Raw genomic sequence first — 1153433 nt, 5'->3', positions numbered from 1 at the left:
GAACTGATTTTTGGGCTCCCGCCAAATTCTTCGTCCATGATTGAACCTGCCAACAGGGGCATGGGAAAATTCTGCCCTTAGTCCCAACTTCTCAGGTTTCTACTCACAAAGGGACCATACACAGATCCATATAAGGAGAGGCATCTTTATAGAATCCATAGAATCCTATTGTGCAAAAGGCGACCATTTGGCCCGTCGAGTCTGCATCGACCACAATTCCACCCAGGCCCTATCCCCATAACCCCATCCATTTACCCTAGCTAGACCCCCTGACACTAAGGGGCAACTTAGCATGGCCAATCCACCTAACCCACATCCCTTTGAACTGTGGGAGGGAACCGGAGCACCCGGAGGAAATCCATGCAGACATGGGGAGGACATGCAGACTCCACACAGACAGTGACTTCAGCCAGGAATTGAACACGGGTCCTTGGCACTGTGGGACAGCAACACTAACCACTGTGCCACCATGCCGCCCCCTGATCACTGGGCAGTGGACTTGATGATAGTCCGTTATCATCGATAAGAAATATTTTGTTGATCCAAACCTTGATGGTTAATTAGCAATAACCATTTCCTTTCCTATCATTCAGTCAAACTGTTGATTACATTTTTTGAGTACAAATTTAAGGGTAATCCTTACGGTATTTCGCCTGCATAATGAGTGCCTGATTTTAAAGTTTAAGTTTTAAAGTTTAGTTTTTAGTGTTACAAGTAGGCTTACATTAACACTATGATGAAACTACTGTAAAAATCCCCTAGTCACCACACTCTGGAGACTGTTCGGGTATACTGAAGGAGAATTTAACATGGCCAATCCACCTAACTGACACATCTTTCAGACTGTGGGAGGAAACTGAAGCATCCAGAGGAAACCCACAGACACAGGGAGAAAGTACAGACTCCACACAGGCAGTGACCAAATGTGAAAATCCTGACAATGTAACAACAGCAACAATTCAAATTAACAGCTCAATGATTTCTCATTGAAGGGCCAGAAAAGTAGTATCAGGAGATATACTTTGGGCTGGATTTTCAAAACACCATGGAGTTGGAACTCGGTATAGGTAGAATTTATTAATCACAGACCCAGAGGTTGACTTGGGACAACAACTAATCCTCCAGGGTAGATTTGAAATTTCAAACCACCATTGTGGAAAGGAGAGCAGACAACCCACATGCTGTCAATTAATTAGAACTCCCTAATGGGGTTTAGAGGCCTGTGTGTTCCAAATTAGAATTTGTCCATATTTAATTTTCTGAATGCAAAACCTCTGGTTCATGTTAGTGGGCAGCTGTTGGGTTTGTTGTGAGGCCATCTGAAACTTCTCGCCATTTATTGACTTTTGCTGAACTTCTTCCAATGCTTTACCATCATAGCCTACATGGTCCCTTCCTCACCATGGATTCTGCTGGTCTCTAAGCAGCTGCCTCTCTCTTCAGCAATGCAGTAGCAGCCACCAACATGGCTGCCACCTTCCTTTGCCATTGCTGTCAACTGAAGGTTCCCACTTCCTGGTGGCGATCAGTGCCACTAATTGAGCGTCAAGCTTGCCCTTTGGCCACTTGAATTTAAACATAATGTTATGTGAGCTACAGAACTTGGATGTGGGGTTAGGAACCAGAATTCACCAACTCCGCATTGAAAATCCAGCCCTTGTTTCCTTACCTCCTAGTGAACTAAAGAGCAATGCAAACAGAGGCCACTTCTTGTGTTAGCCGAGTATCAGTATGTATAGCATGGAGTAGATAAATGGCAGGAAAAAATACTGAAAAAAAAACAGTTCATTCAGTAACTTTCCAAACCTCCATGTTAGTTATCATAAAAGCCATGAATATTTTATTAGTTGTGTTTGTCCAAACTCTACCCAGAAACCAATACCACTTTGGATTGAAGTTCCATGTGACTTCCATTTCCACAGCATTAACTCTGTGTTAAGAAAAGTGAGAAGAGGATTTTCAGCGTTGAGCGTGCTGTGTGCTCTTTATCTTCCTCTCTTGCTGTCTACAATTTCAGTAAGAGTTCAATATGATCCTGTCTTATTTCTGTTATGATAGCCTCCCCACCCCTTGCTGTTATTCAGGTTAAATTTCCAGTGTATTATATATAAATGACCCTGAAAAATAGTAGAAGCTGTTGTTATTCAGTCGTCATTGGTGGCTGTGGCTGGTTATACTTGATTGTCTGGTTCATATTGTAACCTGATATTCTGTTATAACCCCATTTTTACAATCTGCATTAACAATGTGCTTCTAATAACAATTTCCATTGGCCCTTTGAACTCTTTCATTTACTTGAAGATATTGGTTTCAAGGTCATCATCACATCTTCCCTGCTACTTTTTGTTTAAAATTGCATTGGTGCACTATGGAGTACCTCCCCCAGCATATTGTTCTTCAATTACATTTTGCTCACGAAGATTTCAGGTCAGAATCTACATTTCCTTGACTTTGCATCATCTTTAGTCAGAGGAATCATTAGTGCAATATTTCAGAGTGACTCTGGGCTCTGTCATATCCTTTTTTCTAAAATTCCAGCCTGCATCCACCCACTGTGGTTGAAATGATCACAGTTTGATATAAATATCAAGTTTGTGATGTATTACCAATGTAATCCATCACTCACCATTCGCAATATTACTGAAACAGCATTAACAAACTGTCGTGAGACAATGCCACTCAGAGTCTGGAGATCTTTAAAGAGAAAAGTTTTATTACAGATATGCAGGGGAAGGATTCAAGCTCCAGAATCTCTCAAAAAGCAATTACAATCGCCTACAGTTATGCAAAAAACATAAGAACATAAGAACATAAGAAATAGGAGCAGGAGTAGGCCATCTAGCCCTTCGAGCCTGCCCCGCCATTCAATAAGATCATGGCTGATCTGTCGTGGCTCAGTTCCACTTTCCCACTTTCTCCCCATAACCCTTAATCCCCTCTCTTATCAAAAACCCATCAACCCGCGTCTTAAAAATATTTAGCGAGGCAGCCTCCACCACTTCAACGGGCAGAGAATTCCAGAGATTCACCACCCTTTGAGTGAAGAAGTTCCTCCTCAACTCCATTCTAAACCGCCCCCCCTTTATCTTGAGGCTGTGCCCCCTAGTCCTACTGTCTTTTTTGAGCGAGAAGAGTCTCTCCACCTCTATCCTATCCATCCCATTCATCATCTTATACGTCTCAATGAGATCTCCCCTCATTCTTCTAAACTCCAACGAGTACAAGCCTAGTTTATTCAGCCTCTCCTCATAGCTCAACCCCCTCAACTCCGGTATCAGCCTAGTAAACCTCCTCTGCACTCCCTCCAAGGCCAAAATATCTTTGCGCAGGTGCGGCGCCCAAAACTGCACACAGTACTCCAGCTGCGGCCTCACCAATGCCCTATACAGCCGCAGCAAGACCTCCCTACTTTTATATTCAATCCCCCTCGCTATGAAGGCCAGCATCCCATTCGCCTTCCTGACCACCTGCTGCACCTGCAAGCTGGGTTTTTGCGACTCATGCACAAGGACCCCGAGGTCCCTCTGCACCGTCGCCTGCTGCAGTTTTTCGCCACGTAAGTAATAGTCCTTCCTACCATTATTCCTACCAAAGTGGACCACCTCACACTTGCCAACATTAAATTCCATTTGCCATTTCCTGGCCCATTCGCCCAGCCTATCTAGATCCTTCTGCAGACTCTCCACACCCTCATCACAATTTGCCGTTCCCCCAATCTTGGTGTCATCAGCAAATTTCGACACCCTACACTCGGTTCCCTCCTCCAGATCATCTATATAAATGGTAAAAAGCTGAGGCCCCAGCACCGACCCCTGGGGCACTCCACTAGTCACCATCCGCCAATCCGAATAGCACCCGTTGACCCCCACTCTCTGCCTCCTATTTGACAACCAATCCTCTATCCACGCTAACACCCTACCCCCAACTCCATGTCCCTCGACCTTCTCCAATAACCTCTTGTGAGGTACTTTGTCAAACGCCTTCTGAAAATCCAGAAAGACCACATCCACCGGCTCTCCTCTATCCACCGCCCTAGACACATCCTCATAGAACTCCAGTAAATTTGTCAGACACGACTTCCCTTTAATGAAACCATGCTGCGTCTGCTCTATCAAGCAATTCCCTTCAAGATGCCTCGCAATTTCCTCCTTAATGACGGATTCTAACATTTTACCTACCACAGACGTTAAACTAACCGGCCTATAATTCCCCGCCTTTTGCCTGGCACCCTTCTTAAACAACGGCGTAACATTAGCCGTTTTCCAATCTTCCGGCACTTCCCCAGAATCCAGCGACGTCTGGAAAATAACCACCAAGGCATCCACTATCACCTCCGCCATTTCTTTCAGAACCCTCGGATACATTCCATCCGGTCCTGGGGACTTGTCCACAATCAGCCCCTCCAGTCTGTTGAGCACCGCCTCTCTAGTAACAGTAATGTCATTAAGACCCTCCAGTCCTACCACCTTTCCATCGCTAGCACCCGGCAAATTATTCATGTCCTCCTCCGTGAAGACAGAAACAAAAATGTTATTCAATACCTTAGCCATATCCCCATCCCCTACCACTAGGTCCCCTTTCTCATCCTCTAAAGGACCAATGTTCACCCTAGCCAGCCTCTTCCTTTTTATATATTTATAAAAACTCTTGCTATCCTTTTTTATATTAAGCGCTAGCCCAGCTTCATAGTTTCTCTACCCTTCTTTATCAACTTCTTTGTCAATCTTTGTTGACATTTAAACCGCTCCCAATCCTCTTCTCGCCCACTACTCTTAGCTACTCTAAATTCCTCCGCTTTTAATTTAACACTTTCCTTCACCTCCTTCGTTATCCACGGCTTATTACCTCTCCTCCTACTGTCCTTTTTGACCATCGGAATAAATTTCCGCTGAGCACCAAGAAAGATCTCCTTAAAGATCCTCCACTGCTCCTCAGCAGACCCTCCCTCCAACGCGCTCCCCCAGTCAACATTCGCCAATTCTTCTCTCATCCTACCGTACTCCCCTTTATTCAAACAAAGTACGCGTGTCCGGGAACCCACTTTCTCCTCCTCCATCTGCACCAGAAACTCCACCATACAATGATCACTCTCCCCAAGAGAATCCTTCACCGCAAGGTCCCTAATTCTACCCGCCTCATTAATGTCAGCTGACTATATACCGCAGCTTATTTTGACTGGCCATGGCCTTCAGTGTGCTCCTGCCAAGCATATCTTGTATTATCACAAAGCAAACTACTAAGAAAGTAAGAAATGTAAAACATTAGCTGCTGTAACTTTATCCTTCATGGAATGTGGGTGTTACTGATTGGGCCAGGCCTTGAACTGAGCCACTTAAGAGCCAACCACATTGCTGTGGATCTGGACCCACAAGACTAGATAGGCAGGAATCTGATTTCCTTTCCAGATGGGTTTTACAACAGTTACATGATCATCATTAGACATTTTAAATTCCAGATTTGTTTATTGAATTGAAATTTCACCATTTGCCATGGTGGGATTGTGAACTCAAGTCCCCAGAGGATTAACCTGGGTATTGAGGTTACTAGCCCAGCAGCACTACCACTAGGCCACCACTTCCCTCTGGCAATGCAAGTCAAGGAAAGAAAGCTAACGGTTGCTGAAAAATACAGCAAAATAAACAATATTCTTAAATATAAATCATTTTACAATACAGCTTAATCATGTTAACTCAATTCCCATATCACAAACCTTTGAAAATCAGATCCAATTATATTAAATTTTCCCATATACCCAATAGAATGATTCTTTGCTGATGTAGCAGCCTTAATTCAAAACAACTGATGACACTTGTACAGGAAGAGATATGGCCATCAAAAAATTTAAAATAAAGGTCCTAATTGTGAAGTCAGTTAGATATTGTATACATAAACATTTAACCAGTAGAATTCAGTGTTGATTCCCCAGTGCCATTGTAGCATAGTCCAAATTACATCCTTCATAGATCTTCGAATTTCTGTCAGAAAAATGAATTTTTTTTTATGTTCCAGCATTTGCAATCCAATTTAGGCTTCTAGAAAAGGTGTCTTATTTATGTAAGTTTCAACCAATGTGTCACACCTCAGCATTGAGCTGCTTTAAAAAAAAGTTTTAATTTCTGCCACCACCTTCCTCTTCAGATCAGCGTTTCCCATCACTAATGATATCAGTTGTGCTACGTCAGTCCAGTCCAAATGTTGAACGAAATCATGCGCAGCATTAGACAATATCTGTTGTTGATTCGGTGGCAGTTCCATAATAATCTGAGGCAATGGTTTAAACTGTCCTCTAGCCATCCAGGCACCTAGGCACCCACCGGCTGCACTACTTAGGGAGAATAAAAACCAAAAGAATACATTTGAAAAATGTTTATTTTCTGCTGTTTAAAATGCATTTCTCTTCTTTTCCTGAAGACGTTGATTCATATTTGGCTGCATTCCTCTGAGCTCCAGCAGTCCTCAGCTTCTTTGAGCAACGAGCTTTTATTTAGACAGGAGCCGGAGTACTGATCTTGTCAGCCATTCATGCTACACTTCTGCCGCAGCAAAATCAGAGAATTTGGTGCCCAGCCAAGTCTCCGTTCACTGCAGCGGGATCCCGCTACAGTGAACGGAGACTTGGTTTGGTGCAGGTGATTAAATCATGAAGGATCTCCCATCCAGGCCCGATCATATCCTCATCAAACAGCCACACAGCAGAAGGTTGCAACATAGTTTGAAGAATAATAGAGCACAGAAGGATGCCATTCAGCCCATTTTGCCCGCACCAATTTATTGAAAGAGCTTTTTCCAATCAGTCCCCTCCTTGCTCTTTATCAATAACTCTTCAAGAGTATGCTTTCTCTCTCCCTAGCTTGTGCTGCAGAAGGCAATTGAAATGTTCAAAGACAACACACTTAAAATCAGTCAGCTGAGCACGAACTAGCGATCAAATTCTTCCTGGTCCATGCAGTTCAATCTCTTTTCAAATGGTGGATTTATTACTGAACCACGGCAGGGGATTTATCCAATTTCAACTTCAAGTTTGTTTCACAATGATCAGAAGCCACAAGCATTTAAATGCTGCAGGATATTTAGATAAAGAGAATATCTGCAAAACGTGGGACTCTTTTCAGCTACATCCCTTTCTAACTCACATTAAACACTCCTGTCACTCAATTCTGACATGTTCATCATCTTTTTGCACTGTGTGAGAGAAGCTCACGTTATCTCCCTCTGGTACCATCTAAGGTTCTGGCGGAGGTCCACATTGTCTCTGTCAAACCACAGGTAGCGATTGTGGGTGTACTGTGCCCCAGCAAACCAGGATACAGAATACACACATAAACTTGTTAAATTAGCAGTAGGGGTTTGAATCAGGAACAAAACTGGGAACAACAGTTGTGGTTTTGCAGAAGGACTTGAGTCCTTCATGCAGTTGGATAGAAAAGTGACAAATGAAATGCAAGGCTGCCAAATGTGAAGGATTGCCTCTTAGAAAAAGATTAAATCACAATTAGCACAGGGAGATTTGGGAAGGAACCTGGGAGTGATATTCAATGCAACACTTAAAATGTTAGGATATGAAGAGGGATTTGTCTGCATTAGAAAAATGCAGGGATAGGCAACAAGAATGATACAAAGTATAGAGAGATTAGTTATAAGAAAAAGTTAGAGAAAAGTTAAGATAATTTTGTACATATATAAATATGCACTTAACAATGTTAGAATGCACACACTGCATGCTTCCAATAGTTTCCTTCTAAAATGAATAGTATAGGAACCTATAGAATCTCTACAATGCAGGAGGAGACCATTTGGCCAATCGAGCCTTCACTGACAACAATCCCACCCAGGCCCTATCCCCATAATCCCATGTATTTACCCTGCTAGTCCTCCTGACACTAAGGAACAATTGAGCATGGTCAATCAACCTAACCTGCGCATCTTTGGACTGTGGGAAGAAACCAGAGCACCCAGAAGAAACCCCACACAGACACGAGGAGAACATACAAAGTCCACACAGACCGTGATCCAAGAAAGGAATCAAACCTAGGTCCATGGCGCTATGAGGCAGCAGTGCTAACCACTGTGCCACCCTGCACAGTGATTATTAAAAAGGAACATACTCCCTAAAACACTTCATCTAGTAGCAATAAAACCCGATTTGAATGTGGCAGCTGGAATTTCTACAAACCCACTTTGAGGATAATAGAACTCAGCTGATATCAATTTAAATTTTAATAATTGTTTTTTGATTGCTGGCAAGGCCAAATTTAATGCTGATCCCTAATTGCTGTGAGTAAAAAGGATGAGCCTGGTGCTACATTGTAGGCCAGGCTGGCAGGGCTGGAGCATTTATTTCTCCAAAGAAGTTTAGTGTACCAGTTCTGTTCTTGAAACACTCTAGCAGTTTTCTTGGTTATTTTACCTGGTTAACAGATTTATTGAACTAGATTAACCAATTTGCCATTGTGGCTTACTAGTGAAATACCATAATCATTAAGACTATTCTAACAAGTTAAAAAGTCTAATATCTCTCCAGTTTTCCCAAACAACTTGGTGTAATTTGCTACATCTTTTCGCAATATGCTTGTCCAGGTTTCAGCCATTAACAATGTTATGGATACCAGAGTCTCCCCATTAATCCTTAAAATATGTGTTTCACAGGCACCTTTCTTCATTTCTTTATAAGCCTTTTTTGATGAAGATATATTCAGCAAGTTATTGTCAGTGACACATTGTCAGTAGCACACAAATGGTCAATGTGCTGACACCAAATTCCTGTCCACAGTATTTAAGGCAAGCATTTCCCCATTCATTCCATGGGGATTACTGTTTCTGTCAGGATAATTTAAACCAAGCACACTCAGTATCTATTTCATTCATTAGTCATTCTCAAACTCCTTTCTCTAAAGTCAATAACAAACACTTACCAGCTGCTGTTCCAACAGGACCACCAATCAAGCTTGCTGCAAGTGTTACTCTACCAACCACAAATGCCCCCTTGCCAGAGCATTTCGCTGCAAGTTACAACTTCTCCACCTCTGCAATATGGCACACTAGGAGCATCAGCTCATCAGTGTGCACAGGCATCTTATGAATTAATAGATTCAGAAATCACACATTACTGGATATCAACTATAACAAAATGTTTTTTCAACAGATGTCATTGGAAACATATATTTATAGTCCCCAATTTGATTGCTACTGATGTTTGTAAACACAGTATGGGGAAAGTGGTCATCTACACTCTTTTCAAAATTAGACCTTTTAGCTTCTAAGCTTTTATTGTCAGAGGATATTTTGTCCATTTGGTTATCTGATGGAATCATAGCATGGAAACCATGGGTTGTTGTATACTTTGGAACATACAGGTATCACTAGAAGGCTGCTTGTCTTGGGGAAACATTGAAATCCATTGCCACCCTTGCACAAGAAACAATCTCAAGTTGCTAAAATGTAATTGACTAAATGTATATATAGCAGATGTAAAGTATAGAATTCTACAACATTTTTGCAGTAAGATTAGACACAGTCCAATATTACCACAAGCTTATTTTGGACTGATAACCTTGAATCTTGTAGCAATCAGTTTGAGCTGTTAGCATAACCTTTACATTTTTAATTATTTCCTGTATCAGTATATTTTATGATTGTTAGAAATATTTATACTTCACATAATCATAACCACTTACCTCCATCTCCCCCTTTAACTAAAAGAATGAACCCACAAGATTGACTGTTGACAACAAAAGAATTTTACAACACAAAAATCAAAGAGCATGACTGCAATAACTATACTCTATCTTAACTTGTCAGTTATATTAAAGACATGTAAGGAGGAGGTAATTCAGTGCGTAGATGAAGGTAGAGCAATTGATGTCATATACATGGATTTTAGTTAATCATTTGATAAGGTTCCCCATGGTGGTCTCATGAAGAAAGTAAGGAGGTGTGGGATAGGAGGAAATTTGGCTGATTAGATGAGTAACTGGCTGTCTCATAGAAGACAGAGGGTGGTGGTGGTGGAGAGAAAATTTTCAGGCTGGACACCAGTTACCAGTGGTGTACCAGTGCTGGGTGCTCTGCTATTTGTGATTTTTATCAATGACTTGGAAGAGGGGGCTGAAGGGTGGGTTACTAAATTTACTGATGACACCAAGGTTGATGGAGTAGTAGATGAGGTGGAGGGCTCTTATAGGCTTCAAAGAGACATTGATAGGATGCAGAGCTGGGCAAAGAAGTGACAGATGGAGTTTAACCCTGGTAAATGCGAGGTGATTCATTTTGGTAGGACAAATTTGAATGTGGATTACAGGGTCAACGGCAGGGTTCTGAAGAATGTGGAGGAACAGAGAGATCTTGGGGTTCATGTCCACAGATCTCTGAAGGTTGCCACTCAAGTGGATAGAGCTGTGAAGAAGGCTTATAGTGTGTTAGCGTTTATTAACAGGGGGTTTGAGTTTAAGAGCCATCGGGTTATGCTACAAATTTCCAGGACCTTGGTGAGACCACATTTGGAATATTGTGTGCAGTTCTGGTCACCTTGCTATAAGAAGAATGTGGAAGCATTGGAGAGAATGCAGAGGAGATTTACTAGGATGCTGCCTGGTTTGGAGGGTAGGTCTTATGAGGGAGCTGGGGCTTTTCTCTTTAGAGCGGAGGAGGATGCGAGGCAACTTAATAGAGGTTTATAAGATGATGAGGAGGATAAATAGAGTGGATGTGCAGAGACTATTGCCTCAGGTGGATATAGCTGTTACCAGGGATGTAGGAGGGATGTCCAAGGTAGATTCTTTACTCAGAGAGTGGTTGGGTTGTGGAATGTACTGTCTGCTGAGATAGTGGAGTCGGACACTTTAGGAACTTTCGAATGGTTATTGGATAGGCACATGGAGCATACCAGAATGATAGGGAGTGGGATAGCTTGACCTTGAATTCGGACATAGCTCGGGACAACATCGAGGGCTGTACTGTGCTGTACTATTCTATGTTCTATATTAAACTTAAGAACATAAGAACATAAGAAATAGGAGCAGGAGTAGGCCATCTAGCCCCTCGAGCCTGCCCTGCCATTCAATAAGATCATGGCTGATCTGTCGTGGCTCAGTTCCACATTCCCGCCCTCTCCCCATAACCCTTAATCCCCTTGCCTATCAAAAACCTATCAACCCGCGTCTTAAATATATTTAGCGAGGCAGCCTCCACCACTTCAACGGGCAGAGAATTCCAGAGATTCACCACCCTTTGAGTGAAGAAGTTCCTCCTCAGCTCCGTTCTAAACCGCCCCCCCCCCTTTATCTTGAGACTGTGCCCCCTAGTCCTACTGTCCTTACTGAGCGGGAAGAGCCTCTCCACCTCTATCCTATCCATCCCATTCATCATCTTATACGTCTCAATGAGATCTCCCCTCATTCTTCTAAACTCTAACGAGTACAAGCCTAGTTTATTCAGCCTCTCCTCATAGTTCAACCCCCTCAACTCTGGTATCAGCCTAGTAAACCTCCTCTGCACTCCCTCCAAGGCCAAAATATCCTTGCGTAAGTGCGGCGACCAAAACTGCACACAGTACTCCAACTGTGGCCTCACGAGTGCCCTGTACAGTTGCAGCAAGACCTCCCTACTTTTATATTCAATCCCCCTCGCTATGAAGGCCAGCATCCCATTTGCCTTCCTGACCACCTGCTGCACCTGCAGGCTGGGTTTTTGCGACTCATGCACAAGGACCCCGAGGTCCCTCTGCACCGTCACCTGCTGCAGTTTTTCGCCATGTAAGTAATAGTCCTTCCTACCATTATTCCTACCAAAGTGGACAACTTCACACTTGGCAACATTAAATTCCATTTGCCAGTTCCTGGCCCATTCGCCCAGCCTATCTAGATCTTACAATGAAAACTTACAATGAAAACAGTTACTTATACTCTAAACCCAACTTCTTAACTCACATTTCCTTCTAAACCCATTTGACTTACACATGACAAAAACCCAAGTCTGATGCTCATCAGAAATTGGAACATTAACCACTTAGAGTGTACATTCTGCACTCCCTCCTTTCCTTGTCTATGTATGGTACACCTTGTCTGTGTAGTGCACAAGAAACAATACCTTTCACTAATGCATGTGACAATAATAACTCAAATCAAATCATTTTTCAAAGATTCATATAGTATTTGAGATTTCTTGGGTCACTTTCAAATTGGTTCCAAACGTCCCACGAATGTAAATCACCTGTTCAACAGAGATGCCACTGGTGTCTTAAATGCCACCACCTCCAATCAAAACATTCCTGGTTCAAATGCTCTTTAGCTCTGGAGGCTTTTCATCTAGAAAGCCCCTCTTTTCTTAGCTTGGTTATCCATCAAATTCAACTCACTGCTGAGAGAATTCTGCAGTTCTCAAGGTTTTTAAAACTCTTTTGGTCAGCAGACTGAATTCCAATGAATCCTGTTTAAAAGAAATGCTCCCTGCATCCCACTTGTTGTAAAACCAAAACTCACACTACTAGAACATGGTAACAGAATCGGGAACCTAATCACCCTTATAATTAACTCCTGACTGACTGACTGTTTCGTATTGTAAACAGCTTGGTCACATGATCAGTTACTGGAAACAAACCTTTTTTTACACGGAATCTTTATTCCGAGAAACTTGGTTTTATAGGGACCATTACCCCACATCAAATATCATTGTTCTGTCCCCAGAGCACACGAACCATCACCATTGCTAATTCCAATTTCCCTTCCAGGTATATTTTCCTAAATCAAGGTTAGAGCTGCTATTGATCAGAGTTATCCAGTTTAAACCATGTAACTTTGTGAGCCTAAAAGTCAGTGACATTCTAATCGTTCCAGTGGAAGTTGGCAAGAATTTGGAATGTAAGTAATTTATCCCAAGGTTACACCCATTCTGAAACACGCAATACACCAAGAAGACACTGACACATTACAGTGTGGGTGTGAGGTACAAGAGCTGTGTTAAGTGTATCATAATAAATATGAATATTAAATAAGATTGCTCAACCACCAACAATAAGATTATTGTTGAATTATGTAGGTGTGATGCACAGAGCAGTGTGAGAGGCCAATGGTTGGATCTGGTACTTAAGATGAATTCACTAAGCTTCAGTACTTGTGTGGATTCATGGAACCTTTTCTGGTTCTACATCCAGGGCTTGGTTCCTGGCATTGACAGCCTCAGGGATCTGGTTGTTTTATCCTCTGAGAGTTTGTCAGGAGGGTCTCCAGCCTCATTGTGCCACCTCTAATAAGTGTCCTGTGTGACGTCCGAGGACCTTGGAGCACACTCTGTCCAATTTCCTTTCATTTATTCAGTCTTTTCCTATTTTACATAGTCTGGTTTCCACTGCAATGAGCTGCCATAGGCAGCGATGTACACTACAATTGTGGTGATGAGCAGATAACATAAAGTTGACAAGTTGCCAGCATCACATTGAACAGGTGCATTGCAAGCCCCATACTTGTTGTGGGAGCTGATCAGTTCAGCCCCCAGAGATTTACCCAGCATTGTTTTCACTACAGGCAATGCAATCAAACAGAAAGCATGGAAACATTATTCCCTTCAGTCCATGACTACCAACAGTAGATGGAAATGATGGGTTTAATGGCCAGTTGGTGGGGGGTTGGGGGGGTGGTTGGTCAGTGAAGCAGGAACTGGAAAATCTATTGCCCACCTTTATTCCCACCAGTGGCCAAGGTGAAGCCTACTTGCATCCCATTGATGGAATGCAAGTGAAGTTGAGTGTTAAGATGTGCCCCTGCTAATGGAAGTGTGAATAACCATTTAAGTACATGATAACATGCTGAGAGTTTGATAGTGGAGGGAAATGAGAGGACTTATCCTGGAGGACCAGATAAAATCATTCTTCCACTTCCTGAACTTTCTGACTTGGTTACCAGTTTAGCTGACCTCTGAGGCAAAAGCGTCCCAGGCTGGAAAGATGATATTCAGGGGGACATCCCATGGGTACAGGACAGGATTCTGTGATAAGACTCTCTTATCTTACCACCTCAATACTCTGATCTTCCCACAGGCCCTACAGCCTCACTCAGAAGTAGGAGGCCATGAGAGCCCCAGTCTTTGACATTCTGGTTTGACACCAGCACCATTCTGAACTCTATCCCTGCGCAGACCACCCCTCCCCCCACCTCAATTGTGGCCCAGCTGAAAGTAACCCCAACACACTCTCAGGAGTGACTGGGAAGTCAGCGGAATGGCATAGAAAAGATAGGAGTCAGATACCTTCTGGTGATGAGGAGCACCACAGCTTTCCTCACAGCAAATCGTCATCACCCTCCGGCCTTGTGAGCAGTCCCTCTGACACTGCCCATCACCCTGGTGCGACATTATAGTGACCCTTGGATGGGAGAGGGGGAGCACACTTCTTGGAGCAAGGGAAAAAGGTTGAAAGGAAGGTGTGCCAAGGGACTGAGGAAAAGTGGGAAACAAGGGAATAAGGAAAAAGAGTCTGTGGATAAGGAGCTATTGGGGATTGAGTTGACAATGATCACTTCAGAAGTTAAATCTGGAGCCTATGGGGGCCAACCTGGTCCTCTGTACGATTTCAGGTGGAATTCTTCCTCCACCCAGACCTAGTCATCCTCCTCCTGTGATGAGACTGCCTGTTCCTCCTCCATTGCCCAATTACTGTGCCAAGTCGTGCAAGACACAGCATGCGATCATGTTCTGAGCAACCTCCTGGAAGCTATATCGGTGAGCCCTGCTAGAGCAATCAAGGCAGCAGAGCTGCACCTTTAGGAGGCCTATGTGCTGCTTAATGATGTTCTTGGTGGCAGAGTGGGCCTTACTGTAGTGTTTGGGGCCTCCACATCATTTACCTCAGGGGGTAGTCCTTGTCCTCCTCTAGCCAGCCCCTCAGCCAAGGGTCACTCTCGAAGGTGATGGGTACCTCACAGTGTGCCAGGATGAATACATCATGCACACTCCCAGGATAGTCTGCCCAGACTTACATGATGTTCAGCTGATGGGCACTCACCAGCTGGATGTTCAAGGGGTATCCCTTTTGAGATGGTGCTCTGGCAGTGGCATCCTGCAGCCTGGGCACCCTGGTGAACCTGGTCCAGTTTGAATGAGATGTATTCCGTTACCCTGGTATACCCCCTTGCTTAAGCCCTGGAGTAATCCAATAGCAAAAAGATTGTGCCAACCATGGCATTCACTGCCATCGGAAGCAGGAGTCCTCCTTCTCCTCTTGATGCCAGGCAGGTGACAACCTGGCACATGTCATCTGACAGCTCATGAAAAGACCAGCACCTCCTGTAGACACGTGGCCTACAGTAGCATTGTCTTCTCACCCCTCCTCAGTCTGATGGATGGCAGCCCCCCGATGATCTGGGACTAGCTCCTGTGAAGGTGCTGGTCCTGGTGCTCTTGCTACTGCCAATCTGTCTTGGCAGCAGGCACCAGAATTAACATGAGCTGAAATGCCTCGAGTCCGAAAACATCCTGAATCTGTCTGGAGGTGACTTGATTTGATTTATTATTGACAATTGTATTAACATACAGTGAAAAGTATTGTTTCTTGCACACTATATTGACAAAGCACACCATTCATAGAAAAGGAAAGGAGAGAGTGCAGAATGTAGTGTTGCAGTTATAAATAGGGAGTAGAGACAGATCAACTTAATATAAGGTAGGTCCATTCAAATGCCTGATGGCAGCTGGGAAGAAGCTGTTCTTGAGTCAGTTAGTACATGACCTCAGACTTTTGTATCTTTTTCCCAACGGAAAAGGTGGAAGAGAGTAAACCCAAGGTTGTTGGCATCCTTGAGTGTGCTGGCTGTTTTTCCAAAGCAGTGGGAAATGTATACAGAATCAATGGTTAAGAGGCTGGTTTGTGTGATGGACTGGTTTTGTTCACGACCCTTTATAGTTTCTTGCGGTCTTGGGCAGAGCAGGAGCCATACCAAGCTGTGACACATCCAGAAAGAGTGCTTTCTATGGTGCATCTGTAAAAGTTTGTGAGAGTCATACCGGGCATGCCGAATTTCCTTAGCCTCCTAAGAAAGTAGAGGTCTTGATGGGCTTTCTTAACTATAACGTTGGCATGGAGGGACCAGGACAAGCTGTTGGTGATCTGGACATCTAGAAACCTGAAGCTCTCAACCATTTCTACTTCATCCCCATTGATGTAGACAGGGGCAGGTCCTTCACTACGCTTCCTGAAGTTGATGACTATCTCCTTCGCTTTGTTGACATTGAGGGAGAGATTATTTTTGCTGCACCAATTCACTAGGTTCCCTTTCCCTTTCCTGTACTCCGTCTCATTGTTTGAGATCCGACCAACTACAGTGGTGTCTTCAGCAAACTTGAAAATCGAATTGGAGGGGAATTTGGCCACACAGTCATTTGCGTATAAACAGTATCGTAAGGGGCTGAGGACAAAGCCTTGCAGGGCTCTAGATTTGAGGACAATCATGGAGGAAGTGTTGTTGCCTATCCTTACTGATTGCGGTTTGTTGGTTAGGAAATCTAGAATCCAGTTGCAGAGGGAGGAGGCCACGGAGTTTTGGAGAAATAATGGTGTTGAAGGCTAAGTAGTCAATAAATAGGAATCTGACATAGGTGTCTTTCTTATCCAGGTCTTCCGGGGTTGAGTGTAGGGCCAGGGAGATGGACATGTTGCGGCGATAGGTGAAGTGTAGTGGATCCAGACAGTCTGGGAGGCTGGAATTGATCCATGCCATTAATAACCTTTCAAAGTACTTCATAATGATGAGAAAGAGGAGAGAGAGTCAGCAATATTATCCATCTTTTAGCTGCTGGAGGGCCTCAATGAGGGTCTGGCCTTCCTGTCTGAGCTGTGGCAGCTGTTTGTGTGGTGTAGATGTTAATTATGGGTAGGCGAGCGACTCTTTCTGAAGAATGTGCTGCGGTGTCACAGAGTGAAGTATGTTGTCACTGAGAGAAGTGTGCCTTTGCTGGAACCTTTGCAATGCTGTGGTAGAGCCAATGTAGACCCTGGGGTCACCCACTGCCCTTCAGCACGAACCCAACACCTTCCCCCAGTCAAAGTGCACAACTGCCCTATATGTAAGTAAAGGGCACTTACCTCCTTGTGGCCCCTCAGAATCCATGGTGTCAGGGCCCCATGTTTCAAAGCAGCACCAATTCATGCCCGCATGGCTTCCGGCTGGGGAGACGAATGTATTGTGGGAAGACGCTGAATCAGGCTTCCAGCCCATTAATGAGCATTTTTGCATAATCAATGGGTTCCTACCCAGTCTGGGTGCATGTGGGGCCTGTCAGATGAATGGTGGTGGGTTTGGCGCCCATTGGGAATCCTGGTTTAGCCCTGGTGCCTGAGTCAGTGGGATGTCACGATTCCTGCCAGTGGCGAATGGGGTGGGTGAATCCCACCCCTGCCCCATAAATAGTGTGATTATATATGTGATTATTACCTATCCAATGTCCAGTTTCTGCTTGATCTGCTTATTATTTTATTGATCCCATTTGTAGGTTTGAGTCCATCAGCACATGTTCTCAAATTTTTCATAGTCCCCATTATCATAGATTCGTGGAACCCCAACAGTGCAGAAAGAAGGCATTCGGGCCACCTAGTCTGCACCAGTTCTTGGACAGAGCATCTTACCCAGGCCCACCCCCAATGCCCCACCCATTTATCATGGCTAATCCTCCTAATCTCCACATCTTGGGACACTGAAGAAAAATTTAGTGTGGCCAATCCACCTAACCTGTACATGTGGGAGGAAACACACACACACACGGAAAAAGTGCACAGTCTACACAGACAGTGACCCAAGGCTGGAATCGAACCAGGATCCCTGACACTGTGAAACAGCAGTGCTAACCACTATGCCACTGTGCCACCCATTGTGTTATAACTTCATTCTTACAATTTGCATTTACAATGTGCTCTCCTAATACATTGGGCACTTTTCATTGGCCCTATGAACTCTTTAGTTTATTTATTCTCCTTGTAACCTTTTATTTACAATTACTTTGGTGCAGCACGGAGTACCTTACATTTTACTCACTAAGATTTCGGGTCAGATTCTATATTCTTGTCTTTGCGTCATATTTAGTCGGATGAATCATTTGTTCAATATTTTGGAGTGATTCTGGGCTCAATTATATCCTTTCTTCTAGAATTCCAGCCTGAATTCATCCACTGTGGTTGAAATGATCACAGTTTGATATAAAAACCAAGTTTGTGATGTATTACCAACTTAATTCATTCCTCTCCATTTGTAGTATAACTGAAACAGCATTAACAAACTGTCGTGAGACAAATGCCACTCGGTGTCTGGAGGTGGTTAAAGAGAAAAGTTTTATTACAAGTATGCTGGGAAAAGATTCAAGCTCCAGAATCTCTCAAAGAACAATTACAATAGTGTACGTTTTTGCAAAAAACTTCAGCTGACCACACGCGCGTTTATTTTGATTGTTCATAGAAGCCCTTGGCTTTCATAGGACACACTATCCTATTTTCACATTCGAGCAATTTACCAGGACCGTATAAATTGTAACAAAATCCAAAGCAGTTCACATTTATCGGCTACCGAAACATCTCTAATGAAACACGTGTAGAATAACAGGCTAGGGATGTAATCCAGGCGTAATGGATAAATACAGCAAAATAAATAATTTTTATAAATATAACTCATTTTATAACTCATAATAATCATTTTACTCCTTTATTTCCCATGTCACAAGCCCTTGAATATTCAATTCAATTATATTTAATTTTCCTATAAACCCTAACAGAATTATTCTCATGCAATCTGGAGTTTTGCGTGCAGTTCTGATCACCACACTACCAAAAGGAAGTGGAAGCTTTGGAGGGAGGACAAAGAAGGTTCCCAGTACCAAGTGTTGATTATGAGGACAGGTTGAATAAAGTAAGATTGTTTTCACAGGAAAAACAGTGACTGAGGGGAAACTTGATAGAGGTCTACAAAATAATGAGGCATTGACAGGGTGGATAGTCAAAGGCTTTTTCCCAGGGTAGAATTGTCAATTACAAGGAGGTACAGGTTCAAGGTGAGAGGAGGAACGTTTAAAGGAGATCTGTGGGGGAAGTTTTTCACGCAGAGAGTGGTGGGTACCTAGAACGTTCTTCCAGACAAGGTGGTGGAAGCAGGCACATTATCAACATTTAAGAGACATATGAATGAGTACGTGAATAGGGAGGGAATAGAGGGCTACAGACCCAGTAATGGCAGAAGATTTTATTTTTAGTTTCGTTAGGGTGTCATGATCAGCACAGGCTTGGAGGGGCAAAGGGCCTGTTCCTGTGCTAAAATTTTCTTTGTTCTTTGCTCTTTGTTCTAATTTAGACTTCTAGCAAAGGTGACTTATTTATAGAAGTTTCACTGTGTTGCACCTTAATGTTGAGCTGCTTTAAAAAAAATGCACTTATCGCTTCCATCACCTTCTTCTGTAGACCAGCTTTTCTCATCACTAATGCTTTCAGATGTGCTGCATCAGTCCAGTCCAAATGTTGGACAATATTGTGCACATCATCAGACAATATTTGTTTTTGATTCGGTGGCAGTTCCATAATCATCTGACATAATGGTTTAAACTGTTCACGAGTCATGTAGGCACAAATTAAGCAACTGACTACACCACCTAAGAAGAATAAAAACCAAAAATAAACATTGAAAAATTGTTTATATTCCACTGTTCAAAATACATTTTCTCCTTCTCTTGAAAATGTTGATTCATATTTGACTGCATTCCTCTGTATCCCACCGTCTTTCGATGCTTTGACCAATGAGCTACTTTTTAGAAAGGAACTTGAATAGTGAGTATCAGCAGATGATTTAGCCCTGGAGGGTATTGCAGCCAGACCTGATCATATCCTCACTGAGAATCCACACATCACAATGTTTCAACAGGTTTTAAAGAGTCATTCAGCCCATCGTCCCTGTACCAGTTTGTTGAAATAACTTTGTCCAATTAGTCCCCTGCCCTGCTCTTTTTCCTTAACATTGCAACATTATTACTTTCCTCCCCCGAGTTTAGAATGTAGAAAGGGACTGAAATGCTCAAACCCACCCAGCAAAAAAACTGTCAACTCAACACTAACTAGTGATCAAATTCTTCCTAATTGGTGGATTTGTCTACTGAACCAGGAGGGGAGTTTATTCATTATAGAGTTTAGAATTGTTTTATAATAATCAGAAGCCACATGCATTTAAATACTACAGAAATTTTTTAATAGGGGATTTCTTCAAATAACTCGTCTGAGTTATAACACTTTTTAACCACATTAAACAATCTTCCGTACCAGTTCGGGCATGGTCATCCAGTTTTTGAACTGTGTGATGTGTGACGATACTGGGCCTTTAAGAAATGTATTTTAGTGATTTGTTTGTGCAGGATCTGTTTTAAAAGTCTGTTCTAATCAGTGCTGCTGGGCTTTATATATTTAGCAGCCCTGTATTGTTACTGTAGCAGCATAATTGCTCCCAATTGCTAGAATGTTTGTTTTAATCTAAAATAAAGCTATTCTGCTGATTTTAATGACTTTCCTTATAATTTTGCAGTGTAGGACTTGATTGGGTTGATTGACAGTAATATCAGGTGATTGGGCAGAGCTAGGCTTACATAGATGATTCACACTTAGTTACTTTTTGAGGTGCTGTAGAAAGAAAAAGTAACTCAGAGACTCTGAAGACAGTGACTGGAATCTGCCAGGAAATATGTCTCTTTCTCTGAGATTCTGCTTTTCGGGAGTAGAATCTTTCTCTGAAAGTCTGCTGTATAAGCGTTAGACAATAGGTGTCTTTATCAACCTCTGTCCAAAGGTGTTAAAAGGCTGAATGCCCAGCATTCATGCTTTTGTTGAAAACTGGTTCTGAAGAAGGGATTTATGTTTTGGAAATACTGCTAAATTGGCACAATAAAGATGGATAACTATTAAGAATTATATTTTGTCATGTTTAAATACTTTAATTGGTAAAAATTATGCTAATTCTTTTTGTTATATTCTACTTGTGTTCTTAAAATAAAGTTTGTTTTGACTAAAGTTTCCCACTGGGTCAATTGAATTATACATAGAGTGAAACACCTTAATGCCAAAATCAAAACTAAAAGTTGGGGTCTAGGCTAACTTCATAATGTACTTGGAGTTTCTGATCTGGTCGCTAACAAATGGGAGCTCATAATGTCTCTCAGTAATAGCAGATATAGTCTCTGGGGGAAGCCCATGTTATCTCTGCCATAGCACATATAGTGATTGTGAATGTACTGTGCTCGAGCACAGTGGGATAAAGAATCACAGTGTAAGCTTGTTAAATGCCCACAGGATACTAAAGTAAGGTTTTTGATAAGGAACAAAACCAGGAATAATGGTTGAAGTTTTGCATGAGGACTTATGTCTATTATGCAGGTGGATAGACAAACTGCAAATGAAATGCAAGACTGCCAAATGTGAACTATTGCCAATTGAAACAAAGATCAATCTACAAAAACACATTTATACAAAGGGGACTGAACTAACATAGGAGATTTTGAAAGGAACTTGGGGGTGTTCTTATAGAGGTTTATAAATAATGAGGGGCATAGATCAGCTGGATAGTCAATATCTTTTCCCAAAGGAAGTCTAAAATTGGAGGGAATAGGTTTAAGGTGATAGGGGAAAGATACAAAAGGGTCCAGAGTGGCAATTTTTTCACACAGAGGGTGGTGAGAGTCTGGAACAAGCTGCCAGAAGTAGTAATAGAGGCAGATATAATTTTGTTTTTTAAAAAGCGTTTAGATTGTTACATGGGTAAGATGGGCATTGAGGGATATGGCCAAATATGGGCAATTGGGTCTAGTTTAGGGATTAAAAAGGGGTAGCATGGACAAATTGGGCTGAAGGGCCTGTTTCCATGCCATAAACCTCTATGACTCTATTCGATTCAGCATTTGCAGTGTTACAAAATATTGGGACATTGAGCCAGAGTGAGAGCGTATACATTGACAGAAATTATAAGGAGATATAATAATCCACTGGTAAGAACATATTTGGAATAATGTGTGCATTTCTCATTATGATACTTTAAGACCAATGGCCAGAATTTTAACGTCCTGCCCGCCACGGGAATCAGAGTGAGCGAGGGGCAGATCATAGAAAGATCCTTTGACCTTGAATGGGATTTCATGGTTTTGGGGGAGTGAGGCTGTAAAATCCCACTCTCATGTCCGCATTAGAAAAAATCTAGACGTGGGCAACAAGAGTGATCTTCATTGTAAACTGATTAGTTGTAAGAAAACATGAGAGAGAATTTTTGGAATTATGTATATATAGGCAACTAACAATGATCAGGATACACAGTGCAACAGTATGCTTCTAAAGTGAGGTATATAGGACCTCTATTATCATATTAAACAGGGCATATAACCTGAAACCCTTCAAGTTTTTAGGTGTCCCGATCACAAACAACCTGTCCTGGTCCCTCCATGCAGACACTATAGTTAAGAAAGCCCATCAATGCCTTTACTTTCTCAGAAGACTCGGGAAATTTGGCATGTCAGCTACAACTCTCACCAATTTTTACAGAAAGCATTCTTTCTGATTGTGTCACAGCTTGGTATGGTTCTTGCTCGGCCCAAGACCGCAAGAAACTACAAAAGGTTGTGAATGTAGCCAAATCCATCACACAAACTAATCCCCCATCTATTGACTCTGTCTACACTTCCCGCTGCCTTGGAAAACAGCCAGCATAAATAAGGACACCATGCACCCCGGATATACCCTCTTCCATCTTCTTCCATTGGGAAAAAGATACAAAAGCCTGAGGACATGAACCAACTGACTCAAGAACAGCTTCTTCTTTGCTGCCAACAGACTTTTGAATGGACTTATTTCAAACTAAGCCAATCTTTCTCTGCAATCTAGTTACGGCTGTAACACTACATTCTGCACTCTCTCCTTTCTTTCTCTATGAATGGTATGCTTTGTCTGTATAACCTGCAAGAAACAATACCTTTCAGTGTACACTAATACATGTGACAATAATAAATCAAATCAAATCAAAGCTATTGAAATTAAACTCTGCAAAGAATTGGGCAGCTGAATATCTACCAAGCCCACTTCGAGGCCATTTAATTTTTATAATTGTTATTGAGATGGTGGCAAGACCAGATTTATTATTTATTCCTCCTTGCTGTGAAAGTGTTCAAAATCAACAATGCAGGCTGAAGCAGATTGTAGGCTAGGCTAGCAGGGCTGGAGGGTTTATTTCCCAAAGGGAGATTAGGGCACCAGTTTTGTTTTTGCAACACTCCAGCAGCTTTCTTCGTTATTTTACCTGGTTAACAGATTTATTGAATTACCTAACTTGCCATTGTGGATTACTATCATAAACACTAAGACTATTTTAATTAGTTAAAACAAGGTCTAAGACATCTGCAGTTTTCCTCAAACAACTTGCTGTCATTTGCTTCAATTTTTCGCAATGTGTTTACCCAGGTTTCAGTCATTAACAAATGTTACGGATACCAAAGTCTCTCCATTAATCCTTAAAATATGTTTCTTCATTTCTTTATAAACATTTTTTGATGAAGATATGGTCAGCAAGTTACTGTCAGTGACATTATCACACAAATGGTCCATGTGCTCACACCAAATTCCTTTCCACAGTATATAAAGGCATTTCCCCATTCATTCCATGCGTTACTGTTTCTGTCAGGATAATTGAAGCTACGACATCTTCTCCGGAGTCTTCAACATATCATTGATGAAGACGAACATCTCGCCAGGGCCATCCCCACACCCCCACTTCTTGCTTTCAGACAACCACACAACCTCAAACAGACCATTGTTCGCAGCAAACTACCCAGCCTTCAGGAGAACAGTGACCACAATACCACACAACCCTGTCACAGCAACCTCTGCAAGACATGCCGGATCATCGACATGGATACCATCATCACATGCGAGAATACCATCCACCAGGTACATGGTAAATACTCTTGCAACTCGGCCAACATTGTCTACCTGATACGTTGCAAGAAAGGATGTCCCGAAGCATGGTACATTGGGGAGACCATGCAGACGCTACGACAACGGATGAATGAACATCGCTCGACAGTCACCAGGCAAGACTGTTCCCTTCCTGTTGGCGAACACTTCAGTGGTCACGGGCATTCAGCCTCTGACCTTCGGGTAAGCATTCTCCAAGGCGGCCTTCACAACACACGACAGCGCAGAGTCGCTGAGCAGAGACTGATAGCCAAGTTCCGCACACATGAGGACGGTCTCAACAGGGATCTTGGGTTCATGTCGCACTATCTGTAACCCCCGTGACTTGCCTGGGTTTGCAAAACCTCACTTACTGTACTGTCTGGAGACAATGCACATCTCTTTAAACTGTGATCAGTGCTCCTACCACTCACATTGTCAGCCACTTCAGGTCTTGAACAGCAGGTTAGGTGTAAGGATTCGCATTTTAATCAGTAATCTCTAAACTGTCTGTGCTTTATATGCTCTGTCTGAGGCCAGAACTCTCCATTCACCTGACGAAGAGGCTGTCCCCTCGAAAGCTTGTGAGAATATTATCAAATAAATAGGTTGGACTAAAACCTGGTGTTGTCAGACTTTTTACTAGGATAATTTAAACCATGGTCGTATCTATTTCATTCATTAGTCATTCTCAAACTTCTTTCTTAAAGCCAAAGCAAACACTTACCAACTACTGCTGCTTGATAACTACAGCAGCAGCCTCCTATGAATCCCAATGCACAAGCCGCAAGTTTCCACTTGCCAGACCATTTCACTTTGCCTTGCAAGTTCTCCACCTCTGAAATATGGTGCATTAGGTGTATAAGGTCATCAACGTGCACAGACATCTTGTGAACTGAAAGATTCAGAAATCACATGTCAATGTAGCATAACCATAATGAAATGTATTTATAATCAGATGTCATTGGAAAAACATTAATTTAAAAATACATATTTTTATAATCCTCAGTATGATTGATACTGCAGTTATTAACCACAGAATGAGAAAAGTAGTCCTCTATAGCCTTGCCAGAATTAGAGCTTTCTGTTTCAGCTTCATAGCTGTGATTGCCTATAGTCATCTACTGCCAATGTCAGAGGACATTTTGTCCACTGCTGTTATCTGATGGAATCATAGCATGGAAACCAGGGCTGCTGTATATTTTGGAGGCATCACTAGAAAACTGCTTGGCTTGGGAAAACATTGAAATCTATTGCCGTATGTCTCAAGAAACATACTTCGAGTTGCTACAGTATAATTGACTGAACACACATGGCAGGCATAAAGTATAGAATTCAAAAACACTCTTGGAGTAAGACTAGAGTGCTCTTGGATTACTACAAGCCCATTCCAGGATGATCACCATGAATCCTTATTGATATCGACATGTTAATTTCCTATGCTCTTAGTGCTTTACTCTGTTTCATATATTAGTACGTTACCTGATTGTTAAAAAGGAACGGGTGGAGTTCTCCTAAAAATGGCTAAGTGTAAGTGTAATTTCTGACAAGGAAACATGCCAGCACAAGCCTGAATATGATCTTCCTGTGCAGGAGGGGGAGGGTGAGTTTGGTATCGGTTTGGAGAGAAGTTTCTGGGTGAGATTCGATTCACACCAACGGGAAGGGACCAGGACAATTGTAAATGGATTTGTACTCAGTGCACATACCCATTTTGTACTTGCACAACTCAGTGGGATTTGCACTGGTTACAACGTAGCCTGAACATTGCCACTCTCCCCTCCCCCATTATACTATGTATAATAATCCTCCTTAATTATTCAGCGGCTAAAAATATTCCTTACTTTTATTGTGTTACAATCTTGGTGTTTTAATTTTTTTGGAACTCTGAAAACCAAGGTTTTATTTTATTATTTTTTGGGATATGGCCAACATTGGCAAGACCAGCATTTGATGCGGTGGGGGTAGTTTTGCTCTCCCATTTCATTGGACAGAATCAGTGATGGGAGCAGAAAATCCCACAAGATGTCCAAATCACATTTCACACCAACGTGAAGGCATATGTTTGGACCCTGCCAATGATGTAATGGGCTTACCAACATTCAAAGTAGGGGACCACAATGTAATAAATCTAACAAATCTAATTGTATCTATGCCTGATTAACCCTCCCCTCCCCCATCAGATTATCCATCCACAATGGCGTGAGGGTGCATTGACATGAATTATGCCTGGTCTCCCAAGGAATGCATGCAGATCTGCTGGAGAAACTCAGGACAGTGAGGGTCATGCCTAGGCAGTACATGAACACTGCCTCAACACTGTCCCCTGGGAATTGCCTGGACAAAATGATGCCTCGGTCTTTAAGGGACTAAGTTGCTGGTGGAGCAGGCTCAATCAGAGTGATGTCCTGGGATCTTCCCCTTCAATCGTTTCTAACAACGTCCTGAGCAATATGGCTGGGGGAGCTCCTGGTGGGGCCAGTGACCCTAATGCTGCTTTTCACACCCACTCTACACTCTGCATCAAAAAGGGAAAATACTGCCTATGGTCACCATTGCTGAGAGTAGCTCTTCATTCCAGATAGAACATAGAACATAGAACACTGCAGCACAAACAGGCCCTTCAGCCCACGAGTTGCGCCGATCACATCAACACCTACCAACCTACAGACCTATCTATAACCCTCAATCTCATTAAACCCCATATACTCATCCAGAAGTCTTTTAAAAGACCCCAGCGAGTTCGCCTCCACCACCACTGACGGCAGCCGATTCCATTCACTCACCACCCTCTGAGTGAAAAACTTACCCCTAACATCACTTCTGAACTTCCCTCCCCGCACCTTAAATCTGTGTCCTCTCGTAGCAACCATTTCAACCCGGGGAAATAGCCTCTGAGAGTCCACCCTATCTATTCCTCTCAACATATTGTAAACTTCTATCAGGTCGCCTCTCAACCTTCGTTTCTCCAGGGAAAAGAGTCCCAGCTCCCTCAACCTAACTTCATAAGGCATGCCTCCCAGTCCAGGCAACATCCTTGTAAATCTCCTCTGTACCCTCTCAATAGCTTCTACGTCTTTCCTATAGTGAGGCGACCAGAACTGCGCACAATACTCTAAATGAGGCCTGACAAGGGTCTTATAAAGTTGCAGCATTGCCTCCCGACTCCTAAACTCAATCCCTCGATTAATGAAGGCCAGTACACCATACGCCTTCTTGACCACCTCCTCCACCTGCGAGGCCGATTTAAGAGTCCTGTGGACCCGGACCCCAAGATCCTTCTGCTCTTCAACACTACTCAGACTTCTGCCCTTGATAGTGTACTCGTTCATCCCGTTGGTTCTGCCAAAATGGACGACTACACATTTATCCGCGTTGAAGTCCATCTGCCACTTCTCTGCCCAGTCCTGCATCCTATCTATGTCCTGCTGCAACTTTTGCCATCCTTCCAGACCATCCACAACATCACCGACCTTCGCGTCATCAGCGAACTTACTTACCCATCCCTCCACTTCCTCATCCAGGTCATTTATGAAAATGACAAACAACAAGGGTCCCAGAACAGATCCTTGAGGCACTCCGCTGGTGACTGACCTCCATTCAGAAAAAGCCCCATCCACAACCACTCTCTGCCTTCTGCAGGCAAGCCAGTTCTGGATCCACAAGGCCAAAGCCCCTTGGATCCCATGCCCTCTCACCTTCTCAAGAAGTCTTGCATGGGGGACCTTATCAAACGCCTTGCTGAAGTCCATGTACACTACGTCCACGGCACTTCCTTCGTCAATGTGTTCAGTCACATTATCGAAGAACTCAACTAGGCTTGTAAGGCACGACCTGCCCTTGACAAATCCATGCTGACTATTCCTGATCATGTCTAACCTCTCCAAATGTTCGTAAATCTTGTCCCTCAGAAGCCTCTCCATCAGCTTACCAACCACTGAGGTCAGACTCACCGGTCGGTAATTTCCCGGGCTATCTCTGTTCCCTTTCTTGAAAATAGGAACTACATCCGCAATCCTCCACTCCTCCGGAACCTCTCCCGTCTCCACTGACGACGCAAAGATCATCGCCAGGGGCTCTGCAATCTCTTCCCTCGCCTCCCACAGTATCCTGGGGTACATCCCATCTGGTCCCGGCGACTTATCTACCTTGATAGAATTCAAAAGTTCCAACACATCCTCCTCCTTAATATTCACGTACTCAATCTTTTCCATCTGCTGCAAATCCATAACAAAATCTCCCAGATCAGCTTCCACTGTGAATACTGAGGCGAAGTACTCGTTAAGCACCTCCGCCATTTCTTCTGGTTCCACACAAACCTTTCCCCCCTCACCTTTTATAGGTCCTATCCCTTCTCTTCTTATCCTTTTACCTTTCACATATTTATAGAAGGCCTTGGGATTCTCCTTAATCTTACCCGCCAAGGTCTTCTCATGACCCCTTCTGGCTCTCCTAATTTCCCTTTTAAGTTCCTTCCTACAGTCCTTATACTCCTCAAGATCTTTAACCTCTCCTAATTCCCTGAACCTCTTGTACACCTTCCTTTTCCTCCTGACTAGGTTCAACACAGCCTTTGTGCACCACGGTTCCCGCGACCTACCAAAACCCCCTTGTCTCATCAGAACGTTGTCATTCAGAGCTCCAGACACACATTCCTTGAATATCTGCCACCTTCCTTCGGTACTTTTCCCTAAGAACGCCTCCTTCCAGTTTATTTGTCCAAGTAACTTCCTGACTTCTTCGTATCTCCCCTTACCCCAGACAAACACCTTCCTAGCCTGCCTGATCCTATCTCGTTCCAACGCAATTGTGAAGGAGATAGAATTATGGTCACCATTTCCAAGATGCTCTCCTACCGAAAGATCCATCACCTGCCCTGGTTCATTCGCCAGTACCAGGTCAAGTACAGCCTCTCCCCTCGTAGGCTTATCCACATACTGTGTCAGGAAACCTTCCTGAACACACCTAATAAACTCCTCCCCATCCAAACCCCTTACCCTAGGGATATTCCAGTCGATGTTTGGGAAATTGAAGTCTCCCATCACGACAACTCTGTTATTAAAACATCTCCCCAGAATCTGTTTCCCTATTTGCACTTCAACTTCCCTGTCACTATTGGGCGGCCTATAGAATACACCCAGCAAAGTTTTCGACCCTTTGCTGTTTGTAACTTCCACCCACAGAGATTCTGTAGACAGTCCCTCCACAACATCCTCTTTCTCTGCAGCCATGACACTGTCCCTGATCAACAGTGCCACTCCACCACCCCTTCTGCCACCCTCCCTGTCCTTCCTGAAGCACCTGAAGCCTGGCACCTGAAGTACCCAGTCCTGTCCCTGAGACATCCAAGTCTCCGTAATGGCCACCACATCACAATCCCAAACAGCAATCCACGCCCTAAGCTCATCTACCTTATTTACTACACTCCTTGCATTAAAATATATACACTTCAGCCCCTCAGTCTGGGCATTTCCCATCTCCACCGCCTGTCAAACCTTCCTCCCATACTGCCTGCGGTCCTCCCCTACCTGGGAGCGAACCTCCTCCGTCCCAGTTTCCCCATCACAGTTCCCTCCCCCCATCCTTTCTAGTTTAAAGTCCCCCCGGTAGCCTTAGCCAGCCTTCCCGCCAAGATATTAGTCCCCCTGGTATTTAAGTGCCACCCGTCCTTACTATACAGGTCCCACCTACCCCTAAAGAGGTCCCAGTGGTCTAGGAACCGAAATCCCTGCCCTCTACACCAGTCCCTCAGCCATGCATTCACCCTCCACCTCATTTCATTTCTTCCCTCATTCTCCCGTGGCACAGGCAGCAATCCTGAGATTACTACCTTCGCTTTTCTCTTCCTCAGCTGCCTACCCAGTTCCCTATAGTCCCTTTTCACGACTGCCTCCCACTTCTTACCTACGTCAGTAGTACCTATATGCACTACAACCTCTGGTTCCTCACCCTCCCCTTTCAGGATGTCTGGGACCCGCCCAGAGACATCCCGGATCCCAGCCCCAGGGAGACAAACCACCATCCGCGACTCCCTTCTACGTCCACAAAAACGCCTGTCCGCTCCCCTCACTGTGGAGTCCCCTATTAACACTACCTTTCTGCTTCCCTTTTTGATTTTTTGGCTCACTGGCTCAGCTCCAGAGACCTGGCCACTGCTTCCTCCCTCAGATGAGCTGTCCCCCCCAGTAGTACTCAGGCCGGAGTACTTATTTTGAAGGGGGACATCCACCGGAGTGCTCTCCATCACCCGTGTTTTCCCCTTCCTAATAGTTACCCAAGTGCCCTCATCCCGTTGCCCTGGTGTGACTACTTGCTTATAGCTCCTATCTATAACCTCCTCACTCTCCCGAACGAGCCGAAGGTCCTCGAGCTGCATTTGCAGCTCCTTAACCTGGTTTCGTAGGGCCTGCAGCTCCACACACCGAGCACAGGTGTGGATGTCTGGTAGACCAGGAGCCTCCAAGACCTCCCACATGTTGCATTGGCAGCAACATACAGGTCTCACACTCATACTTACCCCTTATAGCAACCCAGAGGAAAAAGTAAAAAAAAACTTATAACTTACCTTATCTCTTGGCCCTGTGAGCCAAAGCCCTTACAGCACACACAAAAACAAAAGCAGTCTTACCAGCTCTCTGACAGAGCCTCTCTCTCTCTCTCTCTTTTTTTTTAGGTTAGGGGAGGGGGTAGGGCTGGGATACTCTACCTGTGTAGAGTATCGGGAAACTCCTCCGGTCTAATTTATAGTAGGGTGAAAAAAAGACGTGACCCGAGTGTCCTCGCAATAACTTCCGGGGTCAAACCGAGGTCAAACTTAAAACAATCAAAAAAAAACCCCCACTAAACTCACTAAACAGGGTTAGTTTTTAAAAGAAAGAAAAAGTCGCTGAACTCACCCACAAGCTCTCCACTCGCAAATCGCAGCCTCTCTTCAATGCTCCCACGGAACAATGATGATTTTATGAATTGAATTTAAATTCCAACAGATGCCATGATGGGACATTCCTGCAGCATTAGCGGGATTCCTGGATTAGGGGTTCAGTGATATTACCACTTAGCCTCCGTCTCCCCCTCTAGCTAAAAGAATGAACCCACAAGGTTGACTGCTTACAACAAAAGAATTTTACTACACAATAATCAAAGAGCATGAATAGCTACATTCTATCTTGTCTAGATAGTTAAGCTAAACGTGTTAAAATTACAATGAATCGTCGCCTGCTGCAGTTTTTCGCCACGTAAGTAATAGTCCTTCCTACCATTCTTCCTACCAAAGTGGACCACCTCACACTTGCCAACATTAAATTCCATTTGCTGTTGGCAAGTGTGAGGTGGTCCACTTTGGTAGGAAGAATGGTAGGAAGGACTATTACTTACGTGGCGAAAAACTGCAGCAGGCGACGGTGCAGAGGGACCTCGGGGTCCTTGTGCATGAGTCGCAAAAACCCAGCCTGCAGGTGCAGCAGGTGGTCAGGAAGGCGAATGGGATGCTGGCCTTCATAGCGAGGGGGATTGAATATAAAAGTAGGGAGGTCTTGCTGCAGCTGTATAGGGCATTGGTGAGGCCGCAGCTGGAGTACTGTGTGCAGTTTTGGGCGCCGCACCTGCGCAAGGATATTTTGGCCTTGGAGGGAGTGCAGAGGAGGTTTACTAGGCTGATACCGGAGTTGAGGGGGTTGAGCTATGAGGAGAGGCTGAATAAACTAGGCTTGTACTCGTTAGAGTTTAGAAGAATGAGGGGAGATCTCATTGAGACGTATAAGATGATGAATGGGATGGATAGGATAGAGGTGGAAAGACTCTTCCCGCTCAAAAAAGACAGTAGGACTAGGGGGCACAGCCTCAAGATAAAGGGGGGGCAGTTCAGAACGGAGTTGAGGAGGAACTTCTTCACTCAAAGGGTGGTGAATCTCTGGAATTCTCTGCCCGTTGAAGTGGTGGAGGCTGCCTCGCTAAATATTTTTAAGAAGCGGGTTGATGGGTTTTTGATAAGAGAGGGGATTAAGGGTTATGGGGAGAGGGCAGGAAAGTGGAACTGAGCCACGACAGATCAGCCATGATCTTATTGAATGGCGGGGCAGGCTCGAAGGGCCAGATGGCCTACTCCTGCTCCTATTTCTTATGTTCTTATGTTCTTATGTTCTTAATGTAGTTACTTATATTCAAACCCAACTTCCTAACTCAGATTTCTTTCTACACCCATTTGCTTAAACAAAAACACAAGTCAGATACTCACCCTAACAGGGAAGTTTAATTATTTGGTCTGCGCACTACTTCAAAACTTCATATAAAGCTTAAGATTTTTTGTACCACCTGCAACTCTTGGTAAGGTAGTCCCTTCAAATCCCTTTCAACTATCTCTCGATTGTAAACTCCCAGTTCAACAGAGACACCACTAGTGTCAGAAACATAGCCACTTCCGATCAGATCTATCCTGATTTTTAACTCTGGAGCCTTGCATCTAGAAACATTCTGTCTTTCTCTTCTCAGCCTGGCTATCTCTGAAGTCCAACTCACGGTTTGAAGCGTTCCTCAGTTATCAATCCTCCTGGCCAGCATACTGATTTTCAAATGAATCCTTTTAAAACAGATGCTCCTTGTATGCAGCTTGCTGTAAAACCACAAACCAAACTGTAAGAACCTACACACCCTGGAATTAATTCCTGTTTGATTATAATCACTGATTAGTTACAGGAAACAAACTGCATTTTCTGGAAATCTTCCCCCTGAGGAACCTAGTTCTTAAAGTGACCATCACCCTATCAACAAATATCTTTTCCATTCCCAACCCCAAAACATATGGAATATCACAATAATCAATTTCAATTTCTCTTACAAATATATTTTCTTAAACATAGTAAGTAGTTTCATAACACTAGGTTAAATTCCAATAGGTTTCTCTGGAATCACAAGTTTTCGGAGTGCTGCTCAGGTGAGTGCGTGCAAATGCATTTAAATGGCTGTCACACCCGTTTCAGGCACGGTCCCAATCATGGTCATTTTTGGGCCTTGGTAAAGCGGGAACTGGCACGGAGATGGGCATATAAAGGCACACAGTTTACAGAAAACAGTTTACTGTAAACTGTGTGTGCCTTTATATGCCCTGTTTGTGAGCAGAACTCTCCACTCACCTGACGAAGGAACAGCATTCCAAAAGCAAGTGGCGTTTACTACCAAATAAACCTGTTGGACTTTAACCTGGTGTTGTGAGACTTCTTACTGTACCTTCCCGGTGGCCAGGGAGGAATTAAAAATTTGGGTCAGTGCATCTGCAACCTCCTCCCTTGCCTCCCACAATAGCCTGGGGAAAAATTCATCCAGACCTGGAGATTTGTCCACTTATAAGCCTGCCAATACCTCCAATATGATAATTTTCTCTAGAGCCTCTCTTCCCAAGTTCCATAACTACCACCTCATTCTCACGGGTGAAGACAAATGTGAAATATTCGTTTAACACCCTACCAATGTCCTCTGCCTCCACCCACAGATTTCCCCCTAGGTCCCTAAGGCCCTACTTTTTCCCTTGTTATCCTCATCCCATTGATATACTTATATATCTTAGTATTTCCCCTACTTTTACCAGCAAAGTTTCTCATGTCCCCTCTTTGCTCTCCTAATTGATTTCTTAAGCTCTATCCTGCACTTTCTGTACTCCACTAATGCCTCCACAGACATACTCCCCTTATACTTGTTAAAAACCTCTTTTCCTTCTCATTGAACCCTGAATGTCTCTGGTCATCCATGGCTCTCTGGGTTTGTTACACCTTCTCATTACCCTAGAGGGAACATGTTGGGCCCGTGTACCCTCCCCATTTTATCTTTGAACAGTCCCCTCTGCTCTTCCGTAGATTTCCTCACAAGTAACTCATTCCAATCTACCTTGGCCAGATCCTGCCTAATTTAGTTAAAATCTACCCTCCCCCAATCCAAAATCTTTTTCTGCAACTTGTCAATTTCTTTGTCCATAACAAATCTGAATTGGACCATGTTGTGATCGCTATCACGAAAATGCTCCCTCACCAACACATCAACCACCTGTCCGGCTTCATTCCCTAGAATTAGGTCCAGCACAGCTCTTTCCCTTGTTGGAAGCAGACAGTACAAATTTGACAAGCTGTCACGCCACAATGAATAGGCACATTGCAAGCCCCATGCCTGTTGTGGGCGCTGTTCAATTTAACCCCCAGAGATTTACCCACCATTGTTTTCACTACAGGCAAAAGTAATCAAACCAAAAGCGTGGAAAGAATATTCATTCCAGTCCACGATTACTGACGATGGGTGGAATTTTTCCAATCCCAAGAGCATTGGGTTTATTGATGGAAGCAGGTTGGAGGTGCAGTTGTGGGGAACAGTGCAGCCAGAGCTGGAAAATCCATTTCCTTTTGGCACGAAATGGCTGTAACATTGAGCACACGCATCATGGTAGGTCACTATTCAGCCAGATGCAGGCATGAAGCATGTACATGAAAGCCTGGGTGAAATTGTCCCATGCGTCCAACCATCTGAATCACCAGCATATCACACTGGTCAGGAAGATATCTGGGCCAACGTGGTAAAGACATGGCGAGAGTCACCTGGAAGAAGGTCTGGGGTAGCTGCGGAGAATATGGAGGCCTCCAACAACTGAGAACCCTGAAACACCAGGGGTGTAGCAGTGGGTGGGTCAGACATCAACAACATAGATCTTCAAGTTACAGAAGTTTTAAGGTGGTGGATCTTCTCACTGCGTGTGGACGCTGAATGAGATACTGTGGGCAGCAATGGTCTATGAAGGGGGCAGTGGATGAATTAGACAAGGAGCAGAAGAATGAAAGGGTGGGGCTAGTGTGCATGCTGAGGGGTGTCAGAGAAAGTTGTGGTTGGCTGGTGTCAATCTGTCTTGGCAGCAGGCACGAGGATTAATACGAGCTGACATGGCTCAAGTCTGAAAAGCATCCTGAATCTGTGTGGAGGTGATTTGATTTTATTATTGTCACATGTATTAATGTACATGAAAAGCTTTGTTTCTTGTGCACTATACAGATAAAGCGTACCATTCATAGAGGAGAGAGTGCCAAATGTAGTTTCAGTCATATCTAGGGTGTAGAAAAAGATCAACTTAATATAAGGTAGGTCCATTCAAATATCTGATGGCAGCAAGGAAGAAACTGTTCTTGAGTCAGTTAGTACATGACCTCAGGCTTTTGTATCTTTTTCCCAATGAAAAAGGTGGATGAGAATAAGCCTGGGGTTCTTGGCATTCTTAATTATGCTGGCTGCTTTTCCAAAGCAACGGGAAATGTAGACAGTATCAATGGTTGAGAAGCTGGTTTGCGTGTTGGACTGGGTTTTCTTCATGACCTTTTATAGTTTCTTGCGGTCTGGACAGAGCTAGAGCCACACCAAGCTGTGATACAGGCAGAAAGAATGCTTTCTATGGTGCATCTGTAAAGGTTGGTGACAGTTGGAATGGTCATGCCAAATATCCTCTGGATTACTAGCCCAGTGACACAATACCATTACACAACCATCTTCCCATTAAGGTGATGGTGGATCATTCAACCATAACTTGGAGCCATTATCATCTGGTTCTACTATGGTAATTTCTTTTTATAAACAAAACATTGGTTTACACAAATCCGTGGGACAGAGGAAAGAATCCAGCATTTCCTTGTAGTTTACACCATTAAATATAGCTGCTTTTCCAAAAAAGATTTATAAAATAAGAAACCAGGTGAATCAAAAGATTGACACAAGCAAGGCTTCAAATGTAATTTTTATTAATTAGGTTTCTTTTTATACAACTCACTGCAAGGATTTTCTACCAATGGTTCTACTAAATAACTACTGGACAGCACATAACTTACGGCACATAAGAAAAACACAATAATTTATAAACTGGTCAATTGTCACAAATATCAGCTTTCAAAGCTGAACAAGACTTCATATGTATCTTCATATTTTATTCAATGATTCTTCCTGATGTTAGTGTAGCTACAACAAATGTGAAGACCGGAATTCTCCAGCTGTTCACAGCAGCACACCCCTGCCCGCAGGTTTCCCGCCAGTGTGGGATGACATCAATGGAAATTCCCATTGATAGCGGTGGGACTGGAGAATCCTGCCCCTAGCAAAGTGCACGCCACCTCCCACCGGCAGGAAACAGGCAGCCGGAAGGCTGGAGAATCTCACCTGAAATGTTTAAATGCATGAACATGTTTTACAGGTGAAACTGCACCCACAGAATTCACTCTCTTTCACAGCTGATCCCCAGCCAACAAAATCCAGACTATCTCAATGGAAAATTTTGATCACAACTGAACATTTCCATCAAAGTCATTTTCTTTTAAAATGGGACCAGACAGGCGGAGGAAAGATTCAAGGTGACATCCAATAACAAGTGACCATTTAATTTTCTCACATATGGTGGGACTGGGGGGCGCGGTTGATTCTCCCATGGCGTCCCGCAACTTTTCTGGTGGGTCGGGCTGTGAGATGCGCATCGTCTGCCTTTTTCCAGGGTTTGCACATGCACTGGGAATGCATGCGCGTCTCCCAGAGTCGGAGAACAGTCGCGATCGAGACCATGCTGGAAGCCAGCGGGAACACAGGTGAATCTGTTTTCAATGGTAGTTTAATTACCGGTCCCAATAGAACCTCTCCCATTAGGAGTACTTCACTCTGGCGAGGTTTAGAGTCACTTCCCATGTTCAGGGAACTAGCAGGAGACCCGCCAGAACGAAGGGAGGGGGCAATCGAGGCCCTCCGGGGGTCGGGCGGCCCTGGCCATGGGCACCCTGGCAATGCCAGCTTGTCCCCCCGGCACTGCCCAAGCGGCAAAGTGCCCATGCCCAGGGGGCACTTTGGCACTGCCCACTGGGCATCAAGCAGGGCCAAGGGGGCGGGGATCCCGCTGCCACTCTGCAGGCAGGGTCTCTCAGGAATGGAGGGAGAGCAGCAATTGGGGTCAGCTGGGGGAGGTGGGGGTGGTTCAAGATGGCCCAGGAATTGTTGTGGGGGCTGCAATTGGGACAATGACGGGGTGGGGGGGGGGGGCTGCAGGTGCAGCACCGTGGGGGTTCCGGGCTTGCTAGTGAACAGGGAGTCTGACCGATCGGACCACTGCGCTTGTGCAGAGTTCCAGAACTGTCAGACTCTGGCATGAACAGGCTCCGCACCCCTGGGTTTTTAATGAATTCACAATTGTGACCTCTGCATTGCAGAGTGTAGGAGATTCAAATGTGAAGTTGAACTGAGAAAATAGTTACGATCTAGAACAGATTTCCCACCAATTCAGCACTTTTGGAAGAATCGCCCCCACGGTCTCCAAATTAAAGGAATGTTGCCGTACGTGTCAGTCGGAAGTCATTATTAAAATAATTTCAATAAATTTTCAAGTGCACCACTCTTGTGATATGTATTAATTCGAAAAAGAGTTAATCAAAAGTCTCACCTTCCAACATTAGTTTCATTTTCTGTAAACAAGAGCAACAGGTTGTGTTGTCAACACACGCCCACTTCTACATTGCCACTACAAGTTCTATTTTAATTTTTATTTATTCATCAGGAAAGCAAACAATGCCTCACGAAACGCCAGATTCATCAAATGCTGAGCGAGATCTTAACAGATTCAAAAGCCACCCATTTACACAGTTAAAAATGGACCTATAGGGGCTGTAAATTGGATTTGCATATCATCCTTAAACACCAGAGATTTTGGTTCGAGTTTTACGAACAGGATTCATAGGAAGAAGGGCACAATTTTTATGTGCTTTCAGCAGTGGTCAAAAATGCTGATCCTTTCAGCATTATAATACCAAGTGATAAATATTAGAGAAAAAGCAGATCACTTTGAAACATAACAACAATTGCATGGTGGTCTAATTATCATGACATTATCATGCTGAAATGAAAATGCAATGTGCAATCAGGTATGTGAGCTAATGTGGTGCATTGCTAAGCCCTAAGCAACTTTGCCTGAATTAATCAAGGTCGTTCAGTGAATCACAGCTTATTGTTTTAAGTATTTTCTTAAATTTATTTAAAATTTTCAGCTTCGTTCAAAATTGTAGATAACATGGACCATATATTCAGCACAATTGCTTGTTGACTGTATCCAATGATTTGGAATTTCTCATTGTATGTTCAAGTATTGAAAATAAAGCAAATTTTTGGCCAAAGACCTACTTAAACATAAAGTGCTGTTTACTTCATGTACCATGCACGTATCACTGTGATGTAACTTATTTAACAAATTCATCAATAATCTTGAATTACATTACCTTGTATTATATATGGAAAGCTTTCATAATGAAATGTTTACCACTCTGACTACAAAATTGTGATAGTTATGATTTTGGCCCATTACTGTACAGGACTAACACCATAATTTCTAGGTCCATGACTTGAAACCTTAATTCTGTTTCTCTCTCTACAGGGGCGGAGCTGTGGTTAGCACTGCTGCCTCACAGCGCCAGGGACCCACGTTCAATTCCAGCCTTGGGTGACTGTGTGGAGTTCGCACATTCTCCGGTTTCCTCCCACAGTCCAAAGATGTTGGATTGGCCATGCTAAATTGCCCTTTAGTGCCTTAAGATGTGTAGATTAGGGAGATTAGTTGGGTAAGTACATGGCATTACTGAAAAGGGCCTGGGCGGGATTCTCTACCAGACAGTTGGTATAGACTTGATGGGCCAAATGGCCTCCTTTTGCAAAGATTCTATGATTATGTGCTGTCAGATGTGCTAAGCATTTCAAACATTTTGATTTTAATTCCAGATTTTCTAGTTTCCAGCAATCTGCTCCAGCATTTCCCAAAACCCAAAGCACAACAGTTGTCCAAAATATATTTAACTGGGGAAAGACATTTTGCCTAGATTCTTAAAAGTAAAATTAACTACCCCATCTCCAGCTGATCACGCCAAGTTAGGGCCAATTTCATTTCCATTGTGGGCAATTTACCAATAACTTGTACCTGCTAAAAATTAAACTGCCCAAGCGTACCTAAAATAAAGCCCTTCGTACTGTAGTGATTTCCATCCTATCAGTCTGCACTGCATTCAAGCCTTCATAACATAATCAATCAAATGTGGTGCCTGCCAATATTCTGAGCTCTGTATTTTGAATCTGACCACAAGTTAACCACAATTTCTGTCCATAATGGTTGGAGGATTATGTGCAGTCCATGACCAATTTGCTGATGTGTGTTTCTGAGGAATAAAGCTCTGTACCTAAAGAGTTAAAGATAATAATCTACTGCATATTAAGAAAACAATGTAAATATTATGTAGACAAATACTGAAGCACACACATTTTGACTCAGCTCACTAATTATAGCAGTTAAGTTGTTTTTAGGAGACTTGTACCTAAATGCAAAGGGCAATAAACATTGGGATTTCATTAATTTCTCACATTGTGACAGGACTGCTGCTCCAAAAATGATGGAAAGTATTAATTTACAATGCATAAATAAAGTGTTTTCGAATGAAAGCTATAGGTTGGCATCAGAAAACACTAAGTACATGGAAATGCCTGACAGAGGAGCATTCATTAATTAATTTATTTAACTCATTTTAATTTCACTATATGTACCTTAGTCCTTTTTTTAACACGGGCGTCTTCCAGTTCTATTTTGATGGTGAGCAATTCTCCCCAATAATTAATGCCATATTCGGATTTACTTTGAAAAGTACAAATTGGAAGAGGGGATATCATTCAAGTACTTTAAAGGCTGATGTAAAATTTGAATTGAAATTCCAAAGGCAGCAATGACATGAGAAATCCAGGACCTCAAAATGATTGTTTGTGTCAGCAAAGACCACAATATTTCAAGTAAAATAAGATTGCTGTTTACCCTTGGGCATGGAATTCATGGGCATGGAATTCATCTGGGCTGGGACACAAAGGGCAGAATTTTGCCATCCCGCCCGCCATGGGAGTCACAGCGGGCAGGGGTGGACCATGCAATGGTCTGTCGACCTGAGGCAGGAACTTCCAGTGAGTGCAGCCGGAAAATCCTGCCCAGAGTGTCAATAATCATTCGGCACTGGTAAGAAAACCAACCAACGGGCAAATGGGCTGCTGATTTGTTGCCACACAGGTTGCCTTGCCACCCAAGGTGTATTTGCACCCCTTGGATTGCGCCATAATTAGTGCGCCACAACTCATTTCATTAATGTTAAACCACACATTAAAAACCGATAATGCTGGAAATAATTAGCTGGTCAAGCAGCATCTGTGGGGTAAGAAACAGAAGTCTGAAAGAGGTCACTGACATTAACTCTCCACAGATGCTGCCAGAACTGCTGAGGGCTTCCAGCATTTTCTGTATTTATTGCCTATTTCCAGCATCCACAGTGTTTTGCATTTGTATTAGTGTTAAACCACACAATGGTTCTTCTTTTTACATCAACAGTATTGATTGTTAAATAAGGCATACGTTTTTTAACAAAACAGTGGACCTCATTTTCAAAGGTGTCATCATCTTGCACAAACATTGACCAAATTCAAGGCAGGATAGCAATTGTTAAACAGACTATTCCTTCAGTCAGTACACCGCTGCTGGCTAGAATTCAGTACCCTCCCTTAAGGGAAGTTTGGAGGTGGTGGGAGATGGAATTTAAATGGGGTAAATGGTGTGAAGTAAGGGCTTTACCATCTTCCTACCTCTGCCCTGGTTATGAGCAGGTTCATGGACAGCCTTCCCACCCATTGCCAATTGAAGAGCAATGAATGCTTGCAGTGTTGAACCAGCAGTGGGCAGGTCAGTCACCAGGCAGGATACTCAAAAAGCAAACCCAGGTTCCAGAGAAGACCCTCATTGACAGGCGTTCTGTGCCTGATCCCAGAATCCAGCACTGGGAAGAGAGGAGCCCACACAAATCCCTTCTACAAAAGCCCCAGCCAACAATCAGGGACTCTCAATGGCTGAGTTTGCCATTGTGTGGATTAAGTTCTGCCTGCTGTCTGACATGCCATCCCCTAATCCAATCCATTCTCCATTTTCTCACTCCATTTTCAGATACTATTCTCCTCAAGTGGGGTCACCTGCCACAGCTTTTACAACTTTCCTTCTCTTTTGCTGTTGAGGGTCTAATGCTTTACACCACTGTGTAAACAGTTGGAAGCATCTTTTTGTTCACTGATAGCACTACCAAAACACATAATGCTGCTGTTGTGATTATTAACCATTCTATGTCCAGTTTCTGCTTCATCTAATTATTAATTTAGTGATCCCATTTGTATGTTCTAGTCCCTAAGCACAAGTTCTAAAATTTCCATTGCGCCATTAATCTCACCCTCTGGACTCTCTCTTCAAGAATGGGACATCACGCCAGTTCAGAATGATTTTTAGCACTCTCGGAGGGACAAAATCTCTCCATGTTTGTTACGGGTTAAAAGTTACTGGTCAGTGAGATCCTGGTATTGGTACAGCTGGTTGTGTGGCAGCTTGTGGTAAATAGAGTGGTTCCAGTTGCATTATGGATTTTGCACAACAGAGTGTGATTCTTGAAGCTCCTGATGGGATTTGTATCTAATGGTTGACCCAGAAAAGCATTAGAAGCTGTTGTTATTCAGCAGATGCAGCCAGTCATTGCTCTGGTGAGTTATACTTGATTGTCTAATCTATATTGTAATCTGGTATTCGGTTATAACTGCATTTTTAACAATTTGCATTAACAATGTGCTTCCCTTAACATTTTCCATTGGCCCTTTAAATCCTTTAGTTTATTTGAGGTTATTGGTGTCAAGTTCAGCAGCACATCACCCCTGTTCCTTTTTGTTTAAAATTACATTGGTGCAGCACAGAGTACCATATTCACCTCACCCAGTATATTGTTCTTAAATTACATTTTGCTCACTAAGGTTCCAGACCCGAACCTACATTTCCTTGTCTTTGCATCACCTTTAGTCAGAGGAATCATTTTTTCAATATTTCAGAGTGACTCTGGACTCTGTTATATCCTTTCTTCTAGAATTCCATCCACTGTGTTTGAAATGATCACAGTTTGACATAAATACCAAACTTGTGGTACATATGTTATTGTGACTCAACATTTGCAATATAATTAAAACAGCATTAACAAACCTTTGAAAATTAGGTCCAGTTAAATTTTCCACATACCTAAGCAGGATTATTCTTTTCTCCCAAACCAGGTTTCATTCCAAATGACTGCTGATAGCTCATTTAGCAAGAGATGTGGCCATCAAAAACTAAAACAGATTCAGAAAAATCCTGATTGCGAAGTCAGTTAGTTATTGTACTCATGAACATTCAGCCAGTAGAATTCATCACATTGATTCCCCAGTGCCATTGTAGCCTACTCCAAATTATTTCCTTCATAGATCTTGGAATTTCTATCAGAAAAATTAATGAATTTTTAAATTCCAGCATATGCAATCTAGATTTCTGGAAAGGGTGTCTTATTTATATAAGCTTCAGTCAATGTGTCGCACCTCAGCATTGAGCTGCTTTAGAAAAAATGCACTTATCGCTGCCACCACCTCCTTCTGTAGACCAGCATTTCCCATCACCAATGCTATCAGTTGTGCTGCATCAGTCCAGTCCAAATGTTGGACAATGTTGCGCACATCAGCAGACAATATCTGTTGTTGATTCGGAGGCAGTTCCATAATAATCTGAGGCAACGGTTTAAACTGTCCACTCGTCATCCAGGCACCTAGGCAGCCACCGACTGCAGCACCTAGGGAGAATAAAAACCAAAAGAATACATTTAAAAATGTTTTGTTTTCTATCTTTTAAAATGCACTTTCCCTCTTTTCCTGAAGACGCTGATTCATATTTACTCGGCTGCGTGCCTTTGGGTTCCAGCTACCCTCAGGTCCCTTGATCGAACAGCTTTTTTTTTAAAAGACAGGAGCCAGTACAGTGGGTGCCAGCAGATGATTTAATTATGAGGGATATGATAACTAGACCAAATTACATAACAAATATAACTACATTATTGAAAGAGGGAAGGAAGCAGAAAGCAGGAAACTACAAGGCAGTTAGCCTAACATCTGTCATAGGGAAAATGTTAGAAGCCATTATTAGAGATGCCATGGCAGAGCACTTAGAAAGATTTAAGGCAGTCAGGCAGAGTCAACATAGTTTTGTGAAAGTGAAATCAAGTTTAACCCATTTATTGGTTGTGTTTGAAGGAGTCACGTGCTGTGAATAAAGGAAAACTGGTGGATGGTGGATGGGCTGCATCTGGACATTTGATAAATTACTACACCAAAGGTTATTGGAGAAAGTTAAAGCTCAGGCTGTAGGGGGTAACATATTGGCCTGGATAGGAGTTTGACTAGCTAACAGGAGCCAGAGAATAGGCATAATGTATCTTTCTCTGACTGACAAGATGTAATGAGTGGCATGCCACAGGAATCAGTGATGGGGCATCAACGTTTTACAATCGCTATCAATGACTTGGATGAAGGGACAGAAGATGTGGTTGCTAAATTTGCTGATGACACAAAGATAGATAGGAAAGTAAGTTGTGAAGAGGAAATAAGGCAGCTACAAAGGGACATAAATAGGTGAAGTGATTGGGCAAAAACTGGAAAACAGAATACAATGTGCGAAAATTTAAAATGATCCATTTTAGCAGGAAAAACAAAAGAGAAGCATATTATCCAAATGGTGAGAGATTGCAAAAGCAATCTAGGTGTCCTACTGCATGATTCTCTAAAGGTTAGTATGCAGGTGCAGCAAGTAATTCAGAAGGCTAGTAAAATGTTATTTATTGAGAGGGAAATTGAATGAAAAAGTAGGGTGTTATGCTGTAGTTGTACAGGATATTGGTGACAGCACATCTGGAGTAGTGTGTACAGAATAGGTCTCTTTATTTAAGGAAGGACATGAATACATTGGAAGCAGTTCAGAGAAAGTTTACCAGACTAACACCTGAAATGGGTGGGTTGTCCTGTGAGAAAAGGTTAGACAGGCTTGGCTTGCATGCACTGGATTTTAAAACCGTGCCACGGTCAAGATGTGAAAGAAAAAAATCAGCTGCAGCTGAGCTATTTTATAAAGTCATTTGTTTTCTGTGGTGTTAAAAATGGTGAATTGCTGAGCTAACAAGTTGCTCAGCCAGTCCCCCGATGCCTTGCAGCAATTTTACAGTAACAATGACCATAGAGACAAGGATATTGGTCCAGTTAACTCCAAACATAGGAAAACCACCGCAAGTTGTAATCTCTCATAATGATGCTAATGGCCAAAGCATAAGGAGTCCTAATTCAACAGTTTTGATAAAGCGAGCAACTTGTAAGTTAACCCAACGCTGGATGTCTCCAAAGAAAAAGACTCCCAACTCCAATTAAACACCTCAATTCCAGCCTTGAGAACATACATCTTGTGCCCAACATTGAGGAAGTGTGTCACACGACCTCTACCAAGTTGCACTGTGATAACATTTGTTGGAACTGAGCTCCTGCAATTCCTGTTTGACTTCCAAAGTGACTAGAACTCCGGTCAACGGCATGTACTGTCTACCATCAGGCCATATGGCAGCAGAGAGACCTTGGACCTTCATCAAACCTGCCAAATTCTGGAACCTTGGAACACATGACTCCTGCCTGACTCATTCTATGCGGGTTCTCCTGTTGTGCCAGCCTCACTCTGGGAAAACCTATTAACCTCCCTGCATTTGGTACATTACTTGCTGCATTTCAGTTGATTCGTGACTCTGGACACATGTAAAACCAAAACGTGTGTTTTATAGTGGTTGTGTTCTGAAACCTCATCCTTTTTCCTTATGCCCTGCTTAATAGGGTTGTGAAAACCCCCCTCTCACATGTCTGTGTAAAAATAAATCAACCCTTTTATTTCCATCTTACCTCGAATTTGCTGTGCAAGATTTTAACAGAAAATTGGAACATTTCCAAATTTAAGGGTTGAGGAAAGTACGTCACAATTTATAAAGGGGGTAATAAAAAAAACATCTTTCTGTTTACAAACAGGTAGAGAGTGGGGAAATCATACCTGTATAAACTGACCCCCTCTCCTGTGCGTGACAAGGGTTAGAGGCTATTTGGTTGAAACCTGCTAGATCCTGAGGGGTCTTGACAGTGTGAATGTGGAAAGGATGTTTCCTCTTGCAGGAGAACTTATAACCAGGGGGTTCACTGATTAATAATAAGCAGGTGCCCAATTAAGACCAAAATGAAGAGAATTTCTTCTCCTACAGAATACTGAGTCTTTGGACCTCTTCCTCAAAAGACGATCTTTGAATATTTTAAGGCAAAAGGTAGGTACATTTTTGATAAACAAGAAATAAAAGGTTACCGGAGGGTACGTGGGAGGCTCCAATCAAATCAGCCATGGCCTTTCTGTATGGTGGAGCAGACTCATAAGGCCAAGCAGGGTATTCCTGCTTCTAATTCGTATGATCACTCATATGTACAGTGGCACAATGGTTAGCACTGCTGCCTCACAGCACCAGAGACCCAGGTTCAATTTCGGCCTCAGGAGATTGTTGGTATGCAGTTTGTACATTCCCCATGCCTGTGTGGGTTTCCTCCAGGTGCTCCAATTTCCTCCCACTGTCCCAAGATGTGCACGTTAGGTGGATTGGCCATGCTAAATTGCCCCTTAGTGTCCGAAGACGTTCAGGTTAGATGGGTTAACCATGGTAAATGTGCAGGGATACGGGATAGGGTGAGTGGTGGGCATGGTAAGATGGTCTTTTGGAGAGTAGGTGCAGACTCGATGGGCTGAATGGTTTCCTTCTACACTATAGAGATTCTATTCACAGTTCTCACCTTGAACCTGCATGACAGCACTTTCCAACATAGTTTAAAGAATCACACAGCCCATTCTGTCTGTACCAGCTTATAAAAAGAGTTTTACTCAATTATTCTTCTCACCTACCCTGTTCTAATAACCCGGCCAGAGTATTATTTCCTGTTCCCAGCTTGCAATGCAGTAAGAAATTGAAATGCTCTAATACCCCAACAATAATCAGTCAACTCTGCACAACTCGTGATCAAACTTCCTGCTCCATACTGTCAAATACTTCTTAAATGGGGAAAATATTGCTGAACCATGGGAGCAGCTTATTCACTATGGACTTCAAATTTGTTTCACTACGATCAGAAGCCACGTGCATTTAAACACTCTGGAAATTTATAAAAGGCAAATGCCGTAAATATCTGTAAATCTCTTTTCGGCTACTAGCATTTAACACTTGAAATTCTGCAATGTTCATCATATTTTGGTGCTGTACAGTGGAGGACAATGTGACATTTGGTTATAGCACATACAGCCTCTGGTGAAAGTCCACATTGTCTGTGTCAAACCACATATAGCGATTGTGAGCATGTTGTATCCTGGCACACCAAGATACAGAACAAACATCAGCTTGTTCAATTAGCAGTGGGGATTTGAATCGGGACAAAACCGGGGACAACAGTTGAGGTTTTGCAGAAGGACTTGGGTCCATTATGCAATTGGATAGAAAAATGACAAATGAAATGCAAGGCTACCAAATGTGAAATATTGCCTATTGGAACAAAGATTAAACCACAAAGACATATTGAAGATAACGGAATTAGCGCAGGAGGATTTTGAAAGGAAGCTCGGCGGGGATATTGGATCCAACATTTTCGAAGGTGAGGAAATTTTGAAACATTTATCTGGAATTGGGAGAACATACATTGATCAAGATTATAATAATCCAATGATCAGAACACATTTAGAATACTGTATGTATTTCTTCTCATCTTAAAGGGGGATGTGTTTGCATTAGAAAAATTGCAGAGGTATGCAACAAGAATGATCCAAACTATAAAGGAATTAGTTATAAGAAAAAATGAGAGAGAAGTTAAGATAATTGGTGTAGTGCACTTAACAATAATTAGGGCGCATGTGCATGCTTCCAATAGTTTCCTTCTAAAATGAGCAGTATAGGACCCCAGTTTGATTATTAAAAAGGAAGACAGCCCCTAAAACACTTCATCTGCCAGCAATAAAACCCTGTAAAGGTGGGGCAGCTGGAATGTCTACCAACCAACTTTAAGGCTATTAGAACTCAGCTGGAATCAGATTAATTTTTAATAACTGTTTTTGGGATATTGGCAAGGCCAGATTTATTGGTCGTCCCTAAGTTACTGTGAATAATAGGCAGCAATAGCTTAAGACTGATGCCACATTGTAGGCTAGGCTCGCAGGGCTGGAGGATTTATTTCTCCAAAGGAGATTAGTGTAACCAGTCTGTTTTTTCAACACTCCAGCAGCTTTCTTGGTTTTTTATCTGACTAAACAGATTTATTGAAATAAATTAACCAATCTGCCACTGTGGATTACTAATGGAATACCATAATCACGAAGGCTATTCTAACTAGTAAAAACCAATTCTAATATCTCTCCAGTTTTCTCAAACAATTTGGTGTCATTTGTTACATCTTTTCGCAATAGGTTTGTCCAGGTTTCAGTCATTAACAAATGTTATGGATACCAAAGTCTTCCCACTAATCCTCAAAAGATGTGTGTCACAAGGACCTTTTGTTATAAACCTTTTTTGATGAAGATACAGTCAGCAAGTTACTGTCAGTGACGTTATCACACAGATAGTCAATGTGCTCACACCAAATTCCTCTCCACTGTACATAAAGGCATTTCCCCATTCATTCCATGGGTTACTGTTTCTGTCAGGATAATTTAAACAAGCACACTCAGTATCTATTTCATTCATGAGTCATTCTCAAACTTCAATACTAAACACTTACCAGCTGCTATTCCTAGAGGACCACCAAGCAAGCCTCCTGCAAAGGCCATTGCACCAGCCACAACTGCCCCCTTGCCAGAACCTTTCACTGCAACTTGCAACTTCTCCACCTCTGAAACATGGCACACGAGGCGCATCAGGTCATCAATGTGCACAGGCATCTTGTGAACTAAAGAATTTAGAAATCACATGTCACTCGAGGTTAAATATAAGAAAGTTTATTTTCAACAGATGTCATTCATAAAGAATTTCTATCATCCCCAATTTGATAAACACAGTATGAGAAAAATGGTCTTCTATACTCTTCTCAGAATTAGACATTTTGATTTAAAGCAATCATCTGCTGCATATGTCAGAGGATATTTTGTCCACTGCAAGTATCTGATAGATTTATTGTGTGGAAATCATGGCTTCTTGCCTATTTTAGAATTTGCAAGGAGTCACTAGAAAGCTGCTTGACTTGGAGAAACACATGAAGCAGCCTCAACTTGTTATAATGTTAATAGTTTAATGTATATATAGCAGATATGAAACATAGAATTTTACAGCAGTCTCAGAAAAAAGATTTGCATGCTTCTGTGCTACCACAGATCCTTTCAAGACTGATCACCTTGAATCTCGTAGATATCCGCATACTGAATATCTTACCGTTGCATTTTAACCATTTCCTGTATCAATGCTTTTTATGATTGTTATAAACAAGTAAACCTTGAATAATAATTCCTCTCCATTGTTGTTCGTCCACCGTCATCGATGAGGACCTCGACGCCATTAGTCATTTTGAGGCTGGTTGTGGTGTGTCCAAAGATGACTGATCAAGCCAATTCAGGCACGGAATGTCTGGCACATATTGGGCAGACTTGTGTAGACACTGTAGTTGTTGCGCTGGTGGGTCTGGACTTGCACAGCTTGCGCTTAAGTTGTGCTTCAGCAATACACCTTGCTTCGTAAGCTTGACAGCCATTGTGAATGAGGCAGCGCCAGGTAGGGCGGTTTTGTGCCAGAGTTTCCCAGATGGTCGTGTCTACGTCAAGCGACTTCAGAGAGGCCTTGAGTGTATCTCTGAAACGTTTCTTCTGCCCTCCATGCGAGCGTCTTCCAGCAGAGGGTTCCCCAAAAAGGAGCTGCTTGTGTATGCGCTCGTCTGACATACGGATGACATGACCTGCCCAGCAGGTCTGTGCTCTCATCAGTAGTGTGTGGACTGATGGTAGACTTGCTCTAGACAGAACTTCAGCGTCTGGTACTTTGTCTTGCCATCTGATGCATAATATTCTGTGAAGACAAGTCATGTGGAAATGATTGAGCTGTCTTGCATGCCTTCAATACACAGTCCACATTTCACAGGCAAACAGGAGGGTAGTGAGTACTGTGGCGCTGTAGAACTTCAGTTTTGTTGCTGGGCTGATTCCTCGATGTTCCCACACAGTGGAGCGCAGGCTACCGAAAGCAGAACTTGCCTTTGCTATTCTGAACTTAACTTCTGTGTCAATAGTCACTGCTTGGGAGAGGGTGCTGCCAAGATAAGTGAACTGGTCCACTGCCTGTGGTTTCTGCCCTTTGATTGTGATTATGGGTTCTGTGTACGGTGCATGAGGAGCAGGCTGGAGCATGACTTCAGTCTTTTTAATGTTGATGGTGAGTCCAAAGTTGTCACAAGCCGTGGAAAATTTGTCCATACTGACTTGCATTTCTGGCTCTGAGCCAACATACACGGCACAGTCATCAGCAAAGAGGAAATCTCTCAGAACAGTCTCCTTCACTTTGGTAATAGCTTGAAGTCTCCTCAGGTTGAAGAGTTTCCCATCCACTCCATACCTGAGGCTAATTCCAGCAACACTGTCCTGGAAGGCATCATTCAGCATGGCAGTAAACATCATGCTGAACAGTTCGGGTGCGAGCACATAGTCCTGTTTGACGCCACTGGTGACTAGGAATGCCTCAGAGGATTCTCCACCATCCATTACTCTGGCCATCATGCCATCATGGAACTGGCATACCATCTGAATGAATTTGGGGGGCAGCCAAACTTTGACATGATCCTCCACAGGCCTTGTCAGCTTAGTGTCGAAGGCTTTTGCGAGGTAAACATAGGTTGTGTACAGCTCGCAATCCTGCTCCTGGCACTTCTCCTGAAGTTGGTGCGCAGCAAAAATCATGTCAATAGTCCCACGACCTTTGCGGAACCACACTGTGACTCTGGAAGCAGGTCCAGCTCCAGCTCCAGATGAGTGACCAGATGATTTAGCAAGACTCTTGCGAGGGTTTTTCCTGTGATGGAGAACAGTTCAACCCTTGAAATCGTGTGGCGATGGGCGAATGACGAAGCAGCACATGTGGATACACTGGGAGCTAAATATTATAAACATTTAAACCTTGCATAATAATTCCTCTCCATTACTCACACACTGAAAATAGCCCTTAGCTTTTATTGTGTTATGATCTAGGTAGACACCAATAATGTTTTATTTTTAGAATTCCAAGATTTTTTCTGGAATATGGGCACCATTGGCAAGGTCAGCATCTGATGGCCATTCCTAATTGCCCATGAACTGAGTGACATACGAGGTTAATTCTGAGAGTAATTAAGTTTCCACCACATTACTGTGGGTCTGGAGTTACATAGAGGTCGAGATCAGGCCATGATAGTGGAATTCCTTCCCTAATGGACATTGGTGGACTCGATTGGTTTTTGATGATGGTTTCATGGCCACCATTAGACTAGCTATTAATTCCAGGCATTTTTATGAATTGAATTTAAATTCCACTGGCTGCCATAATGGGACGCCCCCGCAGCAATAGCGGGGTTTCTGGATTAGAAGTTCAGTGATATTATTACTTAGCCACCATCTCCCCCTTTAACTAAAAGGATAAACATACAAGGTTGACTGTATGACAACAGAACGAATGTAGAACATTAATGTATAAACAAAAGAACTTTACTACACAATAATCAAAGAGCATGAATACAATAACTATGTTTTATCTTAACTAGACAGTTACATTAAAAATATTAAACATGCAATGAAAACAGTTATTTACTTTAAACCCAACTTGTTAATTCACATTTCTTGCTAACACCCATCTGACTTCCACCTGCCAAAAGCCCAAGTCTGATACTTTCAGAAATTGAAAGATTAACCATTTGGTTTTAGGCCTCTTTCAAAGTGTGAGACTTCTTGGGCCTCTTGCTAAGAAAGTAACTTCAGATTTCCTCCAACTATCCCACAAATTTAAACTCCCAGTTCAACACAGGCATCACTAGCGTCTTAAGTATAGCCACCGAAGATCAGAGCCCTTCATCTAGAAAGACTCTCTTTTCTCAGGATATCCCTTAAGTTCAGTTCACTGATGTGAGAGTTCTCCAGTTACCGAGATTTTTAAACAGCTTTGGCCATTACACAGATTTTCAAGTGAACCCTGTTTAAAAGCAAAGCTTCCTGCATTTCAGATTGCTGTACAACTTAAAACCACAGTGCTAGAACAGACTCGGGAACCTACTCACTCCTATAATTAACTTCTGGCTGACTCATATTGCTTATCTCCCAGACAACTTGGTCACATGATCAGTGAGTGGAAACAAGCAGCTTTTTTCCAAGAAATCTTCTTTCTGACAAAGGTATCTGTTAAAGGGACCATCATCCCAACATAAAATATCATCCTTCCCCCATGCACGCCGCCATCAGAAATGCTAATTTCAATTTCTCTTACACATATATGTTCCTAAGTGTGGTCACCAAGACATCTATGAGCTGATCAGTACAGGAATGGAGTACACCTGGCTTCCTCCAGGTTAGCCACAACCTGAAGGAAGCCACTGACATTAATGGGTGTGAGACGCACTGCACTGTTAAATGTCGGGTAAAAAGGTTCAGTTATGAATATTAGGCAAGACTACTCATCGACAGACATTGTTGGTAAGTGAGTTATGTGTGCGTGGTGCACTGAGCAATGTGAAGCTAATGGTGCTCAAGATAAATTCACTGACCTTCAGCACTTTTGCGAAATCATTAACAATTTCGCGATTCTACATCCAGATTATTAGTGCTTGACTCCTGGCACTGACAGCCACAGGTATTTTGGTTGTTTTACCTAAAGAGTTTGTCTGTAGGGTCTCCAGACCAGCTGTAGACACAACACATTCTGCACTATCTCCAATGTCTAATGCAACTTCTGAGCACCCTGGAGAACACTATCCTATGTTCTTCAGTCTTTTTACTATTTTACAATTTCTGGTCTCCACTGCAGTGTGCAGCCATAGCCAAGGATACACAGTACAATTATGATGAGCAAAGGGGTCAACATCCATGGCAAGCTCCATGTCTGTTGTGCGGCGGCTGCTCGATTTAGCCCGCAGAGATTTACCCAGCGCTGTTTTGTTTTTAAGTACAAGCAACAGCCCTTTAATCAGAAAGCGGGGACGTAGTATTCATTCCAACCCATGTTCACTGACACGTTTCCCAGTTCAGATCCCCTACTGTATCTCCTGAACGCTACAAAACTCATTGCATCTGCTCAGGCTCGCCATCTTCTATTCCTGTTCCCTGTTTAAGGTGTAAACTCCCAGGGCCTGAATCCCGCTTTCCTGATTAGGGGACACACGATCCCGGAACCAGTCCACGCTGTAAATGCACAAATAGAGCAAGACAAACACGCACAGTTCAGCGAGTGATCCCTGTGCACAGGGGTACCTACTTCAGGGTCGCTCACTGTGGCTGCCTCTCCGAGTCGGGACACGGTAATCTCCACGCCGGCTCCAGCTTCCCAATGTTAACACATGGGAGCGGCCGGCAGCAGATTGACTATCGCGTGATCTCTTGTGGAGTCTGCCCGGTGAATATGAAAGTGACAAAGATCATTTGAAACACCCAGGCTGAAACACACAATGTGCTGAAACATACAAGGAGTGCAGTGTGCTGAAACATACAAGGCAGTGCAGTGTGCTGAAACATACAAGGCAGTGCAGTGTGCTGAAACATATAAGGAGTGCAGTGTGCTGAAACATATAAGGAGTGCAGTGTGCTGAAACATACAAGGCAGTGCAGTGTACTGAAACATACAAGGCAGTGCAGTGTACTGAAACATACAAGGAGTGCAATGTGCTGAAACATACAAGGAGTGCAGTGTACTGAAACATACAAGGCAGTGCAGTGTACTGAAACATACAAGGAGTGCAATGTGCTGAAACATACAAGGCAGTGCAGTGTACTGAAACATACAAGGCAGTGCAGTGTGCTGAAACATACAAGGAGTGCAGTGTACTGAAACATACAAGGAGTGCAGTGTGCTGAAACATACAAGGCAGTGCAGTGTACTGAAACATACAAGGCAGTGCAGTGTACTGAAACATACAAGGAGTGCAATGTGCTGAAACATACAAGGAGTGCAGTGTACTGAAACATACAAGGCAGTGCAGTGTGCTGAAACATACAAGGCAGTGCAGTGTGCTGAAACATATAAGGAGTGCAGTGTGCTGAAACATACAAGGCAGTGCAGTGTGCGGAAACATACAAGGCAGTGCAGTGTACTGAAACATACAAGGCAGTGCAGTGTGCTGAAACATACAAGGCAGTGCAGTGTGCTGAAACATACAAGGCAGTGCAGTGTGCTGAAACATATAAGGAGTGCAGTGTGCTGAAACATACAAGGCAGTGCAGTGTGCTGAAACATACAAGGCAGTGCAGTGTGCTGAAACATACAAGGCAGTGCAGTGTACTGAAACATACAAGGCAGTGCAGTGTGCTGCAAACCTTACAGTTAACAACAGCACCTTATATTCATTTCGATGTAAGGTTCTAAAAAAAAGACACCCAGCTACAAATTAAGACAGATGAGCAAAATCTTTATCAGAGAGCAAAGCTTTAACAACAGATAATTAAAAAATCAAGTATAGGATTAGTGAAATACAACTCTAGCTGCCCCACACAGACACACACACCCCACCATGATGATGCTTTCCCAGTACCCCAATAATACCTATTTTGATGCAGCCTTTTCAAATGTCAGTCCACCCAGGTGTACCAAAAGCCTTTCACATGCAAACATAAAAATTAGGAGCAGAACTGAGCCATTCAGCACCTCAAACCTGATCCGCCATTTGATAAGGTCATGTACAAACTTATTGTGGCCCCCAGCTTTACTTTCTTGGCTACCCCGCTCTGCTTTGCCTCCCTTGTTAGTCAATAATCTGCCTTAAGGGTCAAAGGAAGGTAGAGTTGAGGCCATAATGAGATCAGCCATGAACTCATTTAACAGAGGAGCAGGCTTGAGGGGCTGAGTGGCCTACTCCTGCTCCTAATTTGTATGCTTCATAGAACCATAGAAAGGTTACAGTGCCGAAAGAGGCCATTCAGCCCAACATGTCTGTGTCAGCCAAAAAAAAGGTAAAAAACTAGCCACTCATTTTAACCCCATTTTTCATAAGAACATAAGAAATAGGAGCAGGAGTAGGCCATCTAGCCCTTCGAGCCTGCCCCGCCACTCAATAAGATCATAGCTGATCTGTCGTGGCTCAGTTCCACTTTCCCGCCTTCTCCCCATAACCCTTAATCCCCTTGCCAATCAAAAACCTATCTACCCGCGTCTTAAATATATTTAGCGAGGTAGCCTCCACCACATCAACGGGCAGAGAATTCCAGAGATTCACCACCCTTTGAGTGAAGACGTTCCTCCTCAACTCCGTTCTAAACCGCGCCTCCCCCCCCCTTATTCTGAGGCTGTGCCCCCTAGTCCTACTGTCCTTTCTGAGCGGGAAGAGCCTCTCCACCTCTATCCTATCCATCCCATTCATCATCTTGTACGTCTCAATGAGATCTCCCCTCATCCTTCTAAACTCCAACGAGTACAAGCCTAGTTTATTCAGCCTTTCCTCATAGCTCAACCCCCTCAACTCCGGTATCAGCCTAGTGAACCTCCTCTGCACTCCCTCCAAGGCCAAAATATCCTTGCGTAAGTGCGGCGACCAAAACTGCACACAGTACTCCAGCTGCGGCCTCACCGGTGCCCTGTACAGTTGCAGCAAGACCTCCCTACTTTTATATTCAATCCCCCTCGCTATGAAGGCCAGCATCCCATTCGCCTTCCTGACCACCTGCTGCACCTGCCAGGCTGAGTTTTTGCGACTCATGGACAAGGACCCTGAGGTCCCTCTGCACCGTAGCATGCTGCAGCCTTTCGCCATGTAAGTAGTAGTCCTTCCTACCATTATTCCTACCAAAGTGGACAACCTCACACTTGCCAACATTAAATTCCATTTGCCAGTTTCTCGCCCATTCGCCCAGCCTATCTAGATCCCTCTTCAGACTTTCCACACCCTCCGCACAATTTGCCTTTCCACCAATCTTTGTGTCATCAGCAAATTTGGACACCTTACACTTGGTTCCCTCCTCCAGATCATCTATGTAAATGGCAAATAGCTGAGGCCCCAGCACCGATCCCTGGGGCACTCCACTAGTCACCAACCGCCAATCCGAATAGCACCCATTAACCCCCACTCTCTGCCTCCTATTTGCCAACCAATCCTCTATCCATGCTAACACCCTACCCCCAACTCCATGCCCCCTAACCTTCTGTTCAAACAAAGGACACAGGTCCTGGAATCCACTTTCTCCTCCTCCATCTGCATCAGAAACACCACCATACAATGATCACTCTTCCCAAGAGGATCCTTCACCGCAAGGTCCCTAATTCTACCTGCCTCATTACATAGCACCAGATCCAAGATAGCTCGCTCGCCCGTCGGCTCCAACACACGCTGTTCAAGGAAACTGTCCCGGCAGCATTCCAAGAACTCCTCCTCGAGCCCACCGCGTCCAACATGGGTCGACCAATCAATATGCAGATTGAAATCCCCCATAATTATCGCCGTTCCATTCCTGCACGCCGCATTTATTTGCGCGTTAACAGCCCACCCCACCTCCAGATCATTATTTGGGGGCCTATAGACGACACCCACCAGCGTCTTCCTCCCTTTGCTGTTCCTAATCTCCACCCACAACGATTCCACATTCTGCTCTTTGGTTCCTATATCTTCCCTTACTACCACCCTGATGCTATCCTTAATCAGCAGAGCTACGCTCCCCCCCACCTTTTTCCTCCTGCCTATCCTTCCTAAACACTTGATACCCCTGGACATTCAGCTCCCAGTCCCTGTCACCTTGCAGCCACGTCTCTGTAATGGCCACCAGATCGTATCCATTTGTGCTGATCTGCGCCACCAACTCATCCACTTTATTCCGAATGCTTCGTGCATTCAGATAAAGTGCCTTCATCCCAGCCTTCGCCTGTACCCTATTTGCAGGAACGCTACCAACCATACTCACGCCCCCTACTCCCTTTATTATTGGGACATCCTTGGCCTCTTCCCATACTTGTACCCTCTCCTTTACTTTAGACCCTGTAATGTCACCTACCCTCGCACCCTCCCCCCCCCACTAATTAGTTTAAAGCCCTATCTACAGTCCTATTTACACGATTCACCAGGACTCTGGTCCCAGCACGGTTCAGACCCACACCATCCCACCTGAACAGGCCCCACCTACCCCAATACTGGTGCCAATGCCCCATAAATTCAAACCCATTCCTCCCACACCAATCCTTGAGCCACCCATTCACCTCTTTAATCCTATCTACCCTATGCCCGTCTGCACACAGTTCAGGCAGTAATCCAGAGATAACCACCTTGTCGGTTCTGCTTTTTAATTCCATTCCCAGCTTTTCATACTCCCTCCCCAGATCCTCAGTTCGCATTTTGCCTATGTCGTTGGCACCCACATGTACCACAATGACCGGATTCTCACCCTCCCACTCCAGGTTCCTCTGCAGCCCAGATGCAACATCCTGGACCCGAGCACCAGGCAGACAACACACCCTTCTGTGCTCTTTGTCATTGTGACAAAGGACAGTGTCAATACCCTTAACCACACTATCCCCAATTACCACTACATTCCTTTTTACCTTCTCTTTGCCTATGTCCTGTGTCTGCATCACTGTACTGTGTGCAGTTTGCTCACCTACCTCACAGCCCTCGTTCTCGTCCACACTGGAAGCAAGAACCTCAAACCTGTTATGCAGATTGAGAAGCTGAGGCATTTGGTCCCTGCCCTCCTTCCTCCTCTCCCCACCCTCCTTCCTCCTCTCAGCAGCCCCCTCCTGTTCCTGACCTTTAGAGTGAGCCAGTCCAGGGGGGGTGGATGTCTCTTGCACCCCATTATCAATGGCACCCTCCCTCCCCCGATGAGCCTCAGTGTCTGAAGCTCAGAGGCCAGCTCATCTACCTTGAGCTGGAGCTCCTCCAGCAACCAGCACTTACTGCAGACATGGTCCCATGGAAGGACCCTGGGGTCCACCAGCTCCCACATCATACAGAAACAGCACATCACATGCCCCTCCATTATTCCCCTTTAGTATTTGTGAGCACAGTTTTCAAGTCAAACTTACCTGGCCCTTTTCTCCCAAGCCCTTTGATCCTAAGCCCTAACAGCTCACTCTGCTTCCCTCTCACTCCGCTGCCCGCTGTCTACAGCAGGCCTCCTTTTAAACCTAGCGCCGTTTGAAAACCTCCTTACCCACAAATCCCCGCGATCCACTCCCTTTGTACTCTTAAAGCGGTAAACGCAAAAAAGCCCGCGAAAATGATTTTAAATGATTTTAAAGGTTTTAAAAGGTAATTGCTTACCTTACTCATTGCTCAGTGCTCCTCCACTCCGCCCGCTCCAGCGAACAATGAACCTTCAGCACCTTATCTGTGGAGTTACAGCACTTCAGATGCAGATCTAGGAATTTTTTTAAAAAAAGTTGAATGTTTCAGCCTTAACTGTCAACTTACGCAAGGGAATTCCAGACACCCATCATCCCCTGGATAATAACAGGTGCAGCTGAACAGCATGGTGACACAGTGGCTAGCAGTACTGCCTCACAACACCACGGATCCGGGTTCGATTCCCAACTTGGGTCACTGTCAGTGTGGGTCTGCATGTTCTCCCCTACATAGGTTTCCTCTGGATGTTCCAATTTCCTCCCACAGTCTGAAAAACACACTGGTTAGGTGCATTGGCCGTGCTAAATTCTCCCTTGTTGTACCCAAATAGTTGCCAGTGTGTGGCAACTAGGGGATTTGCACAGTAATTTAATTGCAGTGTTAATGTAAGCCTACTTGTGACACTAATAAATAATAAACATTTTCCCTCTTGTCCATTCTAATTATTCCACCAATCACTTTATTCTGCCCCCTGATAATTGATCCCTCAGCCAAGGGAAATAATTATTTATCTACCTGATCTAGGCCCTTCATAATTCCTTCCTGAAATCCACATGTTTCTTTATTTGTTGATGTCCAAAGGGCACCTGGATGTCCTTGTTTCTTAAGTCACTGAAAGGTAACATGCAGGTGCAGCAATCGATTAAGAAGTCAAATGATGGCCTTTAATCCAAATGGATTTGAATACAAAAAATAAAGATAGAATTGTATAAAATGTTGGTGAGACCTGCACTTGCATCTAGATTTGGTCTCCTTACCTAACGAAGGATATATTTGCCATGGAGCGAATGCAATGAAGATTCACCAGATTGACCCCTGGAATGGCAGGATTATATAATGATGCCAGTTCTGTTTTTCCCTTCTGGCACAACATCCCCTTGACATAATTGCAGATATTGAGTTGCATATAATAGTAAATTTGACCACATTATCAGTATCCAAATGGAAGCATTAAACAGACAACCTTGAACTAATTTGAATTGTCTTCATATACAATGAAACAACTATCCTTCTTCACTACCGGGCAGACGTTTTTCAAAAGAGAATCCTTTCAAACTGTAGTCAAACTAGTTACATTTAAAATTTATTGGCCTAGATATATATCATAATACATAATGTAGAAATATTTTAGGGTACAAAGTGGGACCAATCATCAAATCCATTACATAATGCATCACACCACCAGAATTTCTCTGGAATGAGATTTGGCAAGTGTTAGAAATGGCTGTTGTCAGCCTATGGTTTGAAGAGAGGATTCAATAGTCATAAATATCTTCACAGTTATTAGTTGTAATAAATACATTCCAAACAATCGTCAAACTTAACATTTCTTCTCTTTAAAAAGACCATGGGCAACATGGTGACACATTGGTTAGCACTGCTATTTCACAGTGCCAGGGTCCGAGTTCGATTCCTGGCTAGGGTCACTGTGTGGAATCTGCAGGTTTTCCTCATGACTGCATGGGTTTCCTCTATTGTTTTGGCTTCCTCCCACAGTCCAAAGACATGCCGGTTAGGTGCATTGGCCATGCTAAATTCTTCCTCAATGTTCCCAAACGGATGCCCAAGTGTGGTGACTAAGGGATTTTCACTATATCTTCATTGCAGTGTTAATGTGAGTCTACTTGTGACACTAATAAATAAACTTAACATAATTTAGGCTTTATTGATTTTTCTGGAATTAGTGTTCTACAGAAGCAATTGCTTGCACAATATTCACATTTTTAAAAAAACTTTGGCATTGTCATTATCAGCAAATTTTAGTAAACCACAGGATTAGCTTTGTAAAAAACAGTTTCTGAACCAGTTTCTCTTCTGAATTGGGTATCAGAGGTGAAAACATGATTACATTGATCAACCAATGCCACCCAGCCTTTCCAAAAGTTCAACATCCTTCCATACAATTAAAGGGTCATCCAGACTCGAAACATCAGTTCTTTTCTCTCCTTACAGACACTGCCAGACCTGTTGAAATTTTCCAGCATTTTCTCTTTTGGTTAAAGTATTCTCAGTTGTTAAGATTTGAATCTAATTTAGTTTGAATTCCTACAGTGGACTTGGATTTGCCTAACCCACAAGTATTTAATTTCTTTCTTCTTCCCTTTTTTGATTTTTTTTTCCTGAACTATTTGTATGTCTGTTCTCACCATTACCTCTGAGACAGCATCTGTAACTCTTGCTGATGCTCACATTGTCCTGTAACAAGGAAATCTCTAACCCATCCTTTTGCTATGCACAGTTCCTGATACTCTATAAGCACATTTCACAAAATATCATTAAATGCACAAAGACTGCATTTTCTGGGTGATGAGAGTGATTTCTAGCCAAAAACAGTGTTGTGATATACGCAGTGATCATTATGGGATTTATTAATAACTTTAACAAACAGATGATCTTCCCTTGGGGTCTCAAAATACATAACAATCGCCTTGTGTAGCTCAACAGAGTCGCCCAGCAAATTAAACTTTTGGGTTGCTACCGATCCATATATTAAGAACTGAGTCAATAAACTGCCTCTCATATGTTCATTAAATCAATGTTAGTTTCCTTCTGACTGGATTGATAACATTGAGACCAACAGATAGCACACAATTTGATTCAAGAAACTCACAATACTCCTGGCTTAGCATACAACATTTTTTAGTTCCAAATTCTACCTGCATTTAACTAAGCAACACTTTCATAGATTGATCTTAATGCAATTCTATTATAGGCTATGAGTGTTATGTACACCATTTTATAATCACAACCTGAAAAACCTTGGGTGAGAGTTTAACTCATTCAAAACCCATCCACTTGCACCGAGTTAAAGTTTGATCAGCCAGATCCTATCCTCTCAAAGTGCCAACTAATGCCCGTAGTGATCATTTTTGTTTTTCCCTTTTTCAGCAGACTTCCTTCCAGTTGAGTGTAGTACTATCACTGCTGCGAAGATTCTTAACTAACCCTTAATGATTAAAGATAAAATTAATTCCTTTCTTTGTCCAGTGTTCCCTATCACCCCTCTTCTTCTATTAACCTTATCTTGCATTGAGACTAAAAGTCTTTGGGATTATATTGGTATTATGTTGGGGAAAGTCTGTTAGACTATAAAAGTGACCACATGTACAAATGCAGATGAACTTTCTTTTGCCACGCTGCCTGTGTTAGACATTTTATCATTGTTTAATGCTAAAGTTTATAGAGAAAGACATTGATTTTCTAATATATACGATATCTATTTTATAATGATAAGGACACTATGAACGAAGTGATGCGAATGGTGTGAGTGTCACAGAAAATGTATGCTAAATGCAAAACTCCTAACATGTTGCTGGTCAATATTATGGTTAGTCAGAGGAAATGGTATGTACTAATTGCGCGGACAGAGAGAGGATACGTCGTCTTTCCACTTGCTCTGCCATTTTTCATTCAGCTCACATGTTTGGTGTATAGGGGAAAATGGCAGAGGGGTCAAGTTGCTTCAGGCAATTGCACTGCCTGTGGTGGAAGTACTGCATAACATATCTTGCAGTGTGAGCTATTTTAAGTAATAGAAGTGAGTGTTAACCTTTACAGTTTAGCTTTCACCTTTAGACATTAATAATGCTGCAAAAATATCACTAAATGATGGCAACATGAAATAGGTACAAGAATGAGAATTCTAAAACAAAACTGCAGTTATATAGGTTATCGCTGTAGTAAACATATTGCACATGATAAACACATTTGGAAAGGCCACCATCTCACCAAGACTGCTCACACTGATACTTCACGACATAATGTATTATAATATCATGCTGATAGAACAGAAAGTTAGTGAAGCTGTAATTTCAAGATAAATATTTGACAGTGTGTGTCTTTGCAGTAATGACACAGTCAGTCCAAGAGGCACTCAGACTGGTTCCAGGTGAATGGTGATGTTTCTGAAACTTGCACCACAACTTAACATATTTAGCAGTGACATGCTGGGCAGAACTTGTTCAGCATTTTGTTTTGTGTGATGCCAAGGATGGCCTAGGCCATGAAGATTAGGGTGGCACGGTGGCTAGCACCGCTGCCTCACAGCACCAGGGACCTGGATTCAATTCCCAGCTTGGTTCCTGTGTGAAGTCAGCACATTCTCCCCGTGTCTACATAGGCTTCCTCCGGGTGTTCCAGTTTCTTCCACAGTCCAAAGGACATGCTGGTTAGGGGCATTAGCCAGTCTAAATTCTCCCTCAGTGTATCCGAACAGGTGCTGGAGTGTGGCGACTAGGAGATTTTCACAGTGACTTCATTGCAGTGTTAATCTAAACCAACTTGTGACACTGAAAAATAAACTTTAAAGATTACCTCTAATTCAGTATTGACAGCAGGTTATTCAATCCTCAGTTGTTGCAGGTTCATTGCCTTAATTATCTTAGAAGACATTATATATGAGCTGCTATTCACCAAAGACTGTGCACACTCATGACAATATTCAGGTCATTCTGCATCAGTTTGCATTCACTGTGGCATGCATTAGCCTCAAAATCAACGTAGAGAAAAACAAAAGTCCTTTTTCAACCATTACTTAGCAAAGACCATTTTGAGTCCAAATTACTCAATCAGCATTATAAGATTCAAAGCACCAACTCTTACTCAATGCTCCCTGTAACACTACAGTCAATGTGTGAATCACCGATTGCATCAGGGGTTGATTCAGTATTGGTCTGTATGCTCACACATTAAGATGAGTGTTTTGATCAGTGGGGGTCTCAATGAATAATCAAACTAAAAAGTCTTGCTTCTGCACTTGAATCTCTATTAATACAACAATAAACTGCATTTGTGACTAGTGACATATTAAAATGCTGGAAATGTGCAGGAACATTTTTTCCATTGTGAACATTGGATGGAGTTGCTTTTCCAATATTGAAGTAGCCTACTTTTAATAGTGAAGATAATATAGGCATTTCAGGATGTTTCCAAAAAATGATGTTTGTTTTTGTAAAGCCTTATGATGCCTCAGAAATGCCCCTTATAGTGATTTATTCTAAATATTTTAAGACTTAGTATTCCAGCAAACATAACCCCAAATGTACAGTTTTCACATGCAGCAACAATATGATTGGTATTTATCTGCTTTTCTTTGGTGAGGAATGAATATGGTCAGGATACTGAGAACTCACTACTCTTCTGTAAATATTGTTAAGGAATCATTTATGTCTCCTTAAATATCTCACCAGAAGGATGGTGCCTCTAACAAATAAGCATTCCCTCAGGAAAACAATATATTAGCAGCATTAGAATGGGATCTGAATTCACAGTCCTTGGATTCATAATTTACTATTCCTTTTTTGATCATGTTCTTTTTCTTTTAAGCTTAAAGTAGATTTCTAGATCTGATAAGTATTTAATGATCCCATTAACCTATAACACATCATTTTTTTGGATTTTTGCACTATCAGGTAAACTAATAATGGGGTTAGTCTATTTGGTCTATCCAACATGCTCAACAATGCAGAAAGGTCACGCATCAACTCCACTTATCCACCATATCATCATTTCCCTTTATTTCCTTTGATGCCCAAAATCATATTAATATTCTTTTGGAATGTATTTATCAACTGCGTATCTTCAGCTCTCTGGTGCAGACAATTTCAAAGATTCTAAATAAATGCTCCTTATTTCAGTTGTAAATGGTAAACATCCTGAGACTATGATCCCTTCTTCTAAATTCTCTACCAAAGAAACAGCTTCTCAACATTTACTCTGTCAAGCCCCCAGTGAATTTTAAAAGTATCAGTGAGATCACTTCCCATTTTCCCAAACTCCATATAGTATAGATCCATTCTACTCAATCTCTCCTCTTAAGATAGTTTTCTCATCCCACCAATCAATCTAGTGAGGTTTCATTGCATTTCCTTGAAGCGAGTATATCCCTCCTTGGGTAAGGAGTCCAAAACTGTGCACAATATGGTACACAAGGTGTGAGCAGGAATTCTCCGGCCATTCACGTAGGTGGGATTCTCTAGTCCCCTATGGGCTTCCTGCCAGTGTGGGGTGATGTCAATGGGAATTTCCATTGACAGCGATGGGACCAGAGAATCCCGCCGCTAACAAACAATGTGCCACCTATTGCTGCTGGAAACACATGGCTGGGAGGCCAGAGAATCTTGCCCGTGGTCTTATCAAAACTCCAACTTCTTGTGTGGTGCCTTATCAAATATCTTCTAAAATACAAATATATTGTATCCACTTCTTTCCCATTTTCTAGCCTACTAATTACATCTTCAAACTTTTCTAATGAACCTGTGGATTTTGTGAATGGATTCCATAAAATTCCGTGCTAACTTTGCCCTAATCATTTGCCTAATAATAATTTCTAAGTGCCCAATTACCACATCCTCAATAATATATTCTAATATCTTCTGACTACTGATGTTAGGTCAACTGGCATGTAGTTTCCTGTTTGATCTCTCTCCCTCCTTCCTTGAATAGCAGGGCTATGTTGCTATCTTCCAATTTGGGGAAACAGTCTATAATCTAGGGAATTTGGGAAAAACAAAACAAAGTTATTTACTCTACAACCATTACTTTTAAAACCCTAGGCCCTCAGGTCTTGGAGATTTATCAGCTCTTATCCCCATTAATTACACGAGTACTTCCCCACTGCCTGTAACACTGACCTCAGGGTTTTGGCAGACCACTTAGCAGAGAAAGGACTTGGGTTGAATATGTGATAGTCAACAAATTGTGAAAATATCTCTACTCCACAACTTAGTTGGGTTGAGGCAACTTTGTGTGTCTTGCATGCTCCAGGAATAGAAAGGAAAGATTTTGAATTAATACAACACCATACACATCCTCAAAATTTCTTAAAGTACTTTACAATCAATTACTTTAGAAGTACAGTCATAACTATAAATAGAGTAAACATCAGGCTTCTGCCCTCCCAGCAATCACGAGATTGTGGTAATTCACTGTATGATTTTCTATCCATTCAAATGGATGACAAATCAGACTAGTTGTGTGCAATGTTATATGTGCTCCAGCAGTGTTGCAGCAGTGTAACAGGGCTCCAATTTGCTCCAAGTTCAGCACTACTCTTCCTGTGAGAGTGAAAATCAAAATCGCCTTAAGCTTTTACACTGCAGTATCCTTTCATAAGGTCACATGCCAGTTCAGCTTGTAAAAAATGCATTTCTAACAAGAGCAAGTGAATGAAGCATTGTGTGCCACAGTCAACCAGTTCATAACTTTCCCACAGGATGAAAGAGTTCAAAACTGACTTTGCCTCACACCACTGCCCACAATAGCTGTGGGAATCCTGGGGCAACATAAAGAAACTGAATGTTTAATCCTTTTTTTAAAGAATGTTTTTATTAGACGCTTTCATTTTACATTTGCCACAAAATGTAACAATTCTCCAAAATCTGGTACAGTGCAGAGTGACCATTATTCCACAGTAACGTACAGAAAAGACCAGTGATATTCATAGAATATTCAGTGATATTCATTCTAATTATCAATCATTACAATTGTAGCCAGCGCCTCCTCTCATACGGATAAAGAAAGGATACAAAGGAGAGTGGGGGATCTCAGAAAAAAGGATAACACCATGAGCACATGACCCCATGGTGCATACCCCGCTCCACAGGATAACAGATACAGAACTACACAATATACAGGAACCCTTGTGGGATTATATACAACCAAACAGGGCCTAACTCAGCATCCCAGGACCTCCAAACAATGGAAGGATAATCCAGAAAAAGGGAACCTCAGGATACTGCTATGTAGAGGATGTGGCGAGTCAGTGTACACTTTCATATACCAGAACCAGTAAGCCTAGAATTTGTTCACTTCACTTAGCCTCACAACACTACAAACCTCCCTCCTCTCCAGCCATACCAGAGTTACCAACCAAACTCCCCATCACTGGAAAATTTAAACCATTTTTCACCAAGGAAACCCCAGTAACAAGGAGAAGAAGAGTCAGGGTATCTGGGGAAAAGATACAACCCTTTTCCTCCTGATAAAACAAGGAAACCCTCTAGGATTAACTGTAACAAATCAGAGCCTATATCAACACCCCAGCTACCTGATTAAAAAAAGGAAGCCCCAGAGGGAGAGGAACATCAGGATTATTCAATAGATGCCAAATGTATTTTTTCCAGGTACACTTTTGTAGGAAAGATAGGAGGAAATAACAGCATAGCCTCACAAGAACAGGACACCTCCCCTCTCCAAATCCAAACCTAGAAAACAGACAGATTGCAAGTTTCTATATTAGACCACTTGGAGGAGGCAACCTACTCCTCCAACCAGCCTAATCTCCAACCAAAGAAAGACTCCAACAACGCTGAACCAAAGCCCCCAGACTCACAAAGAGGCCCTGCAACCAACAGGACAGTCGTTCCCCAGGGGAACCAAGTCTCAGGAGAGAGGGCAATCCAGAAGGTTCCAAAAGTGGATGTTGTGGCCTTCATAGTGAGAGATTTGAGTGTAGGAATAGGGTTGTTTTACTGCAATTGTGTAGTGCCTTGCTGAGGCCACACCTCAAGTAGTATGTGCAGTTTTGGTGTCCTTATCTGAGGAAGGATGTCCTTGCTATAGAAGGAACACAGCGAAGATTTACCAGGCTGATTCCTGGGATGTCAGGTCTGTCATATGAGGAGAGACTAAGTCGGTTAGGATTATATTCACTGGAGTTTAGAAGAGTGAAAGGGGATCTCGTAGAAACTTATAAAATTCATAAAGGGTTAGACACAGTGAATTCAGAAAGAACATTCCCAATGGCAGGGTAGTCCAAAACTAGGGGTCATAGTTTGAGGATAAAAGTAAACTTTTAGAACTGAAGTGAGGAGAAATTTCTTTACCCAGAGGGTGATGTGTGGAATTCACCACCACAGTAAGTAGCTGAGGCCAAAACATTGTGTGATTTCAAGAAGAAATTAGATATAGCTCTTGGGGCTAAAGGGATCAAGGGATACGGGGAGAAGGGGAGATCAGGATATTGGATTTGATGATCAGCCATGATCAAAATGAGTGGTGGAGGAGGCTCAAGGAGCCTAATGGCCTGCTCCTGTCTTCTAGTTTCTATGCTTATGCTTGGGGGAGGACAACCTACTCCCCCATCCAACATACCTCCACTTGACCCAGATACATCCAGCCACTACTGCCCTAACCTGTTCAATCAGGGCCAACAAGCCAAGAAAACTCATATCACTCCTATACATTGAACAAAGCAAACCCCCTTCTCTAGGTACCCCAAATGCGCCATTTAGGCCTCATTATCAACAAGATTCTACCCATTTTCCCTCATCAAAGAAACCATAACAACCAGGTAATATGTCTGTCATCCATTCCATAAGCCAAGTTATCAAATAACCATTGCCATTACCCATGCAGCCAAACCAAAATAGAAGATCAACTTAACGAAGCCAGCATCCCAACATAAATCAGCTACAGCTGGGCATGCACCAGAATATGATTCCCCCATTCCAACAACACCAGAGACACCTGAGACAAAAAAAGGCTGTCTTTTCCAGGACATATGATCTTCTGTACTTTCCCAGGAGACAAGCAAGGATTCCCGAATCCCAAAATAACAAAAGTGCAAAAAAAGAAGCACAACCCCAATAGTTCTAATGGGAGAATTTAAGAAGCAATACTTTTCACTGTATCCCAATACATATGACAATAGTAAATCAAATCAAATAATATTCCTCATCCACAATGAAGTCTTATAAAGCCATACCAACCATCTCTACGGCAAACCACCCACCTACCCCTCTGCTGTGGCACTACTCATCTTATCTAAGTAATAAAGTGAAGGGTATTCAAAGTTGTCCTCCCTTGATGTAAATGCAAGGATCACAGCACAAAAAAGAAACAAACATACCAGGTAAATACCACAAAACCCTCATGGCATACAACTATCTCAAAATACTCCCCAGTGGAAAGAAGGAGTCCCAGAAGTAACTAAACTTGGGCCTTCCTTGTTCCACCCCTGGAGCACACTGGTGAAAGAAAACCATCAAAAGCACCAAAATAGTCAATCCTGATTTTTGCAATATAACAGGATAGCAGGCAACAAATTCTTCAGTGCTCATATATCATATATTCTAGTCAGGCTAAAAGATTGAATCACAAAATCAAGATTATGATCTCGAAGGAACAAAGTTCAGGATTAATGATGAACCGTAGGGTATTATAGCCATCTATGGAGCTTTGTGATAGATCATCCAGGAACTATGCAGAGTTTTGCTGAAGCCTCTGCACCTCTGCCATGCCATCATCCTGAAGCCTCAGTAAAGATTAACCTAGGCCCCAGCAGGTGGCGAGTACCTAATACTTCTGGTTGCCCCCAACCTATGGGAGGAAGGATTATTACTTACGTGGAGAAAAACTGCAGCAGGCGACGGTGCAGAGAGACCTCGGGGTCCTTGTGCATGAGTCGCAAAAACCCAGCTTGCAGGTGCAGCAGGTGGTCAGGAAGGCGAATGGGATGCTGGCCTTCATAGCGAGGGGGATTGAATATAAAAGTAGGGAGGTCTTGCTGCGGCTGTATAGGGCATTGGTGAGGCCGCAGCTGGAGTACTGTGTGCAGTTTTGGGCGCTGTACTGACGCAAGGATGTTTTGGCCTTGGAGGGAGTGCAGAGGAGGTTTACTAGGCTGATGCCGGAGTTAAGGGGGTTGAGCTATGAGGAGAGGCTGAATAAATTAGGCTTGTACTCGTTAGAGTTTAGAAGAATGAGGGGAGATCTCATTGAGACGTATAAGATGATGAATGGGATGGATAGGATAGAGGTGGAGAGACTCTTCCCGCTCAGAAAGGATAGTAGGACTAGGGGGCACAGCCTCAAGATAAAGGGGGGGCGGTTTAGAACGGAGTTGAGGAGGAACTTCTTCACTCAAAGGGTGGTGAATCTCTGGAATTCTCTGCCCGTTGAAGTGGTGGAGGCTACCTCGCTAAATATATTTAAGACGCGGGTTGATGGGTTTTTGATAAGAGAGGGGATTAAGGGTTATGGGGAGAGGGCGGGAATGTGGAACTGAGCAGCGACAGATCAGCCATGATCTTATTGAATGGCGGGGCAGGCTCGAAGGGCTAGTTGGCCTACTCCTGCTCCTATTTCTTATGTTCTTATGACAAACACCAAGGGTAAGACAACTTAAAACCAGTGGTCAGAGCCTTCAACTGACTGCAGGCCTCGAAGACCAGCAACAATGTGCTTCATCACACTTGAGACACCCAGCCCTCAAATTGAGATTGTGAAAGTATGGGCAACCTATTCTGAAATTCATCGGGGAGTTCAGCCCCAGCTCCTCTTGGCAGACAGGGTGCGTGCATACTCCTTCTCTGGCCTCACCTCCCTAAGTCAGCCAGGGTGTATGACACACCATGCAGCAGGACTTCCAAGAACTGAAGGTGAGCCTCACTGAGGAAGCTTCCCTCTTCATTGACAGGGTTTTCTTCTTCCCTTCATCATTCTCTACAGGATATCTCACAGGTCATCGATATGAACACCAACAATCTGTTCCGGCGAACCAAGACCATCATCCACAACTTCACTCACAATGGCAGCCATCATCTCAATGCCATCAGATCATCGACACATAGGCCCGATCACCAGCGAAACCACCACTCCAAACCGAGCAGACCTGTCCATCTCCGACCACTTCGATCAAACAAAGATTTTCTTGACTTAACTCAGATCCCCTTTGCCAAAATTCAACCAGGATCTTCCAGGATCATAGCACAGATTACACACACCGGGATTGGATAATTATGGGTTGTGCATCAGCATTAAAGACCAATTAAAAGATGAGTAGTGCCAGAACCAGTGAAATGCAGGCATTCCCACATCTACCTCACATGACCCACTCCCCTCCAAAAAGAGTAGGATTTTATAGCCCAGCTCATCCTGAAACCATAAAATCCCACTCCAGGTCAATAGACCTTTCCATGGTCCGCACCTCGCCCATTCCAATTCCTGTAGCTGGCAGGATGGCAAAACTCCAGCCTCAACGTGAAATGTCTTCAATTCCTTTTTCCAGACCTCTACATTTGGGGTAAAAAACAACTCCTATTCATTTTATATACAATTTCTACAGCATTCTGGGGATGATTTTCAAAACTGAAACTGAAAAATGTTCACAAACAAACCATGCAAAATATTTACTGAAAACTGATTAGTAATAAGCTAGCTATTCAAAACAAATTGCTGCTTTGACATGCAGAATAAAATATGAATTGAGAGCACTTCCATGGAACAAATAGTAAAGCATTGTTAACAAACTTATTCAAAGAGCGATGGTTTCTTTGATGTATTCTATATTTAATGCAGCAATATGGGTATGGCATTAATATATGAAAATGTGTCCTTTGTTCTCAAGTTTTGGAATTCTGTATTCCTAAAATTCAATCTGTTATGATTAACAACCATGCACTTGTAGATGGTCATGAAATGCAGATTCCTAAACATGCTTTAAAAGAACAGCAAACAAGGCATATACCAAGCAAATGGCTTATTTCATTTATTTATCTAATTTATGATATGTATGCAAAATAAATCTGATTAAATTCAAGCACCTTTATCTTTTTCCTATAGAGATAGCCATGACTGATGTTTTATTCCCAGCCTGTCATCCCTACATCATCCAATTCTTATTCAGTTCCATTTACCTTTGTCAATTGCATTTTATTGCCACCTTCACAATAGTAACAGTCATCTTTCTTCTTATGGCTTCCTTTTGCTTCTCTTTATTTGTCTTGGAATGAATATTTTTATTGTGCAAAACCCTTTTTGTTGTTAGTTTTCAATTGGTGATATCACAGTTGTATGTTATACCTCTAATCATTTTTAATCTGCATGTGAATCATTTATGCAGCATTGCAGAATCCTATAAGAGAAGCAACGACAAGTGTTTCATTCTAGGTAACCATTCAATAAATGAAACATTGATACATAGACTAATCAGTAAGCTCTCAGCCTTTCATTTTTGCAGCCAATGATTCCACACAGATTACACCATGAAGCTTAACTGAATAGTTTATCGTGGAACTTTACTGTTTCATGACAATGCAAGCTTAAGGCTGTCATGAACACAAAATAAGTTGTTTATTTATTAAATGTCACTGTCAAATATATCTAAATGTATGTATTTCCAAACAATCTGTCAATGTTTCTGCTGCTGTTTAGTGTGAAGTATACTTCAGGTTTTGAGATATCCAGATCGCCAACAACCTGTCCTGGTCCCCCCAAGCTGACACTATAGTTAAGAAACACCTCTACTTTCTCAGAAGACTAAGGAAATTCGGCATGTCAGCTATGACTCTCACAACTTTTACAGATGCAGCATAGAAAGCATTCTTTCTGGTTGTATCACAGCTTGTATGGCTCCTGCTCTGCCCAAGACCACAAGGAACTGCAAAAGGTTGTGAATGTAGCCCAATCCATCATGCAAATCAGCCTCCCATCCATTGACTCTGTCTACACTTCCCACTGCCTTGGCAAAGCAGCCAGCATAATTAAGGACCCCATGCACCCCGGACATTTTCTTTTCCACCTTCTTCCTTCAGGAAAAAGACACAAACGTCTGAGGTCATGTACCAACCGACTCAATAACAGCTTCTTCCCAGCTGCTGTCAGGCTTTTGAATGGACTTACCTTGCATTAAGTTGATCTTTCTCTACACTCTAGCTATGACTGTAACACTACATTCTGCACTATCTCATTTCCTTCTCTATGAATGATAATAGCATGCAAGAAACAATACTTGTCGCTGTATGTTAATACATGTGACAATAATAAATCAAATCAAAATATGTTGTTAAATCTCAGTGCAAACTTCAGAATTACAAAAAAAAATACAGGACCATCCTGTCAATGGCAGGCTAGGTTATGGATTAGAGCAAGTGCATGCGAATATGCAGCAACATAGAAGCATGAGTTAAGGGCATGGAGCACACTTTTTTATGTAAACAGCACAAAATAAGTGAACTATATTTACTGACGATGCCACTCCTACCTGCCATAGCTTTGACCATTTTAATTAATGGATGTAAAATTGGGTGAGCTTCCTGTCTGATCTTTCTTCTAGTGAGGCACAAAAGAGGAAAATCAATTTAAAATGCAATCCTAATAACATGATAATACCCTGCTTCCTGCACCAATATCTTACAGTAAGAGTTTGCAAACCAGGGAAATGCATATAGATGTCCAGCAGGGGGAGGGAGAGAACATTCACAACATTGGCCTGTACTAATTTCATGGAAGTACAAAGGTGGGAAGTAAGGTAACTAATTGAACAAATTAAACACAAATTTACATTCCTCAGATGCATAAAACCCCAGCAGGAAAGGTGATCCGATCATGACTAGCAAGAAAAGTTAAAGGTTGTATTAGATCAAAGGAAGAAGCTCATAAAGATGCCAGAAAAGTAGTAAGCCTAAGATTTGGAAGCATGATAGAATTCAGCACAGGGAAACTAAGAAACTGAGAAAGAAAGAGAAAATAGAATAAGAAAGTTGCAAAACACATAAAAACAGACTGTAAAAGCTTCTAAGGGTATGTCAATAAAAAATAACAAATGTTGGCCCACTACAGGCAGAGACAGGAGAACTTAAAATGGGGAATTAAGGAAATGGCAAAGAATACTTTGTGTCTATCTTTACAGATGAGGATATGAAAAAATTCACAGGAATACTAGAAAACCAGGGACGAATGAGAATGTAAAACTGAAAGGAATTAGCCTTAGTAAAAATGTGGTATTAGAGAAATTAAAGGCACTGAAACTTGTTAATTCCCTTGGACTTGATGAGCTCCATCCCTGAGTGTTGAAAGAGATAGTTGCAGAGGTAGTAGGTGCATTAGCGATTGTCTTCCAAAATTCTATAGATAATAGAATGGTGCCTGTACATTGGAAGGTAGCAAATCTGACCCTATTATTTTAGAAAAGGAAGGAAAGAGGAAGTGGAGAATCTGTTAGTCTGGCATCAGCAGAATGAAACTTGCAAAAATTTATTATAAAGAAGATGGTAATTGGACACTTAAAAATAATGGTAGGATTGGGCAGAATCAATATAGATTCATGAAAGGGAAATCATATCTGAGAATATAGCAGAGTAGATAAAGGGGAACCAGTAGATGCAGTGCATTTGCACTTTCAAAAAGCTTTCTACAAAGTCCAACACAAGAGGTTATTAAGCAAAATTTGGACACATGGTTATTGGGGATAATATACTAGCATGGACTGAGAATTTGTTAATGAATAGAAAACAGAAAGTAGGAATAAATGAGTCACTTTTAGTTTGGCAGGCTGTAACTGGTGGGATTGGTGCTTGGGCCCCAGCTATTCACAATATACATCAATGATTTGGATATGGGGACCAAATGTGATTTTTCAAAATTTGCTGAAGACACAAAACTTCATGGGTATGTAAGGAGGAAGCAAAGAGGCTTCAAGGGGACTATGAAGTTTAAGTGAATGGATAAGAATATGACAGATGGCATATAATGTGTGAATTCATCCACTTTGGTAGGGAAAAAGAAATGCAGAGTATTTTATTAAATAGTGAGAGATTGGGATGTTTTGAAGTCCAAAGAGATCTAGGTTTCGTTATTCATAAATCATTGAAAGTCAACAGCAAGGTGCAGCAAGTAATTAAAAAGGCGGACTGAATGTTGGCTTTTATTGCAAGAGGATGTGAGTAAGTCTTGCTGCATTTGTATAGTGCCTTAGTGAAATTACATCTGGAGTTCTGGCCTTCTTACCCAAGAAAAGATAGACATGCCGTAGAGGCAGTGGAACAAAGATTAACCAGACTTATTGCTGGGGTGGTGGGTTTGTCCTCTGGGGAGAGATTGAGGATTCTGGGCCTATATTCCCCGTAGAAGAATGAGAGGGAAATTTGCTGAAGCAGACAAAATTCTTACAGGGCTTGACAGGATAGTTGCAGGAAGGATGTTTCCCCTGGCTGGAACTGGGGAGAAAGGGGTGTCAGAGGTACAGTCTCAGAATGAGTTGTAGAATATTTAGGACTGGGATGAAAAGGAACTTCTTCACTTGGTGGGCGATGAATCTTTGGAATTCTGTACCCCATGGGGCTGTGGAGGCTCAGTCGTTGAATATGATCAAAACAGAAGTTGATAGATTTCTACATAAAATATCAAGAGATATGGGGATAATGCAAGAAAGGGATGTTGAAATAGAAGATCAGATGTGTTCTACTTGAATAGTGGAACAGGCTCAAGGGGCCAAATGGTCTCTCCTGTTCCTATTTCCAATGTTTAATAGTTAGAGAATTAGGCAGGTATTTCTTCAACCGATAGTATGATTCTTACATGGTGTGTTGCCTCCTGGGTAAAAGCATCAGTAAATTGGGTGAAGAACATTTTGTGGGGGGAAAGGAAACAGCCAGTTGTGGTCCACATTGGAACCAATCATATAGGTAGGAAAAGAGTTAAGATCCTTTATGTAAAGTTTCAGGAACTAGGAAGAAAACTAAAAAATAGGTCCTCAAAGGTAGTAATCTCTGGATTATTCCCAGTGTCATGTGCTTGTGACTATAGTAACAATAAGATGAGACAGGTTAATGTGTAGCTGGAAAAAGGGTGCAAGAGAGACGATCTCAGATTTCAGGGGCATTAGGATGAATTCTGAGGCAGGAGGGATTTATACTAGCTAGATGTGTTGCACCTCAATTAGGATGGGCCCAGTGTCCTTGGAGGAAGGTTAATTAGTAATGTGGAGGAGAGTTTAAGCTAATTTGACAGCTATTGTGACACCTGGATTAAGTAGTACAGAAGAGATACAGAGAATCGGGAGAAACAATCACATTAGAGTGAAAATAGAGGGGATCAGATGTGGGGAAATGCAAGGCAGTTTAATATGGGATTAGAGTCATTGAGAATAAGTACATGCAGTTTGGTAAATAAGATTGGTGAGCAACAAGCACAAGTAGCCACATGGGACTGTGATATAATGACAAAAACAGAAACCTGTCTCAAATAAGTAGAGGACTAGGCAGTTAATATTCCTAATTATAACGTATTCAGGAAATTTATAAACAGTGAGGAGGATAGTAACGGACCAGGGGGATATAGATAGATTGTTGTGACAGACAGACACTATGCAGGTAAAACAAAATGCAGAGAAGTATGTAGGATTGTTAGTAGGAAGAATGAGGAGGGGCACATAAACAAATAGTGCAATTTTAAAGGGCATGACATGGATGTACATACACAATTCTTTGGATGTGGCCAGAGAAGTTGTGAAAGAAGATAAAAAGCCTAATGATTCTTGTTTTTTTAAGGGGATATACAGTACGAAACAAGGAAGTTATGCCAAACTTTTACAGAGTATTGGTTAGGCTGGAATATATCCAGTTCTGGACACCATGACTTACGTAGAATGTCCTTGATTTAGAGAGGAAACAGAGGAGATTTACTGGAATAGTACAAGGGTGATAGACTTCAGTTTGTTTTTTTTTAAACAGTACTATTTTAAAGGTAAATTTTAGTTGTGAGAAGCTTAAAGTTGATACAATCCCAGCTGCTATTACAGCTGAACAGTTAAGTTCCAGAATGGAATCTGGCTTGACAGATCCTAACTGTAGTAAGGTGTCACCAACATTAAGATTACTTCAGACATCTGAATTCTCACTAGCTGACCTCTCTGGGTCTGCAATTTGAAGCTCCACCATTAACTGGGAGGCTCTGTCTGTCCCTTTCTTTAATTTCAGCAAACAATGCCTTGCTCAGAATCTGTTCCTTTGTCTCTTTGATGTCAGCCCTCCTGAGACTCCTGTGATCATTTCCTAGTTTCTGGAACTTTCCATTATGTAGCATCTGGTACTTGCTTTCTGCATTTCTGTACTGGCAGTTTCTGTGGAAAGTTTCTTGCTTCTCCCTTATCTAGGTTCCAACTGAATTCAAATGCTTCTGTTTTTCAGTGTGGGCTTTGGTTGCTAAGCAACAACTTTTCTTTTAAAGCCTGCAATTGCTTTTATGTCATAAAACCTAAATTAAAATGCAGGCAAAATTTTGAGTGAAATTAAAACCTTTAGACATGCAGGCACCTTTGCTGAATATGAAGCTAAAATTTTAATCCTTTCTTAACACACAAGTACAGAAACATAAAATAAGCTGTATCTACAAACACATATATCTCAATTTCTTAACAATGTTTAACTGTAGAGAATGGGATGAAAGCAAATAAAGCAGCTTGAAGAATATTTCCCTTAAATGGTTGCAGCCATGTTAACAGTTAGAAAGGTACGATTACAAATCAGCAGGTGGACCTCCTTAGCTGGAGAACTGGACATGTAGCCCAGAGATTTGTTCTGATTTGAGAGTAAAAGTGACACTTAATTTAAAAGCATTCAGATAGTTTTATTCTATTTAACCAGTAACTAATTATGTAAGCAGCAGAGTGTTGGCATAGTTTGAACCTAGGTGGGGAAAATCACAAGGGTTTCAAATCCTTTAAAAGCATTCAGTGAGTCCTGTAATGCTATGGCATCATGGAGATGGGTGGAGATTAAGGAAGTTCAAAGGTTTCAATTTATCTGTGTGTCTACTGGGGAGTGATTGTTCTATAGCAGGGAGAAGGCCATACTGAAATGGATGCTGCTGTTAGCAGGCGCCAGACAGTAAAGATGTTACTGTTGGGCAGCCTCCAGGTAGTTGGGTCTCAAGAAATGTACTAACAGTGTTTAATAGCTCTGTGTGGATAGGACTCAAGAGAAGTCCTGGGGAGCTGTGAAGGTGGCAGAAGATCACTGACTTGATGCTGGAAGGGTTTAAGGTTTAGAAGAAACCCCAGGACTCACTTATACCTTGGGAATATTGGGACTTAGTGAAATGAAAGGCAGTGCCAGCCTAGCGAAGCTAGTCACCTGTAGAAACTGGAGTGCAGACCTGGAACTCCATGGGAACAGAGCCTCAGGAGACAAGATTAAAGCCACAGGAGGGTGTTATTTTATTTGTTCATGGGATTTGGGCATTGCCGGCAGGATGAGCATTTATTGTCCATCCCTGAGGGCATTTAAGAGTCAATGACATTTATGTGGATCTGGAGTCACATGTAGGCCAGACCAGGTAGGGATAACAGATTTCCTTCCCTAAAAGACATTAGTGAACCGAATCGGTTGTTAAAACAATCAACAATGGTTTCATGGTCATCAGTTGACTTTTAATTCCAGATATTTTTATTGAATTCAAATGTCACCATGGTGGGATTTAAATCTGGGTCTCACAGCACTACCCTATGTCTTTGGATGGACTAATCCAAGTGACAATACCACTAGCCACCATCTCTGCAGCTGCCTAGATGTTTGCAGTCCAATAACAAACAGGCTGCTCATTACTATCCAGGATAAAACAATTAATCCATTTGGTTAGCATCCCATCCACTGGTTTTAACATTCATTCCCTCCACCATCGCTGCACTCTGGCTGGAGTGTTTACTATCTGTAGCTTGCACTGCAGCAGCTCCCAAACCCACAACCTCCACCAACTGGAAGGACTCATGTGAAAACCATCACTTCCAAGTTCCACAGCATTCTGAGTCAGACAATACACACCATTCCTTCATTGTCATTGGGCCAAAACCTTGGAATTCCCTGTCTAACAGCATTATTGGAGCATTTTCACCACACAGATCATAGCTGATCAAGAAGATGAGCTATCATGAGCAATTAGGAGGATAACTGCTGGTCAGTCCCTCATCATCCAAACTTCATCCAAAAAACAGAAAGGTAAGATCTCTCTTTTCCAATATGTACAATTATTTTATGAAACATCCATACTTTGGCATCATTTTTTTTTACTTTGGATGCCAATCTTTCCATATTTGCAACTGTCTCAAGAAGATCTTCCATGGAATTGGTACTAACCTTCCAACATTTACCACCATGTAGCACAGAATTACTTCATGTCAAGTCATGTAATTCAAATATGGGAGCTTATGCATATCTGCCTGTTCCAAATAATTTAACTAATTTTACCAAAGGCATCAAAAATAATATTTTGGGGAGGAAAGAAAGAAAAATGATTAGGTTGACAAATGCACTGCCACACTCCAATTGTTCTACTTTTGTTTGAGATTATTCAACAACTCAGTTGAATCTTCAACAACTATTCAACATTATCACTATCAATGTCTTAATCTGTATTTGGACACTTCAAAATGAGAGATTTTCAGCAAACCAGTCATGCAACCTGATTTTGATCTTCCCTTTATAGAGTGGCAGCTCAGTGCACAGTGATAGGTATTGTTGCTTCATAGCACCAGGGACCCAGGTTTAATTCTGGCCTGAGGTCTGTGTGGAGTTTGCACATTCTCCCGGTATTTGCATGGGTTTCCTCCGGGTACTCCAGTTTCCTCCCGCTGTCCAAAGATGTGTGGGTTAGGTTGGTTGGCCAGGCTAAATTGCCCTTTAGTGTCAGGGGGATTAGCAGGGTAAATATGTGGGGTTACGTGAATAGGGCCTGGGTGGGATTGTGGTCAGTGCAGACTCGATGGGATGAATGCCCTCCTTCTGCACTCTAGGGATTTTATGATAATATCTATGAGAGGGTTGTATTGTGAGCAACAAATGAAATGTTAGAGCAACAGTGGGTACATCGAGGACATCATTGATCAGTGATGACAACCTGACATTCTCCCCGCATATAAAGGCGAAAGAGACTAGCCAAAATCTTGCAGCACAAAATACAAAGCAAGAACATTCCACATGGTAGGAGTTCCAGGACCCAAGCAGTTGTACAGCAAGAGATGAACGGTCAAGCATTACTGCATAGGGGCAAGTAGCTGGGCGATAAAAGAAAACATCATGGGCAAATTGTCCACAATTTCTTTAAGGAGCTATTTTACATCCATGTGACTTTTTTGATAACCTCTCATACTTTCATACATCCCACAACAAACACTTCACCTCTCGCTGTATTTCCCTCCCACCTCTTGTTACATTGAATAGTTTATTTTACCCTAATTTCGCCAATTCCTCAAGGCTTAAAGCTCGCAAGGTCGATCCGAATTTTTCCGTTGGGATACTGATGAATTGACTGTGTCCAATTATTTCCTGATGGATTCTTTGGAACTGTCTAAGGTTTGAGAGGTTGGAGCTGCTGGATTTAAAATAAAAATCTATTTTTTTCCAATTCAGAATTAAACTGAGTATCACCCTTATTCGTCCAATTTAAATAGGGATTATTTTTAATACTTTGAATGGACAAGTCCAACCTCTCTCACAGGGAAGACGCGGTTAGTAACCATTTTACATCTGATTTTTTTTTCACGGAAAGTTTTCAAAGGGCTTTTACGCAACGCTATCCGTGCTAAATCCAAAAATGCAAAGCGTGCGTTCTCGTATGGAGCAGCTGCGCTGGTCAAAGTGAACACGGTGTACTGGGGAAGGGTAATGGGAGAAGCCGGTTTACTGGACTGCAGAAAGGGACGGAGTTTGACAGGAGGAGTCAGTGAGGCTATTTGAAAAGCGTCGGTTACGCAAACAGCTGATCAAAATAAATCTGGAGACAGTTCGCTCGTTCGGAAGGTCGAGTTTGGATTAGAGTCATTTTTGGGGCAGGAATCTTCCGTTTCGTCAACCGGACAGTGTAAAAGGGTAACCTTTCTTTTAACATCTTTTTTAGACAGCTTGTTCTTTATAGCAAGTACTACTTTAAACTGCAATTATGGTGTAGACGGATGTTTTATATGTACGCGTGGTATGTAATTACATTGTAAAGCGTCCAATTGATTCTTTAATCCTGAAATTAATGTTTTACTAATTAGTGTTTATTTGTAGCCATTACTTGCTCAGAATATAGTTTTACATTGATGTTTACTTTGGGGCGCCTTGTTGATGACTGACTGAACATGTTGAGACATATCTGAAAAAGGTATGGTGACAGTTTGGAAATAGTCACCGAGAACGTCACACAGCCATTTGGGAGATTAGATAGATTTTTCAGGTTGTGCTTTGCAAAGATAAAGGTCATGGAATACGGAAAGTCTTGATCAGCCGATGGTGTCTGTTTTTGTCCTTTTATGAAATCGGATCCAGTGTGAACCTTGACAAAAGTCAGGCAAACATGTTTCGTTGTTGATCTGTGCTATTTAAATATACTCAGTGAGCCGTTGGATCCCATCAATCCAAGAACGCTACAATGATCTTAATCATTGCTAAGACTAGGTCAGTACTTTGCCCCCGAACACTGTTCTAACGTTTTGTTAACATTTATCAAAAGAAGTTTCAGGTTATTTGGTTAAAGCAAAAAATGTTTCGCCGATCTGCCGGTGTTGTCATGAGGGATCTCTCAAACACGCTCCAGAATAATACCCAATCAGATCTCGGGCTGTTGTTTCTGCAACCAATTAAATGTTGGAATAATCTCTATTGTCGTTTTAATTGGTTGTTTTTGTGTCGCAGCCAATCGACAAAAGAATCTGCATCCTTAGGCCATCTCTGACGGTTCTATACCTACAATTTGGGATGTGTTTATAAAACCTGTAATATGAAATAAATCATTAGCTTGCCCATAAGCTTTCCTCCAAAGGCTTAATCCCCTCGCAATAGAAATTAGGCTGTCACATTGTTCTTGTAAGAACGTAAAATAAACATAGCAGCATCTAATTCTTCTGCTGTTTATGTGCAATCCTTTTTTTTCACTGGACGCATATGCAACTCCAAACTGGGTTACAATTCACAACAAACTCATTACTTTGCAATCTATATAAACCCCCCACAGCGTGTTGTCCCATTTATAATTATGGAGCCACCTCTTTAAGCTGGCAGTTGAAGTATCTTGTTTTGTGCAGAGGTCAGTAATTTTCCACCTTTTATATTCTATATCACTGCCTAAAGTACAAGTCATTTTTAGGGTACAGTCAGTACTTTAGGCAGTATTTTGATGCAAAGTGATAAAATTTAAAACAAAAAAACTGACATGCAGTAAGAAATCTTACTTGCTTCAGTTGGAAGATGAGCAACCTAAATTAGGTTAGGGAAATTAGTTTACGCGACTTCACAAATAGTTGGCTTGATTCCTAGAATGCAGGCTTATTTACATGTTACCAGTAATTGCAAATGGTCCCCTAGCTCCATAGGATCGCTATTTTCTTTGGACTCGCTTGGCCTTTGGCTGGTCACTTATCAAAGTTCAATCACTGGGGCAGTGACCGAAATTATACAATAACAATCTGTTGTTCTCATGAGAGCTATAAATACTGCAAAGACTAGATTTATAAAGTGCCGAATGCAATGTTTTTATGTTTAAGTACTTGTCCTTTATTTCTATGTTGTCTTTTTAATTAAAACTTTTCTTTATATATTACAAAGTTAGCATGCTATTTGTTGATCTGCCTGGGATGTGTTCAAATCCATTGTAAACTTACTGGCGGATGTGTCTGTAGAAAAGACAAAGTCAAAAGATCTCCTCCAATGATGGTTCGGTCGGTAAACACTCTGTCCAATCTAATCTCATATCATAATTGGTTCCGTTTGTGAAAAGGAAAATTCAACCAAGATTTCCATTTCTGAACACTATCCTGTGCTCATTATTGGAACAGTTAAACATGATCGTTGGGTTGGGCTTAACTGTGATGTTGATGCTCACTCGAAGATGAATGGGTTCCTTGCACATGTTGCTCTTGTTATCCTTCTAGGTGATAGAAGTTGAGTTACAGAGATGCTGCTGAAGAAGCCTTGGCAAGGGGCTGCAATGCATTTTTATAGATGAAACATGCTGTAGCCATGGTACACCCATGATAGAAGAGGTTGGCATTTAGCCTAGTGGACAAGGAGCTGACCAAGTATGTGAGCTTGTGGTTTTGCAGTGGACCTATTCAGGCAAGTGGACACTATTCCATCACACTCCTGACTCATGCTGTGTAATGATGGAGGGAGACTCTGTACAATCAGGAGGTGAGCCACTCCCTGCAAAATACCCAACTTTTAACTTGCTCTATAGCCACAGCATTTACGTGGCTGCTGACATTTTTCTGCCCAATACTATCTGTCAGGATGTCCTCTTTTAAGGTTTTTTGGTGATGGCAATGACATTCAATGTGAATGGGATCTTGTTAGGCTGTTTTTTTTTGTTGTTACCATTTGTGGCACATGCAGAATAAGGAGAAATGTTAGTGGAAGCGGGGATGTTTTTAAGAAAAACCTTACAATGAACTGACCATTTTATCTATCCGTCCTTATTCTGTAAGTGCTTATTTATAGATATTCAATTCCTTGCACTTCTTTGATGACAGAAGGAAGTCAGCCAGCTGCAACAATAGTTAAAGACTGCCTAAATTGAGAAACCATGTGGATTTAATGTTGGATTTAGTGTTTTGGGCACGAGTCCAAGCCACTGTCAGTTTTCCACCTGTGAGTATGCAGAGTGCATCCATTCCTTTAGCCTGCTCTACTGGGCTCTATTACATCCATCCCTTGAAGTGAACATTCCATTTCTACTGCATTCTCATGGTCAGTCCTCATTTTAAAATGAAGTGAAGGAAAGAGAATTTGGTACTTCCAAGCAGATATACTTTCAGACTCAATTACAAGCAATTGACATATACCAATCAGATCTACATTTTTATTGAAGCTATCTATATCCACTTACAACTATTGATTGGGTTTACATAAGAGTATGGTTGTCCAATTACAACTTATGCATGTCAGAAAGTTCATCCACCCTGACTGCTCCTCTACCACGGCTATATTCATGGTCAGGTGGCCCTGGAGAAGGAACATGTGGTATCCGGGGCACAGTTGACGCATTCCATGCCCGCTGGGCACCACAGGGGCTGGGACTATTATGGAAAGTTTCATTTCTACTTTGTTTTTTTTTGATTCGGCTATTCCCATTCCTGTTGGGGAGCTGCCCTTTTTAAGTTGTCCCTCAGTTGATTTGATTTTGTTTAATTGGTTGGTACCCAAAAAGAAGTACCTAATAATATCATCAAGCAATTTTTTTTCCTTGTTATCGACCACACTCAGGACACAAGTATGATAGCTATATGTATGTTATATCAACCTCCCATGACCATTGTTCCTTATTATAGCAGATACTGACACAGTGCTGTTACAAAGCTTCCACTGAATCGTGTGTGTGTATATACTGTGTAACTGAAGCTTCCTGTGTAATTGAGAATTTTATGGGCCTTGGCACTTATCTGGGTCTGCTTTAATCAAGACTTGTGATTTTTTTCATAGCTCTCCCTATGTGACTGAGTCTAGGAGCTTTATGTCATTGCTAGTTTTCCCAGCAGTACCATGAAAAACTCTGTATACCCGACACCATGCCATCCAAATCTTTACTGCCCATGTCCTAAATCGCACCAAGTCCCAATCCCCTGATGCCTTGATGGTACTGGTGGACACCTCATACTCCCTCCCCAGGGATGCCCAACTGCTCCTTTGCCACTGAAAAAAATCCAAGCCATCATTTCTACACCCTTTTCTGATTTGCATGTGGGAACAGCATAAGTTAACTGTAAATTATCATTGCGCAACCATTTAAAAAGAAGGTAGTGAAATTGCAACCACAGTCAATATACCAGTCTCTTCACCACCAACCCCCCCGCCACACACACACACACACACACACACACACACACACACACACACACACACACACACACACACACACACACACACACACACCACTTTCTTCCACATAACATTATCCACGTACACCATGAAAAGTTTTAATTCCTGTTGGTGAACAATAATCTATATGCTGGCAGTGGCAACGTTCTCTATCTATTTTTATGATATAGGTGAATCTTGAAAGGCCACATTTATTGCCCATTCCTAGTCATCTAGACAAGGTGCTGGTGGGTCACTTTCTTGGACAATTGTGGCCCTTGTGGCAATGGTACCTCCAGCCTGGTGTTGAATAGGGCAGTATTGCACATTCCAATTAGCGCCACTTGCTTGATTTTTTTTTCATAGCTCTACCATTAACAACCACACCTCACCTTCAATGCCTCGGCACTAAATGTGCAATTCCCTCCTAACTGCTTCACCTTTTGATCTCTCTCTCTATCACATTGTGATGTATTTGAATGTTCCAATGCACACAGCTAATTTATGAATTCCAATATGATTTTCCTAAAGCACAGATTTTTTTTTTAAACATAGGAATAAAGTGAACAACACTCCATACTGTTGGAAATACATAGCTCAGTACAAGCTTTGCACACATCAACATGCTTGGAAGACTCACTCGTTTTTTCCTGGGTGAGGTGGATGAAGGAGATGACCAAGAAAGCAGTGGCATGAACAACATTGTGTATGAGAATGAGGAAGACGACTGGGTTATTGTCAATATCCAAGGTGAGACCGAAATCTTCAGATCCTACCTCCACATCTAAGTTCATATGAAGGGCTTATGAATTTGACCTTGTGAATTGGTTTTGATTAACTATGATATATTTAAAAGTAAAAATCAACAAAGTAAATGAATAATTAAATCTCTTCCCATACACCCTCCATTTACTAATGTTTATCATTGGTTTAAAATTCCTGAGTGCAGACGCTTTGACATAAATTCATATTGATGTGGAGAAGCTGACATTGGGCTGGGGTGGGCACAGTAAGAAGTCTCTCAACACCAGGTTAAAGTCCAACAGATCTATTTGGTAGCGCAAGCTCCTTCATCAGGTGAGTGGGAATTGGGTTCACAAACGCAGCAATATATAGACAGAGAACACAGTTGCAAGATGATTGAAATGTGAGTCTTTACAGTTGCAGACAATGTGAGTGGAGTGATGGTTAAGTACAGGTTAAAGAGGTGTGAATTGTCTCAAGCCAGAACAGTTAGTGAGATTTTGCAAGCCCTGGCAAGTCATGGAGGTTACAGATAGTGTGACAAGATCCCAGTTGAAGCTGTCATCATGTGTGCAGAACTTGCCTATCAATTTCTGCTTGGCGATTCTGTGTTGTCATATGTCTTGAAGACTGCCTTGGAGAATTCTTACCCAAAGATCAAAGGCTGAATGCCCATTACTGCTGAAGTGTTCCCAACAGGAAGGGAACACCCCTGCCTGGTGATTGTCGAGCAATGTCCAGTCATCTGTTGATGTAGTGTCTTGTCAATGTACCATGCCTCCTGCAAAGTGTCAGGTAGACAACATTGGCTGAGTCGCAAGAGTGTGTACCATGTATCTGGTGGATGGTGTTATCATGTGAGATGATGGCATCTATGTTGATGACCCGACATGTCTTGCACAGGTTGCTATGTCCCCACCCCCGCACCCCTCCTACTTGCCTTCAAACAACTGTGCAACCTCAAACAAACCATTGTATGCAGCAAACTACCCAGCCTACAGGACAATAGTGACCATGACACCACACAACCCTGCCACAGAAGTCCTTTTTTTTTGACTTGTGTAAGTTTTCTTTTGTATGAAGGTGACTTCTGATTAATATGATAACCAGTAAACTGTTGCATGAACTTGGGATTTATTGGGATGTTGGAACCTGTGGATCTAAAAACATGACTAATAAGACTTTGGAGGTAGAAGCCCCTTCACCAAAATCCCTTTATTTACAATTCCAACAGCAGTACAGGGTGTTATCAGTCAGCAGCCTACCTTCAGGAGTGCCAGAGGAACTGACACTCCTGGTTAAATACAAGGAAAAGACTCCCTGGTTTGGCCCATTAATTGACTCCTTAATCAGGGACATCTTTTAGTGTAGGGACACCTTTTAGTGACTCCTTGGTCTTGGACAGCTTTTTGCGTGCAACCAAATAAACAAAATTAACTTAACCTCTTAATCAGAGAGATCATATACCAATAGGCCAACCTCAATGGTCTGGTTGAAGTCACTACAATAATGAGCAGAAATGGGATAAATTGTAACAACACAATTCTATCTTTCTTCCAGGATTTGGATTCTTTGTTAAAATGATGTCTTGTTTTATTATAGTCCGAAATCCAGTGGCAAGGTTGGAACTTGATCCTCTGGAAAATCTATTGATTGAGCACCCGAGTATGTCTGTATATACTCAAAGGAATAAGAACAATGAAAGTGAAGAAGATGCTGATTTGGCAGAGAAACTGGAAAGTCACAGGTTAGGAAGTACTTCTACTCCTAAACCCATATGACTGGTTCTTAAAAAAAATTACATCTGGTTTGCAACAGAGCCTTCAGGCTAGTTATTGAAGGTGTAAAATTATTTTTAATGCTCTCCTTTATAAGGGGACACATCTACAGCTTGCCTAACAATACATGTTGGGAAGAATGGTGAAAAGACTCCTCCTGGTTAGCCTCCTTGAATAATCTTTATTCCCTCCAGGCTCAAAAATGAGACAAATGGGTGAGGTAGGCATTTTGGCCCAGCTTATTTAACAGTTCAGAAAGACGCTCCTGTTTCTCCACTCACCATTAGCTATTCCAAAATTCTTGCTCCCTACACATTGCCCAGAAGACCACTTCAACTACATTACTAATCATTCTTTTGCTTAAAAAGAACTGGTCTTAAGTTTGCTTTTACTAACTCGCTTGTTCCTCTATAGCGTTAAAGTAGTGAGATGATTGAGGCATTTGCCCATGAGCATTTGGCTTGAGTAGTAGTGACTGAAACCTGACCCTCCTTGTTCAGTTCCAATGTGCAACTTGCAGAATACTGTACATACTTGGCCCACTAACCTAAATTGAAGCCATGGTAGAAACAGAAAGATAGCCTGTAGATTTTTCTTAAAACAAACTCTGGTTTGCGTTTTGCAAAACTTCAAGGTCAGCTTTACCTAATCATTGAATCACTACAGTGCAGAAGCAGACCATTTAGCCCACTGAGTCTGCAGCGATTCTCTGACAAGCATCCCATCCAAGCCCTCCACCCTATCCCCTCCCCTCACCCTATCCCCATATTCTCACATGTTTACCATGCTGAATCTGCCGAAGGCATAATTTAGCATGAACTTCAGTGTTGTGTAAAATAGAGCGTCTTTGAACAGAATCTTTAGCTTCATGAATTTTTCTGTAAATGTGCATTTGCTGACATGTTTCATACGATGTATAGTAATGTGAGTATCTTTTGGGCTTTGTTACTTATTGCCATCGGTATTTATATTCTGTTGTTACAAAGATATGAATAAAAGTGACTAGCAGCATGATCTTGCTGCAGGCAATTCACCAGAACCAAAAGTTAATGAAAAAATAACTCAATTGCTGATAATAGCCTGAAATACTTTGCTCCGAGTGACAAAGTGACATCTGTTATGGAGTATTATAATATCTATGACCTTTTCAGCTTCAAGCCTTATGAACACAAATGATTGAAACCATGTTGTTTCCTATTATCTCTGTATAATTGGAAAGATAATTTCCCCTCCCCCACCCCACCTATTACATGTGAATGCTTGACTAAAATACCAATATAAAATCTGTTTTTCTCTAATATGGGGATTAATTGGGGGTACCTAGAATTTGTTTGTGAAATTTGATTCTCAATGCTTCTACTCTACATCATGGGTAGCTTAAGCTGTAATATGAGCATAAGAATGTGCCTTGATGTGCCTAACTCTTGTGAACAACATATTACTTAAAGTTTTTATATTGTTTGACTTTTTAACCAAACTACAAACTGAAGTCCTCACCCTTTAACGTTGCATGCCTAGTTTTGGTTTCAGGGGTAAGCAATGAGCCATATAGTTTGTGGCGTACTGATTAGCGCTGCTGCCTCTCAGCACCAGAGACCTGGGTTTGATTCTGGCCTTGGGTGATTTGTAGACTCTGCATTGGTTTCGTCCCATAGTCCAAAGCTGTGCAGTTTAGGTGGATTGGTCATGGTAAATGTGCAAGGTTATTGGGATAGGCGGAGAACTAGGGATGGGCAATAAATGCTGGCCACCCAGTGACATCCATGTCCGACGAATGAATAAAAGTGATGGGCAAATGAATGGCAGTATAATTTGGATAAATATGAGGTTATCCACTTTGGTAGCAAAAACTGGAAGACCAAATACTATCTGGCCATAAATCAGGAGAGGGGAATGTGCAATGAGGTCTGAGTGTTCTCGTACACCAGTCATTGAAGGTAAGCAAGCAGCTACAGTAAACAATAAAAATAGCAATTGGTACGTTGACCTTGTCAGAAGAGGACATGAGTACAGGACTAAGGATGTCTTAATGCAACTATACAGAGCCTTGGTGAAGCACACCTAAAATATCGTGCGCAGTTTGGTCTCCTTATCTGAGAAAGGATGTTCTTGCTTTAGCAGGGCTGAATGACTTCAGCTTATAGATTCCCTACAGCGCAGAAGGAGGCCATTCAGCCTATCTAGTTTGCACCAACTCTCTCTGATAGAGTGTCTTAGCCAAGCCCTTTCCTCCTCCCTATCCCCGTTGACCCCACACATTTACTATGGCTAATCCCTTAATCTGCACATCTTGGGGACACTAAGGGGCAATTTAGCATGGCCATTCCACTTAACCTGCACATCTTTGGAACGTGGCAGGAAACCGGAGCACCAGCAGGTAACCCAAGCAGACTTGCTTCTGTCCCTAACACCAAGAAAAACAATGGAACACATTCAACAAAAATTGATGCAGGGCATGCACCAACATTTTGGGAACTTGTAAAAAATAGTGTTGCTGGAGATGGATGCATTGAATATGAATTTCTCAAAATTAGTGTGAAATGCATTCAATTTCCTGATGAGAAATCTGTAAGCTTGCCCTTCCCACTCCCTCCCCCCTGTGGTTTTGGAGACGGTGGAGACAATTCCTTGAAAGAGAATATGAATGCAATATTAAGCTTATTAAAATGTTCTCTTGTATTAATGAGCATCTAAAAGACATGAGTGAAATGTTTCCTTTATATAAAAACACAGCTGTTTACATTTCACCATTAACTTTCGATTTGCATAAAGTTTATGGAATTTATGTAATTGTACTATGTCAAACTATATTTTGGGAGTCAAGTCAACTTTGGGTTGGGTATATTGGAGTGAAAAACATATCAACACTATGTTTTTTAGAAGTGTTTAATATAACATTACTATATCTTATCCTATAGTAGCCAAAATTTACATTCTGAAACTTGTTGAGTTAAATTGTTTCCATTCTGTTTAGGGCTGTTCCAGTTGTTCATTATATCCCTCTCAGAATGTCCACCTTGATTGGTGTGGTAGATACCAATCACATGCGTTTCATGCAGCGTGCCAAATTACATGTTGAGCGAAGAAAACTAAGTCGGAATCAACTTTTGAGGCAAAATAGAGTATGGAAACGACATTCTACTAAAGAAAGAAACTCCAGACACTTCAAACAACCCCATCAACGTATTTCTAGATATTCAAGGCAATAAGGAGACCTCTACACCTGGATGGTAAACATCAAGGGTTAAAATTTTGAGTAACCTGGAGAATCCCAACACAAATTTGACCCCTGAGTGTTTGCGTGTTGTGTGCCTTGAGGGCTTATTTTCCTGTGCACCACCTCCTCCCCTGGGAACTTTGCATTTCCTGGAGATAGACTGATCTAATATTTTGCTGGCTCTCTGCCCATTTAAAACTGATCAGGGTCTTCTGAAGTTTTCTTTGGGGCCATAGAAGTGGACTATTTAAATAAATTAGGAAAGGCTTTCACCTCACAGTTTTCTGGGTGTTTGAACTCAAGGCACCAAGAAAAGCTATAAGCTGCTCTAAAAATCCCTAGTTATCAGACGGACTGGGGCAGTCTAACAGATGGCAAATAAGCCTTCAGAACTGATGCTTGCACACCATCTCATGTCATGTTCCACCGTGGCCGGTTGGCTGCTGATCTCCCATCAACATCCAGAAAGTCCTGAATATCCATTGCAGCCACATCTGACTAACATGAGCCTCTTTTTGTTAATAGACCTGTTTTGCATTGTCTTTGAGCCACGTAAGTAGGTAATGTAAAAATCACAGGATGGACCAGAGCAGGGCATTTGACATGCAGTGCTCTTGTCTAGCGCTGGGGCAATGTGGGTGGTGCATCAAAGAAAATAAGCCCTCAATAGTTTTATATAGGATAGTGGAAACAATCACTCCTTATTTAGTTGCTTAACACAAGTCCACTGTAAGGCGTATTTGTATTGTACTGTATTATTGAATGTTTACTTATAACTGGCATTATTACTGTTATGATTTGGCATTAAAGCTTTGAAAATTGAGACCTCAGAAGAAAACCTGATTGGCATTGGCATTTCCATTCCTAGTCTAGTTCAGATGTTAATTGTAGCAAATGAAAGTACTTGCATCTATATAGCAGCTTTCAGGACACGAAGTGGTCTCAAAATTACTTCACAGCCGTATGAAGTAATTTTGAATTTGTTTGATTTAATGCAGGATATTTGGCAGTTAATTTGCACACGTATCAAGGTCCCACAAACGGCAGTGAACAAGAATATTAGGCACACCACAAGGGAAACTCTTGCCTTGTTTAAATAATGTCATAGAAACCTTTATAACAGGGAAGGCAAATGAAGTCACAGCTTCTTCTTCAAAAGGTGACGCCAGTCCCATACCATCCCCATTCTAAATTGTATGTTCATGTCTTTGGAGTGGGTTGAATCCATGATCTTCTGACAGCATTATCTTTGAGATAAAGATGATATTCTCTGAAGATCCTTCTCCCATTAAACACTACTAAGCCAGATGCAACTCCAGTTGGATACAAAATGAAACTCCCTCTACATTGTCATGTGTATATTATAAGACTAGCTTCCCTTTTAGGAACTTGAAAGTGTAACTAACACATTTTATGCTGTTGTGCTCACTGGTTCCCTGGTTTTACACCAACCAAACTAATGACATAGAATACTGTATTAGTATCTAGAAATCCTGGTGGATGCCAGATTTATCCTGACCACAGACTTTAATGATTTTCCTTATCTTCAGTGACAAGTTGCAGTGCAGTGATCATGTTGCCATCCTTTACCTAAATACAGCATCACAGTTCAGGTCACATGAGAGGTCATACTATAGCTATTTTAGTGACTTGTGACATACGTCTCAACAATTTTCCTTCATAGTTCAGAACTCCTGGACATGTAGTGAATGGACTTTCACTTTGTCATGTTCGAGATCCAAAACTGTGTTTTTAAGAGCTGAATTTATGTCAAAAAAGAAAGTGTCTATGGACATAGGTTTCTGGCCCACATTGACCTGCTAAATCTTTAGAGTCAACCTCAAGGTGGACATACAAATTTGCCAAACTTTTCACATAAGCTTCTGGAAATGTAATGCAATCTGTCTTGAGGGCCTTCTACTACTGATAATGAAATATCCTGGATAGCTGTCAGAAAGAGGTCGCATCTAGAAAGACATGATTTATGTTTTCTGGGCTCAACCATGACTTGGAAAGAGAGGCAAGCACCTGTAGTTGACATATAACTGAGTGAAGCACATTGATTGAGATGTAATGTATGCCCATGCTTTGTCAAGAAGACTGTGGCAATGCACTCACATTTTATTTCAGGTTGTGCTACTCACTTCACCATGAACAAAATGTGTCTGTTTCCTATCTCCCACCTACCAAAAACTCAAATCTGTGCTTGAGTCATTTAATGACCAATACGTACTGGTTGAACCAGGCAATTGCTGTTGATCATTGGCCGGGTAACCTGGCTTACTGTTTGCATGTGAAAGGACAGATCTGTCACCAGAGATTGGATTTTACTCAGAAATTAGATATAGCTCTTGGGGCTAAAGGAATCAAGGTATGTGGGAGGAAGGGGGCAACAGAATATTGAACTCAATGGTCAAGATGAATGGTGGAGCAGGCTCGAAGGTCCAAATGGCCTACTCCTGATTTTTGTTTCTATGTAAATACCTGGAATCCAACACGAAATGAACAGGGGAGTACTAGATGAATAAGCAGCAGCACTCTTTATTGGTAGGCTGAATCATTTTATTTTGTTAGACTTGAGCCATGCTTCTTCAAACTGAGATATTACCAAAAGTTGGTAGTGAATCTGTACAATTTTTTACCACAGAGAGGTGTGGAGGCTGGGTCATTAAATATGTTCAAGGCTGAGGTAGACATTTTAATCAGTAAAGGAATTGAGGGTTATGGCAATAAGACGGGAAAGCAGAATTGAGGATTATATCAGATCAGCCATAATCTCATTGAATAGCAGAGCAGACTCAAGGGGCCAAATGGCCTACTTCCTCCTGTTTCTTATGGTCTTGACTTGAGCAAATGTATTGGTTTCTATGGAGAGAAGGTGTGCAGAATTTCCAGATATCTAAGTAAATGGGTTTGGAATCACTTTGTTATAGCAAGGAATTTCTGCATGTGTTAAACCTGTCTCATTTATATTCCCAGGACTATTATTATAATGAAAAACAAAAGTGATGAGCAGGTAGTTGAACCTGATGTTGGTGGTAATTTCACATTTATTTCCTAATGGTGGGAAATGTCTCCTGGTGCTAGCTCATCGTGCAACACGTCCATTACGTTTTTGTTGATGTTCTGACAGTGAATGAGCTTCCCCAATGCCAAACATGTTATTGTAAAATATCTGCCAAAGAGTTCATTTTTTTTTGTTGTTTAGTTCAAAAGCAGAAATGCTCCATTCTATTTGCAAATGGCACTGACTCCAAGGAATGATTGTCAGCAGTGATTCACATCAGCAATTCTGCTAAGAGCTTGATAAGATTCCACTTGCATCGTGCTCCTCTCAGCAGATAAAAGTGTTACATTAAATCAGCTTTAACATTGTGCATGATCATTCTTCACATTGTTGTGCCCACTCACCCGAGATGCTGTACCACATGATTTTCTGGCCAAGCAGTTTCTCTATTAGATGATTCAAAATCTTTGCATGTGTAATTGATATTGTGATAGCACTTTTTAACCCTTACCCGATGAAAACTAGGACAAAACTTGAGGGAGTTGTTGAGTGTACATTGAAATCGTTTTAGTTTTCATTCATTCACCGAACCCTCAACCTATATTGTCAAATTGATTTTGTACAAGGAAGCATGTTATTGTATTGTCCCTGGAGGGAGTGCAGAGGAGGTTTACTAGGCTGATACCGGAGTTGAGGGGGTTGAGCTATGAGGAGAGGCTGAATAAACTAGGCTTGTACTCGTTAGAGTTTAGAAGAATGAGGGGAGATCTCATTGAGACGTATAAGATGATGAATGGGATGGATAGGATAGAGGTGGAAAGACTCTTCCCGCTCAAAAAAGACAGTAGGACTAGGGGGCACAGCCTCAAGATAAAGGGGGGGCGGTTCAGAACGGAGTTGAGGAGGAACTTCTTCACTCAAAGGGTGGTGAATCTCTGGAATTCTCTGCCCGTTGAAGTGGTGGAGGCTGCCTCGCTAAATATTTTTAAGAAGCGGGTTGATGGGTTTTTGATAAGAGAGGGGATTAAGGGTTATGGGGAGAGGGCGGGAAAGTGGAACTGAGCCACGACAGATCAGCCATGATCTTATTGAATGGCGGGGCAGGCTCGAAGGGCCAGATGGCCTACTCCTGCTCCTATTTCTTATGTTCTTATGTTCTTATGTTTTAGTGCAGAAGATGTTGTACTGTTTTTCAAGTTTATTTTGGTGAACATTTTCAGTGATCTGAATAATGTAAAATGATTGATAAATTGTTACCTGTGACTAGGTATTCGGTATTAATACCTGGTGTTTCTAATGAAGGCATCCAACGAAATGTTAACTCTTTCTCCCTCCATGCTGTATATCTAGCATATCTTTATTTCATATTTTAAAGCTAATTAATGAAAATAATATTGGGATAAGGTTTCTTCTGATTTCTATGTATAAGTAACTTTGCAATAATTGGAATGCAGTCTGTGATTTCCTGCAAAATTCTAAAAACATTATTTTAGAATGAAAACATTATTTTAGAATTTAATCAGTAATAAGTCAAAATAAATCTTTCATATAAACAAAATATATGTCATGTTCTTAAGCATTCTCACTTTTACATAGCATGTTTCAACAATATAACTCCTAATTTTAATCTTCACTGACTGTGACATTTTGCATGTGTAACTAGACATGTGAGGCAGGACCACTGGTCAAGGATTCCTTGTTGGTTCTCCGACCATTCCATAAGGTAGACTCTATGATATTAAGTGCCCTTAACCACTTTAGGGGCCAACGTTGGGCATTTTCTGGGATTCAGGACCCCACTAGCCAAGTGGAGCTGACCAAGTGGAGGCCAGCAGCTCCTTAGTGCGGACAGGAGTATTATGGGCTGCTGCTGACAATGCACCCTCCAGAGTGCCAGGATCAGCGAGTGACTCCTGGGCCATGGCAAGTGAGTTGCAAGACTGGTCTCCGCACCTCATCTGAATGCCGGAATATCCCCGTGAGGCTATTTGGGTTGTTAGGACGTGCAGGAAGCTTATTTGCATCCCTGAACGACCAATACATTTCGGGGGCCTTGGGGATAATGGATGTCAGTTGGCTCATTTAAGCAGCCTAGCTGACATCCAGGCGGCCAGGAATCGGACATCAGTCCCTTCTGCCTTTTGACTTAATCGGGGAGGGTTGCTATCACCGGGAGACTAACATAGGGCTTCTCCCGCGAGTAAGTGGGCCAGGCTGTACTGTTTCACGCTGCAATGGGTTGGATTAAATTCCACACATTGTGAAAAGTTTATATATATTTATACACAAATATTAAAGTTTAAAGATGCTTCAAGGTGTTCAACGTAAAGATTAAAAACACAAAAAGCCTTAGTGGTGCACAAAATATGATCTAAGTGGTGGATGTGATTTTTTTTTTAGAACAGGTGACTGAAGTAATTGATTCTTATTACTTTAAGAAATACTATATTGAGATATTAATAAAAGGGTTAAAAACAGATTATTGTTCACATGCAAGAAATATCAGGTGATTAATCATCTCAAGTATTTCCTATATGAATTGAAGGTGGCTGTACAAGTTTATTCCAAACATTTAGCAATGTTGAAACATCTGAATCGGTGCCAATTGTCACAATGATGCTTGAAGTACAAGCCGCAGCATTTGTCCCATCGCATGAAACTCCGTTTTATTCAGGGTTATACAATAAAGTTCGTAAAATAACCTCAAATTTACATGTTTTATTCAGTTGTATCTGGAACAGATCGTTGGTCTTGACATTCTTTCTTGCTATGCATAAGTAACATTCGTCACTTTCAATTCACTGTTCCCTGTGAAATGCTGTGTAGAATGTCTTTGGGATTACATGGTTAGCACTGCTGCCTCAGTGCTTAGGGACGTGGGTTCAATTCCTGGCGTAGGTTCCTGTCAAGTGCACGTTCTCCCCGTGTCTGTGTGGGTTTCCTCTGGGTGCGCTGGTTTCCTTTCACAGTCCAAAAGACGTGCTGGTTGGGTGCATTGGCTATGCTAAATTCTCCCTCTGTGTACCTGAATAGGTGCCGGTGTGTGGCAATAGGGGATTTTCACAGTAACTTCATTGCACTGTTAATATAAGCATACTTGTGACACTAATAAATAAACTAAAAAACTTTTTACAGAACTGGAGCAAATCTATACATACAAATAAGGTATACATACAAACTGCAATTTCTGTGATTATTGTGCTGCACAATTCTCTGGAGTATCCAGGGCAAGGTGGTGATACTTCATGTGGACTTATCTACATTTGGTGGTCTCAAGTATGTTTTTCTTCCCCACATTCTGCTCTGATTTTGAGTCTGATGCCATCTATAGGGGATGTGGCATTCAACAACCCTGAAGTCAGCAAACAGTCTGAGCAGCTGTGCACACTGAAAAATTCTCTAAATAGAAAATCAAATCTAAAAATCATGGATTGTTATTCACTTAATTATTGTATAGACAGCAAAATTGATTGTGACCATAAGATTGCAACATAGGATTAAGGTAGAGACCGAAATATCAAACTTTAACAAGAAGTTTATTTAAAATAAATCTACCACCTTGTCTGCCCTGGAAGCAGCTCAGGCGAGGTTCCCTGCATGGAAATCTCTGTTGGATTTGGGCGAGATTTTACGATCTCGCCTGAGTGAGGCTGTAAAATCCCATCTGTCATTTTTAATCATGAAGAAAATGACATTTCACACTGGAAAACATTTTCAGGGCCAGTCTTGTTTAACATATAATTTATATTGAATTTGTGAAGAGTGCAACAGCACACGCTCTCCAAAGGAACAGGGTATTATTGACGTCAACTTTCATATTTCTGTCCTTAAAATGTGCATGTGCAGATGATAAAGTTGCTGTCAGGTTTGCATCATGATAATGTTGAGTACCAACAGTTTGGCAGTCATCACCTCAAATTCCAGGACAGTGCATTTCTTGCATAGGCCATCATACTGCTCAGTGAGCAACCATTTTGTCAATATTGAATGTAATTGCCCATGTGAAAGATAGATACTGAACTGGAAATTTGTTTTCCTAAGGTGATCAGAAATTTTGACATCATAATCTCTGGTGCACCCCGCCCTTCTATTTTAAATATACTTTTTTTTGCATGTAACTTTCAATTCCACCAAATTTTTGATCCCTATTCCGATCCAAACTTGCATTTGGAACTGTGAATAAGTTGTGCGGTGAAGTTGACCCAGCAATTTCAACTGCTACCAACATTTTATTATTCCGGCAGGATTAGCACTAATTCTAAACCATACAGAACTGATTTTCACCCATTGGCAATATTCAGCTAATTTTCTAGAGCTTCAATATTGAAGATGATTCTAGGGCATAAATTTAAATAACTGCAAACCAACTTTAGACATTAGGAACAACCTTACTTAAAAGGGTAACAAATGTATGGAATAAACTTCTAGGTTACAGTAGTAAAGTGACATTAGAGGAATTTGAAAGTGCAAGTTGCATGTTAGGCAATAATGTGGTACAAGATGGGTAAGGGTTTAATCACTTTATCCATGTACAAATATTTTATCTCGCGTTTAATATTTGGTGTCCAGTTTTTCAAAATTGCATTGGAGCACATTTTGAATGTATTAATGTTGTTCCAACAAAAAAAAATCCCAGTGTATATTTCTAAATTTGCATTATTACAAGGATCTTCACAAATTAATCAGTTGGTACACATACATGGGCTAAATTGTGATTTATGTACCTCCCATGTGTTGATGTAGTTACTTGAGGTTTGTGGCTGGTCAGTGTAGCTGGCTGTCTGAACATGCATCCAAATTTAAGGGCTCAACATTCATTATCTTCAGTAACAAATTGGTATCAAGCTTCAATTTGTTTGGAATGCCTTTATAGGATCTGGTAGCATAGTTGTTGTATTACTGGACTAATTCAGAGACCTGCACTCGTGACCTGGAAATGTAAGTTGAAATCCTGCCATGACGTGAGGAATTTGAATTTGGTTAATAAAATTAAAATCTGAAAAAATATTTGGAAAGGTATACATTAAATTAATGGATTGTCATTATAAACTCATCTGGCTCATTAGGTTCTTTTTAGGGAAAGAAATTTACCATTTTTACCCAGTCCTATATGTGACTCCAGATGGATTGATTTGTAATTGCTTTCGCAAGGCCTGGCACTTCACTGTATTTTGGGAAGTTGGCTCATCTCCTTCTCAAAAGCAGTTGGGAATGAGCAGTAAATGCTGTCCTTGCCAGCGATACCCTTTTCCTATGATGAATTATAACAAACTTGTTTTATGGCCATCTAGTACTTGTAACAGTTCTGTAGTGGAAAAGCATCAGCAAATATTTTAACTATATACTTTAGTTACCTTGTGCTTCAATAGCTCTATCATATGACTGTTAAGCCCTTTAAATGCTTATTTTAGTTGATTGACCATGTCTTCTGCTTTGCTCCTGAACTGGTCTTTTAATTACATAAGCAATTTTAGCTGCTAGTGCAGCAGATAGTACTCTCGTTCTCACTTTCACAATGTTATGTGCTATATGTTGGGAATGCCCGCAAGTGGCAATGTACTGACCTGGCATTTGGAATGAAATAAACTTTTTCAGTTAACATCTCACAGTTCTGATTTTGCAATGGACTACACAATTAAGCAGCACACTGGCCTTACTCCATGGGTTTGCACTAAAGTCAATTACTTTAATTCAGCCACCACAGTGGCTCCCCAAGAAAGGACAGGTCAGGGATAGTACGGGAGAGCATCTATAGACCACACCAGAATAATGGTTTGATAGTACTAAACTGACTGATGTCACAACATAAATCTATTATGCCAATTAAGTGGTTTACTTTGCATGAAATTCATCTATTCCCTGTTTTATTCTCTAATTGTGTAATAGATCTTTCTCAGCATGATGTACACAAGAACCTCTAAAGAAGAAAACATTTGAAAGCAGATAGCTGTTTACTTGTTTGAAGTAGAAGACTGGAATTGAGATTAGGTAATATGACTGCATATTAAGTAGCAACATCTAGACTTCTTTGTCCCAGCTGTGTTGCTCATCAATTATCCCCTGCTGGAACAACCCACATGGGTTCACATTGGTTGGCGTGATCTTAATCATTCAGATTACCAGTTTTGAGAAGCAACTGAAGGCAACATTGAATTTTACTAGAGAAATTATGCATAATGAGATCATACATACCAGGAACTCCATAACAACAATTTCACAAAAACAGGAATTGTTTTAGCATTTAAATGGTGAGCATTTGCCGCTCAAGTCACCTTATTAACTGCATGTGTTACCCTTCTAATGTTTGTAGCTTCAGATCATATTTATAGTTATGAAACCAAAGTGACTGCTTTTCAGACTTCGATTTTTGTAACTGGATTCCACCTAAATTACCATAAGTGCATCTTTTATTTGCAGGTTTTTGAGTGACATGGTGTAATCCAACATTTTCTACTTTACTTCAGCTACTCGTTTATGTACATCATAATTATACTGGTGATTCAAACTAAGCCATATGCTACAAATATCCATCTCAGGATAAATTATTTTAAAAAAAAAGAATATTTTGATATTAAAAATACTCATTAACATTGATGCTGCCACAATCATTTTTTTAAATATGTTAAAATAAACTAGTTAAAAGAACAGGTAAAATGATCAGATTTGTTTCATTGCATAACTGTAGATATACTCAGAAAGAATCTTGTTAAATTCTTATTTCCTAAGTTGATTGATTTTAGTCATAAATTTCTTAATCCGTTCAAAATCAACTTCATTGGCCCAGTATCCTTCTTTCTTGAAATGTGAACCAATAATCATAGCGTCTGCAGCCATGTACTCTTCCAAGTTTTCAACAGTCACTCCTGAGCCAACAAGGACTGGAATTCTCACAGCCTTTTTAACCTCTGTAAGAAACACCAGGGAACCAATTAAAATACAAAAAAACTTCCATCTCTTGATATTTACAATCCATTCATTGTAACTAGTAGTGTTACTAGATGTTAACATCTTGGAATGTTAATGCTGTTTCTGTCCACAGATGCTGACAGAACTACTAAGTTTTTCCAGCAAAAACTTAGTAGGTTTTTCCAGCATTTTCTGTTTTTATTTCAGATTTCTAGCAGTATTTTGCTTTTATTATCCTGAAGTACTTTACTGGAGGAATGGGGGACACTGAGCAGGAAGTGGAGGGAAGCTAACAAAAGCTTCAGATCACCCTGTTAGACAAAAGCTGTTGGATCATCACAATGATAATGAAAAAGATGATTGTAAATAATTGCAAAAGTACTAGGGAAATCTATTTCAGATTGGTCAGGTCTTTTTTTTAACCAAGAATAGGGTATGAAGGACACAGAGTATGACAGAAATATTGAATGAGTACTTCCATTTGCTGTCATTGTTGAAAATGGCAAAACAAAGTGTTGGGTCAGCGCTCCAACATGTTCCCGTCTCTTCATAATTTGAACAGAGGTAAAGAGCAATAGTGCCCTGAGTGACAACAGGGCGGAGGGGGAACAGTCAATCAGTAGGCAAGTTTCGAAAGGCTATGGAATTTTGTTGTGGCACCCAAGACGCCTGATATCTTTGCAGTTCCTCCCTTTGTAGGTGAAAGCACAGCAGGAAAGCAGAGTGCCCTCAGATTCATATCCCTTTTCTTTTTAAACAATTGTATAATATTAGCAGTCCTCTGACACCATATCTGTAGCCAGACAGGATTAAAAAATGTTGGTCAAAACCTCCATCATTTCCTTCCTTGCATCTTTTAATAGCCTAGCACACAGTTCATCCAGACCTAGTAACCTATTTTTCAAAACTGTGAAATCCATTAATACAGTGGCACGGCTGCCAGGGACTCCATTTCAATTCCGGCCTTGGATTACTGTCTGTGGCGTTTGCATTCTTCTCATGTCTGCCTAGGTTTTTTCCGGGTGTCCTGGTTTTCCCCCCACAGTCTGAAGATGCGCAGGTTAGCTATGGTAAATATAAGAAGTTATGGGGATAAGCCTGGGTAAGATGCTCTTTGGAGGCTTGGTGCAGATTTGATGGGCTGAATGGCCTCCTCTGCACTGTTGGAATTCTATGGCTCCTTTCTCACTTTGCTTATCTCATTCAATATTTCACATTTCTTTGGACTATAATGTATGAATCAACCTCCTCTTTAATTGTTTATCGGTATTCACAACCGTAACAGGATCATAGAGCTTTGGTCTGACCTGTTGGTTGTGGAATTATTTAGCTCTGTCTATAATAAACTGCTTCCATTTTTAGTATACACCTAAGTCCTCTTTTATAGCTTCACAAAGTTGGCATCTCATCTTTAAGTGCACCTAATGCTGCTTCTGACATGCTTGCATACACTTGATTTGAATCGTGGTTGGTCCCCTGGCTTGATATGAATGGCAATGTGGGGGATATACTGGGCCATGAGGTTACAGATTATGGTGGAAGAGAATTCTGCGTTTGCTGATGACCCACAGTACACTATGGATGTGTAGTTTTAAGCTGCTTAATCTATTTTGTATCTGTCCCATGTAAGATGACAGTAGTGCTACACAATATGATGGAGGGTGACCTCGGTGTGAAGTTATAACTCTGTCTCCAGATAGACTGTGTCGTGGTTACTCCTGCCATTAACATCATAAATGTATGCATTTGCAACAAGTAGATTAGTGAGGATGAGATCAAGTAGATTTGTCCCTTTTTGATAGTTCTCTAACCACTTGCTACCGGTCCAATCTTGTGACTATGTCCTTCGGTTCTGAGCTAGATGGGTCACTAGTGCTGCTACTAAGTCATTCTGAAGATAGACATTGAAGAGCCAACCCAGAGAATATTCTTTTGTCTTTAATCAGTGTTTCTTCCAAGTGGTGTTCAACATGGTGGAGTAATGATTCACCAGCTATGGGGAGGGCAGTAGGTGGTCATCAGCAGAAGGATTTCTTGCCCGCGTTTTGACCTTTTATCAGCAAGATTTTGTCCGGACTGGACAACTTTAGCTATGAAGGAAGATTAATTGAGGCATATAAAATTGAGGGGCTGAGAGACTGGATAGGAAGGCCTATTCCCCTTTGCAAAGACATGGATAATCTGGTGAAATAGATTTAAAGTAAATGAGAGAAGGTTTAGAAGGAGAAACTTTGTCACCAAGAGGGTAGTGCGGGTCTGAAAAATGCAACTTTAAACAACACAGATTTTACCATTAAAACCAATGCAAAAGATGCAGTTGGGATCTGGATGACTTTTCTCATCAGAAAAATTATACTCTTGAGTTAAAATACTTTGGTAAATTTCTACATTGATAAATTCCTATATTGGTAAATTAAATAATTCTAACTTTCTACTTACTCCCACACACTGCCTCTTCTGTTTATCAAATCTCTCTCTCACCACACCACCTGCTCCTTGACCTTCCCGGTCTCAACATGTGCTTCCCCAGGTGCTTCTGCTCTCTAACATGACCTCTCATTGCTGACCTCTCTATAATATCTACAAGCTCAAAGAAAGCAGAATCCACAAGAGTGAAAAAAAGGCCAAGGCTGAAAGGCATCCAGGCCTGTTTATAGAATCCCTAGAGTACAGCAGTATACACTGATTCTTTAAAAGAGCATCTTACCCAGGCTCTATCTCCATAACTCCATGCATTTGCCTCACTAAATCCCCCTAGTCTACACATCTTGGGACGTTAATGGGCAATTTAGTGTGATCAATACACCTGAAGTCTTTCAAACTGTGGGAGGACACTAGAGCACTCAGAGGAAACCCATGTAGACATAGAGAATGTGCAAACCACACAAACAGATAGTCACCTAGGCTATAACTAATCCCAGGTTCCTGGTGCTCTGAGGCAGCAGTGCTAACCACTGTATCACTGTGCTGCCCACTGTTGAGTGCATGATCCACCTCGGCCTCTGCCTGAGGTCCCCGCTATCACAAGAACTGGTCAATTTGAATACATGGCAATGATTATCTCCATGGACAGTTTAACCACCTGCCCCTCACATTCAACAGTATCATCGTGAGGAGGTGGGGTTGGCATGTTACTACTGACTAGGAATGTATCTGGACCAAGGACCAATCACCAATCACTTAAATACCTAAGGTACAAGAGCAGGTTAGAGACTGGGAATCCCGCAGTAAGTGACCCGTCTCCTGACACTCAAAGATTTCCACTGTCTGTGACCTGAGTGTAGCTCCAACAACACTCAAGAGAGCAACAGCATTCAGGACAAAGCAGCCCAACTGACTGACATCCCATTACCTTCAAAAACATTCACTCTTTTAACCACTGGTACATCACAATTTCAGTGTGTACCATCTACAAGCTGCACCGCAGCAGTTTGGAAAGGTTTCTTTGGTGGCACCTCCCAAACCTTTACCTTCTACTGCCTAGAAGAATAAGGACAAGGAGCACATAGGAAGACCACAACTTTCAAGTCCTCCTACAAGTCACACTCCATTCTGATTTGGAGCTATATTGCCATTATTTTATCAAGGCAGATCAATATCCTAAAACTCCTCACTTAACAGCACCTTGGGACTATCTTCAGCACATAGACTGCAATGGTTCAAAAAGGTGGCTAACCACTACTTTCTAAAGAGCAATTAGGAATGAGCAATAACTGCTGAGAGCAATGCCCAAATCCCATGAATAAGTATAAAGTAAGTATATATTACCCACTTTAAGATATCCAAAAGCTTTTTACAAAGTACTGCACATCTTTTTTCAAAAGACTGAAGTTTCTGGTATTAATGATAATATTTTAAATTGGTTTGAGAATTGGATAGAAGGCGGTGAGCAAAGAGTACTTCTAGATGGATTTGTATGTTTTCGGAGACTGGTCACCAGCAGCATCACACAAAGCTTAGGCTCTCAATCATTTATTGGGTGTTGAGGGCATGATCTGTAAATTTGCAGGTAATGCTAAGATTTATACGAACATATACACTGTGAATAACAAAGCTCACCTGGCTTCTGGCAGATCTTGATATGTTGGAAAATTTGGCTTGTGATTGACAAGTGATGTTTAACTTAGAAAAATGTTTATACATGTGGGCAGGGTGAAAGTTGAAGGTGTGTACACCCTTCAAAGAAAAGCAATAAAGTGATGGCAAAATATAAAGTGTATGGATCACTTAAATAAATGCGCAAAACTTAAAATTTGGCAGAAGTTCATGAAGCAATGGCCAGAATTAATTAATGCTGAGGAGCATTTATCATTGATGACAAAAAAAGCATATATTTTATCATTGTACATGGTCAGGTCTCAATTAGAATACAGTGTTCAGTGTTAGTCTCCAAATAAGTGGATGCTACTGAGGCTTTAGAAAGATTGCAGGGAGAGTCATTACACTAATTTCCAGTAAAATGTCTTTCAGTTATCAACTTAGGCTTGAAGAGCTAACATTCTGCATTCAGGAAGCATAGACTGCAGACAAATGATCTAATCAAGGCATATAACATGAATGGAATGGACAATGTTTGAGTTGACCACTTTTTCCATGTAAATAGGTTGGGGAGGCCAGGGGGTCATCATTTTAAATTGTCTAAGGCCAGTCTAGGTTAGATTTCAGGAAGGTGCTCTTTTCCCAGAAAATTATAGTCCTCTGGTTTGTGCCGAGAACTCAGAAACTTGCTGACTTCTTCAAAGCAAAAACGGGACCTGTTTCTGACTGAGGCTTAGACCACTCCTTACAAACAGAAAGAACTGCATGATTCACTACACTGGAACAGCACTGTGACACAATGGCTAGCACTATTGTTTCACATTGTCAATCTGGCCCTGGGTGACTACCTGTGTGGAGTTTGCACATTCTTCCCGTGCCTACATGGGCTCCCTCAGGGTACTCCAGTTTCTGACTACAGTCCAAAGATATGCAAGTTAGGTGGATTGATCACGCTAAAATTGCCCCTTAGTGGCCCAACACGAGTAGGTTAGATGGATTAGACAGATTAGCCATGATAAATGTGTGGGATTACAGGGATAGGGCAGAGAAGACAGACTGCGAAGATACTGTGTCAGAAGCCTCTTCAGCATTGTAGGGATTCTATGATTCTACAAAAGTAATCCCCTAAACTAGTTTGGATAATCAAGTGATGGTTGGAGTGTAATTTTCCCTCAAAGTGGACTGGATTTTTAACTGGCTTTTCTCCTCTCAGGAAATCACAAGTTTTTGGGTTGGGTGAGAATGAATAGAATATGGAGGTATTGCAATTGTGTGGCATAGGTTGGCTGCACCAGAGAGTATTTTCCTATCCATGATTGCTTGCATATTTGAGAAGGCTTTTAAAGGTGGAGAAAGATAATAATTTTTTAGTTTTATAATTTTCTCAAATAGGAGCCAACAGAAGTAGTTCCATACCTGTCAGCTCCTCAGGACTTGTCTGCATCCCAGTGGCAATTCCAGTCAGTATGACTCCATCGGACAGGAAGAATTCAGCAGCCTTGGCTGTTTCTGCTACACTGACATCTGATGTCACAGCATGTGAGCTGAAAAGAAACAAAAATCTGTTCGTGCATCACACCAAAAACTCAGTTAATTATTACAATGGATTACTGCAGAAATTTTAATAATAACATCTAAAGCTCAATGGGAGGAAAATAAAATGGAGTCTGGAATGCTGGAAAGGAAAGTATTACACAAATCTATGTATTCCATCTGGGTGATACCAAAAACCGACATTTCAATCACTCACTACTTATCCAATTCTTTCTTCATTTTTTGATGATCTGCCTCTGCTGTCTCCCTCAACAGTCCATTCTAACACATTCACAACTCCCTGAATAAAGTAGTAAAATATACTTCTTCCCTTTACTCAGATTATGCCCATACCTCCCACTTGCAGAGTTTGTGCCATTTTCATAGAGTCATAGAATCCCAATAGTGCAAAAGAAGGCCATTCAGCCCATTGAGTCTGCACCAACCACAATCCCACCCAGGCCCTATCCTCGTTGCTTCATGTATTTACCCTGCTAATCCCATTGACACTAAGGGACAATTTAGAATGGCTAAACAACCTAACCTGCACATCTTCGGACTGTGGGAGGAAACTGGAGCACCAGGAGGGAACCCACACAGACACGGGGAAAATGTGCAATTTTCTCATATTATTTGGCTCCAGTTTGTTTATTCCTTTAAAAATGGTAAATATGGAAATAATATCTGTCCTAAGCTAAAAAATTCCATAGCTTTTCAACTACTCCTTACAGTTCAGCTCTTGTGAGACATTTTCTCTTTTTAATGTTGGTTCCAACATCTTTTACAGTATAAAGTACTTAAGACACAGTTGTACTGATGCCTTCAGTAATCTCACCATCATGTTCTGGAAGTTGAGCTCTATCCTGTGTCTCCTGCACTGTGGTCTGTAGCCAAATGTAAAATTTCTATTTATATTGTGCATTTCAATTCCTGAGGATGTTCTGAAACACTTCAAAGCTAACGAAAGATATTTTGGCACGTAGCCTCTGTTGTAATATAGGGAAACATAGCAACCAATTTGCTGTCAGCAAGAACCTACAAACTGCAATGAGGGAGTCAACCAGTTGAACTACTTTAGTACATTGATTGAAATATAAATGTTATCCAGGACACTATCAGAATTCTCATGTCTTTCTTGTCAGAACTATGGGATCTTTCACTTCCAACTGAATGTTCCATCTGAATGTTGGTTTAATGTTCCATGTGAAAGATGGCACTTCTAACAGTGCAAATCTACTTCTCTATTCAGATCAAATCTCATTATTTGTTCAACAGCCTTGTTAAGAACAACATACAATCCTAAATTTAATTTATATTTGTGCATTGAGAAAGGTTGAACTTGGTTTCAGTTTCATTTAGATTTTTTTGTGAGCTTGGTCCCATGAAGTCTGGAGGGCATCCTAGTAAAAAGGTCAATTTTTCAGGATTTGTTTGTATACATGCATTTTATAAGATTTGAAGAGAATAAATGGGTTACGAAAGGGTTAGTGGTTTAGTGATTTTGGGAAAAAACAAAGTAGAACAAAAACTGCACTGTTGCCTAATAACAGAGGTCCACAGAAAAGAAATTCAGTGTGTATGTCAGAAGAGGAAGACTGGAGTTCTAAGGTCTTTAATACAAAATACTGGAAGGTTGGTGGGGATGGAGTTTCAGGAACTCATAAGTTTGCTTGTAGTTGAATACTAGTGAATTTAGAATGCAGTTTTAGACGTCATGGGGGAGATACCAACTAGGAAAAAACATATAGTAAATGCTCAGAAATCAGTTGGAAGAAAATCATTTGCAATTGAACCAGACCAAGCAAGATTCCTTAGTGTTAATATAGTGGTAAATTTTCACTGGGGTTTTAGTGTCTGTAAGGAGCAATGCAAGCTTGAATAATTTTCTGTTTTGCATTAAAATCTTTCCAAATTGTTTTGTCTCGTGTAATAAAGGGCACGATTCTCCAGCTCCCCACAGCGTGTTTTCCAGGAGAGGTGGTTCGCCATTGATTGTCGGTCCTGCAGATGTCTACAGCATTTTGTGTTGCTCACCCTTTTTACTGCCAGGGAGGGGCTTAAGATCCCAGTGGCAGGAAAGGCCAGAAAATTGTGCCCATCATTCATTTTTCCATGTTTAATGAATGTGCTATTATTTATCTCAAAAGTTTATTGGCAGACTCCTGTGAATTTGTTCAGTAACTTTCCTCACGGGTTTTAAAATAAACAAAAGTTAAGATGTATCAAGCCAGGTTTCACCCTGGGATTGAACTAGTCTGGTATTATCAGCTGGGATTGTAGCAGCATTAAAAATTGAATCCTCAAACACTCTAGGCAGGAATGCTACCAAAATGTCATATGACATTCTATATCTACTTAGTTGATTTTTCATTATCTAATATTTAAAAAACAGCTTGGTTCAGAAGCAGCTCAAAGTAGAAGGTTATGAACTTAAGCCACACTCAAACAGGTAAAATGAGGGGACTTTTCTGTTCTCAGCCAAGGAATTTTGAAATATAATCACAATTAATCTGGATAGTCATAGCAGCTAATTTTCGAACTGCAAATAAATTGAATAGCTGATTTTTGTTTTATTGTGTTGGATGAGCACTGTATATTGGCCAGGGCACTAGAGAACATCCACTGGTTTTCTATGAATAGGAGCATGGAACCTTAATCATGCATGTGAACAGCAAGTGGTATAGTGGTTTAAAGTTTCACCTGAAAGTTGACAACAGGACGGCTGCATTGTCAGAGGTGTTATCTTACAGATGGGACTTTAAACCATCTGCCTGTTCACATGAATGATTAATGTTCCACGCTATTATTCATAGAAAAACAGAGCAAATTTCCTGGTGCCCTGCTCAATTTATAGTGCTCAATCGAAAAAAAAAGTGGTCATTCAATTTATTTGTGGTTTGTAAATTAGTTGCTGTGACTGTCCACATTAATAATGATTACAATTTCAAAATCCTGAACTGAGAACAAAAATATGTTGTTTTAAGTGTCATTTGTCAATCATATTGGTCCAATTCAATCCTGAGATGTGCTTCCAACCCTATATCCTCTCTATTATAAAGGATTTTCTGTCTGGACTTGTAATTTTTCACTGTCCCTGCCTCAGCTCATGTTTCCAGCTCTCTGGAAGGGTCCCACGCTTAAGGGTTATGAGTAATGACCAAGGATGGATCTGGTGGATTATTTGCAGCCTTCTAAGATGAAAGCATGACCTCTAAGGGCAAGGTTAGCTAGTGTCAACCAGAAGATCTTCAGGGAAAAGAATGTATTCTCTGCAAACATGTGAGTAGCATAAATAGTGTTGGCACCACTCATGTCAACACCTTGCTCAGTAGATATCCATGAACTGCAGGTGGACTTGGACTGTCATCTTGCTACTAACTAGACCATCCATTGTTGCTGCAATCATAAAGTTTTTCTTATTATTTCACAGGATGTGGGTGCCACTGGCTGGGCCAGCATTTACTGCCCATCCCCAATTGCCCTGGAGGGAGTTCTTGAACCACTGCAGTCCATGTAGTGCAGATACAGCCACAGTGCTGTTGGGGCAGGGGTTTCTGGATATTGATCCAGTGAAGGAACAGTAATATAGTTCCAAGTCAGGATTGCATGTGGCTGGAAGGGCAACCTGCAGGTAGTGCTATTCCCATGTATGTACTGTCCTTGTTCTTTTAGGTAGTAGCTATTGTGGGTTTGGAAGGTGCTGTTGAAGGAGCTTGTGTTACTGCTGTCATTATATCAGTGGTGAAGGGAGCGAATGTTTAAGGTGGTAGATGGGGTGTTAATCAAGCAGACTGCTTTGATGGAAGGCTTGCCACTTGCTTGATTGTTATCCAGGTCTTGCTGCATATGCACAATGACTGCTTCAGTCTGGAAGAGCATGGTCGACTATGCCATTTAATATGAAAGTTAGATGGCAAAAATGACAAAATGATGGAAGGTAGTACTGCCAATGGTGGGATGGAGATTGATTGTGCAAAAGATGTACTGGGTATTGCAGGGCTAGAGGAAGTTACAGATGAAGAAGAATGAGACAATGAAACAATTCAAACATGAGCATGAGTATTTTAAATTGGAGGAAGTGATAGACAAAGTAGATCAGCAAGGTTGAGTGTGATGAATAGATTAGGATTTAGTTTGGTCTTAGATCAGCTGAAGTTTATGATGGTGGAGGATGGGAGATCACAAGGGCATTATGTTTCAGCTACAAAAGGACAAGGCATAGGATGGAGGTGAAAGACCGTCTAGTGACAGGAGTCATACAGCCACTAAGGAAGATGGCTGTTGGAAGAAAATCACCACCACAGGATTGTTGCAGAAGTCCCTCAGGACACACTCCTAAGACAAACAATCTTCAGCTGCTTCTTCAATAACTTTCCTTCCAAGTGAGGTGTTTGCTGGAGATTCCAGTCTCCAGACAGTCTTTAGAATGAAGCAGTTCATCACCATATGCAGCAAGATCCAGACAGCACTAGGCATAACCCAATAAGTAGATGTAACCTTTGCACCACACAAGTGTCAAGTATTAGGCATTTCTAACAAGATAGAGATTAATCATTTAAAGACATGGCTACCATTGAATCTTCTCATGTCAGTAGTCTGGGGGTCACTCAGATCAGAAAGTGGGCAAGACTTCTTCGACACCACCACTCAAACTTGAAACATCACTCTCCCCGCCCAAGTTATACATCATTTTGATTTGGTTATTTATTATAATTTCTTCATTGACACTGGGCCACATTTCTGGAGCTCTTTAGTTAAAAGCATTGTAAAAATACATCCATGACATGGACTTAGTGGTTCAAGTACTACCACCCTCTCAGGGTAATTAGCAATGGCAGCAACACCCACATCAAGAATTATATATAAAACAATAGTAACGGTTGTCAAGATGGAGGTGAATGATCTTGGTGACAGGTAAGCTGTTAGGTCAAACAGAAAACTAGAAGTGTGAATAACTAGTTTAATTTGTATGAGTAGCCTGAAAGTGGAGATGGAATTGGTAGCAAGAAAGTGGAGTTTGTAGTGGGCATCCAGAGTTTTCATCTTGAGTTGGAGGGAGTTCTGATTCAGTCAGGATTTGAATGTTGGATCAATAATCTGACAATTTGGAGGCAGCTAAGGGGACCAGGGAGCTGGTACAGAGGTAGCATTGGGTACCAACAGTGTACAAATAGAAGTTGACACTACGCTCACAGATGATTTCCTTGAGAGGCATCAGAATGACATGGTGAATGAAAACTCCTTAGGAATTCATGAAGGTGACAGTATGAGGGAGGGATGAAGAACCATGGTTGGAAGTAAACTGGCTGTATTCTTGCAGGTAAGAATGGAACCATATAAGAACACTGAAGGAGAAGGATGTTGTGGTCAACAGATTAAAATGTTGAGGAAAAGTAAACAAAAACCAAGAGGGAAAATTGACAATGATACATCAAGCATGTCTTTTACATTTTTTGTTTGGACCATTTTGTTGCAGTGAGAAAAACAGGAGTTGAAATAGAGATACTGAAGGAGTATTGGGAGAAATAGAAATTGAACCAGGAGATAAAGAAAGTCCTTTACTGAGCTACATGAACTAGTGGACTCAAGAATGGGCACAGTTCCGTCCATTACAAGTGCTATATCATCCAATTTAAGGATTGAAGTTCATTCAATGATATTTGGGTTGCGTAACATAATGATAAGATTGGAATATGTAGAATGCCATAAACCAATAACTAACATTTCAGTGCTGATATTTAAATCAGTTTTCAATCTATGTTTGTCCTATGTAAGAGCATGACTGCAAATTCATGTGACTGTGGCTGTAACACATATAAAGACAACATTAATGTTACTCTTTATTCAATGTTAATTAATCTCAAAGAAACTGCATGTTCGCTGGAAGTTAAGTAGGACATCCAGCCTGGTTCCAATCAGGTAAATATCTAACTTCACAAGATAGATTTCAGATCAGCACTATATTAAAATCACATAAATTTCAGAGTATTGAAATATATGACGTCCTAATCAGTGAAGACAGATAGATCAAGTTGCAAACTGACCACAATCTAGAAGATTCACAATTGTCCGTTTTTAACAATGCAGTGTCATTTGTTCAATTTGGTTAAAACACAACTATAGTACCACATGTTTCTTCCACTGTTGAGTAATTGACAGTACATTTAATTTTTGAGTATATTTTAAGGACCTAGGACTGAGCAAAGCTTGAAACATCAAGGCACCTGCACTGGTGGTACTGTGGAATTTATAATGGTAAAGTTGATAGAAAGTCTCTAATACATTAATACCATTTTCAATGCTTTTTATCACTTTCTTCGAAATTTATTTACTTTAACACTTAACTCAAACTACTGCACTAAAGCATGAATACATAAAATTGGAATCATAGAATGATTTTAGCCAAGTGCAACTCAGTTGATCCCACACTTCTGCCTTTGTAGTCTTTGCAAATATTTTTCCTATAGGTGCTAATCGAATTCCTTATTGAAGGCAATGCTTGAATCTGCCTCCATCATTGTCAGCCAGTGCAAACCACTCACTGCGTAAAATAGATCTTCCTTATGTAGCGGTTGGTTTTCTTATCAATCAGCTTAAAATCACTGAGCATTGGTTCCCGATTATTCCACCAGCAAGGAGGTTATTTTCATCTGCATCTCTACCACTCAATTTATTTAAAGTTTATCTATTAATGTAATTAGTAGACTTACATTAACACCGCAATAAAGCGACTATGAAAATGCCCTTTGAACATTTTTATCAAATCTCCTCTCGTCAGGAGGACAAACTCAGTTTCTACCCACGTAACTGAAGTTCCTCATCCCTTCACGTACTGGTGTGTGCAGAATTGGACACTGCTCCATTTGAGACTGAACCAGAGTTTTATAAAAGTTCATTATATATAAATGATTTGGAGGAGAATGTAGGTGGTCTGGTTAGTGAGTCTGCAGATGACACAAAGACTGGCGAGCTGTGGATAGTAAGGAGGATTGCCAATGGATACTGCAGGATATAGACAGGCTAGACACTTGGACCAAAAAATGGCAGATGGAATTTAATCCAGACAAGTTGAATTTTGTCTGCCATATGTCAACCCATTCCATCAATCTGTCTATGTTCTCTTGACGTCTATCACTATCAATTCACAAAGCTTCTAAGTTTTGTGCCATCTGTGAATTTTGACTTTGTTTCTCTGTACACCAAAGTCTAAAGAAAAACATTGGTCCCCGTAATGCCCCAGGGGATCCCACTTTGCACATCCTTCCAATCTGAGAACTAACTGTTCACCACTGTTGTTTCCTGTCAGAGCCAGTTTTGTATCCATGCTGCCAATGTCCCTTTTATTTCACAGGCTTCAACTTTGCTGACAACCCTCTTATAAAGTACTTTATGAAACACCTTTTGGAGGTCCTTCTAAACCATATCAACTGCAAACCCTCATTACCCTGCTTGATGACCTCATCAATAATTAAACATGATTTGCCTTTAGCAAATTTCTGCTGGCTTTCTCTAATTAATTCACGTGTCTAAACGACTGTTAATTTTGTCCCAGATTATTGTCCCTAAATGTTTTCCCTCCACCTAGCTTAAACTGATAGGCTGTGGTTGTAGGGTTTAACCTTTCCCTTTTGGAACAAGGGTGAATTCTCCAGTCTTGCAGTATAGATCCATAAGAAGGATTGGAAGACTATAACCAGTGCCTGTGTAATTTTCTCCTTTGCTCCTCTCAGCATCCTCAGATGCATTTTGTATGGTCCTGGTGACTTAACTGTAAGCTCAGCAGCCTTTGTAATACCTTCTCTTCATGGCTAGCGAAGCTCAAATTTTAACAAATCAAAATTGGATTTTGAGAATGTAGTTGCAATTATTTGAGACGTAAAGAAAATATTACTAATATTAGGAGATTTAATCCATTTTACATGAGATGCAAATGCAAATGGACCCATCAAATAGAATATAAACATAGAAACTAGAAGCAGGAGTAGGTCAATTGGTCCTTCGAGCCCACTCCACCATTCATTTTGATCACGGCTGATTGTCAAATTCAATATCCTGATCCTCCCTTCTTCCCATATCCTTTGATCCCTTTAGCTCCAAGAGCTATATCGAATTTATTGAAATTATATATAAAGCAGACTGTGCCAGCTGAAAATCAGCTAACTAGCCTAATTCCAATTTCAAGCTCTTGGTTTGGCACTTCAAGTGTGCATCCAAGTATTTTTTTTTGAAGTGATGAGAATTTCTGCTTTTTCTACCCTTCAAACCTCCATCAGTCTCTCGATGAAACAATTCTCCTCTACTCGATCAATTACAATAATCCAGGTGTGGCCTAATTAGTATTTTACATGATTCTAGCATAACCTCCCTGCTCTTGCCTCGGTTCAAAGAGGAAAGTATCCCATGTGCCTTATAGCATGCTGTATGTTTGATGTCAATAGGTTAACCATGGGCTTTAACAGTTACTGTTTTCTGCAATACCTGTGTTTTTTCTTAATGTCAGTAAAGATTTGAATGTGTTCAGCTCCTATTTGCTTGCGGTATCTCAGAAGGTCACCCGCACATGCATCTAGAAAACCTTCATCTGAAATCTGTGAGAACACGAAACCTTCAGCTCGAATAAAATCAGCATCTGAGGAAAAACAATATGGCATTGAAATCACAAAGGTTACTGTGAGTATTGACATATTCCATATCATCAATAAAATATTAGAAAAGGAAACTGGGATATAGCAATCATCTTCATTCACATGTTTACTGATATCATGTTTTTGCTCATTTAATGATGCACGGAGCTAGATGGGCTGGCTGGTGTTCTCAATTTGATCTTATGTTCTTTTAAAGCCAGATTACTCATATGTCAGAGAAATCTGTGGTGGCTGGAGAACAAAGGAGTAGCTTTATGGCTAAATTACAGAATGCAACTGTGTTTACAAGATACTGATGCATTTTACAGCATGATGGCACATTGATTAGCACTGCCGCCTCACAGCGCCAAGGACCTGGGTTCAATTCCGGCCTTGGGCGACTGTCTATGTGGAGATTGCATGTTCTCTCCCATCTGAGTTTCCTCCAGGTGCTCTGGTTTCCTCCCATAGTCTAAAGATGTGCTGGTTAGATTGCCTAAATTGCCCCTTAGTGTCCCAAGATATGTAGACTAGGGGGATTAGTGGGATAAATACGTGGGGTCATAGCGATGGGGCCTGGGTGAAATGCTTTGTTGGAGAGTAGGTGCAGACTTGATGGTCCAAATGGCCTCCTATGTCCAAATGGATTCTATGATTACACCAGTAATAGCTTCAAAGTTTAGGTCTCAATATCTGATCTTGATATGTGCAACAACTTTTCACACTTCATTTTAATTACATTTTCTTCTGACATATTTAGGTTAGATGTGGCTTGTATAGGTTGTGGAAGTGATTGTTTATAGCTTCTTTCCTAATAGAATGGGACATAATCATTTATTTGTTGGCTAGGAACAGACTGCAAATTTCCCCCAATCATCAAGTAATTTTGTTTATGTTATTTTGAGGCTGGTTCTCATCAACTTTTTCCTAACATTTATCTGGAATCCCAAGAGAAGGATTTCATGATGTTTATATCCAAAAAAAATAGTTCTAATCTAGATTGCTTTATCAGATTTGTGAAACACAGTAACTAGCTTGGATCCCAGCCAGAGATGAACACAACTATAAAAAATGTTAAACTTGAGAAAAATAGAACTACTCATCCCCATACTTATTTCTCAACGTCTAACTTGAAGATTAGTTAAATCTTGACCACAGGGTATAAAACACCTAGGAGTATTAATCACTTGAAATGTTGTTTATTATAAACAGAATTTCAGGATTCACAAGTATATCAAAGTACCATAGTTAATTATTGTGAAAGTAGAATAAGAAAAATTGAAGATTATCACTGTTCCACAGAAGTCATATTGGATTCAGTATTAACTCTGTTTCTCTCTCCACAGACTCGCCGAGCTTTTCCAGCACATTTTGTTTTCATTTCAGACCTACAGCATTTGTGGTATTTTGCTTTTATTGAAGATTTTTACTGTCTCTTCTGATTATGCATCAAGTTCTGAATGCAAGCATTCTGTTCTGATATTCAAATTATGAATGCATGGCAATATTTTGCTGATATACAGACCTGCAGCAAGTGCAACAGCCAATGCTTGTTGATTGGCTGCAGAAAGAATCTGAACACCCAGAGGAATGTCGGGGTAGGAATATCTCACAGCAGCGCAAATAGTCGCCATAGTAGCAGTCACTTCTGGACCAACAGTCATGCTGTAAGGAATATCATGCATATTTTCCACAATCAGTCCATCCTTTGGAGAGTCAAATAAATCCAGAAGGATTAGGTGAATTAATACACTTCATCTTACTGTGATCTTTACTTCACATCAACTAATGTCATAATTTGTACTCATTCAGTGAAGGTTCTTTCAAAGTCAAAGTACTTTTAAAAATGAAATTATCAATTTTTTGAAATATTAATTAATCTGAGCCAGTTTGATTTAAACCAGTGGGAATACTCCTGAAGAATTTCATTATAGTTATTGCTCAAATAATTTCTCATGTTTTTATCTGTTCACTTTTACAATGTCTTTGTCCTATTGTCTAGTCTGAAAAGTTACTTTTGTCCCATAAATTGAATATAAAGATTTGCATTTATGAGACTGTCTATTCCATTTCAGTCTTCAACTCAGTCATCAGATCGTTGAGTAGCAGATTTTGAAATTGCAAGCCAATTGCAATTTTCAGAAGTCAAATAAATATTCTAATCTCTGAAAAGATAATGCATGTCCCAGAATGCCTTAAAATCCACTTCAATTACCTGTTTTTAGTCATCCACTTAATATCTCCTTTGGCTTGAAGTTTGCTTGGGTCTGATTATGCCTTTGTGAGGCACCTCGTAATGTTTCTCTAGGTTAAAGTGCTAAGATAAATGAAACTGTTGCGTTTGCCCCCAATCTCATCTAGAAATACATGTACCACTCAGCACAGGGAAAGCAGAACAAGCAGCTTTCAGGAGGAATGTTTACAGTGCAAAATTTGCTGTCCAGAATCTGGTGAAACCCTAAACACTTTGTAAAAGGGGTTTAACATCGTACCCAATTGATATATCAGTTCTGCTGTTTAAGGTACAAACTGGGGTCACTGTGAAGTGATTTACACCTGTGTTAAGTATGCAATAGAGCTGCACCTATTTATAATATGAGCCCAAAAAATATTGTGACAGGAGTTAGCCATTCAGTCCCTCTGGCCAGCTTTATTGTTTAGTGAGATCCTGGCTAACCTCTGTCTTAACTTCATCCACTTACTTAACACTTGGCGAAAAACACTGCAGATTTATGAGCTAACACCTACTGCTTTTTGTGGAAAAATTACACACTTCTTCCACGTTTTGCAATAAGGCATGCCTGGCAGCAGAAGCAGCAACTGTTCAAATATTCATTGAGATCTGTGTGACTGGAAAATCTTACTGGTAGGAGGAGCTGGAAAATTCTGGCCATGTTTCCTAACTTCTCTCCTGAATGGGTAGGCTGTCATTTTAACATAATGATTACTCGATTTAGTATTGGAAGAAGTTTTTATCTACATATCAGCTCCATTCAAAATCCTAAAAAACACATTCAAATTACTTATCAATAATCCAGGGAATACAAACCTAATTTATGTAATCTCCACTCAATTTTACCCTTGAATCCCTGCTAAAATTCTGATGGAACTGCACCGCACTCCTTCCAAAATATACTGTCAAAGCTGTTTAAAGTTTATTTATTGGTGTCACAATGGCTTACATTAACATTGCAATGAAGTTTCCTGTGAAAATCCCTAAGTCACCACACCCTGACACCTGTTTGGGTACACTGAGAGAGAATTTGGCATGGCCAATGCACCTAATTAATCTTTCGGGAGGAAACCAGAGCATGCAGAGGAAACGCATGCAGACACGGGGAGAATGTGAGACTCCGCACAGAGAATGACCCAAGCCAGAAATTGAACCCAGATCCCTGGTGCTGTGAGGTAGCAGTGCTAACCATTGTGCCACTATGCCGCCCAACATTATGACCTGGAGTTTTTAGAAATTGGCCACCTTTCTAAAAGAAAATCCCAACTACACTTCCTAATGTCACTTTACTGTTAGTCTTATCATAGTTTTAAGTATTTTCTTGTTCCTTAATTCTAACTATAAAGCCTATTAAAGAGTGAACAATAATCAAAGAGGATGGGAAACAAAAACGTGAAGTATTTGCAACATGGCGAAATAGTTTTATTAGCAATCTATTGTTTAATAATTTAACATCTATTTTGGGAAGGATTCGTTCCTCCTCCAATGTGCTTTCATGTGTTGATATAATGCAATGAAAAATGTAAAATCGATAACAAATTTGACTGATTCCAGGGATGAGTTATCTTTTGAGGAAAGGTTTGATAAATTGGAACTGTATCCATTGGAATTTACAAGAATTGAGGGGTGATGTCAGCGAAACACTTATGATACTGAGAGGATTTAGGGTTAATCCTGAAAGGACGTTTCCTCTTGTGCAGGAATCAAGAACTAACAGGCGCATTTTAAAAATAAGAGTCTTCCATTTAAGAAAGAACTGAAAATAAATTATAGAGCGTGGCATAGTGGTTAGTGTTGCTGCCTCATAGCACAGGGACTCAGATTCAGTTCCAGCCTTGGGTGACTGTGCTGAGTTTGCACATCCCCCTGTGTCTCTGTGGGTTTCCTCCCACACTACAAATTATGCAGGTCACATTAAATTTCCCGTTAGTCTCACAAGATATGTAGGTTAGGGGGATTGGCTATTGTAAGTGTGTGGGGTTACAGGGACATGACGGGGAAAGGGTCTGGGTAAGATTCAGACAGCCAGCACAGATTCAATGGACCAAGTCGGTTCTTCTGCACTGTAGGGATTCTATGACTTTTTTTGGAGGGTAGTGAGTCTATGCAATTCTGTTGCCTGGAGAACAGCAGAGGCAGGGTCACTGTTTAAGGCTGAGAGAGATGCATAGTGTAACACGGGAGTCGGAAACGACGTTGAGGATGGGGTGGGGCAACAAAGTGGAGGTAAGGCCATAGTCAGGTCAGCCATGACCAAATTCAGTGGCCACAATGGGGAGATACCGACTGGGGTGGGCATAGTAAGAAGTCTCACAACACCAGGTTAAAGTCCAACAGGTTTATTTGGTAGCATAACCTTTCGGAGCACTGCCCCTTCATCAGGTCAGTGCAGTGCTCCAAAAAGTCCTGCTACCAAATAAACCTGCTGGACTTTAACCTGGTGTTTGAGACTTCTTACTGTGCCCAAATTCAAGGCGGAATGGTCTCGAGGGACCGCCTCCTATTTGATATGTTCAAACACTGGATCAGCCCCCGGTGAAGGTGTGGAGATACATACGACCCCGGCATTGATGTACACCTCCGCTTCCTCACAAGCCTTCTTGCTTATCTGAGACACCGACAAGCAGTGCAGAGGAGCCCCTGAATGAGAGAAGACACAGAGTGAGAGTGGCATTGAAGAGGGCCAGCCAAGCCAGCCGGCCCGCCGCCTGGGCGCTTGCTCCGGATCGGGGTCGGTCTCACCTGGCAGCGATCTCAGGTGCACGACCCCCAGCACAACACAGCGTAGCCGGCCCCACAGCTGCTGCAGTCTCATGGCGGCCGGATGCAGGTCGAGCGAACAATCCGCTCAGGTAGCAGTGGGGCCTACGACTTGTTTACATTCGGCCGCACGCTCGGTGACCGACTCCGCCCACAGCACGCTAGGGAGGTGGAGCCTGCGAGAGGGGCGGAGCGTGGTCGGAGAGGGCGGGGTCTGACGGGAAGGAGCTTGGCAGAGTGGGCGGGGCCTGGTGGCGGGAGGTGGGGCCTGGACCTGGTGAGTGCGGACCAAGTTCAGAACGGGGGCGCAGCCAGTGGAAAGGGGGCGTGGACTGGCGGAAGGGGCGGGGGCCTGAAGGGACGGGGCAGGGCTTGTAGTGGGGTAAAGCCTGGCGAGGCTCAGAGCGGAGCGTGGCCTGGCGAGAGGGGGCGGGGCCCAGAGAGAGAGGCAGGGTCAGTCGGAAGGGGGCGGGGGTCAGTCGGAAGGGGGCGGGGGTCAGGCGGAGGGGCGGGGTCAGTGATCACTTCCCCCAGCCCAGAACGCGCGCTCGACTCCCGCCAGCGATTTAAAGGGAACAGCGCAAGCGCACTGAGGTGCGGCTGCCTGGCTCTGTGTCGGAGTCGGCACCGGCTGAGAGCGGGAGCCGGCTCCGGGAGAAGGAGTGGCGGCTGAGCGGGTACTAACAGAGAGGGACAGGCAGACACCATAGAAACGGGAGGGAGAAAGAGAGAGCGAGATACCGGGTGCTCAGCATCCAGCTGAGTGTGTCCCGTTCCCGGGTTGGCCGTGCCTACTCTCCCGGTTGAAGAGCCGGAGGACGCTGACGGTGGCAGCGCGGCTCCTGGCTTCGGCCATCTTCGGCTGTGCGCCGACAGAAGGAAAAGGAGAAGAGCAGTCGGCCTGGGACCCAGTGCTGTCCCCTCCAGCAGTGCTGTGAGTGGGCCAGAGCAGCCTGCCCCATCCCGCGCCCAAAGTTGAGGGTAGCTCCTGTGACCAGTAGCCCTAGGAAAGCACAGTAACTAACTGCACCCTGACCCGTCTGAATCACAGGAACTTTTCAACCCACTCCAAAGATGCCCAAGAAAAGGTAGGTTTTAACTTTTTTTAATTGAAGTATTGAAGCTAGTTATCCCGGAGGCTATTTCTCTTCTCTCTTTCCGCCATCCCTCCCTTCCCCCGTTCCCCCCCCCCCCCCCCCCCAAACCTTTCGAGGCCTAATCCGAAAAAGGTATTTCGCCATTATGAACCCATGTGTATCTCTTTAAGCTTTTTAGTTTTCTTTTAGTGAATTAATAAATCCGTCGACCAAGACCGAAGAAACGAAGGAAACTGTGCTGCGTCCCAGAAAGCGAAAGGCTAATGTTGCCATTGTAAGTGTATCCCGCACATCAAATGGGCCATTTGCATGAGCAAATTTCCCAATCTTCTAAATGTGGTAATATGTCTCTTCTGATCGTAGTGTTTGCCAGACTTGGATGAAGTTACAGAAATACAGACTTCGAAACCATACGAAAACGAGGTAATTACACGATCTGTGATTTAACCCATGTTTTTCACACTATATAGAACAGTTTGCTATCAAACCAACGTCTTTGAACTGGCTATGATTTGCCATGTTGCTGCCATGAACTGGATTTCAGTTCTGAACGCAAATTACTTATTTCCGTATACGTCTGGGACTTGATCCTAGAGAATGTAGTATTAGTCTGTGTGGATCACTTAACTGCTCACTATGGATCCAAATGTCTATTATGGAGCCCTTGGATTCATTATACTTGTATTAAAAATCACCACTGCTGTTAAAATTAAGTTCATGGAAAACGTTTTACTGACCCCCTGTTTTCCATCAACTCCAAAGATCCCAGATGAATTTGGGGGGTTAACTTTAGGTAACGATAGTGTCTTTTTCACAGAAACCTAGCAGTCTGAAATAGCCTGGCAAATGGAACTTTCACCCAAGACTTTACACTTGTGGCAACATGGCAAAGTGTATACTGGCTTAATTGATCATGTGTAACTATATTGTTCACACTAAACACAGGCAAACAAGGCATTAATTATTTTAATTTTATTTTCCCTCATGTTCTTTGCATTTTGTATCTGGCAAATTTTTTAACTTGTCCTTCAACTCATGCTGTCATCCAATGAACTGTCACTGGTATCATGCTAAACTGACCAGAATTGCTAACCATTTGACTGAGTTGCTGCTGTTCTCTACTAGTACCCATCTTCAAGTAGCCTTTTATCTAGTTGAGGAGAGTAACTTTGCAGATGTCTTGCTGTTTCTTTTTAACCATTGCTTTCACTTTAACCTGATCTCCATCCCCAATTTTATCTTCTAACTAAAGGGATGGTTCCAATATTGCCTGCCATCCTTAGTGATTCTTATTATGAACCTGAGTAAAAGGCATCAATGATATAGTGTCATGGAATGTTAATCTTAAAACACTGTCTGCAATACTATGAAAAATAGCTCACCCAAATGCCAGAGTTGAGAACTGTTATTTGATTGCAGGGTCATTACACCCAAATCTGATCCAGTCAACATATTCTGAATGTGAAGTCACAGTTGGAAACTTGGCATCAGTTTTGGGATTTTTCTAGTCCCTAAGGCTTTAAAAGCAATTGAATGTCACAGATCCAAGCTGTTTATTACTTGGACTATATCAATGGCTGGCAGTGAAACTACTAGTTTCACTAAGTTTTGTTACTGCAGTTAATCCACAGTCCCTATACATGCCAGTAATCCTGTGTACATCTAATTAATGGCATGAGACTGACTGTGATACTGAAAGTATTCTAAAATTCTGCCTCTTTTGAGGTGTTGTTCTGATTATAAATACAAAGGTCCTGTTGAGGAAATGTGTATATGATTTAAATGTTCAAAGTCCTGTTTTGATTTGGTTAGGGTTAAAGCATCAGTAACCACCTTCCTTGCTGCCTGAAAGGGTAATAAAGATAAAAACTCTCTAGTTTAAAAGGCATTTGGATCCGCATCTCCACTGGGGGGGCTATAGACCAGATGCTGAAAAGTGGGATTAGGTTGACTGGCTTGCTTTTTTTGGCTAGTGGGGGGGACAATGGGCCAAATGGCTGCTTTTTCTATGATTGGCCAATTCAACTGGGACAGATCTGATTATGCCAATGTTTAAGTGGAATTCAAATCTAGTCCTAGAATTGAAAATGTTGTGGTTTTTTTTCTAATTTGTGCACCATTGACTAATTGCAGGCTTGCTGGAATACTGTAAGTCCATACAGACACAATACAATATTGCACAAAAATCCAGATGATATAGGTACTACATATTCTAGTTATGTGCAGCACATGTTCAAAATTGTCTTGGTCACTCCAACTAGAGCTTCACCATTGCCAGTACTCTGGTAAGTGCATTTACTCACAGTATACTTCGTCTTGGGTGTTTAACAAATATGTAGTGTGTGCAGCTATTAAGTAAAATGGAAGTTCTGTATTGGTCAATCACCATAGTGATTTCTTCCTTAAATACTAACAGCTGGGGAAATTGCGATGATGTATGGAATATCCTTCTGAAGAAGGAACAATTGTATTTAAAGGACAAAGATGTTTTGCAAAAACATCCACTCTTGCATCCCAAGATGAGGACTATTCTTTTAGACTGGTTAATGGAGGTAAGGACTCATTCATTAATTCAATCTTTACTGTGGCTTTTAGTAAATCAATATTTGAAATATATTTTCCCTGAAGGGTACTCAATGTGATTTATTGGGATACGAACAATTCATTTATTCTCTAGTTGCCCTGAAATTAGCTGGATCACCAGCCTGAATGGCTTGTGATGATGGCATTAGTTAACATTTTGATCCAGTGAAAGAATGTTTCAGGATGGTGGTGCAAGCAAATAATCCAAGAATAGCTGCTGGACAATAGGAATGTTAATAGGCTAATTACTTTGCTACCATTAAACAAAGGGAGGAGAAATTTTCCTGAGTAAAGTTGTGGGTTCAAGTCCACTTCAGATATGAGCATGTAATCTGATGACTCTTCAGTGCAGTATATTGGATGGGAATGATGCCTTGGAACTGTTCACAGGAATGGTTTTGTGATCCATCTTTGCATCAACCAGATATAAAGCAGATTATATGGTCACCACATTCCCTACCTTACAACATTGGCTGACAGCACCAAGTACTTGTAGGACATCCCAAAACAGCCAGATAGTGATCTTGTTCTTATCCCCTTTCATATTACTTTTGCCTCTTTCTAGTGTAGATATGTAACTAATGAAAACCTTTTATCTAGTGCTGTAATCCTCATTACAGTGCACTACCTTGGGTGTTTGAATCAAGAGAGCCTCAGTATCTTTCTTGCAGTTCTACTGAATCCTGCTTAAGAACAATAGATTTTGTGGTGGAGGACTTTGTTAAGACTATACCTGTCAAGCATTGTATTACTGTGGCTTTAGAAATATCAATTCTGGTTTAGTTCTGTCAGATTGCTTCTATAAATTAAAAAGGTTAAAGGACACTTTTTTAGACAAACTGTTCTGTCACCTATTGAAATTGACTATTTTCCTATTGAAGGTTTGTGAAGTCTACAAGCTACACAGAGAAACATTTTATTTAGCCCAGGACTACTTTGATAGGTTTATGGCAACACAGCAAAATGTTGTGAAGACACGATTGCAGCTTATTGGTATTTCAGCTTTATTTATTGCTGCAAAGCTAGAGGTAGGTGGACAATTATATTCTAAGTGCCTGAATTCTCTTCCATGCAGTTGTAGCACAATTAATAATGGCTTTTTTGCAGGAAATCTACCCACCAAAGCTGCACCAGTTTGCTTATGTGACTGATGGAGCTTGCACAGAAGAAGAAATCCTGAACATGGAACTTGTTGTCCTGAAGGTATTTCATAATGGGCCATGTTGTAAGTTCTGACTGCTTTAGCTTTGAATTCTTTATAGATTGAATTAAAATGAACCAGAATGAGGCTTCCATTCAAAGGTCTTGAGTACAAAGCAGATCAAGTGACCTCATCTTATTTGTATTAAAATATTTTGCAGATTAATTGGGGTCACTTGTCAAGATGGTTGATCTGTTGTGTTCAAATTGTTCTAGGCTCTGAAATGGAGTTTGTGCCCAATAACCGTTGTGTCTTGGCTTAACATCTACATGCAAGTTGCATATTTGCAGGAAAACTATGAAATATTGATACCACAGTATCCTCAAGAAATGTTTGTTCAAGTAATGGAGGTAAATTTCAGGTATTATATTGATTTGGCTACTTGACAATGTACATTTCTCAATTTGGTTTTGGTTCCTGATGGTATTTACCAAGACCATAGAATTTTACACTTTATTTCCTTAAACTTGTGATGTAGCAGGTAATGACATTTTGGGTTTTTGCTGTGCTGTCAAACTTGATTTATTACTGTCACATGTATTGGCATACAGTAAAAGATAATGTTACACTATACCAACAAAGTATACCACTCAGGAGAAAAATGGAGGGTGCAGAATGTAGAACAAGAGTAGAAGATGAGGGTATGCTGGGGACTGCACAAGTCACCCCAGTATCATAGGGTTTTTAGGATAGGAGTATGTCATTTAGAACCCTTCAGCTTTGCCTCCTTGTGGCTGTTTTGGCAAAGTCCTTGCCCCCTTTGGGAATAAACAACTGGTTCCATATCACAATTTATTTGACCACTGCCCAGTGATCTTGCCTTTTTACCTGTAACAGATTATTTGTAAATATTGTCTTGTCACTGACAAGGCAATCCCTAGTGGGATACCACAGGGATCTCATGATTAATGATTTGGAAGAGGGAACTAAATGTATTGTCTCAATTTGCAGATGGTACAGGGGTGGGAGGGTTAAGAGGATACAGATGCTTGTGTGATTTGGACAGGTTGAGTGGGCACATGCATAGCAGAGGCAGAATGTGGATATGATGTTATCCACTTTAGCGTAATAGATTATTACTCTTTGAATGTAAACAGGTGGATACTCAGACCTTGGTATCCTTATTCATTGGTTAAGTAAATGTGCAGGTACAAACACTGAAGGTGGCAAATAGTACATTTCCCCTTCATAGAAGAGATGAGTATAAGCATAGAGATGTTTTACTGCAAGTAGGGTGTTGGTGAGGCCATAGCTGGAGTATTGTTTGCTGTTTTGGTGTCCTTATCTAAGGAAGGATGTCCTTGTCAGAGTGCAGTGAAGGTTTATCAAGCTGATTCCTGTGATGGCAGGTCTGTCATGAGGGGAGATGAAGTCAGTTTGTCTCTCTCCAAAGAGAATCCTATCTAAGCTTAATTTTAACAGGATTGATTCAGAATATTCCTGATGGTGAGGGACTCCAGAACTAGGATCATAGTTTGACAGTAATGGATTAAACTGAGGACTGGGATAAGAAATTTCTTCACCTAGGGGATGATAAATCTGTGGAATTCACTACCATATATAGTTTTTGGGGCTAAAGGAATTGGTGGAGCATCCAGATATTGAATGACTAGCCATGATCAAAATGAATGGCAGAGCAGGCTTGAAGGGCCTAATCTTATTTCTAGATCTACATGAGTCTTTAAATTGTTATACCAGCCTTCAGTATGTTTACAATTTGTTTAAAACAATTTCAACATTAATCACCTCATACTTCACCTGCATCATTTTGCTTATTTCCCTGTCTACTTGTGTCATGCCCTCCAAGCCAAACTTGAAACAGCAATTCAATTTGTTCTTGTACTCAGTTGGAGTACACACCACAACCTTTTGGTTACATTCTTCTCATAATTTTTTTAGATTTTCCTTCAATAATGCCTAAAAACAAAACCTCTAAAGAGAATATACCTCTCTTCCACCTGAGTCTCCTACCACCATTTACTAATTTAGTCTTCATAACATCCCTGTTCTTTCCACTATAATCCTTGTCTCAGCCCATCCCACAATGGCTACCAGTGTTCCATGGAATACAAACTACTATCATCTCCCTAATTTGCTTATGCCTATACCAATTCAAATTGGCAATCCAGAGATTATAACCCTCTAGGTTCTATTAACTACATTCCAAACAAGACCTCTTATCTCTTCCCACTGTGACACAAGCTGGTTTGAGGTGCCAGGGAAATGGATACCAAGTAGGTGATACACATGGAACTCTAGATCCTGCTTGTAAAAGATACTATTGGTCCCCTAATTATTGAATACTCTACAACTCCAGATTTATGCTGCTTCCAATCTCTTCACCAGACAAGTGTCAAGGTCTGCATTCTGGCTGTGTCTCTGGTTTTTAGCCTTGCAGGCATCAAGCACATTATCAGTCTGAAGATGTGCTTTCTCCCTCTCCCACTGCTGTACCATTTGTTAGAAATCTACATCCTTCTGAAATATGATCCAAACATCTGATTGTTCTAAACTAGTCCCCCTTCCTGTCAGAACATCTCCAATTTGCATGTCAGCTCAGTGGCTAAGCCAGAAATTCAAAACTGATCTACTGATGAGCAAAAGCTGGAAAAATTCAGGTCTGACATTTTGGTGGCCTTTTGCATCAGATCAACTGATGTCTTTTGATCAAGGCTGTCTGTATCCATTAACTCCCCCTTACTGTACTGTAGGACAAAAACAAGCTTTTCCCTGTCCCCTACTCTTGGAGTTTTGTATATTCCATATACTAATTTGTAACAAAAAAAGATGGAATTTTGGTGAACTTGCTGCTTCAAGCTTGCATGAACACGGGACTAAATGCAAAAATTGACAACTTCACAATTGCATGACATTCCCAATTCTCTTGCTGTACTGTTCAAACCAGAGTCAAATGAGGCATTTTTTTTTCCAAGTGGAGTCTTAGTGTATTGTTGAAACTAGGAAAGACAATTTCTTGACTTATGTGCACCAGCATTGGAGAAAGGAAAAATACTTTATCTAGTCATATTTTAAAAACATTTGGCTGTGATTAAAGTAACCCCCACTCCACACTACTGCAGGCTAAGCCTTGGCTCTGTAGGAAATGCTGAACTCAATGCCAATAAGTCCATGCCTAATTTCTTTCACAACAACAAAACACGCTGGAAAGTCTCAGCAGGTCTAGCATCTGGAGAGAATGGAGCTAACATTAAGTCTGGATGCCACTTCATTAAAGTGCAATTTCTCTTTCTCTTTAGCTTCTACATTGTCCAACCCAATCAGCAAACCTGAGCACAGCAGTTTATACTGTTCTGTAAACTGTATATCACTTTACAACAAGCAACCTATTCTGCTTTAAGTTGAATTTTATAAGCTAACATTAATGGTGTTAAATTATTCCTATCTACAGCTATTGGATCTCTGTATCTTGGACCTCAAGTGTTTGGAGTTCACATATGGAGTTACAGCAGCTTCAGCTTTATATCACTTTTCTTCTTGTGAATTAGTTCACAAAGTCTCAGGTAGAGTAATAAAATAAAATGCTCATTTAATAAAACTATCATTACTGAAATTAACAACCTTGTTTAATGCATAGGATTTGAATGGAGTGAATTAGAAGGATGTGTGAAATGGATGGTTCCATTTGCTATGACTTTGAAAGAAGTGCGAAGTATAAAACTCAAGCATTTGAAAGGTGTCTGTCCAGAGGACTTGCACAATATACAGATGCACTCTAACAGCTTATCATTACTGGTAAGATCCATTTTCTATGGATACTGATCGTTAAACTAGCTACTGTCACCTATTTTCTGTGATAGATATTGTTGCTATTGAATTCCTCTTGTGTATTAAGCTGAGGATAGTATTGCTTCTCACTGTCAATCTTCATAAGCTGGTCATGGCAGATTAAGCATTTCAATTTGATTAACAACCAAAAAGTTGTAACTGGGCCATCAAGACCCTTAGTCTTAACCTTGACTCTGAGGGCATTCTCAAGTCTGAGTCAGAAGACTTTCTAGTTTTACTGACCCTAGTTGCAGTACTGGGTGCTGCACTCAAGTGACGAAAATGGGATCAATGGCTTAGGATCACCCGTGAGCAGAAGGGGATCCTTGTATCCTGGCTAGATTGATACTATTAACTGATTTTTGTCTGGTTGTTTGAGACTGAGCAAATTGTCTCTAGGACCAAACCATATAGTCACCATTGTAGGGATAAGTGTTTTGTGCTGTTATGAAAGTTAATTGCTTAAATCATAAGTGCGATGAAAGCTGTTCTCCTTGTTAACATTTCAACATGGAGAGCAGATCCACAAAGGAAGGATGTCTTCCTCATCAATAGGAAATACTCCAGGCTTGAATTCATTTTGTTTACTTGCTTTGATTACATGAATGAACTAGTTTTTCATTTTAACCCATTACAGGATAAAGCTCACATGAAGCAAGCACTACTGGAACAAAATAGATGTTCACCTGTACCTTCTGGAATTTTAACCCCACCACAAAGCAGTAAGAAACACAACTCTGGTGTGGGTCCTTATGAACAGCATCTGCAAGCCTGAAACTTGGATGAGATTATGGGTGAATTTTTCACCTACAAGTCTGAATTTGACTCAAATGAACAGAAGTTGAATTTGATTCACATGACCTACCCTCAAATACAGACTATTGTAAATGCATTCCAGTAGTGCCAGTGTCACTTAATTCTGGATGTCAGAACTTTCTCCTGTATAACCTTGTTTTTAATATTGACCTTTTTTAAAACTGGTGGACTTTTGCCAAGAACTCCAACCAAATAAGGGGTGCTTTCCAAGTAATCCTAAATGCTGCTAAGGAGGATGGCTCTTGGAAAAGTGAACAGTAAGGTCAAAATACTGATTTATGGAATTGTTTATTTAACTGTTTATTTTAAATAAAAACATTGATAAATTACTGTCCTGTACATAGAATTTGTAACTGAACTGGATGATCAGTTGAACTGGACTTTAAGGGTTTCATCTCAACTACTAATACTTCTCCCTTTCCCTGCAATTCTCAAACAGCTAGAGCCAGATTCCATTTTTCCTTTAACTTTTTCAAAAGTTGACTAATGTGTTTTCACATTTCTCCTTCCATAACATTTAGTCTTGGATGTGATTACTTGCATGCTGACAGACTAGTTATTAATCAACTATCACTTGATTTTTATGACTATACTATGCTTAAACCTTATTTAGCCTTTATAATCCCCTGAAAAGGCAGGGCAAAGAAATCTAGCTGTTGCTAATGGTGTTTGTGGTAAATGCAACCAAGCCTGGTAGTGGGTAGGTGCAGAGTGGAAGTGAAAATGCATTTGAGAAGCAAAGTATGAAAAGTCACAAGCTAATATAAATGGGAAAATGGGACAATTATGGTTAAAAACAACTGTACAGAGCTATTAGGAACAAGATGCTATACAAGTCATAATGGAAGGGATAATTCAAGACAATTGAAGGGTTTAAAGTTGTAGTATTATACAGCTGTCTGTATACTTCAAGATAAGGCACCATGACTGGTTGGAATGCACTGAAGGATATGAAAGCAAATGAGTGGAAATTCTAATGACACTGGCTGTAATTTTCCAGTCTTTGTTACACTTGGAGGTAGTAGTAGAGGACTGAGAATATTAAACCTTTTTTCAATGAGTATAAAGATGCAACTATAGGCCAAATAGTTTAACTTCAGTGATGGGGGAAGCTTCTGGAAATGATCTGGGGCAATATTGTAACTGAAAGTGGATTAAAGAAAGCCAGCACAAATGTTATAGACGTGTTAAACTAACTACAGAGTGCCTGAGTAAACAGTTCTTTTTGCAGCACTTTATCAAACCTATGAATAAAGTTGTAGCTCATAGAATAAAAGGGCTGTACCAAAATTGACATGAAACTGGCTGAAAAACAAAGGTTAGTGGCTATTTTTCAGACTAGATGTTTGTAGTGGAGTTACTCATTTTTAACAACTTGGACAAACCAGGTTGAATAGTTGTAGGCAAAATGAAACTTTGAAGCATTATGAACTGAGGTTAATGTACAACTTCTAATGGGCATAGCCACATTGTTAGAATAGGCAGATGAAATTCAATGCAGAGAAATGTGAAGTAATTTATTTTGGTAGGAAGCATGTGGAAACATAAAACAGGTGTTAGAGAACAGCAGTAAAGGTTTGTAAGATTCCAGGGATAAGGAACTTGTGCAAATAGTGGAAGAGTTGAGATTCTTTTTGATTTTTGAGTAAATCCTTCCATTGGAAGGATTAATAAAGTGTAGATTTGGGGTAATTGGCAAAGGAAGTCATGGTGATGCAAGGATACTTTGTCTCTGCCTCCACCATCTACTCAAGCACTGCATGCCAGATCTTAACTGCTCCATCAGAAAATCAAGACATTCAAGGAGTTAAATTCTAAAAGGAAGAATGTGTAAAATGAGGTAACAAGCAAGTAAACTCTAAACTAGAATACAAAGCCAATGTAAACAATAGGCCAAATAGCCACCTTGTAGTATTTATAGGTTTGAAGATGAATAGAATGATAAAATACATAGGTGTTATGGCTGGGAGGAGTATAGATCAATTGGAGTTAGATGTGAACAAAATGAATGATACATTAAGTTATGTGGGCTATTTCATCAAATAAGCAGTAACTGATCTGTCAAGTGACATTGGTTTGGTTTCTAATTCAACTTGTGAGCTAAAGATAATTTGCATTACAGGAATTCAGATCTCCAATCAACATGGTCTTGCACTCCAAGAACATGGCAATTAGTTGATTTAACCAATCTAATATAGGTAATGGAGGGAATCAGAGTGGAGTATGCAGCCAAGACTAGCCTAATTCTATAAAGTACAAAGCTCTTATGGAAAACAGGCAAGAGGTAGAACAACCCCAATATCAGGTGGTTTCTTTAAAAAACAAAGGCAAGAAATTTGATTTTTTTTTTTCCTCCCTGTTCAAAGTTCAACTAAAGAATTAGTCCCAATTTCACTAAGTAGGGGTGGCATAGTGGTAGTGTTTAGTGCTGCTGCCTCAGCACCTGGGACCTGGGTTTGATTCCTGGCTTAAGTCAGTCTGCATGTTGTTCCCATGCCTGTATCGGTTTCCTCAAGTGCTCTTGTTTCTTCCCAGTCTGAAAGACATGCTGGTTAGGTGAATTTTGTGTACCCAAACATGCCAGTGTGGGGTGACTAGGGGATTTTCAGAGTAACTTCATTAGTGTTAATGTAAGTCTACTTAAACTTAATTTTAGGTAGAAAGCTACCAGTGAAACAACATTTTTAAATCTAAAATATATTAACCTACAGGTTGCTTCAAATGTTAAACAGCATATTTGCATTTACAAACATTTGTACAAGTCAATTATTAAGCTGCAGTTTATTGTACATGGGCAATTTTTAGCCACTTTAAAAAAAAATTCTTCTGCAGCACTGAAAAAGTCAAGAGCTTGCATGGCTTAGATGCTGTGACAGTCCTGAAATAGATACATGTCCCTCCCTGCAGATGCAAATTAATCCAATACTGATTTTAGGCAGCTGCCAAAGTGGCACAAATGCAGTGAGCACTAAAATGTAACAGCTGTTTAGATAAATGCTTGTGCTTTAAAATTATACATTGCGCACATCTCTTTCAAACAAGTAAAATGCACTTCAACTGCAGTTTAATTAAATTTTGCTCAGTGCCAGGATGTCAAATCAGGCCCACCACTAATCTCACTTCCTATCTCATTTCAATGCAGTTTCTCATAATTGAACTGAAATAGATTTTGACTAAGGCCATTGCACTGATTTAAATGAACTAGTTAGTGCAACACAAGTTTTGAAAGGCATTATGTGCCAGAAGTGAAACCATGATCAGTTAGGGAACAAGGCTAGTCCATTACACTTGGTATGCTGCCACCTGATTATTTGCCCAGGCCATGGTACAGGAAAGAATGGTTTTAAAAAAAGTGACAACACCAGGTTTAAGTCCAACCAATTTATTTGATAGTACACTTTATCTGATTGATAGTATCAAATCAATCAGTTGGACTTAAACCTGGTGTTGTCAGACTTTTTACTGTGTTTACCCCAGTCCAATGCCAGCATATCCACATCATGACAGGAAAGAATCAAGGCAGCCAATCAAGTTAAACCAGGGCTTTACTTGATGCAACTTTTCAAAGCCATCTTGGCATAAGGTTGAGATGAAGGGTGCACTGCTTCATCCTGTCAGCTTGGATCTTGTTTAAGCTGAAGTTGGGATGTAATATCTTGTCAGCTGGATCTGGTTTGACCCTTATGGGGACCAAAACTGGACTTGAATTGGCTTTTGATTAAAGTACAGGGGGGGGGGGGGGGGGTGGAAATAATGGTCACTTGAATGAAGTTCACTTAAGACCCAGGATCAAATACAATTTGCAGATAACTAATGAAAGCTCTTTTTTCAAGCACAGCTGCATTTTTTCAATTTAATCTTTAACTTTAGTATTTTAAAATGCATTGTATTTGGATGATGGAAATAGTTGTAGCAGGACAGAGGTGACATGCCAGTGTCATTAAAAAGCCATGTCCTTCATCTAAGTGTGCTGGTGAGTAAGATATTAATTTGCATGGAGTTAGTCTACCCAAAATAAGATGCACAGTGACACTACTGCACATTAAGATTCTAATAACCTAAAAAATTTGAAGGAAGCACTAGGGTCTAAATCCTGCAGTCGCTAATAGGTCATTTCCTGGACACTTTATGAAGACATTCACACACAAGTCAAAAGTACAATAAGCTATTACAAATTTATAAAAATCTTATACTGGAAATTAGCTTTGAGTTTAGTCCAAAATGATCAACCAAGATTACAACCATTATGGTACTCAAAATATTTGATTGTTGCTTCTGTTGTCTATTTTTGATAATTAGGTTGTATTTTCACTTTAGTTGCTACATCTAGTAGTTGTGATATGAAGATATTTCAGGCAATCAGGGGGCATTGAGATAAAATCTAAACATCACTAGTCTCAGAATCAGACTGTTCACCCCTTTGAGACAACACTAACTAGTGGTGATTTAACCAGAGGGTCACCATAACTCAGGCAAGGGGCTAGACTGAGATGGCTGGTCTTCATGAGTACCAGTAACTGAACCCATGCTGTTAGAACTGCTCTGTATCATGACTCAGGACCGGATGGAATGCATCCGAGGGTGCTGAAAGAAATGGCGGAGGTGATAGTGGATGCCTTGGTGGTTATTTTCCAGACGTCACTGGATTCCAGGGAAGTGCCGGAAGATTGGAAAACGGCTAATGTTACGCCGTTGTTTAAGAAGGGTGCCAGGCAAAAGGCAGGGAATTATAGGCCGGTTAGTTTAACGTCTGTGGTAGGTAAAATGTTAGAATCCGTCATTAAGGAGGAAATTGCAAGGCATCTTGAAGGGAATTGCTTGATAGAGCAGACGCAGCACGGTTTCATTAAAGGGAAGTCATGTCTGACAAATTTACTGGAGTTCTATGAGGATGTGTCTAGGGCAGTGGATAGAGGAGAGCTGGTGGATGTGGTCTTTCTGGATTTTCAGAAGGCGTTTGACAAAGTACCTCAAGAGGTTATTGCAGAAGGTCAGGGGACATGGAGTTGGGGGTAGGGTGTGTTAGCGTGGATAGAGGATTGGTTGTCAAATAGGAGGCAGAGAGTGGGGGTCAACGGGTGCTATTCAGATTGGCGGATGGTGACTAGTGGAGTGCCCCAGGGGTCAGTGCTGGGGCCTCAGCTTTTTAACCATTTATATAGATGATCTGGAGGAGGGAACTGAGTGTAGGGTGTCGAAATTTGCTGATGACACCAAGATTGGGGGAACGGCAAATTGTGCAGAGGGTGTGGAGAGTCTGCAGAATGATCTAGATAGGCTGGGCGAATGGGCCAGGAACTGGCAAATGGAATTTAATGTTGGCAAGTGTGAGGTGGTCCACTTTGGGAGGAATAATGGTAGGAAGGACTATTACTTACGTGGTGAAAAACTGCAGCAGGCGACAGTGCAGAGGGACCTCGGGGTCCTTGTGCATGAGTCGCAAAAACCCAGCTTGCAGGTGGTCAGGAAAGCGAATGGGATGCTGGCCTTCATAGCGAGGGGGATTGAATATAAAAGTAGGGAGGTCTTGCTGCAGCTGTGTAGGGCATTGGTGAGGCCGCAGCTGGAGTACTGTGTGCAGTTTTGGGTGCCGCACCTGCGCAAAGATATTTTGGCCTTAGAGGGAGTGCAGAGGAGGTTTACTAGGCTGATACCAGAGTTGAGCGGGTTGAGCTATGAGGAGAGGCTGAATAAACTAGGCTTGTACTCGTTAGAGTTTAGAAGAATGAGGGGAGATCTCATTGAGATGTATAAGATGATGAATGGGAATGGGTAGGATAGAGGTGGAGAGACTCTTCCCACTCAAAAAAGACAGTAGGACTAGGGGGGCACAGCCTCAAGATAAAGGGGGGCAGTTTAGAACGGAGTTGAGGAGGAACTTCTTCACTCAAAGGGTGGTGAATCTCTGGAATTCTCTGCCCGTTGAAGTGGTGGAGGCTGCCTCACTAAATATTTTTAAGAAGCGGGTTGATGGGTTTTTGATAAGAGAGGGGATTAAGGGTTATGGGGAGAGGGCAGGAAAGTGGAACTGAGCCACAACAGATCAGCCACGATCTTATTGAATGGCGGGGCAGGCTCAAAGGGCTAGACGGCCTACTCCTGCTCTATTTCTTATGTTCTTATGTTCTCAGCCAACTGATCCTCATTTGAGTTGCAATAGTTGGAGGTTGAAAAACAAACACTGAACACATGACTTGTGGATACACAAACATAACTAATTGTGAACAACAGTAGGTTTAAAAGGCAAAGGGGAATTAAGACTCTTCAATTATAATTTGCTTTTATACTCTTATTTTCACCCATTATTTTCCCCCCTCAAAAATGTAGACAGGAAGAAAAGTGAAGCTTTTCATGAGCTGAAACACATGTAATCTCAGCTGGTTTGTGCAGGAGGTACAGTATTCAGCACTTGCAAGTAAACTGAACATATCTACCAGCAATCTATATTTTATAGATCCAAACCTGATGATTATCCAATCCCACTGCAACAGATTGTCAATCTTTGCAATATGTTTAAATATGAAATTAGAAATAACTCATTACCATACCACCTAGAATTTGAAATGCTTACAAAAGTGCAGTATCCAATAACTTATTATTCCCCTTTACAAGCCAAGAAAACTTGTATTATAAGTGGCAGGAAAAGTTAGATGTTCTCTGCAATTATCAGTAGAGCGAAGCAGCTCAGAATATATGGTCAACATCTATAAATGTGAAATAGTACATACTTTGAATCAAAGCTACAAGCAATTGTCAAAAAAATTCAATTTTATTAAATTGAAAGATCCAACTTATTAATAGAATAATACCCTGCCGTCACTGCCATCAGATGCTGCTGCATATGGCATGGAAACAGTTCAGAGTGTAACAAGTGATGAAGCTACTGACTTTGTACTTGAAATTCTAAATGAAACTCAGTTGAAGATTTTTGGTAATATAAACAATGGCAATACCAGCTTCTCTATTTGGCTTTACAAAAGAGATGTCACTTGATTCATTCTAATTCTTGAAGAAACCTTTGCACTCATTCAAGCCTTAAAATTTAGAAATGGTATGGTCGCTGTTGTCTTTGTGTGCTTTGTTATTTTTTTTTTAAAAACATGGATGCTGTTCACCATATCTTGGATCAGCATTCTACAGCCTTCTGGGCTCAATAATTTTAGATCAACTTCTGCCTCCATCTTGTTTATCCCTTCATATTGCATTGACTTTATGTAGCCATTCATGCCCCATATGTATACTTTTGTTTTTAAACAAAGTCCATTATCAGTGACTGTTGCATAATGAAATTTTTTAATTTCTGGCCTTCATTTCACTTATTATTCTTGCACCCCTCCCCCAAAATAAAAATTCACAAGTCTGTATCATGAGTTCTGATTAAATATCAATGTAAAGCTTTAACTGTTCTCTCCACAGATGCCACCTGACCTACTTAGCTTTTCCAGCATTTCAGATTTTTGGCATCTGTAATATTTTTGTCTTGCTAGTTTTGCTCCCTGCCTATGGAGACAAAGTGCCAATAGCAAGAAAGATGAATGGTCTCTAAATAGCAGGACTGCTCTTTAGGTGCCAAAGCCTTCCACTCAATGCCAGGTATTTCAGTCTCACATTGAGTTCCCTTGGTATGAAAAGGCCTGCAGGCAAAGATTGAATTGACAAATATTCAAGCATGCCTGGTTTATACTGGGTGGCTGCTCATGCAACGAGTCTAATCCACAGCTTAAATGCAGTAAAGTTGGTAACCAATACCACTTCCCATTTTGAGAGGGGAGGGATAGAAGATGTTAAAAAAGGTTGAATATGACAAATGGCCTTTTTCAGCTTTGAATTATGAGTTTTGCTTGTTGATTGAAAAAAAATGTGTACATTGGGTTTTCAATCTTTAGGAATTAAAAGAATGAGCTGAAGAAAACAAAAGTAGAACATAATGACATTTTTTTTACTTATTTGCACTTGTCTATTGATCTTTAAACTGTGGGTACTTAATGAATTTGTTTTAGGATAACCTAACTGCAAAAATACATTGAAAGACAATGTAGATGCTGCCAGGAGTCAGGAAAAAAAGGTTTGACCAGTGATTTTCCCCAATTTCCTGGCTAGCGAGCAAGTATTCCTCAACCAATACCCAGAACAGAATGTCATCATTTATTTCATTGCTTTTATTTTAAGGATTTTGCAATGCACAATTTGGTTGTTGTTTTTCCTACATTACTACAGTAATTAGGTTTCAAACATTAGTAAAACATTTTGGGACATGGAAGATCAGAAATAAGATTATATAAACATTCTATCTTTACATTATTCTTTCTTCCCCTAAATGGAAGATCCAACTTTATTAAAATATAAGAGGAACAAGAGGTAATTTCAACTTCTGGTCAGATCTTTAATGCAATATGACTACCTGCTGATTGACATCTGAATTGACATGGTACAATAATTTAAAAATAAATACCGATTTAAGTAATCTTCAGAATTAGCAAGTTTATCAGTTAAGCTTTGTTAAATTACTAAAGCATTTATTATTTTGAAGGGCAGAGGAAACAGAACCATTCTTAAACTTAGAAGACATATACACTCAATGATTAGACATGAACATTAGAAATTGTTTTAAATTTCAGTTCTCCAATTCATTTCAGTTTTCCCAGGAGAATAAATATCCTATTCAAGATGCTAAAATTTCCTTTAGTTTGTAAAATAATAATACTCTTTCCATCTGTGGCAACAGTTTTGTCCAGTACAATCCTGAGCACCAAAATAGAATGGGAATTCAGTCTGAGTGGGAAGACACACTAACATGCATCCCAGACCACAGTGCAATGATATTCCAGCTCACAAAATCATCAATTTGGGTAACCAAACAAAATGGCAATGATGAGATAAGTATAAACATTACTTTTCATTGTTTAAATTGAATGATTCAAAAAAACACACGATAAAAAGTTGAATTAATTTTGTTCAAATTCAGTCATTTAAAGAAATGATTGCTGTAGATAAATTTAATTGTTCATTTAAATGAAATTTGTGGGGAAGTAAATATGCAGGACATCCATATTGGAATCAACTAGAGCAGCCATTTTGAAACCATATTTTTTTCTTCTCTCTCTACCCTGCCCCAAGACTCATTGAAATTGATTTATGCTCAAGCTGTTCTGTAGCTCATCCCATAATTACCAAGATGGACAGTATCAGCAGGATATTTTCCTTCTCCCAAAAACAACCAAGACAAAATGCAACAATCTTACTGTGGCCTCAGCTGCATTCAGCTCATCAGCAATCACAGATGAAGCAGAGGCTTAATTTCAATAGGACCTTCCAAACCCTCAAGTTTCCATCACCTAGAAGGGCAAAGGCAACATTCATGAGAACACCATCATATTCCCTTCCAAGTCACATACCATTCAGATATGCATACACATTAGAATCAAAATGCTTCAATTCCCTATCCATTATCATGGTAGGAGTACCTTCATCATATGGATTCTAACAATTCAAGAGCAACTTGACATTGAGGACAGTTACTTCCACTTCGTGACATCTGTCTAGCATCCATGCCTGAATCAAGATTGCAGTGAGCTGCTGAGCCAAAAGGCTTTGGCAGAACTTACAAAGAGGGCTAAAGAGCATGTTATTGCTTTGTGTGGGCTATTTGATGACATATTGCTTACTCATCATTTTTGATCATTGGTAAGATGATAATAGGATAGAAATTAGATTTGTGCTGTCTTCGTGTGGACATTCCATGTCTTGGTAATCTTCATGTGGATATGCCAGCATTGGACTGGGGTAAACAGTAAAAAGTCTGACAATACCAGGTTTAAGTCCAACCGATTTATTTGATAGTACACTCAGTGGTGTTGCCAGACATTTTACTTGGTAATCTTCCCCAGTGTTGGGAGATTGTACATGTATATTAGTACAAAAAGTGCCTTATATACTGAAATTGCTTAGCTGAGATGGAAGAATGTCAGCACTACTACTAAGATGATATCAAGGATCAAATCCTTTTGTGTTCAATGCATTCAGCCATTTCTTAGTGCTTTACAGTGAACCAAATCTGATGAACACTGGTATTGATAATGTTGGAGGCTCATCTTATTTTTGACTTAACGCTTCAGCTTAATCTCGATTACATTTGAGGATGCAGGTATTTAAGGAACCTGCCCCTCCAATTATTTTCCTGATTGTCCAGTACCTTGACGCAAAGCAGTAGCCTCATTTGTTGGTTTTGGTTCAGAATCTTGGTTTTATTATTTAACATGCTGACACCAGAATAGCTTCATTAACTTTTTATATTATTAACCTAGCATTGCACCTGGAGCACCCTTCTGCATTGAATAAGGTCAAATTGCTGATCATTTAAAAGTTTCTACCATTAAAAAATATTTTGCATTTCTGTTCTTCCCAAAGTAATAACTTCATATTTTCCCCACATCCTGACACCTCACCATCCACCCACTGATCCTGTTCATATCCTTTTCAAACTGTTCCCTCTTCACACTCTACTGCACCCCCACCAGCTTCATATCAGCAGCAAATTTGATTACTTTTGGTTCCTCTGTCTGAACCCAATAGCCATGGGCTCTATGCTGATCCTTGCGGCACCCACCACTTACAGCTCAGACTTGAAATGCCCCTCCAATCTTTTTTATTTTCTGTTCATTAACCAAGCCTCTCTATTTCCTAATACACTGATTTCTCTCTGCATTACCCTCAATCCCATAAAGTTCGTAAAACTGTGCTCCATTATAAAAGACAAGGGACTTGAAAAATTTAGGCATTTTAATCACACAATATCAGTAGCTTTACAATGTTGCTAGTAACTCACCAGTAATTTCATGCTTTCCAGTTGTCCACTGTATAATACATGTTAATGAATGTGCAGAGCTGCAAAAAAATTGTGCATTAAATAGCTGTAGACTCAAAAACATGAATAGCAGCAACAATAGCATAAATAAGGTCAATAAACATACTCAAACTCATACTGAACAGTATTTCTTTTAAGAATAATCTTTGTTTAAAATTTATTTATTAGTGTCACAAGTAGGCTTACATTAACACTGCAATGAAGTTATTGTGAAAATCCCCTAGTCCCCACACTCCAGTGCTTGTTCGGGTACACTGAAGGAGAATTTTGCATGGCCAATACATCTAACCAGCATGTCTTTCAGATTGTGGGAGGAAACCATGCAGACCTGAAAGGGAACGTACAAACTCTGTACAGACAGTGACCAAGCTGGAGATTGGACCAGGGTCCTTAGCACTGCTGTCTCAGTGCCAACCACTGTGCTGCCCTTGTTGACCAGTTGATAATATAACCCATCTTTGTGACAACTCATTTAAAATTACTATTTTCCAATAATTACTGAAGGTCTTATGGCTATTCAGGTTCTGTAAAAAATACAAGTATGGAATACTTCAAGTTAAGTTAGGAACAAGTATTGTAACATGGATGTGGAGAGGAAATAAAGTGGCTTTAAATAATCTATATTTGTGGGAATTATAAAAGAGTATAACTAAGTTTTTTTTCCATTTTTGTATGGAAGGGTTAAAAACCTAGTTAGCCTAATGTTAAACAAGGGTGCCTGCATGTCTGTATGTTCTGGTTTCACTTTAAACTATGTCTGCATTCTAAAAAGTCTTAAAGGAAAAAATAGGCTATTACTTAGCAACCAGGGGCCAACCTTGCATAAAAAACTTTAATGAATTTTAAGCTGGACCAGACCAAGCAGCTGCAGAAAGCGGACATTCCAAAAGGAAGAAAAGTCATCCAAGAAAACAGGGAGTTAGGACTACAATACTCATCAGGAAGTCAGTTCAGAATGACGCCAACAGCATGTGTTCAATTCCCATATTGGCTGATGTTATTCATAAAAGCCTGCCTTCTCTACTTTGCCCCTTGCCTGAGGTGTGGCAATCCTGAGTTAAATCACTGCCAGTTAGTGTCCCCCCCCCCCCCAAATAGGGAGAGCAACCTATGACCAACTGGGTCTATGGTAACCTTACTTTACTTTTATTTACTAAGAACATGAGGATAAAATCTATTTTGTAATTTGTGTTATGGGGTGGGATAGTGTGTTGTAGGTAAAATCTGTAAAGAAATATTTTATTAGAAGTTAATCAGCAATCTTGTGACTCCATTCACTTACATCTTTAAAACAAAAGTTGCTATCTATCAAGTCAGAGATCCAACCTAGGACCTGAGTTTCCAGTAACATTACCTGGGGTAAGAACTGCTTCCTCTGAAATCTAGTCAAGTGCAAATGGAGGACTATTATTACCAAGCCATATAGGAATGGCAAGTCAGCACTAAGAATTTCTCTGTCTAGCTCCTTTGGAGCACAGAGGAATATTTGACAACATTTTCCATAACACAAGCATTTGAGTTAAAACATCATTTTATGCTGAGCTAATTTTTTTTTAAATCCAATTCAATCTAATCAAGTCCAATTCAGAGTCTCAACAAGAGAGACATTCCCAACCTAGGCTGACAAGACAGGGCTCGAACCTCTGTCTCAGGCTTGATCTACATGATCCAAGCTGATTGGAGTAAGATATTGCACCTCCTCCAAGGTTTGATCTCATTTGCATCTTGGCCAAAAGACAGATGCCACTTTTAAAAGTTGCTTCAAATGAAGCTAAAATGTAACCTAATGACTTCAACCAAGTCATTGTCAATACGACATTTGATCTTAGTCAAAAGGCCGAGAAACTACAATGGGAGACATTGGGTACCAGTGACAATGTAATCAATAGCTTCATTCAGGTTGGGGGTTTCACCAGCCTCAATTCTGTAGTAACAACAACACAGAAGGCGTCAATATTCAGACATTATTTCTCTGAAGTTCACCTGCACAGTTCCAAGCTTTGCTGTTGGAAATTCGATATTGCTTTAGAAGTGTGCCTTAGAATGCAATTAGAAGTCTTTAATTAATGAAAACATTGTCTCCTGGTTAAAAGCCTTGAAAAACAAGGTGAATGAGGTAAAACTGGGTTTTTTAAAAATATGGTGTAGCACATTTATAATTACTGTTAAACAGAATCACAATCCCTAGCACGATTTCACTTTTGCTGAATGTCAAATTTCCCCCTTCTGAAAAGGCAACTTACAGCCTAAAGGTTTTTTTCCCCAAGTTTACAATATTTCAATGGCCAGCTAAATCTCAAGGCTGCATTTTAATATCATTGTACCTATAAAATTTAAATGCTAAAAGTGAAGCAATTCAGTCATTTCTTGCATCTGTGGAAAAAGAACAAAGCCAATGTTGAGAGTCTGGATGACCCTTCATCAGCTCCAAATACTGTCAGACCTGCTAAGTTTCTTCAGCATTTTCTGCTTTTGTTTCAGATACCAACATCCACAGCGTTTTGCCTTTACCTATGTTTGCTGCCTGGGAGATTACTTAGTGGAATTGATTGCTTGGGGCATGTCAGGTTCTACGGTTCTATCCCCAAACTGGCATCAGGAAATGGAAAGCCCATGCCACAGAACTCTAAATTTTGTAGACAGCTTTAAGGTTAGCAAGTGATTATTGTCACCTTGCTGATTACAACATCCTACCTGATCCTACGTGACAACAAAATGTTGCCTTGTGTACAGATACAAATGTTGAAACTCATTCTCTCCCTTTTATACACACCTCACCTGGTATAATTAATGTTGTAAAAGGTCTTTGCAGACTTTGGATTCTTAAACTTGGTTCTCGACAGCAGAGTTGCTAGCAAAGCTGTCTCACAGCACTAAGGACCCAGGTTCAATTCTGGTCTTGGGTGATTGTCTGTGTGGAGTTTGCACATTCTCCCAGTGCTCGCTTGGGTTTCCTCCAGAATTTAAAGTTAGGTTGATTGGTATGTGAACTTCCCTGTCAGTGTTAGGAGGATTATCAGGGTAAATATATGGGATTACAAGGAAAAGGTGCTAGTGGGATTGTGGTTGGTGCAGACTCAATGAGCTGAATAGCCTCCCACACTGTAGGGATTCTATGATTTTATTTTATAATTCCGAGAGGATTGTTCGAATTCTGACTCTAAACTGGCAGGGAATGCCATACAAAGCTTTAAAAAGTTTTCTTATGTCACAATTGGGCTTACGTTAACCCTACAAGTAAGTTGCTGTGAAAATCCCCTCGTCACCACACTCCAGCTAGTGCCTGTTCAGTTTACAGCATGGAAACAGGCCCTTCAACACAACTTGTCCATGTTGCCACTTTTTTTTTAAAAAAACCATTAAGCTAGTTCCAACTGCCCATGTTTGGCCCATATGCTCTATAGCCATCTTTTCCATGTAACTGTTTAAATGTTTGTAAAGGCAAAATTAACTGTACTCATCTCTCCTACTACCTCTAGCAGTTGTTCCAGACACTCACTATCCTCTGTCAAAAATCATCTCTTTGGACCCTTTTTTATCTCTCCCCTTAAACCTATGCCTTCTAGTTTTAGAGTCTCCTACCTTTGGAAAAAGATATTCAGTATCTAGCTGATCTTTGGCCCTCATTATTTTATAGATCTCTATAAGATCACCCCTCAGCCTCCGACACTCCAGAGGAGAAAGTCCCAGTCTATCTAGCCTCTCCTCAACTCATATCATCAAGTCCCAGCAGCATTTCTTCACTCTTTCTGATTTAACAATATCGTATAACAGTACTCCCAGTTTGGCCTTGTTGAAGTTTTACAAAAGTGACAAGACATCTCAACTCCTGTAGTCAGTGTTCTGACCAATAAAGCCAAGCATACTGAATGCCTTCTTCACCACTCTGTCCACTTGTGACTCCATTTTCAAAGAGCTATGAACCTGTTCTCTTTGTCCTGTAACACTCCCAGACATTCTACCACTAACTGATTAAGTGCAGCCCTTATTTGATCTATCAAAATGCAAAACTAAATTCTGACTGGTCCAATTGATCAAGAACATAAGAAATAGGAGCAGGAGTAGGCCATCTAGCCCTTCGAGCCTGAATGGCGGGGCAGGCTCGAAGGGCTAGATGGCCTACTCCTGCTCCTATTTCTTATGTTCTTGATCAATTGGACCAGTCAGAATTTAGTTTTGCATTTTGATAGATCAAATAAGGGCTGCACTTAATCAGTTAGTGGTAGAATGTCTGGGAGTGTTACAGGACAAAGAGAACAGGTTCATAGCTCTTTGAAAATGGAGTCACAAGTGGACAGAGTGGTGAAGAAGGCATTCAGTATGCTTGGCTTCATTGGTCAGAACCCACTATTATCCTTGAAAACCTTCTTCACTGTCCTATGGGATAGCACAGTAACACAGCAGTTAGCATTGTTGCTTCACAGAACAGGGACCCAGATTCAATTCCCAGCTTGGGTCACTATCTGTGTGGAATTTGCACATTCTCCCCATGTCTGCACAGGTTTCCCCCAGGTGCTCCCACATTCTGAAAAGGTGTGTAGGTTACATTGACCCAGACTGTGACAATAAGGTAAATTTCACAATAACTTCATTAGTGTTAACGTAAGCCTTATTTGTGATTAATTTAAAAAAAGCCACCAATCTTGGTGTCATTTGTAAACTTCCTAACCATGCCTCAAATTCTCATCCAAATCATTATCATTCAGGTACACTGAGGGAAAATTTAGCACAGAACATCCAAACGAAACCCACTGACTCCGCACAGTGTCGATAGTAGTCATAATGTGGGTATGCCGGCGTTGGACTGGCGTAAACACAGTAAAAAGTCTGACAACACCAGGTTTTAGTCCAACCTATTTATTTGATAATATACTCACTAGCTTTCGGGGTTACCCCCTTCGTCACCTGGGTGGACTAAAACCTGCTGTTGTCAGACTTTTTACTGTGTCCGCACAGTGAGCCAAGCCAGGAATTGAACCCAGGTTCCGAGCGCTGAGAGGCAGTAGTGCCACCTCGAAGACACAAACTGATGTTTTTCCTTGATCATTTCCCATTTCCACTCGCTCTCTTTCTCAAGAACGCAAGTGTCCAGTTGTTCTTGGTGTGGCCGATCCGCCGGGAAGGTTTTACATTGGCCTGGGTGGGGAAAATACTGAGGGAGGACCCAATACATTTAAATCACCGCCTCAAAGGAGAAACCCTGGACTCAGGGGGAGGCCGAGAAAAGCCCGATTCCAGCCGAGGCCGCGACTCCGTCTCCTCATTCTTCAAACTCTCCGCCTGATTTTAAACACAACGGCCGCCGCCGCCCGCCCGCTTATTCACAGCCTTTACCTTTCCGTGCTGCTCCCGGAGCCGTGACAGCGGCTGCGAGCGGGCCGCTTTGCCAGCGGTGCAGGGCCGACGCTGCGGATCTGCCATTTCCTTCAGAGCGGAGGCCGAGCGTCAGTTCGACAAACACTCAGGAACTGGGAGTCCTAAAGAAATGTTTATGTGGGTGATGACTGCAGCCGCCACAGCTCCTCACTCCTCGCCCGCATAGAGGGAGCAGGCCTTATCATCCACAGTGTCGGCGCGGCAAACATTTCACACTCGCATTATCGGCCCAAACCGCGCTTCGATGCCAGCTTCTCCTTCCACCCACCAAGCCACTCCACTTCCTCAGCGCCAGCCCAAACCGCAGCACGTATTAAATGGGGCGGGGGCACGGAGCACGTGAGTTGGGGGCGGGTTCGGCGGGAGCACGTGACATGCCATGGGCGGGACCGTGGTTCAGGATGGGGGCGGGTCGGCGGGGGAGCACGTGACACACTGGGGGCGGGGCCCCTGGAACACGTGTCTCCGTGCCTGGCGTATTGGGTGGAGCACGTGATAGGGTGGGACGCGTGCGCCAGTACGTGACCTTCGGAGCGGAAAGAAGGTGGTGGCAGGTGCCGCGGGGCACTGTGGTTGGTCCAGGTCACACTGCGGAGCGAGGAGGGCAACTTGCAGACATGATGTGGATGTGCCGGCGTTTGACTGGGGTAAACATAGTAAAAAGTCTGACAACACCAGGTTTTAGTCCAACCGATTTATTTGATAGTAAATTTATTTGATTTACTATCAAATAAATCGGTTGGACTAAAACCTGGTGTTGTTAGACTTTTTACTAACTTGCAGACACCCAGAGCCGCGCAGAATGTTACAGCACAGAAGGAAGCCCTTTGGCTCATCGTGTGTCCACTGGTTTTCCGAATGCGCGATTCACCCAGCGTTATTCCCCCCCCACATAATGCCGCACGTTCTTCCTCTTTCGGATAACAGAATAATTCCCTTCTGAATGTCTCAATTGAACCTGCCTCTACCACAGTCTGAGGAGGTATGTTTCACACCTAAACCACTGACTGCATATTCTATCGTCCTTGATTTTTTGGCAATTACGTGAAGTCTGTGCTTTCTCAGTACATTTATTTATTAGTGTCATAAGTAGGGTTACATTAACACTGCAATGAAGTTAGTGTGAAAATCCCCTGATTGCCACACTCCAGCACCTGTTCAAGTTAACTGAGGGAGAATTTAGCCTGACTGATGCACCTAACTAGCACGCCTTTTGGACTGTGGGCAGAAACTGGAGCACCTGAAGGAAACCCCTGCAGACACGGGGAGAACATGCAGACTCCACACTGACAATGACCCAAGGCAGGAGTTGAACCGGATCCCTGGTACTGTGAGACAGCAATGCCAACTATTGTGTCACTGAGCTGCCCCATTTGGATAATGTTGGATTACGTTTTGGATAATGTTTCTGCCAGGTTTGAACTGGAGACCTTATGTGTGTTAGATGAATGTGATAACTAGAAACAGAGCACCCACCCCCTCACCACCTCATGTTCTCAATCCTATTATGAGTGGGAGCAGTTTCTTCTTCGGTACTTTGTCTGGATTCCTCATGATTTTGAATAGCTCTATCGCATCTTCTCTCGGCCTTTTCTCCAAGGAAAACGGTCCTAACTTCACCAATCTATCTTCAAAATGAGAGATTGAACACCCAGCTGGAGAAAGAGAGCACGCACACCAGCTGAGTGTGCACAATCCCACACACCAAAAGGAGCGTCCATACCACCAGAATGTGAGGGCAAACACACCCAGTCAGAAAAATAATGTGCACCCACAGAAAGTCAGAGGCAGCGTGCAGGCACCAGCATCTGCTTCTGGGGAAATGTGTCTCACTTCTGAAAGCACCACCACCAGCAAATGGAGAATGGTGGTGCAATGTAAACATTTGCTTCTCATGCACTGATTTACAACTATTATAGGTGTCAATGTTTCAAATTGCACATCATTGTCCTTGTGATGACTGCACATATTCACCTGTAAATATATGCTAAGTTTGATGTATAACCAGAGATAGACTGCATAAATGCAAGTTAAATAATTTTAATTCACTTAAGTGAAATGGTTTTAAGCTGTGTGCTACAGATGATGTGAAGAAAATGGATGCAATCAGGAATATGTAAAACTTGGCAGAGTTTTTCCTTCTACTGATCCTTATATCCATACAATAGAATTGCAAGTACACAAAATTAGAATGATCAAGGAAATTAAAATATGACAAAAGGAGGAATGGAGGAAGTAGGACACTTGAGTATAGGACACGAAAGCATGTATGTGTCAAGGTGTTTATTAAGGATGTGGATATCGTTAAAAATGCCAAATGAGAATTTTGGTGTAATAATTGCAATAAAAAAAGCAAACTCTCCAGGACACACATTACAGGGTATAGTAACATTTTGGACAGTTAAAGGATGCTACAACAGGTAGAGAGGCCAAGAAAGCTCTTGAGATTTTCTGTGTTTTTAGCAGAGCACAATTACAAAATTGGGCCATGGCATACAAAGCAGTTTTTAAAATTTGCTTTCCTCACCCCAAGTGATGGATAAATTCATATTCCCTCTGAAAACTATAAATGTCAACATTATGTATTTTTAATTTTATTCTCAGATTTTCTGTGTTTCGTGCACAATGAAAGTGGGAATATGGTTTGCTTTAATGAATGTTAAAATGACAGCAGAGATTAATTTTGCAATGCGCGTTTCTTGGTACATGTTCAATATTTGTTGAATATGTAGGGAATAAATTTACATCAATTGCAGGTGCATACACTTTGGTGGCATCAGACTGACATGCAGAAATGACAATGTGGGCAACAAAAAGGGGCAGATATAAACAGGATTACAAAAATTACACGGTATGAAATACGTACTTGCATTAGGTAATAGATAGGATATCTAAGTTTGGTTAAAATGTTTTTACTTTCTTTCTGCAAAGGAAAATGTATTACTCAGTTAATTTCTGTACAGATCACATAAAGAAGACAAGTGACTGAGCAAGAGATTGACCACGTGTTAAGTTATGAAATGGTAATAGCTTGGATTTAATGATTATTTAACACATTTAAAACAAAAGATCCATGCAAAATGCAAGAAATTAATTGGAACCATAGCATCTGTGGAAGATCCCTACTCTTTAGAAAAAGGCTGTCCAGCTCCATTGAGTCTGCATCAACTCTTCAAAATAGCATCCCACTAAGGCCCTCCCCTCTGCCCTATCCCCTTGACCCCACACATTTACCATGCCCAATCCATCTAACCTGCACAACTTTGGATGGTGGGTGGAAACTGGAGCATCCAGAGGAAACCCACACAGAGAACGTGCAAACTCCATACCGAAAGTCATTCAAGCTCACAATTGAACCTGGGTCCTTGGCACAGTGAGGCAGCAGTGCTAACCACTGTGCTTCCCAAATTAATTAAACTTATTCTTTGTTGTGGAATATCAGATCGTCAGCTTTCCACTAGAATATTTTATTGTAGTAAAGTGGTAGTTTAAAAATAGATTTGAGTACCAGAAGCTTTGAGTTTCTGTTTTGGTTTGAAAGGTTTTTTTTACTCTGCTGACTCATGTCAGCTATTACCCCTGTGTTTATTTTTTGCTTCTTTTGACTTTCCACAAACTCTACCTCTATTCACAATCAAATCAATAAACATACTATCCTATTTTTCCAAGTTTTGGAACTATCCCTCCAGAAGTACAGATTAATACATTAAAATAGGGAAATGAAAACTTTGTTCAGCCCATCAGTACTTTTGAATATTTTAATTGTTATTTCTTTCGAGTGAACGAATGTACTATGCAAACATAATTTTGACAACATTCTCCAGTCAGTATATTTCAATTTAATAGACTTTTCTTCACCCTCCCAAATGTATCATGTGATATAGCATGGGCAAACAATCTCAAGTCAATCTTCAGAAAATGACCCAGTAAATTTACAAAAGGGGATTGATAGTACTTCGGACTGCATAGGCTGATATCTTTACAGCATATCCTCTTAATCACAATAATCCAATACAAGTAAGGCCCTATGGAGAACCTTTTGCCTGAGTAAATACTGTTCCTAGCAATTGAATGCATAGATTGCATATCCAGCAATAAATGCTTAATGCTGATATTTAATGTTCCCATGACTTACTTCAAGAGTGTTTCTTTTTTAAAAGCAGTGTGATTAGCAGCTTGACATAATAAAAGTTGGATCAGATTCACATTTGGATTGTAATAGTGATGAGGACACAGTAGGTCTGTCCAGTACTCAGAGAAATTGTAGTAAAGAAATTATGTTGTACTTACAACTTGGGATTTTTATGCAATTTATTCTTCCACTATAGAGCCAATAGAATGTCTAAACTGGAATTGATTGCAAAATGTGTTCTTTAAGTGCTAGGACACACAGATTTGCGGCAATGCTAAGAAACATGGATTTCAGGTGCATTATTCCTCAGAAGGTAGAGCTGTACACAAATGCTGCTGAAGTTCCCTGACTGAAGCTATTTTAGAAATGGAGAATCATAAGATCGCCAGCATTGTAGATTGATGTTAAACCTTTGTTTTAGTTATGGGTAAATAAAGCACAGTTCCACAGAATGAAATGATGTCAGCACCACCAAAAGAAATGCTGAACAGAGGTCAGTGAAAATTCATATGGAGTGACTCAGCTGCACCTCCTATCAGCTGCCAAAAAGTAGCACTTAATGATGACCTGGCCTAGAACCATGCTGCAACTCAACTGCAGAAATTCTTCATCTGAATGAGATCTGTGAGGGGACAAAGTTTGAAACAGTGTATGGCTTTTTCTGGCCCCGGCTACTGTTTCCATCACTGGCGACTATCTGAATCTGTGCAAAACTGTTCATAAAATAGTGTTGTTTTAAACCCCAAGATGAGTTTTGATCACACCATTATCATGATGATCTACTTGCACCTAGAACCATAGAACACTACAGCACAGAAACAGGCTTTTTGGCCCTTCTTGGCTTTGCCGAACCATTTTTCTGCCTTGTCCCACTGACCTGCACTTGGACTATATCCCTCCACCCCTCTCATCCATGTATCTGTCTAAGTTTTTCTTAAATGTTAAAAGTGAGCCCACATTTACCACTTCATCCGGCAGCTCATTCCACACTCACACCACTCTCTGTGTGAAGAACCACCCCCCCCCCGCCAATATTCCCTTTAAACTTTTGCCCCTTCACTCTTAACCCGTTCTTCTAGTTTTTTTCTCGCCTAGCCTCAGTGGAAAAAGTCTGCTTGCATTCACTGTATCGATACCCATCATAATTTTATACACCACTATCAAATGTCCCCTCATTCTTCTACTGGTGGCGTTGAATAGTCCTAACCTATTCAACCTTTCTCTGTAACTCAGTTTCTCAAGTCCTGGCAGCATCCTTGTAAACCTTCTCTGCACTCTTTCAATCTTATTAATATCCTTCCTGTAATTAGGTGACCAAAACTGCGCACAATATTCTAAATTCGGCCTCACCAATGTCTTATACAACCTCACCCTAACATTCCAACTCTTATACTCAATACTTTGATTTATAAAGGCTGCCTCTGTAACATCACCTGATTCTAACCCTGCCACAGTTCATCTGATGCTGAAACCCTTGTCGATGACATTGTTGCCGCTCAATGCGACTATTTCAGTGCTCTTCAGTAATATTCCATTTTTAGAATCATTAAATTCCTGTAGTGCAGAAGGAGGTCATTCTGCCCATTGAGCCTGCACCAACAACAATTCACCCAGGTCATATTCCCTTAACCCCACGTATTTACCCTTTAAATCCTCCTGACACTAAGGAGCAATTTACCATGCCAATCCACCTAACCTGCACATCTTTGGATTGTGGCAGAAAACTGGAGCACCTAAATGAAACCCATGCAGATGGTCATCCCAGGCCAGAATTGAACTCAGCTCCCTGGCACTGTGAGGCCGCAATGCTAACCACTGTGCCGCCCTCTTTTCTATTTTCCATAAACTTCTCATTCCAAAACTCTTGCTGTCTGTATCATAATTGAGACCAAGTCTTGTTCAATTAACATTCCTGTACAGGCTCCAGGTCTGACAAAACCTCAATTTTAAAATCCCCATTCTTATTTAAAATCCCTCCAGCTCTTCAAGTCTTCAAGATAGTTATACTTATCCAACTCTAGCCTCTTGAGCATTGGCAATTTCATTTACTGTACCATTGATGGCTGTGTTTTGAGCTGTCTAAGCTCTGGAATTCCGTCTCTAAATTTTTCTGTCTCTCGATCTCTCTCTCCTCCTTCAATTTGTTCCTTAAAACCTAAATCTTTTGTAATGTTCTAATGTCTCTTCTGGTAGCTGTGTCAAACATCTTGATATCATGCTGGTTAAGTGCCCTCAGATATTTAGCGACATTAAAGGCACTATAAAATGCGACTTGTTGATGTAAAGTTTTTTATAAGTTTGTGATTAACTTAATGTGCATCCTCCTGATTTGGTCAGGCAGGCAGCATGCTGACACCTAGCATGTTGAAATGTTGTGTTACATCATTACAGCACAGTGGTACAGTGGTTAGCAGTGCTGCCTCACAGCACCAGGGACCTAGGTTTGATTCCCAGCTTGGGTCACTGTCTGTGTGGAGTTTGCACATTCTTCCTGTGTCTGCCTGTGTCTCCTCCAGGTGCTCTGGTGTCCTCCCACACTCCAAAGATGTGTGGGTTATGTTGATTGGCCATGATCATTTGCCCCTTAAGGTTGGGGGGGGGTGCGGTAGTAGGGTAAATAGGTGAGGTTGTTGGGATAGGGTCTGGGTGGGATTGTGATTGGTGCAGACGCGATTGGCCAAATGACATTTTTCTGCATCGTGAGGATTCTGTGATCAGGATATATCATTGCTACTATTTGAAGCACCTCATTGAATTTAGTAGATTTGAATTTTTTTCATCAAAGCTTCAAAACAATACTTTCAAGAACACCCAACAAAACAATTCTATATTCCCAACCTATTATTCAAGATCAGTACTAACTGGCAGCAGCATGGTTTCTTGGATGGGTGTAGAACAAATTGATTGCTATTATAAAAGCAAGATATTGCAGGTGTTGGAAATCTGAAATAAAAAAAGGAAAAGCTTGAAAAAAAAGCAGATCAGGTAGTACTTGTGGAGAGAAACAGTTAACTTTCAGGTTGATGATGATCCCTCATCCTCCCTAACATTTTTAACTCTGTTTCTCTCCACATATGCTGCCCAACCTGCTGAGTAGGAGAACATGCAGACTCTGCATAGACAGTGACCCAAGCCAGGAATCAAACACGGGTTCCTGGCACTGTGAGGCAGCTGTGCTAACCAATGTGCCACCATGCCGTGCTAACTGAATATATAAGTTCTGAACAAAGGAACTAGCTGAGTCCACATACAGCAAAAACCAGTTCAGGCCTATTTCTTAATTAACTATTTCAACTGCTGCCAGTGCTCCTTCAGCCCCAGGGTGGAATTTAGAATTTAAGCAGTACTTGCAATTAAGTGTTCAATACACATAATATTAGAGATTTAGGAAACTATTTAAGTTTCCCCCAGCTCAACACACTCCATTGAAGTCACACTCCAGTGTAGCAGACAGTTCTCTTGCAATACTTAATCATTCAACTTGCGTCTATGCAATGCTTCTCTGGTACTATGCCAATCTTAGGCAACAGATGTCAAGTTATAACAAGGACAGTAATGTGCAATGTGAAACAGTGGCACTTTAAAATAGTTTTAACCTAATATATCGGAGAGAGAAGTATTTATATTAATAAGGACAGAGATTACAAGCGCAAGGAGGTTATGTTGAATTGTTTGAGACACTAGTTCAGCCTCAGCTGGAATATTGGATCCAGTTCTGGATACCACACCTTCAAAAAGATGTGAAGGCATTGGAGAGAGTGCAGAAGAGATTGACAAGAATGGTTCCAGAGATGAGGAAGTTCAGTTATGAAGTTGGATTGGAGAAGTTGGGACTGTTTTCCTTGGAGGAGATGGTTTATATAGAGGAATTCAAAGTCACTGGGGGCTGGGGTCTACACAGAGCAGACAAGGAAAAGCTTTTCCCACTTGTGAAATTATCAAGAATGAGAGGTTACAGATTCAAAGTAATTGACAAAGAAGTATACCATGAGCAAAAATGTTGCCATGCAGTAAGTGGTTAAGGTGTGTAATGCACAGCCTGAGAGAGTGTTGGAAGCAGACTCTAATGAGGCATTCAAAAGGGAATTACTTCCTTCCACCTTCTTCTGTCAGGAAAAAGATACAAAAGCCTGAGATTATGTACTAACCGACTCATGAACAATTTCTTCCCTGCTGCCATCAGACTTTTGAATGGATGTATCATATATTAAGTTGATCTTTTTCTACACCCTAGCTATGACTTTAACACTATATTCTGCACCCACTTCTTTCCTTCCCCCCAGGTACTCTATGAAGGGTATATTTTGACTGCATAGTGCACAAGAAAAATACATTTCACTGCATCCCAATGCATGTGACAATAATAAATTAAAAGAAGTGAGAACATGCAAGGTATGTGGGGAGATGGCGGGGGTGTGACAATTGGTGAACAGTTTGATTTGATTTATTATTGTCACATATTAGAATTCATTGAAAGGTATTGTTTCTTGCAGGCTGTACAGGCAAAGCATGCTGTTCATAGAGAAAGAAATAAGAGTGCAAAATGTAGCATTACAGTCATAACTAGGGTGTAGAGAAAGATCAACTTAATGCAAGGTAGGTCTAGTCAGAAGTCTGACAACAGCAGGGAAGAAGGTGTTCTTGAGTCAGTTGCTACATGATCTAAGACTTTTGTATCTTTTTCCCAATGGAAGAAGGTGGAGGAGAAAATGTCTGGGGTGTGTGGAGTCCTTAATTATGCTAGCTGCTTTGCTGACGCAGCAGCAAGTATAGACAGAGTTAATGGATGAATGGATGGGAGGCTGCTTTGTGTGATGGATTGGGCTATATTCACAACCTTTTGTAGTTCCTTGCAGTCTTGGGTGGAGGAAGAGCCATACCAAGCTGTGATACAACCAGAAAGAATGCTTTCTACGGTTTACGCCAATGCAGGCGTTTGAGTGTTAATTGCCTTCCCCACTCCTGCTCCCCTCGCCACCCCCCCCACCAAGTCCTGTTAATAACTTTACAGAACCAGGCTACTTCAGGGCACGTGCTCCACACACTAGCCACGCCCCAGGTTAACGCTCAGCGGGGCACACCCATTGCCTCTTCCTCCTTACATGGGAGGGCCCCTTTTTCATGCGATCTCAATGCATCACGTGCTTCTGACACGCAATGGACCTAGTATCACGTGCCCCCTCGGCGGCAGCAGCCCTATTGTGTCACGTGCTCCCTCCGCGGGCCCGCCCCACTGTATCACGTGCTCCTTCCGTGATCCTGCCCAGCGTATCACGTGCTCCTTCCGTGGCCCCGCCCAGTGTATCACGTGCTCCACCCGTGGCCCCGCCCCATTTGTCACGTGCTGCGCTCCGGGCCGGAGCTGAGGAAGATGGCGCGGGGCAGCGGGCGTTGCTGAGAGCGGAGCGGCTTGGTGGGTGGAAGGAGCAGCCGGCCTTGAAGCGCAGTTTGGGCCGATAATGCGAGTGTGAAATGTTTGCCGCGCCGACGCTGTGGATGACAAGGCCTGCTCCCTCTATGCGGACGAGGAGTGAGGAGCTGTGCGGCTGCAGTTATCACCCACATAAACATTTCTTTAGGACTCCCAGTTCCTGAGTGTTTGTCAAACTGACGCTCGGCCTCCGCTCTGAAGGAAATGGCAGATTCGCAGCATGGGCCCTGCACCGCTGGCAAAGCGGCCCGCTCGCAGCCGCTGTCACGGCTCCGGGAAGAGCACGGAAAGGTAAAGGCCGTGAATAAGCGGGCGGGCGGCGGCGGCCGTTGTGTTTAAAATCAGGCGGAGAGTTTGAAGAATGAGGAGACGGAGCCGCGGCCTCGGCTGGAATCGGGCTTTTCTCGGCCTCCCCCTGAGTCCAGGGTTTCTCTTTAAGGCGGTGATTTAAATGTATTGGGTCCTCCCTCAACATTGCCCCCCCTCCCCACCCAGTCCAATATAAAACCTGCTTCCCGGCGGATCAGCCAGCAGCAGACTACCCCCAGATTCAGCGGGGAGTTTGCTGCTGGACTTTGACCCTTGGTTCTGCCTCTAGATGGAGGGACATTGGTGTGTCGGTTAGAAATCTCCTGCAGCGTGGCGAGCACACTTTCCAAGCGAGTAAAACCAACCAGGGCACTTTAAAGGCAACGTGCGTAAAAGTGAAGGTGCAACCTAGCGTTTTGAATTGAATGTAATCGAAACAGAAAATAAACACTTGTATTCGGTTGCACCTTTACATCTAACGTCACGCTGCTTAAATCCTTCTAGGGCTTTCTCGAATTCAACCTTTCCATCAAGTGAGATGAACAACATATTACTTAATTTTCCAAAAATAATCTAAACACTTTCCTGGCTAATCAAAACAGTTCTATTTTACAGTAATCGAATCGCTCTGTATCCAAAAAGTTGTATTGTACAATTTACTTCGAGAAGTTTAAATATTAGATCTAAGTTTATGTATCATTAAAGCTTAAGATTTTGTGGGTATTTGTTAGTGTTGAAAAGGCTACAACTAGGCAGCACGGTCTCAGGTTAATGAATCCATCGTTTCAAATTGTTTTGAGGAGCTTCCTCTCTGTGAATTACAAATGTTTGGAATTCTGTATCCTCGGCGCCAGGGCATGCACAGTTGACGAGCATGGTGTAGGGAAATCGGGCGATATGGAAATCGGGTGGGAAGGTGGAGTTGAAGTCAAAAACGAGCCACAACTTTTTGAATGGAGGAAAAGGTTCAAGGGGCCCCATGTTATTTATGTTTTTCTATTAAATGTTAAACTTAAGGCGCTGTTGACTGTCGTGTTTTTTTTTCCTGTGGAAGGTCCATATTTCGCTCTAATTCCTTTGCTGGTTTTAACTTTCCAGATTTGTTGTGCTGGATTTTACTGTGAATTTCATTTGTTCAACTTTTACTTGCTGTGGGGCTTCATACAGCAAAATGCCAGACCTGTGTAGGAATCTGGAACGCATATAAACAAGACAAATGACTATTTGTTTAACCTATCAATTGCAGAAGTGCAGGTTTGGAAGCAGAATGCATTAGGTTATTTAATTCTATGTTAAATTAGGTACAGAAAGTAAATTAAAGAGAGGACAGAAAGAAGAAAAGGTATTTAATCTCCACCAAAAAGAATTGGAGCAACAAGACACAAGTTAATTTTCAATTCCGGAGATTGTTTGACAGTAATTAAGCCTGACCATGTGATTAAATTTATACTTGGGCTGGAATAGGCAATCCCAAACTTTTTTGATGCTTTGTCCTTGGCTATGAGGTAAATACTGGATTGTGGCTCTGTTCAATACATTTAAACATTGAACCAAATGGTGGAAAGCCATTTTTAGAAAGCTTATTGAGGAATGTCTCCTCTTGGACAGCAGCTTCCATGTTTCCACAGTTAACTCCATCTGTGGTCATCTGAAGCGCCAATATGGATTCATAACAAAATCTGACTCCTATAGTATTGTGCCCCAGGTTGCAGTTGTCCTTTGTAAAATATCTACAAGCCTGACTGTTCACACGTTGTTCAGTTGGAGGAACCACCACTGTTTTTCTCCTGATGCGCTTATGTTCAGGAGAGGAAAGTGTTAAATTAAAAGCGGATGCGTTTAGAGTAGCTAAGAGTAGTGGGCGAGAAGAGGATTGGGAGAGGTTTAAATGTCAACAAAGAATGATGAAGAAGGGTAGGATAAACTATGAAGCTGGGCTAGCGCTTAATACAGAAAAGGACAGTAAGAGTTTTAATAAATAAATAAAAAGGAAGAGGCTGACTGGGGTGAACGTTGGACCCTTAGAGGATGAGAGGGGGGACTTGGTGGTAGGGGATGGGGAAATGGCTGAGGCCTTGAATAAGTTTTTTGTTTTGGTCTTCTCGGAGGAGGATGTGAATAATTTGCCGGGTGTTAGCGATAGAAAGATGGTGGGAGTGAATCACATTATTGTTACTAGAGAGGCAGTGCTCGACAGACTGGAGGGACTGATTGTGGACAAGTCCCCAGGACCGGCTAGAATGCATCCAAGGGTTCTGAAAGAAATGGCGGAGGTGATAGTGGATACCTTGGTGATTATTTTCCAAACCTCGCTGTTTCCGGGGAAGTGCCGGAAGATTGGAAAACGGCTAATGTTACGCCGTTGTTTAAGAAGGGTGGCAGGCAAAAGGCAGGGAATTATAGACCGGTTAGTTTAACGTCTGTTGTAGGTAAAATGTTAGAATCCGTGATCAAGGAGAAAATAGCGAGGCATCTTGAGGAGAATTGTTTGATAGAGCAGATGCAGCACGGTTTCGTTAAGGGGAAGTCGTGTCTGACGAATTTATTGGAGTTCTATGAGGATGTTTCTAGGGCGGTGGATAGAGGAGAGCTGGTGGATGTGGTGTTTCTGGATGTTCAGAAGGCGTTGGATAAGGTGCCGCACAAGAGGTTATTACAGAAGGTGGGCATGGAGTTGGGGGTAGGGTGTTAGCGTGGATAGGGGATTGGCTGTCAAATAGGCAGAGAGTAGGGGTCAATGGGTGCTATTCGGATTGGCGGTTGGTGACTAGTGGAGTGCCCCAGGGGTCGGTGCTGGGGCCTCAGCTATTTACCATTTATATAGATGATCTGGAGGAGGGAACCGAGTGTATGGTGTTGAAATTTGCTGATGACACCAAGATTGGTGGAACGGCAAATTGTGCGGAGGGTGTGGAGAGTCTGCAGAAGGATCTAGATAGGCTGGGCGAATGGGCCAGGAACTGGCAAATGGAATTTAATGTTGGCAAATGTGAAGTTGTCCACTTTGGTAGGAATAATGGTAGGAAGGACTATTACTTACGTGGTGAAAAACTGCAGCATGCAACGGTGCAGAGGGACCTCGGGGTCCTTGTGCATGAGTTGCAAAAACCCAGCCTGCAGGTGCAGCAGGTGGTCAGGAAGGCGAATGGGATGCTGGCCTTCATAGCGAGGGGGATTGAATATAGAAGTAGGGAGGTCTTGCTGCAGCTGTATAGGGCACTGGTGAGGCCGCAGCTGGAGTACTGTGTGCAGTTTTGGTCGCCGCACTTACGCAAGGATATTTTAGCCTTGGAGGGAGTGCAGAGGAGGTTTACTAGGCTGATACCAGAGTTGAGGGGGTTGAACTATGAGGAGAGGCTGAATAAACTAGGCTTGTACTCGTTAGAATTTAGAAGAATGAGGGGAGATCTCATTGAGACATATAAGATGATGAATGGGATGGATAGGATAGAGGTGGAGAGGCTCTTCCTGCTCAGAAGGGACAGTAGGACTTGAGGGCATAGCCTCAAGATAAAGGGGGGGTGGTTTAGAACGGAGTTGAGGAGGGACTTCTTCACTCAAAGGGTGGTGAATCTCTGGAATTCTCTGCCCGTTGATGTGGTAGAGGCTGCCTCGCTAAATATATTTAAGACGCGGGTTGATAGGTTTTTGATAGGCAAGGGGATTAAGGGTTATGGGGAGAGGGCAGGAATGTGGAACTGAGACACGACAGATCAGCCATGATCTTATTGAATGGCGAGGCAGGCTCAAGGGGCTAGATGGCCTACTGCTCCTATTTCTTGTGTTCTTAGAGAATGCTGGCTAGCAACCAGGAGCTGTGCATCATTAGATTTTATACTTCATAGCTGCCGCTGTCCCATTGAGCTTAGTTAACTGTGTACCCAAACCTGAGTACATCCTAATTTGAATGATTAAATTAATGGCTGGATAAACTCTCAAACACGGGGGAGACTTTAACTATTCAACTAACGTGTCTAGTAATTCTTATTTAACTGATTTGCTCTGTCAAAATTATATAGTAGGAGTTCACTAAGGCAGTAGATTCAAAATGTGGAAATGAATGACCAGTTGATATTTTGTAAGATCGTGCTTTACTGCAAACACTTCCCAGTATCTGGCCTTTCAAAAAAAAATTCTGCATTTTTATTTTACTTATTGTAGTTAATTTTACGTTTTGGCACATTCTATTCCATCTGCCACATTCTTACCTACTTCAATTAGTCAATATCCCTCTGTAGTTTCTTTGTTTGTTACAGCTTATTTTGCCAACTAACTTTGCATCCTCAGCAGACATGGATACATTCCAATCATTCACTGACCTAGTTATAGTCAGGTACTGATTTATGTTGAGGATCAGGTACTTCTTTATTGTACCCCACTAGTTATATTCTACTAACTCAAAAATGTCTGGTCTGTTCCTATCTTCATCAGTCCAATTATCAATCCCCAATCCATGCCACATGTTATGCCAGTCCCACAAGTTCTAATTTTGTATAATAAGCTTTTGGCGTGTTATCAAATGTGTTTTGAAAATTCGAATGCACTGTACCCTCTGGTTACCCCTTAGACATGATTTTCAAAGTACTTTGTTACATTGTCCCTAATAATCAATTCTATTATTTTGCTGACTATCAATAGACTAACTAGCCTCCAGTTCGTGTTTTCTCTCCATTTCTTTCATTAAGTATTGAGGTTCTGTTTGCTACCTTCCAGTCCTTGGGAACTGTTCTGGAATCTAAGGAATTCTGGAAGATCACAATCAATTACTGTACCAGCTCTGCAGCTACTTCTTTTCAAACTCTAGAATGCAAGTCAAGTTCAGAGCATTTGTTGCCAATTAGTCCTTGTTAATTTCTGCTGTAATATTTCTTTGCTTATGTTGATTTTTCTAAGTTCTTGTTGGACCCTTTGTTCCCCATTATTCATGGAATTTTCTGTATCTTCAACCATGAAAGCTGATGCATGTATTTATTTATTTCTCTGCCATTTTCTTATTTCCTGTTATAGTTTCTGTCTCCAACGTGCTCATGTCTACTTTGACTAATCTCTTCCTATTTATATACAGAGTCAAACCTTTATTATCCAGCATGCGTGAAGAATAGTTGGTACCAGTTAATCAAAAATGCTGGTTGCTTGGGTTCCACGTTTTCAGCCAACCCTGGGTGCTTTTGTGGTGCTATGCATGTTGAAGCCTCGTGAAAGGCATGGGAGTGCACATATTTAATCAGTAATGCTGAGGAGACATAGTCTGCAGAGCAGTGGGAGGTTGAAAGCTGAGTGAGGGCAGGCTGCAGGTAACAGCTACCCATGAGTTTGACAATTGTTAGCAGTTGTGGGAATGAGGTTTAAACAAAATACAGGAGCAGGCCCTTCGGCTCACCAAATCTGCACTTACCCCTTTCTAAACTATGGACATTTTGCCTCTATGCTATCTCTCTGTTCCCTGCTATTCATATATCTGTCAAGATACCTCTTAAGGTTGCTATAGATACCGTTTTTATCTCTTCCTCTAGTAGCGCATTTCAGGCACTTACCACCCACCTGCTGTGTTTTTTAAAAAAAACACTTCCTTCTCATATCTCATTTAACCTCCCTCCTTTTTACCTTAAACCTATTGTAACGGTCGTGCTCGGCCCTGAAAGTGCACGCGGTCTCGGTGGCGCATGTGTGCGGTGGGATCCCGTCTGAGCGGTTCCCCTGTTCGGACGGAATTCCACGTTGGCCCCGAGCCTCAACCCCCACCTTGGGTCAGGTGCCCCACAGCATGAGCTGTCTCACAGAAATGTCCTCTGTGTCTTTTTCCAGCGTGCGGAGGCATTTCCTGTGCAGGCTGCTGCTGCTGCACACCTTCCACTACCGCATCCTGACCTGTTGCCCGGATACACCTTGGTGGGCCTTGTTGCCGCCGGATGGCGGAGGTCCCTTTATGGAGGGATTTCCCCCAATTACATCGGGGATCTGGGGTGGTGGGTGATGCATGCAGCCGTTCCGCACAATTGTAGGGTTCATTGGTTCACGGGCTCCGAAGCGTGCCCTTTCTGTGGCCTTGTGGAGTCTGTGGACCATGTCTATGTTTCACATCTTAGTTAGCACTCCCTTTTTGTTTTTCTGAAGAACCTTTTATTGATGTTTTGTTTGCACTTCAGTCCCACGCTCCTGATCTACGGACACCTAGTGCAGAGAGGGGAAAGTCAAGATGGTGACCTCCTCGTGAACCTGCGCCTGACGAAAAGCGCCATTTACAGGTCCAGGCAGCGGGCGATCGAGAGGGCTGTCCATCCTGACTGTCTGCCCCTCTACCGCGGCTACGTTCGTGGCCAGGTGTCCCTGGAGAGGGAGCATGTGGTGTCTGTGGGCGCAGTAGATGCCTTTCGTGCTCATTGGGCACTGCAGGGGAAGGGGTGTATTATTGACCTGAATAATCACATTTTAATTTGATGTGTCTTAAGTTTCCTTTGTACTTCTGTTTTTGTTCGGGCTGTTTCCCCTTCCTTTTGGGGAGCTGCCTCTTTTACTTTGTCCTAATTTAATTTGAGTTTGTTTATTTGGTTTGACCTTAAAAGAGGACCTTAAACCAATTGTAAGTAATTGATGGGAAAAACCCTGGGAAAAAGACTCTTGACTATCCACTGTATCCATGCTTCATAATTTTGTAAACTTCTATCAGGTGGCCCTCACCTCTGACATTCAAGTATAATTCAAGTCCAATTTTTCCTTGTAGCTAATACCCTTCAAAGCAGGTAGCATACTGGTAAATCTTTTGTCCCTGCTTGAAAACCTCCACATCCTTGTGGTGACCAGAACTGTATGTAATGTTCCAAATGTGCCCTAATTAAAGTTCAATACAACATGACTTGTCAGTATTTATACTTGATACCCTGACCGATGAAAGCAAGTGTGCCATACGCCACCTTGACCACTTATGTTGCCATTTTCAGGGAACTGTGGACATGTATGCCTAGATCCCACTATGTTAATTCTTCTGAGGATTCTGCCATTTGTTGCATGTTTCCCTCCTGCGTTAGACTTTCCAAAAGGCATCACCTTGCATTTGTCTGGATTAAATTCCATTTGCCATTTCTCTGCCTGATTCTCCAGCCTATCTATACTCTGCTATATCCTCTGGCGATCTTTTCACCATCCACTGGGAGGCCTATCGTACTATACCATCAAAGTGATTGCGTCCTCCCTGTTCCTGAGCTCTAGCCATATGGCCTCACTGCGCCCTCCAAGGTGTCCTCCCTTTGTACAGCTGTGATATTTTCCCCCAATCAGTGATGCAACTCCCTCATCTGTTACATCCTTCTCTATCATGCCTGAAACGTTTAAATCCTGGAACCTTAAGCTGCCAGTCTTGTCCCTATTGAATCTCTATAATAGCTGCAACATAGCTACGTGTGCTAATCCATGCTTAAGTTCATCTGCCTTATCTGACACACCTCTCATTAAAACAAATACATTTCAGTCCTGCTGCCTCTGCCTGTTCTTCCACTTAACCTTACTGGCCTTAGTCTCTCAATTCAATTTCACTTGTTGATCTCCTGCTTTGGTTCTTACCCCAGGAACAAATAATTAGTAGTTTATTTAAAAAATAATACATCTGAATGCTGGTAATTTCTGGCTTTTAAAAAAAAAGCCTGTCAGAAATGCTAGTTAGTTGAAAATTCTGGTTAGTACAGTGCTGGATAACAAGGTTGACTGTATATTGAAATCCCTTTTTGTTTTTTGCCAGTCTACTCATTTTCCCCTTTCTCACATTTTTAGTTCTTTGAATTCTAAAATCCTTATACTTGTTCTGTGATGTCCTTCATAAAGAATCACAAACTACATTGTTTCTGGCTGAAGTGAGTCTGAGAGGGGTACTCTCCGAAACCCTGTGGTCGGTAAGATGTCTATACTCACTGCCGTGCTCCCCTTCTGCGCAGAGCACCCTGTGTCTGCAACCTTTGCTCCACTTGTCTGTCCTGCTGCAGATCCAGAGATGTTACAGCCCCGTATCTGTTGTAGCGTTTGTGTAAACAGGTCATCAGATCCTCTGTCTTACCTGTGAAAAATGCAGTAACACTCCTGACTAAATCTATCAACTCATTGCAACATCTCCAAAAACACTTCAGTATTTCCACAAGCTTTGCAGTAGCAAAGCCAAACCCAAAGAATCATATCTGCAACATAGATGATTGCTCCTTGAAATAGCAGTACTGGCTGGGAGATGTTAATGGGCTTCCATGGTGCAAGTTTCAAAAATATGTCAAATGAACCAGAATGAGAGACTGTTCATTGGAATATATTTATGTGACCAACAGCATCCTCAGGAATTTAACTTTTAAATTCATGGTCAAAAGTGGCGCTGTGTATAATGTAAATGCAACTTTATTTACTTGTGTTAATGCAGAAAGGTTTTCACTATGATACTGTAGACTTTATATTGTCTTTATATAAAGTTACAACTGAATTGGAATTTGCAAATAACAAGAAAACATTGTGAAATAATATGTCAAAACTTTGTCCACTGGTGCACCTCAGGAAAGTGTTAGAACTTTTAAAAAGTGGCGTAGAAAATAGTAAATTGAAACTACAGATAATACAACAGTGCAGTAAGATGCCTATATATGCCACAGGTAGCAGGAATCAAGTTTGTGAAAGTTACGATAAACCATCCCTGTTTATTGTAAGTTTGGATAAACTTTTCCCATTCCCTATCACCCTCTATTATGGCAACCTGTGTTAATACTGCTTTTCCGATTCAGTTACAGTAGGGGATGTGATGGCCTAGTGGTATTATCGCTAGATTGTTAATCCAGAAGCTCAGCAAATGTTCTAAGGACCTGGGTTCTAATCCCGCCATGGTAGATGGTGGAATTTGAATTTGATAAACAATATCTGGAATTTAGAATCTACCGATGACCGTAAAACCATTGTCGATTGTTGGAAAAATCCATCTGGTTTACTAATGTCGTTTAGGGAATGAAATCGGCTGTCCTTGCCTGATTTAGCCTACACATGATTGCAGAGCCACAGCAATGTGGTTGACTCTCAATGCTCTCGGGCAACTAGGGTTGGGCAATAAATGCTGGCCAACCAGTGACACCCATGTCCCACGAATGAATTTAAAAAAAAATGCATTGGTATAGTAACTTTCACAACCTCCAAACTGTATCAAAAAATTTCACAATCCAAGAAGTACGTTTTGAAGTGAAATGACATGACTAAATTTTGATACTTGTTTTACTGGATTGTTGTATTTTTCACATTTGATTTGGGGTAGAGATCATTGCATGGCTAATTGAGAAAGTGAGGGATTCTGCATTCCACTGTGGTAGCCGACATACTCCAAGTGAACGCAGATTAAGTCTTCCTTTGCGGCCACTGGTCTACTCTTGAAGAGAGAATAGCAAAGTGGACTGAGGGGTGGGGTTGGGGAGGTGCATGATGTATATTTCTTTAAAACAGCTTTTAAGAGTGGGAAATGGAGAATTTTTACTTGGAGGATGTTTATCTTTGTGAAATCCCGAGTATAATCAGTATTGAAATTACTGGCATTTTTAGGGCGGCATGGTGGCAGTGGTTAGCAGTGCTGTGTGTCAATGCCAGGAACCTGGGTTCAGTTCCAACTTTGGGTGACTGTGGGGTTTGCACATTCTCCCCGTGTCTGCATGAGTTCCCTCCCACAATCCAAAGATGTGTAAGTTAGATGGATTGGCCACGTTAAATTACCCTTGGTATCAGGTGGGTTAGCAGTGTAAGAACGTGGGGTTATGGGAACAGGGCCTCGTTGGGATTGTTGTCAGTGCAGACTCAATAGGCTGAATCACCACCTGCATTGTAAAGTAGGCTTACATTAACACTGCAATGAAGTTATCCCCTAGTAGTCTACTCCTGCTCCTATTTCTTATGTTCTTATGTTCTTAGTCGCATTCCAGTACTTGTTCGGGTACGCTGAGGGAGAATTTAGCATGGCTATTGCATCTAACCAGGATGTCTTTCGGACTGTGGGAGACAACCTGAGCATTTGGAGGAAACCCATGCAGACTCTGCACAGTCATTCCAAGCTGCGCATCAAACCAGGGTCCCTGGCACTGAGGCAGCAATGCTATCCACCGTGCTACCATAAAAGATTCTATGATTCTATTTTCTTACTATCGCCAAGAAATTGCTTGTTGGAAATGTTTACCAGGCCCTTGCCCAAGTAGCCAATCTTCATACACAAATGTATTCACTGGTGTGCTATTCAGCCATAGAAATTGTTGATCTTGATCCTGAACTTGATATCTATAAATGCGTAATGCTTGTAGGTTTTATTGGATAGTAATTACAACTCAACAGACCAATGACTGACTAAGACAGTATGTCATTCTTTTTTTAAAAAGGCACGTATATGATGTATGTTTTCACATTATTTATGAAGCAGCATGTTTCTTCTGTGTTCTACTTTTTCAGATTTGCTGCAACCTATAAAAAATTCATTGACTTTTTCATTCAAAGACCCTAAAGTTTGTGTCAGATATAGCTCCTGGATTACATCAGTGTGCTTCGGCAGTCATCTTTTCAATGATTTTGTTCCTCTTGGGGTTGTTTATAAAGTACATAAAATGGAAATATTTTTTATTGGGGAGAGGGAAATTGCATTACAAATTTTTGTATGTGTTAATGTGATTTGTTTACTCTAACTAATGACCTAAATTGTTTGCTTTAAATTGTACTTAGTGGTGTTAATAGCTTTCACATCTAATGAAGAGAAAGGAGAAATCAGTTTGGAATTCAAGTAATTTTCAATGCCTGAGGAAAATGGGCAGACATTTAATTTAACTTGAAAATGTAAGAGGTTTTAAACCAATGAATGCGGAGAGCGGGCAGATTAACAAAAGTGAAGGTCTGTAATTGGGTGGAGGTGGGAGATTAAATAACAAGATTTCAAGGTGCCAAAGATTGGTAATGGGTTTAGTAAAGATTCATATTTCAAACTTTCTTCAGCTTTGATCAAAGGTCATCTTGGCCTGAAACATCACTTTTGTTTCTCTCCTTATATGCTGGTTGAGCTACTGAGTATTTTTTCATATTTTTTCAGATTCCTAGCATACAGCTTTTTTGGCTTTTGATTTGGTCATGCATGCTAAATATATGCAATTAAGGGTTGATTTACATATTCAAACTGAGGCAAAAAATTTTAAGTAATTCAGAAGATATACTAGAGTTCATGGTGAATGTAAAAACAGCGAGAAAAATAATTCATTTGTATTACCTTGAGACCTAATAGTGTTTGTCATCAAACAACAAAGTCTCGTAGCAAAGTGGATTTATTTCGGGTACCTTTTTTTTGGTCAATTAAGTTGCAGTTGTTTGCTGTATTTTTGTTTACAGTAGGAACAGTCTTGGAATTCTTGACATTGCTTTTCATGAGCAGTTGTCTATTTTAATAACAGGTGGTCGCAAGCTGCAAAGAAAAAATCCAGCACTGGTAAGTCCAAACATTTTCTGTGAGATGTGCTTATTCTATTAAGATCTCTAACTTTGCTTGGGTGTTGTTAAAAATTATATCTTGTCAATAGAAATTGGAAAATGTGGTGAAACAATGCATATATTTTAATGATACATTTTGTACTACTTTTGCACTAAAGTAATTTGTTTGCTGTAGTTTGTGGTGAACAAGTAATGTCAATATAGAATATATAACTTCTTTAATTACTACCACAACTTGGTCTAATGCCCTATGCTTTGTCAATTTTAAAGACTTCATACAAATGAGGAGTTTTGCACTTTAGACTCCAGCAATAAATACAGTCTCGGGTTAAATTCAAAAATAATTATTTGTAGACCAAGGAAAATTAATCTTGACCTGAAGAATAAATGTTGCGCTTTTTAGGTTTGTTATGTCCAACTTTGCATTGCGTTGGTGGTCTGGCCTAACCAGCACCATAGAGCCTTACTTGGTTATCATACTGGTGACTATTCCCTGTCTATCTATGTATACAAGGCTTATCTGTTTATACAAGCTCTTATACTCCTAAGTGTTAGAACATTAAGTTACTTGCAGATACTTGTACAGGCACGAGTTAGCTTTAAGAAAACTATTAACTTCACCCTGATGAGATTTACTAGGAAAAATGATCCCTGTATCTAGAAAAGATGCGTAACCATACTGCAAAAAAGTGGCCAGCTTAACAGTGTCATGTATTCATCATACCAGTGAGGTTAGCGTTACTCTGTGTAATAAATTGAATAGCTTCTGTGGGGAAGATGAGTTACTCTGGTGATAATGCCGTAAGTATACTTGGCCTTGTCAAAGTATTTTGTCCCCCAAAATTTATGAACAGGCTAGTTTTCTCCCGATGAAGGAAAAACTTGAGATAGTGTTGAATTTATCACAACGCGCCTCCCAGATTCCAGATGGCTCTGGCAGAATTCTCACCTTTACTTTCACAAGTCATGCATTCAAGTTCCAATGCAGACTTGAACAAATTATTTAAGCTGAAATTTGACTGCTACTAGAGGAGTGCTGCACTTTGAGTCATTTTTCAGATCAGACATTAAATCACAGTGCGTTCCCCTAATAGAAACTGAAAGAAATTAGTCAGTGATAACGATGTAAAATGGGCTGATAGCAAATCAGCAGCTTGTTTTCATTGTGCGCAACAGGTTGCAGTGCACTAATGCTCCATTTTGTATTACTGGCATTGATCAATTTCAACTCCATTGTCACATTTGAAGAGCAGAATCATTCCCTGGTCAACGCATGCTTCAACCAACGTCATGAAAACAGTTTGCCTGACCATTTATTCCGGTGCTGATTGTTGTTTCTTGCAGTTTGCAAATTGACTGACACATTTTCCTACATTTCAACAATTATAGTGCTATAAAAGTAATCCATTGCCTGTGAAGCACTTTAGGGCATTTGTGGATATGAATAGCACCGTTCAGTTGCAAATTCCTCCTTTTAAATGCAGAGTAATGCATCATTGGCCAGAAATATTCCAAGTACTTGGTTAACTGCTCCCACCCAAAGCTATAATTAGCTTTCATACTTTTAGGATTGGGATGGGAAGTGTTCAAGTTTCTGCAGTTGATTTCTCTGCACTTGCCCTGATTTATTACTTGATTGTTCTCCAGCTCTTGGGTAAAGCAAGAGAACTGAGCTTATTTATGCCTTCACCAACCCAATTGCGATTGGCCACCTTGACACAACAGCAATTAAAACCTGATTTTTCACCTGATGTGCAATTTGCTTATCTACTGATCCATTGGAAACTAGGGGTTACATTGTCTCCTTTTGCACACCAGATAATTATATTTTGTGTTGTCCCAAGTTGCTAACTGATCCAAGTTATATGAGGTGTGTATGATCGTGTTTTGACAGATTGGAAATTTGTTGCTATATAATTTTATATAATTGGGATAGTCCTTTTTGTGCGCATTGTTAACCAATTTTATGTAGGAACTTGATAATTGTGTAAATACTGTTCTTAGCCGTTTCAAATAATTATTGCCATTGAAGTATGGTTACAGTTTACTCAATATACTTCATGAAGACACATTGCACAAGCTCTGTTAGGGATCTCTAAATTGGTGTAATATTGAAAGTCAAGAATGGCACACACCTTGAAAGCAAGTAGCATTTTATGGGATACAGTTTATATTTGTACATGCATAAATCATTTAAGTAATTTGAAAATTTAATTGTTAACTTTTAGGGTTAAAGTGCAAAATGACTATGAAGCACTTCAAAGCAGGCTTAAAACTTTGCCTGACAAACTTTCTTACGATGTTATGGTGAGTGTGAAATCTTCCTGAAAAAGTTTTATTTTAATTTGCAAAATTATGTAAGTGTGCCATTTTATTTCCTTATCAACAATTGAAACATCTGTTTTTTTTGAGAGCTCCTTTTTGACACGCTTATCTTTTTAAGTTAGAGCTAACAGTAAACAATTGTTGATTTCTCCGGTGATTAAAGTTACGTTATTGTTATGGGGGGAGGAGGGTATGGTGGTGGGCAGCAGCAGGGTGGAGGATCTCTTTGGGTACAGAGGGTGAACATTACCGCTGGAACATTTGGAGACTTGCAGCCACAGATGAAGCAATTTTTTTGGTTGCTGTAAAATATTTAACATCACATTGCAGAATTGACTTTCTATCCTTCTGATTTTCTTTCTCTCCACCTCCCCCCCCCACCCCTCCTACTTTTAAGCTGGCTTGAGCTATAGCTTTATGTTGACATCATTTGTGGCATTTTGGCACAGTAAAATTTTGGGTACCAGCTGCCTGATATTTCCTTCCACTTCAATGGCAAATTTTATTTTAGATGGAAGCTCCTTGTTGGGTTATGATGTGCTTCACCTAGGTGAAAATTATTAATGCATGAGCATGGATGGTGAGTTACCTCAAGCGATTCAACTATAGAATATGTCAGAGTTCAGCGCAATGCTATGTCCTTTGCAAATATATATGGTCTCTGGATTGTTAGTGTTAGTTTTGGTTGCTTAGTTTCAGTAACAAATCTGACAGGGGGAAAAGGTCATTACAAGCATTAGAAATGTCCTGAACTTTCAGCTCCAAGTTAGAAAAAAACCCATCTTTTGTAATACTTCTGACACTTTGAGTTTTAATGGATACACTCAAGCCTTACAAAGAGTGTATATGTTATTATAAAATCTGCACTAAGCAAAATCCTTTTGAATGACAGTAAGTGTGATCATGAGCAGGTGATGACTCCAGAAGCGCAGGTTTGCGTGCATTGTTGTTGTTGCCACGAGGAACCTCTTCATTGTTGCCACCAGGCTATGTGCATGCTGTACCGTTTCATCTTGTATTTCTTCAAGTAAAGGATTCAAATGCATGCATCCTCCCAATTAAGTTGCCACATCCTTTTGATAACTAGGTAATATTCAAGCTTCAGCTTGACGACACACAATTTTGCTACTCAACTAACTGGAACAGTGAGTAGCTAGAGTGCTTGGCGGTTACCAGCGAAGGGTCAAAGGCTCCGACTGACAGAGTATGCCGGCAGCATACAAACCAGCGGGCTCGGGACTATCATTGAGGTTGTGGAGGAGAGCAGGAGCTGCTCTGAATGTATGGAAAGGTTGAAACACTTTTTCTTGGCGAATGGAATTGAAGATGAAGCTAAAAAGTGCTCAGTTTTCCTGCGTGTGCAGCTAATGAGGAATTTAGCAACACCATAGAAAAAGAGGGACGTTTTGTTTGTGAATTTAGTTGCACTCGTTCAGAGTCATTACAAGCCTAAGCCCTGAGAGATTGTCCAGTGGTTTACATTCCTTAGTTTTGTAAGGTGGGGCATGCTTTAGCTAACTTTGAACATAAGAACATAAGAAATAGGAGCAGGAGTAGGCCATCCAGCCCTTTGAGCCTGCCCCGCTATTCAATAAGATCATGGCTGATCTGTCGCTGCTCAGTTCCACTTTCCCGCCCTCTCCCCATAACCCTTAATCCCCTCTCCTATCAAAAACCCATCAACCCGCGTCTTAAAAATATTTAGCGAGGCAGCCTCCACCACTTCAATGGGCAGAGAATTCCAGAGATTCACCACCCTTTGAGTGAAGAAGTTCCTCCTCAACTCCGTTCTAAACCGCCCCCCTTTTATCTTGAGGCTGTGCCCCCTAGTCCTATTGTCTTTTTTGAGCGGGAAGAGTCTTTCCACCTCTATCCTATCCATCCCATTCATCATCTTATACGTCTCAATGAGATCTCCTCTCATTCTTCTAAACTCTAACGAGTACAAGCCCAGTTTATTCAGCCTCTCCTCATAGCTCAACCCCCTCAATTCCGGTATCAGCCTAGTAAACCTCTTCTGCACGCCCTCCAAGGCCAAAATATCTTTGCGCAGGTGCGGCGCCCAAAAATGCACACAGTACTCCAGTTGCTGACTTATGTCAACTCTGAATATTGAGTGTTTGGAGCAGGTTATTCTGTGGAATTAATGAGGACAGCATACAGTGCCACCTGCTGGGAGAAGCCACACTGACTTTCAATAAAGCACTAGAAATTTCTCAAGGAATGGAAATGGCAACAACAATGAAAAGTACTTTCAAAAGCATTGTGGCATGCAGATGAGTGTGGTGTGTCAAGTGAGAAGAGAAGCAGTCAGCAAAAAGGCAAAAGTAGTGGGATATTTTAGATGTGGGGAGATGCACTCTGCAAATAATTACAAATTTATGGACACTGCCACAATTGCAACAGGAAGGGGCAACTGTCTAAAAGGTGCAGGCGTCCTAAGAGCAAATCGAAGGCTGGGCAAGGAAATTCAAGTTCAAAGAAGCTTGAGTCAGCTGAGCAGCACCTGGAAAGCACAGAATAGGAGTGTAACTGAAGTGTATAAAATTGAGGGGTATGGATAGGCTGGATAGGAAATAGCTGTCCCCCTTGGTTTGGGGATCAACCAGAAGACGCAGTTGAGAAAAATAATTTTCACGTGGTGACGACAGTCTGGAATGCACAGCCTGTGGAGATAGTGGAAGTTGTACACACAGTTTGGATGAGTACTTGAAATATCATAACATTCACGGATTTGGGACAAGTGCTGGAACATGGGATTAGTGCAATTTTAGTGGTAGTTAATGCCGGTGCGCACTCAAGTGGGCCAAAGGGCCTTTTCTGTTGCTGTACGACTCTGAATGAAGTCCATGAGACACTTTTGGGTGTCACCTGAATGAAATGTTTGACAGTGTCATGCATCTGGATCAGGACTTGGAGAAAGGTGAAACCTTTTTTGGAGTGTTAGGTCAACCAAAAGATGGCATTACCATGGGAGTGGTCTGCTTGTCTCTGGTCTATGCTATTTATGGGTCATTTTCTAGTCAATGCAAAAATGCGCTCTAACTGGCGTGTTTTTTTAACATAGTTCCCATTATGATAGAAAAGCTGTGCCAAGTTTTTGCCACTCGTGTCTCACTGGATTTTCTTATCTCCGATCAACTTTTTATTTACTGGTGTTTTCCAGACGTTCATACTGAGAAATGGAATACACCACGTACTGCTCTTTTTCATCCTGCCTTAAACGGTTTAGCAGCCTGAGCTGTACAAGCACAAATGAATGACATGGAACCCCTGAGAACTAAGCTTTCACAGTTCTTGTTTCAGTACCACATCATGCCACAAGCAATGATTGGACGCTCAGTGGCTGAAATGCTGATGGACAAGAAGCCAAAATGTCACCTGGATCTGCTGATGTCAGAGTGAGAGTGGGAAGAAGACAGGCAAACAGGAGGAGAGACATGACCACCATACGAGGGAGAAGCATTTCAAATGGTTGTGGCTGAGAAATTTTGGCGGTAACCAGTACTGGCTTCCATTATCTTTAGTGGTGAAACTAACTAATGGAAGAGTCATGCGCAGACACAAGGATCACTTTTCTCTGTGCCAAGACTCTGAAACGATAATACCTCCAGACCACATGGCAGAAGGAAATGTTACGGTGAAAACTCAACAAGAAATTGTTCCTGATATACAGGGGCATCCAATGGTTTCTGCTCCAGGAGAGCATGAGGGACATGTATTCACAATCACCCACTCCATTCTTGCATCTACAAGCCCAGTTCAACTGGGGTCAGCCTCGTCAGTGTCTTCTGAGACATGAAGCGTATTGTTTAGGTCACAGGGTAGTCGCCAAACTCCTGAAAGACTGAAGTACAGTTAAGATATGAATGTCGTTGTGTTAATGTTTGAATGACAGCCTAAAAGGGGTTAAAAAATGTTTCCACAGGCTTTCAGTACCATGCATGTTATTACTTAACCATTACTTTCTTTAAAGAGGATTCAAATTATGGGAGGAGAAATATTATAAAATGTGCACCAAGCAATTTCCTATTGAATATAAATACTGACACCATCAGTGTATGTGCAGGTGATGTCGTCGGTAGTATGGGCTTGCACAGATTCTTGCTCAGAGGGACCTGTTCATCACTGCTGCTAGGCTATGTGCATGGTGTACTGTTTTGTTTTTGTATTTCTGCGAGTAAAGGCAATTAAGTATTCAAATAGTTGCGTCCTTGTCAAGTTAACAATTATTTTTGTAAAATTAGATTTTTTCAGAAAGTTTTGGTAGGTCAAGGTTTTTTAAGTGGTCATTACAATTAAGTATTTAAATTGCAATTTTGTTTTACTTTTTTAGCAAGTTGGAATAGCGTTCAACTCAATATGGACTTGATTTTTTTTCATTTCATAATTAACAGGTGCCATTTGGCTCACTTGCATTTATGCCAGGACAGCTAATCCACACAAATGAAGTCACCGTTTTACTAGGTGACAATTGGTTTGCAAAGTGCTCTGCAAAGCAAGCTATTGGCCTGGTGGAACACAGGAAGACACGTGAGTTACTTCAAAATTTAAAGCTTGACTATATTCTGTAGACAAGAAATTGAAATTTAATACTAGGCTTTCCTCCAACTCCAACTCTGTTAATTCCCTTCACTGCCGCGAAAGTGTCAGACATTTTTCTAAATTAGCAGATATGTTCTCCAACGAAATACTGGGAAGACAGAAGCTATCATCTTTGGACCCCATCACAAACTGTTATTGCCAGTGACTCCATTTGTTTCGCTGGCAGTTGTCTGAGGCTGACCACAAGATTTTTGGCCCTGTTATTTGACCCTGAAATGAGCATCCTATCACATAGTGATGCCATCACAAAGACTGCCTATTACCACCTCAGTGATATCACTGGACCTTGCCCTTGCTGCTGAAACCATGCCTTTGATCTAATTATTCCTACAGTTCCTGGACAGCCACCACATGTTTACCCACCGCAAACTAGAGGCAATTCAAAACTCCACTGTTATGACCTAACTTGCACTGTCTTGCTTACCATCTTTCTAATGCTAATTGATGTATATTAACTCCATCCAAGGACTGATGTTCCCTATCTCTAATCTCCAGCCTAACAAACCCTTCCCTACCTACATTCCCTTGGATCACATTGCTTCACCAATTCTGTCTTCTGGAACATTTCCAATTTTAATTGCTCTAGCATTGGTGCCTGTGGAGTCAGTTATCCATGTATTTAAACTCTGAAATTTTCCCTGTAAATCTCTTCCCCCTCCTCCAAGATACTCCTTTTAAAGAAAAACCTCTGACCAAACTTTGACCTTATCCAATGTTTTCAGATTTTTATTGATAACACCCCTGTAAAGTGTCTAAATACAAGTTGTGAAAAAAATATAATTCAGACCATGTTTTTCATACTGTGATTCATAGTCATAGAATCTCTGCAGTGCAGAAGGAGGCCATTTGGCCCATCAAGTCTGCACCAGTTGGTGAGCTTTGATTTAAAACAACGGAATCTCAGCTATAACTAGTACCTCATCCCAGGTAAACAATCCATGTACTTCTGTGGATAGGCAGAGAGTGCATTTTTTCAAATTGGACAATTCCACCATTCCTTGGGACCTGGCTGAGGTTTTGCTCAAATAGTTCCTCTCATGGAAGAAAAACGATCTGCCAACATGTTTGGATGTTCTGGCAGAGTATATTGTTTTGAAGTAACAGATGTGAAGCAAAAATCATTTTGTGCAAGACACTGAAGCACTGCACCTGAATCTTTATCCCCGTGCATCCGTAATGCTCTTGGTTCACTCGGTAGTACATTGCACAATTCGCTCACATCATTTGCAGGGGACTTTGACTAAGGAGGACTAAGTCATAGTTTAGTTATAGGACAATTAAATGGTCATGCTAGTGAAGGATTTACAAACCATGGACATATTCATCTCTTGAACCAATATGAAAAAATAAGTTGAGCTAATTCAAAGGGAAATCAAATTTAACTGATTATGCATTATTTTCTAATTACATTATTTTAGTTTGAATTAAATTTAAAATTAAAAATACAATCCATTATTCAAGAAAACGGGAGGCACAGCAGTTAGCTTTGCTGCCACACAGCAACAGGGACCTGGGTTCAATTCTGGCCATGGGTGACTATCAGTGTGGAGTTTGCACATTCTCTGTGTCTGTGGATTTCCTCCATGTACTCTGGTTTTCTCCCACAGTCCACAGCTGTGCAGGTTAGGTAGATTGGCCATGTTGAAAGATCCTTGGTGCCTAAGGATTGTAGGTTAGGTGGATTAGCTATGGTAAGTATGTGGGTTTGCAGGGATGGGTTGCAGAATTACTGGAAACTTTCATTAGGGACAGAGTAACTAAATCCTTGGGCAAGTATGAGCTGGTAGAGTTAGCATAAATGTGTGGAAAATAGGTCATATCTGACTAATCTAGTTGACTTTTTTGAGGTGGTTAATAGCATGATATTTGTGGATGTTTTATGGACTTCTGGAAACATTTGATAAGGTTGCACATAAAATTATTAGTAAAAGTGCTTTTATTTAAGTAGTTGCATGATTGCTTTAAAAACTAATCACATGATTTGATGGTGATATTATTCGGTTCCTATGAGTTTCAGTACTTGCAGGCAAGAAGTCCTAAAATAAATCTATTGTTGGTTTGAATCTTTGTAAAGCACTTTTTTTTATTTGTTTAAAATCCACAACCCCTGACACTGGATACTACAAAAAGAAAATTGGTGGAATTGGGATTTTGTTTCATTGAGAACATAGAGGAAGATCAAAAGTAGAAGAAAAACATTAAGTTCTCGTTTTGAATATTTTGAAGGCAAAGCAACGTCAGGGCAGGGAGGATTTCGAGCAGTATCTAGCATATTTAAAAATAAAGGGATATTTTGCTGTGCGGCTGGGGCTATTTGGAAAAAGATACATCAAGTTAAATGTCTCCCGGCTAAGGGGAGTACTGGGAAGCCAGTAAAAAAAAAATAAAAATTATACTGAGCAGTCTTGGATTTGCTAGTGCCTGCAAGAGGAACGGTGGGTCAACTGGCATCCATGGGTCCTTTTAATGAAGAAAATGAATCATGGAGTTTCTAAGCAGAGCTTTTTCAGTACTTTGTGCATTGAGTAAATTTGCAAATGTGTTGCTCATTCAGCTTTCTCACCACAACCAATTTGCTCCAAAAAGTAGTTTATCCAGCAAAGCAAGGAACCAAAACTTATGATGACTTGACAAAGATCCTTGATGAGCATCACCTTGCAAAGCCATTGGTTCCACTGAAGAACTCAAGTGGATGGCGAAAGTATTGTTCTGTTTGTGGCAACTTTAAAAAGACTGGCGCAACGTTGAGAGTTTTGTGCATCCTCAGAAGATACTCTTCGAGATTGTCTAGTTTGTGGTCTTCACAAACTGAGGCTATCCAAAGAAGATTGCTCACTAAGCATGCTTTGATTTTGAAGACAGCAGTAGAACTGGCCACTGAAGAGGCTTCACAATTTAGTGCAGCAATGAAGATCTACAAGTTGGCAACTGCCCACAAGAAGTCAAAAGGACATTCCACAGATGTGCCAAAATGGGCTATTCAACAAGTGAATGCTGGAGCAGGGATAGTCAATGCAAGAATTATGGCAAAATGGGTCAGATTACGAATGTTTGTTGGGCTGGACCAGCTTCCTTGAGAAGAATATTCAGAAGAATTTGGGTACCTTAAAGAAGAAGCCTAAGTTGTATTTTTCAAAAATAATTTGGAACGTGAAAGAAAAGAATTATGACTGTGGAGAGGGTCCAGAGATATAATGGTAAACTCTAACTGAATGTCGTCTTTTGACAAGGTAAATCGTGTAACTTCAGAATCACCCAGAATCTGTGAAGATGACCTACTCAGATGGGGGAGAGGGGTTGACTGGTGCTGTTGTATTTTTAATTCCTGAAACTACATACCAACAAAAGCTGAAATATTTTCCTTTGAAACCAGCTGATGTGATTTTAAAAAAGTTTGTGGAAGAGATTGTGCTATTGAGAAGTTACACCATGGTCAGCACAGAGTTGAATGGACAAACAAGTGTTGCCTCAGCATGTGGTCCATGGTAATTTTCCAGCTCAGAGATCATGGTTGGAGAATATAAAGCTTAACTGGAATGCTGTCAACAGTAAATTAGTATATTTGAAGAGACACTTGGCTGAATGAAGGCAGTTCCAGTGAAACTCGAAATAAAGCTGAAGTGTGAACCAGAAGTCTCAAAGCAGGAGTGGTGCCATACACAATTCATTCCAAGGTTGAAGGAAAATTAGTAGAATTTGTTAATGCAGGTTACAGTGAGTGAGCTTACCCCTTTTTTTAATGTGTTATGGAACCAGATGGTTCAGTTTGTATTTGTTGTTTATAAAACAACCATAAATCCAGTGTTGTGCTGATATCTACTTCCTTTAATTGAATCTTTGTTTATTGGGGTATAAATGAGCAGAAATTCAGCAAGATTGATCTATAACAACCATATTTACAGATTAATGTAGCTGCTGAATTGCAACCATTGTTACTCAAAGACCTTTTATGATAAAAGATTGCCTTTTGGAATAACATCCATATCAATTCTACACCAAAGATCAATGGATTAGATTTTAAGTGGTCTCTCTGGTGTACAATGTTACCTGGTTGATGTTTACATAGTCTAGTGAACAAGAGAATAGTTCAGAAGTAACATTAGAACATCTTCAAGCACACGATCTACATATTAAGAAAGAAAAGTGACTCTTCCAGAGGCAAGTCAAGTATTTAGGTCGTATTATTGACTGTAAAGGACAACTTAAAACATCTAAAAAGGTGGACCCTACTTAGAAGTACATTGAATGTAAAGTAGCCCTTTCTAGGATTAATCATTTATGACAGGTGTGTTCTGCTACACTATTGAAGCCATTGTATAATTTACTGGGTGTGTAACAGTCATGAGACTGGACAAAATGAGAGCGTACAAAGATGTCACAAGATACTTTGCAGAAGTCTAAAGAATTATTTAAGTTTAATCCAAAGCTACCATTATTGCTTGCTTGTGATGCTTCACCTTATGGAATAGGGCAATAGTTTCACATATTACGTCTTTGGGAGAACAACCAATAGCTTGGAATATTGCTGAATTTAACAGTGCTCAACTCGAAAAGGAAGCATTGAGTATCATTTCTGGCATACAAAGGTTTCATCATGATTTATATAGCTGTCATTTCCATCATTGATCATCACCCCTTATTTTTGGGCTGCATCAAGACACATCATTAGCTGATTGCAAAAATGGCCACTGATCCTACTTGCACTTTCCTATAATATATCATCATTAGGAGTGCATTCTAATGCTGAAGCACTGTCTCAATTACCTTTACCTGTGGAGCAGATGCCATCAGCTGGCTTTGCTAATATTCTTTTTTTTTTTGCTAGTAGATCATTTACCTGTGACAGTTTCTAACATTTGGAGACACGTGTAAGTTTGTTTACGGATGTCACAAGTCGATTTCCGTTAACTCTGCAATGAAATTACTGTGAAAATTCCCTAGTTGCCAACATACCAGAAATAATCCTGTAATGGGAAGGGTAATGAATGTTGAGTTGAAAAGAGCAGTAGCTAGGAAGCATCAAATGCATCCTGATCTGAAACCATGTATGTCAAGAACCTTTAGAACCATAGAATTCCTAAGAGTGCAGAAAGAGGCCATTTGGTCTATGGAGCCTGCACCTGTTCTCCAAAACTGTGTCCCACTTAGGCCCTTCCCTCTGCCCAATCCCCAGCTCCATGCATTTCACCTAATCCACCCAGTCTGCATATCTTTGGACTTGAGTTGACTGTCCAAAGTGGGTGTCAGTTGTGGGGAATCTGAGAGATCATTCCTCCTTGTCTGCATGGAAGAGTTCTTGAGCAACTACGTGAAGAAATTGGCACATAGTTATTTTGGTGGCTGGATCTTGATACTCAGGTTGAAAAAACATAGGACAGTGTCAATCTTGTTAGTGAATAAAAAATACACCACCATTGTCTCCTTTACACTCTTGCAAGTGGCTTAAAATGTCATGGCAACGATTGCATGTAGATTTTGCTGGTTTGTTTGAGGATGACATTTTGGCCATAATTGATGCACACTGACAGAAATTGAGATCTAGTACATCTGAACAAACCATTGGAAAAAATTGTCAAGATTTGGTGAACTAGAACCAATTGTTCATGATAATGGTTCACAGTTTACTTCACGAGTTTTGAGGATTATCTGGAAATAAATGATATTCAGTACATGAATCCACACTTTACCATTCATCAACCAATGGGATTAGCTGAAAGTTCACGCAATCTTAGAAATATTCGTTAAAAGCTTCAAAAGAGCAAGGTCGTTATCCTGTCGTGTGAATATTTTTGGTACGTACATGTGCAACTTTAAAATTCATCTGCATTACTATTCTTGAAGAGAAAGTTGAGAACTACATTTGATTTGTTACTTCTGGAAACTTCAAAGATAGTGGATTGTCAACAACTTCAAGTCGCTAGACGAGAAGGGAGTGCAAAGCCATGCTATTTTCACTGGCAATCGATTGTAGCCCATAATTACGCCATGAGCGAGGAATGGGTGTTGAGTGAGAAATTGGCCATGTTAACCAATTATTGTGATCTCAAAACGATTCCTCAATCTCCAGAAGTACCAACTTCTTTAATCCCTAATGTTGTGAATACTAGTACAGAAGACTTAATTGCCAGATGTGTCTATGTTACTATATCGATTTAGAATGATACAAAATTAGTTCCAGGAAGTGTGAGCTGCATTTTCAAATCATACTTCAGGGCCCTAGGACAGCCAAATTCCAGAAAATCATATATTGCCAAAGAAGAGTAAACGTCTTTCTGGTCAACATTTCTTACTGTCTGCATAAATTACTAATGGTGCATAGTACTATCTAGAGTATTATTGACCGCACGTATAACATTGTACTAATTTGTTGGCATGACCACAAGCAAAGTGGGAAGGATCTTATAGTTAAGTAGTTGCATGATTGCTCGAAGAGCTGATCACGTGATTTGATGGTGATGCCATTGAGGCGTTTTAGAGACTCCCACTTTTAGTTTCCATTTGTACTCTGTTCTGGCAAGAAGTCTGAGAATCTAAGTTAGTTTGAATCCACATGTGCAAATCACACCTCTTTCGTTTTCAAAATGCACAACCCCTAACGTGAGTCGGACATTACAGTTGTGACATGGGTTGGCAATTGGGTGAGAGGCAGGAAACAGAGTACAAATAGAATGTTCTGGTGGGATATGATTCCTGTGAATCTAAACCAGGGCCTCAAATTGCACTTATTAATAACTTTGGATTGAGCATTTGTTCATTTATAAAAGTTTGCAGAGGGCACAAATTAGGTAGTAAGTTGTGCAAAAGGAAGCAAAAAGTTGGGAAAGAGTATAAACTAAATGAATGGCAAATTTGTGACTACTTATGGTGAGGGAGGTTTGAGGTTATACATTTGGGTTCTGAGAGACAAATCAGAATATTCTCAATGGTAATGGATTTAGATGCTCACATGCAAATTGCTAAAAACTCATGCACAAGTGAAAAGATTATTCAAAAATAATAGCTTGCATCTTGAATAATTGTAATTTGAGCATGGAAGTGCGCAGAAAAGAAAGCTTCAGTTGTACAGAGCCTTGATCAGACCATATCTGGATTACTGTATTCATTTTTGGGAACTGAACCATTGAAATTAAAGCAAAAAATTGAATTAAAATTAGAATCATCTTTTCATCCTCTTTTATTCCCGAAATAGTCTTCGCTGTCCCCTTCCCCTGAAGGTGCAGCCAGTTTCACAAGAAACTTCAGCTTAAAAGGTTAAATTATGAGGACAGGTGGCATAAGCTTGGCTTGTATTTATTTGAGTTTAGAAGGTTGAGATATGGATCAAATCAAGATTCTAAAAAAGATAGATGTTAATAGGGTAGGTAAAAACTTTGGGAAAATCTAGAGAAAGGGGCATACTTTCAATGTGAAACTGAAACAGTTCGGAGTGAAATCAGGAAGCATCTTTTCACAAATACAGTAATGGAATCAGGAAGTTCATGCCCAAAAAGCCAGTGGATTCTTGGCGAATTGAAATACTCTGAGATCAGTAGATTTGGGTAAGTATGCGTATCGAGAAAATGTGGTTAAACTGAGTTGGAATAAAGATTAACCATCAATTTGAATCAGAAATTTTGCACCTGGATCACTTATGGCTGTCCTGTGTCACTTATGGCTGTTCCTGTGTGATCTGTTGTGTACAAGGGCATACTATTTATTTATGGTCTTCCATATATATTGCAACGTTCAGAAATGTAGAGCTTTCTTAAATAACTGTCTCCAATTTCTGAAAAATGAAGTGCTTTTAGAAATAACTTGAGTGGTGTAATAAGTAATTAGTTGTAAACCATAAGTACCATAGGCATGTTTTGCCAGAAGACAATTGTTAGTGCATCTAAAATTTAAGCATTTTCTAGTTTATATTTTAATCAAGTATCCAGTCAATTTTATTTTTGTTCATGTTCAGATTTGCCTTAAAAGAACACTATTGTCAGTGATTTGGGTGCCTGACCAACAGTTTAACATTTATTAATGGCATAGTATTTTCCAATAACTTCAACCTCCCATCTAAAACTTTCCTTTAGATCCAGACGTAGTAATTCGTATCACCTTTTGAGTTAAGCAAAAATATTCCAGACCCTTAACCTTTTCTCTCACCTCTGGCGTTTAACAATCGCAGACATGGTTTTATATTATTATTTGACCATGCTTGGTTGAAATCTGTCAAACAGCTCTTGAGTTATTAGACTGTCTATGTCTGACCTTTCCAAAATCTAAGATATATGGCTTCAAGGCTCAGGCTTGGTAACCATACCAATTTGCTGCTGTGTAAAAAGGCCTAATGGTTGCAGAAATCTAATGATCTAGAGCAAACTTCAAGGCTTTATGATTTTATGAAATGTTTGCCCTATCTTTCCTTGTGAATGCAGTCATAAAATGCTGCATTTTCAATTTCATGATTTGAAATGAATTTTTGTTTTCTTGAGTTGCTTTAATTGCTAGAAATAGGATCTTTGAACAAGGCCATGACTATTTTAGACAGAAGTGTTAGCTATTTAGCAGTTCCATTTTTATGTCTCTGTGTAATATATGTTCAAGTTCCAGAGCTGATATTAGAACTTGCAGGTTGAATTTTGGATCACATGTACCGATGAGAAGTTATTAACCAGGACAAAACTGAGCAATCCAATCAATCATTTTATTTGTAATGTTGCAAGGAGCATCCGAGGCCCCAAATACTACTTCCAGGTTAAGCTGTTTTCACTTGCACCTCCTTCAAATTTGGTTTATTGTACTCGCTACTCCCACCTACGAGGTGACTGCTTTGTGGAGCATTTTCGCTCAGTCTGCAAGCATGACGCAGCCTTCCTGTTGCTTGCCGTTGTAACTCTGCACCCTGCTCTGATGCCCACATGTACATCCTTGGCCTGTTGCAATCCTCCAGTAGAGTCCAGCACAAGCTGGAGGAGCAGCATCTCATTTTCCAGTTAAGCACATTACAGCTTTCTGGAACACAACATTTGAGTTCAGCAACTTTAGACTGACAATTCTACTCTATCTTAACCCTTTTGTTTTATATGCCATACATGTGTCTCCATGCAAAAACACTTGTTCCTGGCCCCCATTACCTGATCATAAAATCATAGAGTCCTTACAGTGCAGAAGGAGGCCATTCAGCCATTGACCCTATATCAACAACAAACCCACCCGGACCCTATCCCCATGTATTTACTCTGACGTAAAGGAACAATTTAGCGTGACCAATCAATCTAACCAGCATATCTTTGACTGTGGGAGGAAACTGGAGGGAACCCACACAGACTCAGAGAACTTGCAAATTCCAGTGATCCAAGGCCAGAATTGAACCTAGGTCCCTGGCTCTGAGAGGCAGTAGTGCTAACCGCTGTGCCATCATGCCACCCTTATGGTTCTTATTACACTTCTGTTGCAGTCTTTTCCAGCCACAGTAAAGTGTCTAGCAAATTTTCCCCCCTCTTAATCCTGATGAGCCAGATTGACTTAAAACATTAACTGTTCTATCTCCCTACAATGCTGCCAGACTTGTTGAGATTTTCCAGCACACTTTTTGTATGAGATTTCAATATCTATAGTACTTACTGAATCATGTCAAGTTGTCATAGAGATGGCCTGTTGGAAGGTTATTGAAGGTATGAGTATGTTTTCTGACAAAAATAACTAGCTCAATTTGAGAGCAGAGACAATTGGTCTTGCGTAGGCTGTAACTCAGTGGGAAGAGCCAAAGGAATGGGCCTTGTCACACCGGGTGGCGGAAGTCCTCAGTGGAGGTCCCTCTGTGAAGGGATCTCCCTCAATTATTTTGGGGACTTGGGGTGGAGGGTATTGCACACAGCAGTTCTGCACAACCGTAAGCTATATAGGCTCACGGGCTCCCAAGCTTGCCCCTTCTGTGGCCTTATGGACTCTGTGGACCGTGTCTACGTTTTGTCGTAGGTTGCACTCCCTTTCTGTTTTCCTGAAAAACCTTTCGTTGAAGTCTTGTTTGCAATTCAGTCCCACACTCCTGATCTATGGACAACTGGTGCAGTGAGGGGGTGGGTCAAGATTGTGACCTCCTCGTGAATCTATTCCTAGGTCTGGCAAGATGTGCCACTAACAGGTCCAGGCAGCAGGCGATTGGGGGTCATCCATCCTGACTGTCTGCCCCTCTACTACAGTACGTTTGCAGCCAGGTGTTCCTGGACAGGGATCATGTGGTATCCGTGGGTGCAGTTGACATCTGTGCCATTGGGCAGTGCAGGGGCTGTGGTGCATTATAGACCCTGATAACCACATTAATTTAATGTTTTAAGTTTCCATTGTACTTTGGCTCTGTTTGGGCTGTCCACCCTCCTTTTGGGGAGCTGCCCCTTCTCCTTGGTCCTTGAGTTCATTTGAATTTGTTTGTTTTGCTCTAAAAGGGGGAGAGCCAAAGGAAATGAAGTTTAGTCAGACCTGCAATTACACAGAGAAAGTACTAGCCTTATAGTTCGTTACATGGAATGTTTGGAGGGCGCGTGGGGAGTTTGGAGCTCAGTTTAGAAATTGGGGGAGGCATCCATAGTTATGAGATATTAAACAGAAGTTGAACTTGCTTATCCAAAAAGCTAATGGAAGGATCTCCATAAAATATTACCATACAATATGCCACAGCCCTCCCAAATTCATTTCAATTCTCACTGAAGAGAATTCAAGTGAATTTGGGAGGGCTGTGGCATTTCTTTCAGTTAATACCAAAAGAAGTGAATGAACTTTCAGGGTTGTTATCAGAGGGAATTCTTGGGAGGGAAGTAAAAATGAATTCATAATACAAGTAATTCAATACAATAAGTTCCTTTTTGTTTAAAGATGTGAACTCATATGGCGTAGTTCTGTTGCTTGATTACTGGGTTTGGGATATCTTTCTAAATGTTAACTGGACCATAACACCTGACTCATCCATGCTCCTTGCTGGGGAGAGCCTTTGTGCTTTCTTTGTATGGTTTTGAGACAAACTGTTACAGTCGTGGTATGCATGCAAATTTAAAGAGCAAGTCAGTTATTCAATGCACAGAAAACTCAGCAAAAATAAATGCTTACTAATTTTGGGGTTTACATATTAGGTTTTCCAAGGTACTACAGTTCACATCTGCTTTAAAAGCAGTCGAAAATTGTGTACTTTTGCATCAAAATAATGTATTTTATTGCGTAGAATTCAAGTTCATCTCAGTTCTAAATGGCCTGCCTTTTTATTCTGTGTCCCTGGTCATGACTCCTGGGTCAGGGGAAATGTTTTTGCATCTGCCCTGTTGAGCCCTAAGAATTTTGTATGCTTCAGTGAGATCAGCTTTCATTCTCTTAAAAGCTAGAGAATACAGGTGCTGTCTTTCATAGAACAATCCCAGGGATCAGTTTGTTGAACCTTCACACTCCCTCCATGGAAAGTATGCCATTTGTTAGGTAAGGAGACCAAAAGTATACACACCACTCCAGGTGCACTCTCACCAAACTCTAAACAATTGTAGCGAGACTTCTTTACTCCTAGACTTAAGCTTAAAATGCCACTTCCCTTCCTAATTGGTTGCTGCACCTGTGTGCTAGCATTCAGTGACTTAAGAATAAAGAAATCTAGATCTGTTTTGGGTATCAATAGTTCCCAGTCTTTCACCATTTAAAAAATACTCTGCATTTCTGCTTTTCCTACAAAAGTGGACAACTTCATGGGTGGCATGGTGGCACTATGGTTAGCACTACTGCCTCTCAGCACCATGGACTAGCCATGGTAAATGCATATGGATATATGCTTAGAGCCTAGGAAATGGGCCTTGGTTGGATGCTCTTTTGGAGGGTCATTGCAGACCTGATAGGCTGAATGGGTTCTGATTCACGTTTTCCTTCATTATATTTCATCCCCCATGTTCTTGCACGCTAACTAAACTGGTCCAAGTCCCCTTGAAGCTGACCATTATCTGTAAAACACAGTCCCACCTAGCTTTGTGTCACCATCAGACTTGGGGAAAATTGCATTTGGTCCCCATATCCAACTCATTGATACAGATTGTGAATAGTTTAAAGTTTTAAAAATGTATTTATTAGTCACAAGTAAGACTTACATTAACGCTGCAATGAAGTTACTGTAAAATTGCCCAAGTAGCAATTCTTGCGGTATCCCAGTGCAGAATTTTAATCCAGTGACCATGAAAGGATGGCCGTATAGTTCCAAATCAGGGTGGTGTGTGGCTTGACGGGGAACTTTGCTGGTGTTGGTGTTCACTAGCATCTGCTGTGCTTGCCTTTGAGGTGTTAGAAGTCACAGAATTGGAAGATGCTGCCAAAAGAACCTTGGTGAGCTGCCAGAGTGCTGGTTTTGCTTGAACATTGCTGTCTCTGTGCATCAGTGGAGGGACTGAATGTTTAAGTTAGTGGATAGGGTGTCAGTCAAGCAGGCTGCTGTATCCTGAATGGTGTCAAACTGCTTGAGTATTAGTGGAGCTGCACACATCCAGACAAATGGAGAGTATTCCGTCACATCTGACTTTTGTCTTGCAGATGATGGGCAGGACTTTGGAGAGTCAGGAGTTGAGTTACTTGCCACAGAATTTCCAGCCTTTACAGAATCACAGAATACTACAGTGCAGAAGAGGCTCTTTGGCCCATGGCTTCTGCACTGACACGTGAAAGGCTCTGACTTGTCCATTTAATCCCATTTGCCAGCACTTGGTCCATAGCTTTGAATGTTATGGTGTGCCAAATAGTCATTCAGATGCTTTTTTAAAGGATGTGAGGCGTTCCACTTTGTCCACCTTCCCAGGCAGTGCATTCCAATCCATCACCATGCTCTGGGTAAAAAAGTTTTTTTCCTCAACTCCCTCTAAACCTCCCACCCTTCACTTTTTTAACTTGTCCCTGCCCGTAACTGACCCTTCTGTCCATCCTGTTCAAGCTCCTCATGACCTTGAACATCTCGATCAGGTTGCCCCCTCTGCTTCTCTGCTCCAGAGAAAACAACCCAAGCCTATCCAACCCCTCTTCATAACTTAAATGTTGCATCCCAGCAACATCCTGATGAATCTCCTCTGCACCCTTTCCAGTGTATTTACATCCTTCCTGTAATGTGGCAACCAAAACTGTACACAGTACCCCAGCTGTGGCCTCACCAAAGTTATGTACAACTCCATCATGGCTTCTCTCCTCTTGTAATCTGTATTCTGATAAAGATGAGAGTGCCATATGCTTTTTTCACCACCCTATTAACCTGCTTTTTTGCCTTCAGAAACCTATGGACAAACACGCCAAGTTCCCTTTGTTCTTTGGAACTTCCAAGTGTCAGACCTTTCATCATGCACTTTGAAAGGAGTAATTGACAAAGTAGTATATCACCTCACATTTTTCAGGGTTAAATTCCGTCTGCCACTTAGCTGCCCCTTTATCTGCCCATTTGATCATTCCATCTCTATTTTTCTGTAACCCAAGACACTCAACCTCATTGTTAACCACCCAGCCAATCATTGTGTCATTGGCAAACTTACTGATCCTATCTCCACTTCGTCATCTAGGTCATTTATATAAATGACGAACAATAGAGGGCCCAGCGCAGATCCCTGTGCTATGCCATAGGTCACTAAAGCAGCTCTCTGTCATCACCCTCTGTTTACTACCACTTAAGTAAGAAATCTCTCCACACCAGGTTGAAGTCCAGCAGGTTTATTTGGTAGCAAACACCGTGAGCTTTCAGAGCTCTGCTCCTTCATCAGCTGAATGGGAGATCTGTTCACAAGCTGGGCCTATAAAGACACAAACTCAATTTACAGAATAATGATTGGAATGTGAGCCTTAACAGCTGATCAAATCTTAAAGGTACAGACAATGTGAATGGAGAGAGCATTAAGCACAGGTTAAAGAGGCGTGTATTGTCTCCAGACAGCACAGTTAGTGAGATTTTGCAAGTCCTGGCAAGTCATGGGGGTTACAGATAGTGTGACATGAACCGAAGCTCCTGGTTGAGGCTGTCCTCGTCTGCGGAACTTGGCTATCAGTCTAAAGACTCTGTGTTATCATGTGTTGTGAAGGCCACCTTGGAGAACACTCACCCGAAGCACATTACCACATTGCCTGTACCTTTAAGACTTGATTAGCTGTAAAGACGCGCATTTCCATCATTATTCTGCAAATTGAGTTTGTGTCTTTATAGGCCCTGTTTGTGAACAGATTTCCCACTCACCTGATGAAGGAGCAGCATTCTGAAAGCTAATGGTGTTTGCTACCAAATATACCTGTGGACTTTAATCTGGTGTTCTGTGACTTCTTACTGTGTTTACCCCAGTCCAATGCCAGTGTCTCCACATCAGTTTTAACACTAAGTCAATTATGAACCCATCTTATCAGATCACCCTGTATCCCACATGCATTTGCCTTTTTAAGTCTCCCATGTTGTTCTTACTCTTGCGGCCACAGTATTCACGTGGCTAGTCCAATTCAACTCTTGGTCAATGGTAACCTACAGAATGTTGTTTAGTGGGAGATTTGGCATGTTAATGCCAATGAATGGAGAGATGGTTTGATTCTCTCTGGGGATGGCCTTTGCCTGGCACTTGTGTGGCATATTATTATGTTCGTGCCATGCACTCGCTCAAAACTGAATGCTGTCCCAGTCTTGCGCATATTGATATGGACTGTTTCAGTATCTGAGGAGATGTGAATGCACTGAATAGTATGCAATCATCAGCAAGCCTGATCGTATGATTGAAGAAGGTCAGCCGCAGGAGCTCCTGCAGCAGTGTCCTGGAACTGAGATGCTTGTCCTCCTCCATCAATTACAACCATCTTCCTCTTGCGCTCGGCATGACTCAAACCAATGGAACGTTTTCCACCCATTCCCTTTAACTTCTGCTTTGCTGCTTCATGCCACACTCATTAAACGCTGCCTTGATGTAAAGGGCAGTTGCTCTCACCTCATTTCTGGAATTCAGCTCTTTTGCCCAGGTTTGAACAAAGGCTAATGAGAAGTTGAGGTTTCAAAGCAAAGTTAAACTTTGTTTATTAGTCACAAGTAAGGCTTACATTAACACTGCAATGAAGTTACTGTGAAATTCCCCTGGTCGCCACATTCGCCTGTTTGAGTCCCTACTGACATTCAGTATTGGGTTCTGACAGAGCCCACCCAGCTTGACTTCAATATGTATATTATACAGTTACAACTCTTGACTCTTAATTTCCTGTTTAACCCAGGCATACAATTTCTAATATCAACCTGTAGAAAGTGAAGCTTAAGTAGTTTGACTTTCTATCTGATATGGGATTGTCTCTATTGGTGTTTTACTCTCATGAGACATTATTGAATAAATAATGGAGATATGTGTACTTCTGAAGGTGACCCTCATGACAGAGTAGTGGACACAGCTTAAACTTAGACTTCTAATATAATTTGACTGGCTGTGGATTGTGGAAAGCAGTTGATAACTTTAGGTATTCATGTGCTGAATTCAGTTCAGTCTAGGATTGGGCCATCAGAGTCTTGATCATACCCCACACGTCAGATAGACATTTCATACCGAGAGAATTTAAGCACCCCCACGTGACATTCAGTGTCATTATTATTGTTGAATCTCTCAAAGCTCAATTGGACTAACCACATAAGTGCCATGACTCAAGACCTGATCAGAAGATGGGTATTCTGAAGCAAGTGGTCATGACCTGACTCCACAAACTCATCCTCACCATATACAAGGCACAAGTCAGAAGTGCTGTAGGATGTTCTCCGTGTAGCTGAATTAGTACAACTGCAACAACATTGAAGAATCTTGACCCCATTGATATCCATCCACTACCTTAAATACCTACTCTATGTACACTGGATTGCAACATTTATTATCTACAAGATGCACTACAGTAGCTCAATATAGCCTCTTGTCTCATGCACAATTCTTGACTTGGGCACATTATTGCTATTTCTTTATTGCTTTGGCTGATCCTCCACCACGTGGACCACAGTGCTTAATTAAGAAAGATCATTACAACCTCTCCAAGGCAATTAAGAATGAGCAGTGCTGGCTTGATGTTGACCTGGAAATGATTTTTAATGGAAGCAAGTGCACATCATCAAAAAGTAATCAAATGACTAGTTGGATGTAGTTGCCTTCTCATGCAGGTGGAGGGGGATTTGGAATTGGAATTCAAAGTTGAGCAGTACTGATTGTACCTTGAGACGAGAAAAAACAGGGAAGAGATATTGGACGTAACAAGAGTCTCTCAGATTCACCAGAATGAGGAACTTAAATGGTTAAATTGAGGATGGATCTCATAAACTTGACTTGTGTTCTTTTGTGCTTAGAAGGTTCTGTAATCTAATTGAAGTATTTAAAATCAAGGAATTTGATTGGATACCGATAAACTCTTATCTATTGGAATTCTGAACAAAAGGCTCTGAATTAAATGTTAGAGTTGGCTATGTACGAATTAAATCAGGAAGCATTTTTTCACAAAGGTAACAGAACTCTAGAACTTGCTCCCAAAGGCAGCAGATATTGGTCACTTGAAACTTATATCGATAGATTTTTGTTAGTCAAGAGTTTCAAGGGACATGGAAGAAAGATGGGTAAATTGATTTGAGAAACATCAGCCAAGATCTAATTGCCTATTAGAAGAGACTTGAGAGACTGGCCCACTCGATCTTGTTACCATGCCCTATTAAAATGATAGTAATAACATAGATTTATTCCTCATAAAAGATGAGGGCAATTGAAGATTTTCCTGTTGCTGAAAATACTATACTCTAATTTAGAATTTGGTAAGCAATGAAATGAGGCAATTTTAAAACAATCTTTAGAGGGATAAAATGGATAAGTAGTGAAGTTGTGTTGAACTTGAATAGAATCTTGTTTAGATTGCACGGAGTGTTGTGATCAATTCTCCATTTTATTAAAGAAAACATGCAAAAAATCCACAAAGCTAATATAACTGAGGTAAAGGTGAAAATTGATCTTTTTGAAACATAAACATAAAATTACTTTGAGCTTTTCAATAACCTATATTGCTCAGAAAATGTTCCTGAAATGATCAGTATAAATAATTGATCTATGGAAGCAACAGGCAGAAATATGAGAGGTTATACTCACCATGAAAGATGGAACAGGTTGGGACTCGGGTGATCTGATGGCGATTTTTAAAATTATAAAAAGGGGTTTGCTAGGGCATGGTGGATTATATGTTTCCATTTGTGAGGGAGACCAAACAAGGAGGAATAACTATTAACAGTCATTTAAATCCAGTAAAGAAATCAGGATAAATCTTTTTTTTCAGTCAATAATTAGAATGTGGTTCCTGCAAATACAACCTGGAGGTAAGCCATTTAAATTGAAGCTAGATGAATAAAAGAGGGAAACAAATAAAAGATCAAGATTAAGCTGAGGAGGGAGGAGGTTCATGTGAAGCTTGAAGACTGGAGTGAACCAGTTGGGCCAAGTGACCTGTTTCCTGTGTACATTCTGTGCAATTTTTGTAATTGGCAAGTGGTGTACTGACAACCCTTGGAGCTACTGACTTTGTAACATGCTGACCTTGAAGCCTCAGCAGCATTTCTTCAATCTTTTTCATGAACTACTCTGTAAATTTCAATAGGTTGTTTTCATCACTAAATAAAACATATTCATATCTTTATTTTCAGATGTACAGAAAGCACTGGATGATCTTCACAAAGTTATGAACAGTTTTGAATCCCGGGTTGAGTTTATTGAAATGGAGAAACAGGTATGCAATGTTTTTGCCTTTTTTGTTGGCCCAGTTAACCACAAATATATTGTTGATCCTGTCTACAACATATACTGCATTGTAAGATGTTATAAAAAGTGTTGTGGCCAGCTCTGAAAAATGAAAGTAAATTATAGCTAGTGTTTTAGAGCAAGGTTACTAAGTGTGTTCATGTATTAATCTCCGATGGCCTGGCCTGAGAAAACCTGTGCATGTACACCCAAACTGGTAAAATATATCCAGTACATTATTAATCATCATCTAATGCAGCAATAATGATGTGTAATGATTAGCTCTCAAATCCAAAAAGGAAACTAATTTGAAGTTTCATGATGAATGTGAATATTTAAAAAAAATTAATAGATCCTGAATCAAAAAAGGCATATGGGGTTGAGATTTAAGGTTGAGGCCTGAAATTTTTTGTCTAAATTGAGGTTAACAAGATGGGTGTACTGACCTAGTTGTGGCTCAATTTTTAAAAATATTCTACCAAGTTCTTTGTGAGAAAACATTCAGGAATAAGCAAGGGATTATAATTTTGGATAAATTCACTTGGAAGACTGTGGACGCATGTTGTCCACTCTATTAGAAATATTACATTTCTACTGATACATAATGTAGTTGAGTGTCGATTTTTAATGTTGCAACCATACACCATATTTAAATAGCATTTCCCCTCCTGTATTTTACACCAGGAACTGTACAAAGTATGTGCTCTGAAACTTATACACATGTTTGGAGAAAGCTTTTTTTTTTGCCTTGTGTGGCTTTGGTTCAGAATGCAGCATCTAAATGTGTGTTTTTCACAAATACGTCATCCAAGATTTTCACTTAGCTCAGGCTTTGAAAAATATAACAATTTCCAGAAATAGCTCAACCACTAAGGTGATTTATGTAACCACTTGTAACTAACTGTCGCAATCCTAAGTATGCCTATTCCAGAGCAAGTGTTGCTGAATGCTAAAATGTCCTATGGATACAAATGAGAAAAACACAATTTTTTTTTGCTTTTTGTCAACCTCTGATGATTAATAGTAGAAAATATTGTTCTTGATAGAACTGTGGAGTGATGTCCACAACATTAAGCTTTTCTTGTAGAAAAGCGTACAACTTGCTTGCACCTGTACTGTCAATGTTTTTTATGTATCGTATAACTGCTGTACTTCATTTTAGATTTGAGTCACATTTGCCTTGTAAAATGAGTTTATCAACTGCTTATCCTGCTATTGATGCTAATTCTCATTTTGATGGATATAGTTGGTCAGTAGCAGTGAGAACCAAATGTGTAAGTTTCTCCCTGTCAGCACACAAGCTGCTCCATTGGCAAATCCAATTATGAGTGGTGCAATGGTTAGCATTGCTGCCTTGCAGTGCCAGGGACCCCAATTCAATTCCAGTCTTGGGTGACTGTGGAGTTTATACGTTCGCACCATGTTTGAATAGATTTCCTTTTGGTGCTTTGGTTTCCTCCCACGGTTCTGGGTGGGATGCTGTTTTAGAAAGTCGGTACAGACTTGATAGGCTGAATAACCTCTGCAGTGTAGGGATTCCTCAGCTGAGCCTCCTTGTGGAGATAAATGGAAAGCGGGTCCTTCATAGATCTGTGTTAAAGCTTCTGAGGAACTGAGGATTTTTGGTCCCTGATGAGTTGAAGTCTAAGGGAGTATATATTGACCAATCTGGAGTGCATCTCAAACACAGGCTGGTGTTTAAATATGTTGTCATCTGGCAACTCTTACAACTAAACCGGTTGCATCCCTTTGGCCTCACCCAGGGAGGCTGGAAGGGAGATCCTGGGAGGACACTCCAGCTTCACACTTGCTGAGTTTTAATGCAACATGCAAGACAAGCCCAACTCGGCTCACATAGAGAGCATGTGCTACAGGCTGTCACCAACAGTAGGAGGGCCCACCTTGAGTCGAGCAGCCTCTGTCTAGTAAGGTGCTGATCCACCACAGTTCACCTGGTTTGGTAAGTGCTTGGAGTTTAGAATCTCCACTCAAGTGGGCAGAATCCATCACATCAGATAAAAAATGGAGGTGGCAGTTCTTCAGTGGGCAAGGTGGAATGCCAGGATCATAAACATGCAGTTGGCAGCTGATCGATAATGTGCACAAGGCAGCTATAATCAACATAGAACTTGGTCAGCTGAACATCAACGTAGCTTTCCTGCAAGACACCAGCCTTGTTGAGAGCAAATTACAAAGAAAATGTTGCGTGTTTGTCTGAAAGGAGAAGAATTGAGGAAATGCATAAGCAAGTTATTGGCTGTACTATAAGGAACTGTCTACTCCAAAACCTGCAAATAGTTCAGAATGTCTTCCATCTATCAGCTTCAGCCAAACAGGGACACTTAATTTTGTATCTAAGCTCCAACGGTGTATCTCCACTAGACAGAAATATCAGTTCAGTAAGGAGCATGACACTATCAGCAGATTTGCTTAGCTGGAACATCTTTATCTGGGAGATTCCCATGCAAGTGGGGGCACTAACCATAAGGCATGGCCCTCTTGCTTCTGACATCATGGCTTGAAAGGTGTGTGTGACCAACATCTTGGTATCTTGAAGACATCCAAGATCAGCTAGATCTGATCATTACTAGAAATGACTCTGAACACAATCCTGCAATTTAATTGAACAGACACTTTACTGCATTCCCACACAGGAACGAGAAGCAAAATGGAACATACTTTGACACTTGCGCAAGGATATTTTGGCCTTGGAAGGAGTGCTGAGGAGGTTCACTAGGCTGACACCGGAGATGAGGGGGTTGGACTATGAAGAGAGGCTGATGACACGAAGATAAGTGGAAAAGCAAACTCTGCAGAGGGTGTGGAAAGTCTGCAGAGGGATCTGGATAGGCTAAGCGAGTGGGTGAGGACCTGGCAGATGGAGTACAATGTTAGCAAGTGTGAGGTTATCCACTTTGGCAGGAATAATAGTAGGAGGGATTACTATTTAAAGGGCAAAAAGCTGCAGCATGCTACGGTGCAGAGGGACCTGGGGGTCCTTGTGCATGAGTCACAAAAACCCAGTTTGCAGGTGCAGCAGGTGATCAGGAAGGCGAATGGGATGCTGGCCTTTATAGCGAGGGGGATAGAATATGAAAGCAGGGAGGTCTTGCTGCAACTGTACAGGGCATTGGTGAGGCTGCAGCTGGAGTACTGTGTGCAGTTTTGGTCGCCGCACTTGCGCAAGGATATTTTAGCCTTGGAAGGAGTGCAGAGGAGGTTCACTAGGCTGATACCGGAGATGAGGGGGTTGGACTATGACGAGAGGCTGAATAGACTGGGTTTGTACTCGTTGGAGTTTAGAAGGATGAGGGGGGATCTTACAGATACGTATAAGATAATGAAGGGGATGGATAGGGTAGAGGTAGAGAGATTCTTCCCGCTCAGAAAGGACAGCAGGACTAGAGGGCACAGCCTCAAGATGGGGGGGGCGGGGGGTGCAGTTTTAGAACAGAGTTGAGGAGGAACTTCTTCACTCAAAGGGTGGTGAATCTCTGGAATTCTCTGCCCATTGAAGTGGTGGAGGCTACTTCGCTAAATATATTTAAGACACGGGTAGATAGGTTTTTGGTAAGCAAGGTTATGGGGAGAAAGCGGGAAAGTGGAACTGAGCCACTTCAGATCAGCCATGATCTTATTGAATGGTGGGGCAGGCGCGAAGGGCTAGATGGCCTACTCCTGCTCCTATTTCTTATGTTTCTTACACACCATCTACAATATCGCACTCAAAATGTGGGAAGCAAGAATGAAAATATGCATGGCTAACATCACTGAACCTGCGGCCTGCTCTTGTTAATTACAAGAGAAATCCGAATGAGTAATCTCAAATGTACTAAGAGGTGCTTGAAGTAATTCCCAGCAGCCTGGTATGTGGTGCATGAATGACAATTGGTTACAACTAGGCCAGAATATCCAGATGTCCTTTGACACAAGGGATGTTTGCAGCATTTATGAAGGAATCAAAAAGCAAAAGTTCAGTTAGCAAAGAAAATGGTTTAACTGAAAACCAAATTGTAGACGTCATCAATCATTGCAATAAACAGTTGCAGAGCTGGGTCGAACATTATCTTGAGTTGTACTGTAGGAAGAGCACAGTCACTGAGGAAACTCTAGATACCATAGACAGCCTGCCTGTAATGGCAAAGCTGGATATCAAGCCTGAAGTAGAGGAGCTTGGCAAAGTTCCTGACTCTCTTGCCCCATACCTTTTCTCTGGTGGAAGAGGGCCACAAGAAATGCATAATGCAAAGATCCTGACCATGTGCAAGAGCAACAGCAATCACAGTGATTGCAGCAACTACTGAGGCATCTCTCTGCTGAACGTTATTTGCCTGTGTTGCCCTTGTCAGACTGCAAATTTTGGCTTGATGCATCTATCCCAAATTTCAGTGTGGTTTCAGAACTGAAAGACCTATAATTGATGCAATCTCATTGTAACGTGTCGTGAACAAAGGCACATATATATTGCCTTCATAGATCACAAGCATTTAACCATGTGAACAGAGGCTGCTCATGAAAATTGTGTCCTCCAAAGCTGCTCAATTTGACCTTGTCATGGCATGACATTGCTGAGTTCAGTCATGGAGGGGCAACATTAGAACCCTTTGAGTCCTGCAGTGGGGTCAAATGATTGCATGTTGGTGTACTTTTTTAGTCTCTTTGCTGCTCTCATGTACCTTTATTTCATCGAGAAAGGAGTGTCTGCTTGAACACCAGAACTGATTTTAAAAAAACTGTTCTGCCTTTCTTCAAAATTAAAGTCCACTAGATCCTCCTGTTCTCCATGCAAATGGGAGACTTCCTTGTGCCTGTAAAAGTTTGATGTGTTCATTCGCATTGGGAAGGTAAAGGACTAATTTAATTATCAGCATTGACACTGATCCTCAGCTTCACCAATCTAGGCTCCATCATCAGCAATCTGTCACTTGATATTGAAATAAACAAGCGCATCATAAAAGCTGCAGCTGTTACGTCTAAGCGAGGAAGAGTGTGTGGAACAACAATTTTGACTCCATTACATTGGAGACATGCTGGACGGGAAAAGGCTGAATAGTTTCCAATTTCACTGTCTCAAACATATCCTCGGCATCTTTTGGCAAAGTTATGCATTCTTGACATCTTGAAGCATGCTAGTTCAAACTACATACACATTAAACCAACAAAGTTAATGCTGGCTCAGCCATGTTCATTGAAAGGAACCCATGACTGCCTGTATGTTGAATTAGTCATTGCATCATGACCACCTGAATATCTATACCTCCACCGCAAGGAAGCCTGTAAAATGAGAATGAAGATGGTGGATCTTGACACTTGGAGCCAGCCACTGATGGCCGTGGCATTAGAAGGCTGGCTGAGAGGCAGTTTGAGTAGAAAAAGTAGTTTAGCTGGCCAAGAGGAGAGTCCAGAATAAACAGGTCAGCAAATTGTGCACCTTCTCAGCCTACTTCCTTTTGAAGGGACTGCTGTGCCCCATCAAGCAAGATGTGTCAAATGATTGTCTCATGAGGTGGAAGGTTGCCACAAAATTGCTGCTATATGTGGAGAAATGTAGTCGAGACTGTGTTGCTGATAGCATGTCGTGGCTAGAATCGCTGAAGGGGAATGTATAAATGGGCCACAATTAATCTTTTGTATAATTTATTTTAAAATATTTGGAGTTAAAATGAACGCACAAATCAAATTAAACTTTACTACATACTGCATTCTTTTCTAATTAGGGAAAGGAAGGTATTGTAGAAATACACGAGGAAATTCAGAATGAAGACCTAGAAATTAAAGATTTAAAGTCTGAAGGTACTTAACTATTTCTGCCTTTTTTTCATTGCTAAACTAAAGCTCATAAATAATTAGGACTCAATGTTCTTGAAGTGAGGGAGAAGCCTTTTATCCTCATTTTTGTACTTTGTACTAGGCGGTGGTCACAATCATACGCTTGGACAACATGAACTGTTAATGGTTTTTTAATTGGTGCAGTGCCAAATTTGATTTTCCTAATCTTAATCAGCCCTACCCCGAAAACGCAAATGTTATCAAAAAATGTATTGGAGCAACAGCTCTTATGGTGTGACTACCAATTAGATGAAATGCATCTGAAGCACCAGTTGACAAATTCACAAAGTTAAATTAGTTTTTTAAACCATCTCTGCAGCATCTTTTCTTGAGATCTTAGCTTTTTAATCCTTTTTTTTCCAAAGTTTATATACTTAAGTTTTTGTGATACAAGAACGTTCAATAATGGCTTTTAACTTTATAAATTCCCTATTTGAAAACAATGAAAATATCAGATTTCTGAATTGAGGGAAGAGCAACTTCCAATTAGGATATCTGATTAAAATTAAATTACAGCTGCCATCCTTTAATTTTTAATGTGTATAGTGCTGTATAAAAAATTTTGCACAGAATTATCATGGGAATAGCTTCCTTTGTATTTGCATAGCTCAACAATCTATTTTTGTCTGTTGATGCATTGATTATAACCATTTCTTTAAATTATTTTAAATGGAACTGACTTTAAAAATGGCTGACCTTTCATTCCTGTATGTTTGTTGTTACTTTGCGATTTCAAAGTCTACGTGCAAGTCTTAAAACACTGAAGTCTTTACGATGCTTAAAATGCATCGGTGTGCTTTTGCAGTGAAGAAGCATTTAGTGTTTTTAGTCAATGATTGACTCTAATTTTGGTAAATTTATTCTAAAACTTAAAATTACAGGGAAACACAGGCAAGCTCATAAGCCAAAAGAAAATCCAAAACCCAAAGAGGTTTTTGTGGCAGAATTGGAGGATGATGACGGTGCTGGTGACCACAGGTCAAGTATCCTAACTGAAGAGGAATTGTGGGCCAGGTTGGATGAACTGGAACAACAAGAGGAGATGCAGGATGAAATTGATAGGTAATTTGTTCAGAGCTTGGTGACTTACATTTTAAAGCTTTTTGAAGCACTCTGGATTTTCTTAAAACTAGGGCATTAACGTAATGGTCATTTCTTTGTCACATATGATTAGCACAGTTTTTATTATTGAATATTTCATACTGTCCCCTCAATGCTGCTGATCTCCTGGAATGGCAGGTTAAATCGTTCTGTTGTGATCTGTAGCTCAACTTCAAAGTGTCTGTTATATAGGGACAAAGACTACGGATGCCACCTTTTTATTTCATGAAATAGTGAATCAGTGTTTGTTAACTCCCAAACTTTAACCTTTTTATTAGTGAATTGCCTGTGCCATTGCCTCATTGTCAGACATGTTTATTGCATGAAATGTCCAATATGTTCTGGATTACTGATGTGTAATTTTATTGCATAGTATTATGTGAGTTTTCCTAATATTTTCAGGTCAAGTAACATTTTGCATTTATTTATGTAGCTGTTGTTAACGATTATACTTTAATATGAACATTTTTTTTGTCCAACATTTTGTTTTTGTTCTTTGTATTTATAAAGCCTAAGATACAAAGGAAAATGTTGAAAATATGCTTGAAGATGCACCACTGTTGGACTAGTGAATTCCAGATGCCCGCTATCCTCTGGATAAACAAATTTTTCCTCGTACCCAATTTTACCAATCCTTCTACCAATTTTCACAAATCTGTGTTCCTGGTAATTGAACTCTCAGCTAGAGGAAACAGGCCTTTCCTATCAGTCCCATCTAGGCCACTCATAATTTTGGACAGCTCGATTGGATCACTAAGGATCCTAAGGAAAACAACCCTAGTCTATCCAATCTATCTTTATTGTTGCAATTTTCAAGCCATGGCAACAATCCTCCTTTGGATAAGGGGTGATGCCATAGATATGCAAATGTCACACCCACAAGATGTGAAACCATAGAAACCTTACAATGCAGAAGGGGGCCATTCGGCCCCTCGAGTCTGCACTAACAACTATTTCACGCAGGCCCCATCCCCGTCAACCCCGCACGTTTACCCTGCTAATCCCTCTAACCTACACATGAGATGCTAAGGCACATTTTTAGCACAGTCAATCCACCTAACCTTGCTTATCTTTGGACTGTGGGAGGAAACCCACGCAGACATGGGGAGAATATTCAAACTCCATGCAGGCAGTGATCCAAGCCAGGAATTGAACCTAGGTCCCTGGACCTGTGAGTCAGCAGTGCTAACCACTGTACCACTGTGTCTTTGGAGGAGCTGGAGCAGCGACTTGAGATAGGCAGATTCTTTGACTGGAGGAGCAACTCCTTACAGATTTTCTCTTCCTGCGCTTGATTGTTGTTTTTTTTCAATCAGACTGCATATTGTTTACCTGTTCTCTGCAACTGCATCTTCCATTCTTCATACTCAGACTGGCGGAGTCATAATGTATGAAATGGGAGTGATCTTGAGCTTTCTATCCCAACCTTCTTTGTAGTTAAGGTGATTTTGAACTTTTGCTTGTGCTTTAAATACTTTATTGCATGCCTATGAAATCTTCTCTTGGCTTTTTCTTCTCTAATGGAGAATAGCCCTAGCATCTCCATTGCTTTGTTTCTATTTGTAACACTGGGATCCCATGTGCCTTTTGACTGCTTTATCAACTTGCCCTTCACCTGCAGTGATTTGTGCACCTATGTCTCCAGCCTTTATTCCTTCTCATTTCATTCAGTTTATATTGTGTCTCCTGATTCTTCTTTCTAAAACATAACACTGCACTTCTGTACTAAATTTTGTCCACATGTGTCTGCCCGCTGTGGCAGTCTGTCTATATACCTTTTGAAGTCTATCACTAATCTCTAACAATTCACAATACTTCCAAGTTTGTGTTGTTTATGAACTTGTGCTCCGCATAGTTGAGAATAGCAGTGGTCCTAATATCGTGCTTTGGGGAGCCCTACTTATTGTATACTTTGCTCTAGTCTAAAAAACAACCATTCATCGTGGGACGAGAGGGGATCTGAATCAGGTAGATAAAATTCTAAAATGGATTGATCAGTAAACACAGACTAAATGTTTCCACTTATGGGGTAACCTAGAACAAGAGGTCACATGTTGAGAGATGGTAGATTTAAAACTGAGATGAGGATCAACTTCACGCATAGGGAGGTGAATTTGAGACTGGGGAGAGATCAGCCATGATCTGACTGGTAGAGCAGGCTCAAAGGGCTGAATTTGCCTACTTCTAATTCCTGTTTCTTACACTACTGTCTGGTTCCTCATGCTTAACCAGTTTCATATTTGTACTGCCAGTCACCCTTTATTTTGCCTTTCAACATTGCTGACAATATAGTATTTCATCAAATGTCCATATACAGCACTTCAACCACATTACTCTCGTCAAGCCTGTTACTTCAGAGAAGTTCAGTCAAGTTAATTAAACACAATTAACAAATCCATGCTGGCTTTCTTTAATCCACAAATGTCCAACTTTGTCTTGAATTATAATTTTGAAACTTTTAGCGTGGATAGGGGATTGGCTGTCAAATAGGAGGCAGAGAGTGGGGGTCAGTGGGTGCTATTCGGATTGGCGGTTGGTGACTAGTGGAGTGCCCCAGGGGTCGGTGCTGGGGCCTCAGCTATTTACCATTTATATAGATGATCAGGAGGAGGGAACCGAGTGCATGGTGTCGAAATTTGCTGATGACACCAAGATTGGTGGAACGGCAAATTGTGCGGAGGGTGTGGAGAGTCTGCAGAAGGATCTAGATAGGCTGGGCGAATGGGCCAGGAACTGGCAAATGGAATTTAATGTTGGCGAGTGTGAAGTTGTCCACTTTGGTAGGAATAATGGTAGGAAGGACTATTACTTGGCGAAAAACTGCAGCATGCAACGGTGCAGAGGGACCTCGGGGTCCTTGTGCATGAGTCGCAAAAACCCAGCCTGCAGGTGCAGCAGGTGGTCAGGAAGGCGAATGGGATGCTGGCCTTCATAGCGAGGGGGATTGAATATAGAAGTAGGGAGGTCTTGCTGCAGCTGTATAGGGCACTGGTGAGGCCACAGCTGGAGTACTGTGTGCAGTTTTGGTCGCCGCACTTACGCAAGGATATTTTAGCCTTGGAGGGAGTGCAGAGGAGGTTTACTAGGCTGATACCAGAGTTGAGGGGGTTGAACTATGAGGAGAGGCTGAATAAACTAGGCTTGTACTCGTTAGAATTTAGAAGAATGAGGGGAGATCTCGTTGAGACATATAAGATGATGAATGGGATGGATAGGATAAAGGTGGAGAGGCTCTTCCCGCTCAGGACAGTAGGACTAGAGGGCACAGCCTCAAGATAAAGGGGGGGCGGTTTAGAATGGAGTTGAGGAGGGACTTCACTCAAAGGGTGGTGAATCTCTGGAATTCTCTGCCCGTTGAAGTGGTGGAGGCTGCCTCGCTAAATATATTTAAGACGCGGGTTGATAGGTGTTTAATAGGCAAGGGGATTAAGGGTTATGGGGAGAGGACGGGAAGGTGGAACTGAGCCACGACAGATCAGCCATGATCTTATTGAATGGCGGGGCAGGCTCAAGGGCCTAGATGGCCTACTCCTCCTATTTCTTATGTTCTTAAATGTTTTCACCCCACTGAGGTGAAACTGGCTGGCTTAGAATTGTCTTTTTGAAAATGGATGTGGCATTTTTCACTCAGCCATGGAACCACCCTTGTATGTAAGGAGGATTAAGGCCAGTACCTCTGTATTTTCCACCTGTTCCTCCACATCTACAGATTCATCACATTCAGCCTCAATTTATCAACTTTAATGCAGGCAACTTTTTAATACCTCTATCAATTTCTTGTCCATCTCGAGTATTCTTTGACATACGACAACCTGACATCTGTCTGCACAGTTTTTTATGCTTCATCTCACTTTTTCTTATCCAGGGAGCTCTGGCTTTGGCTAACCCTCCCTTTTTTTATGAGAATATTTCAATTGTACCAAAGCTGCCATTTCTTTTCAGAGGAGCTCACTGTTCTTGGCAGTTTTGCCTACCAATCTTTGGCATCCTATCCAGGACAGATCCACACTGTTTTGAAATTGGCCCCCCTCCAATTAAATTGTCCTACGCTAGATTGTTTCATGTTCTTTGCCAGAGCTATTCTCTACGTTTTATTACAATGATTATTGTTCCTGAAATATTCCCATGTTGATATTTGATCTAGTTGATCCACCTCAATCCCCAGAACTAGACCTAGCAATGCCTTCCTCATTGGGCTGAAAACATAATGTCAGGAAAATTTAGAATACGCTTAAGAAATTCTTCAACCCCTCTGCCTTTAACACTATCATTATCCCAGTCTATGTTTGTATAATTCAAGTCCCACTTTATTCTGCAGTTCTTGCCCCTGCTTGGTCTCCCTGCACATTTGCTCCTCTACATCTTTCTTACAATTTGTTCGTCTAATCACCTGTCTCTGCCACTTCCCTACTTTTCAGTAGTCTTTTGGGTCAAAGGTCCTCAGAGGCTCCATTCTGCCGTAGCCCTGAATTTGCATCTTGCTCTTACCAACTCGTCTTGTCTACGAGACCTTTCCCCTCCTTTGACCTGATTACCAGAGAAGTGCTGACCATTTGACTCATCTTCGCCATGTTAGCTGTGACTTTAATATGTTCTTGCTCTTTCCGGGCACTGTGCTTTTCACCATCATGGGTGGCACAGTGATTAGCACTTTGCCTCACAGCGCCAGGGACCGGGTTCAATTCCCAGCTTGGATCACTGGAGTTTGTCCCCATGTTTGTGTGTGTTTCCTCCAAGTGCTCCGTTTTCCTCCCACAGTCTGAAAGAGATGCTGGTTAAGTGCATTGACCCGAACAGGCGCGAGAGCGGGTGAATAGGGGATTTCACAGTAACTTCATTGCACAGCTAATATAAGCCTTCCTTGTGGCTAATGAATAAACTTTAACTTTTAACTTGAACATTAAATCTTCATTATACCTTCACAAAAAACAACCCTTGACCCCAGGTTCTTCGCAAACTCCATCAGCCTGCCTTTCTGATGGTCCTGTCATGTCTCAAATATGTACCCATCTTTCTGGGAACATCAAGTTTCTACCCCTGCAAGTACCAAATAGTTTTTGTTAAAGTCATAAATTAAATCCTATATGATGCCCAAAGTAATCTATCCTTCCTGATCCTTTTCAATACTGTTGTTCACAGCGTTCTCCTCCATGCCTCTCCATTGTTGAACTTGCATGATTCCATTCTTTCTTCAATGTAACCAGTGTATCATATGCAATGGCTTTACTACTTGCTCCTGCACTTTTTCCTCTGATGTGCCCCCAAAGATCTATCTGTGGTCTCCTTCCTATTTCTCATCTCCACACACACCCCGCAACTCAGCTGAAACCTCATTTATTTTCAAATGTAAACTGAAGTGTACGACACCCAGCTCTAGCTCACCACCACCTTGTTCGACTTCAACTCTGTCTCTAGATTAGATGTCTGGCCCAACATTCAATACTGAACAAACATAAATTTACACCAATCAAATACGAGGAAGATTGACAGCATTATTTTTGATCCCCACTCCAAACTCCTTCAACCAAAGTTGAACCAGACCAGGAGCAGCCTTGGTGTCATAGTTGATCATGAAATGAGCTTCTGACTATATACCTATCCTATCACTAAGACTGATTACTTTCACCACTACCATTATTAAAACTGTCTATTTCCACATTCTCCTCCCCCCTGTCCACTGCCCCCAGTCATGTGCTGCAACCGCCCGTGCCTCTTCCAGTGAACTTTTGGATGGCTTACTATATTCTACCCTCTGTTAACTTGAGCCATTCAAAACTCTGCTGCCTGTGCTGTCATTCTTAAGTCCCATTCACCCCTCTGCTCGTTGACCTTCATTGGCTCCCAGTCAGTGACTGGAGTTTAAAAATTCTCATTGTTTACAAATCCCACCATAGCCTCCCTCCTCCCTATACCTGTAATCTCCAACCTCACAGCTTTGAAATATTAGCACTCAATTCTGACTTGAGCAACCCCCGATTTTAGTTGGTTGTGTCTTCAACTGGCTGGAATCTAAGCTAAACTTCTCCATCTCTCTGCCTTCCTCTCTTTTTTAAGCTGCTCCTTAAAACCCATCTAGGGCCAGAAGCAGTTCATTTACAAGGCTGTTGTCAAGTGCCTTGATATTTTATATTGCATTAAAAATGCAATATAATATAAGTTGTTACTGTGGCATTGCAGGAACTCTGATGCGAACAAATTAATTGCCTACAAAGGTTGGTTTTCCCAAGCGCACTCGTGGATTTGAGGCATGGATTTGTCACTGCTTCATATCAAGAAACTTAAAATCATAGAATAAAAGTAAATTACTGCAAGTGCTGGAATCTGAAACCCAAAGAGAAAATGCTGGAAAATCTCAGCAGGACTGTTAGCATCTCTATGGCGAGAAAAAAAAAAATAGAATCACTGAATCCCTACCATGCAGATGAGGCCAGTCAGCCCATTGAATCTGCACCGATTCTGACAGACTATCTTATCCAGGCATTTTCCCCTATCCTGTATAACCTCTCACGTTTACCATGGCTAATCCATCTAACCTACACGTTGCGATACTAGGGGGCAATTTAGCATGACCAATCTACGTTAACTACGTATCTTTGGGCTGTGGGAAGAAACTCAATGCAGATGTGGGGAGAATGTGCAAACTTCACAGTCACCCAAGATCAGAATTGATCCCTGGAGCTGTGAGACAGCAGTGCTAGCCGCCCTTGATTATTTTCACTTGTGCCGTTTCACTGTAATTGAGACCACATTCCAAAAGGTCCAGTTGTGATACGTTTGCATGTCTGCATATAGAACTCTCAAATTCATTTTCGACACCTCTTGCAATAAGAGGCACAAAAATTAGCTTGAAATCTTGCTACATGTAATATATTCAGTTGCAGTATTTCTTCATATTTTGTAGCATGGAATTCTTAGAGTCAAATGCTCTGAAATAAGGAATAGTTGACAAAATGTTTACAGCAGTTAAATAATAAAATGTGTAAAATCCTTACGTAATTCAACTTGTGTCTTTCCGTTCATTCCAAAGTAATTAAGGCCTAGTATACTATCAATTGACTAATCTTTAGCCAGTGAGATAAAATACACAATATTACTAATTGAAATTACTGTCAGCAAAATTTCATCTATTACTGCTTCACCCAGAAATGTCTTTACCTGAAGTGTATCTGCAGCCAGGCTAGCACTTTGAAACCAGTCATGTGAAGGTACATGAGAAAAGCCTAGAATTAAATTCTCTTTCCTGTAGCCAGTATTTCCTTGATCTTGCTGAATAATGGCTGTGTGAATGGAGGGTCTCAATTACCAACCTACATCCTGCCACTGTGATGTCTAACACCCCATTACTCACATGAATACTGCAAGTGAATATCCTTATAGATTAAAAATAAAATTGATGTTAAAAGTGGTGCGTTATGATATTATACATACTAACACTTATATGGATGGAAAAAATTGTAATCCTCTACCAATTTTATGTATCCCAGCTGGCTCGCTTAGAGCAGTGTAGAAATTTGTTTCAAAATAAAACTTGGTTGCACATTACATAAGAGAAAATAGAGAAATTCACTGCTTTAATAAAATTGGTCAAGTTTCATTTTACAGGCCCTTTGATTTTTGATGTTTGCGAAACTTATTTTTGGTTTATGAAGCTGTTGAAACGTGTAGATGAAATGATAGCTTTCAATTGTTAATTCTAAAATTGGCATGGCCATAAATTTAAATTACTGGACAGGAATTAGTCAGTTATGAGACAAACCAGCTTTTCATTTTTATACAAGGAGCATATATTCCACCTGTTTACTGTACCCAGATTTCGTCTGGTTTGTAAAATTAGTTTTACTTGGAGAATAGAACTAATGTTTCAAGTCTGGATGATTCTGAAGTCAATAGAAAATAGGTTGATATTTATATTGTTGGGGGGGGGGGTTGTTGGTTTGACAAAGCTGTCACAGACAAAAAGACAAAGGAAGCATAAATTGTGGTGATCATGTCTAAGAAGGCCAATTAGGAGATCAGTATTGTAAATGGCAGAGCAAAGATGTGTAACAGATGGTCCTAATTTTGGGGGCAGCAGGGGGCGGGGTGAGGGCAGGGGGGCGGGGTGACGATGGATGGATGGAAAGTGAGCATTTAAGGTGGAAAAATGAAGCAACGGAAAAAAATTAATATTTTAATCGATAATTAAGATGAATTGAAATAGGGTGAAGTTTGAGGAGAGAGTTCATGCTCTAAAGTTGTTGCACTCGATGTTCAGTCTGGAAAGCTGTAAAGTGCTTAATTGGAAAATGAGGTGCTGTTCCTCCAGTTTGTGTTGGGCTTCACTGGAATGTTGCAACAGGCCAAGGATGGGTATGTGGAGATGAGAGCAGGATGGTGTGTTGAAATGGCAAGCAATTGGAAGGCTTAAGGTGTTCTGCAAAGTGGTCACATAAGAACATAAGAAATAGGAGCAGGAGCAGGCCATCCAGCCCTTCGAGCCTGCCCCGCCATTCAGTAAGATCGTGGCTGATCTGAAGTGGCTCAGTTCCACTTTCCTGCTTTCTCCCCATAAGCCTTAATTCCCTTGTCTGTCAAAAACCTATCTACCCGTGTCTTAAATATATTTAGCGAGGTAGCCTCCACCACTTCAACGGGCAGAGAATTCCAGAGATTCACCACCCTTTGAGTGAAGAAGTTCCTCCTCAACTCCGTTCTGAACTGCTTCCCCCCCCCCACCCCCTTATCTTGAGGCTGTGCCCTCTAGTTCTGCTGTCCTTTGAGTGGGAAGAATCTCTCTACCTCTACCCTATCCATCCCTTTCATTATTTTATATGTCTCTATAAGATCCCCCCTCATCCTTCTAAACTCCGAGTACAGGCCCAGTCTATTTAGTCTCTCTTCATAGTCCAACCCCCTCATCTCCGGCATCAGCCTAGTGAACCTCCTCTGCACTCCCTCCAAGGCCAAAATATCTTTGCGCAAGTGCGGTGACCAAAACTGCACACACTACTCCAGCTGTGGCCTCACCAGTGCCCTGTACAGTTGCAGCAAGACCTCCCTGCTTTTACATTCTATCCCCCCTCGCTATAAAGGCCAGCATTCCATTCGCCTTCTTGATCACCTGCTGCACCTGCAGACTGGGTTTTTGCGACTCATGCACAAGGACCCCCAGGTCCCTCTGCACCGTGGCATGCTGCAGCTTTTCGCCCTTTAAATAGTAATCTCTCCTACTATTATTTCTGCCAAAGTGGATAACCTCACACTTGCTAACATTGTACTCCATCTGCCAGGTCCTCGCCCACTCGCTCAGCCTATCCAGATACCTCTGCAGACTTTCCACACCCTCCGCACAATTTGCTTTTCCACTCATCTTCGTGTCATCAGCAAATTTTGTCACCCTACACTTAGCCCCCTCCTCCAGATCATCTATATAAATGGTAAATAGCTGAGGCCCCAGCACCGATCCCTGCGGCACTCCACTAGTCACCAACCGCCAATCAGAATAGCACCCATTGATACCAACTCTCTGCCTGCTATTAGACAACCAATTCTCTATCCACGCTAACACCTTACCCCCAACTCCATGTCCCCTAACCTTCTGAGGCAACCTTTTGTGCGGCACCTTATCAAACGCCTTTTGAAAATCGAGAAACACCACATCCACGGGTTCCCCTCTGTCTACCGCACTAGTCACATCCTCAGAAATCCAATAAATTCGTCAAACACGACTTCCCCTTAATGAATCAGTGCTGCGTCTGCTGTATCAAACCATTCCTTTCCAGGTGCCTTGCTATTTCTTCTTTGATGACAGATTCAAGCATTTTTCCAACAACAGACATTAAACTAACCGGCCTATAATTCCCTGCCTTTTGCCTGCTACCTTTTTTAAACAGCGGCGTAATATTAGCTGTTTTCCAATCTTCCAGCACTTCCCCGGAATCCAGCGAAGTTTGGTAAATAATCACTAAGGCATCTACTATCACCTCTGCCATTTCCTTCAGAACCCGGTCCTGGGGACTTGTCCACCATCAGTCCCGCTAGTCGATCAAGCACTACCTGTCTAGTGACAGTAATCGCATTCAGGCCCTCAACTCCTACCATCCTTCTATCTTTAATATCCGGCAAACTATTCGCGTCCTCCTCTGTGTAGACCGAGGCAAAAAACTTATTTAAGGCCTCAGCCATTTCCTCATCGCCCACCACTAAATCCCCCCTCTCATCCTCTAAGGGTCCAACATTCACTCTACGACCCTTTCCTGGTTCTGGGAGGGGAGAGCAGTGAGAACAATGGCATGGGAGATGGTTCAGGCACAATTCAGCCCTGTTGACCACAGTGGTGGGAAACCATGGTTAAGAATTACGATTTTTTTGTTCAATTGGTCAGATGCAAGTATTAGTACCTTTTGAGCAAAAGTGAAAAATGCTGCAATATTAAGTAGTCATTACATAATTTTGTTAATTTTATTTTGGTTTTGAAACAATGTGCATTTTGTAAAAGTTGAATGCAATTGTGAAAAGTTGTATTGTAGACATAGCTAAGGTTATCATACAATTCTCAAGTTCTGGACCAAAATTAACCAAGATACTACATTGTATTGGATAAAATAAATCCAAATCTCACAATTATTTCATGGGAACTGCTAAATGTCTTGAAATGCAAAAACATAAGATGTAGGATGAGGAATAAGTTATGCAGCTGCTCAAATCTGCTGCGCTTCATAAGATCATCGTTCATGTGATACCTTGATTCCACTCTGCTACCTCATCCTCATATCTCCGACTCTTTATCCAGAGAAATGCCATTAGTTGAACACGAGAGATGAAGTCCTATTGTAATGAAAAATTATTGTCCAGTGAAGCGTGTGAAAAACCATTGAGACTTGCAGGGTACAAAGTTGCAACGTTAACACAATTTTATGAATATGTAGATCAGCAAATTTTCCAAAGTTGATGTAAAAGTTGAAGAATGGATCGTTAGATTCTAGGGAGCCTTAGCTTATGCAAAGATGAGTGATTATTTCCTGACCACTCCCTGCTTTAAAATGACTCATTGATTTAATCACAGTTATAAAGTGCAAATATTTAATGTAACTCTTTCCAATTTCTTAGGGATTGAAGACTAATGCATCAATATTGAATTTATAGTATTTTTGACAGTTTTGGTGTAATTGCAAATGCTTGCAGTGACTCATCTCCTGACTCGCCACTTACAAGGCACAAGTCGTGAGTGTGATGGAATATTCCCTAATTTCCTGGATGGCTGCAGCTCCGACAACATTGAAGAAGCTTGACATCATTCAGGACAAAGCGGCCTGTTTGATTGGCACCACTTCCACTCCCTCCACCACTGACGCTCAGTAGCAGCGGTGTGTACTACCTACAAGATGCATTGCAGCAATTCACCAAAGTTCCTTAGACAGCACCTTCCCTATCCATGACCATTTCCATCTAGAAGGATAAGGGCAGCAGATACATGGGAACACCATCACCTGCAATTTCCTCACCAAGCCATTCAGCATCCTGACTTGGAAATATATCGTTGCTCCTTCACAGTTGCTAGGTCAAAATCCTGGAATTCCCTCCCTAACAGCATTGTGGGCCAACCCATGCTGTGGGTTGCAGTGATTCAAGAAGGTAGCTCACCAGCACTGTTTCAAGGGCAACTTGGGATAGGCAATAAAAGCTGGCCAGCCAGCAACACCCATGCCCTGTTAACGAATTAAAAAAAAAATACTTGTTGTCTTTGTATTGTCACTCCAGGCACATGTTCCTCTAGTTGATTTGAGATTGTTTTTGTACAGAGGTAACTGGAGTATTGTCAACTATACTGTTTGTTAAAAATACTGTGGCAAAAGTTTTGAATAAATTAATTCTATAGAAGAACCCTCTCTTGAAATCTGTGATTATTTATTTCAGATTGTCTTACACAGCTGATGGAAATAGTGAAGAAAGTAGCTCCTCTGAAGAAGACAAAGAAAAAAACGTAAAGCCCAACATAGATGAGGTGCCTGATTGGGAGAATCTTCTTGCTGAACATGTGAACCATGAAGAAGCTGAGCATGCGAACCATGTCCGTGACACAGCTGAGCATGCGAACCATGTCCGTGACACAGCTGAGCATGCGAACCATGTCCGTGACACAGCTGAGCATGCGAACCATGTCCGTGACACAGCTGAGCATGCGAACCATGTCCGTGACACAGCTGAGCATGCGAACCATGTCCGTGACACAGCTGAGCATGCGAACCATGTCCGTGACACAGCTGAGCATGCGAACCATGTCCGTGACACAGCTGAGCATAAGACCGATGACCATAAAGAGGCATCAGAGTTGATTGCATCGAGCACCCATGTTAATGGCTTGGAACATAAGCATAGTCATGACGATGATGAAGAGGAAGTTACTGGAGATGATGACAATGTTCCAACCATACACTTCTTACACACAGTGGAACCAAAAAGGGTTAGTATTCATAATTTTTAAGCCTTTCAAATAAGGGACAGAGTCCTGAGTTGATAGGTCTTCACCACTTTTGATGCTTCCCCAGGATATCTGGGAATTTTCTAAGCTATGGAGCTGCAGTTACTGATTTTCACATAGTTCATGGGCAGGTCAACTTGAGCCAGCAGTTTTCAATGGCCTAAAAAACTTAAATGTGCCTCCTCTGTTTAATTCTTTCTTGAATATGTTTCTTTTAGTTTTGATTTTGAGAGTTCCTTCTCCAAAGATGCAAAAATGCTGGTCTTTTGATTAAAAATTGAACTTCAGACCCAGATCCTGTGTTGTTTCCTTGCTGTTTTTCTTATAAAAGTATGTACACAATCTTAAGTTCAAATTGTGCTAATTTAGCCAATGCTAGTGTTAATCCACCTTCCATATTTGTAGACTTTTACTTCCTTTCTGTTCAGTGATCTATTGCTGTGATTTTAACCCTTAGACCAGAGAAGGTGAAACACAAACCTTGAAAATAATATACTGTCCACATGTGTTTATTGTCTTTACTGTAGAGTCTTTACTCTTGAGGTTAAGCTAGTAAGAACTCTGTTGTTCTGGCCTGAGAGGAAAGAGCAGTTCTTTAAATTTAATGTTTGAGGATTGTTGTAACTTTAATTGGATTTTTAAAACAGAACTATTATATACAGCTTATCTTTACAAATATCACCATAGTATTTGCAGATACGATCGGTATTTGGGAAGTTAAATGAAAATACAGAAACGTTAATCATGTGAAGATGTTGGGGGCAATTCTCCCAAAAAAAAATTGTAAGTGTCAAATTCGTGTAAAAATTGGAGTAAATCCCTGCTTTTTTTTCCAGCAGGATTTTCTAAATGAATCTCCCACACACTTTACTGCAGAGTGCACTAGTGTAAATCTTGCGAAAAATCAGTGGGTGGGCCCTATCCCCACTGGAGAGGCTGGCAGCTTACCAGGTGGGCAGTGCCAAGGTGCCCCTAGGGAATTGCAAGTGGGGAGCTATAATAAACCCACTGGAGTGAACCACTCCTGGTGTTGGGTGGAGAGGCTAGCAGGCTTGTAAATTTAGTCCCGGGCCTGCTAATGATATTTGAAATAGATTCAAATTAATATTTAAATAATGCGGCTCTTCATCGGTTTCTGGCACTGAGCTGATGATGCTGGAAATCTGGCTGCAGGAGACTCGTGGAGGCCATGGTGCCCAGCAAGGAACCCATGAAACGGCCTCCACTTGAGTCTCCCAGCTCGCCACACTACAGAAGCAGCACAGTGGGTTGGAAGAATCTTCCCCTGGTATTTTGTTTTGTCGTGAGATCTTTTACTGTGATTTTTAAGTTTTTGAGTTTGTATATCTTTAGGTAAGAATAAACACAGGCAAGAACACAACCTTAAAATTCAGCGAAAAGAAAGAAGAGGCCAAACGCAAAAGGAGAAACAGCACTGGCAATGGAAACACCACTCCAGAGCTGCCAAATATCAAAACTCCTGCAGATATTTACAGGTACTCGTAATTTGCCAAATTTCTCAATGCCAAGTTCTCAAAGCTTAATTTTTCTCAATTTGTAATGCCATTTTTAAATTGTAGCTCAGTTGCTTTATTTTTGTTGTAGACTTTTTGTTGATGTTGTAAATGGAGAATACGTTCCTCGTAAATCCATTCTGAAGTCAAGGAGTCGAGAGAACAGTGTATGCAGTGATACAAGTGAGAGTAGCACAACAGAATTTGAAGACAGGTGGTGCACCTTACGATCTCTGAGTCATGAAGAAGCTGTACACAGTGATGCTAGTGAATGCAGCATTTTGGAAGAAGAGGAAAACAGTTGTAGTAAACCTTTCCCTTTGCCTAGCTCCTTTGAGGTAAGAGGTCATACTGGTTTTTTGTATTTTGTTTTCGTGATTTCAATTTTCTTGAAGGACTTGTGTTCTGCTTTGGCCCTTGCCTACAACTTAATTAGTACAATAAATTTCACATCTGCAAAGGTGTATACCCTAGGTACTGGATCATTTCAGAAGGTGCTTTGGATAAGTAAAGATCGGGTCATGTTATGGTCTTCCTCACAAATAATATTACTTGTCTAATAACTGTCACCAGTGTGTGTTTAAAAAGTCATTGGGGGGGGGGGGGGGTTATTGGTTATGAAAAAATGGACAAATTGAGTACCTGAGCAAGGCAGTTATGCTAAACATTTATAAAGCACTGAGTAGCTCCCAGCTTGATCTCAAATTTAGAGGGAAATTTATTGGAGATGTTAAAAATCATGAAGGGTTTTGAGTAAGTGAGGGAAAGTTATTAGTTGACAGGGTCAGAAACTAGGGGACACAGATTTATGGACATGGTGAAAGAGTCAAAGTTGACACGGGGGCAGGAGGGAGCAGGCAGTGGGGGAAGTGACTCTACTGGTTGGAGTCATACCTAACATTAAGGAAGATAGTTGTGGTTGTTGGAGGCCAATCATCTTAGTTCCAGGACATCACTGCAGGAATTCATCAGGGTAGTGTCCTAAGCCAACTATCTTCAGCTGCATCATCAGTAACTGGTTTTGCCATCATAATATCACAAGTGGATACATTCGCTGAATCCCCAACTGTCAACATCGTGGGGGTTACCATTGACAAGAAACTAAACTGGACTAGCCATGTTAATATTGTGGCTACAAGAAATGGTGAGGAGGATAGGAATTCTGTGGCGAGTTACTCACCACCTCACTTTCCAAAGCCTGTTCACCATCTACAAGATGCAAGTCAGGAGGGTGATGGAATACTGTCTACTTGGTTGGACGTGTGTACCTCCAACAACACTCAAGCTTGACACCATCCAGGACAAAGCCCACCTGATTGGCACCCCATACACAAACATCCACTCACCCACCACTGATGCACAGTGGCAGCAATTTGTACCATCTACAAGATGCATTGTAGGAAATTGCCAAGGCCCCTTAAACAGTGTCTTCCAAACCTACCATCCAGAAGGACAAGGGCAGCAGACACGTGGGAATACCATCATGTGCAAGTTCCCTCTGTTGTAACTTGGCTACAGAAGGATAGTTGAATATCATAATACATTCAATCTTATAAAAATATTGAAATTCATACAGCATGGACTCAGAACTGGAGGTAGTTAATACACAGTTCCCTTGTGGTAAGACTAAACCCGTGCTGCCAATGATGTAACTTGCAGATGTCCATACCCTCAAATCAGTGTATACATTCAAATAGTAAGAATCTTCCTATCACACTCTAACACTACTCTCCCTTCACCACCCCTTCCTCCCTCATTTCAATTATTTGTAAGGAAAGAAACATTGTGAAACTCATGTCTTAATTATACATCAGCCTTTCAGGAGCTTTGCCACGACACTGACCTGTGCAATACACACTGACTCAGTAGACACTGGTGAGGCTTGTTTCAGTGGATCTGAACTTGGGCGCAAGAGTTGGTTGAATATTTGTAAATGAATGTCTCTGGAGTTGAGTCCACTGGAAATCCTGGTTAAACAGAACCATTTCCTGTTGAATGTCCACTGCAGCATTTACTTTTCCCATGTTATCGGTAACTTTTATTGTCTCCGAATTATGGAGTAGACAAAAGTGATCTGGTATCTGCAAAGACTGTTCCATTGGTCAGTTTCACTACCAAAGATACTGGACCATTTCAATTGAGAATAACTCCAAAGTTAACTATTCTCAGTTGAGAATAGCTCCAAGGTTACCTCTCAAATTCCTTGCATAGCCACTATCATTCGGGTTGAAATGTCTACCCTTGGCATGGGAGTCATGTCTCTCCTGCTTGTCCTGTTTCCTTCTCATTCGCTTTGACATCTGGAAATCCAGGTGAGATTTTGGCATCCTTGTAATTCAGTTGGTGAGAGTCCTTTGTTTGTGGTGTAATACTGTACTGGAACAACAGTCATGAGAGTATCACCTGCCATACTCCTCAGGTCATTCCTTCAGTGTCTAAACAGCTTGCTGTGCTAAACCATTTGAAGCTCAATGAAAAAATACGGTATGCACATTGCATATTCCATTCTTTTGCATAAACTCTCGGAACAAATCACTTGTAAATGTTGTGCCATTATCAGAAATAAGAAAATATGGTAAAGTTGCAAAAACTTGGCATTGCTTCTCTTTTGTAATGAGAGTTGTGATGTTGCTCATAATGTGCACTTCTACCTACTTGAATGCGCATTGATGACTGGAAACATATGACCCATAAACGGCCCTGCAAAGTCCACATGAAACCTAGACTTCCATGGATGTAGTGGTGCGGGTTGCACCTACTTCTGTTTGAGTTGAGATGCAAAACAGGATTTCACCTTGTTCTCCAAATCCTGATCTGTGTTGGGTCACCAAATGTATGGCTAAACTTTTCATTAGGGAAGCACTTGGGTGAATTGCATGAACTTCATCCAAGAGTTATGGATGACCAGGGGACTGGACAACTGCTCTGGACCCCCAAAGCATACAAGTGTCCTGCACGCTCTGCTCATCTTTGCATATGGTCTCAGTTCATCATCCCCTAAAACAAGGGGTAGGTCATCCCTCCATAAGGAGTTTCTTCATCTGGGATAGCACAGGGTACTGGACCATTTACTGAATCTGTTTAGCATCCTTTGAAGAATGTAAAGAACATAAGAACATAAGAAATAGGAGCAGGAGTAGGCCATCTGGCCCTTCGAGCCTGCCCCGCCATTCAATAAGATCATGGCTGATCTGTCGTGGCTCAGTTCCACTTTCCCGCCCTCTCCCCATAACCCTTAATCCCCTCTCTTATCAAAAACCCATCAACCCGCTTCTTAAAAATATTTAGCGAGGCAGCCTCCACCACTTCAACGGGCAGAGAATTCCAGAGATTCACCACCCTTTGAGTGAAGAAGTTCCTCCTCAACTCCGTTCTGAACCGCCCCCCCTTTATCTTGAGGCTGTGCCCCCTAGTCCTACTGTCTTTTTTGAGCGGGAAGAGTCTTTCCACCTCTATCCTATCCATCCCATTCATCATCTTATACGTCTCAATGAGATCTCCCCTCATTCTTCTAAACTCTAACGAGTACAAGCCTAGTTTATTCAGCCTCTCCTCATAGCTCAACCCCCTCAACTCCGGTATCAGCCTAGTAAACCTCCTCTGCACTCCCTCCAGGGCCAAAATATCCTTGCGCAGGTGCGGCGCCCAAAACTGCACACAGTACTCCAGCTGCGGCCTCACCAATGCCCTATACAGCTGCAGCAAGACCTCCCTACTTTTATATTCAATCCCCCTCGCTATGAAGGCCAGCATCCCATTCGCCTTCCTGACCACCTGCTGCACTTGCAGGCTGGGTTTTTGCGACTCATGCACAAGGACCCCGAGGTCCCTCTGCACCGTCGCCTGCTGCAGTTTTTCGCCACGTAAGTAATAGTCCTTCCTACCATTCTTCCTACCAAAGTGGACCACCTCACACTTGCCAACATTAAATTCCATTTGCCATTTCCTGGCCCATTCGCCCAGCCTATCTAGATCCTTCTGCAGACTCTCCACACCCTCCGCACAATTTGCCTTTCCCCCAATCTTAGTGTCATCAGCAAATTTCGACACCCTACACTCGGTTCCCTCCTCCAGATCATCTATATAAATGGTAAATAGCTGAGGCCCCAGCACCGACCCCTGGGGCACCCCACTAGTCACCAACCGCCAATCCGAATAGCACCCATTGACCCCCACTCTCTGCCTCCTATTTGACAACCAATCCTCTATCCACGCTAACACCCTACCCCCAACTCCATGTCCTCTGACCTTCTGCAGTAACCTCTTGTGAGGTACCTTATCAAACGCCTTCTGAAAATCCAGAAAGACCACATCCACCGGCTCTCCTCTATCCACCGCCCTAGACACATCCTCATAGAACTCCAGTAAATTTGTCAGACACGACTTCCCTTTAATGAAACCGTGTTGCGTCTGCCCTATCAAGCAATTCCCTTCAAGATGCCTCGCAATTTCCTCCTTAATGACGGATTCTAACATTTTACCTACCACAGACGTTAAACTAACCGGCCTGTAATTCCCCGCCTTTTGCCTGGCACCCTTCTTAAACAACGGCGTAACATTAGCCGTTTTCCAATCCTCCGGCACTTCCCCGGAATCCAGCGACGTCTGGAAAATAACCACCAAGGCATCCACTATCACCTCCGCCATTTCTTTCAGAACCCTCGGATGCATTCCATCTGGTCCTGGGGACTTGTCCACAATCAGCCCCTCCAGTCTGTCGCGCACCACCTCTCTAGTAACAGTAATGTCATTAAGACCCTCCAGTCCTACCACCTTTCCATCGCTAACACCCGGCAAATTATTCACGTCCTCCTCCGTGAAGACAGAAACAAAAAAGTTATTCAAGACCTTAGCCATATCCCCATCCCCTACCACTAGGTCCCCTTTCTCATCCTCTAAAGGACCAACGTTCACCCTAGCCAGCCTCTTCCTTTTTATATATTTATAAAAACTCTTGCTATCCTTTTTTATATTAAGCGCTAGCCCAGCTTCATAGCTTCTTCTACCCTCCTTTATCAACTTTTTTGTCAATCTTTGTTGACATTTAAACCTTTCCCAATCCTCTTCTCGCCCACTGCTCTTAGCTACTCTAAATTCCTCCGCTTTTAATTTAACACTTTCCTTCAAAGGTCTCTTGAGCAAGAAAAATGTCTTTGGAGTAAATGTCTTAGTGGTTATGTCTGATAAAGGAAGATGATTCAACATGTCTGTGTTTGTATTGTCCTTCCCTGGCCTACATATAATGTTATACAGGCAAGCCGAATGCATTTATATTCCCTGAAAGGATTCATCAATGGCTTGTAGATGCGGGACATATGGTGAATGAATGGCCATAAAGATACTGATGAAACTGTTACAAAGCAAAGATAATGACTAGACATTCCTTGTTTAACTGTGACTATCCTTTCCCAGACGTTTCAGCATCCTTGATGCAATATCAATGGGTTTTTCTGACCCATCCTCCATCAGATGAGAGAGTACTGCCCTAACACAAGGCAAAAGCATCGCATGACAGAATGAGTTATTTGTCTTGATCAAAGTGAACCAGCAGATGAACTGATTGTAACAGCCCTTTCGCATCTTTAAAAGCTTTCTTTTGTGCTGGTTCTCACTTCCTGTTAGTTTCAATAGAGTGGTGCCAACACTGATAAAAGGCCTGGCAGAAACTTGTATAGTAATTTGTCATGCCCAAAAATGACCAGAGTTCAGACATTTCTGGAATTTGGAGCTTCTTTGATAGCTGTGACTTTGGCTTCCAGATGGGACAAACCTTGCACTGTGATTTTGTGATCCAAATATTCTGCACTGTCTGCCTGGATGATTCACTTCCTGCACTTCAGGTGCAACCCAGCCTCCGAAAATCTGTTTAACAATTGATCCAGGTTGCTGAGGTGTTCCTCCTTAGGTTTCCCTGTGATTAGAATGTCTTTCAAGTAAACTGCTACATGAGGAATCCCATGCAACAGATTGTCCATTGTCTGCCGAAAAATCACAGGACAAGAGGACACCCTGAAAACCAGACAGTTGTATTTGAACAAACCCTTGAATGTTCATTCTAGCATACTGTTTGGGTTGTCCTCTAAGAAAAGCTGCTGGTAGGCATGGCTCATGTCAATTTTTGCGAGTGCCTTGCCTCCTGCAAGGATTGGAAACAGATCATCCATTTGCCTCAGTGGATAAGCGTCCAACTTGGAGACCTGATTAATGGTAAGTTTGTAATCCATGCATATGTGAACAGTACTATGACTTTTAAGAATGGGAACAATTGGAGCTACCTAATGTGAGAACTGAATGGGCTCAATGATTCAAGCCTCTGCAACCACTTCAACTTCTCCACTTGCCTTTATTGGCATAGGATACTTTCTGGGCTTGAAAAAGTGAGTAGCCTGAGTATCTGTGAACTTAACTGTAGTGTCCTGCATTAAAACCTCAAGATGTTTCTGAATGATATCCTTTTGTCACCTTTGTGTGCTTAATCTCACCCCAATTCAACTGAATTTTACTGAGCTAGTCATGCCCTTGTAAAATATGCCCTTACTTGTACACCAGGAGCCATGTTCTTGCTCCTTGGCTTTTGAATGCAATGTTCACTTCTAATGCTCCATGCAATGGTATAGTCTCTCAGATGTATGTCCCAAGTTGGATCCCTGCCTGAGTAAAGGCTGGTGTCTGCTTAGAGCCCCAAGTTTTAAGTCTCCTCATTAGTTAGTAATGCAGAGGCTCCTGTGTCCACCTCCATCTTGATCTGTTTTCCAATGAGTTTCAGTGAAGCAAAGGTAGGCTCTATGTGCCGTTCACTCATGTTAAATATACTGAATGCTCCTCTGCCTGCTGAGCTTTCCAGGTGACCATGATGTGGAGATGCTGGCGTTGGGCTGGGGTAAGCGCAGTAAGAAATCTCAACACCAGGTTAAAGTCCAACAGGTTTATTTGGCAGCATAGGCTTTCAGAGTCTCGCTCCTTCATCAGGAGAGCGAAGACTTGTGTTCACAAACAGGGTATATATAGACACAAACTCAATTTACAGAGTAATGGTTGGAATGCGAGTCTTTACAGGTAATCAAGTCTTAAAAGTACAGACAGTGTGGGTGGAGAGAAGGCCAAGCACAAGTTAAAGAGGTATGCATTATCTCCAGCCAGGACTGTTAGTGAAATTTTGCAAGCCCAGACAGCTTTGGAGGTTACAGATTATAGATCCCGGTTAAGGCCATCCTCGTGTGTGGAACTTGGTGATCAGTTTCTGCTCAGCAATTCCGCTTTGTGTGTCGTGAAAGCTGCATTGGAGAATTACCCGAAGATCAAAGGCTGAATGTCCGTCACTGCTGAAGTGTTCCCTGACTGGAAGGGAACGCATCGTGCTTGGGATACGCTGCAGGAAAGGATATCCCGAGGCATGGTACATCAGGGAGACCATGCAGATGCTACGACAATGGATAGTGAACCATAATTAACTCAACGATCACCAGGCAGGAATGTTTACCTGTAAAGATTTGTGTTCCAACCATTATCTTGTAAATTGAGTTTGTGTCTGTATATGCTCTGTGAACAAAGTCCTCACTCACCTGATGAAGGATTGAGACTCCAAAAGCTTGTGCTGCCAAATAAACCTGTTGGACTTTAACCTGGTGTTGGAGACTTCTTACTGTGCTTTCCAGGTGATGCATAGCTGACTGAGACCTTTTTGAATCTGAATTTCCCTGCTCAACCTTTGACTTGCCCATGGCACCCACATTTTTTTAGTTAAATTATCCTTTTTGTTGCAGTAGCGATATGCAGCACCCATAAATTTGCAATGATACACATAGTGTGTCCCTCCATACCTGAAACATCCCACTACTTTATTGCAGCCCTGTGCAGTGCCGTTGGCCTTTTGAATATCTTTTACATTTCTGGCAGCCACTTTCATGACCTGAGAAATTTTTAGAGCCATCTTGAAAGTCAGTGTGGTTTCTTCTGACACTGAATGCTGTCCTCGTTAATGCCACAGACTTGTATGTCTAGGAGCACACCCTCCAATACTACTCCAAACTCTCAATGATCAGGTGTTTTAATTTTACCTACAGACTGTGCCGCCTTACAAAAATGATGGCTGAGGGATTAGGGTTGTTGTGGTTCCACAAACCAAATGTCTCCTGGTTTCTGTGGTGTTGCTAAATTCCTCACTAGCTTGTAAATCTGTCCCCCATACATGTACAGGAGAATTGAGCACCTTTAGCCTCATCTACATTACCATTTGCCAACTAAGTGTTCCAACCTTTCCACATAGTTCAGTCCTCCTTGTCTTCCACAAACTCATTGATAGTCCTGAACGTGGTCATCATGCTGCAGACCTACTGTCAAACTTGCTAATCGGAGTTGTTAACTGCTCTTGTAAACTAGCTACTCACTACAAATCTTGGTGTCACCAAGCTAAAACTCAACTTTTTTATTTTGCTGTTTCCTCCTCATCGCCAAAAAGATGTGGTAACTTGGCCACAAACAGTTAAATGCATTCAATCTTATGAAAATATCAAAATACAGTACAGCATAGACTCAACTGGAGGCAGCTAGTTACATAGGTCCTTTGTGGTAAGACTACATCCGTGAAAGCCCATGTTAGTGATGACTTCACTCGCACATGCTCGCACACTCTAAAGACATCAGTATATACATTCAAATAGGAAGATGCTTAGCAAAACACACTAACACCCTCTAAGCCATTCCTCATCCAGACTTGGAAATATATCACTGACAGTCGGTCAAAATCTTGGAACCCCCTCCCTACCAGCACACTTGATGAATCTATACCACAAGGACTGCAGCAGTTCAAGAAGACAGCCACCATCACTGTCTTGAGGACAATTGGGGATGGGCAAATACTGCTGGCCTAGCCAGTGACACCCATATTCCATAAATTAATTTTAAAAAATAGATTAGGCACAGAATTCACCTGCCTACTTTTGTGTCGCTGCTCACTACAAGTGAAGATTTGTGACCAGAAAATGAAAGCAATTAATAACTGGAGTATTTTGCTCTTGAGTTGTTGTGAGTTGTAATTTCAAATCTTAAATCAAAACATCTTATTAATTGTAAAGATTAATTTAGTATTTATTACTTTTGATAGGCATTTTCAGGCACAGTAGTGGAAAAGGAACCTATCTCGCCTACGTTAATGCCACACTGTACTATTGCTCATCCTGTCCTACCTACAATTCCGGAGAAGAAAGTGTCTGAAGAGGAAGGTTTTGTTGAAACTTCACAAGAACCTCCAAAGAGAGTTTCGAAATTTAAAGCTGCCAGGATGCAGCAGAGAAAATGAACTTTTTTCCGATACTGTCTGTTTCATGTTTTGTGACTGAACTAGAACTTGATGAACAGGATCTTTGCACAATTCAGGTTTACACAAAGTCCTGTTTAAGTTCCTGTTGAAGCATCTTCTCAAACTGTGATTTTTTTTTTCATATGTAAGTTGAATGTTTGTTTTCAAAAATGTGGAATTGATTTTCTAAAACATCCACAGTGCAACATTTTCCAGCGTTTTTTAGGTTTTGTTAGTTGGCCCATAAAGTCAAGTTACATCCATGTTTCTTTATAAATTTAATCTGCTACACTTAGTTGTGTTTATTTTGATGTACTGAATAGATTAAAAAAAACTGCTGCAGCTCTGTTCTCAAGCAAAATGTCTTATTTTGTGTATGTACAGTTCTTAAAGGTCTTTGTAAAATGTTCACTGGAAATGACAAGCTTACATCTTTAAAAGCATTTGTAAAATTCTGTGTGCATTAGTCTCATTTTAATAAATTTTGCATGGCAAAGTATACCTTTGTACATTAAAAAATGGATTTTAATTTATTGACATGAAACAGACCACATTGAATAGTTGGACATGATTTGTTACACTATATATGTTAAAAAAAAATTGTACCTCTTCCCAATTTTATCTGGGTTTTTTGTAGCAGTAGTGAATATCAGTGAGTTGCCAACTTTCTAGACATGAGTGCATTTGGATGTTCACATTATGACTGTAGTGATAGACTCTAAATGCAGCAAAAATGCTACCCCTATCCATTTCCCCAAGACCCAATTTATGCTGCTGTTTCATGCCTTTCACAACCACATAGCTATGGAATGTCATAGTCAACTCCATCATCTTAATCAAATCTTAAGTCCAGTTTTGTTTTACCATGTGGTGAAGTGTCTGCCACCTAATGAGTAGTTGGATGTCCCATTTCAAATCAGGTACTTATCTATGCGGCATCTTGGTAATACATTGAATTCCTCAAAACACCCTAAAGCAACACGCTGATTGGAATTATGGCCTGAAACAAAATGTTAATGAATAATGCAGCACTAATTGATTGTGATATCATTGACTACAAATTGTCTTAGTAAACCTATAGTAACCCCAAGGAAATTGTGTTGCTATGTATTATGCATATATAGCAACTTTGCTTTGATATTCATTTTTGCGTAGCCCCTCTTGTTTTGGAATTAGAATGAAGATAAGTGTTTTACTATTTCATGGTACTCAAAAATGCCTGCTTTAGATTAGGTGCATCTTTAGTAATTATATTGTTTAATATTCACTGGCATGTTGCTGTCAGATTTATTCCATCATTTGGGAATGCAGTGATTTGTTTCCCAATCAGCCAGGATATGCTGCTATGGGCAAACAAGGCATTGGGAAACAGTGCTACAACTGAAGGCCACTTTAGAACATGGAACACTACAGCACAAACAGGCCCTTTGGCCCACAAGTTGCGCCGATCACATCAATACCTACCAATCCACAGACTTATTAAATCCCATATACTCATCCAGAAGTCTTTTAAAAGACCCCAGCGAGTTTGCCTCCACCACCACTGACGGCAGCCGATTCCATTCACTCACCACCCTCTGAGTGAAAAACTTACCCCTAACATCACCTCTGTACTTGCTTCCCTGCACCTTAAATCTGTGACCTCTCGTAGCGACCATTTCAACCTGGGGAAAATAGCCTCTGAGAATCCACCCTATCTATTCCTCTCAACATTTTATAAACCTCAATCAGGTCGCCTCTCCAGGGAGAAGAGTCCCAGCTCCCTCAACCTATCTTCATAAGGCATACCTCCCAATCCAGGCAACATCCTTGTAAATCTCCTCTGCACCCTTTCAATAGCTTCCACGTCCTTCCTATAGTGAGGTGACCAGAACTGTGCACAGTACTCCAAGTGGGGCCTGACAAGGGACTTATAAAGTTGCAGCATTTACCTCCCGACTCCTAAACTCAATCCCTCGATTAATGAAGGCCAGTACACCATACGCCTTCTTGACCACATCCTCCACCTGCGAGGCCGATTTAAGAGTCCTGTGGACCCGGACCCCAAGATCCTTCTGCTCTTCAACACTGCTAAGACTCCTGCCCTTGATAGTGTACTCGTTCATCCCATTGGTCCTGCCAAAATGGACCACTACACATTTATCCGCGTTGAAGTCCATCTGCCACTTCTCCGCCCAGTCTTGCATCCTATTTATGTCCTGCTGCAACTTCTGACATCCTTCCAGACCATCCACAACACCACTGACCTTCGTGTCATCGGCGAACTTACTAACCCATCCCTCCACTTCCTCATCTAGGTCATTTATGAAAATGACAAACAGCATGGGTCCTAGAACAGATCCCTGGGGCACTCCACTGGTGGCCGACCTCCACGCAGAAAAAGACCCATCCACAACCACTCTCTGCCTTCTGCAGGCAAGCCAGTTCTGGATCCACAAGGCTAAAGCCCCTTGGATCCCATGCCCTCTCACCTTCTCAAGTCTTGCATGGGGGACCTTATCAAACGCCTTGCTGAAGTCCACGTCCACTGCTCTTCCTTCGTCAATGTGTTCAGTCACATTTTCGAAGAACTCAACTAGGCTCGTAAGGCACGACCTGCCCTTGACAAAACCATGCTGACTATTTCTGATCATGCTAAACCTCTCCAAATGCTCATAAATCTTGTCCCTCAGAAGCCTCTCCATCAGCTTACCAGCCACTGAGGTCAGACTCACCGGTCGGTAATTTCCCGGGCTATCCTTGTTCCCTTTCTTGAAAATAGGAACTACATCCGCAATCCCCCAGAACCTCTCCCGTCTCCATCGTCGACGCAAAGATCATCGCCAGGGGCTCTGCAATCACCTCCCTCACCTCCCACAGTAACCTGGGGTACATCCCATCTGGTCTCGGTGACTTGTCTATCTTGATAGAATTTAAAAGTTCTAACACATCCTCTTCCTTAATATCCACATACTCAATCTTTTCCATCTGCTGCAAACCTGTAGCAAAATCTCCCAGATCAGTTTCCACCGTGAATACTGAGGCAAAGTACTCATTAAGCACCTCTGCCATTTCTTCTGGTTCCACACAGACCTTTCCCCCTTCACCTTTTATAGGTCCTATCCCTTCTCATCCTTTTACTTTTCACATATTTGTAGAAAGCCTTGGGATTCTCCTTAATCTTACCCGCCAAGGCCTTCTCATGACCCCTTCTGGCTCTCCTAATTTCCCTTTTAAGCTCCTTTCTACAATCCTTATACTCCTCTAGATCCTTAACATCTCCTAGCTCCCTGAACCTTTTGTACACCTTCCTTTTCTTCCTGACTAGGTTCACCACAGCCTTCGTGCACCACGGTTCCCGCGACCTACCAAAACCTCCTTGTCTCATTGGAACGTTGTCGTGCAGAGCTCCAGACAAACATTCCTTGAATATCCGCCACCTTCCTTCTGTACTTTTCCCCAAGAATGCCTCCTTCCGGTTTATTTGCCCAATTAACTGCCTGACGTCTTCGTATTTCCCCTTACTCCAAACACCTTCCTAGCCTGCCTGATCCTATCTTGTTCCAATGCAATTGTGAAGGAGATAGAATTATGATCACCATTCCCAAGATGCTCTCCTACCGAGAGATCCGTCACCTGTCCTGGTTCATTCGCCAGTACCAGGTCAAGTACAGCCTCTCCTCTCGTAGGCTTATCCACGTACTGTGTCAGGAAACCTTCCTGAACACACCTAACAAACTCTTCCCCATCCAAACCCCTTACCCTTGGGATATTCCAATCGATGTTTGGGAAATTGAAGTCTCCCATCACCACAACTCTGTTATTTCTACATCTCTCTAGGATCTGTTTCCCTATCTGCACCTCAACTTCCCTGTCACTATTGGGCGGCCTATAGAATACACCCAGCAAAGTTATTGACCCTTTGCTGTTCCTAACTTCCACCCACAGAGACTCCGTAGACAGTCCCTCCACGGCATCCTCCTTCTCTGCAGCCATGACACTGTCCCTGATCAACAGTGCCACTCCACCACCTCTTTTGCCTCCCTCCCTGTCCTTCCTGAAGCATCTGAGTCACTTTGGTTGTGGGAACCAGAATTGTTAAGTATGAAGGAAATCTTTGTAATGGAAACAGTGGAATAGTCTTTTTGCAAGAATTCTCCATTCACCCACTCAAACTTTGAGTAACAGAGGAAATATGAAAGCAGCTACTGCCGTTTCTGGGGTTCTGTGGTTGTCAGTGGAAATTCTACATGGTATATTTAGAAATAGAAATTCATTCCAGGAATACTGTACCAGTAATGGTTCCACTGGTAAGCACATTTTGGTACAAAAGTCTCAACAGTTCCTCTATGCTGTGATGTTCATATGGCTGGAACATTCCCATTCAGGACAAAAATGGCCACTGAAATGGTAGGCCCCCCCCGCCCCCCCCCCCCCCCCCCACCCCCTCACCCGTAATAGAGAAAATGTTGCAATTTTACATGCATTCTCAATTTATACATATCCTTTCTGCACAGATTGAATTTTATTTTTCATGGTGCTTTTTTTTTGTATCGATCAAAGTTGAAGTTCACATTTGTGGAACACTATTTTCATCCCATATCCAGATTGATTTCACATACAAATGTTACCATCATTCTCTGGCAACTTGTGCTTTCACATTTGCTGATGTCAACATGATTTAATAAGATGTCTGCTTTTGATTTTCAAATTGTGCCAGATATTTCTTGTTAAAGATCAATGCAGTAAGCAATTCCACCTGTGTACCAGCGTGGCCTGTCTTGGTAAAGAAGCAGAGAATTAACAAAACAACAAAGAACAAAACAGCCCAGGAAACAGGCCCTTCGGCCCTATGAGCCCGTGCCGCCATTTTAACATTGAGTCCCCTCTCCACCCATGACCCTTGTCTATGCTTATGGCATTATGGAATATGAAATTGTAATAGATTGTGGAAGGGGTGAATTGATTTGGCCCCATCCCGATTGGAAAAAAGGAAAAAGTGGGAGCCTGTGCAAATCATTTGGGAATCGTCCATGCCACATCTGTGACAGGACGTGATTGGTGATGAGAGGAAAATGGATTTGGCACCATGTGCACCTCTGTCCCAGGGATATAGACAAAAACTAAACTGGATACCGGGCTAATTAAAGTTGACCCCATAATTGAGAACATTTGGCCCAAGCAAGCCCAACACCTTTTCCGGCACTCCACTACAGCTGTGTTGTGAGATATGACTTCTGACATTTAATCCTGGATGAGCTTCAATTTCATTCAGTTCGATTATTGACCTGGCTGAACAACTTGTCTTTCCTTAATCCCCACCAAGATCCCTGTGTATGTCTTCAGCTATCTAAGCATCACAATCTTCATTGCATCTCTCCTTTTAAGTCTTAAAGCTCACTATTCCTGATGTTGAAGATGTAGACCATCTATGTTTTCCCTATATCTGCATCTTTTTCAAAACTCCACATCAGGTTGACACAACTCCACTGGCTGGTTGTAATTTTCCGTCCTCGGTTGGTAGCTTTCATTGCTAGATAAAGTTGACTTTTCAACAAATACCTTGTGCAAGAGAAAAACAGGTCCCTAGTGAGGGAAACCAAGGCCATGTTGGTGGGTCTATCTCTTACTTCTGTAGCTCTGTGCAAAAACATAGCGCAACAGTGATGTGGCTAGCTTTCACTGCCCAAATGGCAACTATCTGGGCAACAAGTGAAAACTGCTGTGGTGGTTTCAGCAGTGCCTTCATAGGGTGCCACTGTGATGTTCCTAGAACTGATCTGCTCCATGTTGATGGGAATAGATGCATGATGTAAATTGAAACTGAATACACCACTTTGTTGAATCATTACATGCAAACTCACCTGCAAGTGCGCATCAGCCTTTATAGCGTAGCAAAGCTGAAGTAATTGGGGGAAATTCTGCTGGTTGGACCCATAACTAGAAGAGATCAGTCATCATTGCAGAACTTCTTCACTGCAGTGTCCTAGGCTCAACCATCATCAGCTACTTCATCAATGATCTTCCATTGGTAAGGTCAGCAGTGGGGATGTTTGCCAATGTTCAGCACCAATTGCGGTAACTTGTACTGAAGCAGTCCATTTCCAAATGCAACAAGACCTGGACAATATTCAGGCTTAGACAAATGGCAAGTAACATTTGTGCCAGGCAATGACCATCTCCAAGAGAATGTAATCATCACCCCTTGATGTTCAATCGCATTATCATTGAATTCCTCACTATCAACATTCTGGAGATTACCAATACAGCTGCACTAGCTGTATTAATATTGTCAGAGGCAAGAGATCCTGTAGCAAGTAATTTGCCACCTGATAGAAATAAGTAAGAGGATAAGGATGTAAAGAAACCCAGAGCAGAATTCTTGGACTGTTACATTTTAAAATCCACTTACACATTTTAAATGTTTTGTTTACATATTAAGCCTCACACCGCCATGACGTATCTATTCATTGATGACCAGCATGTACTCTTTTAGAACATAGATCATAGAACACTACAGCACAAACAGGTCCTTTGGCCCACAAGTTGCACCGATCATATCCATACTTACCAGGCCATAGAACTATCTGTAACTCCCAATCCCATTAAATCCCATGTACTCATCCAGAAGTCTTTTAAAAGACCCCAGTGAGTTCGCCTCTGCCACCACTGACAGTAGCTGATTCCACTCACTCACCACCCTCTGAGTGAAAAACTTACTCCTAACATCTCTTCTGTATTTGCTCCCTAGCACCTTAAACCTGTGTCCTCTTGTAGCAACCATTTCAGCCCTGGGAAATAGCCTCCTAGAATCCACCCTCTCAATATTTTATAAACCTCTATCAGGTCACCTCTCAACCCTTGTCCCTCCAGAAGAGACCTAGCTCCCTCAACCTATCTTCAAAAGGCATGCCTCCCAATCCAGGCAACATCCTTGTAAATCTCCTGTGCACCCTTTCAATAGCTTTCACATCCTTCCTGTAGTGAGGCGACCAGAACTTCGCACAGTACTCCCAAGTGGAGTCTGACAAGGAAATAGTGGTAAGGATTGGTAGTTGGCTTGGCCTCCTTTAGTGGCCTCTTGTTAAGTGATCATCAGCTACAAGAAAGAAGGGAATGTGTTAGTGACAATCTAGCAAGGTGTTCAGAGAATCGTGTAGTGAAGTAGCTGGTATGCAGCGTTTAAGATGCAGGTTGTCGGGAAGTGAGAGTTGGAATAATGAGTTTAAGGAAATAGAGGTAGAGTGATGTGCCCTATCGTGATTACAGGACAGTGAAAGAAAGTGTGGGGGGGGTGGGGTTGGGGATTATTAAGAGTGAGGTTGAAGTGGGTTTGAATGCAATATTCTGACCTTGACACCTCTGAATGGTCATTGATGTTCTGCCGGCATTCCTACCTGAAAAGATGGTTCCACACGTGCAGGAGACCAAAGCTAAAATCATAAATATAAGATGGTCACTGATAAATCCAATCAGAAATTCAAGGAAACTACCCAGTGAGTGAGTCCAAATCTTGACACACCCTCCCTTAACAGCACTGTGCACCTACATGACATGGATTGCAATAGTTCAAGAAGATGGCTCATTATCACCACCTTGAGGGGAATTAGGGATTGGCAATTTTTAAAATGTGTAACTCACTACAACAAAGAGCAGTTGTGGCAAATGGGATAGATGCCTTTAAGGGGAATCTGATGGAGTTAGATGAAGGGTTGGAGGAGGCTTTTTTTAAATGATCAAGATGAAACATTATCTGGGATACGTTTTTGGATGATGTCTAATTGGATGCAGTATTAATGATGACCAAGATATAAGCATCAAAACAGAATTGTACAGGATAGTTTATTAGGCAAAGGTGCTAGATAGGCCATGCACATTCTGTTTAACTCTGGTATATACTTAAGGTAATAGAGAAATGAAAAGATGTGAGTTTAGGAAAGATTGGGTATTCAAATCTTTAATGTCTGCAACATCAGTGTAATGTTTGTGGTGTGTAATGTAGTTAAGGAACAAGGTAAAACATTTGGCCGTATAGCTAAGAGTATGATTTATAGAGTAGATCATGTATTCTTGAATTTCTAATTCACATTCACAGGTGGTTAGAAACCTTATTACAGCTCAGAACTCCGAAAATATTCCCTTCTTAGCTAAGTAAGTGATGCTGAAATAGCTTTGATAGATCTGCTTTTGGAGGACCATTCACTTTGGTCTCCTTAATATAGAAAAGGTGAAGAATTATTAGAGGAAGTGTGTAGGAGGCCTGCTGGAGGTGACGAGTTGTGAAGTTGGGTTACCTACATTGGAATTTACTCTCTGGAGGAGAGAATACTTGAAAGAGTTTCAAAATTTTTGCATGTATGGACAATTTGAATCCAAGACTTAGCTGCGTCGTGCACTGGTTACAGGAATAGAAGAGATGGTTTAAAGCAAAGGATGTCAAGAGAAAATAGGAAATTTAGGCAATTTATTTTTAAACAAGAAAATGACAATTGCACAATAATTCAGTGATGGAAATGAAAGTTTCGTTATAGTAAAACAATAAGTTTCTATTGGGTAAGAGGGAAATGCATTGCAAGACTTTTTGCAAATAGGCCAGGTGGTTCAATGTTCACTATGTATAAAACTGTTTTGAAGTAACTAGGAGAGGTCTTGCACTAATTGATGCCTCAATATATTGGAATTTCTTCAAGAAATAACTGTTTATTGATGAGAACGCTCCAATAGATGAGTAATAATCATCTTGGGTATTAATTCGCTCATGAAGATGTTTTGAGATGTACAGCTTATAAAAATATTCTAAACACATGGAATAAATTTAATTTGTTCTCAGGAAATGGACATTGTTGGCAAGGCCAATGTTTATTTTCCTTGAGAAAATGATGGAGAGTCACTTCCTTCAACCACTGTTGTTCCTATCCTGTAAATACACCACTTTGTTGTCAGTTATGCAGTTCTAGAATTTTGACCCAGCGATAGTGAATGAATGGCAATGTAGTTCCAAGTCATAATGGTGAGTGACTTGGAGTGGACCTTGCAAGTGGAGGTGTTCCCATGGCTTTGTGGTAGAAGTTGTAGGTTTACAAGGATTATTGATGACTTGCTGCAATTTAGTATTGATGGAGGTTGCTATGCAATGGAGGTGACATGGGGAGATAGTTAGGTTCTCTTGTTGGATATGGTTGTTGTCAGGCCCTTGTGTGGCATGAATGTTGCTTGCCAGTTATCAGCCCAAGCTTGAATGTTGTCCAGGTCTTGCTGTAGGAGGGAACCGCCTACTTTACTATCTCAGGAGATGCAAATGGTAGTGACTATTATTTAGTCATCAGCAAACATGCCCACTTCTAATCTTATCTGGGTGAGTGGTGGGGTTGAGGGGAGGAAGGGAAGTCATTAATGAAATAGTTGAAGATTTGGGCCTAGGAGCTTTCCACCTTATTTCTATAAACTTCAATGTTGCGTGGGCTCTTTAATGCCACACTTAGTCAAGTGTTGCAAGGACAGTTGCTTCACCTCTTCTGTTTGCGTTTGGACTAAGGATGTAATGAAGTCAGCAGATGAGTATCCCTGGCAAAACTGAAACTGTGTATTGGGGAATGAGTTATTGCTGTGTAAGCACCATTTGATAGCACTCAGCAATACCCTTCATTACTTGATTGAGAGTAGATCAATGGGAAGGTAATTGGCTGGGTTGGATTTGTCCTGCTTTTTCTGGAAAGGGCATACCCAAGTAATTTTCAGCATTGTTGTGTAAATGCCAGTGTTGTGGTTGTAGTGGTACAGTTTAGTTAAGAGGAAAGGTAGCTCTGGACCATAAGTCTTCAGTACAGACATTGTTGTAATCCACTGCTTTCAGCCATTTCAGCACAAAGTGAATTAATTTGTCTAATGACAGATATTATGTTGGAGACCTCAGGAGTAGGCTGAGCTGGATCATTCACTTGACACTTCTGAAGGTGACTGCAAGTGCTTCATCTTTGTCTTTTGTGCTGACATGTTAGACTCCATCATTGGGGATGGGATGTTGGCGGAATCACCTCCTCCAGTTAATTGTTAAATTGTCCACAACCATTATTGACTGGATGTGGCAGGACAGCAAAGCATTGATCTGATCAATGATCAAATGATTGATCTGATCAGTTGGTTGTGGGATTGCGTAGCTCTGTCTAACATTCTGCTTCCACTGTTTAGCATGCACGTAATCCAACACCAAGGATTACGGTGTTGTAATCCTTGAGTAATCACTGTAGCAGGAACCCATTTAACTCCAGTAACATAATTACGAGCTGGAACTTCTTGTCTCAAACAGAAAATTCTTGGCTTTGATTTTTGTGCTTTTCTTTCCACTCGGTCTTACTGCTGACCTAGAACAACTTGTTGTGTTTTCATTGGTTTCAGCAGATCAAAGTAACTGTGTATTAGTCGGAATGCTGGAGATGCTTTAGTTGTTGTATGTGGTGTGTTTTGATATGTTAGCAGAAATGTGTTCACACATTTTCCAATAGAGAAATGTCCTTGCAATGACCTTAATGCATGTTTCATAGTTTGGACAAATCTCTTTGCTACTCCATTGGTGATGGGCGATACAGTGCTAAGGTAATGTGATGAATTCTGTTCCATCTCGAGAAAACTCTCAAATTCCTGCAAGGCAAATTTCAAGTCCATAGTCTGACACAAATTGTTCCGGTAACCCGTAATGAATGTACATTTCTCTTAAACTTTGAATTGTACTCTCAGCAGTAATAGAGGACATCACTGAAACTTTTGGCCGTTTAGAATGTGCACCGACAACCACCATAAACATTGTTCTTGCAAGTGGACAGCAAAATTGATGAGGCTATGCTATCAAGTGTTTGTCAGATTATCCCATGGATGGAAGGGTTCCAATTGGAATGTGTTTCTCACACACTGACATGAAGAATGATATCTTGCCTTGAATTAAACACCTTAATCCACACCAAGCTATTTAAAAGGAGCTCCTGGCATCTTTTTCATGCAAACTATTCCACATTGTCTTGAATTCAGTTGATCCACACTGGTTTCCTCAGTTGTGGTGGAATAATAACTCTCATGCCCCAAAGCAAGCATCCTGAAATGACTGATAACTCCATCCTCCTGGAAACCTAAGCATGAAGATCAGGTAAGGCTTGGAAGTCTGGGGATGAGTTGCCATGCATCACATCTATAACTTTGGACAATATTGGGCCCACTTGAATGGCCTTCTTGATTTGGGTAGGTGCATTCACCATGTGTGCAAAATCAAAGGTATCTTTTTGAATAGCGTCCCTATGATTGACTGGTAAAGCAGCCTCAAGACCATTTGCATTGCCATGCACTGTATCCTTTCAATATTGCATGTCATATGCAATGCTCAACACTGCATCCTGCTTGCAACTAAAGAAGGGATACCTGTGTGTAGACCGAATATTGAGGTGAGTGGTTGATCAGTTAGAGTGTGAATTTCCAGATCAAAAAGGCACTGTGAATTTCTGGATGATCTCCAGTGCTTCATGTTTGATTTGAGCATACTGACTCACTGTATTGAAAGTCCGTGAAACTTGTTAATATTCTGAGCAGCTGGAACATCCACAATAGCCTTGACCTTGAATGGTGCTTTGCAAAGCCGGGTAGAAATGTAGAAACTGGAAGCAGGAGCAGGCCATTTGGCCCTTTGTGCCTGCTCTGCCATTCATTATGATCATGGCTGATCATCTAATTCAATATCCTGATCCTCTCTTCCCCCCCATATCCCTTGATCCCTTTAGCCCCAAGAACTATATCTAGTTTCTTCCTGAAATCAGACAATGTTTTGGCCCCAATTACCTTCTGTGGTCGTCAATTCCACACATTCACCACTCTCGGGGTAAAGAAACTTCTCATGTCACTTCTAAAAGGTTTAGCCCTTATCCTCAAACTATGACCCCTAGTTCTGGATTTCCCCATCATCGGGAACGTTCTTTCTGAATCTACCCTGTCTAACCCAGTTAGACTTTTATAACTTTCTATGAATAACCCTCTTACTCTTCTAAACTCCAATGAATAAAATCCTAACCAACTTAGTCTCATCTCATATGAAGTCTGAGACAACTCACATTTGTCTTTGTGACCCTGAATGCCATTCCACTCTAGCCTTTATGGGGTGTGTTGCAATGTTGGTGTTTGTAAAATTGTCTTTTAAGAAGACAGTGCTTTTTCGGTACTTAGAGTTTTTAAAAAAAGAGGTGTAAGTCCATATGCTGTATACAGACTGAAGCACTGTATCAAAGGCCAAACAGTATTATTGCAAAGACAACAGGCTGTTTTTAATCTTAGCCAATTGATTTAAATTAGGCACTTGGATAACAGCAACCTAATAGATTTAAATTTGATGTTTTTATAACCTGAGAATCGATCCTTTTGTGGGGGACATTGGTATGTCATCAGGGATATAAGAGACAGCTCTCAGCTCCAGAGAGAGGCAGCAACTGCCCTCTGCTGCAGCTAATAGTTTTTAGCTTACTTATGTCTTAAAAGAAAGCCTCATCTAGTTCGTGAAGATAGCAAAAAAAGACAGAGATTCCAGACAGAAGAAAGAAGACTAACGATTCTGGAAGATGAACAAATGCGATTGAAATTTGAGAGTGACAAAATATTCTTTTTTTTTTGGTTAGTAAACAGGAATTGTATTTATCTAAACTAGATTCCATTAGAGTAGTGTTTTATTTGGTTTGTTAATAATTTAGTTAAGCTATTAACTGTTAGATAAATAGTATTCCTTATTGATTTTACAAAGAGAGTTTCAGGCAGTTATTTTGATTTGACCACTAAAAGTTGCCGAGGAGCAGATCGTACTACTTCTCACACACTTTTAACAGATTATAAAATGAGGTACTCCTCTTTGAGTGGTTCCTTGTTAGCTCTCAGAGAGAAGATCAACCTCCCCTTTATAACAGATGGCATGTAAGTTCTTGAGATGATCTTCATTGTCTCGCCCGTTACCATCTCAAGGTGAGCTTCCTCATCTTCCCTGTTCTCAGCTACACTAGTTGCAAGATCCTCAAACCTCTTGGAGAAGTGCAAGAGCTGAGGTTCTTCTATTTTTACCTTCTTGATGCTCATACCTGCCTCACTTGTACTGACAACCAGCTGTGTCTGCCCACAAACTAAATCAGAAGTACTCAGCCTGAGGGGTAAATGTCTCCTGGAACAAAGTGTCCTGGTAACTTTCATCCTTCCAGATGCATCACACTATCAGAAGCTTAACCTTCTGTTCATCAACCTGGAGATGAAGTTTCTCAAGTTGCAGATATGGTTGTTGTAGATCACACTAGTGTCCACCTGTTCCCACATGCTACAGCTAGAACACATTACCTACTTTATCACCTCTATAGTGTTCAATTTAACGAACTAAATTTCGAGTTTAGAAAATATCACTCAACGTTTGGCTGTAATTACACATGTCTTTCAACTGGATAAACTATAAAGTTATTGCAATGTTCCATCTCCCTAGTGCCAGTTTAAAATACTGCCTAGAATCCAGAGAATAAAATCTTTAATCACTAAACAATTACCTACCTGCTCACCTTCTTAAAGCCTCTGCAGGCTGATTAAAAAAGAAATATAAATTGCATCATGTGCACCAAGTTCCTGAGTTAGCACTCATATCTCATCACGCTCTGTGTGATAGCAAAGCTTATCTACAGTTACAGTGAGCTGATGCCTCACTCAATCTGCTTCCTGCTACACCGATTCACACCTATTCACTTTCATTTGATTGACAGTTAACTGTCACCGACAGGCAATTTCTGTTTACTCGGCTCCTTAACTAAATTTCGAAGTCAGAGTCTGACTGCTGATCTAAACTATAGCTTGAGAAAAATCTTGAGAATGATTCCCATACGCACAACGTACCTTGTCACAGTCAGGCTTTATCCCACTCTCTTCTCCCACACTTAGCATGCAGGGCGAACAAGCGATTAAGAAGGCAAATAGTCTTTTTGGCCTTCATTGTTAGAGTGTTGGAACATAAGCTTAAGGAAACCTTGCTGTAATTGTAATTGTATTTGCTGAGACCACACCTAGACTACTGTGCACAATTCTGCCTTCCAGGTTGAAGGAAGAATAAATTTGCATTAGACAGGGAGCAAAGATGTTTTAGACAGGGAGCAAAGATACTCCAGCAAGGTGTTTGATAAAGTCCCCCATGCAAGACTTCTTGAGAAGGTGAGAGGGCATGGGATCCAAGGGGCTTTGGCCTTGTGGATCCAGAACTGGCTTGCCTGCAGAAGGCAGAGAGTGGTTGTGGATGGGTCTTTTTCTGCATGGAGGTCGGTCACCAGTGGAGTGCCCCAGGGACCTGTTCTAGGACCCTTGCTGTTTGTCATTTTCATAAATGACCTGGATGAAGAAGTGGAGGGATGGGTTAGTAAGATCGCCGATGATACGAAGGTTGGTGGTGTTGTGGATATTCTGGAGGGATGCCAGAAGTTGCAGCGTGACATAGATAGGATGCAAGACTGGGCGGAGAAGTGGCAGATGGACTTCAACATGGATAAATGTAGTGGTCCATTTTGGCAGGACCAACGGGATGCGGGAGTACAATGTCAAGGGTAAGAGTCTTAGCTGGGTTGAAGAGCAGAAGGATCTTGGGGTCCGGGTTCATAGGACTCTTAAATTGGCCTCGCAGGTGGAGGATGTGGTCAAGAAGGCGTATGGTGTACTGACCTTCATTAATCGAGGGATTGAGCTTAGGAGTCGGGAGGTAATGCTGCAACTTTATGGGACCCTTGTCAGACCCCACTTGGAGTACTGTGTGCAGTTCTGGTTGCCTCACTACAGGAAGGATGTGGAAGCTATTGAGAGGGTGCAGAGGAGATTTACAAGGATGTTGCCTTATGGAGATAGGTTGAGGGAGCTAGGTCTCTTCTCCCTGGAGAGACAAAGGTTGAGAGGCGACCTGATAGAGGTTTATAAAATGTTGAGAGGAACAGATAGGGTGGATTCTCGGAGGCTATTTCCCAGGGCTGAAATGGTTGCTATGAGAGGTCACAGGTTTAAGGTGCTGGGAAGCAAGTACAGAGGAGATGTTAGGGGAAAGTTTTTCGCTCAGAGGGTGGTGAGTGAGTGGAATCGGCTGCCGTCGGTGGTGGTAGAGGCGAACTCGCTGGGGTCTTTTAAAAGACTTCTGGATGAATATATGGGATCTAATGGCATTGGAAGTTACAGGTAGTTCTATTGCTTGGTAGGTATAGATGTGATTGGCGCAACTTGTGGGCCGAAGAGCCTGTTTGTGCTACGTTCTATGTTCATTTGATTGATGGGGTGGGGAGAGGGGGGTGCGCAACATGGTGGCACTGTTTAGCACTGCTGCCGCACAATGCCAGGGGCCCAGGTTCAATTCCAGCCTCAGGTGACTGTCTGTGTGGAGTTTGCATATTCTCCCCGTGTCTGTATGGGTTTCCTTTGGGTGCTTCGGTTTCCTCCCACACTCCAAAGATGTGCAGGTTAGATTGATTGGCAATGTTAAATCGACTCTTAGTATTAGGGGAACAAGGTAGGGTAAATACATAGGGTTATGGGGATAGGGCCTGGGTGTGATTGTAGTCGGCACAGGCTCGATAGGCTAAATGGCCGGCTTCTGCACTGTGGGGAATCTATGATTGAATTCTAAGTTGAAGAAGTTGATGAGAAGGGATGAATGCTGGACATCCTTTGTCTTGAAGGCAGATTGGTGACCTGGTTCAGAGGTCTTTAAAATTATGGAAGCTTTTGAGAGAGTAGATTCAGAGAGTGTTTGAAGTTGAAGGAGAGAGCAATATAAAATGACCACCAGGAAATCAAATAGAGAACTCAGGAGAACTTTCAACTAGGGAGTGATGAAAATGTGAACTGTAGAGTGATTAAGGGTAAGTAGAATGGGACAGCACTGTTTTACTGTTCTCAAACAGGGGAAGGTGGATAAGCATAAAAGGGAGAGGAAAGTGAGAGTTATGTTTTAGAGTTAAGTGGGAGAAAGTTCAAGTGAAACATAAATACCAGCATGGACTGGGTTAGCTAAGTGGCTTGTTTCTATATGTATGCTATGTGATTCTGTGTAAGGATGGTCCTTTAGTCTGTGAAGTTTGGAATAATTTCATTGAAGCATAAAATTATTAGGGGCTAGGTACTGTAGACGGTAAGATGTTGTTTCCCCCTATCGGAGCATCTGGAACTAGAATCATGGGCTCCCTATACTGCAGAGAGTCTATCGAATCTGCACTAACCACAAACCCACCCAGGCCCTATTCCCATAACCCCACATATTCACCCTACTAATCCCCCTGAAACTAGGGTCAATTTATCATGGCCCATCAACCTAACCTGCACATTATTGGACTGTGGGAAGAAACCAGAGCACCCAGAGAAAACACACGCAGACATAGGGAGGACGTGCAGACTCCTCACAGATAGTGACCCAAGCCAGGAGCTGAACCCGGATCCCTGGCGCAATGCTCACCACTGTGCCACGGTGCCGGAGACACTGGGCCCGATTTTACCATTGTGTCGCACCCGAAAACGGGCGTGAAAACGTGGTCAAGGCAGTGTGTGAGGTCATTAACGTGATGTGCGCTCGTGTCCGCGCAGATGGCCACTTTATTGAGACCCGGGAATGGCAGCGATCTGATTCACGCCCGAAATGGGCACAATGGCGACTTAAATGTACTTGCATGCATCTAATGAATTAATGAACTGCGCACCCAACTTTATCAGTATTTCCCCCTTTACCACTGTGTTCACCAATTCGGAATTGCGCCGAAATGGACATGCTGAATAGAAGTCTGAATCGGGCACTCCGGTCGCTGAAGAGGTGAGTTCAGAGTTTCCCACAGCTCTCTGACTCAGATCGTGATGGGGGGGGGTGGGGGGAGGGGGAACTGGGTCAGATCATTCTCTGGGGGGGGGGGGGTGGGGGGCAGGGAGAGGTATGAGGGAGGTCCAATCGTTGTTTGGTGGGGGGGGGAGGGAGGCGGATCATTGTTTGGTGGGGGCGGTGTGGGAGGGAGACGGACCAGATGCACCTCAGTGGGGTGAGGGGGAAGTGAGGCCAGATCATTCTCTGGGGGTGGGGGGAGAGTGAGGCCAGATCATTCTGTTGCGGGGGGGTGGAGGGGTGTGAGGGCAGATCATTTTCTGGGGTCAAAGTGGGGGGCGTTAACCCAGGTCATTCTCCTGTGGGGGGACAGGCGGGCAGTGAAGCCAGATCATTTTCTGTGGTGGGGGTGAGGGCAGTGGGGAGAGGGGGAAGGGAGGTGGATCAGATATATCACTGGTGGGGGCGGGGAGGCCTGATCATTCTTTTGTTGGGGGAATGGGGAGTCGGTGGGGGGGGGCTCTGCTACCTCTCTGCGGGTGATCAGTAGTGGGGGGGAAGAGGGCAGAGGGTCACGATTGGTCGGGGTAGTGGGGAGGTGAGTGGATAAGGGGGACAGTGATGTCTGTGGGGGCCGTCGCTCCCGCTTTTCGCTCCCGGGAACGATCTGACAGTGGCGCGCTTTTTCAAATCTTTTTCTCACTGTGTACGCGCAGTTCAGAGCTGCGATCGTTTCAGGCGCGCTAAACCCCACCCACAGTGCGATTCAGACTCGTGATTTTTTTTCAGGCTGAATGCTAATGGAGAGCACCTGAAAGCAGATCTCCAAGTTAGATCTGAATTACGTCCAGATTCAGCACTTCAGATGAAAATGGTTAAATCAGGCCCGTTGTCTCAGAATCATGTATTGGCTATTTTGGACTGAGATGAAGGGAAACTTCTTTTGTGAATATTTGGAATTTTCTCCCCCAGAGAACTGTGGGTGCTCAGTTAGTGCATCTATTCAGAGAGGAGAACCTATCAAACAAGGAATTTACAGATAGGGCAGGAAAATAGAACTGAGGTAGAAGATCCACTATAGTTTTGTGAGATGCGGGGGCAAGCTTGAGAGACCACATGGTCTGCCTATTGCTGTATGTTCTTTGCCTTTAATTTCATTGATCTGGTACCTTATTATATTTAAGTATCTCAGGGTGTTTTACACAAAAATAAACTTTTTTTATGCGCAAATACCTTTGAAGTGCAATGACTTCTATTTAGATATTTCTCCATGTTAAATTTTAGTTGCTATTTGTCTGCCTGATTATGTAGCTAATTTCAGTAGAACTGTGCCTTTATGGTGGGATTTGAACCCTGGGTCTCTGGATGACTAGTCCAGCGACAATATCACTAGCCACCACCTCTGCAGTTGCCTAGATGGTTGCAGTTCCAATAACAAACATTACTATCCAGGATAAAGCAATTGATTAGCACCCCATCCGCTGATTTTAACATTCATTCTCTCTACCATCGCTGCACTCTGGCTGCAGTGTTTACTATCTGTAGTTTGCACTGCAGCAGCTCCCAATCCTACATAAGGACTCATGTGAAAACCATCACTTCTAAGTTCCACAGCACTCTGAGTCAGACAATCCACACCATTCCTTCATTGTCATTGGACCAAAACCTTGGAACTCATTGTCTAACAACATTATGGGAACATCTTCACCACACAGATCACAGCGGATCGAGAAGATGAGCCATCAAGAGCAATTAGCAGGATAACTGCTGGTGAGTCCTTTATCATGCAAACTTTATCTGAAAAACAGAAATGAAGGATCTCTCTTTTTCAATATGTATAATTCTCTTATAAAATGTCCATAATTTGCCATTGTGCATTTTTCACTTTGGATGCCAATCTTTACACGTTTAAGCTAAAGTTTATTTATTAGTGTCACAAGTAGGCTTATATTAACACTGTAATGATGTTACTGTAAAAAATCCTCTAGCCGCCACACTCCGGCACCTGTTTGGGTACACTGAAGGAAACTTTAGCTTGGCCAATGCACCTAACCAGCACATCTTTCAGACTGTGGGAAGAAACTGGAGCACCTGGTGGAAACCCACGCAGACACAGGGAGTATGTGCAGATTCTGCACAGATAGTGACCTTACCCAAGTCCCTGGTGCTGTGAGGCAACCGTGCTAACCACTGTGCCACTGTGCCGTCCAAGAAAGTCTTCCATGGAACTGCTACTAGTCTTCCAAGATCTGCACCGTGTGGCACAGTATTACTTTACATCTAGTCACGTAATTCAATTAAGGGGGTTTTTCTATGCCTGTCAGCCATGATATTTACCACAGAAAAAGATGGAAAGTAGTCAAATAAATCCTCAGATACATATAGTAAGAAATGTCACACTGTGCAATGTGTTCCACAGCAACATCACATCTCAGAGATGTAACAAGGGTGCATATTTCACTTAGGTAGTTTGTGGCATTTTTGCATTCTGTAAATGAAACACATTGCAAAACTGTGGGTGATCCTTATTTCCCATTTTAAAATCTACCAGTACATTAAAATCAGTTCGGCGCCTTTTTACACATATTTCTGTTGAAGATTATTAATCTGCTATTTTTTAAAAAATGCTGCAGGGTATGCATTTTGCTGCTAGGTGGCAGCAGTGGGTAACTGCATCGTCGACAGATACCAGTCAGTGAGACAATTCAATGTCCATTTCTAGTCTAGGCATGATATGTGAATGTAATACTGTAATAATTGTCTAGTCTGATTTGTTTCCTAGGCAACCTTTCTTGCCTCATTCATGCTCGTCTTGATTGTACTCCCGTAAAACGTAACCATTGTATTCTGAGGTTTTGTTGCCTTGCTGCTGCTGCTGCTGCTGCAAGTTTGAGGTTTGTGACAACATTATAACATGCACTCCAGCATAAAAGGCTAAGGTTGGCACAAGAGTGCATTTTGGCACCACCCAATCACTGTTTTACTTCACACCTCCAATCTGAAACGAAAGGCCAGGGAATGTGCATTTCTGCAATATTTTCACATTATTGACAGAGGGTGAAATTAGGTACACAGCATGACAGAGCGTATTCTAATAGTCAGTTGAAGGCAACAGAATCCTGAAGAAAGCAGCCATGATTTTGCTTGCTCATTATCTACTCAATTTCCTAATTTTTAATTTTGTGTTTTCAAAGCATTGTATGATTCCTTGACATGGTTCTGGTCTGAAAAATTGCACGGTAACGTTCTAGAAAATTTTCAAAATCAACAACTAAATTAAACCTTTTGCAAGAATATTGCCTTGACTGTTAATGGTTGAGATTATTGCTGCAGTCTAAATATTTGTGCACACTTGCCTTTGTGTTCAAACGCTTAGGAAGTCAGTAAACACATTTGTGCAGGCTGTTAAGCTTCATTAACATTGGCCCCTTAAACCGGACTTATTCTTAGTGCAACCAACTCAATGCTGTTTTGTCTCTTTTCAAATATGCTAATTATTGATAATATATTGATACAAATTCATTTGATTATTACATATAATTGTGCACTATGATGGACATTGATAACTGTGTATCTGCATAAACCACATTGTCAAATTCATTTAGCTATGTAGGCCATGTACACATAAGACCATAAGACATAGAAGCAGAATTAAGCCATTCAGCCCATCAAGTCTGCTCCACCATTCAATCATGGCTGATACCCTTTTCATCCCCATTCTCCTGCCTTCTCCCCACAACCCAGGATCTCCTTATTAATCAAGAACCTATCTATTTCTGTCTTAAAGAAACTCAATGGCCTGGCCTCCACAGTTAACATTCTGCGGCAAAGAGTTCCATAGACTCACCACGCTCTGGCTGAAGAAATTCCTCCTCATTTCTGTTTTACAGGATCATTCCTTTAGCCTGAGCTTGTGCCCTCTCGTTCTAGTTTTTCCTAGTAATGGAAACATCCTCTCCATGCCCACTCTATCCAAGCCTCACTGTATCCTGTAAGTTTCAATAAGATCCCCCCCTCATCCTTCTAAACTCCAACGAATACAGACCCAGAGTCCTCAACCCTTCTTCATACGACAAGCTCTTCATATCAAGGATCATTCTTGTGAACTTCCTCTGGATCCTTTCCAAGGCCAGCACATCCTTCCTTAGATATGGGGCCCAAAACTGTTCACAATACTCCAGATGGGGTCTGATCAAAGCCTTTAGATAGATTTCTGATTGGGTAGGTAGATTTCTGATAGATAAGGGAATTATGGGTTACGGGGAGCAGGCGGGAAAGCGGAACTGATCCACTTCAGATCAGCCATGATCTTATTGAATGGCGGGGCAGACTCAAAGGGCTAGATGGCCTACTCCTGCTCCTATTTCTTATGTTCTTATTTTACAGCCTCAGAGGTACATCCCTGCTCTTGTATTTTAATCCTCTTGCCATGAATGTTAACATTGCATTTGCTTTCCTATCTGCTGACTGAACCTGCACATTAATCTTAAGAGAATCTTGAACAATGACTCCCAAGTCTCTTTGTGCTTCTGATTTCCTAAGCATTTCCTCATTTAGAAAATAGTCTATGCCTCCATTCCTCATTCCAAAGTGCATAACCTCACACTTTCCTCAATACTACCGGTCCATCTACCTGCCTTTTATTTACCGTTTGTAAGTAAGCCAATTTGCACCTCTGCAGATGAGCGTTTCGCCAGCAGCTGTTTTTTTTAACAGTTTATTAATTAGTGTCACAAATAAGCTTACATTAACACTGCAGTGAACTTACTCTGAAAGTGCCCTTGTTTCCACACTCCGGCGCCTGTTCGGGTACACTGAGGGAGAATTTAGCATGGCCGATGCAACTGACCAGCATGTCTTTTGGACTGTGGGAGGAAACTAGAGCATGCAGACATGGGGAGAACATGCAGACTCTGCATAGAGAGTGATGCAAACTGGGAATCGAACCCAGGTCCCTGGCCCTGTGTAGCAGCAGTGCTTAGCACTGTGCCACTATGCCATCCTTTATCCAATTGCAATTTTCCAATTGACCTTTTCAGAGAGAGACTTGCAGGTCAAGTAAGTGGATTTCTAGAATATTATTTTAAAAAGTGATTTGATCTTTTCTTGGTATACTATATCAGTGCGTTCCAACTATATTGTAGTTTATAAAGTAACATATGGAATCAACTGGTGGTGTACAACCTTTGGAGCTGAGGGAGTGCTGCACTGTCAAAAGTGCCAATTTTAAGTGAAAAGTTAAACTGCCCTTGGTAGTGGACAGGTATAAAAGATCCCATGGCACAATTTTAAACACGAGAAGGGGAGATGTCCCCAGTATCCTGGCTAGCACTTTTCCTCAGTACTTCATTGGATACAAAGTGCTTTGGGACATCGGATGGTCGGTGAAAGGTACTATAGAAATAGAAGCCTTTCTTTGTCTTACAGATGAATTCTAATAAAGGGATCCTTCATTTAATTGTAGAAATAGTCTACGTAAATAGAAAAATGCTGAGCCATTTAAAATGCAGCACTCCTCAGTTCGAAAAGCAAGCAGTCAGGATTTGCCTGCTCCATAACTGGTTGCTACATACAAGAATTAGCCATAATTTGCCACAAACTGATTTTCTCTGTGTGCAAAGCTTGTCCTCCTCACTGTACCTCTGAGAATGTAAGCTTGCTCTTTAGAGATTAAATGACTGCAAACCCATACATCTCCACTGTGTGGCACAATGCATTGAACTGTGCCACTGCATATGCCATGAATCAGGTTTGTAATATGTGCCTGAACTCATTTAATCAATCATGCTTTAACCGAATCTCAAAGACAACACCATTGTGCAAAATAATCTCTTCTCAAAATAGTTATTAACGTGCAAAAAAAGGTAAGATGCATGAGTGACCCTTATTTGTTGTGCCGATCATCAACACATGAATAATTAGGAAATATTTCATATCTGGATAAAGAAATCTGAATGACTTTGAAAATCAGCATTCAGTTTTTGTATTGGATATGCTTTACTTGTGTAGTTTTTCATAATTACGATGTACTGTGCCAATGGTGCTAATTTCTTTTTTTACAAATCAAGGGGGCTGTTTTCTGCTGCAGAAGATTATGTGGCAGAGCTTATGCAAAAATGAATGCATTAACCTTTTCCTTCAAAGTGAATACATTTTTATGACTCTCTGCAAATAGAATGAGGGATGGTCCAACCTATAGATTTCTCTAAACATTACCTGCATCTTATCGATTTAACTCATATATAACCTTTGAAATGTGCAAAGGTCCCTCTTAACAATTTTCTTTCCCTCCTGCAGATGACCAGATGAGACTGAGGGCGAGATTTTCCCAGCCTGCTGCGCTGCTCGAGCGCTGTAACGGGATTCACAACTGGCGTCCATGACTTTCTCGGGCCATTTTTTGATGGCATAATCAGCCTTGCACTGGAAAACAGCGCGAGGCTGACTATCACAATGAAATTGACATTTCGATATCATTAGCAAGCCCAGGATGGCATCGTCCATGCTTGCTAACGTTTGCCTGCCAGGAGAGCTTCCCACCAACAGGGATTGAAGCTGGTCCCCATGAAAATCTCCCGTTTTCCCACCCATTGGGCACTTAGTTTCTTTTTGGGAAAAAACATCCCCTGACCATCTCACCTTCAAGCGAATGTTTAGTAGGGTGTTTCATTGGGATTCTTTGATTTGGATTCCACCACGTTGATACTCTCTTTTCACACAAATTAGGGTGTTTGAATCTTTAAAATTTCAGTCTATGCTGTTGAATGCAGTTTATTTGGTCAGATATTAGCATGATTTACATTCTGAAATCTAAGGGAAATGTCATTCATTTGTGAGACTGGGACACCCTGAAGTCACTTCTTTTTGTTTCTGTTTTACATGAGGTTCCAAAAGAATCACAGATAAGTTTTTAGTTTATTTCAGATTTCTACTCTTCAGCCAGAAAGTTTACTATTTGTAAGGATGGTAAACAGCAAAAATCTTCAAATATAACATGCCTATAGAGAATAACAGACCAGTGTTGAAAAAACTGTGACACTTCGATGTCACAAATTACAGCAAAACATAAATTTGTTAGGAATACTGTGCAAATGCCTTCAGTTTGCTTTAGAACACGTTCCAAACTATTTCCATAGTCTCATTTATAATCTTCTGAGGGACGGGATGGTAGCTCCATCCTTTTCCATGCTTTCCAATTGGTGAATTTTAACATTTCAAATTGTATGTTCTGGGAATACCACCCATCCCTTCCTGATTTTCCTGTGTAAGACAAAGAAAGTTATTCTTTCTTTTTGCAACGTCATGACACTGGACCAGTCAGTTTACTGCAAATTCCACAGACTGCTAGTGCATCAAATGTGCTATATATTACTGGTTTCTAATGCAACGTAATGCAACTGCCTGAGCATAAATGGATGGCACCAGAGAATAGTGGAACACATGTCAATTTCCCAGTTAGCTCATTTCCCTCTCTGTAGGTGATATTGGGCAGAGTTGGGTTACCCACAAGGAAGTGATGAGGCTAATGAACTGTCTTTCAGGCATTATTGCCTGAGGTCTCGAGATGAGGTCCCCAAATTTGTTACCCTCTGCCCCCTCTGCGGGAAGGGTCTCAGCATGAGCCCCAATTTGTTAAATTCTGGATGGGATACTGGGCTACACCCACCCTTTCCCTGCCCTATTGAATTATTATGTCATTGAATGAGGAAGGATGACTTAGTCCCTTTCTTTATTCAAACTCCATGATTGCCCACGACAAGGTTACCTCAACAAGGGTACATTCCTTTGTGGATACCATTTCCCAGTCCCAGTACATTTATATTTTAAAAGAAACCAATGTAACCAGGCTTTCTTGAGCTAAGGGCTGAGTTTATTAGCTATTAAACATGAGGAATATCATAAAACACATATACATACATTCACACAGATTAGAAATGAGGAGTGAGTCCAAAAATAAGTTTAGAAAGGATATCCAAATCAGTCTTTGATTTGTCTATGAGGAATAGATGGTGAAATGTTACAGCCATTTGAGATTCATGATTCTGATAGTACTGACCCCACCAGTTGAATAGTTGGTTTTGAGATTCCCCGGTCCTGCAGTTTAGCCAAGAAGTTGTGCTGCTTCCTTTTTAGTTATGGCTTTTCTGCCTAGGCTTGCTTCAACAATCACAGAGAGAGAGAGAGAGAGAGAGAGACTTGTATTTTTACCTCACAAAAGGAGAGGATCTTCTATTTTTTGCTTGTGTGTCACACACTTTGACACACCCAGGACTAATCCACACTAACCAGGTTTACAATAGACTTTTCTCCCAGTCACTTGTATACTCCTGGAAGGCAAAGATCTACAAATCAGTCTAGGAAATAACCTACACGATATAGTTCCTGCTGAGATGATAATCAGCTTCCATTATCTCCAGAGGAGGTGGCAATACATTTTTTTTTCATGGCTTCCTCCTTTTAAATGTTTGTCTGAGACAAAGGGTGTGATATTTCATTACCTCTCTCTCATTAACATCCACACCAGAGCAATTCAGACAGTGACTGAATTTACATTCTCAGAACGTACCTCCTCAGCCATCATCAACTTGCATGTCCACTTTAATAAACACATGTCTTATTTCAAAGGTCAGTATATCAGTATGCACTTTTAGGGTTTTGTCCAGTGTCATGGCAGTATTGAGTCAGATTATTTTTATAGCCTAGTACAAAAAAATCAGTTAAATTGAAGCTACAGGATAAAATCCCATCATCTAAATTTTTAAATGTTATAGCCTGTCTAATGTACCTAGTGCTTTCTCTCCGATTAAAATAACCATTAAGCACAGGCCTAAAGTTTGAAACTGCATAGTGTTTTCTTCAGAAATCAAGATTTGTTTCAAAAAGGTAGCTGCAACAAACAAAAAAGTAATCAAATTTAGCTTTTGAAATAAGGAAGTGGAAGCTGGCTAAATTAAATTTGAAAGCAATCACATATTAGTTTCTGCACTGCTCACATTCTAGCTTGATATTATTCCACTCTAGATCATGTGATCACAAGCTTTTTTTTGTTTTTATTTTAAATCAAAAACCAGCCACGTTAAAGATATGGCTGTGGCGTGATCAGGGTGCAGGGAAAGTATTAGCTCTGGAGAAAACATGTAAAACGTTAATCCAGGCGATCAACTTTTCTTGAAGGTATGTTGTCCTCCAATTATTATTTGAGTTTTGCCCACTTCTAATGGTCCTCCCAGGCCTCTACCCATCCTGCTGTCTGGATCGAAACACATTGAGAAACACATAGAGAACATCTACTGATATTTATCTCACCTTTTATCTGTTGGACCTTGTGCTAAAATCGGCGCAGTTGATGGGCAGTTGCAAGGGTTGAAATAAATGTATTTCAAATGTAATGAAAAGTATTCATTCAACGCCTCACCTATCTCTTCTGACTCCATGTACAAGTTCCCACTACTATCCTTGACTGGCCCTAAAAATTACAATAGGATGGTTCCTATGATTGGTAGTGGTCCACAATGCCAGTTTTATGCCTGGGTGAAAGGTTGAAGATCCACCCCAATGTTTTTACAATTTTACTAGCTGGAGCAAATGAAGCAGCTCTTTCTCATCTGGTGAGCTAGAGGGGGGATGACTTTTGCTTGTATCTGATTCCTTTTACACTTGTGTTGGGTGGGCACCATGATGGATGACAACAGTGGGAAATACTTCATTGTCCAGGAAGCTTCAACAGCACAAACACAATCTCCAAACCAAAACATCACATGATAATCAGCAAAATAGTTTTGACAGTTAGTAACTTAGTTATTCATTATCATGGAAATGAAGTTGTGTGCTTCCCATTTCATTGCTTTTAATGGTCGATGCCATGCCTGCTCATTTCATTTTAGTTCTTTCCGCCTGCAATTTTAAATACATTACAAATTTATAAAATATAGTTACAACATATATTATTAGTTCTTTTTTTCTAGTTAAACTTTGTCCTAGTATTTAATCCTGACTTATAAACATGAGAATATTATTGGGTAACTGGGAATCATTGCAAGTGCAATGAAGCTGTTAAGATGTCTTTGATGTGTCAAGTTGGATTCTTCAGCTTGATAGCAGAAATAAAATCAATGGAATAGAAACTAGAAGCTAAAAACGCCAAAATTAAAACTGCAGTATACATAAGTTGACTGGCAAAGTCATACTTTTATATTTCTCATTTCACAGGCTTGATTTTAAGCATTCATATTTTTAATTAAGTTGATCTATTAAAAGTATCCACTCACACTAAATACAAAAGCAGTCAGAAATAGAAATGTTTCTGGATTGAGTTGCCGAAATAGCAAACCCCTTCAGAAAAAGGAAAAAAAAATGAATGTTTCTTATATTTGTAAATCTAGACTTGTGAAAGGATGTGGCTACTTCTATCAAATGCTGTCACCAGAGTAAATGTCTGGTACCAGATCAAGAATCCCAGGAGTATGATTAGGAAGTTCAAAGATGCAATCCTATAATCGTCAGCAATAATATCAAAGCATTAATTATTACTTATTTTGGAATTCCCTATTTGGGAAACATTTATATCAGCCCCACCAGGACATTGTTGGGATCCTTGCTTTTTTAGTGTTGCCAGAGAAATAATGTAAGGGTTCAGCAGCGATGTCGCTTTCCGTGATTAGAATTTAAAGATATTCTATGCCTTAAATGAAAGAAAGACAACTATTCTTTTGACTTTCTTTTACTATGATATTTCTTTCCAAGTAAAGAATTATAAAAATCCTTTTTGACTGTCGTTTCTCAGTAGGCCTTTAAAACTTTTGAAATAGCTTGATATCACATTTACTTATCTTTACTGAGTAGAGAAAACTACTTAAAATATCAAAGGTGTAAAGTGAATAGAATGAATAAAATACAGAGAGATGGGTTAGTCATGCATAACGTACTTCAGCCTATCAGGGCACACAATGCTGCTATTATATGGCTGCTATATCTTCTGAGTGACTAAGTTTAATATGGATTTTAGTCTATTTTTTACATTACAGTTTCAAAAAGATAAGATAATTCCCGATTTTAATGTATATTTAATATCCCCTGTGTTACATTAAAAAGGTTTTTCTTTAACAGAGCTTTGATTTCATTCAAGCAAAGTATTTTACATCTTTCATTCACTATCAGTTGCAGGAGGCAGAATGAGATTACTCATCTTTATAATAGGTCATGTATTATAATATATTCTGAATTTGTGATGATCAAACCATATCTGAGAATCGTAGCTCGCAAAAGTGAGCTTAATATCTGGTTTTGAGTAAGGAAAATTTCAGTTTTTGCAGCCTGAATAGAATGCCTGGGATAATATGTCAGAATAAATACTATTTTTGACCTCGGCTTTCAAAGACCAAGCTAGTTTGAAAAAAAGCAGCAAGCTTTATTCTACCTGAAAATGACATATAGTAAATGTTATGACTACAGAGTCCTTGAATAATTGATTCACCCACACAAGCATTTACACCCGTGAGTTAAACATTTTATATAAAATTCTATAACCCCTTTGAAATTCTGTCACCACTAAATTGCTGGCTGGTCCTCAGTTCACTAGAATGATTGAATCCTCTTCAATGCAGAACTGTTAAAAGAGGGCAGATCCTTGCAGGTTCCCATAAGAGTAAAAGCGTGGGGTTAAATGGCTGCCTTGATGGCATAACTCATTGTTGCTATGCCAAACAATCACATCCCAATTGACCTTCATTCGATACATAAAGACAATAGTGTGGTGTTAATCTTAGAACCTGTATACATTTCTTAATACTTTAGTGTTTAGAGTGTTTGGGGATGTTTTAAAAATAAATAGCACATACTGTACATTGCAGAAAGATTAGATAGTTATTGATTTTAATGTATATTTAATATCTCCTGTGTTACATTCAAAAGGTTTCTCTTTAACAGAGTTCTGATTTCATGCAAGCAAAGTATTTTACATCTTTCATTCACTATCAGTTGCAGGAGGCAGAATGAGATTACTCATCTTTATAATAGGTCATGTACTATAATATATTCTGAATTTGTGATGATCAAACCATATCTGGGAATCGTAGCTCGCAAAAGTGAGCTTAATCTATTTGGTTTTGAATAAGGAAGAATTCATCTTTTGCAGCATGAATTGAATGCGTGGGACATTATGTTAGAATAAATACTATTTTTGACCTCAGTCTTAAAAGACCAAGCTAGCTTGAAATAAGCAGCAGGCTTTTTATAGCTGAATACAGGAGCAAGGAGAAGAACATTATGTTTCACTTGTACAAAGCACTGTTCAGCTTCAACTGAAGCATTGCATCTAGTTTTGGGCACCATACTTTAGAAAAGGCATTACAGAGGGTCCAGAAAAGATTCATGGGAGTGGCTCCTGGGGTGAGAAACTTCAGTTACGAAAATAGATTGAAGGGGCTGCAATTGCTTTCATTGGAGAAGAGAAGGCTGAGAGGGGATTTGGTGGATATATCCAAAATCATTAGGGGTCTAGATAGGGTAGAGAAAATTTGGTTCCACTTGTGAAAAGATTGAGAATGAGGGCATACAGGTTTGAGGTAATTGCCAGAAGAAGCAACGGCGACATGAGGAAAAACATTTTCACGCAGCAAGTGTTTATGATCTAGAATGTACTGCCAAGGAGTGTGGTGGAGGCAGGTTTAATCGAGGCAGTCAAAAGGAAATTGGATCGTTGTCTGGAAAGGAGAAATGTACAGGACTATTGGGAGAAGATGGGGGAATGGTATTAGTTGAATTGTTCATTTAGAGAGCTAATACTCACATGATGGGCTGAATGGCCCTCTTCAATGCTGTAATTTTGTGAAATATTTATTGGGTTATTATAAAATATAAAGCTGAATTCAAATTCTCCGTGCGCTGACGTGACTGTAAGTATTTTGGTGCCATTTCTCTTTTTTTTTGATTCTTGGAATGTGAAAGTAGCTGGCAAGATGCCCATCCCTAATTGCCCTTGAGAAAATGATGCTGAGCTGCCTTCTTAAAACACTGTGGTTCATACAGTGCAGATCCACCCAGAGTGCTGCGAGAGTGGGAGCTCCAGGATTTTGACCCAATGACTGTGAATGTATAGTGATACAGTTATGTTTCCGATCAATGTTAATCCCCAGGTTGTTGGTGATGGAGAACTCAACAGTGGCAATGGCATTGATTTTCAGCGGGAGATGGTTGCGTTCTCTTTTATTATGAATGGTCTTTGCCTGGCACTTATGTGACATTGATGTCACGAGCCACTTGTCAGTCCAAGCCTGAATGTTGCCCAGGTCCGGTATACTGCAGGCACAGACTAATTCAATATCTGAAGGGTTGTGACTGGTACTGAACATTGTGCAATCATCTGTGAAAATCCCTGTTTCTGACTTTATTATGGAGGGAAGGCCATAGTTGGGGCAAGGTCCCTACCCTGAGGAAGATGTATGGTGATGTCCAGGGGCTGAGGTGATTAACTCCAACAATCATAATCATTTGCTTTCATGCTAAATGTGACTCCAACCAGTGGAGAGTTTTCCCCCGATCTCCATTCACCTCAATTTTGCTCAGGCACCTTGATGCTGCACTTTGGTCAAATTCTGCCTTGAAGTCACGGGCTGTCACTCTCATCTCACCTTGGAATTCAGCACTTTTGTTGATGTTTGGACTAAGGCTGTAATGAGGTCTGGATCTGACTGACTCTACAAGAACCAAAACTTGATGAGTAAGTGCCAATTCAACACACAGTCAATGACACCTTCCCATACTTCGGTGATGATCAGGAATAGAATGATGGTGGGGGTTTGGGGGTGGGGGGAGGAATTTACCTCCATTTTGAGGACACACCAATCCGGACAATTTTCCATACTGTAAGGTATATTGTCAGAACCCTGTATGTTTGCTTGGCTCAGGGTGTGGCTAGTTCTGAAGCACAAATCTTCAGAACTACAACTGAGATGCTATTTTGTCTATTAATACAAAGCAGGAACAAATATTGCTGAACTTATTAAAATCCATACTGCCATCATTTTGTATTGGCTTGATGGAAATCTGGACCTGTGTTGGACACAAAAAAATAGCATTTTTGGGCCCTACAAATGATTTCATTATTTCTTCATGCAAACATGAAAAGGAAGTTCTTTTCAAATGTTTCGGCATCTCTTACGGTAGTGTAAAGCATATGCATGTTTTTAATTCAAAGGTTATGTGGCACTTTTAAAGGTTTAAGGCTAATATTCTACAGTTGTATGCAACTGTTTTTCTGATTGTTCATGCTTAGCTTGCTGGTAAAATTCCATTGGTATTGTTGGGATGCTGCATTTACACACTGTAGATTATATCTTCCCAAAACTATAAAGAAGACACATGGGTAAGAACAAGGAAACATAGTCCTGTTTAGTACATTGAATTTAGACAAAGCAAAGTTGTTGGAATACTAAACTTGCAATGGCTGTAACCATGACAAACATTGGTTCTCATTATAAACAGCTTCACTTTAGTCCTAGGGAACAAACTGCAAAACACTAATTAGAACATAAAATTGAGATTATTTCTCAATAAATCCTGTAAAATTAAATTATTTATTCCTCTCAAAACAGCCAGAGGATGTCATTTCAAAATTCTTCCAGTCTAACACTCTCACTGTCATGAAGATGTGAACAATAATTTATTTCTCTACAGCAGCCAGTATTCTCTTGTGATTGATCAATGATGCATTTTTAGAAGTCCTGACCTGCATATCAACCTTGAAAGTACGCAAGTCTATCATAAACATCAAAATTAATTTTGCTTCCATTTTCTGCATTTGCTTTACAAAGGACGGCCATGTGGTGTCACTAGTGTGACTGGAATACCTCTGGTTAATTACTTTATTTGGTAAATCAAGCAATTCAGAATCTCAGTTTGAATTAAAGTTTTTGGAACAGAGTAGAAAAATAGAAACAAAGTTTCACACCCTTCACATTTCTACAGTTATTTAACTTTCTCCATAAACACATCTACGATTTATTTGCAACATGCAAGTTTGTCCAATAGGTCAATGTGATGTGTCTAGTTGTGTGGATACAGAGAATTAGCATACTTCCCTCTGTTCATTTGCTTCTCATTTTCAGCCTACACTGCTGGCAAGCAGCAATGTGGAAAGGAGAGCCAAATGTGTAAGTCTTTCCCTGTCAGTATGTAGCCTCTCCATCAGCAAGTCCTCACCTCTAACTCCTCAGGCTAAAATGTCTGGGGAACTCAGAGGATGCTTGGCTCCCACTTGTACTGGCATGTGAACATGTCCTGGCATTGATCTTTCAAACTCCCAGCTATGGCCAAGTAGCTCCACTGTCCTTGTGGAGATCTCTTGGGGTGGGGGGGAGATTGAAGGCTAAGGGAATAAACTCCGACAAAAGTCCAGAGTGCAGCCCAAAGATAGACTGATGTCTAAATATTTAATCTAGCTGGCTCTGCATTCCTTTGGCATCAACCAGGAAAGTCAAGAGGGGGATCCTGATGTTTGGGCAGGCTGGGACATCCATACATTTTGCCCAGGCTTTTCGCTTGGAGAGGACGCTCCAGCTTCACTCTCGATGAAGAATATTAACAACATGGGAGACAATACTTGAAGTGTTAAGCCCAAGTCAATTTGCATAGAGAACAGGTGCTACGGGCTGTCTCCTGGGATGGGAGGGATCATCATGTCTCACTGGTTATCCGTGGCCCACCTGAGTTCGGGCTGCCCCTGTCTAGTAAGGTGTTGACCTGCCACAGTCCACCTGTTTCAATAAATGCTTGCAGGTTAGAATGTCTATTCAACAAGTGGCAGAATTCGTTGCACCAGATAAATAGCTGAAATAAGATGCCAGCCCTTCGATTGGCAAAAGTCATGGGCACATGACTGGCAGATGACTTGAAGCTGATCGATAACTCATGCAAGGCAGCATGGAAGCTGATAGGCTGAACCATGACATAGCCTCCTGACAGGAGACCAGACTTACTGAGGGCAGGTTACTGTAAGAAAAGCTTCAAATGTTCATCCGATGGGAAGAGTTCAGTGGAAATGGGTGAGCACGCTGTGGGCTTTGCTGTAAGAATCTCACTGTTCTTAATGATAGAACATTCATTGCCCCCCCCCGCCCCCACCTCAGATAGTTCAACATAGTTCCCCCCATATACATTTCAACTCAAACAGGGCCAGTTAACCTCATGAATATCCATGCCTCAATGTTCTGCTGCACTGCAGGTTGAAAGACAAGTTCTATGAGACGTTTGACATTATTATCAGCAGAATCCATTAGTCGGAACAGTTTATCTACTGAGGGATTTCAACACAATAATGGGAACAACCCATGAGCAGATGATTCATCTCAGCCTTCTCCTGCCAGCCAATCTTTCATCAACGTGATGTCAGGATGCAAAGGTTATGTGCCCTCACAACATCCTGGCAGTAGTACTGAAGACTTGTGCTCCAGAGCTAGCCACACCCTTAACCAAGTTATTCCAGTACAACTACAAAACTGGCATTTACCTGACAATGTGAAAAATTGCCTATCCATAAAAAGTAGGACAAATTCAGTATGGTCAACTACTGTCCTGTCAATTCACATGTGACCATCAGCAATGTGATGGAAGATGCCATTGACAGCGCTACTTAGTGCCACCTAAATATTAACCTGCTCACCAGTGCTTGGGTTCCCTCAGGACCACTTGGCTTCTAACCTCATTACAGCCTTGTTCCAAACATGTAAAAAGAGGTGCACTCCAAATGTGAGATCTGAGTAATTGCCTTTGACATCAAGGCAACCAATGATCAATTGTAGCGTCAAGAAGCCCATGCAAAATTGAAGTAAATGGAAATCAACATTTGATTTTTAAAAAGCAGAAGTTACTGTCTTTTGAGCCAGGTTTCCAATCTGGGATCTTTCTGTCCAATTATAATATCAACTGAGACCATAACAAAAGATTGGAGTCATATTTATCAGAATGGAAAATGGTTGTGTTTTGGGAACCCAAACATCTCTGTCCCAGGACAGTGCTGCAAGAGTTCCTCGAGTTAGTGTCAAAGAATAAATTACATGCAGTTGTTTCATCAATGGCCTTCCTTGCTTCATAAAGTCAGAAGTGGGGATGTTTGGGGATGATTGCACAATGTTCAGCATCATTTGTGACTCTTCAGCCGTGGATCCAGTCAGTACTCATATGCAACAAGACCTGATAACATTCAGTCTTGGCCTGATTTGTGGCAGGTAACATGTGTGTCACTTAAGTGTCAGGCAAAAATCCACCTTTGACAAGAGAGAATATAATCATCTCCCCTCGACATTCAATGGCATTACCATCACTGAATTACCCAGAGTCAACATCCTAGAGCTTACTATTGAACCAAAACTGAACTTGACCAGCCATATAAATACCGCAATAACAAATCAGAGATTGGAAATTCCACAGTGAGTAACTCATTTGTGACTCTCCAAAGCCTGTCCACGTGGCACAAGTCAGGAGTATAATCAAATATTCTGCAATTTCCTGGATAAATGCGGCTCCAACAACATTCAAGAAGTTCGACACAGCGCAAGACATATCAGCCCATTTGATTGGCACCCAGTTACCAATGTAAACATTCACTTCCTCTATCATTGACGTACAGAGGCAGCGATATGTACATATTGAAGATGCACTGCAGTGACTCACTAAGGCGCCTTCAACAGCATCTTCCAAATCCAGGACCTCTACCACCTCAGAGGACAAAAGTGACACCATCACCTGCAAGTCCCCCCTCTAAACCACTCACCATCCTGACTTGGAAACTATCTTGCTATTCCATCAGTATCGCTTAGTCAAAATCATGGAAATACCTTCCTAACAATACTGTTGATGCACCTAGACCAGAATGGACTGCATTGATTCAAAAAACCAGGTCATCACCACCTTCTCAAAGGCAATTAAAGATGAACATTAAATATTGGGATATGAGCATCACTGGCAAAGCCATGAAAGAATAAAATAAAAATGAGGCACGGCCCTAAATCCTCAGACATCATGGCCTGGGAAAGGTAAATAAGAATGGGCAGAGATTACTTGAGCTTTGCTGCTACCACACATTTTGTACTACTAACATCCTTCTTCAGATCAAACTCTACCACAAGGTGTCCTGGCGACACAGGCTGAACCTGATCATCACTGATGTGATTCTCTCAGCAGCATTCTCAACATCAACAGCTACTGACTGCGAAACAGAACACTCACTGGGGTACACCAGGATTAGGATGCAACCCTTAAAGCTTTTTAATTCAAAGCAGAAATGTTGTCCTTGTATCCATGTCAACCATACTGCCTGCCCGGATAAGAACTAGCCGTTGCTTGACTCAATTGAACAGGCGTTCGCCTACATTCCCACAAAATGTGGAAATGAAATGTGACATATTGGGAGATACCATTTGCAATAATGTGTTCTCAACATATCGGAAACTCGAGTGAAAAAGGATGACTGGTTCTAGATTAGCATCACCATAATAGAACCTGATGATGAAGTCAAGCAATCCACTCATTAATGATGGGACACAAGTGAGGAGACTCCAAATACACTACGATCTGCTTGAGGTGAAGTCCAACAAATGCTAGGTGCTGCACTGATGACTATTGGTTACAAATTTTCCCAAATATTGAGATACCCTCTAACATGGGGGACCCACTGGGGCATGTAAAATGAGATCAAAAAGCAACAGGCCCATCAAAGTAATCATGTTTGTCCTTTGAGGCAAAGATGACAATGTTGATCAGCTGGGATGTTTGTTATGATTCTGGTTAGGAATGTAGGTGACTGCTAAGGCCAATCTGCTTCTGGAAGGGTCCACTGCAAATAGGACAGGATTCCAGACGATGGAGGTTTGGACAAGCTTTTGGCTCAGGGTTTCCTCTCCTTCTGTTTTCTTTCATCTCCAACATGCACTTTTTTTTGAAGGAGGCTGCCTCCCTCTTTTTACTTAGTTGCATCACACTCACCAATCCTGGGTGAACCACCCAAAGAACTTGGGGTTGATATCAAACCTAATTTCAAAGTGAAACCTTCAGAATATTCTTGTAGCATTTCCTTTGACCACCGTGAATGCACATCCCAGACTCAAGCTCTTTATGGATGATTCATTTTGATGAGTGAGGGTCAGACTTTCTGACCATTTGACCAATCCAACTCTGTTGTGATAGTCTTGATATGGTGTGGGAGTGTGTTAGGGTGAGTTCTGCAGTGTTTGGCATCTTGTCCTGATCTTCAGAAGCTTCTGAAGTTTGTTCAAGTGAAAATGGTTGAGCTTTTTGACATGACACCAGCACACAGTGGTCTTGCATGTGGGGAATAGAATGGGCAGCAGTACAGATCCACAACTTCTCAGTTTGGTAGGCCTACTTACTCTTCTTCATTCCCAGACTGATGTTCAAAGTCTGCTGAAGGCTATGCTTGCTTTGGCAATTCTTGCATGTGTCTCCTCATCAATATTACTCAAAGCTCCCAGCTTCCAATGAGTTCCTGTATCCCTCTTTCACCGAGTAGTAACTTTGAGTGGCTTTCTCTAGGCACTGTCCTTGGTTTTTGGAGTTTTTAAAATCCGCCACCAGCAATAAACACTGTTGTGCTGATTGTTTGTCCCTCTGGCCATACACATCTCCTTGAATCCTTAGAAAGCTGCAAAATGCACATCTTCAAGTAGAGACCATCTCCCTCTCCATCTGGCTGTGGGACTTCACTAAGCCAAGTGGCTGTTTTTCTGACCACAGACAACCTGTGCTATCTGTGATTTTCACTGATTTGTAAGGAAGCCTGTAACCTGATCTAAAATAGAGATTCCTCCGCCCTCTCCCCATGGCAATGTGAAACGTTGGTAGAAAAGCTGACGAGCTACTCTTGACGTGAACTTCCTTTCATCTTAGAAGTAAATGGGGACTATTTGTAGCGCAACTGTTTACAACTCAGTGCCTTCAATACTTTCCTGGCACTGTGGAAGACTCAGAAGCTACTCATTAGAAACTCAGAAACTGCCACCATTGTGTTCAAATGTAACCTTCTTCACATCCCATCTTCTCAGTAAAACAATCTAAGGCTTCGATCTTTAATAATCAAAACACACAGGCTTACTATTGGGTAGACTGTAGAATAGACCACCAGATCTTCCTCATTTACCATAAATTTAAAGCTACAATACAAAGATATATAATCTTTTAAACCTCATAATAACACAACAATACTACTTTGAGAGACTGTGCTGCTGAGATAGGTAAACTTATGTTGACATGCTCTGGTCATGGACTGAAATCTTGTGCTTAGGATAGGACTTTCCTGGAGTAGGTTGGTACACTACTTCAGTTTTCATAATGCTAATCGTGAGGCTGAAGTTGACGTGCTTTGGAGAACAAGTTAACACCACATAGCCATGTCCAGTTCTGAACCAACAGCTAGTGCACAGTTAGCAAACAGGAAATCATGAAGTATGCCCTCGGAGATCTTGTTATTGGCCTGGAGTCACCTCAGAGTGAGCAGCTTCCCACAATTTCTGATTGCTATGTCAGGTTCATCAACACAGAAGGGTTCAGACAGCATGGTGAAGAAACACATGCTGACGGATATTGGCACTAGCATGCAGCTCTGTTTCAATCCGTTAATGATTGGGGGCAGGTCAGAAGATTCACCATCATCCAGGACGTATGGAGGCACACCTTTATGCAATTGTCCAACTATTGTGGTGAATTTTTCAGGGCAGCTGAGCTTCTTCATTACCTTCCAAAGGCCCTCACAGCTGACTGCATCAAAGGCCTTGGTCAACTTTGTGTAGAAGCCAATGTTCTGTTCCTGACATTTCCCCTGGAGTTGTCTAGCTGAAAACACCACCGTATCAGTGGTTCTTCATTCTTTTCTGAAATCTTACAGACTCTCTGGCAGCAGTTCCTACTCGGAATCTGTCACTAAGTTGTCCTGCAGGTTTCTGGAAAAGGTTTTGCCAGCGATGGAGAGAGGTGAGATTCCTCTATGATTCTCGCAGTATTAGCCCGTCCCTTTCTGCTTGTACAGATAGACAGTGTAGGCATTTTGTATTCTTGTGAGATGTTCCTTGCTTCTACATAGACTGAAAGAGTTCAGTGAGCTTCTTAACCAGGCATCGACTTCCAGCCTTGTGGGCTTCAGCTGGGATAAGAGCTTAATTACATTTATAATTCCCAACAATGTGATAGTCAACCAGGAGAGCAATTGGTGCCAACCTCTGGCAGCCAGTTGATTGCTTTGTTATTGATGAGCAAAGGCTGATTGAATTGTGTTCAAAAGACATTATGCACATCTTTCTAGATTTTGGACATTTTCTGTAAGCAGTTTTGACTTGCCGGCACCAAGGATTGTGGTAAACCAGTAAGCCGGGGCCTGTGGACAAATTACACAACATCATAGAATTGTTTCCGAGTCTTTGTTGTCCATGACTGAAGTTCATCTTCCTTCTGATGTAGCCAAGTGCCTTACATCCCTCTGAGCTTGCATTGGGCAGAACATGCTTGTACCGAAAGCTATGTGTGATGCTGACTGCTGGACAGATCATGGTCTTTACCATTTCAAAATTATCGGGATCTATTCCCCCTAAATGCCACCAGAACATGAAGGTCCAGCAGCATCTCAATATCTCAAGGCTCAAACTGGCAGTCCTGAAGGAATCTCTCTGAGGAACACAAGAGCTGCCAGAGTGTGGCAAAAATGAACACTCTCCGCACTGACGATGATTGAGTGACTGTCAGGGATATATTGTCCTCCATTGCTCTAGAGGCCCTTGGCCCAATCTCTCAGAAGAATTAAGATTGGTTCAATGAAAAAATATGAGATGATCCAGAAACTACTAGAGGGGAAACAATACTTTGTGTTAGAAAACCCAAGAATACTTCACTCATATGGGAGTTTGGAATTTGGGGATTACAGTTCCCAGTGGGCACCTGTGCTGACAGGAGAATGGCCACAAATGCCCAGTTCATTGTTTTGTGCGAGCGCCAACTGGATAGGGTCACACATGAGAAGTTCTTCCACTTTTGCACTCAGTATGGGAACTGGCCTGTGCACATGTACAAAATAAAAAGAGGAAAAGTGTAATGCTGCAAAACTGGAGGTCAGTTGACCTGCAGAGGGGAGTCATTTGAGATGTGTCCTGTGGAGCAGGACACGGGGTGGTCCCAAATAAAAAAAAATCCCAACCCCAGGGAATGAAACAGGAACAGGTCCCAGAAGACAATCTCAGGTAATGGACACGGTCAGCAATCAACTTTACTGTTAAGCAAAGCGGAGAGAAAGACGCAGAGCAATAGACCCTGAATTAAAGAGGGAAAGCTGCGGGGAGCAGACCTGAAGCAAAGAGGGCTCTAGAGATTGCCTGAAGATCCAAGAAGGCAACTGAAAGTTGGTGTTGTGAACTATGAGGGAAAAGGTACCTTTTGGAGCAACAGTGCTCTGCTTGGCACAGCCAAAGATCTGAAATTGTGCTTGGACGGTGAAGTAAAGGAATGTAGAAATCCACAGGAAAGGAATCTCAGAAGGTGAGATTGAAACTCTGGAGATGGATTTTTGACAAAGCTATCTAAGTGGGAGTGATATTTGGAGAAATTTCCAAGATGAGTTCTTCAACTGGGAGATTGGAAACCTTCATGAGAAAGGTATAGTTTCAATGATAATAGTTGGCTCACAATGTGGCAAACTTTTGGGCGGGTTGTTGAGAAATCCATAGGAGCTGCTTTGGTCACATCTGTCATTTACTTCAGAGCCTGATATGTCTGACCACATTCACCAGTTGCATATCATAATATTAGAGTATGAGATAGATAGTGCGAATTGTTTTACCTTTCAGGCTTAGTATGTGTCAGTGAAGGTATAACTGGGGTGAAGGAATAGTGAATATTTGAACCATTCTCTTGTGTTTGTATTGAGATCTTTCCAAATTATTTGTCTGGTGTAAAATAGTTTATTGTTCTTGTTTAATAAATGTAGTATTCTTTGTGTTAAAAGTTCATCAGTAGACCATTGTGAAATTGTCCAGTTACTCACCTCCATGGTTTCTAACAAAAAAAAAGTTAGGATCTATCAAGCCAGATTTCACTCTGGGATCTGACTTTCCAATATTATCAGCTGAGATTGTAACGCTCATGATGTGGAGATGCTGGAGTTGGACCGGGGTAAGCACAGTAAGAAGTCTCACGATATCAGGTTAAAGTCCAACAGGTTCATTTGGTAGCACAAGCTTTTGGAGCACTGCCACCACATGCCAGAGCTGGAAATTGAACCCACAATGCCGCAGCTAACCTTACCCTTCATATTGTACAAAGAGAGAAGTTGACATTTAACAGCTTTAGAGGACAGCCAATTTTCTTCAGCAACTTAAATGGAACACCCCTTCTCTGATGAATCCAGACACGAAATGTTGGCTCTACTCTCTCCACAGGTGCTGTCACCCTGGTGAGATTTTCTAGCATTTCTCTGTCTTTGTTTCAGATTCCAATATCTGCAGTATTTTGCATTTATCCCATTCCACATAGAAATCCTACAGTGCAGAAGGAGGCCATTCGGCTCATTGAGTCTGCACCGACAGTAATCCCACCTAGACCCTCACCCTTAACCCCACATATTTACCCCGCTAATCCCTTTAACCTATGCATCCCGCGACATTAAGGGTCAATTTAGCATGGCAAATGCACTGAACTCACACATCTTTGGACTGTGCGAGGAAACTGGAACACCCTGAGGAAACCCATGCAGACACAGAGAGAATGTGCCAACTCCACACAGACAGTGACCCAAGCCAGGAATCGAACCCGGGCCCCTGGGCACTGTGAGGCAATTGTGCTAATTGCTATGCCACCGTGCCACCCTAAAACTAAATTACATCAAGTCGTCACCAGAAACTTACTCTATGCCAATCATCTCGCACTAAAACTTCATACCAGGGAACACCTTCAATGGTACAGATTCTCCTACACCTGTAAAGAGTTTTGTTTAACCATCAACATCAGGAAGACAAATGCCATGTTTGTTAATGACCAGGTGAGAACAATTGAACAAGCTCCTCTCTACTTAGCCTCAGTTCATCGCAACAAATGTTTACATTTCTTTTTCAAGAGGCTATGCTTTTTCTCAATCCAAATGTAATTAACTATTTAGTCTTTGAGCAAACAAAATTTTCTGGAGTTAAAGGAAGTAATTTTTTTAACCACTAAATCAGGGAAAATATAGTAAAAATGCAACAACACGCTCACAGGTTTAAAAAGTAAGGGAAGTTACAGTCCAATTAAAAAGTTGAAAGGATATACAGTGCCTTTTGATTGTTCTTGAGACATAGATTTTAAACATTGCTACGAGTTTGGATTAGTCAGTTTCATAGGTGTGGTCAGATGAAGAGGGTATTGCAATTATTACAAGATCTTGATTTGCTGGTAAATTTCTAGGGGTGTTGCCTTCTGAACCATTTGTTCCAAAAATGATATAAGGAGAAGGCAATCTTCAGCCTATTTTCTCTGCTGAAAGAAAGCTTCCTTTCAATGTCCCTGCAGTGGCTGCAATCTGGCCTGTTGTACTTCACTCAATGTGTATTTCCAAGAGGTTTTGAGTGGGTCTGTCTGTGGCAACCATTGATGCAATATCCAACAACATCCGTCTCTTCACACTCCCTCAGAGTGACCTGTTTGCTTATCACTGCACCTTGGTAGGTGGCCTCACATTTTAAGTAGTTCATTTTGTCTCATTTCAAATTGCAAAATTTCCAGTCAGTTGAAAGTTTAAATCATATTTTTAAAACTAAAGGGGAATAGCTTGTGATATGATCCAGGATGTTGCCATTCTGCCAACTTTCACATATCTCAGCTCCACAATCACTAGCAATCTATCACTATGCAGAAATCAACACATACGTTGCAAAAAAAACCTGTTGTTGTTATGTCCAAATCGAGTAAGAGCATGTGAAAAACAGTAACCTGACTGAGAACACCAAACTGCAAATCTACCAAACCTGAGTCTTCGGTGCACTCCTTTACTGCAACGTGACCTGGACAACATGTGCTAAGCCGAAGAAAAAGCTGAATAATCTCCATCTTTGTTGTCTCTTCACTTCTCCTGATAGGACAAGGTCACCACCTCAGAAGTCCTGGAGCATCTTAATTGCATCAGCATACACTGATTGCTAGGCTAATTACATCTGCACTGGCTCAGTCACATACATCTGATCAATGATGGCCTTATCCCCAAGATCTTCTGGAAGGTGACCTGGTCACTGGATCATAATTTGCTAGACACTATACCTCCACTACAAAAACACCTGTAAGTGGGATATGAAGATGGTGATGACTGAGACAGGCAACTGGGAGACAATCACTGAGGACTGTCTCCTTTGGAGGCCAACTCTTTTGAGGGGCATTGGAAGAGGTGAACAGAAGCTCAGCTGGCAGAGAAGGCAGTCTAGAGAAAACAGTGATCAGCAAACTGTGCACCTTCTCTGCCCATTGTGTTCACCATGAGGTGGAAGGCAGCCAAAGCAGCATATTCAAAACAACAAATCCCACTAAGTACTACTACAAAATAAACTTGCTCATTCTTCAGTGATGACCACAAATGGCATTCATGCTTTTTTATGAACATTACAAGGCATAAGTATTCTTTGGAATATATTACATTGTGCACACAGTGGAGCAAGTGACAAACATTAGTATTTTAATGCACTATCTGCTGGAGTGATCAGATACATATATTCCCTTAGATGTTAAGTTATCCATCTCAGTTAAATCTGCTCGAGGTGTTGCATACAGTCTATGTTTGCCTTCTATTAAAAAAGTTCTAGAAATTTATCCTAACATGCTACACCATGCTTTTCTGCAATGCTGCATGCCTACTTGGCTTGCTCCCAACAGAAGAAGACTTGCCTGTCCCATGCAGATTCTCCAACTTCTTGCTTTTAGTGGCATGAGTTGGATCCCACTGATGTGATGGACAACAACCCCACAACTAATATAGACAAAGCAAATCAGCTTATTTGCCAATGATATATGTGCAGCTTGTGAAGCAAATGCCTTGAAATGCAATTTTGTTTCTGCAGACTCACCACTTTCTCTGCCTCGCATAGCCATTGACTCTCTTCTTGCTCCATTCAGCATCCAAAGGAACCATTCATAGAATCATAGAATCCTACAGTGCAGAAAGAGGTCATTTTGGCCCATCAAGTCTGCATCGACCACAGTCCCACCCATTAGGTTCCAACTTCCTACTGCACACATCAGCATCCCTAAAAAGGAATGCAATGTGCAAATTCTGCTTTCATTCATTGATCATCTAGGCTATTGACTCACCATACTTGCCTATCCCAAACCTTTGTCCAATAAAGTGCACCCTGACCCCATAAGTCTCCAATTTCTAGGGCTAACTCCATAAGATCCTTCAAAGTATGTATCAGCAAACTGCATGAAAAGTATCATATATTACATGCTACTCCCAAGAAACAATGGTTGCGTTTTGCCTGGCCCACCATGGCTGAACAAATCACAGAGTCAGCTAAAAGTCCATTGATTTTCAGCAGGACTGGAAGATCCCAGCCAGGTTAATGTCACTTTCTGCTAGAAATTATTTTTAAGGAGGGGAAGTTTGGGATATGGGAAAGCCTAAATGAGATACAGATGAGAAAGGATTGGACAAGACACTCTGGTCTATTGAAGTTGCCAGCATTAAATTCAGGAAGAAAATTAAATAATTATACTTGATGTCAGGTGTTGTAGTAAATATCCTGAAATACACAAAGCCACATATGTATAATGTAGAATTTCCTATGGCCAAAAAATACTCTTCATTGAAAAGAAATAATAGTAAAAGTAAAATTGAGATCATTTCCTGGGCTATAGTATGTTTTGGGATGCTTTTCATGGAATTTGCATTTCCATCCCATGAAAAACCTTACAGAGTTAATGTATGAGTTGAATGAATGCTCATTCTAATATCAGATCAATTTGCCTTTTCAAAAACAGATCGACTTTCTCTGAGATAGAATAAATTTGCTTTGTTATTTTTATACCAACTTCTGCAAAAATTAATACACATTACCTATTGGACTTCCACTTTTTCAAGATTCTCACCATTTTGAAAGTACCCTTTTTTTTAGGTCCAAAGTGGGCATTTACCAACTTTGAAACCCATTTGCCACAGTTTAATCTATTGATATCTCTTTGACATTTTATACTTCCATCTACATGCCAATATTTGTGTCATTGAAACTGGAAAATGTAATTTTCTATCTCATTATCCAAATCATTATGAAAAATGGTGAGTAGTTGAGGATCCAACACAGATCCTTGGGAGTTGCCAATAGTCACAAATTGCCTGTTAGAGTACCCGACCAATATTCCTATTCATTGCCTCCTGTCACTCAGCCAATTTCCTAACCATGCTGTCAATTCTATGAGCTTCAATTAGTTTCTTATCAAATCAGATCAAATGCTTTCTGCAAGTCCATGTAAAAATAGCCACAGACATTGACCTCTACTCAACTCCAGTCACCTCTTCACAGCACTCAGTCAGGTTTATCAGACATGATAAACTTTTTATAAGTACAGTCTGGCTGCCTCTGGTCAGCTGCAAATGTTAAGGTGTTCTGTCACTTGCTCCTTGATTATAGACTCTAGTAAATTCCTGGGAATGGATGCTAGGCTGAATGGACAATAACCACCTGATTTCCCCCTCTTGTCTTTCTTAAATAGCAAAGTGACAGGCAAAATTTTCTAATTGAAAGGAGCATTTCCCAGTTCACCATGTCTTGGTGTTGGTCAATCTTTAGTGCCATTATTTCCTTCATTACTTTCTTTTATGTTAATAATGACATATTAGTTTCCTTGGAATGTCTGGCCTCTTCAGTTGTTGTAAATATTGGTGCAAACTAATTATTCATTATGTCCACCATTTCTTTATTCCCAATGACAATGGCACTTTCACCAGCTCCCAATGGGCTTGTATTTCTCCTGATCATCCTCTTTTTCCTAATATAATTGGAAAAAATTGTGTTGTTGTGACATCCCTTGCAATTCTCCCTTTTTGTAGCATGTTCTGTTTTGTATCTTTTTATCTCTCCCATTTATCAGGAACTATGCTATTGTTTGTATTCTTGTTCATTTTCACTTTTTGTTTTACGCTGTTTCTGACTTCTTTAGTCACCCATGTCTGTTTTTAGCAAGTACGGCCCTTCCTACTTAGTGGTATAAACTGATTCTGTGTCATGTTTAATTCTTTTAGGACACTTCCTATTCATCTTCTGCCATTTTACCAAATAACAGATTTGCCCAGTCTACTAGACATAGGCTCATCACATTGTTGTCAGCCTCACATATATCTGAAACCTTATTAGCTTATGTTGAACTTGATCATATTGTGATTGCTATTAGATAAATGATAGCGCACTGTTATGCTGCTAATCACATCTATCTCAAACTCAATACTAATTCTAATAAACCCCCTTGTTGGTTCAATAACTTATTATTACAGAAAACTACGCTGAACACACTCAAGAAATTCACTACCTTTCCAGGGATCAGGGATAGTAAGTATTGCTTCATCAGAGGGAGGTCATACCTAACAAATTTGATTGAATATTTGAGGAGGTGACCAGTTGGGTAGATGAGGCTAGTACAGCCGATGTAGTTTGTATGGATTTCAGCAAAGCTGCTGACAAGGTCCCACATGGGAGATTTGTAAAGAAGGTAAATTCACATGGGATACAGGGTACTTTGATAAAGTGGATTCAAAATTGGTTCAGTTGTAGGAGACAGAGGCTAATGATGGAAGGCTGCTATAATGCCTGGAAGCCAGTGTCCAATGGCGAACAACAGGGATCTGTGTTGGGCCCCCTGTTATTCATCATTTGTATAAATGACATTGATGATTATGTGGGAGGGTAGAATTAGTAAGTTTGCAGATGACACAAAGATTGGACAGGTGGTTAACAGTGAGGCAGAGTGTCTTGGGCTACAAGAAGATATAGATGGAATGGTCAAATGGGCAGATAAGCGGCAGATGGAACTTAACCCTGGAAAGCGTGAGGTGGTACAATTTGAAAGGAGTAATTTGACAAGAAAGTACTCAGTGAATGGTAGAACACAAGGAAGCTCCGTGGAACAGCTAGAGTACCGTTCAGTTCTGATTGCCACATTATCGTAAGGATATGATTGCTCTGGGACGGGGTGCAGAGGAAATTCACCAGGATGCTGCCTGGGACGGAACATTTAAGTTATAAAGAGTGGTTGGATATGCTTGGGTTGTCTTTGTTGGAGCAGAGAAGACTGAGGGATGACCTGATCGAGGTGTACAAGATCATGAGAGGCATGGACAGAGTGGATAAGGAGCAGCTGTCCCCCTTAGTTGAAAGGTCAGTCACAAGGGGACATAGGTTCAAGGTGAGAGGCAGGAGGTTTGGGGGGAGTGTGAGGAAAAAATGTTTTACCCAGAGAGTAATGACAGTCTGGGATGCGCTACCTAGGTAAATAGTGGAGGCAGGTTGCCTCACATCCTTTAAAAAGTATCTGGATGAGCACTTGGCATAACATAACATTCAGGGCTATGGGCCAAGTGCTGGCAGAAGGGATTAGGTGGGAGTTCAAGAGTTTCTAATGCGCGGTGCGGACTTGATGGGCTGAAGGGACTCTTCTGTGCTGTACGATTCTATGATTCATAAGCTATACTTATAATATTAATGCACGTTATAATCTCCCATTACATGTTTGTCTATTCTCTTCATTTATACATTTTATCCCTTCACAGTTGTTCCAAGAGACCCATACACAACTCCAACTGCAGTTTAATTCCTCTTCTATTTTTTAATTCTACCCGTTAAGTCTTTACTGCCAGCTTACCTCTCATCATTGAAGTGATTTCATCTGTAACCATGAAGCACAACTCCCCCACTCCCAATTTTCCCGTCTTCCCTGCGGATCTTAGGACCTGGTATATTTCATTCCCAGTCCTGACTATCTTGCAGCTCAATCAGTCATGGCCACCATGTCGTACTCTTGAAGTTGAATTTAGACCAGTAATTCATTTAATTTGTTCCCTGTACTCCATGCACTCATATAAAAGCTGCTAGGGTCACACACTCTAACCTGTCCTTCTGACTAATGTTTTATTTCTGCCTTTCCTATTTCTCTGTCTTGGTTTAACTATTTCACATCTTTTAGTTTTCCCTCTACCCATAGTATCGGAAGCACAATTTCTGACTGTTACTCTTCTCCCTTTTGCTTGTTGTTGAACTATTATTTATACCATTTATGCCTAAGCATGGACTCCCCATTGCATCTACCCCTATTTAGTAATCATTTTGATTGTCTTATTTATCTTTTCTGCTAGGATTCAGTCCGAGCCCAATTTAGGTGGAGCTTGTCCCAGTGGTACAGTTCCTTCATGTCCCTGTACTGGTGCCATGTCTCAAGAAATGGAATTTCTCTTTCCTACATCACTCCTTCAGCCACATCTTCACCTCCATAAATCTGTCAGTCCTCCGCTAGTTTGCACATTGCTCAGGTAATAATCCAACGATTATAATCCTTGTGACTCTGTTCTGTAATTTAGCTCCCAGTTCCTGTAATTCTCCAAATGGAACTTCTTCCCTCTGATGTTGTTCCCAAGACGGACCATACTGATGCGATCCTCACCCTCCCCTCCAATGTGTTTGAAGAGCGATCAAGATTAAGGCCGGAATTTTACCGGCACACCTAGAACCGGGGTGGGTGAGGCTCGCAGGATGACATTCTCTATTGGTTTCAGACAGGATCTTACCAGCCTCGGGTAGGCGAGGTGGTAAAATTCCTGCATGTACTTCAGCCTGATTTAATGTAGGCCATTCATTGAAAATATGAAATGCATTTGAAGAATATCGAATAAAGAGATAATTTGGTGACAAATGAAGAAACTTTGCTAAGATGTAACAAACGTTAATGGAATGCAAGTCCTTCAACAGACCTTCAGCAGTAAGCATGATAGCACCTGCAAACTATTCAGCTCCAGTGTGTATTTTTATCTTAAATTAAGAATTGTTTTGTTTTTATGTTTCAGCCAAGATTAAAATTACCTGTTTTATATGCTATGTTTGTCCTATATAATTCCTATCTAGGAATCAGCTTTCTTCATTCTTTTTTTATCTACCAAATTTGTCCTTGTCAAACAGGGATACCACACAATAATTCAAACAAATTGCATTGTATCATATCTGTTCTAAATATTTCATGCAAATTTTCTCAGTTTTTTTAAACAATCTATTTGCATATTCAAATTATTTGACAGTGGAAAACAGAGATTATTCATTTCATAGCATGCATTTTTTTGTAGAGGACGAGTAAGTTGAATTTTATATAGCAACATAGCACTTAGTGTTTAGAGGGAATTACATATATTTTTCCTACAAATATTCTTCACTTCCCCCTTCCTTCTGTTCCACAGACACAAAACGCTCATTATTCATGTACTTTGAAATATGAGCAGCTTTTTGACTGTGAAGGGAATCCTGAGCTGAGATCTTTACATGCATTCTTCCAATGGGCTTTAACAATTAGAAGCTGGAATCATGACAGATTTTTCCTCCCTAACCAAGGGGTATTGAGGACAAATGCAGTACCACGTTTTGCACAAACTTGGGATTAGATCTTCAATCTCCTGGTCTGAATCATTCAGCTGAACCACTGCAGAAATCACAGAACTACATTTCCGTGAAATTAAATTATAATGGCATTGGGCGACCAAGTGCTTCATATGATTGGGTGGAATTTTCCCAACCCATCTGCCACGGGAATCATAGTGGGCAAGACAGAAAAGTCGGTGGACCACGCAAAGGCCCGTTGACTTCAGGTGGGAATTTCTGGCCTTGAGGTGAGCGCAGCCAGAAAATCCAGCCCATTCTCTTTCTTTCTAACCTCTGTGACCTGGGTTCAAATACAGCCAGGCTAATAACAAAACTTCCTTGCCAGAATTTTACTGCCTTGCCCAGCTGAGACTCGTAAGATCCCACCCAAGGCCAAAGGAGAATGCCGTTGTGCGAGCCTCATCTGCCTGATTCCAGGACGGGAGTGTAGGTAAACTTCTGCTGCTGTCTCTGCCAATTGTAAGGATCATTGGTGAAATGCATTGCTTTGAGTTAGGATTGTACATAAAACCGCCCTGATTGACAATGTCATGAAGCTTCTATGGATTACAAGAATTGAAAATATTTACATGGGTCAGCTATGGCAAGGGTTGACCAGTTCAAGGAATTCTATTCTGTAACTGTCCGTACTCCATCTGAATGTGGATATTTGACCTTTGTGCCAAGGTTTTCCATTCTCCTTCAATGTGAGAAAAGAGAAAAATTAAGACTACCCTGATAAAAAATACTATAAATTGGAAAAGCCTTTTCAAAATTTGACGTATCTACAGGCAAAGAACATCCAATCCATCCATGTACTATCTGCTCTCTTCAGTCCTTAATGACATCATTAACAAGCCCCTTTGTTTTATGTCCAATGACACCTTTGCTCCGATCTATCCCTATCCTTCTATTCAGCCTCACATCCTCCACCCAGCTCTCCATCTATATGATTCTTTATATTTCTACCTTTCTTCAGTTCTGTAGAAGGGTAGAATGGACTCAAAATGTTAACTCATTCCCTCTGCACAGATGCCGTCAAACTTACTGGGTTTGTCTAGCATTTTCTGTTTTTATTTCAGATTTCCAGCATCAGCAGTATTTTGCTTTTATCCGATCTATTAAACCTGTCCTAATGAGACTATGGTGTATAATAGTGCAACATTTACTTCCCTTCTTATCACACAATTCACAGGATTAGAGAAGCAATGCTACATTTTAGAAAAAACAAGTAAAGTTAGTTAATCAATCATTGAATAATTTTAATGTGTGATTTTATTTTCTTGATAATCTTCATTTTGTAAACAGTTTTTGTATGCTCTTTATTAATTACAGTGCAACACCTTCATGGCACACTTACACCAACCTATATTTATGTAGCGCCATCATTGTGGCCTAATGTCCTAAAGGATATTCCTGTTTGATGTTGGTCCTTACCAGGATCAGTTGGAGCATTAGGTAAAGTGGCTGAAAGTAGATCAAGAAATTTGGTTTACTAAGGTGCTGAGACATGCAACAAGGTACTAGGATTTAAGGCAAGTGTTTCAGGGTAGGGCAAGTGTTGTGAGATATTTAAATGTTCCTTAGTGGGGGTAGGAGCAGAGAAGTTGACAGTTCAAAACATGGAGGATACAATTTATATAATGGGGAAGAACACTGAAGATTTGGAGATAAAGGTGGGCATTTTCAAATATTTGTACTGAGAGATGGCAAACCTGTATATGTTAGGAAGGATGAATGATAAATGAATAAATAACATTTTAATGGATGCAGGATGTGGATTCTGGAGTCGCTGGTGCCCCGATCCGAACACAAAGCTAACTCTCTTCCACCCCATAGGGGTATCTCAGGCTCTCTTCCCACCCCTGCCCCCCTACTATTAATCATTGCCGGCACCCCCATCAACTGCCCCCCCCCACCTCCCAATTATTTGGGAGGGGATTAGATCATCATGTGGAAATTTATTAAAATGTATCAAAATCAGGTTCCTACCCATAATGGGTGGGAACATGATTACATCATTGGTGAGGGCCAATGAAAATAGGAAAGTACTGGGACGAACCACACTTTTCACCTTATGGGATTTGACCCTGTTCTGCTAATCCCATGTGTGCAGAGTGTGGAGTTAAAATCCCCCCACGGTGGAAAGCAGGAGGTCAAAGAGGATGGTAGATATTACAGGTAAGGTACAGATAGAGGTATTACAGGTATTGTCCATTGCTGGTTGCTGATGAGATGGTGATGGGTCTTATATTTGAGCCATTGGAGTCCAAGTGGTGACAATGTTATTCCTTTGACTGAATTTTAATAGCTAACTAGGCAATTTCAGAAGGCAATTCATATTTGCGTGGGACTGGAATCACACAAAGGCAAGAACCGGTAAGGACAATACATTACCTTCCCTAAAGGACATTAAAAAACCAGTTTGGTTTTTACTGACAGTTTCATTGTCACCTTTTTTTGCTGATTGGGGAATTTTATGGCGAGTAAATATCTTTCAATTCCTCAAAGTCTTTCCATCACCTAAACGCACAAGCCAGGAGTGTAATGAGAGTGTACACTCCACCTGCCTGGATGAGTGCAGCTCAAACAACACTCAAGAAGCTTGACACTGTCTGGAAAAAAGCAGCCTGTTGGACTGACACTCCAATCACTACCTTAAATATTCACTGTCTCCATCACTGGCATGACAAAGGTATAGTGTATACCATCAACAAGAGGCACTACAACAACTCAGCAAAGTATTTCCAACACGATCTCACAGTCTGTGACCTCTACCCTCTAGAAAGACGAGAGGAGCATGTTTTTAGGGACCACCTCAAGTTCTCCTCCAAACCACACAGCTTCCTGACTTGGAAGTAAGTTGCTGTTCTTTCAGTGTCACAGTCAAAGTCCCCACCTTCAACATACAGACAGCAACAGTTCAAAAAGATGATTTGTCACCATCTCTTCAAGGACACTTGGGTTGTGCAATATATACTGTTCTTGCTAGCGATGGCCACTTCCTGTGACTGAATGAATGAAATAACACTGATATTGCAATTGCAGTAAAACTGAATGAAATTGGTATGATTGGCAGATGTAGTCTCAGTGCTCTGTGCAAGAAGTTTATAAAATTATGAGGTATAGGTAGGGTGAACAGTAGGAAGTTTTTTCCCAGGGCAGAAATGACAATTACAAGGGGGCACAAGTTCAAGATAAGGGGGGAAAGGTTCAGTGGAGATGTGCAGGGAATGTTTTTTACACAGAGGGTGGTGGGGGCTTGGAATGCACTGCCAAGTGAGGTGGTTGACACTACATTTAAGACTTATCTTGATAGGCATTTGACCAAACAGGGAATAAAGGGATATAAGTGGTTGGTCTAAATAGGATAATGTGATTGGCGCAGGCTTGAAGGGCTGAAGGGCCTGTTCCTGTGCTGTAGTGTTCTTTGTTCTTTGTAATACAGAGGCCAGAATGTAAAGGTTTGAAAAGCTGCTGGGCACTGAATTTTTAAAAAAATGTTTGCAGTGGATGGGTAGCGCTGCCTAGGTCAAATTTGGCTAGGGTTCCTTTTCCCATATCCGGTTGAAAACTGCCATGGTGTTGAAGACAGCTACTTCTCTTCCCTGGTTTTCAATCTTGGTTCCATGTCTGGATCAAGACTGTGATGAGGTGTGAAACTGAATGATTCCGGCGGAATATTGTGTTACATCATGGCAGCAAGGATGACTCTTTCCATCAGGTTACTCCTGATTGTGAGGAGGCTGATCCATTCTGTCTATAGCCCATTACTTTCAGTGTTCAATATGTAGCAGCTTCACCGAGTTGGCTTCTCATTCTAAAATTTGCCTATTGTTGGTCCTGGTATGCTCACCTATATTTTTGATTGAATTAGAGTTGGTCTCCTCCTCTAATAGTGACTGAGGAGTGAGAGCTCTGTTGAGCCATGAGGTTGCAGATTGCGTGATTTACAATATTGCTGCTGAAGGCCCATAGTACCTCGAGGATGCCCAGCTTTGGACGCTAAATCTATTTTTAGTCTGTTCCCTTCACATGGCGTTAGTGTCACACTACAAAACGGAGAAATTCTTCACTCTGGTGATGCGACTGTATGGTTTTCAGTCCTAGTTCTGGTATTGTGGATAGAGATGCCGATATGCCTATAGATAGCTTGATATGGACAAATTGGATGACATTGACATTTTCCAGAACCTTACCTGGAAGAGGAGGTAGGTGCTAATTGTAGAAGTACAAAGAGTCAAGGGAGCAGTTTTAGGATCAAAGCGATTACAGCAGATTTGAGGAAGTGAGGGGACCAAAAATGAGTAGAGGGAGCAATCTGAGACGTCCACAATGACGTTGCCCAAAACAAGGTTATTGGTTGATGAGAAACTGACTCAGAGAAGATCCAGGGAGGTTAATGGGGGTCTTTTGCAGATGTGTTTAGTGACAGCTGTGGTCTAGGGAAGAACTGTAGACTGTTAGAAGTTGTAATCATTGTTAAGGGTGCTTGGTGGCAATTTATCATGATGCTATGAAGACACAAACCACTCATTAGGGATTGGGTGAACACATTGGACAGAATCTTATGGTCTCACTCATACAGAAACCTTAAAATCTCTCCTGAGATCAATGGTCTTCCCATACGCCACCCCAGACACAGCTGAAAGAATAGCCTCAGTTCTGGAGATGTTTTAAGTGTAAGATCTGTGATTAAAGCTTTATCTGGTATTGTGACTTCACTTGTAACTTGCTTTACTTGAAGGTCTAAGAACATTTAACACACTGGGTAGGATAGCAGGGAATGACAATAACACTACGAAAGTAATTTAATTACAGCAGTTGGGATCAGCCTGATAGATATGTGATTTTTTTGTGCTTTTTTTCGATTGGGAATCTTTAACACGACACATTCCTCCTTCAGTCAAGGAACTAAAAAGTCTAAGCCACAAATGGTCCCATGATCAGCATTTGTGTCACTTGGAGAGCAACTGTCAGGAGGCACACATGTAGTTCAAGTAAGGTAAGCTTTGGTTCACCTTAGTACAGTAAAAAGTCTGACAACACCAGGTTTTAGTCCAACCGATTTATTTGATAATACTCACAAGCTTTCGAGGGGCTCGAAAGCTTGTGAGTATTATCAAATAAATCGGTTGGACTAAAACCTGGTGTTGTCAGACTTTTTACTGTGTTTACGCCAGTCCAACGCCGGCATTCCCACATCACCTTAGTACAACAGCCACTCCATCTCTCAGCCTGCCTGAAAACTGACAATGCTCACCAGTTTGAAATAAGCAGCTCTGAGTGATAGGCAGCCCAGGGACTCAAAACACTTGACCTGCTTGTCAGTGAAAGAGCTCAATTGCTTGAGGGTACTCGGCTACCAACAACACTTATATATTTTGTTCCTTTTAATAAAATATTTGCTCAGCGATATCTTTTAAATTGAATGTGATTTACTGGGGTTTCATTATACCCAAATGTTGCAAATGGATCTGGCCTCTCACTAGTTTAGCAGTAATCCTCAGGAAACTAAGATGGTTAACTCAATTGCATTTCAGGCTTCTTTTCAGGTTTTCTGAAGTTAACAGAAAATGATTTTCCTGCATCATCTCAATTGGTTCATGATGCACTATAAGGTTGATGTGAGAATTAAAGACATAAAGTGAGGCAAATCGATTGGCGAATAGCTTCAGCCTGTATGTACACAGAAGTCATCTCAGAGCTACCCATAAGTTGTCTTATTTGTCAGATGGTAGGGTAAAAGACACCTACGTACAGTTTCATTGGCATGGTGATCAGGCAAACAACGCCTGCAGAATATATTATTCATTAAAACGTAACTGAGATGCAATATAAAAGCATTGTCTTTGTAGTTATTGTAAGGTCAGCACAATTTCCTGACTATAACAACTATCCATATCATCTTTGCCTTAGTCAGCTGCCTGCTTTGTCTATAAAAGTATGCAATCATTGACAGTCCTTTGCCTGTTTTTGTACACCCTTTTTCCAATATCCAAATACCACTAATTTTTGCTGACATAAGTGCCAAGCTTCAGATAATACAGTGTTTCATTACTGTTGCCTCCTCCTCAGTGCTTATTTACAGTCCTCTATACACTATGCAGCAATCTTAAAGGAAACTATTTTAATAAGGTACTGCCTGCCTCTGCAATATGTTACCCACCAAATGAGATTTTGTTTAAAGATGCTATCAAGAAAAGCATGTGTGCTAAGGTTTTTGTTTTGTCCATGAAATATGCATTTCATATCTCTTCCATTTCATTAACATAATGTAGTTTGTGCTTTGCATTCTGTGCATAGTACATATTTGATTTACAAAATAAATATTTCCATTAGAAAATGAATTATGTGTGGACGGAATGTAGAACAGAATGACATTTTACATGAAAGAATACAAAGTGCATTTCTTCAGCAGAATTAAAATGTGTGTATTTATGTAAGATGTCACACATATTTTTGCACATATATAAAATACATGTCAAAACTAAAATGGATCATTATATTTTATGGTAGAAAATGGTGGCTGTTTGCAAAGGACAAACAAAAAGAACAAATGCAGTCAGAATTATTTTCTCCAAAATGCAATAAGATCTATTAATAATAATTACTCCCTGCATTGACCTGTCCTGTCTACATGTCTATTAAACCCAAAATTCATCAGCATTAAGGAATTATTGATAAAAATCGGACACATTTGTTGTCTTTCTCATCATGGCACAAGTTAATCGGCAAAGGGTTATTGTATTGTTAAACACAGGTTCAGTAAAAAAAACAGTTAGACTCCCCTCCCCCAATATTTAGTGGAACCACAGGTTTACCCTTGCAAAAAACCACTAAAGTCAGTGACACAGTTGTGAGGTTCATGCATAACGAAGTCTATTTTTAAAGGTGTTTTAAAATTTTTGTAATGGCACAATGCTAGGGTTCTGTGAAATTTTGGATTTTATTTGGTTAAAAAATGATTAACAAAGAACAAACAAAGAACAAAGAACAACCCAGCATGGGAAACAGGCCCTTCGGCCTAACGAGCCCGCGCCGCCGCATCCTCCTACACCTACCCTACCCTGTGTGTCTGCGAGTGGGACCCCTAACTTAGCCAGATTCAGGGGAGAATAGTGTCAATTTGATATACCAATCAGCCTAAGAGCACATCTTTGGGGTGTGGGAGGAAACCGGAGCGCCTGGAGGAAACCCACGCAACCACAGGGAGAATGCACAAACTCCCACAGACACAGGCCCAAATCCATGTATCTGCACAGCTAGCAGTGCTAGTCACTGAGCTGTTGCGGCGCCCATCTACCGGTCCAGGCTCAAGCACACACACCGACACGAAGTACTAGGCCACTCCCGGAACCTCCAAGAGCAGCCCACGCACGACCCACCGTGTGCATGCCCCTCGTTTGACAACAAGGTGGACCTCCACCTGTGGAATAAAAAGACAAAAACGTTAACATGTAAGTCTGCATTTCCGGTGTCGTCCCGAGGCTCTGACCCTATTTAATACCCCCTACTATAACCCTCCATCCTTGTCTCGCTCATGTGTCTATCTAAGTAAACCTTAAACAAGTCCAATGTTCCTGCCTCCACCACCCTACTCGGTAGCGCGTTCCATTAAATGCTTTTAAAATTCCTCTTCTCAGTTTGATGATTTAACACAGCAACTATGTTGTGCATAAACATATGCTGAAAGATTAAAAATCAACAGGGATCTGTGGCTTTCTTATTTTTAAATTCTTACAATGCCAGATGATGTTACTAGTGGACAGTCAGGTCCCAGAATGGAACTCTGGCTTATCCTTTTTTGTTTGAGACATGGATGAACAGAGTCACAGGATTGCTGATTAAATTTTAACAAAAGAATAAACCATTTATTAAATATGAATGGGTTGATTATAACATAATTCCCCTATACCCCACCTACATCTTCACAGATGTACACAGGTTTATAAGATAACACAAGTTACAAAATACAATGAACTTGGAAAGCACACAGTCCACATAAACCAAGAAGCCATCTGTGGTCAGACACACCACACTTTGAAACCAAGTGACTGATGCAACCCAATTTACCTTTTGTGGATTTCTCATCAAATACCCCGAATGATTATCACACTGTGAGACAACTGGTATCACTAGGAATGCTCACTACCACACAACTGTTTCCAAAATCCACTCTCAAAAAAATGCACCTTAGAATCTTCTCTCTGACAATGTTTTCTCTCAGATGCCTTCACCAAGAATTCACTTCCAGGCTTCAATCTTTCCTTTCAGTCTTCTTCTGCCATGGATTGCCACATGCATTCAAACTTCTACACTAGGTACCCAGCCAAGCCAGCAGAACACCATTGCTTCACAAGTTTATAAAGGTCACCAACCTCAGGATTAGATGCCTGGTTTCTCATTAGTCTATGTTCTCCCGATCTGCAATTTCAGTTCTGTCTTTAACTGGGAGCCTCCCTCTGCCCTTTTCTTGAACTTCAGTGAACGTTACTTGTTCAGGTTTCAACCCTTTGTCCCTTTGATTTCAGTCTTCCTGGGCCTTTGCTTTTTATTCCCTGGTTCCTAGAACTACCTGTTTTTAAGCTTCTGCAACTTGCTTTTGGTCCCTTAGTCCACTGTCCAACCTCTCTGCTGGAAGTTTCTATGAGAGCTACTTCCTTCCCAGAAACCCAGTTCCAACTGAACCACGAATAATTATGCATTTCAGTGTTAGCCCTGGTTGCCTTAGATTTTTACCTCTGTAATTGATTTTTCATCATAAACCTTTAATTACAATGCAAGCACAGTTTGAAATGAAACCAAAACTCACAGACATGCAGGCACCCTTGTTTAACTTGAAGCTAACTAAAGTTTTAAGCTAACGGCAACTCTTTTTCATGCAGAAAAAGAAAATTAAACTTACGTAAAGCTATATCTTATTTTAGTACCTACAAATACAAATGTAGATTACTTAAAACCACCTCTGCTTCCTGACAGAATTATAAACTTTATATTCCCTCACAATTTAAGCATAGAACCTATGAGGAAATTATGCCTACTTTCAAATGTGAAAAGAATTACAAGATATTGCTAAAATACATAGACTTTTAGTGAAGTGAAAATGAATGGGTGCATATGAATTTTTTAAAGTGTTAGGTTTCCTAATTACTGCAAAATAATGCAAATGGTATTTTTACATTATACTGTACATCCTATTATGAATATTTACCAGAAATTAACTTGAAATGTATCCTATTTTAGCTCTTAATACATGTTATACTTGTGGACCTTGCTATTTCCTTAAATGTTAGGTTTATTTGGCTATTGTATAGTCTGAATGCATTATTGCTATGGAACAGTTATGTTTGTTTGTGTTTTTCAGTCAAAGACTCAGCACCTGATTTTCACTAAGCTAACACTATAAGCCTTAAAAATGATGGGTGAAACCTGGAAATGGAAGTACTCCCCTCCTCTCCATTTCTGATGGATCCCATTTTAGTCAACAGAGGAAAGGGGGTGGGGCGAGAATCACACAGGCTGGAAACCATTATATTAAGTACCTTATACCTTATATTAAGTTGATCTTTCTTTACACTCTAGCAATGACTGTAATCCTATATTTTGCACCCTTTCCTTTTCTTCTCCTTTGTACACTCCATGAGCAGTATTCTTTGTCTGTATAGAACACATTAAACAAGACTTTTCACTGTATGTCAATACATGTGACAACAATAAATCAAATCAAACCAAATCAAGCCAAACTTAGCTGGCCAATCTGAAATTAATGCTAAGTTCAGATATGCCCCATTTTTGCCCTATGAGTCTTAATCTGCAGGGTGGGAGTCACAAGTTTATGGAGGGGGGTGTGAATACTCTTGAAGAATCAGGCTCTGTGGCAGCCTCCAAACTGTTTCTAGAGACAGCAGGCCTGACTCAATCATTACACCTCCCCCACCCCACGCCCCCACCCCATTCCCTCACACCCTCTGAATGAAAATTGTGCACGTGGGGGTCATTTCCCCGGGGATCAGTCTGCCAAGTTGGCAGAGGGTGATATGGTGGCACAGTGGTTAACACTGCTGCCTCACACTGTCAGGACTTGGGTCACTGTCTCTGTGGAATCTGCACGTTCTCCCCATGTCTGTGGATTTCCTCAGGATGCTCCAGTTTCCACCCACAGTCCAAAGATGTGCTGGTTAGGTGCATTGGCCATGTTAAATGCTCCTTCAGAGTGTCCGAACAGGTGGTGCCTGAGTGTGGTGACTAGGGGATTTTCACAGTAACTTCATTGCAGTGTTAATGTAAGTCTACTTGTGACTAATAAACTTTAAAAAATAAGATCTCTTGACTCGAGCTTCATGGTGAAACTTCAACTCACAGCCAAAATGCCCGAACAAATCTCTGAAGAGTCTATACAATACATTCCACCAGTCATCTATCATGATGTTCCTTCTTTTCTAATTTACTTTTGATATTTTTGCCCAACTGTGTGGCTTTAGTTTGCAGTCAGAGAGAGTTACTGCAAGTTGTTGTCACACTTCCTCTTCACACTCTGCCCTCTCAGAGGGTTATATGTCCCATGGCATTGTCATTAACAAAGGATTGTGAGTGTGGCAGCTGATTGGCAAGAAAAATTCAGCCTTGGTGGAAAGGTGGGTTGTCACTGAGGGTGCCAAGAAATGGTGCATACATTGGCAGAATGTTTTGCTAACTGGGATACACATGTATGAAGAACATAAGGCTGTAAGACATAGGAGCAGAATTAGGCCACGCAACCCATCGAGTCTGCTCCGCCATTCAATCATGGCTGATATTTTTCTCATCCCCATTCTCCTGCCTTTTCCCATAACCTCTGATCCCCTTAATAATCAAGAACCTATCTATCTCTGTCTTAAAGACATTCAATGACCTGGCCCCCACAGACTTCTGCAGCCAAGAGTTCCACTCTCTGGCTGAAGTAATTCCTCCGCATCTCTGTTTTAAAGGATCATCTCTTTAGCCTGAGGTTGTGCCCTCTCGTGCTAGTTTTTCCTACTAGTGGAAAGATCCTCTCCACGCCCCCGCTATCCAAGCCTCACAGTGTCCTGTAAGTTTCAATAAGGTCCCCCCTCATCCTTCTAAACTCCAATGAGTACATACTCAGAGTCCTCAGCTGTTCCTCATATGACAAGCTCTTCATTCCAAGGGTCATTTTTGTGAAGCTCCAAGGCCAGCACATCCTTCCTCAGATACAGGGCTCAAAACTGCTCACAAACCTCCAAATGGAGTCTGACCAGAACTTTATATAGTCTCAGAAGTACATCCCTGCTCTTGACATGAATGCTAACATTGCATTTGTATTCCTAACTGCCAACTGAACCTGCATGTTAAGTGTAAGAGAATCTTGAACAAGGACTCCCAAGTCCCTTTGTGTTTCTGATTTCCTAAATACTTCCCTATTTAGAAGATGGTCTATGCCTCCATTGAAGCTACATACCTGAACAACTCCACTGAAGAGTGGGCCAGTTGGTTTTACTTGAGAAAGGTAACTTTTCTGTATCGTTCAAACACTCCTTCTGGTGCATTGATCATGAATTAGCTTCTATTGTGACACTGACTCATTACGGAAAAATGCATATACACAAAGATGAGAATCTAGTGAGGAGGGAGGCTGGATGCTGGAGAATTAGTGAAAGAGGGAGAAAGAGGGGGAGCAGAAAAGCCATGAAGGGAAACCTACGCATTTATTAATATGTTTCTACCTTAGATATTGTTTCTTTGATCATAGAATCAGATGTGTAATCTCAAATTTTGTTTCCACTGTGTTACAAATTATTCTATGGCCCTAATTTAGCATGTTATCATTTTATCTTGGTAGCTCTGCAAATGGCTTTGGGTCCTACAATATAAATGCTAAAAAGAAACATTCATTATTCTCTTTAAAGAAGGGGAAAAATTTAGACATCAATCACTTTGCTGGAGGACTTTGCTTGCACTCATACCTCCTGTGGTCACAAATCCCCACACATATCAATCCATAACCACTAGTACATTACAAAATCCCCTTTCTAATTAGCATCATTTGGTATTATTACACCCTAAGGCTAGAATCTCAATTTGACTACCTGAAAAGTAGAAACATGCTTAAAAATAGTTTTCTCCATTGCCCGATAACCTGTGTCCAGAGGGCAATAGTTTTAAGTGAGTGACCTTAGAGAGCAATAAAAGGATATACTGCTTCCCTTCTGCCATCACACAGCTATGACTGATGTCTGCTGATGTGTTCGCACTCATGCAACATTGTCTGGCAATATTTGCTAATTTATATAAAGTAAAAAAAAATCAAAGCTCTGTGTATAATCAACAGTGAAGCCAGTCGCTACCAATAGATATAAACTGATCACCATTTGATTACCACAATTATGTGGTTTATAAAGTTGTTATGTTTTGGGACTGTGAGCATGATCTTACAGGCCATTCATGCCATTCTCCCACTGCTGTGAGATTGGAGAATTTGATGCCCAACCAAATCTCTGTTTGCTGCAGGGCGGCACAGTGGCACAGTGGTTAGCACTGCTCCTAACAGCACCAGGGATCCAGGTTCAATTCTGGCCTCGGGTCATTGTCTGTGTAGAGTTTGCACATTCTCCCTATGTCTGCATAGATCTCTTCCAGGTGTTCCGGTTTCCTCCCACAGTCCAAAGATGTGCAGGTTAGGTTGATTGGCCATGCTACATTGATCCTAGTGTCAGGGGGCTTAGCAGGATAAATGTGTGCGTTTATGGGCCTGGGTGGGATTGTGGTCAGTACAGACTCAATGGGCCAAATGGCCTCCTTCTGCACTGTAGGGATCCTATGGTTACAGAAGCGAAGTTGCAGTTATACCTTTCTGAGTGACATATGGATCCTCATCATTGAATTTCCCCTTTCTCCCTTACAGCCTCTTTCTTCCTCCTTCAGCTGAAATAATAGATTATGGCTGGCACATGAGCACTAATCACCATCAATATTCCCCCAAGGATAAGGTAGATAAGAAGGCATATGGCATGCTTGCCTTCAACAGTTGGGGCATTGAGTATAAAAATTGGTGGGTCATGCTGTAGCTATACAGAACCTTAGTTAGACCTCATTTAGAATATGTGTACAATTCTCATCGCCACCCTCACAGAACAATGCAGATGCTTTGGACAAGGTGCAGGAGAGGTTTACCAGAATGTTGCTTGATCTGGAGGGTATTAGCTATGAGGAGAGGTTGGATAAACTCAGTTTGTTCGCACTGGAATGACCAAGGTTGAGGGGTGACCTTATAGAGGTTTACAAGATTATGAGTGGCATGGACAGAGTAGATAGTCAGATGCTTTTCTCTAGGGTAGAAAAATCAAGTGCTAAGTGCATAGGTTTAAGGTGCATGGGGAAAAGTTTAGAGGAGATGTGCAAAGCAAGTTTTTACACAGATGGTGATGAATGTCTGGAATGTGCAGGCTGGGGAGGTGTTGGGAGCAGGTACGACAGCGGCATTTATGGGGCAATTGGATGAATATATGAATAGGATGGGAATGGAAGGATACAGACTCCATAAGTGCAAATGGTTTTAGTTTAGACAGACATCATGATCGGCGCAGGCTTGGAGGGCCGGAGGTCCTGTTCTTGTGCTGTACTCTTCTTTGTTCTTTGATGTGGGTGTGATCTTATTGGTCGTTCATGCCACGCTTCCAATGCCATGAGGATGGAGAATTTGGTACCCAACCAAATTTCCATTCACTGCAGTGGGAGGGGAAAATCCTGTTGGCATGAACAGTTGTAGCATTCCAGCCCGTGTCTTTAATTTAAGGTAACATGCAGACCATGTGACCTGTCTTGAAGCCTGTCTGACAGAAAGCCAGGTTGGTTTTACTGTTAGCATTTAAGGAGGGGCCAAGTTGCCTTACTAGGAAGAATGTGCAAGGTGTTTAAACTTGGAAACAATTTCAGCAGTCTATGTACCAACAGTGGAGAGTCTCCAAAGCCCCAGGAAAGTATTGATCATGTTGGGTTGTAAACAATTGCACTTTAAACTGTCATTTACTTCCACGTTAAAAGACTCAAGGGGCCTCAAGGATAGTTACTCAGCAGTTCTACCTGAATACAAGGTCCATGTGATTCATATTGCTGTGGATATGGACTATGAGGAAAGAACAGTTTCTAATATATACTTGAGAACTCACACACACAGGCAGTGTGCCAGGATTCAGGAGAGACAGAGTAGCTAGGCATTGTGGTTCGTTGTGCAAGAATGCAGGTTGGAACTGAATTGAAAACACTGAATTTATGAGTTGAAATGAAATTGGAAGATTTTCCTATCCTACATTAAAGGACAACTCTCCAAGGAAAAAAACTTCATTGTGAAGGATAGTTCTGAGATTTAAAGTTCCCAACCTGAGAAAGCAAAGTAACACAAGTAAGCTCCAGGGTTCTAAAAATCACCTTTGACTGGTTCCAGGAGAATTGAATGTTTAATTAAAGACATGTGTTAATTATATCTGTGAAGTGTTTTTCTGATTGTGTTAAAAGAAAAAAGACAGTGTTCTATCCTATAGTTTAAAGTATAAGTTGCCAACAAAGGTAGCGTTTGGTCAATAGAGCTTTTGTATTGCTGAAAATACACACTTGTGTTGAAGCTTTACACCTTGCACTCATTGGCATATTCACAAGAATACAATGTAAGAGAAATCAACAAATTTAAATAATATGAGACGAGTGTGCTGATTAGTTGGCAAGTGGGATCTGATTGGTAAAGGTGTTGCCATGGAGAATGCACCAGTTGATGGTGACTGGCAGTTAACTGCTGAGCACTATTTGAAATTTAAACTAGGCAGCTTGAGTCTGATTGGTCAAGACATTTCATTGAGGATTGGCTGTCACTTATTTTGGTTAGCTGAAATGTGTGTACCTATTCTTTCTGTCTGCAAAGATCAAGGTCATGTGTATTAATACATGTAGCTTCCAGTACATGCAAATGTGTCAGCTGGTTGTTTCATGCTGCTACTATAGCGTAGCAACATAAGTGGTATTCACCATTAACAAGTTAAAAAGACATTCTACCCGATCATGTGATTGAGCAATGTGGTGTATGACTTTCAATGCCAGTGTGATATTAGGTATATAGGCTATACACCCCAAAGACTGGTGGATCATATCAAACAGTGTGCCCCAACTGCTGTTGTACAGATCATATTCGGCCAGTCCGTTCTTGCAAAACTCAAAACACAGTGTCCAACATTAGATGCGATTCCGCAACTGGAGAGCATTTGTTAAGTAGTTGTCAGTGTGGTAAGAATTACGCTGACAACAAATTTAAATTGTCAGTTGGGTTCACAGTGTGGCACATTTACAATTGCAATGTAATTACTGGGCTTGAATCCCAGTTCAAAACCCACCCCCTACTCCACCCTCCCCAGTGGAAACTACACTGGGTGGGCTTTGCTGTTGGTCAAAAATGGATTTAGCGCATTGGACCCCGAGGTGGGGGGAATCAAAGGGGTAAGTGCTCTGCCCAGGTGCCCCTTTTCCACTGCCAGGTTGTAGAGGGAGGGTCTGCCCAAGGGACATATGAGTTGGGGTGCTTGGGCTGGGGACAAGGGCTTGCGTTTGGGACTGTCCCCCAGGATGGGGTTCTCGCCGCTGGGAAATCTGAAGATCACTCTTGGTTTAACATAGAACATAGAACACTACAGCACAAACAGGCCCTTCGGCCCACAAGTTATGCCGATCACATCTATACCTACCAAGCCATAGAACTATCTGTAACTTCCAATGCCATTAGATCCCATATATTCATCCAGAAGTCTTTTAAAAGACCCCAGCGAGTTTGCCTCTACCACCACCGATGGCAGCCAATTCCACTCACTCACCACCCTCTGAGCGAAAAACTTACCCCTAACATCTCCTCTGTACTTGCTTCCCAGCACCTTAAACCTGTGTCCTCTCATAACAACCATTTCAGCCCTGGGAAATAGCCTCCGAGAATCCGCCCTATCTATTCCTCTCAACATTTTATAAACCTCTATCAGGGCACCTCTCAACCTTCGTCTCTCCAGGGAGAAGAGACCTAGCCCCCTCAACCTATCTTCATAAGGCATGCCTCCCAATCCAGGCAATATCCTTGTATATCTCCTCTGCACCCTCTCAATAGCTTCCACATCCTTCCTGTAGTGAGGTGACCAGAACTGTGCCTAGTACTCCAAGTGGGGTCTGACAAGGGTCCTATAAAGTTGCAGCATTACCTCCCAACTCCTAAACTCAATCCCTTGATTAATGAAGGCCAGTACACCATATGCCTTCTTGACCACATCCTCCACCTGCGAGGCCAATTTAAGAGTCCTACGAACCTGGACCCCAAGATCCTTCTGCTCTTCAACCCAGCTAAGACTCCTACCCTTGATATTGTACTCCTGCATCCCGTTGGTCCTGCCAAAATGGACCACTACACATTTATCCGCGTTGAAGTCCATCTGCCACTTCTCCGCCCAGTTTTGCATCCTATCTATGTCACGCTGCAACTTCTGACATCCCTCCAGACTATCCACAACACCATCAACCTTCGTATCATCGGCGATCTTACTAACCCATCCCTCCATTTCCTCATCCAGGTCATTTATGAAAATAACAAACAGCAAGGGTCCTAGAACAGATCCCTGGGGCACTCCACTGGTGACCGACCTCCATGCAGAAAAAGACCCATCCACAACCACTCTCTGCCTTCTGCAGGCAAGCCAGTTCTGGATCCACAAGGCCAAAGCCCCTTGGATTCCATGCCCTCTCACCTTCTCAAGAAGTCTTGCATGGGGGACCTTATCATGATGTCAGGCAGCTCCGTGATCAAAATCTTCATTGTTGTCTGTGTGTTGTGAAATCTTGAAGTGGCCTGGTCAATTAAATCTCCTGAACACCGGGCAACTTCCACATCACTCCATTCTGCAGAAGAGATCCACCTTTGTTTCTCTAAGATATCACAGGTGTGAGAAAACCCCTTCGAAGTCCCCTGACTCACAGGCAAAGTCACTTTCAGTAGAGGGGATTCCCTTCTCCACAGCTGCTCACTCAGACCCATTCTTTTAACACTGCATTTTATTCAAGTCTCTGAGCCTTTCTAGAAAGTCCAAAACTTTTACAAACCTTCAGGATCCAATGTGCCAGATCAGGGTCTCACTGCCTGGATGCCAGGGGGCAGAGATGTGGAATCTGTGAGAGGTTTGGGGGTGCCATGGGATGGGGGGGATGAATCTGGAGAGGGTTTGGGGGGATCTCAGAAGATTAGAGCCTGAGAGGACCCTATATTGGAGTCTTTGTCTGGTTGGGGGGGGTGGTTAGGGTCACTCTTATGGGTATGGAGGTGGTGGCCCTCTCTGTGCTGTGGGATTGGATGTGCTCCCCAAGTTGGGGGCGGGGGGAGGGGGCAGGGGCAGGGGGTGGTTTCGCTGTTTCCACTGCGGGGGGGAGGGGCCTTTCTCACAGTACTGAGATTGGGGCACCAATTAAAAAATGGCACTTAGAGCCGTTTCAGGTGAATTACACCCAAAATTACCTTGCGTCATCCTTTCAGCTGGAAGTCCAAATTTCTTTTTAAAAGTTATCAGCCTATATGGAGATTGTAAGAAATAACGCAGCACCCTCCTGCTACAGATACTGGGCGGCATAGTCCACTGTTCCACAAACACGCTGGGAAGAAGAAAATACAAAATATTCTCAGGCTTTATTTAGGCTTTCAGATGCAAAAAGACTGCTTGGGTCGACATGACCTGAAATGAGTGCTATTTCTCCTGCACCCTCCCACTAAGGACAGCTTAGACTCAATTCATGAGCTGGCATGTATTACATTACCTGCCCAATACATACGCTATGGTTTGATTTCTCGTTAAAATCGACAAGGGGTTTCCATCGGTCATTTCTACTAAGCTGATGTCAGTTTACATCTTTCCACTTTAGGTATTACCAAGGCCAAACGGTGGGAGTTTCCACATAGATCTACCACTAAAATAAATCAGTTATTTGCAATTAACCCATTGCTTTGAATCAGTTGGAAGATGGAAAGAAAATGTGAATCCATAGCACAAAATATAACAAAAGTATAAAGTTTAAATGTCATCTGAATTGATCTGCTTTTGGCCGGGTATACCCAGTTATTAAAAGGAGTTAATTAGTTTGCTCACAACCTTACATTTTTTTTAATTTGAGTGACTCTGTTTGTTTGTGGTGTGCAATCAGAGGAAATAGATTGCACTGTCAAAGGAGTTGAGTAGTTTATTCCTGGGATACCAGGCTATAACTTTTAATAAACAACTAAACCAAATAAATTTTAAATGGGAAGTAAAGTTCAGTCCATGAGACATAAAATGACATTATCTGTGTGCAATGCAATCAGACCATTATCAGGACATGGCACATTTCCGTTATATCCTGTCACTATTGCCGACAAGTAATGGAGCTACGCTTGTAAGAAATGTTTGTTCCATACCTCAGACAATCTTTCACCTCCCAAGCATCAAAGCTTTTATCTGAAATGATTCCCTAATAATACTGCAAGAAGAAACAGCTAAATAATGGTTAAAATCAAGCAAAGTAAAAGGCAAGTTTTGATATTATTCCTGTGTGTCTATTTCCAATACAGATGTGGCCTTTTTTGGCAAATACAAACATCATTCCCTAAACCTCCTTGACATAATCTACATTCTTTGTCAAAAGGCAGTATATAGACAGCCTTGGACAGAATTTAGTTTATTGTCATTGTCTGATAACAAGTCTTAATGGAAAAGACACAGCATTGCCAATGAATTTCAATCATTTTTGTGATAAATTCATATGTTCAGCAGTCTTAGAAAGTACTGGAGATCTATATTGGTTCATTGCCATTCCTTATGTGTTTAAACATCTTACACAGAATGCAAACAAAACTAGATGAAATTTTAAAAGTATTGTCAATATTACTGATAGCAAATGGCCTTTCCATGCAGAACAAGTTTGATTTCCATCGCAAATTTATGATGGAATAGTACATTAATTTCAGTGTCCTCGATTTAGTTTTTTTAAGAATATATATCTATGCAGATGAAAAATCTAAAAAATATTGAATTATATTTAGGATTAAAATAATTTTAAAGTTTAACAATGTACAGCCTCTATTTTATCTTTTACATTTGATGTGTACATTTGATTTCAAAATATTATAATAGTAACCTGTTCATTTGCTGATTAATTATTAAACAAATATAGTCATAAATCAATAATGCCAGCATATCTTTTGTTGGCACATCTTATTGGATAAACAAGGTTGCTAAATTGTCTTGTCTAACTTTCATTAAATGTCTTTAAAGTCATGACTTTACATTTATGTGGCAACCTTTTGTATCAAATTAAAAGAAACTATATTATTCTTCTTTGAGGCTATCTATGCTGCCTCCTGCTAACATCTTTCGTGCTTCAGTAGAAAAGGCAGAACAATTTGAGCCACAGACTTGAATATGATCAGTGTCATTCATGCTGTCAAGGGTAAATCAAAAGGAGATGCAGACAAGTCTGTTTGTACCAAAATTTTGTTTCTCTTCGCCACCAAGGTGGAACCCTTTCCTGTTAAATAGTGTTCTGTCCAATGACCACCATCGATAATGGGCGCGATTCTGAGGGCCCGCTTGTCGTGGGCACAAATCCCATTATGGCCACTAAATCCTGGGAACGGGTCAAAATGACAGCGAGATCTTGGGTTAAGATGTTGTCTGCCCCCACCAGCGGTGTAATCAGGTTCACGCCCTTTCCATGATTTTACATTAATTTTTTAACATCATTATACTGCTTAACGCTCTTGCTTCCAGCCTTGTTAAATGCCTCTCCCCCGAATCCCACCGGTGTGATAAGAATCACTACTGGTTTTAGAAAACAGAAACCAGTCGTGATGACTATACCAAGGCTGCAGAGGTATGTATAGGCCTCGGGTGGTGAGGGATACCTCAGGCACTATAGCAGTTCCAACCTGGATATCCCAACATGGCAGTGCCTCTTGGTAGTTGCCATTGTGTGTGTGTGTGTGTGTGTTTGTGGGGTTGGGGGGGGATGGGTCCCTTTATGTATGTGGAGATGTGGGGGTGGGATAGCATTGATTAAACAGGATGTATGAAACCCTGAACGCTGGAGGGAAAAAATTATAATTAGAAATGAGGAATATTTGAGGAGAGAAGTGACTTAGTGAAAATCAATGCAGTTTCAATCACAGTATAATATAGCTTCAGGTGATGTTTGACGACTATATATGTAAGGCAAAAGCAATGTCCATAGCTTGAGGGGAACGATGATATTCAGTAAATAGGAATGGAAAATAAAGATGGAACACTTGGGAAAATCACATGCAGACAGGTACAACAACAATTTGAGTTGAGTAATGTAATACAGAATAATACAAGTTCTACTTAAAACGAAGAATAACCTAATAGTAACAAAACACTAGAGACAAAATACATATTTTGAAAAACAATTGATACTGCAGAAAAGTAGTTATATTTTGGATGTTTAGTTATCATATTATACATGCCCCATACGTCTGTGGGGGTCCCAGTGTTTTGGAGGAATCTTGATATCTGTGGTGTCTGGATGGGAGTCTTTAACTTTACTTTGAGATTTGGTGACCCGATCTCTGAATCCCAGCTTTGCTGGCGGCTTTTGCTCTCCCCACCTCCATCTCTGGAGTCAGCGAGTTTCACACAGTTTTTCTCACGTGATCCAGCACCCTGTGCAATTTTGGGAAAGTTCCATCCAATAAGAGAGGCTCACCCAGCAAGGTTAAATGGATCACAATGCTAGTTGAGGCGTTGAGGCTAATACCTGAACTGGTGATCTGTGTGTTGAGTCATTCTGCTTCAGAGAGTATGATGCTACAATTATTTTTAAGTGTGTGGATATGATCTCTGCCTGTAAACATTGGCCTTAGTCATTTAGCTTTTCTTCCTCTGCTATTTACTAATCATTCAAATTTGTTTGGCCTTGATATTACAAAAAGCACTTTAAAACAATATAAATGCATAATGAAAGCATATTTATCTGCGTTAACATTGTAAAGGAAATATACTAAAAACACATACTCATCTAGGTTATATTGGTTGGTATCACAAAGATTATTCTAGACTTCAAAGGATTCAACAAATCAGGCAGTTGTGTCTAGAATAAATGGCAGATATCCTTGCAATGATGATATTTAGGCCTGTGCCCTCGCTACCTAATTTGTGTCAGCCTATTTAAGACAGCTGTCAGTGTGTTTTGTATCCCGGAGTTTGTCGCAGCAGATATGTGAGAGAATTGCTTAATTGCACAGAATGATTGATGCTGGTCGAAAACCACATTAAAAACACAAAGTGCACTTCCTGTTGGCAGCAACCCTCGAGTCTTGTAATGAATGAATCCTAAGGACACACAAATTCAACTTACACCTTCAAGGACATTCTGTTTTGGGAGGAGCTTTTTGTTGCATAACGCTGAATAGCATAAATTCTAATCACTGCATAAATATTTCAGGCTGGGAAAAGCTAAACAGCTGATTAACATCCTTTTAATCACTAATTAAAACAGCTGCAGGATATTTCTTCTGCAGACCACATACATTTGCATTGTGTAACTTCTAACATTTGTGAGGAATGTGCAAATTTCACTATTTATGAAATTCAACTAATGCGATAATGAAAATCTAATTTATGATCAAAATACATTTGGTGCTTAAGAAAAGAAATTCCGCAACATTATTTATGTATTTTTAGAACAATCCAGAAGAACAAAAGCTAGATTAAATGATGTGTTTCATTAAATAAATTATTTTTATGTTGTGTCCATGTTATGAAATTCCCCTATGGATGCATTAGCATTTTTATTGCGAATCATTCTGTAAAAAAAGCATGGGTTCAACTATTTGCATAGCTACAGTTGGCTTTTATTTTCTCCAGTCTCAGCACCTTTAATAATGAACTGGGATACTTGTTTTATAGTATTTAGTCGCTGCGTGGAAGGTTCAATCTGGCCAATACAGCAATTAAACATCATCACCCTCCACTTTCAGTAGGTGCCCTTCAAGTATGTTCTGACCTCTTGCACAGTTGCACTCAAACAGTGTTTATATACTTTATAAAATATCCAGCAGAGACAATTTTAAGGATTGTTCCATGTGAAAAGGGGTCAGAAAATTGTTTCACTCATCTATGTGCAGAATGTTTGCATCCCGCTCGCCACGGGAATCGTAGTGGGCAGAGGAGGACCATGCAAAGGTCTATTGATTTCACGCAGGAATGTCTGGCCTTGGGGCAAGTGAGGCTGGAAAATCCCGCCCTAATAATGTTAACTTGTGGTTATGATACATTGCCATCAAAGTATCCAGCTATTGGGTTTGAGTAATATTTTTGGAAACATTTTTTTGAGTCAAGATTACAATCTTTATTCAATCAAAATACTATTGAGGAAATATTGTGCACTTAGATAATGCTTTCCAAGTTTGTATTGATACTTCTGGTGTTAGACGTGTAAAGGAATCATTGTTGTTTTTACTATTTGTAGGTATTGTGCATTTCTAGACTGGTGTGATGCCATGCCCTTGAACGATGGAACAATAAGTAATAACAGGTGAGATATTGACAGTGAAACAGAGCATATCCACCCATTTGCGAGGGATCTTCAGTGGGCAAGCCTGTCTGGGCTGTTTTTGCACACTTTAGCGGGTGAAAAACTCTTCCCACACCAAACACAATGACTGGAATTTTCCGACCGTTCGCACTAGCGGGATTTCCCCATCCCATTGCTTGGCACCAAATTCTCCGACTTCACTGCAGTGGGAGTGTGGTGTGAAAGGCTGGTAAGATCGCACCCAATATGCTTCTCCATTAAATATATATAGAAGAGCCTGTGAATTGATTTCATTTGAAATTTTGTGAGCTTACTTCAAGTGGACTCTTTCTGCACATGGATTTGTAAGTAACCCCATCACTTTAACAGCCATTGCCCTAATGGGTGATGTATTGCCACTTTATGTATGTTAACTAGCGTGAAATTTAGTTGAAAATATAGTACACATTATCATACAGATTAAATTGATAATGAACATGCTATTTCCTGGAATTTCATTTTATGTAAAACTTTGACCTGTTAAATTCCAAAAGTGATGTTCTGTGAGAATCATAACATTTTTCCATGCACTTTCAAGGACATCTAGGGATAGAAAATAAATTGCATTTCTCTTGATGCCCACCTCCCAAAAATATATATTTTTAGAATTTGCAGTTTGGAAAAGGCCATTCAGCCCATCAATCTCCACGAATATTCAAAGAACAATTCATGTTATCAATTCTCAATTAATAATCCGTTCCTAATACTCTCTAAATGTATAATTTTAGAAAATGTAGCCTCTTTATAAATTCTATTTCTACCACTGATTTTGGGGGAGAAATTCTATATAAAAACATTTTTCCTAACCTCTTTTATTTGTTTTTTAGGCAGTTACCTTAGATTTTTTCCTCCTGTCACTGACTCACTGGCTAATGGAGACAACTTATCCTAGTTTATTAAGTCCTCACAGTATTTGAACTACCTCTTTTAGATCTTGTCATAACCTTCTTTATTGTAATGAAGTGTCCAATTTTACTGCCCCTCTCATAACTAAAGCCTTTAACTCCTGGAATCATCTGAGTGTATCCCTTCTGTATCCATGGCTTTGATATCCTCCCTAACGTCTAATTCTGAATTCTATGATTCCAGTAAATAGCTGCCTTTCTGCCTTTATAAAATATCAACAAACCTTTTATATTATTTCCATATAAACAGATAATGAGATGAAAGATGAAACGGATGCTTCACTGTATAATAAAACAAATAGTTTGGAGAGCAACAACAAATAGGTGAATATTCTAAGGAAACATCATCAGCATCTTCATTTTTGTCGTCCAAGGCAACTGCAAAACGAATCCAGATTACAGCAGAGTGACAGCAGACCCCCCTTCCCCCTCACTGATCACAAGCAGAGTGGTAGCTGACCCCTTCTTTCCTCTCACTGATCACAGGCACAGTGGCAGCAGACCCCCCACCTCACCCTTTCCCCCTCACTGATCACAGGCAGAGTGGTAGCAGACCCCCCCCTCTTTCCTCTCACTGATCACAGGCACAGTGGCAGCAGACCCCCCCCCTTTACCCTTTCCCCCTCACCGATCACAGGCACAGTGGTAGCAGACCCTCCCTTTCTCCCTCACTGATCACAGGCAGAGTGGCAGCAGACCCCCCCACTTTCCCCCTCACTGATCACAAGCAGAGTGGCAGTGGAACCCCCTTCCCCCTCACTGATCACAAGCAGAGTGGCAGTGGAACCCCCTTCCCCCTCACTGATCACAGGCAGAGTGGCAGCAGACCCTCCCTTCCCCCCTCACTGATCACAGGCAGAGTGGCAGCAGACCCTCCCTTCCCCCCTCACTGATCACAGGCAGAGTGGCAGCAGACCCTCCCTTCCCCCCTCACTGATCACGGGCAGAGTGGCAGCGGACCCATTTTCCTCCCCCCTGCCCGCCCCTCGCCCCACCATCCACCCTTGGCACTTACCTCCTCACTTGCTGGAGTGCCCAAATCAGACTTTTGTGGAGTATAAATGTTTTGCGCCGAACGAATGCGATGGAAAGGGGGTAGAGCCAATGAAGTTGGGCGTGTAGCCCGTTAAGTCAATTCAAACACACGCAAGATGCATTTAAATGGCCATCGTGCCCATTTTGGGTGCAGTCCCGATCGCGGCCATTTTCGGGCCTTGTTAAAGAGGGAACCGGCGCGGAAGCAGGCACGGATCATGCTACTTGCCTCACGCCCGACTTTACCAAGTTTTCGCACCTGAAAACGGGCACAACTTGATAGCGAAATCAGGCCCTTAGGGTGGAAATTTCCTGTCCCGCCTGCCACATGAATTGTGGTGGGCAGGACACGGACTATCCAAAGGTCCATTGACCTCGGGCAGGATTTTCCAGCCTTGGGGTGAGTGTGGCTGGAAAATCCTGCCCTTGATGTTTGATTTGATTGATTATTCCACATGTATTGAGATACTGTGAAAAGTCTTGCTTCTTGTGAGCAGTTACCGACAAAGCATACCATCCATTGAGTACATAGGGGAGAAGGAAAGGAAAGAGTGCAGAATATAATGTTTTATTGTGATGTCTTTATGAGCAGATGGCACCAGAATATGGCAACCTTTTGCAAATTGTTCCCACCATACCTTCAAATTCAATCTTTTACTCTCATTCTGTGCTCTTAAAACTGATTTAGAGCACATTGGGTCATCTGAACAAAACTTGGTGTGAAAAGCACGCACGTATATAATATATACATATAATAGCTGACTGGAAAAACATCCACCCTTCAAATATTTAGCAGGAGTCAAGAGAAGGCACAATATCACAACAATTGAAAATCTAACTACATCATTAATATTTAAACAGATCACTTCTGTGAAATCCATTCTCGACATACTCAAAACAATTGCATGGCCACATTGGAACATTGCATTACCACTTGCAAATGTGTCAATCCATTCCTTCTATACAATCTGGAATCTGTGCATACATTTCATGTCAATTTAATACAGAAGGCAACTAGATATATTTCCCAGCTCCACTTATTAATCCAATAGAAAAGTTAGTACGGAAATAAAGGAAATGGGAAAAAGGGGAAATGTGCTCAGCAAGAGGCTGGTGGGACACCTCAATAAATGCGGCAAATAATAACTTTTGGCCAATTATGCCATTTCCTTGGAGGCTCTGTCCTTAATTCACTGAGAAACTCCCCCCCCACCCTCACCAAGCCATTCCCACCAAAAATTCCGGGTAGCGTTGTTCGAAGTGTTACCATCTGGTAGGGACCAATAATTTTTTTGTTTAATGTATCAAAGTTTGAAAGCACAGTTACTTACTAGGAGGATAAAGCCACAAGATTCCAAAGTTTCAAACAAACAGAAGGGGTGGGATTCTTCCAAAAAATTTCTTAGTGTTGAATTTGCATGAAAATGGGAGTAAATCATGTTGTTTTTCTTCAGTGGGAGTTCAGTGAAGAATCTCTCACTCTCTGTGCACTGCAGAGTGCACTAGCTTGATTCACTCCAGAATTCAGGGGCAGGGTCTACCCTCCGCCAGGATTCTGGCAGCTTAGCGCTGGGCAGGTCACTGCACATGCGCTGATCTGTCAGCGCCAAGACCACCGCATGCGTAATGGCCCCTGTCTGCTGGCCTCCTGATTGACGACCAGCTCACAATGGCAGGTCTTTGTTCCCCTATGCCTGATCGCTCGTCCTTCCTGCCCCCCCATGTATGTCCAGCCCAACCTCGACCCCTCTCCACAGCCCTGATATCTTCCCCGATCCCGCCCATGCAGTCTTGACAACCCCCCTGTAGCTCCAATGTTCCCACCAGGCTGACTTCCCCCCACCTGGAAGGCCAGCCCCAATTGCTGGCCTCCCTCCCTTCCCCTCCGATCCCTATGCAAACTGGCTGTGGGACCCCCCCAAACCGACTGATCACCCAACCCCCTCGATGTCCTAACTGCATAGCCCCACACTCTAGGCACTGCCCAGAGCCTGATGGGCATTGCCAAGGTGCCCCTAGGCATTGGCACTTTGCCCTTTGGGCAGTGCTAGGGTCCTGGTTGGCACTGCCAAGGTGCCAATGTGCAGGGGGCATCCCCCACTGCTCAACCCTCTGGGAGCCCCGATTACCTCCTCATTCACTCCAGTGGGATTGAGTTCTCCGAAGGTGGCGACCTACAGTAATCCCCGCTGGAGTAAACCATTACGGTAGGAGAGAAATGCTAATGGGCCCGCTGATTTCTGACGCAGGTGTGACATCACCAGAAATCCGGCGCTGGGAGACGTTAGTGGGGCGAGATGCCCAGAGTGGATCCTGGGCATTGGGCACTGATAGAATCTGCCAGTTTGCTGCACTAAAATACTAGTGCAGTGGGATGGGAGAATCGGCCCCAAGATGTTTTTCTGTACAAGAGCCAACCAAACAGTCAATGCTATCAGATTTATACTCTAACATCCAGATTTAACATGAGGTAAACGTGATTGTGGTTTTTTGAACAAACCACAAAATGCACATTATATGGCAGACCTAATCAAGGCAGTCCCCCTGGAATATTTCAGTACCCCACCCAGATGTCAGTCAACAGTGTGAATCACAAAGAATATTTCAAACTCTCCCTTCCTCACAAGGAATTAGAGCCTTTTTGCCTCAAGGAGCTAGTCTGATCCCCAACCGATAACAAGGCCAGACCACCTGAGTTCCAGCAGTGCAATCTTCACTCAGAAGGCAAATTATTCCCATTGTTTCTCAAATCTGCTCCCAGGTCCAGTGTTCTTGGTCTTCATTTGCAGCGGTGCTGTCCTACTGCTGTGATTGCACCTCCCTTGTCATTGGCCAGGGTGCAGCCCAGCGTTAAAACACAGGCACGATCCCAGCTTCTCAGCCTCCACTGCTGCCAACAAATGCTTCTGTGCTTTCCCCAATCTTCCCAGCTGCACAGAACAAATACTGCTCCTGAGCTTCCTCAAGCCCCAACTCTCAGCTGCACTGAACAAATACTGCTCTGGGGCTTCCGGGGGTGTGAAGCACTTCAGCGACATGGAGGCAACCTTCTTTTCCTTCTGCTCCCCACTGATCTGTTGTGTGAGCTCTCTTTTGTGTCACAAAACCTCAGTCCCCGTGGGCAGGTGCTCTCTCTGAGTAGGGTGTCCTTGCTAATGCATGGCCTGACTTCCTCAGTTACTGTTTGCCCAAGGGCTGGAACTCTTGGGTATGTCGGGGATTGTAGGCCCTGGTGTCTGCCTGGAGAAAGCATGAAGCAGCAATATCAATTCTCCCACATAAATTAATATCAAATAAATTCTGAATCCAGCTTACAAGACATACATTAAACTACCACCCCCGCTCCATGAATACACTTGCAGTAACTTTTGGTCAATAATTTACCACTACATCACTCAACTGTAGTCAATATTTGTAATACCAGTGTGCAATGGATTTCTGATAAATACATCAGGAATGTACCAAAAAATGAGCTTTGTTGAGTCCAAATTCCTATTGAATATGACTAAATTGGAAATGAGATATTAGAACTTTCAACAGTAGGTTACAGTTTAGCTAGGGTTAAATGTGTTTAACCAGTGTCCACAGAACACTTCAAAACAGCCAGATTTGTTTCCTGTACCTTGTACTGCCTTGAGTGGTACATGAGCTTGCTGTTGAATGACATACTGAATATACATACTTAAATCTTTCAATCCTTTATATCTTTTGGACCACACATCACTTCAGTGAGAATTCAGGCAATAATATTGCTTGTGTAGGTGGATTCAATATAAACTGTGAATGAAAGGGTCACAGTAAATGATAAAGTACAAAACACATGGATACTTCGAGAGCAGTAGAGGATTTCAAGGCTCCACGGGATAACTATAAGTTGGTGATCACATGTTAGCCAATGAATCAGACTTCTTGCTGATTTAATTAAATTTAATATTAATTAAAGTTAATTAAAATTAACTTAATTTGTGTAGCATATCAAGATAAATGTTTCATACAAATAATAGGCAATGTACTGAAGACCAAAAGTGCTTCATGAAGAAATGTTCAATGGTGATATGAATATAGCTAGAGTTAAACATTTATAGATGCACATAGGGCCAAATCTTACCAAACAAATCGCAACGTTGGTTCTGGTGTGAATAAAGGAGTGTTTCCCATCGAAGGCACTGGTCTGTTTTGGGCCAAATCTTATGCCTCATTTGCGATCATTTTTATGCCCACGAGTTTCACGCTGCTCTCGCAGCATGTTCCCTCTGATTCAACCACCCTGAAATGACTTAACTGCAGCAATCACTGGAGAACTTCATATAAATGGTTCCCCAGCACTTGTTCCACAAGCACTGCAGGAGATTGCAGCCAAGAAAGCAGCACTGTGCTTTTCAGAGGGGACCCTCACCAGGATATTGGATGGAATGGAGTAGAGGCAGGACACATTCAACCCCTGCTCCAGGTTTTCCAGTAGGGTCACCACCCCCCTGGGATGCAATGGCAGCACTGGCCAGTGCAAGCGCACTCCAGAAGAGGACAGGGCAGCAGTGTTGGAAGAAGATGAATGATCTTCTTCGCTCAGTTAGAGAAGTGAACCACTCCCAGTTTCACACTGGACCCCCTATAATACACCCCTTGCACCCCAACCCTTTCTGTCACTCAGCCACCTTAACCTCTACCAACACCAGGCAGCAGGTTCTCCCTCCTTCCCATGTTCTTCCAATAGCTGCTCGTCATGCTGCAGCTCCCAACATGCCACACCTCATCACCATCTTAAATATCAGCACTCTCACCTATACTCTTTCTCTCTGGGTCATTGCAGGACAAACTCAACCATGACAGGCGAGAGGGGCACACACAGATGTGGTCATGCCTGAGCTGAGAACGTGGTTTGAGGAGTGAGCCCTCGAGCTGGCTGGTGAGGAGGAAGACCGTGTCTACACTGCTGGAAAATGGGGGCAGCAGAGAAATGTGAGAATCCTCAACGTTCCTCCAGGCTCAAATGAGTCATTAATATTCCTTCCATATCTCCTGTAATGCACTGATGCCATATCCCTTCTCTTGTAGGCCAGCTGAATAGGGCGGACCATCCTCATGCCCTCTGGATCCACCGGACACCAGCAGCTCAGAGGGGGACTTCTCCAAACCCACCGTTGATGAGGTGTCACAGCTATCACCCGCACCCAGCAGAGTCTCACACCTCGGTGGCTCCAATGAGTAAGCAGACTTCTGAGTCTCTCACTGGTGAGCACCTCACCGCTGAAGATCCACAGCAAGTGGAGGCAGGGTCGTCCCAGGGAACTGGCATTCCGAGGGATGTCGGAACCCAGGACTCTGCTGAGCCCCATGCTGATGATGTGTCCCTGGGCCCGGTTGGCCAACTGCTGCTAGAGCTACAAAGGCAGAGTATTAGGAAGGGACAGGAGCGCAAGGCTGATTGGAGGAGTCCCATCGCCTTCTATCCAAGGAGGTGGTGCCATCACTGCAACGCACCGGGGTCAACACTGCATGGATGGCTTTGCTGCAGGATGTGCACTCCATGGCAGGAGATGTCCGCATCATGGTGCAGGACTTCAACTGCATGGTGCAGGCACTGGTGGGAATCCACGTGTATCAGCGCCAGGGGATGGCGGGAAGAACCGAGGAGTCCCCAGGAACTCGAAAGGAAGAGGAAAGGAGTCCAGCCTGGGGCCCTCCTGCCAGGGGACCCTGGGCATCTCCAGCTCATCTGACACTCCCCTCTCTGTGAGCGACACAACTCCAACCCTAACACTGAGGAGGGAAGCAGTCAAACATCCATCTTGCCCGAAAGCAGGCTGGACCTTCAAGGTCCCAGCCCCCAGGGGATGCCCGCTAAGGTCATCTCAGGCAAAAGGGTGTGGAAGGCAGCAAGGCTGCCTCAACCTTAGCTGTGGATCCTGGGAAGACACTGAGACTTAGTGGGAGGGTCAGGAAGATTAATTAATCATAGGCACTTAGTGGGGCACAGGAGAATATAGGGACTAGTGCAGATAGGTCACCATTTTACTTTGGTCAATAAATGTCACTTTGTTCACCCACAGAGCCACCGTGTCTGTTCATGCCAAGATTGGGGGAACCACTGCACTTGCCTGATGCCTCATCCCTGTGGAGTGTGAGATGGCAGTGCTATGTCCCTCCCACCCTCTTGCCAGAGGAAGGGCATTCCCTCAGCTGCGATACAGATAGGAATCCTGGAAGGAGGACAGGAAGCGTTGTCTGCATACCTGCCTTTACAACCCCTCTAAAGTAAGGGGCACCCCGGCATGAAGGGAAGGTAAGGCCTGCAACTGACGCCTCCCAGTGGTTCTCCTGCAAAATGATGATTCTGGGACACCCATCCCTAGTTCAACACTTTGAGTTGCCTGAGTCCTCTCCAGTGCCCCCTGAAGAGTGCACATTGTGGAGTGTGCTGGCTCCTGAGTGCTCACCTCTGAAATCCCCCCTCGCAGGTGAAGGTGCCAGGTTCATGCTTATGTAGAGCTGTTGTAAATGACGCTGGTGTGACTCACATCAGCACCCGCTGAATATCCGGCACAAAGAATCACCCAGACTGGAAACATTGGCTCTATTCTCTCTCCATAGAGGCTGTCAGACCTGCTGAGATTTTCCAGCCTTTTCAGTTTTTGGTTCAGATTCCAGCATTCACAGTATTTTGCTTTTAACCATTTTTAATTTTTTGTTAAAAGTCATCTGGTTCACTCGTCTGCCTATGTGTGACCAGACCCACAGCAATATTGTTGACACATAATTGTTTTCAAAGACAGCCAAGCAAGTCTCTCAATCCAAGGGCAATTAGCAATGGACAATAAATGATGGCCCAGCCAGTGACATCCACATCCCATGGAAGAATGAAAAAGAATTAGCAGGCAGAATTTGGGGAGTGGAATATCCCAGGATCCGGACATCTAGCCGACCACAATTAAATTTAAAATGATGATTAATTCTGAAGTACGTAGTCTCATTAGAATATTTAGATGACAGAGTCACTTTGTTGTGATTTGGGTTGGTTGTTTGCTACTGTCCTGAATGCTTTGAAATTGGAATCAATGATTTTATTTTACATTTTTATGTGTCACCTGATCCATGCCCAACAATTTTGGGCGGTCAAAAACTTCATCCGATGCAGTGACAATGAATCATTCTCTTACATCATGTGCTACCAAATCTCCTTCCCATTATTTGTTCCTTAAGTAATTGTCTCTGATGCTCTCAACAGTGATTTCCTCCATTATCTTGTTTTCTCTACCTTTAGCATTAGAAATCCTGTAAAAAAAATCTTATTTTTTATAAAGGAGAAGCCCCTTTCTTTAAAACCTTGCATGAATTGTCAAATAGCCATTTTAATATTTCAGCGACACTGGGTTCTAGATACTAAACTTGTGATACTTTGGGTGATGGGGAGTGTGGCTGCTCATTTGGTCACCTACAGGAAACCTGGAAGTCAGTATATCCATGGGTTTGATTTGATTCATTGTTGTCACATGCATTGAGGTACAGTTAAATATATTGTTTTTTGTGCGCTATACAGTCAAAAAATATCGTTCATAGAGTATATAAGGGAGAAGGAAAGGATAGGATGCAGAATATGGAATATAATGTTACCATTACTGAGGGGATGAAGAGAAAGATCAATTTGATGTGTGATAGGACCATAAAAAATCTGATGGCAGCGGGGAAGAAGCTGTTCTTGAGTCAGCTGGTATCAGACTTTTGTATCTTTTTCCCAATGGAAGAAAGTGGAAGAGAGTATGTCTGGGGTGCGTGAGGATCTTGATTATGTTGGCTGCTTTTCCGAAACAATTTCAGAAACAATACATTTGTGTGAATCAAATCAAACCCATGATGCACAGACTTCTAGGTTTCCTGCATGCAACCAAATGAGCAGTCACACTCCCCATCACCCCAAGTATCACAAGTTGAATATCCAGAACCCAGTGTCCCTGAAATATTGAAATGGCTATTTCACAATTCATGCAAGGTTTTAAAGAAAGGGACTTCTCCTTTTGTAGAAAATAAGATTTTTTTTTACTAACATTTATAATGTTAAAGATAGAGAAAACAAGATAATGGAGGAAATCATCAGCAAGACCATCATAGACAAACAATTGCTTAAGGAGCTGACAATGGGGAGGAGATTTGGTAGCACATGGGAATGGGAACTGTAGACTGAGTCAATGGATGGGAGGCTAGTTTACATGATGGACTGGGCTTCATTCTTTGTATTTGCATGACCATACCATTTCCAGGCTTACTGACCAAGTAATGTGAGCATGCATGGTGACAACTCAGCCAAGGTGATTTCCTCCCAGTATTTAAAAGGACACCCCAAACATGCAACTTTCGTGGATTTTGGAGTTGGGAGCACAAGAGCAGGATTTTTTTCAGAATAGAGTGCAGATGCTCAAAGGCTGTCTCTTATTTTAGCACAGTATCAAATGTAATGCTGGGTGGTAGAAGAACTTGCAGGGAGATACTTTTCCTGTCTGAGGTGAAGAAGAAGGCTGCAGATGGAGCAAAGAATCATGCAGGGGGTTGCTCACGAAATCAGCAGCAATCAGTGTGGCACCATGCTTACGGTTTCACTGAAGGATAGGGTTTAATAATCTTAGCAAAGCAGAAAAGGTGAGAGTAATGATACATTCAGCTACATTACATCCCAAGTTCCTCACTGCCTCTCCGGCCTGCTGCAGTGTATCATTCCTCACAGCAACCCATCTTGCAGGTACACATTTTTGTCTATCCATTTCCACACACATCCTTCCATCCTTCCCTGACATTCATGCTGGTTGTTATGTAACGTCATATTGCTCTGTCCCAACTCCCCTTCCATTACAAGGGTCGGCCGGCAGCTGACACACCAGAAAGAAGTCCGCCCTCCAGCCAGGCCACAAACAGTGAACAAAACATCCTGAGAGTTGGACCTACACCCAAAGAAAAGAATAAAGAAAATTACAGCACAGGAACAGGCTCTTCGGCACTCCAAGCCTGCACTGACTGTGCTGCCCAACTGAACTAAAGCCCCCTACCCTTCTGGGGACCATATCCCTCTATTCCCATCCTATTCATGTATTTGTCAAGATGCCCCTTAAAATTCACTATCGTATCTGCTTCCACTAACTCTCCCAGCAGTGAGTTCCAGGCACCCATCCCTTCAGTGTAAAAAAACTTGTCTCGTATATCTCCTTTAAACTTTGCCCCTCGTACTTTAAACCTATGCCCCCAGTAATTGATTCTTCTACCCTGGGAAAAAGCTTCTGACTATCCACTCTGTCCATGCTCGTCATAATTTTAAAGATTTCTATCAGATCAGCCTTCAACCTCTGCCATACAGTGAGATCAAACCAAGTTTCTCCAACCTCTCCTCATAGCTATTGCCCTCCATACCAGGCAACTTCCTGGTAAATCTTTTCTGTGGCCTCTCAAAAGCCTTCTGTAGTGTGGTGACCAGAAGAATTGAACACTATAATCCAAGTGCGGCCTAAAGTTCTATAAAGCTGCAACATGACTTGCCAATTTTTAAACTCAATGCCCCGGCTAATAAAGGCAAGCATGCCACATGCCTTCTTGACTATCTTCTCCGCCTGAGTTGCCGCTTTCAGTGACTTCTGTACCTGTACACCCAGATCCCTCTGCCTTTCAATACTTTTAAGGGTCTGCCATTTACTGAATATTTCCTATCTTTATTAGAGTTTCCAAAATGCATTACCCCACATTTGTCCGGATTAAACTCCATCTGCCATCTCTCTGCTCAAATCTCCAACAGACCTATATCTAACCCGTCCATTGGAGGAAGTCTCACCTTTGAGAGCTATCGGTTTTGGCTCATTCTCGTGCCTATCGAGTTATGCGGACATCTCCAGGATGGATGGGAGGTTGTAAGATTGCCACTCCTTGTATTGCCCTCTTCTCACCATTGTGGGATCTTTGATCTGGGAGCTGTGACCTGTTGCTGACCACCTGGGTCCTCATCTAAACTCCAAAATAACGCAGCACAAGTGGCACCTATGCTAATGTGACAGGTCAGAGCACCAAAATGCAGATCAACCATCCAGAGTTTGTAAAGTAATCTCTCAGCGCAATAGTGAACAAAGCTTCTGCAGGGGTAAGAAAGCAACTGTGAGATTTTACTTTGCTTTTGTCATGTTTCCCTGTCCCCTCAGTTGTTCTTGCATGCTCTTGCATCAGGTCTGCTCTCACTGGTTAGTTTCAATAAGGCCATAAAACCCGTGGATCCACAGTTAAATTGCAAGAGCCATAATAATATTGCTGTAATTGACTGATTAACATATTGAAATTGACAAGTTGTCTCTCCCAGGGGGTTGCTCATATACAGTCTAATGCGTTGCAGTCAGGTCGGAACTAGCCTCCAGCCCCAGTGTCATTTCACTGGTTTGAACTCTCTCCCAAAGCCACACACACACACACACACACACACACACACACACACACACCTAGGTTCACATTCAGCCTGCCATTCACTTGTCATGCTTTCCTCAGTATATGACAAGAAGATGCAGAGAGCTGCAAGACCGCAAGTTCAGACAGATTATCACATCATTTAGGAACCCTTCCTGTGAGCTGACACTGTCACTCAGGATAACTCCAGGGATCACTGAGATCAATTTACTGGCTGTGTGCTGCAGCCATTCTGAGGTCCAGGGCTCAAAAAGACCAATCTCCCAATAAGTAGACAAAGCTTGATAAATGCTGCTAACGTTTCCCCACCATTTCTCTTCTATTGCTCTACTTCATTGCCATCAGACCGCATGTTTGGCATTCAATCTTGGATGTATTTTAACTTATGCTGCCTAAGCATTTGGAAAATAGAACCATCATATTTGACCTTAAATGCTACCTCCACTGCCAACCAACCCCTAACTAGTGTCTCAGACTTGACCAGAACGTTCGCAATCTCAGTGCCCTGTGTGAACTCAGGACTTTTGAATGGACCTGCCTCATATTAAAGTGATCTTTCTCCACGCCCTAGCTATGACTGTAACAATATATTCTGCACCCTCTCCTTTTCTTCTCTATGAACGGCGTGCAAGGAACAATACCTTTCTCTATATTGTAATATATATGACACTAATAAATCAAATCAAATCAAATGCTTAGCTTCTAATCTCACATCCTCCCACCACAATGACTATATACACAAATGCATAGCATCACCCATCTCCTCCCCTAGTTCAACCCATTGCTTACAGAATGCATCACCCATTATGATTTCCAGATTTAAGTATCCCTATGTCCTCCAGGCTGATTTCTCATCTTCCACCGATTAACATTAGTGCCTCAGCCACATTCTCTATTTTAAGCTCCTGAAACACTTTTCCTCTTTCTATCTTCCTTTTTCATCTTAATTTTTTTTAAACCCACTCCTTTACTTTTCCTGATGTCCCCTTTCTCTCGGCTTCTGTTTTCTTTATGCTACTGTGAAAGTTTAGTGATTTTTTTTCCACATTAAAGGTGCTGTATAACAAAGAACAAGGAACAAAGAACAACACAACACAGCACGGGAAACAGTCCCTTCAGCCCAAAGAGTCCACGCCGCCATTTTAACATTATGAGTGCCCTCCTCTACCTATGACCTTTGTCTACGCCAATTGGGTAAGATTGAGGGAAGACTAATTTAGGGATAATTTGTTACACCAATCAGCCTAAGAGCACGTTTTTGGGGTGTGGGAGGAAACCGGAGCACTCGGAGAAAACCCACACAATGATGGGGAGAATGTGCAAACTCCTGCAGAAATTGGCCCAAATCCATGTATCTGCACAGCAAACAGTGATAGTCACTGAGCTGTGGTGTTGCCCGTCAGATGGTCCAGTTTAAGCGTACACTAACAACGTGAAGCACTAGGCAACTCTCGAAGCAACATCCAAGAGCAGCCCTCGCACGACCTACCGCGTGTATGCCCCTTGTTGGACAACAAGGCGGACCGAATCACCTGTGAAGTAAAAGAAAAGACATCAATAAACATGCAAAACTTTGACAGAATTTATGGAATCCCCAGAAGCTTAGAAGTAAGACAAGTGAGCCATACAATATGTTGGAAGGTCCGTAGGAATCAATTGATTCCCAGGGACGTCCCAAGGCTCTTGATCTTTATTTAGATCAGTCTCCTGTATCCCTCCATCTCTAGTCTGCTCATGTGCCTATCTAAGTAAGCCTTAAACAACTCTAGTATGCCTGCCTCCACCACCCTACTTGGCAGTACATTCCAGGCCCCCACCACCCTCTGTGTGAAAAACCTCCCTCTAACATCCGAATTATACCTCGCCCCCCTCACCCTAAGCCCGTGGCCCCTCGTAATTTTTGTTTCCAACCTAGGAAAAAGCTTATCTCTGTTTATTCTATCTATACCCTTCATAATTTTATACACCTCTATTAGATCTCCCCTCATTCTCTGCCTTTCAAAGGAGAACAGCCCCAATTTGCCCAATCTCTCCTCATAGCTCAGTCCTTCCATACCAGGCAACATAAATGCAGATTATTGCTGTTGTCAATTCTTGAAGGCAACAGTGTTCCTTCTCAATGGACCACTGAACTGGCTGTTGCAAACAAGTAAACAAGTGGCAAGAATTAAAACTACAAGCATTGTTTAAGTGTATTTATTGTCAGGCTTACATTAACACTGCAATGAAGTTACTGCGAAAATGCTGTGGTCGCCACATTCTGCCACCTGTTCGGATGCACTGAGGGAGAACTTAGCATGACCAATGCACCTAATCAACACGTCTTTCAGAATGTGGGTCGGAGCACCTGGAGGAAACCCACGCAGACACGGCGAGAATGTGTCGACTCTGCACATACAGTGACCCAAGCCAGGAATTGAACCCGAGCTCCTGGCACTGTGAGGCAGCAGTGCTATCCACTGTGCCACCGTGCCACCCATTGAGAGCTGGACAGACTATATGTGTTAGCGTGGAGAATAATTCCTCCTGTAGCTTAGGAATAGAGAACTGAGATGTGAGAGAATTGTGCAAATAGGGCCTGTGAATATCTGAAAAAACTAGGTAAAGTTGCCATAGTCCCAGAGGATCATAGGCCGCTTTCCTCTTGGAGAGGGGGAGCTGACTGGTGGTGATTGAACCTGAGGAACACCACACCTCATGTAGGGGTAAGGTTGAGAAAATTGGACAATATGAATAACCTCAGCTGGTACGGGAATTGAACTTGCACTGCTGGCGTCACTCTGCATCATGAACCAGCCAACGGATCTAAAAGATTCCCCTCATCGCAACTCCCACCTTAGATCTAAAATCTATTGCCAAGTAAAATTTCATCTCATGCCTGTAATAAGCAACCACCAACTTCCACAATGTTAAAACCCACAAGCCACATGGTCCTCTGTCAAATTTACACTGTCTTCTCATTGGAGTCCACGTTAATATGCCTATCCCAGACTCTCTTTAGACGTTATTCTCAGCCTTCTGAGGCGTGAAACTTCTCACAGGGCCTGTGATGTAGAAAGGATTGTGAGGATGTGAGAATAATTGCAACCCTGGCCTCTCAGAGGTGTACGAGACACAATGGACTTGAGGCCTTCATCCCTTGAGGCTCAGGTCAGGAATGTGCTTAGGGTCCCCAAAGTGGACCCAATATTTTAAATTGTTTGACATGCAGCCACTGCGGCAATGCCAGAATGGTTCATCAGTGGGATGGAGGAAGTGGATGTGAACCCCAACTCTCATGTCCACTCTTCAGATGGAGCTTTGTACTTCTTTGCTCCCTTGATGCATTGTTGCAGACATCAGAACTCACTAGTTACACATTCACCTGACCCTGTGAATTTCAGTGAGGTCAGCTGCACGGGTCCTGGGGTTGCACCATTGCCACTTACATTGGAACATGTCCACATAGATTTTTGGGGCTAGTATTTCTAATTAAGGGCTGGGGCACATGGTTATTATCTGATATACAATGAGCCTGTCATTGATTTTGTGTTGATTTTAGGGAATAACTGGGGCTGGATTGCTCAGTTTATTTCATATAGTACAAATTAAATCTGTTGTGGCAATGTGTGGAACATCTGTTCATATTGGAATTACACACATAGCTTTTGCAATTTACTTGTAACTTAATCACTTATATGTTTGTCCTCACTAGTGAAATATAAATAAGTATTTCACACTAATTAATGTATTTCTGTTGATAATGAATGAGAATTAATATTAATGCTTCACATCAATAATTCTTATTATTCACAAGAATAGGAAAATGACTCTTTATAAAGATATGAGAGTCATGGTATTCTTCTTAGCAGGAAGATAAAGCCTGAAACTACACGCTGTCTAGCTGAGGTACAAAACTGCTTCTGGCCTAGATGATTTCAATAAATAATTTGTCTTTTGTGACTATAATCTCCACCCTTCCATGTGTTGCTGTTTTGTAAGACACTTGCATTTTTTTCTGCAAAATATTTTCAATAAGGTAACAATCGATGATACAGATACAATGCATAAAGTAAACCCTTTAATTCCAAGCTTTGGTGTAAATTGGGACTTGCATCGTTAGAGAGCCAGGAATTTCTTTAAGGTCAATTATAGAACCATAGAATCCCTACGGTGCAGAAGGAGGTCATTTGGCCCATTAAGTCTGCACTGACCACAATCCCATGCAGGCACTAGCCTCATAGCCCGAGACATTTACCCTAGCTAGCCCCCCCTAACACTAAGGGGCAACTTAGCATGGCCAACCCACCTAACCCACATATCTTTAGACTGTGGGTGGAAACTGGAGCTCCCGAAGGAAATCAACACAGAGACGGGAGAATGTGCGAACGCCACACAGACAGTGACCCAAGCCAGGAATCGAACCCTGGTCCCTGGCTCTGTGAAGGAGCAGTGCTAATCACTGTGCCACTGTCCCACCCAAAAACATCCTGGGTTTGCCTGGGATTTGAACCCGGGACATCCCGCATTCCAATACTATTCCCTGAGCAAGCATCATACTACTAGATCAACAACTCAATCGTCGAATAAATATAGAATCATAGAATTCCTACAGTGCAGAAGGAGGCCATTTGGCTCACCAAGCCTGCACCAACAACAATCCTATCCAGGCCCTATTGCCGTAATCCACCCGTGTATTTACCCAGCTAGTCCCTTTGTTAATCACGGGGGGAGTTCTCCCATTCCCTCTGCTGCGGGTTTAGTGATGGGCAGGAGCAGAGAATCTAGCGGGAGCCAAATAGTCAGAAATTCGCTGGCGTAAAATCATATTGCAATTCTCCCAATGGCACGCGGCATTAACACCCATTGCATTCATGTGTATTTCATGAATGCTCATTAAAACAGCTGCCCGCTAAAACTGATTGATAAGGCATAATGTGCACAAAATGGCCCTCAATTCTCAAGAGACTATGAGGCCACTGCAACAAAGTCTAACTTCCACAGTGCTGCGCTGCTCTGATGCATTGTAACCACTCTGACGGGGCAGACCCATTCCTACCCTTCACCTCCATGCCAAACTGAACTTTATGGACAATATAGTGCTGCTGGGACCATGGACACTCCCGTGTCAACAATTCAGATCAGTACAGCGCCTGGAACTCGGGTACACAAGGGTCATCTCCCTCCTGGTGTCACACCCCTGTGGTTATGTGGACAGCACTGTGCTGCAGGATTCATGTGGATGGGTTCACCCACCCACCGGCCTCACCTCACACCCCAACCCACGTCAAACTTCAGGCCTTTGTTGCGGTGACTGCAAGGGGGGTAGAGGATGGGGAGGAAGGGTGAGGGCTTAGGATGGCAGGGACTGGAGCTCTTTCATGGAATGCAGACTCACTTGTTGGTGCTACCACAGTGGATAGGGTCCAGGTCTATGAGGCATGACTTAGAGCCACTGCACAGGAAGAAAGAGCTAACCAGATACCTAATTTTGCAGTTTTAACAGAATAGTCACAACTCAATAGCCTCACATCAAATTTTTGGAAAGCTACATCGCGGAAGAAAAGATTGAAGTCTTGGAGAGTGAGGGCTATAGTGAAGAAGGCACAACTGCATTAATTCTGCCATCTCAGCAGTGAAGTGGAGTTAGGGGTTAACAACTCATTTCACTCATCAATGATCAAGCACATTCCATCCATTGACCTCGAGAAACAAAATCTCCAAGTTATAACTCATTAATGAGAGGAGTTTAGAGACAGATTGATTCCATCATGAAATTCACAAGTTCTTAGCCCCTACCAGGCTCCAGATATCACACTTTTAATTTGATTTAATTTGATTTATTGTCACATGTATTAATGTGCAGTGAAAAGTATTGTTTCATGCATGCTATACAGACAAAGTATACTGTTCCTAGAGAAGAAAAGGAAGGAGTGCAGAATGTAGTTTCACAGTCATAGTGTAGAGAAAAATCAACACAAAGTGAGGTAGGTCCACTCAGAAGTCTGATGGCAGCAGGGGAGAAGCTGTTCTTGAGTTGGTTGGTACGTGACCTCAGAATTTTTCCTGATGGATGAAGGTAGAACACAGCATGTTCAGCGTGTGTGGGGTCCTTGATTATGTTGGCTGCTTTTCCAAGGCAGCAGGAAGTGTAGACAGAGTCAATGGATGGGAGGCTGGTTTACGTGATGGACTGTGGAATGGAATGCTGCGTGTGTTTGCTGAAGTCCCAGAGGTAAGGTAGCATGAGGAACAATATGATCTAAGCTGACAAATTTTAGCTGCCCCACCCCTCCTGAAGGTCTCTCGGTCACACCTTTCTTTTCTGCAACCTTTAATCATTTTGGTCTTCAATACATCTTTTCAGAGAGGAGGCAAAAGTAATCCTGTGGTCCAGGGAGATTTTAATGAAATCCTGATTAGATTCAGGAGGGGAAGGTATGGGCATGAGCAACTTTAGCTGGAGGCATTGCCTGGAGGACATGGCAAAGGTGAGTGTGAGCATCAATAGGAGGCTGAGGAGCAAAGACCCAGACAGCAGAGGTGACCAAGGGTCCATTGTCCAAGACTTCCCTTTCTACACATGAGTGAGAGGCAGTGCAGGGCAAGGCTGTGATTGTCCAGAGATTTGGACCGCCCTATATGCTACATGCTGTAAGAATCACAGAATCACAATTGTTAAGGTTATTTGGCCCATCGTATCTGCACCGACTCTCCAAACAAGCATCCTGATTTCATGCCATTCTGTTGCCTTTTCTGTGTACCCTTGTATGTTGTTTTTATTCTAATGCCATCCTGAATGTTTCAGTTGAACCTACCTCCACCACACTTACAGGCAGGCATTTCAGACCCAAATGGCTCATTGTGTGAAAGTGTTTTTTTTCACATCATCTTTGTTTCTTTTGCAAATGACTTTAAATCTGTGCCCTCTCCTTCTTGATCTATTTACGAGTGGGAACAGTTTTTCCTTTTACTAACCAATTACTGACATGTTACAATCAGGAAAACTTTCCTTACACTCTGCACTACACAAGAAATATTCTGTTTCAGTAGAATTACTGAGCTAGACTATGGCATTGAACCATACAGTGAAAACTATACTTCCGACACATGGAGCAGTAGACAGTTATAAGGGAAGACAGATTAATTCTGGCACGCCAGATTTGTTGAGGTTATGGGAGAGGTTGAATAGGTGAGTGGTCCCCAGTATTGCCAGAGGAAACGGGAACCAGAAAATTTTTGGTAGAAATTTATCTCAGGTCATGGTACAAAATGGTTGTTATTAGATTAGGTGCCCATTGCGTTCAATGCTGAATATTTAATTCTATTGGCTGAAAGCTAATGGAGGCTGAGTCAACAATTGTAATTTGGCTGTGGTTCAAAGAGGCATAGAAAACATTAGGCTGAATTCCCGACAGGTAGGATTCACCCAACCACAGTAGGCAGCAACCTGCTAATTATGAAAAAACACTGATTTCAATGTCATTAGCGGACTGGATGGCCAGTCAGCAGCCTCCCACCATGCGCCCATCTTCTCTGCTGGAAGTCACGTGGCCATCATTTGGTGTTGCTTTTCAATAGTGGGGTCCAGGCAGCAAGGCATCCGAGGAGGAGCAAGGGGGTGAGTGAAGATTGAAAAACTGCTTTGCTCAGCTTAAGAGGGATTCTGCATCTCAACTGAGGCAAGGGGGCAGTTTGAGTTGAAAGGAAGAGAAGCTAGATCACATTCACTCAGTTTCCGTGGTGTAGGGGTAAAATGGTTCACTTCCTTTCATGCCTTCCCTCAGCTCAGAGCTTTAAGCTCAATATATACTGATACACCAGGGCTGTCTGCACTCCTGGAAACGTACCAATTATGCACTCACAGTCTGGCCTAGTCTTGGCCTCATGGAGAAAGCCTGAACTCAGGCCGACCCTCCCTTAACTCACCCCACACACCGCAAGGGTCAATGATCCAGGGCCTCTCTCCTTTGTAAACCTCATTACCACAGGAAGTTGGAATAATTCATGGAATTCTTCTCTCTGACAGTCCCACATCAGATCAGGGAGTGGGTTTGGAAAAGTTACTGCACACAGGATCTGGTGCCAATGGCAGGTGAACGATGTGTTGACAGGTAGTTCATATCATATAAAAAGCCACATCGCTGAGACAGTCAGGGGATACTCCACAAAGGATGCTGCTCTCTGTGCCTGCCGAGCAGCTGCTCTCTCTAGTCTCCTCCGCATCCCACTGGCTACCATTAACCCTTTTGGAACCATGCTAGATCTCAGCCAAGTTTTCAAATGCAGCTTGCATTTGAGGCAGCAATTATATCACTCATTGCAGCCCAGCTTCCAACATAGATTCACATTTCTCACTCAAGGAATTCTTCAATCTGGGGCATCATTGCAGCCTCTTCATGAGGAGACGCTGGGCTACACAGAATTAACACCCGCTCCGCACATGCACCTGGCACAGCTATACAGGAATACATATGAGTACCTTGAGGTCACTATCGGGTCAAGGTCATCATTGAGGAGACCGCAATTCCCCAGGACAACACCAAGTACAAGGTGAGGACTAGAGGCAGTCACAAACAAGACCATGAGGCTGATGGGCATGGGGCAACCAAATGCAGTGCAGGAAAATGCTAGGGAATTGAGAAAATGATGGCTGCCAGCTGAGAGTTGCAGGGCACTGATCTTGCTAGACTTTATAAGGTCATTGAACCTTTCCCTGTACTGGATTCAGGCCCTTGGCATCACACCATGGTATCTGGCAGCCTCTAAGATTTGCAGTCCCACTGGCCTGGTGAGCTTGGATGTCCTCAGGAACACAGTAAAAAGTCTGACAACACCAGGTTTTAGTCCAACCGATTTATTTGATAATAGACTCACAAGCTTTTGAGGTTTCCCTCTTTGTCAGGTGAATGGAGAGTTCTGGCCTCAGACAGAGCATATAAAGCACAGACAGTTTAGAGATTACTGATTAGAATGTGAATCCTTACACCTAACCTGCTGTCCAAGACCTGAAGTGGCTGAAGTGGCAGGTTAGGTGTAAGGATTCGCATTCTAATCAGTCATCTCTAAACTGTCTGTGCTTTATACGCTCTGTCTGAGGCCAGAACTCTCCATTCACCTGACAAAGAGGGAAACCTCGAAAGCTTGTGAGTCTATTATCAAATAAATCGGTTGGACTAAAACCTGGTGTTGTCAGACTTTTTACTGTGTTTACGCCAGTCCAACGCCGGAATACCCACATCATGTCCTCAGGAAAGCAGACTTCTTCCTATCTCCCCACTAGATCAATCATTCTCTCCACGGATGGCTCTCTGAAGCAGGGTGAAGCTTTTCATCATCCATCCATCCATTCTGCGTGTCTTTGCTCCTTCCTGCTGTTGTCCTGCATGCTGCAATCGCTGCTACCATTGTTGAAAAAGGTCCCTTCATAGTCTGCCTTCATTGCCTTGCAGAGAGCAAGGCAACAAGATTCTACTGCTCTGTTCATATGGTTCATGCAATAATGTAGTCCCACCTTTAGCATTTCTCCTTTCTCTGATTTGTGCCATTGGTGCTTCCACATCAGCTGCAGAAAACTGAGAAGCCTTAATCCTTCTTTAGCACCAGCCAGTTCCACTCCTCTTCCAAGAGTCTATTCAACCCTTTAACTACATACAGCCGTTTAATAACTTTTCCTCCAAGCTTTCTGAGCTGATGAAGACAGGTTTTAGGGATTTCCAAATCATAATCTTTGTCATTGTTGGATAGCTAATTGTTAAGCCATGACTTTTAAAGTAATGGTTATATTGTATCATGTGGTGTGGTATTGAACAGAAACTGAAATGGAAAACATGATTTACCACCTTCTCGTACATGTTTTTTAGTGGGGTAAATGATGAGGCTCTATGAATATATATTGAAACGTATCTAAAAAAAATCTCTACTGGCCTTCGAAAACTAGTGGAAGTACTGATGATGGAAAAAAAAATTTTTCAATGTATTCATGGGATTTCAGCTCCACTGGCGAGGCTGGCATTTATTGCCCTACCCTGATCACCTGGAGATGATGGTGGTGAGCCGCCTTCAGGCCATGTGATGTAGGTACACCCACAATGCTGTTAGCGTTCCAGGATTTTGATCCAATGACAATGAAGGAACAACAATCTAAGCATGGCTGGGGGAATTTTTACTTGGGCGGTGTTCTACTGTCCTTGTCCTTCCTGATGGTAGAAGTTGCCGGCTTGGATAGTGTAATTGAAGAAATTAGTTACTACAATGCATCTTATAAACAGTGTACGTGGCAGCCATGATGCACAAGAAGTGGAGAGAGTGGATGTTTATTGTGGTGGATGGAATAATACCAGTAATGGAGGGGCATTTCACAATCAGATTCTCTTAAAACTGTAAAGAGATGGGAATTAAACAAAAAGTTCTGCTTTAACAGCAATTATACTGAAGCCAGAGCACATCACCAATGGTGCAAGACTATACCAACTGCTAATCCAAATGTTGCTGCGATTTTAAATTGGCAGTGCTATACAGCATGTTCTGTGCTGTGATGATATGAAACGCACCACAACGCTAATGAAATACATGCAACATAACTGTCTTTCAGAATTAGGTAAGATATACTGCTCTAAATAAAACATTACACCAAATTATGTTTTTACATTGTTAGCCTCTAAATGAATTTTATATATGCCGTATGCAAATTCAAATGACATGAAAAAAATTCCAAGTCCCAATTATTTGCATATAAGATATTTTCACCGCATTGTGGATTAGCAGGCACCTTGTCTCGATGGTTAATATAAAATGTTAGCTAATTTTTTTGTTAACATTTGAACATTATGAAATGCAGATTATGTAGGTTTGTGAAATGGGGAATTCACATTCAAGTTTTCCAGCATTTCTCGTATATGTTGGTAACGCCAACATGCGCACTAACAGCATTTTGAGAAATGTATTACGCTCACCAATGTCCATTTGTGTCTCAGTTACAGGGGAAGGAACAAAACTAATGCAAAGAAATCAATTTAGTATGAACAATAAAATGAAACACTAATATGAACATGCAATTGGGCAATATGTCATTGAAACTGCATTATCTGTCTTTTTAAACCAAATTTCTTAATCTGTAACATAAATAAGAAAAGTAATTGAATGATGCTGTTAAAGTTAATGGCATGGTTCCATTTAATGTACAGCAGAGACAAACTCAGTGTTAAGATATTTACTTAATCACATATTACTGTGGATTTGCATAGCAAACTAACATAGGAAAAGTAAGCTATAACGTTGTAGTGGCATTTTAGATAATTCATTTGAAACGTATAATGTATACAACAGGAGTTGCCTGTATAAGAAGTTCTAATATTCTATGGATAATTGATCTATGTGTAGATTTATGGCACAGATCACATCACGCAGGAAGAAGGTCCTTGTAATGGAGGTCACAATTCCACTGATACAATGTAGGTGTATCTGACTTTCACAAAATGCTGTACAAATGCCTTAAATTGATTTTGGCCAATCTTCACATTTAATATTTTTTTTATCTGTGCATGAATTATATATTCCTCCTTGCATTGAACAATCTGCTTTCATTATTATGTAATGTATCCCTCAGGGTGATTCTGTCATTTATAGAAGTAAATCATTGTATTGAATAGTGGCAATGCATATTGATACAGGAAAACAATGCATCATTCTGCCACCATTCAAACATCAGCTGCTGCATTGGTTCATTCATTATGGTACAGTCCTCCCAAGATCTGGGAAATAAATTTAAGTGAATTTTAGTGTTTCTTTTTAATACAAAAGGCTACAGGGTCATATAATATGGCAAACAAATAAATGTTAAATCCGTAGCAGTGAAGAAGGGAAGTCTCTAAAGCTGTTGACTGTTTCAGAGACATTATTATTGATGGGAACTGTGGTGCTGCAGCTGTGAGCCAAACAGTGCTAAGATGCAGAAAGCACTAATTCAGACCAAACAAAAGTGCTTCTTATAAGCAGGTGGGAATCAAAAAAATGTTGTTATGGATCCAGCGAAAATATTTGCAATGGTCAATTAAAGGTCATATGAATTTGTTATTCATTAAAAGCATTTTTAAAATTGATTGCTCATTGTAACCATGTTTTCCTTGTCAGTTCACTGAGACAGTGCCATATTGTCTTTTTGAAGTAACGTGTCTTTTAATGAATAATGGGGGAAAGATGCTAAAGGTTCTTTGCAGGCCAGGCCCATAAATCTCTGTTGTGTGACCTTAGAGTGTACATTGCATAAAAAGGACAATATGGCAGCCCGTCTGAAAAAAGGAAAAAAAGAAAGCACTTTTGTAAATAATAGTAAAATATATTTATGACAAACTGACATTTCAAATCCATTTCCTTTTGGTTTACAACATCTTGCACTTACACAGTGTTCTTAGCATAATGAAATGTCCTGAGGACCTGAACAAATATACATGGTGGAGCATGAATTAAAACAGGGAGTAGTGGTGGCAGAGGTGGACTTACAGTGAAACACACTGGGGTGGAGTTGGGGGGGGGAGTTCCTGTCCCACCCGCCATGGGAATTGTAGCGGGCAAGGGGCAGACCATGCAAAGATCTGTTGACTTCAGGTGGGATCCAGTTCCCACTTTTGGGGCAAGCATGCCCGGAAAATCTTGCCCACTGCATCTCAGCACAGGGCCCCAACCAATTGTGGGATGGGGCTGGGGGGGTGGGATGACTATAATGGTCGGTAGACTGGGCAACCAAACAGAGCCTGATTACTTTGCATGTGCTGATAGTCTCATTTGTATTTGTTGAGCCTCTCAGCAGGCAATGCAGAGCAAAGTCGGACTCTGGTGAACAGACCAAGGCCAGGGAGCTGGAGGAAAAGTTTGCAATAGTCTGACAACATCAATTGAACACAGCTGTGTAATATCACAGCAAAATGTTTGGTCGGTGAATACTTGTCTCTTCTTTTTCTATTGCTTCGAGATTGAAGGCTAGGTAAGAAAACATGAAGACTAAAATTCAGTCGAGGAAGTACAAGAAAATTGGAAATCTAATTAAACAAAATAGAGATGCAAGTCCAGGCAATGTGTTGCAGCTACAGCATATGGAAACTGGTGGACCCAAGCGTGGTTAATAGCGACCATATCTGTAGTAAACATTGGTTGCTTAAGGAACTTCGGCTCAGAGTTAGTGAGATGGATGTGGAGCTTCAGGCATTGCGATGCATCAGGGAGGGGGAGAGATAACTGGACGCTGTGTTTCAAGAGGCTGTCATACCCTTTAGGTTAAGTACTTAGAATCCAGTCAGTGGTCAAGGACAGGGAAGGTGTGACTATGAATGAGGCAGGCAGAGAGATCCAAGAGATAGCACTACAGGTGAGTCAGCCTCTGCCCTTGTCCAGCAGGTTCAAAATTCTCTCTCCCTGTGTGGACAAGAATGGGACTAAGGAGAATGAGCCAATTGACCATTGCACCGTGATAAAGGGAGTCATTTAAGTTGGGGGTGAAAAGAGAAATGTGATCATAGTCAGGAATAGTGATTAGGGGAATAAATGCTTTTCTGTATAGCCAGGGTTATCAGCCCTGAAGGCTATGTTGCCTGACCAGTGCCAGGAATATCTGCTCTGGGCTGGAGAGAAACTTGCAATAGGAGGGGGAGGATCCAGTGGTCAGGGTCCTGTAGGACTTGGGAAGAGTGAGAAAAGAGGTTCTGTGTAGGAAGTTTGAGGATCTAGACAATAAATTAAACAACTGAGCCTCCAAGGTTATAATCTCTGGATTATTATCCGAGCTGTGTGCAAATTGGCATAGGATACATAAAATTAGAGAGATGAGTATTAAGTTCACAGACTGGAGTTGGAGAGGTGAGTTTTGGTTCATGGGGCACTGGCATCAGTACTGGGGAAAGTGGAGGCCATACTGTTGGGTAGGCTTACATCTGAACCGTGTTGGGACCAGTGCTCTTGCAAATTGCTTAACTAAGGAAATAGAGAGAGCTTTAAACTAAGTGAAGGGGAGGGGAGGGGGAGTTGGTTTTGTAGAGGGGATATGTAGGCTTACAAAGCAAAAGGAGATGACAACATTATCAGACAGCTGTTCAAATAATGATACCCAGAGAGCATCAACATTTTAAAAAAGCAACAAGGTCCAAAAAGGAAAAAAAAGTAACAAGACAAAATTAATAGCTCTTTACTTAAATTCAAATAGCTTTTAGCACAAAATGAATGAATTACTGGCACAGATTGAGGTTAATGGATATGATCTTATAGCTGTTAGAGAGGCGTGGTTTCAATGAGATGGAAGCTGGCAAGTAAACATCCAGGGGTATGTGACTTTTATAAGGACAGGTAGGAAGAAAAGTTGGGGTAGCTTTGTTAGTCTTAGATGGAATAAGTATGATAGCAAAAAAATGATCTTGGATTGGAAGATGTAGAATCCATTTGGGTAAAGGTAAGAAATAACAAATGGAAGAAGATACCAGTGGGATTAACCTGTAGGCCCCTAACTGTAGTCATACTGTAGGACAGCAAATAAATCAGCAGACAATAAGCTCATGCAAAAAATCATGGGTGACTTTAATCTTCATGTAGTTTGAGAAAATCAAGTTGGCAGAGGAAGCCATGAGGAATAATTCATAGAGTGTTTTCAGGACAGTTCCCTAGAATAATATGATGTACATCCAATCAGGGATCTGGCTAGTTTGGATCTGGTCATGTGTAACAAGTAGGTTTAATAAACAATCTCAATGTAAAAGATCCCTGAGGAAACAGTGACCATAACATGGTAGAATTTAGCATTCAGTCTGAGAGTGAAAAACTTGGGTCGGAGCTATGCAAAGCTTAAATAAGAGTAATTTTATGGGAAAGGGGGCAGAGTTGGCTGGAGTGGATTGGGAAAGGAGTTCAGCAGGAAAGATGGTTAATCAGCAATGACAGATGTTTATGAAAGTTGTTCATGACTCACAACAAAGATATAGCTCTCAGTGAGGAAGAAGAATTCTTAGGAAGGGGATAAATCAACAATGGTTAACCAAGACTAAAAGAAGAGATACCAAAATGAGCATTGACCCCCATAGAGAATGAAACTGGAGAAAGAATAATGAGTAATCAGGAAATGGCAGAGGGGTTACATTAATACTTCGTGTCAGTGTTCACAACGGAGAACACTAATAATATTCCAAAACCACCAAATAATCAAGGGCAGAAGGTTGGAGAGGAGGGGAGAGGAAATAAATACAATAACAATCACTAGAAAAAAAGTATGAGGGAAACTAATGAGGCTAAATGCCAATAAATCACCTGGACTTGATAGTTGCAACCTAGGGTATTAATGGAAGGAGCTGCAGAGATAGTTGATGCACTGGCAGTGACCTTCCAAGAATCCTTAAATTCTGGAAATGCCAAAAGGAATTGTAAAGCTGTCAATGTAACATTTCTTTCAAAAAAAAGAGGGAGGGAGACAAAAAGCAAATGAGCTTAACTTCAGTCATTGGGAAATGTTCGAGTTCATTCTCAAGGATGCAACAGCAGAACATTTAGTAATGCACAACATACTCAAACAGTGTCAACACGGCTTTGTGAAGGGGAAATTATGCCTGACAAATTTATTAGAATTCTTTGAGGTGGTAATAAGCAAGATAGATAAAGGGGAACAAATAAATGTAATATACTTGGAGAGGAGGGGGAAACTGTGAGGGGATGGTGGTGGGGAGAGAGTATAAAGGTGTGAGGGGGAGGACAGTGTGTGAGGGGGTTAGCCAGGGTTGCAGACTTACAGCGAGGATCAAGGATTGTAAGGATCAAGTTGCATATTGGAGGGAGGGAGAGTTTGCAATGGGTTTGGGGGTCCATCGGGAGAGAGAGATTGTGAGGGGGAATGGACAGGAGGAGAGGAGACTGAGTGCTTTTGGAAAACCAGAATCATAGCTAAAATATAAACCCAATTTTTGCAGAGCTTGAATTGAAGCTGATAAAAATGTGGATTGACTGTGCAAATGTCTGCTCTTTCAGATACATCATTATAATCAAGATCAGTTTCTTTATCAATATGAAGTGACACTATCAATCTGGCTGTCAAAAAGGCAGAAAACTGAAGGCGAGGCAAGATTATGAAGCTAGGCAAAAAGACAGTTTGTCATTTTACTTTAAAAAGTTCAAAGTCTTGAACAGCGTACAAACTGCACATTCATCCTCACACACCAAACTAAAGGATGCATTATCTGATAACTTAGACTTGCTGATTTTTGGAGATACCGCACCACTTGGAAAAAGTTGAACAAGAAGTGGACTTTGAAATGACAACAGAACTACAAGACCTTGCTGATTCTTCTATTGAAGTAAGGGAAGAAACCTACCCAGAAGACATTGCCTTATGGCCAAAATCTGTTCCTCTGGGTGTGATAAATATTTTGCAGCAAATAAACCAGAAAATACACTTAATATGGAAAAGTTAAAAAAATCATTAGAGATTGAAAGCTGAAAGCAGGTTAGAAGTTTTCATCAGTCCCATTTTCTGAGGGTGAAGAGAAATTAGATGATGGAAACTAGAAATTGGTTGATTTTTTTCAGAAACACCTAAGGCTGTTAAACTGTTATGTTTGCAAATTTTGCCCTGACCCCGGTAAAGGGAAACAAACATTCTTCGTGGGTATTTCGTAAAGAAATGATGTAAGAGATTTGGCTCCTCCCTTCCAATTAGCAGTAGAAAACCATGGACTGCCAGTAATAAGATATTTTTTTCCCCACTCACCAGTGTTCAAAAAATGTGATCTAACTCCCAGTTGGAGCAACAGCCTTTAGCCTTTGTTATTACAAACTCCATAGGCCCCAGTGCGACGCAGGAGGACTCTAACCATGCACTCTTATGAGGGGGCCAGCTTGAGAATCCCCCCTGAGATCTTGCTTGGAAATAGTTTTTTTTTGTATTGAAGAGAAGTGATCAAAAACATTTCCTGCTATTATAAAGATATGTTCAAGCTTTTTTATTTGCTACTTATTATTTGATTATGTATAAATGAACACAGATTTTGTTATTTGTTTTAATTCCGTGAAACTCCTATTTAAATCTGCATTATGTTATTAATGAACTTTACGTGTGTCATGCTTATAAGTGTTTGTATGTTTTAATTTAGAATATGGAAATTAAAAATGTAATTGGGAAGAACTTCTCAGGCCATGATTTGGATATCTTATTGCATGAGGTTGAGAAAAGGAGAATTCACATTTTGGGCTGTGAAACATTTATCATTAGTATTCTTCTGCCTTGCTTACTTCATTTATAATGATCTCATATTTAATTGTTCTGTTTTGATGTCTCAATAAAGTATTAGTCTAATTTCATATTTAAATATTTTGTTTTAATGTTTCAATGAAGCATTAGTAGAATTGTGTAAAGTTTGGTGGAAAACATTTATCAACAAAAATAATGTTATAAATATAAAACTTTGATACCATGATAACATTTGACTAAGCTTTTTACTTCAGCAGCTGCACAATGACACCTCATCGTTTCAAATTTCTTACAATAAAATGTAGTTTTTCTCTTTAACACAAGAATCAATAAAATATTTTAATACATTCAAAGAACAATTCTGTTGTATTTGAAAACAAGAAGGCAAGGAAGGAATATGAAGAAAGGTAAGGAGGGAAGGGAAAGCTGGGAGGGGAAGGGTGCAATAGGTCCTCAGAGGCAGAAGTCCCGTCACCAAAATCACTTTATTTGCAAGTCTGACAATTGCATACAGAGTGCTTTCAGTTAGCAGCCTACACTAGGAGTCTCAGAGGAACTGACACTCCTGGTTAAACACAGTAAAAAGTCTGACAACACCAGGTTTTAGTCCAACCTATTTATTTGATAATATTCTCACAAGCTTTCGAGGGGACACCCTCTTCGTCAGGTGAATGGACGAAGAGAGTGTCCCCTCGAAAGCTTGTGAGAATATTATCAAATAAATAGGTTGGACTAAAACCTGGTGTTGTCAGACTTTTTACTGTGTTTACGTCAGTCCAACGCCGGCATACCCACATCATGACTCCTGGTTAAATACAGAGCAAGAGTCTCCCTGGTTGGCCCATCAATTTGGCCGTTTAATCGGGGAGTTCATTTTTTAACGGGCCAACATCAATTGCCTGACTAAAGTCATTACAGAGGGACAGATTGGGTATCCAAATTGTACATTTTACATCTTGCCTGACTCCACTGCATCTGTGTCAAAGCCTCAAAAGAACCTCAGTGATTTTAAGAAGCCAATATAAAAGTATATACCAGCAGCGGTGGAATATGACTCCAAGGCCAGAATTTTCCAGTTGTTCACGCCAGTGGGATTCTCTAGTCCTGCTGCAGTTAAACAGAGATTTGGCTGAGTGCCAAATTCTCCATCCTCTCTTGCAGTGACGGCAGGCTGTGAAGAACTGGAAAATTCTGGCCCATATTTTCAATCTGCACTGGATTGTGCAGTACCTACCAGAGAGATAGTTCACAGCAGCTTACAGGAGGCTTGCAAATGTCATCTTGAGGAATACACTTTTATAAGCATTTGAAATAACCAAGTTGCATACTTCCCACTGCAAATGTAGAACTCATTTTACCAAGACACTTCTAAGGATCAAAACCACATCAGTGGGATTCTTAAAATTGGGATAAACAATGCTTAAAATACATAGCAAAATCCAAATAAACTTTAGCTGAAACTTATTTCAGACACTTGAAATCCACCTTATTATCTATGAACATACTTATTACTGGCATTAACATGTCATGACAATGTTGTATTATCTTTTAAAAACATTTTGCTTTCATTTATGCATTGCATAAGTTTTAAACATTTTTTAAAAAGATTTACAAAAAGTATTACCCCATCTGAAGAACGTCTGCTGCTTCGATTCGCCACAGCTGGACCAAAAAAATGCATGCAAATTAATAAGTGTAAATACTCACTTATCATTGGGGCAGGTAAATGAAGTTAGGGAGAGATTGCAGCTCAGCACTTCAATACCACAGCTTTCCAAACCCGAATCAGAAGTTTAAACTTCGCATGCTTCCAGCACACATGTCCATGCATCAGGACTTCTGTATTGTTCCAATGCATATGTGCCATCCCCTAAGCTGGGATTCAAGCCAGATTCAACAAACTTCTAAACTTCATATTAAAGCCACATGTGCGTCTGTTCAGAGATGTAAATTTTCTGGAGGAATTGATTTGCATTATTGACTCAGTTTGAAAAGGAGTTTTCTTATTGGAGGCAAGTGCTGAGACGAGTTGTTGCCACAGTCAAACTGCTGTCCTCTTTGGAACTACCTCTCAGAGGACGTGATGTGTCATCATTATCAAATTAAGAGGTAATTTTTTTTAGTCTGCCTTGAAAACCTCAGTGAATTTGACAAGCTTCTCAAAGAGCATTTGAGAAATCACCAATATTGTGGCTCAGGGGAGAAGGGCTTTTTAATGCTCAAAACCTACAATTGTTTCATCACTATAATGGCAGAACGGCTCAGGAACCAATGCACTAAGCAAAAGATGACAAATACTATCTATAGTAATTTTAAGAATGGGACCAGTGATGGTGAAGTTGCAGAGAAATTTATTTTGTTCAATTACAATCCCACACTCTGCATACCTGGAGACAACAGCTTTGGAAAGTATTGCAAATTTAGAGTTGGATATCAAAAAGTGTCCTGGAAAGAACTTTGATAGTGCTGCAAATATGACATTAACAATATTCAGATCAACAAGCACGACTGAATGCAAGCCCCACGTGCATTATTCATTCCCATTCCAGTCACTTCTTGAATGCAATCTGCAATGTTGCTGCTGAATCCTGTGAGAAAGCTGTACATTTCTGGACTTTATTCAAAATATGTATGCTTTTTTTCAGTTTCAACGCATCGGTGGAATATATTGCAATCGCGCTTGGAGCAGGCAAATATAAAACATTTGATGCTCAAACAAATTTTGACACCAGGTGGCCTGTTTGTACAGATGTTGTTTTGGCTTTGAAAATGAACTTTGTTGTTGTAAAGCAAACATTAACTGACAAAGCTGCATCAAATTCAGGAAAGCCACATAGAATCCTACAGTGCAGAAGGAGGCCATTCGACCCATCGAGTCTGCCCCATGTGTCCCACCCAGCCCCTATCCCCATAACCCCATGCATTTAACCTAGCTAGTCCCCCTGACACTAAGAAGCAATTTAGCATGGCTAATTCATCTAACCCGCACTTCTTTGGACTGTGAGAGCACCCAGAGGAAACCAACACAGACAAGGGCAGAATGTGCAGACTCCACACAGACAGTGACCCAAGCTGGGAATCGAACCTGGGTCCCTGGCACTGTGAAGCAGTACTGCTAACCATTGCGCCACACCTGTGAAAGCTGAAGCAAATTCCCTAGCAGGGAAGTTTGAAAAGTAAGATGTTATTTTTTTTTACTCTTTTGTGGAACCATTTACTCAAATAATTAATGCCATCAGCAAATTGCTGCAAAATGTTGATACAACTTTATTGAATACTGTACAATTGGTAGCGTCAGTTAAAAGTTCTGTCATGGAAGTTTGAAATAACTGTAGCCCAGTGGAAGCAGAGGCACGAACATTAACAAAAGTAGTAGGTCTCTCTGATGATGAGAAGTTATTTTTTGATGAAACTAGAGACAATGAAATCCTTGAAAAAGGCAAAGAGAGGATCATTGCTGAGACTGTCAACGTTTTTTGTGACACAAAGTGGGCAATTCTTTCCAAAAGATTCTAACTGTCAATTTGAGTAAAAACTGGAATAAATCCTGCTGGTTTTTCAGAGGGAATTTCAAAATGAATCTCCCACACTCAGTGCACTGCAGAGTGCACTAGCATATATCAGTCCAAAAATCTGAGGGTGGGGCCTATTCCTGCTGGAGACACCAGCAGCATAACGGTGAGCAGGCCACGCTGTTCTGTCAACACCAAGATCGGCCCATCCGCAATGGACCCGCACTGCTGACCTCTTGATCACTAGCCAGCTCAATTGCTGACCAGTCCCGCCACCCGGCATCACCAGTCACGCACACCCCCAACAGCCCAATCGCTGAACATGTCCGAACCAGCCTCAACCCCAACGCCCCCCCCCACCCCCCACCCCAGCCAGGGGGTGGGGTGGAAGGGGTGTGAGGTTGGGGGGGGAGGGCATGTGGTCCAGAAATGAAGGTGACTGTGGGCCTACACAGTGTAAATTTGCCTCTGAGTGATGGTGACCAAAGATTAAGTCAGAGGAGATGAATTTTGGGAGGCTTTTGATGGTTGAGAGAAACAAATCAACTTAGGAAGAGAACTGATGGCATGATGGTTGAAAGCTGTTTAAAATCATAGAAACCCTGCAGTGCAGAAAGAGGCCATTTGGCCCATCGAGTCTGCACTGACCACAATCCCACCCAGGCCCTACCCCCATATCCCTTCATATTTACCCATTAATCCCTCTAACCTACACATCCCAGGACACTAAGGGGCAATTTTAACATGACCAATCAACCTAACCTGCACATCTTTGGACTCTGGGAGAAAACCGGAACACCTCGAGGAAACCCACGCAGAAACCAAGAGAACATGCAAACTCCACACAGACAGTGACCCAAGCCGGGAATCGAATCCAAGTCCCAGGAGCTGTGAAGCAGCAGTACTAACCACTGTGTCACAGTGCCATCTATGTTGGGTTACAGATGGGAACAAGTCAGAAGTCTGCTCGAAATCTGGGACCTCAATTTTAACTGTCGGCAGATCTAGTACAGATGGGTGACAAGCTAAGTTGGTAAATTCACCTACTACACTGAAGGTGAGCCTGAGATACTTTAACATACGGTCTCATTGAAATCCTGCCGCTTGACATCTCACCCAGTCCCTAAGTATTGCAGCAGTCCACTGGTAACAGGAATGCAGGAGGTGGTCAAGTGGGGAGAGTTGCTGACAGGGGAGCCCTAAAGCTTTCCTCCTGGCTCAATGAGGAAATTTAAAAAAATACATTTGCCTGGGCCTCACACAGCCCTAGTTCCTCTTCCTGTTTGCTTTCACCACTGAGAAAGCTCTGGTAATTTCCCTACTCAAATAATCATTGGTTAAAATTACTATCAACTCCAAGTGGCATCATGTGGATATGACGTGCTTATATAAAGAGGAGCCTCCTGATTTTAGGTGGATGATGTCTTTATTGGCTCCTCAATAAAGCAGGCTAACATCGGAAATGGTAAGTCCCTGGTAGCTTTCTGACAGACAGTGTTTTTTAGTGCCTACCCCCTTGGTTATACCGCTGGGAATGGTATATTTGTCAGGGACTTGTTGAGGGATAAGAAGTGAAGAGCTACGTTTTTGAGGTCATTGAACCTTTTCATATACTGAGGCTAGGTCTAAGGGGGTGATGATGTTGGCATTGACCTTATCCCATACCTCTGATTAGGATGGCTTTCTGATGGTCTTCAGAATGCTCTCCTGGTTAATGGGGATAACAGACGTCCCTGGCCTTCTGACCCCTTTGGGACTTCCAGGGTGACAGTCCTTCATAATTCGTAAGTCCTGGAGGATACTTTTGTTTATTCACCAAGGCGGAATGCAATTTTGATAAAAGAAGGGAGTGCTTGCTTCAAAAAGATGTTGCAAGTTGTGCTGGAAATTGCACAAATTGGCTGGAATTTTCAAGGCTGTTTACGCTGGCGGGATGTTCCCGTCCCACCGATGGCGCACGCCTGTCGCAGGTTTTCCAGCAGCAAGGGTTGCATTCAGTGGAAAACTCCAGAAGATCCTACCGTTGACCAGTGACAGGTTGCCTCCACCATTGTGAAATCACAGAGGGCTGTGGGGAAAATCCCATCCATTGGGCTGAATTTTATGGCCCATCACAGAGTGGGTGAGACTGGAAAATGTGGTGAACCACCCATCATGTGAGCAAATTGTCAGATATACAACATATTCAATGGGACGGCAAACAGTAAGCTACAATTGAGGTTCATCAGTTAAAATTGCCTAGGCCTTCAGCTAACCTTGCTCACTCCCACACCCAGCCCACATTCCCACTTCACACATTGTATTAAAATTGAAATTTAAATGTCTGATTCCAAGTCAAATCTGTTTTTAGTGAGCTGAATAAATAGGAAAGCATTGAAGTATCACAGCACCGGCGACAGAAGTGAATAGCTTGGAGTTAATTTATTTTGACTTTTTCCTTGCTCATCTATCTCGTCTGGAATCTGTGAGCTGAAGAGAGAAAAATTATCAGCTTCTGTTGCAGACAATTAGAAAAATAAATTAAAAAGAATATAAAGATGGAAAATATTGGACTGAATCTTACTTCCTAAAAAACAGTAAAGCTACAGGTCTGACCAAAAGTTAAAATACAAAATCACAAAACATTACCCCAACTTACTTCAAAACCATCCATTTGCATCATTTAGAGATGCACAGGTTATTCAGTTACACTCAGCATGGATTTGTTAAGGGAAGATCATTTCTGGTGAACTTGACAGAATTATTTGAGAAGATAATTCTCAAATAATTATCTTGAGATTATATCAAGATATAATACGGGTCAATGATAATTGTACATTTGATGTGGTGCACATTTTTAAAATTTATTCATGGGATATGGGCTTCACTGGCTGGGCCAGCATTTATTGCCCATCCCTGAGGGCATTAAAGGATCCATCACATTGCTATGGATCTGGAGTAACATATAGGCCAGATCAAGTAAGGACAGCAGATTTCCTTCCCTAAAAGACTAGATGGGTTTTTAATGACAATTGACAATGGTTTTTATGGACATCATCAGACTATTAATTCCAGTTTCTTTTTTACTGAATTCAGATTTCACCCGGGATTCAAACCCGTGTCTCCAGAGAATTACCCTGCATCTCTGGATTACTAGTTAATGTCACTGCCTCCCCTATGGATTTTAGCAAGACATTTGACATTAAATAGTGGATCTAAAATTAGCTCAGGAAGAAAAGGACAAGGGTCTTTTTTTTGTTGAAAGGCTGCTTCCAGAAGGGTTGTCATGATGTGGAGATGCCAGCGTTGGACTGGAGTAAACACAGTAAGAAGTCTCACAACGCCAGGTTAAAATCCAACAGGTTTATTTGGTAGCAAATGCCACTAGCTTTCGGAGCGCTGCTCCTTCGTCGGGTGAGTGACTTACCTGATGAAGGAGCAGCACTCCAAAAGATAGTGGCATTTGCTACCAAATAAACCTGTTGGACTTTAACCTGGTGTTGTGAAACTTCTTACTGTCCAGAAGGGTTCCGCAGGGCTCAGTACTGATTCCCTTCCTTTTCATGGTACATATCAATAACTTAGAATTACATGTATGGGCATGAGAAAGAACTTTACAGATGATATAAAAGTGGGTCATTGGCTGATAGAAAATAAGCTGTAGACTGCAGGGAGATGTAGCTGGGCTTGTGGACTGCAGGGAGATATAGATGGTCTGGTCAGATAGGAGAAACATAGCAAATGGATTTCATTCAGAAGCAATATGAGGTATTACATTTGGGATGGAAATCAGTGCAAGGGAGTCCACAATAGATGGTAGGATACTGATATGTGTAGAGGAACAAAGGGATCTTGGAATGCACACCCCTAGATAGAGGGACAGGTAAGTAAAGTGATTCATAAGACATAGCGGACTTCCCTTTAATGCCAGGCCATTTTATATGTAATAGGACAGAAGTTATGCCAGAACTGTATAACCCAATGTTAAAGCAGCAGGTAATGTACAGTGTACAATTCTGGTCACTGCATCACAAGGAGGATTGCACTGCAGAGGGACAAATAAGATACACAAAATTGTTGCCAGGAATTAAGAATTTTAACTGTGTGGAAGGATTGAATAGGTTTGGATAAAAATAAAAAATGCTATAGATACTCAGCAGGTCAGGCAGCATCTATGGAGGGAGAAACAGAGTTAATGGGCAGGATTTTATGTGTTCCTGCTGGCAGGGAGAGACCATAAAATTCATCAGATGGCTTTCCCATTGGACTCCCACTTGTCCTGGCCTCTCCACAAGGAACAGCAATGTCTAATGTTGCCTCACAGTGCCAGGGAGCCAAGTTCGATTCCCAGCTTGAATCACTGTCTGTGCAGAGTCTGTACGTACTCCTTGTGTCTGCGTGGGTTTCCTCCGGGTAGTCTGGTTTCCTCCCACAGTCCAAAAGACATGCTGGCTAAATGTATTGGCCATGCTAAATTCTTCCTCAGTGCACCCAAACAGGCACCCGAGTGTGGAGACCAGGGAATTTTCACAGTAGCTTCATTGCAGTGTTAACGTAAGTCTACTTGTGATACTAATAAATAAATATAATAAATAAATAATAAACCTGGCTGGGGCACAGCTGAGTCCGGGGATCCAGCAGACGCCTGACTACCCGATGCCTGGACATTCCTGCTTCCACTTGACGTGCAACAGAAGCAGTGTAGTGCTAATCAGGAAGCCTGCCTGCTAGTATCACCCACCGAGCTATGTGTGTCTGCGATGGTGGATGATGTGGGAATAGTTGTGATGCTCCTTTGCTGACCCCCTCTGAAAGCTCTTCCGAGGTTGGGTCAAGGGTGGACAGTAGGATCCTGTTGGTGAAAATGCCAGGCTGTTTGGGGTGATGTTTGTTCAAGAGAAGGGAAGATGCATGCTTTAGGCAAGTGTTTAGACTACACAGAACCTATGTGAGTTTGGTCATCTGGATGAAGGTGCAGTGGCTCTTCAGCTTTCTCCTGCAGGCTCACTTTGGTCTGAGCACAGGCCCACTCCTGGAACTCTCCTGCAACATCCCAGGTTCTTTCCTTGTATGGAGTCAGGATCCTCAGCTTGAGTATCATGAATAATGAAGAAAAAGCAAAATATTGTGGATGCTGGAGATTTGGGGTACAATGTTGCTGGTATCCCACCACCCATCTTTTCTCCTTTGCGATGTTTCTCCAGCAGGAACACAAATGGGGATGATGTGTGCTGGCTGCAGGCGGGTCAGATGTTGATAATACCTGGCATGTGTGGGCACTGCGCGTAAACAGGGAGGATTCCTGATGAGGAGAGGTGTGGGGAAGCTTGTGGGCAAGTTGAGTGCTGGGGCCTTGTGAGGTGACATTCCAAGGGGTGACAGCAAGATGGAGTGCAGAGAGGATACAGTGAGCATTTACCCTGGCAGAACAGAGTAGGTCATCCATCTTATTGTGGCATTGCATCGCCATCCTTTTGTGCAGGCTCTTGGCACTGACTACTGCTGCCACCATCTCCTGGGTAGGATTCGTCACCTTGATAGAAGGTCTCCTGCCAGCCTATGAGCATATTGTTGCCTGCCTCTCCACCATGGCATATAGTGAGGGCTGCCTCTGTGAACAGAGGAGTTGGTTTCCTCACTGCCATCCTCCTGACTTGAATGGCAGCAAGTGCTGTGGACCTGTTCAAATGAGCGACCTCTTCGTTGAAATATTCAGATGACTCCTGGAGTGGGTAAATGCAGATGCTTCACACGTCAAGTGCAGTGTTCTTCACATGGGGGGGGAACAATTTTTTCTAGGCAGTTAAAAACTATGGTCTGGATTAGACCAGTGGGGCTGACGGGAATTGCACAGGTTTTCACACTGAAATAACACTTTGACAATCTTTGGGAAAATTCCTCCCCGGTAATAAAAACACAGCAAGTGTAGCAGCATCTGCAGCAAGAGAAATCGAGTGAACATTTCAAGTCCACTGTGGATCTTTGGAACTGGCTGAAGAAGAGTCATATTTGATCAAAACATTAACATTGTTTCTTTTTCCACAAGTGAATAATGGGATCATGACCACTCACCAGTATATTAGTTTTACTAATGCCAGGACAGTTTCCATTCAAGGTTGTAAGAGGATGCGGGTGGTATACCTGTATGTGTTCTAATTCATTCAATGCCATACAGACCATCCAGGAATCAGCCCCTAGTGAAACATGCACGCAAAAACCTGCAATAGGTCTCCAAAGTGCACCAAAGCAATCCTACCCTACTCAATCCCTTGTCCAATAAGTTCAGGACAAATTTTAGAAAAATAATCCATGTTCTACGATTGAAATTTCAACCATTTTGATTCTCATTCTCAAAGATGTGTGGGTTCGGTGGATTGGCCATACTAAATTGTCCCTCAGTGTCAGGGGGACGAGCTAGGGTAAATGTAGGGGACTTTGGGGATAGAGCCTGGGTGGGATTGTGGTCGGTGCAGTCTCGATGGGCCGAATGGCCCCCTTCTGCACTGCAGGATTCTATGAACCGCAAAAGAAGTTTATATTTTATAAATGAAAAGTAGTTTATTTATTAGTCACAAATAGGCTTACATTAACACTGTAATGAAGTTACTGTGGAGGAAAGCCTCTAGTCACCACACTCTGGCGCTTGTGCAGGTACACAGAAGGAGAATTTAGCATTGCCAATCCACCTAACCAGCACATCTTTGGACTGTGGGAGGAAACCGGAGTACCTGGAGGAAACCTATGCAGACACAGAGAGAATGTGCAGGCGCCACACAGACAGTGACCCAAGCCAAGAATCGAACCCTGATGCTATGAGGCAGCAGTGCTAACCACTGTGTCACCAATTGCACATTTCTGTTAAACATTAATAAACTGGAACCGAACCTGGAACTATTTATTTTTTACAAGTTCTTTCATCAAAAAATATCTTGCATGTGGTGTTATATTGCAAAATAAGATATAAAATATGGAACACTTAAATTTGAGTTCTATTGATATCTCCCATTGATGGCACTTTATTTTCTTTCCTCAACTGAAGATACATGCCAGTGTTTTGTATTGATTGTATTGAACCATCTGATCTCATTCCTTGGATTTAAGATCAATTAGAGTGTTATTCTTGGTAGCAGTGGGGATGTGGCTGCAAGCTGGAGATAATATGATCCAAGTTGGTTGCAGACTTGTCAAGTGTATCAGCATCATAAACAATAAGGAAAGTTCATTTGTAAATTGCTTTTGGTACTCTAAGTTCAAGATAAGTTAAGAAATCATACAATGGATGGGGGGTGTAGAGGTCTTCCCAAGGTAAAGTGACGTGCAACTGATGTAAAGTGAAAATCACTGCCCTTTACCATGCACAAGGGTAGGTGCAAATAAACACAAGAGAAGCAAATTAAGGGCAGTAGGTCTACGAGTATGTTAGGGAAAAGGTTTTGTCCTTAAAAATATAGCCCAGTGAAGCATTGACCAAAGGAAAAGAAAACTGTTCAAATATACTCACCTAGTTGACTCTGCATTGCAGCAATGAAATACAACCAGCCAGCTAGCCAAATAAAAACAACTTACTGCAGGTGCTGGAATCTGAAACAAAAAGAGAAAATGCTGGAAAATCTCAGTAGGTTTGACAGCATCTCTAAGGGGAGAAAAGAGTTGACGTTTCAAGTCCAGATGACCCTTTGTCACAGCTAAAAGACATAGGGACTATTAAGAACTTTCTATGCCTTTTAGCTTTCACAAAGGGTCACCTGGACTCAAAATGTCAGCTCTTTTCTCTCCTTACAGATGCTGCCAGACCTGCTGAGATTTTCCAGTGTTTTCTCAGCTAACCAAAATAATATGAAGGCAAAGTACTGCGGATGCTGGAATCTGAAACAAAAACAGAAAATGCTGTAAATTGTCAGCTGGCCTGGCAGCATTTGTGGAGAGAGAAAGGAGCCAACGTTTCAAGTTTGGATCACCCTTCATCAGAGCAGCAAGCACGCCAGCCTGCCACCCATAGTCACTGAGGAACTAGTCAGTGCTGATGACTTACTAATCAGCTGGAAGGATTAAAACACAGCTTAAGGAAATACTTCATCAGAGACCTTACCCCGATCACAATGCTGCTACATTTATGGGCATTATAAAATTGTTACATTTTGGAACTGTCTTTAATTAACATAAAATGAAGGAGGTCTCAGGGAGACTTCATACAGAGGCGTGAAAGGGAGACAGTAGCGAGACTTCATAAAGAGACACGAGAGGGAGAGAGCAGAGAAATTTCATAAAGAGATGCGAGAGGGAGAGTGCAGAGAGACTTCATAAAGAGACATGAGAGGGAGAGTGCAGAGAGACTTCATAAAGAGACATGAGAGGGAGAGTGCAGAGAGACTTCGTAAAGAGACATGAGAGGGAGAGAGCAGAGAGACTTCATAAAGAGACATGAGAGGGAGAGTGCAGAGAGACTTCATAAAGAGACATGAGAGGGAGAGTGCAGAGAGACTTCATAAAGAGACATGAGAGGGAGAGTGCAGAGAGACTTCATAAAGAGACATGAGAGGGAGAGTGCAGAGAGACTTCATAAAGAGACATGAGAGGGAGAGTGCAGAGAGACTTCATAAAGAGACATGAGAGGGAGAGTGCAGAGAGACTTCATAAAGAGACATGAGAGGGAGAGTGCAGAGAGACTTCGTAAAGAGAAGCCAGAGGGAGAGAGCAGAGAGACTTCATGAAGAGATGTGAGAGGGAGAGAGCAGAAAGCTTTTATAAACAGATGCGAGAGGGAGAGAGCAGAGAGACTTCATAAAAAGAAGCCAGAGGGAGAGAGCAGAGAGACTTCATGAAGAGATGCGAGAGGGAGAGAGCAGAGAGCTTTTATAAACAGATGCGAGAGGGAGAGAGCAGAGAGACTTCGTAAAGAGAAGCCAGAGGGAGAGAGCAGAGAGACTTCATAAAGAGATGTGAGAGGGAGAGAGCATAAAGAGATGTGAGTGGGAGAGAGAAACAAGACTTAATAAGGGGCGAGAAAAGGGAGATCTTGGCAAGATGTCATTAAAAAAATGCAACAGAGAAGGAGCAAAAGACGTGCCGGTTAGGTGCATTGGCCATGCTAAATTGTCCCTCGGTATACTCAAACAGATGACGGACTGTGGCGACTAGGGAATTTTCACAGTAGCTACATTGCAGTGTTAATGTAAGTCTACTTGTGACACTATTAAATAAACTTAAAATCATAAACCACCATTCTGGTACAATGAAATGTAAGCACTATTTGACCAGGTTCTGTGGAATGAGTTGGTCAAATGGATCAAACAATAGTGGGAGATTCGAAGACAGTGGATGGAATTTTACGAGATTTTTTTCTAAGTGTCCAGTTAGCGTGAAAATGGGTGTTGCTGGGCTGAGGGTGAGCAGAGTTCTTTAACCTCTCCTGTCTCTCCCTTTCCGCAAATTCCCCCCTCCTTCAGATTGACAAGATGGCTTTGGCAATGTAACCCATTAATCTTGCTGCTCTTTTGGTTACTACTGGAGCTGAGGGGGAAGAGCTGGAGGATGAATTGTGGGCAGAGAAGGCCCAGGCCTTGCCACTCGCAGGAGGAGAGGGAGACGGCCAGAGGCAGGACATGGATGCCATTCAGGAGGGGCAGGAGTGGGAGTAGGGTGTGGGGGAGGTGGCGGCAGCAGGAGAAGGATGCAGGCGGTTCAGCATGCAAGTGTCCTTTGAGCAACTGTCGGACATCGTGGCCGAAAGGAGACAGCGGCACCTGTGCCATTTGTTGCAGGACCTTGCACGTCAGGTTACGGGGGGGGGGGGGACACCAACCAGCAAGGTGACAACCACCTTAAATGTTTATGCTATCGTATCCTTCCAGATCACCAGTGGAGACCTTTGTGGCATTTCCCAACCACCTGTCCACAAGTGTGTCAAGGAGACAGAAGGTGGTATCTGGCCTGGGGTGGGCAGGGGGTGGCGGGGGGGGTGTTCTGTCAGCAGAGCTGCTTTTCCTGAGAATGCGCAGCCTGTGGGTCTAATCTGAGCTGCATGCTGTCTGGCAAATTAGGCTCCACCCATTGCCTCTAGCAGCTAGAAATGGTCTAGTCCATTTTTTCAAAGACTGAGTGCGTAAGATTAGATGTGAAAACTCACCCAAAGATGAATCAGGAACCACCCCCCGGATGCCAATTCTTTTCTTGGTAAAACGGAAATGGGTGTGAAAATGGGCATAATTCCAGCTATCGCATCATGCCCGATTTAACGACATTTTCCTGCTGCAAAATGGGCGCAATGGGGTCGTAAAATTCCACCCAGTGACGATCGCACCATAAGGTTTGGGTTGGCCTTGGACAAGTACAAGGAACAATCCAAAGCAGTGGTAATTAATTGAGGAAAAGCCAACTTTGATAGAATGAGAATGCATCTGAAGCGAGTGAGTTGGAAACAAGTGTTGGCAGAAAAGACAGTGGCTGAACAGTGGGCTACCTTTAAAGAGAAATTAGTTCAGGCAAGGGTATACTCCCTTGAAGGGGAAAGGTAGAATAAATAAATCTTGATGATGAGTGAGACAGAGATCAAGGTGAAAAGGAAGAGATGCATGGAGGACAGATGTCATGTAGAAAATGGAGACTCAGGATAAATATAGAAGGACCAGAGGGGAAGTGAAAAAATAACGAAAAGCAAGGAGAGAGGATGAAAAGAGATTGGCAGCTAACATAAAAGTAAATCCCAAGGTCTTCTATAGGGCTGTAAATAATGAGTCAAATAAGAAGAGGAGGGCAAATTAGGGATAAAAAATAAGTCTCACACATGGAGGCAGGATAATTAACAGAAAGTATTAAATGAATATTTTGCATCTACCTTCACAAGGAAAGAGGATGCTACCCAGGCTGAGATGAAAGAGGAGGTAATTGGTACACTAAAAGAGTTTATAATTGAGAAGAATAGCTATCTTTACTTAAAATTGATAAGGTGCCTAGACCTGATGAGATGTGTCCAAAAGTACTGAGGGAATTGTGAGTGGAAATTGCTGAGGTGCTAGTGATAATCTTGCAGTCTTCCTTAGACACAGGGGTGTTGCCAGAGGACGAGGGAACTTGCTCAAAAAGGGGTGCAAGGATGAAGCTGGCAACTAGAGATCAGTCTGTTTGACTTTATCGGCAGGAAACCTTTCTGGAAACCGTAGTTTAGGATGAAATTAATAGTCACTTAGACAAATGCAGGATAATTAAGGAAAGTCAACAGGGATTAATTTGGGGAAAATCATGTTTAACTAACTTCATGTCGTTTTTCAGGGGGTGGCAGGGGAGATAGTTGTTGATGTGATGTATATGAATTTTCAAAAGGTATTTGATACAGTGCCTCACACCAGACTTGTGAACAAGATTCTAGCCCATGAATAAAAGGGAAAATTGGCACTTAGATGCATGTCAGGAAACAAAGGGTAACAATACTTCATAGTTTTTCTGATTAGAAGGAGGTTTCTAGTGGTGTTCCCCAGGAGTCAGTTTGGGGACTTCTGTTCTTCTTGATGTATATTAATGTCCTAGATTGTGATGTTGAGGGCGTGATTTCAAAATTTATAGATAATACAATGATTGGAAATGCTGTCAACTGGATGAGGATATCTTAAAGTTAAAAAAGGATATAGACATGTTAGTGGATTGGGCAGACAAGTGAAAGATGAAGTTTAGTGCAGAGATGTATGGGGTGATACATTTTGTCAGGAAGAATATGGACAGGCAGTACTAAATAAAAGGAATAGCTTTAAAGGTGGTGCAGGAACAGAGTGTATTTGGATGTAAGTCATTGAAGATAGTAGAGCGTGTTAAGAGAGCAGTTAATAAAGCATATAGTGTCTTAGTCTTTAGTAAAAGGGGCATTGAGTCTAAGAGTAAGGAGGTCATGTTCAACATGTATAAGATGCTAGTTAGGTCCCATCTGGAGTACTGCATCCAGTTTTGAGGGCCATACTTGAGAAAGGATACAAAACCATTTGAAAGAGTACAGAGGAGATTCACAATAATGATTCCAGAGATAAAGAGCTGTAGCTATGAGGATAGACTGGAGTTTGGGACTGTTTTCCTTGGAGTAAAGTAGGCTGAGGGGAAATTTAATGGAGGTATTCAAGATCTTGAGTGGTATGGACAGGGTTATTAGTCAGAAACAGTTCCACTCAACAGGGCATCAAGAACTAACGGGCACAGATTCAGAATAATTGACAAAAGTGATGTGAAGAAAAATGTTTTCATTCAGAGGGTACTTGAAGTCTGGAATGAACATCCTGAGAGAGTGATGGAGGAAGGTTTGATCGAGGTATTCAAAGGGAATTTGATTGCTATCTGAAAAGGCTACAGGCTGAGGCAGGGGAGTGGGACTATGTAGAATGCTCTCTGAGAAACTGTACAGACTCGATGGGCTGCATGGCCTCCTTCTGCACTGGAAATATTCTGTGATGTGGCATGTTCTGACGTCTGCCTGATAGCAAGCCTGGGTTGTTTTGTTGTTAAAGATCAAAAGCGGCCCAGGCGGTTTTACTGGGAAGAAGGTGCATGGTGTTTACACTTGGAGACAATGGCAGAAGCCTGTGTGCTAACAGTGAACAACATTCCTTCAAAACCCCAGGAAAGTGTTGGGAATGTAAACAGTTCTTCTTTAAACTGTCCATTTACTTCCAAAATTAAAGAGATCTGGGGTCTCCAGGAATGTAAATCAAGAGTTCTACCTGGAATCAAGATCTAATCTAATTACATTGTCAAAGAGAAGGGCTTTGAGAGGGGAAGGGTCTATGACACCTGGGAACTCACAGACAACTTAATGAGCTCTGCCAGAATCTGGGAGGGAGCAGCTATAGGCAGCAGGATGCTATGGTTCACCACACAGGAATATGGACAGGAGCTAGTGCTTGGATTGTAAATATCTAATTCATGAGGAGTTGAGATGAAGCTGGATAATTCGCTTAGCATTGCCTTAGAGGAAGAATCTCCAGTGATAAAAACATCACTGTGAAAAACAGTTCTGAGGTTTAAAAATTCCAGGTTGAGAAAGGAAAAGAACGGAAGTAAACCCTTGGGAACTAAGAATCACCTTGGACTGGTTCTGAGACATTTGGATATTTACTGAAAGTACTACGTATAGTGTATCTGTGATATGTGTTTTCAGTTGTGCTAAAATAAAAGGGAGGATGCTCTGTTTTGTGGTTTACATTAGAAAGTAGTGTTTAGTCAAAGGTATTTTTAGTTTTCTGTTGTAGCAAAAGTCTTAAGATCATAGAATTCCTACAGTACAGAAGGAGGCCATTCGGCCCATCAAGTCTGTACCAACCATAATCCCACCCAGGCCCTATTCCCATAACCCCACACATTTACCCTGCCAATGCCCCTGACACTAGGGTCAATTTAGCGTGGCCAATCAACCTAACCTGCATATCTTTTGGATGGTGGGAGGGAACTGAGGCACCCAGAGGAAATCCATACAGACACAGGGAGAAAGTGCAAACTCCACACAGACAGTGACTTGGGACTGGAATTGAACCTGGGTCCTCAGCACTGTGAGGCAGCGAGGTTAACCACAGTGCCACTGTGTCGTTCAAATGTGAAATCTTATTTCATTTTTTCAGCTATTAACAGGAAGTTTGAATCTCTTTAATAGTTATCAGTCACAATGGATATTGTAAACTCCCAGCCACCTGATGAAGGGACAGCCTGTTCCGAAAGCTTGAGGCATTTGCTACAAACAAACTTGTTGGATGTTAAGCTGCTGCTGTGGAATTTCTTTCTATTGTAAACACAGACAGTGTAAGAGTGCTGATCTAAATATGGGACTCATGGCATATCAATGAAAAAAAGCCATTATTCTCCATCGATTATTTTGTTGATAATTCTCAACTGAACTTGCCAGATTTATGAGTGTTCATGTTACATTTTAATTGCTTCTTAGGATAAATATTGGGATTATGCATTGGTGGTTTTGCTACTCATTACTGCAATGTGGGTATGCCAGTGTGGGGCTGGGGTGAACATAGTAAGAAGTCTCACAACACAGGTTAAAGTCCAACTGGTTTATTTGGAAACATGAGCTATCAGAGCGCTGCTTCTTCATCAGATGAGTGGAGAGGTGGATTCACAGACTCAGCATGTATAGACAGAGACACAATTGCAAGATAATATTGGAATGTGAGTCCTTACAGGTAATCAAGTCTTTACAGGTACAGAAAATGCAAGTGGAGAGGTGTTAATCACAGAGGTGTGAATTGTCTCAAACCATGACAGTTAGTAGGATTTTGCAAGCCCAGCCAAATGGTGGGGGTTACATGTACCCAAGATCCCGGTTGAGGCCGTTTTCTTGCGTGCAAAAGTTGGCTATCAGTTTCTGCTCAGTGTTTCTGGTTTGTTGCGTGTCTTGCAGGCAGCCTTGGAGAAGGCTTACCCGAAGATCGGAGGCTGGATGCCCTTGACTGCTGAAGTGTTCCCCGACTGGAAAGAACTGCCCAAGGAACTGAACCCGGGTCCCTGGCGTTGTGAGGCAGCAGTGCTAGCCATTGTGCCATGTGCCACCAACATGAATGGGTATATCCACTTGCAAACCACTTGGAGCCTTCTGGAAACTTGACCACGTTGTAGTTGCAAAAGGTTTTTGACATCCATCTTTCTGGCTTCTTGTGTTCAATAGAAAAGAAAGATTTGCAGTTTGTAACAAAATCTATAATATCATAACTATATGTTTGTGATACTATCTACATGAAAACAATGTAATAAATATAAAAGGTTGTCCCCATTCATCAGTGAGTTATGGATTTAATATGAAAGCTTCCCTGTGTGCCCCAGTGTAAACACCAAACAAAGAAATGGATGTCAAAAATCATCTCCATTTTGAACAGCAGCCTACACGTGATAATTTTATTGCATTCAGAAACGTGTGTATCTTATCTGTGAGTCTAGTCGTCAATAGACATCAGTCAGAGAAGGATTAAAAGTTGTTTTACCCACTAATGGCACAATTGTTTTCTAGTTCAAGATTGTCTGAGATTGCACATTATTCTGCTGCTGAGATACTGTCACACATGGAAACATAATGCTGGTATATCACTAATTATGCAAACGTGGGCAATTATAAAAGCTGCTTTTATATTTTAAGGTGCATTTGTGTGTTAAAATGCACAAATCAAACTGCATTAATCAAAACCTTTTACTTCTAAGCTGGATAGTTATTACGTACTTTCACTGTTATTCGGTTTATAAATGAGATGAGATTTATCTGAGGTTAATGTCTAAAACATGGATAGAGCAGGGACAGGAATGGTTGTTGCAGGTTCTGGGGTTCAAATGCTTCAGTCGGAGTAGAGAAGGAGGTAGAAGGGGGGGAGGGGTAGCATTATTAGTCAAGGGTTGTATCACAGTGTCAGAGAGGAAGTTTGATGAGGACTTGTCTGTTGAGGTAGTATGGGCTGAGATTAGAAATAGGAGAGGAGTCTTTTATAGACCTCCTAAAAGTTTTAGAGAGGTTGAGGAAAGGATTGCGGAGACGATCCTGGATAGGAGTGAAAGTAATAGGGTAATTGTTATGGGGGACTTTAACTTTACTAATATTGATTGGAATAGCTATAGCTCTAGCTCGTTAGAGGGGTCAGTTTTTGCACAAAACGTGCAGGATGGTTTTTTGACTCAGTATGTAGATAGGCCAACTAGAGGTGAGGCTATATTGGATTTGGTGCTGGGAAATGAGCCAGACCAGGTGTTAGACTTGGAAGTTGGAGTGCATTTTGGTGATAGTGACCACAATTCGGTTACGTTCACCTTAGTGATGGAAAGGGATAGGCATGAACCTCGGGTCAGTAGTTTTAGCTGGGGGAAGGGTCATTATGAGGCTATTAGGAGAGAATTAGGAAGCATAGGTTGGACTAGGAGACTACAGGGTCTGGGAACGTCCGAAATGTGGAGTTTTTTCAAGGAGCAGCTACTGCGAGTCCTTGATATGTATGTCCCTGTCAGGCAAGGAGGAAATGGTCGAGCTAGGGAACCGTGGTGCAATAAAAAAGTTGATTCGCTGGTTAAAAGGAAAAAGGAGGCTTATGTCAGGATGAGACTTGAGGGCTCAGGTAGTGCACTGGAAAGCTTTAGATTGGCTTAACTAAGTTAAGAAGGGCTAAAAGAGGACATGAGAAGACTTTGGCTGATAGGATTAAGGAGAATCCTAAGGCGTTCTATAGACATGTTAAGAACAGAAGATTGGTTAGGGCAAGATTAGGGCCAGTTAGAGACGGCAGTGGGAAGTTATGTGTGGAACCGGAAGAGATTGGAGAGGCATTGAACCAATATTTCTCTTCGGTATTCACGCAGGGAGACATAAATGTAGCTGTGGAGAACACTGGGTTACAGGGTTGTAAACTGGATAGTATTGCAGTTGATAAGGAGGATGTGCTAGATATTCTTGAGGGTTTGAAAATAGATAAGTCCCCTGGGCTGAACGGGATTTACCCTAGGATTCTCTGGGAGACAAGAGAGGCGATTGCAGAGCCTCTGGCTCTGATCTTCAGGTCGTCGTTGGTCACAGGTATAGTGTGAGAAGATTGGAGGATAGCGAATGTTGTCCCATTGTTTAAGAAGGGGAACAGAGACTTCCCCGGGAATTATAGACCGGTGAGTCTTACTTCTGTTGTGGGCAAGGTTTTAGAAAAAATTATTAGGGATAGGATTTATAGTTATTTAGAGGGTAATGAACTGATCGGAGATAGTCAGCATGGTTTTGTGGAGGGTAGGTCGTGCCTTACTAACCTTATTGAGTTTTTTGAGAAAGTGACCAAAGAGGTGGATGGGGGTAAGGCAGTTGACGTGGTATATATGGACTTTAGTAAGGCGTTTGATAAGGTCCACCATGGAAAGCTTCTGCAGAAAATGCAGATGTATGGGATTGAGGGTGATTTAGTTAATTGGATCAGGAATTGGCTAGCAGATAGGAGACAGAGGGTGGTGGTTGATGGTAAGTATTCGTCATGGAGTTCGGTTACAAGTGGTGTGCCTCAGGGATCTGTTTTGGGGCCACTGCTGTTTGTAATTTTTATAAATGATCTGGATGAGGGTATAGTTGGGTGGATTAGTAAATTTGCTGATGACATCAAAGTCGGAGGTGTGGTAGATAGTGAGGAGGGATGTCATAGTTCACAGAGAGACTTGGACAAGTTGCAGAGCTGGGCCGAGAGGTGGCGGATGGAGTTTAATGTGGAAAAGTGTGAGGTAATTCACTTTGGCAGGAATAACAGATGTGTAGAGTATAGGGCTAACGGTAGGACTCTGAATAGTGTTGATGAACAGAGGGATCTAGGTGTATGTGTACATAGATCCCTGAAAGTTGGGAATCAAGTAGATAAGGTTGTTAGGAAGGCATACAGTGTCTTGGCGTTTATTGGTAGGGGGATTGAATTTAGGAGCCGCAGCGTCATGTTGCAACTGTACAAAACTCTGGTGCGGCCACACTTGGAGTATTGTGTGCTGTTCTGGTCCCCACATTATAGGAAGGATGTGGAGGCTTTGGAGAGGGTGCAGAGGAGGTTTACCAGGATGTTGCCTGGTATGGAGGGGAGGTCCTATGAGGAGAGACTGAGGGATTTGAGGTTGTTTTCGTTAGAAAGAAGGCGGCTAAGAGGGGACCTTATTGAAACATATAAGATGATTAGAGGTTTAGATAGGGTGGACAGTGATAGCCTTTTTCCTCGGATGGAGAAAGCTAGCACGAGGGGCATAGCTTTAAATTAAGGGGTGGTAGTTATAGGATGGATGTCAGAGGTAGGTTCTTTACCCAGAGGGTGGTGAGGGATTGGAATGCCCTGCCTGCTGCAGTTGTAAATGCGCCTAGTTTGGGGGTGTTTAAGAGATCCGTGGATAGGTTTATGGATGGAAACGGATTGGTTTAGGTTAGAGGGTAATTGCTTTTTAATTGGTCGGCGCAACATCGTGGGCTGAAGGGCCTGTTCTGCGCTGTAATGTTCTATGTTCTAAAAATTTTTTTTGATCTCTTGTACCTTCTACTTTTTATCTTTATGGTGTTTTACAGAGCTATGGCTTGAGGTATGTCATCAAAATTTCATTAACTCAGATAATATGAACAGATAGTCATGTTTATCTGTCGCCTCTCACAGATAGTTGCCTCAAACCACACTATCCATAATAGCCTGCACACATCAAAGTAGCAGGATCAAACTTGCAAACTTTGTCTAAGATGGCCTTGTTGTGTGTGTGTTTTACATATTATTTACACAATGTGCTCAATCATTTTATAAAATAAAATTAATGAGATTTGTACAACAGCCATACCTGATATTAAATTGTTTTGATGAGTGTGGTAAATTGCTGTGGTTAACAAATTTGAAACTGCCTGTTATTTGATACAGGTTTGCATGCATGTGAATTAATCAAAGTGTGGGCGATGATGAACAGTTTCTGAAGAATTCTGTCAAAGGTTAAGAGCTAGTTATTTTTAAGAATGACATGAATCTACCAGAGACAGTGATTGCTTAAATGACCATTGTAATTACCAATTACTACTTGACGCAGAGAATATATTCATGGCATGTAGTCTTCTAAATACAGGCAGGCATTAGCTCATTTAGGTACTAATGCACATAATTTAGCTTCTGAAAAGGGCAGAAATGGGAAATGGGAATGCTTAAAGATATAACAGATACTTTATAATATAATTTTAGAGAATATTGGATTTGTAGGAAATTATTACTTTGTGTTCATTTTTTTTTGAAAGACAAAAAACTAATCTTGTACGTCCTGCAGTATTATCACAATGAAATATGACAGTCTGGCAATTTTAGATGCCTATTGAGAAGGTGAATGCTTACATTTAGACATGAGAATAATATCAAATTAAATCATTCAATTTTAAACTACGGCACAATACCTGCGCATCCTGAATGTTGCTGTCAGGGCTCGCAGACATTTAAGTTCTTGAGGGGGTTAACGCAGTATGTAAATCTTTAGCTGCCATATTTAGCGGTCTGCAGTGTTACTGATGGGATCACCATAAATAATGAACTTTGACAGTATGCAATTTCAGCATTGCTGCATTTCATATTCAAATCAAAATTCTTAAGCCCGGGACAACAGTTAGAACAAAAGAGCTAGATTTTAAGTTTCCGACACACTGGCAATGGGATCTGGGGAACCGGGTTGCATATTTATCAATGGACTTGTAGTTCATTTGCAACTGACTTTTGGTTTCTAGGCCAGTTTAACACGAGTTGAGATGATGTTGACCTGAGTGTGCCAATTTCAGCTGAAATGTGGATGGAAGCCTTGCTAGGATGAAACATGAGGGATTCCCTAGGTGTTTCCAAAGACAAAAAAACTGCAGTAACGGACTCACAATGTTGCAAGTTAGTGCCTTCCTTCACTAATGTCGCCCTAGAGCCGATGATGCAAGTGACAAGGGCACACAGGGATATTCTTTTCCCTGCTATGAGGAGAAAGAACCCTGTCTCAGAGAGGAGGAAATTGGTAAGGAGCAGCAAGAATATGGTGCCATGCTCCTGGATAACTGTGCCACAAGACGTTTAATGACTTGATCAGGGCTGGAAAGGTGAGTGGCAGTTCCAAGTGCATCCAACATCAACCTTCATCACTTTGCCTTCCCAAGGTCACTTCTTCATATCAGCTTACCTTGCGAGCAACCCATTCCTCTATGTCCATTCACCTCCTTACATCTCCATCTGATGAAACATCACTGCTACTCACCCTCAGCTTAATGCAATGTAATTTTCTATCCCTCATATTGAACCTCCTGAAGCATTGTCCCTTTATCCATTCACAATATTCCATTATTCTCACCTATATGTGTCCTAGATACCCCTGCACCCACCCCCCAAACCACCCCCCCTTTTAAGAGGAGCATACAGAACACCCAGGAGTTGAAGAGACACACAGAGGCAAATTTTATTGTTCCACCCGCCATGGGAATCAGAGGGGTGGACCATGAAAAGGTCCATTGACCGTGGGTGGGATTTTCTGGTTTTGAGGCAGGCGAAGCCGGAAAGTCACATCCACAATATCCCCTTGGCTATCTTTGTGTGGGCACCTGCAGAGGAGGAAGCGCTGGATATAAGCCAAGTCTCAGCATTTCTGGCCACCAGAGGTGGAGACATCGAAGTCTCCCAATTAGCTGGTAACAGAATGAAGTATCACACAGCCACATGGCACACAACACTTGGTCACGCTGACTCAAAGTCAGCAGTCAATCAAATATGATACTGTGCACGATGATGACGTAAACCCTTCTTAATCTGATGATTTTAAATCATGTCTTTCATCTTGTGGAGAACCTTCAAGTGTCCTGCAAGAAGTGAGAAGAATGAATATTCCTCAGAAGAGGTTACTCACTTTGAGATGCACTGTCTCATGCACATTCTCCACCACTCACAGCTTGGTGAAGCCACTCAGACAGGTAGTTAGCTTGCTTGGGCAAGACCAAAAATTCACTCCTGAGGCTAGCGGAGATTTCCATTGTTGGACCTTTGCCTGCACTGATTCCGTGGCGGGCGAGGTGATAGAGTTCCAGCCGGTGTCTCAAACATCACAAATGAACATGTGCGGAGACAGGGACAGCATTGTAGAGGCTCTGTGCTTGGCTGCAGCACATTCCAAGCTCTGCTCAGTTGCGCATTGCTTGTTATTTCCTTGAAGAAGCCCAATTCTAACTCCACCTTGATCTTCTGTTCACAAAGCCATGTTGAGTTGCTTGATTCCAGTATGATTTTCTGAGCACCCTGCCATAATCTGTAGCCAAATGGGCCAGCTAAAATGGTGTTTTGTAAAGCACTCTAGGACAATTGGGCAAGAAACTAAACCGACAGGCTGCAGTTTAAAGACAGAGACAAACAGGCTGCAACCCTGACGAGTGAATAAACAGGATATGGGTCATCTCCAGGATGAAAGGGACTTTACAGTCACACTGGCTTGTTTCATCTCCAGGATGAAAGAGACTTTCTGGTCACACTGGGTTGTGTACCAGACATAGGGGCACCGTGAATCCTTATTTAGGAGGAAGGTATGTGACCTATGTGCCTCCAACACCTACAGACATGGCCGCTGGGGACACACCCAGTGATCAGTGTGGTAGCACCTGTTTGGACTCTTATCGATCAGGGTGATCAAGTCCTGACCAATTGATTGGCAATGGCCAAAATGGGGTGTGAAACCAAACAGGGTATAAAGGGTGCTGTACAACCAGGAAGCTCTCTCTCTCTGACCCCATGAACAAGCTACAACAATGGTGAACATCGCCAGCAAGAGGAGAGCCACCACACCTGAGAAGGAAGGAAGAAAGTCCAGAGCCAGAGTGCCACACCAGACCAAAGGACCAGACTACGCAGACCGACGCACAAATAAAGGCCAATATCTGCTTGGGTACTTGCCAGTCACGCAAAGTAAAGTCAAGGTCTTGTATTGGATTTGAATTCTAGTATTTTCTGGTAAGATAACTTATTGTTGGTCGGGTGGGTGATTATTGATTGTGCGGCTTTAAATAAATATTGGTTGTACTAACAAGACATCTACTCGTAGTTATTTGTCCACCGTATGAGGGTTAAAACAGACTGTGCAGCAGGCAACACACCTCTTTAATAATAGATTCTAGCAATTTCCCTGTAACTGTCTTCCTCTTCTATAATAAAGGTGTTACATTTGCTATTTTCCAATCCACTAGGACTCTTCCAGAATCTAAGGAATTTTGGGAGATTATAACCATTGCCTCTACTATCTCTGCAGACATTACTTTTATCTAGACCCTAGGAGGAAGGCCATTAGGTCCTAGGGACATGTCAACTTTTAGGTCTCATCATTTTTCCTAGTAACTTTCCCTGGTATACTTGATTGCTTTGAATTTCTCCTTTCCACTTCTTGATTGTCAAGTATCTTTGGGAAATTTTCTACCACAGTGAAGACAGACACAGTGACTTGGCCAGCACGGTCAGTGATGGAGCAACTGGTTCACTCTTGTTGATGGATATTGAAGTCGCTCACCAAGTGCACATTCTGAACCTTGGCCATCCTCCGTGCTTCTTCCAAATGGTGTTCAACATGGAGGAGTACTGGTAATCAGCATGAGGTCTCCCTTTCATGTTTGACCTGATACCATGAGATTTCATGGCTTTGGAGTCAACATTGAGGACTTCCAAGGCTGTGTACAACTGTGCCACCGCCACTAGTTAGTCTGTCCTGCCAATGGGACAGGATATACCCAGAGATGGTGATGAAGGTGTCTGAGACATTGGCAGTAAGGTATAATGTTCATCAATATCTGTTATCTGGCTTTGCGTTTCCCCAGGTCTCATTATTTGGGCTCTGAAGAGATCTCATCAGCCACGTCCTCAGAAGTTATCCTGGTCTTCAACGAGCCAGATGCTATGTCTGCTTTGAACTTGAAGAGTTCAGCTAGGCTTGATTGGTGCAGGAAGAAAGCATCCTGGGAGCTCCCTGGGAATCTTGCCTGCCCACCCAAACCATTAGCAGCAGCTCTCCTTCCAAGAGACTGTGACCACCTGACATGATATCCTGAGCTTCCTGACATGTTGAGATAGCTGATCTTCTGCCTGTAACCTTGTATTCAGGGCATTGCATACTGTGAACTGCACCTTTGTGCTCAGCCCCTCTCTACTATGGAATGGCAAGTCATTGAGGAGAATGCTGCTTCTGTTCCTGATGTTCATATAGCTGCTGTTGTTCATCTTGTCCCTCATCTGAGAATCAAAGCAAAGCTGCATTATTGTGACCCATGCTGAACTAATGTTTGACTGATTAAAACTGTAAATCAGATGCACCTAGGTCCAACCTGATCTGACCTTAAAATAATCAGAAGTAATTTTCTTGCATTGTCAAAGTCCATCCTCAGAACAATTATTTTTAGCAAACGCCGTTCACTTAGGCAAGAAAGCAGGTATGAGGGCTCAGCACTTAAAGAATTTCTTGTTTGTTATTTGTTCAGCTCTCTCCAATTCCGTAGTTCTCTCTCCGTGAATCTATTGGTGTTCTTTGAAATGTTGGAAACCCATGCTTCTACAGTTAGCATTCAAATCCACTGTTAAAATAGCTCTTAATGAGTACATTATATATTCTAATTGGCAACCTGTCTTACTCATGGGGGTTTCTCGCATTCGGACCTGCTCAAATTAAAGGCATAAATTGGCAGGTTGCTGCCTGCTTCCCAATGCACCATCATTTTCAATCAGCCCACTCACTCTTCAGGTTAAAAATTTCCCCCAAAGTCCCTCTCATTTTAAAGTTCTTTTCAAATATTATCAGCACATACTTGTTAGCTACAAAAAGGAATACACTTCTTCAGCTAAATGCATAAATATACATGTTTAATAATTAATGTTTAATTAATGGTTAGGATATTTCTATGCATAATGACCAGAATAATTCTTCTCCCGTCGGCACTCTTGTCTTCTATTTCCCTTATCAAATGCCTTAACGCATCATATTAACTACCTGCGGAATTTTTGTACTTTAGCTATGTGTCTGCTTCACGCACTTACATTTATCTTGTCTCATGAAGGCATTTTATTTGGAGTCATAGCTATTTGGCTTCTTACCTTGAGCTATTAAATATGTCCATTTTATTCCTGTCTCTCTTGCTGTTTAGTAAGATGAACAGTATGAATATTGTAAAATTCAATGTTTTTTAATTATACTCCCAATTGTAGAATTATTGCTAGGTCAGTGTAGTGCAGATAATGGCAGGGGAGCCGAATATTTTCTCAAGAGAGTTAAAAAAAAATCATTCTTGGCTTGCGGGTGTCACTGGCAAGGCTTGTATTTATTATGTATCCCCATTTGACCATAAGAACTTAATTGTTAGCCACCTTTTTGGAGAGAGAATTTCAGAATTTTTACCCAGGAATGATGTAGGAATTTTATTTCCCAATCAAGTGAGTGACATGGAGGGGAATTTGGAGATGGTGGCGTAAACATGCATCTTCTGCTATTGTCCTGCTCAGCAGTAATGATGATGTGGATGTGCCGGCATTGGACTGGTGTAAACACAGTAAAAAGTCTGACAACACCAGGTTTTAGTCTAACCGATTTATTTGATAATAGACTCACAAGCTTTCGGGGTATTCAACTGACGAAGGGGCTAACCCCGAAAGCTTGTGAGTCTATTATCAAATAAATCAGTTGGACTAAAACCTGGTGTTGTCAGACTTTTTACAGCAGTAATGGCCATAGGTTTGCAATCTGCTGCTCTAAGCTGTAACAATGCATCCAGTAGATCTTATACACTGCTGCCACTGTGCATTATTAGTTGAGGAAATAAAGCTGGTGGATGGTGACTAATAAAGCAGGCTGCTTTTCCTGGATGGTATTACACTCCTTGAGCATCGAGTTGAAACTGCAATCAACCAGGCAAATGGGAGAGTAATTTCACCATAGTTCTGACTTGTGTCATGTAGATGGTGGGAAGGCTTCCAGGAGTCAAGAGTGAGTCACTCACCACAGAATTCCCAGTCTTTAACCTACCCTTGTAGCCACAGTATTTATGTGGTTGGTCCTGTTATTTCTTCAGTTGTTACATCAGTTAATGTTATTATCTACACTTCAATTTCCACATCTCCTTGTGCAGAAAAAGCCCTTCATTATCCAGTGAAGGATAGTCTTACACTGTGAACTCACATCAATTACATGCAGTTATATTGGCTCAGTTAATCAATAGATAAGGTTAATAAGCCATTAAAGAAGCCAATTACGTGAAGTGAGATTTTGCTGTGGAAATAATGGTGAGATTATCAACATTCAAATTTATTGAAGTAAGAATCAAGCAGCTAGTCTGAAAAACTGTATATGTGTAACGAGGGGTGGAAATCAGAAAGTTACTTTCTGACTTGTTTTGCTCCTTCACAAAATTCATTACAACTTTGCCAAGAGGCTCGGCATTGCAACATATGAACGTGAACTTGTGATACTTGCATGATCAATACTCAGAAAACTCAACAGAGAAAGTCTATTCCAGTTTAGGTAAATTTTTAAGTGGCATATTCCATCCTAATTATTGTCAAATAATCTCTCGGATATTGAAAATTAACTGTTACAAATATGGAGGCTTTTTTCTATTAGACTGGATGGATGGATAGGAACAGTAAGAAGTCTCACAACACCAGTTAAAGTATCTGTTGGACTTTAACCTGGTGTTGTGAGACTTCTTACTGTGCTTATCCCAGTCCAATGCCGGCATCTCCACATGGTGGATAGGGAACGGCTGTTCCCCTTAGTTGAAGAGTCAGTCACGAGGGGACATATGTTTAAGGTGAGGGGCAGGAAGTTTAAGGGGAATGTGAGGAAAGACATTTTTTACCCAGAGGGTGGTGATGGTCTGACTGGATCAGTGGTAGAGGTGGGTTGCCTCACATCCCTTAAAAAGGACGTGGATGAGCACTTGGTATGTCACAACATTCAAGGCTATGGGCCAAATACCAGTAAATGGGATTAGTTAGATAGATTAGGTGTTCCTCACATGTTTATGCAGATTATTGGGCCGAAGGGCCTCTTCTGCAATGTGTAATTCTGTAGTTCTGTGATTGCCATTATTATTTGAGATTAATATATAATTTCTAATAAAGGAGTTATTACACTACTTTCCTCCATGTAGTGGGAAGGAGAAAGAAGAACAGATTTGCAAATAAATTGCTGAGAGGTGCAAGAATTATCGAGTAGTGATAATGGGCGAGTTAATATACTCCAATATTGCATACAACAGAAATTGTGTGCGGGCAGAGAAAGGGAGGAATTTCTGAAGTATGTTCAGAAAGATTTTCCTGATCAGTACGCCTTCTACCCAAGAAGGAAGCACACTTTATTGGACTCGTCCTCAGTGGACCAAATAGAGAACAGCATAGTCAGGGAGAGTCCCTGGAGCAATATTCCCACCAATTCTCAGTATTCCATAATAACCTGGAAGGTACCACACGTGAATTGCTTCCAAATAAATTCCACATGTGCATGTGACCATGTGCTGAAAAAACTGACCACCACACAATTACATTCATAAAAAGAACATTGCTCTGAATTAGTTAGCATTGTATCATAATGTTTACATTAGTCAAAGGGAAGGTCAAATAACAAGCTAGAATAAAAATACGTAACTGGAAGAAAGCTAATTTCAGCAAATTGAAGGAGGATTTGGCACAAGTAAAATTGAAGATGGTTGGTGTATGGTGTAGATGTTTTCCCACAAGGACAACAATGATGGCACCCAGGCTAGACCTCTTTGCACTGTGACGATACTGTCTCTCTAAGAAATGTATTTAAATCGTGTTTCTCTGTAGGATGTTTCGAGCAGTCCCTGGCATTTTATTGGAGTTGTTTTGTCTGCAGTCAATGTCCAGTATAATTGATACCCTGTTGTTTTAGTGTTCCTCTGGGATTGTAGAGAAGTTCTTGATGGGGATGATTGACAGGTCAAATCATATGACTGGGGACAGCTAGGTTTTCACAGAGAGTTCCAGCTTAGCTGTTTTCAGACACTGTTTGGAGTTGAAAGAGAGAGGGCAGTGTCTCTTTTGCTGTCTCTCTGAAGTTGGAGATCCTGCTGTCTGAGTGTTGTTGTTTTGTAAGCTGCAGAGACAGAGGCATCCTTTCTTCTCTCTGAAGTCTGAAGGCTGGAAGCGGCCAGAGATTAGGTTTACTTCTCAGTTTTGCTGTCTTGAGGATATATCCTTCTCTGCTGTTTAGATTTCTGTCCATAGGTGTTATAAGCTCGGAATCTAGTATCAAATGAACATACTTGTTTTAGTGCTAACTAATTCTGAACAAGAATGTGTGCCAATGAGGTTTTGATTTTAAATTGGAACAGAGATAGCTAGCTGCTAAGGATTATACTATGCCATGTTTAAGTCTTGTAACTGGTAAAAGTTATCCAATTTTTTGTTATATTCAAACTGTGTTCTTAAATAAACTTTGTTTGGTAAAAACTTCCTAGTGGGTCACTTGAATCATACCCAGACTGAAACACCTTCTGCTCACCAATGCCAAATTCAAATGTAAAAGTTAGGGTCTAGGCTAACTACACAAAACACCTTGGAGTTTCTGGCTTCAGCCTTAATTCTATAAAAATAAAGTGAGGAGGATGAAACTGAAAAAGGTGGTGCGTGACAAGTTTCAGCTTGAGACAATCAGACTGATTATAAAAAAAGTAAGAAGTCTCACAACACCAGGTTAAAGTCCAACAAGTTTATTTGGTAACAAATGCCACTAGCTTTCGGAGTGCTGCTCCTTCGTCAGGTGAGCGGGGAGTTCTGATCATAAATAGTGCATATAAAGGCACACACTCAGTTTACAGAATACTTCTTACTGTGTTTACCCCAGTCCAATGTCAGCTTCTCCACATTATAAAAAAAACACAGAAAAGAAGTAAAAAATGAAATAAGAGAGCAGAGGTAGGACAATAATATATTGGCAACTATCAAGTGTTTAGGAAGGATAGGCAGGAGGGAAAAGGGGGGGCGTAGCTCTGCTGATTAAGGATAGCATCACGGTGGTAGCAAGGGATGATATTGGAGCCAAGGAGCAGAGGGTGGAATCGTTGTGGGTGGAGATTAGGAACAGCAAAGGGAGGAAGACGCTGGTGGGTGTCGTCTATAGGCCCCCGAATAATGATCTGGAGGTGGGGCGGGCTGTTAACGCGCAAATAAGTGCGGTGTGCAGGAATGGGACGGCCGTAGTTATGGGGGATTTCAATCTGCATATTGATTGGTCGACCCATGTTGGACGCGGGGGGCTCGAGGAAGAGTTCTTGGAATGCTGCCGGGATAGTTTCCTCGAACAGTGTGTGTTGGAGCCGACAAGGGAGCGAGCTATCTTGGATCTGGTGCTATGTAATGAGGCGGGTAGAATTAGGGACCTTGTGGTGAAGGATCCTCTTGGGGAGAGTGATCATTGTATGGTGGAGTTTCTGGTGCAGATGGAGGAGGAGAAAGTGGGTTCCCGGACACGCGTCCTTTGTTTGAATAGAGGGGAGTACGGTAGGATGAGAGAAGAATTGGCGAATGTGGACTGGGGGAGTGCGTTGGAGGGAGGGTCTGTTGAGGAGCAGTGGAGGATCTTTAAGGAGATCTTTCTTGGTGCTCAGCGGAAATTTATTCCGATGGTCAAAAAGGATAGTAGGAGGAGAGGTAATAAGCCGTGGATAACGAAGGAGGTGAAGGAAAGTGTTAAACTAAAAGCGGAGGAATTTAGAGTAGCTAAGAGTAGTGGGCGAGAAGAGGATTGGGAGAGGTTTAAATATCAACAAAGATTGACAAAGAAGTTGATAAAGAAGGGTAGGAGAAACTATGAAGCTGGGCTAGCGCTTAATATAAAAAAGGATAGCAAGAGTTTTTATAAATATATAAAAAGGAAGAGGCTGGCTAGGGTGAATGTTGGTCCTTTAGAGGATGAGAAAGGGGACCTAGTGGTAGGGGTTAGGGATATGGCTAAGGTATTGAATAACTTTTTTGTTTCTGTCTTCACGGAGGAGGACGTGAATAATTTGCCGGGTGTTAGCGATGGAAAGGTGGTAGGACTGGAGGGTCTTAATGACATTACTGTTACTAGAGAGGCGGTGCTCGACAGACTGGAGGGGCTGATTATGGACAAGTCCCCAGGACCGGACGGAATGCATCTGAGGGTTCTGAAAGAAATGGCGGAAGTGATAGTGGATGCCTTGGTGGTTATTTTCCAAACGTCGCTGGATTCCGGGGAAGTGCCGGATGATTGGAAAACGGCTAATGTTACGCCGTTGTTTAAGAAGGGTGCCAGGCAAAAGGCGGGGAATTATAGGCCGGTTAGTTTAACGTCTGTGGTAGGTAAAATGTTAGAATCTGTCATTAAGGAGGAAATTGCGAGGCATCTTGAAGGGAATTGCTTGATAGAGCAGACGCAGCACGGTTTCATTAAAGGGAAGTCGTGTCTGACAAATTTACTGGAGTTCTATGAGGATGTGTCTAGGGCGGTGGATAGAGGAGAGCCGGTGGATGTGGTCTTTCTAGATTTTCAGAAGGCGTTTGACAAAGTGCCTCACAAGAGATTATTGCAGAAGGTCGAGGGACATGGAGTTGGGGGTAGGGTGTTAGCGTGGATAGAGGATTGGTTGTCAAATAGGAGGCAGAGAGTTGGGGTCAACGAGTGCTATTCGGATTGGCGGATGGTGACTAGTGGAGTGCCCCAGGGGTCGGTGCTGGGGCCTCAGCTTTTTACCATTTATATAGATGATCTGGAGGAGGGAACCGAGTGTAGAGTGTCGAAATTTGCTGATGACACCAAGATTGGGGGAACGGCAAATTGTGCGGAGGGTGTGGAGAATCTACAGAAGGATCTAGATAGGCTGGGCGAATGGGCCAGGAAATGGCAAATGGAATTTAATGTTGGCAAGTGTGAGGTGGTCCACTTTGGTAGGAAGAATGGTAGGAAGGACTATTACTTACGGGGCGAAAAACTGCAGCAGGCGACGGTGCAGAGGGACCTCGGGGTCCTTGTGCATGAGTCGCAAAAACCCAGCTTGCAGGTGCAGCAGGTGGTCAGGAAGGCGAATGGGATGCTGGCCTTCATAACGAGGGGGATTGAATATAAAAGTAGGGAGGTCTTGCTGCAGCTGTATAGGGCATTGGTGAGGCCGCAGCTGGAGTACTGTGTGCAGTTTTGGGTGCCGCACCTGCGCAAAGATATTTTGGCCTTGGAGGGAGTGCAGAGGAGGTTTACTAGGCTGATACCGGAGTTGAGGGGGTTGAGCTATGAGGAGAGGCTGAATAAACTGGGCTTGTACTCGTTAGAGTTTAGAAGAATGAGGGGAGATCTCATTGAGACGTATAAGATGATGAATGGGATGGATAGGATAGAGGTGGAAAGAGTCTTCCCGCTCAAAAAAGACAGTAGGACTAGGGGGCACAGCCTCAAGATAAAAGGGGGACGGTTTAGAACGGAGTTGAGGAGGAACTTCTTCACTCAAAGGGTGGTGAATCTCTGGAATTCTCTGCCCGTTGAAGTGGTGGAGGCTGCCTCGCTAAATATTTTTAAGACGCGGGTTGATGGGTTTTTGATAGGAGAGGGGATTAAGGGTTATGGGGAGAGGGTGGGAAAGTGGAACTGAGCAGCGACAGATCAGCCATGATCTTATTGAATGGCGGGGCAGGCTCGAAGGGCTGGATGGCCTACTCCTGCTCCTATTTCTTATGGTCTTATGGTCTTATGGTCTAAAGGCCTTCTATTGATATATTAACAAAAAAGGGCATGATGAGACTGATTATGACCAAAAATGTAAATCTATTGATGGGGGCAGAAGGCAGACTGAGGTACTGAGTGAATACTTTGCAGCAGTAATTGCTAAGGAGTAAGACTTTCCAAAAATATAGTATTCCAAAATATGTGATGAGAAAATAAAAGATAAAATAGGAGGTATTGAAACGGCTGACAGTGTTTAAATTGGATACTTCACCTAGATTACTGAAGAAAGCAGGGTAGAAATTGCGAAGGTACTCTCCACAATCTTCAAATCCTCCATAGATACATGGGCGGTTGTAGAGGACTCGAGGAATGCATCCTGGGTCAAAAATTAGAAGAAGATTAAACTGGGGACTTACAGACCAGTCAGTTTACCATCAGTGGTGTGGAACGCTTTAGAAACAACAATCAATAATTTGGCTGAATGAACAATAATCTGGAAGAAAATTAATTGCCACTGAGGTAAGATTAGACTAATAAAGGAGAGCCAGCCCATTTTTTTTAATGGGCAAATCGTGTTTGACTAATTTGATTGAGATTTTGATGAGGTAATAGAGAGAGTGGATGAGGTCGTGCAATCAAAGCTGCCTATATGGACCTTACAAAGGTGTATCCAGTACCTTGGGCCATTTCTTGATATCACGTGGAGTAAATCAAATTGGGTAAAGACTGACACCTGTGATTCTGGGGACCTCCATAGGAGGCTGAGATAAATAATCCACTCGGCAATTCTGGCTGAAGATTGGCGCAAATATTTCAGCCTTATTTTTTGCACTGATGCACTGGGCTCCCTCATCATTGAAGATGGTGATATTTATGGATTCTCCTCCTCAGAGAGTTGTTTAATTGTCCACCACCATTGAAGGCTATTGCTTGATTAGTTTGAGACAACTCTCCCAATTTTGGCACAAGTCCACAGATGTTAGTAAACAGAACTTGTCGTGTCCCTTGCCAATCTGTTCCAATACAGCTGCAGTACTGCCATCTCCCCAACAATGTGAAAAATTGCCCAGATATGCCCTGTACAGAAGAAACAGGACAAATCCAAACTGGCCAATTAGTGCCCAATCAGTCTACTCTCAATCATCAGTAAAGTGACTGAAGGGATCATCAACAGTGCCATCCAGTGGCACTTATTCAGCAACAATCTGCTCACTGATGCTCAGTTTGGCTCTCACCAGGGACTGACAGCTCCTGACCTCATTATGGCCTTGGGTCAAACATGTATAAAGGAGCTGAACTCCAGAGGTGAACAGAAAGTGTCAGCACCTTGGCATCAAGGCAATATCTGATTGACTATGATATCAAGGAGCCCTAGCAAAACTGGAATCAATGTTGCAAGGGGAAATCCCTCCACTGGTTGGAGTCATATCTGGCACATAGGAAGATGATTATGGTGGTTGAAGAGCAGTCACATCAGCTCCACGACATCATTGCTGGAGTTCCTCAGGATAATGTCTTAGGTCCAACCATCATTAGCTGTTTCATCATGACCTTCTTTCCATCATAAGATCAGCAATATGGATGTTAACTGATGAATGCACAGTGTTCAGCACCATTCATGACTCCTCAAGTATTGAAACAGTCCATGCCCAAATGCACCAAAACCTGGATAATATCCAGGCTTGTGTTGACAAGTGGTGAGCAACATTCTTCTCAATTCTGCAGAAATCCTAATGATTTTGGTGTTTCACATTTTTCCTCCCATATTTAATTGGAAGAAATTTTTGCTCATTCAGTTGTGTCTATCAGATAAGCAATCTGATCATTTGGCAGTAACAAAGTTAGAAGTAGTGGTAGTGAGGCAGAGCTAAGTGCCATCTGTGTACATGTAAAAACTACTGCTGTATTTTTAAATATTGTTAATGATAGAATGCTTATAGTTGATAAGTAGGAAAGGGCAAAAGATAGATCCTTTGGGGTCACCAGAGATAACAGAATGGGAGAAGTATTTGGAGTCATTTAAAGTGATAAACTAGCTACAATTAATTTCAATACCTTAATGTGTAAATTCCCATTGAAAGTCTGTGGGCATACGCAAGTGTAAAGAACATCTGGAACCATTTTGTTTTTTGCTTTGAGCAAATTCCACATTGATTCTCCCAGTAAGTTGTTGCAGTGGGTAACTGAACCACACTGACCAAGAAGATTTCAGGAAGAGATCACTGGGGTTGAGCTCAATTTAACGCAGAGTGTAGCCATGCTTTAATTAAAGGGATTTAAATCTTGCGTAACATCAGGAGAAGAGTAAAAAGAACAAAGACTTGCATTTTCAACAGGACTTTTATGACCTTAAGATATCCCAAAGCACTTTTCAGCCAATGAAGTTAGGCACTATTCTAATGTACAAATTGTGGTAGCCAATTTGCATATTGTATTTGCATTTTGGTGTTTCGCATTTTTCTTCCAATATTTAATTGGAAGAAATTTTTGCTCATTCAGTCATGTCTATCTGATAAGCAATCTGATCATCTAGTAGTAACAAAGTTAGAAGTAGTGGTGGTAAGTGCCTCTATATATTGTTGTATATGGTCCCATATACAGTATAAATTGCCAGACAATTTGCATTAGTGGTTAGGTTGAGGATTATTAATAATTGCAAGTCAACTTTTCATGCCCAGGAAGTGCATAACTGAAAGCGTGGATTCTTAATCCTTCACCTTGTGATTGTTTTTAAGGGAATTTTAAACATGTCAAATTTTGGATTAAATTTTCCTTTTTCATTTTGTCCCTTTGTTTATTCCCCCTTTTAACCCAATCTTTTGCCCCTTCTGCATCTGATTTGACATTGAATGCAGTCATCTCACTGAACATCTTTACAGCCCTTCCGTTGTTTATATCTTGATATTTTAATCTCATTGGTTAAGGAGATACCACTTGTCTCATTTTTCACCACAGTATCAGAAACTCTCTGTGTTATTATCAGACCACACTTTCAACAACCTTTTGGGCTGAAATTTTCAAAACCTCAACAAAAAAATAGGGATATGCAAAGAGATGTCCTGCTCCAGAAAAATCTGTTCCCATAAATCTAAACCAATGTAGATTCATCAAAGGCGGACCAAACCTTAGTATAATGCATTGGAATTCAGTAAAGCTGTAACAGGATTAGCAAATGAAAGCAATGCAGTTAATATTTTGACAGGTTGATGACTGAAAGTAAAGCTCAGATAATCGGTGAATTCATTCTAAATTGAATAATAACAATAACAAAGCTGGTTAAATACTAAGTAATTTAGTTTAGGTATCAATGACAACTGGTGACCAGGTTTTCTTCCATGGGTAACTACTGCACTCTCCACTGTTTATTTATGAATAACGCTATCTGAGAATGTTATATGGAGAACAGATTCATTTATGAATTACACAGCATGTTGGGGGAATGTAAGATTTAACTATAAAGTCAGGGTCAGCAGAACCTACCTTACACCAATGTCATACTGTTTGCTAATGTTAGAGTAATTGAGGAAAACATTCCACATTATTCAGAAATCTGTGCTTGGCAGCTATGCAGATGAATGTTAAAAGAGTACAGAAAAGATTTACTAGGATGCTACCAGGACTTGATAGTTTGGGTTATAAGGAGAGGCTGGATAGACTGGGACTTATTCTCTGGAGCGTAGGAGGCTTTGGGGTGATCTTATAGAGGTCTATAAAATAAGGAGGGGCATATATCAGCTAGATAGTCAATTTTTTTTTTCAAAGGTAGGGAAATCTAAAACTAGAGGGCATAGGTTTAAGGTGAGAAGGGAGAATGGATCCAGAGGGGCAATTTTTTCACACAGAGGGTGGTGAATGTCTGGAACAAATTACCAGAGGTAGTAGTAGAGGTGGGTATACTTCTGCCTTTTAAAAAACATATAGACAGTTACGTGGGTAAAATGGTATAAAAGGATATGGGCCAAATGCAGGCATTTGGGACTAGTTTAGGGATTGAAAAAAGGAGCCGCATGGACAAGTTGGGCCTAAGAGCCTGTTTCCATGTTGTAAATGTCTATAACTCTCTGATTCTAATGGTGAGTAGCACTGAATATATAAAGGAACACATGTAAGTGAGACAAATTCTGTATGTAATTATAAAATAAAAAAGACTATCCTTAACTGAAAAGGATTTGGCTGTGATAATTGATAAAGATTTACAATTGTCATTAGTTTGCCAGAGTTGCAAATGGAAGTAGAACAATATGGAATGTAGAGCTAGATTTAAATCCCATGGCATTGTTCAGTAATGAAGCACTTTCAGAGACTTCATCAGTAAACAGAAGGGATTTATTTACAAGTCATCTACAGGAGCAGCAGGTTTGCAGTTAATTTCAAAATACTTCTACACTAAGAGAGCTTTTTCCTCTGGGGTGATTTGGTGGCAGCATGGGTTGTGGGTGGCTTTTCCTCAAAGTAGTTCATCCATTTAGAGCGTGTATCAATCACAACGTGCTCAGGAATGGACCATCATAAACTATAAGAATTCAGACTCATGGCCGGCCAAGCTATTCCCCAAGGACACAATGAGGCAGTGGCAGGTAGTTGGCACTGTTGACAGTGTCTGACTAACTTCTCAGCATCAATACCAGGCCACCACACATAACTCCTGATGCCAGAATGAGCACACTGTGTAATTCAGTTAGGAGCAGCTCTCTGCCTGGTACAGGAATGACTACTCATGCTCTCCAGAGTATGATGCCATGCAGACAACTCAGTTCTTTTTTTGCCAGTAGAGAATAGTTTCATTTCCTCGGAAACTGCCTCATTTACCCATCCTGTAAGCGTTTTGTCTCTCACTTTCGACAAAAGTGGATCTCAATTGGTCCAATTCCTGATCTGCTTGACAGATTTGGCAATGTGTCTAAATATTTAATGCCACGATGAATTCTTGTGATACTGCAGTATACGTGATACTTTCACAAAAGAGTAGGTGGTTAAGAACTTCTGCATAGGTTATGTGTATTCAGTTCGGCATTTGAAAGTTGATTTGTAGGAGGACAGGATTAATGCCCATCACTAAATTCTTGTCAAGGTGATCAGTGAGGTGGTCCTATCCTTTCTGAAAAGGCCCAACAACAGTTTGTGATCAGAAACAATAGTAAAATGTCTAACATGTCAGTACTGGTGCAATTTCTTGACACCAAAGGCCTTTCTTCTCAATCTATAAGTTGCCTTTTTTGTCCTCTGAGAGGGTTCTTATCACATACTCTACTGACCTTTCAGAGCTGTTGACCATTTCATGGGACAACACTGCACCAACACCATAAGGAAAGACTTTGCAGGTCAAGATCAGTTCTTTAAATGGATCGAAGTGTACTAATAAACAGCAATTGCTTCACTCTGATGAAAGCCTTCCAGGTCCAATGATGGTGTTTCTTTAGCAGAATAACCAAGAGGCCAGTTTGATAAGTTTGGTAAACAAGGTAGCATACCATCCCCAATAATGATTCGAGTTCAGTTGTGTTTGTGGAGCCAGACACACCTTCTTTATCGCTTTGATCTTGTCTTCCATGGGGTGTAATCCTTGTGCATCTATACAGGGCACTAGGTAGGCCTTGAAAGGTGCACTTCTCTTTCTCATTGCAAACTCCAGCCTCCTGAAATCCCTTTTACAACTCCTTTAAATTAGCTAGATGCTGGGCCTCTTTCAGTGCAATTATAAGGTCATTGTCAAGGTATCCTACAGTACTTAATTGCTCCTGTAGCAGACTTTCTATTGTCCTTCAAAATATTGCACATGCTGAAAAAATGCCAAAAAGCAGGTACATGTACTGGAATGGGCTTTTGTGTGTTTATTGTGGCATACCATAGGAAGCATCATCTAGTTTGAGTGGCTGGTACATGTGATTCATATCCAGATTTGGGTAAGATTAACCTCTTGCCAGCTTTGCATACAGGTCTTCAGTTTTTAGAATTGGATATTTATCCAGCTTGACAGCCTGATTAACTGTTAGCTTATAATCGCTGCATATTAGGATGGTCTTGTCTGGTTTCAATATGGGGACAATGGGTGCTGCCCATTCTGAAAACTGAACTGTTTGTTATGATGCTTAGTTCTTCTAACCTGTTGAACTCAGTATCAACTTTCTCTTGTAAGGCATATGGTGTTGGTCTTGCCCTAAAGAATTTGGGAGTCACCTCTGGAACAACTTAAACCTTAGCTTGTCGTCCTTTGAATTATGCTTGATACGTAACAGAAGATGTTGTCATATTTTTGTAATAGTTCTGACAGTCCCCCTTCCCACATGTGAAAACTCTCAGCCCAATTCAACATGATTTGTTTAAGCCAATCACAGCTTGATCCTTTACCTGTGACTATTATCACTGGAAGTTGGGTAGACAGTTGTCCAAATCTTACAGGCAATATTGTGGTGCCTTTTATTTCTATTGCTGCTCCCATATAAATCTTCACCTGGGCAAAAGTGCTCTCCAAGTTCAGTGGTTGGACTCTCTCTCTTAGGAACTGAAATGCATGCTCACCCATCACAGTGGCTGATGCCCTGAGTTCACATCCATTTAGCCGAAGACTCCTCTCCTACTTTGCTTGCTTGGAAATTATACTTAAGGTGGATGAGGTATTGCCTCCAGCCCTCTATGGAGGAGTCAAATGGGTTCTTTCAACCAAAGAGACTTGTGCTGGTTATGTTTTCCTCTTTTCCTCAGACTTTGATTAAAACAGGACACTCGCAGGTGTCAGGCCAGAGGCAGTGCTAGGATAATTTATTCTCATCAGCAAATGTAATGATATACTTTTGGGGACTTCATTATTAGAACAAAAAGGGATATATTTACAAGTAATCTACAGGAGCTGCAGGTTTGTAGCTCATTCCAAAATACCTCTACACTAAGAGAGCTCCTTCCTCAAGCCCAATACCTGTGTTATGGGTCAGGTTAGAAACTCCAAAGTGTTTTATAAAGATTGCCTGAACCATAAGTTTTGCATCTTGAATTTGGCTAGGATAAGCATGATATGTTTCACTTCAGGTATGATTCAATAACCCACTAGGGGTCTTTTATCAAACAAAGTTGATTTAAGAATATAGTTGACATGTATAGGAATAAAATTAGCAAGAGCTCTTGTCAATTACCAACAGAAAACATAAAGAAAATGACCACAATATTATATTAGCACTTAATTGAATATGCAAACTGTTCCAACAAACCAAAAACCTTTCATAGACAAAACCTTTTTTACAAGTTGAACACAGCGTAAGTTAAAATCTCACTTGACTAGAATTGAGTCTTTTCGAAGCCTGCGCTTTCCTTCCGGAAGCCAGAGTATTGCCTTGAGATTACAGAATTTCCAAATAGAACAGGCATTCTTGCTTGATGTCCCTTCTTAAAATTAAAAACTAAAATGAAGCCTCAAACCTCTCAAAACTAAAACCTTAAACTCACTGGGAAAAAAAACTCCAAAACCACATGACCTTTTCTCCGAACAATGCAGGATCGTAAAAATAATCCCAACATAAACATAAACAACCCCCATTTAAGCTACTGAAGCAGCAGTAAAAGGACTCATCGTAATCAGCCCAGCAACAACAATGACATCACTGAAGCTGTGAGCTACAATCATGTTTTTATAAAAAAAACCTTTCTTAAAGGTACACTGATATCACACATGTGAGCGTCCTTTCTTAATGGAAGTCTGAGAAAAAGAAAAAGCTCTCCAGAATGTCATTTTCTGGGTCCATTTGAGATATTGGCAAACCCTGAATAATGTAGGATCAGAAAAGATGGACATTTACAAGAAGCAACAGAGGGAACACAGCAAGTCCCTTTGGTCAGAACCCACAAGAAGGATGGACAAAATACAGAAAACTATCTGCACTTACATTGAAGACTAAGAACTGGTCTGAAAGGCTCACAGAATTAGAGAGGCTGAGGGACAGAAGCAGAACAAACCTGAATTGGCTGACAGGGTCAAAAATTTAGAAAGAAAAATAAAGAGAAAAATAATCATGTGAAGCAAGAGCTGTGGCTTTAAGTTTAAAAAAAAAGCACTCAAGTTAAAAAGAAGAGTTACTGCAAAGATTCTTTCAAAAGAGCGTACAGAAAGCAGTGCTTTAAGTAAACAGTCAAATTGAGCTGTAGTGAGCTTTCCAAAAGCGATGGAAGATCAAGATTTATTATGTTTGTAATAGGTTAGCTCATGTTAACATTCTTGCTGCTGACTGGTGAGTATACATTAGCATTCTTACTGTTGATTGGTTGACTCTATAGATGGATTGTGGTATGTTTCTTGAATAAAAGATGGCCAGAAATCACTGACAGGTTACTGTCTTGCGGGATGGTGTGATGCTGGTGGATCTCCAGGGCCTCCCTGACATTGTTTATATGCCAGTGAGTTATGGATGAGACTATAGACTTTAGAGTTGGACAATTGGTGGTGGTGATTTTTCAGTTGAGCTTGTTTGACAATAGCTGATGTGTCCCTTTCACTGCTGTTATGACTAGATGAGCAGGGATGAACTTGCTCCCCCTCAACTAGTCAGCACAAAGACTTAAGTTTCTTTTTCATGAGGAGATGCCTTTCCTTTTACTCTTTAAGCTGTGCGAAACAAGGAACCAATTAAACAAGGATTTCTTGAGTCAAAGAGCAAATTCATTAGCCACTAAATCTGAGAAAACTACTAAAGATGCAACATCAAGCATTTGGACCTCAGGGTGATTTAGACACACATACACATGGCTAACTGGGTTCGCGAATGTAGTCAGTTGCAGAAGTTGTTACAATTATTATTAAATCACAGTTCACTGGTAGGTTTCTGGTGGAGTTGGCTTCTTGAACTGGGTGACACACTTTTATAAAAAAGAGAGTGTGGAGAGAGCAAACTTCAGTCTGTTTCCTCTGTTAAAGATTTTCTTGACACCACCTGTGTCACTTGCAACCTCACTAATGTGTCAGAGCAGACTTGTCTTTAACTACTTAACCCATTATATATTTCTGAGAATTTTGGTATGTCTATTTGTGGCAGCCATTGTTTCAATATCCAGTACTTTGGATGTTTAATGTCTCTTCTTTAGACAATTACCAAGTTTTGATGGACGTCTGGATTACCGGAAATTTCTCTCTCTTCACACCCCCGAGGATGATTTGTTTGTTTCTCATCTTGGAATGTGGCCTTGCATTTTTGAGTAGCTTGTTCTATCTCAGCTCAGTCTGCAACATTTTAATCCGTTACAAGTTGAGAAATCATATTACAAAAAAAAATTGGCAGAGCCTCATGACACTGCGTTTAAAATAGGTTTGATGTTCCTTGGTCCAGTGGCTGCTGCCAGTTTCCCCAACGTAGACAAGTCCACAATTGCATGGTATGCTGTAAATTACTGGTCAATTGTCTTGGTGAGTGTTAAAAATGGAATGAGTCTCCTTGGGTGATGTGTGTTAGACTCCTATCTCCACTGATTTGAGTATATGTTGCAATTTCTCGTGTGAGGTGGAACCAATGTACGTGAAATTGACTCTTGTCTTAGTATAAATAATTGTTAAAGAGCATGTAACCTTGTTAACCTTGTGTGAAAGGAATTCATTGAGTTGAAGTGTATACTCAATATGGCAAAGTTCTTGTCTAGATACTTTATGTTGCTGATGGTAATGAGAGTTTGAACAAGCAACAATTCAATCAGCTAATCTTAAACCTAAACTCTTGCTTTAATATTCGATGATACTTTTGTCATTTGGCGATACAATGGGGGAGAACTTCATATTTTCTTACAACGTTAGCAATCAACATTCGAATATCTGTTTTGCCATGGAAACAGAACAACCTTCTATATCATTTCTTGATGTTCTCATCAGCAAGAATCATAGTTGCACACCATTACATCAAGTCTACCGTAAGCCCACTCATAATGATGGATACTGAACTGTCCATCTTTCCATTATCCCTCCACCTTTGTGATGTGATACTACATTCTTCATTCTCTTCTTTCTTTCTCCATGTCTGTATAGCTTTGTCTGTATAGCTTGCAAGAAACAATCTTTTCACTGTATACATATGACAATAATAAATCAAATCAAATCAGGACTGCAAGAAACTACAAAGGGTCATAAATGAAGCCCAGCCCATCACGCAAACCAACCTCTGATTCGTTGAATCTGTCTATACTTCCCACTGCCTTGGAAAAGCAGCCAGCGTAATCAAGGACCCCACACACCTTGGTAATACTCTCTTCCACTTTCTTCCATTGGAAAACACGTACCAACTGACTTAAGAACAGCCTCTTCCCTGCTGCTTTTGAATGGTCCTTCCTTATATATTAAGCTGATCTTTCTCTACATCCTAGCTATGACAGTAACACTACATTCTGCACCCTCTCTTTTCCTTCCCTATGTGCGGTATGCTTTGTCTATAGCGCGCAAAGAAAAAACACGTTTACGTGTATTACTTTTAAATGAAATCAAATCAAACAGTTTCCAGGGCCCTCATTAGAACTGCTGACTCCATCGGTGGCACTGAGGTTAAGCCAAACCCTGCCCTTACCTGATGTTCACACAAGTACATATTCTATTAGGGATCACTGGATAATGATCAGGAATGGGAATCCTGACTTACTTTTACCCTTCTCTAGGTCAGGGCCACTGAATTCGATTGTTGAGCCGAGCTGAAATAGGTAGTTCAGCACAAAGAAAGGTGAAACGTGAACCCTTAGTCTGTGCCGCTCAATATCACATGAAACAATGGATTTCTCAACCAGAATATAGAACCAATTGGAGCACCTTCATTAGAATCCACAATTCATCAGCTCAGATGCAAAAAGAATAAGTGTAAAGTTAACTATGAAAAGATTTGTTGATAAATTTTGGCATCAAATTTACATGTATTTAATCCATTTGTAGTGTTTTACAAAAATTGGCATATGACAACTGTCATACGGCAATTAATTGTATGCTGCCCTTAAGACCAAAGTGATTAATTTTGTTGTCGCAAAGAGAAGCCTAGAAACCTTTCTGAAATAAAATTCTTTGAAGCTCTATCCTTATTCACACACAATACCGCATTATATTATAACTTAAATAAAAAAAATCAACTGATTTCTCTTGAATATTTGATCAATTCAAATGTTAACTCAAAGTAATTCAGTCAAATATAAAATAAATGTGTCACACTCAGAATATTACATTTCTGTGTGGGACAGCTGCAGTCAAAATTTAATTACATACAATTTTATTACCTGTAAAAATCATTATTTATTCTTACTGTTATATTTCGAAGGATTTCTGTGGACTTGCAATGATGACGTTTTAAATGTACTTCATTGTAAATTAATTTTGCTTCTCATACTCACCCTTGTTATCGTTAAGTTATTAAAATAATATATAGCCAAACTTTGTGGGGGAAGTTTAAATATCAATATATATTAAAAATGAACAGTAAAGGTATACTTTGTCATTTAGTTCATTTTAAAATAGATTTTTGCTGTATTTATCAATTAGAAATCAAAAAAACATACATATTGGAGGCCATTATAAAATTTGAAAATGGAATAATGGAAGAAGATTAATGAACAATGTACAGAAAAGCCATAAAACCTCGCCCGAGGTTAATGGACCTTCCCATGCTCTGCCCCTTGCTCACTCTGATTCCCATGGCAGGTGGGCTGGTAAAATTACAGTCAATGGGTTGAATAAAGTTGTCATTATAGCTTAAAGCCCCATTATCACCTTTTCTTTGTTGAACATCTTAACAAACACAGGTATCAAGCATATTTGATATTACTGATACACTGCAGCAGGTTTAATTATCATGAAATTAGTGACAAACTGTTATAGTTCTACAATAAATATAGTTTTGAATAGGCACTTCTTGATTCCTGCAAAATTGTATTTATTGAAAATTCACAGTAGACCTGTCTATTCTCTGTCATATTTACTACAACTACAAAGGCTGCTTTATCAGCTTAGAGAACTCGATCATGATTCAAGGTAGATACTATATGGCCAGCACTGCAGTTCTTTTCCCAATTGATCTTACACATGCTGCATTTGATTCTTTTGATAGTCAGCACAATATTGCTTGAAGTTTTTCAGATCAATTTCTAGTTCCTCTTGCCACTTAAGGGCCCATACTTCTGATTCTGTTTTTCCTAGATTTTGAGACACAGCTCTTTTTTTGCATTTTCAGGATGTGGGTGTCGCTCACGAGACCAGCATTTATTGCCCATCCCTGGTTACCCTTCAGAAGGTTAGCTGCCTTTTTGAACTGCTGCAGTCCCACATGTGCAATTATTTTACAACATTAACAATTAATTGGTGTCCATTAAACTATAGAAACACTTGAATAAGACAACATGACATCACATTATTTTTAATCCTACAAATTTATCACAGGATAGTTAGTCTTTGGAGGGTTCTTCACTATATTTGATCTCATCCTTTCAGATTCATCTTTTGAGTTTTGATTTGTTATATGGTCAGAATGTGGATGCAAGTCCCATCACGCCGATGCCTTGGGAAATGCAGATACTCAGCACCAAATTTCTGTATAATCCTTACTCCTTCATCTTAATAAATACCAATCTGGCCCGTTTTTAAATGTGCCAATTGATCACTGATCAATTACTTTCTCTGGAGATTTGGCTGGCCACTTATAATGTGATGGTTTATGACAATGAGCACCTTTAGTGCAAGATCAAATATGTCAGTCTTATAAGTTAGTGTGCTGAACTCCTAGTTTTTTTTCACAATCATTACATCCCGGCATTTTATACCATGTTTCATAGATAGGTAAAGCAAAATGCATTCAAAAGTATAGAAGGATTGTAAGAAATATAGACCGCTATGATGATCATTACAGTGCTGTCAATAGTATGTTGCTATGGTGATGGGGAATACCAGAGTGCTGTGGTTGATATGACTTTTTACATGAAGTAAGGGAGTTAAAAAGCTGCAATCATTGTCTTACCACAATGCTTGCATGTGTAAATGACAGTTGATGTGTAAGGAGACAAAACAAAGGTCCTAGTCAGGAAATAACCATCACAAGCAAAAGCCATGGGTTTAGAAGCTACAACTACAGTAAGAAAATTGCACTTTACTATACAACATAGAGTCCTTTTTTCTGCTTTGTTGTAATTCCAGAGTGAAGATTGTTTGAGTGAACATGCCTTATCTGTCTCGTAACAAAACAATGAAACATGAAACCCAGTTGTTTTGGAAATTAAATATTTCCCTCCTGCGTGACATTACTCGTTGGGGTGACATGCGTCTTCAGGCTCTCGTATGTGCTGAGCCTTAACAGCTTTTGTCAAGTTTTTGAACCCATCTTGAATAAGGTCAGTTGGCATATCAATGTCAATCCTCTTGAAAGCCATCTACATTATCTGACAAGCTCCAGTCACCTCCCCTTATCCTCTTTGCTGTGAGCTAACTCACAGCCATAGTGCAAGGTACAGCTATTAATAAATACATTCAACTACCATGCAAATCTCTGAACAATTACCAGGAATAATAATTAATTTCAATAATGATCGTCCAAATACTAATAGCACCAATATTTAAATTAAATTACAAGTCATGATCCAAGTAATGAGCCAATTCCTGTTAAATCGAATGGGATCTAGTACCAGTAGGGGAAAATGTTTGTTCATGTGATTCATAATTTCTACTTCCAAATTTTAAAAAAAATGCAACACTTCTTCCTAAGCAAGGCACATATCAGCTGTGTTGCTAGCTAACATGTTAAATATAGCATGGGATAGTGGAGAGGCTGGGACACTGGAATTTGATTTTGATTTAAAATGGATGAAAAGTTAGTGGAAAATACCCTTTACCTGGCCAAAGCAGAGAGAGGGAGAAGAATGGAGGGAGGAGTTAAGTCTTGTTGATCCAGGAGGAGCTTTTGATAAATAATTTCCTTCCTTGTTTCCATCATCTGTAGCATTGTCTGAAAAAAGTTTATTTATTAGTCACAGGTAAGGCTTACATTAACACCGCAATGAAGTTACTGTGAAATCCCTCTATTCGCCACAGTCCAGCACCTGTTCAGCTCAATGTAACTAACCAGCATGTCTAGTGCATCATCAACATGTACCGAAGTGCATTATCAAATTGGGTGGTATAGTGGCACAGTAGTTAGCACTGCTGCCTCACAGTGCCAGGGACTTGGGTTCAATTCCAGTTTCAGGTGACTGCGCAGAGTTTGCATGTTCTCCCTATGTCTGCGTGGGTTTCCTCCGGGTGTTCCAGTTTCCTCCCACAGTCCAAAAATATGTAGGTTAGGTTGACTGGCCAAGCTAAATTGACCCTAATATCAGGGGGATGAATATGGTAAACATGTGAGGTTATGGGTATAGGGCCTGGCTGGGATTGTGGTTGATACAGACTCAATGGGCCAAATGGCCTCCATCTGCACTGTAGGATTCTATAAAAATGGGGAACTATGCTCCCTTTCCTGATGTTAGTTGCCATGTTTGGATGTTGCAAATTGAACTTTTATTGGTGGAAGAACAACTTTTCCCTTTAAGGCTTATAGCAGTGCCTTATTCATAGAATGTGGGTGGCACTGGCAAGGCCGGCATTTATTTCCTATCCCTAACTCACCTTAAGAAGGTGGTAGTGTGCTGTCTTCTTTAACTACTGCAGTCTGCATGATAAAGGTACTTATAGTTCTATTATGGAAACATTTCCAGGGTTTCCCTCCAAATTAGGTGAATGGGTGAATGAATGCTTGGGATTCATACTTGATACCAAACTCCAGAGTAAGAAATTTCATATTGAGGAATAACCACATTGACAAAAAGGACAATCACTAATTGAGAATATAAACTAACAAGGTTTACTAGACAATAAAGATTGATGCTTAACATTGTGTTAGTTGAGGCATGGCATGATACATAAATTCAGTACATGTTAGTCTGTCTTTCTCATGGATGTCAAGTCTTCAGAGGTTTCCTTGTCTTGGTTGCTTGAACCTGATTTCTTGGCTCTGAGATTTTAGCTTCGTCAACTCAACTCCAACATACAAACTCTGTTAATTTTGTAATGGATCTTAGCTTAAATTATCCTTGGTTAGGATAGAAACTGCTGAAGGCAAAGCTGTTGGTAAATTTTACGTTTTATAAAACATACATTTCGTTGTATACAGCATGAAGCTTCATGCAGAACGATCTGTCTTTAGACTCTAATGTTATGTGAACTTCAATCACTGATGATATAAATGTCTATTTATATAGTTAACATTTACTCTTCTCAATACTCTAATTCTATTCAATTTGTTATTTACATTATCCTATACATAATTTCCCTTTGTAGCTTTAAGACTTCATCTCTAGTGCATCCTTTTGCAATCCATAGCTTCCAGCCTACCTTAACTCGTCTTCACAGCTCCCTGCTGAGTGTTTACTATTTCGCTATTCCTTTGGTGAAAACAGATTGTAGAATCAGAGGATCATAGAATCATAGACTCCCTGCATTGCAGAGTGAAGCCATTCAGCCCATCAAGTTTGCACTGACCCTCTGACAGAGCATCCTATTCAGGTTCATCCCTCCTCCATTGTCCCCATACTCCCACATATTTTACCAACGCTAATTTATTTAGCCTAGACATATTGGGATACTAAGAGACAACTTAGCATGGCCAATGCACCTAACCTGCACATCTCTGGACTGTGAGAGTAACCTGGAGCTCCCAGAGGAAATCCACGCAGACAAGGAGTGAATGTGCATACTCCACACAGACTGTGACCCAAGGCCAGAATTGAACCCGAGTTCTTGGTGCTGTGAGGTTAACAGTGTTAACCATTGTCCTGCTGGGAGCTTGAAGATATATGAAGGTAGGCTGGAAAAGGATTCACTAGAGATGAACCTCTTAAAGCTACAAAGGGTATTTATGTGTCAGATAATGTAAATAACAAACTGAATAGAATTGGAATATTGGGGAGGTGTATTGTAAAGGGTTAATGTCTAAAAGGGATTGTGGCCAAACTTTTCTGGCCTTTCCTGCAGTGGGATCTTCCAGCCATGCCGATGACCCCCCCCCTCCTTCCTACTGCGAGTTGCTTGGCGGTTGACGGTGTGGGGGACGCAAAACTCCAGTGACATCGGCAGGACTGGAAGGTCCTGCCACTGGCTAATAGCTGGCTGCCTCTGCTACCGGAAAAGATGCTGCGGGGGAGGCTGGGGCCTAGAAAATCCCACCTTGCAGCTTTCCCAAAACGACTAAGATTATACTACTAACTCCCCCAAGCTAGATTTTAACAGACTAAACAATTCCTAAGCAGTTGAGTGATTATACGTTTTCTATTCACTTGCTGGCAATCCTGTCTATACGAGAATCACTAATCTCTAATATTGGATTCTTATGGCAATCCTCAGCCCTGTATCAGTTACTTTCATCACTAACTAAAATCTAAAACTGGGTTCTGATGCTGACCCCTCAACCCATGACAAATCCCTGTTGACTGGCAATGTCCTGTTAAACTGCTAACTTCCCCACAAGTACCCCACTCCCTGCAAATCCTGTCCCAGTAAGTGCCAGATTCCGAACTCTGTCTCATGACAAATGACCCCAGCATCCTGTGAAAAGGGCTAAGTCTTGGCATGTGCAAAGACCTCAAGTGATGTACATCTATTTTTATACCCTTTTTGCAGACGGCCTTTTCAAAATTTACCCCAAGTATGTGTATGTTCACCTGAGTCAACACAGCTCACAACGCCGCAGGCAAAATTTACAAACATCGAGAAGGGTGCTCCTAGGATACCCACAACAATCTAATCTAATTTGTATTGCACAAAATGTGCCAATGAGGTGGAGTTTAATAGCTAGAAGTCCTTCCTTCTGCTTTCTGATCTCATAATAATTACCTGACTCTAGAAGTTTGGGTGGATTTAGGCATTTCCAATTTGAAGAGATCATGCATAAGTATTTAGAGTTGCTCAGGTGAAAGAAGTTGAATAGTCAGCCTATATAGATTGGTGGGCTGCTTCTTCCAATGACAGTAAAACTATCCATGCCGGCAGAGTGATATGTTGCCTCAGTAAATCTGTTTAACAGCTGTGATGAAAATGTTATTGTCTTAATATTTTTGTGGATAATGTGTTTGTGGAAATACTGTGTATGTGTGCGTGACAAATTTAATTAAGCTGGGGATGGAGGGTCTCTGGATTTGACACCATCAAAGGGGCCAAGTGCGAAAAGTAGGCATTTGAAGTGAATACACCAGTTAAACACTACATGGCTAGAATTTTGCAATAGGATATAAGTGAATCTTCGGCCCTTTGGCTGTTGGATTTCAAAGGGAGATAAGAGGGACTTTATAAGCTAAAAAACTATCATAATTAAGTCACAGTTATTAAATTTCATTTTATTTGTAAGTACTGGCTATATGGAGAACATAAAAGGCTTTACAATTCTGGGATAGCACATAGGGTGGCACGGTGGCACAGTGGTTGGCACTGCTGCCTGACAGCACCAGGGATCCAGGTTTGATTCCCGGCTTGGGTCACTGTCTGTGTGGAATTTACACATTCTCCCTGTGTCTGCGTAGGTTTCCTACGGGTGCTCCAGTTTCCTCCCAAGATGTGGGGGTTAGGTGGATTGGCCATAATAAATTGCCCCTTAGTGTCAGGGGGACTAGCTAAGCTAAATGTATGGGGTTATGGGGTCAGGGCCTCAGTGGGACTGTGGTCTGTGCAGGCTCAATGTAGGATTCTACAATTCTATGAAACTTAGATTTTAAAATGGCTTAGACTAATGATTTTAAAGATGATAGAGAAAAATATATTTAGGGAAAGTTTGGGAGCTCTGCCGGGAGGATTGACCATGTAAGAGCCTGGATTGTTCTCTGTGTTGTGTCACAACTGTGAAAAAAAGAAAAATGAAGTGAGCAGCTTTCAGCCAGAAGTGTCTGTTTGTCCCAGAAAGCAGGGTTTTGCCTTAAAACATTGAATTTCCACAGGTGAGTGAGAGATGGAAGCCTGTGAAATATCTCCATCACAGCAAAAATGGATTGTGCCTTGTAATACTATTAGAATTTTTATAGATTAATTACCTACTGAGACTGATGCCTAAAGGGGTTTTGGAAGTTTAGCCAGGTGAGAATGTTTGGGTAAATATTCTGTAAAACTAATTTTAACCATGTGAATGTAATCTTGTGTGTTTAAGTTTTCTTTTATTTTGTTAATAAGTCTTTTCATATTCTATTTAAGATCTCCAAAAATGTGAACAGAATTTGAGATTCCTAACATCAGTACACATATCTTCTTGCACCAATGTGTCCCCAGGTAAGTAAGAGTGTGAAGTTTGACTACAAAATTTGCTTCAGCCTATGCCAAAACTATTGAGCCAGGTGTGTTTTGTCCTTTACCTGCAAACTTATTTTTAGTACAAGTAAAACTGTCTTGTATGGATAGGATTTTGCAAATTTTTATTGGAACTTCAAATGTTTCCCGAGCCACCTCATTCTTGACATTTATGAAGTAAATAAACATCTTGATTGATCATCCGGTTGCTTAAGCTTGTCAAATACAGCCAGAATACGATGCTCTTCTTCAATAAGGTTTGACAATGAAAACTGCAGCTTCAGTTCTCAAAGTGTTAATTGACTACTCTGCAGATGGACGTGAAAGTGTAACGTGAGCACATGTTTTCATAATTGCAGCTCAATTGCTCTCCAGTTGCATTAATTTAAGTTTTATTTCAGAATAACAGCATTAAAGGCTAGTGTGTAAGCAGTGTTTATCTTAGAATTGAAAAAAAAAGTCTGTATTTGGCTTAGGTTCTAAGATGAAAGTACATAATGTGTACAGGAAGTGCTATGTATGATTTGAAAGTTATAACATATGAAAACGATCCACTTTGGCACCAGGCTGTATGGTGTGGTATGTAAACATAAGCAATAATTGTAAAGTTCACATGGGTTTAGATTTACTGAAAAATACCGCTAACAGTAAATGGTGATACTGAAGGCAAAGTCACAAGGCCTAAATCACATTAATAAATTAAATTCTCCTACTTTTAGCCTTTTAGCCTTTGAAAACTTGGCCTTCCCTTTTTGCCTCTGCTCTGCTCATTTATTTATTCTTGATGAACCTGAGGTAGTCTGAGGCAAAATCTACCGAGGGACTCTCACCCAGCACCTCATCTGCATCATTTTCCAAAGTCAGAGAAAATCATACCTGCCTATGTTAATTAACTACCTACAAAACAAAGAAAGCATGAGGCTGAATTTACCATTGGTCATGGTGACGCATGTGGGTGTGGGCTCATACTGAAAACTATGTTCCTGGGAGGCGTCATTGGCTACCCAAGCTTCTGGAACATGATGTGATTTTCAAAGCCAGCAGGACCCTAGATACACTGGACATATCTCTTTCACCTTCTTCCATCGGGATAAAGATACAAAAGTCTGAGAACACGTACCAAGAACAGCTTCACTGCTGCCACCAGACTTTTGGATGGACCTGTCATATATTAAGTTGGTCTTTCTCTACATCCTAGCGATGACTGTAACACTACATTTTGCACTGTTTTCTTTCCTAGCCCCCTATGTAGTCTGAGTGGTAGGCTTTGTATAGCGCGCAAGAAACAATACTTTTCACTGTATCCCAAAATGTGACAACAATAAATCAAGTCAAAAGAGAGGGTGAGGAAACTGGAAACCCGCACACACCTAATTAAATGGCTGCTAAACTCAGTGATGAGCTCATTTGCGAAACCGCTTTAAGTTTACAATCGGCAGGCACGGGGAAAGCAGAATGCCCAGAGTGCAACCTGTCCACAACAGAGCAGCAAGTAATGAGAGCGAATGGATACACACTGGCCAATGTATTTAAGAGGTAGGCAATAATGCCTACCTGCTCAATCAGTGGCACAGAGTTGCCACTACCTGAGCTGAGATGTTTGCATTTGCGAGCGGAGGGATATCACTCGTGAGGCATCACATCAGCAGCAAAGAATGATGAATGAAGCCATGGTGAACCAACAACTGCCAGCTGAGATCAGGCCCTTCTGACATTGAACAGAATAGTGAGGAGGGAGCTTAAGCAAATGAGTCATTCTGGTCGGCAGGAGATCAGAACAGGACGACGAAGTACTGTAAGGGGAAGAAAACATTACGAAGCACCAGGTATACTACCCAAAAGTCAGCTAACTGCGAATGATGGAGAGCCAATGCCATAGGACACTGTGCCAATTCAAACAGATGGTTTTAGACATCTGCAACATGGGTCCACAATGATCTGGTGTCTCAAGGAAGTTGCCTATCTAAAGCCATCATAATCAGCATCACCCTGAATTTCTATGCATCATAGTCGTTCCAGGGATCAGCTTCAGACCTAGAGCACTAAGTGGCTATGGAGTCACCAACATCAGCAGGGATGCATTCCCTGCTGACTTTTCTGATGGAGAGCAGGAAATCACACCATCTTTAACATCCTGCTAGCCGTCTCTCCCTCCTGTGTTCCACTTCCTCAGTTAAATCCTCAAGAGTGGCATTAGAAAATTTTTGTGCCACCATGGACACCTGTCCACACCAGTGTTGGCCTTCAGAGCACCCTGCTGCTCCATCACATCAGAGGGGTCAGTCATTGGACAACCACCAGCTTCAATGGCACACTGGCCTGCCATTGTGAGACCACCTCAACCAAGATGATGGCCTCTGCACATGACAAGGGGTCAGTCTGATGTTAATAAAGTGCTGGCATTGTCACAAAATGATCTGTAACCAGGGCCTTAATTCAACTACTTTGCTGCCTCTCTGTAGGGAGGGCAGCTGACACTATTCCTCATGCCCTCTGGGGAAAGTCACCCAGAAGCAGGAATGCATCAGGAAGCCATCGCAAATCAACTCCCACCATTTCTGTGCCTCATCCCAAAACCACCCTCTCCCCACCACAACTCAACCTCCTTCCTTCAAGCCAGATAAATCCTGTTGTGCAATCTTCTGTTGCAAAACTTCGCAAATGCAGAGATGTCTTTCTCATGTAAGCTGAATCTTTACGCTGGCGAGAACCAACTCTTTTTCTTTCTCTTGCATGTTCAGTAAGCATCAAGGGCAAAGTTGAGGTGCAGTATGTCCCACTGCCTTGTGACTGGAGTTCAGGTCCCTGGCTGTCTTTTCACATTGCTCAGATACTTCTGACAGTCTTCTTCCATTCCTTTTCATGTGGGAGACTGCAATTATTTTCAGGGCATTTTCTGTCCGACCTTCACAATTCTGTGCCAGGGTTATCACATGTCTGTGTCAACCAAAAATAGTCTACCTTTCTTCCAAGACATAATTAACAAGATACTATACTTAAAACCTCTTTGAAACATGTTATGTGCTCTGGCATCTTTCTCCTTTTGTGGCTATTAACATCAGCAGAAGATTTTATCACAGATGCTGAATGTCCCATTACTAATTTGTGTGGCTTATTACCCAGAATATTTTAATGACTAGAATTAACTGGAGTTAGAAGAGTGGGTTTAAAACCCACCCTAGTGTTCATAGCACAAAAGCTGAAAATCAGTGCAGTTCTGAGGGAATGTTGCACAGTCAGAGGTTTAGATGAGACATTAAATCTAGCCAGCTCCCTCAGATGGATGTAAAAGGAACAATGGTATTATTCTGAAGAAGAGAAATTTCTTCACCCAGAGGATGGTGAACATGTGGAATTCACTACCACAGAATGTAGTTGAGGCCAAAACATTATCTGATTTCAAGAAGAAATTAAATATAGCTCTTGGGGCTAAAGGGATCAAGAGATATGGGACGAAGGGTGGGGGTGGGGGCGGTTGATCACGATATTGAATTTAATGATCAGCCGTGATCAAGATGAATGTGGAGCTGGCTCAAAAGGCCAAATGGCCTATTCCCGCTTCTAGTTTCTATGTAAGAGCTGCTGAATCCTCCCTGGTATCCTGGCCAATAATTATCCAGCAATCAACATCATAGAAACAGATTATCAGTCAATAAAGTGGCCACCACGCTTCCTTCATTACATCAGTGGCAAAATTTCAACAGTACATCACTGGCTGGAAAGTACTATGGAATAGCCTGAAGCTGTGCAAGGCACAATGTATTATCTATATTATTTCTTTCTTCCTTCTTCATGATTTGTGGCATTGTTGCCAGGCCCTCATGTCTTGCCACCTTGTCCACCGGCTCCTAATACCTTGTATCCTGGCAGAGTCATACTGTATCACCAGCATTTCATCATCATGAGAAACCAGAGGGAAACAATGGCTATCCACTAATCACTAGGCTCGTGGCTCTAGTGCACAATCCATGCACAAATGTGCAACATGTATATAACAACAGTCATGCTACCACACCAAAGAGCCATTGAGCAGGCCATTTTGGTCAGTAAGATTATTCTCTTGCCTTGACTGAATGCTGCAGTACTCTCCAGAGCACATGTCATGATTCAATGCTTCAAAATGCAAAACCTCATCATCCCAAGGCCACTAAATTTTATTTATTATTAGTGTCACAAGTAGGCTGATATTAACACTGCAATCAAGTTGCTGTAAAAATCCCCGAGTCGCCATCCAAAGCAGCTGAGTAAGAGGAGGACTAACAGGAAAAGGAGGAGGAAAGAAGGTGACTCCTGGCCAGCTGGGCTGTTCATGGTTGTCCTATCCAACTGTGCTTCCAGTAACTACAACACCAACTCCCTGTTCATCAATAGTCCCACAGCTGATCTTTCCTCTGTTATTGACAATCACTACATCAGCTTGGCCCCTTTAACGGATTCATTTTAAGTTCTGCAGATTCATTCTAGCCCTTATGATTTTGAACCCTCTGTTCAGGTGTGCAGCCACTCAACAGCACTCTCAGTAATCGTATAAATGAATAAGCAGTGCAGATTTTGCATGATGCCAGCATCAGAAGGGTTAATTGTGCATTGAGATAGTTGCATCTGTTTTCACGATATATCCAATTTTATCCCCATTTACTTTGTTTCTCTCTTCCCAGGTTCTGCATGACTTACTAAGTGTTTCCAGCAGTTTCAGCATGCATTGTAGATTTCCAGCATTCACGGTATTTTGTTTTAGTATAAGGACCCTCAGAAATAGGAGGAGGCCAGATGGTCCCTTGAGTCTGTTGCACCATTCAATATGATCATGGTGAGTTTTCTTCCTCAATTTCACTTTCACGCCTTATCGCACATCCCTTTATTCCCTTCGTATCCAAAAATCTATCAGTTTTGCTCTTTAATATACTTAATGACTAATCAGCCACAGCCCTCTGTGGTAAAGAATTTCAAAGATTACAAGCTCCTGAGTAAAGTCATTTCTCTTTAACTTAGTCCTAAATGACCAACACCTTATTCCGAGAATATGATTCCTAGTCCTAGACTCTCCAGCCAGAGAAACAACCTCTGACAATCTACCCTGTCAAGGTAGATGAATTATGTACATTTCAGTGAGATCACCTCTCATTCTTCTAACTGCACAAGAGATTAAAGGCCCTTTCTATTCAGTCATTTCTAGGACAACTCACTCATTCCACGGCTCAACCTAGTGAGTCATTATTAAATCCTGAGGCAAGAATATATTTCCTTAGGTAAAGTGGACAAAGCTGGAAGCAGTAGACAAGGTGCAGTCACACCAAAGCCCCATAAAGCTGAAGTAAGATGCGCTTCCTCTTATACTCCAACCCTCTTGAAATAAAGGCTAACATTGCATTAACTTTCCCAACTGCTTGCTGTACCTTCTGTGATTTGTGTAAAAGGACACACTGAATATTCCTCCGAATATCAACCATTTAAAAAATATTCTGCTTTTCTATCCCTGCTATCAAAATGGATAATTTCTCTTTTTCACTCTATCTTCTTGTCCATTCACTTAATATGTATTGCTTTGCATGCTCCATGCATCTTACTTGCAATTTACCTTCCCATCTAACTTTGTATAGTCAGAAAACGTCCAAATTAATATGGATTATAGATAGTTGAGACACAAGTACTGAACCCCACCTCCCACCACCGACTAGTTACAACCTGCCACTCTCCTAATCTCTGTTTCTATTCATCAACCAACCCCTAGTTTTGCTAATAAATGGCCCCCAATCCCATGAGTCTTCAGCTTGGGCAGCAATTTCTTGTGTGACACCTTACTGGATGCCTTTCAAAAATCTAAATGCACTATTTCTATTACTTCTCCTTTGTTATCTACCCAGCTAGTAACATCCTCAAAACACTCTAATAGAACACGGTTTCATTAAAGGGAAGTCGTGTCTGACAAATTTACTGGAGTTCTATGAGGATGTGTCTAGGGCGGTGGATAGAGGAGAGCCGGTGGATGTGGTCTTTCTGGATTTTCAGAAGGCGTTTGATAAGGTACCTCACAAGAGGTTACTGCAGAAGGTCAGAAGACATGGAGTTGGGGGTAGGGTGTTAGCGTGGATAGAGGATTGGTTGTCAAATAGGAGGCAGAGAGTGGGGGTCAATGGGTGCTATTCGGATTGGCGGTTGGTGACTAGTGGGGTGCCCCAGGGGTCGGTGCTGGGGCCTCAGCTATTTACCATTTATATAGATGATCTGGAGGAGGGAACCGAGTGTAGGGTGTCGAAATTTGCTGATGACACCAAGATTGGGGGAAAGGCAAATTGTGCGGAGGGTGTGGAGAGTCTGCAGAAGGATCTAGATAGGCTGGGCGAATGGGCCAGGAAATGGCAAATGGAATTTAATGTTGGCAAGTGTGAGGTGGTCCACTTTGGTAGGAAGAATGGTAGGAAGGACTATTACTTACGTGGCGAAAAACTGCAGCAGGCGACGGTGCAGAGGGACCTCGGGGTCCTTGTGCATGAGTCGCAAAAACCCAGCCTGCAGGTGCAGCAGGTGGTCAGGAAGGCGAATGGGATGCTGGCCTTCATAGCGAGGGGGATTGAATATAAAAGTAGGGAGGTCTTGCTGCAGCTGTATAGGGCATTGGTGAGGCCGCAGCTGGAGTACTGTGTGCAGTTTTGGGCGCCGCACCTGCGCAAGGATATTTTGGCCTTGGAGGGAGTGCAGAGGAGGTTTACTAGGCTGATACCGGAGTTGAGGGGGTTGAGCTATGAGGAGAGGCTGAATAAACTAGGCTTGTACTCGTTAGAGTTTAGAAGAATGAGGGGAGATCTCATTGAGACGTATAAGATGATGAATGGGATGGATAGGATAGAGGTGGAAAGACTCTTCCCGCTCAAAAAAGACAGTAGGACTAGGGGGCATAGCCTCAAGATAAAGGGGGGGCGGTTCAGAACGGAGTTGAGGAGGAACTTCTTCACTCAAAGGGTGGTGAATCTCTGGAATTCTCTGCCCGTTGAAGTGGTGGAGGCTGCCTCGCTAAATATTTTTAAGAAGCGGGTTGATGGGTTTTTGATAAGAGAGGGGATTAAGGGTTATGGGGAGAGGGCGGGAAAGTGGAACTGAGCCACGACAGATCAGCCATGATCTTATTGAATGGCGGGGCAGGCTCGAAGGGCCAGATGGCCTACTCCTGCTCCTATTTCTTATGTTCTTATGTTCTTATTTTTCAAATTGAAAGCTGTGCTGACTCTGCCTAATCATTCTGATTTTTTAAGGGCACTTAAAAAGTTAGATATTTTTCCTGCTCCTTATGCTAACTGACATGTAGGCCCTTATGTTCTCTCTACCTCCTTTATTGAATAGTGGGGTTCTGTTTGCTGCATTCCAGCCATCTGGATGGTTCTAGAATCTGAGGAATTTCTGGAAGATCAAAACCATGGCAATGACTATCTCCTCAGCTATCTCTTATAAAACCTTTGGATGCTGACCAAAGGGTTTGTTGGCATTTAGTCCCATTAATTTCTTCTCTGCTTTCTCCATCTTAATTCCCTTCAAGTTTTTCCCTCTGATTGAATCGTGATAGGGTGATTTTGTGTCTTCTTCAGTGGTGACAGATATAAAATACATTTTATTTCTCTGCTATCTCCTTGTTCTGCATTATAATTTCTCTTGTTTCTGCCTAAAAGACACACATTTACTTTCACTAATCTCTTCCTTTTAATATGTAGATGTTCTGATAACCTAATTTTTATATTTCTTTGTAAATATTCTCATTTTATTTTCTCCCTCTTCATTAATTTATTGGTTATCCTTTGCTTTCTAAAACCCTCCAAATTTTGAGGATCTGTTTCGGAGTCTGTTTTGCAATGTTGAAGGCCTCTTCTTTTAATCTAATACTATCCTTAATTTATGTAGTTAGCTATGGCTGGGCCATGGTCTGTCATATGAGGAGTGATTACATTGGTTAGGAATATATTCACTGGAGTTTAGAAGAGTGGGGGGGACCTCATAGAAACTTATTTAATTCTAACAGAGTTAGACCGAGTAAATTCAGAAAGAATGTTCCTGATGACGGGGGAGTCCAGAACTAGGGGTCATAGTTTGAGGATAAATAGTAAACTATTTTGAACTGAGGTTAGGAGAAATTTCTTCATTCAGAGAGTGGCGAATCTGTGGAATTCATTACCACAGAAAGTAGTTGAGACCAAAACGTTGTGTGATTTCAAAAGAAATTAGATGTAGCTCTAGGGGCTAAAGGGATCAAGGGATATGAGAGGAAGGGGGAATCAGGATGTTGAATTTGATGATCAGCAGTGATCATAATGAATGGTGGAGCAGGTTTGAAGGGCTGGATAGCCTACTCCTGCTTTTATGTCTCTATGTTTTCCTAGAGAGTTTTATTCCTTAAGGGAACAATTATTAAGTGAGAATTATGAGATATTTTTAAATGTCCATCAGTATGTAGCTATGGTCATATTTTTTAAACTAATTTCTCAAGCTATCTTAACTAACTTGCTCATCATCCCTTCGTAATCAGTTTTGTTTAAATTTAAGACCTCAATTTCAAAATACACGGGAGTCTAAAGCTAGAGGGCATAGGTTTAAGGTGAGAAAGGAGAGATACAAAAGGTCTGGAGGGGCAATTTTTTCACAGTGTGTGGTGAGTGTCTGGAACAAGCTGCTGGCAGTAGTAGTAGAGGTGAGTACAATTTTGTCTTTTAAAAAGCATTTCGACAGTTACATTGGTAAAATGGGTAATGAGAGATATAGGCCAAAGGCGGGCGATTGGGACTAGCTTAGTGGTTTAAAAAAAAGGGCAGCATGGACATGTTGGGCCAAAGGGCCTGTTTCCATGCTGTTAGCCTTTCTGACTATGTCTAAAATTAGCCTATTGCCTCTTTGGTTCCTCAACATATTGTTCTCAAATGCAAATTCATCAACTTGCCTTCCAGACTGCTTATGCCGATTTAATTTGTGCAGTCTAACTGTAGATTAAAGTACCTCAGAGTTATTGCAGTTGCATTGTATACTCCTCCTGATTTATACTCTGCCCAACAATATCACTATTGTTGGGGCTGCTATAAACTACTCCCACCAGTGATTTCTATCTTTTGTTATTTCTTAGCTCCATTCACACTTATTCTATGTCGTAATTTTCTGCGTTAAGGTCCTTTCTGGGTCCTATTTTTATCTCATCCTTAATTCTCAGTGTTGTTCTCCTCCCTTTTGCTTTTTGTCCCTCTTTCAAAAATTCAGTAACTTTGAGTTCCCAACCTTGGGTCACTTTGCAATCACATTTCAGTGATGACTGCAATCAAACCAATTTGTCAAGTTTCATTTGACCATTTGTACTGGTGTTTTGTCACTCAATGGTTGCCCTTAATAAGACAGATCTCTCTACACTGTTATTTTACTCCTATGTTAGAAATAAAAGGATGGTTAGAGGGAAGATTGGTCCTCTCAGGGACAGAGGAGGGGAACTATGCTTGGAGCCTGGGGGAATGGGGGAGATCCTGAACGAATACTTTGCGTCGGTATTCACGCAGGAGAGGGGCCTGATGTCTGGTGCTGTGCTTGAGGAGTTTGAGGATCCGTTGAGGGAAATAGTCATCACGAGGGAAGAGGTGTTGGGACTTTTAGACAGTATAAAGACGGATAAATCTCCAGGGCCTGATGGCATCTATCCCAGGCTGCTAAGGGAGGTGAGGGATGAAATTGCTGGGCCTCTGACGCAAATCTTTGTCTCTTCCTTGGACACAGGTGAGGTCCCAGAGGATTGGCGGATTGCAAATGTAGTACCGTTGTTTAAGAAGGGTCAGAGGGATAACCCAGGGAATTATAGGCCGGTGAGCTTGACTTCAGTTATAGGCAAGCTAATGGAGAGGATCATCAAGGATAGGATGTATGAACATCTGGAGCGCTGCAATCTGATCAGGGATACGCAGCATGGCTTCGTTACAGGGAGGTCGTGCCTTACGAATCTAGTGGAATTTTTTGAAGAGGTGACAAAAACGGTTGACGAAGGACAAGCCGTTGATGTCGTCTATATGGATTTCAGTAAGGCGTTTGACAAGGTCCCTCATGGTAGGCTGATAGAAAAGGTGAAGGCTCATGGGATACAAGGCCAGGTATGTAGATGGGTGGAGAACTGGCTTGGGAGGAGGAGACAGCGAGTAGTAGTGGAAGGCTCCTTTTCCAATTGGAGGTCTGTCACCAGTGGTGTGCCGCAGGGCTCGGTACTAGGACCTCTTCTATTTGTGGTATATAGTAATGACTTGGAAGAGGGGGTAGGTGGTGTGATCAGCAAATTTGCTGATGACACTAAGATGGTTGGATTGGCGGGTACTGAGGAGCAGTGCCTGGCAATGCAACAGGACATAGATAGGCTGGTAGATTGGGCAGATAGATGGCAAATGGAATTTAATCCGGAGAAATGCGAGGTGATGCACTTTGGCCGGAATAATGTGGAGGGGAGTTATACGATAAAAGGTAGAACTATCCGGAGTATAGATACGCAGAGAGACCTGGGGGTGCAAGTGCACAAGTCCCTGAAGGTGTCGGTGCAGGTGCAGAATGTGATGAGGAAAGCGTATGGTATGTTAGCCTTCATAGGAAGGGGTATAGAATATAAGAGTAGGAGTCTGATGTTGCAGTTGTATAGAACGTTGGTTAGGCCTCACTTGGAGTACTGCGTCCAGTTCTGGTCGCCGTACTACCTGAAGGATGTAGAGATCCTGGAGAGAGTGCAGAGGAGATTTACCAGGATGCTGCCTGGTATGGAAGGGCTGTCTTACGAGGAAAGATTGAATGAACTTGGGCTGTTTTCCCTTGAGAGACGTCGGCTGAGGGGGGATCTAATAGAGGTTTATAAGATTATGAAAGGGATAGATAGAGTAAATGGTGGTAAGCTTTTTCCGCTATTAGAAATGGATAGAACGAGGGGTCACGGGCTTAGGGTGAGGGGGGCTAGGTATAAGACAAATATTAGAGGGCAGTTTTTCACGCAAAGGGTAGTGGGGGTGTGGAATGCACTGCCGAGTAAGGTGGTGGAAGCAGGCACGCTAGGGTTGTTTAAGAGTCACTTAGACAGCCACATGAGCGGGCTACATATAGGGGGATATAGTAGGCCTTACTAAACATTGTAGGCTTGGGAATACGTTTTGCCTCAGGATGTTACAGTCTTTGCCTGTTTAATAATGAATTTTTTTGTCTCCACAGGCATTTAAGTCCAGCAAGGGGCATGCATGCGGCAGGTTGTAGTGGGCTGCTCTTGGACGTTGCTTCGGGAGTTGCCTATTGCTTCATGTCGTTAGTGTGCTTAAACTGGACCATCTCGAGGGCAACATGACAGCTCAGAGACTATCTCTGTTGCTGTGCGGACACATGGATTTGGGCCTGTGTCTGTGGGAGTTTGCACGTTCTCCCCGTGGTTGCGTGGGTTTCCTCCGGGTGCTCCGGTTTCCTCCCACATCCCCAAAGATGTGCTTTTAGGCTGATTGATTGGGTACTAAATTGTCCCTAAATTGGACCTCCCTGATCCTCGCACATTAGGCGTAGACTAAAATCACGAATAGGACACTGAGACAGTGGGACGGCGGCGCGGGCTCGTTGGGCCGAAGGGCCTGTTTCCCGTGCTGTGTTGTTCTTTGTTCTTTGTTATGGCCCTTGCCACCCCTTTAGTGTCCGGTGACTGGAGCAGCATGGTGACACAGTGGTTAGCACTGCTGCCTCACAGTGCCAGGGACTCCTGGTTCGATTCCCAGCTTGGGTCACTGTCTGTGCAGAGTTTGCACATTCTCCCCATGTCTGCGTGGGTTTTCTCAGGGTGTTCCGGTTTCCTCCCACAGTCTGAAAGATGTGCTGGTTAGGTGCACTGGCCATGCTAAATTTTCCCTCAGTGTACCCGAACAGGTGCCAGAGTGTGGCGACAAGGGGATTTTCACATTAATTTCATTGCAGTCTTAATGTAGGCCTAGTTATGACTAATAAATAAACTTTACTGTAAAATGTGAAGGCATTGAACATCAACCCATTCAGTGAAGAGATAGAGGGAAGATTACCAACGCTTGTTCAACAATAGAAATAGAATCCCTACAGTACAGAAGAGGCCATTCGGCCCATCGAGTCTGCACCGATCACAATCTCACCTAGGCTCTACCCCCATATTTTACCCACTAATCCCTCTAATTTACGCAACTCAGTATACTGAGGGGCAATATTTTAGCATGGCCAATCAACTTAACCCACACCTCTTTGGACTGTGGGAGGAAACTGGAGCACCCGGAGGAAACCCATGCTGACACAAGGAGAACGTGCAAACTCTGCACAGACAGTGACCCAAGCCAGGAATCGAACTCAGGTACCTGGAGCTGTGAACCGGCAGTGTTAACCACTGTGCTACCATGCCACCCTTATAGAGAAGAAACATTTTGAAGGAGAAATGAGACGAAACTGTTACAGAAGAGAACAGAAGTGAGATAGAATTGCTCTAAGGAGGAGAAGGTGACCATAGAATAAGGCGACAGGTTAAACTGAAACTCAGCACTGAGAGCAATGTTACCAGTACAATAGTTATGGCAAGTGATAGAGCAAAAACAATAACAATCAAACAGCTTGGTATAGATAAAGAGGAATCATCATCTGTGAGCCAAAATATGGTAAGATCCAAGATATCAACTGACTCATTAAAATGGATTGTAAGAGTCTGATTTATAAAAACAATGGATATTTTGGAGGAAGTGAATTGTTGATCAGTGATAAGAGCCTGTGCAGTCTTTGATAAATATACTCCGAGAAAATAAGTGATCAGAAGAATGAAAGAGAGAGTGATAGAGCAGGTGAGGCAGTTGGTAGGAAGATGAGGGAAAACTTTGCTCTGGAGCAGTCATCAAATGTACTTAAATGGACATAGAAAAATGGTTTGGTTTATATATAAAATACCACTGTGTTCCAATTCATTCCCACTCTCTACATGTGTTCTCTGGATCTCATGTCCTATGGTCCATCCATGCTATTTATCTGATTTGAACTAGAAATGTACATTCATTTTTGCATTTATATTTATCCATATTCTGCTCTCTTACTTTCAGCTCTGTGTCAGATATGATGCAGTTGGTGGCCCTCTCACATCTGAAGCAAAAGGTTGTGTTTTCAAGTCTTACTCCAAGTTTAAACACAATAATCAAGGCTACACTGCAGTATGGTACTGGGGAAGATGCTGCCTTTCAGTTGAGATGTTAAACCGAGGCTCTGCCTGGCTCTCAGGTGGATGTTAAATATTCCATGGCAGTATTTTGAAGGTAAGCAGTCTCACAACACCAGGTTAAAGTCCAACAGGTTTATTTGGTAGCAAAACCCACTAGTTTTCGGAGCGCTGCTCCTTCGTCAGGTAAGTGGGAGTTCTGTCACAAACAGGGCATATAAAGACATTAACTCAATTTACAAAATAATGTTGGAATGCGAGTCTTCACAGGTAACCAAGTCTCAAAGTTACAGACAATGTGAGTGGAGAACACGTTAAGCACAGGTTAAAGAGATGAGTATTGTCTCCAGATCGGGTTATCTTATCAGGTAAGCGTTCTCCAAGGTGGCCTTCACGACACACAACAACGCAGAGCCTCTGAGCAGAGACTGATAGCCAAATTCCACACACATGAGGATGACTTCAACTGGGATCTTGGGTTCATGTCACACTATCTGTAACCCCCACAACTTGCCTGGGTTTGCAAAATCTCACTAACTGTGCTGTCTGGAGATTGGTGTTTTTAAAAGTGAAGGTTCATGTCTATTGTCATTAACGTAAAGTGTAAAAGACATATTTTCTGATCAAGTTATTCTTTGGAAATCAGGCAGGACAATTTTTGAAGTTGTGGCAGATGCAGATCAAAGGCTGTTTGGGGCAGAAGAAAATTCACTGTGGGCCAATTAGCACTGACTCTTTTAATTCAATTGAAGTTGGCTACAGGAAAAAAATGGTACAGTTCTAAATGCATGACAGTGAAGTTAAAGCACTGATTAACAGAGAACAATATATTTAAGAACTGAAGAAACACAGGCAGGATACTTCTTAACGCAGAAGCAGAATATTGACATTCCAATAAGTTAAGGTTCAAAAGCAATCATAACGTGATACCCAGCTGTGTCCTGATATCACTAAGTCAATTAGATCGTGGGAGAACTTGGGAAGTTTTATTTGCATTCTCATTGCACTTTATTTAGTCCATGGCAGCTCTGCCAATTTCTTTGGACTATCATTTGAAGAGGCTGGATACCTCAAATGGCCCCTCGACTATCTGAACAAGACCACTAAAAAACCTTTCTAACCAAAATGCTTGAAAAGGTGGGGTTGAAATCCTAAGCAATAAAAATTAGTTTTGTATAGGATTTATAATATAAATGTATGATGCAACTGGAAGAACAGGAGAGAGGGATGCAGAGAAGTCCAGAATCAGAGCAGCAAAGATCATGGGAATGGATATAACAGTGGAAGATGCTGCAGCGACAGAAAGAGTAGCCATGTGAGGTCAGGATTTTGAATTCAATGTGCTGGGGGTATAGAGAACCATTAGAGATCAATAAGGATACGCTGATGAATGAGAGGTCATAGAATGGAACAAGGTGAAGGCAACAGAGTTTTGGATGAGTTGAAGGTTATGAGAAGCTCAGTGGTTGGGTGGAGGGGCAAACATTAAAGAGTTGGTTCCAAGAAGACGCAGGGAATTAATTTGTCCGCATGGAATATGTGGGATGGTGGGCCACAATCACCTGACTAATACTCCCTGCAAGGGTCACTCGTTGATATTAAAAAATCAGCTCCTGCAAGTCAAATCAAGAAATGACAAAATCATTGATACTCGTCATTCCTGAGTTACAAAAATAATCAGCTTCACAAGTGAAACAGGCTTACATCAATTATTTCACTGTAATGTAGCATTCTGTGGTCTGTTTGATGTTTGCACAGATATTTTCCAGTTCATATTATGGTAAAGTAGTGAACAATTTCTATCAAGCTAAAGTCGTTTAGTGATGTTTCATTCAGTGTTGCTGCAAAAGGCAGCCTCTGAGTTAATACAGTTTATCATAATCCAGGACCAAGCAACCTGTGAGACTGGCACTCAAAAACCCTTTTAAAAAATAATTTCATCCACTACCAATGCACAATGGCAGCAGTGAGCACCATATTCAAATGCATTGCAGCGATTCACCAATGCTCCATCAACAATACTTTCCAAACTAGTGATCTGACTCACCTTAGAAGAACAAGAGCAATAGAACACCACCAACTGCAAGTTACCCTCCAAGCCAAACAGCATCCTTACTTGAAATAATATCATTGTTCCTTCTCTATCACTGTCAAGATCCTATGTGTGTACCTACACCATACGGACTGCAACAGTTCAAGAAGGTGGCTCACCATAACCTGCTCAAGGACAATTATGGATGAGTAATGAATGTTGGCCTTGCCAGCAGCATCAACATTGCAAAGAACCAAGAAAATTACAGCACAGGAACAGGGCCTTCACCCTCCAAGCCTGTACCGAACATACTGCCCGACTGAACTAAAACCCCCTACCATTCCGGGTACCATATCACTCTATTCCCATCTTATTCATGTATTTGTCAAGACTCCCCTTAAAAGTCAATAACATATCTGCTTCTACTACCTTCCCTGGCAATGAGTTCCAGGCACCCACTACTCTTTGTGTAAAAAATCTGCCTCATACATCTCCTTTAAACCTTGCCCCTCACACCTTAAACCTGTGCCCCCTAGTAATTGACTCTTCCACCCTGGGAAATCGCATGTAATAATTTCTTAAATCTGTATGAGAGAGCAAAAAATGATCAAATTTAATCTCTTCATATCCCTCTATGATCTTTAATTAGTAACTAATTTTCACAATTAATGAGTTCTGCTTATAGTTTTTTGTTGATAGTAGTTTATAGTTCTGATACTGTGCTGGTTTCTCTTTTGTTAGTCAGAGTCCTCGGTGTAATATGCAATCTTTCCCCAATCAGCTTAAAGCTGATTCATATAATTCCTAATGTCCTTCAACTGAAATATGGAACCTGATCGAGCAGCAACTATTGGACTGGATCTTGCGTCAAGAGGCAATCATTGTCAGATTGCTGCTCCACTCAGAATGTTCCTCGCCCTGATGTTGCTCCATATTTCTTGCCCGGTCTTCTGAGTCTGGTTCTTCCAGAAATGTGAAGTGCTGCATTTCTCAGAGAACTCCATCACAATGTTGTCACATTAAGGGGAAGAGAGGACATGCCCTCCTTTTATGGAACAAGATGCTGTAATGTAAGTTCAAAGGTCCAGTGTAAATGTTAGTGACTGGATGAATCAAAAGTGAATGAATGAGTGAATGGGTCGGGCAGTATAGTGTGATTGAGATAAGTAGATATGGCAGTTGAGGTCAGAGGATTGGGTAGAAGGTGGGTGAGGTGGTTGGTATGAGGTGTGTAGGTTGGCAGTTGAGCAGGTTGTAGGTGAGTAGGATGGCAGGTGGCAGGTAGATAAGGTGTCAGGTGGATGAAGTGACTGAGTTGGGTAAGTTGGTGAGTAGGTCTAGAGATAGTTGAGGGCTAGTGAGAGTGATTTGGGGATCAGTTCTGTAATTATCCAGGTGTTAAACTAGAATTTTTCTATCTAAATTTCCTGGGCAACTAGTCAGGGAAATACTATGGAACTGTCTGACCTATCAACTTTAATTCAGAGTTGGAAACTTTTGCGGAGGCTCCTGGTGAGCTGGGCAATTGTCCATTAGAAGTTCAAACTTCCCAAGCAATTGCCACAGAGGTTAGTGAGTGGGGACAGTGAGTGTGGTCCCAATGTGCATCTTGGGGTCATAAACCCAGTCTCCAAAAATCCAGAAACTGGAAGATCTGGGACATGAAGAAAATAGTTTTCTCTATTGCTCTTAATTGATGTCAGATAGTAATATAGCAGGAAGCAGAGCAAAATACTACGAGCTATGACTTTTTGAGAAGATTGGGGAGAGATTTCCATTTTAAAAATAGGGCTAATTTTTAAAAGATAATTAAATACATTTCACAGGTAAATTAGACTTTCAGCATTATTATTGTTTTGATATGGTTGTTCAAGTTCAATATGGCATGAACTGACCTACACTCCTTTCGTTCCCAGTTTCCCTCCTCCTACCTTGATATTTTTGATAAACCCAGATGTACAACACAATATATACAGTCAATTCTCCATCACTCTATCCAGGTGGCTTTTATCATGTATGAACAGCAACATAATGGATGGACTGTTCAGCTTCAATGGTGTATAAAACAGATTGTAATGGATTGGCCACAAGTTACACATCCCACTTGACTGTCTTTTTGCCTGCAATGTGTCTGGAAATCAGGCGGGGTGTATAATGAACAATCACTTCGCTCATGCACATCTTATGGCCTCTCTAACATTGAAAGTTCCAGCTTAAGTGTTGGTGCATTATTTGGCTGAATGATCTCACAGGCAAGTTCAATCCAATCCTCAGCAGACAGCCACACACTCACATTCTTACCACAGGGTCACTAAATAATAAACAAAAGATGAAGTGTGGTTGGTTTTTCCTTCGGCATATTACTTCTAACAGACTCATCAGAAACCAGTTGAACCTGGAAGACTCCTGATGTGTATGCCTCATGTTTTCTAGCTATTAAGCTTTCAGGACACCCGTTTGTTTGAACATAAGTAAAGGTGAAGTCACCATAGTCCCAGACGACCATATACAGCTCTCCCCCTCAAAAGGTGGTGACTTAACCTAAGGATCACCACACCTCAGGCAAGATTGAGAAGGCAGTTCTTCCATGAATAACCGGTACTGGAATTGAGCCATGTTGGTGTCAGCTGTCCAGCCAACTGAGCTAAGCATGTTATGTGATCAGGAAGGTTTGACAGTACAGCACCACCTAGAGGCAAACAATATGGACAATATAATGAGATTTTCCACAGAAGTAGATTCCAAATGATTTTTTTGATGGAATGCCTCACCCTTGTACCAAATTTATTATGAATATGTGTACAGTTGGTGCTAGCTGGTGCTATTAACCACAATCATTACCTTTTCAGTTTTGAACGTTCAGATTGAGTTCAAATCAGTGGAAGACCTTCTACAAATCGCAACTTCCAAATTTCAGATGAAAATCAGCAGGATTTTACAGCCACGCTCATCCTAAAATCTTAAAATAGCAGCCGAGATGAACAGACTTTTCCATGGTCTGCCTCCTGCCCACTCCGATTCTGTAGCAGGTGGGTCGGTAAAATTCCAGCCCATATCCCTCACCAATTCACTAGCCATTGCTCGCAGTATCAGAGTTGAGGAAACAATCCCACATGGTGCAACAGAGTGCACTGTTGGGATTTTATTTTGGACAATATAATAGGAGTCTAACATTTGGGATGCATGCCAAACTTGACCTAGAGGTACTTTTCAATGTAATGAGAATTTAGAAAACTTTGCATTCTTGAATATTGACATCCTGTGTCTTAGTGAACAAAAATGTGTTTAACATATTTGCATTTGAAAGTATTAATAAAGCAAAAACAAAGTTCATTTGATAACAAATTGTCAAAATGTGAAAGAAATCCCAGTAAAATGTGACATTACAAAAGGTCATTTTACCCATCAGAAATGCAGATCAGCAGCTTCTGAGTTATAACCGTGCTTACACCTTGACAATTATGTTGTCGGAAAAGAATAAACAAGACCATGTATTGACAATACCAATTTAAATTAAAGCTCATAACTTTTAAAGGCCCTGTGTCTCAATAATCCCACGCTTACAAATAAATAAAATCCCATGAAACCATCCTAGCTATTTACATAGCAGTGGGTGGAGGATTTGCAATGATGCTGGTGTGCTGATTGAATATGTTGTGATTTTGTAGTAAACGTCATTGTGAACAATGGTGTAATAGGATAAACTTGAAATAGCTGCCTTAGTAATTCTATTGTGCAAAATCCGATAGTGGATGTAAATCTGATAAGTTTACCAAGGTCTGAGCATGTTAAGGATATTATTGGACAGAGCCATTCACAGCATCTTCATTGTAGCCATGGGTAAGTGTAGAATACAAGCATAATTCTGAAACGCTACTTGTGCTATGGGTGTAGGGAGTCTTAACTACACAAGCATACACTGTAAAATGTTACAATGTTGTTCGGAATGTTCATTTTCTTGTTTCAGTGCTTGGGACAAAAGAAATGCAATAGGCCCTTGGTTAGAAACAAATAGGTTCCTTTGACTAACAAGAAAGCAGCAATCTGATTGAGGAATTCAGATAACATCAGAAACCACGAAACTAAAGTCTAAGTGGTTTAAGACTGCCACATATGTCCCAGAAGAATTATTGTAACTTTGAAACATTTCCAAGATGGCTATTATTTTTTACATTGCATTCTGTAAACTTAATTTTGCTCTGTATGTAATGCCATTTCCATTATATGATTATGGTATTTATGGAACAGTGTAATCAGCAGCTGATTATTAGAAGACCATGAACTAGCCTACATAGATTTACTTAACTCTGGATACTTGACATTTTGAGGGTGAACCTTGGTTCCTGGTTCAGACCTGAAAATGGGCCATGACCAATTTACCAGGTGCTCCAGTTTCCTCCCGCAGTCCAAAGATGTGCAGATTAGGTGAATTGGCCATGCGAAATTGTCCCCCTGCATCCAAAGACATGTAGGTAAGGGGGATTAGTGGCATAAATGCCTGTGTTATAGGGATAGGGCCGGGGGTCGGTCTGGGAAAGATGCACTTTGGCGGTTGGCTCATTGGTGTCGGGATATGATTCTCGCTTTGGGTAATGGCATTAAAATATGAGAGGTCACCATTTCAAATCTCGGATGAGCCCAGGATTTTTTTAATGGGTGGCATAATTGTTGACTCTGCTACCTCACAGCACCAGGAATCCTGGTTCAATTCCAGCCTCAGGTCACTCTGTGGAATTTGTATGTTCTCCCCATGTCTCTGTGGGTTTCCTCCGGGTGCTTCAGTTTCCTTTCACACTCCAAAGATGTGTGGGTTAGGTTGATTGGCCATGCTAAACTGCCCCTTAGTGTCGGGGATTAGGGGGGTAAAAAATGGGGTTAAGGGGAAAGTGCCTGGGTTGGATTGTGGTCGGTGCAGACGCAATGGGCCAGATGGCCTCCTTCTACACAGTATGGATTGTATTTTCCCATGTGTCTTACTTTAACTACCATTGTAGTGATTGTGGTCTCTGTCTCTTTAAAGGTAGCACAAGCAGAAGAAGGTCATCTGACAAAACCACAAGAAGGAACTAAGGACAAAGGACAAGAAAATCAGAGAAGTCCTCAGATTGAGGGCAACTTTGAAAAGGGATCTGTCAGCAATGTAAGACCTCAGTGGAGATAATTAAGTCTCTAGGAAGAGGAAACATTGAAGTTCAGAGGAGGTAACAGATCCTCAAGGAAGAGGCAATGCCAGACTCAGAGTAGGCAGTAGAAGACCCAGTGATGGGGGAGATTTGAAGTCCCCCGAGAAGGGGTTGTTGAGAAGTCTCGGAGTGGATGGAGCACTGAAAACCGCACAGAAGGGGGAGTATTGGAAGACTCGGAGAGGGAGGGGGCGCTTGGAGATAACCAGAAAGAGGGCAACAGAAGACCCCAAATGACTAAATGAAGAGGTGAACTAGCAAGACCCATCTTTTTCTACTGTAATGAGAAACGTATTGAAAGTTTTAGCAACAAACTACAAACAAACAATAAAGCTGTAGTTAGTCAGAAAGTAAGACAAGCCACAGGAGAAGGAGAAGCAGGAGTGAAGAGAAAAAAAGAGTTAGATACACACAGTTAACCAAAAACTACAGCAAATAGAATATGGGTTAAAAGTTTGTGACCTTAATCAAAATGAGAAGCAACCTAGCTATGTCAAAGTTAAGGGGGAAAAAAAACAATGGAAATGGCGGAACTAGCTAGGAAATCTATCAGAGCCAGTAAGAAACAGTGCAATATTCACCAGCATCAAGGTGTGAAAAAGATAAAAAGGGTTGAGAGAAATAGCAGAAGCAGAACTCAGCAACAGAAGTATAGTCTGGAACTTGAGAAGGGCCAAGGAAACCCCATGTAATGGGTGCTATCAGTTTTGTGATGAATGAGAGAACTACCACCGGGTTGTTGAAGCAGAAATTAGAGCAAGAGCTATCATTTACCAGAGCCATTATTGGGAATTCTTTAAAGATCCAATTGAATGATCGAGCTACCAGTCATATGGAATGTACAAATGAGTTTGAGAAATTGGCATTCTACAGAGAGGCAAAAACTGTCTGGTGTTTGAACGTGCTTTAATAATGCTACCATAGAATGAAATCGTTCGATTCTATTTTTCATCATCCTGTTTCTGGGCCAAATAATGTCCAGCAAATAAATCTAGCTGGCTGCAGATAGTTGAGCAAAGTACAGCCATTGTTCTTGTAGTCAGTCAGCATTGAAAATGGTGGTCTCAATGGGTTTTAGGGACACTTAGTTCTATGCCTGTGGTAATAGTGATTACATCAATACACCCCACCAACATCAGTTCATAACGCTAGGGAAATTTGTTTATGTTCCTAAAAAAACCTTGCATTCTTCCCTTTGCTCTTCCTTATTTTTCCATCATTAAAACATTCTGGAGTGATATTAACCTTCATTGTACAGCAATGCTGAACTGACAGCCCATTTCACATTATTTCAATTGCAACTGCATTGGGCAGGCTGTAAAATGTGTTCCAACTTACCAGCAACCATTTTTGTGCACTGATTTATAATTTAAGTTTTTACCTCCTCTATGTTGTCATTGCCTGACTGACAATAAATTCCTCCAACTAGATACTGGCAAGAACAAACTATTTTTCACCTGAATCAGAAACTCCACTTTCCTGTCACTGAATACATCCCTCATCCCTTACTTAGGCCCTATGAATTCTGTGGTTGTACCAAGCCAGAATTGAATTTCAAAACCCAAATACTAACCACAACTTAAACTGTTTACTTCCATCTCTGCAGCATTTTCAACCTTTGCCATACCTCACTATCTCAGTTCTAACATTTACTTTCAATCAGCCACTCATATTGGGGAAGTGAGTGTTACTGACCAGGTTCACATTTATTATCCATCCCTAATTGCCCTTGAGAAAGCGGTGATGATTCTGTCTTCTTGAATTGTAACAATCCATGTGCTGTAAGTCCATTACAGTATTGATGGGGATCGGTGTGGGTGGGAGAGGTTTGGTAGTGTTTCAGGAGTGAATTCCAAGGTAAATCTTTGAACGTGATGACTGGAGTCCGTCATTAGATAGGCAGAGTTTCAATGAGTTTGGTTGACTAGTATTATTGATGTCTGGGTGGGTTGTTGTGAAATTCATGGACTTTGTCTTGGTCGCACTTGCCATTTATTGTGTAATGTGGTGTCTTTGACCATAGTAAAGTAAAGTTTATTTAGTAGTCACAAGTAAGGCTTACATTAACACTGCAATGAAGTTACTATGAAATTCCGCTAGTCGCCACACACTGGTGCCTGTTCAGGTCAATGCACCTAACCAGCATGTCTTTCAGAATGTGACAGGAAACCAGAGCACCTGAAGGAAATCCATGCAGACGTGGGGAGAATGTGCAAACTCTACACAGACAGAGACCCAAGCCAGGAATCGAACCCAGGCCCCTGGAGCTGTGAGGCAGCTGTGCTAATCACTGTGCCACCATGCTGCCCATAATTGGTTTGTTAATTCACATGTACCTCATACTTGGAGTATAAAGTGAATATTGTAAATAGTTTTTTCTTTCTTATCTTGTATAATAAAGTTTATTTTTGCTTATTCAAAACCTGTGGAGTCTTACAACTTTATTCTATTTGCAAATCCTTTGAACCTCAAAACTTGCATGCTTTAAATAAAATATTATTGGTCCTGAACGATATTTTACCAAAAACTTGCATGGAGTGTAAACTAATCGCAATGTGACAAGTGAAGTGCAGGTTGCCCAGTGCGAGTCATTTCTGTACTATTGTGAAATACATTGTCCTAATTGCATACCAATGTACCTGGATAATGCAGCTTGGTGGGATGATTCCAGCAAGCAGGCATCATAATGAGATGTAAATGTACTGAAATGATTTTCACAATGTGCAACAGCAGGAAACATGGGTCACCATTGACAGCTGAAGTTCACAATCCTGACCTGCTCTTGTGATGATGTAATACCAATTTTGAGCCTTCTCCCAATATTTTCCACTCCCACCCCATCATGACACCCATCGCGAACAAAAGCACAAAATCCCAGCCTAAGATTTTATCCACTACAGTTATGGGAACTTCAATTTTATATTTAAGTAGACTCCATTAGTAGCTTGGTAGTTTCCTGGGAATTCCTCTTGCCTTCAGAGAACAGGAAGACAACATGCATCTGTCCCAGTCTGGTCCAACTATCACACCTCTGCCACAGTTAATTGAACATATTTGAGGAGAACTACTTTCAAGACCTCCGTTGGGTGATGCATGTCTCTGGGGGTTCATCCACTTGGCTGTCATTGCATCAATGGAGGATCCCAAGGAAACCCCACATAAACTCTGTGCCATTTCTCCAAGGTTTCTGCAGTTCTTCTATCAAAATCATGGTGGGTTGGTGGGAGGCTGACCAAGAAATCTGACATCAGTTTCAGGGCTTTGTTTAGTCCTGAGTTCTCATCGGCTAAACATGCTTGGACAAGGATAGCTCTTTCTACTGCCATGAAGGTCACCACCACTTTCAACTTCTATGCAACTGGCTCCAATTGCACTGCCTCAGAGACTAGTCACAAGATCAACCAAACTTCAGTCACTGCTGCTTATGTCAGGTTAGCCGAATGACCAACTTTTAATTTTGGAGTGAAAGAAACAGTAACAAGGAGGAGTTGTCTACCTTTTTTGGAGTGTGTGATTCCCAAAAGTACAAACCTCATTAATGGTTCCTATGGGTTTCTTTGGCCAATATAGGCTTTGCAAATGGGAAGGATTCCATTCAATGAACTTATTGTTTATATATGGCTATCTATGCCACGTTATCTAATTAGTTTCAATATGCACCAGAAATGCATGCATCCTACAGCAGTTGACAATGCCATCATTATTTTGTGGAGTACCTGGACTAACAGATAGCTCCTGTAGGCAAATTCACTTGAGTCACGTGTTCATGATACCATGAAATCCACAATCAGTAGCTGAAAGAAAGTATGAGGTACATACCTTTGCAAGGATACAGTGGAGTAAATCTTCCTCTTCTTCTGCAATATCTTATTGCACAGCCCTGCAAGTTCATTCATAAGAAACCTCACTACGCAGCAAGTGGTTAGAAAGGTGTTAGGTAGGTTCTGAAGAGAATAATGATAGAGTGCTTAAGCTTTTCTATAATAAATGTATGCACAGAAGAAGGGGGATGGTTGTTTGACCTACATTCCAATTTCACCTCCCCCCCAACTGCAAAGTTTCAAAATAACTGGTATCACATTGCAAATATTCTGAGATTGTGAGGTCAGTTACTTTACACATAATTAATAATTGCAGCTGGTGCTGGGAGTGAAAATAAAACTTTTGCTCCCTAGTGCAAACATAGCTTTGGTATTGTTTGCATTGGAAATAGCATTCATGCTGTTGCAAGAGAATTTTTTTTCCCTACAACTTTTACAAAAATTATTGTAATCCTTGAACACAATATTAACTTAGTGATTATTGCTTGCCAACTAATTAGTTACCTAATATTCCTTAAATAACTTGGTATAATCCTAACTTTCTAATAATCCTTTCTGAAAATTAAATGTTGCTTAAAAAGACTTCACGTGTTGCAGATATATTGTTGAGTTATGAATTTACACTGAAGGATCACAGACATGCCATGTGACATGACCATTCTGTGCCTTCTAATAGGTAAGGGAAGAAAATAGTTTCCAGTTGGACTGTTGCAGCGATCTCCAACATCATTTCATTTGATGACAATACTTCCAGTAGCACAGTGAAATAGTGCCATTTGAATTCCATGGATGGGATATATACGAATAGCTGATTTTTAAAATATTTTAAAATCTTTGACAGGGCAAAAATTGATACATAGGCTTTTTTTGGCAATGCACTTCCATCTCCACAAGAGAGATTGGAGGATTATTTGTATGGCTAGAAGAAAAATCTCCTCTACATATCTAAACACTTCATGTTGATATTCATTATCGATTATTTTACAAATAGTGTTAATTTCTTTAGAATGGAAAATTTTGGGCGTTTCCACATAAGATAAAGATTTCCTAAAAATGAAGCATAGGACAGTTTGTTTTCTTTGTCCCAAGGACTTGTGGATTTCTTGGCAGACCTGAAGGCGTTTGTATTACTCGCATGCAGACGGCTAACATGGTGTAGAAACATTTGGAAGTTTGTAAGCTAGGAGTCTTCATGCTTTTGCATGCTACTTATTAAATAATGCTAAAAGAAACTAGCTGTTCTCCATTGCAGGAGAAATTGTTAATAATAACTATCACTATTGTACTCTGATAAACAGGCTGAGACATATTTGTGGCAATCCCTAGTCTCTTCCCAATTGTTGATAATCAGTACGCTTTTCAGAGGACGCTGTTTTTTATTCTTTCCAAGGGAAGTGGGTTTTCATTCCTAATTGACCTTGAACTAAATGGTTTGCAAGGCAATTTCAGAGGGCAGATGAAAGTCAGACATATTGCTGTCGGTCTGTAGGCCAGACCAGGTAAACACAGCAGATTTTCTTTCCTCAAGGACATTAGTGAACAAGGATTTTACAGCAATGTTTACTAGGTCATTAGAGACTTTTAATTAGAGATTTTTATTGAATTCTAATGCCACCATCTACAATGGTGGGGTTTGAACTAGGCTCCACAGAGCATAATTCACGTGATTGTTCTGTTCTGGCAAATCAATGTTGCAGGCCAATATGAAAAAGACGTCTTCACTCCTGAAGGATAGTTTAGGTGAATTCAACTATTGAGGTTATTCCAGGATCCTCTCGAGGGGATGGATTTTCAGCAGATACCAAGGTTTGTTGCTTGTAGTCTCTTTACCAGGGTGTCAGTTTAAGTATTGGTGGATCTGAGAAGTAACAGGCTTTGAGACTTGTGATGTTACAGCCTCTGGTTCCTCAGGAAAAGCAACTCTTTCTGCTGCTGTTGTGTCTTACTTGCTGTAGTCTGCATTTACAAATTACAAAGGGACACACATGGCTGCCTTACCATGTGACTGTTCACAGCTGCAGTTCCTTTTCCAAATATGGTTAGCCACATCCTGACATGGATTTTTTTAAAGTTATTTAACAGGATGTGGGCATTGCTGACAAGAGATGCTGCCCATTCTTAATCACCCAAGAACTGAATAGCTTGCTAGGCTTTTTCAGAGGTCAGTTAAGAGTCAACTACATTGTTGTGAGTCTGGTAGACCAGGTAAGGAGAAGGGCAAATATCCTTTTCTAGAGGGAAGCAAATTGAACCAGAGGGTTTTTGTTATAACAACAATTGATGATAGTTTCAAGGTGGTTATTAGTAAGATGAGTTTTCAATTCCAAGTTTAGTTAATTGAATTTGCATTCCACCAACTACCATGCTAGGATCTGAAACAATGTCCCCAGAACAGCAGCCTCTGAATTATAGTCCAGCGACATTGCCAGTATGTTACCATCTCTTCCTTTGAAGGCATTCTTGAGGGTGTTAAGACAATGGACATGTATGGGGTGTCAGGGAAGGGTAGTACCTTTGGTGGGGGAACATGTTGCGTCCTTTCAGGGCGGTTTGTCCACTCTTTGTCCCCACGTGGCACTCCGTTCTCACCTGTGGCTCCCCGTAGTTATTTGCATGCGATAGCAGCCACACCCCGGGCAACGGTTTTGACAAGCCGGCTAAACCAGCCAGGCCTCGACCCTCAGTGAGATAGGGAGTTGTCTATCCCAGCATATGAAGACAGAGTCCAGCGGATTGAGCGGATGAGAACAATGGAAGGTCCAACGGTCAAGAAGGTGGTTTCTGCAAGCTTGCGGAATGCGAAGAGCAGGACAAGACACAGAAGACGTCCTGGTCACCCACTGCGCCTAGTCCCACCTCCAGCCATTTTGACTCTTGTCTTGCCACTGGATCTAGATGGGAATTGGGAAGAGAGAGTGAGGCTGATGCTGCTAACTCTCCCTCACTTTAATCCAAATCAAGTGCTAGCCTTGACACCATTATCATCATCATCAGTGTCCTGTTCAACCTTAGAAGTCCTGTGATGATGGACGAGCGACAAAGTAGCAGGTTCAGATACACTGGGAGCTGTAGTCACGGACCTGCACACTGGCAGCTCAGGTCTAATGGTTGTTTTCTGCTGACGGAAGCAGCAGTGAAACTCAGCGCCTACCTGAGCGACTGAGCAATCCTCTTCAGGAACGCACTGCTCACCTCCATAAAATGAGGAAGGGGCTAGAAAAGGTGCCCTAAACATTGCCTGCTTCACTACACCCTGGCCAGTTTACTGCGGCTGGTGGAGGTCGAGCAAACAAAATCAAAACACAAGGTGACACCGCTTACCATTGGCACTTGGAACGTGCGCACGCTTTTGGACAACCCTACAGCATACAGACCAGATAGAAGAACAGCCTTAGTTGCCAGAGAGCTTGCAAGATACAACATTGACATTGCAGCCCTGAGTGAAACTCGTCTTGCCTTGTTGACTGAAACTGAAGGTGGATACACTTTTACCTGGAGTGGTCACGGCAGCGATGAGCGTCATGATGCTTGAGTTGGATTCACCATTGGAAGTCACCTTGTCCAGAAACTTGCTAGTCTACCCAAGGGTATGAACGACCGGCTTATGACATTACAACTTCCGCTCCAGGACAGAAGTCAAGCCACCCTGATCAGCGCCAATGCCCCCACAATGAATAACCCAGATGAGATGAAAGACAACTTATATGAAGAACTAGATGCCTTACTATCAGCAGTGAGCAGTACTGACAAGCTGATCTTGCTTGGCAATTTCAATGCAAGAGTAGGGTATGACTCTGCAATCTGGCAGGGAGTCATTGGGAGGCATGGAGTGGGCAAGTGTAACAGTAATGGCCTGCTCTTACTGAAGACCTGTGCAGCATACGACCTCCTCATCTCCAACACAACCTTCCATCTGCCTATCCGTAACAAGAACTCTTGGATGCACCCTCGCTCTAAGCATTGGCATCTTATCAACTATGTCATTGTCAGGAAACAAAACAGGTAGGATATCAGAGTGACCAAGGTCATGTGTGGTGCTGACTGCTGGACAGATCACAGGCTCCGCATTAGACCCGAGAGGCGACTACAAGGAAGCAAGGTTATGGAAAGAGCCAATGTGGCCAAGCCAAAGAACCCCAGCATAGCTTCAGCACTGGCTGAAGACTTGCTGACCTACACCTCGCAGGCAGAGCTGAGGATGACTGGGAATGTTCAGGGATGTTGTCCATACATCTGCACTGAAGATGCTCGAGCCCTCTACCCACAAGCTTGGTTCGATGAGAATGATGAGGAGATACAGACTCTACTTGTTGAAAAGCACTGTCTTCATTGGGCCTGTCAGAATGACCCATTATCAGCTGCCAAGAAAAACGCTGTTACCAGTGCTCACAGGACAGTCCAGAATAAACTATGTAAAATGCAGGACGCCTGGCTGAGCACCAAGGCAGATGAAATACAGGGATACGCTGACAGAAACGACCTGAAATGATTCTATGAAGCCCTTAACACTCTCTTTGGATCTCAATCTCTCAAGGGTTCCCCTCCTGAGTACAGATGGTACAACTCTCATTACAGGGAGGGCTCAGGTCCTACAGAGATGGGCTGAACACCTTGAAGCCATCCTCAACTGACCGTCATTTATTAACGATGAGGCAATACCCAGGATTCCCCAGGTTGATATCAGCAGTGCCATGGGTGACTCACCAGTAGTAGCTGAAGTCACGAAAGCCAGTAGCAAAGCCCCAGGGGCAGATGCCATACCCACAGAGATCTACAAAGCTGCTGTACTTATTGAGAAGCTCACCGAGTTGTTCCAGTCCTTCTGGAAGCAAGGATCCATTCCTCAGGAACTTAAAGATGGTTCCGTCGTTCACCTCTACAAGAGGAAGGGCAATCGGCAAGTACGCGACAACCACTGGGGAATCTCACTGCTCTCCATTACAGGAAAAACCCTCGCAAGAGTCCTGCTAAATCGCCTGGTCACTCATCTGGAGCTGTGCCTGCTTCCACAAAAGTTGCGGGACTATTGACATGATTTTTGCTTCGCGCCAACTTCAGGAGAAGTGTCAGGAGCAGAATCGCAAGTTCTACACAACCTTTGTTGACCTCGCAACAGCCTTCGACACTGTAAGCCGACAAGGCCTGTGGAGGATCATGTCAAAGTTCAGCTGCCCCCCCAAATTCATTCAGATGGTACGCCAGTTCCATGATGGCATGATGGCCAGACTACTGGATGGCGGAGAATCCTCTGAGACATTCCCAGTCACCACTGGCATCAAACAGGGCTGTGTGCTCGCACCCACACTGTTCAGCATGATGTTTACTGCCATGCTGAATGATGCCTTCCAGGACAGTGTTGCTGGAATCAGCCTCAAATACAGAGTGGATGGGAAACTCTTCAACCTGAGGAGACTTCAAGGTATTACCAAAGTGAAGGACACTGTTCTGAGAGATTTCCTCTTTGCCGATGACTGTGCCGTGTATGTTGGCTCAGAGCCAAAGATCCAAGTCAGTGTGGACAAATTTTCCATGGCTTGTGACAACTTTGGACTCACCATCAACATTAAATAGACCGAAGTCATGCACCAGCCTGCTCCTCATGCACCGTACACAGAACCCATAATCACAATCAAAGGGCAGAAACCACAGGCAGTGGACCAGTTCACTTATCTTGGCAGCACCCTCTCCAAAACAGTGACTATTGATACAGAAGTTAACTGCAGAATAGCAAAGGCAAGTTCTGCTTTCAGTAGACTGTGCTCCACTGTGCAGGAACATTGAGGAATCAGCCCAGCAACAAAACTGAAGGTCTACAGCGCCGTGGTACTCACTATCCTCCTGTATGCCTGTGAAATGTGGACTGTGTATCGAAGGCTTGCAAGACAGCTCAATCATTTCCACATGACTTGTCTTCACAGAATATTACACATCAGATGGCAAGACAAAGTACCAGACACTGAAGTTCTCTTTTGAGCAAGTCTACCATCAGTCCCCACACTGCTGATGAGAGCGCAGACCCGGTGGGCAGGTCATGTCATCTGTATGTCAGACGAGCACATACACAAGCAGCTCCTTTTTGGGGAACTCTCTGCTGGAAGACGCTCGCATGGAAGGCAGAAGAAACATTTCAAAGACACACTCAAGGCCTCCCTGAAGTCGCTTGACATAGACACGACCATCTGGGAAATGCTACCTGATACTGTCTCATCCACAAAGGCTGTCAAGCTTATGAAGCAAGGTGTATTGCTGAAGCACAACTTAACTATGAGCTGCGCAAGTCCAGAGCCACTAGTGCAACAACTACAGTGTCTACACAAGTCTGTCCAATATGTGCCAGGACAGTCCATGCTCGAATTGGCCTGATCAGTCATCTTCGGACACACCGCAACCAGCCTCAAAATGACTAATGGTGTCGAGGTCCTCATCAATGAAGATGGATGAACAACAAGATGATCACCTTTTTGTTTCAATTAAGGCCCATTGAATTTGGGAATGTCTTTTGATGGTCTCACACTGTGGTTGATGTCTTTTCATCTGGAATGCATCCTCATCTCTCCCTTAGACAGTGAGTCAGTTTTTATTTTATTCATTCATGGGAAATGGGCATCGCTGACTGACTCGCATTTGTTGCCAACCCTAGTTGCCCGAGGGCAGTTGAGAGTGAACAGCATTGCTGTGGCTTTAGAGTCACATGTAGACCAGACCAGGTAAGGATGGCAGATTTCCTTCCCTAAAGGGCATGAGTAAACCAGATAGGTTTCTCTGACATACGACAATAGTTTCAAGGTAATCAGTAGATTCTTAATTCCAGATTTTTTTTATTGAATTCAAATTCCGCCATTGTGGGATTCGAACCTAGATCCTAGAGCATTAGCCGAGTTTCTGGATTAATAGTCTAGCAATAATACCACTAGGCCATTGCCTAGTCACACACCAGGTCAGCTGATCTTCTTTGCAGCAGCACATCGTTCATTTCAAAAAGAAAAGGTTCATTTCAGAGGCCACATTGGATGAAATATGTATCTTAAAAGTTAGGAATATGACATGCCATGACTGAGCATGACAGTACCTTAAAGAATTTGTATATGAATCTGTTTTCTGATTGTGTGTTGGTGCTGAATTTTCAATCTGCCTGAATATAGCAAGACCTCCAAGTTCCTAACTTTAGCTGCACAGCTGTGGGACATAGGGAAGTAGAAATCATGCCTTTGAGGCAAGGGAAAAGCTCAAAGGAAGAGTCATCTTTGTATTACAGGAAATCATGTTATATAAGTAAATAACATTAATGTTATCTTTCCTCTTCATCAAAATAAATATTTTATGAAGATTCAAAGAAAGAAAGGATTATCATTTTCAGATACCCTGGATGCATCTTTTTCAAAGTAATGAATGACCTCGCTTTGATAGAACAGTAAAAATGTACTCAAAGTCAGTTTATATACTGCTTAATTTTGTATTTATTAAGTTAAAGGGGGTATGCACTGAAAGATGAAGATACCCATGCTTTTTGCTCTCATTGTTACAATGAACCTCTCTGAGCTGGTATAACATTAACTATGTGCAAACTAGATCTTTTCTGAACACTGTCTTGAGTAACACGCTTTAACCCAACTTCATGCCACAGTATGTGATAATTCCATTTCCCTTATGAACCATCCTTGAAATTCCAGGTACCAAGGCTGCTAAGTATTTTCATATTTTGATGCAAAGCCATTATTAAGGAGACAGTGGTTTAGTTGTAATATAATTGGCCTGGTAATCCTGAGGCCCAGGCTAACACTGTGAGGAAATGGGTTTGACTCCCACCATGGCAGCTGATGGAATGTACATTCAGTTAATTTTTAAAAACCTATAATTGAAAACTAGTCTCAGTAATGATGATCATATCAACCAATGTTGACTTTGTCGTAAAAAATCATCTGATTCACTAATATTCTTTTGGGAGGAAATTGGCACCCTTACCTGGTCTGATCTATTTATGACTCAAAAACAGCTTCTTCCCTGCTGCCAACAGAATTTTGAATGGATTTACCTCACATTAAGTTGATATGTCTTTATCCTTAGCTATGACTGTAACACAACATTCTGCACTCTCTCCTTTGCTTCTCTATAAATGGAATGCTTTATCTGTATAGTGCGTAAGAAACAATACACTGTAAACCAATACATGTGACAATAATAAATCAAATCAAAAAAGATCTGCAGTATTGTGGTTGATCCTTAACTGTCTTCTGAAATGGCCTAGCAAGCAACTCAGTTCAAGGGTAATGAGGGAGGGGCAACAAATACCAGCCTTACCAGTGACACCCACATCCCATGAAATATTTTTAAAACTTCCAAAGGAACCGTTTATACAGGTAAGAAGCAATGATCAACAAATGTTTAAAAGTCAGTATCAACGGGTGCTACAAAAGAATTATGAGAAATATTTCAAGGGATAATAAAGGAGAATGCGGTTGCATTAAAGATAGAATAAGGTGAGATTATTCATGACCAATAATGTAAAGGCAGGCTCATTAAAGGAATAGTTCATATCCATTTTTGTAGTGAAGGATGAAAATAAAATACCATCAATATAATGAACACAAAAAGCAAATTTAATAGATTGGATTGAATATAGGGAATAAAATAGTAATGGAGAAAATAATGGGACCTAAGGTAAATCTTTAGAGGCTGATGGAAGTAAACAGATTAGTTCAGAAAATTCCAGATGAATTATTGTTCTTTGGATTTGGAAATTTTAAAGTATGATGCAATTATTGAGAAAGGCAAGAAGAGAGAAACCAAGAAACTACTGTCATTTCAGTTTAACATCATGTGGAGAGGTTATTGGAAACTGTCATCAGAGAAAAAAAGTGCAATTTAAGGGCTGGAATTTTACGACCATGCCCGCCACAGGAATCAGAGCAGGTGAGGGGCAAACCATGGAAATCTGTTAACCTTGGATAGGATTTTACAGTTTCAGGATGAGTGAGACTGTAAAATCCCATCCAAGGGGTGGGGGCAGATCAAAGAATTTCAGCATGGATTTGTGAAGGGTAAGCCAATTAAACTAATTGAGTTGATCTTTTCTCCAAAGTCATGAGAATGATGAATAGAAAAATTGCATTTCCAAATGATGAAGTCAACTTTAAGGAACTTGTTTTCTGCAAAAATATATGAAACTGGCCATCTCAATGAGCAAATCTCAGGAAAATATTTGGAATCAAAGTAGGACAATGGGAAGTCAAATCATGGGGTATTTATTCAATTAACATGAAGTTCAAATGATTCAAATTGATAACTATCAATACATTTATCTGTATGACCTTCCAGCAGATAGTTTGTATGATTCTCCACAAGAGATTATTAGCAAAAATTGGAACTTACAGAAATGGCAGTATCCTAGTGGAATAGGCTGGTAATTGGTTGAGAGGTGAAAGACATAACTTAGGGATAAAAGGGACATTTTCTGACAACATGCAACAAGAGTGGGGTTCTCCAGGGATCTGTACTGGGGTCTCAGTTTTTCATCCTATACGTTAATAAGAACGAAGAACAGTATAGCACAGGAACAGGCCCTTTGGCCCTTCCAGCATGTGCCGATCACATTGTCTTATCTAGACCAACCACTTATATCTCTCTGTTTGTACGTATGCCTATCAAGATAAGTCTTAATTGTGGCTAACATAACTGCCTCAACCACCTCACTTGGCAATGCGCTCCAGGCCTCCACCACCCTCTGTATAAAAACATCCCCCACACATCTCCACTGAACATTTCCCCCCTTATCTTGAATGTGCACCCGCAAAGGTGCTGGAGTGTAACGACTAGGGGATTTTCACAGTAACGTCATTGTAGTGTTAACGTAAGCATACTTGTGACACTAATTAAATAAACATATATGTTGGATATATTTTATTGTGCCTTAACCAACCACATTTGACCTGTGCAAGTTTGCAGTGTCCTTGAGGCCATTTGTAATTGCCATTTCTGCCCTGGGAAAAAGCTTCCAACTGTTTACCCTATTTATACCTCTCATAATTTTATAAACTTCTACCAGGTTGCCCCTCAGCTTACATATTTCCAGAGAGAGCAATCCCAGTTTTTTCAATCTCTCCTCATAGCTAATACCCTCCATAGCAGGCAACATCCTGGTAAACCTTTTCTATACTCTTGCCAAAGCCTCCACGTTCATCTGATAGTGTGGTTACCAGAATTGGACACAGTATTCCAAATGTGGCCTAACCAACGTTTTATACAACTGTAACATCATTTGCTAACTCTTATACTCAATGTCCTGTCCAATGAATGCATGCATGCTATATGCTTTCTTCACTACCTTTTCCACCTGTGCTGCCACTTTTAAGGATTTGTGGATCTGTACTGCCAGATCTGTGTGTGTGTGTGTGTGTGTGTGTGTGTGCTCTTGATGGTTCTGCCATTTATTTTATAGTGCCCACCTGAACTGGGTTATCTTAACTTGAATGAACGAACAAAGCATTGTACATCCAAGTTTACTGATGACAATAAATCAGTAGACTCCATTACAAAGATACACAGACAGACTAACTGAGCAAAGCTATGGTGGATGGAATTCATTGGAAAGGGAATCAGGGCAGTCATTTCACTGTGGATCACAGCGAGGCAAATTGTAATGTTTTCTTATTAGTGTTTATGGCCTCAAGGACACTGCAAACTTGCACAGGTCAAATGTGGTTGGTTAAGGCACAATAAAATGTATCCAACATATATATTTATTTAATTAGTGTCACAAGCATGCTTACGTTAACACTGCAATGACGTTACTGTGAAAATCCCCTAGTTGTTACACTCCAGCACCTTTGCGGGTACACTGAGGAAGAATTTAGCATGGCCAATGCACCTAACCAGCATATCTTTTGGACTGTGGGAGGAAAATATATTACAAAAGTAATCACTTGGTAGTACAAAACTTGAATACTACTGAAAGTCAACTATATGTTGCCATGGAGAAAGCAACAGGAAGTGTGTTCCCTCGGCTGTTCATAATAGTCAGAAAACAGACTGCATTTACAAAACCCAAAACAAAATGGCTACTGTTAGATATGGTTCCACCTTTGGGCAGTACTTGCTAAACAATCCTTGGTGTGCTAATGTTTACTCTAATAACCAATCAAGCTTGTAATCTAGCTCATTTACACTGGTGACATACATTCATATTTAGGAGCTGTTTAAACCTTGCACCTTTTCTGAATTACCTGGGAGATGAAGGATCTGATAATTCCTCATTATTTTCTCCATGGCAAAACCTTGGTCAGTAAAAAGTCTGACAACACCAGGTTTTAGTCCAACCTATTTATTTGATAATATACTCACAAGCTTTCGAGGGGACTGCCTCTTTGTCAGGTGAATGGAGAGTTCTGGCCTCAGACAGAGCATATAAAGCACAGACAGTTTCGAGATTACTGATTAAAATGCGAATCCTTACACCTAACCTGCTGTTCAAGACCTGAAGTGGCTGATAATGTGAGTGGAAGGAGCACTGATCACAGTTTAAAGAGATGTGTATTGTCTCCAGACAGTACAGTAAGTGAGGTTTTGCAAACCCAGGCAAGTCACGGGGGTTACAGATAGTGCGACATGAACCCAAGATCCCTGTTGAGACCGTCCTCATGTGTGCGGAACTTGGCTATCAGTCTCTGTTCAGCGACTCTGCGCTGTCGTGTGTCGTGAAGGCCGCCTTGGAGAATGCTTACCCGAAGGTCAGAGGCTGAATGCCCGTGACCACTGAAGTGTTCGCCAACAGGAAGGGAACAGTCTTGCCTGGTGACTGTCGAGCGATGTTCATTCATCCGTTGTCGTAGCGTCTGCATGGTCTCCCCAATGTACCATGCTTCGGGACATCCTTTCTTGCAACGTATCAGGTAGACAATGTTGGCCGAGTTGCAAGAGTATTTACCATGTACCTGGTGGATGGTATTCTCACGTGTGATGATGGTATCCGTGTCGATGATCCGGCATGTCATCCGGCATGTCATCACGGGCATTCAGCCTCTGACCTTCGGGTAAGCATTCTCCAAGGCGGCCTTCACGACACACGACAGCGCAGAGTCGCTGAACAGAGACTGATAGCCAAGTTCCGCACACATGAGGACGGTCTCAACAGGGATCTTGGGTTCATGTCGCACTATCTGTAACCCCCGTGACTTGCCTGGGTTTGCAAAACCTCACTTACTGTACTGTCTGGAGACAATACACATCTCTGTAACCTGTGATCAGTGCTCCTTCCACACACATTGTCGGCCACTTCAGGTCTTGAACAGCAGGTTAGGTGTAAGGATTCGCATTTTAATCAGTAATCTCGAAACTGTCTGTGCTTTATATGCTCTGTCTGAGGCCAGAACTCTCCATTCACCTGACGAAGAGGCAGTCCCCTCGAAAGCTTGTGAGTATATTATCAAATAAATAGGTTGGACTAAAACCTGGTGTTGTCAGACTTTTTACTGTGCTTACACCAGTCCAACGCCGGCATACCCACATCATGAAAACCTTGGTCAACCAGAGCCAAAAAGCACCCTTTTCTCTGTGGTACAAATCATGGAATCATACAATGCAGAAGAGGCCCTTCAGCCCACTGAGTCTACACCACTACATTAGAAATACCTGAATTCCATCTGACATCATTTGGCCAATGTTATGATGCGCTAAGTGCTTATCCAAATACTTTTTAAAGGATGTGAGGCATCCTGCCTCCACCACCCAGCCAGGCAACGCATTCAAGGCCATCACCACCCTCTGAGTAAAAACATCTTTCCTCACATTCCCCTTAAACTTCCTGCCCCTCACCTTGAACCTATATCCCATCATGACTGACCCTTCAACTAAGCAGAATAGCTAGCTGCTCCTTATCCACTCTGTCCACGTCTCATCATCTTGTATACTTCAATCAGGTCGCCCCTCAATCTTTTCTGCTCCAACGAAAGCAACCCAAGCCTATCCAATCTTGCTTCATGACTTAAATCTTCCATCCCAGGCAGCATTCAGGTGAATCTCTTCTGCAGCCCCTCCAGTGTAATCACATCCTTCCGATAATGTGGCGACCAGAACTGCACACAGTATTCTCGCTGTAACCTCACCAAAGTTCTATACAGCTCCAATATGACTTACCTACTTTTGTAATCTATGCCTTGATCGATAAAGGCAAGTGTCCCATATGCCTTTTTCATCACCCTACTAACATGCCCTTCTACTTTCAGAGATCTATGGATAAACACACCAAGGTCCCTTTGTTCCACAGGACTTGCTAGTATCCTATCATTCATTGAACTCATTCTTGTCAAATTACTCCGTCCAAAGTATATCACCCCATTCTTTTCACTTTCAAAAATCATTGTGATAGTGTGAATTTTGACATTCTGGTGTTTATCCTGTTGAGTGCAAGAATAAAAGCTTCAATAACATGTCAGCAATATTACAGACTCATAATGACAAGGTTTTCTCCAATTATCTTCACAATGTAACCAACTTTTTAAAATGCCCACACATATGTTGAGCTTGAGAGATTCTTTGAAGCTTTGGTATTTCATAGAAGCTTTGGGTGGAAGAAACCTATAATTATATCCCTGTAAAAGTGGAAAGTATGATGCACTCCACAGCTGGAAGGCAGAGGGAGGGCGGGGACGGTCGACCTCAAACGCCTCTGTGACGGGCAGAGAAAGCGCATCAGTTGGTGTCTCTCCATCTGATTGTTATCCAATGATCTGTGCAGAGTGTGGATATACTAGGAGCTATCTCGGTCCTGTCCGTTGATAGGGTCCAGATTTGATGTGGTAATAACTGCGGGCAGGTGGCGGGAACTTGGCTCCAAAATTAGATAAGTGCCTTCAGGAGAGAAAACTGAAAACAAGAAAATGAAGTGCATGCATTCAAATTATAAACAGAATAATTCATTAAAATACAATGTTTTTCGTACGGATATATTGGTGGATTTCAAGTTGAATCATATGGACTTCATGTTGATTGGATAAATCTTACAGGGTTTCCCTCCCCATTGTAACACTTCGATTCCAAACATTTGAGTTTTACTCATTGGGATGTCCAGTTCCATGCAGTCTAACAACAACAAGTTGACTCCATTATTTGGAAATGCATCTGACCGACAGTTAGATTCGAGGTGCCTGCATTTCCCTACGATTCACTGAGCGACTCAGTCGTCATTGGGACAACTCGTTTATATAGTTAGGAGGTATCTTGCTCTTTCTAACCGGACTTGGTTCTGTGCGAATCAATCTCAATGGGCTGATAGACTACAATGCGTTGACAACTCATCACTCACCTGCCTTCGTATTATTTCACTGCCATTGGTCGCGGTCGTTAGCAGCTTTGGCACAATAGTCTTCCCGTTTATCAAAACTATTTTTCTTATTAGGATGCTGTATTTCACAAACGGTTTAAATATTCAGAGTTGCTCTGGATCTGATGCGTCCAGTGTGCGATAGTTTTAGCCAATCTGTTTAATTGAATGTGACTCCCGCGATGAACGTGAGGACATGATGAAAGTTACATGGGTCAGTTTATTGCTATCGGCAACATTCACTGCGTAAATATTGTAATCTTTATGTACTGTAAACAAATCATTGTGGGGCTAAGAAGGAATATTTAATGCAACTTTCTCCGGTTGATTTTACACATTCTCAGTCATGTTGTGAGAATAATTCTGAATTCTTCGAAGAGCCGCGAGAATATTCACTGTTGACATAATTATTCAGCCACTCGAGGTAAATGTATGTATGATTTTAAATCAATCCGCCACGTGTTCACTTTACCGAGCAAGTGGTAACACACTCTTTGATACGACTGATTATAATTTTAACTCAGTTACTTGTAGGAATGGATGTCACCAGCACAGGTTTCGGATCACGTAAAAGGCAACAGTCGGATAGCAAGCTGTAAACTTCTCCAGAAAATAAAGTTGAGCAATTGTAATTAGATCTCAGGGGTTCTGGTGACTGCAGAAACGACTTTTCTTTTGGTCTTGCGATTTATTATAACATCAGAAACCCCCTTGAGTGAATTACTGCGTTATAAGTATCCCATGGCAGTACTTGGCCGGCGCTGCATTTCAAAATGACTGATGGCTGCTGATAAGCGTTTAGGACCGAATCAGATACTATTGCCAACTGAGTCAGTGGAGAGGCTCAATGACTCAGAGCTCTACGCTGGTGTCAACTCGTTGTTATTTAGTAACCTTGCGTAAAACGTAGAACTCCATTAGACTGTGAAGAGCAAATTCAAAGGGAGCAATTCGTGCAACAGGTAAGTGTGTTTGTCAAAGCATTCCCGCAAATACAGAAATGGTGTTGTACACTGAAAGGACGCCACGTTGCAACAGTATGCATCAACATGTAAAAGTGAACATTTTGTTTGGGGCACCGCCCCGCTAATCTATACATCCCCCTACCCCGCCCCCGCCAAAAAAGTGTTAACTCTGTGTGTAGCAGATTAGATTCATTTAGTCTTACTAGTTTATAAATTGGTTTCAGTGATAACTATCAAATGGAAAGAAATGATGAAACTTGTGGGTATTTTGTGTAGGCTCGGAGAACTGATTGCAGGAATATAGGCAGAGATCTACACTAAATTAGTTATTATTTTTATTATGTTGATTTACTATCAGTAATATATTGTTACAGATAATATAATAACACATAAAGATCATTTCCAGCTTCTGTCAATTGGTTTCAAGTAAACTTAGTGTATTTGCCTTCTTTGTCTTGTGACTGAATACAAATCATGTGTGAAATTAGCTGGCAATGTTGCTAGACTCACTACCAAAATCAAAATGCCAATTAACCCAAATTTAGAGCAAGAACAGTTGGAAACAGACACCCAAAAAGTACTGGGGAATTCAGCTGGATAAAGTATTAAAAATTAAATAATATTCATTAAGATTTGTTAAAATAATTTGACTAAATTTATTCACGCTGGGATACATTAGACAATGTTAATCACTGAATAATGCATTATCTTTGAAGTGATTTCCCTTTTTGCCTTATTTTATGTATGATGCTGTTGCCAGAGATCAGGCAATGAATCAGTAACAAAACAAACTGTAAAACTTTACAACCACAATTGTAACATTTTAATTTATGGCTGTTTTTTTCATTACTGTATATTGTTATAACCAAATTCTAAATTTGCAAATAGATAGAAAATTTAAAGATTAATTTTGATTCTTATTGCTTTTATCATTTGGTACCTGAATATCTACATTCTTATGTCCTTGGGCAAAATACCAAGACAGTGACACAAGATTGAGACATCCAGTCCCAGTCATCAAGCTTATGTGATTAAAAAAAAGACTTAAAAAGTAGTTTCCTTTTTCCTAGTTGTATAGAATGAGATTGTTTACCCAAATCAATATTTTGAATTGATTGTGCACATAAACTGTTGTGGCATAAATTGTATAGGGGTAAGCTGTAAACACTAAACAGTTTTAATAAGTTGCACATTTGATGTTACTTTTATAAATATATGGTTTTAATATGTTTACATGCTTATAGATAATTTCTTGAAAATATGCACTGTATGTAATAGCAGGCTGTTTTGTCATATATTTGGATGAAAACTTCAATAAATAGCTTTTGTTGTTGTATGTTGACATCATTTATATAATACTAACCCACTTAAAGCCAACCCTTTAATGTAAAAGCATATGCCATATGTGTCTTCCAGGAAATCAAACTAAAATCTGAACCCAAGATCAATTTGCTTATACAAATTTGATCTAAATTATTTGGTGCAAGAAAAGATCAAAACACTTGCATTGTGTAATGTTCATTGTTTTACATTAAATGTCTTCCTGCTCAACAGCATGACATTATCAACTTCAGTAAATGCATAATGCTGTCTGAAGTAACTGTAGATTTGCAGACTGTATCAGCAAGATCTTACTTTCTTTAATGATAAATGATTGGAAATGAATGTAAGATTGTTCAATAAAGGATCCTTACTATAATAGTCATTCTTGCTATACCAAGTGGAGACAACTTCAACTATCCATTAAAAATGCAAACAGGCAATAAATATATAGCTGCCCTGGTGGATAGCCTAAGGAGTTATGAGTCTGTAATTCATTCAGAGGTATTTTTGTTGTTATAAACAGCAAAATTGCAATGCCTGTGTTTGTGAGCAACAGTAAAAACTTTTTACTTATAACCTTAGAATGTGCTTCATAGCTCATGTGATATGCCAGATTAAATTCTGAAATAAAAGAAGAATTTGTATCATGCTCAGAACGGTACCTCAAAGACCATGTGCTGTTAAGAGACGGATAGGGATAGTTGGAAACCACACTAGTAATATTCATTACAGGGTTTAATAGCTAATTATCATATCCAAGAATCAGAATAACTTACTCTAAATTAGAGCTTTAAAGTTGTTCCATTTGCCGTCTATCAATGTTATGGATGGGAAGATATTTTCCTTGGCTGGTGAACATAGAACCAAGAAAAGGAGGTTAGACACTTAGGACTGAGGTGAGGAGAAATATCTTCACTCATACACTTGTGGGTGTTTGGCATTCTCAACCCTGGAGAGAGGTGTAGATGCTCAGTTGTTGAGTATGTTGGAGACACAGATCAATAGATTCTTAGATGCTAAGTGAATCAAGGAATATGGAAATAGTGCAGGGTAGTAGACTTCAGTTAGAATATCAGCCATGAGCATGTTGAATGGAAGAGCAGACTCACCAGATCAAATGGTCTCCCTTCTTTTATTATTAGTTTTGAACCGTTTATATTACACTTTACCCCCACCTTACTTAATCACATAAGTTACTTAAATGCATAAGAAAGCAAATGTTAGATTTTTCTCATTATTTTCTAAGAAAGTCTAGATTTATGTATGTCAGCATTTTACATTTATTTGGTTTTGGCCTTTATGTTTATCCTCATCTGTTAATTCTGACAATAGTTGCACTAAACTACCATTCTGAAGTGTGAGATGTACAGCTAGAAAAAATTATGTTACACAGCAGTATGTCCCTGCTCTGAATTATGCTGTCCCTGCATTTGCAGTGGTATTCCTCCCACAGTGGCTATACTTTAACATTCAGGATGATCTTCATTGAAAATACACCAGAGTAAGTTTATAAAGTATCAAAGAGACTGTCTGACCACTTTATTTTAAACTTGGCTTCACTTTACGCAATGTTAAAGCCAATAAACCACTCCTAAGGGGCACCCAAACCATTTGGTTTTAGGTCCACACCTCTGAAATTCTTCTGCCGTTTTTGTCAATATTCATATCTATATATATCCAATATAAGTGTTTATATTCAGTATATATATTAAGTAAGTATGTATATGAAAGTATATGTATCCAATGCAAGTGTATATGTATTCAGTCTTTCTAGTCAGTAACTATGGATATGTAAATACATATATATCCAATGTAAGTGTATATATTCAGGTACACACATGCAAAAGGTGCATTCTTTTAAACTTTAAAATGAATGTTTAGGAAGCTTCCAAGAAATATCTAGAATTAATGTTGGTAAAGTGTCATCGCAAGAGTCTACTATTACTAATTGTATTCTGAGTGTTGTGCATGAATCTGTGTTCAAGAATGTATGTAGTTATGCTTTCAATGTCCAATAGTAGGAGTGGGAGTACAAATACTTTATTTTAAGTATTTTAAGAACTAATCAGTGCCAAATCAATCCATTCTAATTTCACTGGGTTCTGTAAAGGTGATATAATCATTATTGTGTTATAAGTAGTCATCATACTGTCTTCCACAAAACAGTAATGGTGGAAGTCATGTATGAGGATGAACACATAATTCTGAAAGGAAGATAAACTAACCATACATAAAAACAAAAATATTTGTCTTATTATTTTCGGCTAATTTTCTTGCATGTCTTTAGATATAAGAAACTATACAGAAATGCAAATATTTTTCCCTGTGGGATTGCAATGTTAGTCTGTCAGCCCATTTATTTCAATGAAGATAGCTAATTTATTTAACTCATTTATTTGTATAACTGTCTCATGTTCTGATGTAATGCAATAGGAAAACACTATACAATGTTATTATCTGCAGCAGGGATACAATCTATGAAAAGTCTAGTGTAATTGGAGACTTATGCTGTAGGTATCAGTTTGACCTGCTTTCCGAACAGTGTGAGTGGGCAGTGCAATGTTATATTGCTCTGCTAGCATCATTATCTGCTCAGGCAAAGCATAACTCTACATATATTCTTGAACACAGCTTCATGCACAACAGAGTACAATTAGTGAATAGTAGACGCTTGTGATGACTCTCTACTAATACTAATCTTAGGTATTTCTTGAAAGTTTCCGACACATTAATTTTAATGTTCAAAAGAGTGAACATTTTGCCTGTTGCACACGTGTATACTGAAATATATACACTTACATTCTCTATATATTCTTATGTAAATGTACTTGCTGAATATAGATACTGATTATATTCACTTCCTTACATAATGACTAAATATACTGAATATATACTTGCTTTGTGTTTATATATGTGTATATATACTTATATATACTTACTGCATATATTTATATTGGATATATATACTTACATATACACCATTGCCAGCTGTCCACTCAAGTGAGCATATGTTGGGCCTTGAGATATGCAACTGATAACAGTTATTAAAAATAGTACTACTGTCAATAGACAATAGAGCAATGTCAAAAGACAATATTACAGCTATAGATTGGGTGCACACTGCTATAAATATAAAACTATGTTACAGTGTGTACAACAAACAAGTTCAATTCTTTTGAGTTTCCTACAGATTTGGCAAGCCAATTTCACTTATTTCCAATAAAGCTAAGCTGATGATGTTCTGAAACTTGCTTCTTTTTGCCTATGATATTCTGATGTCATGACAGTGGAATGTTAGAATGGCATAGCCACAATAGGGATAACAAGATGTAAAAGCATGTCTACACTATGGTTAGATATCTGCAGTTTGGGCTTGAAACCCCTACTTACCGGGGAAAATGTTTCTATTTGGGATCCAGGTCTCGAAAGGAACTTTCATTTGCACTTCAAAATGCTTAGCTTCAGTGCTAGATTTAGTATTACTTCCTTGAAGTGGCCTCACTACTTCTGTTAAATGATTTATCTCAGATCAGTTGCTTTAAACAGGAATTATAGGAGTGACTACAGTGTGACATGAAAACCATGCCGAATCAATATAATACGTGCCATTACAAGTGATCCACAACGCTACCTATCTAATATTGCAGTTACACTATCGCTTAACACCATTTATTGTACCGTGCGAATAGACAGCAACTAATTACACTGTTTGTACCATTCTAATAAAGACTGTCAATCACATTCTCCAAAATCCCCTGCACATGCACTTAAGCACACAACTTACATGCCGATGCACACACATGTTGCACTATGGAATGCTCACTCAAACTCAGTCTTAATTAAACAAATTCCCCATTGCTGTAACTTTTATTGTTTGCTGTCTCCTTAGAATACCGATGAGATAAAGGGATAATCATCCTCTTTGCTGCTACAACCACGGCCTTTGTCAGCAACGTTTCGTTCAGATTGGATGATGTGGAGACTGGTTGCAACCATTGACTTTTCACCGCTGAGACTAATAGGATGAAAATCTCTACCGTCTGTGTACAAATGTGTTTGGTCTGTCTTAATCCATTTCCTCGTGGTAAGCCACAATGGCCCAGCGTTGCCCCTCATTTAATGTCAAATTGGCAATCCCATAGGACGCCTGGAATACAATTTTAGAACAGACACTGCTTCTTTTGCAATGATGCATTTCTGCTTCAGAATGACACAAAAGTCACAGCGTCCAGTTCAGGAATCAGAGTGGTAATCAGCTTTCCAGAACAGGAAGATTAGAATTTCAAATAAGGACCGAAAACGATGAAAATATGCAACAGGTCTGACAGCATCTGTGGGGAAGAGAAACAGAGTGAACTGTATTTCCAACATTTTCAGATTTCCAGTAGCCGTAGTATTGCTTTAATTTTTTTTTACTCCATTCCAAAAGTTACGAAACCAATGCTCAGAATGGACCGGCAAATCCAAATCCAAAAACCAAATTCAAAATCCAACTGAATCCAATATATGGTCCCCATGCGAGACACAAACAAGATCCAAGCCGACAAGGTGGGGCATTGATCTGAGCTTTATTTTTTAGGATTTAACATTCTTTTGCTTTCCTGCTTAACAATTATCATCAACTGCACAGAAAGTGTTTTAACACCAACTCTGATGCTGCGATGAGTCTTTGGAAGCTAATTAAACTCAGAACGTTCAGTCTATTTGATCCAAAAGAATCTACCCATTTCCCTGCAGACTCAAACCTGCTTTGCATGAAAGATACATACATCTCATCAGCAAATATGTCTCTGTGTGTGTTTGAAGATATGCTACAGAATTCAGTGCAGGATATCTCATATCATGTGGACCACCAGACACTCACTGGGTTTGTCTCCATTGGAATACGCCGCAGAACTGTAACCTTGCTCCACGCTCCCCACAGATGCTGTGAGACCTGCTGAGATTTCCCAGCATTTTCTGCTTTTGTGGCTCCACACTTATTTGTTCTTTACCTGAACTGGAGGACTTGATAGGTGCACAAAATGGAGAGTGTTCAATTTTCCAGCCTTTAGAGTTCTCTCGCGCTTTGACTACCTTGGTCACCATTTGGCTTGCTGCTTATTGTCACGTTAATATCAAGCAATGCATCTTCAACCAGTCGTGGAGTAATGCAGCATGGCAAATAGTAAATCACCTCTAACGAGTAGTCTTACACCGAACGCAAAACCATGTCTCCATATTTTTGGTTTACCATTGTGTCAACTTGATTGGGTACAATGCGTCAAAGCATGCAAAAATATTGCTGAAGGATAATAAATAGAACAAGCTGAAATTATGAAGGCTTGGTATGCAAATGTCTAACACATTCCACATATATGTCCGTACGTTACAAAATCCGTGACTTACTTAAGAGTTTAGTCGTGATGATATCCAGAGTTTTTTTTTCATATTCCGGGAGGGACTGAGAGAGATCGGTGTGTGAAGTGAGAGATAGTGACCTTAACTATTACTGGTGCGCAACGGGCCAGCATTTCTGCATGGTTGCAGTAGTTATGAAACGAACATCAATTTGACCATGCAGCATCTTGGTAGACTCGAACCACACGATGTTGCACCTGGCAGTAAGTGCAAAATATGTCGAGAGGGTTAGATTTTTCGGAAATCTTTGGTGGCTGAAAATCAACTATTCGCAAATTCCGAAGTTCTTTAGTGAGCGCATATCATGATGAGAGTCCAGTTTAACCTTTGTGTAATTGTATCTCCATGAGAAATTAGGGCGAAACTTGATAATGTAGAATTGGAAATTTATTGAGTTGCAATGTCACTGAGTAACCTTTTTAACCAAAGTTTCATTTGGCTACAAGTGCTTTTAAAGCACCGTTCTGCCTTCTTAGGCACCACTTAACATGGGCTGAAGTTTTTCCTTTTTAAAAAATAAAACTTTAAATATAACAATACTATTGCAATTGAGGTCGATCCGCATCTTCTGACCTGGATGCGCGTGAAACTTTTTCTTCACCGACTCTTTCCCTCGCACTTTGTACTTTTCTAATACGTTATTTGCCAAATATGGCAAGTGTGATTTATTGTCCCTCTGCTTCCCAGACCTACATTATTTTAAATTACCATTTTAAATTTCCCTCACTCCATTATCACTGCTGAATTAAAAACCGAGTCTTTTTTTTACATTTCACGAGTTCAAAAGTCTAGGTATGGTTGCAGTTAACCACGCGTGTGCCAGTTAGTTGTGAAAAGTAACTGATTTAAAGAAAATAAAGATTAGATCGCCATTTATTATTCCCGGTAATGAGTTGTATATATTCTCCGTATTGTTCAAAAATGCCTTTACCCTTGTCCATATGGCAATTTCCTTTCGACCTGCTTTCCCATCCCGCTCTCTTTGTCAATGCTGTCACTGATAAAGAATCGCCATGGTGCAACTTGACTTACAATAAAACAGAAAATAATCGGTGGAGCCATGAAGAATTGGAATAAAGAATGTCCCAATGGTCCTCCTACACTTTTTTTGTTATCATTCTAATTGAAGTGGTATTATTATTGATGTGATGTCTGTGCCGATTGTTGGGAGTGCCGGGGCATTTTTTCTTAAAAAAAGGGAAAGTCATATTCTAGGAGCTGACACCTCTTGCAGAATGTGCCCATGTGAACTTGGAGTACGTGGGAAGATATAGGTTGTAACAGTCCACGTGCTGTATGTGAATGTGGACTTTGTTTTTTCCCCCCTCTGCCTCGCATTGTTTTTGCCCCTTAGAATAAGTTGGATATCAACTTTTTCTTTGTGAGCGACGGCCGTACATTGACTTTTACCGGTTGCTCTGACCCTGGCAGTCTGCATTTGACTCAATAGTGTCCAGGGTTTTGTTTCAGACTGTAAATCAACAAATCAGTAAACAATGCTCACTTTAACACTGGCAACTTCCAAAAAAATAGAGGTGAAGTTGTTACTGGGGTGAACATTTACGTTCGGAGTTCGGGGTTCTATTTGCAGCCTTTCTCAGTTTCTATGCCTCACGGATTATGCAGAAGTTTGACAAATACAATTTCTGTTGGTAATGCTCTTTTTTTTTAAAAGTTCCCTCTTAATTTTGTTGATGTCAGCGGGATTTATGAGAGTGCATACTTGAGGGATGTAACACGCACACATACACACACACACACAATGCAATTTGCTTCCAGATTTTAATTTTGTGTGAGTCATTCAAAGATGGAAACAGGTTTACCTGCAGGAAGGCTAGATGACACAGTGCGATTCGACATCTTGAATGATCTGTCTGTTGACTTTAATCATGCGCATCAGACAAGCCTTTATACATTGTCAAGCCTTCAAAATCATGTGTGTTTGTTCTTAGCACGTTACCAATGTCACATTCAAACACACGCTTTACAACAAGATGCCCATTCGAGTATTTTGATACTTTTTTTATATTACTAAACGTTTTCCCATAATTACAGCACAATCATTATATAATCCCACAACAAAGCCTCTATTGAGGCACCAGTTTTTTTTTGTCAACTAAGGGACACTGAATCCATAATTGCATTATTCAGCTTTTGCTATTACATTCAGTGCTATAGAAACATAACCCGTCCAGACTGCGGGAAATCTGGCCGGTTGTATCACTTCTGCTCTATCGTTCGCCCCCAAAAGAAAGTAAACCAGCAATTTAACTGAGTCTTAAGTTTATCCCAGAAGTTTACTGGTAGAAAAATCGAGATGGACCTTTCCAAATGAGCCAGGATTGTTACCGCACTCAGCCCACCATGGCGTTTCTTTTTTTCCCCCTCGAAGTTTAATTACCGTATGCTAATTTTCCCTGGTAGCTACGTGATTAATTAAGAAAATTATATTTTGATGTTCACTTGAAAGATTTCTCATTTTTTTTGAAATGTGGCTCCGGTATGCGCTCCGTGTGTAATGTGAGTTTGCAGCTCTTGCCGAAGACACTTGATGTTTATACGCAACCGATTGGGGAGAGAGAGGAAAAAAAAGAACTGGCTTATTTACATTAAATACGCGACAAGGTTACAGTGGAGATCAACGTCATTTTTAGCGCTGATTACTTCTCCTAAGCGCCGGAGCTGTGACTGATGCCTGTGACCCACTGTCCATGAGGATTTAACCTCAGAATCTTGACAAGAAAATACTTTCTTAGTGTTTTTTTGTTTAAAAAACAGAAAAAAAGGTAAGACACTAGTTTGTGTAAAAAAAAAGAAAAGGGGGGATCGATTTCTATCCAGCGAAAATGGTACAGCTGCCGCTGGCATAGAGGGAGTCACAAGCAAGATGTGTTATGTCTGAATAGCAAGTCTGACAATCAGAGTGGGTATAGGCAGAATGATAGGACCTAGATTTAAATAAGTGTGTTTAGAGGCGTTCAAGGTCAACAGCAGCCTTGTTCTGTGTTAATATTTGCAGTCGCTGCGCCGGGAAAACATGGTAGACTATAGAACATTCTTTGTATGTTATTATATCAAGGGCTGAGCTTTGGCTCATCAAAGCTAAATGCCGCAAGACCTATCTAGTTGCTGTGAATTATGCTAAGACGACAATGGAGTGCTTTTTAATGGTACAATGCATTTCACCTACCAGATAGGGGGAGTCAAAGCTAAAAGATGGGAATGTCTTGTGATGTTCTGTGATCAGTATCAATGAGCGCGTTTATCCCGAAAGGGGCACATTAAATAAAAGACTCTTTCTCGGGATGTGCGCGGTGGAGTTAGCAGAGCAAGCTTTAAAGGACAAACGTGACACGCTGAGGCTCTATTTCCCCCTCAGTGCAAGAAAATGATCAAGTCAATCATGTGGACATGCTTCATTATTCATTGAACACAATCTTTTACAACGCTTCATTTACGTGCAGGAGTTTCTTGAACGCTTTGCTTTTAACATTAAGGTAAGGAAAGAGGATGCGCCGGACCCTGTTGAGATTTTGGGGGGGACCCTCAGCGCGATTTGCGGAGATTTAAAGTCAGTTTGTACTATTTTTTTTGTTTCTTTGTATGCAGCGCAACGGGGCCTACTTTTCCACCGTGATTAAAAAATACAGTATAATTAAATATCCATGCCAGTGACGTTTGCATGCAGGGCTGTCAGGGGAAAAAGCAGAAAATAATAAAAGCAGCCGAGAAGCCATTGAATGGCGCTGTAGAACTTGCGTATGGAAATCATCCGTTTTAATTTTAAACAACACTTTAAAAAAGCGTTACTGCCTTAATAGCACAGTGGGAATGAATTAATCCAGTTCAAAAACGTACAGCCGATTTAAATAGTGAACATTCCAGAGTTATTCACAATGCAAAATGGCACTTGGCCAAACTTTTTGGCCAATTTTTTTTATCCAACTTAACTTTGTTGAACCGCTCGCAATGAAATCCCTTCTCGCCTCTTCTCCCCCCCTCCCCTCTCTCCTCTCCGCCGCTTGCTGCTGCTGGCTCTCAGCGGGCCGGGAGCTGGGCGCACCTGACTTTCCTACTCTTCCCCAGTCACATCAAGGTTAGCCCCAAGTGTGGGCCATGTGTCAAAACTTGAGCCGAGGCGACTGCCTGAGGGAGAGAGAGAGAAAGAGACCTGCCATTTTGTACTCTGAACGACCCTCACTTTCTGACTTGACTCGACCCCACCAGCCAGCCACGTCCTGCACACTTGGAGATGTTTGAAATGTACCCCTGGGATCGGAAGCGCTTCGCAGGAGAAGCAGCTAGAAATGCTTTATTGTGGGGAAGAGACGGGTGGTGCGGGAAAACACCTGTTCATACTTGGAGCAATTCTTTATACTGTGAATGTGTGGGATATATCATCTTGCCTATGATGTATGTTAATCCCTTGGTCAACACAGTCCCGCTAGTGTTACATACCATTTTCAAAGTCAAATGAGCAGGCAAACGACCCAACGTCCTGGTACAAAAGTCATTTATTGGCAAGTAGTTTTCGGAAAGTGTCTGCTTTAAGCATGGGGGCGGTGCAGAAGAGGTGAACGGGTGCCCCATCTGTTGTAGTTGGGTACCCAACACGTTCCACACAAATAACTGGATCGATAATCGGAATCAACGCTGCTCTTCCACACATCACTGTGTCGATTAAGGAGTGCCAAGCCGCGCTCTGCACTAATGCTGCCAGTCTCCCTCTCTCTGATATATCTGTCTTTAAACAAGTGCAAACAAAACGCCTGCCTTTTCCTCTCCCCTCCCCGAAGTAGTTGGCGAGTCTGGGAGTTGTAAGTCGGCGGGAGGATGCAGCAGCACTCGGCGTCTTGTTGAACTGTTTCTTGGTGAGGGGTTTTTTTTTGAGTGGTGTGTGTGTGTGTGTGTGTGTGGGATAGTGGCGGGTGTATACGTGATTTGTCAGCTCGGGTGCTCGCTGCCACTTCTGTACAAATGCGCATGATGGAGTGCACGGAATTTCAACAGCGATCGCGCCCTGTGACCCCCCCCCCCCACCCCCCTCCCCGGGGCCCTTCGCAAAGTCCCAGTCGCCACCCTCTCAGAGCACAACACACACACACACACATAGACTACTCCCAGGCAGAAGGCAAAGGGTTTGCATTTCTCCGGGCTGATCGCTGCCGTGGGGTCGCCTGCGAACGGTTTTAATTAATTTCAAGAGACATGGCTCGAAACGTAACGCTGACGTTGTATTGTAAATTCCCCCCCACCACCTCCAGCGCAGTATTGTGTTGAAGCATAATTGTACATCACCGTATTAACATTCATCCCTCTAGCCTCTTACATTACATCTTACCAAACTTGTCGTGCCCAAAGGCGAAGTCATACGGAGGGGGCCGTGCATGGTTGTTAAGGTAAAGCATCTTATGTACAAACTTTCAACCCCCCCCCCCCCCCACCACCACCAACCCCTCCATTAATAACATAACCTGCAGTGAAACCTCAGTGCTCCAAGTGTTTGAACAGAGCCTGTTACATGTCGCGGAGGCTGGTGTCCTGGGTTATTGGAAGTACAGTCGCGGGATTTCTTTCCCCCCTCCTCTAGCCTGAGGGATTCTTTTTTTAAAGAAAAGGTTTTCTTTCCACTTTCAATAACTTCCCGCTTGCGTACAGGTGAGGCAGTGTGCTGGAATTTCAGAGGGAGGGAGAGGGAGCTGTCAGTGAGGGAGGGAGCTGCTTGCTTCCCTTAGCCACCCTCATTTGCTCACACTTTGCCAGTTCAGCCTCCAGTGTTTACAGCCACCGTGTCACAATAGACTTACACACTGCAGCTTTTCTTTTGACCGCGTAGCAGTTTAACGCCCCACGCCTTTACTTATACAACGATCATTTTTTTTGTTAAAATCTCCCTTGAGTTAACGCAACACTTTCTCGGTGTTTGTAATATTCATATATACATATATAGAAGGGGTCTTGCAGCTCTTTTCCAAGCGCTTTGATCCCAGCTGAATGTTACTTCATTGTAACCAAAGAGACAGTCTCGCCGAGGAGTTTGTAGTTTCTTTCCGAAGGCGGGGGGGGGGGGATGGCTGGGCTGGATTGATGGTGTCTGTGCATCTTTGTGTGTGTGTGTGTGTGTGTCGGTCTCTTGTTTTTAAAAAAAAGTTAGCTAGCGTCTGGTGGCGGCTCCGGGCCGCGGGGGGAAGAGAAGTGCACATCCATTTCCAAGACATCAGTCGAGTGGTTAAGACCTCTTGAGTTGACAAGCGCTAATGCTTGGCTGTTTCACATATGATGTCATGGTGATCCTTGGGAGTGCAAATGTCTCCTGATTCCACCATTAAACGCCTGGCTGATTTGCCTGATAATGATAGTATTGCACCGCCAGACAGATTCAAACCCTGTGAATTAGCATGTCCCGGCCAGTGAGGGGAGCCTGATAGCTGGGAACAATCGCTCGCTTTCTCTCTCTCTCCCTCTCTTGCTCGCTTTTAATCTTGGTTAAAAAAAGGGGGACTACAGATCCACTCAAGGCACGATGCGCCGGTCAAGAAGGTTGCTTTGGAAAGGTGCCCCCTCCCTCCGGCTGAAAGCAATGTAGATTTATTTCCTCTATGACCTTCGGGATCACCAGCCGAACTCATCAAAGCCCATAAGAAAGTAGAAAGAAGACATGCAAAGTGTCGGTATTCTTGGCGGCTTGCAGTGTGGTTGTGTTTATCCTTCTGTCCCTCCCACCCCCCACCCCATACACTCCCCTTCCTCCCCCATCTCGGTCATCTCATATTCTGTTCTTGAGCCATATCGCACAATAATAAAACACCATCTCTGTGGACAGAATTTGCTAGTAGCGTTGATTAAAAAGACAGATTTCGCACACACACGATCACAATACATAACTGGGTGCCCTGTGCGCTAATCACACTGCACGCAATCACAATTTTAACATGTTGCTCGGCGCGGTAGCGCTTTCTCTTATATTCAACATGTCACCATGAGCATCCTTGTAAAAAAAAGCTATGTTAATTGCTGTATCGAGTGACTGGTTCGAAATTCATTTTTTTAAAAGAATAACTCTTAAGCAAGCCACCCCATTTCAGGAGTACATTGAAATTTGGAATGATACTAATGTTTCAAACAAGTCGCCTCCTTCTGGGACGGGGGGCGGGGGTTGGTCTTTCGTAGTGTTGGTAGATTCAGTTTCATATCTCTAACACGTGAAGTCGGCCAGAAAGTATGAGAAACTTTGAGTCTTTATTTAAACAAAGTTCTAATTGGCGCGACACAGCAAAATGTAAGCAGGTTGCCTGGGCCAAACGGAAGGAATTAACAGTGAGTTTCCTCAATTCTTAGACATTTCAGGGATGGAATGCTGGGTAGGTATGAGTGCACAGGGCTGGAGGCGAGAGCAGACAGGATAACGGCTGATTGTCAAGTGCCATTGATGATGGTGATGGATAATCCACAATGAATAGAATTCAATAACTTCCAAGCTATTGACACCCATTTTGGAAGCATTTCATCACTGCGACCACTACTTAAACAATTCCGGGTGCAGAAAAATGTAAAATCATTGCTTTCAGCCCTTGCGTTTTCTCTCCCCGGATCAGAACAAGCCATTGCAAAATATCCCATTCATCCCGTTATAGTTTCAAATACTTATATACCATGTTCTGTTCGACAACCTGATTGATGGCAGTCCCGTGAACAGATTGGGCCAACGTAGCACCAGAAGCCCCGACTGTCTGTGTTATGTGTTCTTGCCGATTTAGCATTAGCCCAGGGAATGACGCTGTCACACTTAAAACCGTCTACCCCTCGATTAGACACCTTGTTATCTCATTTTGGATTGGTGAAATATTAGCCGCAAACCAGAACCTCGGCACGCTCAGAACAGCTGGTAAGATGGATTAAAAAAAATCACATTAAAGGGGGAAAAATACTTTGATGTACAATCGTCTGATGGTCAAGTGTTCTCATCATCCCTTTTCAGCTAATAAAACAGGCTGCAGGAATTAAAGAGTTATGAACCCTAGGTTCTGAAATGGCACAAGTCCCTGTCACTTTCAGAGTCAGGTTAATATTTTGAGCTGTACACTTTTGGTAGGCAGTTTTGCATGAAAGACGCAAACCACTGAATCTTATTTGTCCAACTCTCAGCGCTTCAGCATTCAAGTGCAGCAAGACTCTGGTTTGTCCACTGATTACCTTTTGATGTCCAATGAGAAGCAGTAATTCGCACTCATACCTATCAAGATTTTGAACAATTTGGAAGATTTTACTTGCATGTTGCAGTCAGTCATTTTTTAAATCACTAACATCAACAACATCTGTGTGATCTTAACAATGCCCTGTTTCATGTAACCAGTATATTCAGCAAAGTGAATTAATAGCAAAACAATTTACTTGTGAATATCCATCAACACATAATGTACACAGGAACCACTTTGATTCCAGCCATTCGCCATCTAAATACGTAAAATGGTGGATCAAAGTCTCCTGGGAACATAGAAATTAGGAGCAGAAGTAGCCAAATTCAACTCTTCCAGCCTGCTCTGCCATTCAATCAGACCATGGCTGATCTCTCCCTGGTCTCAAATCCACCTGTTCTCTATATCCCTCTTCCCCTTTTTTATTGGAAATATCTATGTCTCCCTCTTGAAACCATATAAGGTAGCAGACTAATATGGTTGACAATTTCTCAGATGTAATATCCTTTCAAACCTTGGGTCTAAAAAGAATGCGTACTTTTCCAAATTTGTGACAGCCGAACCATTATTCTTAGAGATATTGATTGACTTGATCTGTAATAACAATGCTGCACTTATTGCATTTGCACATAACTTAATGGTCTATTGTGACCACTTGGCCTACTCGCTTCCATTCACCCTCAGCTTTTGCCCACATAGTAAATTGACAGTTGGTTTGGCTATCAAGTACAGCATCAGCAGGAGAAAACACAGCAACAGTGATTTCAAGTCAGGATGCGCAGCACTTTACTGACAGCGATGGCAATTGCAAAAGTTGTGGAAATTCCACTGGTCATTTGTTCATTCTTTCACATACAGTTCAGCAATTTGTAGCAAGAATTTAATTCCTAACTGTTATGTCCTTTGGAAAATTGCCTAGCAACTCAGTCTGCTACCTTATATGGTTTTTTTTATAATAATACTCCATATTATGTTCCTTCAATGTGGAGATGAACTTCACAATAAATTAAGCATAGTGTCTTATCTCAGCATTTCACTAGAAAAGCAATCTTTCGGGTATGTTTCTTAAATTATTTCATGCTTTACATTACACAATCTAGATCTTCAGCATCGCCACCCTGTGATTAATTTTCGCTATGAGCATTACAGTATGTATGGCATAACTTATGAGACCAAGGCAATTGCACAAATTCCATCAATTCTGTGGTTGGCATTAATGAGTGCCAGCAGTAATTGTATCAACTCAAATAATAATTGCCGCTGAACATTCTGTGGTGATAGTAGTACAAATAAAGCATGCTTTTCTCTACAATAAAAATAACAACTTATATTTATATAGTGCCTTTAAGGTAATAAAATATCCCAAGGTGCTTCACAAGAACTTAAAAAAGCAAATCTAGACACCAGGCCATGTAAGGTGATGTTGGGTGAAAATGGGTAAAATCTTGACGCACGGTTGACATCCTGTAACAATTCAATATCTTCATGTTGGCTGTTACCCATGGACCATCGTGTATCTACTTAATAGTTTTCTGACAAGAGAGTGAGAGTGCGTGGGAATTGGGTTATATAATGACCATTGGCCTCTTGGACTTTGGTTAAAATCCAACTTCAGCTGATGCATGAAAATCTTTCCTGTCTTTTAAGATAGCTGTGTAAAATGGGTTTGAGAAATCACCATCTATTTCCTGAAGGACATTGGGCCACAGTACCACACTCTCCAGAATGTGGCATAGATTGACTATGGCTTGGGTCAGATGGCCTGCCGTTCAATATGAGGTCCCGTTGTCCCGACAGTAACAAAAATTTATTGCTGAGCAAAATAAATAAGAAAGTTCAGGCCTGAGGACATTTGGAACTTGAAATGGAAGTTGTTCTGACAAAAAGCACAAAGAAAGAGTTCATTAAAATATGATTGTAATAGAATGAAATTCCATTGTTTAAGGGAATTTCACATTTTTGAGAAGATATATGAAATGAAAACCCAAACATTGTTTAAAAAAGTGACTCTATAGGAAGTTGCTAAATGTTACATTTATTCCACTAAAAGTAAAGATTTATAAAACATAGGACTTTACCAGTTGTGATGTCTGGGATCACCCCCACTTCAGCAATAAATACAACTTTAAACAATTTGCTGTACAAATAGGTTATGCATTCACTTTATGTAAATTTAAACTTCTATTGTTCCATCTGCACTTAGAATCTGCTACTGCTTTGTGCATAATAAATGCTCCTGGCATTAATACTAACACTGATACTGATATATTGTCTTTCAAGCATTTGGCCAGAAGTCCAGGCTTGGTTGTCATTTGAACCCTTTTCCTATATGGAATGTATTTTATGAATTCTTGGGTGGATTGTGGAGGTTGGGGAGGGAGGAAACATTACTGGAGAAAATTTTCCAACTCTATGAGCTAGCCTTTTATGGAAACTGGTAGAGTTCAGTGTGCGGATGAAACATGCAAAAGTCCTCAATCTTGACTGCCAGCCCTTTTACCTGAAACAGCATAGTATGGGGCATTAGAAAGGGCTGGAAGGTTATAAAATGCTCAATGATAGTAAAAAGGAGATAGCGTAAGCCCTGACAAAACCGGACAAAACTTCTTCCTGAGTCCATGGTTGTTCAGCTTCTCACATGATTTTATTTTGATCGCAATCCCTTTTTATACTCTCACTATTCATTAAAGTATAACACACTTGATTCTGTCCTTTGTTAGCCTTCTCTTTGGGGCTCAGCCTTCCATTATTTGTGAGAATTTTCTCCTCAGCCAGTTCACTGTCTTCTACTTGATATCTATTTGATGTGGTTGGGGAAGATGTATTCTGCTTTGAATAGCGGTAGAGTGTGTATACATAAGTCATGGTGTAGGAGAAGTTTTGGATTCTTTTCTAATCCTTTATAAGACCAATCTGACTTGATAAAGAGCCATCTGTGACTTCTGTGTCTTCTTAGTAGAAATAGAGTAAAACTTGAACTTTGTTTCTTTCAAACATTGAAATAAAGGAATATAATGGCTCCATTGTGGAATGTGCCCCATCCTTGAAGATTCTTACCCATGCTGCTTGGCACAGATAAAGTCATCAAATAGTTTAATCAAAAATATATGCAAGTCATAGTGGCTTTTATTGCATTTGGTAAATCCACCAGATATTCTTAGAGGTTAGCAATGGAAAGTTTACTTACTGATGCCTTGGAACGGAAGTTAGTGACACAAACATAGTGCAAAACCAAGACATGATCAGTTAAAATGTCATTGTTATTCCGATGCTGATCAGAATAAACTACATTTTTCAATAGCGAATTGTTGTCTCCACTTCAGAGAATAAGAAAGGACAAGTTCAAAAATAACTTGCCTTTGTACAGCATCAGTAACATAGGAAAAGGTCCAAAGATAATTCAGAGGATTAGAATCAGATAGAAACTGACACCAAACCAAAGATGAAGATATTAAGATGGGTGACTAAACAGTTGCTTAAAGTATAGGGTTTTAATGAGATTCTTAAAGAAAAAGAGAAATGATTTGAGAGACCACATCTAGATTACTGTGTACATTATTGGTTTCTTCATTTAAGGAAAGATGTGAATGCATTAGAAGCTGTTCAGAGAGACTAATGTCAGGAAAGGGTGGGTTGTCTTATGAGGAAAGATTAGAGAGGATTAGGAAGGAGTAAGAGGTGACTCATTTGTAACCTTTAAGATGCTGAGGGGTCTTGACGTGGAGAGGATGTTCCCTCTTGTTGGAGAATCTAGAAATAGGGATCAACATTTTAAAATATGGGGCGGAATTCTCCCCAAAAAATTTGAAGTGTCGAATTTGTGTGAAAACTGGAATAATTCACACTGGTTTTTTCAATGGGAGTTCAGAGAAGAGTCTCCCATACTCTATGCACTGCAGAGGCCAGCAGTGTGAATACCATTAAATCTCAGAGAGGGGACCTATTCACACTGGAAAGGCTGAAATCAGTGCACTGAGTGGGCTACTGCACATGTGCTGATCTGTCAGCGCTGAGGTCAGCGCATGTGTCGTAGCCCCACACTGATGGCCTCCTGATTGCTGGTCAGTGATTCCTGCAACATCAGCTCTCTGCACCCCCATGCCCAGTTGCTGGCCCCCTGACCATTCCCGGGCCCAGCCCCGACACCCCTCCACTTGGCCTGCAGTGATCTCCAGCACCCCCCCCCCCCCCCGATATTAACCCATCCCCTGCAGTCCTTAACATTCCCCCCACTGAATGCTGACCACCTACACCCCCCCCCCCCACCCCCACCAGCAGGCTAACCAGCCCCCTGGCTGATCACCTTCCCCCACCCCCACCCCACAGCCAGCCTCGGTCGCTGGCCTCTCTCCTTCCCCCACCAATCTTGACTACAGAGCGGCAGCAGGACCTCCCACCCTACTGATTGCCCCCTGAGACCCCACCCCATCAGGCCCTGCTCCCTTGGCATTGACCTACACCCAGTGAACAGTGCCAAAGTGCTGCTGGGTATTAGTACTTTGCCCCTTTGGCAACATCAGAGGGTCCAGGCTGGCACTGCCAAGGTGCCAATGTGAAAGGGGCACCACCCACTTGCCACCGACCCTTTGTGGGACCCCGATTGTCCCCATTACTCCAATGGGGTCGGGCCACTAGCTCCCTGAAAGTGGGGAGGTAGTGTAATCCCCATTGGAGTGAAATATTCCTAGTAAGAACATAAGAAATAGGAGCAGGAGTAGGCCATCTAGCCCTTCGAGCCTGCCCCACCATTCAATAAGATCATGGCTGATCTGAAGTGGCTCAGTTCCACTTTCCTGCTTTCTCCCCATAACCCTTAATTCCCTTGCCTACCAAAAACCTATCTACCCGCGTCTTAAATATATTTAGCAAGGCAGCCTCCACCACTTCAACGGGCAGAGAGTTCCAGAGATTCACCACCCTTTGAGTGAAGAAGTTCCTCCTCAACTCCGTTCTAAACCACCCCCCCCCCCCCTTTATCTTGAGGCTGTGCCCTCTGGTCCTGCTGTCCTTTCTGAGTGGGAAGGAAATCTCTACCTCTACCCTATCCATCCCTTTCATTATCTTATACGTCTCTATAAGATCCCCCCTCATCCTTCTAAACTCCAACGAGTACAGACCCAGTCTGTTTAGCCTCTCTTCATAGTCCAACCCCCTCAGGGTGGGAAATGTTAGTGGGCCCGGAGACTTCAAGCCCCAGGCCAGGTAATCATACTCAAATAATATTGAAATGACTATTAAAAGGTCTGTGCATCTGCCTGTCAATTTCCGGTGCAGAGCAGACGCCGCTGGAAATCTGGCACTGGGAGACGCAGGCAGGATGCGAACGCTTACACGAACCGTGCAAATCAGCTGCCATGGGAATCTTCTGGTCCGGTGTGCTGATGGGAGAATCGTGGCCAATGACTTGCTTATTTAATACAGAAATGAGCAGAAACATTTTCTTTCAGAGGGCTGTGAGTCTCTAAAACTCTCTCCTGCGAAAGGCAGTGCAAGGAGAACCTTTGAATATTTTTAAGGCATAGATTTTTCATTAACAAAAGGGAGGGGGTGGGTGTTAAAGATTACTGGGGATGGAAGGAATGTGGGCTTGAGGTTACAATCAGATCAGCCATGATTTCATTGAATGGTGACACAGGCTCGAGGGTCTGATGCTCCTGCTCCTAATTTATATGTTCATATGATGCACCAGAGAGATTTAGGGAGGGAATTCTCTAAACGATGACGTGTTACCTGTGGCAGGGTGAAAGCAGTGGCTGAAACACAGGGGATCAAATATGAAATATTACAGAGCTCTTAGTGGGCAGTAGGTCAGAGAAAGTTGCATTGATAGAGAGGGGTGCAGCCATGAAGGGATTGAACATGAGCATGAGCATTTTAAAATCAAAGCATTGGTGAATCAGAAGCTGATATAGGTCAGAGAGCACAGGGATAAATAACAACTGGAACTTATGCCTCAGGATTTATGCAGCAGAGTTTTGGATAAACTCCCGTTTTGGAGAATGGAAAATGGGAGCCCAGCTCAGACAACATTGGAGTTGTTGAGTTTGAGGGAAATGAAAGCATGGGTGAGCACATCTTGCAGATGAGACAGGGCTGGAGATCACAATGGTCTAGATGATAGTGGTCTTTGTGTTGGTGGCTACGTGAGGTTGGAAGCACAGGTCAGGGTCCAATAGCATGTTGCAGTTCTGAATGGTTCAGCCTGGGATAATGACCAGTAAAGGGAGTGGAATGGAAGTGAAATACCATTAATGGATGTATGGCTCCTCAATAATAATGGTGACTCTGATGTTTGTAAACGCTTCTTACTTTGTACTGCTCCACTCATGCATCTAATGTTGTGGTCTCCATTAAGAAGTGATGAACGCTGAGCTACATTGTGCATAAAAACTAATCTTGCTCCATATCAGTAAGATTACATGTCATAAAGAAATGATGAGTGCTTATATGTTATCATGCAAAGTTGAGCTGTTCTTGGATAATTTTTGTGGTATCATCTACTTTTCACAACCTAGGCTCCAATGTCAAAGAAGCTATGTTGTTCTGAGGTTAAGAAATGTCCCTTGCTGCTACCCGTGGATTTGCTGTTCCATTCTGTGAATCCACAGAATGTTCTATCAGCCCCTTCCCCTCTGACTGTGTCCCTCAGAATGTTCCATAAACTCCTTCCCCTCTGACCTGTGAACCCACAGAACGTTCTTCACCCAGAGGGTGGTGAATGTGTGGAATTCACTACCACAGAATGTAGTTGAGGCCAAAACTTTATCTTATTTCAAGGAGAAAGTGGATATAGCTGTTGAGGCTAAAGGAATCAATGGATATGGAGGGAGGGGGGGGAATCGGGATATTGAATTTGATGATCAGCCATAACCAAAATGAATGGCAGAGGAGGCACGACGGGCTGAATGGCCTACTCCTGCTTCTAGTTTCTATGTTTCTATGTTCCATAACCCCTTTCCCTCTGATCTGTGAACCCACAGACAGTTACATCAGTTCCTCACACTTTAGTCTATGCCCCTCACACATCTACAATACAAACTCCTTCTATCCTCCTGTGAAACGCAGCAATGGAATGGCTGGCCTTCTACTGTCCCTTTGCAACACGTGGAGCTTTCACTTGTCAACGACTTTATGGCCCATGATCCATATTTGCCACTCACTTAATCTAAAAGCTGCGTGCATCCCATTCAGCATCATGAAAATGAATGTTAGCAGCATACTCACCTATCAATATTGGCTTCCCACTGTGTTGATGCAGTTTTGCTGCTTTGCTGCCTTCCCAGTAGCCATTTAATTTAGCCACCAGTTTCTGCCATCCGGAATCCTCTTCACCCAATTCTATGGCCCTTCCTGCCATGAAATACAGGGGGGGCTTGCACTCAATTCTACCCATAGTAACATAAAAGTATGCTCGTTTGGCAATAAGTACAATTGCAACTATTATGCTGCAAAAAATTGATGCAAATTTAGGCACTTGTTGATTATTTTTGCCATTCAAGTATTATCCATTTTGCAAAATATGAATTTGCGTAAAGCATGAATAAGTGCGTTTGCAATTAAAAATAAACTGTAGCCTCTAAAACAAATCTTTTTAGATATAAAGAATGAGCTTGCTTTTACATTAGTACCTTACTGCATCCTGAAAACATCCAAACACACTTCACACCCAGTTAATTACATCTGAAGTATGTTCCCTGTTGTTTTGCAAATGACTGTGGTCGTCAATTTGTGCACAGCACGATCCCACAAACTTCAAATGAGATGACTGATTAGTTAATCTATTTTTGATTGAGGGGTGAATGTTTGCCATGAAACCAAAAGATTTTCTTGCTCTTCTTCACAGAGTTTAAGTACTTGCACAGCTATTACGACAGAAAATAGTGTCTTTAACAATACTGCAGTCACTCAGTACTGCATTGAAGTGTCAAGTAGATTGTGTGCTCAAGTCTTAGATGGGTGACACAATGACACAGTTGGGATCAAGGCTCAATTCCGGCCTTGGATGACTATCTGTGGAGTTTGCACATTCTCCCTGTTTCTATGTGGGTTTCCTCTGGGTGTGCTGACTCCTTCCACAGATCAAAGATGTACAGATTAGTTGGATTAGTCATGCCAAACTGTCCCTTAGTGTCCCAAAATATATAGGTTAGATGGGTTAGCCACAGTAAATGTGAGGGGTTACATGGATAGGGTGGAGGAAAGGGTTTTGGTGTGTTACTCTGTTAAAGAGAGTCAGTGCAGACTCGATGGGCTGAATGGTCTCCTTCTGCACTGTAGGAATTCTATGGGCTTGAACATACAAACTTTCACTGAGAGGGAATAGCGCAAGCAGCACACTGTAACTTTTATTTTGCCACCTGCCAGTTATGCTGCAATCTGTATGATGATACTGTGATAACTGATACATGTGTGTAAATGAAATCATTCATTCAATTAATTTCGTTGGTGAAATTATGACTGGTTCAATTTTGCACAATGTTGTCCCTGGTCAGTGAATTGAACTATTGAATTACCAAGTGCATTTATTTTGAAATATTCTTCTCCCTATTCTCTGCCATTTTTCTTCCATTGCAGATTACTTGCTATGACACACCACCATCGAGTTGTGGGAAGATCCAGGATTTGAATCTTGGCATGATCGGTGTCAGAACTATCCTACGATTGGCTGGCAAGACACAGAATTCGGCAACGGTGAGGCGGCTGATGCCATTTTTAACATCAATGCATTTACTGTAAAATCTTCAATGGAATAGGTGTGGTCATATATAATACTTGTGTGCATTAATGACATTTCTTGTACTGGAGATGCAGGCATGGATGGGGATGGGTGTAATCATTAATAGTCAATAACATGCCCCTTAGCTGATGATTTGTCCTCACTTTTGTCATCCTTACTATCAGTGCCACTTGCTGAATTCTTCCGCTTGCCGATGCCTTGAGGGTGGAAAAAATTGTAAGTCAAATATGCATTTGGGGCTGAATGCTTTATGAGATCTCAAATTGGGTTAAGAAGAGGGAGACAAGGTCCTCTTTCTCTCACGTATGCTAATCCTGGTGTGCGATCCTCATTTGAAGTCTGATTGTCATCTGCAATTTCAAGAAAAGCAATTACATTGTTGAAGAGGCTGCATAGCTCTGGTCATTATTCAGGGGTCAATGACCCAGGATTTAAACACAAGTGACACCACTGCCAAATATGCTGAATTTTCAGTCTTGAGGAGTTGAAGAGTTTTTAACCATAAAACATACAATGTAAGCACAGCTGGCAGAATGTAGCTGGATTTAAACCCGAGAGCATATTCGCAAAATGAATGTCTTGCTATTCCACTTCAGTACATTGGAAATGAGCTTGAAGTTGGGCAAGTTTACCAAGTTTGCCAAGTTTAATCAAATTACGTGAGTGTAAGAAAGCAGATGCCTTGGTAAAAATTGAGGCAAGTTTGTGCTGCATGTCACTTTTGACACATGCTTTGAAAAAGAATATCACTTCAAGTGACACCGATTTGGATTTAGCAAACATTTCAATGTATTGCAAAAATGGCTCAGTCTCAAGCTTTTGGCAGTTTCTCCTTTTAAAACCTCACAACGGCATTGCATAGTTACTTATACTTAAACAGATGAAATATGAAGCTTTACTTTAAAGTCAAGAACTTTATGATGTTTAGCACCTGTTTGTGGGTGCTGTTATGCCTCCATTGTATGGAAGGGATGCCACGCCCTTGATGTCCAGCTGATATGCCACCAAATGCAGGAAATTATGCAAGTCAATGCCCAGTATCCTAGAAGCAGTCATGATGCCTTCACTCTGCAGCAGTACGAAGTACCAGTTGTATTTAAGCCACCAGATCAAACTGGAGGGTGGCGACTGGTAAGGAGATATCACTAATGACATGATTCATGACTCTGGTGCACAAGCCATGCACAAGTGAGCAGCATGCATTTAGCAAAACCATACAAGATGTGATCAGACAGACCATTGGAGATTTAAGAAACACTTCTAATACCTGGACCACTCTGGAGGAATGCTACAGTACTCAGCAGAGCACGTGTCAGGCTTTGGCATGGTTTGTTGCATGCTCTACAACCTTGCCATCATGAAGAAGCAGCCCTTACCACTAGCTGTATGGCAGCCAGCTGAGCAGGATGAAAGGAAGCAGATGATAACCTAGATAGCCCTTTCTGGCTGAGCTGTCTGTGGTCAATTCATTTGATTGTGGCATCAGTGAACACAACTTCAATTTCTCATGTATCAACAATCACTCATCTTACCTTCCCTTTGTTGGTGACTTTCACAATGGCCTCTTTACCAGTAATGAAATAAAAGGGACCACAACATAAATTTCAAATCAACGAATAAATAAAACACCGTCTTATTGCATATAGAAGTCAACAAATCACTTTTGTGCATTCCCATAGCACCTGTCTGCCAAGTGCCTTTGCCTGTCCTAGAGCTCCAATGCAGCACTATATGGCAGCTGCAGCATGGCTGGTGGAAGTCTACGAACTTTCAGAAAGGGAGACTGCAGATATCCTGGCAGCATGATTCTGAACAGTCGTGACCTCAGATGTAAATACAAAAAGGCTGGATAAACTCAGCAAATCCAGCAGCATTCGTGAAGAGAGAAACAGAGTTAATGTTACAAGTCCACACGATTCTTCTTCAGAAGTGGCAGAAATGTAATGGATTATGTAGTTGATCTCAGATAGCTTGGTATCAGACTACACCACCTCAGCATAGGTGTTTCAGTCTAGACTGGCTGGTTGAAAAACAGCTAAGATACTCACAAAATGACGGTGGTGGGAAGATGAGTGCTGTCATTCTGAAAGAGGATAGCAGTGTCACAGTCTACAATGCCTCGTCAATGGGACGGTACCTCAACAGTTGTGCAGATATGTTGGATGACAGGTTATTGAGCTGTTGTAATACCATGCAAGTCTCTTTGAATACTGGTATCTGCCGCAAAGATGGTAGCATTCTGAGTTTGTGTGGCAGCAATTTGAACTTGCATGTCATAGGACATAGAATCCTACAGTGCAGAAGGAGGCCATCTGGCCCATCAAGTCTGTACTGACAACAATTTCACCCAGGTCCTATCCCCACAACCCCATGCATTTACCCAAACTGGTCCTCTTAACACTAAGGGGTAATTTGGCATGACCAACCCCTAACCTGCACATCTTTGGACTGTGGGGGAAAATCGGAACACCTTGAGAAAACCCATGCAGACACAGCAAGAATGTGTAAACTCCACACAGACAGTGGCCCAAGCCAGGAATTGAACCCGGGTCCCGGTGCTGTGAGGCAGCACTGTGCCACTGTGCTGCTGTGCTTCAGCCTAAGCTTCCACTGCAGCACCCCAAGATTGGGTAACTTCTGCTTGTGGTGGAAGCTGATACATCGGCCATCAGGTGCTGCTTTATGGAGGAGTCTGCAAGTGTTTCCATGGAATTGACCACCATTTCCATGCTGGAGTGGGTGGCCTTCAAACCTGTGATATTTTAAAGCTGAATTCCACCATGTTCATTGACATTGAGTGCAAACTTTTAGCCCACTAATGCACCAAGTATTTTAATGTGCATTCCCTTCAGCTTTCTTCTTTATACTAACCCATCAAAGTCCTCCTCAGAGTTCTCTTTGGCAGCACTCTTGTGCAACTTTACCCTTCTACTCCTGCCCTTGTTCTACCAACAGTCTACCACATGCTGATCCTGTCTTTAGGCTCTGGTTTAAAATGTGTGACAGTGTCAATATTGGTTGGATGTGACTAAGAGAATGAACGATGATATTCCTTCATCACCACTGTCTGATTTCTCTTCCACCTCCTTTTTCCATCACCACTTCACATCAGTGGTAGGGAAATTATTGGAGAAAATTCAGAAGGAGAGAATTAATGTCTACTTGGAAAGGCAGTGGTTAATTGGGGATAGTCAACTTGGCTTTGTCAGGGGAAGGTCATGCCTAACAAATTTGTTAGAATTTTTTGGAAGTGTGATTGTGTGAGGATGAGGAAAGTTAAGCTGATTTAGTTTATATCGACTTTAGAAAGGTTTTGACAAGGTCCCACATGGGAGACTGACTGAGAAAGTTAAAGTACATGGAATTCAGGGAGACTTGGTGAGATGGATAAGAAACTGGCTTAGTAATAGGACAGAAAGGGCAGTGGTAGAAGACTGTTCCAGTGACTGAAAGCCAGTGTTCAGTGATGTACCATGAAGATGAATACTGGGATCCTTATAGTTTGTTATGTATGTAAACAATATAGACTGTAATGTGGGGGAATTGTTAAGCAAATTTGCAAGAGTGTTAGGGTGGGCTAATAGTTAAGAAGATGATCGTACGTTATAGGAAGATATAGATGGGTTGGTCAGATGGGCAGAGCTGTGGCAGAATGTATTTAACCCAAATCAATGAGAGGTGATACACTTTGGAAGAAGAAAAAAGATGAAGGAATAGTCAATAAATGGCAGGACACTGGGAAGCTCAGAGGAACAGATGGATCTTGGGGTACTTATTCACAGATCCCTGAAGTCAGCAGAGCATATATTTAGGACAGCTAAGAAGACAAAAAATGGGACACTTGCATTTATCAGTTGCGGCATAATGGGTAAGAGCAAGAAGGTAATGATGGAGTTGTACAGAGCTTTGGTTAGGCCAAGATGGCATAATATGTGTAGTTCTGATCACTTCACTACAGGAAGGATATGATAGCACTAAAGTGGGTATAGAGGAGATTCACCAGGATTTTGCCTGGGATGGAACATCTGAGCTATAAGGAGAGTCTGGATAAGCTTGGATTATTTCTTGAGGTGGGGGGAGGACATTATTGAGGTGTATAAGATAATCAGGGGTATGGACCGGGTGAGTAGGGAGCAGCTGTTCCCCCTGGTTGAGGGGTCAATCACGAGGGGGCATATTTTTAGGGTGAGGGACAGGTGATTCACTGAGGATTTGAGAAAATAACTTTTCATTCAGAGGGTTGTGGGAATCTGCAATGCACTGCTTGGGAAGGTTGGAAACCTTGCAACTTTTAAAAATATTTAGATGAGCACTTGAAATATCACATCCTTCAAGGATATGGGACAAGTACAGGGAAATTGGTATTAGGTTGCCTTTAGTGGTAGTGATTGCTGATGCAGACTCGATGGGCTGAAGGGCCTTTTCTGCGCTGTATGACTGTATGACTCTATGACTATGACTGCCTGGTCAAGTATCTGAAGAGAGAAAGGCTCAAGGGCATGGTTGTAGTAAGGGAAGGTTGTAGTTGCTGCTTGTAAATCGGAAGAGACTGTGACACGGGGAGGAGGAAACAGGAAAGATTAGGTGTAACATACAGTCACCCTTGATGGTTTCAGATCTGCCATGACCTCTGTCAATTCCAGTCCAGTGTTGGCAAGCACTGTCTCTTCCATGGGGATAAAAAGGTACAGCCATCTCTGTCCCCCAAAAGTTAGGTGCAACTGCCTCCAGTTCAATGCCACCTTGTCCTCCAAGGGAGAGGAAAGTTTTTGCAGTGAATGTGGTGTAATATGTTTCGGTGATGGACTGTCATGATGATTAACTTTCAGGCTGGGCAAGCTGTGAGATGTGGCTGTGAAGTTTACAGCAGCGTACAGTGGGTGAGAGTGAAGTAAAGCTCTGAATGTTAGATATAAGTCATAATTGAGATTTTTGGTAGGTAAGTGGTGGAAGTGTAGCACAATGAACAATGTATAAGGCTCATGATGCAATTGGTAGGATTATGACATTTATGAAGTTGCATTCACTGATCTTGACCACTCGTATGAGATCATTGAAGTTCTTGCAGTAGTTACTGCATCCAGGCTAGATTCTTCATATTGACAAACATAGGAATCTGCCCTCACCGGAGTTTGTCTGGAGAGCCAGTCAGCCTCTACGGTCCGGATGACATCTCTCCTGCTCTGCATCTCATTTACCCAGGCCTGCAGTGAGCTTTGGAAAATCTTAGTTCCTGCTCTTTGCCATGTTATGCGATTCTAAAGCAAAAAGGTGACAGAATTCAGTTTGCACACATGCATCTTCTCAATTTCTGGGTAATCCAATGAGTAGTGTCAATTCTGCTGAAGGAGTAACCAGTGACCAGGTCAATCTTCATTTCCACCAGAGATTGGCTACATTTTGGTAAGTGGCTTATAAAGGATAGAACATTTAAAGCAAATGGTTAGGAATGATAATCATAGCAATTGTGAGTGAACAATTACAGTTTTTTGAAGTGTGTAACAGTTTTAGTGGACATAATTTGAATACGGGAGAGAATTAGTAGGTTCATTACAGGTTCATTATAATCTGTTACAGAATTTATATTGGCTATGCATTCTCTTTTTAGATGGCCTCATGTGCATTTGTTGTTTTTAATTATCTTGAGACCACAAAACAATGTTAGACTGGCCTTCTTGGGTAATTGGATTAACCTGTATAAATATGTTAATAAATCAAAGTAATAATAAAAAGTACCTCCACAATAACAATAGTTAAATTTTAGGCATCTCATACTATTGGGAGAACAAACATTGAAATTTATCAAAGGTCAATAATTCTCCATTAAGTAAAGTACTCTGAGATACATAATTGTTGCACATTGTTGATGTGGCTTTTATTTTCATTTATTGCTAAAATGTAATAACTTTTGTATGAAATATAGTTATGGATAATTTACAAACAATAAGGGGCAATACATAAAATAGATAAAATTGTTCCTGTTTGACTTTTGGGGCTGTTTAATAAGTCTGCTGAACTAATTGTAAATGAATGCCTTTTTGTGCAGTTAGTATTGTGAACTACAATTGAAGTGTTACCACAATTCATTGAAGTCACTTTTTTAATCTTTTGTTTCTTCAAAAAAAATCAATTATTGTCCCTGAAAGAGAAGATTTATGTGAATAGTGAATGGGTTTTGAATTCATGGTTAACTCACGCTGTGCTGATGATAAAGAGTATGCACAGCCCTGACCCATGTTGTTTTCATGTAACTTTACTGGGCTATTAGTCACACCCCTGAATGTTGTACCCATATGTTCTGGAAGCTTGTTGCTGGAAGTGCCAATTCACCCATCCTCGTAACAATAGAATATTAAAACGTGTGAGGGTCGCCTAACATGTTAAGGCGCAAACTTGATAATTTATCATCTGTTTTCTCAAACTACTTCCATTAGTAAAAAAAACAAATGTTTCTTCTAAGTGCCTTGCATTGTGAAGCCAACACTTTGCTGTACTTTCTCCATGTATCATTGTTGTGTAATCACAGTAATCCATTCCATGCTAAGATGTAACAACATTCTTTGGCAATTATTTAGATTCTTCAGACAACTTATTTCCATTGGGATACGATACTAGTGAACTGGTTGGGGGATATGATACTGGTATACATGTCAGGAAATCTGATACTGCTATATTTTTGGGAAGGTTACATAGCAGCTTGCTTGTCAAGAGATGCAACACTGGTATATTTGTCAGGAGCTGCAATATTGCTACATTGTGTTATGATAAATAAAAATCTGTCAGACGATGTGATTTTGGAGTACTTGGCAGGAAATGTAGTAGCTGCATACTATCAGGAGTCCAGTATACCTATCAGAGGTATGATACTAGTATACTTGTCTGATGATGTGATAATGGCATACCTGTCAGGAGTTGGGTTGCTGATATACACGTCAAGAGTTTGATACTTTACGTTCATCAGAATTTGTGATACTGATGTACTTGTCGTGGAAATTATGCTCATGGAGAAATCTCAACTTTCACAAAGATAACTTGCTACTTGTTGATGAGGAAGCTCTTCAGTTTCAGTTAATGTTGGATTGGTTATTTTGCTGAATTCTTGGTCCATTTGAGCAATAACATTAATAGTTTGGAGGAGGAATTTGATTTGATTTATTATTGACACGTGTTGGGGTACAGTGAAAATATTGTTTCTTGTGTGCTATACAGACAAAACCTACCATTCATAGAGTACATAAGGGAGAGGGAAAGGAGAAAGTGCAGAATATAATGCTAAGTCATAACTAGGGTGGACAGAAAGATCAACACTTGAATTCTACCATCCCGCCCACCACAGAATCGGAGCGGGTGAGGGGCAGACAATGGAAATGTCCGTTGTCGGGCAGGATCTTGCAGTCTTGCTTGAGCAAGGCCGCAAAATCTACCCCAACTTAATAGAGTTTGAAAGAGTAAGAGTACAGCTTTAAATGCATAGGATGAGAGTAAAAGATAGAATTAGAGAGCATGCTGGGGACAGCTCGCAAGAAGTTGCCTTGCTCCGATGCCTTCTTAGTTACGTTGGAGGTTATATTAGCATTCACTCATTTAAGATCTGTTATCACAAGAAGTTTTCTGAAACTAGAAGCATTGGCTTGGGTGGTCTTTCTGCTTCTTCAAGGAAGAGAAACCTTTGCATTTATATTGTGTCTTATCAAGAACTCAAGATGTGCCAAAGCACAATCAATGGATTGCTTTTGAAGTGTAGTCACTCTCGTGGGGGAATCTAGAATTAGGGTGCACAGTTTAAAAATTAAGGTCCTCCTATTTAAAATAGAGATGAAATGGAATTTCTTCTCTCAAAAATTTGTGAGTCTTTGGAATTCTTTTCCCACGAGAGCTGGGAAGGCTGGGTCATTAAGTATATTCAAGGCTGGGTTAGATTTTTGATTGAAAAGGGAGTTTCAGGGTTATGGGGACAGGCAGGAAGTTGGCGTTAAGACCACCATCAGATCAGCCATGAAGTTATTTATTGACAGAGCAAGCTTGATGGTCTGAATGGTCTACTCCTCCTATTTCTTATGATCTTATGATTGTGGTTATGAAGGAAAACACCATTTGTTCACAGTAAGATGTTACAAACAGCAAACAAATGAGTGATCTGATAATTCATTTGTTGTGGTGATGTTTCAGGGTGAATGGTTATCCAAAACTCTGAGATCTCTCTCCTCCTCTCCCATTAATGTAATGTGATCCTTAATGACCAACCGAAACAGGCAAAAGTGGCCCTTGTGTTAAATCTTACTCAAAAGATCTCCAATGACCATTGCTCTCTCAGCACAGCACTGTAGTTTTGCAAGGGGCTAAATGTTTAAGTCTGTAGTCTTTTTAATGTGTTTCACTGATAAGATTTCATTAGCAATTATGTCCTTGCAACTCCCAATAATAAGCATAGGTATGCAATTCCCAAGAGTGGGTATTAGCAGATTTATTGTCAGATGTACCAGTGGTAATTCCGCATCCATTTAGGTGACAGGTTAAGAAATCCTCTGATCACTGTGACAGCATTCTAAATGCATGTTCTTGTTTACAACAGTTGGCTAAAGCTGAGGGTGAAATCAGAGTCCCATGTTGCATAATATGTAGAATTACATAGAATGTCCAGCACAGATACAGGCCATTCACACCAGTTGGTGTTTCAATTTCACTCAAACTGCCTTCTACTCTACTCCTTTGAGTCTTTTAGCACCGCCCACTATTCCTTTCTGCCCGGTATTCATATCATGCAAAATGTGCAGTTTGATTTGATTTGATTTATTATTGTCACATTTATTGGTATACAGTGAAAAGTATTGTTTCTTGCGTGCTATGCAGCATACCATAGCTAGGGAAGGAAAGGAGATTGTGTGTTAGATCCTGTTTATTTTTTTCTCAATTAGTAGTGTCTTGGCAGACAGCAGTGAACAACAACTCAAAGTAAGCAGTAGGTAACTGTAGCTACACTGAAAGCTTATCACTGATGTAATTGCTACACTTGTACCAAATGATACTTCGATTATCAGGACCAAACTCATTCAAAATTCACATAAACCTTTTTATATATTGCAAACCCAATTGTCCACTTCAAAGACTTTCCATACTGGGATAATGCATGTCTCAGTCACGATCAGTGAAAGCACAGTCAACTTTGCACTTTTTTTGCTCTTAATTACACAAACCAGCCTCCTATCCATTGATTCTGTCTGCACTTCCCATTGCCTCGGCAAAGCAGCCAGCCTATTTAAAGATCTCACTCACATTGGACATTCTCTCTTCCACCTTCTTCCGTTGGGACAAAGATACAAAAGTCTGAGGTCACGTACCAACCAACTCAAGAACAGCTTCTTCCCTGCTGCCGTCAGACTTTTGAATGGACCTATCTTGCATTAAGTTGATTTTTCTCTACACCCAAGAATTACATTCTGCACTGTCTCCTTTCCTTCTCTATGAATGGCATGCTTTGTCTGTATAGTGTGCAAGAAACAATAGTTTTCAATGTATTCTAATACATGTGACGATAATAAATCAAATCAAATTGAATATTCTGATTTTTCAGTCAATCTGTGTACTTCTCCAACTAAGCAATGCTGTTTTTGGAGTACTTTCCTGTTTTGGACACCCAGTAGCAGCATCACAGAAGCCAAAGCTCGCTCTTTTTTTGCCTATCATATTTCTCCTACACAGCATTTGGCAATGTACTACACGGGGAACAAACAGGCCACGGATAACCAGTGTTGTCTTTATGATATGTGTCTGTGTGTCCACTTGGCAACCTCAACAGGAGTGTGCAGTGAAACAAACTGATCATGCACAGCAAACAGAAGTTGGAGGGAACGTTATATGCTGACCAAGCCATCGCACAGTGGTTAGCACTACTGCCTCACAGTGCCAGGGATCTGGGTTCAATTCCCAGCCTGGGTTACTGTCTGTGCAGAATCTGCACGTTCTCCCCATGTCTGTGTGCTCTGGTTTCCTCCCACAAGTCTGAAAGACATGTTGGTTAGGTGCATTGGCCGTGCTAAATTCTCCCTCAGTGTTCTCGAACAGGCTCCAGAGACCGTTGACTAGGAGATTTTCACAATAACTTCATTGCAGTGTTAATGTAAGCCTATTGTGACAGTAATAAATAAGCTTGAAACAAAAAATCAGCAGGACCCAGCCAGGTAAATGGTTAGAGGTTAGTGTAGCATCCCTTGTCAAAGAGAGCTGGCAAAAAAACTGCAGAATCCACTATAAATCTGTCATGATGGGCATTAGTTTGATTATGAGCCTGAAAACAACTTGTATTTTTACCCAAATATCAATATACACAAATATTCCCAAGTATTTCTCAGGAATGATTATCAAGAAAGAAATTGATTCAAACCCACACATAAAGAGACAAGGAGGTGGGTTGTAAGGAGTGTTTTAAAGGAGGACAAAGAGGTAGAGAAGTGCGAGATTTATGGAAGTTATTCCCAGGGCTTAGGTCCGAGAAAGCAGAGGCTTGGTGGAGTAAAGGAAACTCGGGATGCACAAGAGGCCGGACTCAGAGTGCAGGGAGCTCAGAGGATTATGAGATGAAGGAGTTAGGGAGGAGCTAGACCATGAAGATTTTGAAAACAAAGATGAACATTTTAAAAGCAACCTCTTGCATTGTGAAATGAATTTGATGTGTGTGTGGCTGCATTATCCTCAACCATGCGTGCCACACCTTGGTTTCCTCTGTAACCCTGAACAAAATGGCCATGATTCTCCGGCCTCGCTGCTTCTGGTGCAGATCATGCCAATTCTGGAATATTGTATGCGGGCCTAAAATTGCGTTTTGTGTCTGGCGCCAAACAGTTTGCAGTCGTCCTGGTCCCTTGTTATTGGCGCAAACTGGCTCTTGCCCAGAAAGGGCATGAGGCTGATTAACATACTTAAATTAAAATTTAAATATGCTTCGCCTGTTCAATGCCAGATTCTTCCAGCTCTCAGGATCCTCCGATCCTTGGGTGTGGCAAGAACACGTCAAAAAGCACGACTTAAAAAAAGTGAGGCCACGTCGGGAGGGTGCTCGAAGGACATCAAAGCCCTTGGGTTGTCAGGGACATGGCTGGGCAGTGTCCATTTGGCATTGCCCACCTGGCACTCACAGTGCCAACCTGGCACACTGAAAGTGGTCAGTTGGGCAGTGCCAGCCCACCAAGGGCAGTGCCAAGAGGGTGGGAGTCAGGCCTAAGTGGGAATGGGGCCTGACTAGAGGTCTTGAAGAGGCAGGGCATGATAGAGGGGCACCAAGGGGTGGGGCTGAAGGGGGGGCGATGAAAGGGGAGTTATGAAGAGAGGGTTATTAAGGGGGCTATGAAGCGGGTCTATGATGAGATGCTGTAAAGCGTGATTCTGAAGGGGGCTATGGTGGGAGGCTATGCAGGGAAGTTGTGAAGAGATGGGTATGAAGGGGGACCTACTGGCAGGCCCCCAGTGCTCGGATGCTAGTTATCCTTGTCAGGGAGGGGGTGGGGAAACATGCCACCAATGATGGGGGATGGGAGAGTCCCAATGTCTGTGAGGGAAGAGCAGGGTTCTTTCTGTGCACTATGACTCAATGTACTTGTGTGCCTGTGCATGGAGAGGAGAAGCCCAAGATTTGCAGAAGTTGGACAGTTCAATTATGTATGTCCAGAGTAAACTGACGGCTGTAAGCAAGGCTGCATGATTTGATGTGTCACACTCATGGTGGCTATATACATTTAAAAATGATATGAAGCTTAGGAGAGCAACACATCTTGCTCCCTATTGACAGATCCAATTCCAGCGTTGGCCATGTGGCCTTCCTGAATAGATTTGGCAGTTTAGTGTCAAATGGCACCGAGTTATGGCATCATGGTGCTGTCATCATTTGCCCACCAGGCGCCAGTTAAGTCTACTCAACTCACTTTGCATAGATTTCTGACATCGGTTAGAGGAAACTTTTATCCCATTAATCTGGATTCAATTCTCAAATCGAAGGCCCAGTACTAAAGAATTGTGTGTTAACCCACTGTGTCCATTTTTGTATTATATATGAACTTATTCCATGCCTGTTTGGGATACTGTTTTTAATTCGAGCCATCTTCTTTGCTAAAACCTTACCCTTTCAGCCCTGTCGAGTGTTCAGTACATAGCAAAGTCTCATTGTGCACATTTTTATTCCCTTTTGCTTTAATATTCATGCTCCATGCCAGCCTGTCCTCTGATTTTACTGTTTCGTCTGTGATCTGCATAAGTGACCACCTCGGACATTATGATTAGTGTTTATTTCCATCCTGTGATAAAGTGTTTGCCTTCTATACTGTTTCTTCCATATAATCTGCTCAAGGTGGAAAACATACTCAATGGAGAAATCATTGTGCCAGTGGGGTGGGGAAGTAGGTAGAGAGTGGTGATGGAAGACAGAGGTGTAGTGGAATTAAAAGTCTTGTCTATCCTTAATGCCAAGCATTAATACATCAATATGATGTGTAATTAAGCCATATAATTTTCCTTGCTCTCTTGATGCAACAGCCTCAGTTGTCTGAGGGTTGCTACTCATGGCTGAATGATGCAGTGATATCGCAATGGGTCAAGTAGAGGAGACAAGGCCCCAAGACCTACCTGAGACGGCATGGGACTGAGCAGATGCCATTGGCATTACTCAACTTAAGTTATAACCAATTGTGCTCAACAACCCTATCCTTCATAACATTGATGTTTACCATGAATATTGCAGCAGACATCACTGGATAAAAGAAAATGGCAAAACTAAGTATAAGGACACCAAAACATTCTTCTGCAATACATTACGATTTGTATAAATTCAGAATCAGACATGGAAAATAATTTAATTAAACAATAGTAATTGTAAGTTGTATAATATGTTGTACATGTAGGAGGGGGTCAAGCAGCAAAATGCTCTTTCAAATTCAATTTATGGTTTTATAAAAATGATGTCTGTACTCATTGGAGTTTAGAAGGCTGAGGAGGGATCTAATACAGACTTACAAGATAATGAAGGGGCTAAATAGGGTAGAGGTAGAGAGATTCTTTCCACTTAGAAAGGAAACAGAACTAGAGGGCACAGCCTCAAAATAAGGGGGGGGGGGGGTGGTGCAGTTTAGAACAGAGTTGAGGAGGAACTTCTTCTCTCAGAGGGTGGTGAATCTCTGGAATTCTCTGCCCACTGAAGTGGTGGAGGCTACCTCGTTGATTATGTTTACGTCACGGGTCGATAGATTTCTGATAGACAAGGGAATTAAGGGTTATGGGGAGAAAGCGGGAAAGTGGAACTGATCCACTAAAGGATCAGCCATGATCTTATTGAATGGTGGGGCAGGCTCGAGGGGCTAGATGGCCTACTCCTGCTCCTATTTCTTATGTTCTTATAAGGAAGTAGATAGATAGCCTAATGGTTAAATTTTTAGTTCTCACTTAAATTTACCTTCTCTCTCAAAGATCCATATGCTACAATTCTGGTTGTCTCTTATGGTTTTTGCCACAAAATGGAGCATCGCACAGCAAGTGTTTTATCTTTGAACAGGAATGGAGGAATCATAGAACCCATGGAATCTTCCAGTGCAGAAGGAGGTCATTCGGCCCATCAAGTCTGCACCAATCACAATCCCACCCAGGCCCTATTCCAGTAACCCCTCATACTTACCCCACTAACATGGCCAATTGGCCTAACCTGCACATCTTTGGACTGGGGGAGGAAATCAGAGCATGCGGAGGAAAGCCACACAGACACGAGGGGAATGTGCAAACTCCACATAGACAGTGCCCCGAGGTCAGAATTGAACTTGGGTCCCTGGTGCTATGAGGCAGCAGTATGAACGACTGTGCCATTGTGGGGGCGATGACAGCTCAATAAGTATGAATTGTGATGTAGAAGAACCACTTTGTCGAACTGTCCCACAGCCTGACCAAGAGGATAAAATGCAAATCTTTTCAGTAGGTTCAGTATTTTGGTTCCTCAAATTCACAGAAATTGAAGCAGCTATGTCCAGTTTACAAACTTTAAATGTACTCCGCTAGAATCACTTTGCAAAGCTTGAGGTGGAAGTTGAGTTCTTTGAATAAATTGAAGCCAGTTGTAGTGTTTCACTCAGTTCAATTACAGAGGAAACAGCGTAAAGATAAACATTTCAGCTTGTGTTATTGCTTATTTAATCAACTTGCATATAGCGTCTTCACAAAGAAAAGATAATCGAAGACTGTTACCTTAAAATGTGTTTTTTGATTGAAAAATATAACTAAAATAAGTGTCTTTCGCAACAAAACTGCTGTAATGTGCTGTTTACTTACTTATAAATTACAAAGTTATGGTTGGCCTTGCTAGTTTTATTTTGAGGAAGAGAATTTATAATATGGAATTTCTGGTTACAGAACATCACTACACTCTTAAATTTGTTTACAATTAGGCATCTTAAAAATAGTAATAGGAATTGAGAAGTAAAAAAATCAGTCTGAAAATTCTTTTTGCTGATAATGTCAAGAGGTCTGAAGAGATACTTGGGTGAGTTAAATTTATTCAACTGGTTTTGCAACTATGATAACAGTTCTGTTTGCCACCCACTTGTCATGCAGCTCCAAATCTGTTTTTAATCACTCATTTACTGCCTAAAATTGTTTTCTGACTCTGCTTTGGAACTTTGAAGGCTTTCTAAAATGAATAAACACAATAAAATGTTAAAGATGTTATTCGCATGCATGGATGCGTGGAATTGTTTAAACATAATTTTAAAATCCCAGACAAGTATACCAGCTTGTCCTTAGCACTTTGAGCACTATCTTTTCAGACACATTACTGACTTATATACAGTAAAGCAACAGAAATGTATAAAACCATAAAAATGATAATTATAGTTTTTGGCCGTAGTTTCTGAATGCGTCAATGAATTGTGATGTTATTATTCTGGTTCATAAATGCGAATATAAACCTTGGTGGTTAAATTAAATCAAAAAACGGTGCCATTTGATCAGTCTAGTCACATGCTTACACTGATCTATATTGCTTGATATCAAATGGACTTTGTAGTCAATAATTTGTTATATCAGCTAATATATTGAAAAACACTTACTAGGTTAAAACTGTAAGGTAAAAACAAAGAAAAAAAAGCTATTTAGCTTATGAGTCTCTCATTCCAGTAGGCTGTGTGCAATTTACATTATTGGATCTGTCCTCACTTATTTAATCACATGGGGAGATGAATGACTGAGGTAAAACATCATGTGCAGCATTTCAAATATCCTAGCATGACTGATAATGAAATGGCTTATGGATTAGTCGGATCATTTATGATTTCTTTTCATACTATAAACATGATAGTTAATATACCAGTCTGGCATACAGAACACCTAAAATATTTACTGCTGCATGAAAGGCTAGTTGTTTCAAATGAAAGACTGCCTACAATTTTACCTGTGGATAGAATCCCTTCTGAGTTTGACACATAAAATTTTAATCAATTATTATATTTTGAACTTTTGATGTAATGCTGAATGTTAAGTCATTGAAAGTCCCCCAACTCGAGAAGAAACTCAAGTTTGCATTCTACTCTGACGGAAAAAGATTTCTCCCCATCAAAAAAAAGACTTGCATTTATATGATCTTTCATGGTAATGGATGTTTCTTAATGTTTTACAGTCTCAGTACCGATTTTCCATTCATATCTTTTAGTTCACAATGACTACCTGATGAAGTGTTCTATTTGTATTAATGGTGCCTTTGGACTATGGATGCTATTTTACCATTTTGATATTAAGTGCTGGGTGGACTTGAAACTGGGGGGAGGGGGGGCCTGATTTTACCATCAAGTTGCACCTGTTTTTGGGCACGAGAACTTGGTAAAGTTCGGCATGAGGCGGGTAGCGCGATCCATGCCCATCTCTGTGCCGGTTGCTCCTTTAGCAAGGCCTGAAAATGGCCGCGATCGGGCATGCATTTAAATTGACTTAATGGGCTGCACGCCCAATCTTACTGGCACTTCCCCCTTTACCACCACATTCACCACGGAATGAACGCAAAGCAGACATGCTCTGCAAAAGTCTGGTTCCGGCACTCCAACTAGTGAGGAGGTAAGTGCCGAGCATCCGATGGTTCTGTGCTTGAAATCAATGGCGGGAGGGATAGCTGCAGGGTTTTGGGCCCATTAAGCCCCACTCACAGGCTTCTGCAGCGTGATTCAGAATTGCTGATATTTTTTCAGGCAGAGTGCGTGTAGGAGTGCCTGAGAATAGGTCTAAAAATCAGATCTGAAACACTCCCAGTTTCAAGTCTGGGTGTGGGCCTGATTGCGGCCATTTTCAGCTGGGTATGGATCACACTACTTGCCTCATGCCCGATTTTACTGAAAACAGGTGTAAGTTGATAGTAAAATTGGGCCGTTTGTTCTATTCAGTGAAGTGCTAATTTACAAGATTTGGTTTCATTTTCTGCAGCATGTTTCCTTCTCTCTACAAAGTGGTGGTGCTCTATCTGAAGTTGGTGACATGTGAAATGGTAATCATTTTTCCCAGCTGTATGACAATGGAGATCTAGTTTTGTGCTACCTAGCCCAATCTTGTGTTTGCTTATGCTACAAAAATGCACTTTGGCAAGAGTAGAAACAACCAATATTTCTTCTCTGAAGCCCATGGACACGGAAATTTATCTGACACTGAAGTTGTTTGCAGTTCTCCAAAGACCAATCTGGCTAAGTTAAGCTAAATCAGCACAGACCATAGCGTGAATCTGGGACCTTCTATATGTGTTTCAGTTCCACAACATGCTGTGTATTTGCCCAATATACCTGACTGGGATGCTGTTGAAGGAATTCAACACATAACTACACATTTCACATGGTGGCACGGCTGCCTCACAGTGCCTGGGATCCGGGTTTGATTCCCAGCTTGGGTCACTGCGCGGAGTTTGCACATCCTCCCCGTGTCTGCGTGGGTTTCCTCTGGGTGTTCTGGTTTCCTCCCGGAGTCCGAAAGATGTGCTGCTTAGGTGCATTGGCCATGCTGAATTCTCCTTCAATGTACTTGAACAGGTGCTGGGGTGTGGTGACCAGGGGATTTTCATTGCAGTGTTAATGTAAGCGTACTTGTGACACTAATAAATGAACTTAAAAAACTTACTTATGCAACTTTAGTTGCACTGAAACATAACTACAAATTATATATATACTAACCATTGGAGGGAGAAGAAAAATAAGCCAGGTTAAATTACAGCTACCAAAGGAGATTTTAGCCTTCACGCTTCGACCTTTCAAAGGATGAAATAAATCATAGAATCCCGACAGTGCAGAAGGAGGCCATTCAGCCCATCAAGTCTGCACCCACTGCAATCTCACCCAGCGTGACACTCTTATTAATAAATATTTTATGCAAATAGTCAACACTGAAATTGCTGTTTTAATTAGAGATTTATATGTGCAACTTTCCAGTAACACACAGGCATCAGCTTGCATTCGACAAATTAACATCCACACAATAGTCACCATGCCGGTTTGGCAGTTTTTACATTTTAACGCTTTTCTGCAAGGCTACAGAGAAGAAAATAAGATCACTCACCATAGCATGATGAAAATGACAGGAGATTAATATACTATCCAGGAAAAGCATTCATCCTCCTGACAGTATGGGCACTTTGTCAGAGTTACTGACTGCTCTACTTCCAGTAAGCTAGATGAAAACATTTACCTACATCATTTTCTACCTGGCTAAAAATGTACAAAATAATAATTATTTCAGTAGCACATTGCAAAAGAAGAGCTGTTTCATCTGCTTGCCATGTTGGCTGATGCCAAGCTGAAAACGTGATAAAGAGCACAGAAAACTAGATGAAGAAGATTTAGCAATTTAGGTTGTGATAAAATAGCCTAAAGTAATAAACAGATGTGTTACAGACAAAGCAGCAATGGACACAATAACACACATTTGAGCTTCAAGTGCTTAAATTGTTCGAACTGAATTCTTGTAGTGTCAAAGTCATTTCAACTCCTCAACTGTCTAATGTATTTCAGTGCAGCTAATTGTAGTAGAGTTCTTACTTGTTCATCTCCATCATTTCTCTTAAATGAACAAATATTGTGTGGCATTACTGTGACTTTTCTCCATAAATTATTAAAATGTCCTATCTTAAATGGTGTGTAGAATAAAAATACCGATGACCACAGTGTGCATTGACAGTTTTCATTGTAATTACCAATGAAGGAGATATATTTTTGTACCAATGCATGAATTGCAGCATCCTTAAACTGCCAGCAAAGAACATGCTTGCAGCTCCTTTATTTGACTGTTGGGTTGGAGAAGAACAAGCTTTCTGCTCCAGGTGATCATCCAGTGAGCTCTTGTAGAAACTTTTGTCTATGTAGGCATCAGCTGAGAACAGAAAAGGGTTGAGTTGTGATGATCTGATAGTATTATGAATTATGCCAAAGCATACTCTCTGGGCTGTTATGGGAAGTATGACTTCTTGGGTGAGGAACTGGATAGTGTCAAACACTCATGAACCATGCTCTGGCAAGGACTTCAATCTTTCATAGAAATGTAGAAACTAAAAGCAGGAGTAGGCCATTTAGCCCTTCGAGCCCACTCAGCCATTCATTTTGACCTTGGCTGATCATCGAATTCAATATCCTGATCCCTCTTTCTCCCATATCCTTTGCTGCCTTTCAGTTGGGAGTGGGGAAGAGTAGGGACGCAGGGTCAGTGGGATGTGGAAAAGATAGAAATAAATACCAGAGAGTTTGGATTGATTTCAAAACTGAATCTAATCTTGGAGGTTCAAATCACAATCATGTGATTGTCCATGGTGTCATCTGAAGCCCACAGTACAACTGTGGCCTTGCACTGGCCTTTTATAATACACATGTGCATGGTACCCTTTAAGTCATCCTTAGTTTCTTTGGAAGATTTGAACTTTATCCTTTTTAAAACATTTTGTTTGTTCAATCCTGTTAGCCAGGAATTATAATCAAGAAACTTTCTTACTACTTAGTAACAAGAATGTTTTGTTCTTTCAATTTGCTTCTGTCTTAAGTTGGTATCCTGCAGATTATAGTAATACAATTATATCTTGAGGGCAGAGGTCAACTATTTTCTTAACTTATTCTGGACAGCCAATTTTCTCCTCCAACAGACAGTTTTTCTTGTATCTATTATGTGGGACATTGTAAAATCCTATCGGTATAGTTGTAATTTTCCTTAGGTTAAGTGCTTTATAAAGCATGTCCAGCAGTATGTCAGATCAGAGTCTGTGATGTGCTGCAATTTATTTTCGAGGCTTTATAAGATAATTATCTCTTTTATCTTCTCTTTTCCAGTGATACTGTGAGCTAATGTTAAAGAGTCATTGGTTTGGATTTTCTGGCCATGATTACCCCAAACCTGGAAAATCCTGCCTGAGGCCAACAGACCGTTCCATGGTCTGTCCCCCTCCCCCACCCACTATGATGACCAGGATGGCTAAATCCACCCCCCCTCCCTGCAACTGCCCCACAGCGCCCCCCCCCCACCATAGAGTCATTGCAAAATTCAGCACAAAAACAGGCCCTTCAGCCCAACTGGTCCATGCTGACCATGTGCCCTCCCAGCTAGTCCCAACTGTCTGTGTTTGGCCCATATCCCTAATCCTTTCCTATCCATGTACTTATCCAAATGTTTTTTAAATGTTGCTATTGAACCTGTTTCAAGCACTGTCTCTGGCAGCTCATTCCGTACACTTTTATTAGTTATTTATTTATATTTCTGTCACAAATAGGCTTACATTAACATTGCAATGAAGTTACTGTGAATATCCCCTCTTCGTCACAGTCCTTCGCCTGTTTGGGTACACTGAGGGAGAAATTAGCATGGCCAATGCACCTAATCAGCACATCTTTCGGACTGTGGGAGGAAACTGGAACACCCGAAAGAAACCCACGCAGACACGGGGAGAACATACAGATTCCACACTAGTTGGGAATTGAACCCGGGTCTCTGGGACTGTGAGGTAGCAATGTTAACCACTGTGCTACTGTGCCACCCATATATGCAACACACTCTCTGTGAAGTAGTTGCCCCTCAGATCCCTTTTAAACCTTTGCCCTCTCCGCTTAAACCTATGCCTTCAAATTTTTAGTTCCCCTTTTCTGGGTGTTCTTCCTCTTGAGGAGAAGTAGGAGCAAAGGACATAAAGTCCAACTGTGGTGTATTGCAAAGTGAGCCCTAATGGATCAAGCGGCCATTGCTAATCCTGTCTGATTTTCTTCTTATTGAAAATCAGGTTCAGTGTGCAAGCTTGATCCATTAGGCACTCTAGTTCAGTATCCCCCATCAATGACATACGTGTTTGAGGGTCTGTTAAGCCTGCTACATTTAGGAGTAGGAATTTGGTTCTCAGGAGACACCATATCATCGTATGGTATCTCAAGGTTTTTGCATAAAAATGTAATGTGGAGAAGCGTGACAATATCAATAAAAGGACTGGTGCAGCATTTGCGACAGATTACTTCTGCAGTTTGTTTAAATTAATCAGCTTTGAAATATTCAACTGCCGTCAAAGTACACGATTGAATAGAAGAGAATCGTAGCACCAGAGTGAAACTATTTCTGTTTGAGTAATACACCCAGCAATACCAGCACTCAAACCTCCATAACCAACCTGATCTGTAAACCAGTGCAGAGAACACTCTTATATCACAATCTCTTCAGTGCTTTCAATATTTTCTCTAAAGTGTTAACTTCCAATCAGTCAAGTTGCTGAATTAAACAGAATTCACTACTGTGGATCTCCTTAGAAGTAGATTATTTGATGAGAGGTAGGGAATTGAGTGGTGGTGGTACTAGGCAGTGAACTCAGTCAATCTTTGTTCCAGGGATAGGCCTGGAGTCTACAGGAACTGAAGACCAATCTCTAGGATACTAGGCGAAAAATCATTGGGATGTCAAAAAGGATTTTTTAAATCATTTTCTTTGAACATCTTTCTTTGCCAGGTAGAAAATATTAAAAATGGGGAAGGGCGGGCAGGCTCTTTGACTGAAAATCAATCATCACCCAACAGGGCAATGAATCTTTTTGCCTTTCAATTGGTGTAGGAAGGTAATGTATCACAAGGCTGGATGGGGTATCCAAAGAACATCAAAAGCAAGGGGGGGGGGCGCAACTCATGTGATGAAACCACCAGGAATACTTTTACTCACAGTTGGCAACCCTATCCAGGAATGAATAGTTTACATCTCTTGGGGGTCAAGAGACATGCTCCATATAGGGAACTGCACGAAACCTACTGTGGCAGGTTGTGGAGGGCTGCAGAGAGGGAGGTAAAGGCAACTTCCAAGCTGCCTGAAAAATTCTGACAAAGAGCGATCAGACTCGCAAAATTGGCTGCATTCTCTCTCCGCAGATGCTGCTAGACCTGCTCAGGTTTTCCAGCATTTTCTGTTTTTGTTTCAGATTCCGGCATCTGCAGTATTTTGCCGATATGAAGAATTCAGAGTTTGGGCAAAATTTATGAGCTGCCTCTGGGCCTGTGCAATAATGGCTTGAGAGCAATTGCGCATGCCTGTCTCTGGAAAACTGTTGAGGGCCCTTCTTTTGACATTTGAATAGCTGGATGACAGACCTATCGGGAGGCTCTGCTTGTCCATTGTAAGGGCGGGAAACAAGTTGCAAACGGTTCTTCTCATGTTTAATTTGCATGCAGCAGGCCATGTATGGATCAAACCTTTCCCCAAGTACATTTCCTATCCTTGTCTGCCTCAGACCCATCCAGGAAAATCCAGTGGGATGTGAGCTGTAGTGGCCTTTTTTTTAAATCCTTTCTGAGTGTTGCACATTTTTGTACAATGTGTTCTAAATTTTATCTCGAGTAACAACTAAGCGACTTGGGTATATATAACGAGCATATTGGTTGCTCCATATCAGTTCAAACAGGAAGCAATACATTTGAAAGGAAAACATTTGTTTTCAAAAGAACAAAACTAAAAACACAAGAAATTTTGTTTTTACATAATGTAATGATTTGTTACACTGTAATAGTTAGTTAAAAGGATTCATGCAAAGGAAGTCACAAAGATAACAATCACACTAAACCTAAATCGGAGTCTGGCTTGTTGTAATCAGATTTTGCAATTATAATTGTGGAACTTAGTCCCCTCAGGCTACTGAGCAGAACTGGAGCTAGCCACAGGCAACTGATAGAAAATTAAATATGTTTGTATCAGTCGCCATTAAACAATATCTAAGGAAATGATGATTTACCTCCTTATGCCCTAAAGGAACAACTATTACTTGTGAACTGGGACTCATTAACCAAACTACCACACGTGGCTGAGGGATGAAGCAGAAACTGGTGTAAGAAGTGATAGTTTGATGTCAATTCTGACTGTATGTTCCAGAGTCAAAGGACATGTCAGTATGGTCTGGGTTGATTATTTTTAAAAAAATCATATCACGCAACAATATTATATTTGCACAAGCTACCCTTTAATGGAAGGGAATCAGAATTTAACATTGATGAATCTTAATTAACTTGGCAGGTAGACTGAGGACCATCTTGCTGCTTTTGCAATTGATGGATTATTAAGTCAGTTGCATAATACATACTCTAATATCAGAGCTGTTAACCCAGAATATCAACCAAAACCAACCAGCAGCTTTGAAAAAACTAGCACGCCACTCAGAAAGCTGCCAACTCTGCAATAGCCTAGTAAGCCGGGAAAGTAAGTAGCCTTGTGGACTCAGTGATTGAAGGTTTGGGAATGCACAACATACGTTCGCTTTGATCGGAGGAAGATAAACAAGAGTTGAAAATCTGAAGGAGAATATTCAAATATTAATGGAAGACAGTTGACATATTTGAGGGATCGTACCTCAGGCATTTATAAAACCGAAGCATTCTTGTTAATTTGGAACTCTTTTGGATGATTTGATCTCAACATTTGGGTGGTTGAGCAGCGGAGCACGCTGGCAGTGCGCCGGTTCCCATTGTGCCAAGGGCAGAGCCAACTTGTTAGTTTTATTGACTCTGGGATTAAATCCGGTGACCACACTGATTCTGCCTGATTGCGTTTCGCTTTGGAGGCTTCAATCATCTTTGAAGTTCCGGACTGTCCACTTCTTTGCAATAGATGACAGGAATCCAACTCAAACACAACCACAGCATTACAGATATGAAAAGGCTTCTGTTAAATATAAAATGTACACCGCTGTTGCAGAAAAGCCGATGATCTAAAATGGTGTATGTTTAACTGGAATAGCATTTGGGTTGTCGAGAAATATACAGTTCTTTAATCTCTGTCTTTGTAAAGTACATATACCAGTGTCATTCCCCCTTGAGTAAACATTGAAAGGTCAAGTGCGCACTGTCTCCTCCCCAGTGCTTCAAATGCTCTGTTTTGAAGTTATCATTACCCATCTGTCGTCTTTTAACAGGAGGGTACATGTAGTGTACCACTCAACTGATAATATGTTCTTCTGCCAACTAGAATGAGGCAGGAAAGAATGCTTATGAGTGGTTGAAAGAAATTGTCAAAAGCCTGCATTCCATGAATTCATATTGAGAAATATTATGCCGAGGCAGAAACGCAGTCTATCTTAAGCAGATGGTCTGATAAGAATATCTATTTGCAAAGTAACATTATGCAAAATCTTACATTCCAAATGATATACAGTCGATTCCTGTTGAGTGAAGAACCTGTTTGTCACGACATTTTATTAGCTTATCAGGAATTCACAGTGATATGTTAATAATTTTCTGTTGCACATTTACTTGCCTACTTTTAATTGGAATGGAAAATTTTCCAAAACACAGTGTTTCATACAGTTAATTTCTTTTAAGTTGCTGTAATTTGGCAAATTGTACAAATAACAGAAGTCATGCAGCATGTTACACAGAAGGTGACTGTGTGTGATTTGAGCTGTAAACATGGCAAAATGCATAATCTGGAAAATAAAGAATTTGCAACTAAAATTATTCCATTAGTAGCAATGAATACAGTGTGTGCAAACAGTGACAGATTTTGCATTTTTGATTCCTGTTCACTGAAGTGGATCTGACTGTGCTACTTAAAAGTTCTTGCAGATCTGCAATTTAAATCTGTTTCTGCTCTTAATATTTTGTCCGCTGGTTTTCATTTCTGTCACTCTGTTTGCTAAATGAGGCCGCATCGTGGCATCTATTCCTACTGATCATTTCTGGCACCTCGCCTTAATCAGCCAATCCACGCGCATGAGTTCTAAATTGTGAAGGCCAAAAGGATATTTGACAATGGGACCGCAAAACCGTTTCCAGTACCTGTTTAACCTACATGCACATCCAGCAGAGGTCATTGAATGATATGCCCCCTTTATAATCCAATCAATACATTAAGAGCAATTGTAGCACCTTTATTGACATTGAAGCAGTGGCCATTTAACTCAGTACAGACCAGTAATCAAATGCAGTAACCTTTTGGCCCCTTAAGGGTTTGTACTTCACCATGTGATGCATTTGCTCTTAACAGGAAGTAAGGAAGACCATTCTGCAGTTTTAATCTTTTTATCACATTGAAAGCTACATCTTCTAAATGTTATTAATCACCGGTGGATGGCCATTACCATCCCCCAAATACTTTTGTGTCCATTTAAAAAAGAAGTCCCTCAATCTTTGTACCTAATCTCACGTATGTGGTATTCTTCATGTGTTCCAAATAAGTATCAGAGCTTAGTCCAGTCTTATCCTCAGCTAACATCAAACACTGAATTTTAACTGTCAGACCCATTTGCAGTGAGGAGGCAGGAAGCTCATCGGCAATTCATGGGAAACTCGGATGTTTCAATTGCAGGGTTGGCAGTAACTTTTAACCTCACCCTCGATTGGAGTGGGCAAGCGTGGTGATAACCTGGATCGGATTGTTTCAGCTTCAGTATTTAAAGGGATCCTCTGCGAGCATCAGAGTGAACATACTCTCAAAGTGCCTTCACAGAGTCAGGAACGTCACAGGTGGAGTCTCAACATGTGAAGGCAAGACCGTGCTTTTCAGATATGTCCTTGGATGTCATGCTGTGGGCACAAAGGGCCCACAGGGAGTTTCTGTTCTCTGAAAATTGGAGGATGATGGCAGCCTCAGCAAGAAGGTGTGGCTGGTAGTGGCCAAGAAGGTCAGTTACAACTGTTGGTCTTTATTCCTGCTGCAAATGGTTTAATGACCTGAACAGGGCTAGAAAGGTGCATGGCACAGCTCATTCAAACACTTATCCCCTTCACTCTGCCTTCCCCAGCCTTCTCCTGCACATTACGTGTCAGACCAACAAACATAACCATAATACGCATCTGCATCTCTCTCAGCACCTCTTCATATACCCAGATGTGACTCAACTTTATCTCACTGCAATGCTACACCCATCACAGTGACCCACCACATTTCTTGTCCATCCATCTTCTTAAAACATTCGACAGACCACACTCTTAGGTCTCTCCTTCCTGTTCTTGCAGGAGAAGGGAATACAGGACAGCAGTGACAGACAGAGAACTCAGGTTAGCCCTCAGGTTACCTCCATCTTAACAGCTGGAAAGGAGAGAGTAATGGCAATAAGCCAGGTCTCCTAAAGCTTGACCATTGGTGAGGGAAAGATAAGGGGCCTCCCAGCCATCCCGTGACAGAATTAAATGTAGCCACATGGCATACAACATTCCTGGAGATGCCAGCAGCCTCTGAAGTATGGTGATTTGTGCAATGATCATCCAGTCAGTTCTAATACATGTTTTTCATCTCCCCGGCCAGCTTCCCTCAGGAGGTGGTGCTGAATAAAGATGAGGCCCCACAGAGGAGGTCACTCATTCTGAAAATGCTCAGTCACCTGACCACTGCACACTAGTGCAGACGCAAACACTTTTGGTGGGGCATTGAGGGAGATAGCTGGGTTGTTACATGCTATTTCACCCATCACAAGTGAGCAGGAGAAGGCATTGGAGAAGGGGACAGTGGTGCTGAGTTCATCGAAGGGTTGCCGCCACTCCCTCCTCAGCTGGGCATAAGTGCTGAGCCCTGGGGACGAGTTGGGAACGGGTGGGGGAAGGGAGGGGAGTGCCTATGAAGAGGACAATTTTGGAACAAACGCAGAAAATGTGTCAGCTTCTTTCAACCCTTTCCAGAGGGACTGCCTACTATCGGTAAGAGATTGGAGGTGCCCGATCTCCAGATTGAGTGCTGTGATGTCTCAAGCATTCAAACTGATGTCCACATCCATAGGAAGAGTAGTCATCTGCATGGAACATCAGACAGGACTGTGAACTGAGTGCTGGTTTAACCAGTCACCTGCACACTGAGACTGCCACCTTAAACAAGATGCAGGAAAACTTCACCTTAGCGCCTCACTTAAGTGCAACAAACTGCTCTCCAACTCTTAGCTAGAAGGGAGGTACTGTAGGCCATGAGAGGGAAAATGGCCTACACCAGCTCCAGTTTCTTGTGAACTTATTTCTCTACCCTGGAGAGCTGTAGATGCCCAGTCATTGAGTATATTCATGCCAGAGGTTAATAGATTCTTGAGAATTAAGGAGTGAAGGGCTATAAGGATAATGTGCAAAGATGGAGTAGAAGCACAGGATCAGCTATGATCAGGCTTCAAGGGGAAAATGCCTATGCCAGTTCCTATTTCTTATGTTCTTTAGTGGCAACCCTGCCCAGAGCATTTCCACTCCTGACTCTTTGAAAAACTCAGTGGACATTGGAGCAGATACAACAACCTTCCACTAACTCTACTAAAGCCATAGTGGTAGCTCCACATCGGAGTAATAAGAAAGGGAAGAGAAAGGATTTGTAGTTGCACAAGGATATTCACTTGGCTGTTTAACATTATTAAGTTGTCACATACCTGATAATGTTTCTGAGCCATAAACTTAACTTCAAAACTGCATTATTCCACTCTCCCTATTTGTCTGCCCTCTACCAAATGGCTTTTAGCCAGGTAAAGAGGAGAAATGTGTGTGTGTGTGTGTGAGATGGAAGATTGTTAATTGTAGGATTGCTGTATGCAGTGAAAAATGCACGAGGAGCACACTGGTTCCAGAACTGCTGTGAGAGACGGATGCATTGTCTCCACTGAACTGATGTGTGTCTGAATCAGTCCTCCACAGGTATCCATTGTAACTAAGCGAGCAGCTGCAGACGTCACTGGCGGCTTTGCCTTATCTCCTTCCTGTTGCCTCTCCTTTTCCTCCTTCTCCTCCCCTCTGAAGATACAGAGTGATCATCATCTTCCTCTTCCTTTAGCTCTAGTCTTCTGTGCTACATTATATTGTGTAAGGAGCAGCACTCCATTACTGTTCTGTAACCCCTTGCTGCTGCATACTGGCTCCAAACCTGGCTAGGCACCTGAATTACATCTTCAGCATCATAATGGCTTGATCAGTGGCTACACGTGTGCCCCTGTGGTTTTGATGATACATCTCCCTGATATCAGTGGATGGGCTTCCCACAAGTGTCAAGAATCATATCCTGAGAGGATTGTCATTGCCTCCAAGACTCCACGGGCTGACCCTGCTTATGTGTAGTAGACTTGACTAGTGCAGTATGAAAATATCCTGTCAGCTTCCTACATATCTTGCATAGACATGCATGATGAACCTTTGGCGATCACAGGCCAGCTGATGATGTGAGTGAAATCTCTTTCAATTGATGAATGCTGCGGGGTGATCTGAGGGAAGCTTGATTCTTACGTGTGTTCCAGTCATCTGGGGGAATCCAGCCACAGCAGCAAATCCAGAGACCCTCTCGTTCAGACTGGTCTCACCCATGGCGGTGTGTCTAAATGGCAGACCTGGAAGACTTTGGTCACCTGGGAGATGCGCTTGCAGGCAGCAAGTTGTTAGATTTGACAAATATTTCCAGCAGATCCCTGAAAGCAGTAAGAGAGGTGGAAAATCAGGATCACAGTGATCTGGATGGCCTTGGGTAATACATACTCACCTTGTCCACTTGATAGGAGGTATTCTTGCAGAAGGCTGCAAATCTCAGCCTGAGGAAGAGGTCTGTGGTCAGAATGTTCTGACGACCCCCAACCCCCAATGGGTTTTCTCCATTGCTGGAGGCATTTCACCATTGGCCGCTAGTGGGAGCTCCTGGTCCTGCCAAAGTCAATGGCTGTTTGTGTTGCTTACTGGCCATGTTGCCATGGAGATTGCCTTCGGTGGGACTGGAAAATCCCATCGGCGGGAAGAATCAGAAAATCCTGCCCTGTGTCTTCCGAGGTGATGGTGCATGTCTAGAAAGCTAATTCTCTGCTTGTACACACTCTGCATTGGGGATATTGGCTGGAATTGTACTGGCCCGCCTGCCACAGGAATTGGAGTGGGCAAGGGGGGGGGAGCAATGGAAAGATCGAATGACCTCGGGCGGAATTTTACGGTTTTGTGATGAGTGAGGCCATAAAATCCCACCCAATGTCTCAGACAAGCTGAATTCTGTGAACTGTGGAGCAGCAGCTGGTTGGAGAGAAGGCCACTTGTTTCCCTACTGGTGCTTGTCCTGCTGCTGGTGTTATTATTGCTTGCTAATCATCAGAGATCCAAGATAGAGTTGCAGAAGGTGCTTCCACGCAGCTGTGGAGCTGACTGGTGGAATGTGCAGATCAAAGACATTCCATGCTAGCAGAAAAAAGCCTGTGAAAGAATAAAAAGCCTTTTAGTTGGACAAGGAAATAATCACCATGTCTCAGTATTTAAAATCTACCTTGTCTGTCAATTGCTCATTTTGCTTTACAGGATGAGTTCCAGGGAAACATGTGCGCACAGCGTTGGACACAAGAGTCCAGAGTTAAAGCACACTTAATTGCCATTAGCGTGTTTACATCTCAGAGCTGCCTGCTCCACAGGGCTTTCCCATGTGTTAATGAATGCACTCATGTTGTTGGGCTTGTGCTGGGCTTGCTGATGGGCTAGCGATTTGGAATCTTTCCTCCTGTACCTCCACAGGAATTTGCCACCCTGACAAGTTCAAACCCCCTTCCATGGACTTTTCAGCAGAAGCCTGCGGATAGTCATCGGCAGTGGCAACTTTGGTTGACTTTTTCCCCTCATCATCCCAGCACTGAGGTCAATTCTAACACCTCAACCATTGTCACATTTGCAGCTCAGCATCATATCTGGACCTTCTTGTCAATGTGATTCTTTGCAACACCAGGTAGTACCGTTACCCACCAAACCATCGATATTTGAAATAATTTCAAACATTGTCATTGACTTGGGTGTAAATATGGATAAATCAGGAACAGAGCAACAGGAGTTGGCTATTCAATCCCACGAGCCAGTTCCTTTCACTGAAAACTGAAATAACTCCTTGGAGGCTGCTGTCCCTTCACCAGATTCTTTTTATTTACAAACTTATCTCCAGTCCTAAGAGTGCGCAGTCAGAATCCGGAGCGCCAGTAGACAGGACTCCTCATTATACGCACAGACGTGACTCCCTGATTCGGTAGGTAATCATTACCTCAATCAGGGAGCTCGTATTTCAAGAGGTCCACGTCATGGGTCTCGTTGAGGTTATTACAAGAACATTGTTGATCTGTGACCTAACTCCCTATACCCAGTTTGTATCTATACTCCTTAAGGCCTTTGGTGAACAAAAAATCTATCAAGCCCAGACTGAAAATTAAAAACTGACACATCAACTCCCATTTTCAGAATAAAGTTCCAAACTTCATCCTCTCTTTGCACATGGAAGTGTTTCCCTCCTTCACTTCTGAGAGATACAGCTCTGCTGTTTAGACGGTGAGTGTAGTTTGTGCTTCTTCTGGATGTGGGCTGAGAGGCAAATGGGATGGCACGGTGGGATGCTGTGCCTAGCTCTGAATGTCAGTGGTGTAAGAGGCATTGGAGGGCCTGTCCGTCCTCGGACCAACTGACGAGGTCCTTAAGCCACTTAAGGGCCTTTACGTGCTGCTGATGATGTTTCATCAGCTGCTGGAGTTCCTACATCTTGTGCAGGTGAATCCCGGCAGTCTTGTTGCAGGCTGGGAGTTAAGTTATCAATTTTTGAATGAACCTTTCAGATACTGAACTGATCTTCTCTACACTTTCTCTGTATCTGTAACACTACATTCTGCATTCTATTCTAATATCCTGTTGCCCTTATGTATGGCATGATTTGTATGTTATGGTACAGTATGGATAGCCCACACTCTATCTCAGTACATGTGACAATAAATCTAAGTGTAAATCTAAATCATTCCTGATCAGACAATTTCCACCCAACAAAATCCCACTCCCTAGGTATGACCCAATCCTGTGTGTTCTCCTCAGGCCTTTGGGTCGTGACTCCCACAAGCCAGCTCCAGCCTAACACCTCCCAGTCCCATGCACCTTTTCATTCAGAGCCAGAGATGATTGGGGTGAGGATCGGCTCACTGCCTGCAGTCTCATGATTGGCCACTGCTCCCAATGATGCTGCTGGGACTTGTCAGGTTGATTGGCTGCCAGCTCTGGGGGGTGGAATTTCCTCTGATTGGGTGTAGGAGTCTCTGGGTGAGATTTTCCAGCCGTGTTCGCACCCCAAGACTGGAAAATCCTGCCCAAGGTCAATGGACCTTTGCATAAGACCATAAGAAATGGGATTAGAATGAGGCCGTTCGGCCCATCAAGTCTGCTCTGCCATTCAGTAATGGCTGATATGATTCTCATCCCCATTTGCCTGCCTTCTCCCCATAACCCTCAATCCCCTTGCATGGTCATGTCCTGCCTGCTACGATTCCCGTGGCAAGCGGGATGGAAAATTTTGCCCTCAGTCTGAGCCAATTAACGGGCTGATGGCCATAAAATCAACTGAGGGCTTTCCTGTTATACAGAGGTGGACTCGCTCCTCACTTCTAAACCGTGGGTGAGGAATGGGGCGCCACCTCCGTGTTAAAATTTACCTTCAAAATCTCTTCTTGTATATTCCCTATGGAGCAGAAAGAGTTTTTCTTTATCAACCCTATCGGATCCCCTTGTTCTCTGTGAGGCTTTGTTTCTTTTGGACATCTGCATTCCATCCAGAGATTTTGAATGAAGTGTTTTTTTAAAATTATTTGGCTAAATCAGTGGCAAGTTGAATTTATAACTCATTTCAAGTAATTAAATAAACAAGAAGGAAAGATGAAAATCAGCTTACCCAAGCGACAAAGAGCTGATGCAAACTGATATAAATTAAGCACAAATTACATTGTACAGTCTGACAGGCACAAACACCCACATTATTGAGGTGAAGCACATTCGGTCCAACAATGGGAACAGTGGATTTGACCTGAACCCAAGCATTTTGAATCGAGGTTACGAAAGCAATAAAAATTAGAAAAAAATCGATCAAAAACTGAAAATTTACTTTTCCCAATCACATTTTTCTTAGATTGCATACCTCAGGACCAAATATAAAAACAGACATAAAATATAGATTCCAAAACAGCAATCACTCTGGAGTGGCAGAAAATAAAGACGGAATGTTCTGCTTGGAATTTAAAAGTTCAGAGCCGCTTTTACATACCAAAAAAGTACTTTTCCTTATTTATTGACATGCACAATGCTACTAGCTTACGAGGAGAAATTTAACTCACAGATAGCTCTGATTCTGGCTTTGAAGTGATTTCCTTGCAACTTGTGGCCAAGTCAGGTGCAATGCATGTTTGCCATCAATGTCATGCTGAGATTTTTAATGTGGCAGTGCCAGGGTCAAAAAGGCAAGAGAAGATTACCTCCAACAGATGGCCTTAGTTTTCACTTTGGACGAGCCATAGTCTAACTCTTGCTGCTGTGGCGCACGTTGCCATTTATCTGTCTTTCCCTTCCCCTCCTTTCTTCCCTTCCTTACCATCCATCCCCTTCCACCCCTCGCCCTCCCACCCCCTCGCTCACTCCCATCCTTTTCCTAAATCTTCTCCCATCTCCTGTAGGCTGTGCCCCGTACAGAGGTGCTTGCAGCTCTCCAGTAACCTTTTGACAAGGACCCCTTTCTCTTGAGCACTGGTGAATGATACAAGGGCATTTCAACCCAAATTGCTCCTGTCCTTATTCAATCTTCTCTCTCTACTCTCCAGACAACTATTGATTATTTTGTCTGATTTAATTTAGATTTGGGGAAAGGGGCATTAAATTCTTTTAAAACAAGCAGGTAATTTAATTTGACAGGTTAAAACACAGTATGTTGACCTGATAGGTGATAACTCTGCCTTCATTGTGTCCCTTCCATCTTCAAGAGGTCTCTCGTTTTAAGTCTTCCCTTGGGCTCATAAGCATTCTGATTCTTTGGGATTATGGTGAGGGTGGGGGTTGAGCAATGGGCCCATGGTCAATGTTTGATTAACAGCAGCTCATCCAGGGATTCCAGAGCTGGGAGAGGCTAAATCTCAGCTCAAACATTTCCTCCCGGCTTGACATCTGATTGTGCCACGAGTTGGATGAAAGAACTCAATATCATTGAACAGGATGATTCTGATAAAAACACAAGTCTCTGTGATATATCCACAATGCAACTTCAGTTTTAAGCAGGGATGTAACATGGCAACTTGCTCATTAGGAGGACAGGTAAGACACTAAAACAGAGATCTAAGTGTAAGCAGGAGATGATAGGAGCTAAATTCCATACCCTTGGGATCTCTGTATGTGATAAGTTCAGGCAGCACGCAACTGGAGACACCAGGAGCAAACCAGCTGGATCACAGGGCATGCCTACATGTTCCAATCCTCAGGGAAGAAAACGTCCTGGACATTATTGGGATGGTCATTGCTGTAACTGTAGTCAACAAGGATGAAATCATTAAAGATTATCCTAGCCTCATGTCAAATCCTTTTTTGAACATCCTACCCCATCCTCATTGCACTGTCTTCTGATTTACAAGTTGCAGATGGCTTTAGACCCCTCCCCTGGCAAACCTTATCCTTGTGCCTTTCTCCTTTCAGGAATCCATGAAGTACAACTTGGCCAAGTGGTGGAGGAACAGCAAGAAGACAGTGATAATGAAGATGCACTGTCACTCCATTTCACATTCACAACCACCAGCTTAGGAACTGATACACTGCATTATTTAGAGGGTAGAACTGGTATTTGCATTCAGTGAGACATTAGACATGTGTGGCCATCACCCAGAGCAAGGGTAGCACATGTGCCTGCTTGCTGGAGGGTAGCACTTGCATTCTACTGTGGAAGGCTCTGCTGAGGACTTTGATGGATAGGCTATTGAGTGAACCTGATGGGTAGGTGCAATGAAATACTTGGTGCAGAAAATCTGTTCAATGTCAAAGAGTGTGGAGGATTCCACTCCAGACTGGCAGATTGATGGTAAACTCTCTTCACACATTTGTGGACATAATGCAGCATTTGATGATTGTTATCTTAGCTTTCATTGCAGCAGATGCAGCAGCCATGCAATGCCTGAGTGTGACCATGAATGCTCAGGCTGTAAGCATCTTGCTATAGATTACATGGGGTTTGCAGAGTTTCATAGCTGTTCAGCAATCTGGCCTCCAGTAGATTAATGGGATTGTTGATGCGCTGTCCCAGGGGAATGGCAATGACCCTGTGGAGCATGGGTCTGCTGTCCTGTCGCAAGGTGTCACCACTCATCGCTCCGCCCCTGCCACTTTTCCAGGGCCCTTGTTGATGCCTGTCAATCAACCAGCCAGCCAGCCCAGGCTGCAACCTCCCTCACTGAGATGGTGCAATCTGAAGTTGGTCCTTTGATACCCAGAGCTTCTTGAGGTCATCCTGCAAAGCCGTCAGCAGTCTCTCCCAGTGAAGCTCAGCAGCCTCTAACCACTAGGGTTAGCACAGTGGATAGGCAAAGGTATCTGGAAAACAGTGAGTGAGGAAATGCACAAAGGTGTATGCGTTATGGCCTTTGTGTTTTCATTTCTGGCAGAGTGCTGACCGTGATGGTGAGTGAGAAAGGGAAGTTAAGGTGTGAGAATGTTACTGAACAGGGAATTAGTGTTGAGTTTATATGTATCACACACAGTTGCGTTCTGCCTGGACTGAAAGAGGTTGACGAGGTTGCCTCCTTGCTTTCTTCTCTTCCTCTGCCTTTTTATGTTCCTCAGCTGTTCATGTTGTAACTGTTGGCATTCGCTTGCCCCTCATGATGGTATATTGTGCACCATGCAACAAATTACCATGAATCTCAACACTCACTCAGTGAGTACTGCAGGGCTCCACCCGAATGGTTAAGGCAATGGGAGCAGATCTGCTCCACTACGTGCCCTGTGGCAGTGCGGGCCAGAATTTTCTGACTGCCCCGTGGCAGGTTTTCCAGTGGCAGAGGCGGCTCAGCATCGGCCGCGAAGTCAATGGCCATTTGCATTGCCCACTGGCAGCGCTGCTGGGGAACCTGCCACAAGAGCCACCATCCTGTTCTGCCAGCAGGAAGGGCTGTAGAATCTTCCCTGTGATCTTTATGGACACAAGCCGTGCACATTGGTATGGGCTGCACATCAGCTTCGTAAGTCACGTGATTGGTGAATAGCTCTTCCATGTTAGGAGCCACCCTTTGGTTTCCTGGATTGCCACAAATTGAAAGCAAAATGACTGCTACCAGGACAGCAGGCATTAGCATTCATGTGTGTAGCTGCACACCAGCTGGGCATTGAGGGAATGATACAACTCAGAGCTGACATGTGGCACCTGCAAAGTGCTGTGTATGTAGTCAATAGCAGACTGCACCATGGAGAAGCCTACATTCATCTTGACACATGCTCACTCTGCCTGCTTTTCTCTGGCAAGGGAGAATTAAATGTAATTAGCTTTCTTTCAATAGAAAGCCTCAGTGACCTCCTTCATGCAAGAGTGGACAGCAAACTGCAGGAGGTTTCAAATATCTCCAGTTCCAGCCTGGAAGGAGCCTGATGCATAAAGGTTCATTACCATTGTCATGTTTGCAGCCATTGGCTGTAGTCCTGCTATCAGGCTGTGGTTGTTGTTGCAGTGAAGACATCTTTACTGAAGCACAGATGCCTCATACTTTGCTTGCTGCGTAGGAGGATTGCTCCCTCCACACACACTGAGCAGATATAGCCTCCTGCTTAGAGCCCTTCACCCAGTTCTCCTCCTCTCTCTACTAGCAGCTGGCCCTGCTCTGTGTATCCTCTGCTCATTTCTCTCACACATGGTGCATTCCAAGGGGTATGGCCGCTTGTGCACCCATGTTCCTTGCAGACTTTTGCAACGTGAAACAAATATCAAAAGCACCAATCACTTGTATAATCCAAGCACCAACCAGACTAAATTAGCTAGCAACTAATCTAGCACTGCGGGGCTTGGGGGATAGCGGGGAGAAACCTTTCCTGCAGTTGAATACATGTTCAGCTGTGCAAGGTTACACATGGGCATTAGTATCATGATCTGCGTATTCTATATAATCCTGGTAGACGCTCGCTGTGTGCATGAACACCATCACCGCTTTTGGCACTAATTGCCTCATAAGTGCTCACTCTGCAGGCATCATTTTGGAGCTAGAAAGGCACTTGTATTGTTCAAAATAAGTGTAATTCCTTGCCCAATTCCTTTAGTTTTTCTGAAATGAATAATATATATGGGCAAAATGTATGTTGTGAACTTATTCCCCCCAGCCTTTCCTCCTCCTATTAAACCGTGATCAAGGGTAAAAGTACAAAATTAGAAAGACTCAAGTGAGACAATGGGTGGGATTTTCCGGACACGCTCACCCCAAAACTGGAAAATCCCGCCCAAGATCAACAGACCTTTGCATGGTTCCTCCCTCCAATTCCCAAGGCGGCTGGGACAAGAAAATTCCCTCCAAAGGATTCAAATTTTATCTTTCCAACAGAGTTGTAAATAATATAAACTCCCCCCTAAAAACCCATCATGTCAGCACCAGCTGTCTGCAAGAGCAAGTATTTCCTTATTGAGTAAAGGTCCAGCGGTGCAGTAGCACAGTGATTAGCACTGCTGCTTTGCAGCATTAGGAAACTGGGTTTGATTCCCAGCTTGGGCCACTGTCTGTGTGGAGTTTGCATGTTCTCCCCTGTGTCTGTGTGGGTTTACTCCAGGTGCTCTGGTTTCCTCCCACATTCTGAAAGATGTGCTGGTTAGGTGCATTGACCCAAACAGGTGCTTGAGTGTGCCAACTAGGGGAATTTCACAGTAACTTCATTGCAGAGTTAAAAGCAAGCCTTACTTGTGACTAATAATTTAACTTTAAACCTTTATTTTGAAAGCCTCGATTGACTCTACCTCCACCACACTCTCAGATGGGTATAGTCCAAATCCTAACCAATTGCTGTGTGAAAAGGTTTTTCCTCCATCTTAAATTGGTTTTCTCCAGTTATTGATTCTTCCACCAATGGGATCAGTTTCTCCTTATCCACTCTGTCCAAAACGCTCACAAGTTTGTATACCTGTATCAAATTACCCCTCAACCTTCTTTTCTCTCAGAGAAACTGCCATAAGTTCTCCAATTGTCGACACTACTATAGTCACTCATCTCTGGAATCATTCTTCTGAATTTTTTCTGCACCGTCCCTAATAAAAACATGCAAACTTAAGAATTAGGAGCAAGAGTGATGGTTGTGTCACTCCCAAGTACTGAATAGCCTTTCTCTTTTTCTGTGCCTTATGTCTTCAGCCTTGGAACTTTCTGTTTTTTTCAAATCTGAGAAACCTTGACCCTTCAGACAACGTAACAGTTTTATTCACTAATTCACTTGTAATCTACAGCACAAGTAGCCATTGATGAGAGGAAATTGATATTACCCCGTTTATGAATTGTACAGCTTTATTTAACTGAATTCTTCCCCCAAAATTCAAAGTGTTGAAGTCATGTGAAAACTGGACTAAATCACACTGACTTTTTCAGTGGGAGTTTAAAAAAGAATCCCCCACATTCTGTACACTGCAGAGTGCAGTAGTGTGATTCACTCCAGAAATCAATGGGTGGGACTGCCTTCCGCTGGAGCATAGCGCTGAACGGGCGAGTGCACAGGCGCCGCACCGTCAGCACTGAGACGTGCCCCTACCCCATGTTCCATGGGCTGTGCCAAGGTCCCCGGGCATAGGCACTATGCCCCTTGGGCAGTGCCAGAGGCTGGCACTACCAAAGTGATAATGTCCAGGGGGCACCATCCCCCCAGCCGCCTGATCCTCTGGGGACCTCGGATTGCCTCCCCTTCACTCCAAGGGGTTTGGATGGCTAGCTCCCCAAAAGTGAACCACTCTGGTGGGGGGAGATCCTAGCCCACCCGAAAACTTCAATCCTGGGCCTGCTAATAGACCACCCAAAGACTTCAATCCTGGAGATGCTCGTTTAAGTAATTTATGCATCTCCCCTCCGATTTCCGGCACAGAGCTGACGTTGCTGAGAATCTGGCTCTGAGAGATGCTATTGGGGTTGGACGCTCAGCGCGGATTCCACATATCAGGCACTGCGGGAATTTCACAGCCTGCTTCAAAACTTAGCGCAGCGGGATGGGTGAATCGGCCCAAAGAGTTGGCAACAGTTGGAATATAGAATGATTCCACTTGTAACAAAAAATTAATGTTCAATTTTTAAAATGTTCAGTGACAGCATTGTTTGCTGATGCTCCTGAGACATAATTTGGGATCTATATTACAGTAAAGGTGCTTAAAAATGCAAGTGACCACAGATTGTAATTTAAATATCTCCATTGTTTCCTGTGAAGTAGAATTTGCCTGACTTTATTATTTGACTGAATGCTAACAAATATTGTACCTGAACATCTTTGGGTTCTCTTCCTCATTGGTTAAATATCTGTTTGTCTTCCTCATTTTTCTCTTTCCTCATTGGTTACTATTGACTTCCATTGTTTACCTATTTAACTGCACAAAACCAGTTTAAAATTAAGGCGTTTTGGGAACCTGAAACATTGGGGACCATTCCATAACCCGACACAATTTTCCTTATCCATTAAAAGGCAAGCTTATGGTCAAATGCTTGAAGGAACAGACTGACTTAAAGCAATGCATTAACAATCACAATGAATTTTAATCAAGCAGTTGTACACAGTTCTATTGCAATATAGTGATTGTCATCAAAGCTCCATCATGGATCGGGGACCCTGGCCAAAGCCATTCTCCCCATCCCAAAGTTTCTGTCCAGTCACATTACTGTGAAAAAGGTTTGCAGCTGCAGTTTCTAGAATAACTCCTCATCTTGACTCAGGACCTTTTGGCAACAGTTGCTTCAAACTTGGTAAATCTGAGATGAATGGATTATATGTTTCTGGAAATAAGGTGGCGGGTTTATCTTCAATTCTTGTGAGAGATTCCTGAATCTTTCTAAGGTTGACTGCTGCAATTCTCTCCCTGGAATAGCAATGCTGTAGTCTGATACTTGTTCCTTTCCTCACACACACCTGCTATAACTGTTCCACCTCCATTTTCCCTTAATCCTTTGAAATCACTTTCTGATTTCTGTTAAACTCTGTTCCCTTCTTACTCCAGCCTCAAAGGATGGCTTGAACTATTCAGTCTGAGGGCTGTGGGTTCTTCTTGATCTCCTCTCTCAGCCTGGAGCCCCACAAATGCATTAACTTCAAAATACAAATTGCTCTCTCGCAGATTTGCCAGGGACACAGTCTAACTTCTTCCACAATGCTTCAGCAAATATGAGAGGGATTTGATTGTGGTTGTTTTAAAATTCAAATATTTCTCTTTCAGACAAAATGGGGGGAAGTTTAGTCGCAAAAGTGTTAGTTGAGATGTGACAATCTGAATTCCCAACCTAGCCCAGGGATGGAAAACTAACCAGCTCACAGGAGGCGTGTTTGTCATTTAAATATTGCAATTGGGCTTCATGTCTCAGAAGTAACCACCATTTTAAATTTAGCCTTGGCCATTTGGGTTTCCAGGGCTTCTGGAAAACCAAGATGAAGACTGCTGGGTCCAAGGGGTAATTGTCTTTCCACTTACCTGCTAAATCCAGTTTACCTGCTTCACCATTCCCTGCAATTGGACACCTCCATCTGATCCTTCTGTCCTCCCCTTACCCAACCTTTTTGACCTCTATGCCCCTACCCCCAACCTGTCTTCTGAACTCCCTTTGGTTTTCAATCTTCAGCTTACCAATGCCCACATGATGCCAGCTGCCAATCACTCCTCTGGTAAAGACTTTGGGGAGGATTTTCCATGCCCTCCGGGATGTGTTATGTGGCCGCAAAGACGGCCTGCCACTGGCTGGCAATGGGATCAGAAGATGCTGCCGCCTCAATGGGATTTCCCATTCTATGCATCCCCACTGCTGTCAGGAAACCCACGGCAAGGGTTCACTATCAGCAGGGCTGAAACTTCCTGCTGGCGAGAATGGTTGGGAAAAATACAGCTCCTTGATTATCAGCCAAGATCTGCTTAGGACCTCAATCTTCCCGTGGTCTGAAACCTTTATTGTCCTCACTGGTCTTCCACCAGATTGTGGCCAATAGAGTTGAATTTTTAAATAACAAGTTAATGAGAATGTATGTTCAATGCATAAACTGTTTTAATTGCTAGTGTTTAAAACTATGTCTAACTCAGATGGTACATGAGGATTGACAAAAGGGTGGGTGTCAGTTTTACTGTCCTGGTGTTTGACATTGAACTTCCTGTAATTCAGGAAATTACAGTTGATGAAACAGGAAACCTTTGCAATAATACTTACTTCTAACTTATTATTGGTAAGCAATAGAATTGTTGCCTGTCAGCCCTACTTATTACACATGATGCCTTGATAACAATTGCCCTGTATAATGTTCTTGGCATGCTTTTTGGTAGACAATTATATTTTCCATAAGTTGTTTAGGTTTTTATACCGTGAAAGAAGTATGTTTAAATGAAATAGTCATATATTTCATTATGATCTCTGTAGAGACTGAAAACTTTTAAAACAAATGCTATCTTCCAGTTAATAGCTGAAAGGATGATAGAAGATTTCATGTTTTAAGATTTTTACTGTAACAAAAGACTGAAAGAACTATGAATTAGACACTTTTTGGTTAACTTTTAAGTTGACCCACAAACAGAATATTCCTTTTTTTAATACAACTGAAAACAATTTTTCAGAACTACTTCACTCTGTTCTTTAAGTAAACATTCAATTATCTCGGAACCAGTGCAAAGTCATTCTTAACTCTTGAGACTTTACTTCTGATCTTCTCCTTTCTCAGCATGGGAATTTTGAATTTCAGAACCGTTTTTCACATTGAGGACATTTCCCCCAGAGCCTCTTCCTCTAGATGAACCTTTCAGCTTCAGAATTTGATCCTTTCAATCCCACGCTCCCAAAAGCGCCCTCTCACCTGGTGAACCACAGCATTGTGTTACCTTTGGTCCTTTCCTTTTCCAAGAACCTAGAAGACTCGCTGTGTCTGTGAATTTTCAGGAATCCCTTAGAAACCCTCGCCTCTCAGACCCTTCTCCGTGACAATGGGAATCATTTTGGCTTTATATCTAGGTAAAAATGCTGTCTTGCTATCCTTGAGATCCCAACTTTCTTTTATCTTGCAAGTAAATGGACATTTTAAAGCACAACTGTTTAGGAAGCTGACATTTTCAACACTTTCCTGCGACACTGGTGACTCATAGGCCGGAATTTTACCAGCACGCCCGCCCCAATTCTGGGGGCAGTTGAGGCTCGGAGAATGGCAATCTCTGTTGGCCTTGGGCGGGATTATATGAAACTTGGGCAAACATGCCAGTAAAATTCCACCCATCGTCTATTCACTGATGGTACACAGGCTGCTAACTATCATCCCCAAGCATGAATACCTTGCACTTTTTTCCCATAAATCCCTTTAATCTCTATACCTCTGAGAGTTGCTATGAGATAGATGTCAGAACAAGACACAGGATCCTCTTAATTCTACCTCAAATTAAAGACAATTTCCAAAACATAACAATCTTGTAAACCTCATAATTATAGCAATTTTAACATGTCAATGAATGGGTTAGTTAACAAGGTATGATTAGTAATGGGGAGTTCTCTGCATCCCTAAAAATCGGTGTTATAACTCCTATTTCTTTCACACATAACAGCTAGGTCATGTTAATAATCTGTACTTCTGAAAGCTTTATGATCAGTATCTGAAAGATATGTGCACCAAGACTTCAGCAAATGCTCAAAACAACTGCGAATGTAAGTCTTCCTTTGCAATTATCTATTTTAAAAATGAAGTTATTATCACAGAATGACATAAAAGCTGGAATTTTACTGTCCTTCCTGTCATAGGATTTGCAGTGGGTGGGGGGTGGACCATGGAGAAGTCCATTGACCTCGGGCAGGATATTATGGTTTTGCGACAAGCAAGGCTGCGAAATCCCACCCAAAGAGTTACAAAGATACTTCCAGCTGCAATCTGAATTTGAAAACACTGGATGCCTCGCTAAATATTTTTAAGAAGCGGGTTGATGGGTTTTTGATAAGAGAGGGGATTAAGGGTTATGGGGAGAGGGCGGGAAAGTGGAACTGAGCCACGACAGATCAGCCATGATCTTATTGAATGGCGGGGCAGGCTCGAAGGGCCAGATGGCCTACTCCTGCTCCTATTTCTTATGTTCTTATGTTCTTATGTAACTCCTTGGGTTGGATGGGGTGGACATGAATTTGGGGGAGGACTCATATTTGTTAGGAATGAACAAAGAATAAAGAACAAAACAGCCCGGGAAACAGACCCTTCGACCCAACGAGCCCGCGCCGCCATTTTAACACTACCAGTCCCCCGCTCCATCCATGACCCTTATCTATTGTTTTATGGCCATCCACATTGAGGGAAACTAATTTAGGGACAATTTATTCCTGCCAATCAGCCTAATAGCATATCTTTGGGGCGTGGGAGGAAACCGGAACACCCGGAGAAAACCCACGCAAGCACGGGGAGAATGCGCAAACTCCCACAGACACTGGCCCAAATCCATGTGTCTGCACAGCAATCAGTGATAGTCACTGAGCTGTCGTCTTGCCCAGTATCTGGTCCAGTTTAAGCACACACTAACGACATGAAGCACTAGGCCAATCTCGAACAACCAAGAGCAGCCCTAGTACGACCCATCGTGTGTATGCCCCTCGTTGGACACAAGGCGGACTGACTTAAAACCTGTGAATGAAAAAGAAAATTATTATTGTACCGTATCCATTTGCCTTACCAGGGAAGCCCCAATGCTAATGACCCTTATTTAAAACAATCTCCTATATCCACCCATCTCCAACCCACTCATGTGCCTGTTTAAGTTACTCTTAAATGACTCTAGTGTGTTTGCCTCCACCTCCTTACTTGGCAGAGCATTCCATACCCCCACTACCCTCTGTGTGAAAAACCTCCCTCTAATATCTGTGTTGTACCTCTCCCCCCTCACCTTAAGTCCATGGCCCCTTGTCCTATGTGTCTCTATCATAGGAAATAGTTACCTCTGTTTACTCTATCTATACCCTTCATAATCTTATATACCTCTATTAGATCCCCCCTCAGTCGGCGTCTTTCAAGGGAAAAATGCCCCAATTTCTTCAGTCTTTCCTCATAACCCATTCCTTCCATACCAGTCCAAATTCCGTTGAAGGGGGGGTGGGATTCTCCAGCCATGAGTGCCTCAAAACCAAAGAATCCTGCCCAAGCTTAATGGACATTTGCATTGTCCTACCCTGCCAGCTACAATTCCCATGGCAGTGGGATGTGAGGATTCCGGCTGTGATTTGGGCACAGCTTTCTTCCCTCCCCTGTGCCTTTCAGAGCATGGCTTTCTGAAGCTACTCTGCAATTTAAGGCTGGAACATTCTGCTCAGATCCAACATCACTGGAGTGAGACGAGATATGAGTTCCGTTTTGGGTCTTCCCCAGGAAGAAAATAAGCAGCTGGCATTGAAAGAGCACCTTCCACAACCTCAGAATGTTCCTAAGAATGGTGAAGGATGTTTCAAGTTTAGCCACTGTTGTTAAGGTGAGAAACAAGACATCCAAATTGTGCATTATAAACTCCCACAAACAACAATAAAAGGATTGACAAGATTGTTTATTTTAGATGTTGAATGAACAAGAGACAGACAAAATCTTTGCCATGGTAACCTTCATGTAAGCAGCGCCTTGATTTAACGTCTCATCCGAAAGACAGCACCTTTATCAGTGCAGGACTGCTTTAGTACTAAGCAAAAATATTCGCCTTGAATTACTCTTGCAAGCCTCTGGAGTGTTTTGTGAACCTATAGCCTTTTGACTCAGAAGCTTCAACAACACTCTAGAGCCTTGACACCATCCAGGACAAAGCAGCCCACTTGATTGGCACCACATCTATTATCGTCCCCTCCCTCCACCACTGACGCTCAGTAGCAGCAGTGTGCACTGTTTACAAGATGCATTGCAGCAATTCACCAAAGATCCTTAGACAGCACCTTCCAAACCCATGACCACTTCCATGTAGAAGGATAGGGCAGAAGATACATGGGAACTCCACAACCAGCAAGTTCCCCTCCAAGCCACTCACTGGCCTGACTTGGAAATATATCGCCGTTCTTTCGCGGTCACTGGGACAGAACATGGACTGCAGTGATTCAAGAAGGCAGCTCACCACCACCTTCTCAAGGGTAACTAAGGATGGGCAATAAATGTTGGCCAGCCAGCGACGCCCATGTCCCATGAATTAATTTTTTAAAAAAGCGCCACCCACTCAAGTCAAAAGGTTTAGCTTTGGCAACTGAGGGTTTTGTTTTCCTTTGAGGAACAATATACTCTGGTCACCTCAGCCGCTTCAGAGTGACAGTGTGGCATCACATTTTCCCTCCCCAGGTGAAGGCCTGTTTTGGAATGAGGAACACATCTTCTTCCATTGGCAGCAGGGAGTCTTGCGCTCTTGCTACACCAGCACTAGAGCAGGGCCCCAAAACTTTTGGCCCACTCAGTAAGAAAAACAATATTCCCGTTAAACTAATTTGTCATTCATGGTTTAAAGAAAAAAAAGTTGTATCCATCTGCTTCTTCAGACACTCATGGCGCCTATTCACTGCAAAAATAATACACGTCCTAATGACTTCCACATATTTTGAAATCTCCCTTTTGAAATTGTTCTTGGCAGATTATTTGCAGGTACTTGAGTTGCATCTGTTTGTAATTTTGTAAATGCGGAAGACTTTAATGTTGAGGGTTGCGAGAGGACTATTTTAATCCTTAAATAACATTGGCTGTCATCAAAAAGGCACATTTATCTTTTGGAAGGCAGGGGGAATGTTTAATGTTAAAAGATAGTAAAAGTTCAGGGTCAAGGTTGAGATCTGCGCATTTCCCTTTCACAATATTGTGGCTGTCAGTCTTTGCGTTTCTTCATTACTTCTTCCATTGCGTATTGTCTAGCAATCGGGGTGTGCTTTGCTGATAAAACCAAGATCAGGAGGTGAGTAAAGCTGAAATAATTGTGGCTTCAATCTACTCTGTTATCCTTATTGCTACCATGTGGCTAGCAGCTGACCAACTTAAACCGTTTTTCTTTTAAACTTTTAATACCTAACTGACTTGTCCTACATGGATTTAAAGAACAGCTTTTCTTGCAATTCTATAATTCCATAGGTGATTGCTTTTTAAATCAATTAAATGTGACACTAAATAAACTTAGTTTATGATCTTTAAATGCTTTATGCTAATCCAGCTCTCAGAAATTGCGCAGTTAAAAAGGTGCACTTTTCAACTTTTGCTAAATTTGAATAGTTTATTTGAACAGTAATGCTAGAAGATTATTTTAAGACAGGAAGAAAGAACTGAGACTTAACTACCTACAATCGTGAGTCCTTATTAAGCTCTTTTTCATGCACATTGAACTCAAATCAGTCTGTTTAATAGTGACTCCTAAAGCTAAAAGGCCACCCATCTTGGAGTCTCTTGAGATGATCAGCCCAGCAACTGAATGCTTTCTTAAATGATACTAATCAGTCCAGAGAGGCCTGGCCTATATCCCCATCAGTATTCCGTAATTCAGTTCTGCTGATAACCTTAAATTGAATCTGTCAGAATGTAGTTATATAAGCAGAAAGGGAAAAGGACTAGCGATGAGAAATAAGGTTAACTTAATGCTTCCATTCTTGCTGTGAGGAAGTTGCGGGGCGAAGCAGCCGTGATAGCTGGGATGGATTTACAGCAAATTTAGTAATTACCACAGTGTGAAATAAGGAGCCACTTTGATGAATATCTCCCTCGTAAAAAAATATGTAAGTAAAGGAAAAAACTTGGCTGAAATAAAGTCCTTTTTAAAATTCTGGGAACAGCATCTGTTCTGGAAATGCATATACATGGTGTATGGGAAGCTATTTAGAAAATGCAACTTCATAGTTGTCAGATTTTATTATGCAGGAAGGTGTCATGTTTGTTACAACACTGAGTACAGATGGCAGAGTGGAAGAAATGGATCACTAATTTTAAAAATGATTAATGAACAAAGATGGAATATGAATTAGAAAGGATGATTGCAAGCACAAGCATCTTTATGCAAAAATCTGTGTCTGCTCTACCAGTTTTTTTGTAACAAAATATATTGTTTTTGACACGTATAGGTTAAAGTAATGCCTAGGTTAGATTATCACAACACCCACAACACTTTCTAGGCATGGACTGGGCTGAGTAAGGCAACCTCTTTGCTGGATAGCAATAAATTTCAAATCCTAATTGCCCCCTTGGTTATTCATTGCCAATCCTTGAGGCTGGGAATTTCTTGTTGCTGTGTAGGTTACGCCATAAACATGCATAGGTCAAACAGCACCCTTGCACCAGCAGTCTACATCAAAGTATCAGACTAGTCCATTAAAATCAAGATGTCCACACATAGTCTGCCCACAGCCCGATCATGAGTTCATTACTCACAGTGTAACCCTGAGCATTATCAATTTGGTCAAAGTTCACAAAAGTAAACCTAATGGAAAGGTTATCCCCCTCACTTAACCATCATTGTTAACCTGAAGAAATTTTTTAATGCCTTCTCAAGGGCAATTAGGGATGGGCAGCAAGTGCTGGTCTAGACTGCAATGCCCACATCTTGTGAAGGAGCTGAATAAAAGACTCTGGTTAAAATGGCGAAAGGTAGTAAGGTTCTTTCATCCTCCAAGACCAGTGTATAAAAGCAAATCACCCATTGTTCAGCAAGGGATGGATTCTGAAACGTTAGTGGCATAAAATGAAACTGCTTGAAGTTGTTTGGAAAAAGGGGGAGGGTTGTGATTTCTGACAGATCCTTCAAATGATAATTGTCATTCAAGATCATTCATCTGTGGATCATGAGTTGAAACACCAGTTTTAGCATGATAATAGCACAAGATACCATCTTGGTAAAGGAGTTGAAGGTTGTGCTAGGAAGAGTTACAAGGAGGATGGTTCATGGACTGAACGCTGCTTGAATTGCCTGCCAGCACTCAGTAAGGAACCTGTGTTAACATTTTGGTGGATAAGTCTTGGCCCATGGTGGCACAATGGTTAGCACTGCTGCCTCTCAGCTCCAGGGACCTGGGTTCAGTTCTCGGCTTGTGTCATTGTGCAGAGTCTGCACGTTCTCCCCATGTCTGCTTGGGTTTCCTCCAGGTGCTCCGGTTTCCTCCCAAAGTCCGAAAGAGGTGCTGATTAGGAGCATTGGCCATTCTACTATCTCTTCCATTGTACCCGAACAGGTGGCTGAGTGTGGAGATTAGGGGATTTTGACAGCAACTTCATGCAGTGTTAATTCAAGCGTACTTCTGACACAAATAAATAAACTTAAAGCCCTCCTAATAGTGACCAGCTGATTGGGAGTAAACTAGTTGTTGCTAGGAATGTTGAGCAGCCCTGCAGGGGAGAGGTGGATTTTTGGAGGAATTTTGAAACACATCAGAAGATGTTTGGAGATACTTTGCCAACATTTCACCAACACTTTCTGAACATTTATTCCAGAAATTCTCTGAAGGCCATTTTATTGGACGTCTGCTAGGACTCACCAGGAGAAAGGGAGTGCTTGGATATGGGCATCTTGTTAGTGGCCCTTGGTCTGCAGGGAAAAAATGGAAGGAGATACAAAGCCAGACAGAGCAACACTTGATGCTGCAAGAGAGAGGGACAGCAGGGAAAGGGCCACCTTCTACCTTGGATATAGGATATGCTTCCTCCTCTAGACATCCACTGTCATAACTGAGAACATAAGAACATAGGGAATGGAATGGGAGTCAGCCACATGGTCCCTAGAGCTAGCTCTGCCATTCTATAAATCATGACTGATAAACTTTTACATAGTTTCCACCTTTCCATCCTGCCCCCATACTTGATTCCCTTTGTAACTAAAAATTGATTGGCCACAATCTTGAATCACGATTTGAGTCACAATTAGATTCTTCTGCGCATGGCCATGAATCAAATCTGAACCACTTACCAACCTCTGGGGTGTGAATGCCTTTCGGATCAAAATGTCCAGGTAACTGTCTCCCTCCCTCATCCATTGCAATGTCTGTACCTTGGACTACAGCTCAATAAATGTGAACCAAAGTCCCTTAAGCCGCAGACAATTACTGCAGATGTGGTTGCCTGGAATCTTGCTGCCTTCCAAACTCTCACATATTCATGACACACCTCTTGTACTGCCATCTCAAACTAATGTCACTTTACAAATGTAAGTTTGAGTAATTAATTTAATAAAATATAAATTATGGACTCCCACTTTCTCGGAAGCTATCCACATTTATTTATGAGTAAATATCATTAGTCTGTTTTTAGGTTTACTTATTGTGCACAAACTTACACCAAGTGTTGACAAATTAGAACCTCAAGATAAACAAAGCATAAGTGCTCAGGAAACCTGTGCATCCTCACCCTCAGTTTCTGAACCATCCTGAAATCTGCCACTGTGTGTCAGCCAGTGCTTTCTATTGAAGGAAAATTCAATATCCCTGAAAACATACATGGAGATTGCATGTAGGATTAGCCCACTCCAGCCCAGCATCCTGCACCACCCCCTCCACACACTCCTGCCTGCAGCTTCTAATATAATGTCACCTAATGACCATGATTGCACTGTGCAACCAGTGCTGATCATATCATTGAGCTGCTGTGTTCCTCAAAAAGGGAGTCAAAACAGTAGGATGCTAACATCAATTAAATACATAAAGCTAGCCTGCATCAGCCAGTACTGCCACGATGGTTGGTACAGTTATCTTACAGCTCCAGGGACCTGGATTCGATTCCGGACTTGGGTGGCAATCTAAGTGGGTTTTCTCTGGATACTCCGGTTTCCCACCACAGTCCAAAGGTGTGTAAGTTAGGTGGATTGTCCATGCTAAATTGTCCATTAGTGTCCCAAGATGTGTAGGTTAGATGGGAATAGCCATTGTGAATGTGTGGGATTACAGGGTTAGGGCAGGGGGAGAGGGGCCTGTGTAAGATACTCTGTCAGGAGTCAGCGTAGACTTGATGGGCCAAATGGCCTCTTCTGCACTGTAGGAATTCTATGATGATCTTTTCCAGAAGTGATGTGTCATGGCTAGAGGAGATGCTGGAATCCTTCTGACTTGGGAAAAAATGGAGTTCCAAAACTTTCCAATGCTTCACCAAAGAGGTGCAAAGGAGAGAGGTGCTTTGTCCACAGAGGCCTGGAGTGCCTTCAGACATATTTAGAAGGCAGTTGGAGCAGATATTTGTAGTGGTCAATACCAGGAGTCAAGGTTTGCACACTTGGATGCAATGCTGCAAAACATTTAATGAGAGGAATGGAGAAGGTCAGTGAATGAATCTTTAAATGCCATATGCCATCAATTGCACCAATCGCTTCTGAAACTGGACCCACATCACTCAGCATTTGATTTTATTTGATTTGATTTTGATTTGGTTTGATTTATTATTGTCACATGTATTAGTATAGTGAAGGTATTGTTTTTTGCGCGCTATGCAGACAAAGCATATTGTTCATAGAGAAGGAAAGGAGAAAATGCAGAATGTCATGTTACAGCCATAGCTAGGGTGTAGAGAAAGATCAACTTAAGCAAGGTAGGTCCATTCAAAAGTCTGATGGCAGCAGGGAAGAAGCTGTTCTTGAGTTGGTTGGTATATGACCTCAGACTTTCATATCTTTTTCCCAACGAAAGACGGTGAAAGAGAGAATGTCCAGGGTGCACGGGATCCTTGATTATGCTGGCTGCTTTGCTGAGGTAGCGGGAAATACAGACAGGGTCAATGGATGGGAGACTGGTTTGTATGATGGACTGGGTTATATTCATGACCTTTTGTAATTTCCTGCGGCCTTGGGAGGAGCATGAGCCATACCAACCTGCGATACAACCAGAAAGAATGCTTTCTATGGTACATCTGTAAAAGTTGGTGCAAGTTGTGGCTGACATGCCAAATTTCCTTGGTCTTCTAAGAAAGTAGAGGTGTTGGTGGGCTTCCTTAACTATAATGTTGGCGTGGGGGGAACCAGGACAGATTGTTGGTGATCTGAACACCTAAAAACTTGAAGCTGTTGACCAATCTCCAATCAATCATAGTTCACACCTAACATTGATAGCCTCATCTCTCCTCAATGCTTAGTGCTATCACAAACCTCAGATACACACCTCACAGTTTCCAGACATTGCAAGCTATTCAACCATGATACTCATATCACCCAAACAGACTATTTTGCACACTTTCATCTTCCTTGCAGAATGAGATGGTGCAGAATCAGAGGCAATAGATCCTTACCATCAGGAGAGAGAGATGGAAATTGCCATCACTGGAGTGTGTCAAGGCGGCGGTCAGTGTTCAGTCTGAAAGCATAGACCCTGACATTGTCCTCATAGCTAAACCTTCTTCCCATATACCAATTCACTCCCATCCCACAATCTCCTCCTATTTACAAGCTGCAGATGGTATAAGTGTGCACCACTTTCTTCCTCCCAGCCACCACACCCCCTCACCACAACTCTGCCCTTATGCCTTACTCCTTTTGATACCAAAGAACTGAACCTGATCAGCGAAGGATGGAAGAGCAAGAGGTGGAATTTTAGTAGACAGTGATGGAGGAGAAACACCATCACTTGATCTAATAATTACAGCCACCAACTCAGATACTGATAGGTAATATGGCACACTTTGAATTTTGTTTGAAATGTTAATGGGTTTTATTTTCTCATTGTGCTAAGCACATGTTGCGATGGTCAATGATGAAGGAAAGGTGAAACATGGAATTATTGGCAAATGGTGAACTGTGGTTTACTGGTATCGTGATGATTTGTTCATGGACAACCCCAGCCACCTCTGGTGAAGGGCCATCCAGTCTTGGAATATTGGCTCTATTCTCTTCCCACAGATGCTGTCAGATCTGCTGAGATTTTCCAGCATTTTCTGTTTTCGTTTCAGCTGAATAAGAGCTGTCAAAATGGCCTCTTCTCTTTCTTTTCCTCATTTCCTCTTGCTCCTTCGTCTCTTCTTTCCCTCTTTCTTCTCCTGTTCTTCAGCTGCTTGCCGTGTAACTGGTGGCAGTGGTTGTGGCTTCATGATGGCCAGATTGGGCAGCATGGTTTGTGTCCCGCCATCATATCTGGGTGCCATTATCAAAAGGTGTCTCACACACTGACTCACCTTCTCCATGGAACCTAGGGATGGGCAATAAATGCTGACCTAGCCAGTGGTGCCCACATCCCTTAATGAATAAAACAAATAGAAGATGGACATCCTGAAGAAAGCATATGGACCTCCTGGGGAGAGAAGATATACCTCCTAGAGAAAGAGGTTAGACTTCCTGGAGAAAGCGGTTAGACCTCCTGGAGAAAGAAGTTGGATTTCCAGGAGAAAGTGAATAGATCTGCTGTCGCAATTTTATTGACACCCGGATTTCCGTCATGGCCAGGATCTCGCTGGAAATGGGTGAGAACCTGACTAATTTATTTAAATTTACGTTTATATTAATTTCAATGTGTTTAGTGAGCCCTGCGCTCATTTGCCTTTATGGCCTCGCTGGAGATAACTTCTCCCGGTGAGCAAAACACCTGCTTCCCATGAAGGGAGAGCAGTCGACTTGGCTTTGCTCATGGAACCAGAGATCATTGAAGCCCCCCCAGGGAGACTGAGTGCAAGATGGGGATGTCCCTTGGGTAGCGCCAGACTGGCAGTGTCTCTGTGCCATCTGGGCATTGCCCATTGGGTAGTGCCAGGGGATGGGGCAAATAGGGGGGGTGGCGAGCCCAGGGCATGACCAATGGGGGGGAGGGATGCCCATTGCCACTTTGCATGCGATCGGTGGGAGAAAGAGGGTGAGCCACAATTGGCCTGAGTGGTGAGGCCATGATTGGTCTGGGTGGTGGTGGGGGTCAGCAAGGAATGCAGTGGGGCAGGGGGAGGTGGTAGCTAGCTGAGGCTGCCTGCAGTAGCAGGGGCCTGACAACTCTCTCTTAATCTGTCAGACCTCTGCGCATGTGCAGCATCAGAAGTCAGCACATGCATAATACCTTCCTCTATAGGTGAGTTAACTCTCACCCACAGTCTCTCTGGCTAGAAACTGACCAGCCCCTCTTTTTAGAAACAGAATGCAAAGGATTGGGCGTGGAAACATGCCCAAAAAATAATTCTGGAACTCTTCCGTTTTCAGACTAGCTGGACACTTAGAAAAAAATCTCGTAAAATTCCACTTTTGAGTTTTTGGAGGATAGAACTTGGGATGCTGGCCAGGAACGCACTGGAATCGTAATATCTAGAGGTAACGTCGGTGAGGATTTCAGCACAGATGAGGTGAGGTAGAGGCAGTGTTAGGCAATGTTACGGATATAGGAGTACGTGGATGTGTGGTTTTTAGGTCATCGCAGGGTCAAATATGACATTAAGTTCAGTGTCAGCCAAGGAGAGGAATTGAATTAGTAGAGAGGAGACTGAGTTTGTAATAGGGACCAAAACCAATGGCCTCAGTCTTCCCAATATTTAACTGGAGGAAATTTCTGCTCCCTCAACATTTGATGTTGGACAAATGGTTTGAAAATTTTGAGCCAGTGGAAGAGATGAGGGCAGTGATGGTGAAATAGAACTGGCTGTCATCGATGTATATGTGGAAACTGGAGTTGTATCCTTGAAGATGTCACTGAGAAGTGGCAGCGGATAGATGAGATATAGGAACAGGCCAAAGACAGATCTTTAGAATACCAGAAATAACACTGTGGGAGAGGGAATTGAAACCACTGCAGGTGATTCACTGGTTACAATGAAATATATAAAGATGAAACCAGGCAAGTCCCACTGATCTGTCCAACCATGGAGAGATGCTGGAGAAGGGTAATGTGTCAAAGAGCCCTGTTCACAGGTATTGTTTTGCTATTGCTGTTTTAAGTGAAAACAAGGTCGTCAGACAACTTTCCATTGGTTTCAGATATACTAATCACATAATCAGAGAAGGAGCTAATTGCTGTCAAAGGAATTGCTTTGACTAATGCCAATACAATTTTCCTGTTTAGCTTATTATCTTAGGGTAAGGTCATGCCATTCTCAGTACTGACCTCTATAGTTAGCTTGCCTGTTCTTCCACAGTAATGAAATATATTGATTTGTGGTCACTCTGCTAAATGGAGTGCCATTAGGTAGTTGGCACAGTTTAGTGGTAGAAAGGTGAGACTAAACTCAACAGTTTCAATTTGCCTTGAATTTGCCTTCTGTCAAGTGATAGCTTTGATAGCAGCTGTGAAAAAAGACCACCTAGAAGTGAGAATGATAGCTTTTATGACAAAAGTAAAGGGTAAATGGGGATAACATTTATCTCCAGCATTTTGAAGTACTGATTTAAAAACAAAATCCCTCTGCTAATTCCCTGAATGACGAAAGAGTCAAAGGTCCATTTTGTAGTTTTTCTAAATTTTTATCCCAAGTGGGACATCTTTGCCTGAGATCTCTGACTCGCCATGGAGGGCTGGTATAATGTATCACACGTGTGTTTGGTGAATTCAAATCACAGCTGTCGCTACCACTTTTATCATTGGCCCTGCTGCCACTCTCAACTTTGGCATTGCAGACAGATCACACGTTGACACAACCAATTTGCCCTCAAGTCTAAGAGAAAAACTACTGGGGCGCGGATATTGTTCAGGTTATAGTGTGTGTGTTAAACAGTGAGATAATCGGCCGCTTTACAAAACAAGGTAGGGGAAAGCTCCTGGGAGCCAATTTAGAAAGTGACTTAAGGCAAGGAAAGCTTTTCGTGTCTGTTTCTTTTGGCATACTGTAGAAATAGCAGTGGTGATTGGAATTCCCTAGCAAGCACAAAGGGTGGCCTGCATTGAGACCTGTGTCTGTGCAGATTTGTGAAGTGAGCTGCTCTCACTTGTAACCAGCTGGGTAAATGTAAGGAAGTTACATTCTGACGCAAAGCAGAGGAAAGGACCTCTCACAATCCCACTGATCTGCTTGTTCCATTATTGTTCTTCTGCTCCCTGAGCACTATTCTCACATTTGCTGATTGCTTTCTATTGCCTTGTGCTTTGTTCTGTTTCTTTTATAGTGATGTGAGATTACAGGTTACCAGAGCTGTATTTCAGATCTAATCCATGGTCGCAGAACATCGCTTTTTCTGTGCATCTCATTCTTTGCATAAAATACCCCCTCGATCACTTTAAGGGGAAAAAAAACACTAGTGACTCTGAATGTTTCAGACATGTCAGCATCATTAACCTTCCACAACCTGGTCACAACCAACCTATAGAGATTTGTACTATTGCACAGCAAGAGGTCTAATACGTTGATTTGTATCTACCACAGAAGTGCCATCTCATGTTGCCTTGCCACAGTTATTACTTTATAGTGCACTATTTTAAAGAAATAAAATGTGGAGGATTGCTTAATGATCGGGCTGTGTGAGAATACATAGAGCTGTTGCAGATTTGTTTTCTTTTTAAATACAACCCCCTCAGCGTAACGGAATAGGTTCTGAGCTGCAAAATCACAAGCCTTTCCCACACACACTTTCCATGACACATTTTATAACACACATCCTTGTAGTACCAGTTGCTATCTTCCAAGTATTGAAGAAAAATACAATAAACATGGCTCCAAATGTTTTTTAAACAACTCTCTCCGTTATGCGAGGGATGGAATGCAGGGATTTTGTTTTACACCAGTGAGTGGCCAAAATAGGAGACAAAACAGTTTCTGGGAATGTGGTTTATTCAAGTGAAGCTGGAGCTGACAAAAATGAAGTTTGTCAGCTTTATTGGCCATGATGGGCAGTTATTGAGTTAATGGCTTTACTAAAACATCCCCTATGTTAAATAGACTGTTGTGCGATCCTGTAAGATGTTCATGACAAACCTTATGAAGCTAAGTTTTAAATCCAAGAAATTATATGCCACCACAGTGAAATATTTATTTATTTGCATTTACAAGGATACATTCATCAATCCTCCACTTGATGGCTGGAATTGAATCGTCCCACCCGCCACAGGAATCGGAGTAGGCGAGGGGCGGACTATAGAAAGGTCTGTTGGCCTCAGGTGGGATTTTACGGTTTTGGGACGAGCGAGGTCATAAATCTCACCCGATGTGAGAGGCCTTACTCAAAGGGAGTGTTAACTGGAGAATCGCCCCTTCAATACTGAGTTTTCTAAAGGCCCCCAAAAAGTTCCAGAGATGTAGAGGAAAGGATTGCAAAGGTGTTTCTGCATAGGAGTGAAAGTAACAGGGTAGTTGTTATGGGGGACTTTAACTTTACAAATATTGACGGGAAACGCCATAGAGGGGTCAATTTCAGTCCAATGTGTGCAAGAGGGTTTCCTGACACAGTTTGTAGATAGGCCAACACGAGGCGAGACCACATTGGATTTGGTGCTGGGTAATGAATCAGGCCAGGTGTTCGATTTGGAGGTAGTGAGCACTTTGGTGATAGTGACCACAATTCGGTTATGTTTACTTTAGCAATGGAAAAGGACAGGTATATACCACAGGGCAAGAGTTATAGTTGGGGGAAAGGAAATTATGATGCAATTAGGCAAGACTAAGGTTGCATAGGATGGGGAAGGAAATTGCAGGGGATGGGCACAATTGAAATGTGGACCTTGTTCAAGGAACAGCTACTGCGTGCCTTTGATAAGTATATACCTGTCAGGCAGGGAGGAAGTGGTCGAGTGAGGGAACCGTGGTTTACTAAAGAAGTTGAATCTCTCGTGAAGAGGAAGAAGGAGACTTATGTAAAGATGAGACGTGTAGGCTCAGTTAGGGCACTTGAGAGTTACAAGTTAGCCAGGAAGGACCTAAAGAGAGAGTTAAGAAGAGCCAAGAGGGGACATGAGAAGTCTTTGGCAGGAAGGATCAAGGAAAATCCTAAAGCTTTCTATAGGTATGTCAGGAATAAAAGCATGACCAGGGTAGGATTAGGGCCAGTCAAGGACAGTAGTGGGAAGTTGTGCGTGGAGTTCGAAGAGATGGGAGAGGCACTAAATGAATATTTTTCATCGGTATTCACGCAGAAAAAAGACAATGTTTTCAAGGAGAATACTGAGATACAGGCTATGGTGGGATTGAGGTTCATAAGGAAAAGGTGTTAGCAATTCTGGAAAGTGTGAAAATAGATAAGTCCCCTGGGCAGGATGGGATTTATCCTAGGATTCTTTGGGAGGCTAGGGAGGAGATTGTAGAGCCTTTGGCTTTGATCTTTATGTCGTCATTGTCTACAGAAATAGTGCCAGAAGACTGGAGGATAGGGAATGTTGTCCCCTTGTTCAAGAAGGGGAGTAGAGACTACCCTGGTAATTATAGACCAGTGAGCCTCACTTCTGTTGTGGACAAAGTTTTGGAAAGGATTATAAGAGATAGGATTTGTAATCATCTAGAAAGGAATAATTTGATTAAGGACAGTCAACATAGTTTTGTGAAGGGTAGGTCATGCCTCACAAACCTTATTGAGTTATTTGAGAAGGTGACCAAAGAGGTGGATGAGGGTAAAGCAGTTGATGTGGTGTATATGGATTTCAGTAAAACATTTGATGAGGTTCCCCACGGTAGGCTATTGCAGAAAATTCAGAGGCATGGGATTGAGGGTGATTTAACGGTTTGGATCAGAAATTGGCTAGCTGTAAGGTGGTGGTTGATGGGAAATGTTCATCCTGGAGTTCAGTTACTAGTGGTGTACCACAAGGATCTGTTTTGGGGCCACTGCTATTTGTCATTTTTATAAATGACCTGGATGAGAGTGTAGAAAGATGGGTTAGTAAATTTGCGGACGACACTAAAGTTGGTGGAGTTGTGGACAGTGCGGAAGGATGTTGCAGGTTACAGAGGGACATAGATCAGCTGCAAAGTTGGGCTGAGAGATGGCAAATGGAGTTTAATGCAGAAAAGTGTAAGGTGATTCACTTTGGAAGGAGTAACAGGAATACAGAGTACTGGGCTAATGCTAAGATCTTGATAGATGAGCAGGGAGATCTCAGAGTCCATGTGCATAGATCCCTGAAAGTTGGCAACCAGGCTGATAGTGTTGTTAAGGAGGCATATGGTGTGTTAGCTTTTATTGGTAGAGGGGTTGAGTTTCGGAGCCATGAGGTCATGTTGCAGCTGTACAAAACTCTGGTGCAGCTGCACTTGGAGTATTGTGTACAGTTCTGGTCGCTGCGTTATAGGAAGGATGTGGAAGCATTGGAAAGGGTGCAGAGGAGATTTAGCAGGATGTTGCCTGGTATGATGGGAAGGTCTTATGAGGAAAGCCTGAGAGACTTGAGGCTGTGTTCATTAGAGCAGAGAAGGTTAAGAGGTGACTTAATAGAGGCATATAAGATGACCAGAGGATTAGATAGGGTGGACAGTGAGAGTCTTTTTCCTCGGATGGTGATGGCTAGCATGAGGGGGCACAGCTTCAAATTGAGGGGTGATAGATATAGGACAGATGAAAGGTAGGTTCTTTACTCAGAGAGTAGTAAGAGCGTGGGATGCTCTGACTGCAACAGTAGTGGACTCGCCAACCTTAAGGACATTTAAATGGCCATTGGATAAACATATGGATGATTTTGGAATAGTGTAGGTTAGATGGGCTTTAGATTGGTTTCACGGGTCGGCGCAATATTGGGCACCGAAGGCCCTATACTGCGCTGTAATGTTCTATGTTCTATATTGCACCCATGTCTCTGACCTGCATTCACTTTAAGTGTGGCTCCTGTTCAAACTGTGGAATTGGCGACTTTACCCAATGAAGAATTCCCACTTTGGTGAGGTACTGGAGGACGCCTGCTCTTGTGAAACTGTAACGCAGCACAAGTCAGTACCTTCAAAAGGGGAATAGAGAAATAGGCAACTTATGATTACCTGAGATATGAGATATCTCCCGCTACAGCAAAGAAGCAAAACGTTAGTGTTACACTTGCATGTTGAATTTATAGAATATGCACAATCTTGTTTAGAACTGCATGAAATAAGCTCCCTAATGGCTGAATTGGCAAGTGTACTATGCAGCATAGAACTGAACCATACAGAACAGGGAAGACTGATTCGATCACTGGCCTGTGTTGAGTTAGCTAATTCAACTAGAGTAGCAGTTGGAGTGTTAAAGTTGGTCTCTGGAATGGAGGGGTGGGGGGGAGAAAAACTCAGCCATGAGTGCTCACTGCATGTGCATGATAGATAAGGATAAGATCCGAGTGAGTAGTGTTGCTACATGGTAGAATAGTCTGCCAATGTTGAATGCGCAGGCTAAACATGAACAACATCCCCCGGTTAAGGTACTTCTGGATTCCTGCCATATTTGGAAGTGTATTGTGGCACGAGCCAGCACCTTCAAACAAGAGTGGAGAAATTTGGTGGAAAAATAGCAGGCAAAAAATTGCCGCTGGGAATTTCTGTATTCCTAGCCAAGGATGGGTACGTGCGATGTGAAGGTGCATTTGGTGCATGAATGAAATGATTTCTAAACATTGATTTGGAGAGCATGTAAGCTGTATTTTGTCCAAAAGTAACAATTCTCCTGGCCCAATTTTCCAATTATTTTAGCACCATTTAATTGTCCTGACAGAGAAAAATAAAAACCCTCAAAAGAACAATCATGCACCATGTATTGTGATTTCCAAATTGATGCTGGCTGTCAAAAAATTTGCATCAGAAGTAAAATGGAGCTGAAGGAGACAGTGCGAAAACAGAGGTGACACTGTAAACAGGTGCACTCATTATTCATAAAGATTGTGGCAATATATTTAGATCTGTTGGAGTGATGGGAGGTCATGTGACAGGTAGGTAAGTTATCTATTTACATCATCTGACTGCTGAAGCCTGCTGCTTTTGCAGATCATTATTTAAAAACACCGCCTGCATTAATGATTCTGCATACAGATTTAGGCGAGCCTACGGCTGAAGAAGTAAGTTTGCTTTTGGGAACAAAGGCCCCACATTTGATGCACAGGACAAGTTCAGCTAATTGCAATCAATACATTGCTGATACCAGACAAGCTCGACTGCCATAACTGTGCCGTTAAAGACACAAAAATGAACACTGCCATTGAAATAAAATGAAACCTCTGCTGGTTGTATTTCATTTCCCCTCCCCTCCCCTTCCCCCTTCAGATTTTCTCTCCCATTTTCTCTTCTCCATTCTCGCTTCTCCACTCTCTCTCCTATTCATACCCTCAAAACTTAACTCAACCCAATCTTATCAATCCAATTGCAACCTTATCCCAATGTGGTGGCTCATCTATGGTGAAGTAAGGCCATTAAGGAGCTGAAGGATTGTATGAGACAGATATTTTCCAGGCCAGAGCAAGACAATGAATAACTATTCATATCATTGTGCTCACTATCTGTACTGTTTCTGGAGCGATACTTGGAACAGGCATCTAAGAAGTTTTTGCTTTTGCCCACACTTTCTCTGAGTAGGTGCTGCGAATGGAGGACCTCCCACAGTTTTAGGATCTGCAGTGAAAGCATCTTCCCAGGAAAGGTCTGGTCTAGCAAGACAGGTTCTCTCATTTCTGTCCTTACAATGTACCATAACTCAATCACCATCATCTGAATCTTTCCATCACAGGTTAGAGTAATAGAGTCATAGAAATTTATAGCATGGAAACAGGCCCTTCAGCCCAACTTGTCTATGCCACCCAGTTTTTACCACTGAGCTAGTCCCAATTGCCTGCATTTGGCCCATACTCCTTTATATCCATTTTACCCATATAACTGTCTAAATGCTTTTTAAAAGACAAAATTGCACCCGCCTCTACTATTGCCTCTGATAGCTTGTTCCAGACACTCACCAGCCTTTGAGTGAAAAAATTGCCCCTCTGGATCCTTTTGTATCTCTCCCCTCTCATCTTAAACCCATGCCCTCTAGTTTTGGACTCCCCTATTTTTGGAAAAAGATGTTGACTATCGAGCTGATCTGTGCCCCTTATTATTTTATAGATCTGTATAAGATCACCCCTAAGCCCCCTACATTCCAGGAAAAAAAGTCCCATCTACCCAACCTCTCCTTATAAGTGAAACCATCAAGTCCCAGTAGCAGGTTAATCTGGTACCCTAAATTAAGGCTGCTAAATTTGAGGCAATTATAGGAATGGGATTGGGACTTTTAAAACCAATTTCTTTTTGTCCCACACACAAAGAGATAAGATTCTAAACCAGTACATCCACACAGCCCCAAATCCTTGCAAATATTTGTATCAGTCAAAGGTTTTAGACTATTGCTGTATAACACCTGCCATTCTCTCGTAATTTCAAGAATATTTCTGCAAATTGCTGATCCAAACTGTAACAGGTTGTCAGTGTAAGTATAGTCATTTTTTAAGACATGTTTCATTTTGCCCATTTGGAATTCTCTCCGTCTGTCCTCTGCATTTTGCTCTGTCTGTTACCCTTTCAGACAGTTTGTTTATATGACTAAAGGACTGAAACTTTACTTTCTTTATCAACTTTACAAAAGTAAATTTAGGTGGAGTAAACAGAACTAGCCAAGATCAAATTCAATTTAGTCCATTCACCCTGACTAGTGCTGCATCGCTCCAGTTTGCTTTGTGAGATACAGATGGATGCAAACAAAAGGATAATTTGCATAACAATGTAAGTTTTAAATTAGTCAGGAAAATTGCCATTTAAGTGCAGTATTGGTATGCTTAAGTCAGCAACAGAAGCTGGAGGGAGATAGAGTTCTGCTTCACATATCACAGTTCTAGTGAAATGAGAGCATGTAACAGCTGATAATTCAGCCTGCTCCTTCAACAATGTGATATTTAAATAATAATGCCCGCTACTGTCTTCGAATCACATGTCTTCTTGTGCAACTGATTTTAAATTTTAGGTATGCATTTTGGCTTGGAGACTTTTTTGATGTACCATCTCTCGTCTGATCATCCATACTTTCAATATCAAGGCCAGATTTGACAGTCCTTTCAATTTTTTAAAATTTACTTACAGAATGTGAATGGTGCATTTACTGTCATCCCTGATTGCCCTTGAGAAGGTGGTGGTAAGCCCCTCGAGCCACCCCAGCCCCTGTGATTATGGTACCTCACAGTAAAAAGTCTCACAATACCAGGTTAAAGTCCAACCAGCTTATTTGATAATAAATAAACTGGTGGGACTTTAACCTGTTGTGAGGCTTTTTACTGTGTTTACTCCAGTCCAACGCCAGCATCTCCACATTATGGTACCTCCACAGTGCTGTTAGGGAGGGAGTTCCAGTACTTGGATCCAGCGACAATAAAGGAATGATAACATATTTCCAACTCAGGATGGTGTGTGACCTGGAGGAGAACTTGCACTTTGTGTTGTTCTGATGTATTTGCTACTATTGTTCCTTTAGATGGCAGAGGGTGTGGGTTTGGAAGGTGCCTTTGAGAGAGCATTAACAGGTTGCTGCAGCGTATCTTGTTTAATGTCATTATGAACACCCTGTTCTGCTTGAGGGACAAGAAAAGACCTCATGGCAATACCTCCGCTCCAAGCATTGGGACCTAATAGACTATATCATCGTCCAAGCAAGGCACCACAAAGATGCTCACATTACCCAAGCCACAACCGGACTCAGCTGGACTGCTCACCGACTGATCCACTCTTCCATTTTCTGGACCCAACCGGCAGAGGCAGAAAAATCTCTGCCTCGGGAGACTCAATGTCGCTGGACTCAAAGACGCTGGGAAGAAAGCTACTCAGCTGGTGCCTCACAGCTAACGTGATCATGGCCAATGAGCCAGAGCCACAGAGTGCCCAAATGGCTGGTCCGCCTTTAAAACCACAATAGTCAGCACCTGCAAGGAGATGCCCAGACTCTTAACCAGGAAACACCAAGACTGGTTGCCGAGAATGATCAGTAGATTCAGCATTTCCTTGACCGCAAAAACAGGGCATCCCTGAACTGACAGCTCCACCAGAACTCGAGTTAGTGGAAACAAGCCTACAGGCAAGGTGCAACAAAGAACCCACGACCTAAAGAACAGATGGTGAGTGGAAAGAGTGCGTGAGACTTAGCAACTCGCTGTGCATGGCTTCTTCAGCACAATTAAAGCCATCAATGGTCAAGTACCCAGGGAACCACCCCACTGACAGTCAAAAACGGAGAGGTGCTCATTAATGGCAAAGAGACTGTCGACATCCACTGGAGAGAGCATTTCAAGGACCTCCTCAACCAAGACACTTTCAACACAAGTACCTCGCACCATCTATACATGACCACGCACATTGTTATCTGTACACATTACCCACCACCATCTTAGTGCAACCTCAACTCACCATGTGGCTGAAAAAACCATCCCACAACTGCAAAACAACAAGGCCTCTTGGTGCAGATGGAATCTCCATTGTAGCATTAAAATGTGGCGAGAAGCACTCTTACAAGAATCCACAGACTCAATCTGCACATTCTCCCCATGTCTGCGTGGGTTTGCTCCGATTTCCTTTCACAGTCTGAAAGACATGCTGGTTAGGCACATTGGCCATGATAAATTCTCACTTGAACAGGTGCAGGTGTGTGACAACTAGGGGATTTTCTGAGTAACTTCATTGTAGTGTTAATTTAAGCCTACTTGTGACACTAATAAATAAAACTTAAACTTAGATTGGAATGTGTCACAAGGCAGCCGTGCATTAAAAGGTCAAGAAAAGGTAAAGTAAGAAGCAAAGTTGTGTGGTTTATTAACATTATTGCTGTTATTGGAAGTAATGGTAGATGGCCCTAGATTACAGACTTCTGCTGTCAAATTGCATGATTTGAACTAAGGCGTAATTGTACCATATTATTTAAACTGTAATAAAGGGAATGGAATTTCAACCGTTTGTAATTTTTGTAGCAGCTTACTGCCATCTGGAAAATTACAATGCAGGCTTCTTTCAACAGTATTAGCTGTTTTCCAAATTCCAGCCGAGGTTTAACATGGCAGTAAATCGTTTTATCTTGGTGAACTAAGTTGAATCGGATGCAATTCCCAAATCGTTACGCTGTGTGCTCTCAGAGTATTCTAAGTCAAACTTGCTCCAGAACTTATTATAAAGACAATACATTGTAGGAATTGGATTAAACCTATTTTTGTCAATATGCAGAAGAATGTGCAAAATGAACGGAGTGTGCATTGTGGTGGTGTCAGGTACAACGCCAATGGGCCTGTCCTGCATTGTACAATGTTTGCAATGAATCCAATTTGGATCAAATCATAGTAATATTATTCTGAATTAGATTCAAGTGAGTCACTTAGTCACATGACCCTGGAGTAACCCAGGGCAGGGGCGTCCTAAATGTTTTTTTGCAAAGTCCAGAGGCGCAGTCCTGCTGCCTCAGAGCACATAAATAAAACCAAAGAAGAAAAGAAAATCCATTTACCATTTTGGGCCTCTTCTGGCCCTGACCTTTCTTCTCTGAGAGTGCACCCAATGGGAACGCTACAACTGCTTTCAGGACCAGAGTTAAGATAGTAGTTAGTCCCCAGTACTTAGCTCAAGTTTGATGTGCTTATTTAAAGAAATCTCTCTCAGCTAAGAGCAGATTAAAGTTGTCACCTGCAGAACTATAGGACCTCAGTAAGTGAGTGCCATTGGAGATTTTAATTGTCCACCCTTCTGATTTCTGCTTGAGTATGCAGTCTGATTCATCACACTTCTCAAGATTTGGGTTTGATGACATGGCAATCTCCCTTTGAGTCAACTTTTAAAAAAATCATTCATGGGACGTGAGTGCCACTGGCCAAACCAACATTTATTTCCATCCCTAATTGCCCTTGAGGAGGTGGCAAGCTGCTTTCTTCAATTACTGCAATGTACGCAGTGTGACTGCAGCCACAATGTTGAGGGAGAGAGAATTTCAGGATTCTGACTCAGATTCTGACAGTGAAGGAACTGTGATAGATTTCCAAGTCAGGATGCTAAGTGACTTGGAGGGGAACCTCCAGGTGGTGGTGTTCACGTATATATGCTGCGCTTGTCCTCTACATGGTACTGGTAATGGGTTTGGAAGGTGCTGTCTAAGAAGCCTTGGTGAATTTCTGCAGTGCATCTTGTAGATGGTACACACTGCATCGGTGATGGAGGGAGTGACTGTGTGTGGAAGGGATGCTTTTTCCTGGATAGTGTCAGGGCTTTGAGCATTGTTGGAGCTGCAGTCATCCAGGCAAGTGAAAAAGTATCTACTGCTCTCCTGACTTGTGCCTTGTAGATTGTGAACAAGCTTTGAGAAGTCAGGAGGAAAGGGAAGTCAAGTTGACTTTGGGAAGTCAAGTTACTCACCACAACATTCCCAGTTGCTGACCTATTCTTGTAGCCACAGTACTTATATGGCTAGTCCAGTTCTGTTTTTGGTCAATATTAACTGCCAGCATGTTGATAGTGGGGGGAATTCAGTGATGGAGATGCCATTACCACTTATCAGCTCATACCTGGGCAATGTCCATGTCTTATTGCATTTGGGCATGGATTGCTTCAGTATCTGGGTAGATCCAAATGGTGCTGAATATTGTGCAGTCATCAGCAAATATCCCTACTTCTGACCTTATGATGGAAGGAAGGTCAGTGATGAAGCAGCTGAAGGTGTTTCGGGTGGGACACTCACCAGAGGAACTGCTATAGTGATGTCCTGGAACCTCGCTGATTGACCTCCAACAGCCACAACCATTTTACATTGTGCCAGGAATGACACCAACCAGCAGAAGGCTTTCCACCTGATTCCCAATGACTCCAGTTTTGCTTGGGCTCCTTAATGTAATACTCAGTCAAATGCTGCCTTGATATCAAGACGTTGGTACTCATTTCACTTCTGACATTTAGCTTTTTGTCCTTGTTTGAACCAATGAGACCTGAAGCTTGCCGAACCCAAAATGAACATCCATGAGCAGGTTATTGCTGAGTAAGTACCACTATATAACACTGGCGGCGACCCCTTCCATCACTTTACTGATGATCTACTGATCACTGATTACTGATTTACTGTAGATTGATGGCGTGGTAATTGGCTAGTACATGGTAAGCAGGAGGAGGTTTCCTTGTCCATGTTCATTCAACCTGATGTCATGAGACTTCATGGGATCCACAGTCAATATTAAGGACTCCCAGGACAACACCCTCCCAATATATACCACAGTACTGCCACTTCCGCTGGGTCTGTCCTGCTGGTGAGACAGGATATACCTGGAATGGTGATGTCTGGGACATTACCTGCAAGGAATGATTCTGTCAGTATGACTATTTCAGGCTGTTGTTTGACAAGTCTGTGATTCAGCTCTCCCAGTTTTGACATAAGTCCCCAGGTGTCAGTAAGGAGGACTTTGGATGGTGAACAGGGCTGGGTTTGGTGTTGTCATTTCTGGTGCCTAGGTTGATACTGGGTGGCCCGGTAAAGCCCACTTTTGAGGTCTAAATGTCTTTTTGGTCTTTAGTAGTTTCTTGATGGCTCTGAATTCCTTTTATTATCCCTTCCCCTCGCCATCTATTTCAGATTATTAATCTGATGGCAATGATACAGAATTTTCAATATTTTGTTGACGGTATTCAACTACAATTTGCACACTGAGGAAATTGTTCCAGTGCAGGTCTCAGGGGAATAGCATGTTGTGATATAGCATATATCAGGCCTGGTTTCACCCTGTGAGGCTGGTGGAGCATCAAGATAAACAACTAATCTATGTAAAAGATGGTCAGTTTCTACTTTAGCCTTCACTTTCTTCCTTCTCTGCTCTTACTCAGTGTCACATTCATTAGCAAATTTCAGGCACCCCCTTACTACTGACTGTGGCAGTAAATTTGGATCATGCTAACTAAAACCTGATTGGACCTTTTAACTTCCTGCCAGTGGTGATTTAAGTTGCCATGGATCAGAATTTGCTCATTCCTGCCTGCACTTACTGTTGCATAACTGTCTAAATTGATGTAATGGTCACAAGTCAAGAATATCCCCCCATTGTATCTTATTCCGCAGTGTGTTAAAGGGAAATGTAGCATTTTGTATATGGTAGCAGTGTAGTTGTAACAAAGAGCCATATGTTCCAATAACAGTTGTGTGCTGACCCAAGGTCTCCTGATCACGGCGATACGGATAAATTTTAGAGCCCAGTATTACAAGGCTTGGGAGACAGAAAAAGAAAAGTCAGAGAGAATGAAATAGACAAATGATAGGCAAAGCAGTGATGAATCGGTTAGAGAATTGCAATAAACTAAAGATAGATAAAAATGAGGAAAAAGGGAAGACTTTAAAAAAAAGCACAGCACAGAACTAGAATTAAAGGGGATATCAAATTGTAGAGTGAACATGACAGATAATTAAAGAGGAAAATGTGAAGAATTGGTAAACACAGGAAACAGAACATACAAAAAGAAACTCAGCTAGAATGTAGAAAAAAGGTGGAAGATGAAGTAAGTTGATTTTTAATTGCACAAAGGAGCCACAGAGTAAAACCTCACAATGGACTTTCACTTGAGTTAAGCTAGAAGTTCACCAAATGTCATTGCTTTTGCTGAGATATTAAGAATGTTATCAGTCTCAATTATATGTACGTAGTAGCTGAAAATGGCAAGTGTCGTGGAGCTTTGCAGTGAAGTAATGTGACCACATTGCTGAATTATGGTGATACATAGCTTATGAGTTCTTATATGAAAAGCTTATATCTTAATTACAAATAATTTAGAGTTTAGATTGCAACATTTCACGAGGAAATATTAAATACATTTCTTAATTTTTTGTGACAATTACAGGTTGAGTTTTTCCCTGTACTTGCACTCCATAATGATGTCAGGAAATGTCGGCCTAGGAATATTCTGATTTCACACCCATCTATCGTTGGTACTGCCAACTCCAAGGATCACCAGGACAATGATGACTCTTGTCTTTGAACCAGAGCAGAAGGCCCACTATTGCCCCATTTGAATGGAAAATATCCAGTAGTGGGCAGCTCCCCTTCCCCTCTGCCAAAACCCTTTCCATTGTTAGGCCCTGCCTCAACCGGAGGCCTAACATTAAACTTGTCTGCAAAACAGCAGACCCTTCCACCTCCATCATCCACTACCTTGTTCCTTCTCTTTAAATTTGCACTGGGTGTTTTGGTGCAGTGTCAAAGACATACCCCACATTGCTGGGGTGAGGCTCAAGGGCAGCTGGTGGAAGTTGAATTCAATTAACTTAATCTGGAAGTGAAAGCTAGTTTCAGCAACAATAACCATGAAACCATAATCAATTGTTGTTATAAACCCACCTGGTTCATGAATGTCCATCAAGGAAGGAAATCTGCTGCTCTTACTTGGTCTGGTCTACATGTGACTTTTGACCCAAAGCAATGTGATTAACTGAAATAGCAAGGCAAGCCACTTAGTTCATTGGTATTTGGAGATGGGCAACAAATGCTGGCCTTGCCAGCAATGCTCGCATCTCATGAACAAATTAAAAACAAATTCCCCTGGCCAGTAGCTCAGCAATCCTGGTAATCTACTGGAAGAAGTCTGACAACACCAGGTTTAAGTCCAATGGATTTATTGATTTATTGGAATAAATCGGTTGGGCTTAAACCTGGTGTTGTCAGACTTCTTACTGTGTTTACCCCAGTCCAACACCAGCATCTCCACATCAAATCGACTGGAAAACAGATTGCTAGACTTCATCTGTAAGACCCCACAAGTTGTTTCTCACACTGTAATCCACACTAGTTGGAATAGCCAGACATTGGGTACCTGCTGCTGTATTGCAATGGAAATTGGAGTATTGGCTATCTGAAGTTGAATCACAGTTTGGCGTACAAGCATGCTAAAAGACCAAGCTGCAACTTACATGCTAGAAAGAATGGGCCCCAAACTTAGTCAAAATTCAATGCTGGAATCCTGTCGTGTTCACGATCGCAGGCTTTCTGGCAAATTTCTTAATGCACCAAATACTTTGCTGTATAGACCTATCAGCTTTCCTCTGTCCACTGCCCATTGAAATGCTCACCTTAGTATTCTATAACAGAATAAATATGAGGCCTCGCTCTCCAGTGAACTGGCACCTGCGCAGTCCTTGCTTCCTGCTGTGGCTGCTGGCCACTCATGCCTTGCATCTCAGCACGTGGCAGAACCACCTCTCTGCCATCCTAAATATCAGTGTGTTGAGATGCAGGTTATGAGTATGACATCTAGTGACAGCTTGTCTTCATCATTTTGGTCTTCTTGTTGATCCTTCACTAGCTGACAAGTGGCACTTCCTGGTTATCTGAAAGGAGACAGGCACAAGGGTAGGGCTGTGGGACAGGGATTGGGGGAATGTAAGATGTACATGTTTACACCACCTGCAGCATTTACTGCAGAATATGCTTGGAGGGGAAGATAAAGTGAGAGATCTTACCATACAAATCACAGGTCCCTAAAGGCAGCAGTTCAAGTGGACAAGATTGCAAAGAAGGCTCGCGTTCATTGGCAAAAGTATAGAATGTAAAAGTAAGGATATAATGTTGGAATTGTATAAAACACTGGTGAAGTCACAACGGGAATATTGTGTGTAATTCCGGTCACCACATTACAGGAAGGACAAAATTGCTCTGGAGAGAGTGCAGAGGAGGTTTAGAAGAATATTGCCAGAGCTAGAAATGTGTAGCTGTGAGGAGAGATTGGATAGGTTGGTGTCATTTATGTTGGAACGAAGAAGGCTGAGGGGTGATTTGATTGAAGCGTACAAAGTTATGAGGGGAAAAGATAGACTGGATGGGATAAAATTGTTTCCCTTGGCAAAAAATTCCAGAAATAGGGGACATTGGATTCATGATAAGTGGCAGAATATGCAGAGGGGATGTGAGGAAGAACATTTTTATGCAGAGGGTAGTGAGTGTCTGGAATTCACTGCCCAAGTTGCTGATGGAGGCAGAGACCCTAACTCTTTAGAAATACCTGGATCTGCACCTTAAGTTTTGTAAGCTATAGGGCTATGGGCTGGGTGAAGGAAGATGGAACTAGAAAGGGCATCTGGTGTCCTCAGGTTGGCATAGACACAATGGGCCAAATGGCCCCCTTCTGTGCTGTAACTTTTCTATGGTTCTATGTAAATTAAATGGGAATGTGGAATGAGAGGGTTGTGAGAATAAAGAAAGAGGATTAGGTATGAAGACTCCCTAGACTTCAATGGCCAGACCTACCACTGGACATGGTTGCCCCTGTAATGGCCAGCATTATCTCCCCTGTGTGGGTTAAAACAGATATGCCTCCTTCTTCCAGTTGGTTCCTGCTTCCTCTGACTTTGTGCCACCTTGCCCTGCAAGAGCGAGGATAATGTATCAATGAATGTGCTGTAATCTGTTTGAGTGTTGTGGCTATTATTCTCAAATAGTTGGCAGTGTTGCAAACTGTGACTTATGGGTGTGAGGCTTGCAGCAGTGCTGAGTGTTTGAGAATGCAGTGGAACATATGAATGTGAAGTATGAGCCTTGATTGATTGAGATTATGGGTGGGCGAGTGATGAATAGAGGAGTGTCTCAGGCTGGGTGGTACAGTTGGTAACATGTAGCATTTGAAGAGGCATTCCCTGACCTTGACCATTCAAGTGATGTCTTTGAACTTTTTGGAGCACTACAACCAGGGGCTGAATAAAAGATGGCAGAGAATGATGTGGGGGGGTAGATGGCTCACTCCCCATGAAGCAAAATCAGCATGGTATGCTCCATGCCGGCCTGCCCCGCAGCAATAATGCACCGATGCTCTTAACAGGAGGCAAGTGGGACTTCTGCCCACCATTGAGGAGGAGGTCCTGCTGTCTGGAGCTGCCAGACAATCACATTAGCCACTAATCCTGATCCACTTAGGGCAGCCTCTGGAGATCGAACCCTCACTTCCTTCCTGTCCTGTGAAGATTGCATTAAAAAAATCAGGCTGCCTGTCCCACCCAGCTGCCCAAGGCAAACATTTTATGGTGTGAGCAGCATATAATTAGGATCAATTCTCTTGGCAACAGGCCTAATTGACACTTTATTACCTTTTTTAATATGGCAGCTAGTTGTCGATTTTGGTGCCTGCCCACCCGCCATATGATTTGATTTGATTTGATTTATTATTGTCACAGGTATTGGGATGCAGTGAAAAATATTGTTTCTTGTTCACTATACAGACAAAACATACCGTATATAGAGAAGGAAGGGAGAACGTGTAGAATGTAGTGTTACAGTCATGGACTGATCAACTTACTATATAGTAGGTCCATTCAAAAATTTGATGGCAGCAGGGAAGAATCTGTTCTTGAATTGGTTGGTGTGTGATCTCCGACTTTTGTACCTTTTTCCCGATGGAAGAAGGTGGAAGAGAATATGTCAGGGGTACGTGGGGTCCTTGATTATTCTGGCTGCTTTTCCAAGGAAGCGGGAGGTGTAGACGGAGTCAATGGGATGGGAGGCTGGTTTGCGTGATGGACTGGGCTATGTTTACCACTCTTTGTAGTTTCTTGTGGTCTTGGTCAGTGCGGAAGCCACATCTAGTTGTAATACATCCTGGAAAGGATGCGTTCTGTGGTGCACCTGTAAAAATTGGTGAGAGTCATTGCAGATATGCCAAATTTCCTTAGCCTCCTGAGGAACTAGAGGCATTGGTGAGTTTTCTTAATAATAGTGTCAGTACGGAGTGCATGAGCTTATGCGATGGGTGGGAAGATGGTGCATTGAGGAACTCATTGTATATTATGTGCCACTCTGCCAGAAACACATCAGGCGGGGGGATGTAAAATGCAGCCCCAGGTTCTTGGTCCTTAACATTTGGCATTAAATTCAGTGGCAATCTGGTTTGATTGCCTTTTGTGTATGTATCAGGAGGCCCTCTTTTGGTACTGGACTTTTCTTCTGCTAACTAACTCCTCCACCAAGGCCTCTAAGCAAGGAACACCATAGAGTCTATGCTGTGCCATGCTTCCCTGTTTCTCAGGTCAGCTTTGCTTCCTGTTTGCCCTTGCTCCAGCTGTAATGCACCTAACCTTTCAAAAGGGCAGGTTAGCTTTAAGCAATATGTGCAAGACTGAAGTGATTCTGGTCATTCACGATACTGGCCAAGTGTTGATGCATTGGGCCAATCAGCAGAGTGATTAACATTGGTTGGATGGTGAAATCATTGAGATGACCAGGCAGTATGGAATTGGTGAACCACTCTGTGGCAGTCAGTGAGACCAGGTTTATTGTGTATCACAATCCCTCCATCTGCTTCGGGGGGCACTCAAACTTAGGCCCTGTGAAGATCAAAGCAAGGAAGGAAATTACACAAAACTGCTCCAAATGTGTTGGCACAAGAAGCTTGTACAGCCAAGATGCTTAACAAATGACCTGGCAGGGGTGAAGCCATGATCAGGCAGGGGACTTGGCTAGCCTACTGCACTTGAGGTGTGCTGATGCCTGTGATTGTGGTTTTCACTCAGTGGAGTGGGGAATCAGGATAGCCAATGTGGTTAAACCAAGGCTTTACCTGACACAATTTTTCAAAGCCACCTTGGCCTTTTGGCTAGGATGAAGCATTAGATCAAGCCTGGGGAGGGGTGCAGGGGTGCAATGCCTCATCCTGTCAGCTTGGATCTTGTTTGATGAAGCCCAAGATGGGATGCAATACCCTTGTCTTGTCAGCTTGGATCTGGTTTGTCCCTCCTGTGGGGACCATGATTAGACTTAATTTTTTTTTGATTAAGAATAAAGTACCAAAAGATACAAAAAAAACCCCAAATATTTTGACTCTTTAATTTTAAAGATGGTTAAAGAAAGGGCATTGGGAGTATCCGAGGTAATTATTGTGGAAAAACTAATGGACATAATTTTAACCACAAGCAACAGTAACATGATTAGAAACATTAAAATTGATAAGTCACCAGGTCCAGATGGTCTACGTTCCAGCATAAAGAAAGAGAACAGTGATGAATAACAGGTTTTTTTTAATGAATGACAGATATGGTAATGATAAGTATCCCGAGTTTTGTTTTGGAATCAAGAATGGCACTAATAGACTGGAAGGTAACAAAAGTAATACCCCTTTTGAAAAAGTTGAAAAGAATAAGTTCGGTGACTACAGACCAGTTAGTCTTTCATGAGATTTCCGGAGACCATGGTAAATTGATCACATTTGAGAACACTACAAGTTCATCAATGATACTGCACAAGTTTGTAAAGATGATGTAGAGATGAAGTATTCTCGCGTTTCAATCATTATTTTGTAAATTGGGTTTGTGTCTTTATATGCCGTTTGTGATTAGAACACTCACTTACCTGACAAAGGGGCAGCACAGCACTCCAAAAGCTAATGGCATTTGATACAAAATAAAACTGTTGGACTTTAGCCTGGTGTTGTGAGACTTCTTACCAGATTTGTAAAGGGCCAGTCATATTTGGCTAATTTAATCAAGAGATTTTTTTTTGATGCAATTACCAAATGTATGGACAAAAGAAGTACAGTAGATGTGATATATTTGGATTTTCTGAAAGGCTCTAGTTATGTGTAACTGATTAGTTGTAAAGATTAAGACCCATTGTGGTAAAGCTAAAATGTCAGCACGGATAGACTGGCAGATGAAGGTTAAAAAGCATTATGTAGAAAGAAACAAATGTTTCCTGGATTGACAAGTGATAGCCCCAGTCTTCCTTAAATAGCTCCAACTGAATTCAACAACTGCACGACAGAAATCAAGGGGGTGATTCTCCCAAAAGTGCTGAATTAGTGGGAAAACTTGTCTAGATCACGACTGTTTTTCAATGCAGCTTCAGACCTGAATCTCCCCACTCTGTGCAAAGCAGAGATCACAATCGTGAATAACATTAAAAACTCAGGGGTGGAGCCTATTCGTGCCAGAGTCTGACAGTTCTGGAACTCTGCACATGCGCAGTGGTTCCAATCTGTCAGTCTCCTCTTTGCTGGCCAGCTCAATCACTGGCCAGCCCGGGACCCCCGCAGCGCTGCTCCTCCAGCTCCCCCCATGGCTGGATTGCGGCCCTCACAACAATTCCTGGACCAGATCTGACCTCACGCTGTCCCGGAGCACCCAGATGTCCAGTTCACCACCTCCCCCAGAGGTGGTGATCCCCCCACCCTGGCAGACAACCCCCGATGACTCCTCCAGCAGACCACCACCCTCTCCCAGCCCACCCCGATCGCTGGCCTCCCTCCAGTCCAGACTGGTCCCTGTGCAGAATGGCAATGGGACCCCCCCATCCCCACCAATTGCCTCTAGGCCCTGCCCACAATAGGCCCCACCCACTTGGCACTGCCTGATGCCCACTGGGCACTGCCAAGCTGCCCCCTGAGCATGGGCACTTTGCCCCTTGGGCACTGCCAGGTGCACATGCCCAGGGGCACTAACCTCCACGCCCAACCCCCTGGGGGACCCTGATTGACCCCCCCCTTCATTTCGGCAGCGTCTCCCACTCCCCAAACTTGGGGAGCTGCTCTAAACCCTGCCAGAATGAAGTACTCCTAGCAGGATGGGAGATTCCGTCGAGCCCTGCAAGTTCCCGATAATCGCATGCAAAACATATTAAAAAAAGTTTCAAATCACTTACCTGACTTCCTGCCAGTTTCCAGTTTGGTCTGGACTCCGACTATTCTCCAGTTCTAGGAGATGCATATGCATTCCCAGCACATGCATAAATTCCAGAAAAACTCAATTCTCCCAACCAGAACCAACAGAAAATTTGCAGGTTGCAACGGGATAATTGAGCCCCAATTCACAAAATGTTGACAAATCTAAATTAAGAGTCTTGGCAAATTGAAGGAGCATGAAACGGTGATTGTAGAATAAGAGACATGGGTACAGTTAGCTGAATTCAGTCATATAGGGTTATTTGAGTATGGGTGTAGACTTTACAAATTAACAATTAGAAAAGCTCATGTCAGATATGCTGACCTTTGCAGCTGAATTCTCAGCTTGTTCCCCTACTGCAGGAACACATTGCTGGGTATCTGAACCCATCTGCTCCCACAGGCTGCACTTTGCATCACAACTTGTTGGTTGCTGGGAAGTGGGGTGCTGTTAGGTTCTACCTGGAAAAAGCTATTATTGTTGAAAATCTAGCAGTTTGTGCAAACTGTGAGAGACGGGTGTGAGGCATGTAGCAGTGCTAAGTGTGTAAGGATGAAGTGGAGTATTTGAATCTCAGGTATAAACCTTGATTGACCGATTGAGGTTATTGGTAGGCGAGTGATGAATTGAGGAGTGCTTGGATTGGTAGGCGTTGGCACTTGTAGAGGCATTGCCTAATCTTGACCATTCAAGAGGTGTCACTAAATTTCTCAGAGAATTCCATCCAAGTCCATTGTCAACATGTTGTGATTTAATTTCTATCGTGCTATGTTGAATTCAATTGGAGCTATTTAAGGAAGAGTGGTACTAGTACTGAGACTCATCACTTGTCAATCCAGTAAACATTTGCTTCTTTCTATACAGCTCTTTTTAACCTTCATCTGCCAGTCTATCCATGCTGACATTTTACCTTTACTACAATGGGTCTTAATCTTTACAACTAGTCTGTTTCATGTAACTAAAGGCTTTTAAAAATCCAAATATATCACATCTACTGTACTTCTTTTATCAGTACATTTAGTAATTACATCAAAGAATCCTTTGATTAAATTAGTCAAACATGACCTAACTTTTACAATTCTGTGCAATGTCACTAATGAGTTTGTACCTTCCTCATGTTCTCATCCCGATGGTCTCCTTATAAAGGATCTGCCATTAAATATATATATTTAAAAGCAACCTAGTTTTCTTGGGGATCGCAGCACAATGCTTACCTGGGCCCCACATGTACCATCTGGCAATTGTAACCCTAGCAAGGCTTTGCTGAGTGTCTATGAGTCTGGGATACAGAAGACCCTCATGGTGGAAGCCTGTTCTGCCAATTCCACCCTTGCTCTGTTGTTGCCTTTGTCAGGGCTGGGAAGACACTCCACCCTCATATGATCTTCCTGAAACACCACTATAAGATGAGGGCGTAGCAAAATTTCTGGGTGGCGTCTAATTTCTGTAACGCTCCTTCAAGAATAATGGTGGGAGTGGCCAGAAGGGTTATGGACTTTCAATTCATTTTTTTCTCTTGAGTTATTGTGTGTTGTTTACTAATAGTTTGACTGCAAATTATAAAGCAATGGTACTGCATCGTTTTATTGTGGCTTTTATCACATGCAATGCTTTTGTCAGTTTTAAACAGTAACATTCGAAGTAGCAATTAGGTACTGCTTGATTGTCTGCATAAAGCCATTGTTTAGTGTAATTAAAGGTGTCTGGGGCAAATATGCTTTATTAATGTTAATAAATAAATATGAATATGAACCATTTCAAGACAATCACTCAGCATCAAAAAGCACAATTACATTTAACTTTTCTTCCAACATTTTTCTTGCGTGTTCAGATAATATTTAAGAAAATACTTTGCTAACTGATTGGTGATCACACTGCAATCTCTTGGTCTGAACCTTTTTCTGTTTACATCAATGCTACTAAAGTGCGAACTTCCTTCTCTAGTTTGTTGTGAATTTTAAGCATATATCCGGATGCACTTTGCCTTCCCCCAGAATCTGTAGTTCTGGAATCAACGCTTGTCATACAGTCTCTTGTAACTCATTGATTATGTGAGAAATTTGGAATTCCTTCCCTTTCTCAGTCTCTCTGACTTTGATTTCCAGGACAAATTAAAATCCAATCATATAATCACTATTTTTAGATTTACCTTGAGCTAACTATAATGTTCCTCATCAACCTGGGAGCCCAATTCATGATATGGACTGGCCTAAACAAATTATGTGCCTCTTAACCACTTAACAGGCTAGGGTCAGCCCTTCCCTGGGATTTAGGACCCAGTTGGCAGAAGTCCTGTCAGCCAAGAACTGTTAGCCAATTAGGCCAGCAAGTCTCCATTACCTTCACCAGAGATCATATTGGGGTCCCTGGAAGCTATTGAGCAGGACAGATTGGGGATCATGGGGAAGCGCTCACTGGTAAAGTGGTAAGGAGTCCAGTGTAAGGGCAGAGAGATGGCTTTCAGGAGGAATCTGTCTTCCCAATGCTGGGTCCCTTGCTTGGGCCAACAAACAAGGGCTTCCCATGCAGGCCGCTGTCAAACCTGACAGGATTTGCTGGGTGATCTTTGGAGATATGGGAAACCTATGCGTGTTCAGGAGAATCCTGGAGCTGCCACTAAATTATGGTGGGCTTGTGTAGAAAGACTTTTAAGTGCTTTAATTGTGAGCCTAATTAACCAAGAGCTGGCAATTCTTGGCATTGTGAGCTTTCACCATTGGTGTCTACGCTTTCAGCAGTTGATCCCGCTTGGTTCTTGGTCCCTAAACCTGTACACCTGTATACTCATCTTCTTCTTTAAAAAGCACTTAGCTCTTTAATCACACTTTTAGTAACCCACCCTAATATCTCAGTCTTTAGCTTTGTGTTAATTTTTATCTGATTACATTCCTGTGAAGTGCCTTGGGACATTTTGTTATGTTCATGTTGGTGCATAAATACATATTGTTACTCTAGTTGTACTGCTTACCCTGAATATACCTCCTATGCTATATGCTTAGGATCCTGTAATCAGTTGGTGGAACTCTTTCTAACTTTTTCTCCTTCCTGTCCTGTGCTGCTGTATTTGCCCTGACAGTTTGATATCAATGGTATTTTTCTATAAAATGCTCAAAAGAGTCAGGATAAAGAATGTTCGTCCTTTGCACTTTTTGAAGAATCTGTCTGGATTAAAATTGGATCCATTTTGGACTGAAGAACACATGGTGAAGTCAAAGGGGTTACAATGGCTAGTAGTTCTTATTTATTTGTGCTTTACTAATGTTAGCAGAAGTATGCCAGACTATTTAAGGAGAATGATAAGTGTGCATTCATCTGTAGATACTACCTTATGCAGTGATACTTCGCTTCATAATCAATTCACAGTGAAGTCAGCTTTTGCAACACTAATTATTACTGCAATGTAAATGAGGTAAGATTTCAAATAAAGGGACAGAATGTTTAGTTAAGCCTTGCCAACTCCAGCTCCTCCTGATTGCATTCAGTAGACAGAATAGTTTATTGGTATTTCTTTACATTGCATAAATCATTAATTTTTCTCAAAGGTCCCAAACAACACAATAGATTATCCATTATTAGCAAGATGAGCTCTTACAGTATGTGTGGGTCGCAATGAATTAAGTACTTCAGCTTTGGAATGAGCAGACAACTGAATGCAAGCAATCAAACTTATTTTTGTCTTATGACAAAACATCACTGGTAGGCATAATGCACGATAATTAATTCCAAAAAGTAATGATAAAACAGTACAAAAAAGAAATAGCTGCACAAAAATGCATTGAGCAGCTCCACAAGTAATCAAGGACATAATGTCCTCTAGAAGAATCAGTTTCAGTCTTTTGCCCTCAGATTTTTATAAATAAGAAGCTTTAAAGTGGTGTAGTAGAAAACAAAGGGTAATTGTTTTTTCCCAGATGTTGCTTTTGCACAACAAGCAGGATACAATTTTCCCACAGAGCTGATGAGCCCAATCAGTGAAATGATTAAAAATTGATTTTGTCCCTGTAATTACAGTATGTAAAGTACTTAGCCTGGATTGCAAAGGAAGTGATTTTCTAATTACGTATGTACTCTGGTGTCTAATGATTGTTTTTTTCAAGGTAATGAAGAGAGAGCCCTAACGACTCCTTGGTGTTCTGTTATTTGCAAAGTCCATTGTTTGGGTAAGCAAGAGCAGAGAAAGTGCTTAAATGCAATGCACAGCACTGAGGACATGCAGATGAACTTACTTTGAATAACTTTAAGAGGTACATCAATATGCCTCATGCAGTGAATAACATATTTTTCATGATTAATTCTTTGCATTTTTTTTTATTTGCATTAGTATTGCAAGCTCAGAAGTAGTGAGGTAACATACTCTATGAGACGCGATGTATGGCATTGGGAGGGGCACAATGCACCATTGATGCATGTGCTTTGAAGCCAGTTCGACCGTGGCTTAAGTTTTTCCAATGCTTCCTTCATCCCTGGATAAATGGATTTAAATTTTCTGAATGAATTATGAGAACATATTGCTTTCATTTTCATTAATTGGTAAAAGGTTGCAGTGTTCAAGTTGTGATCTTTTGCAGGTACATTTCATGCAACAACAAAGGAGATAAGCTTTTACCTTGAGATATGCTAAAAATTTATACCATATAAAAATTGATGGCTTTCAAAAACAATACAGCACTTAAATTCTTCTTACAATGAATTACAAATGATGCTTGATTAACATATCTGATGTGCTGTTGACATTGTACTTCAAGTGATATGAGCTGGCAGCTCTGTGAGCCCTATTGCTGTTGTTGTTGCTGTATATTTTGTATCATGGAGCTATGCAGAGATGGCACTTGTTTCGATGTGTGTAGCAGGTTTTATGCACCGTGCTTTAAAATATTTGCTCCATGCTTATAGCTGTAACTTCCAGCAACTTTTACAGTTTGCTTACCTTTCTCTGAGTCCATGCCCAGGCTTCACAAATCAAGTGAGCATCAATAGTAAACAGACTCACATAATCAAACATAGGACAATTGAACATTATAATTGTGATCTCTATAAAGGGGAGTATTTGTGTTTCTCTCCTGTTATGAGTAGTAAATTCAAAGTGTGATCAGTTGATAATTCAGAACAAGCTGAAACCAAAAATAGTATTATTGTCACTTATAAAGTGGCTACAACTCGTGTTCTATACACCTTCAATTTTTAGAAAGCTAAGAAGTTCTCAAACTTGTGTATAGAGGAGTAAACAGACTTAGTTGCTACAACAGCTTGCATTTATGTTGCACTTATAATGTAGGAAAATGTCCCAAGGCACTTCAGAACAGCGCAATTAGACAAAAAGTTGTCAAACCAAAGAAGATATTGCGATGGGTGATGAATGGTCCAGCAAACAGAATGAAAGCTACACAATAGAGTTCCCAGAGGATTTTAGGGTGCAGGATGGGAATAGAAAGAGAGGGGTGAGGCTATGGAGCCTTTGGAACACAAAAATGAAAATTTTAAAATCAAGGTCTGGATGAACAGTGCCAGTGAGCAAACCCAGGCTGATGGGTGGTTCCAGTTAGGACACAGGCAGCAAAGTTTTGAATGCTTTCAGTTTATGGAGTAGTGTTGGCAAGAGATTGATTGGGACACATTGGAATAGTTGAGTCTCCAAGTAACAAAGGCGTGGATGTGTTGTCAGCAACAGACGGGTTGAGGTGAGGGCAGAGATGAGCACGATTATAGAGGTGGAAGTAAACAGACTTTGACACAACAGTCTCTGAGATGAAGAGGATGCAGGGGCAGAAATTTAATTCAGGGTCAGATAGGGAGCTGAGCTTTTTAATAGTCTGGAACAAATGTGAGACAGTGGCCTGGACCAAAGGTGGAAAAGATTGCAATGGAAAGGAAATTTTGGCAAGGCTGAAGGCAATGGACGAGATTTCCCAGCCTTTCCCACTGGTGGGATCTTCTGATCCCATAAAAGGTGAACCCCCTGTAGTGGGTTTAAAGTTTTAAAGTTTAAAGTTTTTTTATTTGTGTCACAAGTAGGCTTACATTAATACTGCAATGAAGTTGCTGTGAAAATCCCTTAGCCACCACACTCCGGTGCCTGTTTGGGTACACTGAGGGAGAATTTAGCATGGCCAATGCATCTAACCATCATGTCTTTCAAATAGCAGGAGGAAACTGGAGCGTCCAGAGAAAACCCATGCAGGCACAAGGAGAACGTGCAGACTCTGCACAGATAGCGACCCAAGCCAGGAATCGAGCCTGGGTCCTTGAGCTGTGAGACAGCAGTACTAACCCCTATGCCATTGTTCCACCCACCGGGGTTCCCCGCTGGTGGGGCAGGCAAGCAACACAAATGGCCATTGAATGTGGCGGGTTTGGAAGATGTCACCTGATGTTTTCTGCCAGCAGAAATCCCCACCCAGGCAATGGAATTTTCCAGCCCCGGCTAATGTTCAACTGGAGAAAAGTCAGCTTATCTAGAAGTGGATGTTGAACAAGCAGGCAGACACCACCGAGGTAGTGGAGGGCTGAATCAAGATAGTGGACAGTTAAAGTTGGATGTTGTAAACATAATTATGGAACCTGATGTCTTGTGTCCAGATGACATTGCTAAGGGAAGCATATAAATAAGAAGTAAGAAGGGGCTGAGAGTAGATCCTTAGAGAGAGATAATGGTATGGAGAGCATGGCGAGAAACCATTGCAGGAGATCTGTTGCTGTGGTTAATGGCTAAGAGTGGGCGATCCCACTCAGCTGGGCAGCTGTGGTGAAGCATTGGAAGAGATGTGGCCAACCCTGTGAAAGATTGCATATAGCTGAAGAAAGAGAAAATGCGGCACACCATAGTTACAGTCACAGAGGATACCATTTGTGATTTGTTTCAGACCATGTTTTCACCGTGCGAAGTGTGGAAACATGGCTGGAGAAATCAGACAAGCGGCTAAATATTACCAAAAAATTGCACTTTGTTGTTCCCGGCGAGAAAACTGGTGTGTTTCCCTCCAGAGAGAGAACACACGGAAGCAAAACCCAGCTGCGCAGAAATCGGGGGACATCATCTTTAAAGGACGCTCCAAACATTACCTGAGTAAACCTCCTCACCAGCCCAACATGGAGTTCTCAGAGGCTGTCCTCCTGGGGTCAACACTTCTCTACACCCACCTACCCGATCATCAGCTGCTACCCCCCCCCCCACCCCCCCAATAATCTGCCCCTTCCCCCCCCACTACAATCTGATGTGGCATGCACTTCCACAACCCTTCTCTTTCCTGGGCACACTCAACAGCTATTGCCAGCATCCCCAGCTCTTCCGTCTGCTCCCGGTCGCCACCACATCCAAATGAATCCCCACCCAATGAGGCTTCCACTGGGGCTCACCCCTTGGCACAGGTTGGCACTGTCAGGCTGGCATGATGCTAAAATGTCCTAGGGGCAGTTTTGGCAGTCATTGCCAGGCCACTGACTGGTCATGCCCCTCTCCCCCAAGGGCTATACTTATCTTTGTGCCCCTGTGAAAACCCCCATGACAGGTTCATGAATGGATGAACGTATGGTAAACCATACCAGCGTGACGTCAATTTGGCGCAATGTCAATGTACAGGGCGGGAGATGGCGGGGTGGGTGGTGTTGGAGGGGCAATATCTGGCTACGGCGTGGATTAATAATATCTAAATACGTACACATTTATGTAAAGCAGGGCCGGGGAAGATCCAAAATCATGAACTCCTCAGTGAGAACTGTCACCACTGGATCTTGAGCCCCCACCAGCAATCGGACAGACTGCGAGTGTAGGCTCAAGTTCGCTCTGTGGAATTTCAGAAAAGCTGAGCGTTGATTTGGGAGGTGAAGACAAATTTAAACACTGGACTACTTATAAACTACTTCTGGTGAATCTCAAAAAGAAGAAAAGTAAATTGCGGACTTCTAAATGGTCAACCTTGGGGGTTGTCATTCAGTTTTAATATCCAATTACTTTACTACTTGCTGATGTTAACCTGTAGTGCTGACACTGGGTGTCAAGATCCCCCTCAATATGTCTGTTTTCTTAATGTCTCTGGAAATAGAGCCGCTCCTAATAGTAATATAAATGCTGTTGTGAGAGGGAGGAACTGCCATCTTTCATGGCCTCCATTGAATTCAGTTCAACTAATGACCTGTATGGATTTTCCCAAGTCCTTGAATCCTCCTTACAAATCTTGCTTATTCAAAATGTCGCCTATTTCTGAGGTGCTATGGAATCTATCCTACTTTCAATTAGACTACAACACCTCTTTCATGCCATGTGTTGTATAGTTCATGTTACCACAATACTTATTTGTTACACTGATACAAATCTGTCGATCAGCCACCATAGTAATGCACTCACCTGGTAAAATCCTAAAGGAAGTTGCAACAACAACTAAGTTAATGCCATTTAAAGAAGTCAAATTTGATATAAATCTAGGGTAAGCACATGTAGTATTGCATTACATGTGCTTACTCTAGCTTTCGGTGCCTAACTGGAAGAATAATGGAAACTGGGTGTATGACAGGACCCATTTAGCTGGACGAGTTGTATAACTGATAATGCCTTCACAATATCCATTTGCTACACCAACAAACACTGACATTTCTACGAGAGATTCCCCGCTGGGAACAAGTTTTGCCTGTCTAGGCCTGACATTGTGAGTGACTGAGGTCCCATTCTGTACTCCGACATGCACATCTTGGCAGATTGATCAGGGCGCTGTGTTCACAGAGGTGCCAACAGTCAAGACTGATTCACCCTCTAATGGAGGACGGTGTCCATACAAAAGGGGCATGACAAACCCAGGACAAAGTTGGACTTTATTGAATAAATAATACAAGTAGAAAAATCCTGGCCTTACCTCTGCTTATAGAATGCCAGCTCAAGGGTTCCCTTGCATTTTTAGATGCCAGCTGAGCCTTCTGCTTTTGGCTCCGAATATTATAACACCTCTGTAATGCTATAATAGTTTGCTGCTATTGCAGTCAGTATTGTGTAATATTTTAGATTTTAGTCCCCGGTTTTGTAAATATTAATTAAAACTGAAGTCTTTGGCATTATTCTTGCCATCATGCCTAGAATTCCTTTGTATCACACAATAGGTATGAAAGAGAACACATCATTTATATACTGTAAAATTCCTTTTCATAGTTTTTGTCAGTGCCTTTAGCAGAGTGATGATTAATGGGATCTAATAATATTACAGTACTGTATCTCTGTAACAGCTTTAGCTAAATGTGCTCCAACAACCTATTCAAATTTCACAAATATGTTCTAATAGTTCCTTATGACATTTGGAAATGGGGGACTGGATGGTTTTATTAGTTCCGAAAAAAAGGGACACCGGGTTGTATTATCAGTTTCCTAAATTTAAAATAATTTATTGATGTTACCATTTTGTTGCGATTCGTAAGAACTGACTTTTGGGCCAACTCTTTGTTCCATTTTTCCCTCAGATTGTGGATTAAACCAAAAACGCACCGTTCCTCATTGTTAGCGCACTAGCTCAGTGATCCAGATTTTCACAATGAAGAAGCTGTGAAACATTTCCACAGATTCTTCAAAATGTCTGTTTCAGCAAAAGGAAGTGTGTTTTTCTTCATTAATTCTTTTAATTGCATGGCATATTCTAAAACCAGCAAAGATTGTTGTGGAGGGCTTGGGGGAGCAATAATTTCAAGTTGCCTGTTCCTTTAAGGGCATCTCATGTCGCCCATTCTGTGACAAAATCGTTCACAGGTTCTGTAAAGCACACTGATACTGTCTCTCATTGCTTTCTCTTTCCTTGGCACCTCCCATCAGCAAGGGATGAGTTTTCTGCGCAAGACATGAGTTTTCTGAGAGGGGATAATTCTTTAACAAGATATTTTTATATCTGGCGTAGGGGATGCAGAGCAGGCTGGGTGAGGTTGAATGGTATTTCTCAGTCTTTGTTCATCATATTAAAGCAACTTTAGCTACAAGACTAACTTGTCATTAGTAGTTGCACCGGGTACTCGATTTGATTTGATTTATTATTGTCATATGTATTAGCGTACGGTGAAAAGTATTGTTTCTTGCGCACTATACAGACAAGGAGATGAGAGAGTGCAGAATGTAGTGTTACAGTCATAGCTAGGGTGTCGAGAAAGATCAACTTAATAAAGGTAGGTCCATTCAAAAGTCTGATGGGAAGCATTGTTAGAGGGGTTAAAAGAGTTAGAAAGAAGTTTGAGAAGCATAGAACGAGAGCAAAAGGTAGAATTTGAAGGTATGCCGGGCACAATTTGCAGCATTGCTGGGCACAGCTCACACTGGCACCATCTTGGAAGTTGCATTCTAGTGTCTGCTGTGCAACTTTTCAACATGAGTTCTGACATAGATTTAGATAAGATTTACTTAATTCCCTCAATTGCTGAGTCTGTAAAGGTAATGTGTGACAGTACTGCACACACCAAAAGGTGCCAAATTTGAATCCCAGACTGTGTTACATGGTCTCAGCAGGAGCTCTGAATTAGGCCACAATGCATCTGGATTGCAGATCGGAAAATCATTCATGGCTTCTGCCCAACAATTATTAATCGACCACTACTGGAGAGCACGTGGGTAAATACTAGGATTTGACTGCAATGTCCTCTCTAGTCAAATAAACTGCCCCCACGCAGTGAGCTCACAACTGGAGATTAGCCAATCAGGCTTGGTGCTGCATGGTGATCAGAAATCATAGAACATTACCTGATTGACAGTCAATGCCTTCAGGAGAGGAAAAAAGGCGAAGAAAGTTGGCTAAGAGAAAGCATTAGCTTAAGTGCTTCAGAAAGGTAACAGCATCCAATATGAGGGAGTAATGAGCCCAATTGCAGTGCTCCTTCTGCCACCCTTGCTGAGATCAACTAATTCAGCACAGACTGGCAAGCAATCTTGGAAGCTTCTGGTCTGTATGGCACAGTCACAGAATACCTTTACCAACTGAGCATTCAAGGGAGCTAAGCCAATGCTTTTTTTTTTACAATTTCTCATCATTCATTGACAGAATTCACACTGCAAAGTTAGCTTTTGGAGCTGATATTTAGAACTCAGGAACTCATTAAAAGTCATCCCTCATTGTCTAATTTTAAGCATTTTTTTTACTCATTATTTTTATTGATGTGACATTCATTGTTGTCAGGGGATGTGCTTCCAAGTTTCATCAATGCCAATGCTGCTAGCTTGCTTCATGAGGTCCCTGTCTACATGATGGAGGTTGGTACCTCACCTATGTGGGAGTCTAAAACCTAGGTGCATGTTTGCACAGTCACTACACTATAGCACAATAGCTCCATCTCTGTGCTGCCCTGTTCCTCATTTTTTTTTTCTCGTTCCCAGTTCCATGAATCATATCAGAGTAATGGAACTGTCAAGGAAATTGAGCTGAATTTCTGATGTGTTCTCCTGGTGGTAAAGATTCCAGAGGTTGCTCTTCTCCTTTTTGAGAGGGGTAGAGAGAGCAGACTGGTAGTGATTTAACCTGAGGGTCATCACACCTCAGGAGAGGTGCAAGGCTGAGGAGACATTCACAAATAACTTCAGCCAGCACAGGAATTGAACTCGTGCCATTGGTGTCACCTTGCATCACGAACCTGCTGTCCAGCCAACTGAGCTAAACCAACCCCCTCTAGTGGGAGGGTGTCAGCGTAAAAGGAGTTCAAACGATCCTTTCAATATCTCTGGTAATTTGTCACTTAGCAGGCAAAGATAGCTCAGTATTGAATATGCAGCCCGCACACATCTTCTAATACCAGCACAGTTGAGGTGTTCCACACCCGTGGGCAGACATGAAAGTTAATTTGTAAAGTTTTTATGCAATTCTAGTGCATAAGATATGATATCCTGGGAGCATGTAGGCTTGCAAGTGTGGGATTTCTGGCACCAACAGCTCTTAAAGAGCTGCCGCCTACTCTTATAAGTTAGAATTGTTATTGCATTACTGAGTAAAATGGGGCATAGATTGGCACCACTCAGTGATCAGGTGTTGAGGATATTTCTGTAGGAGGTCCAGCAACAAAGAGTTTAATTTGAGGAGAATGTAACCACCAAAAGCAGCAGGATAGTAGGTGATACAGCACAATAATGTTATCTCACCCGAGAACTGAAACTGGGAATAGGTAAATGAGAAATGTTGTGATCTGTGCAAGGTTTCTATGATAAATGTGCACTTATATAACAACATTCATGCAAAAACATGTTAAAAGATTGCCAAATTCTGTAAACTTGATGATCACTAACAAAGCTGTTCTTGTGTTGGAACTGGTGAGTAAGTCTTGGACTGTGCAAAGTTCACTCATGTATACATGAAAATCAAAATAAGGATGTGCTTGCATGGACCACCTAAGGTAAACTCCCAGTTGTCTTTGATCCCTCTTTGAATCTGTTCTTCTGTTCCAGAACATGCAAGTGTAAGATGTATGTCTATGGAAATACTCACACATAGATGGCAAAGACATCTAAAAACTACAACTGCACAGATAGTCAATGACAAAAGATGCATCACAACATTAGGCAACAAAGTTCTAACAATCTTGAGGACCAAACAATGCAGAATCAATTGCTCAGAAACAATCATCAAAAACAATAACTATGTTTTCTGAACAGGGACTCAGCTGACGAGAACAGGTCTCCGTAGCAGTATACAACTTAAAGTGGGAGTAATATACCCAGGTTTGTTGATGATATAAAGTTAAGTGAGATTGTAAGCTGTAAGGAGGATACAAAGAGGCTATAAAGAGATATAGAAAGGTTAAGGGGATAGGAAACAAGATAGCAGATAGTCTATAGTGCGGGGAGGTTTGAGGTTAGTCACATGTGGAAAGAATAAAAAAGCAGAATATTTTTCAAAGGTGTGAAACTTCTAAATGTTGATGAGAGGCTTATGTGTGCTCACACAAGGAACACAAAGTTAGCAAACATTTAGGGAGTCGAATGACATGTTGGCCTTTATGGCAGAGGGTTGGAGTACAAGGTAAGGAAATCTTGCTACAATTGTATTAGATGTTGGTGAGATCCCACCTGCAGTACTGTGTGCACTTTTAGACTCTGTATTTAAGAAAGAATACATTTATATCTGAGACTGTTCAGCAAACGTTCAACAAGGTTGGTTTTTGGGATGAGAAGGTTGTCCTCTGATGAGAGACTGAGTAAATTGGGCCAATATTCACTGGAGTTTAGAAGAGTGAGAGATAATTTAGTTGAAATATATGAGATTCAGATGGCCTAGTGCTATTATTGGTAGACTATTAATCCAGAAACTCCGTCAAGGTTCTGGGGAACTTTTATGTTACTGCGTTCGAATCCTGCCACAGCAGTTGGTGGAGTTTGAATTCAATAATAAATATCTGGAATTAAGAATTTACTGATGATCATGAAACCATTGTCAATTGTCAGAAAAATCCATCTGGTTCACTAATATCCTTTAGGGAAGGAAATCTGCCGTCCTTACCTGCTCTGGCTTACATGTGACTCCAGGGCCAGAGCAATGTGGTTGACTCTCAACTGCCCTCTGAAATGGCTGAGCAAGCCACTCTGTTCGAGGGTAAGTAGGGATGCACCTTAAATGCTGGCCAGCCAGTGATGCCCATATCCCACGATTGAATAAAAAAAACTTGACATGGTAGACACTGAGAGGTTATTCCCCCTGACTGGGCAATGTAGAACATGGGGATAGACCTCAGGAAAAAGATCATTTAGGAGTGAGATGAAGAGACATTACTTCACTCAGAGCTTTGTGAATCTTTGGAATTGTCCATCCAGACATTGTGGATGATCCATCATTAAATGTATTTAAGGCTGAGATAGACAGAATTTTGTTCCATCAGGGAATGAAGGGATATTGGGAATGGATGGGAAAGTTGAATGAAGACAAAAGATCAGCCATGATCTTTCTCAACAATGGAGTAGACTCAAGAGGATGTATGTTCTATTCTATGTTTTTTGTATTCTTGAATTAGCCGATTGAATACTATTATGTACACTTCACCATGTGCCACCTTAACCATTTGAAATGCTGGATCCACTGTGACATATATATCTGCTTTTGTGGAGAATGCATGAATCTATATGAGACAGTCTATTATGAGGCTGCTGGTCCTTTGAGAACTCCTCGGATTCCCCCTGATCTCTTCCATCAGCACTGGCGATGCACCTACGGGACTATGAAAGACATGAGTCAGTGGTGAAAGTCTGTGAAATAGGGTTCAAGTTAGTGCAGACCATGACATTTAATTTATTGGTGACATCAATTCAACATGAGTGATAGTTAAGTGCCAAATGGCAGTATATAGATATATCTATCGTCATTACTAGGACTCAGGTTCACCTCAATCTCTCCATTAGCCATGCTGCCATCACTCTGCCACTCCCCATCATGATCAGCATGGCCGTGACTACAGCTGCACTCTCAGTCCTTGACAAGCGGAAAGACTTTGCCCCCTTGTCATCCTGTTTAAGCTGAAATCAGGAGGGACCACGTGCTTACGCTTTCGCACAACCACTAATAAAATTATAGTGGGAATGTTTGAGGGCCACATGCAATTCCCATCCACCTACCTACCTTTGTTCAAATCTTAGTCAAGCCAATTGTTATTTGAGAATATAACATTTGATGAAAACGATCTGATTCAATAATTCTTGAACATTTTTGGATTGAACAGCCTTAAGAGCTCTCAATATTTCATGTCACTCTAGATAAAGATCCTGCCGGTATTAAGTCGAAAATAATTTATCTCCCTTTAATTTTTATTTCCCCATTTCTTTTTTTCCATTTGTATCCTCTTTCACTGCAGCTTTTTTCTCCTCTTTTGTCTTTCTCTGTTATAGCCCATTTCATTCTCCTTTTACATTTTCCTTTCTCTTCTGCCCTCTTTCTTACTTCTTTCATTTGATGTTGCAGCCCCAATCTTCTCCAACTGCAGACCTTAACCATCCTGCCTCTTCCTGTGCTTTTCACTTATTCTCACTCCACGGCAATGGAGCTTCTCTGTTCAAAGTAACAAATTTCGGAGCCAGCTGGGCCGAGAAATAGAACTTCAAAAAGAGCAAGTGGAACTGTGTTTAATATGAGCATAGTGAGTAGGCCTTTAATAAGAGCAAGGGGAGTGGAACTTTAATCAGAGGTGGAATAATGGGGCTTTAATAAGAGCGACAGAATGGATCTTTAAAACATGGAGAGGGGAGGCATGTATCTTAAGTAAGAGACAAGTATGAAGGACTTTAGTAATAGGAAAAAGAATGGAGCTTTAATAAGTCGGGGGGGGGGGGTGGGGGAGAGGGGAAGTGGGCCTTTAATAGGAATGGAGTCTGGTCTTTAACAGGGAAGGTTGGGAAAGGGAGGTTATGAATAGTATATTTGAATGTTAGTCTTCAAAAAATCATAATACATTTACAACAAAAACTCTTTGTCATTGCTTGAGTTCAACTCACAAGCAAGAAAGGCCAAACAATCATCTTCTGCTGTGTTTAGTGTTGCTTCCACTGTTTTGCGTCTCAAGAGGCATCAAAATAGAAAGTCATGGAACCAGTGTCAGAAATCTGTTTGTCATAAGATTCATTTTGCATTATTCAATGGATTGTACAGCATGCAGCACTTTATTCTAAGTTGATGGCTTGAACTATTATGTGGTCTGCACTCCAAAGAATGGGGTAAGCTGATAAAAATTTCTGACTGAGCTGTTAGAATGTGTGGCAAGCGTTCAAACGCTGCCCTGAATAATCTTTCTTTAAAATGTGTGAACAAATGGTGTGCCCACCACTTGTTAATTAAAGTTTTAAAACAAACTCTGCATCTTGATTGATATCTGTTATATTAGACCCAACTAATTAAAATTGGAATCTGGGTTGGCAAATACTTTAAAACTATATGCATGGTGTTAAATAAATAAAAGTGTGTGAAATATTTGGATCCAGTGGGAAAATTTTCAGTCTGTGGTTATGTTACAGATACGACATGACATCATGCTGAAGTATCTGTGATGGGAGGACAGTTTCCAGAGAAAAACTCTTCCTAGTGTGGAATGTCTTTTTTTTTCTTTCTGATCTGTTGTCCAGCATTCTGGAGTTAAGGAAATTAGTCCCACTTGAGTGATTTATTCATTTGTACATAAAGAAGCTTTATCCAGATGATATGTCTGAAGTTAGGTAGAGTTCAAGTCATAAACATTTTACTATCACAGAGGAATTCACTTCAGATCAATGTGTTTCCCTGTTTTGAATACTTATTTTGTTCTCTTGGTGGAGAGGGTGTGCGGACCATATGCTCCCAGGCTTCTTTCAATGTTGTTGTCGAGGCAGTTGTAGGAAGTGCATTGCAAAGTTTTAAAGTAACCTGCTGTCCAATTATCCTATACTTCCTGCATTGACTTGCCTGTTCTCTGCTCAGTTCCTCTTTATGTCTCTGCTGCCAAGCACAAAAACTCTTTGGGCGGGATTGTACGGCCTCACTCGACCTGAGACCAGAAAATCCCGCCTGAGGTTAATTGTCCACCCCTTGCCCGCTCAGATTCCTGTGGGGGGAGAGGCAGTAGAATTCCGGCATTCATGCGGAGAATTATAGATGTGGAACCTGGCAGAACCCTAATCTTCTCTATCACTTTCTGGCTTAGACCAACTTTAAAAGATCAAATGCTCAGATATCCCCATCCCCATTTTGTGGCAGTGTCTTCTTCATTTTGACATGTTGTTAAACTACATGGATGCTGAGTAGTTATACAAACAGTACAGCCAACTCTTATGCTGAACAAACAGATTGAAATAGCAAGGAATGATTTTTCACACTCCTGACATGTTTTTTCAAAGGTTTAAAGGGCAGGACATTTAAATGTTATGACATTGACAGCTCCCTTTGACAAATGCCTTTGACAATTCTTATTTTTGCCCATAACAGGTCCCCATCGATATGTTCCCTTGACACTTTTGGCTGGTCTTCTCAATGGTTGTTTTTGACAGTTGATTAGACACGTCTGTTGATCGTTCCAATGGGATGTTAACTAATTTATATATTTTTTATGCATTTATGCCACATGGCACCTTACCTTCCCCAGAGGGCAACCAACCTCCATGAAAGGTATCCTGGGACCACATCCAAAGAGGCATCATACTTCTTCAAAGGCTATCCAAACAAATCCACAAAGTTCAGACCTGATCTTACCAGGTCTAAAATGCACATTTCATATTTAAAATATCCTGAGATATGAAAATATGATTTCAATAGAGGCAGCTGAAGATTTAATTAGCATAGCTGCCCCTGTGAACAATGCATGTGCCAAAGTCTCCCACTCCTGTCCTTGCAAAAATAGGAAATGCCACCTTCAGGAGTGGAACATGATTTTCAGTTATTTCAACCATTTTTGTCATTACAGAGAGAGCCTCTCTGTCATGGTGAAAATTCAAGCCTTGATATCTAATCTCCTGCACTTTTTTTCTCATCTCAGGTGGAGTAATTGTGGGAAAAGCGTTCTTTCACATGGAAAGATAAAAGACAGCAAGGGGACTCATCTTTCTCTAATATTACTTCTTTAGCAAGTATCGCAGAACATTGTTAAAATGAATAGCAATTCACTGGTCCAGCTTGTCATTCGTGCTGAAAGCTGCCCAACAGGCATGTCTGAGATGAACCCTGCCAGTGTATTTGAGGTCAGGTTTCATTCCATAACTTAAATAGAAATGATGGGTGCCAGTGGCGCAATGGGTGCACCGTAGGTCTTTGCTGTTTGGAGGTAACATGGCACTGGGCAGCATTTTATTTGTGGCCTAGGGAGAGTTAGGCCATTGCAAGATGGAGACTCTTTTTCTTCCATAGTCTCGTTGGTTGTTATTTTATCTTTCAGATTTCAGAAAAAGAATAAGGTCCTCAGCGCAGGCAGGCAGGAGCTTCATAAGTGGTCAAATTGTTCCGGTTCCGGTGATATAATTAATACCCCTTTGTAATCATAACCTGGGGCTGATTACTGGACCTGAGAAAGTTGTTGTTGGGAAAATTGGAGGCTGGAAGAAGATCAGGAAGGATTCTTTTAAGTTTCTGATTGTAACCTTAGGAACTAGGAAGAACATAATAAATAACCTGCACACCCCGTCCACCATCCCCACACCCCAGAAACCATCAATCATTTTGACCATTAGAGGCAGAAGCAAGTGGTGTTCATTCCACCCATCCCCTTCAACCTCCTCCACACTCCATAGTTGGGCCTCAAGTTTAGATCAGAGTTCTTGTCTTCCAGATGAAATCACTCACATATTTATACAAGCTTCGGTGCTGTCTAGTTGCGTTACATAATAGCATTAATTTAATTAGTTAATAATCATAAATTAATATGCAATGTTGGCATTGCTAATATTGTAAGAAATAAAGCATTCAAGTTCTTGGTGGGCAGGTACTACACATTGTGTGGCCCTGAGGCAGACAGATAAGGAACATCTCAGGATTGCCTCCTGGTCTGTTCTGGATCACCAGCCCAGGGTTACGCCTGAGGAATCAAATTATCCAGGGATCCTGTTCCAACCACAATCCAGTGATCCATGCTGGAAGTGCACCATGTCTAGAGAGAATTAACATGGGCTGTGATGAACGAAGAATGATTAGCTGCAGGGTTCATACAGAGATTGGGAAGAAAGGGAAAATCCAGGGATTGGGATAGATCATTACATTTACCAACCTGTCAGCTGACTTTATTCATTTTAATGGGAAGAGAATCAGGCAGGCTGAGAACTGGGTATGCCATTCCCTCTGTACACACATTCTCAAAATCCCAGAGCAATAAAGCTTCAGGACTAGCAGTACCAAATTAGTATCTGTCTCAATGAATTCCAATACTGAGCAAAACTGTGGTGGCAATTGTTACATCCCCCCTTTGCAAAATGGCTGTATATAATATGTAGTATATGTAAAATATTTTAAAACATGCCTTCTGATCTTTGAGGGTTCCAGGGCTTTGTTCCAGTCTTAAACATAGATTGGGACCCATTTTTACCAGGGTGTTCACGGTGATACTAGTTGCACCACTCTTGTTTGCTACTCTAGGTTCGCATTGGAAGGCTGGATTCAGGAACTCCAGACTTCTAGAATCTCTGCTTCTAGGTTTTGCTCAATCAGCGTTAAATGGAGCAGACAAGTGCTCCACTCTTAGTAATCCATCATTGAATCCATGAATTACAGTTCAGATTATCCAGGTCTTGTGGGAGCTGGCAGATCTTCCTACTAAGCTTACATTGGATAGATTCAGAATGGTCATAGATTTCCAAGGCCAAAAATTACATTCTTATACTTCATATTTCACTAGGTTCACTAGGCTGATACCGGAGTTGAGGGGGTTGAGCTATGAGGAGAGGCTGAATAGACTGGGCTTGTACTCGTTAGAGTTTAGAAGGATGAGGGGAGAGCTCATTGAGACGTATAAGATGATGGAAGGGATGGATAGGGTAGAGGTGGAGAGGTTCTTCCCGCTCAGAAAGGACAGCAGGACTAGAGGGCACAGCCTCAAGATAAGGGGGGGGTTGCAGTTTAGAACGGAGTTGAGGAGGAACTTCTTCACTCAAAGGGTGGTGAATCTCTGGAATTCTCTGCCCGTTGAAGTGGTTGAAGCTACCTCGCTAAATATATTTAAGACGCGGGTAGATAGGTTTTTGGTAGGCAAGGGGATTAAGGGTTATGGGGAGAAAGTGGGAAAGTGGAACTGAGCCACTTCAGATCAGCCATGATCTTATTGAATGGCGGGGCAGGCTCGAAGGGCTAGATGGCCTACTCCTGCTCCTATTTCTTATGTTCTTATGTTCTTATATTTTCTATTTATTGACAGGATGTAACAAAGGTAAATGCGCTATAATGCATTTTACTTGGAAAGTACAAATGGATATTTACTTGTAATGTTTCTTCTGTCTCTTTAAGCAATAGTAACTGGATGGATTGACCAGTCATTTCTTTACTATTATTGGATGTTGCAGGTTTGACACTGAATTTTCAAAGAAATGCAGTTTTTTGTGAAGAATTTTCCCATGTGGAAGTGCAGTATAAAAACACAACTGTTTTTATTAGCACTACTAATAAAACTATTCTCCAGTGTTTTGTTCATCCTCTTTTGCAGTTTTCAATTCAATTTCAAAATGTAAAGACTCCAGCAACTTGGGTTTTCGTTTTCCTTGGCGTAACTGTTACAGTCTTTAGGATGTTCAGTCACATTGTGCATGTTTACAATTCTTAATCAGTTCACGTGGGCGACATTTTGCCAGTTTAATCAGGGAACTATTTTATTTGCTCGCATTAGAATTTCAAAGCTGGTGTTTGTACTCCTGAAAGTAGCTTTAATACCTACATTGCTAATTTTCTGCATGGTGGCAAAGCACCGTAAATATTGTCAACAATTGAGACACCATCCTTTTTATTCTTTGCCAGCTTATTAGCTAAACAAGGACTTACTTTGCTACGTAACTCAGCTATTGGTAACTGCTGAATCGGAAAGTGGGCATTTCGATCCTTGGGCTACCTTTGTCCTTAATTTACTGATTCCAGTTAAATTGTCATTGTTGGCCTCTTCCCATTTATGAATGTCGATAGACGTGCAGCAAGCAATCCATTTCAGGTGGGCTGTCTTCATGTGATCCACATTTTTTTGATGGCCAAAGAGGGGGGTCCTTGAGAGGCAGTTTCAAGTGTCTCAAATGAAGCCACCAAGTATAGTTGAGGGTTGTCATTTTCTACACTTGCATCTGTTTCCAAGCCACTGTGGCTACAGGTTAACGTGGTGGCATATGCCAGGCCCCAGATGGTGTGACCATTTTCTGGTGTGATCAGCTAGTGATTCCCAGATGCAATAATCGATGTTTCGAGTCCTTGAAGTGGAGCTTTGGGAGTCCTACTGGTTGTCTGGCTCTGGTTAATACAGAAAGTCCTTCGCTATGTCACTGTTTTCCATCCCGTGGACGTGCCCGAGCCAAAAAGGCTGCCTCTGTTTGATGAATGCTAACAAACGTGGAACTCTGCCTTTGAGAGGGTTGTCACATTTGTGCGTTTGTCCTGCCGGTATATACCCATAAAGCACCACAGAGGACAAGGATGAAAATTGTCAAGCTTCTTCTCACGATAGCTGTAAGATGCCCATGTTTCACAGCCGTGCAACAAGGTGCTGAGAACACAGGCATTATAAACTGTCAGCTTGGCCCTAAGGGTCTTGATGTTATTTCATGTGTGTTTTGTGAGTGGGCCAAAGCTGGCAGCTACTCTCCCTATGCATATATCACATTCTGCATCCAGGAACAGATTGTCAGTCACCATGGACCTGAGATAGTGGAATTTGCTAACAACTTCCAGCGGGGTGTTATTTAGTGTGATCAGGGGTGGAGAGGCAACACCTTGTCCAATGACCGCTGTTTTCTTGATGATTATAGGGACGGCAAACAAGTTATTGTCATGGGAGGGACAGAGGATGAGTATTTGTAGTTGAGTTTCTGTGTGAGCGACTAGTGCAGCATCAGCATAGAGCAGTTCCCTGATCAGAACACTATGCTTCTGAACGGATGTGTTTTCCCACTGGCATTGAGGAGAACCAGGTGTTTGGGCCTTCATCTGCATCCCATTAGCAGGATGCACATCGTCTTCATGCCATTATTGTCACATGTATAGGTATACAGTGAAAAGTATTGTTTCTTGCACGCTATGCAGACAAAACATACCGTTCATAGAGAAGGAAATGAGAGAGTGCAGAATATAGTGTTCCAGTCATAGCTAGGATGTAGAAAAAGATCAACTTAATGCAAGGCAGATCCTTTCAAAAGTCTGATGGCAGCAGGGAAGAAGCTGTTCTTGAATCGATTGGTATGTGTTATCAGATTTCTGTATCTTTTTCCCAATGGAAGAAGCTGAAAAAGAGAATGTCTGGGGTGCATGGGTCCTTAATTATGCTGGCTGCTTTGCTGAGGCAGCGGGAAGTATAGACAGAGTCAATGGATGGGAGGCCAGTTTGAGTAATGGACTGGGTTTCGTTCACGACCCTTTGTAGTTTCTTGTGGTCTTGGACAGGGTAAGAGCCATACCAAGCTGTGATACCAGCAGAAAGAATGCTTTTTGTGGCACATCTGCAAAAGTAGGTGAGAGTCGTAGCAGACATGACAAGTTTCCTTAGTTTTCTGAGAAAATAGAGGTGTTGGTGGGCTTTCTTAACTATAATCAAGAAAGCCAAATTTCAAAGGAAGCAACATTTTATATTGCATGAGGCAAGGGTGCTTATTAGTTGCCAAGTCAGCTCTGATTGGTTGGGATGTTACTACTGTTCACCATGGTTTTGTTTAAGTCAAAAAAGGTGCAATACTTGGACATGTATGTTTTGTCTACAGAGAACAAGACCTTGCACATAAATGCATAAGGCTTCTAGCAAACAATAGCAAGTTAAATTTCAAGCCTGACTGATAACCTTACATTGCTTTTTACTGTAATCCTCAGTACAGTCAGAATGGTTCATTAAGTGCTGTCCAATCGCAAAATTACATCTAAGGTTAGACATTACATTCTGCAATTTCCAAGCATGGGCTGGTTGAGGAAGGTCAGTACTCACTGCAAATATGTTCTAGTGACAGGGAAAGTGCTGGTATTTAGCCAGGTTAGATGGCCAGGTTAGGTTGATTGGCCACGCTAAATTGCCCCTTAGTGTCAAGGGAACTAGTAGGGTAAATATGTGGGGTTAAGGGGATAGGGCCTGAAGGGGATTGTCGTCAGTGCAGGCTTGATGGGCCGAATGGCCTCCTTCTGTGCAAGGGATGCAAGCCAGGCTATCGTGTTTGGAACTGTGAAACCTTCAGAAATGTACTTTCTCTCAGAGAGAGGTGATGAACAGGAGTGAATTGATAAGCAAGAAAGTCGGGAGTGTTAGGGAGGAAAACAGTAAGTGAAAGAGAGTCAGTGGGTGAGGAAGAGTCAGAGAATGGAAGGGTCGGCAAGCAGGAGAGGGGAGAGGCGGTGAGTGGGAGGGTAGGGAGGGAAGTGAGAATGGGAAAGAGGCAGTGAGCAAGACAGAGCTGACAGGGGAGGTGGAAAGCGGCAAGGTCAGAGAGTAGGGACACTTTAAAGTGGGTTTTTCCTGGGTGAGAGCTGGGGCCTGATGTTTGAGCACCAGGGAATGTGGGGCTGGAGTGGACATGGAAGACACTCTTTGGAGTCAGGAAGGGAGGCTCTCTCTTCCAACACTCCAGCAATCCAAGGAGCCTCTCTCCTAGCAATGGAGATTCAATTGGAGATGCCATGAGGCCTTGTGCTGCTGGGGGTGGCTTCACTGACTCACTAGAGGTTGCATGTTTTCTGGCCTGGTTGTAGCAGTGAATGAAGAGTAAATTGGAGCGATTGAGTATCATAGTGAGGGGTAATTACTTTATGTGGAAGGGTTTCTGCTGTGGTAAAGGGTTATTTGGTGTGCGGGGGTTAGGATGGCAATTGATTGTTTTAAAATAAATACCTGTATTAAATAGAAAACAGAAATGACAGTTGAATACTAAAAAGCACTTTGCTGAATTTAGGATTAAGGTGAGATTATTATGTATCTATCTGCAACAAATTCTGGTTAGGAATCAAAGCTCTTGAATATAGTAATAATTGTAAAAAACTGATTACACATTTTAGTTAACTAACAAAAAAAAGAGCCCTGCAATTTAGAAAACATGAATCAAAGTGGGACTGATAATCTTGGAATAGAATCCTAATTAAAAATGTGAGAAAATATTTTCAAGGTCATTGAGGGGAACACAATGTTGATTGTTATGAACTGTTACTCCTAAAATTAATCCTCTGGTGGTTAGTAACCATGGTAAATGAATGTAGATGAACACATTTCAAAACATGAAGTATGTTTTTAAATGTTTGATATATAACAAGTTAGCAATTATTCATAGGTATATATACGTATACTCCTGACTATTAAACTCACACCATTTTAACTGCGAACAATTTGTTGTGCAGATCAAGTCAGATTCACTTTTGTATAAATTTAAATTCTGTCATAATTGGATATCTCCTGTCATTAGGAAGTTAGAACTTTATATATTTTTATAGTATTTTATCGCATCTCTCTAAATACTTCACACACAAACAAAAATTTGTGTTTATAATATGAAATGAATTGAGTGGGGGAGTTGAACTGAGTGAAATGAATGAGGGGCAGCACGGTGGCACAGCGGTTAGCACCTTTGCCTCAAAGCGCCAGGGACCTGGTTCAATTCTGGCCTCAGTTGACTGTCTGTGTGGAGCTTGCACATTCTCCCCATGTCTGCATGGGTTTCCTCCAGGTGGCCCAGTCTTTTTCCCACACTCCAAAGGTGGCCAGGTTAGGTTGATTGGCCATGCTAAATTGCCCCTTAGTGTCAAGGGAACTAGTAGGGTAAATACATGGGGTTAAGAGAATAGGTCCTGAAGGGAATTGTCATCGGTGCAGGCTTGATGGGCTGAATGGCTTCCTTCTGAATTGTAGGAATTCTATGATTCTATGAATTCCCAAAACATTTCACAGAGAGGTAATCAAATAAATGGATACAGAGGCAAATATTCCATGGGGTAAACATGGGCAAAGAGATGTGTTTTAAGAAGATTTTAAAGGAGGAGTGGGAATTGAAGGTTTAGAGGGTTCCAGGTAGGGAAGTCCAGAGAGCTGAGCCTTGGCTGCTTAGATCATGGCTATCAGGGTTATGGTGAAGAGGGAAGGACAGGCCAGCATCAGATGTTCAGTGTACTTCAGGGAGTTAAACATGAAGAGGAATATTTTAAACTTGAGGCACTGGGGGATTGGGAGCCAACGTGAGAATGGTGGTGATACTATAGGATAGGAGTTATAATGAGCTGAAGCTTACAAACAGTGAAAGATGACGGCTGACCTGGAGGGCATTGAAGAAGTCAAATTTTGAGGTGACAAAGGCATGTGGATGAAAGTTTGTGCAACACATGGACTGAGGTAGGAGCAAAGGTGTTAAGTAAGTGGTCTTTGTGATACGAGTTCAGTTCGGGGATGGCAGAGTCATCAACCTTCTGGTTCAACCTCAAACAGTGACCAGAGAGTAGTCACTGTAGTGACTGAGAGTAGTTGTTACTGGGGAAGAGATTTCATGGCAGGGGCTGAAGACAATGGTGCCACTCTTAACTGTTTTGTTGGGTGAAATTCCAAAATTGGCACTGAAAACCTCCACGCAGCTGGGATTCTCCAGTGCCACTGCAATGAATGGAGATTTGGCTGAGCACAAGATTCTCCATTGTCACTAGGAGCAGGGTGGGAACGGACAAGATCGGAGAATTTCCACCTGCGATATCAGACTTAGACCATGGGCAGCGGAGGAGTTGAGATGGTGCAGAAATAGAACTGGATCTTCTCAGTGCTCAAATCAAACCTGACTCCAGGGGCAGGACTTGCCCTGTGGCTTAAATGGCGTCTGAAACCTGCACTATGTGGAAAACAGTCACGTGCGATTTTCTGCCAGGGTGGCCAATTAACTGCTGGAGGACAGCCTTGTTCCCAGTTAAAGCAGTGGATGGGCCCTTGAAACTGGAAGGCCATTCAGTGACCTTTTAGTCTTCAGACAGCAGCAGTATGTCAAGGCAGATGGGTGAGGGAGAGAACACAGTGACAAGCTTCAGAGGTAAAGAGGCATACATTCAACTCAAGGTTGCCCATGTTGCTTCTGAAAAACAGTCAGTCAGACGTAGAAAATTGGGAGAGGTTTTGGCCACACCATTGATGACCAAGGGCTGCTGATGCCAAAGTACATATTTTTAAATTCATTAATGGGATGTGGGTATCGCAAGCTAGATCAGTGTTTATTGCCCATCCCTAATTGCCCCTGAAAAGGTGGTAGTGAGTTGCTTTCTTGAACTGCTGCAGTCCCTGAGGTGTAGGTACGCCCACAGTGCTGTTAAGGAGGGAATTCCAGGATTTTGATCCAGCGACAGTGAATGAATGGCGATATATTTCCATGTTAGGATGCTGAGTGGCTTGGAGAGGAACCTCCAGGTGGTGGTGTTCCCATGCATCTGCCGACCGTGTCCTTTAGGATGGTTGTGGTCGTTGGTTTGGATGCTTCTGCCTCAGGAACCTTAGTGAGTTCCTGCAGTGCATCCTGGAGATGGTACACACAGCTGTCACTGTTTGTCAGTAGTGGAAGGTGTGAATGTTTGTTGGAGGCATAGCAATCATGCAGGAAACATGGAACATGAATGATAGACCAAGAACAGCTCCAGATGATCATGGAAACACAAATGTACCGTTATAAAATCCCTGAAGTGTTGGTACACAGTGCTGTTTTCTCCCTTTTTTGGCATATTATTCCCAAATTTCATGTGGGAGTGGGGCAGTGATGGTGCAGGTCCGCCCCACAGGGTGGCTTGCGGTTAGTGCAGAACACAGACAGGCAGGCAGGACCTCCAGGCTTATCTGGAGTGCTGGATTCTTGGTTTGCTGCTTGAGGCTCCCTCAAACTGTCCCCCTAAAAGTAAAAAAACCCCAGATAGCCTCCATTAGAGGGTTTAATAGGTTTCATTGATTTAATAGTGCATCCGCCACATGTTGCATGATGCTAGTCCTATCCTGTCTCCAAAAAAGTGGAATCGGATGAAGCTGAGATTTATTTTTAACTTCTGCCCTTCTCCCAGCCAAGCCCCAGTGGGGGTTGAAAAATCAAACAAATTGGGCAACATGGTGGCACAATGGTTAACTCTGCTGTCTCACAGTGCCAGGGACCTGGTTTGATTCTGGTCTTGGGCCACTATCTGTGTGGAGCCTGCATGTTTGCCCCCCGTCTGTGTGTGTTTCCTCCAGGTGCTCCAGTTTCCTCCCCAGTTCGAAGATGTGTAGGTTAGGGGAATTAACGGGATTACATGGATAGGGTGGGCCTGGGTCGGATGCTTTGTCGAAGAGCAGGTGCACACTAATTGGGCTGAATGGCCTCTTCTGCACTGTAGAGGATTCTATGATCCTATTCTTTAGTTGATTTTTCTAATGGTCAGCCTAGAGGTGGGAGAGAGGAGGGGGGAGTGAAGGAGGACCAAGATGGCTCCAGAGGGGACTGATGCTCATGCTAAGTGAAGAGGAAGCAAGTGAGGACAGCAGCATCATGCTGGATAATATAGGAGTGGTGTGGTTCGCCAGATTCAAGGAGGTTGAAGAGGGAAAGGAGGGATAATGTACTTTGGTCAGTGTAATAGAGATTTGTGACTTCAGTTCGGATTATTTTGCTGCTGTAGAAATCTGATTGGAGAAATTTAAATACCAAGTTGTGGGGGAAATGGACTTCGATTTGGGAGGTGTCATGTACAAGGACATGACACTTGTCCTGCAAGGACATGGTTTGATATATAGTTACTCTTATTATGTAAGCAAACATGGGAAACACTTTACAAATCCAACCACAGGAAAAAATTGTTGAACAAGCTTTAAGATAAGAAATATCTGGTATGATTTACTAGATATAATCCATCATACAGTGGCATCAGCTGCAAGAATGCAAATAGTCTGTTTTCAGTTCTGGTTTGGAATTTATTTTTGTTGACAGCTATTTGTGCCAATAAGATCTCGTTTTCATGGCCAACATGTAGATTGGTAGGTGGGGGGGGCGGAGAGAAGTGGGGAGGGGACAAAACAAGTGTTTGAATATCTTCAGTTACCAGCAGTGTTGCAGGCTCCACATCTGACCTATTGAAACAGGTTCAACAATAATGTTTTTTTATCTGCACCACCTTCATTGATTTAAAGAGCGAAGGCACCATTAAAACAATTATTTCAATGATTATTACCTTCAGATTGTTCTTGAAACGTTCTGGAGTAATTTTATTTCAGAATTAATTGCCTAGTCATGCATCTTAAACAGAAAGTAAGAATGAAATTTCCATTTATAACTTTAGGATGGCCCAAAGTGCTTCAGAGCCATTTGGAGTGTAGTCACTGCTATGATGTGTGGAACTCCTTAATGCACAATCTCATGGGTTATTACTTGTTTGGTAAATAGGTCTGTCCTTAACTGCACATCCTATTTACTGCAGGTCATTAGATGCTTAAAAGCTCTGCTGGAGGCACTGCATTGTGTATGGTTGTTTGCTCACGTGTTTATCTGTCATTAGACAACCACAGCACTTTGTAAACTGACTAAACTGTTTGGTGTAGGGTGCTAGTCAAATGACACTGTAACATTAATGGCATAATTGTCTTAAAAATAGGAAAATGATAAATAATTTGAGAGTAATTGACATGAAAGAAGGGGAAATTCATCTGTATCATAATAGTGCATTTGTGTTTCCTTGTATTTGACATCAGAAAGGTCTTGCCCATAGAATCCCGACAGTGCAGAAGGAGGCCATTCAGGCCACCAACAGCAATCTCACCCAGACCCAATCCTTGTAACTCCACATATTTACCCTGCTAATCCCTCAACTGAAGACCAATGTAGCATGGCTAATCAACCTAATCTGCACACCTTTAGAGTGTGGGAGGAAATCGGAACACCCGGAGGAAACTGACACAAAAATGGGGAGAATGTACAAACTCCAAAACAGACAGTAACCCAATGCTAGAATTGAACCTGGGTTGCTGGCGCTGTGAGGCAGCAATGCTAACCACTGTGCCGCCATGCTGCCTGATTGGTTGTCTGTGGGGCGTCCGAGGCTCACCCAACTTTCAACTTCTGAGCACCTGTATTACTGACGCAATTGTAGAAACCACAGAACCATAGAGAATTACAGCTCAGAAACAGGCCCTTTGGCCCTTCTTGTCTGTGCCAAACCATTTTCTGCCTAGTCCCACTGACCTGCACTTGGTCCATATCCCTCCACACCCTTCTCATCCATGAACCCATCCAAATTTTTCTTAAATGTTAAAAGTGATTCCACACTTACCACTTTATCTGGCAGCTCATTCCACACTCCCACCACTCTCTGCTTGAAGAATCCCCCCCTAATATTCCCTTCAAACTTTTCTCCTTTCACCCTTAACCTATGCCCTCTGGTTTTTTTTCTCCTCTAGCCTCAGTGGAAAAAGCCTGCTTGCATTCACTCTATCTATACCCATCAAAATCTTATACACTCTATCAAATCTCCCCTCATTCTACTACACTCCAGGGAATAAATTCCTAACCTATTTAATTCCTGTTTGTAACTCAGCTTCTCAAGTCCCGGCAACATCCTTGTGAACCTTCTCTGCACTCTTTCAACCTTATTTACATCCTTCTTGTAACTAGGTGACTAAAACTGTACACAATACTCTAAATGCGGACTCACCAATGCCTTATACAACTTTACCATAACACTCCAACTTTTATACTCAATACATGGACAATTTTGAGATGCAATTACTCCCCTCTGCCTTTGAAGCTTGTCATTCTGTGTTCTTCCTCATGTTCATGACCTAGGGCGTTTGGTAGGATTCTGAAGGGTACATGGGTGATTGCTTACATTGGTCTGTGTACAGAAGGTTCTACTGCAAGTCGAAAAGGATACTGCAGATGTTTGGGATTTGGTAAACTGGTGACTAGTGGTGTGCCTCACGGGTCGGTGCTGAGATCACAACTTTTTGTGATATACTTTAACTATTTAGAAGAAGGAATTGAAGGCATTGTTGCTAAATTTGCAGATGATAAAAAGATATGTCGAGAGAGGGACAGGTAGTATTGAGGAAGCAGGAGGGTTGCAGAAAAACAAGTTAGGGGAGTAGAAGAAGAAGTGGCAGATGGAATACAATGTGGAAAAGTGTGAGGTTATGCACTTTGGAAGGAGGATCGGAGGCATAGAATATTTTCTAAATGGGGAAATGTTTAGAAAATGAGAAGCACAAAGGAACTTGGGAGTCCTTGTTCAAGAGTTTCTTAAGATTAACGTGTAGGTTCAGTTGGTAGTTAGGAGGGCAAATGCAATGTTAGCGTTCATGTCAAGAGGGCTAGAATTAAAGAGCAGGGATGTACTTCTGAGGCTGTATAATACTGTGGTAAGACCCCATTTGGAGTATTGTGAGCAGTTTTGGGCTGCATATCTATAGAAGGATGTGCTGGCCTTGGAAAGGATCCAGAGGAGGTTCACAAGAATGATCCCTGGAATGAAAAGCTTGTTGTATGAGGAACGGTTGAGGACTCTGGGTCTGTATTTGTTGGAGTTTAGAAGGATAAGGGGGGATCTATTTGAAACTTACAGGATACTGTGAGGCCTGGATAGAGTGGACGTGGAGAGGATTTTTCCACTCATAGGAAAAACCAGAAGGCACAACTTCCTTTAAAATAGAGATGAGGAGGAATTTCTTCAGCCAGAGAGTGGTGAATCTGTGGAATTCTTTGCCACAGAAGGCTGTGGAGGCCAGGCCATTGAATGTCTTTAAGACAGAGATAGATAGATTCTTGATTAATGAGGTGATCAGGGGTTATGGAAAAAAGGCAGGAGAGTGAGGATGAGAAAAATATGAGCCATGATCGAATGGCAGAGTAGACTTGATGGGCTGAGTGGCCCAGTTCCGCTCCTATGTCTTATGGTCAAGTTGCTGTCTCAGGATTTGCTCTTTGTATTGCTCTCTGCCCCATGGATATATGCTCACTTTCGAAAGAAACCGCAACATTTTAATTTGGCTGCGTCAGGTGCAATGATCCTGGGTGACCTAGGTTTCGAAAATTGGCAATCAAAACTCGTAAATGAAACTTTCAGAGTGTCCTTGTAATGCTTCCTTTGACCTCCATGAGAGCGCACCCCAGACTCAGGCTCTCATAGAAAACTCATTTTGGTGAGTGAGTGTCAAGCATTCTGGGTACATGAATTCAGTTTTGATTGTCTCAATATCATGTGGATGTTTCTGGGAAAAAGTGATCAACATGAGTACCACTTGACAATGGAATAATATAAGCACTTGTAAAACACATCACATGACAGTGAACCAGGAGGCTCAAGGAGAGCTGGAATGTGAGAACACAAAAGCAAAAAGCAGTGAGAAACCATAGCTTTCTGTGCTCAGAATGCATGAGGATAGATTTTGAAGTGTTTTGACAAATATTGGGGCTTCAGAGCAATGGTACAAATATTTTGTGAGCCAGTCACATCTCATCAACTAATCATGTCTATCACTTGTAGTCCTGGGAGAAATGGGGCAAAGCAACTTGGTGTGATGTTCACCATCTCAATGCCAAAACCCAATGCTGTTACTGACAGGGACTCACATTATCAAGAATGGTCTTTTCTGTGAGGTATTAGAACATAGCTAAAGATTCTAGCATTGGTTACTGAGCTAACAAAAGGTAGCATAAGGAAAGAAAAAATGGAAAAGAATGTCACTTTGCCTTACTAAGATCAGCAGCACTCCTTCTAAGATTAATAACATTGACATCCAATAGTACAGAGATACTTTTTACACCTGATGTCACACAACACAGGTTAATCACTTCAGAGGCAAGTGAAAATCTCACATTTTAGAATAATTGTTTTTCAATGGAATAAGAAAACTCTTCAGGCCTTCAACCTGAAACATCATTTAATCCAGGTGTCAGGGGTCTTGCCCATTGACTGGGGCTCACAGGGAGAGCTTTGCCACCTTCTTTCAGGAAAGCCCAATGTGTGACGTGTCTCTCAAGCATTTAACAGGTTAGCAATGGATCTTCCCAGGTTCAAGGGCAGAAATCCTGCTCTTAGACAGCTGCCAGTCAGTCAGACGCTAGCAGCTGTCCATTCCCAGCAGTAGTACAAGGGGAGTGGTGGTAGCTGCCAATAGTGCATCCATCAAAGGTTCAGGATCAGTGAGGGATTCCCAGCCACAGGTGAGTGAGGGCAGGATAAGGGTTGCAGGCAGGAACTTGTTGAACCTGCTCTGTCCAAAGAAAAGCAGGGAGATCCATCACAGTACCACCAGGCTCCCGCACCCCCCCAGCAAATTTCTTCCCAATGCCAAGTCCCTTGATCAGGCACTGAGTGCCTGACAGTGATCACTTCTTCCCCCCACCTACCCTCACCTCACCCCCACACCATGCCAAACCAGAAGTTCGCTATTTAGGCTGCTGTTGGTTGAGTACCAGCAAGGGGGGGTGGGTGCATGATGTGGCCCTTAAGTGGGTATTAATTGCTCACCTAAGGCCTCAATTAGTATCAAGGCAGGAAGGCCACCCATGAGCTTTCCTGCCCTGGACTTAATCAGGCACAGTAAAAAGTCTGACAACACCAGGTTTTAGTCCAACCGATTTATTTGATAATAGACTCACAAGCTTTCGGGGGGCTAACCCCGAAAGCTTGTGAGTCTATTATCAAATAAATCGGTTGGACTAAAACCTGGTGTTGTCAGACTTTTTACTGTGTTTACGCCAGTCCAACGCCGGCATACCCACATCTTAATCAGGCAGACAGTGACGTCTCCATCTTGGCTCCTCTAGCCCAATTACATGCCCCAACCCAAACTCACTTTGGAGTTATTAACTCTATTTCTCTCTCCATAGATACTGTCTGACCTGCTGAGTATTTCCAGCATTTTCTGTTTTCAGATTCTAACATTTGGATAAAAAGTGATAGAAATGTTCACTTCATCCAGAAACCTTCCTGCCTGTCTGCCATATCACTATTACCTGGGGCCACAATGGGGGAAGATGATGGTAGATCCCAGAAAGCAGCAATGCCAGCCCTAATATCCTCTTGTAACAGGAGAGTGCTGTGTACTAGCCTGCTCGCAATCCATTATAAATCCAACACTTGCTGACTAAAGTTCCCAATCTCAACCAAGGACTTTGCTGGGCATGCATTCTGACCTTTGGAGATACCTCTAGTCATCTTTTGCTGTCTATAGCTCTTTTTCAGCAGCAGAAGGGTGCAGGCCAAATTATTCTCAATGTTCCGGTGGGGCGTCCCTTGATGGCAGTGACTGGTAACCAGGGAAATGAGTGAAAGCTAGGCTGGGTTGAGAGAGGGAGAGGGGATGTCCCATCCAGATGGAACTCCATCTCAGTATGGCTCACCTTTGAATTCACCTCTCGTGTTTGCCACCTTAAATGTGGGTCCATGGTTTATGGTGCTTTAGTTAATACATCCATAACTAATTGTGAGAAATATTGTTTGAGGTCTGAGAGGGTTAAAATGCCATGTAACAGAGAAATGCATATTTTTGATCTGCTTATACAGGAGTCACGTACTTGCACTTGCTGACTGTTTAAAACACCCGAGTCATCTTTTTTGCACAACTGTTCCGTTATTGGCTAGCGGTACAATTTATCTTTGTTTAAAAGTGTTATAGGTTGATTGATTCTGTTTGTTGTACCTTTTAACGACAGCATGTCGGGTGATTTTAAGTGATTGATGTACAAAGTTTTGTTTTCTAAATAAAAGCTGTCCTTCAAGTTTGATGAAAGGTTTCTATTGTCAAATTGAGGGTGCTGTAGCAGGAAACTATAATTTTCTCAACCTCTGAAACATTGTCAAAGAAAAAAAAGTATCACAGCTTAAAATTTTAATAGAAAAACTGTAATTAAACTTTATCATGATAATCACCTAAAATAGAGTAAATTTTAATGAGCAGCCAACAAAATGGTTAATTTTTTAGGGCTGTTTTGTCACTTTTTTCACCAAAAATATGCTGCCTTCCTTTTTTTTAAGAATTGCAACACATTGTTACCCTGTGTGGGTAAAACTTGGTAGAAAAGGAAACACAGTTGTAACCAAGTGAACTTTAATCACTGTCAGTTTTATTTTTCTGAGACCTCAGAACTTGTTTGGTTTACGTTGTGCAATGACCAGTTATTGGGAAGGGGCTCCGATAACTGTTTGTTTAGTACTTAATAGTTCTGCTGCCTCAGCACACTTTCGGCTGGCAGTTTTCACACAGCTGTGCTACTGAAAGGAAGCAGCAGTGCAGCAGAAACATTTTAGTACTGTACGGTGCCTTACCGTCACATGTTTTACAGTGTTGCTCTTCCCACAACTTTTTTTTTGTAACCCTTGCACATGCTGGTACTCTGTAGGTGGCTTCAAGATCTATTTATGGGAGCATGACTGTAGTGCGGGGACGTACATTTAGAAGTGATATTAAATAATGAAGTCACTAAAAGCAGCCGCTGTTTGTTCTTTTGTAATTGCCATGTACTCTATGACCTTGTAGTTTATTTCCAAACATTAAGAGATATTTATTCCGGTGTATTTTTAAACAGAGGTTGTTTTTCTTCTCTTCAGAAAATGAGCACAGATGGTGATTGATTTTTCAAGTGCTAACATCTCCGCTTGAGAAAATTTTCCCACCTTCTTTGTGCTAAGCAAGTCAGGCAAACTAACATGATGATGCGATCATCAGTTTCATGCAGACATGGTGAATTGATTGACAGAGAGGATTTCTGCATAAACCACCCTGTCTCCTGATGTTTTCCCATTCTTCTCTCCCCTTCTCTGTATGTGTGTCTGGCCGCGAGTAGCGGCTAGGGGATGGGAGGAATGTCTGAAGACAAGTCCCAGCTCTTGCCGTTTGACCTAAATCTGGGATTTACAACCTAACTCAAACTAATATCAGTGCAAATTTGCAATAGCTCCGCTGAGCCATTCCTAAAGCCGGGGAAGCTCAATGATGTCATTGGCTAACTTAACCATTCTCAGGCCATTGCCTCTGTTTGCGTGACTAAATACATACAATTAAAGCCCCGCACTTCTCATTCTGTATGAAGTCATTGTTATACCGAGTTCAAGTACTCAGATAATGGCATAGAAGAGAACAGACATATCATCTGCCTTTGCCCACAGTAAGCCGCTTTATAAAAATCAACTCCCTCTTATTTAATGCACACGTTAGGGGGAGAATTATGCCTCATTCTTTTGCAGAGGCATGAGAAATTCTTTCTGAAAACGTTCAACTTGGGATAATTGCACGGAACTGTAACAGTTTACAGGGAAGATGGGTTGGCCGTCAACCGGTCCCTCTCATATTCAGTAAGTTTGCAACCTGTTCCAAGAGGAGGGACTACATCGGAAAGAAAGCAAACCTGTTAATACCAAAATGTCAAGATGAACCACCATGCTGTCACCATAACACATTCCTCGGGAGTCATGAGTTTTGGAGGTTTTAATGAGATTCATTAGAAAAGGAATGTCCCATAGGATAGGATTAAATGGGAACAGAGAGAGGGAGAAAAACATAGACTTGGGAGCCCCGGTTTAGTTATATTGCATCAACAATAATGTTAAACTATTGACTCATTTGGATTTCATTTCACCTTAAAAAGATTGTATTGTGATATTTCTGTGACAAGGCACAAAAGACATTATTTCTGTAATTCGTAGTGATCAAACTAGCAGATTTAACAATAATGTGCACTAATCACACATAAGATTCGAGGCAGCACTAAACCCCTGCAGGGACTTAAATCTGTAACCACATAGCATGAGGTGAACATTAACCACCGAGCCACTGAGCTATGCTTCTTTTAAGAAATCAAAAGAATTTCATGTGTCAATTGCTGGGGATTGTAAGTTACCACAGAACTTGTAATGCATAGATTGAGTTTTCTCCCACTATTCCCCCCTCCGCCCCGTGCTCTGCCTCCCGCGCCACCACCCCCCCCAGCCCCTCCCACAAAACTAAGTCACGTTCAATTGTTAGTATCTAGCATTATTTACAAGTAGCCGGCGCAAAATATAATGAGAAAAGAAAATGAATATTTAAGCATATACTAGGTCGGAATTTCACAAGGAGTAGTATAACTCAAATTTCCTAGCACCTTTGTTCATAATGTTGACCATTAACTTTGGGGAAGAAATTTTGTTGCAGAATTGTAACGGCTGTTAAATATGTATTTAAGAGACAGTTCAATCTTTGGAGCCCTACATTGTAAAATATATGGGAAGTCGTGTCTGACAAATTTACTGGAGTTCTATGAGGATGTGTCTAGGGCGGTGGATAGAGGAGAGCCGGTGGATGTGGTCTTTCTGGATTTTCAGAAGGCGTTTGATAAGGTACCTCACAAGAGGTTACTGCAGAAGGTCAGAGGACATGGAGTTGGGGGTAGGGTGTTAGCGTGGATAGAGGATTGGTTGTCAAATAGGAGGCAGAGAGTGGGGGTCAATGGGTGCTATTCGGATTGGCGGTTGGTGACTAGTGGGGTGCCCCAGGGGTCGGTGCTGGGGCCTCAGCTATTTACCATTTATATAGATGATCTGGAGGAGGGAACCGAGTGTAGGGTGTCGAAATTTGCTGATGACACCAAGCTTGGGGGAAAGGCAAATTGTGCGGAGGGTGTGGAGAGTCTGCAGAAGGATCTAGATAGGCTGGGTGAATGGGCCAGGAAATGGCAAATGGAATTTAATGTTGGCAAGTGTGAGGTGGTCCACTTTGGTAGGAAGAATGGTAGGAAGGACTATTACTTACGTGGCGAAAAACTGCAGCAGGCGACGGTGCAGAGGGACCTCGGGGTCCTTGTGCATGAGTCGCAAAAACCCAGCCTGCAGGTGCAGCAGGTGGTCAGGAAGGCGAATGGGATGCTGGCCTTCATAGCGAGGGGGATTGAATATAAAAGTAGGGAGGTCTTGCTGCAGCTGTATAGGGCATTGGTGAGGCCGCAGCTGGAGTACTGTGTGCAGTTTTGGGCGCCGCACCTGCGCAAGGATATTTTGGCCTTGGAGGGAGTGCAGAGGAGGTTTACTAGGCTGATACCGGAGTTGAGGGGGTTGAGCTATGAGGAGAGGCTGAATAAACTAGGCTTGTACTCGTTAGAGTTTAGAAGAATGAGGGGAGATCTCATTGAGACGTATAAGATGATGAATGGGATGGATAGGATAGAGGTGGAAAGACTCTTCCCGCTCAAAAAAGACAGTAGGACTAGGGGGCACAGCCTCAAGATAAAGGGGGGGCAGTTCAGAACGGAGTTGAGGAGGAACTTCTTCACTCAAAGGGTGGTGAATCTCTGGAATTCTCTGCCCGTTGAAGTGGTGGAGGCTGCCTCGCTAAATATTTTTAAGAAGCGGGTTGATGGGTTTTTGATAAGAGAGGGGATTAAGGGTTATGGGGAGAGGGCGGGAAAGTGGAACTGAGCCACGACAGATCAGCCATGATCTTATTGAATGGCGGGGCAGGCTCGAAGGGCCAGATGGCCTACTCCTGCTCCTATTTCTTATGTTCTTATGTTCTTATTAGTAGAGATTCTTTTCAGTGGCCATTTGCCACTGTTGGAGGAAGGACTAAACATTGTGCTGGTACATTGCGCATGTAAGTTACTGACTTTGAAAAGCCTGTATTATTTTATGTCTGTTACAGTTATCCATCACATTCATTTACCTGACAGATCTTATTATTGTGATGTCCTCTACCCATCTTTATGAAAGCTTCTACACCGCAGGATGTCAGGAAATTCATTTGTATTTTAGACATTGGTGGAAGAGTGAATAATGTTTTTTGTCAATATAGCCAGGCTAAATTACAAGGGGACTCCATTGGAGGAGTTCTGCAGCCCCCCCACCCCCCAGCCGACTGGTATACAGGCTGTTGGTGTGTGTTTGCATCCTGGTGTCTGCAGAACGAGAACCCCAAGCTAATAGAAAATAGCCCCCCGCCCTCCCCCCGCCTTGTGGGTGTTTTGGGAAAGAAGGCGGCTAAGGGAGAGTAAATCTGAACATAAGATCCCAAAGTAGAGTCCCCTAGGCCATAATTTGTCATCTATCAGGCAGCTTTCTGGTCATTTGTGCAGCTGAGCTGGTGCCATCCCATATTTGGCTTTGACCTTTTCTCTGGACAATCGTAACAATGCTGGCAATGGGAGAGGGGGGTTGGGGTGGTAAATGTTGGAGTAGTCCTGGGTCTTTCAGCATATTTTTGATCTTAAACGATAAGTTCTCCACAGTGGATAATACTGATGCATAATTTTATACCAGACATCTTAAAAAAGCCAATATTTTCCACTTTACTTAGGAAAAGTGTTAAATGGCCTTTTTGCATTGATTTTGCTAGCCACTCAACAATAGAGGGTGAGAGTAACCTTGCTGTGTGTGATTTCATGTAACACATATTCATCAGCAGAAATGACTGAAAACTGGCCAATTATGATGCACTTGTGATAATGCTGTTTTCACACTTGCCAAACATCAAATCCACCGTCAGCGGTATAAAGGATGAACAAGTTGTTAATGCAGGCTTGGTGTGTAAAATATTCTATCAAAGGAATGCCACAAAATGTTCTGGAACTTCATTTCTCTGGCCAGATGCTGGAAATCTTAGTGACATTTTTGGAAAAAAAAGCAGAATGAGTCATTTGAGCAGGAGATAAGTATACTGGGGCAAGAGGCAGCCCGGTACATCTGATATTGTCCAGGTCAACCCAAGCTCCGTGGCTGTGAAAATGTGGGAAAAGGTCCAGGCGAGGTCCCATGACTTGGGGAAAAAACATTAAGCTGAGGCAAGGATAACACACTGTGCCATTATAGACTGATGATAATTCTGAAATTTAAAATGAAGTTCTTACACAAGGAAATGAATGAATTATCCGGTTACAAATCAACCTCTCTTGTTATGCAGATGAAGGACGCATATGTGGAGGAAGTGAAGAGTGTTAGCGGTTGTCCATAAGCAGAATGGGTGGGCTAGGGAGGTGGGAGAACATAACATTTTAATTCTTAAACCTGAGCCCATTGCGCCCACTTCTGGTTTTGATGTAGGTTGCAGGGTAGGGGACCCCAAACCAGTCTCAGGGGTGGCTCAGTCACTAAACTCTTTTTTTGGAGGGATAAGGGATGCTGATGTCAGTATTTTTAATTGCACTTTTACTTCTAACCTATGGTGGCCTAAGTTTCCCAGGCTGCAGGATTGCTGTCAGGTGAAAGGAGGCAATGTTGCTGGGCTCCCTAAAATATGCCTTGCTTGGGATTTTACTGCTTATGAGAAATAGCATTGCTTCATCCAAGTCTAACAAGCCAATCTCCACACGATATGATCCCTGCAATAAGCTGACCTCCATCACCCCACAGTGTCGGACTCACCCCATTGCTGTGATGTCAGGTTTCCCCCAAACCCCCGCAGTGTCTGAGACACTCCAACCCCACGATGCCCGAGTAGTCCCGGTTCCGACAGTATCAGACTCACACCCACTTCCGCAAAACCTGACTACCCCACAACCTCTGCAATATTTGGCCCACCCCCATTCTCCTGCGATGTCTAACTTACACCCCCCCCACCAACCCCCGCAATGTCTGCTTCACTCCTGAGCCCTATGATGTCAGACTCACCCCAACTCCTATGAAATCTGATTCAGCTCCCCCTGCACAATCTCTGACTTGCTCCCACCCAGAAATTTCTGACTCACCACCATTTCATCAACATCTGACTCACCCCACAATCTCAGACTCTCCCCACCCCCACAATATCTCGCTTCTTTGCAAACTCTGACTCACCTGTCTCCCCACCACGGCAATGTTTGACCCCTGCAATGTGCCAACCTATGTGCAATTCTCCTGTCATGTTGCCTGCCCCACCCCACAATGTAGGATTCCCTTCCCCTGCCATCTCCAAACAGCCCGTACCGTACTCTGTGATGTTCCCTCCACAATTTCCAATGCAATGGCTGCCTCCAATAATGTCTGACCACTTCTACTCAGCTCGCTATACCAGACCTCAATTCCAGCCTTTGGTGACTGTGCGGAGTTTGCACAATCTCCTCGTGTCTGCATGGATTTCCTCCAGGCGCTGTAGTTTCCTCTCTCAGTCCAGAGCTGCGCAGGCCACGTAGATTGGCCATGCTAAATTGCCCCTTAGTGTCCAAAGATGTGTGAATTGGGTAGGTCATGAAAAGTGGGCCTCGGTGGGGCGCTCTTTTGAAGAGTCAGTGCAGACTCAGTGGGTTGAATGGCTGCACCGTAGGGATTCTGTGCTTGAACAACCTGGTGACACAGTGGTTAGCACTGCTGCCTCACAACTCCAGGGACCCTGGTTCAATCCCGGCCTTGGGTTGCTGTCTGTGTGGAGTTTGCACATTTTCCATGTGTCTGCATGGATTTCCTCTTGGTGCTTTGGTTTCCTCCCACACTCCAAAGATGTCTAGGTTAGGTGGATTGGCCTAGGTTAGGTGGATTGGTAAATTGCCCCTTAGGGTCAGAGGGACTCGCAAGGTAAATTATGGGGAAGGGCCTGGGTGGGATTGTTGTCAACACATACATGATGGGCCGAATGGCCTCCTTCTGCACAGTAGGGATTCTGTGATTTTATGAAATGGGGTTGGGGGTGGGGATACACTTGCCAGTGAGGGTAGAGGACCCACAAAGCTTGTGAGGTTTGGGGACAGGGGCAAACACCTCTATGGTGAGAGGGGCCTGTGGAGAGAGCTCCCGACACTTGGGGGGTGGGTGTAGTCTTCTGTGTCTCTGGGGTGGGTGGGGAGGGGGGAGGTGGAGTAGGGGTAATTTAACCCCATCAGAACTTAACCTCTTATTCATGAGCTTTTGGAGCACTGCTCCTGCATCAGGTGAATCATCTCCACATCATAATCTCATGGTGATTTGAGCCACGGAAGTGCTTTCCTCCTGTCACTACTTTGCCACCATGACATATACACCATGTTTTTATTTATCTGATATGTTAAAGTACATGACATCCCGTGTTAAAACTTGAACATTTCTCTACATCAAATTCCTGCATTAATCCATAAGTGTGCGATAACTGAAGTTCACTGTCTGTGCCTCGATCCCTAATTGCCAGGTTAAAACTGTAGGGAAGAATTTCCCATAATTTGTCAGAGTGTCACCAATGTGCGTCTCTCCAGATGCACTGTGGAGTTTTCAGACCAGAGTTGGAATTCTCCAGCCTCCCACCAGTGGGTTTCTCGGCAGCGAGAAGTGGCACACTGTTCACTAGCAGTGTGATCTTCCGGTCCCACCGCTGTCAATGGGATTTTCCATTACAGTGACCCCACACTGCCAGGAAACCCGCATCGCGTTTGCGCTGCCAATGGGACCAGAGGATCTGCCACTAGCGATCAGCTGAAGAATTCTAGCCCAGATCCTCTGGCACTCTGACAAGGACTCTGGTGCGTGCTTAAGCTATCAGTCTGGTGGGACAGGGGCCTGATAGAGCCAGCAAGGCCAAATAACAGAATCTGTTATAAAGCCAGCTAAGGGTAAATTTGCTTGACCGAAGAGGTAAGCTTTAAAGATGGTGTCTGGTGCTCAGGTTAAATGAGGAAAGATCAGTCTTGTTGAATGGCAGAGCAGCATCAAGGAGCCAAATGGCCTAAGACCACCTTTATTTCTTACATCTCTGGGTCTTCAATATACGTTGCAAAACAAGTGTAATTTTTTTTCAGAATTATTGCACCGAGTTTCCCTCCTGTACAGTTTTCCTTGTTGTGGTGGGTTTTCTTTTGTGAGCGGCTCTTGCATCCCATGCTCCTCCTGATTTTCCATGGATTACTCCAGTTCCAAATCCAATTCCAGGCCTCTGTCATGATAATATTGTGCAACATGCTATTAAGATTTATAATGTGCAGAATCAGTCAACCCAGAAGTTTTTAAGCACCCTTCAAAAGTGTTGAAGTGCTAATTGTTTGTCCTAGCTTATGCCACTTGGATGACAATGAGATATAAAAGTTGACAAACTCAATACGCTGTTCTTTCTGAGGTGCTATAAAGTTACAGTACAGTGACAGGCCATTCAGCCCAACTGGCCCATGCTGGTGTTTATGCTCCAAACAAGCCTTCTTCCATCCTTCTCCAACTAATTCTATCAGCATATTTTGTCATTCCTCTCTTCCACATTTGTTTTTCTAGCTTCCCTTTCAATGCATCTGTGTCCTTCATCTGAGCCACTCTTCGTGGCACGGGGTTCCACATTCTAACCATTCTCTGGGTGAAGAGGTTTCTCTGAATTACTGATTAGAATGGTGGCCTCAAGTTCCAGTTTCAAGTGCAAATGAAAGTATCTCCTCCCTGTCCGTCCCTTCAAACTCTTTCACAATCATAAGACCTCTGTCAGGCTGCCTCTCAATCTTCTCTTTCGTGGAGAAAAGAGCTTGTACTTGTTCCTGGCAGGTATCACCTTTCAGTTTTGATATCATTCTGGTAAGTATTATTCGCATTTTTACCATTGCATCTATATACTATTTACGATATAGAGACCACAATTGTGTACAGCACCCCAAGTGTAATCAAACCAAGGTTCTGCGTGAGTTTAACATAACTTCTCCACTTTCCATCCTTCTGGAAAGTAACCCCAGTGTTTTGTATGATTTATTTATTCATTCATTAACCTGGATGACTATTTTTAATGATATGTGTATCCATACCTCTCAGACCTCTCGCTTCCTTGACTCCATTTGTTGCTTGGCTGTTCCAGTTACTGAACTGCAGTAGGTTTGCTTTCCACGGTGTTATTCTGTGGCTTACGTACTTCCTATGCTCTTCCCTGTTGAGTTCTCCGTTAGTTTTGGCTGCACTAACAGATACTTCCCAGTGCCTACACTGTCTGCACTGTTGGGTTGCAAGTTCAGCTGGGCTATTCACTTCAGTAAGTGCCGTGTTGATGTTTTTAAAAATTGCTTTTCTTTAATGGCATCCACTTGGGTTTAAGTTGGAGCTCAACATCAGTCTATTATTTGTACCATACTTCTTCCCGTTCCCCTCTGCAAGTAGTTCTACACATTTTTCTCATTTGTTTATTGACGTGTCTAACATGGAAGCCAGACTCTAAGAATCAGTAAAAAGCAAAGGAAATGTCAGTTTTTCTGACCCGCCAGCCTTGTTCACCTGCTAACTCACGGCTCCTTTCCCAGTAATACACAGAGGGAAATATGGCTCCAATCTACTATAATTGTAAAATGGATTCTGGCAGAGCATTGCAGTTATAATTGAATCCTGATAAATACATAATAATTGTACTAAAATGTCATGCTTGAACTAGAACTTTTATACAATGAGAGTGAATTATACTGACACATTGCAATTCTGTGCTTGGATGAAAATCATGCTTCGAACTGGCCTTCGCTTATCCTGCTGCAGGTAGAGGTTACAGCAGTTGCTTTCCACATGTCTTTGCCTGTCCTTTCTTGTTAGCAAGTGGCCTAGGTCTCAGTTCCAAGAGCCATATGTAGACTTGATATTAGCTGTTGTCATGGATAGCATGCAGAGAGAAGTACCTACGCATAGCTCTACACTACTGAAATGGGTAAAATGCATAGATGGCCAAAATCACAGGATTATCAAAAATAGACCAGGATGTACGGCTGGACTTAGGGGTTCAGTTGGTGAGGAGGAGGACATGGATAGATCAGGACAAAGATTGGCTGTGCAGAGTTTGCACATTTTCCCTGTGTCTTTGTGGGTTTCATCCGAGTGCTCTGGTTTCCTCCCAGTCTCCAAAGATGTGTAGGTTAAATTGATTGGCCATGCTAAATTGCCCCTTAGTGTCCTGGGATGCATAGGTTAGAGGGATTAATGGGGTAAATATATGGGCTGACGGGGATAGGGCTTGGGTGGGATTGTTGTCGGTGCAAACTTGATGGGTCGAATGGCCTCCTTCTGCACTGTAGGGTTTGCATGATTCTATGATTTTCACTTTGATGGGTTTAGCAAAGGAAATTCAACAAATTTGACAAGAATGAAAGTAATAATCAACCCGAATGGGTCATTGGAGCGGGAGGGGGTGAATTTTGAACAGAGGCAAGTTTACGTTGGATGGAGCGAGAAAAGCTGAGAATTGGTATTTTCCCATTATGAATAAAAGCGTTGGTCGACATTGCTAACGTCAAAGTTAGTGGTTTTACTGAAGAAAAAGGATATTGAGAAATTCTGCTTATGTTCAAACCAGACGGAATGCCGTCTAATTTAGCCTGAGTGCAGAACTGGATTACAAAATAGAGTTAAGGGCAATGGGTATGGAACTTTTGATGAGACCTGAATAAGATCCGCTTTGATTTCCTGTATTCAGTTGGAGTTCTGACTAATTCACAGCCCGATGTCAGAGACAAGAATGGAGTTGGATGTTTTCAGTGGATGTGTGAAAACTGATCCCATGCTTGTTGATGGGATTTGTTCTTGGATCTCCACTGGTTATGCCTTTCTGACTAGCATTGTCTGAAATGTTTGTATAATGTTCATAAAACGGCTTGGTGGCACGTTTCACTGATGTGATTTTATTTGCTTTTTTGCCCTTGGTGTGTTCCTGGTCTCAGCTGGGCCGGTGGGGAATAGCTGAAGGGAGACTAAATACTTCTCCACTGGGACAGAAGGAGAAGATTGGTGTTTGTGTCACCTGCGCCCATGCCACACACCAGAACATCGGAACAGCTGGCACAAGACTGGTGTTTGCAGAAGCTTGGGTCCAATCTGTTTGCCCATGCTCTCAATTGGACACCTCAAAGAAGGGAAAATATTAGAAAAGTAGGTGAGACCAGGAAATGAAACAAAGGAACATGTTGGTAAAAATATTTTAGATCTTGACTTTTAGGGCCTGATTTTACCATTTTCATTCTAAGTGCCGATACAGGGCATAGTACAGATCCGACTTAGAAATCCGCTTTCAGACGCCCCCATACGCTCTCAGCCATCTCCAGTCCGATTCTCACTGGGACTTAGTGCTGCCGGAACGATCGGAGCTCTGAACTGAGCATGAGCAGTTAGATAAAAATTGGAAAAAGTGTGCCTGTGTCAGATTGGTCCCGATGCTGCAGGAAATGGAGAAAGAGGCCTGGCAGTGAAAAGCGGGAGTGAGGATGTATCTCGGAGGGGGCGGGGGAGGGAGGAGGGAGGCAGGTAAGATGTAGCTCAGGGAGGTAGATGGATCTCTGGTGTGGGGGGCAGATGGGTCAGGGGGTCTTCTGAGGGCGATTGGTGGGGAAGGGAAGGGGGGCAGGGGTGGCGATCGGTCTGTGTAGTTGGGGGGTGGATAAGGGGGACAGTGATGTGTGTGTGTGCGTGTCCCTTATCCACCCCCCACCACCCACAAACATTACTGCCCCGCTCATCCACCCCCATCACCCAGACTGATCGCCACCCCTGCCCCTCCCCATACCGATCACCCGCAGAGTGGCAGAGGACCCCCTGCACCCCCCACCAGAGATCCATCTTCCCCCCGCCCCCCCCACCACCAGAGAATGGTCTGGCCTCACTCCCCCTCCCCTCCAGAAGAACGTCTGACCTGACACCTCCCCTGCCCCCCACCACCACCAGACAGCGATCAGCCCTCCCCCCCACCACCAGACAACGATCAGCCCTCCCCCCCACCACCAGACAATGATCAGCCCTCCCCCCTCCACCAGACAATGATCAGCCCTCTCCCCCCCTCCACTAGACAGCGATCAGCCCTCCCCCCCTCCACCAGACAACGATCAGCCCTCCCCCCCACCACCAGACAACGATCAGCCCTCTCCCCCCACCATCAACAACGATCAGCCCTCCCCCCCTCCACCAGACAATAATCAGCCCTCCCCCCCTCCACCAGACAGCGATCACCCTCCCCCCCTCCACCAGACAATGATCAGCCCTCCCCCCCCACCACCAGACAACGATCAGCCCTCCCCCCCACCCCCAGACAATGATCAGCCCTCCCCCCCCACCACCAGACAGCGATCAGCCCTCCCCCCTCCACCAGACAATAATCAGCCCTCCCCCCCTCCACCAGACAATAATCAGCCCTCCCCCCCACCCCCAGACAATGATCAGCCCTCCCCCCCACCACCAGACAACGATCAGCCCTCCCCCCCACCACCAGACAACGATCAGCCCTCCCCCCCTCCACCAGACAATAATCAGCCCTCCCCCCCACCACCAGACAATGATCAGCCCCCCCCCCACCACCAGACAATAATCAACCCTCCCCCCCACCACCAGACAACGATCAGCCCTCCCCCCCCCACCAGACAATGATCAGCCCTCCCCCCCACCACCAGACAACGATCAGCCCTCCCCCCCACCACCAGACAATGATCAGCCCTCCCCCCCACCACCAGACAATAATCAGCCCTCCCCCCCCACCACCAGACAATAATCAGCCCTCCCCCCCACCACCAGACAATAATCAGCCCTCCCCCCCACCACCAGACAACGATCAGCGCTCCCCCCCACCACCAGACAATAATCAGCCCTCCCCCCCACCACCAGACAATAATCAGCCCTCCCCCCCACCACCAGACAATAATCAGCCCTCCCCCCCACCACCAGACAATGATCAGCGCTCCCCCCCACCCCCAGACAATAATCAGCCCTCCCCCCACCACCAGACAATGATCAGCGCTCCCCCCCACCCCCAGACAATAATCAGCCCTCCCCCCCTCCCCCAGACAATGACCAGCCCTCCCCCCCACCACCAGACAACGACCAGCCCCCCCCACCACCAGACAATAATCAGCCCTCCCCCCCCACCACCAGACAATAATCAGCCCTTCCCCCCACCACCAGACAACGATCAGCCCTCCCCCCCACCACCAGACAATAATCAGCCCTCCCCCCCACCACCAGACAATGATCAGCCCTCCCCCCCACCACCAGACAATAATCAGCCCTCCCCCCCACCACCAGACAACGACCAGCCCCCCCCACCACCAGACAATAATCAGCCCTCCCCCCACCACCAGACAACGACCAACACCCCCCCACCACCAGACAATAATCAGCCCTCCCCCCACCACCAGACAACGACCAGCACCCCCCCACCACCAGACAATAATCAGCCCTCCCCCCCACCACCAGACAATAATCAGCCCTCCCCCCCACCACCAGACAATAATCAGCCCTTCCCCCCCACCCCCAGACAATAATCAGCCCTTCCCCCCCACCCCCAGACAATAATCAGCCCTCCCCCCCACCACCAGACAACGATCAGCCCTCCCCCCCCCACCAGACAATGATCAGCCCTCCCCCCCACCACCAGACAATGATCAGCCCTCCCCCCCACCACCAGACAACGATCAGCCCTCCCCCCACCACCAGACAATGATCAGCACCCCCCCACCACCAGACAATGATCAGCCCTCCCCCCCCCCACCAGACAATGATCAGCCCCCCCCCACCACCAGACAATGATCAGCACCCCCCCACCACCAGACAATGATCAGCCCTCCCCCCGACTACCAGACAACGATCAGCCCTCCCCCCCCACCACCAGACAATGATCAGCCCTCCCCCCCACCACCAGACAATGATCAGCGCTTCCCCCTGCCAGAGATACATCTGACCTGCCTCCACCTTCTACCCCTCCCCCAACAAGACAATGATCTGACCTCACTCCCGTCTTCCCTCTCCAACCAGGGAATGACCTGACCCGCCTCCACCCCCACCTCCACCACTGATCTGAGTCAGAGAGCAGTTGGAATCACTGAACACACTCTTCAGAGGCTAAAGCACCCGACTCAGACTTTTATTCAGCAGGTCCCTAAAAGCACGGTTCTGAATTCGTAAACATAGTGGTAAAGGGGGAAATGCTGATAGAGTTGGGTGGGCAGTTCATTAATTCAATTTAATTGCATGCTAATACATTTAAATTGTCGATGTGCCTGATTTGGGCACGGAACGGATCCCCACCATTCGCGGGTATTGGTAAAGTGGCGATCTGCTCAGACTTGGGTGCAGATCGCGATAAAGACTCTATGCCTGACTTTACCACGATTTTGTGTCCAAAACAGGCGCAAACTGTTGGTAAAATTGAACCCTTAAAGTCATATTTCTATGGAATTGACGAGTATATGTAAGAGAGTAAATTTTCCAGGGTTAGAAACATCGGTAGCAAGGGGACACAGGTTTAAAATAATTGCTCAAAGAACCAGTGGTGAGATGGAAAACATTTTCACACAGTGAGCTAGTCTGAGCTGGAATGTACTGCCCGAATGGTTAATAGAAGCAGATTTGATAATAACTTTGAAAAGGGAATTAGATAAACACTTGAAGTGGAGAAAGAAATGCAAGGCAAATGAGAAAAGGGGAGGCGTGTGTGGGACTAATTGGATAGCTCTATGGATATCTACACCACTTGGACTGCAGCAGGTTCAAGAAAACAGCTTTTCACTGCCTTCTCAAGGGCACCAAGGGGTATGAATAAATGCTAGCCCAGTCAGAAAAGCCCACATTCCATAAGTTCACTTTGAAAAGAGTTAGCACAGGGATGATGGCCAAATGGCCTCCTTCTGTGTTGTAATAATTCTTTGATGTAGAAAGTGAAGACCAACTGTGCTGCTGAAATTGAAATCCAGTGCAGTGGTATTGTCACTGGTCTGGTAATTCAGGTCTGGGGTCATGGGTTTGAATCGCACCATGGCAGATGGTGAAATTTGAATTCAATGAAAATCTGGAATTAAAAGCCTAGTGATGACCATGAAACCATTGTCAATTGCTGCAAAAACCCATCTGGTTCACTAATGTCCTTTAGGGAAGGGAATCTGCCATCCTTACCTGATCTATGACTCCAGACCCACAGCAATGTGGTTGACTTTTAAATTCCCTCTGAAATGGAGGGCAGTTAGGGATGGGCAATAAATGCTGGCCTGGCCAGCAGATGCTCGCATTCTGCAAATGAGTTTAAAAAACACTAACATACAGAAATGACATCAACTTTACATCTTACTGCTACATCTCTGACTGGCACACCTCATTGCCTGAAAGTATTATGAATAGGAAAGCTTCAGGATGAATGCTTGAATGATCGATCTTTTATCCATTTATTGTACTGTGAGAGGCTTATTTGAAGAGATTGCATAATCCTATTTACAGTAAAAAGTTTTGCTAAAATATCGTTTCCAAACATTAACCTTTCACATTGAGCTTTGTTGCATTTATAACATCAAGGCATACATTTAATATAATTTCATTCAAGAGAGTTTGGGATCCTTAATGACATTTTAAATGCAATTTCAATATTTTGTGGTATATTTTGAAATGTTTAGTCGCTTGTTGGCAGAAGAAAACATGTTAATTACGAAGATGATAAATTAAGTGAATCTTCCACTTTGTTGAAGAAAAAATTCTGCTTCATTCATCATCATCAAGGTATTATGAATAAGTTCAGCAAGTTAATGGGTGAAATCACAAGGGATGTAATTCCCCCATCCTGTATTCTCCATAGAGCACCCTCACATCCTTCTTCTGCCATTACTCCAGTCAAATTTACACTCTCCCATGGGTCCCGGAGAAAGTTTTCTGTGAGTAATTCTATATTCGTTTTCAGCGTGCACATTTGAGAATTATTTATTCAGTTAGGTTTTGAGTTCTGATTCAATTTAAGGAAGATCTTTCCTAATGGTGGCGTAGTGCTTATGTTACTGAACTTGTCAAGGCTTGGACGAATGACTTGGAGACATGAGTTCAAATCGCACCACGTCAGCGAGGGAATTTCAATTCAATTACGAAAATAAATCTTGAATAGAGAGCTAGTAGTGGTAATGATGGCCAGAATGTCATAAAAATTCATTTGGTTCCCTAAACTCCTTCAAGCAGGAAATCTGCCTCCTTGCCTGGTCTGATCTGTTTGTGACTCCAGACCCACTGAAATGTGTTGACTTAATTGCCCTCTGAAATACCCTATCAAAACCATTCATTAAAGACAATTGATAATGGATAATAAATGTTATCATTTATTAGTCACAAGTAAGCTTACATTAACACTGTAATCAAGTTACTGTGAAAATCCCCTGGTCGCCACACTCCAGCGCCTGTTCAGTTACACTGAGGGAGAATTTAGCATGGCCAATGCATCTAACCTGCATGTCTTTTGGACTGTGGGAGGAAACCGGAGAACCTGGAGAAAACTCATGAAGAGAACATGCAGACTCCGCACAGACAATGACCCCAGCTAGGAATTGAACCTGGGTCCCTGGCTCTGTGAGGCAGCAGTACTAACCACTGTGCCATCGTGTTGGCCTTGTCTGTGATACTTTCTGTGAGTGAATTTAAAAAATTACAAAGGAATAGTTATCAAGGGTCATGACTCTACAGTTGGTGACTTATGCCTGAAAAATTGAGGAAAAAGAAGCTCCAATGATTCATACTGGCTGAGGCAGTGACTCCTTTTGTGGTTAAGTACAAGACAAACAGCAGGTTGATCCATATATCTTTCCTTTCTCGCACAGCCTTTCTTATTGTTTAAGAACATAAGGATATAAGAACTAAGGGCAGGAGTAGGCCCTTCAGCCCCTCAAACATGTTCTGCCTTTCAAAAGAATTATGTCTAATCTGACTGTGGTCTCAACTCTGTTTTCCTGCCTCTCACTTTTTTTTCCAGTGGGCCATAACCTTTGACTTCCTTTTTAAAGAAAAATATTATCCAGGTCAGCCTTGAATATATTCAGTGAGCTAGCCTCCAATTCTCTCTGGGATAGAAAATTCCAAAGATTTGCAACCCTCAGAGGGAAGAAATTCCTCCTCATCTCCATCTTAAAAGGGAGAGGGCCTTATTCGGAAGCTGTATCTCCTAGATTGAGTTTCTTCCATCCTACATGATGAATATCTCCTGTCATTCTTCTAACTCCAATCAATATTGGCTTGCTCAGACAACCACTTTATCCCAGGAATAAATCTCATGAACCTCCTCTGAACTGCTTCCAATGCAACTATATCTGTCCTTAAATAAAGAGAAAAACAGTATGCAGTACTCCAGGAGTGGTCTCTGTCGACCTGTCCAGTAGTAACAAGGCTTCCCTTATAAACTCCAACCCATTGCAATAATTGTCAACATTCTATTTGCCTTCCTTGCTTTACCTGCATACTAACTTCTTTGTGACTTGTGTACAAGGACACCCAAATTACTCCGTTCTCTAGCATTCTGCTACCTCTCTCCATTTAAATAATATTCTGATTTTCTATTCTTCCCACTAAATTGGACAATCTCACATGTCCTACATTATACTCCATCTGCCATTTTCCCCACTCACTTAGCCTAACTATGACTTCTTGTATCCTCTCCCAATTTCAACGAGTTGGCTACAAACCCTTCATCCAAGCTATTAATGTAAATTGTAAACAGTTGAAGCCCACTACTGATCTTTCTGGATACTCACTATTTACAGTTTGTCAACTTGAAAAACTGATACATTTATCCCAACTTCGGGTTTCCTGTTAGGTAGCTAATCCTCTACCCGCGCTAATATGTCACCCCCAACAGCGTGAGTTCTTATCTTCCCCAGTAACCTTTTATATGACACCTTTCTGAATGCTCTTTTTAAAAATCCAAATATCTCACATCTACTGGTTCCCCCTTATCCACCCTGCTTGCTACATGCTCAAAGAATCTAATAAACTTGTAAATACAATCTCCCTTTCACAAAACCATATTGGCTCAGCTTAGTTGTAGAATGATTTTTTAAATGTCGTGCTATTCCCACCTTAACAAAGGATTCTAGCATTTTCCCAATGGCAAACAATAGACTAACTGACCTATAGTTTCCTGCTTTCTGCTTCCCTCCTGTTTTAAATAGGGGCATTACATTTACAAAACATCCCAATCTGCTGGGATCTTTCCATAGTCTAGGTAATTTGGAAAATTACAACTAATCCATCCAAAATCTCTGCAGCCAATCTTTCAAGACACTTGAATGCAGGTCATCAAGTCCAATTGACTTGTCAGACCTTAGTCCTATTGATTTACCTCGTACATAATCTCTAGTGATAGTGATTGTTTCACATTCCCTCTCCTTTTTGCCCCTTAGTTTCTACTGTTCTTAAGATACCTTTTGTGTCTTCTACAGTGAAGACAGAAACAAAAAATTGTATAAGATTTTTATAGTTGTCTTGTTCTACATTATTAATTCATCAGCCTCTAAGGAACCAATTCTTATTTTAGCTATCTTTTTTTATTTTCTGGTAGAAATTCTTCTTTTATATTTCTTCTTAGCTTACATTTATATTCTAATTTCTCCCTCTTCATTATTCTATTAGTTACCCATTGCTGGTTGTGAAACTCTTCCCAACCTGCTGGTCTCCCACTGATCTTCACATTTTCCCTTTTCATTTGATACTATTCATATTTAACCATAGATAATACCTCCTGTGTTTACTCTATGGAATATATTTTTGTTGAGAGCTATGAAATATTTCTTTAAATGTCTGCCATTACTTATCAGCCATCTTACTGTTTAATCTAGTTTCCCAGTCCTCTGTAGCCAACTTCCTCTTCATTCCTTTGCAAATACCTTTATTTAAATTAAGTCCATCAGTTTCAGACCCAAGTTTCTCATCCTGAAACTGAATGTGAAAATCCATTGTGTTATGATCACTCTTGCCTACAGAATCCTTTATATTGGGATAATTAATTAATCCTAAATCATAATACATAAACAGGTTTAAAATACCTTGTTTCCCTGGTCAGTTCCAGAACACATGATTAGAAGAACTGTCCCTGATGTACTCTATGAAATTATCCTCAAAACTACCTTTGCTGATTTGATTTATCTAATCTATACAATGATTTAGAACCTGCCACAATTATTGTAGTTGCTTTTTAACAAGCTCCGATTATTTATTGATGTATACTCTGTCTTATAGTATAGCTACTATTTGGAGGCCTTCTGCCAGGGGAGCAACAGCCCAGAATAATCCTAAAGGCAACAGCTTAATTTAAATGCTTGAGTCAAGATTCACGACTTCAGGAGACAAGACTTCAGTGGCACAGACAGTTCAGTAATTGTCAGAAAGGGTGTTTTGGAAAAATTCCAAGCTTTGTTTTTCTCTTGTCACATCAGGTTCAGAATACTTACATTATTTCCCGGAAAAGGGAAGATTGTTTTCTCTGAAGAGGATTACATTTGTTTTTAATCCTTGGTCTTGAGGAATTCATCTTCAATCCACTCTGACATTCTCTAGATGATCAGTTGTCATGGTATCGTGGAAGAGACCAGGTTGAACAGCTACAGAGCTGATTTATACCCTTGATATAAATGTACAGCAATGTTATACTTTGACCAGTACATCTGTAACTGTCAGCCATGGTGAATATGATGATTTGGATTAGTATGGAGACATTGAATATATTGCATTTCTTTTTACATTTATAGAATTTTTGGATACATTTATGTGGTGATTAGGGTGAAGAATGTCGATAGCAGGCAATTGTTAAATCCTTTCCATTGCTGTCATTCAGTATTATCAGTGAGTTTTTCCGGCTCAAGTATGATATTGGTTAGATTTAAAGTGAGCCTAGTAACCCTCTATGCAAACCTACTTCCTCAGGAGGACAGCGACTAGCAGAACAGGGCAATACTTTTTCACTCTTGGCAACAACCATCCTTACGACCTCTGTGAATGAGAATGCCAATTAAATGACTGATTTTTCATTTCAGGATAAGTTTCAGCTTTTCCTCATTGTTGTTCATCCAGGAATAAATGACAAGACAGTGGGATGACTGCCCTAAATTTATCACAACATTGTAATGTTTATTCTCAGCTGTGTATGCTGTTTGTGTGTCTTGCAGAGTCAGCATAATGAAACATATGAAAAAATCAGTCAAACTTAATGTAATGTGTGGGCTTTAAGGTAAATGTGTATGAGGGCAGATCTTGCTGCAATGTTTAGAAAGTTCCATCTTTATAATTCATTTTTGATTCATTTTGAAGTTTTTTGAAGGCTGTAATGATATTTAGAGGAGAGAAGTGCCTAGGAAAATTTAAGTGAAATCAGACTCACTATGGAGGCATGATACTGATTGTGTGAGCAAGTAATGCAGCAGTAAGGCACCCAGTGCACAATGTGAGTGCTGGTGAAATAGACATGCAGCAACAAGAGGTGGTGTAGGGAGAGCTGCACTTCCCAGAAGACAATGGTGCACCACTTCAGGCAGTGGATGGTCACCAGGCTATGTAGGCTACATGCGACTAGACAAATTAGTAAATGGCATGCTTTAAAGTTGATTTATTAGTACAAGTAGGCTTATATTAACATTGCAATGAAGCTACTGTGACAATCCCATAATCACCACATTCTGGCTCCTGTTCAGGTACACTGAAGGAGAATTCAGCATGGTCAATGCACCTAACCAGCATATCTTCCAGACTGTGGAAGCAAACCAGATTACCTGGAGGAAACTCATGCAAACACAGGGAGAGCATACAGAGTCCCCAGAGACAGTGACCCAAACCAGGAATTGAACCCAGGTCCCTGGATCTGTGAAGTGCTAACCATTGTGCCACCATGCCATCCTAGTGATTAACGAATTGGATTAAATTGAATTAAAGAATTTGCAAGTGAGGCTATCTAGCAGTGTTATGTTCTGACCGCTGATGGGACTTTTTCGACAATGAAGGTGGTATATAAATGTGGCTGCAGATGGCTCAAGATTATATCCTGTAAAATGTTGCCTGTTCACCCATTAAAGTTTGGTGCTCATCCATGTCAAACCGCAATCTAAAGTTGTTTCATTTTGTCTTGTGCATATCTGTACATCAGGAGGATGCACAGGTACAATTAAAAGCCTTCCAACATTGGCAATGTCCACGAGCAAAATGCATCAAATAAATCTAGCTGTATGATGTATAATCACCTACTGACAAATTCACATATGAGTAGTGTGCCTGTATTTTTCTGCAAGCACCCCTTCAACTCCTAGAATTTCAAAGCTACTTTTCAGCATCCACAAAAGATGACATATTGAGCAGCCTGTCCTGCGCTGACCTACTGAAATGTTTCCCTAATGAATCATACATGGTGAAGTTGCTTCTCCTTTGACATACTCAAGTGGTTTTCACAAGGTCGCTGACTCGTATACTTGGCCAGCAGTAGCTTTGTGTAACTCACCTCAGGTCTAGATATAACGTCTGCCCCCTGCTCATTCCGTTGCATCATAATTAGACCCAAACGTCACTTTGATATTTAAACACTAATAATCAAGAACAATTTTGCCAGGTACAATAAAATCTGTTGACAAATTGGGACATGAATGCATTGGATTTAAGAATAATCTAACCAACTATTCAGCAGTTCTAACCTCAGGCTTGTGACTGAGGCAACTTGCTCCAAGGCAGACAATATCATAATGGGACATACATCAGAACACTTTAGTTTAGCAGACCTAAATCTTGGCAGCGTCATTCAGCTACGAGGTGCAAGGTGTCTTAGAAACAGACCAGCATCATACTCCAGAAATGGACCTGCTCAGAAATGGGTTCTATTTCGTAAATGTACAATAAAATTACTTCAGGTGTTAAAATTAGATTTTCAACATTTAATAAACATATGAACTGGAATGGAAATTTGCTCTTTGTCATCTGCCTACTTCTCAGGAAAACCACAGACAATGTAAGGGAAGACACTGGTATTTATTGTATCTCTCACTGGCTATCAAAGGCAAGGCTTTTATATTCCTATCCCCTCCCTGGTGGATGTTTTTTCGACAAGGCACATTAATCGGGTGGGGGGGTGGGGGTGTGGGTTTGCGGGAGGGGAGTCCCCTGTCAACATTGAGGCAACCCCCCTACCTGCACTCAAGATATAAACTCTCTTTCTATGCCTCCCTGCCTGGGCCCTTTTCACCTTAAAAGCCTGGGGTTTAATTACCGGTCTCTTGTCAATCCTTGATCACCAAGGGCCTCCTTCCAGTTCCACTAGCGCCCAATACTCTGCTGGTGCTGCTAGGGCTGATTGGCTGGCAGCTCTTGAGATCAGAACTTCCTTCCACTTAGGGTCCGACCATCAGTTTACTTAAAGCGCTCAGAGTGTGTCTCCCCTTTTGTCCAGAGATTCCTTCTCCTAACTCTACCAAGCAGAATCAACAGGCAAATTAAGTTATTATAATTCCATAACATCTGGAGGAACAGTAGATATGAATTTTATGCTTACATATCAGGGAAGTTTGCATCTGTGATCTTGGGATACCTCCAGATGTTATCCACATTGGCCTCACTGGAAGTAAGGAAGTACCACTCATGGACAGGTCCCTAAGTTTGTTCTTGAAGATTGACCTTTTACTTAACTCTAATATTGTGTAACAACATATTAATTTGCTACAACTCAGATTGCTAGATTGTTTCTGCAGATCTATGGAATGCAGGAAGTGCTATTACCTGGCTCCAGCATTGGCAAGGATGGTGGGGCAGTTGGATACATTAGTCACCAGGGTTGCTGACTTCACTTTAATAAAAATAGAGGAGTATTCAGCCCACTCCCAAAATTCCTGTCTGAGTTAGTTTCAGGATTCCGCATGGCTTAAGAGATTATGATAATATTTTGATTAGACTAACAAAGAGAGACATGTAGCTTGGCAGAGCTGTGTCAGCTTCTGTCTTTTAATCTTAAAACAAATGGGTTTCTTTCTCCTGAGGATGTGCCATTTTGGGAGAAATGAGGATATAAACTAAAGAAGCAAGGTAGTTTACTCAAAGTTAGGCGTAAGTTCCCAATATCTTTAAATGTTATCCTCCAGATATGATTGAGCTCCTTCCTATCAAGATTTTGCTGTCGGATAAAGTGGTTTTTCATATTTTATTTTGGATTATGTACCAGTGCTGTTTAGTGTCCTTGAGATATAATTACAAAAAAAGTTAATTATTTTAGCTTCATTCTTTAATTGTATTTTAATGACTACTGTTAAAGTTTATTACCAAGTTTATTGTTCATAGTTAAGAAAATAATCCAGGAAGTGAATTCTTCTGCTAGAATCCATTCTTCCACTATTATATCATCTAGATCACATTGAAAGTATTAAGCTTTTTTTAAAAGTTTATTTATTCAGTGTCACAAGTAGGCTTATATTATCACTGCAACGAAGTTACTGTGAAAATCCCCTAGTCAGCACTCTCCAGCGCCTGTTTGGATACACTGAGGGAGAATTACCCTGGCCAATGCACCTAACCAGCACGTCTTTCGGACTGTGGGAGGAAATCGGAGCACCCAGAGGAAACCCACACAGATGTGGGGAGAATGTGCAGACATCACACAGTGACCCAAGCCAGGAATCAAACCCAAGTCCCTGGTACCTCGTTGTGGTCACTGAGACACAAAAGTGACATGAAAGCACTGGTGATTATGCAGAAAGGTGCTGTGGGGTTGATTTATCCTGCCAGAAGACTGAGTTATGAGAAAAAGCTGAAGAAAGCTGCATTTGCCTATCTTAAAAGAAGATGACATAGTGGGCATCCCACTGAAGTATATTTATAAATTCCACAGAAAGGACAAATTCTACTGTCGTAACCGGCCCAACACCAGTACTGTAACAGGCTGAAAATCATTCATTATATGATGACTACAAGCTAAGCTGTGAGGATTTAGAATAGGTCACACTGCTGAAAGACAAATTTAGAATTAGTGGCAAGAAGTGCATCTTCTTTCAGAGTGTGACTAACATTTGGAATGGACATTTGGCACGTGGTAAGGTTGACAAAGGTAAAGCTGAGAAAAATAGTTGGATGCTGTGATCAGGAAACTGCATTTTCTTTCTTGACAGGTGAGCTAAGATGAGCCAACTGACCTTACTCCTCCCCTTTTAGTATGTTCCAATATTAGACAAATTTTTAATGTACATCTGTGAATTGGATGCATTTCAAGATCAACAATCTAATTAGGGACACCAAAGTGAAATAATTTGGAAACATGACTAAATTGCAATGTTTTCAGCATTAATGCTCTGGATACATAGGGTGGAGCCCTCTGGAGTAGACAGGATGCTGAGAGAATCTCCCAGGAGGCTGTGTATCCAACTCCTGACGAAGGAAAAACTGTCCAGCATTTAAAGAATGGTGGGAAAGGGACCATATAGAAAATCCGCGTGCGAGTGGCAGGAAGGCAATTCGGCCTGCTAAATTAGCCATTTAAAACCAATTATCCCAGAGCCCACCAGGATCTATTGGTGGCTTAGGGATTATGAGACTTGCATGGATCTCCCATCCCTCTAGGAAGTTACTCAACTAATACTGCCAGGTTTGACAGTGGCACACCAAGGAAGGGAGGGTGGGGGGTTGTGTTGTCTCTTATTTTCAGTCACTTAGCATCTGATTGAGGGACCTGCTGAAAGCCACCCACTGCCCTTCCATCCACGGAGACCACTTGACACATAACCTCGAGAGCTATCCTTCTTTCTTCATTGCTAAAATTCTCTATTCCTGCAAACATATTCATAAATCTCCTTTGTATCCTCCTTAGCCATCCTCCCTATAATGCAATGCCTGTAGCTGTGTCCGAATTAGTGTTTGATGCAGTTCTAGCATAACTTCTATGCTCTTATGCTCAATGCTTCAGCTAATAAAGGAAAGTATTTTGTTTGTTTTCTTGACTACCTTATCTATCTTATATACTGGCATGATTTGCATTCCATTTATGGGATGCGGATAAAACCATAGAACACCTACAGGGAAGAAAGGGGCCATTTGGCTCATTGAGTCTACACCGACTCTCCAACAGAGCATCTTTTCCAGGCCCACTCTCCTCGCCTATTCCCGTAACCCCATATGCCTACCTCACTAATGCCCCTAATCTACACATCTTGGAACACAAAGGGGCAATTTTAACATGGTCAATCCACCAAACCTGCACATCTTTGGACTGTGGGAGGAAACCAGAGTACCCAGAGGAAACCCACACAGACACGGGGAGAATATGTGAACATCACCTGGGGCTGCCTCCAGAATTTGGAATGGAAGTCTCCAGCAATCCTGGACTCCGGAACACCACAGCAATGGGTGTGGGGAGCATCTACAGGGGGATATTCCAGATTCAGTGTCATGAAGAGGTGCATCTTCCAGCCTTCAGGATGTTCCTGGGGATCCATCATCTTTCTCAGGAGATTCATTTTCCAGCCTCCGAGTGCGCCCAGAGATCCATCTTCTTTCTCAGGAAATCCATCATTTTTCTTCAACAGTGGGTCAGTGATGTTGGGTGCCTTTTTGATATGGTGTCTGGAATAACAGGGGACGACGTACCAGCAGGACTGGTCCACCACATTATATGGCCCAAAATACCTGGCTATGTAATTTAATAAGGCCAGGGCTGGAAGATATGTCATGATTTCCTGCGAGCCTCCACAGAGAAAAATACAGTCCCAACGCCCACCACGGGTTTTAGACAAAAATTCACTGACCTCATCAGCAGCCGGGATTCTCCAGTTCCGCTGCAGTGAATGGAGATTTGGCTGAGTGCCAAACTCTCCTTTATCGCTGGTAGCAGTAATGGGGCATGAAAGAATGCAGAATTCCGGCCTTGGATCCAGATGGGAGAATTCCACCTAAGCTTTCTTTTTCCCATTGTCCTACAGCGTACAGTCTTTGAGGAAGTTTTCTTTGTGGTAAAATATTTATGCTGAATTTTCTTTTGAACCTCCTGAAGGCCTCTCACAGCTCTGACATTGATTAAGCCTTCAAGTTGCTGTTTCCAGTCCACACATATCTCAACTGAGGAAAATAGGCCTTTCCTCAGTTTTAAACTTTCAATAATCATCCTAAATCCAATTGTATTATGATCATGATCACTAAAATGCCCTCCTACGTATACTTCATTCACTGTCCAGATTCATTTATTAAAACTCAGGGTGGAATATTAATGTTGGTTGTGGGAGTATCACCTGCTGGTTGGGGAATTCATTGGAGAAGTCATGTTGTGGTAGGTTCTTATCAGGCGCTTAATTAACCAGTGGTGGGTCTTCCCTGACAATAAGGACCTTGGGGACAGAGTTCCCACCCTCTGAGAGCTGGTGGCCACTCAGATGTCGGCAGCTTTCCATTCCTATTAGCATTATCAGAAACCGGAAGCCACCATGAATTTGCTTTTAATGATAACTCCCCCATTTGCCTCTTGTTGAATATCAGTGGTGATGGTTTGAGGCTCTCTTGAGGGTCCCAGTTGGTGTCTGGGTAGGGAGTTATCCATGAGCCTTTCCTGCTGTGAACTGAATAAAGCTGAGATGAGAAGGCAGTGGGGTCTCCACATTGCATCCTCTTGCTTGAGTAAATGTCACCCAACTTCCCAAATTTGCCTCCAAGATGGTTATTCAATTCTGCCCTAAATCTCAGGCCTGGATTTTCTGGATCTGCTGAGACAGGGGACCTGACACCAGCAGTATGGTGAACTGATCAAAAGAACTTTTGACTGGACTGCAAGATCCTGGCAGCGGACTGGGCCAGGAAATCTTTACCCCTTCTCTCACCAGGCTTGCTAGTTGCTGGCTGAATAAGTTCTCTGTAATGCATTTAAAACATTCTGCCCCTTTGATAACTTTCATACTGAATTTATCCCAGTTAATATTAGGGGATTTGAAATGTCCTTTAATTACAGTCCTTTTCTGCAGTTCTCAGCAATTTACCTACATATTTGTCCCACTGTCTCCCGATTGTTTGAGCATCTTTAGTATACTCCTAATGGGGTTATTGATCTTTTTTAGTTCCTATGTCCAACCCATTCGATTTCAGTTGATGTTCCTTCTTCCTCACAACTGTTTCTGTAACTAATATTGCACTCATTCCTTCTTTGTTGTTCCCCCTCTTTACCAGTCTGAAAAACCCTGTAACCAGAAAAATAAAAAAAAAATACAATCAAATATAATTTAAAAAATGATGAGCTGGCGCTAGGAGAACTCAGTTCATGGAAATGACAGAGAGAGATTGCCACTGTAGTTTGCACATATAATTCATCCCAATTGTATCATGGTTTAAGGACCTCAGGAGGACAAGGAAACTGAGCACAAAAAGACAGCTACTTGCTCCCAGGAACTAAAGAAAATAAAGTAGAAGAGGTGAATATCTTCAGCAATCAGATCAGTCGTCTTCAGCTTCCTGCACTTTTTTAAGCCATCCCTGCACTTCTTGAGGCCACATTTCAGTGAGAGTTACAGTATCATGCCTCCAAGCCTATATCTATGCCCTCAGTTCATCTGCCTTATGCACTACTCTCTTTGCACGCAGGCCTGGAGTTTCCCCTTTGCATACAACCCAGAAATTAGACACTAAAATGTGGCACCCATATTTCTGATGCCAAATTCTGCCCAAGTATCTTGTCAGTCATTAGAAATAGCCCAAATTTAATATGGGAATATACGGGAATTATTCAGCAGAAATAACCAGGATTCAAGGAAACATCCTTCTCCTTTGCATTTTGGATTCCTAATTTCAACATATTTAATTATAATTCATACATGTAAATGCAAAATATTTAAGAAACTTAAATCGAGAAGGCTTTTTTAAATATTTTCAATGTGACCTGTTTATCCTTGAAATGTATTAAATGAGAAAAATTGCAGGGTAGGTCTCAGTGAGAATGATTTTTTTAAAAAAAACTTTTAAAAATCTGCAAAGGAAAGACTAGGAACATGGCAGGCACCTGAAAATCTGTTTGCAAAGTTGAGACACTCCTGAGCAAGTACAATTGAAGGGATTCACATCGGAGATTGATGGAGTTGGGCTGTTTTGTGGGCTGTAGGTATTTTCAAACTAAAACATTGAGGACTCTTGGGTGTATTGTAGTTACGTTTGTGACTCAAATCCAAAATTCCACAGGGCACGATCTCACCTGCCATACACGCCACCCTTCCGCTGCAGCGAGGTTGGAGAATCTGGTGGCTAGCTAAATTCCATTCACTGCAGCAGGATATGAAAACCCCACCATTGTGAATGGTGATTCACAGCCTTCTAAGCCACGCCATTAGTTTGGAATCCTTGCAATGCAGATGCAAGCCATTTGGCCCATCTAGTCTGCACTGACCACAATCCCACCCAGGCCCTATTCCCCGTAAGTCCACATATTTATCCTGCTAGTCCCCTGACACTCGGGTCAATTTAGCATGGCCAGTCAACCTAACCTGCACATCTTTGGACTGTGGGAGGAAACTGGAGCACCCAGAGGAAACCCATGCAGATACAGGGAGAGCGTGCAAACTCCACACAGACAGTGATCCAAGGCCGGAATTGAACCCGATCCCTGGCGCTGTGAGGCAGCAGTGCTAACCTCTGTGCCACTCGTTTGTGGTCAGGTTACAGGTATATCTAGTTGCGATTGTGGAGGACACCGCAGGCCTTGGTGAATATGAATTAACTAACATTGTCAGTAAGAAAGTGAAGTTGTACCGAACGATTTTTAGAAGTTACATAAAACCGTGCAGAACGTTTACTGTATTATGGGATGATTGTGCAACTTAAGACAGAAATGCCAGCGTTCTTTTCCTTTAGTATGTGGCTGCTTGCCCTTTCCTGTCTTTTGAGAAGATTTGCTTTTTTTTCTTTCTGGTTCTAACTATTCACATCAGTTTTGTATTTGTGCAGTTATTTTTATGTCAGAGGTGCTTGAGAAAAATGCAGTCATTAAAAGCTTGGTCTTTGTTTTTCAATCCGTGACCCAGTAGTCTCTTTAGCAAGCCATGGTTCAGTAAACTGGCATGCACAGAACGACAATGGAAAATTATGTAACAGATGGAAGCTTCTACATTTTTTTTTGTTCGGTCCTTTATAAGTCATTTTACAAATGATTTGAAAACAGCCTAATGCATCTCAGTGTTTGCATTGAAAGACTCGCAATGGAGATGTTTACAAAACAGATGATGTTAAGAGTATTTTATAGTTTATGACATTTAGACTATTGGCAGGAAAGAAGATATTTTGTTAAGATTAGCAACCATGTTAGTAACCATGAAGTAACTTATGTGCTTCAATAAATATGTCCAGCTCACTGGAAACTCCAAAGTCAGTTAAAACAAAACAAAACAAGAGTGAATTGCTGTTTAGTGAAATCATTTCCTTTTCTTAATCAAGAGATGACAGCCACAACCTTTGAACTTTACATCATTTTGTGAGGTGCAAGGCTGAATTTTTTTATTTATTACTCCATGAGCTCATTGATGAAACAGATATATTTGTGAATAATACAATAGTTTAAATGGAACAGGAAAGGAAGTGAAAAAGTTTTTTGAATGATTGAATCTTAATTTAGCAAATTGTCATTCAATGCAAACTGTCACTTCCAATGGGCTGAAACAGTCGCACCCTGTGCCAGTAAACTGGGTGCCATTTCCTTATTATTTAAATATATCGCTTAATACAAACCTTTTCTTGACATTAAGGACACTCGTATAAAAGAAAAAGTGAATTTATCTTGCTTTTTTTGGATTGGATGGAACAGTGCTTTGCTGGAATCACATAAACTGTCCTTTTAACCGTCGTAAAAGTGCTTCAAAATCATTTTCTCTGTTCGCTAATCTGCAAGCGTTTTAGCATCTCTTGGGGCTAAATCCAGTATCCTGAATGTACAGGAGTTAAGTTACATAATTATATTAAGGTCCCAAGGCAGCAACTTCAATCCCTGATGTCAAATTCTGCTTTCAATCTTCCCGAGTTTGCTTTTGAGGCAATGTCCGTGGGTGGGACTTTACCGATACGTGTTCTGTGACCTCAAGGTTGCTTTCCCTGAAAAAGTTCTGCCTTTTTTTCTCAGGAATACCTTTTTTCTAACACATACTTCCCTATTCCTGAGCTTTAGTTATTTTTGAACTTATGTTTTTTTTTATATCTATTCAAGTCCCTTTTACACATGCATCACGTTTTACTTCATACACAGGTTTTAAAGTTTATTTATTATTATCACACATTAACACTGCAATGAAGTTACTGTGAAAATCCCCTAGTCGCTACACTCTGGCTCCTGTTCAGGTACACTGAGGAGAATTTTGCATGGCCAATGCACCTAACTAGCACGTCTTTCGGAATGTGGAAGGAAACCGGAGCATCCGGAGGAATGCCATGCAGACACGAGGAGAAGGTGCAAACTCCGCACAGACAGTGACCCGAGCCGGAAATCGAACCTGGGGGTTCCCAGTGCTGTGAGGCAGCAATGCTAACCACTGTTGCACTGTGCCACACTCGAAAAGAAAGAAGAATGTGGCTTTCTAGGAGTCACTTTGTGATGTTGGGATATTGTTTACATCTGGAGCTGTTTATTTGTTTGCAAATATACTCATTTTTACTGGCATGAAACCATTTTACTGAGAAAACGGAATTAGCACAGACATTAACTGACTTCACGACAACTTTGCTAAATATCCAAAATTCTAATTTTCCATTTACGAACTCAGATACCCTGCAGCCGCACTCCTCAGGTTACTGTGATCAAGGGGAAAGAAAGTCAAAAATCTGGCAATGCTTCAAAGCAAAGGTTGGTTGTGAGGCATCCATTCCACTTCAGCAATGAAAATGAAGCTGTCAACATGGATGCTAATACAGGTATATAATAGATGGTAACAACAGACGAACAAACAGATGACCCAGTTTACCCACATGTTTATGCTTATTGCATTCTTTAAATGTGAGATCACAAAGCAGCACGAGCACCTTGGAGCTTTTGCAACATTGGACATTCTTGCACTTGTAGTGAACGGTGATTGTAATGTTCAAAATAGAATGGGACCAGTACAACTGGCATAATTGGCCACATCAAATACTGAGTGGCCAGACAATCCTCCAAGAACTCATGCTGGTGAATAAGCTATAAGGACCGGAGGAGTAAGCACGATATATTGCTAGCGACTAACTGTAATAATCTACCTTCTGTTATTGAGGGAAAACTCAGGTTAGCCAATGTTTCAAAATGCATGTTAACTGGTTTTCTTCAGTAAAGTAAAATTAGTGGGTCATAAATCAATAATGCAGATTTTTGACCTTGCTATTTTCCTGCACCTTGTGAGGCTCCAACAGTCACACAGATGTCTCCAAACAGCAACACATGCATCATCTGAACATAAGAATTAGGAGCAAGAGGAGACCATACAACCTCTTGTGCCCACACCACCAATCAGTAAAATCACAGAATCCCTACAGTGCAGAAGGAGGTCATTAGGCCTATCGAGTTTGCAGTGACCACAATCCCACCTCGGTCCTATCCCGTAATTCCCACATATTTATCTTGTTAATCCCCTGAACTAAGGGGCAATTTAGCACAGCCAGTTAATCTAACCTGCATAACTTTGGACTGTGGGAGGAAACTGAAGCACCCATAGGAAACCCACACAGACAAGGGGAGAACACGCAAACTCCACGCAGACAGTCACCCGAGGGTGGAATTGAACCCAGGTCCCTGATGCTGTGAGGCAACAGTGCTAACCACTGTGCCACCATGCCACCCAATGCTAAAATTCCCCAGGAACTCTATTATCCATCCTTTCTCCCATCCTTTGATTCCCTTCATGTCCAAAAGTCCAACAGTCTCAGTCTTGAATATACTCAACAATTGAGTATCCATTATCCTCTGGAGCAGACAACCTATCCTACACAAGTATCATGAATTGATGGGTTAAAATCCTTACCTGCGCTAGTACTGGCAGTGCTCTTGGTTAAAGGCACTTAGAAAGAGAACTCTGTGCATTTTTTGGAAGTAGTGCTATTTAATTCAAACGAGAACAGTTGAGGGAATACATTTTAGGCAGGAACCATAGATGGAAATTCCCTTCTTTGCTTTATTTTTAGTCCAGTGTCATTAGGTGGGATTGAACCTGTCCAATAAGAAAGATGGCAGACCCTCTGGAGAGATATGCAACTCCAGAAGGAGAAAGAAAAATAAGTTGCTTTCACAATGCAACAGTGACTTTGCTTTCATACCTGGCTATTTCTTTGAAAGCTCCCCTTTTTAAATGCTCTGGACTGTTTTTGGAAATCCAGTTAATTGATCTGAATATCTTTGGAAGTATAGCTATATGTTTGGCATTTATCATTGAACCTCAAGGAAACTTTCTGGTTTAACCTCTACAGAGCTGAAATCAGAGTTTCATCATATGATAAGATTTCTTCACTATAAGCTACGGCTGAGAGTCATTATTTCAGCCATCATCACTTTCATTAATCTCACGATAACAGTTAGGAGTGTGGCAGTTATTATAAATAACTGACGTTTCGAACTTCATCGGTTGTTTTCTGATCTTGAGTTTGAGGTTTGTTCGGTTAAAATATCTTTCAGTGCCACAAAAAAAGGGAATTAAAAGAGTCAGAAATCATAGTGGTTATGCAGAATGGTCACTATAATCTGGACTAATATCTTAAAATATTAGTTTTAGGTAACTAATCTAAACTAGCTAGATTTAGTTATCTAAACTAAACAAGCAAGACTTACATTTACACTGCAATGAATTTACTGTGAAATTCCCCTAGTTGTCGCAGTCTGGCACCTGTACGGGTTAATGTGCCTAACCAGCATGTCTTGCAGACTGTGGGAGGAAACTGGAGCACCCGGAGGAAACCCACGCAGACACAGAGAGAACGTGCAAATTCCACACAGGCAGTGACCCAAGCTGGGAATCGAACTCAGGTTCCTGGCACTGTGAAGCAACAGTGCTAACCACTGTGTTACCGTGCTGCTGTTCGCAACTGAGGTTGGGGAGGGAAGGGCCCAGCATGCACTGCTTTGCATTAGTACATGCTGACGAGGACCCAAAGTGTATTTTGAGAACCTTTTCAGACGAAGTGTAGTGACTATCTTGGCTATCCCATATTATCAATGCACATATAAGCGTGAGAACCAAAAGAACTTGCAAGTAATCTGTCTTAATTTAAACCCTTTGTTTAGCAGAACCAGGAGAGAATATCAACTGTTCCTTCTGGAATGTTTATCAACTGGTTCATTTTTCTATTTATTTTTTTTGTGGTGGAAACAAAACCTTGCTTTAATTGGACAATCTGATGAAGGTCAGCAATATTACCTAAGATGCCAAAGCTCATATCCAAGACTCTCACTATACTGGATCACAATCTCCTGTAAATTTCACCCTCAGAATGTGGATGTCACTTAACGATCCCAGTTGTCCTTCAATGGTACTGGTGTGTTTCCTTGAGTTGCTGTGGACCAGGTAGCGAAGATGCTTCTTTACATGCCAGTAGGCAGAAAGTTCCAGGATTTTGACCAAGTCATGTTGAATAAAAGGTAATGTACCCAAAACATATTGGCCAGAATTTTCTGACTATTCACGCCCCAGTGCTGTTGTAAGCAAGGATGGAGAATTTGGTACTCAGCCAAAACTCCGTTCACTGCAGCGGAAGCAGGGAGTCCCGTAAATGGCCGAAAAATTCCACCCATGTTGTATTACTTGGGAGGGAGTTTGGAAGCAATATTATCATATGCATCTGTGCCCTTACCTTCAGGAGGTGGAGGTTGTGGATTTGAGAGGAGCTGCTAAAGCAACCTTGAGTTGCTGAAGTGCATTCTCTGCACCTTGCAGCCATGGTACACCAATAATGGAGAGACTGTATGTTTAGGCCATTGATTAAACCACTGATCAAGTTCCCTGATTTGATTAGGTTGTGATTCTTTAGTGTTCTTGCAGCTTTACACATCCAGGTAGGTGGAACATGTTCTATCATATTCCTAACCTGTGTTTTATAGGTGTTGGAGGGGCTTTGGGAATCACAAGGTGAGCCAATCTCTGCAAAATCCATAGTGCCTGACCTGCTTTATTAGCCACTATATTCCTCTGACTGGACCAGTCAGAGTGTCTGGTCAAGGGTCGTTCCCAGAGAGTTTCAGAAAGGGCAGCAATATTGAGAGTCAAGGACAGTTAGTTAGACCTCAACTACTTGATCATTGCTTGGCGCTTATGTGGCACAAATGTTACTTATCAGCTTGAATCTGGATGCTGCCCAGGTCTTGCTGCATTTCATGTGATAAGCATTAGCAGCCTGTCTATTCTGGATTCTTACTTATTATTTAAACTAGCCACAGTGTAAAAGGCATATTCCCATGAGACTGGGAACCACAGTCTTCCTGATTCTCTGCTTCAATTCTCCACTTTGGATTCAACTCAGATTTGATAGGATTTAGTATGAATTTGCCTGATTAAAACATAGGCACCTTTCTCAGCTCCATGAATATGGAGGCAAATTAATACGTTTCAACTTTTCCTCTTTCAGCCCAAAGTCCTCAGCAGCTTTGAGAGTTTAGCGACTTTAAGTCCCACCCACTTAATTGCCAAGCATTCTACAAATTATGCAGTTTGTAACATGGCTAGTTCATTATATTCTCCAGCCAAAGCCATTAAGATACACAAAGTAATCATGGCTGAGGAAGTTTACCTAGTCCTTTTTAGTTAATTTAACCAGAAAAATATCATAGCCTAATGTCATTGCAGCATTGAATTGTTTCACCTCCACTACTGCAATTGGGCAACTTCTCACCTCCCATCCCCTCTCTTTGCTATCAAACTCCACAGCTGTGTGGGCGTCCAAACCTCAAATCAGATCAGTAATGGAATGAAGGGTTGTCGGGATAAGGTGATGGCCTATTGCTTTTATTGTTAGACAATTAATCCAGAAACTCAGTTAGGGATCTGGGGACCTGGGTTGGAATCCCACCATGGCAGATGGTGGAATTTAAATTCAAAAAATAATATCTGGAATTGAGAGAGAACTCACAATGTTAAAATGGCAGCGCAGGCTCGTTGGGCCGAAGGGCCTGTTTCCCGTGCTGTGTTGTTCTTTGTTCTAAGAGTATACTGATGACCATGAAACCATTGTCGATTATCAGAAAAACCCATCTAGTTCACTAATGTCCTTTAGGGAAGGAAATCTGCCGTACTTACCTGGTCTGGCCTACGTGTGACCCTTGAGCCACAGCAATGTGGTTGATTCTCATCTGCTCTCTGAAATGGCCTAGGCAAGGGCAACTAGGGATAGGCGCTAACTGCTGGCTAGCCAGTAATGTCCATGGCCCACAAATGAATTTTAAAAAGGCAGGAAAGTGGAGATGAGGATTATTACATCAGATCATGATCTCATTGAATGATGGAGTAGACTCGATGGGCCAAATGGTCTTATGCTTTTTCGGATGCACGGAACAGGCAGGTATCAAATATACCCCTAAAGTGGAGTCTCCTACCTTCAAAGGATACAATTAGATGTAAACACTGCAAACCCAAATGGGAGCAATTGTGTAGAGAATTGATCTGGCATGATCTTAATTAAGTTTTCTGAAGATTACTTGGGAGACTTGTTATTCTGCCGTCTTGATGTGGGTATGCCGGCGTTGGACTGGCGTAAACACAGTAAAAAGTCTGACAACACCAGGTTTTAGTCCAACCTATTTATTTGATAATATACTCACAAGCTTTTGGGGTTAGTCCCTTCGTCAGGTGAATGGAGAGTTCTGGCCTCAGACAGAGCAGTCTGACAGTGAATGCTGCAGTGGATGAAGTGTCAACTTTCAAATGGCATTCAAGAAAACTGGGCTTGAAACCTCTTTCCAGAATGTGTTTAAGCAGTGTCATACATTTCTTGGCAGGTCTTGTGGCACAATGGAAGTGTCCTAGCTCTGGACTAGAAGTTCCGAGTTCAAGTCCAACACCATGTCTTAATGGCTACAGAAGGAGCATTCATAATATGGTTCAAAGGGCTGATGTTCAGCTCAGGAATCCTTTCACCACTTCTCCCCACTATTCCCCAAAGGGAAAAAGAGTGTGGGTGTGCAGATCCACTCAAAGAAATGGTCCTCAGTAAAAGAGGGAACATTTTCCTGTCGGTATGAAGCTTCCAAAGTGACAGCATTCTGAAATAAAAACAAAAAATGCTGGAAATGCTCAACGGAGCAGGCAGCATCCATGGAGAGAGAACCAGAGTTACTATTTTAGGTCCATGGTCTTTGATCAGTACTGGGGAAAGAAGGAAGGCAATAGTTTAAAGCAAGTAAAAGGAAGGGTGGATGGTGTGGGGGGAGGTGGGAGAACAAGATGGAAATTCTGTGATAGTGTAGAAGACAGGAGAGATTAAATAACAAAAGTGTTCATGGTGCAAGGCAAATGGGAGTGGTAATAAAACTAATAAAAAAACAAAAGATGTGTCTGAAAGTCGCCATAGTCCCAGATGACCATAAGCTGCTTTGCCCTTTGAGGAGGAGGTCTGACTGGTGGTGATTTAACCTGAGGATCACCAAATCTCAGGTGAGAGGCAAAGTTAAGAAGGCAGAACCTCCAATGAATAACCTCAGCTGGTACAGTAATTGAACCCGCACTATTGGCGTCACTCTGCATCACAAACCAGTCGTTTGGGCAACAGAGCTAAACTGACCCCTTAGATGAGGTGTGAAAGGCAGAGTGATGAACAGTTGTTGTCTAGAAATAAAAGCTGGAGTAAAAAGGGGTGTAAACTGGGAAGAAAGGAAATAAAATGGGAGCATAAAGTTTGGAATTGTTGAACTCAGTGCTGAGTCTGGAAGGCTGTAAGGTGCTCAATTGAAAGGTGGGATACTGTTTCTCGAGTACATTCTACTGTTGCTTCTTATCATGGTAAACATCAGCAGCGTCAGGTCTTGTATGTATGTCAACTCCACGATTTACAAGCAAAAGCCTGTTTCGGTGATGCTAAACACAAATTTGCTTTGTTTATTCCATTGTGGGAATCCTTAGGACAATGATGCACATTGAGGTTTTGGCTCACTGTATAAAAACTATAAACTTGGATCCAGGGATTTGAAGAAAAACACAATTTAAGAATCTATTTGGATTCAGATCAAACTGTCTTACTTTTATTTATCTCCACTCAGGATGGAGGATGACATGAATCAGCCTGGTGGAAAGTTACTTAATCCAGAATTGCTGAAATGAAATTACCTGATAATTCAAATGTTTGCACTAAATTTCCACCTTGCAGTGCTACTTACTTGGCCTAATTCGACTTCTTGCAAATTCCCATTTATTTAGCACAAGAAGTGACTTTGAAATATTAGGAGTAGACCAGAGAACATTTATCATAAAGTGATATTTAGGTAGCATGCTGAAAGGAGCCAGTTTGCAGCAGTGAACAGACACAAGATGATGAAAATCTGGAGAAGATATCCAGACTGTGCATACCTGCAGAAAAAAAAATCCAATTTAACAAAAGCAAGCACAAAGGTTTGATAACATCAGGGGTTCTGTGATGGAGTCGGGGGGAGCGGGAGTGGAGGAAATATTTATTCAGGGTTGCATATGATATATAGCACTGAAATAGGCCATTCAGCCTATTTAGATCAAGCTGGTATTTATTCTCCATTTAACGCTCCTTCCATCTTTCCTCATCTAACTCTAGCATTCGTAGGATCATAGATTCAGATGGCGCAGAAGAGGCCCTTTGGCCCATCAAGTCCTCACTGACACATTAGAAGCACCTGAACTCCTACCTAGCCATCTTCCAGCAGTTGCTCCATAGCGTTGGGTGTTATAGCGTGCCAAGTGCTCATTCAGAAACTTTTTAAAGGATGTGAGGCAACCCACCTCCACCATTCTCCCAGGCAGCGCATTCCAGGCCGTCACCATCCTTTGGGTAAAAAAGCTTTTCCTCACATCCCCCCAAACCTCCTGCCCCTCACCTTGAACCTATGTCCTCTCATCCCCTCATTGTAATCCATTATTCCATTCTCCCGCAAATATTTGTCAAGCTTTCCTTTAAATACATCAAAAGTATTTGCTTCAACAACTCCTAGTGATTGCAGGTTCCATACTCTCAACACTCTTTGGGTATCTCTTCAAGCATGAAGTTCAGAACAACTTTTATGTTGTATTTACAACAAATATGTTAATATATATTAATAATATGTTAATAATAATAATAATATGTTAATATATGGGTGGATTAGTAAATTTGCTGATGACACCAAAATTGGAGGTGTGGTAGATTGTGAGGAAGGGTGTCATAGTCTGCAGGGAGACTTAGATAGGTTGCAGAGCTGGGCTGAGAGGTGGCGGATGGAATTTAATGCGGAGAAGTGTGAGGTAATTCACTTTGGTAGGAGCAACAGATGTGTCGAGTATAGGGCTAACGGGAGGACTTTGAATAGTGTGGATGAACAGAGGGATCTAGGTGTGTGTGTACATAGATCCCTGAAAGTTGGGAATCAAGTAGATAAGGTCGTTAAGAAGGCGTACGGTGTCTTGGCGTTTATTGGTAGGGGGATTGAATTTAGGAGTCGCAGTGTAATGTTGCAACTGTACACTACTCTAGTGCGGCCGCACTTGGAGTACTGTGTGCAGTTCTGGTCCCCGCATTACAAGAAGGATGTGGAGGCGTTGGAGAGGGTGCAGAGGAGGTTTACTAGGATGTTGCCTGGTATGGTGGGGAGGTCCTATGAGGAGAGACTGAGGGATTTAGGGTTGTTTTCGTTGGAAAGAAGGCGGCTAAGAGGGGATCTTATTGAAACATATAAGATGATTAGAGGTTTAGATAGGGTGGATAGTGATAGCCTTTTTCCTCGGATGGAGAAAGCTAGCACGAGGGGGCATGGCTTTAAATTAAGGGGGGGTAGCTACAGGACGGATGTCAGGGGTAGGTTCTTTACCCAGCGGGTGGTGAGGGATTGGAATGCCCTGCCTGCTGCAGTTGTAAATGCGTCTAGTTTGGGGGCGTTTAAGAGATCTCTGGATAGGTTTATGGACGAAAAGGGATTGGTATAGGCTAGTGGGTCATTGTTTTTGTAACTGGTCGGCGCAACATCGTGGGCCGAAGGGCCTGTTCTGCGCTGTAATGTTCTATGTTCTATGTTCTATGTTCTATACATTCTATTCCAGTAAAGTAGTATCATGCAAATCTAAGCTCAGTGTTCATGTCTATTTCTGTTACTGTCGATACCATTGAATTAGTGACATTATCACTTGAACAGTGGAGAGAAAATGAAAAAAAAACTTCCGATTCTGTAATTAAACGTTGAATAAAAAAGGACAGTTTAATATTTCATCATGTTTAAATATTTTATTATGGACCCACTAAGTATTTCCAGTAATAAAAACAGAAAGTACTGGAAAATCTCAGCAGCGTGACAGCATCTGTGAAGAGAGTTAACAGGCGGGATTTTCCGACTGCGCTCGCACCTAAACCAGAAATTCCCACCTAAATTCAATGAACCCTTGAATATTCTGCCAAATTTTCTGTCCTGCCAGCCACGATTCCTATGGCGGGTGGGACTGGAAGATTTACCCCAAATTTTGAGTCCAAAAAGAATTATCTTTGGAACTCTAGTTCCAGTATTTTTCATTGTAACTCACATTATGGGCAGGATTTTACAGCTTCGTTCATCCCAAAACTGTGAAATCCTGCCCAAGGTGAATGGACCTTTCCATGCTCCGTCCGTCAACCTGCTTTGATTCCTATGGTGGGCTGAGCAGTAAAATTCTGCCCTCTGGTGCTCTGGAACACTTTTTAAAGTTTTAAAGCTTATTTCTTAGTTGTCACATGTAGGTTTACATTAACACCGCAATTAAGTTACAGTGAAAATCCCTGTGAAAATTACTCATTTCACCATTCAAAAGCTCTCTTCTGATACATTCCCACCTTAAATTTGACAAGGTTATACCAGAGGATAAGACTAGGCTAGGACATGGATATCCTGGCCTTCTGCAGAACGTTTCAGGAGTGTCCACTCCAAACATAATCATGATTGTAATGGGCCAGTGCTCAGACTTCCCACATTCTGGAGCCTCAGTTGAGTTGTGGCAATGGTTCCTAACAATATATTTTGGAACTCAATGGAAATATCTATTCTATTGAAGAACTACCAAACTGTCAAAGAACTGTCAAACTGACAAGTAAGTACCAAAACTGTCAGGCTGTCAAAGAACTGTCAAAGCTGTTAAGAAACTGTAAAAGTATGCTATGTGAGATGGAATGGAGTGGTTAGGGCAAAGGGTGATGAGCAGGAGGTATAGGTTGACATGAGCTAGCATTAAGTTGCCATGGGGCAATCAGGATCCATGGAGTTTTCAGCTGAATAGGGGGCATTAGGGTCCATGGGGGAGGATAGAAGGGTATGAGTTGAAAGGGGGCGGAGGACCTGAGGTAGCATAGGTTAGTATAGATGGAACAAGGGGAGTGTGCAGGACCCAGAGAAGAGCGACTGTGGGGTATGGCTTTTTTTTTGGCTGCAATCTTTTTTTATTTAATTCAACAAATTGCCAGACGTAGAGGTTGGTCTTTCACTATGCCAGCCTCTGCACCCAGCAGCCTCTGCATTATTCCAGGGGTGGCAGGCCCAATTTCTAATCCAGCCTGTCAGTTTGAAAGCTTAGGCTCACAGAGCCGGGCGGAGACCTGGGAGTGAAATCCTGGGCCACGTACCATTCTGTCAGCTGCAAAAGTTAACCGGTGTAAATCAAGAAGCAGGCATGAAAGTACAGCACAGTAAATGAATAAATACATCGTTATATCGAACCATCACAAATAACAGAAGGAGAATATTACGCAAACAGAGATTTGTAAATCCTTTTGTTCCTACAATGCTTATGAGTTAAATGATTTTCCTTCATCATGCATGAAACAAAATGGTTGTGTTCTAATCATTTAACGTTGTCCATGTGTTTCTTGCTGTTGAGCTTTACCCTGCTAAACCATTGTGCAAAGGGTTATAGATAGTTTGAAGGCAACAATTGAAGGTTTTGTTTCATATGTGAAACTACTATTTTGCCCAACAATAGAAATATTTAATTTCACGTGAGAGCATTTTAGACATCTATGTATCAGATTCCACTTCAAGTATATACTAATCTTGGGATACATAAGCAGAGGCTCAAGGGAGCAAGGGACATCGCAGAGCAACAGTTGTGTCATTATAATGAATAAGGTGATTTCAGAACCGAGGTGTCCTTCATTGAGGATGGTAACCGTGTGCCAGGGCTGCTCAAGATCCCAAGGCACTAATCACAAACAAAAGGAATTACATTTTGAGTATTCACTGCTGAAAAACTTTCCTAGTCACTTCAGTGGAGTAATGACCCTTGTGTAAATCAGACATGTCATCTCATTACGTTAGCTTTGTTTAATGCCTATACATCAAATACATTAGTTACTTTCGACAGCACTAGATGTGCCCGGAATGGATACAAAAAAGTTTGTAGTTCACAAGTATAGGAAAGAATTCTGCACCACAGCAGAACAGTAAGAGTGTAAAATTTGAATTGGCAAGGAAGCTAAAACCACCAATAGATTTCCATCAGTCTTCACAGCTACATTGGAACAGGAGTGGACTATTTAGCGCCTCGAGCCTGTTTCACTATTCAGTGAGATCATGGTTGATCTGTGATCTAATTCCATATCCCTTAATACCTTTACATAAACAAAATCCATCAATTTTAGATCAAATAATTACACTTGATTGTCTTCAAATTATCATTTTTTGGAAGAGGGGCCAAAACTTTTAATCCCCTTTCTGTGTTGAAGTGTTTCCTAATTTCACTTCTGAAGAGTCTAGTAAAGTTCTGGCCAGTTTCTCCAACTTCACTCGCAGCTGGGATTCTCCAGTCCCGCTGCAGTGACCAGAGATTTGGCTGAGTAACAAACTGTCCGTTCTCGCTGACAGCGGCAGCAGGATGTGAATGGCAGGGCAATTTCAGTCTACATTTGAGGAGGACCTCCAAGTGCAGGAGACCTCCGGGGATGGAGCAAAATGAATTAGATTGGACTAGATCCAGCGGAGGTCTTGTTGTCCATTGCCCTGCATGAAACCAGAAAAACTAAGTCCAAGGCCAGAATTTGTATTCCCTGGTTGGGAGTGTAGAGCCAGGAATTATCCCCACTCTTCATTCCAAACCTGGGAAACTGTACCCCAGAACTTCAGATTTTTGTTCCAGAGTTGGCGCTGGCTTTTATGGGAGTAGTGTGGGCGACCCTGAAATCAGTGTGGAGGCTTCCAGGCGTAGAGCTGGGCTGGAAAAAATGTTTGCCTTGGTGCACAGACATTCTGTCAAAGCTATGAAAGAAGATGATGAAGTTAAACCCACCCACCCAACACTCCTAGTGCCCCTCCATTGCACATTATGCCTGCACCCATCTCCATGGACCTTCATATCTTTCATGCTAGTCTATGCCCCACTACCCACCCCCAAGGCCCCCATTCCAACTTACACTCCTTCACCCACCTTCATGGCCTTTCATACTCGAAGTGTGAACCTATGTTCTTCTGCCTACCCCTTCTATAACCCTATGCCAATTCATGCCAATATGTGCCCACCCACCACACTTTGCCCGTATACCTATCATGCCAACTCACACTGCATCCTTAATGGGCAGACCTCAGAATCTATGCTGACATTAAATAAAATTATTAAATGTTTATTGATTAATTCACTATTAAATCACATTTAGTGATAAAAGCCATTTATTATATTTAATTAAATTTAATCCCTTATAAAAGCAAGCATTAGTATTCATAGTTCCACTTCAAAATGTTTATCATTGCTTAGAGCCGTCAGTCAAATTGTGAATTGCCAGACTGATGATGAAAGATTGTGAAATCAGTCATGCATCACTAATCCTGTAAATGATAACCCTCAGGCTTTTGCCAACAGACAGAGTGAAATAGCAAGCACTATTTTTTAACACTGTCAACAGTTCTTTTTCAAGTATTTGAAGGGCAGGAGTTTTAAATACATTGACAACTTGGCAGCTTGTTTAACAGCTTGGCAGCAGTTTAACTGCTGGATTGTTGACAATTCCTTTTAACAGTTCCTTTTGATCGCTCCTTTTTGACAGCTTGCTTGACCATTCCTTTTGACTGTTCTTTTGACTGCTCCTTTTGACAGTTGATTTGATAGTTTCGATGATATAGGCACTTTTTATGCAGCTTCATGTCTAGAAGAGTGTACCTTTCCCAAATGGCCAGGACCATAAACAAAAGAATACTGTTTCCAAGCAGGTCTAAAGTGAGCAAGTTGTGTTTGAACACCCCACTAGCAAAAGTCAAATCAGCCTGTGGCATCTGCACTTTAACATGTCAAATTGCCTCCACGAACTACAGACGTGCAACTTAGGAACCGTTCACCCTATGTGACCCCTGGAAAAATGGTAGGTGCCATATTCAGGGGGCTTCTGGATCTATGCTTCTACTGCCATTTTTGTAATAACAGAGAGGTTCTTTGTTTCTACAAAGAGTCAGCCCTAGCTAAATAATTCTCTAATTCTAGACACCCCAATCTTATATGTTCTTAATATATTGAAAAGTTTGATTTAATCACTTCATTACCTTGTAGATTCTGGGGAATAAAACCCTGCACGACAGAAGGAGGCTATTCAGCCCATTGAGTCTGCACTGACCCCAATCCCACCCAGGCCCTATCCCCATAGCCCCATGCATTTACCCTGGCTAGTTGCCCTGACACTAAGGGGCAATTTTGCACGGCCAGTCTACCTAACCCGCACATCTTTGGACTGCGGGAGGAAACCGGAGCACCTGGAGGAAACCCATGCAGACACGCAGAAAATGTGCTAACTCCACACAGGCAGTGACCCAAGCCGGCAATTGAACCCAGGTCCCTGGTGCTATGAGACAGCAGTGCTAAGCACCAACTCTGGAATAAAAATCTGAAGTTCTGGGGCACAGTTTCCCAGGTTTGGAATGAAGAGTGGGGATAATTCCTGGCTGTACAAGGAATATAACATTAATTTGTGTAATTTTTCCTCATGGCTTAAGCCTTAGGATACTGGTATTATTCTTGTATGTCCTGTACTGTCACACCTCTCCTGCATTCCCTGGCATTGCTGTCTCCTTCCAAGGCTTCCCGAAGATGTGCCCAGAATTTCTCACAGATGTGGTATAACTGGAGCTTTATATAGCTGACGTGTGATTTCTTCACCCTTGTATCTTGTGCTCTAGATATAAAGACCAGCACTCGGTTAACGTTTTTGACTGTTTTTTGTATCTGTTCAAGGCATTTTAGTGATCTATGTATATGGATTCCCAGGTCTCTAAATGTCCAATGTTCCTACTCTTCACAAATTAGAAAATTTCTGATTCTACCCTTTTTAGGTGAAAAAACAGATTACCTCATCCATTGAATGGTTTTGCCCATTTTTTAATTAATTTGTTTATCAGTCACAAGTAGGCATACATTCACACTGCAATGAAGTTACTGTGAAAATTCCTTAGTCGCCACACTCCAGCGCCTGTTTGGGTACATTGAGGGAGAATTTAACATGGCCAATGCACCTTACCAGCACACCTTTGGACTGTGAGAGGAAACTGGACTACCCGGAAGAAACCCACACAGACACGGGGAGAACATGCAAATTCTACAGAGACAGTCATCCAAGCCGGGAATTGATTCTGGGTCCCTGGCATTGTGAGGTAGCAATGCCAGGGAATCCAGGAGAGTTGTGACAATATAAGTTGGCAAAACCCTGAGCTCTCTTAAAGCAGTCAGAGATGCCACCAGAGATTCCATCACTCTGGGCTACCCTGCAGTGTTCATAAAACTGAATGCATGTTTCACGATTGACTGCATAGTCATAATGTCAGGTACAAAACCCCCACACAAGTTTGAACCAGATGTCTCCATGCCCTTTGCCAGTGTTTGTGAGGTGAAACCCAACTGGTAGACAATGCAATATACTGAGAGGTTCCTTCAACATAGCCATCAATCTTCTTCTGGAGACCGAACCCTCAAAGCCTTCAGCTTGCCCTTGCTGCAGGGCTAGAATGCAAAATCTTCCTGTATTGTGTTCTTATTTGGATCAGCTCACCCAGCCCTTGCATTGGCACACTTGTGCTTCTCTTAGTCTGTCAGCCATTTTAATTTTTTGGCTGTGGCTGATTAGGGGGAGGCGGTGGTGTAGTGGTATTGTCACTGGACTAGTAATCCAGAGACCCAGGGTAAAGATCTGGGGGCCTGGGTTTGAACCCTGCCGTGGCAGATGGTGGACTTTGAAAATTCAATAAAAATCTGGAATTAAAAGTCCAATGATGACCACAAAACCATTGTCATAAAAACCCACCTGGTTCACTAATGTCCTTTAGTGAAGGAAATCTGCTGTCCTTACCTGGTCTGGCCTATATGTGACTCCAGACCCACGGCAATGTGGTTGACTCTTAAATGTCCTCAAGGCTGGGCAATAAATGCTGGCCCAGTCAGGGATGCCCACAGTCCAGTGAACAAATGAATTTAAAAAAAGTACAGCCAAGGTACACCTTTCCTTTCAAGAGGCATGGATTACGTTTTATTGGTGTCAGGAACTCCTGATACTCTCACCCATTCAGTGAGCTGCAAACAACAAAAGTGTGAATTTTGCTGGCAGCCTGTCTGTTCTAAAAAAAGCAAAGCAGACAAAATCAATTTGGTGCATTCTTTGTGCCCACAAGAATAGGAATGTAAACTGAATGCTCCATCTATTCTGCACTTTTTATAGAAATGTCATAAAAAACAAATTGACATATGATAAATATTTATTCATTAGTTTGAAATGTAGTTACTCTGTTCTACTCTGACTGCTTGACAAACTGCTGTGCCTTTATTTTGTTCACTTTAGTTTATGTTTTCCTCTGATTTTGTCCACCACCTCTGATATTTTCAAGTTTGGCAGGGGCAAATCGGTGAAATGTAGCCGATGGATCATTCCACAGATAGGCGCCGATTCTGTATGTACATAGTCCAGGGTCCACGATTGAACCATAAAGGAAAAGGACCCTCTCTCCCCTTAAAAATTCTGCGACGGACGCATCAAAGTCACCCTTTAGAAATTGTGATGGAGAGAATCTGAATGGCACTGATCCTCAAAAGTATCAGTTAAGACTAAGATTCAAGCTGGGGTCTCTCAGCTGAGAGCCCAAGGAACTAACGTTGTAGCTACTAGACAGCATTGTGGGCTTTTACTGTTGAAAACAGACACCAGATGAAGTTACTGAAGATGTTAGTTGCATTCCTGAAGGATATTACAGCACAATACTGCATTAATCAATACAGATTGAATGAACAACAGAACCATAGAAACAAACATCACTATAGAAACATGGAAAATTTGCTAAAGCCAGATAGATTTCATATTTTAATTTTCTAAGTGTGTTCGCTGATTTATTGTTCATGGGTAAAACAGGATGGATTTCATTTGAAATATATGAAGCTTACCGAACCAGGAGCATTAATACTTTAATAGATTTCTACCTCAAATTCTAATCCATGACTGCAATCGATCTTGTTAATTTTAGAATGCAGGTGAGGAAGATGCTGGAATTGCGAAGAAGAAAGGGAAACGGGGTGGTGGGGGGTGGTGTGTGGAATGGTGCTGGTGGTTTAAAATGATGCCTATAGATTGGTCAGTCCTCAACTCATTTAGAGTAAAAGGTCCTAAAAACCCTGTGAATACAGTGGCAATCCAGGCTCGCAGTAGTAGTGTCATAAAACTTAATATGATTCATCAGAGGATTTGGACATCCTGACGTGAGAAAATAAGTTGAAATGCATGCTTTTTAAAATTTATTTGAAAAAAAGATAATGGTAGCACATAGTATAATTTTGTTTTGTACCACCGATATAAAGCTGACCCTTTCACAGAACGGGCTGCCTATTAGACCCTTGTTAGACCCCAACACAATCATTTATTATGTGGGCTGCTATTAGTATGTGCTGCAGCCGTTCACCGGTTGTACACAATACTGCTTCGTATCTATCCCTTAAGTCTGTGAATGTTTCTGTTCAGGAGCTGGGAAGCTGGTCACTAATGCATTATCATATACAGGGTGGTCCCTGGCCTCTTGACAAAAGGCTATTTACTACAATTTAATGTTATTCCGAGAAGAAGTGAAAAATAAAGCCTGGGAGTAAGAAAAATGGCATCTGTTTTTCACAGTGCATTCATGCAAGAACCTGAGTTTAAGACATATGACATTTTAGCTACAAAAGGAATAAAACTGGGGCATTCTTTATAACCTGCTCCAGACTGCAGCATTTTCCAAATGCTATTAAGTTATCGATTTACACAGCCACATGATGATGTCATCTATAAGAAACAGAATGCAGATGACAGCGAAATACAGTGGTGACAGTGACCTTGTTTTAACATCTCTGGGACCCTGTCAGGTTCATTTCTAGTGTAGTGTTTCAGAGATGCACTTTTTAGGCTATATCTAGTTACTGTGTAGAGTATTAATACAGTATGGGGTTCAGAAGCAATTCACATATAGGTCAATTACATGCACTAACATCTGCTCTGCCTTTATCATTTGCATATGGTATTCATATGTTAATGATGCCTGTTTTATACACTAGTAACATATTTATGTAAATAACTTGGATGTAGATGACTTGTGCATCCACTTTGATTATCATTGGGAAAAGAATAGGAATAAATGGCATCTAAATTTGTGGTCTGCGTGCTCGTGTTTCAAGTACAATCTTTTTTCAGCTTGAGTAAAGACTGCTGTATCCGAGTGTGGCTCTGATTTGTACAAGAAGCCCCTTAGTGGGAAAGCTTCCATTCGAAAGCAGCTTAAAGCCTTATAAATCAATAATGACACAGATGGACTGCTGATAATCTATTTAGAATGCCTGATAGCAAATATTGTTGTACAGATGATTAGAATGGCCACTGTTTTAGCAGCAAGCTTTTCCTTTTTACTAGAGTACAACTGGAAAAGCAAAGTACTTTCACTTTTGAGCGCAAATCCCCTCGCTAGTTTTTGGGTGGCATTGGGCTGCAACATGGGTAGAAGAACAAAGAGGTTTAGCAGCTCCTGCTAATATAATGGTAACAGACCCTGTTTCTACAACACAAAAAAAAGAAAGCTTTTAATGGAATTGTCTCTTCAGGTGTAAGTAGCAGAGAAGGTTGCTTCTTTTATAGTCTTTGGCCTGATTTAACACGAGAAGTGGGAAATAAAGTGGAGGTTGTCAGAAATGGCAGCTGCCTGGAATCCTGATAAATATAAGCTTTTATTGATTTGATGAAAATGAAAGATCCCAGTGCTATGCAGTATTTAGCTTCTTGTCTAGAACACGTCACCAGTGGCCTTGCGTTAGGATAGATTTTCATTCTCACTTGTGAGATTTTATTTCATCTTTAACCTTTTCAGCTGAATTTCCTTGACCTCTGAATATAGCTGTGATTTGGAGAATTTGTTGCAGTTCACTTTACATCATATCTTTATGTATTTCTTTTCTTTTTGTAACAGGGAAGTGGAACACCTTCTCAACAATCTTTCAGTGCAAAGCTCAGCTATTAAACTCACTGGTGTTTTCCAACCAGCTAAACAGTCCTAAAACAAGTATGCAGTTCATTTGCTAAGGTAAGACTTTTGTACTTATATATGTATATATACACATACATATACATGTATGCGTGTTTATGTGTGCATGTTCCAAACATACAAAGTCTGGTGCCATAATAAGGATAGTGTGGCAATGAAATCGGATACATTTTATTTAGTGAGCCACAGGATAAGAGAGAGGATTTATTTCATGCAGATGCTAACTGTTCGCCAACACTGAGTTAGCCTGTAGCTGTCACTTCAGAGTAAAGGTAAGTGAGGTATTTTCTATTCAAATGCCCTCATTATCAAAAACATAATGCCGTCTAATTGGTTTCTGTGCAATATTACAGTGCACTGGATTGACTTCAAGTTGTAGTTCCTATCTTTCTCTTACAGAAACTGTCAGAAAGATTTCCCGTGCATTTTGAAAGTGTTTAGTACAAGATGTAACTCACAAACTGATCAACACAGTTTTCATTTCATCGACAACAGAAGAAAATTATTTAAAAAAAAACATTTCTATTTACCTATTGTGCCAAGCTGTCCAGATTAACAATCAGCAACAACATGAACAACCTGCAATTAGATAGTCCCTTCAATAAAGGAAAAGAAGTACAGTCAGACAGAAGATGGCTGAAGAAGGAGACATTAGGATAGATGGCTAAAATCTTGGTCAGAGGCTTAGATTTTAAGGAGTGAAAGGGAGGTATATAGGCAATGAATGGAGTTAATGGAGAAAATTCAAGATTTTACGTGGTGGGCCCCCGTTGGCAATGGTGGGCCAAAGGAACAGAGATCAGAGGCTTCACAAGAGGTCACAGTTGGAGGAATGCAAAATTCTTGGGTGGTTGTAGGATTGGAGCAGGTTATAAAGACGGAGAGAGAGACACCATAAAAAGTTTGAACAGAAGAATAGAAATATTAAATGTGGTGCAGTTGGAGGACCATGAGCCAATATAGCCAGCACACTTAGAGGTAATGAATAAGGGGAATCTGGTACAGGATCAGGTGCAGAGAGTAGGATTTTGATGGGGAAGGATAGGAGGTCATTGAAATAGTTAACACTTGAGTTGACAAATGCATATATTAGAGTTCTCAAAGCTACTGAGCTGTGGAGCAGGACAATGTTACAGTGATGCAAATGGGTATTCTTTGTGATGGCGATGGTACAGAATTGTAAGTTCAGCTCAGAATTAGAGGAAATGCTAAGGTTACAGCAGTCTGGTTCAGTGTCCTAAAAACTGAACTGAATGACTACATTCTAAGCAAAAGGGTAATATTTTTAACTGACCACACTTTCCTTTGACTGGACAAAGGTGGGAGTTGGGTGGGCTAGTGTCAGCGTTAAGTGTGAGAATGCAGAGGCTTATGCTCAGGTTTTACTTTACAAAATATTTACTTGTAATTGGTCCCTGATGTTTTATTCTCCCTTTGGTGGCATGATTTCTGAATGAGTAGAGCACTCATTCTAATCAACGCACAGTTGTAAAATTCCGGTGATATTGGAATAGGGAATCTGTTGGATTTTCCACAGTATCACACAGTGCCACAAAATTTTAAAAACGTTAGGTAGTTCCTTAAAAGGAGTAGATTGTTGTAGAATTTTGCAAGCATCCTTCAACCACAAATTGCAAAGCAATTTTGAAGTAAAATTCAACATTGAACTTTTTGCCGAAAATTCTGAAACTGTTGGTTATAAGAAAGTCCCCACTTTCCATTTTATGGGGGCAAACTGACCAAAACAATTCTGAATGCTGAAAGACCGTGAAAACGGGAGAGAATCAGGCCAGAGAGAATGGACTGATTCTCTCCTGTCTTTTTGGGTGAGTTAAAAATCCAACCTTACCACACTCTGAGGAAAAAGGAAGCAAGATCTGTTTTTCACCAGAAGGGGGAGGTGGTCGGTCCCAGGCTTGCCGAAAAGCCGGCAATTGCAGCAGATGGTGTCATTGCACACGCGCAGACCTCGTTGTTCTGTGCAATAGCATGGGACGGAAAGATCTGTCACTACCTCCCCCCACTATTGCTGTGCTCCACAGCTTATTCCACCCCTCCCCACACAGGCCTTTCAATTGTCCCCACCCCCATCCTGGTATGTAACATCCCATCCCTCCCCCCACCACCATCACATCACCCCCCGCGCCGTGCCTCCCCACCACAGCTGATCCCAGTTGGAGAGTGCTCAGCAACCCCCATCCTTAGGCCCCACCTCTTTAGGTTCCAACTCTCCCAGTAGGCCTTGTCCCCTCAGTCCCCATTGCCACTGCCCGGTCCCATGGGCACTGCCAGTGTACAAGGATGACAGTGCCAGGGTGCCCGGTGGGCAGTGCCATGCTGGCACTGCCCAAACAAAGGGCACCCTTGCCCCCGACTTCCTGGTGGGGCCTCGGTGACCTATGGCCCTGCCAGCGAGGCCATCACAACAGGTTTGGCGAGGCTGCTAAGACAGGTGAGCCCGGATGATTGCATCCTGGACTCACTTGTAATATTTAAATTCTACTTGTCATAGATTTTGCTAATATTCAGTGCCAGTATGATCGTGAGAGGTGAGAAATCGCCCCACATGACTTTAGTTGCAGACAGTTGAATTGCACCAGTGTTCACCGATTTGTAAATGAGGTAGCACGTTAGCAGTAGTTAGCACTGCTGCTTCACAGCGCCAGGGACCCAGGTTCAATTCCTGGGTTGGGTCACTGTCTGTGTGGAGTTTGCACATTCTCCCCATGTCCGTGTGGGTTTTCTCCGGGGGCTCTGATTTCCTCCCATGTTCTGGTTAGGTGCATTGACCAGACTATGGCAACTCGGGGAATTTCACAATAACTTCATTGCAGTGTTAATGTAAACCTTACTTGTGACTAATAAATAAACTTTAAAAACTGTAAAATAACTGGCAATTAAACATTAGGCTTCACAATGTAAATCAGGCCTATGTTTTAAATTGAAAAATGACCAATTCTGTATGATTGCAATGGTTATGTAACTCGTCTAATAAATGCTGTGCTGCATTCAAATTGTCACCTCTTACCTATGTGGGTCAAAATTGGATCAAACCTGACTGTATGCCATCCTGTTCAAACAGACATGGGTTAAGGGGCAGCAACAGCCTCACATTGCAAAAGTAAGTTGATGTGATCCATTGAAATTGAATGAGTTGTGCCAAGTTAATGCAGCTGAGCACCGGTTAAAACTAAACCTCCTGGTACTGGAGATGTGATTTGCTTGACCAATCTTTGGATTAAAAATAAAAATTTGTAACGGCAGGTGTATGTCATATAGTTATTCATACCAGGCAGCAGCATTCTGACAGCCTTTTATACCCTGGAGATTTTGTTTATATTTCAATTCCCTCCTTCCCACTTGCTTCTCCCCCAGCACCTCACCACCCCGCCTCTCCCATCTTCAACCTGGACAGTTCAGCCTGAAGATAGTTCCATAAATTCCATTCACGTACAAAAGAGCTGAGTAAGAAAAGATTCCTTCCTTCCACACCTTCCTCCTTTCCCCAAACAACCTGACCAAAAAGGACAGTTTGCTCCCAAGGGAACCTGTGTGTTCACTAAATCAAGGTTAGAATCCAAGTCTGAATCACCAAGGCCCACTGTTGCTCTTGGATTGCAGTTGGTGATGTTAGTTCTTAAACTTAAATGCCATTCCTTTTTGGCCTTAGACACAAGGATATTAAAATGTGTTACAGAATAAGTACATCGCATCCTGTCTTAAAATGTCATTTTTCTCGTAAACGTTCTTTGGAATTTGATAGGGTACATCTGTTAATGGACAGCCCATTTCTCTTGGGCGAGCTGCTTAAATTTTGGGAAATTGATTTTAAAAATGGGAAAGGGATGATGCCTGAGGTGAGAGCAATGCTATTTAACTCCTTTATTTGATATTTTACCACTCTGTGGCAGGGTGCTTGTACTAGAACATGACTTATACTTGGACCTGATACCAGAGCAGGGAAACAGCTGTTCGTTGTCTAACAGCATGCACATTGCACCGATGGAGTTTCTGTCACCACCTGCACACCCTAAATCAGCAAGCATCTGTTTTCCATTGTAGTGCATACAAAGGAAAAGATCTGTCCACATTCATCTCAGCAGCGATTAAGAAGGTTCTTCATCTAGTCACTGCAGACAAACTTTTACATCAAATGGAGACCTGGTCTGAGGGCATTATACACTTCAGTAATAAATGCTACTTTAGCCTTTTTGAGCAGCAGCAGCAGCAGTTCCGGTCTCCACCATATCGGATCATTTTAACCATTTCAAAAATTTCTGAAGGGAAGGCATACATCCTGTGATTTTTTTACTTCAGTTCATTTTTGTCACCTAATGTTACTTTGAGGCAAAACCATTTGTTCAACCGTATATCGAGTCTAGAAGGCTGTAAAAGAGTACCTGATTGGAGAATGTTCCTCAAGCTTCTGCGAAGCTTCATTCAAGTACAGTGCTGGGTATTTGCCTGGAGAAGAGAGCTCCAATGGGTGCACAAATGATCCAAATGGACACATTGGTTTGTGCAAATTAAGATCCACATACTTTTGGGAAAAAAAACATGGAATTGCTCAGTTTAAAGCTTGGTTCCGTACATTCTTTGCCTTGAAATTTTTATTGTCAATCAGATTGTTTGTAAATAAGGTTATCAGTCCGGTATGCTGTGATAGATATTTGACTGGGAGCATTATCAGTGCTAGGATCATTGAAGAACAATAATGTCGAATTTCAAATTCCATGCATATGACAATGGTGATTAAAATCCCCATGTCTCACTAATCAAATGTCAAGTCTTCATTACATGTCCCAAACACGAGGTAAATACATTTTCCTTCCTGCAGTTGTAATGTTAACGGTTGGGTGGGTGATGCATGTGGCTGAACATGTAGAAAATGAGTTTGTTTCCCTTCTGATTTAATGTGTCTAAAGAGAGTTGTGCGATATTACATTTACAGTATCAAGCTTTTGTAATTTTATTTGGGAAAAGTTAAAGATATCTGTGGGTAAGTACTTTGTATGGATAACCAGATTACAAAATTTAATGCAGAACCTTGGATAACAAAAACATCCTGGGCAAGTATTCATATATAACCACTGCCAACTTACACATGCATCTTCGATAAAAAAAGAAGTCCTGAGGCTGAATTCTGGAACACAGCTGCGATCATTTTTTTTAAATCGCAATTACTCATCCCAGTAATTAACAACAATCATTTTGGCCGCGATCTTATTCTGAAAATTCCTTTTTTAAAAAAAACTTTTTGGCTTCTAATGTGACACTTACCCACCTCTGGTTAGGAGACTGATTACTGCAAATGAATATCTAAAACCTGAAAAAAATACTTTCAGCAATTATTGTCAAAATATTTTGGGATTGTGTAGCATAAAGCGGTGTGAAAATGCAAGCCAATTAGCTGAATTTTAGCTACCATTTGTGGGAAGCTACTTTCCTTTGCCATTATGTCAATCTTGATGACATTTTCGTGAGGAATGGATTTCTTTTCCCGATTTTGGCTGGCAAACCATTGCTGCTGGCGAGTTTTCCAACAGAGTGAACCAGTGCTGAAACCCCAAGCCATGTTGCATGTGCTACTGCTTTTGCTTCTTTTGCAGAAGTCTGTTAAGCGAAGTCCTTGCGAGCTGGCAATCTAAGCAACCCAAATGTTTTTTGGCAATTTGAACTAAGTGACCAGCATTCGCTGGTGGCCATCTGTTGCACTGGAGTCCTGTTCTACTTTGAATAGAATTTGTTGTTGCATTGCAAACATATATTGTAGCCTGCCTCATGTGGTTGCATTGTTTAACCCTTTCAGGACTGAATCTGCCCTATCATTCACGCACTTGGTGTGAGAATGAGATTTTAACTCATTCTCCTTACACAGGATTAAAATCAAGCCCTTATTTTTCAGTAGTTAAATTACTTTTAGTAAAGCAACGAGCAGAGACCCACAAACATTTGCAGTCAAATCTTTATTGCAACAGTACTTCTTTAAATGCAAGATTTTAACTCATTTTTTCTCCTACTTTAATCCAAAGCAATAACTTATGGTTAACTATAAAAGACATTAACAGAAACAAGACCCTCACTCTGGGAAAAGCTACAAAAAGTTGTCCATGTGCAAAAACAAGTCGAGGAGTATAAATACAGAACTTGTCAAGTGTCTTCCCTTGTGACTTGTTTATGATTATAGAATATGAGAGTCTAATTGGGAACTGTCTTCTTCTGAGTCAAAAAGCAGGCTTCTGTCTGATTCAATATTATTTGAGGAATAAATACTATTTCCTTGAAATCTAATTGTTAGAATTTTAGTATCTGTCACTGGAGGAAATAACTCCCTGACTAAAAGTCTTGTTCCACGACACAGTTCTTGTTTAAAATTCAAATTTCATATTAACATTATAACTCCTGCTTCCATGAGTCAAAGTTTGTGCAGTGGCATGTCCTATGGAGTTGGGCTGTGTGATGTGAAACTCTGTGAGTATGGACTGTAATTATCTTCTTTATCTATGGAATCCATGGTAATTCATTCTTTCAATTTACCTGGTGGTTTTTCTCAAACTTTGTCATTTAAACCTGCTAAATTGTAGCTTTTAGCTTTTGAAGAATAACACAAAACAAGGATCGATACAGCACAGGAACAGGCCCTTCGGCCCACCAAGCCTACACCAATATGCAGTGTCTCTGTTCGCCTCCCCTTCATGTGTCAATCAACATGCACCTTGAATGTTACTCACGTGTCTGCTTCCACCACCTCTACTGGCAGTGCATTCCAGGCACCCACCCACCCTCTGTATGAAAAGTTTGCCTCGCATGTCATCCCTGAACTTAGCACCTCTCACCTTAAACCTGTGTCCTTATGTAATCGATCCTTCCACCCTGGGAAAAAGCCTCTGGCTATCCACCCGATCTATGCCCCTCATACAAATAACAAAAATAATTTTCTCTGCCATTTTGCCACTTAACTAATTCCATCGTCTTCTTATGCCATCATTATCCCATTCATTCCATCCTTCCTATTCCATTCCATTCCTTCCATCGATTCCATTTTATCCCACATGGAGACATTTTCTCTCCAGCCAGGATAACTTGGTTGCTGGACTTAGCTTACTTTCTGCTGATTTTGTTCTCCACCAACCCCATCCACCCTGCTACCACTGCTGCTGTGGTAGCATGTGCTCCATGTGCCCCTGCATGCATCAGTCACCACCACCAAATGATACTCATAAACTGATTTGCCCTTTAAACTGACCAATCAAACAATTAGGATGCGTAAAACTGATTGGTGAGTTACTGTAAAATAGAACCACAGTATCCCTGCAGTGCAGAAGGAGGCCATGCGGCTCATCAGGTCTGCACTGACTTTCTGAAAGAGCATCTTACCCAGGCCCATCCCACTATCCTATCTCTGTAACCCCACGTATTTATCATGGCTAATTCACATACTTACACATCTTGGGATACTAAAGGGCATTTTGGCATGGCCAATCCACCTAACCTACTCATATTTGGACTGTGGGAGGAAACCGGAGCACCCAAAGGAAGCCCACACAGACATGAGGAGAACGTGCAAACTCCAAAACAGACAGTCACCCAAGGCCAGAGTTGAACCCGGGTTCCTGGCGCTGGGAGGCAGCAGTGCTCACCACTGTGCTACCGTGCCAGCCGTGTTATCAAATGCACGGAACAACTTAGGCCAGATCTGTATGCTGTTTATGTTGGGTGACGGTAGGTCCAAAGTGGCATAAATGAAATCTAACATCTGCTTGACAATGTCAATCAGGCTGTCATGTGCCAATCAATGCCAGTTCTAAACAAAATCACCTCAGGGTTGAATCTCCTGCTGGTTTTGATTCAAATCAGTCCAAATTGTAGGTATTCTCACTATTGAATCAATCCTCTCAGTGACCACAACATTCCAAACTCTATAAACATTGTGTACAATGTTACTGATGTAATCACATAAAGAATACTGATGTTTACGGAAGTAGACTTTTATATTTTTAAAGAACCCAGCTGATGTTAAAAACTAGGGTATTTCAAATCCCAGAAAGGAAACTTAGAATGCTGGTTCCTAACTATTATTGTACAATTTGTATCATGTGAGGAAATATGTGAAGACGTGAGCAAAGGTGGTATAGTGGTGAGCATAGCTGTATTCCAAGCAGTTGACCCAGGTTCAATTCCCAGCCATCACATTGGTAGTTTATTTTCCCTGATGGGGAGCTGCGAATACTGGGGTGATTCCAGCCTCAGGTCACTGTCTGTGTGGGCTTCCTCTGGGTGCTCCAGTTTCCTTCCACTGTCCAAAGATGTGTGGGTTCAGTTGATTGTCCATGCTAAATTGACCCTAGTGTCAGGGGATTAGCAGGGTAAATTTGTGTGGTTACGGGAACAGGGCTTGGGTGGGATAGTGGTTGATGCAAACTCGATGGGCTAAATGGCCTCCTTCTGCATTGTAGGGATTCAATGATTCTATAGAAAGTGAAGATGGTTGTAATGAATAAGCAAAGTAAATGTTCATGAAACAGTAACACACAAGAAAGGTAACAAAAAATATAATGGCTACATGTAATAACCTTAAATTGATCCAGTTCCAAACTTCCTCTATTTTCTGAAACTCAGAGCTAACCCCCAACAACATCTAATAGTTGTTAACACCATAAAAAAATCCAGATATAGTTACCACACTTGGCCCCTATATCTCTTTTGGGAATTGCTTCTGATTTTGAATTGATTTGATTTGATTTATTATTGTTACATGTACTAACATACAGTAAAAAGTTTTGTTTCTTGTGCGCTATACAGACAGAGCATACCATTCATAGAGAAGGAGAGTGCAGAATGTAGTGTTATAGTCATAGCTAAGGTGTAGAGAAAGATCAACTTAATGCAAGGTAAATCCATTCAAAAGTCTGATAGCAGCTGGGAAGAAGCTGTTCTTGAGTTGGTTGTTACGTGACCTCAGACTTTTGTATTTTTTTCCCAATGGAAGAAAGTGGAAGAGAGAATGTCCGGGGTGCATGGGGTCCTTAATTATGCTGTCTGCTTTGCAGAGGAACGGGAAGAGTAGACAGAATCAATGGATGGGAGGCTGATTTGCATGATGGATTGGGCTACTTTCACGATCTTTTGTAGTTCCTTGAGGTCTTGGACAGAGCAGGAGCCATACCAAGCTATGATACAACCAGATAGAATGCTTTTTATGGTGCATCTGCAAAAGTAGAATAGCTATAACTGCCTGTTCAAATTGCCCAGACGCTGGTCTGTTTGGAGTGAATACAGCTTTCTGCCGTGTCTGACTATGATCCTGGACCAGCTCTGCTCAGCTCAACTCCACTCAGTTCACATTTGCTTATAAGATGAACCCTACCACTGACATACTGCTTTACTTTTTGATCTTTTATTGTCCAAACTACATGTCTGAGAGGTCCCTTTTAGTGACAGTTCTTACGAGAGCTCACTCTTTTAGCATGTAAGTGTTAAGTTCAACATTATCTTCTCTTTTGAACTTTTGCCATCTCTGCTTTAATTCCTGAGGTCCTATGCCCTATTGTTATCCACTTTGCTCAGGTAACTTTCTGTTTAGAGTGTTGCTAAGCTAGTCTGCATACCAAAGACCTCAGTCACTCTGTCTCCTTAATCAAGTTCCATTTATTAAATTCCATCATTTTCACTCCATCACAACTACTTGACAACATGCTTAAGCTCTACATTTAAAACCATGTCTATAAAGCCACCCCACTGTCAGGAAACAGTACAAACAGAATAAATGTGATATATCAAACATTGCAAATATGAGCTCAGTTTACACCACCAGTTCCAGTTTCCAGTATAAACACAGCACCAGTCAATACAAAGTCACATAAGTCATTTCTGTAATACAGCTGCTGGTTCCAAGCAACGTTTGTTCAACCCATTCTGTTGCAATTGAAAAGATTCCCTGATACAATGTACACCATTAGAAATAAAATGGGAATACACAATAAAGTTTGTCCCTGTGTCATAATGTCCCTTCAAGAAACGATCAAGAATCACTGCTTCCCCTTTCCTGAAAAGAATATAACTCTCCAATTGAAGTAGGACATATTATTAGATATTTGGAATCCACAGGGAGTCTGGCTCTCCAAGGGCCAGGAGTATTCCAAATAAAAATGTCATTTATATCCTGATCAAATTACCATCAGTGACTTGAAAGGCTCACGTATTTGTAAAGTGCAACCATAAGGGAGTAAAGTTACAGGTATTCCACTTCAGACTAAATCTATTAGGAATTAGTTTTATTTAAGAGCAAATTTACTTCTGCGGCGCTAAACTTAATAAAATCCTGCAATTTCCTTTGTAAATATGTTTATGTTACTGCAGTGCACTCCAGTGATCTAAAGATGACCTTGCAACCTCCTGTCTACAAGCATGACTCATTGCTCACCCGTTACTGACCCAATGTCACACAACAAAAGACACAGAATGTGTTAATGGCCTGTCTTTTAAAGGTGAGGAGAAGAAGTTGACCTGTCATCTTAGGACACTTATACATTGCCTGGATAGATCCCGGGAGTGCAATGCATAAATGGAGACACGTCATTCCCATGTACCATTCTCCAGTCTGACTTAGCTGTTGCCAGCACTTCAGTCAAGCTTCACTGGAAGTAAAGGAGCTCCAATTTCATTGGCAAAAGGGAGAGAATCTGTTCCCTGAATGGCTAGCTTGCTAGTGAGACCCACAAAAATATGCATCACTAATACCACCTGATCTTCCAAGCTTCCTCCGCGCACTTTTTTCAGTGCACCATTAACTACAGTACTTCATGCCTGCAATCAACAACACACACTGAATATTAAATGTCTTTAGTTTGGTGGTGCAGACTTTTAATGCCTAGGATTTGCCTCGTGAGATGAATGACAATTAACTAATAACACCTCACATATACGATGCTTTGGGACCAGTGCTGTGCTGACATCTGCCGAAATCTGGTCCCAAAGGTGCATAACTGTGTGGCACTGGTACAAGCAAAACCCACCACAATTCCAATGTTTCACGCTCGTGTATTGTGGACCCAGCTGCAGTAAAGTGCAAGCTGATCCTATTTACAGATTGTTCACTTGATAATGCATCACACAGCGATATTTTGATGTGAATAGTATCATTGCATTATCATACTGATCTATGACGGGTGGTCCTGCCCTTGCAGCCTAAGATATAGGCCTTGAAATTATACTGCACAACGATTAGTTTATGAATGTTTAACATGTTCATGTTAAGTTTTCCCGCTGCTACTTAATGGAATTCCAGTTTGTTTATTTTGAATAAGTTAAAACGTTGAATCTCTGTGGAATTATGGAGAAAGGAAGTTAACACAAGTGCTTCAAGCATCCTTACAATAGTCTGTACGGAGCATAATTTCAAGATATAGATAGCTACTGTTGAAGAGTTAGCATCAACATAAGAGTGTTCTCATTTTATGAAGGTCCTTTTACCTTGCTGTCAGCAGGGCCCATAGATGTAAATCAGATTCTATGGGCTTTATGCCACCTTTAAATATAACCGAAGCAAATGTTTTTCTTTGGTAATATTTCAGAGTTCTGTGTGCTGCAGGTTATTTTAGGTGAAACCATGTTATTTAAGAACCACTCAAAAACAAGTTCCAATTTTGGAATCAATTAGTAACATTGCAAAGGTGACTTTCGGATGAAAGCAGCCTGGTTAAAAATAAGTTTTCTTTCGTAATGCTGTGGATGCTGTGAAACATATTGTAGTATGTTTAGCGGAGTGAACTATGGTTAAAGTATGGATTTATTATGGTTTATTGCGAACATGTTGAAAATGCTACATTATCTGTCGCAAATAAAAGGACAGTGCGAATAAATGAACAGAGTATCCTCACTGTCCTTTAGGATGGTTCATTTCTTTATTTGAACTATTCTAGCCATGGGCAGTATTTCAAAATTTCTTTGCAATAATTGATTAAGTTTTCATTTAACAGTTATGTTTCCAACACTACTACATAAAGCCAGGGTGGAATCTCATGGTGGCTATGAAGGTCCTGGCTGTCAACAGGAGAGCCAATGACAGCACCACCTAGCTTCTTTTTGGGAAGGTCTGCTGCATATTCTGCTGATCAGGCTTTGTCAGGACAGTGGTAGGTCTTTGCTCCTGCATTGTAGACCCCAGGGATGGAGGTCTCACTCACTGAAAGCTGCCAGCCAAACAGAAGCCAGCAGTTCCATTGAGCAGCATCGCCACCATAGTTGTGTGGCTGCTGTCAGTACTACACTCACCCAAGGCTTTGCATCTTCGTTGAATCCCAAGCCAGAGGTGAGTCACAAGGCTGGGGATCATGGAGGAAGAATAGGGAGGGGGTTGGCAACAAGGACAGGGGGTGACATCCAGTGGATACCCCTTCCTAATCCTGGGTCCCCCATTCTCTTTAAATGAAGGGCCCCACTCTTGCCCATCCTGGTTAGGTTGCTAAGTCTCCAAGTATTGCCTGAAATCTCCAGGGACTGAAGATCAATCTCCAGGACACTGATCTCTGCAACCATGGTGAAAAATCCTCAGGATTTTAACAGTGATAGTTTTTCCACAAATTTTCTTTCAACATTTCTCTTTACCAGATATAAAAGTATTGAAAATGGAGGCAAAAAGGCTTTTGGTTAACCGCCTGACATCTTCCAATTGGGTAATGAGTCTCTTTAGTTACCAGTTGGCAGTACATTACAAGGATGGGTATGTTGACTGACTGATGGCTGGGGTGCAAGGGGTGTGGGATGGGAGACAAAGGGGACCGGGGAGGCATGATGAAACTTTCAGAAATGGATGTAATCACAATTGATTACCTTACCACCCAGGAACCTGCAAGCAATTTTGCACAGGCTCACTTGTCTTGTTGCCTGCATGAAATGCCCTGCCAGCCACTAGATTAAAACTAGTGGTGGTGTAATGAGACTCTTAAATGGACAATAAACACTTCCTGGAACAAGACCTCCTTTCTGGTGAAGCAAGTGACAATGCATTGCCAATGGCTGACAAGGTCTCTGTCACTGGAGGGTTAACCCCAACCCCCCTGCCCCTCCCCCACCCCACACCCCCACACCCCCAAGGCTAGCTCACCACTTGTCCCTCTACCTGTCCACACATTTCTCCCACATGGAGAAAAGGTGGAGAGGTGAAGGTGTTTGTAATGGACTTGTGCAGAGGAGGCAAGGATTTTATTTGTGGAGGGGAGGCTGTAAGGCATGAGTGAGAGAAGGCAATAGGATGAGTGTGGGGATGTGAGGCTTGCTTATTCAGGTGGGGATGTGAGATAGAAGAATGAGCCCGGCTATAAGGAGTATTAACCTGAGGCCTGTTGCGCTGGAGAACGCTAGGAAATTCAAAGTGTGGGGCTTGGCAACTGGAAGCATTATGCCACTCACCATTCCATTTAAACAGAGTTTTCAAGGCCTTTAAAATGTTTGAATAATGTAAGATTTTGTATAGGTTATGAATGCATCATTTTTGCTTTATATTATAAGCACACATAGGATCAGTATTGTATGTCAAGATACAAGCTCTTTTTTTCCACAGAGAATTCCTTTTCTTGACTATATTCCTATGATTTGAATGCTTCATATTAGTGAAAGATCTGCTTTATTCATGACTAACCCTGCTGTTATCAAAGTAACTTCCAGCTTATTAGTGACAAAAGACTTTTATCCTTTGTGCTGCCCTGTTCACCAATGCTTCCTGAATTAAACTGCTGTTTCCTGTCCTTTATATGCATGACCACATCTGGGTAGCTTGCTCACAGCCCTGCTCCTTAATAACAATCACCTTCCCTTTCAGTCTCTGTTGATTGTTTCTAATTCACTCTGACAGATAGTGCCTGACAACTTGCCTGCAATTCCCTCCCTCCGCGACTAGAAGTTACTCACAGCACTTACATAGGCTGTCATTTCTAATATTTGATTTCATTTTATGTTATTTCTTTTTTTGGGTTGATGGAACAAAATACCGCAGTGCTAAACAGATACAAAGGTGGCATACCAAATGGGATAAACGTCGGGAAGGAGTTAAACACTAATTATTTAAGGGCTCGTTGCATGAATGGCTACTTCTGCTTTAGTGTTTTATTTTTATTTTTTGACATTTACGACAGCTTAAACACAAACCTGAAGGCTTTCCTCCAGTTTGCCTTCGATTCTGACTTTTTCCATCATTGCCTCAAATTAAAGAAGTTGCTTTATTATTTTGAAACAACTACCCAGTCATAAAATTTATTAAAAATTCTGTGTTGACGTAAGCATGTTAGTTCGGGATTGTCATGTGTATTCAAAGCCATATGAAAGCTTGATGGGTGCTCAGCAGGCTGGCTTTGTTCAGCATTCATTCCTTTGTCAAGTTTTACCTTGAGTATGAGAACTCTCTCACTTCCCTTAAGAACTAAATGCATGCAAATTGGCATGTTTGTCTTGTGATTCTCACATGGTATTACTTATATGTGTTGTGATGTCTCGCAGGCTGACAAATATCTTCAACCCTGTCGCCTTAAAGACAATAGGATTTGAACTGTGATGGAATGGTAACACACTGTGGGCAACACCACTGCTGATCATTTAAGGAATACGGGTTGCTGAGTGGGGGAGAGGTGAAAAGGGATTTGTATCTCAATGAGCACAAATGGGCTTGCAAAGTTGTTGCCAAAGGAATTTCTAATGTTTTATTCCCCCCAAAAAACTAAAGGAACTTCTCAGTTGCATTCTGATTGGTATATCAAAATAGACAATATTTTTTGAAAGATGGATATAAAGATTTGAGCCAAACATAAAACATCCTATTCATAATATTTATTGCACGGTCCCTACGTAGTTTTATTTGCCATAATTATGACCATTTATGCAGGTTTGTGTACTCTTATTACTCAAAAGTCATGGTCTACTGAGTTTTTAAAAATTCCATTTAACTACAAGAAGCTGTTAGAATATTTATTGATCTCAGTAAAGGCTTCCATTAACTGACCAATCTAAATTTCATAACATTGTTGTCAGGATAATGTCATTATACTTCTGCATTTGCCTACCATCTGCATTTATCCCTTATGTCAGAAAGCAGGCAATGCCTGAACATGGCTATTAATTTATCCCTAAATAGCAACCTGAACTGCTCAAAAATTCTGCAATTTGAAACTGACATACAGATGACAATCTGCCATCTCTTTGTTCTTAAATATCAATATGTACAGAGATGATGTTTGTGGATTGAAAACCTGTGCTGCCTTTAGCACAAGTGACTTAAACAAAGGCAGCTGAGCTTCTGATTCTGTAGAACAATGAGGTCCTTAAAACAGCTCTCATCACAATGGTATGTTAATCAAAATTTTGTAATGCTCACATCACTGAAAATATACAATTCTTTGTCTGTCTGAAAATTATCCATCATTACTTATTCTGATCCTTCCGTTCATCCGTTGCCGTCTCTTCCAGATTTTATTTTTTTATAAAAAAATTCATAGCTGTCTCCAGTTTGCTCTTCCTTATTTCACTTTCCCTTTTTTTCTTGTCTGTTATGTTTCAAAATCAACATGCGTCACAATTTAAATTGGCATAACACCATGGAGTAATTGCAATCCCAACAGCTGTCTGTTATATACAGAGCTCCTAGTTTAGAACTATAGATGATTTATTGAAATCAGCAAAATGGTGTGACTGGGGCTTGAATTATGCAACTGTATACCCTGTTGACATTTAGGTTTGATAAAGACAGAAAATTGCAGTGCTCCCTTCTTTGATGACAATTTTTGGTTGATTCACAGCAAATTTAGCCAATAATTAAAAGGAATGTTAGCTCCAGATGTGACTATAATGGAACCTTATGAAGCTAGTGAGAGAAAGATTGCTTGGAATGAAACAGAAAAAGTCAAGAGCACACCTGGTCTTGACAAAGATTACATTTACTGACTCTTTTGCTATCATATTACAGTGACAGAACCTGAGGAGCAGCTGTAGAGAAAGGCCTGAAAAATCAGCATGCAAATAGCAGCACATTGTTAACTAAGTCAGATGTTGAGGAAAAGATATGCCAGACTTTAATGATGATCTATGTACAAGTTCGGGTTGGCAGTAGCTTGTAGAGACGGTGGAAAATCTCATATCTTTTGGTATTGTCCGGGGGTCATAAATCTGCCTTGTTAGACTGCTTTATGCTTTGGTACAAACTGGTAAACTTGCCAAAATCTTTAAATACAGCTTTGAGGTGAACAATTCTCATTTGTCATCACAATGTTATTCATTAGTTCAGATCGGCCTTTGTTGTTTCTTCGACTATAGAATAAAAGCCATATGGCATAAACTGTCCTCGGCATTATACAGTCACAATTTTCTCCTGTCCTATGCTGACTTTAACTGGTATTCCCGTCTTGTTGCTGAATAATTAATTACCTGTATTAGGTAGGTAAATTCTAAGAGTTTCAAGTAGACTATTTATCATGTTAAATTGCATTCATGGTGAGTATTTTTGATGTATACATTCATAAACTTATTTTGTACCAAACCTGTTGCTTTACATGTAATTTAAAAATTTGTTCTGCACCAAATAGTTGATGTTTAATTATAGAATAAAATAATTCTGATAAATGCATATAGTATTGTGGGTTAATGGTTCATTGAATCTGTGCTACTTTCTAACAAATATTGCCAATGGCACAATTTTTTTAGCATCATTTTATTTCTGCCAAGTATTTGTGCATAAAATGATTAGTCATATTGAATGTTTATCAAGGGTGTCTTTAGAACGGGAAGGAATGTAACACGAATGATGGAGCATTGCATTCCCATTCACAGAGCTTGGGCTTAAATATCAGCTTCAAGGTCCACCTTCATAACTAATACAGGGAAAAAATAATTTCACTAATATTGTCAGTGTTTTCACAAGGGCAAGAGGGATTAGTGTGCATTTTGAATGGTAGTGCATTGTTTTGATAAACACCAACATTTGATTTTCTATTTCTTTGCTTTACAAACTTACTTTGCCTAGATGAGCAGATGACTGGCTCTGCCAATGCTGCATTATAACCACAGTTACGATAAGGAGGAGCATTGTGCATGAGAGTGGCTTGGGATTTCTGGCCATTCTCACTGTTCCTATGGGGTAGCATCTGGTCTCTGCTTGCTGCTTCCCTGTGATGACAGGACTGAAATTGGAAAAGCCCCCATGTGGGGAATGGTCCCTGCAAAAATATGCCACACTGTTGTCCCATGGGCACCACCAGTAAAAGATGCAAATCAACACTGTCAGGTACTTTGTGCGTGCAAGCAGCAGTGATATTGAACCATAATCTCAAGAAAGAATGGGCGTCCAATTTGGTAGGAAGTCCAAACGCATTTCTGTTGACTTTCCATTCTCTATGAAAAATCAAGAAGACAAATGCACAGACACTTTCAACCTAACCCCATTAATTCAAGTCATTCTTGGATCTTCTCTTATCTGTAAAGGTGCTACAATGCATCACTATATCATCTATAACATGCAATAGTGTGAAAAGTTAAATTCAGCCCTCCCAGTGTGCTGTTATTCTCAGAGAGTGCGTAGGAGCTATTGCTATAATACTGCTGCGTCAATTCTCAACTTACAATGCCTTTAAGTACAGGTTCCCCCACTGGGAGAAGAAGATTGTTGAATTTATTCTTATCTCTCTGTAATATTTAGTATTTTTTGAAGAAACAAAATAAGGTCTGAACACGTCTTCACATAATTCTTTGCAAAATTTGGCTGTCCTTGTGCCATGCCTAGCAGCTCAATAGAAAATAGGCATGGCAGTGGCAAATTAAATACATGCAATTTTTAGTAATATTTTATGCTACCATCACAGATCTGCTAGTATTAATATGTTGAAATCCAACTGTACATCGTGCATAATTTTCAGCCAATAATTTGCATTTCTTTCAAGATGTCAAAACTTCTACAGCTACTTGAATTAAGAGATAGGCAGGAGCTTGGGCTGATATTTCACCTAAAAGACAGCACCTCTGACAATGCAAAAGTTCTTGAAGCTGTACCAAAATGTCAACATTTCTGACGCCAAAGTGAACACTGCTGTTATCTAAAGTGGTTCTTGAGAATCTCAATGGGATCAAGGGAAAGAGTCAGGAAAAGACATTAGATTAGGAACAACCAACTGCAGAAAGGCACATTGCATCAAAAAGCCCACCTTTTCCCTATTGGCACTATGTATTAAAGAACAAATAGTTTCAGAGCATTGTGTAAAATGGAAATCCACTAGGAGGCCAATGTGTACTGGTACTTGGATGGGGAACTGAATGAATGTACCATAGAAAGCAGTTGAGGCTAAAACACTGTCTGATTTCAAGAAGAAATTAGATATAGCTCTTGGGGCTATAGGGATTTGGAAAGGGGGGGAGTCAAGATATTGAATTCAATGATCAACCATGATCAAAATGAATGATGGAGCAGGCTCGAAGGGCTGAATGGCCTACTGCTACTTCTAGTTTCAATGTTTCTATGGTAATGACCAAACACTTTATGTCTGTTGATGGGCATGAGTTTTTGAAATGTGCCCACCCCTGATTGTTGGCTGACATAGAATAGTAATGATATTGTCATCAAGAAGATTGGTATCCACTTTACCCATTCTTTTGGCTGTAGACAAAGAGGACGATAGATGAGAGAAAATGAACAAAATGAAGAAGTTATAGAATTGTAAAGGATGAGAAGAAAATACAAAAAGACCAATCCTTTATTTTCCATAATAATTTCCAAATCAGGTTGTAAAATATCTTACTTATCATTTTCCCTTCTCAGTTTCCTCCTATTGTCTGCCTCCATTATGTTAGCCTGTATTCTTTGTTTGGAAAGTAGAATGGAACAGCCTTACGATGCTGTCCATGGACAATATCAGTGCTAATCTTTGGAGTTGTACTTCAGCGGTGTGACAAGGATATGCCCAAGCAGATTTTTTTCTCTGTTTTGCACTGATAACTTGACTGAAATTAACAAACTGCTCCCTCCTGGGAAAGGTTTAGTTGGAATGTCAGCAGAGACTCAAACTTCAACTTTGACTCTCCTATTCTGTACCCTCGTGTCTCTTGCTGTACTTATCAAGTCACTATAACAACATTCTTTCAAAGCCATTTATCGTGATATGTAAACAGTGAAACTAAAACATTACAACGATGTTGTTTTTAATATTTGAGGCTTGTCATGTGGATATATTTCTTGCCCAAAGTAAGAAAGTACAATGTGCAATGAATGGTTGTAGATGCTCTGAATGGTTAGTGATAGCTGTAAATCAAATAAATGGCTTTCAGACACATAAAACTTTAGCCATACAGTTGTAGCCTCTTCCCTAATTGGTCAGATTAAGTATAATGCTGGAAGTTAGTCAAGTGACTGGCTGTAATACATGAGTTCAGTTAAATTACAAAATGGATATGCAGCAAGAGATGTGATTGGTAAAATCTTTTATTTACCTTTATGAGAGCTGGAAAACCCATAATATGAAGATTAGAAAAGGTGTGGTTTTCACTTCTGATGAGCTCCCACGTTTATTTCTGCCAAAGAGTGTAGAATCTTAAAAATGTGAACAATATTGTGCAAAGCTGGAAAATACTTCGTCTTATCAGCAAAATAACTTTTTGTTGCTGTAGTTTCAAGCTTTTAAAGACACCATTTAATCATTCATGTATTCATACTAGTGAGTGTAAACACTTCTGAGTGTAAAGAATCTTCTCTAATTAGCCACACTACAATTAAAGGATTCACCAAACTAAATTGAACCCTGTCTCTGTGCTTACTAGCTGAGTTCTACCACCTGTCACAACAGCACTTTGTTCAATCTGTTATGCACAATCGTTATACCAATACAGCAGAGAGAGAGAAAACAGCAATTATTTCTTACTTTCCTCTTGAATGACTTGTTTTAGGTCACATGGAAGTCAGGTTCATGGATTTTAACCTTTGAAGATCTGAAACAATGTAATGCAATCATGATACCCAAGACAGGAACCTCAAATCTCTTTCTGAGTTTTTTGGCCAAGTAAGGTGCATCCACTGAGCGATTTTTAAATTCATTCGCTACTGCAAACGCTGTAGTAAATGCATCATCTTGTTAATTCACTCCTGGGCACAGGCACAGATTATAAGACTGGTTGACAACAGACTATTTATACACATTAGTACCTCATTATAGATTTTTTTTCTGAATGTGTGAGATCTCCTCTTAGCCTTGTGAGCCTGTTACACTCTCTGAACCTGTATGCCTCTTATCCAAATCATCCTGGCATCTGTATGAGTTTGTTCTGCAGGGGTACTCAACTGTGTAAGAATTACGGGATGAAAACCCACCTTTCTCCTTATCCTGATCTTCAAGGATGAGCTGAAAGCTGAACTGCTTGCTGACAGTCTCCTCCAATTCTATCAATAACATATTGTTAAACACTGTCAGTGGACCTAAAAGAGGGTGCTGTCTTCTGTGAAATATGTATAATATGGATATCATGATTATTATTAAAATTCACGGCACATTTGTGGATCCAAAGCTCATTTGGACTAATAAGACTAAATGGTTTGCCTTGTTTTTTTTGCTTTGGTGGATAACTTATCCGAGGTCTCACAGATGGTTTGTAATTTCTGCAATTTAGTCGTATGCTCATTACCTGTCTCGTTCTGCAATTCCAGGACAAAACCAAGTGTGAATATATGTTGATTGACGTTTGTCTTTTGTCATTTTTCAATTATCTTTTCATCCGATACCGACTGGCATTCACCGAAACTTCTCTGTCAACACTGGCAGCTGGGTCACTTGTTACAAATGAATGAGAGGCGGTGGTTCATTGGGAACCTTCGAATGATTGAAATGAATTTTATCTAAGCACCTACACGGGAAACTTGAAATCACTGTTGCCAGTGAAGAAAATTCTTATGAAAATGAGATTAATGATAATGTAACATGATCGGAATAATTAAAGAAAATATTGTCAAGACATGGAGCTCTTTGCTTGCAAAATTGGAAGTCATTTCAAAAATGATTAGAATTGTAGACACTTAGATATTTTCTGACGTGCTAGAGGCATATTTCTTCCCAATTTACCTCTCCAAAAATGAATGTCTTGTCATGGGGTTGGTAAACCCCTTGATGAGGGATGTTTAGAATTTTTTTATATTCCCATATTATATATGGGATGTGGGCGTAGCTATCTGGGCCAGCATTCATTGCCCATCCCTAATTGCCTTTGAATTGCTTGATTTGCTTGGCCATTTCAGAAGGCAGTTAAGAGTCAGCTGTGGATCTAGAATCACATGTGGGCCAGACCAGGTAGGGGCGGCAAATTTCCTTCCCTAAAGGACATTAGTGGACCAGATGGGTTTTTATGACAATCAGTAATGGTTTCATGGTCATCATTAGGCCTTTTAATTGCAGATTTTTATTGAATTTGAATTTCACTATCTGAAGTACCATTTAACATAAGTAATGGTAAATGCCATTAGCCTCACTGTTATTTTGATAGTATGTTCTGACTCAGTGCACGGTGATTAGAAACTGACACAACTCGAGTGGTTTCCCATCCTAGCCGAAATTGAACCTCCTGATGTCTGCAGGGAAAACATCCTCCTCAAAGAACTGTCCAACAGCTAATGAAGCACTTCCATTGACACACGAGCTCAAAACAAAACCCATGCACTCAACTGAAATCCTGTAAGTCCTGACTGGAATACACACTGGGCAGCCTCACCTCTCAAGAGTGCACCAACATCACCAATCACAACCCGCCAAGTAACCTGAGTGAAGTCCCAAGTTTCAACTTTCAAAGGAAAATCTGGACAACTTGAGGATGGGACACGAAAGAAGCTTAAAGTTTATTTATTAGTCTTACAAGTAGGCTTACATTAACACTGCAGTGAAGTTACTGTGAAAATCCCCTAGTCGCTAGACTCCAGGTACACTGAGGGAGAATTTGTCATGGCCAATGCCCCTAACCTGCACATCTTTTGGATTGTGGGAGGAAACCAGAGCATCCCTGAGAAATCCATGTAGACACGAGGGAAGCATGCAGATCGTGCACAGACAATGACACATGCCAGGTCCTTGTGAGGCAGCAGTGCTAACCATCATGCCACTGTGCCACCCCAAGTGACTGCACGAGGAAAATCTCAAATTATGACTGGCCATCCAAGTCACCAATAACCATATACTGAAATTCAATCCTGAGACAGCCACTCACTCTGTATCAGCCTGAAGGTTGAATGGGGTGTTAACCTTGATATTGGCCTTCATAGCGAGGGGGATTGAATATAAAAGTAGGGAGGTCTTGCTGCAGCTGTATAGGGCATTGGTGAGGCCGCAGCTGGAGTACTGTGTGCAGTTTTGGGCGCCGCACCTGCGCAAGGATATTTTGGCCTTGGAGGGAGTGCAGAGGAGGTTTACTAGGCTGATACTGGAGTTGAGGGGGTTGAGCTATGAGGAGAGGCTGAATAAACTAGGCTTGTACTCGTTAGAGTTTAGAAGAATGAGGGGAGATCTCATTGAGATGTATAAGATGATGAATGGGATGGATAGGATAGAGGTGGAAAGACTCTTCCCGCTCAAAAAAGACAGTAGGACTAGGGGGCACAGCCTCAAGATAAAGGGGGGGCGGTTCAGAACGGAGTTGAGGAGGAACTTCTTCACTCAAAGGGTGGTGAATCTCTGGAATTCTCTGCCCATTGAAGTGGTGGAGGCTGCCTCGCTAAATATTTTTAAGAAGCGGGTTGATGGGTTTTTGATAAGAGAAGGGATTAAGGGTTATGGGGAGAGGGCGGGAAAGTGGAACTGAGCCACGACAGATCAGCCATGATCTTATTGAATGGCGGGGCAGGCTCGAAGGGCCAGATGGCCTACTCCTGCTCCTATTTCTTATGTTCTTATGTTCTTATGTTCCCCATCCATACAAATAAAGTACAAAAGCAGAAAATGCTGGAGAAACTCAATGGGTCTGACCGCATCTGTGGGGAGAGAATAGAGCCAATGTTTCAAGTCAGGATGACATTGTTTCAACTCTGATGAAGGGTCATCCAGAGTCGAAGCATTGACTAGTCTCTCTCCACAGATGCTGTCAGACCTGCTGAGAATTTCCAGCATTTTCTGTTTTGTTTCAGATTCCAGCATCCGCAGTATTTTGCCTCCATATAAGTGCTTACCTTAGGAACGTGGGTCTGGATTAAATGCGATACCTGGCCCTTCCCAACTAGGCTCTGGAAGCCTGTTCCTGCACCCAGCAGCTGCCCCCACAGCTTTTTAACACCAGGGGCAGCATTAAGTGGCTGAGTGTCCAAGCAGGTCCCAGCGAGGGAGGCGAGGACTGGATGGCCAGGGTGGAGGGTTAAAGGTGAGGCATGCCATTTGTTGGGGGCGGGGAGGGGGCGGGGGGGAGCCTTCAATGGGCCCAGGAGTTTCCCTGCCACCTTGCTTGACACCAGCTTGCGCAGCTAAAGCTGCTGGTTTCCCACATGTCCTCACCTGCTCTGTGAGTGAAGTATCAGTGACAGTGGGATGAGACCTTGAAGCTGTCATTAATTAGGCACTTAAGGTCTACACTTGGCCCAAGTGTGGGCAGGATGCCTGATGGCTCCTCAACTAATGTATAATTGCAGAAGGCACAGGGTTGGGCAGATAGGGAGTGGGCACGACACCCACTTGATTTTATATGCTCCTTGCATTCGAATCCATCAGAGGGGAAATGCATAGGAATTCCAGCCCCTAGGAATTGAAATAAGTCTCAAAGCTGCTCCTTCATTTTGTGAAATGGTGGCTGATCTCTATTCCAACTCCATTTACCAGCCTTGGCTCTATATATCCTTGATAGCAAAGGAGTATGGCTGGGATTTTGTGATCCTGTTTACATTAGCTGGGTTCGACGACGGGAGTGGAAAATATGATGGGAGGTCACATTTTACATCAGCCCCCGTCCAGTCAGTGGAGTTCAAAGAACAAAGAACAGTACAGCACAGGAACAGAACCTTTGGCCCACCAAGTCTGTGTTTCCAGCTATTCAACTTTGGGAACATCATCATAAAATACTAACATTTCATTATAAAGTCCAGACGCTGTCATCATATTGCAACGCGGCGGCAGAACAATGCAAATTATAATTGGCTTTAAAAGGTACACGCGGGGTGAGCACGGCTCCAAGGGGAGTTCAAGAGCAAGCACAGCACTCATGGCGTGGCTCCACGTAATCAGGGAGTTGACTCGGGGATACAGGGGTCTGTCTTGGGGGGGCACCTGGCTTAACTCAGATGACTCCAGACTAGCCCCAGGGGAGAGGGGGGTACTAGGTTGACTCAGGTGACATCTTCTGGCGCACATGGGGTCTGACTGATGGGTACCGGGGTCTGATTCTGACATTGGCACTGATAGATCCCAGCAAATGTCTGCACCATGGACTGCATGTCCCGCAGCAGTGCAGGGAAAAAAAAACACCCCAGCTGGGTTGATCTCATTGCCTAAGGGTGTTGGCAAAATCACCTCAAACGTAAGGTGGATGGACACTTCCATGCAGCCTTTGAATCTAAGGGATGTACCAAGTATCTCTTCCTGATTTTCCCAAGTTTTCCTTTGGAGCTCCAGCAACTGAGGTATGACTAGATCCAGAGGCTTGTCATCTGACTGGGACGCAACAACTCCCTGGACTCGAGCAATCCACTGAGTGCCGGCACCCTGGGACACACCTGCCTGTGCCTGCTGTGACTCTGAGAGTGTGACGTGCTCAACAGATGTGACGTCGCGGCTACAGCAGAACTAGATCACACTGACATATTTGTCTCTGTGTTGGTGGAGGGTGTGGGTGAGCACTGTGATGTGTCCTCTATTTCCAGAACTGTCCTCTGCATTGCTCTTGAGGCTGGAGTCGAGGACCTGGCTGGTGGATTCCCTCGGCTGCTTGCGACAGAAAGGAAAGCTTATTACTGCATGGCTGGGCCCTGTGAATCAGGAGACATCGCCCACAGCATTGTTGTCTGATGGATGAAACAGTTTATTTATTGCCTTTGACCTCACCATCAGCACCGGAGAAGTCGCCGTCCTTCCTGGCCGGCTGGATGTTTCTGCCCTCAAAATCCATGAGGACCTTGAGTTCTGGCATCACTCTCTCTGCCTGGGATCTCTCCCTCGTGTTGTGTGCCAGCTTCTCCTGCATGGAAACGGTGGAGAGAGAGTAAACAGGATCTGCGCCAGGGCAGATGATAAGGATGCTTGGTATGTATGGATAGTGAGTGAGTACAGTGAGGTGATGAGGACACGACTTGCAGGGGAGATGAAGATGTGTGCGGGGGAGCAAGTGGTGGTGTCCCTTGAGATGGCAGTGAGTGAGTTCCCTGTGGACGTGTGATGGGTGTGTGATTGTGAGTGACGAGAGGAGTGACAGAACAGAAAAGATCATTCATCCTCTTCCTGCACTGGATGGCTGGGGTGACATTTCAATGTGGCACCTGATCATTGCAGTGCTGAGGTGATGGTGGAGCAGGCGTCAGAGGCTGCTGTGCCAGTGATGCGGTGTGGAACCTGCACATGAACATTTTTGGCACTAGGTGCTGCACAATATGGCGGGGAAAGCTTCCACTGTTGTTGGTGGGTCAGTGCCAATTTTCCTGCCCACCATCAGCCTTTGCTAATTTCTGAAAATATCTTATCCCGTAGATCTCAGATTTACAAATGCTAACATCTATTGCTTTTCATCGATGAAGTGTATCCTAACTTCTGTCCAGAATGCCTTGGCTCTGATTCTCGCACCAGTGGGAAATGTTTCTATATATCTTATCAATTTCCTTCAAAACACTACTAACTTTAACAAATCACCCCTTAACCTTCAACATTCCAGGAAATACAAGCCTGCGTAATCTTTCCTCATAATTTAACCCTTGTAGGCCGGGTAACATTCTACTGAATCTGCACCACACTCCTTCAATATATCCTTTCCACTGTGGGTGCCCAGAATGCGACACAGTACTCCAGATATGATCTGATCAGGACACTCTACAGCTGTAACAAGACTTTCTCCTCTGTCATTTCTAGCCCTGTAGCCAAATATTGTACTTTGATAATGTATTGTACCTGAGCACTATATTTTAATGATCTGTGTACAGGAAACCCTAAGTCTCTTTAGGTCTCAATAATTCCTAGCTCCTCATCTTTTTCTTGTATCCATCTTTTCAGGTCCAAAAAAACCATGACTCCACATTTAACTGCACTGAAATCCATTTTATTTAATCTATCAATGTCTCTTTGTAATTCCATGCTCCCACCCAAACTGCTTACTATTACTGCCTTGTGTTATCAGCAAACTTAAATATATGGCTCTCTATTGTCTGATCTGAGTCATTAATAAATATAATGGATAGAACCCCAAGCACAGATCCTTGTGGGACACAACTGCCCACATGCTTCCAGTATGAAATGGCACGGTGGCGCAGTGGTTAGCAATGCTGCTTCACAGCTCCAGGGTCCTGGGTTCGATTCCCGGCTTGGGTCACTGTCTGTGTGGAGTTTGCACATTCTCCTTGTGTCTGCATGGGTTTCCTCCAGATGTTCCGGTTTCCTCCCACAGTCCAAAGATGTGCAGGTTAGATTGATTGGCTATTCTAAAATTGTCCTTAGTGTCCTGCAATGCATAGGTTAGAGGGATTAGTGGGTAAATATGTAGGGATATGGGGGTAGGGCCTGGATGGGATTGTGGTTGGTGCAGACTGAATGGGCCAAATGGCCCCTTTCTGTACTGTAGGGTTTCTGTGATTCTTGAGTACATGCCTACCTTGTCCTCACCTCCCAACCAACCACCTGACCAGGCCAATTGTCTCACTATGTTTCAAATCAATAAAACCTCTGTTGCTTTATCAGTTTTCTTCAGTAAATGTTGAGCTTTAATTCGTGGCAAAGCGCTTAATTTACTTGCGAAATGAGCCACAAGGAGTTCCTTTCGTAGACATCCTACGTGACAGCATAAGAAGCTGGAAAAATGAATGAACGTTGGGTACCAGCCTAGTTTTATGATTCTTTATTCTCTGATCTCCAAGCTATTGCAACAGAAGATAAAAGGTATACTTCATAATTAATCAGAAGCCACCCCACTTGAAAATATTTCCTACAGTGACAGACCTGAGACAAAAGAATCCATAAATGTAAACAACTTCAATGAACAATGGTTAATCAAACACAATTTGACTTCATTGGAATTTGACTCCAGATTGATGCGTTTGCATTCTCTCCATATAATTAAAATCACCAGAGATGCAGCCATTGTTTACAGGAGTCTCAAGCCAGCCAATGTGTGCATTTGTCAACAACCCAATTCTTCTACCCCATGCACATACATATACACAGACATCCACAAAGGCATGCTAATAGTTGATTAAAATAATATATTGCTCATGTATCAAAAATGGACAGATCCAAAAAGTCTTGCCAAAGTAAGATTTCTTCCCAACTTCATTTTGTGTGTGCAGTTGTAAGAATTTAGAATGAACATCAATGCTTATTATAGTGTCAGGACGATCACATCTAAAGTTGCTTCATATTCTTCACATGGCTGGGGCCACTAACCTTTCCATTTCAATTCTCTTAGTGATTCTATTAACATTCAATGTCAAAATAGAAATATTCAAAAATTACACGTAAACAGGCAAGAAATAAAACAGAAATGTTGATCATGGTCACAAATCTTGTTGCGGGTTAAGTTTGGGCTGGTGGAGGAATTTCCTTTTTAAAATGAACTTTGTTACATCGAAATATGGCTGTTACTGTGATACTAGTACCAGACAGTAATAACCCAAATGGTATGAGCACCTTCGTTTTAAATAACCATCACGAAACAATAGATTCACCTGTGCATGGGATCATTAGATCCCAGTAAAGGGTACATTTTGAGATAATCACGGTGCGGACTGAAATGCAGCAATATAATAAATAAGCTGATTATTGAGACTGTGAAATGATATTGCCGGCATGCATGCCTGATGGCAAAAAGGACCCTTGATGAAATAAGATGTTGTCTCATATGAAGTGCATGGTTGTGATTTGTAGGTTGTGACATTGTGATTTATCGTATGTAAATGCCAATTTTTAAAATTGTGTTATGTAATGGATTAATTGCATTTTAACTGGATACTGGAGAATATTTACCCTTTCCGCCCAAAAAAATCCAAATATGTTAAAAATGGCACTGAAATATTTAGTGTCAAGGTTAGTCGACTATTTTATTGTCTCACAGAATTCTTACTTCAGCTTCAAAAATGGTTTATGACATACTATTCCCATTACTGGTAACAAGGCAATCTGCAAAAGTGGATAAGATGCATTATGCATGCGTGGCCTGTGCTGTCAATCACTATTTTTGCCATTTGTGAAAAATTATAGTTTGGTTTGTATTGTTTCCCCCCCCTCTCTTTGATTACCATATTTATCGATGAACACGCAGTAAATAGAGGGATTTAATTTGTGGATTTTTAGAAATACTGCGTTTTTAAGATATAAAGCCAGCACTATGCATGTCTCTTACAAGCGGCAGGCTTCAGTAAAGTTGCAGTCGACAATACCACAAGTGTAGCTGGTGAAGTTTGAAAGGAGGTGAAGCTCGCTTTTTTTTCCCACATTTGTGTTCTCTGTTGTGGGGCTTTGGCAATGAACAAGCATTTCCTTGTTGAATGTTAATAACAGCAGGCATGTATCTAGCTCCCTAAAATATTGTCTGGCTGCCATTAAAAATGTAAATCACCCATCGACAACTCAGTTTGTGATCACAGTTCTGGAGCATTAGTGTTGATTCAAGCCTTTCGCAATTTTTAATGCAAAAAGATTCATGTATGAAATAGTTTCTGGACAGAAAAGTGGTTTTAACAGTTAAGCTTGTAAACACTTATTTTTAAACACTTCTTTAACACCCTCTGCTACTTTAATAGGGATTATATAGGTTACAGATCCTTATTTGCAATGCATACGCTGTAGGTGCTGTGGGCAAAAAGCAGTAGCTTCTAATAATTGCACCCTCTAGTTTTACAACTGGCTGAGTTCTTGGCACTCTCATTCGTGGATTACACGTGTGAGGGTTGACGCCCCATGGCAGACCTTGAACACATATATTAGACTGGCAATGCAGTGCAGTGCTGAGGAAGGGCTGCAATTTCGTCATCTGTCAGATGAACAGTTCTATTTAGGCACTATTTATCTTTTGGGTGGACAGATCCTTGATCACTGCTGGTAGCACATCTGGTTTACCACCTCAACAAATGCCAACGAAATGTGGATTAGACAATCTTTCATTTCATTTGCAAAGATGTGCAGGTTGGGTTGATTTGCCATGCTCAATGGTCCCTTAGTGTCAGGAAGATTAGCAGGGTAGATGCATGGGGTTACGGCAATAGGGGTTGGGTGGGATTGTTGTCAGTGCAGGCTCGATGGACCAAATGGCCTCTTTCTGAACTGTAGGGATTCTATGATTCTACTACTTGGAAGTCATTTGTAATGCAGAAGACTGTAATATTTGCTTACATACCAATAATAGCTGTATCTAAAAGTAAAGTCACTGCATGATAAGATATTGCATAAATGTAAGTGTCTTTTTTCTTTATTTTTGTAATCTAAATACAAGTTCAGGCCACTGCAGCAAGTTTTTCCTTTCCAATTGCAAATGATATTTCCATTCTGAAATGGTAAAATGAGTTTGATCGGCATTAAATTCTCAATAATGTGCTGGACGCATTGAAAGATGAATCAAACGGAATACCATATGATAAATGGTATATTCTAAGACAGAAGGCTGGATTTCCTCGTCCTGACATGAGGCCAGTTCATGTCGGGCAATCGATAAAAGAGGTATGCGTGGACCCACGTCCAGAATTCCTGTCCCATTTCCAGTCCTGGCCACTCCCACTGGCGAGGGAAGGGGGAGAGGTCATGATCCGACATGATCTAGGCACAGTGAGGGACATTGGGCATACTATAGTGAAGATTGCTAAAGCAGTCACTTTGATGTAATGAAGGAGTCATGAGGGCTTTGCAAGTCTGTGTGAGCCATGTCAGTGCTGTATAGTCAGCAAAATAGCAGGAGATCCCTCAGTAGTGTGGGAAAACTTTGAAAAATTTGTATGTCAGGAAGACTTTGCAGCACCTCCTCCAGGAAATCCCCAGAGAAGGTCCTAGATTCGCACCAGCAAGGAGGGCTGCATCAGGGCTCTGGTCCCTGAAGCTTGAGAAACATTCTGCCACTAACAGGGCATTAGTCCATTCTGCTGGACTCATGGTATTGTCGAGTGCAAGTTTACTGAAGCCTGCCGCTTGTAAGAGGCATGCATAGTGCTGGCTTTATAGGAAAGGAAATGTGCTTCTGGAAATGATGTAAGCTCCCTCATCAATGCAGGCAGGAGGAGACTTTGCCTTTCCAGGGAGAAAGTGCCCGACATCTATGCCCTCTTGAATGATGACTTGGCTCCAGGAACCACCCATTGACAGACCCTGCAGCAAACACTGAAGGTCATTGTGGCCTCCAACCTCTTTGCCTCGGACACTTTCAGAACTCTGTGGTTGACCCGGATATTCCAGTCAGCTGCTCACTGCTACATCTATGCCATCATTGATTCCCTTTCCCAATAACTTCATCTACTTCCTGATGGATGAAGCAATCTTACCCCAGCTCCAGCGCCAGGGCATCACAGATTGTTCTAATGGGGCCATGCAGGCACCAATGGGAAATCCAGGAAGAGATATCATTCTATAGATGCCCAGCTGGTTTGCAAACATAAGAAGAACTTCCTTCACAACTGTGCATGTTTTTCAGGAAGCTGCCTTGATGTATTTATACTCCATGAATCAAGGCTACCCCAGAGCTTCTACCCCATCCCCAGGCACATGGGTGAATTCTGGTTGACAGGACCTGGTGGGCCTGCTCAAGATAAGATTTCAATGCCTTGCCAGCTCTGGTGAACATCTCCAACACACCCATCGTAACCTCCTGGATGCTGTTTGCTTGCTGCTTACTGCATAATATGTCACAGCAGAGGGATGTGCAGCTTGAGGAGGCAGGGATGGTCCCATATCATTGGAGGGCAAGCAAGAGGAGAAGGAGGGTGCTGAAGAGGGGCCAGGGGATTCTGTGGGCACAGGAAGCTGAGCTGCAAGGTGGGCCATTGAGTTGGGGCACAGGATGGGCTGGAGATCTGAAGAGGAATCCATGCCGGATACCACTCTTAAGGGATCTATTCATCCAGCAGTGGTTCATCTGAAGGCACCCTGTGCGGCTGGTGACAGAACACATGTCTGGCACTGGACAAAGCCTGAGCTTTCACTTCGCTGGCATCCACACAAGATCTTTCTCAATGCAAACATTATATATTGGTCTACTGAGTGCATGATGGCACAGTGGTTAGCACTGCTGCTTCATAGCACCAGGAACCCAGGTTAGGTTCCCGGCTTGGGTCACTGTCTGTGTGGAGTCTGCATGTTCTCCCCATGTCCACGTGGGTTTCCTCTGGGTGCTTCGGCTTCCTTCCACAGTTCAAAATATGTCCTGGTTAGGTGCATTGGCCATGTTAAATTCTCCCTCGATGGACACAAACAGGCGCGGGATTGTGGCGACCCAAAGAATTTCACAGTAGCTTCATTGCAGTGTTAATGTAAGCCTACTTGTGACACCAATAAATAAACTTGAAACAATTTTTTTGTGGCGCTGGAGAAAAGCTGATAACTTCTGTGTACATTGTAAACAGTTATTGATTTAGATATGCAAATAGCATGCAAACCCTAGCATAAACCAGTTATTTTACCACAGCACCTGTGGAAAGACAATACAACTAACGTTTCAAGTCTGAATGACCCTTCGTCTGACAAAGCGTTATCCAGTCTCAAAACGTTGGCTCTATTCTCTCTCCACACATGGTATCAGACTAAATGAGATCTTCCAGCATTTTCTGCTTTTGTTCCAGTATCTACAGTTTTTTGCTGTTACTTTACCACAGCTTTATATCAGACAGTTTTCTTACCTACATACAGATATAACTTACCATAGTGTTTGAGGTGTCCTGCAACCATGCATACTCCTAAGCAGTGCCCTCCTTACTGCTGTACTAGAGTTGGAGGCAGCCCGCTCACTATTTGACTGTGTGGCAGTGAGGACAGTGGCAACCTGCCTCTGTAACACATTGGGTCCTTCCTGTGACTGCTGCCTACAATTGTGCTGGGGCAGTTGTTGTCAGTGGAACCTGCACCACATATGTTCTCCCATTCAGAGAGGGCGAGACAGTGTGAAGGGATCTAATGGAGGGGACTTCCCCCCAGCCACAGGTGAGAATGTCTTGTTCACAGTCTGCAGCTCCTCATCTCCTTCACAGACAATGATGCTCAGGTTCTGTACTGACCGGCTGGCTATGGAGAGCACCATGCAACCTGTGCAGGACTTCTTGCTGCTCTTACATGTGCTCCCGTGGCTGTTGTATGGGTCTCACCATGAGGTTGGCTACAATCTCACGGGTGGAGCTTGTGTGTTGGAATCGCCTAGACACTGTTGAGCGCTTCTGCGAGAGGGATTGCTCTGAGCGCAGGGCACCAGCTCGCCCTGCCTTGAGGAATGCTGCCAGATGGCCACACATCTGCCACTGCTGATCCAAAAACTGAACCCTCAAGTGTGATTCCTGCAGCCCAACCTCACTACCCCACCAAGCAGTACTGTGACACTCCTCCACGCTTTGAGGAAGATTGTCCACAGATGCCTCTATTTCAGCCATCCCCTCAGGCACAATAAATCGGTGTTCCTCATCCTGTGCCCTGACTCTAAAACCAAGCATATGGACCAGCCCAGGTACAAGTATCTGAGCTGATGCCAGGTGAGTTCTTCTGATGTTATGCTGGGGGTGATTTTCCAACCATGCTGTGCCTAGCACAGATCATGCCAATGCCAAAAAATAACATGCGGGCCTGACATCAAACAGTTGGCAATTGTCCCAGTCCCTTTCTACTGGCGTGAACCAGATCATGTCCAGAAAGAGCGGAAGGCTGATTAGCATGAGATTGACTGGATCTCAATTTCGTTAGCACATTCAGCACACAATCATCACTCCTTCTGAAATGTTCCCACCACTCCAGCGGGAGGTCATGCTGGCGCGAATCACTACTGGTCTCCACCAGTGGACACCTGGCATGATGGCCACGCTTGGTGGCCATAGAAGCCCTCGAGTAGTTGGGGTTATGGCTGGGTGGTGCCCATCTGGCAGTGCCATCTGGCAATGCCCACCTGACACACTGGCACTGCCCACTTTACATCCCAGCAGTGACCACCAGGCAGCCCAGCAATGGCTACCAGGCACCCTGGCAGTACCAAGAGGGTGAGGAGGCCTGAATGGGGGCTATGACGGGGAGCTGGTTATGCAGGAGGGTTCATGAAGGAGGGTCATGCAGGGGTGGATCATGTTAGGGGTTATAATCAGGGGGCATATCGGGGGTTATAACTGGACCCCTTTGGGAGGGGTCCAGTGCCATATTGGGCAGGGGTGGAGGGACATGTCGTCGTTGAGTGTGGGGGTGTCTCAATGTCCATGGCGGGGAGGGAGGGGATCTCCCAGTATACTGTGAGGGGTGCCTTTGCGGAACGGTGTCTGAGTGCTCTGGAGTCAGGCTCACATGTGTGTTTAAGCCTTGTCTCCCTCAGTACCATCACTCTACCTACTGCTCAAAAAAGTATGGGATAATCATGGTGCAGAGCACGCCTGAGAGAACATCACGGATCATTTCATTATTCTCGCCATTCTGTCACTTTCTTGTTTTTTTGGGAAAATTCCGCCCGCTGATTCCACTCCTGCGGCTCTCCAAAATACTGCCCTGCTGCAGCGCATGGGATTGCAGTGCTGGGACCTGTGTGACACAGGAAAAACTCCTGAGAAGAACAAGGCATGGGGACCTCATCATTCCTCATTGATGTCTCTGTACACTACAGCCAGTGCCTAGTATGTTGTCAGACCGGCTTATCTCGCAGATTCAGTGCCACCCTTCCACCATGCAACCCACCTTGCTGCCCATTCGACCAAGCACAATCTTTCCCCAAGATCCATTACTATGACAACCACCACCACACTATTCCTGAGAATGCCTCTTCCACGACCCTGTGCACCTGTAATGGGGATTCTCTCATCCATGGCATGTATTGACTTCAGGATGGGGATAGGGAGATGAGGTGGCTCTACGCTGCATCGAGAAGGGAATCCCCCCCATGTGGTTTGAAACAGCATATCCTGTTTGTAGCCTTGTCCACTAGCACTAGACATTGTGTCAGTGACCTGGACAAGGTTAAGGTGCAGCACCTTCCTGATGCCCCCCCTCAGTTTGTTACAGACAGGATAAGAGGGAACTACTGAAATCCCCCCTTTCTGAGAGAAAGATGTTTGTGTGGTTTTTTTAGCCCTCGAGTGTGTGGATGTTTCGAATGACCAGCTTTAAGCTTTTTGTGGTACGTCATTAGCATGATGACCTGATAGTGAGGGGATGGTGTTTTGTAACTTGATTACCAGTGGTGGGCTTGGCAAGGGGGCCTCACCATTGTTGTATGGTTGCCAGTTGGCATGGTTGATACTGCGTGGCAATGTAGAAAGGGGTCAGATCTCCTTGAGGTGCACGCGTATTTTGGCATGGGATAAGGATGGGAGTAGCCTGAGTGTTGTTCAGCGTTTGGCCGCTGTTGAGGTTGTGGGAAAAGAAGCCTCAGTGCTGGCTCGGGAGGCAGCAGATCTAACTCCAGCCCATCCCTGAGTCAATACCATGAAGATCGGGTGAGTGGGCACTACCAGCCAGGAGACAGGATCGCATCGGCAAATCCACTGACACCCATCTCCCACCTTCAAGATGAAAATCTGGCCTGCAAATGTCAGATGTGAGATGGTGTTTGAAAAAAAACTTAAAATCAACCTGTTCAATTCAGTGAAAATAATAAAAAATAAATTTTACTTTAAATGTCATTTGGACAATTTTTAAAAAACTGTAATCCCGACATATACAAGGAAAAGCTTTTGCATACAAATATCGATGCCATGGTTCACTGATAGCAGTCTCACCTTGAAATCCGAGGTTGTAGACTGCACATAATCAAGTTTGACACTTCGGGGTGGAACTAAGGAAATGCTACAGTGTCAGAGGTGCTGTCTTTTTGATGTGTCCTTAAACTGGAGCCCCACGTGGATTCCATAACACATTTAACAAATAGCAAGGGAGTTCTACCAGCTGCACTGGCTAATATATATTCCTCTACAAAAATTCGAGAACAGATTATTTATTATTATCACAGCACTGTTTGTGGAAACACGCTGTGCGCAAGTTGGCTGTAGTGTTTCCAATATTCCAACAGTGACTACATATTGAAAGTAGTTAATTGACTGTAATGTGCTCTGGGACTTCCTGAGATTGTGATAGGCACTATGTAAATGCAAGTTTTTCCCTCTTGTATCCTTAGGATGTGAACCAGGCTAACACTGGTTTGATGTAATGAAACCCCATCTAAATGCTACAGTGTTCTATCAACATCTGATATAGGAGATACATGTCAGGGCCAAATGGTTTATGAAAAATAAATCACCAGGTGGTGCCGACTGCACCATTCACAGGCATTGTAGGTGTGAACAAGTTATGCTGATTGTAAAATGAGTGATACATTTTCTGTGTGTCTCTGCTCCCTGACATGTTTATTGCATAGAATGTATAACAGAGAATCTATAACACCATTTGGCCCAACTGGCCTATGTTGCTGTTTATATTCCACATGAGCCTCCTCCAACTCCTATTACCTGTTCCCACCCTTCCCCTGTTTGGCTCGATTCCCTTCTCCTTCATGTGTGCATCAAGCCTTCCCTTAAATGTGTCAGTGCAATCTGCTTCAATCACTCCATGTGGTACCAAGTTCCACCTTCTCAGTGCTCTCTGTGTAAAGAAATTCATTCAAAATTCCTGATTTGATCTGTTTATGGATATCTTATATTTACGCCTCCAGGATACAACCTCAAGTGTGTTTACCCTAGTGAACCATTTCAGAATTTTTAACAAATTCTATCAGGCCTCGTCTATAGTCGGGAAGAACCCAGCCTTCTCAATCTTTCCAAATTGCTGCATCCTCGCAATTCGAGTAAAATCCTGTTAATGTTTTCTACATTTTCCCCTTTGCATTAACATGCTTTTTGTAATATGAATAGTAGAGTTGTACATCATATTCCAAATGTGGTCTGGGCAAGCTTCTCTATAAATTTAATATTTCTCACTTGCTTTAGTATTAAATTCTTCTTGAAATCAAGCCTGATCAATTTGCTGCCACTTTTAAGGTTTTAAATTCCTTTATTCCCAGCTTCTCTCATTCCTCAATTGTATTTTGTTATCTCCTTCTAAGGAGTAAGCAACCTTTTTATTCCTTGTACCAAACTGAATGACCTGACATTTTGCCATATTGAATTTTAATTGTTATTTATCTATCCATTCGATAAATTTGTTGATGTCTTCTCCGTTTTGATGCTCTCTCCAATATCATTAGCTGTACTCCTAAATTTGGTATCACTTAACAGATTTTGACACAGATTTGTTCTGGCCTCCACCATGGCATTTTTTCCCATGATGGCTTGCCCTTGGCTGCTGGTGGGATCTTCCACTGAAGTCAATACCAGGGAATCCGTTGCAGGAGATTGCCTTTGACAGGAATAGAAGATCTTTCCAGTAGGAAAGGCCTGCTGAGAACACAAAACCTGGATGAGTTCATGGCTGACTGGGGAGGGGGTGAGCTCACTACCTCATTAGAGGCACAGAGCACCCCCAGGAAATGGGAGCATCCCACCCTGCACCACTGCCAAAGACAGGCAGCAGCCATATAGGGGGCTGACTTGCTGAGGAAAAGAGGCAGCTCATGAAAAGCCTAGGTGGATAAAAATTGTGCAAGATGGCCATGAGCACTGAGGTACAACACTTGATTGGGCATCAGTTGACCCCTCACACTTCACAAAGAAGAGCCAATGAAAATGATCCTTCTTTTGCCTCGCGGTGGCCTTGACACATATAAACCAGACTGTCCAGTTTCATTAGAGAGAAAAGATTGAAAAGCCCATTATGTTCTGGCTAAGTCCTATAACAAACTGCTTAAGGAGACCATTTATTGGTAGCGAGTGGGTTTCCCTTCCCTCCCTCCATCAGACACTTTGTAATTTGTGAACACTCCCAGAAGTGGTGAGACCCAGTGTCACTCTCGGAGAACACAACTTTCAAATTGTCTTTGCTCCCGTTCCTGTCCCCACTGACAATTGGAAATCTAGCTCCATACCTCCAATTTCTGAGTCCAAATCAGAAATTGTATGTAGTAAGCAACATTGACCGTAGCATATATTTCTAACACCACTTCCTACTCCTTACCAGTTGAGAAATATCCCAAAACTTCTGTTTTCATTATGTTTCACTTTGCAATCTGTTCTAGCACTGTACCCCTGACTCCATATACATGAAACATTCTTACCAACATCTTATAAGGCATCTTATCAAAGGGTTTTTAGAAGTGCATGTGTATCACAGCCATTGTGTTACCCTTGTCTATCTCTGTTAAGTCTCACAAACATTCAATATAATTTGTGAACAAAATCTTTCAGAAATCCATAAGTCTGTAATGGAAAAACATAAAAGGTGTAATTTTTGTTTGTTCTGAAATTCTTCTGATATTTTATTCCCACTTCAAAGTGCACAGGAACATGGGAACTAGAGCAAGTCAGTAAGGCAAGAGCCATGCTCTCTTCTGACTCCCTCCCATAGAGACCACACTGTGACCCTCATCCCACCCTCACTTGTCTGTGACCTGGAGTCGCTCGCTCATCCTAGGCCTCTGATGAGTAGCATTGCTGGCAGCTACCATCACTTCTACATTGGCGCTACCTTCAGTGAAGAATTGTTGGCTTCTATTGACCAGCAGCGCTGAGGTGCGGGAATTCTGCCTTGAGAGCCCTTGATCGGCTACTTAATACGATAGGCCTTCTACAAAAGAGGTGATACAGGGATTAGAAACAACTCTGGAATGCATGTGGACATATATACAAGACTGGTTCAGACTCTGTATAGTTTCCATTTTCTTCATGAGCTGTCAAACTGGTATGTTTTCAATAGGTTTCCAAACCCCCGCACCACCAAATGAAAGTGGTGTGCATGAGGTTATCCGATTTTCACCCTCCCTTTAAAATGAGCAATATTAGTGGAGGTGGGCGTCTTAGGGCCTGAATTTTCACCAAGACCGTTTGTGTGAAAATGCAAGCTCAATGTGCTAAACACACGCCCGCCTCTGGAGAGGCTCACTGGCTGCACAAAAGTGCCAACAAAAGCCCAAATCCACAAATCCAGACCCTGACTCCAGCCCCTGCCATTTTCACACGGTGTGAAGATGCCGGCGTTGTACTGGGGTAAACATAGTAAGGAGTCTCACAACACCAGGTTAAGGTCCAACAGGTTTATTTGGTAGCAAACGCCATCAGCTTTCGGAACAGCCAGTTCTAACAGCTAGTGGCGTTTGCTACAAATAAATCTGTTGGACCTTAACCTGGTGTTGTGAGACTTCTTACTGTATTTTCACAGGGTGCAGGGGAAGGGGGCATATTCTAAATAGCACATTCCTGACTCACAGAGGCAGCAGCCTATATAAGCCAACCTCCACTCGTGTGTGGTTTTGGTGAGGCAGGTGTCCGAAGCCCAAAGTGCAGACTTTACCAGGCAGAAACAGGCCCAAATTATAATCCCTGGGTTGGGTTCACTGAGTTAGAAGATTATCCAGCTTGGTGAGCTCAATCTTCAAAAATATCTATCCACAGGTTGGATTGTAATTCAGGGGAAGCAGAGTGAAACAGGGAGCTGGACAGTTGACCCTGGAAAGAATACAGGCTGCTGGATATCGAGGAGGAACGGACAGGGATGATTTTACCATTTTGATTCTAAGTGCTAAATTTTGGAGTGATCCAGATCAGACTTGTAAACCTGCTTTCAGGCACCCCCATAGGCACTTAACCTGAAAAAAAAATGGCGGATCTGAATTGTACTATGGGTGGGGCTTATCGTGCCTGAAACGCTGCTGCTCCAATTGGAGCTTTGAACTGCGCATGCGCAGTGAAAAATCATTGAGAAACACACCTCCGTCACATCACTCCCGGGCCACGAAAAGTGAATAAAGCGGCCCAGGCGCGATGATCTCCACAGATATTGTCCCACCCCACAACGTAACTGTCCCCCTTACCCACCCGCTCCCTGCTACCAGATCGATCACAACCCCATGCCCCGCTTCCCCCCCCCCCCAATTGCCTACAGAGTGGCAGCGGACCCCCACCAGCGAGCCATCTGGCCTCCCACCCCCTCCCCACCCCAAGAATGTTTGGCTTCCCTCCTTCTGCCCACCTCCTCTGCCTCCAAGAGGGATCCGGCTCTCCCCCCTCCCCATCAGAGAACCATCTGGCTTCCCTCCTCCGCCGCCATCAGAGCATGATCTGACCTGCCTCCCTCCTCCCCGCACCACCGATCTGAGTTAGAGAGCCACTGGAAGCTCTGAACTTACCTCTTCAGAAGCTGGAGTGCCAGAAATAGACCTTTGCCGAACATGTCTGTTTCTCATTGAATCTGGACAGGTGAACACAATGGTAAAGGGGGAAATACAGGTAAGATTGGGCATTCATCTCATTGTCAATTTAAATGCATGCAAATGCATTTAAATTGACATCATGCCTGTTTCAGGCATGGTTCGGATCGCAGCCATTTTAGGCCTTGGTAAAATGGGCATGTGCACACATGCGGGCACGGATCACCCTAATTGTCTCACACCCAACTTTACCAAGCTTTCATGCCTGAAAACAGATGCAACGCAATGGTAAAATTGGGCCCACCGTCTGCCTCTATGCCGAGATGCTATGTTTAAACAACTGAAAAGTACTAATAAAATTTGAAAAATTCCTCTGGCTCTCATCCCTCAACCCTGCCCCATATGTTCCTTCTGCCCATCTATGCCAACCCCTGCCCTCACTGACCTCCATAACCTGATGTGCTCTATGCAATCCATGTCCCCCACCCACTCCCATGCCCTCATACTGTGTGCCAATGTAGTGCCCCTATACCAAACCCCCATTGCCCCCATACCCTCATGTCAACTTAATGCCAATTCGTGCCGCATCATCTAGTATCCTTGGATAGATCCTTCATGACTTTGACACTTCTTGGATATCTTTGACAGTTCTGATAGCTGGACAACTCCATAACAGTTCTTTTATAGGTAGATAGTTCTATAACAATTCCTTTACAGCTGGACAGTTCTATAACAAGTCCTTCACAGCTGGACAGTTCTATAACTATTCCTTTACAGCTGGACAGTTCCTTGACAGCTAGACAGTTCCTTGATAGGTGGAGAACTGTTTAACAGTTCCTTGACAACTGGATGGTTCCTTGACAGTTGGACAGTTGTTTAACAGTACCTTGACAGCTAGACAGTTCCCTGACTATGGACATCTCTTTGAGAACTTGACAGTTCCAATGATTTTGTATGTGAGAAATGTATAACCATGTTAACTTTTAATAATCCCGAACGGTGCCATACCTCTCTCAAATGGTGTCTTAGCTATTCCAATAGCTGCCTTACATCTCCAAAGGGGTACCCTGACTATCAAAACATATCCTCTTATCTTTTCTATTCTACACACTCTGGACCCCACACTCCCGTTCTGCCAAAATCCCACTTTAAATCCTGGTGATTTAAATGGCCAGCTGCGTCCACAAATTGCACATGCGTGAACTCCAGCCTGACTCCAATCCTGCCCCCATGGAGGTGTGAAATGTTATGTTCGGGGTGGAACTCCAACATTACAATTATTTCTGGGAGTTTGCAATGATGGTCTTTCTGATATGGTGAAAATCCAGGCCAAGGGTCTGATCCTTGTGGATTCAACTGGAAAATCAGGATACTCTTTTGGAATTGAATTCAATTGAGTGATTGAATTGATTTTTTATTGACACATGTATTGGGATACAGTGAAATGTATTGTTTCCTGTGCACCATACAGAAAAGGCGTATTGTTCACCAAGTACATAGGGGAGAAGGAAAGGAGAGGGTGCAGAATATAGTGTTGAGGGAGGGTACCCCTTTGGATATAGTCCCAGGACACCTTTGGGAAAGTTAAGTTTGACTGACAGCTCCAAGTGATTATAGAATAGAAATCTTTGTCTTCATAAGAGATTAGTTGGAGGAAATTTAATGCATTTTTTAAAATCGGTGTGTTTTTTGAAATAGTGATAGCATCAATAAACACATCAGCAATGTTCCTGAGGTTTACCCATGGTGGATATGAAGTGAGTTGGTATGGAGGGGGGATAAGTAGTGTTTAGTGGACATGTGGTGGCATCAATTGGCATTAAGCTTGCATTAGGGTTATAAAGGGCCATGGTAATGGCCCTTTATAACCCTAATGGTAATGATGGGTTTTTGATAAGAGAGGGGATTAAGGGTTATGGGGAGAGGGCGGGAAAGTGGAACTGAGCCACGACAGATCAGCCATGATCTTCTTGAATGGCGGGGCAGGCTCGAAGGGCTAGATGGCCTACTCCTGCTCCTATTTCTTATGTTCTTATGTAATATGTAGGACAAGGGTGAGCACAGGGGGTTTAAGAGGATAATGGAATGTAGGTGTAGCTGGGCTGGGGGTGGGTAGGCACTGTGATTGCTGGTGGGCTGAAACAGTGCAAGTGATGCCTGAATGAATGTGCAGGCTGGCAGGTATGAAGGTGGATTCGGCACAAGGCCTGCCCCCATGCATCAGCACCATGTTTAAGCAGATTTTAAAAATAAATTATAAAAAAGCATTCCCCCCACTCTCACCCCTCACCAACCTTAACCCCCCACACTCCCTGTGGTCCATCCGTGCCAACCAAAGCAATCTCTACCCCTATTCACACCCATTTTCCCCATTCCCCAAAGCCAACGTAATGCTAACTCATAACAAACCATGCTCCTATCCACCATCCTTTTCTCTTGTCCCCTCCATGCCAACTCACTTAGTAGTCTTGCACAGTTTGTTCACAACTTTGACATTTCCTGAATAGTTTTGATCGGTTTGATACTTCCTATATACCTTTGACAGTTTTGACAGTTCAGCTGTTCCTTAACAGCTGAAACATTTCTTGATAGTTCCTTGACAGCTGGACTATTCCTGAACAGCTGGACAATTCCTTGACAGTTCCTGGACAGTTAGATAATTCCATAACAGTTCCTTGACAGCTGGATAGAGCTTTAACAGTTTCTTGACAACTAGACTGCTCTTTAACAGCTCCTCAACAGCTGGAACCATTCCTCAACAGCTGGACAGCTCTTTGCCATCTAGATAGTTCCAATGATTTTGTACATAAAAAGTGCATAATCATGTTTACTTTACACAAATCCAAAGGGTGCCTTGTCTTTCCCATAATCCAGGATTTTATTCAAGGGGATATCTTTCCTCTCTAAAGGAGCTTCCTAGTTATGCAAAAACATGCACCAAGTTCAGACCTCCTCTTACTTTTCTAATTCGCACACTCAATGCTTCCAAAATCCCACCTCAGTGGAGGCAGCTGATAATTTAAACGCCCAGCTGCTTCTACAAACTGTGCATGCATAACCCCCAGCCCAACTCCAGTCCCGCTCCCGCAAGGCTGGAAAACGCCAGGTTCAGGAGTGGGATTGTAAATTTTGGCCATGTCCCAGATTTCTGCCGCAATCAACACTTAATGTCATAGCGAAAATCCAGACATAAGTGTGGCCATTCATGCACTGAAACACATCTCCGAACACTGAGAAATATTCCGTTCCAAGAGGAAGCAATAAGAACTGTTTGTAATAATAGATTCTTTTTTGTTCTGCTGTGATATCGTATAAAGGTTTAGGGATGAATGTTAATCCTGCTGATGAGTGGGTTAAAATGAAGTTAAAATGGTGAGTGACGTGTACCCACCCTGATTCCTCCAGCTTGTAATCTTAACTGCCCTTTCGAACAGATGGAAGGATCACCTTTAACACACTTTCCTTGTGTGTCAGGTGGAACCAGAGTGCACAAGGAAATCTTGGCCTTCCCTGCCCTCCCCGACTGCTGTGCCACCCAAAACTACCACCCAAACACTGAGCCGATTGCCAGGGGCCATCCCTATAGGTCCCAGGCAGTTGCCTTTTGTTGCTCCCTTCTGCCAGTCAGCTGGCAGGAGACTGGCGGGTGACTATGTGGGTGAGGCCCAGGTGTTAACGTCTTTTGGATGCCATGCTGTGAGGGGTTGGCATCTTTCTCGGCCTCAGCCCACATAACTCCCACTGGATACTTAAAAGCAGCTGTTAAATTTTAATAGTTGCTTTTGGCTGGTGTGCTGTGTTTTGATGTGTAAAAATCCAGAAGATAAGGATGCTTTATTCAAAAGAGTGCAGGCAGGTTTGGTTGAAGAAGGCTCAATGGATCTTTTCCGATCAGCCCATCCTTTATATTTCAATATAAGTTGATTGTTTCATTTGTTGTCTGAATTTATGTTCTGTTGGAACGTAGATCCAGTAATCTGTGTACTGCCGGTCTCAGGGATTTCAGTCTCATTTATTTTTTCTATAAAGTGCTAGCAAACTGAATTTTTTGCTGTCTTTTTTCTTGGGTTATATTTCAGAGCTTGTGCTCATTCTAATTGATAACTGTCAAGCTACTGATTTTACAGAGCCCAATGACTGTGGCTAAAACCGACATTATCCATGTTTAGGCCTCTGCGTTTATAGAAGGGGAAGGAATTGACTTATTACGTTTTTGTTTCCATAAGCATGTAATATCTGTCTGCAATTATTGGGACTCCCAGTTTAATTTCAGCTGCAAATCTTGCAAATTCATCAAAGATATCCTTTAGGTTTGTGCTGTCCCATGTTTTCATCCACAATTCTACTTGTATACACCAGGAATTGTTATTTATTTTCTTTACTATTTAAAGCTTTGTCCCCTATCTCAACTCGAGTCTGTAAAGATCTAACACTTCACATACCAGAGTATAAGATGGTATTTGTGCCGGTAAGCTTATTTTTGAATTATAATGTCCGAACTGTCATCTTTCACATAGGTTGCCTGCCCTCCTGTCTACAGCATTTTCAACAGGGTTTCCACCTTGCTTCCCCACTTGTTTTAATCTTTTGTTTTGATTCAATGAAACCATTTTTTTTGAAAAGTGAAGGTCTGTCCCCACTGTGTATTAATAACGTGGGATCAAGGATGTCTGTCAGTGCTTTGTAACTTGGAATGTAGTGTTGTGGTCTCAGATTTATCACATTATGCTCACTTTACTAAGAGGAAAACATTATGTAAGAATTGTGCCCACCTGGGGCTGCTGTATAAACTGGTAGTTTTTTTCCCTATATTGTCAGATGAAGGTGATCAGAAATTTTGGTTTCCTTTTTGGGTGCTTTTGCTCTGGTTGGCATGATGAAAGTTCTCTACGTTGCCATCTGTCACTAACTTAAATCTTTTGTTTGGGGATTCGTGGGTGTCTGTTATGTGCTGTGATAGTTGTGAGGACTCTGGCATGGTGTCTGGTGGAGTACTTTGCTGTTTTCAATTGTACACTTCCATGTCAGAAGCTGAATGATGTGGCTGTTCAGAAGTAGTTATTATTTGCCGCGGTGTCTTATGTCGCTCCATGTTAACAGCATTTGACCCACTTCTCACATTTGTCGAGCTACCGAAACCCATTCTTCTGTTTTAATAGTACGTTGTGTATCTTCAGATCAGGCAGACATGCTGGGTTGAAAGCTTGGCGTGTAATCTATTTTTTCAGTCCTAATTGTGGTATATTTTAATATTGGAGATTTTGCTCTCGGTGTCACGGGCACATGAACTCTTTCATCATTTAGAATTAATTCCTGATTGGTTGGGCAATGTCTTTTTTCATGACTTCCTCAAGCATGTCGCCCATGCATCAACTTTCATGAAGTGATTGACGCTTTTTTCTTTAAAAACACATCTTCTTATGTTGCTGTGCGATGATAATGTGTGAGAAAAAAAAGTTCCACCATGAAGAACGCTTAGATGTGTGAGGATAAACAATTGGGTTTGAGGTCTGCACCTGTTCCAGAAAATCATCTTAGAAGCAGAGATTTGTTGTAAAATAAGAGGTGACTTTTCACATCCAAGATCCGCAGTCAAGGCTAGAATGCTGCATTTTGCTGCAACATCCTTAACCCAGAACATCTACATTCCATTGATATTATCTGACTTACATTTAAATATGGTTATGCATTCATTTTATTTTCCCCATAATTTGCATAGACTTGTATCAAAGTAACTTGAACTGAAATGAACAAGAGCAGATCGAGACCTGTAAACTTTATTGGTCAGTTTTGAATTGGATATAAATGGATTTGACAGTATTAGCCAATCGTTCGGAAAGCCGATACTTTCTATGGACAGTGAGAAAGGAGATAGGAGTTTAATTAAACCTACATCCAAAGAGGTATTTGAAATTTGTAGATGTCCTTTCACTTCTAGACATGCGTCTCTAATGTCAAAATTGCATTGGTTTTACATAGAATTTTTTAAAATAAATTTTGTTATTTTAATTGAACTAAATAGGCCATCTCATTTCAAATATGAATGTTAATGGATTTCACAACAGTTATCATAGTGTGAGTTTTCTAATTAGCTGCTTTTATTTTATGACATATTTATAACCTGCTGTGTTTAGTGGTATTAGTTAACTAATAATTAATGAATAATATTTAAATATTTACAGAAGTTTTTTTTAAAAAAATTGAATTTAAAATGTTCCCCATGGCTAATGGAATGGTACATGTAAAACAGAGAGTGTAAATAAAAAGGTTCAATCTACCAGTACTGAACGGTCACGATCTTCAGAGATGGAAAAGGGAAAATCAGCCGTGATTCTCCTGGCTGGGTGCAGCTCAGCTGGAAAATGCCGAAGTTTTTTTATTTATTAGTGTCACAAGTAGGCTCACATTAACACTGCAATGAAGTTACTGTGAAAAAAATCCCCTAACCACCACACATAGGCGCCTGTTAGGGAACACAGAGGGAGAATTTAGCATGGTCAATGCACCTAACCAGCACGTCTTTCAGACTGTAGGAGGAAACTGGAGCACCTGGAGGAAATCTGTGTGGACACAGACCCCACACAAGCGATCCAAGCTGGGAATCGAACACAGGTCCCTGGAGCTGTAAGGTAGTAGTGCTAACTACTGTGCCAGTGTAGAAAAGGGCAGGCTCTTGTTGTGACTGTGAGGAATGCATAACTTCCTTGAATGATGAGTGGGAATTAGAAAGGATGGCGCCAGAGAGCTGCTATGCTCAACATGTCACTAACTTCAGAAAATGAAGAGGAGGAATGGGAGAAAATTTGCCATAAAAGAAAAAATGATTAAGAATTAAGGTTTGATGGTCATGTTTCTTCATGCAATTTGGAAGTTTTACCAAAATTAGCCATTAAAATTAAAGTACAGGCCCTGAAAAATAACCTGTTAACAGCTTCTGTCCTGCAAAATATAGAGGTGAGATACCTTTAAGCACTGAACTACACTTGTCGGAACAGAAGAACAAGAAGTTTCAACTTCTCACGAAACTAAAAGTATCATTACTTTGTTCACTTTAGTTGTTTCCGACATCGCAGCAGTGGCAATACTTCAAAAGTGCTTCATTGAGGCTGTCACACCCTTTGAGGTATCAGGTGGTCATTTAAGTGCTATATAAATGCAAGCCTTTCTTATTATTTTCTCATCCCCACAATGTCTTCCTTCAGCCAAGAAGGTGAGAGCGCCTGCAGTCTGGAGAACTGTGTGGCCGCGGACAATGCAACTTTGTCTAAAACCAACATGAGGCTCTTATTACAAGGCAAGGTTTGATTACCGTAGCTGAGATGCAATGCTCTGCCATCACTAGGAATTCCGAGCAGTGGCTTAGAAGCTGCAAAACTAGCCTACAGAGGTTACCTCGATGAGAATGAGAAGCAGACTTTAGATTCAAACTCAGGTGTTCTGACTGGAATCTGCTGCTCTTCATCAGCGAGTAATTCCTCTCTAAATGCAGCTTAAGGTACAGAAATATAGGTTCCATATTCAAAACTTCTTTGAATTTTCCATTGCTACATTTTATGAAATTCATTATTACGACTCAGAAGAGTATTATTTGAATACATTCATTTTCATGGAAGATAGTCCTCTCAGGAGTGTTCGAGCCTTTACCCAGTGAGGAGCTGAGCTTTACAAACTATGAAGGCCCCAGGTTCAGCCCCTGGCCTATGCTTCATCTGGCAAAGGGACAGCAGAAATACTAAAATTGGTACGTGCCCTTACCCTTGGCAAGGGAGGAGAATGTATGCTAGAATTTCCTTTCTTGCAAAATATCCAGTGTTTCCCCTCCTCCCCCCCCTCCTCCCCCCCCCCACCTCTTGCCCCCTACTGAAGATATGAATATGTCACTGACTAGGGGGCATTGTTTTAGAGTGATTGGTAGAAAGGCTAGAGGGGAGATGAGGAAGGGTGGGTGGCTCATTTTTCAGCCTGTACAGACATAGTGGGCCAAGCTGCCACTTTCATTACTGTAAACTTTCTATGATCCTCTGTTGATCGGAGCAGAATCAGGCATGGTTATATTGAACCAGATTTTTGCGACTAAAATTTCCCAACTTGGCAGACCTGCCTCAATATAAAGCATCACTCTACACGCTGTTTTTGAATGGGGAGATGGAGACAGAATAGAGTCAGACCCATTGACCTAGGCGGGAGATCAGGGGTGGAGGCAGGTTGGGATCTGCCCCAGTCAGGAGGAAGGCATCTCTTGTCATTGGCCGAATGTAAAGGGCTGCCCAGGTTGCCTTGCCAAGTGGGAGAAAGCTGCATTGCTGACCGAGTAGATGTCAGAAACTGTGAACATTGACCAATTGGTTATTAATGCTACAAAAGGTCATCCATCATAGGCCTTCCTTTGGAATCGACAGATTTTATCCTGCCTCTTGGACTTGTGTATGGAATGACCACATGACAGTCACTCACTATTCAAAGAGCCTCACAACACCTGTCATGCAGATGTTTGCATCTCGGAAGTCCTAGTAGGGGATGACGCTCAGCAGTAAATCATATAAGTATTATATCTCAGAGGCTGTTATGTGTTCTTTGCATATGGACCCATATCCCTGCCGTGTACTTCTTCCTCTCTCAAATATCCAGGTGTGGATACCGAAGTGTGTCCTGCCTGTAACCCTTGCAGACTCACATTGTTATCACAACCAAATGTCACTCAGAGACAGCAGACCAGCCAAGTGCTTGTCTGCTTGGGAACACATGATGCCCTGTAGGTGCGCTCACACCGAAGGTGAACCCACCCAAAATGAATGATGCAGCCCCAGTAAGACCAATCTGTATCCAACTCAATATTCAAGGCCCGCCATGTGAGCAAACACAGATCATGTGCAGCACTTCACCAAGTGTGAAACCTCACTTATCTGTGTGCCTTTCTTCATTGTCATGGGGCCAGCATGTTTGAAAGGCCCAGTGAGGCACTGGCCTTGGGTTGTGTGTACTCTAGAAAGAGGATGTTGTGTTTATCACACTTCATGAGAATTGGCACTCCACCTGGTCTACCCACAGTGATGTGATAAAGGCAGTAACACGGTTTTAACTTTGCCTCAGTGAACGTACAGGGGTTCTGTCACAGGTCAGGATTGTATATGTCTTTGAGTGAAGGTTGTGTGTGTGGAAGTTCTCAAGTGAATGAGGCCTTTGGCTTTTGCTGATAGCCGTTGGCTGATGAGGAAGCTAAGCACTGCATGTTGTGTAGGTCACACACTGATGACACAGTATTATGGTGGTGGGGGGAGTGGAAGTCAGAAGAACTCAATGGTGTGGCCAGTGCATGTGTAGCCTCGTTCTGTATAGTGCAGAGCTGCTCCATTCCTGCTGGCCCAGCACTCATATCTGCATGTACTGATGTTCACCACACACTTGCAGGCTCTTCATTCACAGCGTATCTGATGTCAATCCCTGAACACTGGTTAACCCAGAGTGCTGATGGTGTAGGATTCAGCCATTGTAATGCAGTAAATTTCAAAGGCAGCTGCTGACATTCTCTCTTGTTGGAGATGGGCATCTCCTGGAAGATGTGTGGCACTAATATCGTTAGACACATATTGGGAAGAGATTGCCGGGCACACGGTGCTGAATATGCTCGAGGCTGCCTTTGGAGAACCGCCTTTGTATTAAGAGGTTCCTGTGGCAATGCCCTCCTCTATGGATCTGGCCATGGGTAAATAGGCCTGCCCCTCAGGATGTCTCCCTTTGACATATTTTGTTCGGTGGCATCTCTATTTGGGGTGAGAGGGTCCTCCTTCCCCTCCGCCATAGGCTCCTTTCTTGCTCTGTGGCCCCTTGATATCAATACCCTTTCACTGTGTTACTACTCAGCATGCTACCTCTATCCTTGCCACCTTGTAAGTGAGTACTGGAGTCAAGGTGCTGGAACTCAGAGGAGCAGCCAAGGCTTCTGAACTGTATCAGCAGTAGGCCAATAGTCTAGTTTAATGAAAGTCCTCTTCTGCAGATAGTTGAGCTTCCAGTAATGTTGGGGCTTCATCTTCAGTTGGTGAAAGGGAGTAAGCATTCACCTCCTTAAGGCTTATCCTTTGCCCTCCAGAAAACAAGCATGGACCTTGGACTAGACTAGAAATGTTTTGATAGGTGTGACTGCCTCAGAATGAGGGTTGGGCAAGTGCTGGGATAACTTGCACATAGGACCAGGAGGGCCTCGTGCAGTGGCAGACAGTCAGTATGTTGATAGAATGGGATGAATTTCTGTTCATGAATCACTCCAGCTGCTGTGATGATGTTCTGATAATGATGTGGGTACAATCTATCACATCTTGAACTTAGGGTCAGCCAACCATGGAGGAGGACTTCCTTGCCCTCTGTCTGCAATGACAAATCAATGGGGAAGTTAATATTTCCCCACCCAAGCAAAGAGTGTTTCGGTGATGGAGGTGATGCACCCTTGGGTGGCTGATTGAGAGATGTCTCCAGCAAAGTCTTGGAAGGAGCTGGCTGCGTAGGGGTTGAAGGCCAGGTTGACCTTGACTGCAACAGACAAGGCATGGGAACAATTTGATTAAGGAGTGAGGTCTTTCTCGACATGGCAGAGATCTCTTGAACTATTTCTCCTATCATTCGCAGCCTTTGCTTGCACTGCCTTTTAGCCATATGGAGGAAATGTATTCAGCTACAGTACATCCTTACATCCTTTATTATGATTAACATCTCTTCCCCCCACCCCCCCCCCCCCCCCCACCCCCCCCCAACCCCCCCACCACTCCCCTTGCTGCTCTCTCTAGTGGTTCTGTCACATCATGCCTGGGAGCCCCAGCTCTGGCTACATGTTGCTGCTGCTGCCTTGCCTGTATAGCCATATGCGGAAAGCTACGGTAACCACTTCTTTAAGCTTCCTTCCAAAACTGCACACTCTTCTTCCAGGAAGCCAGGTCACCTGCGCTGTCACTTACCTGGCCACCCACAGCGAAGTATATCCCAGAGGAGCCACACGGATCTGTCCTTCCTCTTTCACAGCCACCCTCCCACCTTCTTTGGACTGCGGTGTAAGTTTTTTACACAGAGGCCTGGGATGCACTGCCAAGTGAGGTGGTTGAAGCAGTTATGTTAGCCACATTTAAGACTTATCTTAACAGGCATATGAACAAACTGGGAATAGAGAGATATAAGCAGTTGGTTTAGAACATAGAACATAGAACATTACAGCGCAGAACAGGCCCTTCGGCCCACGATGTTGCGCCGACCAGTTACAAAACAATGACCCACTAACCTAAACCAATCCCTTTTCGTCCATAAACCTATCCACGGATCTCTTAAACGCCCCCAAACTAGGCGCATTTACAACTGCAGCAGGCAGGGCTTTCCAATCCCTCACCACCCTCTGGGTAAAGAACCTACCCCTGACATCCGTCCTATAACTACCACCCCTTAATTTAGGTGGGTAAATGTGATCAGTGTAGGCTTGGAGGGCCAAAGGGCCTGTGCCTGTGCTTACTGTACTTTGTTCTTTATTCTTTAAGGTCAGCCACCAGCTCAATCTTTGAAGTATGACTTTAGTGTTTAAATTGTTAGTTTGTGTAATTCTTTGCAAGACGTACACACCTTAAATGAGGCTTCAGGAGCAATTATGCCCCCATCGTTAAGACATGGGTTACACATTGTAGGTTTGGGTTTTTGGAGGAGTGTAAATGTGATCCAGATAAACTCTGCGCTATTTTCAAGTGGCCAACCAGATTTGGTACACAAATCACACCCGTCTCCCTTCCCCCTGTCGGTAAAAATAGAGATTGCCAGAAATAGGGCTGGGACTTTTTTAAAATTCATTTTACGGGATGTGGGCATCATTGGCTAGGCTTCCAAATCCCAGACTTATCCACCATTTATAAAGCTCTGCCAAGTTTGACATCCAGAGTTCGATATCACCCAGCTCCTGCTACCTTCTTGCTCTCTCTTGCTCTTGGCTAGGGTTGAATAACAGATACTCACCAGGATGAGGTACCGATGATTATCAATCTCTGTAGAGCAACAGCAGCAAGTTGATACAATCAGTAAAATGGGGCAAAGTGGAAGAAAATTGTTCAAAAGGCAACCTTCAGAAAACCATAGGAGAACAAAAGAAACTTAAAAAGTGCTTCCATTCTCAAGGGGTTAACTGTCATGTGTGATTTGCTGTAATGTATAACTGTAATCTCTAATCACAAATTCATAACAGATAACATTATAATGAAAAAAAATTATATAATCAATCTTTATTGCCAAGGTCTGTACAAATTTTATGGTGCACAGTTTAAATTGCAGTGAGTCATTCAGAGTCTACTTGCAAATGTTTGCTGAAAATGCTTCTCATTTTAACATGACATTATTTTAAACATCAAGATGTGCAGACAAGTTTGCGTTTCTGAACTTTTTACTCAGTGCTTTTTCAAACCAGAGTAAGGATTCATCTGAAATGGTGAACATCAGTTATCTATCTACATTACTAAATTTTTCTTTCCCCTCTGGTTTGGAAAATTCCAAATAATTGGGTTAAAAATAGCGTTTCAGAAATGTATTTCAAGCGACTGAATTTGACTGCGTGATTAAGGAAATATATATTGGATGATCAACTTAAAAAAACTAGATGCTCAAGTGCTGCTCTCGTAAGTTCATGCTCCAATTGTTGCTGACACTGAAACCCAGTAACCAGCATATGTGGTAAGTTTTATCAGTTCCTAGCCAGGCCACTAAGTGAGAAAACTGACACTGTTCATCACATCTTAGTACCCTTGCATTATACTGGCAATATGACAGAGCTGTGCTAACGTTTGCAGCCCATATGCCCATCTCCCCAACTGCATGGAGAAATGGGGCTACGAGCTGTGGAAGGGAGCAGATTTTTGATATTAAGTTGAAACAGCACTTTCCGTTGGAACAATATTAGAATAGTATGCTAGCTACGTGGGATTTAATCTGAAGCAAGAGCTATAGCTGGATTAACACACAGTTGCATTAAATTTAACACTTCAGTCTTTCAGTTTTTTTTATTATTTTGATCTAGGATTGCCTAGTATAGCTTCAGAATAACCAATTAAATCATAACACTTTGAACCTTATTCAATGCTATATACTGTGCAATAGAATAAACTTCACAGAGATGCTGCATATTTGTGGTTCACTGTTATTTCAAATATCAAAACATCCACAATGTTGATTTTAGCAGGCAGAAAATAAAATGTCCTTGTTCAGTATCCCAACCCTCTGGGCTAATATGCAAGCTTAAATCCTTGGCCTATTTTTACTGAAATGTTTTCAGCTGCTTAGTGACCCCGAACAGAGGTTTATCATAATATCGGTTGTCTGCTGCAATAAAAATGTTTGCAGCCTTTACGATGTTCTGAGCCTTGTTTGAAAGTGGACCAAACTGTCCTGAGCAGGGATGTGTAAGGACTTGGTCAGACCCAACAGTTCTGTGGAATTTTGATGTTACTGCCAAAGTAATGCAGAAGCAAATATTTCAGCCAAAAGTGGTCTGGCTGACAATATTGAAGCAACAGAAAATGGTAGAAGAAGTGTAAGATGCACAGTGGCCTTTTAACTGGGGCGGCATGGTGGCACAGTGGTTAGCACTGCTGCCTCACAGCGCTGGGGACCTGGGTTCGATTCCTGGCTTGGGTCACTGTCTGTGTGGAGTTTGCACATTCTCCCCTTGTCTGTGAGGGTTTCCTCCAACAGTCCGAAAGACGTGCTGGCTTGGTACATTGTAAGAAGTCTCACAACGCAGGTTAAAGTCCAACAGGTTTATTTGGTAGTACACTTCTTACTGTGTTTACCCCAGTCCAACGCCGGCATCTCCACATCGTAGGTGCATTGGCCATGCTAAATTCTCCCTCAGTGTACCCAAACAGGCACCGCAGTGTGGCAACTAGGGCATTTTCACAGTAACTTCACTGCAGTGTTAATGTAAGCCTACTTGTGACACTAACAAATAAAACTAAAACATCTGTGTGTCGGCAAATTGGTATTTGGTGACTGAGATCCGAATGTTGATGCACTCCGTTTAAAAAAAGGGGTGGGAATTTCAAATGATTTTTCCAATGCCTTGAAATCTGATGTGTGTAACATTGAAAATAAAATGTTTGTACGTTATTGAATTTTGTGATCTTAGTTTAGCTATTTCAACCTCTTTAACTGAAGATTTTTTTTGAAGCTTAGTTGCAATAATTAGCTTTGAAAGATGTGGTTCCCCAAAAACAAAACCACCTTAATTTTCAGTCAGAAAGCCTAGTTTTGTGATATAAGTACAATTGTTATGAATGACAATTCAATCATTTCTCATTCTAATGTTATGCGTTTAAGATGATTTTGCATGTCTCTGAAGAAAACATAAGCTGAGGTGCAGACGTAATAAAGGGTAAACGTCTCAGACCACTTTAGCTCAGCATGATAAAGGTATAAAATTGGATTGAGTAGATGCAGGCATGGGGAATAATTCAGTGTGGCACATCGATTATTCAGAATTGCAAATGTTAATAATCAAGAGAATAATAAGGAGGAAATCAAATGTTAAACTCGAATTTACAGAAGCGTAATTGAATATTTTTTGTTTGATGGTTTGAAATTAAGACCAGGCTGACTGTTTTATCTGTGTTTTGTGAAATTAGTATAAAGGAAGCTCATTGTTCTAATCCAGAAATGGAGTTGCAAAGCCAGGAAAATCTTAGATCGAAGTTTTATTTGTATTGTATTGAAATAAAATTGCAATTTTTACAGTAACATTGTTTCTATGCTATTGTTAAGTTGCTGTAATGGTTTAACAGAAACCTTTTGTTTTCGATATTAGGAATGGAGGAAGCAAGTTTGTGCCTTGGTGTATCTTCAGCAGTGCCTGAAGCTGATGTCCAGCTCAACAAACCAGTTCTCAATGGCCAGTATCCAATAACGCAGAAGCTGCATCAGTTGACAACACAACTGGGGCATGCCTTTCCAGAACTTCAGACCAGACAGACCCCCGAGGAGAAAGCAGCAATTTCACTGGAGGAAAAGCATCACATGACTGTGGCTAACCAGCCAATCAGCAACCAAATGACCATGCTGGCAAATCAGCTAAATACAGACATTGACAATAACTTGGGTCTGAATGGGAGAGTTGACCTTCAACACTTCTTAAACGGACAGAACCTTGGCATTATTTCCCAGATGAATGGCACAGAAGATGACGCAAAAAAATCCAGAAAGTACCCGTGCCCCATTTGCGGTAAGCGCTTTCGGTTTAACAGCATTTTGTCACTCCATATGCGCACTCACACTGGAGAAAAACCATTCAAATGTCCTTACTGTGATCACAGGGCAGCTCAGAAAGGCAACTTGAAGATCCATCTCCGCACTCACAAACTTGGGAATCTTGGGAAAGGTCGCGGAAGGGTCAGAGAAGAGAATAGGCTCCTACACGAGCTGGAAGAACGGGCCATCCTTAGGGATAAACAGATGAAAAGTGGCTTAGGCCAGCCGAGGGCTGATGGGAAACAGCATCAGGCTGTTGTTAGTTCCAGCAGCTTGCCTTTACCAGCCAGTCAGAGCGGTTCGGATGTTTCGAATCCGATCTGTAGTCCCAAGTCTACTGGTGCGTCAGAAGAGCCAGCAGCTGCTATTGTAGGATTCAGGTGCACCTTTTGCAAGGGGAAGTTTAAGAAACGTGAAGAGCTGGACCGACACATTCGAATACTTCACAAACCCTACAAGTGCACCCTTTGTGAATTTGCGGCCTCTCAGGAGGAGGACCTGATTAGTCACGTGGAGAAAGCACACATAACTGCCGAGTCAGTGCCAGGTCAAGGGTCGAGTGGGAACGGAGAGCAACCTAGCAATGAGTTCCGCTGTGAAGTCTGTGGTCAGATCTTCAGCCAGGCCTGGTTCCTGAAGGGTCACATGCGAAAGCACAAGGATTCTTTTGAGCATAGTTGTCAAATCTGCGGACGACGATTCAAGGAGCCCTGGTTTCTCAAGAACCACATGAAGGTGCATCTTAACAAATTAGCTGTAAAGAACACATCTCAAAGTGACCCAGAGGTGCCTGTGACTCTAAATAATATGGTGCAAGATTCCCACTCGAATGTCTATTCAGCATATGTCTCTTGTTTACAGAGTGGCTTTTTATCACCTGATAAGTTAAGCTTAAACGAACAAAGTCAGCTCCATTATAACAAAGCAGAAATTGTGCGGAAAGAGAAGGAAATGCTTGGGAAGCTATTAGTGCCCATGAGTAGCACGACCCGTGGTGTCGTAGAAGGGGAAAAACGTTCCCTCCTGGGATGTCTGACTCTGGCGCCTCCGTTAAAGGCTAGCTGCATGGAACGCTTGCAAGCAGTAGCCCGAGTGGCAGAGTTTGACCCAGTAAACAGCTACCAGGCCTGGCAGCTGGTGACACGAGGAATGGCAATGGAACAGGCTGTGCTGCCCAAAAAGCACTCACACCATGGCCAGGAAGAAAACCTGACCAGTGCAGGCCTCAACTTTGACAAGAAGAAAGGAGAATTCATTTCAGTGGCTGGAGACAAATCAAAGCAGAAACCAGAAGGCACTAAAAGGGGTAACCTGAACGATGTTTCGGGTAAAGATGATCTAATGGGCAGCAGGGAATTCATGGCACAAGGAATGAGTCAAGGTCTGGAATTTAAAATTTCCGGATTAGGACAGAATCACGGAAGCATGAAAGAAAAGCCAACTGAATGCCCAGACTGCGGCCGAGTATTCCGAACCTATCATCAAGTTGTCGTCCACTCCAGAGTGCATAAGAAAGGTAGGAAGCCGGGGGATGAAGGCGTCCAGGCCGTCCTGGATGAGCGACGAGGATCTGGAAGTGACCAAGATTCCCAGTCAGTTAGCAGGTCAACTACGCCTGGGTCATCCAATATAACTGAGGATAACACAACTGCAGGTGGCTTCTCGGTGACAGGAAGTACACAAGAAGATAGTCCAAACCCATCGTCTCCTTCTTCTTCAGGTAACATAAGTATGATTTTCCCCATTACAGTTTTCATATTGTGTTTTAAACTCCTCAGAGTTATCAAACAGGGAAAAACATTGACCTATAGTTATCATTAGGACAGTTGCGACTAAAAGTTTGTTCAGAAGATCTAAATCGTAACATTCCCCTTCTGACAATGTTATTGTGATTATCAAATTTATCAACGGCTGACACACTGTCAGTGGACACAGACATTTTAAATTTGATTTTACCGCTTCTTCACTTGCCTGGGTCCACTGTGCAAGTGAATTGTCTCCTTTGATTATTTCGCTTATTTCTTCGTTCATGCAGTTCTTTCTCCTGCAATTTAAATAAATGCACCGATCACCAATTATCACTCAAGGTTGGGATGGGGATTTCTTCAAGAATATTATGAGTTGTGCACGTTTCTCTTGAGTACAATAAATGTTCTGAAATCTATTTGGTTTCAGAGATATTGGATTCTTGTATATTTACAACAGGCAACATTTATAATTCATAATATAGATTGTAGGTATATTCTCTTTAATCCAATATCTATTCAGATTACAGTACAAAAATATGACAATTTAATTGACAGATGTATTTTCTTTAACTCAAAATAATGATTTAAATCAGGGACTAAACCAAATCAGAAATATGTGGCTACGTGTTACTAGGAACAGAGGAATACGTAGAGCCTGACAGAGATGTATTGGAGTGAACATGGTGAATATATTGCAACTTTTCAGTTAGCTGCATGTGAATTTTACATTGTGTTTTCTTTACAAAATAAATCATGTGTAATCATGAACGAAGAGACTTGTAATTGTGGTGGAATATTAGATACAGAAACATTTCAATATTTGTCATGCCTTGTGCAATAATGTTCTGGCAAAGTTGAACTTTAGGACAAACTATCCTTTACATTGTGAAATCAATGGTACTGGGGTAAAAAAGTTGGTCTTCAGTGAAAGTGCAAAAGGGGTAATAGAAAATGAGCTGCCTGTCACCATGTACGTTTGTCTTTTTTGTTAATTTTATTGGACTCAAAATTCAGGTAAGATTTAAATCAAGCTGCTGATTTGTTTTTACTCATTCTGCACTCTGGTCAAGGGATAACTTTACCCACATATTCCGATTCTAATATTTGCTTATCTGCATTTTCTCCAAGTACTACATCCTCCAACCATGCTTCTGTTTTCACTGTTGAAGGGCGGCACAGTGCAGGGGTTGGTGTGTTTTGTGGAATTCTCTCCATTCACCATCCATGTCACTCTATAATAGGCCAGCAGCAGGTGTTGCTCCCTGCGGTGTAACAAGTCCTGCCAATTCCCCCTGCTTGCTCCCTCTTATGGTAATCCTGTCTTTGCTCTTCTGTTTACATCTCCCGAGTAGTGACACAAATCACTTTGCCTGTTTAGATTTTGGTGTAAAATACGTAACCACAGATGAGTTTCCTTCACCGTGTCAGCATTCTATTCCAAGTGATAACTATCGTGTCATTGGTAAGAATTCCGTTAATGGCAGCATTGATGGAGGTATGCGGAAGCAGCAGTTCTCACTGAGAGTACTTTGCTGGGAATTTTTAGCCAGAAAAAAAAATGTCATTCCAACCCAGGAGACCTAATTAGGACTTACAGATTGCTCTGATCACAAAATAAAGAAAACATTGCCTGAACAAAGAGGAGGTAATGGTAGGGTAACAGAATGCATTAATTCATCACTTTTGTTCAGTTCTGCGTTGAACTGGTGCACAATCCCTCTACAATGTTTTCCTAGTTGGATTAATATATTACCACTTTAAAGAAAAATCTCGACAAAGAAATTGTTAGAATGGTAAAATCCAGACTGCACATTCCAGAGATGCCGACAGTACTTAATGCTGTTGTTTAAATACCCATGAAGAATGCTGGCTAGTTCCTGGGTAGTGGTCCAATTTGCAACTTATTACTTGCGAGTCAGTTTTAAAGTGCTAACTAAAAGAAAAGTGTAGCGCAGCAAATGAATTCTCAATACAGGATAACACCGAGTATCTTCTGTCAAACATAGGTGGTAGGATTGCTGTTGTTTTGTGGTTCAGAATGAAAATCTTTCATGTCAATCGGTGCCTTTCTGAGTGTCCATTAACATAATGGCCATAATGTGAAGTACCCCTGATCAAAGTGCTGGCTGTTAAAGTATTTACCTAATTTCACATTTGTTCCAAATAGTCATTCATTTGTGCTGTAACTTCCAATGAAAGTAAAGCGTTTTGAGTTGGGTTTCCTGCAGGTTACACGTTTAACAAAACACTTAGAATTAACAAAGAAAGCCTGGGTTTTCGATGACTTTGTTGTCACTTTAAAAAAAAACACTCATAAACAATTTTAATGTGATGTGATGAGCTGAGATCATGAGATCAGCATAAAGCATTGATGTCATTGCATTCCCTTGCAAAGCCGTAAGAAAGAAATCAAAAAGGGTTCCATTGTTATTGACTCCTTCCTTGTAGACTCTTCCAACAAAATGTTAAATGGCCAGTAAGCAACAATACAGCATCAAAGCATTGAAGGTAGTGAGATGAATGTGCTTGAGTCATTCTGAACAAAAATGGTCACTGTTACAACTATCTGCATGTACTTCAGCAGTGTATTAAGTTAAGAAATAATTCAGTTGCTTTATGGATACATTTTCAAAGCACTGTTAGCAAAATGTGATGAGAGTAGATGTGGTAAATAGGTTAAATCCAAAGGGCAGTCTGCACCTCAGAGAACTGCAGAGGGAGTGCTCACTCTAAGCTCAGAAGCCACACAGATGCCTTCATCTACATTGTATGCACACCTCAGAAATGTTAGGTCCATTTCCAAATTTACAGCCAACAGTTTTTGTTATTATTAAGTGAACTTTCCAATGAATGCACCAAATAAATACACCAGTTCTTTAATTCTGCTAGCATGTTTCCCTTTACTGTTTTACCTTTCAACTTGGATGACGCCCTTGTGTATTTGATACCTCTGGTGTGTTTTGCTGCTTAGCTTTCACAGTTAAACAAAATCAAAGTAACTTTACAATATTTTTGTGACATTGATATTAAGGATCAGATCTAATAAGATGAAAGAATACAAACAATGCAAGAAAAGCAATTTTTACTGAATGTGATGCCAAGTACCTGTTAAATACATGGCCTTGATTGAACAGAAATAGGGTAAGTGTTGCCATAAAATAGTCATGACTAAAATTTGTGAATGTGACATAGAGGAACAATGCAGGAGCCAACCATTTGTAATGTCAGTGGAAAGATGTATGGGTCAGTGAGCATGTGAAAGGACACCTCTAAAGAGAAAAATTGTGCTGCAGCTTTTCAGTAGAATGACCTATGAGAAATGGAAGAATAAGGCATTTAGTCATTTGGTAGAACAGAACTTGTAGTAAATGCAATAATTGCTGAACACCAGTTAGCTAACAAACAATAATGGGTTATTACTATTCACTATGATATACAGAATGCTATAATCATTCCCAGCTTTAGGATCAATCTGGCTGCAAAAGTCTGCACTGTTCCCTGAGATCCCCATACTCATTTCCCATTGGGTGATTGGGTCATATGACCCTTCCCATACATGCCCCTTAAAGAGTCTGGGTGCCACATTCCTCCCCCGTTAAGTCCCTCATTATAATTTGATAACTTATACAGTTTCCAAAACAATTGTCATAATGGACATTTGTAACATAGTTTATCAGAAACTCAGTCCGTTAGGGGGTTTTGTCTTTCTCTGGAAGTTACATAGCTCCAACTGGTTGAGGTTTAACTGTAGAGATAGTTTTGGTTAGGCTGACTTCACTAGGACCGTCTCCTGGTACCAGCATATCACTTCCCACTATCCCCTCGGTTTCATTGGGAGCAGCACTTTGGCCTGCTGCTGGCTAATCAGCCACTTCACTCCTTGGACAAACAACATTAAGTAGTGGCACAACTGAATCAGGCAGAAATACTGGCTCTTGGGATGGCTCCCATCTCCACAAATAATCTATATCTTTCTTCAAAAACTTGTCCCCACTTCCATTTCACAGTGGCCCCGTCCTGGCCACAACAACGCCACGGACCCAACTTGGTCTGTTTCCAAAATTCTTTGTAAAAACTGGACCATCTATCGCAAATGCTCTTTCCACTTCTGATGAATCATGTTTCCTTTTCTGACAACTCTGCCCTATCTCTACCTTCCCCACCAAATTTGGAACTACCAGGCGCAACATGGCTCTCAAGCACCAACCCGTCAGCAGCTCAGCTGGAGCTATTCCAATTGTGGTATGCGGAATGGTTCTGTAGGCTAACAGGAACAATGCTACCTTGATTTCGAGTGACTTGGGTGATTGTTTTGTCATGCCAGCCTTGAAAGTCTGAACTGTGCGCTCAGCTAATCCATTGAATGAGGGATGATATGGTAAAGATTGGATATGCTTTTTCCATTAAATGTTGTGAGCTTCTGGAATTCGGCAATTGTGAATACCGTTCTATTGTCCAAGACAAGTACTTCTGGTATGCCGTGATGGCGAAATATTGGCGCAGTTTTTCAACTGTGGCGTATGAAGATGTGGACTTCATTTTGAATACCTCCATCCATTTCAAATGGGTGTCCGCTAGCAAAATAAACATTCTGCCAACATAATCTACCTGAACTCTCATCCATGGCTGACTTGGCAATTCACAAGGCTGCAAGGAGGCAGTAGCAGGTAAATTCTGCTGGAACTGGCACTAGTCATGATGTTTCTATATCAGTATCAATGCGAGGCCACCAAACATAGCTTCTCACTGGCATTTTCCTCTTCAATATGCTCAGGTGGGCACTGTGCAATTCTTCAAGCAGTAACTCTTTTCCTGGTATAGGGATGACAACTCTCATTCTAAGCTCAACTAAGCTCATGTTTCCTGAGCTGATAAGGTTTTGATTCTTTCAAAGCTCTCTCATTCTGCCATCCTTGCTGTACATTTAATCTTTAATAACTGTGGGTCTCTACTAATCCAATACGTAATTTGTTGTGCTGTCACTGGTAAAGAGTCCAGAAAGTTTAAGGTCATTACAATCTCTTGCGGTACTAGAAGGGTGGTGTGCTTTTTGGTAACAGAAGGTGACTTAAGGCATCTGCCATGGTTATCTGAAGCCCTCGCCAATGTTTGAAGGAATAATCATAGGCTGACAAGAACAGGCCCATTTATGTATTCTAAGAGAAGCAATTGGAAGAATCACTTTGTATTCCTTGAAAAATCCATGAAGTGGTTTGTGGTCTATGATGATAGTAAAATGTCTCCCAGAAGTGTATTGATGAAACTTCTTGATGCCATGTATAATAGTTAAGCTTTCCTTTTCTATCTGGGAGATCTTCTTTCTGCATCTGATAGTGCTCGTGCTACATATCTGATGGGTCTCTAGGACCAGTCATCCATTGTGTGGGGTAACAGAGCCCTAACTCCATATGGTGATGCGTCACATGTGCTATCTTTTTAGAGTGGTCAAATAAGCAGGAGGACTGAAGTGCCCTCTTTACTTGGTTAAAAGCTGTTTTTTGTGGTGTTTTCCAACACCACCTCTGGCGCTTCTTTAACAGCACATGCAACGGTGCTAGTAATGTCGATAGCTTAGGAGAACCCACCTGTAATATTCCATCCCAAGTTCCGAGGGGCTACTGCCTGCTTACTTGCTCTCTTTTTGTCCTCCTAGGGTCTAACCCCTGAGCCTCCACCCGACAACCAAGATAAGCCACCGCATTTACTTGGAAAGTTCACTTTTCCCTTTTTAGGCACACTCCTGCCTCTGGAAATCTCTTCAAAATCTCATCCCAATTGACCAACTGTTTCTCTTCGGTGGATCCTGTTACTAAAACATTGTCTAAACAAATGACGACTCTCGGCAAACCCTACAGCAAATTCACCGTAGTTCACTGAAACATGGTGCAAGTTGATGAAACCCTAAACCGTAGACACATATATTAGTATAACTCCTGAGCGTTTATGCTGACATATCATCTTGATGCATCGTACAGTTTTAAATGTTGGTGAGCGTGGCCCATGTCCAGTTTGGTATATGACAGACCCTCAGACAACTTCACATACAGATCCTTTATATTGAGGGTGGGCTATCTATCCAGTTTCCGGTTCACCAACAGCTTGTCATTCCCATTGGTATAGATGGTCTTGTCTGGTTTAACTACTGGCACAATGAGTGCTGCCCTCATTTAACTACTGGCACAATGAGTGCTGCCCCTGATGAGTGAAACGAGGAAATGGCCAAGGCCTTAAAACAAGTTTTTTGTGTCGGTCTTCACGGTAGAGGATACAAATAGCTTACTGAAAATTGACGGTCGTGGGACTGTAGGGGGTGAGGACCTAAAAACGATTACTATTACTAAAGAGGTAGTGCTTAGTAGGCTAATGGGACTAAAGGTATACAAGTCCCTGGGCCCAGATGGGAAGCATCCCAGGGTACTGAAAGAAATGGCAGAAGTAATAGCAGATGCGTTAGTTGTAATTTATCAAAATTCGCTGGCTCTGGGGAAGTGCCGGCTGATTGGAAAACAGCTAATGTGACGCCACTGTTTGAAAAAGGAGGTAGATAAAATGTAGGTAACTACAGGCCAGTTAGCTTAATGTCAGTAGTTGGGAAAATGCTGGAATCCATCATTAAAGAAGAAATAGCAACACACCTGGAAAAGAATGGGTTGAGGATTGGCTTTCTAACAGGAAGCAGAGAGTTGGAATAAATGGGTGCTTTTCTGGTTGGCAGTTGGTGACTAGTGGCGTGTCGCAGGGATCGGTGCTGGGGCCTCAACTGTTTACCATATACATAGACGATCTGGAGGAGGGGACCAAGTGTGGGGTAACAAAGTTTGCTGATGACGCAAAGATGAGTGGGAAAGCAAATTGCGAGGAGGATGCGGAAAGTCTGCAGAGTGATTTGGATAGGCTAAGTGAGTGGGCTGGGATCTGGAAGATGGAGTATAACATTGGCAAATGTGAGGTTATCCACTTTGGAAGAAATAATTGTAAGATGGACTATTATTTAAATGGTGAAAAATTACAACATGCTAATGTACAGAGGGACCTGGGGGTCCTTGTGCATGAATTGCAAAAACCCAGTCTGCAGGTGCAGCAGGTGATCAAGAAGGCAAATAGAATGTTGGCCTTTATTGCAAAGGGGATAGAATATAAAAGCAGGGAGGTCTTGCTGCAATTGTACAGGGTACTGGTGAGGCCGCAACTAGAGTACTGTGTGCAATTTTGGTCCCCTTATTTGCGAAAGGATATATTGGCCTTGGAGGGAGTACAGAGAAGGTTCACCAGGTTGTTACCAGAGATGAGGTGGTTAGCTTATGAGGAGAGATTGAGTAGATTGGGCCTGTACGCATTGGAGTTTAGAAGGCTGAGGGGAGATCTTATAGAGACATATAAGATAATGAAGGGGCTAGACAGAGTAGAGACAGAGAGATTCTTTCCACTTGGAAAGGAAACAAGAACTAGAGGACACAGCCTCAAAATAAGGGGGAGTCAGTTTAGGAGGAGTTGAGGAGGAACTTCTTCTCTTAGATTGTAGTGAATGTCTGGAATTCTCTGCCCATTGAAGCAGTGGAGGCTACCTCGTTAAATATGTTTAAGTCACAGGTAGATAGATTTCTGATTAATAAGGGAATTAAGGGTTATGGGGAGCAGGCGGGTCAGTGGAACTAAACCACTGTCAGATCCGCCATGATCTTACTGAATGGTGGGGCAGACTCGAGGGGCTAGATGGCCTACTCCTGCTTCTATTTCTTATGTTCTTATGTTCTTACGCCCACTCTGCAAATTGTATGGGCCTAATGATACCCAAGTCTTCCAGCCGTTTTAGCTCTGTCTCCACAACATGGTCTCACAGTGGTTAGCACTGCTGCCTCACAGTGCCAGGATCTGGGTTCAATATGGCCTTGGGTGACTGTCTATGTGGAATTTGTACGTTCTCCCTGTTCTGTGTGGGTTTCCTTTGGGTACTCCAGTTTCCTCCAACAGTTCAAAGATGTAGGGTTATCTGGATTGGCCTTATTAAATTTTCCCTCAATGTCAGGGGATTAGTAGAGTAAATAGGTGGGGTTTCCTGGATAGCGCCTGGGTGGGATTGATATCAGTGCGGGCTCAAATGGGCTGAATGGCCTCCTTCTACACAGTAGGCATTCTATGATTTTCTGCTAACATATAGGGCATAGGTCTTGCTCTAAAAAAAATCAGGGTGGCTTCTGGATCCATGTGAATTTCCGTTTATAATCCTTTGATCTTTCCCAGTTCCTCCTGGAACACATCCTGGGACGTTCTGATGACCTTGTGCAAGCCTGCTCTTTTGTTTTAAACATTTCCAGCCAGTTCAACCTGATCTCTTGGAGCCAGTCATGCCTCATTAACCTTGGTTCTTGGTCCAACATCGCTATCAAAGTTAGCTGTGCAGACTATTGTCCATATCTCACCGGAGTCATGGCCATCCCTACTATTTTGATGGCTTCTCCAGTAAATGTCATCAGTCTAGTTGCAATGTTTTTCAACCTCAAAGGATGAACATCTTCTTGGAGATACTAGTATATCTGCTCGCTCATGACAATAGCTGATGGCTTTTCTCTACTTGTATCTTCAGTGGTGACTATTCCCTAACAACACCATTGGGATGAGGGCTATCTTGCCCACTTTCGTATTATTTAGTGAGAAAATGTTCCATCTCCTGTTGGACAATCCTCCATATTATGCATCAGGGCTGGATTATTTACTTTGTTCTATTTCTCTAAATCAACATGTTTCAGGGGTGTGATGTTCCTCCACATCAATAATACTCTTATTATTTTTAGGCTGTTGTTTAAACCTTCTATACTCTGTAACTTTTGGCTTTTATCTCTCTACTTAAACCAATGCCTTCATTCCTAATGTCACTGCTGTTCACAGCTTCCCTCCCAAACTGGTGACCTCGTCGTTTTGTGCACTTTATCAGTTGTGGACACCCTTCTCTCTGTGTTCTCTGCTGTCCATCACTAATGCCATTTCCAATGCCTTTTAAAAAGCTATCTTTGCTTCATCTAATAATTTTCTCTATATAGCTGCATTTTTTATGCAGAATACCAATCGGTTTATTAACATGTCATTCAATGCTGACCTAGAATCACAATGCTCCGCAATTTGTCTTAGCCTTGCTACTAAGACTACAATGGTCTCCCCTGGGGCTCTCATCATGGACTTAAATTTGTATCTTTGTAATATCACTGAGGGCTAAGGGTGGTATTGTCCTTCCAATAGATCAATGAGCTCTGCAACAGTTTTTGTGTCAGGAGCATCTCTGGACTTGAACTTTCAGTCAAGTTATACGTCTGGGTCCCACAATCAGTCAGCAATATAACTTTCTTCTTATCCTCTCCCTCTATTCCATTAGCACAGAAAAAATGTTCCAAATGCTCCACGTACTGTGCCCAGTCTTCTTTGGCTGCATTGAAAACTACTATTGTTCGGAAGAGAGGCATGTTGACTTTCTCCTCTTTTGCAGACTGAACTCAATTGGACTTTTTCTGCAAAACTTTCATTGCAATCTGAGTTGCTGTTGTTTACCTTGTTGCTAACGTAGTAAATACCACAATTGATCACAACCAGTAAGCTAGCAAGTAACAACAGGTTAATTACTATTCACAATGATATACAGAATGCTGTAATCCATGTGTTCATTCTTAGTTCAGGATCAATCTGGCTGGAAAGGCTCTGCCCGAGATCCCATTCTTATTTCCCATTTGGAGATCGGGTCACATGAACTTTCCAATCCACATCTCTTAAAGAGGCTAGCTACTACTTCCTGGAAAAAAAAGAGACCTGTCATCAAAGCTTTTCAACTGGCACTCGTGAGAAAAGTTTGTAAGAATACGAACGGCAAAGTGAGCAACAATTTACACGGACTGAGAAGAGAGTGCTGATTTGTTGGCAAGTGGACTCTGATTGGTAGAAGCATTGCGATGGAGAATGCTCCAGGAAACAGTTAACATCCAAACTTTTGTTCAAAATCAAACTGGGCAGGTTGACTCTGGTCAAGGCATTGTCATGGGGAATGAACCAGGGGATGGCTGTCCTCAAACTTCGTTTAGCTGAAATAGGCGCAATATGTGGACATTTTCCTTCTGACTCCAAAGGTCAGTAAATATCTGTGGCTTCTCTCTCACAGATAAGTGAACCATGTTGTGAGCCCAACTAGTAATCTTAAATTGGTTGTCATTGCAATTCTTAGCTGAAGTGGTTGTCAGTGCAATTTTTAGCAGAATCAGGATTGTTTAGCAAGTGATGTCCAATCTTGAAATCACATTTAATATTGAACAATAAGTTTTGAGCTTTGCAAGCAGGGACAGGGTGGGTATGGTTGTGAACAGCTGAGGAGATGTGCTGTTTGATATGATTACAGTCATTGGGACATGGGACCTACACACTTAGCATCACACTGGCACTGAAATTCATATACTATATCACTTATTTGTCTGCGCTGGAATTTAGAAAGATAAGAGATAACTTGACTGAAAGGTATAAGATCTTGAGGGGACTGGACAGGGTAGAAGTGGAGAGGATATTTCCTCTTGGAGAATCTAGAACAAGGGAGCATTGTGATTTTAGGTCATTATTGAATGACATGTTATAAATAAGAGGTCACTCATTTAAAGTAGAGATGAGGAGAAATGTTTTCCCTCAGGTGGTCATTGGTCTTTGGAACTCTCTCCCTGAAAAGGTGGTGGAAGCAGAATCTTTGAATAGTTTTAAGGCCAGGTTAGATAAAACCTTGGACAAGGGCTGAAAGGTTATAGGGGTAAATGGGAAGTTGAAGTTGAGGTTATAATCAGTTAAAGTTAAAATCAGATCAAGCATGATCTTATAAAATGGTAAAGCAAACTCAATTGACTGAATGGTCTTCTCCTGATCTATTAAATTTCTCCAGAAGGTTGTGTCAGTGTTCATTTCAAGTTATTGATACTACCAAAATGAGACACAATGGAGCATATCCAGTCCATTGCAGACAGAAGGAGCCTCTGTACACACTGTGATTTTTTTTAACTAAACAAACTGCCATGATCAATCAGAGTCAACCTGCTTGGTTGGAATTTGAACAGGTGCTTGGCAGTAACTGTCTTCCGGTGCATTCTCCATGGCAAATGCCAGAGTTCACTTGCCAACTAATCAGAACTCTCCTCTCATGCAGTATAAATTGTTATTCCATTTACAATTGGTATCCTTGTAAATTTTCCTGATGAGTGCATGATGAAAAGCTTCAACAGCATGTCTCTTTCCTTCAGCAATACTCAAATAACGCATTTCATTTGGGTCAAAGTAAAATAAAATCTGGAATTCCTCAGACATCAAAATTGTAAAGAATATATCAATTTAAATGGTAATTGTAGTGATTAAGTATTTTAGTTACTCTTAACTCAGAAATATTTATTGTTCAATCTGGACTGTACAATATGATGTTAAAGGTCTCAGGATTAATATCCAACCATCCATCTAAAGTGGATGTAGCCATTGAGTTAAGAGTTAATGGTGCTGTGGGATGTTCGGGAGGAACAGTCAAACTTCACTGCAGTTTTCTAACTATTTCTGCAGGGTGAATGAGTAAATGTTGAGCAAGAATGTAGGACAGCTCATAATCGGATATTTGAAGGCAAGTGGAGTAACAGGATAAATAGGAAAAGCTGTTCCTGTTCAGGGAAACACTGGCATCTACCTGGCAATGTGGAATATTGCCCAGGTTTGTCTTGTACACAAGAATCAGGACAAATCCAACCCAATCAATTATCACTCCACTAGCCCATCCTCGACCATCCACAAAGTGATGGGGTCATAAAAGGTGCTATCAAGCGACATTTGCTTGGAAATAAACTGTTCACTGATGCTCAGTTTGGGTTTTGCCAGGCCCACTCAGCTCTGAACCTCGTTGCAGCCTTGGTTCAAACATGGACAAAAGAGCTAATCTTCAAAACATGAGGTGAGAGTAACTGCCCTTGACCTCAAGGCAGCATTTGGCTTTGTGTGACATCAAAGATCCCCAGCAAACCTGGAGTCAATGGGAATCAGGGGGAAAATCCTCTGCTGATTGGTGTCATACCTGGCATTAAAGGAGATGGTTGTGCCTGTTAGAGGCCAATCATCTCAGTTCCACGACATCACTGCAGGAGTTGCTCAGGGTAAAGGCAACATTCTGCGGATGCTGGAATCTGAAACAGAAGCAGAAAATGCTGAAAAATCTCAGCATGTCTGACAGCATGTGTGGGCGAGAATAGAGCCAACGCTTCGAGTCTAGATGACCCTTCATCAGAACTCAGGCGTTCTGGTCGTAGGTCCTACATTCATCTACTCCATCAATGAATTTTCTTCCATCGTAAGGTTAGAATTTGTGGTGTTCACTGATGGCTGTACAACTTTAACCATCTAAAAGGACAAGGGCAGGAGCCACATGGGAACACCACCACATAAAAGTTCCATTTCAAGCCACACACTATCCTGACTTGAAATTATTTCCCATTCCTTTATTGTTGCTGCATCAAAATCCTGGAACTCTCTCCCTAACAGCTATGAGAGTATTTATGGACCACATAGACTACAGTAAGTTCAAGAATGCAGCTCACCACCAACATTTCAAGGGCAATTAGGAATGGACAATGAATGTTGGCTGATCCAGCAGTGCCCACATCCCATGAATGGATAAAAAAGAGTAAGATTTTTTTTTATTTTTGCACACTCTTCCTTTCCCCTTTGGGGAATAGTGAGGAACTGTTTGCACGATTAGGGGTAGGATGATTGTCAATCTGTTGAACTTTTTCATGAACAATCCTTCTGTAGTCAACAATTCCCAGAGGGAGGCTTGAACTGGGGGCTTCTGGCTCAGGAGGCCATCTACTGTGGCACAATACCTTTAGCAAAACAGTTGGCACATGGGATTAGCACTATTGCTAATCCCATGAACTAGTTGGGTAGGAATCCCATTTCCTTGTTATAATTTCTATGCAGTATAATTGTATGTAATTTACCCTTTCTGGCTGAATAGTTTGCTAACGCTTCATGAATGCTATTTAAAATACACACTCTTAGGAAAAGCATGGATATGCTTCCAATGATATTTCATCCAGAGCAGAAAACATGTGTTTTTTATAAGAAAGATGTGGTGATGATAGTATAATTATATTTAAAAAGGGAAGTGTTGTTAAGCCTTCTGATATTCTGAATAACACCCATGTTGTAATGCTGATCATTTTGGTGTTTCTGAAATGTAGATGTAATTTATTGCTTTATTCAAAAGTCTCAAGGCCTGATTTTCCATTCAGACCTCTTCCACACTTGCTCATAACTTTGCACGTCAGGAGTTCAATTTTCTTAATGTTCTAATGAAGTCTATATGCAGTCAAAATGTTGTTGCCACAGTTTCTGATAACTTTTATGACTTAAACAGTCCAATTCATTTTTAAAATAGTATAAATGTTCAGTTCAGGATTTAATTTTATATTGTGATACCATAAATATATCAAATGACTTCTGAAGAAGCTTGTCTTGAGGATCATGATAACTTGGCACGAAGTTAGGACTTTAACAAACATGGAGTTGCACCGTAGTCAGCACAATGCGGCACGGTGGTACAGTGATTAGTACTGTTGAGTCACAGTGCCAGGGACCTGGGTTCAGTTCCTGCCCTGGGTGACTGTCTGCATGAGTTTCCTCTGGGTGCTCCGGTTTCCTCTCAGTCCAAAGATGTGCAGGTAAGGTTGATTGGCTATGCTAAATTGCCCCATAGTGTCCCAAGATGTATAGCTTAGGGGAATTGGTAGGGTGAATGTGAGGGGTCTTGGGGATAGAGCCTGGGTGAAGCATTTTGTTGGAAGGTTGATGCAGGCTCGATGGGCTGAATGGCCACCTTCTGCACTATAGGGATTTTATGATACTACTAGCTACTGTCTTATTTGGACAGTAGTTCAGAAAGCCACCAAGTCTTGCTTACATTAAACTGAGGACTTAGTAAAAACCTTTCATAATGCATAATAGCAATAATGTATTTTTTTAAGGCAAATGGTTTTCAGTTGAGGAGTCATAGAGGTTTACAGCATGGAAACAGGCTCTTTGGCCCAACTTGTCCATGCCACCCTTTTTTTTTAAACCCCTAAGCTAGTCCCAATTGCCCGCATTTGGCCCATATCCCTCTACACCCGTCTTACTCATGTAACTGTCTAAACGCTTTTTAAAAGACAAATTGTACCCGCCTGTACTATTGCCTCTAGCAGCTTGTTTCAAATACTCACCACACTCTGTGTGAAAATATTGCCCCTCTAGACACTTTTGTATCTCTCCCCTCTCACCTTAAACCTATGCCCTCTAGTTTTAGGCTCCCCTACCTTTGGGAAAAGATATTGACTTTCTAACTGATTTATGCCCCTTTCCAGCTGATCTAATTTGGTTAGCTCTGTTAGCGAAATGGTTGTTGCATGGTTCCATTTAATATTAACAGCGTGGGGTTTGATTCCCATTCTGGCTGAGATAGACTACTCACCATGCAAGGTGGTAAAACCACTGTAAAAGCTGTGGTTTGGCAGCACTTGAATAACTGAGGGTGCCACCTGGAGAAGGAGAAGACGTTGTCTCTTTAAATTATGCAGGTGATCTGAGAGCTGTGGCTACTTCTCAACTTCCTCGTTCTGCTTTGAGCTTTCCATCGTGAGGCCCAATTCTACGTCTTATCAGACTAGCTTTTTTTCCCCAGAGCACCAGCCTGCTTCTCCCATTTTTTCACCCTCCTTCCCTGGATCTTTCAGATCCTAAGGTTGACTCTGGGGCAATTTTTTGTGGATAGACCAAAGTGATGTACAAGCTCACCTGCTGCTTAAGGCAATCCCAACTCTGCAAATCCGACCTTTAAGACTCTTCACCCACAGTTCAGATTTTCTTTCCGGGGAACTGATTGGATTAGAAGTTTGGTCCACCTCCCCTGGGATGAGTATGAATGGCCGCCAGGCTGGACTCTGTGGTCTCGCACTTCCATGAGTTAAATTAGAAAACCAGATGCAAACAAAACACAACCCTCCAACTCTCACCCCTCACCCATAAATTCGCCATCCATTACTAACCTATGCCACCTCCTGTCCCCACCTACTCCCATTGCTCCTCATACCCTTTATACTAAATCATTCCCCCATGTCTCCTCATATGCCTGTGCCTACCCATATCCCTCTACCCATGCCCATAGTTCTTTGTCGCTCCAATGCTAACTTCATGTCAACTCATGTCTACCCATTCCCCCACTTACCATATTTTGCCCCTTACTCTTTTCACACTAACTCATCTTTTGATGGTTTTTTGACAGCTCCAATGAGCTTATACACTTATTGCATACAATCATTTTTACTTTTAACACCCCAAATGTGCCTTATCAATCAGAAAGAGTGCCTGACCTCTGCCAGAAGTGACCCAGGACCATTTCCAACGGGGTATCTTGGCTATGTAAACAATTCCAAGTTCAGATCAGGTCTCATCTGCACATTCTGGTTTCACACTTATGGTCTACAAGATCACACTTTTGCTGGAGGCAGTTGGGCATTCCAAAGGCCAGCCGGCACCATAAACCAGGAATGGGCGAATCCCCAGTCCGACCCCAGCCTTGTGGAAGTAGGAAGTGCTGTGTTCAGGGATGAGACTTAGGATTTCTGGACTTGTCCGCCATTTTCATCATGATGGATTGGCACTCCATCTTGCCAAAAATCTTAGCCACTCAGACCTTATTTAAATCACACCAACCCACATCCCATCCATTCAGCAAGAACCTTTTACAAAAAATAACATTTTCGAAGTAGGAAACTGAAAGCATCCAAAAAATAGCGTAAGTAAGCCCCTGGAAGTGATAATGAGGTGTAAGGTCTGACATTATGTAATTTCATTATATTAAATATTTCAGTATCTTTATAATGTCTGAAATTTTATGGAGACGCAAACTGCAGTTTTCAGACATCAGGAAAATAGTTTCTTAATTAACACAATTTACATATGTAAATTCAATTCAAGTAGTATAACTAATTAAAACATTATCTTTTATAGCATAAAGATAGTATTTGCAGTTTTTGAGTTGCAAGAGAAAGTCTATTTTCTAATTAATGAATTTAATATGGAAATCATGTCTAATTAGCATGCACCATCAGTATATTATCCAGATTCCAATAATATTCATATGCTCCAAGTTTGATAAAGATAGGATTGTGCTTTCAGAGTTACAGGCAAAAGGACAGCTCTTGATTAACCTGCTTTGCATATGTAAAGTAGTCACAATTATCATGATTCATTAATATGTTATCCTGAGTACATATCAATTATACTCTTCAAGCAATGTAAAGGTAGACCATACAGTCCTGAACTATTATTATTAAAAATACAGAAAACTGACTTCTATGTTTATGCTGGCTTAGATATTATGTTCATTTATAATTAGGTAAAATCAGCATAGTCCCAGATGCTGCTCTCCCCTTTGAGGGAGAAAGCTGATTTGTGGTGATTTAACCTGAGGGTTACCACACTTCAGGCAAGAGGCAAGGTTGAGAAGGCGGGCCTTCATGAATAACCACAACTGATACAGGAATTGAACCCAAGGAATCACTTGGCATCACAAACCAGCCATTCAGCCACCTGAGCTAATCATCTCCTTATTCCACGAACTGAGTTCTACTTTCTACCCCGCTAAGAGTTCTCTTACACATTACAAGAATTCTTAAGGTTCATTCGCTTTTCAGGGGCTAATCCAATGGTTCAACACAGCCCCCTGGAAGACACTTTGGTTTCTCGTCCGTGTTCCAGCTATTCTCCAAAGTATGACTTTTCATGTGGCTCCTTCTATTATCTTTTGGCTAAGTGGTCTTCCAAATCCTCTTCAAAATATTATGATTGTGGACTTGTCAGTTCAAACTTAGACTTCGCTGCATTCTTCCTTAGAGGCTTAAACAGGAACATGCTTGGTTCCTAATGACTCTTTTTACTGCTAAGCTTCTATAGAATTGTTGATCCAACAGCTGATTCCCAGCCCCTGCAGGTGGTTTATCACTGCCTGCTCCAAGCTGATTGCTAAACTGACAGCTTCCAAGCTTATTAAAAACTACCTTCTGTGATAAGGGTTTTAGAAGACCACGGTAGATTTCTTCCTCAAGCTTCAAGCTAGGCAAATCTTCCAGCTTTTTTTCCCATCACAATATTCTAAACTGAGCTTAAGCCCCATCCACACGCCACAAACAATGGTTAGTATTTTCTCTGCTAAAGAGGGGGGGTCTGGCTAATATTTATTTCCTTTGGTTCTCCCAACTCAAGATACAATGTACACCAAAGTAAAACTGCAACTGTGTACTTTCTGAGCAAACACCCAGATAACCTAAACAAAATAACCTTCTACCCCCCAAAAGCTCATCTCTATCACAATTGGCATGCTTTGGGATGGTCTCAAACAGAAATATAAATAAATGATTTTACCTTCAACACAGCTCTTTGATTTGGAAAGCCACAGGAAAAGTTTATATTTCTATGACTGCCCTCTCTTCAGTTTCCAAGAGGTCCAGATATGGATCACCCATTTTTTAAAAAATATCAACTCTGACCTTGTAAGATAAACTCAGGCTGCTTTTCAAGTGTAATAAACACAGGCTAATGTGAGTTGTACATACATCACCCAAACGTTCCTATTTATCAAACGTTAAAACTCTAATTCCTAAAATTGCAAGCTTTATCCTAAAACATACAAGTTATGACTTAGATACTTACAACATCTCCCTCAGAAAGAAAATAAAGCTTTCTCATGAATGTGACATGTTTTCATTTATAGCATTCAAAATATTGCAACTTACACTATTATATGTCTTAACAGTTATCATACCACAAGCAAAACACACAAACGTCATCGCTCATTGTCCAAGTAGATTCACAAATCCATTTTTGGAACAGCACACTGCTAAATCCATGTCCAAGAATTCTTATGATGTATTACTTTTTGTGGTGCTTTCAGAATTTTTTCTTTTTACAACAGCTATAATTGAGCGCTTGCCTGCAAAAGGAGATTTTCATTGTATTCACATGTAAGTTTCCAAATTCAATTTCATAGAATCATAGAATCCCTAAAGTGCAGAAGGAGGCAATTTGGCCCATCGCGTCTGCATCGATGACAATTACAACCAGGCCCTATCCCAATAACCCCATATATTTACCACGCTAATCCTTCTAACGTATGCATCCCAGGACACTAAGGGGCAATCAACCTAACCCGCACATCTTTGTACTTTGGGAGGAGCGCCTGGAGGAACTCCACGCAGACATGGGGAGAATGTGCAAACTCCACACAGACATTGACCCAGGCCGGGAATTGAACCCAGTGCCCTGAAGCTGTGAGGCAGCGGTGCTAACCACTGTGCATTGTATTCTGGTTTTACCCCCGAGCCTCACTTCCTTCCATGTTTGTACTTCATTTTCCAGATTGAAATCTTCAAGATTATTTTTCAGAAGAAGCAAATTTAAAATTGCCTCGTTCAGTTTGAAATGTCGAATCAATCCCTCAATTATTTCTGCAATTGCTTTTAACCTGACCTTTGTTAACTGCTGCAAAACACTTGGGGATAAATCTTTCCTCTCCAGAAAAGTCTTAGCAATTGACAAAGCTTCTCAATGAATACAGTAAAATTCACCATGAAATCTAGTTGCTTGAAACTTTAGCCAATGGTTCAGCACAACCATATCAGACTGGGGTTTGAAACCCTGGGAAAAAAAAAGTTATGTTACAATCCTGTTAATTGCTGTTAACATTTAAAGAGAAATCCAAACATCCAGCAATTAATAGGTAGAACTAAGTTATCTACCGTTAAAACTTTAATTCCCAAAATTAAATATTATATTCTAAAGTATTTGAAATATGAACTAGGTACTCACAACACCTTGCCCTCACCTTACAGCAGTAATCCCTTAAGCTGTATGTCCCTCTTTATCTCTGAAACCACCCTTTTAGCATCTGTGTCACCACTGCATGAAATTCTTTGCTGCAGCATCTTTCTCTCGTCACTTTCTTTCCTGCTTTCAAAACCCTATTGCCCTAGGGTGGGCGTTGCCTAGTGGCTAATGTTCTGCTATGTTGTGAATTGAAATTGCTAAGTCTGACCATTTGTTGATTCATGTCAAAAAATGACCAGAAAGCTACCTGCTTGGCATGAAAACCAAACTGGTTTATGACAAAGAGAACAATCAAGAACATCCCAGCACGGGAAACAGGCCCTTCGGCCCAACGAGCCCGCGCCGCTGCATCTTCCCACACCTACCCCGCCCTGTGTGTATGTGAAAGCCTTTTTGGGCAAGGAATCTTGCCAGCTCGGCTATCATCACCAGCTGACCCATAATTCTTCCAGGTAACTGGGAATGGGCAATAAATGTTGCTTTCCAGTATCACTGGCAACCTAAAATTATGGTGTGGAGATGCCGGCGTTGGACTTGGGCAAATACAGCAAGAGGTCTCACAACACCAGGTCAAAGTCCAACAGGTTTATTTGGTAGCAAACGCCACTAGCTAAAATTAAATAATTGCTTTCATCACCTATCTCCTCTATTTCCCTAATCTCCATCTGCTCAGCATCAACTCTTAGTCAGCCATCCTAGAAAGACTTTGAGATGTTATACAGCCTAAGAAGAGCATTTTAGAAATGTCATTGTTATTAAATATATTAATGAGCGTTTTCCAGTTCTGCCTGTGACAGGAGTTACCGCGGAGGGAAAGGAAAATTTGATGGACCAGCCAAAGGTCCATTGACTTTGGAAGGGACTGAAAAATCCTGGCCATTGTCCCAATTAAATGCCTTATGGCACAGCTTGTTCTGTTAGCTGTACAAAAATAAAGCATTATATTACATAGCTATGCAATACTGCAAATACTAATTTATTATTTATTCACCTAATATTAGACTCCATTCATCAGAATTCAGAGGTGCAGGAGCAGCAAGACTTGGGCTATATGTGCATAAATCATTGAAGGTGGCAGGGCAGGTTGAGAAAGCATTAATAAGGCAAACAGAGTCCTAGGCTTTATAAATAGAGACATAAAGCACAAAGGCAAAATGGTTATGGTAAATTAAGTGCTGGCCTGGCAGCAACTGGAGTATTGCATCATAGTTAGTGGTAGTTATTGTTGGTGCAGACTTGGTAACTGAAGAGCCTTTTCTGTGCTATATGCCTCAATGACTAAGAGTTCTGGGCACTACAATTTAGGAAGGATATGAATGCGTTTCTAGAAGGTGCAGAAGAGATTTACAATAATGGTTCAGGAATGAAAGACTTCATTGTGCCACTTCATTGTGGCACTTCCATTGTGCCACTGTGCCACAGGCAGCACAGCAGCACAGTGGTTAGCACTGCTGCCTCACAGCACCAGGGATCTGGGTTTGATTCCTGGCTCGGGTCACCGTGTTGCGTTTGCACATTCTCCCCATGTCTGTGTGGGTTTCTGGCACTCCAGTTCCCTCCCGCACTCCAAAGATGTGCGGGTTTGGTGGATTGGCCATTTTAAATTGCCCCTTCATGTCAGGGGGACTAGCTAGGATGAGATTATGGAGATATGGCCTGGGTGGGATTATGGTCGGTACAGATTTCATGGCTGAATGGCCTCCCTTTGCACTGTAGAATTCTATGATTCTATTTATCTGGATAGATTGGAGAAGCTGGTACTGTTGGAGACATTTGAGAGGAGATTTGCTAGGGATGCTCAAAATCATTGGGAGTTTAAACATAGTGTGTATAGAGAAATTGTTCCCCATGGCAGGAGGGTTGAGAATCATAGGACAGCAATTTAAGAGGAATGGCAATAGAAGCAAATGTGAAATGAAGAAGAACTTGAAGAAGAATGTTGATGGGGATTTTGGTATTGGGGGTGATTTAGGATCTGGAATGCACTGAATATTTGATGGAGGCAATTTAAAGTGCGGCTTTCAAAAGGGATTTGGGTAACTTTGTGAAGAGAAACCAATTGCCAGTTAATGGGGAAAGGGCGGAGTCATGGGACAAGTTGAGTGGCTCATGTAACATGGAGGGCTGAATGGCTTTCTTTTGTGCTGTAAGCATTGTATAATTTAATGATTCCAGCACAAATATTAGTTTCTATTCTCCTTAAGCAGTTTGAAACCATAATTGTGGTCTGTATGTAATAGTCTAATAATTTGCTGCTGAGAAAAATGGATGTCACGGAGTTGGGCCATACTCTGATCCCCATCAAAATAAAGAAAATAAAAATAAATATTATTTAAGAAGGCTATTATAATAAAAATAAGAAATAGAAGGGGCAAAGTGTTGGAGATAGTGATGAGCAAGGTGACGATGTGCTGATATAGCAATTTGTTAATATACATACACCTTCTTTTAGATTAGTGCTACTTAATCCAGTACTCCATTGTTTGTTGATCTTCACAAGCCGTTTAAAATTCATTCATATTAAATTAAGCTTTAAATAGACTTCAAACAGATTTTGAAATTGTAATGAAAGCCAGCCACATCAGCACAAACTATAATGATTACAGAGAGACGGAGAATATCATTGAAAACAACATTCTGAACAAGTGAGTGACTAAATTATAAATAGGGCTTATGACACAGCGATGACCAATCACGGCACTATAATTGAAGCTATAGTCGTTAGGGACAGCAACATCCGGTGTATTTAGAAAACAATGTAAATTTTCAAAAGTTCGTTCATTGCGCCCTCTTCACCCAGAAAAAAAAACCTCAAAACTGAAAAAATGAAGGTTGAGTAAACTAGTTACAGAAAATAAGGGAGGTTTTTTCTATGCTTGCATCCATGTGAGGAGCCATCATTTTCCTGTATGCATTTGTGCATATAAAATACCTCACTTTGGGTGAAGAACTAGAAAATCATAGAATTCCTACAGTGCAAAAAAAGGCCATGTGGCCATCAAGTCTACACCAACAACAATCCATATCCCCGTAACCCCATGTATTTACCCTGCTAATTCCCCTACACTACAATTTAGCATCCTAACCTGCATATCTTTGGACTGTGGGAGGAAACTGGAGCACCCGGATGAAATCCACACGGACACAGGGGGAAGGTGCAAACTCCACACAGTCACCCAAGGCTGGAATTGAACCAGGGTCCCTGGCGCTGTGAGGAAGCAGTGCTAACCACTGTGCCACAGTGTCACCTTAAAATACAGTGTTAGAGAATTTTATCATAGAATCCCTATACTGCAGAAGGTGGCCATTTGGTCCATCAAGCTTGCAGTGACAACAATCCCCCTGGGCCCTATTCCCATAACCCCATGTATTTATCCTGCTAATCCCCCTGACACTGAGGGTCAATTCAGCATAGCCAATCAAACTAAACTGCATATCTTTGGACTATAGGCAGAAACAGGAGTACCCAGAGGCAATCCGCACAGACAAGGGGAGAACATGCACACTCCATACAGACAGTTAACTGAGGTTGCAATTGAACCTGGGTCCCTGGTGCTGTGAGGCAGCATTGCTAACCATTGTGCCACCATGGCTGTCTAGTTTTATCACAGCAAAGTCATTGAACAATTATCAGTTGTGAATAGTGTCAGGTAAAATCTCTGTGATGATAAAACTCTTAAGGTTTTTCTGCAAGTGAATAATAACTCCAGGATATCAATCTAAGAATTCCACTACATTGTTGCGATGGACTAATTGCATTCCACAGAAACAGTTTCCATGGTCCAAGCAGGACCATATGGCATTTAACTATTCATGTCTGTACTATTTCTTTTAACCTTCAAGCCTGCCTTCAAATCACTTTCCATTCATTCAACATCCTTTTGAAGAAACTAATGAACTTTTACTGGCTTTGATAGGAGTCTACTTCATATTATCAATTTATCTTAAGGGAGAAAAATAACTTCCAATCTTTAGCTTCACTTAAGGCCAGTCGTACTGCAGCCATGGTTGTATTTGCATTATTTATGCTTTTCAGCATTATAAAGATCTGAATTATACATCAGCCTAATTTTTACAATGCAAACAATTTTGTTAGTTACATTTTAAAATATCTTTTAAACCTCACGATCATACTTGTTGCTTTTCTAACTATGCCATCTCCAGTGCTTGTTCGTCTTCTTGAAGAGAGAATATTAAATACTAGAGTATTCTAAATGAGGCCTCTCCGATGAGTTACATAGGATTAAAGTAATGGTCTAGCTTCAAATGAAGAATTTTGTGGAGCTATACTCCTGAATTGGAGATGAAAGCCCAAATTGAAAATTAGGCTACAACATGATATGTCCAATTATGGATCTAGAATTCCAGCAATTCATCAGTCTGGCTGCAGTGACACTGACACATCTGTGGAGTACCTGCAGCAGAGGTCACTATTGCTGAATGCTAGATGTGTCAAGCTGGAAACTATTTGGCTTAGCTCTTGCCCTTTTGCAAATTCGGGACACATTTCTAATATGTTGGGACTTGCACCCATCATGAATGATCTTTCAGCCTCAAGTCCATTAGCTTATTATTGATGGATTTCCCACTCTTCCTCAGTCGGGGAGCAATTCAAAGTGCTCCTTCTGGCACCGATGGCTGGCATCATCGTTCTTGAGGAGCTGGAAGTCACCCTGTGATCAGAGAAGGTTTTGCCTGGTCAAATGTGCTCCGCAGATCATCCTGGTGGCCTGGAAGAAGTCACGCATGTCATTGTTGGTTGGTGTAGGGCTGAATCTCATGTGCCTTCTCCACCCACCAGTTGTCCTTCACATCACGAATGCGACACCGAACCTCATCAGTTAGTGGTACACTGATGTCTTTGCTGGATACATGGGTGACTTTGCCAGGTAATGAAGGTTACTTACTTTTGGTCAAGGAGGTTGCGGATCGCAGGCATCAAACCAATCCCGGTTGTTTGTGGCACATATTCGATAATTTGTGCACAGGTATCTTGGACCTCGGATTTGATTGGTTTCACCATGCCTGGATGGAGGTGGCATCAGTGCTGGGCAGCTGCTCCAGTGCACTTTGCAACTGGACCTCAAACTCTTCCCACTGTCCCGAGTCCTTCAATGCCACAATGTTCAGCTTTCTCTGGGAGGCTGTTTGGGTCATCCAGTGTCTTGGCACCAGGCAGATGTTCATTACCAAGCACACATCAATGGTCTGGCAATATTCAGAGCCCTTCATGGCCCTCTTGATAAGTATATCCCTCAGGTCTCTGCCTCAGACAAGAGGGCATCCATTGTTCATATCATACACAAACATTACATATCAATAAACATACTCCAAAAACTGAAATGGCAGTGAGAGAGGGAAAGACATTGCAAGATATAAGAAGCATAGACACTAAAAGGGACTAATGCTGCCACATACCAAGGAAAGTGGCAGTGAGAGCGTGAATAAGATGGAATATGGTGTGGGTAGTTGAGCAGGGGAATGGAATGGGAGCTCCAGGAGCAGCAAAGGCAATGACAGAATGAATAAGAGTAGAATTTACTGAGACCAGGTCTATGAAAAGGCATGGAAGGAACAGAAAGTTAAACCATGGAGAGACTGAATGGAGTAAAAGGTAATTCAAATGAAGCAATTAGAGGGTGATTGATGTGTGAGAGAGTATGGGCAAAGCAATAATAGGGTGAGTGATGTTGGGAATGGGTTAACAAATCTTCTGATTAAATCCTAATTTGATGTCAATTATCCAATAGAAGTAACTGATATATAAAGGGGTTACAGGTGGTAGTGGGGAAAATTGTATGTGGAGTTGAATCAAAGAAGTAAAGGTAGTTTATGAAGAAGTAGAACTTGTGTTCCCCTTGTCTGAACTGCAACTGAAAGGCTCAAATAAGTGATACTGAGAATAAAGGGAATGAGTGAAATTGAAAATACTGAGATTGAGGTAATAATTAAATACAAGGGGCAACAAGGAGGTGAATAGAGAGGAATTGTTAAAAAGTTGAGGCAGTTAGACTGGCCAAAGATCATACTGAGAACACAAGTAGAGCATTAGTAAATTGTACTCCTGGGAGTACAATATCAAGGGTAGGACTCTTAGCAGTGTTGAGGATCAGTAGGACCTTGGGGTCCGGGTCCATAGGACTCTTAAATCGGCCTCGCAGGTGGAGGACGTGGTCAAGTAGGCGTATGGTGTACTGGCCTTCATTAATCGAGGGATTGAGTTTAGGAGTCGGGAGGTAATGCTGCAACTTTATAAGACCCTTGTCAGACCCCACTTGGAGTACTGTGCGCAGTTCTGGTCGCCTCACTACAAGAAGGATGTGGAAGCTATTGAGAGGGTGTAGAGGAGACTTACAAGGATGTTGCCTGGATTGGGAGGCATGCCTTATGAGGATAGGTTGAGGGAGCTAGGTCTCTTCTCCCTGGAAAGATGAAGGTTGACAGGTGACCTGATAGAGGTTTGTAAGATGTTGAGAGGTATAGATAGGGTGGATTCTCGGAGGCTATTTCCCATGGCTGAAATGGTCGCTACGAGAGGACACAGGTTTAAGGTGCTGGGGAGCAGGTACGGAGGAGATGTCAGGGGTAAGTTTTTCACTCAGAGGATGGTGAGTGAGTAGAATCAGCTGCCGTCGGTGGTGGTAGAGGCTAACTCGTTGGGGTCTTTTAAGAGACTTCTGGATGAGTACACAGGATTTAATGGGATTGAGAGTTATAGATAGGCCTGGTCGATATGGATATGATTGGTTGTGCTGTTGTGTTCTATATTTTATGTTCTAAATGGGGTGAGAATTGTTGAAAAGACAGAAAATGAACAGGGTGAGAAATGCTGAGTGGAGAGAGAAACTACGAGGAGAAACAATAGAGTGAGAAGTACTGATAGGAAAGATTTTGCAACTGGGAAATGGGATGACATACTGAGTAGAGAAATGAAGGGGACTGAACAGATGGGAAGCAATTGCACCCCCAATAGCGATAGATCAGATTTATAGATATGCTTTCAGTGTTTACCAAAATTGCCATATAAATGCACAAATATACCCTCCTTTTGCCCAGATAGGTATTTATAAGCATTCACTGCTATCTAAATGTTTTCAGAATGAGATTAGTTCCAACATATAACCGGACATACCTCCATACAATGGATCATGTTTCCTAGATGGAGAATGGACTCCAATAGTTTGGATAAAATGACTCTAATATCATAATCATAGCTTATGGTAACTCAAAGGTTGTGGAGTGGGGGTGGTTGCAGGTGGAATATGGATTTAAGACCATAATCGGATTGGCCATAGAATCTGTAGCATCCCTACAGTGCAGGAGGAGGCCATTCAGCCCTACAAGTCAGCACTGACCACAAACCCACCCAGTCCCTACCTAGGTAATCCCTATTTACCCTTGCTAGCCCCCTGGCGCTGAGGGGAAATTTAGGCATAGCCAATCAACCCAATCTGCACATCTTTGGACTGTGGGAGCATCCAGAGGAAATCCACAGGGAGAGCGTGTAGATTCCACACAGTGACCCAAGCTGGGAATCAAACTCGAGTCCCTGGTGCTGTGAGGCAGCAGTGTTAATCACTGTGCTACCATGATCCTACTGAATGGTGGAACGGATTTGAGCAGCAAAATGATCCACTGCTGCTCCTATTTGTATGTTCGTATGCCCTTAGTGCCTTGATTAACTCTGTAAGTAAATGGATTTTGAGTAATTTAAAATTGGGGCCCTAATTATTTTATGATAGTAATTATCCTGGATTTCTGCTTTCTAAATGCAAACGCCATGAAACTGTACGGCCCATAAAAATCATAGTTCTGACAGTGATTGCCCAGGTGTCTGGAATAATTGCAGCTTTAATAGATCTTCTATTCTGGTTCAAAGTGTACACTCCCCAAAGTTTTGTCCCAATCTTTCTGAAATACGTGTTCTGATAATAGTGAACAAAGCATAATTCATGAATGTAGCACAGACAATAACTTCTTGCTAACATACGTTTACAGGTCTTTAGTTTAGAATCATACACCTTTGAGAGTAAAGTGAAGATTCAAAATTCACAGTCATGGAGAGGAGGGAAAAAAATTGCCAATAGATAATTATCCTATCGGTGCAGCAATATGTTTAAACCTGTATCGTTGTACTCATTAAAAATTGTAACATACGCTTTTCAAAACGTGCAAAAATCACAAGCTTGTGGAGTGAGTTTCCTCGTCTAACCTATCTTATGTGAGCTGGAATAATTTTAAAAATTGCAGAGAATCATTACAATCTAAATAATGATTGTAACGATTAATTAAAATATATTCGAAAGGATTCCATTTTTCCTCTTAACTTTGCATAATTGAGGCTATTTCCGTGGGCAGGCCCACTCACACCACACCACAACCGTGCTCGACACATGGAATGCCTGTGCACTGGTGAAGGCAAAGCTTGCAAATTGAGCTGAGATTAAATGTAATCATTAGTTTAATTTCAGCTTGCCTTTTGTTTGGTTTCTGCAGTATTGATATTTGCAGAGAGTATTTGGGCAGCTGCTTCACAATCTTTACAGACAAGTAAGCAGTCTGTTGGGTTACAGTCATACCCCTAGCTCTATGCCTCTGCCCTTACATATGTGGAACCCCCCACCCCAACCCTCCCCCATTCATAGGACACATAAAGAAAATGTGGTGGGCATCAGTGCATTAACATCGGGTGGATATGACCAGAAAAATCTGCGTCGAGCTTGTAATGGTCACCTAGTAAGGAATGGAGGAAAAAATTAGACAAAAATAAAATTGAAAACTATGAGGATTAAGTTTTTTTTTGCTTCTACATTCCAATTGTTCTTAAAATATTTGGCAATGTCAATTAGTAACTGAGCAGAGCTAGCCAGCGAACACAATTTTCCACTCTACTGAGTGCCCTATTGTTGTCAAACTAACAGCAGATTTCTGAGGTCATTATCATTCCCTTGTAGCTGAGCCCAGCTGCTCGGAGCTGCCGCATCTAAACTTCATGCTAAACTCTAGGACTGCATGTAGCAACAGGGGGTTGGGAAGAAGGAGGTGCTTGCTAGCTCAACTAAAGATGAAAGTTAGTAGCATGTTATAGTCGGAAACAAATGAGATGGAATTGAAAGATTTTGAAGAATCGTGTTCTCTGGGTTAAGTCCCTGTATCTTGACACATTTCTCTGAAGAACAATCTTTAGGTTAGTGGGATGCATTGTGAATAAATCTCTGGTAAAGCAGGAGTGTGAGTTGGTTGCATGAAAACAAAAATTGCAAAAAAAAAGGATGCGGATTGGAATCACAAAGAACATTCTGAAGCAGCTCTTCCCCTCTCATTTTAGTTTGAGCTCAAAGCCTTATTCCCTCATGAGATCTGCAAGTAAATTTAATTTTACTAATCTAATTTTTATAATTTATGTGTTTCCTTTCTTCTGCATTGAGACAACTGTGAGAAATATTTGTAATTTGGGTAAAACGAAGGGAACAGATGTAAAGTATAAATAGCCAAATGTATATAATAATAGAGAGCTGGCAACCAAACAGCATTGATGCACTTTATATTACAGCTCTACAGGGTTCAGCAGTTTTAGCTGAACGCCATATGTGGCTTCTCAACACTGCTGCTCTGTACACTGAGGCTGCTCATGTTTTCAAAAGATTTACAGAAGCTGCTGCTATTTTGCAGTACACAGCCAAGCATTGGGGGGAATAGTGCTTACTGTCAAGTCAATGTGGGTGCAAGCCCATCGGACAACCTGGCAGGGACTCAGAACCTTACTCCATAATGTAGCAAACTGCTAGCTTTGTTAAAAGGTCAGCACCGCTACTGAGAGTGGCCAACACTCTTGTGCCAAAAGCTGTGCAAAAATGGCTTTAGTGGAAATAGCGACCACCTTGTGATTTGCAGTAAATATCTTATCATCAGCCTTAAGAAATGCAACTCTGCTCAACATAAGCATCAAGAATATATTTGTGCGACTAGCTGAAGCAGTGAACAGTTAACGCACAGGGAATGTTGTTTGAGTCTGAAGCATTCTTTCAATTCAGCATTAATATTTATTTGTGAGATTTCGTGACGCTCTTAAATGAGAAAACGCTGGACCAGGTTCAGGATTTAAGTGGATCTATACAATAAACTATATATTAACTCAAGCTCTCCCCCTGCTGGTATTTTCAGTTTCAACAACTTAAGGATTTATTAGAAATTTCTTTGGATGTGGCCGTGGGTGTGAATGGCAGCTTTTATTCCTCATTCCGCAAGAAGGTGATTTTTGGGTTACTTCCTTAAATACAACTGAGTTGCTTGCTAGAGCATTTCAGAATTAGTTCAGAGTAAAACTCTTTATTGTGGGTCTGGAGCCCTGGGGTTACAACCCCAGTGTAACCAGTCTGGGGAAGGACAGCAGATTTCCTTACCTAAAGTGAACCAAATGGTGTTTTTAACAACAATCTGGCAACTTTATGCTCACCATTAATGATAGTAACTTTTAAAAAAAGTTCCAAGTTTTATTTAATTAATTGAATTTGGATTTCCCAGTTGCCCTGGCTGGATTTTACTCACAGCTACTGGATATGTCACCCATGCCTCTGAATTACTAGGTCCAGGAACATAACCCCTACGCCATCACACACAACAACGTGAAATCAAAATGTCCAAAAATGTGCAGGTTAGGTTGATAGGGAATGCTCAATTGCCCCTTAGTGTCAGGGAGATTAATGGGGTAAATACATGGGGTTACGGGGATCGAGCCTGGGTGGAATTGTTGTCAGTGCAGGCTCGATGGGCCAAGTGGTCTCCTTCTACATTTAGGGTTTCTATGATTCTTTGAAAATGTTGGAAAAACTCAGCATATCTGGCAGCTTCTGTGGAGAAAAACAAAGTTAATGTTTCAGGCCATTATGATCTTAGTTATGATGAAAGGTCATCAATCTGAACCTTTAACTCAGTTTCTCTCTACAGATATTGCCAGGCCTGCTGAGGTATTGCAGCATATTTGTCCCTATTCCATTTTACCAGATATTTGCACATTAAACTAGGAGAATATAAAGGTGATGACAGAAGTTCTGTGGAAAAAAAGTTTGATCTCTTAGCACCTATTTTTCGGCATTACAATGCCCTTAGAGATCTAAAATGACATTAGTGCCATGGGCACACTTCTAGCGCAAGTCACAGTTGATATGATGTTGGTGAAGTCATTAAGTCCGAGAAAGGTGTTGATGGTGTCACATTGTAAACAGTTGTGCTGTAAACTGTCCATTTATTTCTAAGAGGAAAGAGAGTTGGGATAAGAGATAGTTAATGATCATTTCTACCTGGATGCAAGGTTAATGTGTTTCATGTCATGGGGAAAAGGGCAGAGGAAGCCATCTTTGAGATCAGGTTACAGGTTTCCCTCTCAAACAATGGTTATTACCGACAGACCACCAGAGTTTGTGAATGATTAGCTGAGAGAAAGGCTGCTAACTTTGAGAGTTATCATAGCTCGATGTGGGAGGCAGGCAGTTTCTACTGAACGAGACGCCTCCTGAAGCCAACTCAGGCTTTGTGAAATTTGACTGAGCTTGACCAGGGGAAAAAGAATAATTGGAACAAGCCAGAAGATGATCGCTCAAAGTTATTACTCAGTGAAAAGCGGAGACAAGAACCAATTGGAATCTGGGGCAACAGCAAGTCATAAGGACTGTAATTCTGTGGGAATACAATGGGTGATAAGTATAAAAGAAAAATGTTCCTTGTTTAAAGTGTAAGTTGCCTCTGAGAAGACAACAGTGTTTAATGCTTTTAGCAATTTGTTACAATAAAAGTTTTAAAGTGTGAAATCTCGAGGTGCCATCCTTTCAGCTACTAACTGGAAGTTTAAATGTCTTTTTAGAAGTTATCGATCTCTGCAGAAATTGGATCAGTTGGAAGAATGCAGAGTGGGCAGTTTGTGATGTTGTCAACACGTGACACTGATTTAGCGCTAGTGCTTTAATTTTGGATTTCAATGATCTAATTAACACCCTGTCTTAAATGAGCACAGCTGAACACACAGTGAGCAGTAGGAAGCACATCTCCCTGCACCCACACCCCCCCCTCCCCCAACACCAACCACCACCACCACCACCACCATTCCCTTATTTTTGGAAGAAGTAACAAGATCAGGGAGTATTTAATGAATGGTAGGACACTAGGAAGCTGAGTGGAACAGATGGATCTTCGGGTACTTATTCACAGATCCCTGAAGTCTGTAGAACAGGTGAATATGAGAGTTAAGAATGTATATGGGACACTTGCTTTTATCAGTTGTGGCATAGAATATAAGAGCAAGGAGGTTATGTTGGAGCTGTACAGAATGTTGATTAGATCACAGTCTGAGTACTGTGTGTAGTTCTGGCCACCTCAGTATAAGAAAGATGTATACCCCCAGAGGGGGTACAGAGAAGATTCACCAGGATGTCACCTGGTATAGAACATTTGAGCTATAAGGAGAGACTGGAATATTTTCTTTAGAGCAGAAAAGGCTGAGGGGGACATGACTGAAGTTTTTAAGATTATGAGGGTAACGGACATAGTGAATAGTAAGTAGCTGTTCCCCTTGGTTGCAGGCTCAGTCATAGCCTTATAGATTTAGGGTCGGGGCGGGAGATTCAGAGGGGATTTGAGAAAGAGAAATTTCACTCAGAGGGTGCTGGGAATCTGAAATGCATTGCCTGGAACGGGAATGAAGGCTGGAAACTTTACAACCATAAATATATTTGGATGAGCACTTGAAATATCATAAACTTTCAAGGATATGGGACAAGTGCTGGAAAATGGGATTAGCACAACTTTAGGGGTAGTTATTGTCATTGCAGACTCGACAGGCAGAATGGCCTTTTTTGCACTGTACCACTCTGTGACTCTATGATTTCTACCAGCTGCTCCTATGACTTTGCAAACGTTGGGTACTTTCCAGACTTCTTTAAAGTTGCTAAGGTCTGGAGACCAGTATAGCAGGCGCTGAAGGTCTTCATCCTGATTTCACGGCTTCTGCATTAAACCACTCGTTTGTCACGGTTGACTTTATCCTTTCAATTCAGCATGACTTAGGAAATGAGCAGAGGGCACACTGAAAAAGGGCAAGCTCCTGGAAGGGGAGGAGGAAAACGGTGAGAAAGCTTTACAAGAGGATCAACCCAGGGTGCTATTGGAGTAATTCTATTTTCTGAACCTCAGTGTGAGGCACCTCAGCTGCAGCTGCCATAATTGCAACCTCCGAACAGGTAAAGGACAGCATTGTCAGTGGCTGTGAAGGTAATAGTGCTGTTGAATTTTCATGCTTCTGGCTGGTCACAGCTGGGCTTTCCATGAAGAACTTATCCGAGTGTGATTCCAGTAAATGCAGTCCCAATTTCCCATTCACCAACAGTCACACACCTTGTCTTTCCTTTATACTGAGCATCAAAGTGACTGCTTGGCAACAAACCAGCACAAAATAAATATTCTAAATCAAGTTTCTGGCTGTGATTTCCTGATCCCGCCTGTGAAGGGTATTGTTGTGTGTGGGACGGAAAACTTTGGGCAGGCGTTTCCAGTCCCATAGTGGCTGAGAATGGAAAAGCCCAGCCCATTAATCAGAACATGCATATAGCAAAGAAAGGTAAATGAATATCACTGTGCATTTGCCTCGTGTCTGTCCTCTATTCATCTTTGCTCGGGCCTAGAACACTTGCTGCAGCCTGCCACTGGTGATAGTAGTCTGAGCTGGCTGGCTGACAGGCCAGCAAAGACACAGTCAGAGTGACAGTGGTGGAAGGGTGAATCCAGACATCCTCAGAGGATAGTAGGTTCATGCTCCACAGAACCACTGATACTTATGCAGGATGATGTCTCAGTAATCACACACTCATAGACATTTACAGCGATGAAGAAGACCATTTGGACCATCTGTTTGTATCAGCTAGGCCTGATAACAGCTGTCCAGCCCAATGCCACTTTCAAACTCTTGGCTCATTGCCTTGTAGATTACAACACTTCAAGTGTATACCCAAGCACTTTTTTGGTGCAATGAGGTTTTCCGTGGCATTGAGCTCCAGACATCTTCTGGATGCAAACATTCTCCTCAACTCCTCCACGTTTTCCTGGTTATTGACCTCTCTGCTAGGGAAAATAGTTCTTCCTACCTAATAATATTAGGTCCAAAGATGCACTGGTTTGGTGGATTAACGATACACAGGTTAGGGGAATTAGAGGAGAATTATGGGAATAAGGTCTGGGTGAGATGCTCTGTCAGAGAGTCGGTGCAGACTTGATAGGCCGAATGGTCTCCTTCTGCACTGTAGGGATTCTATGATTCCACTCACTCTATCTCAGTCCATCATTATGCCATACACTTCAATTAAATCTCATCTATCCCGAAGAAATCAAACCCAGACTATCCAACCTTTCCTCAAATAATTCTAGTCATGTGTTGGAGGACAACTTAATGGAAAGCTGTGAAACCTTCCAGGCCCCTTTGAGTACCACTATCCACAATCATGAGCAACCTGAGCATATGTGGCAGCAATGCTTGAATGAAGTCTGAGCTTCCATGGCAACAGCCTGGCATAGGGTAATCTCTGTTTGTGCTCCAATGGAAGATGAGGCATCAGCTATCAGACATGGCATCATGGCTGAATCCACAAGTCTGTTAATGGAGCTGGCCACCATTTCCATGATGAAAATGGATTCCAAGCTTGACAAAAAGCCGTCTTTAATGTTGGTATCACTCTCCTCCATGACATTGTGTATGGGTTTCTGGCAGGCACAAAGCACTTCATTGCGAGTACACGTCAGCCTCCAGGAAACAGCTAATGATTTAGGAACCAAGAGAGAAAATGCTGGAAAATCTCATCAGGTCTGGCAGCATCTGTAAGGAGAGAAAAGAGTTGATGTTTGGAGTCCAGAGCTGATTTAGGAAAGCTGAATGTAATCAAACCTTGTCATCATGGTTTTATGAAAGGTCATCATGTTTGACAAATTTATTCAAATTATTTGAGGATATAACAGGGTGGGGAGCTATAGGGGAGTCTGTAGATGTAGTGTATTTAGATTTCCAAAAGGCATTTAATAAGGTTCCACATAAAAAGCTGGAACATAAAGTTAAAGTTCATGGAATTGGAGTAAATGTGTTAGCATGGATTGAAAACTGGCTGTCACATAGTAAACAGAGAGTTGGAATAAATGGGTCCTTTTCCAAGTGGAAAGATGTAACTAGTAGAGTACTGCATGGATCAATTCTTAGCCCGCAATTGTTCACCATTTACATTAATGACCTGGAGGATTTCAAATTTGCTGATGGTATGAAGATAGTGGAAGGGCACGTTGTGATATTGTAATTCTGCAATGGGATATAGAAAGATTGGGTAACTGGCGAAAACCTCACAAATGGAGTTTAATGTGGGGAAGTGTGAGGTCATGCACTTTAGTAGAAGGAATCAAAAGGCAGGTTATTATCTAAATGTGCTTCCCTGACCAGACTGCTGATGAGTGAAGTACAGAGGGAATCCAGGTATTCTACTGCATGAGTCACAAGAAGCTAAGTATAAGTCTAGTCTAAGTCTATTACTTACGGGGCGAAAAACTGCAGCAGGCGACGGTGCAGAGGGACCTCGGGGTCCTTGTGCATGAGTCGCAAAAACCCAGCTTGCAGGTGCAGCAGGTGGTCAGGAAGGCGAATGGGATGCTGGCCTTCATAGCGAGGGGGATTGAATATAAAAGTAGGGAGGTCTTGCTGCAGCTGTATAGGGCATTGGTGAGGCCGCAGCTGGAGTACTGTGTGCAGTTTTGGGCGCCGCACCTGCGCAAAGATATTTTGGCCTTGGAGGGAGTGCAGAGGAGGTTTACTAGGCTGATACCGGAGTTGAGGGGGTTGAGCTATGAGGACAGGCTGAATAAACTAGGCTTGTACTCGTTAGAGTTTAGAAGAGTGAGGGGCGATCTCATTGAGACGTATAAGATGATGAATGGAATGGATAGGATAGAGGTGGAGAGACTCTTCCCGCTCAAAAAAGACAGCAGGACTAGGGGGCACAGCCTCAAGATAAAGGGGGGGGCGGTTTAGAACGGAGTTGAGAAGGAACTTCTTCACTCAAAGGGTGGTGAATCTCTGGAACTCTCTGCCCGTTGAAGTGGTGGAGGCTGCCTCGCTAAATATTTTTAAGACGCGGGTTGATGGGTTTTTGATAATAGAGGGGATTAAGGGTTATGGGGAGAGGGCGGGAAGGTGGAACTGAGCCGCGACAGATCAGCCATGATCTTATTGAATGGCGGGGCAGGCTCGAAGGGCTGGATGGCCTACTCCTGCTCCTATTTCTTATGTTCTAAGAAGCTAGTAGGTAGATCCAACAAGTAGTTAAGAAGGCAAACAGCATTTTAGCTTTTATTGCGAAGATGTTGGAGTTTAAAAATAGGAAAGTTTTGTTGCAATTGTACAGGATCTTGGTGAGGCCTCGTCTGGAACACTGTGTACATTTTTGTCCCCCTTAGCTAAAAAAGGAGTTACTAACATTGGAGACAACCCAAAGGAGATTCACCAGCCCAGTTCCTGGGATGAGAGTGTTGTCCTATCAAGACAGACTAAATAGTCTGGGTCTGTATTTCTTGGAATTTAGAAGAGTGAGGGGTGAACTTATTCAAACATATAAGATCCTGAGTGGGCTTGTCAGGGTAGATGGTTTCACTAGTGGGAGAGTCTCAAACAAAAGGTCATGGCTACAAGATAAAGGGCTGGTCATTTAAAACTGAGATGCATAGAAACTTGTTTGTGCATAGGATAGTGAATCTCTGGAATTCTGTGCCCCAAGGGTGATGGAAGCTGGATCATTTGAAGTATTTATAGTGAAGGTGGATAAATATTTGACAGATCGAGGAATAAAGGGTTGTGGGGAATTGGCAAGGGAAAGGAATTGAGGCCAACATAGATCAGCCATGATGGCAATGAATGACAAGCAGGCTTGAGGGGCTTGTTGGCCTAGTCCTGCTTTTATTTCTTGCTTCCTTCAGTAACCTGGCTCATCATTGTACTTGCTGAGTCCTCTGCAGCAGGACATGTATAAGCTGACACCTGCACAAGTTTTGTCCCTTGCGCTGGCTATGGCCACTCATATCTGCTGTCTCTCCCCAGATGCAGGAACTGTCTCTGTGCTTTCCTCTACAAGTTATATGTAATGTCAGCACCTGAACTGGTACTGCAAGTGTTAAGTTGTGTGACTGCTTTTTCATCATCAATGTCCTGTTGCTCTTACATCTGTTGCTCCTCTATCACTGCCTGTTAATTGTATTTCAATTGGGTGTCAATTGTATTCGGGTGGAGAGTAGTAATTGGGACTAACCTGTGTTCATCTATACATGTATATATAGGCTGACAGCAGACTGTGATGAGGGAGATGTATGATATGTAATGTGCATTGCTGCAAACAAAAGCTAATCAGTAAATAAGACAACTTCAGTGTTCTATAATCTCCTGCTTGCCCAGGGTGCAATGCTTGAATGTGTAAAAAGAAAAAGGCACATGAGTAAGGTTGTGGTGATGTCGCAGGAGGGAAGCAAAAGGTGCATTGTTACACCATCTGTAGCTTGTGTATCTGTTTGAGTTGTGGGATGTGAGAAGATAAATTTGGCCTGAGGATACTGTTATTGTATATGGTTTACACCCTGCTGCTGATCGTGGCCTCAGCAGTGGGTACTGTCTCCTCTATAGGAGTAAAGACATGTAGTCATGCCTGTCCCTCACTAGTTAGCACCTGCTGCCTCCAGTGATGTGCCATTTTGCCCTGCAAGAGAGGGAAATGTGCCAGTTTGATGCGTCTGTCATTATTGGATAGTTAATTGCGTGTCCAAGCTGCGATCTGTGGGTGGGAGGTTTGTAGCACCGATAAGTGTATCAGAATAAGGTGTAGCTAATTGAGGAGAGTTTGGGGCTCGTGATTGAGTTGGTGAGATTACATTTGAAGATGAATTCACTGATCTTAGCCAGTTGTGTGAGGTCGTTGGATGCACAATGTTTCTGCATGTGCTGCATCCATGTTTTCAGGGTTCAACTCCTCGCATTAACCACAACTATATTGTCCTACGGTTTCTTGGTCTCTGTCCTTCCTCTCTATACCTCTTTCATCAAGGCCTCGACTGCAGTTGGCAATGACATTGGTGTGAACTCTTTCCTATGTTAACTGGTCTTGTCCACATCAGAGTGGCTTGTTCAAGGACTTCAACCATCTGCTTGAGCCACAAGGCACCTCCCCTGTTCAGTAATTTAGACTGAGGTGTACAGCCACTCAACGGTGCGGCTTATGCTGGCTGCATACTACAAAATGTGAGCATGGAGATGATCTGGTTACATTGAACGAGAGGAAGGACAACAAGCATCACAAGCCCCATGCCAGTTTTCAGGGGCTGTTCAATATATTCCTCCTGCCCCACCCCACCTCACCCCACCCCTAACTTACCTTATACTTAACACTTAAATATGATGAAGCAACTTGTAAAGTCAAGTAATCACATGAAATCAAGAAAACTTCCAAGGTAGGAAGGAATAACCCCGAACATTGACTATCATTGATCTCTTTACAGACTGTGTAAGTGGTTCAAATTTCCAAAGATTCTCAAGGCTGACTGTTAAAATAATTTGGACATCACTAAATGGTATTGTTTTTACCAGTTGTGAGAGCCTCTGTAAGCTTTAGTTGCTGACTTTGAGTGGGCAATACAGTGATTAGCACTTTCCCCTTAACCCCACACATTTGCCATGGTTAATTCATCTAAGCTACACATCTTGAGACACTAAGGGCAATTTGGTATGGCCAATCCACCTAACCTTGACTTTTCCCTCATTTTCCCTCTTGTATGGTATCGTACGGGTTTGCAGGAAATCGTAACTCAAACAGTTAGCCCAGCCTTAAAGCAAAATAAAGCTGTCTCCACACGTCAGAGTTACATCAATCCCTGTCACATCATGCATGTTCTGATGTTAATAGTGAGTCACTTACAGAGATATACATATTAATGTTTCCAGGAAAACGTTGCATCTCATTGGCGAAACTAGATGGCATTGAATCACAGCAGCTCTCAAAACCACCATGGTCCTATCATCAGGCAAGGAATTGACCCAAATAACAGCGTTGTTTACAGCACTTAAGGAAAGTTTTAGTTTCATCTGCGTTACATTATTTGCAAGGATTGCAGGATTCTGAGTTACTGTCCAACATTGTATCCTTTAGTTTTCATATCTGTTTCATCAATCTTCTGCCTCTCCTGACAAGGACAAAAATGCTGTTTATGACTTGTTTACCAGCGAGATAGCAGAAAAGTCCTTCAAAATAGCCTGGAGATCAAATTTCACTTCACTGTTAAATCTGTTTCCTTTAACCATATATGACCAATTTAACTGCAGCTTGGAGAAGTAGCAATGAATCACTCTCGAGGGCTTTTGTTTTGATTTTTACAAATGTCATTTTCTCTAAGTATAGTCCAAAATTAGTGCACTCCATGGCTGTTCAAATTTGGGGTTCTTTGATCTGGACAAGTATCTTAAGAGATACTGAAAGTGTGTGGTAGTTCAGGCTCTTTTCCAGGAACTTTGCATCACATAAAAGCAGAAGCAAAGCACCACTGGTTGATTTTATCTACTAACCTCTTCATGCTTCCTCCCTAGTTATTAGAGATCCAGCTGTTCTGATAATGTGGAGAGAGGGAGGGGAGCAAAAACTCTCCATATGCCATGCAATTGGGTATCATTATTGTACAGTTAAACTGATTATTGTTGAATTAACAGTGTCCTGCACTGTTAGACTCCAGTTTCCTAAATAACCATTACTTTAGCATTTAGTATTTGGCAAATGGCAAGCAAATGTATATGGTGTAGCCAGTGGTGAGTTGCAAGTCTTTAGCATTAGTTATCCATTTGGAATATCCCTTTCACTTAAGTCTTTTATTTAAAATTGTAAGTCAGAAAGGAACAGTATTGCTATTAATATGGCACGATGGCACAGTGGTTAGTGGCTTTGCCTCACAGCGTCAGGGACCCCGGTTCAATTCTGGCCTTAGGTGACTGTCTGTGTGGAGTTTGCACATTCTCCCCTGTGTCAGCGTGGGTTTCTTCCAGGTGCTCTGGTTTCCTACCACGCTCCAAAGATGTGCAGGTTAGGTTGATTGGTCATGCTAAATTACCTCTTAATGCCAGGGAGATTAGCAGGGTAAAAACACAGGGTTATGGGGATAGGGCCTGGGTGGTATTGTTGTTGTTGCAGGCTCAATGGGCAGTTTAGCATGGCCAATCCATCTATGATGTGCAGGTTAGATTGATTGGATATGCTAAATTGCTCCTTAGTGCCCCCAGATGCATATATTAGAGGGATTAGCAGGGTAAATGTGTGGGGTTTCAAGGATAGGGTCTGGGTGGGATTGTTGTTGGTGCAGACTCAATGGGCCAAATGGCCTCCTTCTGCACTGCAGGGTTTCTATGAACCTGCACAACTTTGGATAGCAGGAGGAAACCCACGCAGACATGGGAAGAATGTGCAAACTCCAGACAAGCAGTCACCCATGGCTGGAATTGAACCCAGGTCCCTGGAGCTATGAGGCTGCAGTGCTAACCACTGTGCCACTGTGCTGCCCATTTGAGGATGGTCATAGAGCCTCTGTCTCTTATTAGATGTTTAGATTGTCTGCCAATATTCATGGCTAGACATAGCAGCATTGCAGAGTTTTGATCTGATTCATTAATTGTGGGATTCCGTGGCTCTATCCATAAAATGCTGCTTCTGTTGTTTAGCATGCATGTAGTCCTTTGTTATCGCTCCACCAGATCGGCACCTCGTGGTTAGATATTGTTGGTACAGGCCTCTCTATACCCTCCTGCTCTCCTCTGTTACATCCCCATTGGGACCAATAACAGTTGAATTTCCAGTGAATGGCTGAAATGATAACATCACAAGACTTCAAGTTTTATGACTTTTACTGTAACTAACAAACTAAAAGCAACATTACATCGATACTAAGATAAGGGCAAATTCTGAAGCAAAAACTGAAAATGCTGGAAAACCTCAGCAGCTCTGATAGCATCTGTGGTGGGATGACCCTTGGTCAGAGCTCAACGCCTCGACAATTACCTTGACACTGCTCAGCAAGCGGCTTATCCTCTAAATGACAGAAAATAATCTATATTTTATTTTTACCATGATCAAAAACCCTATGCTGTCCCTTAAGTGGACATTTTATTCCCCGGAGCCAATCCAAAGGTATTCTCAGCTCCTGATGACTTGCTTTCTTTCTCTTTTCCCAGCTGGATAACTGGTAATCCACAAACTTTCTTTTATTGTGAGAGTTACACTGGAGATTCTATCCCTGTAACTCAAACTATGTGAAACTTCCAGCTTTATTTAAATCCTCTGGACCCCAGACCTCCATTTTATCTTGGAATTAAACAAACAGTTCAAAGAATAAAGTCTCACATTCCCAGTGCCCCTCTGTGAGACTTGGGCCTGAATTTTCAAAATGGCGAAGACTTGGCACCTGTCATCCGGAGAGTCAGTGGGGAATGCATCCCCAACCACTCTGATAGGCCCACTGCCAATTTTTCCCCAATTGAGCATTGATTGACAGCAAGTGGGACTTGCATCCATCCTTGGATGATTGTCCCACCTCAGAGAGCTGTCAGCTAATCAAATTAGCCAATCAATTGGCTAGTCATAGGACCTCCAACCATAGTGCTGCAGTGGCCGGAAGAGGTACTTCAGTGCTGTGCCTGAGCCTAAATGCCAGGGTTGGAAGTAGAGCAGGTGAGTAGTGGGGCCCTGGATGGTGGGGGAGGGGGCAGTGTGATCTCAATGCCTAGGGAGAGAGAGGACCAGAATTTCCAGGTCCCTGAGGGGAGAGTGCCCCAAATCTGAATGGGCCTTCAGGTTGACTTGTGAGTCTTGTCCATAAAATTGTGTCTGGGTTGGGTCAGGTGGGATCTCATCTATGCAATTTTACACACCCTCCACCACCCCACATCCCACAGAACCCGCCAGGAAGGGACTGTAAAATTCTAGCCTTTGTGATTAACAGTCTCCCCACAATCAGCATCGGTGCTCTTACAATATCTGCAGGTCTTAAACATTCTTCCCGATTTAGTCAACCTGGGCCCCTCCATCCCCATGGCAATCAAGCCACCCAGACTAGCTGTTGGACTGAATTTAGAGAAGGTCACATGACTCCCTTCACCACTCCATTTGACCATAAATTAAAGAGACCATCCAAAACATAATCTTCGAAACCGTTATATTTACAACACCTCATTGAAACAGGGTCGGAGAGTGGCTTGCTGGAGATGGAAGATTGAGCAATATACTGGCCCATGAAAATACAGATCAAGGTGGATTACCATTCTGTTGCTGTCGCAGGGGCACAGTGCCTCCTGAATTCGTTGTTATGAGCTGCTAGGTCTGTTCTGAATCTATCCCATTTAACATGGTGATTGTGCCACACAGCAGAAGACAGTTAAGAGTTAACCACATTTGTGCGGATCTGAGGTCACATCTAGGCCAGATCAGGAAGGTTTCCTTCACTATAAAGACATGACTTAACCTGAAGGCATTTTAGAACAATCTGGTAGGTTCATGGTCACCAGTACTGATACTACTTTTTTTAAATTCCAGATTGACTTGATTAACTAAATTTAAATTCCCCAGTTGCCATGGTTAGGATTTGAAGTCTCCAAATCAATAGTCTAGGTCTCCAGATTACTAGTAACATAACTACTATACCCTATATAGGCAGGATGTTTTCCTGTTTCAACAGAGCATTCTTTACTGCCTCTGCTTAAGATGCACAAAAACAAACTGGTGCCCAAAATCCCCAATTTACTGGGTTCGCTAAAGGATTCTTTATCAATACTTGTAACATGTAGCATAAATTTTGCCAAATTCCCACTTTCACTATTTTGTTGGTCTTTGGACCAGAATGAAAAATGCACAAAATACTTGATGAGGATGAGCAAACCACTTTCCCTGATGCAGGACTGAAAATGACATTCCGTGATTTGTGTTTATATTCGATTGTAAATTTAGGAATTATTTCACTAAGTATAAGACTCTTGAATATATACTTGAGATTCTTTTCAAAAAAATCACGATACATGCCAGTAATATTACTGTCTGTGAGCCTGGCTATGAAGAAATGGTCCATTAAAGCTGCGCAGCTAATAAGTAGCTTATGTTTATAGCTTCTATAATTAAAACAAAATCAGTTTATATCAGATTTGCATGCAATGCTTATTTATTTACCGCAGTAAACATTGCAGAAATCTTTTCGAGCCTTGAGTTTTCATTCCAAAACTGTGACTGACTGTCTCCGGCACACACTAATACTATAATTGGAAAAGTATATATGTACATAAAAGGAGTGAGTGCACATTGATACCATAGAGGAGTGCTTGTTCTATGAAAATATACATTTGGTGGAGTCTCCTAGGAGCAGGAAACAAGGTGGGTGGGGACACTCCATTGTGTGGGAGCAAAATGTCAGCTCCCTGGCAGTGGATGAAAGTTGGGAATTAAGTAATCATAGAATTCCTACAGTACAGAAAGAGGCCATTCAGCCCATCAAGTATGTACCCATCACAGTCCTACCCAGGTCCTATTCTCATAACCCTAATTTAATCTGCTATCCCCTCACACTAAGGGTCAATTTAGCATGGCCAATCAACCTAATCTGCACATTTTTGGATTGCGGGAGGAAACTGGAGCACCCAGAGGAAATATCATGCATGCTCATTAAAACACATGGTCATCAGTTTTACCTTTGCAATTAAGCCAGCACGATGATACAGTGGTTAGCTGCCCCATAGTGTCAGAGACCCAGGTTCAATTCCAAGTTTGGGTGATTGTCTATGTGCAGTTTGCACATTCTCCCCATGTCTGCATAGGTTTCCTCCAGGTGCTCCGGCTTGGTATCGGCCATGGCAAATGCATGGGTTTAGGAGCGTAAGACTGGGGGAGGGTGTTGGTGATTCTGGGTAAGATGCTCTTTCAGAGAGTTGCTGCAGACTCGATTAGCCAAATGGTCTTCTTCTGCACTGTAGGGATGCTATGGCTCAAACAAATGCACATGCCTTCAGAATAATACTGGTTAAAGATAGTATGCAGCAAATAGGGTCATCTTCCTAGTGGACTCAGAATGAGTGAGACCGGTTTTTCTAGGGGGTGGGACCAGAGGAGAGGAGGCACTGATGCATTGAATTTAGCTGGTGGCTAACCAGGGAAGTTTGGGGCAAGGCTATCTGTGGGAGGTTGGCTTCCAAGCAGGTCAGGCATGGCTGTCCAAAGTAGGGAGGTCGGGTTGTGGCATCTCGAAGAAGGGTTGTGGAGAACAAAGGGAGGAAGCTGGATGACAGAAGGAAGGTTAATCAGTAAAATGGCAGCTCAAGCATGATGGAGGATGATTGAGGGCAGTAAAGTTGGGAGAGTTAAGGCAAACTGAGGGCAGGTCAAGAGAGAAAGGGTTGAAGAAGATAATGAGCAGGTCGGGAATGAAGGGCATTTGAGGGTGTGGGTGGGGGTCAGCTTTAGATTGAAAGTTGATGAAGGATGAGGGTGGCTCTCGGGTCACAGAAGGCAGTGCTAGGGAGTGATGAGGATGATGGAGGGAATGTCAAAAATGATTGAGGGAAGGGTGAAACTAATTGATTGATCTGGATTTGATTGTGTGATGTGTGTGACTACCTCAATCTGTGGGTGGAGCCTGTAGAGTCTGGAGAAGATCTGAGCTAAAACCAGGAGCGGGATTCTCCTTTTTTTAAAAAAAGCTCCAGATCATCCCTATTACAGTGCCAAAAGGGCAAGGAGATCTCAGGGTGAGGGATACTAAACCCAAGCAAAATACAATGAAGTACACAAGCCGACAAGTTTAGTGCTTAAAGTAAGGAAAGAAAAAACCAAGAAGCAACCAAAGGGCTTAAAAATAGAGATATTTTTGAAAATGTTGACGCAGCACCCGAACTACAGCAGCAGATGTAGTACAGAATGAGCAGATTGCTATGAGTGTAAGAAGGTTACTTGATGTAACCCAAAAGCAAAAAAAAACCGCAAAAAGAAAATTAATCTATTCCGCTGAAAAATGTTTGCATCAGAGTTGAGTTGGAAGAACTCAACAAGAGGTACAGCGAGGCAGAAAAGAAATTGCTGCTCTGAAAGACTCTGAAAAATCAACATGTGGCCCTGGAAAAACATGAGTTTAAAAAAAAAATATTGAACGCTACCTGAGTAAGAGCTGCATTGGAAATATCGACAGCGACAGAACAATTCAGTAAAGAACAATCTGAGTAGGCAAGAGGTCAACAAGAAAATTAACTGTTTAGTTTACAGCTAGCTGTCTTTTTGTGCCAAATGCAAGAAGAGAATATAAGCCTTCAGCATCATGAAGAAATGAAGATTGTCTTGAACAGCAGGTGAAACATCAGAAGACTCTGTTACAGAACAAGAAAACTCAAGACAAAGCAATTCCACTTTGTACAGAAAAGGAATACCTATAGAAGGGTCTGCACATGCTAAAGAATCCCTCAGATTGAAGTTTGTTCCTCTTGAAAATACTGAAGAGAAGCAAAATGAATGCAGTGTCTCTCTGAACAAGCTGAAGAACCAGTTGGCGGAGAAAGCTCGAGCAGTGATCAATATTCCAGGACAAAGTCAAAAGGTACAAGAAAGAGACGGGAGAGCTGAAGAAAATGGTTGGATGTTTGGAAGAAAACTTGGAAAAGCATTATATTTCCAAATACTCGTATGAAGAAATGGAAAGCAAGTTTGTAATGTTATGCACGAAAAGGATGAGCACGTGGAAAAAGTAATAACGATGTATGCAGAAGTTAAAGTACAATGTGAAAGACTTCAGGAAGAAAAGGAAACATAAAGAATTTGTTCCAATTCAACAGTCAGAAAAAGAGTTTTCTACCACCATTGTAGCACACTCAGTTGAATGAGCAGATGAACATGGATATTACTAGGCTAAAGATCCAACTCAATATAAAAGAGGAGGAATTGAAAGGAAAAACAGTATACCTTTCCAAGCTGCTAGTAGACATGACAGCAAAGAGTACCACAATTATACAATTGAAACAAGTCAAGTCTTCAACTCCCTCCCTTTTTACACTACATTAGCATTTTTCCAATCCATTGGAACCTTACCCACATCCAGGGAATTTTGGAATATTATAACCAAACGATCGATTATCTCTGCTGCCACTTCCTTTAATACCCTAGGATGTAGGCCATCATGCCTTGGGATCTTGTTTGCCTTTAATCCCAATCATTTGTTGAGTACTATTTCCCTATTGATGATGACTGCTCTAAGTTCCTCTGCATTACCAGTTACTATTAGGGTAGTACTGGTGTTGTCCACTTTGAAACCTGAAGCAAAATATTGATTTACTGGCTCCACTGTTTCTGTGTTACCCACTGAAATCATCCTTCAAGGGACCAACATTCAGTTTAGCTAATCTCTTCCCTTTTATATACCTATAGATGCTTTTGCTATCTTTTTCATTGTTTATGCTAGTTTTCTTTCATAATTTACCTTTCCTCTTTTTATTACTTTTTTAGTAACTCTTTGTTGATCTTTAAAGATTCCCCAGTCTTCCAGCCTGTCACTGGTCTTTGCAATATGGTATGCCTTAGTTTTTGTCTTTATGTTATCTTTAACTTCCTTGCTTAGCCATGGACATCTTTTCTCCTCCCCCTCATAATCTTTCTTCCTTTCTGGAATATTTTAATTGTAAGGAATTGAATATATCGTTAAGCAACTGCCACTGTTCATCAACTCTCCTACCTTTTAGCCTTCCTGCCCATTCCACTGGGGCCGAGAATATCCTCCTGCCTACCTAATTACCTTCGTTTAACTCCAGAAGTATGGGACTCCAGTTTCTCACCCTTCGATTGAATGTTGAATTCTATCATACATTGATCACTCTTTCCTAGAGGATCTTTAACTGTGATATCATTAATTAATCTCTGCTCACTACACAGTATCAAATCCAGAATAACCTAATCTCTAATTCTCTAAGGAAAAATCTCTAATACATTCAATGAACTCTCCCTCGAAGCTTTCCTTGCCAATTTGATTAATCTAGCCTATGTGCATATTAAAATGACCCATGATTATTGCTTTACCTTTCTCACAAGCCCTCAGTATTTCCTGGTTTGTACTGTGCCCCAATGTGGAACTGTTGTTTGGGAACCTGTAGACTATTTCTTTCCTTTGCAATTTCTTATTTCTACCCAGACTGATTCCACATCTTGATCTCCAGTGCTTATATCATTTCTCACTACAGCACTGATCTCTTCCTTCACAAGCAAAGCTACACCACCAGCTTTTTCCTTTCTGTCTATCCTTCCAAAGTACTGAATACCCTTGAATATTCAATTCCCAGACCTGGTCTCCTTGTAACCAAGTTTCAGTAATTACCACCAAATCATATCCCTTTGCCTCTATTTGCGCTGTGAACTCATTAAGGGTAGTGTACAGGAATTAGGCTTTGCTAAAGCAAAACTGTTCAGTGTAGACATGCAAGGTTAATGTATGGAAGATGAGGTGCTGATGAAGAATTAGAACTTGATGAACTTCAATTATCAGATGTGTATATTGGGTTTCATAAGGATGCCTGGAACAGGAAAAGGAATTGCTGATGAATCAGAACAGTTGGTTGAATGCAGAGTTAAGAATGAAACTGATGAAATGTTGGAACTTCATTGTGAAAAGAGTAATGAAATTCTTGAACATTGATCCAATCTGAAGGACATGAGTGATGCATTGTTGAGTATGGAAAAGTGAATCCAGATTTTAAACAAAAAAGAAAAATTCTAAGAAACAGATTAAGGATCTAACGAGTGGAAATGTCTAAGGAGCAGTTGGGGGCCATGGAAGAAAGACTCTTAAAGAAACTGAAATCCGAGGCAATGTTTCTAAACTTGTATAAGGATTCCACTATAACTCTGAAACAAAGACAACTGACAACTTGCCAGAGTAGCTGCAGAGATGATTGAAAAGATTATCAACTTGCAAAACAACTGGAAAATAAAGAAGTAAATAAATATTTGGCTAAAATTGTGAAATAACTGGAAATGAAGGTTTTTTGAAACATCAACTTCCAGGAAGAACAGAATAAGAAAACCCAAGTCCACTCAATGAATGAACAAAGTGTACGTTTGCTCTGAAAGCCCATGGTATCTGACTAAAAAAGACAGAGGCTGGAACCCTATCAATAAGATCATGACTAATTTGATCTTGGTCTCTGCCTCACTTCCGTGCCTGTACTATTCCCTCTAACCGTAGATTCCTCTGTAGTTCAAAAGTCTGTCCCTCTTAATAAGAAGAAAAGTCTTTGTTCTGTTAGCTTTTCTCTGAATTTTGTTTCCATCATTTTGTGTTTTATCATTTAAGGAAATGCTTTTAAAAAATTATTTCCTGCTTCTAAATGTTAGTTCTTAAAGCTAGATTTATGATTGCAATATAGAGCCAGTAACTTAAAAATGTTACTCTCTTATAATCATGGGAAGAATTCTGCTCTAAATAATTAGAATGATTATACGCAGTCCTGGTTTCACTTGCTTGTAAACTAACCATTTAAACCTGAAGGATATTGGAATGAAAGTTTAAACTAATAGATATTTGTGGTGGTTCCATAGATTGCTTATGATGTTATAAAATAGCAGACTTTAGTGCATAATGCTGACTAATTGGCTTGGAGAAGTTGTTTTGAATTAGTCTGTTTAATCGCTTCAACCATATATCACTTTCTGACGAATTATTGACCAGAATCTGTGGCATAAAATATGGACTAAACATACACTGGGAAAAAAAGATTCCCTTCATGTGACAAAGTCATCAGTCTCAATTGGAATTGCTCGTATTCTGAAGTCAGTGGCAAAATATTTTGATCCTTTGGACACTTGGTGAAATGATGCAGGTTGCACTGTTGCACCATATAAATATGATTACAGCACTTGGACCGGACATCATTATAATGGAAATAATCCAAAATTCTTTTCCATTCTTGTTGATAAAGAAAATATCCTGTAACAACAACAACTTGCATTTATTTACTACCTTTTTAATGTAATAATCATCACAGAATCAATGTCAGACAAGATTTGATACGAGTTACATAAGGTGATCATTAGCTTGATCAAGGACCTGGGTTTAAAGACTCAGCTTAAAGGAAGATCAAGAGATAGGGAGGCCTTAGACCACTGAAGCCAATGCCCACAAATGTAGGGATGAAAACAATCAGGAATGTGCAGCAAAGGGGAATTGGATGAACTTTGGAGCTCTCGGAGTTGTTGGTTGGGAGATTGGGAATAGTCAAGGCCATGTTGGGATTTGAATGTAAGAATGAGAATTTTAAAATTGACATACCGCTGAGTGAGGTGGTAATGTTGGTCAAAGAGCTTGAGGTAATTGGTGAATGGGACTTGTTGCAACATTGGGTTATGATTTCCCCATACCAGTTCAAGTTTATGGAGGGTACAAAGCGGACTGCTAGCCAGAATTGGAATAGTTAAGCCTGAAGGTAATAAAAGTATGGCTGAGGGTTTCAGCAGCAGATGAGCTAAGGCAGGGGTGGAAGAGGTAGGTGCCCTTGGTGTTGGAGATGATATGGGATCAGGTGCTGACCTCCGTGTATGTTTAGTCCATATTTTCTCAGTGTGAGAAAATGGGGTGATTCTCTGACCTCATGTGTCCACGTACAAATTACGTTATGGCCAGATAATCTCGCGAAAGGGACAATTACACGATTTGCACCGAGGAGAACCCCTTTAGGATTCTTCCCTATGGCGGCATAATCTGGTTCATGCCCAATGAGGGTGTGAATCTTATTAGCATATTTAAATCAGTTAAATGTGCATTTCTGGGTTTTAGTCAGTCGCCCGTCTTCTGGTATTCACCGACTCACCAAGGCAACTGGAAGCCAATGGGAATCGCGAAGAATCTTCACAAACAGAGACCTGGGCATGGTCATGCCAGGAGACTTGAAGGCCATTGGTACTGGCATTGTCAGGTTTGCACTGCCAGGAAACAGTGGGTATTAGCACATTGGCACTGCCAAGTGCTTGGGCCTGAAGCCGGGGTGAGGGGACGGAAGTCTGAAAGAGGAGACCTGAGAAGGGACTGTAGAGTTGGAGGGTGGGGATGGGGGGCTTTGGTGATCCCATAATAGGGATTTGCACACTTTACAAAGATGCTGGCCTTATCAGCGACTTTAGGTCCCACACATCACTTTGCTAGTGGGAATCTCCCAAAGCCCCCAAAAAATGACTAAGTATGGGTGAATTGCAATCGGTATTGTACCAACCCACCTGGCGGGAATCTCACCAGTATTCCCACCAGGGACGACAGTTTGAATTGCACCCAGTGTGCCAAAGTTGTGAACAGCCTGTTTTAGCCTCAGACAGCTAAAGAGGGGGATGGATTTGATTGTGTGGAACAGAGTTTGTGCTGGGATCCAAAGACAGCAGCCTTGGTCTTTCCAACATTTAATTGGAAGGAGTTTCTGCTCATCCAATTGATTGTGAGACAAGCAACTTTAAAAGAAAATCTATTCTTTCATGGGGTGTGGTTATCATTGGCAAGGTCAGCATTTGTTGTCTGTCCCTAATTGCCTTTGAACTGAGTGAATTGTTGGGCCACTTCAGTCGGCAGTCAATGACATTCCTGTTGTTCTGGAATCACGTGTAGGTCAGACCAGATAACGATGGCAGTGTTTGCTTAACTAGATGGGTTTTTACAACAACCGATACTACCTTTGTGATCATCATTACTGAGACTAGCTTTAAGTTCCAAAATTACTAATTAAATTTGAATTCTATCAACTAAGTTGGTAGGATTTGAACAAAGGTCCCCAGAGCATTAGCCTGGGCCTCTGGGTTACTAGTCTGGAGACTTTTGCACTATGCCACCGTGCCCTCTTTACAAATCAAGGATGGAGGTAGTGGTGAGGTACAACTGGTGTTGGCCATGTAAGTGTGAAATCTGACAATGTGGGCAATCGCAGTAAAAAGTCTGACAACACCAGGTTTCAGTCCAACCGATTTATTTGATAGTAAACTCACTAGCTTTCGGGTGTTGTCAGACTTTTTACTGTGTTTACCCCAGTCCAATGTGGGCAATGACAATGAGGGAAAGCATATGAATGGTCCAAGGATAGTTTGTTAATATATTCCCCACATAGCAGCGTGGGACAAAGGAGTAAGGAAGAAAAGCCATTGCAGGAGATAGCCTGCGTGGGTGGGGGTGGGTAAAACTGGGACCAAACAAGGGCAGTCATACTCGGGAATATAACAGAGGAGGAGGAGGGTGATAGTGTTGACAACCATGTCAAGCACTGCAAACAAGTCAATAACGATGAAGAGAGTTAGCTTACCACAAGTGTTATATTCGATGGAATTAGTGACCTTTTTTTAGTGTGGTTTTAATGCTGTAGAAGGGTGAAAACCTGATTGGCAAGGTTCAAATATGGAGTTGTGGGAGAGATTGACACAGATTTGGGAGGCAACGACATATTCAATGACTTTTGAGAGTAGAGGGAGTGCATTTTTGTATAGTGTGTCAATACAGTTAGCTTCACATTCATTGTTTTACATTGAAGAGCTGCTGGTATCACAAGCCCAACATCTCTTGTCCCTTTGGCATGTCATTCTTGAGACCTGTACAGCTGTTTCTTCAGTCTAAATGGCAGATTAATTAACAGAATCAGAGACAGTTGGCTGGTGTTCAACTTGAAGTTTCAGCTAGATAGATGCTATTATTGTGACCAATAAATATTACCTACTAAAGCTTTAATTTAGCACTGATCTTTTGATCTGCAATGAGATTTTATAATTTATAATGGAAAGTCATGTGGTCATGGCCTAATTTGCATAATTTCATTTACTTTACAGTTGTGCATCAATTAAATAATGGATTAGTACATAGTGACAGTTCTTTTGTCTTTCCACAAGTTGCAGGGATCACATCATAGGATTTTGCAGCAGAGAAACTCCATTTGGCTCATCATAGTAAATCAACTATTAATTTTGTTCCATTTCTGTAGCCTTTTCCAGCTAAAGTTGTTGTTGTATCTCAATGATTTTAGTCACTTTAAAATCCCTTAAGAATTTTGCTTCCATCAGTTTTTATTAATTTTTACCAGATTCTCCTAGCCTTCTGTGAGTAGAAAAAAAATCCTAATTTCTCTGTTTGGTAATTATTTGAAGGGTCTGCATTTAATTACTAACTCAACAACCAGTGTTCTCTCTAACTTCTCTGCTCTGCAAAACTGAACCCCTGTAGTCTGCCTCATAACTAAAGTATTTCATCCCTGGTATCATTTCTGTGTTCTGCACTCTACAGCCGTGACATTTTTTTCCAACAGAGTGTCCAAAATTGGATGCAGTATTTTAACTGTAGCCTAATAAATAATTTGTAAAGGTTTAGCATTATATCTTTGCTTTTGAATTATAAAACCAAGGACCCAAAATCAAACTTGTTTTCCTGCCTTTTCAAACACATGGAGTGGGATTTTCCAACCTCCCACTTGTGTGTTTCTTGGTGGTGGGAGGTAGCATGTCTTTTCTTGGTGGTGGGTTTCTCTGGCCCCACTGCTGTCAATGGGATTTCCCACTGAAGCCATCTCACACTGCCGGGAAACCTACAGGTAGGGGTACACTGCCAACAGGACCAGAGAATCCTGTTGGCATAAACGGGCAGAAAATCCTGGCCATTGTGTTTCTGAACCCTTGGTTCTCTCTGCTCAATTCCTTGTAGAGTATAATCATTAGTTTAAACTGCCTCTCCAAATCTTTCTTCAAAAAATTTTTGCCTCTAATTTTGCTGCATTAAATATCATCTGAAATCTATCTGCCCAATTTGCTTAATTTGTCTGTGTCCCCTTGAGGTTGATTTTAAGGTATTCATGAACTTTATTCTTGCGCCATCTGTAATTTTTGATATTGTGCTGCTTCAATATAAATTCAGATCACATTATTTCATGCATGAGTAATTTTATCAATGCATGTTTTTTGTTGTGAGGTGTCTATGAAGTTTACAAAATGAACCTTAATGTTGAGCAGATTAAGAAAAATTATGAACTTCAAATGTAACTGACTTGCATCTGGCTTTCTTCTACCAGAGACATGAAAAAGTAGGCAGGGTCCTCAATTGGGAGAATTAGAATAGTCTTGTCATTTTCACAACCCCTGTCGCTGTCACTCAATGATTAGATCACTGAAGGTCAGTGATAAAACGTTTCATGGTGAAAATCCAAAGGGAGTGCTAATAGGACAAGCAAAGGAACAAAGGATGTGCCAAAATGAGATGCTGAATGTAGCCAGTCCATCACGCAAACCAGCCTCTCATCCATTGACTCTGTCCACACTTCCCACTGCTTCAGAGAGGCAGCCAGCATATTCAAGGACTCCATGCACCCCGGACACATTTCCACCTTCTTCTGTCAGGAAAACGATACAAAAGTCTGAGGTCGTGTACCAATCAACTCAAGAACAGCTTCTTCCCTGTTGCCATTAGATTTTTGAATGGACCTGCTTCGCACTAAATTGACCTTTCTCTACACCCTAGCTGCACCCTTTCCTTTCCTTCTGTATGAACGGGATGCTTTGTCTGTATAACATGCAAGAAACAATACTTTGCACTGTATACCAATATGTGTGACAATAATAAATGAAATCAAATTAAAGAATGGCAGGGTAACAACTGTCTGAATGCAAAGCGAAAGAATTAAGAAAGAAGATGAGAAAAGGAACTGAACTGACAAAATAAAAAAATGTTCTTAGTTGAAGGGTCAGTCATGAGGGGACAAAGATTCAAGGTGAGGGGCAGAAGGTTTTGGGGGGATGTGAGGAAAAACTCTTTTATCCAGAGGGTGGTGATTGTCTGGAATGCATTGCCTGCGAGGGAGGTAGAAGCGCTTGCCTCACACTCTTCTTAAAAAAAAGTACCTGGATGAGCACCTGGCATGTCATAACATACAAGGCTATGGGCCAAGTACTGGTAAATGGGATTAGGTGGGAAGGATGTTTTTTACGTGTTGGTGCAGACTCGATGGGCTGAAGGGCCTCTTCTGCACTGCATGACTCTATGAAGATGGGGGCAGAGATTAGAATGTAAAATTGTTGACTTCAGTGGTGAGTCTAGAAGTTTGGAAATCGCTGTGTTAATAGATGAGGTGCTGTTTCTCAAACTTGCGTTGAACTTCATTTAAACCCTGTAGCAGACCAAGGACAGAAATTAGAATACGAGCAAGGTGGGGAATTGAAATGCTGGAAACTCAAGATCATGTTTGCAGTCTGAAATGAGGTGTTCCACAAAACACCCATCCAGCCAATGTTTGGTCTCCCCATTTGGGTGGCACGGTGGCACAATCGTTCGTATTGCTGCCTCACAACGCCAGGGACCCAGGTTCAATTTTAGTCTCGGGTAAGTGTCTGATTGGAGTTTGTACGTTCTTCCCATGCCCGTGTGGGTTCCCTCAGGGTGTTCCAGTTTCCTCCCACCCTCCAGGTTAGGCAGATTGCCCATGCTAAATTGCCCCTTAGTGTCCCAAGGCGGGGTTAGGGGGATTAGTGGGTAAATACATTGGGTTGCAGGCCTGGATGGGCTTGTTGTTGTTGCAGTCTCAATAAGCCTATTGGCTGCTTCCTGCACTGTAGGGATTCAATGAATATGGAGGAAACCACATTGTGAGTAACAAATCCTAAATTGAAATATATGCTAGTAAAAACTCGTCCTTTCAAGTGAAAGGAGTATTTGGGGCCTTGGATGGTGATCTCTTGTTTCTTTCTTAATCCCTGTCTTTTGCATTTGTACAACTGCTATCTTGCCATTCACACCTCCTCTAGCCATATCTTTTGTTTCTTTACTTGTCCCATTCCTATTCCATTGACTTTTGCACCATGAAATCTTTTTTGTCATTTAATCTCCCCTGCCCTCCACCTCTCACAGGCCCTCTCTTTTGTTCTTTATCCATCCCTCTTCCCTTTCACTTGCTCAGAGCCTGTTACATTTCAAATTTTCCTCCATTCTGAATCAAGGTCATCAACCGGAAAAGTTAACTATGTTTTTCTCTTCACAGATGCTACCTGCCCTGATGAGTATTCCATAATTTTCTGCCTTTATTCTGATAATGGATCTAATCATTCTAACAACCTTGTACCTACTCTTGTTTTCCTTGATGTTGCAATGCAGAGCAAGGGAGGTTGATGTATGGTTTATAAAATGGTTGGCGACAATTAGTAGCTTAGTTCATCCTGAGGGGATGCAGTTGTTGACTGTAACAAGCAGTTTGTCATGTCATGTTTGAGTAGTCAGTATGTGCGCACAACTGAAAGAGTTAAGTAGCAAGACAAGTGGAAGGAAGCATCCTATCAAAACTTGTGCCAGTCCTTCACCTCACCATCTCATAGCAGAACCTCTTCCAATGTTAGTTATCTCTGCCCTGTTGTGTCCTAACTTCTCCTGTGAGAAAAATTGGCAGGAGCAGCTTTTGCACGTGTGAGTACAAGCAAGAAGCACTTTGCTTACTTATGGGTATCTATGGCAAGTGGCAACAGGAGGAATTAATAGTGCCGAGGGAAAGGTAGGGTTTTACAGGGATGTATTGAAAAGATGTAAGGTATAAAGGAAAGTCTTCACTCAAACTGCCTATTTCCAACTCCACAACATTGCCTGACTTCACCACTGTGCCAGTTCATCTATTGTTGAAACTTTCATTCATGTCTTAGCTCTAAACTTGACCATTCCAATGCACTCATGGCTGATCTCTCATATTCTGACTTTTAAACGTTTGCTGTCCATGTCTTAACTTACACCATCAGTCCTCTATTTACCAGCATATATTGGCTCCCAATCAAGCAATGTCTTAGCTTTAAAACTCTCAATTGCTATCAAATTCATCCATGGCCTTTTCCTTTGCTATCTCTGTAATCTCGCCCAGTCCCATAAGATATCTGCACTCCTCTTCTTATGCATCCTTGATTTTTAATCATTATGATACTAGTGGCCATGTCTTCAGTTGCCTAGGCCCCAAGTTCTGGAATTCCCTCACTACAATGTTTGCCTCTCTACCTTGCTTTCCTCCTTTAAGATTGTCCTTAAATCCTACTTCCTTGAATAATCTAATGTAATATCTGCATATGTGGCTGATGGTCATATGTTGTTTTATAATGCTGCAGTGAGGTGCCTTGGGATGTTTTATTACATTTGAGCACAATATAAATATAGGTTGTTGTTGTTTCCTTGACACTTCTGATAAGATCATCAAATTCCATGGAATCCCTACAGGAGAAGGAAGACATTCAGCCCATCAAGTCTACACTGACTATCTAACAGAGCATCTTACCCAGCTCTGATCTCCATAATCCCATGTATTAACCCTGCTAATCCCCGTCAATACATTGGAATACTAAGGGGCAATTTAGCATGACCAATCCACTTCACCAGCACATCTTTTGGACTATGGGAGGAAACCGGAGCACCCGGAGGAAACCCATGCAGACATGGGGAGAATGTGCAGACTCCACACAGCCAGTCACCCAAAGCCGGAATCGAACCTGGGTCCCTTGCACAGTGAAGTAGCAGTGCTAACCACAGTGCCAACATGCCGCCCTTTCTTTCTACATTGTAGTCAGGCGCTAGAGATAATGCTTATTGCATTTGTATATTGTGTGAGCTCTTGCCATTCCTGTTCACTAGTTTGACATGGAATCAGTCAGCTATCCAGGAGAGAAGGATTGAATGCTGCACCAGCATCTTCACAACTGAATACAAAAGCCTGGGAACCCTGTTGCGACTCTCCTTCCTCCAAGACTTCTTCCAGAAGCTCTGCAGTTCTCTGCTTTGGTCACAAAACCAAAATGATCTGGCCTTTATGTTGCAGCAGGCCCTGAAGAGTTTTCAGCAGTTTCCACTTTCCTGTCTCATGATTGGTGAGATTATAATGAGAAACACCTTCCTCACTTGTGGCTGACCTTAACCAGGTAAATTAGGGGTGACCCAAAAATCAGGGGACCCAGGTAATAGAGTGGATGCCCAGTGGATTTCTCTGGGCATGGTGTTGCTCTCATCTGTTACTGGAATACCTAAACCAATCCCAGGATCTTCTGAGGAGATGTATTTTCTAAATATCTTCTTCATTCCAGAAAGGTGGAGCTGTATTTAGGTCTTGTTCATCCAGACGTCAGAAGCTCAAGCACAGTTTACAGGATTCCTATTAAAATAAAAGGTGAGGCAAAATCACCAGAGTCCCAAATAGCCAAAGGCTGGTCTCTCCTTTGATGGGGAGAGCTAACTGCTGATGATTTAGTCTGAGGTTCACTACACCTCAGGCGAGGGGAAAGGTTGAGAATGTAAGGCTTTCATGAGTAACCTGAACCACGATGGGAATTGAACCAAAGCTGCTGGCCCTGCTCTGCATCACAAACCAACCAACTGAGCTGAACCAACTCCATATTAAAATAGGCTCATTTTAAATGGCAAAATATTCTGTTGTTTAATTGGTATTGAGGAAGAGTTCCGCTGACATGAGAAGTTCTCACTTCAGAATAACTAATTCTATTTATTCAGTAATACAATAAGGTGGAGCAAAATATAGACATGTAATGAAAGGAAATTATATGCATTCGTGTGCTTTATCTTGGAAACATGTACAACTTCTATGTTCATTTTGTTCAGGTACGTTTGAGATTGTAGAATCCTGTAGTACAAATTTGATCTTAGTGTTTTCAGGGACCATCAGACTATTTTTCCTGTAGGAAAGATTCTCCTTTCTGCTACAGTCATGACAGGATGGAAATGGTCGGCAGGACCAAGTGCTCTTAACCCCCTCTGAATCCTGTTGTAAGAAAGTGTTTGAGTCATCGTAACTCTGCCTTCATGTTTTTTTTGTTCAAACCTTGCTAAGAGTTCCTGCCATTGGTTGGTTGTTCCCTGAATCAACCTGTCTGTCATTGGTCACCGGTTGCCCAAATCAACTTGACTGTGATTGGCCACAGGTTGACTGTGATTGGCCACAGGTTGATGACTCCCTGAATCAACCTGGCTGTGATCGGGCACTGGTGTAAGGAATCACAAGAAGTTGCTTCTGCCTTACTTTTTCCTGGCATGGTGTGTACACCTGTAGAAATACTGAACACTTCAAAAACACTGTCACTGGATACAAGCAGGTTTCCACTTTTGGAAAGATGTACTGTTAGGAAATGTGCTTGTGTTAATAAAGAGTTTTTAAAAGCTGTTGAGGCAGAAGTAAAGAATTTATAATAAGGATAAACTAGATCAGCACTGATTAAAATTGGTCTAATTGAGGTATTTAAAAAAAATGTCTAAATGTTCAATTAAAGCTGGTGATTGGATACAAGGAAAAGTTTGCTCTATTACTAGCAAGTTTTTTTTGCTGTCAAATTAAATAGTCAACCTCATGAGCTTTCATAATGGAATATTTATTTTTAAGTGGGATACTGATTTCACTTTGCACTGAGAATGATGTCTCCCCATTCTGGACCACTCCTGTGTTCTATGTTGTTGTTTTTGTTCTCCTTAAGGTTAAGACCATTATACTGAAGACATTTAGTGCCTCTGTTTGTGTTTAACTGTTTAAAACTGAGCCAAGATGGCAGAAATCATTCTGCTTGCCAATACCAAAAGTCATCTGACACCATCAATTCTTATTTTCACTTATAGGGAAGATTAGAATGGGGGGAAGAAAGAGTGAAGGGCAGTGACCAAAGATACTTTGCTAACCAGCTGCAACAGAAGTCACAATAGATGACTATTTGTTCTATGTACCAGTTACTTATATTGTCTGTAGTGATTTTAATACAACAACCTTTTTTGTCCTTGTGTAGAAACATGTTGTCTGTAGATTTACTAAAAATTTGACTATTACTTCAATGTGGTTGTTATATTTATCACCAGTTACTTAATTTCTGCCCTGCAGTCCTGCAAATATTGGAATAACTGACAGGAGAAATCGATGAATTGTCTATCAGAAGAGGCCTTTTTATGTATCATTTGACTCTGTGATAATTAGAACACATTGTGAAAATGTTAAGCTTCCTAAACAAAGACTTGATTTGTTTTTTTTAGGAAAGCCCTATCTTTACAGATACAAATTTAGTTTCAAAACATACATTTTTGCAGAAGGAGCATATTGAAAACACCTGCGAAAAAGATTTTTTTTTGTAATTTGTCAATACCAGTTTCTGTGATCAATGGCTTAAAACCAGGTTGTTTAAAATCAGAACTAAAATGATGTCACCCAAGCGTATAGTATTAAAAATGAATTCGGATTATCTCTCTGGCAGCTCAGGTGCTTGTGTGTTGTGTGAGAGGCATGTTCATTAATTTTCAGCAGTGAAAAGTGCACTGTAGCATAAATATACCATCCAAAGCATGTTGTTGATAAATAATTGTACAGCTTGTTAATGTGCCAGAGTATGGTACTGCCTCTGCTGAAAATATAAAACAAAGAAGATTTAATAGTCTTGCGCGTAAAATATGAATCAATGTTTACATTTCTGGGTTCAAACTTAACTAACCAAACTATACCGTTAGCAATGACTGCGATTTTGAAATCTGTAAAATTGTCTTTTTAGGGACTGTGGAACACCTGCCTTAAAATGTCGCTCAGACTATTTCCCGAATGCCGTTTTGGTTAATTGACTTGGAAATGGCCCAAATGTATTTCTGAATGCAGTCTAATTAATATTAATAATAAATGCCATTATTAACATCAAAGAACATCTGGTGCTCCTGTTTACTCTGAAGCCTTATATGTAATATACTTTATATGTATTTCATCTTCCAAATATTGGACATTAAACTGTTTTGCCATAACGGGTCAAAAAAAATCCTGCCACAGTGTAGTGTGTAATGCTCTGTTTAAAAAAAATCAAATGTTTTCTTTGGGATGCATTGGTTGCTGTGATACCACTGAGGGCTAAAGATCCCTTGTGTAAACCATTTGAAAAGTGCAGCTACCAGCATCTGTACATGGGCTACATTAGAGTTCCACATAATAAATCAACTGCTGAAGAATATGTTTCTGAGATTTTGTGAAGTATTTTTTTTTCTTTTAATCAGGTAGCAAGGTGATACAAGGTGCTAATATTTAAAGGTAACAGCTATCTGGTTAATATGTTTTACAAGTTAGAATTACTTTCTACCAATTTACAGAATGCCAGCCTCAGCAGTGTAACTAAACCTCAAATTGATTAACTTGCATGAACCAGGCGTTCACAAAGATGGCTTCATTCCAAAAGCAGGAGAACAGCACATCAGCCGGATGGTGTTATGTTGCTCTGGAGTAAGGAAATAAAACCCCTCAGGGTGCATTTCTAAGAGCTTACTCATTTAGAATGATGTCATCATTTTTAGCATTTTTTTGTTTTTTTCCCATATTCTATGTGCACAAAAGCTCAAACATGTTACCAGTGGTTGGCAGATCATGTGCAAACATCAGAATAATGGAATGCTTTTTAAATCACAGCATTAAAGCCACAAAACGATTTAGCAGCAACACATTATTGCAGGGGCGCCACTGGAAAAGAGCTGCTGCTCTTTTGCAATTAATTCAGAAAGGGTGTGGCTGATTGAAGGTTTCATTGTTTTCTTCCTGCTAATAGTGTATGGATACCATTTCAAGAAGCATTGTGAGGAGCACATGCTTTAGCCAGAGTGAAAACCATTACCATTGTCACCAATATTAAGCGTTGACTAAAATCATCTGTTTCAGACTTTAAACATAAACAACTTATGATGTTTCTTTTTCTCCCTGAGTGAAAAGGGAGATTTTTTTTTGTGAGACTATTGAGCCATAAGTGGCAGTGCAGTGATATCTCAGACAGGCAAGCCTATTGATGTTTATCTTGTTTCCCAGATGGCTTGTTTGACTTCAGTGAAATTTGAGTTATGTTCTTTTCCTTTTTTCTTTGAAATTCAAGTTTCTGTTTTTCTGAAGTGCAAATCTGCTTAGTTTGTCCAGCGGAAAGTTACTGCTTCACTTGGATTTATAACTAACAATGGAAATCTAGGTCAGCTTAATTCCGCCTGCTTTCCTTAAAAAAAGGGAGAAACCTTCACGTGGTTCCTTTAAGAGCTAATTTTCAAACCTAATTTAATAGTGTCCCATTCATTCCTTTAATTAGATTGATGCAATAATTCAGGCTATATAAAATGTCTGAAGTAAATTTAAATAAATACTGCATTGATGCCATTTGTTAAAAATACAGCCTCTGAAACCAACAAAAAAATCAATACCTTTTCATTGCTTTTAAATAATAATGTTTTCATCTGATGGAATCACAGCCAGGAATGTTTGCAGGAGGTTTATATCTGCCCCAGCTCTTTGACCACTGGTTTCCAACCAAACGTTTGGGTTGGTTGAAATTGTTGAGATAGTCAGTACCAGTGGTGGGCAACTTGTGCACCGAGGGCCACATGCAGCTCATCTGGGTTCTGGTTGCGGCCCACAAGGCATTGATCAGGATTTTACAACCCCGCTCGAGGGAGGCTCGTAAAATCCCGCCCGAGGCCAACAGAGAAATACGTTCTGCGAGTCTCCCCTGGCCGGATTCCGGGGCTGATGTGCCAGTAAAATTCCAACCATTATATCGACCCTTTTCCACACGCAGTGTTGCCTCATTCTGCCAATTTCCACCTGTGTAGATTTTTTTTCCTACTGGTACGACGGAAGCAATGCACACATAAAGCAAAGGCAAGTGAGGTGAGGTGCATGCTGATTGCACACAACACTAACTGTCAGAGCTGTGTGCTCCCTCTGCATCCAAAGTGTAAATATTTATTTTGTTTTTAACCATTTGAAGTTGATGACAGCTCTATTAATATATAAATGAGCATTTTCTAGAAGTCGTTGTGAAATATTTGGCATGAATTAAATATATTTAATCTGATTCATGGGGTTAAGGTTAGTGGACAAAACTGATTTCAATCTTGCGGCCCACTGAGATGAAGGAGGGCAACTTGTGCAGTCCATTTACTAGTACCTAATCCGGCTGGATAAGATTTGTCAATCTTTGTCCAGGTCACTCGGCCAAGCACCTGTGACAATGTGGAACCTGTCATGAGATGGCAGTGAAACACCCGTAGCTGTCCTTTTCACACTTCAACATATGCTGTGAATTTTTTTGGACTATATTGTCACTCATCATTCTAAAAGGGAGGGAGGCAGACAGTGGGAAACAACAGCCCAATTAGGTCAACATCTGCGAAATTATTAGAAGTTATTAGTAAGTTACAACAAGGCACTTGGGTAAGCTCAAGTAAATCAGGTAGAGTCAACATGATCTTGTGAAAGGGAAATCATGCTTAAATAACTGATTGGAGTTCTTTTAGGAAGTAATCTGTGCTGTGGATGAAGGGGACCAGTAGATATACTGAACTTATAATTCCAAAAGGCATTTGATAAAATACCACATTAAAGGTTATAGTGGAAAACAGAAGCTTATGGAAGAGGGGTAAAATATTGGCATGTATTGAAAATTGGCTGGCTACCAGGAAGTAGAGTAGGCATAAATTGGTCTTTTTGAGGTTGGCAAGATGTAATGAGTGGTGTGCCACAGGAATCTGTTGGGACCGCAACTGTTTACAATTCATATCAACAACTTGGATAAAGGGATTGAAAGGATGGTTACCACATTTGTTGATGACATAAAGATAGGTAGGAAAGAGTTGTGACAAAGACATAAGGAGGCTACAAAAGGATACAAATTGGTTAAGTGAATTGGCAAAGATTTGGGCAAATGGAATATATTGTGGGTAAATGTGAAATTGTCTATTTTGGTGGGAAGAATAAAAGAGAACCTTATTATATACTTTGTGAAAGGCTGCAGAGCTCTGAGATGCAGAAGGATCTGGATGTTCTGGTGCATGAATCACAAAAGACTAGCATGCAGATACAGCAGGTAATTAGAAATGCTAATTGAACATTATAATTTATTGCAAGGGGAATTGAATATAAATGTAGAGAGATTATGTTTCAGAGTATTAGTAAGACCACATTTGGAGTACTGTGTACAGTATTTGCCACCCTATTTGAAGAAGGGTGCAAAATGCATTGGGAAGAGTTCAGAAAAGATTTACCGGATTAATACCTGTTATGAGTGGATTACCTTATGAAGAAAGGTTGAACAGGCTATGCTCATATCTGATTTTCGAAGACGAAGAGACAACTTGTTTAAAACATAAAAGATCTTGAGGGGACTTGACAGGGTGGAAGTGGAGGAGATGTCTCCTCTTGTGGGAGAATCTATAACTTGGGGCTTACTGTTTAAAAATAAGGGGTCACCCATTTAAAGCAGAGGTGAAGCAATAATGTTTCTCTCAGAATCTTTGGAACTCTACACCTGAAAAGGTGTTGGAAACAAATTCTTTGCATATTTTAAGATAAAGGTGGACAGATTGTTGGTAAACAAGGGGGTGATTAGTTATTGAGGATAGAGGGTACGGATTTAAGCTATTATCAGATCAGCCATAATCTTAATAGATGGCAGACAAGGCAGGGTTCAAGAAGTTGAATGGCCCAGTGCCTGCTCCTTGTTTATATGATATGGAAGTGGAAATAAACATTATTAGTGATGGCATAGAAATGTCTTTGATCTGATGTCTGGGTCAAATGTGACAGCAGAGTTTGTGAAAGGACTGATTCAGCCTTGCACAGTTGAGAGGGAGAGTGGTAGAGTCAATGACCTGGGAGTAGAACTTGTGGCAGGATCCACAATCAATGACTTTGATATTCTCAATATTGAACTAAAAGATATTTCTGCCCATCCAGACAGCTGATGACAATTTGAAGCCAGTGGAGCAGTTGAAAGAAATGATGGAACATTGGGCATTGTAAGTGTGAAAACTAATGCTGCATTTTCAGGTTATGTAGTTAAGAAATAGGAGAGGGCCAGGAATAGATCTCTGGAAGCCACCAGAGGGAATGGTGCAAGAGCAGGAATAGAAGCCATCATAGGTGATTCTCTGGCAATGGAAGAGGCTCACAGGACGTCACAGCAGTCCCAAAAATGTGTACTTTACGGATTACTTGATTATTGAGGTACCAATTAGGAGAAGTAAGAGTAGCTCCATAGACTATGAACCTGCTGTCCTTCACACTCCAATATTGGCCTGGAATCTCTAGAAATTGAAGGTCAGTCTCCAGGACACCACTGTGTGGAAAATAATCATCAGGGCACGAAAAGAGATTATTATATGTGTCATTTTTTTTAAACATCTCTCTCCAACAGTTATAAAAATATATTAAGAATGGGAAAAGGAAGGTTAGCTGAAGGTTGAGTGTTATTTAATTAGGTAATGAATCTTTTTGCTTTCCACGGGGGCTAGGAAGGCTGACTAATGGCTGATGCATGGGTGCATGTCATGTGGTGAAACCTCTAGGTATACATTTGACTGCAGTTGGTAACTTCAGCCCAGGCAGATAGGGCAGTCTAAGTTGCCACCTCTTTCTTCTTCCTGTTGCTTCTCCATCTTCCTCTTGCTCCTCATTCTTCAAGAAGTTTGTTCTGCTAAATGTGGTCTCTGCTCAATCTCCAGATCATACGATATTCCAAAGGGGAATATCTATTGCATCAATGTCTGATAGCAAGGTGGAAGGGGGAGGGGGGGTGGTGTCGAGATGGTGGGAGACTAGTTGTGATGGGGCAGTAAGACTGGCCCATGTGTTTATGTACCTGAAATGAGTCTTGAGCCCACAACGTTGTAACTTAGAGGTGAGAATTTTATGACTATGCCAAGACTGACATCTTGAGAAAAGCAAAAAGAGAGAGAAATAAAACACAATGAAAGAGGGAGACTGAAAAAGAGAATTGGACCACAGAAACAAAAGATCGAAGGAACCCACACTGATCATTGTCTCTCACGACACCCAGGATATTCCAGAGTTCTTTATAATCAATGAAGCACTTTCAATGCGTAGTCTCTGTTGTAATGTAAGAAAAGTGAAACCCAATTTGCCCATAGCAAACTCTCACAGACAGCAACACAATAATGATCAGATAATTTGGTGGGTGAGTGGAATCGGCTGCTGTTGGTGGTGGTGGAGGCAAATTCGATAGGGTCTTTCAAGAGACTTCTGAGTACATGGAACTTAATAGAATTGAGGGTTATAGGTAAGCCTAGTAGGTATGGATATCATCGGCACAACTTGTGGGCCGAAGGGCCTGTTTGTGCTGTAGTTTTTCTATGTTCTATGTTCTAATTTGTTTGTGATATTTTTTGAGGGATAAACACTGGGCTAAGGGCTCTGGCAAGGAGTCTGAATTGAGATATTTTAGGTAGACAAAGGGCGGAATTTTCCCATCCCCGCTTTCCATGGGAATAGTAGCGGGTGGTGGGGGGGGAGCTATATAAAAGTCCTTGGGCAGGATTTTCTGGTTTTGAGGCAAGCGCAACCAGAAAATCCTGTCCAAAGCATGGGTTTAACACCTCACCCAAAAGACAGCACCTCCCAATACAGCCCAGCAAGGTGCCAGCCGAGATTATACGCTTATGTTTCTAATAGGCCGGAGTCGTACCTTCCTGACTCCAAAGTGAGATTGCTGCTACTGAGTCAAAGCTGATAAACCATAAAACCATAGTCTCCCAACTTAGTATACGTAACATCAGGAGAGGTGAACTAGTGATATATTAAATCTTTTATAGTTGAGTGCACTTCCTTTCAACTTCTCCATCATAAATCCCTACATCTACACTTACAATGGAAACTACTTCTATAACTGTGTCACACTGTATATACACAGTCCCCCTACAGCGCCACGACTGGAATGTGGGCTTACAGCCTGACAGGTCAACACAGGGAGATTTATTTTTAACATGAACCTAGGAATTCATAAATTTAAAATAATTTAAACTCAAAAGTTCCCTTGATTATCCATGGCTAATCCAGCTCGAGGTAACAATGGCAGGAGTTCATCAGAAGAGACAGGACCTTCTTGATAAGCTGGTGCTAAAGAACAGGGTATGTCTTGTAGGGTATTACTGTTCCCGTACTTCAGGTCATCTCTGGGGGCCTGAACCACCTTATCTCATCTCTCAGTTGCCTGTATGGTGCCACATCTGATGGCACAGTGGTTAGCACCGCTGTCTCACAGCGCCAGGGATCCCGATTCGATTCCTGGCTTGGGTCACTGTCTGTGTGGAGTTTGCAGGTTCTCCCAAAGTCTGCCTGAGTTTCTTCCGGGTGCTGCAATTTCCTCCTACAATCTGAAAGATGTGCTGGTTAGGTGCATTGGCCATGCCAAATTCTCCCTCAATGTGACTGAACAGGCGCTGGAATGTGGCGACTGGGGGATTTTCACAATAACTTCATTGCAGTGTTAATGTAAGCTTACTTGTGACACTAATAAATAAATTTTAAACTTTAAAAATTTGACTGATCCTTTCGTACTGGCCTGACCCTGGAAATGGGCTTTCAAATGTTGTTTCAACTCTTGCTGTGAATTTAGTGTTTCATGAAAGGATTTAAACACAAAGCAAAGCCTGGTCATACTCAGGACTGAGATTTTTTTTTTTACCTGCAGGGTAAGATTCTCTTGTGGTTTTTCCCAGCACTGTGCTAGGAGTGTGTGTTATTTAAAGCTTTGCTTATGCTATAATTATCAACTGAAGCTGGCAATTACTATATAAACACACTACACCCTTTTGACTAACAGATTCCCCAGCCCAATGTTTGGGAAATCCTGTTCTGAAACTTCTCAGTTTATTTGGGTTCCCGACCTTTCTTCTTCAATTCTTGAACAACATCATCCCTCCTTTCCGCCCACTTGCTGCTGCCACTAATCACTTACCATGTGGATTTCTGCCTCTCCTTAACCTGTCACTTCTTATTCCCACCAACTCTGCCCTGAGGTACCATGACTGCGATTTTCCCAAGAAATGACAATGGTGAGAAAATCAGAGTGTATGGACCGGTGCGCTGCAGGGTGCAAACTCCCCGTATTTCATCATTTTTTGGTAGTGGTGAGTTGCGTGCTGGTTCTGGGTGGGGTGGAGCCTAAATAAGACATTGAGCCTGGCCGCAAAGCAATCAGGTGCCGCTTTGAAAGGTGCATTAGAAGATCCCCTCCCAGCTCCCTCCCCAGGCCCCCATCCCGTCATAGACATTGGGACTCCCCCACCAATCCTCCCCCCTGTAAGCAGCATGTTTCTCAACTCCCTCCTCCCCGACATGGATCGTCAGAATCAGGGTACTGGGGCCCTCCCAATGGGTCTCCATTCATGGCCCCCCCAACGTGTCCCACCCCATCATAACCTCCCCGCCATAGCACCCCCATCCTAGCTTCCGCTCCCACTCAGGCCCCTCCTCCTTGGCAGTGCCCACCTGTGCACAGCCCAAGCATGACCCCAACCACCCAGAGGCATCAAAGGCCCCTGAGCATCCCAGAGTAGCCATCACACCTGGCATCCACAAGTCCAAGGATTGGAAGATCCTGGAAGATGGAAGAATCTGCCGTCAAATGGGCTAAACATATTTAAACATTACTTTAAATATGTCAATCATGCCCTCTCTGGATGAAATCTGTTTTGCCTGTAGCAAGGGAATGGGGTGACTGCAAATTGCTTGGCGCTTGGCGCAAAACCAATTTTTAGGTCTGCACCCAGTTTTCCAGGATTGGCACAATCAGTGCCCAGCACGGCAAGGCTTCTCTTCTCCCCCAGTGCCACCCTGTCCCCTGGGCTCTTTGCTATCATTGCATCCTTGAAACCAGTTTTAAGCTTTTTATCCGTTACTGAGATAATAACCCAAGCACTTGAAAGAATTTACTGCCAGTTCCCAGGTCACAATCACAAACACAGCCACTTTATTCTTCCCAGCAGTAACCAGCAACCTCCTAACTGTTACTATTAGCTGGCACTGTGCCCCTAATCATCCAGTCACCACCATTCTGTTACTCTTACATTCCAAAACCTGTGCAAACATGCTGTACTTCATCATTCTTTCTCACTCACACACACACATTCCCAACAGCTATCCTGCTGAGCCAATGTCCCTGAACCATCCCACCAGTGTTACTAAAGTTACATTTGCTGCCTATCCTCATTATTATTTAGCTAGTGACTCCCTACCATTAGCCAAGATATCCGTAATCCAGTCAGCATGCCTGGGATCGTGGCATTTACGTAATGTGAGTGAGCACGCGTATCTACTTAAGACAGAAATGAGAATTATTTTCATTCGGAGTCTTTGGAACTCTTTTCCTGCAAAAGGTGATGGGAAGCAGGGCCTTTGGCTGGAATCCTCCAGCCGTTCATGCTGGTGGGATCTTCCAATCCTTTCTCACCGCTGTTTTCTCAGCGGAATGGGGTGAAATCAATGGGAAATCCCATTGACAGCAGTGGGACCAGAAGATCCTGCAAGCAGCGAGAGACACACGACTGGGAAGCCAGGGAATCCCACCCTGGAGGCCAGGGTATCCCACCCTTTGAATCTTTTTAAGGCAGAGATGGATAGATTCCTGATAAGCAAGAGAGGGTGAAAGGTTATCAGGGTTAGGCGGGATTGTGGAGTTGAAATGACAATTAGATCATCACCCCTGATCTTATCGAATGGCGGAGACTCGAAGTGCCAAGTGGCCTACTTCTGCTCCTAATTCGCATGCTCAGATAGAATCATAGAATGCTTACAGGGCAGAAGGAGGCCATTTGGCCCATCAAGCCTGCATTGACAACTATCCCACCCAGGCCCTATCCCTGCTGCTCCACATATTTACCTTGCTAATCCACCTGACACTAAGGGGCAATTTAGCGTGACCAATCAACCTAACCCGCATATCGTTGGATTGTGGGAAGAAACCGGAGCACCTGGAGGAAATGCACGTAAACACGGGGAGAACGTACAAAGTATGCACAGACAGACACTGGAGGCCAGAATTGAACCCAGGTCCCGGGTGCTATGAGGCAGCATTGCTAACCACTGTGCCACCATGCCATATCTATCTTCTGGAGTGCGCAAAATGAAAATGCACCATAAGAATCGGATCGCATGTATGTTTGTTTGATTAAGTTAGAGTTAGACTGTATCCTGGAATGAATGGGTTGACCTGAGGAAATGACCCAAAACAAACCTCCTGCATATTTTTGCAAAAGGCTAGAATGAATTACTCTTCACTGGGAAACTCTGAAGTTCTGTGCCTGTTAATCTCGCGGCTATCGCAATATCCACAAATTATGAGAAGGTTTAAAGAAAGAAAAGGAGTTCCATGAACCCAAGTACCATAGCCAAGAAATCTGTACCACCTTCACTTTCTGACATTCCTTTATTCAGAAGGAACGGTTAATGTTACTATTGCTGTTCTTTGGGAGCTTGCTCCTTAGCAAGCAGAGAAACCGCACGAGTGAGTGAAACTGCCTAAAGAGAACTTATTTCAAAATGTATTTCATATTAAACCCTGCAGTGTATACTCTGATCAATTGCAACATAACCCTTTTAATTTTGTATCCATTTCCCCACTCCTGATCAATTCTAGATGCTGGGAATTAAAGTTGCAAAGATAGGAAGAATTTACAATTAAACGGTACCTTTTCCCGACTTCAAGCCAATAATGCCTCATTTAAATTTCTAGCAATGTGACACTCCCTCGGTTATGCATTGATGTGTCAGCAGGGATATGATACAGAAGACTGTTGTGTTGGATTTTATAGTGCCTGCATAACTGTTGGCAGCCATATTCGAGTTTGCAGTTATATCGAAATACCAAGGCCAGTGGATTTGAAGCAGACCCCTTAGAAACCACAACATTGGCTCAACAAAATCTGTGAATGGTTCAAACAAAAGCAATATACACACTTTATGACTTATGCCGAAATAGCTAAAGATGAAATTGAAAGCCCCAGGCATCTTGGCGGACTCAATGATCAGTATATCCAGCCAACACCTATAGAATGCCAAACTACATTGCCAAAACAGTACAACACAAATCAGGGAGAAAGCACTCAAATCACACAATACTCTGGTCTGAGAAGTTATGGAGACATTGAATATTGAAGACATTGCAAAGACGTGCCAGAGGTGTCAACCTTAATGCATGTGTTTCAAACAGGAGGAAAGATTGGAGAAACTTCAACTTTTCAGCCTGGAAAGAAGGTGCCCAAAGATCTTCTTTAAGATGTAATATAAGATAGTGAGAAGTCTGTAAAAGATTAACCCAGAATACTACTATGGACAATATAAATAGAAAGGTATGTTATGATTAGAACAAGTCAACATGGTTTTACTGAAGGAAAATCATGTTTAATAAATTTGCCAGAGTATTTTGAGGATCTAATTTGTAGGGTAGATAAAGGGAAACCAGTGGATGTAGTATACCTGTATTTCCAAAAGACAAAACTAAGTAGAAAGGCAAGCTGTGGGAGGATACAGAAAGGCTGAAAACAGACATAGAAAGGTTAAGTGAGTGGGCAACAAAATATGATGTAGGGAAGTGTAAAATATTTACTTTGGTTGTAAGAATTGAAAAGCAGGACATTTTTAAATGGTATGGAACTTGTAAGTGTTGATGTTCAAAGTGACTTGGATGTGCTCATACAAGAAACACAAAATGTCAACATGCAGTTGCAGAAAACAATTAGGAAGGCAAATGGCATGTTGGCCTTTATTGCAAGGAGATTGGAGTACAAGAACTAAGGGGCAGAATTCTCCCAAAAAATTTCTAAATGTTGTCTCTAAGAGAAAAATCAGTTAGATTCCTGTTGGATGGTTTGGTGCAATTCAATTTGCAATTCTCCACACTTAGAACTTCTTTGGAGTAACGAACTTAGGTCACTGGCAATGCTGACTCCTTGAAGATCAAGGCACACTGATCTCCAGACAACACCACTAACTCCCCCCAGCCCTCCTACTCTCCGACCAAGAGCCTATCTCTGCTTGCTAGTACCAGCAACCCCACACCTATCCCCTTCAAGAGCCTCCATGCATTCCGCCCCTTCAAGAACCCCTTTATACTACCTCCTACACGTTCCTCCTTAGCACTGCCAACCTGGCAGTGTCAGGGCACTACCCTGCCAATCCTCGGATCACCTGAGGCCTTCAGTGGCCCCTGAGTTCCCCCAGTTTGGCCATCACAGCTGGCCTATTTGTGGTGGCCTGTTGTAATTTGTGCCAGGTTCCCGCTGTGTCAAAGTCAGGGAATTACAGGAGTCCAGTAAATCTGACCCTGCAGATTTACTTGATTATTTAAATGTGCTAATCTGGTTCATACCCTCGCTGGGTGTAAAGTAGATTATGCATGGGCACTGGGACTGGGATAATCCCTAAAGGGGTTCACGCTAACCACACTGTGACCACTCCTCCGTAATTCTCTGGCCCTAGCATCATTTGTGCATGAGTGTGTGGGGGCCAGAGAATCGAGTCCAAGAAGTCTTGCTACAATTGTACAGGGTTTTGGTGAGATTGCATCTGGAATACTGTGTGCCATTTTTGTCTCCACGTTTAAGAAAATGGGGACACGAGCTTCTGGCCACACACACCACAGGAATTATAGCAGGCAGAACAGAAAATTCGGTGGACCATTTAAAGGTCCATTGACCTCAAGTGGGAATTTCCAGCCTTGGGGCATGGGTGGCCAGAAAGTCCCGTCCTAAATATTTGCATTGAAGACGGCACAACAAATGTTCATTAAATTGGCCTCCGGGATGAGGAGGTTGCTTATGATGAGAGACTGAGTAAATTGGGCCTTTATTCTCTGGAGTTTAGAAGAAAGAGAGATAATATCACTGAAACCTATAAAATTCTGAAGTGGGTTTGACAGGGTAAATGCTGAGATTGTTTCCATTGGTCTGGAATCTAAAACATGGGATCAGTCCCAGGCCAATCATTTAGAAATGAGATGAGGGGAAATTACTTCACTCAAAGGGTAGTGAACCTATCTCAGAGGATAATGAAATCTCTACTATTGAATACATTTGAGACTGGGATGGACAGATTTTGGTCTCTCAGGGATTTGAGAAATATGGGGAGCAGGCAGGAAAGTGGAGTTGAAGCACAAGGTAACCAATGATTGCACTGAATGGCATTTGATGGTCTACGTCTCCTTTATTTCTTGTGTCCTTGTGTTGAGTACATAATGGAGGCTGAACCTTGATCATAGCACCATCAGAGTGCAGCATTCTTGGAGATGCTGCCTTTTGGATAAGGTGTCAAACGAGTTATAGACAAATTGGCTGCTGTGTAATTACGTAACAACAGTGTCTGTGTTTAAAATAGTAATTCACTGAGTTCAACACGCCTTGAGATGCCCTGAGGATAAGGTGCTATGTCAATTCAAGCCTTTTCTTTGTTTTCTTGAATAGAAGAAAAGCCATGTGTGTAATGATAACCATTGATGACATTTTATTGTGACATTAATACCCTTGCACAGTCTGTTTGATTACTTGAAGCGATGTAAAATGCTGAATTGGTGAACGAATGTAACTCAATTTCAGAAAGCCGTATTTTTATAATCATTGTTTTGACATTGTGGAGCTATATGCAATTTCTGTGCTTTAAAGATAGCGAGTATTTTCCTCTGTAACTGAGGGGAAAATAATATTGTTCATCAGCCATATTGTCAGCCTATAGACTGCAAATGTGCCCATTAGGTACATATGATATAACAGGCCTATGCTGGGAGACATCAGTTGACTGAAGAGAAACATTTTTATGGTTACTACCTGTAGTGAAATTGTAAACCTGTTGGGGTACAATTTCAAATTGCTGCCTGGGCATAAAATGGATCTTGCAATTCTGATGCCCCTTGTTGTAGTTCAATGCAAGTAAAAATCAAGTAGTTTCTACAATGGTCAACAAGTTGAATATTTACCCAATTCTTCATGAACACATTTTCAATATAGTCAACAGTGCAGTTTTCTGTGAGAACATGGTACTGGATAATCATTTTGTGATGACAGTTTTATGTACCTTGATAGGGTTTGGACCTGTTTTTGAGTTGTTATATTAAACAACACATTCAGATATTAGGTATGGTTTAAGGCATGGGATGGAAGCTTCCTGATCCCGCGGGGGCAGATTGGGAGGGAATTCTGGATATAAACATCAGAGATATACCATCAGTGGACTACAGCTGCTGTCACTGATAAACCTAGCAGGGTTTTCCCTTCATTGATGTGGCTTGACAGCTGTGACCATCATTTATAAATACCTTTTCAAAGGGTGCCTGAAATTGGAGGTTTCCTGGCGTGCCCCTTCCAGCAGTGACAGCACCCACTTTTGGCATTGGCACCATTCTTCCAAGGCTGTAGGCTCATTGATTGCTAAGCCCTGCAGCTAGGAACATGTCCGTTATCCCTAAAAACTCAGGCTTCTTCCTGCTGTAGAACGGTCTCAATGACCCATGAATCTGAAATGCTCCCTCATGCACCATGTCTTAACCCATGAATTAATCCTATCTGTCTTTTTGTTTCTATATCTGTTGGCTCAGGTCCTGGGAGTTCCTACTCTTTAACTTCCTCCCTTGCTGCTGAAAATTTGCCCATGAGACTTTCAATACCTGCCCTCTCTATGTCATTGATACTGACCCTTTGGCCCATTCCTTTCCCCCATCCTACAGAATATTCTGCATCCTCTCTGTGATGTCCTTCCCCCTGGCACCAGGGAGATAGCACATCATGCACCACTCTCAGGACTGTAGCTTTTCCTACGACAACTGCATTTCTGCACTCTTTGTACTATTCTTTGCCTATCCCTCAATGGCCCGGACTGCACTCCTTCAAGGTTTTATCATTCCCAACAGTCTCCAGTGCTGGATACTGCTTTGTGAGTGTCTTAGATCTCAACGCTCCTGCATGTTCTCTTCTGGATGGTTACTCGTTCCAACCTGAAGTCTCTCCGCTTGCACGCTGAAATGTACAATCCAAGAGACTCTCAGCCTCCCCCCGGCCGATGCTCTGCAGTCACACCAAATGTAATTCTTATTGATTTAATATGTGTCCAGTTTAAATTGATGGATATGTGTCTTCCTCATCCTTGCATTTTAAGAAACAGTAAAAGGAAAATCTCACACCACAAATCAGTACTGCAATGTTGCAATGTAATTCTAGCAGTCCACTGTATTGACTGTGACTACCCCAACCCTCTGCAGTATGTATTTATATGAATATCTAATACTAGATCAAAGTTCTCAAGTTCTGATAACTGATATACGGAGGGGTATTTGTTGCACACTGGGTTACCGAAACTCAGAATGGCTTGCAGCCTTACTTAACACCAGCTATATGAGGCTGTGCTGAATCCATTCATCATCAGGGCTGTATTCTGGCTTTTTACAAAAAAAAATTATCTTGCTACATATAGGTTTGCAAAGTGCACATTTGTTCAGTAGGGCACTTTTGACACACTGCGTGACACATTTTTACATTCCAGTCCCTGGGTTGGTGCGTGTCTCTATTGAAACAAGTGGCAGTGTAGAGGGGTGGAGTTGGCATTGGAACTCTTTAAAATATCACGCAGAGTCATGATGTTGGAGAGTAATAGCAATACTGCCAGAGAAGGGTCAAAGTGAAGGAAGATTCATTTTAATGAGGAAGAGGTGGGGTTTGTGGTGACACAAGTGCTACATAAAGACAAATTGTTTGGTTCTGCACAAAAACAAGTCTAACCTCAAGTTACAAGGGTAGGCATAGAACACCATCTGAATGAACAATTAAAATGCATAAGGAGAGGAAGGGTAACAGCACCAGGCAAAATTACTAAAACTGAATCAAAAAAAGAATATCCTTTTGCAAAGAGAAAACGAACTGCACAATTCCCACATTCCAGAGGAGTCAGAGCAGATAGATATGGATCTGGTAGTCCGAATCCAACCAACAAGCTTCATTCTTGCATAATCATTCAGCTCAGCTACCCTCAGAATGTTATCAGCAGAAGCTTGAATTTAATCATTTTTTATTAACCACACATACTCCTGTGACACTAAGCTAATATCTCAGAATTTGTACATTTCCAACTTCTGAGCACAGTTCGCTCTCCCTCTCAAAAGCCAACCTTTTTTTTAAACATACCTACAGCATATTTCTAATTGCATTGAAGAACAAAATCTTAGCTTTCATTTTCTGAATTTTTTTTTACAGTTTGTAGATTTTTTTCTATTTCTTTACAGCATCCAACTGATTCATCGAAAGGTAAGAGTTTTTAACATATATAATTGTCCTTTCTGAATATATCTTTCATAGTTGAATCTCCTCCTGATTTAGTGTCCATGGTCCCCCTTTCTCTGTGTGTGTTCTCCCACTGAGCCAGATTACCTCATTTGTACTCTCCCGTTCTCTTGAATGTCACTTCCCCATTCTGCCCTCTCCCCTTTTGGCCATGATATTTCTTCCTGATTTGGAGAGCCTTCCCTTTAAGTCCCCCTTCTCTCCATCTGGACCCCTCCCACTGGCTGCCTCCATGTTTTGCTTGAAGTTTGGGTCTCTCACCTGCAAAATACAAAAATATACCTCCTTTTTATTTGCTCTTGAGATGTGGTCAATGTTAGCAATACTGACCTCTGGTTAACTTGTGAAGGTCGTGATGGGCCTTCAGTTTGAACCAGTGCCTTCTTTGTGATGATGGTCCTCTTACAAAGGTGTAAGGTAGGGACTCCCAGAATATTGACCAAGTGACAGTAAGTGTAACACAATATATGCCTACAAGTCAGGATATTATGTGACCTGGAGGGAAACTTGGTGGTGTTGATGCTTCAACAGTTTTGCTGTTTTCACCTTGGCACTATTTACAGGGAAGATAGTGCTGGTGAAACAATGGTGTTGAGTTTCTGCATTGTATTCTGTGGATCATATATGGTGCAGTTGCAATGTGCCAATGATGAAATTGTTGGCTATCAAGTCCAATGGCTGGCAGAAATGGCTCTTGTATGGATGCTGAATGTCATTGTGTCTGCTGACGACTTCTTCTACGACAATTAGGAGGACACCAATAGCGTGGAAATTGACTTGTCATGTTTCTTGTGGGTAGGACATTCCCAGCAATCTAGTACATTGTCGAGCAAGTACCATTGTCACTATACAGCTCAGCGAGGAGACTGGTTAACTTTCATCACTTTGTGTAATATAAACCACACAAAACAGAAAGAACTAGGGTTGACTGCTGGACTGTGCTGAGTTAGCTGAGGAAGTACTACCAGATGGCAGAGACCAAAACACTTGGCTCCCATGTATACAAAGGAGAAAGATATTAAGAGGATGTAAACATTGAATTAATTAAAAGTAAAATGAGAGATTTGATTATAAATAAACAAGAGTTATACAATGGGAATCTGATAGGGTATATTCCAGGATTATGAGGGAATTTGGAGAGGAAATACTGAGTTCTGTTCTTCCAAAGCACCCACAATAGTGTCAAAAACTGAAAAGCTTGATGAATGCATTGCATTGTAATACTTTCAGAAAATACATTCAGGTGATTCTTCTCATGCTGGCACTTGCTCAGCTTAAACCAACCTTCCCTTGCCATCTTGTTTCCAACCTCACTGTCTCCAAAAGTCTATCCGATCCATCTGTCTATTTTCTGCAGAGTGTTCTCTTTGTGCTAGCTCGGGATTTTTTTAGTCATGGGGCAGGGGACCATAGATTAGATTCAATTTGAATTGGATTTTGGAGCAAGCAAGGTGGGCTTGCCCTGACCATGCAGGTCATTGGCTTTGAAACTCTTGAGAAGGGAACAAAATTTCAAAAAAATTGTAAGGCCAAATACGCAAAAAGTTTTGAACTGGCACTTATCACTTTAGCTGTAAGATAATGTGCTGCTCCACTCTGTAGACTGTAAAAATAGCCATTCAGAGGCATTCAGCTGCTATTCAGAGGCTGTTCCTCAGTAAAGGTAGCCACATTTACCAAACTCCAGAGTTGCCTCCTCAAGATGGCAAATGTGCTTCTCTCCCGTTATGCTGTTGTGCTGAAGTACGATCAGGAAATATTTCTTTCTGAAATGATGCAGCTCAGCTTTAATTACAAGAAGCAGCCATTTAAGAATGCCCCACTCCCTTCACATTATCCAAACTGCAAAGAGGACATCTGGGAATGATTTAAGTAAGCATGCCTCTGTAGACAGCCGCTTCTACATGCTGCTTATCACTCAGCATGCAATATTTCATGGTGCTGTCACCAATCTGGGACCACAGAATGGACTGCAAGGTCTGAAAGCACCATGGTTATTTCAAAGAAAAAGATTTTAAGTCTAATTTCACCACTTCTCAATGTTCTATCATATATCTAGATTTCGACAGCATCTCCCTCACCTTGCTCGATCAATTGTGTAGTACAGCAGGTAGCAATGTTCAGCTAAGTAGTAAATAGCCCTTTAAATAGTAATAGTAATAGAAATGAGAATTTGCTGCTCAGTCAAATCTCCATTCACAACACTGGAGCAATGCTGGAGAATCCCAGCCACCACAAGATCAGAGAATCCTGAATATGTCCACCACTCCCTCACATTCCAGTGGATTAAAGAACATTGAAATCCTGAGATTGATATCCTGTGCATGGAACTGCCTGGTGCCCTCATGGTGTGATCGGAGGTTATGTAACAGTGAACATTTGACTGCGGGAATGTTACACCAGGGCTATGCTGCAAAGAGCTTTGGTACCTGAACGTGAAGGAATGCCCCTTCGCCTGGGAATCTCTGCCTCCACCCTGTCGCGGGATTTCCCATGCCCAATGCTGTGAGCCCCAGGGATCCACTGATGAGATCTCGGGATCTTATGGTTCCACAGAAATCTATGGGTTTTTGCATGGTTTGCCTGCCTCGCTGTTGGGAACCAGAGGGGAAGGGGGGGATGGGGGGAGTGGGGGAGGCGTCACCTTTGGCAGTATTGAGGATGTTGCTGATGCAAAGGGTTGAAAAATCCCATCAATATATCTTTACCACAGTTAAATGAGAATATTAGTAATTAGTCTCCAGTTTTTCATGTTTCTATGGAAAATTGCATTGGGATAATGTGGAAAAAAAATCTGCAAAGAATCTGAAAAAAAAAAGCTCAGAAGGATAGATAAGAATATTAAGAAAAAGTATGAACAAAGACCAGCAGTGAGTTCAGGGATAAATGGCACAGGATTGTATAAGCTTTTAAGAAGTAGGAATAGGAAGAAGTAGATAAGAAAAGAACTAGCCTAACCACTTAGAATTGGGAAAGACCATATTGCACTTGAATGTGAGGGAGTGGTGGACATATTCGGGATTCTCTGATCTTGTGGTGGCTGGGATTCTCCAGCATTGCTCCATTGTTGTGAATGGGGATTTGACTGAGCAGCAAATTCTCAGTTCTATTACTACTACTATTACTATTTAAAGGGCTATTTACCATTTACTATTTAAAGGGATTACTATTTAAAGGGCGAAAAGCTGCAGCATGCTACGGTGCAGAGGGACCTGGGGGTCCTTGTGCATGAATCACAAAAACCCAGTCTGCAGGTGCAGCAGGTGATCAGGAAGGCGAATGGGATGCTGGCCTTTATAACGAGGAGGATAGAATATAAAAGCAGGGAGGTCTTGCTGCAACTGTACAAGACGCTGGTGAGGCCGCAGCTGGAATACTGCGTGCAGTTTTGGTCGCCGGACTTGCACAAGGATATTTTGGCCTTGCGGAGTGCAGAAGAGGTTCACTAGGCTGCTACCGGAGATGAGGGGGTTAGATTATGAAGAAAGATTAAATAGATTGGGTCTGTACTCGTTAGAATTTAGAAGGATGAGGGGAGATCTTGTAGACACGTATAAGATAATGAAAGGGATGGATAGGGTAGAAGTAGAGAGATTCTTCCCGCTCAGAAAGGACAGCAGGACTAGGGGGCACAGCCTCAAGATAAGGGGGGGCAGTTTAGAACGGAGTTGAGGAGGAACTTCTTCACTCAAAGGGTGGTTAATCTCTGGAATTCTCTGCCTGTTGAAGTGGTGGCGGTTACCTCGCTAAATATATTTAAGTCACGGGTAGATAGGTTTTTGACAGACAAGGGAATTAAGGGTTATGGGGAGAAAGCGGGAAATTGGAACTGATCCACATCAGATCAGCCATGATCTCATTGAATGGCAGGGCAGGCTCGAAGTGCTAGATGGCCTACTCCTGCTCCTATTTCTTATGTTCTTATGTTCTTATGTTCTCGCCGACTGCGGTGACGGAACATACAACATTGGGGAATTCTGGCCATTGAATGTGTATTTGCCTCGGATTTCTCCAGGAGGAGGTGAAAGTGAGAGCCACAGGAAAATCTGAGGAGTATGTGAACAAGCCAGCCCTAGAGACCATGGTTCATAAGGAAATGTTATTAAAAGCGTTAATGAGATTCTAAGTAAAAGAGTCACCAAACGCAGATAGAATATATACCAGATTTCTGAGGGAGGTTCTGAGGAGCTGATGGTATATGCACTAACTGTAATTTTCCAAAAATCCAAGAATTGTGCCAAAGACAAATGTTACCTTCCGTTCAAAAAAAGGAAAAGTGATACACAAGAAATTACAGACCAATTGGACTTATATTTTGAAAATCTATCTGCAACCAATATAAGATGGAAGAAGACATGAGCTAATTAGGGACAGTGTAAAGAGTAAAATGTGCTTGAAGACTTTAATCCTTTTGTTATTTGTTAATACTTGGCAACCTGTAAAACTTGGAAAAACTGGCAGGCAACTTAGGGAATATAAGTAAAAATGATGCATTAATAAAGACTGATGACCAAAGCAACTGTTTCATTCTTCTCAGTTGCCTGATGGAATTACTTTAGCCTTCAGGTTTCTAACTCCCAACATGCTAAATATTCAGCTGAAGCCTAGTTTGGGAATTTAGATCACAACATTTATGAAATCTGAAGAAAGGTGATCGATACAAACAAAACCTGAAATCTACTGGATCTCTTTCTCTTACACTCAGAATCTTCAACCAAATTAAAACTTTGTTTCCATCAGTGCTTAGCGGAGGAGGGGGATTTGTTGACTGTGAAATCTTTTCATTTTACACAAGAAACCCACTGAGAGTGCAATCTGACCAGGCAAACAGGCAGCGACATGCGTCTAACTCACTTATCTAGTGCAAGATACTCTCTCTCGCGGTCTCAATAGTCATACCTGCGCACATGCAGAATTAACTGGTTGCAAGATTTACAATTCTCAGAGAATGATTTTCTCACCAATTATTTTGTGCTGTTCTTATTTGTTATTCTTAGTTAGTTATCGCCTCCCACTTATAAACTGCTCACTCCCGCACAAATATGTGAATGGTAATGGCTTGTTGGGAGCATAACGTGGGATACGTGAATGATCTCAAACATGAACGATAGCATGGAAACCTGCAGAATTTTATTGCCTGGTTTTCAAAATGCCATTTGCTTAAATGAAGAACATACTTCTCAAAGCTTAATTGACTGTGTGGCAAGAATGATGCATAGAGATAGGATGGGGTGCCACAGCTCCATGACTAGATATAAAGACATCCTAAACATGTAAAATGAGCTTTACTCGTGCACCTCCCAGCTCCTTAATAAAGCAAGTAAAAGACTTCAAACTTTCCCTTCAGGTGGCGGTTTCCAGTCATCCCTGTAAAGTACCTTTGGTTCGGCTGATGAGTGTCAGGAGAATCTAAAATCAAGCTGTGATCATTTTGCCGTCCAATTTGGGAAAGGCTAAGTTTATTAAGGCAATGAGCCCAAGTCCAATTTCAGGCATGTATTCTGAAAACCTACTAAGCAGCATTAGCTAATGTCCCGACATTGTACTGCTATGATGGAATGAATACCTGCAAATTGCCCATCATATTGGATCCTTAGTGTTTATGCAATGCAGGTTAATTTCTAGGCCTTTATTTTAACCTTCATTTGTCATTTTACATATGGTAATTGGAAATGCATTTCTAAAACCAGTATGTGATAATGTCCACAATAAAGGATTGATTCTTGTGACATAATCACTCTCGAGTATATTGAGAACCAATCCATAGTTGCTAATCAACATAATATATCTAATATGGTTACAATTTATTGTTATTTAGCAATTTGTTAAAATAACCAAATCACGCAGCACTTTAGATCACAAACCATGCACACTAAGTGGCTCTTTCTTATTTGAAATGTGCATGTTAAAGACAAAAAGGAAACTTGGTTATCAACAAGTAGCAGTTATCGTCGATACTTTAATTCAGTGCCAACTGGTTTGTTCACATTGAAGTGAGTATTGCTATAAAACGTGTCACCAGAGACAAGTTACTAACAGCATCTGTTTGGACCAATTTCATGAGCTGGACTTTAAAGATGGCCCCAAGCTGCTGACAGTGATGGGATGACATATGGCTGTTTCAAAAGGATCAGTATGAAAGGTCTGGAAAATCAGCAAGACCTTGTAGGTTGGGCACCATAGGTGTACCAGAGGTAGTGCCAAGGGACTGTGGCCTGAGTGGGTGTGTGGCCTGAGTGGGGCTGGATCTGTATGACAGGGTGATAGGGGGTGCTGTGCAAAGGGGAGTGGTCAGCAGGTAAGGCTATGGAAGTGGAGAGCTATGGAAGAGAAGGGCTATGCAAGTGGTGGCTACGCAAGGTGGGGCGTTTCGGGAGTCCACCAGGGGATCCATGTGTTGGTGTGAGGGTAGCAATGTCGCTGATGATCGGGGGTGTCTGATACTCATGGGGGAGTTGGGGGAACTCTCCTGATTCACTAGGAGATTGGGGTGCCCTGCAGTGACCCCCGAGCGCTCTGAGGTCAGCTTCCTGGTTTACCTAGCAGCCCCCCCCACCCCTCCCCAATCCAGAAGCCAGCGCAAAGCTCCCAGAGTATAGGAAGATTGCAGTGCCAAACATGCCCAAAAGACTAGGTTAGAGGGACTAGTGGGTAAAATACGTAGGGATATGGGGGTAGGGCCTGGGTGAGATTGTGTTCGGTGCAGACTCGATGGGCTGAAGGGCCTCTTTCTGCACTGTATGGTTCTATGATTCTACGACTGGGTTGGAACACTTCTGTTTTCAGACTTTTATGACACTTAAGGGAAGATCATACCAAAAAAAATTCTAAATGCTGAATGAGCGTAAAAACTGGAGAGAATTGTGCACGTTTTTGGGGTGACCTCCCCACTGAAATCATATTGCACTGGGAAAACAGTGAGGAAAAATGTGATTCTCACCAGTAGATGGAGTGGGTCAAACCTATTCTTATTGGAAAACCAGCTGCAGGATGCTAGGTGCATCACTGCGCAGGTGCCTCAATCTGTCAGCGCACTGCGCACAAGTGAATACAGAGCACTGGGAGACCTGTCACTCCTCTCCATCTCCTCTTGACATGACCCCCAGCCCTCTGATCATCCTTCTGGACATCTTAGCCCCCATCGTTGGCCTCGATCCCCACCCCCCAGCTGATTGCTAGGCCTGATTCCACTCCTTCCACCCTGGCAAATTGCTGAAAACAATTCCATCCCCTACCAGCCAATCCCTGATGCACAGTAAGCCTCTTCCAGCCTGCTCTGACCTGCAATGCAGAGTACACCCCTTTACTGGCCTATCTCTTATGCAGAGTACATCCCTCACTTCCCTGAGATGGCCCCACTCCTTCGGCTTTGGCTCTACTCTTTGGCACTGCCTGATGCCTGTTGGGCAGTGGCAGGGTGCCAGGCTGGCAGTGCCAGGGTGCCTCGATTGCAGTGCCAGTGGCACTGCCTGTTCTTGCCCCACCCCTTAACTGGGGAACACAACAGCAAAGTCATCGTGTCAGGTCGCTATTACTGCGGACTATATGTGATCCTCGCTGGTGATGACCAAAACTGGTGAGGTATTTAAGGCAGGTGAACCCAAACAATTTAAAGCAGCCCTGTGCCCAGGCAGAGTGGGGTTGGTTATATTGTCAAAGGCAGGAAACTATTTTTTTGCCTCTCACCTGATCTTGCCAGCGAGCCACGCCAATTGACCAGCATGATAAGCTCGTAAAATTATCAGTTGATGTTAAACTCCTCACTAGGCTGTAGGTTGTGGGGTACAGGAGTATCACCTTCCATTTTCCCTCTGCTATGATCTCATTAGCTACAATGAAATAAGGCAGCCTTTTCATATATTGCCCCCAGCTTTCCACCTCTGGATCAAATGGCTCAATCTTTCCAAATAAATGACATATGTACTTTACTTCTTTGAAGTTATGATGTTGCACACTGTGAACCCCCAATGGCTAATGGAGGTTTTTTCCTCATCACCAGTTAATAACTTCAAACACTGAGGCTTCAAGTTATAAAGAGTTTATTACCATCAATATTTATATTTATACAAACAAGGGTCTGACAGAACTGTAATACGTGTCTACACACTCTCCTCCCCATCTCCAACTGAGGTTCCTCCCTGACCCAAGGCATGTGCCCTTTCGCCCGATTGGCTCTGTTTCTCATGCTGCCTCTCCACAGGGTCCGGCCTGATCATGTGGTTCTCGGGGATTGTCCCCTTAAAGCGGCCACACTACCACAGGAAATACTAATCCTGCTGTGGGCCGTTTTAGCAAACAATAGTAAATATGTGATATACTTTCCTTGATTATGCATTGTTCCTCCTGGAGATACTTGGCTGCGAGTAAACAAATACATTATGCATTTCTGTAAATTCTTCCAGTGACTTTCCAAGTGTACAAGTGTCCATAACTGTAAGCAGCAATTCACATTTAACCTTGATCCTTGAACTTCTATTCAATGAACCTACTCATGGACCCACCACTACTATAGCACCACAAGTTGTTAATAGGACTACATTTTTGTAGCTTTTCGAAAAGCTATTTGAATTTGTTGCTATTTGTTGCTAAGTCTCATGGGGGGCTAAATTTAGCCATACTGTACCTAACTTAACAGGTTTTAATGCAATCATCTCAAATGATGGCTGAGATGCAACACCCACTCTTTCAATGGAACGTTTGCAGGACACCATCTTGATAAAGGAGTTTACACTTGCATATGGGACGGCACAGTGGCACAGTGGTTAGCACTGCTGCCTCACAGCGCCAGGGACCCAGATTCAATTCCAGTCTCGGGACACTGTGTGTGTGGAGTTTGCACATTCTAGCCATGTCTGTGTGGGTTTTCTCTGGGTACTCTGGTTTCCTCCCACAGTCCAAAGATGTGTGGGCTAGGTTGATTGGCCATGCTAAATTGACCCTAGTGTCAGGGAATTAGCAGTGTAAGTACATGGGGTTATGAGAATAGAGCCTGGGTGGGATTGTGATTGGTGCAGACTCGATGGGCCAAATGGCCTCCTTCTGCACTGTAGGGATTCTATGATTCTATCTAATAAATCTAAAGCACACAGATCGTGATGCAAGTCAGTGTGCAGTGCTGGTGAGATACCAGTAACCTATTTTTCAACTACTCAATCCAACCATAAACCCTCAAAGAGGAAAAGAATGAATGACTCCACTGCTCAACAGTGCTACTAGGTGGTACGTTGGCACTGGGTAGCATTGTGTGCAGTGGTTAAAACTGTTACCTCACAATGCCGGGGACCCGAGTTTGATTCCTGGCTTGAGTGTCTGTGCAGAGTCTGTACATTCTTCCTGTGTCTGCGTGGGTTTCCTTCAGGTGCTCCGGTTTCCTCTCACAGTCCGAAAGACGTGCTGGTTAGGTGCTTTAGCCATGGTGTACCTGAACAGGCACCAGAGTGTGGCAATTAGGGAATTTTCACAGTAACTTTATTGCAGTGTTAATGTAAGCCTACTTGTTACGCTAATAAATAAACTATAAAAAACTTTACATAAAGGGACATGAACTACATATGGTTTAGTTGCTGGATTATTTCTCACGATGGCTGGCACAATTGTTTTTGTGGCTTTCCTACACTTGCCTAATGTTTGTATAACCCACCAGGAATGGGCTGGATTCTTCGATTAGAAGTGGTGAATCAAGATGCTTCTTGATATCTGTGGCATGATTGGGTTTCCTCCAGGAATTGAACATGATTAGTAGAATGAACAGAGACTGTGCAGGGCAGTTCAAGTTTCCAGAAGAGGGAAGAGAGGAAAGGGGTGGGTGGAGGAGGGCTCTAAGCAGGACACCATATCAGCTGACGATCTTCGAGGAACAATTCTCTCACTGCAATGTCAGCGCGGGCCAAGGCATGAGGTGTCATTTCTTCACAGAAGAGATTGTGACTGAAATCTGCCAATTATTGTCATCAGAACTGCAACCTCAAAACTAGGCAAGGACATTATTGCCTGTGGCTGTCAAGATGGTAAAAAGTCTGACAACACCAGGTTTCAGTCCAACCAATTTATTTGATAGTAAACTCACTAGCTTTCGAGGTTTCCCTCTTCTTCAGGTGAATGGAGAGTTCTGGCCTCAGACAGAGCGTATAAAGCACAGACAGTTTACAGATTACTGATTAGAATGCGAATCTTTACACCTAACCTGGTGTTCAAGTCCTAAAGTGGCCGACAATGTGAGTGGAAGGAGCACTGATCACAGGTTAACCTGTGATCTTTAACCTTACTGTTTCCCTTGCCATAGAGAAGTAGATGGAGAAAGTACAAGAGTCTCCAGAGATTGCAGGCATCCCCGGGGTGTAAAGTGCCATTGATTGCACAGATTGTTTTTCATCCACATAATGTTATCTTGGCTGTTTTGATGAACCATAAGGAATTTTGATCCCTCAAAGTGCAGCTGGTGTGCGACCTTGGGCAGTGCTTTGTCCTGGAACAGTCCTCTCTGCCAACCGTATTTGACCTGCCAAGTCAAAGGCTGGGTACTGGGCAACAAGAGCTCTCTATGTCTGATGTGGCTGACAACTCCAGAACTTACACACACGTGCACAGCAGGTCCACAGTGGAAGCCATATTGCCACAAGAGGCATTACAGAGTGCACCAAATGCATTCTCAAGCAATCCTCCCACTGCTGAATGGTTACTGAGATCTGGGGTGGTCTGCTGCACATTGCATGCTGCACAACCCGGCCTGTCTGAGGAAAGAGCCCATGTATCAGGTAAAGAGCTGGGGCATGAAGAGGGGTTAAGGTGCATAGGGAGCAGTTGTGACAAGAAATGGAAGAACAGGAAGGGAGACGACAACATAAACAGCCCCTTTCTACTTAGGCCCAATGTGATCCGGTTATCCCTGAGTAATACCAGCAACGTCAACACAATTCCCCATTCAATAATAGTCCCAAACTCCACACCTTTTTTCAATCTCTGATCATCACAATTTTCCCACAAAATAATTAATATATTGGGGAGCAATCTTACCAGCCCAGCATGCCGTGCGATTAACCTGGGGTTGGGGTCGGAGAAGACGGGATTGGCCAGGGCAGGTATTAGGGCGGCAATTGTCCGGGGGTTGGGAGGGGACATGGGTTTTGGGACAATATCCACGGGTGTAAGGGAGTGATTGGCCAAGGAGGTGAGTAATCGAGAGTATGGGGGAGGGGCAATATCCAGTCGGGGAGGCAGTGACAAATCTTTCTGTCCTCTCACACAGAACATAGATTTGTGCATGCACAATAACACCCTTTAGTATGAGCAGCTGGCTTTCTGATGAGAATGGACTTCATTCACTCCCTCTACTGACACGAATCACACTTTGCGGGCCCTATTTTACCATTGCGTTGCACCGGAAAATGAACACGAAAACATGATAAAGTTGAGCATGAAGCCATTAGCGTGATCCATGCCTGTGTCCATGCAGATGCCCACTTTACCAAGGCCCGAAAATGGCGCAATACATTTGCATGCATTTAAATTGAATTAATGGGCTGCCCACCCAACTTTACCAGCATTTCCCCCTTTACCATCGTGCTCGCCCATCCAGATTCGGTGCAAAACAGATATGCTCGGCAAAGGTCTGTTTCGGGCACTCCAGCTTCTTAAGAGGTAAGGCTCTCTGACTCTGGTGGGAGATTGAAGGGAGGCAGGCCAGACAATTCTCTGGTACGGGGTGGAGAGGAGGAGGGAGGCGGGCCAGATGGATCTCGGAAAGGGGGTGGTGCGGCGGGGGTCAGGGGGGACCGCTGCCACTCTGAGCAATCAGTTGGGGTGGAAAGGGGCAGAGGGTCACAGGGAGGTGGGTGGATAAGGGGGACAATTATGCTGTGAGGGCCATTACTGTTGTTTTTTGCTCCTGGGCCGCTTTATCTGCTTTCTGCAGATAAGTGACAGGGGCACATTTTTCATTTATTTTTTTCACTGCGCATCTTGTGCAGTTCAAAGCTCCAATTGGAGCAGGAGTGTTTTGGGCACAATAAGTCCCGCCCACAGCGCAATTCACACTCGCGATTTTTTTTTCAGGCTAAGTGTGTATGGAGGCGCCTGAGAGCAGTTTTCCAAGTCAGATCTGAATTGCGCCCAGATTCAGCACTTAGCATGAAAATCATAAAATCAGGCTTGAGGGGGTGATTTTACCAAAACAAATTCTAGGTGCCGAACAAGTACGAAACCAGGGAGTTTCAGGCCCATTTTTTCAGTGTGAGGAAAAATCAAATCTTATGACTCATAGAAAAAAAAGAGGCAAAATGTGATTCTTGCCAGTATGGGGAGTCAACAGAATCAATTCACATTGGAAAACTGGCTACAGATTGCTAGAGGGCGCAATTGTGCATGTGCTCTGATCTTCCAATGTACTGTGTCAAGAGTATACAGTGCACTGGGAGAATGTCACTTCCCCACGACCACCCTCTGGTCATTGCCTCTCCCCCTGATCATGGCTGCCTCGTATCTTAGCCCCCTCAACTGATCACTGCCCCAATTTTCCCCTCCGGGTTGACTGCCAATTCCACTCTCCCCCTCGGGTTGATCACCACCCCCTTCACCCACCCTCTGGCAGTTGCCACCTTGGCAATTCCCGATGCAGAGTGCAGTACGTCCCCTTCAGGCCATGCCTCTCCTCTTAGCCCCCACCTTTTGGAATTGCCTGGCGCCTGACAGGTAGTTCTAGGGTACCTGGCAGGAAGTGTTAGGCTGTTAGGCTGGCAGTGCCAAGGTGTTTGGTGGACATTGCCATAGTTCCAGGCTGGTATTGCCAGGGTCCCAGGCTAGCAATGCCAAGCTGGCACTGCCCAAGGGACACCGCCTCCTCCTGCTCCCAATTATCCAGGAGGCCTCAGTGGCCTCTGGCGCCACTAGTGAGGCCATCATGTGTGGGCCCTGTTGTTGGGGACCAATTTTTCTTTTAAACTTTATTCCAATCCAATCAAGTCAAATTAAACCCAATTCAGAGTCCCAACAAGTTGGGACATTCCCGATCCAAGCTGACAAGACAGGGCTCTCACCTCCTGTCTTGGGCTTGATCTACATGATCCAAGCTGACTGGAGTTGGTGTAGCTCCTCCTCCAGGGCTTGATCTTATTTGCATCTTAGCCAAATGGCCGAGACGCCGCTTTAAAAAATTGCTTCAAATGAAGCTGAAATGTAACCCAATGACTTCAACCAAGTGCAGCATGTCGATACTACACTTGATCTTAGCCAAAAGGCCGAGAGTGATTCTCGCTGGTGAAAACTATGAGCCTGGGTGGATTGTGTCTTGGGCTCACTAATAACACTTAATCGAGGCCATGCATATTTAAATCAGCCTCGTACCCTTCCTGCTTGTGAGATTGACTATGCTGGTAGATTGGGGCCAGTCAGCGTAAGATTGCGACAGGTGAGAAACCGGGTACAAACTTGGTTTTCCGGCTCTCTTGCGATCTTATGGGCTCATCATGCTGATCGACCAGTGTGACGAGCCGGTAAGATTGCCCCAAAAGACTTATCAATTACTCACTAATCAGCTGCTTCCGTCAACTAGCGCCACTTTATTTTCTAGGGAGGTTAACTGAAATGTTTTACTTAACTTTTAATATCTTAAAAACCTTAGATTTTAATTTACTGAAAAATTCAGAGCTCTTTAGTTTTACAGCTCCTTGTTATTTAATTATAACTTTACTTTCTAGATCTGCTTGATTGAGCATTCATTATAATTATATGATAAAAGTATCAAATTGGCTTCAGTTTTTTTGGTATCTGCACTAATAATCAATCAATGTAGCCTTATCTTATTTTTGATTAATTTAGATTAAATTAAAAGCTTAATGGAAAACTTATCCCATGTGTCCTGTCCTGTGATGTCACTTTGCTTCCTGGGTAGCCTATTCCTGCAAAGCTCTGGCACTCAGCTCCCACTTTTATGAAAGTAGGAGGTTATGCTTTAGTTATACAGGACGTAGGTGACGTCACATCTCGTGTACTATCTACAGTGTTTATCTCCTTATTTAAGGAAGGATATAAATGCATGAGGAACAGTTCAGAGAAGGCTTATTAGACTAATGACTGGAATGAACAGGTTGTCTTATGAGAAAAAATTGGACAACTAGATTTGAATCTGCTGGTATTTAGAAGAGTAAAAGGTGACTGATTGAAACATATAAGATCTTGAGGGATCTCAGCAGGGTAGATGTAGAAAGGATGTTTTGTCTTTTGGGAGAATCTAGATTTAGGGGTCACTGTTTCAAAATAAGGGGTTGACCATTTAGGAGAGAGAGAGGAGGGAGCATTTTTCTCTCAGAGCATTATGTGTCTTAGAAACTCTCTTCCTCAAAAGGTGGTGGAAGCAGAGCCTTTGAATATTTTTAAGGCAGAGGTAGATAAATTCTTGATAAGCAAGAGGGTGTAAGGTTATAGGGTTAAGCAGGAATGTCAAGGTTACAATCAGATCAGCTATGATCTTATTGAATGGTTGTTAGACTCTAATATAAAATTATTTACTCCTACTTCATATGTTCAAATGTAACTAAAGCATAATAATAATGGGAGACTTTGATTATCCTAACATAGACTGGGATAGTAATAGTGTAAAGAGCCGAGAGGGGCAAGAGTTTCTGAAGTGTATTCAGGAGAATCTTCAACATCAGTATGTTGCTGGCGTAATGAGGAAGGAGAGGCTGGTGGATCTGGTTCCGATGGGCCAAGTTGATCAAGTATCAATAGGGGAACATACTGGGCACAATGAGATACGGGGAAAAACAAGAGTAACTAATTTGGGGATAGCCAATTTCGCTTGGGTAAGATCAGGACTGGCTTAGCTAAACTGGAATCAACGATTGGAAGACAAGTTTGTAGCTGACGTAATTATGTCATGAGGTTTAAGAGTGAATAATTAGTAACAAAAACTATAAAATAGTCACAGATCCACTTGATTGAAGTTTTTGATGAGGTATCAGAGAGGATTGATATATTGTCCTCGGACTTTCAAAAGGTGTTTGATGAAGTGCCACACAATAGGCTTATCAGCTCATGGAATAAAAGAGACAGTGGCAGCATGGATACAAAGTAGGCTGAGTGACAAGAAATGGAGAGTGGTGGTGAAGAGTTGTTTTCAGAAGATGTACTGTGGGCTTCCTCAGGGGATGATATTACGATGATAAAAGGGTGCAGAAAAGATTTATGAGAATTCTCCTTCTTCTTCTGCTTAGGCAGTCCCTCAGAGTTGAGAATAACGAAAAACAATTTCTCAGGTGACTGAGGAGCCCAATGTGCGACTTAAAGTGTCTACCACAGATTGGGCAGATGGTTGTTGGAGGAGAGGGTGGGTGGTATGCCCAGGTTGCCATGTACTGTTGACTTCACCTTGCTCTCGGTGATGAAACTTGAGGCATTCAGATACTTTTCCTCCACTTCAATGGCCTTGGGCCAGGGGTTTCCAGATATCAGTGTCAAAAGTTGTACTTTTTCACGGAGGTTTGAGGGTGTCCTCAAAGTGTCTTCTCTGCCCTCCTGAAGAAGAAGAGAAGTGTTTGGAGAAGGTGGGGCTATGTCCCTTAAAGAAGAGAAGTGTTTGGAAAAGGTGGGGCTGTGTCCCTTAAAGAAGAGAAGGTTCTGAGGAGACTTGATGGAGGTGTTCAAAATTATGATGGGTCTGGATGGTGGATGGACCTCAGGACAGCAATTTAAGCTGAATAGCAAAAAGAGGTGATCTGAGGAAAAACTATTTTGATGTAATGGGTGGTTAGGGTCTGGGACACAGTGCCTGAGGGTGTGACGGAGGCAGATTGAATCGTGGCTTTCAAAAGGGAATTGGATAAATATTTGAACAGATAAAACTTGCGAGGCTACAGGGAAAAGATGAGGGAACGGAATTGCTGGGCTGCTCTTCAGAGAGGCAAAACAGACATGATAGGCTGAATGCTGTAACTATTCTATGACTCTTTGTGCTTTATAACAGTAAAAAGAAGCTTAAGTTGATTAAAATTCTCTTCAGCTTGGCTGTTCCTGTTTTGCCATTAAGCGCATTAGTGCATTATGTTATATCCACAGTAAAGTACTTTCAAAGTTATTTAAAGAATTGTTTTAGAGGCATTTAATATTGCACAACCCCATCCCTTTCACATCGGATGTTGATCTCCAGGCAGTACATGGTCAATTAGTGAGTGGTGCACTTTGAGAGTGCAAGGTCCATTCTGGGGGCATAAGCTGCAGAACTGGTCACACAGAGCAGGGCAGCCTTCAATGAATCATGTTCCCTGTGAAAGCCTCACACTTTGCTAATTTAAATTGCATTCCTGATTTCATTGGAGGATCCAGTAAGCCAAGCTACTCAGTATATCGCATGTCCATTTACTCGTTATTGTAAGCGCTACTATTCCATGATTCTCGGGCCTTCTAATCTTCCGATTGATTTCATTTTATAAAACCACGAGTTTTGATAAGAAGAGTGCATTTCTCTGTAGTCCCTAAACCGCTCCTGTCTACATTGTTGTCACTGCTCTGAACCTGCATTTAAATTGGTAATGTTAGAATAACCTTTTGTTCTTTCCTATTATAAAGTGATTGATATTCTTCGAGGTTGATTTTCCAAAAGGCATTACCATCAGTCTATTGATTCTCTAAAAAAAATGTTCCACTTTTGGAAGTTATCCCTTTTATTCATCATTAAATCTTTGTCATGGATCTCGAATTAGGGAGTGATAATAGTCCGATGCATTCACCTTTGTTATTCTTATAACCACTTACTAAGAACTATAAAGTCCGTTCAACTATGGACTCATTAATAACATTTTTCTTCTTCTGTCCCTATTAAGAACATAAGAAATAGGAGCAGGAGTAGGCCATCTGGCCCTTCGAGCCTGCCCCGCCATTCAATAAGATCATGGCTGATCTGTCGCTGCTCAGTTCCACTTTCCCGCCCTCTCCCCATAACCCTTAATCCCCTCTCCTATCAAAAACCCATCAACCCGCGTCTTAAAAATATTTAGCGAGGCAGACACCTCACCAGTACTGAATACTGTGCCCTGCGCAGTTCACCTGTCACTTGCTATTTACCTCATACAAAGCAAGCAGCTCCCTAAACAAAAGGAAAGCACCATGGATGCTGGAAATCTCAAATAAGAACAGAAAATGGTGCAAAACATTCGGCAGTTCAGGAGAAGGGAGAAACAGAGAAACCTGGCCCAGGTTAATGAATGGATATTGTCAGTTTGAAATGCTAATGTTGTTTCTGTCTTCACAGATGCTGCCTGAGCTACTGAGTGTTTCCAGCACTTTCTGCTTTTATTATGAGCTACTTACTGTCTGGGAAATGACGGAGTACAAATCTAAAGCATTTTAATGATGATAGTGATTTGTGAAGACGCACAAATAGGCACCTAATTATTTCAACAAAGTATCACTATTTGCATATTAGTGTACATGAATGCCAAGAATGTAATTTGCTGATGTGGGTTAGAAAGGCAGAAGGCAAATAAACTGAGTCCTTTTTTCAATAATAAAATGTAACTAACATTTGTTATGAGTGATGGATGGACAATGCTGATGTAGCACTACTGAAGTCCACGTAATGCAGACTATTCCGACCCTCGGAGATGAATCCTCATGTAGTTAAATATACTTAAGACACACTTGACACATTTACTGAACTTCTAGCTGGGGCACGAGCATAATATTTGGAGGGAGGGAGAACAGGACAGCATGATCATCTCTTCCTCTGAATTACTTCTGATTATATGAAAGATTCTATTTTGATACTAAAGGACAGGAAATTCTGAACTGGGGACATAGGATGCAGTAGTTTGGTGCCTTCAATGGCAGTACGCTGCAGAGTATACGCACTCTGTGCTTTGTGTATAATCAGGAGAGTATAACTTTATTACACTATAGATTGTATAAGATACAGAAAGTAAAGCAGTGCTGCCCTATGGATTAAGGACATGGAGTAGATAGCATGTGACTTGTGATGCAGGGCAAGGCCAGTAAAACATTCTTACACTATGGATTGTGTAAGATAAGAAGAGTAGAACGTTGTTGGACAATGGATTATGTAGGATGTGTAGCATACAGCAGTGTTACAGTGTGGGTTGTTTAGAATTCAGAGGATACAATGTTTTCTTTTATGGATTGTGGTATAGGATAAAGAGACTACAGCACAGTTACACAGTGGATTGTGATATAAGTGAGAGTACAGCACTTTTACAGTATGGATTCTGTAAGATACGGATAGTATATCATTGTTACATGTGTATAATATTGTTATACTCATTTTTGTGCAGTTTTGTGTAGGACAAAGAAAGCACGGCATTGCTACACTCTGGATTAAGGGATGGGACAAGGAGAATATGGCATTGTAACACTATGGATTGTTTAAGATGTGGAGAGTATAGCATTATTGCACAATGGAGCGGATAGGATTAGGAGAGTGTATAGGTTTTTAGTTTTGTGGAGAAAGTAGCATTTCTACTCTATGGATTGTGTTGTTAATGAGAGTGCAGTGTTGTGACACAATAATTGTGTATGATTAGGGGGAATAGCATTGCTGCTCTATGGATGGTGTAGAATGAGGAGAGTAGAACAATGTCACACTATGGATTCTGTAGGGTGAGGCAGATATAATGTTGTTGCACTATGGATTGTGTACGATTGGGGAGTATAATGTTGCTACACTATGGATTGTGTAGAATGAGGAGAGTATAATATTGTTACATAGCAGAATGTGGTGCAGGCTGGGGAGAGTATAGCATTGTGACTATGGATTATGTTAAAGATAGAAGATACGGAGAGTATAAAACCGTTGCACTTCGCATTGAGTTGAATTCCATGGGGATATAAAGCTTACCCTGTCAGACATATAGCACAACTGTCCATCTGTTTGATCTGCACCTCCAAATTAGTGCATGGGAAGCTTCAAAGCACACTGATATATGGCTGAACAAAATGTTGTGTATTTGAGACTTCTTTCCTCATTATAGACAAGATTTGGAATTTATATCAACATGGACAAAAAAAAGGCTTACTTTCTGGAGAAAAGGTCAGTCATGAAAATGATCTGCCTTTCAGTGTTAATCTTTTGACAATTGGCAAAAAATGTAAAAATTCCAAAGATTCAATTCCAGAGCTGAAGAAATGAATACACAATTGAAGGAGGAGACTGCAGCAATTTGCGGGAAATTTACAGTAACTGGAATATTATTAAACCCAGGGGCTGTCAGAGTGCTGACCGACCATTATCAATCAAGCAAAGCAACATAAGCTTTTGAAAATTTACCACACTATTTTTATAGATTATGAGACTCAACAAAAATGCTACTTAAGATCAATTTATCCTCTGTAGCAATTCATGCAGCAGGAGGGTGAAACTCCCATAAGATCAACTTTGATTAAGAAGAAAATTTAAGAAAAAGAAACTAAGTATTTATTTGGAAAAACTCAGTGACACTGTGCTTTATTTTTCTTTTCGTATCACCCCAGTGATTTTTACTGTGGTGTCACAAAAATGACGTGCAAGATATTTTAAAATAACAGGTGATAGTTAGAGATTCCCTTTTCATCGCATAATTTATATTGCTATCATCCGTTTGAGTCTTTACATAAAAAATACCAGTTGTGACTTCCACCTGGGTGCATTTTAATTTTCTTCTTCTGCTGTGTGTGTTCCAGATTCTGCTGACAATAATAATAGTGTGATTGTGAAAGCAAGAATCACTAGTTAAAAATTGATCCATGCAATGGCTTAAATGTGAAAGATGCATTCTGTTTTTTTTTAAGGATTAAAATTGATGATAAAATGCCACACAATGCATTTAAACATTGTGTCTTTTTGCTTTCAGTCAGATGTACTTTAAGAAAAGATAGTGCATTGTGTATGATGTGACCTTCATCTGACAAACATGCATTGTGCAATAAACTGTCAATATTTGTAGTTATAAGGTACAAAATGACATTTACAATAATTGGAACAGCCATATTAAAAGCCTGGATCTGCCAGCTGGCAAGAGATAAAGACGTGACCCATCTCACTGTTCATCAGGGAAATTTATTTTTGCCAGCTAATAGATGAGAAGAAACTGCTGGCTGTTTTAGATGGCACCTTTTATTCTTCCAGAAATAAAACAAAGGAGTAGTGTTATTGCTGTGACTGTCGATTGATTATGTGTAATGTGCACTGAAAAAATATTACAGGGCACCAAAATGGTGCAAGTCATGTTCAAAAATAGGAGTATGATAAAAATTACATAAACACAGGTCTATCTTAGATTTGTTTTCTTCCTTTGTTTTATACATTGTCCATGACATATTGACCATTTCAGCATCAGAGGAACCAAATTTGCAATTCTAAGGAGAGGCAATGGCTTAATGGTATTGTCATTGGACTTGTAAGCCACAGAACCAGGGTAATGCTCTGGAAGCCTGGGTTTGAATGCCACCACAGCAGATGCTGGAATTTGAATTCAATAAAAAGAATATCTGGAATTAAAGGTTTAATGATGACCATGGAACTGTTATCAATTGTCATTAAAAACTCATCTGGTTCACTAATGTCCTTTGGGGAAGGAAATCTGTCATCTTTACCTGGTCTGGCTTCCATGTTACTCCAGATCCACAGCAATGTGGTTGACTCTTAAATGCCCTCAGGGAAGGGCAATAAATAAATAAAGCCAGCGATGCCCACATCCCAGGATTGAATATTAAAAAATTCTTCAGCTGAGGCAGTAGTCCACAGGCTGCTAGTACTGTATGCACCACCACATACACTTGCAACATGGCATAGACAGGGGGGGGGGGCAGGAAAGCAGGGTTAGTGAGGTATTCCATTCATTGCTGGAGTCCTAAAACAACTACCTCATTGCATCATGTTCCAACATTACTTCTGAACTATGTCTTGTTTTAAGTATAACACTCAAACAAATTGTATTTAAACTGGCAATTTCAGCCTGCAATTTTCTGAAATGACATAACAATAAGCTGCGTCAAAATTAAAGTGCATTTATTAGTGTCACAAATAGTCTTACATCAACACTACAATGAAGTCACGGTGAAAACTCCCTAGTTGCCACACTCCAATGCCTGTTGAGGTACACTGGGGGAAAATTTAGCATGGCCAAATTATAACTGTAATGCCATTCGGACTGTGGGACGAAACCAGAGCACCCAGAGGAAACCCATGCAGAGATCGGGAAAATATATGGACTCTGCACAGACAGTGAGCCAAGCCAGGACAGCTCTGAGGTGCCGTGAGGCAACAGTGCGAACCACTGTGCCATTGTGACACATGCCAGTGTGTCAGTTACACTAACATTTCCTCACAATCTCATTGATTGAAAGGTAAAAACCCATGAGAAACTAATATGAAGCAAACAAAGCAATATGGGCTTGAGGAAGGTGCTGAATTTAAGCCCCATTCCACCTTTAATTATCTCTTTAGCACAAAAATTGAAGTTCAAAGCAGTGAAAGTATCTTGCAAATTTGACAAGTTAGGTTTCAGAAAACACAATTGTGGAATGTTTTTTAAAGATGCATTCAAAGATGGAGAAAATGCATTAGGGTCTCAGTGAGAAGAAACAAAATGAAATGCTGGAAAACTCACCAGAGCAAATATTAGAAATATAGTCTTGGGTCCCTGGCTCCAAAAACATTTGGTGTAAATGTTATACTCTAATCAGGATGGGTAGAAATGCAAGAAACTTGTACGAATGCGGCTTTTGCATTGAAGTGGAGCAATGTTAAAGAGTAACAGAGATTTGCATGAGAGTTTACAACATTGACGTAACAGATTAAAGGAGTTTCACTGTAGTGAAAAAGCAAATTTGCTTAAGTGTTGTGTCAAAAGTCAGCCGTTCTTACGCCATAGGTTTGACACAAGCTTTTAGTTAACTTTGGACCATCTTCTGCTGAAAAAAAATGGCATCTTATAGTTGTTTCATCAATTTGTGAGAGAGGGGGAATTACGCAGTGCATAACTGCTAATGACAAGAGGCAAAAAGTGGAACATACAGATTATTTTGATTTATCCGCTTTCTGTGTCCTAATTAGTAATCGTATATTACTGCTAAGTATTTATAATACCTTACTGTGTTCTATTTAACACATGGAAAGCTGACCTAAAAGGGAAAAATTGATAATTTTCTTCAAAATTAGAAACATTCTATTAATCAGTGGTGAGCGATATTTATTTAACTTTCCCATTAACATCCCCGACTACTGTTCTGTATTTGCAACTTATTTTCCCTTTCACTGTTCACCACAGGAAAAGTAGTTCAACTGTTGCTAAGAGGAGAAGTTAGAAATATTACTAAATTGAAGAAGAAGATAAACAATGCTGTCAAAAGAGTAATAAGTGGAGAGTGGGAGGATTTTAGAATTCAGCAAAGGATGATCTAGAAAGAGAAAATCAAATGCAAATGGTAACCTGCAAAAGATCTTAAGACTGATCTATTGATATTTGAAAAGAATGAGATTAGTGTGAGTAAAAGTGGGTCCCTTAGAGACTGAGAGAGAAAATATTAGAGGGGAATAGGGCAATGGCAGAGGCATTGAACAAATGTCTTCACAATGAAAGACACCAAAACTATTCCAAAGCCATCGGAGTCGAGGGAGCTGGAGTTTCTGTGCACAAATTGTTGAAGTTAGTAAGCCATGGCGAGAAAGAATTTCATAAGGCATTGTGATACTGGGCTTAGGCATTCTGTACAAATGCAAGGAAGTTTTGATGAAACTTTATGAAACACTGGCTTGGCCTTAACTGGATTAATGTGTCCAATTCTGGACACCATACTCTTGGAAGGGTGCGATGGTATTGGGAAGAGTGCAGAAAAGATTTACAAGAATGGTTCTGGGGGTGAGAGTCTTCAATTTTGTGTTTAGATTGGGGAAACTGGAACTGTCCTCCTTAGAGAAGAGAAGATTGGGAGGAGATTTAGTAGAGGTATTCAAAGTCATGAGGGGTCCAAACAGAGTAGTAGGGAGAAATTGTTGCTGTTGGTAGAAGGGTCCATGATGAGAGCAACTGAAGATGAATCACAAAAGAACTAAAAGCAACATGAGAAATACCTTTTCTACACAACCAGTGGTGAGGATTTGGAATTCACTGTCTGAGAGTGTGGTGGAGGCAGAATGAATGGGGGCTCTTGGATAATTACCTGAAGAGAGAGGATTTGTAGAGCTGTGTTGAAAAGGCAGAGGCATGGGACAAGTGGAATTGCTCTTGCAGACAGCCACCATAGACATAAGGGGCAAATGGCTTTCTTTCCTGGTGTAACCATTCACTAATTCCACAAAGTAGTCAGGAATCAAGGATCTAATGAGAATAAGGAACTTAAAGAAATTAGTGCCAGTTAAAAAAGTTGAAAATAATGGGACCAAAAGTTGACAAATTCCATGGATTCAATGGCCTAGATACCAAAGTTTTTAAAGAAGTGACTGCACAGATCGCTTCACCTGATGAAAGAGCAGCTTGTGTTTTCAAATATACCTGTGGGACTATAACATGCTGTCATGTGACCTCTCATCTTACACAGATGATGGATGCATTGGTTTTAATCTTCCAGAACTCCATAGATTGTAGAACAGTCATTGTGAATTCAAAGATAGCAGATATAACCCCACTATGCAGACCTGTTAGCCTAACAAAAGGAGGAGAAAAAAAAGCTAGAATTATTTATTGAGATGTGACAATGGGGCGTTTATTATGATATGATGGGAAGAGCCAACATGAATGTATGGAAGGAAAATTGTGTTGACTAATCTGAAAGCTTTGCGAAGATATAACCAGCAGGATAATTGGGAACCAGCTGAAGTAATAAGCTTTGATTTTCTAATACTTCAATAATAAGAATGGCACGATAGTTAGCACTGCTGCCTCACAGTGCCAGGGACCCGGGTTCAATTCCTAGCTTGAGTCCCTGTCTGTGTGGAGTTTGCATGTTCTTTCCGTGTTTGCGTGAGTTTCCTCTGGGTCTCCGGTTTCCTCCCACAGTCCAAAAGACGAGCTGGTTAAGTGCACTGGCCATGCTAAATCCTCTCTCAGTGTACTCCACCAATGCCTCTACTTTCTCAAAAGACTAAGGAAATTTGGCACTTTAGCTACAACACTCACCAGCTTTTACAGATGTACCATAGAAAGCATTCTTTAGAACATAGAACAGTCCAGCACAGTACAGGCCCTTCAGCCCTCGGTGTTGTGCCGAGCTATGTCCAAACCCAAGATCAAGCTATCCCAATCCCTATCATTCTGGTGCGCTCCATGTGCCTATCCAATAACCTAAAGTGTCCAACTCCACTATCACAACAGGCAGTGCATTCATAAGAACATAAGAAATAGGAGCAGGAGTAGGCCATCTGGCCCCTCGAGCCTGCCCCGCCATTCAATAAGATCATGGCTGATCTGTCGTGGCTCAGTTCCACATTCCCGCCCTCTCCCCATAACCCTTAATCCCCTTGCCTACCAAAAACCCATCAACCCGCTTCTTAAAAATACTTAGCGAGGTAGCCTCCACCACTTCAACAGGCAGAGAATTCCAGAGATTTACCACCCTTTGAGTGAAGAAGTTCTTCCTCAACTCCGTTCTAAACCTTTATCTTGAGGCTGTACCCCCTAGTCCTACTGTCCTTTCTGAGCGGGAAGAGTCTCTCCACCTCTATCCTATCCATCCCATTCATCATCTTATACGTCTCAATGAGATCTCCCCTCATTCTTCTAAACTCTAACGAGTACAAGCCTAGTTTATTCAGCCTCTCCTCATAGCTCAACCCCCGGGTGTTAGAGATGGAAAGGTGGTAGGACTGGAGGGTCTCGATGACATTACTGTTACTAGAGAGGTGGTGCTCGACAGACTGGAGGGGCTGATTGTGGACAAGTCCCCAGGACCGGATGGAATGCATCCGAGGGTTCTGAAAGAAATGGCGGAGATGATAGTGGATGCCTTGGTGGTTATTTTCCAGATGTCGCTGGATTCGGGGGAAGTGCCGGAAGATTGGAAAGCGGCTAATGTTACGCCGTTGTTTAAGAAGGGTGCCAGGCAAAAGGCGGGGAATTATAGGCCAGTTAGTTTAACGTCTGTTGTAGGTAAAATGTTAGAATCCGTCATCAAGGAGGAAATAACGAGGCATCTTGAGGGGAATTGCTTGATAGAGCAGATGCAGCACGGTTTCGTTAAGGGGAAGTCGTGTCTGACGAATTTACTGGAGTTCTATGAGGATGTGTCTAGGGCGGTGGATAGAGGAGAGCCGGAGGTTGGTGACTAGTAGAGTGCCTCAGAGGTTGGTGCTGGGGCCTCAGCTATTTACCATTTATATAGATGATCTGGAGGAGGGAACCGAGTGTATGGTGTTGAAATTTGCTGATGACACCAAGATTGGTGGAAAGGCAAATTGTGCAGAGGGTGTGGAGAGTCTGCAGAAGGATCTAGATAGGCTGGGCGAATGGGCCAGGAATTGGCAAATGGAATTTAATGTTGGCAAGTGCGAGGTGGTCCACTTTGGTAGGAATAATGGTAGGAAGGATTATTACTTACGTGGAGAAAAACTGCAGCAGGCGACGGTGCAGAGGGACCTCGGGGTCCTTGTGCATGAGTCGCAGAAACCCAGCTTGCAGGTGCAGCAGGTGGTCAGGAAGGCGAATGGGATGCTGGCCTTCATAGCGAGGGGGATTGAATATAAAAGTAGGGAGGTCTTGCTGCGGCTGTATAGGGCATTGGTGAGGCCGCAGCTGGAGTACTGTGTGCAGTTTTGGGTGCCGTACTTACGCAAGAATATTTTGGCCTTGGAGGGAGTGCAGAGGAGGTTTACTAGGCACCCCAACTGCTCCCTGAGTAAAGGATCTACCTTGAACATCCCTCCTATATCTCCCATCATGAATCTTATAGTTATGCCCCCTAGTAACAGTTACATCCACCCGAAATACTCTGCACGTCCACTCTATCTATCCCCCTCACCATCTTATAAACCTCTATTAAGTCGCCTCTCATCCTCCTCTGCTCCAAAGAGAAAAGCCCCTGCTCCCTCAACCTTTCCTCATGAGACCTATCCTCCAAACCAGGCAGCATCCTGGTAAATCTCCTCTGCACTCCCTCCAATGCTTCCACATCCTTCTTATAGTGAGGTGACCAGAACTGCACACAATATTCCAAATGTGACCTCACCAAGGTCCTGTATAGTTGCAGCATAACCTCACAGCTCTTGTCAGTGGTCATGGACATTCAGCCTCTGACCTTCAGGTAAGCATTCTCCAAGGCGGCCTTCATGACATACGACAGCGCAGAGTCGCTGAGCAGAGACTGATAGCCAAGTTCCGCACACATGAGGACGGTCTCAACAGGGACCTTGGGTTCATGTCACACTATCTGTAACCCCCGTGACTTGCCTGGTTTGCAAAACCTCAGTTACTGTCCTGTCTGGAGACAATACACATCTCATTAACCTGTGATCAGTGCTCCTTCCACTCACATTGTCGGCCACTTTAGGACTTGAACAGCAGGTTAGGTGTAAAGATTCGTATTCTAATCAGTAATCTGTAAACTGTCTGTGCTTTATACGCTCTGTCTGAGGCCAGAACTCTCCATTCACCTGACGAAGAATTTAACCTCGGAAGCTTGTGAGTTTACTATCAAATAAATCAGTTGGACTTAAACCTGGTGTTGTCAGACTTCTTACAAGGTTCTACAAGACAGCCAGTCACTTATCCAATCTGCCAAATTTCCTTCTATCTCACACCTCCTTACTTTCTTCATGAGCCTACCATGGGTAACCTTATCAAACGCCTTACTAAAATCCATGTATACGACATGAACTGCTCTACCGTCGTCTACACATTTAGTTACCGCCTCAAAAAATTCAATCAAATTTGTGAGGCAGGACTTACCCCTCATGAAACCTTGCTGCTTACCTCGGATTAAGCTGCATCTTTCCAAATGGTCAAATGTCTTATCTCTCGGGACCCTTTCCATTAACTTATCAACCGCTGAAGTCACTGGCCTATAATTACCAGGGTCATTCCTATTTCCTTTGCTGAACAAGGAACAGCATTCTCCACTCTCCAGTCCTCTGGCACAATCTCCGTGGACAGTGAGGACCCAAAGATCAAAGTTAAAGCCTCCGCAATCTCATCCCTTCCCTCCCAAGGTATCCTAGGATGTATCCCATCTGGCCCAGGGGACTTATCAACCCTCAAGTTTTTCAAAATTGCTAATACATCTTCCCTCAGGACATCTACCCCTTCCATCCTATCAGCCTGTATCACACTCTCATCCTCAAAAACATGGTCCCTCTCCTTAGTGAACACTGAAGAAAGTGTTCATTCAACATCTCACCTATTTCTTCCGACTCCATGCACCAGTTCCCACTACTATCCTTGACTGTGCCAATTTCACCCTGGTCATTCTTTTATTTCTCACATAAGAGTAAAAACGCCTTGGGGTTTTCCTTTATCTGACTTGCCAAGGACTTCTCATGCCTCTTCCAAGCTCTCTTTTAAAAAAGCCCTTTTTTAAACTCATTCCTAGCTACCTTGTAAGTCTCAAGCGACCCAACTGAACCTTGTTTTTTCATCCTTATATACGCTTCCTTTTTCCTCTTCACAAGACATTCAATCTCCTTTGTGACCACAGTTCCCTCACTTGGCCATTTCCTCCCTGCCTGCCAGGGACATACCTATCAAGGACATGCAGTATTTGTTCCTTCAAGAAGATCCACTTTTCACTTGTGCCTATACCTGATAGTTTCTGTTCCCATCTTATGCTCCCTAATTTTTGCCTGATCGCATCACAATTATCCCTGCCCCAATTATAAACCTTGCCCTGCCATGTGACCCTATCCCTCTCCATTGCAGTAATGAAGGACACTGAATTGTGGTCACTATCTCCAAAGTGCTGTCCCACAAACAAATCTAACACTTGGTCTAGTTCATTACCCAGTACCAAGTCCAGTGTGGCCCCACTTCTTGTTGGCTTATCCACACATTGTGTCGGGAAACCCTCCTGCACACATTGTACAAAAAGTGTCCCATCCGAACTATTCAACCTATAAAGGTTCCAATCAATATTTAGAAAGTTAAAATCACCCATGATAACTACCCTGTGACCTCCACACCTATCCATAATCTGCTTTGCCATTTCCTCCTCCACATCTCTATTACTATTTGGGAGCCTATAGAAAACTCCTGACAACGTGACTGATCCTTTCCTATTTCTAACTTCAGCCCATATTACCGCAGTAGGCAGATCGCCCTCGAAGTGCCTTTCAGCAGCCTCCACCTCTTTTACCACCTTCCTGACTCTTCCTGAAACATCTACACCCCCGAGCTGCCAACAACCATTCCTGTTCCTGTTCTAACCATGTCTCTGTAATGGCCACCACATCGTAGTCCCAAATACCAATCCACGCTCCAAGTTCACCTACCTTATTCGGGATGCTCCTTGCATTGAAGTAGATACACTTCAACACACCATCCTGTCTGCCTGTACACTCCTACAACCTTGATACCTGTCTCAGTACCTCATGACCCACAACACTGGCTTTTGGACTACAGCTCATTTTCCCACCCTCCTGACAAATTAGTTTAAACCACCCCACCCACGCCGAAGAACTGTAGCAAATTTCCCTCCCAGGATATTGCTGCCCCTCTGGTTCAGGTGCAAACCATCCTGTTTGTACAGGTCCCACCTTCCCCAGAATGTGCTCCAATTATCAACTGTCAGAGCTTGGTATGGCTCCTGCTTTGCCCAAGACTGCAAGAAATTACAAAAGATTGTGAAAGTAGCCCAATCCGTTATGCAAACCAGCCTCTCATCCATTGACTCTGTCTACACTTCCCACTGCCTCGATAAAGCAGCTAGCAAAATTAAGGACCCCGTGCACCCTGGACATTCTCTTTTCCATCTTCTTCCATTGGGGAAAAGATATAAAAGTCTGAGGTCACGTGCCAGCTTCCACAAGAACAGCTTCTTCCCTGCTGCTGTCAGACTTTTGAATGGACTTACCCTGCACTAAGTTGTTTTTTTCTCTACACCCTAGCTACAACTGTAACACTATATTCTGTACTGTCTCATTTCCTTCTCTATGAACAGTATGCTTTGTCTGCAGACCGCACAAGAAACAATACTTTTTACTGTATGCTAATACATGTGACAGTAATAAATCAAATCAAATCAAGTTATTTGCTACCCTTAACCAATGGGATGAGTGATTTTGGCTTTCCCACAACAATCTAACCTTAACTTGTATTTCTTAAACATAGATCTTCAGGAAATGTAGTCCTCGGGCCAAAAGTTTAAAATTAACTGCTTTGGTAGTTATAGCAAAACAGAATATTTTTAAATGGTGAGAAATGTTTGTGTTCAGAAGGAGCTTGGCTGTCCTTGTCAACAAGCCACAGAAAGTTAACAGCAACTATTAGGAAGGCAAATGGTATGTTAGTTTTTTTTTGCAAACTGTTTGGAGTATATAAGAGCAAGAACGTCTTTCCACAGTGATATAGAGCTTTGGTGTGACTGTACCTGTGTTGAGTTTTAGTCTCTTTATCCTAGAAGCAGTTAAATAAGGGTTGACTGTGGGAAATGGTGGCAGAGTGGTATTGTTGCTGGTCCAGTAATCCAGAGACCCAAGGTAATCCTCTGGGGACCTGTTTTCAAATCCCCCCACAGCAAATGGTGAAATTTGAATTCAGTTAATAATCTAATCATTACCTTGAGTCCAGACCTCACTAATGTGCTTGATCCTAAATGCCCTCTCAAATGGCTCAATTCTATCATAATCACAAGGAATTTGAATTTCCTTTATCCATAATGCACAATGCATTATTTTAGTGGTGAACTGGAAATGGCGAATTAACGGGTCCTGTTAATTATTTGCTGGGCTTTCTTTCATTGTCCTCTGTAACTTTCAGCTATATCTACCCAAATGAGCAGGTCACAATGTAGTTTTGTAATTGACTGTCACAAAACTCACATGAGCAACTCAAATCAACTTTCCATTCTTCTCCAGAGAGAATCTTTTGTTCCACTCAACTCTTTATCCAGAAGGAACACTTTACTCCACAAACTCCTTCCCTATGCAGCATCTCATCGCTACTCAGTATTAGCTCTAGAGAGAGCACTTTACTTCTATCTAAATTCTTCTCAATGGGGAGCACTTCAACTCCATTGCACTGTTCTAGAGGGAACACATTACCTCGGTTCAATTCTTTTTCTGTTCTGTAAACCTTACATCAGACGATATTCCTTTTGTAGGGTGTCTCTCACTTTGCCTAACCTCTTACCTGAGGTCACTAAAACCGATTGTTTGGAGAAGCTCCGAATGAAACCCAGATCCTTCGTTCTATGACTGAGGCTACTGATTCTCTTATCTTGTGATTCTCTTATCAGAGCACGTGACTTATCAAAATAACATGGTCAGAATAATTCCCCAGGCTTCATTCTGCTTTTCTCCAAGTCCTCTTTGTTTCCCAGTACAAAATCTCACAACACCAGGTTAAAGTCCAACAACCCGGTGTCGTGAGACTTCTTACTATGCCCACCCCAATCCAATGCCGGCATCTCCACATCTTTGTTTCCCCGCAGTGATTTTCCAGCAAGAGTTAGTTTCTCTGTCCCACTCCCACTCATCCATCAGGAACATTCATGGTGGTCTCCAAGCTTTTTCCATATTTATATAGAATTAAGCACAACTGTACAAATATTGGAACAAATTGCATGGTCAAGACCAGAATAATGGATGCTTCTTGCTGCAAATATGTTTGAAAAGAGTTGTACAGCAGTCATGTGTTCCTATGTCAGTCTGATGGTAGCTACTGATAAGCAAAGATGAAAGGGTTCCGTGCTTTTGCTGCTTCCTCCTGGCTTCAAACAGCTCCCTCTGCTGCATGAGTTGATACCTCCGCTTATTCTATTTGAATTCCTGGACAGAGATGCTGAACTGTCTTTGAGAAATGGTTGTGACTTTTTCCTGCAGTGATTTTGCGACTCTTTTTGTATCTGAAAGTTTTAAACTCATCAAACTGAAGCATTTTTAGAACAATAGTTTGAATAAATTGACAGATGCAAACCCATATGAAAAACCCATTGCTGTAAGAACAGCAGAAATAAATGGTACAATTTTTCAAAGTAGAGTTGCGGGCAAAATGCTAATTGTTAATAAGTCAGATGAACAATGATGCTGCAGCAAGCATTTGAATTCAGAATCAAACCCAGTTCTCCCGAAGCCAGGACACTTTAATTGGTGGAATTTTGTGTGATTTTCATATCTAAGGGACAAGTCAAAATCAATTTCCCCCTATTCTCTCGGAGCAATTATACAATAAGTGATGCTGCTTAATTATCAATAAACTGGATTTTATCCTGGGTCTCCTCAAGTAAGTGCTACTTATATAGTAAAACATGTTTGCTGGAATAGCCAAATGGGAATCAGAATGCCTACAGTGCTATGATGAATCACTGATTGTGCTTTGAAGATGCATTTGGTCCAGACAACTATGGAATTACTAGTGTGACATCTCTCGCTGATAAAATAATGGAAACTAATCTAAGGAATAGAGTCTAGATGGCTTTAAAAGACACAGCAAGCGTGGATTTAGAAAACATTCTTTGATTAAATTCCTTGACTTATTTGAGGACGTTATAAATAAAGCTTGTTGTGGAACTCTCTACAATATATTTTATGAAGACATTCAAAAAGGCTTTGACAAAGGGATTCCAGGTAAACAATTTTCAATTAAGTAAAAACCATTGGTGACCCAGAGTAAAACAATAGACTGGTTAAGAAATTGGATAAATAATAAAAACAAATGGTACTCCTGAGATATGATGCATTCAAGTCCTGCAGGGACTGGTGTTTGGACCTCTGCTGCTCCGAAAATGCAGAACCAAGTGTAAGCTTCGCAGGTGGAGGGTAGCAAGGACAGAGGATGTTTCGAATAATCCACAGTGAGAATATTATCACACAACTGGATAGATCAATAAATGAAACTTAATGGCACGTAACGTCTGAGCTCCAGGGCATTGGAGCTCAGGGTACCCTAAGGGTACACTTGGCAACCACCCTTTGCTCCAGCTGTCACCACACACCCTCCCCTAGCCCCACCCCACCCCCTGGATTGCCCCAGGTAAGGATGGCACGGCAATGGCCTGGGAAGTTGAAACTTCCTTGCAATAGGAACCATCCAGAAGTATGATACTAATTGCAAACATCAGATGGCTCTGACTATCTTACAATAATAGTGACCCAGGAAAAGTTAGAAGGATTAAAATACTTCCTAATTGCTGGGCAACTGTAGTACTAACACCTCCTCTCCTCCAACTCCTTGAGTGTTCCCTTGACCCACCACAGATTCCACCGCTCCTGCCCCCCACCACACACAGACACACACTTCTCCAGCCCCCATAGGACCCCATCCAACTATCCTCATGATCGCTGATTGTCCTCCTTAATCCCACCCACCAACCACCTCTGTCCACCCAAATGCCCAACCAACTCACACCCCCCCCATACACCACTGACCACCTGATCCCTCATGACCACCCGATCCCCCCCCCTTCCCTTGGCCATGTTGGGGTGGGAGCAGAATTTGAAAAGCTGCAGCTTCCAGATTGTAGAGAACGTGAAGTCTGCTTACTGGGAACCCAGGATAAATGGCTCATTAAAACATGCCAAGAAGCATATCAATTATTAACAGGTCCAGTTAAGGTAAACCCAGAACGTTACTTCAAGGTACAAACAGTCGCACTAGAGGAAGGAAATTGAAATGAATGAATGGGAAATTTAAATCATCTTGGAACAAAAAAATTCATAATTCAAACAGTGTTGAAACATTTAGAATGATTTTCCATGTGATGTCTAAGAATCAAAGACATTAGGGGTATTCACAGTGCAGTTGGATAAGTTAAATAATAATACTCGAGGAACAAACACTGGTGTTCTGTCAACTCTTTGCCAATGCTTAAGCATTTCTTTTTTATCATGTGTCCTTCAGAGAATCCCTCAAGTTATTTTAGTGTATCTTTCTACTGTGGATATTTTTCTCAATGATCTTACTTCCACATTAGATCATTTAAAGTTTAAAGTTTATTCATTAGTCTCACAAGTAAGCTGACATTAACATTGCAATGAAGTTACTGTGAGAATCCTCTACTCGCCACACTCTGGCACCTGTTAAGCATGGTGGCACAGTGGTTAGCACTGCTGCCTCACAGCACCAGGAACCTGTGTTCAATTCCTGGCTAAGGTCACCATATGTGCAGAGACTTCACATTCTCCTTTTGCCTGCATGGGCTTTCTCCAGGTTCCTCCCACAGTCCGAAAGATGTGTTGGCTGGGTGCATTGGCCATGCTAAATTCTCCCTCAGTGTACCCGAACAGGCGCTGGAGTGTGGCAACTTGGGAATTTTCATTGCAGTGTTAATGAGACTAATAAATAAACTTTAGTTCAGGTACACAGAGGGACAACTTAGCATGGCCAATGCAACTAACTAGCATGTCATTCAGACAGTGGAAGGAAACCAGAGCATCCGGAGGAAAACCACACGCACATGGGGAGAATGTGCAGACTCTGCACAGACAGTGACCCAAGCTGGAAATCGAACCCGGATTCCGGGCATGGTGAGGCAGCAGTGCTAACCAGTGCACTACTTTGCCGCCACTTCTAATTGTGAAAAATACTGATCAACAATAACATTTGCATTGACTCAACAACATCAGCATTGTGCAATTTCTTCTACCTTTGAAGTATGCTTGTTTTTGGTTGGAGAGATCAAATGGGAGCTAAAACACACAAAATGAACATTAAAAATTTAAGTCGTCACAACATGTGAAAACAGGGAAATGTTTGGGTGAGGGGAGACCATTTAATCTAGCTTCCAGTACGATGATCATTTAACAACTGTTTTACGTTCCACTTTGGGGCTAAGCAGTACCCTGCACAGCTTCCCAATGCAGCCCTGTATGTAGTCTGAATAATCCACTGAATCCGGCATGCTGCTGATACAGCTGTTTCCATTTTTTCTATTATTCATTTAAATGAAATATGCCATCTGCTGCTAAAAGATGATGATGGGAGAAACTAAAAAAAAGGTGAAAAAAAAAAGCAAACATGTGAGTTGTCAGCATTCTGTCAGCTTCCAATGTGCAACAGAAAGATGCACTATTGACAAGATTGACTTTGTGTTGCGTTAGCAGAATCAGTGGAGAAACTTTGAACGTCTGTTGTAATGATGGTGCTAATTTGTGTGCATTGTAGATATAGGAGAGGATGTGGGAAGGCCTGCAGGAATCCAACAGCCTTCTTTACTGAGAGACCGACTCCCTGGATCAGCCACGAGAGATTGCCCTTACTGCGGGAAATCATTCCGAACATCCCATCATCTGAAGGTTCACCTGCGAATACATACAGGTGCGTGCACATTTTAGAAACTCTATATAGATAGCTACTAAATTATACTTATGATACCTGTTTCTTGTACTGACTTAAGTGGTGACGTTGATTTATACTGGCAGGGTCAATGTTTAAATCTAAGTTGAAGTTTATTTATTACTGTCACAAGTAGGCTTACATTAACACTGGAATGAAGTTTCTCCAAAAATCCCCTTGTCGCCTGTTCGGGTATACTGAGAGAGAATTTAGCATGGCTAATGTACCTAATCAGCACATATTTCAGACTTTGGGAGGAAACTGGAGCATCTGGAGGAAACTCACGTGGATACAGGAGAATGTGCAGACTACGCACAGGCAGTGATTCAAGCTGGGAATCAAACCCAGGTCCCTGGAGCTGTGAGGCAGCAATGCTAATCACTATGCCACCTTTGATCAGTGGCTAATATGTCTATCAAAATCTAACTGATAGATCGATATTGTTAACAACATATAATGAAAGAAGTGTCGTCAGTGAAAGATTAACATATTACACTTGTGAGGTAAGCTCACTGTTCCACGTGAGCTTTGTGCCAACATTAGGTTAGCCAATGTTAATGAGCAATATCCCAAAAGGTGACTATTAAGCTAGTGGTATTTAATCGTGCTGAGTTTTGGGGACTCAAATTCAACCACAATGATCTGTATACCATCAGAGATTAAGCTTCAGTACAACATATGACAAATGTAATTATTTTGTGTTTATATAGCCACTGATTAGGCAAACAGAATACTTGGTGATCAAGTAAAATCCAAACAAAACGTGTGAAGTATTCAGCAGATCTGGCAGCATTTGTGGTGAGAGAAAGTTTGATGATCTTTTATCTGAAATTGGTCATCAAAGTCGGCTATTGCACTTGTCGACAAAAACATCTTTCTACTTTCCCCATACAACTGCAAATTGTATCAGACTTAAATTTGATTTGAAAAGGAACAAGTAATCTAAAAAAATCTATCCACTTGCTATCGACTTCAATTCATGCTAAACTCCTGGGTCTGTTGTACGAGAGGAAACTGTCCACATAAGCTTGTCACACTGTAATTACATTTCCCTGCCAGCGATAGCACTGTACCAACATATTTTTGAAGCTCCCAGCTCCTCAACCTGTATTATGGAAACACTCCAATCTTTGCTTCTTGAATTGTCAGGTTTAGCCATAAATAGTGTCACATCAATGCATTATAGGAAATAGAGAGAATTTATGGGGGAGGGACTTTAATGGCTCACGCAAGCATGAGAAATGTGGCTTGCAATATGATTGACTTAGGTGGGAGCCAACATTGTGGTGTCCCGATGGCAGGTTAATATGCCGAATTGAAGTCAATGGCGTGTTGGTGACATTGTCACACTTCAGACCATCCTTTGGTAGGTTTTCATCTCTGGCAAATCCGCATGCCATGAATACTCATTGGCGCAAATCATATCCTACCTTCAAGATAAAGTCAGCAGTGCACCCAGTCATATTTGCTTAAAGATGGAATGCAGCAGTTGGCTTTGTGCAGTTACGTCTGATGTCAGTGGTTTTCCTTTTTGAACTGCAAGGCACAAGGGAGGGAGGCAGGGGGAAGGAGACTGGCGGATTACAGGGAGACTCCCGACTGGCAGTGATGAGTCAGTGGTGAGGGAGAGGCATGGAGTGGGCTCAGGTGCATGAAGGAGTGGAAGAGGGACCCAAGGAAGAACAGGGAGTGGGATCAGAAGCACGAGGGAAGACCCTGGCATTGTGGGGTTGGCAGAAACAGTCAGTCAAGGCAAGAAAATGAGGGGTCAAAAGGGCAGTGTGATTCCACCTTCGTGTGTGAGCAGGCAGAGTCCTTGCAGAGCTTTGAGTTTACCTAAACATTTCAATTCAATTGCTGGAAGTGATCCCAGGCAATATCCTTTTCAATGCAGAGAAGGAAAGATCAGCTGAGCCCACAAGTTCAGTTGTGTCAGTCATAATTGTGAGTACATCACTGGACCACAAACAGGAATATTTGATAAAGAGTGAACTAAAAAACACAATGTTGTTTCTTCCATAATAAAGAAATGTCCCTGATTTCCCTGTAAGCACCAATATGTGCCAACCCACCACAAACCGGGCATTTTAGTCCTCTGACTAAGCTTGTCCCAACAAATAATGATGATACGCGCATGATGAAAGTGAAACCAATGTGATGTGAAATATTTACATCTGAAATTTAAACTTGAAAAACACCTCTGCCTCCTTTATGTTCTCAATTAATCTTATGTTGGGTAGAAGAGTTGGTGTCATGATCGTGCACCTTCATATTTGTCCTAGAGGTTTTTTATCACCTGCTCGTACCTCCTGCAGTTTCAGCTATAGGAGGTTTCCCCACCAAAATACTTCTGCCCTCTGTGTGATGGCATGAGTCTCCCATGCATACTGATGGTAAATGAAATTTGAATTGTAATTGAGTAGCAACCAGCAAAATGCAAGAGAGCTGAAATGCCACCCCCACTAGTCATTTGGCTGTGGGGAATAGCTATCACAGATATAATTCCACCTTCTACCTTCAAATGAGTCCAGAATGAAGCCTACACACCCCATCGTGGCCGTTCCTCACTCTTTAACCCCCTTAGTAATCGCGTTTGGTAGCCTGTCTCCATGTACAACTCCAAGAAAGACTGAGTAATGAATGATTAAAAGTATTGTGCAATGTACATTGTTTACATTTTGATCGTATTTGCAGCTGCCACCTGTAGTCACAATTTTTGTACCTTTTTTATACCAGTTTTTATATTTTCATATGCCAGCATTTTATAATGAAAAATCGACTTGATAATATCCTTTGAGTGGAACGAAAGAAAGGACTTGCATTGATGTAGCATCTTTTACAATGTCCAGACACTCCAAAGTGCTTTACAATCTTCTTTGAAGTATCATTACTGGTCTGGTGTAGAACCTGCAGCAGCTAATTTGAGCACAATCTTATCTCAAGGAAGGAAGGAAGGAAGACTTATCCCGGTAGAATTCAGAAACAAAGGATTTGTGTGGCGGTGGTAACTTCCACAGGCAGTGGGAAAATGCAATCATTGGGTGGCAATGCACTCAGCAGAGGGTTTGGATCATTGTGTGACCCTGGACCAAAGGCGAGTGAAGGCAGAATAGGAGTCACGGTGGGGGTCGTAGGAAGAGGTGGGGCAGGAACTTTGGATCCAAGGGGAGGTGGGTGGCTTTCAGCAAATTCCCCTCTCCTCTTCCAGGTGAAGGGTCACTCAATCAGGCACAAAGTATCTGATATGAGGAACCCTCTTTTGGGGTCCACTGGCAAACCCAATAGGGTTTGCTGAATGGCTTTTGGAAGGCACGGAAAAGCTGTTTGACTCTCACTTAATGACTAAATTGTGATGGGCTCAATTGGCTTATTAATGAGTCTAATTTGACATCCCATTGAGGGCGGCCTCTCCCACTGTCCGACTTAATCCGAGAGGTATTGCCACTGCCAGGAGCTGACATGGAGCCCCTTCCCTGAGTAAGTGGGCTAGTCCACCATGTTTCCCACAATGATGCACTGCATTAATTCAGCCCTATGTTTTTCTTTAGGACAGGGTCAGCACTAATCACTGCCCATTGCGGATTTTTACTGGATGGGCCGTATCATTCAGAACAACTCAAAGATTGTCAGCCAACTTCATTTTTATTTATTTCTGCAAATCCTTTCTTGCAAATGGCTGGAGTCTTCTTCACGGAGCAGGATCCCAGCCGTGTCAAATAATGATAACTGAGCAGCTGATAACTGAGAGACTGATTTTTATTACAGGGCCAGATGTCCTTCTATTAGTGCTCTGCTGCTGCTGGTATTAATTTTTTCAGGCATTAAACACTTTAAATATTGCAGATGGCAAATTTAAATATTTAAAAAAACAGGCCTTAGTGCTCTAGTTGTAAAAATGCTGGGACACCCTAGAATACCTCAACAAGTGCTGAAGCTCTATATCCAGCCATGGGAATACAGGTCTTGACACCGTAAAATTAATTTTACCTCAGCATTTCCTGCCTCCTATCTCCATTGGCAGAGGAACCAGGGCTATGCGCTTCTTAACGTTTGCCAGCACTCCACTCAATGTTGGCACACTTGCTGCCAGATAACACAGCAAAATCAGCTTTTATGAGGTGTTTACGCTGGTGCGCAAGCCAAGAAACGTGACATTTGCCCAAAGGGAATAAGCTTAGTTCAAATGGCAGTGAAAGCTGGGATTTGAACCCTGTCTCTCTCTATCGGACCCCAATGCTTTGCTAATAAATCTCGGAGCTGCTGGCTTTTGAAACTCGACATTTTGCATATGACATGCAGAAGCAAACTGGAGTTTCAATTAAACTCTAGCCAGTCTGCAGAGGTGTTGTCCTTTTGTTGTACAATGTATACCCAGGAAGCATTTATCTTGCAATTTCCTTCAAACTTTGTGCCACAAACATTTTGGTTGTGCCAGGGTTGTGCCAGTAACAGTGTAACTAAATGAATAAAATTTTGTGTAATGTTTTAATGAATTATACCCAGAGGGTGGTGAGGGATTGGAATGCCCTGCCTGCTGCAGTTGTAAATGCGCCTAGTTTGGGGGCATTTAAGAGATCCGTGGATAGGTTTATGGATGGTAAGGCTTTGGTTTAGGTTAGAGGGTCATTGTTTTTTAACTGGTCGGCGCAACATTGTGGGCCGAAGGGCCTGTTCTGCGCTGTAATGTTCTATGTTATATGTATATTGTGTCCAAATAAAGGTGACAGGAACCTTAACAAAATTATATTTGAGGAACAATTATTGATGATAACTGCTGACATATACTTAAAGTGGGATAATCCCCCTTCACTGTTTTAAACCAGATTTTAACCCATCTTTAAAAAATGGTTAATGTTTCTGCTAAAATAATGGACAAAGGGATCTATTAATACCACCAAAGGCTAATCATAGGCTTATACAATTTTACAACAATGCTTACAAGTGAAAAAAAATAGAGACAATTAACAACTAAATTATTGAGCTGTCAGTGACGTGAATGAAAGTAAGAAACATAGAAAATAGAAGCTGGAATAGGCCATTCCGCTATTGGTGCCCACTCCGCCCGTTCAGTTTGATCATAGCTGATCATCGAAGTCAACATTCTGATCCGGCCTTTCCTCCCCAAATCCCTTGATCCCTTTAGCCCCAAGAGCTAAATTCCTCTAATTCCTCTTGAAATCACTCAAAGTTTTTGCTTCAACTTCTCTCTGTGATAGTGAATTCCTTACATTCACCACTGTCTGGGTAAAGAAATTTCTCCTCACCTCAGTCCTAAAATGTTTTGTCGGACCATCCTTTCTGAAACCAGCCTCTCTAATCCTGCTAGAATTTTATAAGTTTCTATGAGATCCCCTCACTCTTCTAAACCCCAAGGGATGTAACCCAAACCAACTGCGTCTCTGCTCATCTGACAAACCTGCCATCCCAGGAATCAGCTGATGAAGGGTTTGAAATTTCTCAGTCATCTTGAACTCAAAAACATTCACAATACTTTTACATGAGTTAGGGCTCTTGCATACCCTCTCTTTCATCTGTCCCTCCCTTTTTCATAAAATCTGAGAGAGAGAGAGATATATAAATTTAATTTCCTTGGTTTTCGGTCAGTAAAAGAAGGTGTTCAATAGAGTGGAGCAGTCATAGAGGTGGGGCAGCACAGTAGCACTGCTGCTTCACACTTCAAGAACCTGGGTTCAATTCCCAGCTTGGGTCACTGTATGTGTGGAGTTTGCACATTCTCCTTGTGTCTGTGTGGGTTTCCTCCAGGTGCACCGGTTTCCTCCCACAGTCCAAGGATGTGTGGGTTAGGTTGATTGGCCATGCTAAAATTGCTCCTTAGTGTTCTGAGATGTGTAGGCTAAAGAGATTAGCAGGTATAATATTTAGGGATATGGGGGTAGGGAAATGGTGGGATTATGGTTGATGCAGACTCTTTGGGCCAAATGGCTTCTTTCTGTACTGTAAGATTTCTATTCTGTGATATGTTTACAGCATGGAAATAGGCCCTTTGGCCCAACTTGTACATGCCCTTTTTTTAAACCCCTAAGCTAGTCCCAGTTGCCTGCACTTGGCCTATATTCCTCTATACCCATCCTACTCATTTAACTAAGTGCTTTTTAAAAGACAAAATTGTACCCACCTCCACTACTGCCTCTGGCAGCTTGTCCCAGACACTCACCATCCTCTCTGTGAAAAAACTGCCCCTCTGGATCCTTTTGTATCTCTCCCCTCTCACCTTAAACCTATGTCCTCCTTTGGGAAAAGATGTTGACCATCTAGCTGATCTATGCCCCTCATTATTTTATAGACCTCTATAATATCGCCCTAAGCTTCCTAGGCTCCAGGGGAAAAAGTCCCAGTCTATCCAGCCTCTCCTTATAACTCAAGTCCCGATAGCATCCTAATAAATCTTTTCTGCGCTCTTTCTAGTTTAATAATATCCTTTCTATAATAGGGTGACCGGTCCTGAGATCAATTTTGATTTGTCAAAAGCGAAAAAAAATGAAATGAGGAGATATGTTAATATTAATTTCAGGAAGGAAATAGTTTGACTGATGCTGATCTGCTGCTGGATGTGGCTTGGGGCTTTTGAAAAGCAGAATTTTGGTACATCTAAAACACAGGTCAGCAAGGTAGTTAGTGGTAGCAGAGGGTTAAAGATTTCATGTGCAATCATTAAGCAACCGCAAGGAGAGAACAGAAGATGTAATTAGTATTATGCATAACCAGTTTTATGTGGTGGGCTGTTAAATTTTTTAAAATGTAGTTTTATCAAACTTGATCTTAAGTGGGCTCTCATACGCTAGCTCTATTAGCAGAATAATTAACATATTAATTTGATAGCCTCCCTGATTCGATACGGTGGCATGCTTTGTATTTCATTAACAATTTATTTTCATTCTGTTTTATCCTTCACCAAACCATCCTGACTGAGTTTGGACATTTGCTGGATGTGGAATCTTATTGTGCGCACGTTGGCAGTCACATTATTTATAAAACAACACTGACTATACTTACAACCTGCAAAGCATTTGGGATGTAAAAGACTGCTCCATGTAATTCACTCAATGTTTTAATTTCCCGAGCATTCCCGACCACATCCTCCTTTCCTCACCCCCCCAAGCCTCCTGCCTCCATCGTTCCCTACCTCATACCCTCTCACTATCGTACAGAATCCTCTTCCCAATATTCAATCTAGCATTTGCCACTGCCTCCACACAGCACCAGGGACCTGGGTTCGAATCCCAGCTTAGGCCACTGTCGGTGTAGAGTTTGTATGTTCTCCCTGTGTCTGCATCAGCCTTCTCTGGGTGCTCTGCTTTCTTCCCACAGTCCAAAGATGTGTCGGTTAGGTGGAATTGGCCGTGCTAAATTGCCCCTTAGTGTAAGGGGGACTTGCTAGGGTAAATGCATGGGGTTATGGTGATAGTGCCTGGATGGGATTGTGGTTGGTGCAGTCTCGATGTGTCGAATGGCCTCCTTCTGCACTGCAGGGATTTCTATAATCCCTGAACCAACAAACTGGAAATACCAAAAAATGTATCCAGAAAAATTCCCAAAATGAAACACAACCAACATGGTTAATGAAAATAATGGTGGTGTAGACTCCAGTTGGAGGTAAGACCTATCATTGAATCTTTAGTGTTGTCATGCTCCAGGGTACCACAGTGTTATATTTAGTGAGGTTCTTGACTGCATTCCAACCTTCAGTATTTCATTTTAAACCTTTTTAAAGTCTAGCATTCGAGTGCTTATTGTGATTTGATTTGGTTTATTGTCACATGTATTAGTATACAGTGAAAAGTATTGTTTCCTACATGCTATACAGACAAAGCATACCATTCATAGAGAAGGAAAGAAGGGAGTGCAGGCTTTTTTACTCTTTTATTTCTATTGGATTATTTTTGAGGTGATTTTCTTTCATGTATTCAATATTTTTGCTGGCTGTTCTCTCACTTTCATCTCTTTATTTGTGCTCACTTCATTTCAAGCTCCACCCACTTCTCTCTCTCCTGTTCTTTTCCATGAAGTGACTAGCTCATTATTTGGGTGAGATTCCGTGGATGTGGATCACTTTCTGAATCTTGGCCTCTTGGCTATTTTGTCAGCTGGGCCCAACAAGTAGCAACGCTGCCTCTGGGTCAGAAGTTGGTTGGTTCAAGTCCCACAGCTGAATCAGAACATCTAAGCTAAACATTCCAGTCAAGTGCTGAGGGAATGCAACAGTACAGGGAGGCAGCTCCTGAAGTAAGTTGTCGAGATGAGGTGCCATCTGGTTCTTTAGTTGGACACTAATGATCATATGGCATAATTTGAACAAGTTAAGGGAATTCCAGGATCAACACTCAGCGTGGTGGCATGGGGCGGCACCGTGGCACAATGGTTAGCACTGCTGCCTCACAGCTCCAGGGACCTGGGTTTGCTTCTTGGCTTGAGTTACTGTCTGTGCAGAGTCTGCATGTTCTCCCTGGGTCTGCATAGGTTTCCTCTGGGTGCTCCAGTTTCGTCCCACAGTCCAAAGATGTGGGGGTTAGCATTGGCCATACTAAATTGCCCCTTAGTGTCCTGGGATGCATAGCTTAGAGGAATTAGTGGGATAAATATGTGGGGTTATGGAGATAAGGCCTAGGTGGGATTGTTGCTGGTACAGATTCAATGGGCCAAATGGCCTCCTCCTGCGCTGTAGAGATTCTATGTTTCTATGAACACTTCATCAGCCAAAACCACCAGAATAAGTCGAACTGTTCCTTCATGTCTTGCCATTTGTGATATGGTGCTGGCATGGAATATTTTGCCTACAAAACAGCAGCCACTGTACTCGGAAAAATGACTTATTATGTGAAACATCTTCAGTTGTTTTGATATAATAAAGCACCTCTGCATATCAGTAGACATGTTATTATTAATGCATGAGCCTTGACAGGTGTTGTCAGCACGCTATTTGCCCATGGAGCGTGAGAGCTAATCCTGATACTAACTTCGTCTAATCTACACATCTCCCATCAGGGCTCACTGAACAACAGTCAGACACAGGAATCCTGATCAAAGTTACCCTCCCTTACATTGGGTGCTGAAGCTACAACCTGGCTGAGATCACGTAATTCAGCACAGACCATGGATCCCACCTGGGCTTTTTTGAACCATGATTCTCTAGGGTGAATTTGTCCAACTATTTGGAGCGTTTCACATTTAAATCTCAAATCTGTCCTTGATATCTCTCCAACTTTTTTAAACTTTCACAAAATCGGCATTTCAGCTTTCCCCATCTTACTTTTTCTAGGCTTTTTGGTATCTGGTCAATTTTTATTATTCTGCTGCTTTGCCCGCTCACAAGCAGATACCAGACTCAGTCCGACCCCGTCTGCTGGCTGAAGGGCAGAGAATATTATTGTGGAGTTCACCAAGGGTGGATTACAGAAATCACAACTCCACAATAATAATGGATGTAATCTTGGCCTGGATAAAAAGCATATCACTCTGCTACGTAGATAGATCTTCTTTATTAACCCATTGAAAGAAGAGATTCTGTACAAATCATAGAAACAGAGGTATCATAGAAATCATACAGTGCAGAAGGAAGGCATTCGGCCCATTGAGCCTGCACTGACAACAATCCCACCTAGGCCTCAGTACATATTTACTTCACTAATCCCTCTAACCTACGCATTCCGAGACAGTAAGGGGAAATTTAGCAAGGCCAATGCACCTAACCCACACATCTTTGTATGTGGGAGGAAACTGGAGCACCCAGAGGAAACGCACACAGACAGGGCGAGAACATGCAAACTCCACACAGATAGTGACCCAAACCAGGAATCGAGCCCAGGTCCCTGGAGCTGATTTTATTTATTATTGTCACATGTATTACATTCAGTGAAAAGTATTGTTTCTTGTGCGCTACACAGACAAAACACACCGTTCATAGAGAAGGAAACGAGAGAGTGCAGAATATAGTTTCACAGTCATAGTTAGGGTGTAGAGAAAGATCAATTTAATGCAAGGTAAATCTATTCAAAAGTCTGACAGCAGCAGGGAAGAAGCTGTTCTTGATTCAGTTGGTACGTGATCTCAAACTTTTGTATCTTTTTCCCGATGGAAGAGAGAATGTCCAGGGTGTGTGGAGTCCTTGATTATGCTGTCTGCTTTTCCAGCATAATTTCTGGACAGCAGGAAGTGTACTCAGAGTCAATGGATGTGAGGTAGCAATGCTAACCACTGTGCCACCGTGCCGCCCCTGTGCCAGTGTGCGGCACCATGGAAGCACTCGAGAGGCCTGTGAGTGTCGGTCTTCCCAAGACCAGCGGTAATACAATTCTATGATAAGCTAATGAGTTTGGTTTATGTGAGCGGTTGAAACTCATTCTCAGCAGCGACAAGCGAGAGGGAGGGACAGGCACCGAGGCTGGAATTCTCCGACCTCACCCATGGCTGCGATTACCTAGTCCTGCTGCTGTGAATGGAGGTATAGCTGAGTGCCAAATTTTCCATTCCCGCTGGCAGTGGCAGCGGGGCATAGGAAACCGGAGAATTCTGGCCACTGTGCAACTGAAACTTATAATAATCTGCCTTAGCAAAGGATGTGCCTCCCCCATTTGTTGGTGAGCTGTGTCCGCACACATTGACCCAGGTACCAACTATTAAAATAAAACTACAGTCTGGTTAAAACTACAGTCAGGTACTAACTTTTAAAATGAAACTACAGACTGACATTCATCTAACAGTGATTAGGTTCACCTGCAATTGAATAAAATTAATCTGCTATCAATTTGCAATAATTTTCATTCTGTTGATTTAATAGCAGAATAAACTGAGATGCAGCTTATCTTAAGTTTCAAATTAGTGCCAACTGAGATGTGTGCAATCACTTGTTAGTACAAACTTATATCCAGAAACAAATCTCCCCATACCAGCTAACATATTCTGTCCTACTACTGGTAACTGGCTCCCTGCACTGCACCATCTGGTATACCCTGCTTCTAGTGATCTCCACCACTTTTTACTGCCTTTTTATAAAAACAACCCTCACCAGAGACAGAACAATATTAAATTAAAAACCTGGATATGATGAAAGTATTTTGCACAGGACCAAGCACATTTAAATATGTCTTTATAAATATAATTGTGTAACAGCCTGGAATTATAAACAGGACCGTTCCGCTCAATCTACCCAGTGGATTTGGATACTGAGTCTGGATTATGGTACTGCAGCGTAAACAAAGCGAATGATAAAATGTAAAATTTAAAGTAAAAAGCAGAACATGTTCAAATGGCCCACCCGCCCCACGGGTCACAAGAAAGACTTGAAAATGAAAGATTTGCGGAGATCTGTCGCAAAATCATTTTTGAAGCGTATTGTCTTGATAATGTATCTCTATCATCTTCCTTTTGATTCTAGCCAGGCTGTGTTTACCAGTCTCTGATGATAACTGAGTCATCCTCTCTGATTCTACTGGGGTAAATTAATGCAGGGCTTGTGGGGGGGGTGCGGGGGAGGGGAGTTGGCATTGGTGGGGGTGGGGGGCAGTGGTGAGTGCTCGCCACTTTCTGATGCTCTCTCCCCTTGCTTCAGCTGAGTCTTAGCCAAACCAGAGCATTTGTTTTCAGGAGGACATAAATACCAGCTGAGGTTAAAGTACAAACATGGTTCTATTGGTCAGAGGTGTAGGAGGCAAGCACTAATCCGCCAGTGAAGTCTAACTGCTGATAGTGTTGGAATCATTTTCACAACAGTTTTACTAGTTAGCTCCCCCATTGCTCCTCATATGCTTCCTCGCTAATCCTGGCTCCCAAAAATGTAATTAGTTGGCATTTCTAGGCAAGAAGCAAAGGCAGTTTTTCTTCCTTGGGATTGAATGCTTTATTCTTCTGCAGTGCGGCTTCTGACAGTAAAGGTAAGTTTGAATAAGTATAGCCCTGGTACAATTACCCTCAACACCTTTGGGTGAGGAAGGTTGGATATTAACAGATTTTCTCCATGTGACCACTTTCTGGTGATTGCTTTCAGGAAAGTGTGAATATGTGGAGATTAAACCACTGTGCACGGGACCCGGGTTCAATTCCGGCCTCAGGTGACTGTGTGGAGTTTGCACATTCTCCCTGTGTCTGCATGGATTTCCACTGGGTACTCTGGTTTCCTCCCGCAGTCCAAAGATGTGCAGGTTAGGTTGATTGGCCAGGGTAAATTGTCCCTTAGTGTCAGGGGGATTCAGACTGTAAATATGTGGGGTTACTTGGATAGGACTTGGCTGGGATTGTCATGCAGGCTTGATAGGCCAGGTAGCCTCCTTCTGTTGAGAAGGAGATCTGTAGATTCTGTGATTCTAAAGTGAAGGCAGGATTGGTACAAAAGCGAAGTATAGCAGATGCTGGTAATCTGGAATGAAAACAGAAAATGGTGGAAATGTTCAGCGGGTCTGGCCACGTATGTGGAGACAGAAATAGAGTTACCATCTGAGGTCAAAGACCTTTCACCAGAACTGTCCCAGCTTTATACACAGATCCTGACCTGCTAAGCATACCTAGCTAAGTTGCTTGTGAGTTACTGAGATCTGTTAAGAGTATTTAGCTGCTGGAATTGGGAGAGAAAGCAAGTCCAGGGCATTTATCTGAATTTCCAGAATTATGCTATTAGTTGTATCAAATTTGCTTGCACACACTGTACTGATCTGTCTGAAGAATTGTGACAAAGCAAGTTTTTCCCCTTTATTCTGCTTCTTCATCTTTGAAATAGAAGGTTTTGGGTTCAAGTTACATTCAAAAGCCACGACCACAAGAATCAAGACTTGGGCTCTTTAGGTACAGTGTTAAGGGAGGATGCATTGCCTGAGGTGCTGTGTTTCAGCAGAGACATTAAAGCAAGGCCTTGTCCACTCTCTCAGGTGGATATAAATTAGGGGGAGGTAATGGCTTAGTGGTATTATCACTCCACTATTGATCCAGAAACTCAGGTAATGTTCTGGGGATCTGTGTTTGAATCCCGCCACAGCAGATGGTGGAATTTGATTTCAATTAAAAAAAACTGGAGTTAAGAATCTACTCATGACCATGAATCCATTACTGATTATCAGAAAAAAAAGGAAATTTGCCGTCCTTACCTGGTCTGGCCTACATGTGACTCTAGAGCCACAGCAATGTGGTTGACTCTCATTTGTCCTCCAAGGGCAATTAAGGATGGGCAATAAATGCTGGCCACCAGCAATGCCCATGTTCCGCGAATGAATAAAGAAAGTCTCAGGGCACTATTACAGGTACAGCAGGGAAGTTGTTCCTAAGATTCTACCCGATATTTATTCCAAAACCAACATCAGTAAAACAGATGATCACATTGGTGTGTGTGGGAGCTTTATGTGCACAAATTGACTGTTCTATTTCCTATATTACAGCCACAACTCCACTTCAAAAACTACTTCATTAGCTGTAAACCACTTTGTGATATCCAGCAGTCTTGAAATGTACTATATTACTGCACATCTTTGGTGTAAATGGTTAATATTTCCAATGAAATTGCCCATTTTGATTCTAATATGAACAGGGTATGATAATGTCACGCATTGTACTTTAGAAACATGCACCCTAATCTAATCACCTTATTATTGATTTATTGAATTTGTTTTAATGGCTGTAATTCTTGGAGAGAGAGGAAGTGAATTTTCCACTTTTCTGTTCCTGTGAATCCCATAGATTAAATCAATTGTACACATGAATAAATAATTAACATTTCAGGTTGTTTAAGCACTGCTTAATGTCGATGTATGAAAAGCTTTCCCTTTGAATGAATATGGCCTTTCTGTTTTCCCAATACTAGCCATCACTGTGGTGTGTCATTGTCCATCTAAAGGAAACATGTTGGACCCATTTCCTATTGTGGATTCACCCTCACAATAAATGGGATTCAGATTGCATAAATTGATGTCAAATGAGATTCACAACGAGTAAAAAAACATTTTATTCTATTAGTCTGGCCTCAATTAAAACACAAATTCAGGAAATGGTCCTTTCTTTAATTCATTTTTATGGGATGTGAGCATCGCTGCCTAGGCGAACACTTATTGCCGATCCGTAGTTGCTCTTCAGAAGATGGTGGTGAGCTCCAGTGCCTGAGGTATAGGTACACCCACAATGCTGCTAGGGAAGGAATTCCAGTATTTTGACCCAGCGACTACTTCCAGATCAGGATGGTGAATGACTTGGAGGGGAATCTCCAAATAATGTTGTTTCCAGATACGTGCTGCGCTTGTCCTTGTAGATGCTGGTGGTCATTGGTTTGGAAGGTGCTGTTTAAGGAACCTTGGTGAATAGGAATCTTGTAGATGATACTATGAGCTACATAGTAACACTGTTCATTGGTGGTAGAGGGATTGAATATTTGTGGAAGGGTTAGCAATCAAGCGGGCTACTTTGTCCTAGATAGTATCAAACTTCTTGAATGTTGTTGGAGCTGCACTCATCCGGGCCAGTGCAGAGTATTCTGTTAATAACACAGAATTATTATTAATAATTCTGACTTGTACCCTGTAGATGGCGGACAAGTTTTGGGGGGTAAGGAGGTTAATTATTCATTGCAGAGCTTTCAGCCTCTGACCTGCCCTGGTAGCCACAGTATTAATATGGCTAGTCCAGTTCACTTTCTGGTCAATGGTAACTCTCAGGATTTTAATGGGGGGAGTCAGGTTCAGTGATGGTAGTGCCATTGCATATCAAGGGCAATGGTTAGATCCTCTCTTGTTGGAGATCATGATTGCTGGAAACTTGTGTGGCACGAACATTACTTGCCACTTGATAGCCCAACCTGGATATTGTCTAGGTCTTGCAATATTTGGATAAGAACTGCTTCAGTATCTGAGGAATTGCAAATGGAAATGAACATTTTGCAGCCATCTGCGAACATCCCCACTTCTGACCTTATGATGGAAGGGAGGCCACTGATGAAGCAGCTGAAGATAGTTGGGCCTAGGACACTACCCTGAGGAACTCCTGCAGAGATGTCCTTGTGCTGAAATGATTGATCTCCAATCATCATAACTATTTTTCTTTGTGCTAGGTATGACTCCAAGTCGTGGAGAACTTTGCCCCTGATTTCCATTGACTCCATTTTTGCTAGGGCTTCTTGATGCCACTCTCAGTCAACTGTCAAGGGCAGTCACTCTGAACTCTGGAAATCAGCTCTTTTGTCCATGTTTGAACCAAGGCTGTATTGAGGTCAGGAACTGAGTGACCTTGGCATAACCCAAACTAAGCATCCAGAAGCAGGTTACTGCTGAGTAAGAGCTGCTTGACAGTACTATTGATCATGTCTTCCATCACTTTGCTGATGATTGAGAGTAGACTATTGGGGCGGTAATTGGCTGGGTTGGATTTGTCCTCTTTCTTGTGTATGGATCATTGCTGAGTAATTTCCCATCGCTGGGTAGATGCCAATGTTGTGGCTGCACTAGGGGCACAGTGGCAGCACGGTGGCACAGTGGTTAACACTGCTACCTCACTGTGCCAGGGACCCGGGTTCGATTCCGGTTTTGGGTGACTGTGGAGTTTGCACATTCTCCCTGTTTCTCCATGGGCTTCCTCCAGTTGCCTCATTTTCCTTCCACAGTCCAAAGATGTGTAGGTTCGGTGGATTAGGTGGGGTACAGGAATAAGGTGGGGCAGAGGTTCGGCCTGGGTAAGATGCTCTTTCAGAGAATAGGTGCAGACTCGATCGGCTGATTAGCCTCCTTCTGTACTGTAGAGATTTTATGGAGTTCTGTGTACTGAAACAGCTTTGCTGTGGACACGGCAAGTCCGAGAGCACAAGCAGTATCCAGTGCCTTCAGCCTTTTCTTGATAGCAAGTGGGGTGAATTGAATTGGCTAAAGAGTGCCATCTGTGATGCTGAGGACCACAGGAAGAAGTCTCACAACTCCAGGTTAAAGTCCAACAGGTTTATTTGGTAGCAAACACCACTAGCTTTTGGGGCTTTGCCCCTTCATCAGATGAATGGGCAAAGCCTTGAAAGCTAGTGGCATTTGCTACCAAATAAACCTGTTGGACTTTAATCTGGTGTTGTGAGACTTCTTACTGTGTTTACCCCAGTCCAATGCCGGCATCTCCACATCATGCGGAGGACCTCCAGAGGAGGTCCATATTGATGAGCCACTCAACATTTTTGGCTGAAGATTTTTGTGAATGCTTCAGCTTTTTTAGCTTTAATCTCTTGCGCAGATGTTCTGGGTTCCACCATAATCGAGGGTGGGAATATATGTGGAGCCTGCTCCACCAGTGAGTTCATCATTCACCATCATTCACAGCTGGATTGGCAGGACTGCAGAGCTTTGATCTGCTCCATTTGTTGTGAAATTTATTAGCTTCTTAACTCTGTCTACGACTTGCTGCTTATGTTGTTTGTCATACAAGCAGTTCTGTGTAGTAGCTTCACCAGGTTGACACCTCACTTTTAGTATGACTGATGTTGTTCCTGGCATGTACTCCAGAACTCTTCATTGAACCAGGGTTGATCCCCTGGCTTGGTGGTAATGGTAGAGTGGGGGATATGTCAGCCGATGAGATTACAGATTGGGATTGAGTACAATTCTGCTGCTGCTGATGGCCCACATTGTCCCATGGATGCCCAGTCTTGAGGCACATAGTTTATGGAAGTTTATCCCATTTAGTGCCACACAACATAATGAAAGATACCCTCAATGTGAAGACAGATTTCATCCCCACAAGGACTGTGTGGTGGTCACTCCTACCGATACTGTCATGGACAGATGCATCTATGGCAGACAGGTTGGTGGGGATGAGTTGAAGTATGTTTTCCCCTCTTGTTGGTTCCCTCACCACCAGCTGTAGCCCCAGTTGAGCAGCTTTGTCCCTTCAGACCTGGCCAGCTCAGTCTGTGGTGGTACTACCGAGCCACTCTTAGCGATGGAATTTGAATTCTCCCACCCAGAGTTCACTCAGCACTCCTGCCCCTCAGTGCTTCCTCCAAGTGGTGTTCAACATGGAGGAATATTGATTCATCAGCTGGATCATCAGGGGGGCAGTGATGATGACCAATAGAAGGTTTCCTTGCCCATGTTTGATCTGGTGCCATGAGACTTCGTGGAATCCAGAGTCAATGTTCAAGACTCCCGGGACAACTCCCTCCCAACTATATACCACAGTGCCACCACTTCTGCTGCTTCTGTCTTACTGGTAAGACAAGACATATCCATGAACTACATTTGGGTGTCTTGCATTTGAATCCTTCTATTAAAAGGATACAGATTTCAATTTCAGCATGAACATAAGCTGTATTGGAATGAAATCCTCGCAGGAGGGTCCTGAAGATCTTTGAATTAAATTAGTCTATCAATTTCTGATTACTGCCAATCATGAATGTCAGTTTCTCACAAACGCCTGCCAAGTGTCACACTTGCCTCCTAGACTAGTATTTCGTTATGATTTTTATAATGACATTATCTATAAGGTACGATTCTGTGATATGATTACATCAGGCTGTTGCTTGATGAATCTGTGAGACAGCTCTCCCAATTTTGGCACAAGCCCTGAGATGTTAGTAAAGAGAACTTTGCAGCATCGACAGGGCTGGGTTTGCCATTGTCATTTCTGGTCACTAGGTGGATGCTAGATGCTCCAGCGTTTCTTTGTAGGCATTGAATGCAACTGAGTGGTTGCTCAGTCAATTTAAAGGATATTTAAGTCAACCACTTTGCTGTGGGTCAGGAATCACATGTAGGCCAGATCAGGTAAGGGCAGCAGATTTCCCTCCCTGAAGGATGTTCATAAATTCATAAGTTCATAAGGTACAGGAGTAGAATTAGGCCATTCGGCCTATCGAGTCTGCTCCGCCATTTGATCATGGATGATATGCTGCTCATCCCCATTTTCCTGTCTTCTCCCCATTACCAATTTAAAATCTGTCAAACTCCTCCTTAAATTTACTCACTGTTTCAGCATCTATCACACTTTGGGTTAGCGAATTCCACTGATTCGTAAACCTTTGAGAGAAGTAGTTTCTCCTCAACTCTGTTTTAAATTTGCTATCCCTTATCCTAAGACTATGACCTCTCACCCTAGAATGCCCCACTAGAGGAAGCATCTACTCTGCATCTCCTTTATCCATAACTTTTATCATCTTATATACCTCAATTTGATCTCCCCTCATTTTCCTAAATTCCAGACAGTATAAGCCTAAATTGTTCTCTCGTCATACGACAAACCCCTCATCTCTAGAATCTAGTGAACCTCCTCTGAACTGCCTCCAGTACCACCACATCTTTCCTCAAATAAGGGGACCAAAACTGTGCATAATACTCCAGGTGTGGCCTCAAAGTGAATATTAGTGATGTTAGTGAACCAACTGGGCTTTTGTGACAATCGACAATGATTTCATGGTCATCATGACAGTTTTAATTCCAGATGTTTTACTGAGGTAAAATTCCACCATCTGCCAGTGATGGGATTCGAACCCAGGTTCCCAATGCATTACCACTGGACTACTAATCCAATACACTACCACCTACCCATTGCAGTGTCAATAGCAAAGGATTGCAGCGGAAGAGGAAGCCAGGCATGCTCAGTTGCATGGGGCTTCTGAAGTGCAACTAGGCATAAGCAATAAATGTTGGCCTCGCCAGCAACACCCATATCCCATAAAATTAATTAAAAGAAAAATCCAAAGCACTGTGCACAATTTTGGTCTCCTTTCCTAAGGAAAGATATATTTTTCTTTGACAGGCAGACATGAAGTTTCAGGAGATTGATTCCTGTGATGAGAGGGCTCTCCTAGTGAGAACAGATTGAATAGAATTCTCAAGTTTAGAAGAATGAGAGGTGATCTTTTTGAAAGGAGGGTTTGATAGGGTCAGGTGCTGAGAGAATGTTCCTTCTAGCTTCAGAGTGTAGAATTAGGAATCATAGGCCAGGATGTTTTGACACCATCATAAGACCAGAAGAAATAGGAGCAGAAGTAGGTCATTCGGCCCATCGAGTCAGCTTTGTCATTCAATCGTGGCTGATATGATTCTTATCCCCATTCTCCCTTCTTCCCACAATCCTTGATCCCTTATTGATCAAGAACCTATCTATCTCTGTCTTAAAGGCACTCAATGGCCTGGTCTCCACAGCTCTCTGTGGCAATGCATTCCACAGATTCACCACCCTCCGGCTGAAGAAATTTCTCCTCATCTCAGTTTTAAAGGAGCATCCCTTCACTCTGAGGTTGTGCCCTTGAGTTCTAGTCTCTCCCACCAGTGGAAACATCCTTTCCACCTCCACTCTATTTAGGCCTCTCAGTATTCTGTAAGTTTCATGGTGAGACTCACCACCGGAGATTGAGTGACCTACTCAGAAGCCCATTGATTTTTGCAGGGCCTCGATAATCCTAGCACAGGTGAGGCTGGAATATTCCAACCACTCTCTTGAGATAAGTGGTTAACAATTCAAGAATTTAGGGTTGAGTTGAGGAAACATATCTTCATTTAAAGGATTATGAATCATTGTAAATCCCCACCTCAGAAAATGCAAGAGACTCAGTTGTTGAAAATATTCATGACTGAGATGAAAAATATTTAGCCACAAATTGAATCGAGAGATGCGAGGTTTGTGCGGAAAAGTGAAGTTGAGGTACAAGATCGACCACGACCATATTGAACGGTGGAGTATGATCAAGGGAAAATATAGCTTACTTCTGCTCTTATTTCAAATCTTATGTTCAATGCTCTCAATTATACTATGCTGTTAAACATTAAACTGTATGGGTGTATCTCAATAATGTATAAAGAAAAATAACTATATTTCTTTCTAAGCCAGTTATATTTTCTTACAGATCAGTTTGCTACACTGGTTACTTAAAGAAATGTAAAGCATTTGTTTGTAACAACTTAACCTTAGTCAAGATAAAAAATAATACAAAATTGAGCAACACTTGTTATTAAGAGGAAGGACAATTTGTTAGAGGTGACCTTGTTTCTGGAACTGCCCTTTTGCAATAGTCAATCTATAATGTTTTTAAGGTAAATTTCTGTTAATCTGAAACATTCCCCAGTGTGTGCTGAACTTGGATTGATTTGGAAAATTATCATAAATGGGTTGCAAAATTTAAAAATTGGAACAAATTGATGAATTACTTCAAATAGCGAGATGCATTTTTGTTTGTGGCACATTTTAATGTCAAGTCATTTGTTTTTTTGACTTAAGACAATGCAAAGGTGATTTACTCCCAAGTTTATGTTAATGTGAGAATACCGCTGGTTACTAATGAGACATGTGCAAAAGCACAGCTCAGTTGACTGCTTAATGTTCCCTCTCTTTCACTGGGAAGCAGTAAGCTCTCACTCCAGTTTGCCTCCTGATTGTAAGACAATAGATGCTTGATTTTTGCTGTTATATATTTTTTCAGATCTTAATTGAGAATTCCATCAATAATGTTTGCAGTTAGTGATGAAGGGACGACGCTTACTGTTCACCTTGCTGGCAGTTTTTGTAGGTTTCTGAGTGGACACTTGCTCTAATCCGATGTCTGATCCAGCACGGTGCCCTCCACAGGGCATTGGAGTGTTTGTGGGCAGGGCAGGACACAGCCAGGATCTTCAAATGGATTGAAGAATCCTCCCTGTGACATATGCAGGGTGAGAAATTCAATGACATGCAGCACAACACGGACTTATCTCCACACTCTGGGGCAGGCAAACAGTTCTCTGCATGGCCCAGGTCCATAGAATCTATCATTAATATAGGCACAAGCAGCGCGATCCTGCGTGCACTCAAAGATAAAAATGGCACTGTTGTAATGTCACACAATGTAACCCGTTGATTTGATGCTAGGATATCAGTCTGTAGTGTCCCCCATTTAAAAGACAAAGCATACAGCTACCACAGTGGGCCTGTAATAGCATTACAAAAAGAGCCAGGCACCTTGATTGCTGGACACTAGGCACAATTTAGCAAGGCCAATCCACCTAACCTGCACATCTTTGGACTGTGGGAGGAAGCCAGAGCACCCAGAGGAAACCCATGCAGACACAGGGTGAATGTACAAACTCCACACAGACAGTAACCCCAGGCTGTATTGAGCCTGGGTCCCTGGTGCTGTGAGGCAGCAGTGCTAACCACTGTGCTACTATGCTGATGGGATGTCTTCTGGCGGGAAGTGTCTGAAAATACTTAGGGGTGCTTTGGAGGTGTTTTAGTGTTTTTGCCAGAGAGTGTTGCCATACCCATATAGGGGTGGCATAGGAGAAGGTTGCAGACAAAGACTGCAATAGATATGAAATTCAAAACATCCATGAGAGTGCTGAAACAGCTGTGGCCTGGGGAAAACATTGCTTGATTGTCAGCTCTTGTCTGATCTATTCTGTCAATTTCACAATGTTAATTCCAAAAATAGAGGTATCGAGTGCTTGCAGTTTCTGCTGTTGATATTTTAATAGTCTGGATAATTGACAATTTTATTCAATTGCAGTAAAAACATTTTTATGAATGAATTATGATTTTTTAAAAGCTTTCACAATACATCCTATTGTCTCTATAGAGTTAATTGATTCTATAGAGTGTATATAGTGGGTAAATAGCATGGAAGTGTAGTAATTTAGCATGGGAGGTTGGGTGGGTGGGGATGCAGAGTGTGGTATGGGAGGCATGGGTAAGACATTTGAAAACATGTATCAAAAGGCTCTGTCATCCAGACTATGTGGTGAACTTTCCCATTCCACCCACCACAGGAATTGTATCTGGATAGGAGTGGACCATGGAAAAATCCATTGACCTCTGGTCGGATTTTCCGGTTTCGGGGCGACCATGGCTGGAAAATCCCGCCCTACAGTTCACAACATCTCTATGAACCAAAAGTCCTTAAAAAGCTGGCCTGACTTCATGAAAATTGCAGGGTAGGAGGTCGGCAATGGAACAGGCCGGGTCAGAAATGCAGAGTGCCAACTCATGACCCGAACAAGCCCACGCCCTTAAATAGCACTGGTGAAAATCAAAAACCGTGGGGATGGGATTGAGAGTCCAGGAGTTAGGTCCTGGGCAGCATTGTTATACTTTCATGGAGCCTCTCTGATTCATGAAAATCCAGCCCATTTCATTTCAAAGCAAACTATCTGTTGGTCAATGGAGGGGGACAGGTAGGACAATCTCTTTTTTAACTTTCAAAAGCAGGGTTTTGTTTTTAAGAGTCAGATCTGTCAATTGATTTAAAAAACAATTAGCACAAAACATGATGCTAGAGGCTGACAGGACATTTTCTTTTCACGTTTTTAATGCATTATGGCACTTTTGACAGTTGGAAAATTATTGTGATTATGACAACATTATACAATGTTGGTCAATGTAAGGGTCAACTACCTTTGCAGGACACATCCCTATGGTAAATCACCGTGTTAAAAAGAAACCTTCATTACAATACAGCATCAAAAGTGACATTTGAAGGTATTAAAACATTTTATACTTACCTTCCAGAATGTTTATGACTCCTCAAGCAAGCTTACCACAGTAATCATGAACTGTCCAAAGAGATGCATTTTTCGGGGCTTATAAAGCACACAACAGCACACAAAAATAGAGGAAATAAGTTTTCCTGTGGTTCTCATAATGGGGATACTGACCTCAGAAGAAGTGTGTATATGTTTTGCACCCTTTCTGACCCACCCAGCTGCCTCACGAAAATGGTGTAGGATTGGTAAGGCACAGGAAAATTGTTCTCCCAGCAAAAAAAAAGTTCTGTATTTGACGATATGATTTGCACCTCATAAAAATGGACATAAAAATCCAGCCTCAAACTGTGCACAACACTTTAGACATTGTCTCAAAAGAACCCAGTAGAATTGTACCAAGACTTCCTTGTTTTTGTTCTCCAATGCTCTCAATAAAGGCCAACATGTCACTTGCCTTCCTATTGCTATTACTATATGTTTGTGTTTCTTGTAAGAGTCCACCTAAGCCCCTCTGAACATGAACACTTGAATTGTCACACCTTGTTAAAACGAAACTGCTTTTCAATTCCTATGACCAAAGTGAATAACCTCACACTTCTCCACATTATACTCCATCTATCAACTTGTTGCTCACTTAATTAACCTGTCCATATCTTTTTGCGGCTTCTTTGTGTCCTCCTGACAGCTTGTATTCTGACATAGGTTTGTATCTTCGACAAGCCCAGATATATTGCTATCTTTTCATCCAAGTTAGCAATTGGATTGTGAATAGCTGAGGTCTGAGCACTGATTCTGTGACACTCTAGTAGTTATAGCCTGCAAACTTGAAAGTATCCCAGTTGTCCAAGCCCTTTTCTTCCTGTATATTAACAAGTCATTAGCCCCAATTCCATTGGCCCTTACCTTGTGTATTAACCTTTGGCATGGCACTTTATCAAATGCTTTTTGCAGATCCCTAAGTATGCTACTTGTTGGTTCCACTTAATTTATCCTCCATTATAATGGTGAGGACCATTATTATCCATGCAACATCTAGAGCAATATTTGTAGACCGAGCATGAGAGCCCCATTACTGTACCAAATATTTCACCCGCTGGCCAGTTGCCCAATAATATCTCAGTAAGAAACCAATTTTCTAAGAGTCATGGGTTAAAGGGAATTAATGTTTAGGGAACAATATAGATGCCAAATACTTTGCTCTATTTCTTGAGCATCCAATGACATTTATGGTTAATACTATTACAGAATATCCTCTCACAGGATTGTTACCTAGTAGAGCCAGGAAACTGACATTTAAATCAACTGGATCCTTCTTAAGACCCAGCTGAGGGTTTCTTGTTGAACTATCTATGCTGACAATCTGTTCTATATACTTAACTTTTTTTTACAAACCTGACTATCTCTCCTACATTTTCTATTTTCTTTTATTGTCTCTAATCTGTAGATATGATGTTGTGTATTTAAGTTCTATACATAACCAAAATGCTTAAAGAATTCAATTTCTCCAAGACTTTCATAATTCTTGTCAATCTTTCATAGAATCTATACAATCTCTACAGTACAGAAAGAGGCCATTCAGCCCATTAGGTCTGCACTGACCACAATCCCACCCAGGCCTTGTTCCCGTAACTCCATGTATTTACCCTGCTAATCCCCTGACACTAGGTCAATTTAGCAGGGCCGATCAACCTAACCCACACATCTTTGGGCGGTGGGAGGAAACTGGAGCACCCGGAGAAAACCCATGCAGACAATGTGCAAACTCCATACAGACAGTGACCCGAGGCGGGAATTGAACCAGGGTCCCTGGCATGGTGAGGCAGTAGTGCTAACCACTGTGCCATCATGCCACCCACATGCATCATGCATCATTTCCTCATGCATCATTTGGTAAGTTCTGGGAAAAACCATGTAGCCTTTTACTATGCAACCCTTCAGCAATTGAATATCCCTTCTGAAATACAGACCCAAAATGCATGTGCTACTCAGTGATGTGGTCTCTCTAATGCCAGGGACAATTTTAGAATGGCCTCTTTGGATTTATACATTACATCCTTTGCTTTCTATTCCAATGTTCTGTTTGTTTTTTAACCGCCCAGGGAACATTGTGGTGATGCTATTAATGATCTGAAACCCCAAGATCTGTCTCCTGCTTTGATACTTCAAGTGCATTCCCCTTCAGTACAAACCACGTCAACTTTCTTTTTATTAACCTTACATTTCCAATCAATGATCAGTTGAAATTCTTGGCATTGTTAGGGATCTTTTGCCATTACTTCTAATTTGGCATTTCAATAAGCGTACTAAGGGCCCGATTTTACCAAAAATTTGTGCACCGTTTTCGGGTGTGAAATCGCGGTAGATTCGGGCGTTGGGCCTTTGACGCGATCTGCACCCGGATCCGAGCAGATCGCGACTTTACCGACACCTGATTTGGGCGCGGGTTCAGTCCACACCCGAATCGGGCGGCCTGACGATTTAAATGCATTAGCATGTATTTAAAATGATTTAATGAACTGAGCACCCAACTCTACTGCCAAATCCCACCTTACCGTCTTTGGGTGCATTCTGGATCCATGCTGGAAGCAACCTGCTAAATAAAAATCCGAAGCCGTTTCCTATTCTGCAGGGGAAACTCCGAAGCCCGACCTCCTTGACCATCCTTCGCAGACCCCTCCGCTAACTATCCCCACAGACCCCCTTCCCCAGGATCGGACCCCCCCAGGAGGCAGGCCCCCCCTCCCCCCGGCAGACCCCCTCCACCCAGATCGGACCCCCAGGAGGCAGGCCCCCTCGGCAAAACCCCTCCCCCTGGATTGGACCCCCCCCAGGAGGCAGGCCCCCCTCGGCAGAGCACACTCCCAACCTACCTCGATCGCTGGTCTCCCTCCACCATCCTTCTCGACCATCTTCAGCCCTTCGAGAGTCTGCGGTGCCTTTCTGGCCACAGACTCGGAGCCATGGCTAAAGTGACCAGGTTTCACACCGTTCCACTGGTGTCCGCCGGAGGAGGAGGGGACGCAGATGGATCACCGGTTGGGGTGGGCAGGGGGGTCCGCTGTCACTCTGCGGGCGATCCCTCCTCTCCACCAGAGGAAGAATCCCTCCTCCTGGTGTGGACATGTGGCCATGCCATCACACCAAACCAGCCATCTCTCCAGCTCTCTTGCCCCTGCAGGAAAGAGTAATCTGTGGATGGTAGTGTACCAGTGATGGTGTACTCTTTACAGGTTACAGCTTGGTCCCTCTCCAGTGTCTCCTCCTGGAGTTGTCCCTGATCTTGTTGCCAGTTTTCATGCGGATCCACTGTGGAATCGGCCAGTTCTGGTTCATCTTCTTTGCAAGGAATCGCTTATCCAGAAGGTTTGATGGAGTCCACAGAGTGTCAGTGGATCCCCCTGCCTTCCCCATTAGAGATCTATCCACCCCTCCCCACCAGTGAGCGAGTGGACCTCCCCCCACTACCAGACAACGATTAGCCCTCTCGCCGACCTCCCAGAGATACATCTGAACCGCCTCCTCCTCCCCCCCAAGAGGATGCTCTGACCCGCCTTCCTCCTACCCCCCCAGAGGATGATCTGTGTCAGGGAGCCACTCTCTCCACACCCCCCCCCAGGATGATCTGTGTCAGAGAGCCACTCTCTCCCCCACCCCCTGAGGATGATCTGTGTCGGGGAGCCACTCTCTCCCCCACCCCCTGAGGATGATCTGTGTCAGAGAGCTGCTCTCTCCCCCACCCCCACCTGCGAGGATGACCGAAGCTGGCAAAAAGCGTATAGGCGCACTGGAAAGAGGATTCCGGACTCAGATCTGTATTACGCCCGGATCTGGCCCTTAGATTCCAAATGATAAAACCGAGCCCTAAGTTATTAATCCGATGATCATTGTACGAACTGACAAGGAAATAGGCAGTCCTGGACTGAGATTTCAAAATGGATCTAGGCAGATGAATGGGCATCAATGGGAGAGCGTTCTTGTGATAGTAATCACAATTCTATTAGATTTAAAATTGTTGAAGAAAAGGACAAAAATGGACTGCAGGTAAAAGTTTTAAATTGGAGAAAAGGCTAATATTAACGAGCTATGATTTGAAAAAAAATGGACTGGGAAAAAGTTACTTGAATGGAAATCAGAGCCCAAGCTTGCAAGAAAGATTCAAGGCAGAGGTGGAGAGGATTCAGTCAGATAAAAAGGTGGAACCTCTGAACCACTGGATATCAGGCACAATACAGCATTGGAAAAGGCCATACAGAGCACCTTATAACAGATACCAGGGCCTGAATATTGGCTCCCAAAACCAGAGTGCAGAGTCAAAGCAATTCAAATTTTCATTCTACAGGAGATTGGTTTTATTGGGAGTCGTGGAGCCCGGAGGCTGCCGGGTGCAGAGGTGGACCAGATGGAAGACCTGCCTCAGTGCACTGGTACTTTTTCAAAGAAATTTTAAAAAAGCAACAACACCCCTCATACCCCACTCACACTGCAACTGTCAGTAAAATGGAGAACTGACAGTCACTCCTCTGTGATAATGAAAGGTTGTAAGTTCACTCATGCAGCACTAATCCTGTAAGTATATCCATCAGGCTTATATCAGAGTGAAATAACAAACAATGACTTTTTTATACAGCAGGATTTTTTTTCAAGTATTTAAAGGACAGAAGTTTTAAAAGCCTTGACAAATTGACAGCTCCCTCTGACAGCTCTGTTCACAATTCATTTTCACAGCTTGCTTAGAAGTTCCTTTTGACAGCTCCATTTGACAGCTTTCTTGACTGATGAGCTGGATAGTTCCAATGAGTTCATGCACATTTTATGCAGATGTCTACCTCAATCAATCTGAAAGGGCATCTTAGCTTTTCTAACGGGCACCTGACCTCCCCAAGAGAGTCCAGGGACCATATCTAAAGGGTACCCTACCTCTCCAAAGAACTCCTGCTTTAGACCTTCTCCTACCAGGTCTAAAATGTACAAGTCATTTTTAGGATGTCTTACAAGCGAACTTCAACATAAATAAACTTTAAACATTGTACAGTTTTTTTTTTAAAACAGATATGAGGATAGACCCAGTAATTACAGGCCAGTCCCCCTAACCTCTGAGGTGGGCACTTTAATATGTGAAGCTGCCTCCAGTGCAACTTAGAATGTGCCCCCATTCCGCCAGTGAGTGCGCAAGAGCAGGTGGGGCTTGGCTGAGTGCACAGGCGTGGGCAGGGTGGTTACACAACGGCCAGGGATGAAGATCACTGGCGTTTTGGGTGTGATCAATTTGGATTTTCCAATGAATTTTCACATCCCCCCACCCCCCACCGAGAAAATGGAAGGAGCTGCTTTTGGGGGTGGGTCTTCCCTCCACCATCACTTTTGTATTGAAAGACTCACTACCCTGTAAGAAAAAACTCTCCTCGTCTCTGCCTTAAATAGGTAATCCCTTATTTTTAAACAGTAACCCCGAGTTCTAGATCCTTCCACAAGAGGAAACATCCTTTATCGCATCCACCTTATCAAGACCCCGTAGGATTTCCTACTCTTCCAAACTCCAACAGGTGTTTGGACAGCATGGTGGCACAGTGGTTAGCACAGCTGCCTCACAGCACCAGGGACCCGGGTTCAATTGCTGGCTTGGTTCACCGTGAGGACTGTGGACATTCTCCCCATGTGTCTGCATTGGTTTCCTCCGGCTGCTCCAGTTTCCTCCCACAATCCAAAAGACGTGCTGGTTAGGTGCTTGGCCATGCTAAATTCTCCCTCAGTGTACCTGAACAGGCGGTGGAGTGTGGTGACTAGGGGATTTTCACAGTAACTTCATTACAGCGTTTGCGTAAGCCTACTTGTGACACTAATAAATAAACTTTAAACTTTGTATTTTTTTTAAAATGGATGTAGGGATAGACCAAGTAGTTACAGACCAGTCTCCCCAACATCTGAGATCGGCAAATAATTGGAAAAAAATCTGAAGGAGTGTAAATTGTCATTTAGAAAGGCAGAGATTAATGAAGAACAGTCAGCATGCATTTGTGTAGGGAAGGTCATCTCTGAATAGATTGAATTTTTAAGGAGGTAACAAGAAGATTTGATAAAGATAATGTGTTTGACGTACTCCACATGGATTTTTACAATGCTTTTAACAAGGTCCCTTGTGGCACACTGGTCAGAAAAGTAAAAGCCTTGGGATTCAAGGGAAAGTGGCAAGTTGGATCCAAAATTAGTTCAGCGGCAGGAAACAATAGGTAATGATCAAATGAGTGTTTGCATGATTGGAGGTTAGTTTCCAGTGGGGTTCAACAGGGCTTAATAGTAGATGCCTTGGCTTTTGTGGTACATTTCATGATTGAAGCTACATGTTTAAGAAGTTTGAAACTATTACAGAAATTGGTCATGTGACTGATAGAGAGGAAGAAATCTGTAGACTGCGGGAAGATAGCAATGAAGCTGGTTAGCTAAACACAGTAGTGGCAAATGGAATTCTGTCTGGAGAAGCATAAAACGATTCATTTAGAGTGGGGAACAAAGCAAAGCAACGCACAATAATGAATAGGACACTGAGAAGTGCAGAGGAACAGAGGGACCTAGAAATGCGTGATAACCCTCAGGACTTACATGGGGAATTCTTGATTGATTTCCCTGTGGGACGCGTGGAATATGAGTTCCCATGGTAACAGGTGATTGCCTACCCCGGTGGAATTTGTCTCCCAAGCCCTTGATAAGATGGACCCCAGAGTGGGTGTTCTATGGTCCTGGCTAGTACTCATGTATATGCACGACAGGCTTGTGGTTTATTTTTGATATTAGAATAAATCATTGTTCCTTTTCCAGTCAGCTTCCTGAGTTATTACAGAGTGCATGTCAAAGTTCCCTGAATCATAGAATCCCTACAGTGCAGAAAAAGGCCATTCAGCCCATTGAGCCTGCACCAATGACAATCCCTCCCAGACCATTTCCCAGTAACTCCACGTATTTACCCTGCTAGTTCGCCTGACGCTAAGGGGCATTTTAGCTTGGCCTGCCAACCTAACCCACACATCTTTGGACTAAGGGAGGGAACAGGAGCACCTGGAGGAAACCCAAGCAGACACGGTGAGAATGTACAAACTCCACACAGACAGTGACCCGAGGCTGGAATTGAACCCAGATCCCAGGTGCTGTGAGGCAGTAATGCCAACTGTGCCACCCTTAAAAGAAGTGCCTGCACGAAGTGGGACAAATATATAAGATGTTTAAGAAGGATACTAGGCATTTTCCTTTATTAGTTGAGGCCTTCAGAGGTGTAAACTGTATAAAACTTAGACCGACTGATGGTGCATCTGTTAAGGTTCATGAGTGCTGTAGCAGGCATTCTGAATTTCCTTAGTCTCCTGAGAAAGTAGAGACGTTGGTGGGTTTTCTTAACTATGGTGTCCGCATGGAAGAGGCGATGGCCCAGCAGTATTATTACAAGACTATTTATCCAGATGCTCAGCTAATGTTCTGGGGTCCCAGGTTCGAATACCGCCATGGCAAATGGTGGAATTTTAATTCAGTAAAAATATATCTGGAATTAAGAATCTACTGATGACCATGAAACCATTATTGATTATTGGAAAAAAACCCATCTGGTTCACTAATGTCCTTTAGGCATGGAAATCAGATCTTGTCTGGTCTGGCTACATGTGATTCCAGAGTCACAGCAACGTGGTTGAGTCTCAACTGCCCTTACACAGCTATGGTTGGGCAATAAATGCTGGCCAGCCTACGACACCTATGTCCTATGAATGAATAAAAAAAAGTGGAGGGACCAGGACAGGTTGTTGGTGATCTGGACACCTAAAAACTTGAAACTCTTGACCATTTCTACTTCATCCCCATTGATTTTGACAGGGGCATGCCCTCCACCATGCTTCTGGAAATCAATGACTATCTTCTTTGCTTTGTTGACGTTGAGGGAGAGATTATTGTCGTTGTACCAGCTCACCAGATTTTCTCTTTCCTGTATTGTGTCTCGTCATTTTTTGAGCTCTGACCCACAATGGTGCTGTCATCAGCAAACTTGAAAATTGAGTTGTAGAGGAATTTGGCCATACGACCAAAGATGTATAAGGAGTAGAGTAAGCCCCATTTTTAAACCCTGTTCATCCATAGAGCTCCTAAGTCTACTGCTCACTGCTGTGTGGACACTTTTGTTTGACAATTTTCAGTAATACTCCCCTGGGACTGGCGGAGAGGCAGTATATTTGCATCAGGGAGGGCCAATTATACCAGTTATCCCTGTTCATGAGATATAGCATCCCACTACGTTGGAAGGATTCAATTCAGCAGCCTGGCCAAGGACTGGCAAAACTTGAGCTCAAATAATAGGTGGCACCTGGGACCTAAACTTGTGGCCATCTGGTCAGGAGGCAGGTGTTCTTGTGCCCATCCTTGCAGAGCACCAGTGTTGAGGATGATCGTGGAGGAGCTGTTGTTGCCTATCCTTACTTACTGTGGCCTGTGGGTTAGGAAGTCTCGGATCCAGTCACGGAGGGAGGAGCTGAGCCCCAGGCCATCAAGTTTGAAGATGAGTTTCGTACGAATAATAGTGTTAAAGGCTGAGCTGTCGTCTATGAATAGGAGTCTGACAAAGGTATCTTTGTAGTCTAGGTGTTCTAGGGTTGAGTGCAGGGGCAGGGAGATGGCGTCTGTTATGGACCTGTTGCAGCAATAGCTGAACTGTAGTTGATCCAGGCAGTCTGGCAGGCAAGAATCGATTTGTGCCATGACTAACCTAACAGTGCCACTATACTGCCTTACTACAATCTGAGAACTTCCCACCATGGTTATAACATATTGTTAGTTCTTTTGATATTTTGATGGTAGATGACTGTCAGATTACTAGTTTTGAACTGGTAATTACACCTTCTGACAAAATGTCAGACAATTACTTAAAGAGATATTGAATTGTGTTTCCATGTTTATCTGAATTAATCCTTCCATGCTTACACAATACTACGTACACGATCAACTGAGAAATAGGCGCCACCTTTTGAATGTTTGTAAGTTTGAGAAGCTCAGAACTTTGTCAGTAAACACAAAGAGAATAGCTTGCCTAAATCTGCACAATAAATGGAACTGCCTTTTGGAGGCCTGTCTGCAGTTTAGAATATATAGCAAGGGCCCCAGGATTAAAAGACCAGAGTTTTGCAGGAGGTGTCACAAGTCAATATTTTTATCGATTAGGGGAACACACAAATGAGAGAAAATTGGTACATGACATGAAGGGGATAAAACAAACCAGCAAAATTGGAGTTAGGTTATTAACCATGTGCAGCTCAGTTGAATTTCTCTGGTGGCAATTCATATCCAATTAATCATGTTTTCCCTCAGTAAGACCTACATACATTGATTTATAATTTTCCAAAGGCCCATTTTTAAACCCTGTTCATCCATAGAGCTTCTAAGTCTACTGCTCACTGCTGTGTGGACACTTTTGTTTGACAATTTTCAGTAATAATCCTCTGGGACTGGCGGAGAGGCAGTATATTTGCATCAGGGAGGACCAATTATACCAGTTATCCCTGCTCATGAGATATAGCATCCCACTACGTTGGAAGGATTCAATTCAGCAGCCTGGCCAAGGACTGGCAAAACTTGAGCTCAAATAATAGGTGGCACCTGGGACCTAAACTTGTGGCCATCTGGTCAGGAGGCAGGTGTTCTTGTGCCCGTCCTTCCAGCCCATACAATCTACCGCCATCGCTTCCTAAATAGTGTCACGACAGAATTTATCCCCAGATTAATAGCTTATAGCAAATCTGGCAAAAAGGAATTAACTGAATTTAAATTCCCAAAAAGTTAAAGAGGTAATGTTACCATATTAATTTTCCAGCAAAGATTTAGTAGGAAGATGTCCATTAGTGAAATTAGCTACAGTTTCTGGCTAGCTAACAATGTGAAGTATACAGTAGGGCATGGCTAATGAATACCGCAGTGGGTGATATTTCATTATACAAATTAATGCTCACATTTTAATGGGAAAGTCACAAAATGAATCTAGGCTTCAATGACAGCAATTAGAAACACAGATTGTCCCCTTCTAGACAAGGCACTGTTTAGCAATAAGCAGCTGTGCAATAGTCTTCATATTTACAGCATATAGGCTTAGGGGAATCATGTGGACAATTTATATTAATGCACTGTAGCTTTCCTGTGAAGAATATTTATTTCAGCCTTTCAAAGTGAATAAAGCTCAATATTTTAAAGTATTAGTGCTTTATTATCGGACGATATGTAATGCATACACATTAATATAAAATTATAACAAAGGAGTTTGTAGTTTATTAAAATTATTTTAAATCAAGAATCACACCTCATAGCTTGAAGATAAAGGTTAGTCTGTTGCCTATAAAATCAATCCATTTATCACAATTGAGTAACTCTGGTAATGGGCAATCTGTGTGGAAAAACATTTTAGAAAGCGCTGAGACTAATTTAAAAATTTTGATCAGATAGAAATCATTTACCTGATGTCTTGGAGCAGCGTGACATATATCAAGGATAACATTTTAAATAACCAGGATAAACCACAACACTTTTCAATTTTTCCTGTAATGCAAGAGCACACTTCATTGCCATATTGAAATTAGGCCATTCAGTCCTATGGGGTGACCTTTGACCTCTTCAGAATATTTGTTATGTACCATGTGCCATTTTGAATAATGCAGGTTTAATTATGGGAGTTCAACAGTGTATCTGCTACAAATAAACCGGAATAGTAAACCAGGCATTAACTGTTTCAGGGGTTAGAACATTCATCTTCATTCCAAAGGGCAGTTTTGAATGCAAACAAAAAAAAAGTTTTCCAATTGCTACTTTTTAGAAGTTTTAATTTTACACTTATTATTCAACCTTTAATAATTCCTATCTTAATTTTGCAGCATAAATTTTTCAGGTACTTAAAGATATAGAATTATTCAAAACGCAGAACTCATTTTTTTCACTGTTACCTGCTGGAAGATTAATAACCAGCAGACACCTCGCACATGTATGCAGATATTAATCCAAGGTTGCATAATGGAAAATTGAGAGCCGCCCATTGAATAAGTTATTCAATGTTCTCTTTGAGCATCATGAATAAAGCATTCTTGTGTATGCTTCATTCATTACTAATAAAACAGGCATTTAAGAAAAAAATGATAACTAGCACAAGGTCATATAGCTATGTTGTGTGGCCCTGGACTTATGGAAGATATGAGCCTGTATTTGGCATGCTGTGAATGTCAGTTATTGTACTTAGTGCAGTCACGCTGCACAGATGCAGACTATGTTCCTTAACTTGAATCTGATTAACTTGTATTTCAGACGACGTCAACCAAGCTAGATCAGGTGCTTCACACAAATGTCCAAACATAGTACTGTTAGTTGAAAACCTCATTGTTGGAGATGTGGCACTGGTCACAAATTGAGGTTGAGATATAAATATAATGCTTTTTATAACAAGGACCACCTTGGCTTGTAGACATTTCATGCAGCACAGCAATTTGATTCAATAAACTGGACAAAATATAGGCCGCCGTTTTGATTGTGTGCACCCTTCAGTTTATGCTCAATCAAAATTAGGTACTGGCTCCATTCCAACCAGATTTACGTTTGCCATTCGAGCAGTCACCTTACCTTCTTGAACCTAGCTTCATTCCATCATGAAAACACGTTTGGAGAAGTATGCACTTTATACCTATTCCCAGTTACCAATCAATGAATGGTTGGAATCCTGCTTCAATGAGAGCATGACTTCAACTATTTCCACTCTCTTTAGCCCTGTGTTACCAGAGGGGATTTTATTTATTTTTTTGCTAAAGTAATATGCAGTAAATGCCAGCTGGCCTCTATGACCTCAACCCAAGTAACAGTTCATCATGTGGGATCACGTTTGTAAGAGTTCATGGACATTTAACCTTGGGGCTTTGATCCTGACCTCTTTCAATGCCAGCACGAACACACTTTACAACAGAATTCATCAGAAAGCAATCCTAGCCTTTCGATCCAAGCACAGTCAACCTGATACCAATCATAGTTTCCCGATTGCTACTCCAATAGATAGTAGTGAATTGAGCACTGACTTTGCTTCAAACCTGCAACCTTTCCGCTCTGTACATCTCAGTGCCCTCCATATAGTTCAGACAACAGGCAAAATCAAGACTGGGCAGTAAGTTCATATGTAAATACATTGCAAACATTTGGAATTAGTTGGTGTGATTATAACCAATATTGGGCCCTAGACCCAATTTATATGCAAACAGAAAACTCCAGACACTTGCTGGGCATTCCCTGGCAGTTCACCAGGGCAGAGGATTTCAATTTCCTGATAGGTTGGGAGAGGCACGGGGAAGCAATCAAGAGGAAGTTGGCATTTGGGAAAGTGGATAGCAGTTAATGAGAGAAGTGGGGCAGAAAATGGTGGGAAGGTGGGAGTGTGGAGAGTGCCTCATCTCTTTTGCAGAAACCTTCATCCATGTCTTTGTTACCTTGAGACTTGATTATTACACTATTACATTCTATCATCTGTAAACCTGAGATCATCCAAAACTTCCTCACCACTGTTATGGTCCGAGTCCAGACTTCCAAATTTCTGGTAGAATATGGTTTAGGAAATAGCTTTTTGTCTGAAGCAGACAAAGTTTGAGATTTAAGACACGCCTTAAGATTGCATAGGCTTTGAACAAGCTAAAATAAACTTTACAGGTGCAGAATTCAACAGTGAGGGTTAAAATAAGGTACATGTGAATTAACAGGCAAACTGTGGTCAAACACAACAAACTACACAATGAATGACAGGGGCGACCAAGGCAAATTGTACAGATTTTTTAACAACCCATCCAGACATCTGTAACGCGGTGGTGAAATCTTACCAAAAAATGGCAGAGTTCTGATTCTGACGGGAAAAACGGCAGAGTTATTTCTCCAGGTCTGACCTTACTCTGTACAAAAAAACAGGTGGGCTTGTTGAGGGGTGGGGCCTCAACACACCAACAAAGCCCAGTTGCACTGCACCATGTTTAAAGGGTGCCCTAATCAGAACATAAATTAACCTTTGCCTCCACCACAGATGTCTCATGGGCTCCTCTCCACCACCCCACTGATCAGAACTGACCTCTGGCAATCAGAATATTCTCCCAACTCTCTATCCACACAGTCAACGCCAGCACCCCTTCCCTTCCCCCCAACCCTGCATCCCAACAGCCATTGCCGGCATCCCCACAACAACAAATAAATGACCCTCTCCATGAGGTGCCAACCAGGTCCAACCCTGGCACAAATTATCACAGCTGGGTTAGCACCACCAGGTTAACACAGCCAACATATGCTAAGGGGCAGTGCCAGGGCATTGCCAGGACACCACTTGGCCATGTCCCTCTCCCCCGTGTGCAATACTCATCTTTATGCCCCCGGGATATCCCCACAATATGTTCACGTCTGAGTCAATGTGGAAAATTCCCACACAGACACGGGGAAAACATGCAAACTCCACTCAGAAAGTCACTCAAGGCCGGAATGAAAACCAGGCCTAACCAGTGCTGTGAGGCAACAGTGCTAACCACTGTGCTACTGTGCCATTTGACCAAAGCCCTCGAACAGAAACTAAAAAGTTTAAAATTTTAAAGTTCATTTATTAGTGTGACAAGTAGACTTACATTCACACTACAATGAAGTTACTGTGAAAATTCCCTAATCGCCACACTCCGGTACCTGTTGAGGTACACTGAAGGAGAATTTAGCATGGCCAATACACCTAACCAGCACGTCTTTCAAAATGTGGGAGGAAATTGGAGCACCCGGAGGAAACCCACGCAGACATGCATACTCCTCACAGACAGTTACCCAAGCCGAGAATAGGAATCCGCGTCCCTGGCACTGTGAGACAGCAGTGCTAACCACTGTGCCACCGTGTCCCTTGACTGATTTGATTAGCATGTAATGGATGGAGTACAATGATTATATTCCATGTCCTCTTCATGACATTCAATTTTAAAGAATAACGTAACGCATGGAGAAAAAAGTTTTGCTGAAAAATCTAGTAACATGAGCAGGTACAAAAAGATGATTATCATAATACATGAGTGAAATCTATATTCCTTCAAAACAGAGACATTATGGAAATATATGCATAAACCAGATGATCTAGGAGGTGAATATTTTCTTACAAGCCCCTGTTACATGAATACAGCATAATACTCCTTTTATTTTTTTTCTCTTTTGAACTTTTTACAAACCAGTGCAAATGCAAATCTACATATTTAAATGAAAATAGATACAAATATGCACAGGCCATTCTGCATATTTGAAAATTGTTTAATTTACGCTATGGATGCATTGAATGTACTTCGAACCACTAGTATTTTTTGAACCAGTGCTAGTTTCTGAAAATTGTTAAATTAATTCCTGAATGGTGTTTCACAAATAATGACAAATTACTTGTGCAGTGTGTCATTTGCTAATTATACCCATGATTTACTACATTGTAAGTCTTAAATCATTCAGTTCAATATTTTATGGAACGCCATAAAATTTGGAGACTTTGAAATGATTTGATATGTTTAAACCCGTTTATGCTTTTTTCAACTATGCTTTCTTTCTCTTCGCCACACTAAAGTAACCAGTTTCTTGTTCTTGGTGCGAACTGCTTTGGAATATTTGTCCACTGAAAACATAAGCTTACTACTTTCTTTCAATTGTTTAGGGGAAAAGCCGTATAAGTGTCCTCACTGCGACTATGCTGGAACACAATCAGCATCCCTGAAGTATCACTTAGAACGTCATCATCGAGAGCGACAGAATGGAACAAGTCCTCTGTTGGGGCAGCCTCACACACATCAAGAGCATTCCGAAGAGGCAGCTAATAAAAACCAAGTGTTTATGAGGCCGGAAATACTGAGGGGAGTAACGAAAAGCATGCCAGGAGCTGACCTCAGGAGTGGCTTGGCTCCTCAGCAATGGCCTATGGGAGTGATTTCATCCACAGAATGCCAGGGACTTGGAACTGGTGTCACATCAGAGCATCAGTCTGAACATCTGAAAGCTACTTCTGAAGTATGTAGTGAAGAGACTCCAAGTCTCTCTGATCTGAGTAGAGCTTTTCAGAGCCTGGCTGGAAATGGAGTCAACTTTCAAGGGTCCTTGCAAGCTTTCATTGACACTTATGGACTGAGATCTTTGGAGAAAGAGAAAGAAATGATGGAAAGAGTCTATAGTGAAACTACGAGCGTAAAGCAGTCTAACTCAAAACCAACACTTGAGAAACACACAAAGAATGCAGGCTCTGAAGACTGTGAAGGAAGGGTTGAAGGGCAGCCATCTGAAGAAAAGGCAGTTGTCAAATTGAGATCAACTGCAGAAAAATCCCAATATGAACCGCTGGATTTATCTGTGCGACCACCGTCAAATGATTCAGCCTCAATTCCTGGTGCCACCATTACCATTCAGGATAACACTACTTGGCATGGGTGCCTATTCTGTTCCTTCACAACTTCATCAATGGAATTAATGGTTCTCCACCTTCAAGCAAATCACCTGGGAAAATCAAAACGCAAAGAAAACATTTTAGGATTTGCCGATAATGGAAACGATCATCAAGGGGAGCCTTCATCTGTTGCAAAAAAAACCTGTTTGCCAGTCTCTCCTGTTGTAACTAAGAAAGATATGATAGCCACAAAACCACTTGACAAGGCTGATTCTTCCACAGATAAGATACTACAACAAGGTCAATCTAGTGATTCCTTGGGAGATCACAAGAAGCCTTTTGTTAATCCCATGGACTCAAGTCTGAGCTCTTTAGTGACAGACTTTTATAAACAATTCAACAAATATTCAGATGTTGGTGGTCCAGGAACACCTATTTTAAGTACATCTCTTGAATCTGAATTGAAATGTCCACCTGAAAATACGTTGAACCTTGTTTCATCAGGAGCTACAAGCATGAGTCCTTCTGGTGAAGCAAGCAATCAACCATGCAGCGATGAAACAGGGTCTGTAAATGATCATGATGTAGATGATCAAGATGCATTAGCGGACATAAACCAACCGTTAACTTCTGATGAAGAAAGTTCTGATGAGGAAGATCCGATTCAAAATGCAGCTCTTTCACAAGGATCAGAGAGTCTTCTTAGCTCCATGGGTAAACCTCAAGGTGGACCTTGGCACAATTTAAATCTTCTGCCATCTCACGATATTCCACCAGGACTGGTCAACCAGGAGCACGTCCATGACCATCAGATGAACATGCTCTCTGTTCTGAGAGCTTACAGCACAGACAACATGGCAGCTTTCAATGGTAGTTCAATCAGCAGCAGCAGCACTAAGAGATCAGACTTATCAGGTGGGTGTCAAATAGATCCAACTTTTAAGATGCAGTGACCACTTTGGCCAGCTAAATCCATTTCCGAGGCAAGGTTTTAAGGAATCTCAGCTTAAATTCACAATATTGTTGCACTGTGACGCTTCCTTTTTCTCAAGTTTTCATATCCATTCAAAGCCATTCACTTTTTAGACAGATACTTAGAGCAGAAATTTAATTGCTTAAGAGGTCTTATTAGTTTCAGAAGAATTGGGTGGAAACTTGATTATTGTGAGAGTTGGCCACGGAAGTGCAAAAGACATGACATGTGCTTTATTTGGCAGATAGTTTCAGTTGCAGTTTCTTCTAAGCAACTGCCTATGAGTTTAGTTATGAACTTTTTAGTCTTTCAATTGGTCTTTAGCTGTGCCACCTGTTTCACCAGAACAAACTCACCGTTGATATGCTGTACCTGTAGCAGCCAGTCCAACATTACTAGCAGCCTAACTGTATGATCCAATTAAATATCTGTCAACTTCTGAATGTAATTCTATTTGTATAATCTACAAAGTCTACAGACCTAGAAGAGAACTTTCAACAAATGGAAAAATATTTGTACAGTAAATGTTATAGAGTTTTCTTTTCCAATGATTTATGTATACACCGGAGATCAAAATGTTTTTCATACTGGTATTCGTTTCTTGGGTGCTTCTTACATACTGTACAACCCATAATTTCCAAGAAGGAATTGTTCATCTTGTTATGGTAAAGGTATTTATTGTTTTTTAAAATTCATTCATCGGTTGTGGGTGTCACTGCCAATTTTCTGCCCATTCCTAACTGCCCTGGATAAGGTGCTGCTGATCCACCTATTTGAACCATTGCTGTCTGTGTAGTGAAAGGACTAGCATAGTGTAGTTACCTAGGGAGTTCCAGCAATTTTGGCACATCGAGGATGAAAAACCAATGATATATTTTCAAGTCAGGATGGTGTATGACGTGGAGGATCTTGAAGGTCCTGCTGTTCCCATGCACTTGCTGGGCCTATTCTTCTAGGAGGTAAAGGTCATGGGTTTGGAAGGTACTGTTGAAGACATTTTGAATTGCTGAGCTCTTGCTTATGTAACAGTCACCATATTTCAATGTAATTCATTGCATGCGAAACACTGAGAAGTACGATAAACAACCTTGAATGCAAGCCTTTTTTCATCGTTATTGTATTTTTGTTGTTGTACTTTGCAGTTTTGGGCATAAATTTAATTGTGTCTAAATAATTAGCCAGTGGCCTAAACTTTGGACAATAGAGTTTAGTTGAGATTATCCTAACTGATTAATGAAGCAGCGGTGATCTTCAGCAGTTGAACACAAGGAAAGGAGTTGACACAACCCAATCAGCCAATTGTCCTGTAAGCAAACTGCAAAATGCTTTCTTTTCTTCTTGTTAGAAAGCAAAATTGAATTGTAGTAATGAGCTTGCCTTGCACTGCTCTGCTAAACTCAAAATAGACAGAAAAATTGATGAACTTTAATTCTTGTTCTTGTGTCTTAGCTAGCCCACCAATACTATGGTTAGAAAGTCAGTCTATATACACAATCATTACTGCTCAAGTTATCCTGCAAAAAAAACCAGGGTAGGATAAGTATAGTGAGTCCCGTGTCTTTTTTTTAAATGTGCTATTTAAATTTGTACCAACTCATGCCCAAAACCTGTTTTTATTTTTTATAAAGTCACAGAGTATTGCAATATTAATCTTACGGTAGATTTCGATTTTGCACAGTTGGAAGTGTTATGACAAGGTCACTGATAGTGCAGCAGCTAAGGCACTTAAATCACAATGAAGCAGTTGTAAGTTTGAGTAACCTGCTTTGCTGTCACATTAATCCATCGATCATATGAACATTCTTTTATTAGATTAATGTATGAGTATATGCCTTATGACAATGGAGCATTTGGGACTGAAGTAGAAAACAAAAACATGTTTCATTCCAGAGGAAGGGAACTTCTTGTTTATCAGTGGTGAAGGTGCTGAGTGCTGCCAAGCTCAAACCCGGATAGGGTGGGATCAGGGCTGCGGATTTGACATTCACTTTATGGCAGATTGGAATGGTTTAAATTAATGTATCCACATCACATGGCGCTGGCATAAGTAAAGGAAAAGGCCTGGTAATTTTATTTTTATTTAAATAGTCTAACAGACTCTGTTTTACACCTGAGAGATACATGTTTCACTGGACTGGTTAATTCAAAAACAGAGGAGTGGAAACTTTAAAGATAATCAGGTAGTGGAAGTAGTTGAAAAAAGACGCATGAAGATAGAAGCATGTGGCAAAAGGACAGAGGAAAATAGAAGGTGCATTTTACCATGTAATTTGTACATATGCAGTAACTGCATGTAAGAAACATGCCCAAGAAAGTACATGATGTCTATAATTTTATGTGACATTTAACTCACTTTAATTACCTGGATTCGATACTGTGAAATAGCCTTTACCGCAATGTAATATAATTAATTGCATACATATATGATTTTATTTGTTTTATCTTTTAAATATATGCCCATGAACTGTGTAAGATTGTTGTGTGTGGATCTGGGGTAAATATACAGTAATTTGTGTTAAGGCAAACACCAAGAATGATCAGAAGAATTGCGATAAAAGTACACAGGATGATAGTGCCATTTAACATTGAATGAAGTGTTGGAATACTTTTTTCTTACATACGATACGGGCCGAATCTTTGGCCAGGGTTTTCCAGTCCCACCATGGTAGTTCCCCCACAGCGGACGCCATGAGCTGTTCAAATGTCTGTTGACTTCGGCAGGATCAGAAGATCTCACCAGTGGGAGGGGCTGGAAAATTCCAGCCTAAATTTCCTGTTATATTATGACCTTTGATGTAACTCCTACGCTGATAAGGAGACATGAAGCACTTACACTGGAATGGTAAAGCAAAATACTGCATAGGCCAGAAATCTGGGATTAAAAACTTAAAATGCTGGAAATACTCAGCATGTCAGGCGGCATAGAGAGAGAGATAGATCGAATGGCAGGATTCTCCAAATTTTATGTGTTGGACCCGTTACAAGCAAGAACGGAAGATTTGGTGTTCCAGCCAAAACTCCATTAACTTTCAGCAGCAACGGAAAATCCCAGCCGTGAATGAGGACTGAAAATTTTGGCCAATGTTTTGGGTTAATAAATCATTCATCAGATAAAACTTTTGTCAGCTTTACAGTATCTATAAAGGGGCTTTGCAAAATTCCATTGGTCCATAAATAAAGGCTAGTATCAGTGATTACAAGACAAAATTTAGGAGTGACAAGGGAAGAAGTCAAACAGAGATTCTTTCTAATAGCATAATAGAAATAAGCTACCACAAGAGATGACTGATTTTGACGACAAATGTGTTTCTGAAGAGAGAAGAAATTGTGGGATGTATTGACTAGGCAGGCTGTGATCAATCAAAAAGAACTTGAAGATTACTTGAACTGATGATGTTTTCCTGCTCTGAAAAAGATCTTATACATTTTATAAAATTGGAATAAATTTTCATAGACTTTGCTCCTGGTGCAGAGTCAAGAACACAGATTACAGCATTGGAGACAGGTCAATGTGTTTGACTTGCTGAGCTCACAATCTTCTGTTCATTAATTTTAACAATAAGGAAGTTGGGAACAATGGAGTTGGATGTATTTCGCTCTTGCTCGTGACTCCCTGGCCCCTGATCCCACAAGTCAAATAACGGACTAAAAGCAGGGCCTTTACCCTATTCGAGTCATATGAGTTTTACAGCACAGCAAGTGGTCCTTTGGCTCATTGTGCTTGTGCCAGCCATTGAGCATGTATCTATCCTGATCCCATTTTCCAGCATTTGGTCCGTAGCCTTGTATGCAATGGCATTTCAAGTGCTTGTCTAAACGTTTCTTAAATGTTGTGAGGAAATTTTCATTTTACTTTCAGTCTTTTGTGCATTCAATTTGTTGTACCCTAGTTTCTTGTATTGGGAATCTATCTTATGATGTCTTCAATAAGGTAAATAAACTTCATTGTAATCCATTGCCTATCTTACAATAATATGTACATGCCTTTGAAAGAATGAATGATAGCCAGTGTGCAATAATAAAAATGAATTGTTTCTGATCCTTCTACTAAAGAATTTGAACTATTCCAGTTGAATATCTCAGCGAGGAAAATGTGCTATATTTGGAAATTCTCAAGTTTTCCAGACAACTTCAATAATTTATATCGCTTTTACATTAGCCTCAATGTTCATATAGACAAAAAAAATCATGTACACTTAGACATCAGGCCAGCTATCAGACTTCCAAGCACCTGGAAGAGTTTCAAAACCACTTCTGCTGGTAATCAATACTGATTTGTGCATATCAGTGGATTATGGAACAAAGGCAAGTAAATGGAGTTGAGGTAGAGATCAGCTATGATCCAATTGAATAGCAGAACTTATGTTGGCCTATAAACGCTGTAGCTCTTCCTTGGGAGTGTATCCATGATTTAAGAAAGGGAGGTGGAGAACATCAAAGACAAATCTGGGATTAGAAGTGTCGAGAATGGGAAATGTAATGAATGTCAAAAATGCATCTTTCTCTGTTTTCTGCTGCCCAATAGATGTACCAATAAGTCTCACATGGCATGGATTCAATTCAGGAGATAGAGCTCTGAGAGCTCTAAAGCAAATGGGGTGATCTTACCAAAACAAATTATTAGTGTTCAATGAGCATGAAAATGGGAGAGTTTTATGTCTGTTTTCTCAGCGAGACCAGAAATGAAATCTTATGCCATTTAGTGCAAAGAATGATGCACAATCTGATTTCTACCAGTAGGGGGCGCTGGCACCACCCAGGTTCACTGGAAAGCTGGCTGCTTACACTAGAGGGTAGAATTGCGCATGTGCTGATCCCCCTGTTCAGAACAGAGAAATCTGTTGATAACCCTCCCCCCCCACACCCCGGGTACCACTGCCCCCCCACCCCACACCCGATCACTGGCCTCCCCAACCAATCAGCCAATCATATTCCCCAGGCCTGGTCGATCACCTACCCCACCCCACCCACCCAGTCGATCCCAGCCATTGCAGGTTGTAGAGTGCCCAGCCCCATCCACCACCACCCCTCCCAACAACCAATCCCGAGTTGCAAAGTGCACAGTTCCCACTTGCCCACCTCCCCTTTAGGCCCTGCCCCCATTATGGCCCCACCCCGACCCCTTAAGCTTTGCCCCATCATGGCCCTACTCTTTGGCACTGCCCAGTGTCAGATGGACAGTGCCAGGGTGCCCAGTGTGCAGTGCCAGAGTATCAGGCAGGCACCCATCAACCAATGGGACAAGCCAGTAAGATCACCTCCAATGTTTTAATCACTAGCAGGCAGTTTTCTACATGTTTTGCTTTACTTGCAAACTTACTTTGGACTCTTTTTAATGTTATGAGGGAAGCACTGCTTCCACCAGTACTCAATGCTATCAGTTAGTCATCAAGGAGTGAAACTGCAAGCAAAAATCTAAACATGGATACGCAGTAGACTTTCATTGCCAGTCTTCTTATGTTAATGTCTGAATTGTATCTGCTGGTGTAATTTGGGTCTATCATCTGTATATCACACTATACTAATGTCAGTCTAATACCATATTAAACTAGTGTTCGGAACCTGATAGAGCCAATGTGTTAACTTTAACATTGAAAGCTGAAGTAGTGATGCAGTAAATGTGACTTTTTTGGAATATATATTAATAATACATATACAAATTGTAGGTGAAAAATGGCAGTGAACTTACATTGACAGCGAATCTTCTATATCACTGACACATGGCCACTAGTATATTTTGAATGATATTATAATGACACCAAGTGTTTAGAACATGCTTGACTCAGTCATTTTGTTATCCAAAAAGCCTATGTATGATTTAAATAGAGAGGCTGCAGGTAGTACAACACAATCAATTTAATATTATTTCGTCCAAATCAGAATTTACATTATACCAACAAATATATCATTTTTGTTACTGTGAAGGTAGTTGTAAGTGATTTTTAATACTAACATCCTGTAATGAGTTTGAAGGGATCCAGCAGGCAAATTTCAATTTCTACTTTTGGTTTTCCATAAATTATTTTATTATGGATTGTGTCTATGGTACCTGAATCTATTATTGCTTGATTGGTGGACTAAGTGATGATATGAAGGGCCTCATACGTGAAATTCATTTATATAATCAAATATTATTTGACTCAGATGCTCTTTAACCACACTTGTTTGTTGAAGTGCAGTCAAATGTGTGCAGTTCCAAAGAACAGGGGTAGATACACAAAGCTATAGATTATGTTTTTTCTTATTTATTATGTGTTCGCTGCAGATGATAAGGTAGTGTTTAAAACTCAGAGAAAAAAGTGCTTGAAGTCATTTGCAGATGTGTCATGGTGACTAAGGTGTCGCACTAGAAAGTGACTGATATATCAGTAATGCTTTGGAATGCACTTCTGATGATCAAGGTCTGAACAGGTTACTTCATAAATTAAAATAATAGTTTGAGGTTTTGATGTTAAGAATGTAAATTCCAATAACTGCATTGGGTTTTCTGTCTGGTCTTGTTTACTTTCACTGATGACGCTTTCTTCCGCAAGGCTGCTAACTGTAAATTTTTTCACAATATATGCATGCCTAGGTTTGGGGAAGACACAAGGCAAACACAATGAGTTTCCATGCAAGGAATGTGGTAAAGTCTTTAACCAGCCCAGCCACCTTAGGACCCATTTGAGGTCACATACAGGTAAGAGCTGTAGCATTAAAATCATTTACCAAAAATGATAAGGCAATAGGGTGCACAGAAAAACTCTGTTTAAAACGACACAGAAACCAAGAAGATTCATAATATAGTGTCCCTTAAACTCCCTAACTTGAATTTCCCTTCCATAAGATTGATTGAGAACTACTTAACAGTTCTTCCCATCTTTGCAAAAATGTTTGCAATTTGTAGTGTACACCCCTATTAAACTTGCATTTATTTTCTTAACATTACAGAGGAAGTAACTATCACAGTGATCTCTAAAATAGCTGTATATATTTACTTTCCGTTGTAAAGAAGGCAGTTCTAATTTTTAGCATTCAAACACCTGATTAATCTTGATGTAATCAATTAACTTATTCTTGATTTGATCATTTTAAACTTAACTAGATTGTAAGTGAGAATTGACCTTATCAAGAACTGAACACCAAATCTAATGACCGATATGCGTTGCCCAAGTTTCAGTTCAGACTTCACAAAATTGATATTTGAAAGATGCATTTAATATATGCAAGCAGAGAATATCATAAAATGATAAGTGTAATTAAGTTAGGTGTGTTGCCATCAGATGCCTGCGTTGCCTTCCAAGGAAACCAAGTTTACTTTAAATGCTCAACTGAATATATTTAATTAAGAGATAAGCAGAGAACAAGCCATTAATTCACTTGTTTTAATTATCCCAATAAACTCTATGGTCCAGAGGTCAGCGTCTATTCAGGAGAGCAGACTCAGGGACATTTCCTTGGTTCCATCACCCCAAATCCAGGAAAAAGAAGCCTGGAAGGATGGATTTTCATTCCAGGATTGTGGAGGGAGGCAATGTAGGCTGGATTAGAAGTCTGGCCTACTGCTCTTGGAATTAATGCAGAGGCTACCACATGCAGGGCTAAGGTGGCTGGAAGGCCTGTTTTGGTGCTCTAGGCCATTGTTGAAATTACTAAAAAATGACTACAACGAAAAGAAAGAGCACCCCCCCCCAACCCCCGTCCCAGACCTCAATCCTTACTCCCACACATTTGCCAGGCCCACCCATGCCAAATGATGCCAACTCATGCCCCTCTATCCACTGCCGTGGCACCTCATATCATGTATGTCAACCGATGCCCTTCTACCTGCCTGTCACAGCTCATCATACCCATGTGTCAACTTAGTGCTTAATGATACTTTAAAAATTTGGAAATTTCTTAAATTAATCTTTTATGAAAATAAACCTCTAAACGATCACCCACTTGAGCTGTAAATCAAATTGCTCATTTTGCTATCACCCCACCTGCTAATGTCAGGTTTTAAAATCAATAATGCAGCACAAATTTTATAATGATAATTGTAAGACTTGTGTCAACAGCCAGATTTAAATAGCTAACACCAATTTATTTTTTTTAAATTCACACTTTCTTAAATATAAAGCCCAGCAGTGTTAAATCCCTTAACAGCTTTGACAGTTCTAATGAGCATTGACAGGTCTTTGACAGCTTTGGTAGTTCTTTGGTAGTCCCTTGTCAGCCTTGAAAAATCTCTGACAGCTTTAAAGGTTATTTGACAGCTTGACAGTTCCTTGACAGTCTTTTACAGCTTTGGCAGTCTTTGGTAGTTTTGATAATTCTTTGACAGTTTTGACAGTTCTTTTTAGTGGTTTCGACAGTTCCGATGAATTTATGCACTTTTTATGCATAATCATGCCTACTTTTAACAATCCCAAAGGGCACCTCACCTACTTCAGATGGCGCCTTACCTCTCCCTCAAGGGTGACTTACACATAACCAAAACGGCTCCTTAATTCTCCAAAGGGTTACCCTAGAACTCCAAGCAAATTCACAAGGTTCAGATCTGCCCCTACCAGGTCAAATCTGCACACTTTAGGTTTCAGACACCTACCTACCCAAAATCAGAAATGAGTGGAGACATCTGTTGATTTATATGAATAGCTGCCTCTGGGAACTCCTGACGTGCAATTTATAATCTGCCCTCATTCCCCACCCCATCCCTTTGAAAATCGCAAAGGCTGGGCTCAGGATGGGACTTGTGGATTCGGGACTAGACTGGCAATTTCAGGCAGGGGGAGAGCCTCTCCATCTGAGTGAAAGTTCTAGCTATATGTTTGAAAAAGGTAGCTGCTGCAGCTTTGTTTCAACCCCTTGTTGTCCATAGTAGTCACAGTGTTTTTGAATATCTTTCTGTAATTTAGTCTTTGCTGCTATTAATTATTTATTCACAGTAGACTTCTGCTGGTGACAATTGTTTAGGGATGTAGGTTGTCAGAAAATATATTTATGTATTTACAGGTTCAGTCTGGGGCTTCAGAAAAGGGTGGATCAAAACTACTTTGAGCACAGAGCTATACAACTTGGGGGGGAGATGGTGGTGTAATGGTATTATTAATGGACTAATAAAGCAGAGACCCAAGGTAATGCTCAAGTTCAAAACCCACCATGGCAGATGGTAAAATTTGAATTGAATAACAACCTGGAATTAAAAGTTTAATAATGACTATGAACCATCGTCAATTGTTGTAAAAACCCACCTGGTTCACTAATGTCCTTTAAGGAAGTAAATTTGCCATCCTTATGTGGCCTGGTCTACGTGTAACTCCAGACCCACCGTAATGTGGTTGACTCTTAAATGCCCTCAGTGATAAGCAACAAATACTGGTTCAGCCAGTGACACCCACATCCCATGAATGAATAAAAAACATGTTGGAACGATTACTCTTAACACATTGATATCTTGGTTAGTATCTGATTCAGCTCACAGACCACTGTGGTCAGCTCCTTCTCTCCCCATTCACCACATGCAAATTAATAATAGCATATGAGTGAAGATGATAGTTGATATTGGCACTGAACAGTTAATCCAGTACAATCTCTTTCCAAACTTCCAGCTTTGTTAGAAATGCCAGATTTAGGATATAACTCATGCATACTTTTGAACAAATATATTTCAAGCTCTAAGGCTAGTACATGGAATGGCTCTTTTACTGAAGGGAAACAGAAACTTTAAAGATCTCTGTTGATTAAAAAGCATGCATTGACTTTAGTTAGGAGATTCACTAAGGGACAGTATATGTCAGGCATTTGTGCTGGATGTATAATGTGATCACAAAATCATAAACTGTCATACCTTATTTCTATTTGCTAAAATAGCTTAAAATCCATTGTAATATCATAAAACAGTTTTAGATATTGGGAACCCAATGACAACCGTGGCAAGAATAGAAAATAAGGAATGCTGTAAATATTTGAGTGTTTTTCATTGCAAGGATTTCAAATGGAAATAATTTGCATCTCCTTACAAAATGACAAAGGTTGGGTTTCCAGTGGTTTACATCTGTCCCATTTACGTGCACACAGAAAACTGAATGGAAAAATAAAGGTTTCGGACATCCTGGAAAGTGGAACTCTCTCACAAGAATGGAGAATATCTGGCAGGCAACTGGGTCTAATTTACTGAGGAAACCCCTGGATAATTATAGAGCTGTATGTTGGCTACTGAATAAGCCATAACTTGCTTTAAGGATACACAGTGATCCAGTTCAACGAAATGCAGCATTGAGCAAGTAGACAATTGAGTAGATGGTCATGAATCGAAGACCTTTCTTCATTAACCTAATTTGTGCTGCATCACTGCAATCCTTACTACTATTCAAATTGCTTAAAGTTATGTCTGTATCACTGTTGTCATTGTTTATTTGGAGTTGAGACGGTAATTTACATGGTGCTGCCCCTTTTCAGATCAATTGTTTTACTTTGAAATCTCTCAAAGTGCTGAAATACCCTGTGTTTTTGTTCTGTGGGGACATATGTATTGGCAAGGATACAACAGTTAAAGAAACTTCTTCATCACAGTAATAAATACAGCACTCAGATGTGCTGTTTAACAGGTTCTTTAGGGCAATTAGTATAATTTAAAGCATATGGTGGCGGCATTAGTCAGAGAGAAGTCACAGATATACAAGCTCTGCAACTTTGGTGTAATGAAATTTCAGCCGTCAGTGGTTTAAATTACCAAAAGGTCCACAGGAGACAAAGCAATTTGTTGTGCTTTATCATTGCTAGTAACCAAGATACATTTGTAACTTTCAAAATGCTGCGCCTTTTCCCTTGTAGCAAACACGAGGAACATTCTTTTGTAGAACTATAATACTGACCCAGTTGTTACTGTAAGATAGATTATCGATATATATTCATTTATTACTGGCTAAAATGCCATATAATGTTTCTATGTGAGTAAGCAGGTAGGATATGGTAATGCTTTGTTTCCATCTGAAGTATTCCTCAACAACAGAGCCATACATTTCACACTGAAGGCTAAACACAAGTTCTATTAGTAAGAACAACTGCATTTCCAGGCCGTCACACCCCTTCTAGATGTTATCATAATTTCAACAAACCTGTAGGATCAGTACAAAATTATGATAATCAAAAGAATTTTGATTTGAGTGTCATACCATGAAATTTGCAAAGAAGTTACCACAGCAAGTCCACCAGCACTTGTAAAGCGAAAGGACAAGTTAATGTTTTGGGTGTAGATCCTTCTTTAGAACCTGCAGTATTTGTTTTATTTCAGATTTGGAGCATTTGTAGTCTGGTTTTAACACAGATGCAATCTGCATTTTCTTATGCTGTTACCAACTCAAGAGCACCATTATGTAAAAGCTGGTAATAAAGTCATCAGTACTGAACCTGATCAGGCAGACAATGCCATATGGATTGATATCTGTATTCACTTTGAAATTCAAAAGCATTGTGTTGTCAATAGCCAACTTGAAAACTAAATCCAGATGTAAGCCATTCAGCAAAATTTAACATTTCGAGTGCTGGTTCTTTGAACAACACATCATAGGACTAGTTTATCTTGAACAATGTGATGTTCGGTAAGATTAGACACATGGATAATAAACATAAGCGCATGACTAAACTTACATTTCTATTTTTGAATCCAGCAACACAGCATTCATCATCTTTCATCATAATTCATTCATTTATGTCCCAACTCCTAATGTATTATGATTTTGGTTCTCTCTAATAAAGGCATTCCATGTGATTACAAACAACATATTGTTAAGTGTATTACGTGAGGTGTATTTGAAGCCTATTGTCGTGATTCCATTTCCCTCAAATTCCTTCAGCGCGCCCTCTGATATTGCAGCTTTTTCACAAACAAGGCTAAAAGCCTACAGGATTATGATAAAGATTGTTAATTTTCAGCAAAGTGGATTGTTCTGTATTTCAAGCAATACAAAAGTCCTCTTATTTTAGCACATATACACACACTCAATGATGATTATTTTAACTTTTCTAGCAGCAAACTTCTGGGATCAGAATGCCATAGCAATAACGTTAATTTTGTTGTAAAAAGTAATAGATTGAATCTTTAGCAATTAAGTTGAGTCTGGTGGTTGGGGTGTATGGGTCCTGAGGGCAAGGCCAGGAGATTAGGGAGAACCAGGGTTGCGGGGGGAGGACGGTGGGGTGTTGGGTGGATGAGCACCTGAATAGAAAAGGGGATCAGTGAGGTCCGAACAGGGCTAAGTACTGGGCTTCCTCCCTATCTTAAGGGCCTCAAATGAAGTGAGGGCAGGTGGGCAGCAAGAATGCAGGAGTGGCGGGGCGGCTGTGGAATTGGGGACCAGTTCGCCAGAACCAATTCAGACAGGAGCCGAGAAAAATTGGAGAATGATTGTAACCTTAATTCTTATTGGGATCAATTTCTACTTTGGGTCTAAGTCAATTCTAAACAACTAAATTCTGCTGCAAATCCCACATTAAAAATAACGTTCAGATCAGACTGATTTTTACATTTAATCTCATCTGCATAATTATGCAGATCTAATTGCAGATACAGATGAGTCTAATGTGGGAGTGGAAAGTTTTGTCTAAATGACATTTGGGTGTGAATTATTGACGAGCATTATGATAGGATAGGAAGACAAAGCTTAGAAGAAGACATTAGTATCCTCCAGTAAAGACAAGTACTTTTCACACAGTGGTGAATATATGATTGACTTTCCAACTCATCTGATGGAATTGAACAATTTGGAATTACTCAAGAGGGAATGGATGCTGTGATGGGAAAACCATAGATTTTATGAATAAGACAGCAGTTTAGCTTTCATCATCTATACTTGTCTTTGCAAGCTCAAAATAGGCCTCAAGAGTAGAAATGGAACCAGTTTTTAGAGCACAACTGTATTTTATAATGTTTAGTTTATGGAACATTACTGTACTTCATAATGTTATTCTTATTTTAGAGAAGCTGATGACACAAACAGACATTTTTAACATGGTTCATTGAAACAAAAGTTGAAGCATATGCATGATATGCTGAGTATTAGTCGATACTGAACATTCAATGTAAGTTGGGATTTGGGTTCAGAATACCTGAAATTTGCAGATTTCTGATTCTGAAGTCTTAGCATAACATTATGGAGCAGTCAGTGACTGGCAGTTTTTTTTTTAAGTTATTGAGGAATTTACTTTAGATTTAACTGCAGGCAAAACCTGTCAGAATTCTGTTGCAACTAGACTGGCTCAGAAAGTGGCGAGGAAATTCTCAGCAAGATTAGTTTGTTTCCAGCCGTAGTTGTTACAGACGGTGCTTATCGCTTAGGTGTCAAAGATGGAACTGAATTTGCAGCCTGCTTGAACTATGCTTTTAGCTCCATAGAAATTCCACATTTGACATCTAAACAGTGAGTATTGCAATTACACAATTATGGGATGCAATATCATTTTGTTGTAAATGTAGGTGTTTCAACTGTAATTTAGTCTGCAATTATGTGATGGTAAGTGCTGTGGGTGCTTTATCACTCTACGCTCCTTTATTTGAGAATATTTTGACCTCTGATCTGAGATATTTGACTGGCAATTTAAAAATTGCACTGTCACAGGAACCTGCCGTCCCATTGGGATGCTGGAGAAGCATTGCAGCAGTGCACTTCTCTACTGAAGCAAATTTTCTCCTCATTTGTCCCTCTGTCGAACAATTTCCTGCACACCTGGACACCTTGCAGCCCCTGATGTGACAAGTTTTTAAATTTGGAAAATAGGGAAAAGTGCCTCACTGCAGAGGGCTCTGTGATCCAGTAGGAAAATTAAAATTAAGTAATAAAAGAAAATATCAGTGATGCAGTCTTCTAATTAAATGACAAGTGCAAAGGTGAAATTTGGACAATGCCTGTTATCAGTAAGATGATAATGGACCATAATGTGCAGCAAACAGCAAAACAGAGAGGGTTGTTGTCCTCAAGAATGCTATTTGCGAGATTTAGTGATCTTCATGAGCAGATCCATATCTGTTTTTATGTGCAGTTGATTGTAGTGTAGTTTAGTGAGGATTCTGAGCATGGAGCTGCAGTGATGTCATCAAGCTGTACAAGTAGCCAATCTCATTAAAGAATTTTTACAGACAGCCAAATAGGAAATGAAAAGCCCTAATAATGAATCCAGTTTTTAAGATTTTACAAAGCGAAAAATATCATGAACAGACTTTTTTAAAAATTAGTATTAGTTTAAAAATGCTAGTAAATAATAATACTGGAGAGATTTAACAACATTCCACTATTTTTTCAGGGTCAGAGCAGTTGTTCAACAGTAGTTATCATTCAGATCAATGTTAAAAAACAGATGCATCTCACTGAAGAATATTTAACTTTTTATAGGGTGTCTAAGAAAGTGGAGTGGGGGGATGTTCTCACCAGATGAATTGATTTTACTGATTGTTGGCTGTGGGGACCAGGGGTCCACCACGCAGCCTGTACTGGATCATGAATGACAGACTATAACTTCAGGATTTCCACATCCGCACTTGGGTTAAGTTCTGATATTATGGTCAGACCATGAGGTGTAAAGATGGTGAACATTGATGGTTCCAAATTTCAGGCCTTTGTTAAGTTATATTTTTATAGCACTTGCAGTCCAAGTTAGAATCTTAAGCCTTCCAGTATAAAATAAAACATATATTTATTATCAAACCATTAATGTGTAAGCTGTAAAGTTCTGGTGTTGTCCTTGCACCCAGAATAACATGTATCAATGAAAAAAAAAGGAGTATTATAAGTTTATCCATCACATCATCCATTCAGCCCTGTGATTTTCAAGGCTGCTTACTGCTGTGCGTAGTATAGTGCATACATCAATGTTCTATTTCAATGCAATGGAAACATGGTGCTTACAATACAGACTGTGCTGTATCAACAGGTGCACAATTAGTGCAGCACTGATGTGGTCTCTATGTTCAAGAATAGACGTAATGTTTTTGTGAATTTAAAAGGACAGAACACAGTTGCTGGTAATGCCTTATTATTATAGCAGAATACCTGCCACTATAAAGTTGAGAAGTTGCAATTTTTATTGCTAGTTAAGTCTCTATACATGTGCTAAAGTTCAAGAATATTGGGCAAAAGTAATTCTCTTCAAAAAACACAATAAGGATCTCTGAACCCCTTGTTGGCATCCTGGAATATACCAGCCTGCGGCTTCCCAACCAAACACCTGCTTCATGGTGTGATTTGATGAAGATTTGCCTCTAATTTGCACACACATGGCCAATGACTTCCTTTGGTACAACTCATTGATTGATAACTTGTTCAAGTGACACAGTTCATTGCTAATAACTTTGGTAACTGCTATTAAAACTGAACCAGCATCTGTTTCTTGGAATTTTAAATCTTGAAACCAGTTACTATATGTGTGTTTGACTGAGCTAACTTCTATTCACAATATCCTGCAATGAGTAAGTGGAAAGCCTTCATAATATAAAACGGGAGCTTCCTACCTTATAAACTTAATCTATAAAGTGTATGGAAATTAAAGCCATATTTTTCTCCAGATTTCTGTTAAAGTTCTTGGCATTTGTCGGTACAGTACATTTTTGTAATTTATTACCAGTTTTTATCACTGTACTTATCCATTATGTGTTTGTTAAACTGTGTGATTAGCAACCTGTAAATCTATTTGGAAGGGTCTAAGATATGCTGCCACCCATTTCCTTGACTAAGTGTGTTTTGGTACTAGTCTGGGACAGCTGATTAGATTGGAAAGCATCTTGCCTAGATCATTCTCAAGCTGTAGTCAGTGCCTGGTAACATTTTTTTTAAAAAATACTTTTAGTTTGTAAAGGGATATATTAAAATAGAATTCCTATTTGTTAATATGTGCAGCATAACAAGTATTAGCAGCTGTTTTTTTTCCCTGTGTTCACTTGCAGAGAGAATATGGCTTTAAAGAACAACAGGGGAGAAGTTCAACTTGCGCATTTTCCGGTATGAAATGAGCTCCACAAAGCCCTGAACCAAATTCAGCATCAGGCCTCATTTGAATGGTACAGGTGAGCATTGGGCACCAATTGGATCTCCCAATCCAGTTTGCCTGCTGCTCAGGGGCTGACAAATTCTAGCCGTTAGGTCCTGTAAGCACCGCTGCTCCGACTGGCTGCTCAGAAATGTAGCTTCTAAAAAGTTTTGTGTCCATTTCTTGAGCAGCCTTCAGCAGTCACTTTTAAGGTCCACTAGTTTGACTGTTCAAGACCCAGTGCCGCAAGGCAGATTTAGCAATCAAATTTAGCAACTAGGCCAGCTCCACCTATTTGCATTGCAATTTTGCTTTGGGGTTCTACAACCAAGATTAGGACTCCAATTTGCAAATGTAAGACATCCTGGATATTTATAAGGTATATGCTTCCAATACCGCGACCCATTTGGATGCGCAACATTGTCACTCTGCAGAGCCAGAAACCATTTTATGCTAAAAAAAGAGGTGAAGGTCAGTTGAATTTCTCCCCCAATATGTGTTACGTGTGTTTGTAGGGTGATGAAACCTGAATAAGTTGCTTTTATAAAATTGTTGAAACTTAGTATGATATGTAGGTTCAAACTGAATAATGGTATTAAAAATGTTTGACAATGAATGATGGGTAATTAGTGGTTTTGTGCTAAAAGCCTGACACTGCACACCCTGTCCGATATATTTTCTGATGTCTTTACACAGCTACAGAGATACATATGCGCTTATACTAGTTTCTGAGAGTTTCACATGTCTTGCTTTAATATCAAAATGAATATGAAAAAGAACCCATTACAGAAACTCAGGCTGGCCATTCATCTTTATCCACAAAGCCAATTATTAAAACCACAGCAATACTTTTTATCCACGAAATGACGACGTGAAAAATATAACCTTAACATATGTTAGCTCTGTGTCAGCAATAAAATCAATTATGTTTTAACAAATCATCTGCTAAGCACGGTTAAAGATATATTTGCATTCATTGGCCTAGTTGGGTCTTTATTTCAATGCTGAAATATTAAATTTCATCAACTTTCAACTTGCATACTTGGAGAAGAGTGCTGTTTTTAAAACCTCAATATTAATAATTTGTTGTTATCAGGGAGAAAGACAGTGGCCAAATCCCATAATATCCTCAATTCTGACATTAATTCCGAAAAGCTTTATGCCAGCAATTACCATATAAGTTAACCTTTGAACTTTCAAACAGCAATTTTATTTAAAAAGTTGATTTATTCATAAGTAAATAGAATGCAGTGTGACTAAAGTGCAATGGTTCAAGAGGCAATTATTAGATTTATAAGCACAAAAGTCTCAGTGTTGCAGCTTGTAAGAGCTCTGCAGTTACTGTACCTTTCAAAACTAGTATGTAACCATATCTGTTTTAAAAGAGTGATTCATATTACTTCCAAAGCATGAGAAACTCTTTCTCGTCCCCACCACAGGAAACTCGAGCCTGAATTTAATGAGCTTCAATTGGAATGTGGCCTTTGAAAAGTACTACATTTGAAAAGTTGGAACATTAAATTTTGTAATGATGTAAAACATCTTCAATTTTTGACAGGACAATGGCACTTATTGTACTTTATGGGTCCAGTGGTGATTCAAAGGTCACTTTTTGTATGACTCCTCAGACAAGGGCAACAGTGAATGAAAATTAGATTACAAGCGTGGAACTGTTTTATCTATCAGTTTGGAAAGCAGCACGCTAATAAAAAAGACCAAAGAGAAAAGAAATATAGAGCAAACAGGCAATAAGAAGGTAAACAAATGAATGAGTAAGATGGATGTGTCTCTGCATTTCTTACTTAGGTTAGCCATTCACTTGTAATTGTATAGTACAGAAATTTATGCTGAAGAGATTGTTCCAAAAATGCACTGTTCAGCTTCACTCTCCTTTGCTTAACATAATTAATACATTTTGAAGAACTGATCTACCTTTGCTGCTTCAGTGCTGATCATTTATTGGCTTGGTGCTAATAATTATGAAACATTTTTAAAAATTCTATCCTGGGATGTGAGCATTGTTGGCAAGGCTAATATTTGTTGCTTATCCTTGATTGCCCTTGAGAAGCTGGTGATGAGCCATCGTCTTGAACTGCTGCAGTTCATTTAGTTACACCCGCAGTGTTGTTAAAAAGGAATGATGTAAGAAGATAAGAAATGGCAATGGGAGTAGGCCATTTGGCCCCTCAACCCTGCTCCACCATTCAATACGATCATGTCTGATCTGATGTGTGGCCTTAACTCCACTTTCCTGCTTATGGAGTTATACAGTGTAGAAGGAGGCCATTCAGCCTATTGCATCAACCACAATCCCACCCAGGCCCTATCCCTATAACCCCAGGCATTTACCCTAGCCAGTCTCCCTGACACTATAAGGCAATTTAGCATGGCCATCCCAACTAATCCGCACATGTTTCGTCTGTGGGAGGAAACTGGAGCACCCGGAGAAGGCTGACGCAGACATGGGGAGAATAAGCAAACTCCACACAGACAGTGACACAAGCTGGAAATCAAACCCAGGTTCCTGGAGCTGTAAAGCGGCATTGCTAACCACTGGGCACCATGCTTGTCCTCCCCTTGACTCCCTTATTAAAGATCTGTCTGACCCATCTTTGAATAGATCTAATGACCCAACATCCACTGCTTGCTGGGCAGAGAATTCTAAAGATTAACAATTCTTTGAGATGAGAAATTCTCCCTTGTCTTCATCTTAAATGGGAGACCCCTTATTTTGAAATTATGCTCCTTGTTCTAGGTTTCCCCATGAGTAGAAACACTCTCTCAACATCTACCCTGTTATACCCCCTCAGAATCTTAAATGTTTCAATATGATTAACTCCCATTCTTCTACTGAGTGAGCACAGGCCCGACCTACTCAATCTTTTCTCATAGCACAAACTATTCACCCCAGGAATCAAGATAGTGGAGCTTTTCTGAACAGCCAATGCAAGTATATCCTACCCTAAATAAGGAGACCAAAACAGTACAAAGTACTTTGCGTAGTCTTACAATTCCCTATACAGTTGTAGCTCCATCTCCCTTGCAATAAAAGCCAACATTCCATTTGCCTTTCTAATTACTTGCTGTACTTGCACACTAATGTTTTGAGATTCATGCACAAGAACACTCGGATTTCTCTGTACCACAACATTCTGCAATCTCTCTCTATTTAAATAATGTTATACTTTATTTCCCACTGAAGTAGTCAACCTCACTTTTTCCTACATTATACTTCATCTACCAAATTTTTGTCCATTTACTTAACCTGTCTATATTCCATTGCAGACTCTATGGGTGGAATTTTCCTACCCTGCCCGCCATGGGAATCATAGCAAAGGTCTGTTGATCTCGGCCAGATCTTCCAGTCTTGGGGTGGACATGGCTGGAAAATCCTACCCTATGTAACCCCATTATAATTTGGTTTTCTACGTATCTTTGTATGATCAGCAAATGTGGGTACAATATATTCTTTCCCTTCATCCATGTCATTAATATAGATGGTAAATTAGGCTTTGTTAAAGTAAAATTCCAGAATTTTGACCCAGTGAAAGCGAAGGGACGATGATGTGCTTTCAGGTCACAATGGTGTGTGACTTGGTGGGGATTACGCAGATAGGGGTCTCCCCGTGAGTCTGCTGCCCTTGTTCTTGGTGGCAGGGGTTGCGGGTTTGGAAGGTGCTGTCAAAGAAAGGTTGACAAGTTGCTGCATGCACATTGCTGCCAATGTGTGTTCGTTTAAATTATTGGCTGGTTCCTTACCATCGTCCACGCCTATGAGATTTTTCCGTCCTGCTGCAATGTATGGAGCTTTAGTTGGCTGCCAAATTCTCCAATCTCGCTGCAGCGGGACCGTGGCATGAACAGCAAGGAAGATCACACCGACTGTATTTTTAAATTTATATATTAAAAATGACTAAAGGACCAGAAAATTACTGATCCATGATTGTTACAAATTAGAAACTACAGCAAACAAAGCTTCCTGAATGAGGACAGGAAATATTTATTCTGTTGAGCTGAATTATGATCCAAAATGTTCATTTCATCACACTTTTATATTTACCCATTGATGTGCTTTAACCTCCCCATATATGTCAGATGCAATAATTCAGCCTTCATCCTAATTTGTCCCCTTTATATCAAATGTCATCTTGACTCAATTGGTAGCACATGCAGCTCTAATTAGAAGATTGTGTTCAACATCACTCTGGGACAGAAGCTTGTAATCTGGGCTGGCATATCATGTAATAGTGAATGAACATGGTACTATCAGAGGTACTGTCTACCTGTTCCAGCGTTTGTGTGGATGTAAAAAATAATCCTATAGCATTATTCAAAGCAGAGCAGAGTTGTCCTGGCCAGCATTTCTCCCTTAATTAGTAACATTAAAATGACCAAAATGTCCCTCATTTAATAAGTGAAACACACTCTTCAGAAACAGTATTCAGGTTTCTGCATTTCAGTAATCACACTTGGGTGGTGATATGTTTTCTACTGAGTTCTTAATTAAACATCAAATGTGTGGTATAAATCAGGAAGTCCACATTGTTTCAGTCTGTAGACACCGACTGCGAACCTGTTCAGCGCTCTCCTTACACCCTCTCTTCCTTGAATCTAAAAAGTTGATGAGACTAATTAGACTATGATCCCATTTAATTTCATAGAAACATAGAAAATAGGTGCAGAAGTCGGCTATTCAGCCTTCAAGCCCAGACCACCATTCAATATGATCATGGTTGATCATGCACTTTCAGTATCCCATTCCCACTTTCTCTCCATACCCCTTGATCCTTTTAGCCACTAGGGCCACATCGAGCTCCCTCTTGAACATATCTAATGAATTTGCCCCAACAGTTTTCTGTGGTAGAGAGTTCCACAGGTTGACAATTATCTGAGTGAAGAAGTTCTTATTCATCTCAGTCCTGAATAGCTTACCCTTTATTCTTAGACTGTGACTCCTAGTTCTGCACTTCCCCAACATTGGGAATGTTCTTCCCACTTCCAGTCTGTTCAGTCCCATCAGGATTTTATATGTTTCTGTGAGATCCCCTCTTATTCTTCTAAATTCCAGTGACTACAGGTCCAGTCGATGCAATCTCTCCTCATATGTCAGTCCTGCCATTCCAGGAATTGGTCTGGTAAACCTTTGCTGGAGTCCCTCAATAGCAATACCAATCATTCAGTTCTAGCCTTTCTCAACATCAAGATCTACATTGGGTGGCAATTGTATGATTGTGGGATTTAGAGGTGTAAATTCCTTCTAACTAAAAACTCTAAAGTCTGAATTCTTGATTTCTAACACTAGGGTCTTCAGTTATGCTTGACCCAACAAGGTATGAATAACTAGTATAGTATGTATTGGCTGTAGTAGAATTTATTAAGCAAGATTTTGCATAGTATTTAAGACAAAGTAGTGAAAGTAACATAGAAGTTCTTCATCCCTCAAATTCTTAGGAGTGCTTGAGCATTACCAACATAAGGCAGTGGCCGGTATTTTACGACCTTGCTCGGGCAAGGCTCATAAAATCCTGCGCGAGGCCAATGGAGAATTCCTATCTATGAGCCTCACCCGCCCCGATTCTGAGGTGGACAAGATGGTAAAATACCAGCCAATGTCTTTTTCTTCTCTGTCTTTGAAGTGACCTTGAACTCTGTCCAGAAGCCAAGGTAACAGTGTGCTAACAAAGATTCCAATTTTTCAACTTTTATCCCTCAGTCCCATTATTACTCCTCCTTGAATAATCCAAATTCAGATCTTCCATTGGTTTCGGATGTAAGTCATTGTGTGTCATACCACATTTACAACAAGAGTCATATGGATTAAAGACAAATGTTCTCCTCCCTTGTTTCCCTGGGAGTCATTGCAAACAAATAAATACAGAAGTCACAAAGTCACATTCTCTTGTCACTAAGTTACCCATTATAAATATTAAAATCATTAAGAACAAATGCTAAAAACACTTCCGATCGTAATAACTGACAGTAAATATTTGCTTCTGGTACAGATCTATCAGAGCAATTGTTAGTTTCTTTAAATATAAGGTGTCATTCTAAGAATGAACTACTATTAGCCATTTCTTCAGAGCTCCTAAATATGACTCTTCGGCAACATAAGTTGTAAAACAATTAAAAGTCTGTTTCTCGGAACAACAGTTGCAAAACATTCCAATTGCCTTGACTGTCCATTGTTTCACTAACAGAAAGTCAAACTAAACCATATAAAAAGCAATTAAGGAATCCATAGATGCTACAGACCAACAACAAACCTCAAAATTAGTAGAATGATCAAAATCTTACTCTTTACCTTAAGAGCTTATTTTTGATTTTGCAACTGCAATGCCATTCACATATTAATAACTGAAACATGCCCAATGGTAGTTCTTCAAATGACGAGAGATCAGTCATATCATCAGTCTGTCTAGGGGCATTTGGTATAGTTCCATTCAATGCTATACACGTAAGTATTGTTCTGATTTCTCCAAGTGGTGACTCACCTCTCCTCTGTGCCTTGTTAGGTTGCTGCAAAAGCAGCACTGAAATTGGAGGTACAATGCAAAATGGCATTTGGTTACTCCTGGAGTCATTAGTGAATCACTTACACCTAGCTGAATCACAGTGAATCAATCCCATTGTGCGATTTTTGTTTTCCTCAATGATTGTATTAATCATTGAGCACTAATCTTTATAAGAGTTTGTAAGATAAATTTTGATGTGAGTTATAAGGCAAAATTTCCTATAAACTACAGTCAACCTACAGTGCTATCCAATAAATGCAATGCCTGTGTGGCTCTGAGCTTTATTTGGCTGAAGTGTTTATGTTCTCAATTATTTGTAGACTTTAACTGAAATGCAACAGATTGTATTTATTCCATTACAGAAAATGTTATTACATGTTCTCTTCTACCTAAACATTCAATTAACTCATCTCACTGTTTAGTCCTGGCAAATTTCAAAAATAGTTTACTGTTTTTAACCTTACTCAATTCAAAGTGAAATATAACATTCATAACAAGAGGGCTGACGACACATGAAGTATTTAACCAATTGTTTCCATAGTGAACTCTGATAGTTTGAATTTATTGCTATTAAAACACACATGTACTCTAAGGCTCATTGTAAATAGAGTCATTGATTAAATTGGAGAATCAAAACAGCTTATTAAATCGCTATGAGGTCATTCAAAACTAGCTGCTTGGAGGTTAGTTCCTGTACTGTGACATTAGATTCTATATAAATTAGTGTCTAATGTGTGCACATGCTGGGAAATATCATTTTGTTCTAAAAAAAACTTTAATCACAGCCCTGTTTTCTGTTGTGAAGTCAGTCTCATCTCTAGCAGCACATTGTGTCAAAATAATGTAACACAATGAAGGATGATTTATTCTACTTTTATTTAAAGTAGACATTTATATACTGTTTATAAGACCTGCCAGAATAATACAATAATTTTCTAACAAAGTCATAAAAGCACATTGCACTTCAGCCTAATAGTTTTCTTCAGCACAATTCTGACAACTTAGTACTTACTGAAGGTATTTAGACTTTAACATTGCGTAAGAATCGCTGAAAATGCCTGCTTATCGCCAGTTGTGCGATGATCTTGGAATAAAAGCCCTCATCTGTGGTTGCGGCTTGACTGACCTGCACTGTTTCTGCATTAAATAAAGATATAAAATTAGACCATGTAGCCATGCTAACAGTGCTCACTAGGGTGTGAGATGTGCACCAGAAGATCAATTGGATATCAGTAGGATCAATTTCTTCACTTCATCTCAGCAAATAAGAGCCATAACTTTGCTTACTAATTGATTAAGAATCAGTGGCTGGAGACATTTGACTCACCCCCAAAAAGGGCTTCTGGCCACCTTCCCCCCAAGACCAAAAAATCCTTCCCAAAGCCAATGGACCTTTGCATGGATCTGTCCCACCCGCTACAATTCCCGTGGCGGGCAGGGCAGGAAAATCCTACCCAAAGTCAACGGACAGTGACTGCTCTGTGCACTAGTTCATTCTGACCTGTGGCCTGAACCAAACTTGGGTTTGGGCCTCATTTAAATGGCACAAATGAGTGACTGGTGCCTAATGCCAAATAAGTACCCTGTGTGTCAGTGGGCATATCACTCTACTGTCCCACGGTGGAGCTGAGGGAGGCAATCCAGAAAGGGACCATGAGTATATTGGCAATGTGCCAATTCATTTGGGGCCCATTGCTGAACATTTTCAGGTCTTTTTGAGTGGTGTCCTTGGACCCATTGAAGAACTGCTCATTAAACCTCTCAATATCTGTATACTGTCAGCTTCACCCACCTGGAGCTGAATTTCACAGTCGGGATCTAACACTCAGAAGGACCATAATTTATATATTTAAGGAGCCTAACATCTACATCTCGGATAGTTAACAATTACCAAGCCAATATGGTGCACTTTGGCAAAATTCAGAGCATAAATGATGGCTGTAAGTTGAATTTCTTCTCCAGTGATACATGCAGTGTCATTAAGTTTTTGTTTATTTATAAGTGTCACAAGTAGACTTACATTAACACAACAATGAAGTTAATGTGAAAATCCCCAAGTCACCACACTCCAGGTATGCTGAGGGAGAATTTAGCATGGCCAATGCACCTAATCAGCACGCCTTTCATTACACAATGATTTGGATAGGTTTTGAACTAAAACCATTTTAATGATCACATAATGACATTTTATGATGGGAGCTCATTTTGATATGTTACATATTAAACACAGTAAAGTAGGTCAAGCAGAATGGGAGGCCTAAGGAGTGAACATTTAAGAATCAAGCTTGGTTAATCAATTATGTTCAGTAATCAAATCATAGTTAAACATCACCTTGACATTCACCATAAGAAAAACTCCCGGACTCCTAAATTTCTTCTTGATGTATAAACTAAACAGATTTGAAAATTCACAACAACTTCCATTGATCTAGAGATTTCCAATGTTTTCTGAAGGAAGCTCATCCCACCCGCTGAGAAAGTCATACCAATTTAAAGTTTCATACCATCAAGGTGAATGTAAACATTTTAAAAGGCACACTATAAAAAGATTATTCCCTAAATCACACACTTCTTTTGGCTTTGATAAAGATACAGCAAGGCTGCTTGACCACCTAGCCAGAATATACCAACAATGAAAAGAAAATCAATAGTTTGTTACTGTTGACTGGCACTATTTCAGAAGCTTTGTCAAAGAAATCTTGTTTTACTAATTCACTGACACTACATCACACCATGGGTGATAGTTCAATGCAGGTGGCAGGACTTTTACCAACCCGCTGGAGGGCTGGTGAGAGCCTAACGTCACCTTTTGAAAAGGCCCTGCCAAGTTAAATGCCAATTAGGCACTGAAGTGGACAGTAGCAACTTTCCCGGAATCAAGGACCCCATCCTCAAGTACATCCAGCCTATCAGATGCTGATGGTTATCCAATGTTAGCAGCATTTGTGCGAATGGTGGCTGCTGTCAGTAACGCACCACCAGAGGCCTTGGATGGCCAAGGGATCTCAGGGCAAAGATGAGTGAGTAGAAGGTTGGGGGTTGGTAACAAAGGCGGAGAATGGCCCCGAGCTGTTCCCCCAATCTCATGTTGGCTCCCCCAATCAGACACAAAGTGTCTGATAATGAGGGACTGCTGCTGCCTCCCCCACCCTACCCCCCAGCAACACTCCCCTGCCACTCCCCCACTTTCCACTATAGGAGCCTGCAATACAAACTGAAACTGCTTTACCTTTTGGGCTTTCCACATAGTGAGTTATCCGCCTCTCCTGGTTGAATATCAGTGGTGGTTGTATAAGGCCCTTAAATAAGCATTAACTGATCACTTAAGGGCATCAATTGTTGGTGGGCAAGAGAGCTGTCTGCAAATCTTCCTATCTTGGAATTAATTGAGGCAGAGATAGAAATGTGGTGGTAACCCCATCCCCAACCTGATTTAATGGACCTCCCATCAAGATTAAACTCTGTGCCGTGTCTATTTTCTATCTGATGGCAACTGAATAATCACCTGCAATGGCCTTTCTTCCCATTTCTGAACATCAATCCAGGTGCCTACGAAGAATAAATAGATCTATACACGGTTTTCTTCTGCTTATATACATTCTGCTCCTTTATGATATCATCTGAAAGTGCAGTGCCAGTTTTCACATGCACGTTGAAGAAACCCAGCCCTACTCCCCCCTGCATCTTTCAACCTCTGCACTGTTGCAGATTGCTTGTCTGCCATGCAGGACAGCTGGATCAGGAATTGCCACTAACTAAGCACTGACCCTTGCAACAAACTCTGATTATGAGCCATTGACTCCAGCTCTCGCTCAGGAAGCCACATGAGACAGCACCTGACCATTGGTTTCTTTTCTTCTTGGTGTTTGATCTAACCCTGAAATGAAGTTTCAATTACCTATCTGCACCATCATTCGGATTGTCTATTACCATCTCCATAACATTGTCTGTCTCTGCTCTTTCCTCAGCTCATCTGCTCCTTTCCTTTGTCACATCTAGACTCAACCTGCTTCAATGCGCTCCTGGCCAACCTCTCATTCTTGAACCTCCATACACTTGAGTGCATCCAAAATCTGCTACCTGTGACACAACTTGGATTAAGTCCTGCGTTCACCCATCACCCTGTGCTCGCTGACTTGTACTGGCTCCTAGTTATGTAATGCCTCAATTTTAAACTTGGCATCTTTATGTTCCTCCATCACCTCTCCCAATCTTATCTCTGTAATCTTCTCTAGCCTTACAATGTTCTGAGATATTTGTATCCTCCGTTACTGGTGTCTTTCGTATCACTGATTTTAAACATTTCATTGACAGCTTGCCTTCAGCTGTCGAGTTCCGAAGCTCTGGAATTTCATCCCTATGTCTCCCTGCCTGTCTACTTCTCTCCTTTAAGATGCTACTTAAAAGCTAGCTCTTGAATCAAACTTTAGGCCATCGCTTCTAATATCTTCTTATATGCTTTGGTGTTAAATGTTGTTTGACAATGCTCCTATGAAGACCTTAGCACAGATATTCATATTATCTATCATTTGGAGACAAAGAGCATTGATTATTTCTAGCGATACCCATGTTCTGTAGCAAGGTCACATAATGTTACTGTAGCAGTTCAGTGTGAATGAAGAAGGAAAGTACAATTGCTTTTACTGGATGTAATTTAACTGATCGTGATTTTCAGTTTGACATACAACTTTCAGTATGGTAGAAGGCTATTTGACCCAATGTGACTTATGCTTATGCTTATGAGGGAATAGACACAGTTTTGAAAATCCCAAATGATTAAGTATTTTGGAAAATGTAGATTGAGCTAAGGCACAATACCACTCTTTATCTAAGTAGATATATCTCGAACGTATTTGAATAGAAAAGGAAAGGCAAGTATAATTAGTCAAGTTGTATCCACTAAAAGCAGTTATGCAGGTTCCCTTCAGATGATGAAGAAACTGTTTAATTTTGCAGAAACTCGCACTTCTATAGTGATTTTAATGTTGAATAACATCCCTTGGCAATTTAATGAAGTAAAAACATCACAAAAATCAATCCTGAAGCAACAAAAACCGCAGGAGAGGTGACAGTTTAAACAAAGAGGTGGGTGTTAAGGAGTGTCTTAAAGGAATAGAGGAAGGTGGAGAGATTTAGGAAGGAACTACAGCTCTTACACCTGAAGGCACATCACAACTAATGCGGTGATTGGATTTCGGGATTCACAGGAGACCAGGGTGGGAAGAATGCAATGGGCTGTAGGGCTGGACTTTGCTACAGAGATAAGAGTGAGTAATAAAAACATGGGATAATACTTTCAAACTTAATGAGTTGCAGGACCCAGAGCCAATGTACATCAGCAGGTACAGTGACGAAGGATGATGAGGCCTCACTTTGGCCTAGAATATGAGTAGCAATTTCCATTAGTTGATATTTAGGGAGGATAGGTATCTAAGAAGAGATTTGCAGTAATTGAGTTGGAGAGTGATAATGATATAGATAAAAGTTTCAACAGTGAGTGAGCTCAGTCAAGGACAATGATGGATAATGTGGAGGTGGAAGTAGGTGGTCAACTTTTCACCGAAATAAAGCCATTTCAACCTTTTCCTTTGTGCTGGAGTCTGATCCTCTTGTTAGTAATCAATTTCAGTTCTGGCAAACTTCTCTCAATAAATTGCTTACATTTTTTTCCTTTTCTAATGCAATTCTCTGAATTGCTTTCAGCAGTTTTGGGCTTCAGTGTAACTCCAGGCCTGTTTTTGTGCCAATCCAAAACTCAGCCATACAGCTGAAAAACAAGCCCAAGGTGTTTTAGCTCTTGGGCTTCACTATAATCTCATACAACCTTCATTGATAGACTGGGACACCTGACCATTTTCAACAATGCATTGCTCATCAGGTTGACTTACAGCAGGAATGCACTTCTTAAAGCACTGCTGCATTTCCTTCTGTGTGTCTTTGATACAGTGGTGCAGCAAGAAACAGAGATAGGGAGAGAGAGCATCAGGAAATAGGCAAACCCTCAGGTTCTCTGAGGCCTCTGCGGAGGTGCTGCTGTAGTAGGTCAAAGTTTTTTTCCAAACTAGGGACTGGAGAATGTCAAATACCAAGTCCATCAGCATGGAAAGAGATTGCTGAAATTGCCAGCTCTAGAAGCATCGTCCCCAGGACCTTGGTGTGGTGCAAGGAGTGATCTAACAAGATTAGCATGAGTGAGTACAGCTCTTCATTTCTCCAGCTCCATCAAGGACACATGGCAACAGTACCATCCCCCTCATCCCCACAACCCCCAACAAGCTCCTTCTCTCCTTCACATCGAACATTACCCTGTCAAGGGCAGCTCTCATCTTCATTACTAACGCACACTCTCTTCCTTCTTCCTTACACAAACACATGAGCACCATTCTCTTCAATTTTGCTAACCTTTCACCAACTTCTCTTATGGTTCCTTCCAAACAATTCCCTCCACGCTCCTGCTTTCAGTTCAACATTTCCACATCCTAATTGCCTTTTGCGTCTTTTATCCCCCAGGATCTGTACATTGAACAGAAACCCAGACATCTGCAATCATGTTTGTAGAAAACACTCACTATCTTGTTTTCTCTCTCTACAGAATGAGACAGCACATAACAACAGGGAGAGGATTAAGACCAGGGAGAAACACCAAACCTAATGGTGTTGTCAGAGTTGGAGCAGCAAAAGCTCAAGATCAGTAGCTCAGCCACAAGTTGTAAGGATAGAATATTTCAACGCCAGGAGCCTCTGTGGACAAGGGTCTCTGACTATTCTTCCCATCTGTCGTGACCCTTAAGAAATGCACAAGCACCCAGCTCCAAGTTGCATTCTGATAGCTCTTGTCTACTACTAGCCAGCACCTCAGTGACTTCCTCTCTCATGTTCAATTTCTGTTTCCTCCAGATCCTTGTGAACAGCCAGGACCCCAATGGAGAAGACACCTCAGAGGAGAATCCTTTGAGGAGGTCCCGTCAAGTGCTCCTGCTATTCCAACTACCAGCTCAGAGATTGAGACCCCAACTATATTAGAGAGTGAGACGAGGGGTCTGCACATGGTAAAATACCCAATGCTAATGAACAGCAACAGGAACAGTCTAGCAAGTCTCTTTCCCATTCTAGAGGGCAGAGGAAATTTGTGTGTCCATATTCCAGGGTAGGCAGGATTGAGGCTAAAATTTGATCAGCCGTGGCCTTACTGAATGGCAGAGCAGGCTGAAATGGCAAAGTGGCCTAATCCCACTTCTAATTCATAAATTTATATGACATGCACATCACAAGGCCCAGAGGTAAGAAGAAAGCTGCTTGTTACACACAAGCAGTTGTCTGTTGTATTAGAAGGCATACTAATGAGTTATCCACTTGTGTGGTGTCATCTCCAACATCAACATTCTGCAATCTACCCGAGAGAATATGGCCTTTGTGATTTTGATGGTTGTCATGTAAACCCTGGACCCAAACTTGTGAAGCATCCTGGAGAGACCAAATAATATCCATTTTGGATAGCTGGATGGAGAAAATAGATAACAACGTAGCTCTTGTCTTCTGCAATCTGATCTCCTACAGACAAATGGAAGCATTGAGCCCCAACCCCAGGGATTGGCAGAGGTGCAGCACGTGTTGTCTTACTCAAGGTATTAGTAGGCCTACTCCTTCCCCATTGCATCAGCTATGGTACTGCAAAGCCAACTGGACGTGACCATCTCAGCAGCAACCGAAGTGCTGAGGTCTGCAGCTGAGTGCTTTCTGGATCGGGAAGCTTGATCCATGAAAATCTCAGGAGTTCACACATGCAGGACCTATCACTAGTTCTTCTGAACATACTGGGGACACATCTCAGCAACAGCTGCAGTTGGTAAACTTTTAAAAATAAATCCCAATGGGCTGACCATTTGGACAACAGATTAATTTGTTGCAATGTTGCATTTGGAATTAAAATCCATATTTAGGCCTTTGGTCTATAGTTTGTTTACAATACAGCTTTTTGGTCTGTATTGTCAGAACACCATTGACATGGACGTCAGCCAAATGGGTTCAATCTTCTTTAATGCAGTCTCAAGCGAGCTGTGAAAGAGTAACCTGGACTACTAATGCTAAGGGGCTGTTTCTGACCTTTAGGGTGAGAAGATTAAGAAAAGCACTGGAAATATTGTCCTATCAACTGCACTGTTAGTTTTCCAGTTGCAATAAACCTTACCTTCAATTTTTCATCTGATTATCTTTATCCAATTCCTCCTCATCTGAAAATATTCTTCATATTTATGTGCCTCCTCCAAATCCAATCCTTTTTGCATTGCCAGTTGTGTAGAAGTAAGAAAACCACAATGAGTCATCCCATTTTGTCTGGCCTTTACTGTAGGGAGTCTTTAGAACTGTCAAGATGCCTGATGTTTGTTTGAAAATGTCAGTGATAGGTTCTCCATGTACCTGTGATGCTGAAAATGTGATGACATTGCAGACATTCTTCGATGTTCCTGAATAGGTGGGAAAATGAGGGGTGCAAATGTGTGTTGTGGAGTTAAGGCAAGGTGGCAGCTCCCAGTAAAACTGTTGTAGTCTTGTGTTCACCTTCAGTGATGATCATGTATCAGTTAAACTTTGATGGAGTTTAGATGCTCATTGGTATCCTGAGATGAGTGCAGTTTACTGTGCCCTAGGTACAAGGAAATCCAAACGTTGCTTCAAATCCACATCTCTCTCATTCTATATGTTAACAACCATCACAAAGGTTTGCGCTTGCAAGAAGGGCATTGGTGACCTGCTTGATGACCAATTTCTCTACTACCAAAGTTAATCTGACTGGCCTGTAGTGGCTGAGCCTTTACAGCCTTCATTGAACAAGAATTTAGCATTTGCAATTCTGCAGACCACTGGCATCATCCCCGAATCTAAGAAAGATTGCAAAATTATGACCCACCTTTGCAATTTGCAGTCTTACTTCCCTCTATCCTTAATCAACCCCACTTCTTTTAGTGTTATTTTATGTATATATGGCTATTGAAGACTTTGGATCCTCTTTTATGTCAGCTGCCAGTCTCTTTTCATACTCTCTCTTTGCTTCTCTTATTTGCTTTTTCAATTCCCCTCCAAAGCATCTAATTTCAGCCTGGTTGTCAGTTGTATTATTCATCTGTCGTAAGCACACTTTTTCTTTTTTTATCTTATTCTCTATCACATCATCCAGAAAGTTCTGCATTTGTTATACCTACCTTTCCTCTTTGTGGGAATAAACCTTGAGTATAGCTGGATTATTTCTTCTTTAACGGTAGCCCATTGTCCAGTTTCCCATTTTTCTGCCAACATTTGAATCCAGTTTATCTGTCTCAAGCCTATTTTTACTCCACTGAAGTTGGCTTTCCTCTAATTAAGTGTTCTTACCTGGATTATTCTTTGTCCTTTTCCAGAGCCAACCTAAGCCAAAATTGCTGTCCCCTAACTGTTCTCCTATTCTACCTGATCCACTTGGTTCACTTGATTCTGAAGAACCAGCGTCATCTTTCTCATTATTTTGGAAACATACCACTGTGGAAAATTTTCCTGAACACATTCCAAGAATTCTTGCCCCTCTCAGCCATTCACACCACCACTATCCCAGTCCATATCCAGATAATTAAAGTCCTCATAGCTATTCTATAATTCTTACACTTCATGTTATTTCCTTGCAAGCTAATTCCTTGACACTAGTCACACTAGTTGGTGGCATCTCAACTACACTGAGAAATATAACTGCACATTCTTTGTTCCCTTACTCTATCCAAATAGATTGGGTGCAATCTTATCGCCTGTTCATGCCATGCTCCTGCTGCAGCAAAGACGGAGATTTCGGCGATAAGCCAACTCTCCATTCATTGCAGCGGGATGGGGAAATCCTACTGGTGTGAACAGTCAGTAAATTACACCCATTGTTTTTGATCTCTTTGGGACATCTTCTCTCTCCACGACTGCAAGGTTCTCCTTAATCAATATCAGCACATGTCCCCATTTCCTTCCTTTCCTATTTTTCCTGAAAACCTCATATCCATGTCTCTTTTTAAAGCCAGGCCTCAGTTACGGCCACAATATTGTAACCACATGGCAATCTGCACCGATGACTCACCAATCTTATCTATCACATTTCATGCATTCACGTAAAAGTACAGTAATGTTATTATTTTCTCCTGTATTTTGAATCCACCTAATAACTAACTGTTTCCGACTCTGATGCTATTTATCTTTCCCAGTATTCTGCACATCTTGGTATTTCACTCTGATTAATGCAGGTTCTTAAAAATGATAATGAGAACATAATGTAATTATCTCCATGACCTGATATCCCAAAGAAAAAAGGTGAGCCAATTGCAGATGTACTACTCATAATTTTCTAAAATTCTTCCCATTGAGGAATTGTGTCTTTGAATGAGAAAATTTCAGATATTGATTTTAGCGACTTACCTGGCCTGTCCTATAGGTGTTAAGGGGTATAAGGAGAGTGCTGGACTGTAGTGTAGTGAGGATCATCCAAGATCGTAATGAATGGTGGAGCAGGCCCAAAGGGCCAAATGGCCTACTCCTGCTCCTATTTTCTATGCTCTCACCAGGGGAGATCATTTTAAAATTGGGGCTTCAGTTTGTATTTCAGATTCTTAGCGCATGTTTTAATTGGAAAACTATTGGGATAGCATTGCCACTAAACAAAATAGTTCAAAAATAGACCTAACTCTTGTAGAAACTGTCCTGCAACTTGAGCAGAATGAGCTGTGCATCAGAGGATCAGGAATTAATGTTGGATAAATATTTCAGGAAATAGTTCTTTAGTACAAAAACATTGTTTATGATCCTGCATTGTATAAATGCAGTGCACCAGTGAATTTACACTCTTTGGTCTGGTAGTCTGTTCTATTAATCAGCCACTAACTAGCCCCAGTCATCTTACAGAATATTCCTAATAGGCTGCTTGTAATGTATCAGAATAATACACTTCCAAAGCACACATGTTAATGCTATTCCATATGGGGACTAACTTTCATAGACAGCCTCTAAGTAAAGTTTTATTTAATTTAAAAGAATACATTTTCTCAACAGATTTATGTGCTGAGGATCATATTAAAACAGCTTCTTTATATTTTGTTTTAGGACAACATACAGGTACCAATCTTCTGCTTTTATATTCAGCTGAACAGCTGGTGTTATAGATTTGCTCAGATCTGCCTTTACATAGTGACCCACAGAGCATAGATGTGCAGGTCTGGTTCCCTGCATTTACATAACTAATACGCCCTTTCTCATCCTAACAACAGATCATATACCCGCATTGCCAAGGGTCTGTCATGTCATTGCTTCTTGGAACCTGGATTCATTTGCACCATGAGTCCAGCTGAAATACACTTACAATCAACTGTACTGCTTCAAAATGAAAATTTATAAATATCAATTACTGTCAGGGATCTGTGCAGGATCAATGGATATGATTGGACCACTTTTGATTCTTTGCAGATTAGATATGTGGAAAAAATCAGTTTGGTCTAAGAAAATACCAGGCAATTGATTTCTCCTTCTTATTCCTCCTTCTCCGTCTGATTCTGTACTTAAACTGCAGGAGTCATTGCACACGGTAAATATTTCAGCTGGGAGGATGATTCGATTCCTACCTCTTCCTTTTAAAACAAAATCTTTCACGGTGCATTATAATGTTTATTTTTGCATCTCCTTTACATATCGGGCAAAAATGAAGACAAATAGTCTCACCGCAATTATTCTTTATTCTGCTAATATTAATTAGGCTCAACATGAAAAAAGTCAGCAACTTTTCTGAAACTTGACAGATTCCTCCGAAGATGTTTGCCGTTACTTGAAGCAAATCACAATTAGATAACGCGTTGTCAAAGCTTCATATTGTGTTTGTTGACAGCCATGCTAAAAATTACAATAACAGCGCAGCACTTTATGCGTTTTGTGCTTATTCTTTTGTCACCAGTAAATCCTGGCATATCAAGACTTTCTCCTGATTTTTACCACATGCAAATCTCATCATTATATCAAAGTGTAAGCGAATCATAACAATGATCATAAAGGTGTAGTGAAGTTTTAGCATTGATGAATCTGCTTTCACACCAGGCGCGGTATCTCAAAGAAACAAATCATGCTGCATAGAATTCAAACACTGCAGATGCCTTCTTTCTCATTATTTGCTGACACTAATTTATTAATCATTTTATTTCTAAAAATAATAACAAATGCACATTATGAAAGACAAACATACTCTCCACATGTAATATCATTTTCCAAAGGTTGTCATCCTGTCAGCAAAGTCTGATCACGCCAATATCCCATTGATTAAAATTATAATGGCAGTATTTATATAGGATTTAAGGTAATACAAGATCAGGCTTAAGCTAACAATGAGTCTATGGAAGGAGCTGTTTCAGTGTGTTAGGCACAGGAACGCACTGCTACCTGTTTGAACTTTGACTATGTGTGATCTGGACTGGATGCAGCCTGTTCATTTAGTTTTCATACTTGAATTACAAAAATGGTTAGTCAGACAAGGAGCATCCAATACAATTACTCCAGTGTCTTGATTTTGCTTCTAACTAGTATGAGAATTAAATCTTATTTTTCAGCAGAGGGCTTCAACCAGAACTCAATATTGTGTGCTCTGTGACATAGCGGGCAGCATTTATACCTTTTCATTTCATGAACAACATGTGGAGGTCAGTGACACAGCCAGCATTTATTGCGCATTTCTGGTTGTCCGTGAGAAGGCACTGCCAAGCCACCCCCCCACAATACAGTCACATTGCTATGTCTCTGGAGTCACAGATAGACCAGACTGAGTAAGAGTGGCAGATTTCCTTCTTATTTGGAAGGAAGGACATTAGTGAAAGTACTTTTTTTTTACAACACTATGGTAGTTTGATGGTCAATAATACTGATAACAGCTTTTTATTTCAGATGTTATTTAATGAACTGAATTTAAATTTGTCATCTACTGAGGTGGGATTTGAGCTTGTGTATCTGGATCATTAGTCCAAGCTTTTGATTTGATATGATTTATTATTGTCACATGTATTGGGATACAGTGAAAAGTGTTGTTTCTTGTGCACTATACAAAGTATGCCGTTCATAGAGAAGGAAAGAAGAGAATGTAATGTTACCATCATAGCTAGAGTGTTGAGAAAGATCAGCTTAAATATATGGTAGGTCCATTCAAAAGTCTGATGGCAGCAGGGGAGAAGGTGTTCTCGAGTCATTTGGTACATGACCTCAGACTTCTGTATCTTTTTCCCAACGGAAGAAGATGAAGAGAGTATGTCCAGAGTGCATGGAATCATTGATTATGCTGGCTGCTTTTCCGGGACAGCAGGAAGTGTAGATGGAGTCTATGGATGGGAGGTTGGTTTGAGTGATGGACTGAGCTTCGTTCACAACTCTTTGTAGTTTCTTGTGGTTTTGGACAGAGCAGGAACCATACCAAGTTGTGATACAACCAGAAAGGATGCTTTCAATGATGCACCAATAAAAATTTGGATTAGTAATCACTATGCCACCATTCCCCTAAATGTCTGAGGTGTGTCATTGATATTGCTTTTGTGCAAAAATTGCAGTTAAATCTTTGATGGCAATTTTCTGACATTGCATGTTGTTTTGAACACTCAAAGTGATAGCAAGAACAATAGGTTTCTGTGTTTAAAAGCTGGGAAGCCACTAGTTCAAAGCAAGACCTGGTTCTTTTGTCACAGTACTGGAGTGTTTAGTGTCAGTTCCTGAGCATTCGATAATGCAACTGAGTAAATGACAGTCATACAGAAAATTGTACCTAACTTCACTGGAGGTAGTGACAGAAATAGCCACAGTGACATCAGTGGTCAGGAGAAACATACCAGAAACCATTTGTTAGAGTAAAGCAGCAAATTTCTTGCATGGAAAAAAATTGATGGCTTTGTCAGTAAAAGCCACTAGTGACTGAAAAAAACTGAGTTTAATTATCATCTTTCCTGTCTTATAACTTTTTTTTAATTATAAGATTTGGAAACAGCTGCTCTGTGTTGTTTGTGACAATTTAGGGGTGTAACCAGGGCAACCGGTTACCCTTGATAACTATATGTACTGTATCTCCTTCCAATTTAAAAAACACATTAGAATTAACATTGAACTGTGTTGCAGAATCAATCATCGATTTTTGGTTAACTGATTGTCCTGGTCAATCCAGCAATCTCACCGTATTATCAAAGCCAGCCAACATGTGGTGGCAGTTTCCACAATTTGCTAACTGAATGGTAACTGGAAGCATCTATTATTATTGTTGCCGTTAAATTTATATTCCTTTTCATTTTCTCCCTGAGCTTTCGCCCATGTCTTTTTGGACCAAGGCACCAGCCACAGGCAGGCAATTTGCACCCAGTGTCCTACCAACACTGCATATGGTGACCTCCAGGAGGTGTGTGTGTGTGTGTGTGTGTGTGTGTGTGTGTGTGTGTGTGTGTGTGTGTGTGTGTGTGTGTGTGTGTGTGTGTGTGTGTGTGTGTGTGTGTGTGTGTGTGTCAATGTTGAGAGGTGGGGTGGGGGATGAAATTGGAGAGATCTGTTGACTTTTCCTTATGCGCTGACCCATCTCACAGGTACACACTGTCCTCATAAACCATCACAATCGGGAATGTTAAATCTGTGGTTTTCTGGGGATTGAAGCTGAATCCCACCCTTAGACTGGCACTGTATGATCCTGCTGTCACACTGGCGCATGACAATGAATAATGTGTAATTAAAACTAATTCTATTTAAAACTAGGATGGCACGGTGGCACAGTGGTTCGCACTGCTGCCTCACAGCATCAGAGAGCCGGATCTGATCCCTGAGGTGGGTCATTGTCTGCACATTCTCCCTGCGTTTGTGGGTCTCCTCTCACAGTCTGAAAGACGTGCTGGTTAGCCGTGCATAGGCCAAGCTAAATTCTCCCTCAGTGTACCCGAAAAGGCACTGGACTGTGGCGACGAGAGGATTTTCACAGTAACTTCATTGCAGTGTTAATGTAAGCCTACTTGTGACACGAATAAATAAACTTAAATTCATTTCCCATGACCTTCAACATACCACAGCTAGATCCATTGGTATGAGAAATTAAAAAAAAAGCAATGACAGCACAAAATATTTAGAACATTAAAACATCAGTGCCAAGTGGCTGCATTGTTTATCTTACATTTCTCTGTTCAAATCTCCCATTGATTTTTGTCCCCTCTGTCTCTCCTCGCCTGAAGGTGATGACACACCTCATAAAAGCAAATTACTGCGGATGCTGGAATCTGAAACCAAAAGAGAAAATGCTGGAAAATCTCAGCAAGTTTGGCAGCATCTTTAAGGAGAGAAAAGAGCTTTGAGTCCTGATGACCCTTTGTCAAGGGTGATGACACTCTTTGACGTTTACACAGTAGGATGATTTAACAACTGCAAATGCGAGCCCTGACGGTGCCCAGTGTCAGCAGGCTGCTCTAACCGGAGGACCATAGTATGGCCAAGTTTTTCTGTCTTCATCCAGTCACCATACCTGTTTGCTTCCCAGCAGCAGTCAAGGGAGAGCAGGCAAGAGTCTCGCTGCTGTGACCATCAGCCTGCCCCAGGATGCTGGAGCCAATTGTCACAACTTTTTCTGCTGTTTCAGCTGAGATCAGTTAACTCGGAAAAGAGATGTTCATGCTTGGAACCTGAAACCTTCCCAAAGTTATAATTTGTTTTATTTTAGAGGAGTTAATTCCCCCCCTTGAGATGCTTTCTTTAATTGTAACTTGTTTTGCTGCAAATTTTGAGCACTAATACAAGAGAGCAGAACGACCATGCAGGTTAGTGAAACTAGTCTAATGCATAAAGCATTTAGACCATCTGATATGCCATGCACTAATTAAATCATATGGCTGTTAAGAGCAGGATACCAACAGCTGTGCCTCAGTAATATTTTTACAGAATTAGATGTGTGTAATATGTAAGATGATATGCTTTAAGAGCGGACATTGTGAACAGCAAGCTAAGAAATGGATCACAAGCCCAAAATGAATCCTATCTCTCTGGTTTGAAATCTTTTTCAAACACACAGATTAAAAAAAAAGAAATTGTGGTCATTTACTTCACAGTTTGTGCTGGAGAGTCTGAACTGACCAGAAATTGTTTTCAGGCCCCTCTTTTGAACTGGAATAGGGTTCATGTAAAAACAGCACTGAAATGGATAAAAAAAACACCTTGCTTCATGACCAAATCTGAACAGGCACCATTTTACAGACATATCACAATAACCTTTCAGCAAATTAAATTTCTTTATTGTTCTGTAGAACTGGCCACAAACAGTAAGAGCACCACCTAATGGACTGCTGAGAGAATTGTTCCTGAAATATTTAATTCCCTGCTCAAATGCAATGTGAACGCAAGCTGCAATCTGGAATTACTGTGGGGAGATACTACTGAATGCTTACTGCGTTCAAATGGTGTTTCTTTGCACAATATCCGAACGCAGGCATTAAGAGATTTATTTCTAATGGGCTAATACTTTTTGCCAACAAAGCATATGTTAAGTTTGTGTCTGTTGATATCGCAACAGGAGGTTCGAGGCTTATATTTTAGCTAAGGTTCCATGCAGTCCTGTTCTAAGTTGTTCCCGGTCTGACTGTGGTTTTACACAATGGCCCTGCTAAGGAAATACCACAGCTTAAAGAAGTGTTGTTTTGCTCTTTCGTTGCCATAACTTTGTAAAAGAGATGGGTCTGGAAGCTGACACGTAGTGCTGTGATGGGAGCAGCAAGGGATGTCAGACTAAAAGCAGTGCTGTGCATACACCTGTACAGGGCTAATGAGGTATCACAACCTTTCCTCTCCTCACTCTCTGCACTTAGTCGCAGGTGCTGCAATCCACTTTCTCCTCTGTGCTGTTGTGACATTTCTTGACATTTTCTCCTGCTCAATCTCTGCTGCTTCTCTCTCTCTCTCTCTCTCTCATTCCCTGGCATCCCTCTCAATTGTTTTTACTCTGACACAAATGATGATCTGAACTATTAGATGAGATGGATTTTATGCTTGCTGGAAGGACCCAGTTTTGTTCATAATTCCGAAAAGAATCTAATTTGCAAGGCATTCCTTTTTTATTTAAATGTGATGATTAATATTGATACATTTTTGAAGGGTTAACTGCTGTATTCAGTGACCAGATAAAAGGTTGCCATGCAACCGTGAATAGTTACAGAGTGCCGGTCATATATAGTCTTTATTTTTCATAATTTCAGCATAATCTCCAAGGCACTGGGCATAAAGCATAATGCTGACATCTACTTCCTTACCAAACAGATCCTTGTTCTAGATGGTTCTAGGCTAAGTGGTAATTAAGTCCTGGAACCTTGTGTTCGGTTTGCTCTGAGGTGCTCTGAGCATTTGGTCACACCAGTTGGCAGTGTTGTAGTCTTACAGTGGGCTGTCCTTAGTGTGGAGAACCGGGAACATTCTATTAACATGTTCTATTGGTGCAGGATTCACTGCTTTAGCCTCTGGAGTTGTCTACATGTCCACTGGCCTAGGAGGCCTGTGCCATAGGCCCAATGACTGAAGTGCTGTGTTATCTGTTTGTGTTGGCTCCAATATCTGTAGAAGATGCCAGTGGGTGCATACATAGTGGGCACTGCCTGAAGTTATCATATAACTGTTTGATTGAAAGGCATCACTGTATACCACCGTCAACTAGTCATGGCCATGAGCAATCTGAATCCTGACCATTTGACCAGGTGTTGGAGGGTCAAGTCTGCATTTTGCTCCTCAATCTGTGTTGCAGGAGGGCATCATTGACACTAGTTTAAAGTCTGGCTTGCAGTGGGGATCATGGGGTGGGACTTTCTGACCGCACTTGACCCAAGACCAAAAAACCCCACTTGAGGTCAATGGGCTTTGCATGGTGCTGTCCAGCCCATTACAATTCCTGTGGCAGACTGGGATGGGAAAATTCTGCCCATGGTCTAGTGCACCTGGGAAAAGTCACAGTGCTGTTGAGGGCAGGCCCTGTTGTGGTAGATTTTGCAGGCTGAGGAGTGCAGCATAGTAACCTGTGTGATCCCGGGAACATTTCTTTGGAAGATACTTGGCTGAGTAAGCCGCCCATTCTGCCATTGGAGTGTGGGTAAAGGGCCTGTGTAAAGTCCTGTGTGCATCCAAAGTTCTGAAATTTCTTGGAGATGATTTGGTAAATGGTGTTTGTCTCTCTGTGCGTGGAAAAGTGTCTCTTGGGCTTGATGACAACTGTGGTACTCATCGTGTTTGGCAGAAAGTTGAGTTCAAAGCACCTGGAATGTAAACCAATTCAGACAAAATGTTATTTACTATTCCGTCCAGGGATGTCAGCTGCTGTGAATGACCATGGGAAGTCCGGGACATCGTGCAAATGCAATGGTTCTTTTGCTTGATGTGGCTTGAGTGCATTGCATGGTAACTTTCCTTTCCATGTCTGCATACATGGAGGACCAGTGATTCCTTAGCCTGGTATCTAGCTGTTTCTACTCAGAGTGCCCTTAGTGACATTGTTGGGTATAGCACCTCAGGGAGCAGTAGGACGGCACAATGGTTAGCACTGCTGCCTCACAGCACCAGGGGCCCAGGTTCAGTTCCTGCCTCGAGTCACTGTCTGTGTGGAGTTTGCACATTCTCCCCTTGTCTGCGTGGGTTTCCTCTAGGAGCTCCAGTTTTCTTCCATAGCCCAAAGATGTGCGGGTTTGGCTGATTTGGCTGTGCTCAATTGTCCCTTAGTGTCAGGGAGATTAGCGGGGTAAATACTTGGGGTTGCAGGGATAGTGCCTGTGTGGGATTATTGTCGGTGCAGGCTGATGGGCCGATTGGCTTCCTTCTGCACTGTAGGAGTTCTATGGTTCTCTGTGTTGGGTAAGAACACTCTGGAGAAGGCATCAACCAAGTATAGCTCCTTGCCACATATGTAGACAACACTGAAATTGTTCTTTTGCAACTTTAACATTATGCATTGCAGAGATATAGGTGCAGTGTGAAGAGGTTTTGTTTAGATGGCTATGGGTGGCTGATGGTCTGTTTCAACAGTTGCAGGATGACCATGTATGTAGTCATGAAATTTCTGACAGGCAAAGGCTAAAGCAAGAAGTTCCCTTTCGATCTGTGCATAGCGAGTCTCAGTGTCAGTGAGAGCCCTTGAAGCAAAGGCTGTGCTATTCTATATACGGACTGTGCCAAGCCCATGCTGGGAGATGCCTGCTGGTATAAGTATAGGTGCTCAAAATATTGTAGCACCAGGGGGGCTCTGAGTTTGTTGCAGATCGCTGCGAGATGCTCTTGCTCGCGTCGTTCAACATCTTGATGGAGAAGTTGATGTAGAGGTCCAGTGATCTCACGATAACATGGGATAAACTTAGAAAGGTCATTTGTCTTACTGAGTAAAACATTGTTAATTCCTGCCAATCTAAGATCCAAACCAGATTTGGCATTGAGCCTCATTTCACGGCAAACAGCAGGGCTGTAGATGTCAATTGTATATCCTGAGGTAGCTCAGTGATCAGGGTCTGATGGATTCCAGTCAGCTCCAACACATGAGTCAATGTGATCCCCGAGCTGCAAGCACAGCCTCAGGTTTGTTCAAAGTGGCCTTGCCAACAGGCTGCCATCAAGGTTCTCTGTTGGTGGCTATATTTTTTCCAAGCATTGACATTAATACTGGAAGATTTCAGTGTAGCCTTCCGTGTGTCAATCAGGTGTTTCAGCTGCCCATCCGTGATGTAGTATCTGGACTACAACTTGTTGTAGGTGACAGCTTTGGAAATTCTATAATCATTCCAATGACTGATGTGTACCGGCAGAATTTTACTGGCTCCCCTGTGGCTGACTGGGAAGTAAGGGGGAGCAGTACGACAGCAGCTTGCCACCTTGGGACAGATTGCTGACACCGTCTGGTGGTCAGAGCATTTTCCCAGCGATGGGACGGGATGCAGAACAGTTGCCCACAGCAACGAAGTGGGCAGCCAATTTGCATAGCTATGGACCCTTTTAATTTATGATGGCACCAGCCTTTTGCCATTGGCATGGTGAGCATCTGCTGCGTGGGGTGACAGTCACCTTAATAGAGCCATCTTCCCTTTGGCAACCCAGGGAGTTCAAACAGAACTAGGGGATCCATGGCCCAAAGAGGGGGCTGCAGGCAGGGAAAGCAGCTTCAGCAGCTCAAGTGATCTCTTTGAGGGTCTCTCTTTCAGCTCTCAGTCTGCCAAATTTTTTGTTTTTACTGATCTGCCAACACCTGAGGTGCCTGTTTCAACTGTGGCCATCGCTCCGAGTGGCATTACTGAGGCTGACAGCTCTCTGATTGGATCGATAGCATTAGGTGCCGCCTGTAATTCTTACAAGGACACTCAGCTCACGGACAACTAGCAGGCAAAGTGTGTCTGAGCCAGTCCTGTCCCCAACAAGTTTGGCCTCAAGACCTTTTGGGACTGCCAATACTGGAGTCTCGAAACAGCGATAAAATCCAAACTAATGTAACCAAATATTTGTTTGACCCTACTCTCAGTTCCAGTTAAAGTGCGGTGCTTGTGGGGGAATCCATGTAAAGATAACCAGCTATAATGAAGGGCTGTAAGGTTAAAGGAGTTATAAAAGTTTAAAAAAGTAAAATGCATTTTTCTCCAAGGGAAAATTTGCAAAAGTAACACTGATTTTTACAAACTGTCAGGAAGGACGCGATAGTCTGGTATTTGATAAGATGAATTTATACTTAGGCAACAGAAAACTGGAATTTTTACAAGCTACGCCAATCCTTGAACTACATTGTAATCTTAAAAACAGATACATTACCAATGAAAAAATTGACTTCCATTGTCCTCTCAGCTGGGCTCTCCTACAATCAATAAGGCCAAGAGCTGTAGAAAATAACAGTGAAATAAACTCTCTTACAACCACTGAGGGCCATCCTTACTTGGAAATTAACAATGATCAAAACCATATTTGAAACATGAATTGGCTGAACCTAATTACAATGAAGATACCACCTCTATACATCAGAAGTTAATAATGCAACCCAGATAGACTATGGGGGGAATTTTCCCATCCCGACCATCTCAGAAATTGCAGTGGACGGAGAGTGAGCCATGCAGAGGTCCACTGACCTTGGGCAGGATTTTCCCGTTTTAGGGTGGACGCAACCAGAAAATCCTGCCCTATAAGTATTGAGGACAGACATTGGTTTTGAGATTTGCATAATTCAATTTGAGCATCTCTCAAAGTAAAGATATGGTTACTAGAGTAAGGAGATGATAATTCTCTCCTTAACTGGAACAGAATCATCTTGCTAACTTTGTGACCCTCACTCAGGGATTAAGGTGACTGTTGTTTTAAAATTTGCTGGATATCCAATCTAAAATATTTTACTGTAACAACAGTTAAGATTAAAAACTAGATTCTCTTATAAAAATAAGATTGTATTTTCTCTTTTCTTCAAGCCTATTTAATTGCTCCAACTGATTGTTTTCACCTGACTGTGAATTACAAGTTCAGTTCTGTAATAAAGATTGTAACCATGATGTGGAGATGCCAGTGTTGGACTGGGGTGGACACTAAGAAGTCTCACAACGCCAGGTTAAAGTCCAACAAGTTTATTTGGAATCACGAGCTTTTGGAGCACTGCTCTTTCATCAGGTGAGTTACAGTCTCGCTTTCTCAACTGAAAGTTGAGAGGAACCATCTAAGATGTACACCTGATCTGGGATTGCCCCAAAAACGGACTAGGTTATAATCCATCATATATTAATCATTCTGGCCTGCCAGTTGATGCCAACAATGTGTCATAAACAGTGTAGGTGAAATGGTCAATTGGAAAATCTGACATTGCCAGATTAGTTGCGTGGCATTGTTGTTGATTGTGGCATTGTGCAAAAGAGCACTACTGAGATAGCAGAAAGGATCTGTTAAATGGTATGCTTGTGATAATAAGCATAGAGGCTGCAACCGGATCACCAGGTATGGGCTGTACCATGACTACAGTTTTTTTTAAGTGGATCATAAGGATATGCCAACTTGCAATGCAGTTAGTTAGCAGCTGAATTTCCTCGAGCGTGTGAGCGAGTAACACGATAATCACAAAAGCAAGCCACAAACTGTTATCTGTGTTATTATTTTGCTTGATGAAGATTAAAGATGCTGCTGTCTGTGCACTATTGAATATGTATCCCCGGTTGAGTACTTACCATTTCAAGAACTATCAGCAGTTTTAATCCTAAACAGGAGAACCTTTATCCTTAAATTGCTATACTTCTTGGTATTTATAAGATAAATGTCTCTTTTACTATTTAAAATCATAGGAAATATTGTTATGCATTTATGATGTTGAATATTAAACAAAGCAATACAAATTCACTGTCTCTTGCTGTAGATATTTGCAGAGGTGTCTGCACTACATTCTGAGAATGTTAATCTCCATGTATTGATGTATAACTTTGTTCTTCATTAATTCATCTGATTAGGATATCAGAGGCTTGGCTTAGCTTCATCTGACACTGATTTATAGTGCAGACTGGTTTCTCCCCTAAAGAGACATCTACTATGAATAAGATTTTTATTAATATATTTGATTTGGGGATTATAGTCTAATAGTTGCACACAAGATGTGGGGACTTTAACAATGTTCAGAATGTGAAGTGAGAACCTGGACTTCACCATAACCATTTCTAAGGAGACAAAAGACCACTGGGAGAGGTGAATATCAGACTAAAATATTTCTTGCCCAATTTGCTCTGTGCATGAATTGCCAACTTGGAAGCTGGTGTCTATTAAGTGTTCTGGGTATTTACCTAAAACAGGCAGTAGGTGTCTTTGACATAGAAGTCAACATCTTGTCAACACAATGACACAGTGGTCAGCACTGCTGCCTCTCAACGCCAAGGACCTGGGTTCAATTCCTGGCTTGGGTCACTGTCTTTGTGGAGTCTGCATATTCTCCCCATGTCTGTGTGGGCTTCCTCTGGATGCTCAAGATTCCTCCCACAGTCCAAAAGATATGCTGGTTAGGTGCATTGGCCATGCTAAATTCCCCTTCAGTGTACTCAAACAGATGCTGGAATGTGGCGACTAGGGGTTTTTCACAGTAACTTTATTGCAGTGTTAATGTAAGCCTACTTGTGAAACTAATAAAAATATAAAATGTAATTTAGTTCCCCAATTAAAATTTGGCATCAACTGTTACATCAAAAAACAACGCATTGAACGTGAAGCACTTTAAGACAATTTAATACTTTGATAAGTGCAATTTATTTTTGCTATCATTTCTTTTTTCACAGACCACTCTTTTGTCATATGTACAATTTATTCAGCCACTCCTGCTTTAATCCCAAACAACGAGAAAGAAATAAACCATTGATTTTTAAGGAGACAAGGCCAAAGGATTAGACACACCTTTTATAACCCACACGAGTAAAGAAAGTCAATACTATTAATTTTTCAGATTTTGTTATCAACATAAGAACACCAAATACATCTGTACCTTCCTTCATGCAGACTCTGCAAAGGAAAGACATTAAGCTTCTCTCACTGAACACTGCATCCTGTAACATTCTTTCCTGTAGTCTTTAGCACAACAATCATGGCCTGTTCTTATCTCTCAAATGTCCTGATTTAATTGGGATGACTTAACATTAAACAATGGTATTGTAGCCGCAGGGCGACATGGTGGCACAGTGGTTAGCACTGCTGACTCATAATGCCAGGGACCTGGGTTCAATTCTGATTTTGAGTGACTATGTGGAGTTTGCATATTTTCCCTGTGTGTGTTTCCACCAGGTGCTCCGGTTTCCTCCCACACCATCCAAAGATGTGCAGGTTAGGTTGATTGATCAAGCTAAAATTGCCCCTTAATCAGGATAAATATCTGGGGTTATGGGGATAAGATCTGGGTGGGATTATTGTCAATACAAATTTGTGGGGCAAATGGAGTCTTTCTGCACTATAGCGATTCTATGATTCTAAGACGCTCCCAACCCCAAAACAGCTGATCTGACAGGAAATCAGACTCCCAGTTTGAACACCAGTTTTTTTTTAATATATATGATGAGGGGGCAGAACTATTATTGGCCATTGTCTCATTTCATTTCTCATCTCATTTTCCTGAGCTCCAATCATCAGCTACCATGTTAATCCCAAAAGGTCAGAAGGTAATCATTATAGTAATGATTCCACTATAACCAGCCTGCAAGCAACTAAACAAATCCTAAAAATGGCACTTGATTAAAAAGTGTATTTAGACTTTGCTATTTTAAAAATACAACAAATAAGGCTGTGTTCTATATATGGTCCCATTGTGTCCAAGAGGAAATTAATATTTTTGGGGAGGGTTTGAGCAGGGAATTGGTCAGCCACATACATCACAGGAAGAATTAGAGACTGAAATTATGGCCAAATTGGACCTCAAAAGAGTTATTTTAAGCAAATGTTGACCCCACATGATTATTCTTGGTTCTTTTCCCTCAAAGAATCATCGAATTGTTGCAGCTCAGAAGGAGGCCATTTGGCCCATTTTGTGTGCGTCAGCTCTCCAAGTGCAATTCATTTCCCGCTTTCTCTCTGTAAACCGTCATATTCTGCCTTTTCAGATAACAGTTTAATTCCCTTTTGAATGCATCAGTTGAACCAGACTCTCAAGCAGCACATTCCAGGCGTAACCACTCATTCTACGAAGACATTTTTACTTCTTTTGCCAATTGTTTTAAATTTCTGCTCACTCCTTCTCAATCCTTTCATGAGTGGGAACGATTTCTTGTTATCTACTCTGTCCAGCATCTTCAAGATTTTGAATACCTCTATCAAATCGCCTCTCAGCCAATTCACTTCTCTTAAGAAAAACAGATCTAAGTTTTCCAATCTATCTTCATAACTGAGGTTCCTCATCTCTGGGACCATTCTTGTGAATCTTTTCTGCATTCTCTCCAATGCCTTCACATCCTTCCTAAAGTATAGTGTTCAGATGGGATGCAACAGTCCAGCTGAGGCCAAACTAGTGTCTTATACACGTTTGGCATAACCTTCTTGTTTTCATGCTCTGTGCCTGTATCAATAAAGCCATACTGTATGCTTCATTAAGTGCTCTCTCAACCTGTCCTGCCTTCTTCAATGACTTATGTACAAACTCATCCAGCACCCTCTGTTCCTGCATCCCCTTTAGGGTCTTACTCATTATGTTATATTGTCTCTCCATGTTCTTTCTATCAAAATGAACCACTGCACTTTTCTCCACATTTTACTTGCCAACTGTCCACTCATTTTACTAAACTGTCTCTGTCCTTTTGAAGTTCTACACTATCATTGTCACAGTTCACAATGCTTCCAAGTTTTGTATCATGCACAAACTTTGCAATTGTGCTCAGTACACCAAGGTCTAGGCCATTAATATATACCAGGAAAAGCAAGGGATGCAATATTGGCCTCTAGGGAACTCCATTTCACACATTCCTCCCGTCTGAAAAACACCCACTGACTATAATTCTGTTTCCTGTAACTCAGCCAATGTTGTATCTATGTTGTTACTGGACTGAAAGAGCCTGTGGCATCTTCCCTGATCAGTTGTACATAATTGCAATAGATGAAAAAAAAACTTGCATTAAAGACTTCCATTTACATTCTGTCTTCCATGACCTCAGGGCATTCCAAAGTGCTTTATAGCCAATGAAATACTTCCAAAGCATGGTCAATGTTATAATGCCTTTCACAAAATCAGAACATCTCAATACAACTAATCTTACTTCCATCCTGCCCCAGAGGAGAACATATTAAACAACATAAATTCTATATAGTTAAAAAAGAGTTTGTCAAAGGCCTTTAATTTCATACATTCCAACAAAAACGCCACTTTCCCATTGTGACCAAATATCTTTGGTAAATAGACCCTGCTAAGGCAATACACAAAAGATGATCATATTCCGCTAAACCTCCATACTTTGGACTGACCTGTTGAGTGTCACAACTACAATCAGCAAATTACTGGCTCCATTCTGGAGGCCACAGAGGCATTAGAGTTTTACAACACAGAAAGAGGCCCTTTGGCCCATCATGTCTATGCCAGCCATCAAGCACCAATCTATTCAAATTCCCTTTTCCAGCGCTTGGTCCATAGCCTTGTGTACTACAGTGTTTCAAGTGCTCATCTAAATACTCCTTAAACATTGTGAGAGTTCTGATTTCTACACCCTGTCAAGCAGTGAGTTCCAGATTCCCACCACCTCAATCCTCTCCAAATCTCCCGCCCGTTACCTTAAATCTGTGCCCCCTAGTTATTGACCTCTCAACTAAGGGGAAAAGTTTTTACTTATCTACCCTTTCTGTGCCTTCAGATTTTTATACAGGAATGCAGTTGACTCTCAACTGCCCTCGGGCAACTAAGAATGGGCAATATATGCTGACTAGCCAGTGATGCCCATGTCCCATAAATGAATGAAAAACACACACACTGCGATTTTTTAAATCAATCTTAATTGAGGATACTGGGGGTTAAGAATTTGCTCAATTTTTTTGGATATGATTTAGTTGTGATTTGCAGCCTTCCCACATTAGTTCCATTGGAAATGGAAAACACTTAAATTTGGTGCACCCACCTCATGCCTCATAGCCCTAGCATAAGACAGACATTTTCCTTGGTGCCAACTAGCTCTCTTTACATTGCTGGTTGCCTTTATGCTCAGCAGGGGGCTGAACAGTGTCATCAAGCACTCTCTGACCCTCTTAAAGGGAATCTGTGCTGAATAGTATTGCTGGAAGGAAATGGAAGCAAATAGCCAGGGAAGTCAACTCCTGGACTCTGGAACCCAAAGACCTGACACCAGTTCACAAACAGTCTCAAGCAAGTGGCTAAGGTCGGTGAATGCATGTTCACATGACATCTCCTGCCCACCAGAGCACCAGCCTCTCACACTGTTCAATGCACCATCATTCAACCAGCAACAGTGTTTAGGGTATCCAGATTCTCCACATGAAAGCCACTCACTTTCCCATACTACCAGCCTCATACACCCATCTTGTTGCCTCCACCTGTTTCCAGTTATGGCAGGCATATCACTTAAATGCAGTGCTACAGCATCACTAACGTTCTGCTCGCTCTGCCTCTGCTGCAGGACAAGATGATACTCAATAGATAGGGTCAGAGCAGAACCGATGGGGGTCAAGGACATCTACGTACCCTATGCACTAACAAAGTAGGCGGCAATCAGCATCATGATACTGGCTGTGAAAGAAGCCATGTCATCTGACATCACTGAGAATATTCAGGATGATGGCATAGTACTGCCTTTTGACCCTTCTCAACTCCCAGCTCACCCTGACATGATGAGCAAGCTGTTGATAATTTGTTCCTTGACCCCTTGTTTCCCACCCAGCCAGCCCCATACCCTCACACCAAACTCCCCTATTTTGATTGCCTGCTTTCAGTCACAGCAGGGAGTAAGCACCAATGCAGCACTGGTGAACAGTCCTGTCACTTGCTCTGGCATTCGTAGCCAGTGGGTCATATACTGGCACTGCAAAGAGATTGGAGAATAGAGTTGGTTCCAGCACATGATCAATCGTCCAGGTACGTGGTCATTGCAGCCAGGCTAGGGTAAGATGAGGCTCATTTGCCAGTTCAGCAGAGGGTGAGGTTGCAGCCAAGTTCTGCAGCAGAAGCCTCAGTTGAAGGCCTCAATGCAGTGTTGATGGGCATGTACATTGAGGTATAGGGCGCATTGGCTTTCCTGCCAGATGTCATCCTCTCACTATCAAAGAACATGGAGAAATCTGGTTCCAAGCTGGCAAAGGGCACCATGCAGAGCTTGCACTGTCCACAATCTCTGCTCTAACTCCATGCCATGCTGCAAATCCCAAAGACATGGCAGCCCTTGCGTAGACAGGTCACCAAATCTTCTGCTCTCCCAGTGAGGATGCAGCACCCTCTGTCAAATCCAGGAACTCACCACAACGTCTATCTAAATATTTCACAGCACTGCCCGGCACTTTGGAACAGTAAAAATTCTCAAACGTTACCTTACCTGCAATTTGGATGCCCGGTCCTCTAAGGAAAATTTGTGCAAGGCCCATTTTGTAGCTCAGCAGTTGTTATTTGCAAAATGATATGTAAATTTATGGCCTGATCCTGTGTGATCTAAAGCAGATATTCTGATGTTGCATTAGCTAGCTGGGCAGTGTGACAGCAGGATAATGCCCCCTCACAGACTTCCGATAGCTTTTTGAAAAGGGTGTGCTTTACAAGCCATGCCATGGCACAGCACACCCAACAAAACAGCATCAGGTCCCTTCATAGTGTCACGGAAATTCGCAACTTACCTCTACGGCAATAGAAGGTTTTAGATTGGCCAATATTTCAGTTCCAGCACTTCTGACACAGGGCAAGTTGTTGATCATCTTTCATGAGTTAAACAATTCTGATCGGGACCACTTCAGTGGTAGGGAAATGATTGGAGAAAATTCTGAAGGAGAGAATTTAATCTGCAGCAGGAAAGGCATGGGTTGATTAGGAATAGTCAGCGTGGCTTTGTCAGCGGTCATGTCTAACAAGTTTATTAGAATTTTTCAAAAATGTGATCAAATATATGAATAAGGGAAGTTTAGTTGATGTAGTTTATATGGATTTTAGCAAATCTTTTGACAAGGTCCCACGTGGGAGACTGATTGAGAAGGTTAAAGCACATGGAATTCAGGGAAACTTGGCGAGACGGATCAGAAACTGGTTTAATAATAGAGTAGTGGTAGAAGACTGTTTAAATGTCTGGAGACTGCTGTCCAGTGATGTACTGCAAGGTTCAGTACTGTGACCCTAATTGTTTGCTATATACATAAATGATACAGATAAAAATGTGGGGGTAATGTTAAGCAAGTTTTTAGATGACTGCAAGATTGGTAAGGTGGATAATAGTGAAGAAGGTGGTTGTAGTTACAGGAAGAGATAGATGGGTTGGTCAGATGGGCAGAGCAGTGGCAGATGGCATTTAACACTGAAAAGATGGCATTTAACAATGATGCATTTTGAAAGAAGAAACATGAAGAGGGAGTCTTTAATGAATGGCAGGACGCTAGGAAGCTCAGCGGAACAGATGGACCTTGGGATACTTATTCACAGACCTGACAAATTTAGCAGAGCATATGAGTAAGATACTTAAGAAGGCACATGTGGCATAGAGTACAAAAGCAATGAGTTAATGTTGAAATTGTACAAAGCATTGGTTAGGCCACAGTTGGAGCACTGTGTGCAGTTCTAGACTCCTCACCATAGGAAGAATGTGATATTGCTAGAGTGAGTACGATGCTGAGATGCTGGCGTTGTACTGGGGAAGGCACAATAAGAACACCAGATTAAAGTCTAACAGGTTTATTGGCAGCACAGGCTTTTGGATTCTCGCTCCTTCATCAGGTGAGTGAAGAGTTGGGTTCACAACTCAACATAACACAACTCAACTCAACCCAACACAACTCAACCCAACACAAACATATGCCCTGCTTGTGAACTTAATTCTTCACACACCTGGTGAAGGAGCAGTGCTCTGAAAGCTTGTGCTACCAAATAAACCTATTGGACTTTAACCTGGTATTGTGAGACTTCTTAGAGTGAGTACAGATGAGGTTCACCTAGGATGGAGCATTTGAGCTGTAAGGAGAAACTTGAATTGTTTTCTTTAGAGCAGAGAAGACTGGGGTGGGAGGGTGGGGGCATGATTGTGATGTATAAAGTTATGAGGGGTATGGATAGGGGTGAGTAAGGAGAAACTTTTCTCTTTAGTTGAGGTGTCAATCATCAGAGGACATAGTTTTATGGTAATAGGAGGGTGGTTTGGAGGGGTTTGGAGAATCAAAATCCACTCGGAGGGTGGTGGGAATCTGGAATGCACTGCCTGGGAAAATAGTGGAGGCTGGAAACCTTACAACCATTAAAAAATAATTGGACGAGCACTTGAAATATCAAAACATTCAAGGATATGGGAGAAGTGTAGGAAAATGGAATTAATGTGCCTTCAGTGTTAGTTATTGTTTGTGCAGACTCGATGGGCCATAGGGTTTTTCTGCACTCCATGATTCTGACTCTATGTTGCTTTCATATGCGTTCTTACATCAGGGAAATGCTTACATGATTTCAATACATGTCAATATTTCTTAAAGGGTATTTTATAGACTTCACCTGCCTCAAAGTAAAGGCTTGGATATTGATATGAATGCTCCATTTTATAATATACATGGAAAGTACACACATGACTGAGTATTACAAAAAGGCTTCGAAAAGGCAAATTAGAGAAAAAGGTAGTTAAACCTGAACATTTCTACTTCATCATGTTGCATTTAACCTAAACTAGAGCTTCCTGCTTTGTACAGAGCCATCTGAAAAAGCAATAAGTTCACCAAATGATTCTATTCAATATGTAAATCGAAAAATGTTAGTCACCAAACACATGATTCAAACAAATTGGATGAAATTTTAGTTTAAGGTTTTTTTTTAACCACACTAGTGAAGACGGCCTAAAGAATACTCTCAGATCCAGTCTGGACTTCCCATCAGTATGCAGCAGCAGCTTAATCAACCTATCTGCCGTTTGATCCATTTCCCTTCCTTGATTATAACTGATAGATTTGATTATTTAAATGCCTGTCAGGAGCTGTTTCAGCCAGAATCACAAACAAAACTGACAATGAGGTTGTATGTCCTTTCAGCAGATACAGAAGAGGCGCAAGTTTCAATAATTCAAATGTCCATCCGATTTCCCATATCTTTAAATATTCTTTTCAGATCTGGCAGCATCCTGCCTTACCAACAATAGTATTTAACCATCTTTTGAAGAAAGTATAGGTATATTTATAAATGTACTAAGTGCAGAAAGGTAGACAACTACCAACTAATGGTATCATATCCAGGATTTTAAAGATGTTTGGTTGATAATTGTGTCTAATAACAAGAATTATTTGATTATTTGTTAGATGTTTGCTTCTTTTTACTGGTGCAATAAAGTGCATGGAACTGAAAGTCCTTTATTTAATACATTTGTGAGGTAGAATCTTAAATAGGTATTGGTGAAATAATTTTTTAATCGTGGATAGTTGAGCTCCTAGTCTAAACTGGATTTTTGGGAGATACCATGCAACCGCCTTTAATCTACTGATCTACTGTGCAAAGTTAATACTTTAAAGCTAAAGTTTTAACTCAACCAATGAATTAGAAAATTGGGAGGGGAGGTAGGAGAGGCATCTAACCTGATCCACTCCAGGTTAAACTAAAATTGGGACCTAAAAGTTTCAAAATCTGAACTTTGCTTTGAACGAACATAAGAAAATCTACCACTCCATACTTGGTACTTACTCGGTATTTGGTAAGGTTTTTAAAAAGTTCAACATATTTCTTTATGATGTGGCGATGCCAGCATTGGGCTGGGGTAGGCACAGTGAGAAGTCTCACAAGACCAGGTTAAAGTCCAACAGGTTTATGTGAATCATGATCTTTTGGAGCACTGCTCCTTCATCAGGTGAGGGATATTTCCTTATGAAAGTCTTTAGAGGGCATGGATATTAAGGTCTGTGGCCATGATATATTATGTATAGAAACTTATCAATACGCTTTTATATGATACCTTAATATAGAATCAGTTTGATTTAGCTAGTGGTAAGTTTGCCTCTGAGACAGAAACTTGTATGTTCAAACTCCAGAAAGTGAACATGAAATCTACACTAATACTTGAGTGGTATGTCTCATTGTCAGATGTGGCACCTTTTAGGGACATTCTACCTGTTCAAAGCGTCCTCACTGGGCACTGCACAATAATGTGGTGATAAGGCTTTCATCCTCCTCTGTCCTTTCATCCCTCATCTTCTACACAAAGTGACTGACATCATCTTCAATCATTTCAAACTCCACCTCAGCTATCTTTGTTGTGTCACCCACCTATTCTATTTAAATCTCTCCTTTCCCACAAAATCTCCTACCCAAATTCATGACCATCTCATCAACCTCACCATCCCCCTGGATCTCAAGATCGACTAATAACTTTTCAAGAGAAGTTCAAACTTAAAGAACTACGCTAAATGTTTCACATTGTAAACAAAGAGATTTACGGTACAAGAGTTAAATGAAGCAACGTAATATTTTTGCCGGAATTTTACCACCACACCCACCCTGGAATCAAGCCAGGCGTGACTCGCAGAACAAAATTCTCCTTTGGCCTCGGGTGGGATTTTATGAGCCTCACTCAAGTGAGGTAATAAAATGCCAGCCTTTATTTCATAAATATCTATTCTTTAAGTTCAAAAACCTCAATGGGACATTCTCCATTCTACTTTTATTTTTATCCTAAAGTTCCCCAATTCATTACAGGATATTGATGGTCATTTCCGTCCTCCCATGGGACCAAACCAAGGTGTGCCAAAGCTCTCAGGAATTCACAATAATTTTCCTTAATGTTTCTGTTATTCTGTGAGATATGGGATTTCTTGAGGTCTTTCCACTAGCATCCAGATTTGCAAACTTCCAACTCTCCAAAAGCACATCATAATTGTGAAATCTCTAGCTCAAGCAGGATTTTTACTTATTTCTTGTTTAGTGACTCCAAACTCAGTAAATATTCTCAGTTTGTGAAAGCAGGTTGCCCCTCATTTACAGTTCCTGGCAGATTTCCTTCACTGCTTCTCAAAGTTGCTCCCAGGCTCCAAGTGCAATTTCTATGAGATGACAGAATGTTAAACACAAAACCACAGAAAGGTTTCACCCTGCAATCTGTACACACAGCAACATGACACACCTGGAATGTTCAAGATAGAGATTTAAATTGATCAACTACAATTCCCCAATTCTTGTTTTTGCTCTGGGAAACCACATGAATAATGAGGATTACTACAGTAATCCTTGGGTGGGATTTTCTAGCCGCACTCATCCCAAGATAGGAAAATCCTGCGAAAATAGACTTTCACATAGTTCGGTTTCTACCTGCTATGATTCCCATGGTGGGCAGGACAGGAAAATTTCACCCTTGTCTCCATGAAGATTCAGAAACAAACCACCTATTAGTTAATATTTTCTCACTTGCAACTCAGACCTTATTAAATAAACACAAGTCATCCTCTGAATTACAATTAGCCAAGTCTGTTTACCAACTTCATGTCAGGAGTTTCCACTAATCTTACATTTAACAATTCAATCCCCAAACTAAAAGTTATACTCCGAAAACATGATTCATGAAATTAAACATTTTTGCAACACTGGCCTCTGTAATTCTAAAGGTCTCAGTCTATCAGCACCTATATCTCCCAACTCGATTTCTTGATTAAATTTCATAAGCCATTGATCTCACAAGTTTAGTTTGCTCATTTTAGTCAGTAACTCCTGTATTATTTTCAGCAGTTCTATTGAACCCCCAGGTTTGTATTATCAGCCAATCTGAGCTTTACTCGATTGCATTCGTAGACACACACATCTCCATCAAGGATGGTCACCTCAGCACTTCACTGAATCGCAAACCCATTGATAACTTCATGATGCTCCACTTCTTCAGCTTTCACCCTAAACACGTTAAAGAAGCCATTCTCCTATGGACAAGCCATCTGTGTACACAGGATCTGCTCAGATGAGGAGGATCACAACAGACACCTCCAGGCGCTGAAAGATGCCCTCATAAGAATTTGACATTGATTGACAGTTCTAACACGCCACAGCGAAAAATCACACTGACCGCCTCAGAAGACAAACTCAGGACATGGCGGACAAAGTACCCTTCGTCATCCAGTACTTCCCTGGAGCAGAGAAGCTACGTCATCTTCTCCGGGGCCTTCAACATGTCATTGATGAAAATGAACACCTCACCAAGGCCATCTCCACACCCCCACTTCTTGCCTTCAAATAACCACACAACATCAAACAGACCATTGTCTGCAGCAAACTACCCAGCCTTCAGGAGAACAGTGACCATGACACCGCAGCAATCCTTGTCACAGCAATCTTTGCAATACGTGCTGGATCATTGACATGGATGCCAATATCACACGTGAGAACACCATCCACCAGGTACACAGTACATATACTCTTGCAACTCGGCCAACGTTGTCTACCTGATACGCGGCAGAAAAGGATGTCTTGAGGCATGGTACATTGGGGAGACCATGCAGATGCTACGGCAGCTGATGAATGAACGCTGCTTGACAATCACCAGGCAAGAGTGTTTGCTTCCTGTTGGGGAACACTTCAGCAGTCATGGGCATTCGGCCTCTGATCTTCGGGTAAGCGTTCTCAAAGGCGCCCTTCACAACACACAACGCAGAATCACTGAGCAGAGGCTGATAGCCAAGTTCCGCACACATGAGGATGGCCTCAACTGGGATCTTGGGTTCATGTCATACTATCTGTAACCCCCATGACTTGTCTGAGCTTCCAATATCTCACTAACTGTCCTATCTGGAGACAATAACATCTCTTTAAACTGTGCTTAACTCTCTCTCTACTCACATTGTTTGTACGTTTGAGACTTGATTACCTGTAAAGATTCCATTCCAACTATTATTTTGTAAATTGAGTTTGTGTCTTTATATACCCAGAACTCCCACTCACCTGATGAAGGAGCAGCAAGCACTCCAAAAGCTAGTGGCTTTTGCTACCAAACAAACCTGTTGGACTCTAGCCTGGTGTTGTGAGACTTCTCATTATGTTTACCCCAGTCCAACACCGACAACTCTACATCGTGACTACCAACTTCGTGTCAGGGGTTTCCATTAATCTTACATTTAACAATTCAATCCCCAAACTAGAAGTTACACTCAGAAAATATGATTCATGAAATTAAACATTTTTGCCACACTGGCCTCTCTAATTCTAATGGTGTCAGTCTATCACCATCCATATCTCCCCACTTGATTTCTTGATTAAATTTCATAAGCCATTGATCTCACAAGTTTAGTTTGCTCATTTTATTCAGTAACTCCTGTGTTACTTTCAGCAGTTCCATAGAACTCCCAGGTTTGTATTATTAGCCGATCTGAATTTTACTCGAAGGACCAGGTTTTTGCAGACTTGAAGCGTCTATGCCCTTTAAAAATGGCAGGTGGGACCAAAAGTGGATGTGCTGTTCTCATTTCCAGCAGATCCATTCTTTGTTGATGAGGGAAGGGTGTGGGGCATGTCTCACACAGGAGCCACCCCAAAATCATAAGGACAATTTGACCTGAGTTCTGAGTTCAAACAGATCCCATTTTCGTTGGACCAACAATATGGGTGTAATGAATTGATGGAGCAGGCATAAATTTTCTTGAAGGGTGGATATGGTTTGTTTAAATGTGATAGGCGTGACCTTTATTTAATTACCCATACATTAAACATGAAGAAAACAGGCTGAAGCTGTCAGTAAGCATTAAAAAAAAACCTTCTGCTGGGCTGCTTTGATTTGCAGACCATCTGGTGTACATCAAACAAAAATATTCCCATCTGTTCATGCAATTTCAATAAACTTGATTGTGACATTTCCCATAGGATAGTATGTCATCACTAATGCTTGGCTGATTTTCAAAAGTTATCATTATCTCAGCAGGTGGTTCTAAATTCACAGTTTGATTGACAGTTTAAAGAGGCTATTATAAGATTAGCTGTATTTTATGTGGGGTCTGAATAGAAATTTGGTTTCATGTTAACCGCTCGAGGAGATATAAGTTTGAGTGGATTTCAAGAATGAATGTTTATTTCACTATCACGTCTGGATAATTGAGAGTTGTATTCAGTTGTTAGAAGTTTTCTCACCTGCACAAGGTGACTATGGTCTGCCCATTAGATAAGTGGCTACAGAGATGGCATGGGGGTATGGGGGACGTGAGCGGGACATGGGTTGATATGGGGGTGTTAGGGGATGTGAGGATGAGGGATAGATGACCTGTAGCCTCTAAAATGACTGGGACAATGTCCGAGAGAACTGAAGTAGGTCTTGTATCCAGCACTCCTCAATGCTCACCTACGTATCACTCTCCCCAACACCCCCATCCCCCACCCACTGCACCATCCTTGTGGCTACCTTGGATGAGCTTATAAGCCAGTAGACCTTCACCACCTTCCAAGAATGAAAACTGGTTCTAATTGCATGCTTTAATCCAAGACAGGTCTTTCAAGTCGGGAAATTGCCCAACTCAAGCTACTTGCCTTGTAGTGAAAATTTTGCCTGCATCATTTATGTAAGTGGGAAACTGTAATTGTCTCCAAAACCATGGTCAGTGTTCACATAATTAAATAAACAAGTACATAATTACTTTTTATCCATATGGAATTTCTTCACCATTCCCATGACTCATCATGAGTTCCTTCAACTTTGCGCTTGACAAGTAGCCTTTCATGAGAAACTCAGATGCTTTTTGGAATTTCAAACATTCCTGTTGTTGACTATTTCACAGTCCACTTTGCACTTGTTATAATCCTCATCGAGTCTAATGATCTTTTACAATATATTTGAATTTCCCATGACTAACCGTATCACAGACTATAATTTCAACTTTACTGTAACAAACAGAGTAAAAGCAATAGTGACATTATCTTTGAAGTAATGTGTACTTTAAATTACAGAAAGAGCCCAGTGCGACCTTTAGACAATAAGCAATCCAACACCGCAGTTACACTTTATTCTTTCTATTGAAGTGACACCTTTTCTCTCAGAACCAAATTTATTCATCATTACCTGTATGGCTTCCCCTGTTGGGTAAATTCTAATCCTAGGACTGACTTTCACTGATGCAAGTTTCCTTGCATAAGCCAAAGCTAGCTAAATCTTCCACCTTTGTAAATCCTCACAACTTAAAATCTCAGTGCTAGCTCCCACTGCATTCTGTGTGGTGAATGATAGAATGGGCATTTCTCTTCTGGTGCAGAACTGGCTGCCTCTATCTTCCTGCTCTTTCTCAGATTCTTGCAGACTGATTTGTGTCCATGAGTTTCAGGGATATATTAGGAAACCCTATAATTCAATATGAGAATGGCTTGTTATGTACTCATTCCTTTCCAAAAACCCATCTTCATGGTAATGTGAATCACATGGTTCCTATATCCAGGTAGAAATGCCCCTAGATCCTCAACTTCATTCTAAGTTGGAATTAAATATATCATTTATAGTGTAACCAATTATAAAACATGACATTCATAACACCTCTCTATCAGACGTGACCCCTTGCATCCTCCATGTTTATTCATTTTAATGAAACAGTCCAAAAATAGAACAATCTTATAAACTTTATATTCATAACACACATTAATCCTTCTAAGTTATCAAAGAGGCCACTCAAACATGATCTTCCCTTTCTGAATTTTTTTTGGCTACTATTGATCACAATATTATAATGCAGACAGAGCCTGATGATCAAACTTCTTTTTTTACAGAGAGTCTAACCAGTGAACCTGCAGATGCCTATGGCTGGTTAATCCTGTTTTTGAAGATGGGCACTATTTTTCCAAATGACACTATCAATAGTGGTTGTCATGGCCTCATAATTCCCGTCTCCCCCGCCCCCCAAACCCCTCTGCCGCTAGGTTATTTTCACAGTCTAAAATAAATAATATCTATCCCAGGGTCTTATTTGTTTAAACTCTTTTTAACCTGTTTAGGACTTCAGTTATTTCAAAGTCATAGTCATGGATTCCATTTTGTTGTTCTCCGTCTGGGGAAGGCATGTCCTCTCTTCCGAATATTTGGAAGAATTATTCATTCAAAAATGAACTACCTTGCTCATTGTCAGTTTCAATTCTGTATGCATCTGTTTCAGTTTTCACCTCTGAGCAGTACAGAAAAAGATTCTTAAAATTTTCTGCAGGAAAGAAATGGATTAAATCTGGACAGAGATGATGGACAGGGTTGTGGTTTAAGGTGTGAGTAAATCAACAAATGTTAAAGGATGGGAGCTACCTGCCGTACCAGTTCACTAGACTGAGCAGGCTTGATAGACCCATGTGTAATTTTCTGTTATAATGCTTTTATCTTAATTTTGGTTGTTATTTTAATTCTGTTGTTAAATCACAGTTTAAAGTTTATTTATTATTGTCACATGTAGGCTTACATTAACACTACAATGAAATTTCTATGAAAATCCCCTAGTCACCACATTCCAGTGCCTCTTTGGGTGAAAATTTAGCATGGCCAATGCACTTAACCAACATGTCTTTCGGATGGTGGGTGGAATCCGGAGGAAACCCGTGCAGACATGATGAGAATGTACAGACTCCGCACACACAACGACCCAAACTGGGAATTGAACCCGGGTCCCTAGCACTGTGAGCCAGCAGTGCTAACCATTGTGCCACCATCTGGAGAGCATGCCAAGTCTTGTACAATTTCAGTAATGCATAGAGACATGGGTAGATTTTGACTTTTCACCACTGGACAGGAAAGTGACAAGGTCAGATCAACTCCTGGTTTTATACCCAGTTGAACTTCCCTTTCCATTGTCAATCCATACCATAAGAAAACCCATAATCAAAACAGGAACCTACTGAAAGTATGCTATTTTAAAGGTTTTTTCATACATTGTCAGGAACCTTCATAATTTGCTTGTCCCTGCAGGCCCATGAGTTATGGATCCTTCATATGCTTGAAAGGATCCCAGTTATCATTTGTTTTCAGTGAGTTATTCTATATTTATTACCTTCCAAAGCACAACACAATGCCATCTGGTGCATGTGCAAGCAAGGAAGGTTAGAGATTAGATACAAAATGAATTTTTCATAATGGATTCTCAAGTTAAAAAGGTTTGGCCAGAAACATCATAATGCAGTGAATCATAGTTATTGTACATGTGGTGGTCTCCAAAGTAAACATCTTTCACTGTACCAGGGCTGAAAAGAGAAACTGCAGCATGGGGACATGACTAGATGTGAGAATGTCCACTGGAAGATGTGTGATTCTGTCTGCGTCTGTAGTTTCTTCCTACTTTAAAAAGAAATATATGTTTGCCTTCTCTGATCTCTGGTATTTATGCTGAAATATTGTCGAGCTATTTAAACTGCAGTTACTAGTGGAATAGTATAAGTAGTTGTCAATGGGAACATAGACTGGAGTAAATCACAAAACAACAGATAAAAGCAGAAAAATAAATTACTACCCTGCAGTTCCTACTTGTGATATTTCTTATTCTATGTCAGGACAGATGATGGGATTATTTGAGGCCTCCCAGCACTTGTGGAGGATTCTGAAGCAGTGGCCAGTTTATTGGAAAATCAGGCATATATGATCTGTGCTTTCTCTACCCATTAATATATATAAGATTAGACTGGATATAGAGTATAGAAACAGGCTTTCGGCATGCAATTGGAATTCAGAAGAAACTTCTTTACCTAAAGAGTGGAAGAAAGTTGAACTCAATCCAGGAAGTGATTGAATTGCATAGTTTTGATGCATTTAATGAGAAACTAAACAAGCATCTGAAGAAGAAGGGCATTGAGATTATGATTGTAGATTCAGATGAGGAATAATAGCAAAGTCATAGGAAATCAACTGGGCATCCATGAGGCACTGTGGCCAATAGCAGCAGCAGAACTGTATTCTGTGACAAGAGGTAGCCTGAATATTGCTGAAAAGAATCATTTTGCACTCATCAGGACAATGGCAAGACTACCAACGTTGCAGGAAACAACAACTTTATATTGCATGAGAAGGGGGTTCTGATTGTTTGGCAGATGGACTCTAATTATTGGAGGTGTTGCCAAGGAGGATGCACCAGTGATGGTGACTGACAGTTAACTGCCAAGGCAGCTTGACTCTGATTGGCCAAGGCACTGCCCAGTGGAATGAATCAGCGAATGGGTATCACTTATTTTGTTTAGCTAAAACGGGCACACTCTGCAATGTGATAGACTTTTAAATGCCCGCTCAAATGGTCTCACAAGCCATTCAGTTGTATCAAACTGTACAAAGAAAACAAAAAGAAATGAAACCAGATGCTTTCATTCAGCATCAACCTAGGGCCCAGAAACAACAATGGCAAATTCAGCCCTGTTGACCCTGCAAAGTCTCATTACCTGCATCTGAGAGCTTGTGCCAAAATTGGGAAATCTGTCTCACAGACTAGTCAAGCCTGACGTAATCATACTCACAGAATCATACCTTACAGATAACATCCCAGACACCACCATAACCATTCCTGGGAATGTCCTGTCCTATCGGCAGGATAAACCAGCAGAGGTGGCGTGTGGCACAGTGGTATATAATCATGATGGAGTTTCCCTGGGAATCCTGAATATTAACTCTGGACCCCAGGAAATTTCATGCCGCCAGATTAAAAATGGGTCAGGAAACCTCCTGTTGATCACCATGTACTGTCCCCCTGATGATCCTGCTGATCAATCAGTACTCCTCCATGTTGAACTCTACGTGGAGGAAGCATTGAGGGTGGCAAGGATGCAGAATGTACTCTGGGTGAGACTTCAATATCCATCACACAGAATGGCTTGATGGTACCACCACAAACCAAGCTGGTCAGGTCCTAAAGGGCATAGATGCAAGACTGGGACTGCATCAGGTGGTGAGGGAACTAACAAGAGGGAAGAGACATACTTGACCCCACCCTCACCAACCTGTCTGCTGCGGATGCATCTGCGCATGGGCAGTATCAGTAGGAGTGATGACTATACACTGCTTCTGGAGACAAGGTTTCATCTTCATGTTGAGAATATCCTCCACCATGTTGTATAGCATTACCATCATGCTAAAAGGATAGACTTTGAACAGATCTAGCAACTCACGGTTGGGCATCCATGAGGCCCTCAGCAGCAGCAGAAATATACTCAACCACTATCTGTGAGCTCACGTCTTATCCCCCACTCTACCATTACCACTGAAGTGAGACATCAAGCCTGGTTCAAAGAAAAGTGCAGGAGGGCATACCAGGCATTCCTAAAAATGAGATGTCAATCTGGTGAAACCATAAAACAGGACAAAGCAATTCCATAATCAATGGATCAGAGCTAAGCTCTGCAGTGTTACCACATCTAGCCATGAATTCTGGTACACAATTAAATAACTCACTGGAGGAGGAGATTCCACAAATATCTCAAGCCTCAATTATAGAAGAGTCCAGCACATCAGTACAGAAGGTAAGACTGAAGCATTCACAATAATCTTTGGTGGATGATCTATCTCGGCCTCCTGCAGAGGTTCCCTGCATCACAGCTGCCAGTATACAACCAATTCCATTCAGTCCACATAATATCAGGAAATGGCTGAAGACACTCGATACTGCAAAGGCTATAGACCCTGATAGTATTCTGGCAGTACTACTGAAGACTTGTGCTCCAGAACTTGCCACGCCCCTAGTCAAGCTGTTCCAGTACAGCTATGACACTGGCACCTCCCTGACAATGTGGAAGATTGCCCAGGTATATCCTCTACACAAGAAACAGTGCAAATCCAACCAGGCCAATTACCAGTCTACTGTTGGTCACCAGCAATATGATGGAAAGGAGTCATCAAAAGCATTATCAAACAGCATTTACTTAGCAATAACCTACTCACTGGTGCTCAGTTTGGGTTCCACCCGGATCACTCAGTTCCTGACTTCATTATGGCCTTGGTTTAAACATGGACAAAAGAGCTGAATTCCAAAGGTGAGGTGACAATTATTGCCCTGATATCAAGGCAGCATTTGACCAAGTATGGCATCAAATTCTTACCACAACTGATGTCAATGGCATTCAGGGGAAAGCTCCCCACTGGTTGGAGTCACAACAAGTACAGAAGAAGATATTTGGGATCATCTGAATGGCAGGATATCACTGCAAGAATTCCTCAGGCTGGGGCTCTAGGCTCAACCATCTTCAGCTGCTTCATCAATGAGATTCCCTCCATCATAAAGTGGGGATGTTTGTTCATGAACAGTATTCAGTACCATTAATAGTTTCTCAGATACTAAACTGCCTGCATGCAACAAGACCTGTACAATATTCAGGCTTGGACTGATAAGTAGCAAGTAATGTTTGTGCCATACAAGTGTCAGCAATGACCATCTTGAACAATAGAAAAACTAGCAATCTCCTTTGAGGTTGAATGCCGTTACCATCAGTGTATCCCATTCTATCAACATCCTGAAGTTACCATTACCCAGACACCACACATGCCATATAAATATTGTGGCTACAAGATCAGGTCAGAGTTTGAGAATTTTACAGCGAACAACTTACCTTCTGATGCTGAAAACCATGCCCACCATGTACAAGGCACAAGTCAGGAGTGTGATGGAATGCTCTCCACTTGCCTGGATGAACCAACTAAACTCAGGAAGTTTGACACTATCCAGGACAAAGCAGCCCACTTGATTGGCACCACATTCACTACCTTAAACATTAACTTCATCCCCCACCAGTACACTATGACTGCAGTGTGGTTGCAATGTGTAACACATACAAGCTGCACTGCATCAACTCAGCAAATCTTCTTTGACTGCATCTTTCAAACTTGAGGCCAAAAGCACTTGGGAATACCACCGCCTACAACTTCCCCTCCATATTGCACACAATCCTGGTTTGGACTTCTATCTCCATTCCTTTACTGTTATTGGAACAGCACTGTGTGTTTACCCATACCACACAGACTGCAGCAATTTAAGAAGGCTGCACACCACCACATTTTTAAGGGCAATAAATGCTGGTTTTGTCAATGGCAATGACGTCCCATGGATGAATAGATTTACAGGGCTGTATCTTATATCCCACTAGCGCATAAGGCTCTGGAACATTCTGCCTTCAACTCAATCAGTGAAATAATCTATGGATGAAAACACCACACATGTATGTTAGAAAAACTGTCCCCATGTATTTGAGCTTTGAATGGAGAGTTCTGTTGTGCATTATATCTCTGTTATACCAAGTGATATGCAGCAATATCATCCGCACATTCTGAGAGAATGGGATTTTGTAGTCCCCAGTGGTGTGTTTTCTGAAGGTGGAGAGGGCTCACCATTGATTAGCAGTATGGTTTGCCATCCTGCCACTGGGGAACCCACCACAAATGGGGGAGTGGGGAGGTCTCCTTCAGTGGGACCGGAAGATCCCACCGGCAGGAAGGTCTGGAAAATCCCACCCGATATTTCAAATAGATTTATGATACCCAAGTCGCCAGTGCTTTTCTCTTCCCTCGGAGGGAGAGTTTTATATCATTCAAAACTGAAGCTGATGCGATTTTTGTTCACAAAGGAAAACTATTAGTTGTTATTTAATATTTGCCAGACAAACGGGAATATAGCCCTTTTAAAATGGCTTAGGCTTGGTTAGAAATGAGAATTGTGCACATGTAGGAAATGTATTGGATTGTCCCCTCTTTACAAATGCTAAAAGAATATGATATTCCATTTACCATTAAGACAAAAATGAAAGTAGATTTGAGAGATATGGAGCCAATAGAATCTTCTTCCTCCAAAAGTAAAATGTATTCATGTAAGTGAAGGTATTCAGTGTTTGTCACCCAAAATGATTTCTTTTCATACCCTGGAAATGATATACACAGCAGTATGGGTAATTAGATACAAGGGCTCTATTCAGAGTCCCTTAAGAAGGCAAGATGACATGCTTTTTATTAAATTCGTCTTTGCAGAGCAGGCGCCATTTCATCCATTAACGTGTTGTAGACTTCTCAGCCATTTAACAAGCTTTTTTTATTGTGTCCTTCAAGGCCAAACCTGGAAACGGAATGAATTTACAGTCCCTCTATTGGAATTCATAAGCAATAACTTCATCTGAGCATGGGAAGCAATGATCCCTGAGAACCAACAATGTATCTAATAGGAAGTGTGGTAATTAAGTGTTCAAAAATGTAGGTTATCTGTACTCTATCGTACATGCATGCAGATAATAAGAGGATCCTGGGCTGCTTTATCTCTGATATAATTGCAGCAAGATACTGTAATTAGTCTTCAGTAACAAAGAAATCAATAGATTTTGATGTCGCAGTGCCGTGATTAAGAGGCGATTTCTGTTCCCTAACGTCCCAAAACACTGATCTTACCAAAATCATATATGAGACTAGAATGCCCAGTGAAAGAAAGCTGCCAGAGACACTAGCTGTGACTTGACAAATGTGAGTTATCTGATAAAACTAACATGACATTTCCATGAAGACATTTGTTACATTGCTGCAGTAAGATGACCAACCAGATCTGCCTCAATGGGAAATAATAACTGTGTCAAACAATGACTAAATTCAAGGTTGTTAATTGCTAGGGGGATGTTTATCGTGACCAATGTTAAAAGTGTCGCACGGAAACTCCAGAGGAGCAAACAAGATCACTGTTAAAAAAAAATTGCACAGCATAACCATTGATAATTTTGCAATTTTTTAAAAACAGTTGCAGTAAAATTGAATTTAAGCCCTACAAGAAGCTCGACCTCTAATTAATGGTTCTTTTTAAAACCGTATTGTATGTTTTGTCCAAATGTATTGAAAATATAAGGTGACAACTCTTCTTGGATATCACCTGATTATTGTACATTTCACATTTAAAAATTATTAATATAGGAATCAGGCAATTAAATTTGTGTTTTTTATCAGCATTGATCACTTTTCAGTAGTGATGTGGTGGAAAATTATCGTAACGATGTTTGGTTCTGTCGTCCTGAGAAATGTGTTTGTGATTTTTTTTTCTCTCCTCCACGCCAACGTCCGATTTCTACCTCCATTTCAAGATATGTTCAAACGTCAAGTGTGTTCTAAACAGATTTTGGGCACTTTGAAATGAATTTCTATACACCCAAATGTGTAGGCTACAGATTTACAAGAAAATGGTTGATGATGTCAATATTGTTGACTGTACAGCTGGCACAATAAGGTTAGCTAGTATGTGACATTGTCCCTTGAGATATGAGAGGATGTCATTTCTGTCTAAATAGGAGAACGATATTACATCTGCACTCCCCGTCTGTGACACTTTACTGTCATGTGGTTTTGTCACTGGACAACAGTGGTTGTCATTTTTTTTCCCTGTGAAGCCCAACATGAAATGTGCATCACTAAAGCATCTTATAAGTGAAATGTCATGTCAGAGCCTATATCAGGGGGCTATTAAATCAGGATCTTCCATCTAGATAAAAACATTACCAAAAAACATGTTCTGCTGACTGATCTCCATACATAACATGACCCAGTCGTTTAGCTCTTAGACAGAGCTTATACCATAATGTCAGCCGTTGTGACTAACAGTATCTTGTTTATTTGAAGCCCAGCATTTTCTGTAAAGAAAAAAAAAGCTGGAGATACGGGCAAATAGTTTTCATCTGAAAAACATCATAAACAGCCTTGGCTTGACCTTGTTAATGCTACAGCGCTTTAGTAATTTATGTCTAATGATTTTTTACATTAAACCACAGCTTGTCTTGGGCCCTTGTGTGTCACAGTAATTTAAGAACCAGTCATTTTGCACATTCCGATCCCATTATGTTACATTGTTACTGAATAAAGGCTGGTATTATGTTCCTTCTATAAAGGGCAGAAGTGGCCTGAATTTTATCTGCTGAACGAATCAATCTGGATTATGTCAGCTGAAAAGAATTGCGAACTGTTGTTGCTAGCAGATGGGGCTATTTTAAATGTATCTTTTGGTTCAGAATTCATCAGCTGAGATAATACCTTATGGTGATTGAAATGTATTTTTGTTTTTTTTTACAGCTTGCAGTAATTATCATTTCAGCAGCACGTATTATGAGATCAAATAGAAATCGAATGCCATTTCCTAATGTTAATACTGTGTTATATTTAAGCTGTCATGACAGGGTATACAGGCTGTGGGAAAGGACTGGAAAAATAATGAGTGAAGGCTTTTAAAGGAGACATTGAACAGTGTCTGGCAGAGGTTTGCCACTCATTAACAACCCACGAAGAATGATGGGAGAATCCCCTCGGTACAAAGGGCTAGCACCAGGTGATTATCTCAAGTGTGATACAGAAATTGAATGGGTTTTATTCATTATAAACTAAAAAAGAACAGCTTGGATAACTCGGGCCATTCAAATAGGGGAAAGAATAGCAGTGTTAGCAGCAGCAGAACAGGACTGCAAAGGGCAGTGAGTTTAACACCTCGGGCTAGGTATTTGGCCCCACTTGCCCAGCTCCAGTCCACCTCCAGGCTACTTTTGCTCGAGGCAGGATAGCTGACAGGTCCTTTAAGAGCCACTTATGACCATTTGAAGGAGGCTGACCAGGATGATCCGGTTGGACTCCAGGTTTCTACAAGCCTTTGATGGCCAGATCAGGAGCGATGGGATGGCCTCCCAGCGACAGATGAGGGGCGGGTGCTCCAAGCAGGCCGAGTGACCCACCCAACCTGCCTGGGTGCAAGAGGAGCCACAAATCACTGTGGAGGGGATATCTTCACTCCTCCCACCTTCCCTGCTTTGGCCTGGCTACAAGAGTCACTTCTAAAAATTCAGATCTGTAGCATTTGGAAGGAGGATTCCTCCATCTCGATGCACCCTCAGCCTTAGTTACCTACTATCATAATCTGCTGCTCCTTTCAAGGGCAGAACAGTTTCACAGTGGTTAGCATTGCTGGCCCACAGTTCCAGAAACTGGGTTTCGATTCTGGCCTCGGGTCACTTTCTGTGCGGAATTTGCATGTTCTCCTCATACCTGCATGGGTTTCCTCCGGGTGCTCCGGTTTCCTCCCACAGTCCAAAGATGTGCAGGTTAGGTGCATTGGCCATGCTAAATTGCCCCTTAATGTCCTTGGATGTGGGTTAGTGGGATTAGCAGGATGAATATGTGGGGTTACAGGGATCGAGCCTAGGTGGGATTGTTGTTGGTGCAGATTCGATGGGTCGAATGGCCTCCTTCTGAACTGTAAGGTTTCTATGATCCAAGATTGGAGGTGTCTGATTGGCCCTCCAAATTCAAGCCCACCATTTTTAATTCTCAACCTGCCCACAGGCAGTTAAGAGCCCCCTCCCCCTACCCCATGGGAATTAGAACAAGTGAGTGCTTCCCCCTGAGGGTGAGTTCCACACCCCAAAACTGTCCCAACCATTTCTTGGAGGGAAAATCCTGCCACTCGCAGTTCAGATCTGCCTGTTGTGACTGAGTGCCCTCTTGATGGTCCACATGAGGGAGTAATCTTTAACCCAGGTTACAGGATCAGGTGAAACATTGTTTTTTTTTCACACATTGCCTTGTATTTAATGAGGAATAACAGTGGTTCTGGTGTAACCACCAACCTACCCAATCGCATCTGTTTCCTGATAGGTGGGTTAAGTTCAAATTGCCACTTCCAGCTCTGCGGCTGAAGGAAAAGAGCATGCAGTGTCCTCTCTTAGGAAAAGCAGCTCCTGTCAGGCAAACATAGGGGTGTCCACAATTCATCATCCCCTTCGGGGCTTTGCTAGTGGGAGAGGCAGAAGTGGAAAGAACGGAGGTAAATATACATAAGCATATGTAAACCTCTTTAAATTCTATTTAAAAACGAAGTGAGAAATTGTTTAAGACATCTCAACAGTTCTATTCATGCATGTGGCATAAATAATGGATACACCACTTGTAAGTATGTATGCACTGCACAGTGATGGGATAAATCAAGGATTTAATAATGTATGTTCACTTCAATGAGATTTCTTTAAACTGGAGTTTGTTCTGGGTGAACACAGATTAAATAAGAAACCCAACTTTTGCAGAATTCATTTACAAAATTCCAATTTCTTTGATAAATATTGCATTGTAGGAAGTTGCCTTTTGGTTTAATCACTGTTCTTTAGCTGTCATGCTTACTTAAGAATTCTCACATAATGGTTTGATAGTCTTGAGAGTGTTCAGGTAGAAAGGAGACGAATGCCACACATTTTCAACCAAGGGATGGGATTATCCAGCCCTTTCCGGTGACCTCCCTGCACCCCCCCCTCCTCCCTCCCCCACATCAGAGTGGGTTCCATGGTGGCATTGTGGGGGAGCCATACAAAATGCCATAGACTTTTGTGGAACCAGAAGATCCCTATGGCAGACAGTGGTAAGCTGCCTCTGGTACTGGAAAACAAGCAGAGGGTTGGGCAAGGGGGGACACAGAATACCCTGGCCAAGGTCTATTTCTGATCTATTTTGAGCCTTGGGAATTCATTCAGTATCTGGCATATCTATGGAGTGGCATGGTGGCACAGCAGCTGGCACTGCTGTCTCACAGTGCCAGGGACCCGGGTTCAATTCCCAGCTTGGGTCGCTGTCTTTACAGAGACTGCATGTTGTCCCCATGTCTGTGTGGGTTTCTTCCGGGTGCTCTCACAGTCTGAAAGATGTGCTGATTGGGTGCATTAGCCGTGCTAAATTCCTCCTCAGTGAATCTGAACAGGCGTCAGGGTGTAGCGACAAGAGAATCTTCAAAGTAACTTCATTGCAGCGTTAATGTGACACTATTGAATAAAAAACAATATTTTAAAGGAAAGCTAGGGGATTCTAAAATACTGAATACCATTTTAGATTAACAAGGAGAAAGCTAATTATAACTATAACAAATCATGCTAATAATTATAATACAATCAATTATTATATTTCTCCTTAAAATATTAAAAATAGCTGTTCTACCGCTGCTTTTATATTTTTTTTAAAAGCTATGGTATTTCAGCTTCTAAGTTACACATGTAACCAGAATGATGAGGTATCATGCTAAGTGCTTCAAATGACTTCCCACAGTAAGAGATTACAAAGTCGCTACTTCTTTTCTGGAAACCTTCAGTTTTTCTCAACAAAATGAGAGATGAATTAGCATTTCAAATTCTTTTTCAATAAAAATACTTGAAATTCCATTCTGTAAATATCACACAAGTGAAAGGCCAAGAACATTAGACTGAGGCAAGTCACTTTCTGTTCACAGTGGCAGCTGTTGTAAAGTTGATTGGTACTGAGAGGTCTGCAGGCTTGTGTGGTTGAACATAAAGCATTTATTGGGAATCCATAACCATATATGTATCCAAAATAGAATCCTGTGTGAATTCTGTCCCTGCGTTGGTTTCTTTATGATTCAACCACACAGGTCTTATCTGCTGACTGCACCCATTGATCAGTTTGGTGAACCAGGAAGATGGCATGAGAGGGCGAAAATCCGACTTGTGCCACTTCTTTTCAGCCCCTTTTTACCAGCCCAGAATGTTCGCAAAGCTCATTAACATAGGATTGCCTGGATCTCTGTATAATTAGGGCTATGGCACGGCTGCTTCCCTCCATTCTGGATGCTTCCCACCTTGCTAGCAAGACGTGATGTCGGCGAGAATCATGGCTGCTCTGCAGTAGTGGGGATCAATTGCTATAGTCACGTTGGGGGGATTAGAGGCCATTGAAATTCCTGAGCAGTCAGTGGCCTCCTGGCAGTGTCCACCTGGCACCCTGACAGTGCCTGGTTGAGTGTTGGGGCAGTGCCAAAGGGGGTAGGGACTAAGTGGAGGTGAGACCTGAATGGTGGTGGGCTGTGATGGGGGGAATTATGACAGGGGAGCAATGCACAGGGAGGGGACTATGCACAATGACAATGGGCTACACTCAGGAACTTATGCAGGGGGGTGAATTGTGCAGGGTGGGTCATGACAAGGATGTACACTGGGTGTACGCTGAGGAACTTAACAGGAGAGTCTTGATGCCCATGCCTGTGACTCTTGTCGGTGTGGAGGGTGACAAAACTGCCAAAGGGGGAGGTATGTCCAGTGCCAGTGAAGGGGAGGGTGATGAGAGGAGGTCCCCTGGTTCACTGACAGATCGGGTCACTCTGCTAAATGGTGCCCAAGCCCTCTGAAGTCAGCTTTTCTGGCGTATTTAGGCTCTGACCCCTGTACCGGCACAAAGCCCCCAGCTGTCAAAGTAATTGACAGAATGCTGGAAGATTACAGTGCCAAGTTTGCCAAAAATACAGGCATGGAGGACTCCCATTTTCCCATTGTTATGGCACTTCAAAATCTTTTAGGAAAATTCCGCCCATACAGTCTACCATCATATGACTTCTTACGTCATAACTATTGGGTATACTGTTCTCCAATCTCAAATTAACCCTTGCGCTGCCCAAACACCCTTATCCTACACCTCCCCCAAGTCTTTACCAAAATATGTTTACAATACAATCTTCACATTTCTTACTACCCCTTCTCACCCGTCAGCGCCTGCCACTCTACACCACCCCCCCAACTCAAGCCTCTGACTTTATAAATTCAGACAATCTGGAGGCTCGATAAATCTTCCAGATCTTCTTCTTGTCACATTTGGAGGAATGGCGGTTTCAGTTGCTTTGGATGGACTTTGCTGATTTGGCGCTGAAATTGTAGCACTCAGCATTTCAGGCACATTGTTATCTTTGTTCACTTGGCTTTTGACACTCCTTTGGTTTGCTTTTCTCTTCATCGTCAAAGCGTCTGTCTTGTCTGGACAATGTTGGTTTGTCTCATTCTGCCTTCATTCCTAGGGTGAGCTTGGACTTTCCGTTTCCATGGGGTCAGGCAGCCAAGATCTTGCTGGACATTGATGTTTGAAAATGGAGCCTTCATTTCCTCTTGTCTCATAATTTTAGCCAAGCATTTGTTTATCCTCTTATCTTCTAATCCTATATCAAGCTGATGAATCTTTTCATTCAGTTCAACAACTACTCTGGGTGAGTTCAGTTGTCTTTGTTTCAGTGTTATCTGTAAAATCCTTATAGAAGCTTAACAACATCCCATGGGCATTCTGTTCCTTTTTGCAGCCTTTCACTCTTGGTCACTGGCTGCTTTTTAGTCTTCCCAATTCATCATATATCCTAGTCTGCCTCTTAGAATTTTCCTTTCCTATTTTTAGAGTCTGGATTTGCTCTTCAATTCTATGCCTCTCATCTTTTAACTTCTTCATATTGGATCGGAGTTCAAGGGGGCTATCTTACCATCACAGCCCACCAGCAGGGCGAGCCGGTAATCATAGAATCCCTATAGCATAAAAGGAAGCTATTCGGTCCATCGAGTCTGCACCGACAACAATTCCACCCAGGCTCTATCCCAGAACCGCAAATATTTACCTACCTAATCTCTCTAACCTTCACATCCTGGGACACTAAGGGGTAATTGAGCATGGCCAATCAATCTAATCCACACATCTTTGGACCATGGAAGGAAACCAGAACTCCTGGAGGAAACCCACGCAGACATGTGAAAACATGCAAACTCCACACAGGCAGTGACCCAAGCCAGGAATTGAACCTGAGTCCCTAGCTGCTAACCACTATGCCACCGTGTCTGATTTCTAGCCCGTTCCGATCTTACTGGCACTGGATGTCTGGTGCGATCAGCCTCGTGCCCATTTCCGGCTCAAGGCTGAATAAATTATTTAAATTTAATTTAAATCTGATTCAGATAAAATTAGTGAGCCCAGGACACAAACGACCGAGCTCACTTGCCTGTGTGGCCTTACCAGGAGAGGTTCTCTCTGGTGAGTATCACAACTGGTCCCCACCAACGGGGACCAGATATGATGGCCTTGCCGATACAACCAGAGGCCATTGAGGGCCCCCCCCCGAAGAGGTCAGGGGCATTGGGGAGGTGATACACCCTGGTAGTGACCACCAGGCATCCTAAAACTGTCCACCAGGCACCCTGGTAGTGCCCACTGGGCACCGAGCAGTGCAAAGGGATGAGAGCCTACTGGGGGCAGGGCAGAATGGGGCCAAGACAACAGGTGGGGGGGAGGGAGGGGGAAATCGGTTTGTATAGGGGAGGAGGGTCATGGGCATCAATCTTTCTGGGCAGGGGGTCTCACTATCAGTCACAAACCTTGACCTCAGGGATCCTTGTAACAAGCGAAAATCCTTCAAAAGGTTTTCCTTTTTTTGTAAGTTTAATTTGTTTGTTGAGTTATTCCAACTCAAATTTGATACAAACATTTGATACAAACAGTGCAATGGCTTCATTTTCTTTTCACAGGTTTTGTTTCTTTTGGATTACCTCAGAAAACTCTCCTTTATTCACAGCCATCTACTGACTCTGCACTGCCACCTGGGATTGCAGTTTGAGTAATGTGTTAGCATTTTCAAAAAATTGCTTCTTAGCCTAATTTTTTTTTGCTGCACTAAACTCCTTGGCAAGTGCACTTCATTGTGCGGACATATTTAGCAGCCATCACATGGCTGGTATTGTCTTCCCTTGGCCTGGGATCTGCTAGCTCCCTTTCTCTGAAGCCTTCTGTCTTCTTCACTCCGGGGTCTTCTGTCTCCCTCCACCTAGGGTTTCCCTGCTCTTATAATGTTTTCATGTGAGTGTTCTAGACATTTTTTCAAGGTCACTCTCCACAATTCAGAGTTTAAAATATTTGGCAAAGGCTTTTAACATCTCACCAAACAAGGTTGAGGATTCATCTGTTTCTTTCCTTAGGATTACTTCATCCTCAAATACATCAAACAAGTAAAAAAAAATGTATTAACTTGTGCTTCTTCTGATTTCTTGCTTAATCCTGATGTACTTCTGCAATCTAAAAATGTCCTCTCCAATATGCCTAATTTTGGGTCTGGTTTGGACCTTGCCTTTGTCTAAATTGGTCCTGTAGTTTCAATTTACTATCCATGGCCAATTTTCACAATGGGTGAGCACATCTTTAATTTTTATTCCTTCTTCAAGATGGCTCTGTAGCTGTCATTTATTTTTATTCCAGGGGCGGCAGGGTGGAATAGTGGTTAGCACTGCTGCCTCACAGAGCCAAGGACCTGGGTTCAATTGGATCCTGTCTGTGTGGAGTTTGCATGTTCTCCCCAAGTCTGCAAGAATTTCCTCCAGGTGTTCCAGTTTTCTCCCACAGTCCGAAAGATGCACTGGTTAGATGCATTGGCCATGCTAAATTCTCCCTCAATGTACCTGAACAGATGGCAGAGTGTGGCGACTAGGGGAATTTCACAGTAAGTTAATTGCAGTGTTAATGTAAGCCTACTTGTGACTAATAAATAAACTTTAAACTTTTACATTTTGTTTGCCCCCTGATTTGAACTTCTTGGCTCCTGTTGCACTGACGAGGCTGCTTTTTAAAACCTATTTTCTCATCAGGAAACCTTTAAAACAAGAAGCCTGGGCCATCTGGTTAATTTTCAAGTCTGAGAGAATTTACCAGAGAGTTAATTTTTAGCTCTGCCTTAAGTTTTAAAACTTTCTTTCTCATTTAGTCAAGATCAGCCACCCTGTGTTATGATGCCAGCTGAGGACCCATTCTTGCAATAGCACTCTGGAATGCCACTGCCTATTTTAAATGGTAATCTCAGCTTTTTTACTCTATCCCTCTCATCATTTTATTATGCTTTGACCAAGTCACTTGTCTCTGCATTAACTCAGGTTCTCCTTTTCATCTATGGATTTTTCTGCTGCTTTTTAGCCTTTTTTGAATTTTGCTCAACCTTTTGTGATCTGGCCAGGTCTTCACTTTGCCTTTTATCATGTCTTCAGTGCGTCTCCATGTGCCCTGATAGAATCCTTTAGCCTCCATGTCTGCAATCAAACGTCTTTTTAGGTGATCTCCAACAGTGTCTTCAATGTAGGTGCACTTTGCTTAGGTCAAGCTTCAGTTTCTTTAGATTTTCATGCTTTCAGAGTTTCGAGATCCAGCCTTCTCTACGACCATGCTGTAATGTTGCCTGGTGTCTCATTCAGAGGTCTGGAGGCTTGTATAGTTGAACTTAAAGCATTAGTTGGTAACCTATAAGCATATACATATCCAAGATACACTGTTTTTCAGGAAATTGAGTAATCGAGATTTCATCTGTTCATCTGGAAAAGTTTCTAAACTTCAACATCAATTTAGTTAAGAAGCCCTGCATGGGTGTTTCTCCAAGCTGATTCTTCCTCGACTCTTCTATGTACAATCTACCATCACTTGACTCTCTACAACATACCATGGGCAGTACAGTTCTCCAGTCCCATATGAACCCTTGCTGTGCCCAAACACCCTTATACCACAGCACTTTTCAAATCCATTGCAGGACGCTCAAAACTAGTTTGAGTATATGCTCTTGTTTTTCATATTTGCCATGATAATATCTGTGCTAGGGAGACTTAGGACACCAATGGTCCATCAATACCTTCCTTACAGGAGGTAAGTAATCTTGCATATTGACATTGCCATATCTACATGTTGCTGCTTGCTGTTAATGTTTGCCTTCAGGATTAAATTACAGTCTGGTCAATTCGCCCATTGAGATTTTACATTTTTTAATGATCCTTAAACTATTCAAACAGTTGAATCAGTCACGGTTGTGGGGCAATTTCAAGCAGTTTTTGCCTCTTGTGATTTTTAAAAAATTCTTTCAGGAACGTGAGCATCACTGGCTAGGCCGACATTTATTGCCCATCCCTAGTTGCCCTTGGGAAGTTGGTGGTGAGTTGCCTTTGTGAACCAGTGCATTCCATGATGTGTAGGGACACCCACAGTGCTGTTAGGGAGGGAGTTCCAGGGTTCTGATCCAGCGATGGTGAAGGAACAGCAATATAGTTACAAATCAGGGTGGTGAGTGACTTGGAAAGGAACTTGCAGGTGATGATGTTCCAATGCCCTTGTCCTGCTTGAGTGTTATTGGAGCTGCACTCATCCAGGCCAGGGGAGACTGTTCCATCACACTCCTGACTTTGGTCTTGTAGATGGTGGACAGACTTTGGGGAGTTAGGAGGTGAGCTTTTTGCCATGGAATTCCTAACCTCTGAACCGTTCTTCTTGCCACAATGATTATATAGCTAGTGTAGTTCAGTTTTTGGTCAATGGTAACACCCAGGATGTTGATGGATTCAGCGATGGTAATGCCACTGAATTTTAAGTGGTGATGGTTAGACCCTGTCTTGTTGGAGGTGGTCATTGCCTGTCACTTGTGTGCACGAATATTACCTGCCATCTGTCAGCCCAAACCTTGTTGCTCTTGTGATGTTCCGACTGAGGTAGTAAAATTTAACCCATACCTGGGAAACTGTTTTGGGAGCAGTGTCCCTTGCCAGGATTCAGACTACAATCAATTGATGTAGCACCAAATTTTCATCAAGTTAATAGTGGGTAAGCATTGACTACAATTTCCATCAACTTTGCTTTGGAGAAAGATATTACTTAAACTTTAAAATAAAAGACGCTGAAAAAACATTCTATCAGCAACATGTTTGTTGAGAAATAAATTTCTCTATGTATTAGTAAGACATCTAGTGGTCAAATAGTGCAGCGTAATTTGAATATTGAATTGTACAATCCCAAAAAGCTGTTTAGAAAATAGTGCGTGTCAGAGAAGGGCCTATAACTTAATGTTGAATGTTACAAAATTTCATTCCGTAAGCAATAACCCGAATATTCTGTCCTTGTCAATAATATTACACACCATTAAACAAAACATGTGTTCACAACTTAGTAACTGAAAAAAGGGTGCATATTTAATAACACTTACAAATTTCAGGCTTAAAACATTAAACTTGCACAAGTTGAACTTAAATATAAAACAAGTCAACAGCTAATTTTCCTGAACAAATGACATTCCAAGCCATTAACAGTTTTAAAATACAATAAAAACTACATGATGCAATTTCTAACCAGACTAGATTATAAAATAGTAATACCTTTTATTTGTTCTTGTGATGTGTTTGTCACTGACGAAAGCTAGCATTTGCTGCCTATCCCTTGTTGACCTGGGATAGACAATATCCCTAATGAGCAGTGAATCTGCCTTCTTGAACTCCAGTGATCCATCTTGTATCAGTGCACCCTCAGTGCTGTTAGGAAGGAATGTCCAGGATGTTGACACAACGACAGTGAGGGAATGCAGATATTGGGCAGGATTTTCCGGCACGCTCGCCCCAGGATCGGAAAATCTCGTCCGAGGGCAACAGATCTTTCGATGGTCGGTGTGCCGCCTGCTACGGTTCCTATGGCAGGTGGGGTGGGAAAATTCTGCCCATTGTTCCAAGTCAGGGTGGTGGGTGACTTGGAGAGGAACCTGCAGCTGGTGGCATTCCCAAGCATTTGCTAACCTTGTTCTTCTTAGTGGTGGATATTGCAGGTTTGGAAGGAGTTTTGGTCAGTTGCTGCAGTGCATCTTGTTGATGCTACCCACAGCTGCCACTGTGCATTGGTGATGAAGGGAGTAGATTTTACAGATGGTGGATGAGATGTCAATCAAACAGGCTGCTTTACACTAGAGGGTGTCAAGCTTCTTGAGTACTATAGGAACTGCACTCATGCGGGCAAGTGGGGAGTATTCCATCACATTCCTGACTTGTGTGTTGTAGCTGGTGGACAGGCTTTGGGGAGTCAGGAATCAATTGCCACAGTATTCCCAGCCTCTGACCTGCTCTTGTAGCCACGCTATTTATGTCACTTGTCCAGTTAATGTAATTAGAAGCAATAACAATCAAAGAGCAACCAACTTGCAATTTCCTATTAATTTCAGTGCCACTTTACATGTTCCATAGTTATAACATGATAAATTGCATTTAAAAGTGTGATTAATTACCGGTTGCAAAACACATTGCTGTTACAGAAAAATAAAATTACCTCATTACGAAAATTCCTAATCAACCTCTAACAATATTGAAAACACTTTTCGAGTGATGCTTCACAATTACAAATCTGGAATACATGGAGATTTTCGGAGCTGAGAAACACAGCTCAATGTCACACTCATTTACCAGGCTCCATCTGTAGAGCTTACATCCAGTTATTTTTTGCAAGTATTATGAATACCTCCAGCCACATTACCTTCCTTTTATAGAAATTATGTAATTTTCCCATTTACTCAATAACATTAGTGTGGTTTTCCCAACAAAGTCTTCAAGCATTATTGAGACCATTGCATTCTGATCTTGCCTGTTGGATCAATTTAAAGTAAGTATTTTCTAAATGAAGCTAATTGGATTGAACCCATTATGGAAAAAAGGTTGGAACAACACAACCCAGTCTGACCTGTCTCCTGGTGTGGGCAATAGCAGTTCTGTAAGGCAAGCTGTTCCTTGTTGTTTTGGTAACCGAACTGAGAGCCCTCAGATCACGTCAATCAACATCAAATCGTAGGTTGTTTTATTACTAATGAATGGTCTTTGATCAGTTCGGCAGTAAATGCAATCCAGAACTACTCTGAAGTTAACACCGGTTTTTATGCTGGGTTTGTCGATGGCAATTTACAATAAAACCTCCTGAGATTCTCATTAATGTGCACCCAAACAGCAAAACGTGGGTTAGGAAGTAGTAACCAGCATAAACAATTGAGGGCTGCGGGAAACATATGTTACTGACCTTCTTGAAGTCCTTTTTCATTTTGTTGATGTTCTGAAAATTAAAGTTTGAAGTCTTCAAACTCGAAGTTTTACACAGTAAACGTGACAGATCAGATTTTAATGTCATTCTGAATTCAGGTGAAGGGCAGACGCACGGTTAAAGGCAAATATCTGAAAGCTGCTGTCTGAACTGCAGCACTTCACTGTTAACTTTGAGAAAACAGCATTCTGTTGACTGCCTCGCTATTAAAATGCATTGAGTGGTGTGAAGCATAGTATTAGGATTAATCTAGGGAACTGAGTAAATAGCACCTCCCATAACAATGATGTGAAAGATACATGACTATGGCCGGAATTTTGCCCGCCCAAGACTTGTAAGATCGCTCCCGCAGCTAATAGAGAATGCCGTTCTGTGAGCCTCACCCATCCCGATTTCAAGGCAGGTGTGCCGATAAAATCAGGGCCTAAGAGTCAAAAGGGCACATGTTTCTAGCTTCAGCACAGTAACACCAAGTCATGTATGTCTGTATACAGTTGTTATATTTGATATTGTTCAGACATACCAATGTCTCAGCAATCATTCCTCAGCCAGTCCAATCAACATACAACATGGTGGCAGCTGTGAAGGATTGGCACAGCCTTGAAAAGTCCATTTTAAAGAAGTTATGGGTGGGATTTTCTGACTGCACTCGGCCCAAACCTGGAAAATCCTGCCTGAGATCAATGGACTTTTGCACGGTCCACTCCCCACTCGCTATGATTCCCGTGGCAGATGGGATGGGAAAATTCCCCCCTACATCTCTAACCTGGAAAAGAGTTGCAAAATAGCAGAATTCGGTGAGGCACGGTTGCAGAACTTGAAAGCTACTCCATTGATGCAGCGGAAGTGGGAAGAGGCGGAATATCAACTGTTGAAGGCAATTAAGGCTGCGCCAAGGCATGTCACGGTTCATGAAGTAAACTCAATTCAGCGATCATAGACGGCCAGTTGACGAAGCAAGCAAAGGTCGTGGGGCTGGTGAGCAAACCTGAAAATGGGTAAAAAGAACTTCATTTTAATTGTGCACTGGACTGGCAGCACTGGAAAGATCACATTCCACGCAGATGTAGGTTTTGTTAAACCTTGCAGTCCAGTTCGAGGTCAATGTGTCACACAGGGTAACCATGAGGCAGCAGAAATGAAAACAGAAATGGCTGCAAATACTCAATGCTCCTTGGGTAAGGAGTGAAGAGTGCACTGCAATAACTATAAGCATCGAGTTGATAAAGGCTTTGCAGAGTTTGAGAAATAAAGATCTAAAAGTAACAACAGCAGGTCTTGGTGAGAGGCTAATTAGTGTGGGAAAGCTGCTATCACTGGGAGGGAAACTGAAAACTTCAGGTAAATGACGTAAAAGCTTAGAGAAGTCATGGATTCTAAATTTACGCTAAGTTTTAGGTTTATTTATTAGTGTCACAAGTAGGCTTACATTAACACTGCAATGAAGTCACTGCGAAAATCCCTGAGTTGCCACACTCCAGCATCTGTTTGGATACATTGAGGGAGGATTTAGCATGGCCAAAACACCTTTCAGACTGTGAGGAGGAAATCGAAGCACCTAGAGGAAACCCATGGGGAGAACTTGCAAACTACACACAGACAGAGATCCAAGCCAGGAACTGAACACGGATCGCTGGTACTTTGAGGCAGCAGTGCGAACCACTGCGCCACCCAACCTGAAAGGTTTGGACTTCAGGGAAGATCAAATCAAATTCAAAATTGGATATTTTAGAGAAAGGTTCCAAATTAAGTCAGGATTTGACAATAAATCTGAAGTTAAAAAATTAACACATTACTCCATAGGAACAGAGGCAAATGATGTTATTGTAAGAGGGCATCAGTGCAACTTCTGGTAAATTTCAAGATGTCTTAGAGGCCTTTGCTAACTATTCCAACATGCAGGGCAATAAGATTCTAGAAAGGAACAAATTCAACCAAAGGATCCCAAAACTAGCTGAACCTTTATAATGACCTTTGTAAGCTGGCTGAAGGGTGTAAGTACGGAAATAAAAAAATGACACTGCATTTTAGTTGGTATTACCAACAACTCTCTATCAGACTTATTACAATCTAAGGAAAACCTAACTTTAGAGAAAGCAATTAGTTAATGAGACAAACAGACATAGCTCAAGAATCCTGCAGTGTCCACCCAGTTCCTTAAGCACAGAAATGTAAAAGAATAATCAAAAAGTAAGTTATAATTTGGAGGGAAAGTACAAGACACTATCAAACCATGCCAGCATTGCAGCGACAAAAAGACCGAATATTGGTTTCAAACACTTCAGAATGCTTTCTCTGTGAAAGAATTGGCCATTATGGGACAATGTGCCACAATAAAATCCCTAAACTTACATGTGCCAAAAAAAAAGTCTTCACATAGAAGGCTGTTAATGAAGTCAAAGAATTCCAACCAGATGATGAACAAAAATATTTCCTGGGTGAGATCAATGACCTCAATTATGCATTCTGGAATGCAGATACATTAATCAATGGACACATCACTAACTTTAAACTGGATACTGGAGCCAGTGTAAATGAGTTTATCAGACAAAGGATTGTGGTTACTAATACAATGCCTACAGCCAACAGAAACAAAGCTATATGGCCTAGGAGGGATTGAACTACAAGTTAAGAGAAAGTTAAGGAATATATACACTCCAGTACAAAGGAAGGCTAATATTGAAAAGCCTGTATAGACCTCAATCTTATAAGAAATGTGGATGAGATCAATCAATCAGCAAACAAGGATAACTTCAAATGAATCCCTGAAACTATCCAACAGCAAAAAGATCTGGATTGGCATCCGATGCTGATTTTTTGATACAGTTCACAGATCTGCTGTAGTACAGCTTAAACCCTGGCAATGTGGAAAATTGCCCAGGTATTTCCCTTCGACAAGAAGAAGGATTAATCCAGCCCTGCCAGTTATCAATCCCATCAGCCTGATGTTGATAATCAGTAAAGTGATAGAAGGGATCATCAACAGCGCTATCATGTATCACCTACTCAGCAATAACCAATTCACTGATGTTCAGTTTGGATAATGCCAGAAAAACACAGCTCCTAACCTCATTACAGCCTTGTTCCAAACATGAAACAAGAGCTGAACTTAAGAGGAGAGAGTGACTACCCTTAACAGGAAGGCAGCATTTGACCAAGTGTGGCATCAAGGAGCCCTAGCAAAACTGGAGTCATTGGGAATCAGAGGGAAATTCTCCACTGGTTGGAGTCATACCTAGCACAAATAACTATGGTTCTGACTGCTGGAGATGAGTCATGTCAGTCCCAGAACTTCACTGCAGGAGATCTCAGGGCAGTGTCTGAGGCCAACCATCTTCAACTGTTTCATCTATGACTTTCCTTCCATTATAAGATCAGAAATTGAAATGTTTGCTGATGGTTGCACATTTTCAGTATCTTTCATAACTCCCTAGACACTAAAGCAATCCATGTCCAAATGCAGCAAGATCTAGACAACAGGCAACCTTGCACTGATAAGTAGCAAGTAACATTAGCACCACAAAACTGATAGACAATGAGAATCTCCAACAAGAAAAATTGAAATCATGTCCCCTTGACATTCAATGGCATTACTATCATTAAAGCCACCACGATCAACGTCCTACAGGTTAGTATTGACCAGAAACTGAATTGGACCAGCCATACAAATATTCAAGCTACAACAACAGGTCAGATGTTGGAAATTTTGAGAAGATTAACGCACCTCCTGACTCCCCAAAGCTTATCTACAATCTACAAAGTCCAAGTGAAGAATGTGATGAAATGCTGTCCACTTACATGGATAAGTGCAGCTCCAACAATACACAAGAAACTTAACACCATTCAGGACAAAGCAGCCCACTTGTTTGACACTCCATTCACCACCTTCAACATCCACTTCCCCATCACTGATGTGCAGCGGTAGCAGATTGTACAGTCTACAAGATACACTATAGCAATTCACCAACAGTCCCATGACAGCTCCTTTCAAACTCACAACCTCTACCATCTAGATAGGCAAGGGCAGAAGGCACATGAGAACACTACCACCTGCAGGTTCTCCTCCAAGCCACTCACCATCATGACTTTGTAATATATCGCTGTTCCTTCAGTATCACTGAGTCAGAATCCTGGCATTCCCTCCCAAATCACTCTGTGGGTGTACCTCCTAGAAATGGACTGCAGCACTTCAAGCAGGCAGTTCAGCACCACCATCTCAAGGGCAATTATGAATGGGCAGTAAGTGCTGGCCTAGACAGCAACATCCACATCCCATGAAAGAATTACACAAAGATTGATAGTTCAGTCGCTTGGCAGAAGGATGTTCACGAGGGGATGAAAGGATTCACACACATCGAATGCACAATAAGCCAATCAGACAGAGAAACCATGAAAAAGAGCTATTCACTCATCCCTCTTTGGTATTACTTCCAAAATAGAGGATAGAAATTTGCTGATGGAATACTCTGTTCAAATATTACATTCACCCAATGGCGATGACCTTCGAGAAAGTAGACCTGCACCTACCATCCATCAAAAGTGGTCATCAGTCCTGGGGTGGCATTGGCAGCTTCCCATTGGGTTCTCTTGGGATCCTCCTTGATGACTGCTCCAGGGCCAATGGTGGACTCTCCACAATTTCAATGACTACTCCCATGGCTAAGGCACAACCACAACTCATGCTGAACAAATATTATCTTGTCCTCAAGGGTGCGTTGCTATTAAGACACTCTCTCTTATATTGCAACATCGACACCAGCAAACTAAGCAACTGGTCCTTTGATTGGAGGAGGGTTTCCATCCTCAGTTGTACAGTGATCTCTTCGCTGGTTGTCACCAGTGACCTGCAGCCCCTGGGTGCCACCACCCACTAGTTATTGCTTTCAAACCTGATAATGGGACTTCTCCACACCTGAGAAGACTCAGCCCCATTTTCAATCGATCTTTAGCTATCCAATTAGTATGTCTCTGTTCAATTAATCATTGGAACCAACTACTATTGCAGAATATCTATTATTTTGAAGTTAATATTTGAAGTAACAGATCTTCCACTGCTCCACATTCCACCACAAAAGATTTTCCCATTGCCTCTGCTCCAAGTTTACCTATTTGCCAGTGAATCTTATTCATGTCAGCTTGATTTGATTTATTATTGTCACATGTATTACTATACAGTGGAAAATATTGCTTCATGTGCATTATACAGACAATGCATACCCTTCACAGAGAAGGAAACAAGAGTGTAGAATGTGTTGTTACAGTTACAGCTAGGGTGTAGAGAAAGATCAACTTAATACGAGTGAGTCCATTCAAAAGTCTGTTGGCAGCAGGGAAGAAGCTGTTCTTGAGTCAGTTGGTATGTCTGCTCAGACTTTTGTATCTTTTTCCAGACAGAAGAAGGTGGAAGACTGAATGTCCGGGGCACGTGGGGTCCTTTATTATGTTGGCTGCTTTTCTGAGGCAGCCGGAAGTGTAGATGGAATCAATGGATGGGAGACTGGTTTGAGTGATGGACTGGGATTCATTCACAACCCTTTGTAGTTTCTTGCAGTCTTGGACAGAGCAGGAGCCACACCAAGCTGTGATACAATCAGAAAGAATACCTTCTGTGGTGCATATGTAAAAGTTGGTGAGATTCGTAATGGACATGCCAAATTTGCTGAGTCTTCTGAGAAAGTACAGGCGTTGGTGGGCATTCTTAACCATAGTGTTTGCTTGGGGGGACCAGGACAAGTTGTTAGTGATCTGGACACTCAAAACCAGAAGCTTTCTACTTCATCCCCATTGATGTAGACAGGGCATCCTGAAGTCGATGACTGTCTCGATTTGTTGACATTGAGGTTGGTGGTCTCTGGTTACCTACACTTCCACTCCAGCCTGCCAACAAACACTGACATTCTGCCGAGATTGGTTGGGTAGCCGATAAGCAGAATGCTCACGAGGCCTAGGAGTTAAACAATCTTGGGCACCATATTTGGGCTGCAAATGTTTTCACCCATTTACTGCTGAATAACAATGATAGTGAGATGGCGGGGTTGTTAAACTTTAATGGGACATTGTCATGTTGATGTCTAAATTAAGTGGAATGTATGTGATTGTAAAGATAAATATTTTATCTCAGGGCATTTTTATTTAAAATTCTGCAATTCAGAAGAACACACAACAGATAGTTGAGAGAGGCCACTTTACTCTCTTAGCTCTTCAATTTGGAAAGACCCTAAATTTCCCCAAATGCTTCTGAAATAAGTCAAATATTTTTACTATGAAAAGCAATGGGCTTTTCAGAACTATCAGAATTAATTTTCATCCAGTGAATCATTCAATAATTACTGACAAAAATGTAGCGATGCCAAATGTAGTGATCACTATGTATAATGATATCTTAAATATGTTTTAAAAAGCATGTTCATGATGTCACTACCAAAATGATTCTCCCACGTCCTACACCGCCCATAGATAGATGAACAAGTAAAACATATGAGAAAGGGCAAAATCTTCCCATCTAGAGCAATGTCCCGTGGTGGTGCCAGGAATGAGGAGGGCTTCCAACTGTAGAGACTGGAAGGAAACCAGACCATATCTTAACACCCAACTTAATTAATTATGCACCCGAGGGTTTAGCACCATATTCCATGGTGGCGCAGGCATGATAGCATGAGTCCCACTATCATATCTGGGTGCCATATTAAAAGAACACCCAATATCATTGACTCCATTGAAGAAAGATGGTGGACCTCATGAAAAAGAAGATGGATTTCTAGGAACATGCTGAGGGTGGAAGATGGACCTGCGCCAAAATCATGAAGCTGGAAGATCTACCTGTAGATGCTCTCCCCACTGCCGTGGTGTTACGGAATGCAGGGCTGCTGGCGGCCTCCATCCCAGCTCTGGAGGTAACTCAAAGCATTATTCATTTGAGCCCCGACTTCTGCATGCCACGTTGTTCCAGGTGGACTGGTATGTTTTTCCACTGGCATCGCAGAGAATCAGACGGAAGATTCCAGTCAGACCTTCACCTGCATCCCATTAGCAGGATGCAAATCAGTTTCATGCTAGCCTTGCCACGGCAAGGCATCAGCAGAAGATCCTGTGGGAAATTCATGCTGGCATGACAAATCTCAGCTGAATTCTCTTCCTTCCCACCCCACCCCTCTTGCCATTGAACCCATTGGTGGGGCCATGAGAGGATTCCACCTAATGTCACAGATTTCAATCCAGCAGATGTAACCAACTACATAATTTTAATTTGAGTAAATGGATGTATTTAAGATTCAATGCTTTTATTACAGAGCATCAGAATCCTATTGCTTACAGCAATTGTCTGTCATTAATGCAAAATATATTGAATTGGAAAAGTGCAAGGTCCCATGTGTAAAACTGCACAATATGGCCTGATCATTAGGAGTGGGTATGTGAAATGATAGAGGGATCCTATATTTGTTTTATACACAGGCCAAGATTGTTGGAATCATTAAATCTTTCTTAATTGATATAATCAGTGTAATGGTATCGTTACTCATATCAGTGAGTCAGCTTCCCAGAATAAAAAAATTCAAAGACTAACTTAGTCAACAATTGGGAATTGCCTTTTGTCTCATGCTTTATGCCAACAGCAGTTGTAAGACTGGGAGGAAGCTGTAGTTTATATGGACTTTAGTAAGGCGTTTGAAAAGGTCCCACATGGCAGACTGGTACAAAAACTAAAATCACATTGGATTTGGGGTGGGCTGACTAGATGGATACAGAACTGGCTTAGTTATAGATGATAAAGAATAGTGGTGGAAGAGTATGTTTCAGAATGGAGATCTGTAGGTAGTGATGTTCCGCAGGGATCAGTGCTGGGATCTCTGTTGTTTGTCGTATATATAAATGATCTGGAGGGAAATGTGGATAAGTAAGTTTGCAAATGACATGAAGATTGGCAGAGCTGCTGATAGTGTCGAGGATTGTCAGAAGATACAACAGGATATAGATAGATTGGAGACTTGGGCACAGAAATGACAGATGGAGTTTAATCCAGACAAATGCAAAGTGATACATTTTGGACTATCAAATTTAAGTGTGAATTATGCTGTAAATGACAGAATCCTTAGGAACATTAACATACAGAGGGACCTGGGCATGCAGGTCCACAGTCCCCAGAAGTGGCCAAGGTGATTAAGAAGGGATATGGCATGCTTGCCTTCATCAGCTGGGGCATTGAGTAGAGGAGTTGGGATTGTAGCTCTATGAAACCTTGGTTTGGTTGGATTTGGAGTATTGCATGCAGTTCTGGTCACAACACTATTAGAAGGAAGTGAAAGCTCTAGAGAGAGTATAAAGAAAGTTCACCAGGATGCTGCCTGGTCTCGAGGCTGTTGGCTATGAGGAAAGGTTGAATAAAGTTTTCATTGGAAAAATAGAGGCTGAGGGGAGATCTGAGAGAGGTCTACAAAATTATGAGAAGCATAGACAGGGTGGATAGTCAGAGGCTTTTTCCAAGGGCGGAATTGTCAATTACAAGGGGCCACAGGTTCAAGGTGAGCAGTGGAAAGTTTAAGGGAGATGTGCAGGTATAGTTTTTCACATAGAGAGTGGTGGGTGTGGACGTGCTGCCAGAGGATGTGGTGGAAGCAGGCACTTTAGCAACATTTACGGGGCATCAGAATGGGTTCACGAATAGGGAGGGAATAGAGGGATACTGACTGAGTTAGGGCAGAAGGTTTTTCTTTGGTTAGGGCATCATGATCAGCACAAATTTGGAGGGCCGAAGGGCCTGTTCATGTGCTGTGCTTTTCTTTGTTCTGGGAACAACTTAGCAAGGTAATGTAGGCTCTCACTTCTTAACAATCTTAAAATTGTTGCCAGGCTTCACAGTGAGTAATCTGTTTCCATCTGCAGATACCGTTCACTAAATCTTCTCCTTATTGCTATTTAAAGTGGTTGCCTGTAATATTCCAGGTTACACCAATCTCACATGCAATACGCTAATCATACCCATCCAAAATCTAGCAGCAACACTGCCAAATTTGAGATTTCATAACTGTGGGGTTCCTTTCTGTTCTCCTCTGTCATATGGTTTAGTTAACTGGTTAGTAGCTTCAGTTGATATGAGATGTTGACTGAGTGCATCTGCAACCCAAGATATCTACAAGCCCAGACAAAGCTACCTGGCAATGACTGACAGTTTTTAAACTTATTCTTTCACAGGTTGTGGGCTAAGCCAGCATTTATTGCCCACCTCAAATTGCCCTTATGAAGGTGGTGGTGAGCTACCTTCTTGAGCTATTGCAGTCCAAGTAGTTTGCTGCCCCTGTAAGCTCAATTTCAGTGGAAATGCAAGGATACTTCGAGCCAAACTCTTGACATAGGAACAGTATGTTCGATGATTGTTGAGGATCTTCATGGCCTTTGAACTTATGGAGGTGCAGCACCTTCAGGTTAGCACTAGTAGCAACTGCAATTAGGAAGCAGTTGTTGTCAGTAAATGCACCAAATTCTGCTTACCATATACTAGTCCAGGAGGAATTCACCTGGGTTATTTCTTTAAAGAAGCCTGCTATCCATTTGTAATCCACCAAGTGGGATCAACAGCTGCTGTTTGGTATGCTGCTTGTTTATTCTCCATAATCAGCAACAAATTGAATGAAGTTCAAATTCAGGGCACCCACTTTATGAATCTACTTTGTGTTTTGTTCCAGTGATGTTACTGTATTTTCCTCTAGTGATTGGCTTTGTTAATGCAGGGTGTGTGTGATGTCTGAACCCTAACCTGAAACTTCTTAGATGGCTGGTGGATGGTCCTGAGAGAAAGCAGCATCATGTGGGCCTATGCAGTTACTACTAATCATTCTTCACTGTCCTGAATTGATCAACATGCAGCAATAATGTCTCTGAAGGTCATTCCTTAGACAGCCCCAGCATTTTTTGTAGACAATCCTCGTTTATTTAACCTCTCCTCATAGCCAACATCCTCGAGGCCAGGCAACATCCTGGTGAATCTTCTCTGGACTCTCTCAAAAGCTTCCACGTCCTTTTGGTAGTGTGGTGACCAGAACTGGACGCAATACTCCAAATGTAGCCTAACCTAGATTTCATATAGCTGCAGCATGATTTCTCAATGCCTGTACTCAATGTTCCGGCTGATGAAGGCGAGCATGCCGTATGCCTTCCATTTGTTGTTGAACAAGCGATTTTTCTGTAAACCAGGAACTATATTGTCATTGTGAAATTGGCTTAATATCTTTGCCATTGAGGACTTCAGAGCAGATGTTCCTGCAATTGCAGTGTAGAAAATTATTTCCCCATAACTAGATAGATGTGGACTGCTTCAAAGTCTTGGTGAGTTCCTTGCAAGAAAGATAATTTAGAGAGGCATCAACTGTAGATAATGCTATTTAGGTATTAATCTTCTTTTGTAGAAGGACTCAGTTTGGAATCCATATGTGCTGCAGCTGAGGACAAACCTGATTTGTTCTCTAAAACAGGTTCTACTTACCCTTTATTGGCACCCGCAAAACATATCATAACACACCCATTATCATCAACCACTTGGACCTATGCCTTATTTTCAACTGAAGCTCTAGCCCCGTTTCCTGCTGTTTTGCTTCTTGCTTTTCAAATACTTTTCTGATTCACTTTTCTGTGTCTCATTAGCAACTTAGAAATTATTGCATGTTCTTAGAAACCACTGAGTGACAGCGTGTTAACTCTTTTTCTTCATTTGCATCTTGCTCCTCCTCACCAGTGCATTTTGCCTCACTTGGTGCTACCTCCAAAAGTTCCTGATCTGTATTCTCCAGTGTAGGTACAGCTATGTTGCTAATGCTTGCAAAGGTTGATGAGAATCATACACAAGTGCTGCAAGATACTGGCTTTCTTGAGGACATCGGTGATGCTGACAGGCTTTTCTTCAATGATGCAATAAAGGAAGTAAATGTCATAATGCTGAATCATAAAATCATAAAACCAGCCTCCCATCCATTGACTCTGTCTACACTTCCCACTGTCTCAGCAAAGCAGCCAACATAATTAAGGACCCCGGACATACTTTCTTCCATCTTCTTCCATTGAGAAAAAGATACAAAAGTCTGTGGTCATGTACCAAATGACTTGAGAACAGCTTCTTCCGTGCTGCCATCAGACTTTTGAATGGATCTACCTTGCATTAAGTTGATCCTTCTCTATATCCTAGCTATGACTGTAACACTACATTATGCACCCTCATTTACTTCTCTATGAATAGCATTCTGCACACTACATTCTGCCCTCTCTTCTTTCCTTCTCTATGAACGGTATGCTTTGTCTGTATAGCATGCAAGAAATTACATTTTTCATTGTATACTAATACATGTGACAATAATAAATCAAAACAAATCAAAATGGCTTCAGGAACGACAAAAGTTACAGAATATTTACAGCACAGAAACAGGCCATTGACCCAACTCATCACGTTTTGGTTTTATGTTCCATAGGAATTTTCTCCTTCCCCTCTTCGTTTAACTTAGTCAATATTTCCCTCTATCTAATCTTGTAATGTGCTGTCTAGCGTCACTTCAATTGCATCACTTCCATTTGCCTCAGCCACTCGTGGTAGCAAGATCCACATTCTTACTGATCTGAGTAGATAAGTTTCTTCTGAATTCTCTGCTGGAATGACTGGTGACTATTGTGTACTTATGGCACTCAGTTTGGTATTTATGGCCCTTATTTTTGATATAAGTCAGTATGATGCTTTTGTGGTTGAATACATGCATTATTTTACTGAGTGAGTTATTCCGCGAACGAGTAAGGGGACAAGATTGATAAGTATGGCACTGAGATTGGTGGGGGTCCTTTCTTCACCTGTCACTCTTCTGATAAACTGTGTTCAGGGTATCCTTCTAATGGGAGTCAAAAATTTGTAGTTTCTGGGTCAGCCTCCAATTGAGATGCATTTACTTTGATTTTATGCTTCTTGTCCTGCAAGTTGAGATACAGCCATGTACACTGAAAATTTTGGAAATCAAATATAATGTAGCGAACGTACAATGACAGAAAAATGTTTAAACCGCAGCTCATCCTTCATGGCAGTAAGTGAACTTACATCATTGTACTAGGTATGTCAGAAGATTTCCTATGTAAAGCCCTTTAAACTTTCCATGAGGCGATAGATCCAATTGTAATTTGCAGCTTATATTTCTGTCATGTCGTAGTATGGTTGTGAATGGTAATGATTCAATAAGGATTGATGTTTAGCTCCTGGTATTACTGCATAGGATAAAGTAACATTGAACTATTTGGATGTGGCAGCTGTTGTAGGGTGTTGGCTACTGCTCGGCAGGTCTTAATGAAGTCTTCATAGTCTTAAGTAGGTTAACTATATGTATTTATTAAGTACAAGAGCTATGTACATACATTAAGTAAAGGGTTCAATTTGGAAGCTGTCTCCATGCTTGTTTATGCACATGGCTCTGTTTAACAGTAAACACTCCCCGGGCACAGATTGTGAATTCTGTTACATTACTGTGTTAGTGATGCTGTACTCAGTCCAACATTGATTCTGTATATTCCAGATCCTTATCCTTCAGCAGCAGCAATTACTTTATAGTTATCACACAAAGCTTTGAAATATGTATGATTATGTCAGCTACTTGCTAAAGAAAACTTCTTTAGTTTAATTTTGTCAGCTCTATTTTTGTAGGTCTATCATCTTTTGGATCCAGGTCGATGATCAGTGCAGAAAGGAATAATCCTGCATATGATCTTCTGCCAGTCTCATCATCCCTTGGGCAACATGGTGGCACAGTGGTTAGAACTGTTGCCTCACAGCACCAGGGACCCAGGATCGATTCCCGGTTTGGGTCATTGTTTGCGCAGAGCCTGCACATTCTCCCGGTGTCTGCATGGGTTTCCTCCGGGTGCTCTGTTTCCTCCGGTCCTTGTGCATGAGTCACAAAAACCCAGCCTACAGGTGCAGCAGGTGATCAGGAAGGCAAATGGGATGCTGGCCTTTATAGCGAGGGGGATTGAATATAAAAGTAGGGAGGTCTTGCTGCAACTGTACAGGGCACTGGTGAGGCCGCAGCTGGAGTACTGTGTGCAGTTTTGGTCGCCGCACTTATGCAAGGATATTTTGGCCTTGGAGGGAGTGCAGAGGAGGTTCACTAGGCTGATACCGGAGTTGAGGGGGTTGAACTATGAAGAGAGGCTGAATAGACTGGGCTTGTACTCGTTGGAGTTTAGAAGGATGAGGGGGGATCTTATTGAGATGTATAAGATGATGAAGGGGATGGATAGGGTAGAGGTGGAGAGGTTCTTCCCGCTCAGAAAGGACAGCAGGACTAGAGGGCACAGCCTCAAGATAAGGGGGGGGGGGCAGTTTAGAACAGAGCTGAGGAGGAACTTCTTCACTCAAAGGGTGGTGAATCTCTGGAATTCTCTGCCCGTTGAAGTGGTGGAGGCTCCCTCACTAAATATATTTAAGACGCGGGTAGACAGGTCTTTGGTAGGCAAGGGGATTAAGGGTTATGGGGAGAACCTACTCCTGCTCCTATTTCTTATGTTCTTATGTAAAACGGGAAAGTAGAACTGAGCCACTTCAGATCAGCCATGATCTTATTGAATGGTGGGGCAGGCTTGAGGGGCTAAATGGCCTACTCCTGCCCCTATTTCTTATGTTCTTATGTTCATGAAAGACTTGCTGGTTAGGTACATTGGCCATGCTAAATTCTCCCTCACTGTACCCAAACAGGCGCCGAGATTTTCACAGTAACTTCATTGTAGCGTTAATGTAAGCCTACTTGTGACACTAATCAATAAAATTTAACTTAAACAGTGATTTTTGAAAAGGAAGCAGCTTCCATGTTCCATGTGCACTGCTCCCCAGTGGCGAATTTACAGTTAGTGGGGTATTTTGCTCAGCTTCATTTTTGCCCCCAATCCCGAGAGAATGACCCCATCCTGGGACAACCTACACCATCCTGGGATGACCACACAGCCTTGCCCAGGGGTCTGCTGCCTCACCCAGGGCTCGCTGCCTTGTCCTCACCTACGTCTTGCTTACCCCAGTCATTTAAACTGTCCTCGCTGCCTTCCCTCTCACTCTTTGTTGCTCATCCAATCACAACTAGTTTCTCCCGACATTTGCTGCTGATAGGTTTACTAATGACCCTATCAGCAGCAAGTGCAGGGAGGAATCAGCCTGTGATTGGATGAGCAACACTTCTGCATTTGCCACAAACCAGTGAGTCACACACTATCCCAGGACTGCCCTCCATTTTGGAGCCCCTATCATTTGGAGGCCCACAAAACAGGGTGTGGTGTATTTCATTGGAAATCCACCCCTGCCACTCTCTCCTCCTACAATTCCTTGATCTGCAACGTTACCATTTCAAAATCAAGTCAGTTGGTGCGGGGGCAATAAACTCCTACTTCTACCAATTTGTCAGCACAAGTCCACCGTCAATCAAACTGAGAATATCAAACAGGTAAACAAGCCGATACCAGTGAAAATACTCCAGCAAGGACTTTTAATGTATCAATTTGAACATTTCCAGGCTGTCACCAAACAAACTTGTGATTAGACCATCAGTCTTTCATGGGGATGCATCATAAAATTGGCAGGAAGCTTACCTGAAATAGTTCAATGTTATGAATATTTCAAGAAGAACATAGAGTACTCAGAGATAAATGCCCTTCCATTTTAATGAGACATCTAATCCTCAAAGTGTAAAAACATATGTGAACATTTGTTTTGCTGTCAGTTACAATAACTATTTGGGAAATGGAGAAACTCCACATTTGTGTTTTCAAAACTTTCCCAAAAAAAACAATTTTGCTTAAATCAAATGCCAACATGATATCTTCTACTTACCATGCATTAAATGAGATTATTTATGTTAGTTAAAGCAAAATGAATCTCTCAATGCTGTATCCTGATAAGATTAGTAACATTTCTCAGGGACATCGCTCATGGGAGAGTGCAAAAAAATCCCAGTTTCCATCCAAATTCTTGCCATACATAACACCTGTGAGCTCTGATATTTATTAAACTAAACATCATGGGTTACATTTTATTTTGGAGAGTCACTACTACACAGCACAAGGACAGTGAGATGTAAATATGCATACCAAACATCATTCTTCAGTCGCTCCCCGCTATCAGCAACTGAAGATTGCTGTACTTTTCCACTGTCTTGTGCACTGCCAGTAGGATAACAAAGTGGAGGCACTACGTGAGCAAAAGGCCACTCCTGCCAATTATCCTATTTTACCTGAATGTCTTTTGAGGACAATGAAGGCACAAACTGGTCCTTAAGAGTAAGCCTAAGCGCTATTATATTGTAGTGAGGGTAGCATCTGGCTGCGGCATCCCTGTGCTAGAAATGGGTTGCGGGGGAGTCAGCAAGGTGTCTGCCGAAGATTAATGATATTTACTGGAATAAAACAAGAAAATGTTGAAAACACTCAGCAGATCAACTATCTCTGAGGACAGCGAGAGAGAGAGAGAGAGAAAGAGAAAGAGTTAACCTTTCAGGTCAATGGCCTTTTGGCAAAACTGGAAGAAGCTGGAGATTTAAAAGTTTGCAAGAAAGGTAGGGAATGGGTGCCATGGTGGCATAGTGGTTAGCACTACTGCCTCACAGTGCCAGGGGCCAGGGTTCAATCCCAGACTTGGGTAACTGTGTGGAGTTTGCACGTTCTTCCCATATCTGGATGGGTTTCCTCTGGGTGCTCCGGTTTCCTCCTACACTCCAAAGGTGTGCAGGTTAGGTTGATTGGTCATGCCCTATTGCTCCTTAGTGCCAGGGAGATTAGCAGGATTAATTTGTGGGGTTACGGGCTTAGGGCCTGGGTGGGATTGTTGTTGGTGCACGCTCAATGGGCCAAAAGAACCCTTTATGCACTGTCGGGATTCTATAGTTCTATGAATGGAAGTGGGGAGGAAAAAAGAAAGGGACAGCCTGTGATAGGGTGCAAGGCAGAAGAGATTAGATGACTAAAGGAAAGATGGTGCAAGACAAAAGGGAGTTTTATTAGAACAAGTAAAGAAACAAATAATGGGTCTACAGGAGGTGTAAATGGCAACAACAAAACCATTACTGGCGCTTGCTGTCCAAAAAAAGTGGAAACAGTAGTTATGATCTGAAGGTATTGAAATCATTGTTGAATTAGGAAATCTGAGCATTTAGACAATAGGTGAGGATAAGTTCAGACATAGCTACAATATAATTTTTCTCTCTCTTTCCTGGCCAACACCCATCCAAGCTCTGGACCTGTGAACTCTGTTGGTGGATCAACTATCACTGACCCACATTGCACACCCTCCAAGATATCCCATTCCTTGTGAATAAATTTGATGTCCATCAGTTTATTTTGGACGATTGCATGAACACCATGGCCTTGATGGAAACCTAGCTGACAGTGGTGACACTTTCCTCACGGATGGAGCCTCCCTCCTTCACTATACTTTCCACACTTGCTTCAGCCATACCATTACAATGGCAGTGTGCTTTTTATTACCAGATCACACTTTTATCTGACCCCAAATTCCTGGCACCTTCTCTTCTTTTTGTTGTTCTCATCTTGTTCCTCCTCCCTTTCTTCTCATTTAAAATGGGAGGCACTGTGGCACAGTGGTTAGCACTGTTGTCTAATAGTGCCATGGATCTGGATTCAATTCCTGACTTGGGTCACTGTCTGTGTGGAGTTTGCAAGTTCTCCCTGTGTCTGCGAGGGTTTCCTCTGGATGTTCTGGTTTCCTCCCATGTGCCAAAGATGTGCAGGTTAGATGGATTGACCATGTTAAATTTGACCTTAGTGTTAGGGGGATTAGCTGAGGTAAATGCATGGTATTATGGGGATAGGCCTGGATGGGATTGTGGTTAGTGCAGACTCGATGGGCTAAATGACCTCCTTCTGCACTGTAGGGTTCTATGCTTCTATGAAAACCTTATTACTCTATGGCTTAATCAAGCATGTAAAGAATTTCCCATTGGGATATCTTTACTGCTTCTCCTGCAGTCACTACACAGAGTGGCTTCTTAACTTTGGTGATCTCAGGCTTTGTATCAATTCGTGTTCTGGGTTCACAGCCCTCTTATTCTCCCTTAAATTCTTCCTCCATATAAAAACCACAGCCCATTTTCAGGCCCACTCATTTGGCCTTGCTACCTCACCTTGTCTTGCATAGTGTCCCCATGGTGATTTTATAATCATAGTTCCTCACCCAGAGGCAACAGGATCATCTAGATCCCTCAACGTCAGCCAAAGGGAGCTTGACTCTAGGATCCCTAATTTGGTTCAGAGTTCAATGAGTCACTCGCCCATAGGAAGAACGTCAGTCAAGGGTATTACCTTCATCCCAATAGTCTAAAGTCCAATTTTTAAAAATCTAGATAGGAATTTTTCTGGATATTGTAAAGGTCCCAGTGAAACTCCATAGAAAACACTCCCCTCACCAAAGGACATAGGAGTTGGGTTTGCAGGGTGTCTGATACAGAAGATTAAATGAGATCAGGCAACTTAGGTTTTAAGAAAATATATAAAAGAGCATGCAATTTTAGTTATCATACAAAGAGCATAAATCACAATATTTCCAGAAAAACAAGACAATTGATTCTCTATTTTGTGAGAGAATCTAAACTTTAATCTTTACTCAATACAAATATTAGACCTTGAAACAAATATAGTGTATCTTTCAAACATGGTAGCAATATTACCTTGATCCCCGAGAGTGTGAGACTCGATGGGTTCAGAATGCATCTGAAGTGAAGTTGACCTACTATCGACTCTCCTTTAACTAGTCTAACAATTCATGTTGAGAAATTTATAATGAATTTTTTTGATGTTGTATAATTAAAAGCTGGTATGGAAGATGGTCATTTACTCAATAATAGACCACCTCTAATCATTATCCCGATAGGTGAGAAGACCCTTCAGATTAGATTGCCCATTCAATTTGTAAGAAATGTTTTTTTAATTTACTCTTGAAAAGCTAGGGTTAAATTAATGGTTATGTTGGCCAATCTACTTGCATCCGGTAAGATATTAAAACTTAATATAAAAACAGAAAATGCTGGATAAACTCAGTAGGCTTGGCAGCATCTGTGGAGAGAAAAATGGTTAACATTTTGAGTCCATATGACCCATCTACAGACCTGAAAAGTAGTAGAAATGTAATGAATGATATACTTAGATGGGGATGGAGTGAGGGCAGAATGGAAAGTCAGTGATAGGTCGGAGTTACGGAGAGATTGACAAAGATGCCATGGATATGAGATAAAGGGGATGTTAATGGTGCCATTAGGGACTGAAGATTGTTAATAATAGCAAAAGTAGGAGAGCAGAATGTATTAATAGAAGAACTGAGGTCAGTGCTCAGTGAAAGCAAAACTAAACAAGGGACAGTGGCCATGTGGGGGAGGAGTGGGGTTGTGTTGGGAGACAAGCCAGGCAATTGACAGGGTAGATGTAAAGCAGATGTTTCTCTTTTCATGGACATTCTAGAATGAGAGTCCTAAATCTTAGGCTAAGAGGTGGCAGATTTAATAAGGAGAAATAAGGAGAAACTACTTCACTCAAACGATTGTGAATTTGTGGAGTGCTGCGGATGCTAGAACAGTAAACAAATTTAAGGAAAAAATAGATAGGCTTTTAATTAGTGGAGAGATGAAAGATTATGCGTAGTGAGTAGGAATGTGGAGATGAGGCGGAGATGAGGCAGCGATGAGATCAGCCATCATCACATTGAATGGGTCGAGAGGCTGAGTTGCCTACTCCTGTCCTTAGTTTTTATGTTCTTATAACAGAAAACAAAAGAGGAAGTCAGGGGTAAGTTCACAGTCTAAAATTATTGAACTCAATGTTGATTAGGCTGCAACATGTTTAATCAGAAGATGAGGCGCTATTCTTCCAGTTTGCATTGGGTATCAACGCAAGACTTGGGAAGCTAGTGTTTCTTTATCAGATTGTGATTCTACTTATCAGAACCAGCATACGTGCTAGTAGTCACTGAAAGGGTCCCCAGGATAGTGGCTTTTAGGTGCATGTAATCTTTATCAGCAATGTCACATTGATGTGAAGGGAGTTGACCATGTATATGCTTGGTCAACTTTACTCTCAGAAGAATGCAGCTTGCTGTAGGTTTTGCTGAGAAGTAGTTTTAAAATCAATTTCTTGTATCTATCCCATACATTTTAGCTTTTATTCCTTCACATCTCTGCTCCCATTTTGTCAGTCACAAATTAAGCATTCTCCCATCTCTTCCTTATATCAATCTCCAACTACATTCCCTTTCTCCCTCCCAACCGTACTTCCTTCTGTGACTTTCTGCTGAACATTTCTCCCCAACTTCACTTCCTACCACACTTTCAAATCCCAATTGTTTAATCTTTAGGCCCCCCTCCAATCCATTCACTGCTCAACCATACCCTCCCCACCCACCTTTGATGCCCTTGTCTCCATAAAATAATTGCACTCTCATCCTGGCTTACTCCCCAGCCCTCATCTACACTCCCTTACGACCAACTGTTGGAGACTTAAATGGATAATTGTGGACAACTGGTTTGGCCATTCATTGCCAGGTCTGGTTGGAGCTAATTAAACAATGTGCACCAAATTTAATCCCTCTGCCCATCCTCACCTCCAACAACAAGTGAGATGAACTCTTGAACTTCTTTGTTGATATTGAGGCCATCTGAACAGCTACCTCTGCCACCTCACTGTCTCCCCTAGCTCAACAGGGCTAAACTTCCTCGAAGGCTCCCTCAGGACAGTCTTCTACGTTCTACCGTCCGTAAACATCAGGTCTTCAAACGCTCTACTGGCCCTGTCCTAACTCACATCAAATCTCATTCACTCATCATCCTGTGCTTGCTGATCTACATTGGCTTCTGGCTAAGAAAATGTAAATATTGAAATTCTTACCATTCACTTGATATCCTTGCTCCTTTCTCCTCCGGCCTTACCATCTTCTGAGATACATGTGCTCCTCTAATTTTAGCCTCTTGAGATTTTGCATTGGAATTGTGTCACCTTTGGCTGCTGTGGTCTAAGTCTCTACAATTCTCTCCCTAAACCACCCTGCCTCTCCTTTTCTCTGTAAGACAACCTCTGACGGAGCAACCGTCTTAGAGCAACCTCTGATGGAGCTCTCGATCGACAGCCCTAAGACCCTCTTCCGTGGCTACGTGTCAAATTTTGTTTGACAATACTCATGTGAAGTGGCTTAGGATGTTTTACTAAAGTAAAGGTTCTATATAAATGCAAGTTGTTGCTGTTGTAAACTACTGCTAATATAATCCAGCCCATTTTGAAGGAGACAGTTAAAATCAGTGCATAAGAGGCATTTTATACATACAAACCATTAATCGAACAAATTACTCAACAGCACATAAATAAATATTTCCTTTTTGGCTAGATTCTGTGGATTTTATTCTACACCGCCACATATATATTGCAAAAACACCTTTAATGTAAATTTTACAGTACCAAATGCATTATCAGGAGATGTACATCAGTTAGTTGATGACTTTAATGTGAATGTGACCTGGGCATCATAATTGAATGTCTTAGTAACTTAATGGACTTGTGATTTAGATCTAATGCCATCAAGATTCACAAGATGATCAATATTTAGTCAGCCAGTTGATAGACAGACAAAAAAACTGTCTCTTCCTATCATGCTATTTTTCAGACTTTAAAGCCACTAAAATGTACTGATGAGGTCACACAAATAATCAGACTGACAGATCTTAAGAGCATAGCCCCGTGGAAACAAATAACAATTAGCATGATTTTCAAAATAGTTTCCAGTTACAGGAATTGGTCCTTTTGTTGCATTTTTGGCCCAGAATTTGCTTGCAAAGTAACAGCAAGTTTAATGTACTTGTTGAAATAGTGTGTACATAACCCAGCTCTTTAGGGCGAGCATGGTATACATTGAGAGTTGTGATAAATCGCCACAAATTGCTGAATGATTTGCACTCTTCTGGGGTTTGGGCCTTGTGAAAACAGGGGCTTATTATTAATCTCCTCATGAGTCTTACAAAATTCTGAGGTTTTTGTTGTTAAAATCAATTAAACTCACCGGAGAAAGTTACATGGCAAAATTCCAATAATATATATGTCCCTGAAATGCACCCAACTTCTCCGGCCTAGGAAAGGGAACGCTTGAAGCCACAGAGTCTCAATCCAGCAGGTCCTTCAAGATTTTTAAAATGTAAGTTTAAGCTTATTTATTAGTGTCTGTAACACTAACACTGCAATGAAGTTACTGTGAAAATTCCCTAATCGCCACACTCCGGCACCTGTTCAGGTACACCGAGGGAGAGTTTAGCATGGCCAATGCACCTAATCAGCACGTCTCCCAAACTGCAGGAGGAAGTCGCAGGCACGGAGAGAACATCCAGACTCTGCGCAGTGATCCGAGCCGGGAATCAAACTCAGGTGCCTGGCGCAGTGAGGAAGCTGCGTTAACCATTGTGCCACCATACCGCCAAAATGTAAATATTTTTCTTGCTTTTCAATCTCTTTCTTTTCCTCCCTCGTAATCCAATCTTTCTTTCCCTCTCTTTATTTCTCTTTCTCCATCTTGTTTGACTCTATCCTATTTCCTTTTTGGTCATTCCTGTTTCTTTCTTTTTCCATAAATCTAGTTGGTTAAGGAAGTAGACAATTACGCCTTCATCCACCAATGTCCTGTTGACATTGTATTTCCAGCAACTTACAACACAAAAGGAATTTCAAGCTGATTGATGCAGAAAGACTGTAACTTGTGGGGCACACCCTGAGAAGCCACATGTTCCAACAAATTCAGACAACCAACTGAGGAGTGAGCAATACACTTTTACAATGAAATCGCTGGTTGAACAACAATTTTGATCATTGCTGATTTATTGAATTAGTTCATGTTTATGCGAGTTGCAGGCTTAAGGGAATTGTCCAAATAAAGATATCAGAGCAACTGCAAACTTCACCCTTTGCCCTCTCTTACGTACTGTCTGTCCCAACATGTGATACTGTGGTGCTGAAGCAGTGATTTCAGTCCAAAAACCTATCCATTTGTTTCCCCTGTGGTGCATAAATTAAAAATCATTGTGGTAGTTTAATGTATGATTGCAAAGAAGGTTTTTTTTTCCCCCGTTCTGGTGTTTCACTTGTTAATGCAAACCAGCTGGACTCATTTTATACTCAGCTTTAACACATACTAACGTTTTAAGGAGTTACTTGCTATCAGACACTCAAAACTGCCTTCGCCAGTTGTCTCTGACTGTGTTGTAAGCCATCAACTTTGAGCTTGTTTTTGGATCCTATCAGTGGCAATGTGAACCTTTCTAAGAAGAAGATGTGGATAGTGGTCAACAGGGAATGAGTTAAAAGAAACTCTCTTAAATTTATGGTGGAATTGTGTTACAATATAAATTGGTATAAGAAGGAGTAGCTAGCAGATCATAGCTGTTAAAATGATGGTAAATCCTTCAGTGACCAGAGGGCAGCCATAAGATAAAAAGGCACCTTTCTCTTGCTACATCTGAAGGGCACTGAGTCAGTGACAGTGGTGAAATTAGATGTAGCTAGTAGCTATCATAATTTTTATGGCACCAGCTTGTTCCTTACTAGAAATGTGGGCTAAGTGAGTTACATATGATGAATTCTTCAGGAAAGTGTCCAATTCACTGGTGAAGCAGTGTTATTACACTGTCTTCTTTTACAAATGCCTGTTGACAGGAAGCAGAAATTTACTGAGGTGGAAATATATAAGTATGTTTTAAAAAAAAATTAGTTGCCAACTCCCCGATCCTCCAGCAGCAGTGTTTAGAAATAGCATTGTTTTGTGACGAATAGTCACAACGTGATAAACTATTCAGAGGTTTGCAAAATTAATGCGCTATTATGCTTACCTCAAACTATCGCAAAGACATTCACCTCCACTCTATCCCTTCTATCATTGCAACTGTGAAAATTAGCTTTCTTTGGAACGAATCTTTTGATTGGCATTTGCGAATCACCACATTGAATTTCTTGGCTGATGCCATTTATAAAAATATTCAATGTAAGGTCATTTTTGTATATAACATTTGCAACAGGATGTCATTACTTATGATGGAAAACTTACGCAGCTGTTTGTTGCCTCGGGCACTGAAGGCGTCTTACTATTCTTGTTGATTATTGACAGTGTTATGTTCCGATTTAAGTAATCGTGTATTTATACAGTTAGCTTTAACGGCATTTTCAGGACAATTGAACCCAGTAAAAGTTGATTTCAAAACTGATTAAAAGGGATGGAGAATCTATTCGTTTTAATAATGAGATTGTAATTTTGCTTCCCATAAGATGTTGAAAAAAAAGCACTTAACAAAGATAAGAGGCCCTAACATAAGGACTGGTAACCACCTCCACTTGAGAAGGAGTCCCTTTAAACACTCAAACTTGGAAATGAGCAGGATAGCAAGTGTTTAACACAGACAGCTGTGTTAAAGTCCAGCCATGGTATTCAATGAGTTCTTGCAACAAAAATATCCTGCAATTATAATTGGAGACTCTGGTGAAAGTACCATATTGACTGCTCACAGTACTTATTTAGTTATTAGTCACAAGTAGGCTCACATTAACACTGCAAAGAAGTTACCGTGAAAATTCCCTAGTCGCCAGCACCTGTTCGGATTCACTGAAGGAGAATTTAGCCAATGCACCGAACCAGCAAGTCTTTGGACTGTGGGTGGAAACCGGAGCACCCGGAGGAAACCCACACAGACACAGGGAGAATGTGCAAACTCCACATAGTCAGTGACTCAAGCTGTGAATCAAACTCGCGTCCCTGGCACTGTGAGACACTAGTGCTAATCAGTGTGCCATTGTGTACTAACCTCACAGGGGTATGTGGAAGCAGTACTGTTCCTCACTTAATATTTGCTACGATGTGTTCAGCACTAAGTTCCTAGTGCAATAACATCACCTTTTGGCAGAAAAAGCTGGAAATGATCAGCAGGTTGGGCAGCTTCTGTGGACAGAGAAGCAAATTTAATAGGCTGGATTTTACACTTCCCAGCTCCTCTTGGCTGTCTGATATTTTATGGGGGGGTGGGGGGGGGGGCGGAGTTGGGGGAAGTGTTGGACAGCCCTCCTATTCTTGGGTGTTTTGAAATCCTCAAGTGATCAATCAATGGTCATTTAAGGATCTCTGCCCAGGGGGAAGGCCCACATCATGCTGCCCTTCATAGCCAGAAGACTTGAGTATTGGAGTAAGGATGTCTTGCTGCAGTTATACAGGGCCTTGGTGAGATCACACCTTGAGTATTATGTGCAGTTTTGACCTCCTAGTCCGCGGAAGGAGATTCTTGCTACTGAGGAGGTCCAGTGAAGCCTCACCAGATTGATTCCCAGAAAGGCAGGACTGACATATGAAGAGAGACTGGATCAACTGGACTTGCACTCACTGGAATTTAGAAGAATGAGAGGGCTCTCATTGAAATGTATAAAATCCTGATAGGACTGGACAGGATGGATATGGGAAGAATGTTCCCGAAGTTGGGGAGGTGCAGAACTAGATGACTGTCTAAGAACAAGGGGTAAGCCATTCAGGACTGAGATGAGGAAGAACTTCTTCATTCGGAGAGTCATGAACCTGTGGAATTCTTGACTACAGAAAGCCAGTTCGTTTGTTATGTCCAAGAGGGAGCCAGATGTGATCCATGTGGCTAAAGAGATCAAGGGGTATGGAGACAAAGTGGGAGTGGGTCACTGAAAGTGCATGATCACCAGTGATCCTATTGAATGGTGGTGCAGGCTCCAAGGGCTGAAGGAACTGCTCCTGCACCCATTTATATGAATCCTGGCACCTCTACAGGCTGATGTTGGGCAAGGGGAGGGTGTCCTCCAGCGTTTTGGCCAGGATCCGCTGGCACTACAGCACCCAGTAAAATCCAACCCCATTTTTCAGTTTGGTGACTTTTCATTGGAGCTGACCTGAAATGTTGGCCTAAATCTCTCAGTCCCGCACGCCACGTGAATTGTGAATGGGACAGAGAATTTGACGGATGAACAAAACTGTCCATTGAACCTGGGTAGGAATTTCTGGTTGTGGGGCAGGTGGGCCTGGAAAATCTCTCCCACAAAACTCCTCCACAAATGCCACCAGGCTTGCTGAGTATTTCCAATATTTGCTGCTTTTCATTTCTGACTTGCAGGATTCGCTTTTGCATGAGTTAATGAACAACTTAGTATTCTCTGGGTGGAATTTTCCACCCACAGGAATCATAGCGGGTGGGACAGCATCTTGCAAAGGTCCATTGACCCCGGGCAGCATTTTCCAGTCTTGAGCAAGAACAGCTAGATAATCCCACCCTCTGACTTTTTTTATTGAATGTAAAATTATTCAAATGGCATACAAAGACATGTGGTGACAGTGGCTGGAGTTGTTGTTTAATCATGTACCTTTTTGGTGGAATTATCTGAGATTGAGTTATCTGAACTCATCCTCTGCAAAGCTAGGACATAATATGCATTACAAAAAGTATGTAATTTGCATTACAAACATGGAACATCACAGTCTATTAATACAACCAATGGTTATTGTTCATAATTAGTTCACCATAAAATCTATAATTCCCTGCAGCAGATTTTAATTATTCATCTAAACCTATGGACCCGCTAGGTCAGGCAGCTCTAGGTGTTACCTTATAAAGTCCTTGAATTCTCATGGGTGCAAGGACATGTTTGTAACTGATCCTTTATCTCCTGCTGGTTAGTGCGAGTCCAGTGAGAAATCACAACACCTCTGAACAAAACTTTATCACTTAATCCTTTCAGTGACCATTTTGATATTGCCAGAGCTTCACTTGGTTAGATTGCCCCCAGACTTCATCCTTCTTTACTCTATTTATTAGGGTCACAAGTAGGCTCACATTAACACCACAATAAGGTTACTGTGAAAAACCTCTACCCGCAACACTCCGGTGCCTGTTTGGATACACTGAGTGAGAATTTAGCATGGTCAGTGCAACTAACCAGCACGTCTTTCAGACTGTGAGATGAAACTGGAGCATCCAGAGGAAACCCACGCAGACACGGGGAGAATGTGCAGATTCCACACAGACAGTGACCCAAGCTGGAATCGCACCTGGGTCCCTGGCGCTGTGAAGCAGCTGTGCTAACTACTGGGCTACCAAACCAAAGAAGAAGCTGGCATTGCCTGTATCTGAATTTTTAGAAACAAAATGGCTTAATTTGCTAAAACAAATCTAGTCAGCGGTACCCAATCTTTATATTATTAACTCCTTAATTTGTCTTTAAGATGAGTAAACTGGTACAGAGTATCCTGCTTCCACAAAGGTTGCATGCGTGCTTGCACAGTTGCCTCTGTTACGTTTCTTAAAATAAGATTGAATGTTCCTGCACTGGTACATTATTTCAACGTCCTGTCCTGTGGCACTGCAAGAGATTTCTCCACACTTTTTGGCACAGTCTGTCCTGGATCTAGCCACAAGTTGCAGATCAATTTTGAAAGGAGGCAAGGAACCTCCTCAGACAGAAGAGCAGTTGAACGTTCCAAAACATTTTTTTTGTCCTGTCAGTTTAATAGTGGCCTAAAAAGAAGTTCTATATCCTACCCAGCCATCGGGTACCCCAATGAGCATTCAAGATGTGAACATCTCGAGATTTACAACTAGCTCCCCTGCAAAAGGGGTGTTATCATGTGAGGGTTCAAACTCCTTTAATGTATTTCTCCCCTGTAACATATTCCATTCTCCATGTCTGTATGTACCTAACACACATCATAAATAAACAGATAACTTATCAGGTTGTTAAAGAGTAATTTTTTTCTTTGTACGTTTTGCCTTAGTTACTCTTTTTTTCCTGTAAAACCTTTCGCCTACTTGTCATCTGATGAAAAATGCCACGTCCATGCTGAATCTGTAATGAAAGAATGACATTTGAGAGACAAATCCCAAAACAGAAGAAGTTCACAAATAGAACTGCAAAGATAGTAAAATAAAATAAACATGGCCGTGTTGTATCACATATTCCCATAGTTCTGTTATTGTTAGGCAATAGTCAGTTATAAAATGATTTCCATGTGTACTAGTTACAAATATTATTGTCACTAACATTGTTATTCGTGTGCTAATCACAATCTATCATGGCCAGAAGGAAGCAATTCAGCCCATGAAGCCTGCACCGACAACAATCCCACCCAAGCCCGATCCCTGTAATCCCAGGGATTTATCCTACCAATCCTCTGGACACTTAGGGGCAATTTACCTTGGCCAGTCTGCCGAACCTGCACATCTTTGGACTCTGAGAGGAAACTGGAGCACCCGAGGGAAACCCACGCAGACACGGGGAGACGCCCAAGGGCGGAATTGAATCTGGGTCCCTGGCACTGAGGCAGCAATGCTAACCACTGTGCCACCATGCCACCCCTTGCTGGGATTAATTACAGAGAACATGAAGGCTGCCTTAGGACCACCTGGCATGACGTGAACTACAGTTGGGAATTCCGCATTTCTAGGGTGGAACCTTGTACCTTTCCCGATTATGAGTTTGTTGATGGGGCATTTGATCAGATGGCAGGCCTTCCCACCACCACCACGATAAAGTCTATGGTGGGGAAGGCCCGAATTGGCTTACAGGCCTATAAGTGGACAATTTATTAGTATTAACCCAACAGCAGCAGAAAGTTCAACACCTAGAGAAACCAACAAGTAAACACGAGCATGTTTTCTTGCAGGTTTCCAGGAAGGGGCTCCAAATGCAAAGTCACTCAGTGCCTGACTTAGGGGCCCAGCACTGGGAAGAAGGAGTGGCCCACTAAAAGCTGCCTCTGTGCACTTGCTCCCACCTTCCACACCTCAATTACTTGCCTGTGCCCAGGTCCATACATAACTGGATGTCTTGGGTGGATGCAGTGCCAACAGCAGCCACTCCTTCCTCAGTGGCGCAACTGAATCCAGGACAGCCACTGGCCTCTAATTAGTCAACAGCTCTTAGTGGGTGGGACTTCTGCCCCACGAGGTCTTTGATCCAGGGGAAGTCCTGCTGCTGATCTGTTAATTGCCTGATTAGCACAACAAGTGGGTGGCCTTTTCAAGAAGTGGTGACAAGGGGGGTCTTGCAAGTTCTTCAGCTGGCCACTGAGGCCCTGGTTGCCTCTAAAAGATTCACAAAAATGGTGTTATGTTTGAGGAACTTTAGGTATATAGATGGATTGGAGAAGTTGTGACTGTTTTCCTTGAAGAAGAGCAGGTCGACAGGGTAATTTTTAAGGCATTATAATGGGCCCAAATAGGGCTGATAGAAGTGGCACTTGGTGATTTATTCCTTCAGAGAGCCAGCACAGACATGGCAGGCCAAATGTGCTGTAATCATTCTGTGCTTCCATCCCCAGTCTGCAATATAATTCCCTGAGATTGGCCAAATGCAATGTGGCTTTAGGGGGGATAGCCTCCACTCATTATGGAACAGTTCTTTGTGATGATTGTCCTTTTAAGGGCAAGACAGCAGAGTAAAGGTCACCTGGCTTGGCTGACCAATTGGGACTCAGAGTAGGGAATCGGGCGGAGTTCTGTTAGGCAGAGACATCCCAGAACTAGCTGCTTTTGCTGTTGATTCTTGTAAAGAAATGCTTTGTTGCTGACCAATGATGACTCTGAAAGTACAGGAAAGTCTCCTGAAAGTTTCAGGAGAGCATCTTCTACTGAATGGCAGTGATGATTTCTCTAAAATTCAAAGACAGTTATCATCATATTGCAATGATCTTTGGTAAAAAAGAAGACTGGTCTGAACAAAAAGTACTCCCTCTAAACTGTTCTTTCCCTTTACCAGTCACAACACATATTGAAACACTGGATACCCCCTCCCCCGCTTCTCCTCCAGTGTCCATGCCCTCAGAGGCCATAGATGACCATGGACTGCCATGCATTTGTCCATGATTACACTTGGCAAAATACTGGAGTGGTTTGCTGGTGCCTTTTGTAGTCAGCCTGACCAGGAAACTCGGAAGCAAAAGATATCCATCATGTAAAACCTATTAGTCACAACTCCCTCCCAACAATCTCTTATTCTGAGTATAATTTACAGAAACTTCCTTCTGTGGAATAAAGAATATTTATTTGTGGTGCATAACTAGGTGTATCACCATCTATCACCAAAAGGCGAATACAAGGGGAAGAGATGGTCTAATGGTATTATCGCTAGACTTTAATGCAGAAACTTCTGGGGTTTGAATCCCGCCAGGATAGATGGTGGAAGTTTAATTCAATGTAAAATATTTGAAATTAAGAATCAACTGATGACCATTGTCGATTGTCAGAAAAACCCATCTGGTTCACTAATATCCTTTAGGGAAGGAAATCTGCCACCTTTACCTGGTCTGGCCTACATGTGACTCCACAGCCACAGCAATGTGGTTGTCTTTCAACTGCCCTTGAGGATGGGCAATAAATGCTGGCCAGCCAGTGACACTTATGCCCCACGAATGAATAAAAAATAATTTAACAATTAATATTTAGTAAGTGCGCACTCTGTTCTCATTCTTTATGATCTGCATGCTTGATTAATACTGTGTGATTAGCTTCACTCAAAATTCTCGCTTTGTTCCTTGGTAACTTTCTCCTCGACTCTTCTGTGGGGTACAGTTCCATAGCTGGAAGTTGCCCTCGCAAACCTCAGTCTAAATGGCCCTCCTCTACCCAGGAGGTTTGAAGGTGATATTACAAACAGGTCAACTCCTGCCCTTATCTGTCGTGACATTTGCAGTTCCAGCACAAGTCCATGGGTTGTGGTCACAAACTGGAACCTGTGGCTGCTTCTACCCTCTCTCAGCTCAGTGACACCAAAGCTAAGTGTCAGGGGGACTAGCTCAAGTAAATGCATGGGATTGTGGGGTGGGATTGTGGTCAGTGCAGACTCGATGGGCCAAATGGCTTCCTTCTGCACTGTAGGATTCTATGAAATGGCATGATCTTGAACAATATAGGAAAGAAATATGGAAACACAGAAACTAAAAGCGGGAGGAGGCTATTCAACCCTTAAAACCTCCCCTGCTTTCATTATGACCATGGCTGATCATCAAATTTGATATCCTGATCCCCTCCTCCCCCCATATCCCTTAATCCCTTTAGCCCCAAGAAAGGAGGTAGTGGTAAGGAGGTAATAGTGAGGAGGCATCTGAAGACAGATCAGGTAGAATGGCATAAAACTTGTCACTTTTTCAGGAATATTTTTGTGCTTATCCCAATTACCAATGCCCTCCCATTAAAGAAAATCTTATTTTCTATGCTAAAGATTGAGCAACCAGGTGTAAGTGTAATAGTTCCCCCCCCCACCCCAACCCCTGCCTCCTTCCACTCCATGTCCTCCTATTAAATTCTGATTGTGGAATTATTAGAAGTTGGAAAATAATTGCAGAGTACTTCATAATCAGATGATTGAAAGCCAACGACACTCACCTTATCATTTACATAACTCTTCTTTCTGAAATTTTTTCCCACTGTCTGGCTCTGAGAATTTTTGCTTTGATTTATTTTAACTTTCTTTACTTACCTTTGTGCTTCTTTTCGGGCTGTAAGCTTGTCTTTGATTCGGCTGTGGGTTTTTGTTGTGTGTGCCCTTTGTTCGAGCCTTGTCTTCTGTTACTTGTTTTGTTCCCTCGCTATGGAGTGACAGCCTTCATGTCTTAACACCTGCTTTACTTTTTTGTCCTCCTAATCCTAATTAATTGGATAGACCATTTTAAGTAGATTAATAAAAGCCTCGCTAAACTGTGGAGTTCTTTATATGTCATGAAGCTACGGAATGGAGCATATTTGACGAACTTTAAATGTTTAAGCTGAAAATTATATACATTCGGTACCAGGCATGTGATGAACCTGATTCCAACTGTGTAAACAGTATTAACCCTACAGATGGTGACCCCTAGGTGAACTTGTCTCCTCGCTCAATTATTCAGCAGTAGTTTTTGTGGCGGTGTAGCTGACATTTTCCTTCAATCCCACAAGGTGGCCCTATAGACCATTTGTAAAGGAAGTCAGCCCTTTACACAGTGCAACCCAACGATGAATACAATCTTAAGTCAGAGCAAAAATTATCTGCAAATGTGTTGCAAATGTTTTATTATGTATTTTTTGTATATTAGTGCACTGTATAGTACATTCAGCATCCATGGATGAATCTGAGGGCATGCTCCATCGCATTACATTTGTACCCTGACATAAAATAATGTCTTTTTAACTCCATTAGTGTCAACTCTGATCAGAAAGCATTGTGCCTGATACTAATAGTGTTAAAAAAAAGACTCTCAAAAAATCCCTGACAAAATTACTGGGTAAATGTGGATCGCAATATCTGAAGAAAGTCTTCGGTATTAAGAAATTATTGACCTGTGCTTTACTTTCAGATTCATGTTGTGCAGATTGTGACAGGGTCTATTGTGGCTGAATTCCTCGCAGTTATATATATTGCTTTTGTTTCTCATGACAAATACTCCCAAATCAATTAAAAGACAATGCACTTGCATTATGCTTTGATAAAATAACCAAGCGCAATAAATGAAAAGGTATTGTCTGCATTTCCAGACCTTACACGTTGTTGCAGTTGGAAAACTATCTAAAAATGCTGTATGTTTCGTAGTTGGCGCCCAAAGATTGACAAGCACGTTTCAATTTGCAAAATTCACAGAACAAGCAACAATTCACTGTGGATGACCTGAGATTGTGTTTACTCGAGAATGACATTGTGGCTTTAAAGGGACGCAGAGTTTGATCTTGCCTATAGAATACATTTTACATTGCAGGGCATGTCATTTCTGATCTTATAAAACAGTGGTCTCGGCTTTCACAGTGGGGGGAAGGTGGTGAGTACATAAGGGTGTAAGAGACTCCAGTAGTGGGCAGTACATCCAGAGAATTGGGTATATATATCTTGCCAGTCTTAATGACAGGGTCCCACTTAAATAAAAGTTGCTGCCAGAGTCTCATCAGATATCTGGCAGTCAGTGGGTTCTGAAGGTGATCATGTGGAGAGTTACACTGGAATTGGAGGGTATGTTGGGGCTAGAGAGGCATAAGCACCCAACTCTTCCTGGACCACAAACAGTACAGAAATAAGCACGTTTTTACAAAGTTAACATAAAGTGGCTTTTACTGGTCAGTCAGAACATTTTACTGTGGTTCCACAGCTGAGCAGCAGACAGTACACAAATCCTGCTGACATGAAGTTAATATTTCATCACAGTGCTAAAGATATCATCAGGCCATGATTTCTGATCTTGATCAATTGGGCCAGTGGGCTGACAAATGGCAGACAGAGTTTAGTTTAGACAAATGCAAGGTAATGCATTTTGGTAGATTGAACCAGGCAGGACTTACTCCATTAATGGTAGGGAGATCTAGGGGTACATTTTCATAGCTCCTTGAAAGTGGAGTCACAGGTGGACAGAGTGGTTAAGAAGGCATTCGGCATGCTTAGTTTCAGCGGTCAGATCATTGAATACAGGAGTTGGGATGTCTTGCTGAAATTTACAAGACATTGGTAAGGCCACACTTGGAATGCTGTGCGCAATTCTGGTCACCCTAGAAAGGATATTATTAACTAGGATGCAACCGGGACTTGATGGATTGTGTTATAAGGAGAGGCGGAATAGACTGGGACTTTTCTTGCTGGAGCAGAGGTTGAGGGATGTTCTTATAGACGTCTATAAAATAATGAGGGGCATAGACAAGGTAGATAGTCAATATCTTTTCTCAAACGTAAGGGAGTCTAAAACTAGAGGGCATAAGTTTAAGGTGAGAGGGGAGAAATGCAAAAGTGTCCAGAGGGGCAATTTTTTCACACAGAGGGTGGTGAGTGTCTGGAACAAGCTGCCAGAGGTAATAGTAGAGGCAGGTACAATTTTATCTTTTAAGAAGCATTTAGATAGTTACATGGGCACAATGGGTATAGAGGGATATGGGCCAAATGCGAGCAATTGGAAATAGCTTAGGGGTTTTAAAAAAAATAAGGGCGGCATGGGCAAGTTGGACTGAAGAGCCTGTTTCCATGCTGTAAACCTCTATGACTGTATGACTCTAAGTGGAACCCCATCTACCATTGGTGGGATCTTCATCCATATATTTGTAACTCCTAATCTTGATGTGATGATTGCCCCTTTAAGGAGCCATCTTCAGGGTCACATGACCTGAGGAACCAATTGGGGACCAGGGTAGGGGTAATCACCATGGCAAGCAGGGCTTCCTTTTTCCAGAACCTTCTCGGGAGCTGACTGCAGCCACAAGGCTGCAAGCCTCCATATAAGCTTTATCTGTAAATAAACATTGCTGTTTTTCCCTTAATTGGTGAAGAAGAATTATTACATTGATGATAATGTTAAAAGCAAACTTCAATCAGTGAGTATATAGTTTCCACTGAAGTAAAGACAAAGAAGGATAATTTGCCTCTGTGGAGGATTGGACACAATACATCGAGTGTTTGAGTTATTATTTTCAGGCAAACAGAATAGAATAGAAGAGGGAGAAAAGACAATGCACCTGATTGCATGTGGGATTCAGGTTAACAATTGATTCACAGCCTCACAATCCAAGTGCACCCAACTCCAAGCTATTCAGTAAGATTCGTGACTTGGTAAAGTCACATTTCCCTCTGAAACCATCGGTCATATTACAGAGGTATAAATTTACTTCAAGGGGGAGAGCCCCTGAGGAATCTATTGTGACTTGAATCAAATCTCAGAGCACTGCAACTTTGGAGCCATTTTGAATGATATGCTGTAGGACAGATTAGTCTGTGGGGTGAATAATGAGGCAATTCGATGGAAGTTACTTGTAGAGGCAGAAATTAAGCAAACATCAGAGATGGCACTGGCAGTGGAGAGTGCTGAAGAGGGTGTGCAAGAGTTACAAAGTGTGCAAACTGGGGCCATTCATCAGTTGGGGCTGGAACCTGCAGTGAGTATGAGCATCAAGAACGAATATGTCATGGTGAAGTAGAAGCAAATTCAGCCACATATAAAACAGGAAGATTTAGAAGAGGAAGTCAATCAGCAAAGATTGAATCAGAATGTTACTGTTGTGGGGGTAACCATTCCCCTGAATCCTGCAGGTATAAAGAGGCTGAATGTCTATTTTACCACAGGAAAGGCAATTTAAATCATTAGTGCAAAAGCAAGTCAAGTTTATCTAGTAGTCAATTAAGTAGAGCACCACAAGTGTATAATGAGGAAGAAGCTAACAGAAATGATTTAAATGTTTACTCCCCAGTTGATATAAAAGTTGGCAAGATAGCCCCTCATTACTGTAGTGTTCCTGTAAATGGAAAGCCTCTTAAGATGGAATTAGACACCGGGGCACCTGTTTCTGTGATAGGTCAACATACTTTTTGGTAGTTGAGAGAAAGCCATTGAATTTAAAGAGTGCAGCAGCAAAGTTAACAACTTACGCAGGAGAAGCCATAAAAATAATAGGCACAATAACAGTACTTGTAACTTATGGGAACAGTCTGACAAGCTCTCAGTAATAACAGTGTCAGGCAAAGGACAAAGCCTTCTGGGTCGTGATCGGCTTAAGGAAATCCAGTTAAATTAGACCAAGATTTTCCAAGTGTGAGAGGGAGAACTGCTCAAACTGATGAAGAAATACAAGAGCATCTTCAGTAAGTTAGGCACGGAAAAAGGCTTGCAGGCAAAGATCTATGTGAATCCAGAGGGAACCCCATGATTTTTTTTAGGGCAAGATTGGTACCATATGCCTTACAAGAAAAGGTGGATACTGAATTAAAGAGATTGGAACAGTTAGTTCAGTTCATGAAATGGGCCACAGCCCCTGTGTTGAAGGCAGATAAGCCCATCCACATTTGTGAGGATTATAAATTAATCATGTTGCTAATTGGTTAATTATTCAATCCTGAAAATTGAAGAACTGTATGCAAAGCTGGCCAGAGATCAATCTTATAAAAAACTAGATATGAGGCAGATATATCAACAACTTGAATTAGATGATGTTTCCCAAGGTTATGTCATGATAAACACACACAAAGGTTTGTTCCTGTATATGCGCCTACCCTTTGGTGTGTCATCAGCATGTGCTATTTCCTAGAGGACGATGGAAAGTCTGCTGCCGGGGCTGCCACAAGTTATAGTATATCTTGTTGATGATCTTATAACTGAAATGACAGACGCTGCATACCTAACTAACTTAGAGAAGGTGCTGAAGTGACTTCAAGCTGCTGGAGTTTGCCTCAAGAATGAGAAATGTACTTTTCAAGCCATTCAGGTAACCTACCTGGGTACCGTGTAGAGGCACAAGACTTGGACCTCATGGAAGACAAGATCTAAGCTGTAAAGGACCCACCAACCCCCAAAAACACATCTGAGTTCAAGTCATTTTTAGGAATGGCGAATTACTATGGGAATTTTGTTTTAACCAGACTTATAATGTTATTGGCTCTCTTGCATATTCTGCTAAAGAAGCACCAGCATTGGTTTTGGAAGGCCTTCCCCAGAAAGAAGCTTTTAACAGAGTCAAACAATTATTGCATTCTTCGAACTTGTTCATAGAGTTCAACCCACCTAGAGAACTTGTGTTTATAGAATCATAAAATCCTACAGGGCAAAAGAAGGCCATTCAGCCCATTGAGTCTGCACTGACCACAATCCCACCCAGCCCCTGTAACACCACGCATTTACCCTAGCTAGTCCCCCCTGACACAAAGGGACAATTTAGCATGGCCAATCCACCTAACCCACACATCTTTGTGGGATGAAACCAGAGCACCCGGAGGAAACCCACGCAGACACGTGGAGAATGTGCAATCTCCACACAGACAGTGACCCAAACTGGGAATCGAATCCAGGTCCCTGGTGCTGTGAGGTAACGGTGCTAACCACTGTGCCACCATGCCCCCTTTACTAACTACAGTGCCACCATGTTGCCTGTGATGCCGTCCATATGGTGCTCATGTGCTGTTGTCCCATGGAATGAACTATGGAGCTGAAAGGCCAATAGGCTATATCTCAAAGCTATTCACAAATTCAGAAAGAAGAATGGGCCAGTTTCTGAAGAGGTAAAACCATCTTTTGTATGAAAAGATGAGTTGAGTTGCCAAGATATGTTCGGGAGTAAGGGTAGTCACACCTGTACCAGGAAGAGAGCTCCTCCTAGCTGAATTACGCAGCGCCCATCTGGGTATATCTAAGGTGAAGGTGCTTGCCAAGAGTTATGTCTAGTGGCTGGCATTGAAGCTGTCAAGCACTGTGAACAATGCCAATTGCAACAAAGGTCGTCTGCTGCAGCCCCATTGCTCCCTTGAGAATGGCCAGACCAGCCATGTGTATAAGTCCATATTGATTCCATTAGTCAATCAATGGGCACAATATTTTTGCTCCCTATTGATGCACATTCAAAGTGGGTGGAAGTGTTCGAAATGAAGTCCCTGACATTGCATGGTACGGTTGAGAAATTACACTAATGTTTTTTCACGGAATAGTATCTGATCATGGAACAGCAATCATGAGTGCTGAGTTTCAGAACTTCACTGCTGGCACTCAGTGGTATCAAGCACATTGGGACTGTACCTTACCACCCAACATCCAACAGATAAGTTGAACCAGTCATCCAAACCTTTAAATCTGACCTAACAAAGCAGTCAGAAAGGAGACTGGAATCTCAAGCTTCCTTCTGGGGCGAAGGACCACTCCACATGCAACAGCGGGAATCCCACCAGCAGAGTTGTGGATTAACTGTTTTCTCGGAATGAGACCAAGTGTTTGCAAATTTGCCAGGGAGGGTAAAGGCCAGCCAAAGCTGTCAGGAGACAGATCATGATTCATGTCAGTCAACATGGTTGTTTTCAGTCGATGAAGCCAAATACGTGAGGAATTTTGTAAGTGAGTTGAGTCCCTGGGATCATTGTATCCAAAGCTGGACCCTTATCTTATCAAGCGGATGTAGAAGAAAGGATCATCCAGAAACACGCTAACCATTTGAGAAAAGAGAGATGCCCCAGCAGCCAGTTTTGCCATCAGGAAGTATATTACCATCTGGAAATGTTGCCGACTGTTATAGCACTGAAGTACCTGGGTCATCCTGTGGTAGGTACAACTGATATCTCCATGGAAACAGATAGAACTGAACTGCCTGAAGAGGCATCTGTCATTGGGGTTTCCATTTAAAACGAAAGAAAGACTTAATTTATAATTCACTAAATTAATTTGATAAATGTTGAATTATTTTGGACTGTGTAAATTGAGTATTGACTGGGGGGTGGGGAATGTGGTGATTGTCCCTTTAAGGATCGATCTACAGAGTAAGGATCACACGACGCAGGGAACTAATTGGGGAGCATGCTGGTGAGCTTTGATTTCTGTTTCAGAACCTTCTTGGGGAGCTGACTGCAGCCTTGACTGCAGCCAAGAGGCTATAAGCCTCTGTATAGCCTCTATTTTTAAATAAACGTGCTGTTTTTCCCTAAACTGGAGAACATCTTCCATTCGACATAAACATTAGCTCATTTGAAACTCTGCCACCCTTATCTTAATGGGCAGCTAGTCCCACTCACCCGTCCGGTGTCCATGGGCCTGCATTGATTTCCAGTTCAGCAATGCCTGAATTTTAAATGTCTCAGCCTTACTTTCAAATCCTTTCATGGCTGTGCCCTTCCCTATCTGTTGTATCCTCCAGCACTCCAACTCTATCAGACCTCTTTGCTTTTGTAACACTGGCCTGTTGTGCATGCTGATTGACACTGCTCCTCCATAGGCAGCCCTGCCTTCGGCTGCCAAGGCCCGGAGTTCTGGATTCTATCTCTGACCCCTCCATCTCTCCATCCATCCACCTCGCTGCCTTCCTTTCCTCCTTTGAGACACTCCTTAAAACCTATCCTTTCACCACGCTTTCTGATATCTATTCTAACATCTTCTTAGGTGGCATAGGGTCAGATTTTGTTTGGTAAGATGGCGTAGTCGCGTCTTGGGACAATTTACCATGAAGGGTGCTATATAAATGCAAGTTATTGTTGTTGACAGCATGATTTCTAAAATTTTCAAAGATTAACTCTTCCCAGTCCCGCTGGTCAAGGGGTTTTAAATCCTCACCAGTTAACCAACCTACTATGTGCAGCAGCACAGACACTACACCCAAAAGATCTCACTGAAAAGCTTTTGCCGCCTATGATTGTTCAGATTTTCACAAGCATTTGTGTCACACTGGGGGCAAGAGCTTCAGAGCGCCATTCTCTCTTCAAGGGGGGACGAGAGTAGGTCAAATGCTGTCACCTCATATTTTCAAATAGACGGCTTTTCATGTGGGCGGGAGGAGTAATCGAGAGAGAGGAATGAGCGAGAAAGTCTGCTTTATTCATGCACTTCCAAAAGTGCTGAGCAGATTCTTTACTTTTCTGCATTAAAATGTAGTCAGCAGATTAAATTCTGTGAGAGGAGACTGCCTATGGTTTCCTGCACGATATTGAATGGCAAGTGTGATGTGAAGGAGCAGAGCGTAGCAGCCTTCATACCTGCAGGTGGTGCTGTAAGAGAAAAGCACAGCCCTATCCGCAATCGAGCCCTGTGCCAGAGCAGGAATACATAGCACTGCACCCACTTTACTTCGCACAGATCATGAATACTGACATTAAAACTACAGACCCAATATAGCTCTGATAAAATTGTGAAAAAGTGTTCCTTACAAGCAGCCTGGCACAATTGCATATTCCTCCAGCCTGTGAGTGAGATGACGGCTGAGCCTCTGTTTTTTGCCCTACTGAGATAATTGAGGATCATAATGGTGGGAAAGGACTGCAGTCATCACTCGCTGTCTGTCAGGTATCAGTACTCATCTCTGTGTCATCTGTCACCATTGAAGCACTGTGTCATCTTTACTCAGCCTTCAGAGCCGCTGTTTCTCATCCTGTTCATTATCTTGTGCACAGACCAGCCCCCCTTTTGTAAATGCATCTTTTTGTGACTCTCAATCTTCTGATTATGAATCGATGATCATGTGGTGTAAGAGAGATAGATGGCTTTTAGCTCCATCTTGTCTTCTCTAATTGTAAAATATTAGTTACATTAGACTCTGGTTTTTGATTAATGGAACTTATTTGGAGTGGCCTCTCCCAGCTTCCCCCCCACCCCCCACCCCCAAAGTCCTCCACTGACTTTCGAGAATGGAGTGATTTCAATTAAAGGAGACAAATAAGCCCTTCAGCTCCGAGATAGCTAAGCTATATGTATTGAATCCACAGGGCCCACAAAGCTGCTGTTGATTTCTTATAGCAGAATCTTCAGTGACTGGATGGACGCGCGTGATTTAATGGTTGCAGGTATAAATAAAATATGGAATATAATGAAGATCCAGTTTAAAAAAATGATTACAGCTTTTTTTCCTTCGGAACGGCATATAATATTGAGTGAAAACACAGTGTGCTAAGTTCTCACAATCAATCAGTTCAATTACAAAGGGTCTATTCACTGCCATGTGTCAAGGTTTATATGTTACACAGAAGAAGATAAAGTTAAACAGCTACAAACAATCAAGAAAAAATTCTTTTCATCAGTTTGAAAAGGCTTAAATTAGATCTGCCACTTAATGTTTAATTTGCGCGATAACACTTTTTAAAGGAGATTGGTAATAGGCTATGCCTGGCTTAGACGAGGCAGTTTCACATTTTGAGCATTGTTGTTTTATTGAAAAGGGCGGTTTAATATTCAGGAGAGAAGAATTATTTTCTCCCATTTCGGTTTCAAGAATTCGTACAATGGCCCGTGCTGCGGCCTTCAAATGCAACGCCGTTACTTTTGAAGGGGAAGAAGCGATGCACGTCGACGCTTCCATCTGCGGGATTTGCCTCCGACGCAGGAGGGTGTCGTCCTGAAATTAATTTTTTTATGAAAATGTCACGCCGAAAAGAAGAGCATTGTTCACTGACCAAGATGTCTGCTGATGGCATTAGCTGCTTTGTTAATATATCCTTCAAAGGCTGAGCGCGGGGAAAGGTTGCCAGTTCCCTACATTCCTCCCCCCACTGCCATGCCCCACCCTCCCACCCAGCCACCTCATTGTTACGAAGAAAGAAATGTTTACGTAGGTGTGTCAAACGCCCCAGTATTTAACGAGTTAAATCGGTTTGATGTATAGCTGAGTATATAGAATGGGCTAAACCCTGCTGCTTTATTTTTTTTTCCTCTTGATAGTTCTTTCCATGTATCCTGAAGATAGAATTACTGTTTGTAAGCAGCTGAAAGTCATTAGTGGATCTGCAGTCTGTCAGGTGCTGGTGAGAATCTGCTGAAGCTGAATGGGTTCCTTTGCAGAGTGCTGGGAATTTGTCATGTGCTGATGAGCAGTTATAATAATATATGGGCAAATCACAAGCATTCTGCAAATTAATCAAATTTTTTTTTTCACTCATCTCTGGGAGAGAGAGCGGCTTTGCAGCGCGCCATAGGTAAAGCAGTCTTTACTCACAGATGGTAGTGCTGGCATCAGATGGAATTTATATAACAGTAATTCTGACTTCCTGCCAAAAGTAGCCTGAAAGACACAGGGGAAATTGTGTGAGGGCAGTCATGTGGTTTCACAAAGGTTGTTGCGGTAAGTTTTAGGGAAAAGCTTAAAGATTTCTCTCTGTCTGCTCTTGTTGTTATAGCCTGAAGGAACAAAATCTCGCTCAGTTGCGCCACAGGCCAAATCCACTGTGTAGTTTTTTTTTCGTGAATGTGTACCGAAACACTGTGTTTCCCAGCTGTTTGAACTCTTGGCACAAAGAACCATATGACTTCATGTCCTCACTCTTCCCTTACAAGGATTGGAGGAAGGAAAGTTCAAAAGGTTGCTGCTCTACACTCTGCAGGGTGGAGGAGGCTTGCTGCTCAGGAAGTGATACTTTGCTCATTCACTTTCACTGTTCTGCTTGTCTCCACCGAGTGCACTTTGGGTAAAAAGAGGGAAACTTGAACTCCAGCAGAATGTGGCACGATTGTTAAAAAAAAATCTGGGGTACTGCAGGCATGGCAAACACATTCAGAAAGAAGCCAAACAATTTACTTATCCACTGCCATTTTATAAGCTGTGCAGGGCACACACACACATACAAAAAAAGGAATGAAAGTGTTGCAATAACAAAGCACTGTGATGGCTGCTTTATGGGGTCATATTACAAAAGGCCGTTCGGTTCTCAATGACATTTCTGATTGCAGAATTTCCTCAGACCGCAGCGTTTCAAAGCCATTTTTAAGCTCAGAGACCCAGTGAATCCTTCTCTGCAGAGTGTAAAATAGAGACGACACAAGCACTCCTTTTGTTGTTTTGTTCCAGTTTTCCTTGTAGGTGCCAGGGGAATGTTTTGGGAATCATACACAAAAGATCATGGGGGGGTGGGTGGGTGGAGGGGTGGGGGAAAAAACTGTTTCGCCAATACATGAGCTGTATGTCGGAAAGATTTGCCAAATGTTTCCTGCTGAATTTTGAGAAGATGGAGAATCAGCTACGTTACATTAGAGAGTATCAGTAGACTGCAGTGTTTTGTATAATGTTAGGAGCTGCCCATTTGTTTTGGTTCACATGACTGCAGTGGAGTAAGTGGATTAGACTGAAACTTTACCATGCTTCATTGCAGCTGGTTGCAGACATCTGTCATTTCTCAGCTACAGCTTCAGTATCAGGCCACGGAGAGAGAGAAAAAAAAACCCCAGCAAAGTCTGACACCTTTCATTTGGCGCAGCCTCTTATAGAATAATGCAACGGAAAGACAACTTTGTATTTCAAAGTGGGCCTTTCACTCAGCTCCGCATCACTGTAACTTGAAGGGAAGCATCTTCAAAATCCGGACATGTATTTGCTTTTTCTTTACTTTAGTTAATAAGGAGTTTATTTGAATTTTTTTATACAATTAAAAAGTGTGATCGACGTAAAAGAGGCTGCAGACAGAGACTGCTAACAATGATGAATCTATAGATAGAAATGGCGTTGCTTGTTCCCATCATGTGCCTGGTGTTTTCAGCTAAAAATATAGGTATTCTACAAATATTGGGCAGTCTACCTTATATTGTCAATAGGGCCATGGTTCAATAAATATTATTCTGTATTTGTTGAAGTATAAACGGAAAATTACCGGCGTAATATTTTCTCAATAAAGAAGAGAAGGGCTGCGCCACTGTCAGTGCCTCCAACTAAATATAAGTGCAGCGAGGAATATAGTTTATGTGACAGTGATCAGAGAGTAACAAAAATGAATGCTGTGCAAATGTAACTCTTTGTTGCCATCACACCCTTTGGCCTCGCGTTCATCATTTTAACTACAAATCCATTGATTTTACTGAATGTTGTTTATGTAGAAGACAAAAGGTTAAATTCAGGCTGTGCAGACCGCAAAAATAGGATATTGTCAACACACATAACCTTCACATTGAATGTGATGTTGCAGAATTGCGGGTTAATTCTCAATATAATATGTAAGGCTGCCGTGTATTTTGATAGCTTATCAGGTATTAGCGACTAATTGCGGGCACTACAGTCTTGGAGCACTAGGCTGAACGATAAATAATGTAAGGTAAAAGCAGTATTTGTGTAGTATCCACAAATGCAGCACAGAAATGTGAAAGAAGACAGACTGCACCTGTATCAAGCCAGAGTATATGAACAAGCATTTTATTTTTATTTCCTCCATGTAACCTCACGATGTTTTATTTCCCCCTTACAACTGCAGCCCCTATATTTGTGTGCTAAAATGTCAGAGTGAGAAAAAAATTTAATAAGTGCATTGCCAGAGTTTTGTGTGGGAGTGAATGGCCTTTTTCAGTTCCCGCAAAGCCAAGTAGGTTGCTCCCATGCATTTCATTTCATCCGGATGTAAAATGGTTGGTTTAAAAGATGCTCACTTTTATTTTAAAGCATTTGTGCTATAAACCTTTTTTTTTAAGGATTTGAGTGCCTCTCCACATTATTCTGTACTTGAAAGGTTTCTTTCCATCAAAGGAATACAGAACTCTAACCAGACTCTTGTCTTTCCCTGCCTTACAGGTCACAGACCTTTCCAGTGCAGATACTGCCCATACAGTGCCTCTCAGAAGGGGAACCTGAAGACTCATGTTATGTGTGTGCATCGCATGCCTTTTGACAACAGCCAGTACCCAGATCGCAGGTTCAAGCGCTCACGAGTTGAAACGGAAGCTCCTGGGATTTCAGAGGAAGCAAGTGTTGTGAAACCTGGGAGCTCATGTGAACTGCCAGTGGAAACCAGTCAGGACCAAGAGTAATGCAGTGGAACAATATAAATACTTGCAATATACATTTTTACAGAGCTTTTTTGATATGCATTCAAAATGAGCAAATGTTTATGGCATTCCAGGGAAAGAACTTATGGACTATATAAAAAAATAAAACCCCAGTATTGTGATCAACAGTATAGAATACAAAACAAAACAGGAGTTTCCGGTCCTCCCAAATGGCTGCCAAACTGTTACCTAGCAACAAGTACTTCAAAACATCACAGGTGGGAGGATAAAGTGGCTCTAAAAGGTGGGAGGAGGTCATCAGTTACTTAAAAGCAGGACATTTAAAAGTTTAAAGTGGTCTTTGTCCAAAAATAATGCTCTTAACAGAAAAACGATACCATCTGAATGATTTAGCATTGCCTTGAAGATCTGGGGCTGTGTTTTCAGTGTTGAAAACACCTTTATAACATGACACCAGCTGCTGTCATTCGCTTAGCATAGTAATGAGATGAGTTGGTGGACTGCCATGGTGCCAGTCTGACTGGAGCTGTCACTGCAGAAAAAAATCAATTCAAGCGGTGTCGCAACTGCACTATAGAAGAAATCTTAGACAGCCCATGAAGTAGGGTCAGTAGTGACCTACAGTAAAAGTGGGCTGGGGATGTTACATTTTCACATTTTTATTTCCCAATTCGTAGCCAAACGCATCAACGGAAGAGAATGAGACGCAATGCAAACGTTGTTAGCCATTTATATATTCTTTTCTCTGTTATCAGTTTGCAACGTGGAGGGAAGAAGTCATTTTTTTTTCTTTAACTTAAAGGAATTTTCTTCTGTGGAGAAGTAGGTTATCGATAATCAAATTATAGAAAATTTGGGGGGGGGGGTGGATTTGCAGGGCGGGGGGAGGGGGGCAGGGTGGGGGACAAGTGTTCCAGAGCACCGAAAGCTGTTAGGTCTGACACTAGAGGGCACTAGTGGGAAGTAGGACATTTGTAGCAAAAGGATCATCATGATTGTTACTTGGATGGAAGTTCCCGGGAGCAACAATTTGCTAATTTTTTGTAAATGTAAAGAAAGAACAAAAAAAAGAAGCGAGTTTCTCCTGAAACGTTATTAAATAGCAGAGAAGATGAAGGAGCCCAATGATCCATAATTCCCTGCACATGTATTAAAAAAAATACTGTTAAAGTGTTCAGTCTTTTTCCTTTCTTTTTGTAAAACAGAAATTTGTGGTGTATTTTTATGAATTTTAAGCTTTTGTACAATTCGGAATCTCCAGAGTTTACTTTCATCGTGATATAGGAAGCTTGAAGGAAGCGAGAGCATGTGATGAGTGACGTAATTATAACATTCTAGAGAAAAATAATGTATGAAGGTTTTTAACAACACAAAATCAGCCCGAATATTAAAAGCAAGGAAGCTTATAGCCTTTGGAATCTTACTTCCGTCATCAAAAGCAAAACTGGTGCTTCTTCTTCCGATGGTAGTTGAGTATTAGTGTCTTCTGAAAAAAAAAGTCAGACTTAAAAAGTCAAATATCTTTCCACATAGGCTGGGAGCAGGAAGTAAATCCCAGGGCCTTAAAACTTCTGTTCTGCCTAAAGCAGTTCACAGTAATCAGAAACTGCAATCTATGATTTGTGTAAATAAGAAAAATAAGCTTAGTACTAACCTGAGATAAGGATAAAATCTCAGGCTAAGAGAGAAGTAAGGTTTGCATATGCTGGCTACTAGGAAGTCAACCAATTGAAGCCGCAGTTTAATTGAGGTCGCTAACTTGGACCTATCTGGCGTATAGCAAGCTGGTTTTATTGTTTTCTAGTATAGTTCTCACTGCCTTACTTAAACCCAGACAATAAACTTAATGCAACTGTTTCTAAAGATCCCAGTAAGGGATCGAGATGTTATTAAACATTTCTGAACGACTGTAGTAAGCTTTAGGATATTAACTGCACTACTGTGTTTGGTGACTGTGTCAGTCGCTTGCTTTCGTGTGTGTGCGTGTGCGTGTGTGAGTGTGTGCCGCCTACAGTATCTTAGCAAACACATTCCATTCTTGCACTTTTGAAATCTTTCAGTATTCTTCTGTGTCTTTCAGCATTTTCAGATGACAGGCAATAATTCTGTTTGTGACACTGGAAACATTTCCCTTTCTGTGACGTGTGCGTTGATTCCATTTAGTCAGGTGCTACTGTCCCTCTTTTTTTTTCTCTCCCTCTGACGTAGACCTTTCCAGAACATTTGTAACTTCTAATACAAACAAGTGACAGCAGCAGTGATACATTGTCAGATTCTGAATAACATCATGCTTCACAAATCTAAACATGTCAACATTTCTCTGTACTTCTGTAGTGTGTGAAACTGGTCATGATATTGTCTACATTCCTAAATGAAGGAGTTCCTATCTTGGAGGAGATCTGAGATCAATAGAGTAGAGGATTTTGTTGCCTTGCTTGTAACAAGTAGATGACTTTGTATTTAAAGTTTATTCTTGGTCATTATTTATTATACATCAGTTGACAGAACTTTATTCTGGTATAGAAGTATAAAAGTTGTTTTTCAGCGATGACTGTTTTCTTTCTGCTGTTAGAAGCAAGATGTCTTTGAAGCAGTACAGTTTTATCCAGTGTTTTACGCAATAAAACCTCTACCTCTGAAAGAGCGGATTTCACCTTCTTATTTTATAATGGTGCTTCTAAAAACTTAACATCTTGTATACTTGCCTTAATAATTCTGCAGCAGGGTTCGCTCTGCTTAGGGTCTTTACCCAGGGAGCTTTTACAGAATTTTCTAAAGCCTTGTATCTCTGAAAGCCAAAGTTGTATGTATTTCTATTCAGAAGCAGTCTAAATTCTGTAAGCTTCACATTTGCAAAAATTGTTGCTGCAAGTTTCCCAGCTCATGATGCTTATCGAACAATGGGCCTAATTTCCTGGTTTGCAATTACACAGATATTGTACAAAACGGATGTCATTTTCTGCACTAATCATAGAATCCCGACAGTGCAGAAGGAGGCCATTCAGCCCATCATGCTTGCACTGACAACAACCCCACCCAGGCCCTATCCCTGTAACCCATGTATTTACCCTGCTAATCCCCCTGCTACTAAGGGTTAATTTAGCATGGCTATTCCGTCTAACCCACACATCTTTGGAACTTGGGAGAAAACTGGAGCACCTGGAGGAAACCCACAGGGAGAACATACAAACTCCACATAGTGACCCAAGGTTGTAATTGAACCTTGGTCCCCGACACTGTGAGGCAGCAGTCCTAACCTGTGTGCTACTGTGCCACCTAATGAGGCCAATGGATATAATTTGGTCTGCAGATCTTCGTCTGCTTACAGTTGACCATGAAAGCAAGCGCGAAGATGTGTGCTGCTGACTAGGGTAACAGCAAAGTGAATGCTGTCCAGCTGTCTGCCCTTATGATTCCTCACTCACATTCACTCTTTTCTCTCTCTTTTTCATTCTGTTATTATGTCGAACAGCAGTGTGCCCATTTGAAGGCTAGTCAAGTAGGAAAAGAGTCCAAAACGTATTGCTCGCACAGGGCTGACAACACTTTGGATCCATCTAGTACAGGTTTCCATGAGAAGAATTTAAAAAAGATGATGGACTATCAAACTTCAGAAACCTCGAACAAGGACAGAGGATGCTGGACCCAAAGATCTCAATTCTATTGTTTTCAGTCAACTTCATACTGAGCTGTGCTGATATTTGGCAGTGAATCCTGAAAACTCATGTCTAAGTCATAGGGAATTCATTCTCGAAGGGTGTGAATGTGCAATCGCAATGGTGGATTAATGTAGGGTTTCACTTCTAAGATTCCTCGTATGGAGAGTTCCCGAATTCAATCAGAGATTGAAGAAAGGCAACATGTAGAGGGTTCCTTCCTGCAAGGAAAGAGATAAAATCAGAGGGTGGGTCTGGATTTTTCTTGGTCTCTCTCTGCAGCTGACATTCAGCACTGATAATACCAGGGCTGCAGATCTCCTGCTCCTCTTTGAGCTCTGCCGAAGGGTCATCCAGACTCAAAATATTGGCTCTATTCTCTCTCTGCAGTTGCTATCAGACCTGCTACAATTTTCCAGCATTTTCTGTTTTTGTATCTGCTTCTCTTTACAGGGGTACAGGGGTTTTGTAGAAGGAGCATTAAAGAGGGAGGGAAAATGTGCAATATATCACGTGAATTCCCACCATGAAATGCCGTCCTTCAATGCTTGTAATTCTTTTCTGTTAGGAAAAGTTGAAGGATTCCAGGGAGTCAGCCATAAATAACGCGGTTAGGTTTGCCCATATCCTGTCCTAACATTTAGGTACCAAACTCCACTATGGTGAATGGGCAGGTGCCATGGCACTATCATTAACTCAAACTAGCCTGCCTTGGTTGAAGACATTCAGTGAAGCTTTGGTTTACCATCATGTGTGATGTGTACTTTACCTTGTACACTATGGTGTGAATACAATACCGTGTGTTAATGCCTCATACCCAAAGACGAAATGTGATAGAAATGGGTTACATGCTTCAGGATGAAGAAATGCCACAGAATTAAAGATTCACAAATCTTTGCCTCTTGTTCTTGAATGCTTTAGCTACACATTGTTACAGTCTTGCATTATTTATGTTGGAAGTAATATTGCAGTTGTTAATTTAGAATTTCTTCATTTTATTTTGTGGTTGCTGATTAAAGCTGAACAGATTTCAAATCTTTACTGGAAATTGTGCTCAACACATCTGTTTACAGCTTTAAACACATATTATTTTGCATTGTGAATAAAATAAGCTAATGGAAATTCAACGTTATAATCAATAGCACTTGTTTTATGAAATGGATATCTGTTTCAATTGTTACAGCAAAATACAGGGCAACATTAATAATGCAAACTGCTTGTTGTATCTTTTCTATCTCAGATCCACACAGAGATGATGCACACCAGGTTGCCAGGTTAAATGTGTGCAGGAAACTTCATTTACAAGAGTTTTATACAATGCTTTAAAATGTCTACTCCACACTTCAGCTCAGGCTTGCAGCTCTCTCTGCAGTTTGTTTCCTTTTCTCTGAGTCCACACTCAGGCCTAATGAGTCAAGCATAGTGAGCATAGAACAATCACCAGACTCACGTAATCAAACACAAAACAACTAAACATTACACTTCTTGCAGTCAAAATAAGAATGGTCATGTTTAAATAAAACATGGAAAACAAACAAATTTGAAGATTCTCTAATATTCGGTAATCCCTTTTTATCATCAGTTCACAAGTACCCACCGCTCTTGGCTATTCAGACTAATGTCTCAAAATATTTGGAGCTATATTTTTTTTATTTGAGGGACAAGGGCATCTCTGGCTAGCTAACATTTATTGCCCATCCATAATTTCCCTTGAGAAGGTGGTGCTCACCACCACCTTGAACTGCTGCAGTCCATGTGCTGTGGGTTGGCCCACAATGCCATTAAAAAGGGAATTCCAGGATTTTAATCCAACAACTGTGAAGGAACTGTGATACATTTCCAAGTTAAGATGGTGAGTGGCTTGGAGTGGAATTTGCAGGTGATGGTGCTGCCCAAGTATCTGCTGCCCTTGTCCTTCTAGATGAAAGTGGTCATGGGTTTGGAAGGTGCTGTCTAAGGATCTTTGGTAAATTGCTGCAGTGCATCATGGAGATAGTGCACAATGCTGCTACTGAGCATCGGTGGTGGAAGGAGTAGATGTTTGTAGATGTGGTGCCAATCAAGTGGACTGCTTTGCCCTGGATGGTGCCGAGCTTTTTGAGTGTTGTTGAAGCTGTACCCATCTAGGCAAGTGGGGAGTATTCTATCACACAGCTGACTTGTGCCTTGCTTTGGAAACAGGCTTTCAGGGAGTCAGGAAGTGAGTTACTCGCCGCAGTATTCCTAACTACTTCGTCAGAAATTAAGATCTCCTTGGGCAATACCTCCAGCCAATGATATTGTTCTGGACTAGCCGTGCTTTTGTTTCCCTAACAAGTCAGATAAAAATGTATCTAACATTTGTACAAGTTTTGAATTCATAAACATCCAACAGGAAACTTGTTCTTCCCATTAGTAAAATAGACCAAGAAATTTTCCAATTGAATTCATTGGGCATTGAAGATAGTCCTTACCATGTTCTAATCTTACATATGTCACAGAGATCATTTGTCCTTAATGACTAGCCTAACGAATGCTTTGTTCATGTGATTTATATTCGCAGTTCAACATTTACTCCCTCCATTAGAGTACAGTCCTGTATCTCTAATGGACATAGCTGCAGGTTCTGTATCACAAAGCATCGATAAGCATTGTCACGCTCAAGGAGAAAGCATCTTAAAATTCACAACTATATCAAAGAGAAGTCACCAAAGAGAAATAGAGATTACCACTGTTGTTTCAGGCAAAGTTGAAGAGTCAGCAAATAGGTTTAAAATATGAGCAAGTCATTAAAACCCAATATCATTGCAGTCTAAGGGTTAAGAACACAGCAGTAATGAGGAAACTCTGATCACCTTGCTAGCATAGATAACGCAGATTCATTACCAGTTACCACAGTCCTGATTGGATGAATCAGGACTTGCTCTGAACACCTACTATGTAATCCTATGAGTTACCAGGTCACAGGGCTGGGGAAAATCAGGACTTACTCTGAACACCTAATCTGTGACCTCATGAGTTACCAGGGTACAGGGTTAGGGAGAATCAGGACTTACTCTGAACATCTACTCTGTAACCCATTGAGTTACCAGGGTACAGGGCTAGGGAGGATCCTATTAATGATCTAAGGTCTTTTTATATTTTGTTTGTGCTCTTTCAAGCTGCATTTTACTTTAGTTTCAGGAACAGTAATTCTAATAGAGTCATAATAGGTTTTCCCAGGTATTGTGACTGTAATCTCTCTCATTCTCCTCTCCATCACAACAAGATGGTGGCAGCAAAGAGTTTTGATTTGATACTATTTAGGGGTCAAAGCATTACACGGATCCACAGGTCTGATTTTCTGGCAATTGGTAAGTATAAGAGATGCAAACTAATTACATCAGCCTCCAGTATGACAGGAAAGAGATTTTTATGAAAATGATTCCCAGATTGTATTTGTTTTTTTTAAATAAAGGATTAAGTATTTCAATCAGTTATTGAGAGGTCGGGCACCTATTGTGTATTGACCTATCTAAACCCAAGGGATACTCTAGTGGGGAACGTATGTCGAGTCGGGAAATCAAAGACCAAAGTTGTCCTCCATCCTACTACATATATCAAGTACCTAATGTTATCAAACAAAGGTGGGAGCAGCTGGACAAAAAAGCTCGGTGTCCCTCGAGCTTTGCAAAGATTTATAAACTCCCACAGGAGTTGCATGATAAATAAATCGGCAGAGCTAGCAGTAACAATTCTTTCTCACAAGGTTACAATCCCTTCTGACATCCTCATAATATGATCGAAAGGTAGAGGCTTCATACGCACAGTCAGTGATGCTACATTTATGGTCCTCAGGATGACTACAATATAGGCATTGTAATGGACGTACATGAACTCCTTAGTTTCAGGAACCTAAGGTCCTAAATGTTTAATTCTTGTGCAGCTTTGGAATATCCCCATGAAGCCCATTCTGTAGAGCTCTCCCTCAGTAGCGCAGCTTTTCATAATCTCTGGATAATGACTTAAGTATCATGGCTTCAGTGCATGTGTGAAAGGCTGTATTAGTTTACTCAGGATTACTGATCTAAGTCTCATCTTCCCTTCTTCCTATTCAGAGGATCACTTCAAGCTCAAGGACTATGACCATTTTGAAAGATTGAGCAGGTTGTCTAGGGGGTCAGGGGGTGTTTGGGGGTTAGTGCAGTGTGGAGGAAGGTGTACAAGAATTATGAATAAAGCAGCCAGCTGTCCTTTCAACCCAACCTCCTACAGGATCAGCAACATGAGAATTGTTAGCAACAAGCGTCTCCATGTGTCTGGCAGTAACATTTTGCCACAGCTCTGCCTCCGCTTTCTGCACCAGAGCATCTGCACAAAACGAAGAGTGAAATTTGTCCCTCTGCTTTTTTGCTTGAGTTTTCTCTCAGACATTGTAACTGTGTCTAGCTCTAGAAGTAATTGTTGAAGGGAGAGTGTTAAAACATGCATTAAGAGATGATTACACATAACAGCCATGTTATGAGGGACAACTTTTCACTATAGTTCTCTCACAAAGATGTGTGGGTTAGGTTGATTGGCCAGGCTAAAATGCCCATTAGTGTTAGGGGGATTAGCTGGGTTAATATGTTGGGTTACGGGTTAGAGTCTGGGTGGGATTGTTATCAGTGCAGGCTTGATGGGCTGAATGGCCCCCTTCTGCTCTATAGGGATTGTTTTATTCTATTCAATGATTATGCTACTTAAAATGGGCAGATAAAAACAACTTGGTTTCATAAAGAACCCTTAATTACCCGACCACTTCCCAAAGCATGTCAGACAGAATGGGTTGTATTTTCAAGTCCTGACATTGCCACGGAGATGAAATGAGGCTCGGGAACCGAGAAATGCAGGTGGTGAGATTCTAGTTAAGACCAGCAGGTAGGCCCCACAGCCAGGCCAGCCAGTCAGAGTGCTGCAGCTGACATCGGCACTGGGAGAGGTGGGCACTACCGATGTGAATGGAAGATCTAGAGGGTGCCCCATAATAGGCCCACGCTTGGAAAACTTGAGAGAGTTTAAAAATAAAACATGGCCGCAGCTGGGAGGCCATCTTTGTGGATGATGAGTTCCTTCTCAGGATAGCCTGAGGTTGCAGCTGTGGCACATTAACAGTTGCTGCTGTGGGAAGCGGAGTGCTGAGGCAACTCCAGCCCCTCGGCCTCCTGTCGAGAGGCCACCTCCATTCATCAGGCAAAAGGCACGAGGATGGGCAACTCCATTTGGAAAAATCCAAACTGCTTGAGAAACCGTCCTCAGTGGCATAATTGACTTTCCGCCCCTGGCAGACAGGTGTCTATCATTCCCGACAAAAGAAACCTCTATGAAAATAAAGCAGAGGCTGGAATGTGCCTGCAGACAAGCAGGTGGGCACCATTGCCCACATACCCTCCTCTGGTCCTGTCTCTTCAGTCCAATGTAAATTCAGCACCATTTTGAAATAGAGCCACTTTGTAATATAAGAAAAAATGGCAATCAATTTTCACAAGAAGAGGTCCCACAGACAGCAATGAGATAAACAGCTTCTAATCCAATTTTGCGGTTTTGGTTTAAAGAATAAACATTGGTCAAGCCGTGAAGAGATTCCTCTGCTTTCCTTTGAGTGGTATAGTAGGTGGTAATGTCAGTGGATTAATAATCTAGAGGCCCAGACTAATACTCTGGAGACAGAGAGTCAAATCCCACCATGACAGTTGCTGGAATTTAAATTCAGTTAATTAATAAAAATCTGAAACTGAACACACAAAATAGAAGCAGGATTAGGCCACCAGGCCCTTCACGCTCTGCCCTGCCACTCAATATAATCATGGTTGATCTACGTCACCCTCAACTCCTTTTCTGTGCCATTTCCCCATTACCCACTATTCCTCCATATATCAAAAGCAAGTCTCAGTGATGGTGACTATGAAACTATCATTGATTATTATAATAACCTGATCCACTAATATCCTTTAGGGAAAGAAATCTGCCATCCTTACCCAGTCTGGCCTACATATGACTTCAGATCCACATGGCTGACTCTTACCTACCCTCTGAAGTAACCAAGCAAGCCATTCAGTTCAGGACAATTGGGGATGGGCAACAAATGCTGGCCTTGACGATAACACTCACATCCCATGAAAGAATAAAGAGATCATTTATCTCCACCTGAGAAAGATGACAGGACTTAAATTTCACTTTTCACCTGAGAGACAAATAATTAAAAAAAACAGCTGCAATAACTCACTTATATAGCATCTTTGACATAAATAACATGCACAGCATTTCACAGCCATCAGACTTTTGAATGGACCTACCTTGCACTTAGTTGATCTTTCTCTAAACCCGAGCTATGACTGTCACATTACATTCTGCACTCTCTCGTTTCCTTCTCTGTGAATGGTATGCTTTGTATGGCGTGCAAGAAACAATACTTTTCACTGTATACTAATACATATGACAATATTAAATCAAATCAAAACAAGTAAAAAATGGATTGAAAGTCAGGAAGAGCGAGTTTGGGAAGCATGATCAAAATCTTTTAAGAGATAGGATTTTGGAGTTTTTAGAAGGCAAAGAGATGTAGGGAATCTGATTTGTAAGATTAGGACAACTGAGAACACCACCACAAAACAGGGGATTGCGTTACGCACAACTCCAGAATCAAAGTGATAGAGCATTCAAGAGTAGGTATGGAGCTGACAAAGAATTCAGAAATAGGATGGAATGAAATTTAAAACAATTTATCGAAAAACAGAAGGTTTTTAAATGATTGATGGGGGAGATGGAGCTTTTGCAGGTTGGTGAGTGGGAATAGATTTAAAGTAATTAGCAAAGGAAATGAAAATGGCAGCAGGGGCAGCATGGCGGCACAGTGGTTAACACTGCTGCCTCACAGCTCCAGAGACCCGGGTTCAATTCCGGCCTTGGGTAACTGTATGGAGTTTCTATGTACTCCCCATTCTGCATGGGTTTCCTTCGGGTGCTCCAGTTTCCTCCCACAGTCCAAAGATGTGCAGGTGAAGTGGATTGGCCATGATAAATTGCCCATCAGTGTCCCAAGATGTATGGATTAAGTGGATTAGCCATGGGAAATGTGTGTGGTTATGGGGATAGAGGAGAGGGACTAAGTCAGTTACCCAGTAAGTAACTGGAGTTATTCTGTCAGAGAGTTGGTGCAGACTTGAAGGGTTGTAAGTTCTTTCCTGCTCTATAGGGATTCTATGATATGAGGAGAAACTTTTTAATGCAGTGAATGATTATGGTTTGGAAATTGTAATATTTTGTATTATCATTTAAAAAAAAAATTCTCACACCAATGGATCTAGCTACAGCACCTTAAAGACCATGGCAAATAACTTTAAGTTTATTTATTAGTCACAAGTAGGCTTATGTTCACACTGCAATGAAGTTACTGTGGAAATCCCCTAGTCGTCACACTCCAGCACATGTTCAGGTACACTGAGGGTCAATTTAGCATGGCCAATTCATCTAGCCTGCACATCTTTAGACTGTGGGAGGAAACCAGAACACCTGGAGGAAACTCACATATACACAGGAAGAACATGCAAACTCCACACAGCCAGTGACCCAAGCTGGAAATTGAACCGGGTCTCTGGTGCTGTGAGGCAGCAGTGTTAACCACTGTGCCACCATGTGAAATTGTGGTGGAGGCAGATTCAATTCTGGCATTCAGAAGGGAATCATATTCTAATCTGCAAAGGAAGAATGTGCAGGGTCATGGGTGGAGGCAGTGGAATGGTACTAGGTAAATTGTCCATTCGGTGAGCCGGTGCAGGCATGATGGGCCAAATCAGGCCAAATGGTCTGCTTTTGTGACATTACAACTCTGTGAATCTCAGAATGGGACATTGTACATGAGGCAGTTTTGGATAAGCTGGGGTTCAGGGAAGGTGAAGGATGGAAAAGCAAAACGGAAAGCATTGTAATCATTGTGTCCAAGGGTGGATGAAGGCATGTATAACAGGTGATGCAGTGACAGAGGTAGAAGCAGAAGAAAGTTATTTTTTGACAATGAAAATTTTAGTCATGGAACAGATACAAAGAATTATGAGTCAGTTCAGGATGAAATAAAACAGAGAGATTGTGAACCAGAGAATTGTTATCATGTAGAAGAAGGCCATTTAGCCGATCATGTCTACACTGGCTCTCAAAACAAGCAGTATGGTTTAGTGACATTCCACTGCCTTCTTCCCATATCCCCACACATTGGGTGGGATTTTCCAGCTGCATTCAACCCAAGGTCAAAAATTCTTGACCCTCTTATACCCGCACATCCCCCCCCACCACCCAGACCAATCGCGGGCCCCTTCCCCCTTTCCTCCCCACCGATCTCAGGCAGAGTGGCAGCGGACCCCCCTTCTCTCCTACCAATATCAGGCACAGTGGCAGTGGACCACCCCCGACCTTCCTCACCACCACCACCATCCCCGCCACCGATCTCAAGCTGGAAGCTAGGAGATGCTCAGCACCTACCTCCTCATTAACTGGAGCGTACAGATCGGATTTTTGTGGAGCATATCCGTTTCATGCCAATTCTGGATGGGTCAAAGTGGTGGTTAAAGGGGAAATGCCAGTAAAGTTGGGCGTGCAGCCCATTAAGTCAATCTAAATGCATGCAAATGCATTTAAATGGCCGTTGCAATCGTTTGGGTTGTGGTCCTGATCGTGGCCATTTTCGGGTCTTGACAAAGAGGGAACCAAAGGTGGGCGGGGATCGCGCTACTCGCCTCACAGCCGATTTTACCAAGTTTTCACGTCCAAAAACGGGCGCAGACGATGGTAAAATCAAACCCATTGGGAAATAGCCATACAGTGCAGAAAAAGCCCTTCACCCATCCAATCCGCACTGACAATAACTACAACTAGAGGCATGCTAACCTCACTTTCCTGCACTTGACCCATATGCTTGAATGTTATCAAGTGCTTATCCAAATATTTTTTAAGGGTTGTAAGGTTTCCGCTATCTTCCCAGGCATTTGAAATTCCCACCACCCTCTGAGTGAAAAAGTTTTTTTTCAAATCCCCTCTGAATCTCCGACCCCTCACCCTAAAACCATGGTCCCTTGTGATTGACCCCTCAACCAAGGGGAGCAGCTGTTCCCTGCCCATCATGTCCATACCCCTCTCCCAGAACAATTCATAAATACTCTTGAAGTACATTCGGTGCATGGATGGAGGGAAAAGTGGAAGCCAGTTTGTGCTCAGTAAGATCTGACGAACAGTAATGGGCTGTTGTGGGTCCAAAGGTCCCAAAATTGTCAAAAGTATTTGATATGCTTAAGCTACTGTCGATCTTTAATCACAGAGTCTGCCATGACCCTCTCTGCCATCCCCTCATAACAAAATTTCTTTCCAGGTTTTCCAGGATTGTCATAACTGAACCTTTGATGGCCCCTTATGCCCAAGGTCAAAACTCATAAGTCCAAAATTAATGAGCTTCCAGTGAGACGGGAGATTAGAAGGATTTCAGTCCACACTAAACATGGAATAGTTTTGCAGGGAATGCAGTTAATGCTTTGTTGACTGACTCCTTCAAAAATGAGCAAGAATTAAGATAAAAAGAGAAAATAATGCCTGCAAATATGAAATCCTGAGATCTGAAGCAAGTCTGATGGCAACTGTAAAGAAAAGAGGGCAATGTAACTTTGTGTATGAAAATGGGGAATATTGGTAGGAATTATCCAACTGTTCATGCCCCATCGCCACTGCAAGCCAAGTTGGAGAACTTGGTTCTCAGTCAAATTTCCATTCACTGCAAAGGGAATAGAAAATCCCACCGGAGAATTCTGCCTATTATCTTTTCATGTTCTACCAGGAAATATATAGCTGGTCTACCATCACTGAATACCTTGGTTGCCTATATGGTGTTTAGTACTGTTGGAAATCTGTCATCTGTCATCATGGTCTGCCACCTTCTGCACAAGCAAGCTGCCTAGTTCTTTTCTGGGCGGATATTCTGGGATGACAAACCGTGCAATGTGTACATACCCCATGCAAGATCTGAAATTAAGAATCCAATGATGACCCTGAAACCATTACTGGAAAAACCCATCTTATTCATTAGTATCCTTTAGGGAAGGAAATCTGCCGTCCTTACCTGGTCTGGCCTACATGTGACTCCAGAGCCACAACAATGTGTGGTTGACACTCAACTGCCCTCTGAAATGATGTAGAGATGCCAGCATTGGACCGGGGTGGGCACAGTAAGAAGCCTCACAACACCAGGTTAAAATCCAACAGGTTTTTTTGGTATCATGAGTGGGGTAGGAGGCCTCCTGATGAAGGAGTAGTGCTCTGAAAGTTCATAATACCAAATGAACATGTTGGACTTTAACATGGTATTGTGAGACTTTTTACTGTCCTCTGAAATAGCCCAGCAAGCCATTTAGTTTCAAGGGCAACTAGGGATAGGCAATAAATACTGGCCAGAAGGCAAGCCCCAGGTCCCATGAATGAATAAAAAAAATGTACCCTCTGCGCAAGCACATCCATGTCACTATCTGTGAGTTGGTTGGGGGGAAGGGGGGGGGTGGTGGAGGCCAAGGGATTGGATCATATCTGGTGCTTCATCACTTAATCCAAACCTTTGGGAAACATAGAACATAGAACATAGAACATTACAGTGCGGAACAGGCCCTTCGGCCCACAATGTTGCGCCGACCAGTCTTATTTTTAAAAAAAAAACATTGACCCACTAATCTAAACCAATCCCTTTTCGTCCATAAACCTATCCACCAATCTCTTAAACGCCCCCAAACTAGGCGCATTTACAACTGCAGCAGGCAGGGCATTCCAGTCCCTCACCACCCTCTGGGTAAAGAACCTGCCCCTGACATCCGTCCTATAACTACCCCCCCTTAATTTAAAGCCATGCCCCCTCGTGCTAGCTTTCTCCATCCGAGGAAACAGGCTATCACCATCCACCCTATCTAAACCTCTAATCATCTTATATGTTTCTATAAGATCCCCTCTTAGCCGCCTTCTTTCCAGTGAAAACAACCCCAAATCCCTCAGTCTCTCCTCATAGGACCTCCCCTGCATACCAGGCAAACAAACTGCCTACTTTTATAGAACTTGCTTTATTTTCCTGCCATTGACTGAAATAAAACAAAGATGAGCAGGCGACATGTCTTCACAGATCATTACCCAGCATTGAAGAAAACAACCTACTCCCTTGTTTCTTGCCTCCATATTTTTGTTGTGTCTCGCCCATTCATCTTGCACATTGTTTTTTTTCTGTGCCAGAAACTTTTGAAGGTGTTCTCTTTCTGAAATCAAATGCTAAATTGGCTATAACCACTTAATCTGAAGCTTTTGGCCCTTTATCAAGTGCAGAAGTTCCCAGACTTTATTTGTTGTGTAGGCCAGCCAGAGCTACCAGCTGCCTATGTATGGCAACCAACATGTAGCCTGCGATTTTCCACCCTCACTGCTCCAAGCTCAGATTGCACCAATTCTGGAAAATTATATGCTGGCCTTTCTGATCGCACCCAGAAAGGGCACAAGGATGATTAGCATGTGATTGATTTCAATCTCATTTGCGAGTTTGGCATGTGGCCATCCCCCTTCCTGGAATGTTACCATCTCGTCAGCAGCAAGTCACATGGGCACAAATCTCTATTGGCCCCTGAAAGCGTGGTTCAAGTGCCGTGGATTGCAATGACGAATAAGTAGGTTACTGCCGCCTGTAACTAACCTCCAGAGTGCAAAAGGGCAAGTCAACCATTTCCATGATGTGGGGTGGGGTCGGGGGCCTTCAGAGGTGCAGGGGCTCACGGCGGCCTGGGCTGGACTGAAGGTCCTCAGGTCGGGGATCACCACTGGGTGGGGACTCATGCGGTGAGCATTTTCTCTGCCTGCCAAAAGACCTTTGAGGGATTTCATATGAGATCAGGTTTAAATTCCACTAATGTCAAACTGGTTACTCTGCTGTCTGTCTGCTTGAAAGACTCAGCAGTTTATTTTGGACATTCCATCCTAGGCCCTGCTAACAGTTACAAGCACAGGCATGAGGGCAATGCTGGGGGCGCTCGGGGACCATTGAGTCTCCCAGAGGACGGGGACATGTTTGGGCATTGGCCAGCTGCCAAGTAAGTATTCCCAGCTGGGAACTCTCAGGTGGGCACTGCCAGACTCTCGGAGCAGTAACAAGCAGGTGGGGCCTGAGTGGGTATTTTGCCTGAATGGGGCTCATGATCAGAGATGGTATGATGGGGGAGCCATGATGAGGCTATGACATGGGGTAGGTGGCTATGAAGGGGAGGGCTATAAAGGGTGACTATGAGGGGGTGCTATGATGAGGGTATGGAGGGCAGGCTATGACAGGGAATTATGAAGGGAGGGCTATGACATGGGGGCTATGAAGTGGGGTCTGATGAGAGTATGAAGGACAGTCTATGATAGGGAATTATGAAGGGGAGGCTATGATGGGGGTCATGATGGATGTTCCATTGGCCCACCGGGGAGGCCCCAGTGTCCTAATGCCAGTGATCCATGTCAGGAAGGTAGTGGGGAAACATGCTGCCGATGGTAGGGGTGGGGAGGGAGGGGGAGGGGTGGAATGAAGGTCTTTGAGTGCACTGTGAGATTGGGTGAACTTACAAAATGCCACCCAATTGTTTTGCAGCCGGGCCCACCGGTGAGTTTAGGCCCCACCCCTCCCAGAACTGGCACCATATTCACAACTTCTGAAACAATGGCAAAGTGTGGGATGATTGCAATGTGCATCAGACCAGACAGACTGACACAGATTGTTTCGGTTTTCTCACCCTTATGACACTTGTCATTTTCTGGGAAAATTCCACCCATAGAGTTAATAATTTAAATCTTTTAATGCTCAAGCATTACAAATTATGTATAAATTATAATACAGATGCAACTTAAATATTACCTTCGTAGTCCAATTTGTCATTAATGTGACAGATGAGGATGTTAGTTTGAATAGATGCACATTGCGCTCGGAGTGATAGGTGGTTGAGCCGTAAGTTGTTTTTTCCACAAAACCACTGATGATAACTTGATTTCATTCCATTGAGCGATAAAAATCCACTTTCACATGGGATAAATTGTAGGAAATGTTATGAAAGACTTGACAAGTCTGAATGACAATTTGGGGCACTTTGCTTGTATCTGGACCCAAAACTCAGCTTCTGTTGGTTTCTGCTAAGGGGTGTATATACAAAGAACAAAGAACAACACAGCACGGGAAACAGGCCCTTCGGCCCAACGAACCCACGCCACCATTTTAACATTGTGAGTTCCCTCTTCCACCCATGATCTTTGTGTGTGTGTGTGTGTGTGTGTGTGTGTGTGTGTGTGTGTGTGTGTGTGTGTGTGTGTGTGTGTGTGTGTGTAATTGCATGGCAGACTAAGAATTATCACGCAGGCCTTCTTCCAGTTCCACACAGAGGATGGTGAATGTCTGGAGCACCTGCCAGATGTAGTAGTAGAAGCGGGTACAATTTTGTCTTTTAAAAAGTGTTTCGACAGTTGCATGGTCAAGATGGGCAATTGGAACTAGCTTAGGGGTTTAAAAAAAAGGGCAGGATGGACAAGTTGGGCCAAAGGGCCTGTTTTCATGCTGTAAACCTGTATGATTCTATGAATCCATGACAGTTAAACACAGCATCTGTGTGATGGCACAAAAGTTTGAAAAGACCTCATCATGAAGAACAGGCTACAAAAAACAAGGTTTTAAAGAAAACATTGGTTGTAACTCAATCTTGAGTCTGTTGTTAGTTAAGATGTCCAGGGCAACTCTGTATAATGGAGACTGCAAAAAAAAAGAAAGACTAGTAGACCCAACTGTTTACATTTCACTGGCAACAGAACAGACCTCTCCCGCTAGTTTATTCTAAATCCAGTAATATTAATTAAGGTACCAGTTTTATCTTAATCATTCATTCCTATTTGACATTTCCAATAAATATTTTCAAAATGCAAGAACATGCATGTTTTTTTTCCAGAAGCTAACTGATTTTAGTAAACACAATTCTTAGCATTGAGTGTCATTTAGTCTTGTCACTACCACAGGCTACAACATGTTCACTTTTTAAATGAACTTTCCTCTTCCTCTAGATACAATGCAATCTATTGTACTTAATAACAACCATATCTAAAAATCAGACAGTTCACACAATTACTTTGAATATGTTGATTCCTCTAAGTATTAACTTATTAAAACATTCCACATTTTTTGAGACCATGTTCTGAGTCAGGTTACGCATTTCACCTTTAAATTGATTTTGGTGCATACTTTACAAAGAGACTAGATCAATCAGCCTGTGAAGTTGGTGGAAATAATTCAAAATGTTTTCATTCAAATGACTGCTTTCAAAATAATTTTAAGTTTATTTATTAATGACATAAGTAAGCTTACATCAACACTACAATGAAGTTACTGTGAAAATCCCTTAATCGCCACATTCCGGCACCTGTTCGGGTACACTGAGAGAGAATTTAGCATGGCCAATCCACCTAATCAGCATATCTTTGGACTGTGGGAGGAAACTGGAGCGCCCTGAGGAATACCACGCAGACACGGGGAGAATGTGCAGACTCAGCACAGACAGTGACCCAAGCCAGGAATTGAACCTGGGTGCCCGGCACTGTGAGGCAGAACTGCTACTGTGCCACCTCCTAAAAGCAGCTGACAAAAGAGTCATAACTAACATCTTGGAAAAGAGTGGAAAAGGACACGATAAATGAATAAAAATTTTGGACAATAACAAGCAAAGATTTTATTTTGAAAGCTGAGCATATTAACCTGAGGAATATTCTAGCATGTTTGGAACCTGCCTCCACAACCAATTGTAATGTCAGTATTGACCTTGGCGGCATTCACAATCACAATCCTTTCTTTTAATTTTAAACTTTTGTAACAAAGCAAACAATAGATCAATTTGACAAAATATGAAAATATGCTGTCAGCCAACCCGGAAAACCTTTTTATTTAACTACCCACAGTGCCATCAATGTGGGTAACCAAGAATCAGCAGCTCCGAATTAAATTCAACTCCCAACAAGCGATGATTAAATAGGAGAGAAAAACAGGAGAACGTGTGAGAAAGAGTGTGAGAGGTGGGGGCTTACTAGAGGATTCAATACCAGGCAATTTCTCCAATGTATCCTGCAGAAATGTCCTGTTGATCCCAATTATGCATACCATAATTTAGGAACCTCAGGTCTATGGGCACCAAAGAATGTTTTGTCTCATGCTGTGTGAGCTCCCAATTGAAGGTGTGTTCCACAGTGAGAGCTCTCAGTAAATCATTAATAATTAACTTGGATCGATCTGGCAGGATTTGCCTAGGTGTAACTCAGGCTGGAGTAAGGTTGGCACCAAAACACCACCTTCATACACACAGCTAAAATTCTACCCTATAGAACTGTGTTCAATTATCTTGCAGTGCTCACTGAGAACAGATGAAATAGCATTTAACCTCGAGAGGTTAATTAAGGCTGCATGATTAGGTGGATTGAGCATTGTCTGAAGAAAAAGGTGGCTAGATGTTTATTTTCTTATTCAGTGCATTCTTACCTTTTGGTTGTTGTCAGTTCTCATCTTTTATGTATGTGTTTTCTTTGCATTGTCTGTAAGCATTTAAAAATGTAACCTTGCTGCTACCAGGGGAATAAGCTGAAATACTTTGTGGGTGTTGCATATTAACACTGCACATTTCCAGGGTCACTCCTGTGCTCAGACCATTGAACTGTAATTAGTTTTGCCGTTGAAACTTTGCTTTCCTCCCATGAACTTTTTCCTGAGTTCTCAATCTCTCTTTTTCTACATCTGGTGGCTGTTAAATAAGCTATACAGTCAGTTAGGTTTCTTGGACAACAGCAAACATTTCCAGTAACTTTGGTGCTTCCATTTTCTTTCAGACTGAGTGATCAGCCATTTCTAGATTTATTTTCAGCGAACAGCTCTGTGTTCCAATCAAGCACAGGACCTCACCACATTTATTGGATATTATGCGGAAGCTACATGGCTGTGGAGGGTTGGGAGGTGAGACACAGTTATGGAGAAGGGAGGAATTGTCTCATCAGGATGTCCTGGTTGTTATGAGTGGGGGTGGGCATGATGGACCAGCTGACCTATTCCTGCTCATCATTTCGTGTGTCCTAACTTCATATAAATAGTACTTCCAGGTCATCTAAATAATTATTTGCTTTTCTTCCTAGAAAATAATTGCTTTAATGTAATAACTTTGAATGAGTTGTTTTCTTGCATTGTAGTAGTTGGTGGATCTTAAAATGGTCTTGGCCCCTGCTAGGTTAAATCCCACTATTGAATAGGTGCAGACATGTCAAATAAGGCATCATAATTAGATTTAACCTCTCAATTCCACGGCCTTCGTCCAAGAGATAGGGGAACAAAGCAGCATGTAAGCTTAGGGCTGTTTCTTATCTAAGGATAACCACCAACATCAGACTGGATAGGCCTAAAGTGCTGTTTCCATGTTGTAATTTACATGTAATTCTGTACTTGGTCATTACAATACCTGTTACGCAAATTGCTTTTAAAGTCATATAAACTTTGATTTCAGTCGCTTAGGCCTGCATTCGGCTTTCGGCCAACTCATTAAAATTAGAGCAGCTAGTGGAATAAATAGACCAAAAATGGTTCATTTTGACTTCACAGATTACAAGAATTGCTTGTTTCTCTGAACCATTAAGTTGCATTTTGACAACCCTCCGGTTGGGATTGGATCTACTATATGGGGAAGGGAGGTATGGACTATGTTATTTCTGATCCACAATGTTATTGTGTTTAATATTTAGAGATGTGCATGTTCCCATGTTTACCACTGTTCTTTTCCCATGAAACTGTGCCTTACTCCACTACCGCCTCGCCCGCCTAAGGCTCGTAAGATCCTGTCTGAGGCCAACAGAGAATGCCATTCTGTGAAACTCAGCCGCCCCAGTTCCAGGGTGGACTCACTGATAAAATTCCGACACATACCTATATTTTAGGAGACATAATTTTGGGACTATTGTCTTTCTTCGATATTTAAATTTTTCTAGCTTGTTGTTTCACACTTTGTTCCAGTTCCAGCTCTCCTTTAGTTCCATTTGTCACATATGGCTTTTTCATTATTTTCAAATTTTTGCTGTTGGAAAGCAGAACATGCAAGCAAAAATTGATTGTAGCTGATTCGCTCATTTTGATTAGCCTTCAATATCTTTAACTTTATCTTGGAGTGGAAAAGTGCACCTGCTGATTATGAAATGGAACTCCCCGAAATAAACTTTTACCAGCCAAGTAGTGCAATATTTTATTTCTTATCACTTAGTATTTTAAAGTAGTTCTGTACCCTTTAACAGCAGTTTACACACTGGAATTTCTACCAAACAATATTAAATAATTAGTTACAATTTTTCCTGAAATTTCTGTAAGTTCAATAGCAGCTGAATTGGGATTTGGAATGATTTATCTATACTTAAGTCCTGTAAATATTTAAAGCAGGCAGGCACAATTCTTTTCTGATATCCATCAGACTGTTGCACCCTTGATGATTATAGAAAATACAGGCCCATATTTTGTGGACAGTGATAAAGGGATGGTTCTCTCGCTGATAATGAAGAAAGCTGCCAACAATGATTGGGCAACCTTTGTGGCGTGGATTTCACCTTTCCCAACGGGTAATTTTATTCCAGCGTTAACTATTAGAGATCCCCAGCATCCAGCAAGAGTGATGTCGTTGCACAATCTAAGCAGCCAATCAAATTGAAGATTTCTCACAGACAGTAAATGAGTCAGATAAGATTTTCCTTTGATTTCTAATTGTTTCACAGACAGTGAAATAAACTTGGCGCATGCACATAGCATTAATGTAGAAAGCGAAATATCATAACTTTACAAAATGAAAAATCTGAGGAATATTTTATCAGAGTGAAGAAACCTGATATTCTACAAACATAATATTAGTTTTCAGTGCTAATGAGGCTGTAATTGTGACTTATACATTGTTAAAATCCCAGTTAATCATCCATTGACAAGTTGTAACTTTTTCAAGACATTCCACAGCAAGAATAGCAGCATGAAAATGGAAGTTCACAACACTCTCAAGTGGTTTATAAGAATTACATTTACAACAATTTCATTGTGCGCTCCATAAACGAGCGTCAATTCATTAACAGCAACTTCTGGATTTCCCCATTTAATTATGCATGTATATACACCAGAATTTGCTGTTAGTTTCACAGTGACACGAGGTCAAACACTGACCGTTTTGATATCATTACAATCACAGAATCCAGGCCAAAGTTTCAAATCATAGAATCATACACCTGAATTCTACCGCTTCACTGTCATGGAATAGGAGGGGCGAGGGGCAGATAACAGGAATATTCATTGATCTCAGGCGAGAGTTCCTGGTCTCGCTCAAGCGAGGCCATAAAATCCAACCTGTAGAATCCTTACAATGCAGAAGGGCCATTTGGCTCATCGAATCTGCACCAACTCTGAAAGAATAGGGGGAGGTGATGGCTTAGTGGTATTGTTGCTGGATCATTAATTCAGGAACTCAGCTAATGTTGTGGGGACCTGGGTTCGAATCCCGCCATGGCAGATGGTGAAAACTGAATTCAATTTTGGGGCAGCACGGTAGCACAGTGGTTAGCACTGCTGCTTCACAGCTTCAGGGTCCTGGGTTCAATTCCCAGCTCGGGTCACTGTCTGTGTGGAGTTTGCACATTCTCCTCGTGTCTGCATGGGTATCCTTCGGGTATTCCGGTTTCCTCCCACAATCCAAAGATGTGCGGGTTAGGTTGATTGGCTGTGCTAAGAAATTGCCCCTTAGTGTCCCGAGATGTGTAGGTTAGAGGGATTAGTGGGTATAATATGTAGGGATATGGGAGCAGGGCCTGGGTGGGATTGTGTTCGGTGTAGACTCGATGGGCCGAAGGACCTCCTTCTGCACTGTAGGGTTCTATACTCTATACTAATATCTCACCCAGGTCATCTCCCACACTCTATCACTATAACCCCATACATTTACCATGGCTAACCCATCAAACCTACACCTTGGATACTCAGAGGCAATTTAGCATGACCAATGCACCTAACTTGCATATCTTTGGACAATGGGAAGAATCCAGAGCACCCTGGAGGAGACTCTTGCAAACATGGGGAGAATGTACAAATTCCACACAATCACCCAAGGCCGGAATTTTTCTACCGGGATCTAATAGAATCATCCTCCTAATATAGTGATGAGATGATTCATATATTAAGCAGGCACACCTCAAGTTAAAATAAGATATTCCTGCATGGTTCTGGAAATATTATGGACAGGGCAGAGACAGTCAGACTGCAGTGATTTCCTCTTACCAAATGTCCATAAACAGAGGGTATTTGGAGCTTGTTTTAAAAAGAACAGGGTGGCATGTTTACCCAATCCCCCAGTTTTTGTGATCCAATTTTATGAACATAAAATGAATATTAGTTCTGATGAGTTCCAGCATCCCAAGCCAGCATTCAGTGTGGGATTCTTTTATGCAGGCATTCAGGTTCAGCTGGCTAAAGACTGGAGTTGTAGGATTCCCATTTTTGGTTGGAGCTGATGTCACATGTTAAAAAACAGGCAGAGATTCATAGAATGTCATAGAAACCCTACAGTGCAGAAGGAGGCCATTCAGCCCCTCGAGTCTGCACCGACCACAATCCCCATAACCCTATTTATTTATCCTACTAACCACCTGGCACTAGAGTCAATTTAGCATGGCCAATCAACCTAACCTGCACATCTTTGGCATATGGGAGGAAACTAGAGTACCTGGAGGAAACCCACGCAAACACAGGGAGAATGTGCAGACTCCACACAGACAGTGACCCAAGCCAAGAATCGAACCTGGCTCCCTGGCGCTGTAAGACAGCAATGCTAACCACTGTGTCACTGTGCTGCAATTGAATTGGCTCTGTAGGTGATGGTGTGAAATCTTGCAGCAGAGTCAGGCCAGATGGGTATGTTGTCTTACCTGTTATTCTGCTTCTTCGTGACTTACCAGTTGGAGATTAAAACAGCAAACAGGTTGTGAAGTCTAAAGTGGCACAGTGGTTACCATTAGTGCTTCACAGTGCCAGGGACCTGGGTTCAATTCCAACCTACATTGATTGTTTGTATAGAGTTTGCTCATTCTCCCTGTGCCTTCCTGAGTTTCCTTTGGGTGCTCCGGTTTCCTCCCACAGTCCAAAGATGTATGGGTTAGGTTGAATGACCGTGCAAAATTGCTTCTTAATGTTCCATGATGTGTAGGTTAGATGGGTTAGACATGGTAAATGTATGGGGTTACATCTGAATGAATATCCCTGGATGAGATGCACCACAATCCAGCAATTTATAACAATACTTCGAGCCAGCTAAAATGCTGCAAAGATGATGTAAATTAATATAAATATAAGATGGAACAGGCTGGTTGTAGATGGATTCTGATGTACTTTATGCAGGCAAATTAACACACAACCAACATCAAGAAATATAGAAATAATTGCCAGGAGCAAAGATCATCTCCAATGACATGTCGGTGTTTGATTAAGTTGATACAGTTGACAAATCAACTATTGACCATCAAAGAAAGCTCAGAGCAATGATCTTAAAATGAAATGTGAACCCTCAATAAAACTTCATCCGCTCCATAGTCTGAAAACTGAAGAGATCAGCGCAGTTTGGAAGGAGCCCAAACCCTTGAGTGTCACCCAAGTTGATCAAACTGAACTAATGAGGAAACTGCCATTCAAGGATGCAGAATGGTGTAATTTGCATGTTCATGATCAAGTACTTGACCAAGTCAAACAGAGAGTAACAACTCACCTGATGCTGAAATACTGCAATGGCAAGAAAAATTCATTATGCAAATCAATGTTTCAGAAATGGACGTTTGCACAGCATTTAGCACTTACACAGATTGGGCTGGACGGCCAAGTAGAGAACTCACAAATGCCCAGACTCAGAATGAACAAATTGAAAAGGAGCTACTTACACATGAGAGATTCTATTAATATACTTCCACAAGACCCAAGAACAATATAGGCAGACAACAGGCTTTTAAAAGTTATAGTGAAGAAATATTTCCAAAAAGGAAATAGGGTGTGGACCTGTGACGCCACATTCATTGCTGTGTTTTACCCATTCGATTTTCTTCCAATGATGGTGATGAGACTGATCATTCTTGGGTGAAAACGTGGAAGTAAGCTGGCGAAGATGCATTAAATAATAGCACCTGGTTTCTCACGATTTAAACTGCAGATTAATCAATTCAGGTTAAAATTGGGACCAACGCATCTTGAAAGCAGTTGCTAGTTTACAGGGATATGTTTATTTAGTTACCAATGCTGCTTAAAACCCATTATTGCTGGCATTTGTTTTGCAAAGATACTACTCCCATATGCTCCAGCAGACTGCAACTCGGCTGTACTCTATTCACCATGGTGATAGTTGGTGTGAATATCACCACTACCCTTAACTTCCAGGGCTGGTACTGGGAAATTGATTCACCAAATGGTTGTTTACAAATAGATTAGGCAAATGATGGATGCATTGTCCTCTAGTGCTAGTAGCTGCAGCAGATGCTGTTCCGTAAGGAAATACAAAAGGTCATGAATGGAGCTCAATCCATCACACAAACCAACCTTCCATCCATTGACTCTGTCTATGCTTCCCGCTGCCTTGGCAAAGCAGCCAGCGTAATTAACCCCACACACCGAAGACATTCTCTCTTCCACCTTTTTCCATTTGGACAAAGATACAAAAGAATGAGGTCACCTACCAACCGACTCAAGAACAGCTTCCTCCCTGCTACTTTTGAGTGGACTAATTTTGCATTAATTGATCTTTCTCTACACCCTAGATTCTACATTCTGCACTCTCTCATTTCCTTCTCTATGTACAGTATGTTTTGTCTGTATAACGCACAATAAATAATACTTTTCACTGCGTGTTAAGACATTTGACAATAATAAATCAAATCAAATCAAATCAAATGGTCAGCTGGTACCAACTTGGCAAACCGTGGCAATTTTATTGTGACAGGACTCCCTATCACAAGATTTAATAAAGAATTGAAGGCACCCACAAGGTCTGTTGTGCTTCCCTCATAAATACCCAAATCAACATCAATGCTAAAGGATACTATGCTGCCAACATGACCAACAGTGCATAATCATTTAGGCAATTGCTCATCTCCTTAGTATCTGCCATAATACCTTTCTTTTAAGGCATTTCACAATTCCAATACACTTTAGCAATGAACTTGCCTTTCCTCACATGCAGAGTCTCTGTAACTGAATGCAATGATAGATGGCGCAATGGATATGGCCACATGCTCAATATCACGAGCTCTCATTTGGAAAGATCAATTTGTGTGGATGTTTGAGACAACCACGACCTTGATGACCTCTGACAGCGGGTTCCTTGCACTGTTCTGTGGCTGGAGGTCACAGAGTTTGGTGATCATCTCCTTGGTGAATCTCAGGTGCATGAGATTGAAGTGGAGACAGAAGAAGTATTTTTTTTTAATTCATTCATGAGACATGGGCATCTCTGGCTGGCCAGCATTTATTGCCCATCCCTAGTTGCCTGAGAATCAACCGTGTTGCTGTGGCTCTGGAGTCACATATAGGCCAGACCAGGTGAGGGTGGTAGATTTCCTTCCCTAAAGGGCGTTAGTAAACCAGATGGATTTTTTCTGACAATTGACAATGGTTTCATGGTCATTAGTAGGTTCTTAATTCCAGATTTTTTAAATTAAATTTAAATTTCACCGTCTGCCATGACAGGATTCGAACCCAGGTCCCCAGAATATTATTTGAGTTTCTGGCTTCATAGTCTAGCGATAATACCACTATGTCCTTGCCTCTCCTGAAAACTCAAGGTGGGATAGTCTGGAGAGCGCTCTCCCTGTCCCTCTCCTACGCTTCTTAAAGCATTTCAGTAGTAAGTTGGTCCTTTAAATAGACTGCGGGGGGATAGGGAGAGCGCAATGGGGTGCGGTCCCTTGCCCAGCTGTCAGTGATTACTGGACCCACTCGATCCAAGTTTGCAGAATGTGCTTCAAATCAGCTGAAACAGCTGTACAACATCATCATCGGTCCACTGTGTAATCTTCTGGCACTGGCAGGAGACTGCTGTGCCAGTGCCTTCCCTGGCATGGGGATGCCATGTGGGCTGCAGCAGAAATGCTGTACTCACCAGTTTCTCACTTTAACCCTTCAGGGGCAATGGCACCAGGGCAATATGAAGCCCATTTTCACAGTCAACAGCTTCATTGTCGCCAGAATTTAATTCACAGCCTATATCACAGCCTAGATTTTATGAATAGCTTAAATGGAGGGGATGATGGACTGGTAATCTCTGAAGTCCAGGCTAACGCTCTAAGGACTTGGGTTCTAATTCCATTATAGAAGCTGGTGGAATTGGCAGTCAATTAACAAAATCTGGAATACAAAGCTGCTCTTAGCCATGGTGATCATGATAAATAGCAATGATTTTTGTAAAAACCCATCTGGTTCTCTCGTGGAAGGAAATCTGCCATCCTTACCTGGTCAGGCCTACATGTGGCTCCAGACGCACAGCAATGTCGTTGACTCTTAACTGCTCTGAAGGGCAATTAGGGATGGGCAACAGATGCTGGCTTTGCCAGCAATGCTTACATCTTATCAAAGAATTTTTTTTTAAAACTTACCCTTGATGCTATTGTGTCATATCTCGACTTTCAAATCTAATCTTGTGCTTCCTCTGGGTGGCACTCTGGGTGGGATTTTCTGGCTGTGCTCGCTCCAAAACCGGAAAATCATACATGGTCCACCCCTTGCCTGCTCCGATTCCCATAGCAAATAGGTTGGGAAAATTCACTCCTCTGAGTAACAGGTAGCCAGCTGACCATTGTTCTGATGCAGGGTTATTTGAAGATAAAGGTAGCTCCTGTTCCATGGTATCTAAATCTAAGATGGGTTCACTATAGGCTGCAACTTCTGTGCAGTTGCATGAGCTTTCAGTGCTGGGGTATTGGTCAATGTGCACTCAATGGACAGGGTTGGAAGTTGGTCCCATGTAATGTCACCCTGAGAGAACAATAGAAACCAATTCCTGCTATGCTCATCCTGGGCAATATCTCCACAGGGCCCCTAACCTGCAGGATGCCAGATCCAATAGTGCAGCACAGTGAAATCCAGCAAAACCTTCTACTATTTGGAAGGCCATAACTAAGGGTGTTAACAGTAGGTGCAGCAACTGATTTAAATTTACTGTGTCACAAATATTGTGGAAATGCAAAACAAAACCCCCAGAAATTATTGGAAATACTGAGCTGCTCAGCCAGCATTTGTAGAGTGAGAAACGGAGTTAACAGGTCGCATATGCCCCACTACCACTGCCAGTGAGAATGGAGACTTCTGCGCTCAGCCAAATCTCCATTCATTGCAGCAGGACGGGAGAATTCTGGCAGCAGGTAAGGTCGGAAAATTTCCCACAACGTTTCAAGCCCTGTTAATGAAACACCATTGACCCAAAAACAAATGGGGTGGAATTATCCCATGCCCCCAGTGCCAGCTCCACTGCTTGCCCCCCCGCTGCCTGCCCCTGCTGCCCAGTTCAATGGCTGGTGGGAGAGGGACAATCCAGCGGGAGACTCAAAAACCAGTTTTATGCTGGCGTGAATTTCATCCAGGATGTTCCACTGGTGCCTGCCATGGTGGATTGGGAAAACTGCTGGAAGCCATTAGGAAACTTATCTGCATCCTGGTAATGCGAAGCAGATGAAAGCACAACCACCCATGCCCGTTTCTCCATGGTGCCAAGGGGAAAGCACGCCAGTGTGATACATATTTGTGAGCAGATGGCGGGACTCCCCTGAACAATGCCTGGGGCTGCCTCTGGTGTTCAGGATGGAGAATTACAGTAATTCTGGTCCCCACTGCCATGGGTGGGGACATCATCTGTAGCTGGAACTTCCAGATTTGTTGCCCTAAAGAGGGTCCATCTTCCAGCCTCAGAACATTGCTTGAGATCCATTTTCATTCTCAGGAGGTCAACTGTCTTTCCTTAGTGATGTTGGGCACCTATGGCGTCTAGATAGGATGGCAGGCCATGTGCCATCAGGCTTGCTCTGCCACTGAAGATGGCACAAAACACGTGGATGCCTGACTAATGAGTTTGGGACTGGAAGATTTGCTGTGTTTTTCCGTTGGCCTCCGCAGAAGGAAACACTCCACGTTCCCATCCGCCATGGGATTTAGTTCCAGCATGGGAGAATTTCGCCACTGATTCTGTTTCCGCAGAAGCCGCCAGAGCTGCTGAATATTTCCAGATTTTCCCTTTTTCAATGAGGGTGCATATATGTAAGGTTGTGAGTGAGAGAACACTGGCAGCTGATGGCGTGGGCTGTGAAATCAGTGCACAGTTCCCCAGGCTTTAGTGGTAAACAGTTGAAGCAATGTGAAGGGAAGTTACGTTAAGTGTTTGCAGGAAACTTTTGAAAGATGTTGGGTGGGATTTTCTGGCCTCCCTTGTCGCAAAACTTGAAAATCCCACCCAAAGTCAACAGACTTTTCCATGATCTGTGCCTTGCCCACTCCGATTCTTATGGTGGGCGGGACAGTAAAATTCACCACATCCCTTACTTTGCCTGCTCTGATACAGTCATTAAAGTTCTTTTTGTCACTGAATTGTCTTATATTAGGTTATTAAGATTACACTGTTTATTCTAGCCAATGTTGTCACTGCTGCTCTCCTTATAGACTTGCATTACTCTGTGCCACTCAGTTCCTCCAAACTGAACTTCTCTATTCTAAACTCCCCCTCCTCTCTAAAATCCTTGAACACATCATTACCTCCCAAATCGGTCACCATCATTTCCAGAATTCCATGTTTGAATTGCTCAAAACAGGCTTTGCCCCTGTCACTGTATTAAAGAGACATTTATGAAAGTCACAACAGTCATTAAGGGAGAATGGTCGTGAGGTAGTAATGTCACTGGACTCATATTCTCTGGGGACATAGGGACTAATCCCACTAAGGCAGCTGGTGGACTCTAAAGCCAGTTTCAGTAATGGTGAAAAGAAAAATCATTTGAAAAGAACATTTGCCACCATTACATGGTCTGGCCTACATGTGACTCCAGACACACAACAATGTTGTCTCTTAGCTGCCCTCAGAAATGGGCTAGCAAGAGACTCACTTCCAAGGCAATTATGGATGGACAACAAATGCTGGCCATGCCAGTGATGCCCACATCCCATGAAAGAATAAAAAACATCTCATGTGAGTGTGTGACCATGGTGAACTAACCCTTCTCAACCTTTGATGTGGTAGACAACATAATTCTCTTCCATCACCCCACTGGGTGGGACTGGTCTCACATTCTTCTATTCTTCCTGTCTGGTCATAGCCAGAACATCACTTGCATTGGTTTCTTTTCTCAATCCCCTGCCATTACTAAGAATCCACCAAGCTTCTATTCTTGGCCTCTTGTATTTATCATCTATGTGCTGCTGCCAGGCAGGTTCCACATGTACACTGCTGATACTGAGGTCAACCTAACCATCACCTCACTCGGACCTTCCACTCTTGTTAAATTATTAGACTGCTTGCCTGATATTCAGTACAGGATGAGCAAACATTTTCTTCCACTAGAAAGACCATAATACCTTTGATCCCCGATACAAATTATTTTTCTTGGCCACTGATTTCCTTCTTTTTCCTGACAATTGTTCAAGGCTAAACCAGACTGTTTACAAGTTGGCATTCTATTTGACCAGAGGTGATTGTACAGTATGGAGGGGTGGTGCAGTGCAAAGGGATAGTACAGTACAGAGGTAAGGTACAATACAGAGGGGTGATACAATAAGGAGGGGTGGTACATTACAGAGGTATGGTACAGTACAGAGGGGTGGTAAATATAGAGAAATGTTATCACCAACACCTCCATAACATTGCCTGACTCCACCACCATCTCAGTCCACCTGCTGCTGAAACCTTCCTTACCACTAGTCTGGACTATTCCAATGTTTTTCTGGTTGAGTCCAGATTTTCCGTACTCCATGCACTCGAGTTGGTTGAAAGCTCCTCTGCCCACATTCTACCACATACAATGTCCCATTCACTCATCAGCTCTGTGCTCATCAACGTGCATGCTTCCTGTTTGGCAACGCTTCAGTGTTAAAATTCTGATCCTTGTTTTTAACTTCCTCCATGGCCTCATCGCTCCCTATCCCTGTTACCTCCAACTCTACAACCATCTCCGTTTCAGGCTCTTGTGTATCTCCTGTTTGCTCCACCACTGGCTTTCAGATACATAGACCCTAAACTCTCAAACATCCTCCCGAAATCTCTCTGGCTGTCGCATCTTTCACCTCTCATCGGATCATAGAATCCCTACAGTGCAGAAGGAGGCCATTCAGTCCATCGAGTCTGCATCAACCATAATTCCACCCAGGCCCTATTCCCTTACCCCCACATTTTACCCTGCTAATTCCCCTCACACTAGAGTAAATTAAGCATGGTCAATTAACCTAACTCACATGTCATTCGACTGGGGGAGGAAACCAGAGCACCCGGAGGAAACCAACGCAGACACGGGGAGAATGTGCTAACTCCACACTGACAGTGACCCGAAGCCAGAATTGGACCCAAGTCCCTAGCGCTGTCAGGCAGCAGTGCTAATCATTGTGCCACCATACCTCTCTCAAGACACTCCAGGTAGTTTAGGTTGTTTTACTAGGTTCAAGTTGTTGTTTTTGTTCATTAATGAGTTTGAATCAGTGAAAGACATTCATCAAATCATAGTGCAGCACTGAAAGAACAAAGAACAAAGAAAATTACAGCACAGGAACAGGCCCTTCGGCCCTCCAAACCTGCATTGACCATATTGCCCAATATAACCAAAACCCCCTATTATTCCGTGGACCATGTCCCTCTATTCCCATCCTATTCATGTACTTCTCAAGATGCCCCACTACTCTCTGTGTAAAAAATCTGCCTCATACATCTCCTTTAAACCTTGCCCCTCGCACCTTAAACCTATGCCCCCTAGTAATTGACTCTTCCACCCTGGGAAAAAGCTTCTGCCTATCCACTTCATTAATGCCTCTCATAATCTTGTAGACTTCTATCAGATCTCCCCTCAATCTCTGTTGCTCCAGTGAGAACAAACAAAGTCTCTCCAACCTCTCCTTATAGCTAATGCCCTCCATACCAGGCAACATCCTGGTAAATCTTTTCTGTACCCTCCCCAAAGCCTCCACATCCTTCCGGTAGTGTGGTGACCAGGATTGAACACTATATTCCAAGTGTGGCCTAACTAAGGTCCTATAAAGCTGCAACATGACTTGCCAATTTTTTAACTCAATACCCCGGCTGATGAAGGCAAGCATGCCGTATGCCTTTTTGACTACCTTTTCACCTGCATTGTCACTTTCAGTGACCTGTGTACCTGTACACTCAGATCCCTTTACCTATCAATACTCTTAATGGTTCTGCCATTGAATCATAGAAACCCTGCAGCACAGAAAGAGGCCATTGGGCCCATCAAGCCTGCACCGACCATAATCCCACCCAGGCCCTAGCCTTATATCCCTACATACTTACGCACTAATCCTTCTAACCTGCATTTCTCAGGACACTAAGGGGCAATTTTTAGCATGGCCAATCAACCTAATCTGCACATCTTTGGACTATAGGATCAAACCGGAGCACCTAGAGGAAACCCATACAGACACGAGGAGAATGTGCAAATCCATACACAGACAGTGACCCAAGCCAGGAATCAAACCCAGGTCCCTGGAGCTGTGAAGCAGCAGTGCTAGCCATTGTGCTACCGTGCCACCATGTGGAGACAAGAGACCATGTGGATTACATGGGTTGTGCCAGCTCTTTTGAAGGGCAATCCAGTTAATCCCATTCCACTGCACTTTCCCAAAATCTCTGAAATCTTTTTCTCTTTTGAGTATATATCCAATACCAGTTCAATTGAATCTGTATCTGTCATCATTCTAATCCAAACCTCTCAGTGCATAAGAATATTTTCGCTCATGTCACCTCCGATATTTTGCCAATCACCTTAAATCTGTACCCAGTGGGTTTGTACCCATCAGCCATTGAAAAGTTTCTTTATATTTATTGTTACCTAAAGGTTTCATGATCTTAAACACTTCTTAGCCCTCCCTGCTTTATGGAGAACCACCCCACTTCCTCCAGACTACCCACATTACTGTCATTTCTCATCCCTGGAAGCAGTCTGGTAAATTTCTTCTGCACTTGATCCAAAGCCCTCAATTCATCCCTGAAGTGGGCTACCAGAATTGGACACAATGCCCTTTGGGAAAATAAATTACACATTTGATTCCAAAACCAATTCTGTCTCTATTTTCTTTAAGCTGCCAATTCTTCAAAGCTGCCCCAAATGACAAGCTTCCAATGACTAGCGTTCATGAATATGGGATCTTTATTTAAATCAGACTGATTCTGGCAAATGTGGCGGGGTCAACCTGCCTCTGGTCAAGTGAAGCAGAATTGCACTCTGCCATATTTCCACACTGGATTTCACCCGAGCAGAAAATCAAGGCTAACGTATCCTTCAGTTCATGTTAGCGTTTCAACATTTATTCAAGCTATACCTCTTCATGTCCATCTGTTCTTTGAAAGTTACTGTCAATCAGAAGACATCCTGATGGAAAGGAAAGAAGTAGAGGCCATCAGTCTGTGCCATTGATTGTCATGTGAGTGTTAAATAATACAGTCACCAGATAACAAAGGAAATGAACAAAAACACAGTGCAATATTTATCGATAGAATAAAAATGAAATGCAAAGTGCAAGATTGTAGCTTCTGTGATTCAATTCCCTTCGAAATGCCAATTATCCAATTGAAAATTTTAAATAACACCAAATATTGATTGTACCTTTGTGGTTATTTGTTCATTTTAATGCTTAAAAGCAAACCTATTGTTGAAATATTTGTTAAGGGTGTGTGCCCAACTTCAACAAGGTGACGGTTCATTTTGCATGTCATGCTGACACATTTTAACATGGTTTAAAAAGACAGAATACTCTTATGTAAAGAAGCTGATCCTCCAGTATTGGTTTTCAGCAATCCCCCCATCACAGCTATGTAATTGGCAGAAATTTGTGGGAGGAGAGCATTTAGATGGGGCAGGATGTTCTAGCCCTGTTCACTGCTGGGATCACCCAGTCCAGCCAAAACTTAATGTTTGGCTGGTCCATTGCATTCCTTGCAGCTAATCCCACCACAACAGGGCCGGAAAATCCCAGCCATAGAGTTCTTCAGCTGAAAAATGTTTTGCCCTATCTGTCGCTGGAAGTGCGAGGTGATATAAGTGCGAGGTGATTCATTTTGGTAGGACAAACTTGAATGCAGATTATAGGGTCAACAGCAGGGTTCTGAGGAATGTGGAGGAACAGAGAGATCTTGGGGTTCATATCCACAGATCTCTGAAGGTTGCCACTCAAGTGGATAGAGCTGTGAAGAACGCTTATAGTGTGTTAGCGTTCATTAACAGGGAGTTTGAGTTTAAGAGCTGTGGGGTTATGCTGCAACTATACCGGACGTAAGTAAGACCACATTTGGAATATTGTGTTCAGTTCTGGTCACCTCACAATAAAAAGGATGTGGAAGCATTGGAGAGAATGCAGAGGAGGTTTACCAGGATGCTGCCTGGTTTGGAGGGTAGGTCTTATGAGGAAAGATTGACGGAACTGGGGCTTTTCTCTTTAGAGCGGAGGCGGATGAGAGGCGACTTAATAGAGGTTTATAAGATGATGAGGGAGATAGATAGAGTAGACGTTCAGAGACTATTTCCTTGGGTGGATGTAGCTGTTACTAGGGACATAAATATAAGGTTCATGGTAGGAGATATAGGAGGGATGCCCGAGGTAGATTCTTCACTCAGAGAGAGGCTGGGGCGTGAAATACACTGCCTGCGGTGATAATGAAGTTGGACACTTTAGGAACTTGCAAGCGGTCATTGGATAGGCACATGGAGCTCACCAGAATTATAGGGAGTGCGACAGCTTGATCTTGGGTTTGGACATAGCTCGGCACAACATTGAGGGCCAAAGGGCCTGTACTGTGCTGTACTGTTCTATGTTCTCTGGAATTGTGAACTGATAGTGCCACAGCAAGGAAAATGAGCACCTGGAACATTGCCAAAGAACAGGATTGGGGTAGAACACCTCCTTAATCAATGAGATTTGATGATTGAGAATTAAACAATGGAAGGATTGGAAATGAGAATAAATTAATTCAATCTCAAATCAGGAAAGCAAGTGAAATAAACAGAGGGAAAGAAAAGATGGATTAGAAAAGAGATAAAGAAATTAAGGAAAAAATTAAAAAATTGACTTTTTAAAAGATCTCCAACAACTATTTTCCACTTGAAGTAATGAGACCCTACACTTCTAATTAATCACTTTATGGGCTTGAGAGACTAATTGGAAGTCATTAATAATTATCACATTGTTAATGAATACTTCTGTGGTGAATTTAATGGACAATTAATATGCAATGTCTTGAAATTTATTGGGAGATTAAGTCTGAAATGTTATTTGTTGGATGCTAACAGGAGAGCTGGGCAAATTAAACAACTTTTGGTGATTCACAATTTATGAGGTTTTTTTTGCACCTGAAGATGTTGATTGACTTGCACATGAATAATAACATGCAAAACGTATACATTTTATCGGCAAATTCATCAGCCCAATGTTCCCACATTTGTACATTTTGTCACTATCCAATGTTTGCAAGCATATCTTGAATGTCAATTGTTAAAATTTACACCAAACCACATTTCATGGTTCCACAAAATGACACCTTAATGGGTCCATGTGTACTTTGTGATTAGAGATTTATGCAAAATATATTGGTTAGGTTTAGTTTGTGAAAAAGCTGTCCTGGTGAATTTTACATTCATGCAAACTAACTTATGTTCGAGGACACCCCAATATAATGTAGGTGAACCTGATCACAATGCTGAGCCAAGAGTGAAAATTCATCTGAACATGAGTGGTTCCGCTTGGCTGTGCTAGGATTTGAATTTCAAGTAAAATGTCAAATTTCACAGTTTAACAAGATCTGACGTGGCAAAAAACTTGGAATTCAGCCACTATTTACTTGTTTTGTTGACTCTGACTAGTCATTGGGATCTGAGTTCAGGCTCAGCAAGCAAAAAGCAGTTTGGATCAAACCGAACTGAACTGTGACTCCAAACCCAGGCTTCTTTGTTTGCACTTGTTAAAAATCGTCGCCATTTGGCATATCTTACACACTTCAACAATGGGGAAGGTGAGCACTAGCACAATTAAAATCTATGATTCGTATATTTTGAAACATGAATACTTTTTTGTGATCTTAATTTTTTATTTTACTTTGTAGACCGTGCCAATCTATTTTAACATTTTAATTCCAACTATACAACCCAAGAAAATACACTTTTACTTTAGAAAGTACATTCCTACAGCTGTTTTTCTTTCTCTATAGTCAAAAAGCTGATTAAAAATCTGAATGAATTAATCATAAATGGAACAGTTTTGCCATTTTGAATGCTCCCTGCACCATTGCCTTCTCTAATGGGGAGACTTCAACTATCTCTGGCTACAGACTACTGGTTACAGGCCAATAGCCTGTATAGAATCTCATTTAACTAGAGAATTCTTCAATTTCTGACTCAATCAGCTGATAGGAATAATGAGGGAATTCATGAGCTTGCAATGTCTTGTTCACTTTCTAAGCATTCACCAGCTACCAAACCTAATCACTAATTGCATATGAATGTCAATATGTATGTACGTGTTTTGTTCCCGGTGTAGAATCTGTGATGCCACAGAACAGCAGAACAGCCCATGTTCAGGTGTTGCCTGTGATTTTCGAAAACAACTTAATGCAGGACTACTGGAACTGAACTGCACATGCTGTGACTGCAAGAGAGGAAAAGCAATGTTTAGATACCAGCCCTATCTACAGTCAATGGGAAGGTGATGGCCTTGTGGTATTATTGCTGGACTATTAATCCAGAAACTTAGATAATGCAGGCTGGGTTTTTGCGACTCATGCACAAGGACCCCGAGGTCCCTCTGCACCGTCGCCTGTGGCGAAAAACTGCAGCAGGCGACGGTGCAGAGGGACCTCGGGGTCCTTGTGCATGAGTCGCAAAAACCCAGCCTGCAGGTGCAGCAGGTGGTCAGGAAGGCGAATGGGATGCTGGCCTTCATAGCGAGGGGGATTGAATATAAAAGTAGGGAGGTCTTGCTGCAGCTGTATAGGGCATTGGTGAGGCCGCAGCTGGAGTACTGTGTGCAGTTTTGGGCGCCGCACCTGCGCAAGGATATTTTGGCCTTGGAGGAAGTGCAGAGGAGGTTTACTAGGCTGATACCGGAGTTGAGGGGGTTGAGCTATGAGGAGAGGCTGAATAAACTAGGCTTGTACTCGTTAGAGTTTAGAAGAATGAGGGGAGATCTCATTGAGACGTATAAGATGATGAATGGGATGGATAGGATAGAGGTGGAAAGACTCTTCCCGCTCAAAAAAGACAGTAGGACTAGGGGGCACAGCCTCAAGATAAAGGGGGGGCAGTTCAGAACGGAGTTGAGGAGGAACTTCTTCACTCAAAGGGTGGTGAATCTCTGGAATTCTCTGCCCGTTGAAGTGGTGGAGGCTGCCTCGCTAAATATTTTTAAGAAGCGGGTTGATGGGTTTTTGATAAGAGAGGGGATTAAGGGTTATGGGGAGAGGGCGGGAAAGTGGAACTGAGCCACGACAGATCAGCCATGATCTTATTGAATGGCGGGGCAGGCTCGAAGGGCCAGATGGCCTACTCCTGCTCCTATTTCTTATGTTCTTATGTTCTTATGTTCTGAGAACCCAAGTTCGAATCCTGTCATGGCAGATAGTGGAATTTGAATTCACTAACAAAAGATCTGGAATTAAGAATGACCATGAAACCATTGTTGATTATCAGAAAAATCCATGTGGTCCACTAATGTCCTTTAGGGAAGGAAATCTGCCATCCTTACCTGGTCTGACCTAGATGTGACTCCTGAGTCACAGCAGTGTTGTTGATTCTCAACTGCCCTCGGGCAACTAAAGGTGGGCAATAAATGCTGGCCAGCCAGTGATACCCATGTCCCACAAATGAATAAAAAAACTAGCTAGATATGATCCATTTAAGTAATAACAAACAAAGCATTTAGTTAAATGTGTGAGTTCCAAACATTTATTTTCCCCTCAATAATTTTAACATGCTCACAGTCTTATGTTGTTTCAATATCTGGGGATATTCTAATGCTTCTCTTACACACTTGAGTAGGATACAAGAAAAATGAAATCCAAATAGAGGTGGAACTGATCACAATGCTGAGCCAAGAATGAAAAAACACCTTATCATGGCTGGTAACTTTAGGTCATGTTTGGATTTGAGTAAGAAGTCTGGTTGATGAGGACTTGATATCTTTCTTTCCATTGTTTCCGATCTCTATTTTTTAAATCAATCTTACTTCAGTTTACCCCAGAATGTATCTTTCCTCCTCATTTTGTCACAATCCAGAGATGCCACAAAGTCTCTGACTCTAACTCATTCTTTCCCAAGTAATTACTCTTCCATTCCTAATTAGGCCTTATATTTTAAAACAAAAGTTTGGCTTCACGTGATCCTTACCTCCTTACTTATACCCTTTTTTTCCATCTGTGTCCTGCAGGGGAGGCGATGGCCTAATGGTATTATTGCTAGTCTATTAACCCAGAAACTCAGCTAATATTCTGGAGACCTGGGTTTGAATTCTGCCACGGCAGACAGTCAAATTTCAATTCAATAAAAAAAAATTTGTAATTAAGAATTTATTGATGACCATGAAACCATTGCCGATTGTCATAAAACCCATCTTGTTTACTAATGCCCTTTAGGGAAGGAAATCTGCCATCCTTACTTGGTCTGGCCTACATGTGACTCCAGAGCAATGTGGTTGACTCTCAACTGTCTTCTAAAACGGCCAAGCGAGACACTCAGTTCAAGGGCAACCAGGGATGAGGAAAAAATGCTGGCCAGCCAGCAATGCCAATGTCCCACAAATGACTAAAAATAAACTCCAGTCCTTGATCTTTCACTGTTGCTTCTCAAATTTCGAAGAACATATAACCCAACAATTCTTTCTTGGGAATAAATTATTTGTTGATGTAATTAAGGCGCTTTTTAAAACAAAATTTACTTCTCCATTCCAAGATTTTTGGGATAATTATAACTTCTGCTGATGATATAAATCACGTGGCTGTCCTTTTAAAAGCCAGCCAACTGTATTCTCCTTTCCAATGAGTGGCTAATCTGATCATGCACATTCTTCACATCAGAAAAAGTTACAATTACCATCTTGCAGCTCTTTCACTTTCCACTTGCCTAATACTCGGCCAAGGTGACATTAGAATAGAAGAAAAGCTTTTGACTTTGACATTTTAAGCTGAACTCTCACTTTAAATAGTAACTTCTACCTCCCTCACAAAAGTACACGCATGTGCGACCATACTACTAACCATGGATATATTCTCCTGTCATCATTTATGAACAGTTACTTGTCAGCTAATAAAGTAATGTAAAGTTTATTTATTAGTCACAAGTAAGCTTACATTCACATTGCGATGAAAGTACTGTGAAAATTCCCCAGTCGCCACACTGCGGCATCTGTTCAGCTACACTGAGGGAGAATTTAGCGTGGCCAATTCACCAAACATCTTTGGACTATGGGAGGAAACCGGAGCACCTGAAGGAAACTCGTGCAGACATGGAGAGAACGTGCAAACTTCACACAGGCAGTGACCCATGCCGGGAATCAAATTCGGATCCTGTCTCAGTGAGACATAAAAACATTTCATGGGATTTTAGACAAATGTCATTACTGATACTATTTCAAGATGCCAATAAGAATGCACCCAAACAATTGTCGAGTGTATCGAATATTTACTTGTGGTCTGACTGCCATTTTCAGTTAGTTTTATTCCCCGCACACACACTGGCTTGCTTATCTCCTTACTATCATCGCAGTTTCTCATATTCAGCAGCCTACCTTAATGAGGACAACAGTCAATGTGAGTCATAAGATCGACTGTCAACTTAGTGATTTACAGGAAAATAAATGACTCAGTGAATTGGCCTTGTGAGTTATGCATCTGATGTCACTCTGATTTTCATGAAACCACTGATTCTTGTTTTGTATTCTTCCGACTGCAGAAAGAAAAACAGGCGGAAATTTATTTTCTCCCACCCACAGGTTTGCATGTGGGAGAGAAGGGTGTGACTGTACAGTTTGTCATGTATCTTTCTGCTGCCCCTTGACCTGGCAACAATTTTCTGGGAGATGTGTGAGACCTAGGGCAGCCTGCCTGTGAGCCCTTAACTGGGGGTCCTTAAGCAATGAAGATAAATTTGGTAAGAAGAATGTTTAAAGGAATATCTTCAAAGGGAGAAAATGAGGTTTAGAGGCAGAGAGGTTTAGGGAAGACTTTCCAGAACATAGGGTCCAAGCAACTGAGGGCATGGCCTCCCTGGTACAGTTCAAAAGGACAGAATTAAAGGAGCATAGATATGTTGGAAGGTTTGGGAATGAAGGAGATTGCAAAGACAGGGAGGGGTGCGGACATGGAAGCATTTGAAAACTAGGATGAGAATATTAAAACGGAGGTGTTTTTTAATCTAGAGCCAATGTAAGTCAGTAAGCATTTAGTGTGCATTCAGAAATGGCAGCAAAGTTTAGGGTGACCTCAATTTTACTGAGGGCAGGATGTGGGAGGCTGTGAAGCTATGTGTTGGAATCATCAACTCTAGACATAACAAAAACATAGATGAGAGTTTCCACAGCAATCAAGTTGAGACAGGGGAAAAGTTGGGCAATGTTATAGAGGAAATAGGCAGTATTGGCGATGGTGCAGACATGTGGTTCCAAGTCAAGTCATGGTCTAATATAACACTGAAGTTGCAAACAGCCAGGTTCAGCCTCAGGGGGTTACCAGGGAGATAGATGGAATCAATGATAAGGGAACAGAAGTTAGGGTGGGGCTAAGTGATGGTGAACAGTTAAAATGGGGGCCAGTTGGATTCTAGTGGGAACAGAATGAAATGGCGGAAGTTTCAATTTTAAGGTCTTTTTCATCCACTTGGCAGAATAAATTATTTTCTTCACTAGCAAAATAATGTTTCAGATATTGTTGCAGTGAATGTAAGTTTATTCATCTTCTTTATCAAAAAGTATCACCTATGCTGTTGGACTAACCAGCATGCCTTTCGGACTGGGAGGAACCTGGAGCACCCAAATGAAACCCATGCAGATATGCGGAGGACATGCAGACTCTGCACAGACACTAACCCAAGCCAGGAATCAAATCTGGGTCCCTAGCACTGTGAAACAGCAGTATCATTGTGCTGTCAGGCTACAGAACAGCTTTGATAATTCGGTTAACAACAAAATTTTCACATACAGGTAAAGATACGCATCATATCGATGTGTATCAGTAAAGACACACGCCATGTTGGCAACACAATGCACGATGGTTAGCACTGCTGCTCACAGCGCCAGGGATCCGGGTTCATTTCCTGGCTTGGGTCACTATCTGTGTGGAGTCTGCACATTCTCCACGTGTGCGTAGGTTTCTTCTGGGTGCTCCAGTTTCCTCCCAGTGTTTGAAAGGCATGCTGGTTAGGTGCATCGGCCATGCTAAATTTTCACAGTAACTTCATTGCAGTGTTAACGTAGGTCTATTTCTGACACTAATAAATAAACTTCAAATCTTCATATCATCTCAACAGAACTGTGTGTTCTAGTCCTATTTGATAATGTTGAGGTATTTAACATAATGAGATGGTAGTAAGGATAGAATTCAACTATGGAAAGGAAAGTCCAGACATTCATTGCTAATCTTGCAACCCTACTGCCAATTTTTACACCATGTCCACTTCAGTGCGAGCCTCCTACAAACAGTTCAATGAGGTCAGAGAATGTTGAAACCCAATGGTGCTCATACCATCACACACAACCTACTCAAAAATCACCGGCAAGTCCAATGTCCCAACTCGTGTTATTTCCCACATTCCAGATAGCATCTTTTTATTGTTGTCTTAAGGTTGGTCTCACTTTTTTTACTCCTAGAGATTTTTTTTAAATTGCAGGAATAAATCACTGTCAACATTTTTACGAGTAATTTCTTATATTTTCCCTCTTTAGTATTTTGCAGTGTTGTGATTACCAATCTCTACTGGAGGTTGTCTGAAAATTACATGGTGTAGTGCACTCCTGTTAAGTGTATAAATAATTCTCCACAATAGTTTTATACATGTATCAGGAATTCTCACATAAGAGCTGATACAAAACACTGTAGGACAAAAATAATTAATTTGATAACATGCTGTTTTATATTTTCGGTGATATGCCAGTTTGAGGTTGCTTAAAGAGCTTAATGCATGTCATTTCCATTGGCCATACTCTAACAAGGAACAATTAAGTTACCTTTGCAGCCAGGGTGAGTGTGGACAATAAACTTATACACTTTACAAAAATGATGCTTGCTATTAGTCAGTTACGTACAAATGAAAGGGAACATAAGCTTTTAAATGCATTTAACAGATGCTGAAAGATTTCTTTTCTTTCAGTGATTTATTGGAACACTTGATATTCCTACCTGAAAGATCTGATGCTCTGATCATAATGAATACTCCAGCATGCTGGGATAAGGTATAGTGAGCTGGTTAAGGCATGACATAGCGGTGCATTTAGCATGACTGTTAGTAACTCGATATTGATGTAACCATTGGGTTGCAGCAGTTTTCCCCAAGCATTAATGGCTACACATTCAGTTCACTTTCTCACTAAGACATTGGTCATATTGTTTAGTCCATTTTAATAAGTGCAGAAAAACCATTAAAATAACTGTTTTGCTTTTGCACAATTATTGTTTGAACCACTGTAAAACAGTAAGTGGCATTTTTGCTGGAGGTTATGTTGCTCTGAAGTTTCCTTTCTAATCTTAATAAGAATGCATGAGGACATCACCACATCTTAGCTCTTGATTCCAGAAAGACCCTACAACGACTCCTCTCTCCATCCCAGCGCATCATCCAACAATTTTATAAATCTTACCACATTTCTCTCTTCTACACACAGAACTCTATTCAAACTATTGGCACTGAGTGTTCCTAAATTTGCCTTTCACTAATTTAACTCATGTATCACCTTTTCTAGACCCACAGTTTTTTCAACATTTACCTTTTCCCATAGGATTTACTATCTTTCACATTTCTGTAAAATCATGAGAGTCACTGCCTTTCCGTGCTGAAAAGCCAAATTTATTTCCCATCTTTCTATACCTATGGGCACCAAGGAACAGCCTTAAGGCTCTTTTCTGAATTGCCGCCAATGTTTGAATGCATTCCTTATGTCTTACTGGTCAGAACCAAACATGAGGCTCCATAAGACCGTAAGACATAGAGCAGAATTAGGCCACTCGGCCCATTGAATTTGCTCCACCATTCAATCATGGCTGATACTTTTCTCACCCCCAGTCTCCTGCCTTTTCCCCATAACCCCTGATCCCCTTATTAATCAAGAACCTATCTATCTCTGTCTTAAAGACAGTCAATGACCTGGCCTCCACAGCCTTCGGCGGCAAAGAGTTCCACAGATTCATCACTTTCTGGCTGAAGAAATTCCTCCTCATCTCTGTCTTAAAGGATCGTCCCTTTAGCCTGAGGTTGTGCCCTTTTGTTCTAGTTTCTCCTACCAATGGAAACATCCTCTTCACGTCCACTCTATCCAGGCCTTGCAGTATCCTGTAAGTTTCAATAAGATCCCCCCTCATCCTTCCAAACTCCAATGAATACAGAGTCTTTAACCGTTCCTCATATGACAAGTTCTTCATTCCAGGAATCATTATTGTGAGCCTCCTCTGACCCTTTCCAAGGCCAGCACATCCTTCCTTAGATATGAGGCCCAAAACTGCTCACAATATTCAAAATGGGGTCTGACCAGAGCCTTATACAGCTTCAGAAGCACATCCCTGTTCTTGTATTCTAGCCCTCTCAATGTGAATGCCTCCCTAACTCCCGACTGAATCTGCACATTAACCTCAAGAGAGTCTTGAACAAGAACTCCTAAGTCCCTTTGTGTTTCTGATTTCCTAAGCATTTTCCCATTCAGAAAATAGTCTATGTCTCCATTCCTCCTTCCAAAGTGCATAACCTCACACTTTTCAAGATTGTATTCCATCTGCCACTTCTTTGCCCATTCTCCTAACCTTTCCAAGTCCTTCTGCAGCCCCCCTACTTCCTCAATACTGTCCTCTATATGCCTTTGTATCATCTGCAAACTTAGCAACAGTGCCTTCAGTTCCTTCCTCCAAATCATTAATGTATATTGTGAAATGTTGTGGTCCTAGCACCAACCCCTGAGGTTGTCATCAGCTGCCATCCTGAAAATGACCCCTTTAACCCCACTCTCTGCCTTTTGCAAGTCAGCCAATCCTCTATCCCTGCCAGGATCATATCCTTAATACCATGGGCACTTAACTTATTTAACAGTCTCCTATGTGGCACCTTGTCAAAGGTCTTCTGAAAATCTAAATAAATCACATCCATTGGTTCTCCTTTATCTAACTTTCTCATTACCTCCTTAAAGAACTCTAACAAATTTTTCAGACATGACCTGCCCTTGACAAAGCCATGCTAACTCAGTCCTATTTTATCATGCATTTCCAAGTATTCCATCATCTCATCTTTAATAATGGACTCTAAAATCTCACAATGACCGAAATCAGGCTAACCGATCTTTAACCCCTCTTCTTAAACAGCAGTGTTACATTTGCTACTTTCCAGTTCTCTGGGACCCTCCCTGCCTCCAGTGATTCCTCTGAGTATGGCCAGTATTCTGGCCATGCTCAAGCTATGTTATGGCCAGAGTACTAAATATTTTATGTGGTTAAATATGCAGTGGCTTTCTCAATTGCTTCTCTGCATTGGTTGAATATGTCGAGTCTGTTATGGGTCCTCGGACTCTTTCAACTCTGTCCTTAACTAATATGCTATTATACATGGCGTCACTTACTCAACCATTCCAATGTGCAGTACTTTATATCCATCCACATTATACTTCATCTGACCCCCATTAACTGATTGTCCAACTAAGTGAAAAGATGCTCTGCCATCCACACAAATGAGTAATGTGACGTATAATTTCACTGATTACTGGTGTGCTGCCGTCCCAGTGACCAGGAGATCATAAAAACGAATGTTCAGAACAGGCAAAGTGCTGACTGTCCTCAATCAGCCCTGGCTTATAAAACTCAGAACTAGTGTCCAACATTGTAAATTGATCCTGTGATTGGACGACACTTGCTAAATAATCCTGATTTTGCAAAGAATTATATTGACAACCAATTTAAGATTATCAGTGACACTCACAGTGTGGTTCACTTACACCTGCTAAATGCTGCGTACATTCACACATATTCTCTGCAAACAGAAAAACATCTCTATATACATTGCACCTAAACAAAATGGACGCTTCCATCATTTATTCTAGCTGCTGAGAGGCTCTGGAAATTCTGCCTGATGTTGGCTTCTTGCTGTTGTATGTCCACCAGTGAGCTGACAACTGCTTGCAGAGGCTCATTAAGTGACTGGGACTGAGTCCAGCCCTCCGACTGCCGGGGAATTGGACTGCCCCTGTCCCCGGCTGCTGTGGGGCCATGTTAGTGAGGTGTTCTCCAGAAAGTGACCCTGAGTCTAGCCTTGAACTACGCCCCACCGAGATGTGTGTCTCTGCACTGGGGAACGCTGTGATGCCTCTTCCTGAGCCTCCTCATCCTCAGATGGACCTTTAACCCAGAACAAATTCTGGAAAAAATGTATTCAGCGCCCTTCCAAATATATTCTAGCAACGTCATGCTAAGAAGCTCATTGGGAGAAATTTTAACCCCCAGAAATGGGTGGATTTAATTTGGTGTGTAATTAAAAAGCTACCTCTCTGAAAGACAAACATAAACAGCCTTAAACCAGGCAGTTGCAGTTTAACAGAGTTGCAGGAGGATGAGGGAGGGGGTGGGTGCAGTTGAGGGTGGGGATTAAAGTGTTAAATAGTTCAACATGTATTTGTTTTAACAATAATTCTCTCTTGTTGGCCAAGTTTCCCTGGCTTTAGGAAAACCAGTAGGTGAAAGGAAGCGAGAAGGGCTAAATCCCTAAGGTAAGCACTTTTGTAACACTTCACCCAGGAGGAACAGTAGTGTTTTCCTCAGGCCCAACTAGCTGTAGTCTGGCTACTCCACCTCACAGTTAGAACATCCTGACCAACATCTGCTCCCCACCAAACCACCAACTGTACTCCCCAAAAATGATCTGCCCCTTTAATCTCTCCCAACCCCCACCAGACACACCAGCGTTCAGTGCAGCACAGTTGGCTGCAGCCTTTTCCTCCCAGCAGGTAGATTAGCTATCAACCTGGGTGTCCTGACCACCTCCCACCTAGCCTACCATTTCCTCCCCAAATCCGAGCTAATGGCCGAAGCTCTCCCATCTCACCCACCACAGGAACTGTAGTGGGCGAGACAGAAAATTTGGTGGACCATTTAAAGGTCCATAGAGCTCGGGCAGGAAATTTCAGTCTTGGGCCAAGTGTGGCTGGAGAATCCTGCCCAATATCTATCCCAGGCACCTGGCAAAAATAATACTTGTTCGCTTTGCTATCATTCTAGCTGATAGTTTTCTGTCATTTGTCTTTTGTGCTGCTCCATTACTGTAGTACTGTGTGCAGTTTTGGTCGCCACACTTGTGCAAGGATATTTTGGCCTTGGAGGGAGTGCAGAGGAGGTTCACTAGGCTGATACCAGAAATGAGGGGGTTGGACTATGAAGAGAGACTAAATAGACTGGGTCTGTACTTGTTGGAGTTAAGAAGGATGAGGGGGGATCTTGTAGAAACGTATAAGATAATGAAAGGGATGGACAGGGAAGAGGTAGAGAGATTCTTCCCGCTTAGAAAGGACAGCAGGACTAGAGGGCACAGCCTCAAGATAAGGGGGGGTGCATTTAGATCGGAGTTGAGGAGGAACTTCTTCACTCAAAGAGTGGTGAATCTCTGGAATTCTCTGCCCATTGAAGTGGTGGAGGCTACCTCGCTAAATATATTTAAGTCACGGGTAGATAGGTTTTTGACAGACAAGGGAATTAAGGGTTATGGGGAGAAAGCGGGAAAGTGGAACTGATCCACTTCAGATCAGCCATGATCTTATTGAATGGCGGGGCAGGCTCGAAGGGCTAGATGGCCTACTCCTGCTTCTATTTCTTATGTTCTTATGTTATGTTCTTATGTAGAGAACAAATTCCTCATTCCTGGGTGTGGTACTGTATTAAAGACTTATTGTTGCAATTGGTGTTTGTCTCTCTAAGCAATGATTAGTGTATGGGAGAAGTACTGATTGCAGACGCATTCTCAAATTGTTCCAGCAGATTGGACAATAACTTGAATTTACAAAGTGCCTTCGGTGTGGAAAAATGTCCCAAGATGCTTTACCGAGGCAGCACGGTGGCACAGTGGTTAGCACTGCTGCCTCACAGCGCCAGGGACCCGGGTTCAATTCCAGCCTCGGGTCAATGTCTGTGTGGAGTTTGCATATTCTTTCCATGTCTGCATGTTTCCTTTGGGTGCTCCAGTTTCCTCCCACACTCCAAAGATGTGCGGGTTATGTTGATTGGTCATGCTAAATTGACCCTAATGTCAGGGAGTTTAGCAGGGTAAGTGTGTGGGGTTGTGGGGGTAGGGCCTGGGTGGAATTGTGGTTGGGACTCAAAATAAATGGATGCCGAGCCAAAGAAGAAGATATTGGGAGAAGTGAACAAACAAGTAATCAGAAAGGTGAACTTTAAGCAGAATTTTAAAAATGGAGATGGGAGTGAAATCAACAGGGCTTAGAGAGAGAATTTCAACCATCAACGTTTAATCAAATGGACGGAATTCACACAAGGCTGTAATTGGAGCAACAGAGGGATATTTGGGCAGTTTGTAATTTGTACGTACAGTGATTGGATCATAGCCATGGAAGAAAATGAAGAATAAGAATTTTAAATTGGATGAGTGAGGGGCCAGTGAGCTGATGTCGGTCAGTAAGGACAATGAACAAAAAACAAAGATCAAAGAAAATTACAGCCCTTTGGCCCTCCAAACCTGTACCCTCCATGCTGCCCGACTTAACTAAAACCCTTCCGGGGCCATTTCCCTCTATTCCCATCTCATTCATATACTTGTCAAAATGCCCTTAAAAGTCACTTCTTCCATTACCTCCTCTGACAACGCATTCTCGGTACCTACCACTCTGTGTAAAAAAGTTGCCTCATACATCGCTTTTAAACCTTAGCTCTCGCACCTTCAACCTATGCCCCCTAGTAATTGACTCTTCCACCCTGGGAAAAAACTTCTGACTATCCACTCTATCCATGCCTCTCATAATCTTGTAGACCTCTATCAGGTCTCCCCTCAACCTCCGTTGCTCCAGTGAGAACAAATAAAATTTCTCCAACCTCTCATAACTAATGCCCTCCATGTCAACAACATCCTGGTAAATCTTTTCTGTACCCTCTCCAAAGCCTTCACTTCCTTCTGGTAATATGGCAACCAGAATTGAACGCTATATTCCAAGTGCGGCCTAACTAAGGTTCTATAAAGCTGCAACATGGCTTGCCAATTTTTAAACTCAATACCCTGGCCGATGAAGACAAGCATGACTTATGCCTTTTTGACTACCTTGTTCACCTCCATTGCCACTTCCAGTGACCTGTGTACCTGTACACCCAGATCCCTTTGCCTATCAATACCCTTAAGAGTTCTGCCATTTACTGTATATTTCCTATTTGTATTAGTCCTTCCAAAATGCATTACCTCACATTTATTCGGATTAAATTCCATCTGCCATCTCTCTGCCAGAGTCTCAAACTGATCTAGATCCTACTGTATCCTCTGATGATCCTCATCACTATTCGTAAGTCCTTTGTGTCGTCCGCAAACTTACCAATCGACCCAATTACACTTTCCTCAAAATCATTTATATATATTACAAACAGTAAAGGTCCCAACACTGATCCCTGAGGAACAACACTTGTCTCGGCCCTCCATTCAGAAATGCACCCTTCCACTGCTACTCTCTGTCTTCTTTGACCAAGCCAATTTTGTATCCACCTTGCCAGCTCACTTGTGATCTCATGCAACTTCACTTTCTGCACCAGTCTGCCATGAGGGACCTTGTCAAAGGCCTTACTGAAGTCCACGTAGACAACATCCACTGCCCTACCCTCATCAATCATCTTCGTCACTTCCTTGAAAAACTCGATCAAGTTCGTGAGACACAACCTCCCCTTCACAAAACCATGTTGCCTCTTACTAATATGTCCACTTATTTCCAAGTGGGAATAAACCCTGTCTCAAAGAATCCTCTCCAATAATTTCCCCACCACTGATGTAAGGCTCACTGGCCTGTAATTACCTGGATTATTCTTGCTAACCTTCTTAAACAAAGGAACAATATTGGCTATTCTCCAGTCCTCTGGGACCTCCCCTGTAGCCAGTGAGGATACAAAGATTTCTCTCAAGGCCCCAACAATTTCTTCCCTTGCCTCTCTCAGTATTCTGGGGTATATCCCATCAGGCCCTGGAGAGGATTCCCAATGGCTGAGCAGGACTTGGTGTGGATATAAGAGGCTTGGATGAGTTGGGGTTTATGGAAGGTGGTGGGCAGCTTGAAGAATATTGGAATAGTCCATTGAGTATCAACCTGAAGACACCTTCCACACCCCAATCTACCTGAATTATCCAGGCTCTATTGCAGAGATGCTAGAATACCAGCCATCCCTGATGAGTCACCTCCTCTCAGTCTATTGAAATTTGCCAACGGCATGGCAATGAGATTCAAATTAAAATTGTATGGACCTTGGATCAGTCACATCTGTCTAATACCAACATCAAATGAAAATAGTTCCCTCTGAATTATTCCCCTGAGACACTGTCGGACCTCTACGACCCCCCCCCCCACCACGGAAATGGCACAAGCAAGAGTCCGACAATGGAAATCTCCATTAACTTTGGGCAGGAATTTCTGGTCTTGCCCAAGCGAGGCTGTAAAATCCCACCCACCAAGGCTGGAATTTTACCACCCCGCCTGCCACAGGAATCGGAGGAGTGGACAATGTTGACCTCGAGCAGGATTTTACAGTTTTGGGAAGGGGATTTTCAGTCCCGACAGCAGTGGACATGATCATGGGCAGGATGGGAGAATCCTAGCCTTGCTGTAAAGTTCATTTACATTTACTGAGTTGGAAAAGCTGAAACAGATCATACCATTTCTAAAAAAAAAATAACATGCGCCCTGGGGCCTTGTCTGAATCAGGACCACATTTATATCAAAAATCATTGCCTCTCACAATTGTTTCTTCTGCCTCCACTATTTTCACCACTTTTCACAGAGGAAATTATGTAGCATAAAAATGTGCATGATTTACAGCCAATTAGTATGTATAGATCTATAATTTACATGAGGACACTAATTGGACAGCACAACCTAACTGTGGAGCAATTTGTATCCTCAGAGAGCTGGAAGCTGGCTTTACGCTGCATTTGCCTCCTTTTAGGAGCAAATTCAACAATTAATTACTTAACTGTTAGATTCATCAGTACAATACTTCTACATATAAGGTCTAATTACGGTGCATGGATTACCATTGTTTTTCAAGTGGTTTTTATATAACCGGCACTTGCGTTATAGCATAATTTCAATTTAGGAAAGATATAGATGATACAGCAAACCCAAACCTTTTCAAACTTGAATTTTAATCAAGGTCATAAATAGGTGGCCACTGTTCCTTTTTCTACTGAAGGAATGAGTTAAGAGACAAAAGGACGATAGTGGTACAAAATTATTCAGTGCAGCAACCAGGGATCTAATGAGAAATTCAAGGTGAATGTGTGTTTAAAGGCAATGTAACTCAATGCAGCTATGGATGCTTTATCTAAGATCGAAGTTATGGCTACAATGTTAGTGCAATGCCAAAATGACTGGTGACCTACGCAGTGCCCCTTAACTGATTTTAATGTTGTCATCAAAAAGCAAGTCTAAAGAAAAGTGCCCCATTTCTATGGATATCAGCCCTATATAAACTGGGAACATAAAATGTATAGCCTTGTGCCTTGTCGACACCTGGAACCTTCAAGCACAAAATGCTGTAGTAGTAATTCTTAAGAATGCACATAAGAACAATAGATAGCGTTATTTAAAAAAGGAATTTAATTTTTTCTCCCTTTGTTTCGTACCTGTGGAGCCATGCCTGTAAAATCACATCCATCCTCCTGCTTGTCTTCTTATTAAGAAGCTGCAGACGCCTTCACCTATCTGATGTCGACCAAACATCGGGATGTATCAGTGGTTCAATTCTGTTTAAAAAGGAAATCAGGCTATTTAGCAGCATTTCAGTATTCACGGAGCTGATTATCGGCAAGAATTTCTAAATTTCCAAATAATCTGGCTTATTTCCATGATTGGCTGATACTCTGGACAAGTCTAATAACCTAATAACCCCTTCATGCATTGTTAGCTTTTGCTCCACTCATGGTATTCCTCAATGGAATAGCATTAATGTTTAGTGTAAATGAAACTTTATTTCCACACGTTTCACCCTATAACTTACTTAATTACACCCAGCCTGTTATCTTCTGAGATAGGGTAATTAACCTTAAGAAGGACCATGGACAACTGTCTCTCTGTATAACTTGTAGGACACCACTCTGCATCAACCAGGACAAGGTGAGGAGGCAGCCCTCCATCGCCACTGCTTGTATGGGGATTGAATGCGCACTGTTACCACCATTCTGCATCACACTCCAGAAAGATGAGCTAATTGACCCCCACAATCTTCCGAAGGTATTGACTAACTGAAAATCAGCTGCCCTAATGGACACAGTGAGTAGTCTCACAACACCGGGTTAAAGTGCAACAGGTTTACTTGGTAGCACGAGCATTTGGAGCATTGCCACTTCATCAGGTAAGGCATCATGCTACCAAATCCTATTGCATTTTAACTTGGTGTTATGAGATTACTTACTGTGTCTACCCCAGTCCAACGCTGGCAACTCCACATCATGGTTGGTTGACATTCACTACACCTGGACTTGGTGAGCAACAAAAAAGCAGAAAGTAGTCTGCTCTATTTTAAGATATATTCCAAATGTTCTTTCACTTATGGGATATTAGTGCAAAGATTGATGGAAGGTTTCATTATTAGTGCAGTTGAGGCAGTTTTTGGGTAGTTGATGAATTATTTAAACTCAATCAGGCCAAAAATCACTCTAACCCTTTGAGAAGCATCAGCTGATGATAACTGGCCCTGTTTGGAATCAGCTAATAATATTGATGTGAATATCATATATTGCAAATATTTATCTTTAGAATATTCCATGGCAGAATTACACAGAAAGCAAGATAAAAAACATAGAACTGTAAATCACACGAAAACCAAACCTTCGCCTTCAGCTAACCACAACCAAATTAGTTGATTTCACTGAATCACTGAAAAGAAATCTAGGCTTGACTCATAGTTTAATCAGGATAAAATGATCAATGTAGAGGTTTCTGAGTTGTTAAACAAGCAATGACTAAGTAAAATCCAATCACAAGTCCAACGTCCTGGAATTTTCTTCCCTAAAATGTTTTTTACTTGTAAAATTTATGAAAGTATATTATGCGAATGTTCAAAGTTGACATTACATAAAGGGCAAAAAAAAATCAGTTTCTTTAAATACTGCATGTTACTTGCAGCAATTACAATAACAGTCAATATTGACAATGTTTATTACATGTCAAACATATAGCCTGAGGGATTATTCACAGTCTCCATGCCCATCACTGTTCTATGGCTGAAGGATATTAGACAGTGAACTTTCCCCATTGTGCCTTTGTTGCAGCCGCCCCAAGCTTTAATGCTTCATTCAGCAGATTGTCCTAGACCTTCAAATGTGCCAGTCTGCAACACTCAGCCTACTTGCACTGGAAGACCAACAGGTTTTGGGCAGACTACGGGGAGTCTTCCACTGAGTTGCTGGACCTCTGGCTGCAATTGATGTCTATTTTGGAGTTTGTCCCTAGAAGCAGCCAGTAGAGCACAGAACCCTGAGTCATTGAACTGTTTGACATGATCTGTGACAGGAATCGCTGCAACTTTTTTCCAGAACTTCTTTGCAAGTTCATATTTCAGATTGTGATGACAATTGTCTCTTTCCCACCACAGCTCAGTGTAATGCATGGAGTGAGTCGGTGAGATTCTGGATGTGTTGGGAGAATCAGTCCTTTTCACTACCAACCAAACCATATCTTGGCCCTTTTATTCAAATGTTCTGGTAATGAGGCATTCTGCTGCATGACTTCAGTGGTCTGCTCAGGAACAATCTGACAGTATCCACAACTTCTTTTACCACAGAGCCTCAAGGCAGGCATCGTCCAACTTAATAGAGCGTTCCATGGCAATGTGGTCAGGCCCATCCTTTATAATCCTGAGGATTGATAGAGCCTCAGCATAAAGTGACACTTTACGTACCATGCACAGCTTGGTGCAGCCACACATGAAGGTGGCCAACAGGATGAGGGTGACATTGGTTACGTTTCCTGTCCTTTTGTCTAGAGATTTGTACAGCTTCTTGTCTCTGTACACAAGGTCTATTTTTGATTTTCAGACAAAGTAGACAATGGTTTGGGTGATCTTCACAGTGCAGGGTTGGATGTAATGGGCCAGACCTGCACCACATGCACTGAGAGCACCTGATGACATGGTTCTTACCCTCAATGGAGAGGGAGCGTCACTGCCACTTGCCACATTTTTGGTTTTATCATGGCTACTTCCAGTTTTTGGTGCATGTATAGCATTCCTGAACTATATCCCAAGCACATTCAGGCAGTCTGACCCAATGGTGACAAAGATAAGGATCAGTCGGCCCAGTTCCTAAAGAACATGACCTCATACTTGCCACAATTCACCTTGGCTCCCATAGCCAGTTCAAATTGATTGTGATTGCTTAACAGGCTGTACACTGGCAACAGATCCAAGCAGAAAACATCAATGTTGTCCATGTGCAGGGACCTTTGACATGAGTACTTCTCTATCTCTTCTCTGTCCTGAATATACTCAATGACTGAACCGTGGACAGCCAGTACAGGTATAGTACAGAGGCTGCACAGTGGTACAGTGGTTAGCACTGCTGCCTCACAGCACCTGGAACCTGGATTCAATTCCTGGCTTTGGATTGCCACCCTTCTTATGCCCATATCCTCCCTGATGAACTGGGCAAAATGTTCAATACAATTCATGAACAAAGATAAGACAAAGGGGACATTCATATCCAACTTCAGATTTCATCTAAAAGCTTTCCAGTTACCACTCACTGATTAAAACTGTGCAATTGATATTTGTGTGGTTGGGTCCAATTGCAGAATCTTCCTTAAATCACACATCCAACTTGAATGAATGCGATACTCTGTCGAATGCTTTCTCCTGGACGAAGTTGATGAGGCAAGAATGCTCACCCTAGGTAATGGTCTCTCTGAGTTAGAGGAGGCTATCAGAGATCTTGCTACAGGATACAGCACGCATGAGGGTGGATTGCCAACTGCAGAGCAGACATGACCCGATTGGCAACGACTTTGGACAGAACTCCAATACCCAAGATCCTGAAGAGATTCCATGCAGTATGTAGCATCCTGGCTGAGACTGAGTGAAGGGTGCCACTCAAGACAGCCAATTCCTCACGCACACTTGCCAAGTTCCCAAAATTAATTTGAGTAAGCTCCCAAATGTTTTAAAATGTTAGATGCTAAAACAAAACTTGACATGTTTTGGGATTGATTTTGGCAATGAAGTGTGAATCTCATTTTCTTGTTGCACTTCTATACTTTAGTAGCATACTTTGTATGAAATCATTTGAATATTTAGATGAAATAACATGACATTTCCATTTCTGCAGAGAGGGGTGGCTGTCTATTGCATTGTTAATCCAAGGACCCAACCTCATTCCAGCCTTCTGAAACAATGAATGGTACAAGTGTGGGTGTCTTCAAGGACTCTTGCTCCTTTTTAGGTAGAAGTTACTATCTTTTCCTTTGTGGTGGCATTAACACAATTACTGACAGCTATGCAAGTTAAATATGCATAAAATACCTCTGCTCACGCTGATTATGGCGAAATGCCCAGGATTTGTTGCTATGTCACCCCTTTAAATCGTCCAAGCATATTTTTTTGTTCTAGAAGTGTTACGAGAAATGTTTACAACACTGCAAAAATATTTGCTCTGCTGCAAACTGCACCACGGTATGTTTGAGAATGTAGTTTAGTCTCAGTGCGAATGATATAAAATCAGTCCCTGTATTATTTTGTATACATACTTTGTACAGCTGACACCAGAAAGTGTGACCTTTTCCCCATTGTAATGCATTTTAAAGCATCAAGATAGCAGCCAACATCTGGTAGCCACAAAGCAATATATTGGTTGATATTTATCATGTTGTGACCGAAGATCACAGTAAGCGCCCTTCACAAAGTGAATACCAATAACACTCTGTGTTCCTTACACAAAGCCAGCACATTTTAGCTATTGTTCATAATATGTAAGACATTGAAAGGCAACATATCACACCATCTTTAGCAGTTTAATATGTCTGCTATAGAGTCAATGTTAGGCACAAAAGACATACTCCTTTCCCCATACTTTAGATGAAAAGTGATCTCTTTTCCCAGAATATATATGTTTAATATTTTCCTGAGAATTCCCTGTATAGCTTATGCTGTTTTCATGCAGCAACGCTATTCATCAACTTAATATGTGTTTTTAATAGTCCCCCCCTCACAATTATACTCTAATATCTTAAATGGAGCAAGGAAGTTTTGTCTACGACGGGCGAGCAAGCTGAGTAGAGAAGCTAACAGGTCAATCAACATCACACCATTCAGGGTCAATACAGCATTGACGTATGAGTGGTCACATCCAAATATTACTGGTTAGGTAACATGATAATGGTGCTGGGGATTAAAGCAGATTTGACCATCCCAGCTGTACCAGTGATGGACTGCGCTTCTAATTGACATTTTCATTAGTGTTAAATTTATGTTCCATTTTCTCTCTTTGAATCTGGCAATTCATTTGGAAAGTCAAGAAAATCGAGATTTCCTTCCTAATGAGGCTGGTAAATAGACAAGAACTATAAATGTATCTTCTTTTAAATGAATCCAAAGGTAAAGCTTATACTTTCACAGATATGCCCGTAGAAAATAAATCTGGGCAAATTTACGATGATACATATGCCTTCAAAAGTATTGAGCAGCGAGTGCTATCTGAATATTTATTATTTTACACTTTGTGAATCTTGGAACCCAATGCTAGCAGTTTGTGAGGATTGTGAGAATTATTGTTTAAAGTGTGCTGAGTTGTCACTGAAATTGTAGGGTGAATTCTCCCAAGTTGTGGGTCTTTAATATTGTCAAGATATATTAGAAACTAATGGGCCGTGCATCCACAATTTCTGATGTAGGCTGGACATATGCAAGTTCTCGCAATGGTATTGTGCCTTGCAGCACTTACCCTTATAGTCTGGAAAATTTTCTTGCTCACGTTATCACATGGAGAGTTAACAAACGCTATCAAGCTCCTCGAGGGCGATTCTCCAAAAAAATTCTAAGTGTCGAATTTGCGTAAAAACTGGAGTAAATCCCATTGGTTTTTTTCAGCGGGAATTTCAAAATGAATCTCCCACGTTCTGTGCACTGCAGAGAACACCAGTGTGAATCAGTCCATAAAGCCGTGGGTGGGGTCTATTCCAATTGGAAAACCAGCAGCATAGCGCTGAGTGGGCCACTGCGCATGCGCTGATCTGTCAGCGCTGTGATCGGCACATATGCAGTGGCCTTCCCCACTGCTGACCTCTTGATCGCTGGCCAGCTCGATTGCTGGCTGATTTGAAGACCCCTGCGCAGAGACTGTGGTGCCCAGCAGGGAGCCCACAAAACAGCCTGCGCTAGAGTCTCCCGCCCTGCAGTGTGGCTGGGACAATTCCCCTTATTTCTTATTTTATTGGAAGACTATTTTTAAAAATTCAGTGATGCAACTAAAACAGGGTGGAGAGGAATTTGGAGCACTTTCAATGTGCAGTAACATGGTTAACTGTGGCTACCACCCTTTGATATAGTTACTCTATTAGAATATGCACTGCACAACAACTCCATCCAGGATTTTCTAGAATTTCGTGAATAGAATAATCTCGACAATTATTTGGATGAAAACTTAGGAGTTATCCAAATAATAACATTTAAATATGAACAACTAAGTCCAGAGAAGAATCTGTCTGTTATATTGCTTAAGCCAGGCGCACATTTTTTTATTATGGACATGAATGTCTTTTTCGACATTTCACAGAAAGACACAGCAGACTGCATCGTTTGCTCAGGCATGTGATCCCTCATTGGTAACTTGTATTCCCATTGATTGCATTAGAAAATCGGGAGCTGCTTCCATTATACGTACAATCAGAGCTCACTAAGGGGTAGTCAGAAGGCACTGAGACACTCAAGAGGTTCAGATGATATTAGCATTATCTGCACAAATATCTGTGCTCCAAGTTTGTGCTAATAGCTCTAACTTCCACCTACCTATTAATTTTAATAACACTACAAATGTAATTGTGGAAGCAGAAATATTCAGGCGCTGTGCATTCAGCAAAGCCCAATATTCCTGTACTGTAAAAAAATTAGCCACAATCATTGACACCAACATGTTATGATTGCTGCAAAAGCATCAGCAAGTGCTGCTTGCATCTCTTCACTGATATTAGAATGGTATTTGACATTCTTTTCTGCAAAGCAATGTAAATGTTTTGTACACTTTGCAACTTACACCACTGCAATAAGCTTCTGTTCCTCCGAAACAAAAATGCACTTTAATATGTAAATAGTGGGCTGATGGTTAAAGGTATACATTTTAGCCAATGAGAAAGGAAACCAACAAGAAATAATGCATTTTGCATTGGATTTAAACAGCTAATAAAGATGCTTTGTTATTAAATAAAAAGGCAAAGGAAAGGAATAGCATTGCGATAATTAGATTTATGAAATAATTGAATATGATCAATATTTAGTTATTGGGAAATTAATTGATCAGAGATCACCTCTTTTTCTTACATAGCATTTCCTTAACCATAATGTACAGCATGTTGTGTCGCTGAATTCAAGAACAGCATCTGATATAACCTTATTGATCACTTCTTGTAAATTATTTTGCTATTTTGTTCAGAATGACAGTTAAACAATTATTTAAATGAGGCACTGTTGATAATTTACTGGGACACTTGACTGTTAATGTACTATAATTCTTTACAATTCCTTCACTCTTTACATTCCATCCCTTCAGGGAAAAACTCAGAGACCCATTTCTCATGATCAATTATTTTATTTTAGCCATTTACAACTGAAGTGAGAATCTGTTGGTTAGGATCGCTGAATCACTTTTACGCGTGTTGTATTTTCCTGCGTAGCAGACTCTTTCAGCACGCTGAAAAATTAGGGCATTTACGAATTTGAATAAAAAGTGTGGTTGAGGGGAGGGATGAAATTGAAAGATGCTGAGGAATACTTTACATATTGTGGTCCGCTTCCAATTAGCAGCAAATCACTGCAAAAGAATGATGCTGTTTTTGTTTGAAATGGATTCTAAACACATCTGACAAAGCTGTTACTCCATTAATAAACCAGTTACATAAGTATCAGTGGGTGCCCTGAATGCTTTGCTTGTAAAACAAGAGATCACCTTGGGCAGCTGCCCTGTCTCTGCCGTTGTACATGCACTCGAAGCTGATCAACAGCCTTTGTGACAACTTCATTCATCTGCCACCTGCTAGCTGTCAATCAGAGCACAATCCTGAGGTCACTGACAAGACTTCAAGCCAGCTTGAAATGCACTTGTCAAGCAGCCTCCTTGGGTGGAAGTTCTTGAATTTTGTTTCCCATTGAAACTGGAACATATCTCTTCTGTCTGACCTTGTCCTGAAAGAGCTGTGTATTTTTGAATGCAGTGATTTATGGGATTTCTGTCTGAAGGAATCACTCGGGAGCACCGTGACACAAAGCCGGTCAGAAACAGTTGAAAATCCACCGGGTATTTTGTGAGGGCAGGTGTGAAGGAGTTGCTCCTTGTATTTAACTATCTTTATTAATAGATATGACATTGCGAAATAAAGCATTCATTACTGCATTGTTTCACTCCTTAAATAATGCAAAAAACTCCAAAATAGAACACCTGTTGCCAAGATGCACAGATATGAACACCGAGGGGATTAATTAACAGTCAATTAGAGATTTTTTTTTATTTTCTCTGCTGAAACTACTGCAAACAAAGGTGGAGTTCTATGGATGTTGCATGGTCTTCCCTGACAGCTCCTCTCCTGAAGTGCAAAATGTCGAGTATGTGTATAATTGTCTAACCTTATTCCACCAGGGTTTTCAATAGCTGTACGAGTGTACGTTGGCACCGCTCGATGATGCTGTTCGACTCTATCTTTTCAAAACCAAGAGGATAATTTCGAAAAGGAAAGCAGAAGGCCAAACATATTTGTGTATAACCTGATCCTTTAGTTACACAGGCTATGGTCCCCTAAAACCACATTACCTGTCTGCTTATCTGTTGTTTCATAAACAAAAAACAAATTGATATTTTTCCCCAAGTGATTTATCAAAGCGGGAACCATGATAACAATCTGTCATTATTACATTCCTTCAGTGATGTAAAGCCAGTTCAGAACAGTCATGTGGAACTGCCATACAGTCTATGAAGACACATCGAACAAACACCTCGAATTTTACATCTATTCCAATGCAGTTTGGACCTAGAGACTCAAGGCCAGGTTACATTTTTATGTTAATCTTAATCTCAATCCAGTAATTGGTTACGCAATGCTCACTTAAAGGGGGCAAGAGTTGTAACAATTTTGATGGTTCACGTTTCCTTTTTAAGGTTAGGATGAACATTACAATTTCCAAGCGTGCATTTTCATCGCTAGGTCCCTATGAAATTCCTTGGGGCACAATTCCAGCCGTTACACTGATCCACAGTCATTTGCAGGGTAAGCGGGAAGGTACCTAATTAACGTGGGGCAGCAATGATATGCATCACTAGAGACAAATCCTGTGTCCGCCTGTCGCTTGTCGACAAAACCCCAGCACCTATGGGGGGGAAAAGAGAGGGGAGAGGAACTGCGCAGCTTCCAACACCACCCCACCTCCCCCCCAACCTCTAACATGTCCTCGCTTTTAAGGACTCAGCAAAATAAATTGTAAGAAATTTGTCCAACTGATGGAAATCAGTTTTCAAAGTTCTTCCAATTGTGGCGTTTAAAACATGGCAACTAAATGTAAAATACATGCAAACACTGAAACTCTCATTTGACAAGAATTGTTTTACTACAATATAAAGAGTAATAGTAAAGCAGTTCTCGGTGTGTTAAAAACCTTGAATAAATACATGCTTTAAAGTTCATTCCTATAATTAGGTTTTATTTTTTAAAAATTCAAGCAGAATGAAAGTAACAATTTGACATTCTCCATGAATATAGTGCGATGTTACAACACTGTTATCCAACCCCAGTTTGATATTGATTTCCCTTGATCAAACAGGACTTTCACTATTCACTCCAGCATCACACTGAAAACAGTGGCTCAGGTCTCAAGAATCTGCTTGGTTTTAATTTCTACTTACACTTTTTTTTGTAAAACTGGTCTTTGAATAACTTCCACCTAAACACTTTCAATTATCACATGCAGGTTAAATCAGTTCAAATCTTAGAATTTTAAAGCGAACTAGATTAACACTTAACCAAGTGTTTATTCTGCTGTTAACTTGAGCAGTTGGCTGACAGATGGAACAGTGGGAAGTCATGGATAATATGTGAGAATGCAGCTATTTTTCTGCACAATGTCATCATTATCTTCCAGGCCCTGAAGAGGGAGAAGTGTGTAAAGGAGGGACAAATATGGTTGGGGAGGGGTTGGGGAAACATTATTCTGTGGGCCAACATCAATTTTATCATCATTTCTCATCAGACTCTCATGAAAAACATGCACATGCAGCTTAACCAATCATTCATCTTCAAGTAGTACTTTCCCAAGTGCCACAAAAGCTCCTCCTCACCCTACCTGACAAGCATGTTCATTAAGAGCAGTAAGCGTCCCAGATCCAGAGATCAGAAATGGCACAAACATGTTCAGACTGCATTAACCAATCAAACTGAGGTAAGTGTCTCTGCTTTGCGCTGCCAAATCTATTTCCCTGCTGCCTGCCTCTAATCAGGTAGGTAGTGGAGACTGGGCCTGGCCCGATGGTGTCCCAGCCTGTCCTTTGGGGGAAGATACTTTATTGTCAGCTCCCTGATGACCCCCTCCCCCTCCCCCCAGTCCCCACGTTCAGCCCCATCTCCTTTCAATTGTTTCATCAGCCGAGAGCCGGTTTCTCACACCCGGTAAGTGACAAGCCTCAGACTCCTGCTGACTGGATAATCAAAGCCTTGTCAGACCTGTCAATATCCTGCAGATAGGATAGGACATGGTTAGGAGAAGTATCTGAAGCAGCCACACTCTTCACAGCTCCCACGGAAAAATACGATGCAAAAAACATGAGTAAACGCAACTGGCTGCACTTAATGTTTGTCATAAGGAGGGATTAATCGATTGTACTCCACTGGGACCCAGAACACACAGGCTTCTCGGCTTAGTTAAGAATCTATCCACTTCCAACTTATGACCCTGCTATAGTTTATAAGCCTTGATTTCCTGGATTATATTTAGCCTTACCTTCAGTAAAGGATGGGCCACTTACAGCCCCATTAAAATCATCTTTTTCACCCAGGATTTAGGTAGAAATTTAAAAGTAAAAATAGTAGAAGGGAAAACTGGCAAAACCATTTTCTTGCGTTAACTCCTCAAGTGTTTGTTTTTAATCATTTAAAATGTGAGTAGCCTGGTATATTTCCAGTTCTTTTATCGCACCAGCCAAGGTTTCCAAACATCTGATGTGTTAAAAGTGTTGTAAACTGCATATGTAAATGTATATTCAAAAGGTCATTGCTCATTTTTTGGAAAAATCCAACAAAATTCACCGATATTGCTGAAAATGTTAACATTTTAAAATGAAAATTTCTGGAGAAATAAAACAGGCTGTTCGGTCTGCGAGGGCAATAGCAATTAGTGACATGAATATAATTACATATTGAATAATATAGGGTGGCTGTGGGTGTAGCACAGTGCATTTTGCAGCCTTTGGCTGGCTTACTCTGATGAAATGTGATGGTTTTACTGAGACGCAGCATATGAATAGTTTGTCATAATAAGCAGAATATACAGACTGAGCAGACTACACAGGTGAGCAGACAATGACAGTACTTATAATTAAAAAGATGGATGAATGACATTAGTAGACAAAAATTACAGGTTTATTCTAGTGCACATTCTGACATCAAGAACCAGAAAAATACACAGCTATTTTCCTAAAATACACCACAGGTTTAATCCTGCTGCATAAATCTTATAATCCATTAGTGGTAACTGGATCTGAATTATTTGAAAACATCTCATTTTAAACACTTTCTACTGGCGAGGTGGAAGATGATGCAGTTATGACTCGCTTTTATTCAAATAATCTCTTAATGTCCTTTATTCGAAATGCTTAATGCTGGATTTCTGTCATTTTGTTCCACTATAGCAGATGGTGTGTCAACAAACTCAAACGAGTTGCTCTCAGACCAATGTGAGTTCAATTAATGTTAAAGATAGAGGTTACACAGATCACAGGACAAGCGACAGGAAGGACATTAGTCTCCTTTATTTATATGATAGGATTGAATCTGGGTTCAATCTGGTGTCGCTCTTGCCAAAGTAACGTTAAACCAATATAAAACACACTACTAGGATTCATGTCTCCATAACTGGCTTTAGACCAGACTGTGGTCAGTATAAGCATTTAAAAGGTATTCTCAGGATTGTCTGCCACTACTTAGTGATATCAAGGGGAGGCGGAAGGTTCAAATGGCTTCATCTCATGTTACGTCATATTCATGCCCATGTATGCTTTTGTCAGTGTTATAAGATGTCCCGCACCGATTGCCCTCTGTGCCCCAGTCACGCTCGTTCCGAGTTACTTCAGCTGCTCGTGTAAAGCAAGTTAAAAGTTGGCTTGGAGAAAGTACAACCTGTAAAAGCATTTCTGTACTATATGGCTGCAGACAAATCCCAGGCCATTAGCATTGCAAAACACACCCCGATTGCAATGCTCTTTCCCAGCTGTCTCCTAGCTCAATTACAGCAGCCAGCTCTGCTGCCAACCATCTACTATCACAGAAAATCTAACAAATTCTGGGAAATATGAAAGGTTTTGATATAATTTTATAGAGAGGGAATGTATCTTTTTTTCAACATTGTCTTATTTATTCCATGATTCAAATTTGCTGAATATTTCACGAGAATTCACTGAACAGTGCCCTATCACATTGTTATACGCAGTGATCAGAAATATGCTGGCATTTTTCCAAAACAATTGAAAGTGTCAAAATATAATTGCATGCTGAAGACGCAAGCAATGTGTGGTGAAATGATCAGAGACCAATAGATGGTCAAAGGTCATCACTGTCTCCTGTTCAGAAATAGAAACTTTAAGATGGAATTTTTTAATATCTGCATATTGAATAGGAAAGACCAGGTTTCCTCCTCCATACAGATGTGCTTACAGGACACTATAAAAGCAGAATGGCAACATTTTTAATGTTGCTGTTGTGTGTTGTTATTTCCTCACCATTTATAAAGCAGAAATACTCTCCTCTTCTAGGCCATTGTGGGAAAACCTAATCCAGCTTCCAACTTGTGACAGAAGATTGTTGGAATTTCAAAAAAAATATAACAAGTGGAAGTCTAGCTGGGGCTGTTATTACTGGGTATGAGATGAGCCTGTTTTCCTGGCTTAGCACTTTACTCTGGGATAGCAGAGTGTTCTAAGGGAAACAATCATGCTGGAAACTAGAACCATCTCACTGTGTCACAAGTCTTGATTCTCAGAATAGTGTCAATGGCTTGGCTCACCACCTACCTAGTTTTGGACGTGTGTTTAAAGTTATTAACTTGAACAAATTACAGTTGGAAAGTTAAGAATGAGAACACCTTAATCTTTGAAGTGCTTAAACCAATACAATGATTTCCATTGTATCTTTAGCAGAAACTAATCAAGCAGACTGCCACGATATGAAAATTACAATGTACATAATATGGGGTATAAAACAACAGGTAAATATTTTTCAGGCTAATATTTGGACATCTAAGCTATGATATTGAATGTGGATATGTACATGTACCAAAATGGGATTCATTTAATACCCGGTGGCACATTGGCTAGTACTGCAGCCTCACAGCGCCAGAAACCTGGGTTCAATTCTGGCCTTGGGTGACTGTGCAGAGTCCATACGTTCCTCCTGTATCTTCATAGATTTCCTCCATGTGCTCAGTTTCCTCCCACTCTCCAAAGATGTGCAGGTTAAGTGGATTTGCCATGCTAAAGTGCCCCTCAGTGTCCCAAGATGTACAGGTTAAGGAGATTAGCAAGGTAAATGCATGGAGTTACGGTTCTAGGGTGCGGTTTGGGATTTGGTAAGATGCTCTATCAAAGGGTCGGTGCAGACTCAATGGCCCAAATGGTCCCCTTCTGCACTGTGGGGATTCTATGATTCTAATTTATGACATAGCATGTATGATCCTTTGAAATATTATAAGACATTTTTGAAGAAGTAGTTGTCTTGTCTAAAGTATCTTACAGAATGCATTTTACCAGTTTCAATATCACTATTACTAACTTAATTTTAAACTGTGATTTGGGAGAAAAGAATTGTGCTGGTTACTGAATGCAGCAACATTGTAAATATATTCAGATGACATAATGAGAATTTCACTACATACAGTGACAAAAGCCATTCCTTTCTATCATCTTGCCAACAAAGTCATTGCAAAAGGTCATGTTCCGACACAAGCTCACTCTAGTGGTCAATATTGGCAATGAACAGAGTTTTCAGAAAATGCTTTTCTGGCTGAACAAGCCTGAAACCTCTTATTATGCGACAGTCCTTAAATCCGATCACAGTGCGAATCAAAGTTAAATTATTCTTTATATATTAGTTGTACCATTTTGATTTCTGTCTGGTGATAGAAGTTGTCTGAATGGCATCCTCACACCCAAGGAATATGGATGCATTTCTAAAGTTACATTTTTAGATTCATTCAGATATCTCTCGCATCAAAACTCGGGTAATTCAAATCCAATGTTCCTCTCGTGCTAACTTCATATCTTGATCAATGTGGTAGGACAGCAAGGAGCATTGATGATTAAAACTAAAATGTCTCAAGTGCATGGATTGGGATCCTTCACATTGCCTTTCAAGCAAACTTTGTTATTCTGGATTTATGTAAATCTTACTGGGACCAAGAGTGAAACGCTTTTGAGGAGTATAGACAAAACTATACAAATTTCAAGCTTTCTACCAAATCGTTCCAATTCTTATTCCCAGTAAGGTTGCAATAGCAGCGGGTGAACTGATGATTGGCGATCTGGCAGCAGTTCCTGCAACATTTGGACAGAGGCTTAATGAAGCTGGTATTGGAAAGTGGGTTGGCCAAAATCAGAAGTGATATTGAATTGTATTCAGCATCTGGCTTCAGATTTCTAATTTGACAGCATAGTTCCTTGTACCAAATCTTTAGTGACCTCATCTTGAAATGTTGCTTTGCTTCCTCTGGACAGGGTTTCACGTGAGCTATCTGCAGAAAAATTCATGGTTTGCTAGTTATTCCAAGTTAACTAAACAAGAAAGAAAAATACAAATTGAACAGGGCATCTATCCAGTCACCAGCTGTAATTGGTCGATGTGAAGTGGTCCAAGGAAAATGTCTATGTGTGACGTTCTGTGACATTCCTTCGAAACCGTGATCAACAGCAGTGCAGAGATTGCAGAACCTCTACCTGTCACTAGGCTTCTTCAATTGATCATTTTAAAATGCTACTGCTGACACTAGAAGTAAAGACTTCACATGATGAAAGAAACCTTGCCTCCTTTCGTGTCACCACTTTTTTGTGTCAGTACATAATACTAAGAATGAAAATGTTAACAGTTTCCAATCGATTGCTATGTCTTTGTACGTGGATCCAAACTTGAGGATGAATTCACTGGCCGCAGAACCCGGTTGCACAGCGTCCATATATGTGGCCTAGAATGGCCATTTCCAGTCCAAACTGGCACTCATGTTCTTTGCACACTTCTGGCATGGCTTACTGCCAATGTCACTTTGGGTAGATTCTGAGGATAGGCTTTGAGAGTGTGCTCTGGAAATATGTAGAGTGGACAGTCCGCGGTACCAGGCAGTATGCAGCTTTAGTACTGCCATTTCCAGCTTCAATGTTCGAGTAATACCCTCTCTTAACCTTGCATACTTGGACATGGTTTATGGGAGAAATCCAGAAATATATTTGGGGGTTTGAGATTATCTCCCAGCCTAGGAAGGGGTGATGGTTCGTCCAAAGTTTTCTGGAATGCAGGGAGATGGGCATATCCCAAGACTAAGGTTTCAAAGGAGATTTAGTGAAGCTAATGGCACCACAGTAGGCCATCATAAATACATTTTTATCCAAGTGCATGCTATATTCCAAAGAGAAAGGCAGAAAGAATGGAAAAACCCAAGTGAGGTGAGAGGCAGTGATGGAAAAACAGTAATTTCATGACAGCAATTAAACTGTTAGGGCGCATGCTTCAAGGTTAATTGTCACTGATCATACATTTATAGAATCTGAACATTTAACAGAATGTGAAGAGGCACTATGCACTTCACATACACATATGTTGGACAGTTCTGAGCGCAGTGTAGGGCAGATGAAGGACTGATTGAATATGAACAAAGTGATTCTGAAGTGGAGGGTAAGGCTTTTTATCCCAAAGCGCAATTGCCCAAAGTTGATACTGGAGTAATATAAATGTCAGTGGGATACAGTGATTGGAGAGATGCCATCATTGCAGGGAAAGCAGGAAAATCCACCAGCAATTACATACATTGTCTGAATGTGCATGAAGAAGACAGAAGATAATATTGGCAAAAATGAGGTAGAGAGGTGGAAAATAGAAAATGCGGTGTGAGTTCTGAAAGCAGACCAGGAAGTGATCACAGCCCTGGGGAAAGAAAAATCACAGATTTGTGAAAGATACTGACCTAGAGGGAGAGTTTTTGTAGCAATTGTCCAGAAAGAGATAAAAAGAGGAATAATTTGACCAAAACAAGGGCCATAGAACAGGCTGTGAAGTAGAAGTAGGAGCCTTTCTGCTTGAGATGTTTTAGTGGCTACTAACAAATTTGATAAGCTGATTAAGGATGTCAAATAAAAACAGTTGGAAAGTTGGAAAGAATTTGGTGCATGCACTAAAATACCAGACAGGGGACAGATAGTCTTATCCCACAGGTGAAAATGCACAGTAAAGGGGCTTCCTGGTGGCAGGAATAAAGTTAAAGTCAGACTTGTTGCTTGAGGTTTCGAAGAGAGATTGGTAGTCAAGATGTCAGCATGGACTTGCCCACTACAACAAAAGTGAACTTGAAGATTTTCTTAGCTCTTTTAACAACACATTGTTGGGAATGCAAATTAATTGATATAAAAGCTGCATTGTTACAAGGTGAGAAATGTCAGGGGTGATATAGAATGGAAACTGTGGAAATTGGAAACAGTTTTATTAAAGTTTATTTATAAGTCACAAGTAAGGGTTACATTAACACTGCAATGAAGTTACTGTGAAAATTCCCCAGTTGCCACACTCTGGCACCTGTTCGGGGCAATGCACCTAACCAGCACGCCTTTCAGGCTGTGAGAGGAAACCGGAGCACCCGGAGGAAACACATACAGACATGGGGAGAATGTGCAAACCCCACTCCGACAGTGACCCAAGCCAGGAATTAAACCCGGGTCCCTGATGCTGTGAGGCAGCAGTGCTAACCACTGTACCATTGTGATGCCTACATGTGTTTATGGACTGAATGATGCATCAAGGGTGTAGTAACCATAAGACCATAAGAAGAAGAAACAGGAGTAGGCTGTTTGACCCCTTGAGCCAGCTCTGCCAATTAATAGGATCACGGCTGATCCAAAATTCCTCGAATCCACCTTCCTGCCCTTTCCCCCTAACCCTCTATTTCCCTTACAGATCAAAGTTCTATTTGTCTCAGCCTTAAATATACACAATGACCATACCCCCAAAGCTCTGTGTGACAAGGTGTTCCAAAGACTCACAACCTTTTGAGAGAAGAAATTCCTCCTCAACTCTGTCTTAAATTGGCACCCCTTTATTCTGAGATTATGCCCTTTGGCCCTGGTCCTAGATTCTTCCACGAGGGGAAACATCCTCTCAGCATTTACCCTGTCAAGCCCATTAAGAATCTCTCCCATTCATCTAAACTCCAATGAGTAGAGTCCCAGCCTGTTTAACTTTTCCTCATAAAACATGAGATTATCCTTGTGAACCTTCTCTGAACTGCCTCCCGCAAAATAACATCGGGGAAGGCTGTTCAGTGGGGGTGATCGCCTAGTCTGTCAGCAGGCGGGGAGGGCCATGATCCATCTGTGTGAGGGGGGGCAGGGGGAGTGGTTTAGGGTGGGGTCCTGGTGGAGGTAGGGTCGAGCTGTTTCCAAGAAGTCTTGAGAAAATAGCAGGAGTTTTTTCAAAATTATGTAGGCAAGATACGGGGCATCAAAACCAGAATCTAAGCAAATTCAGATTCAACAGCTAAGTTTTACAGAGCATACCCAATGCCATACGCCTCACATGAAAATGTTGAGGCAGAACTTAAATCTTGAGAAGTATTAGGAATAATGTACAGGTATCATACAGGCTGGCAAAGTTCTTGGAATGGGCTACCCCCATTGTACCCATCGTGAAACAAGACAGAACAGTCCGAATTTGTGGAGACTCCAGATTGACTATCAATCACGCTGCCAAATTGGATAGGTATCTAATTCCAAAATTTACGGACTTCGATGCAAAGTTAGCAGAAGCCCTCACAAGACTCAACATGAACCATAGAACTGGATGAAGATTCAAGAAAATTAGTACTAATACTCATAAGGAGTTGTGTCATTACATCCAACTACTCTTCGCTGTGTCCTCAGCTTGTGATCTTTTTAAGCACACCATGGAAAGTGTATTGCAAGATATACCCAAAGTAGTGGTGTATTTGAATGATGTTTTTGTCACAGGATCTTCCCAAGAAGAACATGTGGTGAACATTGAAGAAGTATTTAAAGGATTCCAAGATTCAGGAGTACTACTTTCAAGGCCCATGGGGTTACTTACCTTGGATTCAAGGTTGACACTCTCTAGAAGAAAAAGTCAAGGCAATCAAAGAAGCACCAGCACCTTGAAATGGTCAGAGCTGGTCTTTCTAGGGCATGGTTAATTACTATGGCCAGTTTATACCTAATCTTTCAACACTACTAGCAGCCTTACATTGCTTTGAAAGAAATATCAACATTGGCATTGGAACGAGCCACAGAAGAAAACATTCAAGAAAGTCAAACTTCCTTTACAATATTCAGACTTGTTAGCCTATTTCAACCTAGAAAAAGATAGAATCCTGATCTGCAATGCTTCACCCTCCGGCATAGGGGTTGTTTTGTTTCATAGAATGGAAGTTTGTGTGGAAAGGCCCATCTCTTCTACATCATGGACTTTGACTAATGCCAAGCAACAATACTTCCAAATTGAGAAAGAGGGTCTCGTCATCATTTAGGGGTCAAACAATTTTACCAGTATGTCTATGGCTATCACTTCAATGCCCATTGCCAATCACATTTACAAGGACAGGCCCATTCCTCTGCTTGCATCAACCAGAGTACAATGGTGGGCATTAGTCCTAATAACTGACAACTACGTGTTCCAGTGCAGACCAGATACCCAAATCTCAAACACAGATGTACTAAGTTGCCTCCCACTGTCTCAAAGCATGTCACTGTCTCCCAGACCACAAGAAATAATGCTGGCCCTCAACTTCTCAGATACCTTGGCAGTATCATCTAAACATATTAAAGACCTTTTACTGTCCAAAGTAAAACGATGATCCTCCGTGGATGGCATTTTGATAAGTCCAACCAGTCCAAACCATTCCAGCTCCGCAAAGATGAACGGAGTTGTGAGAGTGAAGTGTTACTATGGGGATGGAGAATAGTGTTTCCAGCCCCAGCAAAAGGAATATTGCTGCAAGAATTGCACAGTGCTCATCCCGGTCACACCAAAATGAAGATGCTTGGCAGAATTTATATTGGGTGGCCAGGCATTGATAATGATATTGAAAATCTAGTCAGGCATTGCAAGCAAAGCCAGTCACAACAAACCTTATCTCCTTCAGCTCAGTTATACACGTGGCAGTGGCCTGGTCAACCTTGGGTACAGCTGCATGTGAATTTTGCTGGTCCTTCTATGTCCTCAATTATTTTTGACGCACACTCCAAGTCATTTGATATCAACAACATTGTCAGCAACTGTCGAAAATCTTTGACAAAACTTTGTTAAGCATGGCCTGCCAGAAGCTTAAGCCTCCGATAACGGGACTGCTTTGGCAAGAGCAGAATTTCAGCCTTTATGTATACTAATTGAAAACAACACTTGCGTACTGTGCCCTACCATCCAGATGTGAATGGCTTAGCAGAGAGAACTCAGATCTTCAAGTCGGCAAAAAGAAAGCAGCCATCCACATCTTTGTGAGTAAAGCTGGCTAGATTCCTCCTCACATATAGAATGACCACACATAGCTATGGGCATAACCCCTGCAGTGTTCCTGATAGGAGGGCAGCTGCGGATGAGACTTGACTTAGATCCATAGAATCCCTCCAGTGCAGAAGGAGGGCATTCAGCCCATTGAGTCTGCACTGACTCTCTGAAAGAGCATCTTACCCAAGCCCAACTCACCACATTATCTCCATAACTCCATATTTTTATCAAGGCTAATGCACCTAACCTGCAAATCTTTGGACGCTGGTAGAAAACTGGAGCACCCACAGGAAACCCATGCAGACACGGGGAGAACATGCAAACTCCACACAGACAGTCACCTAAGGCCAGAATCGAACCTGGGTCTCTGGCACTGTAAGGCAGCAGTGCTAACCACTATGCCGCTTGCCACCCACTGCCACCATGTCACCCAATAATTTTTCAACTTAGCATTGAGGGTGGAGGCGAAACCGAGTGCCCAAAAAAAGTATCATGATTCTGTTAAAAGTGATAGTGATAGACCCTTCAAGATGAATGACTTAGTATATATCGGGTGTTTTAATGTTGGTCCAGATTGGGTCCCTGGGATATCCTAGTGAAAACAGTGTCTGTGTCATACCTGATTGACCTCCAAGGGATAAAAGTCAAGAAACACATAGATCACATGAGCAAGAGACAAAAGGAGAGCAGGTTGTTCCTTCAGCACCTACCAGTGGTTTCTCCAATGAGGCCAAGTTCAGTGGGACCGGGTACTCCAGTGGAGAGGGCCCTGTGTTGTTCCACTGGAAGCTGGAGAGTATACCTGTATTAACACACCTTTTGCAATAGAAAACCACCGAATTTCTGCTCAAGACATCAGTACCTCAACCGAGGAAGAACCTACCAGAGAGCTGTTATTCTCAGTGAATTTGGAAATTTTTGATAGACTAATCTTATAAGAGACTGTATTGTTTTACCCCCTTTTATGTTGTCTATTGTTGTCAATAGTTATCTGTTTGTAGATTTACATGAATTTTTCAAATCATCTATCAATTATCTAGGCCACATAAGGATGGCCGCCACAAGGAACTGAAGAAAATGACAGCAATCGTAAATACGCCAAGACCGTAGAATGTGTAACAGTTGTGATCATTTTTAGGATTAATCAATTGCTATGGGAAGTTCATCCCAAACCTTGCAACACTACTGAAACCACTTCATACCTTATTGTTGCTATCCAACAATGGAATTGGATGAAGGAAAGTGCATACAAAGAAGTTAAAGAAGTGCTCAAGATGTCTGAGGTATCGGTCCACTTTCACCTGGCGATGAAACTTCAACTAGCGTGTGATGCATTGCCCTCAGGGATGGATGCTGTTGTTTATCACATGATAGCAACTGGCCAATAGCATTTGCTTCATGAACATTATTAAGCGGGGAACTACATTATACACAACTTGACAAAGATGTGCCCAATACAATGCGTGGCGCTAAACAATTTCACCAGTACCTATATGGCAGAAAATTTACTTTGTTGACCAACCGCAAACCACTGGCAAAAGTTTCTGGTCCGTACCAGGGAATTTCATCATTAACCACAAGCCAGCTACAGAGATGGGCGTTGATATTATCAGTGCACAATGATGAAATCAAGTATCGGATACCAGAACAGGATGTCAACGGAGATGTCTTATCGAGATTGCCACTTCAGGACAAAACTGAATCACAAGACCGTTACGTCAACATTATCTCAGGCGAAAAGACACACAAGGAATGGTCTAATGATGGGGAAGATATGGACATGGCTTTCAGAGGAACATCACTGAACAAACAAAAGAAGAGTCCTGAATACAAACCTTATATAATGAGGGAGCTTGAATTAATTGTCTAAAATGGAGTGTTGCTTTGAGGGTCAGGGTGATGATTTCTTTATGTTACGAAGCCAGATCCTGGATCAACTGCACAAAGGTCATCTTGGGGCAACGTGGATGAAAGAGCTTGCTCAAAGCTACTTTTGGTGGCCAGGACTTGACTCACAAATAGAAGAAAAGTTGGGGCAATGCCATTATGTGCTAGAAAACGGAATACTTCATCTCTACAGCCATTTCACTGGGGGATTTGACCAAAACAACCTTGGCAGGTATTGACTTCATGGGGCCCATTGAAGGCTACATGTTTCTTGCCCTAGTGGACATGCATTCAAGTCAAGAAGGTGAAATTCACCACAACGTAAAGAACCATAAAGGAGTTGGATGAGTCGTTCTCAAGATTTGGATGGTCCGAATGACTGGTCAGTATAATGGGACGCAATCACATTCCAGGAATTTGTGGATTATCTTAAGAACAATGGTACACAACACCAACAATGAGGGCTGCCTCATACCATCTGTCCCACTAATGGATTGATAGAGAGGCTCGTACTATCATTGAAGCATGCCATCAAAGCATTAGAAAATGAAGATTCACTATCGAGGCAAGTGAACAACTTTCTCCTCTCCTACTGGAACACCAACTCATGCCACCACACAAAATTTACCAGCAATGCTATTCCTGAGAAGGAAACTGGGAACTAAATTTCATCAGTTCACATCAGCTGACACCACTACATGAGGGGAGTGGTAACAAAAAGCACAAGTTACTCACCAGGAGCAAACTTAGTCAAAACTGAGGAGTTTGAAACAAGAAGAAAGAGTTTTTAGTGATAAATTACTCCACAAGTGAGAAGTGAGAACTTGCAACCATTCTAGCTAAGACAAGCCTGATTTTTTTTATTATTCAGTGCAATTTGATGACGAGAGAATGTGGCAGAGGCACAAGGATCGAATCCTTGTTTCAAAAATTGAATTAGCAGAGGCAGTATCAGAAAGGCTTACGTCAGACACCCAAAGTTGTGAAATCCCTGAACCGAGGATTACAACAGAACCAAATTCAGATTCTACTCCAGTGGAACAACCAACGTCTCTGGAAGTTGACAAAGAAGCAACTTCACAAGAGGAAGTACCTGATATCGGTGAGGAATGGGCCTCTGAGGATGTCAGAGATCAGGAATATCGTATTTTACCAAAACAAAATCGACTTCCACCAAAAAGGCTCTCATATTAATTGTACATATGTAAATAATAAGAACATAAGAACATAAGAAATAGGAGCAGGAGTAGGCCATCTGGCCCCTCGAGCCTGCCCCGCCATTCAATAAGATCATGGCTGATCTGTCGTGGCTCAGTTCCACTTTCCCGCCCTCTCCCCATAACCCTTAATCCCCTCTCTCATCAAAAACCCATCAACCCGCTTCTTAAAAATATTTAGCGAGGCAGCCTCCACCACTTCAACGGGCAGAGAATTCCAGAGATTCACCACCCTTTGAGTGAAGAAGTTCCTCCTCAACTCCGTTCTAAACCGCCCCCCCTTTATCTTGAGGCTGTGCCCCCTAGTCCTACTGTCTTTTTTGAGCGGGAAGAGTCTCTCCACCTCTATCCTATCCATCCCATTCATCATCTTATACGTCTCAATGAGATCTCCCCTCATTCTTCTAAACTCTAACGAGTACAAGCCTAGTTTATTCAGCCTCTCCTCATAGCTCAACCCCCTCAACTCTGGTATCAGCCTAGTAAACCTCCTCTGCACTCCCTCCAAGGCCAAAATATCCTTGCGCAGGTGCGGCGCCCAAAACTGCACACAATACTCCAGCTGCAGCCTCACCAATGCCCTATACAGCTGCAGCAAGACCTCCCTACTTTTATATTCAATCCCCCTCGCTATGAAGGCCAGCATCCCATTCGCCTTCCTGACCACCTGCTGCACCTGCAGGCTGGGTTTTTGCGACTCATGCACAAGGACCCCGAGGTCCCTCTGCACCGTCGCCTGCTGCAGTTTTTCGCCACGTAAGTAATAGTCCTTCCTACCATTCTTCCTACCAAAGTGGACCACCTCACACTTGCCAACATTAAATTCCATTTGCCATTTCCTGGCCCATTCGCCCAGCCTATCTAGATCCTTCTGCAGACTCTCCACACCCTCCGCACAATTTGCCTTTCCCCCAATCTTAATAATATTCCCAATAATGTTCCCAATAATATTGGGAACTGTAACTGATGTTCATAATGGCTAATCATTAATGTTTAAAATTTTGCTGTCATACTAGTGAAATAAAGGGGGAGGGATGTTATGCATTTAAAGCATCCATCTGTGTGATTAGTTGCGTGATGTGCTGTGACATTACCAGAGGCATTCATGGGTTTTTTATCTGTCTTCCATGTTGGACTTCAATCAGGCAACACCTTGTAACTAAAGCTGCATTTGTTTGTTTAAGTAACCCACAGCAAGGCACCTCAGAAATCATTTTTCCTTCGTAGAAATCATAGAATCCCTACAGCACAGAAGGAGACCATTCAGCCCATCGTCTCTGCACCGACAACGATCCCACCCAGGCTCTATCCCCACTTAGTTACCCTGCTAATCCCTCTAATTTATCACATCCCAGGACACGAAGGGTGAATTTAGCATGTCCAATCAACCTAATCTGCACATCTTTGGAGTGTGGAAGGAAACTGGAGCACCCGGAGGAAACCCATGCAAACACGGGGAGAATGTGCAAACTTCACACAGACAGTCACCCAAGCTGGGAATCGAACCCAGGTCCCTGCAGCTGTGAGGCAGCAGTGCTAACTAATGTGCCACGGTGTCACCCCTTGTTGTCAAATTGGTCAGAAACAATTACTTATACGCAACAATCACTGATAATGTGTCCATCAAAGAGTGACAGCTACATTTCTGCAGGGTGGGTCTATTTCCCTCACTACTGCCATTCGACTCAGCACCTTAGCCTCCGTGATTTTATATTTGCTAGCTGTTCTTCACACATCCTCTGTTAAAAATATTGGGTAAATCACTTTACATTATCTAAAGAAGAAAAGCTGGAATTGTTTCAAAAGCTGCAAATAAGCTCCAGTATAGTGGACTGAATGACCTGTGCCTGTTGACAGGCAGTTTGATTTGATTCAGGTTTTTCTGTCTGTCCCTGCAACCATGTAAACACTGCAGATTTGCCTGTCATGAAAGTGTGAGCTTGTTGTGGAGCAGAACCTTGCACCTCTGCCACTCACATTTATTCTTGCATTGTGCAGCATGCAAATCCCTGGCTGTATAAACATCCAAACACATCCGCTCATAGGCTGAGATGGATGGCCCCTTGTTTGCCGCAAGTTTGAATAATGGCCCTGTCATTGTTTCCGACTGGTGTGGTGGCAATGGAACCATTCTAATGGTTGCAGTTTGATTACGAACAGCCTGAGCAATTGTGTACTGGACCCAAAGATTTCAGTACGATGAAACATACCCTGTTTTGAAGTAAAAGTTAGTGTATACCAAACTATATATTGTATATATATTGTATTCTATGTGGAACATTATTGTTTCTGAATCTTTTTCTAAATCCACACGATTGAGGGAAAAGAAAAGCAGACAAGGGCATAATCTATATCATGCCCCATCTTGCCGCAAGGTACATGAGAGGCACTTGAAGTGTCATAGAGCCTGTATTTAAACTGAACAAAATCTATATAGCCAAGGGTATTTTTCCAGCTTTACAACTTTGTTTTCTGAAGCTGCTTGCAGAATAAACCATACCTCAATAAACTTTAATTACAGTGGGATTCGGAAGCATTTCTGAAAAGCCACACAAAAATATTTAAAGAACTGTCCATTAAAAACTGACCCTAATCACGTTTTGAATCACCCTAGATTTCTTTCAAGGAGTAGATCAAAACTAATCGTTCTGAAATGTTATATGCACTTCAGCAATCTATAACAAAAGCGAATAAAATCCAAAATCTATCCTGATTGTCTGTCTAAACTCAACAGTTTAGTCTAGGATATCAATTAGTATCTATTTCCTTCCATTTACATAGAATTTCCCTGAGCAATAATGGGTTTACGACATTATGACTCAACCTGTGTCTCCATTTTTCACTAAAGATAATATTTATAAAAAATCTCTCTGTACGAAGGGAGCCCTACTTGAAAAGCCACAATGATTTCAGCTTGTCTGAAGCCATGAATGAAAATACTTACAAAAATCAAACACCAGCGGATGCTAAAGCCAGTCTGTGATAAGGCCACAAGTTAACAATTTATTCCCTGCCTCTCAGATAATTATGCTGTTATAAGTCACTTTTAATGTGTTTGTGGCTTTTGCCTGAGTAATGCCATTCCAGCCAGAGAAAAAAAATTATTCAGTAACATCAACCAAAATTGGATTTAAGGTAGAAAGCACTTCTGTTTTTGCTCAGCAGAAGACAATAAGCATTCTACTTTTATTTCACTTGGGTACATGGTGTGTTAAAACTCAAAGAATGACATTTTGAACAATTAACTGTCATAGACTCTCCCCAAGCTATTTCATCTCCTGAGGAAAGGTTCTATAATGTTTATCTCTGTCCTCCCAAAGGGAAATCAAAAAAAGCTTTGGAATATCTATTTGAACTCGCGTTATTTATCCATGACCAGCTGTTGTCCTTGGCATAACATTTCTAAGGTCCCAGTAGTTCAGAAACAATAATGTTCCACATAGAATTTGATCTGCTTATCTGTACTTATTCCTTACAGCACTCAGTCTTGCTCCCAACCAGATATTTACCAATTCCTTCTAAAATATTGCATGGCATTAGCTGCTTTAATCAGGTGCATTCCATATATTCTCAACTCTGTGGCTTAAAATACTTTCTAATCTCAAACACGCAACTGTTTAGAATTTGACTAGTTTGCAATTGTTTATTTGCTTAACCATTCATTTCCATGCTATTTTCTTCAGCTAAAGCATCACCATCTCCCATCTTGGTTATTTCCCCTTTCATGGCCTTACCTTTGCCCCAACAAGTCCAAGGAGCACAGGCTTAAGGATACTTGGTATACAACTGGCTTTGGCCATCATCAGATTTGAATCAATCACATTAAGCTCTACTAGGCTTCATTATCCTCTGCCAAATCTGCAAGCAACCCCAGCCTCAAACTAGAGAACAAATGCAATATTTTCTCTGTGACCAATGATTTCGTCGGACTCTTCCCCTCTTTGTCCTCACTCTCATGGCACACTGTGACAAGTGGTGTTCCTCAGGGATCAGTGCTGGGACCTTTGCTGTTTGCTGTAATATATATAAATGATTTGGAGGAAAATGTAACTGGATTGATTAGTAAATTTGTGGACAACACAAAAGTTGGTAGATTTGCAGATGGTGATGAGGACTATCAGAGGATACAGCAGGATATAGATCAGTTGGAGACATGGGGGGAGAGATGGCAGATGGAGTTTAATCCAGACAAATGTGAGGTAATGCATTTTGGAAGGTCTAATACAAATAGGAAATATACAATAAATCGCAGAACAAGAGTATTGATAGGCAAAGGGATCTGGGTGTTTGGGTACACAGGTCACTGAAAATGGCAATGCCGCTGGAGAAGGTGGCCAAGAAGGCATACAACATGCTTGCCTTCAACCGCCTTGACACTGAGTTTAAAAATTGGCAAGTCATGTTGCAGCTTTATACAACCTTAGCTAGGCTGCACTTGGAATATAGTGTTCAATTCTGTTCACCACACTGGAGAGGGTTCAGAAAAGATTAACCAGGATGTTGCCTGGTATGGAGGCATCAAATCTGAGGAGAGACTGGAGAAACTTGATTTGTTCTCACTGGAGCAACAGAGGTTGAGGGGAGACCTGATAGAAGTCTACAAGATTATGAGATGCATGGACAGAATGGATAGTCAGAAGCTTTTTCCCAGGGTGGAAGAGTCAATTCCAAGGGGGCATAGGTTTAAGGTGTGAGGGGCAAGGTTTAAAGAAGATGTATGAGGCAGATTTTTTACACAGAGTGTAGTGGGTGCCTGGAACTCGTTGCCTGGGGAGGTAGTGGAAGCAGATACGGTAGCGACTTTTAAGGGCTTCTTGACAATTACATGAATAGGATGGGAATAGAGGGATATGGTCCCCAGAAGGGTAGGGGGTTTTAGGTAAGTTAGGCAGCATGGTCGGTGCAGGCTTGGAGGGCCAACGGGTCTGTTCCTGTGCTGTAACTTTCTTTGTTCTTTGTTCTTTGCTCTCATCTCCATCAACGTTAATAAGAAGCTCCTGGATTTCTGTCACCAAAATAAAGACCAACTGTTCAGCTGTCTCTGCCCCTTTCCTCATCCAACTCACTAATCAAACCAAACATGTCCCTAAGGCACTACCTTGAGAGTCCATCCTCTCTTTAGCTTCTTTTCCTTCTCCTTTCTGGTCTGTAAAGCTCAAATGTCTCATTGCTTAATGAATATCTCAGATCCTTGGACACTTTGCACCAGTCTTATGATGTTTGTAAAGCTCTCTTGTTTCTTGTCAGTCAGAATTGGCAACATTCATGGTGCAATTTGACACTAGTGTTATAAAGTTTTATCACCCCCTCCTTTGATATATATTGTACTGTTTTGCCTACGTAACTCAGTATCCCATGTCTTTATTGATTGTTGTTCTGTTTTGGTTTGTACATGTTTGGCATCAAGTTCACAAAGAATCCTGAGGTGAAAAAATTGGATAAGGCCTGTATATAGTACAGGGATCGTGATGTACAATTACCCATAACACAAGTGTCATTCTGCTTACCTGTCTCCAAGATAGGGTGTGCAATCCAGTGCCAGACACACTGCTAGTAGGCTGCAGGGCCATGCAAAGCCAGCATGAATTAAAACTAGCCTGCATTTCTTAAATGAGATGTATTTTGGCTGCAGCAAGGGTTTCAAATGACTTTATGAGCAGGGTGAAAGGTTTGCAATTGCTCCTATGTCCGAGGGAACATAGCTTTAAATTGAGGGGTGATAAATATAGGACGGATGTCAGAGGTAGGTTCTTCACTCAGAGGGTAGTAAGGGCGTGGAATGCCCTGCCTGCAGCAATAGTGGACTCGCCAACTTTAAGGGCATCCAAATGGTCATTGGATAGGCATATGGATAATATTGGAATAGTTTAGGTTAGAGGGTCATTAGATTGGTTCCACTGGTCAGCGCAACATCGAGGGCCAAAGGGCCTGTACCGCGCTGTAATGTTCTATGTTCTAGCAGGAAAGAGAGAGGGCTGTCTGTGATATATGTATATTATGTATATTGGGGTTTGTGGTGCGTACTGCCCCTTTAAGAGTGCAGGTCAGGTGGCTTCTGGGTGTTTAGCTCCTCCCAATGTGGGACCCACTTGTGGAGTCTTGGATCTCACTGCGGAACAGTGCACACCTACAATAAAGAGCTCCTCGGTTACCAAGCCTACCTCATGATTTTTCAGGCACCATAACTCAATAGGCATACACAAACTCCCAGGTTGTCTGATACTATTGGAGGCTTTCATGATTCAGGTGAAAGAAGGAGGAAACTGATCAAAGGAAGAGGCTGGGAGGCCCTCCAGATATACAATTTGATGGAAATGGGAGCAGGTAGCCATGGAGGTCACTACAAGAAATCTGACACTGACAACCTGGCTGCTGTGTCAGGAAAAGTTCAATCACCTCAAAGAGTGATCAAGGTCAGTGAATGCATCTTCAAATAACTGCTTTCCTATTCACTGCACCACTAACTCCGCACACTGCTCAATACATCAAACCTCTATCAATAATCTCGAGCAATCATACTCATGCTAGCATTCATAAACTTCACTTCATATACTTATCACCTCAAGTCTCAGTCCCGCATCTTGCAGTTTTCACATATTTCCAGCTATTTAGCTCTGTCAAGGCAACGTGGCACATAACAGGAAGGAGCAGCAAAGATCCAGCTGGCAACAAGCAGGGATACGTGTCCTCAGTCCCTTGGAGGAAGCAATGCCATAAATGATTAACATTGCAGTCAATGAGGCCATCGCAGAAAGTATCAGGATGATGGCAGCTTTCTGCCGAATGTATCTTCTCGAATCCTGTGTCAGCTTCATCCCACAATCTGACATCAACTACAAGATGCAGAAAGGGTAGCCATGCACATCTACCTCACCTTCTTTCCTCATTCCAATCCTCCCCTCTGCATTTATATTGAAGATAGTCAAGCCTGGCCAGCCAGTGGACCCTGTTAATGAACGACAAGAGGAAGAACAGATACCTGATGGAGGAGCACTATCACGTGACCTGAGACTCCTACCCGCCAACTCAGACTTTAAAGAAAATCCTTTCATGGGATGTGGACATTACTGGCTAGGCCAGCATTTGTTCCTATCTCTAATTGCCCTTGCACTGTGTGCCTTGCTGGGATATTTCAGAGCATAGATCAGAGTATTTCACAATACTGCCGATTTGGATTCACATGTAGGCCAGACAAGGTAAGGACCGCAGATTTACTTCCCTAAAGAACGTTAGTGAACCAGGAGGGTTTTTATGATCATCAATGATAGTTTTGTGGTCATCATTAATGAGACCAGCTTTCAATTCCAAATTTATTAATTGCTTCAGGAGAGTTAGCAACAATTAGCAGTCTTCTGTTCAGAGGCTTTGAAAATCCATTCAATGCTTTCCAAAGATCCAGCACCACTCCCTGACTCCAATAATCCAACAGCACAGTACACAATGTACCCACCAGCTCTGCAGCAGCACCACAGAGGGAAAAACACTTGACATTAAAGCAGCACAGAGTTACCTAATGTTAAGGGGGAAAGTGTCTTCCTCCACTGAATGCATATATACGGTCTGCTTAATTGAAGGTATTAACTGAAACTGTGCAATCCAAAATGGCAGACTGGGCACCACCTGAGCATTAGATGCTGATTGATGTGACCACCTGCCCATTCTATTGGTTGAGATGGAAGCATTATTGCCCTTCCTAACATAGCGATCAGTGCAAACCACATTGCAAGTTGCGAGGGGCTGGCCTGGTGCCATTAATTCTTTTGGGCTCCTGTAGCAGCAAAGCCAGCTGTGCCACAGAGAGAAATTTTGCAGCTTTGATTTTCTTATAGCTTCCATTATTCCAACACAAGTGAGAAGGTACTTGTGCACGGTTTTCTTTTTGCCCTTTTTTATGTGCATCACCTTACTTTTCTTCACATTAAATTCTATCATGCCATTGTTCCACCTGCTTTTGTACCTTGTCCACTTAAAATATTATGGTGTAACTTATGCAGAAAAACAAGGTTGTGTCCTTACTTTCCAAGAAAACCCTGGGGGGTGAAATTAGAGTATGCTAACTACCTGAACGGGGGTCATAGTAAACCAATAAATCAATACGCAAACGCCCCCGGTTATTAGTGTCACAAGTAGGCTTACATTTACACTGCAATGAAGTTACTGCAAAAATCCCCTAATCGCCACACTCCGGCACCTGTTCGGGTGCACTGAGGGAGAATTTAGCATGGCCAATGCAACTAACCAGCATGACTTTCGGACTGTGGAAGGAAACCAGAGCACCCAGAGGAAACGCACGCAAACACGGTGAGAACATGCAGACTCTGCACAGACAGTGACCCAAGTCGGGAATCGAACCCAGGTCCCTGGCGCTGTGAGGCAGCAGTGTTAACCACTGTACCACCACAGTCATTTGTGTCAATACAGCTGCTGAAATTTTCCACTGGGCATTTATGAAAAAAAATTTAACTCGCATGGGTTTCCCTGATTAATATGAATAGGATCCTGCCGGTGCAGCATGCTGCAGAGCTACTCCTATAGTTCATATAGTGAGCAGACAGCTGTCAAAGAAGAACAATTGACATCTGGTCAAGATGTAAGAAATTTGCTAACCACACAGATCGGGAGGACTTTAAGGCCCCATACCTGCTGAAGTCTGACTGTAATGCCCCTACCACCCCCCCATTATTATCACTATTAAAATATCACCTGGGAACTAACGTTGGACAGACAAGAATAGCGTTTGCCATTTTAGGACAACACTAAATAAAGTGTACACCAGGTATGCACATTAAACTGGCCGCAATGTTTCACCCACACTTGACTTGACTGATGCCCTGCCCATGCCCTCCATCCCCACCCCACCCCACCATCAATAACCCCCCCAAAGTTAAATTTTACTCTGATGTCTCCAAGGAAACAGAAGCAGTGTAAAAAAAACGAAAAAAAGATAACAGATACCTCACCCAGGGCTGCTCATGGATCAAGATCATAGGCGGTTATGACACATTTGGAAGGACTATTAAGAGATCTGCTCACCTGAAAGATTGTTACTTCATGATTTATTGCTAAATTATTAGAAATTGCAAGTGTATAAGATATTTTGGTCCAGATTGATAGTACATGTTAGGAAAAGTGGTTTGATCCACTCTCCTCAGCTGAAAACCAAAGTAACTGTCACTTCTGCTTGTTGTTATTAAACTAAAAAGAAGAAGGATTATCATTCTGATTTCTGAAAATAGAAAACACCCCACTGATTACCAAAACACAGCTCCAGGTTTCAATACAGCTGTTTGAATGTCTAAATGGAAGCTTCAAACCATATTTGCTGTTTGTGATGTAAAACAAACCCACAGTGTCTTTAAGAAGTCATAAAAACAATGGTTCACAATTTGCTGTTAAAAATAATGGTGAGGCTAATGGTGTTTTTATGCTCAAATGCTGTAGCAGCTGCAGGTGAGAGCAGCTAGGGGGAGGCCATGGCCTGGTGGTATTATCACTAGACTATTAATTCTGGAACTCAGCTAACGTTCTTGGGGCCCGTGTTCGAATCCCGCCACAGCGAACGGTGGAATTTGAATTCAGTAAGAAGTATCTAGAATTAAGTGTCATCTGATGCCCATGAATAGATTGTCAGAAAAACCCATTGGGTTCACTTTAGGGAAGGAAACCTGCCATTCTTACCTGGTCAGGCTTACATATGACTCCAGAACCACAGCAGTGTGGTTGACTCTCAACTGCCTCCGAGCTGGCCTAGCGAGCCACTTAGTTCAAGGGCAACTAGGGATGGGCAATAAATGCTGGCTAGCCAACCCACTACCATTCCATGAATGAATATAAAAAGAGAACGCAGGCATCAAAAAATTGCTGTCCAAGAGACTTAGCTTGATGAAAGCAACGTCTTGCTATCTGCCTCACAATTGAAATACATTGAATGCCATGAAGTTGCTGTGTTGGCGCAGTAAGCTAAGATCCCCACAGCAAGTAAAGGCATGTTTTTTTAACAATATGGTAAATGCCAATGACTGCCAATCAACCTCTTTGACATTGGAAGTATGACGTCTCATTCCTTCAGGTGTTAATTGTTATTGGAGATTTTCAAAATGTAAAATCTACAATTAAAAAACTTTGTTTTGCTTTTTTTGTCTTTTCTCTCTTTCAGTCCAATCTTTCTTCTTTTCATTTCTCTTTCTGTCCCTGATTTGACATTGAATTCGCTATTCTAGCTTACAATTCCTGCTCAGACTTTGTACTGGTCAATCTCCATCCTACATTGGTTGCTTGCCTGTTCACACAGGTTATTAGCCCACACTATAAAGAGCAAAACTGGAAAAGGTCAGATGCCATTAGAAGCCTCGCCACAGCAAATTACAGGTCATCGTGTAAGAGTGAGAAGCAGCAAGTGATCCTGGGGTTGAATTGGCAAACTTCAAATTTAATCTCTGGAAACTGATGTTTGATATGAGAGTCGCTTAACAGCAATGTAATTTTCACCATTAAATTTGCTTACTTACCTTATACAATGAAATATTTAAAATGCCTTAAGGGAAATTGCTACAATTTTCATAAATATATGTTTGAATAAACAAGATAGCATTTATTAATTCTCACTGTTTAAAGGCCACAGGACAGATGCCTATTTGTGTGAACCCTGAGTGGGATATAGTGAGAATGATACAAATGCAATTTTCTAAATGTTCTGCTGAAAGTCAAGAACTCATGTTTCTTAATATTTATAAGTCTTGTTTAATATTTAAATATTCACTTCATTGTGACTGAATTACTTTTCAAAACCTTTCAATGTTGAGCTCTCTTGCCACAAGGCACTTTGAAGATTGGAGACGGGTCTATGGTATTAGAAAATTGAACAGTTCAATATATACTCCCTTCTTTGTGTAGATTCTGATTGGGGTTTTCCAGCTCCACCGTGGCATGTTTTCCTGTGGTGGAGGTACTTCACCATTGGGTGCTGGCTGGATTTTCCAATCCCACTGTTGCTGATGGAGTTTTGCGTGGCTCACCCGTCCTGCGGCTGGGGGGCATGCTGCGTGGCACAGCGAGACTGGAAAATCTCACCAATGGAAAGGGCTGGAAAGTCCCTCCTTTTATCTTTAACCTCTCAAGGACCTTCTCACTTATCAGCAATGTCATATATCACTCAATTAAATTTGCAACCTTCCTATAATCTGGCCCTTCCCTATTTTTTCCTGAAAACCTTGTACGAAGAAACATTAAGTATTAAATCGTCTAATTGTTTTTTTTGCCACTTCTCTGTTTTCACTACAAAATCAAATTCCCATGTGGCTCTTTGTGCCTGCAGCTCACCAACTTTATTAATCATATTTTGTGCACTTATTCGTATATACTCCTAACTTTACTGAGACCTCTTTGTATTTTCTAGGATCCTAGTTCTAACTTTGTCTTTCCCAATCCTCTATGCACTTTGTTCATAGCCTTTAATGCTACATCTTGATGTAGCATTCTAAATTTATTTTCAAACTAATTTAAACCCTCCCCCACAGTTAACATGCCTGTGAAGGTAATTGGTCTTGGCTCTGGTTAGTTGCAACTGTTCAATATTGAAAAAGTCCTCTGCCTCAAAACTGACCCCGATGCCCCAAGAATCTGAAGCCCTCCTGCCTGCTCATGTCTGTAGCTGTGCATTAAAGTGCCTTGTCTTCCTTTGCTATACCCACTAGTGCATGACACTAAGGGTAAACCAAAGGTTACAACCTTTGAGGTCCTGTTTTTTATCTTCCTCTCTAGACTCTTAAACTCTGACTTCAGGACCCCAACCTTCTTCTGCCCTACACCAGTGATTCTGACATAGGCTATTAATTGTATAATATTTGAGTGTTTATTTGTATTTAGATAGTGGACATCAACTGGAGTCTTAGCTGTGCTCACACATGCACGCACACATGTACACACACACACACACACACACACACACACACACACACACACACACACACACACACACACACACACACACACACACACCTATAGCAGCTGACTGTAACTGTACTTGGTTGGATTGAAGGTGCACGATGTGTAATGTGTGTCTCTGGCACAGTGCTTAGCACTACTGCCTCACAGCGCCAGGGACCCAGGTTCAATCCCAGCCTTGGGTAACTGTCTCTGTGGAGTTTGCACATTTTCCCTGTGATTGTGTGCGTTTCTCTCAGTATCTGGTTTCCTCTCACAGTCCAAATATATTCAGGTTAGGTGGATTTCAATATGCAGGTGGATTGAGAAAATCAAGTAGGTAGCAGATCCCGAGAAAAGGAAATTGGGGAATGTCTAAGAGATGATTTTTTGGAGCAGCTTGTGACAAAGCCTACTAGGGAACAGGAAATTCTGGATCTGGTGACGTGTAATGAGGCAGACTTGATTAGGGAACGTAAGATGAAGGAACCTTTAGGGAGTAGTGACCACAATATGATAGAATTTATCCTGCAGTTTGAGAGGGAGAAGCTGGAATCAGATGTAACGATATTACAATTAAATAAAGATAATGACAAAGACAAGAGGGAGGAGCTGGAGTTGATTGGAAAGGGAGCCTAGCAAAGATGATAGTGGAACAGCAATGGCAGAAGTTTTTGGGTGTTATTCGGGAAGCACAAAGAGTTAATTCATCTCATGGAGGAGGAAACATGCTCAGGGGAGGACAAGGCACCCATGGCTGAAGAGGGAAGTCAAGGACAGTGTAAAAGCAAAAGAAAAAGCATACAAAGTGGCAAGGATTAGTGGGAAGCCAGAGGATTGGGAAGCCTTTAAAAGCGAGCAGAGGACAACTAAAAAAGCAAAAAGGGGAGAGAAGATGAAATATGAGTGTAAGTTAGCTAGTAATATAAAAGAAGATAAGGGTTTTTTTTCAATATATAAAAGGTAAGAGAAATGTAAAAATAGACATTAGAGCATTGGAAAATGAGGCTAGAGAAATAATAATAGGAAACACAGAAATGGCAGAGGAACCGATTAGTTACTTTGCATCAATCACTGAGTCATAGAGGTTTACAGCATGATAACAGGCCCTTTGGCTCAACTTGTCCATAGTTTAAACCCCTAAACTAATCCCAATTGCCCGCATTTGGCCTATATCCCTCTATACCCACCGTACTCATGTAACTACCTAAATGCTTTTTAAAAGATAAAGTTGCACACCCTCTACTACCAGCTCTGGCAACTTGTTCCAAACACTCACCACCCTCTTTGTGAAAAAATTGCCACTCTGGGCTCTTTTGTGTCTCTTCCCTCTCACCTTAAACCTATGCCCTCGAGTTTAGCCGGCTTGTCGAAGCCATTGCCCAGGGTACAGATAGTGCAAGTCTCATTACAGAGAAGGTTCAGATCCTACAGAGATCACCTGACCACTTTGAAGCCATCCTCAACCAACCATCATCTATTAACGATGAGGCAATAGACAGGATTCCCCAGTTTGATATCAACAGCGCCATGGATGACCCACCGGTAGTAGCTGAAGTCATGAAAGCCAGTTATCCTTTGACAAAGCCCCAGGAGCAGATGCCATACCCGCAGAGATCTACAAAGCTGCTGGTCTTGTGCTTATCGAGAAGCTCACCGAGTTGTACCAGTCCTTTTGGAAGCAAGGATCCATTCCTCAGGAATTTAAAGATGCTTCCATCGTACACCTCTACAAGAGGAAGGGCAATCAGCAAGTATGCGACAACAACCGAGGAATCTCGCTGCTCTCCATCACAGGAAAAATCCTCGCAAGAGTCTTGCTACGTCATCTGGTCATTCATCTGGAGCTGGGGCCTACTTCCAGAATCACAGTGTGGCTTCCGCAAAGGTCACGGGATTATTGACATGAGTTTTGCTCCACGCCAACTTCAGGAGAAGTGTCAGGAGCAGAATCACGAGTTCTACACAACCTTTGTTGACCTCGTGAAAGCCTTCGACACTGTAAGCCGACAAGGCCTGTGGAGGATCATGTCAAAGTTCGGCTGCCCTCCCCAACACCCAACCCCACCCAACATCCCCCCCCGCCTGCGCCCCCCCCCAAATTCATTCAGATGGTACGCCAGTTCCATGATGGCATGATGACCAGCGTACTGAATGGAGGAGAATCCTCTGAGGCATTCCCAGTCATCAATGGCATCAAACAGGGCTGTGTGCTCGCACCCACACTGTTCAGCATGATGTTTACTGCCATGCTGAATGATGCCTTCCAGGACAGTGTTGCTGAAATCAGCCTCAAATACAGAGTGGATGGGAAGCTCTTCAACCTGAGGAGATTTCAAGTTATTACCAAAGTGAAGGAGACTGATCTGAGAGATTTCCTCTTTGCCAATGACTGTGCCCTGTATACTGGCTCAGAGCCAGAGATGCAAGTCAGTATGGACAAATTTTCCATGGCTTGTGACAACTTTGGACTCACCATCAACATTAAAAAGACCAAAGTCATGTACCAGCCTGCTCCTCATGCACCGTACACAGAACCCATAATCACAAGCAAAGGGCAGAAACCACAGGCAGTGGACCAGTTCACTTACCTTGGCAGCACCCTCTCCCAAGCAGTGACTATTGATACAGAATTAACTGCAGAATAGCAAAGGCAAGTTCTGCTTTCAGTAGCCTGCGGTCCATTGTATGGCAATCAGCCCAGCAACAAAACTGAAGGTCTACAGCGCCGTGGAACTCACTACCCTCCTGTATGCCTGTGAAATGTGGACTGTGTATCGAAGGCATGCAAGACAGCTCAATCATTTCCACATGACTTGTCTTTGCAGAATATTACACATCAGATGACAAGACGAAGTACCAGACACTGAAGTTCTGCCTAGAGCAAGTCTACCATCAGTCCACACACTGCTGACGAGAGTGCAGACCTGGTGGGCAGGTCACGTCATCTGAATGTCAGACGAGCAAATACACAAGCAGCTACTTTTTTGGGGAACTCTCTGCTGGAAGGGGCTTGCATGGAGGGCAGAAGAAACATTTCAAAGACACACTCAAGGCCTCCCTGAAGTCGCTTGACATAGACACGATCACCTGGGAAATGCTGGCACAAAACCGCCCTACCTGGCGCTGCCTCATCCACAAAGGCTGTCAAGCTTATAAAACAAGGTGTATTGCTGAAGCACAACTTAAGCGCGAGCTGTGTAAGTCCAGAGCCACCAGCGCAACAACTACAGTGTCTACACAAGTCTGTCCAATATGTGCCAGGACATTCCGTGCCCGAATTGGCCTGATCAGTCATCTTCGGACACACCGCAACCAGCCTCAAAATGACTAATAGTGTCGAGGTCCTCATCAATGACAATGGACAAACAACATGCTCTCTAGTTTCAGACTCCTGTACCTTTGGGAAAAGATATTGACTATTTACCTTGTTTATGCCCCTCATTAGTTTATAATCCTCTATAAGATCACCCCTCAACCTCCTACGCTCCAAGGAAAAAGGTCCCAATCTATTCAGCATCTCCTTATAACTCAATCCATCAAGTCCCAGTAGCATCCTAGTAAATCTTTTCTGCACTCTTTCCAATTTAATAGTATCCTTTCTATAATAAGGTGACCAGAATTACACACAGTATTCCAAGTGTGGCCTTACCAATGTCTTGTACAACTTCAACAAGACATCCCAACTCCTGTATTCAATGTTCTGACCAATGAAACCAAGCATGCCAAATGCCTTTTTCACCATTCTGTCCACCTATGACTCCACTTTCAAAGAGCTATGAACATGTCCCCTAGATCTCTTTGTTCTGTAACTCTCCCCAACGCCCTACCATTAACTGAGTAAGTCCTGCCCTGGTTCAATCTACCAAAATGCATCACCTCACATTCGTCTAAATTAAACTCCATCTGCCATTCGTCAGCCCACTGGCCCAGTTGATCAAGATCCCGTTGCAGTCAGAGATAACTTTCTTCACTGTCCACTATTCCACCAATCTTAGAGTCATCTGCAAACTCACTAACCATGCCTCCTGTATTCCCATCCAAATCATTAATATAAATGATAAATAACAGGTGTCTTCACAGTGGAAGACACCAGTGGGATGTCACGGCAGGTGAGTGCAGTGACCTTCACTAAGGAGAAAATTCTGGGGAAACTGAAAGGTTTGAAGGTGAATAGCTTGCCTGGACCGGATGGACTACACCTCAGGGTTCTGAAAGAGATAGCTGAGGAAATTGTGGAGACATTGTGATGATTTTTCAGGAATCACTGGAGGCAAGGAGGGTCCCAGAGGATTCTAGAGAAGCTAAAGAAACACCGCTGTTTAAGAAGTGAGGGAGTCAGCAGTTAGCCTGACTTTAGTCATTGGGAAAATTTTAGAATCCATTATTAAAGATGAGATCGCAGAATACTTGGAACTGCATGTTAAAATAGGATTGAGTCAGCACAGCTTCATCAAGCGGAGGTGATGACTGACAAATCTGGTACAGTTCTTTGAGAAGGTGGTAAGGGAGTTAGTTAAAGTCGAACCAGTGGATGTGATTTATTTAAATTTCCAAAAGGCATTTGAAAAGATGCCACTTAGAAGGCTGTTAAATAAGTTAAGAGCTCATGATGTTAAGGGTAAGATCCTGGCACGGATAGAAGATTGGCTGACTGGCAGAAGGCAGAGCTTGGGTGTAAAGAGGTCTTTTTCAGGATGGCAGTCAGTGACTAGTGGTGTGCCTCAGGGGTCAGTGCTGGGACCACAATCTTTCACAATATACATTAACATTTGGAAAAAGGAACTGAAGGTACTGTTGCTAAGTTTGCAGATGATACAAAGATATGCAGAGGGACAGGTAGTATTGAGGAAGCAACGGGGCAACAGAAGGACTTGGAAAGGTTAGGAGAATGGCCAAAGAAGTGGCAGCTGGAATACAATGTGGAAAAGTGTGAGGTTATGCACTTTGGAAGGAGAAATGCAGGCATAGACTATTTTCTAAATGGAGAAATGCTTAGGAAATCAGAAATATAAAGGGTCTTGGGAGTCCTTGTTCAAGACTCTCTTGAGGTTAATCTGCAGGTTCAGTCAGTTAGGAAGGCAAATGCAATATTAGCATTCATGTCAAGGGGGCCAGAATACAAGAGCAGGGGTGTACTTCTGAGGCTGCATAAGACTCTGGTCAGACCCTATTTGAAGTATTGTGAGCAGTTTTGGGCCCCATATCTAAGAAAGATGTGCTGGCCTTGGAGAGGGTCCAGAGGAAATTCACAATAATGATCCCTGGGATGAAAGCCTTTTGTATGAAGAATGGTTGAGGACTCTGGATTTCTACTCATTGAAGTTTGGAAGGATGAGAGGTGATCTTATTGAAACTTACAGGATACTGCAAGGCCTAGCTAGAGTGGAAGTGGAGAGGATGTTTCCACTGGTAGGAAAAAGTAGAACAAGAGGGCACAGCCTCAGGCTAAAGGGACAATCCTTTAAAATAGAGATGGGGAGGAATTTCTTCAGCCAGAGAGTGGTAAATCTGCAGAAGTCTTTGCCGCAGAAGGCTGTGGAGGCCAGGTCGTTGCTTGTCTTTAAGACAGAGACAGATAGGTTCGTGATTAATAAGGGTTATGGGGAAAAGGCAGAAGAATGGGGGTGAGAAAAGTATCAGCCATGATTGATTGCAGAGCAGACTTGATGGCCGAGACGCCTAATTCTGCTCCTATGTCTTATGATCTTATAAATTAGTCATGGCCAATGTGTGGGGTTATGTGTATAGTGTGGGTGATAGGACCTGGGTGATACTCTTTCAAAGGGTCAGTGCAGACTAGATGGGCCAAAAGGCCTCCTTCTACACTGTAGGAATTCTATGATTAAAACTTGACTGTGTATAAAGACCAGTCTCAGGTCATGCCATTCACCATCTCACTTTCTGATTTAAAACATGGAGTACAGCTTCTGGGTCTGCTCTTCCTGCACACTTTCCATGATGCCCCATAACCTGACACTGAGGAAGCAACATACCATACAGGTCTCACACTGACAGAAGTGGGTACCAGTTTGTCTCCCTGGCTACAGAGTTCCCAATTGCTACTGCATTCCTACACTTTGCTGTATCCTCGTACTGTCATTTGCCTCACAAGACCAGGGTCAGGCCTGCACCTCTTTGAGATAATGCCACTGTCTCTGAGACTTAATGCTGAATGTCAGCTTGACAGTAGCCCACTCGTGAAGGATTTTTCTGCCTCTCCTATCCAAGTAGTCATTCACATGTTAATCTGAACTCTGTCTTGCCCTAGGGGTGACCGTTTTGAATCCAAAGAGCATTCAGTCACCCATACACCCTGCAGTAATTCCCCACTGAAGCTCAGAAACCCTTGGTGTGAATTCAAGCAGCTGGAAGCTTTTATTGTAAATGTGGGTATCCGGGAAGCATCCTGAATTTCCACATGGCATGGGAATTAAAGGTGAGAGGTCTCAGCTGCCTCCCCGTTATAATTGGAAACATAAAATGAGCTGATTATTCATATAATTGCTAATAACTACGGTCTAAGCTACAGTGCTATTTTCCTATATGCAAGCTAATCAAAGATTAAAACAATGGCCAGGGGTACGGGGAAAAGGCAGGGAAATGACACTAAGCCATGAGGCCTATTTGGAGAGCTGATATGATGGGTCAAATGGACGGCTTTTGCACAAGCAAAATTCTGTGATTTACTCTAGTTTAACAAGAACTACTGCAATATCATACACAAAATATCTAAATGATCTCATATTTAACCTAGCTGGCTATCTTAGTATCTATGGGTTTTGTGGCTGTGGTTCTTTTGAGTCAGGCATGAGATACCGCACCCTCCTCACCACAAATTTGTTTATACTCACCAATTTTTTCAGCTTCCAGCCTGCTTGCGATTGACTCATCCAGCCCTGCCTCCAAGCTCCTCGGTTTATTCTGACACAGCTAGTTAGCAGCTGCACCTTCTAGCAAGTTTAACCTGGCAGGGAGATCTTCTCTAACAGATTCAAAATATCTAGTCTGTCAGTAGCAATTACGTTCCTCTTTGATTGGGCAGCTTAAATTTGCGTTTCGCATCAAATGATTCATGTTCCATACAGGATGCACAATAGTGAAACTGATTGTCTTCATGCTTCATATTCCATTTGGTTTAAAATATCCAAACATTGAATGACGTGATCCCAATATGCCTGATTTCCCTGCTGCACTGTCAAACAGAAAGGAAAACATGTATTTATATAGCACCTTTCATGAATTCGGGACTTTTCAAACCTTTCACAATCAATGTATTACTTCTAGAGTATTATCCAAATGGGCATAATGAGCTCTGGAGTATTTTATGCATGTGGGGATCTGGTTGAGATGTTGCCCCTAAAACCCATTGAATGGATCGCTTTGCTGACACTACTACTAAGAAAAGCTGATAATAGATAATATATATCCCTTCAACAGACTGTTAGATCCGGGTGCCTCACAGATAAATGTAAAAGCAAACAAAAAGCTTTGCTAGTGTGGCTCTATGAATAGCTGTTAGCCATTCACTAATATGGGGTATTCTACATATGCTGAGGCCATTGTACGCCTCTATTTATAAACAGCATGAATCTTTAAAGAAACCAACCAATTTGAATGCAAGTTAGTCAAACTGCAAAAGATGAACAATGATAAGTTGGCCTAAAATTGTTCAATTAGAGCAGTTTTAATCCAAGTCTTACTCCTTCTGCAGAATTATTACTGCAGGAGGCATAAAGCAGCCACACTTCAGCTATTCAGTTCAGGTTTAATTTTTCTCGTCACATTACACATGTTCATTATACACGCGCCAAGCGTGTTTACTCTTATTTCAAATCCAACTGCAGCTACAGAATGCATTTTTAGTCGACATCTACAGGGTTGTGGTACCAAAGTGATTTTTCCAATGGAGGCACTCACACATTCCAGGACTGAATCAGATTGGAAGACACTTCTGGTTCATTCTTAAAGTCTCTATAGGCATTTCCAGTCTGCACTTCTATATAAGCATTTCCAAATCCAGCCACTTACATCTGTGGCAATTCATCCAATTTATTTTATGCTCCCTACATCTGGTTGATGCGTTTTCATCAAAAAGTAGCTTTAAAGTTAAAATAAAATATAGTTATTAGGTTTTTCTAATCGAAATGAGCTACACTTCCGAAGCTAACATTATATATAACATAAAACAACTAAGTTCAATCGGAAATTTAGGAGTGAAATATTCAGAGAGGTCCATCATTTTGATAGCTGAAACCAAGGGCAGCAGCCTATTTAGTGCTACAGTTGAGCTTTGTTATTACAAATTCTGCTATTACAATCATCTTCTATTAAACGTTTCCCTTGGTCCTGGAGAAAGCTGCATTATATTAGTTAAGGGATTCACCGAGGCATATCTTGAAGAAGAAGTACTTTACCAGTTTTTGTGAGTTAGTAAGAACAATAGCCAGTGTGACCTTAGAGGGTATTCCCAGTATGTTTGCAGCTGCACTAACTTTTCTTCTACTGTGCAAAACACCACAAGAGGCTCCAGAGGGAACAGCACTTGTGCTTATCTTGTTCTGTCAGTGAGTTTCTTTCAGCAGGGCAGAGAACAAAAACAATTAAAATACTGTATTTGAGAACCATTCTCCTTGTCCACGTACAACAGCTTCACGTGTAGTTAATAAATTGTATTGCAGTCTTCTGTAATGAGCCAAAACATTTGATAAAGATTCCACAGAAATCATAAATACATTAGCTTGACTGTGACAGATATCTTCCATAAAATATTTTGTGAGATACTTTGAAATGAACCCACTTTAATCTTTTTTGGCACAAACCTTTTAACAAAAATATAAAACCTATTAAAAATAATCTACAATTGCACAATGCATTATGTGATCCAATTGGTAAAAAGCTAACTAACTCTATAGGGCTATGTGATGCACTAATGGTAGACCCCACCATACGGAAGATGCTAGATACCTGATGTCTGGTATTGATCTGACGCTATTTTAATGTGTCTCTGTTGACATTCATGTCCTGTGGTAAAGAATATTGCCTAAATTAGTTAGCCGATTGGTTCTGTTGATTAATGACAACACACTTGGGGATCTACTGCACTTTGTGTGACAGAATAATCAGTAGAACCACAGAAACCACTGGTGGCATTATTTACTCCTCATTTTTTAAGTTCATTTATTAAATTATTTAATTTCTACTTCCTAACTGGCAATTTATTAAAATGACATGTTCTTCGATGTGAGATGTTGTTACTTGTCACAAATGGGTAAGAAAACAAGTTAAACAAGGTGTTCGAATCAATTCCTTGCAGCTCGAGGGATTGAAAATGCATAATCAAGATTCAGGAGTTGACCTTGTCTAATATCCGGTTTTGTCATATCTGACACATAAAAAGTCCACTTCATAACGGATTTGATTCTATAACGAGTGTTTTAGCAGCAACGGAATAAAAGCCTGTAACTATGATAATATTTACATAACAAAAACAACTTACTCAGATGCTGCACTGGAAAATCAATATGAACTTATATCTCTGCATTACAAATGATTTTCTTTTATGTAAACTTGTATGTAGTTCATATGTTTTCATAGTGAGACCTTTTACAAACGTTTGAACTAGTCTGAATCAATAGTAGTCAAATGGTGTAAAGTCACTTTAATTAGCAGCGTAGACCAACTGATGTAGTTAGTGGAATTGCTGTCATGCACTTCAGCTGTGGGTAAGGTAAGTGTGAAAGAGAAAATGGATGCAATAAAAATTCTAAATCTAATGTCTCTGAAAACTGCAATTACAAGGTTCAATTTCTTTTTTTTTGTGATTGTAAATAACATTTTATTGAGTTTTTAGGAAGCTATAACAGAGACAAGCCTGCATCATAGAGACATAGCCAGTCACCCATACAGTGCAGATAAATGTGTCTTCACTCCAATACCCAGTGGTAAGCAGAGAAAAATACAGTATCAGGAATAGACCCATACATAATAAAGGAAATACTGTCAAAACAATTGGGGGGATGTACAAGAATCCAGCAGCATGGTTGCCAATCAAATCCAAGATGATACTGCTCGCAGTATATCCCAGGACCAATTGAAGTGCTCCAAATTATCATTTAGGTCCGAGATTATTTACGCACAGTGGAAACTTTCTGATTGAGTACTCACCAGCTGTCAAGAGCAAGAGACATTTGTAGATTCCGTGATAAAGTCAAATCTTCTGAAATAACAGAACCAACCTCAGGAAGATGAAAGCAACGTGTCACAGACACTGGAAATTGAAAATAAAAACAGAAAATGCTGGAAAAACTCAGCAGGTCTGGCAGCATCTGTGGAGAGAGAAGCAGAGTTACTTTGTCATGTCCGTCAGGGTCTTTTTCAGAGCCGGAAGAGATTGTTTTGAGTGGGATATTGGGTTGGAGTCATCTGTATTACAGGGATCAGAAAAGCCAACAAAGCAAGGAACATGTGTTTTAAGCCTTTCCTGTAAGCAGTCAATTGATCAGAAAACTGACGGTTGTGGATGTGACATCCATTATACACCCCAACCGATATATTATGCACTGAACTTCAGTTAGGGTGTATAATGGGTGGCTGATCTGCAACTACCAGTTTTCTCTCAACTCCCAACACAAAAAGTACTGATTGTGTTTATGGAATTTTTGACAAGCATGAACCTTACCTCCAACTCCAGTGTATGTCTAATCTGAAGCATGTCATAGGAATATAGGAATTAGGAGCAGAAGTAGGCAAATTCAGCCCTTCGCGCCTGCTCCACCATTCAATCAGATCATGACTGATCTCTCCCTGCTATCAAATCCAAGGCCCCAATCTGTTCTGTATATCCCTCTTTCCCTTTTTTCACTAGAAATAGGCCTATCTCCCTCTTGAAACCATTTAATGATTCAGACTCCACTGCGCTATGGGGCAGCGAGTCCTACAAAATCACCATTCTCTGCGAGAAGTAGTTCCTCCTCATTTCAGTTTTAAATCCACTGCCTCTCACCCTATACCTGTGACCTCTTGTCTGTCCCATAAGAGGAAACACTTGGTCTACATTTACTTTATCAATCCCTTTTAAAATTTTATATACCTTCTCATCCTTCTAAACTCCAGCGAGTACAAGCCCATGGGTAAGAGGCAGAGAGGAAGAGTTGAAACCATAGATTGATTTGTTTCCTTTTACAAATTTAAAGGATGAATTTAACCATACTCGGCAGAAACCAGGCAGGTAGAATGGGAGGAGGCAGGCAGGTTTCTCGCACAGTCTTCATAGAATCTTTACAGTGAGGGAGGAGGTCATACGGCCCATTGAATCTGCACCAACTCTCTCTGACAGATTTCCTTACCTTTCCCCACCCTGTCTCCATAACCTAACACATTTGCCATGGCTAATCCATCTAACTTACACATCTTGGGACAATAATGAGCAATTTAGCATGACCAATCCACCAAGCCTGCACATCTTTGGACTGTAGTAGAAAAGCGGAGCACCCGGAAAAAACACACACAGACATGAGGAGAACATACAAACTCCACACAGACAGTTATCTAAGCCAGGAATCAAACCTGGGTCCCTGGCGCTGTGAGGCAGCAGTGCTAACTCACTATGCCATGACTTGCTCTACTGACAATTTAAACTGCAGGATGACATGAATCCCTATCCGAAACAAATAGGTCCTTCTTCAGATGTAGAAATCAGTATTCAGTGACATCACCCAGCCTTGACTGCAATATTAACCTGCAGACTGAGCAGGGCAGAATTTTTATATACTGCATAATGGTTCACAACTGGAATTAAATTGTGACTTTCTTCTTAAAATATTACTAGAGTGTTGTATTAGTTTACTTTAGTGCAAAATAGTCTACAAGTTTAATTTGAGTATTTAAAGATATCTCTCATCTCAGATGGTAGTTTATTTTACTTTGTCTTTATTTAATAAAAAATTCATACCATTGTTTTATGGTCATTGTGTTGAACTGTCTGATCTCGCCTCATATTTCAAATTAATTAAAGCTTTGCTCTAAGAGGCAGTTGGAGCTGATGATGGGCCCTGTCACATAAACCTCAAAGAATGTTCTCTTAAATGATAGTGTAAAGATGAGCAGCAATGTTAGCATTAAGAGCAAGAAGTGTGTAGACTAATGTCTGAACAAGTGGGACACTAGGGGTTGGGTCAGCCAGATCTCTAGATTAAAAAGAAATCTGGCAGAAAATCTCAGCTATGTTCCTCCTTGTTACATCAAGGATTTACATAGCCCCTGGGTACCATAATATAAAAAAACCCCTCAATTTTGAACAATTTTAATGAGGAAAATTAAAAGTGCACCTCGTGAGTCAGCGCACATAAAATCTTTTTCAGTAAACTAGGGTCGTCTGGATTTGTATTGAGCCATTTACATCAGAACTTGCATAGGCCACAGCTAAATTAATAAATGTTGGGGCATTTAGACAATTTAAGCAGCTGGATGGCAGCTTTAAAAGCACAAAAGAATGGTTGTTGCAGCTGCATTGGACTGACTGCTAATTTTTTTTTATTATAGTTAACGTTCGAAGGAATCATATGTTCCAAAACCATGTGTTCCTTCAAATTTGTTATGGGTGATAAATTCTGATGAAATATTTAGCATTTCTCTCTTTTACTTTGAACAAAGCAAATTATGTTCTTTGCACCATCATCCTCAGCAATGCAAAGATTAAGAACAGCAGCTTGCACTAAAAATGTATTGCAAAAAAAGTAATGGCTGAAAAGACATGGACCATTTAAGAGCACCATTACTCATGAAGCTGTTTTTTAGACCAATTGTCAATGGAAGAAATAACTTCTCAGCCTATAGAGATGAAAGAAGGACCAAAATTCACCTAAATGCATTATTATATTGAAATGAAGCTCTCATTACTTTTTGGAAAAATTACATTAAGGAGGAAATGGAGAATAAGGAGGTGCATCTCTCTCCACATTTCTCCTAGCAACCTTCAAAAATGGAGTTACCACAAGAAACCAGAGGTTGGGCTATTAGATGATGTAGACTATCTATTGGCCAACTGGCTCATGGCTCTGGTGCAAAATTCCCACATGCACTGGAAGCTTGTATGTGAGAGACATGCTGCCACGTGAAAAGTCATCGAGCTGACCACTGGGATGTTCAAGCAATACAGCAGCTGTGTGGACCACTCTATAGGATCTGAGCAGTACTTGCCACAGCATATCACAATTTACTCTGGTCGGCCAAATGAGGGCACAGCCTTAACCACCAGGTATACAACGTGCTGCTCAAGAGGAAGAGGAAGAAAAGTTGGAGTAGGAGGAAAGGAGGGGCAAATCACTAGCCACTTTTCCACTGAACTGACTGTGGTCAGCCATGGGTGGCATGGTGGTACAGTGGTTAGCACTGCTGCCTCACAGCACCAGGGACCTAGGTTCAATTCTGACCTTGGGTGACTGTATGGAGTTTGCACGTTCTCCCCATGTCAGCGTGCATTTCCCCCGAGTGCTCCGGTTTCCTCCCATGGTCCAAAGATGTGCAGGTTAGTTGGCTAAATTGCCCCTTAGTGTCCTGAGGTGTAAAGGTTAGATGGATTAGCCATGTTAAATGTGGGGGGTTACAGCGATAGGGATGGAGAGAGGGCCTGGGTAAGGTACTCTGTCAGAGAATTGGTGCAGACTCAATGGACCAAGTGGCCTCTTCTGCACAGTATGGACTCTATGACCCTGGTTCCACTGAAGGAAACTACAAGCCCCCCCATTCAACAGCAATTCCACTCCATACCGTTCCTCTGTGGCTGACTCCCGCTGTTGCCTCTTAGTCACAATAATGAAATAAAAGACATCACCATTCCAATCAAACTGCCTAATATGTCACACAAAAGTCAAACAAGCATCCTTTTGCATTTCCTTTGTGCTTGTTTTCCTTTTTTTTGCCTGATTGAGCACTGAGGACCTCCCTCCTTCTGTCCATCTTCTGCAGCAAGGTTTCTTGCTTGGTCAGAGAACCCTGCAGCCTAGCCTTTGTCCTGCTGTGAGATTCTTGTATCTTTACAAAATCAAACTGACACTGAGAATGACTTTATACACCTAGTCCAGTCAAAGCACACACTCTCTTTAAATAGTGCGGGCTGTGGAGTAAGGGGTTAACATCAGAAGCACACATGTAATCAAGATGTCAGATCACATGACTGAAGAATAAGTATGATTGGGAAGGAGGAGAAGCTATAACCCTGTGTAGAGATCCAAATGTGCAAATACTTGCCGAGGGGGATTGAATATAAAAGTAGGGAGGTCTTGCTGCAGCTGTATAGGGCATTGGTGAAGCCGCAGCTGGAGTACTGTGTGCAGTTTTGGTCGCCGTACTTACGCAAGGATATTTTGGCCTTGGAGGGAGTGCAGAGGAGGTTTACTAGGCTGATACCGGAGTTGAGGGGGTTGAGCTATGAGGAGAGGCTGAATAAACTGGGCTTGTACTCGTTAGAGTTTAGAAGAATGAGGGGAGATCTCATTGAGACGTATAAGATGATGAATGGGATGGATAGGATAGAGGTGGAGAGGCTCTTCCCACTCAAAAAAGACAGTAGGACTAGGGGGCACAGCCTCAAGATAAAGGGGGGTGTGGTTTAGAACGGAGTTGAGGAGGAACTTCTTCACTCAAAGGGTGGTGAATCTCTGGAATTTTCTGCCCGTTGAAGTGGTGGAGGCTGCCTCGCTAAATATTTTTAAGACGCGGGTTGATGGGTTCTTGATAAGAGAGGGGATTAAGGGTTATGGGGAGAGGGCGGGAAAGTGGAACTGAGCCACGACAGATCAGCCATGATCTTATTGAATGGCGGGGCAGGCTCGAAGGGCTGGATGGCCTACTCCTGCTCCTATTTCTTATGTTCTTATGTTCTTATGTAACGGTTTTGAGAACCTATTGATTGGAGATTTACTTTGGAAGAATAAGTAAAACTCACCAAGGCTACTTCAACAGCATCCTCCAATTCTGTGACTTCTACTACCTAAAAGACAAGAAAACAGACACATGGGAACACCACAACCTGGAAGTTCCCCTTCAAGCCACACACCATCCTGGCTTGGACCTGTATCACCATCCCTTCACTGTCTCTGGGTCAGAACCTTGAACTCCTTTTCCCACAGCAATGAGGGTATACCATATCACAGGGACTGCGGCAGTTCAAGAAGGCAGCTCACCGCTACCTTTTCAAGGGTAAATAGGGATGGGCAATAAAAATACTGGTCAAGCCAGTGACACCCAAACCCTGTGAATCTATTGAATAACCCATCCACACAGTGAAACACAGGCTGATTTGAAATCATGTTCATGTTCTATGATTTAGCACATCATCCCACGCACTCCCTCCACAAACCCATCAACATATCATTAAACAACCCCTTTATTCAGGCCTGTATCAAGTTCTGCATCCATAATTCCTGAATGGCTTCCATTACAAAGCAGTTTCCTCCAGTGCAGCTAGTTAATGACCAGGGAGGACTGATGTGGTCTGCAGAATAGTATCAAGTATTTTACCATTGCTTCACGTGCAAACATCTGCTGCTTCTTCCCATTTTCTCTGTGTTCTGGCAGGCAGAGGGATATTCTGAATGAGGCTGCCATAATGGCAAGGGTCCAATGTCTAACTCTGTCCAAATTTGCAAAGCAGGCAATAATCCAAATGAGAATTGAAGAGGCCCAAAATGGCACCAAAGTTGAATGGCTCAATTATAAACTTTTGCCATGTAAACAGTGATGCAGTAACCTGAAGCCACTTCTGCCTTTACTGCTGCACTAAAGCAACAGGATGTGTTTGTTTTGTGTGGGTTTTTTGCCTTATTCTTTCATGGAATGTGAGCATTGCTGACTGGGCCAGCATTTATTGCCTATTCCTAATTGCCATTGAGAAGGTGGTGGGAAGTTGCTTTCTTGAACCGCTGCAGCCCATGTGGTGCAGGTACATCCACAGTGCTGTCAGGAAGGGATTTTGACCCAGTGACAGTGAAGAAACAGCCATTTATTTCCAAATCAGAATGGTGTGAGGCCTGGAAAGAAACTTCCAAGTGGTGGTGTTCCCATGCATCTGCCATCCTTATCCTTCTAGGTGACAGGTAACGTACGGTTGGAAAATGCTGTCAAAGGAGTGTTGATGAATTGCTGCTGTGTATCTTGGAGATGGTATACACAGCTGCCACTATGTGTCTGTGGTAGAGATGATGGATTGGCTGCCAATCAAGAGGACTGTGTTATTCATGAGATGAAAAGCTTCTTGAGTGTTGTTGGAGCTGCACTCATTCAGGTAGGTGGAGGGTGTTCGATCACATACCTGGCTTGTGTCTTGTAGATGGAATTCAGGCACTGGGAAATCAGGAGGTGAATTACTCACCATAGGAACTGGGCCTCTGACCTGCTCTGGTAACCACAATATTTATGTGGCTAATCCAGTCTAGTTTCTGGTCAATGGTAACCTACAGGATATTGATAGTTGGGGATTCAGTGATGAAAATACCACATTCAGGGATGATAATATTATTGAATGTCAAGGAAGATGGTTAGATTCTCTCTTGTTAGAGATGATCATTTCCTGGCACGTGTGTGAAGCCAATGTTACTTGTCATTGATAGGCTCAAGCTTGAATGTTGTCCAGGTCTTGCTGCATATCAGCATGGACTGCTTCTGCATCTGAAGAGTTGTGAATGCTGCTGAAAATTATACAATCATCAGCGATGATCCCTTCTTCTGACCTCATGATGGAGGGAAGGTGATTGATGGAAGACCCGCAGATAATTATGTCCAGGACACTACCCTGAGAAACTCTTTCTGGATTCCCATTGGCTCCAGTTTTGTTCGGGCTCCTTGATGCCATACTCAGTTAAATGCTGCTTTGATGTCGAAGAGAATCACTGTCACCTGGAGCTGGATTCTCCAACCTCACTCCCAGCTGGGATTCTCCAGTCCTGCTGCAGTGAACTGAGATTTGGTTGAGCACCAGATTCTCCAATCTCGCTGTTGGTGGGGCATGAATGGCCAGAGGATTCTGACCCTCATTTATTGATTTAGTTCTTTTGTCTACATTTGAACTCAGGGTGTAAGGAGGTCAGGAGCTGAGTAAACCTAGTGGAACTCAAACTGAGCATCAGTGAGCAGGTTATTGCTGAGTATGTGCCACTTGGTAGTACTGGTGATGACCCCTTCCATCACTTTGCTGATGATTGAGAGTAAACTGATGGGTGGGTCAGTAATTGGCTGTCCTGCATTTTGTGCACAGGACATAACTGGGTAATTTTCCATGTTGCTGGGTGGATGCCAATGTTTTGGCTGTACTGGAACAGATTGACTGACGATGTGCTAGTTCTGGAATGCAAAACCGCAGTACCATTGCTGGAATATTATTAGAATCCATTTCCTTTGCAGTGACAAATACCTTCCGCCATTTCTTGATATCACATGGAGTGAGTAGAATTGGCTGAAGACTGGCTTCTGTGATGCTGAGGACCTCCAGAGGAGGCTAAGGTTGATCATCCACTCGGCACTTCTGACTGAAGATTGTTGCAAGTATTTCAGCCTTGTCTATCAAATAGGAACATAGAAACATAGAAGGTAGGAGCAGGAGGAGGCCATTTGGCCCTTCAAGCCTGCTCTGCCACTCATTATGATCATGGCTGATCATCCAACTCAATAGCCCAACCTGCTTTTTCCCCATAAACATTGATCCCATTTGACCCAAGTTCTATATCCAGCCATCTTTTGAACATATTCAATGTTTTGGCATCAACTACTTCCTGTGGTAATGAACTCCATAGGCTCACCACTCTTTGAGAGAAGAAATGTCTCCTCACCTTGTCTTAAATGGTATACCCTGAATCTTCAGACTGTGACTCCTGGTTCTGGACACCTTGCATCTACCCTGTCCAGTCCTGTTAGAATTTTATAAGTCTCTATGAGATCCCCCTCATTTGTCTGAACTCTAGTGAAAACAATCCTAACCTAGTCAATCTCTCCTCATACATCAGTCCTGTCATCCCTAGAATCAGCCTGGTAAACATTTGCTGCACTCCCTCGAGAGCAAGGACATCCTTCCTCAGAAAAGGAGACCAAAAATGTACACAATACTCTAGGTGTGGTCTCACCTAGAGTAACCCCGTATAACCGCAATAATACATCCCTGCTCCTGTACTCAAAACCTCGCAATGAAGGCCAACATATCATTGCCTTCTTTACCACTTGCTGCACCTACATACTTACCTTCAGTTACTGGTGCACAAGGACAGCCAGGTGTGCTGGGGAAGCGACAATAAATGGGGAGGGGGAGATGGGATGCTGTGTTGTGGGGATTAGAGGATATCAGTAGCCTACAGTGTCCCGTGTCCTCTTAACATGGGGGTCAAGTAAAGAATTACTACTCAGCCCAGCTTCACATTTAGGTATATCAAGAAACTCTGCACCATCCAGGATAACACGGCCTGCTTGATTGGCACCGTACACACAATCTAAAACACTCACTCCCTCCATCTCTGACACGCAGTAGTAGCAATGTGTACCATCTATACGAAGCATTGCAGAAACTCACCGAGGCTCCTTAGATAGCACGTTCAAAATCTGTGAACTCTACCACCTAGAAGGACAAGGGCAGCAGATGCTTGGGAACACCACCACATGCAAGTTCCCCTGCAAATCACTCAACATCTTAACTTGCAGATATATCACCATTTCTTTGTTGCTGGATCAAAATCCTGAAACTCCCTCCCTATCAGCACTGGGGGTGTACCTACACCACATGGAGTGTAGCGGTTCAATAAGGCAGCTCACCACTCCCTTCTGAAGGATGAACAATAAATGCTGGCCTAGCCAGCGGTGTCCACATCTTGCAAAAGAATTTAAAAAGTGAATTTTAAAATCTTACCTTGGGTAAGACTCTCTGGTCTCCCAGCTGCATGTTTACCGCTGGCAGGAGGTGGCACGTTATTTGCTAGTGGCGGGATTCTCTGGTACCATGCTTGTCAGTGGGAATTCCCATTGATGTCACCCCACACTGGCAGGAAACCCATGGGCGGAGGTGCATTGCCAGTTGAATAGGAGAACCCCTTCAGAGTAAATGCCGGAGAATTCTTGCCCTTTTCCTTCAGATAGTAGGTGATCCCAAGGTCTCGTTTCACTGAGTGTAAATACTGTTGGTTCTGGGCAAACCAACCCAGTAATGGCGAACTGAAACAAGCAATAGACACCTTGCTGCATATCCATATAGATGGCTGGTTAGCACTGCTGCCTCACAGCGCCAGGGACCTGGGTTCGATTCCCAGCTTGGGTCACTGTCTGCCTGGGTTCCCTTCTGGTGCTCCAGTTTCTCCCCAAGTCCAAAGATGCACGGGTTAGTAGGATTGGCCATGCTAAATTCTCCCTCCGTGTACCTGAACAGGCACCAGAGTGTGGCGACTCAGAGGTTTTCACAGTAACTTCACTGCGGTGTTAAGGTAAGCCTACTTGTGATGAATAAATAAATTTTAACATGTCTTTCACAGGTGTGGGACTTGGAAGCCCTTTTGTTTTCTTCACCAATATGGTAGTCAGTGCACTCTGGCTGGAACATGGTGAATGCCCTGCCCACTGATTTGGAGGCTTAATGGACCAGTTATGTCTTATGGGTATTGAGCAAATGAGCAGCTGAATTTATAGACAGTTAGCACTGAGACTTGATTTGCCTGATTATGAATGATAGTTTAAATCACTTCACTTCAGCTTTAATTCTCTGTATTTGATGTTAGTGTTTACAAAATAGTGCATTTTGATATTTTAGGAGTTGTTGCTGTTCCTGAGTAGATTTCAGTGCAGGGTTTCAGTGTATCATAATTGAAGTTGTTTTTCAGTCCTTGATAACATAAGCCAGGCAGAACATAAAATACATTATTGTGCAAAAGTGTCAGAATTTAGCTATCACTTTCTGATTGACATGACACATGGAATGCCATAAGAAACCTTTTTTTTTTGCGGAAAACTATTATCACTTACTATCAATATCCATAAACATAGATGGATGTAATTTCCCTCATGTAAATGTGAAGAATTGCATTGATGTAGCCACATCGTGGGATACAGAACAGCAATCATCTTTTTACTGCTTACAGGCAGGTGTCACAGAGAGGATAGTGGCTGTTTCTCTTAATGTATTTAGCTACATTGCATTGCATTCAGATGCTATTAATATGTATGCAGCAGAAGCTTATCTTTTGTGTCGGGGTTACAGTCACAAAGATTTTACAGAGCAACAAAGCTTCCTTTTCCTTCAAATACTGGTGAGGTAGACCTTCATTGTGAATTGCAGAATGAAGCAAATGCCTGCCAATTAACACCATTGAGGTGATGACAAAATCTCTGGAACAGCTGTTTCCTAGTTTCCATACCAGATGTGTATAAGTCCCATATCTATAAGTTGCATCCCCCGAGCACTGAAGAAAGACTATCTCATTTCCTCGCAAATCCAATACTTTGCATAGTGTGCCTATTAAAGATGTGCTTTAGAAAGGGATGCTCGCACAAAACTATTTATTTTCTGCTTGGTTAATAAGCTGTCAGTATTGGTTAAATAGTGGGCCGTAATTTGCCGTGGCAGGGTGTCTAACCATGTCTGCTGTTTGTTGGATTTGCACTTGCAGGTTTCTGCTTTTGTAACATTTTTTTTCAGCATAGCAAGTTGCTGAAAATGTGAGTTGGTGGCGTCAGAGCGAAGAATACAGAGTAAGCAATAGTGTGACTCCTTAGGCAATCAGATTGAGTGAACATGGAGTTATCAGCATCAGGACCCAAAAGGAAGTACAGATTTGAGTAGATAAATTTCATACCCAATCAGGTGCTGAAAGCAAAATAAAGAGATGGATGGGAAGAAAAAGGGGATTTAGAGCAAGAGGCAAAAAGGCACTATAACGTTCTCAGGACTCCAAATGCACTGATTGAAAATTGACTGTAACTTCTGAATACTGGAGCCCTATATATGACATGGTTGAGGAGCGTTTGGCCAGATGTTCAATGATCTTTTGCAATACTATAGGAACCTCATCAATCCATTTGAAAAAAGGGATGAAAAGACTTCACTGGGGTACAAAATGCACCATATTTGCACTGATACGATTATTTTATCATCAATATTTGAAACAGAATGGAGAGTAGTGTTGTAACTCTTTTGTAACTTATAGGTCAGCATGATGGATTGGATTTCACTCCGCAATTCCATGCAAAATGGGATAAGGATGTGGGCAAAGTCATTAAAAGTAATTTAGCTGATTGTTAATTGTGTCTTTTCTAATTACGATGGCTACCTCATTGCTATGTGGCAATCAATTACAACTGAAGCCCCCTTGAAGAGCTCAAATCCCTCCACTGACTGATGGGATTCACTGCCTTGTGACTGATCAAAATGGTGAAGGTTTCTCCGGGAAGACACTGAACACATTTTAAGACTTCATGGGAGTATGCAGAGGCAAAGTCAAGGTGTTGGAGAGAGTGTACATACCTCGAAATACCTTGACCAGAATTCTCCAGCCATTCACGCCCCACCTCAGCTACCAGTGAGAACAGGGAATTTAGTGCTCAGCCAAATCTCCATTTACTGCAGCGGGACCAGAGAATCCCAGCCGTGAGGAAGATCAGAGAATCCAACGCCTCATCTGCCCAACTCTTCAAGCACCATCTGTGTCATGTATGGCAGAGTCTGCAGGTCACACGTTGGACTCATCAGCCATCCCAAAACCCATCAAATCAGAGCTGAAGCAAGTCAGCCTCCATCCTGAGGAACCGTCTCTGAAGAAATCATTACATTTCAAAACGTATTCCTTAAAATGATGTACTTCCAAATGTTTTGAGAGCTTCTTTGAGTGCAAAATGCCAAAGAAAAGGAATTTATGTCATATACCAATTGATTTGAAAGAACAGGATTGTTTTTCAATTAATTACTCCCAGTAATTGAGTGTAAGATGTGACTATGAGAAAAGGGTGACTCACTGGACTTCAGTGTTCCAGAACATTCTTGTACCTTTGTCAGTCGTTACACATAAATAATACAGCTGCAATTCTGTTTCAATGAGGGCCTTCTCCAATACCACCTATAAACCATAATATCTGCCTCATAAGATTGCTGAAACTCATTAAATTCCATGCCATTTTCAGTCCAACAATGAATGATTTCTGAAAAATGGTGTTTTCAACATTGGGAGCCTATCCACGCTCTGGTGATTAGGCTGACTTTGTAAATTTGCATGGACTAAAGTTTGGCCAGATATTCATTTGCTTTGAATTGCCCAACCTCTGGTCAAGTAGGTGCTTGAGCTTGAAAATCTATATAGCTAAGTCATCATAAATAGAGAATGCTGCTGCTATAACATACTTTAACTCATATTTCACATACAGTACGTCATTTTGATCTGATTTGTTATTGTCACATGTATTGGGATACAGTGAAAAGTATTGTTTCTTGCACTATACAGACAAAACATATCATTCATAGAGTACATAAGGGAAAAGGAAAGGAGAGGGTTCAAAATATAATGTTAGCCATAGCTAAGGTGTAAATAAAGGTCAGCTTGATAGATGGTGGGTCCATTCAAAAGTCTGATGGCAGCAGGGAAAAAGCTGTTCTTTAGTCTGTTGATAAGGAGGCCATTCAGCCCAGGGTGGTGACTCTATATTAAATCTATCGAATTAGGCTCACTCCACACTCTTATCTTCACAGCCCTTCAATGATTTATCTAATTTGATTTTGAAAGTTGCTGTTGAATCTGCTTTAGGCAGTGCAATCCCAAGAACAATTCACTGCCTGAAAACAGTTTTCCTCGTGTCATCTCTGATTGGAAAATCTGTCTCATCTTGAAACTGTGTCCTCTGGTTATCCACGCCTCTGCCACTGAACAGTTTCCCCTTATTTAGTCTGTCAAAACTCTTCCTGATTTTGAACACCTCTCCAAGGTTGCCAATCTTTCAGAATTGGCCAGGAGTCTTCAAGAGCTGAAGAGAATTCTCAGGTCGCTGCTATGTACAACTCTGGAGAAAAATCATTGGAACATTTAAAAAAAATCCTTGAACATTTCTCTTTACCAGATATTCAAATATTGAAGATGATGGAGGGAAAGGCTGTTTGACTGACCGTCAAGCATTATCCAATTGGGAATTGTGTCTTTTTGTTTTCCAGTTAGCATAAGAAGCCATTTTATTCCAAGGAGGAGATGAGATGGCCAACTCATGTAGCAAGTCATGTGATGAACCCTCCAGGATTATATCTAATCAAAGTTGCCAACACTATCTCTCAGCCCTTAGTGTTTTCAATGAACCACGAACAGAGTGGTGAGCCTGTGGAATTCATTACCACAGGAACTAGTTGATGCCAAAACATTGAGTGTATTCAAGAGGCGGATAGATATAGCATTTAAGACGAACGGGACCAAAGGTTATGGGAAGAAAGCAGGATCAGGCTATTGAGTTGGACGATTAGCCATGATCGTAATGAACAGTGGAGCAAGCTCGAAAGGCCAAATGGCCTCCTCCTGCTCCTATCTTCTATGTTTCTATGCTGCGGCCAATGAGAAAGGAAGGATGAATTTAAAGATGCGATGTTTGTGATGTGAGAAAAAGCTTTCTCACACAACAAGTGGTTTGGGTCTGGTCTGGCCTGCCCTTCCTGGAAGTGTGGTGGAAGGAAGTTCAATTGAGGCATTCACAAAAGCATTAGATGAATACTTGAATAGAAACAATGTGCAGGAGTTCGGGGAAAAGGCACAAAAATGATACCAATCCACAATGCTCGTTTGGAGAGCTGGTGTGGGCACAATGGGCTAAATGGCCTCTTTCTGTACTATAACAAATCTGTGGTTCTCCATAAGGATACAAGCCATGCATCTGAAGTTATAACAACCAAGAGAAATATCAGGATTTTCCAGTTTTTTACTTGCCTGTATGTGATTCTCATCTTCCTCCGAAGGACACAACGCATATGTAAGATGGAGGACACTTAGTATGCCTGTTTAACATGATAACACTCCATAATTTATGAGCTTTGGGGGCATTTCTATAAAGTGGGATGGATTTTTTCCAAGGCTTTTTCTCTCCCAAATTAGAATGTTTTACCTGCGGGAAGTTTCATCTAGTAACTTGGTGCAAGTAACAGAGCTTGCAATCAATAGGAATTGAATTCAACAGATAATTGCAACTAGGGTTGGAAGCAAGGCTTCAGAATAGCAGTGCACCACTTCACTCCTGGGGGCAGCTTTTTAACGATAATTATTCTTCAAAATGTGGACTAATGCAGAGTATGTACATTGCAAAATACAGGGCATTTTCATATTTAAAAGAGTAAATATGACACTAAATCAACGCCGAACAAAGCTTAAAAAGCCTCTTTGCATCCTGAACATTGTATTTAAATATCACCTCACTGCCTGAGAAGAAGCATTCCACTCTATTAATGACGACAGAAGCAGAAAGCATTAGGGGACTTTTTTTTAAACAAAATGAAGTGCAAGCTCCACAAAAGCTTTCAAGAAACACTAATTGGAAATACCTAGCTAATGCCAGCAAGTCAAACAGAGGAAACATTAAGTTATTATTTTTAATAATGTTTACAAGTATATACAGCCTTTTTCCACCTAGTGAAAAATGTTAGCCTTGGTAAAATGTGGCAGCGCAACTTTTCACTGGTGACGCTGCTCATCTTCTCTCTGATAGCAATCATTAGTTTTATTTTTTAACCCAGTCTTCAAATGAAGACAGATGGGCAGCAGAGTTTTAAATGCACAGTGTTTATGTACAGGAAAAATGGCTGCAAGATTACAAAGTAGGGTGTTTAAAGGCCGTCCCGTTGCTGTTAAAGTGTAGTCTTTAAATATAACCAGCACTGCTGCTCAAGGACAAGGCTGTGATAAAGCAAGCGGAAAAAAATAACAGTAATTTGTACCACCAAAACACATGAGAAATTCTGGGTAGTCTAATGTAGTGGATCAATACGTAATTAATTTTTTTTGGTACAATTAAAATGCCAAAATGATAAAATTCTCATCCATTACTAATATATTCACATTTTATGCTGTGAGAAAGTTTATTTTGTGCCTTGATTTTACAAGGTTACAGCAGCTGAAGTTTCATCTGAATACCGTTCACACCTCGTTTAATTGTGAGATCCTAGGCCAGCAGTTAATTTATAATTTATTCTCTGACCTGAGGATACCTGAACACCATTTGCACTTCAGACTCTCCTGTCAATCAGTTTGTTTCCCATTCTCCTGTTTTTAACCTGTTGTGCGACATTACTGCGATCCTTAATCTCATTCTTATGACTTCACCATCTCGTCTTGTTTTTTGTGGTACCATTCTTTATAGGTATAAAAATGTTTGAAAGCACAGCACACTGTTGCCATCAAATTTGCTAGAAAATTAGTAACTAGGGTGTGCAGCATCATTCCTACCCGGGATGGATAGGATAGAGGTGGAGAGACTCTTCCCGCTCAAAAAAGACAGTAGGACTAGGGGGCACAGCCTCAAGATAAAAGGGGGGCGGTTTAGAACGGAGTTGAGGAGGAACTTCTTCACTCAAAGGGTGGTGAATCTCTGGAATTCTCTGCCCGTTGAAGTGGTGGAGGCTGCCTCGCTAAATATTTTTAAGACGCGGGTTGATGGGCTTTTGATAAGAGAGGGGATTAAGGGATATGGGTAGAGGGCGGGAAAGTGGAACTGAGCAGCGACAGATCAGCCATGATCTTATTGAATGGCGGGGCAGGCTCGAAGGGCTGGATGGCCTACTCCTGCTCCTATTTCTTATGTTCTTATGTTCTTATGTTCAAACACAAATGTAGCTTTTTCAGTGAGCAACCTTAACCTAGCTTCTTTTAAACTATGTTAAGACAGGAGCAGCATGGTGGCACAATGGTTAGCACTGCTGCCGCACAGCACTGGAGACCGCAGGTTTGATTCCCAACTTAGGTCACTGTCAGTATGGAGTCTGCACATTCTCCCTGTGTCTGCGTGGGTTTCCTGTGGGTGCTCTGGTTTCCTCTCACAGTCCAAAAGACGTGCTGGTTAGGTGCATTGGCCATGCTAAATTCTCCCTCAGTGTACCCGAACAGGCGCCAGACAGTGGCAACTCGGAGATTTTCTCAGTAACTTCATTGCAGTGTTAATGTAAGCCTACTTGTGACACTAATAAAGTAAACATTTATGTTCACATTGACAACATTGGTGCCTGTAATCCAACTTCAGACAGTTAAAAGGTTGGAGGCCATTGCTCGAAGCCTCATCATATGTCTCTCTGATCACCTATGAAGATAATTGATGTTAAATATGAATTCTAACTATTTTCATTTGCTATTTTAATTGTTGCTTATAGAAGGTTTGACTGATTCCAATGTACATTCTTTGGCAGAAATTTTCTGTCCTCATTCACGGCTGGAATTTAACTAGTGTCCCCAGAAAGTGAATGGAGTTTTGGCTGGAATGCCAAATTTTCTGTTCCCACTCTCAACAGGTCCCGCCAAGGATGACACCGGAGAATCCCGCACTGTATTTTGAATCCATCAAATCCCCACATCTCTAGTGTGGGATGATATGGAATCATCAGTGACCTTTTTTGAAAAGTTTTCAGATCTAATGAAATGTTATTCCACCTGAAACGTAACTCTGTTTGTCTTGATAGATGCTGCTTGACCTGCTGAGTCTTTTTCCAGCATTTTCCTTAAGTTCACATTCGCAGCACCTGCGGTATTTTTCTTTTAAGTGTAACTGTTGGAAACCGAAAAAAAAATTGATAATTTGAAGATTAACATTGTTAATATCCTGATGAGTTAGGACACTTGTTTTCCAACTTTGTAGTTATCCAATTAATTATGATTGAGTATTAATTCAATCGATGTCTTGACAGTTTTTTCTGTTGAGATTCGAGTCTTTTCACACATTTTTTCTGAAAAGAAGCTGTTCTTCACAAAAGGTACTTATTCCCAATATCCTTTCTTATGGGACAAACATTGTGGATCTAGTCTCCAGTGGATCCTCTCAAGGAGGTCTATTTTGACAATTCAGTTTCCAAGCATCCTGGAGGTGAAGATACCCCCACAATTTTGAGGCCTTAAGCTCACTTACATTTGGCAGTCGATCTGTGTGGTGTCCTGGTCCAGCTCAGAGATCGGGCCTTGCAATGAGGCTGGGATGGTTGCTAGGGGTAAGCTGCAGGAGTGGGGTAGGGTGGGATCATGGAACATGGGATTCCAGGTGGCAGCAGCTCCCATTATGCATCTTCACGCTAGAGGTCACAAATTAATTCAACACCTACCTTTGGCGGGTCTCTTTAGTACTAGTGCCAATGGAACTGGTGGGAGCTGGCATTCAGAGAGTGCCCAATACAGTTCTCCAGTGGCACCAGCGTCCAAAGATTCTGATTTCAATATTCAAATCAGCCGCGAGCTCTCAGGTAGCTGCTTGTGCCTGAAGAGGGTCCAGCAAGATGGAGGAAGCCATAGTGCCAATGGGAGCAAGGTGGTGAGTACCTCTGTGCTGTTTTCAGGTCACTATCACAAGATGGGAAGCCTCAGAAGCAATCCTGATGAGTTCATACCACAGCAATAGTGGGAGAATTGCAATTGGCCTTAAACTCAGGAATAGGAGATAAACAATTCATATTACTACTCATTAGAAGCTTTTTTGCTCAGTGATGCTCATGCCAGCACTGCAAGTGTCTGCCATTTAATTATTGCACAACCAACTGCAATCCAAAGATATAACAGCTCTAATCATTGCCCAGTATCCTGCTGGAAACAGCAGGTATAGGGTGGTAGAGAGTACAGCTCAGATGTGATAGCCCCATCTCCATGATCAAATATTACACTAAGGCTTGAGGCACAATTTTTGTCTTTAAAGTTGCCAGTTTTCCAGCAATTGTTGGTCAGGATAAGCAGAAAAGGTAGGACTATGTTGCACTACATCATCAGCCATTTCTATAAAGTAACGATTTGTCATTCCTGTGTGATCTCAGGCTATAGTAAATGTTGCATAATCCTGTGAGCAGAATGTATCTCAAAAGTGAAACTCACCTGAATTTCATTCCATTAACATCTTACCTTCTGCAGAGGAGTAGAGAAAACATAGGTGAGAGACTGTCATGGGAACAGTACTACATCCAGTAAGGATGACACTAATACAAAAGGGATGTTCATTTCCCACCTGTTATTATTTACACGTACTTCTAATATTAATGAGCCTTGTGGCACCAGAATTCAACTGAGCTGCAAAAAGACAAAAATAGGAAAAGACAAAGAATATAGTGAAAGATATTGAATGGAAATTCAATGCAACCAGAAATGGAGGTGTAAAATTTGCTATCAACCATTTGGCACTATCACACAAAGTTGAAGGCGAGGTTTTTGTCTCCCAATGGTGGTGGGAATGGGGTTTGGAGATATAAAATCTTGAAATTTTTCCATTGTAAAAACAAATTTCCTGCATTAGCAGGTAGATATGTTTTAACCAAGCTGATTCATCATAGCCCTGAAAAGGCAAGTATTGCTTCAGTGTTGAAATGCATTAAAGTACTTTTCTCATTTGGAAAAGTTATGTTATCAATCAAAAATAAATAAAACACTGCATGAGATCTTCATTGCACGAACATTAGGTAATTTAAATGCCTGGAGCCTATTTGGATTGAAAAGAAACCTTTACTTGGACAAATAGAAACAGTCTGAAATGCTTTGATTAACAGGTGATGTAGCTTAGAGAAAAAAATGACCATCTGGTTTTTACTTTCAATGGATTCCATAGTTCACATTTCTCAGGGTTTAATTTTATTTTTGAATGGCTTTTATGAATGGGAGAAGTTTTCATTTTGAAATGTGTTTGAATGACAGCTATATTTGATTGTGAGATTTTTTTCATCCATTTCAAAGACATCCAGAGGTCTGTCCACAATGGAAGCTGGGTGAGTGACTATGGGGATACATGGGCAGGCAGGGAGGGGGCATGGACAGTATGAGGGATATGGAGGGGACATGAATAGTGTGAGCAGGTATGTAAAAAGCTTAAAGTTTATTTATTTATTAATGTCACAAGTAAGGCTTACATTAACACTGCAATTAAGTTACTGTGAAATTCCCCTAGTCGCCACACTCCCACGCCTGTTCAGGTCAACGTACCTAACCAGCACATCTTTCAGATTGTGGGAGGAAATTAGAGCACCCGGAGGAAACCCACGCAGAGAAGGGGAGAATGTGCAAACTCCACACAGACAGTGACCCAAGCCGGGAATCGAACCCGGTCCCTACTGCTGTGAGGCAGCCGTGCTAACCACTATGCCACAATGCCGCCCAGTATAAGAGGACATAAACACTATGGAGCAGTCATGATGGAAGGTTTAGGGGACATATGAACAATATTAGGAACTGGACTGTTAGCCTGACAACTGAGATGGCCATTTGAACCAGCCCACTTCTTCACTGGCACTCCTCTTGCACTGCATTGAGTCTTGCAAAACCTCTCCCACATCTCTCAGAAACAGATACAAGGCAGGAAATGGATTCAAAGGCCATCTCACATTTAGGAAATCGTGGAAGAGCCTGACTCACATGTTCCTAACCCTACTTCAACAACCTGACTCAAAATCCACCCCAAAAATATTTAGGGAAAACAGAATGAAATTCCTCAAAAAACGATAAATGAGCAACAGTTTCTGTTTGTTTAGGTTAAGCTAGTTACTGTGTAACATAGCATTTTATAAAGGGTGCCTATTCCATGCCCACATAATTTGGTCTACTCTAATTAAGGACATAAATCTTTGAATGCTAAATGTTTCCATTTTTACTTCCATTGAAGTGTATTTTGTTGAGTGATTTGAGTGAGCAGATTCTAAAAAGAACTGAAGCAAAATTGCTGTGATCCATAAAACTCCTTCATTATTAATGTAACAGCCTTAAAAATGTCTCGATTTGAGTACTCCCTTACATTCATGACCTCAACTTTTCCCTCCCTTTGTCTCTTAACTGGAACTAAGCCCTTTATATAAGGCCTTGACAAGAGGTTGTTTTGGGAAGGCTGTAACACCTGTCCACTGATCTGCTGCCAGTCTGCATCTGTGCCCAGCTGACAAGTCTGTCTGCTTTGACTAATGACATGATTGATGGACAAAATAAGGAAGAACACACAAAAACATTTCAGTCTGGTCTGGTGTGTCAGCGAGCCTTCATCAAGTGCTGCTGAAGGTATATTTTGCTGCATGCCTCATTACACAGTAATGGCGTTCCCAGGAAAAGCTGATTCTTTTCACAACACAAGACAGCAGGCAGCTTTATGGAATCTGGGCCTATCAGTCTGGAGGAGGACTTGCTGAAGAACAAGCATTTTTCTCTCCCCCCCACCCCCACCCCACTCCAAAATGGCACTTGTCATCAAAATAGTAGGAGGCCAATTCAGAGACCGGGCGAAGAAATTTCAATAATGGGTCGTTTCTTAGGCTATTGCCCATTTTCCATTTCAGTCAGATGTCATCTAAACCTGTTGCAGTAAAAGTGTGGGTATGTCTGAGAAATTATGGCCGTATTAGAAAGTTGAAGGAAAACAATAATTCAGAACACTTGCGGTTTTCAGCTAAAGACAACAAAAATAACAAACACCTGCAGTTCCAAATGTTTGAGCGGAGGGAGTCAGCAGCTGTGGGGGTGGGAGGTGGTGGGGGGTGGTGGTGGTAGTGTGGCTGTTTTATCTGCGGGCAACAGGCTTCGATGTGGCTATGACCTTGAAACAAATATCAGCGCGTACAGCTCACTGTCTAGTTTCTGTTTGCAAATTATTTCTGGATGAACCATAAAGATGTCGCTTCTTTCCTTTTAAAAGTCTTCAAGCCATGATGAGCCCTGGGGAGGCAGCAGACTTTATTTAACAATCCTCCTGGATTCCAATAAAGTTTGTGAGTGTTATCGGCTTGTAGCGGTCAACCCTCCCCCCAATCTGAATACGCAAAGTGGCCAAGCCTCACCACCTCTGCCCCCTCCCAACCCCCCCACCCTGCCGAACATTGCCATGGTAGCTAACACCATGTAGATTTGCTTTTGCGAGGGAGAGACTGGCAGTGAATAGGTCTCAGGAAGATGAACATGCTCAAACTTAAAATTCCTAAAAATAAATCACCTAAAATGATGTCTCATTTCTGAAATAGCCACACTTACAGCACACAACCTCCTCTCATTCTGTCCGGGCAGCTGGTGACAAATATGTCAAATTAATACATCACAAGGTATGAATGCGTAGTTAGGATTTGACTGAAGTACCTCCAGCCTGCAAAAAAGAACGATTTATCAATGCAAACTTAATAACATCTATTTGAATCTAACTAAAAATCAATATTTCATTACCAAATTGTTAGTGAGAATGAAGAAAAATTGCGGAAGTCGGGCTGTTTTCTGGAACCGAAGCATCAGGAGTTCAATCTGAAGACGGAATGATTCATGACCAAGGGCTGGTGGAAGAGGTGAAGGAGGACGAATGCTGAGAACTTGGAGGGCTCTCTCCAGTGTGACCTTGGCAGGGGGGAAAGAATATATAAGGAAATGAAAGCGACTGTCAATTCTCAAACAGGGACAGATCACATGATAGATCAAGCAGAACCCAGTGAAGGTGGGCAGTGGGGTGGAGAGAGAGGGGAAGGGGGGGAAGCTGCTGCTTAGGGCGTTATTAGGAGGCAATACGTTGATTTTTTTTTCAGATGCACATGAACTAATTACTGGGCTCCAATCTCGCAGATTCCTTTATGGGAATGAGAGGTATAATTCTGTTGCATTTTAAAACCTGTGCGCCGTTGTTCTGCGATGCTCTTCACAATGTCATATTTTGGGTAATTTGAGCCTTTCCAAAGAGCACAAAGGGTTTAAATAATTCAAAGGTTCCAGCATTTAACAACTGTTAACATGTTTAAATGATTAGTCCCGCACCACTTCACATGTTTGTACCTTTAATTATTTATTAATTTATCTTAATTGCTCACAACAATATCCCCGCACATTGAAGGGAAGATGGTCTCCTGCAATTTTTACCTTCTTCAGAAGCTATCAGTTTCTATGTTTTAATAAATCTACATGGATGAGAATGCTACATCCCAGACATCACAGCTGGTTGCAGTGCTCAAGCACTCTGCCTTTTATAGCCCAATATTGAAATGTATAACAGAATGACAGCACATTGTCCCCTGGTTAAATTTCTATACTCATTTCACCCTGATCATTGTTCTGTTAAAAGTTACTTACATTTTATTGCAGTAATCTATTTAGTGACAGTCTAGCTTCTAAATCAGCCTGAGTACACAGGGATCACTGCTTGGATGATTCTGAATATATGAAACTGACCTGAAATTGACAGGTAGGTTGTTGGAAACTGCAAGCTTTAACAGCAATTTATTCTGACGCTCACTTAAAACCCATCCCAGGCCACAGTGTGTAGATTTGGAAAGTATCCCCAGCATGTTAGCTATGCACATACCACCTTTTGAGTGACTTACCATCCTGCAATATATATATTACATAGTATTAGTGCTAAATGTAAATAGGCAGAACACCCCAAAAAGACAGGGGGTGACACATTAAAACAACAAAGTAAGTCTGAACAGTCCTCAGTCAGGCTAAGATAGGCCCACTTACACTGCACAGAAATACATAGCTATCTCTGAGCAGGTCACTTTGGCAGTTAGTTGTTAAGAAAGGTGCACAATTATATTGGCCCCAATTTTAATTTTGGGTGGTTTTTGGGTGGGTGTGCAGTAAGATGAGCTCAAATTTCCCAGAAAACCTGCTGGCAGGGTATCTCCTCACTTCTGGAGTACAATTTCCAATAGGCCCAGGAAGCTGAAATACACTTCTTCAAGCAAAAATGACTTCCTTCATTGAGGAGTTCACAGCTTCACTCTGAGAAATAAAGTGTAGACAAGTGCCTGATTCCCTAAAACCTCCAGTGCTGTGAGAGGTCAGGCTGAGGAAGGAAGTTCTCTTGCCAATGGAAGGTGAATCTTTAAACACCAAGTTTATCAGACAGGATAGGGATTGCTGAGATCATTTGTACCAGAAACATTAGGCTGGTACCTCGACACAGCACAGAAAACACTTTAATGATCTTACAAGAGTGATAAGGCTAAGTACAGCCCTTCATTTCTCCACCTCTGTCTACAACACTTGGCAAAGTCCTTTCCATCCTCCCCTTGTACTCTCAACAATTCCCTCCCTCCATATTCATCCTTGTAGAGCATAAAAGATCATTGAATCATTTCTGGCACTGGACCCATGCATGGCACACTACCCCATGCCCACTCACCTGTGCAGCCACCTCCATCCAGGTCTTTTTTGACTGGTGGGGTGATCTCCTCTTTCTATCCCACTGCACAAGTATTTCATGCCAGTCACTCACTGCCTCCATTAGAGCAGACAGGCTGGTACCTGAGAATCGTGGGACTAAGTGCCCACCAACACTGGGATCCTGCCTGCCATTCCCACCAGGTGCTGAGGCCATCACCTGTGCCAACTTTCCTCATTGGTAGCTTTGTCAGGCCCCCTCCCCAACTCCTGGCAAGCTTCAGGGAGCTGACTGAGTTTGTTTTTTACCCCGCCCGGGTCACCATTCAACACAACACCCGGCATGCTTCTTCCTTAACCCGCAGTGCATCTCTAAATGGCCAGCCAGAGTGAAATCATTCTGATATTGGGTGGATGAAAACAGGCCATAGCCATTACCCAACCCACTGATCACACACGTTCAACAAGCACAGAATTCAGGTCATGGTTAATTGTGAAACTGTCATCTACTGCCAGGCAACCTGTCGGTGCCTTATGCCTACTATGCTCCTCAAGGCACTCGTATAATTGTTTCAAAATGTCAACACCAGGTTCTATAACCTGCTTCATGGTTGTCTCACAGTTCTTATTATATCTGTCTTGCTCAGACAGAATGTTGTCATCAGCCAGTTGGGGACGGATAGTCATAGAATCATAGTCATAGAATCCCTACAATGCAGAAGAAACCATTCGGCCCATCTAGTCTGCACTGACTCTGTCTGAGTGCCTTACTCAGGCCCATTCCAATCCCCTCCATGCCTGTAACCCCACACATTTACCATAGCTAATCCTTATAAACTCCACATCTTTGGATACTAAGGGGCAATTTAGAATGGCCGATCCACCTAACCCACACATTTCTGGGCAGCCTTGTAATCAAGCAGCCATTTTCCAGAATAAAAAAGATACCTGACTGTCACTGAATGGAGATGTTGTGGTGGCTGCCAGTGGAACTGGCACACTCTTATTCTATTCTTCTGTGGTGATCACACCTCAGGTGAACATTGATGGAGTGGAATATCTTCCTGTTGACAAAAGCTGCTGGCCAGTCTCCTTGTGGCTTGTGATAGTTAGAGGAGATGATCAATTACGTCCCCGACACAAAAGAAGCTGATCATTTGTAACACAAAACATTGTCTCACTGTGTTCCATAGAAGCAAATCAAAGAAACAGTCACTCAGTTTAAGAAGGAAACATCAGCCAGAGTAACCAAAAGCTTTATCAAGGAGATGGGTCATCACAGAGTAAGGCAGAAGGAGAAAAAGGCTCAGTCGTTCAGGCAGCTGGAGGAAAAGCCAATGGTTATTGAGTGAAGGGGAAGCAGGACTGTTTTGTCCTTATGGCAGAGTGGAAACCAATTGTACAGATTCAAGAAGGAGGTTTGAGAAGAAGAGGGAGTGGATTTGGGAAGTGGCAACCTTTGTTCAAAGGTTTGGCGAGGGAAGGAGAGATTTGAAATCGGACTGTCGTTTTCAAGTTTGGGAGGGGAAGTTGACTGAATTCCAGGCTGGTCCTTATTTTCCTCATATAAGTTGAGTTGACAATTTCTGGAAGCAGCTTTCTTCCTTCCCTCTGAGGCTTAAGGGGTTATCTCATCCACACAGGTGTCTGCAAGGGTGGTAAAAGAACAAAACAAGCCAGCGTGCTGGGAAACTGGCAGGAACTTATCGACTTCTACATTTAACTCGAGCGCCTTCATTAGTGCTCAGGGACCCCTTGTCCAACAGGTGGGTCTGACTTTCAATGTATCATCAAGCAATTGAGTGGAATTTTAACCATTTACGTCTCAGATTCTGCCTTTAAATCTCAGTGCATGGATTTCCTCAAATTCCCGAAACTCACTGAGGAATTGACAGATTAGAAAACATTTAAATATTGAAATATAGAACAAACAATGTGTAATTTTAATGTTGAATACATAGATATAATATATTAGTGTGTTGAGTAAGGTCATATGGTTACAGTTTTATTTAGGTTGTTTGTGAGCCTTTATACTTGGTAGTCTGGATAAACTCCTGACCCCTGTTTGTATGCATATATTTTTAATGAAGTTTCATAAACCCCTAAATTAAAAAGATGGGTTATAAGGAGTTAATGGTTTAGTGATTATAGGGAGAAAAACAAAAAGCAGAAAAGGAAAAAAAAAATTCCTGTTGCCTAGCTACGGTGGTCCAGGGGACACACACAAAAAGGCAGGAGTTGAGAGGGAGAGAGTGTGTCTTGCACTGATAGCAAATACAGATTTTTAAGCTCTCTGAGAAGAGAAACTACAAGGCTGGTGGGACAGTAGTTACTTGAGTAATCCGTTATAGGCCTCAATGAAGTGATCAGTTTAGCTGAGGTGCTACTGAAAGACTGAGTTTGGGGAATTCATTTGTTTGCTCTTCAGTTGAATAAAAATTGGCCAGAATTTTACCGGCACGCCTGCCCGATGTTTGTAAGATTGCACCCGAGGCCAATGGAGAATGCCATTCTGCGAGCCTCACCCACACCGATTTTGGGGCAGGCATGCTGGTAAAATCAGGATCAGTGAGTTTGAAGTGTGCTTTTTTGAGTATCCTGGGGAGAAGTATGAGTTGGGTAAGAAACATCAATGGAATGCGTAGGAGTTCACTTAAAAAAATCAACTGTGCCAGTCCCAAGTGAGAAGCCTTTGTGTCAAGCTGGCGGCAACTCTTCACTGGCTTATGTGTCTGCAAAGATATTGTTGTGTTGAAGCGATAATGGAAATTTTGCATTATCTTCTAGTATTTGTACTGATATCTTTCCAACTTTTTGTCTGGTGGTTCACTTTTTTCTTGTTTTAATAAATCTTTAATTCTTTGCATTAAAAGTTGATGAGCAGGCTCTTTCAGATTTGTTTAGTAACTTTCCTCCACGGTTTCTAAAAAGATTAAGATCTATCAAGCCAGGTTGCATTCCGAGATCTGACTTGTTCAGCATTAACGGCAGTTGGGATCATAACAAAGTGAAGGTTCCTGCGGGATCAAAAAGCCTTGAATTTAAGCAGGATCTGTGAATCCTTAAATAAATGAGTACATGGAGGTATTGGACATCGGTACAGGATATTCTGAGAAACATACTGCACTGGTTGAAACTCAAAAATGGCTTTAATTGTTGCTAAGAGTTTTCTGGGAATAGAAAGTGTATCAGTAGATTACTTAAAGTCCTTGACTAAAGCTGACAGAGTTAGCAGAGCAATTGAATGTAGAAATAAAAACAGGATTTTGTAAGGATGATATGATTAATGTAATTACCCAGATTTAGAAATAAAAGAAAAGAAACCTTAAACTGTTATTTCACAGTTAGAATTAGAACCAAAGAAATGATACTTTCTTCTCGTGTCTGTGCAAGTTTCCTCTGGGTGCTCTGATTTCTGCCCACAGTCCAAAGATGTGCACATTTGGTGGATTGGCCAAGGTAAAAATTGTCCCTTTAATCCCATGATGTGTAGGTCAGGTGATTAGCCATGGTAAGTATGTGAGGTTATGGGGATAGGGTAAAGGGGAGGGCTTCGATGAGATACTCTGTCAGAGAGTCAGTGTATACCCGATAGGCTGAATGGTCTCCTTCTGCACTGTAGGATTCTATGAATCAGAGATTCCATGAGACAAGGATGCCTGGGAAAGTTACAAAACGTTACAGCAAAGGATATTCGAATATAAAACATGCAATTTATCAGGGTGCTGAAATTGCAATGTAGTTGTTTGGACTGATCTTGGGCACCCTTCAGTGTATAGCAGGTGAGGTGTTTGGTGCCTTTCACAACACTGCACAGTAGAGTGGATTAGTGATTACTGTTCTGCAGCTTTGGAGGCAGAAAAAGGCAACAGGATGAAGAGGAAGAGCTTGGTGTGGAATAAGCACCTGCCGTCGCTCACTTGGGCTCCAGGGATATCTGGGATTAGCTGATTTAGGTAGCCTTAGACTAACAGATGCACCTGTAAAGGCAATCACCTTTACTATTGCATCTTCTCTGAATGCATAGTCGTTGCAGACATCTCACTGGCTAAAACAGCAAAGTCGCTCCGCTAAGTAAAGTTTGTCTATTGGGCTGTGATATCTTCATTAGTTATGGTGCAGCTGTCAATGCAGCCAAGGTTGAACAGGCTCTATCTGTGCTGTGTTTGGAATGGGAGGACTGGGTCTGGCAACCATCAGGGGATGTAAAGTTGCCACTTGGATCATTGAGTTGACATTGATAACGATAAATTTGCAAAGATTAAAGAATTTAGTCCAACTGAGTACATCAATCCCAAGGATCATGAAAAGCCCATTCGAGAGGTTTAAATTGGATTAGCTGATGGTGATGTGGACTACTCTTTTGGGTGTATTGATAATGTTGCTACCATGAAAGCTGCCCTTGAAGATTGTCACAAGGCTTGGAAACCAGCCTGATTATAGAGGTGGCATCTGCTGGACATGAAATTTCAACTCGGCCCTTCCAACTGGGACCCAGCTGCACTTGGAACGGAACTGTATTTGGAGGATGGAAGAGTGTTGAGTACATGAAAGAATACACGGATAAGAATACAAAGGTGGATGGGTTTGTGACTCAAACCCTCCCATCTGACCAGATCAATGAGAGCTTTGAGCTGTGGCATTGGGGCAAGAGCATTCAAAGTTTTGAAATCCATTTCTGCAGTCCAGTGGAGTTTTACTGCAGCCTGGAAAGGAATAGTTTTGAAAATTGCTTTGAAAATAACTTCAATTTTGTGAGCATTTCATCTGGCTTAACAGATTTTAATTGAATTGGTTAAGCTCCATCATTAACTGTTTAACCTGCATTGTTAACCTCATCAATCTGTGTAACTTCAGTCTGGACTCTTCTCCACATTAAAATTAATTTGTGAAAAGAAGAAAGAGCAATATCAGGCAGTACAGCTATTTGACACACCAGTGTATTCCACCATTCGCCAACACAATGTAGATCCACTAGTCAATGATCCAACACTCTCACTGACAACTTGCTTTCATCCATTCATAAAGGCCCCAGCACAATAGGAACCTCTTTTCTCAGAGTCTGGATCAGCAGTTTAAACCATGTATTTTAGATGCAGCTGTATGCTATTTTTAGCTCACTCATTAACGCATTTGTATAAATCCCAGTCTGTGCAATTTTAACATAGTTGTTAATCTATTTATGTTAGCAGGGCAATGGGTGCATTTAAAAAGACAGGAATTTAGGCACACACATTTACTGGTGCACTAAATGCCGTGCTCAGAGAAAAGTTTTATTTATTATTTATTTATTAGTCACAAGTAGGTTTACATTAAAGCTGCGATGAAGTTATTGTGAAAATCCACTGGTCGCCACACTCCAGCGCCTCTTTGAATACACTGAGGAAGAACTTAGCATGGCCAATGCATCTAACCAGCACATCTTTCAGACTGTGGGAGAAAACCAGAGCACCCGGAGGAAACCCGTGCAGACATGAGGAGAATGGGCAGACTCTGCATAGATAGTGGCCCAAGCCAGGAATTGAACTCAGGTCCCTGGTAGCTCTGAGGCAGCAGTGCTAGCCACTGTGCCACCCAAGTAACAAGTCTAATTAAAGGAGTTCTTCCTAACATTTGTTCAAGTTAATTTCCACTAATTTCAATTTAAGTGCTCTGGTCCTGTTTTCCGGGATAACTTTAAATGCATATTTGACTTTCCTTATCTTTTGATTTAATATTGTACGTGCTTTAATGAGGTATCTCTTTAACCACCTTCATTCTAGACTTTTGATATTATAATCTTTTCTTATCATTCACCTACTCTAGACATGAGATTAGTCTTTTTTTGTAATCCATTTAATGTATGTCTATGTTTTTGTAGTGTGGTCAATGTTGGTCACAGTACTCTAAATGTGCCCTGATTAACATCCAGTAAAGCTCGAGCGAAATCTTTGGAGAATATAGTCACCTTTTCAGATGTTTCTCCCAATTGCTTTGCCATGTACAGCCTATACATTAAAATAATTCATTCATACTATATTATTTGACCAGTGTATATTAATTCGCACACTAAATTTTAATTCGCCATTGTCTGACCAGTTATAAAATGTATCTCTAGTCTCTGACAAGACTTTCAGTGCATCATTTGTCTCCATTGCTCTCTCTACTTTAATCTCATTAGCAAATTAGACAAACTTCCACCTGCTTTTGGCTTCCAGATCGTTAATTGGAAATGACAAGAGTCCAAGTGCCAATCCTCCTCCACTCAACCTTTCGTTCAGACTGTTTTTACTCTGCTTCTAATTCATTTATCCCATTCCTTATGCTTTCCAATAATCTGCACAAGATTTTAGTCTATCTTGAACATTTTCACTCTGAAATGTTCAGAAATTCTAATTATACCTCATAACAGGACAATCTATTAGCTATTTGATCTATGATGCCCTCAAGAAGTTTACAAAGCAGCATCCTTAGCTCTGAGTGATCTCTTATTAAGTAAATACTATGTGAGAGAGAGTACTCTTCCCTAACTCATCAAATGGGTTTCATATTCTTCTAGTATTCAATGAAGGCTGAGTAAGTTTGAGTAATTTAATCATCTAACATTTAAAGCATCCTTGCTCTTACTGGGAGGGTGGTGGGTGTGGGGAGGGGAGTGCCGTGGTGGAGAGGGGGTGCATTCAGGTGACAGAAGCTGTTGGAAAAACGCTCCCAGGAAAGCTTTTAGGGAAGGAAGAAAACTGAGAATGGAACAGCAAACCAGAGAAAGAGGGCTCTGAAGTGCTTGCATGTGGTACTGGAGGCCGTAGAGCCAGAGGGGGAAACGCAAAGAGAGGTGATGTTTGTGTAGGGAGCTAGGAGACCCTGAAGACATGCTCTCAAAAGGGAATGACAGCTGTGGCCATGGGGAAGTCTGGACCTGAGGATCAGTACCACAAAGGTTCAACAAATTCACACGTATGATCAGGATCAGTGAATGCATGTTCAACATACAACCAATCTCATGCTGTTCAAGTGCACCACAGCAGCAATCTTTAACAATAAAGATTCCAATCTAACATTCACATACTTCATTTTCCCCTCTAAATTTAACTATTCTGTCAACCTTACACTCATCACTAACAGCTTCTACATATCTTCAGCTGTTCAACAATAGCAGGCATGTCACCCAAACAGATTGCAAAACACTCACTGGCAGTCTTCCCTCTCTCTTACAGGAAGACAAAGTCACACATAACCACAGGGAGCAGCAGAGAACTGCTTGGGGACTAGCTATCTGCATTATCTGAGCTCTAGGGAAGAGACGACTGGCTGTCTTCATTATACAACCAGCAATCATGGGCCATTGCATTGGGCACCATAGAGAACATTCAGGATAATGTCATGTTCCAGCCTTATCTGCCTTCTCAGATTCCACTTAAATCTCATATTATTGGGTGCGAAATGTGAGCTGCAGAGATGTGCCCATGGATCTCTTGCTTTTCACCTTTTTCCCCACCCCTCACAATAACTCTCTCTTCTGCAATTTTTCCTTCAGATACCCCAATCCTGGTGCCTGGCCTGCCAGTGCAACCTGATCATGAAGGGCATGAGTAACAACTGACCCATTCCATTAAGAGCCTTCCTCCTTGCACACAGCGCCCCCCCCCCCCCCCCCCCCCCCCGTCTTCATCTCACTAAGACGCTGCAGCCCAAGAGGGATACTAACTATAGTCCCTATTACCGAAAGTAACCTTTCTGTTCCAGGCCTTCCAGCTTCTTTGATCTCCATGTCAAAGTCCAGTGATATACACAACGAATCTAAAAAAAATTTTTCCAAACTGCAATACCAACCCCATTCCCCCCAACAAAACCGAACATAGAGCTTCCCCTTACTGCGCAACAACAAATCATCTGGAGGTCAAATAGAAGAGTATGGAGGAGCGGGGAGGGGTCCCTCATACAGTTCTATCCATTTTGAAACTGGAATGATTAAGTAAGAGTGTGAATAGAAACTGCAAGGTCCAAAATAGCAGTTCATGTACCAAGTCATCTTAGAGACTGTTCGACATTACAATCTGCTCATTGTATGCTTCCAGTGCCCTCACTGAATGCCAGTGTCTTCATGATTGGCATGCAGTGCTTCGGCTGTGCCGCAACTGATGTTGTTGATGTTGCGGGTTTCCATAACACCGGCAGCACCACAGAGCTCAATGTTGCAGCCATAGTCTTTACTGATAGAACTTACAATTTACACTTCTATTCTTGTCATTGTAAATTGAAGTATTGGGTGTAATTCCCACTTTGGATACAAGGTAAAAACTGATGGTTGGATCTCAGCTGCCATGCTTGACCATCCTTCCCAATGAAGTAAAAGGCAAATGCTTAAATAAGTCAATATCACTGGTTTTATGCCTGCGCTATATTGAAAATTGTCCCATTGAATTCTGAGCTTTGCTCCCTTAAGTAATTGTTTACAGTGTAATGGTACGCAGGTACCATGGAGTAATGTCATTTCTTGAAGTATGTCAAATACATTTTCTGGCAGTTTCACATTGTAACCAGATATTTTAATCTATCCCAGCCTGTTCCTCAGGTGCTCCATACTGGTATACTGTTATAGATCACTCAGGGAGTCCAGGATGCTGTGAAAACAGCTACATTTACATGCATGTCGGAGCGCCGTGCTATAGATAGTGATGGTAGAGGCTCCAATTTTCTTTCTGTCCCATACTGATATAAATAATTCTTACTTGGTGCAAGGGTAGTTTCTTTCAATCTGTCACAGAGCCCTTCCTGGCTTCTTCCCCTTATTCAATAGAGTATCAGCTCTCGAAATGATGTGACAAGAGTGACCATTAGTTTCAGGTATCGCAATAGTCAAATATTGACTGCAGCTCAGGGCTATAACAGTAAACCACTGGCCCAAGGGTTACATATGCAACTGTGTAACCCAAAGGCCAGCCGTTTATATTATGACCCATGAACTGAAATCAATATTTATTTTATTATACTCATGGATTTAACATTCTTGAAAAAAAGGCAAAATGCTTGTCCGCGACTGTGGCGGCTGCAGAGTGTGCTGCCTGACATTCGAAGACAATTGCCTGGCAGTCAAGACAGCCGTCACTGAATATTAATGATTCTGGAGGCTAACTAGTAAAAGTTATTTTCTGACAGGTGACAACTCATAAGTCAATTACATTAACCTGCTTAAAATAAATAGGTAACGCCTCCACACAGATAGCAGAGGGAGAAAGTTTAGATTAATGCATCGAGCACTTGGATGTTACTATCCAAAACATACACTCAGGGCCTTAATGTCTTCATCCTAGATGGCAAAAATAAAGGTTATTGTCACAGGGGACACTAGATAACTCGGTGAGTTGAATGCAGCAACTGGCATTAGCAAGAAGAATATGTCTGTGGATTGCAGTGCTCTCTGAAATTGGGAATTTAGGCTTGAAAGCTGAATGGTTCATTGATATTATTTTAGTATAACTGCCGTTTCACAAAACAATTAACAATCAGGTGGTAATTTCAAGAAAATACACTGACTTTTAAACCCTCCACTTTTCATTAATGGTAAGATTTTTAAAGGCTGAGAATGTTCCACGGATATGTGACTAAGCTACGAAAGATGCACCGCTTAGGAATGAGATGGCTATTCTCAAGAACAAATGCATTTAGAGAAAGACCCAGTCCTCCATGAAACAGCCATTTTAAAATATGCCAAGAATTTTATTGTGCATGGCTATCAGTGGACACTCATCAATGTGTTCATCTGAATCCTCCACAACAAAACTGATATGAAGCTGCACCCTCCAGCAAACTGGCACTCATACCATCCCTTTCCCCCTGCCCTGAACTCTGTTCCCTTGCCTCTGATTCCATTTCCTTGACCATGCAGAACCCAGATTCACCAAGAATTGAGTTTCAAATCTTATATCTTCATCAATTCCAAGGCCATTTATTTCTCTCTTTCAGGTACCATTCATTTCTGCCTCTATATTCACTTCCATTGCCACTGAAATATCCTTACCTTATCCACACCTTTGTCACTTGATCTTTCTAACATCCGGCCTCCCATTTCCTACTGTCCATAAATATCCATTTTCTGAAAATTCAACTATGTTAGGCTCCACTTCTGTTCTCACAATCCCACATTGACTCCCTGCACCCCAGAGCAATGAGTTTAAAATCTTGCCCTCATTTCCAAATCCTTCCATGGCCTGATCCCACCCCATCTCTACTGATGTCCCTCCACACTCCGACATACAGTGGCAGCATTCTGTCCCACAGAGTCACAGAGACTAACTACAACTAATGACATTTAATTGGTACTACAGAAAACAGAGGGCAGTCTCAGAAGAGATAAAAATCAAAACATTTTTAAGCATAATCAAAATTGAGGATGTGAGAAACTAAGGATTCACTAACATTATTGGGTGGGATTTTCTGACCTCCTGCGACATATTTTCCAGTAGTGGAAGCCGCCTGCTATTGGATGGTTAGATCCCACCAATGTAGGCAGCACGGTGGCACAATGGTTAGCACTGCTGCTTCTCAGCGCAAGGGATCTGGGTTCTATTCTAGCCTTGGATCACTGTCTGTGTAGAGTTTGCACATTCTCCCCATGTCTGTGTGGATTTCCTCCGGTTTTCTGATTTCCTCCCACACTCCAAAGATGGGTCGGCTAGATGGATTGGCAATACTAAATTGACTGTTAGTGTTAGGCAGCTCAGCAAGATAAATGTCTGGGGTTGTGGGGATGAGGCCAGGGTGTTGTCGGTGAAGGTTTGATGGGCTGAACGGCCTCTCCCTGCAGTGTAGGAATGGTATGGTCCTATGATATGTATGGGGTTTTGTATACTTTTCACTCACCGTAGCCAGGGAATGTGCTGTGGGGAGTGGCATGTGGGTGTATACATTGGCGGGACCAAAAGATCCCACCTACGGGAAGGGCTAGAAAATTTTGGCCCATGTGTTGATTTCCTCTAAGTACTCACAGTGAGGCATGAGTAACATGCTCTCACCAAACAGTGGTAACTAAAGTCAAATCAACAACTTTAAAGTAAATAATATGGAAATCCTACAAGTATTTGAAAACCGATACATTACCAGGATAGATTGTATCTATCAGAGTGCTGAAGAAGATGAGGGAGGAAGATTCTGGGGCATTGACAACTATTATGAGGGAATCACTGTATGCTGTGGAGATGCCGGTAGAATGGAAAAATGTTATGCATCTTTAATAGTATTGAACTACAAATCTATATTAGCTTAGGTACCAGAATAATAATCTGTTCAGGACATCTTCACACACCAAGTGCAAGAAAGAATTTTAATGCCTGGACAGAGAATCATTGGAAGATGCAGGCTGAAGCTTCTTGCAGTTTGAATCAACGTTTTCTGAAGGATCCAAAAAAAAGTGTTAGGCTCTTCACTTACGGGGATGACTTTACCCCGCCCCAAAATCTCAGTGCCCAACAAGCAGGAATACAGGGGTTCTTCCTACCTGTTTTTCAGGCAACCTTAATGGAATGAATTTACTGTGCTCTGTGCACCACAGATCCTGTCAGGGGATTTACGCCAGTGAGGGAGGGGGGGGTGGTGGCGGGGCCTATTTCTGTCCAAGAAGCCGGTATCAGATTGCAGATGGGGCTAGTGCACATGCGCCAATCTCTCAGCATACTGGGCGATTGGTTGACAAGTACTTCCACCCACCCTGCCACATTGACGGCCTCCTGATGACTGGACCCAGCCTCCTGATGGCTGATCCGGCCTCAGATTGCTGGCCTGGTCCCCCAGTGACTGTGCCTGGCTTCAAAATGGCCACCCCCTCCCCCCACTGACCCCAATCCCTGATGGCCAGCCTCTAATACCCTCCCTCCCCCAACATGGGTGGCCCCAAATCCCTCCTCCTGAACCCCAATGACCAGCCTCCATTTTCCCCCCAACCCCAAAGGCTGGCCTCCGAATGCTAGCCCTATCATCAGCCCTCACTCAATAGTATTCTCCCTATTCCTGCCATCCTACCTCCACCAAACCCCAGCCTGGCTCTGTGCTGTCTGGTCCCACCCCCTTGTTACTGCACTGTGCCTGCTGGGCATTACTAAGGTGCCTGATGGGCACTACCAGTGCCAAAGTGGCATTGCTCAAGGGACACCCCCACCCATCCCCCAACCTCCAGGGGATTCAATGGCCTCTGTTCCCACAGGTTCAATCAAACCCCATCCCCATTGGTGGGGACCATAGGTGGTCCCTGCAGGTGTGGACATTCACCGGTGGGGTCAAAAACTTTAGCAAGCCCAAACAATTGAGTCCCGGGCTCGCTATATAGGTGGAACTCAGCATTTCCGTATGTTAATCAGCCTCGCTGTTCCCTGGTACGAGGCTGATCACGTCCAAAATAATGGATGGTGAAGATCGCAACCAGCAAATCTCATTTCCGTCCCCTCCCCCCACTTAAATTTCCTCCACATTACTCGAGCAGCACAGGGAGCTGTGCTGTGCCCTACATATTTGGGGACCCTGGCGGTTGTTTGAAGTGGCCACCAGAACCTCGGGAAAATGTCTCAACCTAATTTCAGATTGGAAATTTTTCAGTGATCCCTCGGGTAGGTTTCTCCCCAAAATTACACTTCATTGTGACTTTTGGTATCTGCAAAATTGGGTGCAAGGAGAACCAATTTCTGCAAGTGTGTGTGTTGCAGAGAAAAAATACAGAGAAAAAAAATGTGTGTTCTGATTAACTAATTTTGTTTCCCAGTTTTAAAATTTCTATTAAACCAAGGCAGAAACAGCGAGGACAGAATGCACTAGAGAAGGGGTTATCGAGAAAGAATAGAAAGATAATGCAGAGCATTCATTTAATGTTGCTTCAATTTTCTGAATATCAACAGTTGAGTGTTGAAAACAAATAATTATCTTTCGCTATGTTTAGTTGATAGAAAAGATGAATGCTAATTAACTGTGAGGCAGAGAGTCTAATTTCTAACACCAACGAGATCAAAGATAAGAGGGACACTGAGGGAGAGATGATATATTTTCGCATTTAAATATGATTCTTTTTTGCAAAATAAAGGACTACGTTGTCAATGAATTCCACTGGAACAGACAGGATAGTAGCAGCCCAAAAATGGTCTGGTATAAACTACTGCCTCAAAATAAACTCTCCCACCTTGGGCAGTTAGGCAGTTAGGTCAACTGGCTTTTTGGGCATCAGATCAAGCCCAAGATGGGTGCAATGCCTCATCTTGTCAGCTTAGGTCTTCTTTGTCTGTCTTATGGAGATCATGAATTGGATTCAGTTAGATTTTGAATTTGGTTTATGCAGCAAGCAAGGAATGGATTTGGGTTCGCCTGGTCCATTCTGAGCATTGGCTTATGCCATTTAAGAATGGAGTAACTTTTTTTAAAAAATCTGCCTGTTCCAGTTAGCAGCCACTTGCAAAGATGTTAACTGGAACCTGGCAAAGCACAATTGCAGTTTTGAAATACAAATGGAAAGGAATGTGCATAATGCACCCATTTGTATTGAACAAAGAGTTGCTTTAAAAGACCTCCTTAAAGAGAATATTGGTTAAATGGTTAAACAGTAATGTTACATTCTCTTTTATGTTTGGCCAAGAGAAACACATTCAACCCTGACTTGCTGCCAGCTCAACCAAGGCTCCTTCTCCAGATGATCTCACACCCATCCCCAAACCTCAACATGCTTCAACTATTGACTGGTTCAGTGTTGGACCCTCCAACAGCCTTCAATAAATGGTAGGGCACCATTTGGCATCTGCCACTCACCAGCAGCCTGTAAGTGAATCCTGGGTGCCAATGCGGTTAGGTCTCACAGCACACTAATGGCAGGCTTGTGAATGTTCTAACATGCAACCTCTGCTAACTACCTCATTAACATTGTACTTAATACCTTGAATTTTCAAATCAAATAAAGCTATTGGTGGGAAAGTTTCCTGAAAGATAAATTATTTTTGATCCATTTATTAGAATTATTTGAGGAAGTAACAAGCAGGGTAGATAAAGAAGAACCAGTAGATGTAATGTATTTGGATTTCCAACAGGCATTCGATAAGTAGCCATGGAAAAGGTTGTTACAAAAGATATGAGTTTGTGGTGCTAAGGGTCAAAATCTGAGCATGGGCAAAGGATTGGCTAACCAACAGGAAACAAGTGAGAGGATAGATGAGTCAGTTTCTGGTTGGCAAGCTAACTAATGGAGTGGTGTCGAAATCTATGTTGGAGCCTCAACTATTTACAACTCATATTAATGACTTGGATGAAGGGGCTGAGTGTATTGTAAGCAAATTTGCTGATGATGCAAATATAAGTAGGAAAGTAAGTTGTGAGAAGAATATAAAGAATTTCCAAAGGGATATATGGATAGATTAATGAGTGGGCAAAAAATTGGTTTATGGAGTAATGTCACAGTGATATAACTTATGTATGAATGATTTCAATCTGTAATTTCATTGGGGGATCAAATATATATTGAACAGTTTAAAAAGGAATTTTAAAAGAAATAAAATGCACTGACTTAAGATGGCTGCCACAAGACATCTGGTAGTCTTTACAATGGGAGGGCATTGGAATGATTCTATGTCTTCACTCACATTCCTTTCAGTTTGATAGTAGCCAGTTCAGCAAAAACAATGCACCATTCTAGTTGACAACTTTCATCTTACTTTTGGCCAATTTATGTCCAAGGAGGAATTAATAATGCTCTTCTATCCCTGACCTGAGGTGAAATGTAAAACTCCAGTTCTTAGAATTATCTTTGTGATTTGAAAATGTAAGCAGAACTTCCCTTGTTCTTAACCAGATGGAACAGCTAGCAGTTAATGTTTTTTTTTGATGTATGAATTCCAATTCCCTCAGGTAAAATTTGGTTTCATCATTAACAAGTTCAACTTTGCAGGTCTCTCAATTTATAAACAAGGCTATAGGAAACACTATGTCATAAAAAACACAGCAAAGTAAATGGACAGGGATTTGTCTTATTTTATGATTTTGTGGCATTTATGCTTTTCTATGAGATTAATGTTTCAAAATTAAATCAAACCACGATTTGGAAAGTATTTGTGAAATGACCTAAATCTGACAGGGCATGCTTCCAGAGAAACACAGAAATATTGGAGCAGGCGTAGGCCATTCAATCTCTTGAGCTTGCTCAGCTATTTGGCTAGATCAAGGCCGATTGTGTACCTCAGAGACCTTTCCCTGCACTATCCTTGTATCCCTTGATGTCATCAGTATCTAAAAGTTTTGAACAAACTCAATGATTGAGTTTCCACAGCCCTCTGGGGTAGAAAATTTGAAAGATTCACCAGCCTCCGAGTGAAGAAATTCCTCCTCATTGCAGTTCTAAATGGCTTGCCCCTCATTCGGTGACCCTGGTTCTAAATCCACCCCCCCAGCTGTAGTGTAAAGGATTGACTCTAACACTACTCCGTTAGTAGCGACTGAGAATGAGTTATTCATAATTCTGTCACTCTGAGAGAAATAAGTGAAAAGATCCAGAGAGAGGGGACGGGATTTTATGGCCTTGCGTCAGGGAAGGAAAAATACATAATAATAAATCAGATTACATTAATAAATGCAGCTGAGTCTAAATCCACAACCACACAACAACAACTCCAAAACTGTGGGACAGAAAATCATCGGAAGGACAAAAATGAAAATCTAATAGCCTATAGAGTCTCTAAGAGTGTGTACGTTTCAATAGCTTGTACATAATACTCCAGCGTTTTATATGTTTGGGATTTTTAACGTACAGAAGCTTTAACAAAATGCTAAACCTTAGGATACAGGTGATGCTAAAAATGCAATATTTATTCTCCATCCCCAGTTGTCATGGTGGCGAGTCATTGCTTTGGATTGCTGCAATCTTTTTGGTGACATTTCTCCCACTCACAATGTTGTTGGGGAGGGAATTCCAGGCTACTTATTAAACGATGATGAAGAAACACAGAAAAACGTGCAAATCGTGATGGTCTGCAACTTGGTGGGCAACCTAGAGGTCGTAACCTATTGTTCATCTTATTGGTAGAGGGAGGGTGTTGTTGGTTTGATACATACATTGTGTGGCTGTGGGTTTTAATTTAAGAATACTTTTTCCTCTAGCTTCACCCTTAAAAAATGTATCCTACAGATTTATTATTAGTCTTTGATTTTAAAAAAGGGGAAGCTGTCATGTTATCTACTTGACTATTTATATAGCCAGTGCAAACTGATCCCTCATTAGGCAATCAGTCACATCTGTTCTATCTTAGTTCAGAACAAAAATCTCTTTCTTAAATAGTTAAAGACTTTCCAAATTTTGAGATGCTTTTAGTCTGTAACAAATACCAGCAGGAACCCAGTGTCATCAAGAGGGAAGAAAACTGGTTAGAAAATTAATCAAAAGATATTTAAAAAAGAAACAGTCAAGGGCCAACAAATTACCTGCAGAAATATATTACACAAGAAATGAAAACAGGAGCGTAGAAGGTTGGGGAAAAAGTGGTGGACATTTCTGAGCACAACACATCATTTGGTTGCACAGTGTACATAACACTGCTGTGCCCAGGCTTTGAATATAAACTATGTGAATGGATACAGGCGTACAGACAAAAGGGATTCAGGGTAACAAACAAAATGTTTAAACTGAGCTCAAAGGAGTCAGTGCATGCAGGAGGCAAGGTATTAAAGATTCATAGGTAACAGTTTTTATGTAGCCCACGGCATGCACCACAAAGTTTGTAAATTGTCACTTCAAAGAACCACCATTGCTCAGTGCCTACCTAAAGAACATAAAAGGATGTTAGCCTAACTTCACAGGTTTACAGTAATGGCAGGAGGTATGCTATGTTATTTACTATGGTTCTAGCAAATAACAATGGCTTTCCAATGAAAAGTTGATTGGTTTCACTCCATTATACAATGATACAGTTAATATACCCCGAGTTCATTCTTTCTTCTTCTTTGCTAACAATTATGCATTTCCTGTGTGCAATTCTTATCTTTTATTGATTTCAAGCTGGCATTGGATTCCCATTCTTACATTTCGCACATATCTCAAACCAAATGTTAAAATAAGATGGGCAAAAAATTGTCTTTGCAGAACAGATTGGAAATGTAGGTGAATCATCATTTCTTTGCAGTCCTGCTGAAAATGGATAGGTAATTCAAGATAAGTAGACTAGTTCAGAGACTGGTTTTGAAAAACTGAAGGTTTGCATTCATGGCAGGTGACATAAACTAGCACAAGAATGCGTGGGATATCAAAAGGAAAATGATACTAATGGAGTTCTGATTAACAGACAAGAAAATTGACAATGCAATGGAAGTATAATAAAGAACTGGACAGAGAGTTTGGGACTTGCTAAAAGCAGGATACATTATCCAGCCTACTGGTACATGTGATTAGTGCACATGTCAATAAACTTTTGAAGGGCCAGCTTTGGAAATGCAGTGTAGTCGCATGCTGTTATTACTGATTGAGTTAGCCAATCTCAAGTTAAACTCAGCGCAGATCTTAAACTCACCAGGAAAGGACCAGCAAAAAACCATATCCCAAGTGCTGGTGTTTTTCAATATTTGATTTGCTGTACACCCATTTAAAAAAAACACACAGGTAAGTTTTTTTTATTCATCCGTGGGACATTGGTACACTGGCTGGCCAGCATTTATTGTGCACCCCTAGATGCCTGAGGGCAGTTGAGAGTCAACCACATTGGTGTGACTCTGGAGTCATGTGTAGGCCAGGTAAGGTTGGCAGATTTCCTTCCCTAAAGGACATTAGTGAGTCAGATGGGTTTTTCCAACAATTGACAATGGTTTCATGATCACCTGTAGATTCTTAATTCCAGATTTTCTTTAAAAATTGAATTAAAATTCCACATGGCAGGATTCAAACTTGGACCCCCAGAACATTAGGTGAGTTTCTGGATAAATAGTCTCACAATAATACCACTAGGCCATCACCTTCCCAAAGTCATGAAAGATACACTGGCCCATAACTTCTGAACTGCGGTGGAAAGTTATGGGGCACCAAAAGTAGAATTTTCTGAACTCTTACCTGCATTGGAAAGTAGCGCCCAAAACTCCGATATGAGAAGCAACCTTCCGTCTTCAGTGGAGCCATCTCCGCAGTCCCAGCACAATGCAGGAGGACCCTAACTGTACCCTCTTATCCTGTGGCCAAATTGAGAATGCCCACTGAGGTCCATTTTGGAACCAAAAGTTTTGCATTGAAAAGGGAAGGATTTCCCTGCTATTATAAAAGGTCTGTCAAAGCTTATTTTTGGGTTTTTTTTGCTATTTATTTTAGGTGGTTAATCCTATTGTTACTGGCTCATTTAAAATGCTTTTTTTTAATGATTGAAGATGAGTCTTATTTAATGTATAAATGCACATAGGTTTTGTTATCTGTTCTAAATCTGTGAAACTACAATTAAAACTGCATTGTATTCTTATATAACTTTACGTCAGCCTGCTTATCAGTGTTTATAAGTTTTAATTCAGAATATGGAAATTGAAGATTTAATTGGGAAGATGAGAGGTCAGAAGTTCTCAGACCATGATGGGGATACCTCATTTCATGAGGTTGAGCAAGATGTGTTCATACTTTGCACTGTGGAAATGTGTTTATCATTAGTATTCTTTTGCCTTGCTTTCTTCATTTATAATTATCATAGTTAACTGCTCTGTTTTGATGTTCAATAAAACATTTGTATAATTTGATATTTAAATGTTTTGTTTTATTTCAATAAAATATTGGTTGAATTTTGTAAAGTTTAATGGAAAACATTTATTAACAAAAATAATGTTGTAAATACAAAATGTTAATACCATGCTAACATTTAGCTAAACATTTTACTGTAGCAACTGCACTGTGACATTTTGTTTCATTCCCTCATCTTTTCAAATTTCTTCCAAAATATATTTTTCAACAGTTCTGTTTGCATGAAACAAAGAGGTAAGGGAGGGCTAGGTGGAGGGGGAAAGGGAGAAAGGAAGTGGGAGGGAAGGGGAAAGGGAGAAAGGAAGTGGGAGGGTGGGAGGGAGGGAGGGAAGGGGGGAGGGAGAAGGGGGAGCAGAACTGGAAAGGGGGGAAGGGGAGGGGGTGAGGGAGAATGGGACTGGGGGAAACAGGGAGGGGAAATGGGGAGGGGAAATGTGGAGGAAGGGGGAAAGGCGGGGAAGGAAGGGTTTGGACATAAAAATTCTACATTTTACATGTAGCCACACCTCTGCACCTATATCAAAGCTTCAAAAAGAGCCTCAGTTAAGAAGCCAAGCTAAAAGAATGGAGCATTTTCGAGCGGATTACAGTGAGACTAACAAGGTAAAGTGGATATTCATGATTGTATGGGATATTGTATTTTCTGGGAACTTTGACAGCCCACGTTCCAGAGGAGCTTAGGCTCACTGACAGTAACTTCCAGATTTCCAAACTCTCCTGTGTGTCTTCAAACTTCTCAAGTTGCGGTGAGCTTGAGTGAAGTAATGATGGTAAGCGCTGACAGCTTCACTATCAATATACCAGCAAAAACAATGGGGGCAATTCTCTCAAAAAGAGTCGAAGTGCTGACTTTGCACAGGAAAACTGGATTAACTCCTGCCAATTTTTCTAGTATGACTTTCAGAATGAATCCCCAACGTTCTGAACGCTACAGAGTCCCCTTGCAGGATTCACTCTGAAAATCCGGGGACAGGACTTATTCCCACTGGAGAGGCCGGCAGCACAGCGCTGAGTGGGCTACTGTGCATGTGTTGTTCTGTCAGCACTGAGATTGGCGCATGCGCAGTAGCCCTGCATTGCTGGCCAGCTCGATTACTGGCCAACCCCGTGACCCTGCGACACTGCCACTCCGACTCTCCCTGATTGCTGGCCTCCTTGATGCCCCCCAGCCGGCCCCCTCCTCCGGCCAGCCCAGATCTTCCTAACCCACTGGCAGTTCCGATGCCTGTCCCCCTGCCCCCACTGGCAGTCCTCGAGTGCCCCCCCCCCGCCTTGTGATATGGAAACACATATTTGATGACTTGAAAACTTTGCTGCAGAGATGTGCAGAGGCCGTGGTGCCCAAAGGGGAGCCTGCTAAATCATAGAATTCCCTACAGTGCAGAAGGCCATTCAGCCCATTGAGTCTGCACCAACCTCAATCCAACCCAGGCCCTATTCCCATAACCCCATGTATTTACCCTGCTAACCTCCTGAAAGTTGGGTTAATTTACCATGGCCAATCAGCCTAACCCACACATTTTTGGACTGTGGGAGGAAACCAGAGCATGCAGAGAAAACCCTCGCAGACACGGGGAGAACGTGCAAACTCCGCACAGGCAGTGATCCAAGGCTGGAATTGAACCTGGATCTCTGGCGCTGTGAAGCAGCAGTGCTGATCAGTATGCTACCGTGCCACCCATGGCCTCTGCTGATGTCTCCCAGCCCACTGTGCTGCTAGAGCAGTGCAGCAAGCTGGGAGAATTGCCCCCAACATGCTTACAATGGAAGAAACTGTGAAACCAGAACAGACAAACTGACCTGCTGTTTGGTTGTAACTGAGTCCTCTAGAATTCTGGAACAGAGCTCTTACTAAGTGAAACTTTCCAGAATCTGGACAAATCCATTACTGAGAACGTTGACGGCTCCTGGTAGTTGGAAACAAGATTGAGTAGGAACATTCAATCCACTCCGGTTTTCAATTGCTTGTATTACTGTAGTGTCTGCACTTTAAGAACGTGGGTAGTTTTGCGTTATAATTGCCTTATCATCTATACGACCATGTTGAACTATATTTAAACTATGTTGTAGCATACAGTAATTTCATCAAAATGCACTAAAAATTTAAATGAGCTCACTATGCTAATGTACTACTGGAACGTATATTTATGAGACTGGTTTATGGCTCTGCATCAATTGACGCTACAGTATTCAATACCATATGTATGTTTACTATATTATAAGTGCTACTGGGAGCTAAAAGATTGAATTGGCTATAATTCATTATTACTGGTAGCTTGCTGTTCATTGAATAAAATGGTTCTGACAGTGAACTGGAGTCTTCCTCTTCATTGAGTAACACAATTAAAATTTGTAGTTTGGCACATCTTATTTTCTTGATCCATTACTTCCTAAGTAAGGGAGCTGAGTGCTTTTCCTTTGTGGGTAACAGGATTCTAACTGCAATTTAAGGGTCACCACTGTCTAAGTGTGTACTTTACCAAAACAAATAAGCTTCTGGACCCACGCTTCTAATGTGAACACCTCTCCGCTGACTGCGGTTCCTGACAACATGGCCGGGATCTTCCGAGATTCACAGGGCTGGAAGCTGGTGCAGGTGGGCTCTGAAAAGCATAGCCCCGGAGGTTGTCTGGCGATCGCGATGCCTTTGGGGCAGTTTTGAATTTTGAAAGGGTAGGCAGAGGTGAGGGAGCAGGGAATGTGCGCCACCAATTAATAGGCCCTTAAGCTCCATTAGGAGCTTGTTGAAGGATCTGTCTGTTCCTGAATACCATTTTTCCGATCTTTTTTCAGTGAGCCTATGAAGTCGTGTGCACATGAGTACATAGCTGTCTGTCAGGATGGCTGTTGGGGTGGAAGGGCGGAGTCATAGAGTCATGCAGTGCAAAAATGGCTCTTCAGCCTATCAAGTCCGTACTGACAATATTTACTAAAGGCACATTCATCCCATTTTCCTGCATTTGTTGAGGTGGGGGGGTGGGGGGAGAGGTGTAAATTTCATAGCATGTTGTTTAGCGATAAATCTGTGGTCCTTAACTTGTGGTGCAAGCAGACCTTGTGGTATCCATTTTGTTTCAGCTCCATGGCCTTACCAGATGAGGGCCTGTTCCATCCAGCAAGACAGCAAGAGCCCCCAATGTAGCTGCTGCCTGCCTTTGTGGCTAGCGTCAGGCAAACACCTCCCACCCCCTGGAAGCGCTCAGATTTCCACTGCATTCATCTCTGCTCATTTTGCACTTAAAAATTGCATCTCAAGGGTGACAAGGGTCAGATGTAGGATGAAGATCTGGAGTTCAACCAGCTGCCATGTTTCCAATCTGTATTGAAAATCCGGACTGTATGTCTATCCATTACCTTTACACTGCTGTGTGAAACAAGGTTGCTACATAAAGCGGGGGGAGGGGGGACTCAGGGGAGGTATGGGGTAAAGAAAATAGCACAAGTGCACAATGTGATTGTTCTATTAAAGTCTGATTTTCTTGTACATTAGAAATTTTACGCCTTCACTTTAGGTATGATGTTACATTGACCTGTTCCACTCAGTCATGCAGGTAATTTATCACTTTCTTAAGTTGCTGGAAAAAGGACAGATGCAGAGATATTTTCTACTTCAGTCATTTAAAAGACCCAATCTAGTGTTCAACTGTCTATCTTCCTTTCTCCAATCCATTCTGTACCATGTCTAATCCTGTCAATCTTCAGCCTTCCTCAGCTCTTAAGTTTCCCGTGCAGTCTCAAGACTCCTTCTTTTCCTACTTGTCAGCATTTACTTTTCATACTTTCAGCTATTTCTGTTTCCCCATCCATTCATCCATCCTTAACTTTTGATTTTCCTCCTTCATAAAACTCTGTTACAGGGTGGCACAGTGGCACAATGGTTAGCACTGCTGCCTCACAGTGTCAGGGACCCAGGTTCAACTCCTGGCTTGGGTCACTGTCTGTGCGGAATCTGCACATTCTCCCAGTGTCTGCGTGTGTTGCCTCTGGGTGCTCTGGTTTCCTCTCACAGTCTGAAAGATGTGCTGGTTAGGTGCATTGGCCATGCTAAATTCTCCCTCAGTGTAGCCAAACAGGCACCAGAATGTGGTGACTAAGGGATTTTCATAGTAACTTCATTGGTGTTAATGTAAGCCTACTTATGACACCAATAAGTAAAATAAAATGTAAACAATGCCCACATATTGGGTATCCAACATTTCTGTCTTCTATTTTAATTACACATTCTAATTTAAGATACTTATTTCTTATGTTTCTTTTTCTTCATTGCCTCACTGTGATATATGGAATAAAGATAACTCAGACATCACAGTGGGATAGTTACCTTTCCCTGGAGATGAACATGAGAGATGGAACTCTCCAAACTGAAAGGTACGGAAGCCTAGAAATTATGCTGTGGGATATAAATGTGCAAGTGCTACAGATGCTCCTACAGAATTACTTTGACTCTTTGCATTGCATTAATCTGTTTAGCCAAGTTAATGCTACTGTTAAAAGAGCAGTGAATTTTCAGTATACTTCCTAGCTTGAGACATTTTATCTAAAGAAATAAAAACATTAAAAAGATTGCTAATTCATTCTTTCAATAATGTCTTGAATGCATTGACGATTCAAGGGAACTCAAGTGAAGTAAAAGTTAAGGATGTCATTGATGTATTAAATGTTATATTTTTGTTCTACTTCAATGCCACAACAACCTTGCCTGCTTCAGTATGTTGAGTAGTATCCATTTAATATTATTATACTCCTTTTGCTTATTCTGTAGAACATCAGATAAATCTAGATACTGTATGATTTTATTAATGTTAATGTGCTTTTCTCCTTCAGTTGCCAGAAGGCATTGTCTGGCATATAGTAATTTCACTATCACAGCTCAAGGTTAAGGCTTTTTGGAAGGTTGGCGAACTCTTTCAATGCTAATCCTAGTCCTGTTCATTTTTTCTAACCTATACTCAAGAGTACATGGATTTTAAGAAGTGGCTATACCTGTTCTTAACCTTCAGAGCGATCTATTACTTTGCTATTTCTTTGTGGCTAAAGATCAGCTAACTCTTCAACAAACACGATACAGGTCTCCTATCCTGAAGAGTGGAGGCTTATTACTCACTCAGCCTGAGAGATTTCAATAAAATCATAAAATTCCTTCCTGCAGAGAAGAATCATTTGCTGTAAGTCTCAACAATCTGCCCTCAGTAGCTGTCACAATAGTATTTGTGTAAACTAATCCACTGTCTCCACCAATTCCTGTTTCAAAACATTATTCCTTCCTCTCACTGTTCTAATTTTATTTCATTATGGGATGGATTTCCATCCTTGAGAGTATAGCAAGAGTTGGCAAAATAAGCACCTCAGCTCACCTGCCTTGGGAAAAAGTTCCAGGCAAAACGGGATTTTCACTGGGGGATTTGGGGGTGGGCGTGGGGCATTGGGGGAGAGAGTGGGTGGGGGGATGGAGCTGGCAGTGAGAACATCCTGCAGTTGCGTCAGCCAATCTGGACAAGAGCTTGGAGGCAACCACAGAGACTGCTCTTTGCCAAGGCGGGCTGCTAATGGCTTGTCATGGTGCAATGTCATGGAATCCTACAGTGCAGAAGGAGGCCATTCGACCTGAGCCTGCACCGACCACAATCCCACCCAGGCCCCAGGCCCCATCCCCACAACCCTATACATTTAACCTAGCTAGTCCCTATGACTCTAAGGGACAATTTAGCATGGCCAATCCACATAACTCGCATATCTCTGGGTGTATCTTTGTCCCTGTAGTAATGAAAAAGGTAAGGTGTTCTTGTCTTCACCCCTCACACTTACTCATTCCCCAAATACTTGCATGCTCCACCTGCCCCCTATGGTCCCTCATGCCCCCTATACCAAACTATGGCATTTCCTTGCCCATTCACTGATTGTGCAGAACCAATGAATCCTATAGTGTTAATAGAACGTGTAAAAAAAGTTTAAGAAATGGTCATTTATTCAGATATTTTAAATTATCAATAGCTGAAACTATAAGCTATTGAAACGTTTTTAGAATACATAATAAGGATTGGCTGACAGCCCAGTAATCCATTAGATAAACACTTGAGCCTCAAGGAAAACAATGCGTTATTGACAGTTCTGTCTTTCAGATCACTTCTGTCAATTGCACAATGTTCATTTACACAAAATAAAGAGATATCAAATGCTTGCAGTTTCAGCAATTGATACTTTAAAGTGTCAGGACAAATTGCACTTTTATTGGCTTCAAGGAATTTTTTAAGCAAATGGCGAGCTTTCAGTGAATTACTGCACTTTCTAAAGGTTTTCTTTAATACATCCTATTGTTGTTATTGTGTTTATTGGTTCTATGCAGTATAGAATGGGTGAATGGGCATGGAAGTGCCATAGCTTGGCATAGACAGCATAAGAAGTCATAAGGTTTGCTTGTGGTGCATTAGAGGGGCTCTGGGGTTTGGTGTGGGAAAGACTTTGATTTAGGAGCATGAGGAGTACCTATTGAAATTACCTCTCAGCTGTTGTGAAAACAACTCTCTAAAAACTGGCCTGATGCCATGAAAGTTGCAAAGGAATAGGACATGCCTCTCCCTGCAATGGAGCCGGCCAGGCCAGGAGTACAGGATTTGTGCTTACAACCTGAACCTGCCCACACCTTTAATAGGCACTCCGAAAAGTCAGAGACTCCAGGACTGGGTTCGAAAATCCCCGAATTAGGTTCCAGCCATCATTTGCACCCCTCCACGGAATCTCCCAAACTCCAGGAAAATCCAATTTCATATGTTCGATTTCCTAACTCCCCACCTGTCTTTGCTATGTTTTGTTCTTGTATTTTGCATGAGCTGTGCCATAGCACAACACACCTGAAGTGGAGGAAAATACATTAACCTCTGTGTATACTTTCCATATTCCCACTGATAACCCAGAAGTGTTAATCTATTTCAGAGAATTCATTTTCAGAATGAAAGGCATTTCAAACAATGGCCACTTGCCCGATCAACATTAGAACAGTTAAAACAAAACCAAAATGTTAATAAATGATCTCAACTTCATTCAACTTTAAAGTAGCAAAGAGTTGATGAATTGAAATGCAGCATTCCTCTATTGCATAAAAATATCTTTATGAAATCTGAAGAGTATTTGAATTTAATTATCAGAATCTGTTAATTAAAAAAAAGCCTTGGACTTGGTGCTGTCGATAGCTCATTGGTAAATAACACCATTTCAGATGTTTGTGAGATGTTTTACAATGGGAAAGAACAATAATTGCAAACCAATTTTTATATGGGCTTATTGCATAGTTAAGGCATTTCTGTGTAGGAAGCAGAAATTGTCTTGAAAATGTTCACCAAAATGCACTCCATGATTGTACTCAGACTCAGTGCGCCTCTACTTAAATTTGTCTAGCTGTGATCCTGCTTGGCCTGTAGTGCCCTAGACACACAAGATCAGCAGTAATTTTTTCCAGTGCACTTTGATTCTGGTTATTTGCTACACAATAATAAGTCTTTCTCTACGGTGTTTTGCTGTGTTACTCTTGGGCTTTTACCCTTCTCCTTTCAGTTTGATTGCCATTTCAGTGCTTGACACAGTATTCTGGAGTTTAGCATCTTGAGCACATTCCTAGGTGACTGAAGTGCTTTTGTCTTACAAGTGGGCTTACTATCAGCATAGTCATCAGACATGTTCAGAGAATGTTAGTGGAATCACAGGAGGTACAACTGAAATAAAATCAGTCAACGACTTGTATAAGAAATGTGATGGATACCGATAAATATAGCAAGAAATGTTTATCTCAATAAAATGGGCATTTATTTTTATCCTTTGTTTTTGAATATTCATATTATTCACATTATCTAACATATAATATGCTGCGATTATTATTTTTCTGAAGTATCAACAAGGATGCCCAAAGGAAATGCCCTAAAGAAAATGATTTTTAAATTTAAGTATTAGCATCACAAGTAGATTTACATTAACATTGCAAAATAATTACTGTGAAAACCCCCTATTTGCCACACTCCGGCGTCTGTTTGGATATGCTAAGGGAGAATTTAGCATGGCCGATGCTCCTAACCAGCACGCTTTTTGAAGTGTGGGAGGAAACTGGAGCACCCGGAGGAAAGCCCATGCAGACATGGGGAGAACATGCAGACTCCATGTGTGAGGAAGCAGTGCAAACCACCATGCTATTGTTCTTTTTAGTGTTTGCTTCTAATTTTGTTTCCAATTCTCTACCCTTGGTCCTCCTCTCCTGGTGGAATGTGCAATACAAATGCGACAATCTAGCAGCGCTTCATCAAAGTCAAAATGACTGCATGTGATTTGTGAACTAAAATATATTTTGGTAGAATCTCTATTTCTAAGAATGGGCCAACAATTAGTTTTGGATTGCTAACTGAGTGGTTAAAGACGATGGGAGAACAATTGATAAAATGATTTACATTATCTCAAGTTATTTGCTTGGGTCACATTCACAAATCTTCCAAATGTAGTCTTGTAATTAAAGTCTACCACCAGGTTTCAAGGATGTTCAGATGTATAGTGAGAATGTATCTTTATCATTTTAGGCATTACTTTAATTCAGAGTAGGAATTAGGTGGGGTGGCACAGGACCAAGGCTGTAACCTCTTGACCTTGCCAACATGCGTCTTGAGCAATTTTAACTTCTGGGCCTCATTTGCATGGTTCTAGTTTTTACTGGCAGACAAGGTTAAAGTCAACGCTTCTATGTTTGATTCCTTTAAGGACTCGCCTGAAACTCAGCTGGACTCACCACATAGTGGCTACAAGAACAGATCAAAAGCTAGGAATACTATAGTGAATAACTCGTCTCCTGATCCCCAAAGCTGTCCATCATCTACATGGCACAAGTCAGGAGTATAATGGAATGTTTCCCAATTGCCTGGATAGATGCAGCTCCAACAGCACGCAAAAAGCTCGACAGTGTCTTGGACAAATCAGCCCACTTGATTGGAACCATATCTACAAACATCCACTCCCTCCACTACTGACGCTCAGTAGCAGCAGCATGTACATGATGCAATGCAGAAATTCACCAAAGATCCTTAGGCAGCACCCCCCAAACCCATGACTACTTCTATCTAGAAGGACAAGGGCAGCAGGTGGGAACATCACCACCAGCAAATTCCCCCCACTATCCCCCCACACCAACAAGCCATTCACCATCCTGATTTGGAAATGAATCATTGTTCCTTCGCAGTCACTGGGTCAGAATACTGGAATTCAAAAGAACATAAGAAATAGGAGCAGGAGTAGGCCATCTGGCCCTTCGAGCCTGCCCCGCCATTCAGTAAGATCATGGCTGATCTGTCGTGGCTCAGTTCCACTTTCCCGCCCTCTCCCCATAACCCTTAATCCCCTCTCTAATCAAAAACCCATCAACCTGCTTCTTAAAAATATTTAGCGAGGCTGCCTCCACCACTTCAACGGGCAGAGAATTCCAGAGATTCACCACCCTTTGACTGAAGAAGTTCCTCCTCAACTCTGTTCTAAACTGCCCCCCCTTTATCTTGAGGCTGTGCCCCCTAGTCCTACTGTCTTTTTTGAGCGGGAAGAGTCTCTCCACCTCTATCCTATCCATCCCATTCATCATCTTATACGTCTCAATGAGATCTCCCCTCATTCTTCTGAACTCTAACGAGTACAAGCCTAGTTTATTCAGCCTCTCCTCATAGCTCAACCCCCTCAACTCCGGTATCAGCCTAGTAAACCTCCTCTGCACTCCCTCCAAGGCCAAAATATCTTTGCGCAGGTGCGGCGCCCAAAACTGCACACAGTACTCCAGCTGCGGCCTCACCAATGCCCTATACAGCTGCAGCAAGACCTCTCTACTTTTATATTCAATTCCCCTCGCTATGAAGGCCAGCATCCCATTCGTCTTCCTGACCACCTGCTGCACCTGCAAGCTGGGTTTTTGCGACTCATGCACAAGGACCCCGAGGTCCCTCTGCACCGTCGCCTGCTGCAGTTTTTCGCCACGTAAGTAATAGTCCTTCCTACCATTCTTCCTACCAAAGTGGACCACCTCACACTTGCCAACATTAAATTCCATTTGCCATTTCCTGGCCCATTCGCCCAGCCTATCTAGATCCTACTGCAGACTCTCCACACCCTCCGCACAATTTGCCGTTCCACCAATCTTGGTGTCATCAGCAAATTTCGACACCCTACACTCGGTTCCCTCCTCCAGATCATCTACATAAATGGTAAAAAGCCTCCCCTCTTGAACAGTGGGCCAAATCACAGCATGTGGATTGTAGTTCTTCACCACCACCTTCCCGAGGGCAACTAGGGATGGGCAATAAATACAGGCCAGCCAGTGATGCCTGTGTCCCATCAATGAATAAAAAAAGAAAGATTTTTCTAAATCAGTGATTTCAACAGACCTCTAAACTCCTTCTAAATATTGTTGCAATGTGATTCTATACTGCTCCATTAACACTAAATAAGGAATCTTGACATTAGACACAATGATGATTTCAAATTTTGGATCTCAAACAAACATATAGTAAGATGATTTTAGAAAAAACACTATTGTTTTAAAATATAGCTTTCAATGAAAGAAACAAAGGGAGTAAGTATATAACATAACCAATGTTTGCAATACAAATAGAGATCAGTAGCTATTTCCAAGTGCTAATTTGGAACTGATCTAAACTGATCTAATGCATATTACTACAGACATTTCTGAATTTGTGTAATGAATATTCAAGAGCATTTTGCTTGTCTATTTAATATCAATTGTACTGCCGATGTGCAGAATGACAAAATACCCTTGGATTACATGCATTGTCACTTTCTGTCACAGCTGTAAGTTTAAATCTGACAGGTGTCTGCCCCAGGAGTGGCTCCTGTAAAAGGTTATTCCTTGCATTTATATTTTCATAGTGGTTTCAGCCAACTCGTTCTAATACATATGTTAGTGTGACACAGGAGAGAATTTAAATTGCTGGCATCTCATTTCTCACCTGAAAAATAAGCAACTGGCGGTTGGAAGTCTGGTAGAGACATGGCATCAATTTGCCCATCTGAATCAACGTTCAGGCAGGCTTTTAAATGGGCATCTAACTTTCCCATCTAAAATAGGCAGGAGGCTGTTTTGTTTCACAAATCGGGATCCTACCTTTGGCGGAGGATCCTAAAAACAGGCAGCCCTTTCATGGTGCATACCAGTAACTTTTTCTCCAAGCATTGAGAGGCTTACCTGGCAACCCCTATCCAAATAGGCAAGCTTTTAGGCTTTTTAAAGGTTTCTGTGTAATCAGCAGGAGTCAAATGCTACTCAGGCCCTTACAACAAGCTTTCAGCCCACTGCCAGCCTTTTTTTCATATTTGTTCTTGGGATGTCACTGGCTGGGCAACATTTATTGCCTGTCCCTGAGGGCAGTTAAGAGTCAAACACATTGCTGTGGATCTCGAGTCACATTTGGCCAGACGAGGTAAGGACAGCAGATTTCCTTCTCTAAAGGACATTAGTGAACCAGGTGGGTGGGTTTGTACAATAATCGGCAATGCTTTCATGTCATCGTTAGACTTTTAATTCCAGAATCTAGCCTGCTTTGTCCAACCCAGTATCGACCTTCCCCCACTCCCAAAGGCCCTTATCCTTGCAGGTCAGGTGTGAGGAATAACCAGCTATTTTGCAGCTCAGGAAACGAGCAGTAGAGCATCCATTTGGAGCTAGTGACACACCCACAAAATGTTAATAAGGCCTGAAACTAAGTGATTCAGGTGCCCTGGCTGGTGCATTAGGGGGAGTACCATGATCACATTGTTGATGTTGCGCCCATCTGGGGTCAAACTACAAGTGTTCCCAGTGTCACTATGAGCTTGCATATTAGGGGACAGGTTATGATCAGTTCCTGGTGGTTAGCCACTGGTATGGGTATATATTGGATTTGATTGTAAGGTCCTAACAAAGACATTTTAATCTCGTGGATTAATTTTACTCTAATTTAAACAATTCTTTAACTTCCCAAATTCAAATTTAAATATAGGGTGTGGTTCTTCCAGCCCACTGCACTGCTGGAGTAGCACAGCGGACCGGGAGACGTCGGCAGGGGTCTTGCAGAGTCCAGTCAATTGTAACTCTCCCGGGCCATTTTTTTGAATGATATCAGCCTTGCACCAAAAATCAGCATGAGGCTGATTGCCATTGTCAATTTTCATATCATTAGCGAGCCCAGGATGGTTTCCTCTGGGCTCACTAAAGTCTCTCCTCCAAGCTGGGAGAGGCTCCCAACAGTGGGGATTAAAGGTCAATGGGGGTCAGGCATGATAAACTCCTGGTGGAGATAGAGGCCATTGAGGATACCCCCACCCCCTCCAAGAGATTGGGGGAAGAGGGGATGCTCCTTAGGCTGTGCCAGCCTGGGCTGATTGGTGGTGAGAGGGGACCCACTGTGCACTCTGCATTAGAGATTGGTGGGGCTGAGAGGAAAGTGGGCGATCGAGGCTGGACATGAAGAGGGGGTTGTCAGGGGCTAGCCATGGGGAGGGGGGGGGGTTCGGGCTGGCCATGGGAGTGGTGATGGAGGTCACTGAAACCGGTGATCGGGCAGGGGTGGGTGACACAGAGCTGGCAATCAGCAAGGGGGTGGGGGGAGAGTTGGGGAGCAATTAGGAGGCGGGCAATCAGGCTGGTGGCAACGGGGGGAGGTGGGAGACAATTGCGCATGTGCCAATCTTCCCAGTGCTAGGTCGATGCATGCACAGTGGTCTGCTCAGCATGCTAATGCCAGGCTCTTGGGTGGATTCGAGTTCCGTGCCCCCCCCCCCCCCCACAACCCCCACCACCCCCCCCACCCCCCCCACCACCCCCACCACCCCAGCCTTTTCCCCCCTCCTCCTTACCAGTGTAAAACCCTGATGGACTCTATAAGGCAGAGTCCCAGAGATTCACCCAGGAAAATCTTTTGTATTCCCATCCGTTGGGCACTTAGTTTTGTTTTGGGAGAATCACCTTCATAATGTTTATCTATAGCAGATACATGGAAGCCTTCTGGTGCAATGGGTAGCCTCCCTTCCTCTGAGCCTGGCGCTCTGGGTTCGTGTCCCACCCCCAGGACTTGATGGCCAGAGGGGAGTTAATTCCTAATGCAGAAAATAGATTGAGTATCAACATGCAAAACCCTCCCAAAGCGGTAAGAGTGGGAGAGACTCCTGATCAACCATGCTTGATGCGGAGTGTGACCCCTCAGGTGCAGGAAGAAACAAACAAAGCAGCAGATATCTGACATGCAACTGACATAGGTAAATGTAGAATGTGAAGCATGAATGTTTGTTAGCAGCAGGTCTAAGGAATAATTTTTAGATCTATCTCAGTGGAGTAAATATTATTGCTCCTTTTACAATTTGATAACCTTGCGAATTTACCTGATGAGTGAAAGATGAAAAGCTTCCATCATATGTTCAAAATCTACTTCACTTAAATGACAAATCCAGCCTCCGATCAGCGGGTTTCTCGGCAGCGAGAGGCAGTGCACTGTTTGCTCATGCAGATCTTCTAGTCCCACCACCGTCAGTGGAATTCGCCATTGGCTCCACACTGCCAGAAAACACACAGCAGTGGTGTGCTGATGGAGGGAATCCACCATTAGTGAACAGCCAGAGAATTTCAACCCTGATTTCAAACATTAACATATCCTTTCCTGGATCAATGTCCACATCAAGAAGGGCATTCAAACAACCTGCAAGTTGATGCAAATGGGACAAACTGAAGTTATGTAGCTGAAATTATTGATCAAAGTAGTGTACAGATTGAAACCACAGTAACTTTACTGGGTTTCATCCAAATATAATTAAAAGACTTAAAAAATAAAAAAGTAATATTATTATCACAGTTTTAACAAGCTTGATTTTGGTAGCATGTCCAAAATAGTTTTCACTCCAGTCCTATCGGCTGTGAGAAAGAACAACTATTGTGCAATACATGCAGTAAATTTATAATCTAGCAAAATACATTTCAAGATATTATTCATGTTACAGCAATTTTCAGCCAGACATTATTGTGTGAGAAAAGGAATACAATTGGATATAAGTAAAATAAAATTGTGTTTTATTTTCAATTCACTTGACAGAAATATACATATAAAATATTCATTTAAGTGCTTCACAGAACCCTAATTATATTCTTTGTGCAGTGCCCATTGTTTTGTAACAGGAAATCAATCATCAGTGTTAATATCTTGCAGGTATTTTCTTTTGGGTTTGAAAGAAATTTGAATTGAAACAGAGCTGTTGTCCTTCTGTTTGTGAATTAAGAACCCGAGTGAAATTTTACTCTCTGTAACGACTGAATAAATCAAATTCAAAAGATTGTTGTGTAGAAGTAGCAGAACTCCAGTAAGCCGTGAAACAAAAGGGAGCTGATTTTGTACCAGGGGAGAAAGTGTTGAGCTTATTTCTTGAATGACATGAAATTGCACCAGCAGCACTACAATTCAAATTGTTTCGGTCAACAACGTTGTCTTACCTTGGTGTGTATTGGCTGACATGCATTCAAGCAAACAAATGCTCTTCTCCTCTATCTTGGTTTGTCGGCACTGAAGTTTAAAATCTATTTATTAGTGTCAGAAGTAGACTCTCATTAACACTGCAATGATGTTACTGTGAAAATCCCCTTGTCGCCACACTCCGGCGCTTGTTCGGGTACACTGAGGGAGAATTTAGCATGGCCAATCCACCTAACCAGCGCGTGTTTCGGACTGTGGTAAGAAACCAGAGCACCTGGACGAAATCCACACAATGTACAAACTTCACACAGTGATCCAAGCCAGGAATCGAACCCAGGTCACTGGCACTGTGAGGTAGCAGTGCTAACCACTGTGCTGTACCACCCCTATTCAACATAACTCCAGAACAATTGACAGATGAGGATCATTTCTGAGGGCATGAAGAAAATTGAAATGAGAACTCCGGAATTAACAGACATTTGGGTAAACCTTTAGGAGTGTTTCTGGTGACTGTGAACAAGTGAGTTGTCATTATTGGGTTGAAAGAGGGATCAAGATAACATGCAGAGGAAGACAGCTTATTTTTGACACGTTTCAGTTAACAGTAATTGGAAGCTTGCTGGACCTTGTCTATCGACCCAAGGGTCTTATAATTGGGCCTTATACACAGTCCTTCAATAAGACCAGCATTTTGATATTTCAGTTTGCTTTTAGTTACTGCTCGAACAAGATTTTGATTTGATTTGACTTAGTACTTTCACATGAATTAGTATACAGTGAAAAGTATTGTTTCTTGTGTGCTGTACAAACAAAGCATACCATAGATACAGAAGGGAAGGAGAGAATGCAGAATATAGTGTTACAGTCAAAGCTAGGGTGTAGAGTAGGATTAACTTAGTGCAAGGTAGGTTCATTCAAAACCTTGATGGCAGCAGGAAAGAAACTGTTCTTGAGTCAGTTGATAGATGACCTCAGGCTTTTCTATTGTTTTCCTGATGGAAGAAGATGGAAAAATTATGTCGGGGATGCATGGGGACTTAATTATGCTGGCTGCTTTGTGTAGGCACAGTCAGTGGATGGGAAGCTGGTTTGTGTGATGGACTGGGCTTCATTCATGACCCTTTCTAGTTCCTTGCAGTCTTGGGCAGAGCAGGAGCCATACCAAGCTATAATACAATCAGACAGAATGCTTTCTATGGTGCATCTGTAAAAGTTAGTGGGAGTTGTAATGCACGTGCCAAATTTCATTAATCTTCAGAGAAAGTAGGGGTGTTGGTGGGCTTTCTTAACTTTCGAAACTAAAGATGCCAAATTATTAAAAACAAAAATAGCTCAAATGTCTATTCACTGAATGTACTTTGCTCTCAATGAGTAATTAAGGGTTAAGCTACCTGTACAGCAATTGATATGAACGATTTGATTTGAAGCTTAGGTTGAGGAAAAATTCATCTAAATTAAACAAAGAAAGTTCGAATCGGCAAAAGCATGTAAATTTTTAAAAATAGCTGTTTAGCACAGAGAATTTATTTTATGGCAAAGTGTAGCTTTTGCAGAATTTCACTCCAAAACACTTAACTCCAAGGAATATAGAATTCCTTTGTGATCAGAACAAAGACAAAGACACCGGCCGGGATTTTCTGCTCCCGTTCACATTAAGTGAGTTTGGCGATGGGAGTGAAAGATATTGTGAGAAGTATAAAGTCATGTTTTCCACTGGCAAAAATGCATAATGCAATTGTCCTCTACCCCATCACTGATGTTTAACAAAGTTCTAAGATGGGAACCTTATTTGAATACATTACCTTGTAAATATCAGGCCCACATGCTTGAATCATCCCCTCCCCGTTGCAGTGACAGCAGAATGACGCAGTCTGACCGGTCTCCGAAGGCATGCGCCAAGCAAACAGATCTCCTGGAGGAGCTCTGGCAAATGCAGCACTTGGTAGTGGTAGGGGTGGGGGTGGGGGTGGGGGTGGGGGATGGGGGGCCGGTGGCGTGGTCATGCACAGGTACTGCGTGGATATTACGCTGTTATCCAGTATAACCCAGGCACTGCCTGTGCACCCCTTGGCACTGGTTGGACACTAATCAGGAGCTGCCTGGACAATTGCTTACTATTGCCTGGACACTACCTGGGCATTGCAGGGAAGTTTGTGGGTTAATTGTGCGCTGGAGCAGCCTTCAAATAAATGGCACCCCACCAGCAAAACGTTGTAGGACTGGTACTTGGAAGTGTTTTTCCCCAGACTATATGGCCGAGAAAGCCATCATTGTCATCAGTGACTTCGATGCCACTTTCCCCACCTGATATTTGTCAATATCATGAAAAATCTTGCCCATCAATTCAGGTTAAATCAAACCAACTTGCATTATTTAAGCCATCCAATGATGCCTTGTTAATCCAACATTTGTAGACCTTGTTCCCTGATACCTCAGCGGAATGTTCCACATTTTCTTATTTTCCACATGTAGGGCTTGCAAATCCAACACCGTTTGTCATGAGTAAACAGTTGCCAGAGTCGTCACCTTGCAATAATCTTATAATATCATACTTGCATACCTGTATTATTTAGTATCTTATTACACTGTAGCATCTTAACACACAATGTGGTACTTTTGAAGAGATGTGGCTATTATTATGCCAAAAAAATCTTTCATGGTTTTATAAATTAAGTTAAATTATGTCATACTTAAATACAAATGTTGAATTATTTCATTATTAAAAATAACAAGTGTGGGCAGAACAATGTGAATAATAATTAAAATGTTTTATTTTTATGTATTGACATTAATTGATAAGATCTAATCTATATTGAGTAAAACCAGTTTCAACACAGGTGTCCAAATGCTGTAACATAGAATATGGGCTGATGCATTTAAGGGGTAGTGCATAATGTATCATCTGGATATTGGTCTCTGTAACGGGATATAGGTAATTTAGTTGCAGAAATTCAAGCAACCTCTAAAACTGAGCACTGGTCTGAGATAGTTATTCTTATTCTTTCCTACATTGGTGCCCTGCCTGGCATCTCAGTGTAACCTCATGGGACCTTACTTTGCATCAGCCTTTCCTGAACATTTTGAAACATTTCCATACCTAATGCTCTTCAACATGTAGTTCCCTGTGTGACGAGGAGCACACTTAGAGCAGCTGCCAGTGTGGCAATCACTCAGGGCCTGTACTGTCACACATGAGCTGCAATTTTACCTGGACATTTGTGTGCTCCTGACCTTCCACAGCAATTTTGCACATGTACAAGGCCACTCACCCCTCTTTTTCATGAACTGTGCTTAAGATTTTTTTTGACCAGTTTTGGTGAGTGGATGAAACCACTCAGGAGACTGTAACACTCACAGCAGTTGGTTCAATGACTGATCAAAATGACCTTGTTGCATACAGACCATTGCAATTATTTTCCCTGGAAATGCTATGTTGTAGTGAGTAGAGGCTGCTTGTTCATTCTAAATGCAACTTTTTAAGAGCTTTCAAAGCACTTTTAGATACTTACTTCGGCTGATTCAATGTGAGTTGCTGGCATTGATAAATGCTTGTGTTTCATTTGTCCATTTTTCAGCATCATTTTTATGCAACATACAATTCGAAAAATATATATTTAAGTACAGAAGTCCGGTGTGGACGGAAAACTTTTTTAAAAGGTTCAATTGATGCCTTGCAACTTTTTGAAGTGTATTTTTTAATCTAGCTCTTCAGTTGTTCAAAGTACATCTCACACTGAAAATATTCACTAAAAAAACTTGAGTTTCTCGTCGCTACCTTTCTTTGACCGCATTAATCAGTCATGTTTCCTTCTTTCGTTTTATAATCCACAATGGTTTATTGAAACAGAAAATAACAAGTGAAAAGGCTACGCTTAGTATCAAAATGTCAGGTTTGTACTTACAGTTGTATGTGCGTCGACAGGGTCAAGAGCCTCAATTATTTGTATATGTACACAGCAGTATTACATGAAAGGTTATGTCACCTCCAGCTATTTGCCAGCAGATTTAAGCAGGACGGATATTCAGCCGCACAGTCAGCCACTGACATGGAACTTAGACTTTTTTCAAACATGAACTGGGATGTCAAGGTCTGAAATGAGAATTATATGATTGAAAGGTGTGGCTTAGGGCTAGCCTATACATTTCAGTAAAGGTCTGTCTTGAATTATTTTCAAGACTTGACCCCATTAATGGAGTTGTCGGATAGAATCATCCCAAAGAATACCAATGCCATTCCCCTCTAATTACCAATATATGCAGCGAGGGAAGTGTTGTTTCCTTCAACCAAAGAATACAACTACCCTTTTCTAAAAAGTTATTTTTCGATTTATTTTTAAATAACCGAAGGGATTCAAAATGCCAATTCATTCAAATACATTTTGAGGACCTATGTTTGCGGCGCTGTACGCGATTAGAAAATACTAATGCATGGCTGGAATTTTAACGTCCCGCCTGCCACAGGAATTGGAGTGGGCGAAGGACGGACGACGGAAAGACCCATTGACCTCAGGTGGGATTTTACGGTTTACAGGCAAGCGAGGTTGTAAAATCCATTCTCTGATAATAACATCTTCTACTTTTTTTGCCTGGATGAGAGGAGTTATGTAAAATTGTTTCTTTTAAGATGAAATTCAGTGGGTTTACATGCTGCCTTCAGCTTACATTTCAATTGATCTGCCATGCAATAGACTTGTTTGAAAATGCCAAACTACTCTTGGGTGGGGCAGACGGAGGGGCAGCAAAAGCCTTTGCACATTGGCAGTGGTAGCCAGCACTGCAGAGCTCAATGAAGCAGTGCATTTACACGAGCATGCCAGGACACTGTGACATAATTTCCCGATTGTACATTCTCCAGCGACGGTTTGGTCTTGGTTCATCAACATAAGTGAATCCAAATCAGGAGGCCTTTGAAATAAAGAGGGAAAGCATGTGAAATGCAAAGTAGTTGAAAGGGAAAAATCAGTTAGTTATTGGTCCAGCTCTTCATCAAACCACAAGTCAACACCCAGAGCTGATTTGTTTTCCTCTGAACCCATTGTGTAAGTGAAACATTTTCTGTCCCCCAGCAGATTCCCAGCACCCATAGGTTTCTTCCATGACTGTTTGAAAATCATCAAACTGGTTCCAATGGAAAGACCACAAGCAAGACTCCAGTGGAGACCTACCTGAATTCCCCATACTCTGCGTTGTGGCTGCAGTTGTAAGGTCATTGTATTTCAATTTGATCACGTTTAATAATCTGAACTGCAATACATTCCAAGAGAAATAGAAAGATTTCTTCTTGAAGTTGTAAAGACACCTGCAGTATCAATCCATAATGCATAACCGAGGGGTATAATTGATGGAGTTGATGTCAGAACTGAAAATAACTTCAAGCCAACATTGGGGTTGAGCCTGAATTTTAGGGATAGTGTTGGGTTCTCAGCTTCAACTCTGACTCACTGCATCCTTTACACAAAATCATGTTAATACTCATTTACATATCAATTCTAAAACCTGGGCAGTTTTGACTAAAAGTTTCAGTGTGAATACTGTACTGTATTCAATCTTATTCGATCGAGTTTGGTTTTAAGTTTATTTTTATATAACGTGGCTCTTTGGTTGTAGAAGGGGTATTTCTATCTGCAGACCCACATGCACAGCCCCCTTCCGCCCCTTCTCATTGTTATAAAACATGACCAAAAAGTAAATTACAGGCCCTGGCCATACAATGCTGCAATGTTGCCACCTCAGTGCAGACCTTAACGAGTTACCTCTTGAAAAACAGAAACACAAGCCCTTCCCCAACCCTCCACAGAAAAAAGGCTCAATCAGCACAGCACATACTGTGCTTTTGCAAGGAACCATTCACATGTTTATTGGTTAATTTTTGACAGAATATAAATGATGTACAGCTACTTGGCATTTCAGTTGAAAAATGACTTTCTGCTTCACCTGTCAGGAGCTCAGTTCTCATCAAACACCGAATGGAAGAAAAATCTTTAAAATCTGAATTTGATGATCACAGTAACCTCATTCACCAATTCGAAACACATAGTTTAGTGTTGCATGTTTCCAGCATTCATGGAATGCAACCTTCTGCGTGCCACAACAACAGGTTTTTGTTTTTAAAAGGAAAAGAGAAATAGCTGGATATTCAGCCAGAGCTCCTTGTTTGGAGAGAGGCTGAAGAAATGTATTAAACAACCATGACTGATTAAGCACATTGAATGAATTCAGATTAAATTATCACAGCTTCTATAAATTACAAATAATTCAAATTATTCTCATACTATTAACAGAGGTATTGCAAGCTGCCTTAATACTAAAACAATTACTCAAAATTAAAATGTTGCAAATTAACTCTTTCACATTTTAAATGGTCTGATCTGACCCTCCATATGACATGAATCATCATTTTATTGTATCATTCGGCTCAAATTTGATTTGATATATTATGGTCACAGGTATTAGTATACAATGTAAAGTATATTTTCTTATATACTTTAGACAAAGCATACCGTAAATAAAGGAAGAAGGCAAAGCGTGCAGGATGCAGTGTTAGAATCATAGCTGGGGTGTAGAGAAAGATCATCTTAATGCGAGTTAGGTTCATCCAGAAGTCTGATGGCAGCAGGGAAAAAGCTGTTCTTCAGTTAGTTCATACATGTACTCAGACTTTTGTATCATTTTCCTGATGGAAGAAGGTGGAAGAGTGTATGTCTGGGGTGTGTGGGGTCCTTGATTATGTCGAATATTTTTCCAAGACAGTGGAAAGTGTAGACAGTGTTGGTTTCAGTGATGGACAAACCTTCATTCATGACCTTTTGTAGTTTCTTGTGGTCAAGGTCAGAGCAGGATCCATACCAAGCTGTGATACGAGCAGAAAGAATGCTTTCTATGGTGCATCTGTAAAAGTTGGTGAGAGTTGTAGCAGACATGCCAAATTTCCTTAATTTCCTGAGAAAGTAGACAGGTTCTATGCACATATGTGACTACACATACAAGAGATAAAAAAAACTTTTTTTTGTGAAATTAAAGCATTTTAGCAATCATGACATCAGACAAATAGATGCATTAGTGAATTTTGGCAAATAATTCTAAGCAAATGATCAGTTTGGTATGGCCCCTACTCTGACCAACGGCACAAGACACTATAAAGGACTGTGAGAATGTAGCTTAGTCCATCACGCAAATCAGACTCCCATCCAATGACTGTTAACACTTCCAGCTGCCTCTGAAAAATCACCAGCATAATCAAAGACTCCCCCACACCCCAGACATACTCTCTTCCACCTTATTCCATCGGGATAAAGATTCAAAAATCTGAGAACATGTACCAGTTGACTCAAGAACACCTTCTTCCCTTCTGCCATCAGACATTTGAATGGTTCTACCACACATTAAGCTACTCTTTCTCTACTCCCTATTGGTAACTGTGACGCTACATTCTGCACCCTCTCCTTTCCTTCTGCCCCATATACCCTATGGACAGCATGTTTTATCTGTATCCCAATCCATGTGACAATAATAAATCAAACGAAATCAATTTGGTGAGTGGTCATCTCATTTTCAGTCATCATTTCTGTGGCCAGTTCTTTCTCAATCTCAACAAGACTCCCCCACCCTCCATCCCACTTCAAGACCTTGTTGAATAATTAGCAAATTATCCAGCCATTAGGATAACATGCCAAAATTTGCAAATTGAATTAACTTGGAATAAACAGGAACGTATCATGCAAGCTGATTGTGACAGCAGGACCTAGCATTACAGCGCCAACAGTTATATTCCAGAATTCCAATCCTGTTTTGCTACAGAATAACTCCGGCCTTTAATTTAGGTCAATCGCTAAGCAGCAATTATGACATCGCTGTGATTTTAAGTCAATATTCTCGGCTATGTTTGAAACTGCTATCTGGAAAATGGTTGCTTGAGGACATATGATGTTTGTAGTATAAGAGTTCAGCACTCAAAGGGTTAACACAGGGCTAAGTACTGCACTGCTTAGACAATGATGAAAGAACACACGTGGCCCAAACCCAGGGTTAGTGTTGTGTTCAGCAGAAACGTGTAAAGACCCAAGCATTAAGACAGCTCCAAGCTGCATACCCTTTGCTGTACATGTGTAAATAGTTGTAGTAGTTAACAGTTGTAGTAGTTAATAAAGACTTACAGTTTGTCTAATGAATACAAAGACTTTTTTAAGACATACTGGCCGGAATTCTCCAGTTATTCATGTCTGCCGCCACTGCCACTGGTGCTCTGCTAAATCCCTGTTCACTGCAGCGGGACTGGAAAATCCTCGCTGCAAGTGAGGTCGGAGATTTTCAACCACTATTCTATAATCAGTACTCTCCTAACAATGTTAACATATATCTTGGCAGTGGACAACCTCTGAGGTTCTCCTGTTTATCTGCTGTAATTTTGTTTACAGTGTAATTCCATAGATTCCCACCAGAAATCCCGCCCTGTCCACCATTATGCAATGCAAGTCCATCACACATTGGACATCACAAAATAAAGCATCGTGCTTTGTTATAAATTAGAAAACAAAGCCAGATCCGAAGCCTGAAATTTGTGAGCAGACATGATGCCCTCTGATTAACCTCCGTTCTTCAAAAGCAATAATAATTTCCTGAATTTACCTTTTATGTGCAGTGGCCTTAAAAGGACAAAGGCAGGATAACAGCTAAATGTCACAACCTGCATCCAGGTACCAGATAAGCTGCGAACAACAGTAAATGGGAGAAATGCTGATGGTTGCCAAGTGACAGGGATGAGTCATCCCACAATTAAAGCAATCTGGTATTGTTTGTGTTTCAAAAAGATAGCATAGACATAATGGACCAAATGGCCTTGCTCTGATATGATTGCAAGATTCTCCACTCTCTTGAGGTGCTCATCAGCATTGCAGCTCAACCTTCAGGCATTGGCTCCTCCTTCTTCACTGCAAAGCTGAAATTACTACTGGTTTTGTTATTCCTAGACTGGGGAGACAACAAAGGGGAGGGGATGGAGCTCCATATATTCAGTGGTAGAGCAGCACAGACTCATCTCCACAGCAATTTTGGAGCCTGACCTGAGATGCCCCAGACCTGGACGCAACAGTGCCGGTCGTTACAAAACGTGGGCGATTGGCACTTGCGCATCTCTTTCAGAAGTGTCACTGATGCAAAATGCTCTTTGTCCTTTTTGCCTTCAGTGTAAGTGGTGAACATTGGGAATACTTGAATCTTAATTCACAAGGAGGCTACAAGCCCTTTACTCAGAATGGGGAAAAGGTGGAACTCACTATCACATGGAGTGATTGACACAAATAGCATTTCAGGGGCAGATAGATAATCACTTACAGGAGAAAGGAATAGGAACCTTCCCAATAGAAGGTTAGGTAAAGTAACTAGAATGGGAGGAGGCTGATGTGGAGTATAAACACATACCAGTTTCTGTGCTGTAAATTTGATGTAATTAACCACTCAGCCTTTAAGGGTAATCCTAGGTTGTTAGAAGCTACATTAGATTTTTGAAAATGTTGCTCAGCCTTTAGTTGTTTAAGATTGGCATGTCTGCTCAAAGAAGTCACTGAAATCTTTGTTTGATCACATCATTTTCTACATTTTAAAATCAATCACTATGCTTTTAATTTTGCTGCACTACAAAGTACAGCTTTCACACTGATTGTTACAATTTAAACATTCTCCAACTTTTATTGACTTAATCTTGGCAGAAATATATGGGCAAATTGAGCTAACTCTAAATTTTAGGAACCAAGGTGTTCAGACCGGAAAATTCCTATGTGTGAGAGGGTTAAGATAGAATAATACAGCTGAGTGCCTTAATGTTGCCTTAGCTTCATACAGCTGCACTGTTTGCTTATCCCTGCTCCTGACTATCATGGATATATTTAACTCTCTGCCCTTACTCTTGCACTCTCTGAATGTCAATCTTCATCTCTAAGTCTTTTTTCAATTCTTAATTGAAGATTAAGAATTTGGTCGTTCAAAACTTGAATATTGCTGAAAATAGAGGCATGTTGCTGAAATTTCTTGTCTTACACGCATCAGAATGCCAAATTTCAAAGGATAAAAATAATTTATGCTACAGAAAAAAACAGTACTGATTGGTTGGCAAATTGATTCTGCTTGGCTGAGATATTGCCATGGAGAAAGGAACAAGAACAATAAGCTCCCCAAGTTCTCAAGCAATCACAAAAAAAGAACAAGACTTGAACATATTCCTCTTGTTTGCAGAGAATGGATCCCTGTGTATGGATATATATCACTTTGAGCAGGCATAAATGAACCACATTACAAGCTCAAGTAATTATCATAAATTTGTTAGTGTTACTATTAGCACACTTCAGACTAATCATCTGGCCTAAATATGGAAGCAATTGTAATAGCAGATGTTTTATTTGGGTTTTGCAAGCTCAGGCTGATTTTGTATGGTCTGGATTCTGTCTATTACGTGCAACTATTGGAACGTGCCGTTTGATTTTTTTTTAGCCACTCACTGGGATATAAGCCCTGTACACCTGCCACTTCACCAGCTCTGAGGTTCATACACGATGCTGCTCAATTGTGTGGTGGGAAGGACAGATTTTTGTATTAACAGCAGTATCTTGCTAGTGGAAAATACCCTAACCACTGAATAGGAGCAGCAGGAAATGACTTCCTTACTCTGCTGTTCAGATTTTGGGATTCTTTGTCTAACCAGAGTAATTTGAGGTAGAACAGAAACTTTTCAAGCCCAAAAGTGCTGATCTTTTGCACAATACACCATGAATAACCTTCTGATTATTAGCCTATAGGATAACTTTGATACACTCAAACTTGCAAGGTGAGCAAATGGCTAGGGCCCTATTTTCGGATTGTAGCATGTAGAGGGATATTTTTCACTAACAGGATGCTGCCATGAGTCCAAAAAGTCATTTTGCCCACTGCATAATTAAACAACATCATGTTTGAATGCAAAGGCCATACTGCTAAGTAATTGGCTGATTAAGTCAAACAGAAAGTTACTTCAAATATTTGTAGGGACAGATTGTACTCAACCAGTACACACTTGCAAAATCCAAAACCAAATGTCTACTACTGGATAGGATTGGGCAGCATTGCTTAAACAATTCTGAGTGCGCTTATAGTTATGCAAACAACTGAAGATAATGAGTTTAACTCATAATGTGGCTCATTTCCGCTTGCTAGAAAAGACATTAATTCATCAGCAGGGAGCCGCTTTGCAAACAAAAGGAATATTTTCAAGTTTTGCTTCTTTTTCAAAATACCTCGGAGCTTGAGGCATCAATGATTCTTCACTGTTTTCTCCGTGGAAATGCCTTGGTTAATCAATGTTGACTTGCCAATCAAGCAGCACTCTTTCTTTCTCTACGATAAATTGTTGTGGCATTCTAGGGCTGAATTTTCCTACCCGCCCACCACAGGAATCGTAATGGGCGGGACATGGACCATGCAAAAGTTCATTGACCTCAGGCAGAATTTTCCTGCATTGGAGCCAGTGGAAAATCCCACCCTCTGTGTCTAAGCGCAGGACATAAATCTTCAGCAACATGACTCCCCTTCTAGCAAAATTCTTTTTTTTTGGATGGTTACTTGTCACATTTCCCTGATTGTCTATCCAATGCTGCTCCAATATTTGCTTATTCCCCAAACATGACACACTCAACAGGAACAGCAGGAATTGTGCCACCATGTTCAAATGTTTATTTCACTGGCATTTGTTGCTAAAGACCACTACTGCAAAACATCAGTTGTTAAGAAGACTGTCCTCAAACAAAATTTCTGTGTCAAAAGGATGTGAAAATGAAATCAGTTGATGGGAGTGAGACCCAGTGGAACACCTCATTTGAAATACATAAATGGCCACAGTCCATCCAGCCTTGGAACAGGCTCGACTAAAGCTGGAGTCTAATGTGGTGCATAATCTCTGTCAATCAGCTCTTTGCAGCTTTCAGTGTTGCAGCAGTGTCACTGACGACTACCTGGTGGGTGAGCCTGCCTCAGTAAGACAAAAATACTTGTTCTAGTGCAGAGCCTCAGACATACCTAGCTGCAATGAAATGAGGATATTTCCAGATCTGCTGATGACTTCTGTTCTAAAGACAGCCAGTCATCCTGAGAATCCTGCCATAGCACTTAAAAGATTTTAACCAAAATGAGAAATGCATCCTGTAACACTATTACAGTGAATATCCAATCAACATGATCTATTAACGTGAACATTTCTAAACACTGAAATCAGTAGAAAGACTGTCTCCATTTAGTAGTAAGGTATGCTAAGTTTTCAATGACATAAGGCATATTATAACAATGTCACATATCTAATGACCCTGCAACTCAATTTTTGCCTTAACCCAAGGGAAAAAAGAAATACCACTACGTTTCTTTGAAGAAAGAAAACTACATTTGCTCTAAAAATGTCCCTAAAAGCAGAAAGTAAATTGCCAATAAAGACAAAGTAATTATATCAGCACATATCATAAGGCATTTCTCTGAAGCGATCAAGCTCTCTTTATCTCCCAACTCTGAATGTCACTACCCGAGGTTTGGAAGCATTGGAGACTACAACTCACTCATTTTATGCCTGCAGTGTTACTGTTATACTGAGGGAATTGCCACTGGTATAAAAGCTTTCTTTAAGTGTGTTACAGCATCATTTTGTCTACATCTACTACATTCATTTTGTGTGTAAGTACCATTGTACGATATGAAGGACACACATAAGAGTACTGCGGCTTGACAGGTGTTCACAAGTGGCTGCTTAACTTGAAATATTTTTGTACTCATACTGAAAATTTTATACCTTATACTTCCTGGGAAATGGAATATTTGACATTTAAATGGTTTTAACAGTATAAATGTTTTGATGTGATAAAACATTTAAGAACTGGTTACCAATTGCATAAAATGAATAGGCTCAGACCTTTCTCTCTGCTGTCCTATTATTTCAGATTTTAAATGTATAATTCACAATTTAACCAAAGTAATTAAGATTTTAAGATAATTATCCTGCCTACATTTTTGAAGGCGTGTTACTTTAGCACATAACATTTTTTGTCTGTGTTCATATCCACTGGGATATATTCTCATCTTCATACCCTGGTAGTTAGGGGACCATACGCCCATTGTAGAACCCATCCAATTTTCATCCCGTGATCTCAGGGAAGTCGGGATTTTTGATGGGCCCGATGGGATTTCTGGTGAATTCACTGCCATTTAAAATGCTAATGCATCCCTATTTGGAGACATCTTACAACTCAGTTCAAATTTATGCCAGGAGGTTTTTGCATATCAGACATCTTGTTTCTTCGATCTGGAGGTCATGGGGTTGGTGAAGAAAAATACATATCCCCTTCAGATAGCAGAACAATGCAGCAGGCCTAAACAAGCAGTGCCAATTTACTTTTAGCATGTGGGTTTGTTACCAGGAAGGCCTCATCAACCTGATCTGGACAGGGATAGCAAAGCTCCTTCTATTTCTCTGCACTACATCAGGGCACACCATTCACCCAACCCTCCCAAAACTCAAAATATTTCTATCCTTTACAGCATGTGCTTCTCCATCTATCACAAGATTACGCTGGATTAAATCCCATCCCCATTCCAATCACTCATCATTGCTGCAGCATTAACAGCCTCAATGCAGAAAGAGGCCATTTGGCCCATCAAGGCTACGCCAATTCTCCAAAAGAGGATCCCACTTAGGCCCACGCCACTCTATCCCCGTAATCCCGCGCATTGATCATGGCTGATCCACCTAACCTTTGGACTGTGAGAGGAAACCAGAGGAATCCCACAAAGGCAACATGAAAACACCACACAGTCAGTTACCCAAGGTTGGTATTGAACACAGGTCCCTGGTACTGTGAGGCAACAATGCTAACCATTGTACCACCATGCTGCCCACAACAGTATAGTGATAGTTGGATGTGTTAAAAAGAAGATTGAAAAAATCAATCATCGATAACTTGCCACTTTCTTTAAAAAAAACTCTTTTTCATTATAGCACAATTAAAGTATCAATCATCCAGATCATTTAAAGTACCTGTAGTAAGAAACGTAAGCATTTGAAGCCTTTTTAACCTGTGTTAATGAATATTATACGATTGACATGACAGATTAGAGAGCCAGGACTGTCGATTAAGCAAGATTCTATCCATGGCTCCAGTGTTTAAACAAATCCCAATGGGATTTCTGGGCTCTTTGCTGAGCATCATTATGTATTTTTGATTGTTAACCCAAACATCCATTAGAGTACTAAAACAGCTCAGCCCAAACATCCTATACCATATAAAATCATAGAATCATAGAATCCCTATAGTGCAGAAGGAGGCCATTCGACCCATTGAGTCTGCACCAACCACAATCTCATGCAAGCCCTATTCCCATAACCCGACATATTTATCCTGCTAATTCCCCTGACGCTAGGGTCAATTTAGCATAACCAGTCAACCTAACCAGCACATTTTTGGCCAATGGACATGGAAGTGTCAGAATTTGGCATGAGGGTCATAAGAGGCAAAATTGGGCAATTGAGGGCATACCTTGACATGACGAGTAGTACCTTTGGAACTTACCTTTCAAAAGATCCAGTCATGCAGACTGTTCACAATATTTCTGAACTGCTATGGATCATGACTCATTGAAAATCTGATCCAACTCCATGAAAATTACAAAAGGCTAGGACATGCCAATTCCAGGGATGGATAAGGCCAGGCTGTGAGTGTAAGGTGCGAGCACGTCACACCAACCAGTCTGCACCTTTAAAAGGCACTCCTGAAAATTTGATATCCTGGGAATGAGGTTGGAAACCCCTGAATCATGTCCCAACCAACATTTTAAAAGTACCCCTGAATCATCTAGACTTGGTGAAAATCTGGGCCCTTGCCTCGTATCGCCCACACTGGCAGATGTGGTGAGCCAGTTAAATATCAATTCAGTTAAGCAGGAGCATAACATCTCACCGGGGCTGTAAAATCCTGGCCCTTATATTTTGTGGCAAATTCACTTTCAGCTGAATGAATAAAGCTGTCCCAAGTTACCGCTGTTAACTGCATCAACAAATATCCCTGAATGCAAAACGTAAAGATGCCTGATTGTGCTGGTTCACAGCAGAATTTGGACTTGGCAATATATGAATTAGGGTAAAAAAACTTGAGCTGAAAGGTTACTCCACAAAACTAGCAGCTTTGAGTGCAGCAATGGTGAAAACTGCTGACCCGACTGTTTGAAGTCAGTCCATTTTATTTTCAGCAATCAGATTTAAAGGAAGGGATTTTCCCTCTGGGATTTGGAAACAGAAGTTGGGGCTATTTCCAAACAGATCCCCAGTGGTGTCGAACAGTCAACAGCTCCAAATTTCATGGAGGCACACGCTTAATTGGCCTGAAGATAGGTTCACCATCCAATTACAGATAGTGGACAGGCTCTGAAAGCTGGAGGGTCAATCAGATACCTTCCAATTGAAAGGCCGCAATACAAGGTAAGTAAGGGAGAAGGCACTTTAAAATGGAGATCATTGTGATGGGAGGGGGTGGCAACCCTCTGCAGGATAGTCCGTGCCTGTTCCTGCACCCAGGCAGACAGGGAGGGCCTCTCAATCTGCCTGGAGCACCGTCCCCGAGCCTACAGCTGGGGATCTGTTTCCAGGCAGACAAACTGATACCCCATCACCTGTAAGAACCTGGAGGCTGATTGAAAAATCCTTTCGATTGCCTTTAAAAGGGTCTTTAATGAGTGCTGTCAACTAGCAGCTGTGCGTGGGTGGGTGGTTCTGATCTCAACCCCTCCTCTCCCGCCTCTGCAAAAATAGCCCCGAGGCTGAGGTGGAGTTCTGGAATGGATTGGCTGACCGGCAGTTCCTGGCCCCAGTGGGGGCTTGGAATCCTGCCCAAGTTTTCAGTCAGAGCAAGCAAAAACTGCAGAGAAGTTAACTAGCAGCTTCAATGACAGATCAGCAATTAAGCTGAAAGTAGAGGATGAATCCTTTAATTAGTGTCACTGAAACACTCTTCATGTCACTTAGCTCTAGGAGTTACTTTTGAGTTACAGGATGTGGGAGTAACTGGCTAGGCCAGCATTTATTGTCTATGCCCTTCAGAAGCTGGAAGTGAATTGCCTTAGTGGCATGGTGGACTATTAAAGACTAAACCACATCGATAAGGGTCTGGAGTCAAATAAAGTCCAAACTGGCCAACACAGCAGATTTCCTTCCCTAAAGGACACAATTTGGGGTCTCCCAACAATTAGATAGTCCCACGGTCACTATTACTCATAGTGCATTTCCATTCCAGATATATTGAATCAACTGAATTCAATTCACAAACTGTTGTGGTGAGATTTAAAATCACATCACCAGAGCATTACTCTAAGATGTCCCATTACTAGTTCAGTTATATGACCACATATATAACCATTCCCATATGATATGGCAAGCCTGTATCTAGGTGACAAGTATCAAAAAAGATCCTATAACAAACATAGGGCCCTAATTTAAATATTTTGCTTATTATTTTAAATGCTTCTGTCTCATGCCATGCGTGGCAGTAGAATAATTTAATCCAAAATGGTTTGTAATAACTTCTTTCAAATGTCCAATGAGTACATACATCCCTGCCTGTCAATCTGGATGTTTAGCAGTTGTTTTACACACAATAAAGAAGTGCAATGCTATGATGTTTCTGAGCCCAGCACAACTTGAAAGTTCAGAGCTCATTGGAAACAGAGTGGAACTGAACCTTAACTCATTCACACAATCTCACTTGTGGCAACGAATGGCATTTTCCTTCAGGTAAGGGTAGGGAGAGTGGAGAGTGGGGCTACTTTAATAGACAGAGTTGGGTTAAAGTATAGATTCTTCTCCCAGTTGGTTGAAAGCTTCTAGGAAGGAAGGAACTATGGTTTAGTTACAGCAGTTAAAAAGTCATTGCAGTTTGCAGGTTCAGAAGTGTAGAAAACAGGTGGTGTGAGACACAAGGAGGATAAATAGCAGGAGGAGTAAAATGGAGGGAGTGGGGGTATTGCCAAGACCAAAGACTTTCAGAAGTTTATGCAGCAATTATGTTGGCAGGCATTATGCAATGAGAATTGTGGTCCTTGGTACCTAACAATAGCAAATCCCAGAAAAGAGTAGTCGAAACAGTTTGGAGAAAGGTGGCTCGGGCAGTCAATGCCCACTTTAACCAACCCATAAATATACAGTCAGAAACATTTGGAGAATTTCAAAAGGTTAACGAAGGTAAGAATGGCACAAAATATCCATCCAGAACATGAGTTCAAGCTGGAGGCATGACTCAGCTGTATACAACCCATGGCCACGCAGAGATGATGAGACAATATTGTGCATGTTGTAGATTTTCAAAACTGTTACCTTCTTTGTTGTAGATCCTGCCTACAGGATATAGATGTTATAATCCCTCTAATTAGCAATGGGAGCTGAGAGGAGAAATGGACTTCCTCCAGTGTGATAGAAACCAGACCCTAATAAGAAAGAGGCCCAGCCTGCACTAAGTTTGCCAGTAAATATGTACAGACTGGCTGGATCTCTAAAAGCTGCTATTCAGTAAGAAACACTTGTGGTTGGCATGTATGCTGGCCCTTTGTTACATCTAAAGGGAAGAGTGACAACGACCATGTAATTAACTGTTAAGCCACAGGGAACAGAGTGCCTTGTTAATTGTATTGAAGACAAACCTTAAATGAACCTGTATCCATGCCAGTAGATTGTGGTTCCGAAGAAGCATTTAGAGAGAAAGCCTATGTGGCACATTGTGCTTGGTGGAATAGAACTTCTAACATGAACTGATCCTTGGCAGAAGCAGAATGCATCACTTTCTGATGGCTGATGAACTGTGAGGTTTTGGATTCGTGGTTGCTTGTATCCAAAAATACTTTGGAAACTTGCAGAATGGTTACAACACAGAAGGAAGCTATTTGTATCTATGCTGACACTCTGCAAGAGCAGCTCACCTCCTCACCCTCTTCCTGTGACCCTGGAATGTGTTGTCTCTTCAGGTGTTTATCTACTTCTCTTTTGAAAGCCGCAACTGAACCTATCACTGCTACACTTTCAGGGAGTGCAATCTAAATCCTAATCACTCACTATATAAACACGTTTTCTCTTCCTGTTGCTTCATTTGCCAAACAGCTTCAATTGATTTCCTTTGGTTCTCACCCCTTCCACAAATGGGGACAGCTTTTCATTACTTACTCTGTCCAGACTCCTCATGAACTTGCACTCCTCAATTAAATTTCCTCTCAACTGTCTCTTCTCTGTACTTCACAGCCTTAATGACAATAATGAACATGCAAACATATGAATTAGGGGGAGGAGTAGCCCATTAAATCTGCTCCTTTGATTTGATTAATTATTGTCACATGCATTAGTATATAGTGAACAATATTATTTCTTGTGCATTATACAGGTGAAGCATACCATTCACAGAGAAGGAAAGGAAAGGGTGCAGAATGCAGTGTTACAGTCATAGTTATGGTGCAGAGAAAGATCAACTTAATATAAGGCAAGTTCATTCAGAAGTTTGATAGTAGCAGAGATGAAGCTGTTCTTGACTCAGTTGGTACACGACCTCAGACTTTTGCATCTTTTTCCCGTCGGAAGAAGGTGGAAGAGATAATGCCCAGGGTGTGTGGGTCCTTGATTATGCTGGCTGCTTTTCCAAGGCAGCAAGAAGCGTAGACAGAGTCAATAGATGAGAGACTGGACTTCATTCACAACTCTTTGTAATTTTTTGTGGTCTTGATCAGAGCAGGAACCATACCAATCTGCAGACAACCAGAAAAGATGCTTTCTATGGTGCATTTGTAAAAGTTGGTGAGGGTAGTAGTGGACATGCCAAATTTCCATACCCTCCTGAGAAAGTAAAGGCGTTAGTAGGCTTTCTTAACAATAGTGTCAGCATGGAGGGGGCAGAACAGGTTGCTGGTGATCTGGACACCCAGAGACTTAAAGCTCTCGACCATTTCCACTTGGTCTCTATTTTCCTCTCAATTTAAATCACTTTGTAAGTTGTTTCCCAGCGCAGTGCAATTGTCCAGGGGAAGTTAGTGCTTTCCTTACATGGGAACTTCCAAGAGGGACTCCCCAGTGTATCTTTCCCCAAAAATGGTTCCGTGGAGCCAGGATATTATGGGCTATTAATTGTTATAAAAACCCAACTGGTTCACTAATATCCTTTAGGGAAGGAAATCTGCCATCTTACCTGTTTGACCTTGATGCGACTCAAGGTTCACAGAAATGTGGTTGACTCTTAACTGCCCTCTAAAATTATCTAATAAACCATTCAGTTCAAGGGAAATTAGGGATGGCCTTACCAGTGATGTCTACAGCCTATGAAAGAATTTAAAAAATGGATCCCTGTGGCACTCCACTTGTTACATCTTGCCAACCCAAAAATGGCCCATTTACACTTTTCTCTCCATGTTAATATGTTATCTCCTATACCACGAGTCCTTATTTTGTGTAGTAACCTTTGGTGTGGCACCCTGTCAAAAGTCTTCTGGCAGTCCAAGTACACTACATCTGATGGTTCTATTTTACCTCTTTGAGGTTTGTTACTACCTCAAAGAATTCCAGTAATTTAGTCAAACACGATTTCCCTTTCACAAAATCGTGTTAACTCTATCTGATTATATTAAGATTTTCTGAATGTTCTACGATAACCTTCCTAATAATAGATTCCAGCATTTTTCTTATGACAGATTTTAGACTAACTGGCCTGTGGTTTCCTGCTTTCTATCTCCATCCTTCCTTGAATGGAGAAGTTACATTCACTATTATCCAATTCAGAATTAAAGGAATTTTGGAAAATTAAAATGAATGCATCTACTACCTCATCAGCCATTTATTTTAAGATCCCCAGGATGAAATCCATCAGGGCCTGGAGACTTGCCAATCTTTAGTTCTAGTAATCTTCTGAGTAGTCTTTCCCTTGTGATAGTAAATGTTTTAAATCTTTCCCGTTCTCTCACCGCTTGGTCCATAATTATTTCTGGGTGTTATTTGTGTCTTCTACAGTGAAGACAGATGCAAAATATCTGCTCAATGCATCCACCATTTCCTTATTTTCCATTATTAATTTCCAAGACTCACTTTCTAGAGGCCCAACATTCACTTTATTTAATCTTTTCCTTTTTAAACGTCTGTGGAGACTTTTGATATGTTTTGATATTTCTAGCAAGCTTTTTCTCACACTCGATTTTTTCCTCCTGTTTTTGTCATTCTTTACTTTTTTTTATATTTTATCCTATCTTCTGACCTGCCACTGACTTTCACAGAATTGTATGCTTTTTCTATCAATTTGATGTTATTTTTGACTTGTTTAGTCAAGTACAGTTTGTGTTTTCTTTCTCAATGGTGTTTCTTTCTGACTGGAATGAATTTTGCTGAGCGTAATGAAATATTTTTTAAATGTCTGCCACAGAACTTAACCTAATTTTCCAGCTCTTCGTACTGTTATAATTGCTTTTATTTAAGCTTAAAACACTTGTCTTAGAGCCACTCTTCCTGCCTTCAACCTGAATGCAAAATTCAATCATGTTGTGATCAATACTACCTCAGGGCACCTTTACTATAAAGTCATTAATTAACTAATCATATCTTATTGCACATTACTGATCTAAGATAGTCTGACCTCTGGTTGGCTCTAGTAGATGCTGCTCTAAAGAACTATCCCAAAAACACTCAATGAACTCTCTTCCAGGCTATCTTTTATCAATCTGATTCTTCCAACCTATATGTGACTTAAAAATACCCATGATTATCATCATAGCTTTCTCACAAGCCTCCATTAGTTTTTCCTGTATGCTTCATCTTAGAGGGCAGTTAAGGTTAGGGGATCTATAATGTATTCTCACAAGCGACGTCTTAACTTTGCTATTTCTTATCTTTACCCATTAGCAGGGGATACTCCTAATTAATAACTGAGGTCTCCAGAGTGAATGTCTGTGATGTTTATTTTGTTCCAGAATTGACAGCAGTGGTGATGATTGATGCTCCATGGGATATGCCAGTGAATACCTCCATTCTATCCAGACCACCTTCCAATATCATGTATAAGCAGGTCAGCTTCCTACCACAGTCCTTGTGTTGTACTGAGGTCCACTTGAAAACATGCCAACTAAGAAGAACGAATCTGTATTAAAACAGTGTTTTATAATGCCCTTTACAGCCAGCAATTATTTTATAAAGTGCGGTCATTGCCAGAAACTATAGTTGGAGCAAAATACACAAATTGTTTGAAAAGGGAATTAGACATTTGCTTGAAGAAATGGACCATTAAAGGTTATGGGAAACAAGCATGAAAATAGGATTAAGTAAGGTACTAATGCAGTGAAAAAACACCATCGTAGATTTTATGGGCTTAGTGTCCTGTTTGTGTGCTGTACCAGTTCCTGAGTCTGTGCTTATTTATATTGCAATACACAAATGAAATGTCTTGTTACCAACAATGAAACACAATGTCCTGTTAAACTTGCAGATATATTTTCTGTCTGAAAACTCAGCATCAGAACCAGACAGAAACATTGAACTTCATAGAATCATTTAGCGGATTTTCCAGAGCCCACCACAGCAGCCTGCATGGCAGTGATGTAGAGGGGGTTGGGTGGGGGTGGGGGGGAGGGCACAATGAGGCAGGTGCTCCAAAAATCAGTTTCAGTAAAGTGGGATCTTCCACTTCTGCCTGCTATGGTGGCTCACAATTCCTGCCAGAGGTTAGCGTGAAACTAATTTGCATCCTACTAATGCATCAGAATGCCGGTGAAGGCTGCCTGGAGTCATCTTGCCCAGTCCAGTCGTCCATAATGCCAGCAACTGGTCCAGGACAATTCTGGAACAATGTGGCATTTACCTAATGGAGACCTGAAGCTGCCTCCAGAGATTGGGGTGAAGGCCTCCAGCGACCATGACCTTGGAACACACTGAAATGGTTGGGTGGGTGGGGTAGATTCGATCAGGTGGATCTTCCAGCCTCAGTATCCTTGAGGAGGTCCATCATTGGAAAACACACATATTTAATTGGGCTGGTGTTACATGAAACGGTGCAAAATTCTACCAGTCTCTATGATGCAAAATACTCCCCACCCCCACCCCTGCCAAGGGTCATAGACCCGGACTTTAAAATTCCACCCATAGATGCTATAGAATTAACAAAGAGCGGTAATGAGGGGAGGATGATTGTGTTCTGAAGAAAAGTCATATTTGGCTCCAAACATTAAATCTGCTTTTCACTCCACAGATGCTGAAAACCTAATGAGTATTTCCAGCACTTTCTGTTTTGATTTCAGATTTCCAGCACCCCCAGTATTTTGCTTTTATTTTAGTCTGGTTGGTGTGTATATAGACTTTCAAGAGGTATTTGACAAAGTCTCCTATGATAAATATGTCAGCAATATTGAAGTTTATGGGATTAAAGGGGCCTTGGCAGTGTGAATACAAAATTGGCTGAGGAACAGAAAGCAGAGAACAGTGGTGAATAGACTAGGGAACGGATTCTCTGACCTTGCCAGTGGCTGGAATTCTCTGGTCCTGCTGTATGGAGACTTGGCTGAGTGCCAAATTCTCCATTCTTGCTGGCAGCAGTGATGGGGTGTGATTGGCCAGAGAATTCTGGCCGAGGTAGAAATATACAGTGATTTTCTCCAGGGCTTTGCACTAGTCCTTTTTGATATTTATTATTGAGCCAGCCCTGGGTATAAAGGGCATAATTTCCAAGTTTGCAAAAGCTCTCAGATGTAGTAAGCAATTAGGTGTATCAAATCATAGGATGGTTACAGCACAGAAGAAAGTCATTCTTGTCGTCAGATCCATGTCAGGCCTCTAAAAGAATGATTCACCTTATCCCATTCTCCCAATATTTCCCTACTGCCCTTCAATTCTTTTTCCATTCAAATAATTATCCAACTCGCTGTTAAAGACCTTGGTTGAATCATATTCTTGGGCTATGCATTCCAGATCCTAGCCACTTGCTGCAAAAAAAGGTTTTTCCTCTTATCACTATTGCTTCTTCTGCCAATCATTTAAATCAGTATCTTCTGATTCTCAAACCTTTTGCCAATGGGAACAGTCTTATCAGTTCTGTCCAAATCTCTCCCCCAGCTTTTCACTTCTCTATCAAATTTCCTCATAATCTCCTCTTCTCCAGGGAGAACAGTTCGGCTTCTGCAATCTCTAATCACACACTCCAAGCGGAAGTAAACTGATTGGTTAGAAAGGCAGACAGTGAAGTGATGTATTTTGGTAGGAAGAGTAAGGAGGGGCAAAATAAACTAAGTAGTACTATTTTAAAGTGGGTGCAGGAACAGAGAAGCCTAAGAGCATTTGTTGTAATAATAGTAATGCAACTGATATAAATGCATTTTTTAATATTTAAGGGGAATATTTAAAATGTAGCTTTACTCTACAGACAATCAGTATGTTTGGAGGGGAATGCAGCTCAGATTTTGGGAGTGCAGGATAATTACTCATTTTAGTCATGTACCTTCAACTTAGGATAGAGCTAATGGATATTTGTTTGTAGATAGGCATTTCCCTTGGGATTTTTGATTATGTTGATTGAAAGGGTCATGAGTTATCAATCAGATGCAGAAGACCTTTTTTTGCAGCAAGTGGCTAGGATCTGGAATGCATAGCCTGAGAATATGATTCAACCAAGGTCTTTAACAGTGAGTTGGATGGTAATGTGAGAGCTAGGTATGTCACAAGGAAAGACCTGGCACTTGAAGATGGAGGTCTGCTGAAGTCAGAGGCATATGAAGGCTGATCCTGTGAGCTCATTTTCTGTCCATCATATCTCTCTGAAACTTCAAGACAGTTAACACAATTTATAGCAAATATGCCTGGGTTTGCTAACTGTATTTATTTGAAAGTGGTTTTGATCTATGCATGAATGAGGCTTATTTGGAACTGGAGCAGTAATAAGCTAGAAAGTAAAGTTACTTTCTTTCGTTTTTAAATATTGTTCAACTGTTAATCATTAATCTGCTTCCTTTGTCAGAGTTACATTTAAACAGTGTTATTAAATAAGTTTTGTTTTGCTATAAAAGATCCATAATTTGTCAGTGGAATTATTCCTTCCCTCACATTAATGCTAAAAAGAAAATTTATTGGGGTCTAGTCTGCCTTCACAATATACCTTGGAGTTCTGGCCCAGGACTCTGACAATGCAAAAAAATCTTTGAAGGTGGCAAGACAAGTTGAGAAAACCATTAAAAAACATTTGGATCCTTGACTTTATATAAGAATACAATAGAAAAGTAAGGTGGATATGCTCACCTTTCATAAATTCCTCCTTAGGCCTCAGCTGGAGTTTTGTGCTCAGTTTTGGGCATTACACCTCAGGAAGGATATCAAGGCCTTAGAAAAGGTGCAGAAGAGTTTCTAGAATGGTATCAGTTACATGGAAGGACAAAAATGGTATTGTTCTCCAGCATACGCCGTCCAGTCGCAAAATCACATCTAACATTGGACATTGTTTTGAGTTTGCAAGCATGAGCTGGTGGGGTATGGTTTGTACTTTCCCCAGGAAAGGTACGTGTTGTTTGATATGATCTGCCAGTCTTTGGGATGTACGTCCTCTATACCTATCATCACACTGGCACTGAAATTCATAAACCACGTTACTCATTTGTTTCATGAGATGATTTAAGACAATTGGTGAAGGAACCAAAAGCAACAATAAGGAGAAAAAATAACATAACAAGTTGCTATGATCTGGAATGTATTGCCTAAATGGTAGTGGAATATTTAAATATTTAAATAGAGAAGTATTTGGAGGATTATGGGGACTGAACAGGGGCCTGGGACTAATTAACTAGCTTTCTGAAAGAGCTGACCTAGACATAATGGGCCAAATGGCCTCCTTTTTTACTGTATGATTCCACAGGTGCAATCTTCCAGCTCTTCACACCAGTAAGATCTCCTGTTGAGAAATTGGTCTTGGAGATGTTGCTGCAGATTACAGAATCATGGAATCACTACAGTGCAGAAGGAGGTCATTCAGCCATTGAACCTGCACTACAACAATCCTACCCAAGGACTATCCCTGTAACCCTATACACTTACTCTACTAATCCCCCTGAAACTAATAGGTAATTTATCATGGCCAAGCCACCTAACTTGCACATCTTTGGACTGTAGGAGGAATCCAAAGGAAACCCATGTGGACAATGTGCAAACTCAATCCAGACAGTGATCTAAGCTGGAAATCAAACCTGGGTCCTTAGCACTGTGAGGCAGCAGTGCTAACCACTTTGCCACCAGGCCACCGAACAATCAGCAATAATTTTGGCCTCATTATTAGACTTTTAATTCCAATTTTTGTTGAATTCAAATATCAACATCTGCCATAGCAGGATTTGAACCTGGGTCCCCAAAGCAGACACTGGGTTTACCTGGATTACTAGTCCAGTGACAATGCCACTATGCCACTGCCTTCGATCTCTGAGCTGAAAGGATTTATCCTGTTTGCCTTTCAACTACAGATTTGCTGACTTGCTTCCAGCAATTAAGGGAAAGAGGCTTTAAGTGTAAGCAGCACGGTTATCTAGTATGTTCTTCCGTTGTGATCGCCACAGCACATACTCACGCAGTAGTACTATAACATCAGATGAGCATACCAGGACCAGAGTTGCAGTTGGTTTTCAATCCCTTTCCTTGTGTATTCCTAGAAGGGGAAATCTACAGGTATGTCAGGGATGTACCTCACAGGAGATGGCAACCACTTTCCATTGTCTCCTCAGGAGATTACCATTCAGTTTTTGCATTGCCTCCTTTCCTCTGTCTGAAAAGGGGTGCAACATTCTGTTGACTCTTTCAGGACTGAGTACAGTCCACAGAGGAAATCCAGCAAGTGGTTACATTGTGGTCTTAGATTGTATGTCCTTTTTAAAATACATATCTCCCCTAAAAGGTCAATGTGCCCATAAGTAATTCTGGTCTGCAATGCATTGTCATGCCACTGCTTAAAGAGAAAGGTTTTAAAATTTTACATTACTTAACCACAGGAAACCTCTCATTCCACTAAAGCGGCGAATTCTCCTGACATTGTGTATAGTCACCCTTTTTTACTACTTACTGACAGAGTTACGTTCACTCCCAAAGTTCAATTGTCTCATTTCCACTTTTACAGTGGTGTATTTGAATAACTTCAACTTACTTCCTATTAACTATCGTAAATTACTCGTGGGAGTAGAATTGACAGCAACATGCATACCAACTTACAAGATTCAGAAAAGCTGATGAACAACTTCAAAAAAAAGCTGACAACTTAAAAACCTATGTACAACTGCAAAGCACAGTGAATAAGACCTAATACCAAGGCAACTGAATAAATTACATTCCTCCTTATTGCGCTCAGTTTCAGGATATTCATTAACATTGTGGGATCATATTCTGCTCTTCAGATTTTCCTTTCTGTGAATGCTGAAACCCAATCGCTTCATCTGTGACAGACAAAAGGAAGCACTCAGTGCAAAGTGCACTTGGATATGAACTTACCATGACTTACAACTGTGGCAATACCCCTATTCTATGTGGGGTGGCGGGGGGGGTATTGTGCAGAATTGCAATTTTTAGCTGTGATGGATTTAGAAATTTTGGAAGGGAGGATTGAACTCTGATGAGCTAAAAAAAAAATCTATTTACTGAGATGAATCTGGGGCAAACCCCCATGGAATTTTTGATTTTTTTAAAGTGTGTTGTGATTTAGCTGGACCATTGCAAGAGTGCTACACTTCAGTTATCTTTTAATAACCAGGCAAAACAGAAATTTAGGGCAGAGTTTTAGTGGGGTCAAAGGGTAAGTGGGTATTTCTGCCTGCCTGCCCTCAATCACCCCCTCCACCCACCCCACTCCAGCAATGCACAGGTTGCATGTGAGTTTCTACCTATTGGCTTTCAGGGTGAAGTTCTCCCATCACTCCTGCGGCCTTATGGTCTTGTAATGCAGGAGAATTGGAATGAGAAAATTATCAGCCATGATTGAAAGGCGGAGCAGTCACGATGGGCCAAGTGGCCTAACTCTGCTCCTGTGTCTTACGGTATTATGGTCTTATGGAGGGTTTGGAGGTGGGCAGGTGGGAGTGGGGAATTTACCGGGAGTCGAAAAGTGGCCAATGTGAAAGCGGTTTGAAATTCTCCCAGTGGCAGCTCCATTTTCTGCTGGCTGGTGGCATGAAAACCATTTGCAAGCATTTGCATCTCATGAATGCTCATTTAAACAGCTGCTCGCCGGAATCTAGGCATGCCTTCCAATCCTGCATCACGGCAGTCGGTCTCAAACCCATTTGAGAGAGAGTGATGTGCACAAGGCAGACCTCGGTTTACTTGACACTTTGAGGGGAGTGCAGCGTACAGAGCCAACCCGCCATACCACTGCATGTCCCTGTTATGCTGAACTCTGCTGGGGCAAATCAGTTCCTGCCCCTCAGCTCCATGCTGAGCTTTCGACAGCGCTGTGCTGCTGGACCCAGGGATCCCCCGCTGACTCAGATCAGTACTGCTCCCGAGATTGGGAGTTCAGGGGTCTCCTGTTCCCAGCGCCACACACCATTGTCTCCCAGGATAGCACTGGGCTGCGGGACCCATGCAGCCTGCACTCCAACAGACCAAAGTTTGACCGGGAGTGGGGTGCAAGATGACGGGATTGCTGATGAAGACAATAGGGGCAATGTGGAAGGAAGGCTGTTAAAGGGTGGTGGGGGAGGGGGAGGGGTCACTGGGGCAAGAGGTGGTAGCATAGTGGTATTGTCATTGGACTACTAATCCAGACATCCAAGGTGGCATTCTGGGGAGCCGAGTTCAAATCCCACCATGGCAGTTGGCAAAATTTGAATTCATTACAATTCTGGAATTGGAAGTCTAATAATGACCATGAAACCACTGTTGATTGTCATAAGAACCCATCTGCTTCATTAATGTCCTTTCGGAAAGGGAAACTGCCGTCCTTACCTGGTCTGGCCTACATGAGATGCCAGACTCATGGCAATGTGGTTGATTCTTAAAAATGCCCACTGTAATGGCCTAGCAAACCCATTCAGTTCAACGGTAGTTAGGGAACTTGTAGTCCATTATCACATCACATTCACCAGACATAAATGGTACATCGAAACAGATACCATGGCTTCTGATTTGAATGAAGGAAAAAATCCGCAGGCTGATTGTGTGTGTTTCATGAACTGGATTAGCAGGAAATGGCTCGAGCTCAGGATGTGAAAATATATAAGGAGGGAGTGAAGTTGGCATACCACACCCTGGGTGCGGTGTCTAGATATTTGTTCAGACGAGGGTGGGGAGGAGGAGGGGGCAGGGAGATAGTTTAGTGAAACAGTCAAAAAAACTCAGTTGGACTGGAGGTGAAATAAAATTACCTGACTATCCACCTTTTTTCTATAACTCTTAGGTACATTTTCAAATTCTTTGGCACCAACCAGTTACTTTAATGGGTTTCCCACAATCAATTCTATATTGCACATACTACCAACATTAAGGGCATTTAAATGGTCATTGGATAATCATATAGATGATATTGGAATATTGTAGGATACATGGGCTTTAGATTGGTTTCACAGGTTGGCGCGACATCGAGGGCCGAAGAGCCTGTACTGCGTTGTAATGTTCTATGTTCTATAAATGCTGGCCCAGCCAGTGACGCTCACACACCATGAATGAATAGGAAAAAAACATATTCCACTCAATGACCATGAGCAACTGAAAAGTCATAATTATTCAATTCAAAGAACAGAGTGCAGAGCTACTTTGGTTTCATCATTTCATTCACACCTTCTCACCACCCCCCACAGGGCTCCAGTTGTCACGTCTCTGGGATAGAATGCTGCTCACCTCGATATATGTGCTAGCATGTCAGGGTAAGGCTGCATCAGGGGAGGCAATGGCCTGGTGGTATTATTCTTAGACTATCAATCCAGAAACTCAACTAATGTTCTGGGGACCCGGGTTCGAATCCCGCCATGGCAGATGGGGGAATTTGAATTCAATAAAAGTAAAACTCTGAAGTTAAAAATCTACCAATGACTATGAAACCATTGTCAATTGGTGGAAAAACCCATCTGGTTCGCTAATGTCCTTTAAGGAAGGAAATCTGCCATCCTTATGGTGTCTGGCCTACCTGTGACTCCAGAGTCACAGCAATGTGGTTGATTCTAACTGCCTTTGGGTGAACAATAAATGCTGACCAACCAGTGACACCTATGCCCCATGAACCAATAAAAAAAAATTTGCTACTCTCCAATCTACAGAGCCCATTTCAGGATCTTGACGATTTTGGAAGATCACAATCAATGAATCAGATATTTCAGCTGCTGCCTCATGTGGAACTCTAAGATATAGATCATTAGGTTCAGGGGATTTGGTGGCTTTCAGTCTCATCAATTTCTCCTGTACTCTTCTGCTTAATTACTTAATTATTTTAAGTTCCTCACACTCATTAGACCCTTACTTACCCATTATTTCTGGTATATTTTGTGTTTTATATCACAAAGGCAGACACAAAATATTTGCTTAACATCTCTGCCATTTCATTATTCCCCATTATAATTTCTTCTGGCTCAGCCTCTAAGGGACCCAGGTTTACTTTCCTCCTTTTTTGTGCCCTTATAGAAACTCTTACAATTTGGATTTATATTTATGATCAGTTTACTTTCATACTCCCTCCTTATTTTCTCCCTTGTTAACAATCTTTGGTCAACCTCCTTATTCCCAGATGTAAAACCACCCTTGGCAACATGAGAAGCCTCTTCCTTTAATCTAATTCTATCTGTAAACTTTTTAATTAACTCTGGATGGATCTCTTCTCCCATGGAGTTTTAATTTATCAATAGAATGTAAATTTGTGAAGAATTGTGAAATATTCCTTTAAATGTTCATCTTTGCCCACCTACTGTCATACCTTTTAATCTAATTTCCTAACATCTTTCACAGCGAGCAGTAATTAATCTTTCCTGTTATAGATACATCACTAAATACATATCTTTAAATTGTGCAGCTTTACTTGAGATTTATGTGGGAATGTACTTTATTTCAGAACCGGATTAAATATTGGTGATCTGTACACTATGAAATGATTTATTATCAAGTAACTAAATATTTTGCTATCAAAATGGTCATTTCAACCGGGAGGAAATAATAAGGATAGGTCTGCTGGTTCATACTAATTAAAAGGTTTTTAAAAAGTTAGAATTGAAGGGGGAAAATCTCCTGCTAAACTGCTTTATCTTGGAAGTTATGCTGTGTATAATAGTAGTGTATAATTGGCAGGATGTGATATCTTTGTCTGCAAATCTCTCTATAAATGGAGCATATTTCAACCTTTATCTAGTGACGGCTGTTACCTAAGAGAATCCCAGGGCCATCTCTGAGGGCTTGTAATGGCTAATTGTGCCTGTTAGGACTAGCAATTAGCGGTGCATATCTTGCACTAGGCAGATCCAACACCCACTAGCTTTCAGTTCCTTTCAACTAACTAGCTCTGCCTAATACAGAAGACAAAGGACAGGTGGGCAGGTCTTAAGACAGTGCCGCATAGTTTCACCGAATGGTTGGAATAGACGAGAACAAGCAGAAAGAAACACAAAGACCCAATAATGAGAACAGACAGAAGCAATGCACCAGCATTTCTATACTGTGCACTTTGCCAAGAATAAAACCTGAAGAATATGTAAGTGACATGGTACATTTTCTCAAGCACACATGATACTTGAAGACGCACTGACTCAGTATGAACTGATTAGCCTGAGCAGAAACAAGAAGGTACACAGCATCACAGCTAGTGGCGGCTTAAAGGCCGAAACTTTAGGGAGCATAGGATGACAGCATAGAAATACACGGAGCATTATAACATTTAGACTGCCTACATTTAAGGACAGAGGAAATGGTTCTCCACGTTATAATTAAAAAGCACAAAGCATCACTGATGTTTTTTATTGTGCACCTTAAGTGCCTAATAAAGCATTCCTATTGTGGAAATTATTTTAATTGCCTCTGATTTTATTGGCAATATCCAGCGAGGACTTGCTAGCTATGTGATAGAAGAATCATGACCTCAACAATATGTTGTTTTACTAACTGCTGCATTGGGTGTAATGTAGTACTTCCATGGAAAGGGGCACATCAGTTTTGGCAAGTTCCATTATCATTATAGGACTTTCTAAACTACCACAGTTGACCATATGTTCTCCAAAAATGAGAGCAAACTGACAGATAAGCAGAAACACAAAGTACTCAGTGTAAAACTGCATATGCAACATGTTGACTTGCAATGTTTTTTTAGAGCAGACAGGGACTCAAAATCTAAGGCCATCAAAGCTGACCATATGGAAGGGCGGGACTTGACTGGTAATACTGGAGATAGCAATTGCTCCATCTGCACTACATCCAGGTGTTTTGAATGACTATCTTATTAGTCTTATCTACTAAATTCTTTCTTGATGGGATTTTCAGTACCTGGGGCCTTACTAAGAATAAACAGAGTGGAACAAGAGCCATACAGCATACTTGTACCTGAAGTGTGTGTCTGAAAGATCTTTAACTGAGAAATCTGCATACTCAATCTGGCATATTTAAATGAGGTAGCTTCAGGTCTTCAGTCCTCCCAACAGCAGGTTAAGGTTAACACAGTGACAACCTGCTTCAGAACAACAATTAACACCTAATTTACATTGGCAATGTCCAGTTTATGACAAAGTCTTGGTCCTATTTCATGTCACTGGTAGATTGGTTTGCAAAAATTATAACACAGAGGTAGACACTTTAAAGTTAACATAATTGAAAATTGTGATTCAGTTACATTATTTTAATTATAAATCTTGTGAAGCCTCATTTAATGATATGCATAAATATCTCAAAGAGTTCATTTTACATTTTGGTGATATGTATACATATAATAGGTGTAAGCAATTTAGGATATTTTACAATATTAAAAATGCTACATAATTGCAAGTTTATATTTGGACTTATATTTTGAATGTCATCTCCTTACAATTCATTTTTTCTCTATAGATACATAGAATTTCATACTGCAAGGTGCATGTCAAGTGTTTGTGCATTTTTTTCAATTTAGTTTTTACAATTTCAGAGATTCATCAGAATATCTTCATATTATGTAATGACCTCAATGAGGCCCATGAGGTTGGCCTCTTGGAGAATGAGTTCCCTAATTGAGGTAATAATTGCCTGCCCAATCAGGAGTCTCGCCTGTATATATATTGAGGAGTGTTGGGGATACTGACACTCTGGATTCTGACTTTGTATCTGAAGCACTCTTTGGAGTGGACAGACATTGTAAATATATGAAATCTGGAGTAGGGACATTGACTTTTGAGGAGTTATTTCATATTAATAAGCTTTGTAAATAATTCAATAATATTGCTGAAAATGGAAATATGTCATCAAAGCTTCTCATCTTGCACTTATCAGGCCAAATGCAAGAATGCCAAATTTCAAATGATCACAACGATTTACGCTGCAGGAGAAAAGGGTGATTACTGGTTGGCAGGTTAGATCTGAATGGGAGAGGTATTACCATGGAGAAAGCAATGAGAAGCATTGGCTTTCTCAGCTCCTGCTTAATTCAAAATAGATGCAAAGCTTGAACATATTTCTTTGCAGAGAATGGGTCTGTGCCAATGAATGTCACTTCTACTGAGCATAATGTGCCATGTCATCAACCCAACTGATTATCTTAAATTGATTTTGGTGCAGATATTAGCACACTAAGGATTGTGCAGCAAATGCTGCCCAATCATGGAATCACATCGCAAAAATTTAAAATAATCAGTCAAGTTCATAATGTGGCTCATCTATGCTTGCTAGAAGTAATATGTATTCATACATAGACTGGAAGTTATATAGTTACATAGGCAGGGATATCTTCTCTGCTACAAAATGAATATGCCCAAACTTTGTGCCATTTTTGAATTACCCATGAGCTTGGGGAACCTATAATTCCCCATTGCTTCCTCCATGACAATGGATCAGCCAATCAGAGCCAAGCAATCAGCAACTTTTTCTTCTGTGGTATAAATTGTTGTGATAGTTTAAAATTTGACATTCTTGTATTTGTTTTCAGGAGTGTGAAACGAAATGCTTTGGCAACATTTTTCTCTTTGCATCAATATTCACATTCTGTACAACTAAACAACTAATTCAGTAATGCAATGTTATGAATATTTTTTGTTAGCTAAATCCTCTGACTATTTAGAAAACCCTGAACCACAAGCAAATGAGGCATGTGTTACAGCCAGGATTACCAGGGAATAAGATGGATATAGTTTCCCTTTGCTCCCAAAACACAACACCGCCAGGCGTATTGAGCACATGCAGTTCCCTCCCTTCCCCGGTCCTCCCCACATCTCAAGATTACAACCCAACTGCTACAAATTCAGACAGGTAAAACTCTGCAGGCATATCACAGGAAACCAGAGATAATTCACTGCCAGACTATTACCAGGCTGCACATAAATTAGACGCATGTCAACCCCTCAGATTGATGCTCAGCTTTATGGGGACTAATGCACCCCAATTCGAGGCAGTTCAGGTTATCAGTCTGGTTCAGATCTCATTCCAACTGCTGAGTGATAAAATAAAAACAGTGCCTCTTTAGAAAGCCACATGAGCACCCAACCAACATTTGCCTTTTGTTGGAGTATATATTAAGGTACTCATGAAATATTATTGAGTGTGGTGATATGTTATCAAATTAACTACCGTTATGTCAGTGATTATACATCGACGCTTGCCATTCTTCTAAATGCAGAGCTTTGATTTATACCATTGCATTGTTCGCCTCCTCATGTGGTAAGAGGCATGATAGAAGATCAAAATACAGACTTTCAGCTGTAATGTTGTATTTATAATCTCACAGCATTCAATGACATCATGGTGTCATTTCACAATGTGCATCGACTTAACTCTTACCGTGCAACTTTCCATCACATTTTAAATATTGACTTTATATTTAAGGCCTGACAAGAAAGAATGTAGACACAGAGTGTATGAAATAATTAAATCATGGGCGTCATTTATAATAATTACCATTGATCCCAACTTCCTGAGCAATAATCAGGGTTTATGTTTATCTACAATAGTTAACGTAGTTTGATGGGTTCTCCCTTTAACCTTTCCTTATTCACTGTTTTGCTTGGATTCTTACCCCCTCCAATGCTTATGTATTTGTGTTGTGGCATGGTGCTAAAAATGAACAGACTACTTTTATGTTTACTTTTGTTTCATGTAAACGTTAGCATAACTCTGTGTACTTGGATTCTACTATTCTAACATTCTAATAAACTCTTTTAATTGTTTTGCCATATATTCTCTTGATGTGAGGCCTGGATTCTCATATGAAGGGGCTGTGTTTTAACAAGGCAGCATTTGCACTGTTTCTTTGTGTCCATGTGAACCCCATACGCTTTTCTCAGTTGGGGTTAATTAACAATGCGTGGTGTGCTTTCATTGACAATCTTGCTGTCAAGAGGGAGCCTGCCAATACCACTGAGGAAACTCCAGTGATTAGAGTCATTGGCTGGAATTTTAGTGCCCCACCCACCATGGGAATCAGAATGGGTAGGGGGTGGACAATGGGAAGGTCTGTTGATCTTGGGCAGAATTTTATGGTTTCAGGATACGTGAGGTCGTAAAATCCCTCCAGAAGAGTCATTGAGATGTATAGCACAGAAACAGGCCCTTCAGCCCAACCTACCCATGCCGACCAGGTTTCCTAAACTGAACTAGTCTCATTTTCCTTCATTTGATCCGTATCCCTCTAAACCTTCCCATTCATGTACCTGTCCAAATGTATTTTAAACGTTATAATTGTACCCGCCTCTATTGCCTCCTCTGGCAGCTCATTCCATACACGCACCACCCTCTGTGGGAAAAAGTTGCCTCTAAGGTGCCTTTGAAATTTTTTCCCCCTCATCTTAAACCTCTGCCCTCCAATTTTAGATTCCTCCAACCCTGGGGAAAAGATGCAGCAGCATCACTGATGATCTGATGAAGGCCTCAGAAGGGCAAAAGCACCTTGGAATTCTACACCTCCAAATGAAGGCTAAGCCCAAGGGCAAGACCTTGAATAGGTCAGTCTTTGGGGTTGTCTCTTCATTTGGATATTTGCTGCCAGTTACTGGGATCTACTGTTGACACGTTGGCTATGGGATGGGCAGTAAATGTGATAGAGGTCAAGGAAATCTACCAGGACACTGCTGTCATTTATTTGTGGCAGCCAAGGAAGGTTTGTACCAGAGCAGCCTGGCAGAGAGGGAAGGAGATTGCAGTCAAGGAGTGAGGCAAGCATTGGTCTCACTGCTTTAATTTTCCAACATTCACTGCCATGTTCTCCCAGGATCACCACACTCCATCCACTCCCAGTTTTGGGCTCAACCAGGAAGGAACATTCCTCCCTGAAAGTGAAGTGACATGTTTAATATCATTCCCAGGTCTCTTCTGCTAATTCGGTTTCATTCATTGTATACTTATGACCCAGATTTTTCCAGCCTTTATGCATCATAATGACCTTATTCTGTCAAATATGCCTGTTGGATTCATCTGGTACCTAACAGATGCTTGTCACATATCCTTGTTTTATACCTTTTCCCTCATAAAATAATTAACCCTCGCTGCATATAGTCAATAAATAAAAAGGGGTAAGAACTTCCATTGCAATAAGTTATGGAGAGATATCAAAAGGATTGTTGTTTACTCTGAAGTTATTTATTGTGATTTAAATCAACATTCATATTTAATTCAATTTTTCAACTTCTTTCTAACACATGGAATAGAAGCACAAAAAGCAAATGAGTCAAATCTTCCTTATGGTGATTAAATTCACCATAGAGGTGGGACAAATGCCTCTTTTTCACAATTCTGCAATTTTTCACAATTAAATAACGAACTAACTGCCTAATGGACTTTGTATCATTCCTCTTGGCTCTAAGCTCAGTAATTTCTTCGCTATATCTCCTTGTCTCTTGTACTTTCTTATTCTTGAAAGCCATCCTTATATCTCTTTGACCACAATTCTAATCACCACCTTCCTAATAGTTTCTTCTTTGACATGGGATCATTTTTTCTAATTCTGCTTTCATGAGTGTAGGTTAAATCAGAAGAATGGTCAAAAGCAGTTTTGGTTTCATGTAGGGATGTAGAATGGAGGAACAGGTGATAAAGTAATGTTACCATCTAAAGAAGGCAATAGTACAACCGTGGATAGAATATTCAGCCTTAATTCAGAATCCCATTACAGAATGGGCATTAAAATCATACAAGAGCATACAACATAGCTTCACAAAGGTTGACAAATTAGGGCTGTGAGAAGAGACTTGAAATCCTGAGAATATTTCCATTGTAGCAGAAGATAACTAAGAGGAGATTTCATGGAGGGTTTAAAAATTCTGAAGGATTTACTTAGAATGAATAAGAACAATACGCTTCCTCATATAATATATAATTTAGCTAAAGGATCATGAATTTCATTTCTTTCCAGAAAAGAAGATAAAATTGAATGTCTAGTAATTCCTGATTCCTCACTTGTGTGGTACATATTCGAGTGCATTTTAGAAATTGAAGTATTTAGTATCAATTGGACTATCTCATTCTATCATTCCAGTTAGTACCTTGAAGAACTCAGTTAATTTACTGAGATAGAAGTTATATTTCCTAAAACCAAGCTTGATATCAATAACAATTGCCAAACTTTCTTAGTGATCATCTATCACAACCTGCTCAATATTTTCTAACAGCCTTTCAACACAAAGGACCACATTGGGTTTGATTTCTTATCTGGATGTCAATGAGCTATTGAAGATACGAGCCAGTGATCCATGTCGGGTACCACACTGTCCTGTATCCCTGAACACTGGCATCAACAACATTGAGCTCAGTTGCACTTTCACTTGCAAACTCATTAACATTTTCTGAAATGAGTTGCTTTCTATCTTATAAAGAATTAATTTTAGGTATAATTCCATCCTGTAAAACTAAGTACATAGTGTCCTCATCAGAAAAGAAAACTGAGGCAAAGAGGTGGCAAGTGTATGTCCTGATCCCAGCATCATTCCTGCCCTCAGCAAGGATTCACCCAGTTAGGTTTGAAGGTGAGCAGGTAACTCACGTTCAGCTGTCGCTTACGGAGTTTAGATATTCAGTTAAGATATTAAATTGTGTTTTCATCAGGGATCGGCCCTTAATGGTCTTTGGACTGATTTTTCTGAGCTTTCAGCAACTCACCACGGTCACCAAAGCCAATGGACAGCAGAGTGAAACTGACAGGCTGAAAAGCCTTTTATCAGGGAAACTGAAGAGTTGAAACCTCAGTAAGGTGTGAGGCTGCTGCTCACAGCATTCCCTCTCAGAGAATGCATTCACTGCTTGACACGTGATTGCCAACTTCTTGGAAATCACTTCACTGACTTCCAGCAGAACTTCTCCACTACTGGTCTTTTCACAGCTTTGGGTAAGCTTATCTACCTCTGATGCACACCCACCTTCTCCTCTGCCACCTGGCCAAAGGGGATAGACTCACAGATCCAGCTTCAAGGAGGTGAGGCCAATCTACTGATAGAGTATCAGTTCTCTCATCATGTGTGAGTATTAATGCATCAGGAAGCTCAAGTGTTCATGACAGTTCACTGCTGACATTTCAGCCTCATGAAACAAGGCCACTTTCCTGTAAACCAGGCCAACACACATTCCCAATGGCAAGCCAGGTCAACACACATTCCCAATGGCCATCCAGGGGCTTGTCACTAAAGGGCCACATCCAGGTCATTCCCTGTTCCTGAGGTTGTATGCTTTTTTAACCATTTTTGATTCTATGATCCAAGATTCTCCTACAAGGGGAGAAAGTGGAGAGCTATGAGTGTTAGGAATAGCTTTGGTGGAAAACAGGGAAGTTCAGCACTTGTGCAGGATTGTTGTGAGGAAAAGGTGTGAGAGGGTAAATAGATCAAGGGTTGTTTTCTGTTTGGAGAAGGAAGGAGTGAAGTTGCTATGTGCGTTGATTTGCTGGCAATGATGTGGAGATTGCCACCTGGAAGTGTCGTACCACTCACCTTTCTTTGGAGAATTTGGATCCAGTGCAAAAGTAATTCATGTGTTTTTATTTATTTATTAGTGTCACAAGTAGGCTTACATTAACACTGCAATGAAGTTACTGTGAAAATCCCCAAGTCGTTACACTCTGGCGCTGTTCAGATACACCGAGGGAGAAATTAGCATGGTCAATCCACCTAACCAGCATGTCTTTCAGACTCCCACTTAAATGGGCCAAGACAAAATGAAGAGCAAGCATCCTTTGTTAGCTTGCAGGAAATGTTGGTCCAGCGAAATTATGGGTCAGATGTTGCTGTACTACGACACCATTTGCTGTCTTCTATTAATTAGACTTTCTCCTTCACTCTCCAGATCATAAGACATTTGCCCATTAAGTTGCTGAAAATATGAACTGGTAATGGTGTAACAAACAAAAAAGATCATCTGGATCCTGAGTGAACAGAATAGAAAAGCTCCTTAAATAATGAGCTTGATGGATTGGGGAATAAACAGCCCACTCTTTTTTTTACTTTAATTTCTTTAGAAATGTTTGCATTCACTTTCCATGAGTCTTCTTTCTCTTCGGGATATATATTGTCCCTCAGCATATTTTTGAAAATGATCAATTTTGATTTTGTGGGTGGGATTCTTTGGCTCTGCCATCAGTAGGCATCATCATGGGCATTGATTTGGTGATCTCCAGACATTGGGCCATGCTCCAAATTTTCCCATTCTGCCTGTGACAATGCCTTCATTGGCTGGACTGGAAAATCCTGGCCTGTATTCTAATTATTACTCAATGACATGCCAATGCACCTTCCCCAAATTTCCCCTCACTAGTGAAAATGTAAGCCTCTTTAGATGATGTACTAACATTAAATTATCAGCAGTAATGCACATTGTCAACTGAAATCTAAAAATGCACTGATCACTATTGCATTGACTGCTCTCCCTTTTACATTGACAGAGCTCTTCAACTCTATTAAGTTGATCCTTCATGTGCCATCCCTAACATTTTAAATAAGAAAACACTCATTAGCAACATGAATACCAGAGCTCAGTTTTTCTCCCTTCTTCACTTGGTTTCCTCACTTCACACTACATAATGAAGAAATAGTTTAATCCGCTGCAATAACTATACTATACTGGTCTGATGCTGAAAGACAATGTATATCCCTAGGAAAAGTAAAGCAAGTGCAGTTATTTGAGAAGGGCCCTGCGTGAGCACTTGCTCAGGGCAATTGGGAATTGCAGATAAATGTATGCTTTTTCCAATCCTGAGAACAAAATTTAAAATATAATCATGGAATCCATGCGCATTTCCCTGGTTCACCTCCAGCAAACTACTGTCTATCCTATTATCAATCCTTATGCTGTGCTACTGAAATTACCTTCTCTGACTATCTCATTAACGTTTGTCTCACAATGGAGTCTCCAAAACGCTAGACTCTATTACTTACTTTACTCCAGAGACTGTAGCTGATATAACTCTGATCTTCCTCTCCTTTCAGACTTTGTGAAACTTTTTTTTCAAACTGTTAGAGATAGAAATATAAGATAAACTGTTGAAGAGCCAAGGAATGTCCTCAGGTACCTCTGAAAAGTTACTTTGACTCAGAAACAAGAATACAGTTGTTAGTTAGAATTATGTGAACTAGATGCCGCTGCATGTATACAGGTCGCCAAGGAAAACATCAAAATCAGCCAAACATTTTAACTCTTCCATCTCCTTGCAAAGTTTAGCAGCTTCCATTTTGATGAAAAAGGTTTTCGAACATTGAGAGCAAGTCAAGATAATAATTCTTTTAACCATTTCCTTCTCTGAAGTTGTAGGACATTGAAAGGGTGTTAAATGAATAGTTCTCATTGGTCAGGAAAAGGAGAATGTAGGTACAGAATTCAGGAAAAGGGACTGGAAGGAACTTGAACAGTTTGACAAAGGAAATGAGGCGTATTGAAGGCTTTGGCAGGCTTAACAATGGACAAATCACCAGGATTGGATGAATTGCATCCCAGGTTGCTGTTGGGAGGTGACGCAGGAAGTTGCAGGAGCTCTGACACAAATTTTTCATTCCTCTCTGATCACGGGGGAAGTCATGATGTCGAGATGCCGGCATTGGACTGGGGGTAACCACAGTAAAAAGTCTCACCTGGTGTGTGAGACTTCTTACATGGGGGAAGTGCCAGGGGACTGAAGTTCAGTTAATGTGGTTCCACATTCCAAAAAGGGTGATAGAAATGAACCAGGAAGTTACAGATCAGTGAGTCTCATGTAAGTCGTAGGGAAATTATTGGAGAAAATTCTGATGGAGAGAGTTAATCTCCAATTGGAAAGGGTTAATTAGGGATAGTCAGCATGGCTTTGTCAGAGGGAGGTCATGCCTAACAAATTTGGTAACATTTATTGAAATGTGATTGTGTGGGTGAGGAAATTGCAGTTGATGTAGCTTATATGTTTTTTTAGCAAAGCCGTTGACAAGATCCCACATGGGAGATTGATTGAGAAAGTTGAAACACATGGAATTCAGGGTAACTTGATGAGATGGATCCAAAATGAACTTACTAATAGGACACGAAGGGTAGTGATAGAAGGCTGTTTGAATGACTGGAGGCTGGTTTCCAGTGACAATTGGGATGCTGGGTGCTGACAGGAGTTTGTGGGTGGTGGTGGTGGTCGGGGGGTGGTCGGGGGGGGTGATGTCCATAGCTGTGATGGGGGGTGGGCGGGGGGCAATGTCCATAGGGCTGATGGGGGTGATAATCAGATTACAGACTCTGTATTGCATAGAGTGCTGCAAATTACCACCTAGCTGGATAAACAGATGAGAAAACCTGTTTACACTTTGAATTTATCTGAGAAAATTCCGCCCCTAGCCTCTGACTTCCTCTAATATTTTTGGTATTTACAAGTCGTGTCCAGCTCTGAGGGGGCTTGACAGGGTGGGTGCTGAGAGGAGGTTTGCCCTCATAGGAGAATCTAAAACTAGGGACATCATTTAAATTATGCAATCCCCCATTTAGGACAGAAATGAAGAGGGATTTCTTCCCTCTAAGGATTGTGAGTCTTCTGTCCTGTAGAAGGTGAACAGGTTTTGGGGAGTCACGAAGTGAGTTACTCGCCACAGGTTTTCCAGCCTCTGATCTGCTCTCAAAGCCACAGCATTTATATGGCCAGTCCAGTTCAGTTTCTATTCAATGGTAACCCCCAGGATGTTCTGTAAACTCTAAAGTGCTAACCAGAACATAGTCAGAAGGATATTTCCCATTAACTCTGCAGATGTGGGCGGCACAGTGGCAGGGTGGTTAGCACTGCTGCCTCACAGCGCCAGAGATCTGGGTTTGATTCATCTTGGGTCACTGTCTGTGAGGACTCTGCACATTCTGCCCATGTCTGTGTTGGCTTTCTCTGGGGGCTGCGGTTTCCTCCCACAGTCAGAAAGATATGCTGGTTAAGTGCATTGGCTATGCTAAATTCTCCCTCATACAGCAGAACAGGCACTGGAGTGTGCCAATGGGGGGATTTTCACAGCAACTTCATTACATTGTAAGCCTACTTGTGACACTACTAAAAAACTTAAACATACACAGGAAAAAGCTTGATATTAAATCCCTCTAGGGAGCAGAGTCTAAGCATCTTTTGTTACCATGGAAACAAATATCAACACATTAGATTTGTAGTCAATGATTACAATGCTAGACATTCAAAGGAGTCTTTTCAAGCTCCCAGCAGAAGCCCTGAGACAGCGAGAAATGTATTTTCCTCAGGATACAAAAAAAACTTCATTGCAACCATGTAGAACATCCAAAAGCTGTTATGTGGGACACAATCTGGACATGAACCTGTTTGTCAAAAGACAGATCCTGCTGAATAAAAGTGATCCAAGGAAATGTACATTTGACTGAATATCATGTTTTTGGCACAGCTTTAAGTGAGCCACCCTCAGAGAATGCAGTCGTGTTCAGCCCAGTTGTGGGCTTTAGGGAAGAGGATTTATCTAACATCATAAAGTCCTCTTCTGGATTGAAATAAACAAACAACTATAAATAAACCAATAGCTTGCAGGTCACATATGGAGCAGGGTGTAATAATCAGAGTGAGTCAGAGCCTCATCACTCCAAACAGCAAACTTATGAAAAGTTGAAAATTCTCTAGTAGATTTAAGGACTGTTCCAGAACTATGTTCAAGGTAGCTTTTACACAACAGGCTGACTGAACATTGGGTTTTACACAACAGGCAACTTTTTTGTTGAAGAAATAAATCTTTGGGAGCTGAGTCATCTATGATCTGGGCAGATTCCTAAAAATAAATTATTCTGCAGCCGTTGGAAAGTGTCAAATAAGCTTATTGATTGTTCAAGAGAAGTTTATGCAATGAAGTAATGCTCCTGTCAAACTGATTTCACTAATATATTAAAACTTTTAGGAATTGTGCTTGACATCAAAGTGGGACAATTGCCAATGTGTGAAACACACTCCAGAATGGCCTTCAAAAATCCGAAAGTTTCCATCCAAATCTTTTTCAAAGTTTGGCATGTGAAGGTCTGTGGTCACTTTGAACATGACGCAGTAAGCAATTATTTGATTTGGAGATGACTCAAATTGCAGGAATGACAAAGGTGAATTGAAGGACAAACATTTCTTCATCATACTTGGTCTAAATAGGAGCAGAATTTTAGCTGTATGTGAATTCAATTGAACTTAACTCAAAAACCCTGGCATATAGCAGAGGAATATTAACCAGGGCACTAATCAACCTCTCTGCCTCGGGATCTTTTTCAGCCATGTGGATTGATAGGAGAGGGTCTCACTCTAATTTGCAAGATAGCACTTGGCATCAATGCTGGCAGTGGAATGAAAATCAGGCAGTTTCTCTAAGGTGCAACCAACCAGCAGTCTTAGTTTTTCGTTCAGGTAGTAAGTTGAAACCCTGTCCAGATGGGATACCTCTTGATTTCAACACAGTGGGGATGTAAGCCAGCGAGTGAACCTAGAAGATGGTACAGAGCTTAGCAAGAACATATCGCAGTGGTATCAATAAAACAGGAAAATAAAAAGATGCTGGAGACAAGCTGAAGCTAGAGGTGAGGGGAATCAAATAACTGGCATTTTGGTTTAATATGCTGGACATATATTTTTTGGACTTTATGCAAGATATTTTCCTACAATTTAATGTTGCTGACTGTCATAAGCATACCTTAAATCCCTGGGCACTAGTCTTTTACCCACCCTAAGTACCTAAAGTAACCATCAGGGATCAGCAAGAAGACTTTACAATTATAATTTGGTTTATTGGACATTGTGTGTGTCACTATGTAATCTTGCTAACTTATCTAAGCAAATCTCATCTGACTATGGTTTAGCTTATTAACCAATAGATACATTATTGAACAAAAGATAGAAAAAGGAAAACTGTCAGAATGGAGAGCACGTATTTATATTTACAGTACTTTTACTATTCTTGTAATGTCACAAAGAAGAATCGTGCTGCATGAATGTTCGGTATAATACTAAACCATTACATATTGTCCCACACAGATAAGTGCTTCTTATGTAGCTGCTGACTACCAAGGAGTCCTTTGGGCATTCTTGTGCCCTGATAACATCAGGCTGACTGGTGTGCAGAGCACAGACAGCCAAGTGGAAGTCTACAATCAGAGGTTCTGATTCCAGGACTGTCTGTCAGAGAGACCACAAAGAATCACATGACACTGACATACATCTTCACCCTCGATGTAGCTGTCAGTCAAATCTACTGTTCTCACATGATTCTCAAGATGTCACTCACTTAGCCAGCCTGAGTTGATTGAAATTGATTAACCCATGGATTACTTCCAAACACTCTAATCAGCTTCCATTTGCAGGAAATTAATAATTGTCCAGTGAGCTGGTTTTTTGGACAGATTTTGGACAATACAAACCGTGGTTTGCATTTCCCTGCAATGGTGAAGCTGCAGATTTAGAGTTTAAATTTAGCCCTCTAGAATGCTAATCTTATTGACAATAAGTTCTTCATAGAATCATAGATTCCCTAAAGTGCAGGAGGCCATTTGGCCCACCAAGCCTGCACCAACAACAATCCCACCCAGACCCTATCCCCGTAAGCCCATGTATTTACCTTGCTAATCTCCCTGACACTAAGAGGCAATTTCGCATGGCAATCTACTCAACTCACAACATCTTTGATCTGTGAGAGGAAACCAGAGGAAACCCACCCAAACATGGTGGCATGGTGGCACAGTGGTTAGCACTGCTGATTCACAGCTCCAGGGACCTGGGTTCGATTCCTGACTTGCCTGTGTGGAGTCCACACATTCTCCTTGTGTCTGTGTGGGTTTCCTCTGGGTGCTCTGGTTTTCTCCCACAGTCCAAAGATGTGCGGGTTAGGTTGATTGGCCATGCTAAAATAAAATGCCCCTTTGAGTCCTGAGATGCATAGGTTAGAGGGATTAGCAGGTAAATATGTAGGGATATGTGGGTAGGGGCTGGGTGGGATTGTGGTTGGTGCAGACTCGATGGGCTGAATGGCCTCCTTCTGCACTGTAGGGTTTCTATGATTCTTTCTATGACATGGGGAGAACATGTAAGTCTTTCTTCCACTTTGTCTACAAATACATTAAGAAGATGACAAATTTAAACCTTAGAATGATCTCTTAACATAATAATGCACTCATCTGAAGTGCTACTCTCACCTGGCAAACCCTTTTCCAGTGGCATTTATCCTGCTTCTGTCTACAACATGGAGATTACGCAGACATGTGGGTCTATTTTCCAGCCTCATATAGCCCAGTATTTGAGCAATTTGATTTTTAAAAAGTCTGTTATCTATGAAACATGCTGCTGCCCAAATCACCTGAATTTCTATTTCTTAACCTTGTTCATCTTGAAATGCTCAAATTTAACATAACGTTTGCATAACTTTTAAAATGCTTGTGTTGTTTGGTCTTACAAAATCATTGAATTAAACCTTTGTACTTGCACACGGTTACATTTCAAATGCATCTTTTTATGCTTTCCACTTATCACTGACATTTGCAGATTTCAATGTCTTCTAATACATTTCTTTGAATTTGAACAGACCAAGTCAGTGTTCAACTTTTCTTCTGCTCACCACCCTGGTGGGGTGGGGGGGGCGGGAGGTGGGGGGAGCGGGGGGTGGGTGGTGGTTGTTGCAAAGGGCTAAATAAGGAATGGGGTGTATTGCGTGATAACCTGCACCACAAGTCATGTTCTGACAACCCTGCCAAACTCTTGCCTCCTGAGCAAGCAGCGTGTATGTCCCTTAGCTCCACATCTCGCAGGTTGTGCCTCCCATCTGTATCATCTCCTCTGCTGGAATGCCGAGGTTTAGACCTTTCACCAATGTGAAGGTATGTCGGCTGGATGCATTGCACCCACCACAATACCAAACCCCAACCCCTCTCCCTTCTCTCTGGGAAACATGGCAAAGGGCCATCAGACCTCTCTAGGCACATGAACCATACACCCAAAGCTCACCTGTTCCCTCATCAACCTGTCTGATAACACCTCTCTTTGTCTCATTACACCTCTCTTCCTTGTCCTTGGTTTCTGTTGCCTGAAACTGTACCTTAAACAGTTGTGGCAGGTGGGTAGATCTTGTGGTAAATCAGCTGTTCATTGGCAACAGCAATTTGCCCTTACAAGCACTTTTAACATCGTAAAAAGTTCTAAAGTGCTTCAACCATTCATCCAATAATCTATCAACTTTGTCCCATCACCCTCGAGTGTGATGTTGTGTATTATTGTGCAGGATGTACAGAAGGACATTATAGACAATCTACACACTGAGGGAGTGGAAATCCTTTCTATTCATGCAGCTCTTTTCAGAAGGTGCCTTCAATTTTACATGTATCCTGTTAATTGCTGCAAGCACCTTGGAGGAGCCAGCTACACAATAAAAAGTCATCACTTTTCACATTAAGGCATTTCCAGCCTGACGGAAGAGGACATCAGTCACCTATGGAGTACTGTCCTTCACTGCTCTTGGGCTGATACAGGCCAAGTCCAGCATGGATACTTTGAGTGCTCCATACCTGTTTAAGTCCTAAGATGCCAGAAACCTTCATCTCTACTGTAGCAGTCCTGCATCTTGTGGCATAAAATCTTTCCATAACAAACACAGTTGGAAAATAGCACCTTGAATGAATATTAGACTCCTGAGATGGACAGCTTATCAGACATCTCCTCACAACTCATTCAAGTCGTGTACACAGTGTAGACAGGGTACCCACAAGCGAGGCGCAATCTTTCCCTGTGACATTTGACTCTTTGGGCCTCAAGTCTCCAGATTTCGTTCACCTCTCTCTCCTCCAGTTTTAGAGAGAGCAGTAATGCAGCCTGAGTGTCAGCCATTCTTTAGGTTTTCAAATGTACTGAATCCCCACAAATAAGTTGAATCAGAGGAAAAGCATTTCCACACAGCGAAGGGTTAGGATCTGGAATACACTGCCAAGAAGTTGTGGAGTAGGCAGCTTCAATTGAAGCTTTCAGAAGGAAATTGGGTCATTATTTGAAAAGGCAAAGGGGACAATCTTATCTTCTTGACCTACCGGTCGATGGCAGGATGAGTTAGTAAGATTGCAAGAGAAGCAAAAGGTCGGATTTGCTTCCAATTTCTCACTTCTTGTGATCTTACTGGCATTGCATATCCAATAAAACCAGCCTCAATATTTTATATCTCAATCATATCATTCTATGTTAAATAGAATTTAAATATTACCAGTGAGCCAAGGACGCAATCGTCCAGGCTTACTTGCCTTAGGAGTCTCGGCAGTGAAGGCCCTTACCGACAAAGATCACATATGATACCCATCAACAGGAACCTGTCATCATGGACTCACAAATAAGACTGAAGGCCACTGAGGCCCCCTGGAAGGTCTTAGGTAGGAGAGGCCCCTTGGGCAGTGCTAGCCTGGCACCCTCGCACTATCCACTGGGTGCCCTGGCACTGCCAGCCTGGCATCCTGGCAATGCCCACCAGGCACTGTGCAGTGCAAAGAGGAAAGGGCCTGAGGTGTTGGGGCCTGAAGGGGCTGAGCCTAAGGGCTGGCAGGCAGGGGGACACTATCCAGTCTGCAACTGGTGCTCGACTGGGAAGTGGGAGGGCAATCAACTAGGCGGTGGGATGGAGTAGTGGGGGGTGATCTGCCAGTCCATGCAGGCATGTGGGGGTTGATCACCTGATCCATCAGTGGCGGGGTGTTGGGGGGGGGGGGATGGTGGGGACGGTAGCGGGTGGAGGTGCGACTGGTGACAAAGGCCAGCAATAGTGGAGCCAAGATGTAATTGGATGCAGAGGCCAATAATATTTGGGGGAGAAGCAATGACAACTCTGCACATGTGCAATTGCATTCTGTGTTGTGCGCTGAAGGCCTTCGGTAAGCTTAGGCCCCACCCCTTCCCCTGCTGGAAGAAAACAGATCTTGCTTAATTTTTTGCTCAGAGTTTGGTAAGATTGGATTTTTACTCACCCAAAAAATGGGCTGATCCTTTCCTGTTTTCACACTCATTTGGCACTTAGAATTCTTTTGATACGTTTGCCCCCAAAATCTCCAGAGTTACAGGGGAAAAAATAGAGGAGTATTTTTCCCCAGTTCTCCTGGATAATTGTTTCTTCAGAGGGCCACCACAGACATGATAGGCCAAATAACCTCCTACCGTGCTGTAACCATTCTGTGATTCCATAATTTGCTTTGCTGGGCTGGTGGGTGGTGTGGTCAAATTTCTCAGTGGGGATTCTATCAGATGCAGGGTTCAATGGATATATTTAAAACTTAGGTGGAAAGCAAGAGGAAAATGTGAGGTATAATGCCTCTGGCAAAGCAGTTTGCTAATGGATTTTTCCTGCTCAGAATGAACAAGATATAGGCCAGGATTTTCCAGACCCATCATTGGAGATTTGACTGCCCATTCAAAAAGCTGACTGACTTTCAGCAGGACCCGACGATCCCAGCGGTGGCCGGTGCTGGAAAACCTCACTCTTTCTCAACCCCATGTGTGTGACTAACTCTAAGAAGATATCCAGCTCAGGCACAACTGCCACATTTTTGTGAGAACGTTGAGAAGGCAAGAGGTTGGAATGTTGTCCTTGCCTGCACCCAGACATTAAACAAGGGCCTGGCAGGAAAACAGAAAGAGAAATCCGTGCAGCAGCGCTCGAACCCTCCCTGACTGAAATGAATAGAAGGTTTGTGAGGGCTATGTCATTCCACCACAACAGACAACAGTCAATACCAGCAATAAACTACCCACACTTCTTTTATGCAATTGGGTTTGAGGGTTGAAAATTATTGAGGAGGCAAGAAATTGTGTGGTAATCGGCTGATGACAAAAGACTGTTCATTGGTTTCTTGTGGTGTAGATTTTACCCAAATCTCACCAAAGGAAGCTGTGATTGTGTTTATTTATCTTTATAAATAGTACCTTATGATTTGCAGGGTGGTCTTTTTGCTAAGATGAAATAATCCTTTTAAATTTATTTACTACATATACAAAATATATATTTTAGCTACCGGATAGGCTCCATAGTGTTTATGTTATGTCTTGTGTAGCGTTCTGTCAGAATCATTACAATGTGGATATGCCGGCATTGGACTGGGGTAAATTGGGGTAAACTCTCCATTCACCTGAAGAAGAGGGAAACCCCTCGAAAGCTAGTGAGTTTACTATCAAATAAATTGGTTGGACTTAAGCCTGGTGTTGTCAGACTTTTTACAGAATCATTATACACAGTCGTCCAAGTGGCACAATGGTTAGCACTGCTGCCGCACAGTTTCGAGAACCCAGGTTTGATTCCTGGTTCAGGTCACTGTCTGTGTGGAGTCTGCACATTCTCCCCATGCCTGTATGGGTTTCCTCCGAATGCTCCAGTTTTCTCCCACAGTCAGAAAGATGTGCTGGCTAGTTGCTTTGGCCATGCTAAATTTTCGCTCAGTGTAACCCGAACAGGCGCTGGAATGTGGCAACTAGGGGATTTTCATTGCAATGTTAATGTTAACCTACTTGTGACACTAATAAATAAGCTTTAGGTAGTTTCCAATTCATTACTGAAACATTGCCACATTAAAGTAGCATATCTTAATTTTAATTTTATGTGAGATGTTAGTACCTCGGTTAGGAGCATTTAAAACTGATACGTGAGGAACATTTTTTACATTATCACTGGATTAAGTTTTTCTGTTGAGAAAATTTGTAACAGATGTTTTCAAAATTGAAAGAATGTGCATTTATGAATCACAGTCTGCTATTAATGTTGTCAGTGTGTACGTTTTATACACAGTAATGGCCTACTATTCCATTAAAAGTGGGAAGGAACATCAGTCACACTGCATCTCTGCACTTCTGAAGTGCTGTAGGCTCTTTAACATGCAACAAAATCGCGAGACGGGGCCTTGGTGCAATTCTTCCTCTGAAGGACAGTACTCAAGTCCATGAAGCAATCCCACCCAACCTCATCTCTGGTAGGACCGAATTTCTCACTGGCCTGATGCCCATGAAGGCTCACTCAGAAACCTCTCACTCACAATCTGAGCTGTCTCTTTGGAATTCCCGCTACGTCTTTCTTTTCTGAACGTGACATTTTCCTCTACAGGCTGCTTCTACACATTCTCCACGTCCTCTTCCTTGTCTTCTGTCCAGACCTATGCTGGCATTATTATCTTGCTGTCTGGTGGAGGCGAGAATCTCAGTAAGGGCTCCTTTATAGAGATGTTCTTCCCTGCACTATTGGGAATCTAGCCTTCAAAGTGCTGCATAGAGCAGTGCATCAAATATGAGTTAAGCCACAATGCAGACAACCAAGCCACTTGAAAGGAAATCAGGTTTTACATGTAAATAGAACGTGAGAGGCTGCAGTTCTTATTGTACTATGTGGCTTCTTAGCAGCCTCCCTTCATAATGTCCTCATTTTACCTGAGTGCCCCGGAAAGGGAACAAGCTGTGTCCACCAGGAAACTGGAGAACTTCCAAAACTGATGGCAGTGTATACATTGTCCAACTGGCATGGATGTTATCACAATTGAGCTTTAGAAGTTTTTTTTAAAGTTTAATTGTACTTTATGTTTAAATTAAAACATAATTTTATGTCTAGAGCTGAGGATGTTGATGTCCTAGGGCATGTCGATATAAAAAAGACTTACATTCCAACCATCATCTTGTAATTGAGTGTGCATCTATAAATGCCCTGCTTGAGAACCGAACACTTCACTCACCTGATGAAGGGGCAGTGCTCCGAAAGCTTGAGCTCCCAAATAAACCTGTTGGACTTTAACCTGGTGTTGTGAGACTACTTACTGTGCCATGTGTCAATGAGGCTAGGAGTAGGAAAATGGTACAGTTAAATACCTGGCTAAAGAGCTAGTGTAGGAGGGAAGGGTTTCAGGTAAGTAGATTGTTGGAATGTCTTCCAGGACAGGTAGGACCAGTACACAAAGGATGGTTTGCACCTAAATTGAGGAGCACTTATTTCCCAGCAGGGAAGTTTGCTAGTGTCAGTCTGGAGAGTTTAAACTAGTTTGGCAGGAGGATGAGAACTAGAGCATTAGGTCAGCAAATGAAATGACCAAGGAGGAGTTAGAGATTAAGACCAGTAAGGTTTAGAGGAAGAACAAACGGGAAGAGGTTAGTAAATACAGCGGGACTGGCAGACTGAAGTGTATTTGTTTTAATGTGAGGAGTAGGACACATAAAAGCTTGGGTTAATACATATACTATGATGTTGCAGCTATTACAGAGACTATTACAGGGTCAAGGCTGGCAGCTTAACATTCCAAGATTTACATGTTTCAGGTCTGATAGTGAAGGATGTAAAACAATTGGGGGAATTGCATTACTGCTTAGTGAGAATATCACAGCTATACAGAGGGAGGACACCTTGAAGGGCTCATCCAGTGAGACCTAATGGATAAAAGTCAGGGTGCAATCACTTTGATTGGATTGTACTACAGGCCTCCTAATAACCAGCAGGAGACAGAGAAACAGATTATGGAAAAATGTTGTAGTGTATTGACTGGGGATCCCTTGGAGGGGTTGGGGGGGGAGATGATGTGGGGTTAGGTGATTCCAGGAGGCTTTCTTGAAGCCACGTCTAAATACTCCAACCAGGGAAGAGGCCATACTCAATCTGGCCAGTGTGGGATTTTTTTTTCAGTGTGGGAGCATTTTAGGTACAGTGACCATTATTTCATAAGTTTTAAGTTACATGAGGATAAGAGTAATCCTCAGGTGAAAGTATTAAATTGGGTTAAGGCTAACTATGACAACATTAGGCAGGAACTGGGGAATGTAGATTGGGATGGCTGTTTGAGGGTAATTCCACATCTATCGTGTGGGAATCTTTCAAAGGCCAATTGATTAGCATTCAGGGCCAGCATGTTCATGTGAAAATGAAGGATAAGGATGGTAAGATTCGGGAATCTTGGATGATGAGAGAAGTTGCGAGCTTAGTCAAAAAGAGGAGGCATGCATAAGATTTAGGAAACTGAAGACAGACAGAGCTCTCAAAGAATATAAAGAAAGCAGGAGATAACTTAAACAAGGAGTTAGGATGGCTAAAAGGGGCCATGAAATGTCTTTGGCAAACATGATTAAAGAAAATCCCAAGTGTTTTATACATACATAAGGAGCAAGAGGGTAGCAAGGCAAAGGGTAGGTCCACTCATGGACTAGGGAATGAATTGATGCATGAAACTGCAGGAAGTGGGTGAGGTCCTTAACGAATACATTGTTATGGTATTTACAAGAAGAAGAACATCATGGATGGTGAGTCTAGAGGGGAGTATGTTGATGTCCTAGGGCATGTCGATATAAAAAAGACTCGCATTCCAATCATTCTCTTGTAATTGAGTTTGTGTCTATAAATGCCCTGTTTGTGAACCAAACACTTCACTCACCTGATGAAGGGGCAATGATCTGAAAGCTTGTGCTTCCCAATATAACTGTTGGACTTCAACCTGGTGTTGTGAGACTACTTACTGCGCCTATCCAGTCCAACACTGGCATCCCCATATCATGATATAAAAAAGGTGTTCGGTGTTTTGAAAGCATTAAGGTAGAAAAGTCTCCAGGAGCTGATGGGATCTATCCCAGAGTACAGAGGGAGATGAGAGAGGAAATTGCTGGGACCTTGTGCAAAATCTTTGCATCCTCTTTAGACACAGGAAGGGTCTCACAGAACAGGAGAATAGTCAATTTGTTTGTTTGTTTAAAATGGGCAACAGGGATAATCTGGGAAATTACAGGCTGGGGAGCCTTAAATCAGTGATAGGGAAATTATTGTTGAGGATTCTGAGGGGCAGGATTTACTCACATTTGAAAAAAATATGAACAGCATGGCTTAATGCACGGGAGGCTGTGTCTCACAAACTTGATCGAGTTTTTTGAAGAAATGACAAAGATGATTGATGAGGGCAGGATGGTGCACGTGAATTGTGTGGTGAGCAGGTAAAGTTGACAGAATGGTGGAAGGGTGTTTTTCTGACTGGAGATCTGTATTGACTGGTGCTCTGCAGGGATCAGTGCTGGGACCCCTGTTCTTTATAATATATATGAATGAATTGGAGGAGAATGTAGGTGGTTTGATTAGTAAGTTTGTGGATCACACAAAGATTGGGGAGCTACAGATAGTGAGGAGATTGCCAGAGGATACAGCAGAATATAGGTAGGCTGGAGACTTGGACGGAGAAATGAGCAGATGGAATTTAATCTGGACAAATGTGAGGTGATGCATTTTGGAAGGTCTAATTCAGGAGGGAAGTATACAGTAAATGGCAGAACCCTTCGAAGTATTAACATACAGAGGGATTTTGGCATAAATGTCCATAGTTCCCTGAAAGTAGCAACACAAGTGGATAAGGTGGAAAAGAAGGCATATGGCATGCTTGCCTTTATTGGTTGGGACAAAGAGTAAAGTTTCTTTATTAGCCACAAGTAGACTTACATTCACATTACAATGAATTACTGTGAAAATCCCCTAGTCACCACACTCCACCTATTCAGGTACACTGAGGGGTTATTTAGCATGGCCAATTCACCTAACCTGGACATCTTTGGACTGTGGGAGGAAACTGGAGCACCTGGAGGAAACCCCCCATGCAGACACAGGTAGAACGTGCAAACTCCACGCAGACAGTGACCCAAGCTGGGGATCGAACCCAGGTCCCTGGCACTGGGAGGCAGCAGTGCTATCCATTGTGCCACCGTACCGCCTCAGTATAATAATTGGTAAGTCATATTGTAACTGTACAGAACTTTAGTTCGGCCACATTTTGAATATTGTGTACTGTTCTGGTTTCCACATTATCAGAAGGATGTGGAGACTTTGGAGAGTGTACAGAAAAGGTTTACTAGGATGTTGCCTGGTTTGGAGGGTATTACCTATGAAGAGAGTTTGGACAAACTTGGTTTGTTTTCACTTGAACATTGGAGGCTGAGGGGAAACTGATCTTAGAAGTTTACAGAATAGGAATGGATAGAATGGATAGTCAGAGTCTTTTTTCCCAGAGTAGAAATGTCAATTGGTGGGGACATAGGTTTAAGGTAAAACGGGCAAGTTTAATGGAGATATGAGAGGCAAGTTTTTTATACAGAGGGTGTTAAGTGCCTGGAATGCGTTACCAGATAAGGTAGTAGAAGCAGATATAATTGCAGTGTTTAAGAGGAATTGTGACAGATACATGAATAGGCAGGAGATAGAGGGATATGGACCATGTCGAGGCAAATGGTCTTTAGTTTAGAAAAGCATCATGTGTTGGTGCTTGCTTGGTGGGCTGAAAGACCTGTTCCTGTGCTATATTGTTCTTTGTTCTCTTTGTTCTCTTAATAGATTAATGGTACCTCCTCAGATGAGATGGCACTTAGAAAACTGTTTTCTTGCTAGTAACACCATGGCAAATCAATGTCACCCTTATTGGTCTATTAAAAATAAGCATCCGATGGATAGCTCTGGCAATGTAGCGTTTGCTTTGTTCTTCACCAAATATCAGCTTATATTAAGGGGATCATTGTGACTTTGGTACATATTGTAAATTGGGTAATGTTGTCCATCTATCCAATTTCTAAATGGAATCAAAAAGTGGGAGAGGTGTACAATGGATGATTAATGCTATACCAGTCAATTAACATTGTCACCCAAAGATACAATGAACTATTATTCCAAATCATGGCATGGAACTTGAACTCACTTCCTGCTAACTCAGAGATAATGGTATTTTCTGCAATGTTCAGGTGACATGCAAATTCAAATGTTTCAAAATATAAACTGTTCATCTGAACAAAATTAGTGATAAAAATACATATTTTTAATTAACAACATTCCTGCATTCAAAGCTAAAAATATTTTATTTACTTATTGAGGCCATTTAATCAACCTCAGTGATCTGATCCAGTTTCTCAGATATATTTATCAATTAACCAAAATAATCAGCGTACATGAATTAATTGAAGCTGTTGAATGTCTGAGAGGGGAGTGTAATAGGGTCAACTGTCTTGCTTTAAGAAACAAATGTTGGATTGGGTTCAATTACATTCCGGTAAAGATTTAAGATTTCTTCAAAATATTATCTGGTAGCCTCATATTGGTGCCGCATGCAGGATGCAGCTTGTGGTCTTTATATTTGTGGCTCTCCCAGGCAGTGTAAAGGATAAAAATAAATTAAAAAGTCATATCATAAAGATTAACTATTAATCAGCATGTTTGACCTGTCAGTAAGATTGAAGGATCAGACAGCATTCCTCTTGCATGGTTAAAAATGTCTTGTTGATGAATCATGTGCTCTGAATTGCTGATCACAAGATCCGAGCTGCACCAAACAATAATGAAACTGTATGTACTACATGTTGTCCTTAACACACCAATAACCATCCATCTGCTTTTCATGTCGATGGTACTTTAGGCCCAAATGTAGCATTGACACTGGGTTTGCAGTGACAAATTGGAGTATGCTGTTAGGTGCAGACTGTACAACTAACTTAGCAACAAAGCAGTGGGAAAAAAGGCAAACCCGTCACATTTTTAAATTATTGGAAAGAATTTTATATATCAGGTATGAGCTTTATTCCTTAGAGTTTGAAGTTGCAGTCTATAATATGATGCCCCATGCTGAGATCCACCAGCATCTCTTCTTGTTTCACTGCATAGTCAATATCAAAGAGAGGCATCGTAGTTTTAGTTGAGACAAATCCCTCACTGCCTACATATAAATGGGTTAACAATGTTTTTTTTAAATCCATACGCTACTGAAATGCAGGTCTTTACAAGGCCATTTCAGTACTAAATGTAAGTTTCCACTGTAAGGCACATGGAATTAGCTGCTTTTTTTGCATTTTGCAATCAACGGCATAATCTGCCTTTGATTTTTTTTGTTACATTTATTTTAAGATATGGAAGAAAGCATAACAAGGAACAGCAGTATACAGCAAATGAACAAAGGAACAAACAGTACATTGTAATGTAATAATCAGATTATCCATGCAGTTTAAAACGTAATCTGCATCATTATTACATTTTTATGGTTGATTATAAAACGTGCAGCAAAGAAATAAACTTCCCATCACGAATGCTTGAGAAGCCAGATTCCTGAGTTCACTAGTAACTCCTCATCCGGGTGAAGGGAAGCAAAAGAAGGAAGGATATCTAATCATTTGATCTGTGCTGTTATAAAATTCCAAATGGTTGGATAAATAGATGATTAGGATATGACAGAGGAAGGAACAAGGCTGTCTTAAATGATAACGGCATCTATAAGCTGACAACCCAGAAACCTAACTATTTGTCCTTGGCAGACAAGATTAAAGAGAATCCCAAGGCATTTTATGCATACATTAGGAACAAGAGGGTAGCTGGAGAAAGAGTTGGTCCACTTAAGGACAAAGGAGAGAAATTATGTGTAGAACCAAAAGAAGTGGGTGAGATCCTTAATGAATACTTTGCATTGATATTCACAAAGGAGAGGGACACGTTGATTGATGGTGTCTCAGAGGGTTGCATAAACCCTTTAGAACAAGTCATCATTATGAGGGAGGAAGTGTTAGGTGAATTAAAAAGCATTAAGGTAGACAAATCCCCAGAACCAGATGGCATCTATCCCAGATTATTGAAGAAGACAAAAGCTGAAAATGCTGGGCTTCTAACAGAAATCTTTGTATCTTTGTTGGCGATTGGTGAGGTCCCAGAGGATTGGAGGACAGCCAATTTTGTCCCGTTATTTAAGAAGGGTAGCAAGGATAACCTGGGTAATTATAGGCCAGTGAGCTTGACGTCAATGATAGTGAAATTCTTGGAGAAGATTCTAAAGAATACGATCTATACACATTTGGAACTGAATAGTCTTGTTAGTGCCAGTTGACATGGTTTTATATGAGGAAGGTCATGTCCCACTAATTTAATTGAGTTTTTTGAGGAGGTAACAAAAATGATTGATGAGGGAAGGGCTGTGGATGCTGTCTACATGTACTTTAGTAAGGCATTTGACAAGGTCCCTCATGGCAGGCTGGTGCCAAAGATTAAATCTCACAGGATTAGGGGTGAACTAGCTAGATGGATTCAGAACTGGCTTGGCCATCGAAGACAGAGAGTAGCAGTGGGTGTTTTTCTGAATGAAGGTCTGTAACTAGTGGTGTTCTGCAGGGATTAGTGCTGGGACTTCTGCTGTTTGTAATATTTCCATAAATGACTTATAAGAAAAGGTAGCTGATCTGATTAGCATGTTTGCGGATGATACTAAGATTGGCAGAGTTGCGAATAGTGATGAAGATTGTCAGAGAATACAGCAGGATGTAGATAGGCTGGAGAATTGGGCGGAGCAATGGAATTTAATCTGGACAAATGCGAGGTGATGCATTTTGGTAGATCCAATTTGGGTGGGAATATAAAATAAATGGCAGAACAAGCAGGAGCATAGACACACAGAGAGATCTGGGAGTCCATGTCCACAGATCCTTAAAAGTGGCAGCACAGGTGGAAAAGGTGGTGAAGAAAGCATACGGCATGCTTGCCTTTATCTGCTGGGGCATCAAGTATAAAAGTTGGCAAATTATATATTACAGTTGTATAAAATGTTGGTTCGGCCACATTTGGAATACTATGTCCAATTCTGGTCACAACACAACCAGAAGGACATGGAGGCTTTGGAAAGAGTACAGAAAAGGTTTACCAGGATGTTGCCTGGTACGGACAATATTAGCTATGAGGAGAGCTTGAATGAACTGGTATTGTGCTCCCTGGAAAGACGGAAGCTGAGGGGCAACCTGATAGAAGTTTATAAAATTACGAGGGGTATAGGTAGGGTGAACAGTTGGAAGTTTTTTCCCAGGGCAGAAATTATAATTACAAGGAGGCACAAGTTCAAGATATGGGGGGAAAGGTTCACTGGAGATGTGTGGGGGAAGTTTTTTACACAGAGGGTGCTGGGGGCCCGGAATGCACTGCCAAATGAGGTAGTTAAGACAGTTACATTAGCCACATTTAAGACTTATCTTGATAGGCATTTGAACAAACTGGGAATAGACGGGTATAAGTAGTTGGTCTAGGTAGGAAAACATGATCAGTGCAGGCTTGGAGGGCCGAAGGGCCTGTTCCTGTGCTGTACTGTTCTTTGTTCTCTTTGTTCTAATTAAGGAGGATCCAGAGGTTAGCTATCATCTAAAAATAGGGGAAAAGTGAGAAAGTATTTTACATTTACTACATGACACATACCTCACAAAGTGTGCCTGGAAATATTGTCTTCTTGACAACTTAACACAATGATTCAAAGATAACGCATACTTTGACTGTTTGATTTGGTCCCAATCTCATTAACATTACCATTGGATGTACTTGCAAGACAGGAACATTATAAGGTCTTGCATTTAGGTCAATTATAGAAAATAACATAATTCAACCATGTGTCAGTTAGACATTAAAATTGGTATAATATAGGCCTTGGAATCCAAGAGTTAAAATGATTACAGCGGGGCGGTGGGGGGGAAATGATCAATTAATTAAGGACCCCATGCACCCTGGACATAGTCTCTTCCACCTTCTTCCACTGGGAACAGATACAAAAATCTGATGGCATCAAGAACAGCTTCTTCCCTACTGCCATCAGACTTTTGAATGGACCGACATCACACTAAGTTGACTTTTCTCTACACCCTAGGTTTGACTGTAACACTATATTCTGCACTCTCTTGTTTCCTTCTCTATGTACGGTATGCTTTGTCTGTGTAGCGCGCAAGAAACAATATGTTCTACATGTGAGAATGATAAATCAAATCAGATCAAATCATCCTTCATGCTATCATAAATAATGGAGGAGGAAGAAATGTTGTAATAAGGTCACTTCTTTAATTTCTTCTTTATTCAGAGGTATATGTTCTTTGGTGTGATTTATTGAATCCGTGAACCATCTTGGTGAATGGGGACTAACAATTACCATTGAAACACTTTGCAGATACCTGGACTCATGCACTTTGTTTTCTGAAGGCTTGGATTTTTGATGTAAACAAAAAAATCTCTTAAAAAGCAGCATGATTCAGCCACTCGAAGAACAAAGGATTATCGACCTGCAGTTTGCCTGAAGCTGCCTTCATTCAATACTCAGTTGGTTTCAGTCTAGCAATCAACTGTTACTTGGTCTGAATTTATCATCCCTACATAAATAAATTTCACTGCATGTGTATCCACCAAGCTGTTGGTGCTTTTACTTTCAAACTACTCGTACCATGCAGATAAAGACTACCCTTTAGCACTTCTTAACAAGAAGGAAACTAAGTAGTAAAGTAGCACATCAGCCACTTAAAATGGTGAAAAATAAATCTGCAAAGCATCATTTTTATTAGGACAACTGTGGAGAAAATCTTTGTAACCTTGAGGACTAATAAGGTAATGGAAAAGGGTGTGAAGCCTTCTTAATATTTGAAACTTAATAGTGCAGCCAAACAACTTAGGACCAAAAGTCCATTCTAGTGTGGGAGTCAGACTGACAGATTTGGATTAAATATTGTTCCATTTCATGCGTACACATCAGATTATTTTGGAGGTGAAACACTTTTGGCAGTTCTTCTGGTAGAAGTAAATATTCTGTTTTAAGACTTTACCATAATAGAGAAGCAGAGAAGGTTTTGGATTTTCCAAATAAGAAACTGTTCCATTTCTACAAATAACAAGCAGCAAAGATAATGTATAATATGAGATATCAGAGGTTATGAAACCAAGAAATAACTAATCAGTCCTGGAGTCTGTCCACTTTATAAGAGAACTTACATTGAATCACAGTATCGTGCAATCCTATAAACAAAGGCTACGTGGCATAATGTGTTATAATAACTGGATCCAGGCAGGGATATTAACCATATCAGCAATGAAACTATTTGGTGTGGATTCTTTATAATTGGTAATTACCTTTCCATGCTTTACTAATGATAGGGATGTTTTGCTGCAATTGCATGAGACGTTGGTGAGGCCAAATGTTGAGAACTCTGTTCAGTTTTGGTGCCCTTACCTGAGGAAGAATGTTCTTGCTTAGAAAGAGTACAGCAAAGGTTTACCACGCTGATTCCTGGGATGGCAAGTCCGTTATTTGAAGAGAGGCATAAAAGTTACAACAGAGATAAGAGCTGTAGCTGCCGTCTGGGTCGACAGAATGACAGGGAGACAGGACAGAGGTTGCAAAGAGAGAAATCCTTGCAAGGGGAGGAGGAGGAAGAGACATCCAGAACACCCTGGATCAACTACCCATGAGCATTTACTTAGGCCCTAGTGCCATTAGGATGGTGTCCCTTCAGCATTATTGTTCCACTATACCCACCTTCCCATTCATCTGCTTTATCCCATGACAATGTCCTCTTCACAAAAATCCTCCTTAAATGCCACCAATAAAATATTGTCATTATCAAACAAAACAACCAATCATGTCAGCCAAAATGAACGATTTATCTGAAATGAACTGTTCAGAGAGCCAGCAGAGGCACAGTGGGCTGATTGGCCCATTTTTGCTGTAACCCTTCTCAGATCCTTGTGATTTCCCTTAGTGCTCATCTTTCTAAGTGTCTAGTTAGGTGCTCCTGAGCAATGTTAGCCCAGTGGCTGTAGCAGGGCTGACGGAAGACTCTTCACTGGGGAAATCTGAGATGGCGCTCGGCAGCTCCTCACTTTGAGAATCCACTTTGGTATAGGCAGCAGTTATCTTGGGAGAAGACAGAAGCTTTCTGCTCCATGGAGCCACTGCCACTTCCCCGCAAACTTAGCAAACCTGCTAGATGACAGATTGCTGGACTGGTGTGAGAGCCTGCAAGAGCCATTGACCACTGAGCTATGCAAGCAGACTGGCTGTGTAAGTGTGTGTGTGTGTGTGTGTGTGTGTGTGTGTGTGTGTGTTGCTCCTGACCTTCTCCTGAGGCTGCTGTGCCTTGGCAGCCACCAGGTTTTTGGATGTCTAAAGGCAAGAAAGCAGTGGAATGTTGGTGTGAGTGAAGTAAGCCATCAGCAGCTTGCTTATCAGACCACATGACAAGATGAGGGTAAGCTGAAAGTTTAAAAGGGCGGGTACATGCCATCATTCTCAATAATCTCAATGAGGTTAGATTGGCTCTGTCACAGCCAACTCCAGAATGAGATGAACAATCTCCCCCACAGGAGATGGGAAATGCAGGCATCCTTGTAACCCAACGGTTTTGCTCTGCTCCCTGCAGTTATGTGCCACTTTGTCATGCAAGGGAGACTGTAGAATGGCAGTGATTATGTTGTACCGTATTTGGGTGCTGGCTAGAGCTGAGGAGTTGGAAGTACATGAAAGCAGCAAGAGGTGGGTGCAAGGCTGATATCATTGGAATGTGTGTGAGGGTGAAGTGGAACATTAAGCCTGAGCCATGAGTGCTAGAGACTGCTGGGCATTGAACATTCAGCAGCATAAGGGATTGATGATATGATAGGTAAGAAATGTGAACTGAAGATCCCTTCACTGCCCTTGACACCAGTTGAACTTTATTGTGCCATTGCTTCCTTGGGGCTAGACTCCAGGCATTAACTTCCCGAGCCACAATTGTTTTTTAGTAATTCATGGACATGGGCGTCACTGGCTGGCCAGCATTTATTGTCCATTCCTAGTTGCTTGAAGGCAATTGAAAGTCAACTACATTGCTGTGACTCTGGAGTCACATGTAAGCCAGACCAGTTAAGGACGGCAGATTTCCTTCCCTAAGGGAAATATAGCATGTCTCGACTCTCACCAAGTTTTACAGATGCACCATAGAGAGCATTCTTTCTGGTTGTATCACGGCTCGGTATGGCTCCTGTGCTGCCCAAGACTGTGAGGAACTACCAAAGGTCATGAATGTAGCCCAACCCATCACGCAAACCAGCTTCCCATCCATTGACGCTGTCTACACTTCCCACTGCCTCAGCAAAGCAGCCAGCATAATTAATGACCCCATGCACCCTGATCATTCTCTCTTCCATCTTCTTCTGTCAGGAAAAAGATATAAAAACCTGAGGTCATGTACCAACTGACTCAAGAACAGTTTCTTCCCGCTGCTGTCAGAGTTTTGAATGGACCTGCCTCGCATTAATTTGATCTTTCTCTATGCCCTAGCTATGACCGTAATACTGTATTCTGCACTCTCTCGTTTCCTTCTCTATGAATAATGTGTTTTGTCTGTATAGCATGAAAGAAACAATATTTTTCACTATATACATGTGAAAATAATAAATCTAATCAAAAAATAAAAGACATTAGTGAACCAGGTGAGTTTTTCCAACAATTGACGATGGTCTCATGGTCATCAGTAGATTTTTAATTCAAGATATGTTTTGTTGAATTCAAATTCCACCAGATGCTGTGATGGGATTTGAGCCCAGGTCCCCAGAACTATAGCTGAGTTTCTGGATTAATAGTCTAGCGATAATACCACTGAGCCATCACCTCCCCCATTAATTATTTACTGTTAATATACAGAGCTATGCACTCCAGCAGCATTGCAATAAATGCAACAATCCATACTAAATCATCAACCTTTTGATCCAAGTGTTTGTCTTTGTGCTCTCCGAAGGGAATGATAAGGATACTGCAAAATGGAGCAGCCATGGTTAGGCATGCCAGGTTGTGGAAGAAGCTTCTCACATTTGTATCCACATATCAGGCATACTTCCTCTATTTGATGGCACTGGTTGATATATTAAGTATGGGCTTGTATCAAAAGCAACACTGGGCTCCTCTTAAGTTCCTTGAGACTGCAAGACCAATTCCTTCAGTGGGCGATAGATTTGAACCCAAGAGCAGAATTTGGCGGACTGGGAGATTGGTAAAATAACAAGACCCAAGTCAGAATATATCCCGAACGCTGGGGAATTATCCATAGTGATGGGCGGTTAATTTATAATGAAATGTCCTATTCAGGGCCATTCTGTGGAGCCACCTGTATTTTGCTAATGACGGGGCAACTCCTCAGCCCATGGCAAGACTGCCAGCTTCATGGCGGTGGCCACCCTCAATAGCTTGGAGAGGCCATCATGCATAGAGGCCCAAAGAAGCAGCAGTAGGCAAGGAAAATAGCTCCAAGGGTCCTAGTGACCTTCCCAAAGGGGCTTCCCCCCTAACCCTCAGCTCCTGTGAATTTTTAATTCTTTATTTGCTTACCTGGAAGGGCCCCCAATTTGGTCTCCAATTTGCCTTAGCAGCAATTACTTTTCCCAGTGGGGCTTCAAAGGCTTCAGGGATGCTGATCCTTTGATTGAACCAGAAGCCTGAAATAAAGAACAGAAGAGGCTGAATAAACTCAGCAAGTCTGACAGCATCTGTGGAGAACATAAGAACATAAGAACATAAGAAATAGGAGCAGGAGTAGGCCATCTAGCCCTTCGAGCCTGCCCCGCCATTCAATAAGATCATGGCTGATCTGTCGTGGCTCAGTTCCACTTTCCCGCCCTCTCCCCATAACCCTTAATCCCCTGTCTTATCAAAAACCCATCAACCCGCGTCTTAAAAATATTTAGCGAGGCAGCCTCCACCACTTCAACGGGCAGAGAATTCCAGAGATTCACCACCTTTTGAGTGAAGAAGTTCCTCCTCAACTCCGTTCTAAACCGCCCCCCTTTTATCTTGAGGCTGTGCCCCCTAGTCCTACTGTCTTTTTTGAGCGGGAAGAGTCTCTCCACCGCTATCCTATCCATCCCATTCATCATCTTATACGTCTCAATGAGATCTCCCCTCATTCTTCTAAACTCTAACGAGTACAAGCCCAGTTTATTCAGCCTCTCCTCATAGCTCAACCCCCTCAACTCCGGTATCAGCCTAGTAAACCTCCTCTGCACTCCCTCCAAGGCCAAAATATCTTTGCGCAGGTGCGGCGCCCAAAACTGCACACAGTACTCCAGCTGCGGCCTCACCAATGCCCTATACAGCTGCAGCAAGACCTCCCTACTTCTATATTCAATCCCCCTCGCTATGAAGGCCAGCATCCCATTTGCCTTCCTGACCACCTGCTGCACCTGCAAGCTGGGTTTTTGCGACTCATGCACAAGGACCCCGAGGTCCCTCTGCACCGTCACCTGCTGCAGTTTTTCGCCCCGTAAGTAATTGTCCTTCCTACCATTCTTCCTACCAAAGTGGACCACCTCACACTTGCCAACATTAAATTCCATTTGCCATTTCCTGGCCCATTCGCCCAGCCTATCTAGATCCTTCTGCAGACTCTCCACACCCTCCGCACAATTTGCCGTTCCCCCAATCTTGGTGTCATCAGCAAATTTCGACACCCTACACTCGGTTCCCTCCTCCAGATCATCTATATAAATGGTAAAAAGCTGAGGCCCCAGCACCGACCCCTGGGGCACTCCACTAGTCACCATCCGCCAATCCGAATAGCACCCGTTGACCCCCACTCTCTGCCTCCTATTTGACAACCAATCCTCTATCCACGCTAACACCCTACCCCCAACTCCATGTCCCTCGACCTTCTGCAATAACCTCTTGTGAGGTACTTTGTCAAACGCCTTCTGAAAATCCAGAAAGACCACATCTACCGGCTCTCCTCTATCCACCGCCCTAGACACATCCTCATAGAACTCCAGTAAATTTGTCAGACACGACTTCCCTTTAATGAAACCGTGCTGCGTCTGCTCTATCAAGCAATTCCCTTCAAGATGCCAAAGAAAGAAAGAAACAGAGTTAAACAATCCCTACAGTGCAGAAGGAGGCAATTCAGCCCATCAAGTCTTCACCGAATCTCTGAAAGAGCATCTTACCCAGGCCCAGCCACATGCGCCTGTAACCTTACATATGGCCAATCCCCCCTAACCTGCACATCTTTGGACACCAAGGAGCAATTTTAGCAAGGCCAATCCACCTAACCAGCATGACGTTTGGACTGTGGGAGGAAACTGGAGCACCTGGAGGAAATACGTGTAGACATGGGAAGAATGTGCAGATTCCACGCAGTCACCTCAAGGTCAAAATCAAACTGGGTCCCTGGCATTGTGAAGCAGCAGTGCTAACCACTGTGCCACCATGCTGCTCATTAACATTTCAAGTCCATATGACCCATCCCCAGAACTGAACAGTTGGTAGGAATTTGATGGATTATAGGGCTGGAGATGGGATGGTGGAGGTGAGTTAGAATGGCTGCTAACAATGCTCACAGACTGCTGATTTGGAGGTATAATTACCAAGCTAGTTCAGCTACTGTGGGCTCAGGACCTCTCTTTTGCCCCAAGGTTTGGGTCCTGCCATCTGCTTCATATCTCATGGGTGCTTTACTATTTCTAGAGATGATTGAACTGTGGATATAAACTTTTCATTGCTTTGAGCTACCCAAAACTTGAAACAGGATTTCACCTGAAGTGAGGGTGGGGAAGAAAATCATAAGACCATAAGACATAGGAGCATCGAATCTGCTCTGCCATTCAATCATGGCTGATACTTTTCTCATCCCCATTCTCCTGCCTTAACCCCATAACTGCTGATCCCCTTATTAATCAAAAATCTATCTATCTCTGTCTTAAATCATGTGGCTATGGATCTAATACCTACCTTGCAGGAACATGATGAGTCACTTCTTACTCTTTTCCCTGCCTTGTTTTACAGTTGAAATACTATTCTTGTCTTACAGTTTGACTAACCTGCATGTGAAATAGCAAATATCCAGAGAGAACTTTACAACAGATTTAGCAAAAACTGAAAGAAACAAACAATTTCAGAGGATTTTGTGTTCAGAGAGGTACGTAAAATCAGACCATCAGTTCATGTTAATCATAATGCTTCATCTAACCAATTAGTGAATGATAGTGTTACCCATTTGCACCAATCTCTTTGAAACCACACTGAAGTTCCAAGGCCCAAGCCTTGAACAGTCACCATCTGGTTTCCAGACAGACTGACTGTTGTAGGCCTACCTCTTAATCTGATGAGGAGTCACCCTGACTGAAAACATTAACCATTTTCTTTCTCCATAGATGCTGTCTGAGATTTTCCAACATTTTCTGTTTTTGTTTCAGATTCCATATTTGTTTCCCACAGACACTGTTCATCCTGCTCATGGAATGCATGTGTTCTTTATGCGTAGTTCCTTTATTACCTCATGCTCTGCTGTAAACCAATATTTCGTGATGAGGAACTTGTCGATTTACATCTCTGATATTGTATCTTGTACATCACACACATGGGCTGGGATCTTACTGCCGCACTTGCCATGGGAGTCGGAACAGGCGAGATGCGGATAAGTGGAAAGGTCCGTTGATCTTGGGCGGGATTTTACGGTTTTGGAACGAGTGAGGCCGTAAAATCCTGTCCATGCACTTGATATCACCTGCATCAGCTTTGCACTGTGACTAAAATTGGAATTTAATTTATTTCAGTCCTTATCCACTGGGCCGTAAATGTTTCATTTAAATTATAAGCAAATAATGGCTTGCCTTGATACTCAGCGTCAAAACTGCATTCTGTCTATAATTCAGAAAGGACAGCAATTTTGGGGAGGTATTTTTAGTCTTAAGATTTTTTAAATTATTTTTTCACACAGAACTGGATGATTTCAAGACTTTCTTCTTTCTTCTGCAGTTGAATTCTCTTTCAAAATTGAAAATACAAAAATGTAAATCTCTGGCAGAGCTGAAATTGTACTGTGGGACACAATATTAATAAGCAGAAAATGGGGTAACATTTTATCTTGATTGCTTGACAGTTATCTCCCTCCCCTTACCCCTGTGATTCTATGCCCTCTGGATGTTCTCCCAGCCTGCAATCTCATCATGCCTCCATGTGTAATGACTTTAAAAAGGTCCTCAAGGTGGGCCTGTTCAAATATGATCTCCCTTATTGAGGCAGTTAATGTGGTCCATTCTGGGATCTCTGCAGAGCTATATAATGTGGAGTGTCTGAGTTACCAGCACTTAGGGTGTACCCTCTGTACTCTAAAGTACATGTCCGAGCATTACTAACAACTATAAATAAAGCTGGATTTGGTGAAGGGACACCAACCTTGGAGGAGGAGTTCAACAGAAATTTAATTGGTAATGGGTTGAAGGGTTCATGGGGAGAAGGCAGAAAATGGAGGCAAGGATCATATCAGCCATGACTAAATAGCAGGGGAGACTTGATAAGCCGAATGACCTATATTTTATGGTCTTATGAAATTATGAGTTATTTCAACCTCTGATTTTATCCCTTCTTCCCCTAATCTTTTGATCTGTCCTTCATTATTTTTTCTCCTTCTCTCCCAATTTTGCAATCTTCTACCTTTTTGCATCAATCTCTCTGAAACTGCATTGAAGTTCTGAGGCCCAAGCCCTGAGCTGTCGCCATCTGGTTTCCAGACAGACAAACTGTTATTGGCCTGCCCACCTGACAGCCAGTCTGCCTCTTAACCTGATGAAGAGTCAGCACCCTGACTCAAAACACTAACCCTATTCTCTCTCCACAGATGCTGTCAGATCTGCTGAGATTTTCCAACATTTTCTGTTTTTGTTTCAGATTCAAGAATCCACAGTAATTTGCTTTTATGCCTCTTAATAGAATCTTAGAATCCCTAAAGGGCAGAAGGAGACCAATTGCCCCATCAAGTCTGCACCAACAACAATCCCTGTAATCTCTGCTAATCCCCCTGACACTAAAGGGCAATTTAGCATGACTAATCCAGGTAAGCCACACATCTTTGGAGAGTGGGAAGAAACTGGAGCACCTAGTGGAAACCCATGCAGGTACGGGGAGAATTTGTAAACTCTACACGTACCTGAGGCAAGAACTGAACCTGGATCCCTGAGGCAGCCGTGCTAACCACTGTGCCACCGTGCCACCCCTAATGAAGTTACTGTGAAAATCCCCTAGTTGCAACTCTCCAGTGCCTGTTCAGGTAAACTGAGGGAAAAGTTAGCAAAACTAATGCACGTAACCAGCGTGTCTTTCGGACTGTGGGAGGAAACCAGAGCACCCAGAGAAAACCTGTAGGGATTCTATGATTCTAAGATTCTATTAAGAGGCATAAAAGCAAATAATTGTGGATTCTTGAATCTGAAACAAAAACAGAAAATGTTGGAAAATCTCAGCAGATCCGACAGCATCTGTGGGGAGAGAATAGGGTTAGTGTTTTGAGTCAGGATGACTCTTCATCAGATTAAGAGGCAGGCTGGCTGTCAGGTGGGCAGGCCTATAACAGTCAGTCTGTCTGGAAACCAGGCACAAGGGCAGAATGTGCTCACAGACATTTGCGCAAGGTGGGGATTGAACCTAGGTCCCTGGCACTGTGAGATAGCAGTGCCAACTACTGTGGCACTGTGCCGCCTTGGCTGCGTAAAGCTGAGGAGTGGATATCCAACATGGTAAACAGGCACTTCCATTAAATTCATCAGCATTCAAGGGAGTTCTCAGATTTTCTTACAACAAAAATTGGGTCCCACTTCCTCTCTGTCTCTTCTACTTCTATAGTCTCTCCAGCCTCAGAGCAAAGTAGACTTTTTCAAGATTTCACATTTTCCATAACATTCTGTCATGTACCAGTACCATTAACATAGAAATGGTGACTGGCATCCCAATTTCTTTTGTGGCGGTACAAACCCAGTGTTAAACCATACTCAGCAGGAAAACATTCATCTATTTTCTTGGCTTCGGCTAAGGCTTGCGACTTATTTTAAAATAAAATGTATCATTAATGCTGTATCCACTCATTATCCAGTTATATGGTTAATGTGTTTTACTGAAGAACACCTTTCAGTCAAAGAGAGTTGAGTCTTTGCAGATGACTGCTGTTACTTAAAAAGAACAGGCTGACACAGAACGAGTTGCCCTTGTTGTGATGGTGAGACTTGCACCATCAGCAGCACTGAATATTCACCTTTCAAGAATGTGTTTGTTTGGAGATGAAAATAAAAATGCTTCTCTGTCTCAGGATGATAGGAAACAAGAATATTATCGCCTTATCTAGTGTTGCCAATTTTAGTTTTCAGTTGGCAGATGACTTGCAAGTGTTCTTTTTTGCTGGTGGCACTGTTTGAATTTAGTGCAGTTGAACTAACTCTACTGCATATATTTATGTATTGTCAGTTCATGACCAAAACGCCTTGTGGAACGTCAGCTTTAGTATACCATGGAATTATCTCATACCTTAGTGCATATATATAGTATTTATACTAACTAAATTTAAATGTGGTTGAGTTTAAATCCAAACCAACAACTCAAAGAACAAAGAAAAATACAGCACGGGAACACGCCCTTTTGCCCACCAAGTCTGTGCCGCTCATGATGCCCAAACAAATATTAAAAAAATCTCCTGCCCTTACTCGGTCCATGTCCCTCTATTCCCTCCCTACTCATGTCCCCATCCAAGTGCGTCTTAAAAGGTACTAATGTGCCCATTCTCACCACCTCCTCTGGCAGCACCAGAAGCATGTTTTCCTGGAATTCCTATAGTGCAGAAAGAGGCAATTCGAGCTTGCGTCGATAACAATCTCACTCAGACCCTAACCCTGTGACTCCACATATTTATCCTGCTAATCCTCCTGATACTAAGGGGCAATCCATTATGCCAATCAACCTAACCTGCACATCTTTGGACTGCGGGAGCACTCAGAGGAAACCCATGCAGACACAGGGAGAATGTGCAAACTCTACACAGACAGTGCCCCAAGGCTGGAATTGGATCCAGATCCATGGGACTGCGAGGCAGCATTGCTAACTACAGTGCCACCCTGCACCTGCTTCCAGGCCCACTGAGTAGACAAGTCTGCCAGGCGGGAAATTCAGGTGCGATCTCAATGCAACCAGGAATAAAATCCAAGAATGACAATCCCACTGATCACTGTGAGAAATTAAAGAAACTCCATACAAGGTTACCATTACAAAATCTGAGCCTACCAGAAGATATTTTTGTGCTTTGGAGATTCATCTGTTCTGTAGAATTATGTAATGGTAACTAAACATGAGCATGAATAGTAAATAGTTATACTTTGAAAGGGTAAGATATCTTTAAAAAGAAAGGAGAATGTTGTAATAGGCCTTTGAGGGATTACAGCATGACATCACTATCAGGGACATGTGTCATGCAATCCAGTTTTAGTTTGACTCTTGCTTTCAGCAAAGCACTTGGCAACATCTCTGCTGATGTCTTCAAGCTTTAAATCCATATATATCTATTCGCATTTGCCTGGTCTCCATGAATGAATCCACAACATACACAATCCTGCATGAGCAATTAGTGCCTTTATACCAGTATTAAAAAAAAACAAGAACCTTATCCACATGCTACTCACTGTGTGCCTGTAACTCTTTACCATTTGAATTATGCAATCCCCACACCAGAATTGAGATTATATATTACAAATAAATCCAAGCATAATAAAATGAAAAACTGCAAAGCTGCGATATAAACAGAATACAAATCAATGGATGGTTTATGGCATTTCTGCTGTCCATGACCCCAAATAACATAATCCACTTGCACCCGTGAGTTATGTGGTCAAGCCACTCGATGATATAAAAATTGAAGTCTGAGCCACTGCCCTGTGATGTGTATACTGTATTTGCTGATTTTAACTCGATAACGTAAGCTGCACACTGTGAATAAATTCTAAGCCATGATTTTTTTATATGCAGTGTACAAAACATGTCATTCAAAGGTTACAATCTCTAAAAGTAATATTTTTTATTCAACTGGTTACAGGAGCAGTAGAATAAATGATACTTCTGCAAAGACTACAAAAGGTAAAGAGGAATTCAAATAACTGAAGCAAGCAAAATGGATACTGTCAAATAAATAATTCAGTATTCCTCGATCTTGAAGTTGGGATTGCCCAAAAGAAGGACAGGGATTGTCAAAACTGGTATAGCCACGATACTATAGTCTAATATAGCATGCTGAGCATTTTAACAAGTAGTTACTTTGAGGAAGACTAGTTTAAAAACAATGTTAAACATTGCTGATCTAAATCTTTGGATGATGGAGGTTGCTGCTTTTTAGGAATAAGGGCATAAATTCTTTGGCATACACTTGGATTGTTATTGTGGAGAATTACACACAGAAAAACTGGTACCAAAATATAGTATGCCAAGTAATCGTTTTATTTTGAGAAAATATTACCACAATTCAGGTCCCATGTCAAAAATGAAAAACTCAGTAACATTATTATGCAACAGTTTTATTGCAGATGCAGGCATTGCTAAATCTATTTTTCCATATATGTTTTGTTGTTCATGCTGTCACCTCATTATAAAAAATATTACTGCACAACCACAATTTAGAGGCAAGCATTCATAATATAGTCATCTAAACCGCACACAATAAAGCTACGAGACACACATGGCCAAAGCCATTTGTTATTTTATCCAAATTATCCGCAACTAGTTACGGGCTGATAAGAATAGAGTGGTGTATTATGCTTACAGGATAATTTGACTATATACAGGTATTTGGAAAGATATTACAAAATAGCAGTGACTAAGCAATGGTGTCAACTCAAGAGGAAATTAAGAAGCTACGTAGTATACCTCTCACTACGTTAAAACAGCTTATGTTATGGAATACTTCAGAAATTTCTACTCTAAATTGTACATTGATTTATAACCATGAATCTATTCATATTACAAAAAAGTATTTGTATACAGTTCTCGTCACCATTGTGTATAGTTCTGGTCATGCTATTATAGAAAGGATATTACTAAACCAGAAAGAAAGCAAAACAGAATTATTAGGATGCTACTGGGACTTGATGGTTTGAGTTATAAGGAGAGGCTGAATAGACTGGGACTTTTTTCCCTGGAGCATAGGAGGCTTAGGAGGGATCTTATAGAGGTCTAAAAAATGAGGACATGGATAAAGTAGATAGTCAACATCTTTTCCCAAAGTTATGAGAGTCAAAAACTAGAAGACATAGGTTCAAGGTGAACCATTGAGAGGGGCTGTTTTTTTCACACAGAGGGTGGTGAATGTCTGAAACAAGCTATAGTAAGAAGTCTCACAACACCAGGTTAAAGTCCAACAGGTTTATTTGGTAGCAAAGCCCAATGCTGGCATCTCTACATCATGGAACAAGCTGCCAAAGGTAGTAGTAGAGGCAGGTACAATCTTGTCTTTCAAAAAGCATTCAGACAGTTACAGGGCTAGGATTGGTATAGAGGGATTATGAGCCAAACATGGGCAACTCGGATTAGCTTAATGGTAAAAACTGAGCGGCATGAACAAGTTGGGCCGTAGGGCCTGTTTCCATGTTGTAAACCTCTATGACTCTATTTAAACCCTGGATAATATAAAAGGCCAATACTAGCATACTTATTAATATTTATTATTAATATCTATTAATGTTGGAGGAACAGAAAAGAGTGTTGTGTATATTGGTTTGCTTGCTGTTGGCCTGATGAGACAGATCATCGCAGTCAATAGAATCACTTGGGAAATATTTTAGTAACATTTACAGTTATGTTAAGATTCCAATTTGGATCCCGATTCCCACTCGCCTTAAAGCAAATGGGACCAGTTGAACATATATAAAATCTTGACCTGTATTCCCTTTATGAGGTTCAGATGTATCCCAATTAAGGTGTTTAAAATTATAAAGGTACTTGTAGAGCCAATACAAAATAATCTATTCTCTATGGCTGAGAATCCAAACATTAAAATTAGAGCTATACCATTGAGGAATACAATCAGAACACACTTTGCTTCACACAAGGCCCAGTGCAAATCTGGAACCCTCTGTACCAAAAGAACGCAGGATAAAACTAAAATTTTCAAGAGTGAGATCAATAGATTTTGCTTAGGTAAGCGTATCAAGCGATCTGAATCAAAAGTAGGCAAATGGTAGGATCAGTCATGATCTGATTGAATGGTAGTTTCAGGGAAGATATAGCCTATTCTTAACTCTATGTTGCTTTAGAGTGGCTGCCTATTTGGTTATCAGTCTCTAAATTTGACTTGAATTGGTAACCACGCTGCACTCAACCTGCCTCCCACCCTCCACATCCGCCACCATTGCAACCCCTGCCGCAAACACACACCAAAAGTTTCTAAATAATCCTAATTAGGTTCAATACAGACCATGTCTCTAGTTAATCTCAAGGCAGATTTGTTAACTATTCATCCATGCCTCAAGTGAATATTGTATTTACACTAGGGACTGTTTCACCAACGTTCTGGTGCAAATTACTGGATGACACCAATCATCAGTAATTTAAATGCAATGTGAATAGTGTTATGCATTATTTTTCCTTTACAAAAATGCTTCAATAGATTCCATGTGATAATGACCTATATTTAGAAGAGAGAATGTTTTATTCAATCAAGATCATTATTTATGTTATTAAAATGCTGACTGAATTCTATTACATTAAACCATGACCACTCCACGAATATCTATGGTTGTAGCTAATTTGCACACAGCATTCTGATTTTATACTACATGACCTTATAAAACCAGAATATCTAGGGAGTCATATATAAAACTTGTTTGGCATCAATATTCTCCATATTTGCACCTAGACTTATAATGAAATGACAACTCTTAAGCAAGTAAATTCAATTCCAGGTTTTTGCCGCAATTTTAAATTCTCAGATGTATCAAACAGAGACACTTAAAAACAAAGGCCTTAGAATAGTTTGAATGTCACCTTTGTACAGCCTTTTTTAACTTAAGCTCTCAGTCATTTCATTTGCGTGTAGTAGATATATTGACATAGAGTGCACAGTGGCATAGTGGTTAACATTGATGCCTCACAGTGTCAGGGACCTGGGTCCGATTCCCGGCTTGGGTTACTGTCCATGTGGAGTCTGCATGTTCTCCCCATGTTTGCGTGGGTTTCCTCCGGGTGCTCCAGTTTCTTCCCATAGCGTGAAAGATGTGCTGGTTAGGTGCACTGGCCATGCTAAATTCTCCCTCAGTGTAGCCGAACAGGTGCCAGAGTATGGTGAGCAGGGGATTTTCACAGTAACTTCATTGCAATGTTGACATAAGCCTACTTGTCACACTAATAAATAAAGCTTTTAAAAAATTCTCAGATGTTCACACTACAATGGTATCTAAAACATTTGTAATCAGCCCTGCTTTTTCCTGCCAACATGATTTTTTTCTAAGTCCACATCCCATAAATACATGCATGTTTTACTTTCCCATGAGTATTTTCCCAAATCTGGAGCCTTCATGCACCTTCTGTGGCTCACAGAGAGGGTTTGGATGACCTGCTGCCATGCATCTCATCCAGGCCAATTAAAAGGAAGTGGACAAGTGGACAGTTCGCTGGAGGTTTGTAAACTAATTTGCTCTTGACATTAAATGAGGAAGCTTGCCATTGTTCAACAGGTTTATACAGCATTGCACAAGAAAGTAGTGCTCACTAAATGCTACTGTCCCATTGAGCCACATATTCCTGCTCCAGCATCAAGCACCATGATGCCATTTGTGCCATTATATACTCTGCCTCATGTGATTTCACCAAGAAAGGCATACAGTTCTTCAAACCTAAACCTGAGATCTCTTCTGGTCAACAGTGAGCCATCATGTGTATACATGGAGTACATTTAGCTTTTTAAATGTTTTTATCTCCATTCTTGTCCCCAATGTTCTCCCAGCCTTTCTTGCAGGTCAGGAAGCAAGCTGGATAGCAGCAACTACCAATAACCCACTCAAAACCCAAACTGAACAGGCTGCTGACATTAAGGGTAAATTCCCAGTGATGAATTTTGGATAGCTGTCACATAAGGGCTGAGCGTTATTCTCCATAAATCAGGGACGTTGATGACAATCACAAGATTCCTAATGCCAGTTCAGCTAATCTCTGGCATCTTCCTTGTCTACACAGTCCAGTACAATATCACACAGGGTATTTACCCACTGAGTCACTACTGAAACTGTCTATATACATAGACAGATTGATATGGTGGCCTGCAAGTGGTGATGCTATTGTGCAAATATTGAAAATTGTAATGGAGATGTTAACCAATTTAAGATAAATTGGCTAATGACTCTATTAAATTGGCAAAGAGAGGACTTCAATCGAGAATATTAAGCATTTGTGTGATAACATCACCAACAATAATTTCTATCCAAATGTGTTTGCATATGGTAGGTCATTGCATTGGACTTGGGAGAGTACAATTTGGTGTAGGGAGTTTTATTAATGTACTTATATTTTTAAATCAAAATGAAATGTTCCCTTTTTCTTTTAAAGGATACTTGAAAAAATCAAAAATGAATATAATTTTAATAGCTATTCTAGTGCCCCCTAATCCTTCTCGATCTTGTTTCCCCCTGATAAGCTGCAGTGATTAACGTAGCTGTTAAAAAAGGAACACAGATGCTTCTGTTTGATAGCTCAAATTGATGTTCATTACACCATCTTTCTCAGCCACGTGCTCATAGCTCACCCACCTTGCTCTGTATTTCTTCCAGTCTTAATTACCTAGCTGACTGCATCTGTCACAAATTATCGACTGGAATCTACTGAAACTAATGAAATGGATATATCTATCACAGAATATGCAGCAAAAGGTATTGGTAGGGAGAACACTGAGCCAACCAGAAGGATTGTGTTGTCACAGAGTTCCAATAATAACTTTTCAGTTTAGTTTGTATAAGTCATTTCTATGAAGGGTGGGGGAAGAGTGAAAAAGGCAACTAAGCTACTGCGTTTCTTGTTTAAGCAGAGAGTGCAGCCGATGTAAGTTAGCCAACTGCCCATAAATTTCGACCCAATTTTGAATGCAAGAACTGCATGCATATTTCAGTTCCTAGTCTGACACAAAGTCTAATGTTATTGGGGTTCAGGCCTCAATATCTTCAGGCTGGTGTGCCACCAACCCCCATGCCAGGCAGCTGGCCAATATAGCAGGGTCAAAGCAAGGTCTCTGTGCCACCAACAACAGCTCCGAGATGATGAAACAAGATGGGAATTTGGGGGGTGTCATGCAGTAAAGTTTTTAGGTATCCAGATCACCAACAACCTTTCCTGTTCCCCCCATGCCAACACTAGTTAAGAAAGCCCACCCATGCCTCTACTTTTTCAGAAGACTAAGGAAATTTGGCATGTCAGCTCCGACTCTCACCAACTTTTACAGATGCACCATGGAAAGCATTCTTTCTGGTTATATCAGCTTGGTATGGCTCCTCATCTGCCCAAGACCGCAAGGAATTACAAAACATAGCCTAATCCATCATGCAAACTAGCGTCCCATCCATTGACTCTGTCTACACTTCCTGCTGCAACACCAAAGCAGCCAGCATAATTAAGGACCCCACGCACCCCAGACATTCTCTCTTCCATCTTCTTCTGTCGGGAAAAGATACAAAGTCTGAGGTTGCATACCAACTGACTCAAGAACAGCTTCTTCCTTGCTGCTGTCAGACTTTTGAATGGGCTTACCTTGCAATAAGTTGATCTTTCTCTACACCCTAGCTATGACTGTAACACTACATTCTGCACGCTCTCCTTTCCTTCTCTATGAATGGTATGCTTTGTCTATAAAGCGTTTAAGAAACAATGCTTTTCACTGTATGTTAGTACATGTGACAATAATAAATCAAATCAAATCATTAATACATGGGACAGTTGAGGAATGATTGAAGAGGGATGATGATTGAATGGGTGGGGGTTGTTGATGATCATGTTTAATTGAAGTTAGAGCTTATGATTGGTGGCAGGGTGGGGGGGACATTCATGGTGAGGATTAGTGGGTGGTGGTAAAGATCAGGGAAGTGGGGGGGCAATGATCAGTGGGATGGTAACTAATGTTCTTTAAATATGGGCTCAGACACCACATGTGGACCTGGATTTTCCCGAACAGCTAACACCGTTTGCCTGGAGGTAAGCCAGTGCTGCAATGTGGGCCTCAGACCATTCCTGCTTTGCATTTGGAAAGGTCTGAGCACTTGTTTCAGTTGTGTCCATGGCTACGGTCACCTGCCCACTATATTGGAGGCTGTTTAGCAGCTAGGTCAACTTTAGCTCTCTTCATCTACTTCATGGTTTCCAAAGATGGACAAGGAGAATATTGGTGTGGCGAACATTACCCTCAATCTATTTTTCCCATCTTTTGGCTCAATTTCCGCTAAGTTAAAGTGTGAACTGCTTCAGGCTATTGCATTAGAGATTTAGTGGTTCAAGGTGCTACAGAACAGTGGAAAAACTCCGACAGGAAACTGAAGAAAATACGTAAACCATTACAGAGGTGGACCACAATTACTGCAGACGATCACCATCTCTGTACTAATGAGCTCTTCATAATTCAGCCCACTGGCTTAAGAAAGTTGCTGTGTATCTATGGGCAGAACAAAATGTGAAATAACTATTTAAGTGGCATTTACATTTTGAGAGTTCTTTTCACGTTTTCAATTGACTGCAATGTCTTCAATGTTCCACACATAATGCTCCACACAATGACATTGCCTTCGTGCCTGCTATTACCAGTTACGAGTCTGATAAACAAATATCTTTGAAGGAGATGTCTAAATCCTGCTTTTAGCCCAGTTGACCCAATACTGGTTAAAACCTTCATTAAGTTTAGAGATATATATATATATAAATCAGACTGAGGATTCTCTTTGTAAAATTTACCTGGTGTTAACTCATAAACCTCTAAAATATTCAAAAACTTGGATATTTAAATTGCACCATTTTCACTTTTGCAGTCTATACTGCTGGATGTAGTTTAAATTTTTCACCTGAAGTTAGCATAATTGTCTCATTTTACCCTACCCGCAGAATCATTACAGTGATGAGCCTGACACATGCTGACATATTTTGGCAGGGAAGTAGCCTGCATGGCAGTTATATTACTTGTCTCCTTTTAACACTGTTTCTTTGAATGAGATCCAGGTATATAGTCTGACAATGGTGATATTATCAGAATGGACTCGGGTACCCGTGTAAGTCATTTGCAGAATTGTGTCCGTGTTTTTATGCTAATTCAGAGTCAAACAGCAGCACTGTCCCTTGAATGACCTTTTGATGGCACTTGAGATTGTATAATGTTGGGTTATTATAAATTCCATAATGCACCCCATTTCTCTAGCTTCTATTTATTTGATAAGTAAGCCCTCAGGCAAGTCTACCAAATTCCAACAGGTTACAATAAGGGAAATAACACTGAGGAGTGAAATTGTTTTGGCTTCATAAGTACAGAGTACTCAAAATATTGCAGTGAAATGTCATTACTGTTCATTTTTAATGAATTTGTCAACTAAATTTTATGTTCGACATACTGCGCAACCTTGTTTTAATTACAAATTCAAAATAGCCTAATTCACTAACAATGAAAATGGCCATACATTTTAATATGTAATTATTTATTTTAATTTTCACAGTAATAAAAGCAATCAGCTACAAAATTAGAGTGCTCAGAGGTCAGAAACCACAGATGTCCACAAGTACTGTTGATAAAACCTGCAACTGTTAAAGTTTGAAAGCAGCCTGAAGTACAGACTTCAGCTGTAGTTGCTGGACTGCAGTGTACAAGGTGTGAATTCTGAATTAAAATCAGGATTCCATTTCGAACAGTGCTTATATGTTACCTGGCAACAAAAAACAGAAATGATATTAGCTCGACAGAAACAATAAGCGAGCCTAAAAATGCCAATGGAAACACTTTTCCACTTTCTCTGTTAAATAGCCAATCAGAATTGTGCCTGATGATATTTTTCAGTCAAAGGCCAGCATTCTTAGTGCAGAAAATGTTCCATAATTGTCCATATAGCTTTGATTTTGAAGACTATTTCTTTTCAGTTTCATCTTTGGGGTTCCCTTCACCATTCTTTTTTTTCCTTTAATCTTTAGTATTTCAAACCAGAACAACAGGTATGCATCAATACCAAATATTGTGGTGAGATTCAGCCATAAGGCTCAGTGCTTCTTGTAGTCACAGTAAGAAGTCTCGCAACACCAGGTTAAAGTCCAACAGTTAGGTTTATTTGGTAGCAAACACCACTAGCTTTAGGGGCTTTTTCCCTTCATCAGGTGAGTGACGAAGGGGAAAAGCCCCAAAAGCTAGTGGCATTTACTACCAAATAAGCCTGTTGGACTTTAAGCTTGTGTTGTGAGACTTCTTACTGTGTTTACCCCAGTCCAACGCCAGCATCTCCACATCATGACTTCTTGTAGTCACAGAAGTAGCCACCTCATATTGGGGTTCAGTTAAAATCAACTAAGACACCAAGATCTGCACCTATGGTGCTGATCAGTTTAGATAATCTATCTAAAACCTACTGAGAGACTTACACCTAATATGCCAGGACAGTACAGCTGCAGATAGCCCAGAGAAATAGCATCATTGGCAATCTTTCCAGCATGTCCACTAATAACTCTTCCACTAATGTTACAGTGGATCCAAGGGCAAACCCACATGGAATATCAGAATCCGAGGCTGCAGTGCTATGTCAGAAAAATAGAATCCCTGCAGTGCAGAATGAGGCCGTTCGGCCATCAAGTCAGCAGCGACCACAAGCCCACCCAGCCCCAACCCCATAACCCAACATATTAACTCTACTAACCTGCTGATCTAAGGGGTAATTTAGCATGGCTAATCAACCTAACCCGCACACCTCTGGACTGTAGGAGGAAACCGAAGCACCCGGAGGAAACCCACACAGACACAGTGAGAGCATGCAAACTCCACACAGACAGTGACCCAAGTTGGGAATCGAACCCAGGTCCCTGGCGCTCTGAGGCAACAGTGCTAACCACTGTGCCATTGTGCCACCCCCAATACTGCCCTGTTGTGGTCACATTGTCCTCATGGATAATACACATCACATGACACAAATTGTAAATAGTAGGCAGTAACCCTAGTTACCAATTTGCCAAGGCATGTCCAGAAAGATTTGTCCATTCTAATGCTCCTCTTAATGTGTCAATGTCATGAAACGTGGAATACCATTGGTCTATTCTGGTTAATATCTTCATATGGATAAGATGTGATCACAGTATATTAGGATGAATACCACTGGACAGAATATAAGATAAAAGCAAAATACTGAGGATGCTGGAATCTTAATCAAAAACAGAAAATGCTGGAAAATCTCAGCAAGTCTGACAGTATCTATGGAGAGAGAATAGAGCCAACATTTCCAGTCTGGATGACCCTTAGTCAGAGCTAGACAGAAGACAGAGCCAGGACTACAGACAAGGCTAGATTTCTAGCCTTGTAAAAAAACATTCACTTATCTTTACAGTATTTTGACATGAAATGATAAGTATTTTGTTCTGTTAGCACTACAATTACATGTACAGAAGGATATTTGTTCGTGAGTCCTGCAGATGCTACGCACGCGGACATAAGGAGAAAAGAGCTCTGGAATATTTTAAATACACCCTTGTTTACTGCACAATATTGTCCTCCACAATTTGCTGTCAAGAACAGTTGGTACGGTTATAATTAATGCCTGAACTGCCTTGCTGGCCGATCGAGGCTGGTCAATGACAAGTGAAACATCAGCCCACTAATCTCACTCAGCGCCAATGCCAGGACAGGATGGAGTTTGTGAGGAAAGACAGGTTAGGGCAGCTGCAAATTAAAATCCCGTTTTGTGGCCATAAGGAGGCTCCATGATGCAGTGCCCAACAGTTAGATTTCAATGACATGCTGACTCGAGCAGTGTTTAATTTTTTAGACTCCATTCACTGAAAGTCCCAGGTAGCCGAATCCACAGCTGCACACTGAACAGCAAACAGACCCATTCTCGTCACTGGCGCCGATGCCGGGATAAAACTGCTTGAGCAGAACACATGCACAGATGCAAACTCTCACCTGAGCCTCATCCTGCCCTCCATTTGGCCCCACTAAGTTAATATCGTTGTTACAAAGCTATTGGTCTCTTGGCGTAGTGTTGGCTCAATAGTGAGGCTGCTTTTCCAGCTAATCTGACAACGCTGATCCAAGAAGCATCAAGGGCCCAATTAAGAAGACACATCTTATCAAAGAGCTTATTTTGCATAACAGAATACAAATGAAGAATAAAAATTTAATGTTTTAATAACTTCAGACAAAGAGGACCATTGATATGGAATGCTTAGAAATTTTTATGGCTGCTGTCAAATTCGTGATGAAACTGTTATTTAGGAACACTTGGCAAAACAGTGGAAAATCTTGCAGTAATGGTGTGTGCATGATAACACATTAAATCTTGATGGACGTGTATCTGCGTGCACAGCGCTCAAGCAGCTTGTTTATCTGCGCAGCATTTTTTCTCTCTCTTTGTTAAAAATGCTTCCACCTAATGAGACTGGCAGATTCAATTTTTTAAATCATAATCAATAAAGCCTGTTTATGATTAGCTTGCAAAACCGTCAGTTTAGAAGTTAAAAAAATAAAATTGGCACATGACTGCGGTTCCCTTAGCAGAATGCAAAAGTGCTAAATCTTCCGAGCTAAAGTTTTACTGGTGTGTTATGACTGAAAATGCCTTGTCAGCCATCTGTCAGTTTCTCTTCTAACAGCCATATTTTCAAACCTACTAAACACCGAGAACATTTGGCCATGAGAGGCCACCTCTACAATTAAACCGGCAGCTTCCACAGTGGTGGCGAGGGCATGTTGGAACGTAACTGTGTTATTAATTTCAAAGTCCATAAAGAAAAGCTATGACCCTGTCATCTTGACGGACTGGCAGTTTAATGTATTATAAACTGCTAAATTCTGGAAAAAAAACACAATGCACCCACATTGCAGCTTGGAATAAATGCTAATCAAGGCTGATTAATCAGCTGCTAATTCCACTGATACAAAAAGGTTAAAGTGTCAATGGTGTAAAATTAGCTTTTTCTCATGTGTCCCTTTGCATTTGGAGAAACTGATTGTTCATTTGCATCATTTCTGAATGTTTACACAGTGAATAAAGAAGAGACCCTTTGTGTGATATTTGCAATTCATCTTTCATTTCTGTCTGTTCCTGTCGAGCTTTGAACCGTGCCTTCTTTGAAGCTATTTGTTTCAGAAGCAGTTCTGAAAGTTTCCCTGACTGTTTAAAATCCCAAGCTTAAAAAAAAAAGGGCTTGAAGTTTAAAAGCAGTTCAATGCTTATGGACTTGTTTTGAGTCCCTGGTTTTCTTCAGTGCACTGTTCCATTGTACAGAACCTCTGAAGGAATGCTCTCCTGTGGACTGCAGCCTGTCACAGCTCCCTGTCATGCGTCTGATAATTAAAATCTGACTGATTTATCGACTGGCATCAACAATCTCAGCTCAAGAGTTATATGATGTTCATCCTTCCCAAGGCTAAATTTACTTGGCAAAGAAGGGACCCTTTGCTCTTTACTTGAGCTGTCATTTAGCTGCTGAGGATGTACAAAGACGGCTAACAGAGATACAGCTGCACTCTTTTATTTTATTTTAATATTTACTGCATCCCAGCAAATAAACAAATGGCTGTTCAGCCGGTCCTGACTGCATGGCATCAGTGATGTGTACAAGATACTGGTGTTTGGAACAGGCCTGCTGAGTGTACAATCAGAAAGAACAATCCCACCTAAACATTACTGCAGTGTTAAATCAAAAGCCAGGAAAAGAAACAGGCGGTCTGATTATTATTATTTCCACGAAAAAAAAGGAGCTGCAATTCATTTTATGTTAGCTAAAATATATGATTTAAACACACAATTCTCGAATGTAAATTTTGTTGGTGACAACATAAAAATAATGCATTTGTAATAATCGCGCATTACTTCCCAAGAAGTTTATGATATCGCAAAATCTATTTATCCGGCTCTGGAATGTGCCACTTGTAGGAAATGGCTGAATATCAAATAAGAAAATCCTAATTTATCCACAAGACTTGATGAGCTCAGACAATTAGCAGTGCTTGGTTTTCCTCCTCAAAGGTTGGCTAATTTTTGACACTGAAAGCTGTTCCTATCTATCAGCCAGATCAAACTATTTTGGATACTTAATTTTGGAAATCCAAGTTTCACTTTAATTGCCATAACAATGGCAGAGCAGGAGTTCTACTGTGACTCAGAAGCATTTGGCTTTCCTAGGATCCTATAGGTGTTCCTACACCACATGGGCTACAGTGGTTCAAGAACGCAACACACCACCGCCTTCTCAAGGGCTAGTCTAGCCCGCATCCCAAAGGCAAATAAATAAACAAGAAAGTATCAGGCAATTTGTTATGTGTGCTCCTGCGTATATCAAGACAGGGGTATGGGTTGGCGTGACTCTTTATGTGGGCAGGGATTAACTAAATGCTACTTGTGCTAACCACTTGGGGGCAGAGATAACAGATCCAGCTGAAGTTTAAGAAGATGAAGGAATCTTCATGAATGTCCTAGACTCCTGACTATCTCAGACCTTCAGACTAAGCTAAAACTGTCCTGTAAGCTTTACTTCTACCCTGCGAGGTACAGTACAACTGCATCTCACAGACTCATGATAAAGGCACAAAAGATGGGACCAGTCAGAAAATTGAACTGCCTCACCTTCTAACGTGTTTCTTTTGGATGTTGGAAATGCTGTAAAGAGTTCAAGATTGGAATTTTCTGTTGGGGATATGAAATAATGTTACTAGTCTGTTCCTTTCACAGTGAATGATTATGATTTTCTAACTCATTTTTATCTGCTTTTCTCTAAGTGTGCTCCATATTCTGGTCAGGAAATGGATCTATCAGCCAGTGCTTAGTGATACTTGGAATCTTCCCCTTTGAGGGATTATCAGCTGGAGCATAATAGGTATGTCTGATATAACTGCAACTTTGGCATGTTTTAAGACTTTTCATTAATGGTCTAACAGACCTTTAAGGAGAAAATTTCAAGTGCTTTGAATTTATTTTTCGTATTGTTCATGAATCCGTTTCAGCAAATAGGTGTGTAGAATCACAGAATCCCTGCAGTGCAGAAGGAGGCCATTCAGCCCATTGAGTCTGCACCGACAACAATCCCACCCTATCCCCGTAACCCCATATATTTACCCTGCTAATATGCCCGAAACTAGAGTCAATTTGGCATGGCCAATCAACCTAACCCACTCATCTTCGGACTGTGGGAAGAAACCAGAGCACCCGGAGGAAACACATGCAGACACAAGGAAAATGTGCAGATTCCACATAGACAGTGACCTGAGGTCAGGATTTGAACCCGGGTCCCTGGTACCATGAGACAGCTGTGTTAACCACTGTGCTTTTATTCCATAATCTCAGCATTAAAATGGTGTTGTTGTTGGCTGCACATTTCTCACATGAGTGAAACCAGTACCAGATAGAATTAAAGAAGAAAATGCTGGAAAAAGTCAGAAGGCCTGACAGTTTCGTGGAGAGATAAACAGGTTAACATTTCAAATCCATATGAAAAGTCTATGAAGAAGAGAGATAGAGTCATATCATTGAGGCCATCTTGAGCCCACGTTCGCAGTCCATGTGAATGCTGCCAGAGCCACAAGATCTGAAAGTCGCAATTCTCACTGGTGTAAATGCGGTTTTGGATCTTCCCCGTTCCTCACCCACAATGGGCGGCACGGTAGCACAATGGTTAGTACTGCTGCTTCACAGCTCCAGGATCCTGGGTTTGATTCCTGGCTCGGGTCACTGTCTGTGTGGAGTTTGCACATTCTCCCCATGTCTGTGTGGGTTTCCTCCGAGTGCTCCGGTTTCCTTCCACAGTCCAAAGATGTGCGGGTTAGGTTGATTGGCCATGCTAAGAAATTGTCCCTTAGTGTCCAGGGATGTGTAGGTTAGAGGGATTAGTGGGTATAATTTGTAAGGACATGGGAGTAGGGCCTGGGTGGGATTGCGTTCGGTGCAGACTCGATGGGCCGAAGGGCCTCTTTCTGCACTGTAGGGTTTCTATGATTCTATGTCAGCAGGTTTATGCCCTGAATAGGCATGAACCTGTTTTACGTTCATTTGAATCTATTTAAATGTTATTAACCTGCCCCCTCACAAGTTTGATGGGTGTCTGGCATTGGCTGCCTGAGTCAGTGGTGGAGGCAGAGACTCTAAACTCTTTTAAAAAATACCTGTATCTGAACTCAAGTGCTGTGAGTTACAAGGTTATGGGTTGGGTGCAGGAAGGTGGGATTAGAAAGGGCACCTCGTGTCTTTGGGCTGGTATGGACAAGATGGGCCAAATGGTGTCCTTCTGTGCTGTAACTTTTCTAAGGTTCTATGGCCCTATATTGACCCTGTGCCGCATATTGACACCATTGCCAAAGTAACATTGCGTCAGCGCGGTTTACTGCAGATTTGCACAGATGTGAACCTGTTGTGGGGGTCTCCCCAGGTGTGAAGGTAAGCATAGCCCCTGGGGGCGGGGGGGGGGGAGGCCAGGCAGTGCCCTCACAATGCCCCTTTCTATGCCCCTTTGCACATATTGGCACTGCCAGGTTGGCACCATGCCCAACAGGCCCCAGTGGGAGCCTCAATGGGAAGGGGGTGGAATTCTTTTTGATGCAGTGCTG

The 1153433-nt window shown here is 41.8% G+C and overlaps 6 protein-coding genes, 1 long non-coding RNA gene, 1 other non-coding gene and 3 pseudogenes across 15 annotated transcripts; 6 read left to right on the top strand and 5 right to left on the bottom strand.

The window, feature by feature from the left end:
* Positions 1–6073: 6073 nt before the first annotated feature.
* On the bottom strand, positions 6074–9072 carry LOC145342540 (protein C19orf12 homolog; annotated as a pseudogene).
* Positions 9073–39785: 30713 nt separating this feature from the next.
* Positions 39786–52453, bottom strand: LOC145341900 (protein C19orf12 homolog). The gene is made up of 3 exons (XM_080186937.1): positions 52339–52453; positions 47645–47812; positions 39786–42618 (listed from the first exon to the last, which is right to left on the bottom strand). The coding sequence occupies exons 2-3, from the start codon at positions 47802–47804 to the stop codon at positions 42353–42355; spliced, it is 426 nt and encodes a 141-aa protein (XP_080043063.1). The 5' UTR covers positions 47805–47812; positions 52339–52453; the 3' UTR covers positions 39786–42352.
* A 26336-nt stretch (positions 52454–78789) lies between these two features.
* On the top strand, positions 78790–92356 carry LOC145341899 (uncharacterized). Of its 4 annotated transcripts, none has more exons than XM_080186935.1 (5): positions 78790–78984; positions 81624–81741; positions 83503–83697; positions 85294–85438; positions 88444–92356. In XM_080186935.1, exons 3-5 carry the CDS (start codon positions 83571–83573, stop codon positions 88676–88678), a joined length of 507 nt encoding a protein of 168 aa, XP_080043061.1. In that variant the 5' UTR covers positions 78790–78984; positions 81624–81741; positions 83503–83570; the 3' UTR covers positions 88679–92356. The 4 variants fall into 4 exon arrangements, with proteins under 4 accessions (XP_080043061.1, XP_080043060.1, XP_080043059.1 ...); XM_080186934.1 differs by lacking the exon at positions 81624–81741 and adding an exon at positions 81027–81210; XM_080186933.1 differs by lacking the exon at positions 81624–81741 and having other exon boundaries at positions 78791–78984.
* Positions 92357–97830: 5474 nt separating this feature from the next.
* LOC145341897 (uncharacterized protein F13E9.13, mitochondrial) lies at positions 97831–118127 on the bottom strand. Its single transcript, XM_080186931.1, has 6 exons — positions 117770–118127; positions 117585–117667; positions 114320–114500; positions 112649–112799; positions 104054–104181; positions 97831–98598 (listed from the first exon to the last, which is right to left on the bottom strand). The coding sequence occupies exons 1-6, from the start codon at positions 117840–117842 to the stop codon at positions 98408–98410; spliced, it is 807 nt and encodes a 268-aa protein (XP_080043057.1). The 5' UTR covers positions 117843–118127; the 3' UTR covers positions 97831–98407.
* ccne1 (cyclin E1) lies at positions 117841–127545 on the top strand. The gene is made up of 11 exons (XM_080187368.1): positions 117841–117879; positions 119063–119158; positions 119248–119307; positions 121018–121169; positions 121301–121436; positions 122349–122495; positions 122575–122670; positions 122884–123018; positions 126078–126189; positions 126264–126421; positions 127092–127545. Exons 1-11 carry the CDS (start codon positions 117841–117843, stop codon positions 127227–127229), a joined length of 1269 nt encoding a protein of 422 aa, XP_080043494.1. The 3' UTR covers positions 127230–127545.
* A 6823-nt stretch (positions 127546–134368) lies between these two features.
* LOC145341898 (uncharacterized) lies at positions 134369–143799 on the bottom strand. Its single transcript, XR_013886462.1, has 3 exons — positions 143469–143799; positions 138096–138154; positions 134369–136605 (listed from the first exon to the last, which is right to left on the bottom strand). It is a non-coding gene; the product is annotated as an uncharacterized LOC145341898 (long non-coding RNA).
* Positions 143800–152978: 9179 nt separating this feature from the next.
* uri1 (URI1 prefoldin like chaperone) lies at positions 152979–220220 on the top strand. Of its 2 annotated transcripts, none has more exons than XM_080186929.1 (11): positions 152979–153364; positions 164803–164837; positions 167068–167146; positions 171562–171697; positions 189408–189490; positions 195219–195294; positions 196212–196392; positions 208327–208873; positions 210245–210387; positions 210497–210743; positions 219509–220220. In XM_080186929.1, exons 1-11 carry the CDS (start codon positions 153278–153280, stop codon positions 219701–219703), a joined length of 1809 nt encoding a protein of 602 aa, XP_080043055.1. In that variant the 5' UTR covers positions 152979–153277; the 3' UTR covers positions 219704–220220. The 2 variants fall into 2 exon arrangements, with proteins under 2 accessions (XP_080043055.1, XP_080043056.1); XM_080186930.1 differs by having other exon boundaries at positions 152980–153364; positions 164741–164837.
* Positions 220221–398243: 178023 nt separating this feature from the next.
* LOC145342109 (uncharacterized) lies at positions 398244–460944 on the top strand (annotated as a pseudogene).
* Positions 421905–917389, top strand: znf536 (zinc finger protein 536). 4 transcript variants are annotated; one of them, XM_080186927.1, is made up of 8 exons: positions 423733–423861; positions 435232–435348; positions 589808–589921; positions 644259–646418; positions 754755–754907; positions 792024–793658; positions 800291–800395; positions 803758–810283. In XM_080186927.1, exons 4-8 carry the CDS (start codon positions 644261–644263, stop codon positions 803763–803765), a joined length of 4059 nt encoding a protein of 1352 aa, XP_080043053.1. In that variant the 5' UTR covers positions 423733–423861; positions 435232–435348; positions 589808–589921; positions 644259–644260; the 3' UTR covers positions 803766–810283. The 4 variants fall into 4 exon arrangements, with proteins under 4 accessions (XP_080043052.1, XP_080043053.1, XP_080043051.1 ...); XM_080186926.1 differs by lacking the exons at positions 423733–423861; positions 800291–800395; positions 803758–810283 and adding exons at positions 421905–421959; positions 916348–917389; XM_080186925.1 differs by lacking the exons at positions 800291–800395; positions 803758–810283 and adding an exon at positions 916348–917389.
* LOC145342738 (U2 spliceosomal RNA) lies at positions 733581–733772 on the bottom strand. Its single transcript, XR_013886601.1, has one exon. It is a non-coding gene; the product is annotated as a U2 spliceosomal RNA (small nuclear RNA).
* Positions 917390–1029425: 112036 nt separating the features above from the next.
* On the top strand, positions 1029426–1040171 carry LOC145342082 (alcohol dehydrogenase class-3-like; annotated as a pseudogene).
* Positions 1040172–1153433: the final 113262 nt, after the last annotated feature.

The sequence above is a fragment of the Carcharhinus amblyrhynchos genome, chromosome 4 (genome assembly GCF_965287045.1).
Source record: "Carcharhinus amblyrhynchos chromosome 4, sCarAmb.v2.hapA, whole genome shotgun sequence".
Taxonomy (NCBI): Eukaryota; Metazoa; Chordata; class Chondrichthyes; order Carcharhiniformes; family Carcharhinidae; genus Carcharhinus; species Carcharhinus amblyrhynchos.
Note: the sequence above shows the minus strand (reverse complement) of the source record. Positions and strands in the feature narration are given on the sequence as shown.

What these genes read in the sequence shown, in the direction of transcription:
- LOC145341900 (XM_080186937.1), bottom strand. Translation starts at nt 47,804, where the DNA reads ATGCCTGTGCACATTGATGACCTGATGCGCCTCGTGTGCCATGTTTCA. An exon ending in TCCTCTAGGAATAGCAGCTG is followed by an intron (nt 42,619 to 47,644) that starts GTAAGTGTTTAG and finishes TATTCTCCCTAG; the next exon opens with GTGCTGCAGTCGGTGGCTGC.
- LOC145341899 (XM_080186935.1), top strand. Translation starts at nt 83,571, where the DNA reads ATGCTTGGAAGACTCACTCGTTTTTTCCTGGGTGAGGTGGATGAAGGA. An exon ending in GGTTATTGTCAATATCCAAG is followed by an intron (nt 83,698 to 85,293) that starts GTGAGACCGAAA and finishes GTTTTATTATAG; the next exon opens with TCCGAAATCCAGTGGCAAGG. An exon ending in GAGAAACTGGAAAGTCACAG is followed by an intron (nt 85,439 to 88,443) that starts GTTAGGAAGTAC and finishes CATTCTGTTTAG; the next exon opens with GGCTGTTCCAGTTGTTCATT.
- ccne1 (XM_080187368.1), top strand. Translation starts at nt 117,841, where the DNA reads ATGGCGGCCGGATGCAGGTCGAGCGAACAATCCGCTCAG. An exon ending in CGAAACCATACGAAAACGAG is followed by an intron (nt 119,308 to 121,017) that starts GTAATTACACGA and finishes GACTAATTGCAG; the next exon opens with GCTTGCTGGAATACTGTAAG. An exon ending in TTTTAGACTGGTTAATGGAG is followed by an intron (nt 121,437 to 122,348) that starts GTAAGGACTCAT and finishes TTCCTATTGAAG; the next exon opens with GTTTGTGAAGTCTACAAGCT.
- LOC145341897 (XM_080186931.1), bottom strand. Translation starts at nt 117,842, where the DNA reads ATGAGACTGCAGCAGCTGTGGGGCCGGCTACGCTGTGTTGTGCTGGGG. An exon ending in GCACCTGAGATCGCTGCCAG is followed by an intron (nt 117,668 to 117,769) that starts GTGAGACCGACC and finishes TCTCTCATTCAG; the next exon opens with GGGCTCCTCTGCACTGCTTG. An exon ending in AAGTCCTGAGGAGCTGACAG is followed by an intron (nt 98,599 to 104,053) that starts GTATGGAACTAC and finishes TGTTTCTTACAG; the next exon opens with AGGTTAAAAAGGCTGTGAGA.
- uri1 (XM_080186929.1), top strand. Translation starts at nt 153,278, where the DNA reads ATGGCAGATTCGCAGCATGGGCCCTGCACCGCTGGCAAAGCGGCCCGC. An exon ending in AACTTTCTTACGATGTTATG is followed by an intron (nt 167,147 to 171,561) that starts GTGAGTGTGAAA and finishes CATAATTAACAG; the next exon opens with GTGCCATTTGGCTCACTTGC. An exon ending in TTATTGAAATGGAGAAACAG is followed by an intron (nt 189,491 to 195,218) that starts GTATGCAATGTT and finishes TTTTCTAATTAG; the next exon opens with GGAAAGGAAGGTATTGTAGA.
- znf536 (XM_080186926.1), top strand. Translation starts at nt 644,261, where the DNA reads ATGGAGGAAGCAAGTTTGTGCCTTGGTGTATCTTCAGCAGTGCCTGAA. An exon ending in ATCGTCTCCTTCTTCTTCAG is followed by an intron (nt 646,419 to 754,754) that starts GTAACATAAGTA and finishes TGTGCATTGTAG; the next exon opens with ATATAGGAGAGGATGTGGGA. An exon ending in TCACCTGCGAATACATACAG is followed by an intron (nt 754,908 to 792,023) that starts GTGCGTGCACAT and finishes TCAATTGTTTAG; the next exon opens with GGGAAAAGCCGTATAAGTGT.